General features: G+C 42.1%; 4 protein-coding genes, 1 long non-coding RNA gene, 1 other non-coding gene and 3 pseudogenes across 11 annotated transcripts; 3 read left to right on the forward strand and 6 right to left on the reverse strand.

Annotated features, from left to right (window-relative positions):
- Positions 1 to 11,765: 11,765 nt before the first annotated feature.
- GFOD1 (glucose-fructose oxidoreductase domain containing 1) lies at positions 11,766 to 118,435 on the forward strand. 2 transcript variants are annotated; one of them, XM_054721460.1, is made up of 3 exons: positions 14,646 to 14,736; positions 18,280 to 18,358; positions 116,332 to 118,435. In XM_054721460.1, exons 1-3 carry the CDS (start codon positions 14,734 to 14,736, stop codon positions 117,249 to 117,251), a joined length of 1,002 nt encoding a protein of 333 aa, XP_054577435.1. In that variant the 5' UTR covers positions 14,646 to 14,733; the 3' UTR covers positions 117,252 to 118,435. The 2 variants fall into 2 exon arrangements, with proteins under 2 accessions (XP_008144326.2, XP_054577435.1); XM_008146104.3 differs by lacking the exons at positions 14,646 to 14,736; positions 18,280 to 18,358 and adding an exon at positions 11,766 to 12,785.
- On the forward strand, positions 23,568 to 26,094 carry LOC129150367 (uncharacterized). The gene is made up of 2 exons (XR_008557103.1): positions 23,568 to 24,022; positions 25,685 to 26,094. It is a non-coding gene; the product is annotated as an uncharacterized LOC129150367 (long non-coding RNA).
- On the reverse strand, positions 66,916 to 66,980 carry LOC114233215 (U7 small nuclear RNA). The gene has a single exon (XR_003619358.2). It is a non-coding gene; the product is annotated as a U7 small nuclear RNA (small nuclear RNA).
- A 33,348-nt stretch (positions 118,436 to 151,783) lies between the features above and the next one.
- On the forward strand, positions 151,784 to 173,458 carry TBC1D7 (TBC1 domain family member 7). 5 transcript variants are annotated; one of them, XM_054721461.1, is made up of 8 exons: positions 151,784 to 152,048; positions 153,313 to 153,432; positions 154,420 to 154,500; positions 158,854 to 159,041; positions 163,585 to 163,722; positions 170,616 to 170,761; positions 171,826 to 171,955; positions 172,985 to 173,458. In XM_054721461.1, exons 2-8 carry the CDS (start codon positions 153,321 to 153,323, stop codon positions 173,069 to 173,071), a joined length of 882 nt encoding a protein of 293 aa, XP_054577436.1. In that variant the 5' UTR covers positions 151,784 to 152,048; positions 153,313 to 153,320; the 3' UTR covers positions 173,072 to 173,458. The 5 variants fall into 5 exon arrangements, with proteins under 5 accessions (XP_054577436.1, XP_008144328.1, XP_054577439.1 ...); XM_008146106.3 differs by having other exon boundaries at positions 151,784 to 152,010; XM_054721462.1 differs by lacking the exon at positions 151,784 to 152,048 and adding an exon at positions 152,582 to 152,684.
- A 19,723-nt stretch (positions 173,459 to 193,181) lies between these two features.
- PHACTR1 (phosphatase and actin regulator 1) lies at positions 193,182 to 701,573 on the reverse strand. The gene is made up of 14 exons (XM_028152411.2): positions 701,444 to 701,573; positions 671,838 to 671,984; positions 376,858 to 377,022; positions 298,494 to 298,574; positions 275,320 to 275,487; positions 272,943 to 273,149; positions 260,482 to 260,803; positions 244,287 to 244,534; positions 242,283 to 242,439; positions 205,421 to 205,476; positions 200,668 to 200,729; positions 196,174 to 196,314; positions 194,001 to 194,077; positions 193,182 to 193,257 (listed from the first exon to the last, which is right to left on the reverse strand). The coding sequence occupies exons 1-14, from the start codon at positions 701,571 to 701,573 to the stop codon at positions 193,242 to 193,244; spliced, it is 1,977 nt and encodes a 658-aa protein (XP_028008212.1). The 3' UTR covers positions 193,182 to 193,241.
- A 101,525-nt stretch (positions 701,574 to 803,098) lies between these two features.
- Positions 803,099 to 804,412, reverse strand: LOC103290175 (intraflagellar transport protein 52 homolog; annotated as a pseudogene).
- A 17,546-nt stretch (positions 804,413 to 821,958) lies between these two features.
- LOC103290226 (claudin-7-like) lies at positions 821,959 to 836,295 on the reverse strand (annotated as a pseudogene).
- A 74,651-nt stretch (positions 836,296 to 910,946) lies between these two features.
- Positions 910,947 to 912,617, reverse strand: LOC103290227 (RNA N6-adenosine-methyltransferase METTL16-like; annotated as a pseudogene).
- Positions 912,618 to 1,101,812: 189,195 nt separating this feature from the next.
- Positions 1,101,813 to 1,108,884, reverse strand: EDN1 (endothelin 1). The gene is made up of 5 exons (XM_008146109.3): positions 1,108,355 to 1,108,884; positions 1,106,605 to 1,106,764; positions 1,105,048 to 1,105,206; positions 1,104,557 to 1,104,670; positions 1,101,813 to 1,103,043 (listed from the first exon to the last, which is right to left on the reverse strand). Exons 1-5 carry the CDS (start codon positions 1,108,416 to 1,108,418, stop codon positions 1,102,941 to 1,102,943), a joined length of 600 nt encoding a protein of 199 aa, XP_008144331.2. The 5' UTR covers positions 1,108,419 to 1,108,884; the 3' UTR covers positions 1,101,813 to 1,102,940.
- Positions 1,108,885 to 1,153,433: the final 44,549 nt, after the last annotated feature.

Genomic DNA, 1,153,433 nt, shown 5'->3' on the forward strand with positions numbered 1-1,153,433 from the left:
TTATTTCACAATCTCAGGTGGTTGGAAATCTGGGAACAGTTTAGCTGGGCGGTTTGGGCTGAGGATCTCTCCTGAGATTGTAGTTAGATGTCGGTCAAAGGTGCAGTCACCTGAAGGCTGTTCTTGCAAGATGGCTCACTCACATGGCTGTCGGCAGGAGGCCTCAGTTCCTCCCCATGGAGGCTCTCCACGGGCTGCCTGACAGTCCTGATGACATGGTAGCTAGCTTCCCCCAGAGTGAGTGACCCACAAGAGAGAGAACGTATGTGCAAGCAAGAAGCTGCAATGCCTTTTATGATATAGTCACATGCTGTCACTTCCACTGTATTCTATTCATTTGAAGTGAGCCTCTTCACTAAGTCTAGCCCACATTCAATAGGAGGGGAATGACACTGAACATCTTCAAGGCAGGAATACCAAAGAAGTTGAAGGCCACCATAAGTATAAAAAGTTATTTGCCTCTTTCCTACTTACTTTTAAAAGCCTACCTTTTCTCACTGGTCTATAGTGACACTTCTATCGTTTACCAGGTTCCTATCTATCTATCTATAATAATAAAAGCATAATATGCAAATTAGAGCAGACGTCCTTCCAGATGTCCTTCTGGATGACCTTCCAGATGAAGCCGGGGCTGCAAGGGAAGCCCGGGTCCCGGGTGCCAGAGGGAAGCCAGTGCCAGCAGCCAGGGGAAGGAAGGCCTACTCTTGCATGAATTTCATGCATCGGGCCTCTAGTCATAATCTATAATAATAAAAGCATAATATGCTAATTAGACCAGATGTCCTTACAGACGACCTTCCAGATGAAGCCGGGGCTGGGAGGGAAGCCCGGGTCCCAGGTGCCTGCTGGCGGCCCAGGACCCTGTTGCCAGAGAAAAGCTGGTGCTGGCAGCCAGGGGAAGGAAGGCCTACTCTTGCACGAATTTCATGCATCGGGCCTCTAGTATATATATAAAAGCCTAAGCGACCGTTAGGACCGAATGACCAGAATGACCAGTCAACCAGTTGCTATGATGTACACTGACCACCAGGGGGCAGATGCTCAATGCACGAGCTGCCCTCTGGTGGTCAGTACACTCCCACAGCCAACCTCCCATGGCCCCTCCCCCCGACTGGCCAATCCCCCCATCGGCCCTGATCAGGGGACAGCCTGCCAACCTCCCACAGTCTCTCCCGCAGGACTGGCCAACCTCCCTCGTCCCCTCTCCGCTGCCGACCTGCCCTCCCGATAGGCCCTGATCACCGGCCATGCCAAGGGACCCCACCCATGCACAAATTTGTGCACCGGGCCTCTAGTTGTTTATAAGAGCTCTCAGTTTTGACCCCTTGATTTATTTATCAGGTCCTGTACCAACACTATATGTTAACTTTACAAATCTTGATGTGTAAGAGGTCCCTTGTGGTAGATAGCCCACGGACCACACCTCCTATATATAGACCCTTAAGATAACTCTTAAATCTAGGTTGGCTTGTGATTTGCTTTAATCTTAGGATGAGGCAGAAGTAATACTATGCCAATTCCTGGTCTAACCCTTAGGCCTATAAGTTTTTGTTTTGTGCTCTTGGGAGCTCTGAGCCACCATGTAAGTGGTCACTGCTCTGCTGGAGAGACCCACAGAGAAAAACCCACGAGGAAGGGGAGAGGCCCCGAGTCTCCCTAGAGAAACAGAAGCCTATCTATCTCAGCAGCCCTTGGACCTTAAGCTTTTGTTTTGTGCTCTTGGGAGCTCTGAGCAACCATGTAAGTGTTTGCTCGCGGGAGAAAAACCCACATGGAAGGGGAGGGGCCCTGAGTCTCCCTGGAGAAAGAGGAAGCCTAGTTATCTTAGCAGCTGGCTGAATGCAGCCCAGCGCCGAGCCCCCAGCTGAGTGCAGCATCTGAGTGACTACCTGCAAGGACAGCAGATGTGCCCAGCTGAGCTCATCCCAGACCCCAACATCACAGTAATTGTTTTAAGCCATTAGGTTTTGGGGAGATTTGTTATACATCAATAGAGAACTAACACATCCTTGCTTTTTTTTAAAAAAAAAAAAAAATTACCTCATATTGGAGTCATAGATGAATTTGGGGAAAGAAATATAGAGCCTTTCTTTGTGTCTATGTATTCAGCTTTTCTTTTTTATTTTTCAACAGCTCTTTATATTTTTCCTATAAAGTTCTAAACATCATTTGCTTAACTTATTCTTAGATTCAATATAATTGCTTGTTGCTATTTTTTTCTACTGCATTTCTGATTGGTTATCAACAATATAAAGGAATGCTAATAATTTTTATGTTGACCTTGTATGCAGCAACCTTGCTGAACTCTCTTATTCATTTTAATAGTTTGTCTGAAACCGGTTTGGCTCAGTGGATAGAGCGTCGGCCTGCGGACTGAAAGGTCCAGGGTTCGATTCCGGTCAAGGGCATGTACCTTGGTTGCGGGCACATCGCCAGTAGGGGGTGTGCAGGAGGCAGCTGGTCGATGTTTCTCTATCATCGATGTTTCTAACTGTCTATCCCTCTCTCTTCCTCTCTGTAAAATATCAATAAAATATATTTAAAAAAAAATAGTTTGTCTGAAGAATCTCTTGGATTTTCAAAGAAGACAATTTGCAAACAAATTCACCCAGATTCTCTTGTCTCTTCTTTTCTTGTCTCTTTTCCTTGGTAAAGAAGGACCTCCAGTCCAGTGTTGGGTAGTACGGTAATAATGGGCACCCTGACTTGTACCTGAACATAATAGGTATGTGTTTAAAACTTTATTACTAAGTCTGATACCGTTATAGGTTTTTTGGAGGAAATATTTTTATCAAGTTAAAGAAGTTTCTGTCTATGCTAAGTTTGTTTAAAATTTTATTTTAAAGAAATGAATTAGTATTGAATTTCCCCATATTTGTTGAAAGAATCACGTGGTTTTCTTCACTTTAACACCTTCATATTTTATAGTAACTTGATATATTTTTATCATGTTGAGTCATATATATTTTTACAGGATAAACCTCAGTTATATGATGCTAAATTAGATTTGCTAGTTTTTTATTTGGAATTCATATAATTCCAATTCTTATAATTATTAATGATTATGAACTAAACTTTTGTTGCTTCTAAAAAAAATTACTATTCTTTTCTGTTGCCACTAGAGGCCCGATGCATGAAATTCATGCAAGAGTAGGCCTTTCTTCCCCTGGCTGCCGGCACCGGTTTCCCTCTGGCACCGGGACCAGGGCTGGCTTCCCTCTGGCCCCGGCTTTGTCAGGAAGGACATCCGAAGACATCTGGTCTAATTAGCATATTACCCTTTTATTATTATAGATAGGCAGCTAGGACTTAACAAAATAGAAGGGAACTAGACTGGCTGGGCCTGGGCCTGATTGAGCCTGGAAGTTACCCTTAATTAAGCTATCAGGCTTAAGTCTGGAAATTATAGCTTCAGACACACCAGGGGCTAGCCGAATCCCTGCCAAGGGGATTAACACCCCCCTGTTGTTTCCCCTCCTCTCTCCCCTTCCCCACACACCTTGTGTAGGGAGGAAGGATGGGCTTTCCAGTTTCCCTAGGGTTCAACTGGTCCACTTGCCTGGGGGTCGGGGGGAGAATAAACAATAAGGGGGAAATTCCTCTACTGGGCACATGCCCAGTAGAAGCCAAGATGGCCCTGGGGGAGGTAAGCACATGTGCAGTAGGAGCCAAGATGGCATAAAGGGGAGGTGTCTGGCCTGGGAAAAGGAATAGATTGGACGAGGGCATGAAACCTCAGAAGATTTGGGACAGAGACTCGATAGGGGGAAGACCCAACACAAGCCCTCAAACAGCCAGGAGAGATTGGTTAGTTTGAAAGAAAGCTTATGCCTTCCCAAGCTGGGGTAATATAATCAGAGCTTAACAAAGGATCCTCTCAGTAGCACAAGCATTAGTTCTGCGCTTACCCCTTCAGGCATTCTCCCTCTGTAGCAGCCCTGCAGGCCTGACAGCGGCATGGGCCCAAACTGTGGGTTCCAAGCGCAGGAGTGCAGCCAAGGACAGAGACTTAGCTGAACTAAGCTTTGGTATGAACTGAACTGAACTACAGCAGCTTCCTATGCCCTGCCCGTGCCTGGTCGGTGATAACACAACATCTCTGGACCCTGGCCCTTCTTCTGGGCTTAGAAAAGACAAAGCTGGACTTCTACAGCAGGATGGTGCTGAGCCCCCTGGTCTTGGATAAGACTCTGGGCACCTGGGGACAGTCCTTAGTGTTCGCTCCAGCTCTGATAAATCTTACCACTACACCTCATCCTCCTCTACGTGGGTCCCCGAAACGCTTTGCTTGCGACTCCATGGAAGAATCCCATTTCCACTGGTAACATTTCCACTCATATTAACCTCATAAAATAAATTCTGTAGCTTTTCCCTTTTTTGCCTGCTGCCTGGAATTATTTGGCTAAGATAAATTTTCTGTTCCTTGAAAATTTGGTTAAACTTGCCTATAAATTTGTCTAAACCTGTTGCTTTCCTTGAGGAGAGATATTTGACTACCCATTCACTCATTTTATTTATTTATTTTATTTCTTTATTTATTTATTTATTCTTTTTATTAATCCTCACCTGAGGATATCCCCCCATTGATTGATTGATTCACACACACACACACACACATACACACACACACACACACACACACAGAAAGGGAGAGAGAGAGAGAGAGAGAGAGAGAGAGAGAGAGAGAAACATCAATGTGAGAGGCACACATTGATTGGTTTCCTCATGCACGTACTCCGAATAGAGGCAGGAACCAACCCTGCAACCCAGGTACAGGTACGTGCCTTTGACTGGGAATGGAACCTGAGACCCTTCAGTACTCGTGCTGAGGCTGTCCTACTGAGCCACACAGGCCAGGGCCCCGTTCTCACATTTCAATAGTTACAGGCATATTCAGATTTTCTATTTCCTTGGGGTCACTTTTTGAATTGATATGTTTCTATAAAGTTGTCCATTTCATGAACGTTTTCAAAATTATAGGCAAAAATTTGTTTATAGTATTTTCATCCCTAATAGTTTATTTTGCTTTTTCTCTTTTTTTCTAATCAGACTTTCCAGAGACTGGCCTATTTTATTATTGTTAAATTAACAATATTTTGGTTTCGTTGATAATTTTCATATTCTTGGTTTAAGATTCTATTATTTGTTTTATACTAATTTCTCCTTTTAAATATTTCTTTCTAGATCGTTGAGTGTTTAATCCAATAATTTTCAGATGTCTTTTGTTTTAAAAATTCATTTAAGCTCTAAATTCCCCCTTGAATATAATTTTAGTTGTAACTCGTATGCTTTTATATGCATTCTTTCATTGTGTTTCATTTCTAAATATTTTTTATCTTCATCATGGTTTCTTTTATAATCCAGAGATTATTTAGAATATTTTTATTGTCTAGTTTATGAAATGGGAGACTACATTCTACTGTTATTTTCTATTTTCAGTGCATTGTGGTGAAAAATATATAATTGGTATGACATCATTCCTTTGGAATTTGTTGTAATTTTCTTTGTGGCAAAACAAATGGTCAAGTGTGTAAATGTTCTGGGTGAGCTTATAAAGGATCTGTATTCAGTGGAGATTTGTTTCTAAATCTCTATTATTATATGTAAATATCATGTATTGTTTTCATAATAAGTAAATGTTTTCATTGTTTGAAAAAGAGGAGTAAAAAGAGGGTTCCAGAAGCAGAACCCGAGTAAGATCCTGGGACAACAGGGCCCTCAGCCTTCACCCCGCCCTGGAAAAACCAGGTCCCTCTCTGACTCCCAGTTTTCTGAGGGTCTAAGGTAATACTTCCACCCTTGGAAATGCCAAAGCACTTCGTGGTGTGAATGCTCTGTGCTCCCAGTGACCAGGCAGGTGAGGCAGAAGTACTGTCTGCCTGGACAGCACAGTTATGTTCCACGGGCTAATTGGGCCCTGCCTGTTTTGACTATTTCTCCTTTGTCAATAACTGATTGGGTTCTCTAACTTGGGATATTATCTGATTAGATCAGATTGGATTGAAGCGAATTAAAGTGAACTGCATATTCATTTAGCTTGGCTGAAGGTTGGTGTTATCCCTAAGCGTGGCTAGGGAAGGTCTGGGTCCTATAACCAGCCCTTCCTTCAGGTCCATTGAGTCCTTGTTGGGCTGCTTCTTTCCTTTAGCTAAGAGAACTGTCACAAGGAATTCACAGGGCAGGGACTTTTTGTTGCCTTCTCTCTACTTTTCTTAGTTTGGACTCTCATAGGCTTTCCTCAAGTGTTGTTGCTGTGTTCTTTAGTAGGCAGGGGCTCATTTGCTTAGTTGTATCTTCCTTTTATTTCTTTGGCTGTGATTTTGCACATGCACGAATGCCACTCCATTGCTAGATGACATTCTTCCAGTTGGGTAGAAGCAAGCTTTCCAACCCATAGCCAGAGGGGCCAGCATTCTCCAGTGGGTTAGAGACCTGATTGAGATCTGGTCTCTCCTCCCTCAGGGCACCTCAGGGCCCCACCCTGTAAATGCAATATTTTTTTGGCTTTTTAAACATAACATCCTAATATATATAAAAAGCCAGGGCCCTCAAGACCAGACGGGATGACCGAACAGTAACAGTAACAACCACACAATAGCTGCATAGGGCAACCAGGCAGGCAGGCAAGGGGGTTAGTGAGGGACGACCAAAGGACTGACCAGCAGGCTGTGTGGAGTGACCAGGCAGGCAGGGGGGTTAGTGAGGGACGACCAAAGGACTGACCAGCAGGCTGCATGGTGCAACCAGGTCGGCAAGGGGAGCAGTTAGGGGTGACCAGGCCTGCGGTGGGGGGGGGGGGGGGAGGCAGTTGGAGGCAACCAGGCCAGCAGGGGGAGCTGGTTGGGGGCAACCAGGCAGGCAGGTGGGACAGTTGGGGGCGATCAGGCTGGCAGGCAGTGGCGGTTAGGGGTGATCAGGTAGGCAGGCAGGTGAGCAGTTAGGAGCCAGTGGTCCCGGATTGTGAGAGGGATGTCCGACTGCTGGTTTAGGCCCGATCCCCAGGATTGCGCCTAAACCGGCAGTCAGACATCCCCCGAGAGGTCCTGGACTGGAGAGGGTGCAGGCTGGGCTGAGGGGGAACCCTCCCATCCCCGTGCACGAATTTCATGCACCAGACCTCTAATGATGCTATAATCATTTTCCATGCCAATTACATATTAGAAAAATTTTTAATGCTTATGTGGTTAATTTATTCATCCAACAAAGATTTACTGTGTGCTATCAGAGAGATACCATGTATTGTTTTAGCCTGTGGAGAGATAGCAATAAATGAGACCCACAAGACCCCTGGACCCATGGAGCTTATATTCCAGCCAGGGAGATAGGCAATGGTCAGGGGAGCAAACTCAAGAAGATTGTGTGGAGTGCTGTGAGTGGAATTAACAGGGTGGTGTTGGAAAGGGGGTTTGGTAGGAACAGCTACCATTATAGGGTGGGGTGGATGCAACCTGTAGGTTGAGCCCTAAAGGCTGAGAACAAGCCAGCAGGTGCATGAAGGGCTGAAGAGCATTCCTGTCAGAGGAAACAAAAAGGGCAACTGTTGGGCGAGAACCAGACAAGACCACAGAATCAAGAGGAGGTGAGTGTGCCTGGCACAGAAGGACTGAAAGTCAATACAAGAGTGAGTGATATCTGACAAAGGAGTGTGGGACACAGAAGAGAACCTCCTGGGTCATGTTGAGGGGTTTAGATTGCATGACAAGTGCAGGAGGACAGCAGTGGAGGGTTTTAAACAAGTCAGTGACTTGGCTTGGCCAATGTTTTTATATTTTAATTTATTGATTTCAGAGAGGAATGGAGAGGGAGAGAGATAAAAACATCAATGATGAGAGTCATCGATTGACTGCTTCCTGCATGCCCCTGTGAATTCCTTGTGACAGTTCTCTTAGCTAAAGGAAAGAAGCAGCCCAACAAGGACTCAATGGAACTGAAGGAAGGGCTGGTTATAGGACCCAGACCTTCCCTAGCCACGCTTAGGTATAACACCAACCTTCAGTCAAGCTAAATGAATATGCAGTTCACTTTAATTCACTTCAATCCAATCTGATCTAATCAGATAATATCCCAAGTTAAAGAACCCAATCGAGTCTGCAACTCAGGCATGTGCCCTGATCAGGAATAGAACCTGTGACCTCCTGGTTCATAGGTTGATGCTCAACCACTGAGCCACACCAGATGGGCTTGACCAATGCTTTTAAAAGCTCTGCTGATCCTGTTAGGAAATTACTGTAGGCATCCAGGGAGAGAGTGGTGGCAATGTGGTCCCATCCATGCCCTTGTCCCCCAGAAGCAGCCTTTTCCTGACTGGATGGCAGCACCGGTGAACCCCTCCCGAGGGAGTCAGTTGACCTTGGTTAAGGGATGGGGAGAAGGACATGGAAGAGAAACCAAGTGTGCTTCTCTTCTCTAGAGGGCCAAGTGCCCGGTTGTCAGGGCAAATCGGGGCTGTGGTATCTAAAACAACTTCTAGGGCAGCCGCCTCAGTGGTTACATACTCTGATTTTGGAGTCAGGTGATTTCACTCAAATTCTTGCCTGTATGATCAACCTCAGGCAAGTTAACATTTTTCTGTAGCAGCTTCTTTATTTGTAATAATGAGGTTAATTGCACGTGTCTGAAAAAGCTGTGGAGGAAATGCAGACAAAATGCTTAGCTTAGTGCGTCATCTATAGCAAGCACTCAAGACGTGGTAGCTATTATTAACAACAAGAAAACCCCTTGTTGTTTTGAAAGTATAATGATTAATGGGTACTTTTAAAAACTCTGTTAATGAAAACCAGTTCGAGAATAAATTTCAGCACTATGCATATTAGAACTGCTCAGTAGAACTGCTCTAGGGTCTTCCGTAGTTTTTTAACTTGGCAAAGCTATATTTCAAAAAAGAGCAAGAATATTTCATTCCACAACTATTAATATTTATAAGGATATTGTGTATTTACTAGAGGCCCAGTGCATGAAATTTGTGCACTGAGCGGGGTCCCTCAGCCCGGCCTGCACCCTCTCGCAGTCCGGGATCCCTTGCTCCTTATTGCCCATCTGCTCGCTGCTCCTTACCACTCGGCTCACTGCTCCTTAGCGCTGCTGCTGCTGCTGCTGCTGTGGAGGTTGGAGAGGCTCCTGCCACAGCTGCTGCACTTGTCAGCTGTGAGCCTGGCTTCTGGCTGAGCAGTGTGCCCCCTGTGGGAGCACACTGACCACCCAGGGGCAGCTCCTGCATTGAGCATCTGCCCCCTGGTGGTCAGTGTGCATCATGGCAACCAGTTGTTCTGCCCTTTGGTCAATTTGCATATTAGGCTTTTATTATATAGGATAGTCAGCTAAAAATAACTAAAACCTGTTTCTAATTTGTATTAAAAGATCTATAAACAAATCTAACTAAATAGCAAGACGTCCCCTTTTATTTTTCATTAAAATATTTCCAAAATTATGGAAGCAAATAAACCACTGAGCCACGCCGGCCAGGCTGGGCTTATCTTTTAAAGGATCATTGGCTGCTGATTAGAGAACGTGGGCTATAAGGAAACGAATAGCAGCAGGTAGAGTAGAGAAAAGGTGAATGCTGTGGTCCAAACAGTGATGATGGTGACTAGGAATTCTCACCATGGACTCTGGACACACTTTAAAAGCAGAGCAGACTGGAGGCCTTGTTGTAGAGCTATGACAGAGAGAAGTCCTGCATGGCTCCAAGGTTTTGGTCAGTTGAGCTGGTAATGCCATTTGTTGAGATGGGAACAACTGAGGGAGAAGCAATTGGGGGCGGGGGGGAGGACTGAAAATGAAGTGTTTTGTTTTGGATCCATTTGGTTGAGTTGCTACCAGGATTCAGTTTTGTCTCCTATGAAATGGAGATAATGTTTGTTTTATCCATTTCTAATGAGAATCAAATGTGATCACTTTTTTGATATTATGTAGATGGAAGGTTTATTCTATTTATTCACATTGAAGCTAGGCGTAGAGTTCCCTTTAAAAGGACACAAAACTCCCTCTTATTGGCTAGATATTGCTGCCCTTATACAATTGTCCCCAGATCAAGAAGTGATGTTGGTAAGAGACCTGCTCTCCATGCTTATTTAACATGTATATAGTGTTTACCATGTGCCAGACACTTCGAAGGTCTTTATAAAAATTAACCCAAATAATTCTCTAAAATCATTTGGGGTGTGGACCATCATTACCTGATTTTACAGGTGACACTGTGGCACAGAGAGGTGAAGAAACTTAAGCTCCCACAGCCGATAAACGGCAGAGCCAGCAGTCAATGCTGGTGCTCTGGCTCTGCGTCTAACCTCAAGGCCAAGCTCCACATTCCCTGGGCCCTGTGAGCGGCGTCATCGCTGACATGTGATCCTGCCTCTTGTGTACTGAGGAGGTGCCCATGTCTAACACTATTGCCTGCAGCCCTGCCCCAATAGGCATTCCTGCTTGGTTTTTTTTGCAAACTGCTCAAAAGAAGCCTGTCAGTGTTGGTGGCAACACCTCCTTTGGTCTCAGACCTTCCCAAGCCGCTGGTAGCCACCCGGAGCACTGACTGTCCGCTGTGCCTTTCTTCTCATGCCTGAGGTCAGCCTCCGCCCCACATTGCCACACACAAGTTTTTTTTTTTTTTTTTTTTTTTTGGTGTTTTGCATGAGCCCTGCCTCATGCAAGTTGTTACAAGTTATTTTAAAGGCTTGCAAGTACTTATCACGTTTTCCACTCATGATTTGAAGCAGACCATGTGCCATATTGAGCTGAGTGGAGAAGAGATAACACGACAGGACCCCAGGTTCCCCGCCTTTCACTTTTGGGTCCCCCTCCCAGCACCAAGTGGGCACAAAGCAGGCATTCAACGAATATTCATTCATTTATTTAGCAAATGTTTATTGTCTACTACATGCCAGGCAGGATGGCGGGAAATCAGACATGTGCAGGGGGTACCTTGGCAAGGACCCAAGAAGAAAACGGGTACCAGGAAGGGGGTGGAGGCTAGTGTGGCATCTGGTCAGAGTGAGTCCTAGGTGTCTAAACCGAGATGCAGACACACATGGGCCGCAGCCGCTTCAGGGACCCCTGCCCTGAAGTGGCCACTGAGCACAAGTGTCACCACAGGGGCCGGCCTCGGGAGGAAAGCAGAGCCGGTGGAGATAGACTGGATGGAGGGCGGCTGGGCCAGGAGTGCGCCAACTCAGGGGTGGCGCACCACTGGAGCGGGCTTTTTCAGAAGGGGAGAGAACTCTCCAGTTCTCTGCTCCTCTGGAGCCTGGATTCTAATCCCAAGCCAGTTGCTTACCTGTTGTGTGACCTTGTCCAAGTCCCTAAACCTTCCCAAGACTGTTACATCATCGGTTAAATGGTGAGGGGGTTAAAAGAGAATGCCTGGAAAGCTTCCCGGCACGGTTCCCCGCACGCAGAGAAAGCTCCCGGAACAGAGGCTGTCAGTACCCGCTGCTCACACCACATTGGATCCCCGGGCCTCCTCCGGCAGGAACCTGCGGCGGTCTTTTCGGGGACCCGCGGCGCGTCGGTGCGGGCGCGCCCTGTCTTGATAAATTTATTAGCTTGCTTGGGGCGGGGTTTGGAAAGAGGCGAGGAGGGGAAGGAGGTGGTGGAGGGCAAAGAAAGGAAGAAACTGAAGGGCCGGCGGCGAGTAAGGCGGGGCCAGGGAGGAGCTGGGCTAGGTTCCCGGGCCCAGCGCTGCGCGCACCCGAAGCCCGCGGCGGCGGCGGCGGCGGGGCGGGGGCCGCGCGCAGCGGCCAATGGCGCGCGGCGCAGCGGCGGGGGCGGTGCAGGAACACCCGGCCACTGACAGCCAAACTCCCCAACTCCGCCCTCGTCCCCGCGGGATCCCGGAGCCTCGCCGGCCAGGGCCGGGGCCGCCGGAGCCGCGCTGCGAGCGAACATGGCAGCAGAATGAGAAGGCTGGCGCCGGGTCGTGGCCTCTGCCGTTGCCACCGCCGCGCTGCAGTTTAAGATCCGCGCCCCACGCCCTCGGAGCCTCGTGCTTACCGGCCTCCTGGTGGCCGCTGAATTATTTCATTCTAGGCGAAGGGTGGGGGAGAAAAGGGACCCCGCAGCCCAGCCGTTCCGGGCGCTGGCAGCGTGTAGAGGCTCGTGCGTGCGCTACTCGCCGGCTGCGGAAAAGACGCGGGAGAGAGTCAGTCCCGGGCTGCAGCGGCGCGTGTGCGGGGATGAGCCGGCTATGGAGCGGCCTCCGTGGGGCGCACGGAGCCGGCTGGCGCTGCGGCGGAGGTGCCGCCTGAGCCGAGGTTCCACGGTGCTCCGGAGCCTCGGGCGCCCTGGGTGGGTCTCTGCCGCCGCCTCCGGGAAGGACGGGAACCCCGCGTGGCGGACACTGCAGCAGTCACTGCACTGAAGCGCCCCGAGACTGCTCTGCCCTGCAGCTGGGTGTGCTCTCGGCACCCGGGCGCCTTGCCCAGGGCACGGCGGCTGGCGCGCCGTGGAGAGCCGGGTGCGGGACTGGCTAGAGGGGTGTGCGCGCGCGTGTTGGACTGGAGAGCCAAGCTAAAGCAGGACCAGGTGGACCCGAGCAGCCATGCTTCCCGGGGTGGGCGTGTTCGGCACCAGCCTCACCGCCCGAGTCATCATCCCTCTGCTGAAAGACGAGGGTTTCGCGGTGAAGGCGCTATGGGGCCGCACGCAGGAGGAAGCGGAGGAGCTGGCCAAAGAGATGAGCGTTCCCTTCTATACGAGTCGCATTGACGAGGTGCTGCTGCATCAGGACGTGGACTTAGTGTGCATCAACTTGCCGCCGCCCCTCACCAGGCAGATCGCTGTCAAAACCCTGGGTGAGTGGCCCCTCCCCCACCTCCTCTCCTGCCTCCTCTCCTTGCCTTTCCCGCTGCTTTTTCTCCTCTCTCCCTCTCTTCCTCCCAGAAGCTTACATGGCATCTACGCCGACCAGAGCACCTGAGACCCCACATTCCGTTCGCAGCGCCCTCCTTCCTCATCCCTGGCCCTCCCCGCCTCTTCGCTTCCCTCCGCCCTTCTGGCTCCACCTGGACGCGCTTCCCCACGTGTGCGGCGCGGAGGCTGTAGGAGGCGCCTGCTCCGCGGATGGGGATGAGGCGCATCAGCGGTTGAGGACTGTGGATGGCTGCTCTGAGGGAGAGAAAGCTAAGCCCCCAGCCGTGTGTGTAGTGCCGGAGTGTGTGCGTGCGCGCCTGTGAGAGGCGAGTGCGCGCCCCAGAACGCCTGAATAAAGGGCCCCACACACCTTTCTGGTTTTCCTGGGGGCGGTAGGCCTGACGATTAGCAGCTGTGGCTCCCTGCTAGGGTAGTTTGCTACTTTCCGCTATGATTTAGTTTAGTGTGAAATTAAAGGTCTGGCAATTACCTCGTCTTCGCTGAAAGCAAGGATAGCGGGAGTGGTTGGATGTCAGGGGTTGGGGGTATCTCCTGGGACGTCTTACGAACCTGGGAGGTTCATAGGTTAGTCAAGACTGGTTTGGGTAAAACCAGAGAGTTTTAACTTTCGAGTGCGGCACCCCAGAATAGTCTTCTGCGCAGATTAGGAGTCATAGATCTTCAGTTTTCAGGGCATGGGCGCAGTGGTTCCAGAGGCACTGAGGCTTTGTGTGGGAAAAGGCCCCACGCAGCCGACTTCACGTGGAGGCAAGCAATAATCCCCGTCAGGGCTGGTTGGGGATGAGCTCACCACCGCTCACCACCCGGTCCCCGCACCTAACCCAGGCAGTCTGAACAGTCTCAGAGTACGGTACCAGCATGTCTGCCATCCCCAGAGCAAGAACTGTTTTGTCCATCAGCAGTTCTCATTCAGACCCAAGACAATCCCAGGGAGCTTGTCCTCACTCTCCCAGGAAAAGTGTTGGAATTTTATTAGTGAGGAAAGAGACAAAGCACGGGATGTCACATGACAGACAAATTACAAAGGAAGATTTGGGGAGGCCCCCAGAAACCAGTGGTAATTTCTGTAATCTTGGATGGAATGTTTTATTTTTAAAAACAGGTATGGGTTTTGGGTAGGTGAAACATAAATATGTTTTGATTCTGTCTTCAGAGACCTATGGCCAGAATGTAGAACTCTCCCTAAAGCACCGTTCTTGTCAGGCCGTTCTGCTGTTAACTCGGATGGGACATCTGAAATAAGAGGCTGCCCAAGGATGTCAGTGTTCGGGTTACTTTTTATTAAGCTTCGGGCCTTTGTTGCTTGGTTTCTTTGGCCTTGAATTGAATGTCACTGGATCCTGGCTAATATTTTGTTTCTGTTTCATATAACGTATGTGCTGGGTAGTGAACCTCTGTGCATATCAAATAGATTATAACCATCCCATAATATAAATCTGTTTGGGCAGTTAGTATAAAACAGGCCCCTATTGAGCCCCATGTCTGCTAGAGGGCATATGACTGTCATATCAGAAAGATCCTGTTTGACATCACTTCTGCCTCTAGGGCAGCACAGTCCTGCAGGTCAGACCCATGGAGCAGCCCTAGGGCTTGTCTCTAGGACAGTGGCGATTTGGGGAACAAGGATGTTTCTGTTTTCTGACCATCACTGGTACTTATAGGTCATGAAGTGGGGGTACTGGTTTCAAGAGAAGCACAAACGATATATTTCTGGATATTTATTTTCAAAAGTCCCTATGTTTTTTTTTTTGTTTTTTTTCTTGACAAGACTAATGTGAGGAACCTCTTCAAAACCAAGTGTAAGAGGCACAGGAAATAGACTTGGTTTAATACTCATGACTTAAGGAAGAGGGCTTTGATCATGTCTTCATGGTAACTCATAGGACTTTTTAAAAATTTCTGAGTTTGCAGGTAATTTGAGGTCGTCTGTGATCATAGAATTAGGGGGCGTCGGATTTAGGGGGGACTGGAGTTTAGTCTCGTTCCAGACTTCATCTTCACTGGAAATTCCCTGGAGGTCACTCTCCTTGGAGTTGTGCTTGCGAGTACCAGGCGGGTAGTAGTCTGGGTTTCCTTTGCTGTCACGGTGAGAGGTTTGTCACACGCAACACAGGAAGTGAAAACCCCCGAACAGTTACCCGATGGTCTCTGGCCGTTGGGGGTTGAGAGATGCTAGAGTTTGTCTGGAATTGAAACAGCCAATCTTGACTAGTCCTGGTGAATTGTCTGTTTAGCAAAAGCCTGGGCCCAGCAATGGTGAGAGATCTGTTGTCTATATCCAGAATTGTCAAGGAGAGGGGTTGGTCTAGGGTCTCCTAGATGAATAAAGCTTGGAATCAATTGAATAACATTATTTAATTTTTTAAAATTTCCTTGAAATCCCTACCTTAGTGAAGTAGTCTCTCTCTGTCGTAGAGACTTTTCTCTAAGGTATAATTTCTACCTTGTCCAGGGCTGCCTCTTGTTAAGTACCTACTATGGGCCAGGCAATGTGGTAGGTCCTGTATATAAAACATTTCATTTCATGATTAAAATAATCCACTCAGATAGATATTAGCTCCACTTTACAAATGAAGCAACTAAAAATACAGAGACTTAAAGTCAAACTGCTCAATTACATGTACCTAGAGATTTGAACCCATCACTCTGCCTCCCCTGGAACTTACTTCTTCCTCTCCTATCCCCAAACTTGCTCCTTTGCCTCCATTTCTTCTCTCTGTTAACGGTAGCCATGTGAGATTGTTGGAGTTATCCTCTACTCCTGTTACCTCCCCTCGCCCCCACTGTGGAATGAATTGCTAAATCTGGTTGATGCCAACTCCTTAATCCCTCTTGTCTCTGTTCCCTCTTCTGCATCATTGCTTCTTCCATAAAAGGAACTAGGTCCTTAACTAGTTTGTGACTAAGGTTCCAGTTGGCTCCTCCCCACCCGTGCCTCTGACCACTTTCCACCCTGCTGCCAGAATTATCTTGAAGAACTGTGGACCTGGCCTGGCTGGGTAGCTCAGTTGGCTAGAGCATTGTCTCCATACACCAAGGTTGCCAGTTCGATCCCCGGTCAGGGCACATTCAAGAGTCAACCAATGAATGCATGAATAAGTGGAACAACAAATTGATGTTTCTCTCTTTGTCCTTCTCCTTTCCTTTCTCTCTAAAAATCAATAAATAAAAATGAAGGGAAAAAAAAAAAAGGAACTGTGGACCTGATCATGTCACTGCTCCCCGCTTTCATCACTTCTGGGAAAAGCCCCAACTTTTTGACATAACTGGCAAGAACTGCTGGTTTTTCTGGAACCCCATGAACTTTAGCTAACCAGACTACTGCTTGAATGGACCCTGTTGGATTGTATGTCCATGCCTTTGTCAGATCATGGTTCCGCTTTATGTTGGTGATGGATGCCTGTTCTTTCTTCAAGACTCAGTCCCAGTGTTACCTGCTCTAGAATTCTCCCCCTCAGGCCTGTCCCCTACATATCCCTCTGTGGTGTCAGCACCATGGGCCCCCATCTTATTTTGCATCTGTTTTAATGCATTGTTTAAATTTTAAATTTTATTTAGCTATTTAAAATAGATTATATATTCACATGGTACAAATTTCAAATGCTATAAAAATACACAGTGAGAAAGAAGTATGTGTCCCTCAGTGCCTGTCCTCAATAGAGGCCATTTTTATGTCGCCTTTTGAAGGTTTTCAAGAATGTACTGGCAAATATATGCGTGAGAATTTTAAAATCTTTTTTACACAATTGGTAACATCCTATTATATATACAGATTATATATACACACACATGTACAAATAAATACTAGAGGCCCGGTGCACGAATTCGTGCACGGGTGGGGTCCCTCAGCCTGGCTGGCGATCGGGCCAATTGGGCCATCTCACCCAGTCCCGATCGAGGTGATCAGGGCCGGCTGGCCAGGGGGAGGGACCTAGGGAGGTTGGCTGTGGGAGTGCACTGACCACCAAGGGGAAGCTCCTGCATTGAGCATCTGCCCCTGGTGGTCAGTGCATGTCATAGTGACCAGTCATAACGGTCGCTTAGACTTTTATATGTATAGCTATGTACATCAAAAACTCAGAATGTGAAAGTACCCTTGTTTTCCTTTTTGGCTGCATAATATTTTATTGTATGGCTAAATCAACATTTATTTAACCAGTTCCCTATTACTCAACATTGAGGTTGTTTCTAATCTTCTACTTATACAAACATCGTAATGAACGCACACCAATCCGTTGTAGGAAAGACACGTGAACTGCTGGTCAAAAAGCATGCACTCGTTGCATCTAACAAAGACAGTGCCAAATGAAGGGGCACCGGAGATGACACAGCAATCTCAGACTTCCTTGTGTGCCTCTCTCCTCAAGCCCCTTGACTGCCAGGTGCCTCACCTTTGTATCCAGAGCTGCCTGGTGTGCAGGGCCCAGCACAACTGCCCAGCCAGCCTTTGGGGTCAGTCAAAACATGTCTCTGTTTGTCTTCCTGCAATGGGCTACTCCACCTCCTAGACTATGCAGTGAGCCGCCCAACTGCCTCCACACATTCCCTCTTGTTTCTTAATCAGGTTCTCTTTAGAACAGCTACATGGAGGACACTGCGTCATTCCCTGTTCCGAGCCTTTCAGTGGCTCCTGTAGCACTTGGAGCAACATTCATGTTCTTTGTCAGACTTACTTGGTCTGAAATGGCCCTACCTAGTATTCTTTCCCACCTCTTCGGCAACGATACACTCTCCCAGGCTCCCTACCCTCCAGGTACTCGGTCTTCTTTTTGTTCCTCAAACACGCCAACTCCTTTCCCAGCCCTGGGCCTTTACAAACCAGCTCATCCCCTTGTCTGGAAGGTTCTCCCTCACTCCTTTGAAGCTTCTCCTTCACATATTCTCACTTTCAAGTTTCAGCTTAAATGTTCTATTGGGAGAGAGGCTCTTCTGGATCCTCCCCTTCCAATAAAAAAATCTTTCCGCCCCACCTGTCAATTATACCTCTGTCATCCTCTATATCTTCCTGGTGACACTATCACAGTTTGTGATGATCTCTTTCATTTGTTTGCTTGTTCTCTTATTTGCTATTTGTCTCCCCAACTAGAATGCAAGTACTGTGACGCAGAGCCTTTGTCTGCTTTGCTCACCAGGGACACCTTATCTCCCCAGACAGTGCCGGGCACTGAGTCAGTCACCTCGTAGGCACTCCAGAAATATTTGCTGAGTGACAGATGAATGGCTTTTCATTGAGTGAATGCTTGGGGAAGGCAAAAGGTTATAAACAGGATGTGTCAGTCAGTACATAACATTTTTGTTCTGCATGCAATAGCCCAGTGCCTCTCAAACATTAACATGCAGTCACAGCACCTGGAGATCTTATCCAAAGGTTGAGCAGATTCCAGGTGGGACCTGAGATTCAGAATTTCTCTCCAGCTCCCAGACGATGTGGAGGCTGCAGCAGCCAGACAGAGATGTGATGGCTCTCCGCCCCTGGAAAAAGAAGTTCTCTACTGTGAGTAATTAACCTGGCAGGGGAACCGTGTTAAAATGCCTCTTGTCTTTGTGTGGAATGTGATCACATCTGTTTTCATGGTCTCTGCCCTGATATTTGGAGACAGTAATGCAGAGGCTCTTGAGGAGGCCTCTCCGTGGGACGGAAGGCTCCTTTGGGAGGGAGACGAAGGCTTAGGGTTTCGCGGAGCTTTGATACAGCCGCACATTGATCTTGCCCCAACTCGTTTGGCATCATTAGCTGACGACCTGGAGCAGTACACCCTTTCCTGTCCTACTTCACAGTGGCAGCAATTGCTCAAGGTTGAGGAGGGCCGCTGGAACGGGTGAGAGAGCAGGAGGAAACCGGGTTGAGTCAGGGCCCCTCTGGTCATGGTTGCCACACTAGCAGAGATATGGCTGCAGTGAGATAATGAAATGGCGCATTTGGACTTGAAAGTACCCTTCTGAAATCCCAGCAAACCCTGCATTTCTGGTTCTTCCTTGAAGTCTCTTCTAGAGCTCTTTCTCTATGAAGACTGTGTGGGCCAGGCGATTCCTGCCCCTGAGCACCGAGGGAAATGATTTTGGTCTGCTGATTTGTTGTGGAGTTGAGGAAGCCCCAAGGCATTATGTAAATGAAAGAATCGACTCTATTTACTGTTAGGAAAAGTCAAGCTTCACCAACCTCATCGCATCTAATTGAAATTAGGTGCAGTTGAATGATAATTTTGTTGATGATGCCTGGCTTTGAAAATGGACAGTTGTGCAGAAAAGTTTAAACTGGAGTGAGACGAAGCCAAATGAAGAAGTTGGACATTTTGATACCTGAAACTGGAGGAACCAAAAATAAGTGGAAGTAAATAGCATGTTTTAACCATTAGTACGCTGTAAGTGTCTATAGACACAAACGGTGGACCTTTTTGTAATTAAATTCAGAATATAGTGGTAGTTGACTGGTTAAGGGTTACACACAGGCAATTAGTTATATATTTTGATTCAGGACAATTGTGGCCTGGCAAAGAGCATCATTTTATAAGGTGTTGTGAATCATAAGACTAACCAATGATAGGAAAGGTTGGCAGGTGACAACTGTGTAACATTGGGAGAGGTAAACATCCTTCCTGAGCTTGTTTTCTCATCAACATAATGGAGTTAAAGACCCTATCTTATAGGGTTGGTGTGACAATTACAATGGCGAGGGTATGTAGAGACCAGCCATGCCCCTTTAGTTATCTGCATAAGTTCAATAAACATTAGTTTTACTTCTCCCCAATGTGATCAATGCTTTAGCCTATTTCAAGTAGTGCTTTTGAACATATTTTTTCTTCTAATTTTCAGAAGAGATGAGTCCCTCCTGATAGATTCAGAAAATACAGTTGAAAGTTTTCTTATTTTTAAAAGGGAATGTGCATAAGCTAAGTGTCAGAGGTTGTCTTAGCTCAGAATCCAGTACTTGCTTCACAGATATGTGGTCTAGAAGGTTCTGATGGGTTACCAGGAACTCACCAATCTCCTATGAAGATGGCGGGGCCATCTCCTGGAACTCAGTGGGTATGTGGAAACCATGAACTCTGGGAATGTGACTGTTCTGTGTTCTTCTCATCTTCATGCGTCGGCTTCATCATTATCCCTCTTTAGACCAGCCCCCTCTGCTTCAAGGGCCCAGGTGGTGGACAGAACACTGTCCACATGTAGCTCCCAAAGACAAACACCCATTCAGCCACCTGAAAAGTGCCACCCTGGCCCTGCCCCCCATCCCAGTTGTCCCTGTGTGCCTGATGCCTGTTTCTGGCTGAGTCTTTTTGGAGGTTATCTCATAATGTGGGGTGTTTATCACATTATGGGAACCACTCTAATGTAGGGCAGAGGGATTAAGAGTGGTCATTCCCAGCTGGGCCACACTCCACAAAGGTGCTGATTATAGGAACACGGACTTAGGTGAAGATTTTGCAAATGTAGACATTTCTTGATTTTATGGGTTCTTTATCCGCTTTATGAAATACACATTTGGTATTTTGCTTTTATAATGGCCACAGTAAAACAGTGAAATGATGCAATCTTTTTGTCATAGCTTTTATTAGTAAATTTAGGATGTATATATTTTTAAAGTATGTGATGGGAAAGTAGAGAAACATGATTGACTCCATGGAGTTTTGTGGTTATCTATTGGTTTTACAAGCCTTTACCGAGCACCTACTGCATGGCGTGTGCCAACAGGGGACCGAGATGAGGCATAGACCCTTCGTGCTCAAGTATCAGCATAAGGCCTGGAAGGAGTCAGGAATTAGGAAAAAGGCTCCCTGGAGGAAGAAGGATTTCAGCCTTCAGATTGCCTTTGCACTGGAAGCTACAGCATCAGTTCTTTCCTAGGTCTCCAGCCTGCTGTTCTTCCCTGCAAATGTTGGACTTGTCAGTTTCCATAATTGCATGAACCAATTCCTTAAAAATTAACTTCTCTGTCTATGTCTCTTCATATATATACACACACACATCCTATTGGTTCTGCTTCTCTGGAGATCTCTGACGAATACAAATTATGGTTGGGCCAAGGCCACCTGGCTAGACAAGCTGGGCGATGAGATAGCTGGCAGGTGTGTCGCACAAGTGTAAGGCTGGAAAGACTTGTCGGTGGAGAAACTGTTCCAGTGAGTTCCGCTGGTGGGTGTGGGCATTCACCCCTAGGAGAGCATCTCTGAGCATTGTCCTCCAAGCAGGAAGACGTTGAAGGCCGAAGTTCTTTCTGTTTTAGACTCAAGCCAAAAGAATGCTGGGAAAAAGGCTTTCACATCCTCACTGCTGAGAGCCGTACTGACCCTTCACCCTGAGCAGTTCTACACCTGTCAGCAGGGCTTTGGGGAGCTGGCCACTCAAGTTTGGGCAAGTCTGGAATGCCTTGGGGTTTAGACTTTCTTTGAGACTTGTTAATGGCCTGTAGAGCATTAAAAATGCAGAAAAAAATAACTTTACATTAAAATGATATGGAATATATGTTTTTTTAAGTTTCCATTTTTCAAATGTAATAGGCCTTATGGTATTGAGATGATCTGTTACCATAACATCCAGAAACTGAACCTACGGAATTTTGAAGCCCCAAATTAAGTTTGTTTGCAGCTTTAACAGTGCTTTTAAAAAATTGCTTTATTGGGATATACTTTATATATATAAAATTTACCAAGTGATTTAGTGACTTTTTAGTAAATCTACATAGTTGTACAGCTATCTATACAAAAAGTTGTAGAATACTCCCAATGTCCCAAAAAGTTTCCTCATGCCTGTTGGCAGCCAATCCCCATTCTTACCTCTAGCCCCTCTAGGCAACTACAGATCTGTTTTCTGTCTCTGCCTTTCTTAGAAATTTTATATAAATGAAATCATTATATTTAGTCTTTTGTGTCTGGCATCGTTCACTTAGCATGATTTTGACGTTCATCCATGTTGTTTCATGTATCATAAGCTTATTCCTTTTTTATCGCTGGGTAATATTCCAAGATTCCATTGTATGGATATACCATATTTTATTTATCCATTCACCATTTGATGGATGTTTGTATTGTTTTCAGTTTTTTGCTATTATGAATAATGCTGCTGTGAACATTTGCATACAAGTCTTTTTGTAGACCCATCTGTTAATTCTTCTTGTATAGTTATCGAGGACTAACATTGCTGGGTTGTAAGGTATGTATATATTTAACTGTTTAAGAAACTGCCAAACTGTTTTCCAAAGCAGCTGCCCATTTTACAGTCAAACCACGTATGTAGGAGAATTCTAATTTCTCTACGTCATTACCAATACTTGGTATTGTCAGTCTTTTTTATTATAGCCATTCTAATTAGTGTGTAGTGGTATCTCATTCTGACTTTGATTTGCATTTCCCTAATAATTAATGATGTTGAGCACCTCTTCAGGTGCTTATTAGCCAGTCGTGTATGTTTGGTGAAATGTCTATTCAAATCTCTTGACCATTTTTAAATTGGGTGGTTTGTTTTCTTCTTATTGAGCTGTATGCATTAGTTTTGTGATTTTGTTAAGTTGTTAAGGGGGTAGAGTTGTTTGGTTTTAAAATGCTTCCCTTTATTTTTGATTTTGGAACCAGATACAGTAGAAATAACCCCCCAAGCCAAATGAAATTAGCTTTGCCAGATATTCATTGAAATGGTTCATTATTGAGAAGAGCAAGACAGCCATGTGAGCGGATGCTCATGACGGGCCCCAGCGTTGCCTGGGGCCCTGACAATGCACGGGAGATGCATTGAGGGAAATTTCCAATTTGAAGATTGCCGGACATGCTCCAGGATCTTTCACTCACTTATTTTGCACAGTGTCTGGACAGTGTTTCTCTTTCCCCCCCACTTATTTTTACTTAATAAAAGCCTTTGAAAGTGTGTAGCACTGTCTTAGCTGTGGTGGGAAATACCCCACAGAGTAAGATATGATTTTTGGCCTTCAGGGAAGATAAGCCTACTCAAACACAACAATGCAATGAAATATATGATTAACTACAGAGTGAATCGTTATACTGCAATCCAGGAAGTGTTTGCTTAAGACAATTGAGTAACCCAAAAATATCAGTATTGGATTAAGGGTCAACCACCTGGGTAACTTCCAGTGCCAACCAACAAAGGGTGCTAAAACAAAGGGAAAAAAATAGAGAAAGGGTTTGAACAGAATTCCCCTTATCGGCATGATCTGTGTGTGAATGGGGCCTTGCAGCAGAGCAAGTGCTTCGTCTAATAGGTGGTGAGTTGTTGCTGAGCTGCTTTCCAGAAGGGCTGGATCTAGTCGCTGCTGAGCTTTTGTTTTGCAAGTGGGGAACTTGAGTTTGAGGTTAGAGATAAAATGTGCGGGACCTGTGAGGAGAGGCAGCAGGGGTGCCGGAGGAGGTGGCCCTGCAGAGAATGGTGCTGCCTGGACTGGACGCTGGGGACAGAGGAGTTCCTGAGAGCGAGCATGGCCCAGGATGCATTTTGGAGGAGGTGGGACTTCAACTAGATGAAGAGGAGTTAGAATTTAATAATTGAGAAAGAACACGTAGAAGGCTCTGTGATGTAAAATCGCCTTCAAGGAACCATCTGGTTCTGTAGCAACACAGGAAAACTGTGTTTCCTACCGTCGGAACTTAGGACAAAGTTAGAGTGGTTTAAGAATGTCCAAAAGTAAACTTTTTTCTTTTACTGAGAATTTTAAAAAATTATTTTCTCAGCAATTCCCTGCCCGATACCCCTATCACCCATAGCTCCACTTGCTTCTTTCTCTCCCCTCAAATCCCATGGTGACTGTGACAGATGACACAGCTCTGGGGCAGGCAAAGGAGAAAGCTTGCAAAATTGTTGGAAAGAACCCCGCTGACAGGGGCACAAGTGGCCACCTTAGAGGGTGTGAAAGAGCTGCAAAAATCGAGTCAACAAGTAACATTGTGAAGACAAAAGCTCCCTGTGGATGGATCGGGGCAGGCTATGGTGGAGAGGAGGGTCAGCTGAGGAGAGGGTGTGCTGGCCTCGCTCAGTTCCTGGTTTTGTGTTTGTGCCGGATGGTGGTGGAAACTCATGTCCCTTTGTTACATAGTTGAGTCCCTAATGGTCCAAGGGTCAATGCTGGATGAAAGACTCTCCTTGGACAGGGACACTCAGTGCATGACATGTGGACATGCTGTTCAACAGCAGGAGGCGGCCGCTCTTGGAGATGGTGAGGCTGCTGCCGAGAACTCTGCTGTCCTGGGAGGTGGTTTCAGGGAAAGGCCACCCTGAATAGTTCTTGACTTGGGATCATGTAGTCAGTCGACATGATGAGTGAGTGAGTGCACTGGGTAGGCTTCTAAAAGCTCCCAGACCAGACACACTGTGTACCTTTATTGCTCTGTTTCAAAGGAAAAGTTCCTTGTTGAATTTGGTGTCACCCTGTAGAAAATTAAATGAGGCACTTTTTTCATCAGTGGAAAAGTTGACCAGTTTTAAGAGGCTGCCTGGGGTTGAATTCTGGCTTCAATCCTGCCATGTTCTATGTGCCTGTGGGTTCTCTACTTTTCTGAGCCTCGTTTCTTTATTTTTAAAACAGAGATAATAAAAGTACCTTGCTCAGAAAGTTGCTGACTTAAACAGGGATTTGTTTAAAGCGAGTGCTCAATAAACATGAGAATCCTGCTTAATCAGAACTTATTATGGTGAGCGGCTACCTTCCATCCATTCATTCTTCCCTTGAGCAAATATTTGTTGAGCACCAGCTATATACCAGGCAGTCTCTAGATCTGTGCTTTACAATACAGTAGCCATTAAGTTTACATAAATTAAAACAATAAAATAAAGAACCCAGTTTCTCAGTAGCCCTCGTCACATTGCGAGTGCTCAAAGGCCCCGAGTGGCGGGCTGGTGGCTGCCATGTTGGACAGAGCAGCACAGGGCATTCCCATCAGTCCGGGAAGTTCTATCTCATGGCACTAATCTCGAGGCTGGAGACCCAGCAGGGAGCATAGTGGTTACTTATGCTTAATCTGAACATGGTTTTTGAGAATTTCAAACTTTTGGATATGTTTTGTTTTCTCCCAGTTATAGGATGATAGGGCATCTACACGGTAGAATATTGGTGTGTCCTAAGTGTTTAGTACAGGTTTAACAAGAGATGGTCATTACTTTATTATTCATGAGAAGGAGATGTGTATGGGAAGTTTCCTAAAATCCCCATTAAATGTTGGGAATAAATGACACTCTTGCCCACCTTGGGGTCATCACAGGTACTTTAGGTAGCAGATGGCACGGATGAGGCTGAGTGACCAGGGCAGCTTTTGCTCCTAAGAGATTTTTCCTCAGCCCTCTCAGCAAAGCTGAAAGGCTTTCCTTCCTTTTGCCAACAGCACAGAAGCAAAGGAGAGCAGTGGCGGGAGGGGACTGGATGCAGGCCTTTGAATCCCTTGAGAACCTGAGCGGACACTCACACGCTGGTTTCTGAGGGAAGACCGACTTCACAGGAGGGTTGCTTTCTACTCCGTTGCCAACACTGTGTGACTCTGGGGAAGGAGGGTTCCTACTGAATTCCTCGTCTTTCCACTCCCCCTTCTCTTTATCCAAGGGGAAAGGCTCAACGAATAGGCAATTACTATTTTCCCAATTATTATTGCTTTTCCCCCCCCTTCAAGTCCCATTCACTTTGTGAGAGCAATATCCATTTGTGTGAACACTCATGACTGGAGTTCCAGCTAGTGGGAGCTCGGAGAGAGAAGTGAATGTGGGTGTGTGAGGGTGTGACACATAGCTGAGTGTGTCTCCACAGAAGATCTCTTGACTGAAGTCAATGTCAAAGTAAGGGTTTTGTATTATTTGTTACTTAGATTTGCCATTGGTCTCTGGGCCTTAGCGCCATCTTCTTAGAAACCTCAGTGCCGTGAGAGCCAAGTGGAGGAAAAAGCGAATGTTCAGACTGGAGCGCAAAAGAGGAAGGATGAGGGAGAGATCCAAGTAAAGCCCAGCTCGTGCATCCATGGAAGCCACAGGAGCAGAAATAAGCCACAGGAGCAGAAATAAGGGAAGCCAGCGCCGGGGACACGGGTATCAGTTGTTGGACTGCATGCCTGCTGTATAGAACTTCTTGATGCATCTAGAACATACATGTCATCTGATTGCTGCGACCACCTTTTGAGAGACCCACCTGCTCTTACAAAAACAGTCCCCTTTGGTCCTTTGCCCTGGACCAGTGACATTAAGGACTGTTCTGTTCTCAGTTGTGGTTGAATGTAACATGTACAATAAATCATCTCTTCTGTCTTAGCTGAAGAAAAAATTTGTCATTGGCAGCTCCTCTCATCTCCTACATGATTATGAATAATGAAAAGTGGGCGGTGGAAAATGAGATTCTTTCCCTGGCCCTGCCTCTTCCCCTTTTCCGGTAGAGCTAGGGCACCCGAGGGGAACACAGAGCAGGTATGGACACTGAGGGGAAAACGCCTCACGGTTCTGTTTGCCTGAACGTCTGCTCCTTCCAGCACCACCCACGTGGGACATTTGTTTATGTCACACAGTAATGCTCTCAGGGTGTCCTGGGGCACAGGTGTAGGGCCCGTGGGGATGTAGCCTGTCTGACTTGATATGCACAGCCTTTCACATCTAGGGCACAGAGGCGGCCTGGCTTTCCCCGGGAGGCCCAGGGATACCACAATGCTGCATTTGTCTGTGGGACTGAGACTGAGACGTAGCTACCTGTGCTTACCCAAGTGCCGTGGGCTGTGGTCCACAGCGGCGCGCACCGGGAGTTCACAGGGGATATGCAGCGAGCAGCTGGCATTTGCTTTTCTCCTTTGCAGCCCCCACGGCCAGGGTGATACTGATAGCTGTGTTCATCCCTCCCAGGCCTGGGGAGGCCAGTGGGATTGCATGGGCCCCTCCTCCAAAGGGGGTCCCTGCTTGGGTATTTGTCAGTTGTCAACTAGTTCATTTATATTCATCATCCATTTACTGAGTGCTTACAATGTGTATGGCAATATTCTAGATCAGCAGTCTCCAACCAGTGGTCCGTGAGGTCCGAAAGGTTGGCGACCGCTGTTCTAGGTCATGGGAGGTGAGAAGAGGTCAAAGATGTATAACCTGGTATCTGCTCTGAAAGACCTTGTAATCTATCCAGAACCTACCCATCACTTTGGAAATGAGAAGAACTAACATTTTACGATTACTGTGTACCAGGTGCAGAGTCAGGCATGCTCAGTGTCCTCTCATGCCCACCTCCCAACCGGCCTTCAAGGTGGGCATTTAGCATATCCATCTTACAACTGAGAAGTTTAACTAGAGAGAGGTTAAGTATAATTGAGTCAAAGATGTTTTTTCACACTTTATAATCTAAAATCGATTTGTCTTACAGTCAAAGTCATGTCATAGTTTAGTTGGCAGAGACTTTTCTTTCTTGGTAGTCAGTAAAATAATTGTAGGTCTTTGCAGTGGTATCTTTGTTTCTGAAAAAAATTGTGTATTTTGTCAGGTTCACCCAGCTGAAAAGAAGTGGAATCAGAATTCGACATAGGTTTGCCTGACTGTAAAGCTGTGTGCTTGTCCCCACAACATGCTGCACAATCTGTGGTCCTGGTTTGCCCTTCTTTTAACTGTGCAAAGGCCGTATGATGTTCACAGACAATGTATGAAAAGGGGGAAATGACTGAACTGGAGCCACGCCATCTAATTCCATAACCCAGGAGGCAGTGGCATGAGGAACTGCACGTGTCAAACAGGATGTTGAAGGATTGAGAAAAATGTTACTTAATTATCTTCCCTTCTCTACTGATAAGAACTCTTTGTTTTAAAATCCTCACCTAAGGATATGTTTTTGTTGATTTTTTTTGAGAGAGGGGAAGGGAGAGAGAAAAACAAACAAACATTTGGGTTGCCTCCAGTATGCATCCCAACTGGGAATTGAACCTGCAACCTAGGTATGTGCTCTTACCAGGAATTGAACCCACAACCCTTTGGTGTATGGGACAACACTCCAACCAACTGAGCCACGTGGCCAGGGCTAACTCATTTTTTAAAGGCCAACAATCAATGGCAAATGGTGGGGAGGTTAAGATAGAAACGAGGGTACTGCTGCATTCCTTCTTTTGTTCTGGTGTGCCCTGCAGTGTTTGTACCTGCAGGGATCTGCTAGGGATGTGACAGTGACCTCTTTACTGTCCCAGAGCACCATGATAGGAGACACAGACCAGCTCCCTCCCCCGCATGACTGAATTCTGGGAGGTCCCCAAGAGCAGGCCTGTGTGTGTGTATCACTGTCACAATGTGCTACGGACAACACTCCCAGGTATGAGGCAGGGTCTGTTGAATTCCACGGCTGACTTGGATTCAGAAAGCGGTGTCAGGACTAGAGACCGCTGCCAGGGTTTGCGTACCCTAGGCTTCATCTACACAGCCCCGCCCCCCGGCAGGCTTTCAGAAGTCGTCTTCCTGAGCTGAAAAGCAGCTGATGTGAACCACAGGGTAGAAAGTGAATGACTGGGCATCTCATGGAAGGGGGTGAGAATCGTGGAGAGAGAATACTCCTGGCAATCAGAACAGCAAGACAGGCCTGGATGGACCCGTTCTCTGATGCCCGAGGGAAACCGAGTCTCAGGAGTTGAGTGGCTTGTCGGTGTTCACACAGCCCATCCGATCTGTGAGAGCCGAGTCAGGACCGGCCTCTGGGCTTTAGAGAGTGTCCTTTTCCCTTCTCAGATATTTAATCACTTGGGGCCTGCGTTTCTCCAACAATGAGGACAACGGAGAGGCTGGCTTCTGGGAAGCTCTCCTATGGAAATGACCTCAAACAATAACTATGGAAATACCTGTGTACACAAGAGTGTTCAGTGAAATCTTATTTATATTTCTGAAGCACTAGAAACACACACAAATGGTCCACAATAGGGAAATGGTTAGGAAAATATGGTGAATACAGTTGATTAAATATTAAATAGCCATTGGAATTATATATAGGAAGACTGTAGCCAATATAGGGATTTTTTAATGATATAATTATAGGCAAAGAAAAAGGAAATATTTGTATATCATGGTAGCCTTTGTTTAAAACACCCATGACCAGAAAATTAAAATCTGATAGGTAATAAGCCCAAATACTAATGATGGTTATTATGGGATTATGAGATTTGGTTTTTTCTTCTCCACATTTTCAATTTTTAAAACTATGATCTGAATGGAAAAGAAAGAGACAATAACGTGGGACAAATTGTTTGGCTGGGGTGACTCTCCAGTTCTTGCATTCTGTGATGCTTTGAATCTGGGGCAGCTGTCCCAGGCACCTGCAGACGTTACGGTGGAGCAGAAGTTAGTCTAGCAGTGGCTGAGGGGCAAGGGGGTCCTCCAGGAAGTGGAAGTGGGTGTTTAAAGATCCAGGACTTGGCTATTGTTCCAGGGGATGATTGGATGTGACCCTGAATTTGGGGACAAGCCGTAGGTTCTTGGTTGTAGGGTAATTTATTTGTAATTCTAACATTGCATAGCCAGACCCACATGCCACTGGAACGGGCTGGTGGGGCCTATCCTGGCCCCTGCCTCCTGGGTGGGAAGAAAAGCTCTTGTTGGCTCCAGCCTTCTAAAGAAATGGGAATGGTGCATCTGCAACATTTCCAGCATTCATGTCCCATTTTCTTTGCAGGGACTTTTTTTTTTTTTTTTTTAGCCAAACCTGTGCTGGTATGGATGGTGAGTGGCTTCAGAACCCTTGTTCTGAGAAAATGCATCACGTCTGCCGGAACTGCTGTCTGGGATGGCGATGTGCGGCAGCCATAGGGTGTTGGTCTGGGAGCCTGGACAGGCTGTTCTTGTCCTGACACCACAAGTAATTAGCTGTGTGGCCTTGGGCAAGTGACCTCACCTCTCTAGACTTTCATTTCCTTACCCATAAAATGCAGGCGCCAGGGTGGGTTTATGAGTCCCTGCCAGTTCCCACCTTATCCATCTAGTCCTATAACTTACTTTACTTTTTTTTATTTTTTAACTTAAGCAACAGACATTTATTTTCTCACAGTTCTGCAGGCTGGAAGTCTAAGATCAAGATGCTGGCAATTTTGAAATTTTCTGAGGCCTCTCTCCTTGACTTGCGATGGCCATCTTTCCCCGCATCCTCACATGGTCCTTCTCTCTGTGTGTACACCAAGCATGTCAAACTCACAGTGGGTGGGCCATGAGTTTGACATGCTTGGTGTTCACCCTTGGTCTCTCTCCAATAACTCACTTTAAAAACTTGGCACTGGCTGGGAAAAATGATTTGGTTTGGTAAATATTTTTAAGTGCTGTTTTATTACCATTGCTGTCAACTGGTTGATCAGCCTATATATATATATATAAATATGTTACACAAACACACACAGCTCTCCTTTATAGCAGGAAGCAGTCTTTATCTTCAAGGGAGGTGATGCATGCATTCTGGGGACAAAGTGGCATGGATGGTGTGGCTTAGTGTGATAGCTGCTTGTCGGCAGTTGGTGTGTGCATCTGTGTGTATGTGCATGTGAATGTGTGCGTGTATGTGTGTATATGGGTGTGCACTGTGCCCATGATGGTGTGGGTTTTCCCCCCTTTAATGTCACTGCTGAGAACACATCTGTATGGGTAGTTGCTACTACCCGCTGTCAAGCTAGGAGTTTAGTGGTGTTTGGTATAATTTCTGGGCACAAATTTATCAGCACAGTGGGTGTTGGGGTTAGCTTTTCGGCAGGTGCCCATTAAGCAGATGGTGCTCCACTGCACTAAGGAAAGATGTAGTTTTGCCCAAGAAGAACTACTGCACTGTCAGCAGCAGATCTAAGGGATGTTCATTCCAAGCCACTCCAGACCAGAAACTGTAGTGGGGACAGTCTATAGGAGACCAGAGGGAGGGAGACCATAGAGAATCACCCTGTCACATTGAGTCATTGGCTGGGTGAAGCCACTTGTCATGCCGGTGTCCGTCCAAGTCAGGCCCCCTCTGCGTGTCGTCACCATAAAAGGTAGAGCATGTGACATGAATGCATTGTGTGTGCGAAGCTTGTTGTTACTGATCATCCCCCTGGCAGAGGAGTGAGTAGACTCACAGGTTGGCATAAAGACAAATCCCAGAGAGGGTCTTGAAAGGAACTGTTTACTTCTCCCATCTTTTCTCCGTTACCTCCTAACTCAGATGGAAAACCCACACCACCTGGGAACACTAAGAAGGCACAATAATATCATCCTGTAGCTTCCACAGAGTTTCATGAGCAAAGACTCAGGGGCCAGCAGAGAATGAAGAAGCCTGTCCAGGCAGGATCTGTGTCCGTGGGGGATGTTTTGGGTTGCCCTGGGGGGCGGGGGGCTCATGTCTTTCCCAGCACTAATTTACACTTGGTTTCCATGTTTGACGATCATTATCAATAGGAAGGGCTCCTGAGATCCAGTCTAAACTCAGAGGATCTTTGTGTTCACAGAGAGCCCTGTGGGTTCTTTACCGAGGAGACTCTTGGTGTGCTGACAGTGTCCTGCATCAGATGGGTGTTGGATGACCCGGGTTTCGTTTTACATCTGCTAATAGTGCATATGGATCTCTTTCTCCTTGAGATTTTTAGAGAGACAGGAAGCCTTGATGGGGTCCTCTTCTTGATGCTAACTTACGTTGTGGCCTGACACAGTTTCCTAACATTGCCGGTCCCAATTCCTCTTAAAAACAAGAGGGGTTCGTTTACGGTGGTTCAGCTCAGCTGCACATCGGGCACCCAGGAAGATTTCGAACACACTGACATGCAGGCTGCACCTCAGAGCAATTACATAAGACTCTCTGAGGGTAGGGAATAGGCACAGGGATTTTTAAAGGTTTCTCAAGGTTAAGGAGTTTTGTTTAAAAGAGTGCTTCCCGCCCTAGCCGGTTTGGTTCAGTAGATAGAGCGTGGGCCTGCGGACCGGGGGTCCCGGGTTTGATTCTGGTCAAGGGCATGTACCTGCGTGTGCAGGAGGCAACCAATCGGTGTGTTTCTCTCACATCGATATTTCTGTCTTTTCCTCTTTCTTCCACTCTCAAATCAATGGGAAAATACCCTTGGGTGAGGATTTAAAAAAAAAGAAGGTAATTTATTTAAAAAATAAAACAGAAGAGTGTTTTTCAAATTTTAACGTAATCTGACCATCTTGTTAAAATGCAGACTCGGAGTCCTTAGGTCTGCGTGGGGCCTGAGATTCTACATTTCTTTTTTTTTTTTTTTTTTAAATTAAGAAATGAGCTTTATTTTTATAGTAATATTTTTTTTTAATTTATATATATATATATATATATATATATATATTTTTTTTTTATTGAGGTATTAGATATTCTACATTTCTAACAAGTTCCCAGGGTTGCTGATGCAGCTGCCTTACAGACCAAGCTTTGAGTAACAAGGTTCAGGATCCAAATAGGAGCCATGGTGCAAGGCACAATGATTATGTTTGCAATAATGTGGCACAAGCACTGTACTACGAAGTGAGCACAGAACTAGCGGGAGCGCTCCTGGCAGAGGACATCAGGGGCTGCTGCACAGAGGAGGTGGCGTTGGAGAGCCCCGTGAACAACGAGGGGCTTTCTTTGGGTAGAATCTGATCGTGTTCTGGTTCTCCAGAGAAACAAACCAATAGGATGTGTGTGTGTAACAATATTAATTTTAAGAGATTGGCTTATGCACTGTGGACACTGGCGAGTCTGAGATCTGCAGGGCAATGCCACAGGCTGGAGACCCAGGAAAGGTCAATGCTGCAGTCCAAGTCTGAAGACAGTCAGACTGGTAGAATTCCCTCTTCTTTAGGGGAGAGCACTCTTTTTCTATTAAGATCTTCAACAATAACCTGCTTTCCTCAGAGTCCGCTATTTAAATTTAATCTCATCTGAAAACTGCTTTCACTGAAACATCTAGAATATCATTTGACCAAATATCTGGGTTCCAGGGCCTAACATAAAATTAACCATCACAATGAGAAGAGTGGTTTTCCAGTTTCTTATGGCCTTTGGGGACTATAGCTGGAGAGGATGGAGCTGTGGGCAAAGGAAGCAAGAATGACTTCTAGTCTCTTCTTAACCTTGGGGGCGGGTTGGGGGGGGGGGGGCGCGACGGGGAATGATGCTCCGACACGTCTTTGTTCTGCTGTCAGTGTAGAAGGGCCAGACTTCACAGGCCACAGAATTGGTGTGAGCTTCACTGTGGGTCTGTCTGTCCGCCTCTTTTCTGCCCCTGCCCCTGCCCCTGCCCCTGCCCCCGCCCCCGCCCCTGCCCCTGCCCCCGCCCCTGCCCCTGCCCCTGCCCCTGTGGGCACTGGAGCCCAGACTAGTGTCTGGATCCTTCCAGTTGCCTGGCTGCATGCCCAGGCGAAATGATTACATGGCAGAGCACATGGGGAAAATCAGGTCTGGAGGAAAACCATGTGCAGGGCTGTGCAGCAGGCACTCTGCCTCACTCTCTTGTGATTTGAGTCACCCCGAAAAGGGGAAGATGAGTGGGGGCAAAAGCACCCAAATGTCTGTAGACAAGGAGCACGCTGTAGAGCAGGGGGTCTGACTTCTTTTGACCTTGAGCAACAGGAAGAAACACATTTTACATCGTGGCCCAGTAGATACATAACTATAAATGTATAGCTATAGATAACGTGTGTCCGTGTGTGTGTGTGTGTGTGTGTGTGTGTGTGTGTGTAAATAAAGTGGCATAAAATTGAAACAGTTTTATGTCCTGAAACTTACTTTTCATTGGCTTGTGATGCACTATGATAGTTTCTCTTCTGTTTCATTAAGAAGAAGGAAAGCTGGTCCTGTCCCGCTCAGCTGATTTCACAATGCTTAATAGACGATACCTGTGGTAAAAACGAGACCCAAATCCCGGTAGAGAGGAAAGAGCTTGGAGGGCTGTGACCTGGAGCAGCGTGCCCAGCAGAGCCCCTGTGGTGGTGGGCAGGTCTGTTCAGCACCGTTGTCCAACGTGGGAGCTGCTGGCCCCAGGTGGCCATTGAGCACGATGTGGCTAGTGCAAATGAAGAACTGAATTTTACATTTCATTCCATTTCAATGCACTTAGATTTAAGTAGCCACACGTGTGGCTCATGAGAAGCTGAATTTTAAATTGTGTTCTGTTTTCATTAATTTAAATATAATGAAATATAGGAGTCACTAGCTGCATGTGGCTAGTGACTCCTACGGTGGATCTGGGATACTGCCTTTCTTCTGCCTCTAACTAACTGTATGGCATCGAGCCCCACCCCACACACTCCCTGTCCTGTCCTGTCCCTAACCACTAGGCATCCCGTGCAGCCCCTGTAACTGAAGACTGGACTGAGCTCCACCTTTCTGGGTCCTGGTGGTTAGGAAAACCAGGCTTAATGCTTACCTGGGGCATGTAGTTAATTAAGTGCCCCTCGCAGTGTTCAGATAACGTGCTTTGCATTTGTAAATGATCCTTCAGAAACCTTTCCCTTCTTCCGTTTCAGTGGCTTAATTGCTCACCTGTGTGACTTGACAGTTTGAAAAGAGAGATGCTTTCTGCTTAATGAAATCTTCGCAGCCCATCTTCACCGGCTTGCTGAGCTCCTGGGGTGGCGTTTGCAACGTGAACACGAGGTGCTTTGCTTTCCCCAGTTGCTTTCTTCTTAAGTAAAGGAAACCTCCCTCTAGGCAGATGTAATGGCCAAAAGGAAGCTGACAGTGGGAAATTGGGTGCATAGGTTACCATCAGGGTGCGTTGGTTTGTTTTTGTTGTTTGCAAAGCTAATGCGTACATTTGAGGTTTGGAGGACAGACTTCTAGGAGTTGGCATTGACCTCAAGGCCCTGCTGAAAAAATGAAGGGGCCCAGGAAAGGAGGAGGGTGATTTTTTTCTCACTGGGTCTCCGAGAGTTCTGGTAATCAGAGTCAACCTTGAGGGGCTTTGGCAGGGCACATAACTCCGCTTATTTTACTTGTCAGAAAATTATTTCTTCTCCCAGGCCCTCACAGCCGAGAGGACTGAAGGTGAGATGGGTGGGAAGCTCACAGCCCACTCATTTGTGCTGAGCCAGCAAGTGATCTGAGGTGTTCTGCCAGTCATTTTGGCTCTGATGGGAGGGGAAAAAAGAGGGACAGAAATTATGTCTGGGAAGAGCCCTAATTCATGACATTCAGAAACTGGGAACAAGATCACCAGCTCCCATTGGAATTAAATGGCTCCAGGCTGCTAGAAGAATTTATCTCGTTCACTTCTGTTTTTTTTTTTCCTGTGACTAGATAATGAGAGGAGTTTTAAAAATGGTGCAACGATAGCATTCAAGATGAGCCATGTCAGCTCCTCCCACACATAAAGGCAACCTCTTTTGTTAGGAGTGCAATATGTGTCATGTACCAGGCATCTCACTTAATTCTTACCACCACACTCTGAGGAAGTGATTAGCTTCATTTACAGATGGAGAAACAGAGAGGTTAAGTAACTCACCTAGTGGTACACAGCTAGCAACTGCCAGCATCGGAACCCGCACCTGCCCTTCGGGCCATTAAACTGTGCGGCTTCTCAACGTCAGGCCTGATGAGTGGGAGGGGCCTGCGGTGCCCCTGGGGTTTGGTGACTCAGGGCACCGTCCTTGGTACTCGCAATGTGAGTCACTCATTGGCATCCTCAATGCCCATCACTCCGAGAGGTGGGACACGGGCCCTCTGCTTGCCGGCATCCTTGGTGGAGGTGGGGTGAGACGGAATGATGGAGGAGGAGCATCCTTCTCTCTGAAGTCAGAGGGAGGAATTCATGGTGAGGGAGAGGGCGTACCCCATACATACCAGATAAAGGGAAAACCAACAGCACACCATCGCAGATTCGGCTGACAGGAAACAGCTGCTGAAGGAGGAATGGGCAATGTGAGGGCAGAGTGGTACTGCCCTGCTCTGGAGGGTGGAAGGTGTGAGCTGGCCGTGGATGGACAGACACGGGGGAGGCTGCACTGACTCATTAGCCACCTGAGGTTGTGCTGGAGGAATCACAGCTGTGGGAGGGGACTCGGGAGACCCAGGGTGTGACAAGGGTCTGCGCGGGGGCAGAACGGGGAGGGCAGAGGCCCTCGGTGAGGTTCCGGCTCAGTGTCACCAGGAAGAGTGAGCCCGAGCCCTGAGGGCTGCCTGTGATGGTCACGAGAGCAGCGCTGATGGAGGGCCCACCGTGAACAAGACACTCGGCCAGGGCTCTAACGGGGACCCCAAACATGACGACATGGCCTTCCTGCTTCCAAAGGGTCACGTTAGGAGATCAGAAGTAGACATTATACAAAAACAGAACAAAACGAAGCCTGTCAGGGTCACAGTGTGAACGTGCTGTTGGCCTCTTACACCGCTCTGCTGCCTCCCGACCTCAGGCATGACCCGCTCAAGGTGACCCCTGTGCCCCAGGTGCATGCGTGACTCACCGTGCACATGGGCATCGCTGGTGCCCATCGCCATGAGAGGTGGGAAATGAAAATTAAGGCAGAATCTGGTGCCAGCCAGAGGACTGATCCAATTTCCTTTTTTTAATCCTTTAAAAACTCCCATCCAACACCACTAATTGTTGGCTCCCGGGAGGCCCCTGGGATTCCTGAAGGCAGCTCAGCAGCGATTCAGCAGTTGCTTATTTTGAGTCTGTTAGAAGAGAGTGAATTGGGGTCCCTTTCCTCCAGGGGTTACAGTCCCTTGGGGAGATGCTGTGACAGAGTGACAGGACTGTGCCGGCCTGGGCTAACTGCCATGGGGTCTCAGAGGAGGGGACAGGTGTGGCGGCACAAAGGGGGACTTTACAGAAGTGGTGACGTTTGAGCGGAGCTTTAGTGGGAAGCCTTCCTGGCGAGGAAGCAGTGGAGCTGATGGGCAGCAGCAGGAGGGGGCCCGGTGGGTTCAGGGAGGGTGCTCTGAGTTCAGGCTGTGGTTGGAGCCATTGGTGGGGAACAAAGCGGGAGACGCCGAACAGCAAAGGGCTTTCACACCACCCAAGGAGCAGCCGTGCTCTGGGAGTGAGGAGTGACCCACCAGCCCTGTGTTAGGAGACCCCTCAGGTGGCAGTGCAGAAGGGCCTGGAGCGGTGGGCACCGGCAGGGAGGCCAGCGGAGGTGGTGGGACTCACCGTGGCGCCTGAGCAAAGGTGATGTCATGAACAGACAACGGAAAAGTGGACGTGCGGATGGCAGAACTAGGAAGGTGAAGGAGAGAGGAGAGGAGGGGCTGAAGCAGGAATGAGCTTCCTTCCAGTGGGGACCATTGTACGTGTCACTGGTGGACTTGAAACAAACACACGAGTGGTTCTGATGATCTAGAGCAGTGGTCGGCAAACTGCGGTTCGTGAGCCACATGCGGCTCTTTAGCCCCTTGAGTGTGGCTCTTCCACAAAATACCATGTGCGGGCGCGCACGTACAGTGCAATTGAAACTTCGTGGCCCATGCGCAGAAGTCGGTTTTCGGCTCTCAAAGAAATTTCAATCGTTGTACTGTTGATATTTGGCTCTGTTGACTAATGAGTTTGCCGACCATTGATCTATAGCTACTGACACACCTCTCCAAAACAGTGGCTTTAAAACAATGCTGATCATTATTTTGTTCACCAACCTGGAGGTTGATTAGACTCAGCTGTTGCTTTTGGTTGGTGGCTGGGCCTGGCATCTTCTCGAAGGTTCCTCACCTGGGCGAGGAAGGCGAGATCCACTGGGGCCGGAACAGCTGGGGCTCCTCGGCTCCCACCACCTTCTCTGTCATCTCTCCAGAGGGATTTTAAGGGTAGCTGGACTTTTCACACAGTGGCTGGAGGCTCCCAGAGTGAGTGTCCCCAAAGAAACCAGCAGCTGCTGCTGTGTGGCTTTTTCTAGCCAGGGCTCTGAAGTGGTGCAGTCACTCCCGCCTCATTTTATTTTAGGCATCGATGTGATTATAAAGGTCTGGGGCTCAAGGAGAAGGGAATATATCGTCCCTCTTGATGAGAGGAACATCAAGGGATTTGTGGATGTGTTTCCAACCTTCCCCACAAGTATATAATGAAACGTACCGAGGCCTTTTTAGAGAAATAAAGTAGAGAACTGAACCCTCATCTACCGCAGGAGGAAGTGAAGAGAGAAGCTCTCAACTGGAGATGGCGGCATATTCTTTAGAGATACGAGGGTCACTGCCAGAGTCGGTTGTTATCCGAACTTGACTTGTTCCCTCAAAGGAGCGTATTGCCCGATTCCATGTCAGAGTTCAGAGGGGACATTGCTGGCAACCGTGGCACCAGGATGGGAGCCAATGGGGACAAACAGATGAGTCAGTGCTTCAGAGAGTTGAGCGCAGGACGGAGGAAGGAGTGTTTCAGAATGGAGTCTGTGAGTGGTGGGGATGTGTCCAGGTGTGTTAACTTGGTACCAGGTGTGAGCTCCAGCGTGGGGGGAAGGGCACTGATGAGGAGAGCTATAGAAACATGGACAACAGTAGTCCCTATGGCAGTGACGAGGGCAGAGCTAAGGCCAGCATTTCTCAGCGTTGCTCTAGTGCCCAGAAGTGTTAAAATATAACAACAACAATAATACAGACTATAATAACAACCGTGTCCTCTCCATTGGTGTCTCAGTTTCCTGGGCTGCTGTAACAAAGCACCACAAAACGGGCAGCCTAAACAACAGAAATCTGTTGTCTCACAGTCCTAGAGGCTGGAAGCCCAAGACCAAGGTGTGAGGAGAGTCTGGTCTCTCTCCTGCTTCTGGTGGCTGCTGGCCATCTCGGGTTGTTGGCTTGTAGATGCATCACTCAGATCTCTGTCTTCTCCTTGTCCCTTCTCCCTGTGCACGTGTCTGTCTCCAAATTTCCCCTTTTTATACTGGTCACATTGGATTAGGGTTCAAACCTAATGACCTCATCTTAACTTGATCATCAGCAGAGACCCTATTTTCAACTAAGTTTATATTCCGAGGTACATCCTTTTTGGGGGGACACAATTCAGTCCATGACAGTTGGTAAAGATGGGACAGAATCTCTGGGTCTTGCCTGCATGGCCCTTTCTCTTCCTGTCCATCTTGCCTTCGAGGAGCAAAGCACTGGTCTCACCCATTGGTTACTGTCATGGCTGCCTCTCGGGCTTTCCTTCTCACACTCCACATCACTTCTTACACGAAATCCCACCAGAAACGCCCCCTCACCTCCCTCTCAATTCACTTCTTTTGCCGGAGGGACAGTGGGATCTTTTTCTGGCTGCCTTAGTAATAACAGCTGGGGCCGTACCACCCCCACAGCAGTCCTGTGTCATCTCTTTTTATCCTCACAACACTGCTGTAATACAGGAATCAGCACCGTTCTATAGAGGTGGGACATGGGGCTCAGGGTTCAGGTCACTTGTGGAAGGTCATACAGCTACCAGGAGGGTTTGGGACTGAAGTCAGGGTCAGTCTGACCTCTCCGTCATACCAGGCCACCTTATGAATTCAGTGGGGAGCACTATTGGTTACATCTCTATTTCAAAGGAGTTTGGAAATGGTTTATAAGATGATATATAATACAAAGAAGGTTTTTAAATATATGGATGAGGAAAACGGTGCCAAGAGACTAAGAAAGATCAATTAGATTTGGGTTTTAGTTGTCTCGAGTTTAGACATCCGCATGGATGAGCTGAGACCTCTAGGCTTGTAGGCTGGGCTGATGGGAAGGATCGAAGTCATCTGACCCCCGTCTGAGCTCCAGGAATCATATCTGGAACCTCTGCTGTTGCCTGGATAGACGGTGCTTCTTGGTTAAACGGAAGGCTGTCGCTGGAGTCGCCCAAGGGAAAGATTTCAGAGCTCTGAAAGCTGAGCCAGTGCAAGCTCCATGTTTATTTACTTTTTGCCAGAACAGGCTGACAGCCACTTCCAAAGAAGAAAAGTTAGAGGCCAGTGTAGTACTACACCGAGGAAGTCTGTCTTACTCTGAACCAGCTGCAGGAATTATAGGTGGGTGCTAACGCTTAGAGGAAATACCCAATATCCATCAATAATCAGTAATGTCTAGCACAGAAGTACCAAGTGTGGCATTATCCAGGCCCAGGCTCTGGTCCCAGCTCCATCATTGCCTGGGCATGTGACTTTTTCTCTGCATTAACTTCTCTAAGAGCTTCTGAGGCCCCTGGGTTGGGGGTGGACAAGGGACCTGTTAAAAATGGAGACTCCTGGGTACTACCCTGCAGTATTGGTGCTAGATCCATGGTAGACAGGGGAGCCAAGTTCCTTGGCTGACTCTCTGCAGGTAGCAGGCTTAGTAATCATCATTCCCAAACATTTATTGAGTACCTGCTGTCTGTACAGCACAATTTTGCATACTGTAGAGCATTTAGAGACTGTTCCTTCATTGTAGACTCTGGAAAATTACAGCAAGTCCAGGTCACCTCTCGAATTCCTGGCAGGTGCCCATTTGCTTCTGGCAGTTCTGACTCAGGATCCACAGGAGGGGGCGTCGGGGAAGGTTACGCTCCCCTTGCAGTTGTGCATGGTCTGTGCCTGGTGGCTACGGCTTTGATCTGCACAGCTGTGCAGTGTGGCCCCTTTGCCTCCTGTGTATGGTAGAAAGGCCCATCTCTGCTTTTCCTGTGTGGGCCACTAAAGTCACCTATTAGTCATAGGAACAAGGAGGAATGGGAATGTTCCACCCATTAGCAGAATGGGTGCCCTTGCAAAGGGTTCCCAAACTCCTCTGTTTGGGTATCCCAGAATAGCTCAACCCCTTCTGCAGGGCAATAAAGTCTCATTTTAAATAGTCATGTGAACTTTTCATTCTATTCAGCAAAGTCCCATGATTGTCTGAATATGAACATGTTTATTCCTAGGAAGCTCCCATCTGCCTGGCGTGTGTGGGGAGGGGTGCAGTGCCCAGTCTAGGAAAGGCAGCTCTGTCAGGGCCCACACTCCTGTTCGGGATTGATCATCTGCAGCAAGAGAGCCGTCAAGATCCGTCCATATATTTATTTAGATTCTTGCTTTATTCTAGAAACTATTAGTGGTGGCTACAATGGGTAGTTTAAAGTTAACTTGTATTTAAATGGGCAAAAGACAATATTTATTAAAAGTTTTAAAAAGCTGCCTGGCCGGTGTGTCTCAGTGGTTGAGCGTCGACCTGTGAATCAGGAGGTCACGGTTTGATTCCTGGTCAGGGCACATGCCCTGGGTTGCAGGCTCAATCCTCATTAAGGAGCGTGAAAGAGGCAGTCAATCAATGATTCTCTCTCATCATTGATGTTTCTATCTCTCTCTCTCTTTCCCTCCCTCTCCCTGAAATCAATTAAAAAGGCTAAAACTATGAGATAAACTATAAGTTCCTCTCAGCCGTTTGTGATCTTGCTGCGAGGAGGCTGGTTGTGCTTGGGGTCACCTCTGAGACCCAGGGCCACCGTGGGATGAGAGCTCCCGGGACTGAGCTGGGCCCGGCCTGCCAGGGCTGCTGTATCAGGACCATGCCCGGCAGTATGTTAAGAGTAATTAGCAGTAGTCACACTAGAGGGATGGTTCTACTACACTCCCTACTTGACAGTGCTGCCCACAAAGGCCTGACCAGGCAGACGTTAAACTACACCTGGGCGTTCCGGTGAGGGTGGGTCAGTTGGTCAGTCTCCCCTCCCGCACCAGGTGCCAGCGGGTGGGTGTGTGAACACAAACGTGCAGGAAGGATTCAGGCAATTTGACCTTTTGTGCTCTTGCTGATCTAATGTGGCTCTTTGCGGGGGTGTCTGTGCAGAGTTTGGCTTAGACATTTACTGCTCTTCTGCCTGGGCTTCCTTGGTCCAAGCAGAATGTCAGACGGCCTGTGCAGGGCGCTGCGAACGGGCAGTGGCAGGACTTGTGGTTTTCTGCTGTTTTCGTTCAATGACACCCTCTCGCCTCCAGTTTCGGACATTTCCCATCATTCTGTCAGTCTCTGGTGAGCTCTCATGAGGATTTTCTCCTTAGAATAACGTGTTCACATCTCTGGGGTTCCTACAACCACGGTCAGAGCTGAGACGGGGATTTCTCACTCATGGACAGTTCTCCACGGCTTCTGTGCGCTGGGTTGGCCTCCCTCTCAGGAAACAAAACCCAGATGGGCGTCTGGAATTACCAAGGTGATTTAGTGATAGGGACTCCTGAAAGAACTAACCCTGAGCGTAAAACTCAGTTTGGGTCGGGTCAGAAACCTGACCGCCGCACACCTCGCTGGGTGTATCTGCTCACTGCCAAGCTCTCAGAGTGTTTAAGGAGGCGTGCGCTTCTACTTAGACACTCACAGGGACAGGAGCCTTGGTGGCTGGGCGCGTGCGTGCGTGCGTGTGTGTGTGTGTGTGTGTGTGTGTGTGTGTGTGTGTAGGGCTCCAATGTGACAGGCACACATGCAGGGAGATTTAGATCAGAGGGCCTCAGATGACTAAACCCTAGACTCTAGCAGGAGCCACAGTATCCGATGGTATAAAATCTCATCCAGATGCATTTATAATCTATCTGTGGTTTTTCGTTTCGCAGCAGCCAGAGGTTTGCTATGAGGGAAAGCCAGAGGCTGAAGCCAGGGTCCGGGGCTCTGAAGAAGCCCCCACTACCACCTCCCTGACTCCGGCTCTGGTCTCCCATGTGGGGCCACCTCTATCCCCCACTTGAAGTCCACAGGAAGTGTTGGCATCTGTCTCTGGCTGTCAGCTGTCGTCTCTGATTCCTGAAGGGGCCTGGGTCTGTGGGAGGTGGAGGATGCCAGCAGTGGGCTCGTGCAGTGAGAGGGAAGTTTCCTTGTGTGGTGACGTGAGGGAGGACGAATGTGCTCGTGGGCAGGAATTGTGCTATTGCTCATTCTAGGGAGCTAGTGGGCAGCATGGAAATGAGTCTTCTCTTGGTTTCTTAAAAGAAGTAGTCACTGGAAGGCCAGGCAGTAGGATCTGGACACGTGCCAGGGAGCAGGAAGCCCCAGCATCCTGGACCTCGTGCTCCGGCTCCAGCGAGGGTGTGTTATTGCACCAGGAGTACGTGCGCCTCGGCAGGGCGACTGTGAGGAGACGCTGGCCGTGCTGGTTCCAGCCTAGTTCCTTTAAACGCTCGGTGGGCTGTCTTAGTCTGCTAGGGCTGCCGTAACCAAGAACCACAAACGGGCTGGTTTAAGCCACGGAAATTGGTTTTCTCACAGTTCTGGGGACCAGAGGCTCAATCAGGTGTCGGCGGCTGGTTCCTCCTGGGTCTGTGGGAGGTGCTTCAGGCCTCGCTCCTGCTTCTGGTGGCTTGCTGGCCACCGTTCACTCCATTTCCGCTTTCATGCCCGATGGCATTCTACTGTGTGCTGTGTGCGTGTCTGTCTCCGGGTCTAACTGTCCTCTTTTTATAAGGGTACCAATCATATTGGATTAGGGCCACCCAGTCACCTCACTTTAACCTAATCATCCGCAAAGGCCTCCTTTCTAAATAAAGTCACAGGTACCAGGGGTTAGGACTTCAACATCTTGTGTGGGGGAAGGGGTGACACAATTCAACGCCTGAGGGGGTGAAGGGGTGTTTGTGCTCACCTGTGTGAGAGGCCCTGGGAGCATAGGTGGTGGGGTCCCGTGCCTGGGATTGAAAGTTGCCGCTTACTAGCTGTGTGTCTTTGGGCAAGTTGCCTACCTTGCTTCCATGTTAGTAAAATGGGTGGAAAAAAAAATAATAAAAGGCTGACAGGGTCAAATAAGTTAACACATATAAAGTTCTTCAAACAACACTTGGCATAATGTAATCCTCACTGAATGTAAGTTGCTGCTGATACTCCCTCTACTGTATATCTCTCATTTGTTTGAAGTTAGGAGAACATGGTACGTATTATCAAGGATGCTATAAAAAGGGGTGAATTGAAAGGAGTAAGGATGTTACCACCTGAATTTCCAGATGTATACATCTTCAAATGACTGAATAATTATCTGCTCCAGAGATTGGGCAAGGATCATTGTGTTTTGAGTACTGAAAAAAAAAAAAAGTGTCATTTAACAAACATTTATTCAAGCTTTGCTGTGCACAAAACACTCCCCTTAAGGGCTAAGGTGGATTTATAAGAAAGGCTGATGAAGATAATATCTCTGGGATTTAAGGAGCCTGCAGCCTGGTGAGAGACTGACATGGAGTGATGTAATCACAGGTGATAACGGGCACTGTGCAAAGCGCTGCTCCCGGATTAACCCATGTAATCCTCACAATAACCCGAGGGGAGAGAGGGCCACGCTCCCTAATCCTCAATTCTGAACACCCCCCCCCCCTCAAAAAAACAACAACCCCAAAACCCAAATCTGAAAATGGAGATTCTTCTTTGGTTTGCTGCAAACTCATTTGATTACAGAACCTGAGCTGAACTGATGTGAGGCAATTTATTGGGTGTTTTTTTTTTGTTGTTGTGTATTTTTTGTTTTTCAACATCATGCGAATGCTCACACATTTCTCTGCAGTAAAATGCTGAGGGTAAATGTACCATGATACCTTTCTAAAACCTGGGAAACTCTAACCTGAATCTGGCCCAGAGATTTTGGAAAGAGATGATGGGCCTGCATCATTAGGTATTTTACAGATGAGGCGCACTGAGGTCCCGAAGAGTGAAACCACCTGCTCAGGTCTCAAGGCTCCAAAGACCCAGCTGCGTCATTGCATGATTCCCCGGGTCAGACTGGTGACGTGCTGAGGGCAGACACCTTGCCTGTTGGGCCCTGCCACCCCTGGCCCTTGTCCCTTTAGCCTCCTCTGATCTGGAACATCCCCACAGGCTTTCTTGTCATAAAGATGCGGAGGCTGTCTCTGCAGGCCGGGTCAGCCACTGCTGCTGGTGACCAGTAAGCCTGTTTTGCTTGTAGGTCACAGAACCCGGCTCCAGGAGGAGGGGTAAGGAGATGGGTGGGGCAGGCGGGTATGACTAGAGTACGGGGTCTCCTGGAGCCCCTGACAGAGCTGTGGCCTGGCCTAGGGAAGGCTCGGAACCAGGGAGTGCTCTCCCTTTGCCTACCATCTGGGCTTTGACCCCTGACTTCTCCTGCTCCCCAGTCCACACTCTAGATGACGGCGACTACCATCAAACCTGGCTTTAACCTCCTAAAGGTAGTAGCCAGACTGAGCTGGAGTCTTCAGTCCAATCCACATCCCACAGGTCTACTTCCCTTCTGTGTGTGAGGACAAAGAATTGGGGGGTGGGCAGGAGGGGGAGCCGGTTAAAGCGAGCATGCCATGTATGTGCCCTCCTTCCGGGGCTAGATTTGATCCAGGATGCTCAGTTTTTCTGACCTTAACCTAGTATACATCTTGAACGTTCCCCTGACCTTGGTTCTTACTGCTTCAGTCGATGCCTTCTGTTCCCTTTGCTGATTGGACTTCCTGCTGCCCTGAGATGACAGTGCAGCCTGTTTACTTGGGGCCATGACAAGCTGAGTGGCCTTTGACTGTCCTTGTTCCTCAAGCTATTGGCTTCAACTTTCAGACCCCCTGGAGCCACCCCCCCCACCCACCTGCTTGGCAACTACCAGGAGGGCTTTGCTGTGAGGTCTCAGCATGCCTGCAGAGTGACTATTTATTTGGATAGACCGGGCTTAACCCTGCGTGCTCCCTGACCTCTCGTCTGTCATGACCGGATGGTCACACAGCCAGGCTGCTCAGGCGTCCATGTTGCTGGTCTGTTCCCCTTCTCTCAGGGCCTGGTCAGTGTCAGAGGCCAGGGGAGTGTGGTAGAGGAAAAGAGGCTTTCAGATCCAGACTTACTCTGGGCAAGTCACTTAACCTCCCGGTGGCTCTCTTTCTTCAGCTGTGTCCTCAGGGGAATGGACCAGATGTTCTTCCAGGGCCCTCCTGGTTCTGAGCAATTCCGTGCTGTCCACTAAGAATTTTGGCAGCAGTTGCCACGGGTGGACAGAGAATGAGCGTCGTGGCTGAGAAACGGGAAGGCATGTTGGGCCAGCCTCTAGGTGAGAGCCTCACGAACGTCAAGGCACCAGACGTTCCCTATTCCGATGTAAAACTTCCCTACGTGACCAGCACGGCTCGCTGTGCCCAAACTGTTTGTGCAAACAGTATGGTTTACTGAACACCTGCCTTCCTTCTGGGAGTCTGGGATTCTGGTACAGGCCAGGCGGAGGGTGCCTATGGGACCAGCCTCTAATAAAACCCCGGACACGAAGTCTCTAATGGACTTCCCTGTGGACCACTCACACCTGGCATCACCTCTTGATGCTAGAAGAGTAAAGTGTGTCCTGTGTGACTCCCCTGGCAGACGAGTCTTGGAAACCGGTTCCCCTAGACTTTGTCCCATGAGCCTTTCTCCTGCTGGTTTTGCTTTGTGTTCTTTTACTGTAATGGGTGGTAACCGTGGGTATGACTGTATACTGAGTCCTGTGAGTCCTTCTAGTAGTTCACCTCCTAGCAGGCCTGGAGTAGTCTCTGGCACCCCCACACTCATGGATATTTATTTATTTATTTATTTATTTATTTATTTATTTATTTATATTTTACAGAGAGGAAGGGAGAGGGATAGAGAGCTAGAAACAACAATGAGAGAGAAACATGGATCAGCTGCCTCTTGCACACCCCCTACTGGGGATGTGCCCGCAACCAAGGTACATGCCCTTGACCGGGATCGAACCTGGGACCTTTCAGTCCGCAGGCCGACGCTCTATCCACTGAGCCAAACCAGGTAGGGCACACTCACGGACTTTAGAGTGACTGAGAGCAAGTGAAGACAAGCCTCACACCCCTGCCCAAGTCCCCGGCTAATCCATGGCGCAGGCTCGGTTCCTCTGCCTGTCCTAGGGGGAGCTGCAGCCTCGTTAAAATTTGTGAACGTTGTGTCCTGAGCACTAACGTCCCCACCGGCCCCGTGAAATACAGACGTTGCACTGTCCATTGAGAGGCCAGATCGTTTTTGGTCCACGTGTAAAACTCAGCAAGGACCTCCGCATCAGTGTGATGCGCCAGAACGCGGTGGGGATGTTCCGAAGCTGCTGGCATGCCTGCTCACCAGGGCCTCTCTGGAAGCAGCTTCGGGCTTCTTCATAAATGAGGTTCTAGATTCTCCAGAAGCGTGCTGGGAGAGCCAGTTAGTCTTACATAAGTTAGGAGAAATCACTGGGGGAAAGGTCATTGGAGAGGAAATCGAGGTCTTAACCTTGGCCTGGTGGTCTGTGAACTTGGGATAGAAACACATACCTTCTTCCGAATGCGTCAGGGAAGCTTTCTGTTTAGAACAGAGTTCTCACTGGGAAGGTAGAGACTTGCACCCTTACTGGTAAGAACTGAGTCTCTGAGTAAGGAGAGGAGAGCGTGAGCTCTTGTGTTTGGCTGTCATATCTTTAAGGACCAGGAGAACCCAAGTCACAGCACTTCTTTCTCTAAGCAGCTCTCCTTTCGTTTGCAATTGGCCTGGGTTGCCTCAGTGGCTGAGTGTTTGGCTCTCCAAGGACAGAAGGATCACTCTATCATGTGTCGTGTTCCAGCATTTAAAGTGAGACCCTGCTTTAGAGAGCCTTGGGCCCTGCCTCTGGAGCGAGATGGGAAGTCAGCAGCCTTCCGTACAGAGCATCTCTGGCGCTGCTCCACTCCTGCACCCGCCGGACTGCGACAAGCACGAGAAGCGTGGCCCTCTGAGGCTGTTCCGAGAGCCTGTGCGTTCCCTGGCAGCAGGGGCTTTATCTCTATGTGGCTTAAGCACAGTTGCCTCTATCCTTGGAAGAGTGAGACAAGGCACTGAGTCACGCAGGAAGCCACTGCCGGTAATGTGCAAGGAGTGGGCAGATATTCCGCCCGTTGGCATTTGAGAAGAGGTCTGAGTGTTGCTACAGCATTTGGAAGTTTTCATTTTCTTTTCAAAATCGTTCACAAGATCCGTATTTGGTAGGAGACCAGTAAGACTGCATCCTTTCCTTGGAGCTAAAATGGTAAGAAGGAAACCGTTGGCATCTGCCTTGGGTGAGCACTTCCTTTGTGCAGAGAACGCTCTGTGCTGTGCTCTGTGCTGGGTGAGGGGCAACACTGCGGCCCCTGCCATCACCTGGGAGAAAAGACCGATGGGCACTTGCAAAGCAAAAATGTAAGAAAATACCTGCATACATGAGCATCCCTGTGTAGGGTGGATTGTAGCCAGAGTCAGGGGTGGCCGACTGGAGGCATTAGTAAGGAAGAGGTTTTCTGAAGGGATCATCGAAGCCAGCTTTTATTCAGAATCAACTCCTTTTCCTCAGAGGTCAGCTTGCTCTCTTTCTTTCTTCCCTGCCTCTGTTCAGGGCACCAGGAGCCCCATCCCACACCACACACACTCCAGAGACTTGGAAGTTATTCCAGATGCCCCCCTCCCTCATCCCCTCAAATTTGACCGGTCTCCCAGACTTTACCCCCTTCATTCCCCATTGCCGCCAATGCTGCCTCAGTTCGGGCCCTCAGTATCCTCCCTGCAAACTTTTTATTCGGAATTAATTTCCAGGTTACACATAAGTTGCAAGAATAAGAATAGTGCAAAGAACACCATCTACTCTTCACCCAAATTTCCCCTCTTGTTAATATTGTATTCCTTTTGTGCACGCTCACTCTGTACACACACACACACACACACACACACACACACACACACACACACACACCTCTAACCTTTTTAACTATTTGAGAATAAGTTGCCTACCTCATGGCCCTTAACTCCTAAATACCTCAGTATGTTATTTCCTAAGAACTGGGATGTTCTCTTATGAAGCCACAGTACAGTTACCAACTTCAGTGAATCTAACCATCGATACAATGATTTTCTCCAGTCTACCTCCCCTATTCCAATTTTGTCAGTTGACCTAATAATACCCTTTATAACATTTCCCCTCTAAGCAGGATCCAGTCCAGGGCCAGGCATTACGTTGGGTTGTCATGTATCTTTAGTCAGTATCAATGCCAACGTCTGGAACATTGCCCAACCTCCCTTCGTTTTTCATGATATGACATTTTAGATGAATATAGTTTCTTTCTTCTTTTTAGAAATAGAATGTCCCTCATTTTGGGTTTGTCTGCATTTCTTCCTGGTAAAATTCAGGTTATACATTATCAGTGGAATCACATCTGGAGGTACACCAGAATTGGTGGTGTTAATTTTTTAAATTGGGGTTTAATTGATATCTAACATTATATTAGTCTCAGGTGTTGAATGTAATGATTTTATATTTGTGTATGTTGCAAAATGATTACCTGTAAGTGATCATTTATAATAAGTCTAGTTAATATCTGTCCCCATACATAGTTACAGAACATGTTTTTCTTGTGATGATGACTTTTAGATCTATGTACTCTCTTAGCAATGTCCAGATATGCAATATCATATGAACTGTTGCTGTGCTGTACATTACATCAACATGACTTTTTTTGTTTTATAACTCGAAGTTTGTACCTTTTGACCCCCTTTACCCACCCTCTGTCCTTCTGGTGTTGTTCATTTTGATCACCAGTTTTGGGCACCAGTCAGGGAGTGCCCCATTTATCCTTCGGGTATTACTCTTATTTTAGTTGCAACTAATAAGCAATCTGTGGGGAGACTCTGGCTCACCTTCAAAATTTCTCCCTAGGTTCGCACCATTGATGGTGCGTACCTCATCCAGTCTTTATTCTGATGGCTGCAAAGTTATGATTTTCCAACTCCAGCCTCACCATAATTTCTGAACTGAATCAATGTAACAAACAGCTCACTGAGGGCCTCCCTGCCTCTCTTCGTGCCTACCCACCCCAGTCTATCCAGGTGTGCTTCTCATTCTGTCACCTCCATGCATCAATGCCTCCAGTGGCTTCCCCTCACACCCAGGATAAACTGACGCCCTCCTTAGTCCTCTGTGCCTCTTCATCTTTCACCTCCTACCCCGCTTGCCGTGTCCTCGGTCACCTAGGAGTACTCAGCTTGTGCTGCTGCTTTAAATGTGTGCTGTCTCTTACCCAGTTCTCTTTACTTTCTTGATTAGAATGTCTGTCCCTGTGACCTTGACTGGCAACCTCCTATGCACTCTTTAAAACCCAGCTAGTTTTCCCCTCCAGAAAGCCTTATACCTTCCCCTTCTCCAAGGCTAAGGCAAGTTTCTGTCTTCTGGGCTCCCAGGGATCTGTGCACACCTCTGCCATAGCACTACCATACTACAATGACATTTACAGTGTTGTACCCTTCTCCCCCCACCACTCAAAAACCCTAGTTCCTCAGCAGCAGCCAGGTTTTATTTCGTGTTGGAGTCTCAGAGCTGAGCTCAGTGCCTGACAGAGAGGAGGTGCTTCGTGAGTTGGTGTTGTAATAATGAATCTCTAGGCTAGAGGGGGAACATTTCTCAAACTTATTGGACCAAAGGATATTCTCTCTCTCTCTCTCTTTTTACTTTATGCATATTTTATTTTTTAAAAACCACTTAATTGAGGGATGCTTGACATGTAAAAAGCTATACATCTTTAATGTGTACAATTTGATGAGTTTGGGGATAAGTATATACCTGTGGAAGGATTCTCCTTGTGCAGAGCATTTTTTAAATCTCTAAGATCCATTCTGTTGAATTGTGTCTCTTTACAAAAAAAGATATGTTAGAGTCCTAACCCCCAATAGCTCAGAATGTGACCTTATTTGGAAAATGAGGTTAAAATGAGGTCATTGGGTGGAACCTAGTCCAGTATGACTGGCATCCTTTTAAAAGGGGAAATGTGGAGATGGACACGTGGGCAGGGAGAACGTCGTGTGAATATAAAGGCAGAGATCGGGGTGACTCATCTTCAAGCTAAGAAACACCGAAGATTGCCTGCAAACCACCAAAGAGAGGGGCCTGGAACAGGTACTTCCTCAGAACCCTCAGAGGAACCAACTTTGCTGACACCTTGACCGTGGACTTCCAGCCTCCAGATCTGAGACAGGACATTTCTGTTATTTGAGCCGCCTTGTCTGTGGTACCTTGTTATGGCAGCCCGAGCTGACTGCTATACCTCCAACTGAACCTCTGATTTTTGTTCACTTTAATATCTAGGAGGGCACACAGGCTCCCCAAATATCCCTTCAACACTCCCTTTCAGATTAGCAAATTTTTGCCAAAAGACTTTGACACCTAGAGCAGGTAGGCCTAGAATTTGGAAAGCCACTTCTGCGTTGGGCCCCTAGGAGGTGGGCAGCAGAGGGTCTGGTGAGGATAGCAGACAGGCTGCTGGCGAGCGGTAAAAGGAGAAAAGGCTCAAATGTGTGCTTCTGGCCTCTAAAAGCACTTGCCACCCTCAGCAGGATGGGCTAGTGGGGTCCTGTTGGCCTCACCCTCCTTCTTAGGACCCCCATTTCCTTGCAGGGCCTCCTCTGCTGTAACTGGCTGCCACCTACATAGATGTGTTTGGGGAGTAGGTGCCACCTGCACGTGTGATTGGCTGCCAGTCTTGGGGCGTGTGTCTTCTGACACTACTTGAGACTGTCCCTGGGATGAGCAGGTGGCCACAGGCCTGGACCGACTCTCAGGACGTCACCAGAATCTCCTGGCTTCACCCTCCTCTCCTGGGGCTGCACACGCAGGCTCTTTCTGGGCTGAATGGATTTTCAGAAGGATGGTCCTCCCCATGCTGTAGCCTCCAGCTTGGCAATCAAGGCAAACAGGTGATACAAGTAACCACCCCACCGTGGCCGCTGAGTTATAACACATACAGGTCTCTGCTTTGATGTTTTGGCTTCGTTCTCCTGGGGCAGCCCAGGAGTGCTGGTTCTTAGGATTTGATTTTTGGGACTGCAGGGGAATAGACCTGTGTTTGGTGGTTTTAAAGGTGGTTTGAAGTAAATTTCATTTAATGATATGGGTATTTCAAAAGCTTGTTCCCTGTTGTGTGACAGACCCAAGGGTTGTAGCTTTGTTAACTTTCAGTTCATGGTCTCGTTATGATGCTAGGAATGGGGCTGTGCTTGTTAGCAAAGTGGACAGAGTGGTAGGTCTGAACTCCAGTGTGATGGCTTTGTGGTCCCCTCCACCTCTGCTAGTCTGTTTTGGTCCCTGCCAGCATCACTTTCCCCTTTGCTCTTGAACAGACATTCCCCAGCCATCCTTCTACTACCCTTTGCTTGTCTTCTAATCGAGGCTGCCACACTTGGCTGGCTCCTTGGTATGATGCTCTATTAAAGAGACCAGACCTGTACTGAGGGGTGTAGCCCAGGAGGCTTAGGATGGCCAAGGGTTGGACATGTGGACTGTGCAACCCTCAGGGTGGGCTGTGTGACGTGCGGCCTGAGGTTACTGGCCCCTTCAAGATTCAACCTGCACTTTATTATGTTTGCGCCTTGCTCTAAGCGGCAGCATTAAGCTGTCTTCTTATAAAGTTCATCTCTTGGTTCTGCAGGAATAGGGGGGAAATGTTACCTCTCTTTTGAAAGCGAGCTTGTTAGGAAGAGCAGTGATGCCAGACCCAGCTGTCATTGCCTCTGCTTCTTTGCCGGTAGGAATCCTCTCTCCTACCTTAGCCCTGAGCGGAAAGCTAGGCCTCGCCAGAGGACAAGATCCGTTTGCTTTTGCCTCTGGAAAATGTGAAACAAGAGCTTGTTTTCCCAAATCATTGGAATTTTATGGATATTCTGAAAGGGAAAAATGGGGTTGGATCTTGGTCTTCTTAGATGAAGGGCCCAGTACAAGTGCACACATGGTTGTTGTGATCAAATAGAAGATGGCCACAGCATCTATTGAGATGCACATTAATTCTTGAATATTCATATGTGAATATGAGAAGTGGTGCTCAGCAGACATCAGGAAATCTGGTCCTTTATGGAGACAAGTGTTGAGGAGGATCTGCAGGCCCGGAAGGCTGCCAGCCATTGCCTTTACCAGAACGCCTTTCCCCCCTCCCCCCTCCTCCCTCCTCCCTCCTCCTCCTCCCTTCTCCCTCTCCTCCTCCTCTCCTCCTCTTTGCCTTCTGCTGGGACTGAACTGTTTCTTTGGTGTGTTTAGCCCCCATCACTGTGAGCAGAAGCGGATGCGTCACTGTGTTACTGTTACAGGAGGACTGGTGTTCGTCTTATTAATCAGGTTACCTTTGCGGGTGCACTTAATTAGAGGAGGTTGGTCTTTACAGTGGAGCCGAGAGATGATTACAAGGTAAACTCTGCACAAAGTATGACATTGAAGAAAACTCTAAATTCAAGTGTTTTCTCCTTGCCTCTCAGATAAGTGTTTCTCCGTGGGATGTGTCACTTACATGTGCTGCGTTTCATTTGAAAGAGATCTGTTGTCGGTAAGGATCTCAGAGCTGTCGTTTTCCGGGAAGCTTTTCACCAAAAGCCGCACCAGAAACCGGGGAGGCCTGAGACCATCTGCCTGTGGGGGCAGCATGGGAGTCAGCGGATGGAGGACAAGGTGGACATCCGTGCTGGCTAGTGTGGGCCTCTAGAGCTGTGCCCCAGCTCAGGTTGCTTGCCTGAGATCACAGGTAGTTAGAAAGACAGTTGACCTTTGAGCAACACAGTTGGGGCATGAACTCCCCCCCCCGCCCCCCACCACACACACACACAGGCAGTCAAAAATCGTCTTATAATTTTTTTTTAAATCGTCTTATAATTTTTTGACTCCTCAAAAAACTTAACTACTAACAGCCTACTTTTGACCACAAGCCTTACAGATCACATAAACAGTTGAATAACATATTTTGTATGTTACATACTGTATTCTTACAATAAAATAAGCTAGAGAGAAGAAAATGGTAAGTAAATCATAAGGAAGAGAAAATGCCATTTACAGTACTTATTTAAAAAATCTGCATCTAAGTAGACCTACATAGTTCAAACCTGTGTTGTTCAAGGGCCAACTGTAGTTAGTGAGATAAGCCTCTTTTCTCCACTCAGTGGTTTCCGTGACACCATGGACTTGGCTGGTTCTCCATGAACAGGGGCCAACCATCTGAACCTGGAGCAGGCAGTATCGGCTCTGGGCTACAGATGCATCCCCTTTCACCTCCCTGTCCTCCGAGCTTGCCGCAGACATGATTGTAGCCCATTTCCCTCTCATTGTTGAGGGTGCCACTGGGCACAGCCCTGTCCCAGCCTCTGTAGAGGAGGTGGTGTGTGTGGGGGTGGGGGTGGGGGGGGGAGGACAGGACTTAAGGTGAAATGCTTATAATGACATTATACCAACCTGGCAGATGTGGATCGTGGAATGACTTCTTTGGAATGGTCTGATTACTTTTAGATTAGCAGATGAAGTAATCAGTGTAACAGGCCATAACCCTATTCTTTTTATTCCTGTCCATCTGAAAACCCCGATAATTGGCAGTGGCTCCCCTCTGTCACTGGGGCGGCAGTAGGGGAGAGAAGAGAGTAGAGAACGCATGGAGAGCAGGACAGGGCTACACCAGGGCAGTTCTGGCAAAGCTGAACGAAGCACTGAAAGATAACAACATAAGCACTTACGTTAAAGTATTTAAAGGGTTCTGCGTTTCTTAAAATGAACTAGGGTTGTTTGGGTAATAACCCAAGCACTGTTTACACTGAAAGCTGTTCTCGGATTTAATGGGAAACATATCTGGTTTTGATTTCTGAAAGTATTTGTTAGCAAAATTGCTGCCAGGAGACCAAGCCAGTCCTGGAATGCAAGGAAGTCGAGCTCTTGGTTTTCTAGAAATGAGGAGTGCTGCCCTAGGGCAGGCCTGGAGAGCAGTCATCTGGAGATTGATCCGATTACAGTCCAGGAGGTGGGCGTGGTTCACAGGGAACTCATGTTAACCCTTAACTCGGAAGACCTGGAACTGCAGGGAAGACCTGGCCAGCTTGGAATGGAAGGGTTGGCCTGGCTTGGATTTTCTATAATAATTATGGCTTCATAGCACCTAATGTTCTTCATTTCAGCACGGAGGAAACTATAGGTAAAGCAGTTAAGATCACAGCCTCGGAATTAGAGAGACCTGGTTCAGATCCCTTGTCCCCCACTTGTCTTAGTGCAGAGGTTCTCGATCTTGACTGTATGTTAGAATCACCCAGGGAGCTCTCAAACTCTGCACGCCCAGGCTGCATCCTAGAGCAAGTGGTTATACTGTAGTCGCTGGGAGTGGAGCACAGGGGTGGGTATTTTTTGAAAGTCTCCCCCGGACCCAGGAACGGGTAGCCATATTGGGAACTACTGGTCAGGTGAGACCATGGAGAAGTTGACTAGCTCAGTGGCTGTGCTTCTTCATCTGTGAAGTGAGGAAATATTATCTAACATATATGGTTCCTAAATGCCAGGTGCTAAATGCCAGGGGCTCCGTCCAGTGCCCAGCACATAGCAAGTGCTCCAGAAACAGCGCGCTAATCCGTACTCAGCTTCACCATGAGCAAAGAAAACTCCTGAAATGCAGATGGGATATCTGTCACATCCATGAAAAAAGGCTCTGGGGGGCAGTTTTGCATTTTTTTGAGACAGACAGACAGACTGGCGTCCTCTCTCCTGCAGTGGGTGTTGCTGAAGAGGCTGCAGAGTCGGAGCCCCTGCTGGGTAGGTCTGCTCAGGGCAGCCACGCCGTGTTGTCTGACTTTCTCAGATGCAGGCACACCCAAATCCATTTGTAGTCACAGAGACGGGTGATCTTTTATTTTCAATTTTCAGTTCTAAGGTTCTCCCTCTCCTTTGCCTAGGTATTGCTGCTTGAATCGATCCTATTATAGAGTGTCCGGAAAATAAAATAAGAGTAAAGTTTGGGTAATCTATCTCTAATCTCCTACCTAAAACATCTGGAACAGTTCATTCCCAAGTGACTGCTGAGATGGTGTCTCTAGAAGTCAAGAATGCAGACTGGCCTCTGCGTCTCTGTTCTCATTCACTGATGAGAAATCATGTCTACTTATGAGATAGTAATCTGTGTCTGTATCATCTCCAAAAATATTAATTATAACAAATTAATACCTTGTATCTGGGTTAGCAATTCTGCTCTCAGAACATCACCACTCCCAACTTCACCTTAGTACCAATTCCTACACATCTGTAACCCCAGAGCCTAGTTCCGGTGGTTATGCTGACAACAGTACGGGGCCAGATGTTTGCCACTGTGCTGGGGTATGTGTGGGACACTGCAGTGACGAGGGCTCATTCCCAGAGTGCAATAGAGTTTATAGCACCTCGGTGAGGCTATGAGAAGCCACGGAATGCATGGTCTTCAGACCTCAGGAGCTCTGGGTTAGGATCCTACGTCAGTACTTGGCCACTGAGCCTCAGTTTCTTCATTTGTCAAATGGTCACAGTGGCGCTCATTTCCCAGGATGGTATGCGGTAAAGGTTAAAATAATATATATGTCTTGTCCATGCTAAGTGCTCAGTAGTGTATATTAATATTATATCTAATGTGCATAATATATTTCATATACAATGTTATATATTATAATTAATATGTTATCATTAAGAGACAAGTCATTCATGTTTTACAATTAAAATTTTTTCGCCTTCTTTTTGATAAGGTGTAATTTTATATGCATAGATGGTACTGAATTTTCTCTGAGGCTTGGGAACTGGTCTTGGGGGGTTGCAAGATATGATAAAAGTCTGTGAGGGACTGCAAGCAGTTCCCCTTGTAAAGAAGGTAATTGCATCCTCAGTTCCTCAACATTTGAACACTCATTTATGCTCCTTCGTATGTGACCACTACGTGCAGCGGTTCCTGAGTCTAGGTTTGAATAGAGAGAGTACAACGGTGGATGGGGCGGGGTGTGGGCGTGTCCAGTGCTGGGGCCATCTGTACTAAATCTACGGGGTCAAGTTTTGGAATGAGGCAGAGCTCAACTCACTGCTGCCCTGGAGGATCCCTGACTTCCTCCTCCCCACATGTGCTCCCTCCAATCTCATGCATCTGTAACCCCAGAGCCCGGCCCAGCACAGATGGAACAGATGTTTGTTGCGTGAAGGGGGAATGAGAGTCCCTTCTTCCCAAGCCCCAGACACAGTGGCGCGCTCCTGTCTGGTGTCTGGGGTGCAGCAGCATGCAGCCAGACAGGAGCAATGCCTGTCGAAGGTCACGATCAGCATTTTGGCCCCTGGAGTATTCATTGCTGTACATCCATCTGTGATGTGGTCTTTTGTCTTTTTATTTTCTGTATTATTATTATTTTTAATTTATCTCTGTGTTGAAAGTATTACAGATGTCCCCTTCCCCTCAACCCCCTCGTTTGTCTTTTTAAATGGGCGATTGAGAGGGATCAGGACTAAAGGGGCATCTGTACTTTAAAGCCATTACAGCTGCCCTGCCTAAGACAGTGGACACCAGCCACATGTGACTACTTATGTTTAAAGTAACGAAAATAAAATAAAATGAGAAATTCAGCCCCTCAGTGGCACTAGCCACATTTCCAGTGCTCGTGGTCACCGGTGGCCCGTGTCTCCCGCACTGGGCAGCACAGACAGCGGTGTCCTCACTGCAGAGTTCTGTTGCCCATGTTGCATTAGCGGGTGGGTGCTAAGCGAGTTCTAAAGTGACATTTAGAGGCGAGAGGGTCCTCTTTGAGCCCGTCTCCTGCATTTGCCGTGGATAAAGGAAGGAAGTTTTCAAAGATGAAACTGCAGTGAGGCTTGGCATGTTATCATGGGAACTCATGATAGAGCAGGGTAAAGAGAAAAGCAGCAGAAATCCCAGCTTTCTTGGATTTTCCCAAAGCTCCGGGCTTTGGAGCTGGAATTTTCTTTTATTTTCTATCACTGCCTTCACAGAGACCCATTGCCTGTGGGTTGGCCTTCTGCCTCTCATAGCCTATTCGTGACAACATCCTTTTACTCTCAAAGTGATTTTAGGAGGAAAATAGAAGACCCTCCTGGACACGGCAGACACAGTTCTGGATTGGAGCTTTGCATGAACACAAAGCCTTGGACCGGATGTCACCTAAAATGATCCTGCTTTGTATTTCTCAGGCTAGCCAAGCCTTTTACAAAAGTAACCTGATAGCCCATCAATAGTTCCTGATTGACCAATGGAGAAAATAAAGCCACAGAATGATTATGGCCCAGCAATTCAGCAATAGCAACTGAAATGAAAATCACACCCCTGCAGCTCCACACCTGGGATTTATTGGGCTCTAGTGGCACAACTGTTTACCGAAGCATTAGTTATAACATTGAATACCTGGAAACACCACAAGTGTCTATGTACAGAGGAGTAGGTGTGCGAATTGTGCCACGATAACACAATGTAATCTTATGCAACTTATAAAACTATAATTTGGATTTGCATATGCTGATATGGAAATATATCCAAGATATATTAAGTGGAAAATGTAGATGTGAAATAGAATGTATAGCATGACCCCATTTGGGTTAATTATTTTAAAAAGGTAGATATTCCTGAAAGTTGTATAAGAAATTGTTTACAATCATTTTATTTAGTGAATGGCCAGGGGTTGGAGAAGGGAAAACTTATTTTCACTTTATATTCTACTTTAGTGTTAGACTTTTTAAAAAGAACATGTCCATAGTTTGCTTGCATTTTACAATTAAATTTTATTTATATACTTTCAAAATTTTAGTTTTAAAAACTTGTTTCATTTGTATATTCTTCTGCGTATGATTCAAAGTTCAAAGGTACAAAAGATTAAGCTATAAAATGCTAATCTCCCTCTTTCTCCATCTCCTGATCCTCCAACTCCGCTTCTTGGAGCACCCACTTTACCTATATTGTGTATATTCTTCCAGACCTACTCTATGCATGTTTAAAAAAGTTTTTTAAAAAAGATATTTTTATTGATTTGAAAGAGAGAGAGGAAGGGAGATGGATAGAGAGAGAGAGAAATATCTATGAGAGAGAAACATTAATAGGTTGCCTCCTACACATCCCCCACTGGGGATCAAGCCCCAAACCCGGGCATATGCCTTGACCAGGAATCAAACCAGTGACTTCCTGGTTTGTGGGCTGATGCTCAACCACTGAGCCACACCAGCTGGGCTACAAAAAAAAATTTTTTTTAAGTAGTTTTCTAATGACACATGCACCAGTAAACATGAATGCATGCTAAAACCCCTCTGACCATTGCTCCCCTCCCTCTCCCATTCCTATATTTATAATATTAGGTTTTAAAAAAGAAAGTTTGTTGTAGAAAAAACACACAACTTTTCCAAGTCTATTAAGCCATAAATAAAAGACAACAGTTCAAAACCTCAGGTTAGCCCATTACGTAGGGCCTGCACTGTGTCCGCAGGAAGTATAATGAAACCCATTTATGAAAAGTCACTGCAGAGTTTGGACTGAGTCTAGGTCCTGGGGAAGGCATGCAGTGGGTTAGGCACAGTAGCTGTTTACCAACCAGCACAGAAGCATCACAGCAGCGTAATAACCTGCTTGGTTGTACTGGGAGTGATACCACCTGGAGATGAGTGCCCAAGACTGCTGTAGGTTTGTTTCTTTGGAGATAACAGTCTGGTGGAGGAAAACACACCATTGCTTATTTAATTACAATTATACTAAGGAGCTGAAGGAAAAGCAAGAGCATCTACCAGGGGTCTGAAGCAGGTCATCAGTAAAAGAAGTCTTGTTTGAAAGGAGAGGATGAGGAGGAAATTAACTTGGAGAAGCAGTGAGGGCAGAGGTAGGAATGGGGAGCAAACTGCATTCCAGGCAGAGGGAACAGCATGCGTAAAGCCTTCACATGGTAGGTTTATCATGATGCAAGCAGAAGATTTGAGCACCCCTACCACAACCTTCTCATGGGCTCTCTGTCCCTCCATGTTTGCGTTAGGTGCTTGTTTTTTCTTTAGGAGAACTCTCCTCCCAGGTGGGTAACTAGAGATAGCAGCTGTAGCCTAGCTACAGGCTCCCAACCCCTTACATGAAGGGCAGGGGGTTGGTTGGTCATGAGTGCAGCACAGCATGTGCTTGGAGGGGCCCAAATGAGAAAGCTATAGAAAGGGGGGTGCTTGGTGGGAGACATGTGCCCCTCAGGATGTATGAGTTGGTGTAGTGACCTTTTGCTGCTACGAGTGGGCTGTTGAAGTGAGTCAGATGCCAGCTGAGCATGTGGTGAATTCTCTAGGCCTCTGGCTTTCCAATGACACTTGCCTTGCTGTTTGTTCCTGCTGCTTCCTTCGCTGCACAGTGGCCTCCAGCCTGCTTTTCTGAGAACGTGGGCTCCCCTCCATGGCGTCTTCAAGGAATGCCCTCCCTGCTCCGACTGTCTTGCTGATTCCTATTGGCCTTTTAAGAAGTAGTTGAACATCACCTCTCTGGGGGACATTTATTCCTTCCTCAACTCCCCCAAGCTCAGAGTCTGGCACTTGACCCCCAAGTGTCCACAGTGCCTTTCACTTGCCCCGCACCTTGTAGTGACAGCGTCTGCCTGTGACGTCCATGATCTCCTAGGACACGTGCCGTTCAGGTCTGTGCTGGCTCCTCGTGGTGTTCAAGGGCTGGCGCAGCTGTACAAGAAGGCTCAGGAGACGTTTGTTGAGTGAATGGTCCGCAGACAAGCACCTTTCGGAACCCGAGCAGGTGATGCTGTGTGGACTGGAAGAACCTTAGAGCTTTAGTGGAGGGTCTGTTCTCTGCTGACCCGCATGAGAGAACGGGGAGGAAGCCATAGAGGCCCGGGTCACGGTGGTAGAGACACACTGAAGAGAGAGAGAACGTGATGTGGAGTGAAGTGGAGGTGGAGAGAAAGGGAGCACGCCGCCCGTGAAAGCTCCCTGGCAGGCTTTCTGCCATGGAAGCCCTCCTGCAGGTCAAGCCAGTGGGCTCATCTGGGAGAGTTTGCCCCCGAGGAAACATTTGACACTGTCTGGAGACATTTTTAGTTTCCTCAACTGGGGAGGTGCTACCAGCATCTAGTGAGCGGAGGCCGGGTCAGCCAGCCCCACGGCACGGAAGCATCCTGCACAGTGGACCATGGCTTAGCCACGTGTTGATGGCATAGACTAGGGCTGGATGTGTCAATGATGAGTGTTTCTAATTAATCTGGACATATGACCGTTGACATGCTACAGGATGTTTTATGACCAAAGAGCCTGAGAGGAAGTCGGTTTGTGGGCAGATTGCTACTTTGTTCATTGAAGCCTTTTGCCTTCTCTCACGGGGTTGACCCGGGTTAGGTAGGGTATACGGTCAGGGGGTGGGACAGAGAGGTACTCCGGAGGCAGAGGCTGCAAAATCCTCTGTGCTGCCCACTCCCAGAGCAGCCACAGTGGTGAAGCGCCATCGTGCACAGGCCTTTGACAGGCATGGGACTCCAAGGAAAACCAGGTAGGAGGGGGTCCTGATAAGAGGAAGGTGCTCTGGACTGAATGTTGTGTCTCCCTCAAATTCTTATGTTGAAGCCCTTACCCGCTTTGTGAGGGTATTTGGAGGTGAGAACTGTGGGAGGTGATTTGGTTTATGTGAGGTGAGGAGAGGGAGTTCCCCATGATGGGATTAGTGCCATTCTAAGAGGTGGCACCAGAGAGATGCTCTCTCTCCCCATGTGAGGGTACAGGGAGGAGGTGGCTGTCTGCAAACCGGAAGAGGGACCTCACCGAGAACGTGACCACACCGATCTCAGACTTGCAGCCTGCAGAACAGTGAGAACTGTTTGTTGGTGAAGCCACTCAGTCTGTGGTATCTTGTTATAGGAGCCTGACTGGATGAGACAAGGCCAAAGGACTGGATGGGGAAACTGTTTTTTTTTACTTTGCCTTTCCTAAATTTTCCTTCCTATGTGGGGGAAAGCCCAGTCCTTCCTTTCTGTGTGTTTCCTCCCTGTGAGTCTTTTTTACTGCTCATACCGAACACTACTTCTGACCCTTCTGATCACCAAACGTGTGGAGGTGTTTTTCTTTCACACCAAGCAATTCTGTGCAACAGAATTGGGTGTCCTACAGTTAACTCAGCTCTGACGCGATCTTCCCAGGGATAACATCAGATCTCATAGGTTAAGGGTTTAGTCCCACAAGATCTCCCCCCGCCCCCCACATACTTCAGGTGCCATTCACCAGCCACACACCTATGCTTCTGACCAACGGGCTATAGATTGGAGGTTCCAATGACTCCCTTCTTGGGTTCAGTTAATTTGCTAGAGAGGCTCAGAGCTCAGGGATGCTTACTTAGGTTTACTGGTTTACTAAAGGATTTGATAAAAGGTACAGGTGAGCAGCCAAGTGCAGGAGCTGTTGTCTCCATGGAATTGGGCTGTGTTGTGTATTCAGTACAGATGTGTTTGCCCACCTGGACACTCTCTGAACCCATCTTTTGGGATTGGTTGATAATTAACTTCCCCTTCTTCAAGAAAATGGGGGGCAGGGCTGAAAATTCTAGCTTCTCATTATGGTTTTCTCCTTCTGCTGACCAGCCCTCATCCAGTAGCTATCCAGAGCCACCTTGTCAGAGCAAAGGACACTCCTATCACCCAGGAGATTACAAGGGTTTTAGAATCTCTGTATCAATAAGGGGGTGGGGGGAAGAAATCTATGTGTATAATCTCACTGCAGCCTAGATGAAGGCAGGACAGAGCGGTTAGGATGCATGACTTTAAAGAAAGAGCACAGAGAAAATGAAAGTCTGAACAAGTAATGTGAAAGTGTAGCTAGCGAGGTGGGGTTGACCATGCAGTCTTTGGATGGTGAGAGGATATGAGAGGCAGAGAGCAAAGACTAAGAGGTGTGGAGTTCACTCATGACTCTGGCTAAGTATTTCTGAGCCTCAGTATCCTCATTTGCAAAATAGGCAAAAATAATAATCCTTCCTTGGCTAGACTGGTGAAGATTAGAAACCATGACCCCATAGCACCCAGCACAGACTGATAAAGCAGGACCTGCCACCATTGTCACCAGCATCACCACTCTTGGGCACCACAAATTTCAGTTTCCCTTCTCCAATTCAACTTTCTTCATGGGATATTGCATGGTGATTCAAAATGAGCAATGCAAAACCCAACCACCCTGATCAGTCCCACTCCCAGCACTTATTAGCTGTTTGACCTTACGTAAATGTCTTAACCTCTTGCTCTTTGCTTCAGGTCCCTTAAGTATAAAGGGGTTTTGAATATTAAACAAGGTAAAGCACATATAAGGCTTTAGCACAATGACTGGGTAATAGAAAGGACTGACCCTTGGGAGTCACATAGCACCATTTCCTCGGCATTTTTTAAAATTATTGCATCAGTTACAAAGACCCATCCAAATTCAAGGGGAGGGCCATAGATTCCACCTCTTCATCAGGAAGTGGCAAGGCTCTGGAAGAATATGTGAGGCTAGAAATACTCAGGGATGCTTACTTAGGTTTACTGAAGGGTTTGGTAAAGGGTACAGGTGAGCAGCCAAGTGCAGGAGCTGTTGTTTTCATGGAGTTGGGCTGTGTCGTACACCCAGTACAGATGTGTTTGCCCACCTGGAAGCTCTCTGAACCCATCGGTTGCGGGCTCGTTTCCGGTGGGGGACCATGCGGGGAAGGAGGGGGGTGGCGGATCGGTGATTCTCTCTCATCATTGATGTTTCTATCTTTCCCCCCACCCCTTCCTCTCTAAAATCAATTTTTAAAAAAAACATAAAAAAGTTTGAAAAACAGAATTTGCCACACTGAGATAGATATATGTGTGTGCGCGTGTGTATATATATGCATATGTGTAGACTAATGTTTGTATAATTATCTATGACATATGTTCATAATATATAAATATATGAATATATAAAACAGATAAATACTTTACAAGATAATACTGCCCTTATTACATGTGATATATTCTATTTTCTGTTCTATTCTTTTAAGAAAGACGTTCCTCACCAATCCACTCAATCAATTTCGTAGCACACTCTTGTGCCCTGGTCTGAGTCTTCCAGAAAGCCCTGGGCCAAGAGCAGTTTCCAAGAACCGCAGTGTCTGAGCCATGCCCAGAGGCCGGGGCAGCACCCAAGTTTCTGGCTAAGATTTCTGTAGCAGCAGCACCTGAGTGACTCCTAGTTCCCGGCCAGGGGGGAACTCAGGCCTTCTGCTCACACTCTCAGACGTCCTCTTCCTTTGCATTAACAGACAGTGGGCAGTTCTGAGACAGCAACCGGTGGGCAGATTATCTGGTTAACGGTGTGCAAAGGCACCAACTCCTGAGTGCAGCCACCCGTTCATGCTGGGGCCACACAGCCCCTTGGCCGTGCCAGTGCCTGCCACGCAGGTGCCAGCTCCTCCCTGTGACCCCTTGTGTCGCTTCCCGGCAAGAACCAGGCCCCTGACTGGGAGGTGTGCTGTGGCCAGCCAGGGCCTCTGGTTCAGCAGGTTGATATCCTTAGTTTTCTCTCTTTCATGGAATTGACGGATCCCCACCCACCTTGATTTCTCTTGGGAGAGCATCTTTGTGGCTGCAGCCTGGGCTCACTTTCTTAGGGGGCTTGTCTGGGTTTCTAGCAAGCTAGCTTCACGTGTTTAGGGACTTTGGTACTAATCAAGAGATTTAGGCCCACTTCTTGGGTGTCAAGAACCTTCTTGTCCACCGTGGTGCTTTTTAGCCAGGCCAGAGAAAAAGCAGGCAGGAAGCTGTACATAGGGGACAGGTAGGAGACCTTGTTATTAGAAAAACAGAATAATCAGAAAGTGCTCAGCTCCTGTGCTGGGCCCAGGTGTTGAGAGAGGAAAGCGCCCTGCAGAGGGGCAGGTCCTCAGCAGCGGGCCCTGCCCCTGCCCCCGCGGGCCTGCGCTCTGCCCGCTTCGTGATATAAAACCTCCAGCCTTTGGTTTTTGTGAGGCGTCTTTAAAGTGCTGGGCGTAAAAGGGAGTGGAAACGAAATGCTGGCGCAGTCACCTGGCAGCCTGAGATCAGGAGGCGACAGGAAAATGAAAACGTCAGGTTTGCGTTTCCACTGCTGGCCGCAGGCTTCGGTGGCACCTCCTCCCCTCTCTGCTCACACACCCTCCCCACTTCCTCCCTAGCCCCCACTTTTCCCACCACTCGGTGACTAGTGCCACCCTGGGCTGCGTAAGGCTCGCATTTTGTCAGAAGAGGTGCCAGGGCCGGAGCAAGGGAAGGTTCACTTGGGCTGCAGGGCCAAGAGCAGAAAGGACCGCCTTCTACAGACGCCGGAAGCGGGCTGAGTCTCCTTTCCTTCTCTAACACCAGGAAGACGTGGTTGAGGGGAGAGGCGGCCTGCTTCCTCCTGGGCTTCTCGGTCTGTGGTGCCCAGGACCCCCAGGCTGTGTGCCTTTGCATGTTGTGGCGCTGGAGCTGGGTGTGCCGTCCGGCTCTGTGGGCTGCCGGCTGGGAGTCATTCAAAGGGAACGGTCAGGGACTGGCCATTTTACTCTTTGGCATTGTTGACCTTAAAGTTTAGTGGTCCCTTCCCATTTGGGGGCCACAATGTCACAAGGGTCAGTTTGGGGCCCCGGGACCTGCTCATGATGGAGAGGTGTCCATCAGGGCCCCAGGCATCTGACATGTGTACACTCCAAGGGAGCTCCAGGCCTAGCAGGTGGTGGCCTGGACCTTCCTGTTACCTCATATAATGGCGCCATTTGTGAAATGTGGGTATCTCAGACCTATGGAAATGGAATGTCCCAAAGACACCGGAGAAGTTTGCTACAAGCAGTACTTTGTAGAATCGAGTTTCTAATGGTTCACAGCTCACTCATGTCTTTTATCTCCCTTGAGCCTTCTGTTGGTCATTTTGGGTTTTTGTAGTTGCTGGATTTTCTGAAAGTCAAGCCCTCATAGAAGCATTTTTCTATTCAGAGGCTTGAGGTGTACAGAAGACACATGGCCCTGGGTTCTGGGCAGACTGCATGACCTTGAGATGTAATTTCAAAATGATTCACTCAAACTGGAAAAATTCAGTGTGCAGTGAGCCCGTTACCTCAAGTTTGTTCCGTGGCCTCCCACAACACATGACATCGGGGTCATTTCCAACCTCCTTGTGGTTTTCAAAAATGCTTTCCCATAGTTTGCTCATCACAGCAACCACATAAGGTAAATACTGTTATATTCCTGCTCTGCAGAGGAAAAACGGAGGCCTGGCGGTATTAAATAATCTGTCCTAAGACACATGTAAGAGGAGAGGAAGCTGAGACTAGAACCTCAGCCTTCGAGCACTGGGGCCACGTTCTGTCCCCAGCGGGCACTGCCAGCCATTCCCAGAGCAGGAGACAGCTGCGGAGCACTTGCAGCTTCTGGCAGTGGCTCTCTGTCCTCTGTCCTAGCTTAGTGTCCAGTGTCCATCCTGCGTGTTAGGTCCCGAGTTTCTCCTTGTTTGGGACCTACCTCATCCATGCAGCCCTCTGCTTCCGCTCCCCCCAGGCTCTGTGACATGCCCTCCTTGCGTGCCTGCAGAACACCAGTGGGGTATTCATTCAGCATCCCAGGGGCCCAAGGCAGCTTCCCAGGCTTCAAAGGGGCAGTCAGACCTGGGTCCTCGGCCGGCCGGCTTCAGGAAGTCAGAGGAGAGATTGTGGTTGTTTTCTGGTAGACAGGCAGGTCTGTGTCTCACCCCAGGTACAGCTTCTACTTCACCTTGTGACCAGATGACACAGTAAGGGCTGGGGTGGGATGGACCCGGGATTGGCTGTTTCCATGGCTTCCTGGCACTCATGTCTTCTGAATTGTAGGGCCAGGCAGTCTGGGCCGTGGCCTGTCTTGTATGTGACCTTCTTGGCTCAGAACTTTGTTGTAGGAGGCACAGCGGAGGCCAGGGGCAGGGGAGAGAGCTGGAGACCCAGTCTCGGCTCACTCACCTGCTTCCCACAGTGTACAGCTCCCATCAAACCTGGTGACATGGGCCTGTGCCTCGACTGTGAGCAGAGTGGCCCAGCCCTGGCCTCTTTCTGGAAAGCACTGGTGAGCATAGCTGTCGTTTAATTGTAATTTCTAGAAGAGCCACACGTATACTCCTTCCAGCTGGCTTTCTGGTGGGATTTGACAGGGGCCGTGGTGGGAGAGTTCAGGTCAGGTGATGAGCTTTTATCAGTCACATACCAGCTTCAGCAGTTTTACTTTTCAGATGCATATTTCAAAATTTATTTGATCTAATATTTTTAGTTAGATCAGGAATAGTTCATTAGCGCGTTTGTTTTTTCCTGAAGAGAAGTGTTTCTCACTGTGCCGTGCATATTTCCACAAAAGTCGGGAAGCTAATTTTATGGCTTAACTAAGAAAATAAAGGTCTGTATTTAATATGTGAAAATAGAACATGCATGGGGTGGAGACCTTGAAGCTTTTAGACCTGAACGAGGACTGTGACTTTGGTTTACCTCTCTGAGTAACCCCACAAGGGACTTTAACAAGCTCACAATCTTCCTATTTTTTTTCATGAACAAATTTTTTTTCCAAAAAAAATTTTGAAGTTGAGGAGTGTCTTTCAGTGAGAACTAGAAGACTTGCTAGACAAATTCAAGAAGAACTATAAGCACTTCCTCCCCCGCCCCAATTTTTATTGTGGTAAAATACACATCATATAAAAGTTGTCTTCTTAACTTTTTTAAGGGCACAGTTCAGTGATATGAAATACCTTCTTAATGATGTGCAACTATCACCACCATCCACCTCCAGCACTCCTTCATCTTATAAAACTGGGGCTCTCAAACCAGAAACAATAACTCCCATTTCCCTCTCTCTCCAGCACCTGGTAGCCACCATTCTACTTTCTCTATGGTTTTGACTATGTACCTCATGTAAGTGGAATTACATAATATGTGACCCTTTGTGACTGGCTTAATTCACGTAATGTAAGGTCCTCAAGGTTCATCCCTGAGGACAGCTCGTGCTGTAGCGTGTAACAGGATTTCATTTCACTTTAAGGCTGAATAATATTTTATCTATCACTTTTTTAAAAATATTTTTTATTGATTTCAGAGAGGAATGGAGAGAGGGAGAGAGAGAGAAACATCAATGATGAGAGAGAACCATCGATCAGCTCCCTGGACACACGGCGCTTTTTGAGTGCCAAGTTCATTTCCATGCACTCTTCCTCCTGGAGGATATGCATTGAGAATGGCATTCGATGTAGAAGAAATAGCCAGGTACAGCAAGCTGGATTTAAAACAGTTCCTGGGTGAAATTCCTAATCACACACAGTCTACCCTGCTGGCTGAGTTCCCAGAATTGTCAACCCACGGTTAGGCATTCCCACCAGAGCACCTCCTGCTTCCCCTAGGCCTAGGAGAAAATTCTTGCTGGGAATCCCTGCCCGCTGGCTCCTGTGGCTGCCAGGAAAGCCTTTTTAGTTTAAACAAAGGACCCAGCCCGCTGGTATCTGGGTGAACACAGGCTTCCTTCTGAGATGGAAAGGATCTGGATCAAAGGGCAGTGGGTTTCTTTTCCTCTCTCCTTGTTTCCTTCTCTCCACCTGAAACAGCTGGTGACTCACTTGCAAAGGGTCAAGTATAGACATGGAAGCATCTCTGCTTTTTGGGAGGAATCTACTTCTGTATCAGGAGGCATTATTTAAAATAGATGCCAAATAAGTGGGGGGATGGGGGAGGGATGTATTGGGGAGCGACTGGGATCGGAGCTGTGGAGGGAATGGAGACTCACTGCTAGCACCCGGGGACACTAAGCCTCACTTAGTAAACCTCAGCGTCCTCCTCTGCGGGTTGTGCTCTCCCAAGTCCCTTACAGCCGTACGGTTCCTGCCAAGTCCTTCTTTCCCGAGAACCTCGCTGGGCAGCCTGTGTTCCATGGGCCGCTGCTTCCACTGGGGTTTTCACGCATCACAGAGCATCAAAGTGAACTTGTTCTTTTTATGTTGCCAGACTTAGCATTGATTGCAGCCCTGATTAAAGAAGGGGATGATTAGAGGAAAGGGAGATTCTGTATGTTTGCCAGTGTTGGTGCCTGTATGTTTACGTGTGTTTGTACCTGTCCATGCATTGTGTTTGTCTTATGTATTTACACGTGTGTTTTGTGTGTGTGTTTGTACATGTGTGTGTTTGGTATGTATGTGAGTGTGTGAGGAGGCCTGTGTGTGTGAGTGTGTGTCTGAACACGTGTGTAGAGAGGTATAAAGGGGGAGGGGTCCCAACCAATCCCTAGTATTCTGAGAGCCTGTTGATTTATTTGGCTCTGTCCTGGGGTATATTTCTCCTGAAAGGAATTATAGGTCAATCATTTCAGATTTTGCCCCTTGGTGATTCCCAGAGGAAGAAACCGGATATTGATCTGCCCATCACATGCTGCTGCTGTTGATTGACAGCTCTGGAGAAAGGCTGCACTTGCCCAGCAAACCCTTTGGGACTCTCATTAGAGACCCTCCTTCAGCAGGACAGGCTTCCAGCCCAAGTCCGAGGAGTCCCCGCTGTGACGGTCCTCCTGCCAGGGCTCGGAGCAGGGCAGATACTGCAACATGCTGACTGAGCACAGAACGATTCTTTCCACCTGCCTCTCAGAGGGGAGGCTAATACAGCAGTAGTTCGTGTGGAGAGAACAGATCTCATGGGTGACATGTGCCTTTTGTGCAATTGGCAAATACAGGGGTTGGGGTGGTAGAAAAAAGATTGATGCGGCTTTTCTGAAAATACAGGTGGATATACAGTCTCCTGCTGAAAGGTAATTAAGTACTTCTTTTACTCAGATTTTTATATGCATGTGACAACACCAATGGAAAAAAAGCTTCAAAAATGATCCATTATATAGATGTACTGCACTTTCTTTAATTATTCACAATAAAAATGTTCTGTCTACCCCTTATTGAACATTCGCTGTGTGCCAGGCACTGGGCTAAGAGTTTTATATACATTATGATTCTTTTTTTGTTTTAGTCATCACTGGAGGATATGTTTATTGATTCTAGAGAGAAAGGAAGGAAGAGGGAGAGAGAGAGAGACACTTTGATCAATTGCCTCCCGTATGCACCCTGACCGGGGATCACACCCACAACCTAGGTTTGTGCCCTGATCAGGAATTGAACCTGCAACTCTTTGGTGCATGGGATGATGTTCTAACCATCTGAGCCACACAGGCCAGGGCTATCATTCCTATTTTTAGATATCTAGGTTGTATCCAGCCTTTTCTTTCTTACAAATAGTGCTTAGGATGTCTTTGCACATCACTCTTTGCCTGATTTATGACATCCTGTTTAGAGTGGATTCCTCTCAGCACAGTCACTGGGCATGGAATTAAAACAAACACTCTGCAAACACCTTGCAGCACTGCGTCTGTGCCACATTAGACTCCCACACGAAGGAGGCGCATGCCTATGCCTACTCCCACCTAAAGACTCTGAAAAATCACACTTTTGTTGACCTAGGGGCACCAGACTGCTGCATCAACAGAAGTCCCAGAAGTTGAGATAAATATCCGACAAAGTTTATGCTAGGAACTTGGGAAAAGAGACAGCAGCCCTCTTCCTGGGTTTCCATGCTGCGAGTTAGAGGCATTGCTTTGGAAAGGGGAAGCGTGCCTTTCTTCCCATGGAGCCGGGTGTGTTCAGGAGGGCTCTGGGGCCGTCCGCTCCATGGCAGCTCTTCTTCCCTCTGCCCTTCCCTGCCCTTCCACTCGGCTTCCTTGCAAGCCGCTCTCAAGCTGGAAGGAGGTGGGGTGGATCTTCCCCTCAGAGAGGCCTGAGAGCCTGGGCCACACTTGGGACCTGAGCAGGCGGAGGCCCTCCCCCTCGGCAGGTTGACTGCTGTTCCCTCTCCCTCGGTCTCCCTGCCTGGCCTTGTGTGGCATGCCCTGAGCTTGGCTGTCACCTTGTAGAAGGGCTATATGGATAGATGGGAGGATATATACTTGGAAACAAATCTGTGTATACAAAGAAGCTAGTGGCTGAGCTGGCCTTGGGTTTTCTAGTGGAAACCGTGTTTTCTCCATCCAGACCTAGTTTAAATGCATGGGTTTAGTCCATGCTAGCTAAAACATATGTACTGAGTGCCTTCTCTGTGCCAGCCATTGTCCCAGTCACTGGAGACAGGACAGCAGACATGGAGCTCACACCTTTCATGGGGAGAGGGAATACTAAAGGAATGACTGCAGCCCCTCAGCTGGCCATAGGTGCTGTGTCCAGGAGCGGAGCAGGGCAGGATGGAGAGTGATGGGGAGTGGGGTGAGGGAGGTGCTGGCTTCCCTGGGTGATCAAAGAAGGGGTCTCAGTGTTTCAGTAGAGATTTGAAGGAAGCTGGGGAGTGAGACACGAATGTTTTGGGGCAGTCCCAGGATGAATGGTCCAGGTGGAGGCAACAGTAAACCCCAAGGAACGGGAGTGTGTTTGGCAAGTTCCTCGACAGTGAGGAGGTTGTGGGCAGGAAGGGCATGAGCAAGGGGGAGAAGTCGGAGGAGGGAGACTTGGGGCTGTGGAGGAGGAGGCACTGTGACGGACTCAGGGTTCAATGTCATATGTACTGCTGTAGAGCCCTTGGAAGGTTGATAGGGTGATGTGATCTGACGTTCGAAGAGGCTGGCTCTGGCTCTGGTTTGCATTCGGCAGGGGTGGAAGCAGGGAGCCCAGCAGCTGCTGCCACTGTCCAGGTCGGGGAGGATGGTAGCTGGGCAGTGAGAAGTGATCCATTTGGGAGCACACACTGTAGGGAGGTCAGATGCCAGTCACCTTCACTCCGTCCCTTGGGAGCAGAGCTCTGGCTGGTGGAGGCCTGCACATCTTGGCACCCTTCCTTCCCCAGGGAAGAGTAGGAACCTCTTCTGTTCCCTCTTTGGAATATTGACCTCCAGGTATCAGTCACAGTTTTTACTAATCCCGCATCCATGTCCTTTTGGAAAGATGCTCACCTCTCAAATGGGCACGAATCTTTCCTTTCAAGCTTTTTCTTCAACAGGAAATGCAGTGGCAGTCCAATGCGACAACCATCTGTTTCTTTTCCTCCATGCCAAGCCTTCTGCGGGGGGCAGGGAGGGACTTAAGAAAAAAACAAACAAACACAAAACCAGGAACCACCTGCTGGAGTTCCCCAGCCGTGTACACCGTCTGACCAGGAAACACTGAACAGACAATCATCAGGATGTATTTCAATGTCTGTCAGCTTCAGCACCTGTTTGACTTCCTTCTAGGGCTTTGCATTATTGATAATATTAGTAGAACAGGGCTGGAAACATTTCCCAGGCTAACAGGAAGGCCTCACCGACCAGTGCTCAGGAGACCGTGGTTTTTGTTCCACCTGCCAGATGTGTGCCTACTAGTGTTCGTCCCCGCTGAGCCTGCTTCTTCATCTTTAACACGAGTCCTAGACAGCTTGATCCTTAGATGCCTCTCAGTTCTAACATCTTACAATTCTAAGTATGAATGAGAAATAAGGAGCAGAGGTGACTGATGAAACCACTACCCTGGACTTTAGGAAAGAGAATCTTTCAAGTGGTGGCCCAGTATGAATTTAGGGCAGGCTCCTGGGTGCCACCCTTTAGGGCCTCCACATTCATTATTTGCAGGATATCGGAAGCTGTACGATTTGACTCATTCTGTTAAGGAAAGGTGAGCCAACTGTAGGCTGGACATAAATCTTCTTCCACGCAAGGAGAATCGTCTCTGATGGCTATGTATTCTGCACAAGGATCTAATTTGATCAGTCATGTGTCCACCAGGCTGTGTGTCTGGCTTGGATTTTTGAGTCTCAGAAGAGAAATTAATGAGAGGACAATTACCCACCCAAGAGATGGCTGTTTTCTCCAGTTCCAGCCTTCTGTCCCCTGCCCCCCATTCCCTGTGTTGTTATGATTTATAGGCTTGCCTATCCCCTGCAGTGGCTTTGGTGTAAGGTTTTACCAAGTAAGCAAGTGGCTGGCTCCCAAAGATGACATGACAGCCTTAGTCCAGGCTGAAGCCAGGTAGGCCCGATGCCTTTCTCTCTTCTTACCCACAAGTCAACATGTTCTCCTAGGCATAGGAGGAGGGAGACAAGGATTCACCTGAAGAAAGTCCCTTTCTGCTCTTACTGCGTTTTCCTTTGCTAAGTACTCCTGCTGCATATTGTGTGAGATTCATTTGTATGTTGGTGAAAGTGTCCCATGTTTTCCAGAATGCATTCTTACTAGAACGAGTGGGTGTGTTCTACACTGAGGGGAGGGATTATACTATTTCAGCGTAATCATTTCCCAGCAGGTTTCCAATCCAGGCATGCATTATTGTTTCAATGATGATGTGGTGACTGATAGTGTTATTCATGCTGTGGTTGAAAGAACCCGTGTTCCGGCAATTCTTTTCCTGCTGCGTTTATGAGAAGCCGTCCCTGGGCTCAGGGCTTTGTTGCTGTTTTGAGCCTGCCATTGTTCTGGGTCTTTGTCTGACAGGCTGCGTGATGCAATGGGAACCCTCCGTGCTAGGTGACGCCGTCTGCACTGGCAGCATTGCTGCGTTGGTGAACAGAACTAGTACTTCGTGTTTTCAGGTTAGTTCTCTGGCTTTGTTCTTGGAACTGAGTTAAATCAATTGGACCAGTCAGCGATTGTCAGGTTCTTTGGGGAACTATTTCTAGACTTAGCCACTGGAAGTAGGTAAGACAATGTACCCAAGCATGGAGTAGTCGGATACTCTAGAGCAGTGGTTCTCCACCTTTTTAATGCCGCGACCCTTTAATACAGTTCCTCATGTTGTGGTGACCCCCAATCATAAAATTATTTTTGTTGCTACTTCATAACTGTAATTTTGCTACTGTTATGAATCGTAATGTAAATATCTGTGTTTTCCGATGGTCTTAGGCTCTACAGCAGGTTGAGAACTGCTGCTGTAGAGCCTAAGACCATAGGAAAACACAGATATTTACATTACGATTCATTAATAGTAGCAAAATTACAGTTATGAAGTAGCAACAAAAATAATTTTGTGGTTGGGGGTCACCACAACATGAGGAACTGTATTAAAGGGTTGCAGCATTAAAAAGGTTGAGAACCACTGCTCTAGAGCAAGCATGTCAAACTCAAAGGCTAACATGGGCCAAATAAACAAGGTTTAAGTTTATGTAGACCACAAAAAAACAAAGGCTTCAATTTTCATAGAAACGTAAGTTTATTTCCATAGAGACATGCTGAATGCAAAGGGCTGAAATAAATGATTAATCATTAAAATAAAATAATAGAACATTTTAATAAAAATTAATATTTTTTCTTGAACATTAACTTACCAAACACTGAATAACTGCACAAATTAATAAGCATAACGCAAAAAAACTATTTTTCCTGTTCTCCAAAAGGGAAATATTTCCTGTTGCGCACACCAGACAAGTCAGTACAAGACTAATGACGTGGCAATCGGCTGCTAAAATATTCGCTGCTAGTATTAGTGGAGAGAAATGGTGCGCCTGCGCGTAAGGCGCTTAAGGGAAATGAATGCAACACGATTATAGTAATCAGTCATTAGCGAACGCTGTAGTTCGTCATTAATAATTATGTGCAACAGGATATTGTAAAAATTAAGTTATGAAATTTTTATTAAAACGTTTCTTACATACCGTTATATTGGCTGGGCCACAAAAGTATTCGTTGTGGGCCACGAGTTTGACATGCTTGCTCTAGAGTACAGAGCAACCTACCATGTGCTTACTGAGCACGTTGTCTTTCACAGTGCATGTGTATAATTTCTATAAAGAAATTGACTACCTTACACATATAATACCTTAATAAAAAAGTGAAAAAAAAAAAAAAATAAAAGGAACATGTTACCAACCCATGCAATAACATTGATGAAGCAAGATGCTGGAGTATATACTGTGCGATTCCATTGATATGAAACTCCAGAATAAATGAAACTATTCTATGGTAATCGAAAAAAAAAGAAAAAAGAAATTGACTACTTGATTTAATCCTGATCTTTCGTTAAATGATCATTGTAACTTAGAAGTGATGAGGATGATGATAATGCAATAGTTTGAGAAGTCAGTGGCAGTATCTGAGCTGGGTTCTTCCCTGGGCCCCATTCATTCTATCAGCAAAGCCTGATCACACACTTATCTTGTATGTACTTCTCAAATCTGCCACTTTTCTCTGACCCCATCGCCGTTACCCTAGCCCATCGCTGCTATGCCATGCTTGGACAATGCATGTAAAATTCTTAGCGCAGAGCCTGGCACATAGTGAGTCTCCATGAAGGGGAGACATAAAATGTTTATTGTGAATTGAAGAAAGTGTGATACATCTATGTGAGGTAACATTTCTTGATTTAAACATTTCAGAGACTCCGTATCACCATAAGTAGCCATCTAAGTAATAATGCTAATGGTTGGTTAGGAGAATGGCCATCGTGTGCCAGAATCTAAATGTGTGCTGTGTGTTCATTACCTCACTTAGCCGTCTCCGCAGTCCGCACAGACACTCCTCTGATGAGGGAGTGAGCCCTCGAATAGGCCAGCTTGCCTCACTGTGGCATCCACACCCAGGGGGCTACTGTAGTGCTTGATGCCCTGTGGAGATTAAGCCAATCCTTCTCCCCAGATCCAGGCCATGGACAGATGCCCCACCTTGAGGAAAAAAGGGGGTGGGGAAGCATTGGCCATGTGCAGCTACCCTGGGGCTTACACCAGCCAGTAGCATCCACTTTCTGAGAACATTGTTTTGTGCTCTACGTTTGAGTGGCCAAAACAAGGTGGGTGGAGGACAAGGGGTGACTCAACAATACTGCAATACTGCGTTCATTAAAATAAAGATAACGCCCTCCCTCAGAGGGGATGTCAGTGTGGAAGCGGCTCAGTGGGGAAGGGCAGGAAAAACTAGCTGGCAAAGAAAGGTCATGTTCTGATCACTTCCTCTTCAGTGCCACCTCTGTTCCCACTCAGACGCTGCAGCCTCTCGCTGATCAGCAGCAGGATCAGCTGGCCTCATTCTGTTCTGGCCACTGCAGTAGCTGGGGTTACCACGGCCTTGACTCTGAGTTACAGCTTCTTCTGACTAACACCATACTCACAGGAATCTAGGGCCTCCCCCTCCTTCACCCAAGACAATCTAGCTTAAAATTAAAAGTACTTTCTGCTACCGAATCTATCCTCTGATTTAGGCTGCACTTCCTGGTTCCTGCTATTAAGTGAGGAGAACCCCTTTAGAAGTTCAGGCCCATGATAATGACCGCCAACATTCTTCACTGCCTTGCTACGTGCCAGGCCCTGTGCCAAAGCTCCTTCCACAACAACCAATGATATCAGTACTGTTTATTGGTCCCTGTTTTACAGGTGGGACTGTGGGGCTCAGAGAGATCATGTGAGGGGCCCAAGGTCGCACACCTAGCAAGTGTTGGTGCCAGAAATTGAAGACAAGAAGAGCGGCTCTTGGACTTGATCTCTTCTTCAGCTCTGTGCTAGGCAGTGGGTCCTGCCAGAGGCGGCCGTGAGAACCCGGGGCTCCCAAATGCACCGCCCTCCCCATTTAGGGCAAGCAGCTCAGCTTTTGGTCTCTTCTGTCTTTGCTGGCTGGTTTTGCCCAGTGGGTGGGATTCACAGCGGGGCTGGCTAACTCTGGCACTGCAAATTCTTATAGCAGATGTGTGTCACACCATCGGGCACCCATCCAGCGTGACCATACTGCCATCGCGAGTCATTTCCAAATATGCACATCTTTTCCCCCCATCTGGATTGTGAGAGGTTTATGAACAGTGCCTATGCTTTGTCTCTCTCTGGTTTGCCCCAGAGCACATGACATGTTAGCAGGTGCTTAGGAGTAAGTGGCTTAATGCCACTTAGCATGACTAGGGGGACAGAGTAGCCTCCTCTTAAGCGGCAGCCTTCTGATGTGGATAAAACTTGCAATAGTCTGGTATTCACACACTCTCATCTCTGGAGAACAGTTGTGTTGCTTTGGCAACTGTCAGGCAGAGGAAAAACATCACCTGTAGACTCTAGAACAGGGGTCCTCAAACTTTTAAAACAGGGGGCCAGCTCACTGTCCCTCAGACCGTTGGAGGGCCGGACTATCTTATCTAATAATAGACAAATATGCAAATTGACCGCACCTTCGCTACACCCAAGCCACGCCCACCAGCCAAGCCACGCCCACCAACCAATCAGGAAGAGTATGCAAATTACACCAACAAAGATGGCGGCTGATTTGCATATCAAGACAGTGTCGAAAGAAGCCAAGAGCTGCAAAGGGGAGTAAAGCTTCGAAGAAGCAAGCAAGCCAGGGGGGCGGGGGGAGGAGAAGGGAGGAGCGAAGTCAGGGCCGTAGGCAAAGGGAAATGAAGGCGGGCTGGAGGAGAAGGCGGGGCCGGCGGCAAGGGCGGAGCGGAGGCGGGGCCGGGGGCGAAGGGAAATGCGGGCAGGCGGGAGGAGAAGGTGAGGTGGGTGATAAAGGCGGGGTGGAGGCGGGGCCGGGGGTGAAGGGAAACGCGGGCGGGCTGGAGGAGAAGGAAGGGCCGGTGACAAGGGCGGGGCGGAGGCGGGGCCGGGGGGCGAAGGGAAACGCGGGCAGGCTGGAGGAGAAGGCGGGGCTGGTGACAAGGGCGGGGCGGAGGCGGGGCCGGGGGGCGAAGGGAAACGCGGGCAGGCTGGAGGAGAAGGCAGGGCTGGTGACAAGGGCGGGGCGGAGGCGGGGCCGGGGGAAGGAGAAGGGCGGGGCGGAGGAGGGGCCGGGGGCGAAGGGAAACGAAGGCGGGCTGGAGGAGAAGGCGGGGCCGGTGACAAGGGCGGGGCGGAGGCGGGGCCGGGGGCGAAGGGAAACGCGGGCAGGCTGGAGGAGAAGGCGGGGCCGGTGACAAGGGCGGGGCGGAGGCAGGGCCGGGGGCAGAGGCGGGGCCGGGGGCGAAGAGAAAAGCAGGCGGGCCGAGGAGAAGGTGAGGCGGTCGGCAAGGGCGGGGAGAAGGTGAGGCGGGCAGCAAGGGCGGGGCGGGGCGGAGGCGGGCGACAATGGCGGAGCAAAGGGAAATGCGGGCGGGCTGGAGGAGAAGGTGAGGCGGGCGGCAAGGGAGGAACAGAGGCGGGGTAGAGTGCAGCAGGAAATCCCATTGCAGGAATTTTCCTGCAACGGGAAAGCTAGTAGTTTAAAAAAAAACTATGAACAAATTCCTATGCACACTGCACATACCTTATTTTGAAGTAAAAAAACAAAACGGCAAAAACACCCGCCTGTGGCCCGCGGGCCGTAGTTTGAGGACGCCTGCCCTAGAACCTGCTTTCTGACAGTGTTTCAGGGGCTTGGCCACCTTGTGCATTTCATAGGGGCCTCTTTCTATTGGGCATCCTTGTGCTGTGTTATTCCTGAGGTGCTGCTGTTCTCAGTGACCTGCTCAAATGCAGAACCCAATGGAGCTCCGAGATTGGTCCTGATTTGCTCAGCAGAGCCCTGGGGTCTGATCTGCACGTGGTCTGCGTTTGGTTTTGCCGGGAGTTGATTGGCACGTGTGCTTGTTTGAGAAGGAGCACAGGCTGCTCGACGGGTCAGAGGGGGTAGCTGGCCTGGTGCAGCCTTAGACGGAAGCGAGGCCACGCATGCTTCAGAGTGGTTTTCGATTTTCCCCCCATTTTGGCCAACTTAAGACGTTCTTTTCAGCTTGTGTCACCCTTGGCTTACCTTGGGTGAGGAGAGGAAAGAGCCAATTGCAGCCATCTGAGGGCTCCCTGCCTTTTTGGAGCTGAACGCACTGTGGATCTCTTCCATCAGAAAGGATTTTATTGGTTTTTCTTGGATCTGACCTCTTTTCTTGGTTATCCTTGGACGAGAAAAGCATGCTTATACTTACCATCCTGCATGACGACGCTGGCTGTGCTAAGGAACCTCTGTGGCAGGAGAGAGAATGGAAGCAAGTGGCAGGCTAGACAACCCTAGCAAGCGATGACCCCATCCCCCCGGTGCCTATCCCAGGCAGACTTTTAAGACTGACAGCTCACCTCTGCCCCTTCCTGCTACCACCCAAGAGAGTGTGAAACAGGGAGGGCCCCGTGGGCAAATGCTCCACCAGTGTGTGGCTAGCAAACTTGCAAAAGAGAGAGACTGCTGGGTAAAAACGGCGCGTAGTCTCGGATGCAGGCATTCCAGGGGGACATGTTGGCAAAGGCTAACTCAGTGACGGGGCCTTCAGCCTGGGTCTCTTTCCCAGTTCAGATTTCTCTGGGCTTCTGGTGTGTACAGTGGATGCCGCTGAGACCACATGAAAGACGGACCTGTGCTGAGCCAAGAGTGAGCGTGCGTATTGTCAGAGCAGCCCTGCCATGTTCCTTCCTCAGATGCACACACTCTGAAGCAGACAACGAAGATCTGGCGATGGCTTTGCTCAGAGGAGCCCCCTTTACCCGCCTCTGTATTTGGTCACTGCAGCTTCCCTGCTTGAAAGGAAGGAGAGAGAGGCGCTCAGAGCACACAGAGCACGGGCTTGTGTGAGCCCAGAAGGAAAGGCAAGATGAGGGGGATGGAGAGTGGACACGTTCTCGCCGATTTCTGTAGCCGAAGGCTGATTCTCTCATCCAAGGGTTAGCACTGCTGGGATAAGACTAGTAAGTGTAGGGAGAGGACAGATGTTAAAGATATTTGAAATAATTTATAACTGATATTACTAATCAGATGTGCCCCAGGCTCTGTTTCCACACGGGTTCATACTGCGTGAACATAAGCTCTGCTAAAATAAGAGTCTCCCTGTATGTGGGTCAGTGTGCTGGGGCTGCCGTAACTGAGCACCAGAGACCGGCGGGCTCACACAACAGAATCCGTTTCATCCGGTTCTGGAGGCTGCAAGTCTGAGGTCAAGGTGCCAGTGGGCTTGGTTTTTCCTGAGGCCTCTCTCCTTGGCTTGTAGACGGCCGTCTTCTCCCTGTGTCCTCACATGGTCTTCCCTCTGTGCCTGTCTGTGTCCTAATCTCTTCTTCTAAGGACACCAGTTATAGTGGACGAGGGCCCACCCTCATGCCTTCTTTTACCGTAATGACCTCTTTAAAGACCCTGCCTCCACATGCAGACATATTCCGAGGTACTGGGGGTTAGGACTTCAACCCATGAATGTTCAGGGACTCAGTTTAGCCCATAGCACTTCTTATGTGTTTGGTGGTGGCACTGATCACCTTCCTGTGACCTGGAACTGCTCTCAGCCTTGTGTGAGCCTCTCCTCTGATCCCTGCACTGGCTCTAAGGTGGCGACTGGCATTTCCCTTGCTATTCAGAGGAGGAAACAGAGGACTTGGGTGCTTTGTCTCCAGCAGCCAGGAAGCAGGGGCTAGCGCTTGGCCTGGGCACTCCGAACCCATGTGCTGGGCCCCTGCAGCCGCTGGAGCAGACGCCTTCTCGAGTTCCTCACTGGAGAGTATGTCCCTGAGCAGCTTGGGGAAGGGTGCAATTTCAATTCATTGGAAAGAAAATATTGAGGTGCTCTTTCACATTCATGGCTACTTCCTGTCCCATACTGGGCTGACATGCCTCCATCCCCATGGCCACCCACCAGCCTTCCTGTGTGGGAAGGCGCTCCTCTGGGTGACACGCTTTACTGCATCTGAGAAAACAGGCCACAGGTGAAAGCTAGATGGAAATGGACAGCTGATGCCCAACAGGCCCGATAGCCACAGGTTTGATCTGTCAGCGCTTGGAGTCGCTGTTTTCACACTGGCTTCCCAATCAGGTGTCCCTTTGCCTGGAGCCTTCCTCCTGTCGCTCTCCCTTCCTTCCGATCCTGCTGTGACGTAGTGGCTGCCTGTGCATAGGATGCCTAGATGCTTGGCTGTGTGTAAGGCCCTGGGCTCATTCCGAATGAGAACTTAAGGCGTTACCATACAATTATCCCAGATCCTTTTAAAGCATTTCCCACGGACTTCTTGAAGTTAAACTGCTTTGTAGTGTTAGTCATTATGTGGCCTTCGTTGCCCCAGCGGAGAGTGAGGAGTGGTTTTGGAGGCTAGGTAAAGATTTTATTTCTCAGTGTCAAGACATATATTTTTCTCCTACTTCCCTCCCCCTTCCTCTTTATCTTCTCTTTTTCTTCTTTGATCCAAATTGATCAGACCTCCATTGGTCTATCGTGGGCGTCTGAGCTTTCAAATTAGTCTCCACTTTCCTCCTGCCACTATACTGGGTGATTAGCACCCTTCTTTCCACCTTCATTGTTGTCATCAGACTTACCCATTGCTAGATGCTCCCTTTTTAAGAGGGTGGATAATCTATTCTAACACAGGGCCAGCCGGCCGCATTGTCAGAGGTGGGGCCCGGGGCTCCCAGAACACTGAGTCCACAGTAGCTCGCTATCCTTATCTGCAGGCTTCTCTCCAGAGAGCCCAGGAAAACATTTCCGATCACTTAAGGTTTGGGGTTTTATTTTCCTATGTTACCTGCTTTGCAATGTCATTTACATTCACCTGCCTTCAGAATCCTGCTAGACAAAAACTCTGCATATTTTCAGAAACTCAGCAGATTAATTTCATTTCAGTTTCTTATCTCTGAAGTTCAAACAATGGAATCCTCTTAATTAAAAATTTGTATGTGGCAAATTCCTTTGAAATTATTTCTACCTATAAATCTATCGATCATCCCAGCTGTATATGTGCATAAAGATATAATGTATTAGGGTCACCTAACCTGATAGATGCTGAATGGATAGTAGGATTTAGAGTTTCATTCTCCTCTTCAGATTTTTCTGAGTTGCTTAATTAAAAAGCAAAACAAAAGGCAGCGTGGCTCAGTGTTTGAGCGCCTAGAACCAGGAGGTCACAGTTTGATTCCTGGTCAGGACATATGCCTGGGTTGTGGTCTTGATCCCCAGTAGGGGGTGTGCAGGTGGCAGCTGATCCATGATTCTCTCTCATCACTGATGTTTCTATCTCTCTCTCCCTCTCCCTTCCTCTCTGAAATCAATTAAAAATATTTTAAAAAAACCCAACAAAACAAAACTAGTATGTGTAATTGCTCCAAAAAGCAATAAAGTAATTCCAAAATAATCTATACTAATAAAAGGATAATATGCAAATTGGTCAGGATGCCCTCACAGTAATGACTGAACAGCAGGCTGTGTGGGGCAACCAGGCTGGCAGGGGTGGGGCAGTGAGGGGCAACCAAATGACCAAACAGCAGGCTGTGTGGGGCGGCCAGGCCAGCGGGGGGGGAGGGCAGTGAGGGGTGACCAGGCCGGCAGAGGGGGGCAGTGAGGGGCAACCAGGCCAGCAGGGGGGGCTATGAGGGGTGACCAGGCTGGGGGGGGGGGCAGTTGGGGGCGACCAGGCCGGCAGAGGGGGCAGTTAGGGGCGATCAGGCCAGCAGACAGAGGTGGTTAGGGGTGATCAGGCTGGCAGGGGGGAAGTTAGGGGTGATCAGGCAGGCAGGCAGATAGGCAGGTAAGCAGTTAGGAGCCAGAGGTCCTGGATTGTGAGAGGGATGTCTGACTGCAGTAGGACATCCCCCGAGGGGGTCCCAGATTGGAGAGGGTGCAGGCTGGGCTGAGGGCCACCCCCATGCATGAATTTTGTGCACTGGGCCTCTAGTAACTATATAAGTAAACAAAGATATCCACCCAACAGATATCCTTAACAGAGCTGATAAGCAGGTGAGCACTGGACACTGTTGCCAATGGAAGCACTGAAGGTAGAGGGCCAGGGACTGTGCAGAATCAGATTATCTCCTGTTTATTAAACTTTTGTTTACTTGTGGCTGGATTTTATTTCGACCCACTGGCCTACTTTCCTTCAGGTCCTACGTTGTTCGCCTGAGCTCCTTTACTCGCCTACTTTATTTCCCCGTCCCCTGCCAGGTCACATGGGGAGGTCCCTACAGGCAAATACCTATTTTTACTGGAATAGCCACCAGTAGAGAAAGAACTTTCTGTTCCCAATTAATGCTGTTTTTTTTAAAGCAAAATGTGCCCCTTATCAAACTTCCACTTCAAACCATTGGGAGGAACAAGGGGAAGCTTTTGCCTCACTGCCCAAGATAAGGCACTTGCTATATTGTGCAGAACATTTAATTAGGCAAAGTGAGACAATTGGAACTGGGTCCTGCCCTAAGCAGGAAAGGAAATTAACCTCTGCCTGTCATAGCTGGGGCCCAAGGTCATGCTCAATTGTGTTCTGATCAGGTGGCTATTTCCGGGGCTGGATAGAGCATGTGTGAGTTCATAAACACTTTCTATGTGGAGGACAAGTGCTCTCGGCCACTCTCTTCTGCAGCGTTCGGTAGGGAAGGGCACATTGCTCACATACCTTTGCCAAATCACAGTTTTTCTGGGAGCAAAGCCAAATGCTCCCAACCTTTGGGAGCTGGCCCAAGAAGAGATATTCTGAGGACGTCTGCACCTTGGTTGGGCAATTTCGGAAAGTTGGTTGGGTGAGTATGAGGAGAGGGGTGGTTGAATTGGAGTCATTCTATTTATTTCACCCCCATCTACCTTAAACAAAGGGCATGTGTTTGCAGTCCTCTCCTGATGAAATTGAGTGACTTAGGAAAACCCATCTGACTAAATCCTGTTGTTATAGCTGATCCTCTGAGCCCCCTTTTGTTACAGGCGCCTCTCACAGACACCGGAGAGGTGTTACTGGACAGCCCCAGAGTCAGAGGGAGAAGGCTGTCCCCACCTCAATTCTTGTCATGCTTGTAGGAATGAATTCACATGGGTGACTCCAGATGATTGCATTGTGATAAAGCCAATTTATTGAAAAATTAAAGCATGCAAATTTATTAAAGGGCAAACCCAGCCGGTGTGACTCAGTGGTTGAGCATTGACCTATGAAACAGGCAATCACAACTGGATTCCTGGTCAGGACACACGCCCAGGTGGTGGGCTCGATCCCCAGTAGGGGCGAGCAGGAGGCAGCCAATTGATGATTCTCTCTCATCATTGACATTTCTCTCTCTCTCTCTCTCTCTCCCTCTCTCTCTCTCTCTCTCCCTCTCCCTCCCTTTCCCTTCCTCTCTGAAATCAATAAAAAATACATATATTTTTAAAAAGAAGCGAGGCAAGCAAATCTATCATCCAGCATAATGCGCACATGGGCTTTTAGCTAACCTGAAGAGCAAGAGGGGGGTGGAGGTCTAGCTAGCATTTATGTACTTTTCTGTCTATAGATTTTTAAATTCCTCTGCTAGATATCCTGGTACAGGTTAACTCTGAAAGTCTCTCTTGCTTTTACTTAGTTATGGCTTTCCCAGAATTTATGGGAAGCACCTTCCAATTAAATCCCAAGACTGCTGGTCTCTCTGTTTAACAGTGGGGTGAAATAAGACTGCACTCTTCCTTCCCCCTCCTCCCTCCGCTCTGCTGTTTTTCTGGAATTCCAGGGTGGTTTAAGCTATGCACTATCTGGTTGCATTAAGATTCCTCCTCCTCTCCCTCCAATCTTTGAAGAGACATTAACCATTTGCTCTCAAGCATCCTTGGCTAGGGGAAGTTAAGGACTTGCTATTTGCAAGCTGGCTGCAGGCTGCCAAACTGTTTGGCCTTGTTTAGTTTTGTCTCTGTTTCCCTATCTCTCCTGCCTTGGAATTTTCCTAGATCCTTACTGTCCTATGACAGTTTGATCTTAATTTCCCTCAAAGTTTGCTACCCAGAAGGTATTTACACAAAAACCAATGTCTGCTTTGAAGAAGGTTTTGGTTCTAAGAAAGACCCTTTGAACTTGGGTATTTTGGACAGTTTTCTCAGCCATTATAACAGGTGTCTCAAAGATACTTCAAAGAGACATGACAAAGGCTTTGTTCTCTTTCTTTTTTAGGCTTTGTTCTTAATATGATCCTTTATTCAAGTGTCTAAGTCAGTGTGGTCAAGGCGTGCTGCTCTGCATCCAGCCCTGGAGTAGGCAGCACGCAAAAGGAGGTGGAGATGAAAGGTGATGAAGAAGATGCTCTGTAGTCTAGTTAGGGATGTGAACTTCTTTACCAATAAGAGGCAGGAAGAGTCGGAGGCTGGCGCTCCAGAACTGTTAGTCAGGGTTCTCCAGAGAAACAGAACCAATTATATATATGGTGTAATTACACAATGCCTTATCTGTCTTCTCACTGACTGTTGTCAGGGTTGCATCCTACACACTATTTTATCTCTAGTGCCTTGCCTTGCCAGGTTTTGGCAAATCGTAGGTGGAGCACAGATCCCTAGCTGTTTTCTCCCTCCCCTTAGTCACTTCTCCCCTTCTTCTCTAGTAACAAAACCATTACCTTTTAGCTGGACCTATGGTTGCCAAGAATAAAAGAGGAGAGTTATTGTAAGGAGTTAGGTCATGCAATTATGGAAGCTGAGAAGTCCCAAGATCTTCAGTTGGCAAGTTGGGAGCCCAGGAGAGCCATTGGTATAGTTCCCATCCATGTCCACAGGCCTGAGAACCAGAAGAGCCAATGGGGTAAGTTCTAGCCTAAAAGCCAGCAGGCCTGAGACTCAAGAAGTGCTGATATTTCAGTTTGAGTCCAAAGGCAGGAAATGACTGATGTCCCAGCTCAACAGTCAGGCAGGAGGAGTTCCCTCCTCTCAGCTTTTTGTTGTTGTTGTTCTTCAGGTTTTCAACCGATTGGATGAGGCCCACTCACATTAGGGAGGCCAATCTGCTTTGTCCAGTCTATCCATTCAAATGTTACTCTCATCCAGGAACACCCTCCAGGTACACCCCGGATAATGTTTGACCTAACGTCTGGGCACATAAAATAACCATCGCAGTGGGGTTATCTATTTTAAGGGTGTCCTCCTGTCTTCTCTTCAACAAATAAATTGTAAGCATGTGATTTTAGTTACTATAAACCAGATCCAAATTAAGAATTTCTTTCTCACATAACAGTCCCCCTGAACGCCGTCTGGCAGCTCCACAGTGTCTAGGACCCAGGACCCTCTGTCTTGTTGCTCCACCATCCCTATGGTGTTGTCCTTGCCTACGTGGTCCTTTGTGGCCTCACCCCATCAGAATTCACACAAGAAGGGGAAATGGAAAATTGCACCATGAGACGTTTATGCATCACTTCCATCTCCTATTGGCGAGAACTTAGTCACATGGTCACATTTAACTATAAGGGATACTAGGAAATGTAGTTTTAACTCTTGCCAACCATGGGTCCAGCTAAAAATGAATGGTTCTGTTACTAAAACCACTGCGGCGAGGGAAGAGACAGCCAGCATTCTATGCTACACCTCTGATTTGCTGAGACCCGTGCTGCACACTGGGCTGGGATGTGTCCGATGTGGCCCTGCCAGGGGTCATTGGGGAGACGGGGTACTGGCTATCACATTGTGTAATAAGTTCTAACAGGGGGTAAACACAGGCAGCCAAGCTAGAACAGGACTGTCAAAGAAGCCTTCTCAGTGAATTTCCGTAAATCATTCTAAAGAACAACCCTATTAGGCCCAATGGGTTGAGAGTCCATTTTCTTAAACCTGAATTTCAGCTGGACCTGTATTTTTCCTTCTTTGGCAGTCAAAGTGAAATCAGAAGTTGAGTTTCAGATCTTGTATTTAATGGCAAGTAGGGAGATCCAAAATATTCCTGGAAGCATTTATTAAAAACAAGTACGATTCCTTCCCTTTCCTGTTGCTCTCTCTCTTCTTTATGCCTTCTCCCTCCTTTAGTTTAGGCTTGAGGAGTTCCGCTGTCCTAGCGGGAATGCAGACATCCTTTCTGAGCCTCGTTGCCCTGCACGTGTGGAACCCCTGCAGGCTTTGTGCAAATGTCCTTTAAGGGTTTTAGGTTGGGGGTGGGGGGGAGGAGTGGTGTACAGAGAGCTCTTATGTAATGTGGTAAACAGACAGCAAATGGACGTTTCATTTTCCATTAGCCAGAGAGGCATTTTATTTCCACTAGAAATGGGAGCAGACGTGAAAGCAATTAGTGTTAGTGAGTTTACAGTGAGGTCCCTGGAGCCAGCAAAATCCCGGGGCCAGATGTCTGTACTTTACTGGTTCCTTGTTCAAAGAACATTTGTGAGTTATTCCACCCCTGCCCATCCTACCTCCTGCCAAAAAGACCCAAAATATCACAGTTAAGAGAACATAACATTCACTGAATAACAGAGGCAGAAGGCCTGTTCTTTGGAGACAGAGAAGGCTGCCTCAGAAGTTGGGAGCAGCAGGAAAAGTCCCCCCAGCATCCTCCTGGCCCCGGGAGCCCGTGGGACACTGATCCCTTGGGGCCAGGGCTTGAGGCAGAGATATTAGGGATGGTGATCTCTCAGCCCACCTTTTACTCTTCTTTGTTCACTTTTTCTTCATCGCTGTCCAAGTCCACCCCTAATACATGTGGAGTAGGAAAGACAGAAATAGAAACAGCAGAAATAAAAGCCCCAAATACCCACTCCTCCCCATCTACACTGTTATAATGTGATCTCAATTTTATCCAATTTCAGCTTCAAAATGACCACTGTCACCACCATAGCCACCAAAGCTTCAGACTCTGCCACTTCAGTACTTTCCAGTGGAGATGTTCTTTCCCTATATACTAGTAACCTCACTCCTTCCTCAAAAATCTTAAATTGCATTGTTTGTCATTGGCTGGCTGTACCTGCACTGTCCAGTTTGGGGGCCACTAGCCACATGTGACTAGTAAGCACTTGAAATGTAGCCATTCCAAATTGATATGTACTGGAAGTGCACAATACACGCTGGATTTCAAAGACTTAGCTTGAAAGAATAATATAAAATGTCTCAATTTCTTATAATGACCATATGTTAATAATACTTTGGATGTATCGTGTGTAAAGGAAATGTGTTATTCGATATAATTCTACCTGTTTCTTTTTACTTTTTTCATGTGGGTATTAGAAAATTTTTAATCACACATGTGGCTTGCATTTCTAGCTTACTTCTGTTGGGATAGTGCTGGTATATGTTACGTCTTAAAGTCCTTTAGAGCTGTATTTTTGAAGTCATTGAAAATATTTTAAAAGGATTTAAAAAACCTACTACTGCCCTAGCTGGTTTGGCTCAGTGGATAGAGCGTCGGCCTGCGGACTGAAGGGTCCTGGGTTCGATTCCAGTCAAGGGCACATGCCTGGGTTGTGGGCTCGATCCCCAGGAGGGGGCGTGAAGGAGGCAGCCAATCAATGATTCTCATCATTGATGTTTCTATCTCTCTCTCCCTTCTTTTCTGAAAAAAAAAAAAAAAAAAAAAAAAAAGTTCATATTCTGGGAGATGCCTAGATAGTATCATCTCATATAGCTCTTGTAACAACCCTGTGAGTTTAATTGTACCTTCATTTGCATTGAGGCCTAGGGGACGTACGCCATCCGCTTGGCCATAGCAAGAAAGTGGCAGAACTCTCTGTGCGGATACATGGCGAACGCTCCTAAAGCCGCTGGACTTTCTGTGGGAAGGGTGGCGAGCATCAGGCCCACAGAGTAACACAGTACAAGATGGGCCAGGGTCCTCTGTGTGCGCAGGGAAAGCGGCGTTATGGCAGGAAGCAGAGCGGCTATGGTGGGCAGGCTAAGCCAATTTTCCGCAAAAAGCCTAAAGCCGTAAAGACTGCAGAGGCCCGAATGGATTGAGCCCAACTGCAGGTCTAAGAGAATGCTGGTGGTTAAGAGATGGAAGCATTTTGAACTGGGAGCAGATAAGAAGAGAAAGGGCCACGTGCTCCAGTTCTAAGTTTCATATTTTGTTTTATTTTGCAACACTAAAATCTTGAGAATATGTTTATTTCAAAAAAGAGAAAGAAAGATAGTGGCAGAACTAAGGTTCAAACCCGTGTGTTTTGCATGCCACTGTCATAATCTACCAAAGCAGTTCTCAGAGTTTTACTTTGTTTTCTTCTAAAAGTTTTATCACTTTAGGTCTTGGATGCATTTTGAGTTAATTTTCACAGGGGCATTAGGCAAAGTTCCAACTTCATTCTTTTGCATGTGGATATCCAGTTGTTCCAGCATCATCACTTGCTGAAAAAAGTATTCTTTCCCTATTGAATTCTTTTCCCAAGTCTTGGCAGCTTTGTTGGAAATCAATTAACCATCAGTGGGAGGGCTTATTTTTGAATTCTCAATTCTATTTCATTGATATATTTGTCTATTCTTGTCTCAATACCACATCATCTTGATTATAGTAGTTTTGTAGTAAGTTTGAAATCACGAAGTGCAAGCCTTCCAACTGTTATCTTTCAGCATTGTTTTTACTATTCTGGGCGCCTTGCATTTCCATATGAATTTTAGGATCAGCTTGCCAATTTGTATGAAAAAAGGCAGCTAGAATTTTGATAGGAATTGTGTTGAATCTATAGATCAATTTGGGTAGTGCTGCATTTTTTTTTTTTTACCCCACTGACCCCTCTCCAAGATGCTGGAACCTGCCAATTACTTCTACCACCAGGCAAATTTGGGAAAACACACAAACATACACAATATTATTTTGCAGCTAAATGTATGTAGAGGCAGGGCAATCAGTCAAGGCAGGTGATGAGTCTGACACCCTCCCCTCGCCCAGCAGCCACATCTGGAAACCTTTTGGGTTGCCATGGCAGTAGAACGGGGCCCTACTGGTACTGTTACCAGCAAGACAAGGAAACTTTGGTCCTTGTTTTCTTGAGGGAAAGATTTCACTCAAGAGACAAAGTGTAGAAAAGCAAGCAAGAATTTATTGACCACAGCAAAAATGTACTTAGGCTGGGCTGCTTTGGCTCACAGGGAAGTCAGAGAAAAGGGGGCTTTGGAGATAGGTTCAGGGGGTTAGGGCAGGATGAGCTGCTGCTGCCCATTGCTCCCCTGGTTGCAAGTCTTTTGGGGTCCCTTAGAGGTTAGGAGATGCATGCCTGTGGGGGAAGGAGAGGAGCAGGGGGAAGGGAAAGTGCTGCATCTTAACACTACTAAGTCTTCTGGTCCATGGCTACAGGATGTCTTTCTAATATGTAAGTCTTCTCTAATTTCTTTCAGCAACGTTGTTTAGTTTTTAGAGTTCAAGTTTCACATTTCTTAAATTTATTTCTAAGTATTTTTCCTTTTTGATGCTGTTATAAATAACTTATTTTCCTAATTTAATTTTCAGTTTGTTTATTTTTCTGCAAAATTTAAAATAGTGTTCACCATTCAAAATACGTATATGATATTCTACCCATAAGTGCCCAAGCTAGCATCTGTTAGTTTCCTTCTTCCCCCCCTCCTTTCCCCTCTCCCTTCTTTCTCAGTCACTGTGCCACTTAGTTGGACCCATAACAATTAGCAGGAATTTTCTGTTCCCATCCACTATGCAGCCCAGATTCAGATTTTTTTGATTGTCTGTAAAATATCTTCTCATGGTTGGCCTTCTCAAACCAGGATCCAAACAGTCCTTCTCTTAGAACTGGCAATGGTATCTTTCAAGTCTCCTGCATTTTCTAATGGCCCCTCTTTTCTCTTTTTCCTGTGTTGGGGCTTTAAATGTATATTATTCAGGCACATTGCATCTCCAACCTCATACAAGGCTAAGATCTACAGTTGACAGTCCTCATTCAATGAATCTCAGATTCCCCCTCACCTCATTTCATATAAAGGCATTTGGACCATACAGTTATTTCCTCGAGCAGTAGAACCACTGGTCTACACAGGTGTGTGATGCTGTTGTTGGCTGTCCCAGCACCTGCTGAGGAGAGAGCATCCTTGCTGAAGATATTGGACAGAACATTGTTGTTTCCTATCCCCACCCCTAGTACTTGAGCGTCAATGACTGATTGCTATACGGAGTGACAAAGAGGGCTCTTGGGCATCTCACTTTACTTAATAGAGTGGAGAGCTAGATTCCCTGGGCTCCACAGAAGAGTTTCTCACCCTCTCCTGCCCCCTTCTCTCATCCCTGCCCTCCAATCACCAGATGTGCCTTTACTCTGTTCTTCCAAGGTTCTTCCCTTTCCCCTTCATTTTCAACGTTGATCTGTTTTAACCCTAATTACAGACTCGTGTCTTCTTCCAGATCAACATGGTACATACCTACCAACATCCCACTTTTTGTGTGTTTTTTTTCCATTGACAGCACTCAGTTCTGACAAAATGTGGGTTCCTTTAAACACTATATGCCGTGGATTACTCCTAATTTATGTTTGTCTGCAGTGGGGGAGAGGAGGGGGCAATTTAAAGTATTTCCCCATCCAGTATGGCCAGGCACCAACCCGTGGGCACAGAAGCCACCTTGGAGCTGGAGTAGGGTCTTGACTGTGTGGCTGCCAACCCTTCAAGCGCTGGACCATGGGGAGGTGGGAGGTTCTTGAATAATGGGAAGATGACCGGGAATCTCAGGGTAGCAGCTATTTACCAACTGAGAAATGCATGTTTTCCACCTCTATTGTGATTACCTGGACGGTTGTGTGCTGGCTGGATATTGGTCCAGGGACTGTGTGTATTTCAGTGTAATAGCTTGTACGGTGTTTATTCTAGAGCTCCACCTTTCATCAAGTCTTCACTATCTCTCTCCAATAAATCCACAAATGGCAGGTGTTGGCAAGGAAGTTGAGAAAAAGGGAACCTTTGTGTGCTGTTGGTGGGAATGTAGATTGGTGCAGTCACTGTGGAAAACAGTATGGAGTTTCCTCAAAAAATTAAAAATGGAACTGTCTATGACCCAGCAATTCCATTTGTAGGTGTACATCTGAAGAAAACCAAAACACTAACTTGAAAAGATATATGCACCCCTATGTTCATTGCAGTATTATTTACAATAGCTAAAATATGGAAGCAACCCAAGAAGTATATTCATCAATAGATGAATGCATAAAAAAGCCATCTTACATGCATACTTGGCCATAAAAGAGAATGAAATCTTACCATCTGAGACAACATGGATGGACCTTGAGGGTATCATGCAAGGTGACATAAATCAGACAGAGAAAGACAAATACCATATGATTTCACTTATATGTGGAATCTAAAAATAAAATAAACAAAAAGAAACAGACTCATAGATGCAAGGACAGACTAAGGGTTACAGAGGGGAGAGGGGCCTTTGGGGGACTGAGTGGAAAAGGTGAAGGGATTAAGAAGTACAAATGGGCAGTTACAAAATAGTCACAGGAATATAAAGTACAGCATAGGGAATATAGTCAATACTATTGTAATAACTATGTATGTTGCCAGGTGATACCTGAATTATATGGGAAATCACTTTGTAAATTATATAATTGTCTAATCACTGTGGTGTACATCTGGAACTAATATAAAATATATTGAATATGAACTGTAATTAAAAAAATAAAAATAAATAAAGAGGCTTCCAGAAATGACTCAGAACCCCCAACTGTCCTTTGAGGAAACTGAACAGGGAGCTGAGATGGCAGTTGTGCTCTGCCTCCAGGTCCTGGGATCCAGAATGACCCTTTCTGAGTGCCGGAAGCTTTTCATCAAAACTAGTTCTCATGTCCATTGTACAGATGAGGGAACTGAGGCCCAGAGAAGTGACTGGCATAATATTCATGTACAAAGTACATGTCATTTTATATAACTTTATGTTATCCTAGAGGCCCGATGCATGGAAATTCGTGCAAGAGCAGGCCTTCCTTCCCCTGGCTTCTGGCACCGGCTTCCCTCTGGCACCCGCCTGCAGGCATCTGGGACCCTGGCTGGCTTCCCTCTAGCCCCGGCTTTATCAGGACGGATGTCTGGAATGACGTCCAGAAGACCTCTGGTCTAATTAGCACATTACCCTTTTATTATTATAGATAACATTATGTAATACATCATATATGTTTATATACTATATATGTTACAAATACCATATGATTTCACTTACATGTTATTATATAACATAATATTTGATAGTATATCACTTATATGTTATTATATAGCATAATATTTGACAGTATAGTAACTAACATTATACAGCTAGTCACTTGCCGGCTGTGCTAGGAGTTAAACTCAGTTGGGAAGGCTCCAGCGTTGGCCTTTTTCCCTAAACCAGGCTTCTCAGACTTTCTTTTGAAATACTTGCTAAGAACAGAGGAAAGGGAAGGCATACTTTGGGAGTCAGAGGGAGTATCTGGGCATGTGGCCCATAGTCAGAAATTTCTTCTTCTAAAAATTAATGTAATGTTTGTATTTAGTTTCAAATGGGCCTGTGTTTATTTTAATATAAAGCATATTTAATATAAAAATGTTCACTCCCCCAATGGCCAAGTCAAAGGACACTCCAGAGAGTTGCCACGTGAGCCAAGTGTCATTCCTGGCTCACCTGCTGAAGGACGCCACCATCTTCTCATAACTCCTAAGATTGAATTGGTGTTTGGCCAGATATATTTCTTGTTCCCACCTGCCCTCCTGGTTTGCATTGGCTTGTAGCAGGGAAGCAGATAGAGGCAGAGTTTGCTTTGCCAGGAGGTAACGGCCCTCAGGTCTCCCCTGCGGTCCACGTCTGGGTTTTTTGATACAACTCTGGCTCCCACCCCTTCTGGATATGGCTGAGGCTGCCCCCGAGGGGACATAGGGTCTGGGAGTGAAAGGCCATACAGTGGGGGTGCAGAGAAATTTCTCACAGCAGGCTGGCTGTCCGCAGGTGGAGGGGCGAGGGCCCTGAAGCCTGACCTCCCCTTCTCCGTCTAGGGCCGGCTTCTGTGGGGCCCCACAGTCCCCAGTCACTGCTCTGCCTTCACTGAGTGACAGTCGTGGGTGTCCTTGTCTTTTCCTGGGCACTTTCCTCCACCCAGGCCTCTCTGAGGCTCTGCAGGTGTGGGTCCTCCAGTGAGCCAGTGCACCCAGTGCTAGCTGCCATTTGGGGAACTTGACCTCCCTCTGACACGAAGCATCCCAGGCATGTGAGTTTCCTGTTGTTGCTGTAACAAATTATCACTCTTAGTGTCTTAATACAGGTTTATTCTCTTAACAGTTCTGGAGCTGAGAAGTCTGGATTTAAGGTGCTAGGAGGGTTGCATTCCTTCTAGGAGCTTTAGGGGATAATCCATTTCCTTTCCCTTTCCCGCTTCTAGACACCACCTTGTCTATATTTGTTGGAGATTTTCTCGTATCACTCCAGCCTCTTGCTTACATACCACATCTCCTAACACCCATGCTGATCTCCTGCCTCCTTTTTATAAGGACCCTGTGATTACATCGGGTTCACCTGGATAATCCAGGATCATCTCCCATTCCTAGATCCTTAACTTAATCACATCTGCAAAGTCCCTTTTGCCATCATGTAAGGAATCATTCACCAGTTCTTCGGTTAGGATGGTGACATTCAGCCTATCACAGCAGGGACACCAACTGCTGGGAAAGGTCCCTGTCCTGTAGGTGACAGTGAGCTGGTGTAGCTCTCAGACACTTAGTGTGGCGCTCACTTTGAGAGCCGCATTTGAAAGCACATGGGCACTCAGACTTGAATTCAAATTCTGACTCAGTTGTTTGCTCTGTGACCTCTCACAGGTAAGATGTATTATCTCTGAGCCTCAGTTTCCTTATCTGTAAAGGGGAGGCAGTCATCTAACTTTGCAGAGAACATTGAAGCATCTAGTATGTGGCCAGCAAACAGTAGGTACTCAATAAATGATGCCTATAATTATTTGGGGAATTTCTAGTGAGCTACGTAGAGGTAGGACTAATACTGTTCTTTAGCTTAGTTTGCATGTTGGGTGGCTTCATGGGTACTTCTGTGGTTATGAAAACCAAACTAAACCTATAAATGCTGTTCTCCAGGCTCCCGAGTTCTAAAACCCACTGCTGCAAATTGGGAAAGGGCAGGCAGTAGTGCCATACTAGGGTTACATTCCTGCATTCCCCTCTGCCTGCCCCTTACCCCACGCTCAGTGGCTGGCATGTTTAGTCCCAAGGTCAGATCTCCCTGGAATGAACGGACCCCAAACTGGACCTGGAATTGCCTCAGCCTCTGGACCAGGGAGACGGAAGCCTGAGTAGCGCCCTTCCCCCTCCCCCAAGGAAGGTCCCAGCTTTCTTTGCTCCTGGCTGAGAACTAACTCCGGGAGGGGTGGGAGCGGTTGGTGTTTATGCCGAGGAAGTTTCTCTTTTGTAGGGAGCAGTGACCAGGGAGCTCGTGATGTCTCCCCCTGTGGTGGCTTCTGGGGTCTTTATCTCAAGTGGAAGGGGCTAACACATATGGGTGAGAACTGGCAGCAGTTACTTCACGTAAGTTATCTTTATTCGCTTCTCAGGATATTACTGTCCACATTTTCATGATGAGGAAGCTAAAGCCCTGAGAGGTTAACTCCCTTATCTGAGTTTGCACAGCTACTAAGAGGCAGCCCTGGCATCTGTCCAACTTCTAAGCCAACCAGCCTGTGAGACTGCAGTATCTGAATTTCTGGACAATCCATCAATCTATTGTATTACAAGAAAGGGAAAACAAGCCTCCCCTATCAGAGGCAAGGCCATGATTATGTGTTTTATCAGATGATTTATAGGCTCTTTATCGCCTCCCCTGTGTCTGCTGGCAGCGGGCCAGGGCTGTCATGCTGCTGCTTAGCCCAGTCCTTGTCCAACCTCTCCCTCCCCTCGGACACCTAGGCCCCCACGTCCATCCAAGGGCATTGTAAGGGTTATTTTGTCCTTTTTGAATAAAAATTGTAGTTTTTTCTATTCATGTTTGAATTGCTAATGCAGTTGCCCAATTCTAAATTCAAAGAGTACAAAAGCAGATATACTGGAAATCCTCTCCTTCAGCCACCCACTTTCCTTCCCAGATGCAACCAATGTCACTGTTAGCAGTGTTCCCTCCAGAGTGTTTTACATAAATACAAGCGAATAAACATTTATGCTCTTCTTTCTATACCATACATCTTATTCTGCATCATGCTCTTTCTGTTTAATTTTCCATATCATGTATGAAGAGCATTCTTATTTTTTATGTGAAATATCCTACCTAATAATAGACAAATATGCAAATTGACCATACCTTTGCTATGCCCACGATTGGCCAGGAGGCGTGGGGGGGCGGGACTCTGGGTGGCCGGGGTGACCGATTGGGCTGGCGGGACGCTGAGCTCGCGTCGCCAGCAGCGGCTCGAGCTCAGCGTCTGCGCCATGGCTGTGCTGCAGCACAGAAGGGGCCTCTGGGACAGCGAGCTCACGTCCCACCGCGGACCATCAAAAGCGGGGGAGCTGGGTGCCTGTCCGCTCCAGCACCAGGCCTTTCAGAAGCCTCCGGCTGTTCCGTTGTGCCGGAGGCTTCTGAAAGGCCTGGTGCACCAGCGGACAGGCACCCAGCTACCCCGTGATCAAAAGTGAAAGCGTGTAGGGGACCCTTCATATGCATGATTTAATCATGCACTGGGCCTCTAGTAAAATTTATATAAATCATGAAAAATATTATGTTTAATGACAATTAAAGTAAATCTTTAAAAAACGGGCTCCTAAATTCTAAACGTCCATGCTGATCTGCCTCCTTTTTATAAGGACCCTGTGATTACATCAGGCCCTCCAGGATCATCTCCCCATCTCTAGATCTTTAACTTGATCACAAATGCAAAGTCCCTTTTGCCATCATATAAGGGAACTTCAACACAAGTTATTTTGAATCAACATTTTAAAAATTTTGAAACTCAAACATGGGTCTTTATGGAGCCAATCTAATTGGTAAAGATGCAAATGAGCATATAGTTGAACAGCTCCAATTGGACAGGGCATGTGCTAACATGGTTCTCACAACTCTCCAATGAAGTTGATTCTGTTATGATCCCATTTTATAGATAAAGAAACTGAGGCTTAAAGAGGTAAAGTTACTTATCCAAATAAGTGGTAGAGCTTTGCGGTCAGACTCTGTCCTTGGTCTGGCTTCCCTACCTGTGCCAACATTCTCTGCTATAGCTTCATTGGCATCATCAGAAAGTTCCAGCTAAGATTAATGAAATTTAAGCCCATGTCTAATCTTCTGCCTTTAAGGAAACAAAAAACCTAATATTTATGTCCTTTGTTAAATTAACTCTTTATATCCTTGAAAACCATAATTAAGTATCCTTTTAACTTGCCCTCCTCTGATTTTTTTCTCTATCCCTTGTTGGGGTAAATTTCAAGCAATAAAGATTTATTGGAAATGGTCATTGTGCTAGGCTATTGTAGGATACCAAGAAGTAGATATGGTTCCTGATTGTCCTAAAGGGTTTCATCGTCTGATTAATGATACTAGCACTTATTACATACTTACTATGCCATGCATTGTGCTAAATAGGGTGTATGCATTACCTCATTTAATCCTCATAACAACCTTTCGAGGTAGATACTATTGTTATTCCTATTTTATAAAAACCAAAAGTAAACTGAAGTCCAGAAGGTTTGGGGGAACTTGTTCATAGTTATAGAGCGCACACAGGTGGTTGGGAGCTACAATATTACACATGAAAATATGGCTAAGAATTCCAGATGTTATATAATAAAGTCTCAGGAAGTTAAAACTGACTCAGGCAGCAAGTATTAGAGGAGAGACACCTGAGGTGTGGGGTCCCCAGGGAAGATGTCTCAGAGGACAAGGGAGTTAAGTTGGACCTTGGAGAGGGTGTTGACACAATGAGGACTAGGGAGGCAGGAGTAAAGGTATGAGAGCGGGAAAGTGCCCAGGGAGGCTGAACCTGTTTGCCCTTGAGGAGTTAGCAGAGGAAAGTAGAGAATCCCTTTGGAGAGGTAAGTAGTGGCCAAGGCATGGAAGTCTCAAATGCCTTGAGTTATCTAGGCATTTGATAACTTCTAAAAAGGAGGTGTGTGTGTGTGTGTGTGTGTGTGTGTGTGTGTGTGTACGCATATATATGTTTAATGGTAAGATAGACTGGAAAGGGTGTTAGATATTTTTTAAAGACACAGTATTCACACAGTGTGGACCTTTAGAATATTGTTTGCATATCAGCATTTGGCAAAAGCACCTCTATTTGAATTTTGCAGTGAGTTATTTACATGTCTAGCTGCTGAGATATTTTCTGAGCAGTTTACCATACCTCTTTCTTTTCTACTCATCAACGTAAAGGTTTGCATGTGATGGAGTGTAGGTAGCATGTGCTGCCCTACATGTGAAGTGCTTTCATATCCCTACCTTCCATGAATTATAGCTTCTAGAACTGCTAACGTGCTCTCCTCTCTTGAGGCCATGTGGAGGGGCAGCTACCATAGGTAGCCCTGACTTAGCATCAGAGCCCCTCTGAGCCCTCATCTCCAATCTGATCTGACATAAATGCATATTGGCTATTTAGTTAGCAAGGAACCATATAAAGAATATAAATCATGGGATGTTATTCTTGGAGGAACCCTCTAGATTCTGGTCCAAACACAGGCTTTCCCTCTTCTCCAACATGCTTTCATCTAAAAGGGAGTGGTCAGATAATTCGGGGATCATTCCTTGTTGATTCCACGGAGATTTATGTAAATGTTGATGGCTCAAGGAAGTGCCATATTAGACAAACCATTTCCTTATGGAGAGGTGCTTGCAAATTCAATTTATTGTGCATGTGCCTACGTAGCTGGGCACTTAAAATAGCTTTAAAAACCATCCAAACAGAAACACGGACTCATCCGAGGCAAGGGCGGTCATGGGCATGCCTGTTCTCTCCTGGGATTGTGAGGAATCAGATCTAGGCTGGGAATGGGGATGGAACATGGGGTTGAAACATCTTAACATTTTTAACAAGCACTTTCCAAACGTCTTGGCTTGGCTGGAGTCTCCTCGCGTCTGGCACAGCAGTGAACACTCCAGAACTGGTGATCCTCAGAAGCACATTGGGAGGTGCTGCTTTAGCCCAGTCCCCTCACTTCGCAGGTGAGAAAATGGGTAGTGGCAGAGCTGGGACTGGAATGCAGGAACAGGTGTCACAAGAAGTCTCAATCCTTGTCCCCTTCCTCAGGTCCATATACACTGAATACTCAACCTATACTAGTACAGGTCTGTGTAGAGGTGAATGCTGCCCGTGGGAAGCAACCACAGAGAGCAGCAGAATGGGGGCATTTGGGGAGAAGTGTTTTGTGGGGGGGCTGGTGCTCACTGGTGGGGGGCAGTGGGCGGTGGCCGCTGAGAGCGGGGTCTGCCAGGTGAATGACACTTCTGCTGACTTTGGATGGCGGGGGACAGCTGTGTCCCCCAAGGAGGACGAGGTTCCTCTGCAGCAGGCCAGGGGCACCACCTTGAGGCAGCTTTCCCGGCCGTGGCTCTAGAACTGCTGACTCGCTGGGCGTGTGTCCAGCACAAATGCAGTGTATGTGTTTGCCTGTGTTTAAGAGGCGGTTTTGGGGCGAACTGCAGACTCCCTGGGACTTTCAGTGTAATGGTTGTTCGGGGCCTGGGAATGAAAGGAGAAAAAAGGACCGTGAACACCAAAGCTATTGTTTGAGAAAGTAAGGGTAATTGCCCAAACTCACTGGCCTAAGATAACGGATAAGATAAGGGTAAGAAGCCTTACAAACTGGTGTTTGAGGGGAAATGGGCAGGAAAACAACTAAGGGAGGGGTGAGCTGCAAAGACCTGAGTCCTTTTCTGTGGAACAGAGAGGTTACTGAGGAGAGGACAGTTAGTGACTTTATTCTGGTGCGTTATTATTTATTGTTAAATTTTTTATTTATTGTTTTTCTACTCTGAGTACTTGAACTTTCATCAAGTCCGTTCTTCAGGCTTGAAGCCCTTGAAGAGGGTTTTGGGGCTGTGCTTTACCCGCCCCTCACCTATTCTACTCGATGTAATGCTTACCTCTCTTTCCCCTTCCCCAGAAGAAATTGACCTGTATACAAAAGGCACTCAGTTGTTCTAATTAGAACAATTTGGCCAGTTCTACTCATAAAACCTTGATGACTGCTTAACCTTAACACACTGAAAGAACAGAAAAACATTCTGTTATTTCCTTTCCTGGCCCAGCAGAAATGCAGGATAGGAGTTTCCTCTAGGCCCCAGATCCCTATCTTCCTACCCCCAGCTCCAAGCAGCAGTGCATCCATTCATTGTTGCAAAATTCTTGGTCTTTACAGAACTGTCCCACCATTACCACTTGCCAGTTTTAAAAACAGCTCCATGAACATGGTTTCCAATGGCTTTTGGGGGTTGCTGATGTAATCTACAGTTTATTAGAACGGGAGCCGCGTGGGAGCAGGTGCCTGGGTGGGTCCTCTCCTGCCAGCCCTGTCCTGAGATACTCACCCAGAAGACTGTCGCATGCCTGAGATTAGAATGCCAGCCTCATACTGACACACACCTCCTCTGCTCTCCCCTGGCAGTGGGGTACAGCTGTTACTAAGCAACCAGTTCATCTAATGCTCTCCTGGTCAGCAGACACAGAAGCAGCCTGTAACTCCTGGAGATGTCCAGCTGGGGATCCCCAGGGGCTAGAACTTGAACTCTGAGGCTGCCCACCATCTCTGACCCTCCCCTGCATGCTGAGAGCTCTGGAGGTAGCAGCGTCAGCCTTCGGAGCCTGGAAAGAATGATGGAGATCAAGGACATGAGAATAGATTCAGCTTAAATAGAACAGGATCTCAACCTCAGGGTCAAAGAGGTCTCCTAATTTTAGAGAAGTTTGAAGTGATTTTATACCTAAATTCTATATCCTCATTTGAATTCAAAACCTGTTGGGGGAAAGCCCCAAAAGTCTAAATTCAGGATCAATTCTAAAGAATTGGCGTGTAGCCTTATTCAAACTTTATAGGAGGAACTTATCTACACAGGCAAGACAGCTGCTCCCAGTGGTGGCCGGCCGGGAAGAATCCACACCCCTCCAAGGAGAGGGTCTCTTTTTATAGGGGGTTAATAGTAAATCCATATGGTGGGCAGTCACATAGACCACTGGAGAGGACAGTGCACTTCTAAGTCAACAGATAACATCAGGCAGTTACCACACTCTATACATGCATTATGTTCCTTCTGGGGGCATGACGTTTATCTTTGGGTGACATCAGAGAGCCCAGAAAAGTGTATTCATTCTCTAGGGGTAAGAAGGTGCCACACATCTCTGGCCCCAGCTGGGACCTGTGAGCTGCAGTGTGAGTCGTCCCCATGTCACTCTCACCTCACTGGACCTCTGTGGGTCTGCAAGGGCTTCTCGTGGCAGGTTCAGTCTTTTATTATAAACCAGGAATACGTACTGAAAAGCATCTACAGCAAACCAAGTACTATGTTGAGGGGAAACCAAAGTATTTACCAGTATAATGGGACTCCTGCTTTTAAAGAACTTGTAATTTATGGATGAGGGAAGGGAGTACACCGAATGTTCTAGAACACAGGTTCCCAAACATTCTCATGGTGCAGTTAGTCTCAGTAATTTTCTCATGGTGCTCCTAGACCAGAAGAAAGAGCTAGTTGGGGGGGCGGGGGGGGCAGCGAGTGGATGGCGCCAGGCCAACCATGGTGGGTGCCAATGGGCAGAGGGAGGGGATGGCGATTGGGGGTGGCAGAGGGGCAATTGGGAGGCAGGGCTGGCCACTCACGGGCCTGTGCCGTCCCCTGATCAGCCTGTTGGTCACCTCCTGCAGAGGAAGGCCAGACTGCGGCTTAGGCCTAAGCTGTCAGTCGGACATCCCCTGAGGGCTACGGACTGCGAGAGGGTGCAGGCAGGGCTGAGGGACCCCCCCCACCCCCACCCCCTGCCCCTGAGTGCATGAATTTTTGTGTACTGGGCCTCTAGTGTAGTATAATCCAATATCGAAACTGAACTTCCTCCAGCTAGTAGCTCCTGGAGTGCTGATATATGCTGAATACCACTGCATTTCCACCAAAATATAAAATAACTGCAGTGCCCTGTGAGTTCCCTGTGGGACCTCGGTTGCCTCGGGCACCCAGGCATTCCGCTGGGAACCAAGGTTCTAACGTGAGGAAACCAGTAGTGGAGAATACCAGATCCCATTTCTTCTCAAGTGGTCCCTTGATAAGTGATAGTGGAGCAAATCAAAGGTTACATGAACATCTGTGGTTACAACTTGATTCCTTTGCGACAGTGTTTTACTGCCTGCCAAGCTGCGTTTGGAATGGCAACATCGAGTTCAAGATGAGCCACGGATACAGGGAGCCAGAATATGTGGGTTTGAATAGGGCAGGACTCTTGCGGGTTTGGCTTCATGGCTTGTGACATAAGAATGACAGAGACCTCCCAGGATCTTGGGAGGATTCGAACGTGCATCTGCACTTGGCCAGGTGCTTCAATCAGTAGTGTTAGTTCCACTCTTCTTCCTCCTGGGTGGGCATTTAGACTTCAGTGTACTGGAGCACAAGCTTTTCTCAGGAAGAGGTGTTAATTCCAGGAGGGGGACGGTAAGGTGGAAGGTGGCACCCTGCCAGGGAAAAGGGACAAGCTGCAGCGAGGCCCCCCCGCAGAGGCCGGCCTCTCTGCTGTGTGGGCCTGAAAGGCTGAAGGGAGAGCTGCTCACTGAGGGGGGAGACCAGTCATACTGCCCAGGTGCCCAGCACCCGCCCCACTGTGGAACAGAGCGAACCACGCCTGGCTCTCGTCCTTGTCCGTCTGAATCTGGCACGCCTTCAGGGCATCTGCTGAGTCAGAGACATCTGGGCATCTCCCCACAGGCTCTGCCAGAGTCCTGTGCAAGTCCCATGAGTGACCAGGTATTCAGGAGCCCCAGGCCAGACTTGTTCCAGCACTGGACCCATGCAGAGCCCTCTCCTGGGAGTCCCGGACAGTCCCTCTCTGCAGGAGCACCCTCAGGGTGGGCGGGGAGTCCGTACAGCCCTGCTGTGGCGCTTTCCCCAGGACCCGGTGCCTTCAGAGCTTCCACCACCTGTGTGCCAGGCTCCTGGCTTCCTCAGGGCCTCCCAGCATAGTGAGGAAATGACCCCTAGCCCATTTCCTCATCTGTGAAATGGGGCTGTGGCCGCCTGGCCTCATCAAGCAGGCCATGGGCTTTCAGCTGGTGTTGCTGGGGCAGCTGCAGACCCACTGTGTCCAGTTTTCTGGGAGTTCCTACCAACAAGGTTTCTTCCTTGAAAAATAGTTTGCATTGTTTGCAAATTGTTGTCTCAAAAAACAAACAAACAAACAACTTCAGGACTCACATTTCATTTTAGCCAGTGCCTGGGGGCAGTTGCCTGGGGCAGTATGACTGGTCTGCACCCAGCAGTGAGCTGTTCTTCAGCCTTTCAGCCTGGCTTGCTGACACCTTCACCTTGCTGAGAACAGGCTGTTGTCATCTGGTCCCAAGATGAAAAACTGAGCACTGTGCCTTTAAGAGAGAAGGCTAGAGGAGGGAAGAATCCCTGGCTTCCAGGGGAAGCCCGGATTCTGTGTTCAGTTAGGTGCTTTGTAAGCTCCCCTTCCAATGCACACAGCTCCCCTGGCCCCTCACGCCCCACATCTTGCCCATTCCTGAGGTTCTGAGCTCTGTGACAGGATCCTCATTCTAGTGATGATGGTAGCACAGATCTGTCAGAATATCAGCTGCAACCAAGGGTGAGGTTGGTTCTCAGGAAAGAGAGGTTCTGATTTGCAGGGTCATCACTAGCTGAGCTTCAGGTGTTTACTAGCAGCAGCTGATAGGTGCTCAGCTAACCGCCCCAGACCGCCTTTGCCTCACATTTGCCCAGCCCGGCCTCTTTGTTGCCACTCTATGCAACCAATAATGCCAGCAGAAGCCCCTGCCTGGGGTGTGTGGTGTCGTGAACGGGCACCCCGACCTGTACCTGCAGGCTCTGCGTGTTGTTTTCATTCACGAGACAGCACTGCGGTAGGTTTGGCTTTTTAGGTTGGTTTGTTTATCTTTTTTGCTGTTGCATCTCACAATGACTTTATTCTTCTAATAGGCTTATGCCTTCCAGCAGACTTTCTATTCATTTCATCCCCTCAGCAGTCTTACAAAGCGGGCAGGGTCAAGGATCAGCCTTGTTTCACAGATGGATTTTGCACATTGAATCAGTGGCAAAGCCAGACTTAGACCCCCATTTCGATTTCCAGTCTTGATACCTTGCCCATTCACCATGCTGCCTTGCTCTTCCCTCCCTGCACCCCACCCCCACTTGTTTTGAACTCTGTAGCTCTGAGAGCTAATGTGAGCAGGTTTTAATTGGATTGTTACCGACTTCTGCAGACACTTCTGAGTACATTTCATTTGTCAGGACAGTGGCTATATGTCATTTCATCCTCAAAGCAGCCTTTGAAAGTGTTACTCCGATTGTATAGAAATGTGATCTGAGCTTCCTCCACGTCAGATAGCTTGGGTCACACAGTTCCCAATGCCAGAATCAGAACTACAGTCCACGTCCCCCAACTTCCTCCTACTTCCCTTTCCAGTGAATGCTGCTGTACCTTGAGCTGCTTTATTAAAAGGCACTCGGCGCCGAAACCGGTTTGGCTCAGTGGATAGAGCGTCGGCCTGCGGACTCAAGGGTCCCAGGTTCGATTCCGGTCAAGGGCATGTACCTTGGTTGCGGGCACATCCCCAGTGGGGGGTGTGCAGGAGGCAGCTGATCGATGCTTCTCATCGATGTTTCTGACTCTCTATCCTCTCTCTTCCTCTCTGTAAAAAATCAATAAAATATATTTAAAAATAAATAAAATAAAATAAAAGGCACTCGGTGGTTCTCAATGCCCAAATCAGTCTTTTCAGAAAGGGTCCAGAGCTTGTAAACCTTTTGTCCTAGAGAAGCAGTGAATGGCCAACAACAGAAACCACCTGGCGGATTTTAGCAGAATGGAAGTTTGTGAAAGGACATTAGTTCATCACGAGATGTTAGACAGGCTGGGGAAGTAGACTTGGAAAACAAGAGGAATAAAGGACGGTTTAGCAGCTGGAATCACAGTCCATGTCTCACTAGGAAACCCAGCTGATGTAAACAGACCCCTTTGCTTGTGATGGTGCTGACAGTGGACTGTGGGTGCCATTGTTGGCATCCCCGCACCCCAGCCCTGGGAAATTGGGTGTTGCTATCCCCACTGCCAGACTGGGTTCTCCACCTTCCTCCTTCCTGTGTACCAGGCCCAGATGGTATCCCTGGTTGGCCAAACCCAGATGTGTGCCCAGGCCTTCCCTGCAAAGGCTGCTGGGAAAACAAGCCCCTGGTGTGGCTTCCACCGTGGGAACAAGCTCTTCCTCTCACCAAAATCCACACAATAGGGAGTTTCCCACATAGGACCAGGAGATTCAGGTGTTGCATGGCCCCGGAAAATTATCAGTCTCCATGACACGCCCCCAAACCCACACAAACACCTAATTCTAGGTTACATCCCCGTTTCTCACCATCACCACCTTCCCACCACTCCCCAAGCCTTATCGCAGACTTGGTCTAAGTTGTGGAGGTGATGTACATGAAAGTGCTTGGGAGGTGGCTTGTTAATAATGACCCTGATCAGGCAGGAGCCCTGGGCCTGGCTGCCGGCTGCCTGCTGCCTGTGGGTTCTTGCTGTTGTCTGGCCACATCAGCAAGAGCCCTGCGCTTTGGCTGTCGGGCTGAAGATGGTCTCACAGCTGATTTTTCCCTCTGCTTCTGGCTGAGGGTGGGGGGGCTTCACTGTTTCTTTGTGAGGAAGCATGGAGCATTGGGCTGCTTTCCTTTCCTGGGCGGGTTTTGGTCACACCGAGGTGTTTATTCTTCCAAGAATCTGCTCTCCCGGGCGGCCTGGGCGAAGGGGTCAAAGGGTGGCCCCCCTGTGGTTCTGCGGCCGCACACTGCTTGCTGGAGGTGAGTGTCGCCCGTTCCTTTTGTGGAGCCTGCAGATGCGCGTGCAGAAGGCTGGAGCCCATCGGTGCAGGACTTCCTTGTTCATCCGTGGGAACCCGGCCACCACAGTGGCCATTTCCCCAGCCACTCTCCTTCCTGATAAGACTCTTTCAGTTGCCCTAGGTCTATAGCCATAGCCGTGGGGCAACTGGACACCTGCCTTCCAAGGGCAACAGCCACTCTGGTTCTCCCACGCGAGGCTCCTCCCACCCACTTCCCTCCAACTCTTCCCCCTTGCAAGCACTAACTAGCCTGCCCTCCCCGCTTTCTGCCCCAAATCACTTCTCAACTCAGGGCTGGGGGCCAGTGGGCCCAAATGGTTTGGGGCTTCTTTTTTATTTTTATTTTTATTTTGATTTTTTACAGAGAGGAAGGGAGGAGAGAGTTAGAAACATTGATGAGAGAGAAACATCGATCAACTGCCTCCTGCACACCCCCTACTGGGGATGTGCCTGCAACCAAGGTACATGCCCTTGACAGGAATCAAACCTGGGACCTTTCAGTCCGAAGGCCGACATTCTATCCACTGAACCAAACCAGTTTCGGCGGTTTGGGGCTTCTTTTAATAACGTGCCTGGTAGTGCTGAGCTGTCATTGAATCCTGCTCCCTCCCTTCCCCTTGTAGCAGTTCCCTAGGTGGAAAATGGAAAATGTGGGGCTTTGGGATCACAGACCTAAATTTGCAGCAGGACCTGCCACATATCTATGACCTTGGGCAACCATAACCTCTCTTGGCCTCAGTGTCCTGATCCAGACAAATGGGGATAATGGTGCCGAGCACATAGAAAGCCTGGCGGCACCTGGTGGGTACATTCGTTTCAGCCCTTCCTGGTGCACTGTTTGTGTCCCTGGAGACGGAGGCTCCCGCCCTGTCCCACCCTGTTCCTATTATCAGCGCCTTCAGGGAGCCCTGAATTGGGGACACAATCTCTGTGGTAACAAGGAGACTATGAATAGGTTTTTAAAAGTCTAGACTACCTCACCGATTCTTTCTTTTTGATGGAGTAAAAACTACTGAAAGAACATAGGAACAAAGGGAGGTTTGAAAGGAATGTCCACACGTGTCTGAGGCATTTTATTGGCAGGATGCTTGAGAATATTCCTCCTGGCGGGCTTTCTAAAGCTCATGTCCAAATGAGTGGACTGGGCTGGGATCATTTTAAGATGACCTTCACTACCCCCCCCCCCCATGTCACTCCATTGATTAGTTATATGGCAAAAGGGAAATGACCTGGGTGGGCCTAATCTAATCACAGAGCCATTTAAAGATAAGAGTTCTCTTTAGCTGGTGGCAAAATAGGAAGTCAGAGAGATTCCAAGCCCCAGAAAGACTGGCTCCCACCTGCTGCTGCTGGCCTGGAGATGGAAGGGCACAAGAGGAATGCTGGTGCCTCCGGAAGCTAGACAGCCAGAGGGGACCTCAGGCCATCAGCCCCGGGGCCCTGAATTCAGCCACCAACATGGTGAACTTAGAAGCACATTCTTTCCCAGAGTGGCATTGTGAAACCCGAAGCAGACACCCAGCAGAGCCCACCTGAACTTCTGATCTAGAAAACTCAGAGATAATAGGTGGTGCTGTGTTAAGCTTCTACCTGTGTGCTGGTTGTTATGGCAGCAATAGAAAACTGATACAGCCAGGCAATAGGGACTGGTGGGGACTGGAGATGCACATGTCACTATTCAACTCCAACCCATAGTTGTCATGTGGAGGCTTTGGGGGAAGAAACCCAATGTTTCTGAATCTCCCCATTTTTTAAGAGGCCAAAACTTAGAATGTGTGAAGTATCCTGACTTAAAAAAACACACATCTGCTACATAAGTATACCTGTGATCCCTTCAGGGAGGCATAGCCCCTCTTGAATGGAGAGTTTCCTACCTTTTTTTTTTTTTTTTTTGAGAAGTTGCCTAATTTAAATTCCATTGTCTTTCATACTCTATGTACTCTATGCACAGTGAGGATGGTGTTTATCCCAAAAGTTGACTTGCAACAGACAGTTAGGTGCTGAGGTTTTGTCAGGGACTATATGGGGGCTTTGGATGTGTGATGAGAATTCACATTCCACTTAGGAAGAGAAAGGAGAGATTTTTAAATTTCTCTCCAGCCAATCTGATCACCATTCTAGGCCCCCATCTTTAGGTGGGTAGGTGGGGAATGGAATTATAGTCCGATCTGGTAGTCACACCCACCCAGTCATTTACATTTTCTTTAGGTAGCCCAGTCTCTTTTAGATGCCTCTGGTGGCCCAGCTGTTCAGCATTCTGCCCTTTGCACCCCTCCACTGCAGAAGGAGGCTGCTCCTATGGGGAAATTGTGGCTTATGTGACTGGCTATGTTCCCTGGATCCAGGTGGTGTCCTCTGAATCCTGGCTCGCCCAGGTGTGGAATGGGGGTGCAGGCTCCAGAGGGATTATTTCAGGCCACTCCCCAAAATAATGACACTACGGTGTCGTTTAGCTATTTGGGGCAAATATAGCCAGACTCAAGTGATGAGGCCCACAGTCCTGACTATTTTTTTCTGCCCCAAGTCCCTGAGCACTGTAGTGAGTGCATCCATCCCCAGGCCTCTGTTCTCCCATGGACTCACCGCCTCCCTGCCCCTCACACTCGGGTTTTGATGTGCCACCTACAGGCAGGGTAGGGCTGCCTCAGACCCCCTACCTGGGAAGTTGGCCACTAGTCTGGAAGGTCTCTGGCTCCCACATGCCTACCTGCTGCTTCTAATCCCCTATTCATGGTCTCCCTGGGCTAGACGTGGCGAGCCTTTCTTTTCTCTCCTGGGGAATGCCCAGGCTGGGAGGAGCTGACTAGTGACTTTCCAACATCAGATTCTCATTCTCAACAAATGGAAGCCATAGTGGTGGAGATGTGTGGGATGTACCAATGAGGAAATAAACAATGAAAAATGTTTCCGGACTACTGTCCCTGTTACAGACGTTATGGGCTCCATGACTAGATGATACTAAGGTGCATGAAACCATCTGAGAACATTTAGCTCCTGATGGATTTCTGTGCAAAAGGGGGGCTGAGCCCACAGGCTTGCGTAGCAGGGGAAAGCCCATGGAAAGGCTTGGTGGGATATGGGTGGGCCTTCAAGGGCGGGTTGGCTATAGAAAGCACTCGAATGTCTAATTCAGTTCAGTATCAAGTCCCATCCAGATCAGTGCGCTGACTTCCTTTCTGTGGCCGTCCCCTCTTTCAGAGCTGGCCTCAGGGGCCTTGACGAGAGGAGCCGAATATGGGTCACCCCGACCCATTTCCATCTCAAGTTTGAAAGGAGAATGGAAACGTAATCAGGCTCCTGAGACTTCTGGCTGTCGGCAGCAGAGCATTAGGCATTCCCATTCCCAGCGCCCCGGTTTCTGAAGCTCCCCACAGTTCCTTACACAGCTCTCCTCAGAGCCCGCCTGTGGGGCCCTGTGGGGCAGGCCATGCACGTGTGCACAGGTCCATGTAGCCGGCAAGGATGGTAGCAGATATCAGGGAGATGACTGTCATCTCGGGGTGGTGCATACCATTTAGATGTGGGTACAAAGAATAGCCTAGCCAGTCTCAGGACCAGGGTGGCCAGAAGGCAGTAGGAGTGCAGACGTTAAGGCCAGGCTTGCTCTGGAAACATGGGTCAGCTCCCAGCTGCACTGCTCACTGGGTTGTCTAATTGTGGGCGCGTTGCTTACCCGCTCAGAGGCTCAGTTTCCACCTCTGTGAGTTGGGGCCGATATTTGTACCTGCCTCATGGGGTTGTGTGTAGTGAGGAATGGAAGTGCATGTAAAACACGCAGCCTCTTCTGGCACAGAGTAAAGTGTTCAAAAAAATGTTCGTTGCTGTTTTAAGTTATGTCCTTGTTGTTGTGAAGAGGTCAGATTCATGGTTTGAGTTGGGAAGTTGTTCACCAGGAAACCCCAGGGGACGAGGATGAGGGATTTCTCCAAAGGGGCTTTCCTCCCAGTGTAAATGGAAGGAGACCCAGAGGGCACAGAGTGGGGTTCAGACACGTCACCCTACTCTTGCTGCCACTCCTCTTGCACTTTCTAAGCTGAAGGAAAACACATGTGTTGCGGGGAAGGGAGGAGATACAGAGGGGTGTGGAGGGATAAAGGAAGAGAGAGACCCCAACTAAGTGGAGTGTTGCAGTGAGTGAGTGAAACTGAGCAAACACCCTGCATCTCAAGTGCAGCTAAGGAGCTGTTATAAATAGCCCTGTCTGTTCAGATACTTAACTCTTTCTTCACTCTAAACTCCAATTCTGCTTGGTCTGCTTTGAACCATAGAGTCTTTTAAGACTCGAATCAACCTCACCCTCAGAAAATTGAGTATCAGAAAATATACATGGAATTTTTGTAAAAAGTCCAAGTTTAGCCGTTTCTCAGGACCCGGGGTAAACACCTTTTTTTAAAATGGGACCCGAAGTTTCTGAAGGAACAGGTAAACTCTTACACATACTTCAGAACCCTGCTCAAATGTCACCTCTCCTGCAAAGCTTTCTACCATGCCCACATCAGTGGGAGCCTTTCCTTTGTACTCTCATTGCTCATCCCTCTATTAGGTCTCATGATCTATAGCTCCCGTAACTTATTAACTCTCATAATCACTCATTTCCTCGACTAGACTGTGAGCTCCTATTCATCTTTCTTACTCATTTTTCAGTCGAGTGGCCAGCACAGAAATGTTGAAGGAATGGAATATCAATGAAGATAATGAGTTCCCTGCTTGGATTGCAGAGAACGCCTTCTCTCCCTTTTGTGCACGGGAGGAAAACTTAGGAAGCCGTATCTGATGGCACTTCCTGAGGGCTCTGCCAATCTGCCAGGATGGCTGCTAGCCCGCCTGCAGGCCAGCATCCATTTTGGCTTTCAGAAGATAAAGGACTGTCGACACAAGTGGAATAATCCAGAAGAACTGGTGGGAAGTAGCATGGGCCTTCTAGATTCCCACCATTGATTAGATAAGGGAGTGTGTCCTTGGAAGTGTGTGGCAAGGAGGGACACTTTGAAGTTCCAGGCTGGTTATGCTAAGGATGGGCTCTGGTCTCTGGGTGCCCAGCAGCAGCCATACTCCAGGTACCCAGGGGTAACCTATCTGATCAAGGACAGGGAAGAGCAGCTGTTCTGCGGGGCAGCAGGGATCACGTCTTTCCCTAGAGGTGTCAATGGGAAGCCCCGTGTCCCGGCTCCTGGGGGGATCTATTTGGATGGAACAGTGCCCTGGTCTCCGGAAAAGATACAGATGGATGCTTGGCCACAGCTTGGAGACCCTGAGCCTGGAGGGTGTGAGGGGAGCAGCTGTTTGAGGGGGGCTTTGAAGTCTACTGGTTGGAATTGCCTTCCGATAGCACTAACTCCCCACAAGGGCTGTGGGTATTTGGACTCTGTTACAGAGAACACACTCAGCAGGCTTTGCAGGAAGCCAAACTTCCATTTCCCCTGAGGGATCCCAGGAGTGCAGTGAAGCTCCCTCTGAAATTATTTAATTTGAAAGCTTCTGACAAAGAGCAGGCATTCTGCCTTGCACACTGCACGTTGACCCTCCAGAGTTTCCCATCCAGCTCATTTTCTCCCCAGGACACAGGTGAGAAGATTTCCAGTCCCACCAGTGTACAGGCAGGGACCTCTCACTTTATTTGCTGATGAGGGGCACTCATCTTGAAAAATAAAGTTGGTTCCAGCCCAAAGGACCCCTCCCCGCAAAAGACCCAGCATTCTGTTCTCATGCAAAAGGGAAATGGTCTCTGTGGATGTGGGCTATGAAGACTTCCCAGAATGTGCAGGCCAGTGCTGTCACGGTCTCTGCCACACCCACAGTCCCACTGTGCAACCTTGACAATGCGGCGAGATTCTAAGACATCCCTTTCTGGGGTCAGGGACAGCCCCCTCGGAGGAGCGAGCGGAGTGCAGCATGATGGAGTGACGGCTCGCACTCTGAGGGGGAAGCAGCAGGGCTGGCACCACCCGCCAGAGCCCCAAGTGCCCGGAAAGCTCCCTCTGTCTCTTCACATCATCGTGAGCACCAGTGGGCTTTGCTGAAACTCCAACTGCTCGGGAAATGCTGGGGCTTGGCAAAACACAAACCACTTTTTCTCAAACGTTTAGTCTTTTTTCCCCTGCTTTCCATTTGTACCGCTTGTTTATTTGGAGTAAAATTGAGTCCATATGGTTCATGTCCCTTGGCCTGATTCTCCACGGCATGGTTTTCTGTAAGACTGTCTGAGGTCCCAGAGTTTTTTATCTTTTGCCTTAGAAAGACACAGCATCTTACCACAGAGAATCTGAAGCCAAACCTAAGGGGAGTGTGTTTTGCATGATACTCTGAAAGGTACATGAATCCAGGGCTGTAAACGTGGCCCTCAAGTGAGAAAGCACAGGCTCTCCTCGTAGGGGATGCGGAGCAGAGACCCGGGCTGTATTTTCCCTCATGGCTTCCCAGTAGGAGTCGGCCTGGGCTGTGTTAGAGGCAGGCTCATAAAGGGCTCTGCCTTTCCCTGACTGCCTCTCCCTGAGAAACCGAGCCCTCCACTTTCTGTCTCTGGGGTGGAATATATTTACCTTCACACGGATATGAGGGAGGGCACACCCATGTGCTTAGGGGGGAGTGCAAGATTTTGCCCTTACTATTTCCTTTCCAGGGCAAAATGGACAGGGAGGTCTTTTCTCTATGGAGCCCATTCCAGCATTTTCTCTGAGGTTGGCAAGAAAGGTAATGTGGTAAGACACATGAAAATCATGAAGACAACAAAGACTTGAACTTTCTAGAGTGCTAAACCCAAAGCTCAGGCTGTCAGAGGCAACTTGAAGGCAGGTGTTATCTATCTGCTTTCTTTTTTTTTTTTTTTTAATATATTTTTTTATTGATTTTTTTTACAGAGAGGAAGGGAGAGGGATAGAAAGTTAGAAACATCGATCAGTTGCCTCCTGCACACCTCCTACTGGGGATGTGCCCGCAACCAAGGTACATGCCCTTGACGCTCTATCCACTGAGCCAAACCGGTTAGGGCTGCTTTCTTTGGGAGAAATTCAGTGTATGTACAATAGCATCTGACACGCCCAGGCTTGTGGGCTATGTCTAGCCTCTGCCTGGACAAGGCAAGTTCCCGTTACCTTGCATGTGATTTTAGGGGTAAGGGAAATGCTCTGCATGACACTAATGCACCTATACACACCTGCATAGATACACACCTGCATACACACACATTTGCATACACACACACCTGCATACATACACGCGCGCACACACACACACACACCTGTATACACACACCTGCATACACACGCCTGCACACACACTCACCTGCATACACACAGTGTCTGATGATTGAAAGCCTACAATTAAAATTGTATTCCTTTAAGTATACTTTCAGCTATCAGATGAATAAGGTCTAAGGTGGTAAAAACATGGTGATTGTAGTTCATAACCCTATATTGTATAATTGAAATTGGCTAAGAGGGTAGAACTTAAATGTTCTCACATGCACACAAAAGATAACTATGAAGGGTGATGGAAGTGTTAATTAAGTAGATGGTGGGAATCCTTTCACAATATATATGAATATCAAGTCACCATGATGTACATTTTAAATATCTTATAATTTTATGTCAATTATACCTCAGTAAAGCTAAAATAAAACAAAAACAAGCAAACGATGACAAAAATAGAATTGCACTACTTTAGCCTAAGCCCTGGATTCTTATTAAGCCACCGAGAACCTTGGGATTTTGGTAGGGCATATTTGGGTGGGAAAAGGCTGGGAAAGAGAATCTAAGGATCTTGGGGGTTCCAGAGTGGGCTTTGCAGATGTCTCACCAAGAGGTAGGGTTGAGGAAGACTGTCCAGAAGAGAGAAAGCAATCTTTGTTTTATACATCTGTGAGGGTCTGCTAGCTCTGCATTTTGGATTCCTTTTAAAACTGGAAGAATTATCCTATTTTAAATAATATGTCATAAAGGTTTCAAGAAGTGATCCAACACTTTTCGATGGAGATTCCTGTTCCTCAGAACCTGGGGGAGGGTTGTGCATGGTCTTGGGATGTGGGCAAAGTTTTGTAGGTATGTTTGAGATGCATCTTCTGGAGAGAGACCATAGCTTTCACCAGGATCATGAAGAGGTCCTGATGAATTGGAGCAGAAGAACTGGCCACATAGTCTGAGCCTCTGGAACAGTCCAAGTTCAGGGTCTGTGGCGTTTTCACCAGCTCGCTGGGGCACAGGTGTAGGGACAGGTCTGTTAGCTCTGGGACGTGCCTGCCCATCCGAGCTGCCATTCCACGAACTCTGCCCTTCAAAGGTCTGCTTGTCTCTTTTGGGCTTACAAAAGAAAAAGTGTTGTGTGTTTTTTTTCTGACCATAACGTAGACACTTAGAAAATGTAGAAAAATGTAGTGAAGGAAATAAAAATCAATCATAATCTTACTAATGAATTAATCATTGTAAACATTTCGAGATAGCCCCATTCAGGTTTTTTCCTTTTGTCTTTATAAGAGAGAGTTGACATCATAGTATGTCTATGAATGGAGCACTTTTCACTTAACATTACATCATAATCATCTTGCCTGCCATTAAAAAGTCTTCATAAACATCATTTTCAGTGGCTGCACAATATTCCACTGTATGGCTGTACTACAGTGTACTTACCCATTCTTCTAGCGTTGAGCATTTGTATTGTTCCCGGCTTTTTACTTTAATAAATAATGCATGAGAAGCATCTCTGGCAAGAAGCTGTGCTTACATTTTGAATTATTTCTTTATGATAGATTCCTAGAAGTCTCTTTAGACCTTTGATGATACTGTAAGTGTAGGTGTTGCTGAGACCTATCTATAACGTGTGGACATCACAAAAGACTGTGGGCAGAGAGGTGGGGCCAAGCATCGCTGGATTCCTGCATTTTGCCTCTAGGTGCTGTGGGCTCAGGGGAAGACCCCGCTGTTATCCTTGAGGAACTTCCTGGGCAGTGTGAGCCCACAGCATACATAAGTAGCCTAAAGGAAGAGATGCCTTTATCTCAGAACCATGGGGGGGGGGGGGGGGGGGGGGCATGCATGAGTTCCGAATGGGGCAGAGGTCTGCATGTATGTTCATATTGCATTTTCTGGAGAGGGAGTCTAGCTTTCATCAGAATCTTTTCATCTAGAGAGCTGCAAAGAATTATCGTTTGGGGGGGGGGGATTAAATTTCCCAATTAATTTTTTTTTTTTTTTTTTTTACTATTTTATAGTTTCTATAACAGAACTAAGATAAACTATTTTCATGTGCCATTAATTTGGCCTATTGAGCGTAACTAGCAGATGGCAGTCAGGGGTCCTGGTTTTGGGGACCTTGAGGTAGGATATAGGGGAGGCCACAGCACAGCCAGTACCCAACTGGTATGAGGCAGATTTGGGCAGCATTTGTCACCTACCAATGCATTTACATGTAAATCTGCTCCTGCCCACATGAGCCAGTGTTACATGAGCCTAATGCCTACAGGATCATATTATTGGAACATTAGGTTATGCAGGTGCATGGCACTGGTTAGCTAAACCAGTGCTTCCTCATCCCTCTGCTGGAGCCTGGTTGCTGAAGGTTAAAGGTGCTTCTTACTGCTCACTCATGGTCCTCAGGAAGCTGCCAGCTTTCCTAATAAGGAGATGTGGTCGCTGTGCAGGCTCCAGGCCTTGCACTCAGGGCCAGAATGAGATGTGCACATGGAAATTCATAGCCACTGGTTGTATTTATTTTCTGCACTCTGTTCTGCCCGTGTCTGTTGTTTGACTAGTTCTTCCAATGGGAAGAGGGAGCCGTGTTCCAGGCTGTGGCCTTGTCCAGGTGTCCACAGAAGTCTATCTCAGCTCACCTTGTGGTGAGATTCCATGGATTTTGCCAAGTCAGGTGCCCACAGTTGGGACAGGCATGGGTGTGTGTGTCTCATCATCCCACAGCCCTACGGTATCTCCCGTGTCTGTGTTGAAAGTGCCTGGGTCCCCATTAGAGGGTCTATGTGCAGAGCATGACAGGACAACAAGGCCCTACCATGGGTGGCCACATGCCTTGACTCAGAAGCTCCCCAAGTCACTTTTTTTTGTTAAATGTGTTTTTATTGATTTCAGAGAGGAAGGGAGAGGGGGAGAGAGAGAGAGAAGCATCAATGATGAGAAGGAATCATTGATCGGCTGCCTTCTGTATGTACAACCCCGGCATGTGTGCTGACCGGGTATCGAACTGTGACCTCCTGGTTCACAGGTTGACACTCAACCACTGAGCCATGCTGGCCAGGCTCCCTAAGTCTTTTTACCTCGCTTCCTGGCTTGCTAACAAAATTGGTATAATTCTGTTATTGTGTTATTCTGAGTTCCAGCTGGCTGTTCCTCCAGGTTCGGCGGAGTTGTTTTTCTTCCTTGACTCTTGGCTTCTGCAGAATGAGCCCCTTTCTCCTTCCCTGTCACCCTCCTTCCTTCCCTCTAGCCCTTCGTTTTCTCTAGACCCAGAACCCAGTCTCCTCAAGGGCTTGCGTCCTCCTGCAGTGTATGCACTCATTCAAGTCATCACATAAGCCTAATTCTTCTTGGGCCTCAGCTCCTTTGGCCAAAAGCGCAACACCTCACTGTGAGACAGATGGCAGTCAGGGAGGAACTGGTCACTGCCCACCCTCAGGTAATATCTGTTCTTCCCATAAGGAGGCAGAAGACATTCAACTAGCACATCTGTGACCACTGCCAGCCCTAATCCATAATGCACAGTAAACAGGAAAGGTAACACTCAAAATATAATCCTTTGTTGGTGGCTGTGGGGGAGGCAGCTAAAAGCTTAGGCCTTTGAAGGCTATCATTAAGAAATTCTTCCTCATACTTAATCAGAAATGACCTTGGCCTTGATTTAAGCTTATGTATTCTGGTTTTGTCCAGATAGAGAACTATTCTTTTCTCTCCATATGATACTTTTAATAATGCACTGGAAATAAAATTTTATTTTACATAAAAAATAAAACTTAAAGCATATCTTATGTAAGATAATTATAAAACATATTTTATATTACTTGTAAAAAGATTATATTGCATAATTTAATGGAACTCATGTTTTATATTTAAATATTTTAAATATATTTTATAAGTAACATATTTGTATATAAAACATTATAGACTTATATACATAAAATATTAAATGAGGTATTTTATATTTTAAACCTTTATAAAATATAGGCTATTTAAAATGTTTCAATAAAGCAATATTTAAATCATTGCTGATGGTTTATACTAAAATTAAGTAAATCAACTTAGCTATTTAATAACTATATAAAATATTGAAATATATAGAATATATTATTTTTGCATAAATAAAAGGTGTTATAAAATACTTAGTTGCAATAAGGATATCCGATTCGGTCTGGTTCCCATTGTAAGAATTAACCTGTGAGGGCATAGCACCCCTACCACTCCCTGCTCCCTCCGCACCCAGCGCCCTGACCCGCTGTTTTCCCTCCTGCCCGCAGGCATAGGCAAGAACGTCATCTGCGACCGCACGGCCACGCCGCTGGACGCCTTCCGCATGATGTCGGCCGCCCACTACTACCCCAAGCTCATGAGCATCATGGGCAACGTGCTGCGCTTCCTGCCGGCCTTCGTGCGCATGAAGCAGCTCATCGAGGAGGGCTACGTGGGCGAGCTGCTGGTGTGCGAGGCGCAGGTGCACGGCGGCAGCCTGCTGGGCAAGAAGTACAACTGGAGCTGCGACGACCTGATGGGCGGGGGCGGCCTGCACTCGGTGGGCACCTACATCATCGACCTGCTCACCTTCCTCACTGGCCAGAAGGCCCTCAAGGTCCACGGGCTGCTCAAGACCTTCGTGAAGCAGACCGACCACATCAAGGGCATCCGCCAGATCACCAGCGACGACTTCTGCACCTTCCAGATGGTGCTGGAGGGCGGGGTGTGCTGCACCGTCACCCTTAACTTCAACGTGCCCGGGGAGTTCAAGCAGGACGTGACCGTGGTGGGCTCTGCCGGGCGCCTGCTGGCGGTGGGCACGGACCTGTACGGGCAGCGCAATAGCGCCCCGGAGCAGGAGCTGCTGCTGCAGGACTCCACACCTGTCCGCAACTCCCTGCTGCCGGAGAAGGCCTTCAGCGACATCCCCTCGCCCTACCTGCGGGGCACCATCAAGATGATGCAGGCCGTGCGCCAGGCCTTCCAGGACCAGGACGACCGGCGCACGTGGGATGGCCGGCCGCTCACCATGGCTGCCACCTTCGACGACTGCCTGTATGCCCTGTGCGTGGTAGACACCATCAAGAGGTCCAGCCAGACGGGCGAGTGGCAGAACATTGCCATCATGACGGAGGAGCCGGAGCTGAGCCCCGCCTACCTGATCAGCGAGGCCATGCGCCGGAGCAGGATGTCCTTGTACTGTTAGCACGGACTGGGGACCTAGGGGACTTGGGCCTTCTGCGTGGGACCCAGAGGGAAAGGTGTGGGAGAGAGTGGCCTCCAGGAGTGTGGGGATGGGGAGGTGGAGGGACAGTGGGAATAAGTGGCCTCTGAGGAGGTGAACTGCAGCCCAGGTGAGGGGCCCCGAACAAGACTGTCAGGATGCTGAGTAAATAGCCCGGGAGTGTTCAGAGGGCCTGCCTTTCCTGAGATCATCCCTGCTGGGCATTTGCCTGAGAGGGAGGAGGTTTAGCCGCCTCTGCTGCCCTTTACTGTGGGGAGCAAGGAGGGGTGCCTTTCCCCTTCACCTCATCCACCCCCATACCTTGGCCTCCTTTGCAAACCAAATGCTCCTGTGAGGTCAAGCTTAGTTGGTGTGGCCTCCCTATTCTGCCCCCCCACAAAAAAAATCTCACAGGAGAAGGCACATCCTCCCATGTCCACACAAGCCTGTTGGCCTGGGGAAAGGTGGGGGTGCAATGGGCTACTGAGAAAGTTCCAATTCCAGGAAGCCACTTTAAGTGTCTGGAGGCAAAAGTACTTGGCAACGAAGTGTACAGCTTTCTTGACTGATTGTTCTTCCTCAGAGGAAGCAGGAGGGAGTGTCTTCCTAATTGGTCCACTGCCCTTCACCTGGCCTGAGGTCGGGTACGGAGTGCCGGGAATGCCAGCAGAGACAGGGTCTCTTTAAGCCAAAATGAGAGAGCAAGAACATACCCTGCATGGAAACAGACGAGGCAGAGAATAGCATATCCCTTTGAACTTGTCAGCAATGAAAAAAATTGCAAGAAGCCATCTTGTAACACTACTTCTGGTGGAGAGTTGAGTGTAAGAGGGATTCCATGCTGAAGTATGAAGGTTGTCCTTTCACCTCGCTCCCCAGTTAAGGCCAAGGAGACGGGAGGAGGTTTGGGCCTGACTGCAAGCTCAGAGCTGCCCTCAAGAAGTGGGGCAGCTGTGTGCCCCAGTGTTGCAGTGGGAGTTCCCCCAGAAGGGAAAGGGAGCCAGCCCTGGATTTGCTTTGTGTTCCAACACCCATGCCTCCTACAAGCCAGGGAAGGGCTTTTAGGAGTTTCACGCAGCTCTGTGGATGGATGTAAAAGAGAAGTCTTCAGTTCCACTCAGATATAATCCCCTTCCCTTAAAAAGAAGTAAAGCCTCTTTTCTCTAGCTTTGACCTTTGTTTTAATGATTCTGGTATCTGAAAAAAAAAAAGTAATAGGTGTTAAACAAAAGGACAACAAGGAACCTAAGTTTCAATGTTTCTAAAATGGGTTTTAGAGGCTTCTCAGGTGTACCTTCATGTAGGATTGAGAAGCTGATGTTGGAAAAACATATTCTTCTACTCCTTGGTCTCTTGTCTCTCTTGTCACCCTCTGCTTACAGAGCTTTTATCGGAGATGGCAAACTGCAGGCTCAGCACAGGCAGCCAAAAGGGAACCACCTGACACACACACATATGGGATTGTCAATGCTCACTGCCAACAAATGTCACTAAAATCACTCCTAAAAACTCAGGACAAGTCTTGAAAGAAAGGCCAAGTCAAATAATTTTGAAAACAGAATTATCCTTTTATCTTTTCTTAGTCCTTCATCCCAGCAGGACATTTGTCAAGGTTGGATGTAGAAACTAGGACTTGTTCACAGCTCACACAACTGAGGCTCAGGCTTCTTTTCATAAGACTGGCAGTAGAGCTAGAAGGGAACTTAAGGGGTCAAGAGTTCACTCCCAGGCTCTGCCAAGGCAGAATCTGAAAACAAATAGTGTCATCAGTTGCATCCTCCATGCGTCTCCCCGTGTCAATCTACTGTGCAGCCCAGGCTGCCCATGGGTGCGGTGTGGGTGTGCAAGCATCATGGGGATCGTGGTCATTTTCTAGCTCAGAGGAGCAAGGACTGCCTCCCTGGAAACACCACTTTGGGGGCCTTACCACAATACAGAAAGGTTAGTCAGCTGAAACTCTCCAGGTACCTTCTAGTCCAGTGATGGGCAACCTTTTGAGCTTGGTGTGTCAAACTTCGCCAAAAAACTGAGCATAACTCGGGTAGTGTGTCACTTTGAGGAAAAAACTAACTCCAAGACTCTAGTCGCAAATGTTTCATCCTCAGGAGCAGCAAATGTTTCATCCTCGGCATGTGGCCGCGTGTCATCAGAAATGGCTACGCGTGTCCGTGCTGACACGTGTGTCATAGGTTCGCCATCACTGTTCTAGTCCCTGATGCGTTTTCAGACTTCACGATGACGTGTTCAAAACTAGAGATCTGGTAGAATGGAAGTCTCCCAGTAATAATTTGAGCAGAGGGTCATGCCATGGGCTGTTTTGGTTCAGGTTCTCCTAAAATGCCCTCTGGACAGCTTTTGTGGAAACTGAATGGAACTTTTTTTCTGTGTGTGGTTTTTTTCCAATTTTTTTTTTTTTTTTGGGGGGGTGTCCTAGCTAGCCTGAAAGGCTGTGATTAAGGATGAAGGAAAGGAAACTAGACGACTCTATGGGCCTCATTTTTCTAAGTCATTTATAATCTAGGGATTTTCCTGGGGTTTAAGTTTCTGTACTTTCCCAAATTACTTGGGAGTTATTTTCCCCTGAAGGTGTCTGAGCTCTGCGAAAAATATTCAGTGTCTAAAACAAAAATTCTTCTTTGAGGCTGGGGTATAGAGAAAGAATATACTTTTTAAAAGCATGAAAAATATTTTAGTAAGTGTAGTCAAATGTTATCTACTGACATGCATGTAGTAGGTAGATGCAGGAATGCGAGGAAGAAAGGACTGAGATAGTTAATTTTTTTTTTAATACAAAAATTGTAGTAAATGGGGTTAAGCTGCTTCTTTAGTGCTCCTGGCCTACCACTAGCAAAGACTTAATTGCACTATGAAGCTAAAATCTCAAGCTTTCAGCAGAGCTTGCTGAAACAAAGCCCCGCACCGAACAGCACCCCCGGGGGCCTGGGTACTGTCAGCTGACTTTGACCCAGGACAAGGCCCAGCGATAATCCAGCTCTTTCCGCTTGTTTCGTGTGTTTCAATGAGCTGGTGTAATAGGGGCACCACTTTAGGGTCATCACATGTAGTCCCATCTTTGTGTGGGTGCCTCTGCTGCTGGAGGTTTTGGCTCATGCCCCCGGTTGCCTCTGCTGGTGTCCCAGATTCCAAATTCTGAGCGGGGGTAGGCCAGGGGTTCCTACATGGCATCCACAGAGTGTGGACATGCTCTGGGCTTGTTGGGTTCTGTTTTCCTCCGGAGAGAGAGTCCATGACCACTATCAGCTTCTTCGTGACTCTAATGGGAGAGGTAGAGCAGGATCCACAGAAACTCCTTAGCCTACCTGGCAGCAAATACCATTGTGTCGGTGTATCTGGACCCTAGAGGTAGTCTTGGCCAACTCCAGCTCATGATGAACCTCTCCCAGAGCCTTTTTCCTCTGCAGGAGCCATCGACTACTTCCTGTGCTCCACCATTTCTTGATATCCATTGTGTGCAGGGACTTTAAGTTCATTATCTCATTTAGTCCACAAGAACAACCCTTTAGTATTGGGGATTGTTACTCCCATTTTACATGAGGTAATCAAGGCTCTGAAAGGAAGAGGAACTTGCCTGAGTCACACACTATGAAGCAGAGACAGGGTGACCCTGTGGTTTTACTGTCGGCCCTGGCCACCCGCCCAGGCAAGCTTGTGATTGCCACACAAGGCATAGGGCCACCCGCAGGACATGGTCTTGTTATTCCTCTGCTCACTGCTGGTGTAAACAAAAAAGGGCGCAAGAGTCAAGATGCAAAAGTGCAACACTTTAGTAGCCTGAGAGCCAGACACTTCAGTGGTCCTCCCAAGGGCTGCAGAAACAGGGACTGTGATGTGGGGAAGGAAAAGGTTGGTAGGCCACCACTTTCCACTGTTAACGAAATGGCCACTCAGACACGGTCCTGGCTGTACCTCCAGACTCCAGTGAGAGCACTTGAGCCCATCACCTCCTAAAACAGCATTGGGGGGGGGGGTGGGGGGGGGGACGGGGAGAGGAGGTAGCTTCATTTGTCCCAGAAGCTGGACTCAGGGCTGTCCCCTGAAACCCAGTGTTCCCACCTGCACACTTGCCCACTAGGGAGGGAATGCCCACTACTGGTAAAGACAGCCACAGAGCAGATGCAGACAGCTTTCCTTCTGTTGTCCTCCTCCCTGATCTCTAAAGGGAATCGAAATGGGGGGCTTTGATAATTTTTTAAACATGAGCTCCCCAATGTCATGGCCTCTGTTCCATAAACTTCAGGACTTTGATGGCCAATAAATGTGGGCAGTGGGTGGAGCAGGAGTCCTAAGCCAGATCTGTATCTAGGAAAGGGGTGGGGGGGTGGGGGGAGGATGTGGGGGCAATGTTAGTAGAACTGGCCTCAGGAAATCCCAAAGGCCCACATCTGGATGTATGTCTCCATCCTTGCCAAGTACCATACAAATCAGAGATAACTGTTCACATTACAGTCACAGTGGGAAATCTTAAACAGTTTTTATGAGTACCTTCAAGACATAAACACGTTTCTAGAAAATGGATTCAGCTGCAACAACTCAGGGAATACAGTCCATTTGCAGGTCTGAGTTCTAATTGCAACTCTTCCACTAAGTAGCCATGGGACCTCAGACAAGTCTTCTCATCTCTCTGAGCCTCCCTCTCCCCACCTGAGAGCTATGAAGGTGCTGTGAGCAGCAGGATGTGACTTAGACAGAAAATGTGGCTTCTAGTCCTGGGTCTACCACTGAAAATCGGTGTGGCCATCACTTAACCTCTGGGGGATAGGAGATAAAGTCCCTTCAGATGCAACTGGACTTACTTTCACCGAGGATGTCATTAGAATGCCGAATCCCACCCAACCCCCACTACCAGAATAAAGACAGTGGAATCAGAAACCTAATTTACAACCACAAGTCAAATTCAACAGCTGTGGCCATGAGACAGGGTGAGAGTTTAGAGGGTGTAAAGATAAAAATGCAATGCACTGCTAAATTTTGAGTCACAAACAAATGAACTTAGAAAGCCCACTCCCTAAGAAAAGACATTTTCCTATGTTATACTCAACCACCGGGAGCAAACTCCAAGGCTATCTATAATAATCGGCCAATGACATTTTGAAAATCCCCAACTCTGGTTTGCTGCATCACCTACAATCAGAATCGACTTAGAAAGTCGATTTTAAAAGAAGCTGAGTATATATGTATGTATATGTATAAAACCAAACTTATGTATAAAAAGTCAAGGCATGTATACTAGATATTTTAAAGAATTATTTATCAAGGGAAAAAGATGTGTGTTATAAAGTAAACAGAGTCTATATTTTCTATATAATGTAGATAGCAAAAATAGCTTATAAATTATAGAAGGCTTTTGTTTTCTTTTTCTTTTTTGTTATTAAATAAATAAAAAGGACAAAGAATGCAACTGTTCTTCATGTTTTATTGGCCAAACTACCGTGGTAGGTGGCCTCCCCTCCACGCCCAGGGGCTGGTGCCCACCGTTACCTCTGCTAACGTGGGGCCATGGTTAGCATCACTCAGTCAGCTGGCACATGCCACCTCACAGATGGATGACCTCCTGCTGTCCTCCACAATTTGCACTGATGGGATAAAGGAATGAAAGTAGCAAATAAAGATTGAAGAGAAGAACAATTCCAGCTGTTTTTCTGTTTATTAGACCCAAGTACTCTAGCTCATGAGTTAGTTATGTGGCCAGTCTGTGGAATGTGAAGCAAAGAAAGGGGTTGGGAACGAAGGTGGTGCATCCAAGGAGAGAGAATGTGTGTGCACACACGTGTGTGTGTGTGTGTGTGTGTGTGTGTGTGTGTTTAGAGAGAGAGAGAGAGAGAGAGAGAGAGAGAGAGCTTACTAGTCAAGATAAACAAGAGGACAACAAATATTTTAGGTTGGAGAGCAAATTTTAGAATTTCCTATTAATTTACTATCTTAGCCTAATACCTCACATCAAGCTCTGAAGACACTTTCTAACAGGCTCAGATGACCATTTACAATGAATACTGCTGCTTTGTTCTAAGCAGTACTCAATGGCAAGCATCTTGAACTGAGCTCAGCCCAATTTCCAATCTGCATGACCTGGACAGGCTACCTTTCCTTTCCACCCTGTGCTGTTTCAGAGAACGCACACAGGCAATTCTTCTGGTCATGCTTCTCTTAATTTAAAACAGTTAAAAATGAGAAAGAATAATACAAAAGCTGAGATCTTGTTATTCATTCCTTCAGGAGGAGATTCTGATGCTAATGTATTCAGAACAGCCATCCAGTGAGACAGTAAATTGCAGCCAATCCCTGCGTTCATATGGATTATTGTAGTGCACACATAACATTCTCACCTCATGATGCTGTGTAAACACCCTATGATACTGTCATAAATCTAAGAGTAGATCTGAAGAAGGAAGTGAGAGGAGAGAGTGCACTTTGTCAAAGCTGAGAGTGCCAAGGTATGGTTGCAGTGTGGCCCAGACCTCTGCCTGGGAACCAGGCCCTGATGAAGACTCTGCTCTTCAGCACACTTATGTACGTTTTTAATCCAGGAGCTAGTTGTTCCTTCACGGATTTGGAATCTCTTTTTGATGTTGGTTTCTCTCATGTTAAACCTGTTTCTTGTTTTGTAAACCAGGGATTATACTGCCTCATACTAAATCACAGGAGATGATCAGCGTTGCTTCCTTGGTCTCTGAAGTGTTGCTTAAAAAGAACAGATGCAATTGAGTCATTCAGGTTGTTGTTTATGTCAAACGAAGAAAAATCTTTACCTTCCTATGCTCACTACCTCTTCCCCCTACCCCCAGCACAGATAATCTCCTGCTTCGGTTATCTTGGGCATTTGTAGCTCCTGTTGTGACAAGTCAGGGAGATTCAATCTCCAAAAATAAAATGACTGCTATAATTGTTATGAGAATGAATTACACAGAGTTGCAGAATTCTGTATAGACATGAAAAAATATATAAGTTCACCTCAAAGTAGTAGGCTCCATTTTATTAACCCATATTTACCCTCAGCTTGCCTATGCAGAGCAGATCCCTGTGCCTAGGGTTCCTTGGCAGCCCCTACATGCCCCCAGCTGCAGTAGTGCCCCCTTGCTGGAAGGCTGTCCAAAAAGTGTACACAACAGAAATGGAAAAAGACACCTGCTTATGGACTCTGAGCCAAGTCACAACCAGGTAAATGGCATTACAGCTTACTTGAGCCAAAATCTCTACAAAAAAGCTGATGCAAAACATTCAAAATCCTTTGCTTTGTTCATTCAAGTTCAGGCTTCCTCTTGAATCCTATCTCTGAGTCTGTCTGCAGGTAAATTCCTGTGAGGACTTGAGCTATTGTAGCATTGCTGGAGTCCAACAACAGCTCTGCGAGATGAGCTCACCATATCTAAGTTGGAATTCCTCTAAAAACTTAATTATGGGAACACCTTTCTCTCCTTTTTACACAGATTCTGCTGATTTTACAGATTCTGATTGCCTTGGGTCAAACCAAACTCTCTCCCTTTAGCAATGAGTGAAACTTCTTGTGCAAGTATAGATTAATTCATTTCTTGGTCAATTATTTGTACATTGATGGGGCTCAATCCCAGAATTATGGTCTGGAACTTACATGTATGTAAGCCCTATGGGCCACCAGTGCCTTGGAAGAAGAGCACCTGGGAAGGAGGAACTCTAGGAGGATCTTGAGTGGCTGCAGAGGATGTGAAGACCATGTCCACAAAGCCCACAAGGTTTCAGGCAGTCCTCAGTCTTGAACTTCCCAGGGCCACTAACTAACTCCCAGGGGTCTAACTCAGGCTGAAGTCAGACCAGGGCTGCATGAGGCTGACTTGGAGTGATGAATCACTCCAGACTCCTCCAAGTCCCAGGCCCAGAAGGTATAGCCAGTGAGACAAAAGGGAGGGAACAAGATGAGAGTCCCCACTGTCTTTTCAGTCCTTCTGAGGTTGCTTGTTGGGATGTGGGGGCTAACAGGTGAGCCTGGAGAAGCCAGTCACTCTTCAGTGTGTCAGGCTAAGGAATCTAGACTTGACATTCAACTTCTCGCCATGAGGGCAAAGAGAGCTAGCCTGAGAAGCACAGCTGTGAATCATGGGCTGTGGAGTGCTAAAACTACATGCAATACCATGAAAGCAAGAAGGAGAGAAGGGATGGGGATAAAAGAGAGAAGGACCTAGGAGTAAAGGGGGGGGGGGGGCAGCAAGAGGATAGAGGGTGGGAGCAAAAGAGGTAGTTTATGCCAAGGGTAAATAAATATAGATGAAGGGAGAAACAGATGAAAAGGTCAGAGCTATGCATTTAGGATGTGGAAGGTTCTGAAGATAAGTAAATGTTACATAAGATATCTGAAATATGGTTCCACTCTGGCTGACAGTCCTATCTGTGTTCTAAGAACAGCTTGTGTGAGGAGGAGGAGATCAGATGGGAAGGAATGAGGGAGGAATTCTTACAGGAACTTCAAAAAGCCTGTCTGATTCACTTCTAAAGCTATTCAAAGCTATCAAACTGTTTGCATTTGCTAGAAAAGTGTAAATACAAACCATTGTGTTGCATGAGCACCTGACCCCAAGGCACCTGGGACCCCATCTTCCTTGTTGTTTTTCTTATTTGCAGTTCCCCCAAACCTGAAGTCCTCAAGGCCATTAGTATATTCCTTGGGACCATTGTACAAACTCTTCACTCAGGAATCTGACATTTAGCCTTTTCTTGCACACACAGCGTCTCTTACCGCTCCTCGGCTTTCAGAGGCCCTGTTCTCCGGGCCTCACTGCATCTCCTCTCTCCTCTTTCACCTGAGCGTTTCTGAAGACAATCCCAGGTGGAGCAGGCCAGGCCAGCAGGGCTGGTGCTCACCAGCTACAGCTGGCCCTGGCCTCTGCCTCTAGCTGGCCCTTGGACCTGCTGGCTCAGTCCCCAGGTCAATCTCGATCTCTCTTTTTGTAAAGCCCCGTAGATAACTGAGCTGCAGTTCCCCACCCAACCCCCATCTTCTGCCTCGGGCAGCACCCTGACATTTAGGGGACCCCTACTATCATTTGCCTCTTTGCCACCCTTCGGAGCCCTCTCATTCTGGGGAATCTGAAAGCAAAGGACGATTTGTATTTCTTTATGGAAACAACTGATCTCCTTTCCACAGGTAGCTGTTAACACAGTGTTAGTGGCATGAAAGGGTTCTTCCCTAAGCCTGTCAGCAGTGGCAGGCAGCTGGCATCACCACTGACAGCCCTAGTGTGGCTGAGGACAGAATCCTTTTCAGCCCCGGAATGCCTTTCATCCTCGGTGTTGAAAGCTTTGCGGAAATTAGGCCAGAGCCTGTGCAACAATGCAAGCCTGGTCACAAACAACCAGAAAGTCTGGGCGAAAGCCTCCTTGTACTTTCTTGAACTGGTGTTTCGGAGTCCTTGACCCAGCTAGAAGGCTTGGAGAAAGTCTTTTCACAGGGACATGCTCAGGTAAGTGAGACCCCCTGGAAGTCAGGCCAGACGGTAAGTCTGTAAGGTCTGATGTACTCCATTGTTCCACCGACTTTGGAGGGGCTCAGATCTGAGGGAACAAAAGCTGGTCCAGAGTGCAGCATTGTAAAACCTTCGGCCCCAGGCAGGTCTTCCCACCTGGTGCATCCATCCATCCGTCTCACAGAGAAGTCCTCGGAAGTATTGCCTTGGCTATGGCAGACTGAGGGCCCCGTCACTTCAGTAACCTGGAAAAGTTACTGTGTACCCAAATTCTTGTCTCCAAATTATATTAAGGAATCACTTATAATCTCAATTTTAAGTCTCAATACTGTTGTTGTTCAAGCAGCTTGACTCCCTGTGTGTGTCTGAGCCTCAGCAGTGGGGTCCTGCAGGCGAGGTGACGGCTGGAGATCAGAAGTTTCCCAATGTCGTGTCACTCTCTAAAGTGTTATTCATGTCATTGCAGACACCAAGTCAGCACTGCATGGAAGGAGTCTTTGGTTTGGGAAGGAATGACTCTGAATTTATCTCATTAGTTCACTGGTGATTTTTTCCACTATTCTACTTCCTACATTGTCACTAACAGCACTTCTCTGGAGTGTCTCACTGTATACCCCTCTCCCCCTGCCCTGTTGTCTGTGCATTCGTGAACTCAATTACACTGTCCCCTCCATCAGATTTTTATCTGCTCACACATAATTCCTTTGAGCCATTATGGCCTTGCCTGGCCCAAGCATGGTTCAATTCAAGACATGGAATCCAGAAGCGGCAGTGCCCTGGCTGTTATATTCAGAGAACTGTGGGCCACCATACCAATTGTATATTCAATTCACTGCTGCCTTTCCTCTGAAATTGGGTTGTCCTCAGAACTCATTTTGTGTCTGACATCCTGGCAATTACCCTTTAAGGGCAAGTAAAGCAGTCAGGACAAGCCCTATGGAGGCCAAAATGGGTCCCACATTCCTGGCAGGCTGGATTTCTTGAGATAAAGCTCTTGCCCTCAGTTGCTGGCTTGCCCTGGTGCCTGAGAATAGACCATTTGTAGTCTTTTTAGAGCTGTTTTCCAAATGTTAATTAGTTCTAGTACAAGTTTCAAGAGATTTTACTTTCAGGTAATAAAAGAAATATAATCGCCCCAGCTGGTTTGGCTCAATGGACAGAGTATTGTTATGCCCAGTGTTCAGGATCCCCAAAAACCCACCAGGAAGGAGCCGAGCCCAATGCAAAAGCAAGAGAACTTTTATTCGTGCTCGCACGAGCTGCCGAGCTGCCTTCTCCAACAATCACCGCAGCTGCGGCAGGAGAGTGAGAGCTTTGGGAGATAAAGACTTTATAGGGGGAGAAACCAAGATGGCGGCATAGGTGAAACACCTAACCCGCAGCCGGGCACAACAATTTCAAAAATACAACTAGAGGTCAGAACGGTCATCGTCCAGAACCACAGGAAAGCTGGCGGACTGAAATGCCCACAGCTGGGGAGAAGGAGAAGGCCACGGGGACAGTCGGGGGAGCCGCAAAAGCCTGAGGTATGGAGAAACGGACGGAGACACGAGCACGCGCGCCTGCGGGGAGGATGGAGCCGGAGAGGAAGGGGCGGCTGACGGCCTGGCCGGCGTTCACTGGCAGGAAGGAGATAAAGGCTCCGGATTGCGCTGAGCGCCGGCTCCGACTGCACTGAACCCCGCTCCGGGCGAAACCCTGGGAAGCCAGGCACAGGCTGGGGGAATGAATCTGGGCTGTGGGGCGCAGGCACAGAGGAGCGGCGGAAGGCAGAGCTCCAGAGGTGCGCGCAGGAAAGGGCGCAAAGGACGGACTGTTGCCTGCGCCACTGAACTGCCCTAGCGGGAAGGAGACAAGGGCTCCGGACCGGGCTGAACCCCAGTTCCGACTGCACTGAACCCCAGTTCCGGGCGAAACCCTGGGAAGCCAGGCACATGCTGGGGGAATGAATTTGGCCTGTGGGGCAGAGGCACAGAGGAGCGGCGGCTCCAGAGGCGCACACGGGAGGGCGCGCAGAGGAGGGACTGTTGCCTGCGCCACTGAACGGCCCTGCTGGGAAGGAGACAAAGGCGCCAGACTGCGCTGAGACCCAGTTCCAACTACATTGAAACCCAGTTCCAGGCAGCGGGCGAAACTCCAGGGCGCGTTTCTCTCAGAGGTGTTTGCAAGGAATACAGAGGGACACAGACACAGGAGCCTCATGTCTCCTGCACAGCAACTCTTCCTATATAGACAAAGAGGGTCCTCATGGACAATTGGCCTGGAGGACAATTCCTCCTAGTGACACCAACAACAATCAAGACTTAACTGTAGATACTCACTCAGTTTCGCAACTGCGCCGCCCCCGCAGGCCGCCCGGCCCGGGGCACTGGGGACGCCGCGGCGGCAGCGGCGCCCGGAGCCCGGCGGCCGCCCAGCGCCCATCCCCGCCGCGAGGCCCCCGCGCGCCTGGTTCCGCGGGCCGCACGCTCCGCACACCGGACGGAGGCCCGGGCGCCCTCTCCGTGCACCTCCCGGCGCCACTAGACCTCAGTAGAGTTGACTGAATTCAAGGGATTAAGAAGAACAAATTGGGGAATTCGAAAAAGATGACGGCGGAGGTGAAGGCTGAGGTGTTGCCTCACATGGCAGTTTCGGAAATACAACTGGAACATGGACTAGTGAGGGTGGCGACTGCTGCTCGCGTCTCCGCAGACCGGGCGGCTGCTCCTCTCAGTCAGCACCGCAGCCGGGGCCATGGGCTCATGGGCGCCGCAGCAGCTGCTGTGGCGGCGGCCGCGGACTCGGCGCAGCGGCTCTCTGTGAAGGAAGAGACCATCTTTCTGCAGGAGGGGCGCATCCGCGCCACCGACCTGGCCGAACTGCGCAGTGAGATCCTCGAGGCCCCGGAGGCTGCCAACACCGATTTGGAGGATTCTTAGGAGTTCTCATCTTACATTCAAGCCCTTTAAGCCATTTTGACAGAGGAGAATCAAGAAGGCGGCTAAGTTAAACAAAGGAACTGCGAACTCCACCGCGCACAGCAATTTCAGGGGCACGAATGGAGGACAGAGCCTCTGCCATCCAGAACTACAGGAGAGATGGCTGAATGGTAGATTTATAGCTAAGAGGGAAGAGGAAACCAGCGAAATCGGAGGGGATGAGGTGTGGAGGCGCGTGGGTCTGGTTGGTGGCGGGGGAAAGGGGCTTTTGTTCCAAACCTAGGGGAGATTAGCTCTCCATCACACTGAAATCCAGCTTCTGGGGACCCGTGGGAGACCCAGATGCCTGCGGGGAGAGGCGGGACTCTTGCGGAGGTGCCAAGCGCCCCTGGGTCTGGGGGAGGCCGCGCTCCCCTGGGTCCGAGTGAGGCCAGGGGTCCATAGATCCAGGTGAGGCCTCGCGCATCTAGGCCCGGGTGAGCCCAAGTGGCCCTGGGTCTGGGAGAGGCCAAACATCCCTGGGTCCAGGTGAGACCATGTGTCCCTGGATCGGGTGAGGCCTCGAGCACCTAGGCCCGGGTGAGCCCAAGTGGCCCTGGGTCTGGGAGAGGCCAAGCATCCCTGGGTCCGGGTGAGACCATGCGTCCCTGGATCCGGATGAGGCCTCGTGCACCTAGGCCCGGGTGAGCCCAAGTGGCCCTGGGTCTGGGAGAGGCCAAGCGTCCCTGGGTCCGGGTGAGACCATGCGTCCCTGGATCCGGATGAGGCCTCGTGCACCTAGGCCCAGGTGAGCCCAAGTGGCCCTGGGTCAGGGAGAGGCCAAGCGTCCCTGGGTCCGGGTGAGACCATGTGTCCCTGGATCCGGGTGAGGCCTCGTGCACCTAGGCCCGGGTGAGCCCAAGTGGCCCTGGGTCTGGGAGAGGCCAAGCGTCCCTGGGTCCGGGTGAGACCATGCGTCCCTGGATCCGGATGAGGCCTCGAGCACCTAGGCCCGGGTGAGCCCAAGTGGCCCTGGGTCTGGGAGAGGCCAAGTGTCCCTGGGTCCGGGTGAGACCATGCGTCCCTGGATCCAGGTGAGGCCTCGTGCACCTAGGCCCGGGTGAGCCCAAGTGGCCCTGGGTCTAGGAGAGGCCAAGCGTCCCTGTGTCCGGGTGAGACCATGTGTCCCTGGATCCGGGTGAGGCCTCGTGCACCTAGGCCCGGGTGAGCCCAAGTGGCCCTGGGTCTGGGAGAGGCCAAGCGTCCCTGGGTCCGGGTGCGACCATGCGTCCCTGGATCCGGATGAGGCCTTGTGCACCTAGGTCCGGGTGAGCCCAAGTAGCCCTGGGTCTGGGAGAGGCCAAGCGTCCCTGGGTCCGGGTGCGACCATGTGTCCCTGGATCCAGATGAGGCCTCGTGCACCTAGGTCCGGGTGAGCCCAAGTGGCCCTGGGTCTGGGAGAGGCCAAGCGTCCCTGGGTCCGGGTGAGACCATGTGTCCCTGGATCCAGATGAGGCCTCGTGCACCTAGGTCCGGGTGAGCCCAAGTGGCCCTGGGTCTGGGAGAGGCCAAGCGTCCCTGGGTCCGGGTGAGACCATGTGTCCCTGGATCCGGGTGAGGCCTCGTGCACCTAGGCCCGGGTGAGCCCAAGTGGCCCTGGGTCTGGGAGAGGCCAAGCGTCCCTGGGTCCGGGTGCGACCATGTGTCCCTGGATCCAGATGAGGCCTCGTGCACCTAGGTCCGGGTGAGCCCAAGTGGCCTTGGGTCTGGGAGAGGCCAAGCGTCCCTGTGTCCGGGTGAGACCATGTGTCCCTGGATCCGGGTGAGGCCTCGTGCACCTAGGCCCGGGTGAGCCCAAGTGGCCCTGGGTCTGGGAGAGGCCAAGCGTCCCTGGGTCCGGGTGCGACCATGTGTCCCTGGATCCAGATGAGGCCTCGTGCACCTAGGTCCGGGTGAGCCCAAGTGGCCCTGGGTCTGGGAGAGGCCAAGCGCCCCTGGGTCCGGGTGCGACCATGTGTCCCTGGATCCAGATGAGGCCTCGTGCACCTAGGCCCGGGTGAGCCCAAGTGGCCCTGGGTCTGGGAGAGGCCAAGCGTCCCTGTGTCCGGGTGAGACCATGTGTCCCTGGATCCGGGTGAGGCCTCGTGCACCTAGGCCCGGGTGAGCCCAAGTGGCCCTGGGTCTGGGAGAGGCCAAGCGTCCCTGGGTCCGGGTGCGACCATGTGTCCCTGGATCCAGATGAGGCCTCGTGCACCTAGGTCCGGGTGAGCCCAAGTGGCCCTGGGTCTGGGAGAGGCCAAGCGTCCCTGGGTCCGGGTGCGACCATGTGTCCCTGGATCCAGATGAGGCCTCGTGCACCTAGGCCCGGGTGAGCCCAAGTGGCCCTGGGTCTGGGAGAGGCCAAGTGTCCCTGGGTCCGGGTGAAGCCAGAGCCTGGGTCCGGGTGAGGCCGTGTGCCCCTGGATCCATCCGGGTGAGGCTGGGTCCCAGGCCCGGGTGAGACCACGCGCCCCTTGGGTATGGGTGAGACCACGTGCCCCTTAGTCCGGGTGACGCCGTGCCCCTGGGTTCGGCCGAGACCAAACCAGAGGGAGTCGGACCTCCGTTACCGCCATTTGTCCACCATCCAGAGCTGGGGGGTCAGTGCTGACATGTACACATAAGGAACTACTGGACATTGAAATTGAGTCTCAAAAGAACTGTTGGTCCAGGGGGAAGCTCGCTACAGACTGATTCATTTGCCTGTCAGCATAACTATTATTGCTCGTCTCACATTCAGTGCTTATTAGTATATATCTAGTGACATATGATCTCGCTCATCTAGGGGAAATGATGAACAACATAGACTGAGGAACAAGAACAGAACCAGAAGCAAGGAGGCATCGATCGGACTATCGGGCCTCAGAGGGAGGATAGGGGAGGGTAGGGGGAGGGTGGGGGGGAGGGGGAGAGTTCAACCAAAGGACCTGTATGCATGCATATAAGCCTATCCAACGGTTAAGTTCAACAGGGGATTGGGGCATGCGTGGGGAGAGGGGTGGGATGGGAATGGGGGGATGAGGACAAATATGTGACACCTTAATCAATAAAGAAATTAAAAAAAAAAAAAAAAAAAAAAAAAAAAAAGACTTTATAGGGGGTCCAAAGCAGTGGGCGGGGCGGGGGGGGGGGGAAACGTTCGTGGCCCCGTTGATTGGTCAGGGGGCAGGGTCAGGGGTCTGGTTACACAGGGGCACTGTGCAGTTTGCCTAATTTGGACTGAGTCCACTTCTCTACATTCCTATTGGCAGGTTTATACAACTGTTACATTCTCGCGGTTTACAGGGAAGGGCAGCAGGAAGAGTTGTAGAACGGCGGGTAAAAAACATTATAAAAGTAACAGAAAGGGCTTCATGGAATCAATCTAGTTTAGCTCTATCAGTATCCACCTGTGAACTGAAGGGTCCCAGGTTCGATTCCAGTCAAGGGCACATACCTGGGTTGTAGGTTCGATCCCCAGTAGGGGGCCTGCAGGAGGCAGCCAATCAATGATTCACTCTCATCATTGATGTTTCTATCTCTCCCTCTCCCTTACTCTCTGAAATCAATAAAATATATACGTATTTTTTTTAAAAAATAAATAAATATAATCAATTCTGGTTTTTCTATTCTGAGTTCTATTCTGTTTCCTGCTCCAGGACACCTGAGAAATGGCACAGACTACAGTGGGAGTTACCTGCTCTGCAATCACTTTTGATTGGATTCTTAATCAGATCTACCCTCTTCCCTATCTGTGCACCACAAATCCACTCTAAGGGGGTGTCAGCAGACTTTTTGGCTTGAGACCAGGCAGGGGTAGTTTGTTTGAAAAGTAGCCTCTAGATCAGCAGTTCTCAAAGTGTTATCCAGCATCACCCGGGAAGCCTGTTAGAACGCAAATTCTCACCCAGTGGGATGGATGGAGGTTGAAGATTTGATTACTGGGTCAGGGCACATACCTAGGTTGCAGGCATCCCTGGTGGGGACGCATCCGGGAGGCAACTGATGGATGTCTCTCTCTCTCACATGGAGGTTTCTCTATCTTTTCCTCTCTTTCTCTGTAAAAATCAATGAAAATATATCCTCAGGTGGGGATTAAGGAAGGAAGGAAGGAAGGAAGGAAGGAAGGAAGGAAGGAAGGAAGGAAGGAAGAGCAAATCCTCATTCCCAGCCCAGACCTACCAAATCAGAAATTCTGGGGGCGGCCCAGGATGCCATCTGGATGGGCTGACACATGCTCACTGCCCCACGCCCTATGCTGAGTCTGCCTTCCATCTATCACCCTTTAAGAATCACCGTTCTGGAACAGTGGCTCTCAGCCCTGCATCTTAGAATCACCTGCGGAGTTCACAAACTATGGGGACAGCCTGGCTCCACTCCAGAGGTTCTGATTTCACTCATCCTCCAACAGCCCCATCACAGCTGTTCAGACAACTCTAATGGACCGCCTGGGTTCAAAACCACTCATGCTCTTCTCTGCAGATTTTGGCAGCCTTGTAAGTAACCACCTGTTTGTTCCCACTGCCTCCTTCCAGCACAGAAGTAATTTATTCCTCGTGATTCATCATGATCACTCATCAGCCAGAGAGACTACAGGATGCTGTTTCTACCTCCCCGCCCCCTTACTGGCTGCAGGACTTGGAGAAAATTAAGTCCTCTCATCTTTCCATGCCTTGGTTACCTCATCTCTAAAACAGAAATTATATTAATAATTATTTCCTTTCTTCAAGTGAGAGAGCCAGTTGATAGTCTTGTGGTGTCTTTTCTAACAGAAAAATAAAATCTTAGATTATCAGAGCTTTTAAAAAGTCAGAACTTGTCTTCAGCATAGAATTGCTAATATTGATTTTACACCCTCAAGGATGGGCAGAAAATATTGTGAGCTGGTAATTTTGTGTTTTCAGTACTAATAAATATAAGTCGAGTCTAAAAGAAGTTAGTACTCGGGCAAACAGATGCCAGAAAGGAAGCCCTTACAATGGTTTGTATTCTTACTCTGCCCTAAAGTGTCCCAGTGGGCACTTGGCAGCCTCTCTCAGGAGAGCACATTTCCCTGCTCAGCCTGACTCCTCCATGTTCAAGGACACACACGACCTTTCACTTCCACCTAGCTACCCCTTTCCTCCTACCTCCTCTTTTGCTTTTCTTTCTGACCCTGAAAAAAATTGTACAATAATGAGCCTATGATGAGTCTTCATGGAGCTCATCCACCCCACCCCACCAATGTACAGACTCCCAGGAGAAAGAAGTCACGCGGACCCGGAAGGAGGAAGCAAATAGGTCAATTGATAGTCTTGCATTCCTCTCCCTCCCATCTCCCAACAGTAAGTAATGAGATTAGAAGGCTGAGGAAGGTGGTAATCCGCTTTAAGTTGATATTGTATCCACCATACCATGTAAATAGCCAATAAAACCTGTAATGTCTAGGAATCCTTCAGAAAGAAAAACTATAAAAGAAACCCAGGAAGTTGGCCAGAAAACACTGCCAGGTCTTCCCAGCTGTGGCCCAGGTCACTGTGGGGACAATGGTGTTATGTTCCATATCCGGGTGTTCCACCCTCAATTCTTATCCCACTCCCTACTCCCTTTCTTTAATCAGAGAAGTGCAGGAAAAGCCACTCACAGCCAGGGAGCTGCACAGGCTCTAAACCGGCAGCGCGTTCTCAGCGGGAGCCTGGGAGCCTGGAGTGCAGCTGGCCGAGAGTCATCATCATGCTTTCTATTGGGTGTTCTGATCAGGATGAGTGCCCTTTCTTCTCTTTTACATGTTCCCTGGCTGCAGAGACTTGTATTCTGGACCCCAGGTCTGCAGTCCCACCACCGCCCCCAGAAGTCTCTCAAGGAGGCAGGTATTTACATGTATAGACTCTACACATGAATTCCTGGAGCAGACAGCCCATGACTAATGGGATTTTTGTGTTGTTTAGTTTTTGGTTGGGTCTTTGATTAATTTTTTTCCCCCCCTAATTGAGGGGATGTTTTGAGTTCTAACTGCTGTTAAATCCTGATGGACAGAGTCATCTCCAGGACTTCTCCATCCTTCTGCTTTTATAATATGTGTCACGAGACATCTTTTTAAGGCTACTTAGGTGACAAGCTGGCTGTACAATTCTACAATGAATAGAACCTGCCTTATGGTGAAATAAGCTGGCTTGTATGATTTGAGGGTTCTGGAACTGCTGGGGCCCAAATTTCTCTTCCATCTTATTCATACCTGAAACTTTACCCTACTGGTTAGTGACTTATACACTCTCAAGTACAAATACCCCAGGAGAAAGCAGCTTTTTGATTTTGCCTGAATGATCCTTATCATGTCCTTTTCAACATGGCTTCCTTTTGAGTTTTCGGGAGTGGGGAGAAGTGGCAAGAACTTTGTCCATGGAAAGCTGGGCTCTGCTCGGCCAGGGAAGTGTGAGGGTGCCTTCATTTAATCCTCACAACCACCCTAGCTATTGCTAACCCTCTTTTACATATCCCAAACTCAGAAAGGTTAAGAAACTTGCAAAATATAATTCCCTTCTCACCAAATCAGCAATTATTCTTGTGCGACCACACCATTTCTGTAACCATTCAAACGTGCTGTTTCATCTGGGCTTTCCTTCCTATGCTATCGCCATTGCTTTACTTCTCTTTGCCACACAGCTCCTCAGAAGGGCTGCTGATGTGCTGTCTCTCCAGTCCTCCTAGTCTCTCCCAAACCACTTCAGTCAGGCCTTTGCCCTCATCCATACTGGCAATGTCATCAATGACACCCTCTTTCCCCTGTTGGTTCCTGATCTTGTTTTACTTGACCTATCAGCAATATTTGACAGAGCAGATCACTCCCTCCGTGGTACACTTTTTAAATTTGGTTTCCAGGAAAATCTCTTGCTTTTCTTCCTACTTAAGTGGGTATTCCTTCCTGATCTGTTATGCAAATTCATCATTTTCTCTTGTCCTTTAAATGTGGGAGTGTCATCTTTTTTTTCTCCTCCATCTGCCTTGGTGATCTCATGGATCTAAGTAGCCTTTAAATGCTGTCAACTCGCCCTAGCTCGTTGTTCAGTGGTTAGATCATCGGCCCACAGACTGAAGGGGCACAAACCTCGGTTGTAGGCTCGATCCCCGGCCCAGTCAGGGCACATGTGGGAGGCAACCAATCTATGTGTCTCACATTTTAAATATATTTAGAGAGGGAGATGGAGAGAGATAGAAAAATCAATGATGAGAGAGAATCATTGATTGGCTGCCTCCTACATGTCCCCTACTGGGGATTCAAGCCCACAACCTGGGCATATGCTCTTGACTGGAATTGAATTCGAGACCCTTCAGTCTGTAGGCTGATCCTCTATCCCCTGAGCCAAACTGGTTAGGGCTCTCTGATCTCTTTCTCTCTCTCTCTCTCTCTCCCTCTCCCTTCCACTCTCTCTAAAAATTAATGGGGAAAAAATGCTGACAAATCCCAAGTTTCTATCTTCTGCCTGGACCTCTCTGCTGAACCCCATCCATCAGTCAGGGCTCAGTCAGGAGCCAGCCACCACACAGTAATTTGATCATGGATAGTTTAATATGATTGTAACAGGGGATTAGAGCAGTGGTTGGCAAACTCATTAGTCAAGAGAGCCAAATATCAACAGTACAACGATTGAAATTTCTTTTGAGAGCCAAATTTTTAAACTTAAACTTCTTCTAACGCCACTTCTTCAAAATAGACTCGTCCAGGCCGTGGTATTTTGTGGAAGAGCCACACTCAAGGGGCCAAGGAGCCACATGTGGCTCATGAGCCGCAGTTTGCCGACCACTGGATTAGAGTATGGAGGATTGGCTAGCAATTAGTAAAGAAAACTCTAAATATGGGAATAGCAGCTCTAGGGAACAGCCACTCCCCTAGGGCTGAGATGCAGCTAGTTGGAGAGGGTACAGCTATAGCTCACAAGATGGCGGAGAAGTCTGCCGAGCTGCTGCATCAGTGGGGCTCCTCTTGGGCACTGGGGAAGCTGCCCGCTGCTTGGGGCTGCACCCTGGAACTTGCTGCAAAGCTGCATGAGAGGGTACTGGGGAAGCCATCCATGAAGAGGTATCTCATGTTGCTGGCTGCCAGGTGCCGACTATGCCCATGACTATGCGGACACAGTGCCCACTGCAGGGGCTGGGCACTGGCAGACACGGTGCCCACTGCAGGGGCTGGGCACTGCGGACACTGTACCCATTGCAGGGGCTGGGCACTGCGGACACTGTACCCACTGCAGGGGCTGGGCACTGCAGACACTGTACCCACTTCAGGGGCTGGGCACTGTGGGCATTGTGCACATTGCAGGGGTTGGGCACTGTGGACACTGTACCCACTGCAGGGGTTGGGCACTGCGGACACTGTACCCACTTCAGGGGCTGGGCACTGTGGGCACTGTGCCCATTGCAGGGGCTGGGCACTGCGGACACTGTACCCACTGCAGGGGCTGGGCACTGCGGACACTGTACCCACTGCAGGGGCTGGGCACTGCAGATACGGTGCCCACTGCAGGGGCTGGGCACTGCAGACACTGTACCCACTGCAGGGGCTGGGCACTGCGGACACTGTACCCACTGCAGGGGCTGGGCACTGTGGGCATTGTGCACATGCAGGCGCCTGCCAAGAAGAGTTCACAGGAACTCGGAAGAGCACCCCTTCCTCCCGCAGTGTCGCTCCAGTGCTAGGGCCGAGGAACTCAGTACCATGCCAGAGGGCAAAGTAAAATTATTCACCGGGTCTGGCTTCATTACCACAGAGCCGGTGGACTTTGGAGCTGAGAGGCAATTAACTGATAACTGGTACATTCCAGACTTGTGATCATCCGCCAACGTGACATTTCCACTAGGATGTCTGATAGACATCTCAAACTCAGCGTGTCCAAAACGGGACTCGTGTCCCAAAGCTGCCCTCCCCGCACTCTTCCCACCGTCCAGCTGCTCAGGCCCCACACTCCAAGTCACTGTGACTTGCTTTCTCTCACTCCTCATATATAGCTGGTGAGGAAAACCTCTTGGCTCTGCCTTCAAAATAGCTCTGTAATCTGACCACTTGTCACCCTATCACTGTTCCTTTCCCTGTTCCGGTCATCATCATCCCTGTTCTAAACTAGTGTATTAATAGAAGAGCTGGGGTGTAATAAGGCCAACAGGGTCAGGAGATGACTGCCATGGAGGAGAAAGGTTGTTAGACTCAGTCCCCAGAGGGGAAGGCACGCCACAGCCGACCCTGCGGGAGGCCACACGGGAAGCACCAGGGCCTGTCAGGTCAGGAGGCGGGGAGAGGCGGGCAGCGTGGGCAAGCACCTTTATGGTGGTTTCCACGGGAAGGAGCAGGCAAGGCAGAGTAAGCAGGCCCAGGACTGGCCGGTGTTAACAGTTTCAGTGGGCTCCGGGCACAGGGGCCGTCCCTAGCTGTCAGATGCCAGGCCCTGGGATACTTAGGGCTGGGAACAGTGGCCCAGCGTGTGAGCTCAGTGAGGGAGGGGGTTGAGGTGCGGGCTCTAGATTGGTGGGTTTGTATCTGAAAAGCACACCCCCAGAAGGAGGAGTTCTCCTGAGGAGGGGGCAGTGAGGGAGACAGGAGACACACGGTGACTCAGGCATATGCGGGATGTCCAGAACGGGGTGCGTAGGGCGGATTTTAAAACATCACATTTACTGGAGCTAGAAACATGGTTAATACAATCCCTTGCTTGAATTTCTGCAAAGGTTCTGGACAGGTATCTGGGTCTCTACCCAGGCCCCTCTGAAGTCTGTTGTCCACAAAGTGACAAGTGAGTCAGAGTGTATCAGTCCTCTGCTCAGAACTCCCCTTTCACTCAGAGAAGAGGCCAGAGTTTTCAGTCGCCAGTGTGGCTCCATCATCTCCCCACTAACCTTTCTGACTACTGCCATCACCGCTCTGCCCTGCCCCACTGTCACTCTACTCCAAATACACTGGCCTTCTTGTCATTCTTCAAGTAAACAGACATGCAGTCTCCGTCTCACCCCAATACCCTCATCTAAGTGTTCTTCTTTTCAAAAAATGATTCACTTATTATTTATATAATTTATTTAATAATATGTGTCAAATAATATATTATTTATATATATATTGTTTATTGTACATTTACCCCCACTAGAATGAATGCTCCATAAGGATTGGTATTTTTTAAAAAATATATTATTTATATTATTTATTTATCTATTTATTTATGTACATGGACATGCCCTAAGCACTTAGAAAAGTGCCTGGAACTTAGTAGGAACTCAATAACATTAGTTGAAAATTAAAAATCTGGTGCGTGTCCTCAACAAAACATTGTGTCCTGTGGCCACACTTCAGCTCATTACACGGCCAGCAGAAAGTCACTTTCTTTTCCTGTTAAAAGCTTGTCCTTGTATCAAAGTCTCTTCATTTTTTAATCCTCACTTGAGGATATTTTTTATTTATTTTAAAGAGAGGGGAAGGGAGAGAGGATGGGAGGGAGGAAGAGGGAGAGGGAGAAAGGAAGGGAGAAGGGAGAGAAGCGGGAGTGGGGAGAGGGAGACAGGGAGAGAGAGAGAGAGAGGGAGGGAGTGGGGGAGAGAGGGAGAGAGAGAGAGAGAGAGAGATCAATGTGCGAGAGAAACATCCATCGGTTGCCTCCTGAATGCGTCCCTACACAGGATTAAACCTGAAACCCAGGTATGTACCCTGACTGGAAATTGAACTCAGACCTTTTTTTTTCTTTTTTGGCGAACGGGACAACACTCAACCAATTGAGCCACCCAACTGGGCCAAGTCTCTTCTTCAGTGTCAGCTTCTAATCTGGGGAACATCTCTGGCCCTGTCAATGGCTCCAACCTCTCTGAGAATTCATTCAGGTGTCTACATGCTACTCCTTAACCCCAACCCCCACTTCCCAAACCCTGGGACTATTGTATTCACAGAGTAAGAGAAGAGGTTCCTCCCCACAGACACTCATTTGACCAAACTACTGGGTGTGATCTCACACATAATTAATTATAGCAGTTTATATATTTATTTAATCCTCATGATAGCCCTATGAGGGAGGTTCCATTATCCCCATTTTACAGAAGAGACAAATGAGGCACTGAAAAATTATTTGTCTAACTAGCAAATTGAGAAGCCAAAATGTGTCTGTGCCCTGTTGCCAGAGACTTTTGTGTCATGAAAATGACAATTACTGATTTGGAGGGAGCCAAACCTGATTTGAATTAAAAATTGTTTCTGAGCTGAATTACTAGAATAGAGAGATGGAAGTCAAATGAGATTTTCCAAAGTACACCATCCCTAATCAGTCTTAATAGACCCAAATGGAATCAAAACAGCCTGACATCCTCCTGAGCTACCCCAAGACTGGTGAACATCAGCTCAGGCTCCCATTTCTATCCCAACTGTGCCACCTCTAGGCGTTACCCTCCAATGCCTTCCCACTGCTCTGAGAGCAAAGCCCCCATTTCTTCACTTTTTATGATCCCTCCCAGTGTGAATGATCCCTCCCAGTCGCTCACTGGTGGTCTGCGGACTACTGGTGTTCCGTGAGGTCTGAAAGGTTGGCGACCGCTGCTATACACCACCTAGTATATGCATTAACCTTTTGCACTTGGATGTCGAGATTAAAATTACTCTTTGAATGTATCAATAATTTGAAATATAAAAAAATCCAAATAAATAAGTTTGTATGAAAAGAAACTCCAGTTTTTTATTCTACTGCTGCACTTTGTAAAATCTGGGGTATTTAAAAAATTAAATCCCGAGTAAAATAAAGGAATCGAGAAAAAAGCAAGTGAGTGCAAAGGGTTAAAGCACCATATATCTGTGTGGTTTTCTGGATTCATCTGTGTCTCTCTCAGTAAATTATAATATAAGCTCCGTGGGGGCAGGGACAAGTATTCCCAGTGCTGGCACATAGTGGGGACTCAAAATGTTTGTAGAAGCCGCTGGCCAGGTGGTTCAGTTGGTGGAAGTGCCATACACCAAAAGGTTGTGGGCTCAATTTCCTGTCAGGGCACATACCTAGGTTGTGGGTTCAATCTCTGATGGGATGTGTATAGGAGGCAACTATTCGATGTTTCTCTCACATGGATGTTTCTCTCTCTCTCCCTTCCTCTCTCTCTAAAATCAATAAACTTATCCTCGGGTGAGGATTAAAAAAATGTTTGTTGAAGAAGATGAATGCCTTCAGCCCCCCCCCCCCCCCCCCCCAGCCATTTCTATCAAATTCTTTAATATCATGCTTTCTGGGAGAATCTGACAAGCTCTTACATACCAGTACACAAATGGTCGATTTGGTTGAAAGTGTTGCTCTTTCCAGGGCTCTTTACTATTAGAAAGGAGAACCCTCTTTTCTAATAGTAAAGAGCCTTAAGCCAAAGAAATCGCTTTTCAATGCAGAGCAGGGCAGAGGAGGAAAGATTTTGGGGGGACTGCGGAAAACTTACTGGCAAATCATATTGTGTGGATGGACATCTACCCCGAGTTTGTGCTAAGCAGGTACTCTTGAATCAAGACAGAGCTCAGCATTCCCCCAGAGAAGGAAAAACCTGCAAGTGAACAAAAATGTTGCATTTTTTTTCTTTTTTACTCTAACAAACTTCCCCCTCCCCATTTAACCTTTTGCACTCGGATGTCGAGTGTGAATCGCCACGGTAAGCACTAAAATAAAGGAATCGAGAAAAAAGCAAGCGAGTGCAAAGGGTTAAGTTTTACTTATGCCTTGAAAAGTTCTTTTTTTTGATTTTTGTTTTTCTCTGAGAAATGCCATTCTCCTAGAACTTTTCCCCCTTTATTCCTAAATAGCAACTCTTTGATGTCAAATCTGGAGTGAGGGCAAGGGCTCGTTTTTCAGCTGAAAATCAGGCATTTTTCATGGTAAGTGATGAGGAATAAATCAATGAGGAAGCTTGGTTTACTACATGGATCTCAGGATCCTTTGCTGTATCAAACGTACATGCAAAAGATGCATCCGCAATACCTAAGCGCAGGTTTCACACAAGATTATTCCACACGCCACCCCTTTCTTCCTACTCTGTGCTTTTCCTATCATCACTACAATGACTTGGCCCAAGGCCAAGAAGCGAAGAGGATCCTGTTTCTTAAGTCTTACCAAGTTTCTCCATCCTTTTTCCCCCTGTTCCTTCTCCTCCTCCCATTTCCTCTTCTCCCACCTCCCGCTTCCCCTCCCACCTCCCGCTTCCCCTCCCACCTCCGCCCTCTTCACTACATTTTAATCATGATCATTAGCGGAGCTGTTGGAGGATTTAAAGGGGTAGCTTCTCTGTGTTTTAATAGCTATCTTGGATGTTTATTTGCTTTTTAAAAGGAACATATCTAACAGCCTACAGACCTTTACATATGTGTCATAAACTCTACTGCAGTGCTTCTCAAGCAATCTTGTGGCAAAATCCCCAGCTTTTTCTTTTTTAATTCTAATCTGCTGTGGATTTACCTTCTCTCAAATATAATATGAATTACTAGAAAAATGAAATAAAAGACAAACAACATACAAGCCCACAGTTATTATTATTAGGTTCAACAGGCATGAAATGACTGTCACGTTGCTGTAAGTATCCAATGCTTGCTCTGAATTCCTGTACCTAACTGTTGCAGACCCATAACAAGTAGTTCCTTGACCAGCACTAGGCAGAGGGCCACACTTCAAGTACTCTGCTCCAGCCAACCACAGCATCTTGTTTCTGCCTTACAGTGTCTGGTTTAATAGATCAAAACATCTATAAGTTCTCCATCTTAGCCTAAATCTAAACAAACTAACAAACTCTCCATGCACCAAAGAGTAACCCTGCACATACACCTACACTCACTCCAATAACAATACCACTTCACAGGAAGGTAACACAAAGTAACGATTAAGTATGTGGACTCAACATTGACAAGTTGTAGCCACTGGAACCCATTTCCTATAAAATGTGGGTGGTAAAAATACCACTTCTTCGAATTGTGCTATTTAGGACAATTAAATGGCGTAATATACACGCAGCGCTTGGACAGTAGGCACTCAATAAATTTAGTTGTTCTTCTTTTTACTTGAGGGAATAGAGATCCCTGTTGCTTTGCTCAGCATTTTCATCTGCAACAAGATAAACCTGTGGTTTACCTGGCAAGCCACAGCATCTGGAAATACCTGCTGTCCCTTGGTGGAGGCAGAATCCTCCGTGCCCCTTAGGACTGCAGTTCCCTTAGCTTAGTGAGAGGAACATCCCAACCACCTACTTTTGCTGCCCTCTGCTGCTGCCATTGGGAATTACACCGAGCTGAGTTTCTACTGCTGGAAGACGGGCAAAAATCTAACCTCAGGTGGAAGTAATTATCTTTATGTACTTTGTTCAGGATGTGATTGGATATCCTAGAATTTGTTTTTCACAGTGTCTCTAACATCGTAGCTTTGCATTTTTACATGACACACAACCTATAACTGCTCCTGGACATTGCCATCATACGCAGATCTTGGTCACCTCAAGCTCAGCCTACTTGCAATTGAAAACGGCAAGCTCTCAAACCTGCTCCATACTTGCTTCCTCCATATCTAAGATGTTCAAACCTGAGGCTCAAGTTAGCTGTGACCTCTCGTATTCTCTCAGCCGCCCAAATTCTTCTCTTCCTCCCTCTGCAAGGTCTTCCTAGCACCTCCCAACAGGCCCTCCTGCCTCCAAGTCCCTCCCGCTTCCAGGTCTCTGATCTGAGTCACCTCTCCACTGCCCACACTTGGTCCAAGCTCCTTTGGCCTTCTGCATGTGACCTTCACTGCTCTGCAGCCTTATCTCACATGACAAAATCAGTAAGGATACAGAAGTCTTAAATGATAGAATCAATGTGTACCAAATCCTAATTGATGTGTATCAAATCCTCCCCTGATAACAGCAGGATATACTTTAAGAATACCTGGGGCATTTAATCAGATAAACTATTAAACAATTCTCAATAGCTTCAAAATAATTCAAATCATAAGTATATTATCTAACCACAATGGAATTAAATTAAAAATAAAATAAACAGGCCCTGGCTGGGTGGCTCAGTTGGTTGGAGCCTCATCCTGTACACAGTTGCTATTTCCATTCCTGGTCAGGGCACACACCTGGGTTGCAGGTTTGATCCCCTATGAGGGTGCGTATGGGAGGCAGCCAATTTATGTTTCTCTCTCACATTGATATTTCTCTTTAATTCTCTCCCTAAAATCAATAAAAACATATATTCAGGTGAGGATTAAAAAACAAACAAACAAACAAACAAAAAAACACAGGAGAATCTCTGCAAAATTCCTCAAGTATCTGAAAAGTAAATAATCCACTTCTTAATAACTGCTGGGTCAATAAAGAAATCAAAGAGAAATTAGAAAGTATTTTGAACTGAGTGAAAATGAAAACACAACATACTAAAATCTGTGGGATGCTGTTAAAATCATACTTAGGGGGAAATTTATAGTACTAAATGCATATATTAGTAAAAAAAAAAGTCCACTTTATAATCTAGAACAGAATAAAATAAACTATACAAAGCTAAAGAAAGGAAAGAATAAAGAACAGAGTAGAAATCAATGAAATAGGAAATAGAAAAATAATATAGAAAATCAATGAAATGAAAAGCTGGTTCTTTGAGAAGATCGATTAAATTGATAAACCTCTTGCCAGACTGATTAAGAAAAAAGAGCAGATACAAATTACCAATATTATGAATGAAAGAGGTGACATCAGTGTCGGACATATAACTACAAATCCCCAGTCACTAAAAGGATAGTAAGGGTACATTATGTCATAATTTTATGACAATAAATTTAAAGTTAAATAAAATGGAAAAATGTCTTGAAAGACCTAAACTATCAAAGCTTATTCAGGAAGAAACAGATACCCTGAATGCCCTGTATCTATTAAGGACATTGCATATATAGTTTAAAACCTCCTCAAAAAGAAAACTCTAGGCCCAAACGTTTCCCTGGTGTATTCTACCAAACATTCACGGAAGAAATGACACCAACTCTACACAGACTGCCCCACAAAACAGAAGAGGAGGCAACATTTCCCAACTTGTTCTGAGTCAAAACCAAAAACCAACTTGTTCTGATACTAAAAGCAAATAAAGGCCCTGGCCGGGTGGCTCGGTTGGTTGGAGTGTCATCCTGAGGAGCCAGGGTCACAGGTTTGGTTCTCCAGTCAGGGCACATACAGGAATCTATCAATGAATGCATACGTAAGTAGAACAACAAACTGATGTTTCTCTCTCTCTCTCTCTTCCTCACTCTCTCTCTCAAAATCAATTTTTAAAACCCTAAATACTTTACAAGTTAAAGAAAACTACAAAACATTATCCCTCATAAAAATTATGCAAAATTAATAGACAAAATCTTAGTAAATAAAATCCACCAATAAAAACAATATATCATAATTAAGTGGAGTTTATTCCAAGAATGCACAATTTGTTTAACATCTAAAAACCAATCAATGTAATTCACCATATTAACAAAGTACATATGAAAAGCCATGTGATTATCTCTACATATCCGCAAAATCATTTGGCAAACTCCAACATCTGTTCCTGATTTTAAAAACACCTGGCAGAGGTGCGTTTTGCTGGCTCTTTCAGAGATCTGCAGCCGTGGAGCCCCTCTCTTTTACAGGTACCCTGTTTGATCGCCACCGCATTTGGAAATTTCTGCACCTATTTTATAACTAGCGGCCCAGTGCACAACATTTGTACACATTAAAAGGGAATTAATTAGAGGAAATATTTTAATATTGCTATTTGCCCTTTCTCTATAATGTGTCAGAGATGAAAGAAAATTAGTAAAATGTATATGAAAATCTTTCTCCTGTTAGAGTCTGGGGCATGCCGCAGGACCCAGAGTCAAATCCCCGCCCATACCGTGCACCTCAAAATCACAAGAGACTAGACCTGGCCGGGCCCATCTCTGTCAAGCCCTGCCAGGTCTGGATGTGGGGAGCACAGTCTCAGGTCCAGTGCTGGGGCGGGGGTGCAGCCTGAGGTTCCCCTGTCAAGCCCTGCCAGGCAGGAGGCGCGGCCTGAGGCCCCCTAGCCCAGCGCTGGGCGGGGGGTGGGGGAGGGGGGGGGGGCGGGGGGCGATTGCAGCCTGAGGTCCCTGTCAAGACCTGCTGAGCTGAGAGCAGGGCCTCAGGTCCCTCTGCCTGGAGGAGCCGGGTGGGGAGTGCTGCCTGAGGTCCCCCCCGGGGGGGGGGGCATGGCCTGAGGTCCCCTGGCCTGGCGACAGGGCGGGGGTGTGGCCTGAGGTCCCCCGTCAAACCCCAGGGCTGTATTGGAAGTCCACAATCACACCTACAGAATACACATGCTACCAGTTTTGTCCCTTGCCTCTAATAGGACATTCCTGTATACAGTGATACATCCTGAAAAAGGGTCATGAAAACACATCACGAGTGCCAAATGATGTAGGTATAAAATAGGGTTTATTAGAGGAAAAACTTTTAAGTAGAAAGTAGTTGAGTGCAGGCAAACTCCCAAATCTAATTATCCCAAGCTTAGGCCAGGCACAGAGAATCTGCATGCACTGTGGCCAACATGCCAGTGAAGCAGAGCTCCTGTGCCCTTATTTGCATATTTGCAGTGATGAGGTCTCGTGAGTTAAAGTAGAGAACTGCTATGGCACTAAAGGAAGGCCACCCGATCAGAAAGTTGGAGCCTCCGGAGTCCCATGGCTGGTATCTGCCCATTGAGCCAGTTCAGACCGGCTGAGCCAGTTCTCTGCCAAATGACTAAAATGAAGAAAAAGATGAGCATCCAGGACCACCCAGATGTTTCTCTTCAGATGTCGAGAAGTGATTTGATACATCAATTCCCTGAATTCATATGCGTATTCGCCAATCATGCTGTGATGGATTTTTTTACTATATTAATTTTAGTTACTACTGAAAATGAAGACAGTTGCCTCAGCTATAACCTCACTGAGTCTCCATTTCCTTATCTTTTGGAAAAGGACGGACAAGATGTTGAGGTTAATGTTATTTGATAATTTCTATCCTATCACAAGTGAATTTAGTAATTGAAAGATGTAATGCCATTCCTAAATATATTCTTCTGTCTTCATATCATGAAATCTAGCTCTCTACACTGCACTTAATGGGATGGCTAACCTTTGAATCCTTTTAGACCTTGAGATTTGATTGACTAGCAGTACTATTATTTCCAAATTTAATAAGAACCATTAACCACTAGAGGGCAGTCAGGTTCCAAGGTAGTAAGGAGTGTCTCAAGCCACAAATGGACATCAAGTGCATTCACAGGAAGTGCACCTGTTGTAACCCGCCCACCATTCTTGTGACATGTGTCTGTAAATGCTGACTCTGACCAATATGTAACTTGTAGCTAAAGAGCATGTTTGTATAAGCATCCTAGGAACTAACTTCAAAGGATGCAGACTCCCAACCTTCAGACATTCCAGCACTGGGAGATTTGTTGACCTTCAACTGTAGAACCAGGATGAAGTAGAACCAGGATGCAAAAACCAGGGTGACACACACCAGCCCATTGCTGACCAGTTTCGAGGTCCTTATCAGAAGAGACTCTGCTGGTTTGCTTGTAGAGAGTTTTTCAATCCCCCCTTCTCACTTGTTCTCTGTTCCTTCTCCGTCCTTATACAAACCTCTGCCTGCATGGAGATGTGAAGGTGGTCTTTGGGACGAGGGTCGCCATGTTCTTAAGCTGCCAGCACTTGCATAAACTCTCTTTCCTTACATCAGCACCTGTCTCTTGAGTCTTGGCTTTGAAGCAACAGGAAGCTGAACCTGGGTTTGGTATCACTGTGACTTTTAAAATTCTTATTTCAATTAAATTTCATGAAAATGTTTCATGATTTCAGCTAAGATTATGTCACCCAATTATGATGTGTTCATGTATGCTGGGGGGGGGGGGGGTGTCGTGTTTCCCCACACCACTGAGCAATTCTCAGACACCAGTTGGGTGTCCTACAATTTAACTCAACTCTTCTACCAGACAGACCATCAGATTCCATATAGTAAGGGCTCTGTCCTACAAGACTGCTCCCCGACCCTCACTTCAGAATCCAACTGCAAGTCCATGTTGTCACCTGAGCTTCTAACCCACCATTATAGATTGTAGGTTCCAATGGCTTCCTTATGTTTGATTAATTTGGTAAAATGGCTCACTGAACTCAGAGAAATATTTTACTTACTAGATTACCAATAGATTATAAGAGGATATAACTCAGGAACAGCCAGATGCAGGTGGGAGAGATGCACATAGCAAGATATGAAGACAGGGGACTTTTGACCAAAATTGAGGTGAGGGAATAGGCCGTGTAGCTCTCTGGGGAAACAGCATTTCAGGCAGAGTGAACAAACATGAGACAGGAGCGTCCCTGGTAGTAGATGAGGTTGAGGTAAAAGGAGGCAGAGAACAGAAAGACTTTGTTTTTTTCTCTGAGTGAAATGCAGAACCATCACAGGATTTTGAGCAGAGGAAACATTTTTAAAGGGTCACTCTGGCTGCAGTGTTAGGAATAGTCTCCAAGAGACTTACCTCTTATAGAAACTGCCAAATTTTCTATTTAACAGCTCACCAAAAAGCACAGACTACTAGGCCGTAAAAAAAAGGAAATATTACCTTTTACAACAGCATGGATGGATCTGGAGAGTATTATGCTAAGTGAAATAAGCCAGTCAGAGAAGGACAAGTACCATATTATTTCACTCATATGTAGAATCTAACGAACAAAATAAACAAAATAGAGACAGACTCACAGAGAACAGACTGATAGCTGTCAGATGGGAGGGGAGTTGCAGGGCTGGGTGAAAAAGGTGAAGGGATTAAGCCAAAAAGATAAACCAAAATTGATAGACAACAGTATGGTGATTACCAGAGGGAAAGAGGGGTGGGGAGAGGTAGGAGAGGGTAAAGGGAGGATAAATGTCAATGAGAGGAGATGTGACTTGGGGTGGTGAACACAATACAACATACAGATGATGCATTATAGAATTATACACCTGAAACTTATACAACTTTATTTACCAATGTCACCCCAATAAATTCGATTAAAAAAGAAAGCACAGAGAATTTCAGTTAAAGGCAACCATATTCTGTCACAATTTAGCTTACAGCAGTCAATTCAGATATCCTCACTGTGCCAAGTGCTTTGCAAATCTTCTCATTTAGTCTTTCCAATACCTCTATACTGTCACCCCTACTAGCTTTATTTTAAAGAAAAAGGAGGTGGTAAGTTTGACTGATCCGCGGTCTGGATTAAGAACATGGAATTTTTAAAAGCTGTAACTTGAAGAGCTCCACTTACACATGTGAAGAAACACAGCCTGAGGCTCAGTGCCCTAGTGCTGAGGAACTAAAGAAGGTGATGGTAGGGGAGCTGGGAGAGGCGTGATGTTTGATTTCAACCACCACTTCCTTATTTTCAAGTTTCGTCTAGCCATGACACCACAAACTTGCCATCATGGTAACTGGACTGACTTCTGTACCGTTGATTTCTAAGTTTCTCTCCAAGGCCTGGCCTCTGTGTGGTCTGTTCTGTACATGTTTGCGCTTTTAAGGAGGCAGCATCCATCACTGAACCAACTTTTCTCTAGGGCAGTGGTCGGCAAACTCATTAGTCAACAGAGCCAAATATCAACAGTACAACGATCGAAATTTCTTTTGAGAGCCAAATTTTTTAAACTTAAACTTCTTCTAATGCCACTTCTTCAAAATAGACTCGCCCAGGCCATGGTATTTTGTGGAAGAGCCACACGCAAGGGGCCAAAGAGCCGCATGTGGCTCGTTAGCCACACTTTGCCGACCACGGCTCTAGGGGATTCCTCTTAAGTCTCAGTGGTTTAAAAACCCACTCAGGCAGTGCTGCTCGGAGGAATGTTTCAGAACTAGTGAGAGTTGGTAACAAGGTAAGCAAAAAAAATTGGAAGTATTTATAAACTTTAACAGCCATGTTAAAGAGTAATTTTATGTCTGCTGAAGCCAATAAATTTGGGCTTATATTTAGTATATTGCATTTTTAAACTTCATTATTCATAGAACTTATTTTTATAGTGTTTTACTTGAGAGGCTGAATGTACACATGACCCACAGCCTGAAGCAGCCGCCTGCCTGGAAAAACCACCTCTTATCTACGATAATCAGCCTGGGAAGGCTGCCTTCAACTTTCAGAAAGCCAGATTGCCGGCTTTAGTACCAACCCAGGAAGCGAAACAGTAACTTCTCTGGCAGGTGGCCCCAAATGGCCCCAGAACAAGATTAGTAACTCACAGCTGCCCTAATTGTTGTCCCTGCTTCCAATTTAGAAGCAACCAGAGAAAGCCAGACATGGCCGGCCAATGGCATGGGATGCCCTGCTTCTAACAGGTCTGTCTACCTACAGCTTCCCCACGCCCACAGCCTCCACTGAAGGCACACCTGAAGCCTTCCCTTCTTCCTTTCTTTCTTTTTAAAAATACATTTCTATTGATTTCAGAAAGGAAGGGAGAGGGAGAGCTAGAAACATCAATGATGATAGAGAATCATCGATCGGCTGCCTCCTGCACGCCCCACACTGGGGATGGGGCTGGCAACCCGGACAGGTGCCCTGACGGGGACTAGCACCGTGACCTCCTGGTTCTGAGGTCCAAGCTCAACCACGGAGCCAGGCTGGCGGGGCCCCCGCCTTCCCTTCGTTCCACTATCAACCTCTCCCACTCCTCGGCCAGCCTCTGCGTCTCTGCCAAAATGACAGTGACGGGGTAGCAAACTCTGAATAAAGTGCCTCTGCACTTGGGGTTGGTCTTCATTTATTTCCACATCCCATAAAAAAGGAAAGAAAAACCAAAAACAAAACCAAACGGGTCCTCCACCAGACAGCTTAGCTCGATGAGTACCGTCCTGGGGTGCGGCGGTCGCCTCCAGGCAGGGACCTGGCGGGCCAGGGAGGGGAGAGCACCCCGGGCACGCACCGCTGGGACGGCGAGGACAGGTGGTCGCGAGATTCTCTGGTTAGGAGTGGGCGCGGGGGGCGGGGGGACGGGAGTTCGGGGCGGGGACCACCGGCTACCTTCGCTCTCTCACGTGTCCGGCGCTGGGCGTCTCAGAGCCCCGGCGCAGTACGCGGGCAGCTTCTGCGCACGCTCTCCGCGCACGCGCACTCTCGGCACCGACGGTCGGGCTGAGTGACGTCACGTCCGCCGAGGGCGGTGGCGGCGGCGGCGGCGGCGGCGGCCGGGGGCTGTTTCCTGGTTGGACCGCGCCGGAGGCTGATGCCCCGCCGTTTCCCTCTGCCGCGCGGGCCCGCCGCTGCCGCCCGGGTCCCCAGGCCGGCCCCCACGTCGCCCGCCTGCCCGCCCGCCGGTCAGCGCCCCTGGCCCGGTTTCCGCGGCCTCCCCCGGACCACTTGGTCTCAACCCGGGTTCCCGCTGCTAGAGGTGAAGCGCCGTCGAGAGGGGACGGGGCCTTAGGCCAGGTGCTTCCTCTCCCGTCTGCTGCACGGTCCAGGGCAGGAATGCAATTTGCAGTATTTCCTCCAGGAGGACGCCCTGGCCGTGCTGCAGCCTGAGACTGGCTGTAGACCTCAGACACGTATCGCCGTGTAGCTGTTTGGATGCTTCTTTTAAATAAACCCCCAAATTCAGTTAGGGTTTTTAATGCTTTGGCATTTTGTCCTTAAAAGAACATTTGGTCCCCAAAGCTCGGAACCCTCTAGAATTTCTCATTTTAAGCGAATCCTAATCTTTCCTGTGATTGCATTGACTCAGCATATCTTTTTTATAAGGAAGACCTTGGCTGTGTGGAACTCAACCCTCCTGTGCCGGAATTTCTGAAACCTGAGGATTATGTTCTTTTTTGCACTCACACTTGAAGCATTTGGGTCGAGCAGTACAATACTTCTATGGAAAATGCATTACACCCACTGTATTCTTAAAACAGCAACCTAATTTGACCTTTTCCTGAAGACTTGCCATCAATCCTATGAAGGTTATTGTGAAAGAACCTAAGACTATTAAACTTTTTGAGTTTCGAAGACAGATTATAAATTGTTATTCTGTCTCCAACTTTATGCCATCACTTATCAACCAGCTACATTCCTGCCCCTCTTCAGGTTTATCATTTAATGCTGTTAAGCTTTATGGGTTTTGAATTTTGATAATTACCTTTGGTAGAATTGCATTTAAAGGAAAAGTGAGGGACTTGCAGCTTTTACTTTTTATAACTTAGTTTTTTCATTTTACAAAATGCCCATTTTAGAAAACACAGCTAAGCAAAAGAAAATTTAAAATCACCTGGAATTCCACTACCTAAAGATAACCATTGCTAACATTTCAGAATATAGTCTAATTTTTTAGTGCATAGTTTTATAAAACAAGAACAGAATCATAGTGTATATGTTTGGTAACACCTTTTGTAGGACATCTTGTCTTCCTATTTCATTTTTTTTCTTCGAATATGTGGTATGGCTAGGTGCTCTCATAAGTAAAATAGGATCCCTAGGCCTTGAGCCTTGTGCCATCTATTTTAGCAACTCAGGACGCTCGTTTTATGTCTTGGTTTTTGGCCAAGGTGCATAGGTGAGGTGGTGGTAGAGTTGTGTGAAAAGAAAGATTTAATATTGAGTCCCATGCAAAGGCAGACAGCTTATTATATCAGATTCACTGAAAAGTTGGAGAAAATCACTGAAAAGTTTTAATTCTTCGTTCTTTGTTTCTAAACTCCCTCCCCCTTTCTCCAAGAATGAAACATGACTGACGATTCTCAGAGAAACTTTCGTTCAGTATATTATGAGAAAGTGGGTTTTCGTGGAGTTGAAGAAAAGAAATCATTAGAAATTCTCCTAAAAGATGACCGTTTGGGTGAGTTTATAAGTAAAATTAAGCCTACTACTTCTCAGTCATCCCATATATTCTGAAATAAATGTTACCTGAAGGGGCATCCAGAGGTATTTGTTACTTGATGTATTTTTTAGTGATAGGATGACCACAGAATGGTGTGTGTGTGTGTGTGTGTGTGTGTGTGTGTGTGTATGGAGAAGTTATGGATTTTTCAAGTTTATATTTCTATTGAGACAGAGTTAGATGGTTTTGAAAGGCCTCTTAAGAAGTCAATATTTTTTTCTCATATTAGACCCACATATTTTCTTTTCTCAATTTTCAGAGGTGTCATCATAGCTTCTGGGTAATTTACAGCAACTCTTGCCATGATTTTCCTTTATGGAAATACTGAGACTGTGTTATGTATTAACATTTTCGTTTCTTCCAGGCCAGTAATAATAAGGTCTGTTCTGTGGTTGACTAAAGTAAAATAAACTGAACCATAGTTAAAAATAGTACTTTACATGCATACAGTGCTTTTAAAGTTTCAAAAACATTTCCCACCTGATCTTTGATCCTGGCTAGACAGTCTGTGCCTTAAGCATGTCTGGTATTGTCATTCTCATTTGACAAGCAGGGGAATTTAGATCCAGGACCAGTTGAGTGTGCTTTCCGGGAAAATGTGGGATTTGAGGGCTGACTATGCCACTCACTTGCTGTTAACTCAGCCAAGTGGCTTAACTGCTTTGAGCTTCAGCTTTTGCATCTTTAAAACAAGAACTAGCCAACCAGCTTGCAAGGTGAATTCAATGAAATAAATTCTATAAATACTAACTACTGTTAATGTTATTGTAAATGTAGTAATATATGCAAAGTGTATTTCCTATGCTGTCAAACACTAATTGTTTTTAAATAACTAAAAACAAAGTATAGTAAGACAGTTGTGGAACCTCTTTCTGACAATACTTTAACTTGTACACAATGAAATGCACAGAAAGCTCCTAACTATTGTGTTTTTTCCTCCTTTAGATATTGAGAAACTTTGTACTTTTAGTCAAAGGTTTCCTCTCCCGTCCATGTACCGTGCATTGGTATGGAAGGTGCTTCTAGGTACGAGACCAAGAATTGGAAATTTATCTTCAAAAATGTTCATTTGTCATTGTATCAGTCAGAAAAAGGAAGAGTTACTGAATATTGGGCCCAATCTTAGGAGACTGAGTTCCTGCTCACTAGGATTACCTTTAAGGAGGTGGCTTCAGTGGGAAAACATTAAATATTACTCTTGAGTGTCAGTTTATTAATGATAGAAGTGAAAGTAAAGTATGTTCCTGAGACAAGGTGTGGGAAGAGCATTGTACTGGGAGAAAGAACTGGTCTAGACTTTGCTGTCAACTGGGTAACCTTGAGAAAGACTTAGCGAGGCCTCATTTTTTGCTAAATTGACTTTTCGGTTTTAGCTCTCAATTTGTCATTCCTGTGATTCCTAGTCATAGATGTATACTCATTAGAACCCCAAATGAATTCAATTCCAGTGATGAGTGGCTAAAGAAGGAAAAGGGACCTTGCTCAGTGTCTGTGGGAGAAAAGTATATCAGGTTCCACAAGTGACTGACGCTATCCCTTTTAGCCAAGGTCTTTTTTTCTTTCTTTAATTGCTGAGCCTGCTGAATATATACCACCCTTCTTTTCTTTCTTAAAATAAAAAAAAAAATTTTTGCCCTGGCCTGTGTGGCTCAGTTGGTTAGGTGTTGTCCTGTGCACCAGGAGGTTGCAGGTTTGATTCCTAGCCAGGGCACATGTATGGGTTGCTGGCTGGATCCTCAGTTCAGGGTGTGCGGGAGACAAGTGATCAATGTCACACTCTCACATCGATGTTCCTCTCTCTCTCTCTCCCCCTCTCTCTCTCAATCAGTGGGCTATTCTTTAAAAAAAAAAAAAAAAATTAGAGTAATCCTAGAATTTCCCTGTGAGTATCCCGATTTTGCACGTGGGGAAAAGGATTGTGGGTCTAAATAACTAGTCTAAGGCCTTATAGCCTGTCAGTGGCAAAGCTAGGTTTTGAACTCAGGTGCGTAGAGCCCATTTGAAGGTAGGATAGATTGATTACAGACCTTGTCTTTACAAAATGTACTGTATTTTCAGGCCTTGGCAATCTTAGTCCTGAGTCTGACTACAAACCATTTCAGAAAGCACTGCATAATGACTTTTGTTATGCATCTTTGTACTTATATTTCTAGTAGGTCACTGTGTAGTTGAAATCTAGAAAATTAGTGACAGCTATTTTAGTTTTCCCCCCAGCATTTTTCTTAGTGTTTCCAGTAGTCATCCAAATAAGGATGCTTTTTAGGTGGCAGTGTAGATATTATCTATTTCTGTTGGGAAATACTATGTGTCCTATTAACTAGTAATGCCAGTGGATTAATGGGAGAGGCACAGTTGTACTTTGTGACACTTCCCGAGGGCCAGGCTATCTGGCTTATTCCTCATCTGTGTTTCCTCACCTGTCTTTCTCAGGTAAATCTTTGTTGTTATTTTTGCGGTAGAGGCGCTGGAGGTTTAGGCCTGCCACGCTGTGTAAGAGACAGGCTGACTCTTCCTACATAGGCTGTGGATTACTCAGGGACCTTGTCATGCCCACTTCATGATATTGTTTTAGGTAAATATCAGAAAAAGACTTTCTAGGACTAGGTCTTAGAAAACAAATGTGAGGTTTGACATGGAACATTGTGCTGCCTCTAGTAGTATGATAAGAATTTAATTACACCTATTTAATCTGTACTGTCTTAGTCTAAATTTGGAGGACATTTTAGTGTATTTCTCTGGCTTTTCTGGAAGCCTGGCACAGAGCCCCATAGCTAAGGTAAATAAAGATTTATGTCAGGAAAATGAACATTTAAGCAAGTTTGGTTGTAGCATTAACATAGCATCATGTTAGCTAGAGTCTTCATGTTAGCTTAGAGTTAGTTAGAGTCATCCAACTTTTGTTTCCCAGAATGTTCTTTAGGATACTGGATGCGCGGCGTTTTGTACCAAAGAGTGATCCATAGTTAGGTGTACTTTCTAAGTGCTTTATGTATATAAATTTTTTATTCATCACAACAACTGTGTACTTTCTAAGTGCTTTATGTATATAGCTTTTTTATTCATCATGACAACTGTGTACTTTCTAAGTGCTTTATGTATATAAACTAGAGGCCCGGTGCACGAAATTCATGCATGGACGGGGGTGGGGGTGCCCTCAGCCCAGCCTGCACCCTCTCCAATCTGGGACCCTCGGGGGATGTCCGACTGCCGGTGTAGGCCCGATCCTAGGGGCCTACACCGGCAGTCGGACATCCCCCTTACAATCCTGGACTGCTGGCTCCTAATCGCTCACCTGCCTGCCTGCCTGCCTGGTTGCCCCTAACTGACCCCCCTTGCCAGCCTGATCGTCCCTCACTGCCTCTATGTGCCAGGCTGGTCACCTCCAACTGCCCCTTCTGCCGGCCTAGTTGCCCCCAACTACCCCCCCCCCCCGGCTAGTTGCCCCTCACTGCCCCCCCTGCCAGCCTAATTGTCCCCAACTGCCTCCCCTGCCCGCCTGGTCGCCCCCAACTGCATGCTCCCTGCCAGCCTGGTCACTCCTAACTGACTCCCTGCCAGTCTGGTTGCCTCTTACTGCCCCCCCCCTGCCAGCTTAGTCACCCCCAAATGCCCCCCTGCTGGCCTGGTCGCCCCCAACTGCCCCTGCTGGCCTGGTCACCCCTAACTGCCCCCCCGCTGGCCTGGTCGCCATTCACAGCCCCCCACCAGTCTGGTCATCCCTCACTAACCCCCCTGCTGGTCTGGGCATCACACACAGCATGCTTGTTCAGTCATTTGGTCGTCCCTCACTAACCCCCCTGCCAGCCTGGTCATAGGCAGCCATCTTGTGAGGGCGTGTGGGTCAATTTGCATATTACCTCTTTATTATATAGGGTTTTTTATTCATCATGAAAACTGTGTACTTTCAAAGTGCTTTATGTACTAGTATATAGATTTTTTATTCATCACAATAACTGTTTGAGAAAGGTATTATGATTCCCATTTTTCTGCTGAAAAAGTGAAAGGAGATCAAAGGAGTTGCTGATGGTTACCCACCAGTTAATTGTAGAGCTAGAATTTAAACCCAGGAACTTTGACTTCATAGTGTGTGTTGCTATACCATTTGGTTAAGTTTAATGGGGCTGGAATAAATAAAGTAACATGTTTTTATTTATAGCAAAATTTAGAGCCTTGAAAATTCATTGTCATCACTTTCCCAATCTATTTGACCATGGCACCTTTTTCCATGAAGACTCTAGGAGCTAGTGTCCTGCAAAGCACGTTTGGCGAAATGCTTACCCTCCCATTGCCCACCCCTGACGGGTGAGGAAGGGCCCAGGCCGATGTTCCTCAGAGTCCTGCTGTTAGACCTGGGGCTAGACCTTCTGTGTTCTTTCCACTCTGTTTTCTCCATGCCATTTGTTTGTAAAAAAACACGTGGTTCTTGCTCCAAAGCTATCTTTAAGTGAGTTAATAAATATTAAATGGCATCAGAATGTAATGTATGGTGGTGTTGTCAGTGCAGATTAGAGATTTCTGTGGTCCTGAAGGTAGGTACATTGTGAGCAAGTTTTAATTGTTGGGGAGAGAAGGATTTGATGGGTAATTGGTGGTTCTGAGATGAAGGGGGCTATATTGTCAGCTAGTGCTGCCATAACAGAATACTACAGACTGGGTGGCTTAAACAGTTTATATTCTCATGGTTTTGGAGGCTGGGAAGTCCAAGACCAAGGTGCTAGCTGATTTGATTCCTGGTGAAGCCTCACTTCCTGGCTTCCGATGGCCACCTGTGACATGGAACACCGGGGAGAAACTTTCATGCCATGTCACTGTGTCTTCACATGACAGAGCATAAGAGCGCTCTGGTATTTCGTTTCTTAGAAGGCGCCAGCCCTATTGGATTAGGGCTCTACCCTTGTAACCTCATTTAACTTTACCTTCTTATAGGCCCTATTTCCAAATATAGTCACGTTGGGGGTTAGGGCTTTCACATATGAATTTGAGGGGACACAAGCCAGTCCATAGCATGGGCCAAGTGGGAAAACTGGATGTGGGCCTCCAGGAGCTCAGGGTGGCCCCAGGCTGGCAGCCATAATTGAATTAAATCATTATAATTGATACGGTTATTATCTTGAATTTAGATGACACACTTATTCAAGGGCTTTATGATGCCATTTCATTTCTCTTTTATAGCAATGATACAGTTGCCATTCAAATATTGAGGTTATTTAAAATTCTTTTATAGTGAGAATTTCTAAAAGAGAATCTATATGGTAAATACTTGTGTGAGCTTTAGTTTAATTTTGATGGGCGGCTTCTTCCAGGATTCTCTTTAATGGAGGAGGGATTTGGATTGGTGTCTCAGTATTTTGACCTGTATTTTTCTGGGTCTCTGTATAGGGATCCTGCCTCCACACCATGAGTCCCACGCCCAGGTGATGATGTATCGTAAGGGGCAGTACTCGGATGTCCTTCATGCCCTGAAAGTCGTTCGCTTTGTCAGTGATGCCACACCTCAGGTTGAAGTCTATCTCCGCATGTATCAGCTGGAGTCTGGAAAGTTGCCTCGAAGTCCCTCCTTCCCACTGGTTAGTGATACTTTTGTTCGACACTTAGCTCAACTCTACACTGTCCCATCTTTCTAGCCTTTGCATCATATTTTGCCTTAGAAACTTTCAATGGCTCCCCTTTGTCTATAGAATAAAAGCAACACATCTTTCCCCAACATTCATTTTACCCTATCTGCCTAATTATTTCAAATACTACATTTTATTTTGAAGTAATTTCAAACTTACAGAAAAGTTGCAAGAATACTGTCAAGAATTCCCATATACTCTTTACCCATGTTTCCTAGTCATCTACAATTTTAAACATACACTTTGTCATTTTTCCTATATATGTATACACTAGAGGCCCAGTGCAGTCCAGGAGCTCTTGGAGGATGTCAGACTGCCGTCTTAGGCCTGCTCCTTTTGGCTGCTGCAGGTCACATATTCTCCTTATGGGGTGCGGGCCTAAGACGGCAGTCTGACATCCTCAGCGCTGCTGCAGAGGTGGGAGGGGCTCCCGCCACCGCTGCTGTGCTTGCCAGCTGTGAGCCCGGCTCAGGGCTTCTGGCTGAGCAGCGCTCCCCTTGTGGGAGCGCACTGACCACCAGGGGGCAGCTCCTGAGTTGAGCGTCTGCCCCCTGGTGGTCAGTGTGTGTCATAGTAACTGGCCGTTCTGCTGTTCGGTCGATTTGCATATTAGCCTTTTATTATATAGGATATTTTTTCTAAACCATCCTATATAATAAAAGGCTAATATGCAAATTGTCCCTTCGACCACAAGTTTAACCAGGAGTTCAACCAGGGGGCAGGGCTGGCTGGCCAACCGCTCGCGGCCCCTCCCACGGCCGGCCTCACCCCTGATCAGCCCCCACCCCCCACCCTCCACCCTGATCGGGACAGGCCAGCCAGACCCCACCTGTGCATGAATTCCTGCACTGGGCCTCTAGTTTGAGAATAAGATGCAGACATGATACTGCATTACTTCAGATTCCTTCAGTGTATACTTCCTAAAGATAAGAGCACTCCCCTAGCTAACCAAGAAGTTGACATTGATACAACATAAATATCTAATCTTCACACTTCATTCACATTTGACCCAGTGTTCCAATAATGCCCTTTCTTAAAACAAACAGTAAAAGTTTTAATTCAGAACCTTTTCAAACTTTCCTATCAAACTTTTACCCACTAATTTTATGATTTGTTGATTTCAAAATTTTTTTTTTTTTTTTAAATATATTTTATTGATTTTTTACAGAGAGGAAGAGAGAGGGATAGAGAGTTAGAAACATCGATGAGAGAGAAACATCGATCAGCTGCCTCCTGCACACCCCCTACTGGGGATGTGCCCGCAACCAAGGTACATGCCCTTGACCGGAATCGAACCTGGGACCCTTGAGTCCGCAGGCCGACGCTCTATCCACTGAGCCAAACCGGTTTCGGCGATTTCAAAATTTTTAATGTTCTAACTATTCATTTTGAAATCATTTTAAACATAGAAAAAAGTTGCAAAAAATAGTCTAGTGTTCCCATATACCTTCATCTATCACCTCAAATGTTACATCTCACCTACTGTAGTGTAATGATCAAAACCAGAAAATTAGCATTGACAAAACACTGTGAACTCCTTGGAGGGCATTACTGACATTGTGCTGATTGTCCCACTGATGTCCTTCTTCTGGCCCTGGATCCAGTCTGGGATCCCCCTTTATATTTATTTCCATGTCTTCTTAGTCCCCTTTAATCTGGGACAGTTCCTCTGTCTTTCTTTGTACAAACTTTCAGAACCTTGACATTTTTAAAGAGTACTGGGCAGTAGAGCATTGCTCAGTTTGGGTTTGTCTGATGTTTCCTCATGATTAAAATCTCGTTTTGAATTTTTGGCAGGAGTATGATACTTAGTACTGTTGCTGCTAACTTTGATCACTTGGTTAAGGTGGTGTCTGCCAGCTTTCTCCAATGTAAAGTTACTATTTTTCCTATTATGATTAATAAGTAACTTCTGGGGAGAAAGTTTCATACTGTGTTAATATCCAACCATTAATGATTTTTGCTTGAAACAATTTTTGCTGATTGCCAAATAGTGATTTTCTGACTCCTTTATTCCTTTTGCATTTATAAGGAAGGTTTTCCCCTCTCCCTCGTTTATTTATTTATATCAGTATACTTTTATGTCTTTTTGACAAGTCCCCATCATTTTGAGCATTTTCTTACTTTCTGGTACAAAAAGATATTCCAGGTTCATCTTGTGCTTTCCATCTTGTGTTGGACCTGGAATCTGCCACTCCCACCCCCGTGGAGTGTGGTATTTAGAAACCAGGAATAGGGCGCTAGATATACTCATTGTTCCTAGTGTATCATTGCTTCTAGGCTCTCTCAGCAGGTGCAAAGAAATATATGTGTGTACACACACATTCACATACACATTCACACACACCTGTGTATGTATTTATGTATCTATCTCAGTATATTGAAAACCCTGAGTTCACACTAATACTTCCAAATACAATCCATTATCAAGTTTATTCTTGCCTTTACCCTTTCTGTCTTGTAAATTCTTCCTCTGACAGTTGCAAATACCCTCAGTATACTTACTTCTTTGCTTATTCCTCTGTAACCAACCCGGCCAGCCACCTCTTGGCCCTGACACTCCTCGGCCTCAGCCCCAGAGGCTCCAACCTGCTTGGTAAACTTCATCTTCGATAAACTCCTTACCCTAGTTACTTGGACTACTTGTTGTCTGAAAAGGGAAGAGATGGGGAGGAGGAAGAGTTCAGGCAAAGGAATGATTATAGGTTTTGAGCTTTGGCTATTTTAATGCAATTTGCAATTTATTTTAGGCACTTTAACAATTTTGGGGGTGAATTGTTCAAAATAGGGATTTGCCTGCAAGCTGTACCATCTATAAAATTTATTCTATTCTTTCATTGCAGATTGCAACCTGCCACTATAGTGGTTTGAGCTTTGAATTGTTCTTTCTTTTTTGAAGTTAATGGTTCCCACGGATGCCCATAGATCACCATCTTTATTAAGTATATCAAGAGAATGGCCCTGGAAATAATTTGGACTTTTAACAAGTTTCTTTAAATTTTGCTTATCTTTGGCAAAGTGAAGTTGGTAGTACTGCACAAGTTCTTAAAATATATGTCAAAGTAGGTTAGATTATTTATTAGTTCAAGAATGATAGGTTAATATTATACTATGTTAGTACAGTTTTGGTAATATATTTTAAAATTTTTTCTTGAATATTAATTTTTATTGCATGTAATATATTTAAAATCATTTTTCTTGAAATATTGTTTATTGCATGTAGCAGTATTATATTTAAAATCATTTTTCTTGAAAAAAAAAAAAAGAATGATAGGTTATGGTTGTCACCTCCGCCCTGCTCAGCATGTCCATTCTTCAAGCCCAGACACCTCTACTGCATCTCAGGCAGATGTGCTGTGAGTGTTTGCGTTGGGCTCTATGCCACGTTTCCCTGATCACCAAGCCCCTCTCAGCCTCATTTTCCTTATCCGTTAATGAGAATGTGTGACAGTGCTTGGCCCAGGGCCGGTAGCACGGTCAGTCAGGACATCGGTCCTCTGCCCTGGCCACATTCAGGAGCACCGAGCCCTGTGCCCGGTGCACAGTGCTAGTCCAGGAAAGGGACTTCCTCCCTTTCTTCTCCCCGTTCTCTCTTCCTCTGACAAGCTAGTTAATGTTTAGAAAAATGCATTTTCTACAATTCTGTTATTTGACATTTTATAGAATATTAATAGGTTGAAAGAAGCCTAAAATGAAGTTCTTGTATTAGAATAGGAATTTTGATTTAACTTGGAACGTCTCAGGAGAATAGAAAGATACTTTTAGTTTCTTTTTTAACATTAAAATCACTGAGCTCTTAAATCCTAGATGAAAATGTTTTTTTAATGTAAGATACGGTGTTTGGAAACAAAATTTCGAACAGATTTTCAACAGATTTCACTTTTTATAAGGTTTCTTTGTTGAAGTTTCCTTGAGGGTTTACTTTCATGTTCTGAATCTTGACACGAAAGTTTGAGAAATGCCATTCTTCTGAATCCTAACATGCTGATTCGAGGGGCATTTTAACGTTTTAGGTGCTTAAAGATAGAACAAAGTTCTAAAGGTCTATATGAACACTTTGAAATAAAGAAAATGCTTTCTTAGTCCTTTCCAAGCCAGTTAGTGTTTAGAAATTGCCTTGTTGACAAACGTCTCCAGTTATGATGTGTGCAGTGTAGCACATTGTTTTGAAGGAAATGCTCCTCAGCACCAAGAATGTTTTTGGGTGGAGAGAATCAGCACCTTCTGGCGTGCGCTGATGGACGCTTTTATGGACAGCCTTGGCGTTAGAAGCTGGCAAACCTCCGACTGCACGCGTTTCCATCGATTTCTGTGGTCGCTCATTCTCACCTCCTCCTTGCTCCTCTCCTTAGTGAAGGACTGGGTGCTTTTTGGTTCCACTCTGACTTATTAATGCAGCCTCTTCAAAGTTTAGGGAGTAAATTTTCATTTTTATCGAAGAAATATTTATTCCTCTCTGCTCCCTCCCTCTTGAGATTTATTACTAATCTTTCAGAAGCCAGAAGATGAAGTGTTTCTTGCCATTGCTAAGGCCATGGAAGAGATGGTGGAAGATAGTGTCGACTGTTACTGGATCACCCGATGCTTTGTGAACCAGCTGAACAACAAGTACCGGGACTCCCTACCCCAGCTGGTGAGGGACGCTTTTTTTGGCTGTTGGTGGGGAGGGGAAGGGAGGGAGGGGGGTGAGCAGTGGTATTGGGAATCTTAGGGAAATACTAACCTCTTGGTGCTGCTACAATTAGGAGTAGACCCCCTCTAGTAGGAATCAGCACGTGTTTTCTGTAAAAGGCCAGGTAGTAATGCTTTCCAGCTTGGCGAGCCAGATGGTCTCTGTGTCTCTGTTGCAGTCATTCAGCTCTGCCGTTGTCATACTGAAGCAGCCGTGGACATGACATAAAGCAGGGGTCCTCAAACTTTTTAAACAGGGGGCCAGTTCACTGTCCCTCAGACCGTTGGAGGGCCAGACTATAGTTTAAAAAAAACTATAAACAAATTCCTATGCACACTGCATATATCTTATTTTGAAGTAAAAAAAAAAAAAAAAACACGGCAAAAACACCCGCCTGTGGCCCGTGGGCCGTCGTTTGAGGACGCCTGACATAAAGGAGAGGTCATGGCTGGATTTGGCTGCTGCAGGTCACAGTTTGCCCACTCCTGCCCTGTAGTATTCCTTATGCTGGTCTAGAATCCACTGGCTTTATCTAGAATTTTCCCTCTGTATGAGGTAAGGTTTAAGTTTGGCTGCACATAATAGGCAGACCCCAAAACAGAAGCCTTATTGTTTTCTTTCCTGTAACTAGAAGTACAGAGGCAAGGCGGTTCAGAGCTGGCGCCCCAGCACCACGGTCTCAGAAGGGACCCAGGCTTCTGCCTGCTGCAGCGTGCTCAGGTGCGATCCTTCCTCTTGGGCTCACCAGGTGGATGCTGCAGAGACAGTGGTGACATCTAGGCAGGCAACAAGGGCAAGTTGAAGAAAAAAGCACAGGAACACAAGGGGCAAGGCAGTCAGGCCTGTCCTTCTGTACAGACTTTCCTTCTGCATGTCTGTCAGTGGAGGACAGCATTGCCCATCCCCGTCTGTAGCGGAGGCTGGGAAATGTGCTTTTATTTAACCGGACACACTGGGACCTCCCATTAACACAGGATTCTGTCTGCTGTACTCTCACTTGGGAATCCAGAGAACCGAATGGCATTTACTTCATCTGCATAAGCCAGTGGGCCTTTGCCATTCTCTTTGTCGTTTCTTTCCTTATTTCTCTCATTATAAAAATGAATCTGTCTTTTTTAAAAAAAAATAATTGAGTTGTTTTATTTGTAAGTTCTGTTGAAGCAGCCACTGTGACTTGGGTTGCAGGGCCCAAGGAGGAGCACCACGGATGAGCCCTGTGGCTCACTGCTCCAACTGAGTCAGTCAGCAGGGCAGCTGGCCATGCCTTCAGCTTTGAAGAGCACTGTACAAGAGAGGGTTTTAAATATTTAAATTAAGTAAAATATGATTTTTAGAACCTTAAAATTTAACTCATTTAGTTCATTACAATGAAAATAATTTAAGCATGGCATTGGAGCATCTGTAAATATAATGTTGCCTCATTAAATCAAGATGTCCAAATTATTCCATGATTTAATTAGCCTTCTTACTTATTATTGGAGTAAATTCAGTAACATTTTGAAAGGTTCTTTTTAAAAATTCATCTTTTATTTTTGATAACACAAGTAACAGACAAATATATTCTTGAAGTATTCAACAATCCAAATGAATCCTGTGTTCCCATAGATATGTGACACAGTACCTCCTCATCCCCCATTTTCTAAGAAGTAAACCCTGTTATCAATTTTATGTGTATTCTTCTACACTATTTTATGTACATTAGGATGGGTGTGTGTGTGCATGTGTGCATATACACACATCTACACTAATAAAAGAAACATGCAAATTAACCATCACTCTGCTACGCCCACCAGCCAATCAGAGCGAGTATGCAAATTAACCCAACAAAGATGGCAATTAATTTGCATACGCAGAGGGAGTGAAGACTGAAGACAGCATAGAAGGAAGATGGAGGGAAAGCGGAAAGGGAGGTGGCGGTGGCGGCAGGAGGGAAAGCATGGGGTGGGGGTCAGAGGCGGTGGGAGGGAAAGCGCGGGGGGTGGGAGGGGTGGCAGTGGCAGGAGGGAAGCCCACCAGAAACCCTGTTCTTGCAGGTATCTTCTTGCAACGGGCCTCTAGTATGATATATATTTTTACATATATATTTGTAAAAACATAAATATTACCCACTGCTTGTATAACCCTGCAATTTATTTATTTAAATATGTTTTTATTATTGATTTTTAGCAACAGAGGAAGGGAAAGAGAGAGAGAAACATTGATGTGAGAGGGTAACATGTCAGCTGCCTCCCGCATGCCGCTTCTGGGGATCGAGGCCTCAACCCAGGCTTGTGCTCTGACAGATAATTGAACCTGCGATCTCTTCGTGCGTGGGATGACGCTCAGCCAACTCAGCCACATGTGGGCCAAGGCCCTACACTTTATTTTTAATTTAATGTCTTGGAGGTTTTCCAAGTTAGTACAGATAGATCAGCAGTTTTCAGCCCTGAATTCCTATTAGTACCATATGGGAGCTTTTAAAAATTTCCTCTATGCAGACCAATTAAGCCAGAATCTCTGGGGGTGGGGCCCCAGAATTGTAATTTTTCAAAAGCTCCAGGTGATTCTGAAGTTTGGCTCAGGTTGAGAGCTACTTATTTAGAACCAGTGTTTTTTTATGTCCTTGTAGTATTTCTTGCTAAGAATTTGCCATAATTTACCATAAGAGGTCCATGCTGACCTTCAACATGCCCTTGTCCATGTTCCTTTGTGTATGTCTGTGCGTATTTCTCTAGAAGGGGTTACCTATAAGGGGAGCGTGCACTTGAAGGAGAGACACATTTAAAATTTTAACTGCCAGGTTGCTCACTAGACCAATTTTGCTTCCTCCAAGAGATTATGAGATTTCCTGTTTTCCACTCCATTGACAGTACTTGATAGTATCTATCTCTTAAATTTTTGTTAATCTGATAGTGCAATGGTACCCACTTTAATTTGCATATCTTCATTTTCTAGTGAAGTTGAGCAGCTTTAAATATCTACTGGTCATTTTTATTTATCCACCTTTTTAATTACATTGTTTGGGTCCTTTTTTCCTTTGTAAGAGTTAACGATAACTCTGGATGTTTATCCTTTGTCTGTTACACGTGTTGAAAATATTTTCTCACTGTCTGTTGTACAAAGATTTTAAGTTTTGATACAGTTGGATTTGTCAATATTTTTATCTTGTTTTTTTTTTTTGTATCTTATTTAGGAAGCTCTTTCTAACCTCAAGATTAAAAAAGTTTTGTTTTTTTAGTTGCCCTCAATAAGAAATTTACTTGTTTTAAAAAAAATCCAAATGCTGGCATTGTACAAAAAAAAATTTGACAGGTTATTTATATTGTTATAAAGTTGAACTGCTGAAACTTGTTCACTGAAACATTTGACTTGCTTTAATGCTTTATGTCTCCACATTTATATTACAAGAACTCACACACAAATGAAAGTGGGAAAACTGTCTTGCTTGTACTGCAACCCAAGTGTCTGGCATGGGCCCTAAGCATACAGTAGGGGCTCACTGAGTAGCTGCTAGATGAACAGATGAATGAGTGAGTTGATGAATGGATGGTTGGGTAGATGGGTGGGTACGTAAGTTTAATATAAATTCCTCTCAGGGTAGTTAAGTCTCTTTTTGGTCAGGTTTTGCCTTCTATTGATGAGGTATGCTTTATTTTCTCCATAAAGTAAGAATTTAGGGTCATAGAAACATTGTAAACAACCTAAACCTATTATATGTAAAAATAATAATCACATCTACCATTTGCTAAGTACTAAAATTTCAGGTAATATAAACGTTATCCCCTTCCACTAAAAAAAAGCATACAAATATATAATTTCTGTTCACCCTCTTCCTTAGAATTAGCAGTAGCACATGATACCCATTTTTCTTCATCCTGCTGTTTTCACTTGATATATACAGGAAATCATGCCCTAATAGTATAGAAAGACATTCCTTATTCCTTCTCATGGCTGCATACTACTCCATTGTGTGTATATATGCTTGTTTATTCAACCCATCCTCTATTATTGGCTGTTTGGGATGTTGCCTGTCTTTTACTATGATACAATGTTATAGATCAGCGGTCAGCAACCGGTGGTCAGGGACCACTGGTGGTCCGTGAGGTCCGGAAGGTTGGTGACTGCTGTTATAGATAATAGTTTTGTGTGTATATCTTTTCATATATCTGCCAGTATACTTTTGGGATAGATTCCCTAGAAATGGATTGACTGATCAAAGGGTAATGCATATGTTACTTCGCTAGACATATTCATATTCCTCCTCATAAAGCTTACTCTCTTTTGCATCCTCATGACTAATGGATGAGAGTGCCTGTTTCCCACAGCCTTGCCAACATGGTATGCCATTCTTGCCAATCTGATAGGTGACAAACAATACCTCAGTGTAGTTTTAGATTGCATTTCTTTTATTAACAGCATTGAGCATCTTTTCATATGGGTAAGAGCCATTTGCATTTTTTTTTCTATATAATTTGTGGCTTTTTTTCTTTTCTATTTTTAGAAGTTCTCTTTATTTAGGGTATTCATCCTTTAAGGTTGTTTGTTAATCTGGGAAAATGCCCACAATATGTTGACTACAAAGAGCAAAATGCTGAATTATATATTCAGGGTGAGTTCAACTGATAAAAGAAAAGTGTGTATGGAATGTATATAGAAAACAATTGAATGCTGTACAACCTAAATATTATCACTAGTTATCTTTGGGTAGTGTGATTATAAGTGATCTTTATGTCCTTCTTTATTCTCTCCTGTATTTTCCTTTTTTTTGTTTTGTTTTATTAATCCTCACCCAAGGATATTCTTTCCATTGATCTTTAGAGAGAGTGGAAGGGAGGGGGAGAGACAGAAAGAGAGAAGCACCAATGTGAGACTCTCATTGACTGGTTGCCTCCCAAACAGGCCCCAACTGGGGCCTGGAATTGAGCCTGCCCTTGGCTGGAATTGAACCCAGGACCCTTCATTCCACAGGCTGATGCTCTAACTGCTGAGCCAAACTGGTTAGGGCTATTCTCTCCTGTATGTTCAAGATTTCTTATAATAAGCATATTATAAATCAGGAAACATACTTTAGAAGAATTTAAGACTAGCTAAAAGATGTACATTGAGTTATTATCAAGATGTTGATTAATACATTTCAAAATTTCATTTAATTCCAATATTTATTCATTCAGTAGTTATATATTGAGTACTTATAATGCCAAGTAATGTTCTAGATACTTGAGAACAAGCTGTGAGCAAAACAGATACAGCCCCTGCCCTCACTGAGCTTATAGTCTGATAAGGAAAAAGACAATAAATAGTTTTAGATCTTCACTCATCTATATTTTGTTTGTTATTTGTATTGCCTTTTGGAAGAAATTTTCTTTGCTGTGAGGCGTAATATATAAATGTGTTTGTGTATGTTTTCACCCATGTCACTTCGTGGAAAAAGCATAACTACATGCCACTGGCAGGACCTACCAAAATTCTAGAATAGTTTCAGAGGTGAAAGGCTAGAGCAGGAGCCCTCTGGCAATTTGTACTTAGAGAAAAGCTCCTGGTTTGGGGAGCTGTGTGGGGTGTTCTTGAGAAGCTCTAGGAAATGTTAAGTAGGAGAGGTAAGGTGGATAAATAGAAAAGGTTAGAGATCCTCTGAACGAGAGAGGGGAGAACTGGACCAGATATTAATACGCGGGCCCACTGGGTGAACTCCTGTGCATTCTGTGGGCCAGCTAAAGCCGGGGTCAGGATTCCCAGCTGGGTGTGCCCACATCCTGTGGTTATCCCCATCATAGCTTTATTACAGTGTGTTCCAGTTACCTCTTTCCTGGGCTCCGTAAGCTCCTCGAAGGCAGGGACGTGACCTTTTCTTTTATTCCCTGTATGTAGCAGAGTCTGGTTATAATGGACACAGCGGGGTTTTGAGTCACCTCTTTGGCAGAAGCATAGAGATGCAGGTGTTTAGTACAATAAATATTTGCATGCACTTGGTGATAAGGTTGTGCTTTTCCAGATAGGGAGTGTAGATGTTAGGGTTTAGCCCTTCAGCCCATTTGTAGCCAGTGGACCTTAAATAGAGCAGCATGGGCCGGCGGATGGGGCCTGGTCTGGGGAGCCCGCTCTGTTAGCCTCTCCATAGAGTTGGCTGCTCCCCTTATGTGGGAGAGGCTGCCAGTCCAGGCCCTGTGTTTCCCCTGCGGCATTCCTCTGATGACAGTTCTCACGCACATTTTGTTGGGTACAGAGCTCCTCCTCTGGACAGTCCTGGTGGCTGAACCTCCTTGGCATGGTGCACAGTGGCGCTCAGCACATGTGTAATCAGTGACCCATAGGCCCTTTTCACCTCCAGCTCTTTTTCTGATCCTTCCTAGTTCTTGCTCCCACTTCATTCCCATTCTATTTCTCTGGCCCTCTCTCTCCTTCTCCCCCTTTTCCTAGAGCAGCCAGGAATATCTAGGGCCTTTCTAAGCTCCCCAGAACAAATTGAATTTTGCTTTGGACTTTTGCCTTAGGCCAGTGGTCGGCAAACTCATTAGTCAACAGAGCGGCAAACCGCGGCTCGCGAGCAGCATGTGGCTCGCGAGCAGCATGTGGCTCGAGAGCCGCGGTTTGCCGACCACTGCCTTAGGCCATTGAATCTGGTTAAGGCAGTTAACATTAGGGTGACCAGCTGTTCGCTTGCCTGGGACTGTCCTGGGAAACCCCTCAGTCCCTTGGGTAGTGGTTCCGGATATGCTGACTTGGGAAGCGCTGCATCACCAGTGACTTGGATGATTCTGAAATTTTGGTTCCTAGCACTTCTTGCATTCATCATGTACAGTTTTTCTTCATAGGCTGTAAGAGGGGGTAATGTTATGTCCCGGGAAGTGAGTAATCTCTTCCTGTTTCATCACTAGCCAAAGGCTTTTGAACAGTACTTGAGTCTGGAGGACAGCAGGCTGCTGAGTCACCTGAAGATGTGTTCTGCAGTGTCCAGACTGCCGTATGATCTCTGGTTCCAGAGGTGCTTCGCAGGGTGCTTGCCCGAATCCAGTTTACAGAGGCAAGTTTTTCTTTCAAACGTACTGAAGCTGGAGTTGGAGAAGAATCCTGGTTTTCATGTGATCATCCCTCACAATATAAATTTGGTCTAGAACAACACAGTAATCTAAAGCTAACTTCTCTAGTAGCTAACATAATAACACATGATTCTGTTTGTTATATATATAATTTAATTTAATAGTAACAAATTTATTACAAATATTAGAATACTGTATATAATTATAAAAATTGAGGGCCCTCAATATGTCAGATGATGTATAATATTTATATCTGAAACCGTCTCCAGGAGTTTATAATGGCACAGCCTTTTCTTTTCCAGGAGTGTGGTGAGTCCTAATCAAGAGAAAATATTGGTACTTTTTAGTTTCATCATGACATCGTGAAAGTGGCTGAAGGCAGTCCAGATTTGAGACTCAAACAGAGTGTCGCTAAGTTTAATGAAAGCACTAGTTTCAGACGTGTCATTAGTGTTATTTAGGAGGCCTGGCCCTTCCCCTCCACGGTGTTAGTTATACTGTAACTGCGCAGGAGGGAACACAGAGAGCGTTACAGGACAATACATAACTAAGCATAGAGTGCAGTACCAGCTTTAAGAGTTGTAGGAATTATCAGAGTAATTATTTTAGAGTGATTGCAGATCAATAACTAGCTTCTTATGCCAGTGGAGAAGTTGAAGAAATTGGAACCACTGGAAAATGAAATTGAATTTATCTCATGTCATAGGCTGCTTTTGTTTTTCCTTAATGTGTTATGGTTATATTAGCATTACAAAATATTGTAAAAGCTAAGCTTTGGTTTAGGGATTCCCTTGCCTCCTTGAAGCCGTCAGTGTGAAGCATTAGGGAATGGGCATTGGGTAGATTCCTAGCAGAGCAGATACTTTTCAGTGACCATTCCTTTCAAGTGACTGATATATTTTGTTGTTTTTTGGTGATTTCATTATGGCTCTTCTGTGAAGCTTATACTTAAAAAGGAGTGATTTGATTTAATTTTGTAATTTGAGATGTCTAGGTAAACAAATTTTAACCTCACCTAATTTGATTGTACATCTCTTCATTTTTGTAGGGTTTGGGATAAAGTTGTAAGTGGATCCTGTAAGATACTTGTTTTTGTAGCAGTGGAAATTTTATTAACCTTTAAACTAAAAGTAATGGCACTGAACAATTCAGAGAAGATAACAAAGTTTCTGGAAAATGTAAGTATGCTTCATTTTATTTCATTTTGAATCCAGAAAGGAAGTCTGTTTAGCAGGCCGGATTTTCCTATTCATTAAATTATTTCAGGGAAATAACACAGTATATTTTTACATTATAAGCAACAGATTTCCCCTTGAAACCGTGTAGCTTACAGTTGTTCAGTGGGTTACAGTTTGCGTCCTTTGTTTGGGGGACGATGGCCTGAGCAGCGAGGCTGTCACTGTGACTGTGTGCACTCTGCCCAGTGGGGCTGCTGGGCGGCCTGTGAGGAAAGGGAGAGGTGAGAGCTGCCACTTTAGGGTGAGTCATCCTCGCTAATGGAAGAGGAGTCCTGGTGTTTGGGGGATTTTGTAAGCCCTTTCATTTCTGTTACCATCGCTGTTGGAATCCCAGTTGGGTTTGTTAATGTGCTTAAGTATAAACTTAGTGCGTGTTGGGAAAGGTCTAAAGGAATCAGCTTTTCCCTCTGTGTATCTCAGAATACCTTTAACCAGGCAAGAGTTAGAAGTGAGGAGGCTTATGCCTGGAGGAATTTCACTGGATCCAAAATCTGTTCTTTTATTTTTATCAGTCAGTATTACCATTTGAACACTGGTCCGGTAATGGTAAGTACTACAGGAATGTGTGTTGAATAACTTACGCACATTATAATAGTTAATGGCTAATAGTGCCAGGGCTGTGGTAAGTGTTTTTCATGGATTATTTTATGTAATCCTGTAACAGCCCTATGGAGTGGGCCTACATCTGCCCCATTTTAGGGATAGGATCTGAACCCACGTAGCGTAGGTAACCTGCCCAGGTGCACACAGCTTAGTGGGCAGTGCAGGGTTTGAGCCAGGCCGTCTGAGTGCCTAGCATGTCCTCAGGTGGCCTGTGAAACAAAGATCCTGGCAGCAGCCTTTTATGCGATCACTTTCTGGAAACCAGTGAGAACTCCTTTGGAAGTAAGGTTTATGCACAAGGAGAAGAGGGAGAGGCTGAAGTTATAAGCACTGAAACCTCACGAAAACTGGTTTGCTTGTTCACAGATTCCTCAGGACAGCTCAGATGCAATTGTGAGCAAGGCCATCGACTTGTGGCACAAACACTGTGGGACCCCAGTACATTCAGCCTGAATGCCGTGGACAGCCCACCGGGCCTGCACTAAATGTTCTTTGTGGGACTGGTCTAAGCCGATTGAAACAGGATTCTTGCTTTGGTGCTCAAAGTGTAATTGCTTTTCCAGTAAAATTATATAATTAAGATGCCTGGGATGCTATGCTGTGGAGCAGCATCTTTTGGTCACACAGATGTACAAAGTTCCACTCTGAATACAATTTAGAGGTTGTTGGAGTTTCTAAGCAGTTCAGTGGAGGCGGGAGGGGGGGTGGTGGTGTGGGGGGTAGGTGCTTTAACAAGCAGTGCATGACCACACCCTGCCCTGCTTCTCCCTAATTAGCACCAAGCCAGTGACCTGCTAAGGTCTATTTCTGGAATAAAGAATAACTTCCTTTTGTTCACAACTCTGAGTCGGCTTTTGTTGATGTAGCATTTGTTTAAATCTAAGCTGACTACTTTCTGAGGCTTCATTTTGCTAAGTAGATTTAAATTAAGGACTTGCATTTTTTTTTCTCTTTGTTCCATTTGTAGTGAAACAGATATTGAACAAAATATGTCTAAATTTACCTCCCAGGAGAGAGAATATTTGTTGATATTTTGCTGGCCTCATGCTTTTCCCTGATGGGTCATTAAGTGTTGGGTGGGCTTCGGGGAGCACTGTCACCCAGAATAGGAGTGGGGGGAACGGCGGGTTCGGGTTAATAGCTGATGACCCAGGCCCTGTGGTGCCACATAATGGCAGCTGTTCACTGGGCAGTGGCAGGCTCTGGGACTGTGTTTAAGACCCATTCAGCTATCAGACATGCAGGAGCCTGAGTGGGGAGCTGGATTCCTCACCCCACCCCACCCAAAAGAGGAGGGAGACCATGCATTTATGGAGTCAGTCCTCCTTAATGTGTGAAATAACTGTCCAAAATGAGTTCAGAGCAGCCTGAGTTGTTAACCAGCGTGTCCTTCTGAATAGTAGCATATCTAAGAGTATTTAAGGTGGTTTTAACTTTCATCTGGGGATATGTTTTTATTGATTTGAGAGAGAGAGAAACATTGATTGATTGCCTCCCATACGCGCTTCCACCGGGGATCAAACCTGAAACCCGTGTATGTGCCCTGACTGGGAATCGAACCCGTGACTTTCGGTGTACAGGATGATGCTCCAATCAACTCAGCCACCTGGCCAGGGCCTAAGAGTATTTAATTTTTTAAAGCAACAATAAAGAAATACACTCAGATTGGGAGACATCTGTAATACTATCAACAATTAAATTAAAAAAAGAAATATGCCTTCTTAAATATAACACAGATATAATATAAAGCTTACTTACATTGTGTTATTCCTACACTAGGGGCCCAGTGCATGAATTCGTGCACCTTGAAAGGAACTGTGGGCCACGAGGCTGCAGTGGGCACAGGGCGGGTCTCGGCCCATCCTCCATGCCCCCGCCCGGCCCCTCCCACCGTAGCCCTCCCCCCCCAACCCCCGTCTGCCAGCAGCCCTGCTCCCGCCACTGCCACTCGCACACGCTGAGGGCGCTGAGTGATTGGGGCCGGTGCTAGCAGCAGGTGCGAGTGGGGCCAGCGCTGGCAGTGGGTGTGAGCGGAGCTGGTGCCGGCAGCGGGTGCGAGAGGCGGTTGCCGGCCCCAATCATCCCTCAGGAGCAGGGGGAGGTGGAGAAGCCCTGAGGGGTAATCAGGGCCAGCAGCTGCTGCTCACACCTGCTGACGGCACCAAGCAATCGGGGCCGGCGCCGGGCACCAGCAGCAGGTGTGAGCGGCAGCTCTGGCGCCGGCAGCAGGTGTGAGCACCAGGTGGGACCGCAGTGCGCAGGAGCAAAGAATTTGCAGCAGCCACCAGTGGCTCGCCCCGATGACAGCGACCAGTGCCCCGCCTTGGTCTGGCATCCTTGCTCACCTGCTCCACCATCCCGCCATGGCTGACGCCTGCCATGTTCCACGCGTGCCCCCTGGTGGTCAGTGCACGTCATAGTGACCGATTGTTTGGTTGTTCTGCTGTTTGGCCTATTTGCATATTAGGGGTTTATATATATAGATTACCTTTATATTACAATTAAACTATAAGGTTCATTTTTAAAAATACACTCAGAAGAAACCCTCTTAAAGCCACTGCTGCCTACAGTTAATGCTTTCACTTTATTCATTGATTCCTCTGCCCTGAAGAACTTTCAGTCCAGATAGGGACGTAAGAAAAAAGCACGAGGGAATTCCTGCTCCAGTGTCTGCTCTCTGGTGATCTTGGGGGATATGTGAAATTCAAAGAGACGTCATAAAGCAATAATCATTTTACGTCTGTTTATGCACCACATATCATTTTTGTAAGTAGTAAAATAGAGATTAGAAAGTTAGGTGATGTTAGTGAATCTCTATTACAGAAAAAGGAGGAAAAAAGAATTAGCCATCTCTCAGGGGGATAATTTCAAGATTTTTGATCCTGCTTATGCCTAAATGCTGGGAGAAGACTAGCATGTCCGAGAGGAAGGGTGGGAGGCAGGGGAGACCGACCTGAGGCTGTTGGGTGGGGGGGGGGGGAGGAAGCTGAAGGGCTGAGTGTGGGTTGCACAATCGGGGGAGGGTCTGGGGGACCTGGAAGGGGGGACCGCTGCTGTGCTGCTGAGGAATTGGAGCAGGAGCACCGTGTGCCGCAGGTGGGCCTGCACACCTTCGGCAGAGCTTCTGGCTAGAGGTGGGGATCATTTTTAAGTGAGTCATTCTGAAACCATCAAGAGAATTTTCTTTCTTAGAAAACTAAGCGCTTCCCCTCAGGAGGAGGGTTTTTAAAGGCGCCCTGTGAGGACGGTGATAGAACTGTGAGGATTCAGTTTCACTTTAATATCAGAATTCTCTTTAGCTAAGACCTGAGTATTTTGAAAATGTTTCTGCCTACTTCCTTTGATGAGAAGCACAGCTCCTGATAAAATAACCCCCTGCTTCCCTTTATGCAAACATTTGGTCAGGATTCTGCAGAATTCCTCCTCTGTTAAAGCCCAGGCTTGCTCTTGTAGCCAAACTTGTGGAGTTCTCCCTTGGAAAACCGGGATTTAACATCATTAAATGTACTTCCTAGTCCTTCCCTTCTACAGTGTTTTCTTCTTAAACACAGGCGAGAGAATCCCTAAATCTGCTCTGATGGAAGACTCCGAGGGAGTGTGTGTGTGTGTGCGTGTGTGTGTGTGTGTGTGTGTGTGCGTGCATGCATGTGTGTGTATGTGTATGTGTGTGCAGCTTCTGCCCAGTGACAGATGGAACTGGTAAATTGTATGTACACAGGCTTGTGTATGTGTGAGGCTACTTCAGAAATGAGGTCAGGGTTCATTCACATGAAGTGCTTTTGTTGTTTATGGAAAGTTTGCCTGAAAATCGTGGGCAACACTGAGCTCACATGGTGTGTAAAAAGCGCTCTGCAGGCCTCCGTCCCCTGCTGCTCTGGGGTGAGAATTGCTAAGAATCCTCCCTTGCTCTGACCAGCCTCTGGCATGCGTGGGTCATCACCTCCTTACCGTGACTTGAGGTTTCTTTTCTGTCCCTGAGAGAAGAATCTGGAGGGAAGTCTGTGGGGATGAGGAGGATAAAAAGAGTGTCTGCTGAAGGTGACAGCCTCTGCAGGGGCTGGGAGGTCTCAAGCAGGAGCGGTGTCCTGAGTTCTTCAGCCAAAGGCATCTTTGTGGGGTTGGGGGTGGGGGCGCGGGCCGGGCGTCCAGCTCTGCAGCTGCATCTGGCCCCGGTGGCAGGTAAGGCCTTCGCCTTCAGTGGCTTTGGCAGGGCTAGAGGACATGTTCTCTGCCTGCCTGACGGGAGTGTGGGAATTTTTGTAGCAGGCGTTGGTGGCATTCTCTCTGGTGGGTGAAACAAAGGGCTGTTTCTCCTTTAGAGCCTGTGCCAAGTGAAACTGCTTGTGGCTCTTGGCAGGGACTGCCTCTGCATCAGCTGTTGCTGCTCCAGAGCAGCGCCAGTTTGAGGAGGAGGGAGGGGTGAGGGAGGGGGAGTGATGAGAGCCAGAGGAGGCGGGACTTCTGGAGGCCAGGCGTGGGGTGGGTGCTGTCCTTCCCTGCTTCCCTGCACTTCCTCCCTTGCCAGTCTCTCTCTCAGCCATGTCTTACGGAGGTCAGAAATGAAGTGGACACCGAGTTGCTAGTGATGTTACCGTCCCCCCTTTACTCCTGGGGACTGGTTTTATTGCAGGGCACCCACAGGGAGAGTGGAGAATGTGGTCTGAGAAGGACCTGGGAAAGAATCCTTCAGGAAGCCTGTTCTGACTGAGGGGACTCCAACTAGAATATCACAGCAGGCGCTTAGTGTTCACCCCAAAATCACACCTCAAGTTTAGGCATTACTTAGTGCTTTACCAAGAAAACTCTCTCTCTCTCTCTCTCTCTCTCTCTCTCTCTCTCTCTCTCTCTCTCTCTCTCTGTCTCTCTCTCTCTGTCTCTCTCTCTCTCTGTCTCTCTCTCTCTCTCTCTCACACACACACACACACACACACACACACACACACACACACACACACACGCTGGGGATAACTAACTAGAGCTCTCACTGACTTCTAGTCTCTTCCTAGTCTTCTCCTGTCGCCCTCCTTTTCCTGGTCCTTGTTGGTGGCTTTAGCATCTCTCTCTCCTCCCTCTGCCTGCCCGCTGGACATGGCGCCACGAAGGTGTGTGAGGGAGGCAGCAAGGCCGAGGAGAGCTTTGTTGATTTGCTTCTAAATGTCAGAAGGCCGCACTGTCCTCCTTTAGCCTGCATCTCCGCCTCCCATTCCTCCCTCTTCTCTTCTGTTTGGTTCATTTGTTCTTGTAGATAGTCTCATTCAATCATGAAATAAATGTGAATGCACTCCTTGATATGGGACGGGTACTGGGCTTAATTGCTGACCAAGTCGTATGCTATCTGCCCTCTTGGAATTTATAACCACTCAGGGAAGACAAACGTTACATTAAGCAAGGACATACTTTTGTCCTCTGTGTCTTTTGTCCTTTTAGTCTTTCAGTAAAGCACCTTGCAACACAGGGAGAAGCTCACCTGGGCTGGCCCAGAAGCTCCAGCGGAAGGTTAGAATACTCTGAGATGGGTGGTTCTTTGTCCCCTGCCCTTATTCATGGAAGAGGTGCCAGAAAGAACCTTCGCTGGAGGAAGACGGGGTGGGGCAGGGCCTGAGCCTCTGCCCACTCAGCCTGTGCCTCAGTTTCCCCACTGTCAAGTGGCAATTCTATTACATTCCTTACCCCTCAGTGTGCTTCAGGACATCAAATGCATTTAATGTGAAAGCACTTTAAGAAACCCGGAGCTCCGCCCTGGCTGGCTTGGCTCAGTGGATGGAGCGTCAGCCTGCGGACTGAGGGGTCTCGGTTCGATTTTGGTCAAGGCACATGCCTTGGTTGCAGGCTTGATCCCCAGTAGGGGGCGTGCAGGAGGCAGCCAATCAATGATTCTCTCTCATCATTGATATTTCTATCTCTCCTTCTCCCTTCCTCTCTGAAATCAATAAAGAAATATTTTTTTTAAAAAAAAAGGAAAGAAAGGAGCTCCATGGAATGCTGGCTATTTTAATAGACGGTTTGCCAGAGCGTGGCCAGCACGGCCCCTGTTGGCATCTGCACTGTGCTTCCAGGCCTGGCTCAGCTCGGCTGGCGCTGCATGTCTCCTGTCCACGTCCAAGCAGAAAACACATTCTCCTTCCTCTGGCTTCTGTAATGTTTCAGGCCCCTCATGTAGCCAGAGTTGTGTGGAAGCCTCTCATCTGGTGGTCTTGAACTTGTATTGGCCTTCCCATGCGGTTTCCCTCTAAGGCAGGCTTCTTCGGCCAGAGGCTGTCTCCTTCCCTCCCACACACTCTGAGTTGCCTCATACAGTTCCTCAGGCAGGTTTCCCCCCTGAAACCAGGCCCCCCACCTGTCCTTGGGCACACTGTCATCTCTGTCAGGAAGTCCTCTTCCCACAGCGGGGCTACATCCTCCGATCTCTAAGATTCAGCTCAAGCACCCCCTCCTTCAGGAAGCTCTCCTGGCTCTCTGCCCTTTCCTTGTTTCCTTCCATGGCACTCTGTATCCTTTTCACCACATTTAATGCATGGGTTCAGAGTGACCAATGTAGTTATGTCCCACACTAGCCTGCAAGATCCTTGAGGGTGGAGATCCTTAAGGGTGGAATTCCTTGAGGGTGGAGATCATGTCTTATTCTCTCTTTCACTCCCTCAGTGCCAAGCACTTCCCAGCCTGCCTGGGCTCTCCGTAAATATTAGCTGAATCCATGAATGCCTGGCTCAGTGTTAAGACTTCTCTGGTGACAAGTAACAAATTGTTCTGGTGCCAGCTTGCTTACAGGAGACTTTAGTATAGGGTACAAGGGTGAGGCTCAGACCCAAGGGAGTGGGGCTGGGATCTGGGACAGGACTAAAGAGACGGCCCTTGGACCCTCTTCTCTTTGATCTCTCTCTCTCTCTCTCTCTCTCTCTCTCTCCCTCCCTCCCTCCCTCCCTCCCTCCCTCCCTCCCTCCCTCCCTCCCTCCCTCCTTCCCTCTCTCCCTCTTTCTCTCTCTCTCACAGTCCAGATTTCTCTGGTGAAAGACGCCTTACCCTCAGATCTGAACCTTGTATGGTCCAGGTTTAGTCTCTCACCTGGGGGCAGAGGCTGTGTCCAGTGTGGGTCATCCGCAGCCATGGAGACAGAGGGCTCATACAGTAAACACATGGACAAAAGGAACCCCTCGTGTCCGTGGCAGTGTAGGGGTGCTGAGTGAGGGCCGTTGTCACAGGGTCCACTGAGAATTGGAAGGACTCTCTCAGAAGCTTTCCACTCCATTTAGCAAACCCCTTGACTGCTCTGTGCCCTGCAAAGGTGTTTCTGCCTTGAACTAAGTCCTTCATCACTTACTCCTGGTTTCCTTCAACCAGTCTGAGGGAAAAAGGCACGCCAGCCCTTTGCGATAGGGGTGGGCAGAGGGGGCATACCCCACTGGCAGTGCCGGGAAACTCTCACACGGCAGGTGTTTCCTTTGGTGAACATTCCACATCAAGTCCAGTTTATTCTGGAAGTCTGCGGAAAGTCGGCTTTGCCCGGCTCCTTCCCTGGCCCGGGGTGAGTGGCCGGCAGCAGCTGTGTTTATTGCCTCTGGTTGCTGGGGAGGGTGTATGGGTCCCTCAGGGTGTCCAGCATCTGGGTCTCTAGAGCAAGTTGGGCTCCGGCCAGACCTGGTGACAGTTGGGTGAACCTGAAGGAGGTCAGGCAGGGTAGCAGCTGCTAAGGCCGACTGATTTAAGACCCCGGGCGGCACACCTGGACCTGAGGAATGTTGGAGCTGAGGAGACCGTGCTGGTCCCTCCCAGCACACAAGTAAGAAGAGTGAGCTTCCTGGGGACCAGGGGTTACACCAGGTCGCGTGGGTAGCCCCGCAGCCTCTAGAACCCAGGCATTCCGGCTTCCTGTCCAGGGTGCACTTTACTTCAAGCTGAAACACTACCCAGGCTGTTCTCTAAGCCTTAAAAACCCTCCACCTGGGAGAGTGGAGGAGGGGGAGGAAAGAGATCAACCAAAGGACTTGTAGGCATGCATATGAGCCTAACCAATGGGCATAGACACTAGGGGGGTGAGGGCCTGTGCTGGAGGGTGGGAGGGGCCGGGGAGAGGTCAATGGGAGAAAAAGGAGACCTATGTAATACTTTAAACAATAAAGAATTTTGAAAAAATTGACAATGATAAATAAATAAATAAATAAAAACCCTTCACCTGGACAAAGCATTGTAATAGTCACGTCACAGACTTGTTAGAGGCTGAAATGCAGGAGGACACACAGAGCCCTTAGCTCAGTGCCTGGCAGGAGCAAGCCCTCAGTGGCCATTAGGGTTACTGCATCACACATGATAATTGCGTGTTCTCAGGGAGAGGCAGCGTGACTCACAGGGTCACCAAGACCGTCTCAGAGGAGTTTGCTTCGAGAGAAGAGGTCTGAGGACATCCAAGGCACATTACAGGTTCTGAAGTCCTAATCAGAAAGGAGCTTCTGACACTGTAAGGGCACAGGACTCCCGGGGCCCTGGTTAAAGTGCAGATCCCACGAGCAGCTCTGGGTGGGGCAGGTTCTGCATTTCTACGTCTCCCTGAGGCTGCCAGTGCTGCGAGGACCTAGGGAATGTAGAGTTCACCGAGTACCAGGTTTAGCCCTGATTGCTAAGAAAGAAATATGCCACCGAATGCCACCTGCCTGTGCCATCTGACTCCATTTCTAGGAGATGGTAGGGATATTGCTTAAGTTTATAAAGCACTTCATCAAAATCAGAAGACAGTCTCAGTACTGAGATATGGATGTTCTCTACGGGTTGTTGTCTTCCCGCTCGGTCACTGAAAGTGGTTTCACTATAACCTTATCCCAAGGCCGCTCATTACCAACGATAGCTCTGGGGCCGCTAACCAATCATATGCACCCTCTCCTTCCTTACTAACCAGACCTAAAAGTAATTTGAAGTTAGGAAAACTTTATTTCCCAGCCTCTCATGCAAAGAGGAACGGACAATAGGATGGAAGGCAAGGTCATTCGGTTGGACTTCCAGAAAAGGTTTTTATTTAAAGACGGTTTTCTCAGCCAGCAGGTAACCTTTCCTCTTTCTTCCTGCTTGGAGCACATATTAATGACGGGAACTCCAGCAGCCATTGTGGAACATGAGGCAACTCTGAGGGTGGAAGCCACATGATAAGGACGGTGGGGCAGAAAACCAGAGCTGTGGCACATTGATGGTGTCACAGCTCATCCCTGCTTAACTCCAGACTTCCTTTGCATTAAAAAAAAATTCCAGTTGTTTTAGCCACCACTTGGGTTCCCTGTTTCGTGAGGCTGGATGAACCCAGTGCTGACTGACAGCAGTTAGCAGATGCAGCTCAGCAGGGCAGCCACAGGTTAAATCTGGGTCTAAAACTATCATCCCTCTGAGAGGCTTTTGTGGGATTCCCTAGTCATGTGGGGGCAAGGGAACGGGTCGAGAGTCAGAACCCTGGGTGCTCAGCTCGGCTCTGCCATCAACTAGCAGTGTGATCCTGTTCCTGGTGTCAGTCCCCTCCGCTGTAGGATGGGGATGATGATGAAGGTAGTGCCCGCACTGAGCCAGTTGCCCAGCTTGGTGTGCTGGGGGCAGCAGAGCACTGCTGCCTGCTGTAACGAAGAGGGTTGAACTAAGAGCCCATTACCATTCATGTTCTGTGAGTGCGATTTTGTTCAGGGGAAGTGGGGGAGGGGGAGCACAAGTAGCCTTGCTTTGGGTCTTGAGAAACCCGCCTCAGTATCTTCCCTCCACCAGCTTGTGAGCTCCCAGCTGAGGCTTGGGGGTGGGTGGGGGAGAGGGGGGCTGTTCAGGCAACATCTCAACTCCTCCCATTGCTTTGCTGCTGAAACCCAAGGACTCTACCCCAGCTCCTTGCGCCCGAGCCAGCCGCGTGGTGTTCTCGCTCTTCTACTGATTGGCACCTACAGCGAACGGTTTTCAACCACTGCAGAATGGTCCACACCTCTCCTCTGTCCGAATCAGAGACCTTTTTTTGCTTCCAATTTTGCAAAATCATCCTCCAAGCCTGGAGCCACTATTTTTGTCCTTCCCTCTTTTCACCCCAATTAGTTCTGTTTGGCACCTTGCCCTGTTTCAACTCAGGCAGAGCCAGCTGGTCCCTGGAGGGCAAACCCCTGTCTGTACAGTGACCTGAAACTACCCAGGGCATACTCATCTCTGGTGAGGAGGTGGTGGCAGGGACCTGCGATAGGACTGCTGGCTGGGAACCTCTGCTTCCTGTGGGGCTCCATTCTGACCAGCTGTAGATGGTCTGAAAAATGCATGCTTTTCCATATCGTGGCCTGTTCCTAGATTTTAACCCTTTGCACTCACTTGCTTTTTTCTCGATTCCTTTATTCTAATGCTAACCATGTCGAGTCACACTCGACATCCGAGTGCAAAAGGTTAAAATTTGATATGATTGAAATAGGTTTCTCCGAGTAGACATGTTATACACAGGTAAATGTCATTGTTGAGTAAGACTAAAGACAACCAGCACTGTATGTACTTTTTAAAAGTATAATTAAAGTTTTTAATGGAAAAGGGATATGTATATGTGGGATATAAGGCAACCAGGCCCTAGCTGGTTTTGCCCAGTGAGTAGAGTGTTGGCCTGCAGACTGAAGGGTCCTGGGTTCGATTCCAGTCAAGGACACATGCCTGGGTTGCAGGCTCAATCCCCAGGAGGGGTATGCAGGAGGCAGTCAATCAATGATTCTCTCTCATCATGGATGTTTCTCTCTCTCTCTCTCTCTCTCTCTCTCTCTCTCTCTCTCTCCCTCCCTTCCTCTCTGAAATCAAATAAAAAATGTAAATATATATATATATATATATATATATCCTAATATATAAAAAGCCAGGGGCCATCACAACTGAAACAACCGGACAGATGACCAAACAGCAGGCTGCGTGGGGTGACCAGGCCGGCAGGGGGTTAATGAGGGCTGACCAAATGACTGAACAGCAGGCTAGGTGGGGCGAGCAGGCTGACAGGAGGGCAGTTAGGGGTGACCAGGCTGGCAGGGGGGCAGTTGGGGGCGATCAGACTGGTGGCGGGGGGGAAGTTGGGGGTGACCAGGCCGGCAGGGGGGTTAGTGAGGGATGACCAAATAACTGAACAGCAGGCTGCGAGGGGCAACTAGGCTGGCAGGGGGGGCAGTTAGGGGCAACCCGGCCAGCAGAGGGGGCAGTTGGGGGATACCAGGCCGGCAGCGGGGCAGTGAGGGGTGACCAGGCTGGCAGGGGGGGGGCAGTGAGGGGCAACCAGGTCAGTGGGGGGCAGCTGGGGGCAACCAGTCCTGTGGGGGGGACAGTTGGGGGTGACCAGGTTGGCAGGCAGAGGTGCTTAGGAGCAATCAGGCTGGCAGGGGGGTCAGTTAGGGGTGATCAGGCAGGCAGGCAGGTTAGCAATTAGGAGCCAGCAGTCCCGTATTGTGAGAGGGATGTCCGACTTCCGGTTTAGGCTCAATCCCCAAGATCGGGCCTTAAACCGGCAGTCGGACATCCCCCAAGGGGTTCCCAGATTGGAAAGGGTGCAGGCTGGGCTGAGGAAACCACTCCCCCCGTGCATGAATTTTGTGCACCGAGCCTCTAGTGTATATATAAAATCCTAATATGCAAATAGACCAAACAGTGGAACAACCAAACAATCGAACAACCAGTGGCTATGATGTGCACTGACCACCAGGGGGTGCATGTGGAACATGGTGGGCATCAGCAGCAAGCAGCAGAGCGCAGAACATGGCAGGCGTTAGCCGCAGTGGGACGGTGGAGCAGGTGAGCAGGGGCACCAGACCAAGGCGGGGCACCGGTAGCTGTCATTGGGGCGAGCCTTTGGTGGTTACTGAAATTTCTTTGCACCCATGTGCCATAGTCCCGCCTGGCACTCGCACCCACTGCCAGCACTGGAGCCACCACCTGCACCTGCTGCTGGCGCCCTGCACCGGCCCCGATTGCTTGGCGCCATCAGCGGGTGTGAGCGGGGAGCGCTGACCCCTGTCGCCTCTCAGGGCTTCTCCACCTCTCCCTGCTCCTGAGGGACGATCGGGGCAGCAGCCACTACTCGCACCCACTGCTGGCGCTGGCCCCGATCGCTCGTGCCATCAGCGTGTGGGAGTGGCGGCAGCAGGAGCGGGGCTGCCAGCAGACAGGGGACCGGGGCCTGCGGCGGGAAGAGCTGGGCAGGGGTGCGGAGAATGGGCCAAGACCCACCCCTATGCCCACTGCAGCCTCGTGGCCCACAATTCCTTTCAAGGTGCACAAATTCATGCACTGGGTCCCTAGTAGCAGTGCTTTATATAAGGCAACCAGGACAAGAGGGAGAGCAATGCTTTATATAAGGCAACCAGGACAAGAGGGCTTACAATGAATGGTGACTCTTCACACTCTAGCCCAAGTTCCCTTCCTCAGAGGCATGTCTGTTAGCCTGCCTCAGAGCGTGGTATTGCGTGTATCTTTCCAGGAAGGACGAAGGGGCAGCACCGTGGTTTATCCTGCCCATTTTGGGGCTGTTGTGAGCGAGCAGTGAGAGAACCGAGGAAAACCTGAGATAGTTAAACTGCAGCAAGGGACTGTTGTTGCCACGGCTGGATGGGTGTTAGCAGGGGGGTGAGGCTGGGCTGGTGCAGGTGACGGTAAGCATTTTAATGCCGGCTAGGAAAAGTGTCCCCGACACCCCATCAGCAAGGCAGCACCGAGTGTGAAGAGGTTAGCCTCTTGCCAGATGATATTGTTGCTATTTTAACCCCAGGGCCTTGTAAAGCCAGCACACTGAGCTTTTTAAAAAATCCTCGCCTGAGGCTATGTTTCTATTGATTTTAGAGAGAGAGGAAGGGAGAGAGAGAAGAAGGGGGTAGCGGGGGGTGGAGGGGAGGAAGAGAGAGAGGGGGGAGAGAGAGAGAGAGAGAGAGAGAGAAAGAGAGAGAGAGAGAGAGAGAGGAAGAGGGAGAAGCATTGACCTATTGCCTCTGGTATGCACCCCAATGGCGGATAGAACCCACAACCTAGGCTTGTTCCCTGACAGGAAATCGAACTCAAAACCTTTTGGTACACAGGACTATGCTCAACCAGCTGAGCCACCGGCCAAGGCCACACCGGAGCTTTTGTGAGGTTGCCAAGGACTTCAGCGGGGCACAGGTGCCGGGTGAACAGGCCTGGGAGCGCGCTTGTACAGGCTGCTCCAGGCGGCACAGCGGGGCGGGCCCACGGGGATGCTGGGACCCAGCCCTTTACCCTGGTCCAGTCTATGGCGGAGCTTTCTGAGACAGTAAGCTCATTCGATGCGTAAGGCATTTTTACCTGCGTAGCTGAAGAGACAGGTATGGGGGCAGGGGGGGCGGGGCTCTGGAATCACAGCCTCGTACAGCCGTGGCCTCTCCTGGACCCCGAGACCCCCACCGGACAAGGTGTCGGTGACCACAGATGGAAACTTGCTCCCTCCCTTCCACCATTTGTCTCTTGTTTTTTACTAAAGAAACAACACCAGCGGCGACATTACCCTGCAGGAGCGACTGAACCTCCTAATCCACGATGAGGGAGGAGGAAGGAGCTGGCGTCTGGGTGTCCAGCTCAGCACATGCGTCGTCACTGGCTGCCAAGCCTGAAAGGAGAGTGGGTTCAATTCCGCTTTCGCGGTTTCCTCTTCCTGCCTCTTCTGCAAACGGGTTCGTTAACAGGGGCGCCTCGCCGTCACCTGGGGTGTTGCGCCATGAAAGTGTTGGGTGACTTGCTATTATGACCTCAGGAGCGTTTTTTGATTAATGGCACCTAAAGGGCAGGGCCCTTTCTTACCAGAAGTAGCATTTAGGACAGGGACTGGCTGTCTGCCTGCGGTTGATGGACAGATACTCTTCCTGTCTGGCACCAGCCACAGGCTGTTCTCTCTGCCTTCGCCGCAGCTCTAGGTGGGCCCCATGCCCTGCACGTGCCTCCTGTGACATTACGTCCTTGCAGGAAGTCATAAATAGTGGCTGGCTGTCTCCTGGTTGTGGGCGGTCCCCACTGCTGGGAGCCGCAGCCTGCCCACGGAGGGGCAGCGCCCGGAGGGGAGGGAGGAGCTGGGTGAAGGAACAGCTTCTGCGACCTGCAGGCTTGGTGAGAGGGGGTCTCTTCTGATCTGGGTTCTCAGTCTCGGACACTGATGTGATCGCTTAAGATGGGCCGCTGGGGTAATAGGAGAGAAGCTAATAGGCAAGTGTGAACAGAGAGTGTAGGCCTAGCAGGGAGAGGGAGAGCAGTGCTTTAGCGTCAAACAGACCTGGGTTTGGAGGCCACAGGCGTTGTAAGGGTTAAGTAAAATCGCGTATGAAAACGGTGTAGCACAGCGCCGGGTGTACTGCGTGTCTGTTGTGTGGGAGCGGCCAGTGGTGGTGTGAACAGGAACCGAGGGCCCAGAGAGCCAGAGGTCAGGGTGCACGCATCAGGCACCACAGGGGACAGTTTGTTCGTACTATGTGGCCTCTGTTGCACGCCCGAGTGCCCTGGCCGCCCACCGGAGTCCACGGTCACCTGAGCGAGGCCTCTCTCGGACTCCGTCCCCGAGGCCCCTGGTCGGACCTGGCTGTTCCTGGGGTGATCGGTACCGCACAGCCCCCCGCAGGGCTCCAGAGCCACACAGTGCAGCGTACCCGGACCGGTGTGCAGGAGGACATGGCTGGGCGGCCCACACTGACGCCAGGGTGCACCCTGGAGCTGGGTTTTATGGGAAGGACAGTGGGGGCCACGGCAGACGCCAGGCAGGAGTGTGGTGTGAGCGAGTCTGCTTGCTAGAGGACTCAGGCGGCCGGATGGGAGAGGTGGCCGCCGCAGGCGAGGAGGCACTACTACCGTCATCCGGTGGAGAGGAGGCCTCAATGAAAGGGCGGTGGAGTGGCTCCCAGAGCGAGGTGGCAGGTGTCTGTCACACTTCCAGCTGGAAGTGGAGAGGAGGCGACTTCTGGGTAATGCCTTTCCCCGGAGAAGGGAGTAAGAGGAGACCCAGGAGGGGCAGAGGGGTGGGGTTTGAAGATATGGAAACAATCGTCTAGGACAGTGGTCGGCAAACTCATTAGTCAACAGAGCCAAATATCAACAGTACAACGATTGAAATTTCTTTTGAGAGCCACATTTTTTAAACTTAAACTTCTTCTAACGCCACTTCATCAAAATAGACTCGCCCAGGCTGTGGTATTTTGTGGAAGAGCCACACTCAAGGGGCCAAAGAGCCGCATGTGGCTCGCGAGCCGCAGTTTGCCGACCACGGGTCTAGGACATACCGAGTTCGAGGTGCCTGTGAGAGACACACATGCAAAGGAAGCATAAGAGCTAACATGTACTAAGGCCTACCTTCATGTCAGACACTGCTAGGCCCCTTACATATATCGTTTCCTTTTACCAGCCCTACAAAATAGATGCAGTCATTCCCATTTTACAGATGAGGAAGTTGAGGCACAGTGAGATTAAGTAAGTTGACCAGTTACACAGCTCATAAGGGGCGAAGCCACAATTTGACCCCGGGGGGCGTGTGGGCTCAGCACTCTCTTCGGCTCTTCATGTCTGACAGCTGACCCCTGGGTCAGGAGCTCAGGGCAGAGTCAAGCTGCAGCTGTAGCTACGGTCACCTGAGTCCAGGATTGCTCCCAGGACCCACAGAGAGCCAGCCAGGGAGCGTTCATTGGATTAATGAGCAGGTGTAAAGACCACGTCTCTGCAGCGCCTCGCTGGGGTGAGGGAGAGGGCAACAGGCAGTGTGTGAGCATCACTGCTCGAGGCCCATGAGCCCCTCCAGGGTGCTTTGCGCAGAGGAAGGGACAGGCAGGACGAAGCAGAGTTACCTGGTTGACTGCAGCTTTAGGACAAGCCCCCACAAAGATGTGTGGGAGCAGGCAGGTCTCAGTACCAACCAGCCCCCCAGGAGGCCAACCCAGGGCCGGGAGGGGCGCAGGCAGGCACGGCAGACTTGCAGGTGGTCTGGCGAGGAACCCAAACTGTTCTTTGGGAGGCTGCCTGGGCAGGACTTAGCCGGAGCTTACTCTTTCCTAAGCACTAAGTCTAGTGTCTTAAAAATTCAGATGAACCCAAATCTTAGAAATGGGGGACATCTAATTCAGGGCTCCCACGTTCCAGACAAGGCCACAGAGGCCCAGAGAAATTCAGTGACTTGACCAAAGTTGTCCAGTTAGATGTTGCGACCGGGAGACCGCTCCTCTCCCCGAGGACGGTGTAAACAGGTCCGAGGGGGACACACCAAGCGCCTCCACCTACTGAGAACGTGCAGCCACGCCCTCCGTCTCCTTCCGAAAGGGCTCCCTCTGGATGGAGGCCAGTTTCCTTCCCTCTCGCAAGGCAGGGCCTGTTGGGAGTTCTGCAGAGGCTTTTCTCTCTGGCCCTTTCACTCACCTGGATACCGGCAGCCAAGCCCTGACAGTTACATTTATTACGTGGGAGCTCTGGAGGTGAGAAGGCAGAGTGAGGAGGAGCCTGGAATGGGAAATCCTGCACACCACACGCCCTCCTGCTGTGGCCACTCCTGCCCAGCCTCTGGGCCGGGAGCCCGTGGAGCTGAGCGCTTGCAGACACTCAGATGCAGTGCTGCAGGATGCCGACTTCCCACGGGAAGGCCAACCCAGCAGACGTCACAGCGCACGTGGTCTTCTCCGAGGCTGGAGATTCCCAGGCAAAGGAAAAGCGGCTCCCCTTGGACTGTTCTCCCCACCTCTCCCTGGACTAGGGGCCCCCGCATGCTCTGGGAGCTAGTTAGAAGGACAGATTCTCAGGGCCCCACCCTCCACCCCCCAGACCTACTGAGTTGGCACCTGCACTTTGACAAGCTCCAGGGTGATTCCCAGTGAGGGTCAGAGAGCAGCGATGAGCTGGGTTCCTCCTTCCCAGAGCCACACTCCTACGTTTGCGGACCAAGGATATGTTACCCAGCAATTTCACCCCCTAAAGTGCAGCCAGCAAGTATTGCAGCCCCTCTTGCTCCCTGAGACCTTCGCTTTACAGGACAAATTCTCAGGCTTCTCAAGGAAGAAGTCAGACGTCAGTATTCAAAGAGTAAAATGGTCTGAGGCTCTGGCTTCCGGGCAGTGTCGCTCCAAAGGCCCCCCAAGGCACTGCTGTAACTTAAGGCCGTCTGGTGTCTGATACTACCCAGATGACTGAGCTACGAGTTAATGCACTTTCATTACTCCCAGATTACTAAAGGACAGTTGGACAGTGCATTCTAGACATTCTTAAGAAAATATTTGGAAGAAAAAAGTCCTGGCTTACAAATGTTATCTAGACAGTTAATTCACGTGCAACAATCCTTCCTTCCCCAATCACACCAGATGTATGAGGTTGGCCTGTCTCCACAACTCAGGATTTTGCTGATGGGCTGCCCTGCCCTGCCACCGCCCCCCCCCCCCCCCCCCGCCGCCTTCCCCGGGCAAGCCAAGTATTTTCCGTGGTTCCTGTAGTTAATACAACACACAGGAGGCAAGAAAATGGTTTTTTTAGACTTTTTTTTTTTTTGGATTTGTTTTTAAAGAAACTGCATACATCATCAGAGACAAACAATAATTTAAATACCATGCAGTTTCTGTATGTACAAAACCTAGGCCATAGAGGTCCAGTTTAACTTGTATTCTATTTACATCGTCTTCCTCATACAGCCGTCATCTGTGGAATTAGAACACGAGCACGCGCTCCTATACAAAGACAAACTATGTACAGACACCCGGGGAGCAACTGGAGAAAAGCAACCGGTTTGGGGATTGACAGACAAATGGGAAGAAAAAGTCATTTCATGTAAGGTGACCTTCGCACACTGGCTGTGCACAGGGAGAGCGGACATCCGCTCATCAAGCACACAGCACGATTTTCATTCAGCAAATATACACGTTCGGAAGCGGGAGAAAAATAAACTCAGAGGTTCTCACCACAACTACCGTCACACCGTTTGGTTTCTCTAATCTGACATAAAGGCTAAAGTTTTAAAGGTTTTCCAGGGCTTTGAGGGCCTTTGGGAGAAACACAGCAATTTCGAGAAGAGCACGCAGGCCGGGCCGGCCGATGGCACTGTTCTGTCGTAGACAGGCGGGGAGGTCGGGGCAAGGTCTCCTTTTCAGAAGGAAACATTTTGATCTGAGGAGTTTCACACTTTTCCTTTCATGATAAGAGGCCCAATTGGAAATTTATACACACAAACTAAACCTTTACTTGAAAACAGCAGCTTTTTCAGACAAGGAAAGCATTGTAAAGCAGCTAGACCATCTCTCCCCCGACCCCCCACCTCTAGTAAATGTCGATTTGTCATCTTGGGAATTAACACACATTTTTCAACTGTCAGAACAATGTGGCAAAAAAGAAATTTGGACAGATTCCTACAAATTTCCTCAAGATTTCAGGAAGGGAAAGGGACAGCAGAGGGGCCACACTGTGGTCCACGGGGGTTGCTGAGCCACATACAGTGGGTTTGAAGCTACCCACATCTGGGTGGGTGCTTTCACTGGCGTAGAAAGTGCAACCCTAAGTCCTGCAAGTGGAAAACGGTGCTCTGCAGGAAGAGAAGGGGAACGTGTTCGATTCCTTCTGTGCACAGTGGACTGCACAGTAGAGCACTTTGGGAGGCAGGTGGGCCGCAGGGAAACTGACTTGGGCCTCATGTCCCCAGGGAATCAGAAAGGCCCAAGAAGCAAGGCCAGCAGAGAAGCCACTGGCCTGGGTGGGAGGAGTCCAGGTCATGGAATGAGTTCCCCTAGGACTCGCTCCTGGGCCAGGGGAAGGCCTGCCCATCCTGCCAGGGCACTGCCAGTCGCCTGAAGCACAGCAGCCCGTTAGAGGAAGCGCAGACTCAGCTCTGGGCAAGCTCCGCCCAGAACACGTGCCCGCTGCAGAGAAGTCAAACGCAAGAGCCCTACATCTTCCGCCACACCATCTGCACATTCAGACGTCAGGAGGCCTTTTGGGAAGATAGTGCTTACAGCCACACATTTCCCCTGAACGGTACTTCTACTCTCATCAAGAACTATTAAGATTCAGCAAAGAAGACAGGATCTAGTGATGGGCAGTGGCATGTGCCAGGCGCTGTGAGGAAAGCACAGGACAGCTGTGCAGCGGCTGGTGGGCACTGCCTGAAGAGCTGCCCGCGCCCCCTGCACCCCCCCGCACCCGCACAGCCCCGGGTGGTGCCGGCCGCAGGAGCTGCGGATGCCTGCAGGAGGTAAACGGCCTCACTGGAGGGCGCACTCCCAGCAGTCACTCCCTTCCCACGCAGGTCGGGGTGGGGACTGGTTAACTCTTTGCTATAAAGGCCAAGCTGGCATCCTTCTAAATCCTGGGCATGTGTGGTGGAGAGGGAACCATCGCCTGGAAAGACTGTGAGACCACGGTGACAGTGGGAGGCCGGGCAGAGCTTCGCGATGGGGGCCCTACGAGCTCTGTCAGGAGGGAAAAAGGGGCTGCAATGGGCCTCCTGACAACTCTCAGGGTCTGGGGCTTGTCCTTCCTCTCACGGCACATGCTACCCTCGGGGTCCCTCAGTCAACACAGCACTGCTTCCTATGGTCCCAGGTGAGGGGGGCAGTTAGAGAGGCATCTCCAATCACCCTTGCCAACATCACGAGGGAGAAAGGGTCCCCCCTGGAGAAACGTGAACAGGGAAGGACAGCACAAGGCGGGCACGGCTGCTGTCTGCCCAGTTCTGGCCTATGCCAAACCCACAGAGACCCCTCAGTGCAAAGAAAGGAGACTGGAAGGCCATCACGTGGTTCTAGAGTACCAGTCCGTCAGTGACCAGAAGGCCGGTCCTTCAGGAATGGTTTCTGGCCTACATGTGTGTGGGGCGGGGCCTGTACTCGGGAGCCATTAACTTCCGAGCCACACGGTCACCAGCCCTGGGGCAGGCAGAGAAAATGAAGACCAGTAGCCAAGCGGAGTTCCCACCCCAGCCTTTATGCCCTCCAGGTGGTCCTTACGCTCATACACGTGATGCCATAGGCGCACCTTAGCAGTGGCTGTTTGTGTGCAGAAGATCACCTGTGACATCGGGCTGTTCACTGAGCAGATGACAACTCTCCCCTTCTAACCCAGAGCTTCCCGCGGGCAGCTCCGCCCCGCCCGAGGGGACAGGATGGGTGTGACCGTCATCCAGACTCCCCCAGACAAGGGCTCTTCCCTTTTGTTCACTGGAAGGAGGGTGGCTGGAGGGAGAGGACAGGGCAACTGAGACAGTGCTCCCTTCTCAGCACCCTCCTCCTGAGGGGACCCCAAACCAGAAGCCAAGCCTAATCGGCCAACCAGATCGTTTGCTTCTCGAAGTCATTCCCAGGCCACGCCCAGTGCCTCAGCTTTCTTTGGACTTAGGTGACAGGTGCTTTTGAGGAAAGGTCGCTGGAGCCTAAGTGAAGGCGGCACCCGAGGACCAGGGCTGAGCGTCTTCCGCGAGGCCGGGGACGGGCACGGTTCAGGGTCCGTGGTGGTGCCAGCAGCTCTGACCACGGAGCGGTGACCATCGCGTTTCTCAAACAGAATCCTGATTGTATTTCTTTTCCTTTCCTTCTCCTTCTTTTAAAAAAGGCAGTTCAGAAGATTTACATCGTGATGGGAAGTGAATAAATACCAGCACTTATGGTTCTTATAAATTTATGTTTTGAAGACAGCATAGCACTCAAGAGGAATTTGACTGTTAAGGTCGGTGAAACCTGGGAAAAGAAATAAGTGAATCAAGACCAAGTGGCTGCCGAGGTGTCCGGTTCCACGGCCCACTTCTTCCGTCCTCAGAGTCCTTGCCTCTGGCAGCAGAGCGGGGTATACATCTCCCACCAGGGCACACCCCACAGAACCCTGAGACCCACCCAATCCACCTTCGGTTTGGAACAGTTTAATCAGAATTCCTACGGACTAGTCAGATGGCCCTGGTGGCCCGCAGCCCGGACTGGGCAGTGAGGTGGAGACCTCAACCTTGTGTCTGCAAGTCCAGGCACCATTTCTCAGAATGCTCCCCCAAGGGGAGTGTCTAAGAATTGTCAGTTATTCTGTCACTGAGTGACCCTACATAAGCTCATTACCTCTCTGTGCTCAGTTCCCCAAGCAGCACCACACAAGACCACCTGGGAGAATGACAGGGAATGAACGAGGGTTGGCCTTTGCCATCTGGTGGTCAATCGACAATGATCTTTTCTTCTCGGCTTAAGTTTTTGTGAAACCCACCTCGGGGTTAGTGGTGGTCTGGCACTTAGCTCTTCAGTTTGAATGAGTTAAAAGTGGCTTTCAGCCTGGGCCTTGAATGCCCCTCACCCCAGTTTCAGTGGCCACAGTGGGAACTGAATGCGAACCTTTATCTTCTCCTTCACACACCCACCACACTGCTTGGACCCAGAAACAGGCAGGTCGATTGGAAGTAGGTATTACAACTTGAGAAGGAAAAACACACCACGATACTAACCTTGTTAGATGTCTACTCAGCTCATGAACTTCCATCTCAGTGCTTTTAAATTCATTCAGCTCCTTCCGAATGGCAGCCTGGAATGGAGAGAAGCCCATGAGTATGCCGAGGGGGCAGATGGGAAGGAGCTCACTTCTTATTTTATTTCTATTTTTTTCCTTTGACAAAGCCATACAAAGTGGAGTTTTCACTGGGAGAAAAAAACCCAATCACCTGAGATATCTGTTAGACCTACTATGACTCTCCCTGCCCTTAAATCTAAACCGAGAATGATTCTGTATGGGATATTGCCCAGGGCGTCGTCTTCTTTCTCTCTTCACAGAGCTGTTTCATCTGGCATCCATAGTGTGCACACCTGCCCACACTCCTGGGCTCCTGAGTACACACTTCAATGTCCCTGGCCAATGTAGCTCAGCGGTTGAGCATCGACCCAGGAACCAAGAGGCCACGGGTTTGATTCCAGGTCAAGGCACATGCCCAGGTTTCGGGCTCAATCCCCTGTGAGGGCTGTGCAGGAGGCAGCCGATCAATGATGTTTCTCTGTCATCAATGTTTCTATCTCTCTCCTTTCCTCTCTCTCTAAAAAAAACACACACACACATATTTTTAAAAATAATATGTCAACCTCTCACCTTCCTTTAGGTAAACAATCTGAACTCATCACAGCCACTCAGTGCCTCACAGTAGATACTTCTAGAAGGGCAGGGTCGCCCTCCTTCCCTTTGATTTGTAAACCCTCTGCTCTTTCATGACTCTTGAAGCTGAGGCAGTATTTTTCACCATTACGGGTAGATGGGATGTCTTGAAGAACCTTAGTATATTCTGCGATAAACTTGAATAACCTCATCTTTCCAGCACTGCCCACCCACGTGGCTGCAGCCCACCTGGAGGGCTGGGGAGCCAGGAGCAGGGACAGATGAGGAGGGTCTGGAACACAGGAATGCCAGGGGCAGAAGTTTTAAATGTGTGCCCTTCCGCAGAGCTCTTCCTAAGGTCGGCATTTGCTTTGGTGGGAATGTCAAAGCACTGAGAGTTGGAGGCTGGAGAAGTCTTTAGGGAGCATCACAGTGGCTCCTCTTGAAAGGAAGGCACGTGAGCGTCTAAGGGCCTCTTAGAAGGAAGGCACCCTGTCCAGTTTCCCATCCCCAGCAGCCTGGGAGGAGCTGGGTCCGCTCCCCACCCAACAGCTCCTCAGAGCTGGAGTCGCCCTTGACACCTGCGGCACCCCTACCCTTGGTGAGCAAGCGCACCTCAGCCAGTGTGAGCAAGAGAACCAGGGCCAGGGCCCTCCTCTGGGGTCTATACAGAAACCACCGCCTGGGGGGCAGGCTCTGTCTGGGCCAGTTCCTGGGGCCTCACCGAGTTCCTGCACAGGGAAGAGATGGTGCTGCATTTAAGAGGAGGGCAGAGTTTTCCACTCTTCAGAATCTGTGGGTTGACCTCATGTGGGAGGCCATTTCCGGGAGGTCTCTGCCTCTGACCTCATCAGTTTCCTTATGTGCAGCGGCTCCCCTGCCCGTCCCAGCCCTCCAGTTCCTCATGGTGACTGGACTAGAATCACAAACAATGACCAAGCAGAGTTTAATTCTAATACGAGGTCTAATGGGCAGGGAAGAATGGCATCATGTGCATCACTGCATTTCTTATAAAACAAACTCAACTTCAGATTGTTTGTATTCTGCTTTCTAATCGATGGAGGTTTAGTGCAGGGACATGTTTTGCTGTCTCTGTGGTTTGTGTCTTTACCAGGACAGTGGCCTCAGCCCCTTTTGGTTTTGGGACACCCCTGTGGGTGCTACAGCCGGTGGCTCTACCCAGAAGGTCAGCTGGGTGCCCCACAGGTGCTGTTCTTTCCTCTGGGCAGCATCTCCCACACTGCCTTTCCTTCTCCCGTAAAACGGCACAATATTTATGTGTCCGTCTTGCTCCTTCTCCGGAGCGGTGAGGAATCAATTCAGTGACCGCTCCCAATTATCTGGAGCCCTGGTGAAAGGTGGTGGGGACACGGCACTCCCAGCCTGCCCAGCGGGCACTGAGCGCTCCATTCCTGAGACCCTGGCCGTGCTTTGCTGTTCGTTTCAATGCAGCATCCCAGGCAGCAAGCGAGGAATCCAGTGTAGGGGCGAAACCTGGGTGTGGGCACCTGCCCCCCTCTCCTTGCCCCTCTCCTTACTTTGTCGGCAGCGGTGAGGCGGGTCCACGGCTTGTCGGCCCTGCGGTCATAGTCCTGGGCGTCAGCCACCTCCACGTAGTCGCTGAAGCGGATGAGGATCTTCCTTTCCCGAAGTTCTTCCACTGTGGGCCTCTGGCTGAGCTGCAGGCGGAAGAGGGGGGCACGGTCATAAAGAGAAGTTTGGATCACTTGCCCACCCGTGGATTTACAGGTGAGCAAAATGAGGTCCAGAGAGGCCACTATGCATCACGCAGCAAGGGAGGGGCAGGGCTCCCTACTCCTGCACCTGGACTTTCCTAGGAGAGAGAGAGTGTTTTACTGTTCATTGAGCTACATTATTGCTGGAGCCACCTCGAGGCCTGTGCACAGCCGGACTGTCTGGTAACATGGCAGTGTCTTGGTCTCTGCAAGCAGCCTGCCCTGGGGGGATGGGTGTCTGTTGAGGGTTTTCCCACATTTGTCTCATTTCTCACATCAAGGTGACAGGAATCTTACACAAAGGTTTTACCTTAGTTTGGATTTGTGAGTCCACATATGTGTCAAATGTAGTGCTCTCTGAAAGATGGGCTAGTGCATCATTTCACATACAAAAACGTTTCAGACACAAAAACGTGGTCTGCAGGTCGGAGGAGACTCCGGTCCTCAGGAAGGTCAAGTGAAATGAAAGGCCAACCCACGAAGGCAGAGCTAGGCCCAGTTTGTGCCAAGGAAGCCTCGGATGGGCCTTTCGGATCGCTCTGCGGTGAGGGACGGAAACCGTGAAAAGAGAACTCAACCATCTCCCGATGTCACCCACCGACACCCTCTTTTGTACTTCAGTCACATAAGGCTGATGTTTCCACTGCCCCCTCCTGTCCCTGGGCTTCTCTCTTCTGGAGCAACATAGCTGCCCTCTCCTTCGGATGCTGTCAATTCACGTTTCACCGATATTATTTAAAAGCAACTTTTTTCTCTAGGCCCTGGGCTGTATTTAGTCCTATTAATGGAAGACACAGGTAGATGCAATCCTACCACAATGGCCTACAGAACACACACACACCAGGGAATCCAGCCACCTGGCTTGTTTACTGTCTCATGCCGCTGCCATACAACTTCCTGGTGCCGAACGCTCCACTCGCTGCCAACGGCCCGCAAAGGAAGGCACGACTAGATGCCTGTCTGGCTGGAACTGAACAGGATGGCGAAGGGTTTACAAGGCTGCAGACAGGACCAAGGCAGCCGCAGCTCCCTCCAGGCCCGTGGTGGGAAGACCTGGGGATCAGAGGCCTCTGGGGCCAGGACAGGGCCCACCTGCCTGGACGATGGAGCTCCCCCTCCAGGTGGTTCTGGTCTGCCCTAGAGCAGCCGTGGTTCTCCTGGGACAGGACATTTCGGCCTCAGTGCTGGCCCCTCACAGGAAACCAGAGGTCTCCCGGGCTCCACGGGCAGGGCTGTACACTGTGAGTGTGGGAGCTTTCATACTGTCATTAAAATACATAAAAACATTGAACGTTTACCTCATTTACCTCAGGCACAGGAGGGTTCCCACGCAAAACCCCCAGTTCGTGCTGCTTAGGACTTGCAAGGTTTACCCCAGGGTGCTGGACAAAAGGTATTCTTTCAAAGTGTGCCACGATACCAAAAAGTTGTTAAGCATGGAATTTGTGGTTTATATTTCTGCAAATCACGACCTGGATTTTACTAATAGCCTGTCGATGGCAGAGACTGGTGTGAACAGAAAACTGTTAGCTCTGAAGGTCAGGGAGCATTTTTCATGCCTGAGCTCCCTGGGAACCTTAGACACAAGCTCTCCAAGTCAGCAAAGCACCTCCCCAAGTGCCGAGGGAGGCGCTGAGGAGGGGACTTCTGCCGGGAGAGTCTCAGGTGGTGTGTGGGCCAACTAGCCAACGGCCTCAGGACTCTGTGTGAGCGTGGGCTCGAGCCCCTGCCACGTGGGGCTCGGGAGATGCCCCTTCAGCTTGTGGCTGGTTGTAGCCACCGGGGCATGTGAACCCAGGGTCCTTCCTCAGATGCGGAGGAGGTGATCTTGGAGTCAGAGTTGATTTTCTAGGGATAGTGGACTGGAGGAAGAGGGAAGAGCAGGGGTTGGTAGTACTATGTATCAACCTATGGCAGCAATGATATTTGCAACCAAATAATCAACAAGAGTAATTAATTGAGACCCATATTTCAGTATTAATATAACCTGACTGAAGTGGGTTTCCTTCCTTCCTTCCTTCCTTCCTTCCTTCCTTCCTTCCTTCCTTCCTTCCTTCCTTCCTTCCTTCCTCTCTTCCCATCTTTCTGTCCATTTAGCTAGATAGCATTTTTTTTTTTTTTTTGAAGGGGGAGGAAGGCATTTATTAAAAGACAACACAATTTTTAGGTGAGTACCAATCTGGCTGGAGAAAAGGGCTGGTCTGTGGCTGTGAGCATCAGCCACTGTGTTTTATCGTTCTCACGCGTACATTAAAATGGACTAGAACTGCCAGGAGGGAATCCTCGGGCTGCGGGAAGTAACTGGACAGCAGCCACCAGCACTGGCGTCTGGTCTTGGTGCCCAGAGCCCGGAGGTGTGGGTTCTCCACCTGCTGGGAGCTCACGTCTCTCTCCACAAAGAGAGGTGAAAGCTGCTTCTAGTCTCTCCCTTAAAGCTGACCCCTTCACTCAAGCTCATTATTTCCATTTCCCCAAGCCAGTCCCCGGGGAAGGACAGGAGACCAGGAGGAGGAAGAGGCATTTACCTTCCCTGGGAGACCTGTCCCTGTGCACCCCCCCCCCAGGGGAGATGGGTGTGAGAGGAAACCCTCCTCCCTTTCCCCTTGCCAAATGATGCAATTTTTCTCTACAAAACTATATATACTTTTTAAATGTGATTTTTAAAATTGATCTTAGAGAGGAAGGGAGAGGAATAGAGAGATAGAAACATCAACGAGAGAGACATGGATTGGCTGCCTCCTGCACGCCCCCTATTGGGGAGCGAGCCTGCAACACGGGCGTGTGCCCTGATCGGGAATCAAACCGAGGACTCTTGGTTCATGGGTCGATGCTCAATCATTGAGCCACACCGGCCAGGCTATATACTTCTTTCAAAGAGAGAAGAATTAGCTGGATATTTAAATATTTACCTATTTTTAGTTTTTGGAAACCCTAAAGTGTAGGAGAATTTTTGGGTGCCAGCAATCAACTCCAATGAACTTCATGAAAACTGGATTTTCAATTTTTTCTGAGGGCATAGGCCTTTCTGTATCAGAAATGAACCTCTCTTTGATACTGTAGTCATTTCAAGGTCACACTTAGAACAAGCTAATACTTCCCCTCCCATCGTCCTCACTACTCACTCTCAGGACAAAGGTGCCCTGTGTCCAAAGACTGGACGGCAGTACGGTAAAGAATCAGATGGTGGCTGAGGTAAGGGCGCCTGGATGAAGTGAGCTCACTTAGCTCTTGCTCTAGTTCCCACCAGGAGCATGCCAGCCTGTCGCTGGCCTCAGGCACTTGTGTATCCTGCTCCTTTCCATTGGGATGGCATTTGGCTCATCGCCAGAAGTCTGGGATGCGCTAAGGGAGAGGAGCGTGTTGAGAAACACAAGTCATCACCTCCGTAATTGGTGTGATATTTTAGGATCTTTGAATGTCTTCCTTTGCATAATATTTCTAGGGAGAAGCATCCATTAATAAACCTTTTAAAAATTAATTTTAATGCGACTTGTAACTGTCTCTGAGTTTTGAGAACCTTGGTCACTGCAGGAGGCTGACTGAAACCACTCTCGTCTGACAGAGCATACTATTATACCTTGTGTGTCATCAATTAATTAAACTTGCCAACAGCATCCAGGAACAGCCTCAATAAGAGTTTCTTATTAAAGAGACCACTCATGTAGAATTAAATCCATTTGGGTCTACAGTGCATTGCCAAGCCAACTATTTTTGGGGTTAAAAATATATAAAAATTCTAGTTTATGGCTTCTATCTTAAGTGCTTTTCAAACATCTTCAGATATTTATCAGTACTTTAGGCTTTTTCCTGATTCAGTACTCCAAATTGATTTAGCATAATCAAGTTAAACTGTTCTTAGTTAATAGGTAAGGAGGCAAGGAAATAGTATCAGGGAGGCAAGGAAAATTCCCAAGGTCATAGCAAATAACTTATATTCGAACTACTACTGCTTTTGACTATGAGTTTCCGATTGCTTGATGGCTAATGGTATGCTTTTAAAAATAAAATATTCACTGTCATTGAAAATGTAATGCACTTGACATCAAGTTGCTTGGGGGCAGGTGAGTGTCACAGAAATCAAGCACCACAGAATGTCACCAGACAAGACCGAAGGTCACGCAGCTGAGTTGACCAGGCTCCTGTGGAGAGGTCCTGGAGAGTCAAGACAGCTGCCCACTCTGCCAGGGGCGATTCTCCCCGTGGGCCGGGCAGCTGCAGGCCACTGCGGCCAGCAGAGGGCACAGGCGCGGACGGCAGCCCTCCCTCTCCTGCCCCAGTGCTCGGGAACTTCCTCACCTTTCGAGTTAGCCTCCTCTTGATCTCCCTTTTCTCCTCTTGTTCCTCTTGTTCGTTCCGAGCTGAAAGAAACATTTAAGATGCTTTCAATTCTGTAGACAGTGTTGCACACAGGGGCATACTATGAGCCTTCGAGGCTCCGGGCCGAGCACATCACGGTTAGGAGAGGGGAAGAGAAACCTTATGCTTCCTCCCCTGGCCTTGGTTCTGCCTCAGGGGACACTTTCAAACTGGCGGTGAGCAGGCTGACCTGCCTATTTTGCTTCCTTTCTGTCACCTGGGGTTTCCGGTCTCCCGGCAGCATTGCTGGGTGAGAGGTGTAGCTTGTAAGACAAGGAGGGAGGTCCTAAAAGAGCAGGGTGCTGTCAGCAGTGAGGTGGGGCTCCCTTCTCTGGACAGCACAAGGGCCCCCCTCCACTCTGCCCCAGCCTCACAGTCCCTGCAGGGCTCATTGTGATGTGGCCCTCGGGTCGGTGCCCTGTGGGAGTAGAACCCAAGACCGGCCCGTAAGGGTGCCTGTCACCTGCGCAGAAACAAGAGGAGGAACTCAAAGGCCAGCCTGGCTGCACGAAGAGGAATTTCAAAACGCTCACCTTTCGCAAGCCCTGCTTCCATTAATTCTTTGAATCTTCCGAGAAGTCCACTGAGCATGTGTGTGGCCAGAGTGTGGGGCACAACTGCCTGCATTGGGACTTTTAAGGAGTGCCTTAGAGGAGCAGGCCCCGGAGCCTGCACGTTACCAGCTTAATATGTGGGTGACTTGCTCATCAGATGTTTACAGGACCGCAGCTAAGAGGGTCTGGGGAAGGGAGCAGAGGTTTGCAGGACAGAACCCGGGGGCTTATTTCTCCTTTCCAGCTAACGGAGTGACCTTGAACATCACTTCCTTCTGGGAAGCATGGCTCTAAGTATAATATTGTTTAAAAGCATGAGAGTCAAAGGTCTCTGCTTTTCACCTGCTGGATCTTGAAAAAATCACTAGTGTTTAATTGTATTTCAATAACTGAATTAATGTATCGTATCGTGCACACTTGCAATTCAGTCGTTTCAATATAGGGCAGATCTTTAACAGAGGGAAGCCCCTGTGCACAGAAGTGGGTCCCACCCTGCCCTCCTGTCAGCCCTGACGGCAGGCAGCAGCCACAGCCACTCCTCCCGCGGGAGGAACCGTGCCGTTCAGCGCAGAGCTCAGGGGCACGATCCCTGTGGGGATCAGGATGCTGTATGGGGGCAGCACCAGAAATGCCATGGCCTGCCGTGGGCCGAGGTCCCCGCGGTAGCCTGCCCCACAGCGCCCCCTAGCCACCCACACAAAAGCTCCTTCCTTTAGATGTAAAGATCTGATCTCCCTCTCAGAGTTCCTATAAAAATGCAAATTTCTTTTGGATAAAAACCCATGAAACCAGTTAGCCATTAACATCTTAGTATGCACTAACCTTACAGAGATAAATAAGTTGGGCGGCAGACAGCAAGACTCAGCAGAAGGGGAGAGCCCAGACAGCTGCATTTGCAGGTGGCAGGGAGGGAAAGGTCTAGTCTGGGTAGGGGGTGCCCGGGGCTGCTCGGGCACTTGGTTAAAATGTGCAGAGTATTAGGGCCACGAGGGGCTGAGAAACCACCAAGCCTCCCACTCCGAGTTTGTAAATGAGGATGGGAAAGCCCAGAGGATGAAGTGGCTGCTCACAGGCTACACGGCCAATTAGACAGCCAGCACCACTCTTTTCTCACCAGGGACACTGCCCTAGTGTCTGGCCCTCCTCCTTGTTACTGGTCACTGGCCTCAGGCTCTAGTCAGGGCTTCCTCACCCTACAGGCCCCTTTCCAAGCCTTGAGTGGCATTCTGTGACAGAGCACAGAGCTGTCATCGCCTATGTGCAACTCCTAGGTCCCTCTCAGGGGTGGGGCCCCAAGACCACCTATGGAATCTATACCTTTAGTTCAAAGCCATTTACAAACCCAGGGTAATGTTTTCTCAGGCCAGTGATACCAAGGCAACCCCACTAGGCAACTGGGGGGAGAGGCCAGGCCAGGCCCATGACGTCATCACACCTGCTGTCACCATCAGAGTGTGCTCATTGTGTGCTCAGGTGTGCACAGTGCCTCATTGGCTGCTGACAAAGCAAGCACTGACTGCAGGGCCGGCAGGGTGGGGCTGGATGCCAGACCCAGACCATGCTTCATTGAGTGCCTTGCCTAGCACCCCTGGAGAGATGGCTCCTCACATGATTTAAACTCAGAAAATAAGCTTTAGAGCGATTCGATGGAGGGTCCACTAAAAATTTCTTGCTTCACAATCAGATGGGGAAAAAAGAAAAGAAAACATGTTTAGGAAACAATGTTCCAGAATGAAGGGGAAAAATAAGAGCCAACAGGAAAAATGGGTTTATTTCCAACAAGTTTTGGAACTGTGAAATGATCAAGCTGTTTGAATCCGGTCAAGTGGTTCTTTAACATGCAGCTATTTGTTTTGTTTTGTTTTTTTAAAAATATATTTTATTGATTTTTTACAGAGGAAGAGAGAGGGATAGAGAGTTAGAAACATCGATGAGAGAGAAACATCGATCAGCTGCCTCTTGCACACTCCCTAATGGGGATGTGCCCGCAACCCAGGTACATGCCCTTGACCAGAATCGAACCTGGGACCCTTGAGTCCGCAGGCCGACGCTCTATCCACTGAGCCAAACCGGTTTCGGCAACATGCAGCTATTTGAACGAGAAGGACCTAGAAGGAAAACATGGACACACTCTTCTAAGCTGCCTGGATCTCCTGAATCTAAGCCTCCCCCAGGCTTACTCGCCATGAGCAACTGCCTCTAAGATGTATTTTTCTGGATGGCAATAAAAACCCAAGGCAAGGGGCGAGCCCACGATCTCCCAGGGGTCTGGGTTAGCGGGGGGGTAGGGGTGTGGGGGGGTGTGGGGGGGGGCGGTAGGAGGGTTGGGGAGTGTGAGCTGTGGGGTGTGAGCTATGCCTTCAGGAAGCCAGAGGTGAGCTGGGGCTTTGACACCACCTCTTTTCAAAACCCCCGCTTTTGCTGAGAAGAACTATTTTCTGAAACCTGAAGTTTTTAGCTTCTTTGGGTTTAGGAGTCAGTCAGAGGCCCCAATGTAGTCTGGCCCATGTATAGACGTTCCTTCAGAAGACAACAGATCCCTGTTAGGCCCGTGCGTGGGGGTGAAGTGGCAGAGGGAGGAGGAAGCACATTTACCTGATTTGTTATTTTAGGAATAAATAGAAGCTTTTCTGTTTTTCTTTCTCTCCAACGACGGAGAGTGTATAATAGATCAGGTGTCAGGTTGGGGCCAAAAGTGCTTTCTTGACCATGGAAATCATCTGAAAACATGATTTCCAGATGTTTACAGCATATTAAGCTTTCTGTTTACAGCATATTAAGCTTTCAAACCTTAGTGGGTGCCCCTTGTTAGAAATATATACATAAATTCCTAGAGACCTAGGAAGTCTGTGAAGTGCACTCTAGACTGAGAGAGGCCAGACCTAAATATAGCAGCCACTGAGGAGGGAAGCAGTGGCCCGAGGCACAGGTGGCAGGCAGGGTGCCAAGGGCAGTCACCCCGGTGAGAGCTCTGGAGGGACTGCCCCGGCCCCCAGCCCTCCCGGGGGAAATGAACAGCTCACCCTCAGTGAACTATCCCACGCCGACCAGGTCTGCTGACCAGGTCAAAGACCGCAGTGAGGAAGGGGAGAGACGTAAAACCAAGAACATTTCAGTCTGCTCTGAGTGGAAATACCCTCCCACGCAAACAGCTTTCACATGATTGGAGCGTGTGTGAGCGCGGGCGCACGTGCGCAGCTGAGCATTTCTATGAAATTCTAGTTCTCTTTTCTGGAGAGAAATTAGCAGGGGATGTGCGGGTAGGAAGACAGGGTAGTGAATTACACTAAGAATATTTGTTGGCCATCTTGCGAAACCTGTTTGTGAGAGTGGTAGCAATGGCTGAGTAGAATGTGAGCAGAGATTTTACTATTTAATTGTACCTGTGTCCATGAGATACTTGATTTCTTTTAATATTATATACAGATTATGTAATATTAAAATTATATATCCATACATTTTCAAGCACCAAGTGGATTCTCTGTACACAGTCAGATATCTCTGTGTCCTAAACCAAACAAGGGGCTGGTTTATTTTTTCTGTCCACAGCCACAGCAACAGTGAGTGAGTTTTTCTTGAATGAGGGCATTAGGCAGATACCCCAGCAGCCAGCTTGCGGGGTGGGGGCAATGAGAAATGAACACAAAGCATTTTTTTCTTGGAAATGCTTCCCTAGACTTTAAATTCATTGTTCAGAGGGAGGAGGGTTTGATCAACAGCAGCCAGATGCAACGGGAAGTCACATCTTCTAGTCCCAGGTTTCAAATGGCCATTTGCCTTATTTTTGCCTTCAATGTAGTATTTGCAGTTTGCAAGGCAATTCTGGTTTAAAGGTCACGCTAACTCACCTCACAATCCTTGGGTGACCAGTGCTCTCACAACACATTTTCAGCTTCTCTCTGACTTACAGCCCACCACAGGGAAGGGGTGTCTGGAGCTTCTAAGGAGCCACGTGGATTGGAACCTGCCCTCGGTGGGGAGCTGGCCTTGGCTGTCCTGACACGCAGGGATGGAGCCTCAGCCGCCACCTTCCCAACCGTTTCCACCCAGGCACAAGGGACAGACCTTGCGGCCGGCCACTAAATCATAACTAAAGCCACCACACAAACATCAGGGTTGCCACGGGCTTAGTCACTTACGTTTCAAAATGTTCCTCTGCTCCAACTCCTCTGCAGTAGGCCTCTGGCTTAGCCGCCTGCGGAAAAAGTCCAGGAAAAGTTTTTGGACCATATCATATCCTCCGTGGGTCATTAATCTCTCCCCTCGTAGGTACATGAGGCAGAGCCGGTGGCCCCAGTTCCTGTTCCATCCTGGGCTGTGAAGGACTGACTAGACCACAGACTCAGTTCCTCAATTTCAACCCCAGGACAGGCGCCCCACGTCACGGCACCAGCGGACCCTCCCCCTTCCTCCTGCAGGCCCCTCCCAGCCTGCTCCTCCAGTGCCTCAGGCGAGGGACTTCTCTCCACAGAAGTCCCTTTCTTTCCTTGTGGCCTCCACACTTGGGACCTTGGCCTCTGCCTTTCTCTCCAGCCCTGAGGCTAGAGCCTGCTTCCTGCCATGATTGTGCAGAGCTGTTAGAATGTAAAGAGGCCCATGGCCCCAGGGAGATGCAAGAAGCTTGTCTGTCTGCAAAGAACAATAGCTGCTCTTCTTCTCATCTCCACCCATCACTACAGGCCAATTAGGCCTGGAATGACAACTGAACAGGAACCCAAGCGACACTCCTATTGCCCGGCACATAATTTAACCATATCTAGTGGAACACACCAAGGCCATGAACCTGAGATGATGCAACAGCAGGGGGTGGGGACAGACAGTGGGCAGGCACCGCTAGTGACCGAGTAGAATTCACCAGAGAATGGGAAGGGCACCAAAGGGGAGGAACTACGTGCTTGTACGCCTGTGTGACGTTCCAGGAATGGCCAACACAAACCCAGTGGGCCTCGGCATTCTGAGGCATTCGTATTTTTGGAGCTCTTGGGAATTCTTTCACAACCCCTCCATTACCCAGCATTCTGCATCCCCCATTGGGATGAGGTGTGCGGGTAATCGTGGAAGGGGCTGGAGGCTTCTCGAAGTCTTCCTCTGGGACCTATGGGGTGGAAAGGAGCGCTCTCCTCGCAGTAGAGGTTCTGGTCCCTCCCCAAGTATCTGCAACTGGTGTCTAAAGTGCCAGATCTTCACACGTTAGGATCGGGACACTCAGATGTCAGTGCAAATATTTTAAATTCGATGCTATTGTCACTTGCAGTTCTCTCTATTGAGCTGGGCCAGAAAACAGTTGGCTCGTGATACCCCAATATCAACACCACATGCTACAGACAGCTAGGAGGGGGCTTCAGCGCCAGAGAAAGAACTTTTGGTCAGCATTCTGGAAACTGCTAGAAACTGTATTCCAAAGCATTTTAAGTTTACAGCTGCACGTTTGGAAATTCACAGTATCGGAGGTTCTAAACTTGGACTCAGCAGTCTTGAAGTCCTTTCTGAACTGGGTTCTCATCTGCAGTTGAGATCACACAACTGAGCAAACGTCAGGGGTCTGGAATGCAGCCACTGGAGAATGGTCTGGAACTTTTCCACTGAGAATGAGCTTCTGAGAGGCTCTCAATTTATCTTCCCTAAGAAGACTTGCTTCTTTTACAGGGATGCACAGCTACCTGGATGGGGCCATTTGGTAGCACCCAGGTGTTGAATGAAGCCAGGGTTCTGAGACAATGTTTTGAACAAGCCCTCCAGATTCAAGGTGGAGCTTGCTTCTTGGAAGTCAGGCTACTGTTTTGGAGTCTAGGCCAGAAGTGTCTGCAGAATTCACCCATTGGCTCGTGCCAAGCAGCCTATCCGTTCCATTTCAGACACGCTGCCTGCTTCTGTCTGGGTTTCATTTTTCTTATGGGTTATGTTTGGAGCGGACAAGACAACAGTGACTCAACTATAGCCAGAGAAAATTCTGTTATTAACCAGGCGGGCGTTTAGTCAAACACACATGATTTCTAATGAGGGCCTTTATGTTTTGTTTCTCTTGAAAGGGTCTGAGGACCTCCAGGCTAATCATAGCTGTAACATGTAGTTAAGTCCTCCTGAAGGGCATGTGCTATAATTAGCTATTTGACTTTGAAAATGAGATTCGGTAGGAAAGTGATATTTCGCCATTGTAATGACAAAGCTGTAAACAGCATAGGGGCTAAGAGGTCTGGGTTCTAGTTGTGGTCTGCTCTGAGCCTATTTTCCTTGGACAAAGCACTGGATCCTGCTGGGTCTGTGCTCTTTTTTTTCTGCAAATAATAAATAGTGATTTAATAAGCTAATGCTGATGTTATGCCTAAAATGTGCAGGCATGGTTCTAAGAACTGTATGTGTGCTAATTAATTTAATCTTCATAGCAGCCCTTTGAGGTAGTGTGGACTATCATTTCCATTGTACAAATGGGGAAACTGAGGCACAGAAAGTTGCGTACCTTGCCCCAGGTCACAGGGCTAGCACAAGACAGAACGAGGACTTAAATCCAGGCATTCTGTCTCTGTAGTCTCAATATTCTTAACCAGTGTATTAGCTTCCTATGGCTGCTGTAACAAGTTAGCACAAATTTAGTGGCTTAAAACAACACAAATTTATTATCTTACAGTTCTGGTGGTCAGAAGCCCAAAATGCTTTTCATGGGGCCAAAAGCAAGCGTTAACAGGAGTGTGAGCCTCTGGAAGAAGGGCAGAGTGTTCCCTGGCCTTTCTCAGCTTTGAGAGGCTTCCTGTACCCCCTGTGCCTGTTCCAAACCAGCAGAGCTGCTCCTGCAACCCTTCTCTGACTCTGGCCCTCCTGCCTACTCATTTAAGGACCCTTGTGATTACAATGGGCCCACCCAGGTTATACAGAGTAATCTCATCTCAAGAGCCTTAATCACAGCTGAAAAGTCCCTTTCGCCATCAAAGGTTACATGCTCATAGGTTTGGGGATTAGGACATGGACATCTTTTAGGGGGCCGATATTCTGTGTGCCACAACCATAATGACTTACTAGTCAGAAGCTGCAAACTGATCTCTGCTGGGCTGGGTTTGACTCTGCAAGTTCTCCTTAGCATGCTCAGATGCTAGAATTTTCCACCTGAATGCCTCTAGATTGGGCGATAGCCCAGTCCCCAGCACTTAGATATCATGTGTGAGTATAGCGACCTTTGTCCTAATTCTTTTCCTTTCCAATCATTCTGGCCCTTGGGCTCTGAGTTTGAGAGCCCTGGATGAGATCACCAAGTCATAAGAATTTTAACCTTTGTTTTCCTTCTTTCATCCACCAATCTACCCATTATCTACTAAGAGCCCCATTGAGGACGAGCACCCCACAGTTCTTAAGGAGCTGACAGCTAAGAGGAGCACAATAGTGATTAAAATTTTGCATGTTAAAACTGGGCCAACAATTTTCAGGAGCTGGACTATAATAATAAAATGATAAGGAAGTTGGAGATGATATAGACGTCCATGGAAGTTTAGAAGGCACTCTAGATTCTTGCAGCACCTCAAGTTGGCACTCCGGAGAGTTAGCCAGATTAGTACCTACATGGAAGTAGAGCTGGGCACACGGCAAAACTGTGAAGGAGATAATGTGGGAGTTCTGTCTTGACTCTACCTCCTGAACCCCCCTCTCTTCCCTGCCCCCCCTCCAAGTCCTTGGAATTAAGTCATCAGCTCTATCTCATTCCTGTCCAGATCTGTTCTTACAAACAAATGCTATCTACTCAGCCATATTCAAATGTAAATTCATTCTTTCATTTCACAAATTATTTGAGGGCCAGCTCTGGGCCAGGCTCTGTGTTAGGCACTGGGGTACAGAGATGAGCAAAAACGGATCGAGGCCCTGCCCTTCTGGAACTTAAAGACTGGAAGGGCTGGGGGAGACAGTCATTAACCACATACAGAACTATCTATAAGATGTAACTGTAGGAAGGGCTTCTATGGTGAGTCACCGGGGCAGCGATGCTGGGATCTCACCAAATTAGGGCTTTGGGAAAAGCTTCCCAGAGGAAGTGACACTGTGCCCAGATCTGAAGAATGGAGGACGCCGGGTTGCTGGAGTGGAGAGAGCACGGGGAAGAAGAATGGAGGGAAACGAAACAGGGGCCAGCCAAGTGGCCACACAGGTTCTTTTTCTTTTTTTTTTAATGTTTTTATTGATTTTTAAGGAGAGAGGAAGGGAGAGGGATAGAGAGATAAAAACATCGATGAGAGAGGAACATCATCGATCGGCTACCTCCTGCATGCCCCCCACTAGGGATTGAGCCCACAACTCGGGCATGCAAACCGGGCATGTGCCCTGACCAGGAATGGTACCAGTGACCTCCTGGTCCCTGGGTCAATGCTCAACCACTGAGTCACACCGGCCGGGCACCAAACAGGATCTTGATCTTTTTTTTTTTTAAATATATTTTTATTGATTTCAGAGAGGAAGGAAGAGGGCAAAATATCAATGATGAGAGAGAATCATTGATCAGCTGCCTCCTGCATGCCTGCCACTGGGGATCAAGCATGCAACCCGGTCATGTGCCCTTGACCTGAATTGAACCTGGGACCCTTCAGTCCACAGGCCGACGGTCTATCTGCTGAGCCAAACCAGCTAGGGCAGGATCTTGATCCTTATCGGAGGAGCAATGTGAAGCCATCAAAGAGTGTACATTTTAAGGTGGGTGAGGAGAGGAGTGAATGAACATTTCAGATTTATATGGCACCACATTGATCGTTATATGGAGAATGGATTGGGGGAGGCAAGAGGCAGTTTGAGTAGAGTCTGCCTCAGAAGGCTGCTTGCACACCTGGTAGAGGCTGATGAGCACGTTTTTAGGCAGACACGTTGACAGATTATGGAGACAACCTAAATGAACGGAGGGGGAAGAAGGAGGTACACAGGATACCTCCTAGGTCTCAACTTACACAGTAGGATGAATAGTGATGCCAGTCATTGAGATGGGGAACACTGGGAGGGAGCCAGCACATTCAGGGGAGAACTGAGAAAGGGTAGCAGAAAACTGTGAGTTGGAGTTGGGATCTGTTGAATCAGAAAGCTTTTGTGATATCAGAGTAGAGATGTCAAATAGGCAGCTGGATATTGAGATCAGTGGGCAGATGTTTGAGCCAGTGATAGAAATTTATGACAAGTCTGCAGGAGATGATATTTGAAGCCAGGAGTATGGAGAGAACATAGAATGACAAGTGAAGGGGGCTAAGGATTGTGAAGGAAAAGGGGCCACATGCTAACCTGACTAACTCAGGGAAGGTCTGCATGGTGGTCTTGCAAACTCAAGAGACCTAAAGTAGCCACAAAGGATGGTCTGAAATTAAAACCTTTTAATTAACAAGCAGTTTATATCCTTTCTGACACCAATCAGAAAGGATATATGCACCCCTATGTTCATAGCAGCACAATTCACCATAGCTAAGATTTGGAAACAGCCTAAATGCCCACCAGCAGATGAGTGGATTAGAAAACTATGGTACATCTACACAATGGAATACTACGCTGCCATAAAAAAAGAAGGAATTCTTACCATTTGCAGCAGCATGGATGGAACTGGAGAACATTATGTTAAGTGAAATAAGCCAGGCAATGAAAGAAAAATACTACATGATCTCACTTATTTATGGATAATAAAGAACATTATAACCTGATGAACAAAAAGATAGAGACAGAGGCAGTAAAGCATCGAACAGACTGTCAAATTACAGCGGGAAGGCTGGGGCGTGTTGGGGAGGGGGGGAAAGAGATCAACTGAAGGACTTGTATGCATGCATATAAGCACAACCAATGGACACAAGACACTGCGGGTGGTGGGATGAGGGCATGCGACAGGGGGTAGAGGAGGCTGGGGGAAGGTCAATGGGGAAAAAAAGGAGATATGTGTACTACTATGTGTAATATTTTAAACAAAATAAAATTTTTTTAAAAAGCAGTTTTTAGTGGGTAGTCATGTCCTAGTCCAGTATCTTCTCTGACAAAGATCAACTTTACTGGGCCTATTGTCCTTTTGCATCTAAGATAAAATATCTATGGAATGTCAGGGTAACATGTAACTTCCCTTTTTCTGGATCCCTCCAGGCATAACAAATGGAACAAGGGCAGCCGCAGACCATAAATTCCTTCATGGTTAGTTGTCTGGTTAATTGCTGACTGTTAACTATCCTATGCCCACCTATGTAAAAGAGGTATGTGTCTATCATATTACTTTTTATCCAATCCCAGAGCTTTCCCTGCTTTGCTTTCTCCTACCTGCCTAATCTATCACCAGTGGATTTCATGTAACCCATTTATGTCTCTTTCTTTGATTGTATAAAACAAGGTGAAAAACCACCATTCTCCAGAGCATTATCCCAATACACTGAGATTCTGCTTCCCAGCAATTGTCAACAGTCTGGCTCAAATGAACTCACAAAAATTACTTACAGGTTTAAATGTTTCTTATGTTAACAGGATGGAGCCTTATAGAATTCCAATAGTTAATGCTAAGACTACGGAAGACAAACCTGCCAGGAAGTTAGAGGAAAGGCTGTGCATGGAGGCAGATAAAAATTAGATTGTCCCACCAGGAAGACTGTCCCCTCTTTAAGGAAGCAAATCGATGGGTGTGGCCAACAGAGTGCCGAGTCTGCATGCTGCTCAAAGGTTGCATGAAGCCTGAAAAAATGCCCAGTGGGTTTAGCACCAGGTAGGTGATTAGCAACCTCACCTGGAGCTCTTTCAGGGGCTGGTGGGATGGAAACCAGGCTGCAGGGGGTTAAGAACAGAGGTGAGAGAAAGGACCTAACAAGTATGGAGGACTCTTCCATGGAGCCTGACTTTGAAGGGGACCAGAGAATTGGAATTGAAGGAGGCTGTAGAGAGGTTTATATTTTTTCATGGGAGAAAACTGAACACATTTAATGAGAAGAATCCAGATTTAGTGGTGGCGGCGGCGGTGGCGGTGGTGGTGGTGGTGGTGGTGAGAAACTAAATATATACAGAGGGAGAAGTCTCAACTGATAGTGCAGGTGCCCTGAGAAGGCAGAGGGCGTTGGGACCCAAGGGACAGAGAAGGTCTTACCTTTCACGTGGAGGGCGGACAGCCCTTCATGTGACAGGAGGAAGTAGGGTAAAGGGTGTTGTATGAAGGTTTGTATACTTGGGTATTGAATTAAGAAAGGAGTTCTTAGTTGATGGCTCCTTCTTACTCTTTCAAGTTGGAGTATAATAAAGATGACTTATGTTACTTGAATATATTACCTTTCCTTGAGGGATGTGTCTTTGAACAGAGACAAATTCACAGGCCAGAGGGAGAAAGCTCTAGGTTCAGAATTCTAATCATCAGAATTTTAGGGGAACGCCCAGGGCTGCCTGCCACCAAGTAGAGCAGTCATTACTGGGTTCCTTGTAAGATCTACCTGGTGCAGAAGTATTGGTTAATAGAAAGCTAAATAACAGCACAATTGCTATGTTAACAAAGTGATAGCTTTATAATTCCAAGGAGCCCAAAACTCCAAGAATAAAAGTAGAGATGCCTGCTGAATGCTCTGTCTCTCTTACCCCCAACTTGCTAATAGATTTAAGTAATTGTATCTGATTTAGGCTAATATTAAATAAAAAAGTTTTCCTGACTATATATTTAGACATGACCATTTGTAAGCTAGGTGGCAAGGGAAACCTTTTTGGGAATTAAACATTTATATGAAATGAATCCAACACATTTGCCCTGGACAGCATGGCTTAGTGGTCAGAGCATTGGCCTGCACACTGGAGGGTTGTGGGTTTGATTCCTGCTTGTGAGGGGAAGAGGCAACCAATCCATGGGTCTCTCTCACATCGATATTTCTCTCCTTTCTTCTCTCTTCTCTCTCTCTCCCCTCCTCTTTCCTCCCTCCCCTCTCCCCCTCCTTTCCACTCTCTCTCTAAAAATCAATGGAAAAAATATTCTCACTCCTTGGGTGAAGATTTAAAAAAATTTAAAAAAATGAATCCAACACATTCATATGAAACAAATCCAAAAGTAAACATTTAATGTACTTTCAAGTGATCTATTTTAATAACTTTGTTATTACCTGGTTTATAAGATACCTCTTAGTAGCAAAATTGTTTCCATGGCTCAAATGATTTCTTCTCTACTGTAGACCACAGTTAAATGAGTTCTATTTACTGTGAACTGAAAAATCACTGAATTTCCATTTCAATGCCACATGCCATCAATCGCCACATATGAGACTTCTATTTTATTTCAACTTTGAGAATAGATCGATCAGACTTAACAACTATTATCACACCAGTAACCACAAACAAGCAAACAAACAAACAGCACTTCACTTTGGCCTTGGGAAATGGAGAATGCTAGAGAATATAGTGGCAAGATGCTTTAAATATATGCAAAGCTGGGGAGCGCTGTCTTTGTGCATCACAGCATCTCCCCAAGAAGTGACAAAACCCATGCCCTTTTTGCTGGCCCGACTCTTGGGGGCCCACAAGGATTCGTTCACCTGTGTGTGCTAATGAGCCTTCTACAGGCTTTAGAACAAGGTCACAGCTTTCATTAGCCTTTACAGCTGCTTATTGTTTTGAGAGCCCTGATTTTAAAGTTTGGATCTCTGAAGCTGTATCTCATTTCAGGAAAAATAAAAGCGGAATTAACTTAGGTTTTCTCCATCTCAGCTCCAGAGGGAGATCATGCCTTTTCAGACAGATGGAAAAAGAAGATACAAAGGTATCTCATGGACAATGATAGAAAACAAGGTCTTGTCTCCTAAGACAGGAGGAGACAGGTTTTCCACAGATGCCCTCCGTGGGAAATGCAAGTGGACATGGGTGTGGGGAGAAGCACTGAATTTTCTCCCCTCCACCTCCTTCAGAACTTTCCTGAGAACCTGTCTGTTCCATGAGAACTGGGGATTTCTGTGTTTTGTTTTGTTTTCAAGATATGTTTTTATTGATTTTAGAGAGAGGAAGGGAAAGTGGGGGGAGAGATAGAAACATCAATGATGAGAGAGAATCACTGATCAACTGCCTCCTGCACACCTCCTACTGGGGATCAAGACCACAACCTGGGCATGTTCCCTGACCAGAATTGAACCATGACCTCCTGGTTCATGGGTTGATGCTCAATCACTGAGCCACACCAGCCAGGTAGAACTGGATTATTTCTGTCTGGCCTTGATCATCACTACATCACCACTTCCTACAGGGCCATGGAGAACATAATCTCATTTGGCAATTACACATGCTCCTTGGATGATCTCAGCAACAAGCATGACTTCAGGTAGCATCCAGATGCCAGTGATTGCAAAATCTGTACCTCCAGTTGTATTTCTGAGTTCCAGACCATCTTTCCAGCTGCCGCCTTTTACTCCTACAGGCTGTCAGACTTAAAGGGTTCCAAATGAAAGAATCCATTTTCTTTTCTCTCCTGTCCAGATAGTTCTGGATCCCACCCCCAGTGAGCTGCCCAGACCAGGACACTGGGCATCATCATCATCTGTACTTCCCTCCTTGACAGCCAATTAATCAAGTCCAGACCATTTCTCTCATTCTGTCCCATCACCTGGGAGAGCAGGCCACCGGCATCTTTCCTGGTTGCTGTCAGCCTGTCCCACTCCGGTCCTCTTTCAGCCCAGAGAGAATAATCTTTCTAAGAGGCAAGTTTGATCACACACACTCTGCTTGAAAACTGTGCGTGCCTTCCCAGTGCCTGTAGGAGGGAGTCAAAACACTCAATGTCCTGTAAGAGTCTTCATGATCGGGACGCTTGCCAAGAATCTTCCCCATCCTGTCCTTCAGACATAAAGGTCCATTCTTGCTTCATTCCAGATTTGCACGCTCTTCCTTATATCTAAACATTCTTTCCATTCCCCTTTGTCTGGTTAACTGATGATAATCCCCAGTGCAGCTTAAACCTTGCACATCATTTCCTCTGTAACCAAGCTTTTGGTTAAGGTGCCTCTACAGCATGTGCTAGTAGTCCTGCACCCCTTATCCTGGAGCTGCTTATACTTCCCCTACTGTCCACCTCATGCCCTGGACCCTGGGGCTGAAGCTCCGTAAGGTGGGACCATGCCTACTCCACTCAGCACCAGGGTCACTTCCTGGGCATATAACTTGGGCACTTGCACAGGGACCTCTGCTTAGAAGGGCCCTACGCTTGGGGTTTAACGCTCTGCTGTCATTTTGGAAATTTCCATAGTTTTTGAACCAGAAACCCCTCATTTGCTCACCGTGGCATCTGTAGAGCCTAGCACTGAGTCTGGTAACTGGAGATATTTAACGTTTATGAAGTTATTAAATGAATGCTGCCCGTGACTATCCCTTGTCTTTAATCTTTCCCTCTTTCTAACTCTTTCCCTAGGGCAAACACGTGTGTTCTCATTTGACAAACAATGAGAACAAAACAACACCATCCCCCTAACCCTACCTCCTCCTCCAGTGAACTCCATCTCCTGCCTGCTCCTGGCTGCCAGGCCTCTCAAAAGACCCATTGCAATGTGGCTTCTGTAGCCACTCTACCACACTGGTTCTCAACTGGGGACGATGTTGCCACCCCCCACCCTGAGGTACGTTTGGCAACATCTGGAGACATATTGGGTTGTCATCATTGTGGAGGATGCTACTGGCAGGCAGTGGGTTAGAGGCCACTGATGCTGCCCAGTATCGCAGGATGCACAGAACAGCCCCTACAACAAAGAATGGCCTGGTCCAGGGCTTCAGCAGTGCTGAGGGGGAGAAACCTTGCTCTCCTGAACCAGTTCTTGTTAAGGTCATTGATGAGTTAACTGCCAAATCCTGTGGCCTCTGCGGGGACCCCCATTTTACTTGGCCTTTATCATGACACCTTTGAATAATAGCTACTTCTTCAACCTTTTTCTTCCCAAGGTTTTCAGAGGCCTCCCATCCTCTTTTCCCACCTCTTTATTTCCTGCTCCTCAGGTTTCACGGATAATGGGAGCCCCAGAGGTGCCCTCATTCAGGATGACTCAAGGGTCAGGCTCTGTATCCATGCCAGGGACCAGGGTGAGTCCCCTACAGGTGTGGCCCCCAGACAGACCGGCGCTCCTCTCTGAGCCTCGGCCTTTCCACCTCTGCGCAGTGGACAAGGGAATTGATGGCCAGTCTCTCAGACTCCCTAAAACTTTGGTGCCAAGAACGGGCAGAGGAGGAGGGTGGGGGAAGGGAAGGCCATAGCTAGATTGTTTCATTTCTCTGCTAACAGCCTTCAGTGGCTTGATATGGCACCAAGTCAAGTTTAAACGGCCTCCTTACCATGCCCGGAAGCGCTGTGTAACATGCTTTATTCACCTTCACTTTTTTATTCACCTTGAGATAAAGATAACCCTGTCACACACACCCGTGCATTAGGGAAGCTGCCATGCCCGCTTTTGGTTCTACCAGACAGACCAGCAGCTCGCCTGCTGTGTTCCCACCTTGATCGTGGCCTCATCCATCATGCTGATAATACACATTTACACGAAGATCTCCACCAGACTTCGAGTGCCCCGAAGGCAAAATGATGCCTTATTTATCTCTGTGTTTACAGACGTAACATAGCACCCGGCACCAGGAAGGGCTCGAGAGAAGTTTGATAGTTAAATAACTGAATATTCTTTAACCCAAGAGTTGTGCCCCTGGGTATGACCAGAACCCAGGGCATGAAGGTGTCCCTGCCCCCAAAGAGGTTCCTCTGGGCAGGCTGAAGAGCAGCTTTGCTTTTATACCTCAGTTACTATGCCCTTCCACCTCTTCTCTCTGTAAACCAGGGAGCACAACTCTTAAAACTGTTGCTCCATACCCAGCTCCTTCCAGGTATTGTGGTAGGCAACTAGACAGACATGAGCAGAGCAAGGACGATGGGCCAGGTACAGAAGGTCACAAGGGTGGAAAGCCCCAGGTGCCGGGAGTGAGGGGGGGGACCTCATCCTCAGGGTGGCCTTTCCTCCCCAAGCATATTGCTGGTCATAAGGTTTGGACGCCCTGACCTTTTCACCCTAGAGATAACATCTAGGCCTCAGTTGTATTTCAGCTCCAGGCCCAGATAAGTAACAAAACCAGCCACAGCTGATCTCAGGACCAGCTGCATTGAATAATGACCCCCTGGCCTGGTGCTAGTCAATCAGTGGAGACCACAACCCAGAAAGGACACACCTGGAAAACTGCTGAATATTCTATTAAGATCTTCCCCTGGGACCTCCCCTAAAATCTCTACCCTTAAAACCCTTAGGACTGAGTACCCAGAACACTCTCCATCCCGGAGCATGCCCCGCCTGCTCCCGGCCCCAGGAACATTACCATTAGCTTCCTCACTTCCACCTCCAAGGGCCCTTCCGTTACACCTTCAACTTGTTTCCTAAGCCCATCTCTTGTAGAAATTACTTCTTCCACCTCTGTGATTTCACAAACGTTCTCTTACAGTTTGGGCCTTGGCTTTGAATACTTTCCTTCAATACTGGTTTGGTTTTGACCCCACCAGTCAGACACCTGGTGCTGTTCCCGCTGCCCACAACAGCACTTCAGTCAGTAATGTTCAATTCCTTCCCTCATCATTCTCCTCGAGCTGCTAACACAGAGCCTGGCTATAGCCTAGGAAAGAGCTCAGCGGGGACATGAATTGGGATCCAGAGCCCTGCCTCCTAGCCTGCCTCCACCATTAACCAGAAGGTCGCTTGGGTACATTACCTGGCTTTCCCTCTCTGCACCCGACTGTCAGCATGTGACAAATGGCCATAACAGTGCCTAGGGGTGCTGAGAGGACTGACTGAGAACGAGATGTGGAAGGCCCCTTTAAAAATAAATATAAAGCATGAAATATTACTGTTAGTAACTTGAGAAAAGTCTCTACCCTCAAGAGAGAAGTGCTTTTGGATTTAATTCTTGGAGGCCATGGCCCCAGTGTAAGGCCCCCATGGTATTATAAAATAATAGAATTATAATAAGGCATAATAAGGTATGAGATAAGGTATCATAAGGTAATAACCAGGGAAAACATTGAAGTAATATTGAAATCAGTTTGGGACTGAGTGTTGCTAGGCATCAAAACCATTAAAAAGACTCAACAGTATGAAAACTGAGAGCCTGCATAGTGAATATGTTCAGTGTTGTTAGGTTTATGAGACATAAATCCAATAGTAGCAACCAGGAAGATCACACTTTGAAGAGTATCTGAGTTGTTACAGTATAAATTAAGATTGTTACTGAAGTTAAACAAAGAACATATTTCAATAAGGCCATCTTTACATGAAGAATCAATCAAAACAAATGTGAAAACAATGTGATGTCAAAAGATATGGAATGTGGGAATTAAGAAAATGTCCACTATTCTAGGTACTACTTTAAAGAGTCCAAGGCAATTTGATCACCTTTAGCTTAATCTGCATGAGTCTGTCCATCCATCCATCCATCCATCCATCCATCCATCCATCCATCCATCCATCTGTCCATCCATCCATCTGTACATACATCTATGTATACATCTGTCCATCTATCTCTCTGTGCATGCATGCATGTCTACATCTATCCATGTACCCATCAATCCATCCATGTGTGAGTCCATCTATCATCCATCTATTACATACTAGACTTTGGTCTGGGCCTTCAGAACTAAGTATAAGAACTAATAATACCACCCTTGCCGGTGTGTCTAGTTGGTTGGAGCGTTATCCCGTGTACCAAAAGGTGGCAGATTCAATTTCCAATCAGGACATATACCCAGATTTTGTGTCTGATCCCTGGTTGTGAGGTGTGTGGTAGGCATTCAATCAATGTTTCTCTCTCTCTCTTCCTCCCTGTAGAATCAATTAAAAAAAACCCACCACTAATAATATTAGCAAGAATGACTGCATATAGATGATATAATAAAGTTCTGCCACCAAATATAGAGTGTTTTATATTTTGCCATTAGCCTCTAACTAAACATGAACACTAAAATTTAGCTTTTCTTTTCTTTTCCTTCCTCCCTCCCCCTTCTCCCTTCCCTCCCTCCTTCCCTTCCTCCCTCTTTCTTTCTTCCTCTCCTTCCTTTCTTTCCTTCTTTCTTTCTTTCTTTCTTTCTTTCTTTCTTTCTTTCTTTCTTTCTTTCTTTCTTTCTTTCTCCTTCCTTCCTTCCTTCCTTCCTTCCTTCCTTCCTTCCTTCCTTCCTTTCTTCCTTCCTTCCTTCCTTCCTTTCACCTTCCAATAGATAGCTCTACTGAGCTTCTATTGTAAAAGTTTACATTTTCCTTAGGAGCACAAAGCATTTGTTAATAACCTTCTATTAGCCTTCAACAAGTTTAATACGATCTGGTAAGAGGTCAAGGCCAAAGACTGAAACTGTGTCAGAACCAGTGCATTAGTACTGTCCTAATTCCATGCTTCATTAGTCTGGTGGGAACAAACACCATCCTTCAGTTATAGCTTCACACTTATCCTTGGTCCTCCCCCTGTAGCATTTTGTCTGTTTTCCTAATCTCTGTCATTTCCATGGTTTCTGAGTGAGTGTTCTCGACCCTGTAGCATATCAGGATAACCTGTATTACCTTTGAAAATACCACTGGCTGGGCCACACTCTTAACCAATTACATCAGACTATAATAGGGCAGAGCTCAGTTACTGGCACACATTTTTACAGCTTCCCAGGTAATCTGAATTGCATTCAGGACTGTGAGGCACTCCTTTAATTCAGTGCTTCACTGTGGTCCCTGGACCAGCAGCATCGCACCTCTGGAAACTCATTAACTATCCAAATTCTTGGACTCCAGACCTATGGAATCAGAAACTCTGGGAGTGAAGCTATCTGTGTTTGTTTGTTTGTTTGTTTTGTTTTTTAAATATATTTTTTAATTGATTTTTAGAGAGAGGGGAAGGGAGAGGGAGAGAGACAGAAACATCAACATAGATTGGGTGCCTCCAGCATGCCCCCTACTGGGGATCGAGCCAGAAACTGGGGCATGTGCCCTGACTGGAATCAAACCATGACCTACTGGTTCATAGGTTGACACTCAACCACTGAGCCATACCGGCTGGGCTGTCTGTGTTGTTTTAACACAGGGGACACCACACAGGAACCTCCAGGAGATTTGCATGCACATTAAAGTGTGGGAACAAGGACTCTGGATGGTATTACAGAAAGGTGGAGGAGGCTGCTTCCATGGCTGGGTGGGCTATAGCAGAGGCAATGGGTAAGCTTATAGAGCATGTGAGGTTTTGAAGATATTCTGTATATCCTGAAAGGGGTTCAGTCATTAACTTCACTGAAGTTAGGAGAGAAATGAAGCAGGCAAGATATTGGTCTTCCACACAAGAGGAAGACTTGAGATTTATTTTCTATCTTATGGAAATAAAAAGATCTGGAAGGAGCTAGCAGCTATAATTTAGACAAATAGGTATAACATTTATTTAGTATTTATTTTGCTTCAGTGTGATTCAAGATATATCTATTGAATATTTTCCAGATAAGGTGCCAGGTAGGTGGGAATTAAAAAGATGAATATGATATATGTAATAAAAACTTGTGGAGTTAGAGATGCGTTAGCCTACTGGCCTTGGGGAGCTAACAGGTAGGTCTTTCTTGGTTCAGAACTTATCTCCTTTCTTAACCATTGCATCTGAGACTCTCCCACATATCTTTTTTTTTTTTTAAGATTTTTATTGATTTCAGAGAGGAAAGGAGAGGGAAGAGAGAAAGAAACATCAATGATGAGACAGAATCATTGATTGGCTGCCCCTGCATGCCCCACTCCGGGATCTCAAGCCCACAACTCAGCATGTGCCCTGACTGGGAATTGAACCATGAACTCCTGGTTTATAGGTCGACACTCAACCACGGAGGCATGCCAGCTGGGTTCCCACATATCTATAACTTCTTTATGTAGAAAGAGAGACCCAGTCTATTGCTTTCTTGGTTCTAGTGGAAGATGTAATTAATAGTAATCTACATGAGTCACACTGAGAAACAGATTCCTATCACTTGTCAACTCCGGTTGGAGTTGCTTCTTTAGCCTGTCCACATCTTTGTAATTAGTCCTATTGTGAATAACTTCTCCTGAAGTTATCATGATAAGTGAACCCTGTTTCCTTGATGGATGGGAAGATCATAGTGGGGAAAGTCTTTGATGAAGCTTTTGATGAAGCTATTCAGATTTGAGACACTGAGGAAAACCAGGGGAGAAGGAGACACTTGTTTTAATAGTCACTTAAACATATCAAGCTTGCTGATCAAGAGTGACAGATGACATTCTAATTAGATTATCTTTGTTCCTTTTCTCTTTAGAGGTAGAGGATCAAACTGGGTACCAGGTGCCAACCAAGAAGAGTAAGTCAAGAAAAATATTCAGATGACTTACATACAATATTCTGTGTCACACAAACATATCATCTCCAATCTTGGAAAATTATTCCAATTATTTCTGGGAGTCCCCACTTGATTTTTAACATGTTGCCAAAACAAGCCCTGCTGTTATCAAGTGTCACTGGCCATTTCCCCCCTTGTATGCATTGGCCCCTTCAGTGAGGTCTCCTGCCTTCGCTGCTGGAAAAGCCATGTGAGGATACTGGTCACCTTACCGCTAAGTGATGCTTGCTCCACATGAGGGCACAGATGTCCATGTCAGTGAGGCTGACCTCCCACAAGCAAGCAGCCCTTTGGTGGACCCAGGACATGCTCAGCAAACATGCCCACAGCTGTCTGAATCTCAGCGAAAGATCTAATTCAGGCTCATGCAGGAACTTCTGGTATACGTGGGCATCCAGATCGTTTTTCTTAACTTGAGCCTTACCTAGGTATCCCTGTATGTACTGTGTGTGCTACTTCTTTAAAGAATACTGCTTCTGATGAACACAGGTCTCAGGGCAAGGACAGTGATTCAAATGAAGGGAGAGCACTCTGGGGTCACTGCTGAGTGGAGGACAATATCATGGTTATGTGGGTGTGCACAGCTCAGACAACACCAAGATGTGATAGACGATATATTTAATTTATTCATCCACTCATTCATTCACAAAATACGGTGGTTCCAGATTTCCCCGATGCCTCTGCTTTGTGGGTTCTCCATAAACAACATATTCGGCCCTTGATTACTTGCAAAGGAAGGCAAGGGATGGGAAGTAGGAAGTAGGGCCCTGGATGTCCCCTCTCCTTCCTGCCCTGACACCCTGACACCTCCAGGAGCCTCAGAGTGTGGTGCAGCCCATTCCTTTTTTACATTCACTCCCAAAGGGCCAGTCTCGCCCTGGGGCGCTTCCCAAGGAGGGTGAGAGGGTGGAAGCTGAGGCAGAGCGCCCGGGCAGCGGGCAGGCATCCCTCGCCTCCTTTGCCCTGCAGTCAACAGGCGTACAGCTCTTTTCTCCGCTGCTTCCCAAGGCTTCTACTGCTCTCCTACTTCTGGGGTAAAAAATCACAACTCACATGCAGATGAGACCCCAAGCTGTTTAGAAACCTGGAAACACAAAAACCCCAGAGTCTCAGATGCATGAGTGGAGGGTTTTGGTCAAATTCTTTTGCAAAGCTTTCTGTAGTTCTCCTTTATCAAACGCCTCATGTCCCCTACTGCCTCCTGATCCATCACTCTACAATTTTAAATACAACGCTTCGTTTTTATTTATTTTTTATTTATTTTTTAAAAAATATATTTTATTTATTTATTTATTATTATTATTTTTAAATATATTTTATTGATTTTTTTACAGAGAGGAAGGGAAAGAGAGAGAAAGTTAGAAACATCAATGAGAGAGAACCATTCATCAGCTGCCTCCTGCACACTCCCCATTGGGGATGTGCCCGCAATCAAGGTACATGCCCTTGACCGGAATCGAACCTGGGACCCTTGAGTCCGCAGGTCGCCGCTCTATCCACTGAGCCGAACTGGTTAGGGCAACGCTTCGTTTTTAAACCAGCAGCCCTAGGGCCCAAAGGAGTGGTATAGGGTAGTTATTCTCATTAAACCCGATGTGCTTTCCCACGCCTGGCAATCCTTCAGAACTACGTTTTTCTCTATATGTGGCGTGACAAAAAGAAAAGACTCCCCCACGCAGACCTTTTGGGGGAGGTTCCAGCAGCATGATGGATTTGGGGAATGTCTCACCAATCTGGATTTGCATTCTTTGAAACTCTTTGCTAATTCTAAAAAGGTCAGGAAACACGGAGTTCTGAAAACGGGATGGGTTTGTTTGTCCAGGAAAGGACCTGCTCACATGGGAAAGGGAAAGAGGAGCAAGGACGGAAACGGCGACTGACACGGCCTTCAAACAGACTTTACGCTGATTTTATAGGACTCCTCACTCATTTCTTGGCCTTACCCATCCAACACATTGGGAGATCCCCTGCGAGAAGACACTGTCTCCCCTCAAATATGTTCCCCAAAAAGAACCGTGAATTTATAGCACAAATCTAACTGAGGATTGTTAGCTCCCAGCCTGGTGAATATTAGTCCATATAGTTTTCTTAAATTTCCTCACATTCTTGTCACAAAAGATACACAGCGCACTCATTCATATCTCTCTCTCTCTCTCTCACACACACACACACACACACACACACACACACACACCCTCTCCTGCATGTGCAATGTGATGGGTGCGGCCAGAGGGAGATCAGAGACTACAGACACTCTGGCCAACACGGAACACCCCACAGGAGGAGCGGGGGACAGCCTGGGCAGAATCCATTAGCAGCCCTGGGCTGAGACTGGAACACCCCTCACAGGAAGCACCAGGGCAACCAAGCCTGAGGTGTCAGATGAACACCCAGCGCCGTCCTGAGGGAAAGGGCTGACTGCACAGCAGCCCCCTCAGGATCAGGAGCCGCCTCCTCCTCCCAGGAGCGCCTGAGGCTGGCCTCCCCGCTCCGCACAGCTTTCCCAAGAGGTCACTGTGAGGCTGAGCTTGTCTGCAAGCAGAACCGTCACACAGCAGACGGGACTCTCGGCCCCTCGGGGCCCTGAAAGCCACCTTCTCAGCCAGGCCGGTGCTCCCGGGATAAGCCAGGGCCAGAGCTAGGGACGGCCACCACAGCAAAGCACAGGACCCTGCTCGCGCTCTCTCCTCTATGAGATGACAGACACTGCTGACACTGGGAGTGTGGGTATAAAATACATGCTTTTCTTCATGCAGTAAGTGTTGTGTGGAGGCTTTGTCAGCTCTCGTCACCACAGTCTGACAGCTGTGTGACAGTCGGCTTAGGTGTCACCTGCACCCCCTGTCCTGAGGTCGAGCTTTGAGGTTAGGCCTGTCCTGTGTCCAAGGAGTCACATGCTAGCATTGGACTCTTGTCGCTGCGGTCCCTCTCTCTAGCCCACACCTTTTCCCCTGGGGCCTGGAGTGCAGCTTCTGCAGCCGAAACAAGAAGACATTCGTCACTGCTGTTGGTGTTTATGGCGTGTGGCCTTCCTTTCTCGAGGAAAAACCCACTGCGGAAACACGTTCCCTCTCTCATGTGCCCGCAGAGCCAGGCCCTTGGCGGCTGCCAACGGCTGAGCTGCACTGCCTGGGACGCCACCTGGTTGTCCCTGAAACAGCTTTCTAGCTCCTCGGGTAACAAGTCAGGTTTAAGACACGGCACTGTGTGCCTGGTACACATGGTAAAGCAACACGGTGCTTCCGATCTGGACTAATAAGTAAGTGCAATTGTTTTGATGATTAGGGAAATTAGCACACAAAAACCCTATTTATGTAGATAAACTTAATTTACCCCTCTAATGGAGATGCTTTAAGAGTATGCACTTCCTGAATGACTCCTCTGCCAGTCCTGTGAGCGCAAGGCCACCTTCTCCAACTGTCCCCGGTCCGAACCCTTGACTACACCATCTCTTCTTCAGAGGGTCCCACAGGAAGTACTGTAGGTTTGATGGCATATGGTCTCTGTCACAGCTAGTCTACTCCACCACTATACGGTGAAAGTAGCTACAGAAAACACAGAAATGAATCAGCTTGTCTGTGTTCCAATAAAGCTTTATTACACAGACAGGCAACAGGCTGGGTTTGGCTCTCAGCCTGTAGCTTGCCAGCTCCTGCTATAGAGTGTCACCAGTGCCAGAACACTGTCCTTGAAGTACCAACCATTGCAGTGGATCCACAGAACTGCCACAGTTTACTCAACGTGCATTATTTTGGTGCCTCAATGCACAACGAAAGCGGTGATTAATTAATCACATGCTGTGTAGTTGTTAACCCCATAAGCAGGATGGAATGTGCTGGGTCTTTCAACACATTAGGTAAAAAATATGAGCACTAGACAAAGGCCACAAAGAACAATGGTGACTGACAACAGGAATGCAAGTCTTTAATCATTGTACAGTCTGATTCACAGACTGTGGGTGGCAATAAAGGAAGGAAGGCTAACAGCTTATACTCTTCCTCTTCATCATCATCATGATGAATGAAACTTAGGGAAGCTGTCATGTCTCTCATGCATGGGCTTTTCTTACGAGTAGCTGGCACACTATTTTTTTTTTTTTAATTTAAATCTTTTTGGCGCATTATTTCGATAACTGCTAAGGATTTTTGTTTGTTTGTTTTTCATACCAACCCCTCCTATGCTGAGCGCTCATTCTCCACTCTGGCGTCTGGCCTTCTGTCCCTTGCTTATGCTTTGGCCACACGAGGACTCGTTTTGGTGGCTCTGCAGGGTTTTGCGGCAGCTGTGAGTTGCTTCACACGTGGCAGCTAGAAGCATGCTTCTCTTACTAGGATTTATTGCCTCATCTAGTAATTAGCCTTACAAGGATTTACTTAGGGCTCTGCTGTCAACTTCACATGAGGATGACTGACATACATTAAGGAGATCAGAATGTCTCCCTTGAATCAAGTTGGCATGTCCAATAGGAAGTTTGAAAACTTTCATATAAATGTTTGATGTTTAAGAAAATGTTTCATATATTTTTATATACCTCAGCATTCTGTTATTAATAAATTAGTAAACAGATATCCTGTAACATGTGATGTAAATTTAAGACAAATTTAAACTAGTTTCTTAGGTAGTCTAAACCTGACATTATACACTGAGTGGCCAGATTATTATCATCTCTGAATGCATAATAATCTGGCCACTCAGTGTATATCCTATATAATAAAAGGCTAATATGCAAATTTTCCCCTCAACCAGGAGTTTGACCAGCAAGCAGGCCGGCCAACCGCCCATGTCCCCTCCCCCTGGCCAGGCTGGCCAGACCCCACCCATGCACGAATTCATGCACCGGGTCTCTAATATATATATATACTGAGTAGCCAGATTATTATACATTCAGAGATCATAATAATCTGGCCACTCAGAGTATATAGGCTCTTTAAAAAAAGGCTTATTTTATTTTTGCTTAGACAATGTGATGTGAATTTACAGCTCCCTCGTGGGAGACACCCAGGCATATCCTGGTGGCACTATTTGTTGACCATGAGGTGAGAATCAGATTTCACAGGCTTTGGCCCCAATGGCTCTGTTGGTTAAGGACTGTGAGGAGAGGGGCAATGTGACAGGGAATCAAAATGGAGAGCCAGGCGGGGCAGGGGAGGTGTGCCAAGGATGGGCTGTACTGACAGGGCAAGCTCCAGGCAGAAGGCACCCATTCAACTTCCAGGAATACAAAGGCAGAGCCATGCCACTAACCAAGAGGATGTTGAGGGTGTTCCTTGTGGAGGACAGGGACTGGGCTTCTTGGGGTGAAATGTGCAGGAGGCAGATACTTTGGTTCAATCAAATTCGGGGAGGGCAGCTCCTGCATAGTATCATTCTAATATGCAGGAAGATGCAATTACCTGTCTTAGCATCTTTTAAGAGAGAGCTTGATAAGTTACAACATAAAGATGAGCAAAACAAGGGGAAATCGTAACAGTCAAAAGGAGGATTGGATTTCAGGTAGGCAAAATGCTTCAGCACACTGATTACTGTCAGCACCACTATTTATCTGTCTGCTTATTTTTTCCCAAAGGAACTGACAAGGCTGCTGTTAAAGAACTATTGTTTTAATGATTCAAGGGCACAGAACATAAAATTTTCATGATCGTACTTCTTAAAATAGAAGCGTATTCACTTATATTTCAAAGGAATTGCCTGAAAATCAGAGAGAAAAGCAATTTTCTAGGCTTTGTATCTCTGGATGATTTTTCCTGTTTAGTAGTCTAAAAATGACTACTTAGTTAGCATATATGCAATTTTTGTGGTCATTATAAAAATCTTTGCACTCTAACCAAGAAGAAGGAAAAGAACATAATGGAGATAAATAAAATGAATTACTCTTGTTTAGCATTTTGCATGAGATCTGAGATATTTTGCCAGTAAACAAAGATGAAAAACAACTGCATTGGAAATTTCTGTTACAAACCAGTTGTGCTATTTAAATATTCAGGATGGTGTGCAAGCTCTATATAGGAGCTGCAGAAAAATCACACATGAGTAAAAGCCAACTTTGGTGGGTGAGGGAGAAAGAGTACTGCAACCATGGAAATTATCCTGCTTAACGTCACCACTGAAATACGAACAAAGAAATCTTCTTAAGTATAAATGATTAGAGCGTCATTGATCTAAATCTGAATAACAGAACAGGGCAACTTCAAACTGAGGCTCCAGCTAAAGAATCTTCCAAAGCACCTACCTGCTCAGTTTTAGAAATTCCTAATGAAACTTTCTCAGCTGTCATGAACTATTAACTGTGAAGATGTGGAAACATCTCTTGCTTGGACATTTAATTTAAATGTCCTCCTAGCTAAGTGGCATGGAGGAGGAAACAGTGGCCATGAAAGAACCATGGGAGAAGTCAAGGTTTCCTTTCTCATAGGCCTTTTGAGTACGAAACATATTTCTTAAAGATTTAGTTCAAAACTTTTGCTTTAAGTCATTTGTTTTTCTCTCAGGTGTGAACTGAGAAAATCAACTAAGATATATGACTTGTTGTGCTTTCTACCTAATAACTGACCTGTTCTTCCAGAAGACGTGAGTACATCTCTCCTTTTCTTTTTTTTAAAAATATATTTTATTGATTTTTTACAGAGAGGAAGAGAGAGGGACAGAGAGCTAGAAACATCGATGAGAGAGAAACATCGACCAGCTGCCTCCTGCACACCCCCCACCGGGGATGTGCCCGCAACCAATGTACATGCCCCTGACTGGAATCGAACCTAGGACCTTCCAGTCCGCAGGCCGACGCTCTATCCACTGAGCCAAACCGGCTTCGGCCATCTCTCCTTTTCTTGAAGGATATTAATTTCTAGCACTGGCTGGGGGCAGGGGACACATTTTAAATCCTAGTATAGCTAGGTTACTTGGCTAGCAGCTTCACGCCTTTTGGCCTGTTTTCTTATCTATTAAATTAAAGGTGTTAGAGGCAATGATGGTGAGTATCCATTGAAGCTCTAAATACATTACATTTTCGGGTCCAGAGGATGCACTTGTGAAGTGGTTGAAGAGACTCACAAAAGTCTCCTTGAGATATAGGCACAAAGCCCATAGTGGGCCCAGGGGGGGGGGGGGGGGGGAGGGGGAAGGGGATGGGGAGGGGGGAGAGGGGAGAGGGGAGGAGGAATCTCTTAATAAGCCAGTTTGAAAGCATTAGACCAGATTTTGAGGTAGTATTCCATGCAACAACATTTCCTTTCAACCAAAGTTTGAAAAATATTTGGATCCTTCCTAGGATCGTTTAACTCCCAGGTAGTTCATTGCTCTCTGAGAAGTTCACAAATGGCTTTAAGAAATCCTTTCATGGCTAAAGTATGATGGAAATGAGGTGTCCTCATGACTGTTTGACCTAATGATCAAAAGATTGTAGGGAAGAAAATAATATATTGCAAGAAAGTGCTCTGAGAACTCGCAGTAATTGACATTAATGTATAGACTTAAGAGAGAATAAACTCTGAATCAAATGTTTAGATTATTTAATGTTCTACTTATTCAGAACCCAGTCCCACTTCCATGAATTTGGGAACATTAAAAAAAATACTTTTATTAATTTCAGACAGGAAGGGAGAGGAGGGAGAGAACGATAGAAACATCAATGAGAGAGAATCATTGATCAGCTGCCTCCTGCACGCTCCCTCCTGGGGATTGAGCCCACAACCGGGGCATGTGCCAAATCAGCTAGGGCCATGTGGGAACATTTTAAGGGGAAAAAAAAGTAGAAAGAAAAATAGTCTACAATAAATTCAAACCAACAAAAGAATGTGTGCCAAAGGGCCTACACTTTCCCAACAGAACTTGCCATTGGCATCCCAGACTTAACAATGAGTACACCTTGACTAATTAGTCTTTATTCTGTTAGAATGACTGTCAGCTACCTTCTAAATGGCACCTCGTACAGGGTTGTGCACACAGCAGATTATTAACCAATACATTCCAATAGAATCAATTTGTTGAAGCTGGAGTTCCATGATCTTCCTTAGTGACTGTTTCCCTGGAAAGCTAACCTTAAACTCATAGAAAATAAACTCATTCAGCTCAAGGCCCACCCTTCTCTTTGGGATCTCCCAGTTGTACTTCAGCTATTTTTTTCCTTTAAAGAGAAGCAAAGTTTATTTTAGGTCTCATTTTTCTCTCATTGGGATTGTTTTAATTTTCATGAGTTGCTTTATAAAACTGGACCCCAGGATCAATTCATTCATTGATGCAGATCATGGGCATGTAGTGTAGTGGCCCCAACACAGACCCCCCCTGACACTCCAGTGCTTCTCAGATTAACCATGAGTCTCTGCATTCCAATTGCCATGGCTGCCTCCTTCCTCCAGCCAGTTTATTTTTAAATTTTTATTTATTTATTTTTGACAAATAAAAATTATATTTAAGGTATAAAATATGTAAAATGTAGTTTTGATATATACATATATATATAGTGAAATTATTACTGCAATCAAACTAACATATCCATCACCTTCCATAGTTACATTGTGTGTGTGTGTGTGTTGTGTTGTGTGTGTGTGTGTGTGGTGAGAACACCTGAGATCTACTTTCTTTGCAAATTTTGAGCATGTAATACATTAGTGACTATAGTCACCGTACTGTACATTAGATCTCCAGAACTTGTTCATCTTACAACTCTAAGTTTGTACCCTTTGATCAATATCTTACCTTTGTCCCCCACTCCCCAGCCTCTGGTAATTACCATTCTACTTTATTACTATGAGTTTGACTTTTTTTTTTAAGGTTCTACATATAAGTGAGATCATGTGATATTTGTCTTTCTGTGTCTGGCTTATCTCATTTAGCATAATGTCCACCACGTTCATCCATGTTGTTGCAAATGGCAGGATTTCCTTCTGTTTTAAAGCTGAATAATATTCCATTGTATGTATATACCACAATTTCTGAAAAGTCTTTTAATCAAGTCTTTTTTATATGTGATGGTCCCTTTTGTGGGGAGCCATGACTGGGACAACCATCACACAAAGAAGACCCACGACAAATATGGGCTCAGTGGAGCTGTGGCTAAGACACTTTGCGCTCGTCAAATACAGTGCAACCTAGATATAACAGACTAATTCGGGTGAAGGGGTTGTCTGCTAAAGCTGTTATATAATGAAGTAGGTGTTCTGAATGCATATTTAAAAAAATCAACAAATTAGTTTTAACTTATGTAGACACGTTTGTGTAATTAAAAATATATGAAAAGCTTAATTTCACAGAAAAATTTTCTATGTGTTACTGTAATTTTAAATTTATACTGAAAAGATCTAGTAAATTTGTGCATTTACCAGTCACTGTGAATGAGCAAATGCACAGGCTGGGGCAGGGTGGACTCTTGGCCAGCACACATTCAAACTGCTGCAGAAAGTCACGCCACAGGACAAGAGAACCAACGACCTCACGAGATGTGGTGTGATCATGTGCTAATAATTCCCCAAACACTGTTTACAAGCGGTGGCTTTTGGATTTAAATATGTACACTATAGTTATAGATATGTAATATTTACTTATGTTGGTGAAATTACTACAGTGTTTTTTCCAACGTATGGCCTATTTGCTAAAATTCGTTAAAAATGACAGTGAATTAATACAAAAAAATCTGTTAATTTAATTAAAAGCAAATCTTGGTTAAAAGTATTTTAAAATTAACAGGGTGATAATTTTCACATATGATGTATAAACCGGAAATTTTGTCCGTTAAATGTGAAGTCTGTTAAATTGAGGTCCGCCAAGTCGAGGGTCCCTGCAGTTAGGTCATAAGCCTAGTTCTGGTTAATGGATTGTGAACAGGAGTGATGTGTGTGCCTCCTCCACTACCCCTTCCCTTGCTATGGAGATGTTGGAGCCATGTTTTCTAGAAGTTTCTAATGGCTACATGCTGGATAAAGACCATCTGACCCACCTAAGGATTTATCCCAGTGAAAAATAAACCCTGACTGCCTTAAGTCATTGGAATTTAGGATTTTCCGATTAGGGCAGCTAGCATTATTTATCCTGGCTAATCAGAGTCTAGTGTAATATGCACTCAAATTCTCAATGAGAATGAATAGTGTTCATTATTATCACAATTGGGAGAATTACTCATTTGTGTTCTTGATGACGTTGGGGGGAATGTCATCTGACAGATATGGAAACGAAGGCTTGACAGGAACCCAGTTAGTAAGTGATGGATGGGACTTTCAATCTACATCCAGTTTCATAGACCACTGCTCTCACAAACTTTAGTGTGCATTAGAATCACGCTTGTTAAAAAGGCAGATTTCTGCCCGGCCAGCGTGGCTCAGGGTTGAGTATCGACCTATGAACCAGGAGGTCACGGTTGGATTCCCGGTCAGGGGACATGCCCGGGTTGCAGGCTTGATTCCCCAGTGGGGGAGTGTGCAGGAGGCAGCTGATCAATGATTCTCTCTCATCATTGATGTTTCTTTCTCTCTCTTCTCTCCCTTCCTCTCTGAAATCAATTAAAAAAAAAAAAAAAAAAAAAAGGCAGATTTCTGGTCCCCTCCCTCAGAGGTTCTAATTCAGTCTGCTTGGGGCCTGAAAACATGCACTTTTAACCAACTCCCAAGTGATGCTGATGTCACTGACCTAGGGAGCACAGCATGGGAACCACTGTACTGGACCACTTTGCCTCTCACACTGCATCAGGCATGAGGCAGGGCCGTTAGTCCCAAACCTCAGTGTCAAGTGTTACAGCTCTTCCTACTTATCATGAACAGTGTTACTGAAATGGAACAAAAAGCCCACTGAAGTTCAAGGTGGGAGAAAATTTCCTATTCCCTCTTTCTTCCATGGCTTATCTCTCCCTTGAGCACATTTGCACACACGAGCCTGAGCCACCAATCTAGAACTCCATTATCCCACACGATCCTTACCTAACCAGGGGAACCTGGGGGGGAAATTCTGTTCAACACAAAAACTAAACAATCAAAACATTTTGCTCAGCATGTCTTCCTGCAGTAGGAAAGTCTTAGATTTAGAGGATGTGTTTCTCTTTGCCACTCATCTCTAAGATCATTAGTTCAGTTTCCTCATCTACAAAATGGGACTCCCTATAGCAGCCACCTTGCAGGGCTGTGGTGAAGTTCATCAGATGAGGCACGGGGGGGAGAGCATATTGTCAACAGCAAAGGGCTCTGACGTCTTAGACAATGTTATGTCAGTGATCATCTTTAAACAGAGACAGGCTGATTTTTCTTCTAGCCAAGTAATCCAAGAAACAGGCCCTTTCTCCCTGCCATGTGCTAGGATGAACAACAAACAAGAAAATCATTGCAGAGCACTCCAATAATGACCGGGAAAAAAACACACAGGAAAACTAAAGGGCACTCTTTAACCATTCCAGATCAAGTGGAACCTCTTAAAATGTGGCCAGAGAGGAGCATGGAGGATTTGCCTACTTACTTAGCTTGTAGTTGAGTATAGTAGTACCCTCTCCACCCCCTGCACCTCAATTTTGAAATGCTGCTGGGATAATCAGCCATTTATAAAAGCTACGAAATAGAAAACAAAATAAGACTCCCTATCCACCTATGATGGCACTTAAAAAGCACACACACACAAAAAACCTTTGCAAGTTTTAAACACTGAGATCAATTCTGTTCCTGCTGGGTAAAAAGCAGCGCTTTGTCCTCCACACTTACCATATCACTGCAAGATGCACGGGGCAGCTGCAAGTCACAAACGCAGAGCTCTGGAAGTGCCTGGCAAGATGTGGCTTTGTTCCCTGACACCCAGTGCGGGGTTTGCACACTGTGACTCCTCCCGTATGCACACTGTCAGGCTCAGAATCCGTCTTAGTAACAGGATGCCAAGAGCTCAGTCTTTACTGCATTTCCTAACAGCTGGAAGCTGGGGTGAGAGGGCAAGAGGCTACGTATGTCTCTGTAAGGCTCTGAGGCATGTCCTGTGGCTGAGGGTCCCTGTGGTGGGCGTAGCTCAGCCTCAATGCCCTCTACTCATGTGGTGTTGAAGTTTTATTCCACCTCCTCTCGATGGCTTCACTCAAACCTTACTGGGACAGCTTTCTCATCTTTCATTTAGAAAACACACCAAACAATCAATGTGTGGTTGTCCTTAACTTTCTATCAGACAGGTAGTGCTGTGGTCTTGACTCAAGTCAGCACCTTTCAGAAGATGTCAGCTTTTCTAAAGGGCTTTTAGAAAGAAATTTCTGTTTTGTGCAGCGAGGTAATGGGAGGTGTCAAATGATCTGAAAGCAGCTGAGCTACCTGAACAGCTGGCGTGTTTGTTATGCAAATGCTGCAGGACTCAATAACTACCTTCAAGTCATATTTCGCTCTGACTTCACTTGTCCCATTCCCTGGTTCTCAGCTTGGAGGCTAGCATTCAATTTCAGTTTCGTTAATGGGAGGTCTCAGGATCCACAGGAAAAGCACACACTCTGATCCCTTCCCATCCAGGCTCTGCGGATGTGAGGATGAGCAGGTCCAAGTGCCCTCTCCACATTTCTTCCTGAGCCGCTCTGTGAGGTGATGTGAGCCAACGTGAGGAGGATGAGGATGAGGATGAGGAGGATGAAGGGCCAGGTCTACTCCAAACTTCACTCAGGTCTATTCTTTTCCCTTCTTTCTTCAAGTGATTCCGTAATGCATGCCCAGGGTGCACCAGTCAGTCAAAGTTGGATTGAATTCATAGTGCCTTTGATTGTAATTCCTATTTTTAGAAAGTGCTTTTGTAGCAGAAGTAATGACCTAGCCTGGGAGAGGCTAGAGCACACTTAGCATAGGTCCTTAGGTTTCCGGGGGAGACGCCATTTGCCACTTTGGAATGAAGCTCAGGGGTGTCAGACTTAGCACCGATTTTCCCAAACTACAAACGGTATGCCAGCTATAGTGAGAAGTCAGCATTATTGTATTTTATTACCTGTGCTATCAGCATAAAAATGGATTTCAATGTTCTCCCCTGATCATCCTACATAATAAAAATCTAATATGCAAATCGACCAAATGGTGAAATGACTGGTCGTTATGACATGCACTGACCACCAGGGGGCAGACACTCAATGCAGAAGCTGCCCCTAGCCCGCAGGACCCAGGCCAACCAAGGCAAGTACCAGCGCCTCCCCCGCGCCCCCCCCCCCCCCCGCATCACCCTGCAGAAGGTGACCAAGGCGGGGGCCGCCCCCCCCCCCATCTCCCTGCCAGTTGCCCCACGGATTGGTTCTTATCGTCAGCCAGGCCTAGGGACACTACCCATGCATGAATTTCGTGCATTGGGCCTCTAGTTGTATTATAATTTAAAGCAGCACAAAATCCTCTGTACATATCATTTTATAACTGCCTGTAGTTACTGCAGTGTGAACTCCTTAGGAACATAAAATACATATTCAGAATATGCTTTCTTCCTAGCATATTATTCATTACTAAATAAGAAGGAATACCCTGTTAGGTTTCATGGGATGATCAGGCCATTATTTGTCCAACTTCCCATCTCATCCGCCCCCCTCCGGCCATCAGAAAGACAGCAGCTTTTTAAGCGATGGCACTGAGCAGTAGGGAAGAGAGAAGGCAGGTTTGGTACTCCCCAAAGGAGGGCCTACATCTGATCTATCATATGGTGTTTAATGCTGGTTTACATGCCTTACATATAGGTTCAAACTATCAACAATCACCAAGTGCTTTAATCCCAAGTCCATCTGATTCCCAGACTCGTGGGCAGTAAAGAAAAGAAAGCAGTTACATCTATTGATATTTCAACCAACTTCTTCACCGAGCCTAATGTATACTTCAGCAGAGTAATTTATAAACATTCTGCAAACCATCTGACTAAATCCCTGAAACAGAGAGAGTTGGAACTCAAATTTTTTTTTAGGAATGTAGTATGTTGCTTTAGTGATCGATCCATAACTATGTTCAAATTAATTTAGATACTACAAGATGTTAATTTCAATTTACTACAGAGGCACACATGCACATTCGCAAATTTACATTCACTGTACACATAATAGTCTGTCTCATCTCACCTAAATGTGTAGGGCACGCACATAAACTTTATACTCTAGATAGGAAACACATGGCTTCCAGGTCAGAGGTTAAAACCAGGGGCCCAGGCTGAGGTGCAGTCTTTGGGCTGAATGTAATCCATAAGTATATTCTGATTGTTCTGTACAATGTTTAAAAATTTTGGAATTTTCATTTAAAAAAAATCCAGATTTTTCTTCAGAAAGTCTGACAAACTGGCCCTTCATTTCTACAAAACAACAGGGGCTGAAGGTGAATATCGACAGGCCCCATAGATAAAGGGTGAACTTTCTACCTCGCCCTAGTTCTCAACACTCCCTATCAACAGTCTTAGAACTGCCTGCTTCTCTTACGTTCAACATTTATTTTGCCCTGGCATGCATTTGAGGTTGAAGCCCCTGTTCTAGGTACATTATACTTCCCCAAAGTTAAATTGTGTCCCCCCCCAAATTCATATGTGAAAGTCCTAATCCCCAGTACCTCAGAATGTGACCTTGTGCGGAGAGAGGATCTTTACAGAAGTAATCAAGGTAAAACAAGTCATTACGGGGGGCCCTGATCCAATCTGATTGGTGTCCTATAAGAAGGGGTCACACACAGAGGGAGAAGTAAGATGAAGGCAGGGACTGGGGTGTTGCATCGACAAGCCAAGGGACACCAACAACGACCAGCAAGCCACCAGCAGCAGGAGAGAGGCTGGGACAGATTCTCCCTCACAGTCTCAGAAGGAACCAGCCCTGACAACACCGTGATCTCAGACTTCCAGCCTTTAGAGCTACAAGACAAATACATTTTTGTTTTGTAAGCCATTCCGTCTGTGGTAGTTTGTTATGGCTGCCCTAGAAAACTAAGTAGCTCCAAGTAGCTCAAATTAAGTATCTTCAATCACTGGCTGTGTCTCATCTAGAAAAAGGACATGACAAGGAGAAACATTCTTTCCAAAACCTGGAAAGGTGCTGACAAACTTCTGGTGAGTCACGACTGCCAAAAGATGGTAACAGTTCACCTCCAAGTGGGTGGGTGATATCAACAGTGAAGAAATATTTTAGGGGAACAAGTGTGTCAGGGAGGCAGAGTGTTTGGATCCTCATTTACTCCTGAGCTTAATTTAGATGACATATTCCTACACATATACTTCAAGACACCTTCTGCTTTCTTTTTTCCCCCACGCCTTTTCTCCCTCTGTCTGATCTAAACATTATAGAGGGTACTGGAGGCGGCTGAGGGAGAGGAGCTCAGCTGGAGAAGAGCTGGGTCTGAACAGCTAGCTACTCCCCAACAGGAGGCCTGAGAGCACTGGTTGTGGAGTAACCACGAGCTGGTAATGTTTCAGAGTCTTGGTTCCTTTCTTTAAAAATAAGTATTCCTGCCATGGCTGGGTAGGGGTAGCTCAGCTGGTTAGAGCCATCTCAATAAGCCAAGATTATGGGTTTGCTCCCCGGTCAGGGCACATACAAGAATCAACCAATGAATGCATGAATAAGTGGAACAACATATCAATGTCTGCCTGTCTGTCTCTCTCCCTCCCTTCCTCTCTATCTCTTAAAAAAATCAATCAATCAATAGAAATTTAAAATAAGTAGTCCTGGTGACTTACAGAGTGATTCACCTTCTGTGATGTTTCAGAAACAAAAGCATTACTTCTTCATGCATCAAACTTCCCTCTAGTACCTGAACCCCATCCCCAGTGGTCCTGAGCTCCATCCTCTGGGGATTTCGCTTCTTCAACCAATCAGTGTCCCAAGCTGGGAAGTGGCGAAGGGCAGAGCTCTGCCCTAGCTGATCAAGGGGTCACCCTGGCAGGTCGCCTGGTCAACTTTGAGAAGCATGGCTCCATGTCTAATTTTTTCGTTTTTAATCCACATCCGAGGATTATTTTTCCATTGATTGTTAGAGAGAGTGGAAGAGAGAGGGAAAGACAGAGAGAAATATTGATGAGAGAAACACATCGATTGTTTGCCTCCTTCATGTGCCCCAACCAGGGTTTGGGCTGGGGAGGAGCCTGCAACCGAGGCATGTGCCCTTGACCGAAATTGAACTTGGGACTTTTCAGTCTGCAGGCCGATGCTCTATCAACTGAGCCAAAATGACCAGGGCTCCAGGTCTAATTTTTAAATGATGAAATTTTTAGGGGTGGTGGTAAATGGGATTTCAAATAAATAAAATGGAGTCATGTGGATTAAATATGACTTTGCGGGGGATAAAAGGCTTGGTAACGGAGGGAACCAGAAGTGGGTGTGATGGTTAAGATCACAGTTAGGCTGACCACTTACTAGGGTTCAGCTTGAAGGGCTCTGAGAAGACACCTAGAGAGGAAGTAGTATGGTCTTGCATTTGGGGGAACTCTCGTAGGGGGAGGAACTGTCCTGAGATTGCTACACCTCCCATGACTGGAGCTCACTGTAGATGAAAGGACCTGAGAAGGGATCCTCAGACCTATGGACTCACAGCATTTTGACTCCATCAATAAAAATCTAAGCATGTGCCCCTACATACTCCATGTCTTTATTTAGAAGTTATATACAAACACTCCTGCACTAATATACCATGTACACCATACGAGAGGGAGAATCAACTTAAAAAGAATGATGTAAAATAAACAGAAGCTCTACTATTTTCATCCCCATACATCTAAGTAGGTGACCTTGTTTGTCTCTTGGTTCTCTGCACCTGTCCTGAGTCTGTACAGCAGGCCCCCCTTATCTGCGAGGGATATTTCTAGACCCCTAGTGGATGCCTGAAACTGCGTGTGGTACTGGGACTTATATACTTATGTTTTATTTTCTCTACATACATACCTATGATAAAGTTTCATTTACAAATCAGGCACAGTAAGAAGTTAACAACAATAACTAATTATAAAATGGAACAAATACTTTAGTACATTGTAATAAAAGTTATGTGAATGTGGTCTTTCTCTTTCCCAAAATATCTTGTACTGTACTCAAACTTTACATGTAAAGGAAGCACTTGATGACTTCTCTTTGGCATAACTCAATTGCCAGCATCACTACTCTTATGCTTTGGGGCCATTATTAAGTAAAATAAGAATTTCTTAAACATGGCACTGTCCTGTCTCTATAGTAGATCTGGTAACTAAGGCAGCTAAGAAGTGACTAATGGGCGGGGAGTGTATACAGCGTACAATTCACTAGACAAAGGGATAATTCACCTCCGCATCAGGAGAGAGCAGGGCTGCCTGAGATTTCCTCACACCATTAGAATGGCATGCAATTTAAAACCTATGAATTGTTTATGTCTGGGATTTTCCATTTAATACTTTCTGACTGTCGTTGACTGTGGATAACTGAAACCAGGAAGAGCAGAACTGCAGATAAAGAGGGGCGACTGTGTACAGAAGGACCAGAGTAACCGCACCCAGTTGATCATGTTCATGTCTGACGGGCAGCCCACACTTCTCAAATGGTGGTTGATTGAAATGGTTATGATCACAACATCCAGGTGACTTGTTGACTGAGGTGTAGGAGACCTGCCCAATAGCATCAATGAGAAAACTTTGGAAGAACGATATTTTTGGTGTTCTAATGTAGAAACTCTGCCTTCAAGCTTCACATCATTTTACTAGACATGTCTGCTCCCCGCTTCCAATGTGGAATTATTCCTGGAGTGATGAATTTTTTAATGCTATTCAAACTGTCGGGCTAAAGTTAGGTTTTATATTTTGCTTACGCCATGAAGACTACAGATTTGACCACATTTTTCAAGAAGTTAAGATTTTCAGCACATTTCCTCTACCTCAAATGGCCAAAGAATTTCACAGCCTTGTAGCTTCAGAAATGCAAACTTGACAACAGATCCCCACATTCTTTTAGTTCCTTTTTACCATAATGAAGTTCACTTTTTGCACATAGCGATCAGGTGATTTAATCACACCCTCTCAGATTAAGAAATGAAGGCCCAGGGAGGGCAAATGACCATGTAGGGAACAGAAGAACCAGAGCTAGAGCCCGGGGTTCTGACCAGGGACTAGTTCTCTCTGCACCACCGTCACCTCTGGGTCTCAGCTCTCCTCTTCAACTGCTTTGGCTTCCGGATAAATGAGTAAGTCCCTTGGGTGTGAGTCAGTGGCTGCACTTCCTCAAAGAAGACCTTGGGCACAGATTTCGCCTATCCACCTGATTTCCTGAACTCTGTACAACATTGTCAACCTGTGAATCACTCCTGAGTCCTCTCCTTTAGGCCCAATTCTTATAATCTGGCTAGAGATGCCCAGGGTCTTGACACAGGAAGTAAACTCCCTATTAGAAAGAGTGCACAAAGATGGAGTGGACTTAGAGCGAGGATGCAGGCCAGCTCAATACCTTGACCATGCCCAACACTCCCCTTGGTACTCCTGTCTTTCTCTCCTTCCTCAGTGTGTCTTCTCCTTCTCATGACCAGGGTGAGAGGGTTGGAGGTGGATGCGTACTATGGTAAACCCACAGTACTATGGAGTTTATGAATTCTAAGCAGTACTGAAGTGTTGTTAGAATATGAAGGGTTGGGAAAGGGTAGATTTTATAAGGATAAGGCTTCAAATGCAGCAAACTTTCCCAGTGCATGGATGCTCTAGTCTTCTCCCACCTCTGCATTTTGTCACCATCACTGTCAGCCAGTCATGGTTGACTTATGTGGATATGGATCCCAGCAGGAAAAGCTGGCAGCTGTCTCTCTTTTTGGGGGTATGTTCTGAGACAACAGTTGCCTTTTGGCCAGTTATCTCCAGGTGGAATGGCTCTGCAGTGGGCAAGCCAAATGGCTAGCCACATACATCTGCACCAGCTGCACACACATCTGCTTTCTATATCTCCCATCTTTCTCCACAGAAGATGCCAACTTGGGCAGCCAGATGTGCTGGCATCGCAACATCTGCAGAAAAGTCTTTCATTTCCCATATACCTAGAGCTCTGCTTGCACTGCAGCAAAGCTGGGGAAATGAGACCCAAGAGCACATGGTAGAACTGAACTTTGAGAAGTGGGGCTGAGATCAAGGATACACTCCTTCTTTTTTTCCTGCACTCCTCATCCCCCCACAAAACAGCCCTATTTATATTATGTATAAAACTGAAGAGCTGGTCAGGAATCAGCCAAGCACTGTATTCACCCACTCCACCCACCTTCAGAGAGAAACCTGGCCATCTGCAGCCGAGGAGAGGAGACTTGGGAGGCCAGATCACTGTCTACAGTTCCCTAATATATGCATGTTAAGAGGCATGAAGCTTTGAGTAGCTTCAGAAAAAAACGAATAAGACCCATGGGTGGGAGTTGTATGGATAGAGAGTTCAGGTCAGCAGAAGGTAGAATGTTTAACAATCAGGCTCTGCAACAATGGCACCGGCCCTCCAAGAGGGCTGGGAATAACTATCACCAAGGAATTAAGAGAGATTGGGATGCCACCCAGTGGATGTGCACCATGTTCACTGACCAATGGGGAAGGGGTGGGGGGGAGTAGGTGGGTAGATATTTTCATTCCATGATTCTAAAGACTACAGAATTCAAGGACAAATCATCCATCAGTGTTAACTATTCTATACAGCTCTGTAAGAGTAAAACAACATCCTCCAGGAGGAAACCAAATTAATTATGGGAAACTGTCCTTAAGTAACAAAATAAATCAGGTGGGAGGAAAGAACCCCAGCAGCTCCGGTGGATGGCATCTGTGCCCCCGTAACCTCTGTGGGTACCAGTTGCCTCAGTTGTCCTGGTGAAGGTGATAATGAAAGCTATCCATGGGGTTGTGGGGAGAAGAAAATGACATAACAGATAACTGAATGTTTACTATGGGTGAGGGACTATTTTATATGCTTTGCTTATATCTTACAACTGCACATTTTACAAATACAGAAACACAGGCAGAGAGAATAAGTGAGTTTCTCAAGGCTGCACAGCTAGGAAGAGGGAGAGGAGAATGGAACCCAAGAGATGTCAACACGTTGCACCCAAACACTTAGCACAGTGCCTGGGACAAAGTGGGGCTCATGATGACTATTATTACAGAGGCAACACAATATGGTCATTGAAAGGGAGCGTTCTGCAGCCAGTCTATGTGACATCATACAGGAAACTGAAGTTCTCTATACCTGGTGTTCTTATCTGAAAGTGGGCACAAAATGTCCATTCCATAGGGAGCTTCGAAGATTAGGTGATTTAATGCATGTTAAATGTTTAGAAGAATACCTGGCAAATAATCAGCGCTCCACAACATAAGCTAATACCATATAAACATGAGCTAGATTACAAATACATCCAGGTGTTTAGTATGTTAATATAACCCACTCTATGTTCATGTCTGTAATGTACACAAAGGGCAATCACTCAAAAGTCACAGCTTAGTGATGAGGCATCATTAACAACCACTGACATCTTCTGGTTGCACAGTATCAGAGAAAGTGCATATATTAGATTGTTTTGTGCTTAACCAAACTCCAATTGTACACAGGCCCTCAATTCCACTGGACGGTGGCAATTTTTCTACAGGAGGTTCTTGTCTGGGAACCCTGCCTCTCAGGTTCTCCTTGAACCTCAAGTGAAATTTCCCAGATTTGAATGAGTGAAGGGGAAGGGACTGAGAAGAAATGGAATGTTTTCCATGGACTTTCTGCTGTAAGCTCTCCAAGAGACACCCGGGACTGGTTTGGGGGTCCTCTACCCAAATCTGCAGAGCTGGTGGTCCTGCTGTCCTACCTGGTGAGCTTGGTGCCGATCTGCTGCCTCAGCTCCAGCCTCTCTTCATCCGTCTGCCTGGGAAGGATGTTCTTTTCTTCTAGCTCTCGCTTGGAGGGCCTGTTGCTGAGTTTGATGGCTAAGGAGTCCTTCCGGCACACCTTCATGGCCAGGGAGCCTGCAGGAGGGGGAAACGAGTTAATAATGCTGACACCCACCTGCCCGGGCTCCCACAGGAACAACTGTGGGTCACAAGGTGAAAGGCAGGAAGACAGTGGCTTCACACCTGAGAGTGGGTAAGGACCCAGAGGACACTTCCATAGAGTTCCTGCAAGCAACATGTTGGGTACACCTCGCAGTGTTGAGCATGTGAGGAGCACAGGGGAGCCTGTGATTGGATCTTGGCTCTCCAGGGACTGCAGGTAACACCATAAAGGAGGGACAGACTGGAGAGTAATAGAAGCAAAGTGCGGGGCGGGGGGGGGGGGGGAGAAAGGACACGGGGAGCTTCACAGAGGAGGAGGGGCTGGCACCTGCAGGACAAATGAGATGCGCCCAGGCAGCAGGTTGGTGGATGTCTGCATGTGGGAAAGCTCAGAGGTGACAGATAAACCAGGTCATCACAGGATACAAAAGAGATCAGTGACCGTGGAGCTGGGGTCATGAAGGAAAATAAAGCTGGGCAGACAGTGAGATCTATTTGGGGTGGGAGTGGAAGTGAGTTCATTAAAACAGGCAATATTCTGGGATAGTTTTTCTTTCAATGTAAGGAGTTCTGAGCAGCCAGCCAGAGCAGGGCTGCCTTCCATCTGGAATAAATCTATGGTTCTCAACCAGGGGTGATTTTGTTCCCCAGGGGACACTTGGCAAAGTTTAGAGACACTTTTGATGGTCAAAACTGGGTTTTAGGGGAGGCACTTCTGGTATCCAGTGGGTAGAGGCCAGGGATGCTATTAAATATCCCACAGTGCACAGGACAACCAAGTCTAATCTGGCCCAAAATGTCACCTGTGCCGAGGCTGAGAAACGCTGCTGTAAAACATTCACTTCTCTGGGCAGGAAACAGTGCCCAGGGCTGAGCAGCTGCTCCTTCCTCCCTTAGTCATTTGGGCCTTTGGCCGCCCCTCGTGCTCCTCTCATGGACATCGCCTTGATCATGTCATTGCCACCAGGACTCCTACCAGCAGCAGGAGGAGACTGGGCAGCAGCAAGTTTGGGGGATTCCTCTGGATTTTATTTTGTAGGCTAGTTCTCTCCCTTCCTCACTGGTTTTACAACATGGACTTTGGAATGAGACAGTGGTATCAAACCCTAGCGCTGCCCCTGAGTAGATGTGAGGCTCTGGGCAGGTCACTGGCCTCACCCTTTTCTTCCCCTCTCTGTAAAATGGGGCAATAGTGTCCACGCTATTGCGTGTTGTAAGATGTAGATAACAGAATGAAAATTTTAGCATGTGGCCAGGCATGGTATATATTCAGTGAAAAGTTGCTATAAGTTCATTTATTAAAAAGTTAACCAAATATCAGTCTCTAATCACTTAACTAAAATGTATTGATTATTCATGGCCAGGATGACAGATTTTGAACTTTGCTTTCTTCATCTCTTCTCTCAGCACGTTTGAGGCCCTAAGTAAGAAATTTCAATTCAGGCCTTCTAAATTTCGTTGAGGTCTGCTTAAAGTGTATTTGCTGCATACACAATGGTGAGTCAGTCTATCTGAGTATTATGCAGATTCAAATTGAATTTTAGGGTTCCTACCCATTTTTTTTTTTGAGGGAGGGGGCTGCATCTCAAGAGAAGCAGTCAAAGCAAGGAAGAGGCATCTAAGTAGCAGGGGGCAGCATGACATTGACCCTTTCATTTTACTAATGAAAACACTGAGGCCCTAAGAGGTTAATTGAGCTGCCCCATGTCCCAGGGCCAGTTGACACCAGACCTCGTTAGAACCACAGTGTCGGGCAGCTCATCAGCACTCTTTCTATAAAGGCCCCGCCCCATCCCCATTGAAGAGCTGGATGCACGCACTGGTGTACAATGAGCTGTCGTCATCCTCGTCTTCCTCCTCCTCCTCCTCTTCCCTTGTGTAGAGACAGGAAGAGTCTTCGTAGTCTGAGTCATGAGGCACATTTTCTTTATTGTCATCACATTCAATCACAACAGTTGGCACTTGTCTTATTTCTGGAAGGCCCAGAGGTCCTGCTTTTGTGATACCATCACCCGAGTGCAAACCGGAGCTGTGGTAAGAAGTGGGGCAGGGGACCCGCTGCTCAGAGCTGTTCAAAGAGAAGGAGGAGAAAAGACAGTCACTCTGGCTAATGTCTATAAACGCATCAGAACCTTCTTAAAACTTAGTTGTCAGTTCCTAAGAGAAAAAGGGTCTCGAGGGCAACTGAAGTCTCATTTCTCATCTTATAGTTAAACATTTGAGGCCAGCAGACTTCTCTGATGGTGGCAGCAGCACGGGGTAGGAGTAGGAATCCTTATTCCCTGTGGATGGATGGTGGTGACACTGGCATAGCAATGAGAATGTCCCTAATGCCACTGAGCTATGCACTTCAAAATAGTTAAAATGTAATTTTTTTGGTCCTGTGTATCTACAATTAAAAAAATAAAAATACAAAATTAAAAAATACATTTCATTCCACAAATATTTCTGGTTAAGAGTCATACCTCTAAGTGGCAAAGGAAAGTTTCTTTGCCACTGACATGTCTCATAGGAGGAGTAAAAGGATTAATTTGATGGAGAAGCTAGAGATCCAGAGAAGAGAGAATGCTTGAAGTTCTAGCTTTCAGAGCTCCACAGTGTGACTGGCAGAGGCTGAGTGTGGGACAGAATGTTTGAAACTTCATGTTTGGAGAAATTCAAGGAAAGAGAAGAGGTGGACATCCTGCGCCCTCTTGGACATCCTTTATATCTTTTATTTAAGGAATTTCTAAAACGTAGAAAATTCAACACATTTACCACAGGGCTGGTGACTCATTCATGAACATCAAGGTGGACGTGGTCAAGGGTGACTTAGAGAGAGTTCTCTCCCCTCAGCAGCCACAAGTACCATAGTCTGTTTTTTTTTTTTTTTTGCAGGTCAGTTTTCCATGCAGCAATGGTAATGACATTCTTGATTTTCCCTCTTAAATTGAGCCAACTCAAATAAAATGTATTTTTAATGAAAAATTATTTGCTTCATAAATAGAACCCATATAAGTCCATTGTAGGAAAATCAGGAAATGTGTAACATAAAAAAAGTAGTTATTTTTTTTAATAGACTCTATCTTAGGCTCCTAAAGCAATTTAGGATCCTTTTCATGACAGACTCTGAATGAAGCCCAGCAAGAATAATGGGCCAGAAACACACAGCTGAATTTTATAATTCTTCTTCAGATTAATTGGAAGTGGGATTTATATCTTTTATTTAAGGAATTTCTAAAACGTAGAAAATTCAACACATTTACCATCCAAAAGTGTTTGATATTCATAAAATAATGGAGTGTGAGGTTATACTATATATCAATGAATTCACATTAAAATATTTTTATACAAAAGAAAAATCTTACTCATGACATATGAATGCATGATAGCCTCCTTTGAAACTTTCAATTATACTTTAAATTATTGCTATGTCTAATTTAAATTCAATTAACTTTCTTCCTTCCATTATTTCCTAAGTGCTGTTTTGCTCTTTATATTTTTCACATAACTCTTCAGTGACACAAATGGAAAATCTAGTTAACACATTATGAGCTATGACATTCAAGGCAATGAATTCAATCAACTAGAAAAAAAGCCCTTCAACTACTAAGATTAAATCAAATATTTACAAAACTGCAGCATCTTATTAGACACTAGAGGCCTGGTGCACGAAGTTCATGCACTCAGGGGCAGGGTGTCCCTCATGCCAGCCTGCACCCTCTTGGACATCCTAAGCCAGCAGTCAGACATCCTTAGCACTGCCGTGGAGGCGGGAGAGGCTCCTGCTACTGCCACTGCGCTTGCCAGCTGTGAGCCCGGCTTCTGGCTGAGCTTCGCTCCCCCTGTGGGAGCACACTGACCACCAGGGGGCAGCTCCTGCATAGAGCGCCTGCTCCCTGGTGATCAGTGTGCATCATAGTGACCAGTTGTTCCGCTGTTCGGTCGATTTGCATGTTAGCCTTTTATTATATAGGATGAGCAGCAAAAGGGGTCCATTTTCCATCTAGTTCAATACAAATGGTCATGAGCACAGGAAGGTGGAGAACATGGTAGATGGTCTCTGGGTGACAAATATAACAGTTGACTGAAAGGTGACTGACTGAGGGCACTAGTGCCCCACCTCACAAGGCACCCCTCCTTCAGGCAACCACACACACTACATTCAAATTCTACTTGGGATTCCACACTGGGTATTAAAGGAAGCAGGGACAGAGGAGGCAGAAATGTAATTCCATGGCTCATGCTTTGCCCCACCTGTCTTCTCCTCTCCCTAATCTATAAATTAATTAACAATGGCTCCAACAAAGGCACAGAGTTGGGAGTATTAGATCTGAGGGATGGAAAGCAGCCAATAGATATTTATGTTTGGTGGGAAAAAGAGTTGGAAACCAGAATGTATGAATTCCTTAAGGCAAAGGGTTCCAAAGTGCCTCAAGAGGACTGAGAAAGGAGAAATATTATGCAAAGGGAGACCAAAAAACACAGCCTTACAGGCAGCTGTGATCAACAGGGCCCTATGGTTTCTATTCCTTCAAAGACACGAGGGAATGTGAGTCTGAGTAGAATGGGATTGGAAGGCTGATCCTCCGGGTGCTTAGGCAGGTACTAGGTATCATGTGACCTACTAACTTTGTGAAATAGGGACCAGCCATGGTGATCAGCCACTGCCTGTGGGGGCGCTATAGACCCAGCTGGGACCTCACCTGGCCAATAAGGTCATCTTCCTGAGTTGTGACTCTAGAACATGATAGAATGTCTACTTTCTGGTCAGCATGGTTCAGTGGTTGAGCATTGACCTATGAACCAGGAGGTCAAGGTTTGATTCCTTGTCAGAGCACTTGCCCGGGTTGCAGGCTGGTCCCCAGTGGGGGCGGTGGGGGTGTGTGTGGAGGCAGCCGATCAAAGGTTCTCTTTCATCATTGATGTTTCTATCGCTCCCTCTCCCTTCATCTCTAGAAAAAAAAAAAAGGAATAAAGAAAGAAGAATGTTTACTTCCCCATAAGGGTGAAAAGGGTGTGTTTTCTAGGAAGCTAGGTGAATCCATCAAAACGATTTTTAAGTATTCTATTCATAAATACCCATTGACGGCCAACTCTGAGGGAAAGGAGGACAAACACCCAGATGGGCTTGTCTAGCTGGCAACTCTGGAGAAGCACAGGAGAGCAAGAAAAGACAGATGTGAGCGATGGGTTGGCTGAGGAGAAGGTTGGGAGGTGATTAAGTGACCTCAGATTCAGGAGTTAGGATACAAATCTGGCTCTAAATTTTGCCACTTACTATTGGTCAAATTATCCATGCCCTTATGGAGACCCTCACTTGTTATTTATAGAAATGGCTTTCCAAATGGTTTCAAAACACTCCCAGTTTCAGTCTAGTTTCCACACCTCTGTCAGAGCAACTTTCTAAAACTCAGATCTAGTCTCACCGTTAGAACTCTGATCGCCTGCCCTATCTCCAACCACTGCTTCAAGGGTGACAAATGAAAATCCAGTGAACACATCATGAGCTATACTATTCAAGACAAGGAACTCAATGTAGCCCCTTATTACACTTGGCCTCCACCCTGGTTGTGGGCAGGAAGGGGAACACACAGCTGAACGTCAGTCTTAGCAATGCGGGTTTTCTACACTGGAGTTGTCACTTAGAAGGTGTTGTCTTCTACGTAAAAGGTCTCACTGCTGAAGAAAAGTAAAAACCCAGGAGCAGTCATGCAATGCCTCACACAATTTGACCCATATTATGAACCCAGCCTCTGTCCCCATACAATTTACCCCTTGATCACACACAACAATGCATTGCACGCTCTTGGCCTGGAGTGTGCTCCCATCCCACCTTCACCCTAATTTCTATTTACCTTTCCATAACTGGCTCAGGCAACATGTTTCCTATGTTCCTGGGAGATCCTGCAATAGTGAAAATTGGGAACATCTGTTTGCTTGCTCTCTTTCCCTCCCCGACCACGCTGCAGGCTGTGTGAGGGGCAGGACCACGTCTAATCCATGTTTGTAGCAGGTGCCTAGCTCCATGCCTGACACAAACTGGACACTCAGTAATTGCTCACTGTTTTTGCTGAATGAAGGAAATATGGGCCGTGATCATTGATACTCAGGTGCAGTTGTAAGTGGTTGACAAATCATTTTTACAGGGTATTAATTAAGAGATCTGTTCTTTCTTTTCAGGGAGGCGTCTGGTGGTGTATTGCAGGGCTGCGGGTGTCCCTGACTTGGTTGCCACTGTTATCAATGGCTTCAATAATGAAAAAGGCATCCTGATCCAATAGGTGGGAGAACTGAGATAGAGAAGGAAAGGAGGGAGTGAACATTTATTGAATGTGTTGCCTAGAAGTGTTCACATCCAGCATCTCATTTCATCTTTCTAATAACTCTGCAGGAGAGGTGTCATTATCTCATTTTATTAAGCAGGAAATAGAGGCTCCAAGGGGGTAACAAACAGGTGCACGAGGACACTGGGAATAAAGAAAGAAGAGAATCTGAACCCACTCTGTTTCAATGCATTATATCCCAAAACTGAATTATGCTACTTGTAAGATTGTGTTCTTTGATTCAACACAAATCCCACTAATTGTATACATGTAAGGTGAAGAGAATGAACAACATGTGTAAAAATAGGCATTATTACTTTTTAAATATTTTAAATCTTGCTAGCCAGGGTAAGTAATAGTGTTCTACCCCACCATGGTCAGGCCATTCCTGGGGCACAGAGTTCAAAGGATTCATCTTAGACACTGGATTATAATGGTCAGGATGGTGAGAGGAGTCACTTGCCGGCCTATTGACATGGCAGAGTTGAATACATATCACAGATCATCAAATATTTACTATCTGGTTCTTATGGAAAAAGTTCTCTGACTCCTGGTCTAAACCAGGATTCCTAACCCTTGATCATAGCCACACTCCTTAGTGTGTTTTTGGTCTGTGCCATCTCTGAAGCCCATTTACACTATTATTTACATTGTATTTTTTAAATCAACACTTAAAAAAACTTAAATACTAATTTAGCCTCATCTTAAGGAATAATATCTTTGTCATCAAAGGCTTCATATGGTGTACCACCACTGATGCATACAACACACTTGGGTGAAGTGATGGCCTGGAGACCCTCTCACCTGCAGCATGATTGACATTTCGGGTTAGACAATTCTTTGTGGTGGGGGCTGTCCTGTACACTGTAGCATGTTCCCAGCACCCCTGGTCTCTACCCACTGGACGATAGTGACATCTCCTCTAATGTGACAACAAAAGTATCACCAGACACGGCCAAAAGTCTTTTGGGGGAGGGGAACTGCCCATTGGGGAGCTACAGCTTAGAGTGTCCACAATGGTGCCATGCACTGCATTTTCAGAGTTGTAGCACAAGGGTCACTTCTAAAGCAGCTTTGGTGCTGATTGCGAGGAATTCGCAGAATTAGCGGATGATGATAAGTGTCCAGATCCTGTCTCCTAAGTTCCTGACTTGCTGTGTCTCTGACTGTCACTGGGGCTGTACCAACAATTTGATGCGATGAGCCTCCCACTGAGTCAGTTACTTGCAGCCCCGGTCTAGTCCCCGAACGTAAGATCACCAGCCTGACTCCTGAGCGCAACAGCTTTCCTTAGCACGTTGCCCAGATTGGTGATTTACAGAATGATGCTCTGATGACTTCAGTCACCGCATCTTCCAGAGCACCTGCCAAGCCCTGAGGAGAAGCTGATTCATGTAATCAGGAGACGCTTCACATCAAAACTCTTTGAAGTCAAGCTTTCACTTTGCCTGGAATTCAAGCGGCTCTCATAGCACGTGGGTTGTGTTCTGTTCCTCTTCCTGGTGGCTGACCAGGTACTAAAACCGGAGGTAAATGTAACGCCCCTCTTCCTGACCTGTGTGGAGCCTTCCTTAACGTGTCCTGGATTGCTGTACCCAATGATGAACAAGTTAATGTTTTTAAGTGCTGACACGACACCCTGTATTGATCCATTTAGGTCTCACAACAACCCTAGGAAATGGGGTGCTGTGATTCCCCCCATCTCAGAGAGGAAAAACGAGGCCCACGACCACGGTCACAGCTGAAGGGATGCAGGCCTTACTGACCAGGGGCAGCAGGATTACAGCACCTGGTCTCCCACTGATGTCACTACACCACCCGTGCGGAAGCTGCAGTGCTGCAGTGGCCCGGGCCTTGCTGTTCTTCCAGAACCTTCCTCCCTCCCCAACCCCTCTCCCCCGGGCACCCAGCCCACTTTCAACTGTTGTCAAACAGGTCTGCTCATTCCATTTTCCCAGTGAAGATCTTTGAAGGGCCTCACTGTAAATGATAAATTCTATCCTCTTTGGCATGGAGTGGGGGCCTCATCACCTGACCCCACAATTCCTTTCAGCCTCCTTTGTGACTGTTCTTCACTGACTGCCCAGTGTTTCAGCCACAGAGGGCCACTTGCCACTTCCCAAGCACACTGTGAATGCCCTGCCTCCTCCCTCTGCTCCTCTCATCGCTCCGCCTTGGCCTATCCTCTGAGTTTGGCTGGAAGCACCCTGCCACACTTCAGGGACAGCTCACATGCCATTTCTTATGAACAGTCCTTCCTAACTTTCCCAACAAAAATCAGCCCTTTTCTGTGTTTCCACATCTCCATGCTCACCTCTATTACAGCACCTGTCACATTTTGTTAGAATTTCGTGTCTACGCATTTGCTCCCTGCCCCTAGTGACTACAAGTCTTTCGAAGTCAGAGGCTGGTTATTAATTACCTTCATATCCCAGCCCCATTTTGTGCATGCTTTTGGAACTGATGGAAAAGTCAGCTCAGTATTTGGGCTGAAGTCTCTTGGAATTAGAAGATGTCATATTACATTTCTCATCATTGAATTCACTAAAATAATGATCCCTGTTCCTGAGGGTCTTGCTGTTGCGGGGAAAGTATCCTTGTGAAAGGAGAATTAAGGTTTTGGAAATAGTGATTTAGAGTTTTTTCTTAAGAAGATAAGATAATCCAAAGAGGTCTATGTAAGGAAGAATGCCTTTGGTCCCAGGAGCGGCAGTGTGAGCTCAGATGTAACAGAGAGAGCGTAAGGTTATTCCGTTTTCCAATTCTGCACTCACAGGCTGTGGGGCCCCTTCAGTGAGGACTGTCCGGAGAAGGCTGCTTTGTAAGGTGAAGTATAAGAGAACCATAAGGCTTCTTCTTATGTGACATTCTATAATGAATTTAAATAAACATCAAAGACCCCCAAATTATTCCACGGGGAGAAACATGAGCTTCTGTTCCCCCTTTGGTAGCTCCAAATGATATAATTTTCCTGACAAATGTAACAGGGATGAGCATGCAGAAACCTAAGGGCATTCACGACACTCACAGACGTTGGACAGCTGCACCGCTGTGGGCTATTTCCGTCCTACTCCACATACCGGGCTGCACAGCTCAGGAGGCAGGAGCAGGGCATCCTGCAAACCACCGCAGTAGCTAACACGCCTGGTCCCCACGGGGCCTGTCAGAGTGCTTTGTGCATGTTCATTATCTCACTCTTCACAGAAACATGCAGGTAGGAACAGTATTGTTATGATCTTGATTGTATGCACCACAAATTCAAAACAACGTGAAATATAATAATTATCTATATAAGAGAAAGCACAGATGCTCACAGAACTCGACTACTCTTTCACTATGAATTCTGCTGTTGAGGAGCCCCCGGGTTAAGGCTACTGTGGAACAGAGGTGGGTCTGAATTCTGGGCTGGAGCCGTACAGCAGGTTTAGTGTGAGCAGCATGTGGCTGGGGGCAAGTAGGGGTGCAGAGAGAATAGGATGCGAGAGAGGAGAGAATAATTACAGAGCTGGCTAGCCCAGCCCTGGGTAATGGAGTGTTGTCAATGAGGAGGAGTGCAGTGGGTTTATTGTGGCCGCATCAATGATGTGTTTCTTTAGGACAGAAAGACATCACCATTAACGCCTCCTGGTCCCCTGCTCTAGCTCTCTTCAGTTCCCTGTCCCCACTGTACAAAATGTAACAGTCACTGGCTTATCATCTATTTCTTCCACTAAAAGGTAACCTCCCAAGGAGGTGGACTTTGTTTTGTCCTTTCTGTCTCCCTAGAGCCGTGGTCGGCAAACTGTGGCTCGTGAGCCACATGCGGCTCTTTGGCCCCTTGAGTGTAGCTCTTCCACAAAATACCACGGCCTGGGAGAGTCTATTTTGAAGAAGTGGCATTAGAAGAAGTTTAAATTTAAAAGATTTGGCTCTCAAAAGAAATTTCAATCGTTGTACTGTTGATATTGGGTTCTGTTGACTAATGAGTTTGCCGACCACTGCCCTAGAGGATACAACAGCCTGAATATCTTCCTTCATGAAAATGATGGAAGAACAGCAAAGAATAAATAGTTGTTTACCTAAAACAGGAGGGCTGCTACTTACAGGAGATATACTAAAAATAGAAGACTTCAGAAAGCTCGAGAGTAAATGGCTGTCTTCAACTGGAAAAAAGCATGCATTTCACACTCTCTTCTTCATTATGTCCCATGACATGCCAGGGAAGTGAGACGCTTTCTTCCCTCCCCTCTGTACTGCTCCATCATGAACAACATTTAATGAGTCCCTCTGTTTGGAAAATTCAACTCTCTTCTTCAACTCCTCTGAACTGAGTAGGAGACACACAGATTGAAAGAACAAGGGCCCCTCTCAGATCCCCTTTACCTACCCCCAGTTCCCTACATTTATATAGTCACATTGCTAAGCATCTCTAGATTTTAAAAATTAAGAGACTGCCTTACCTTTCCTGTTTATTATGAGTGAGGGACAGGCAGCTTATTTTTAATAATTCATAAAGAAATGAAGGCCAAGATATCTACAACATTTCAAGGTCATTACAACACTCAGTCCCTTTTCAGGGAGCTTTATAACCCTGGCTTTATCTCCATCACTTGGCAACAGCCAGATGCAGAGTAGAACAGGTGACTCAAAGTGGGCAGGGATTACAGGTGATCAAACACCTTTGATACTTTTGTAGAAAATCAGGGGCAGATTTTGAAATTAAAAATCACTGTGCATTTTAAATCCTTAATCTTCACTGAAAATACCTGGAAACCATTTCGCCATCACTTCTAAAGAAAATCATATAATAAAGGAATGTTGCTTTCTGGTGTCTAATTTCAAATGCAACATTGTGAAAATGAAAAAAAGCCATTAATCCCCTCAAAGGACAGAAAAAATGTATTATATACAAATATGACAAGGAAAATGAAATTAAACTTCAAGAGGACCAGTTTTTGTAATTTAGTTTGCATGAGTTATGAAGGGAGTTTTCAGAGGGGAGAGGGAACAATCAGCCGTTTTCTTCTGAGAGACCAAAAATGTGTGAGAAACTATGCTACAAATTTCAGTGCCCGAGGCTGAAGCTGAAAAATGACAGAAATAACACTGCAACCCAAGAAGAGAGTTAATCAGCTTTATTTTAGGACAGCAGGCACACACTGTGTTCCATCACGGCCTAGGATTAGCCTTCTTAGATAAAAACTCAACATTAGAGCCTTTGTGTTTTGTTGGATTTCTGTCAGCAAGAAACTATGCCCATCTATATACAGACGGGGGTTCTGAGCGTCCTGGAGTAGAGAATGTGTTTTGAGCTTCTTCTTTTTCTAGCAGTGGTAATGAATTCAAATTAATTCATTCACACCCTTTCTCTGTCCTTGCAGGAACGAATGACCCACATTTCTGAAATAGGGCCTGGACTTGGGATGTGATGAATAACACAATAAGACATGCAGAGTCTGCCCACTAGCTCACCCTTCCCTGCATTCCCCATCTCTGATGGAGGAGCCACACAGTGGTGGCTCTTTCACAAGACTTCATCCCTAGACCAACATCCTAGACCACGCTTGGTTGGATGGTGGTGCCAGGAGGGCAGGATGTGGAGTGAGGAGGCTGATGTTTGAGTCCCCGCTGGGCCATTCACTAAGTGTGCAAATGGGTCTCCAGTTCCTCATCAGTGAAATAGAGAAACCTATCTGCCCACCTCACAGGCCACTGCGAGATCAGAGGATAATGCTGGTGCTGTTGTGCCTAAATAACACCAGTGTGGGTAGTTGCTGTTTTAGCAGGGATTGCTTTAACATTGGCAATAAACCAGTCATTATGGATATTATTTGTTAGTTTATTAAAACACTTCCTTTAGCGCTTTTATATTTCTGGCCTGCAAAATCTTTCTGGACAATGGTTTGTAAGATCAAAGAATCACTATTTATTCATTGGGCAAGGCAGATTTCAACTGATGTACACATAGGAATTCAGGCATGGATTCTCTCTCTTTTGAAAATACACTTCCTTTTTAATCCTCTTAATTCTTCAAAAGATGTTAATGGTTTATATAGTCTCATTTTCACCTTCCTCCAATCAGTTTGCTCATCAACCTTGCAGGGAATGATCTCTCTTGCTCACTGTGAAAGTACTGAAATCTCATCATGCCCCTTGGAATAGCAGTTAAACAGTAAAACAGTAACTACAGGCAGCCACTTATAGATAATAAGTACAGTATATGCTTTAAAATAAAAGAATTGACCTCAAGTAAGAGGCTGGTAAAACTCTGACCTTAAAGGGTTAGGGGCAAATGTCTAACTAGAACTGCAGATTTTAAAGAGATGGTCATCAACGTAAGAAAAAGGAATCTTTCCCTGAAAACGTACTTCACTTAAAAATGTATGCCATTTGCATGATGGTAAACAAAATTCTGTACTTCTTCAAATATGCCACTTCACAAGCAAGTAACACTCAGGCATTCAGAATTTAGTTCTTGCTAGGGCACCAATGCACCTCTGCTTATCATCCTGGGACACTCTTATTTGCAGGTGGAAACGTCATTAACATAAGCCAGTGCAGTAAGTAAATGTCAGACTGTTAGGGCTACAAGAAACCCATCAAATTCAGGACCAAGAATTCATCGTTAGAATTTCCTGTGACCCTTGAGGCCACATGAAGAACAGTCATTGTCACCATGAAATGTATTTATACTAGGATAATGAATGATTTGCACTCTTTGAAAGGCCTAAAATATTTATGGAATAAGAGAATTGTAGAGATTGAAGGAATTTTGGGGACTACTGATTTCGATTTTTCTGTCCAATTTTGAAATTATTATATTCTCAATATTTTTGAAGGTGGTAATTTAATTCCCAGCTAGTAGAATGGATCAACTGAATTAAGATGGGAATGAAAATCAGTGGCTGATTAGGATTTGAAGCCTAAATTCCTAGATTGATGCCAAGTAGATCACAGAGCTTACTGCAGATATTAAAAGTAAATATTGCATATATTTGAGATGATGAAATGTCACCTTCAAAAAAGATATGAATTATTACTAGAGAGAAAACAAATGAAAACAGTCTAATTTGAGGAAACTGATACAAACAAAATCTACAATAAGATAGATTTGCAATATGCCTCTTAGGGGCACTGAAGGCAATTTAAAAAATATATTTGTATTGATTTCAGAGAGGAAGGGAGAGGGAGAGAGAGATAGAAACATCAATGATGAGAGAGAATCTCTGGTTGGCTTCCTCTTGCACATTCCCTACTGGGCATCAAACCTGCAACCTGGGCATGTGCCCTCACCGGGAATTGAACCATTACCTCCTGGTTATAGGTTGATGCTCAACCACTGAGCCATGCTGGCTGGGCTGAAGGCAACTTTTGTGTGCTATATAATTTTGCTCCAAATTATAGGGTGCTCCAAAAAATGTATACACACTTTAAATAGTTATAAAGGCAGTATTTATTTAAATACACTTCATTTTCAAAATAGAGCTATCAGCTGTTAAAATGTAAATACATTTTTTGGAGACACTATTTTTTGGACACTTACTGTTATGCTTTTCAATAAGATGAGTGATTTGAATTAAGTCATTTGTTCTTCACAAACAACTCTAATGAGGTTGGTGGTGTTATTAATATTCCTGTTTTAAATACGAGGAATCAAAGGCAAAAGGAAGTAGCATCTCTGAGATGGAAACCCTGGCGGTTAGAATCTGGAACCCGTGTGGCTGTCTCCATCATGGCCACACTGCCTACAGTAGCCCTGTGACATTGGATAAATATGGAACTCTCTAAGTTTGCTTCAGCTGGTCTCTAGTTCTCTCCCTCAGCACTTTCCCATCAAATCTGGTGAGTCACTGTTGTACCTTTCTAACATGTCATCTTTTAGTGTCATCCAGCAGGGTTCAGATTAGGGTAATGATTAAGAACTTCATACAGATTAGAACAGATTTTTAAAAACCTTGGGAGAACATAAGATAGTAAAGGGTCTAGAAACCATCTCAATACATGATTACATGAACTTGGGATTATTAGTATAGAAGAGGGAAGATAGATAAATTAGTATAGAAGAGGGAAAATAGATAAAGTGAATGGTAGTTATCTTTAAGGATTTGAAAGCCCTTCACAGTAAAAGAAGATTAGAAATAAGACTGGGGGTTACAATAAGTAAACCTTTTAACTGAATGTAATGAAGAAGTTTGTAATAATCAGACTTTGTTGATAATGGAATGGGCTATCTTGGGACCTAAGGAGGTTCTCTTTCTCTAAGAGACTAGAAGACAAATGATCAGGAACACTGCAATGGTGGGCTGCTTGCCTGGTCCTCAAGGTCCATTTTAATTAAAATATGACTATTGATTCAAATGTATGGTTTCCGAAGTCAGAAATTAAAGCTGTTTAATTCTTCATTAAATTTTCATGTTACGGTAACTATAATGTTTCATTAGGGTCAGAATAGAGGTCTGGGCTAACACACTACAGGTGACATTCTGGGACTCAGAGTCTTGGGAGGCAGAATGCCAAACTGATCGGTAATGTTTCCTTCTTCTCGTGGTATTTTTTGGGGTTACTGGAAATTGCTAGGAGAAGAGAGAAAATAATTGTCCCCTTCTGTATTAAACTTAATAAAAACAAGAATGAAGTCATGCTGACAGGGAGAATTCTTAGAAAATAAAAAAATGGCAACATTACTGGAGATAGTGGCAGTTCCCTCTTTCAACTGACAGGTGGCCTGTGACCTTGTTCTGCTCCCAGGTCCTGTCAGGACTCCTGGAAGACAATGTGGTTGCTCAGAAAAATCTCCCAATCTTTATTTGTTTGGAAATAAAAACTTTCTTTTTCTGAAGGGCAACCTTGCTAAAGTGATATATGCATTCATGCCCTATGTCCTGGCTAGTCTATCAGAACAACCCTAGGTCTTGACCTCAGATGAGGGGGGAGGAGAAAGAGGAGGCAAAAGAGCCTGGGGATTGCCTTGGCTCAACTGCCAAGGTCATGCTGTCTTCCTGTCCACCCCCACCTCCCATAATATCACAACTCTTCCCCTCCCGCCACCCCGATTTGTTCGCAAGGATTCATTTTGATAAAGAACCTGCCTTGGTTTAGGGCAGTGGTCGGCAAACTCATTAGTCAACAGAGCCAAATATCAACAGTACAACGATTGAAATTTCTTTTGAGAGCCAAATTTTTTAAACTTAAACTTCTAATGCCACTTCTTCAAAATAGACTCGCCCAGGCCGTGGTATTTTGTGGAAGAGCCACACTCAAGGGGCCAAAGAGCCGCATGTGGCTCGTGAGCCTCAGTTTGCCGACCACGGGTTTAGGTCAACAAACCTACCCATTGATCTACAGTGAACTGAAATATTCTATGAATAAACAGAAATTACTGAACCAAGGAACACTGTGTAACTTGTTGGGTAGTGCTTTCAACAGAACCTTTGAAAATGTCATGCTTTAAGTGGAAATGTATTTAGCAATATCCTCCTAGTATACTGCCCTGAGTATCTTTTTCAGTTGATTAAAGCTTCCGAGAAATGTAAAACTTACTGGGTGTATAGCAGACATGGGGACAGGAAACTACGCTGACCATGAGCTGCCTTTGGGAGAGCAGTTGCACTGGAGTAGAAAGAGTTCTGGATGTGCAGCAGGAGGACCCAGGCTGGAAGGCGTGGCCCTGAAGGACTACTGAGGGCAGTGCTTTCCAATATGTCTATGGGGCAGGGCCAGTGTTGTTGGTTGGTTGGCTTATTTACGTATTTTAATTTTCAATCCATCACAAATGGACGTTTTTGTAAAATATAATAAATTTAAAAAGTTAAATTCTTTTTTATTATAATATTCAACAGACATAACATTAGCCTGTCAAATGGTCATAAACGTGTGCAAAGGCTGGCTCTCACCTATCTGGCTGCAGATGGGCAACAAGCAGTTTGTGGGTCACTCTTTGAGTAGCTGGCCGTGGGGAACTCAGCCTTCCTTAGTTTCTCCACGTAGTCTTCTCACAAGGCGGTGTGAGGATTAAGATGATAAAAAAGGTGTGTAATCAACTAAAAAGTGTCATCCAAATGTTAAATTTTTATTGTCCTCATTATCATGACAGTAGTTGAAAATGATGACAAGGGGCCAAATACACTTTTTGTTCTGTGACGGTAGCTATTAATGTGGTACAATTAAGTTAGCACTCCTAGTGGCAGTGACTTCCTTTGGAGCCAACAATTTCCCAAATACAGAACGCTTGGCCGACAGGCAGTTGGGAAACTGCACCAGAAAGCTCCGGAAGTGTCCTTCTTGTCTCTGGCTCTCTGCCTGGTGATCAGCTGGAACCTCTCAGCTGGAACCTCACAGCACCTCCCAGTAGGGCCCAGTTAACAGAGGCCACTAACCTAGGACGGGAATTAAGGGTCCCAGCTCAGACACACCCTTCCCACCAGATCGCCACTTTCTTCTTGTCAGGCCAGGAACTAGGTCAAGCAACATGCCTTAGAATCATATTGGGAAACTTTGGGCACAAGAAGAGTGGTGTTTGAATACACACACACACACACACACACACACACACACACACACTCATGCACTGCTCACGTGCACACATACACATGCACACACACGCACATGCACATCAGAGCCATTCAGAACCAGCATGAGAGCTCTCCCCGGGTGGTGGGGATCAGGGTCTTTGCTGAAGGCCTGCCCTTGGGTTTCTCTTGGCAGATCCCCCAGCAATGCCATTGGAAGCAGATTCTAGTGAAAGAGGGGCTGCAGCAGTTGCTGAACATTAGAGGCTCACACGCATCTAAGCAGACTGCAGTCCTCTGCCTCCTCCACTGGCAAGAACAGGGCACTCTCTACTTTTCCCATCCCTCTGGTTTCCCACCACCATTCTGCCAGCTCTCGTATTTTCTTATTTTGTATTCAAATAGGCACTTTTTAATATCATAAAAGTAATATCTATAAAATAAAAAATTAATCAGTACAGGAAGATATGAAATAGAAAAACATTTTCCTCCCCTACTCCCTGACCTGGGGGTAAGTACTATTAATGGTTATGTGTGTATACTTTCTTTAAAAATTGTTTTTAAAATTGATTTCAGAGAGGAAGGGAGAGGGAGAGAGAGCTAGAAACATCAATGATGAGAGAAAATCATTGATCGGTTGCCTCCTGCAAGCCTTCTACTGGGGATTGAGCCCACACTCTGGGCATGTGCCCTGACCAGGAATCGAACTGTGACCTCCTGGTTCATAGGTCAACATTCAACCACTGAGCCACACCGGTTGGGCTATGTGTGCATACTTTCAAGAAATGTTAAGGCCTATCTATAATAATAAAAGTGTAATATGCTAATTAGACTGGATAGCCGAACGACCTTCCGGACGACCTTCCTGACGAAGCCAGGACTGCAAGGGCCTCGGCAAGCCGCCTCGGCTGCAAGGGCTGGGTCCCTTGCACGATTTCGTGCATTGGATCTCTAGTAGAAATATAATATGTGCTAACATATATGTCACTTTTTCTTTTTGATAAATGTGATTGTTACATAGTTTGGCAATTGGCCAACATGATTCTTTCCCCCCCACCCCCCCATACTTTCCTTGACATTCAGATTTTGGTCTTATTTTACTTTCAAACTTTTCCCCCCAGTGGCCTTCATAGCCCTGTGTCTTGATCAAATACCCAGCCTTTCTTCTCCCTCCTCCCCAGCCAAGACCATCCTCCATCCTCCATCTCCCCGCCGCCCATTACCTTTCCAGCCTCTGCATGGTCATGGCCAGCGTCTTATTCAGCTCATCTATCATCCTGCAGCTGGAGGGGTGCATGGGGAGGGAGCCGCTGGCAGAGGGGTGGTGCTGGCCAAGGCTGCCATACTGCAGCTGGTGCTGGATCTGGGACGGCAGGACCGTGTGGTGGTGCTGGGCTCCACCCTGCTGGCCGCTCTTCTGGGCTGCATAGGATGCCAGCGAGAGGTCTGGCCCTCCTACAGGCATACAGATCATGACTTTCTTTGGAGGTAGCGGAGGTGACAGTTTCACTGGCAGACAAGGCAATTTCACAGGGGCGCCAGGATCTGTGGCAGAAGGTGAGAGACAGGTGTGAGTTTTGGGGTAAGAAACCCAGAACACTGCACATGCCTACCTTGGGCTGTAGCCTTCAGGGGCCCTGAGATAAAATGCACCCACTGAAGACACAGCAGGATGACAGCTCTCAGCAAACACCCATCATCTCCTTTCCTGCTTAACGTAGGCTGGCTGCAAGGGCCCTCGGGGACTCAGGCATTAGTGGTGCCTGTCACACAGCTGTCAGGCTGCGGGTCAATAGCAGCTGTGCACCCTCTGCTCATGGAAACCCATGGACCTTTGAGACCTGCTCTAGGATGCCCCATGATGCCTACAACTTGGCCATCATGGTGTAAACAGATCCTTTCAGTTGGCACTTTCTAACAGGCAAGAGATTGGAAGTCAGCCCTAGGTTCAAGTCCACTAACAGCATACCCCTCCACCGATGACTTTAACGATGCACCCTCCATCCCCTCATCTGGAACCTGGGGATGATCTCCACACCTGGGAGGATCTGCTGTCACAGAAAACTCAGGTGCCCCATATGGGGGTGAGCTGTGAGCACGGGGGCTGGACTGGCCCACCCACTCACATGGCATCCACGGTGGGCTGTTCAAACTGTAGGGAGGCTCCGACAGGCACTCGGGGGCCTGATGGAACTGGCCCCCACCCAACCCCTGGTTCCATGACAGTGGCACTGAAACTTCCCAGAGATGCTCTGAATCGGGGGACACTTAGGGTTAGACCAGCCCTCCTGGTGTCTCTAGGATGACCTTGCAGGCTTCTGTTGTACCCTACATTCCTGGACATCATCTAGCACGGCTGAGTTGTTCGGGTTGCAGGCTGCACGGCCAGGAGGGCAGCGGGGGGAGAGAGGTGGGCAAGTACAGTCCACTTCACACCTGGTGCTCATGCCGGGAGTGGTACCGGGCTCGACTCTTGGTCTTTGAGGCCCTAGGTTTTTCTCCAACCATCTGAGTGCTTTGAGGGTGGCAGTTTAACTGCCGCAGTCCTGCCAAAATGACATCCCTAGAGCACAAATCTGACCATGTCGCTCCTCAGTTTAAAACCTGCCAGTGACCTAGGACTAAAGCTCAGCTTTGACATATCACTCAAGGCTCCCACGGTCTCCTTGCTGATCAGTTCATCTCCTCATGTTCACACTTTACCTCCCTGAAGTCCGCTCGGTTCCTCCGGTTGGAAATAGCCTCTCCCATCTTACTTCTGATCAGTCTCTCCTACCACATGTACTGCTTTTCTCCCTTGGATTTTACTTATTTGCTCACTCCTAAATTAAGTCTCCATGCCCAGCTCACTCCTACCAGGTGGCCTTTGTCCCTCACATTCTCCCAGGACTGTTGCCATCCTCCCTGGCTCCCCATGCTCAGTGGCCACCTCTTCTATATCACAGAGAAACCACGGTGAGCCCCCAAGGCCCCTCTTCCCTTTGATCAGGCCTTGTTCTTACTCTGACCTACAGGCATCTTCCTCACTCCTGAACCCACAGGCATCGCCCTCACTCCTGAACCCACAGGCATCGCCCTCACTCCTGAACCTCTGAGCTCCCCAAATCACCTGGCATTTCCATACCCCTGGGCCTTTGTCACTTTCCCTCAAATTGGAACTTTCTCTCTTCTGTCTTCTTGGTCAATTCCTACTCTCCCTTCAAGATCCAGATCAAAAATATCCTCTCCTGAAAAATTTTCCATGATCATTACATCACTCCTTCCATCATGTACCCACTGGGTCCACTGTGGGCATGCAGATGTCAGTGCTGACGATGTCAGTATGTCACAGAGCCAGCACTTACACAGGCCTGTTATGTGCCCAATGTTGTTCTGTGCTTTTCATTTCTAACCAATTTAATCCTCACAGCAAGCCTGTGACGTGGACACTGTTATTATCTCACTTTTACAGACGACATCACTGCGCTCTGAAGACTCGGAACTGAGCCTCCTGTTTACATAGCTGGCTCCTCTGGAGAACAAAGACCGTGAACAATTTGTCATTATATCCTTAGCATCTTGAACAGGTGCCCGGCTCACACAGCAAGAGGCTGAAAAGATGTTTACAGAATGAGCTGAAACCATGATGCTCTTGTGAGGGATGAATTCACACCTTCCCAGAAGATAGGCTAGGAGGCAGATATGAACATAAAATGGATCACAGTTCTGGGATCATGCAGCTGTGGATGCATGGACACTACACTGCTGATTCTACAGCCGAGACACAGAAAAGCCCAGTGGTTCCAAGGAGCCCAATGAGATGGCTCCCCTAACACCAAAATGCGAACCAATCATAACCACAAGGCTCCCTTAAGCTCTCCCCCGAAGGCTCATCCTGTTCGAGCACCCCCCATGCACAGGGCACAGTGGTGCTAATTCCAAAGTGGCTGGGAGCTGAAACTCACCACCTTTGTCCTGTTCCTGTTACTGAAGGATGCATTCCTGGGGCTCTTCGAAGTTTTAGCACAAACCTAGCAAATGCAATGTGTCTGGAAGCATTAAAGCTCTAAGTCAGGGACCCTTAACCCACGATTCCCTCATTTGTGGGTCCAGCTGTCTGCCTAGGGCAGGCAGATGCTCAGATGCTTGGGCAGGAGAAAGCAGAGCCAGGAGGCGGCATGGAGCTGACCGCCCAGGAAGGCACAGTGATGACATTGGGTTGTCCATCTTGTGAAGCTCTAACTTCCCACGCACCCTCCTCCACAGCATTACTTATCATACTTCCATAGCAAAGCTTACTTGGTTTCATCATTGGAGAAACAGCCAAATGTATGCCAGGAATTCTATCAAAACAAAGCAAGGAGGAAATGACTAGTGGGACCAAGTTAGTGGAGATGGTTGTTTATTGTCCCAGGAAAGACCAGCTAGGGCCTCAGAGGTCCCTCTCTTCCCCTCTCGTGCCTGCATCTTCCTTTCGGTTGTTTCATTACACAAGAGCATAAATTTAAGAGGGATAGACAATGCAATTTTGTCTCAAGCAACAAATACTTAATCAGAAGTTTAGCTTTTCCTAAGTGTGGATTCAATGCATTAGACCCCTCTGTTCCCATCCTTGCTGGTTTTGGATTTGCCTTATGTGAAATGTATGCATTTGTTAGACGATAAATAAACATATCCCAATACTCACTTCTGTTCAGCAAGGCACTGACATTTCTGTAGTAAGAACCACAGAGTGAGATGAATGGACTGGTACTGTGCTGCATGCCACCCACCTTTTCCTTCCAAGATACCAAATTCTTAGCATAGTGGTGAGGGTGAGACAAGACAATGCGGACGTGCTTTGTGAATTACAAAGCACTATAGGCATTCACAGTGTGACTAGCAGGGCTCCTGCCACACCTGTGAGAGTTCACCTGGCCTCATGCTTCTCAGTCTGGGGTGTGAAGATGGAAGCCAAGGAAGCAACAGAGAGCATAGTGTTTCTGTTATACAGGGAGGGCAAAAGTAGGCTTACACTTGTTCATATGGAAAATAATACAACCATGAATAAGTAATAATACAAGGAAAAAACTCTGTATTTCATGTACTCACAACTGTAAGCCCACTTTTGCCCACCCCTGAAGGTAAGCAGGGAAAAACCAGGTGAAAGTGAATCAAGCAGGTGAGCAAAGAGGCTTGCAAAGGACTGTCATTGCAGTCTGTCATGTTTGACAGAGAACTGCAGGAAGGGCAAAAGGCGGGGCTGTGCAGGTCTCAGTGGGTGTCCTCTGCATCGGTGCTGAGAGCTAGTGGCAAAGAATGCAGATCTGGAGGTGAGAAAACCTGGATTCACTAGCTGGGAAAGATAGCTAACCTTTTTTGGGAGTTCGGCTTTTTTAACCTCTAAAAATCCAGGGATAAAAATACCTCCTTTACCTTGATAGCCCCTCACTGAGTTGTTGCGTGACACTTATGGATTGTCTGAGGCCTCACTCTACCTCTTGTGTTTATAATGTCGACAGTGGCTGACCCTGCTGGGGCGCACAGAGCTCCCTGCTTGCTGACTTAGAAATGGATGAGTCCTCTGCAGCCAGACTGATCAAGATGCAGTGTATTCATAAAACTGTCTCTGTTGATGGAGTGGAAGGAGCAAAAATAACCAGTTCCAGAGAACAAGGAAAATAAACCCAAACTGTGAGTGTCAAAGAGCCATAAAACCCAAGGGGGCTGTATTTCCAAACATGATACTGTTCTGGACAAGGAAAATGAAACCCGCAGATTACTTCTGCAGTGGGTTCTCTGGCCAGAGGACTGTAGAATGAGTCTGGGCTAAATGATCACACCCCCAGCCTCTCTTCTCACTTAATTAACACCTGCTGCAGAAGCCATCTGTAACTGCTGATGTATCAGATGTACTTGTTAATGATAGTAGCACTTAGTGTCTTAATGAAAAAAGATGTTGTAAGAATTTCCCAGTTATTTGCTGGTTCCAGCAGGTCAGAATTCCTGGTCTCCTTTCATAGCTACAGACATTCTTCCCAAAGACATAAAGGGCATAAGACGTGTGCTAAGAACTTAAAGAAGAGTCCAGTGTCACTCAGACTCCTCTGGCTGCAAGAAAGGCACTCAGTGCCTGGCTGGTATGGCTCAGTGGTTGAGCATCAACCTATGAACCAAGCGGTCATGGTTCCATTCCCGGTCAGGGCACATGCCCGAGTTGCAGGCTCGATCCCCAGTAGGAAACGTGCAGGCAGGAGGCAGCCAATCAATGATTCTCTCTCATCATTGATGTTTCTATCTCTCCCTCACTCTTCCTCTCCAAAATCATTAAAAATATATTTAAAAAAAGAAAAGAAACACTCAGAGGAGCTCCATCAATTTCTCCAGGCCAGCCTAGGGATCCTGCGGCAGTCCTTGGTCAAATGCCTGTGAAGGCAACCTGTGTTGACTGACCCTTTGTAGTGAGAGGGATGGTGTGGTGGGAAACAAAAGTAACAAAGAAGTTGTGTCCCCCACAACCTGGCTTGCTCTCCCAAGCCGGGTCAGCACACGGGGACTGCAGCAAGTGTTGGATGTTTGTGAGGAATCTGTCCTGACACCTTCCAGAGTCCTAAAGTTGAGGCTCTTAGGGCACATGCAGCACCAGCACCAGCAACCGGCTTTGTGTCAGACCCACTTTCCACAAGGAAACATTTCTGTTTTTGAACTGACCCCTCCCAAGACCACCTGGGAGGATGCCAGATGAGAGGAACACGCTCCCTAAGGTGGTGGGCTGGGCAGTGTGGATGGGGTCACTCGCCGGCCGAGTCACTGGGTCACGTGACCTTTGCAGAGCAAGCAATTAAATTCGATTTTTTAATTTTAATTTTTAAAAAGATTTCACTATAGGTTTATTTTTATTTATTTATTTATTTATTCATATGAAATTTATTGGGGTAACATTGGTCAACCTGATCATATAGGTTTCAGGTGTGAGTTTCTATGTTATAAGATCTGTATATTGCACACCACTCAGAGTCAATTCTTCTCCTGTCACCATATATTAGGACCCCTTTTCCTCCCCTCCTCCTTCCCTCTGGCAACCACCATACTGCTGCCTGTGTTCACAAGTTTCAGTTTTACATCCCACATATGGGTGAAATCATGTTTCTTGGCTTTTTCTGACTGACTTATTTCACTTAGTATAATATTCTCAAGGTCCATCATGTTGTTGAGATATTTTTAAAAGTAAAATTACACATATTCATTGTCAGGAAACTGCCCTCAAAGAGTTAAAATTGTAGATGCCCCTGTAATCATGAGAACAGACATCTGACAGATAAGTATTTTGTTAGAATTTATAAATCACCTATATAAAAACACATGATATTAGTTTGTTTCTGCAGTAATGACGAATGCTGTTGCCCCCAGAGAGACTGAGTGAGGAGAGTGCTATTTCTTAAACATACCATGCCTCACACTCATGTGCCTCTGTGGACCCTGCTTCTCATCTCACAGCATCCTCCTCTACCATCCCTACCCATCACATTTTTACTCATTTTAAGACCTGTCCCAAATACATCCTCCTTTATGACACTTTTTTTTTTATTCTTCCAAAATGATTTGCTCTCTTACCACCTGAATTTCTTTACAGCCATGTTTATACATCTTCATATTAACAGTTTCCTGCAGTTTACAGCTGCCCACAAGCCCTGCAGCTGATGGGGGAATACTTTTTGTGAATGACGTCAGGGCTGGCAGAGCGCCTCGCACATGGGGGCACTCGGAACGTGGCTTCCATTCAGCCTCGCAGAGGAGGGGCGTGCTGGCACCTGCTACCTGGGTGAACCTTGAGGACACTATGCTGAGTGAAATAAGCCACAAAATAACAAATACTGTACAATTCCACTTATCTGAGGTTCCTGGAGTATTCAAATTCATAGAAACAAGAATAAAAATGTTGGTTACCAGGAATTAAAGGGAGAAGAAAGAAAAAGAGGGAAGTTTAATAGGTATAAATTTTGAATTCTGCACGATGAGAAAATTTTGGAAATCTGTGGCACAATAATGTGATTATCCTTAACATTACTGGACTGTACTTAAAACTGGTTTAAAAAAGTGCCAAGTGAATTAAATCTCCAACCTAACAGCGCTACAAAAAAAAAAAGAAAGGTATTTGCTACAATTTTCATCCTGATCATAGAGGTCAGAGCAGAGAGCACCCTTTTAAAAATGTTTTAATCAACAGTCTGTACATGCACTGAAAAAAGTTTCTGCCTTTTGAAGACAGAAGATGAAGACTGGGAAAGTATGGAGAAATGGGTATAAAGAGGGAACTCAGGCAAATGTCCCATTCCTTCAAGGCATCAGTTATCAAGAGAGTAACCACTTCACGAGGCTTCTGGGTTATGAGTCATTAACATTTGAAGGCACAGCTCAGGTCCAAGGTCACAGTGGGCTAACCATCAGTTTCCTCTCACTGTCAGAGCAGAATACTGGTAGGGAAAGCAAGGAGGGAGGCAAAAGTAATCAGGTGATTTGTAGGGTTGGAGAGGAGGCAGAAAGAGGAGAACAAGGATGGTGGATGGGAATCAGAAAGCAATGGCCAGACAGAATCAGAGAACAACAGAGAAACCAAGTGAAATTACAAATCGGAATGTAACTGTAGAATAGTCCATTGTAGACACTGTCCACAAAACTAGAGACAGCTGTAAACAGGAATATTGGCTTTGGCTTGACAAGCACTGGATAGAGGGTTCTCATTAGACACCTGTTGGGGCTGAAAAATACCACCGGGCACGGATGCCATTTGTCAGGTAAATTTGCAGTTGCAAATAGTTTGTAATGTTGAAACTAGCAATCAACCTAGTTCTGATAATACAGTAGGTTTCCTTGTATTTGAGGTTCTAAAGATAGTGCAAACAAGCCCTCAGCAGGTTCACATTCACGGGAGGACTTGTTTTTAAGGATCAGCAACAGTTTCCTTTTTTTTTTTTTCTGAAATGCTCCAGTGTTATTTGCTCCTTTCTTGAATCTTATACACTGTCTCCTTCTAGCATGTTCTTTGAAACCAGACCCAACTGTGGTCAGGTCCTCCTCTTTATAATCAAGTGCCTTCAGAACATATCTTTTGAAAGACAGTATCATTTTTTGTCTTAAGTAGATTAAAAAACACAAAACAAAAACAAACAAACAAACAAAAAAACAGTTAACTATAAAGAAAGCAAATGATTTTGATTTGATTTTAAGAATAGGTATCTTGGTGGACATGGTATAAACTAATGGTTATAAGTTAGAGCTCTGGAGTCTGACAATATAGATCCAGTCCATCTCTGCCACCAACTATCTATGTAACCATGATCAAGTCATTTCAATAGTCTAAATTTCATTTCTCTCCACTGGGAAAAGTACAGAATAATGATAATCGTACCTACCTCACAGGACTAAATGGTATGTCGTAAAGTTCTCAAAATCTGGCCGCTGCCGTTATTACTACCCAAGTGTGAACGTCAGACTAAAGGCCAGCTACCACGTAGGTTTATCCTTTATTCAAATGGCATGCGCGGGGTACACAATTACAAGTCCCTTATGCAGAAGGCATGGATTATTTGTGCCTTGTCTAACATTTGACTTCTGGAGATAGGATGGCTGGAGAGGTGACTGAGGAAGACTTAGAAAGGAAGAAAACAGTGTTTTTGTTTGTTTGTTTTGTTTTTGCCTCCATAACGCTTTCCCCCTTGGGTCAGCCATCATTCCAAGAAGGATGAATTTTGAGAATCATTCATTTCAGATCATATTAATTATACAACCAGCTCTGCTGGGTACTGCACTTCCAGAATGGAAGGGACTGCAGTGCCCGACCATTCCTGACCTTTATTACATGCCTCTGTGCATGCTGGTGTTGGACAAGATGAGATGGAAAAGGATGACAGGAGGAGAACAAAGAAATAGTTTGGGAGAGCAGGAGGGCTTCTCGGTACCTGGCTCAAGGACAGAGACAATTTGTATGATAAACAGTCTCCAAGTTAATTTCCTGATAAAGTGGAAACAGATACCAAAGCAGAGATATTTCTGAATCTTTCCCCCTGATCCTGTACCTGGGAGTAGCCCAGTTCAGGCCAGCATTGTACTAGACAATTCACCACTACTACTCAGGCTTGGTGTCTTTCAAATTGTCCTGTGTTTCCTTTCAAAACTGTCAACAGAGTAACAGACACTGAGAACACGCTGAAACTCCTAAGTCTCAATTTAGAGCTCTAGAATTCTTAGTGTATTAATTCCTTCTGACATGGCCCAGATGTCTCTCGGGTAATTAGTAACAGAACACAGGGTTAGTGTAGCTGCCTCATGGTGGTGGGGATTCATTATGACTGATTACTCACTTACAAAATTTAAGCAAGTCTAATTGAGTTTAAACCCAAAAGCACAGCACGGGGATCATAGCCCTCAGGCTTCTGTACCTGTTTTGTCTTCGTCGTATTTAAGAGGCTACCAAGTACACTATGGTAAGGATGACTTTTTTATCCATTTGATATGGAGGTGAGATTTACAGATAATAGATAAAGTCCACTCTTCTTGGAAAAGAAGGAGGGAAGCCAGAGAGATTGGGCTAGTTTACATATTTTCATCCTTCAAATATCAAGATTCCTGAGGATGCCAGGCTACCCAAGTTCAGGGCTCAGAGCTGAATGGAGTGTGCCCTCATTAATTAGATAAATTAAAGGGTGTTGCTGGCTAAGAAATTCTGTCAATTCTTCTTTAAAATGTCTTATCTAATGTTCTGTTCTCTCTCTTCCCACTGCTATCAGCCAGATGCTTGTTAACTCATATTTCAACAACTGGAGTAGCCTCTTAAATAGGCTCAAGCTCAGGGGTCCTCAAACTTTTTAAACAGGGGGCCAGTTCACTGTCCCTCAGGCCATTGGAGGGCCGGACTATAGTTTAAAAAAAAAACCTATGAACAAATTCCTATGCACACTGCACATACCTTATTTTGAAGTAAAAAAACAAAATGGCAAAAACACCTACATGTGGCGTAGTTTGAGGACGCCTGCTCAAACTGTTCGATTTAATTCAACTAGTGATTTTGGAAAACGAGGCACAGGTCTGGCCTCGGTGGCTTCTCTGTCAGGTCTTCCACCTTGTCTTCTTTCTGTTCAGTCTACACAGTGACCCAGGAAACTTTGGTAAAGGCTAGTTTTAATCATAGCACTCGCCTGCTCAGAACCCTCAACAGGCTTCCCACTGCCACAGGAATACAATCTAAATCCTCGGATGCCTTACCCAGTGAACCCTCTCTCAGTACATCCCGAGATGGGCCCGCCCTGGCTCAGCCACCTGGTCACTGACCCGGATGTTGGCCCCTCTGAGTCTTTATCCAGGGTCTTCTTTCCTGGAATGCTCTTCCCTCATTCTCTATAGATGCCCTTCATGCTCTAAAGGTCAGCTCAAGCCTCAGCCTTGTCCAGTAACTTTTCATCAGATTGCATGCACTGAACTACAAGGATCACTCTTGACGGTAGCCATTTTGCCACTCTATTTTTTAAATATATATATTGACCCTTGGACAACACAGGTTTGAACTGCGTGGCTCCATTATATGCAGATATTTTCAATAAATAATTTTTGATTCGCAGTTGGGAGTCTGTGGATGCGGAGGGCTACTACATGCATTGTTCTACGTTAGGGGACTTCAGCATCCTCGGAATTTTGTATCCGCTGGGGTCCTGGAACCAATACCCCCAGAGACTGAGGGACAGCTTAAGTTTTTAGGGAGTCAAAAGTTAAATGTGGATTCTCAACTGAATGGGGGCCAACACTCCACACCCATGCATTAGTCAAGAATCCACTGTATATATAACTAAGCAATTCTAATTTTAGAAATAAATTAGGGAAGACTCGAACATGCTTACTAGTATAAAGAAAAACATGATGTTGAGGATGTTTGCTATTGTGTTTTTCACAAGGAGAAGATGGAAAACCCATAAGAGGTCAATCAGGTAAATCCTGACTTAGACCAAGCAGCCAACAAAATCATGTGCATCTTCACTAACATGGGAATCAGTTCACGGTATATCACTGAGTGCACAGAGCAGTGATAGAAGACTGTACAGCAGTATTTTAGATAGACAGATGGATAGATAGATAGATCATAGATAGATAGATAGGTAGATCATAGATTGATAGATAAGATCATAGATAGATAGATAGATAGATAGATCATAGATAGATAGATAGATAGATCATAGATAGATAGATAGATAGATAGATAGATAGATCATAGAGAGACAGACAGGGGTGCTCTCTTGGAAGGGGGGTTTCTTCTGAGAGCATTTTCTCCTTGTGGTTTTCTCTGCTTTTAAACTTTGGGGCACTGAACGAAAGTGTTATTAATGAACTGAACGGTATAGGTGGAAATTTGCCCTTTTAAACCACAAACATCTGCAGAGATGCAAGCATACATTGATGGAGTAGTTTGACACAACTCCATGTTTAGGTTGGACTCTAATAAAACCCAGCACCGCATGAGAGAATCCCACAATCCTGGAACCATGTTCACTGAACTGGGAGTCGGGAAACACAGGGTCTAATCGTGGCTCGATAGCAGCCCTGGAAACGTCACTTATTTTCTCGAACCTCAATTTTCTATTATAAAATAAGTGTATATTCTTCCCAACCTCTATCCCCATTCCATCTTACAAAAATGTATGGAGATAAATAGAAAAGATAAGAATACCAAAGACGCTGTAAAAAGGCAGTCGATCAGCATCAGGTGGGATTACTATCAAGATTGGAGAAACAACCCACTGAAATCGTTAGTCTCTGATACACCACAGCCTTGAATCCCAGGGGTATCCGATTCACGTGCTAATGTGCAGGGAAGTGCAATTTACTGGACACCTGATTTAATACCGTGGGTACATTAGTTAAGTAACAACTTAAAAATGAAAAGACAAGAATCATTTTAGAACAACAGTCCTAAGCTTACTCTTCTTTTAAAAGTATTTCTCACAATACTTTACAGATACTGTCTTTGCTTTTTAAAAATTAAAAAAGTTTTTTTTTTAATTGATTTCAGAGGAAAGGAGAGGGAAAGAGATAGAAACATCAATGATGAGAGAGAATCATTGATCAGCTGCCTCCTTCCTGCAAGCCCCCTACTGGGAATGGAGCCTGAAACCCGGGCAACCTGGAATCGAACCCTGACCTCCTGGTTCATAGGTCGAACCACTTAGCCGGTGCTTGTTTATTTATTTTTTTCTATTTTTAAGAGAACAGCACAGATGTAAATTTTAATAAAAGAAATATGCTGGCCTTCACATCAATAATTTAAAGACAAAACTTTAAAGCTTTGACAAACTCATTATGAAGAAAACAAGGTGCTACTCTTTATCTTTGCAAAGATTTGGACATGGAACCGCACTCACCCAGACGGGCAAGTGGTCTTGAATTACTCACATAGATGCCGATGTACACATTTACAGATACACGTGACTGAAGGCTCTCGGCACATGACTGGTAGGTGCATATCGAATATTTCTTGACACAAAGACACAAACCCAGGCACGACTGCGTGTACCGAGACACACACGGAAACACCCACACGTCCCCCAGAGCAGCCTCCCCGAGGAGGTGCACGGGTTTCTGGTGAAAAGGAAGAGCAGAGATTTTCCCTTGAAGGGAAGGGGCGGGGGGGGGGGGGGGGGGGGGGGATGGGGGGCGGCGCCCCAGAGACGTCTGCACTCACCTGTCAAGTGGTTGGCAATCCTGGCTGTGGGTTTGGGAGGCAGGGCGGGGGGCTGCTTGAGGAGGGGCAGCTGCTTCACTGGGGTCTCCTCATGGTCTCCAGGGAAAGCAGCAGGTTTTTTGGGGGGCAGTAGCAGGACTGGTTTGGCGGAAGGATCTTGGGACAGGAGGACTCCAGACTCACTGGCAGAGGGACTCTCTTCAGACACTGAGGGCACAACCACAGGACACACAGGAGACGTTACACAAATGCAGAGCGTGGGGCGGGGAGCACACAGGACAGGGGCGTGGCAGCGACGGGCAGCGCTCCGGCTCCTGCAGGCGGTCACGAGCGGGTGGGGCGCTGGAGGGGGCGCCAGAAGCCCCTCTCCGGGCACAGTGGGGAGGCAGAGGCAGGAAAGGGAGAGGGGGAAGGACCAAGAGGGAGAAAAAGGAAGGAGGCATTTTCTCTAAACGTTGTCACGTCCATCTCGGCAGGTTATAGTGCTGATCCTGTGGGTGCTCTAGAATGCGATGACCCACATAGCAGGGTAATGTGTCGGGGATGAAGCGCCCGCTCTGACCCGAACCAGCACCAAACACCAGCACCTCCCTTGGGGCCCGTCGCCCTTTGCTAGGCAGGGGGAGAGAGCGGGTTCTTGCTTTTGCCCGCTGGGTCTCGTCCTTGCTCCCAGGTCTGGGGCACCAGGGAATGAAGACAGCCTAGACTTTGAACCAGGGGGGCGGCCTACACGTGTGGGGCGGCTGCTCTGGAGCCCCCTGAGCTGGTGCAGCCTCTAGTGGGCGCCCTGCCTTTTACAGGCACCTCCCTGCCCCTGCGGCTCCTATAAACCTCAACCAGGAGAAGGATGCTCCTCAACACCTTTTTGTCTTCCCCCTCCCTCTCTCCCCTTACCGGCCTGAATTACGGTTTCCTTGTTTCGATTTGCCCCATTCCCCCCCCCCCCTTTTTTTTTTTTGTTAATCTTCGCCTGAGGATATTTTTCCATTGATTTTTAGGGAGAGTGGAAGAGAGAGGGAAAGACAGAGAAACACATTGATTGGTTGCCTCCTGCACGAGCCCCACCAGGGCCAGTGCCGGGGAGGAGCCTGCAACCAAGGTACGTGCCCTTGACTGGAATTGAACCCGGGACTCTTTGGTCTGCAGGCCAGTGCTCCATCCGCTGAGCCAGACTGGCTAGGGCTCACCCCATTTCTCTTTGCTCTGCCCTGGGCCTGGTTCTTCCTTTTCCCCGACTGGCTCCAGTGAGGAGCTGTCTTGGGCAGAGGCACAGGCCTCCTGGCAGATGACAGACTGAAACTGTGGCTCCCCTGGGATGTCAGACCTCACCATGCCCATCAAAGCCATCTGGTCCATGTTACAGGGAAGGGTGAATGGAAACACAATTCACTGCTCCGGCTGGGAAAATCGCCCCAGCTTGCGGGACCGGGGATGCAGCTCAGCTGCCTGTGCTCCTTCTTCCCATCGCTGCTACAATAAGAATGCCCAGACATGACTCCTCTCCGCACCCTCTTCCTCTCTGATCTGGGTAGCAGTGTTCCTGCAGCACCCAACCCTGGCAATAATCCCCCTGAGTGCTCAATGCTCCCTCATTCCAAGGGACACTGTTATTATCAGCGTGGGACATTTTGTATGTTACAAAATATCAGAAGATAGGCTTGGTGAGACACCATCTCTGCCATCCTCCCACCTGAGCTCTGCTGAGGAGACTGAGCACCTGGTGTGGAGAAAGGACGTGGCCTCTCTACCCACGCCAGCTCTTCCAAGAGGTCCCTTCCCCCAGGCACGTCTCCTGACAACAGGACCAATCCTTACTGGCTTGGGGAGGGTCCCAGGAGGGAATGAGTATTGGCCACTCAAAGGGCTTTGGACCAGAGAAGTAACAGTAGTTAGATGGCATCAAAATCATCTGTTGACAGGATAGAAGTTAACCAGCAAATTGTAAACAATTTAATGGCCAATGAACACATTGATTGTATACAGTAAATTGGTACAAATTGATGCAACCATTAATGGGTACACTGGGGCTAGGATTAAAGGAAATGCCAGGGCAAGCAGACAGGTGAATTAGATAGGTACCATCGAGAAGTGCAGGATTCTTTAGCTTGATCTTAACAGGAATGAGTGTTAGAAAACAAAACCATGACATTTTACATACTCAATATTACAAAAACAGGGTATGTCACTTTAAAGATATTAAAGGTATAAAAATATTTTTAAAATCTAGAATAATAACTGAATATCTTCCCAATTTTTATACTCAGTATGTACTGGTTTGGTCAGTTTCATCCCTATTTCTAGGATTCTAGTCCAGTCAGGCCGAAGACCCTTAATGCCCCCTGCTGGGGCCTGTGGTGAACTCTACCAGGGCCATTACCTGTCCCATCCATGATGTCTGAAGGTTGGAGCACCTCGTATGAGCAGGGATCTCTGGGCATCGGGACGGGCTCCATTTCGGACAGGGCGGGCAGAGACAGCTGGCTGGCGCTCAGGGACTGTCCGTTTTCCAGGGAGTCCTCCTCGTTGGATATGGAGAGCTCCCCATCTGCCAGGGAGAGGAAGTGCCGTTAGACAATGCCTGCCTCTGGAAGGGTGACATTTGGGCCTGTTAACTGAGTTTCCATCTTTATCAACATCTGCACTTGTTCTTTTGCTTTTAAGACATTGACTTTATTTTTATTTTTTTAAATTTTTTTAATTTTATATTTTATTGATTTTTTACAGAGAGGAAGAGAGAGGGATAGAGAGTTAGAAACATCGATGAGAGAGAAACATCGATCAGCTGCCTCTTGCACACCCCCTACTGGGGATGTGCCCGCAACCAAGGTACATGCCCTTGACCGGAATCGAACCTGGGACCCTTGAGTCCGCAGGCCGACGCTCTATCCACTGAGCCAAATTGGTTTCGGCTGACTTTATTTTTAGAGATGTGCCATCTAACCACCAGTGCCACAATTTCCAATGATCTTCAGCCAGTTGCTTCTTTTCTCTCCATCTTTCTAACCATAATCCACCATATTTTGTCTCTATTTTTTTTTTAATGAAAGTGAACAAAAATTGATTTTTCTTCATAATCTTGGAAAATTGGAAAAACTGAGCAGACCTCCGAGACTGGAAAACCCGGATTAGGAATTCCTACATCAGGGAATAAAGGATTCCATATCACGCAACAAGTGCCAGGAGCATGGGACTCCAAGGCCTAGGAAAAAACTCATCCTGTCTTCTCTCTACGTCTGCCCAAATTCCCTCTGAAAGGCTACAGCCGCCAGAATGCGGGCAGTGCCTGAATTCTCCGGAGCTCACCAGTGCTCGCGGGTCCTGTGTGCGAGCAGACTCTGATCTGGCTTACAGCTCAGCAAAGCAAGGGGCAGCCAGTTAACACCATGGGGAGGATCAAAGGCTCCTGCACAGTGGCCATTTGTCAATGTGATTTCATCCTAGCCCAGGGGAGTCCTCCATAACTAGACACTGAAATAAAATTAGATTTCAAAGGGGACTGAAGGCTGTTCTAGTAAAATGAGCAAATACCCAGATGAAAGACTCTTATGTGATGCTTCGACAGAACACAGAAATTAGCAAAGCCATTACCTGGCTTAGAACTGGAAGGAAGATGACTCACTTGTAGAAATGAAACAGTGAAATGACTCCAAGGTTAAATTTGGAAACACAGTCCTTTTGCTCTGCCCTTCTCAAGGCTGTAACTTGATCCACAATGATACATGGTGACAAAGGATCCTCTGCCAGCCCCTCCCCCAATTATCTATGACATGTATGTTCAACAGAGTAACCTACACATGAGCAGGCTTTAGATAACATATGGCTCAAGGACATGTGATTTTTAACCTGAATGTCCTATAAACATAGAGAAAACATAACGGAGAGCAAAAAATCATCTGAAACAGACAACATAAAGCACAGTACTCAAAGAGTGTTGTGTGTCTGTTTTCTTCCTTTTCTCAGCCTTTTATTGCCACAAATGATAGTAGTCGTTACTATAACTGACTAGAGGCCTGGTGCATGAAATTCGTGCACGGGGGAGGTCCCCTCAGCCCAGCCTGCACCCTCTCCAATCCGGGACCCCTTGGGGGATGTCTGACTGCCGGTTTAGGCCCAATCCTGGGGATCGGGCCTAAACCGGCAGTCGGACATCCCTCTCACAATCCAGGACCTCTGCCTCCTAACTGCTCACCTGCCTGCCTGCCTGATCACCTCTAACTGGCCCCCCTGCCAGCCTGATCATCCCTAACCACCTCTGCCTGCCAACCTGATCACCCCTAACTACCCCCTCTGTCGGCCTTGTCACCCCCAACTGACCCCCCCCCCCGCCAACCTGGTTGCCCACAACTGCACCCCTTGCCAGCCTGGTCGCCCCTAACTGCCCCCCCACCAGCATGGTTGCCCCTTACTGCCCCCCCTGCCAGCCTGGTTTCTCCCAACAGCCCCCCCCCCCCCGCACCGGCCTGGTCACCCCCAACTGCTCCCCCTGCTGGCCTGGTCGCCCCCAACTGCCTTCCCTGCTGACCTGGTCGCCCCACGCAGCCTGCTGTTCAGTTGTTTGGTTGCCCCTCACTAACCCCCCTGCCAGCCTGGTTGCCCCATGCAGCCTGCTGCTCAGTCGTTTGGTCGTCCCTCACTAATCCCCCTGCTGGCCTTGTCGCCCCACTCAGCCTGTTCGGTCGTCTGTTCGGTTGTTTCGGATGCGATGGCCCCTGGCTCTTTATATATATAGATTAGCAAGATGATTACTCTTCCTCACTAATAGGAGGAGCAGCGCAGACCCAAGGCTAACGCCACGGAGAGGACACAGCTGAACTGAGGGTCTGTAGGGTGGGAAAGGCTGCAGTACAAGGGTCCCTGCACAGCATCCCATCATGTATGGTCCTATTCCTCTTAACATGCTTTAATTTCGCATGTTCAAACTGACGCCGTGGGAAGTAGCTCTGTTTCAAGTTCCCAGTTGGTGGAATAACGACACAGCTACCATTCAGTTTAATATATCTCTTGGAAACCACTTTGATTTTTGATGTTCCAAGTGTAATAAAAGTCCTGGATAAGACAATCAACACAGAAGGGGTTTCAGCGTGTTGCCAAGTTCTGCTTCTTTGGGGCAAAGACGCAGTGGAATGATTGGTGCACATTTTAACAGTTAGAAATGCCACAGAAGCAACATGGGGAAGAAAGATACAACTGCAGTTGGATTACTTTAGACTCTGTGAGCCTTGGTTTCACCCAGGCTTAATGCCAAAGGCTTTGTTAGTAACAGAGTAGCACTATCACTCATTCCTCTTGTGTCTATTAACCCCTCCAAAAATTTAGCTCCCTATGAATTAAAAGTACCTTTGCTAAGTCACAAAGCCCATACCACTTTAGAGAAGAAACAACCTTGGGAATTCCAGTCATAATGTCTACATATACATTTCCATTGAAAAAAATAAAACCAGGAGAAAAAAGAAGAAATAAGATGCTGATCATATTGCCACCCTAACAGATACAATTTCTTTTTCAGTACATATTTTTCATAGTTACATTCTTACTATGAATCAAATTTTGTGTCTTTCTTTACTATTGTAGCATTACAACTTGCAGAATTATCATCTTAATGAATATAGTAGATGAAATACTGATGTTTATCCAGCCATCTCCCTATGGTTGGTCACAAAGGGATTTCAAATGTTTCATGCTATTATGAAAAAAGAAAGTACTATTGACCATCTTCTTGTATAAAATCTCTTCTGCCATTAGAATTTTTCCCCTTTAGAAGAGATTCCAATAAATGAAATTTATGTGTATTAATAATTTAATGTCTAGTGACACATACCTGGATCCTCTGAAATTTTTTTCCCTAAAGGTTTATTTTTCTTTCTATTTACACAATAGCAATGTACAGATCGCACTAATTTCTTAGCTTTCGGTCATTTCTTCAACATTAATGTTAATAATCATGTTTTATCTATGTATGCATGCATGCATGTATGTATCTATAGATATACTACATATGTATACATATCTAGTAGAAATAATTAAACCATTCAATATGTACAAAAATTCATTATTAATATCATTGATGACCAAGATTGGTAGTGACAGAAGTGAAAAACATTTTATTTGGGTTCATATAACATGGGCATAGAACGATGCTATCATTAAGTAACTGTTATATAAAATTCTTATTATGGCATTTTTGAACATACACAAAGTAGAAACATTAATGTAATGGACCTCGTATACTCATCTTCTAGGCAAGGAGCCAGAGGGGGATTCCTAATGCTTGGTGGTTCCAAGTTTAATGAACTTGAAGACCATTGAGACTGAAGAGAGCAGTAGGGTAGAGTGGAGGTGTAAAATGTGTCAGATGCTGACATAGCTAACAAGGAAATCAGGTCACAGAGTGGGGAGAGAAGAGAATGGTGACGTGGATCTAAGATACAGAACTGACCGTGATGCTGTGCCAGCCTGATTCTCCTCTTCTTGTGCATCGTAACGAATGAAGACGTTGGTAATACCAAATCAAGGACAACGAAGGGAAAGGTGAGAGTGAATTAACGCAATTGATAAACTCCTGTTGCGAGCTTATAATTAACAACATGCATCACACACCAGAAACTGCCAACCCTCCCAACGACCTTGTGAGAAAGGCAGGCGTTCTCTATGAGCTCCTTAGGATACGCTTTATGGTTTGTAGAAACTACAGACCAGCCTGCTTCCTCCAAAGCTCTGGGCTTCACCACACCCTGCCCTGCCTCTCCTCTCATAAGCCAGGCAGGCATTGTGCCAAATGCTAAGGAGAAAACGGACATGGCTTGGCGAAGAGAGTGGGGCAAGATGTGGTGAAAAAATGCAGAAAAGCAGGCACAGAGAGAATTAGTGTGAGCCAGCTGGTGTGAGCCGGGAAAATGAAGCCAGATCGAGAAGTCCTGAGACGTGGCTTAAAAAAAAAATAGGGTGAAAGAAGATAGAAGACATGTGCTCAGGCGACATGAAAACCACATAGGAGAGGAGGATCTTGTCTTGCATTGAATTTTTAAAATATTCTAAAAGTACAATTTATGCAAAAGTTGTATTCCAGAAGATTGGCCTAAAAGCATCACTTGAATTTTTGTTTGCTTGTTTGCTTGTGAATTGCATCCATCCATAACTGGATCTCACCTTTGTGACTACATTCCAAGTGTTTTTTTAAAATTACTGTTTTGCTATTGTTACTTATTTTACTTTAGGAATACTCTCTAGTTTTAGGGTGATTGACATCAATTTCTGATCAATTAAATTTTCTCAAACCTTAAGGTAACTAAAGTTCTTTTTTTATTTTATAAAATAGGTGACTGCCACCATAAAAACCAATGAGCAACTAGAATTCTTTCAGGTTCTTGTGGATACCTATGTAAAAAGTTTCTACTTTTTAAAAATGATATGAAAGATGGACTTTTTTTTTTTTTTCTGAGTGGGCTCAGGGTTTATGATACTTTGCAGGTTAAGATAAAAAGTATTAATTTTAATTTTGAAAAACAAAAGTATTATAGTATAAACTTAAGTTCACTTGAATCTGATATTTTAGAAAATACTTTATGGTTTATATATATAAAAAAACACTTATGTTTAAAAATGTATTTCTAGTTGGACAAGAACTCCTTACTTAATAAATAATAGTTGAATGTGACTATAAAGAATTGCTTTATGAGGGCATGTGCTGGGGGGTGGGAGTGGCTGGGAAGAGGTCAATGGGGGAAAAAGGAAACTTATGTAATACTTTAAACAATAAAGAATTTAATTTAAAAAAAAAGAATTGCTTTATGTCTACATATTGAGCCATTACTGCAATAAATTTCTCAAAGATAAAAAACTAAAAATATTTCAAAGCTAGAATAAGCAATATAAATAAATGTGTGTTCACATATACATATTTATTTTTCAGGTTGTGTAAAAGAAAAGCAAAATGGATAGTTTTGACTTACTCATAAAACTTTTTGGTTTTTAATTTGCAAACTAAAATGCTATAAACCAAATAAAAAGGAGCCCAGAATAATAGGGAAATATGAGCTAAACACAGCTAATAAAAGAATAATTATTCCAAGTATGAAGAGTATTTGTACAAATAAATAAAAACCAAGTCCCCGTGCCACTTGCCAAATGGATAGCCTTGCTCGGAATGAAACAAATGCAATGAAATGCCCGTGTGGGTGATGCAGATACATAAGAATGTGTTTGAAATAATGTCAAGTACAAAAGCAGGAATGGAGAACAATATGTACACAGTGATTATAAAAAACACCAAAATGAAGTATGCATGCAGGTTGGCAAAGTTCTGAAGTAAATCTGGCAAAATAGAAGTAGGGTTTAATGATTATTAATTTTTTTCTGTAAAAACGCTTGTTGATAAAAAATAACATGAAATCTGCATGCTGCTTTGTTAAGTTAAATGAAAAAAGAATAGTTTTTGTTAGGGGAAAACTTCTCCTCACTCCTTTGGTTTCTTGAGGGGGCGTTTTCCTAAGCCCTCCTTATTTTTGCGTAGCTCCCTACCTGCCTCCAGGTACCTCACTGCTGGCCCGTTTCCCCACTGGGGGGAGAGCGTCCCAATGTGCGCACTGGGCTGTGCTCTGCATTCCTCCCTGCCACCTGGGCTGGTGGTGACTCAGGAGGCAGACTTGCCCGCTTGGACTGACCCTGAGATCGAGGCTGGGGTGGGGGGTTGAGCAGAGAGTTATCAGGCCCATCCATGTCCTCCTCCAGACTAGCCTTTATCATTAATGAAGGTGATGTTTCCCTACACTTTGATGGCCCACTTGTCTTATCTCTAAAATGGTTCAGAAACTCAGAGAGGGAAGAAGCGTGCTAATATTGGGCCACTCAAGTCCTTAACAGTCTGGGGACTCAAGGGAAGAGAATGTCCTTCCACCTCAGGCAAAGAGAAATTGAAGGGGGCACTGATAGACATGGAAAGGGTGCTGTTATAGACCATGCTCCGTGGAGGCCTGCAGCTCAGCAAACACAGGTGCTGGTGAGCACCCTGACTCATTCTCAGGAGAGCTGGGTGGGAACAATATTTATTGAACAACAAAAGTCATGTATGAGTAAACTCGTGCAGATCAAACTTGTGTTGCTCAAGGGTTAATTGAAATTAAAGCAAAATAAAAAAAGTGAGGACACCTATGTTAAAGCAAATACTTATCTTTGTGAAGTTGTGTATGAAGAGCCTAATGCGAGCATTTGCTAGTTGTTTTTCCCTTTGAGACGAGAGTGCTGTCCAGCCTATTCCATGTTTTCATGTTAGTTTCCCAGGTATGCTCTGACCGAAGGCACATGTTCACGAGGATCCCAGAGCCGAGAGTCCTTTCAGAGGATGAACCCTCTGATGGTGCAGGTCCTGATCACAGTGAGCCATGAAACAGACTTCACCCATTTCTTCTTAGGAAAAATTCCACCCGTTGAGCATTGCCATTGCTTTGTAACTCACAAAGGTGTCATTTTAGCAACACTATACAGTCATTCCCTCCTTAACAACAGCAACATGCTCTGAGAAATGCGTTCTTGGGCAATTTCAATGCTGTTCAAACATCACAGAGTGCCCAATATAGACCTAGATGGTACAGCTCACTACCCACCGAGGCTACATGGTATAGCCTATTGCTCCTAGGCTACACGTCTGTATAGCACGTTACTGTACTGAATACTGTAGGCAATTATAACACAATGGTAAGTATTTGGGTATCCAAACATAGAAAAGGTGCAGTAAAAATATGGTATAAGATAAAAAGCTAGTACACCTGTTTGGGGCACTTATGAATGGAGCTTGCAGGACTGGAAGTTGCTCTGGATGAGTGAGTGAGTGAGTGAGTGGTGAGTGAATGGGAAGGCCTAGGAAATTACTGTACCTGCTGTAGACTTCATAAACACTGCACACTTAGGCTACACTAAAATTATAAAACAACACAAGATCAAATCAAGCACAAGAGATAATGATGCAATCAAGAAACATGGTACACACGAGAGGTCTGAGGCTGCTGCCGGTATAACATGGCATACTGTTTTACAGCAAACTTTCTTTTTATGAGTAGAAAGAATACACGCTAAAACACGAATAAAAAGCATAGTATAGTAAATACGTAAAGCAGTCACATACTCGCTTATTATCATTACCGAGTAGTATGGACTGTACGTAACTGCATGTGCTGCACTCTACACGGCTGGCAGCAGCAGGTGTGCTTACCCGCATCACCAGACACGTGAGTGATGCGTTGAGCTCGACGTCACTAGGCAATAGGAAATTTCCAGCTCCATTGGGATCTCATGAAACCACTGCTGTATGTGTGGTGGACAGAAACGTCAGTTAGGCGACGCATGGCTGTATTGAGGCCAACAGCAAAGCCATGGCCGTGGTCTCGGTAATGGAGCGCTCAGTGCCCGCTGGGCCAGCTGTGAGCCAGCTGTGAGTGCTGCTTCCTCTACACCTTTGCCCAGGGCTGCAGGTAGTGGGCAGCGATCGCTGAATGGATTCCTCACTGCTCCGGAGAAGGAGCACGACGGACATATACACTGCGCTGCTTTACGGGAGGAGGAGAGGCCGCATGGGAGAAACGTATACAATGTGGTCCATTGTTGACTGAACGTCGTCAAGTGGCACGTGACTGTAAAAGCTTCTGCTAATCCCAGTAACATTTTAAATGTTTGCAGTTAAAGCCACCAGCGGTTCTCATAGCCAGTGAAATGATGTACCAAGCAAGAGTTAGCTAAGAAGTAATTTATTTAAGGATTTTATTAAATGATTAAAGAGCTTTCAGCCTAGAAGTTGGAAATGGCTCCCTGGTATTTGTTGACTTTCACTGAGAATATTTTCTTCATTTCTCCTGAGTTCAGGGAGTTGATATGATTAAACTAAATGATGCTACAGATATTATTTTGTAGTATTTTAAACATACATAGAAAGCAATACTTTTCTATTAGATATTGCTTATTTGCTAATTAATGTATTTGACCCTCAAGCATTTAAAAAGACAAATTTAAAGTTTTAGTTGCAAAAACAAATATGACTTTTTTTTCATGCTTCTGGTGCATTTTCTTTCCCAGTGAGGAAAAGTCATTCTGTGTGTGTGTGTGTGTGTGTGTGTGTGTGTGTGTGTGTGTGAGAGAGAGAGAGAGAGAGAGAGAGAGAGAGAGAGAGAGAGGAAGAGACCTGTGCTCTGTGCACCACTGGGATTTAAGGCAGACACTGCAGGATTCTGTAGGATCAGGGAACTATACTTTCAGAATCCACAAGTTAGTGAATCTTCCAGTTTATCTTTTATCTCTATTTGCAGTCAGAAGTCTTTGGATTTTTCTGACCAGCTTAGATGCAGGAGCAGTTTTGCAAGAGCTATGAGGTTTCTTACTGTCTGATACAGGCATCTTCATGACTCAGAATCATTTTGGACCTCCTACCTTGAAATCTGTGTAAACTATTTAAATCTCAGAGTTTAATTGATTTCGTAATACCGAGGATGATTTCATACATGCAATAGGATGGTACACATTTCAGTGCTTGGAGAATCACCTGCTTTTTAAATTGTTGCTATTGTTCTGGATTTAATATCCTATTTGGATGTTAATAGTCTTCTCCCCTTGTTCAGAGGCTTTTGCCAAATTAAATATGTGAGTAGCAATGACTTCCTAGCACAAAAGTGGCCAAGACATTGCCTGTGCATAACTTGTTTTAGTTGTATTTCCCTGTAGCTATTTCCTGCTGGCTTGTTAGCATTTGCTGCCTTCTACTGGACCATGGTCAACCAACCACTGATCACGGGGATTCTCACTGCATCTCCAGCCACAAATATCTCACCATGTCAAATTGTGGTGTCTGTCTCCCAAAGGTGTTTCTTTCATCTCTCTTGGGTACAGTTAAGCCTCCTCACCAAATTCCCACCAAGCTCATAGGTACTTACATCATCTATGATGTAAATTTGATGGCTATGACCATAATCCTATATAATAAAAGCCTAATGTGCTAAGTGTCCAGTCATCTGTTCAACCAATCAAAGCGTAATATGCTATTGATATGCTAAGGCCACTCAACCGCTCACTATGACATGCACTGACCACCAGGGGGCAGATAGTTGACCAGTCGACCAGTCGCTATGACGTGCACTGACCACCAGGGGGCAGATGCTCCGACTGGTAGGTTAGCTTGTTGCTGGGGTCCGGCAATCGGGACTGAGCAAGATGGGCCGGACATGCCCTGGAGCCCTCCCGCGGTCCCTCCCCAGCCCTGATCGTGCACCCGGTGGGGTCCCTCAGCCTGGCCTGAGCCCTCTCGCAATCCGGGACCCCCTCGGGGGATGTCAGAGAGCAGCCCGATCCTGCAGGCCAGGCTAAGGGACCCCACTGGTGCACAAATTCATGCACCAGGCCTCTAGTTTCCAAATAATAACTCTGGTTCTAAGGTTTGTAGATGAAAGAGGGTTTACCCTCTTGCTATTCCTGGACATTTTGATATAAAAAATGCAACTGAGACAGGGACTGAATATAAAATGAACACAATGTCCCAGTCTCTCTCCTATGCTGTTATGTATATAATAGTGTGACTCTCACAGAACCACACATTGTTGTACAGCCCATGGGTGTATCAGACACTAGGAGGACCGCCTGGCTGGTAGCAGATGCCATAGATAACAGGGCAGCTCGGCCAAGGCTGAAATGCAAGATGTTAACAATCCTTAATGTCTGGAGTTGGGGGAGGGGAGCGATAGGGGCAGGATTTCCAAACACAAGCAGCTCTGCTTCTCCAGCTGAGCTCTCTAAGAGCGTACCCACTAGGCACATGTGGCTAACTTAGTTAAAATTAAACAGCATTTAAAGTGCAGTTCCTCAATCAGACTGGCCACCTCTGAAGCGCTCAAGCACCCACCTGGCTGGTGGTTGCTGTCTTGGCCAGCACAGGTGACAGCATGCCCACGATTGCCGAGAATGCCACTGGACAGCACTGCTCCAGGCAGACATGGGAATCACACAACGGGCCTAATGCACACGCAAAGGCGAACCCACTTCTGGAACTGAGAGGTTAAAACGCTGCCGCTAAACGGGTCCACATCACCACGAGTGGTCATTGTAGTGGATAGTGTTTCCTTTAAGGAAACCACAGTGGTGGGAAGCCTGGGCGTGGGGACGGGTGACATGTGAGCAGCAACACAGGACTACGCAGGTGGGCATGGCCTTCAGAGACGTCCTGATGTCTCATAGTGGAATCTCAGATTCCCCGGGCAGAACTGGGGAGAGCCTGGGCTCAGGTGAAGGGGAGGCGGGAAGGGGAGGCGGGCTGGGGAAGGCAGGCATCCCTGAGGAGCAGAAGAGGCCAGATGTCTGGGAGATCATTGCTAACATTTACTGAGCACTTACTCTGGGCAACAGGCAAAAAGCCCAGATTGGGATGTGTCCTTTGATCCTCCAACAGCCCTATGAGAACAAGCCGGGCAGAATGGAGTCGAAGGGTCTGCAGTCCATGGGTACATCCAGACACTAGGAGGGCCGCCTGGTTGGTAGCAGATGCCTTCAGTCGAGCACCCTGGGCTGGGAATAGTGAGAGGGGATTCAGGGGAAGCAGGGCCTTGTCGGCAGGAGTGGTCTAGGATCCTGCGGTTAGAGTCCATCAGAAAGCAGGTCCAGAAAGATGAAAAGCTGCCGTGCACTTTGTGCAGATAAACAATGAGGAAGCCGGGACCAGAAGCCTGGGCTTGGGGCTCCTGAGAGAGCGCTGCCATCTTACAGATATTCATGTGGGTTAAGGTCCCTCTGACTCACACGAATCCTAGGCAAAAGCTGAAGTCAGGAAAGGCTTTCTAAGCCTGTACAGCTTCCCTTTTATTAGCTACCAGCCTTCCAAAGTTCGGCTTGCTTTCTTGTGACACACGCCAGTGCAGCTCAGTGGCTGTGAGGGACCAAGCATAAGAAGGCCGTGGGCACGTCGGTAGAGCAGAGATGCCCACCATGCCCTCGGTCCCCTGCCCTGCCTTGAATTCACAGAAGGGGTGCAGGATAGGCCTTTAGAAAGGGTGGTATTGGGGTGGATCTTCCAAGGATAAGTCATAGCAGGCAGCAGCTCTTCCGAGTCGACTGCCCCTACAACACAGGTTTATGGACACAACTGTCAAAATAGGGCACAAAAGATCTAGTGGTTATCTCCTAAAATCCTGGTCAATGAGAAATGAGAGAAAGCCTGGAGAGGCTGCTGGGCAAGCTTTTCTCGCTCTTAGAAAGAGATGCCAAGATCCTCCGGATATTGTGTCTCATTCAATGCCGGAGCGACTGCAGCCACGTTGTTACTCTGAGGGGCTGCGGCCTGCGGGTGGCTCCCTTAGCCACGGTGATCAGTTAACCAACCCCGGAGCCGTCCTGTCACTGGACTTTATTATGTGAGATTCGCTCACGGACTCACTCACCCACCCACCCACCCATTCATGCAATAAATATTAAGTAAGTAGTGACAAATGCCAAGCGTTGCACAAAGCATTTGGAATACTTTAGAGGGCAAAACACACGAAGATCATTAGTCTACATTTGCTTACTGCTCAGCCTCTGTGAAGGAGGGTTTTCATTGCCTGGAAGCAGAAGCTTCTAACGTACATGCTGCTGACTGTATACTGGCTTCACAGGTAACTGAAGAGGCTGCAATTAAGCAGCATGAAAATAATCAAAAGGTCACTTCTCAGCCCTGTTAGGTGTGTCTGCATTTGACATGTTGGACCTTTCCCTCTCCACCCTCCAATCACTGAACCACAGCCTCTTGTCTTGGCTTCCGTAATGCTACACATTTCTGGTTTACTTCCCAGTTTGGGGCCACTTTTCAGTCTTGGAGGGTTTTTCTTACTCCCAGACCATTTTTTCATTCCCAGATCATTCAGTGCTGGGTTTCCATGGGGTTTTCTATCAGGGCCACTCATTTTCTCATTCTACATCTTCAAGAACTGTCAGTAATGTAGATGACTTCATGATCATTTACACAGGACAATTCCAATCCTGTATCTCCAACCCAGATCTGCCTCTTGAGCTCAGGTCTGTGTATTCAGTGGTCTGCCTAGACATTTGGACATAAACCCCATGGGGCCAAACCATCATGATGTTTTGTGTCCTAAGCTCACTTCTCTTGGGTTCCCAGCTCAGAAAGTCCCTGTGCGCCCCAGCCAGAGTCCTGCGTATCAGCCATGCCTGAACCCGCTCCGGCACTCGCCATCTAAGCAGTCACAGAGCCCTCTTGACTCCATCGTCTATTCTCCAGTGTGTCCTTCCAACCCCCCACAGCCCTGCTACCCTCCTTCCTGCCGCCTACCATCACGTCAGCTGAGTCCACAACAGTCTGCTAACTCATCTGACTCATGTCTTGGTCTCCCTCCAAGACCTTCTCCCCATAGGTAGAGTGATGAGGCTGCAAATATGATCATGTAGAACCTCCCCCCCAAAGCTCCCAGCTGCTCTAAGGAAAAGGAATAAACACCAAATATTTTCCCTGCCTGCACCATCTACCCCCACTCACCCTCACCTTCCAGACACGCTGCACACTCTTTCACTTATCCCAGCCTGGTGCCTCCACATGTGCTGGTCCTGCCACATGTAACATCCCTGCTACCTGTCCCATCTTCTCTATGCTAAGCCTTATCATATTTCAGGACTCCTCTAAGACACCACTCCCTGCAGGATGCCTTCCCTAAGTCTCCCGGCATGGGTGGGTGACGCCTCCTGCACCTTCCCCACAGAACTGCTGAGTGCCCGAGCGTGTTCTCAGGGCTGTGTGCTCTGCTAGCCAGGAGAGCCCGGCTGTCCCTTCTGGTATTCCTGGCGCCCAGACTGGCGCCTGCATGATAAGAGTTAGTCAACAAAAATGCAAGAGGTGAATCAATTTACTGGGGAATGCTTGCTCATTGCTGGAATAATAATTTCATTACTTTTTTTTTTTTTTGCTTGGGATAGTGATTTTCTGAAAGAACAGGGTTGCTTACGAGAATCTTGGTCACAAGTTCTCTTTATTCTCTTTATTGCTTAAACCGCTTTGCAGCTCCCCGACTAGGGACAATTTGTTGTACCAGGTGCTACGCAATGATTACATGTCACTGATGCTGAAAGTAAACCCTCTTCATTTTCTCACCGTTACTCGAAATCACAGCTTTCAGAACATGCCATTTCTAGGTGAGACATCAATAACAGCTACACATGTGACAAAATAACTGCCTGGTAGAGGTTGTGAAAAGCATTTCCCATAAACTTCTAGGACTTTTAAAAGTTGGCACATCTGGGAAACCAGATAAAGAATAGGATTTCAGAAGGCTCAAGCTGACTACATGGTCTCTTTCGATACAGAGAATTATTTTTATATTTAAAAAATTGTTGACCTTCTAATGTAAATACCAGGCTCTTTTTTCTTGACTGCCAAGAACAGAAAATGCAGCCTCTGCATAAAAGAGTTGTCCATTCTAGGGAGCTCCTGCTTGTGTTTATAATTAAAATTAACACTTTCCAAAATGCTGCTCCTACTTGATTAAGGGGGGAAAAGCATACCTCATTGCACTTCATTATTTGCTGTGAAATGTTATCTCTAATTCCCAGCACCCAGTGGAAACTGAAGTTGCTCACTGGCACACGTCAGTTCTGTTCTTCGTGCCCCCGATCCTCCCCGCCAGGTCTAGGTGTGACTGCAGCAGAAACCACAGGTGAGCTGCGTGGTCTCACCTGTATCACTGCGGCTGCCACATGCTCCCGAGTCTCTCTCCCATCCGGGGGGTGGATGTGTGTGATGTACATGGCGGTGCCATCTCAGTCACGGTAGAGAGGTGGTCTCCTGTCTCTCTCCTCCCCATGACCAGTGGCATATATATTCATGTGCATTACACATACCCACACTATATGAAGTGAGTGACACTGTGATAGAATTGAGGTTTCATAGGAAACGTAGTGGTCAAAGTACAGTACAATTGCCTTTGTTATCCCTAATATTTTTTAATCACACCATTATGTTTATTCGTAGAAATGATTTGCAATAACCTAACAGCGATGTTTATTAAGATCTGACTACCAATAGGCCACATATTACAAAGGTTTTCTGGGTTCCTGTAAGTTCCAAATGGAGGACATGCGGTCTTAGCGGGGTGTTCGGAGTCCACACACACCGGCTGTGCACCCTCAGGCGGGTCAAAACCTTGCTGGGTTTCAGCTGCTCCTTCTCCACGTTGGAAACATCACAGGAGCTAGGCCACGTGACCTCCCGAGATCCTTGTTAAGTCCAAGAAATGCCATTACTATTTTACCCACCGCCAAACAGTCCCCTGTTCTCAGGAGATTTTTCTCTGTATCACTGAAAAGCCACTATTTGAAAGTAGAGTATTTAGCATCCATGCACGTAAATAAACAAATGATATAATAGTGTCTATTAAAATAATGGGCAATGAAGTTTCATGGACCATAAAACTGAATAAGCCAGGGGGATGGGAGTTCCTAGCGTTCTCGATGTTGCCACATGGGCGAATAAACCACGCCACGGAGCCTGCAGAGAGCCTCGGGTGTGCTGCGTGTGCTGTCTGTCAGTGGACATCTACTGAGCATCAACTCTGTCCCAGGCACCGTCGTAGGCACTTGGACTGTATCAGTGAACAAACCAGACGAAGATCCTGCCTGGCCTGGTGGAACTTTCATTTCAATAAGAAGAGACAGATGAGAAAAAGATGAGCACGAAAAACAATTTATAGAGCATGTTTGAAGGTGATAAGAGAAAAAGAAAACAGTAGAGCAGAGACAGAGGACTGAGGACTGAGGGAAGGAGGTGGCAACTTAAAAACCTGGTGGTCCCAGGGTAAGCTTCATTGGGAAGGTGACATCTGAGCAAAGACTGAAAATGAAGTGAACCATGTGGATGGAGATCTGGGGAAGAGGATTCTGGGAAGAGGGCGTGGCCAATGCCAACCTCTAGGGCTGGACAGCAGGGATGGAGAGATGCCACAGAGAGATGGTTACCAGGAGGTGTATGGCCAGAGAGTTGAAGCAACTTAGGGGTTGGAGGGCCAGGTGTACAGGGCTTCGTATTGTCCTGGGAACTTGGAATTTCTCTTAAATGTGGAGCCACTGCAGGCTCTGAGCAGGGGTGATGTGCTCTGATTTACGAGAACTGAGAGCGGCAACTGCAATACAGAGGTTTTACTTTTAAAGAAACACTGAGTTAAGGAATTTAAGAGCTCATGAACTAGGTTACAATTTGTTTTGAAGTAGCAGTAGGACCAATGTTGCTGTTTCAGCTACTGATCTTTCATTTAGGTCTCTGTCCAAATATCACCTCCTCCAGAGGTCCTTCATAATTGCATCTATACTAATAAAAAGGTAATATGCTAATTAGACTGGGAGACCTTCCGGAAGACCTTCTGGATGTCCTTCTGGACAAAGCCATGGTGGCAGGGCCAAGGCAGAGGCGGTTAGGGGCGATCAGGCCAGGAGGGGAGGGCAGTTGGGTTTGATCAGGCCAGTGGGGGAGCCAGTTGGGGGCAAACAGGTCGGCGGGGGAGGGGGAGGTGGAAGTTGGTGGTGAGCAGGCCTGCAGGGGAGGCAGTTGGAGGTGAGCAGGCTGGCGGGGCGCAGTTGGGGGTGAGCAGGTTGGCAGGCAGAGTGGTTAGGGGTGATCAGGCAGGCAGGCAGGTAAGCAGTTAGGAGCCAGCAGTCCCGGATTGTGAGAGGGATGTCTGACTGTGGGATTGGGCCTAAACCGGCAGTCAGACATCCCCCAAAGGGTCCCAGATTGGAGAGGGTTCAGGCCCGGCTGAGGGACACCCCTCCCCCATGCACAAATTTTGTGCACTGGGCCACTAGTTTACCTAAAATCATCATTCTCTCTCTCAGTCTGTCTCTTTAGCCTGCTGCTTTATTTTCTTACAGCGTTTATCACACCTTGACAATATATCACATGCTTGTTTAATTATTCCCTGTAGTAGCATGTGAACTCCGTGAAGGTGAGGATTTCACTCTTTTGGTTATCACTATAGCTCGACACCAATTTGCTGAATGAACCAATGAATGTCCCAGGGGCATAGAGGAATCCTTGAGTTTTAGTTCACAAACAAATAGGCCATGAGATTGGGGGATAAACAGTTAAATATAAACTGTCCATCAAATTATAAATTATGTTCCAGCATTGATTTAACATTTTTATATTTAATGTTTGAACCTCACCTCACTGCTATATAAGGATTCTGGAAAATTTAGAAAATGGGAGAAAAACAATTTATAATTTTATGCTCCTATACACATCACGACTAACATAATTTAAATATTTTTTATTATATAGTTTTAAAAGATGGTCATATTCTTAAATGGTCTCAGTACATCCAAAGATAAAATGATTTTCTCTGGCTTTCAAACTTTAATCTAAAGCTCCTTTGGACTCTAAACTTATGGGATTTTATGTATAAACCAATTAAAACATACAAGCCATTGAGTAGCTTATGCCCCCACTTCTGACCTGTTGTATTAAGTGAGGAATTCCTGTACCAGCTGCTATAGACACTCTTCAACCCAAGCTCTCATTTTGCCTGATTTGAATTTATGGCCAGTTTGGGATTTTAACCTGCTGAGAAAAATATCAAGAATCTGAGGAGCTCAAGCAGAGAAATAAAATCTCATTAATTCTGAGTTCACCCTGCTGCCCCCAAAGTTACACATTTCAAATCACTACAGTGTATTTTTATCCTTTCTATGAATGAATGGGTTATTACTAAGCAAAATCAATAATGTGAGGAAGTTAGAAGAGAAAAGATTATCTACCAAAGTTAAACTGCTTTCTACCATGTTAGCACAAAACAGCGTGACTGCAGCGTGAGGAGGGGGCCTCGTGGCTGCGCTCAGCAGCCGGCGACACAGGAGTGACAGGTCAGTGGGCCACTGTCGGGAACACACATCTCTGGTGGACACCATTCTGCTGCCAGGTAACTAGAGTCATGTTTGCTAACACAAGAGGCGGTGCAAGATGAGGAATTGCCAGCCAGGCATATGGAATGGCTTCTCCAAATCTAGGAAATTTATCTTTGAAATGAACAATTTGAAGAACGACTAAGGTCTCTTTGCCACTTGCTGTTCACTCAGGGTGTGCAATAATTTAATTTGTTTTACCCATAAGAATCCCAGATACAGTGAGGTGGATGATGTCGTAGAAAGAAAAGAATGAATGACAGGAAAACAACCCATTTGGAGACTGAGGGGAGGCAGTTTGGAGGCATGAGAAAGACATTAAACCAGGCCTCAGGGGGATGGGTTCTCCTCGGCCACTGACATTGGTAAGACCATTTTTTTAAATTTCTTTTAATCTTTATTGTAGAAAGTATTACATAGGTCCTCCTTTCCCCCCCCCCCCCATTAAACTCTTCCAGCCCACTCCTATCTCCCCTCTCCCAGGCCCTCACCACCCCGTTGTCCGTGTCCACGGGTTATGCATATGCATGTAAGTTCTTTGGTTGGTATCTTCCCACCCACCCTCCTCTGCCTCACTTCTGAGGTTCAACAGTCTGTTCATGCTTCTGTGGCTCTGGGTCTATTTTTGATCATAACTTTATTTGGTTCATTAGATTCCACATCTGAGTGAGATCATGTGATACTTATCTCTCTCTGACTGGCTTATTTTGTTCAGCATAATACTCTTTGGGTCCATCCATGCTGTTGCAAATTGTAAGAGTTCTTTCTTTTTTATTGCTGTGTAGTATTCCATTGTGTAAATGTACCATAGTTTTTTTTTTATCTACTCATATGCTATGGGCACTTAGGCTGTTTCCAAGTGTTAGCAATTGTAAATTGCACTGCTATGAACATAGGGGTGTGATATCACCTTACACCTGTCAGAATGGCTATCATCAACAAATCAACCAACGGCAAGTGTTGGTGAGGTGTGGAGAAAAGGAAACCCTAATAAAATGCTGGCGGGAATGCAGACTGGTGCAGCCACTGTGGTGTTTCCTCAAGAAATTAAAAATGGAACTCCCATTTGACCCAGTCATCCTACTCCTAGGAATATATCCTAAGAAACCTGAAACACTCATCGGTAAGACCATTGTGAGAGATCTTTGCACCTCAGATAAAAGGGCACAATGATGTTCCCTCCTAACTCCTGGGCCTACTGACCTAGGGTAAGGCATGTAAAGGGTTTTAAAAAATGTCAATGATGATAATAATGATGAGACTACTACTGCTAAAGGTATGGTAACAATTTCTTGAGAATTTATAGAATGACTAGAGGCCCAGTGCATGATTAAATCATGCACGTGTAGGGTCCCCTAGGCCTAACCTGCCATCCAGGCCATATCCACTGCCCCGCAAAGCCTAGCACGCTCCGCAGACACTGCTAGCAGCCTGCTCCCCGCTTTTGATGGCAGGGGGGTCCGCTGGTGCTGGAGTGGACACACAGCTCCCTGCTTTCGATCGTGGGGGAGCTGGCTGTCTGTCCGCTGGTGCTGGAGTGGACAGACAGCCAGCTCCCCCGCTTTCACTCCCCGCTTTTGATGGTCCGCAGCAGGACGTGGTCTCGCTGCCCCAGAGGCCCCTTCTGTGCCGCAGCACAGCCATGGCGCAGACGCTGAGCTCGTGCCGCTGCTGGCGACGCGAGCTCAGCATCCCGCTGGCCCAATCGGCCATCCCGGCCACCCCGAGTCCCGCCCCCTGTGCCTCCCACTGGCCCAATCGTGGGTGTAGCGGAGTGATGGTAATTTACATATTACCCTTTTATTATGTAGGATAGCTATGATTCTAACTTTACGTGTTGTTATGGACTGAATTGTGTCACACCCTTACCCAAGAATCATATATTTTTTTAAATTTCTTTTTAATATATTTTTATTTTTTTCACAGAGGAAGGGAGAAAGAGAGAGAGATAGAAACATCAATGATGAGAGGGAATCATTGATCGGCTGCCTCTTGCAAGCGCCCTACTGGGGATCAAGCCCCCAACCCGGGCATGTGCCCTTGACTGGAATTGAACCTGGGACCCTTCAGTCTGCAGGCCGATGCTTTATCCACTGAGCCAAACCGGCTAGGGCCCAAGAATTATATTTTGAAGCCAAACTCCAATGTGACTGTATGTGGAGAAAGGGCCTTTAAGGAGGTAATTCAGGTTAAATGAAGTCCTAAGGGTGGGCCCAAATCCAATAGGTCGGATGCCCATCTAAGAAGAGAAAGAGACATCAGGAGTGTGTTTGCACAGAGAAAAGGCCAGGTGAGGACCTAGCGAGAAGGACACACCTGCAAGCCAAGGGGAGGGGCCTCACCAGAAACCGGCCCTGCTGGCACTTGGTCTTAGTCATCCAGCCTCTGGACTGTGAGGAAATAAATTCCTGTTGTGTAAGCCACCCACAGTGTGGTGTTTTGTTATGGCAGCCTGAGCAGACTAATGCATGTATTATCTCATGTAATCCTCATTTCAAAATATATCCACACTTTCAGATAAAGAAATAGAAGCACAGAGAAGTTAAGCAACTTGACTAAAGTTGCACAGCTTGTCAGTAGTGAAACTGGAATAGAATCCAAGCAATTTGATTCCAGGGCCCATGTTCATAGCTGCTTATATAATGTCACATAAGGTAGCGTGATTAATAGCCATAGTGACACAAAACTGATGATTTTATTAGAAAAACCTATAGCCAATAGCAAAAACCTATAGCCACAAACTTCTACATGTACTATGCACAACGGACTTCTAATTTTATTCCCGTTCTTCTTCTCTTCTCCCCATCACCCACACAGTAATACTTTATCTAGCTCAAGCATTAGTTGAGGCTCGGGGGTTTGGCAGTAAGCTGGTGAGGTCCACATTCCCCTGGAGTTTGCATGCTAGTGAGGAAAGGCAGCCGACAACCAGGCAGGAAGAGCAGACACACAAATAAAGGAAGTGTGGTGACAGTGGGGGCCAGCCTGCTCCTTCCCTTCCCATTCAGTTCTTGCATGTACACTATAAAGCAACCATGAACAGGGCACCGCCCCTGCCCCAGTATCCAGGCCTCATGTTCCTCTCTCCATAAAGTGAGGCTTTTGTTCCAACAGTCTGACCTCTTTGATTACTAAGTCAGGATGTTACTTAGGCAATGCTTGCCTTGGCCCACATGTTACTCATGATGAAAACAATAAATGCTAGAGTAAAATGTATTCTCTACTTTAGAATATTCCCGACGTTTTACAGTAAGAAATACAAGGGTTGCAGGAAGAACAAAGGAAGGGGGAGGGATCATTTAACTGAATCTGAATGGGCTTTAGTTGTGCCAGTAACTTATTTGCACACATGGATGCTTATTACGTAACACTAGAGGCCCAGTGCATGGATTCGTGCACAGGTGGGGTCCCTCAGCCTGGCCTGTGGGGATCAGGCTGAAATCGGCTCCTTGACATCCCCTGAGGGGTCTTGGATTGCGAGACCCCTCCTGCAGGCCCAGCCCCCAGGACCTGGATGCCCAACAGCTCCCTCCTCCCTCCTCTCTGGGTCTGGGGTGTAAGCGAACCAGATTTGGGGCCAACAGTGCCCTAGCAGCAACCTAACCCACAGCTGATTCCGTGAGGAATTGGGCTCCCTCCTCTACTGGTTGGAGCGTCTGCCCCCTGGTGGTCATTGCATGTCATAGCTACTGGGTGAAAGGTTGAATGGTCGGATGGTCGCTTAAGCTTTTATATGTATAGACTAGAGGCCCAGTGCACGAAATTCATACACTGGGGGTGGGGGGGTGTCTCTCAGCCCAGCCTGCATCCTCTCACAGTCCGGGACCACTTGGGGGATGTCCGCCTGCCAGCTTAGGCCTGATCCCCAGGGGAATCGGGTCTAAGCTGGCAGGCAGACATCCCTCTTGCAGTCCAGGGCTCTCGCAGTCCGGGACCCCTCGCTCCTTACCACCTGCCTGCAGTGAAGGCGGGAGAGGCTCCTGCCACTGCCGCTGTGCTCTCCAGCCGTGAGCCCAGCTTCTGGCTGAGCGGCGCTCCCTGTGTGGGAGCTCACTGACCACCAGGGCGCAGCTCCTGCGTTGAGTGTCTGCCCCCTGGTGGTCAGTGCACATCATAGCAACCAGCCGTTCTGCCGGTCATTCGGCCGTTTGGTCAATTTGCATATTCAGGTTTTATTATATAGGATCATACCAGTAGTTGGGCACCTCCCATCTCTCCTAGGGAGTGAATATGAAGAAAGGAGTTTGGAATGAAGCATGAAGACTTAAGGTCGGTATGAGAAAGGCTTTGGGGTTTTGTACAGAAAGCAAGACATCAGAGAAAAGTGACAAAATTATGGATTCTCTTTCCCTGGAAAGCTTACTCAACCAGAGAAGCTGTGCTTGGGTGTGGCCTTCCTCAGAAGCAGGGTAAACTGGCTCACCATAGGGGTTCCTGGCCCCAGGAGGCTCTGAGGATCATAGAAGGTCGTTGGGAACAGTGCGACTTCACATCCTGCCTCCAGACCCCTGCCACTAAGCAGGGCAAGAGTGGTGCCTCTTGCTGCTTGTCCCGTTTCTCGGCAGCACGTTGTGCCAAGAGAAAATACTCGAGCAGCACCACTGGGAAGCCCCATAGCAGGAACGGGTGAGTGAAATGCACCAGGGGAATAGGGACTGACTCACTGAAAAGAGATGGAGCCAGAGAGAGGCACCGCAGGTAGAAACACACCTGCCTCTTTGAACTGGAACCCAAGCGAGGCCCGCAGAAGACCTACAACAGCAGGGCAGACGGACTGCGCTGTCAGAACTACAGGATCACCCTTGTTATCAAGATGGATCTTTAGAGCAGACTATTACTGTGCTCTAATAATCCGGCCCAGCAAATAACACCAGCCCCGAACAAGAAGATGTGAAACAGACAATTACAAGATTGGAATCAGCAGCCTGTCATTTCACTTAAAGCTTTAAGTGATGTGTGGCCCTGGGAGAGAAGAGAGAGTGCAACTCAAAATAGCAAAACTCTTAGAAAAAAAGGAGTGAAGAATACTTACTATACTGAGTGAACCACTCCACGCATTTGATTCAAAGGCAGTAATCCAATAAGCCAAAGACACGCAGTATTCATTGGCAAACACGTGTGGACACATTCACAGAACATCGGAATCGCTATAACTATTGGCTTTTGAAATACCACATATGTACAACTACACTTTATAATTTTACTCACTTTGATTTCCCCTATTGTGGGAAAGTGGACTGTCCAAAAAAATCTGTTAGGGAAATCCTAGATGCTGTGGATTTCTGACACTCGTCTTGGGAACCCCAGGGTCTGAAAGAGCTTAAGCAATTAAATTCACGCCAGCTGTGTGTATTGGAACACCAGCAGGCTCACAAGCAGTACCCGCATCATTCCTGGAGCCATGTCGTTTTTCTTAGCATCCTGTGGTTTGATTCCAATGCTGAGAACAAGGGAGTTTGTGTCCCCCCTCATATAATGCTGACAGCTTTATCACCGTCTGCTACATTCTCTTTTCTCTCCAAAACTGTCTGGAGTTCTACAGGTTCAAACCCTGATAAAGTGATGCAGAAAACTGTACCCAACTCTGAGAAACATGCACCCAGATTCCATGCACGCCTTTCCAGCCCGCGGAGGGTGGACCAGTCCCCTTACCTTTGTCATAAATTTCCTTCAAGACTCCTCGTTTTATCAGCTCCTCTCTGCTTTGCCTCATTGATATTTTCCTTTCCAGGGCTGCAACAAAACACAAACAGAGAAGCGGTTGTGAATAGGCAACAAAAATGGTTTTCAGAGGAATCATATTTCAACATATGGAAATGTAATGTATGGGAAAGCTTCTGTAAATTCTTCTTTACTAATAAAAAGGTAATGATATCAGCTAACATTTCAATGATACTATGATCAGCATTTTAATCAGACATTTCATTTAATTTTTAAAACAACCTTCAAATTACCTATGAGGTAGGCATGTCTATTTCATTTTATTGAATCCTGATGTGTGGTTGAGGAAACTGTAGCAGAGAGAAGCTCAACAACCTGTCAGTCACAAGGTCACTGAGAAGAGGAACCAGGATTCAAATCAGAAGCACTACCTCTGATCTCAGTTTAACCTCTGCCTCGCAGCACGTTTCCTGAGTGTGGTATTTTTTCATAGCTGGGATTTCTTTCTTAAAGATCTAGTTCATGAAGACCAGGACTCAAGGAGGATTTTTTGCTCCCTAGCTATTACAAAAATGGTACGAAATTATCTCCTAGTGCAGTGGTTGGCAAACTCATTAGTCAACAGAGCCAAATATCAACAGTACAACGATTGAAATTTCTTTTGCGAGCCCAATTTTTTAAACTTAAACTTCTCCTAACGCCACTTCTTCAAAATAGACTCGCCCAGGCCATGGTATTTTGTGGAAGAGCCACACTCAAGGGGCCAAAGAGCCGCATGTGGCTCGCGAGCCACGGTTTGCCAACCACTGTCCTAGTGAGTTCTTTGGATGGAGAGACAGGGGTGGCGGGGCACGTCCAGGGAACAGCCCACCATTGCTGTCCTCTCTACCCTCCAAGTTGGAGCCCCTGAGTGAGGAATGAACTGTTCAATCACCATATGCACCCTTGCCCCCTCACTGGGGACCCACCACTCACCTGAGCCAAAAGCTCCAGCAGGTGGGAGCTGAAGGGGAGGAAAGGGCGGTTTCCCCTCGAATCAGTGGGGATGATGGAGGGCAATTGAAGTGGAAAGAGAGCACTGAAGTAGAGCCGTGAGGGGCAGCACTAAAGGCAGGCCTGGGGCCCATGGTGGGCGGGGCAGTGAGCAGCCCATAAGAAAGTTATTCCAGCAGCTGATGCTGGGGTTTCTGGGTGAATACCCAGTGCAGGGAAGACAGGTGATTTGGGTTGCTTTTGTCACTTTGAGAATATCCACATCATTTCAATACACAGTTATTCAGGGGGGAAAAGCCAGTTATAAAACAAGGAAACTATTTTATGTGGATAAATTCAGATATAGACTAGTCTCTCTCTCTCCTTCCCTCTTACACACACACACACACACACACACACACACACACACACACACACACACACACACAGTATAGTTTAGTGCAAATAACACCAATAAAAACTAGGAAGCCAGCAAGGGAACAGGGACTGCGATTCTATCTCAGGTACACACTGGCTGTGACCTTAGGCCACTCTGAGGGTCTGGGATGCACTCAGCCCCAGCTACTCTGATGTAAAAGGCTCAGGTGGGACCTGGACATCCGTATTGTAACAGAAAACTCTCTGGGCTATTCCCAGCCATATCAAAACTGAAAATCACTGATGATATATTTTGGGACATACTATTTTTAAAAGATTATGTTCTCACTCTTTCTGTTAACTTACAATGAATTAAGGGGTACAGGAACAAAAACAGAAATGTCAGGTTAGGCTACACTCGTATATAACTTACTAAGAACATAATAATAAAACAGATACATATAGATATATACCCACAGAGGTGAGGGCAGGAGGGTTGTACAGGAGGACAAGCATCAGACCCTTTCTAGGCTAGCGCTGCTTCCCCATATGGCCCCCGTGGCATGGCATAACTCTTCCTCTTGGGATCTGTGAGTACAGCAAACTGTCTTGTCAATGGCAGGTGTCTCCTGATCTGCTGGCCCACACCTGAATAATCATAAAAGCTACGTTTTAAAAGCACCCATCCTTGCACTGGTTTGTAAACAAAGAAAAATAACTAGGGGGATTTCCCACAGCTTTATGTTCCAATCTATTTTTTTAAAATGTGTTTATATTTGAGCAAGTGCTTTAGAAATGGGAAGGCTGGTGAAGAACTGATCCTAGGCAGCAAATTCCCCCACAGCCCGGAGACTAACGGATAATGGAGTGACAGTAGTTCCAGTCTAATCACTTTTGTAAGTTCTTCTTTTGAGCCACCACTGCAGTCCATGCCACTAAAAGCCCGTTCCCCATCATCTCGCCTTAATTATTTTCCCAGTCTCCTCATCCACATGGGTTTGTGCTAAGCCAAGGAATCCGAGCTTCTTTGATTGTTGATGAATTTAAAATAAGGATCTTAAATGGGCTCATTCTCCTTAGTCAATGCCTGGATTGGATGAATTTGTTAAAAATAATTAGGCATTCTCTTCTTACTTTCTGCATACACAATATGCTTTTATTTTTTATTTTTGAAAAATATTTTCACTTTAAATAATTAAAATAAAATAGAGGAAACAAAGTCCTTTTACACCTGCCTCCTTCCATAGACCCAGCTCACCAAATCGCCCTATTGGCCTCCTTTGATACTGGCTCCCTCTTTCCTTTTTACCCTCATTCACTCCCTCTTTCCCATATACTCACCCCCACATATATTTAAAACTGTAGTATATATAGTTTTAAAAAATAAATAGAATCCTTATGCTCATATTTTCTACAGTCTTTCCCGCTCTCATTTATCAGCATGTTTTAGAGCTCCTCCCATCAGCACATGCAGAAGCACCTCATTCTTTCTGAGCACCACACACCGTTACATGGGCTATGAGCACCATGCTTTATTTAACCATCCGCAACTGAAGTAAATGCAAGTTGATTCAAATTTGGGGTATACAAACATTGCTACTGTAAATATAATTGTTCAGGCATGTATGTGAACAGGAGTAAGAATTTTTTAAAACATATCACTAGACATACAATTTCTGGGAAGGGTAGTACTGATAGAAGGAAAGAACTCATATTTTCTAACATTTAAGTATTGCTTTTTTATTTTAAATCCGAGGAAATGGAAAAAAGCAATATTGATGCTGCAACAAGACATTTGGTTCTACTCAGAGTAACATAGCAGGGACCTACTTATACTTTTCTCTAGGATAAACGACCTCTGTTGATTTCTTTGTTCAACTGTCTTTACATTATATTCTGTAGGGAAGAGAAGGTTGAAGGGGGGAAAAAACTGAGAAATGATGAAATTTTCAGTAGCTTACTGTAGAGTCATATACCTTCAGTCGTTTAAAATAGTCAACCTGTAAGTAAAACCTGTAGCTTTTATCCTTTTAAAATCTTACAACTCCAGTGAAAATGGATTTAGGCTAGAAATCTACAAGTGACAAACTGAGTGAGCCTTGAGAGCCCAGGCCGCAGCTCCACTCCCATCTGACTTCATGAGTAATAAGGATATGATGCCTCGGCCCACATTTACCCCATCTCCAGAGAAAATGCTTTCATTTTTTTAAGGTGAAGAGGATCTGTTTCAAATTAGATTTATACAAGAAAGCAAGGATTTGGAGAAGTGTGTAAACCTGGAGGTCTTCCATTATGAAAGATCAAAAGGCAAATGCCAGTTGCTCTCTCATTTCATAAGGAAATTAATGAGAAGAGCAACACAGTTGTCAATCTAAATGCTATGTTGAAAAAGAAGATAAAGTAAAAAGGAAGGCAACTCTACATGTCTAGTGTCAGGCAGAATGGGTAAACATGTTCAAGAACTCATATTAATCCAGAAGCAATTTGTATGAGCACCAATACTACGCTTTTTACTAACTCAGAAGATGCTCAAAAGTCCTATGAATATCTAAACACTTGCCAAATATGGAATGACTAGGCAGGAAGGTTTTCAAGAACTTGAGTACCTAAGAAAAGCTTATTGAATTATTAGAAGCCCAGTGCACAAAATTCGTGCAGGAGAGTGTCCCCTCAGCCCAGCTTGCACCCTCTCTAATCTGGGACCCCTTGGGGGTTGTCTGGCTTACATGTCCTCATCAGATGATAATAATCACAGATCCTGATGCCCCATTGTTACAGCATGAACGTTAGTGAATATGTAAGTGGAAGGAGACATGGACCAAGCTCCTTGTCTCTGATATTGCACCAGCATTGTTCTGTGTGATGACGCCTAGCTAGGGAGAATAAACTCTTCATGGCCCGTGAGGTAGGAGATGAGATTGTTTATTTTCTGTTGTTTGTGATTACATCTAAGTCATCTAGAACAGCACTTTCTAAAGTCTGTTGTGCAGAATAGTAACCCCCAGAGATTGTTCCGAGAAAGGGTTCTGAGGACAATAATTTGGGGAAACGCAATGGACCATGGAGAATCACAGTGGTCATTAGCACAAAAACACCTACAGTTAAGAAACCTGCTTGACTCAGTTTAACCCGGTGTTTCTCCCAAATTCATTTGACAATGTGACTCTTCCATGGAATAACATGAACTTTCACTTTGAGGAGAATGTCCGGGAAATGCTGATCTAAATACCAGGTTGTAGGAAGCAAGGGAACCAGGGAGGTCCATCTGTCTAACTCAGCCGGGGCATGGAGGGGCCAAGCTCTTCAGTCAGGAGTTTTCCAGTAAAGGTCTGTATCAAACACAACAGAAACCCAAAGTCCTGCAATATCACTGAGCAAGGCATGACTGACCTGAAGATGCTAATGGAGCAAAGTGACCAGCCCTCTACCTACTGTCCTCCTGATGGGAACTTCAGCTGGTAGGAGATCTGCATTCCAATGAGCCTCCTGATGGGCCGCCCCCAAGCATTCTCCAGATAAATAAAGACTAGACTTGTTTAACCTTGAGCAGCTCAGTACCACATACTATCTGCCCCAAATAACAATTTTGGGTTGGACATAATGGATACTAGGCATTTCCTTCTGACAGTAATTCAGACAGTGTAATTCCTCTGGAGTCATGGAGCATGGGAGTGGGATTGGATCATTAGCCAGGAGGGGGCGATTTGTTCTCAATACTGTGGGAGACGTGCCCACAGCCAGGTCTCACAGGAGCTCTGGCCACTGACAAAGTGATGGGAAGAAGGGAGGATCACAGATTCATTTTAAGCTGTAAGTTGTGCTGTTAAAAGTACATTCTCTATGGATTTGTAAATGGATCTTGGTTAAAACTGTAAAAGCGTTTTGGGGTCAGCTGGAAAAATATGAATATGGCCTGGGTATAAGAAAATACTAGGAAATTATTATCAGTTTTGCTACATACTGTAATGGTCTTGTAGTTATAGAGGACATTTTTCTTATTTTTTAAAAAGAGATGCATAATTAGAGAATTCAGTAATTTATTTTAAAACATTTCAGAAGAAAAAACAAATATGGTCAAATCAAGTAACTCTTAGGTGATGGTCATATAACTATACAATTATATAATCTGATCATTATACACTTCTTTCAACTTCACTTATGTTTGAAAATTTTCAAAATAAAAAGTAAATGAATGAATTTTACAAGTAATGTTGAGTGAGCAGAGCAACACAAAAGAACACATATACTGACTCTACCAGAGTAAAGTTTAAGAACTGGCAAAACTAAATATGTGGTTTAGAGATACATATCTCTAAACTTTAAAACTGCAAAGAAAAGAAAGGATATGATCACACTAAAAATCAGGTTAACGCTACCTTTGGTAGGAGAGGAACTGCAATTAGAAAGGCACATTAAGCAGCTTCCGGGTGCTGTCCATATTTTCTTTTTTGATTTGGGCAGTGGTTACCTAGTGTTTCTGCATAACCATCTGTTAAATTGTATGTTGATGCTAGATGCATTTTCTCAATGTGTCCTATTTTCCAAAATAAAAACATTAAGAAGACATTCTTACTAACCCTGCTTCTCTTTGTACTGTTGCAATAGTCTCCAAAGGGGAATAAAAACCTCAGCCACCATATAATGAAATTATGCAGTTGGCCAGCAGACTAACTCCTGTTAATGAAAGAACAGGTGATTATAAGGCAGTAGAAACCACAAGTCCTTTCCTGGTCTTTTGTTCAAATAGGTCAGACCAGAGTGTAGAGGGCTGCTCCTAACGCTTGCAGGTCTCTAGGTAGCAAGACTGAGATCTGGAGTATTTTTGGGGGAGAGGTGTCGGGGGGTGGTGAATGTTGGCAGCAAGTTTTAGAGGTGAGTAATTGTGCAGAAGAAATGATTCTGAATTTTGAAAATAGGATGACTGTTCTTGGAGCCCATTCTCGAAGTGACAAGCAAGAAGCAACTTACGGGAAGTAGTTTTGCAAGGATCAGGCTCCTCACTTTTGGGAGTGCCCTAAGGAAAGTTACAAGTTGCAAATTCCATTTTCTTTATCTCCCACCCCAATCTGCACAGGAAACTTCAAATCAAATTCTAACAGCACTTAGGTATTACTTTTCTCTACTGAGATCTATGCCACAAAAGAAATAACTCCTTCATTTACTGCCACCCACCTCCTATGGGAACATAGTGTAACATGATTTAATAAAACCAAGATCTGAAAAGTAGTCTACGTTAAGCCCTGATTATAGCCTTCACTTTGTCTTTTCGCCGATATATCACCTCATATGAAAGGCTTTTCCGTTAAACATGAAACAGATGGCCCTACAGTGACAGAGAGTGCAATGTGATCTAAGTGTTTATGTGGGAAAGAAAGGTTTAATGCTTTGGGGCTTGCTTCTATTACCTGTAAGAAGTGTGTCCTAATAGCTAATTGTTTTGTGATTGTGCACCGAGCCACAATTCACATTTCCATCCTGTTCTCGGCTGCCTAACACGCCCCCTAGGAATAAAGAGAAAAGTCATTGATTTAGGGCTGGTTAAGTGAGTTTCTCCTTCCAGATGTGGGAAGCATAATGTTGCACTGTATTTCATTCCAGACACCTAATTATTATTGATCGCTTTATGATAGAAGTGTACTGCCTAAAGCAACAAAGAATGGGAATCTGAAATCCTGCCCAGAACAGCTTAATACCCCAGCTACCACCTGTTACCCAAAAGATAATAGGGCCCTTGTTCAAAGTGTTTTTGAGGTGCCAAGTTAATAGAAATGGCTTGCTGCTTCACTGCTTGTTTTTCTACTCATGGTCAGATCAACCCACTGCAAGGAAGTCTTTAGAAGGCAGTGCTAAGGTATTTATGCTTTAAAATCTCACTTCTCTGACCCTGTATAAGACAGAGAAAGAAAGCAGCATAGACCAAGGGTTTTATTAATCAGAACTAAAATCAGTATTTTGAAGAAAAGTATTAAAAAATCACAACTATGTGGAATTATGTCCACTAAGACAAATATGTTGTCTGAAAGGGACATTCCTAGTGAAGACTTGATAGCAACCTTCTGTTGCCATGGTAACACAAACTATGTGTTAGGAGCTACTCTATGTACTTTCCATATAGTATTTTATGTAAGTCTCAAAACAACTCTACAAGGTCGGTACTATTCTGTCCATCTTGCAGATAAAGAGGATGTCAAGTAGCTTGCCCAAGGTGCACAGTTGGAATAGAATTCAAGCTGTGTGACTCCAGTTTGTGAACGCTTAAATATCACATTATACTGCTCACCTATGCCTTTGGAAGCTAGGATTATGCCTCATATTTGTCCAGCCTATCTACCGTATAAATAAATAATCTTACATAGATAGGTTATAGTGTATACATAGAAGAACTAAAGATATAATTTTTGCTATTTCCTGTGCATAATTTTATAGCTTATAAACTATGATTTCTTAAATCATTCTATTATGAGTAGCAGTTATATGTTTCCTTGAATGAGAAAGCACAATTGTTATTATGACCATTCTCCACTTTAGGAAATAGTTAAACTGGCCATAGAAAATGCACAAATGTTTAATCTCAGTACAGGCATACCTCGTTTTATTGCACTTCACAGGTGTTGTTTTTTTTTTTTTTTGTTTTTTTTTACAAAATGAAGGCAAGACCCTCCATCAGCAAAAAGATTATGACTCACTTTATTGCGATACTCGCTTTATTATGAGGGTCTGGGGCTGAACCCACAATATCTCTGAGGTATGCCTGTCTATGGTAATAATGGTCATGTTTAGGAAAGTGAAGAACTGCTCAGTTACTTCTCATCAGTCATTTCAGGTGGGGAGAACTACACAGGAAACAAAGGTGCAAGATTCCCTATGTGTTTTGATGCCTATCCTTGAAATATAGATCTACATCAAGACTTACACCAATGCAGAACAGCGATGCTCATGAAGAAGGAATGCATAGCCCTAGCCAGTGTGGCTAAGTGGCTAGAGCGTCAGCCTATGCACAGAAGGGTCTCAGGTTCAATTCCAAGTCAAGGACATGTATCTGGGTTGCAGGTTCCATCCCAGCCCCGATTGGGGAGCATGTGGGGGGCAACCAATTGTTGTGCCTCTCTCACATCTCTCTCTCTCCCTCTCCCTTCCTTTCCTCCTTTCCACTCTTTCTAAAAAAAAAAAAAAAGCAATGGAAAAAATATCCTTGGGTGAAGATTTAAAAAAACAACGAGAAAAAACAACAACCCATAATCACTGCATGTAATTAAATGTCAAAGTCTTCCAAATCTAAGAAAAAACCCAAGTAATTTTGGAATATCCCTTGCTATTCTGCACATCAAAGAAATTTTTGTTCATTTGTGTTTCAGTCATCTCCTGTGTGAGAAGATGCTTCACCTATAGATGCACGGGGTTTGCCTGTACTTCACCCAGGCATTCGCCAGCTATTGATGAAAAATAACACAGTCAAATATCCATTATCCTCAAAAAGGAGAAATGAATTATTAATCTGTATTGGGGGGAAAAAAATCAAGCTTTAGTACCTAAATACTATCCCTGAAAAACAAACCAGAATATCTGAATAGCAGGTTTGTGAATCAAACATTTACCCTAACAGCAACTGGAAACATTGAGAAACATTACCACTGTGAAGAAGAAGGAATCGCATAACATCTGAATAAAGAAGAAAGGTCTAAAGCACAGTGCTACTCAGAGCTTCCCTGGAGGCGCTGCTTGTTCTTACAGAATGCCATCAGTCCTCCCAGTTATGACAAGGCAGCGAGACGTGACAAGCAGCACACTGCTCCCTTCGGTGAATTCTCAGCAGTTCCGTTTGTCCTTTGTGATTGCAACTTCTGCGTTTTGTTTCTGATGGGTATTTTTGCACTTCTTTTGAAGTCACTGGAGCATGCATAGTGGGAGCTGACAAACGTACGATCCCTCATTCACCAATCAAAACAGAATTCAATTTCTTTCATTTGCTTTTGACTAATTCCTTATGACACTGTGAATGGGACTTTAGTCCAAGATATTGCCCAGCAGTTTCTCAGTTTCAGAAGTTGGCTCCTAGTTATGGGTTGATGGGGCCAAGGCAGCAGTTTGGAATTCAAATTCTAATTCTCGGTGCCATCATGATTTGAGTGAGTGAGGGGATGAGGTGTGTGATGGCCATGATACTGATGGGAATCAGTGGGTCTCAAGAGTGTTCAAAGGCAATGAAGCCATCAACCCATTTTCTTTATTCCTGGCAAACCCATAAAAGGAACTGTGCTGGCCTCATAAGCAGGCTAATAGAACATCTTGCCCAAGGTTATACCTACATGATATTACAGGAATGAGCAATGAAAATAGATGAATCAATTTCATTTAATTTCTTCCCCTTATTCAAACATCCTGTCACCTGACAGTTTACTAGATAAAGTAATTGCTGTGAAAACAGGAACACAGAGCCTAAATAGAAACCAGCTGGACTCTGTCACCTGTTGTGTTGGAACTGTTAGCTCGGTGATGCTATAAGCTTAGTATTTTAAAAAATTGTGGTGAAATATACAGAACATAAAATTTACCTTCTTAACCATTTCTAAGTGTACAGCTCAGTAGTGTAAAGCATGTTCACATTGTTGTGCAACTGACCCGAACTTTTTCATGTTGTAAAACTGAAACTCTATACCCATTAAATGACCCCCCATCCCTCTCTCCCCCAGCCCATGGCAAACACCATTATACTTTCTGTCCATCAATGTGACTACTCTGGGTATCTCATATAAGTGGGGTCGTATAGCATTTATCTTTTTTGTGATTAGCTTATTTCATTTAGCATAAGGTCATTAAGGTTTATCAATGTTGTAGCATGTGGCAGGATTTCCCTCCTTTTTAAGGCTGAGTAACATTCCATTGTATGGATAGAGCACATTTTCTTTATCTATTGATAAACACTTGGGTTGCTTCCACCTCTTGGTTATTGTGAATAATGTTGCTACAAACACAGGTGTGTAAATATCTCTTCAAGATCCCACTTCAGTTCTTTTTGATATATACCAAGTGGAATTGCTGGATAATATCGTAATTTTTAATTTTTTGAACAAGTGTCATACTGTTTTCCATAGTGGCTACCTAATTTTACATTCCTACCAAGAGTGTGCACAGGCTTTGATTTCTCCACATCCTTGCCAACATTTGTTATTTTCAGGGTTGCTTTGTTTTTGATTTGTTGTTTTTATAATAGCCATCCTAATGGGTATGAGATGATGAGCTTAGTTTTAAGATGTCAAAACTCAGGGAAAGGGAAATTATGAGAAGCTGGAGATATACTATTTGGCTGTGAGCTTAATGCTTTTAAAAGTTGTCATTTCTTCACCTCAGGTCACAGAAATAATATCACAAACTAAAGGCCTCCTTGGGATAATAAAACTTGATTTCTTTTTTTAAAAAATATATTTTATTGTTTTTTTATAGAGAGGAAGAGAGAGGGATAGAGAGTTAGAAACATCGATCAGAGAGAAACATTGATCAGCTGCTCCTGCACACCCCCTACTGGTGATGTGCCCACAACCAAGGTACATGCCCTTGACCGGAATCGAACGTGGGACCCTTGAGTCCGCAGGCCGACGCTCTATCCACTGAGCCAAACCGGTTTCGGCAAAACTTGATTTCTTTATAGAGGACAAGTCAGAATAGATTTTATGAATGGGGATGAAAAAGAGGAAAGGTTATATTTTGCAAAGAAAGAAGTAAAGGTGTTATTGCAGTTATTTTCATTTTCAAAATAGTCATTTATCCGTACATTTCTTCATAATTAAAGTACAGTAGCTTCATTGCAAATATTTGCATCTCCCTTCATTGTATGTGATGGAGGTCTTTAATTATGTGAGACAAAGTCTCCGGTCTATGAGGAAACCTGGCTACCAGGTAGGCACTTGGTTGGTCTCTCTCTCTCTCTCTCTCTCTCTCTCTCTCTCTCTCTCTCTCTCTCGTCTTTTTAGAGAGATGGCCAGGGTACACTTGGTCTCTTTCTTTGAAGCTTCACTGGGGTACACTTGGTCTCTTTCTTTGAAGCTTCACTGAGGTAAAACAAAAGTTGACCTCCTCAAATTAAAAATTTTAGGGGATGCAATTGAATCCAAAAGTATCAATATAGATGCTACGAGCCTTCTAGCCCCATGTTTCAAATAGACAGCAAATATATTTATAATGGAATAAAATAGTTTGTGAATACGTAGAGCAGGAATTGACAAACTTTTCCTGTAAAGGGCTAGGTAGCCACAGTTTCTATGGAAATTACTCAATTCTGCCACAGCAGCTATAGATAGTGCCCAGATGAATTGAGCATGACTGTGTACCAATAAAACCTTATTTACAAGACAGGCTGGAGGATGAATTTGGTCCATGGGTCATAGTTTGCTAACCCCTGTTGCATAAGACTCCAAGGAAAGAACTTTATTATTATTATTTTTAAAAATATATTTTTATTGATTTCAGAGAGGAAGGGAGAGGGAGAGAGAGATAGAAACATCAATGATGAGAAAGAACCATTGATAAGCTGCCTCCTGCATGCCCCCACTGGGGATTAAGCCCGAAACCCAGGCATGTGCCCTTGACCGGAATGAAATTGTGACCTCCTGGTTCATAGGTCGACACTCAACCTCTGAGCCATGCCAGCCAGGCTGAGCCCTCCTCTTGACTAGGCCTTAAACTCAAGCCAATAAGAACTAAATTTTCAACACACGTGATTTTGTCCAACCCCACACTAAGAGACTTGAGGAAACACTAGCATACTTCCTAGCAGCTCGAGGCTGCATCCTCAGATGATGATTCTACCCAATGAAAAGCCCTGCATGGAAAGCTCGATGCTGCCAAAAGCACTTCCTATTTGTTCCAGTCAACACCTAGCGTAGGTCCCAGCTCCCTTTTCTTAAAGCGTTTACTTTAGAAAACGTACAATAGTACCGCCTTTCTCACTCTGCCTCCTTGAGATGTGTATGCATGTCTACAACCTAGGAGTATCTTTCTCAAGGACCTGGAAGCCATTCCTTTGAAATGGAATCACCAAGGAAGAGACAGAGCCCCTGTCTCCCAGTCTCGGGGAGAGAAGACGCCTACCGACCATAGGAGCCAGTTTAAAGACACAGACGGCCTAATTACATCCCTAATGCCCTTCAGTACTTTCCCTGTAGCACACACCAGTGTTTCAAAGGCCCCTTGCCTTTTGTGTCCATGGAATTGAGCTCAGCATTTCCTCTGCTGCAACAGTCAAGAATTAAATTGGTCTCACTGCCTTTAACTAGTGCCCAGCTCTCTTTCTCTCTGACAGTGGTTACTGTTCCATATTGCCTTCAAGGGACACTGCTTCATCTGTAATGCTTGGGCCCCAAGACAGACAAAACTTCTCATATTTTCCTTAGCATGTCTTAAGACACATCACCCCTTCCAATCCCAGGAGGCCAAGCAGACTTCGCAGCCAGTCCTCTCCTACCACCTGGAGCCTGACCTCTCCATTTCAGACTTCTGGAGAGCTAAGCTTCATGTCTCAGTGAACTACACCAGCAACAGACTCATTCCCATCCCCCATCCCCAAGTGCAAGGGTCACCTGTGCAGTATAGCCACACCTAAGTATAACACAACTACTAAGGACTCAAACCACAAGATTACCAAATACAGAAACCTGAGTGTGATTTTTATTTTGGATAAGAAAGGGTGGAAAACTATATCTGGATGACTTATTCCAAACAATTTAAGCAAAAACCAGGGAGGCAACTTTTGAAAGTTATGTAGAATCTGAAAAAGTATGGCTTGTGTCCAATCTAATTGACTTATTCATTTATTCAATCACCAAGTAAAAATGGAGGACATCTGTAATACTCAACAATAAAGATAAATTAAACAATACTAAGTATCTTTATAGTTAAAAACACTGAACTAGCTTTAGGTAACAGGTGCATTACATTAACTTGATTTATAGGTACACCTTGAAAAATTACTTTTTATTTTCTGTACTTAAGAAATAAAAAGACAAACAGAATGGAACAACACACAAGAAAAAGGTTTCATGTCCCAGGCTGAAGCTTGCCCACTTGGGCATGAAAGATGGTTCACTAATTAACTCAGCAGCCTTAACGAATTTTCCCCTAGTGCTTCCCACAGACAGTCATCCCCCCACAATGGAGTAGTTATTGTCATTACTTTTATCATTGACCACAATGTCGTGAACAGACACTTGCTAAGTCTTTGCTCTGTGTGGGATGCAGAGGATGGTGGGAGGTCTTGATGTCTGCAGAATGTGCCGCCCACAGGTGTCTGGAGAAGGCTGATGAGCTAAGGGCCAACTGCTGGGGAGAGAAAGGAGGGACTGCTGGGGTTCGAGGGGTCACCTGCCAGGTGCAGCCAGATGGCACTGGGCGGGGGCTGGAAGGGAAGGCCGAGCTCAGCTCTGTGATACCTGAGCCAGGAAGTTTCACTAGTTAATCAGAACTACAACAAAGGCCTCTACCAGTTCTCCCACCAAGTTCCTGCAACCCTTCTGAGGTACCAGTTCTGAGAGGTTCTTTGGAGAGGGTTAGTACAGGAAGCTCTACTTTGATAGAAGAAATTGATGCCTGGGATGTGTTTCATGTCTAGTTCAGCCATGCAGGGAAGGCCCATTTGCATTTCTGTCCCTGAAGAGGGGTCTGGTGCACTATTCTACTTACAATGGTTCTAGGAAAGGATTTGGGAAAAAAGTTAGGAAACATCATGAAGGTCAAATTTTGAGTGACATCTGAGTTCAATTTATTTTTCTAAACTCTGGCTTCCCACATTATTAAAAGAATCTGAGAGGATTTTATGTTTGTGTCTGAGGTTTAGTGAAATAATTGACATGAACCCTTGAAAATAGTTAACAGGCCTACTGAATAGGTCGAACAGGCTGAGGAAGCTTTTTAAATATTTAAATGTGGAAATTATTATTTTAAAAGCAGAATGCCACATGTTATAAATTAAATGAAGGTAAAATTTCTCAAAAACTTGGGTAGGCTTTTGAAACAGGGAACTATTAACTGAAGAAATTGAAAAATAAGCCTGGCTCTTGACTTACTGTGAGTTATATGAGTTAAATGGAGCATCTTCATCTCCTGTGACTGAAGTTACTTTTACAGAAATGCTAGGGACAGATCTCACCAGCTGTGCTCTGTCTCAATGGGAGCGTCATCCCGACCCGGTGGACCTGCCCTGCTCATTGTCCCGAGCGTGAAGGGCAGGGAGGACAAGCAGACCTCAACTGTCTGCTCTGCTGCAAGTCAACGAGCAAATCTTGACAATTTATCTGTGGATTTCATTCATTTGTTCTTACAACAAATCTTTGTTGTTGCTGTTTGTTTTTTTTAGCACATCCTATGTCTAGGCACACAGCTCGGCACTGGAGATAGAGTGGTGAGTAAGACACCTAACATGGCATTAAAAATCAGGCTGAGCCTGCTCTGCTCGAGTGTTCTGATTCTGGAACCCTAATTTCAGTAACTGAGTCCTCTTCTCAGTTTCATCCTTACTCTCTATTCTTTGGGACTAAGATTCTTTTTAATTTTTATTGATTTCAGAGAGGAAGGGAGAGGGAGAGAGAGATAGAAACCTCAATGATGAGAGAGAATCATCGATCGGCTGCCTCCGGCATGCCTCACACCGGGGATTAAGCCCACAATCTGGGCATGTGCCCTGACCGGGAATCGAACCTCCTGGTTTATAGGTCGATGCTCAACCACTGAGCCAAGCCGGCTGGGCCGGGACTAAGATCCTGTTCCCCACACTTACACAAGAGTTTTTTGCTGGTGTTTTTTATTCTAAGGATTTTTATTAGGGAATTAATGCAACTGTACACTTGAATCTTCAGGCCCGTGTCTGAGTTTCTGCCGTGTACCTTCCTGACTCTTGACTACTCACCCACCTAATTGCATTCACATAACGTCCCATCACTTTTTCATTCTTCTAGTGATGTAAGCACCTGATGACCTATATTAAATCTTTTTCTGCATCAAATTTGAGTGAAACCTCAACCAAGATGGGGAGGTTGGGAAAAAGTCTGCTTTGGGGCGGCAGTGGGATAAAGGAGGTGGAGTTGGGCCATCAGAGAGAAAATGTCCCATGGTCAACTGCATCTATATAACGGAAGAACTGACAAGAAATCAGCAGCAGAGAGGCAACCAAACAGAGCTCAGAACAAAATCAAAGGAGGAAATGGGCTTCCTGGGGAAATGAAATTAGACGAGAAACAACAAAAGAGAGATCACTGGGCCGTAGAGACCACTATAGTGATGAGGCTGGAAGAAAAATATTCACCGAAAGATAGAGGGAAAAAACAAAGCTGTTGGAAAGTGAGCTCAAACAAATTCTAGGCATCTTGAATATTATGTGTAAGAAGTACTACTACCCTATTTCATACAAGGCTTGTCTAACTTTTTTGAACAATACCTCTAATGAGATTTACTGTCATTCATATTCAAAGTATACTTTTTACCTCTTTAAATGTTCATTTTAAAGTTACTGTCATGTCCTAATTTGCATAGCCGAGGAAAGGCATTTTAATTTTCCAAAAAAGGAAATCACACATTCAAACTTAAATGAATACTTCACTTATGAAAACTGCCTACAACTGACATCTTCAGATACAGAGAAAATCCAGACTGTTATTCTCTTATCAAAACCCCAAAGATAAGAAACAAGTTTATAGAGGAAAAAAGGGTGAAAGAAAATCCAAATCTCAACTTACAAATTCGAGGTGGCAATTTTACAGGAAGGGTTTCATTTAAAGTATGTCAGGCTTTGTTCACTTAGAAAAGGTCATTTCAAAATGCACCTGTCTAAAACCACAGGTTGGATTAATTCCCTAATGTAGTAATTATACTCTCTTCAAGCCTTACATTGCTGGTTTATGAGAAGATTCAGTTAAAATTTTAATTTGCCTCAATGGAATTGCAAAATTTATATTGGGCTAATGGTTGCTTAGAAAAAATATGGAAAAAAAAGTCCTTCAGATTGTGAGCTGAAGTTAATGGAAGAAAAAAGTCTTCCATATTGTGTTAATTTTTTCCCAATTCAAAGAAACCACTGGAATATCAGGTGAATCATTAAGTTAAAGTATGATTCTGCAGCACAGTTAGTATTATTTGCTTTATATTGATGTATTTAAAATTAGGGGAATTTCACCTTTCTTAATGATTTGAAATATATCCAACAAATTTCCTTTCCCTGTATGATACAGGAATTACTTTAAAATACTTTCCAGAGCTTTAAATCATTGCAGCATTCATTTATCTAAATCACAGTCAAGTTTCCAGCTAGCACGAAGCCAAAAAGGCAACGCAGCCAGCTCATGGATGCACAAGTCCATGCATTAAACCTCATGTAGTTCAATCATCGTGAGAGCTCCCCAGACTCCCTCCCCTAGCTAGTTTATGTTAATTTTAGATACAATTTAAATGGGCTTGATAGTCTGGTTTCCAAGCCCACACCAGATTGGAAACATAAATTAGAAAGCAAGAGGCAGGCAGATAGGAGAGGTAGCCCTCAACAGAAATGTGGGCGGAGATTTTTAAAAGACTAAATGGTCCTGTACCCTTTACTAGCCCCTGTGAGCATCATTGTTCAGGGCATAGCATAGTAAGAAATGTTTTAACAAGAACCCTAAACCATCAAGAAAATATAAAATTAGGTTTGCTATACTCTAAGGAGAAATAGGAAAGTACATATTTTAAAGAGACTTCTATTGAAGACTGATTTAGAAGTTCTTTAAGGCATTTAAGAGAGATAATCTTGTAGTAAGGTTACTCACACAGAACACCTAATTTCCTAATATTTACTCCACGAAGCATTATATTTCCATAATGATGCATACTGACATAAATCACACAGAGACATGATTAGCTACAGAGCTATATGCCACATGTGTTGTGCCTGATTAAAAACATCAATCAAAGGGATTAACAATTCAATAAAGGTATATTGATGTTACTATTTTCGAAGCACTTCAACAATTTTAACACGTGTTTTCTGAAATTCAGGATGATAACTTTCAAAGTGAGAAAAATCAGAACACAGTTCTAATTCCACAATATAACATCCATCAAGCCTTGTCCATTTAAATCTAGATTCCTAAAGGTCAGCAGCAGTTAAAAGTTCTGGAAGCTGTCACTAAAGCCATCTATCATTTAGAGAGTAAGAGGATACCTTGGGGAACCCACTGGTCTCTTACTTCTAAGTAATAACTTTGCTTTAACATAAAAGAATGTAAATCTGACTCCAAATAAGCCATAATTTTTATAAACCGTTCAACCCAAAGATGGGGCACAGAAAAAATGCCATGGTTATCAAGCATAATGAATCATTTCTACACAACATAGTATTAGAGATATCCATGTGTGTATATTATCATATACATGTCAATTTAAATTCTTTCCTTAAGTTATAAATATAGCACATGTCTTCATATTATATGAAAATATGGTAAATATCAAAGAGATGTAAAATCAAACACTTTACAAATAGATGAGAAGTCAAGGATTTTCTATTCCAACCTTCTAAGAAACAGGCTGAGAGAGGTTCCAATGGTACGTGTGATCAAGGCTCACACTTAGCAACCAAGACCAAAGCTAAAATCTAGGATACTTTCAACTACAGCAAGAATCAATCTCAGAAAGATCAGACGCACACCGACATGTCAAACACAGACCTCTTACTCGGCATTTTCACTTTTGGAGTCTTCTTATTCCCTCAAAATGCCCTGATAGGCGTTTCATATAGACGTTATATTGAGAAGTCAGGTGGGAGAAAGGGGAAAGGAAGAAGGAACTTTCCAATGGTCAAGAGTTACAATTTCTCCAGGTGGTCAACGTCTACCAAAATTAAAAAACTCCTAGTCAGACGATTTACTTCTACAGCCAGCTTCCATCATACGATCCTTTAAAAATAGTGTCAATTATTAGCACTGTATAGAACATTTAAGAATATATTATTTTATTCCCCCTACTACAGCACCTAAAACACACAGAAATAGCAGATAATATTGAGGCATATCACTCGAGAATCAAAAGGGCATCTAGAAAAATGGGTTGATGCTTATAGTGAAGTTTTAACATTTGGTTAGAAGCATAGATTTTGGAGTCCAACAGACCCGAGCTCAAATTCCATTTCCACCATTTATTAGCTGTGTGACCCTGAACAAGTTATGGAGCTTCTCGAGCCTCAGCTTTTTTTTTTTTGTAAGGTAGAAATAGCAATGTTTGCCACATATGATGGCTTTGATGTTAAATGAGTACAGGTAGAAACTCACACATGATGGATATTTTGGTTGGAGAATGTGGTTGGTCACACTTTTTAGTTCTAGGGCTAAGGGGCTTGTTCAAGGACATTCCAATCTTTAGTGGGAGGGCCTCAGTCTCCTGCTATAAACCAGTCACCCATTCTCCTTAAATAATATGTCTATCCAGCATTTTGCATGCTTCCATTAGCAAGTAGTATTTTATGAGCATCTGTGGCTATTTTCTTTCTTACACATTTGAAGAATTATGTAGCTAAATCCCTTCTCCTTGCCGAAACTGGTTTGGCTCAGTGGATAGAGCGTCAGCCTGCGGACTCAAGGGTCCCAGGTTCGATTCTGGTCAAGGGCATGTACCTTGATTGCGGGCACATCCCCAGTAGGGGGTGTGCAAGAGGCAGCTGATCGATGTTTCTAACTCTCTATCCCTCTCTTTCCTCTCTGTAAAAAATCAATAAAATATATATATTTTTAAAAATTCCTTCTCCTTCATTCTCTCCCTCTCCCTTACTTCCTTTCCCCCAAAACACTTGTTTGGTACTTACTAGATTCCACATACATTGACATTTATTGCTACTTAAACATAAAAGTAATAATGTATCTTCATGAATTAGTAGATTAAGATAATTTCTAATTTATGTGCATGCAAACATACCCCCCCAAACAACTAATTCAGTTATATCATTTGAACTACTTTTATGTCTTTTGTATTCTTACATGATTATTTGGTGGTTTGCATCCCAAGAAGAAAATCTTATTTAAATAAGAAAAATGTTTTCATTTAAATATTATTAAATTCTTAATATTAAATATTAACTGGGCACAGATGCAGAACCCGGACATCTTCCACATGGAAATACCTTCATACAAAAAGCACTTACTCAACCTGGACTATGTTTAATATAATATTTTTTTAAACACAAGTATTATGCCTAGAAATATTGGGGTTTCTCATTTAAATCATTTATGAATTTTTATGAATGATACATTTCTTACTCTGTTGGAGGGGGATAGAAGGTGAAGCCTTAGCAGTAGCAATTATAAATTATTTCCAAACGGGCTTCTTCCATTGGAGGTAACATTAACTACGACTAAAAGGTAAACTAGAATAACCTGAAAAAGCTGTTGGCCTTGAAAAGAAGATTAAATTATTACAAATTCTGTAATAGAATGACTGCTACTAGGGTAACTAGTTACAATCTAAGAATACAAATAAAAATTAGAGCAGAGCAAGTACACACATTTTCAAGAGGATTCCTCCTAAAAATACCTAAAACTACAACTATAACAGGAAGCAATGACATTCAATTCTCACCATTCGTGGAACTATGTTCTGCAACGTCAGTGTGCACACTGGGTTAGTGAACACTGAACCACTGCTCCGGGGAAACGCAGGGCAAGGTTCCTGTGAGCCTCTGCTCACACATTTTAGTCAATTAATTGATCAACACATTTTGTTTTACATGTGTTTCTGTTGTGTTTTTTTTTTTTTTTTGCCAGCTTTGTTGAAGTATAACTGAGAAATAAACTTGTAAGATTAAAGTGTACAATGTGATGACTTGATATGGATTCTCCCAATCACCTCACATATCTATACTAATAATAGCCTAGGTGGTCATCATGCCCTCACACCGTGATGCCCTCACACCGTCACAATCCCACAACCCATCACCAGGAGGCTGTGTGCACAGCGGGCCCATGTGGGTGGGCAGGGACTTGACCCTGTGTGTACGGCGTGGAGGCGGGGCCTGGCGGCCGCTCTGCACATCCAGACCTGGGGGTCCCATGGCCCTGCGCAGTGCGGAGGCAAGACGCCTGGTTCTGGCCTACCTCTTTGGGACAATCCATTGAGGAGCCCTGGATGGGTGGGCGGGGCCTACCTCTTTGGGGTGATCGATTGATCGTGGGGCTCCTGCACTGAGAGGGCACAAGCCAGACTGGGGAACAACTCCCTGAGTGCATGAATTTCATGCACCGGGCCTCTAGTTTATTTAATATATGTTAACTCATTAATCTTGAACTCATGGCCAACTTCATTGTAATTGTTCCTGAAGGAAGCTTACTGAACACATAAAGGGTATCTCCCAAAATGTGTACACGCTTAGCTGATAGCTCAATTGATGCTTCTTTCTTTTTCAGATTTAACCCATTGGAATTAATAATTATTCAAAGTGTGTATACATTTTGGGGGGACACCTTGTATATTTCCTCTACATCACAGCCTTCCCACACTTAGGAACACTAGATAGACATCAGCATGTTGCCTGGCCATTTTAACCAGAGAAGCCTCCAACGGAAAGCACTACAATATGAAAAAAAAGTGGTACTACATAGACTGCAAAAGCACCCTTATTTACCCTGTGGGAGTGAAACAAGAAGGCAGATTATTGCCTTGTTTGACCTCAGCTGGAAAGGTGCGCTGCTCTATACATGACACAAACATCATCACAAAAGTGCCATGATTTTGGAATTACAAATAAATTTTAGCGAGTAGGTAAATTCATAAATATGAAATCGGTGAATAGTGATCAACTCTATTCTCATTACAAATGAAGCCACTAGGGATGATCAAATGGCCCTAAAACCTTTACTCCAGTACTTGATTACAGCAATATGACTGGGAAAGAATCACGCCTTTTTGGAAAGATGAGGCCTGAATCTACAGCCACATAAACATGAACAAATTGCATTTCCTCAGATGCAGGGGCACTTACTTATAAATAGATATCATGCTTGTGCAAAAATGTGCAAGTCCTGCAGTGGTGGTGAGGGTTGCAAAGGAGAGATTAGAATGGGACCAATGCCTTACACAGTAAGCGTGTTCAGCTGGCAGGAGGGAAATTCCGCAGGACCTGTTTGTAGGGCACAGAACTTAAGCCACTGCTTCAGTAAAAACTGGTCAGTTGTCTAGGACTGTGCTGCCTACCTGTGGCTATTTAAGTTAAGTTAATGAAAACAAAATAAAAATAAAATTTCAGCTCATCAATATTAGCCATGTTTCAAGTGCTCAGTAGTCACATGTGGCTGGGGGGGCCACTGTATTGAATGAGACAGAGAGGTGAAGGACTTGCCAACTGATGGGCCGTAGGCAGAGACCCCTCTGTCTTGGGGAGGGCCCCAAACTGTCTGCATCTGGAAGTCTTTGCGTGGCCTGAACATGCTCCTGGTTAGTCCTCCGGTCTCCTGCTTGGGAACATAAGCCTTGGCCCCCGGCATTGCTAGCGCCTGGGGAGGGGGAGAAGAGGCTCAGTATAAGGTCAGTATAAGTCATGCATCTTTCATTATGGTGCCTCTCGACCCCAGGACGCTTGGCCCATGTGGCCATAGTCACTTTGGTTCAACCGCCCCAAAGATTAAACTCCATTTCTTTCACTATGGTTGGGGTGTGGCAGTTGCTTTTCTGTATGAGATGAAGGAGGGGAAACTGGGATCTAATTGCTTCTTCTATGATCTTTCGAGGCCCACCTTCTCCAGTCCCATCTGCACCCCTGTCTTGGGAACTTCCTGAAGCTTCTGGCTCCTGCTCTTCTGGGTAATGCAGCAGGACAGTCCGGCCGAAGTCTCCCCACGGCCAGCAGCCAGCCATGGCCTTTCTCTGTTCAGCTCAGTCCATTCAGCTGCTTTCCAGCTTTGAACGTCTGTTGGATTTTCTCACTGTTGTCTTCTCTGCCATTCTCTTTGTCCTGGTGGCCCACGCCTCTCCCTGCTTTGATATCATTCACTGGTGTTTCAGGAGGGTGTGATGACAGTCCCATGTTCAGGCCACCGTGTTACTGTGCTGCCCGCAGTTACTAGTAGCATTTCAAGATTTGGGTCTTGTCGTGAAGTGAACTGAGTGTTTGTGTCCTCCTCCCCCCAAATTCATGTGTTGAAGCCCTATCTCCAATGTGATGGCATGTGGAGATGGGGCCTCTGGGAGGTGACTGGGTTTAGAAGAAGCCATGACTATGGGGTCTCCACGATGGGATTACTGTCCTTTCGAGAAGAGTGCCGTGTGAGGACACTCCAAGGAAACACTGCCTGCAAGCCAGGAAGAGGGCTCTCCTCAGAACCCAGCCCTGATCACAGACTCCAGAACTGTGAGAAATAAGTGTCTGTTGTTTATGCTACCCAGTCTGTGGCATTTTGTTATGGCAGCTCAAGCTAACACAAATTCCTGTCTTTAATTAAAAGGCCTTTATACGTATAAATGGACTAAGAATATTGGACTAAGAATAAAACAATATTGGACTAAGAATAAAAACGATTTGAACGTGAATTGTGGTACAATGCACTTAGGTAAGGGGGTGCTATTGAACTGACCAAGCAATGGAGCATAATGAGTCTGTGCACTGGATCACACTGACTACTGCACATGTGTGCTTCAATGTCCCCAAATAATTTCATTTTCCAAGGCACGTGCATAATGATTTAATTGATTCATTTAAGAAAATAAAGGGAAACATGTTTCAACCACTTTTAATGACCTGAACCCCAGGAACACCAGTGTGCAGGGAACCCCACACTATGGGAAGCTGTGCTGTGTGGGTTTTGCAAGTTGGTTGGAGATGCAGGCCTGCCCCAGCATTAAACCTTGAGGTCCAGCGGTCTTCTGGGGAGAGGGAGACCAGCAAAGACACTAGAGCATTACTCATGAACCAGTGCTCGTGGTTCAACCCCCCAGCCCCTTGCATCTTTTGATGAGGGTCTTACCAGCCTCCTGGATACTGGGAGCATTCTGTTTCCTTGGGTGGTGTGAACTTGGGAGGGGAGGATCTGTCCCCTGCTGAGCTCTGGATGGCAAGCTCTCTTGCCCCTTTGAGACTGGGCTGTCACCTCTGCGCAGGTTCGCTGCCTTCATCTGCACACCAGCAATTTGAACCACTGCCCCTCAGGGCTGTTTGAGCCCCCGCCCTGCCTTCAGACTGGCCAATGTGATGCCCTGAATGCACGCGATGTCTGCTTGGCCTGGGACACAGGGGATGGAAGGGGCATGATGGGGCCAGCCTTTGTAGTAACATATACAAACACAGTTCATAATTATTTTCTTGATTTCAACTTGTTATTCTTTTGCCTGTTTTGGAGGAACGGTTATAGACACTGGCACTCATCAAAATTTCCGATTAACAACAAAACACCCCACCCATCCCCATCGCCTTTCAAATCAGCCTGGAAAGATATCTACCAATTGGACAGAGCATATTAATATCATTCCTTTTCCCCAGCAGGGGGAACATCAGCTGTAGGACCTAAACTTAAGTGGCCTTCCAGCTCTCATTTTAAGAAACACACACCTACTATCAGCCTGTAAGTGTTTGATGCTTTGCACCTGGGTGAGAGAATGAGCCATGCTGTTAAGCTTCTCTCTCCTCTTGTCCTTCATTTCTTATTCCTGGAACAACCCCATTCAGTGCTAACTGTTTTCCCAATTGTAAGGCTATGCAGATTCGGATTCCCTGGACTTTTAAAAATGTTCTCACTACTAAAGCTGATCCCTCAGGGAGCTCAGCTGTAATCTGGCCACTGGGAGAGGAAAAAGGCAATAAAGTTGCCTTTTAAGTCACTTTCATACCCAGGATCTGGGTATAGCCTGAGCAGGCTTCAAGTGAAATTAAATAAGAAAGGTTTGTCTTCAGCATCTAAACTATTTATTCTTTCACTTTTTTAGGATCCCTCTCCCCTTCAAAGTTCTGGAAGCCACACTGCTTGGGAAGTTTGCTAGATTCTTAATCTTTATGTTACTTCTTTAAAAATTCATCCCATGAACCATTTCCCCAGAAGCCCAAACTTCATCTCTGCCTTTTAGGTTGCCTGCTAATTAAACAAAATAAAACAAAGCAGACACCGAATACGTGTTACCATCTACTGAATATTGTGGGGCAGTGTGTAGTTTCACAGGTAGAAAACCTTGTTATTTTTAACGAGGATATGTCCTTCGTTGATTTTAGAGAGGAAGGGAGGGAGAGTGGAAGTGGGAGGGAGAGATAGGTAGAGAAACATCAACAGGCCATCTCCAGGACACATCCTGACCAGGGATCAAATCTGAAACCTGGGTGTGTGCCCTGACTGGGAATTGAACCCACCACCCTTTGGTGTATAGGATGATGCTCCAACCAACTGAGCCACACTGGCCAGGGCCCTTATTATTTTTTAAAGGACTAAAGACAATGAATGACCTTAACTGTCAGAGTTAATCTAATGATGGAAACATCAGGCTAGGTGGGGTAAGTGGTTCTCCCAGCGGCCCTAAATTCATACCACATGCTCTCTAGAAAATAGTTCCTAAAAGCACCTTCCAATTTTCAGAAGATGACTTCTTCTTAAAAGTTAAAGACAGGTATAAGAAAGATTTTACATGTGTAAAAGTAGAGAGATTATTACAATGAAGCCCCATCCTCCATTTTCAGTTGTCACAATAATTCTTGTAAGTTTGATGAATAAGTTAGTCCATCTCTAGAATGAAAGTCCTGTATGGACTTTATATATATAGATGTGGGACAGGTTCACCTAGAATTATTTTTATACTACTAGAGAACTGTTTGGTTAAAAACCTGTATATCTCTTACTACTAATCGAAACTGTCAGGATGCCTTAACCTGCAAGCACTACGCTGATGTACACTTGTATTTTTAAAGCTTTATTTCTTCTGACAAATACAAAGGTCTTGTCAGACCAGGTGTGATAACACTTTTTCCTTCAGGAGAGTTACATTTAATTTAATTACAGACACAAGCTGAATACGTATTGGGGGTTAATTAGTAATAGGTTCTGCAACTCCAATTAAAAATAACTCTTGAAAACACAGGGCACCTAGATGTAAATAACAAAGTCCTCATGTACTGAAACTCTTAAGAATGATCTAAATCATTATTAGATTGTTTCCTATTTAGAAAATTCTGGCAAGTATTCCGACACAGAAATGAGTCCTTACTGAAGGTGATGGCTGTAGGGCTTAGGGATGGACTGCTCCGATATCACACAGAGGCAATGCCAAAATCACATCATCAATACATGGCATGCCATAATGCTACCTATAATTTTCCTTACAGAGCCTTGTTTATGTGAATACATATAGACATAGATATATGATACATATATAGACATACACATATTTATATAAGCACACAAAGCATTCCTTTGAGGGGGGTGCACAATCAAGTAACATAAAGACATACCTCGGAGTGTGTGAGGGGTGTGTGTGTGTGTGTGTGTGTGTGTGTGTGGTGGGGGGAGCTTTTCTCAGTCCCACCTTTAGCCAATTGTTTGGCCTTAGAGAGATCACTTTATGTTGAGTTGAGTAGTAGTAAGAGATATACAGATTTTTCAACCGAACAGTTCTCTGGTAGTATAAAAATAATTCTGGGTGAAACCTGTCCCACATCATTATTGAATCTAACTGTAAGAATGAAAGAGGAACAAGCCTACATTAAGATCCTAGACAGGTCTCTCATCTATAAAATGAGGGCATTGGCCAAAACTCAGGAGGATGCTTAGCTTAGTTGAGCATTCTGGTCCTGGAGTCAGATAGACCAGTTTGAATTCCAGCTTTATCTTTAGTCATTGGGCAATCTTATTTTCTAAAAACTTCTCTAAGCCTCAGGTTTCTCATATGTAAAGTAGGTATAAGAATAGTGCCTTCCTCACAGGCATAGCTATGGAGGTTCCTTGAGAATAATGTGTGTATGAGATTTATTTAGCACTGTGTCTGGGATATGCTAAGTGCTCAATAAATGCTAATTGTTATTATAGTGATGATTGTTTAGATTTACAACTTTCGGAGGATGAGCTGTTGGTTTACAGCAGGCGTTTCAACCTCAGCACTACTGACATTCTGAGCCAGATCCCCTTTGTTGTGGGGCTGCGTGTTGTAGGTTGTTCAGCAAGATCCTTGGCCTCTCCCCACCAGATGCCAGCAGCACTGCCATATACCACCTCCATCTCCTCAAACTGTGACAACTAACTGTTTCTCCAGATTTTTCCAAATGTCCCCTGGGGACAAATATTCTCCAGTTGAGAACACCTGAGCTAGAGATATTAGGTTCTAGCTCTAAACCTGAAGATTACTGATTCTTAAATTTATCATGTGACAAAATGTCTTCCTGTAAGTGTATATGTTTTTAGTACTTTTATTTATTTTATTATTTTTTCTTTTTTTAATTAAATTTACTGGAGTGACATCCTATATAATAAAAGGGTAATATGCAAATTGACCAAATGGTGGAATGTCCGGTCGCTATGATGCACACTGACCACCAGGGGGCAGACGCTCAATGCAGGAACTGCCCCCTTGTGGTCAGTGTGCTCCCACAGGGGGAGTGCCACCACTCAGCCACAAGCCGGGCTGACGGCTGGCGAGGGCGGCACAGCTGCAGTGGCGTTGGCGGTAGCAGGAGCCTCTCCTGCCTCTGCAGCGGTGCTAAGGATGTCTGATGGCGGCTTAGGCAGTCAGGTCAGTCGGACATCCCCCTAAGCCGTCAGGTCAGTTGGACATCCCCCGAGGGCTCCCAGACTGCTAAAGGGCACAGGCCAGGCTGAGGGACTCCCCGCCCTCCCAACGCCCACCCCCCGACACACGAAGGTTGTGCACTGGGCTTCTAGTTAGTTAATAAAATTATATAGGGTTCAGGTGTACAATTCTATAATACATCATCTGTACACTGTATTGTGTGTTCACCACTACAAGTCAAGTCTTGTTCCATCATCATTTATCCCCTCTTTACCCTCTTCTACTTCCCCCATGCCCTTTCTCCTTTGGTAATCACCATACTGCTGTCTCTATACTTTTAGTATCTTTTATTTTTTTAAATTTTTAAAATTGATTTCAGAGAGGAAGGGAGAGGGAGCGAGAGAGAGAGATAGAAACATCAGTGATGAGAGAGAATCTCTGATCTGCTGCCTCCCGCATGCCCTACACGGGATGGAGCTGGAAACCCGGGCATGTGCCCTGACTGGGAATTGAACCATGATCAGGCAATACTTTTGATATCTTGACATTCTCATCCTCTAATGGAATAACATTTCCCAGGAGGAAGGAGATTTAACTGGATTCCTCAGACCAAGTCAGAAGGAAGCATCGGAACCTGGAAAGACCAAGCAGTTATTCCTATGGATTTACCAAGAACAAGGACTCCAGGGATGAACTCGGACCAGATGCTCTCCCCACTCCAGAGACTTCAATTCTGAGAGATCTCAAGGGAACACAGAGTTTTGGGAAAGAAAAGAACTGTAGTCTTTTCTCTTCTTGAGGCAACCCCTGAGAGCAGCTGGAACAGCTCCTGGCAGAGGGAGGACCTGCCCCTGGAAGGCTGGGAGCTGGGGGCAGGGCAGCCCACCCGATGGACCAGACACCAGTGCCTGGCACGCAGCCACTTTCAGGATCAGCAATCTGGGCTGTGCATTGCTGGTAGTGTAATGTTTTTGCAGATTTTTGTGTTTTCATTTTGAATTTTCTTAGTATTTTATTTTTCTAAGATAAACAGAGTTGTATTGCTTTTTATCCAGTTGGAACCTGGTTTTAGACACTCATAGCTCATCTTGCTCAACATGTTATTTCTAATAACTAATCTTAGAGTTTTTTGTGTGATTTTTAAAACATAAACTCTCATATAATTAAATACTGACAGTTTGTTTATCCTCTTCCAATCCCCATTATCTATCTATCTATCTATCTATCTATCTATCTATCTATCTATCTATCTCTATCAAAGCCCAGTGACCATTACGGCAGAATGACCAGAACAACCAGAACAACTGGTGGCTATGATGCACACTGTGGCAGCCAACCAGCCTGATCTGGGCCCCGATCGGGCCTCCCCAACCCCAACCCTTGGCCGGCCCCACCCCAATCAGCCCCCAACACCCCTAAATCACTGCCTGGCTCCCTGGTACATGTACATTTAGTGAAATCACCAGAAAATAATTATCAGTCCCTTCTGTCCCTGACCAGAGTCTCCAGAGGGCTCTGCTAATCCTGCAGCCAAGGTGTGGAATTCTCCCTCCATGGCCCGCAGCCCCAGGAGACCTTCCAAATTAACTAAAACGGTGACCTAAGCATTAACAGGATGGTGGCCCTTTGCTGAGGAATGTAGAGAGGCTGGGTGGGGATTTTGTGTAATTGCAATGCCTTGCAGATTGGGTAAACTTTCAATCTCTCTTTAAAGGGGTGGCGAAGAGGACCCACAGGCTGCCAGGAGCAACAGCGAAGGGTAGGCACATTCAAAAACAGAAAAACTTTAAAACAAACAGACATGAAGATCATATTGGGAAACTGAGGGCAGAGTCCCAGGAAGAATGCAAAAATCACTAAAGGGCCATCATCCATCTTGATATATGTTTGCAAACAACACATAAACAACTTCATCTCATGGCATGTGAAATGCAAAACAGTTCTGTTGTGGGTTTTCTTTTGGCCATCCTTAAAGTATAATTAGATCCAGCTGGGGGAAAGCTATAGCTTCCAGCATTAGACCCCATGGCCAGCCCCACCGGATGGGACCCCATATGGGTGGGCCAGACAGACCCCACCCGTGCACGAATTCATGCACCAGGTCTCTAGTTTTAATATAATTTTCTTGACTCAATACACTGGTGAAGGCCACTGGTTACAATGGTGAAAAAGAAGCCTGAATAATGGGCATCCTTATCTTGGTCCTGATTTTAAATGCTTTTTAACATTTTAGCATTAAAAATGATGCTTGCTCCTGTGTTTTTTGTTTTATTTGCTTTTGTTTTTGCTGTTGTCAGTAGGAACTTCTCTTTGTATTTCCAGTGTTTCTGTTGTTGTTAATTATGAGTAGGTATTAAATTTGATAATATAATTTTTCTGTTACTAAAATGATCATATGCATTTTTTCTTACAATGTTTACAATATGAACTGAGGCCAACAGAATGAGGGAGGGGTGTCCCTTCCTTATCCTTTCTCCGGCAGAGTCAGCTCAGTTTGTAATAATCTGTTCTTGAAAGTCTGGTAAAACTTGCTTTGAAACCTCTGACATAGTTTTTGTTGAAATAATTTTATCTATTGATTCAATTAGTTAATGGTTACAGATTTATTCACATTTCTATGTCTTCTTAGATCAGTTTTGATTATCTTTTTTGAATATGAATTTTATTTAAAATTTTAAATTTATCTACGTACCGTTGTGCATTGTTCTACATAAAGTTGTCATATCTCTTACTAACTTTTATAACTTTGTCCCCTTTTTAATTTCTAATATCATTGATATGCTTTTTTTACTTTTTCTCTTGATCTCTTCACCAGGTGTTTCTATATATTGATCCTCTGTATTGTATACTTTCCTATTTTATTGCTCTCTTATCTCTGTATCTCTTAAATCTTTTATTTTCTTTGAAGTTATTCTTTTGCTCTTTGCTTAGTTTGTTAACTTGGATGTTTTAATTTTTGCTCTTTTCCCTATGAACACTTATGGCTGTGAATTTACCTGTATTTCACAAGTTTTAATATGCAGTGTTTAAATTATGTTCTGCTCTAAATATTGGCTTTTAAAAAATATATATTTATTGATTTCAGAGAGGAAGGGAGAGGGAGAGAGAGATAAAAACATCAATGATGAGAGAGAATCATTAATTGTCTGCCTCCTGCATGCCTCACACCGGGGCATGTGCCCTTGACTGGAATCATACCCAGGACCCTTCAGTTCGCAGGCCAACGCTCTATCCACTGAGCCACTGCTCTAAATATTGTAAATTTCCATTGTAATATACTAGTATTCTTTGGCCCAGGAGCGAGTAGATGTATATTTTCAAGTTTCACACATAACAGGAATTTTAAAATTTATCTTTTTGCTGCTGCCTTTGATCAGTATTTGCTTTACTGGAAACCTTACTTTAGCTCTGCCTTTCTGCACAACAAGTTCCACTCAGGTGTCAGCAGAAGGCTTTTGTTTTTGCCTTCTCATTGCAGTGGTTGCTTTATGTTGGGAAGGGAGCTCACATTTTCTGTTACTTCCTGAAAGCTCAACAATGCATTATAAAATGACTTATCCAAGAGTAGTCATTTTGTAGAAGGAATGCACTCCAGAGAATCAAGTCCATAATACAGCTGGAAGTGGAAATCTCAAAGCCTCACTCTTAGATGTAAGCTCATAGCCAATGATCACCTGGAATTTGAGGAGAAACTTCTATATGAAAGAGGGGCACCATGGCAAAGAAAACAAAAAATGTTTTTTGTGAGAAATAGATAATATAAAGAACAACAAAAAATGCCGTAAACAGTTCTTTTAGTACAGATTCTCTGCTATAGAAAAGGAACAGAGAATAAGAGCTCTTGAAAGTCAACAATGAGTACCAAAATGAATAAAGCCATGTGTATATGGGTTAGAACAGAAAGTATCCCAGAAATTAGAATAAAAGGCAAAAGACAGAAAAATAGAGAATAAAGATAAAGAATCACTCAATGAAATTTAACATCTGACTGACAAAATTTCCAGGATGAGAGATCAGAGAAAGTCAAAAGGAGTAGTCTCAAATGAAATAATGAAAGGAAATTTCTCAGAGCTAAAAGGATAAGGGCCTTCAGATTGAAAAGGACTGCCAGATGCCAGTCACAGTGAATGTCAATGTGCACAAGTATGAGTTTCTAGAACATCAAGGGTAAAGAGAACGTCCCCAGATATTCCAAAAAAGTAAACCGTCAGATCCAAAGGAATAAAAATCAAAATGCACCCAACTTCTCAAAAACCACTCAAGACAACAATAACATCCTCAAATTTTTATGAAAATTATTTAATGCCTGAAATTCTATATTCAAAAAATGTGTGAGGTTCTTTATAATCACTGGAGAATATGCTGCAGAAATAAAAAAGAGTAAAGACATGGGACCCAGAAAAAAAAAAAGGGTTTCATGCAGAGAATGTGTAAAAAAAAAGTGTCCTGATGGCAAAACGGCAGGTCTAGGGAGTAAAGAGCCCACACTTAACCAGGAAGATGAAAGTGATGGGTTCTCATAGACACAATAATGTAAACACTGCTTCCTGATCTAACTACGGCTGTATATTGAGAGGACAGAGGAAGAAGGGTAGAGGACTGGAGAAAGAGTCTACCTAAAAGAGTAGAAAGTAAAGAGTAAACATCTGAAACTAATAACTGAAATAGTAGCATTATAGGCCCCAAGTTAGAAATCTGAGTTAAAACTGGTTTCCTTTGAGCAACAGGACTGGAAGGATGAAGTATGGAACACAGGATAGCTGTTTTCATTGTAGAAACATTTCCCTTATTAATATTTTAAAACATGTACATATTTTAAATTGATAGAATTTAAATAAACACGTGTAAATGGCCAACAGGGTTATGCAATTCAAGCACAACAATAACAAAACTAACTTTCAGATGAATGACATTCCAACAATAAGATATCAATTTTTTACTTAAATTAAAGATTAAAAACCTTTAAAATATCCAGTACTAGCAAGGTCACAGTGATATGCATGCCCTCAGATAGTAATGCTATGTTTAAATGAAAATAATCTTTCTGGAATGTAACTTGGTAATTTTGATACCATTGTAATTAACTTAGCTACCAATTACAGTAAAGGAGCAAAGGGAAGGGCCAAATATTATAGGCATGCCATTTGGGCAGCTCTGGCAGGAAGCCGCAGAGTTACACTCCCCAGGGGTCCAGCAAAGGAAAGATAGACACATGCCCAGTGTAGTTGGGGGGACTAGCAAGGGTGCTTGCTGTCAGTCACTCTTGGGAACAGAGGTCATTGGCCATAATGGGCGGGGCCACTGCAAGTATGTGAAGATTTGAGATATTTAATCCCCTAAACAAAGGAGTTCTCCCTCTTGCGCTCTTGATGCTCTTGGTATTCTTGTTGCAGGGGGCACCCGTTCTTGGCTCCCCTGCATTCGCTCACATGGCCCATGGCCACGTGGATCCCCAACACAATGGACTAATGGACTGCAAGTAACCTGATGCTGAACTGGACCCAGCTGCAACATGGAACGGAAACACTGGACCATGGCTTTGCTTTTAGCTCTGCTGAAACCCCAGCCATACTTCTTCCAGGATTGAATGAAAAGAAATGAGACTTTGGAAACCCAGGAATGTAATTCCACACAAATAAAAATCTCTCATCCTCCCCTGTGAGTCTCAGGAAATTCTTTTTCTTGAGTTATCATAAGGACTCCACCCCCAGCACTCAGTGGGGAAAGGGATACCACAACCCCCCCAATAACAATCTGTGCCAGGTAAATAGCTACTCTATTTGACACAGCAATTTCATTTTAGCCTGTGGAAACGATAAAAAAATTAGACATTAATATTAATGCACTACTGGGGTGGATGTTCTTATGTAAATTATGGAGGATTCTTATGTATGTGATGGTATATCCATTCAAAAAATCTCCTCCAGTCATTCAAAGAAGAATTACTATAGTTTATTGTTTTAAGATTTCTTTTTGAATATATTTTTATTGATTTCATAGAGGAAGGGAGAGGCAGAGAGAGATAGAAACATCAATGATGAGAGAGAATCATTGATTGGCTGCCTCTTGCACGCCCCCCTACTGGGGACGAGCCCACAATCCAGGCATGTGCCCTTGACTGGAATCGAACCTGGGACTCTTCAGTCCACAGGCCGACGCTCTATCCACTGAGCCAAACCAGCTAGGGCGTTTTAAGATTCTTATATTGTACATAAAGTGGCATAATATTATGTAAAGGTAGACAGTGATAAAGATGAATATAGTAAATCCCAAAGCTATAAAAAAATAAAATAAGGAAATATAGCTTATAAGCCCAAAAAATGTAAAAAAAAGAAAAAAGAAAACTCAATCCAAAAGAAGGAAATGGAATAGAGAACAGATGGGGCAAGTGGGACGTAGGAAGAATAGTAGATTAAATCCAATCATATTGATAACTCCATTAAAATAACTAATTAAAATACAGAGACCTATATATGCTATCTACTACAAACAAAACACCCTTTAAATATAAACACACAGATTGGTTAAAAGTAAAAGAATGAAAGAAAGATATATTATTTAGACACTAATAGGAAGCTGGAATAGCTACATTAATACCAGACAAAAGAGCCTTCATGGCAAGGAATAGTGCCAGATATAAAAAATGCTAGGACACTCTGATATGAGTCAATTTTTGATGAAGACACATATGACAATCCCAATCAGAAGGGTTTCAAAATAACTCATCAAAAACTGAGAGTATGGAAGAGAAATAGACAAATTCATAATTACACTTGGAAATTCCAATACTCCTTTTGTAGTTGCTAGAAAAGTAAATAAAAACATAGTAAGTGTATGCAATGTTGAACAATACTATCTACCAGCTCAATCTAATTGTCATATATGGGATACTTTAAAGAAAAATTCAAAATACACATATATTTCAAGGACACTTGAAACACTAAGATATTCTATATGCAGGGCTATAAAATAAGGCCCAATGAATGTAAAACAGCTGAAATCATACTAAATGTGTTCTGTGACTACAATGAAATTAAATTAGAATGCAAAAACAAAAATATTTTTAGGTAATTAAATATTACAAAATTAGTACTACTATACATAATTGATGGGTCCAAGAAGAAATCATAAGAGAAATTAGAAAAATTTTAATAGATAATAATGAAAATATAGCCTATCAAGTTTGTGGGATGCAGCTGAAACAGTGCTTAAAGGGAAAAATCACTTTAAAAGAAATAAATCCACATATGACAAGTGTTAGTGAGTATGTAGAGAAAAGGGAACCCTTGTACACTGTTGGTGGAGATGCAGATTGGTGTAGCCACTATGGAAAACAGTTGGAAGTTTCCTTAAAAAAATTAAAAATGGATCTGCCTTTTTTTTTTTTTAATGACCCAGTAATTCTACTTTTGGGGATTTATCTAAATCCCAAAACACTAATTTGCACCCATATGTTCATTGCAGTATTATTCATAATAGTCAAAATATGGGAACAACCCAAGTGCCCTTCAATAGATGAGTGGATAAAAAAAGGTATAGTACATATATACAGTGGAATATTTCTCAGCCATAAAAAAGAATGAAATCTTACCATTTGTGACAGGATGGCCAAGAGGGTATTATGCTCAGTGAAATAAGTCAGTCAGAAGAAGACAAATACCATATGATTTCATTTACATGTGAAATCCAAAGAACAAAATAAATGAACAAACAAAAGAAAATTAAACAAATGGGACTATATAAAAAACGTTTCTGCACAGCAAAGGAAACCATCAATAAAATGAAAAAACAACCTACTAAATGGGAGAACATATTTGCCATTGATACATGTGGTAAGGGGTTAATATACAAAATTTATAGGAACTCATACTACTTAACACTCAAAAACCCCCAAACAATCCAATGAAACAATTTTGTTTTTAATCAAATGTTTGTAGCTTTTTTCTATTAATCTGAATTAATAAAGCGTACCAAGATTAAGTTGTTATATACTATTTATGTATTAGAAAAACATCTAATATTTTAAAGTAAACAAGGAGTTCAAATGCTTCCTGTTCAATTACCATGCCCCCTCCCTGAAAGAAATAAACACACATATGATTCTTCTATTAATAAACAAAACATTTGCTTTAAGAAACATTTTTATGAAAGAAAAAAAATATTGATGTATTGCCAGAGACTTCAGGGGACTAAAAAGAAATATCAACTCAATTCATCTTGAGGTCCTAGATAGAATTCAGGAAAGAAAAAAGACATTAAGGGAAAAACAAGTGAAAGCTGAATAAAGTCTGTAGTTTATTTGAATATGGTATCATTGTTAAAACCTGTCCTTAATCATACACTATGATTGTGGAAGATGCCAACACTAGAGGAGCAAGTATCTATAATAATAAAAGCATAATATGCTAATTAGACCAGACATCCTTCTGATGTCCTTCCCGATCTCCTTCCTTCCGGACAAAGCCGCAGTGGGGGCTGAGGCAGAGGTGGCAGAGTTCCCTGGCCGAGGTGGTGGCGGGTTGGGGGCCAAGACCAAGGCCTTTGCACGATTTTTGTGCATCGAGCCTCTAGTAGGATATAAGGTGGCTCTGTGCTATTTTTGCTACTTTTCTGTAAGTCTAAAATTAACTCATAATTAAAAGTTGGAAACAAGAAAACATTTCTATTCCATATTAACATTTTTACATTTTTAAAAAGTAGGTTTTTTTGGAAAGAGAAAAGTTCATTTTAAAAAGCTACTACAAAGTGAGGTCAAGATAGTGGCATATAAATTGCCACTATCGCCTCCCACAACCACATAAAAATTACAACTAAAATACAGAACAATCATCATTTAGAACCACCTGAAATCTATCTGAATGGAAGGCCTACTACTATGGAATTAAAGAAGAAGCACATCGAGACTGGTAGGAGAGGCAGAGATGCTGGGTGGAATCATGGAACTGGCTGGTTCCACTCCCACATGTGGCAGTTTAAAATTGGGAGGGATATCTTGGCTATGGAGGTTTCCCTGAGGAGTGAGGGGCCCCAGCTCCAAACCAGGCCCACAGCCCAGGACTGCAGTACCAGGTAGAGAAGTCTCCACAACTTCTGGCTGTAAAAACCAACAGAGATTGTGCCTGAGTGACACAGAAGCTGCTGGCCCTAGGCAGTTCCTCTTAAAAGACCCACAGGGACTTACTCGGACTCATTCTCTCTGAGCTCCAGTGCTGGGGCAGCAGCTTGAAAGGAACCAGGGACATTCGGGGAGGAACTAACTTGCCTGGAATCAGGGTGAGCGCTTGAGGGGCAGCTTTCTCCCAGACAGAGGCCTTTGTTTCTTTGCTGAGCCCTCCCTGCCACAGAGCTGACAGGCTGGGCCATATCTGAGTCTCCATCAACCTGGTTCACACTTTTCACCCCACCCTGGTGATTCCCTGAGACCCCGCCTCTCCCTACTTGCAGGCTCATCCAAGCTGTTTCCAGTGGCTTTTCCATACAACTGGCCTTTCCTGCCTCATGCTTCAGACTTTCCTAAAATCTCTCAAATAAGGAGCAGCTGGCCTCAGCATGCCCTGTAACTCTCAAGAAGTAGCCGTAGGTCTGGCACTAGTGGCAGCCTGCCTTGGTTCAAACTTGGCCTCTCCTGGGCACCTCCAAGCCCAACACAAGTAGCAGCCAAGTGCAGATGGCTTTGTAGCTCATGTTGGGTGGCCCCAGGCAGGGCACAGGCAGTGGTTGACTCTGTGCCTCCCAGGAGGCTCTGGAGCCAGTGGTCAACTTCAGATCATGCCAGATTACAACCCTACCACCTCCACGAGTGACACACTTAACGTGCGGACTCAGTGAGCACCAAAGCCCCAACGAAGCAAGTCCTGCTCCATAGGGTCGGCTCCTGCACAGCAGCTCTTCCACTGTAGTCACAGCCGATTCTCGCAACCAATTGGCCTGGGGTCAATCCTTCCTAGTGATGCCAACATTAACCAAGGCTCAACTACAATAGGGCACTGCACACAGATCACACAGAGGTACACCTGGAGTGACCAGTTCAAGTGACTGGGGAGGCTGAGCCATTGGACCACATAGGAGACCTCCTACACAAGGCCACTCTACCAGGTCCAGAAGACATAGCAGATCTACCTAATACATAGAAACAGACACAGGGAAACAGCCAAAATACAGAGACAAAAAAAAACAAAACAAAAAAAAACACGTTACAAATGAAAGAGTAGGAGAAATCTCCATAAAAAGGACAAAATGAAATGGAAAACTACCAGATACAGAGTTCAAAACAATGGTTATAAGGATGCTCAAGCATCTTACCGAGAACTTCAAGGAACTTAGTGAGAACTTCAAGAAACTTAGTGAAAACATCAACAACATAGAAAAGGACAGGTCAGAAATGAAGGATACACTAACTAAAACGAAGAATACTTTACAGGGAATCAACAGTAGAGTAGAGGATGCCAAGAATCAAATCAAGAGTTTGGAATCTAAGGAAGCAAAAAAAAACACCTAATCAGAACAGCAAAAAGAAACAAGAATCCAAAAATATGAAGACAGGGTAAGGAGCCTCTGAGATACTTCAAGCATACCAACATTCACATTAGGGGGGTGCCGGAAGGAGAAGACAGGGAGCAAGAAGTTGATAACCTATTTGAAAAAATAATGACAGAAAACTTACCTTACCTGGGAAAGAAATAGACATACTAGTCTAGGAAGGACAGAGTCCCAAACAAGATGAACTCAAAGAGGCCTAAAGCAAGGCACATCATAATTAAAATGCCAAAGGTTAAAGAAAAAGAGAGAATCTTTAAAAACATGTTTTTATTGATTTTTAGAGAAAGGAAGGGAGAGGAATAGAGAGATAGGAACATCCATGAGAGAGAAACATTATCAATCAGCTGCCTCCTGCATGTCCCCTACTGTTCCAATATGCCACGGTTGAGATACTATAGATTTCCCTCAGTCAGGGCACATACAAGAATCAACCAATGAATGCATAAATAAATGGAACAACAAATAGATGTCTATCTCTCCCTTTCCCTTCCTCTCTGTCTAAAATATCAATAAATAAAATTTTTAAGAAAGAAGCTATTATAGGTACAGGGGTGTCAGTGAAATAATGGTAGTCTTGCAAATTGTAACATCTGGTTTTGTTTTATTTTTAACATATTTTCTTTTATAAAAGTGATGCCCTAGCCAGTTTGGCTCATTGGATAGACCTTTGGGCTGAGGACTGAAGGGTCCCAAGTTTGATTCTGGTCAAAGGCACATGCCCAGGTTGTGGGCTCGATCCCCAGTAGGGGATGTGCAGGGAGGCAGCCGATCAATGATTCCCTCTCATCATTGATGTTTTTTGTCTCTCTCCCTCTCCCTTCCTCTCTGAAATCAATAAAAATATATTTTTAAAAAATGTGATACAATCACCATTCAAACACTGTGGAAGTATCTGTGCAAATTCTCACAACAATGAACAAACCACTTAAGGTTTTGTTAGCATCTGTCTTGTTTTTCTTTGGAAAAGAATTCAGATGCTATCCTATAGGTAAAGCTGGTATAGGACACAGCAGTGGTCATGTCTAATTTATAATATGCTTCCAATTATATCTATTGCTTAATACTAATATGCTTGCCAGAAAAGCAATAAAATTAACAGCATGGTACTTTTTCCAACAGGGCAAAGTGATTTATTTAGAATGTTTCCAAGCCATATTTGTGACAATCCTTAATAGGTGAAAGTTAAGAAATTTCTCTCTTTTGTTTTGATGGTATCATAAAATGAATTCCAATAATATTTGAGCATGGGCAGGCTGAGCCTCTCCATGAAGAAAAGCAGTTTGGACTGCTTTTCACTGACAACAGTGAAGAAAACACAGTCATAAGCTCTTGTAGCCAGGTACCTTCTTGGTTAGAGGTCATAGAGGTCAACAGGCCACAAAGGAGGCAGTGGCTGACTGTTCATCTGTCACTTTAGACATTATTTTTAAAAGGCATGATTTGCATATGAATAATACATAATGCAGTATCAATTATTTTCAAGGTCATATACACTGTTGTTACACCAGGATGTTTTGTGAGCTTTTCAAAATAAGAACAGTTTTTGCTGCTAAATACGGATATACCCAAGGAAACATTGTTTCTGAGCCGATGCAATTCTGTTTGTCCTTGAAGCTGCACACAGACTACCCAGGCACCTGCAACAAATATGGCAACAGCCTAGGTTGCTCTGCAATTTCCCAAGCAAAACAAACAAATAAATAAACTTGACAAAAGTATACATGATTCCTAGTGTAACTGCTGAAAACGAATAGGCTATGCTGTTAAATGCTAAGATTCTCCCTAACTTTCATTTCTAATTAAAGAGCCTACTGTGGGGGTTTACAACTTTTACTCATTTCATCCTGATCCCTTGAGAGAAAGAAAATATTTCAAATTGCTGAACCACAGTTTTTCACGCTGCCGTGGACCCTCTCCAACAAACCCAGACGCTCCCTTACTCCAAGTCAAGGAGAGGGGTTTTAATAAGTCTCTGGAACAATTCGGTCAATGTTGAATTCTGATGATTAGTCTGAAACTTAATTGCACTTGTTTCTCCTCCAGCCCAATCGATAGCTCCTTCCATGGGGCTTGTTAGAAGCTGATTGTTAGATACTTGGCAACTGCTTCCCCCCCAGGGAATACAAATAAAAGCCCTCTTCTAATTGCAGAGGTACAGCTCTGGGTCAGTGAGCAATACAAATGTTTTTCCTGTTAGCCAAATTCTGACAAGCCTCCTTCAGTTGGTGGGGAAAGTCTTTCAGAGGCTTTCGGGGATATCAGGATCTCGCTGAAGCCTGGTGGTATTAATCCACAGGCAACAAGAGCCTCCCATTCACCCCCCCCACCCCCCCCACACACACACACCCTGAGAAACCCAGAGTTCTAAGAATCCAACTTTAACCCAAGAGGCTCCTCCACGGGGTTACGAGCTCGTCCCTGTTTTGGAGCATCACTGAGTTTGTGATTGGCATTCTTATTGGAAAGTTAAGCTCATGTTGTATCTCTTCAGAGATGTCTTGTCCTTTCCTACCTATTCAGATTCTAGCAACATCCTTTCTGCACCCGGATACACAATGAGTTTCCACACGTTTCTGCCAAGGTTGGTCCTTATGCTGCAGGGACCAAGGGAGGAATACTACCACCACTTAATACATTGCTTTGAGTTCCACGCTCACCATACTCTGTGAGTTACTAAAAATATTTTCTCAGCTATTCCCCCCTCTCTTTCAACACAGGTTTATTGCAAAAGTGGCAAAAGAGTGGGGAGAGGGGAATTATGTCAGCTGCTCCTATTGTTGGCTAGACCAAGCCAGTTCCACCCAAAGGGCGGTCAGACCACTAGCATCAGTATCATTTGGAAGCTTGTAAAACTGGCAACTTATGGGCACTACCTAGGATTTAGTAAGTCAGAATCTTGAAGGTTGGGGCGAGGGCGGTGTGTGGAGCCCAGGAGTGTGAGTGTTAACAAGATTATAAAAAGTCCTGTTACATACTAAAGTTTGAGAAGAACGGGCCAAACAAGCAATAATCATTACAATTGATATCAGGGACATCGCTTCACCTCTTCTCTCTACCCTTTCCTTTATCTCCATGACCTGAGCTTTGTTAAGTAACAAGGGAGGTATGAATAGGGCTCAAGCATCAATCTTTTTATCTTCTGCAGAACCCTTTCTTATTAACTCATAGTTACACAATAAGTGCTTGTTAATAGATTAGTTCAATTCCAAAGAGGATTTCCTAAGCCAATAGTCACAACTTGGTGAAGGCAACTATGTTAAAATACCAACCAACCAGCCAGTTCACAATTTGGGAGTTAAGAAGCTGAGAAATAAGAATACCAAGAGTGCCATGATAGGGTGGAAGAGAAATACATGAATAAATATAACATGCATAAGTGTGGGCCTCTGGTATAGGGACACAGAATTTTGGAAGCGAGTGGGTGGGGAGCTGAAAAAAAGAATTTTTCTTTCTCCAATCCTTTACAGAATGATGTACCTCTATAGTTTTCTCCCAACAGACAATTTATCAAGTTTGTGCTGGGAATTAAACTGTTGGCCAGGTCTTTGATTGAGGTTAGTAAGTTCTTTTTTGCAATTCTTAGGGAAAAAATGTTTTATTCCCAGAGCCTAAGATTTCTAATGCTACTGTTCAAAGGTCTGGAGATTTTCTTGGCTCACTTGCCTATATTAACATGAGACAGGTGGAAAGGAGAAAGATTTAGAACAGAAATAATTTGGAAATTTCACAAAATTCCTCTGTTAATCAAGAGAAAATGAAACATTCTGTGGCTGGGTGGCTTGGGTGTGACCGTAATATTGCTTGGGGCTTCAGTCTTTTGCAACAGTATGTAGCTTCTTTCTCCTAATATTATTTCTATTATTCCTTCCCTCACCACCAGGATTTCATAGCACCCTCAATGTGCGCTTGTTTGAACGTTGTTGATTAGTATGCAGTCAAGCAGAGTAAAGCCTGCAATGGCTGTGACATTAAATCAGCTACCTTCCTGTTTACCACCTTCCATAAGACTTAGAAATTACAGAGACTTTCACTGGGGCAGGTGCTAATTTCCAAATGTGTATTTTATTTCATTTCCCAATTTACAAAACACACCTATAAACTATCATGGTAAAGTGAAAGCTGAAAAATGTGTTTAAGCATGAAAGAGCTCTCGTTGAACCATTCCAAGTTAATGTCATTTTACTGGATCAATAAACTATGTTTGGATTTCAGTAGATAAGTTATCTTTCATGTCTATTTAGAAACTTTTAAAGCAGCAAAAGGTAAAAGGGTTCATATGTATATGAGAGAGCCTGAGCCACCAGAGTTCTAGGTCAATTCCAGGAAGATGTTTCTATTCATCCTTTATTCACTGATTCATTCAACAGCTATCACTGGGCACCTACCATGTGCCAGGAACATCTAGGACTGAACAGACAGAGGGTTCATAGCTAGCAGTCCACTGGGGGTGACAAATGTCAGATAATCAGAACAGGAGACCAATGATTGTGAATTGAGAAGAGCTCTGTAGAAACAAGAAGGTCTGATGAACAACTGTGTCAGTGGTGCCTGGTTTAAATTGGACATGAGTAAGTGACATTTAGATAAGACCGCAGGGATAAGTGAGAGTAGGACATGTGCCAAGGCCATGGAGTGGGAACCACAAGCATAGAGAAGGCTGTGTGGCTGGAGCAACTGAGTCAGGGAGGAAGGCAGGGCATGCAGAAGGCTTGTAGGCAAGGCTAGCTCAAGCAGGGCCTTGTAGGCCATGTCAAGGACTGCGAACTTTCTAAGTGTATTGGAAGCTACTGAAATGTCTTAAGAAGGGAATATGACTGCACTTTTTCCTTTAAAAATGTTGCTGTTGCTACAAGATTGCAGGGTGCCAAAGTGGATGAAGGGAAACCACAGGACCCTATTGTGATAGACCAGACAAGAGAAGATAGAGCTGGCCTAGGAAGGAGCTAGAGATCACGTCCTACAAATAAATAGGAGCTACTGATGAACAGGATTTAGAGACTGAGTGAATGTGAGAGGTGGCCCTCAGGGAGGTGTATCCTGGGTAAGAGAGAGAATGGAGGAAAGAGCCACAGAAGGACAATCAGGTTTGGGGAGGTGGATGAGTCTGATTTTAGCTACACTGAACGTGAGATCCAAGTGAGACAGAGTAGAGATATCAAACAGGAGTCTGGAGCTTAAAAGAAAATCTGGATGGAAATGTAAACATGGGTTTATCAGCAGGCAGATGATACCTGAAGCCATGTGCATGGCGAGAAGCCACTAGAGACGGAGTGCTGCAGAGAAGGGGCTCAGGACCAGACCCATGGGGGACTCTAAGGATTACTGATTGGGGGGAAGCAGGGGCGAGAGATGGAAAAGCAGAAAAGTGCACTGAAACAGAAGCCAAGAGGAGAGGGTGTTAGAAAGGAGGGACTGGTCAACTGGGCAAGTGTCCTTGGAATGTTAAGAAAGAGGAAAACTGGAAGCAGCGATGTGCAGGGTGTGGGACCTTAAAGGAGCAGTTTCAATAAAGTAGTGAGCAACGTGGGAAGCACAACCACTGCCCTGGCAGCCACAGCGGCAGGGGAGAGTGTCTAAAATGGGAGGAGCTACAGAATCATTGGGTAGGGAAAGATCTAGTAACAAATGAGAACTGGATTCTAGGGGAGAAAAGAGATGAAGAGAGATTCTGACCAGGAGTGGAAGAACAGGATCCAGACGGTTCTTTAAAAGGCACAAGGAGTCTTCATCGCAACAGGAGGATGCAGAGAACAGGTAGAGCAGACGGTGGGAAGCTGGGAGCTTTCTTGTCTGAGGGGCTGCTGTTTTCTGAATTAGGCTCCCAAGGTAAAATCATGCTGTGGGGATGGGGGCAGGGGATTGGGAGCAAGAAGAAGAACATGAGGGGAGGTCCTGAGATGCTAGAGGAAGAAGAGTCCCTGAGGATGATGAGAACGTGAGCACACTGGAGACACGTAGGAGGATCGCTCCAGTGGTGCTGAGGCCCCAGCTCGGCTGCTGGCTTTGCAGGAGGGCAGTCTGCCAAGGATGACTGTGAACCTGGTTATGAACTACTCAGTGCCCATTCTAGCCAGTTAGCCAGGGCAAAGGGACATTCTTCAGCTTTAATCCAGTTCCCTTGTTTAAAGGTACATACACGGTTTGTAAGGCTCAAAAGGAAAATAACTTTCCTCTGTAACAACCCAAATCACTAAATCTCAGAATATTATTACAAACAACTCATGATTGAGTGTAAAAATAACAATAAATGTCTCCCCAATAAATTATTTTAGGGTACAATCACTCTTTTATAATATTGCTGGTGGCAGTTGGGCAGGATACGGAGGGGTATTAGGGGACTAGGGGAGAAGGCATTAGGGAGGGCAAAGCATAGATTAATTTGCATTGACCAGGAAAATATTTTCTTAGAAATAAATCAATCTTTAGTAAGTAAAGTGTTTTTTATTCTTCAGGAAAACATATAAAGAAATCCAGTAGATCATTTAGAGTTTTTGAAACAGTATTCCTTACCTAGGATCCCAGCAGAGCTCAAGGGAACTCAGACGGACCCTATTTGTAGCCTAGTGGGATGCAAGGAGTTAACTTTGTTCTGCAAAAATCGTGCATGCCTGCCTTGTCAAAATTTGCATTTATGGGAAACACAATTTCTAATTATCTTCCCTCTACCATATGAAGACTTATGACAAAGAAGAGCCTGAGTTTTCTTCTTTTAATATCAAGTTAGTTCTTCCCTATGCATCTAAAGCTTCTGTTATCCTGCCTTTCTATACCATCTTTGTTTTTCTCCTTTTGCACACAGATGCAATTAAAGACCTTTTCAATATTCCAGAGGTCATGCATGATAGGGGGAAACTATTCATAGACTAGATCCAATCTTCACATGTTACTTTTCCTGGCACCTCTATATATGGGGACTATCCCTTAAAGTAATATGCACAAAAGCTACGCTTAATAAACAAATTTGGCACAATACTGACTTATTTCCCAAATCCAAGTGCAAAACTAAGACAACTGGAGTTTCTGCTCAGGCTTCCGTCCCCGGGTTCTGTCCTGTCTTCAATCTCTATAATTGCTCTTTTCTTTTTAAAATGCCCACAGCCTCACATGACTAATATTAATCTGTACCCACAATATCACAAGATTTTATTTGGTTTCCTAAGAAACTTTCCAAGTATAATTCCTCCAAGTTTAAAGAGTAAAAAAGATGAAACGTATGTAAGCAGCCTACCCTCCTGAGGTTCTGCTCCTGAGAGCCATCCAATTATTTGGAATTATCCTGCATATTTGAAGGACCTGAGGCATTAGTGTAAAATCTAATCAGAGGAGGAATTTCTCTTTTGCTTTTAGAGTCTTGTGAATGAGCCAATCACTTATGTGCTCTTAGGATAACAGAATTAATACCAGGGGTGTAGAAATGGTTGATTTTATTTCCTTAACTTATCCATTAGATTTCTATTCAGGAAATTATGTTGGCAAAAGAGAAAAAAAAAAGTATGGGTTGAAAAGATTCATTTTAACCTCTGTAGCCTGCCTGAATACACTGGCGGGCTGCGGAGTAGCATAAAAACTCAAAAGTTAACATCATTTGTGGGGATGAGTTTTAAAAACTAGGGAGCACAAAGGGAAAGAATGTTATCCCTAGCTGTGATAATTTCAGACTCTAGCAATTGGGAAGCACAAGTTAAAAGAAATGAAACATAAATCAAAAGAGACCTTCTTCTACCTTCTGGGTTTTAAAAACTGCAATTGTTCCTATCCACTTCCTTTCTCGTGCTTACAGGACTGAACACAAAGACATGAAACATGACAAGCCAGTGGATCAAAACCCAACTCTTTCTCCTGATAAGTTATCCAGTTAGTTTTATGAGTCTTTAATCTAACAGAAAACTTTCAAATAATCCACTTTAATTGTTAAAATTTAGTATTAATTACATCTCCAAATTAAGTTCATGGTCACAATCCTTCCTCCACACTTCACCTTCACCCTCCATGCATTTAAATCCTGGATAACCTTCCTGTTGGGGGTAGGTTAAGTTTTTCACTCTCCCTATCCCTGCATAGGAATGCCACAATGAAGTTAGGATATGGTGGGGATTCTACAACATGCATCTTCTTTGTTTAATGACTGAAATAAACAAAAGCCCCTAGGAGGCGGAGACCAGGCCTGCTCTACTTGTGCCGATTTAGCAGAGCATCACTGGAAGTGCGTATGGAGGGTAGTGATGAAGAATGCCAATGACTCCCTGTGACTTAAATCACTCACACTGAAAGACAATATGCTCTGCTCTTTGCTTATTTTATAAATGAATAGGCCACTAAAAGTGCCACATTTTTAACTGGGCTTCCTCTTTAGGAGTGATGCTGGAAGTGGGTAGGTGTTAGTCTGCTCGGGCTGCCATAACAAAATACAACAGATGGGGTGACTTCAACAACAGACATTAATTTCTCAAGTTTTGGAGTTGAGAAATATATGATCAAGATGCTGGCAAGGTAGGTTTCATTTTGAGGCCACTTCTGGCTTGCAGGAGCCCACCTTCTCGCTGTGAGCTCAAGTGACCTCTTCCTTGTGTGAACAGAGATTGAGCAAGCTCTCTGGTGTCTCTCTTATAAAGACACCAATCCTATTGGATCAGGGCCTTACTCTTATGAATGCATTTAACCGTATTTACTTCCTCTAAGGCCCTACCTCCAATTCAGGGGTTAGAACTTCAACATATAAATTTGGGGAGACACAAACATTTGGTCCATAACAGAGAGAAAGAAGGGGTAAGTGATGAAATAATACTGCAATTTTTTCTTCATAACTTTGTAGTATATTAGTGTAATCAGATATACAGAATTTTATACTCCCATCTATGTCAAAAATTTGTAGTGTATTTGTGCTATCAAATACATATATTGATTTTATGCTTCCATCTCTGTCATCTTTCCTCAGATGTAAGCAGCCTACCCTCCTGAGGGTCTGCTCCTGAGAGCCAGCTTCTTTCCTAGGCTTCTTACCTATTTCCTACTCCCTTCTCTAAACCATCCTATTTCATAAAGAGGGAATATGCTAATTGACCCTCATGACGTTACAAAAGATGGCAGCGTCCACAGCCAATAAGGAGGGAATATGTTAATTGACTGTCACATCCTCAAATATGGCGGCGCCCACAGCCACAAGATGGCGACGCCCAGTCCCCTGAGTCCCGCCAGGGCAGCAGGCGTGTGGGCCTTCTGCACATCTGCCTCCAGAGTCCCCCAGTCCCCTGAGCCCCCCAGGGCCGGCCCGAGGCACAGGCAAGCCTCAGATGTCAGCTGCCCAGCTGCCCATGGCCGCCCGAGGCTCAGGTAACCAGGGCCAGCTAAGGCTTGCACTGCCAGCAGTGGCAGCAGCAGAGGTGTGATGGGGTGTCACCTTCCCCTGTTCACCAGTTGCCTCCTGCCCCTGAGGGCTCCCGGACTGTGAGAGGGGTCAGGCTGGGGTGAGGGACCCCCGCTCCAGTGCATGAATTTTCATGCACTGGTCCTCTAGTCTATACCAGTGGTCGGCAAACTCATTAGTCAACAGAGCCAAATATCAACAGTACAACGATTGAAATTTCTTTTGAGAGCCAAATTTTTTAAACTTAAACTTCTAATGCCACTTCTTCAAAATAGACTTGCCCAGGCTGTGGTATTTTGTGGAAGAGCCACACTCAAGGGGCCAAAGAGCTGCATGTGGCTCACGAGCCACAGTTTACCGACCACTAGTCTATACTAAAAAAGGGTAATATGCTAATTAGACCAGACATCTTCCAGACATCCTTCTTGACAAAGCCAGGGGCATGGCCGGCCTGCAAACCCCAGATGGCCCCTTGCCCAGGCTGGCCCTGCCCCCCAGCAGGGATCCCCACCCCAATGGGGGCGTGGCTGGCCTGCAAACCCCCGGTGAGGCGAGTGGGCGGGAACAGCCAACCTCTCGGTCCCTTCCCCCAGTCGTCAAGCACTAATCACCCAATGGTGAACAGGGAACTGGGGGTGGGTGGTGGCGGGGGGCAGGGCCAGCTGCGGGCAGTTGGGGAAGATGGCCCTGATTGCAGGCCAGGCCTAGAGACCGTACCTGTGCACGATTTCGTGCACCAGGCCTCTAGTAAATATATGTTACCATTTAAAAAAATACAACAATGCAAAAAGTATGATGTGGCTAATATATTTTAATTTAAAAATTAAAAGTTTGCTTAGCTCACTTTAACCTAAAATAAAAATAGCAGACCCTGTTGAAAGAATGGCTCTTCAGATTCTATCCTGTACCCAAGTCTATCTATTTACTGGACATTACTTAACATCCATTCTAGTTTTTGGTCCATACCTGGCATTTTTGTCTTTGTCTAATAGAATTGCTATTCATAAATTCATATTAACAAAAGAACCTAGCTAAAGCCCAATATAGATGATACAGATTGAGACACATTTTAGTCACAACCTGAAATGAATTAATTTGGGGCATGGAGACCCCTGTTACCAGTCTGTTGTCTTAGTGCCCTGTTTGCACCAAGTTAGAGAAATCAGTGCTGAAGGTCTAGCTACTCACTACATGGGCCTAAAAGTGTAGCATGACTGCTCTCTTCCTATCAGAGTGCTTGGTGTGACCAGCTGGCTGGAATAATAACAACAGCGATAAGACATGATAACAACAATTGGTTATTTATTTTTTATTGTTTCTAGTAATTGGAAATATAATTTTTCCAGAACTTTTGGCTTAACTCTAAACTTATGGACTTGGATACATTTAATATGCTTCTGGCTAAATATAGCTGATAGCTAACACATTTTGAAGTGGTTGCAAAAAAATACACATGAAACATGAAACTCCATGGCTGGCTCAAAAGATGCCTCTTCTTTGTAATTTAATATTATTCCATTAAAAAGCATAATAAAACTACATTTCACCCACAAAACCTATCATCAGTTTTAAACTTTGTAATGCCAGTTTCAAACAACAAAGTAGACACATCATGCCCAATATCACTAAGCGTTCTGTCAACCACATAAAGGCAAATCAAGCTGGGGCTGACCCTGAGGGGTTCCCCAGTTCATCACTCACAGGCATGAAAAAGTCATGGCTACATCACTCCTTAGTCCAGTGGTTCTCAACCTTTCTAATGCCGCGACCCTTTAATACAGTTCCTCATGTTGTGGTGACCCCCAACCATAAAATTGTTTTCGTTGCTACTTCATAACTGTAATTTTGCTACTGTTAATGAATCATAATGTAAATATCTGCATTTTCCAATGGTCTTAGGCTCTACAGCAGTGGTTCTCAACCTGTGCTCCTCTCGTGACCCACAGGTTGAGAACCGCTGCTGTAGAGCCTAAGACCATCAGAAAACACAGATATTTACATTACGATTCATTAACAGTAGCAAAATTACAGTTATGAAGTAGCAAGGAAAATAATTTTATGGTTGGGGGTCACCACAACATGAGGAACTGTATTAAAGGGTCACGGCATTAGAAAGGTTGAGAACCACTGCTTTAGTCTATTTTATTTCTTTAGTTTTTGTTTGTTTGTTTATTTATTTATTTTTAATCCTCACCCAAGGTTATATTTTTTACTGATTTTTAGAAAGAGGGAGAGGAAGAGAGGGAGAGGGAGAGAGAAATGAGGGGGGAGAGAGAGAGAGAGAGAGAGAGAGAGAGAGAGAGAGAGAGAGAGAGAGATCAGTTGCCTTACATATGCACCCCAACCAGGGATTGAACCCACAACCTGGGTATGTGCTCTGACTGGGAATGGAACCCTCTACCTTTCGGTGTACGGGACAATGCTCCAACCAACTGAGCCACAATGGCCAGGCACGGGTTTATTTTAAAGTCCATCAGACTAGAATACTCCATAATCTCTTCTAGATGCCTATTTCCTATTCTAACAACTTTTAAAATATGGAAATGCTATTTTCCCATCTGAATTCCTCAGGCTGTAATTCACTTTGTTCTCAGTGAAGGTGAAAACCATCAGTCCTCATCGCATCTCTCTTCAGCATCAGGGCATCTAGCATCTCCACCGGGGCTTGCTAATGGATAGAGATCCTTTTCTCCGTTTGCTCCATCAGGACTCCCTAAATTATTGGTTTAGCTCTTTCACACACCTCCTCTCCCTCTCAAAGAGCTCATATAATTCTCCCTGGTCGACAGGAAGCTACTCAGGAGCAGGGACTATATTTGCCTTGTTTACCTCTATACTTCTCACACCCAGCACAGGACCTAGTATATAAGAACTATTAAATAAATTTTTGTTAAAAGAACACGTAATATAAAAACAAATGCAGAGAGAAGGACCCAAACTATATTCCTCCTCCTCTTCTCACTTCACTAAAGAATAAACTCAGTGAATTCCAGCTGCAGCCTTCAAGGCTGAGTGACAGCTGACCTATGAGGCCACGTTGGATCCAGCACAGTTATCTTGCATATATTACTCTGGAGGGACCTGCAAATGGGTGAAAATGGACGGCTTCCATGGATGCAAACCATGCAATTTTATTCCCTTCTATTGTATTACTTGGCTCCCTTATAAGTTAGTGAGCTAACTTATCTGATAGCTCACTGGTGTCCACTTCTGATTCTAAATGGTATCCTAATCAACAAAGGGAATTTATTATTCCACAATTCAGAGAAACCTAAGTTATGTACTTGCTGCTGGGCATATGGCTACATTTTCCTCTGCCTTCCATGAGTTTGCTCCACTGTGCTTACAATTAGCTACTTTTATTTAATAGCAACAGAGCCAGCAAGATAGCTTGTCAAAGCACTCAGGAACTGCAGCGATCAGCACTGGAATCACAGCTAGAAAAATGGGAATGAGAGGGATCATCTGGACTCCAGAGACCTGGTTTCCTATTACTCGTCTAATGCTGACCTTGTGGTATGACCATGGGCAAGTCAGTTCATTTCTCTGGCCTTGGTTTCCTAGGTTAATGAAAAGTTTGGATAAGACGATTTTGAAGGTCTCTTTAAGTCATGATGCTACCTAAAAAATGATGGTGTGTCGAGTCAGAATTACTTAGGCAACAAAATGATGAATTCCTGGTGGCACAGGAAGCAAAGAAAGCTTGCCCTGTGCTTGGCACTGAGGGTCCTCCCTTCCCAGCTCTGACCCCATACAGGGTAAGAAGTCTAGCCAGGGGTACACCCTGAAGCCTGCACCCGCTTTTAAATCACAGTCTGAGGACTGGGTACTTGAGACCACTGAATCCCTTCCCAGATGACCAAGACCTTCCAGAAGATGAAGCTTGAGCTGATGTAGTGGTGGGTGTCCATGCCCTTGCCCCAGAGGTTTCTTGTAGCTGGGAGATGGGCTTAGAGCGAGAAGAGAAGGGGCCAAGCCAAGGGGGAGGGCGACCGTATTTGTACTCGTTTCCAGGCCTGACAAATAACAGTGTGGGGCCCATCAGAGGTCACTTAATGATTGACAGTGACAGTGAAGATAAAGGAGACAGAGTGGACAAAGCAGCAACTTCCCACCTGCTTGTAGAAAATCTAAAATAAACTGCTCTATTTTCTGGACGCTTGAGGTTTTTGTAATCCATTTAAAACTGTCACTGGCCCTCTTTTGGCAACACTCTCTGTTAGGCTCACAGGATACAAAGTTGAAGGACAGCATGCGTCCCTGCTCCTGAGAGCACATCGGAAATACTATCTTGTGCATCTCACTGTAACTTCTGTCTATCTGCAGACAAAGGGTCATTTAAATGTTGAAGTTAACATTAGACGGTCTTTGTCAGGATTACTATGAGGACAATTTCACATTATCCAAAGGCTCAGAATCAAAGGTGGACAAAGTTGGGGAGAAAAGAATATTAAAAACAGAAACTGGGGTCAAATCAAAGACTATTTGAACGGTATTTAGAAGGTTATGAAGAGCAGCTACAGAGAGGAATTTTTCTAGATCTACCAAAGGAAACTTACTAAATAGGTACTGGACAAAAGTAAGTGCTTTATAAGGGTTTGGGCATTTGAACGAGGAATTCCACTTCCAGGAATATATCTCAAGAATCCCAAAATACCAATTAGAATGCACCCCTATGTTCATAGCAGTGCAATTTACAATAGCTAAGATCTGGAAACAGCCCAAGTGCCCATCAGTAGAAGAGTGGATAAAAAAAGTATACTATGGAATACTAAACAGCAGTTTTTTTTAAAAAAAGGGTCTCTTACCCTTTGAGACAGCATTGAGGGACCTGGAGAGTATTTGCTAAGCTAAGTAGGCCAGTCAGAGACAGACAAGTATCACATGATCTCACTTATATGTGGAATCTAATGAACAAAATAAACTGACATACTGACATACATAGAGGTTATAACCACCTCAGAAACCGATATTTGTAAAGAAGTAAAAAAAGCATGGGAAAAATAAAAATTCTCCTAGTGGCATATCGGGTCCTTTATGGGTAAAATGGAGAATCAAATACAAACCAGAATCATAGTAATGAGTGGTTTTGAGGGCTGTCAGGAATAGAATCTCTTAAAAAATTATCATTATGTTTTATTACTTTTATTACTCTTATATATGACTTACCTGGTATTCTGATTTCTAATATATATTAATATTTTATTCAGCAATCTTGCCAAACCTTCCATGTTAGTTATAAGTCCTCTATAGATTGTCTTGTACTATAGATTTCTCACTCTATAGATAGATAACTTAGTAGCATTTAAGGTAATAAATTTCCGCTATTTACTGCTTTAGATATATTTCACATGTGTTTGACATGTAACTATTTTCTGTCAGTTCTAAATATTTAATATTGAGTATAATTTATTATTTAATCCATAAAGCATTTGGATGTTTATTTTTAAGTGTCTAAACTTATGATGAGCTTTGGCCCTCTTTCTGCAACACTGGTTAATTGTGTATTTTTGTTTCTATATCCTTACTTGTTTTTGTCTGCCTGACCTGTCAATTACTGCTAGACATACGTTAATAGATTTATTCATTTATCCCTGTATCCTGCCAACTTTTGCTGTATACAGGGGTGGGCAAACATAGGTTTATAGTTGTTCAGATGGAAGAAAGACATGCAGGTTATGATTATTACAATAAATTCATTAAATAAAAGAATGTTAAATGCAACTCTAAAGTTACTTTTGCCCACCCCGTATATTTTGAGACTATGAGGTTAGCTACATACATATTTTGAATTGTTACATCTCCCTAATGAACTGCTTCTTTTATCAATATATAATGACTCAACTTCATAAATGCTTCTTGACTTAAAATATATTTTGCCTGATATTAATGTAGATAAGTGAGCATTCTTTTTTTCAAAACAAACAAACAAACAAACAAACAAACAAAAACAACTTGGTTGGTGCATTTTGTATGCCCTTTTATTTTAAACTTTTCTGTATCTTTATGTTTTAGGTATATTTCATAAATAGTTTATATCTGAATTTTGTTATATACTTTTTAACAACTCCAATCTTTTAAGTGGAACATATGAACCACTTATGGTTACTGTAATTACTGGTATATTTGGATTTATTTCTATTCTTATTCTTTGATAATTACCATTATTTTCCTTCTTTATACATTCTTTTAGGTAATAAAGAATGAGGTTTTATTTCTTTTTCTTCTTCACTGGTTTAAGTTATAAATTCTACTTCTATTCTTTTAGAGGTTAGTCTTAAGTATTTAAAATGCTTACTTGACTTGGAAACTTCAAAATGAGTTTCTGCCCCCACCTCCAACATAATAACAATGAGTTCATAATGTCTTTACTCAAATCATACAATCCTATTTATATGCTGTTATCTAGAATACAGGTTCGGCCCTTATTTAACTAATCCCCCTATTTCTCATAATAATTACTTTTATTATTTTTAAACAATCAGTACTTATTCATATTTATAATATTTTACCAATTCCTTTGCTCCTTATTGTTTTCTGCATTGTACTTCTTTATTATGGAGTTTACTTTTTTCTTCCTGAATTATATTCTTTCTCATTTCTTTTTGGAAATAACTCTTTTAGATTTTTATTGCTAAAAATATTTTTATTACACCAGAACAATAGTTTATCCAGGCCCAACATTATTGTTTAACAGTATTTCTCCTCAGTACTCTGAAGATACTTTAATGGTCCATCATCTCCAGTGTGTTGACTTTGAGCATAGTGGTGACTGTGAGAGTCACTGACGACTCAGTGGAGAGGGCAGAAGATACTCATAAGGGAAAAAGGAAAAGTATAGCGACACTATGATAAATAGAGGTAGGAAGTAGAATAATGTGGAGTGGATGATAAAGGGACATGAGTGGTATCCCCAAAAGTCTGTGCTGAGACATAACCAACCCTTCTTGGCCCATAATTGTTCTTTCTCTTTAAGTATTAACATCTGCTCTGGCTCAAAAGACGGCGTGGGCAAGATGATCTTACCTGCAATTCTCTGTGAGTTGTTAGTCAAACTAGGAAAGGAACAGTGACAGGAGGGGTATCACTTGTTATTATGTTCCTAACTTCCCTGGAAGGGAAGCGTACTGCTGTAGCATTTAAAGGGGCAAAGCAGACTTCTTTTTGGCTTATATAAGTAAGTTTTCAGATAACATCAGAGAATCTTCTCAAATAGTTGTAGCCTGGGGCAGTGGCTGGGGAGGGTGTTGTGCAAAGCAGGATATTTAGTTAGTGGGGAGTGTGTTTATCATTTCCGCTGTTACTATATTTGGGTACAACTGAAAACTTAATAAAATTTGACATGTTTTTCCCACATGTGTTGACTTAAAACCAAAGAATATCAAGGCTGGCAGGGGCCTCAGAAACCATCTATTCTGAGCCCTTCACTTTATTCATGAGAAACAGAGCTCCGGGGAGCTATCCAGGGGTAGAGCCCAATTTGGGAAGGGAGGTGGGTTACACAAGGACTTCAAATACTGGCAGAGCTTCACTCATCACAATTATTGCTATAACCCCACATTTTATTTCCCAACACATTTTTGGGTACATGAAAAGAATGACACTCTTAGGGTTTTGTTTTGTTTTGTTTTTTTTTACCCAGTGTTTTAAATACTGTATTCAGTTCCACTCTCTGCTCATATGAAGAACTAATCTATTGGTTATTCAACACATTCTGATTTAATGTTGATGTAACAAATTGTCGGCACTCCAAGTCCTTGCTGTATTTTTCTAAAAATATTCTCATTTTCAGCTCAGCCTGAAAATTCCTTCAGTTTTTCTGTTAGTCATGGAAGCAAGCCATTACAAACTTTTTTCTTTTCCAAAAAGCTCTAAACCTAAGATGTCATAAAACTTAGGTGGAGAAATTTCTAACATTATTGCACTAAATCCTTAACATCTCTTTATTTTCTTTCCACCTGCTTTTCTTTTTGTATTTTTTTCTTGAGACATTGTTTATTGTCTTCAAGGACAATGTAAGAGAATTTAGTTTTTAGTAACAGCATTCCTGGTTCCTGACCCAAATAGTTCATTCCCAAGATAATTACTTCTAGACATCAGATAGAGGCAGTGCATGGTGATGAAAGTAGCTATTATCCTATTTTGTTCACTGTGCATTTGAATTATTAGTTCTTGGAAGACCATCTATATATTCATAAGGTTATCTTCTTTAGAGGACTTTGCTACAGGAAATCATGTGTACCACTGATTTAGTTAGTTTAGCATCCTGAAAGCCTTATCCATCTGGACTCTGTAGACACCCCAGTTCCAATTAAGCCAGCTGGGTGAAAATTTCAGTAGGGTTAATTTTGCCAGCTGGGCAAGTTCATGATCATGGCTCTTTACAGAGGACTCTGGCCCACTCTTGTCATACAGAACCTGAAACTCCAGGTATTGAAATAACTTTTTAAAAGATCCCTAAAGAAATGTGTTCAGTCCTGGCCAGTGTGGCACAGTTGGTTGAGCTTCATCCTGTGTACTGAATGGTCATGGGTTCGATTCCCAGTCAAGGTGCATACCCACATTGTGGGTTCAATCTCCAGTCAGGGGGCATGCAGGAGGCAACCAATCAATGTTTCTGTCTCTCCCCCACCCCTCCCTCTCAATAAAATAAACTTAATAAAAATATTTTTTTAAAAAGAAGTGTGTTCAATCTGCTAAATCAGGACTGATGTTTATAAGGGTCAAATGAGAAGAGGGCAGGATGGTCAGGAGACAGCATCCAATGTCAAGACAAAGAACTAGCAATGAGGTGTTCTAACTAGAAGACTTATATGTGGCATATTTCTTACATCAAGCTGATGCAGGCACATTTTTTAAGCCTTCCAACACAGAGATCCTGTTCTTGGCTAGAGAAACAGTGACACGGAGAGAAACTTGTTAAATGACTTTTCTTTATACTTGTAGAGAAAAATGCTCAGCTGCTGTCAAAATGACAGGAGGGTTAGATGTAACAGAAACTTAGAGATGGTCTAATCTGAGCCTCACATTTTGAAGATGAAGAGATAGAGGTCAGGGGGTGATCTCAGTTGTCCACGGCCATAAAGCTAGTAACAGCCAGACCAGTGATCTTGCTAGTTTATCACATTGCTAACTCTTAATTTAACACCCAATTGAAAAAATAGAGAGAAATCACTGCATATCCTATACTGGGAAATAGTGCAACTTTCTGAAGGTCTAATGGGAACCCCGTAATTAGAGTGCGAGCAGGTACTGGGCATTTCCCGTGTCAAAATCCCTGGAGGTGTGTTTCTGAAATCTATTGCCAGGCGCAGGAGTGGCTTGCCAAGCATTCTTTGGCCTTCAATCCTAGTGCTGTATATCTGTGCATCTCCCGCAGGGAGAGAAGTGAAAAATTAATGAGAAGCTCAGAAAAGCTCATTTTCAGGGCTATAGAGATTGGGAGGGCAATGAAAATTGGGAGTGAAGAAAAAGGTTTAAGCTATCAGCTCTAGCAAATCATATAAATGGGGTGTAAATGTAAATATACTCACACAAAAATGGAAAACCACCAAGGAGTTATTTAGGGAAGGACTGGATCTGAATTACAAACACCCAGGACAGAGCTCTTTGTGATTCATTTATGGGCATCTGTTCATCTCTGGGATGCCCAAGCCCACAGCCTTCTCACACACTAGAAAAGAGCCCAGCCCAGCTCTCCTGCGTTGGCATTTCCTTTTTATGAGAAAGGACCATGTGTTTTGATCCAAATGTTTTTTCTCTGATCCTTCTTGGACACAATAGCCTATAAGCCTTATGAGGAAGAGGGTGAATTTTTAAAAATCAAATACCTTTAAAAACTTTTTTTGGGGGGAGAGTTTTTTTCCTTTTTAACATGGTGATATAATTCATTCTCCAAGAAGAAAACGCTGCATTTGAATTAAAAACTGTAAACTGTTTCACTGACAAAGCTCGATGTCTAAAGAAGAACAAAGTGGGCACACATCACTTCCCATTGGGAGCTGGATGTGGGACTCTATTCACACTGGAACATCCTGGTACTCCCAGCTGTTCTTTCTCGCAAGCAGTTTATTCCCAAGTGAGAATTCTTCAGTTATTCAGCACATGCTGCTGGCTATGGAGTCACTTTTTCTGGAATGGGATATTTGGGAGAAGGATTATCACTGCTCTGAAGTGCTTTAGAGCAGGAAACCAGGAGGATGCTGCTCACAGGAATAACTGAGGTACTGACATTCTTTTGCTAATTAAAAGTATTTCCAAGAAAGGAATCCTCGTGTACTGCTGGTGGGAATGCAGACTGGTGCAGCCATTGTGGAAGACAGTATAGAGTTTCCTCAAAAAGTTAAAAATGGAACTGCCATTTGACCCAGTTATACCACTTCTAGGTCTATATCCCCAAGAAACCAGAAACACCAATCAGAAAGGATATATGCACCCCTATGTTTATAGCAGCACAATTCACAATAGCTAAGATTTGGAAACAGCCTAAGTGCCCATCAGCAGATGAGAGGATTAGAAAACTGTGGTACATCTACACAATGGAATACTATGCCGCTATAAAAAAGAAGGAACTTTTACCCTTTGCAACAGCATGGATGGACCCAGAGAGCATTATGCTAAGCGAAATAAGCCAGTCAGAGAAAGATAAATTTCACATGATCTCACTCAGATGTGGGATATAATGATCAACATAAACTGATGAACAAAAATAGATCCAGAGACAAGGGGCAGGGGGAGAGGGGTTAGAGATCAACCAAAGGACGTGTACCCATGCATATTAGCATAACCAATGGACAGACACTGGGGCATGGGGGCTTGCTCTTGGGGGTGGGAATGGACGGGGCAGCGGGAGGGGGGCGACAATTGGCGAAAAAGAAGACATATGTAATACTTTAAACAATAAAAAAATGCTGAGAAAATGAAGGTTTGTACAAATGACAAAAAATAAAAATAATAAATAAATAAATAAAATATTTGCAAGTCAGTAAGGAGTTGCCAATAGACCTCAGATCTTATTGCTGTGATAATATACATATATTTTTACTTTTCTTCTACAATTACAGTTTACATTCAATATTGTTTTGTGTTAGTTTCAGGTGCACATCATAGTGGTCAGATAATCATGTGCTTTATAACGTGTTCCCTTGATATAGTGATAATATTTTAAAGTCAATATGACTTGCTCATAAACCTCCAGAAGATGCTTTAGAACAGAAACCTGGTTGTCTTTTGAGAGCAAACAGGCCTTCCTCTCATTCACTGCTGGTATGAATTGAACTGTATTCCTCCCTGCACCCCCCCCCCCCCCACCAAATTCACATGTTGAAGTCCTAACCTCCCAGTATCTCAGGATGTAATCTTATTTGGAAATAAGGCCATTAAAGATGTGATTAGTTAGATTAGGATGAAGTCATGTTAGAGGTAGGATGGGCCTTTAGTCCAATATGACTGAAATCCTTATAAACAGGGGACATTTGGACACAGACACACATACAGGGAGCACACCACGTGAAAATGAAGGCAGAGATCAGAATGTTGCATCTATATGCCAAGGAAGACAAAGGTTGTCAGCAAACCACAGCAGCTAGGAGAGAGGCATCAGAGAGATTCTCCTTTACAACCGGCATAAGGAACCAACGCTGCCGATACCTTGATCTCAGTCTTACGACCTCCAGGATTGTGAGACAATAAATTTCTATTATTTAAGACACTCAGCCTGTGGTACTTTGTTTGGAGAGCCCTAGAGAACAAACATAACTTACTCATAGGGTTAAATGACTCCCTCTCCTTTCAAGACACAGTGGCATGAGCCTGGGTGCCCTGCACTCCCAGCGGATGGCCTCTGCTTCCCTGTGTGATGGGGGCCTCTATATTCTCTCCGGCCTTGAGGATTCCTTGTCAAAAAGAGAAGGCCCTTTCTTTCTTTTCTCCTAAATTCAACTGTTACCCAAAGTGCTACTAAGCATGAGTCACCCAGGGTCAAAACCTGAGAGCTATCTTTGATTTCTCCTCTCTCGCCCCCACATCTTGTCTCCCCAGTCCTGTCATTTCTACCTCCTCTGTGTCTCTCAAATCTCTCTTTTCCTTTTCATGGCTGAGGCCACCACCCATGCAGGCTCCAATTATCTCTTGTGCAGACTGTTATAATAGCTTTCTAACGGGCCTCCCTCAGCCAGGCTCTCTACTGTTCCCCTGGCAGCTATGTCTGTAACTGCCAGTGAGTCACCCAAAGGCCAGCTGTGATTATGTCACCTCCTTGCTCAAAAGTCTCCAAGGGAATAAGAGCCCACTCTGGAATCTTTACTACTTTCCATGATCTAATCCTAACATATCTGCCTGCACCTGCCTATTATGAACCCATGTTCCAACTAGGCCGACTTCTAAAGCACACTTCTGATGTCCCACCTGTGCCTTTGCTTATCCCATTTGCTTGGTTTGGAATATCCTCTCCACTAATTCTATCCATCAAATTCTAGCCACTGTGTAAGGATGTAACTGTGGTGCTGTGGTTACATTTGCAGGTTCTGAACCACAAAGGACCCGATGGATTCTGCCTCCCCAAGTCACTGAGACAAGACGTTGGCAAGTTCTTGAACTTCCCTGCATTTCAGTTTGCACAAATGCAAATTGGGGATAAGGATACCTCATGGGGCTGCAGTAAGAGTTAAACAAGAAAAAGCATGAACCACATTCAGAGTAGTACCTGGAATATTAAGGATACAGTAACTCTCACCTATTATTCTTATTCACAAGCACTTTAGAGGAGGTTGAGGGTAACAGCACTCTTTCCCGATTTCTCAGAGCATCCACACTGATCTGCTTTTATACCATTTAAATTTCTTTAATAATTTTTTGGACATGCCTCTCCTAAGTCCATGACTTTGCAGCATTTCTTCCCGTATCTGGAATATCTCTTCTCTCTACAGACAATTGACACCAATTACAAAGTCCCCGCAGAATCTTCCTCTGACTTCTCTGGTCCTCAGCTCTCTATTGCCATCTCTACCCCTGCAATCATTGGGCCAGACTCAAGTCTGGGGGTAGCTACCTAATTTTTTCATATTTGTGTCCAAGGGCCTAACACAGTGCTTAACACTTAGTAAGTACAAAACAACTGCTCATGAAAGAAAGACCGAATGCTGAACCACTCGCAGGTGTGAACATCCAGTGGCCAGGGGTCTACAGTGTTTTCACACAGCTACCAGTGCTTGCAGTTCCAGGCAGCACAGGTGTTGTGTGTATGCAGGCAAAGGGCTGAAATAACTCAAGGGACTAGTATTTCCCAATGATGACTTTAGGCCATCTCTCTGTGCAGTAATTCTCATGTGGGACTAAATCAAGGCAATCACTTTTTTTGTGGTTCTAGAACACTGTGTATACCTCATCCCCACGAATCTTGCAGCCTGTAATTATTGGTTGCCTGCTCTGTTTCTTTCCAAGAGTGTGTGTAGTGTGGGCAGACTTTGTCTAATATAGCTCCCAATTTTCTGGGTCTGGCATTTAGGAGATCTTAGGTAAGTATTTATTGAACAGGAATTTGCAGGAGAAACCTGAGCTACACCACGGGGCACTGTGAACCATTAAGTAGCAGCAGATAGTGAGAAAAAGAAAGATGCTCTCTTATATTGTGCCTTCAAGTACTCCATTGCTAAGAAGGTATATCTGATCAAATACTATTATCATTTCCATGACATAATTCTGAAAAGAGTGAAATTTTTAGCTGTATTCATCTAACCACTCTGCCTGATTTCTAGCTAACTTACAGTATATTTTGTTTTCCAAGCAAAATATGCAGGGAGTCAGAGAGCAGACGTATGACCGTTGGCTTATGACCTTGAGCTATAATGGGTTCTGCCGTGGATGGGGTAGTCAAATGGGGTAGTCCGGGAGCCTGCAGCTTATAGAAGACAGATGTGAATGTGTCCTGGCCAACCACTGGTGAGGTTCACAGCATGCCTGGAAGAGCTAACTGTGGATTTCCCTCTCAGAAAGTAAAACTAAGGTTGATAAAGAGGAGGGGCTTCAAGGAGCAGTTCCCACCTTTATGTAATGGCCTAATTATCGGCAGATGAAGGCTGAGCAAATTCTGCATCTGAAAAAGAGTTACCTGTTGGAACAGAGGCCAGAACAGCTTCAGCTTCTTACGAAGTAAAATTATTTAGAGACTAAACAAAATGAACTTCAAATCGGCCACAAGGAATAGTGTATAAGTCGGTTGTTACCAAGACCTTATTCTAGGAAACAGATTCCTGTTTTGATGCTGGAAAATAATAATATTGAATAAAGGTATAGTGGGCTGGGTGCCAGGCTTCTAGAGTTCAAATCCTACCTATGCTTTTTAATAGCTGTGTGACCTTGTTGGAAGTGGCTTAACTCTCTGTGTCTCCATTTCCTCATTTACAAAATGAGAATGAAAATAGTTTCTGTCTTGTATGGTTTGTGATAATTATGTAAGCTAATAAATATAAGGAGCTAGGAAGAGTGAATGGCACTTAATATGTGTGTTGATGAATTAAGATTAAATGAAGCAAAGGTAATTTATGGCTACATACAATTTAGTAAGAATGTATTTTTTGTAATTATCTACACTAATAAAAGAGTAAGATGCAAATTGACCATACCTTTGCGACGCCCACCAGCCAATCATCAGTGAGTATGCAAATTAACTCAAGAAAGATGACAGTTTGATTTGCATATGCAGGCGCCAAGCGCCATGCTGAAGATGCAGGTGTTCTGCATTGCCCCAGCTGCTCTGGGCATCTGGGCAGCGTGGGAAGGTGGAAAGGCGGCTCTGGCCAGAGCCAAGGTGGTGCCAGCAGCCAGGGGAAGGAAGGCCCATCCTGGCATGAATCTTTGTGCATCGGGCCTGTAGTTTTGTATAAAAGTAACACATACCAATGGCAATTCTTCAAATGCAAAGAAAGGAGTATGATGAAATGCCAATCCTTCCTCCTTTGTTTAATCTCAATATCCAGTGCTATTCCCCCAAAACCACCACACTCAAATGTTTCTTCCATATTTTTGCAGAAAACATTTTTATTCAGAAACCAACACTAAACATACAATTTATACCTTAGTTAATAATAGTGCATTGAATACTGGGAATTTGCTAAGAGAGCAAATTTTCAGGTGCTCTCATCACATATGAAAATTGGTAACTATGTGAGGAAATAATACGATAATTAGATTGAATATAATGTTCATTTTCCTGTATGTATATCAAACCATCATTGTTGCATACCTTAAATACATATAAATTTTGTTAAAAAACAAAAAAGATGGAATGTTGAACTAAAAAAATAAATAAAATTGACATGAATAATATTATAAAACACATACTGCTCTGCACCTTGCCTTTCTTTTCCCACTTAACTGTACCCCTTAAAGTTCTCTCCAAATTTAAATATAAAACTCCACCTCACATTTTTTTTGTGTCTCAGTGGCACTCCACTGTTTTAATAAGACCATGATTTATGTAACCAGGCCTGCTGATGGCATTTGTCCTGTTTCCAGTTTCTGATATTATAAATAATCTGTGGTGAGCAACCTTGCACATCCATCTCACTGTACTTCTGCAAGCACACATGTAGGTTAAATTCCTGGAAATTATAGCTCCTCCAAGCATGCCCTTCCTCACAACTATTTTTAGGAAGCACCTTCTTTTCCTGTCTGGAATCTTCTTCCTTGCCTGAACATCCGTTGCTAGATATGATGAATAGCAAGGTCAAAGGTAAGTGCATTTGAAATTCTGGTTACTGTTGCCAAATTGTCCTCTGAAAAGCTTGCTCTGATTCATCCTCCCGCCAGCGCTGTAAGTGAGCGTCTGTTTCCCACTTTACTAGCTGACTCAGTGTACTTATCGATTTCTTTTATCTTTGCACAAGCCATAAGTGAAAAATAGCATCTCACTAGTTTCAATTTGTTTTGTTTTGTTTATTCATTACAAGTGATGGTAAGATCTTTTTATGTATATGGGACATTTGTAATTTTCTTTGATTTGCTAGTTCATATCCTTTGCTCAGATAATTTGTTTTGAATTGAAAATATGAACTGTGCTACTTCCCTGAATCAAATTTGTAATGGTGACTCACTGCCCACAGGTAAAGTCTGGTCCCTAATATGACAAAAAGGGGCCTGTGATCTGGTCCATTCTAAGCCTCCTCTTGGTTGCTCCCTTTGCCTCAAAATCAGTGGTTAAAGGAATTTCAATTTTCATGTAATTCACCTGAAATAAAAAAACCATTAGGAAACATTCTGCTATTCCTTCAAGTATTTTATTTTTTCTTATTAATCCGGTATCAGAGCCCACCTGTAAATAATATATTTTTATGGTTTCTGCTAGTTAAAACTGGTAACAATACCAGGTACCTCCCAGCTGGCCCATATTAATGTTCTCCCTAAAGTTCAGTTATTCTGAGGAGGAAAATGCTGGACTATTAGTGGATTGCAATATTCAAATCAGTCCAAACAGAGGCTGATGATCACAGCTTCCCTAAGGACCATCCCAGTTCCCTGAGGAACAGACTAGCTGATGATGGAAGAGCCTAGAAAAGAGCCTCTGCTCCCGTGGTTGCCGACTGACTTCTCACTGACACACATACTGTATAACAGCACCACTCACATCTCCGGTTCCAACACTGCTGAGCACAAAGCCATCACTCGACACATCACACCACAACCTTTTCAGAAAGCAAGAGTCACCAAAACATATTCATACCCAATGTGCCCCAGAACCAGGTCTCCACCCTAAAGAAGAAAGCACAAAAGAAAACAAACGCTGCCCATGCCGATGTTTGCGGCAGGGTATTTATAACCTCGCACACCCAAGGGGATGGTTGACAGTCATTAGGGAGGTGACGCGGCTGACTAGGAGTAAGAGTTCCACTACCACATACCACGAAATTAAACAAGTAAAATAAAACAAGAGAGCAAGATAAAATTATATTTATACTTTGAATTAAACTATGTGAAACAATACACATAAACATGTATAAATGATCACAATTTGTAAGTGTCAAGAAGGGCAAATGTTCTATTTTCAAACTTTAATGGAATGTATTATTTTTATTTTAAAAACACCTCTAAGTTTTCTTTACATTACTTGGGGGTGCAGTTGTGATGAGCATGTTCAGTGACTTGTTTAGAGACATGTAGTTACATAGCAACGATTAGAATTCAACACACCTGAGCTAACTGGTCTTTCCAGAACCACCAGAGATGATGGACTGTGGCCATCCAGGAAGGCCCATTATTACGACTATCCCTGGAAATGTCCACTTAACCCAGATCTATCAAGTGATGCTTCAATCATTCATGAGGCAGGTGAGAATCCTCCTCCTTGTAATGGCGAATTTTCTGGTAATGAATCTTCCCAGTTGTCCATGCATGAAATAGAGTTTTGTGCTACGGAGGATAAACTGTATAAATTTTTGTTTTACATAGGAACATATTATTGTGAAATGACAGTTCATAGTTACTTCATAGAATCTTCATAGAAACATCAGAAAATGTAATCAGCACGATGCTCAAACTCCTGCATTAAACAACCCCTTCCTACATGCTGGGCAGCATTTAAAGATCCATTTACAGGTGTCCTTGACAACAACACGCAGTGATGGCAAGCAGCTCCCTACAATTTCAGAGCATCTTACAAGGGAATGGGAGGCCCAGCAATCTGGATGGAACAGCTTCCAGAGCACACAAAGATGCTGCTATGCCATAGAAGAGACAGTCATTCTTTTCAGACTCACACTTGGTTAATTTGGGGACAAAAATAGACTAATGTTACAATAGTCTTCTATGCCAAAATTATATCTGCATCTGAACATCATTAGCTCCCCTCTCCGACTTCTCCTCCACAAAGACCTCTTACAGCATTGCTTAATTATAACTCATTGTGATTCAACAGCAAGGTCCTCCGAGGCATGCGAGGTTATCATACACGTCCTCCATCCCCAGGTCAGACTGCCACTCAAAGCAGGTTCTTCGTACACAGTGCTTTCTTTCATTCGTGTGACTTCATTAATACCTCACACATTTTATATTCACACTTCATCCTCACCCAAACTCTCCCTCCAGCTAAGAAAAGGAAGACCTTTAAAACTGACCTTCAAAAACTGTTTGATGCATGAGTGGCCTCTTGGTCTATTTCTCTCTCTATTAAGGTTACTTGATATTTATTTTTGTCAAACAAGCCCCAAATCATAACTGGTTCCTTGCCTAAAGTCATTCCTAGATCTCCAGCAACTCAACAAGGAAACCAACAACAACAAAATAAATCAACCAACCAAATACATAAAGGAAATGGTTTTTTAAGAAGCAAGTTATAATGCATCATATAGGGATCGTTCTCTGCCCCAGGAAGGTTAGCATCAGTTGTTGACAACACCAAGTTCTATCTGCAATATGATTTTTGATAATGAGATCAGCTTTCTGAATTCAAGTGTGTTTAACACTGATCTAGCTACACATACATCTTAACCCTTTCACTCTTTGTGCTCTCCAGTCACACATAGCAGGGATATTTCTAAGCAAAGCCTAGAAGCCTTTGGAGTGAGAGAGCCTTGCATCCCAATCCTCTAGTTTCACCATTCACCAGCCAAGCGATCCCGGGCAAGTTCCTGGCCCTTCCTCGGCCTCATTATTCTCATCTATAACACAGTAACTGTAACTGCCTCACAGGACCACGGAGGGCTCCATTGCAGCTGGTTCAGTATTTGTCAGTTAGTGGGCACAACTATTAACAATTACCATTGTTATTAGTCGTACTAATGTGATATTATCAAGTTTATGTTCATTTAAAAAGTCAAAGGGCAAAAGTCAAAAGATGCTGGGGAAATAAAGGGGACCCGGATGAATGTCTATGTTAAAGTGATAGTGGAGAAAGGAAAGCACACGTCTGTAATTAGACTGAATGCAGAGTAAAATCCTGTAGACTTGATTCAAAGGTGGCCCCTAAGTGAATGATGATCATTAATAGAGTCAGGGTGCTTGAGGAGGGTCACGGCAGAAAGGAAGCATCCCTGTAGACATACTTATTTGGGGTGACAGTGAAAAGGTCGTGCAGAGGGCTGGCCTGGAGGTGGAGGCTGGATCTGCCATTGGGGATGTGTGTCCGGGGCAGCCATACAGCGAACTGAATGAACTTCGGAGACATCAGAACTTGAGCTGGGAGAAATGAGTGCTCCAGGACATGGGCGGGAGAGAAATAAAGGAAGAAGACTGTAGAACACAGAGAAGTGTTCAAGGCGAGTCCAAAGTGCTCTCCAGGCCTGGTCGTGGGAGGCAGCAGCAGGGTGTGTGGTGCCCTCCTGGAGGGTGGGCAAGCTGGACCGGCATCTGGGCCTGCTGGTGTGGGAGCAGATGGCAGGAGCAAGCCATGGACTTTGGAGAGTGAGAGGAGGGTAGAAGGAAGGGAGAGTAAATTACTTGTGGAGGAAATTGTCACTGGGACAGAACTTGCGACCAAGACATCAGTCTAACAAGTGCAGAAGGAGGCAAGGAACAAAGAAATCCAATTCTGCAAAGATGCTAATGGACTCAAGCCCCATTCATTAATTTCACAGAAAGGCAGGCAGTTGAAGGCCATACTAATGATTTTAAGAGTCTTGGTTCCAAAGGTCCCTTCTATGTTCTCTTAGAAAGTAACTGGCACTTTTCTGTTTGTAAACTGGCCTCAGGGTCTTCAGCTTCTGTCCGGGCGGCTTTGTATAGACTGACCTGCTCCCCACCTTGCCTGGCACAGGCCGGTTTGTGCTCCCTGCCCTGGCCTCCGTAGTCATGGCATCTCATTTCACTCTCAAAGACGTCTAGGGATGGAAAATAAAGCGTACAGTCCTCCTGTTTACATCTTTCTCCCTTTTTGAGCAATCTGACTTGCCCCAGAGCTCTAATTTTTCCAAAAGAGACGACACACACATTGTTCCCCCTGAGAACACCTCTTCGCATGCTGTGCGTGCTTCTGTCTGTGATGCAGCGAAGGGGAAACAGGAGGGAGCACTTCCTTCAGGGCCATTGTGTCTGTTCACTTAGTTGTGAATTCACGGAGAGAAGGAAATACTTCAGTGAACTAACTTGTTGGAGCCCAGGAAAACACGGGATAAACTCCCGCTCTGCGGAACTGCACAGTGTGTCTGAAATTAGGCCCCGATACCCAGGACCAGAAGAAACACCACCTACATCTAAGAAACTCCATCGGGGTTGTCGTCTGGTACACACACCATTCAAAGACTGGAAATAAGGAGTCTTGCTTTGGTCCTGGATGTTTGTTTCTTAATGAATTTCTAGAAAAAGAACTCATGATAGATAAAACTTAGAATTATTCTCTGGAAGGTACTATTCCAAGAGCTTTCCAGAATTAAGTTCTTTTTCAATCCCCACAACTCTGTGAGGTGCCAGCTTTATCCCTACTTTAGATGAGGGAACTGAGCAGCAAGTGGAGGACCTGACCTGAGGAACTTGGCAGCGGGTCTGCCTGGTCTGTGCTGTGACCACTGTCTCTCACTACCTTCCTGCACAGAGCTCCTGCTGAACTTAGAGGTCAGTCGCCAAACACACATCTAATGGTAAATGCTGGAAGGCTTGTGTCCTTTCATAGAATTAGTTCTGGGAATACTGAGCCCCAAATCTAGCAACCACCCCTGAGGCCTGTGTAATTATTGTCTACTTACCTTTCCATGAATATTTTATTCCTACATGTTATATAGAAGAAAGAGATTGTGTTTCATAGAAAACATTAATGCAATGATTTTGAATGGTGTTTGTTTGGAGCCAGTATCAATTCACTCTCTTAGCCAGGCATCCTCAAACTACGGCCCGCGGGCCACATGCGGGTGTTTTTGCCGTTTTGTTTTTTTACTTCAAAATAAGATATGTGCAGTGTGCATAGGAATTTGTTCATAGTTTTTTTTTAAACTATAGTCCGGCCCTCAATGGCCCTCCAGTGAACTGGCCCCCTGTTTAAAAAGTTTGAGGACCCCTGCTCTTAGCCATTCGACAAGTAGTGTCTGCCTTGTACAGGGCATCGAGCTGGACACTGAGATGCAAAGACAAGTGAGATGGTAACCACTGCTCTAAGGGCATTAAAGAAAGACTCATATTATGACTTCCACTGTCAGCTTTATTGATGAGCTTCTCTTTCTTCATATTTTAGCTATATACAGATATGTTGGAAAAGGAAAGCATTTTGTAATATCACCATGAAGTAGAGATGAATTATGTTTTAAAACATCTGAATTATGAGTTCTCATACTCAGGGATCCGAAATGCAACATAGGTAATACAAGCATAGGCTAAATTCTGCCATCTAACTGGAAATTATTTAGCCTCTCTAAGCCTCAGTTTCTTCACCTGTCAAATGCAATTAATAACACCATGTAGGTCTTCTGGAAAATTAAAGTCAACAAGGCATGGTAAGGGTCATGCATATTTCACATCCATGGAAAACTCAAGATGATAGTGACTACTGAAGCAATTTCTGCCTAGGTAGAAGAGAACAAACAGCAGCTGTAGTTTTGCTACACCTTGAACAACAGTGGCAGCTGAATTCCAAAGACAGCCCCCGATGAACCACGCTCCTTGCATTCATATCCTTGTTTGTCTGCTCCAACTGGGCTGCTTCTGTGACTTGTCTTGACCAACAGAATACTGCGAACGTGATACTGGGCCAGTTCTGGACCTGAGTCTTTAAAAGGCCCATCATTATCTACTGCTCTTGGGGGCCCTAAGAAGCCCTGCTGGAGAGGACATGGGGAGAGACCATATGGAAAGGCTCTGAAAACACATGGAGAAGGAGAGGGGACAGCTCTCCCCATGTCCCCCACGAGCCTCAGTGACTCTAGATGACCCTGATTCCATACGTCTTCGGACACATGAGACACCCCAAGAGAGGCCAGCAGAAGAACCACCCAGCTGAGCTCAGTCAATCCTCTGGTCACAGAAGATAATATGACTAAGTTGTTGTTTTAAGCCACTAAGTTTGGAGGTGTTTCATTACCTAGCAACAGCTAACCCAAACAATAGTGCTGCCCAAATGACCTGAGATTCAACACACTGCCATTGAGTCTGACATGTGCACAACTCTGATAAACTGAAAGGCAATCATGAATGAAGGCAAGTTCTTCAAAGGCTGGACCTCCTATTGTGTGCTGCCCTTTCCTCTCTCAGATCTCATAAACAGAAGACCTCAAAAATATAGTGGGCTGGCCGTGGCTGGGTGGCTCAGTTGGTTGGAGTGTCATCCCAAAATGTTGTGAGTTCGATTCCCTGGTCCAGGCACATACCTAGGTTGCAGGTTTGATCCCCCGCATTGGAGCACATACAGGAGGCAACTGATCTCTCTCTCTCTCTCTCTTCTCTCTCTCTCTCTCTCTTCTCTCTCTCTCTCTCTCTCTCTCTCTCTCTCTCTCTCTCTCGTCAATAAACATATCTTCGGGTGAGGATTAAAAAATATATAGGGGGCTGACCACCTCACTTGGGCACCCATAATGTCTGGTACTCTGCTCAATGCTGGGAGACAGAGGGGGAAAGGCAGGGTCACTGTCATTAAGGATTTTATACTCTTGACATATAGCAGAGTGATGGGTAAAGTTCACTTGGAGAGAAAACAATTACATCTTATAACTCTTGCTCTAGGAAAGTACTAATTTTCATAGTCTTTAGCCTATACCATCTAATAAGAGATTTTAAAAAAGAATCAGGGCCATTAAGTCGCCTTTGCTGTCTAAAACCTAGATGTTCTCTTTGTGGGTCCTGGTGGTTACACAGGTAAGACGATTTCTTTGTCTGTCCTTGCTCAACCTCTTTCTTAAAGAAACTGAATGTTCCAATCGCCCAAAAGGAATGTGTGTTCCAGCCAATCACTGAAAGCTATACAACTTGGTTTGATAATTTCTTATTAAAATCAGATGCTAAATAGTGCAATTATTTGCATGTTTATTTTCCTAATCATGAGAATTGTCATTGCTAAAAAATGTGTGGAAATATATTTATTTGGCATAACAGCCACTCTACTGATGTTTCTGTTTTCCTTGGAATGCCAAAGCCACGTTAAAGCAAATTTTGCAGCTTGACACAATCTGACTAGTCTTAAACAAACAACACCTCCCTCAAGCTCATATAGCCTTTTGGTGATTACTACATATTTCTCCTCCTTTCTGGCCAAACTTCTTCAAAGAAGAAGTCTGCTTCCTTTCCCCTGACATTCCTCAGCCATATGCTATGTGAGTCCCAGCGATCCAGCTTTCCTGATACTATTCTCCCCAAGGACATCAATGACCAGTTGTCACTGAACCCATTGGACTCTTCTCAGTCCTTACCATCTTGTCAGAACCTGGTGGAGTGCACCCTCTTCCTTTTTTCAATGCTCTCCTGCTCTGGTCAGGTGATACCTCTAGTCCTCCCTGGTTTTCTAACTCTCCTGTTGGCTTTGTACACCTTCTCTGTAGGTTCTGTTGTCTCTGCTCCTAGCTTACAGGCTGATAGTCCTCAGGGTGCTGAGGCAGTTTCTCTTGTTTCCCACTTCTCTCCTTGGAGTTTTCATCCCATGACCTCAAAGATGACCCAGATGCCCATGACTTCCAGATCTGCACTTCCAGCCAGACCCCTGCTGACCCAGTTCTCTATGTCCAATGTCCCTTCCACCTTGGATGTCACAGAAACACCACAAAAGCCAGAACTCCCCAAAATAAATGATCATTTTCCCCACACACCCTCTCCTCTTCAGTGTTCCTGATGTAGTGAGTGGTACCTCCACCCATCCGACTGCTATTGAGAAACAGAAGAGTAGTTCTTTATTCTTCTCTCATCCTCCATATCCAATCTGTAATTTAGTCTTGCTCATTCTGTCTCCTAAATATCTCTTGCAACTGTTCACAGTCTTAAATTCCTAGTGTCACTATTTTAGTCTATCTTCATCTCTCCCCACATTATAATCAACCACCTGCTAAGAAGTTCTCTTGTTACCAGAATCAGTAGAGACACTTAATATTTAATTTGCAATGAGGTATCCTCTTAATTCTATTACAAGTAAATTTTCTCTCATTACAGACACAAATATACAGAAGTAGTTATATTAAACACTTGAAACAACATTTGGCATCATTCCTAACTTTCCCCATACTACAGAGAATAATCTTATAAAAGGCAAGTCCCCTGATATCTTCATTCGGACACTGCATTAAGATAAAGTCTAGACTTCATAACACACCGTGGAAGACCCTTTATGAGCAGACCCTCGTCCACCTCTTTATCCTCATGTCTCACTACTCTCTGCTCCTCCACTAACAATCCTTTCCAGACCATAACCTCTTTTCAAACTACAGGTTGTCAATCCCTCCTTCTCTCTTCTCCTGGAGCTCTCACATTCTGTTCTTTCTACCAGGACAGATGACTCTCTCTCACATCCATTCCCTAACTCCTTGGTTAAGCATTCATTTCTCTAGGAACCTTTGCTGGTAACTTACAACTCAGTTGGGTTTGTCTCCTTTAACATCTTAGAGACCCATGAAGTCTAAAAACCTAAGCTCTGACCAAGTAAATAACACTACTTTGCTAGCATAAAAGGGGAACTTCAAAGGAACATTAGAGTTAGGGTACAAAGGCCTAAATCAGCTGCCTTTCAAGAACACATAGACTTATTCATCAATGTTGTCAACCCCTCAGTTTTATCTCACTGCCTGAGTGGGAAGAATATAAACTTCCAGCACAAGAGCTATGCCAGGGATATTTCATAGAACCTAACAGGGGAACAGTTGGTCTATGCTGGATATGAGGTAATAATCCTATTTATTAACTGTATTCTTCAATCCTATACTACAAAAGGATATCTAGAAAAGCTCTGATGCAAACCTTTGGGTCTGTCTGTCTCCTCTAAGAAATGCAAATGCACTCCCCCAATCACATGGCACGCTAGGAATTCTGGAGAGGAGCTTCCCACGAAGGGAATCTTGAAACATAGTGGTTGCTAAAGTCATCAGTTATTGGATAAATTGATGGAAGAAATAAAGGAAGCTGGGTCTGTCCCACAGGATAAGAGGCAGCCAGGAACTAGGTGAAATAGTTAGCTAACAGGTCAGGGTTAAGGGTTGACTCTTGTTCCACTGGGAAATTTTGGGGTAAGCAGAACCTACAGCAGAAGGCCAATGAGGCAGAGGGGCCAAAGGAGAAGGCTGGAGCTCCATACTTACACGAGTGCCTAAGAATCTCCTGTTGCATCAGTGTTGCATTGTACAGAAAACAGTAGACAAAAGCCAGTGGACCCCACAATATGTACAAAGGGAACTCCTAATATAGTTAAGGCCTGGACCTTCATTATTACTGGCAGTTGGGTAGGGCCCGTATAAGAAGGTTTCCAATTGTGTGGCATAGTAGAGGAATAGGCAGTCAATTAATCCTATTTGAAAATTGCTGCCTTATTACAATTTTACCTATGTTAGTTGGGTTTGCTAATAACTGGAATGAAAATTTAAATACAACTTTTGATTTTCTCTGAATCAATTAAATTGCAATACTTTATTGGCCTAAGAATATGATGGACTGAAACAACTCAATTTGAGAAAAGAAAACATAGAGAATCTTTCCAAGAAAACATCAATTCAGCAATTAGTTGAATGTTAAAATCAAAAAGGAAAGTTCCTTGGTTGAAAATGACAAACTAAATCAGCACAAAATTTTGCAAGTAAGTTATGTAGTTTTTTGTCTGTTAGTAGATACAGGATCTTTACCACATTTTAAATAATTTTCTGGCTTATTCTTTCACCAATGGCACGCACTGCCAAGGCTTTAGTCTGTTTTGCCTCCACTTTGAGAATCACTAATTCCATAATGCAGCTCTGTGCTCACAAGCTCCTGCGCTACTAGTTGGTTTCTGGCCACTGCTCCCATCTACTGTTTTAAAGTTCTTTGACCTCCAGGAACTTAAATTCTTGATTTTTCTAATCTGACTCAACCCATTCCTTTCTTAGCCAATTTAAAGTCCAATACTAAAGTGGGTTAAATAGTGTCCCCGAAAAGTCATATCCAAGTCTTAACCTTCAGGACCTAGAATGTGACCTTACTTGGAAACAAGGTCTTTATAGATATAAGTTAAGGACCTCTGAATGAGGTTATCCTGGTTTAGGGTGGACCCTGACTCCAATGTCTGGTGTTCTTCTAAGAGAATGGAAGGATTTGAGACATGGGGAAGGCCATGTGAAGACAGAAACAGATTCTTGAGTTATGTAGCCACAAGTAAGGCACATTACGGATTGCCCAGCAGCCACCAGAACCTAGGAGAGAGGCATGCACAGGTTTTTCCTCATAGTCTCCAGCCAAGAGGAACCAACCCTACCAACACCTTGAGTTTGGACTCCTGCTCTCTAGAAGTGTGTGAAAATGATTCTGTCGCTCTATGCCACTAAGTTTGTGGTGATTTATCACTCCCCTTCTTTTCTTTTTACCCATCTGGCAAAACTCCAGCCCTCAACTTACCTGCTTCCTCCATAGCTGTACCTGGACAGCCAAAATGGCTGAAACAAGTCAGCAGTGCTGTGAAGATTCATAACCATCAACCTGAAATGGGCTTTCCTCTGCATGACCCCTCCTCTCCTCTTTGTGAGGAGACGACCTCACTTGTTACCTAGAGAAGAAACTCAGCCATCAAATAGGGTCGCTCCCAACTTCCTGACTCCTCTATCTCTGCAGCCAGTCCCACCGCTTCCCTCCATTTCAGTTGAGGAGGTGCTCATTACTTCTGATACCAACCCTTTTATCTGGGCTTTACATCCCACCCACTCCTAACTTCTCAGCACCCTTACCTGATCTCTTCGGTCTCACACATTTTCTAACTCCTTTTCTCTCTGGGATCTTTCACATTGGTTGGTCATGCTTATGTCACTTTTATCGTAAAAGAGCAACAACAAATCAGAAGGCACAGACAGCCCCCTCCCAATCAAATCGCATACATTTGAGTCTCTCTCTATAGACACACGTTTTCTCCATCACCCATCCTCGTCCTATCGCTCTTCCCCATTTCACAGCCAGACTTCCCAAAGACGTAGCCTTATTTTTCCCTTTCCTTCTAATTTCTCATTCCACACTAATCTGGCATTTATCCCCAAATAATTCACCCAGAGAGCTTTTGCTAAATTATCAATGACCTCTAATGGATCAGAATCACTAAAGTCAATGGGCATTTTTCTATACATCACTTGATGTTATAGTACTGAACACAGTTCATTATACCCTCCTTGAAGCATTTTCCAATCCTGGCACCATCACACCACATGCTCCTGGTTTTCCTTCCACCTCTGGAACCTCTGCCCTTATAGCTCCTTAATAGGTTCATCCTTCTCCACTCAGTCATTAGTAATGATATTCTTCCTTTGTCTATTAGAACCAACTTTGACTCTCTTTATATTCTATACTTGTTCCCTAAGGAGCTCATACATGGTCATCACTAATTGACATATGTATGCAAATGACCCAACATTTACATATCAAGCACAGACCTCTTCTTTGCTGTCCATATAGTCAACTGCCAACTCTGGCTATCACAAGGTCAACTCAAACACGTACCAAAACTTGTAATCTTATCTCCCCCTTACTCCCACCCTGTCCCCACTCCTCCAAACCTGCCATTCTCCCAAAATATTCATTCTGGAAAAGGCCACATACCCTTAACCAACATGAAAATGTCAACTGTGACACTTACTTCTCTTTCTCCCTCCTATGTCTGACCTGTCATCAAGTCCAATCACTTATTCCTTATAACAGCACCCAAATCCATCCATTCCTACCACCAAATATTAGTCCAATTTACTATCATCTGCCAATGACCTCCTAATTGGTCTATCTGTGGTCACTCACACCCTTGTCTAATTTGTTCTATAGGATGCAGATCTATTGAAGGTCCAATCTTATATCTCCAGCCTCAGCCTCATTTCATACCACACTCCCTGCTCTTCCTTCTCCAGCCGCTGGTCCTTCCTACTTTACCAGAAGGTTCATATGCTTCTTCTACTGCAGGGACTCTGCACATGCTGGTCTACTGCCTGGGTGCAAATTCCTACCCCTCCCTCAGAGGAAGTTCTCCTGATGCCTCAGACTGAGTCAAGTCTTTCATTCTCCAAAGGACCTTTCTTTCATTACCCTTATCATAGCTGTGACCTAGCTTTCTTCTTGTGATTTGATCATTTGCCTCTCCAGCAACACTGTGCAGGCCACAAGGTCACTGACAAGGTCTAGTTTTGCTCACAGATACATTCCAGGGCCAGGTACAGTTTCAGCACGTGGTAGGCACTCAGGGAGTTTTGCTGTTGTTTTTCTTCAAGGCCATAGGTACGCAGTAAAGCTTACACACACAAAGGAAACTTTGGTACATTGTAGATTTCCAAGGCCAACCCCTGCAACTCAAAGGAAACAAAAGCACAACTTGGTGGCATCTTCACAGCTTATTCCTGCCGGGGCTATTTTTTTCTAAATACAGTCCTATTTACAAGAAATTTGGATAAGTTGGCTGCAGTTGACTATTTGAGGAGGCACTGTCTGTTCTATTTCACTTGTTATAATTGTTTTTGTTCCTGGGGCAGGTATAAGGATGTTTTGTGGACACCCATTGCCAATAACACAAAAGATGCTGGGCATCAGGCTAATTGCTCCCCAGGGCCTGGGCGGAGTGGAGCCTCTGAGGGCAGGTTGAAAAGCAGGTGGAGATCATCTCCCTGAGGACCTGTTGTTTTACGTTCTATGCGTTACTGCTCTCCTCAGCTGACAGGTGATGCAGAGAAGCTTCTGAGAGGAACTCTGTCCTGTAGTGCTTTGGCCACCTCATCTTAATACTGAAGGCTTTTAGAACACTGGCCTTAGAATAGGAGGGGCATATGAGCAGCATGAGACATGAAGATCTATCTTTGAAAATTTCGTATAGTAGCTATTGATGCCAAAATTGAGGGAAATCTTGAGATCATAATTTTCTAATGTAGTTTTCTTATTTCTATACAACTTGCAAAGCAATATTTGAAGGTGTTGCATATATGCAGACACACATGTCCCATATCTTGAGTTACAGTAAAACTACAGTATACGGTAGAGAATTATGGCAAATTATAAATGTAACTCATTGTGGAAATAATAACAGGCCAAGCATGCACTGTGTTAATGTAATTTCATGTGTTAAAAAAGCATACAATTTTAAATACAAATACATAATATAAATGCAATATATGGACTTACTCTTTGTATTTAAAATCATGGACATTACTGTGCATATGAAATGACATTACATACACACACAGCCAAGACAAATATATGCATTCCAGCTAAAACTGGCAAACCAATTACCTTCTCACAATCAATCAATCAATCAATCTCTAGTATATTTAGTATTTGATTCTTATCCATGCATAGGAAAGTTTGTAATTCAAAGTATTACTTGAGCATATATGTAATTTATGATGTTAAATATCCTTATGTGGACAATAGTTTTCTCATTTTGGCTAAAAACTAGCACAGAAAGTCTCTCCTTTCCAAAAACAAGAAATAACATTTCTGAATTCAGTTAAGTACAAGGAACACTACAGTGTAAACTGTTGACTTAAAAAAACCCCCCCACAAAATAGCTTCAGTTATATCATGAACCCATCCATCTATTGTGATACAGATATATTCCATAGTATCTCCTCCAGCTTCTCTAATTTGGAACCTGAATGTCTCTTAAAGAGAAACAACAACTACACACACATAACATTCAGCTGTCAGTTTAACTAATTTGGCCACAGAAATCATAGAAACTTGCTAATAATAGTTAAAAATAAGAATGATTAAAGTTGCATTTTTGCCTCTCACATGTTTTTAAATTCTTTCTCCCCAAAGAATTTTAAATGAATGTTTCTTCAAACTTTTAATGATTCATGAGTAATTTGATGCCACTGTACTTTGCTTAAAAATGTATTCCATTTTGATTTATCCTCTCCAATGCAATAGTCTAAGTGTCCTTTTTTTTTTGTCACCTCATGAAGAGGGGATTCACAGGAGTTACCCAGTTAGTCACCCATAGTGCTTGGGGATACATGCACGACCTACACATACACATTAACAGATCTGTGCAATGACCAAGAGGTTGGAGAATACAGTGAGGTGAATATAGAGATTTATGGAATACAGAAGTTTGTTCTAATCTCAGGAATTAACAGGTTATATATAGTAGTGGGGCACTGGGGCTTTCATCTAAGGAACAGAGTCAGAACATGAACTGGAGATGTCTACCATGAGGACTGTTTAAGATTCAAGACTTTTTGCAAATGTCCTATGTTTGTTATTCTCTTTCATTCCCCCAAAGCAATTAGCAGTAGAATGGCTGGATCTGTGGAATAGTGTTCAGGTACAAAAAGTAGGTCAAATCTCCTATTTTCGTGGTTAGTTTGGGGGAGAGAAAGAGAAAAAGAGGCCAGAAAAATAGAGGAGGTGGTAATTCTGAGAAGGACAGAGAGCAAGTTGAGTTTTTTTAGGATGTAGAGGAAGAAATAAATAAAAGTGCTGGAGTAGGCCTGGGATGACCTGGACACATAATTAGCAAAATCAAAGCAAAATAAACAAACAAAAAATCTACACAACCCTTCTAGCATCTCCTCTAAAACAAGGTGAAATCAGAACTCCTTCACCTATACATTACTCTTAAGCACATGTTTCCTCATTTAAAAAAATCCAGTGTGCCACAGGAACTCTCCACAATCTTAAGTTATTTAAGGTAAAATTCATAACCTTGTTTTATTCATGGGGAAACTGAGGTACAGCATTAAATAAACTGGGCAAAGGCCATGTAATTACCAAGCATCAGAGCTGGGACTTGAACCCAGGTACTCAGACTCCAAGGATGTGCTCTTAACCCCTCAGCTATGCTGACTTGCCACAAGTTCCTTTGCTGTCCACTAGGCTACAAACTATAGTTATCTTTGTCACCAGTAATGCTCCAATTCTCCTCTCCTATGTTTTCCTGCCATGTCCAAGAATCACTTATTCAAGATAATTCCTCCATGAAATAACCTATCCTATCCGCTAACAACTAAATATAACTTATTTTCTGCTGTGTGTTGATTTTTACTGGAACCGTGAAAATAACGATGAAAAATAAGAAATGGATTGTCAATGCTAGAATGAAAGCATTCAATTATAGAAAAGGTGGAGTTGTAAGTGCAGATATTTATAGATCATATAAAGTGGTTATTTGAAAACACCCCCACCCCTGAGACACAAGAAAACACACAGAATCTAAAAGCCAGTCTCTATCATATAGAATAATTATTAGATACAAGAGCAATTCTAAGGCTTAATTTTTTTCCTTTGGTTCCGACAGCCTATAGTAATTAAAGTCTACTAATTAACATACACAGTGGAAGTCAACAAAAGCCCAGTGAGAAATGAAGGAAAAAACAATCTTACCTGCAGATGTGTGCTTGAACTTTTCGCTTTTCTTCTTCCTCCATTTCCAAGGCTTGAAAATCCTTCCCAGGTTGGCAAACTTACTTCTCCTCCGAATGGGTGGGGTATGGGTACCTGGGACGAGGGAGTCAGAACGCATTGCCGCCAGCCTCTCCACTTCCTCAGCTTGTTTTTCCCAAGAAAAAGATGAAAATAGAGAGAGGGAAAAAAAAAGTGTTAAAATGGGAGCCTCACAGATGGCCAGCGTTTTCCATGGTTACAGATAACAGAAGCCACATGACTGAAGTTCCGTTTCTCTTTTCGTCTTTTTGTAAGGGAAGTCATGCCAACATGTTCCAAAGGCCGGGGACAGTCAGCCAAATCCTAGGGATTCAAAGACCCTAACCAAACTTGCCTAACCTTAACCCAGACATGGGGGAGGAGGAGGAGGAGGAGGAGGAGCAGAGCTCTCCTGACACACCAGAGACTCCCCACGAGGCAGGGAGGCATCAGAAGAGTCAAATGACAGTCAGTGTAACTACTGGCCCAGCAATTTCTCAAATAAGACTTGGCAGATGCAATCACTATAGCACTGTCTGCTGAGAAAAGAGGGAGAAAACATTTATCAACTGTCTATTCCAGTGCCAACGTGCCAGCACCCATGGCTCTCCATCCTACTGCCCCACTCACCCAGCCCTGCAGGAGCACTCGACTCTGTTGAGTGGCTCCACCTTAGGGTTGCTGACTGATTTTAGAGCGCTTACCATTTGTTAGATTTTATAATTGCCTTGACTCCTCTACTCTTTTTGTTTCTGCGTTAATTTTTGAAAGAAGATTTTTAGAAATTGAAAGCTAAGAGTGACTTTAGGGACCACCTAGACTACTCCCAATAACTTTACATTTGAGGACACTCAAACCTGTAATGCTTAGTGGGGGTCCTTCGTTTAAGGCCACAGTTATCCTGCCCTCTTTTATAACTTGGAATAAAACAAATTCTTTTCCAACTTACATGAGCATGTACACATCCCAGTGCAACTTGAATTTTTGAGACAGGAATAATCAGAGAAAATAACCTCCTTGACAAAGTCAAGGGGGTACAAAGGAGTCGTCTTTGCAGAAAGTCAAATTATACCTAAAGCTGTGGCCAATCCAAAATCCTCTGTTGGACCTTTAACACTGTCTTTCAGAAAAATCACCTGGACAGGCTGTTCTCGGAAGCTCAGACTTACAGCCTGGTAGGCTGCGTGAGGCCATTTGAAATGGTTCTAACTCAGGAGATTCATACATTCAACAAACACATAGGGAACCTCCACCACGTACCAGGCAGTGTGCTGTGGTGACAGATAATGACAGGTTGGTAAAGGCTCCTGGAAGCAAGACTGAAAGGAGGTAGATGAATTTCAGAGATGTCTGGGAAGCAAGGTCCAGAGGACCTAGTGACTAATTGGATGGCCTGAGGGAGGTCAGTGGAATGGCAGCCTTCATTCACAGGAGCAGGGAACATGGGGGAGGCACAGGTTTGCAGGTGAGGGCAGCAAGAATCTGGACATGATGTGTGGTGACAGTACTGAAAAGCTTTGACCACATGGCTCAATACACTGGTAGCTCCTCTTTTGAATCATTGTGTTAAGTAACTACTTACTACTGTGCCAGACACTGCGAGCATTTATTGGGCAGACACAGAGAAGAATGGGACATGGCTGAGCAGAGTCTAGGAAATAAAGGGCTCAGTGTGCAAAACTGCCAAAACGGGAAACCATGTAAAATTCAATGAGAAAAAGAGAAGAGAATGACTAATTCTGTTTGGCCGTGTTGGAAAAGACTCTAGGGACGTAACATTTGGCTTTATATTTTTAAAAATATACATATTTTTATTGATTTCAGAGAAGAAGGGAGATGGAGAGAGAGATAGAAAGATCAATGATGAGAACTGAATCACTGATTGGCTGCCTCCCACACACCTCCTACTGGGGATTGAGCCCGAAACCAGTTGTGGATGAAAGAGACCACATGCTAATCTGACAAGCTCAGAGAAGGCCTGCATAGCAGTCTTGCAAACTCAGAGACCTAAAGTAACCACAAAGGATGGTCTAAAATTAAAATTTATTTTTTTCTTTAAAATAATATTTTTTATTGATTTCAGAGATGAAGGAAGAGGGAGAAAAAGATAGAAACATCAACCATGAGATTGGGCAACCCAGGCATGTGCTCTGACTGGGAATTGAACCATGACCTCCTGGTTCATAGGTCAACTCTCAACCACTGAGCAACCACAACCGGGCTCTCCAATAACTTCTTTTTTAAAAAATTTTAAAAATGTTTTTTAAAACATTTTTATTTTTTATTTTTAAAATTTCTTTATTGATTAAGGTATTACATATGTGTCCTTATCCCTTCTTTGCTCCCCCATCCCCCTACTCATGCCCTCACCCCCCTGGTGTCTGTGTCCATTGGTTAGGCTTATATGCATGCATACAAGTCCTTTGGTTGATCTCCCCACCTTACCCCCACTCTCCCCTACCTTCCCTCTGAGGTTTGACGATCTGATGGATGCTTCTCTGTCTCTGGATCTGTTTTTGTTCCTCAGTTTATGTTGTTCATTCTATTCCACAAATGAGTGAGATCATGTGATATTTATAAAAGCAGTTATGGTGGGTAGTTACCTCCTAGGCTGGTATCCTCACTGACAAGGTCAACCTTTACCTTAACTGAGTTTATCTGTCTTTTTGCATCTATGATAACATATCTTTGAAATGTCTGGGTAACTTGTAACTTCCCTTTTTCCAGACCCCTTGGGGCACAACCTAATGTGCCTGGGCGTCAGGACAGATACCACAAATTCCTTCATTGTTTTTGTTATCATGTTAATCGTTGACTGTTAACTATCCTGCACCCACGTAAGTATGTGTCTATCATTTTACTTTTTATCCAATCCCAGGGGTTTCCTCCCCCTCCCCCCTTGCCTGCTTTGCTTTCTCCCACCTCTCTAGTCTATCACCATTGGATTTCATGTGACCCACCTTTGTCCCCTCCTTTGATTGCAATGTATAAAAATAGATGAAAAGCCGCCATTCTCTGGAGCATTATCCCAATCCTTTGAGATACTGCTTCCCTGCAATTGTCGACTGTTTGGTTCAAATAAACTCACAAAAATCCTTTATAGGTTTGAATGTTTTTACATTAACACACCGGGCATGTGTCTCACCAGGAATAGTACTGTGACCTTCTAGTTTATAGGTCGATGCTCACCAGCTCCACTCATTTGGCTAGATTTTTTAAAGAGGAGGAACTGTTTTCCCCACATGGGGAAGGGGGAGACATGGATCCCAGGAAGGAAAACAGCCCAAAAGGAACAGAGAGGGCTGGGAGAATGTGGCATGTCTAGGAACTTTGAAAAACAGTAAACCGTAAGTTGGTTATGATGGTGAGATAGAGAGCCAGCGGGGAAAGGTGGAAGCTGGAGGAGTCAGAACCAGATCATGCAAGCCTTTGAAAGGTTTGATTAGGTGTTTGTATCCACAAGCAGGGGAAAAAGATGGGAATCAGAAAATGGAAATTGACATTATTACTACATTCAACAAATATGCATTGAGTGCTCACTATGTACCAGATGCTTAGGCTATGCCAGTAAGCAAAACATATAAAAATACCAATCTGTGGAGCTTACACTAGTGAGTGGGGTGGGGAACATACAATACACATTAAAACTAAGTAAACTGTGGAGTATGTTAGAAGATACATGCTTTGGAGGAAAAATAAAGGACAAAGAGGAACATGGCAAAAGAGGTCAAGGATGTCTAGGTTAGGGGGTTGGGGGGGGGCGGTGGGCAATATTAAATAGCCTGATTGAGAAGGTACATGGTCAGGACACAATTAGATTTATTTCTAGGAATATTATTGCAACAGCAATAGAACCTAAAGCGGGGTGTGAAGAAACGGGTGCAGAGAGAGTAATGAGGGGGCCACTGCAATAGTTGGAGGGTAGTGACTAGAATCCAAGCAGCACAGGGACAGAAGGGACACAGGGAAGATGACATTCGGCCACAGGTGAACCAACAGATCTTGGTAACTTCCTAAGCACAAGGGAGGACAAGGAAGCAACAAGGGCAGCAGCTTTTGTTTTTCAGGACTGAGTAGTGAAAACTTTCCATTCCTAACAGAGCTTTGGAGCCAGAAAATGCAGTTTTTTGCAAAGTCTCCTGAGCGGTTTGGATTTTATTTCTTAAGGTAACGGAGAACTACTGAAGGGAAATTTGCCGGGATGGGATGAGAAAACTTGATCTGGCCAGTAGGCTGAGCTCCAAAAATCAGAAGAATATGAGATTGAAGATGTAGGAAAGAGGTGGAGAAATTTATGAAATAGTATTTTTAGGGAGAAGAAGAGGAGGTAGGATCAAAAGTACACACAGGAGGGTTAGTCATTGGAAGGCTTTATGGTGAGTTATTGAAAATTTGAACTGGGGTCTCTGATCACATGTGGGGCTCAGGGAGATTAATCCAGCATCAGTGGGTAAAAGAGGTTATTGAAGATGGAGGGAAGAAAATGATGACAGAGGAAACTTTAAGTAAGTCTACTTTTCAGAGTGGCTGAGGAGAGTAGTTAAAAAACCCAGCTATAATGAGGAATGAGAAGAAAGCCAAATGGAGTAGGTAAGCAGCCTCTGGAACAACTCTGAACTTGAACATTCTTCTCTTGAAATGGTATCAGCTGGTTGAGCTGGTGCTTCGTCAATAATGCTCAGTGGTATCCATAGAGGGGGTGACAATTGTGAGAAACCATTCCAAGGAGGTTTTAAGTCCAGGACACAAGTCAAGTCAAGATCATCTAATTCCCACAAGATCACTTTCTCTTTCATATACAGCCATCACCTTTCCCCTATTTCTTACCTTAGTTTATAATCTTATTGTTGCTTGTCCTGACTTTCCAAGTCTCCAAATCTACATTCCCAACCTCCCCGCCCCCACCTCCTGCCTTCAAATCTATATTTTATTTTATATGCAGATATTATATTTTAATCTATATGCAGATAACTTTGCCAGAAGCCTGCTTTTCTCAGAAACTTTCAATGGCTTCCCACAGTTTACATTTCCTGTCTTGGCATTCAGGAACATCCCCAGTGACCTGCCTAGAATTCCCTCTCTCAGCACACACTATAGCCAAAACGCAACACTCCTCCAAGCAGCCTCCTCCTGGGGCCTGTGGATCCTGATGGACATCAAATGCCTGGAATTATGTGCAAAATTTCATGTATGTTTGGGTATCTGCATTTGGTTGAAAGAGTTTCCATTTTCTTTTGTCTCCCCAAATGGTCTAACACATAAAAGGTAAAATTTAGAAGTATCCAGGTTGAGGCTTCTTGGGTTCAGCCAACCTAAAATATCTGCCAAAGATTAAAGGAAGATTGTGCATTGAATCCTTAAAAAATTATTTTTAAACCAAGATATGAGTTACTTAAGCTTGATGTTAAATTTGCTCTCATAGTTGGCACTCGATAATGATTTTTAAATAAGTAAATGAATGAGGGCATTTGATATAGCTCATGAAAACCAGTATTACTATTTGTCTTTAAAAATAAACACCACTGGGACCAAAAACTATTTCATAATTACGTCTTTAAGAAATGAATGCATATTATTCTGAAATTACCACATTAAAATAATTATAAGACATTAGGAGTACCTTGGAAAAACTTAGAATGGCAAGAAGCTGGAAGAACATTATAAAGGTATAATTATAACTCCATAATTAAGTGAATCTTTAATAAGTATACTATTAAGTTCAAGATGTTTAGCCCTAATGTACACTAGATTATTGAGCAGACTGGATGCCTTTAAGTAAAGGTGATTTATATTTTAATCATCCTCATTACTTTTCTCCCAATTCATTTGGCAACGGGGGCTACCCTCAACCTCACTGCTTTGCCACCAGATAGTGAAATTTGAAGACTTAGCAGTGAGGAAAGAGGCCAACTGTGAATATAGTTTGAAGAGGAAGAACAAAAGAAAACAAAACTGGGCTCAGAATAAAGTGGTCTTCTACTGACCACAGGGACAGGAGAGAGAGCGGGATGGAGACGAGTAGGAGAGGAAAGGCGCACAGGGCAGGTGTGATTATAAAACCAGCCTTCTTTTCAAACATATCATGAAAAGACTGCTTTGCCCAAGCCCACTGCTCTCAAAGGTGGCTTCCTCGTGCTGCTGAGAGGAGACAGCTGTCTGGAGAAAATGCTCACTTAGACATGAATCAGCTGTCAACCGCCCGGACAGAGAATGCTGAATCAGAAGGTGGGAAGCTGGGCAGCTGAGCTAATTCTGAGCTGAGGGAGAATGGGAGGCCTGAACCACATGATTTGCACCATCACCCTCCAAAAAAATACTCTCCTGAGAGACTACACAGTCTGGGCTCCCTTTCATGACATGACTGGGATTTGCTTTATCTGTAGACAGGAAAACGTTGGGAGCTGATTTTTCTTTCCTTTTAGAAAAGCAGGGGAGAAAATACTTGATTTATGCATCACTGAGAACCCAAGTAGCTGTGTCTGTGGGCACTCTGAAGCCCACCCCTGTTGTAGCCTGGGGTTGCTCCTGGCGGGCTCTTAGAACATGCAAGCGTGTGGGAATGGGCAAGGGGAACTTCAGCTGGCACCCTTACCATTATATCTCTCATGCTTGCTTGGTTTTCAAAAGGCTTATCCAAAGAAAGCACCAATTCTGGTGTCCTGCTGGCCTAGAAAGTGTTAGGCATGCAGTGTCGCCCTGAGAAGTTTGGAAGAAGGAAGCCATGGTGTCTGTTGTCTAACCAACGACAGAGGCAGGAGGGCCGGAACATGAGGAGCCCCCACTGTAGATTTCTCCACGTGCCCAGGACTTTAGGAGGACCTGAGATTCTCACAAATTAATATTTGCTTCTTCACCCAATGTGAACCCCAAAATCGAATGCTTATTTAGCAGGCCCTAATACCACTTGCTTTTACTTCCGATTTCATTAGAACGAGTTATGTTCCCACCATATTTCACCACCCTAGGAGTGGAGGCCAGAGCTGGTAGTGGAGGTGAGGTTCGCTGTCAGTTAATGACACTGAGCTGCCCAGGGGCTACTAGTAAACCTGTCACCTTCCTGCCTCAAGCAGCATTACTTTTTCTTACAACTGCAGAATGATGTGAGACAGGTCCCTGGCCATTTAGAAAATTCTCAACCACTGTGGCTTTTCCCTTTTAAAAATGTACTTTCAGTTTCACAGAGATACCTCAGGCAGGGAAATGAAGGATGGATATGAATTATTAGATGTAAAGGGCAGTATTTTCCCATTTTTACTCCATAAGTTACACCACACTGTCTTCGAGAGGCCAGATCTCTTTGAAGAGTTTTTGTCCATCTAGGACTGATCTGTATTAACTCCAAGGTGTGTTTGTAAAACAAAAAGAGGAGTGGTACACTTTTATTTTAAAATCATGACCCCCTGCCTTGTCCCATGAGTTGAGGAGTAGGATGAAGAAGGTGAGGCCACGGGGGCAAAGGGAGGCTGTTTTGCTCAGAGCAGGTTGCTTGGTTTGCAGACCACCTATAAGCCTGTACTGAGCTGGGGGATAAAACAATACTGCCACACTCACCACGAGGCTACAAAAGGGTTTGGTGCAAACACGGACACGATGCCTGAAAACTCACTGGTGTTAACACTGCTGAGTATGAGCACTGGTGCTTCTCTCAACCATCTTCTCACTCTGTCCTGTACTTGACCTTCACCACCCTTCCCCAGTCTTTCACCCTCTGTACCTCCCTCCTCTTCCTCGTCCCTTACTCTCAGGTCGAAGATGGGTCCAATCTGTAGATTAGAACTAAAGTATGAACACTGATACTTGTCAAACACAGTGCTAATTAGAATAGAGCTGCATTGACAAAGGGTTTATCCATCTTAATCCAAAGTCTGCTTGACTCGCTTGGAGAGCTCTGGTGTCCCTCAGTTTTCCGGACACAGACGTGGCTGCCTTCTCTACCTGGGAGCCACCAGAAGAAATACCAGTTCCGTGCCACACAAAATCACACTCCAAACACAGCCATCATACACCATCACGATATTTGAGTCTTGTCCACTATACCTCTGGAGGGATATATAAATGTCATATTGAGAGAGCTGCTAATCAGTCTTGTTGCTACAAGAAGGGTATTCTTCATGGTGGAAAAAACAACAGTGGGTGTGACTGTACAATACAGTCCTATGGGTTGGGAAATGGGAGGAGACATCCAAGCTCATATACCCAAGCTCATACTTCTCAGCACATTTGCTCAGAGACTTGGCCAGCTTCCTACTCTCTTTCTGGCTCCAGAGCTTGCTGCCTGGTGGGAGGCGATTCTACCCACTGCCAGGAGCAGGTCCCAAAGGATGCTTTCACAGGCCTGCCACTGCCTTTGGCACTATGAACAGGTTGGCCTGGGATAAAGGGCACAGGACTATGTTAGCATGCAATGGAAGGAGGAGAGAAAGGGAATTTATGGATCCACGTGACCAAAGATGGCCCAAGTCATGTTTCTGTTCATCATCTCTTGAAGCAGTAATTGAAATCCAAGAGGAATAGGAGAATACCCCTCAACTCCTTGCCTTGAGAGATACTGATTTTAGCAGCTCTACTGGTTTTCGAATTGTAGGCCCTTATAACAGAAAGAGGCTATGTGGTTAATATGGTCTACAGAACTCTGCATACTGTTAACAGGTTTCCAGTTTCCTCATAACAGGAAGGGAGATTCTAAATAGGACAGTGCTTTCTTAGGCATTGATGTTGATGACAACAATGATGGGTAATAATAATAATAATAATCATCATCATCATCATCATCATAAAAGTATTAATAACAGCTACCATTTTTCAGTCACTAAGTCTGTGCCTGGTGCCAACCAAAGCACTTAAAGTATTGCTGTATGTAACACCCACATTAATCTTATGAGGAAGTGTTATTATTATCCTCATCTTACATTTGGGAAAATTGAGGAGGAACCAATGAATAGGAAGACATAATTTCCAGAAGAGAAACACATGCTATTAAGACTTGTCTGTTTTCAAGAACACCTTCTCACTCAATGAAATCTTGGCTTTTCAAATCTCCATATGACTGACTAAAGTAATAAGAGGGCTTTAGGGATGATGGAAGAAATTAGCTTCTTCTTGAAAAGACTACAAACAGGTGCCAATATAAATTAATCCTATTCTAGCAAGAAAAATGGGGTGTTATCTGCCCTATCCTAAGATATCATAAAATATATGCACACCTGAGTGTAGGTGCCCTGGAGGATACCTACCCTCGCTCAGTAGGAGATGTGGAACCATAAGTACATTCACTGCTACCCACCTACACCACAGGCTACAATTAAGAACTCAGCAGGTACCAATTTGGCCTGAAATCAGGTAAAATCTGCTTCACTTAGAAAACACTACCCATTTTTATATATGTGCATAGTGTGAAGAATGTTAATTTTGAAACCAGGAGGATGTGAGTTCAAATCCAGAATCTATAGCTTAATAGTTGTTGGTGGCTGAGTTCATTTTGGCTTCCCAGCAGGTGGCATGGGCTTCCTAATTTTTCTTTGGAGAATCATCCCTTTTCCACTTCCAGGGCAGGTGGTCCAGGAAAGAAGACTCTCACTCCTGACTCCAGAGGTGGGCACATGACCCAGTGCAGGCTAATCAGAATATTGCATTCTCCACCCTTCACCACTAGAAATTCATTCAGAAATGAGCCATTGAGCCTAGCCAGGCAATGAGATGCAATTCTGGGTTTTGTTGGTGCTTTTGATAGACATGCTCTCCCAACTGGGGTTGTAGATTAGACCAGCTTCAAGCCTGGTCAAAGCAGAAGCCATAAATATAAAAACCTTCACTCAGATTTGGTTAATATTAAGAGAATCTCTAGGTCACAATGGCAATTCATATGCTTTGGGAGGAAACAATACTATTATGTCAAATACTTCATATTTTCTAAGCACTGTACTGAGAGGCTATTTATATTCCGTGACCACAACAATCAGGGAATAAATAGCACTGCTAATAGATCTTTCCTTTCTGGTAGGAAAAAGTCTTATTTACATTTAAATTTATCCAGGTCTGTGTTGTTTTATTTATTGAGCTAACAGATGCTGTCAGCAAAGTTCTTTCTGAGATATTCAATACAAAATTCCTGTTTCATCTCCCAGGAATGTAACCTTCAACTGTCAAAGCATGTAATGACTACAAAACATATAAAACCTTCTATTGTTCATTTAATCCACAGGATATATTTGTGTTGGGAATGAAACTTGTTTATTTAACTTGTAAATGAACTCCCGAGTCATGTATTAATCCAAAGCAACAATCTTTAAATAATGTGGGTTCTTTTCTCATCTTAAAATCTCAGACCCTAGGGCCTGATAATCTTAAAGTCATAAACAGTGCTTCTCAGAGCTCCAAATCAAACTTCAACAAAACCTTGTTTCTCCTCAGGGGTCAGCAAACTCTCTCTGTAAAGTCAAATCACATCTACTTTGGGATTTATGGGCCACCCAGCTCTGTTGCAAATACTCAGCTCTGCTGTTGCAACATGAAAGCAGCCACAGACAAATGTACACAAGTGGACCAAGGCTGTGTTCAATAAAATTTTACTTACAAAACAAGCAGCCAGCCCTGGGGACCACAAGTTTCCAGCCCTCATCCTATAATATGGAGCTGCCAGTAAGTTTTCTGTCATCTTGAGGGGAAAGCCTGCCTGAGACTGAGACTTCATTACATCACTTGGGCCCCTGGATCCAGCCCTGCCTGAAACCATTCTAACACTGGAGATTTTCGTTATAAGACCAATAAATTCTCTTTTTTCCTTAAGCCAGGGTGGGTTGGGTTCTCTCTCACTTGCAACAAAAAGGGTTCTAACAAATTCACTGGGTGGCCTCTTTAGGAAAGTCAGCTTTTATTCCTATAAAATGGGGATAATACAACTTGTAAGGATGAACAAGTATATACTAAAAGCACCCTGTGGGGTTATAGAACAGGAGCTCAAGAAAAGTTATCTAAATATGAATCATCTCCTCTGGCACCAGACAGACTCATACCTGCTCAATAGGGTCCTTCTGGAGAGAAGTTCCTCATCACTTCACCACGAGGATGACCCGTAAAAGGGGAACATGAATTTTTAAAGTTTTGGAGGTTTTGAACTGTGCCAAGACCCACCAGGCTGGTGGATCTGAAATTTTAGTGTACACAAGAATCAACTAAAGTATTTATTAAAATTTTTGATTGCTGGCCTCCATCTTAGGCCTGCTGAACCAGGAATGTGAATGTAGAACAGGCAGCCCAGCTCATTTTGATGCAAGTGTTCTGAGAATCAACTCTGGGAAGCATACTACAGCATTCCTACAGAAGCTTAGAATCCTACTCGCTTCTCCCCAGCTAAGTCTATAGCCTTTGGGAAATTGGCTAAGATCCTTAGTATAAAAAAGTGTCATGCTTTATCCCCAAACCATCAAAACATTGGGAATTCTCTTTCTCTGACTGGTTTATTTCACTTAGCATAATGCTCTCTAGTTCCATCCATGCTGTTGCAAATGGTAAGAATTCCTTCTTTTTTTACCGCAGCGTAGTATTCCATTGTGTAGATGTAGCACAGTTTTTTAATCCACTCATCTGCTGATGGGCACTTAGGCTGTTTCCAAATCTTAGCTATGGTGAATTGTGCTGCTATGAACATAGGGGTGCATATATCCTTTCTAATTGGTATTTCTAGTTTCTTGGGATATATTCCTAGAAGTGGGATCACTGGGTAAAGATAAATATCACATGATCTCACTCATTTATGGAATATAATGAACAACATAAACTGATGAACAAAAACAGATCCAGAGACAGAGAAGCATCGATCAGACCATCAAACCTCAGAGGGAAGGTAGGGGAGGGTGGGGGTAAGGGGGAGAGATCAACCAAAGGACTTGTATGCATGCATATAAGCCTAACCAATGGACATAGACAACAAGGGGGTGAGGGCATTAATTGGGGGGGAGATGGGGGGGTAATGGGGGAATAAGGACACATATGTAACACCTTAATCAATAAAGAAATTTTTTTTTTAATTGGGAATTCTCTAAAGATGCCTAATGGCCCAGTCGGTGTGCTCAGTGCTTGAGCATCAACTTATGAACCAGGAGGTCACAGTTCAATTCCCGGTCAGGGCACATGCCCGGGTTGTGGGCTCAATTCCCAGTGTGGGGTGTGTAGGAGGCAGCTGATCAATGATTCTCCTTCATTATTGATGTTTCTCTCTCTCTCCCTCTCCCTTCCTCTCTAAAATCAATAAAAACATATTTTAGGGGGAAAAAAGATGCCTAATGTTCATGTTTATCCTTCCCAAGTGCTCTTATATCCATTATCTCATTAGATCTTCATAACATATCTATTAGCTAGGCAATGCATCAAATTTCCTTTGTTTCCCTATAATTATAATTAACATACTATTTTCTCAAAGAATTGCATCAAAATTTAGCCTTCATAAGACTCTGAGAAGGCCTGCTGTAAGCCATGTAAACTTTGTTTAACGTTGCACATTGCAAACTTAATTTAATCACAAATATGGTTGGTTGGTGTTTCCCTGAGGGGCAACTTTGAGGTCTCATAGTACACCAATATTCCATGGAACACAATTTGTGAAATGCCATGATAGTATCTTTTTTGTCCCTTTCTACAAGATGCAGGAAATGAGACAAAGAGGGGTCAAGCAACTGGACCAGAATGTGTCAGCTTACATAGGCCGTTAAAGAGGCCCAGGGCTCCTGACTCTAGAAATGGGTCAGTCACCACTCAGTCCTCCTACATCATGGGTGGCTTGAGAATGCTCAAGACCAGGCAAGGTAGGTTTTTTGATTCAACTCCGAAAAAGCTGTCTTTCCCTCCATAATACTGTCAAGGTTAATACACTCTTCAGTATTTTCCCTCCCTTGAGCTCATTCCAAGATTTCATAATAATAGCTACTCAGCTATCTACTGAACATAAGGATGATAGAGAACCTATGAAACCTTGCATTCCATTGAAGAATCCCTTCAAGCTCAGATATCTCATTTTATTTATTTGATGACATTGCAGTTTTCTTATTTACCTCCCATTAGTTCACAGACCAGTTTTTCAGTGCCAACTGACATCTGTATAGTGATGGTGTGAAATCTAAATCGTACTCCTGGGGGAAAAAAATAGCATGAATGTTGGTCCTTGTTTTCTCTCCCTGTGTGTATAATTCCCACCAACAGCTCTAACATGGGCCTGCCTTGACCATTACCCACAAAGGAAGGAACTCTGCTTATATATTTTTTGAGACTTTCACAAGGAATTCCTAATTTCCTTCATTTCAGGACACAGCAATTGAGTTCCATTGGTCTTTTTTTCAGAGGTAAATTTTCTATTCTTTCTGGCCTGTCAATAACTCCTTTGGGGACATTTTATTATTATTTTACATGAAAGATGTTCAATTTCTAAAAAGGTCTTAGCAGAGAGTCATTGGTTAATTTCTGCCCATGAGAAGGTCTAAATTCATATTGAATTAGTAGATTGTTTTTAAATTTCTATTTTTTTCCTAATGACTGACTATATTGACCTCAGAGCCTATTATTTGAACTCTGAACACCGAGGTTTAAGTGCCAATCATCAAGTAGCTCTGTGACTATAGGCATATTAACTCACCTCTCAGAATTACATTCACTTAACAGCAAAATAGGGATGATAACAACATCTGTACAATTATTATATTAACACATGGAAACTTTAGCCTAGCCCTCGCCGGTTTGCTCACTGGTTAGAGAGCCGGCCCTGGGACTGAAGGGTCAAAGGTTCTATTCCAGTCAAGGGTAAGTACTTCCATTGCAGGCTCCAGCCTTTCTCTGGCAGGGGCATGTGCGGGAGGCAACCAGTTGATGTGTCTCTCTCACATCAATGTTTCTCTCTCTGTGTCTCTCCCCCTCCCTTCCACTTTCTCTGAAAGTCAATAGGAAAAAAAAATATCCTCAGGGGTGAGGATTAACAACAACAACAAAAAACTACAAAAAACAAAAAACAAACAAACAAACAAAAACAACTTTAATAACTGGCACTTAGTGTGTGTTCATTAAATACCTCCTGACTCCAGTCTAGGGTGTTGATTGATTTTGCCCGCTACTCTTTGTCTGAATTCACTCTAGGTTCCACTGGAATCTCATCTGAAGGTGTGTGGAGCTGGAGGGCTGCTGTGTCTTAGCTGGAGGGCATCAGAAAAGCACAAAGAATGAATTTCAAATAATTCTCATGCTTCAGAACATCAATGAAACTAACTGAGTAACACCACTCCAACCAGGAAAAAGCTCTAAATTGCTGAATTTGAATTGTTAGAATTTTGGCTTACAATATGTCAATCACGTTTCCCTATTTTACTTGCAATATGATATTTTAATTTATAAAGCATCTTTCCAGTTTTTCTTTGAGGTTACATAACAAAACTTGCCATAACTAAATGATCTCTAATTGTCCTAGTCACCTTTTCCTTTGTGACTAGTGTGGGGTGTGTAGGAGGCAGCTGATCAATGATTCTCCTTCATTATTGATGTTTCTCTCTCTCCCTCTCCCTTCCTCTCTAAAATCAATAAAAACATATTTTAGGGGGAAAAAAGATGCCTAATGTTCATGTTTATCCTTCCCAAGTGCTAGTCACCTTTTCCTTTGTGAAGTTCCCAGGCACTAAACAATAAGGCATCAGGTCAAGGAAAGGAAAGGGATGTCATAAGGCAGGGGCGGGAAACATTTTATCTGCCAAGGGCCATTTGGATATTTATAACATCATTTGTGGGCCATACAAAATTATCAACTTAAAAATTAGCCTGCTATATTTGGTCAGACATTTAATTAACTCGCTCCTAATGCCTTGGCAGGGCCAGACCAAATGATTTTGTGGGCCTTATATGGCCCATGGGCCGGACGTTCCCCACCCCTGTATAAGGAATAGGCTCTGTCCTCATATCTGTCCCTTCAGGCACTTTCAGGAAGTACCAAGGCGTATGAACACATGAGGTTATGGTACACTAACTCAGCAAACACTGGTTACACATTTATTGTCCAACTTAAGTGATGCAATAGGGGGTTTGAAGAAAGAAAAAAATGAAGTTCCTAATCTTTAAAATCTTAAAATAAAAAGTATCACACAAAAGCAAACTCTATTCCACTTTTAGAAGAATTTGAAATTGATGTGGACATATAAAGCACATTTAATGAAAGATAACAGGAATTCTTTGCCATGTGTGACAGAATAATCTTAAAAGTCATTATTTAATGCAAAAGCATCATCTTTCTGAACTCAAACTCACAACTGAAAAAGAATATTAATATTCAGATAATTCCTGACTACCTTACAATAGATTTATTTTAACTGGAAAAAGAACTTCGTTTGCTTTTACCGTGCCTGAGAATCTCCAGGCTCAATCAGTACCTACAGTATCTAACGTGCCCTGCTAGCTTTGCATTCCATTTCTTAATGATCACTGCAACTATTTTCCTAATGATAGAGCCATTTCCTTAAATGCAATTATCACAAGGGACCTTGATCTGGAATCCTCATTATGTGACCAGTAAATCAGAATGGTGAGGACCAGGTGGGTTAATGACATGAGCTACTGTCCCCACAGTAATTGTCCTGCTTTAACTGCCAGAAAGCATTCACTGGACAGTGTCTGGGTTCCGCAGACACTAGGCAATACTGACGGGACATTTTACTGCACAGCTAAATCAAATATTAACCTTGGCTATTCTGAAATTGGTTCTGAGAGCAAATGAAGGCTTTCTCATTGAAATGCAAAATTTGTAGAAAAATATTCTCTCTCCCAAATTCATATTTCCTGCTCTTGAACCTACAAATTAGTAAAAACTTTTAACTTTGTTCAAGATATTCTCATTCAAAGTATAAATACTGTGCCCCAAAGGAGTCAATGGTCATTCTCACAACAACTATCTGACCAGTGTTTTATCATTTATCAAGCACTTGCCAAGTTATTATATCATTTGATCCCCACAACAAACCAACAAGCAAGGTAAAGCAAATATTTCTAATCCCTATTTTACAAGAGAGCAAACTGACAATGGCAGAGATGGATCATTGCCTGCCAATATCCACTCTTACATCCCTTTTAGTGACAGCTTCTTGGTTTCATGCCCAGCTAAAAGACTGTTTCGCAGCCTCCTCAGAAGGCTGGTGTGGCCATATTATCAAGCTTTGCCATTGAGCTATAAGTTTTGTGAGAGATTTCTGGGAAGTCTTAAAGGAAAGGATGAACCATTTCTTTACTCTACTTTTCCCTTCATTTACTTTTCTAAAGCAGAGATGTGATGGCTGGTACTTGGCAGCCATTATGAGGACAAGGAACTCCTCATACTAATTGGAGGAGCTGTAAGCTAAGTGGCACTGTGGTCCTTAAGGACTCTGTGCAACCATCATACATAGCAGCTTTGAACTGGCTGCCTCTGCACTTTTCTCTCTGAGAGAAATAAACCCCTATCTTGTTTAAGTTATTACTATGTTCAGTTTATTTGTTTTATGCAATAGAAGCTAATCCTAATGCAAAGATGTGACTTGCCTAAGTTTATGCAAACTATAATTTGTAAGAGGCAGAACATCATGTCTGTATTCCACACACTCTGTGGCAGAATTTTAGAACCTTTCATAACCTGTTTCTTAGCTTGTAAAGGAGCCAAATACTTTAATTTTTTATTTTAACATTTATTTTTATTGATATTTTTAGAGAGAGAGAGGAAGGGAGAGGGGTAGAGAGACAGAATCAATAATGAGATGGCACTCAACCACAGAAGCACACCAGCCAGGCTTAACGTTTATTTTTAAAAAGCCAATCTATAGGAAGCATTTTTTCCTCTCTTCCCCCTTACCTCCATCCTCTATAGTACTTTGTGTCTCTCAGGTTCTAATTTAAATCATGGAATTTCCCAGAGCTCAGCTTGCCCTAGACAATTTCATTTGCTCCCATGGCTTTAATTAGCATCGATAAGATTAATATTTATAAATTTATACTTCTAGCCTAGAAAGAGTTTCCAACTGACACAAGATCTACTAGCAGTGTAACTCTGGCCAAATTACTTAACTTCTCTGGGTCTCAGTTACCACATCTATGAAGTGGGGATAATAACAGCATCTACCTCGTTGTGTTATTGTAAGGATTTGATTGTTTCACACAAACAAAAGACTGAACATTGTCAGAATCACTACTACTATTATTATCACTCTTCATCTCCAAATAATATTTCATAGGCACCTCAAATTCACTTTCTTTAAAGTGAATTATTTATACCTTTACTTTGATCATTCTTCAGGAATGACAATGCCAGTTGTCTAACTGCTCAGAGAGAAATCCATGGGTCATCCCGTACATACCGCCTCTTCCCTCACCTCTGCCTGATCCAATTCATTACCAGTACTGGTCAACACTAACTCTTAAATATTTCTCAACTCTCTCCACTTTTCTCTTCAGGTTAGACCAGTTGTCTGCATCACCATTTCTGTGTTCTTACTCTTGCTACTGACCTCCAAGTCCTTCACATGGCAGCCTGAGAATCTGTCCTAAACATCAATGAAAGCATGTCAATGCTCTGTGCTAAGCCCACCAGTGAGACATCCTGCTTTTAGGACAAGGTCCCAGAGTCTTCATAGCAACTTGGAGGGACAGGATCTGCCCCACTCATGGGCTCCAAGACGGCTCATCTTTCTTTTCTTCAAACACAAGAAACACATCATTTCTGCATCAAGGTCTTTACACATGCTGTTCCCGCTGCCTGGATGATTGTGTCACTTCTGAATGCCAGTTTCCTCTTTAACAGATAGTGTTCAGCTATCCATCCCTTCTCTACAGGATCATGAGCTTCTTGGAGGCTAAGCCCACCCAAGCACTTGTGGGGAGATCGCTGGTTAGTGATTGCTTAAGGGATTGGTGCCCAGGTCTGGCCGTTGAGATCTATAAGGGATCCCTGTAGGAGGCAGGGCTTCTAAGATGAGATTCCTTGCTCTTAAAGACAGACACAAGAGACATTTCTACCTCTGGTCACTGTGGTGTCTGGTTGTGAGGCCTGAACTGTTGTAGCCATCTTCCAACTGGCCTGAGGATGGAGTCCTGAAGCAAAGGAAGGTGGAGCATAGAATCATGGAGTAATGAATCAGGCGTGGAGCTTGACTCTTACAAATTTATGTTAGACAATATCTAAATGACCTTATTGTTTAAAGTCAAGATGCAAAGGGTCTTCTCTTACTGATGCAAAAAAAGCATCCTAATTGACATGCCCCTATTAAATTGATTACTCTGACACAGAGGAAATGATCACTGAATATTTTTTGAATAAATGAAAAAATAAATATTTCATAGAAAAAGAGGACAGACTCTGGCTTGGGTATATATAATATTTCTCATCTCCTGGAATGTCTATGGTAAGAACAAACAACTTACTTCTAGGTAGAGCTATTGCTGGAAGTAGGCTATGGAATAGAAAACAGTGTCTACCTCCAAGCCATAGTTAAGAAATGACACAGGGAAATTTTTCTCACATTCAAGGGAAAGATGAGGGGCTCTAATGTTTCTTGAAAGATTTGTCTTGGATATAAATGTCATCTCAAATACAACTGAACTAAGCCTTTGCTTCAACTTGATCATTGGCATTTCACAAAAGTTTATCTCATAAACCACAAGATATTTACTGATTTGAGTCAAGTTTGAGATATTATTGAAGGCTGACATCACAAACTAAATTTCATTTGTATTTTAATAGCATAAAAAGACAGTACCCAAACATCCAACCATGTGGGATTGATGAACTAAATTAAGGAACAACCATCAAATGCATGACTATGTGGCCATTAAAAAATGATGATGGATATCTCTCATTATTGACAGGAAGAGACTGTCATGATTTCTTGTTCAGTGGAAAGTAAGTTGCCAAGTATTGTGTGTAATATAATTCAATTTTTCTAAAAAAGTAATTACTTACTTATCTATGTATCTATCTATGCATAGGCATAGGATCTTCAAGAAGAAACTCAACTAAATAGTCATTCTATTTGGGTCATAAAGTCATAGATGATCTTAAACTTCCCTATAATTTTATTTTCTAATTTTGGTTTGGGGTGAGGATTAGATTTAATCCCATCTCTGCCATCCACAAGCCATGGGCAATAGACAAAACAAGAAACCCTATTTTTTAAGTTGTTATGAAGACTGAATATCTGTAAAGCATCTAGTAGAGTATCCATCATATTAGCTATTGTGATTATATTATAAAAAGTATATTGCCATTATTGTAATGTGAATATTGCATTTGTGTTTAAGTCTAATAGAGAGCTACAAATGGTACTTAGTGTAGCTGTGGTTGAGTGTAGAGTGCAGAAAGGCATTGCTGATAACTGAATGTTACCATTCCTACCAGAGGCTATCACTGGGATATGAATGATATAGCTTTAAAAGCATGGCCTTGGAGTGGATACACATGAGCCTCAGGACCTAATATCTTTTTCATAGGGTTGTTGTATTACATAAGATAATGTACTTAAATGCCTAATACAGTTTCTAGCCACAGTTAAGAGACCAACAAATGTTATTGTTATAAATTCATCATAAAAATTATACTTCAAATATAATAAATAATGCCTTGATATTCCACTAGTAATGTTTTTTTTTGTTTTGTTTTGTTTTACCCAGCAAATTCCTTGCATTTTAAAATGGACTTGTAGGAATTACTAAAACATAAACTAGAACACTGCACTAAAATAGTTTGCTGGTTTTAAAAAAATCAATCACATATAACTTTTCTGGAATATTTGTATTTTGAAAGGAGATCAATTCCTATGTAAATAGTGGAGGGGGCCATAGGAGGAGGCTCTTCATGTGAGGAGGTTATATAATAAAGTAAGTTCAAATTTACTTGGATGCAAAATTCATCTTTATTCTACAGATTTAATTTACATGAAAATGGCACTCTAATGTAAAATGGAAGTATTGTGTTTTACAGACTAATAAGAACAACAGAGCCCACTAGCTGGTCTAATAAAACATAGCTACAATTTTTGTGTTGGATGAAATAAAATAATTTGGACTTTAATCTTATGGTTAAGTTGACCAGTAAAGCAGAATAATTCAAATATATTCAAAATGTTATCATACAATGTGCAAAGCAAACTCCATGAATACTTTGAAGGCTTTAGGGGTATGTATTTACATGGAAATTGCCCAAGATTTGGTGTAGACCCACTAAGCAGAAAGAAATTGAATACCATGATGTCAATATTTCCACAGGTTTTTCTAACAGCATTTGATATTTGTTGAACTATCCTTCAAGGAACATTGAAGGTAATTTCTTGATCTATTTCCTGGCATTGGCTACCCAGAAAAGTAAACTTCTGCCATTCATACTGGCTCAGATGCAAATATAACTGTTCTCTTGATGCTTATTTAAAAATTAGATGCAGTTACAGAATTGAATGGATTTGAGGAAGACTCAATGCAGAAGGTCAAGCCAGGTTAAGGGAATACTTATCTGCAAATAGGCCTCTCTATACCACATAGATACTCACAACTCCAACCCCCAAGCCAACAATGGGATTTTTAAAATTATCTGGAGAACTCAGCCACTGAGGGGAAAACAGTAACTGTCCATTTGAGCTCCTTCTCAGTAAACCAACAGAGCAATAACTGGTCTTCTAAGATAAAGCATGAGGGGAAGTGGTCACAGGGAGAAAAGGCTATATTAAGCACATTAATAAAAATTGGCTTTCCAAACAAACCATCTTTTATGAGTTCAATTCAACTAACATTTCTGAGCATTTGTTCTCTGTGCGGTGTTGTGAATCAGACCGAGCTGAGCCTGTGCTCTTTAGAAGTACACACACTCCTGTGGGACACATGCACGCACGCACACACACCTGCACGTCATCCAAAGGCTGAGACGAGATATGGAGAAACTTCTCAGAATTATTTGAGGATAGGTCATGAAGAAGTTTTAGCAGAAATATTTCCTGCAGCCACTTTTGCTCTGTTATATTTAGTATAAGATATAGATGATTTTATTAAAAACCATTAACTAGCACTTTGTTTAGGCATTCTGTGGGACAGGAAGAAGGCAAATCAGCTCTATCTGTATAGCACCAAGAAAGTTATTTTCTAGAACAATTCATACTACAGAAATTGGAGGAACTTTTGTGCTTGTAGTTAGGTTTGTATGGTTTAAGCTTCAAAATTCTGACAGCCTGGCCAGCGTGGCTCGGTGGTTGAGCATTGACCTACGAACCATGAGGTCACTTTTCGATTTCCGGTCAGGGAACATGTCCAGTATGCGGGCTCAATCTCCAGTAGGGAGCATGCAGGAGGCAGCTGATCAATGATTCTCTCTCATCATTGATTTTTCTATCTCTTTCTCCCTCTCTTTTCCTCTCTGAAATCAATAAAAATATATTTAAAAATAACCCTGACAGACTGAATCCATACACATATAGCATTGTCCTTTCTGGCTTTGAGGCCAACCAAGTAGGATAAAGAGCTGGAAACAAACAGCATTATATGATGATCTTAATTTTTTTGTCTAGTTTTTTTTGTACAGAAAGAATCGATGATTTAATGATACACTTCAAAATAACGTGCCCATAGGAGACAACATGCCCATGAAGCTCTAGCATCAATACTTTCTCTGTATAGTCCTGTCATAACAATAGATAGGATAAGTCAAGTGTATGCAATTATTAAATCTTTAAAGTAAAAAATAACCTCAAATAGTTACATGTCTACAATTTAGTTGAGCCTGGACAGGGGGAACACTATCCTTACTTCATTCATCCAAATAATTTTCCTGCCAAAAAAAAAATGGTAAAGATTTTGCTGACATTCAAAATCTAATGTTCAAGAGTTTAAAGATGATTTTTGTATTATTCCTATTTTGGAATCTGATGGGGTGGGGGCCACAGGCTCTTTCTGTGACAAGAACAGGCACCAACACTATCGTTAACGCTATTGTGCAGAAATATTAGGTAGTTTGGTTGTTAATCAGTTGCTCTTCTCTACTGATTTTTCTCCTTAAAAATGTAGTTGCAAGTTAAGATTAACACCGTAGCACATTAAAGGAAAATGAAAGTCCAAATAGCAACATAAAACAACAACAAACATATCTACTCATATTATCATCCAAGTTCTCAAACAATATAAAAATTCATGATAGAGTAATTAAATATCACACCAAGGCACAATGGATATTCTGTACATACTAATAAGAAGTATCCAGAAAATACTGTTGTAAACACAGCAACAATAGTATTTATTCTACCATGCCATGATCTCACAAGGACTGAGAGCTTAAAATTAATACAGATACTTTCTCATTTGTTTATATGGTTCCTCTTCTGTATTTAAATGCTATAAAATTGTAGGGAGAGCAATACTTTTACACAGATTTAGGAAAAAATAAATAGGTTGAGCTTTAAAAATTGTTTTGGGAAAGCCAACATTTAAAATATATTCAATACTATGAGCCACAATTACTTTTTAAGGTACTGATGTCCAGTGTAAAATGTACTTCTTTAATAAATGGTAAATATACAATAGTCCAGGAATAATTTGGCAAAATTATACCAAGTTATATAATACCAGAAAAGTATCTCCATGGGTGATTGTTCTACAGAATTAGGTAAAATATTATATTCCTAAATTCCTCTACCCAATGCTGAAAATTTGATATTTCATTAGACTAGTAAATCCCATAGACTCAGAATAGTGATATGGAAAATGATATACGTTTTCCACCCATAAATATTTTCACGACACAATTTAAATACTGACACTTTTCTCAATATTCCCTATAATTTATCATCTTATTACAGGCTAGACAGCCACATTTCCATATAGCACTTGGTGTAAGATCTATTAAGAAGTACAAACTTTGCCCTAGCCGATCTGGCTCAGTGAATAGAGCGTCAGACTGTGGACTGAAGGGTCCTAGGGTCGATTCTGGTCCAGGGCACATGCCCTGGTTGCAGGCTCAATCCCCAGTAGGGGTTGTGCAGGAGGCAGCCGATCAATGATTCTCTCTCATCATTGACGTTTCTACCTCTCTCCCTCTCCATTCCTCCATGAAATCAATAAAAATATATTTAAAAAAAGAAGTACAAACTTTGATTTCATTTTGCTTGCTACCATAATATTCCTTGGGCAAATGTGAGTTTAAAAACAAATTGATAATTTTGATGCTTATTTTTAAAATATGAGTAGTATCAGCCTTATTTTACAAGTGAAATGTACCCTAAAGATAAATGAACTTGCTTCAGGTAGTATAGCCAATGTGCTGGAATGTACCTGGTGTACAGGTAAACAATACTCTTATGCATTCCAAATGAACATCATTTTGCAGCCACATAAAACGTGATACATAATTAAATCAATCACTGGTCATGTTACATGAGAAAGCCACCCAAAAAGCTTTACCTTAGCATCAATATGGAAAAACCAAAACCAAAAATTTATACTGATTCATTTATTAAAGTCTTAAAAGATACTTGTTTCAATTAAACTAATGGCAGACTTATATCACTGTTAGGATATAATTACATTTAATGTCATCAACCACCATGAAAACAATAATCATCTGCCTAAGGAAAATGCATAAAGACTAAAAATGAATGGTGGTACAATAAATGCATTCAAACTTTAAGGCCTAAAAAGACAAACTGCATAGGGATGGTCACCATATTTTCAAATTTAAGAAAATCGGCCTATGTGTGCTTCCAAGTCTAGGCATACATGTTGAGTAAATGGGTCAGATTATCTGAAATTAAGAACATTTTGATTGCTCTGGCATATATGTTTCCATAGTAATAAGTAAATGCTTAGATCTATTGGAACATGATGTCTCCAAACACTGTTTAATTCATACCAGTAGTTCTCAACTGAGGAGAAACATTTAGCAACAGCTATAGACATTTTTGGTTATCACAATTGGGGGGTTGTTACTGGCATCTAGTAGGTAGAGACCACAATACTGCTAAATCCTACAATTCACAAGACAACCTCCCATAATGAAGAATTATCTGGCCCAAGATAGGAATCATGCCAAGGTTGAGAAAACCTGCTCTATGTACCTCGGCTTAGAACAAAAGACTTGAACAAAGCCAGGCCTAATTGGATAAATTCTTTCACCTCTTCTATGTAGTTCTGAACAATCATTGGCTCAGCTCACGTGTGACCATTCATGAATTTTCCAATATGCTCAGAGGACTAGTCCCTATCAACAGACAGCTGTTTCCCATGTGTGACTTATCTTGTTGCGGTTATAATATAAACAGCTCATTTCAAAAAGCAAATAGCTTGACTAATTTTAAAGTTCCTGGTTTATGAGCAATAGATTCCACTTTAGGAAATCATTGATTAACAAAACCAAGCAATTAATTGGATCCAAGTGTTAAAAGCTAAGTTGTTTATGTACACTGAAGGCTAAAATCTCCCCATCGGAATTCCTATTTAATTGAAATTCCATAAGATTTCTAAGTAATTAGTGAATTTATTTAGTCTTCATTTGAAAATCTTACATTTTCAACTTCTTTTCTTCCTCTTTCTACTAGCTACAATATATTGAGTGTTATGTTCCAGGCACTATATGAATTACTACACATGAATTTTATAGTTATAACAATCCTAGTTGGTAGGATAATAATAAGGTATTATGGCATCATTTTCCTTATTATTCTTCAAACTCAAGAAGTCTGGAGAAAGAAAAAGGGGACTGAAAATAAAACATTTGACCATAGCACTCACAAGTCTGAATTCAATGTGAATTAATCTAGTACAATAAAAAGAAAAAAGCCAGGAGACGATCAATACTATTTATAATAATAGCACCACTTACTAAGTGCTTATTATATGCAGGTTCATTGCCAAATGCTTTGATATATTGTTTCATTTAATCCTACCATCAGCCCTTGGTGTAGATGTTGTTAGTCACCATGTTACAGATGCAGAAACTGACGCTTCCTTGATGAAAGCAAGAGGCACACCTGGGATCTGTGCTCTGTTCTGCCACTCTTGAGGGTCTACACCTTGGGTTGGCAAACCACGACCCTCGTTCAAATCTGACTTGCTTCCTCCCTTGTAAATAAAATGCTACTGGAAGACAGCCATGCTCTTTCACTTATGTGTTGCCTATGTTGCTTTTGTGCTACAAAAGCAGAATCGAGCAGTTACAACAGAGGCCATGTGGTAAAAACCTAAAATGTTTACGATCTGACCCTTTACAGCAGGAGTTGGCCAACATCTGCCTGAACTCTTCCATGGTAAGTAATGTCTGCTCCACCTCGAACTCCATATTGTTAGGCATTGGAGGTCCTTTACATACTTCTCCAGTTAGGTGGTAGCTTCACCTTCTTTAGGTATGACCCCCTGCTTTTATTTTCATAGTCATCTTTATGGCTAATACTATCCTTTTCTTTAGCAAAGAGTTTATCTGAATGATAGTAATCTTATACAAGTGAAACTTATTAACACTGATTTCCTCACAGTCTGAAATCATTAAAAAGCAAAAACTAAATGCAAAAACATTTACTGATCTTCTACTGGGCACACATTATGTGCCAGGAATTCAAAATGAGTAAAACACAATATAACCCTCAAGGAATTCACAGATGAGCAGGGGAAACTGAGGTATACATATGGCTACCTAGGGACTAGGCTCAGTGGCCTAGGATTCCAGGGAAAGATTCTCCCAAGTCAACCAAGACCTCAAAAAAAAAGACATGTGAAAATCCATTTCTCGGTTTAAGAAAAAGGTCTCCATTATCTTGAGTTAAATAACAGAATTATGTCTGATTTGTTCAGTAACTAACTGTTCAGACATAGAATGGTAGAGCTAAAAGGATTTACAAGCTCAGCCTCTTCAATTCACAGATGGGAAAACCAAGGTGTCCATATGTGTACTGAGCAGCGAGGGGAGACAAGGTTGCCTTGGGTGCCTGGGAGCTGAGCATTAACCCACATGCGTTTTGGAGTGGGACCCTGCAGCCAGATTTGGAGCAACTTTCTGAGCCTTGGTTTCTTCATTTGCAAGGTGGAGATCATATTTAAAGGTCCTTGTGAGTAATAAGCAAGTCCATATATGTAAATCAAAGAGCAATGCCTGGCTCTTAGTAAGTTTAGTATGAGTATACACTATGATGAAAATTAAAAATGAGGCATGGAAATGAACTAAACTCAAATCTTTACGAGAGCCCCAATTCACCATGCTTCTGAGATCCCAGCTGGCCTGCCATCCAAATATAAATAACTGATGCCCTTCCCATTGGGGATGGGTGGGAGGGGCTCACCATTCTTCTAGCTTTCTGTCTCAGACATAATAGAGTAACCTTTTCTTTTTCAGTTCTTATATCCCTGTTGTCTTGAAACCTCTCTGCCAAACCTACTGGCACCACCCTTGGCCAAGTACTGACCATCACACCCAGATTACTTGACCTTGCTCAGCTCCATAGCAGCTCAGCTCACCTCCAACCAATACCCTGTGCCTGGTGCACAGCTGATGCTGCAAGAGAAACCAAGATACTATTTTTACCATATTACTCACCTGATGAAGACTATGTCATCATTCTGAGTAGCACAGCCCTTTAAGTCCAGACACTTCTGTCTGTAGGTTAATATCCTGTAATCTTACCTGACATTATTTCTAATCATATTAATACAGTCATATTAAAAGAGACCTGATTTCAAATCAAAACAGCAACACATACTACCAGTGAGACCCAGCATGTGGCTTAATCCCTCTGACGTTCAGTTTCCTTTTCTGCCAAGCTGAGATAAATAGGACCTATCTCATGGGACTCTTGGGAAGATTAAGTACATAAATCCCATCCCTGTCAGAGCCTGGCATAGAGTAAGTGAATACTTCACTCCTCCCCCCTCTTTGTTCCTGTTCATGTGAATCCTTCCACTTAGGATGTCTTCCCTTCTTCCTGCTGCCAATCAAATTCAGCATCCTCACGCAAAGCCTTCTCCAGGGGCTTTCGTCCACACTGAGCTCCTGCTCTGGTGAACTCACTCATAGTTGGCACTACCCACTTTGGCCCTTAATCAGTGATTTTTACCCTGGGGTCATTTTGCGCACACACCCACACCCACACCCACACGCACATGCACACACACACTCCCCAGGTCATTGGCAATGTCTGGATATATTTTTGGCTGTCACAACTGGGAGGTGGGTATATTAACCATGTGTTTTATATTTTCTGTGTTTTATCATGCTCTGACACCCTGAGGCCCTGAGAGGCTGCCCCTTCCAGGGCTAGCTAATTCCCAGAGACAGTGAACAATTTGCCTGCTGCCTTTCATAGGCAAAGCAACCAATCCAAAGCCTATACCCCAGATGCCTCCTTTGTCTAACTCTCACATACCTAGCTAATATGTCCTCTGTCCCAAATCACCCCAGGGCCAGGTACCTGACAACCAAAGACCACCTCTGTAGCCCTATGCCAGTCTAAATCATTCTCACTGTTCAATCCTAAGCTTGCTCAAACTTGCCTACCCTGACTCTCCCATTCCTCCCCTGAAAATGCTCTCCCCTCTGTCCTTCTGCCTCCTGAATGTCCCTGGTACTTCCCCCTGCGGCCGGCCCTACGTGGCATGGTGTGCCTCCTCCTCTAGGAAACAGTAAGTGATAAAACTCTTCTTTCAAAGGCATTGTCTCTATTCTGCCCCTTACCACCTCTGGCTGAAACAAATCCCAGGTACATTTTAAGACAGTGGATGCTATTAGTGGGCAGAGGCCACAGATGCTGCAAAATATCCCGAAATGCATAGAGCACTACTCCCTGCAAACAAAGAATAATCAGTCCAAAACGAAACAGTCCTGAAGTTGAGAAGCCTGACCTAACATGCCCCACACTGGGATCACAAGGCCTCTGGAAGCCCAGCTCTGCCATCCGTTCTATTGCTCAGCCTGACCAGGGAAAAGGAGGAAGTCCCTGATTCCTGAACTGGCTGAACCACCGGTGCAATCAATATAATAGTTTAATTAATAGTTATGGATTTTTAATTTAAAAAAATCACTGAATGTTCAGCAAAAGTGAAATTATTTCTTCTCAGTTACTATGTGAAGTTTAGTGGTAACAGCTTCTGCGGGAAGGAAAAATCCATGAGCGCTACTGGAGGACTCCGAAACAGCCCACTGATTTTCCTCTAGTGTGTCTGTCACTTGTGATGGGCTGCACTTCCCCACCGCCCAAACCAGTGTGTGCTATGAAATAAATCTGGGTAAAGAAGTACATACACTCTGTTTTTGAAGTTTCACAGTGCACATGGGCAGACCAAGGGGTCAGAGACTGAAACAGTCTACTTAACTTTGCTTAGCTCAGTTTTCCAAATAAGTTTGATCTTGAAACGTTTCCCATACCATCAATTTCCACCCAATGGAGCAAGTGCTATGTGGAACCCATTTTGGAAACAGCTCATTAAAGTTGACAAAAATCTCAACATTGAACTTTAGAACTTGAACTCTAAAGTTCCTCACACTGTAATCAGAGCTGCTTTGGGACACGGAACAGAGAGAAGCTGACACAGCCGCCCTCGACTTCGGAAGTCTCTGGCAGAAAGACAGCACCTGCTGGTCTCTGCTGGAATTTGGGCAGACCAAATTTCCAGATGGCATGAAGAAATTGTCTCTCCCACCTTATATCCTTGCATTGGTTATAACAGTACAGACCTCAACATATTTAGACCCCAGGCCAAAAAGTATTACTAGTATTTTTCCACAAGCAATTGGGCTAATTTAAATTTTTGAGTGAGGAGGAACCAAGCGACTTATGCATATAACTTGAATATCCATTAGGAAGAAAAGCAAGGGAGCCAATTAAGACCAAAGGTTATGGTGCAAGGTACCTCAATGTTCCCATCCACCTCCTGACTCGTCCCTAACCCACTCTAACATCTTCTATCCCTAAGTCACAGACAGGTTTGTTCATTTTTATAACTCTGTGACATCTATGAAAATAGTTGACTAGCAGAGAACTGTGAATTCTGAAGAGGATCTGGTGTTCCTAGAGGACCTCCTCCCATCCATCCTTGCTTATGAGTGTGCAGCCTTCCTCTGCTGGGCAGGAGGAATGGCCATCAGCAAGTACTCTGGCCTCTAGAATAGCCTTCAGCAGATTGCTCTATAGGGCTCGCCACAGCTCTGTGACCTGAACAGTCTGAAAGGCTCGGCTGAGTATGGGGGTGAGGACATGCACAGGCAGAAGCAGTGTAGCGGCAATGATTCTGCCATCTGTTCACCTAACGCAGGGGATCCCTCTACTTTTTCACCTTGAGATAAAACGACTCTCATTTCCCCCATCCTAAAGGCATACAGCCATCCTCCCACCAATCATCTCCACAGACAGAGAGCAGAGCACGGAGAGAGGAGACACTCACCTCCTGCCTCCCTTTGAATGTGCAGGCCAGCACCATGGATAGAAAAGCAGGACACCACCCTGTGTGTTCGATGTTTGAAAATGTTCCACATGCCTCCTGGACAGTCTCCAGACCCTCTGGAAAAAGAAGCACCGTCCTCCTCCTATCCTTCACCCCCTTTCGCAAGAAGGAAAACAGAGGCCAGGCCTGAACGACTGTCTGAGGCCAGTCTGTGCCTAAGTCCCAGAGGGTGCTCTGTTTTCCTATCCCGCCCCTGGAGGCTAATTCCTCCTGTCTGGTAAACACTGCCAGGAATTGTACTCTTAGGATTTGTAATAAAAATAAGGCCTGTTTACTTTTTAAAATCATGGCAGAAATCCTCCTAGTTAAATCTTACTGTAGGCTATGATATTTTCAGAGTAAATTTGTGCCGTTTCATTCATGGTGAATTATGTACTTTGAGCTAGTAACACACACTGGCCCATATGTCATACTTATGGTTTAAAGGCTGAATATCATTCCTGTCTGGTCCTCAACACTTGCTCATAGATCCCATGGTGAACTTCAGAACCATCAGCAATGCTAAGAAGGGAGCAAAAGAGACTATACACCTGATCCAATTCCATTGTAAGCAGTTGCCTTTATTTAACACGTGATTATTAATGTCGACACTAACTTCAACATTCCCATTGAAATAATTTGAATCTAAAAATGTTATATTCCTACTCATTTATGCATGGTATAATATAATTATTTAGTCAATATATATATTTCCTAAAACTAACTCTATGTTTGGTGTACCACACACAAACACTAACATGGATAACTTATATTGTATTTGGCTATACATTATTGTCTCAAGCTGTTCTATTAGAAGTTTCATCATCTTCAAAGAATTAAAATGTGGGGTATAATATCCCCTGTTATGAGCTGATCTTTATATTTTAGAAATACAATAATCGCTCCACAATATATTATATGTCATCTAAATGGAGTAGAGCAGAGAACAACTTTCAAACTGTGGTTCTGAGAAGCTCTGGGACCCTATGGCACTATGCGAGGACAGGCCACCACCCTGGCCTGCACCAGAGCACTCCCCCTTTCATCTGGTTGGTACTTGGGGATCTTCTAAGATAATTGTTTTCTTCTTCCAAAGAATAACTCTTCCTTTGGCTATATGTTTGTCTTTTATTTCTTGAATGTAGATGCTCCCTTTTGGATATGTTCCCCTCTTCTTGAAAATTTAACCTAGGCCTGCAGCCTAATGATTGCTACCCTCAGCAGGTACTCCAATCTATTTCTACTGTCTTACCCCAAGAAATCTGCATTTTCAGTCATGATTCAACCTCAAAGACCTGGGACAAGGATGGGAGGGGTCCAGTAGCTCACCATCTCTATTTCCACCGCAAAGGACTCAGCTGCAAATATTAAAACCTCTCTTTTGTATACAGTTTTACTTTGGATAGTAGTGTTCTGACCACAGGCGGCTTAATAGTGCATGAATAATTCATGTCATGGCCAGTAGGAAACTGCAGCACAAATTCATTCTGGACAGGAAAACATTAGGGTGTTGGGCAAGGGAAGCCTTCACTGTGTGTTCATTTGGGGGATGACGAGCTTCTGCCTGGGGCTTGTTTGGTGTTTTGAGTGGGCTGGCAGGCTGACTCACACATCAGGGAGTTACCGAAAATGGGAGAGGGCGATTCTTAAAAACGGAGCAGATCTGCCATGGTCCCTGTCACCAAGATCTGCTTCTCTATACATTCTTTCATCATGTGGAGTCGTCTGGCTTATCAGACAAGTGACAGTTTCCAAACATAGACATAAAAGTTATCTACAGTATATGCTGCGTATGTCAGCCAAACACTCGCCCATAAACAGACTCTAAGTCTCTCATGAAAGAACCTAGTTCTGGTACATGCCTCCCTGTCAGAGACGGATGGTGACTGGCTATGTGGCAGATTTCATCCCTCCCTCTGTGCCAGGAAATGCTGGTGCCAACTCTGACTGAGAACACCTTCAGGACCTGGAGGCCTCACTACAGGGCAGCTCCCAGGAATTCCAACCAACCAGTAATGCCCTCGTGGCAGGCTTCTAGTCCTTTTTAAAAGTTACTTCTTGTCCCCAGAGGAATTACACCTGGCTTTGCCTTCCCCTTTTCTTGCTTGCTCCTCTATCTTTCTGCTCGTGAACTTGGAGCAGTGCTACTGTTTGGAGGAGGTTGCTCTTGGACTTGAAATAACAGAAGAACTGAAGTGAGGGGGCCAGGAACTCCCCCCACCAAGAGCCACCACAGGGGTTATTACGGCTTGTTTAGAAGATAATTATTGGATTTTATAATTACTTTTGTGGGTTGCAAGATAATTATTGTGGAGACAAATCTCCATGTGCCAAAATAACAGAGTGATTGCTCTAAAGTTCACAAGAACAGCCAAGATGGTGAGGTCTTAGGTGGGGATTAGAAATCCAGCCCCTCTGTCAGATGTGCCAGCCGGAAGCCCACTGGAAGGTCAGGGTGGGGGTGGGGCAGCAAAGATGCTCCACAAACCTGGTTCAAAGCAGTTGTTTCTTTTAAGCTGATTTTCTTTTAAAATCTATCCCTCTGAGTCACTAGGACATCAAGCAGCCTCTTAAAAAGACTGAAACTGCAATTCAGGTGAATAACAGACACGTGATTGAGTCCCTTTCAAGTCTAAGCTCAGATGTGGTGCTAAGGCAGTTAGGGGGTAACATCTCATGATAGGAACTCTGTGATAGTGCAGGCTCAGAAAACTGTTTTTTTTTTTGTTTTTTATAAAGACCAGAGAAGATTTTATAAATTTTCACATAAATATTCAGGCTTTGAGGGCGTCTGTTGTCACTCTCAGCTCGGCAGTGGCTGTGCAAAGTCACCACAGACAGTACGGGAATGACTGTGTGGCTGTGCCCCACCAGACCTTGGATATGGACATTGACATGTGAATTCATACAAGTGTCTTCTGTCATGAAATTGTACTCTTCTTTTGATTTTAGTCAACCATTGGGAATTGAAAAAAATTCTCAACCTGCAAAAAGCAACAGATGGCTCTTGGTCTGCAGCTTACCACTCCCTGATCTAGATGGGTGTGGCACCTCAGTAAGATCTTCAGGGAAGAGAAGTACTAGTAAACTCATTTTACAGGTGGGAGAAACTCAGGGTAGAGGTGACCCAAGAGTGAGTAGAGAGAACCGGTGGTCCTTAAGGTTTCCTCATTCTAACCAAATACACTCTTTGCCAGTCATTTCATCTTCCACTTTTGAATAAATTGACAGTTTGCTTGGGGTGGTGGTTTTTGCCTAAATTTTCATAAAAGAATAATTTTCACATTTAATTACTGGTCTTTCACAAAATAACTAGTCTTTCTTGGAGGTTCACATCTCAAAGGCAGCCAACTGTGGCTGGAGAGGAGGAACTAGAGGACAGACAGCTCAGAGATGACAGCACGGGCAGGGGACATATGTAGTACTTTCAACAATAAAGATTTTTAAAAAATCCTCCAGGGTGGTTATGATAGAATACATAGATAATAACAAGTATTGGAGAGGATATAGCTAAATGGGACGTCCATATACTCATTGCTGGTGGGAATATGTAGTGGTGCAACCAGTTTAAAGAGATCTGGCAGTTCAAATGGTTAAACATGTTACCATATGATCCAGCATTTCTGCTACTAGGTATACACCCAAGAAAAATGAAAACAAATAACCACACCAAAACTTGTACATAAATGCTACAGAAATATTATTCATAATAGCCCAAAAGTGGAAGCAACCCAAATGTCCATCAGCTGATTAATGAATAACCAAAATGTGTCATATCCATACAATGATGCAGCAATAAAAAGAAATGAAGTACTGATTTATGCTACAGCATGGGTGAACCTTGAAGACCTTATGCTAAGTGAAAGAAGACAGGCAGAGGACCATATGTTGCATGATTCTATGTATAAGAAATATCGAGAATAAGGAAGTCTATAAAAACAAGAAGTGGATTAGTGGTTACTTAAGGACAGCAGATATCAGAGAACTGGAAGGAACATGCTAAGGGGAACAGGGCTTCTTTTTGGAATAATGAAAATATTCTAACACTGATTATGGTGATGATGCACAACTCTGAATAGACTAAAGGTCATTGAATTGTACACTTTAAATGGATAAATTGTATGGCATGTGAATAATATCTCAACAAAGCTACTAAACTCCAGTTACATTTTTCACAAAAATAAAAAACAAAACAACTGAAATTTGTATGTAACCACAAAAGACCTTAAATAGTCAATGCAATCTTGAGAAAGAAGAGCACCACAATTCCTGATTTCAAACTATACTACAAAGCTACAATAATCAAGACAATATGACACTGGAATAAACACAGACACACAGACCAATGGAACAGAATAGACAGCCCAGAAATAAACCCCTGCATATATGGTCAATTAATTTACAACAAAGGAGCTAAGAATATACAATGGGGAAAGGATAGTCACTTCAATAAATGATGTTAGGAAAACTGGACAGCCACATACAAAAGAATGAAATTAGATTCCTACTTATAACACACAAAAATCAACAGAATTGAATGTTAAGTCCTAAAACTCCTATAAGGAAACATAGGAGTTAAGCTCCTTGACATAAGTCTTAGCAATGTTGTTTGTTTTTTTTTTTAATTTGGCAACAAAACTAAACAAGTGGGACTACATAAACTAAAAAGTTTCTGCACCCTAAAGAAATTCATCAACAAAATGAAAAGATAACATTCCAAATGGAAGAAAATGTTCACAAATCATATATATGATAAAGGGTTAATATCTAAAATATATAAAAACATATTCTTTATATATTTTATATTGATTATTATACAGTTATATTGATTACAACTCAATAGTAAAAAACAAACAATCATTAAAAAATGGACAGAGCAACTAAATAGATATTTTACAAATAAGACATTCAAAAGGCCAACATGAAAAGGTGCTCAACATCACTAATCATCAAGCAAATGCAAATCAAAGCCACAATGAGATATCATCTCACACCTGTTAGATTGACTATATATAAGAAGAGAAGAAAAGACAAGAAATAACAAGTGTTGTCAGGATGTGGGGAAAAGGGAACCCTTGTGCACTGTTGGTGGGAATGTAAATTGGTGCAGCCACTATGGAAAATGACATAGAGATTCTTCAGAAAATTAAAAATAGAACTATCATATGATGCAACAACCCTCACCCTTCTTGGTATATGTCCAAAGGAAATGAAAACAGGATATTGAAGAGGTGTCTGCACTCCTTTGTTCACTGCAGCATTATTCACAATAGCCAAGACACAGACACAATCTAAGCGTCCACCCCTGGATGAATGGATAAAGAAGATGGGGTGCATGTACACACACAATGGAATATCATTCAGCCACGGGAAGGAAGGAAATCCTGCCATTTGCTACAACATGGATGGACCTAGAGGGTATTATACTAGGTGAAATTAGCCAGACAAAGGAAAACAAATACTGCATGTTATCACTCATACGTAGAATGTTAAAAAAAAAAAAAGTCAAACAGAAACAGGAAGTAGAAAAGTGGTTGCCAGGGACTGGAGGACGGGGAGTCGGGGGCAGGGAAAATAGGGAGAGTTTGGTAAAAAGGGGGCAAACGTTCAGCTATCAGATGAATAAGGTCTCATATAAACATGGTGACTACAGTTGATAACACTGTGTTATATAATTGAAATCTGCTAAGAGAATGGAACTTAAATGTCCTCACCAATACATACATACATAAATACATACATACATACATACATACAAATAAAGATGAGAGGCAAGGGATGCATTAATCAACTAGATGGGGGGAATCCCTTCACAATGTATATATATAGATCAAATCACCATGATGTACACTTTAAGTATCTTAAATTTTTTTGTCATTTATGCCTCAAAAAAACTTAAATTAAAAACAAAAACAATAAACAGAAAATAATTTTAAAGCTACTTAAAAAAAATCCTCCAGAGAATCTTGTATCCCATCATTGAGCAAGACCCAACTCCTCAGCATGGTATCGAAAGCCTTTTATGGTTGACCTCTACCTATTCCCCAGGCTCCTTTCATCATTCCCCATCTTATATGCTCTATCCAGTCGTATCAAATCACTGTCCTGTAGTCACTTTAATAAGTGGATACATATTAATTAAATAGATTAATAATTAATAAGCTAACACGTATATTCATATGTTGAACACATTTTTAAATGTCTAACAGCTATGCACTGTTCCAGGAACTGAAAACACAACAGTGAAGAGAAGAGACAAGAAAGACCCTGCCCTCCTCTGGCCTCTGAACCTTTCTCTGCACATGCTCTTCATCGTGCCCAAGAGACTACCTCAGGCATCTTTGCCAGCACAATCCTATTCTCCCATCACAATTTAGCTCAATTGCCATCTCCTCCCACATGACCTCCTGGCCTTCTCCCTCAAGGAGATGGAGTCCCGACCTGTGTGTCCACAGCATCCTGAGCCTACCTCCACTATACACAGGAAATATGGTCGAAGACCCCCAGTGGATGCCTGAAATAGCAGATCGCACTGAACGGTATATACTGTTTTTTCCTATACATACATAACCTATGATAAAGTTTATTTTATAAATTAGGCACAGTAAGAGACTAAGAATAATAACTAATATAAAATAGAGTTATTATAACAATATACTGTAATAAAAGTTATGTGAATGTGGTTTCTCTCTCTTTCCCTTCCTCTCACCTTCCCTCCCTCCCTCTGATAACCGATCTGATGAAGGGGACAGCTAACAGGCAGAGAGCATATTCAGTACAAAGACAATAGACAAAGGATGATTTGCGTCTTGGGTGGGATAGGGGAGGAGGACACAAGGTTTCATCATGCTACTCAGGATGGCACACAATTTAAAACTTATTAATGGTTTGTTTCTGGAATTTTCCATTTAATATTTTCAGACTGTGGTTGACTGGGTAATGGAAACCATGGATAAGGGGAGAATACTGTATAGCAAAGTCCTCACTAGACTGCAACTTTCTCTAAGGGCAGGAACTCATCCTTTATCTCTCTGTCTGCACATCAAATTCACTACAGGCATCAATGCTTGTTATGTGAGTAAACGAAAGACCATGTTCTACCCTTCTTCTGGCCTTGGGCATAGAAATAGTACAACTGTAAGAATAACCAGCACATTATTCCTTTCATGTGGTTTACTGCTAATGTCCTGGCTGAATGTTCCCCAGGCAGCAAATCTCTACTATTTATTTCTTCTTTCCCAACCCAACAACTGGATTCTTGTTTAGCTCCTGGTTCTCTTACCCCGAGCTTTGCAACTTTGGTCTCTTTGGTCTTTCCTTTTCTCCCTTATCAACCTTTGGGCTGAAGGGAAGCACATCCCTTCTCCTTCCCCTTGCTTTCTGGCCTTCATCTGGCTCCCCTTCATCTCAATGCTTTCATCACAACTGTCTACTTGGCATTAACCTTGAAGCCTTTGAAGGTGATTCCTAACTGGCTCACCATGCCCCCTCCTTTCAGACACATCTTTAAACTCTAAATGCCTCCTGAATTTAAAAAAAGTTCTTACCGTTCATATTAATTAGCAAAGTACAGAAATGAATGTTTGGGGCTATGCAAGTATTGACCCCTCCCTCTCCCAATAATATTTTATGTATATATATTTTCTATTAATCTTTTAAAATCTCCTTTAGACATACAGATATATTTTAATCTACAGATTTTATAAATATTCTAAAGTAAGTGAATATTTACAGATGTCTATAAAGTGTCAGAAAGATAGACGAATGGAAGGGGAAATTACTAGTAAAATTACATATGAGTTCAAAATTAATAAGGCAAACTGGCTTTGAATTGCTGGTGCTTGAAAGTGTTACTGGGCCTCTTTATGGGTCTGTAACAGAAGAAAAGAATCCTGCCTTCTTTTTTTTTTTTTTTTTTTTTGACACTTACTGCTCAAGGTCTTGAAACAGGCTTTCTTGAGCTATAAGTGCTCATGGCTTCCAGGCCCTTTCTCTTGTCTGGTCCCTGCCTAGCACTGCCAGCAACACCATCATAAAATCCCACTCAAATTTACTTCATCCTAATACAGGAGTGGGGAGAATGTGGGTGATGCATCTATGGGGTTCATTACCGTATTCTGTCTACTTGTGTATATGTGTAAACTTTTCCATAATAATAGTTGTTAGTTTTTTTAAGGTAATGTGATCACTCCACCTCTGCTTAAAAACCCCTGTGCCACCTTCTGTGCTCACTGGATGAAATCTGAACTCTTTCATAAATTGTGTCAGGATTTTTCGGACCTCTCTCTTGCCCAAGGTGGGGCTAACCACTCTCTCTACTTTCTGTCTCTAAAACAACACTTTTCTTTCTCAAACACAAACACTTAAAAATTCTGTGCATATATTTGTCTACCTGTCTACCTCCCTGTACTACAGTATACGGTCTTTGAGAGCAAAGACCACACTGTTTTCGTGATATTTATATTCCCAATGTTTAACATGGCACATAAAAAATGCTTCACAAATATATTGCTGGGGAAAATGATAAATTACCCCAACATATGTTTCCAGACTAACTCATGTCATTTCTCCCCACGTTCCACCTGCTGAACTTACCTACTTTCTCCCAACACATGCTCTTTTAAATGGCCCGTGTACAGTTTTTTCCTTACTGAAATGCCCTTCCCTCGTTATCTGAGAAAAACTTCTCTATTAGGTTCCACTCCAAATATCACCTCCTCTGGGAAGCCCTCCTGACTTACTCATACCATTATGGCTTCCTCCAATAATTTAGCAGTTCACTTTCCTGCTACTCTCACTGAAATCCAAACTCTTCAAAGGCAATGACTGTTTTCCCTTAAGCTGAGAGGGCTCTGCATACATAAGCTGCTAATTTTACAAACCAATGTAAGAGAATCAACAGCTAGCTGTTTGAGTACACAATGCTTTAATAAAACTGTGAGAGCACAACATCATTAGACTCTCCCTTTCCTGTACATGCCTTCTTTACACCTCTTCTTCACTTCTCTTCCCTACTCTCTGAGCAAGGGTCTTTCTTTTCAGGGTTCCACACAACCTCCATACTCTGCCCAAGTTAGAGCTTTGCCCAGGCTTTCCTGATCTTAAGAAAGCGGTTTCCTGCCCCTGTCCTTTGCCTCAGGCTAAGTCCTCCATACCTGTCACTCTGATTCTGAGTCATATCCCTCGGACCCATGCAGACAAAATTCTCCAGTAACTACTTCCTTCAGCTATTAATCTTCCCTCTTCTTCACAAGGATCTTACCTTGCCTATTTTTTTTTTTCATTTTTATTCAACTGACAAAAAATGCTTAGTCATTGTAAATATAGATGTATTTGAGTACTTTTACCTAGAACATCCTAGTCATGATTGTTAAAACTTCAAAAAAAAATAGTTCGACATGTACAATGTTGAAGAGGCCCTTCTCCAGTCTCACTTGTACTTCACTTGCCTTATTAGAAATAAATGTTTACCTGTTAAATGCAGAGTAGAATTAGGTGCTTTCACCTGGACCCAATCCAAGGAAGTTTAATTACTGAAGAGGCCAAGCAGTGCAGAATAATAGCAGGAGGAAAACACTCCACACAAAATTGGACTTGGCGGCAACAATACAAATGATAGTAATCACAGCTAATATTTCTCCAGCACTTTCTTTTGCCAGGCTAAGTGCTTTGTACCAATTACCTCATTTAATCCTCACAACTCCATGCAGTAAATAATGCTGTGGTATCCTAAAGTCACCCAGCTAGCAAGTGGATGAGCCATTATTTGAAAACTAGAGGCCCAGCGCGCACGAAATCATGCGCAAGTAGCTTATTTCTGCTTGCCTCAGCTGGCTGTCCCGCCCATCGCTGCTCCTAGCTCGCTGCCCCACCCTTCACCACTTATAGCTCTCCACTGCTAGTAGCTCGCACCCCACCCCGCCTGCTGTGAGAGGCACTGCTTGTTTGGTCGTGATGGCGTTACGGCATGACGGCCACGGGCCTTTTATATAAGAGATAGGCAGCGAGGTTCCAGGATCCAGCTCTGAACCTCCAAGAGAGACAGGTTCTGTGAGCAGCTCTGACACTCATGGTGGTTGGAAATTGGATTGCTCACCTAATCTTTATGCACCTCAATTGTTTCATCTGCAAAATGAGGGGTCTCACCCACAAAAACTCATAAGGCATTCTCTTCTAAAAGGCTGTCTTGTTGAGGAACCCTACAGTCAGAGTAACAGAGAAGTATTATGATAAATTGTCATTCCAAAAATCATATTGGAATACATTAGAAAACTTATTTAATATTTCTATCCCTTAAACAAAATTTTGAAATGCATCTAGTGGGTCAATAAATTAATACATTTGTATACAAATATTTAAAGCTAGACATCATATTTAGTGAAATAAAGACAACGCTGAAATATTGATAAATTACATGTAAAACAGCACTGAGGCCCAGCCTGCGTGGCTCAGTGGTTGAGCATTTGAGCATTGACCTATGAACCAGAAGGTCACAGTTCTACTATGGTATTCCTAGTCAGGACATATGCGCAATCCCCAGTAGGGAGTGTGCAGGAGGCAGACAATCAATTACTCTCATCATTGATGTTTCTATCTCTCGCTCCCTCTCCCTTCTTCTTTGAAATCAATAAAAATATATTTTTAAAAAGATTTTTTAAAAAGCACTGAGTAGTAGCTGCAATAAATATGTCTTGTTTCTGAATTTATGATTTAATTACTACTTTTTAAGTATACTGCTATAAGATAGAGGCTTCAAAATATTTTTAAAAACTGTTTTAAAACTGTTAAAATGTTTTACTTATTTTGAAATTACATCTTAAAATGTAATTATTAATGATGTTATAATTCTTATGACAATTTCTCACTATTAACAAACTCAAAAGGATTTCAAATGAGAATAGAAAATGTGTATGAAAGTATATACAGAAACTAGAGGACTGGTGCACAAAATTTGTGCACTCAGGTGGTCCCTCAGCCCAGCCTGTGCCTTCTCGAAGTCTGGGAGTCCTCAGGGGATGTCCAACTGACGGCTGGGCCCCTGGTGGTCAGTGTGAGTCATAGCAACTGGTTCGGTTGATTTGAATACTAGCCTTTTATTATAAAGGATACTTGGCTTTCTAGAACAGATTTCTCCCTAAATTTGATTTTTTTTTTTTAATTTCTTTATTGATTAAGGTGTCACATATTTGTCCTCATCCCCCCATTCCCATCCCACCCCTCTCCCCACGCATGCCCCAATCCCCTATTAAACTTAACCGTTAGATAGGCTTATATGCATGCATACAGGTCCTTTGGTTGAACTCTCCCCCTCCCCCCACCCTCCCCCTACCCTCCCCTATCCTCCCTCTGAGGCCCGATAGTCCGATCGATGCCTCCTTGCTTCTGGTTCTGTTCTTGTTCCTCAGTCTATGTTGTTCATCATTTCCCCTAGATGAGCGAGATCATATGTCACTAGATATATACTAATAAGAACTGAATGTGAGACGAGCAATAATAGTTATGCTGACAGGCAAATGAATCAATCTGTAGCGAGCTTCCCCCTGGACCAACAGTTCTTTTGAGACCCAATTTCAATGTCCAGTAGTTCCTTATGTGTACATCTAAATTTGATTTTTAACTATTTGTAAATTAAATCACATTCTCTATTGACTTCCAGCATGTTTAATGATGATTTAGCTACTTTTGACTTTACAATGTACATAACTTCTAATATACTTAGTTAAAAATTTCTCTCCCTCTACTCCTACCAATGCTAGCTCTTTATTTTTAGGTAAAGCAGACAAAAATAATTAAATGTACTAGGAAATTCTGTAATTCATCCTAACTCTGAATCTAATAAACCTGGCTTATCAAACCTACACATGTATAGAACACATACACATCACAGTACCTGATTTTCTACATTCAGTGTAGGTGTCATTTAAAAACACACACAACTAGATAGCATGGTGGAAAGCACCTCACTTTGAAAGACAGGCAAGCAAGGGTGTGAATCTTTGTTCTACCCTGTGCTTGCTCTGTAGCCTTTAGTGTTGAAGTGCTATGTAAGCTTGCTTTCTCATCTGAAAGTGGCTTCAATATTAAAACAAATCCATAAAGCTAAAGTAAATGCAAACTACCTTTGGCCATTAATTGTAAACTATATCCTACAGCTTAAAAAAATACTTAACATAAGGTTAGCAAAGCATCTTTAATATTATTCGGTGGATATCAGGAACTTTAAAAAAATACTTCTAAGTAGAACAGCAATTGCAAAAAATGTAATTTCACCTTTTATATATCCGCTCAACCATCCAGGAATATATTTTCTTTTAATGTTTATTCAATATCAGCCAAATACTTTAAATTCTAGATTGTCTTTAAACTGAAAGCTAGTAAACTATATTTTAAGTATGTTCAAAATAATGGCCATTTTTATATACAAAGAAATTAAGAATAAGAGAAACTCTGTAAAATTTTAGCTATGTAAAATTTCAAGTGAGGTCTTTGCTGCTAGACCAGAATTTTCACTGGTTGCCACTCAATGGCCTCTTTGGTGCTAAATGAGGAGCCAAACATATTGATGGTGAGGGACACAATGTAGTCTGCCCACCACAGGAAACATACAGCACTCTTCTATGGGGCCCCACCAGACCTGTTTGCATTACTATACTCTTGACCACACATTCCCTTTACAATAGTGGGCTCTCCTGACACACAGAACAGATGACTCAGATTGAAAGTAGCTTCTACAGTGTATGTTTGGTTTATTTTTGAAGAAGCAATAAAATATGGGGAAGGAAGTGGGGGGTTGGAGAGGAGACCCAAAGAAAAGATTTTTAAACATTTTTATAACTTAAAGAGAAATGGTCACAGTTTGTTGTATACTGTAAAAGAGTATGGTGTAGAAGCCAGACAAACATGAATTTACAACCCACCTTCTCATTTACTACACATATAACTTATGAATGAAGTCTCTCTGAGCCTCAGTTTACTTCTCTGTAAAATGGAAATTAAAAGATTGCCTCACTCATAGGATTGATCTGTACAATAAATGAAATAAAAATGAAAACCAACTAACTGTTACTTATTGTTGTTACATACCAGTAAACATAATAAATGAGTTTTCATGATGTTGCATAAACAACTGTTGCTAACAGAAGCTTGGAATAAATGTATCTAAAAAAATAAAATAAAATAAAATAGTTTCTAGAGAACTTATCTAACAGAACATCCACTCATGACCAAAAAAAATCATACAAGGTCAATCCTTGCAGAAAATGACATTTATTTGAACTCCCTTTCCTTTTACAGGGGGCAGTGCTGCTTTGGGCTCTGGCAGTAAAAGCAGAAGGGTTAAACTCCTGACCTCATTCTATTTCAGTGACTAAATGAGCATACCACCCATTAGGAAGGCAGGGTTCCCAGTGTGGAATTATGCAAAACATTAGGCACTACAACGTGAGGTCTCTCACCTAAGAATCCTTTGAAATTAAATAGTTGAGTCATATCAGATGATATGTGAACCTCCATAGGTATGTTCTGGAGTGTCTGAGACTGTAGAGAGGACGCAAGCAGGAATGTGTGCTGTAGGCTAGAACATGCCTGTCTCCATCAGCAGTGTATACCAACATGTTCACCACATGTCAACACACACCCTTGAGCATAGATACAGACCCTTCCTTACGGTAGCAACATTCAGAAACTCTAACTTAAATAAAATCCCAAGGTTGTGAAAGCAGCCTATTTGAGAAGCAATTCAGAAAGCAGAGGGATTCATTTAATAAAAATTCCAGCCTGCATCTCATGCTCTATTCCATTACAGTATATGGTAACAGTCTGGCTTTGGATCATCTCGTTCACCCATTTATATTCCATAGGTGTCATTACATTATATCGCAACCAAAGGACCAAACACAGTAAGTGTGTGCTTCTCAAAATACCCTCCCCTAAACCTAACAGAGGCAGCATTAGTGTGTTTTGTGCGCGCCCGCCTTCCTTCAGCAGGGCCCCAGTTTTCCTCTTGGATGCCTAGTGCCATGCTGCACAGCCTCTCGGGCAGTTTAATCAAAGAAAAGTATAATTACTCTAGCAGGATGCTAATTTTGAAAAGATTATTAGCCAAGCCACGGTCGCTTCATTACTCTGCACTTCAGAGGCCAACGATGAACACGAGGGATCCTAAGTAGTATTTGTTCTTCCAAAGGGAGCAAGAGGACCCGCTGGTGAGTAGGAAATTCTGTCTGCCCAAGCAGGTGCGAGTGTCAAGCGAGGCACTGAGCTTCAGGGTGGCCAGTAGCTCATTCCTTCCCTGCAAAATCTGCTGCCTAAAACTTTTCCCAGACCTTACGTGGCCCTCCCGAGTCTGCTCCTGGAGCTGCTTCGGAACCGCCTGGAGGCTCCTGCGAAATGCACTGCCACACAGGCGCGCCCACAGCTGCAGAGGCTCCTGCCTGCTGGGCGCGGAGCTGTCCCTCTTTCTTCGCTCCTTCTGCCTCAGTCGCTGGCAGCCGGGCACCCTTCCACTGCCCGGCGGTTTCAGACAGTATTTGGGGGAGCTCTTTGGCTCGCACACGCCGGCTCTGAAGAAGCCGCTGCACGCCCCTCCCCCCACTCCCACATTTTGAACATTAGGCATCATTCCAAGAGGGGCCAGCGGCACTCCAAAAATCACGGCCATGTTTTGCTCCAAACAGACACCATTCAACAACTCCACAAGTCCCCAGGGCGCTGGGTGCTGTTAGCCAAGGCCAAACCACCTCTCCAAAGTGAACGCACATCTGTACCACAGCCCATCTGTAGCAAAAGCTGTATCCTACCGCAACGCAAAGGTGTGAGAACAGCTAAGAAGCCCAGAAAGCTAAGAAAGCAGGTGCAGTAGCCTTTTCAAAGCTAATAATGTTGCCCTTAACAAATAACCTAAAACCCCACCTTCCCAAGAGAAAAATCCCAGATTTACCCCTTTTCAAACCCCCATTTCAAACGCCTCCTTTGGGGGATGCAGTCCGGGTTTGGCTCTCCCGTCCTCACTCTGCAAAGTGCCCGGCGGGCGGGTGTCACGCCTGGGTAGCGGGCTGAAGTCCCCGCAGTTCTCCAGGCAGCAGAGCTGGTGGCGCCCCGAACTGGGGACCAGCGGAGCCACCTCCCCGCCTCCCGCGCTCGCCGCCGCCCCGACGGGCCGGCCCAGGCACTCACCGTCCCGCGTGTCTTCCCCGCGACTGCAGTTGCTGCAAATGTGTTTGATCTCCTTGCCTAGTTGACAATGGATCACAAAGGACACGTTGTTGTTGTTGGGGGCGGGCTCCTTCAGGGGCTTCATCCTCAGCAAATAAAAAGCTTTCTTTTTGGGTCTCTGGGCGCTCGCGCCTGGCACCGCGCCCTCCCTGCAGCGCGGCGAGCGGAGCGCAAACCTCCCGGGCTCCGCAACGCGCGTGGGCTCCGCCATCCGGCCCCCGGATGCCCCGGGCCCGGCGCTGCTCCGGCCACCGCGCGCTGCCACTCGCACCCTGCCGCCAGGCCAGCATGCCCCCGCCCCGCGCTGCACCCGCGTGTCCACAGCGACCACGGCGGATCGGGTCAGGGGAAGGCGCGGAAAGGGTCTTGACCTCGCTGACCTCGCTGACCTCGCTGCCCGAGCCAATCCGTACCCCAAGGCTGGAGGAGGGTTTCCGGAAGGTACTCCTCGGTCCTACCTGCGCCTCGCGCGCGCATCCTCCCCTGGCAACCCCACCCCTCAGTAAATCTCAGCCCCAGCAATTGGAGCCTGCTGGTTTAGCAGCTACCTTCACTCTCTCTGGAGCTCTGGGACAGACGCCAGCCTCCCCCTCTCCCTTTCCCCCCAGCCTCACAGAGCCAAAGGAAAGCAGGAGGCACACCACACAGAGAAGGTAGCTGCGCTGGGAGCCCTGGAGTACAAGCGCCTCTCTTGGGCCAGAACAAATGACCTTTCTCAGGTGGGTCCATCCCACAGTCCTTGACTCTCAGTGGAGCCCGCAACCTGTTACAATATAATTGATGTTTTCACCCTCAGCAGAAACTCCCCAGCCTGAAGGGGGCCTTACACCGGTGTCATTAAAACTCTGAATAAAAATGATCAGAAGAGGCTTGATCAAAAACTCTGAAACAACTTGCAACTTTGGGATCCCAGCCAGTCTGGCTGAAGATTCCCCAGCTGTTTTAGCATAGTGAGCAGCCTTAGCAAGGCAGCGGCACCAATGGCTCCATAATAATAAGAGCCACAAGTTATAGAGCTTCTTTGTTCTGCAATTTAAAAAGAAATCACACTGGGTCTATAATACTGGTAAACCTGACTCAGGTATTGTGAATCCCACATCACCCTTTAGAGACTAAGTTTAGAAAAGCCTTATATCACAATCGCCTTGGGTGCTTATTCTAAGACTAGAGGCCCGGTGCATGAAAATTCATGCACTGGAGAGGGGGGAGTCCCTCAGCCCGGCCTGCCCCCTCTCACAGTCCGGGAGCCCTCAGGGGCAGGAGGCAACCCGGCGATCAGGGAAGGCAATGCCCCCATCACACCTCTGCTGCTGCCACTGCCAGCAGCGCAAGCCTCAGCCGGCCCTGGGCAGCTGGGCAGCCGACATCTGAGGCTTGCCTGCACCTTGGGTCAGCCCTGAGTGGTAGGGGGGCTGAGGGAACTGGGGGACTCCAGAGGCAGGCGCACGGAGCGGCCGGACCTGCCCAGGGGCAGGCCCGGCTGTGCAGCATGCATATTACCCCGGCGGGGCTGAGGGGACTGGGCGCCGCCATCTTGTGTCTGTCCTCGCCACCATCTTTGAGGGCATGGCAGACAATTGGCTTATTCCCTCCTTATTGGCTTTGGGCGCCGCCATCTTTGTGAGGGTGTGGCGGTCAATTAGCATATTCCCTCTTTATTAGATAGGATTAGGGACTTGAGGGCCCCAAGCCCTTAGATTCTGGTTTAGCAGGTCAGCTTGGGGGCCAGGAATGTATAGCCTTAACAAACTCCCAGTGATATTTTTTTTCTTTAATTCTTTATTGTTTAAAGTGTTACATATGTCTCCTTTTCCCCCCATTGACCCCTCCCTGGCACTCTCACCACCCAGCACATGCCCTTACCCCCTAGTGTCTGTGTCCATTGGTTATGCTTATATGAATGCATTCTAGTCCTTTAGTTGATCTCTTACCCCTTCACCCTTCCCCCTCTCCCCCCAACCTTCCCCTGTCTTCCCTCTGAAGTTTGATGGTCTAATCAATGCTTCTCTTGTCTCTGGATCTATTTTTGTTCATCAGTTTGTGTTGTTCATTATATTCTACAAATGAGTGAGATCATGTGAAATTTATCTTTCTCTGACTGGCTTATTTCGCTTAGCATAATGCTCTCCAGGTCCGTCCATGCTGTTGCAAATGTTAAGAGTTCTTTCTTTTTTACAGCAGTGTAGTATTCCATTGTGTAGATGTACCACAAGTTTTTAATCCACTCATCTGCTGATGGGCACTTATAGACTGTTTCCAAATCTTAGCTATTGCAAATTGTGCTGCTATGAACATAGGGGTGCATATATCCTTTCTGAGTGGTGTTTCTGATTTCTTGGGGTATATTCCTAGAAGTGGTATTACTAGGTCAAATGGGAGTTCCATTTTTGATTTTTTGAGGAAACTCTATACTATTTTCCACAGTGGCTGCACCAGGCTGCATTCCCACCAGCAGTGCACAAGGGTTCCTTTTTCTCCACATCCTCCACAGCACTTGTCATTTGTTGATTTGTTGATGATAGCCATTCTGACAGGTGTGAGATGGTACCTCATTGTCGTTTTGATTTGCATCTCTTGGATGATTAGTGACTTTGAGCATGTTTTCATGTGTCTCTTGGCCTTTTGTATGTCCACTTTTGGAAAGTGTCTATTTAGGTCCTTTGCCCATTTTTTTTAATTGGATTGTTTATATTACTTTTGTTAAGATGTATGAGTTCCCTATAAATTTTGGGGATTAGACCCTTATCATATATAACATTGGGAAATAGGTTCTCCCATGCAGTGGGCTTTCTTATTGTTTTGTTGTTGGTTTATTTTGCTGTGCAGAAACTTTTTGTTTTTAATGTAGTCCCATTTGTTTATTTTCTTTTTAGTTTCCATTGTCCTAGGAGCTGTATCAGTAAAGATATTACTACAAGGTATTGCTGGAAGCCAATTCTAGCATGTCATAATTACAAGAGTGCCATCAAAAGGTTGATGAGACTTGAGGGGCTCAACACGGGCTGAGCCACATATGTAATTACCTGTTGGAACGGCTGGAAAGGCATTTCCCCCAAATCTGATTGCTTGCTGCCAGACAGCTCAGGGCATTTTATTGCCTCCTGTTGGCCAAACATCTGAACAGCTGTAGGCTATTCCCCAAATTGACAATGCTTCTGTAAACTCCACCCTTTGAAACCTTACCCTTTGAAGTGTCTGTCTCCACCTTGCCTTAGGACAAATTGTGTTAATAAATAGCATGGGGTACTTAGACAAGGGGTAGTCTTTCAGTTCCTTTAGCTGAAGCTCCTCTGACCCCCAATGCCTTTCAAAATTATCTTTCGTCTTTGGACTCCTTCTTGAATCTACGCATCAGCCCCATTCTCCAGATTGCAGAACCCTTTGTAAGGCTGGGACAAGAATCCCAGCAACTTATGTCTGATATTTTGCTGCCTGTGGATTCTTCTAAGATTTTTATGGTTTCCCATCTTACATTTAAGTCCATTATCCATTTCGAGTTTATTTTTGTGTATGGTATAAGTTGGTGATCTAGTTTCACTTTTTTTGCATGTAACTGTCCAATTTTCCCAAAATTATTTATTGAAGAGACTGTCTTGACTCCATTATATGCTTTTGCCTCCTTTGTCAAATATTAATTGAACACAATGGCTTGGGTCAATTTCTGTGTTCTCTGTTCTGTTCCATTGGTCGATATGTCTGCTCTTGTGCCAGTACCAGGCAGCTTTGAGAACAGTGGCTTTGCAATATAGCTTGATATCTGGTATTTCCCCAGTGATCTTGATGCAAAACATAAGTGGGGAAACAGTTGTTTGCAGCCAAGTGTGTCTGACTCTGAGCCTCTGTCTTCCCAACACACCCACTCCCTGGGATCTACAACCCCCACCCTCCTCCGGCCTACTGAAATAGTGCCAGTTAAAGGATGCACTATCACTACCAGTTGGTTCCAGAAACTTCACCAAAATCAATTTCATAATACCCTGTGACTGACACTTCCACAAAAGGCAGGCCACTGCTAATCTTTCCTCCAAATTCTACCTGTATTGCTCAGCGCACAGGTAAAAGGATCAACAATCCACTGGGGACATTAAATTCTGTGTTACAATATGCTTTTGATCATTCCACTTCTACCATTCTGTCCTTTATGCTACTTCTCATCTGCAAAATGTTCTGCCCAAATCATCACATTCAGTTTCATTTCCACACTGTAGTTAGGAACATCAGGTGTCCAGCCACCATAGCCTGCTCTAGAAGGACATGGCAGGGACTGAAGTGAGAGCCAAGTGTTGGACTTGTGCTCTCTTTAATTAGATCACAACCAAGTCCCTCCCCGTGCCCCTCAGCGCCTTTGGGGAACCCTCCCTTCTTGCCTGGATTACAGTCAAACCAGCCACAGGTAAATCTTGCTGTATCTGCTCATGTCAGATTCATGTCAGTCGGTCCCTGGCTAATTAATAGCCTTATTAGCAAAGGACCCATTTGTTATGAGGGAATTTATTGCACTGTGTCATAGGCAAACACGTATTATTCACTTTTTCTAATCCTCAGGTCTCTTCCCCAAACTGTATTTCCTCTTAACTTACTTCTTCATTACATCTTTTCTTAAATGAGTTTCTTAAATCACATGCCTTACTCTCTGCCCTGCAGGTCAGAATACTGGGCCTGCATAAACCCCGTATGGTTTTATTAAAACAACTGAGCCTGCAATAATTTTTTATTCACTCACCAGATACTAAACCAGATTTAAGCGTTCTGGAGGTCTCTGACTTAAATGGCCAAATAGCATTGTAGTATAAAGAACTCTGACACGAGCAGCAGCTGAGGCTCAACTGTTAAAGGAGATGACCCACAATTGTGGGGGGCTTGTTATTCATGCTAAGTATGTAAAAACACTAATATCTACCCCAAAAGGTTGTGGGCTAGATCTTTTCTTTAGGATACACTTAACTTGTAGGACCCCTCCTTGAAACTTGTTGGGGTGCTAAGAGCTACGCCAAGGGTAACCCTGTAGACCAGGAGTTCCTGGTTCCTGGAAGCCTGGGAGAAATGCAGCATTTCAAGCTCTACTCTGGAACCGGCATTTTACCAAGACCATCAGGTGGTTTAGAGGCACATCAGGGCTGAGAAGTACCCCTGGCAGCCAGAGCAATCATAGTATTACATGACTTCCAGGGGAATGCACATTTTGGTTCTGAAGTAAATAACGACTAGGACCCCTGATCTTATAGAACCTAAAATATAATAAAAGAGAGGAACCACTCAATGAAAGGACATAGAAGAATAACCAACACACCCAGCTAAAAACATGGTTGCAAATTTGTAACAGGGAGCAGCCATGGAGAAATGCGCCTTTAATAGCTGAATGGGAGCCCAGGGTAAAGGGCGTTCTCAGTGATGAGGTGGAAGGGGTGGAGGTGATGAGGAGGGGTTCACTGGGGAAGTTGATCTGAAGCAGGTGGGAGCAGAGGGGTGGTGCTGCTGGTGGTGGCTGAGTGGGGAGGATACAAGCTCTTAGGCTAGAAGGAGTTCAGGGTAGAGAATTGTCAAGGCTGGTCATTAGCCTGGTAGGGCTGTTACACCCAGCGAGACAGTGACTGAAAATTGGGCTTTCCAAGGGCCACTACCATTATGATGATGGGAAGGCGACTGCAGATCTTGAAATCCCCCAAGTCTGAATGTGAGAAAGGGTGTGCAGGCAGCTTGGGACTTAGATTTGGCTGTGCTTTCTGCTTGTGTACGCCTCACCCTGCTTTAAGTGCTCCGCACTGGTTAGGCTTACCGGAAGTCAAAATCAAAGTTAAGGGTAGAAATTTGGAAACCCTCACATAGTGCTTTAACTCTTATGAAAAAGATAGAGTAGAAATACAAAATACTAATGTCAATATAAGGCAAAGCAGTGGAACCTCTTCAAGGGGTGTACTTAGATAAATATCACGACACATATTTGATGTTAGAAAATACCTTTTCTTCCTCAATATTTTTTTTCTTTGATTTAAACTCAAGCTAGCCATTAAATTTCCTTCCCGCTTCTGTCTCTTTTCCTGTTCCTATCCTCCCTCTAGAGGGTTGAATGGTTCCCCACTTCCTCCATGTCAAGTCCCTGGGACATGTGTATATGACTTTGTTTGGGAAAAGGTTCTTTGCAGTTGTGGTTAAGTCCACTGACAAGTGTCCTGACAAAAGACACACAAAGGAGAGACACAGAGTCAGAGAAGAGAAGACAGACAGGAGAGGAGACGGTAGGGTGACGATGGAGGCAGAGACTAGAGCGATGCAGTCACAGGAATGCCAACTCTATCTTTTTCATAAGAGTTAAAGCACTATGTGAGAGTTTTCAAATTTCTACCCTTTGATTTTGACTTCCTGTAAGCCTAACCAGTACGGAGCAGTTGAAGTAGGCTGGGACACAGACAAGCAGAAATGCTCTTCACCAGGAGCTGGCAGAAGGCAAGGGGTGGCATCTCCCCAAGAGCCTCTGGAGGGACCTTGGTCCTGCTGACACCTTAAATTTGGACTTCTTTCTTCCGGGACTGGGAGAGGATAAATGTCGGTTCTAAATCACTATATTTGTGGTTATTTATTATAGCAGCCCTAAAACACTAATGTATACCTTAAATACGAACATGTCATATTTCTAGTATAAGAATAACATCTATTTTTCTCTATGTTTGATCTAAATGAATATATTAAAGCCAGAACTGTAAGCTCATCTATAAAGTACAGGGTTTTAAGTTACTTTCAAATGGTTCACAAACACAGAATTGGGCCACACTGCTGCTACATGTGTGTATGCTGTTTTTTTTTAAAATTATTATTATTCTTTTTGTTTTTACAGATGCTGGAATGGAAGTATGGAATGGAATGGAAAGTAGACTGTCATTAAGAGGGGGCTACAGCTTCAGGCTTTTTTACTGTGTAGTGTATTGCATTTACATTCTGACCAAGGAGACATGAGCAGAGCTTGCTGTGGGAGGCCAGTGAGGATTCTTGAGGCAATTCAGTGATGTGTAAGCGGAGCCCATGTGCAGTCCTTGTGCACTGGTCCAGCTGCATCTGCTCCAGCATCCTTTCTGACTCTTGAAAGTCTAGTTATTAAATATTTTTAATATCACTCGTATAAACATTAAAAAACAGCTGCACAATTGGCAAGTTTTATTCTCCTAAAAGAAAGGCTTTCTACTACCATGTTTTCCTTTAAAATGTTTGGAGCCTATTGCAAAAGTTCTTTTTTGGCCTTCGTTTAATCCAACCTGGCAGATTTGGGGTATGAGTATGAGAGCCAGGGAGAGGTCATAGGCAGTGGGTTTGAAGAAACAATTTCATATATCTCTATTTTTAGATTTTGAGTTATTGAAAATATAGTTGAGAATCTAAATGATCTCAGCACTTTGTATGTGTGTGTGTGTGTTCTTGATAAGGGTTTGCTTCCCCCAAAACAACTTTAAGTAGAAAGCAATTTTACATCTATGCTTGTGATAATTATGCTTAGTAAGGGATTGTTCTGTGCAAATTGTTCTGCAAACACTTAGGAGATGGCAACCTGATGAGAAGGGAAGATTGGAAGCATTTAGACAAACAGGTGGTTTGAAAGAGGTGATTGAGGGAACACTGTCAGGAGTCAACTCCTGTAGCTTCTTGATTGCAGTGTTATGCTGGAGTGTCTCTTTCTCCTCCTGCATGGATAGGAAGAGCAGTAAAGTGGTCTAGTTCTTAAATTCAAATGAGAGGATCTTGTCCATAACAGGCCACGCTGTCAGAGTGAATGTAATTTTGTGGGTGCAGTGGAAGGAAGATCGGGTCTGGCAGGAAATTTCTGCAAGGTCTTGTATGTCAGGCATCGCTAAGGCCCACATCGCCTACATCCAAGGGAGGCTCAGGCATTTCTGCTCATGTCCAGGGAAAACCAGAGGACAGATTAGATAGAGGCTGAGAACTGTTAGAGATTCTAAGTGAGAAGTGTGTTGTTCTGAAGTAGTTTCTTTTTAAAAAATATATTTTTATTGATTTCAACCAGGAAGGGAGAGGGAGAAAGAAACATCAATGATGAGAGAGAATCATTGATCGGCTGTCTCCTGCACACCCGCTACTGGGGATGGAGCCTGCAACCCTGGCATGTGTCCTGACCTGGAATCGAACCTGGGACTCTTCAGTCCATTGGCCAACGCTATATCCACTGAGCCAAATCAGCTAGGGCTGACGTAGTTTCTTTACATTTTGCTCCAAATTATATAATTCCATTTAAAATGAGATTTATAGCCTCATAAACATAGCCATTTTAAAAAAAAACAACAGGTCAATTTGGGTAGATTTAGACACTTCAGGATATTTATCTTATAGAAATAAAGGCATCAGAACAAAAAAATGTTAAGTGTGATTATATAGCAATAAAACAAAGCCAAGTCCACCAATAAAGAAATGACTGCATAAATTATGGTATATTTATAGCATGATGACACTAAAAATAATTAGTTACAGGTAAAACACATTGGCTTAGAAGAATTTCTACAATGCATTGTTAATGAGAAAATTAAGATTCAGAGAACTGACTGCAATATGATTTTTTTTTTTTTTTTGTTAATTCTCACCTGAGGATATTTTTCCATTGAGAATTAGAGAGTGGAAGGGAGGGGGAGAGACAGAGAAAGAAACATTGATGTGAGAGGGACACATTGATTTGTTGCCTCCCACATTTGCCCCCACCAAGCCTGCAAACAGGAACATGCCCTTGACGGGAATTGTATTTGGGACCCGTTAGTCCTCAGGCTGACACTCTATCCACTGAGCAAACCAGCTAGGGCTGACTTTGTTTTTGAAAGACAAATATTGCAAACATTAATACTGTTCTCCACATACTTCTGATTTGCTATGCTCAAGTCCATGGTAGGACTGCAGTTTGTACATCTAGATCCCCTTGAGGGTTGATGGAGCTCTGAGCCCTGAGAGGGGCTGAAGGTGAAGATAGTAGCTGCTGCTTCCCTTTGGAGTCTGGATTGCGTCCAGCCTACCTGCTGACTCCCAAGGGCCATGGAGTATAGAGAGGAGCTTTGTGATGTTTTAAACTCCTAAAATTTTGGAGTTAATTTTACTAAAGATTAACCTTGTCTGTCAAGACTGACACAACAATGGCAAAAGTGCATGTGTATGTGTATTATTTATTATATGGAGTCATCACACCAATCCCACACAATGGAACTATTCTTTCCATTTCATGCTTCAGGAAACTGAAGCTCAATAAGATTAAGTAAATTTCCCAGGTTACACAATTAGCATTTCATCACCTAGAAATCTGAGCCAAAATATGTTTAACAGCAAAGCACACCTTTCCTTCGCCAAGTGTCCCACTGACACGCAGAGAGCTGCGAGGCAGCTTTCCTTCAGGGGACCCACAGCGCTATGTTAGCACAGAAGCACAGGGCATCATGACATACAACCAAGAAAGGCTACCAGACCACAGGCACAGGGCACATGGTAGGACTGCAGTTTGTACAGCAGAGCAGGGCCGCTGTGCATAGAGAACAGGGACAAAAATAGGACGCGCTGGTTCTTATCTATCATCTATATTGGCGGATTCCTGCCCTTTCATTCTGGAAAACAGACTGAAATTGATACTCACCGATGCTATCCTTTCAGGGCTAGGATTGTATCTACAGTGTGGAGAGCCGTTTAACAAAAGCTCTTGATCTGCTAACGATAATTGGCCATTAGGACAGAATCACAATTGTGTTTGTACAGAGCAGGTGCAGGAACAAGGTAATAGGATAATGTAACTTTGGCAAGAAGCACAAATTGGCCAGTTTTTCAAGTGTGAGAACTTTAGTTATACATGAAACATAACTGTGTGTGCGTGTGTGGCGGGGGGTAGCTGTGAGTAGCCAGCTAAGGGGATATTTTAAGTGGGTACCACAGGTGTATAAACGTGTGACATGCAAATTATTTCTTCCATGGAAAAAAGATGGCCTTATTCACTGAGGAACGTAGTACATTAGCTCTGAGACTTGTAATATGAATGATCAAAGGAGTATCTCTTCTTCTAACAAGCCAGGCTGCACTCCTCTTCCCAACACTCCAGGATCCTGTGATCTGCTGAGCTTCTAAAGCAGGTTTTTACAGCAGAGAAGCTGAGCTGAAGAAGAATTACGTTTATTTTTATATACTAAATGTCATAAGCTTTCTTCTCAGATATATATTATATCCACACAAATTATTTTAACAAGAGTTTGTAGTCATCTTACATGTAAAACGAAGGTTATTTACAGGAATGGAGGGGTAAATGAAAAAGCTAAGAGAGATAATGTGGAATTTAAGAGTAGAGGATAGAGATGCATGTGTATATAGATAAGTATACACTCTAAAAACCCGTTCAGGGTAACAATGACGATTCGCAGGGAAAGACCGTCCATTGTAGGGGAAGCAGGGAGAGACCGATGCCCTGGTGAGTTGGTGAACTTCCAGCGTGTCTGATACACTGCTGAGGTTTTTACAAATAATAGATTCCATATTTTAATGTATATACTTATTCATAAAGTATAACCACATAATAACAAATATACATATTACAATGAAATGTTATATAATATATCTTAAGTTATATTTAACTAAAATAATTATTTAATCCCATAACAATTCTAAGGTTTGGGGGGTTCTGACCCCCACCTGACCAGGAGGAAGCTGGAGAGATGGAAGAAGTGGCACAAAGCTGTACGGGGCAGACACAGCAGAGCCCAGACTGACACCCATGCCGACCGCTCACCCTTCAGAGACACGTTCACTCCCACTCCGTCGTGCTGCTGCATAGAGATCTGTCCATAGAAAAGAGGCTCCAGTGAAGAGGAAAATACCTTTCCAAGCCAACGCAGGCAGAAGTTCCTGGAGGCCTTCCTGAAGTTGTACTATGCTAGGTCTATCCCCTTCCACTGGAAGTAAATCTACCTTTCCAATTTACATAGTAACAGGAAAATATGAAATTAATATTTTTCATTCCTAAATCTTATCAGTAACTTACTTTAAAAAACATACCTTTTTTTTTCTTAAAACTCATCAGTGAAAAAAAAACAGACTTATTAAACCGTGACAAACAATCAATTCTTAGGAAATATGTGAGTTATAATTTTCAAAAATGAAAGAAAACATTTGCAGGATGGAGATTAAATCAACATATGTGTGTATTTTACCAAACCTCAGGAATAGAGACTATTTAAATGAAATCTTGCAAAAACGTTAACTGTGTGAAATCCCTTTTCCAGGCTCCCTTTCTCTTTCTTTTCCCAAACTGACAATATGTCATGTCAGGGGAGGCCTGGAGCCCCCAGGTTAACATCCCCTGATTTCAAGTGAACAACTATGTCTTCCCAGGCTAGTAACCCTTCCAAAAATAATCTGTCAATACTTCAAAGGCAAAGAAGCCTTTTATTTTTCCAAACCCTACCTTAACCTTTACCTCAAAAAGAAACTACTCCTGTTCTGCTTGTAAGAGGAGGTACAGCCGTTGCTCGGCAGCCTGCCTAAATCTGGTGCTCCAAGTTAAAAGTTCTCAGACATGCTCAGAGGCATCACTGCATATGAATGACAAGCATCGCTCACAAAGCTCTCTTACTAGTATGTTCATGAGCCCATACAGGACATACTAGGCCTAGGGTATGCCTGTATTAGGATCTGCTAATTTTTCTTAAATAGTGTGCGTTAAGTCAGCTGTGAATTGCTCAGAACATTTTATTTTATACAGTTTGGGAACTATTACCCATCAGTAAGTTCATTTAGAATAACCTCCCAAGGTAGGCATTGGCAAAACTAAGCTTCGTTTTTGACAGTTGTACACAATCGACCAATAGCTGGCTTTGCTTCTATGTTAATATAGTTCCAGACAGAGATAGGCTTTTTCATTGTGTTACTATGTTTGAAGCAGAAGAATAATCCAGGAAACACACAATAATAATAGGAAATGCTTAAATTTTTCCTCAGGTTTTGTTAATTTGTAAATGATAAGAAATGGAGGTATTTCTACATGTAATATTGACATAAAAAGAGAACTCATCTATTTTTCTATGAATAATATTCACACCTAACAATGAAAGCAAGCAGAAATGTATATAATGCTTTGTAGTGTTTGGTGGCATTTTGCCAGGTCAAGAAAGAAATTGGGTGGCTGAGTTAATAGAGCAAGCATTTTTCCTTTACCCAAGACACAGCATTATTTGCTAAAAGAAATGAGCAATGTGCTGCTGTGTTCTCCAAAATGACCTTAGCTCAGAACTGTGTAAGACAGGGCCGACATCGGTAAGCCAGGAAGGAAAGGATCTATTACCTGCAAATATATAGTTTTGGGTATTAATTGTAAATAAAGCGTAAGTTTGATAATATAAAAAACTGCCCAGAATTGTTTAGATCACTAATTATTGAAGGAATGAATGAAAGAGTCAATAAAGTCTTTGTCTTCAAATCCAGAGATACTACTGTCCATGCTGATCACCTGTCAGTGTCACCTGGACCAAAATCTCAAGTGGTGGTGATCTTATAAATGAGGGGAATTCTTCATGGACATTCATCAAGCATGACCTGGAGGATCAGGAAACACAAAGGTTTCAAACTAAAGTGAGAAAGAGGAGAGAAGAGCACTTCCCCAAAGTGAGGGCATATTCTTTACTGGATTTCACTTCCCAGGCTGCCAGAATTTTTTTTTTTTTTTTTTTTTTTGAGAGATGAAGTTGAATCAAGAAAAGGAAGAGATTGTCTTTGTTTTTTTTTGTTTTTTTTTTTAAGGAGCTGGCTCTCTGGGTACTTGTGAGCATCCCTGATCATCACACCTGTCATTGGGCATTAAAGTTGCTGCTTATTTATTTATTTATTTATTTATTTATTTATTTTTAGAGAGAGGAAGGGAGAGAGACAGAGAGAAAGAGAAGCATTAACGGGTGTCTCCCGCACATTACCCAACTGTGAATTGAACTGGCAACTCGTGTATATGCCCTGACAGGGAATTGAACCTGCTACCTCTCAGTGTCTGAGACAATGCTTCAACCAACTGAGCCATACTGGCCAGGGTGAAGAGATTGTCTTTTTATGGTAGAAACTTGATTACGTTGATCTGCTGTTTCAGGTGGTTGTGCTGGGAGAGGGACATGAATCAAATTGATTGCAATGTGTAGTCTTATTCTGAAATTCAACAGTCCTTGTGCAAACTGTTCCCAGGGTGCCCATTCCTCCCTCTCACCTAGCCTTGAATCCTCTGTGCTATCTATGACCACTCCTACTTCATCTGCTGTGTACAGCAATCAAGTCTTATGAATTCCTCTTCTTATTCCTTCTCTCATCCTATCTAATAAAGAGGGAATATGCAAATTGACCATCACACTGTAACAAGATGGCTGCACCCACAGCAGAGGCTGAGTTCCTGTAATGAGCCTTAACGAGCAATCAGCAGGGACCTGAGGCTGCGTGGCGCTGGGCTGGGGCAGGAGACCTGAGTCTGCACCCCCTGCCTGGTGGGGCTTGACAGGGATCTCAGGCCATACCCCCCACCCTGGCACCAGGAAAGGGGACTTTAGACCATGCCCCCACCTGGCAGAGCTTGACAGGGGACCTCAGGCCACACCCCCTGCCCCGGTGCCAGGCTGGGGACCTCAGGCCTTGCCCCCCACCCCGGCACTGGGCCAGGTGACCTGAGGCAGCAACCCCCACTGGCAGGGCATGATGGGGGTGGGGCAGGCCGGGTCTGGATCTAGCCCAATGGGGTTGGGGCCAGCCGGGTCTAGGTCTCACGCAATTTTGAGGCGCACATGGGTGGGCAGGGACTTGACTCTGGGTCCCGTGGTGTGCCCCAGACTCTGACAGGAGGAAGATTTTCATATACATTTTACTAATTTTCTTTCATCTCTGACACTTCTATTATAAAGAAAGGGCAAATAGCAATATTAAAATATTTCCTCTGATTAATTCCCTTTTAATATGCATGAATTTCATGCACTGAGTCACTAGTTTATAATAAAATCCCCAAAGTTGGGGGTGGAATGAGATGGGAATCTCATTTTAAGAAAATGAACTAAAGAGACAACTTTTAAAGTTAATTTTTATGATTAAGAATCCATCAAAATAATTTGTAAGTTATTAAGCACCCATCTGTATATACCACAGTACTACTTCCATCAATGAAAACTTCTCTGAACATAGTCTTTCTCCTGATTCCTTCATAAATCTCTCCTAACAATTAATATTTCCAGAAAGCTAATTGAGTTAACTTGGATTGCAAAGATAAAAACTTACAGATTTGTTTGCCTTCAAGGTAATCAATATATTATTTGGTGAATAAAAGAGGGGATTGAACTAGTAGATGATTGCTAAGTCCTTTCTAAAAATGCAGTTCTTTGATTCTCATATATGTTTAATTACAATGATTGGAAGAGTGTCTTGAGAAGGAAAGATACACAAATAACTAATTTTAAGGGAAGAGGAATGTGACTCTAGCTAGAAGCAAGAGCCTTCAGTGAGTGTTTTGCCTTTCTAAGATACCAAATCTTGACCCAAAGCCATGGCAGGCCTTATCTTCCTCCACCTTGCATATGTCCTACCACCTTGTGGTTAGCTACACCAGGTGACTCCCAGTTCCCACAATGCCATGCCTTACCATGGCTTCCCACATGCTATTTCCTCATCTGAAGAACTTCCCCTTCTCTCTCCCAGGAGCCTCTTTCTCATTCTGCACATCATAGCAGTAAGAGTGCCATTTGGAAGGCTCCCTCGGACACTTGGGTAGACAGAACTATCTTCTTAGTCCTCAGTGCCTCCTTGAAACCTAGCACAAGTTGAACATTCATTGTATCATCTAATAAATATGAGCTTCTTATTGATGATACGTTTCAAAGATACAGTAAAAGACAATGAATACTGTACTACACAAGTGTGCATTTAGTCAGGTTTTAAAGTGTTAACATTGTGTTCTAGTTATCTTATTCCTTTAAACAGGATATAAAGAAATAAAAATTACAGGTACAGCCAAAGACCATCAATCCTCCCTTTTCCCACCTTTCTCAGGAGCAACTACTACCCTAACCTTGATATGTATCCTATCTATATTTTTATACTTTTACCATATATGTATTCATTTGCAATCATCATATAATACTGTTCTGTGGGTTTCAAAAGTACATATGTTGTATCACATTTTAAGAATCATTTTGTAATATTCTACATTTAATTCAACATTATGTTTTAAGATTACTGCATGTTGGTTCCTGTAAATCTAGTCCATATCTCCTGCTCTATTAGTATTCCAATACAGGATTATATCACAACTTATTTCCATATTCCCTCCTGGAGGGTCATTCAGTTGGTATCTAAGTCTTTGGCAATTACAGTCCTTCAATGAGCCTCCTCATACATTCTCTTTTGAATTTTTGTGCAATAGTTTCTCTAAGGAATATAACTACAATTGGAATAGCTGTGTCATAGAGTATGCACATCTTTACTTTAACTAGACACAGACAGATCTCAAAGTGATAACAATTACCATCTCATCAACAGTGTATGAAAGCTTCCCTTTCACCTCATCATCACTTGGTACCAATATTTTAATTTGTCTGTCAGTGTGCTGGGTGTGATTTAATTGCTGTATCCTGATTACTTGCTAGGAATTCAGATTTTTTTTTCTTCTGCAAATTGCTTGCTCATATTTTGTCCATTCTTACCAGTTGCTTATGTTTTGTTCTGTTTTAGGAATTTTAAGAAATTCTTTCCTATGGTGAAGTAATATAACCGTCACCAGTATACTCTATTTAAAGTGTCAAAGTTTGCTTTTTACATATATAGGCCATTAATCCACCTAGGATTTGTTTTTATATATAATGTGAGCTAGAAATCCAATTTTATTTTTTTCAGTATGGAAAATCTCATTTCTCCCTCAGTACTGTTTATTGTAGTTTCCAGTTGTTGAATGTGTATATTAAATAAAAAATGTTAGTTGAGTTATTCAAATCTCCACCATTCTTACTAAATTGACTGATCTATCAGTTACTAAGTACAGTCTTTCTCCAATGACTTATAAAGCGACTTTTGTCATATTCCAATGTATTAACTTATCATGAATGTTTTTTACATATCTATTAAGATAATTGTTTTTTTTTTCTTTGATCTATTCATGTGGTGAAATTCTAAATAGACTTTATATGTTAAGCCAACATTACCTTCTTAATTCTAATTGACTTTGGTATATTACTTTTACATACTCTGCTGATTTTGGTTTCAAATATTATATTTTGAATTTTTACGTTTATATTCATAAGTTAGATTGGTGTATAAAATTTCCCTGTCTTACAGTCTTTTTATATCAAGGGTTTCATATTAAGTTTTTATACCAAATGTTGTATTTCTTCTTTTTCTATCTCCTTGAACATTTTGTATAAGATAGAGGTTACATATTTATTCTCCAGCACAGCTTACATAACTTAAAACTAATAACTCTTCTTGAATTCTTATTAAAACTCACCATCAAAACCTTTTGGCACTAATGATTTTTGGTTAGTAGATTTTTTTATTTAATTATGGATTCAATTTCTTAGAGATTATAGAGATTTCAGTTTTCTATTGTCTGTTTAGTCAATATTGGTAATTTATAATTTATCTGGAAAACTCCTTATCTAAGTTTTCAATTTTTTTTTTTTGCATAAAGCTGATCATAATATTCCCTTAAGATGTTTTTAAATTATCTGTTAACTATTCCCCTCTAATATTCTTTGTATGTGACTGTTCTTGTTTTGTTCTTGTTAGATCTTGCCAGAGATTTGTTTCTTTTATTAATATTTTCCTAACACTAGCTTCTGTTTTGTTTGTTTTTGAGTCTTCTGTTGTATCTTGGCTTTCCTTTCCAACAAGTTCATCTTTTATTTCTATTTCCTTTCTTCTGTTTTTGGAGAAAAACAAAAACTTAAGTTGAGTGTGTGGCTCATTAACTTTACATATTAATTACTTCTTAATATATGCATTTAAGGCTATGTTTCTCTCTAAGCACCACTTCCAAATCCCATTTATTTTGTAAGCAGTTTTCAATTACTGTTTAGTTCTAAATATTTCATTATAATTTATTTTTGACCTATGAATTTCTTAGATATTTATTTAATTCTAAATCTATGTTTTGAGGAATACTTTTTAAAATTGATTTCAGAGAAGAAGAGAGAGGAAGAGATAGAAATATCAATGATGGAAGAGAATCATTGATCTGCTGCCTCCTGCATGCTCCACATTGGGGATCAAGCCTGCAACCTGGGCATATGCCTTGACCAGGAATCAAACCATGACCTCCTGGGTCATAGGTTGATGCTCAACCACTGAGCCATGCTGGCTGGATGAAGTGTATATTAAATAAAAAATATTAGTTGAGTTGTTCAAATCTCCAGTGTACTTACTAAGTTGACTGATCTATCAGTTACAGAAAAAGGTGTTTAAAATCTTCATTTATAATTTTGGATTAGTCAATTTTTCTTCATAATTCTGATCATTTACCTTTTCCTTATAATTCTGATCATTTTCATTTAGCTTTTTATATTATCCTATGAAATATTCCTTTTATCAGTAAGCAAAAATTTCCCTATCCTATATAATAAAACCCTAATATGCAAATCGACCCATTGGGGGAACGACTGGTGGAATGACAGGTCACTATGATGTGCACTGACCACCAGGGGGCAGAAGCTCAATGCAGGAGCATCTGCACCACCACTCCCCCTCAGAGGGAGGTGACCAGCTGCTGGATCAGGGGGTGGAGCTGGCCAGTTAGCGCCCCACCATTCACTTTCTGCAAACTGGCAGTTGGACATCCCCCAAGGGCACAGGCCGGGCTGAGGAACACCCCCTTCCCACCCTCCGTGCACAAATTTTGTGCATCGAGCCTCTAGTGTTTAATAATGTTGTTGGTTTTAAAATCTACTTTATTCAATATTGCTATACTAGTTTTCTTTGGTTAATATTTGCCTAGCCCTAATGTATCATTTTTGCATTATTTTCCCTCTGACTTTTAGCAGGGAGGTTTAATCTATTTACAATTATTGTTACTCTTGTATCATATTATTTTGGTATCCTATTTGTCCTTGCTCCTCTAGGTCTCTGATTGATAAGTTTTCTTTTATTCCATTTTTTCCTTCTATTGGCTTGGAAATTATAGTTTTATTTCTATTTTATTTACATTAACCATTAAAACTTTAACATATTCTGGCCTTATATATCTGACCAATATATCCTGAGCAACTTTAGAATCTTAAATATGATCACCCCTCTTTATCTTCCATGTTATTTTAGCCTTGATTTTAGTGATCTCTTGTTTGTAATCCCCCTCATTTAAAAACCATTCCATTGTTGTTTTATTTTGTTTTACTTTACAAACATATTTGTCAACTTCACATCTGCTTCTTGAATCTATTCTTTTTTCCTTGGTTCAATTTCTTTCTTTCTGAATGTATGTGATTCATTTATTTAGTAAGGACCCATGAATGGTAAACTCAGGGTCTGTTTGCAACATCTTTAAGTCAGCATCAATCTTATATATTTTAATTATTATGCACGAAAAGCATGTAAGTAGTTTAAAATTTTAAATAGTGCTGCAAGTAATTGTCTCATTTCCCCAGAGATAACAATTTTCAACTATTTTGGGGGAACTATTTCTGATGGTATTTATCTCCAGGTTTTTAAATAGTGTGATTATAACACTCTTTTAATTCATGAATTTATAATATTATTAATGACCTATAATAATAATAGACATCAATTAACTGCTAATGATTTATCTCCAGGGTAAAAAGCTAGGGCTATAATCTTGATAAAAGGGAAGTAAGGCAAGGGAGAATGGGAAGTCATGATGAATTATGCATTACTGCACTGGCTCCTGCCTCACAACGGGCCCAGGAGAGAGACAGTGCCGGGAATCCCTGTGGAAAAATGGGGCCTTGGGGCAGTTCATTGTGAACAAGATGCCCAGTTCCCTCCTTGTGTCTATTTCCCATCATTTAACTTCTCTCTTCATGAGTTTTCTCATCTGTAAAATGGGGGATAGTATTAGTACCTACCCCAGAGGGTCATTATGAGGGTTGAATGAATTAATATAGAGAAGCAATGTGAACAAGATCTGGTAAACAGTAAGGGCTTAACAAGTGTCAGGGATCTTATTGTTATTATCTTCCATATCTCTTAATACATCATATTTTTCTTGTTATTATTTCTCTAGGCTTCATTCTGAGTGATTTCCTTGGATTCTTCAGTTTACTGATTTTCTTTTTGGCTGTATCCACTCTGCTACTTAATCCAAACACTTAGTGTTTCATTTTAGACTATATATTTAGTTTCTAGATGTTGTGCTTGTTTCCTTCTTGTTTATTTTTCATAGTGGTCTCCTCTTTCATAATGTCTTCCATTTCCCCCTTTAGTTTTTTTTATTGTCAGCATCTGTATTGTATAATAACCTTTAGCTTTCTCTAGCTCTTCCTTTGATGCACCTGCTGACTCTCGTTATTGTGGTCTACTTCTTCATGTGATTTGGATTTTTTAAATTGTGAATTTATGTTCAACGGGATAATTTTTCATTCCCTAGAGTTTTTTTTCCATTTGCTTCTATCAGTATTCCAGTGATTCCAATGGCCCGGGGGCAGGGGGAGATGATGTTTGCTTTTAGCCCTAGGAATCCCGAATCTTGTCAGCAGTATAAATTTGGATCCCACAGAAATAGTGGCACAGGCTTGCCATTACAGTTTCTCCCAGGGTCTTCCTGTTCCTACCCAGATCCCCAGAGCTCGAGGCTTCTCACTACTGCCCTGCCCTTACAGGCAGAGTTTTTGGTTTAGTTTTGTTTTTATTTCCCCATTTCTAGGTTTAAGTATGGGCAGGCCCTTGAGGAGCCTTCCCTTAAGCAGGGTCTTGGCTCATTGCCTTAAGCCAGGCCAAGGCCACATCTCTCTGTTCCCTAAAGTTGGCATGAAACTCGAACTCTCACTGTCTAGGATGTCTATCCAGGTCAGGCAGCCCTTGGAAACATCAGTTCAGTCCACTGGGCTGCCATTGTGTCTCTCCATGTTGGCCACCCTCACTGGTGAGTAAGCATCTTTAAGGCAAGCACCTCAGTTTAATACCCATCATTTTACTCTTCTCTGCTCTCCCAGCCTCTAGCATAGGCTTGGCACTTGGTAAACAGGAGCTCAGCAAATATTGGATGAATGAAAGAATGAATGGCTTTCATTTAAGTGAGTTTGACATTTACTAAAATGTTCCCTACACTTGCAGCAATGATGTAGAATATTTCCAAAACACATGTAAGAGATGAGTCAGAGAAAACAGGATTGGAGAGAGATACTTGAAGAAGTCTGTGGTACCTGGCTGTTCAACTAGCTTCTTCCTCACTGTTCGAAACATTGTTTAAATTAAATAATTAAAACTGTATTAAGACCCAAGAATAGCACCCAGATGCTATAGATAGCTTCAGGCTACCTAGTTATGCAGTGCACTGAAATGAGACAAGAAGCTTTTTTGACAATTTAATTAACATCTTGATCTTCAATTTCTTGAAAATTCTGGGATGCTTCATTTTCAAGTTGCTTACAGTGCAAGAGGGGGACACTCTAATTTGTTCCTGGACACCTACCAATGGGGGATTTGGGTGGGGAGTTGGAGGAGGGAGAAAGAGGGAAGAAAAGCCTTGTCTTTTATTAACCTAGAACTTGTCCTTTTCCTCAGCTTACTTTAAGTCATGTTTACTTTTTGGACATGGTAAATACCAATGCATATAGTGTCAGTGGAATTTTGGATATAAAAAAATATCAGATAGTATTAGAATCGAAAGACTTTTCATAAAGTAATACACAGAGAAACATAGTTATGCCAATGCCACGACTGAGTTAGGCCATGTATTCTGATGTAAATATGCAAGGTTTATTACATTGGGCATTGTAATACATTGTATGACATTGTACTTGATATTTTCATTATTTGAGACCCTGCTTTTAAGAAAGTGTATTTATAAAATATGGTTCACGTGATTCTCCTCCCCCTGCCTCAACATGACAGTGTAATCTAATTAAACCAAGTCCATTTCCTCTTGGGGCTCACCACAGTGTACTGGCCACTTTAGAAAATGTGCCTTGTCATCCTAGTCTCAGCTTATTCCTCCAAAGCTGGCCAGCTCCACATGGCCACAAAATGCTGCTGAGCTAGTTTAAGTTCTACAGTTATAGTTTTGTTTGGTTTTTAAGAGAAAGCAAAAGAATAGGAACAGGACGCTGTCAGAGACTAAACTGAAGAACAGAAGGAATATTTTAAAAAATATATATATTTTTATTGATTTCAGAGAGGAAGGAAGAGGGAGAGAGAGATAGAAACGTCCATGATGAGAGAAAATCATTGATCGGCTGCCTCCTGCAAGTCCCCCACTGGAGATCGAGCTCACAACCCGGGCATGTGCCCTTGACCGGAATCAAACCTGGGACCTTTCAGTTCACAGGCTGACTCTCTATCCACTGAGCCAAACCGCTAGGGCCAGAGGGAATATTTTTAATGAAATCAGAGAAATGGCAGAGACTAATTTTCTATATGGCTGGTCTCTTCCAAAAGCAGTCTGTTGGGCATGTATTTTTGCCATAATGAAGTGAGCTGTTGCAATTACTGGCACGAACTTACTGGTCAGCTCCGTAAGTGGAAAAATTTTCCAGCATGGGGCAGTTCTGGGGAGACACGTGCTACTACCCTGCCAACCACACCAATCCCCAGAGTGTGCAGGGTCCCTGTCTACAGAAACCATTTGAGTCACTCTAAGTCAGCATGTCCTTACTGATCCCACCTGATTCACAAAAGAAATGGCATGATGGCCAGAGGGAGCAATCCGCTAGGCAGGCCACCCTCCTGGAAGGAGGGATAGATCGCAGTGCCTACAACCGACACACAGGTGGGAGCTCTGAGCTCCTGGAGGCATCTGGTCACCCTCACATGCTGGGCATGGGGTGAGATGGAGTTAGAGGATTGGTTCTCCCAGAAGATATTCTTATCTCCAAAAAAGGGAAACAGAAGTCTGAGGCCCAAAGGGGTGGGTTGTGGTCTAGGTCTAGGACTCTCCACTCAGACAGCTGTCACCCCTCCAGTCCCAGGCACCTGATGGGGACCGAGAAAACTTTAAGATAAATGCTTCAAAGTGGAGTTTGGAGGGGTGAGGTGCTGAGGGGAGTATCCTGAGGTGTAGGGCCTGAGTCAGGAACCCCAAGGTTATATTGCTGTAAACAGCCCACAATCCCAGCAGCCTATCTAGCTGGTCTGCCAGACATTGGTATGACAAGCAGCACAGTTGTCATTCCCTGGATGAGACTTTTGCAGGCAGAGTTCTTCAGTTTCCTCTGTGCTCCCACAGCATTTTCTTTATGCCTCAGCTCTCACTTGGTTTGGTGACTGTAGTGACCTCTCTCCCCACCACACCCCCTGTCCCCCCGTGGACTTTGAGACTCTGCAGAGAGCAATTATACCTTGTGTTCCTTTGTATCTTCACTGCCTGGACACGTGGAATAGCAGTGATGTTTGGAAAATTGATGAATGAATGGTTTGTTCACCTGGAAATCGGCTTATATAGTCCTATTCCATATGCTGATTGCTAATCATCATGTATAGAGTGCAAAGATCTATGACAGGCACTGGATGCTGTGTATTAAATATTTAACTGAGTGGTTAAAGACACTTGTTTGCTTTTTAAACCTTTGTTGTAGTGGCAGATTAAGCAAGAAAAGCACACTATTTAGTGGGTTGATATTGCTTAGTGGGCTCTGCAAAGTTCAGGAGCTTTACAGTTTAGTCACACTCAGGTATCTTGCATTTGAACCCTTCTTTCACATCCGTTATCTCTCGGATCCTCTAAAAAAACCCTGTGAGATGGGTTGGCTCTTTGATAGGAAAAGAAAATAAGACAGAGCAGTTAACTCATGCATTTATGGTCCCCAAAATATGGACATGACTCTCCTGATCAACTCAGAGTTTTCACCACTCTACTCTTGCCATCATGATACCAGTCAAATTGTTCCACCACTCAGCAATCTTTTTATTTTTTAAATATATTTTTATTGATTTCAGAGAGGGAGAGGGAGAGAGATAGAAACATCAATGATGATAGAGAAACATTCATCAGCTGCTTCCTGCACTCCCCATACTGGGAATCGAGCCTGCAACCCGGGCATGTGCCTTGACCGGAATCGAACCGTGACCTCCTGGTTCTAGGCCGACGCTCAACCACTGAGCCACGCTGGCTGGGCTCATCAATCTTTTTACATCTCCTACCTAAAAAGAGGAAAAATATACTCTACAGTGGAGAGGGGAGGTCGAGAGATTAAAAGGATGTTTAAATATTTTGCAAACATTATTGTTTTGAATCTTGGTGGTGGTTTTCCATGAATGTGTGATGGATATATCATCCACATGCATTTATAATGCATCACCCCAATGAATCTGTTGGTAATTTGGAATCCAAGGATCAAAAGCGAACTTTCTCCTAATGCTTCATGATAAATATGTAACATGGCATCCAAGTCCTTGCCACACCCTTTTGCTACCTACCCGTGGTAATTGGTGATCTGTGTGATGTGATGTCATGCCTCATAAAACTTTGAGATGATTTATAGGTCACCTACAGCAATCAGTCTGGATGAAGATTATTTAATTTGTAATTGCCTATTATAATCTCCCCCCCCATCTTTTAAGATGCTCTGATGGAAATGATGCCTCCAATCCCTATGTATTTTGCCCATCAATATGTACTAGAAATGGAGCCCAAACCAATTATTTTCTATTTTTATTTTATTTATTTTTTATTTTTTTAAATTACTTTATTGATTAAGGTCAATTATTTTCAATATTAATTGATTACATTAGTTGGCTGTCACATGGTAGTACAAGATTAGAGTTGGGCCCCTGTTATCAGATAGGTTTGCTCTTTCCTATGGCCATAGGCTGACCATCCCTTTTATAAATGGATCACCAAGAGGCCTCAGCAGAAGAATATGGGGGTTGATTCAATCCAGTAAAATCATTGGGAAAATTCATAACATTTACACCTTTCTGATGAGGATTGGTATTGCCATTTTCATATGCATGGGATTCTATGGCAATTTATAGTTCTCTTCTGGACTTTAGGTTTCTGTTTGCAGTGGAAACGCCATTAACTCTTTCCTCTCGTACAGTCAATAGCCAATCTTCACCCATTTAACTGACGTTTTAATTTTAAATGTGCTCCCTCTGCTGCTCTGCTCCTACTGCTTCTACTGTCATCACCCACATGGAGATCAGTGCTTCTCCTACTGCATCTCCCCGAACACTGCTGCCAAATGAGGTTTATTTGCTCAAGTACTATTTTTATCTCATCATTACCCTCCTTGAAAATCTCCCCTGGTTTACACAATCAAGTCCACAGCTCCCTTTCTGGAACAAGAAGCTGTCCTAATCTGCATTATTTCACCTGTGCATTCCCAGATCTCATTATTTCCAAACAGAAACATTTGTCCTCATCACTACTTTTGCTCTCACTTTGCTTTGGACTAAAATGTCCTCTACCCTTTCCTTTTCTCTATCTAAATATTACAACTCTTTCTAAGATGAGCTTTAATATTATATCTTTCCATAAACCCCATCTTTAATATCCTGGTCCACACTGCTAATTCCTTCTCTCACCTATTGTATATGTTGATATAGCTCATTTTGGAGCTGGATCAAATACTGTTCTGAATTGTTCTTCAGTCATTTCAACTAATAATGTTACTCTTCTGTAAATGGGCCTTCCTTATCTCTCATTTACCTATAGAATAAAATCCAAATCTTTAGGATTCTGGATCCTTTTTAACGTAATCATAATAGATTATTGACTTTGATCATAATATTCCAAACTACCAAACTACATTCCTTTTACAAATCATAAATACATATATATTTTCATAAAATATGAAAACTTTTTATAAATGTATACCTATATAATTTAATTTCATTTGTAGCACTTAACACACTTCTGATGTAGCAGTATGTTCAATGTAAACAGTAGCCATATTTAAATACAAATAAACTTTAATTTTATTAGAATGAAAATTAAAGAGAGCCATTTAATAGAATACAGGAGATCCAATTATATCTACTCTCAATCAGTTTTAGACCTATATCTGCTGTGTTGAGCTCATGAAAAATGCAGATATGTTTTCTCTGTAGGTTAATTTCTTATTTAGAGGTAAGATCTTAGGTTTACGTTTTTATTTGTAGAGGAAATCTAAATCATAGGAAATTTTGGATTATCAAGACAATTTATGCTAGATTGGTGTGAATTAGAAATTATAAACAGAGTATTTTTCAAAGTGCTTCTTAAATATTAACTTAGAATGATGATAAGGCTGAAAAACAACAAACCTCATGTTCTATTAATAAAATTTCTATTTTATGTGGTTTCACTTGGTCAAAATTTCCATTGTATATACCAGTGGAATATTGTGGTTTAGCTGACATTAGCTTAAGTGACAATCGGGCTTTCCAAGTATAGAACTAGTTTCAGAACTTGTAAATCAGAAGTTTCAAACCCAAAATGACAATCTTAATTATTTTCTCTTGGCTAAATTTTGTTTTTACATTTCCATGAATGTGCTATAAAAATTTCCATGAGCTTCCTGTTTATTAAACACATGTTCTCAAATTATAATCAGTTGATACTCCAGTATTATTTAGATCCAGTATTGGGAGGTTTGCTTTTTCCTTATGAAGCAAGTTACTTAGTGATGTAAGCAACATTACCAAATTCTCTCTCACAATACAAAATTAGAGTTGTATTTAGAAAGTATTTAGAAACTAGTTTTAGCTAATCCTATCTAATAAAGAGGGAATATGCAAATTGACACTTACACCATCGCAAAGATGACGGCACCCACAACCAATAAGGAGGGATATACTAATTGACTGCCACACCCTCAAAGATGGCTGCACCCACAGCCACAAGATGGCAGCGCCCAGTCCCCTCAGCCCCGCCAGGGTGGCAGGCGCACAGCAAGGCCGGGCCTGCCCCTAATCCCCTCAGACCCCCAGCCACCCAGGGCCAGCCAGAGGTACAGGCAAGCCTTGGATGGTGGCTGCACAGCCACCCAGGGCCAGCCCAAGGCTCAGGTAACCAGGGCTGGCCGAGGCTTGCGCTGCTGGCAGTGGCAGCAGCAGAGGTGTGATGGAGGCATTGCCTTCCCCTGATCGCCAGGTCACCTCCTGCCCCTGAGGGCTCCTGGACTGTGAGGAGGGGCAGGCTGGGCTGAGGGACCCCCTGTCCAGTGCATAAATTTTCATGCACCAGGGCTCTAGTATTCTATAAATGAAAGATGTAACCTGGTTAGTGTTTATGAGATGACAAAGTCTTATAGAAAGACTAGAAGCCCAGCGTGCAAAATCACACGCCTTACAGTGCTTGCAGCCTCCTGGTGACTGGTCTTTGGTCATTATGGCATTACGACCACTGGGTTTTTATTATATAGGCTAGTGTTCCCGTTGCAGGAAAAAATCCTGCAATAGGGTTTCCGGCTGCACTCTACCCCCCCCTGCCTGCTCTCCTCCCTTGTCCCCCGGCCCGCCTTCTCCACCAGCCCACCCCGCTCTCCTTCCTTCTCCTTCGGCCCCGCCTCCGCTCCTCCTTTGTCCCCTGGCCCGCCTTCTCTGCCAGCCCGCCCCGCTCTCCTTCCTTCTCCCCCGGCCCCGCCTCTGCTCCTCCCTTCTCCTCCCCCCAGCTTGCTTGCTTCTCCGCAGCTTTGCTCCCTTCAGCATCTCTTGGCTTCTTTCTAAGCTGTCTTGATATGCAAATTAGCTTCCATCTTTGTTGGGGTAATTTGCATACTTGTCCTGATTGGTTGGTGGGCGTGGCTTGACTGGTGGGCATGGCTTGGGCGTAGCGAAGGTGCGGTCAATTTGCATATTTGTCTATTATTAGGTAGGACTAGAGGCCTGGTGCATGAAAATTATATAGACTCAGGCTGGCCTTGGGTGGCTGAGGGGCTGAGGACGGGTCTGGCCACACCATCACCTGCTGCCTCCTCAGCTGGGCTGAAAGGACTGTGGGACTCTGGCAGCAGGCGTAAGGAGTCTGCGTGCTTGCCACCCCCCAGTGGGGTTGAAAGGACTGGGGGACTCTGGCGGGGCTGAGGGGACTGGGCGCTGCCATCTTGTGGATATGGGCACCGCCATCTTTGTGACGGTGTGACAGTAAATTTGCATATTCCCTCTTTATTAGATAGGATACTTTTTATGGAAACACCAGAGGGGACAGCTGAGAAGAACAAAGTAATGACATACATTCCTAAGGTTGGAATTGTTCATTTATATTCAATCCTGACATGGCATATTTCCAGAATCTGCCCTCTTCTCTCTGTTACCATATCCACAACCTTTTGCGCTCCCCACCCAAACTAGACTTAATTTTTAGGTGTTACTTTTTTTAAAAGATTAAATTATCTCACACCTCCAGCCTCCTCAAACATCTGCAATGGCCGTCTATTTACAAAAAGAGGACAAAACTCTTGACAATATGGCCCCAAACTATTTATGTTTTTAACCTAAATTCTAAACTACATCTCCTTCAAAATCCTACACTCTATTTAACACTAGTCTCCTTTATAAACCCAGTACACATCATGCACTTTTGAAATCCTTGCTTTTAGTTTTGTAATTTCCTCTGCCTGGGATGCATTTCCTACCCCCATCTCTCCACATTTCCAAAATTTCCATAACAATTACGGTCCAACTTAAATGCCCTCTCCTCTTTGAATTACAGAAATCACAAACATATTTTGTCTTTATTTAGGATCCACTTCATTATGTCTTATATTAATTAGTTGGTGACATATTTATTTCCCCTACTTGTTCACAATTTTTTAAGAGCAGAAACTAGGCCTTCTTTCCGTATCTTCAATGCTTAACACAGTTCCTTGCAGCAAGCATAAAATTAATTTGCATTTATTTGAGTCTGCAAATTCATACTGTTATACAGCAAAAACTTAATGAACTGGAAATCCTGGGGTATGGGTTTTTGTTCTTAGCTTTGCTGCTAATTATCTGATTATGGGATCTTGCGACATCACTTTCCTGACTGGTAAAAGAAAACAAAACAAAAAATAAATAAAAAACAAACAAACACTGGTCTTCTTTGCGCGCTGGGCTTCTAGTCTTTAGGGGTTTTAGCCTTAATGATCAAAAGAAAAAAAATTAAACCCTCTCACTTATACTGAATATAACATCTCCAATTACATAGTTATTGTGAATATACAACTCGTTAATTGTAGCTAGGAAGGAAAAACATCTTTTGACATTCAGGAACTGATCCCCCGGACAGATAAAAAAACAGAGGCTCTAACAGTAAGAGAAACTGGAATTTAGACTTATAAAACTTGGTTAACTTCAAGTCTAGTGTTTAGGTAAATTGTCTCTTGAGAGCAAACCTAGAAAGGGAGCTTTTGATAGGTTAATCTTTATCATGAGTAAATAACTGACAAGCAGTAGAAATTCACCATCTATGTCTCAGAGAAAAAGAACTAAAATGGATTTAAGCAGCAGCTGGGAAGTTCAGTGTTGGGGAATGGAACTCAGGCAGTTCCACATAGAACAACATAAGGTAAGTGGTGTTGCAAAGGCAGCAGCATATAGGAGAGGTCAGTGTACTGAGGCGAAGTTGAACGAGGAAAAGCCTTAAGATTAGGGATGCTGGTGCCTGCCAGTTAGGTTTATTACAGTTTATTTCAGTTTCAGTTCTGGAATTTCAAGTCAATGTGCAAACATTTAATCTCCTCCCGAGGACAGTCAGGAAAGAAGCTTACTGAGATTTCAGAAGAAAGAGGAGAGACAAAACAGATGTAGGAAAGTGAATTCCGGGCATGCAAACAATTTGATGGGGTTCAAGTAACTGCCAAGTTGTTTGGACTTAATCAAGGCCATGGGAATAAAGCACAAAAGATTGAAAATATATATGAAATATATGTAAGTCAAGACACGTTGATGCCCCGATTAAGCTACCTACTACAACCGCTTATATGGTTTGTACCCTGAAGTTTCCTACTTCTGTGGTTCAGGGATTTTCTGGTCCAATTTGCTCACTGGTCATGTGACAACCGAGTGAGGGTTGGAAATGAACATAGGACAAGAGAGTTACCCAATGGTAAGATGATGAACTGGAAAACTTGTAATCCTTTAACTAGAGTGAAATGTCTAGCAGTTAAATATATAAAGAAAAATGCCTACATTTGGGGATGCTCTGTGGAATTTTTTCAAAGAGCTAGAATAGAAATCTTTCCAATGCTCATATTATAATAGGAGAAAGGAAGGACATATATAATATTTCTTTCAATCTAAGAAGTTTCTTCCTATTCATAGTAGAAACCGGGGAAGTGCCAAGACATGCAATAATCATAAGACATTTGGCTGAACAACTCACATTAGTTTGCTTTGCAAGGGAGGCAGATGTGGGGAAGGAATAGTTCTGACAGTACTATCTTTAGCATTTTCTTTTTTATTATTATTTTAAATGTTACTGGGGTGACATTAGTCTACATGAAGATACAGGTTACATGTGTGGATTACTAATTTACAAAATCTGTATATAAGACCATGTATTTTCTTTCAGGTCACTTTTACACCAGTACTTTATTCACAAAACCTGCTCAAAAAGTTACAAAGTCCTTGCCAATTCCAAAAGTAGTCACACCAGTCCATCAGAAAGGCCAGTATTAGCAATGTGACACTTCTGCAAGAAGAGAAATCAAATGCAGTGTTGCATGAACAAACCCCACTGTTGCAGGGTGCATGGCTACGGACTTCTGATTTGTAATCCTGTTTGACAAGCGAACCCACCCGCAAACCTGGGGGAAGGCGGCCAGGTTTCTGTCAGGCAGCATGGAAGCACATCGCAGACACGTATAACCTGCACTTAGTGCAAAAGCGGGAAGAGTAGGCGGAGCTAGAATGCACAAGTTCTATTTTAAAGCAATTGTGTAGGCAATTCAGTCCTACATGGGAATTTCTGAAAACATTAAAGTAAGACTAAGGGAAAATGGATAAAGGCCTATAAATAACAGCACGGCTATCTTCCTCCCAGCTGTCTTTATCTTTGGTCTGCACCCGTGTCTCTAGGAAACGGTAAAAGAATTGGTGTAAGACTTAGGAGCTGGGAGTCTCAAATAGACAGCTTTCATAGTCATGCAGTGGGCATTTTTTTTTTTTTAAAGCCTGTCCACTTCATCCTAACCCCCTTGCCACAACCAGGCATAGAAGTCATTCTATTTGTGACTCATACGTGTGAATCCAAACTCACCACAAATTCAAACCCTAACTCTCCTATGCATTCAGTCCGATGTTCCCTAAGTGCAGGCACTGATCTGTGCTATCCTGGAAGACGAGGCCAGAGAGAGCTCATTGTCTTCAAGAGCTCACAGTATTCAAATGATAAGACAAATAGCAGAATAACAGCAATGCAAAGAATAATTATGCTTAGCATTGTGCGAAAGACCCAAAATCACGTGCTAGTAAAACGAGAGGCTTCAGCTTGGACCGTCTGCACATGGTCCTAGGGAAGGTTATACATAGAGACCTGGGCAGGCATCAGTGGGGAAGAGGGTGCAGGCAAATTCTGAACACGGAGGCAATGTGAGCAAAATCAGAGAGGTCCAGGCTCAAAGCACATTCCCCTTGGTGGGGACGCATAAAAACACTTCTATGGGACTTGCCCCACTCCTTGGCCTTGCTGCACTGAGCTCTGGGAGCAGGGGGAAGGCTGAGGGCTGGGAGATAATGAATTCTTGTCTTAGCCTGGTAACTTTAAGGCCACTGGGGGGATAGATGTGTAGGAGCAGAGACAGTGAAAGAGGCAAAGTAATAAATCCTTCTAGCATTTGTCATTTGGTGCACACACACACACAATTTGTGATTTTTTTCTGTAAGCTTTTAGAGTCACCAGCATTTTCATACTGTTCAATAAGAAAGTGTCATATGGCGGGCTTATTCCAACTTTTATTTTTGCTATGACACAAAATAACTCTCCATAATTTGACTAGGATTATACTATCATTTTATCAGCAATAATTGAACATGTCTATATATCGTAAAGAAAACTCTACTTGTGACTAATAAATCATGCTAACTGTGAAAGTGATTTTATTCCCATGCAGCCAAAAAGGAAGCATTCAGAGAGTTGTCCTCAGAACAAGAAGTAAGTCAAATCAGCTGTGTTATTTAGCAAGCATCTGACAACTAAAGGATGAGAGAGTTTTTATTACTTGATTTTGTTTTAGAAAGAATCATAGTGTCTTACAGAATTCCAAGAATACACTGAAACATTTGTTGCATGGTTTTCTTGGTGGGTTATTCACTTGTAAGGAAAACTCACTGGATTGGATGCCCTCCATGTACAAACACAGAAAGGGAATGTTTCTTGAAACAGTAATGCCTATATGCGAGGCTCCCAATACTACCACGTTGTGCCAGAAGGACACAATGCAAACAAGGAACACATGCAGGTGTATGCCAGGCAGACACACACTGCCAGTCCCCATGTCTGACCGCTGGGCACCCACTGCCAACTGCCAAGCAGAGCTCAGGGGGACTCCCTGGGCCTCAAAGGCCTTTCTCCCTAAAGTATGTTTTCACTGTGAACCTCTAAGGGTAAGACTCACTAGCTGTTTCACATCCTTAGTTCAGTGCCTAGTACAGCATCAGCACATTTAGAAAGGCGCTAAATGGATTCAGAATCATGTTTAATGATTACAACAATGATTTAAAGGAATCAGTGCAAAGAGAGAAACTAGGGACCTGGTTAAATTCTTCAAATAATAAAAAGGAAGCTGGACTCACCCTTCCCTTTCTTCCACCTGAGGAAAGAGAAATACAAGTGTCTGGCCCAGGCAGCCCCTGGTCCCTCAGGAACAATGTGCCCAGTGGCTGGGTTGGAGGTAGGGGAGGGAGAGGACCCTCTGACCTCACCTTTCAGGTGAGAGATCTTGGGCCATTCTCTTCTTCAACTCCTTCCAGGCAAGATTGCATTTGATCTCTCTTCCTGCACAAGTGGCACATTATGGAAAATGGTGTTAGCTTCTTAGATGGGCTAATGTGACAAATTTTGGAATTGCCAAGAAGGTTGTGGTTTAGAATCAATAATCATTTTGAGCATGCAAAGGACAAAGCTATGCTCAGAGCATCCCCAGGTCTTCTCACGTTGTTATCCTGCTGCGGAGGTCTACGAAAAGGGGCAGACAGGAAGATGGCTACTGAGAATATTCCAGTGAAAACCCATGATCCTGATCCTGGTATTATAGCAACTTGAATGGAGTTGTTCTGAGTTCTTTATATCATCAGTTCCTTTATTTCATTCTGTAAAATTGTCAAACGCATGTTGCTTTTGCGACCTGATATGGCTGTGGTGAGTAAAGAGTTAACATGGCATGGACTTCAATGATCACTTATTCCACCACAACTACCTATGTTCTGGCATTGGGAATACAAAGGCAGAAAAGACTGCCCTCAAGCTCTGTTGGGGGAGGGATGAAGATGCTCATCAGAGGACTAAAGTGTCCCAGGAATTACGACACAGGTACATAAAGGTGAGTGCGGTGAGGGGAGGGAAGGAGTGGCCATTTTTATTGGGAATCCTGGAGAGACATCACTATCAGATGATTGGGGAGCAGAGTCAAATAAGAGGGATATGCCTAACAGTCAGCAAAGAAGAAAGAGCATCACGTGGCAGGGATGTAGGCAGGAGAGCCCAACCTATTTTGGAACTGCGACAGTGAGGATGGCTGGAATGTGGGCATGGTCCTGAGGGCCTGCAAGAGAAAGTACTGGAGGGGCAAGGATTAGCTCCTCCTAGAGTGTCTGAGGTGCCTTTCTAAGGTATTAGGCTTATCCTTAAGGTAATGGGTAATCAGGGAGAGGACCAGCCAAGGGTGTGACCCTACAGTCAGACAGGATATGGGCCAGATTTCTTGTGATAGAAAGAAACATTGTGGAGGATACTGTGATATAGGGGTGCATTTGTCGCAAAGACAGTGACACTTAAACTAGGCATGGTCCCCTTTCAAAGCCCTAGGAGAGAACCTTACAATGAATTCACATGGACATTTGCTTTACCTAAATTTCTAAAGTCATATTTTTGTATTTTTTCTTAGAAACACCCCTTCAAAACCAGATCTACCTCTGCCAAGAAGTACACTATTACTCAAACACAGGGAGACTGAGGTTCAGAGATTTTAAATGACAACTACATTGGAGCAGGTCAGACAAAGGGAAGCTGAGAGAAGCAGGACAGAGCACTGGAGGATTTCAATGTTTTAACATTTTAAAGGCAAGGACAACTTTTTAAAAAAAATTTTTTTATTGATTTCAGAGAGGAAGGAAGAGGGAGAGAGAGATAGAAACATCAATGATGAGAGAGAATCATTGATCGGCTGCCTCCTGCATACCCCACACACTGGGGATGGAGCCAGCAACCCGGGCATGTGCCCTTGACCAGAATTGAACCCAACACGCTTGAGTCCATAGGCCGATGCTCTATCTACTGAGCCAAACTGGCTAGGGTCAAGGACAACTTTTTAACTGTGTGTGTGAAGCTATTAATTATATGTAGAGATAATCTAAAAGAAATGAATCCTAGATAGTTGTCCTTTCAAGTCATTTTGTTGTTTAAAAGGAGAGAGAGAGAGAGAAAGAGAGAGGAACAATACAGCAATGTGATGGGGTAGAAAGAGCACTACACAGGGTGTTAGAATATGTGAATCCACAAGCCCTAGGATACTGATGGACAAATATCTGAATCTTCAAAGTCGTGGTGTCTTGCTGAGTCAAATAAGAGGGTCAAATTAGATGCTCTAAGAGGTTTCTTCTTATTTTGGGTCTAATTTACATGTAAGTCAAATATCATTTAATATTCACCCATTGAGTTTCACTCTCTACCAGCCTGACTATTTCCCAAAGGAATTACACCTATACTTGGCTTTAAGAGAATATTCAATATTCTGTTCTCGAGAATGCCTCTTCTCAAAGAAAATCTCAAGTCAGCAATCCTGCTCTCTTGTCCTGAAATACATATTGATTGAGGCTTAGAGTTCCTTGGCCAGCTGTCTCCTTCCCTTTCCCTCACCTCTCTCCCTAGTGATTGATTGCTAAGCCTCTTCGATATTTTACAGGTGTTGGCAAGTTGGGTTCTCAGAAATAAAGAATAGGGAGAATGAATTAAATTATCCCATTCCTCCTACCCCACATATTTCTAAGAGCATATCTGAATGTCAGAGCTTTTCAAGGAGCAAGGGAGGATCATAAAACCAACGGGCCCATTTATACATAGCACTGGCTATGCATTAAAGGAAGGGCCCATAATAAATGAGGGGAGGCTCTTTGCCAAACTGAACCTTCTATACCAAGTAATTAAGAATGAGTTCCTTGTTAGCTTAAATGTCATGGAATCATAACATTTTAATGTCATTGTCTGAAAAATGGGTAATGAGAGAAAATTTCATTGCATATTTTTGTAGAGTGGTATTTTTAGAATATTTCTGTGTAAATACTACAGAGCATCCATAATTTATTAACATATCACTCTTTTCACTCTAGTCAGGATTTTTGTGAGCTCTTCTTTAATGCTAAGCTACAAATTAATTTTCTTGCCCATGCCCACCACGGAGGTAGCCTGTATACCCTGCTAAACATTCAGAGCAGGAAACCAAGATGGCGGGATAAGGTACACACCTGTACGTGCTGCCTCTCACAACCACACCAAAACTACAACTAAAAGACAAAACGACTATCACCCAGAACCACAGGAAAGCTGACTGAGTGGAACTTCTACAACTAGAAGGAAAGAAAAAAGCGCATTGAGACTGTGTAGGAGGTGCAGAGCCACAGAAAAGCAGAGGTACGGAGGCGTACGGAGAGGGCTGGCAACTGAGGACGAGGTTGTCTTTTTCAAGCGGGAGGGAGACACAAGCTCCTGACTGCTCTGAACTCCAGTTTCCAGTGAGACTCTGGGGACCCAGATTCCTACAGGGAGAAACTGGACTGTCTGGCATTGGGTGGGAAAGTGAAGGTGGCTTTCTTGCAGAAGTGTGTGCAGGAATCATTGTTTACTGTGCTGGGGCGCCGGACTCAGGGACACGGAAACACGGAGATGCAGAGAGGGCTGACTGGCAGCCATTGCTGTTTGCCATGCCCTAGTGATTCCCTGAGACCCTGCCCCGACCAATTTACAAACCCACCCAAACTGTGCACAGCAGCTTTTGCATATGAATGGCCTGTCCTATCTCAGCTTAACCTAACAAACTGAAGCTGGGTCAGCTCCAAAACTTCCAAACCCCAAGCAAAGAGGAGAAATCTGCAGATCTTGCTGTAGCTCCTGCTGGGTGGCCTCAGACAGTAGCTGACTTGCACCTCCTTGAAGATCCAGGAGCCAGTGTACCTAGTGGTCAGTTTGAGATGACACCAGATTTCAACTCTTCACATCCATAAGTGACACACTCAAGAAGCAGACTCAGTGAGCACCAAAGCCCCACTGAAGCAAGTCCTGCCCCATAAGGGTGTCTCCAGCACAGCAGTTCTTCCATTATAGACACAGCTGATCCTCACAGCCAATTGGCCTGAAGGTCAATTCCTCCCAGTGTACCAACAGCAATCAAGGCTTAACTACAAGTCTGTGCACCCAACCCACAAAGAGGTGCACCAAGAGTGTCCACCTCAGGTGATTGGGGAGGCTGAGCCACTGGGCCCTATAGGTCACCTACCACACAAAGCCACTCCATCAACACAGGGAAGCAGCCAAAATGTGGAGACAAAGAAACATGTCATGAATGAAATAAATGGAGGAAAGCAAACTACTGGATATAGAGTTCAAAACCAGTTATAAGGTTATTCAAGAATCTTCTAGAAATCACTGAGAAACTTAGTGAGACCTCCGAGGAACTTAGTGAGACCTTCAAGGATCTTAATGAGAATGCCAAAAAAATGGAAAAGGACCAGTCAGAAAGTAAGCATACACTGTCTGAAATAAAGAATAATATACAGAAATCCAACAGTAAACTAGAGGACCCCAAGAATCAAACCAAAGATTTGAAATATGAGGAAGCAAAAAACACCCAACCAGAAAAACAAAAATAAAAAAGAATAAAAAAATATGAAGATAGTGTAAGGAGCCTCTGGGACAACTTCAAGTGTACCAACATCAGAATTATGGGGGTGCCAGAAGAAGAGAGAGAGCAAGATATTGAAAACCTATTTGAAGAAATAATGACAGAAAACTTTCCATACCTGGTGAAGAAATAGACTTACAAGTCCAGGAAGCACAGAGAACCCCAAATAAAAGGAATCCAAAGAGGACCACACCAAGACACATCATAATTAAAATGCCAAGGGTAAAAGACAAAGAGAGAATCTTGAAAGCAGCAAGAGAAAAACAGTTAGTTACCTACAAGGGAGTACCCATACGACTGTCAGCTGATTTCTCAACAGAAACTATGAAGGCCAGAAGGGAGTGGCAAGAAATATTCAAAGTGATGAACAGCAATAACCTACAACCAAGATTACTCTACCCAGCAAAGCTATCATTCAGAATTGAAGGTCAGATAAAGAGCTTCACAGACAAGAAAAAGCTAAAGGAGTTCATCACCACCAAACCAGGATTATATGAAATGCTGAAGGGTATTCTTTAAGAAGAGCAAGAAGAAAAAGGTAAAGATAAAAATTATGAACAACAGAGTGACAACAAATACATATCTATCAACAAGTGAATCTAAAAATCAAGTCAATAAAAAAAATCTGATGAGCAGTATTAACTGGTGAATATAATAGAATCAGGGGCATAGAAAGGGAGTGGACTGACAATTCTTGGGGGAAAGGGGGCATGAGGGGTGCAGGAAGAGATTGGACAAAAATCTTACACCTATGGATGAGGACAGTGGCAGGGCTCAGGGCATCGGGGGGGAGGGAATCAGATGGAGCAGAGCTATGGCGGGAAAAAAGAGGAACATCTGTAATAATCTGAACAATAAAGATTTATTAAAAAAAAAACATTCAGAGCAATGCCTTGTAACCTCTGAAAGATTCATGACAATTTAAAATAAACCAAACATGAGACCACACCTCTCTCATTTCCTAATTGACCATTCATTTCCCATACTTCCTCCCCCCCCCCCCCCCCCACACACACACATTGCAGCAGATGTAGTCAGCACCCCACCCAAATCCTATTGGCATTTACTTCCACAGTTAGAAAGCTTACTTGGAACACCTGTAACAATATATGGAGGTTTAGCTTTTTTTTTCTTTTTTTTTCTGATTATAGGAATAAAGGAACAAGAAGTACTCTAGAGACAATGCCACACCAAGTCCTATTTAACCAATGATAGAGAATAAGTATGTGAATAAATACCCAGTTTCCACACCTCTAAGTTGGAATAACTTGGAAACGTGTTGCATACAGTAGCAGTTGGCTTGATAATTTATTGTCTTCCTCCTATTTTCTGTCTTATCTCCCCAAGCCTCTACCAGTATTTCCTAAGTGCGCCTCCCAAATAAACTCTTGTACTCAAAAACCTTATCTCTGGGTCAATTTCTTGAAAACCCAAACCAAGATCCAATACATAGTTTCCATAACCACTAAATGTTCTGGGCCTATAAGATATTAGAACTGAAAGAAACCTTACAGTCATATCAAACAACCCTGTTCAGTTTGATTTTCATATGGAAAAATTCAGTTCCAGACAGACTTATCCCAAGGTCACATAAGCAGTTAATGGCCACCAACATTTCAAATTAACTACAGAACAACCATCATTCAGAACCATCTAAAATCTAGCTGAACTGAATTCTTACAACTAAGGATATAAAGCAAAAGCCACATCCAGACTGGTAAGAGGGTCAGAGACATGGAATGGGCTGGTATCACACCCACATGTGGCAAATAAAAACTGGGAGATGTATCTCAGCCTAAGAGGTCCCCCCTGAGGAATAGTTAATGACAAAGAGCAAATATCCCAAGTCCCCCATGATTCTACTCAGAGTGAAACTTAAACCTTGTTAACCACCTAGGACATGCTTAAACTAAAATATTGCTTTTAGCAGTAGTCTGTCATAGGATTTGAGTTGAAGAATAGAAAAGTCTATGGTGATATGCTGAGTATAAGAGAACAAAACATCAAGGGGTTAGTATATTCTGCAAAGATGACAGGAGTTATGGAGAAAGATATTATTATCATTAGTCAAGGAGAGACAAGAATATATAGAAAAATTCTGCATAAGAACTAAAGGAGATCATTCTCTTCAACTTACAAACTCTTACTATTCAATGTTTTGAATGTATATATATTTTTAAAAATATGGTAAAGTCTCCTACCTTTGGAACAAAGATGACCCCTCACAACCTGAAACGCTTGACTAACAATAGATAAGTCCTTGCTCTATATTGTTCTTGCTCTATATTGAGAGGATTCAAGGCTGTCGCATGGTCTCTGATTTTGTTCTTCATCTTCTGTTAATTTGATGCCTTGACTTTAGCAATTTACAGCTATTGCCGTAGATGGTAAACTTAGAGTAAAAGAGACACCACAGAACCTTAAAAAAAATAAGACACTGGCCCATTTAAAAGCAACTATGAGCCCTGGCTGGGTAGCTCAGTTGGTTAGAGCATCCTCCCAATAAGCCAAGGTTGTGGGTTCGATCTCTGGTCAGGGCACATACAAGAAGCAACCAATGAATGCATAAATAAGTGGAACAACAAATCTCTCTCTCTCTCTCTCTCTCTCTCTCTCTCTCTCTCTCTCCAGTCAATAAAAAAGTTGAAAACAACTGTGAGCTTTCAATGACATTGTAGAAAAAAGTATGCCTCAAAAACAGTTTATGAGCAATACAAATATTACTCTATGTGTGTGTTTGTTCTCATTTGTCTAAATTTCCACATTCCTTTGGCATGGGAACTCTCTGAGGGTTTGATATATTAAAGTAATACTGAAACTAATAATAATACCTCCAAAGGAAAATAATATTCTTTATGACACATCAATTTTTAAATTTTATTCCTCAAAAGTTTCAAGAGGAGGACATTTAAAATTGAAAACAAATAAATAATAGCACTATTTGATTCTAGTTGTCAGAACTAAAGAGAAGCTTTTGAGTTTGTGTGCAAGGTCAAAATATGAAAGAATATGTTTATTCCTAGACTCCTTTCACACACAGGTTTCTAGAGCAGGGGCTTTAGTAGGCAGAATAATGCCCCTCCCCAAAGATGTCCACATTCTAATCCTCAAACCTGTGGATATGTTGTTACCTTCCGCAGCAGAAGGGAGTTTGCAGATGTGATTTGAATTTAGGCTCATGAGATAAAGAGATTATCCTGGAATGTCCCAATGGGCCCAATATAATCAATCAGAAGGCTCCTTATAACAGGGTCAAGTCAGAGAAGAAGGAGCTGTGATGATAGCGGAAGTTGGAGTGATACCATTGCAAAGAAGGAACCACAAGCCAAGGGATGCATGTAGCCTTTCAAAGCCAGAAGAGGCAGAGAAACAAATTCTCCTCTAGAACCTCGTCTAGAAGGAGCCAATTTTGGCTTCATCCCAGGGAGACTGATTTTGGTCTTCTGACCTCTAGAACTGTTACTTTAAGCCAATAAATTTGTGGCAAATGATTACAACAGCAACAGGAACCTAATACAAGGGGCATGTGTAAGTATTATTGCTGGATAATCTACCAAAGAGTTCATCCTCATGCTGTGCATGCTCATTCACCCAGTCTCTGGGCAGCAGGGTGGAGTAGAAAGGGCAAAGCCTGAGATCCTACATCCCTCAGTTCCAATCCTGGCTCATCTACTTACTGTCTGTGCTTTTGGGCAAGTTATTTCACCTCTTTGATCTTGAATTGCCTCTAGATAAAGCAGTGGTTGTCTACATTTCCAATCCAATAGAATTACATCTCTATTGTGACAATATTAAACCACCCAGACAGAGTCAAGGTACCAGTACGTTGTTGTGAGGTTTAAATGAGATAATGTGGATAAGGTGTCTACACAGTGTTTATTACACAGTAGATGCTCCATAGGGTCATCAGTATTCACCTCACATCACCCTCACACATCAGGGATCTGGTGCATGAATGTACATCATCATTACCTTCCTGCCTCAACTGGGAAAGCATCAAAATTCAGCAGAACTTATAAGATGCCCTTTTATTTTATTGTATTTTTTTAAATTTCTTTATTGATTAAGGTATCACATATTTGTCCTCATGCCCCCATTCCCATCCCACACCCCTCCCCACACATGCCCCCACCCCCCTGTTGTCCCCAACCACTGGTTAGGCGCATATGTAAGATGCCCTTTTATTTTAACAGCTTTATTGAGACATAATTGATATACCATAAAATTTACCTGTTTTAAGTGTATAATTCAATGAATTTTAGAATATTTACAAAATTGTGCAATCATCACCACAATCTAATTTTTGAACATTCAAAACATCCTAAAAAGAAAATAGGTGCCCATTTACCATCACTCCTTATTCTCACTCTAGCCCTATGCAACTATCAACCTATAGATTTGCCTTTTCGGGCCATTTCACAAAACCATACAACGTATGAGCTATTATCCTGGTCCATATCTACCTCTCCAGGTTCACACCTCACCAATTTCCCATCCCCTCACCTGATGAACAGCAAAACAGAATTCCTTTTAATTCTCTGAGTTTGCACAATTTACAGTCTTCTGCCTCCAGCCTTATCCATGCGCATGCCCCTCCACCTGGAACAACCTCTACATCCTTCAGGTCTCAACTGAGACTCTGCTCTTTCCAGGAAGTCCTTGTTAGGTGCCTTTGCAACATGCTCCTTATTTTATAACTCATCATGCTATATTGTCATGGCCTGTCTGCATTCCCTGTAAGCCTTGAGGATGTAGGACTTGTACCTATCTTATTCATCATTGTATCCTTACAAGTGTGTTACATGGTACTTGGTACTCTAGAAATTTATCAATGCCATATATTTAAAAAGTCTCCCATTTGACTAAGGTCAGAATTCTCTTCTGCTAAATTCAGAGAAGATAAACTTAGGTTGTAACATTAGATGTTATCTTGGTCCATTTGTCACCTACATAATTACTAATGGATATTTGATTGGTATATGTGTGTGTATGTGTACAAATGTGTAATATACCAAGAAATATATAGCAGTATATAGCATTTCATTTTCTCAACTAATTTCTGGGCAAAACATTGTCAAATGGTTCACATAGCAGTATTCTATTTAATTTGAGAAATACAGGCTGGGGCAAAAGTAGGATTACAGTTGTAAGTATGCTAAACAGTTTATTCTTATATTATTATGTATTAATTATTGTATTATGTTCCACATGAACAACTGTAAACCTATGTTTGCCACACCCTAAATTTCCACCTGGAGTAGGTTGGAAAAGATCATCCATTCCTAAATATCTGTTGATGGATGTTTTAACCTTTGTCTAGAAAGTATCTACCAAACTATAGAGAAAAATAAAAAGTAAAATTAATTTAAAACCACCATTTTTTTTAATGCAAACAAACCAAACAAGAAAGTTCATATAAAAAGCCCTTCATTCTTTTTTTTAAAATATATTTTATTGATTTTTTACAGAGAGGAAGAGAGAGGGATAGAGAGTTAGAAACATCGATTAGCTGCCTCTTGCACACCCCCTACTGGGGATGTGCCCGCAACCAAGGTACATGGCCTTGACCGGAATCGAACCTGGGACGCTTGAGTCCGCAGGCTGACACTCTATCCACTGAGCCAAACCGGTTTCTGCAAAAGCCCTTCATTCTTATGGTTTTCTTGCTTTTGTACTTCATAGAGTTTAACTTTGTTATTTTATCCTCAGGCTCTAGAATGACCCTGTCTAATAGAAATATAACTTGGCCACAAATGTGATTTAAAGTATTCTAGTAGCTGCATTTAAAAAAAGTAAAAAGAAATAGGTGAAATCAATTTTTAAAATATATTTTCTTTAACAAAATATAATTTCTTTGGTCATTTCACAAAACCATACAAAGTATGGGCAATTTTCCTGGCTCATATCTACCTCTCCAGGTTCACACCTCACAAATTTCCCATCAATTTTAATTTCTTGAAAAATCGTGACTTTAAAGTGTACCCTTTAATTTTTTCAATTTATCCAATGTATTATTCAACATGTAATCACAATATAAAAATTGTGAGATGTTTTGCATCCTTTTCATGTTAAATCTTTGAAATCCAGTGTTATTGAACACTTAGCGCATTACAGTGTGGACTAGGTACATTTCAAGTGCTCATGGCCACATGTGGCTGCTGGGTTTCACATTGGACAGTGCCGCTGTAGAATGTCCAGCCACAGAACTAACTCTTATCCTAACAGAATGTGCAAGGGAAGGTTCCTGATTGGGTTAATTCAGTGAATTTGGTATTGTTACTGCCTGGTAATGTGTACCCATCTTTTGTTATTTGGTTGTTTTTTTGTTTTCTTTTTGATTTTTAAAGATATATATATTAGAGGCCTGGTGCACAAAATTAATGCACTCTGGGGTGGTCCCTCAGCCACGCGGAGCAGGCCTAAGCTGTCAGTCGGACATCCTCAGTGTTGCAACAGAGGCAGGAGAGGCTCCCACCACCATCACTGTGCTCACCAGCCATGAGCCCGGCTTCTGGCTGAACAGCACTCCCCCTGTGGGAGCGCACTGACCACGAGGGGGCAGCTCCTGCATTCAGCATTTGCCCCCTGTATTCAGCGTTTGCCCTCTGGGTCACTTCACCTGCAGACTGCAGGACTGACTTCTGGTTGGTCGAACCTCTGGTCATGATGGACCCAGGATTTTTATATATTAGGAGGATATATATTAGTTGTTCGACTTATTTATGCATTCATTGGTTGATTTTTGTATGTACTCTGAACACGGATCAAACCTGAAACCTTGGCATTTCAGGGCTATCTGACCAGTGCCTTATTTGTTCTGTTTTTAATGTTTATAGTAATTTTCCTTTCCCTTGTTTTGGCTTATTTCCATATTAAAAACCCAAATACCCTAAAATATCTGATCAATCATCAAAAGCTGAAAACAATCTCTATTAGAATTATAAAGCCCAACCCAATGATTGTTATTGATGGGATTTAGGCATTGTTCCTTCAGATGAATTCCCATGTGGTTTACCTTTGCTTCATGAAGCAAATATCATTATTTGAACAAACAGACATTCATGAGCTTATTGGCCATCACTTCAAAATTTTACACTAGCTTTTCTTTTCTCAAAAATAAAAAAACTGTCTACCTAAAAATACCTCTTAGGGAAACTGGGTTTTATTAGTCAGAACTCCAAGTATTACAGTGAACTGAAATTTAAAGAGTACATTTTAAAGTCATGATTTTTCGAGAATATGCAAATTTAAAAGTTCCCTGCCTCTCTCCTCCTCCCCAAACCCTGACTCTAAAACTCTAATCTCAGGGATGAGGGAGCTTGGTATTCTGGAGATGAATATAGATGGACTCAAAGACCAAGGGGTTCTATCAGCTTCCTAGTGCATGGACGGTCATCCTACCCGTCTTCACATAGCTGTGTTTAGTAATCTAAGGGGCAGACCCATTTCCTTTTGTTTACCCCAGGCTTCTCAGAGGTCTGTTGTAATCGTAGCTAGTTGGGCCTGGCTAAAGTTGTCCCAGTGGGAATGGGTTCCTTGGAGGTGAGGTTGAGCAGGGAGTTTCTAAGTGGGGAGGTATGGGATATTGTAAGCCATGAGGTAGCCAAACCTAAATCTGTGAGAACATCTGAAGTCCAATACTGAAGAGAACACCAATGAAAGTACGATGTACAAAGAGGAGTTCTAGGTTACTGTTGGGTGAAGATTAAATCAGAGCAAAAACTAGCAAAAGGGATCCTAAAGTTTTTCCTCCAGCTCTAGTTGTTTGTGCTGCTTACCCTGGTACATGAGTGGGTGAAGTTCAATCCAAGGGACAAGGCACAGCATAAAGGGGCTCAAATAGTGGACTGACCTGGAGAACAAGAACCATCTCTTTGTGGCTGTCCTGGCCATAGCTGTTCCATTACTAATTTTTCTACTGATCATTAACTACACCGTTTCAACTCATGGAGATTTGGTTAAGAAGGCAACTTTTGCAATGATGCTTTGGTCAGTCTCAGACTCATGGCCACGAATGACCCATAGTTTAACATGGGAAGCAATTATATGGCATCAGAGTTTTTAATTCTCCAAAGCCTGCCATAATACTTCTGCAAAAAAAGGGGGGAAGGTATGGGAGGGTAAGAATGGTTTGTTAGTGGATTAAATTTTACTTTTGAAATAGTGCTATGCATGTAAGTTCCCTTCTTTTGGATTTGATATTAAAATAACTTGATATAGTTATTAGCCAAATTGAGTCTGCAGCCATCTGCCACAATAAACAAGGAAACAACTTTTTCTGTGTTGTCATTGTTTTATCATCAGACATTAAGAATGATCTTAAGAAGTAACTACAATTGTGGGCTAATTATTGTGAAAAGGAGAAGTTTGGATTCAAGTAGGCTAAAACTGAAATAGTTGTGTTTGGCAGGCATTATCTAATGTTTAGTGCACAACATTTAATTACCCCAACCACAGATAGCACATGCAGCTACTTAGGGGTGCACTTTGCAGGTGACTCATCTAAGAAGGTCCATCGGGATGCAATTGTAAGTAGAATCAGATGTTCCACTGAAATAATACCACATTTATTTATGTTGGAGACAAGTAGGTTGTAACATCTGCTCTTAACATTTTTTAAGACAAATTTTTCTCCTGATGTTTATTTTGTGCAAGGTTCTGAGTTCTCAAATATTTGTCTCAGTACTTGAGCATATTAAACATTTTTTAACTTGACTATCAATGTTGGTTGTACCCATACTTATATCTGCATACTACTAGCTTATCTGAGTAAACAGGGAGACCTTCTGTACAGGTGAGACTACAAAACAGGTTGCTGAATTGTCATAGCTGACTGTCAACTCTACAGCACATCTGGAATCTAAGGTATTGACTCTTTCTTTTATCAGCAACATAGAAAAAAGCACTTAAGGCTCTTACTAGAGAAGTCAAGTATGAATTCACTGCAGTCTCACCAAAGACTCAGGTAAGATATGGTTTTGAGAAAGGCAGCCTAGAAATATTAACTACTTTTCCAGGTCAGAGGCCCTCCATGCTGGCTGTAAAACGTGCATCTGTGGTTCTTTAAAAATGTCTATGTCCAAGTCACACCCAGGCCCAGGAATTTTTTAAAGGTTTCCCAGGGTCCTGAACCTCTAATCTGGAACCTTGCTTCTTCAAGTGTGGTTCAGGACTAGCAGCATTAGCACCACCTTGGAGATTGTTAGAAATGACCTTGAGCCTCACTGTGGACCTGCTGAATGACAACTGGCATATAAACAAGATTCTCGGGTGACTCTAATGCATTTGAAGGTTTGCAAACCGCTGTGTTTTAGAAGGTTCTATAAACTCTTGGTTTGTATTGTCAGATTATCAAAAAGCAGCACTCGGGGAGAACTCCCTGCTGAAATGCCTTCCCTGAGCTCCCGCTTCAGGATGGGCCTGGGATCAGGACAGTCCACTTGTGTCAGTTACACAGTTCTCATCAAAGACATTTTCCCATTGTACACCCAATATTCCTTAGGCAAGAACCCACGCAATAAACGTCCTTTTACATTTTAATAACAGAAAAAGCTCATGTCACCAGATGAGTTTAGTTACTCCTTTTATGCAAGTTTAAAGTTTACAGATAGTCTTATTTATGAAAATCTCTAAACACTAGGCTCCATATACACTGGCCTGATGGTGCTCCCACTTCATAAACTGAATCTTTGTGATGGCCTCAGATTTACACTGTCATTCCAATAATCATATAAACTACTTCATTTATTTGACCATGAGTAAAGGTCCACAGGAATTTTGAGAGATGGTATCCTTGTTCAATCATTAGAACACATCCCAAGTAACCATTAGTGGATGCGCCTGGAATGGTCTCAACTTACACCGTGCTTTAGCACCCATCTCCTGTCACTCAACTGCAAACCAGTAGTGAGGGTGTAGGTAGTCCTTCTCCAAAGTGGGTCCCCAGACCAGTAGCCTCAGCTGGGAACTTGTTAGAAATACAAGTTCTCGGGTCACGTCCAGACCTATCTAATCATAAATCATGGGTGGGGTCTAGCAGTTCTGTTTTAAAAGGAGCACTCAATGATTCTGAAGTCAACTGGAATCTCAGAACCCCTGGGAGCAGCAGGTCTGAGGGGGGCTCAGAGAATTTTCACTAACCAGGCAACTTTGAAAACTGCTGATGAAGGGCAACGAGAGAGAAAGCAGCATAAACATTATTTTATTTAAAGTCATCTGAGGATTTTAGTTCATTAAAAAAACCCAAAAATTCAAAAATAAAGAGAAGAATGTATCTTGGTGCTCCTGTATTGGGTGCATATATGTTTACCAGAGTTATTTCTTCTTGTTGGATTTCTCCCTTTAGTATTATGAAGTGGCCTGCATTATCTCTAGTTATGTCCTTCACTTTGAGATCTAATTTGTCAGATATGAGTATTGTTACCCCAGCTTTTTTTTCATTTCCATTCACCTGGAAAACCTTTTTCCAGCCCTTTACTCTCAGTCTGTATGTGTCCTTTTTTTTGAGGTGGGTTTTCTGTAGACAGCAGATATATGGGTTTTGTTTTCTTATCCAGTCTGTTACCCTGTGTCTTTTGATTGGGGCATTCAATCCATTTACATTTAAAGTTATTATTGATAGGTACTTATTTGACGCCATTTTTATTCTATACCCCTGTGTTCCTTCTTTGCTTCCTATTTCTTTCTTTCTTTCTTTTTTTTTTTTTTTTTTTACAGCAGACCCTTTAGCATTTCTTTCATTGTTGGTTTGGTGGTGATAAATACACAATGGAATACTATGCTGCCATAAAAAAGAAAGAATTCTCATCATTTGCAGCAACCTGGATGGAATTGGAGAACATTATGCTAAGTGAAATAAGCCAGTCAATGAAAGAAAAATACCACATGATCTCACTCATTTAGGGATAGTAAAGAACATTATAAAGTGATGAACAAAAAGATAGAAACAGAGACAGTAAAGCATCAAACAGACTTTCAAATTACAGGGGGAAAGTTAGGGAGAGGTGGGGGAGTTATGAAATCAAACGAAGGACTTGTATGCATGCATATAAGCATAAACAATGGACGCAAAACTCTGGGGGGTGAGGGCATGTATGGGTGTGGGGTGGGGGGGTAATGGTAAGATATGTACACATAGAATACCTCAATAAAAAAAAATAAAGAGAAAAGTTTTTTTTTTTCTATTGCTAGGTCAATAGCTAGTCTGAAGCTACTGTTTTCAAATCTCATTAATGAAATTCTACCTTAGGTTTCTGAGGATTAAGATATTAACAATATAATTTCAGTAGAGACATTATCACCTGTATTATCGTTTAGCAAATGGAATATGGTGAATGGGGCATGAGATTCCATGAATGGGAATGAATTTGAGTGGAAATCACAGTAGCTAGTGGTTGCCTTCCCCTGGGTTATTTCTCCTGAAGGGTTTTTCTTATTCTCGTGAGTGGAGAGAGATACACAGCACAGATTCCCCACAGAGCCTATACAGTCAGCGCTGTCTGATCTGCAAATCTCAGTATCCAGGGCTCTGCCCCCAGGACCAAGTCCAGAGCCTCTGCTCAGGCATCTGTTAGTTCTTGGCAAAACAGGGCTTCCTGTGTTCAAGACAATGTCTTAAAATGGCTCATAAAAGGTTTCTTGGATATAACTAGTCCTTGAAAAGCAATATTTTGATGATTAAACTGTAAGTGAATCAGAAACATATGGAGTGAATTTCCCTTGGGTTTTACAAAATATACTTTGGACTTTTTTTTGGTCCAGAATATTTGAAAGATCGTTTTGAGTGTTTGTTGAATTGAACATGGCTTCACTTTTCCTAGTTCCCCTTTTATGCTTTGGCAATTTAGGAAGAGGACAAAGATTTCTCAGTCTTTTTTTTTTTTTTTGTCTTAGCCTTTGTTCTTGAGTTACCAGATCTCTATACAAATGCAGAGTTTCTTCATCTAAGAGTTTCAGTTGACTGAGTAGGGAGTAGTTTCCAGCTGCATTGCAATTCTCTTTCTCTCTTTTGGTTTTAGAACAGTTCAAGAGGTTTCTTTTTGATTCATAAAGGAGGGGTTTCACACTTGGGTTATTTCAAAGAATAGAAGCTCTCTTGTAGGTGAACCCTTTCCCACTTACCTACAGAGATTAAGCTAACTGTTCTTGCTGTTTCTAGCATTTGAACTCTGTGGGCAGAGGTGTTTGGATGGAGTGTCACAGCTCTGGAGAGTATCTTCCATGTGCTCAGAAAGGATGCTCACCTTCTGGACATCTTGGCGGGGCATTTTACATAGAAACAAGGGGCCCAATGTGCTGATATAGGAGTATTTTCCTATTATATATTGTTAACATGTTTTTTAAAAATATGATAAATAGACAAAACACCCTTTGTCCCCAGGCACAGTGGAAATAGCCCTTATACCTAAGTGTTGGGGGGAATATTTAATTTCTTTACCTGTCGAGGAAATAGCTAAATAAATCTCAGCAATCAGATTTGGGAAACTAAAAAAGAAATTTCATGTTTTTTAAAAAAAGTTCAAAGATAATTGATATCTGAGATGAAAAGCAAAACGAAGACCATTTATTTTTATGCCAGGTGATCCAAATTGAGCAAACAAATAGCATGAGCATGCTTTCCTCTATAAATGAGTGCATGTGTAAATAAACCATAGCTATATTCACGTGAAATGCAAGGGCGATTAGGAGGATAATTCTTTTAAGTAACTTTGACATGTTTAACCTTTGTTATTAACCAGCACACCATAACAGAACATATGCTAATTTCTGCAACTACTAAATTATTTAATAATTAAATCCAGTCAAATTATTTAGTAGTTGCAGAAATTAGCGTATGTTCTGTTATGGTGTGCTGGTTAATAACAAAGGCAATCATTGACCGGCTGCCTCCTGCATGCCCCACATTGGGGATCAAGCCAGTAACCCGGGCATGTTCCCTGTCTGGGAATGGAACCAGGACCTTCTGGTTCACATAGGTCAGTGCTCAACCACTGGGCCACACTGGCCGGGCTTAATGAGAAGTTACGGGCTGTGTCCCCAAAATTCTTATGCTGAAGCCCTAACCTCTAGTATCTTAAAATATGACTGAATTTAGAGATAGAGCCTAGAAGGAGGTTATCAAAATTAAATGAGGACATATGGGTGGGGTCCTAACCCGATAGGACTGGAAGAGACACCAAGGATGTGCACATAGAGAGGAAAGACCATGTGAGAAGATGGCCATCTGCAAGCCACTGGAAGAGGTCACAGGAGAAACCAACTCTGCAGACATCATGATCTTAGATTTCTGGCCTCCAGAGCTGTGAGAAAATAAATTTCTGTTGTTTAAGCCACCCAGTTCATGATGTTTTGTTATGGCAGTCTTAGCAAACTAATACAATAGTTATTGGTTATTGGTTATGGATTATCCAGTGATTTTCTTCCCTATTATTAAGAAAAAAATCCTATTTCTTAGTTACACACACATTGTGTCTTGCTTTTTTTTGGGGGGGGGCACATCAATTTCCTTTAATCCTATACAGTTATTAATACCTGTGTGATAGTTCCAGGTGGAGATCGAGTTGTTGAGGGGAATACTCTAAGGTTGTTGTCATTTCTTCAGTTTTGACACGTCATCTCATTTTTTTCTATCAGCAACCTTGGGAGTTGGGCAATAATTATTTTTTTATCATTTTATAAATGAGAAAACAGATTCAACTGATGATTTAGTCAGGGAATAGGACTGAACTTGTAACCAAGACTTTCAATCCCAGTCTCTGTTGTTTCTCCTTTTCACTCCTTTTTCTTTCTCCTTAGCATTACAATACATATTTCCAAGGTTGGGTGCTTTTACATTTAAAAATTTGTTTCTGCCCTAGCTAGTTTGGCTCAGTGGATAGAGTGTCGGCCTGTGGACTGAAGGGTCCTGGGTTTGATTCCAGTCAAAGGCACATGCCCAGGTTACGGGCTCAATCCCCAGTATTGGGTGTGCAGGAGGCAGCCAATCAATGATTCTCTCTCATCATTGATGTTTCTATCTCTCTCTCCCTCTCCCTTCCTCTCTGAAATCAATAAAAATATATTTTAAAAAAAGAAAAAAATGTTTCTTTATTTTTGAACCATATAGCTTATTTTTTTCCTGTAATTCTATGAGCCCTTTTTTCCTGTTTATCTTAATTTTAGAGTTTGGTGTTGTCTTTGTGGTGGATTACTTAGTTGATGATACTACACTATTCATCACTCTGCCATTTGATGACCAATCCCAGGGGGGACTTTTGATTCGGGTAGTTTCCTTGAGAAGCCCAGGCTTAACCTAGAAGACCTCCCATGAAATCTCTTCTCTTAACCTCTGCCCTATAACTGTGGATTCTGCATTTTACAGGTGGCTGGGTACCCATGGAATGTAAAAGTAAAGGCCTTTTGACATTTTCGCCCTTTAGGTTCATTATATGACTGTCTTCAACTTTATAATACAGCAGGTCCTCAAATTTGTCATTTAGAACAACATTGTTTCATTATAACTTTGATAGTAGGAACTTAACTCTTATGTATATCAACTAGTCTATGGTAAAATTGCCTTTGTTATATGTTGTTTTGCTTAAAGTCACAGAATCTATGGATAATGTCAAGTGAGGACTTACTGTCTATGGTTGGCAGTTTGCTCTATGGGAGGCGTGACATCCCCATGTTAGGAGACTACAAGGAGAAAACAAGAACTCAGCCCTCAGGGGGCTAAACAAGGGTAGCAGGTTCTGTGCTGTCCTAGCGGAAGCTTATAACTGGGTAGCCATGAGCATGCTCGCACATCTGCCTGAGCTGGCAGATGAACATCTGGAGCCTGAGTCCAGCAGATTCAGAGCCAGGGCTGAAGTAGGACAAACCAAGCCTGCCAAACCACAACTAATTCCATGGGAAAGTATTTGAGGCTCTTCAGAGACAAGAGCTTCTCTGCCTCGGCTGGGCCAACCTTGGTGTGTCCCCCAGCGGGTCATCAGGAGCAGCATGATCAAGGCATTAGAAGCAGAGAGTCTGCAGACAAATATTGCCCACCTGCTGCCGCCACTGATGTCTGTATGGCTTAAACCAGTTCAATGAACTCTTCTGTCCAAAACATAGGGACCATGATGCTTCCTCATAAAGAAGAATAGAAATGTTCATGGCTAATTTCCGAACATTTTGAAGATCAGGAATGTGGATCTGAATTTGCACAACGTATTCTTTACCTTCTGGTTTTTCAAGTATTTTCTGGTAACTAGGTCCCATAAATAACACTAAGAATAGCAGGTACATTTACTAGGTGTTGATTGTGCTAGACACTGTACTATGTGCTGTTCCATTAATACATTATTTTATTTATTTCCCATACAATGTATGAGGTTTGCACTGTTACTATCCAATTTTATAGAGAAAGAAATGGAGCCTTAGAAAGGTCAGGACACTTGCCCCCAGTGTCACTCACTGAATAGGTTCCAGAATAGAAATGCAAACTCAAGTCAGTCTGAGCACAAAAAGTGTATGCTTTTAACCAAAATATCTCTATTATTCTGATGACTGGCTTTTCAACAGTTGTCCTATTTCACATCTTCTGACTAGTTGTCCCATAAACCACTGAACTGTCCCAGAAATGGACACCCAAACAACTGCATTTCTGACTGTCCCTCAGACTGAAAAGTAACACAAACATCCTTTGTAAGACCCAAGTCCCAGTTCTTAGGGAGGATGATGTAGGTGCCATGACTTAGGCAGATTACAAATTTCAGAGAATGAGAGTGCAAAGCAGTGCACTCCAAGCTATGTAGCGCATCTGTTATCCTCTGTGATGTAGAAGGCACGGATGGGTTGTGTAGTGTATGCTGGTCATTCTTTTGAAGCCCAGACCTCCTTACATTACTGGAGTGTAAAAATGCAGGTTTCTAGCAATTTTCAACTGATGGAAATCTGGAGAAAAGGAACTCACTGTGCTGATATGAACTACTTAAGCAGTGCTTTCTTAAGGGGCTGCCATTGCGAAAGGGGCTTTAATTAGAAAGCTCATGCTATGCCTTTTGGCTTTGTGGTTATTTTTTAGTTTTGTTTGTCGAGCATCAGAAGAGATGGAGGTGATGAGGCTGCAGTAGATACTTTTCGAATCCCAAATGTGGTCCATAATCTCAAAGATTTAAGAACCTCTGATTCAAGTTCCATTTTATTCTACTATCCAAATATTCTCTTGCAGTGATAACTGTGCCATTCTACAGAGTTGTTTATATTAGAAGCAATGAACTCATATAATTTGCTCCAGACTGGGAGTTAGGTGGGGAAGGAGTGAGGGCAGCAAACACTTGAGTCTCTTTCTAGGCCTGTTTATCACATCACCATATTTTGTTTAGAGCACCTCATGTGGCCAAAAAAGAACAACAACTAGAAATAAACTCCTGCAAACGAAAGCCTTGCCTATTTCTCAGGTTGTCTAGGAGTCTATGGAAAAAAGATCCATTGTAGCATTGCTTCTTCACGCCCAAGGAGCTGTTATCAGGCCCCGTATGGATTTTTATTTCCATGCCAAATTTTATCTCAAAATGCCACAGCCCCAGATGGGGTCCCACCAAACCTATTCCTTTATCTAGTCCTTTTATTTTCCCAGTTATCTTATTTTTTTTTTTAATCATCAACAACTTCTCCCCAGACCCACTTTCCCCAAAATATCAATTGCTGATTCCATTTTCCCTTTGCTGTCTCTTTAAATCAGAAACTCCCCCGGGGTTCCTAAGCTGTCTGCCTCAGCAGGCGTCCAGGGCTCCCAGCAAGTCTCCATCACAGTGGGATTTGCAAGTGAATCTCCTAGGTCTGAGAAACATCGCCAGTTCCCTATCCAGCTCCTCTGACTTCCAGGCATCTGCACAGCCCCTGTGAGCTCCACCAGCACAGCCCAGGAGCCTATCCGAGGACTGTAAAAACAAACCAACTAATATTGGCAACTCCAAAAAGGAAAAATTCCCTAAACCGAACAAAACCAATACAAAATCCAACTAACAAACACACAAAAGGCAATCAATTATTTAAAACTCCAGTGCCTACCTTACAGATTTCCCAAAGCTCCTTGCTCTCCCACGGAGCCTCCTCCTGGCTGTTTCCCGGCTCTCCGATAACTGTGCTTTCTTAGGCTGAGCAACAGTCTCCTCAAGTGTGGGCTCTGAATACACATGCTACACACGCCCAGCCAGCCTTTCGGTGCCAGGCAGCCCTTTCGCCTCCCTTCAGGGCCCCCGGGCCACCCGTGCCAATTCCCTGACTGCTGCCAGCTCCTACCTGGGATGAAATGGGGCAGGGAAGGGGGTCAACACTCACCATGGACGACGGGGTGGCCACCCATCGAGGCAGGAAGGGTCCATCTGATCCCTTTCCTAACCTGAAACCCCCACCACAGATGGTTTCTCCAGGCTCATTCAGATCCCAGAACAAGTTGGCAGACTCTTGCTGGCGTTCCCTGCACCCAGCCTGTGGAATAGGGATCGCTGTTTACCTTCGCAAAACCTCAGTTCTTAAAAACCTGGTTGGAGTCTCCAAGGAGTCATACGTTTTACTTGACATTGGCGGCAACCAGTTTCGGAAGCAGGGAGCATTTTCGAAATGAAAGAGAAAGTAAGTCTATGATCCAAACCAGACCCTCTGCAGCCTCTGCAAGTCTCAGACTCAGCCCACCTGCCCAGCTGTTTCTGCCTGGAGTGAATTCAGAGGAAACTGCAGCTTGGAAGTCCTTAACTCAAGGCCTGGGCTGCCCTCCCTCCCTCCCTCCCTCCCTCCCTCCCTCCCTCCCTCCCTCCCTCCCTCCCTCCCTCCTTCCTTCCTTCCTTCCTTCCTTCCTTCCTTCCTTCCTTCCTTCCTTCCTTCCTTCCTTCCTTGTTTTCTTGTTTCCTTCCTTTCTTCTTCCTTTCTTTTTTTTTTTTTTTTTTAGTATTTGTTGAGCTTTTTAACATGCAGTTTGTCTCCTTCTGCAGGGAATTACTCAGTGAGCCTGTCACCTGACTCCCAGCAGCTCCATTATATAATTCAAACTGTGCTATTTGAGTTCTGACCAGAAAGCCACACTCCCTTTCTCTCTTCTCCACCAACCTCCCCCTCCCCACGGGGTGGATGGAGAGGCAGAAAGGGAGACACTAAAAAACAATGACAATTAACCATTCTTAAAACTAGGCAGGAGGTGCTACATTTTTGCCTCATATTTTTATTTCCCATTGGTTTGATTCCTTTTGGGTCAAGGAACTCCTAAATGCCTCTGCTGAGTTAGGGATTTCTCAAGATGTAACATCTAAGGTGTAACTAGCAGTTTCTTGATTTTCTTTTAGGGCGGCTGCCCATCCGTTAGATAAACCACTGAGTGAATTTTCAGATGCTAGGGTGCAGCATCAGTGGGAAAGCCTCACATAGATTTATGACACATGTGTAACAAAATCTAACACACAGATGGTTTATTACTTTTGCCACACATCCATGTTCCATGAAATACCAAAGGGGTAGCTTGGGTGGAGGGGTCTTTAGCTCTGACCTTGGTCCTCATAAACCCTCTCCAACTACCTCAAACAAGCATAATGGCCAACTGAAAACTGCATACCTGCTATGCAAATACCTCTTAGAGGCTGAGCCACCAGCCTCTACTTTCAACCACATTGAAATCCCTAAGGCCAATCCATGTGAGTATTTTAAAGCCACCTTCATGGTAATAAGAATCGTTTCAGTCTGTTCCAATTTCCCTTTCAGTCATCTTTGTCCAAATAATGCATATTGAAGAGCAAGCATGTTAAAACATAATTGACCCATGAGTGACAGGCTCATGCAGAAACTTAAATAGCGTAAATAAGCATAACATTTAAAGCGCCATGAAACAGGATGATCAACATAAAACACTCCAACCTGTTCACTTTTCCCATGTCAGAGCTGGGATGAACTATATGCAGAGGGGCTCTGGGCTCTCAGTCTCCCAGCCAGTGGAGCCCTGTGGCAGAATATGGGAAGTACCGTATTTTTCCGTGTATAAGACGCTATTTTTTCTAAAATCATTAGACTGAAAATTGAGGGGTGTCTTATACATGGAAGTCAGATGAGGAGGGAGCCACTGGGTTGCATAGCTGCCCATACCTTGTCAAACAGGCTTCCTCCAATCACGAGCCTTATTGTTACTGACATCAGCTGCTGCTGTAATTGGAGGTGGAGGTGGAGAGTGCGCAGATGCAACAGGGACCTGAATGTTCTGAGCCCATAAAGATGTCAAAAGATAAAAAGATAAATACTGGTAAGCGATTGTCTTACTCTGCAAAGTTCAAACTGAATGTAATCAGCTATGCAAAAGAGCATGGAAATTGAGCTGCAGAGAGACAATTTGGACCTCCTTCCACTGAGTGTATGATCAGACAGTGGAGAAAACAGGAAGAACAACTCCTTAAGATGCCAAAAAAGAAGGCATTAAGAGGAAAACCAGCAAACTGTTTAAAATATTGATTTTTAAATTTTGGGTTGGAAAAGTAGGGGGCGTCTTATACATGGGGGAGTCCTATTCATGGAAAACAGTACTTGAAAGGACTGTTAAAGTCTGTGGGAACAAATGCTAATACTGATCAATCTTCTTTTGCTTTATCCCAGTCTGGCCTCTTTTCTCTCTTCTGTATCCCTCCCCACAAGCTCTCCCCCCCTCCATGCCCATGCCCATATCAATCAGAGGAAACCTGCTGGTCTTTCCTGCCTGTCTCCAGCACTGTAAGGAATATTAGATGGCATTACTACATTAAACTGTGTGACATTAGACTGATAAGGTGCCCTAAGAATACCTTTGAAAATACTTTTAATATTTGGAATATCCAAATATTCCCCTGAAGGGATATGAAATAGTTTCTATTCTCTTTATACAGACCCAAGGAAGCCAGTGACACAGGCAGAAATTAGAAGTCAGGTCTCTTATGCTCAGTGCTCTGCTTTGCAAAGGAAGACCCAGATACGCATGAAAAAATTATAAATGTGTACGCTTAAATGACAGATTGATGGCTGTTTAAATCTCTCCCTCCAGGTGTAGTAAATACAATGTGTTGTGGCAGTTGCTATGGCAACTACTTTTTATGAGATAAAGATACATAGGAAGATATTTGAAAACATCAGGTGGTGAGACCTTCCCCAGTAATAGAAAGATAAGCAATAATATAAAATATAACCTTGGCCTATATAAAGTCATCAAATATTGACATTGCAAAGCTTGAATTTCCTAGACCAGCACTGTCCAATAGAATATAATGTGAGCCATACATATAATTTTACATTTTCTAATAGCTGCATTAAAAAAAAGAAAAAAACACTGGTGAAATTAATTTTGGTAGTATATTTTATTTAATGAAATCTATCCAAAATATTTCAATATGTAATCAATACAAAAATTATTAACAAAATACTTTGTAATATTTTCTTTATCCTACATTTCTGAAATCTATACTTTCATCACATCTTATTTAGGAGTAGCTACATTTCATGTGCTCAATAGCCATATGTGGCTAGTGACCACCACAGTAGATGGCCCTGCCCCTGACTATATTTGATCATTTTTGGTTTGGAAATTATTCTTTGAGTATATTTGTCTATCTCTCCTTGGAAATTTTAGAACAATAACTTGCATTCATTTGATTCTAGCCTTATGGCACAATTCAAACAGTGTTTTATTGAACGGAGCAAGAAAATATTAAATAAATTTAGAATTTAAATGGTATTAATGATGCAGCTCCTTTCATGCCACCAGAGAATTCGTGAAGATTATATATATATATATCTGGTTCATAGCAAGTTCCTTCCTTGGGTTGCCCCAATTGCCCAAGTTGGGGACCTCAGAGCCATGCTTGATTGTAATTTCCACACACTCTCTGCACTCTCCTTGCATCCCACTGAGTAGACCACTAAGTCTTATCAAGTCTACCTGTCACTTCTTCTCAAGTCCCAGGGCTTCTGCTACAACCCAGATGATCCCAAGAACCCCTGCCAGGAATCCCTGTCTCCACTGTCTACCCATTAAAGTTCATTCTCCATCCTGCCTTCATTGGGAGCATGCACTGAATGTAGACATTCAATCATGTAGCTTTTCAACTTAAAGCTTTTAATAGCAATGCACTGCCTTTCAAATAAAACCCTTTGCTGTGATCCACAGGCGTACTCTGATGTGATTCATAGGCAACCTTCAACTGGCCACTGGGAAACTTTCTGCCCATCACCTGGCTATTCATTTTTTATTTTACCCTGGTCTTCATACTTGACGGTGCCACGATTTCCATGATTTCATACCTTTGTTTAAAGTCTGCTTCCTTTGCCTGGAATATTCTCTCTTAAAATGCCTACCCCTCACCAAACAGCAAAATCCTTCCAGCCTAGCCCAAACATTTACTGTAGCTTTTCCTGGTCTTGCTGTCAAAATGAATAGTATTCTCATCTATGTTTTCACACAACTTTTGTAAATTTGTTATAAAATGTGTTATATATCACTTTCTATTATAATTATATGATACTAGAGGCCCAGTGCACAAAATCATGCGGGTATGGTCCCTAGGGCCTAGCCTCCTGCGATCAGGGCCATCTTCTGCCTGTTTGCCAGACCCCAGGCCCACGGCTACCTCCACCGCTGGGCTGTCAGGCTTTTGGGATCACCAGCTCATTCCCGGCTGCTCGGGGGCTCAGGCCTGCGGGAAAGCAGGCGCAGGTGACTTCACCTCCATGCATGTGCACCAGCAGGCCGCTGATGGAACTTGCTGCCCACTTGGGGCAGCTCAGGCGGGCTCTGTGGCCGCTGCTGCTGCTGCTGGGGCTTGAGGAGCTGACAGAGGCTGTGGGGGCGTGCCCGCGACCTACCTGCCCCAGCGTGAGCAGCCCTGAGCGGGCAGCATGTTCCATCAGCGGCCAGCCTGGCGCATGTGCATGGAGGTGAAGTCGCTGGCACCTGCTTTCCCACAGGCCTGAGCCCCCGAGCAGCCGGGAATGAGCTGGTGATCCCAATGGCCTGACAGCCAGCCTGGTCCGCTCATGCCCCCCCCCCCCCCCTGCCCCGCAACAGTCCCCCATTCACCATCCCTGATCCCCAGGGGCAGGGACCATAATTGTCAGCCATTCAGCCCACTCGCTCGCCAGTCCCCAGTTCCTCCCGCCCTGCCCTGCTTGCAGGTGGAGGTGAGGGAGTGCAGGGGACAGAGAGGTGCTCAATGCACCTCATGGTGACCAGTTGTTTGGTCGTCATGGACACTGGCTTTTTATATATATAGATGTGAGACAAGAACTTCCTTAAAAACAGGAACCTCATACCCTTTTCCTTGAATTTGAGTAGGGTCTCAATAAATGCCTGAAGAATTCCAATACCTTTCCCTTTCCATTTCTCCTTCTTCCAATTGTTTAACCACTTGGTACATCATCACCATCATCACCATCACCATCATTGCAAAACAGCCAATAGTTACTAGCACAACTATGTACCAGACACTGTGCTAAACATTTTACATACATTTCACAGAATTCCAACAACAAATCTGCAAGTTAGGGACTTAATTTTCTTAGTTTTTAATAGCTGTGGCATCTTTAATACCATTAACTTCTTCCTTTTTTTAATTTAAATTTTATTTTTCAATTACAGTTTACATTCAATATTAGTTTGTATTATTTTCAGGTGTACAGCATAGTGGTTAGATAATCATATACTTGACAAAATGTCCCCCTAGATATTTCTAGTACCATTTCCTTCTTGCAACAAGTGTTTGAAAGTGATTCTTTTAAAAAATATATTTTTATTGATTTCAGAGAGGCAGGGAGAGGAAGAAAGAGATAGAAACAACAATGACGAGAGAGAAACATTAATTGGCTGCCTCCAGCATGCCCCCCAATGGGGATCGAGCCCATAATCGGAGCATGTGCCTGACCAGCAATTCAACCGTTACCTCCTGGGTCATAGGTCGTCCTTCAACCACTGAGCCCTGTCAGTCGGGCTGAAGTGATTCTTATAATGCCTATTATGACAAGCTGATGTGCAGTTATGCCTCCAAAGAGTGCAGGGTGTCATACTTGTTTGTTGACTTATTTGTTGATGGACTAGTGCATGTGTCTTTTGTTTTATATTTTTAGTGACTTTATCTCTTTAACACTTCCAATTCTTAGTGGCCTGAGAAAACAGAAAACTTAATAGTATTTTGTGCAGAGTAAGAGTATAATGACTTTGAGTAAGGGGGAGAAACCCTGCCACGTGAACATCACAGGATGTGACATTGAGTTTTGCTGCTCAGTCATTTTTGGCTCTCTAGTCATTTCCACATAATTCAGTGTAGTAGTGCTTTCAAAAGTAGAGTGATCAACACCAAATGCTGGGGAGGAGGTGGAGCCATAGGAACTTTCATTTATAGCCTGTGGGAATGCAAAGTGGTACAGCCACTTTAGGAGACAGCTTGGTGATTTCTTACTAAACTGAAATTACTTTTGCCATAGGAGCCTGCAGTTATACTCCTTGGTATTTACCCAAATGAACTGAAAACTAATCTCTGCATGGAAATCTGCACATGGATAAATAAACCGTGGTACATCCATACAATGGACTATTGTTCAGTGCAAGAAGAAATGAAGTCATGAAAAGATATAGAGGAGCCTTAAATGTCTATTACTAAGTGAAAGGAGCTGATCTGAAAACGTTCCATACTGTACAATTCCAACTAAAAGACAGAATTATGGTCACAGTAAACAAAACAAAACAAAACAAAACACACACACACACACACACACACACACACACACACACACACAACAAAACACACTGGTGCCAAGGGATGGAGGGAAGGAGGGATGTATAGGGAAGTATAGAGGATTGTTAGGCAGTGAAACTACTCCGCATGCTACCATAATGGTGGATACATGTCGTTATACATTTGTGCAAACTTAAAGAATGTACAACACAAACTTAATGAATGCAAGTGATGGGCTTTGGGTGATAATGATGTGTCAATGCAGTCATTGTAGCAATGTGTCAATGCAGATTCTTCGATTGTAACCAGTGTAGTATTCTGGTGGCAGATGCTGATAGTGGTGGAGGCTGTGGGGGAAGGAGGAGGAGAGCAGGGGGTATATAGGGACTCTGTACTTTCTGACCAGTTTTGCTGTGAACTACAATCTGCTCTAACAAATAAAATTTTTTTTTTTTTTTTTTAAGTGGTGTGTCCAGAGAATGGCTTGCTCATGGGAGCCCAGGGTTTGTCTCAGTGGCTTTTGGTACCAGGTATAAGTTGTTTTCCCACTAGATTGTCAGTTGCTCAAATTTATTAATTTTTTTTCTATTTTGTTTCCACAACACCACTAAACTAATAGTAATGGATGTACTAAGGGATTAATAAATATTTGTTTAAATGAAATAAAGAACTTAATGCACCACATAATAAATACATAGTCCCCCCCCCACCACACACACACACACACATACAAGTAAACCCTATGATAGTCTTATAATGCTTACTGATTACTGACGCGATTTCTGGAAACTCTGGAGCCCGGGACAGCCTCAGACTTGGAGGGAGGGAGTGCCAGGAGACCCGGTTTAGGGCTAGGGGAAGAGCAGGGTCTTGGGAAAGATTGGGAAGAGCTCTCTGTGTCCTGGGGATCAGCCCTTGGCTACCCCCTGCTGGATTTATTATACATGACACGGAGCAGGGCTGTCTCCGCTGGGCAAGGGGGCTCACTTACCCCTGTGAGCCTGGGGTTCCTTCTCTGAAAAAAGGGGATGAGAATATTGTAGGCTTTACATAGATCATGTCTATAAGGTGCTTGGCAGAATGATTGGCTAATGTCTATGTCAATTAATGAAAAATGCTTATTCTTAGTATTAAGTATTATTAGGTATTACATGGTAACAGTAAAGAGAGATAGGATGAGGGATCTCAAGAGAGGTCAGTGCTTGTGAGTTCATCTCCTATCTCACACCACCTTCTTTCTACTCAACTTGCTATTGGCACATATTAAGATGATGACTTATTTGACTTACACAACCTTTGTCTTCCTTCCTTTCTTGTTTTCTTCTTTCACCTCTTCCTTCTTTACAATCATTCTTCCCTCCCTCTTCTCTTTTTTTCTTCCTTCCCATGTATTATTTTAAAAATGAGTTTATTTTGTCCCTTGCTATTCTTGGCCGACTAACTGAGGCTCTTTTGTATTGAGGTTTTCTTGCCAAAGCCATATTAAGCTCACCAGGTTGCTAAACTTAAACCAGCCTGTTTCTGTTGGAAGGCCTGCAATGGCCCAAACAAGAGAGGTATGAGGTCAAAGGATTGTTGTTCAGAGCACAGGGGTCTGCTTCACACAGAGCGCCCCAGAAGGAAGGCAGAGTCTGAGAGGGGAGAGATCTGAGGCCTCCGGCATAATCTATAACAGAGCAGCTCAGACCTCACTCCCTGCCAAGTCAATGCCACCGCCAATCGCAAAGGCAATTTTTCAAATTGCATTTTTGGCCAGCTTAGCATACTGTCTATGTGATAGCTTTACTTTGGGAGAACAATAGAAAAAAGCAGTTTCCCAAAGGGGTAGGCAGTTTAGTTGCTTCCTTTAATTCTCTCTAAAGCACCTCGTGGAATTTACATGATGATCTGTATCCAAACAGAACCAAAGTCCAAGAAAGATACAAAAGGGAAGATGAGATACACAGTGGCCCTTATATAAAGTCGAATGAGTGAGGTGGAGGGAGACCTGGGATTGAATTCTAGTTCTGCCACCTTCTCACCGGGGCCAGGTTATCTCCCCTTTGTTTCTGCGTGAAATGCTGAGGATAATACACTGGAGGCAGGGGAGGAGAGTCTGTGACATTTGTAAAGCATCTGTCCTGGGCCTGGTGTACAGAAAGACCTTGGCCAGATAGGTTTTCTCTTGTCTAAAATGGAACGAAATTACACAATCCTTCCTATAAAGTTCTGTGGTGGAAGTGAAAGGAGCCCTCCAGCAAATGGTAAGTGCCACACGTGTGTGTCTTCCCTCCCACCTCCTCTGTCCCCAAGTCTCCATGCTGCAGACTAGAGTTTCCAAAGATGGATACAACTGTATCTCCCACATCACCTGCTCTTCTAGAACCTTGCCACTCCCACTATTAAGTGGTGGCATAATTTCTCTCTCTCTGAATCTGGTTGGGCTTGGAACAAGCTTGTCGTAATTCGGTGGGACCACAGAGGCTAAGTCATAAAAGACAATATCAGCTGATACCTTATTAGTTGGAACACTTTCTCTTGAAGTATTCAGCAAGCAGGTAAGTAGCTGACATCACTGAGGCTGCCATGCTATGAGGAAGCTCAACCTAGCATAAAGAGAGTTCCAAGATTCTGCAACCCTACTTGCCCCTCCTCTCCCCAATCATGGTGTGACTGCAATCTTATGAGAAACAACTGGAATCAGAATCATCCAGCTGAGTGCTTCCTGAATTCCTGAACCACATAATGAAATGTAGATAATGAACACACAACAAAAGTTAATTGTAAGAGAAATATGGTCTCCATTGTACTTTCATAGAGTACAATAATATAGGGTTCAAAGCTTAGGTCTTTTATCAGGGAGAACTAGTGGCCTGGTGCATGAAATTCATGCACGAAAGGGGGGTTCCCTCAGCCCAGCCTGCACCCTCTCTAATCGGGGACCCCTTGGGGGATGTCCAACTGCCAGTTTAGGCCCGATCCCTGTGGGACATCCCTCTCACAATCTGGAACTGCTGGTTCCTAACTGCTCACTTGCCTGCCTGCCTGCCTGATCACCCCTAACTGCCTCTGCCTGCTTGCCTGATTGCCCCTAACCCTTGGTGCCTGCCTGATTGCCCCTAACCTCTCTGACTGCCTGCCTGATTGGCCCTAACTGCCTCTGTCTGCCTGACTGATCACCCCTAACTGCCCTCCCCTGCTGTATGATCTCACCCCCAACTGCCCTCCCCTGTAGGCCTGATCTTGCTCCCAACTTCCCTCCCCTGCCAGCCAATTTGGTTCTGATTGGTCGGTTTCTATACCAATCAGCTCCGCCTCGTAGGCAGCCATTGGCTCCTCACAGATTTGGTTCTGATTGGTTGGTTTCTATGCAAGTCAGTATCTCCAGGCCTATCTCTGGGACTGATCAGAGAGGAAGGGCTGATCAGCAGCCCCCTCGGAGGCCCGGAGAGAAACAGTGGCACAGCTGCTGGCAAAGCCTGGAGAGAAAAAGAGAGGCAACGGCTGATCAACAGCTGCCATGGAGGCTGTGGATCAGACCCTGCTTCTCTCTCCAGGCCTGATTCCCAGCCCCCTCAGCAGTCAGTGCTGGGTCACCGTGCCCACAGCAGCGGCAGTCAGTGCTGGGTTGCCAGCACTGACTTCAGGACTGACTTCCAGTGTTCAGTTGAACCTTTGGTCGGTTGCTTCAGACCCTGGGTTTTTATATATTAGGATAGGATTTAAATCCACCCCATTACTTTAGCTGTGTGGCCTTTGAGAAGTCCACATGTCTAAAAAGGTGATAATAATAATGCCTCAGTCAAAGAATTATTGTCAGGATAAATGAGGTAGTTCAGGTTAAGAACAACATCAAAATGCACAGAGTAGCCCTGGCCAGTGTTGCTAAATGGTTAGATAATTAGCTCATGCACTGAAGGGTCTCGGGTTTGATTCCTGGTCAAGGGCATGTATCTGGGTTGCAGGTTTGTTTCCTGGCTCCGGTCAGGGCACATGCGGGAGGCAACCAATCAATGTGTCTCTCTCATATCATACCGACAACAAAAACCCACATACAAAAAACTACGCACAGAGTAAGCACACATCTTAAATTTTGTTCACCATCATCCGCATGCCCACCAATACTACCAAGCTGACAACACCACCACCAACAACTTTATTCCATAGTCATTTTTATGGGTTTTGCCCCTAAGGCCTTACAGCTGGTTGGGATAGACCCCTTTCTTTCATTAGTCACACTTTCCTCCTTGTAGACATTCCCTTCAACCCAAGTCTGTCTATAGGACTGCATCTCTCAGCCTTTATCACAATCATGAGGAATTGTTTTAAACAATCCAATCAATCTTAGCTGTTTTGTACAGCTTATCCACAACCAACCATCACTTTATCCTCAATATTCTCAACTGCCTCAGTCATCATTACCTATTAATAGACAAATATTCTGGAGCAGAAAATCTGTTTTAATCAAAGATGCAGAACTATCTATCCCTAGGTCTGTTGGGCCATTCAGCTCAGCTTTTGGATACCTACATTGGGCCAACAGAAGAGAAAATTATGGTTCAAAAAGATAAAGTATAACTTTCTCCTTAAATAGCATTACAGTTTAATTGTTCATCCACTTATTCATTCATATTTTCATTTGGTCATTCAACAAATAGTTATTAACAGCTTACCATGTGCTGGGCTCTGGACATACAAAGTAGATGGGATTTCTGTCCTTGAGAATTTTCAGACTGGAAAGTAACTGGATTTGCCACCATCAAATAACCCTGGGTTTGAATCTGACTCTGTCACTTACTACATCTTTGAATTGCTTCCATCTTTTGAGCCCTATTTCTTACCTTGGGTTATTGTGAGAATTGAATGCATTAATGTACAGAGAGTGCTCACCACAGCACCGGGCAATGTGTATGTTTCTTTTCCCAAATGTCATGTAACATGAAGCCACTAGATTCAGGGATGTCTGGATCCCATGTTTGTGCTTTTAAAGGATTTTTCTAATTATTATAATTATATTTTAAGTCTCACTACTTTTGTTCCCCCCAAGTCATTAATTCAATCAATCACTCATTCAAAAATTTTAAATATTGCTTTTCCATGTCTTTTTTTTATCCCCCTTCTGCAGGAAGCAATTTAGTAAGCATTGACTGTTATGAAAATCACAAGGCAACTAGTGTCTTCACAGAAAAAAAAAAAAAGAATGGTTATCTTTCTATAGATGATTCTTGGGAAGCCACAGTGAAGTGCTGGGTTATGAAAAATGTCTTATGTAAATAGTATAGCAGAAAGAGCCATAGTTAGCATCCAGTCCAAAAAAGCTTACCTAGCCATTTGGTCACTTATGAAAAAATTTTCCTATATTTAAAAGTTGGAATTATTACAAAATTGTATTAATGACTTAGGGGACTGTCATAAAGATCCACCAGTCTTACTGCACTGTTCGTTCTGAGATCTCTCCCCTATTGGACACACATTGCAATTCTTCTCTTGCCTTCCACTTACTCTCAGCTACTTTTAAACAAACCAATAAGCGAACACTACTTACCACGTTTTCTTTCCACCATTTATCTGCTTCTTAAATCGTCTCCTGGTCTTATTTCTCACTAAATGATCCCACATCTGATCTTTTAATCTACTACTCAGGAGCCTTCACTTCTATATCAATTGCAATTTCTCTAATTCACATTCTTAGCCTTTCTTACTAGAACTATCACAATAACCAACTGGTCTCCATTGGCAAATTGCTTGTCTCTCTGTTTTCCACACTGACCAGAATTATTGTTTTAATACCAGGCTAGTATGTGACACTCCTCAAAGATTGATATTACTATCATAGAGCATAAAGTTCAAGTTGTTTAGCAAGAGATTCGAGTTTCTTCCTGATTTGCACTGTATCCCCATCTTCTCTTTCACTTCATCCTTCCCCGATGCCCAACTTTCTGCTACAAAATACTTCTTGGTATTCCATACATTTTTCATCTTTCCCTACCTATCTTCTTATCAGACAATGCACTTATTTTCTATCTCTTGCAACATTTCCCACTATATACTCCTCAGAATTCTGACCTTAGGAAATGCTCTACTGAAGAAAAGGAGCTCTGATAAGCAGTTCTGGGTAATACTGTCCTCTCTCCCCTTGGAGGTTACATGCACATCAGCATTTCAAATGCTCTGAGAAGTCCCACAACACATAAACCTGAATAGCTTTGTTTAATCCAATATCTCCTAAACACTGGTGTTTTTTTTTCCCCTGAAAACCCTTAAATACTAGAGTTTATTAACTATATTTTTGGAAATACTGAACTATTCAAATCCTTTTCATTCATGTATTCTTTATATGTCCAATACTCATTTAATTGGCAAGTATTTATTTAACACCATGCCAGGCATTGAAGAATGTACTGAGGGAAAAATAGAAAGCAAGATGGACATAGTCATGATGCTTACAGTTTTCTCCTAAAGGGCACATAACCAAACATGCAACAGCCACAAAGTGTGGTAAGAGCTATCTCATAAGGGGAAGTCAGTGCATGAAATGGGACTTTGTTTGGGGAATGTTTAGGGAGGGCTTCCTGGAGGAAGGGGCTTTACATGAGGACCTGAAGGAGAAGTGGGAGTTAGCCAGATAGGAGTTAGGGGAGGAAAGGGAAAAGGTGATGTAGGCAAGGCCAACTGCTTGTGTGAAAGTCCTGAAACAAGAGTGAGCATGGGGATGACTGAGCAACTAGGCAATACCTCAACCCAAAGGTCACCCTTGCATCCTTCCTCAGAATCTTCCCCTGCCCTCCTACTCTATCTGGCTTACAAAGTGGATGTTTAATAAATGCGCGTTGAATTGCTATTCCTTTAGTAATTTGATCACATTATTATTTTAGGGAGACAGATATGATATGTTAAAGCACAGAGAGGTACACCCCGCCCCCCAATATACACATACCATCCCTAACACTTTTAATAAAGTCAAAATAAGGGAGATGTTTTTAAAAAAAGGTTTATTGCTAAAAATGTATATGGATGTTGTTTTACTAATTTTACTTCTACTTTATTTTTTAATTAAACATAGGTACATAATTGCAAATGGCTAGATGATTTTCTTAATTAACTCCGTTGTTGTCTAATCCTCTTTAACATATTTTCCATTCTTGGGTGGCTTGGTTTTGTCATCTAGCAAATAGAGAAGTAAAACTGTAATTGGGCAGATGGAACTAGACACTTAGAATTGAGTGTACCTACATGCCCAGAAGTTTGAATCAACATCTTTCCCAGTAGCCACCATACTGAGATTCCTCTATTGTTGCCCTAATTCTCAATACACTGTAATTCCTGCCTTTTTTCCTTTGGCTGCCCTCTGGCAATAAAAAAAGCCATCCTTTTTGTCATCTGTAGAATAGAGGGTAATGCCTCTTAATTAACAGAAAGAAGTGGTGCAATGTAGTGAGAACATTGCAATTGTTTCCAATTAATCCCACATGCAGTTTGGCAAAGTTAATAATCCATAAAATGACTTAGGATCTAAATATGGAGAACAATCATATTTCATCACACATTTTTCTATCGTTTCAACAAAAGCAAGAAAATTCAAAGGCTAGATGCATACAAGGTCTACAGATTTACAGTATCATAAATTCAATCCTAAATATAATCTCAAATAGAAAAGAACTGCATACATGCTATTCAGATCTTATGAACTCCCAAATGTTTTATAATCCCTATAAATCATCACACACTGACAGGTGTCAATTCAACTACAAAATAATTAAACATTATTTGACTGAATCCACCTTTTATCATCAAAGCAAAGACACTTTCATGGTCACGGAAAAGCAGGAAAGACATGTACCTTTTAATTTTATCAGACAGCTTATTTCTAAAAATTTTGAGGCTATAGAATGTGTCTTGCACATCTATGAGCCCCTAAAAATGCCTCATAGAACATCTTACTCCAGATCCATAATAATTTTTTTAAAGGAGATCAACTTTTATTATTATTGATTTTAGAAAGAGGAAGGGAGAGGGAGAGAGGCATAGAAACATCAATGATGAAAGAGAGTCATTGATCAGCTGCCTCCTGCATGCCCCCCACTGGGAATGGAGCTGGAAACCCGGGCACGTGTCCTGATTGGGAATCGAACAGTGACCTCTGGTTCATGGGTTGATGCTCATTTGCTGGGCAATACATTTTTTTAAAAATGAGGTAAAATACACCACATAAAATGCATAATTTTCACCATTCCTTCTTCCCTTTTTTTAAAAAAAAGGGTGGTGGTGGTGGGTGGAGGGGGGTTGTTGTTGCTTGTATGTTAGAATATTTCATTTCCTGAAGGGTGAGCAAGAGATAGGAATTGGTGTTGGAGAGCCAGTGTCCATGGACATAGGTAGCAATTCATTCATGGGTGCTTTTCACTTAATCACTTTGTGGATGACATCACTTGTGGGCGGGATGGGCGAATTTATGAATCTGGTGTTTCCTGTTTAAAGTTTCAAACCTGGGGAGGAGTTTTTCCAAAAGAGAATAGCTAAGAACTCTGACTCTATTGGATTTATTTTTATTAACTCGGATTCCCCTATGGTATTTTGATTGCAAGCTCTCTATGCTAACATTTCAGTCTCCTTTGCATGCCTCCAGCTCTATAAACTTTGGGTTGTATATACCTTGGCTTATATACTTGGTTTTGGCTTATAATCTGCCCTGGGTTCTCAATGATGCATCCCTGACTCACATCTGCTGGTGGCTCACCTGTCCCAACATAATTTTCAACTGCCAGCATCCCAGTGTTACACTTAAAGGACTTTTAACCCCCTCCCCCACCCTCTTTAGGTGAGAGTCAGATTCAAGTGCAAAGACAGGAAGTGGTGAGCAAAGCAATCAACACTCCTATGCCTTGCTTTTCTGTTTGCTTCTGTTCACAGTTCTAAGTTGCAAGGGAGAACTTTGATCTAATCTACAGGGTGATTTATGCCAGAACAAATGGTTATTAAGAGCACCCCATGCAGTGGGCCAAGTGATAGGCATGACAGGAGGCAGGGTAGCTGTCATTAATTTGCTCCTACTCTGGGGTTACTTCTTAAAGAGGCATTTTCTGCTGGTCTGATTTAGCCATTCATCAGCTGAAGGTTTATCCAAATGTACTGGGACCCAAGGATTTTCTGTGGGTGAACAGGCACGGGTGAGTGACCTTGGCCTTGAACCTGGCCAGTGGCGAATGATTCCTCACCTGGAGTTGGTGTCTCAGGGAGCCCTATAAAGATAACATCAAAGAGAAAACTACACCCTTGCTATGCAAACACCTCTTTTAGTCATATTGAAATTCTGAAAGCTAATCTACATAGGCATTTTGAAGCCCCCACTGTCTTCAGTGGAGGAATAAGAATCATTTCAGTCCATCCCAATCTTCTGTCTTAGCACCTGCAATGAAAGGACAGCAAGTGTCTATGTCGGACTGACACATATTGAGAACAAAGCATATTAGAATATTGGAGAGGCTGAGAAACTTAGATGGCATAAGTGAGTGTAACGCTTAGAGCTTCATGCCCATGAACACAAAAACCTCTAACCTGTTCACTTTGTACTTAGCAAAGCGAGGATGAGTTGTACAAAGGACATGACCGGGGAGGCTGGGAATTTGCATTTTAGTCCATTCCTGGCAACACATGGCTCCCAACCAACAAAGCTCCGTGAGCTCTCACGCCTCCTTCCATTCAAGGTGTGATGTGCATTATGAATTCTGAACTGAGCTCTGGTCAGCCATCTAGAAAGTGATTTCATCTCCACTGAATATTTCACTATCCTAAATGGAAACTCTTCCAGCTTGTTACCCTGTCATTTAGTTGTTCTGAAGAGCCACTCTAAACCAATATATCGAGGCTCTCAGTTAAAGCACAAGCCTCTTACAACTGTGATGTATATATAGGAAACTCATTGTTTAACACCCCAAGATGGAAAGGCGCGCTAGGGAGTCTGAACAATTCCAGCCCACACCGTGAGTTATTTAATTGCAGCAGGAATGCATGCACCAAGCATCAGTCCTTAATTAGTCGCAACCTAAAGCACCAGTTGTTGAATGTGTGACTTGAGCTGATGCAGCAGAGTGTGCTGTTGCTGTCGTGTGGCTGAGACAGCAATGCTGTTCAGGTTTTATTTTTAAAGTGTGGGTAATTATAACTTAAACTAACAGCAGGGGGGAGTGAATCATTTATTTGTCTCTCTTATTACAGCTTCTCTCCCCAAAAGTGTTTCCTTTCTTGCAGCATTTATTTAGCTAGCAAGGAGTTGCTACTCTGTGTCCTGAGGGCCTGAGCATCAGCAATTTGATCACAATCGTATAGTAAACATTCTGCCACAAATGATCGCCACCTAAGTCATTGCACCAGGGAAAGAACACACTCCTTTAATCAGCACATTTGCTTGATGTAAAACTTGAGCAAACGACAGGCAGCAGTTTGGTGTAGGAGGGAACATTCTGGACTAGATGGCGGGAAACCTGGATTTGAGTTCCCTTCTGCCAGGAACTAGTGGGGGCACCTTGCTGCCCCCGCCTTGGTCTTCTAAATGCTTTCTTAGGTTGCATGCAGCTCTGAGATGCTAGGATGCTGGTGATCAGGAAGGGGCTGGGAGGCGAGGCCTCTGGTGAAGGAGGCTTTGCTAGGAAGCCCAGCTCCACCTTCAGAACTCAGAGTACTACCATCCCCTCCCCCACCACTGTGGGGTGGGAGTGGAGGTGGGGCAAGGACGAGAGTTCTGGAAGCTGGAGTCATCCCTTCATCATCTCTTCATCCATCTCTTCATCAGCTCCTGGAATCTTTTGTATAAGTAAAGGACAGATTTTAACTTAAAGAGAGACAGGGATAGTGTGAATGGATCCTCATTCTGCAAATGAAGACCCTGATTCCCAGACAGGGAAGTGACCCCCCATTTTTCCTCCCCCCCGCAACAAATAGCCTGCAGAAGGCCTGGAGTTGAAACACAGCCTCACTGTCCACTGGCTGTGCCACCTTCTGTATGTTAGTAACCTCATGGAGGAAAGAGGGTAATGATATTCTTACCTCACGAAGCTGCCTTGAAGATTAAATGAGTTCATGCTTGTAAGGTGCTTAAAAAGAACTAGCGCTTATTATTTTCCCAGAACCACTGAGAAAGGGTTCTGTTTTATCTTTTGCATCTCATTACATAAGATTTGAGTTCATTAGTCTACTTAAGGAATATTAAAGCTGGGCACATTGATACAGCCTTTCAGATCTGCCCAGCACCGTGTCTGGAGCTGCTTCCTGGCCAGGCTCTAAAACAGCTCCCCCACCATCACTCTTTAGACCACTTCCTGATTTATTTTCTTTCCTAACAGTTACCACCATCCGACACTATATAATATGTTATACTATACATTGCCTTGTTTATTGGCTTCCTCTGTCTCCCTCCACTGGAACATACGCTCTCTGAGACCAGGGACTTCATTCACTGGGATGAAAGTCACTGAATGCATGTGTTGAGTGTTGACTAAGTGAATAACTGCATTGTCTCCAAGAACCTTCCTTGGTGCCGGTACGGTGGCAGCATGCAGTGTTATCTCTGTCATCATCGTTGTTGTTGGTAGCACATGCGGGTTTATGGTTCCTTATGATTCTACACAGCTCGACTAACACATGGAGGCAGCTGGGCAGAAAGAAGACCTGACATTAGTTAATCGGTAACATCCAATCCCCTTTCATTTCTAACTCTGTGGATTAGGAGATTGCATGGGCTAAATTAGGTATTTGAAACAGTGAGATGAGGGCCTGAGAGTGTTACTAAAGTGATGAAGAAGAGAAATCTTACATTTTAGAAAGTTGTGAGCATGATGGCTACTGTGACCTATCCTTAGACTCTTTTATAGCCAACATGAAGAGAAACTGACAAAAATTGGGTCCGAGGCCCCAAGTCACCCTACCTCCCACAGGCCCTTCAAAGGGCAGCCCATGTGTTCTGGTTCTGGTAACTCAGCTCTGCCCAGACTGTCTTCTTCCTTCTTTTTAACTTCATGAACACAAAATACATATCTAACCCTCACAGGATTTTTCTCAATTCCTGTCCCAGCCTCCTGTTGCCATCTTTCTTGTAGTTGCTATTTCTTCACGTGTGTAACTCTGGGGGAAATGTAAGCATGAATGCCAGTTCAATGTGACTTCTGTGAATGAGAGCATCTAACCAGTGCTCTCTGGAATATATGCTGGGACTTGCCATTGTACTGCAATCCGACCTCAGGCGAGTGCTTTAATGTGGTACCTGTGTGCAAGCCGAACACTGACATTTTTCTGCCTGCACCTCTCCTTAGGAATCTGCAGATAATGCTTTATAAAAAAGTAGCCCAGCTTCAGTGCATGCAAAAGACTTCCCGGCTTAGCATTTGTCATCGTTTGTGTTTTAATTATCTCATTTGATCTCTTTATTGTTGCAATTACATTCTAATTTTGTGTGCAGACACTTGAGTGCCTCGGGCTAGATTAATCAATTAATACTACAATTGTTATTATACCATATAAATATAAGTGGATAGGTGGCTTGAGTAGCTCTAGATCCATTACTTTAATTTTGAATAAAGAGAGCCAGGCTGTGGAAAATTCTTCCAGACTATTTTGAAGTACAAGGATGAAATTCTTCCTAAAGTCTTAAAGACATATAAAGGGTTTGGCTGGGGTTTTTTGTTTGTTTGTTTTTTGGTGCTATGTCAACAAGCTTTCTTTGCTACAAATGTGCAAAGCTTTTTAAGGGGCATCAAGACTGTCTGTTTATCTTATTTTCTAGGAAGCTCCATCTGAAATCATAAGGCAGTGGCCGGGTCAAAAGTTCCCAGAGAAAAGGGAGGTTGAGCAGGTTGTGAGGCAAAATAAGCAGACACATCTCACAGTCATGGGGTGACCTCCCAGCTCAGGACACAGTCCAACAGATGTTTCAGGAGCCTATTTCATGTCACACAGCCACGCAGGCTGGCAGCCACCCCGAGAGCAGGGCCAAACACAGACTAGAGTTTGTCCTTAGGCTTTGTGGTTAGATGGAAACAAGATGAGGACGACAGGGTCCTAAGTTTTTTGCAGTCCCACATGATGATTGCTCCCCTATCAAACTACCCCCAAACCCAAATACACACACACACAGAGTTACCCACATCTACACATTCACACACTAACACACGCATGCCATAAATTAGATACTAAATCAATATCTGAGATGCTCCCTTTCCTTTATCTGAACTTCTATATTGTAACATCAGTGTTTATATCATGCTTTGGGTTCTTATTTATTCTCTAAACCATGTGTGGATTTTGTTAATACATTGGATTGTAGCAACTGGTAACATATATTGAGCCTTTGCAAGGCAGGGTGCACACTCGTAGGTCTTTTGTGCTTTAATGAATGTGTTTGGGTGGAATTCTGCATTGTGGATTTTGCCCCTATTTAATTGAAGTCTCTGGGTGCTGACATGAGCACTTTCATTTCTTTCATCCTTTTACACATTCACTCACCAACTCAGCCTTCAGTTGTGTACTCATTGTTTACAATGTGCATAGCCTTATGGTATGTGCTTACATAGACTCCACTTCGAGTCTCCTCCTGAATTTATCTTGGGTCTCTGGACATTTATATTGACTTGTGATGATAGAGACTGCTGAATCCTCATTTTTGGGAAAAGACCCCCCTGAGTTAGGTAAACATATGGCCATCATACTCAAAACTAAATTCGCCAACCTTGCATGCAGCTGGGTTTGACCGTGAGACTAAGTTGAGGCTAAAAGGAGATGAGCCAAAGTAATGTGTGTGGCTTTTAGGTTATCTTCTTTAAAGAGAAAGGTGCTTCCCAAACTTTCTTCCTCCCTTTCCCACTCTCTGAGAAGTGACAGTGGCTGGGACATCCTGGAAGCCACATTGAGGTTGGCAGAGCCACTCCACCAGTCCAGGCCCAACCTTTCTAGGCTTTTATGTTAGAGAAAAACTAATTTCTATCTTGTTTGAGCCACTTGGTACTGGGGCCTCTTTGTCATAGCAGGTTAGCCTTCACATGAACTAATACAATTGCCTTCATGGTTGTCCTTTGCATTTGTTATTTTTCTGAACTAAAGACACAGCTCAAACTTTTATAATTATGGTACCGATGCATCCATTCTCATAACTCGTTACTTGACAACTGGCCTTGAACTGGCATTTGTTTCCACCCTTTCCCAGCAGTTAGAGTCCCAGATCTAGTTCCCTGTGCCCTTCTTTGCAGTGACTCACCATCTAGGCTGCTTACTCATCAGGGGACAAGTACATGCTGAAGGAAGACCTGGCTGGCAGTGCTGATATAAAGATGCTGTTATAACAGCACAGACAAAGACAATGGTTCTCAAATAGTAGAGTAATTGTTTCAGGACCGATAGTCAGCTCTCTGGCACTTCTCTTTCTTTACATGTAGTACCCAAAAATGTTCTCCAGACACACACAAAAATCTATTCAAAGGGATTTGGAGTTTTAACCAACAGATTAGAAAGTCTTTTACTTGCAGTATATGGGGGATAAAATATTTTCTTTCAAAAAACCAGTGCAAAAAAATTAAAGGGAGACAATAGTTATGTTGGTTAATCAAAATACATTGTCATTTGCATCAGTGTCTTAAAACAATAATTACTCAGCCAAGAAGTGCCCCATAGGCATTTGCAGAAAATGAAAAGGATTACTTCTGACAAGGTTGAATGAAGGAGCAATCTCAGTTGAGGCTGATCAGTTAAAAACTATTCAAGAATATCATCTAAGGACCAAGGATTTTTTCCCCCCAAAACTAAGATAACACAGTGAAGGAGTTGTAGGCTTAGGCTGTGAATAAATAGTCCTCAAAGGAGGTGAGCTTGGCAGCTCTTTATGTGGTATAACTGGGGAACAATGAGTCATTTGTTCTGTAAATATTTCTGTTTCGAGTCTGAGAGTCACCTTGTTGCCTCCACTTCCTTGAATTAGACCACTGACTGTCCTCCAAGCTCTTCCAATAAAAGACCAGGGCATCATTTGCGGATAACATTTTAGAGTCCATGTATCCTGCGTCTGGGAAATTTTATCACCGTCACTACCAATAAATCCACACTGAGCGTCTGTAATGAATATTTTGAAGGACTGCGGGTGTCTGGAGTCGGGTGCCCTAAAGCAGAGGCCAGGTGGTGATCCAGGTGCCTGTGACTTGCTAGGTGGATGCACTCAGGAGGAAAGAGTGGGCAGGGGAGGCGGGGCAGGGAAGGGGCTAAGCAAGGATGCGATCTCAGTGGGATTCCAGCTCCAGCTTCACTCCACCAGACTTTCTGAAGCATGAATTGCCCCACTGAATGGGTCCCCCATTTAGGCAAGGGGCAATCCTTGGCTCCTCATGCATTCATGGCTGCCAGCTGTCCCCCTCCCCATTGGGGGGTGAGTGGGAGCAAGTGGGTGGGTATAACCCCCCACAGGGAGCAGGTCTTCTTGCCTAGGGTGGATCTCCAGAGCAGAGCTCCTCAAACTCTGCTAAACACTGGGATCTCCCTGAGATCTTTACACAATACCACTGTGTTGCTTCCACATTCAGATTTTGTGATTTAAGGAGCTTTTGCCTGAAACGTTCTGACCCCACTCCCTTTCCTCCTTATGATTCATGTGCCCTTCCTGTGTGCAGCCTTCCTTTTGTCTTGTCTTGTGGTGGGGAACACATCCACTCTCTGGTGTCTTTGGCACCTGTGCCTCTTTTTTTTTATAGAATCAATCTCTCTCTTTTGAATTTGTCTTTCTTTCCATTGATCTGCCTTGTCCATTGACCTGGGCTCTACCTTGAGGATATGGACAAGGCTTTAATTTGTCTGATTTGGCTCCTACCACAGTGCCAAGCATGGAGGCCAACATCAGGGTTTGCCTCACAAATGAATGAATGGATAGAACTACAGCTTTTTAATTGAATGGTATGAACACAGATGGTCCAAAAGCTGTGCACAAGAAGCAACCCTTCAGGGCTGGAGTAGGCTTTGAGGGAAAGGTGTATGTTAAACCAGATTCTGAAGAAAAAAAAAGAAAACAAATCCTTGTAATACCCTAGTTTCTAGGTCTAGCTGGAATTCTGGCAGGTAATTTTAAGCCCATTTTGATGGTAGGTAGTATGATAGAGGCTGGACAATGAGGCATTTTTAGTGCACCTCTCGACAGCCTTGCATAAGCATTAACTGTATTTTTGCTAATTTAAAAATCGCATTGAATATATTGGGGTGACATTGGTTAATAAAATTGTATAGGTTTCAGGGATACAATCCTATAATACATCATCTATATATTGCACTGTGTACTCACCACCCCAAGTCACATCTTCTTCCATCACCATTTATCTTCCCTTTACCCTCTTCTACCTCCCCCGACCCCCCTTTTATTCTGGTAATCACCATATTGTTATCTGTGTTGGTGAGGTTTTTTTTTTTTTTTCTTTGCTTAATCCATTCACCTTTTTCACCCAGACCCCCAATGCCCCTCCCCTCTGACTAACCGTGGTTTTTAACACACGTAGTGAAAACTGCTTTGGAAAGAGATCTTGCCCTTCTCCCATAGTCCTTAGAAGATGATCACTCATCCATCAGCAGGCCTTCCTCTCAGGAGGTGTCTGTCTTCCCATTCAGCGTGTTAATGAATCCGTGTGACAGGTGGGGGCAGGCACACGGTGCTGGTGATGATAGATGGCTCTCCTATCCCTCCTCATCTGCGCTTGACAGAGGGGCTCCACAGCTAACACAGAGCCTGCCTGTACCTGGGACTTGAACGAGAGCCAGCAGCCCAGCTGAGGTTTATTACCGGTAAGAGACAGATGATGCTGGTGGCAAGAGAGCGGTAGGCAGCAGTCAGAGGCTTAGCATTTAGCTCTGAGAGGTGCTCACCTGCCAGGAGGACGATTCCTGTTAGGTTTCCAGGAGCCAGCAGGGGCTGAGCTCGCCCTTTTCCTGTGCGGAAAGGTTACATCCATCTTCTTTCAGGTGGGCTTCAGGATGCCCAGGATTTGCCTTCATCAGACTGCTCTGTATAAAAACATTTCACATTCTCAAAGGGCCCTGAGCTAGGGCTTGATCATCATGGACATGTGAGTGCCCTTTAGGTGTGGGCACATGTGGGTCTATTCCATTCACCATAGTATGTAAGGGCCCAGGCTCTGGAATGAGACAGGCCTGGGTTCAAATCCTGGCTGCGACTTTCAGCTAGTAACTGAGATGTTTTCAACCCTGGTTTTATGATCAGTAAACTGAAAATAATAATAATACCCCTGGCATATGCTTCTTGTAATAACTAAGTGAGATTATCCATGCAAAAACATTTAGAGTTGTTCCTATGACATAATAAGGGATTTAAGATGTTTATATTATTATTCTTATTGATATTTATTTATCTTCTAAGATTGGAACAATCTTTACAAGCCTATGCAAGAGAGTGCACTAGGTCTTGAGGATAAAGAGGCAAGGGAAACCTGGCCCTGAAGAGCTCACGGTCTGGAAGGAGACTATGAGGGAATGCATTCAGGAGCACTGAGCTGAAGTCCGGTTTGATGCTGGGTCAGCACTAGTCCACTCTGTTCCTCCATGTGACTCAGAAAAGGTGGGCTGGATTTTAAACCCCTGGCCTCCTGGTCAGGTGTCCTTTCTCAGTAAACAATCTGAACAACTGCGCATAATGACCACAGGTGGCATGTGCTATATGCCAGCAGCATTAACAAAGTTGTGATTATTGTGTTTGGGGTTGGAAAGATAAATTAAATCTTCAGAGTGGCATTTGAGCTACTTCTTAAGTGATGCCTCAATTTAACAAGCCTCTCAAGATTTAACAGAAAGGGCAGTGAAACAGGGACAGAGGAATGAATGGGGTTGGTGACTTCATAGGCTAGAATGCCAGGTGGGACCAGGATGTGAAGGGCCTTGAATGCCACACAAAAAGAAGCTGGTCCTTTGTCAATAAGCATTGGGAGCTCACGATCAGCTCTGTTTGAACTTGGTGCCTGCTGGATATTTGCAACATGGATTTATAAGCAGAGAGTGGAGAGGGAATGCCACTCTTTGCATCCTGATAAGATGAATGAGGGCCCAAAGCAGATTGTGATGGAGAAACAGTCAAAGTAAGAAGTGCTACTATGGAGGAATCTTCAGGACTTGATGGGCAGCTTTCTATGGAGATTGGTAAATATAAATCAAAAGTTAGTCCAAGTAATCAAGCCCAGGAGGTTTGGTGGATGTTGCTGCTGCAAAACAGGGTAGGGAGCAGGTGGGGTATGGATTAGGGGCAGTCAAGGACTTGGGTTTATGGAAACATAGTTTGAGGTGCCCGTTGTGTATTCAAATATAGATATAGAACTGGATGTCAGGGCATGGATATGGAAGTCATCAATTTATAGGGTAGAATTGAAGGAATAGAAATGGATGGGATTTGACAGGAAGAGTATGTAATGAGAAGAGAAGATCCAAGACAATATTTTGGGAGACACTAATAAAAACTAATGAATGAATCCAAGATGGTGGAGAAGATCCAGAAGAGAGCACGGAAGGAGTGAAAGACATCAAAGGCAACCATAATTCTGGAAGAGGAATAAGTTAGGCTAATGGGGCCAATAGCTGCAGAGATTCTAGCCCTGTGAGGTCTGAGGTTAGTATTTAGGACCTCATTGGGGCCTAACCAAAGAAGTGTCAGTACTGAGGGAAAGTCAGAAGTCACATTGCAGAGAAGATGGCTTTAATTTAAGGGGAAATGGGAGGAAAGAATATAGACTTTTCTTTTTTCAAATATATGAGTGAAGAAAGGAAAAAGAGATATGTGATAATGGCTTGAGGGGAAGGCAGGTCTATCAAGATGAGTTTGAAGATTTATGAGAGAGGCTCCTAGAAATGGGTTATGTATTTCTGGTTGGGGTGGCAAAGAGAATTTGAAACACTTCTTTTGGGTACCAAATAAATTGGAGTCCCCAGGCCCCCCCTTTTTTGTTTACCTTTGGAATTCAATTCTGAGCTTCCTATAATATCAATGCAATTGTAAGACGTGATGCTATTTTTGTGTGTTTCTCTAGTGGGAACAAAGTCACCAGCCAAATCTTATATTTTTGAAATAAAATACAAATTTCAAATATTAAGGGGAACAGAGGAAATGTACTAATATTTATTGCACATCTGCTAAATTCTACTCCACGAATTAAAAGTTTTATGTACATCATCTAATATAATCTTCAGACTAACTATGTGATGTAGAAATTTTTTCTCTCAGAACAGAGATTCACATAGTTCTCAATATTTTATTCAACCTTTTGTGTATGCATGTTTATGTTATATTTGGGAGAGTTTTTATACTTTTAAAAAATATATATGCTTTTATTGATTTCAGAGTGAAGGGAGAGGGAGAGAGAGACAGAAACATCAATGATGAGAGAGAATCATTGATTGGCTGCCCCCTGCACGTCCCCAACTAGGGATCGAGCCCACAATCCTGGGACATGTGCTCTTGACCGGAATTGAACCCGGTACACTTCAGTCCACAGGCCAGCACTCTATTAACTGAGCCAAATCAGCTAGGGCAAGTTTTTACACTTTTAATAAGACAATCCATAGGGTCCAAAAAAACTAACTGTTGACTTGGGCGACTGCTCATCCCAGAGAATAACACAGTAATGAGCACGTATTCCTTTTCATTTATATTTGTACTTTTTTAGAGCACTTACTATATCTTATACTCTTCTATGTCCCTCCGCCTCCTCCCCCCCACATAGTCTTGAACAACTAATAGGCTCCCAGTACTTTTTGATTAATTAATAGTGTGTTGTGCTTACACAAATGTATTTATAACTAGAGGCCCATTGCATGAAATTCCTGCATGGGTAGGGTCCCTAGGCCTGGCTGGCAATCAGGGCCAATCTGTGAGGCGACTGGCAGGGCCCCCACTGGCACCTGCCTTGGCTGGCCTGGGGCCTGTGGGCTGGGGGCAGCTCCTGCATTGAGCGTCTGCCCCCTGGTGGTCAGTGCACATCATAGCAACCAGTCATTCCACCCGTTCTGCTGTTTGGTCAATTTTCATATTAGGCTTTTATTATATAAAACTAGTGGCCCGGTGCACGAAATTTGTGCACGGTGGGGTGGGTGTGGGTCCCTCAGCTGGGCCTGCACCCTCTTCAATCTGGGACCCCTCGGTGGATGTCCAATCCCTGTGGGATCAGGCCTAAACCGGCAGTCGAACATCCCTCTTGCAATCCAGGACCACTGGTTCCTAACCACTCACCTGCCTGCCTGCCTGATTGCCCCTAACCACTCTGCCTTCCGGCCTGCTTGCCCCAAACTGCCCCTCCCCCCGCCGGCATTCTCACCCCCAACTGCCCCTCCCTTACCAGCCTGATCACCCCTAACTGCCCTCCCCTCCTGGCCTGATCGCCCCTAACCTTCTCTGCCTCAGCTCTGCCACCATGGCTTTGTCTGGAAGGACATCCAGAAGATCTCTCGGTCTAATTAGCATATTACCCTTTTATTAGTATAGATAGAGGCCTGGTGTACAGGTGGGGGTTGGCTGGTCTGCCCTGAAGGGGGTCCTGGATCAGGGTTGAGGTCCCCTTGAGGGGTGGAACTGGCCTGGGCGAGAAGCCTGGGGAAGATTGCAGGCCGGCCACGGCCCCATCAGGGTGGCGGTCCCCACTGGGGGCGGTGGAGGCCTAGGCAAGGGGCTGATGGCCATTTGCAGGCTGACCACACCCCCATTGGGATGAGGGTCCTGCAAGGGGCATGGCTGGCCTGGGCGAGGGGCTGAGGGCTGTTTGCAGGCTGGCCATTCCCCCATTGGGCTGAGGGTCCCCACTGGGGGGCTTGGCCAGCCTGGCCGAGGGGCTGAGGGTCATTTAGGGGCAGTTTGCAGGCAAGCCGAGCCCCTGGCTTTGTCCAGAAGGTCTCTGGAAGGTCTCCCAGTCTAATTAGCATATTACCCTTTTATTAGTATAGATGTGGATAAAAAAAGACACTTCCAATCTCTACGTGGTATCACAATTTAACTGTATTATAACAACAGGGCAGTGGAGCCCTCAATAAAAGGTAATAAACTTATTGGGAGCTATTTGTACTTGAAATTTGCATCACAAATTTCCTGTGAGATATTTGATTGTATATGACATCTGTTGTGCATCCCTATTGGTGGTTATTGCCAGGGAGCGATGTGCCAGGATAAAGAAGCAACTTAGATGATGGATCTGAGAATCAAAACCAGAGAAACAATCCACGCTGGCACAATGAGCTTCTCACAGATGATTTCTATCATAAATGGTATGTATCAAATGATAACATAAATACAAAAGGAAAAGGCTTGAAAATGTCTGTTTCTGTTAGATCATCAACTTGTAATAACAAATACAGAAGAAAAATCACTTGTGCATTTCTAAGATGGGTTCAAATGATTGTGAGACTGCAGAACATGATTAGTTACTATAATTTAAGGATTTTCATCTTACTTTATATCTCATTAAGAGTTCACGGAAATTAGTGCATTGCCAAAAGCTTGGCAAACCAGTGTTAATGGGAAATTTAACATGTTTGCTGTGGTTACTTATACAAATATATAATAAAACTGATAATAAAACTTGTATTTTATTTGTGTATAGTATAAATAACATACATATAATTATGAATCAACAGATGTTGATGTATGTGTATATATACTCACACATTTATCTATATCTATATCTATGTAAAAACATATATGCATATATGTGTTTATGAAGCACATAGTTTCCACAATCTATAGCATAGGTTAATTTAACCTGAAGTGCAAATCTTTCAAATATTTAAAAATACTACCAAAAAATAAAAAAAACCCCACAACTCATATTTGGTGATTACATCTTTTAAAACTGAATTAATAAATTACAGTGTTTGATGTTCAGAGTTCACCTTAGAACATTACTTTATTATCATGAACAGACATGTCTGTTATCTAAACTTCCACATTTATGGTATTTAGAGAAGGATAAATCATTATGATGTAAACATGTCATGTGTAAACCTACCACTTATAAAACAAGTTATCACCCAACCACTTATCTGCACTAGTGCCTATTCAGGCCCATCCTGTCTTGGATGATCATTTTCTTGCTGATGTTTGATGTGATGTTATCTCACAACACAATGAAGGTCAATTATAAAGAGAAACAGCAAATCTAATGAAGAATGTATCGTTTCACAAAATGAGTGAAAATGGTGATGGAGAACTGCAAAGCTGTTGAAACGTGAGCTCCGGAAAGGGTTAGACTAGTTAGCAACTGAAAAAGGAGAAACTTGGCAGGGATAGTATGATAGATGCTTCAGTGGGAATACTTTCAATATCAAGGGATTAATATTAGGAAAATGCAGATCTTCGTATAATTTTGTAAATGTGAGTCTCTCCTGGATCATACCGCAGAAATGAGATATAATGTCCAAGATGTTTCATTGTGCTATAATAATATTTGTTGGAAAATTATTTTAAATAACATTCTTTTTGTGTATTTTTTTATGACTTACAGCATAGTAATATTTTATCTCAAATGTTGTTAAGTATAAGATGAAATAGCTTATATAAATTAATTTTTAAGGCACATTCTCAGTCATACGTCTTTTCTACTTTTACTAGTGGCCCAGTGCATGAAATTTGTGCATGGGGGGGGGGCGGGTGTCCCTCAGCCCACCCTGCACCCTCTCCTGCACCCTGTGGGATCGGGCCTAAACTGGCAGTTGGACATCCCTCTCCCAATCTGGGACCACTGGCTCCTAACCACTCACCTGCCTGCCTGCCTGATTGATCCTAACCACTCTGCCTGCCCACCTGCTCACCCCCAACTGCCCCCCAACTGGCCTTCTCACCCCCAACTGCCTCCCCTGCCAGCCTGATTGCCCCCAACTGCCCCCCCTGCTGGCCTGCTTGCCCCCTACTGCCCTCCATACCAGCCTGCTCACCGCCTACTGCCCCCCCCACCCGTGCTGACCTGCTCACCCCCTATTGCCCCCCCTATCAGCCTGCTTACCCTCAACTGCCCCCACTGCTGGCATGCGACCCAGAATCCAAGCCTTCCTGCCCGCTCTCCCGCTGGCTCTGTGGCTCCAGCTGGTGCCACCATCTTTGTCACATCAATTTGCATACTCCATCCTTATTGGCTGTGGGCACTGCCATCTTTATTGCAAAGTGACAGTTAATTTGCATATTACTCTTTTATTAGATAGATTAAAATACAGTGAAGTTTGGAGTAGATTCACTTTCATGGCCTTTGATAAAGACCTATCTGTCATATGCTAGATCCCCAAATCCATTCATTTCTGATTCTCTTCTAGTTTGGGCACATGCCTCGTCTCCTTTGCATTCCATTTTGAATTATTGGAATTCTCTCTAAATATTCCTGTCTGCAGAGGCAATCATCTGTGAAGGAAAGCTCAGTTTCTGTTTCTACCTTTGTCATCTCCCATAGCCACTGACACAGTGTCTTGCTTGTAGAAAACTCTCAGTAAATATTTGCGAGATGAATAAAGTTCTTTCAATTTATTCCAGCTTCTAATGCAGACTCCTGGGAATAGGGTAGGGTTGTGGGGGAGGTGCTATTTCTTTTAATTACCGTGAGCCTAACCAAAGGCAATGTCAATCTTAATACTTTCCGCTCTCAATAAACAGGGAATGTTACATCAAAACCGCAGATAGTTTCCATGTTACTAATGTTGGGGTGTAAGCTTTGCTTTTTCATCTAAGAGTGATGATGGCTCTGCGCAGATTCACTCAACGCTCTCGCTTCATATAGCCCGAGGCACAGCACCACATTCTACAGTATGTTTCTACAACAATGTAGTTTTCAAACTTTGAAAAGTACGTGGAACATGTATCATTATTCTCATTTTACAAATGAAGAAACAAAAGCTCAAAGAGATGATACTGTTGAGGTCTTGGTATTTGGATTCCAAGTTTAAAACACTCCCTGTCATGCTGTGCTTCCTACTGGCTGACTTAGGGAGGCAGAGTACAAATTAGTGGGGTTGAGAGGAGGGGATGATATGGCAGGAGACGCACCCAGGTATGTGTTTGGGAACTCACATTTGAGAAGGTTGTAGAGACACCCTTCTCCTTTTGCATGAATAAAGCACCTTTATGAGATGTTTAGAGCTGAGGGTTGTCCTGCCTGTGAGAACCATCAGGAGAGTGTAGTCCAGGTGGATAAGAACAGAATCTATAAATCCAGCAGCCACCGCAGTTCTCCAGGGACTAGAGTTCTGATGCTAATCCACACGGATGCTAGCCAACTCCTTACAGTTTATTGAATACTACTATGTGTAAGGATCTTTATAAGCACCATATAATTAAATCCTCATGAAAACACTTTGAAGTCACATTAGCTTCATTTACACACTGGGATATTGGACTCAGAGAGGTTACATACCCAGCAGCTGCCACAGAGCAGTGAGTGGCAGAGTCAAGATCAGAACTTAGGCCAGCTGCACCAAAGCTTCCTGGTTTCTCCGATACACCATTCTGTCACTTAGCGTGGGAGACAATGCAGTGAAGCGGAAGAACAAGGGGCGTGGACTCTGGAGACACAAATTCAACTAATCATTTCATGGTGCTCCATAAATGTTTCTTGAGTAACTGAACTGTTACAACGTTATTCCTTGTGCTCAGCCAAATTTTATCTCTTAATATTTTAATTTATTGCCCTATTAATATTAGAAAAATGCAGAAGATCTTCACATAATTTTGTAAATATGATTCTCTCCTGGGTCATACTGCAGAAATGAGATATAATGTCCAAGTGTACTGATCTATGTACAGTAAGATAGGTTTACAAACAGTTTTACAAGCTTTTACTAAACACTTCTTTCAATACTTCAGGCACGTGATTATGAAATCTCAGAGAATTTTGAGTCCAATTCTCTCATTTAATGAACAAGGAAGCGAGTTCCTGCAAGAAGAGCCCTTTGTGAAGTGAGGTCACACTGAGGCTAAAGGTGAAGCCAGAATCAGAACCCAGGGATCCCAACTCCAAATCCACCTGGCTTTCCCTCTAAAAGGAGCTCATATTGGTTCTTTGCATTAGAGTCCCACAAACCACACCATCTCCTTTTGATACTTGTCATTGTTGTGACTTGGTGATGTGGATAGTAAAAGTACCATGCTTCCCATTTTACAGATGTGGGAAATGAGTCTCACAGAATACAAATTTCAGAGCCATTTCTGCTAGAAGCTGCTCACACTGGAGCCAGCCCATACTGAGATGCAGGGGATGCATGATCCAGCCTTCCTTCTTCTTCTCTCTGAGCTTGGGTGAGGTGTTGGGATTCACAGGGCACCAGCATTTTATTCTTTTTAAAAAAAATATATTTTTTATTTATTTCAGAGAGGAAAGAAGAGGGAGAGATAGAAACATCACTATAATTCTGCAGCTTGTTCATTGTAGTTCAGATAAAAGTTTACTTCATCACTGTACTCAGTCCCACTCCATATAGTGCAAGGCAGGGGGAAAGGAACAGGAAGAGCAGCGAAAACTCAATAATGCATGGATTACCATTAATGAAGGGCTAGTGAAAAGATTCATTTCCATCTCTGCAAATTCCAAGGCCGTGGCAGTTTATTTCAGGTGCCAGGCTTGGAAAGTGCTAGAGCAATGACAAGTATTCTACACTGTTCAGAAAGAGGAATAGGAATTTGAGGAGGTCAGCCCAGTGTTTCCACAGAGCTGCCTGACACTTCAAGATGAGAGGAAAGGGCTGGGAGATCTTCACTGGGCACATGGACAGCACTCTCTGAGGCTGCGAACAAGTCCTGTCTGGTGGAAGCCCCCCATGGCTCCTGGACTGATTGAAAAGTGAGCTGTTGTGCAATGCTTTTGTTTGGCTAGGAGTGCCATGGCACACAGGGAGAGCACAGGATGTACGCTGAGCGGATATGCTGTTCTTGTTGTCGTTGTATCACTATGGGTGATAGTGTACCTGTATCACTACGGGTGGTGCTAAAGCTTCACGGTTTAAAGAAGGGCTGTGTTTTTGTAATTCTTTTTGCTTACCATCAAGCACAAATTGGATTCTGTTTTTAGTAGTACCATCAGAATAGTGGTGCTTGAGTAATTACCGGTCCCTTCTGTTACAAGTCTCTGAGTACAGCTCAGTGAGTGAGAGTCAGTCCTTTGGCTTGAGTTGCTTTTCATCTGTGGCCTTTTCCCCAGGAGTTGACCAAAGATAGCAAGTTCACAATGAACATGGGCAATTCGAGCATGGCATAATTAGGGTTAACCTGAAAAGCTGTGGGCCTGAAGCTGGGCTGCAACCTGCCCTGTGCCTCCCTGTGCTAGCTAAGAAACACCCTTGAGACAAATACATTCATTGATATTAGCACTCTTACTAATATAGAGGCTGATGTAGAGAGAATAAACTGGTGAACTACTTGAAGTACTGTCCCCAGTCATGGAAAAAGGAATTGGTTAAGCCAATATGAATATTACCTGAGATCATCTATGTGCAGCCCTGAGCCAGGAGCCTGGCACACTTACTTATTATTAACTAGAGGCCCGGTGCACAAAATTCGTGCACGGGGGTGTGTCCTTCAGCCCAACCTGCACCCTCTCCAATCTGGGACCCCTCGAGAGATGTTCGACTGCCCGTTTAGGCCCTATCCTAATGGGATCGGGCTTAAATGGGCAGTCGGACATCCCTCTCACAATCCAGGACTGCTGGCTGCCAATTGCTTGCCTACCTGCCTTCCTGATTGCCCCTAACTGCTTCTGCCTGCCAGCCTGATTACCCCCTAACTACTCCCCTGCCAGCCTGATTGATGCCTAACTGCTCCCCTGCCAGCCTGTTTGCCCCTAACTGCCCTCCCCTGCAGGCCTCATCCCCCCCAACTACTCTCTCCTGCAGGCCTGGGTCCCCCCCAACTGCCCTTCCCTGCAGGCCTGGTCGCCTTCAACTTCCCTTTTCTGGTGGCCTGATCACCCCTAACTGCCCTCCCCTGCAGGCTTGATCGCCCACAACTGCCCTCCCTTGCAGGCCTGGTCCCTCCCAACTGCCCTCCCCTGCTGGCCATCTTGTGGTGGCCATCTTGTGTCCACATGGGGGCAGGATCTTTGACCACATAGGGGCAGCCATCTTGTGTGTTGGAGTGATGGTAAATTTGCATATTACTCTATTAGATAGCATAGAGGCCTGGTGCCCGGGTGGGGGCCGGCTGGTTTGCCCTGAAGGGTGTCCCGGATCAGGGTGGGGGTTCCCTTGGGGTGTGGGGTGGCCTGGGCGAGGGGCCTGTGGTAGTTTGCAGCCTGGCCACACCCCCTGGTGACCCAAGCGGAGGCCCTGGTATCTGGGAATAATTTATCTTCTATAATTGAAACTTTGTAGCCTTGAGCGGAGCCAAGCCTCCTGCTTGCTCTGTGGCTGGAGCCATTTTTTGTTGCGATTTATTTATCTTCTATAATTGAAACTTTGTAGCCGTGAGTGGAGGCCTGGGCCGGCCAGGGTGTGCGGAAAGCTGGGCTTCCTCCATTACCGGGGAAACCCAAGCCTCCTGCTCGCTCTGTGGTCACAGCCATCTTGGTTGGGTTAATTTGCATACTTGCTCCTGATTGGCTGATGGGCGTGGCTTGTGGGTGTAGCAGAGTGATGGTTAATTTGCATATTACTCTTTTATTAGACAGGATGGAAATCTAAATTATGATCACAGGTATGCACTCTCCTCACCCCTGCTGCTCATTTCCACCTAACCTTATTAGTACAGGGGTAATAGTGCTCTTTACCTAGAAGCCATTTGAGTTTCTGAGTGAAGTGCAGCAACAGCCTTGAATGCTGACATGCTGAACATAAGAAACATTAGTCATTTATCACTTTGACAACTTATTCTATTCAGGAGCACAGGTCCAGGCCCAAGAGTATCCAATTCTTCTGAAATTTAATAATTATTAGTCTCTCTGAATTAGCAATTGTAAATTTACTGATTGTCAACATTATACTTTTATTAAGGATGTATATGTAGGAAGGTCCAGAATTTTTATTTTGACCTATGATTTTTCCCTCCAACGTATGTATCCTGACTACCTGACTGTAGAGATTTGGACATACATCTGTTACCCAGGTGCTCGGTGCTCTTCTCATCATTCAACAAACATTTACTTAGTACCTGCTCTGTATCAGATACTATATTAGGTTCTGGGGATAAAGAGCTGAATAAGAAACAGTCCCTGCTCTCTGGCTTATGAACAGTTGAAAGAACTTGACATGTACATAGCTAATTTAAAATACTTTGTGTTAGGAAATAAAATGAGAGCAGAGGGAAATAAACTGGCTCGCCTGGTTGTCTGGAAAGGTATTGCCGAGTATTGACATTTGAGCTGGGACTTGAAGGACGAGTCGAAATTTCCCAGTGGAGGAAAGCGAGGATGGGTATTCCAGACAAGGGGGATGCCTTGTTTTGAAGGAGAGCTGTGGGAATTCAGGGCTTGATCTGTGAAATTCAGTCTGATGAGAACTGAAAGATGAGGCTGCACAGATATGAAGGTCGGCAATGGTTTGATGCCAGGAGGAATTTGGCACAGGGGAGACACGGAGGTGTTCTTTCTTTAAATTAATAGATATTATTTTTAAGAGCAGTTTTAGGCTTACAGAAGACTGTGAAGACAGTACAGAGAATCTCTATAGAATCCCTTTCCTCTCATAGCTTTTTCCGGTTATTAATATATTACCCCAGCCAATTAGCCATCAGAGGTTTTTAAGCAAGGGCATAATAAGGATGATTTGTTATTTTAGGAAGATACCTGGTATTTGTGTGGTGATTGGATTATAGTCAGGATATACTGGTGGCAGGATGGCCAGTCACAAGGCCATGGCCAAATCCATATGACAGCTGAGAAGAGGATGAGCCAAGGCAGAAGTGGTAAGGGTGAGGGAGAGGGAGGAGTCTATTCTAGATACATTCATCGCTACGTGGTCAGCAAAGTTTGGCAACTAAATATGAGCAAGTAAGTGGGAGGGAGGAGTTTAATTGAGGCAGCTGTGTCAGTCATCAATTTATTACTGCTCAGCTCCAAATTCACCCTTCAGTATGTGTTCCGCCATAATGCATCGGATGTAAGCATTTCTCCTTTACCTTGTCAGTAGAGGGCACTGGAGGGACACTGCAGGAAAAAGGGAGCTACTCTTCGTGGTTGGTGTGCTGAGCTTTGCCCTTTCTTGCCCTTGCTACATGGTCCTGCAGTGGTGCAGATGTGTGGGGACATCCAATGGTGCCTGCCTCAGATGCACATCCAACATGTGTAGCCCCTTTGTCATCTCACAGCTCTGGCTTGGCCTGATACCATTTGCTGTAGCCCTCCCTATGCAGACACAGCACACTTCAGGTCTCATTCTCACTGTGGTGTCCCGACTCACTCTGTGACCCACCCACCAGCCTGGGCTCATCTGCACCCAGAGGGTCAATTCCTGCTGCCCAGTGCCTGTCCATCGGCTTTGGTCTGGATGTACAGATAACTTCTCCATCACTCAGTGGACTGCACACACCTCCAATGAGATCTGAATCCCAATCCCAGGTAGTGGGTACTTCCAAACTCGTCCTTCTTTAGATACTATCCCTCAGCCTCAGGCTGCCCTTCAGAGTCCTTTTTACATTTTTATAGTTACTCCCTTATCATAGTTTAATGATTCACATATTAAGTTGCTTCTTTTCAGTTACTGTGAGGTCTCCCTTTCCTGACTGGACCCAGCTGTTAGAGCAGCTGTGCGTGTGGTGGCCCTAATTGAGACAAAGGAGGAAGAACACCTTTTGATGGTAAAGATAATGAACTCCATTTGCAATTGCAGCATTTAAGGTGCAGGTGGAGAAAGCTAATAGGTGACTGGGACAGGGATCTGGACCTCAGACTGGTTGTACAGATGTCTTGAACACATAGTACATGGTAGTTGAAGAGAAGTCACCCAGGGAAGATATGTAGAGTTTCAGAGGCAAGAAAGACTATGAATGAAATCCAAAGTTTAAGGAGTGGGCAGAGTGAAGGAACCCACAAAAGAGGCAAGAGGAGCAGTCCCCGAGGTGGGAGGAGAACTAGCAGAGCCACGGAAAAAGATAATGACATGTCCCGGGCCATTCAGCAGGATCAGGGTGTCTTCAGAGTTTACGTGGAAGTTCAGGATGCTCTCCAGAATAACATCTTCAAGAATGTCTAAGTGTATAGGGTGTAAACTGGTTACCTCTGTGAACACTTCCCATTTGCTAAGAGAGAAACATTATAAAGGGGTACTGGGTACATCACTGCCTTTTCTTCATTGTGAAATACACCCCCCAGTTTACAGTGGATGGTGTCTCTGGACTGTAACAATCACTCAGCTCCCTCAGGATTGGGGGCCCTGAGACCCTCCCCCACATGCAAAGGGCCTGGGGAAAGTGTGCAATGTATTTAGCCACCCCAGAGGTGGACTTTGGTAAGGACACCAGGAAATAATTCCACCTCTTAGGAGTGCCCTTGGACTGGAGGGCCTCAGGAGTGGATATGGAGTCGGTTGGGAGCCCCTGGAATGACCTGAGAACTGTTTGATCCATTCAGACATTTCCTGGGAGATGTGGTAAGAAAGAGGGAAGCTATTAGCATTTGATCATTCCCACCAAGTTCTAAGCTGCTCATTTTCTAACCAGCAAATGGCCCTTTGGATATGTAGCAAGACTGTTGTGACTTTGAGCATGAAAATTTGCATGCAGTTTTTGTCACTTTAAGTGCCCTTTGAATGCTCAAGGTCAATGTGCCTGGTAATTAGACAAATCACTTGATCCACCTCTGGGTCCAGTGCTGTTCTGTAGTCTGTGTGATCTCTTTCTGTGGAGACCTAGGAAATCACCTTCTGTACTCTTACCAGATGGGGGCATTTGCTTTTTTATGGTTTGGTCATATGTCTACATTAGGATTTTCTGTAGGAAATTCAGTATCTGATCTGATAAACTATGTTTCTGGGGGTTGGGGACATATATGAAGCCTTTCAAATAGGATGGATACATCCTATAAAGCACTTATGGTGGCTCTAAATGCCAGTGTTTTCGAATTTCATTTCTTGGTACCCAAGACAAAAACCAAACTATCAGAGAAGGCAAGCTATTGGGGTGGGGGAAGTGGGAGGTGTGGCTGAGAAGGGCTCAGCACGGGGAGAGTCTGCACCTCTCCAGTATTCTTTCTCGTGTGGCAGAGCCTAGCTTGTAGATATGCACAGAAATTACCACCTGACAAAACCTTTCAAAATGAAACATGCCCTTTGGGTAACACAATGCGTGCACCACAGATAATGAAATGAAATCCCTAACATGGACTCCCTGGTTAGTTTTAGAAACGGGGTCCCCTGGAAGCCTGGCCATGTCAGCTCCTGAGGTTAGAACCTTTGGGGAAGGGCAACAATCACAAAATGTTTCTTTGTCCTCCGTGATGTATTTTCCTTTAAGCTTCCCCTCTCAGGTGCTGGTTTTCAGGTAGTGATGTTAATAGAACTTTCAGGTGAGAAATTCACCGTTGGTGGTGGAAATGGTTAGCTGCCTTGACTCATGTTGAGGTTATTATGTGAATCTGTTTCGAAAGGTGGCAAAAGCAATAAAGAAGGTGTCCACTATAAATCTATTGAAAAATAGCAAAAACTCAAAGGCTGCTGTTTTCAGCTGAGATGCCTACTGGCATTGCAATTTTTTAAAAACAAATAATCATTTGGGTATATCATAGGCTCTAGACCTTGCTTTTGAACTAAAATAAAACAACAACAACAAAAAGTACTTGTGTCATCCACAGACAAAAGCTACATTATTGTTTAACATATGTTGCCCTCTAGCAGATGACTCAGTATTGCAAGCATTTTATTCAGAAAGGTTTTTCTTACCAGCTCTCTGGCATATTGTAGAGCTGGTCTAAGAAGTGTGCAGAGGGGCACCTGCCCACTCCTCCCTCTAGTCTGCTGGGCCCCGGATGTGCATGGCACCAAGGCTGGGCTGGGCTCTAATCTATGCAGAATTGAAGAGCAGATGGGCGCATAATAAGGAGCTGTGCCAAGTGAGATTAGCCAGCTTCATTCTGCGGAACTTGCTGCCATGACCAGTAGAAGGGCTGCACAGCTTGCCAGAGTAGGGCTGCATGGATATGGGGCATTAGAATCTTAGGATGAGGTCGATCACAAATGGTCATTTTGTTAGAAGTCAGAGAACCCTGGGAGGCCTGGCCATGGGTATGTATGAGTGGTGAGTTTTGATGCTACTGAGCATGTCTCAAGGAAATTTCAAGTATTCGCTATGATGTCTGAGGGAACGCTGCAGATCCCAAGCCTCAGAAGGGCAACCAGGATGCCCTCATCTTGCTTTGGGTAGTGGATCATTTTCAAAGTGACTCTCATGAAGACTGCACATGCCCAGTGTACTGACCAGCCACTGAACCTGGAGGGGATGCATGGGTAACTCCACTGCACTATTGCAGATGGACAAGGATCACTTCCAGAGAGTGGTACTATCATTTCTTTAATCTACTTGTTATGAAGTCATTGCATCAGGCTTAATGCCATGCCCTTTATATTTTTTAACTCACTCCCATGTTCAATTAATATCATTACAAAAATAAATCTGAAACAAATTACTTTTGCATATAAGTCTATATCACACCACTCGGCATTTGCAGATAGAGGAAGCCATAGTGATTATGACAATTATTCCTAATAGCCTGGAACTGTGACTTAAAAATTGCAGTTTAAGTTGACACCTTGGTATAAATAGTGATGCTGCTATGACTTCAGGATCATTACACTGTGAGGAGGAATAGGTGGCAATTAGATTATGGGAGAAGGATTACCAGGTGCTATCAATATCACAAAAGTAATCAAAATAGTGAGGCTATGGGAAATAGTATGATATGTAAAGATTGAAAAAGTTGAAATCTTTAAGGAGAAAAGTCTTCCTGACCATTCGTTTCACTGACCTCCAGTCAGATACTGGGTCCTGAGGACTTTACTTACATTACAAATTGGGCCCCTGACTTGCCTCTCCATCGCCATTGCCCACGCATTGTAACATGCCAACAATTTTGCCTTTCTCCTCGTCCTCTCTACACAACCATCTGACACATTTTACCCAAATGCAACTGACAGTGTCATTTCTCTCCTGAAGCTCATTCAGGGCCTCCTGAGGACTTGTAGGATAAGTGGTTTTCATGTTGCCAAGCAAACCGATAAGGACCTGGAAGAGGCTGCTTCCTACATGTCAGGTACCAGCCCCTCCTCCCGCCCAGATGTCCAGTGCCTGGCTGACCTGCAGTCACATGAACACACTATTTTTACCCCCACCCCACCTCCTGCCACATTTGCATTTTCCTGTGCCCCCTCTTTGTGCAGAGGCAGCCAGCCTCTGTTCCCTGCCATTCCCCATCTCCTACTCACCTGCCCAGTTCTTATCTGCCCGTCAAGACTCAGCTCAATAATAGGCCTTTCTTGACTCCTCCAAGCAGAATTACCTCCTCCATCACATACCACACAACATCTTGTTTTTAATCTATATAACTGCACCTATCACATTTTCTAATGCATTCTGGTTATGCATTGTCTCTGTTTAAACTGAACTGTTAAAGACAAACACCAATCTTGACCCCCTATTTAATGCTAGAACTTACCCTGATCTGAAATAACCAATCTCTATATGTTTGTTGATCTATTGTTGAAAAAGAAAACGTTTCCTCCAAAAAAGAGAAGATGGAAGGGGACTTGACATCTGTCTTGGAGGATGTGAAGTGTTGGCACATGGTAAAGGATTTGGGCTCATCCTACCTGGGCCCGGGTGTGAAGTGTGGTCGATGCATGGACACAGTGAGACATAGTGGTCAATATAAAGAAGGAAGCCTTTAGAAAATGTCAGCTGCTCAAATAGTGAACCAGCTGCCTCTTGTGATTGGAAGTGAATATGTGATAACTGAAGTACTTAGGCTCAGCTGGAAAATTTTTAGGAATTATTCAAGTATCTCTGGTTGTCTTTCTGTTTGGTGATATACTAATTAAAATATGGCATTGATGTTTTATTACCCTAGCTCTCAGAGAAAATAAACCTATAAATGAAGTTGTCAGGACCCAGATTTGCCTATGTCATTCTCCTCAGACTCCTGATACTGATATTGAATGTTAAAGATGTCAACACTGTTTCACCAGGATAATTACTGAATATCTGATGTAGCTCTAGAAAGGTCTTCACATCTGAGATTCTGATTTTTGCAAATGATGTTTCGTGCTTAGTGTGTGTGTGTGTGGGGGGTGTTCTAATGATTCTTGTTGGGACTGAAAAGAAAGTTTCCACTTTGCTAACTTAATCTTACAGTGGCATCGGGATTGTTATCACAGTTTATATTTTAAATTAATGGTTTGATTTCATTCAAATTGTTTAATTGAGCCTTTTTGGCTTTTGCTAAGAATTAGCTGTACCTTTTGAGAAATAATAAGAATTCATATTGCAAAGTTTTAAACAATTCCATTACAATTCCATCACTATTAAGATTTTATGCTGTTTTTTTTTTTTCTCCAGTAGTAGGGGCTGGATAAAATGATTATGGTGAATCTGAGATGCCGGAACATTATGGTAGCACAAAGTTAAATGGTCATTTTTCCTCTCCGGTTTTATTGCAGCTGCCAAACCTTGCACAGCCCCAAATCAGGCTCCTTTGTATTATGCAATCTCATGAGTACAATTTTCTGTTATCTAAATAAAGCCCCAGAGGAAATTTGCCTTACATTAGTTTTAAAGTATCCTCTTAAAGATGATTACGGCTATTGGAAATGTGTTGTCCCTGAAAATGCATTTTGGCTGTAAATTAGGCAAAGTCCTTCAAATTAGGCTCAGGACAGATAAAATGGCTTTCTGAATGACATTTTTTTGCATGATTGAACAGAATAGTAATAATATTTCCCCACTCTTTTAGTCAGTCTGGAAATATACTACCAGCATGTCAGCAAACACCTCTCAAGATACTGAATCTTCCAAGTCACCAAATGGGCACCCAGTCAGGTAGTGGTGTTTCATATTCACTTTACACCTGTTGACACCTAGGACCACATGGCCCCTCTGTGCCATATGTTGGCACTGTCAGTAAGACCACAGTCTAGCCAGCCACAGATGCCCACCTAGTGTTAGGGAAATTATTCAACAGAAACTTCTATGGAAGTAGCAGTAGTCAAGGCTTATCTTTGGGAGCCACTAGCAAGATGGGTTAGGACAGCTCTGATTTGGTAGATATTTGAAATATTAGGCTTTTTTCCCCCTTCGTGCCTAATTTCTGTATGGTTCTATGTGTTATTAGTAAATATATTTTCTCATGTAATAGATTGTAGTTATTCATACTTCCTCCTTCATCATATCATCAATACATATTTATGCATTGCTTAGCAGAGTCCAGATACTTTTTTAGGCAATATAACATAGATGTCTCATTGGGTCAGCCAGTTAAACTGATTGAGATCCATATATGAAGATGAAAACAGGTACATATATTTTTAAGACTATCTATCTATCTATCTATCTATCTATCTATCTATCTATCTATCTACAATCTATCTAATCCAGAGGTGAGGAACATCCAGACCTCGGACCATATAAGGCTGGAGAAATCCTTTGGTCTGGTCCTGCCAAGGCATTAGAGGTGAGTGAATTAAATGTCTGACCAAATATAGCAGGCTAATTTTTAAGTTGATAATTTTGTATGGCTCTTGAATGATGTTATAAATATCCAAATGGCCCTTGGCAGAAAAAGGTTCCCCACCCCTGAATTCTAATCTATCATTTATTATCCTTAAAAACGATCTCTTAAGCTTAACGCTGGAAGAATAGTGTCCACCTAGAGCCTATTGGTTCCATCAGTTTTTAAAGAAAGAATAAACCATCAGAAGGGATATGTTAAGCAGGAAACTTAGAAATGGGATTAAGAATAAGAGAAATTGTGAATTTTCTTTATTAAAGTCCTGAGACGAGGACCCTCTAACCAGTTGCCCAAGGATCCAAAGAGGGGGTGGCTGCATCAGACTGGCACAGCTGGATACCACTAACCATTAGGATTATCCTAGTCATAAATCTTGCTAGTATTTCATGTTCTCTGAGCAACCTTGAGATTAACATTTGGCATCTCCTAGAAATTTCCTCTGGGGGAGGAATATCACTGACCATTTCCTCTCTTTGAACTACCATTTCAAATGATACCATTTCAAATATTAATTGAGGACCTACTTACTCTTTCCCAGTGTTCCAGGCTAGGATGTTTATTTCAAATTTACATTTGAATGTGAATATTGACTTCAACATGAAGAATTGATTAAACGAGGAGGAGGGATTGAGTCTGGAGATCAGAAGTGTAGAAGTGTATTCTAGGTTAGAAATTACGATGGTTTGTTTATGAGAGGCAAAGGGATAAAAGAGAGAGAATGAAAATGGGGAAGGTATTAAGAAGACAGAATTAGGAGGGCTTGGTCACTATGGAAATATAGGGGAAATGAGGTTTCAAGAAGATACTCTGGTTTCTTTTGTGAATTTGGTATTAGGCAGACTTGTAGATACTCATAATGCTTGAATATATTGGGGGAAAACATTACATTTCTGGATCTTTAAAACTGAGGACTAACCTTAGACCAAAGTGACCTTCCCAAAGTAGTTCTAGCCTGTCAGATTCTATCCAGTGCCAAGCTCCAATTCCTTTCAAACTGCAATGATTACATAGAAATACCAGACACTAAGAACTTTTCATAGACGCTTTCTACAGTGAAGAGCCCCCAAATAAAATTGCTTATAATTTTCAACCTTAACTTCTTTCCCAATCCCCATCTGCTTCTCTGGAGAAATAACAAACTCAAGATAATATTTTTGTTTATTCATATTTATTTTATAAAATCATAATTCTTTCTTGATCCACTTCTTTTTATTTTTTTATTTTTTTAAATTTCTTTATTGATTAAGGTGTCACATATTTGTCCTCATCCCCCCATTCCCATCCACACCCCTCCCCATGGATGCCCCAACCCCCTGTTGAACTTAACCATTGGATAGGCTCATATGCATGCACACAAGTCCTTTGGTTGATCTCTCCCCCCTCCTCCCAACCTCCCCTATCCTCCCTCTGAGGCCCGATAGTCCGATCGATGCCTCCTTGTTTCTGGTTCTGTTCTTGTTCCTCAGTCTATGTTGTTCATCATTTCCCCTAGATGAGCGAGATCATATGTCACTAGATATATACTTATACTTTAAAACTTAAGAATATTTTGTGACTTTTAGACAAAGCCTATGGTAGAATTTTCAAAAGGGAAGAAATGGTGACTATATAATGTAGTTGATTTTTCTGTTAGGCCTTCATTTTCTACTTGGTAGAAATAATAAATTTGGAAGGAGAAAAAAGAGAAATTCTGTAATAACATGGCAACCAATATTAGCCATCTCTTAATTTGTCTGTCCCCAATTCCTTTCTCATGGGAACTGCTTGTTTCTCCTATTTATGGTTCTGGTGGGGATGTCCATCAAGGATGCTGTCTCACCACAGTGATGGAGCCAGGTGTCAATCAGAAAACCTCATTTCTCTAGACACAGTGATTGGTCCAGATTGGACACCTGACCCAAAGGGCCAAGCAAAGTTCTTTTGGGGACTTGGAACGTTCACTGAGAGAGAGTTTCCCTTTCGGAGACCATGAACTGTATTCATCTTGGGGTCTTGACTTGTCAGGGCCCAGCATGCTCTCTGTGGAGAGAAAACCTACCAGGGAATGAAGGTAACACAACTGAGAGGTGAAGAGACCCAGGGAGAGTCTTAATGACATCAGTCGAGGGTCTGCATTTATCCCTGCCTGAACTACAGGGTGTTCCCGCCCCAATGTATACACACACTTTGAACAATTATAAAGGCAGTACTTATAAAAATGCATTTAATTTTCAAAACTGAACTATCAGCTGTTAAAGTGTGTATAGATTTTTGGGATGCCCTGTGTTATTACTATCCCCTGAACCAATAAATTCTCCCTTTTTAAAAGTTGAGTTTGGATTTCAAAGGGAAGAATACTGACTAGTTACATACCCTGCTTTGCACTGTGCTTTTGAGCTCTAAAAGCTATTACGTACAAATTATCTGAGGAAAGAAAGTCCTTTAGTTTATTATCAACAGCACTTATAATTTAAAGACCAGAAAACATCTTTAAACATGGGGCTTTTGAAAGGGGAAAAAGTTGACCCCTGAATAGTCTAGCTCTATGAATATAGGAAATGAGAACATGGAAACACAGAGTTTATGCATATTCTAAGTCAAGTATCAGTTTTGCAGTGCTTTGACTTCTCTCCCTAAAGTTAATAGTCTATGGTGGAAGGTCATTGAACATAAGGATATTTATTTATTTATTTATTTATTTATTTATTTATTTATTTTTTTGAGAGAGAGAGAGAGAGCGCATCATTGCTCCACCCACTCACTTGCATGTGCCCTGACTGGGGATATAACCACAACCTTGGCACATGAGGACTATAATCCAATCAACCAGGCAAGAAGTAATATATCTTTTTTAAAAAAATATTTTTATTGATTTCAGAGAGGAAGGAAGAGGGAAAGAGAGATAGAAACATCAATGATGAGAGGGAATCACTGATGGCTGCCTCCTGCATGCCCCCTACTGGGGATCGAGCCGGCAACACAGGCATGTGCCCTTGGCTGGAGTCGAACCTGGGACCCTTCAGTCCATAGGCCGATGCTCTATCCACTGAGCCAAACCAACTAGGGCAATCTTTTAATAATTCTGAATGAAAGGTTAAAACCAGACCTGTTTGTGTGAGCCACGTCCTGCGTGGTTCTGGGTTCAGGGTCTGGAGAAGGGCCATGCACAAATGTCAGAGAAGAGACAAGAAATAATAATTTGGAAATATTGGGGGCCAGGCGGGAAGCCCAATGCAAGGAGAAGGACTTCTACCTGTGCCCAGGTCTTGTTAACCTTTTTTTCAATTTTGGATACACATGTAGCCCTTAGTCAGAGAGGCAATTGTGGTAACAGACAGACTATCTTAAAGGTCAGTAAATATTAGGAAGATTTACTCTGAGAGTATTTGGACAGGAAATTGTTTGAGCCCCCATTGTCTGGACTAAACAATTGATGCATAGCTCTGGCCATTGCCAGGGCTCAAGGTTCAACAGCGTTCCCGGCTCCTTATTTACACTTCTCTGATAGTGAAGACAATGGGTGGCTTCGCACACCTGTTAACAGGCCAACTATCTGGGAATTAATTTTATACCCACAACACAACTGACATTTTCACTCTTCTATCTGTCTCATATATGATCAGTGACAGAGGGAACTTAGAAACATACGGATATCATGTCCCCATTTAAATCAGGCTCCCTGGGGTGAGTACCATGCATCAGGATTTTTTGAAAGGTTAGCAGATGATGTTGACAGTTACCCAAGGTTGACAAACACTGAATTAACTAGTGGATTCCTCCCTATCATTAGGTCTGGTTTCCTATGACCTCCTGCTCTGTTTATGGAAGTGGTTGGGTTCGTGGCCTAACAAATAACATATGTATGAAATGCTCTCTGTATGCCAGGCACTTCACATACATCATCGCAACAAAATCACAATTGTCCCCTTTACATAAGGACATGAAGGCTGGAGGGACTAAGAAGCATGGATTGGGATACAATGGTCTCAGAAGCCAGGCCATTCCTTTCATTCTATATTAGGCTGGCAGATGAGATGGGACTGAGATATGGACAGTGACCTGGAGGTATGTAATTGGCTCACCCTCTGGGTGATGAGCCATTTATCCTTCCCCAGGTGAGAGATGTGTCAGGAGAATGAAGTTCAAAAGGTTTAATGTGACTCTCATTCCAGGGAAACTATTGTTAGAGTAGTTTCTATAAAAGAGACTAGTTTAAAAAACCAAACACAACTAAAACCAACAAAATAAAACCTGTGGCTTTTATAGTTCATGTGTTAATTCACCTGTATATTTTATTCATTTATAAATATATCTAAAAAGTGTTCTCTGTTCCAGATGCTGTATTGTGTGCTTGGAATATGAAATAATAGCTGGATTATCCCCTGCATCTAAAAATGGATGGATGTATCCTGTTAAAGTAATAAGCGGACATTCCATTAAAAAAATATTTCTGAAGGTTAAAAAAAAACACAGGATTTTATTTTTAAAGTTTTTAAGGCAGTTAATAAGATGTTAAAATTATAAAACATGTGAAACATGTGGCATAATCAGGAACTAAGATGGGACCACAAATCCATAGATATTACAACTGAATTCTTGACCTACTTAGAACTGTCTAGGATTGTTAATAGGCTGAAATTCTCTTAACCTCAAGCTTTTCACAGACTTTATAACTCAGCTGGTGGAAAGACATAAAGATGGCCAATAATTTTAAAACTATTTTGTGTTCGTATCATCTCAAGGGTATAGCCATATTTCTTACCTTTAATAAAATAATTAAGATCCCACTTCATTTGTGCTACATCATACTTATGTACTGAATTATAGGCGGGAAGGCACGGACTCCCCTGGGGCCAAGGAGAAGGAGCTGAGAAGAAAGCAGCCGGGAAGCTTGGAGCCTTGCGCTTGGTGTGTGCATCCTCCAATAGCAGCCTGGGCCAGGACAGCCCAGTCCCGCTGCTCTTGTAAGGAGCTGAGACTGGTTTGGCTTTCACTTACCCTCGGAGAGGTAACCTTTGGTCTCGCTGACCATCTGGCTAACACATTTGTAACAAGGTTGTTTAAGGGTAGCATTAGCAACAAGAACATGCACTTCCTGGCTATTGATTCACTGCCCAGATTCATGTCTCCCCTTCCTTCACCACGCAGTTGTTGTGCCTGGCACTTAGTTTTCCTTGTCCTAACTCACTTGATTCTCACAACAGCCCTTTAAGATATCCCCACTTTACATATGAGGAAACTGAGGCACAGAGCGGTTAAGGAACATAATCAAGAGTTGGGGGTGGCATGGGGGTTTCCTTCACCCCTGCACTCTGTCCTGCCTCTGTGGATGTCTGCTCGCCTTCCTCCGTAGCCCCTCATCCTCAAACCTGCAAGCTGAACAGGCAGGAGCCCGGGGATATGCAGGGCTGGGGAGGAAAGGAGTCACAGGAACCTACTGGGTCTGGAACAGCTGAGCCCTGTCCTCAGCGAGCTCAGTGTTCACTGGGCCGGGCTGCTGGTTAGTGACTTGTTGAGATGGACAGTGTGGCCTTACTCGGCTCTGGTCAGGGCATGGGGCTGTGGCTCAGGAGGAGGAAACGACCACCGGGAAGAGAATCCTCATCCGGGGAAAGGTGTGGAGAAATAATTCCTAGGGAAATAAGAGGGCGACTGGGACCTCTGGCCACGGTTGGTTGATGGGCTGGTACTGTCTCACCAGAGGGGGTTTGGGGGAAGAGATCATCAACTGAGAGTGAATGAAAGTCCTGTAAGGTGAGAGCAACGTTGTTAGAAGAACTGTCATTATAGCAAGTTTTCTCAACCTCAGCTTGTTGACCTTCGGGGCTGGGTAAATTTTGTTGTGTAGATTGCAGGGTGTTAAGCAGCATCCCTGGCTTCTACCTACTAATGCCAGTAGCACCCCATCCTCCTCATAGATGGTGACGACCCAACAAGTGGGCAGACCCGGTCAAATCTCCCCTGGGGGCTGAATGCCTCCCACCCGCCTCTGGAAAGCAGAGTTCAAGCACAGACACAGGATTTAATTCTCAGGGACTTGGGTCTATCTAAGGTGCCTGCTCTTGTCTCTCTTAGGCTGAACAATGAGAAAGTTGATATAAAACTTCCTGTAACTGCATTTTCACTTTTTCCTTCCCTCCGTCCCTCCCTTTCTTCCTTTGCATTAGGTCCTTTTTGTTTTTGTTTTATTTTATTATCTTTGGGGGAGCATATATGGGGATTCTCTTGTCCTCAGGTCTACTCAACTTTCTTCACTTCCTATGAAGGTCAAGGAGCAGCTGTCTATACTGGAATTATCTGCAATAATGTTTTGGGTATGCATGCATAGATACTGTTGCCGAATTACTGTTATAAGTAGAAAACAGAATCTTCATTAGCCAGTGGCCCAACTGAGAGTCAGTGCCTCCAAGATCCCCTTCTTTGCCTCCCTTCCTGACTCAGTGTCCTTCATTTTTTTGCTCACAGAGACACTATGTGAAGGGCAGCACCTGCTGTGGCTCCTGCTGACCTTGCCCTCTGCCCAAGGGAAGGTCAAGCACCTATGTCATCTTCCCCCTGGTCACCTTTATCAGCATGCTTCTTGAGTTGCTTTTGTAAAGTAATAGAAAGAAATAACAATTTAAAAATAAAAAGAGTAGATAATACTTCTCTGAACAATGTAAAAAAAAATAAAGCAAAGGAGGTTTAAATATCAAATAAAATGTTGAATTAAAATAAAACATATACACAAGAGTTAGGAGTGATTAGTGAAAAGTAGATAAAGTAAAAATCAGGTAAAAATAATTCACATACGGATTCAAACATTGAAACTGGGCAGGATAGAAAAAGTTGATAAAATCCTATCTAATAAAGAGGGAATATGCAAATTGACCATCACTCCACCACAAAGATGGTGGCACCCAGTCCCCTCAGCTCCACCAGAGTCCCCTAGTCTTTTAGTGCTCCCAGCGGCAAGGGGCAAGCAGGCCCCCACAGAGAGCAGATAGCAGGGCCTGTGGCGGCGTGGAGCAGGCAGGTCCACAGAGAGCAGAGAACCATGGGGAGCAGGCCTAAGCCGTTAGTAGGACATCCCCTGAGGGCTCCCAAATTGGAGAGGGTGCAGGTTGGGCTGAGGGACGCCCCCCCTCACCATGCACGAATTTTGTGCACCAGGCCTCTAGTATTAAAATAAGAGAAGACAATATAAAAGGGCAAGTGATTTAAGAGACCAAGAAATTTAAAGCTTAAAAGCCTCCTAGAGAAAAGATGAGGAGGAGTGAAAGTGAGGTTAAATAATAAGTCACTGCGTAAGTTTATAGCTTAGAAAAGATAATGAGATGAAAGGAAATAGTCAAAAACAATAAAAAATAAAACTAAAAACAAGAACGATGAAAGATTAAGACAGGTAAAAAATAAAGAAGAAAGACATGTTTTAAAAGTTTGAGCAATTTTAGAAATGAGTGACGTTTAAGAGGAAAAGTGAAGTGGGCTGAAAAGTGAAGCAAGGTGGCATCAGGAAGCCAGAAGGTGGTATAACTGGGTGTGCCAGAGATAGGGTGCCAGATAAAAGGACATATTTGCAGAATATCTGCAAAATCTGACAACCAGGCCTTAAAGAGGGTCCAATGGTCAGAGACTTGGCTTTCTGGCTGCCAGGGCAGAGGCCACTGGTGGTGGAAGAAGGGAGGGCTGTATGCCCAGAGGTGAGGGCCCTGTGCTGCCACCAGAAAGCCACACCCCTCAGCTGGAGGGACATAGGGCAGCCTGCAGACAAGGGAGTGTGGGCCTCCCACCAATGAGCTTGCACAAGGCTGCAGAACAGCAGTTTTCTGTCCAATGGTGATGTCACACAACTTCCTCTGGGCTTTTAACCACTCATTCTCCTCTACAAAGTCTGAGTTGATCTGAACCTAGAACCTCACTGTTGGGTTGATTCCAAACAATCATTCCTGAAGGAGTCTTTTCACACTGGAGCTATTCTCAGTCAATCCAGCAGAGGGCGCAGGCAAACACACGCTGATCACTAGGAAATGTTAGCTTATCTCTTTCACCTGGCTGCCTAATTACTTTAGTGTTAGCATTTTATGAGCACTTGCAAGTATACACATAGAGACACACCTGTAATTGTAATTTCCTTCACTTGGACAAGTTAAACGAACCATATTAATTGGGATCTGGTAACAGTTGGTAACATACAGACCTGACTAAAATTACATTAACCAGGGTATCAGGTTGTTCTCTTCCTTCTGGGTGTGCTTTTATTACTTTAATGTCTTTAAAATGATCACTTCCACCACAATTCTTCATAACATCCCTGTATCAGGAAAGTAAAATCATGCTGCGTTTAATTGGGATTCACTGATCACTTACTGCATATCGGGCAGGTGACAGACTTTGTGGATGAATGATAAGTAAAATTCACTCTACCTTATCGTGTCTGCAGTTTATTTAAAGGGAGAAGACACAGACATAGAGGCCACTTCAGTCCAAGATAATGGGATAGAAGTATACTCACCTTCTCTGGGGGGACACAGGGGCCCCTATCCCAGCTTTGGGGGGGTTGTGGGAGGTTTCCCTGGGGAGGCTGTGTAGGATATGTAGTTATAACTCAGCGAAGCAGTGGAGTGAGACAGAGGAGCTCTACTGGAGGTCGTATTTCAGGCCAAGGGAACAGCGTATGTGAGCAGCTTGAGGTGGACACAGTAGGGCTAGTGCCCGAGTCCTGGGCTGGAGTGCAGTGCAGTGGAGCTGGTGGACATAGGAGGCTGGAGGGATGAGTAGGTGGGAGGTCAGAGGGAACCTTGCAGAGCGTATGCCAAGGGGTTTGTGCTCTAAAGGCCATGGGAAGGTCCTGATAACCAGGGTGGACTGCAGTGGAGAGAGGGCGTCCTAGCTGCAGTGTGGAGTCTGGGTCAGATGAAAGGAAGCTGTTTGTGGCCAGGCGGCTGCAGTGACCCCGTGTGAGGTGATGCCGGCTGCCTAGATTAAAGCAGCGTCCTCACCCCTCCACTCATACAGGGGCGGGCAAAAGTAGGTCTACAGTTGTTGGTGTGGAGCACAATGCAATAATTAATAAGTAATAATGCCAGGATGAACTCTGTGTTTCGAGTACTCACAACTGTAAGCCTACACTTGTCCTACCCTGTATGTTGACACCTAATTCCCAATGTGATGATGTTTGGAGGTGGGGCCTTTGGGAGGTGATCAGGTCACGAGGGTGGAGCCCCATGAGTGGGGTTGGTGCCCTGTAGTGTAAAAGAGACCTGAGAGCTCCCTCATTCTCTTCACCATGAGGCTATACGGAAAAGACGGCCATCTGTGACCCGGAGCAGGCTCTCATCAGACGTGGGATCTGCCAGCAGCCTCCAACACCGTGAGACAGAAATTGCTGTTCTGTGAGCCACCCAGTCTTGGTCCTGTTATAGAGGTCTGAATGGACTAAGACAGTAGCTGAGATGGAAAGAGATGATGTGTCTGAGATATTTAGGGGGTGACAGGATGTGGAGGTTCAGTTATCAGGTTTCCGGTTTGGCAAATGGGCTGTTGGGATTGCCACTCACGGGGACAAGCAGCATAGGGACATGCTGAGATTGTGAGGTCTGTTGGACACACGGTTTTAGGGCCAGGAGAGTGATTGGGTGGAAGGGGAGTTCTCTGAGGCATCAGCTCACAGCTGGTGTTTGGAGATGTGGGAGTGGACGGATCCTAGAGGCAGAGAAACTACAGAGAGAAGAGTAAAGGAGAGGCCAGGACAGTGTGACACAAGATTCAGGGGAGCAGAAGGAGGAATAGAGGCAAAAAAGACCTCAGGAATGGCCAACAAAGTAGGGAAAATTTTCTAAGAAAATTTAGGTAGCCTGATGTCAGGAAAATGGTGTTTCAAGGAAAAAGTGGTCCACGGAGCTGAATGGTGCCAAAAAATCAAGTAAGGGACAGACTACAAGGTGCGCATTACATTTGGGGAGGAGGACATAATAGGTCGGATTGAAGACATAAGTGAAGGTAGACGCTATAAATCAGGTGTGTGTGTGTGTGTGTGTGTGTGTGTGTGTGTGTGTGTGTGTGTGTGTGTGAGTGTGTTGGAGTAGGAGAAGTTAGGTTATAGCCTATGGCAATAATAAGAGGATGTGGGATGGAGGGGGGCTTATTTTTGGCATGGAAGGGATTGGGCATGTTTAATGCTAACAGAAATATTCCAGTCAAAGGCAGTAAAAGGGAAGGTTGTGAAATAGTTTCCATGTCCACTCCAGAACAAAAGGACGGAGAAACCAAGGCTGGCGATGAGGCTCATTTATTACTCAGTTCAATTAGGTGCTATTTTAGAAAGGGCTCCTCTGAGAAGAATGTTGCTGATGTCAATTTGAGAACTTGTGTTTGAATCCCCTTTCCCACACCTGCCGCTGACCCATGTGGCGGGTTCCAGGTGGAAGTCACTGTGCCAGCAAACGGCTCAGGCAGCCTGCAGGGACTTTAACGTCATCAAGGAGACATCATAGAACTTCTGACTACTTCGAATTCCACCCTGAGCCCATTGGAGAGAGATACAAAATGGACATTTCCGATTCTCAGAGAGACCCTCCCACCCCTCCAAAAAATACAGGAGTGATGATGAAAGGAGGAAGAGCTACGCAGATCAAACCACGTGGGTGGGAAGAAAAACATAAACTGTCAGTTCAGTGGAGTTTTAAAACTGAGGTGCTTTATTCCCTGAAGAAATGTGGTTAGAACTGTTTTTGGCGCTGAAGAATATTTTTTCATTGTTTACTTTTATTTTTAACTAGAATCTCCCGGGGAACGGGGACTACATCCAGTGCCTTTATCTCGTTTTCGTCCCATGGGACTGTCTGGCATTTTGGTTCTGTGTGAAGCACTTAGCTGTGCCTTGGGGTGAGGGGTGAGTGATCTGGGCATGCTCAGTTCAGAAGTCTGGTACATGTGAGAGCAAACTAATCAGGTAAGGGAATTGTCAAAGCGATATGTGGTCTACATTTCTAAAGAATTTGAGGGAAGAAACTCCCTCATAAGTCTACCAGATGGTGCTAAACCAATGGCAATGTACAGTATGTATATAGTTCCCAAGTTCATATCCTCCTACCTAACAATGGAAGCCTATTGTAATAGTTAAGTTGAGTTACAAGGATGACACCTGCTAATGGATTTACTACATTACAATAGAGAGATGCATCTGTCTTTATACACAGGGTATCACTGACGTATATGAAGTCATTGTGGTATTGACAAGTAAGTACTTGCTCTACTTGCATCGCTTCTGTTATGAGTTCCCTGAAATGGCTCCAAGGTGTTCCAAATAGCAGGAGGATGCAGAGCTTGCTGCTTTGTGTCTGTGAGGCCACAATGCCCATGATGTTGTGTGTGCATGTTGGGTCACACACTTGAGGAGGGCTTCTTCACTAGGCTGTCTCCCCTCTCCTGAGGTCTCCCTGACACGAAATCGGTGGGTGACTCCATGTAGAGTTTCTCTATCCTGGCTGCACATGGGATTCCCTGGGAGTTCCAGAAACTACACATGGGTAAGACCCACCTGAGACCCATTAAGAATCTTCTGGGGGCTGGGATCCAGGCATCCCAAGTTCTTAAATTTCCCAAGGTAATTCTAGTTTGCAGATAGAATCAAGGATCGCAGATAAAAGTTCCGAGGAAGATGATGCCACTCTGGTCTCACTTTGATGGGTAAGATTTGCAGGGACATAGCACCTTTCTGCATCAGAACTCTTGTTTTATTTAGAAAGCAGGTACCACATTGGTGCTGCTGGTCTCATTATTACAAGGTTGACTGAGGGGCCCTTTACTATGTCATTCTCTAGTCAAACCCCCAAAACTTTGCTTACTACAGTTTTGTTAATAATCCTATATAATAAAAGGCTAATATGCAAATCGACAGAACAGGGGAACTACTGGTCGCTATGATGCGCACTGACTACCAGGGGGCAGACGCTCAATGTAGGAGCTGCCCCTGGTGTTCAGTGCGCTCCCACAGTGGGAGCACTGCTCAGCCAGAAGCCGGGCTCATTGCTGGGGAGTGCAGTGGCAGTGGTGGGAGCCTCTCCTGGCTCTGTGGCAGCGCTAAGGATGTCCGACTGACGGCTTAGGGAGTGGGCCTAAGCCATCAGTTGGACATCCCCCAAGGGCTCCCGGACTGTGAGAGGGTGCAGGCTGGGATGAGGGACCCCTCCCAAGTGCATGAATTTCGTGCTCTGGGCCTCTAGTAAAAATAGAAAAAAATTACAGTATCAGATAAGAGTAAATTAAATAAATATGGGATAACCCCAAAGTGCAATATTATAAGGTACTAAAAGCAATTATGCAAATTGTTTATTCACATTAACTTATTTCACAGCTACTTTTAGAGAACGCTGTGTGTGCCAAATGTTATTCAAGACTCTAAAAAATACAGCAGCCAACAAGAAAGAGACCTTAATGTTTTTAAAGGTTTCCGTTTAAAAATTTAAATACAGCATGTACATTATGGTTTACTTTTGTAACATATATGCATAAAATATGAGATACACATGAAAATGTTAATTGAGATAGTTATCTCTGTGTGATGAGATCAAAGACAATTTTAATTTTCTTTCACCTTTTAGATTTTTTCCTATGCTGGACATTTATTATTTCTGTAATTTTATGTATATAAGCTAGAGACTACATTCTGCTTTTCAGATGTCCCACAACTCTAATGCGATATTATTAACTGACTTATTATATAACAGGACATGTCTAGTTCTCATAGGGTGACAGTGTGGCTGGGCTGAGAAGTCAGCTAGAGGCTGCAGAAGTTCAATGCCTCTTTAAACCCAGGGCAGTGCAAGCCTGACTACTGGGTTTAAAGGGTATTAAATAATAATTATAATAGTACTCCTAGGTTTTGTTATTCTTTACTTCTATCAGTTTGTTTTTTTCTGGGCAAGTGCGTGAGGTATTAGAGGCTCAAAAAGTACTTATGAAGTAAATGAGTGATTTTGAGGCAGGTTACCTGTGCTGAATCATTCACATGCAATGTAGGAAGTAGCCACAAGATGGCGATAAAGCTTAAAAAGTGAAAGTGAAGGGGCTGCAATAAAAATCCCACAGGTCCTAGTCGAAGAGGTAGTCCCCTGCAAATTGCCATTAATGTGAGCTAATTGACAGCCCAACGTTATGGTCAGCCGAGGGAGCCTTTCTTCCCTCATCCCTGCTCCGCAGAGGGCTCATCTGGCCCAGGTAAACTTGAATCTTCTACTAACAGGGCTGCTTTGCTGATTCTGGAGGCCCATGTGACTCCTGACTTAGAAAATAGTTTTCACCTCAAGTGAGCTGCCTGTCTTTGAGGGCGAAGTAGTATTTGCAGTACTGGTGGAAGAAAATAAAAGAAGAAAGCAAATGGCTTATTTGCCTTTGGTCAGTCTGAGGGCTGGAAAAGAGGGGCTGACAGGTTGGTTGAAAGCTATTGGTATTACTGGGGGACATCCGTAATAGTGTCAACAATAAAAAATGATAATAATTTTAAAGAAGCTATTGGTGTTATTACCTCACAAGCTACAGAGGCCCAGAGGACAGCAGGTTACACAGCAGAGGGATAAGGGAGTCACAAAACACAGGTTTTAAAAATCACATACAGTTGACCCTTGAAAAACACAGATTTGAATTGTGTGTGTCCCCTCAGACACAGATTTTTTTCAATGAATATAGTGGAATAGTTTTTGAGATTTGTGACAATTTTGAAAAACTCACAAACTGCATAGAAATATGGAAAAATTAAGAATAAGTTAGGTATGTCATGAACAACAGAATATAATACATATAACGTAGAAAATATGTGTTAACTCACTGTTCATGTTATCAGAAAGGCTTCTAGTCAACAGTTGGGTACCAGTATTTAAGTTTTTTGTTTTTTGTTTTGAGTCAACAATTATCCGTGCATTTTCAGTTCAGTTTCTCTAAACCCTAATTTGTTCAAGGATAACGGTATATATAACAATGAAGAGATCTCAGGACCATCTTGCATATACCTGGCCCATTAGGTTATGATTTATCTTGCTGATTACTAACTTTTAGGACATTCTGTTGTTATTATCCAGGTAGCAATTCCTGTGGGGAGAGAGGGAAAGTGGAAGACCCTTAAACCAGCAATTTTCTACTATTGACAAACACAACTCAACTGAAAGTTAATAGCAGAGTCTTGCTCCCCTTGACTCTATTTCTGGGTTTCCGTTTCCCAGCCTACACAGCATCTGTGTATCTGATGCAAAGGGCACGGGCCCCGAATCACAGCTGAGCTTGGCCTCAGCTTTGCACTGGACTGGCTATGTGACCTTTTTGACCTCTTAGAGTCCCAGTTGCCTCATCTGTGCATGGGCTTACAGGAGGAGTTAGGGAATCCTTTTAAAGTACCTAGCAAGGTGCAGCACATAGTAGGACTGAACTAAATGGGGTTTTCCTTCCTTTCTGATATGGTTTTCAGCCACATTACTGGCCCAAGAGTGTTGCCTGCACAGTCTTTATATAGACACACCTCAGAGATATTGTGGGTTTGGTTCCAGACCACCCCAGTAAAGCGAGTGTCACAATGTGCGTTGTAACTTTTTGCTGTGAAGTATAATAAAGTGAAGTGCAGTAAAGTGAGCTATTCCTATACTGACAAGATTCTACTTTTTCTCTTCCTCTTCTGTCTCTGGAAGTCTCTATCTTCCTTCTTTGCCTTAGAAATCCCAGCATTATTTCAAAGCCAGGTTCAGGTAGGCCTGCTTCTTTCTCGAACCCCCGACCCGATTTGTGAACAGCCTTCTAAGGAAACTTATTTTCTTCAACCGGCATCATGCGTAGCTCCTGCAGAACTTGTCCTACTCGGTAGAGGTGGCAGTTTCCATGTTTCCTGCCCTGTTTCCCACTGTGCACTCCTTTAGGATGGAGATAATGACAGTGTCTCACAGGTCTGCACACCTCTCTGAACAAGCGGAAGGATGGACTTCGGTTACTCATACTGTCCTGTCTTCATGGGAAGGAAAACTATCTACAAGTGTGTCTGAAACAGTAGCTGCCATTGCTTCGGCTATGCTTGATCATTAGCTGGAGCAAGTCAAAGGAAATGAAGCATTTCAATATTATTTCAACCAAACTGGATCCCACACTTAAAGATTTTGCAACTAGTCCAAACCCCTCCCCGCCACTTAATTATAAATCCACATGAGTGTGTGTTTCACCATTTCACCATTTCACCACTTCCCTCAGACAGGCCCAGGTACAGTTCTATCCTAGATTGAAGAGCCACTATCCAAATAGAGGTTGTGCAGTTGTAGCATGTTATTTGCATAAGGTGAAGCCTGCATTCAATGCATTACATTATAAATGAGCTGGACACTGTCCCAGACTTTTCAGTTTTTCCCAAAAGGACACTTTTCTCTAATGCACTTCTTTGGCAAAGTCTACCGATTTTTGACAAGGAAGTTATACTAAGTGAAACTTCATGCCTGCTCGTGTCATTAGGTTTAGCTACACAAGAGGAGCTCAGTTTTCAAGTCCTTTATTGGGATAGGTTGAGGGTTTATAAGGAGTGCTTCATCATATATTTAGTACTAGAGGCCCGGTGCACAAAATTCGTGCGTGGGGGGGGGGTCCCTCAGCCTGGCTCACACCCTCTCCAATCTGGGACCTCTCAGGGGATGTCTGACAGCTGGATGGCAGCAGTCAGACATCCCTCTTGCAATCTGGGACTGCTGGCTCCTAACCACCTCTGCCTGCCAGCCTGGTCGCCCCTAACCACCTCTGCCTCGGCCCCCTGCCACCGTGGCTTTGTCCAGAAGGACGTCCAGATGGATGTCCTGAAGACGTCCAGTCTAATTAGCATATTACCCTTTTATTAGTATAGATGGTTTGTTAACATGCTCTCTTAACAAGCAGGAGCATCATCTCTCATGTAGACTCTTCATTTACCTGAGAGTGATTGTTGGAAGAGCCAATAGAAGGCATACTTGCATTATCTCACTTAATCCTCCCAAGGACTCTATATAATAAGTTCTGTTATTATGCCCATTGTACTGATGAGTAAACAGACTTGGGAACTTTAAGTGACTTGTTGAGGGTTACACAGTCCACAGGTAGATGAAATGCAACCCCTGTTTTGTTTCAGAGTCAACTGTTATGAGAAAATCATTGTAAGACTTAGTAAAACCAGATCCTTTTTGGTTCATTGTTCATAAACTAATCAAGGGTGGGTTGTATATTTATAAAATATAGACTCTGACAAATGCTGCCAACAGGGGCACGGACACTAGTAGAATCACTGAGCATTCTGGAACTTTGCAGGTGGAGCAGAGGGATTGGTATGGCTTTTGACATCAGTGTAAGTTAGGTCATTTTTTAAAAAGGAGCTATTGGGGTAGACACTGGTAAGGTTTATCGAACAGTAGCTCTGATTTAGGTAGCATCCTCAAATTTCAGTTATTTCTTCCCTCCTGATAAAATGCATACATTTCCCAAATGATGTAATGACAGCATCATTTCTGTAATAAACTCAAAGCATTAGGGTGGTCTCTGTCCATTTGGCATTCAAGTTGCATTTGAGTAACCCAGTAGCAAAAGTGTAGCTAAAAAGATTAGGGTTAAGATATGGATTGAATTCTGAGGGACAATACAGCTACCCACTTGAGCTCCAATGGCATCTATACTAATAAAAGCCTAGGTGGCCCTCGCACCCTCACGTCATCACAAGATGGCCACCCCCATGTCATTACAAGAAGGCTGCCCCCACATCATCACAAGATGGCCGCCCCCACGTTGTCACAGATGGCAGCCCATATCATCACAAGATGGCCACCACAAAGATGGCCACTCCCATGTCATCACAAGATGGCTGCCCCCACATGTCACAAGATGGCCTTCACAAGATGGCCAGTGGGGAGGGGCAGTTGGGGTGACCAGGCCGGCAGGGAAGGGCAGTTGGGGGCAACCAGGCTGGCAGGGGAGGGTTCAGGTTGGGCTGAGGGACACCCTCCCAGTGCACGAATTTTGTGCACTGGGCCTCTAGTGAACTATAAAATGAGGAGAGTAATGCCTAGCTTTTCACATGGATCACTCAAGTGTTATATGATGATGTTGAAAAATGCTGATTCCTCCCCCACCCCCTGCAGAGGAAATTGATACCACTTTTGAAAACCGCTGCTTCCTCAAGCATGATGAATGAAGGCTTATATTAGAATAAAGTGCAAATTAATTTTTTACAGTTTTTGTTTGAAAAGCAGGTGAAATGATAAATGAAATAATTTAGCAATCTAAAAAGTTTCTTTACACCTTTTTATTTCAAGGAATGAAGGTAGGGATTTACTTCATTGTTCAAGAAACTGAGCATCTACTCTGTGCCCATCATGATTGTTGGCATCTGGGACACCTCAGTGAGCAAAATAGACAAAGACACCAAGCTAGTTCCATCAAACTTACGGAAGAGCGAAGACAGATATTAAACGGTAAATCTAACCAGCACACTATTAAGAAGGTTAAATGGTGATAAAGCTATTGAAGAGAGAACAAGCAGAGCAGGTGAGGAGGGCCTGCAGTAGCGGGCAGATGTCATGAGCACAGTGACCAGCCTGTGCCTCCTTGGGAAGGTGAGACGTGAGTAGAGAGGGGATTAACCAAACAGATGTTGGAGGAAGATTACTCAGGCAAAAAGAAGAGGAACACCTGGAGCAAAGATACATGGGAGCGTATTTGGTTCCAGGAAAGGAGACCAGTGAGGCTGAGCAGAGTGAGTGGGGGTGGAGGGAGAAGGAGATGGGGGTGTCAGGGCCCAGGTCAGGTAGGGCCCTATAAGTGATTGGATGGAGTTGGCTTTTGCTTTGAATGAAATGGAGCCATTTCAGGGTTTGGAACGGAGGAGGCACATGATCTGACTTCCGATTTCACAGGCTCACTCTGGCTGCAGTGCTAAGAACAGAGGGCGGCAGAGCCTGTGCAGGAGGGAGATCTGTCAGGGGGAAGGAGGACAGCATCCAGGTGCCCGGAGGGCGCCTGGGGCCAGGTGGGTGCAGTGAAGGCAGAGAAACTGGCAAGATAGACTTCACAGGTGGGGCTGAATGTTTGTAATATCCTTGGTAGATTAACTTCAGTTTGGGGATATTTTAAAAACAAACAAACAAAAGAAAAGAAAAATTGAACCACAGATGGTTGCAGTAATCAGATTCAAAATCTATCTTCCCGTTATCTCATTTGTTAAATAAATGAATCTATGAAAACAAAAACTTTAAATGCATCAGAATGGCAATGCACAACACTGAAATACTGGCTAAAGGATGACTGTTTCCCTCATCAGAACATCTTCTTGCTGCCACCTGCTCCCAAATGTCACAGAAATTTGAGAGAAGGCTGACAAAATCACTTTAGTTCCTTTCCAGGCCTCTTAAGTGCAAGGCGGAAGAGTGCTAGAAGCCTGGTGTCAGATTAGCATACATCCTCAAGTATCATGTTTTCTTGACATTTATAATTCTCCCAGCATGCTTGGATCATTATATCCTTTGAGACAGATATAGACAAAAATATAGATACAGCCTCATCCAGCCAGTAAAATAGGCTTACTGAAGGCCTTGGAATTCAGTAAATATTTGCTTTCCTTCCTGACCCTTTGTCTGTGGGAAGAGTATATACCCAACTGATTTTGACCTTGATGCTGTGACCTGCTTTGGACAATGAAATAAGGTGAGTATAACATACACACATGGAGGCAGAAGCTGTAAGAGACAGTGCATGCTTCTACCAGTTCTTTCATTCTTTTCCTCTCACAAAATCAGCATGTCTTGTGTATTAAACATGTATTTTTGTTGATTTTAGAAAGAGGAGGGGAGAGGGAAAGAGAGAGATAGAAACATCAATGATGAGAGAGAATCATCCATTGGCTGCCTCTTGCACATCCCCTACGGGGATCGAGCATACAATCTGGACACATACCCTGACTGGGAATCCAACCATGACCTCCTAGTTCATAGATCAATGCTTGTCCACTGAGCTATGCTGGCCAGCTGATGACTTTGTTTTTAAAAAAATTATAATTAACTAGAGGTCTGGTACACGAAATTCATGCACTCAGGAGGGTGGGGGGTGTCCCTCAGCCCAACCTGTACCCTCTCACAGTCCGGGAGCCCTTGGGGGATGTCCAACTGACGGCATAGGCCCGCTTCACATGGGCCTAAGCCGGCAATTAGACATCCTTAGCACGGCTGTGGAGGCAAGAGAGGATCCTGCCACTACTGCTGCGCTTGCCAGCTGTGAGTCCGGCTCAGGGCTTCTGGCTGAGCAGTGCTCCCCCTGTGGGAGTGCACTGACCACCAGGGGGCAGCTCCTGCATTGAGTGTCTGCCCCCTGATGGTCAGTGCGTGTCATAGCGATCGGTTGTTGCACATTTCAGTCAATTTGCATATTAGCCTTTTATTATATAGGATTATAAAATGCTAAACTAGATGTAATTTATTAAAATTTGGATTTCTGTTCAAAACGTTTCTATGAAATGATATGCTTCTTGAGATTAGGGCTAGTATTATAACCATCTTTGTATCCCAAGCACCTAAAATAATGCCTGGCATATCCTGGATTCAGTAAATGTTTGTTGATAGCATGTGGCAAATGAATGCAAGAATTACAACAAAGAGCTGATATTTCGTTCTTAGTGCTGGAGAATTTCTGCTTAGGGGGATGAAAAGGTGACATCCATGTATGGACGCTACTGATGACAAGGGTCAGTGATGGAGCAGAGGAGGGAGATTCTGAGTACTCAGCTTTGCTGGGGGGTTCTGAGTTAGCCAGGAAGATTTGGGAAATGAAGGAGAGAAGCATGAGAGGTGCATGCCATAGTTACAAAGACTCAGCAGAAAGCGGTACTATATAGTAACGTTAAAGCTCCCCTTCACTGTCTGCAGGTGCCGGGCATTCTAGCATGAAGGTCCCCTCCTTCTTCCTGTGGCGGATGTTCAGGGGAGCAGAGAAGTCCAAGAGGAGGAGGACAGGTGGAGTTGGATTTGGGGAACTCAGGAGGGATCCTGATTTCCAATACTTGGGAGGGACTGGCTAAACTCTAGGACAAAGAGGCCCCTCGAACTGGCTGAATGAATGAAACAGCACCTAGCTGACTGGGAAAGGCTTCAGCTCATTCAACAGAGAAGGGGGAGGAGGAGGGGAGAGGGAGCCCTCTGATCATAGGGAGCTGCATCCCGGTCTGAAGCCAGCTACGCACCGACTTCTGTTGGGATCCCAGGCCTAGAAGCAGATTTTTTTTTTTTTTTGCCTTGTGATTTAAAACCCTTTAGCCCTCTCCTTAAATATTTTCTTTTTTTGTTAATCCTCACCTGAGGATATTTTTCCATTAATTTTTAGAGAGAGTGGAGGGGAGGAAAAGAGACACAGAGAGAGAAACATCGATGTGATCAAGCCTGCAACCGAGGTGCGTGCCCTTGACCAGAATCAAACTCATGACCCTTCAGTCCGTGGGCGGACGCTCTGTCCACTGGGCCAAACTGGCTAGGGCTCTACTGTTTTCTTGAAGGGGCAGCTAAAGCATTGTTGGCCTTCCTTCCTTAAGTTTCCACCTGCTCAGAATTTTGATAAAGACAAAGGCAAGTGCCAGACACAAGCAATGACAGAGCAATTCTCTGTCCTTTCTGTTGCCCCACCTCCTTCCTTTCTGAATCATCCCCTCATCATGAGCCTTTAATGGGTTTCTCTCTGTGGATCCTGTTTGGGTCTGTGTTGCTTGGGTTTTGTCCTAGTGACTGGAGCCCTACCTTGTCTGTGAAGCTAGGATTGTCTTTAAAGCTAGGATTTCAGTTCATTTATCCAGCCTGGCTAGCCATATTTTCTGCATCTCTTTTCTTCCCTAGCTAATGTGGAAATAGCAAATGTAGCACCTGAGAGCTGAAATTCTTCTACTGTTTTGCTTGCATGGCTTCAGGGAAGTTACCCAATCTCTCTATTTCTCTCTAGTTACTCATCTGTAAAATGGGCATAATAATAGTTCTCTAAAGAGTTGGTTTGAACATTTAATATAGAAATGTGTTTAAAGTGGCATGTGCCAACAAGAATTCAGCAAGAATTCATAGCAGAAATTATTAGTGAGACACTTGTCTCTAATATGAGAATTGCTAGCATTGAGAATGACCATTTAACTTGCAAAGGTTTTTTATTTATTATCAAGAACGTGTAAGTCTGTGACACTTGAACGTGTTTTTCAAGTTGCTTTTATAGCAATAAGACAAAAATTTAATGTGAAGATACACGTTCCTGTGATTTGCTTTATCACCATGCAACAATGAGCCAGTATCTTAAGGTAGAATCAGAGAACTCTTTTCCATTCAGTAAGCTTGGACAGGGTTTTAAATGGTCAGCCGTGTCTCAGACCTATTCCCTGTGTCCCTGTCATCAGCGGAGAGCCTCCCTGTGTTCCACGTTGTAAGGAAGTACAGTCTCTCTTCTAGGAATGGACCCACACAGTGGCTGTGTCATTGAAATGGGAAACTTTCAAACACTAATCCTCCTGGTGAAATGATTCATGAAACAAGCCCAGTGAGGGGGGTGGCAAGGAGAGACAGAAAGAAAGTGTATCTTAGCCATTTCTAAAGCCAGAGTCTAATTTAAAACTTCAAAGTGAAATGAATAGGCATTCAAGTCTCAAACATCCCCTACCCCAACTTACTAGAACACCAATTTCCCAGATAATAGGAATTCTCTGATCAAAGGCATGCAGGCATTTCCCTTTAAATGAGTCAAATGATAATGGCCTACATGAAAGACCCAAATTAATAAATTCGTCAGCATTCTGGGAGTCTGCAAAAGACTTAGACAGATGCTTGTGGGCAGCCCTCCCCCCAAAGCTTTCTCAAACAGCTCCCGATGAACATGGAAAGGCCACTCTGGAGCCAGATGAAGCATTTTCCTCCATGGGGCTTTCTGGGCCTAATGTGCAGAGACTCCAGGGCGCCCTCCCTGCACTCCACAGGGTGCCTGGTAACCTGGCTCTAGTCTGTAGATACAAGCAAACCTCGGAGGTGCCCTTATCTGTGCTGGCTCCAGGGGAGCGGAAGAGGATGATGTTAGAATTACAGGGTGGAAAGCAGGCTTTCCACAAGGAAGGGTGCTCCTATTCATCCCGGAGGACCCTACTCCCTGTGACCAGTGCTTAATTATCAAGACAACCTCAGTGGCTCCTGCATCTGGCACGCCTATTGGAATATGCTAAGCCATCTTATCACTGTTGACTTATGATTGATATTTCTTTTACAAAACTGAGTTAGTAGAGAGCAGGGATTTGCGTGTGTGTGCGCGTGCAGATGAAAAACATCTATGTGTTCTGTAATCTTACAAGATAATACCTGCTGAGGCCAGAGGACTAGTAGAAGTGAAAAGAATGCCTATCTGCAGGAGGAAAGAAGAAGGAGGATGCAGAGGAAGATATGAAACAGGAGAGAAAGACTGGGACGGGAGCGCCATCAAGAGTCAGGACCCATCGCCCTGGCACCCCAGCTCCATTAAGTGTCCCCGCTCAGACCCTGCAAAGGAGGCGGGGCCCCAGGAACTGAATCCTCCCCAGAGAGCTAGGACCCTGAGAACTCAAATCCCTCAGGGCCTGGAGTTTGGGGCATTTCTTTTTCTCTTTTGTGCGACTTTTAAAAAGATCTTATTCCTGTTTTGAAAAGCTTGCCATTCCTGTTTTGGTGTATCTGAGAATGCAGACCATGGAGCTGGCTCCCCCTCAGGCAGGGCTGGGTCCTCCCACAGAGCTCCCCCTACAGCTCTGTCCTTAGAATGACCTGAGAGGCCCCTGCCAGGGCAGTGTCAATTCCTGCCCTGAGCAGCAGCATGGCACATAAACTACTAAAATTCTGCTGCACACCAAAAATGTATTTTTTTGCCGATCTGCCAAAAAAATATATATATTTGTTAAAAAATATATTTTTATTGATTTCAGAAAGAGGAAGGGAGAGGGAGAGAGAGATAGAAACATCAATGATGAGAGAGAAGCATTGATTGGCTGCCTCTTGCATGCCCCCCACCCCCCCCACTGGGTATGGAGCCTGCAACCCGGGCATGTGCCTTGACCCGGGGACACCGACCTCCTGGTTCATAGGAGGACGCTCAACAACTGAGCTACGCCAGCCAGGCAAAAAAAGATATAATTTTGATTCATTCACACTGGACGGCTATCATAGTGTTGGTGTTGTCATTTTTTATTTGACAATCTAAGGGAAACGAGGTCAGTGCCCCTGACTAAATAGTCAGGTACTGCACGTTTTAGCAATGCCTGAGGCACATGGTGGAAAATCGCTGGGCTACAGTCATTAAGTCTCCTGCTGGTCCAACACCTCCTCCAAACAGGTGCTTTCTTGAGGTTGCTGCAGACGCATTAGTCACCCCTCAGTGGGTTGCACAGAGCTGTCTCATTACATCTGGGATAATGAAATTGCTCTCAGGCCTGACCACACCAGCTTGCATTCATTTAGAACACGCTCCCCTGCCTCACAGCATATTCTTTTTATATCGAATGTATGTGAAAACCTCATGAGGCAGGAAAGAGACAGGGCACCGTCCCATTTTCCAGGGCCGACTGCTGTTCCAGGGAGCTAGCCAACGCGGTGAAGGTCCCACTATTTCTCCCTCTCTCTCTTTTTTATTTTGAGTATTTTCATCTTTTGCTAGTTATTTTCTCATTTTGTTTTGGACACTCCATGTTGCCTCTAAGTGGATTTAAAGCAGATGAAGCATTTCTTTCCACACGGTGAAAGCTTGGTTAGAATCTGTTTTATGTGTTTTTATATTTCTCTTCACAGATAATGGACCAATTTCCACCAGTCATGCAAAAATCATCATGTGAATTCTGGCCGTCAGTTTCATGGATTTGCTCAGTCTGTCTGCCTCCCTCTCCGGACAGGTGACCTCTCCTTGTGATCATTGTCTCATTTTCTCCCCCCCCCCCCTAATATATTTCTTTATTGATTTTAGAGAGGAAGGGAGGAGAGAGAGATAGAAACATCAACGATGAGAGAGAATCATTGATCGGCTGCCTCCTGCATGCGGCTGCCTCCTGTATGCGGCTGCCTCCTGTATGTCCCCTCCCCCAGGGATCGAGCCCGAAACCCAGGCATGTGCCCTTGGCCGGAATCGAACCTGGGGCCCTTCAGTCCACAGGCTGACTCTCTATCCACTGAGCCAAGCCGGCTAGAGCTATTGTGTCTTTTTCTTAAGCATCTCCCATCTCTGCCGTTTCCTGCCTCATTCTCTCCTGTCTCGGAGCTACTTTCTCTTACATTCTTCCCCCTGAAACTACTGCCTTAGTTTTCAGCCCTGTTTCCCAATCAGATTCCCAGGGGCTGGTGGATAGCAGTATCTGTCTGCCTCCATCACACCTTCCCTCTCACCCTCAGTGTGTGCTCACAGTCCAGGGGAGCCCAGCCCCCAGCAAATACTTTGCTCTTTTATATTCCATTCTCCTTAACATCTCTGCATGTTGAATGTTCTCTTCCTTTTCCTCCTTCTTCTGATATATCTTGTGCCCTGGCTCCTCAGGACACTTCTGTTTCTCGCTCTTTCCCACCTCTTTGATCTCCTATGTGCTCTCTAGCTTACTCATGCCTCCTGCACATGGATTGGTTACAATCCAATCCCTCTCCCTGCTCTGCCCTCTCCTCACCCCTGCCTACACCCAACAATGTAGCTTCATTTATTCAAATGTATTTATATTTATTGAGTTTAACAATACTCAAAGCCATTTCCTAGGAATACTGAGTCCTGCTATTTCCCAGACTCTGTTGTAGGCCCTGGGTCCAGTCGGGTTCAGGACCAAGTCCCTGTTCTCCTGGGGGAGGCAGACTGTGAGCAAGTGAACAGACACATTACAACTGCAGGGAGTGGTAAGTATTATAAAGTAAAACAGAGTGATGGGATAGGGAGTGCAGGGGGCGCTACCAACCTTAAGGTGGTCAGGGAAGGCTCCTTGTAGGAGGTGACATGTGAGCTGAGTCTTGAGTGATAAGGAAGCCATGGGCATCTCTGCAAGATGAGTATTCGGGGAGTGGAGCATAAATGACATCGATACAGATGACTCCAAACTGAGGGCCATAATTCATGACTCATAAAGAGCTCTCTTTCTCTCTCCAATTCCCTCCTGCTGTTACAGTGTCACTGCAGATACAGTTTTTCTGCAACCAAACTCTTTGCTTCCACACACAATGGCCTTCTCTCTGTCTGGCTTCTCCACCTCTTCTGTTAGGACCAGTTAGGCTGGAAATATAAAATACACCCTCTTTCCTAATATTCAGTGTCCCTTTTGTCCTTCCCATGCTTACATCCTCCACTTTCTGTTGTTGTGGTTGTTAATCCTCACCTGAGGATATATTTTCCATTGATTTTTAGAGACAATGGAAGGGAGGGAGTGAGGGAAGCAGAGAGAGAGAGAGAGAGAGAGAGAGAGAGAGAGAGAGAGAGAGAGAGAGAGAGAGAGAGAAGCATCAATGTAAGAGAGAAACAATCAACTGGTTGCCTCCCACAGGTGCCCCAACTGGGACTGGAGATTAAACCTACAATCCAGGTATGTGCCCTTGACTGGGATTTGAACCCATGACTCAGGTATGTGGGCCAACACTCTAACCACTGAGTAACACTGGTCAGGGCTACAAACTCCACTTTTTAATGCAGCTCCTTGTTGCCAGGTTTTTTACCTACACTCTTCATCTCATCTCATGACCTGCAGTGAGTTGAGTAACTAGCATTTATTGCAAACTTACACTATTATAGGCACCCTGCTTGAGACTTTACATATACTGGCTCATATATCTGTAAGCTGGTAGTAATAGCTCTGTTTTATAGATGGGGAAATTGAGGCTTGGTATTCCCCCTGGATCATGGCATTCACTCTGCCATTTGTTTTCTTTTTACAAAAATCTCCATGAAGTTTCCAGCCAAATAAACAAGGTCCCAAAGCGAACTACAACTCTCCCATTCCCTCCAACATGAAGTCTCTGACCCTGATAATTAGTAAATCTATTTTTCTCTCACCTATCACATTTTCTCAGACTGACCTCGTGTCTGGAAAGCCTTGCGCTTTCCTTTTTGCTTGTTTAAATCTCGCTTAATCTTTACTTCTCTCCTCAGTGAGGCGTTCTCCACTCACTGAGGTCGTGAATCCCACACCCCTTCTTATTTTGGTATCGATCTTTTTGGCTTTTGATCATGCATAAGTTTTTCCTACTTAAGCATGAGCATTCCAGAATTCGGCAAGGTGTCTAACAGGGCAAACTCTACACATAATCTCAGAGTTTGAATCCCAGATCTGTCCCTGAGGGGCCATGTGATCTGTGGGGATCCATTTCCTCATCTACCAAGCAGAGTAGATGATAATAGCATCTGCCTCACAGTGTTGTCTGGAGATTTAAATGAGTGAATGCACACAGCCTGTAGCAAGTCCGGCACATGGTACATATTCCACAAATGCTAGCTGTTTGCATCCCAGTCCAGCATGGTATTTTGGGAGTATTTTGACTTCAGTGGGTTTCCTTTCAATGTTAACCCATTCAAGTCAGTACATATTGCATAAACATCTTCCAACTACTATGAGGACAGAGAAAAGTATCATGTAAGAGTATCATGTAAGAACAAAAGAATTGCCCAGTGGCCCAAATTCATCCGCTATTATTTGTGAAAGAAGTGTGGTATTGGAGTGGAGGTTGTGGAGTCTAACTGCCTGGCTTTAAATCCTGACACTTTACCTTTGTGTTGCTTGGTTTTGCCATCTAAAAAATGGGGATGATAATAGCATCTGCTTCAGAGAGTTCTTCAAATAAAGACAATAAATATGTAATACTTAGATTAAACCAATGTTCTTACTGTGTTATTATTGATCTAGCTTGTATTAATCAGTCTCTGACAGGGGCACAAAGGTCCTGAGGAAAGGGTCACAGATTAGATTTGACAAAAACCGGGAGAAAGAAAATAGTTAGAATATGAGCCTTGAAGCCTTTGGAAGATTCCAGAGGATTCTGGGCACCTGGGAAAAGTGCAGGGAAGCTGTAGGAGGAGCCAAGAACTCTCTCAGGGCCTCCCACTCCCCTGATTCACAAGGCTTCCCTGCATGGGGTTACACTTAAATTGGGTGAGTGGCCTTTTTCTCTACTCCACCTTATTTCTCAATTTCCACATTCAACTGGGAAAAAACAGACCTAGGCTCTCCTCAGAGAGCTTAGCCCTCTCTCAGGTGTCTCCTCTCTCCATCTGCGCCCACCCCCCGCCCCCGGCCCCTCGTCTTTGCCTTGTACAAACTCATAGTTCAAGTTTTTTTGCTCAGCTGATTGCCGTGGTCTCCTAAAATCATCACTGCCTCCAGCCACATGTGTCTGTAATCAATTCTAAACTGGAGCAACGTTAACCTGCTTGAAGAACATGACTGCAAGCAAGAACTGCATTAAAATACCGAACCCGCGAACCACCTCACCGCATCCCCAGAATATTAAAAACCTCCTGCTACCACACATGTCATCTCAATGCTGTCAATACAAGAAGAGGCAGAGGCAAACTTTTAAGTGGATGCAAGATTGATTGCAAGGAGCCATAAATTCGAAATGTGTCCATTGAACAGTGCGTCACAATCTGTCTCATACCTCTTTATTCACCTCCTTTCACCTTAAACAATTCCAAAATATAATATGTAACACGTTCAGGACCCAGGGGAGCTGAAAGGGAGACAAGACAACCTAATGGTGCTGAGCAACACGCAGGTGCTCTACATATTTCAGAAGTGGTTCTGTTCTCAGAGCCCTATTCCCAACCCCCCAGGGCAAGCACGCTACCAGGCTGGACTCCAACTGCATTTGCAGGTGTTGGCTCCCCACTCAGCCTTGGTTATGGTTAGGTACCACATCAGGTTTCGTTCAACGCAGTCCCTGTGTAAGTTAGCGAGGCTTCCCTGCACAATGGCAAGTTCCCGTGGGTCAGAGACCAGGGACTCAAGAGGTTTATTTTCTTGTTTGGCTCTATTGCCTTTTGGTTCGATGACTTTGGAAAAACTAAATTTTGTCTCCATTTCCCTCTCTTTGTCATAGGAGTTGAATTATATCCATAAGCCCCCCATGCTCCCCACCCCATGAGCAGCAGAGTTCTTTCAAAAGTTCATCCATCCACGCACTTGGATCAATAAATAGCAAACTGTAAGCAGCATTTAACATTTATTCCTCATATAGTGAGGCTTTATTAAAAGTGTGTGTGAAATCCAGCCTTCACTCGGCTCACTAAGCCACATGTGAGCAGAGGGGCACTGGTTGGGCTAGCAGCAGCCCTACTGGGAGAGGTCATGAATTTGCCCTCATCTGATCTCTCTATTTTGTGATCATGGAGAAATATTTGAGAAATGGATATACTGTAAAGCTTCAATGTATTGGTTATAAAGCATCTTCAATCTCCCCACTTGTTTTAACACCCCTGGCTGTATTACAACATTTAGCAAAGAAACACTTGATGGAGCAGTCATTCTTATTATTCTGTGCAGTGTCCTTGGCCCTGCCCTTTATGCCTTATAAACAATGCTCGCACTTCACAAGCAACACTAAAGCATCTGTTGCTTGAAGTATGCTGACAGTGCAAGCCAAGCTTATCTAGCAATTACTCCATTGATCTGAAGTAACTAAAAATCCCCAGTGCTTCATGTGAGTTCATACAAATCTCTACAATAGTGATTTCTAATGTTAGCTTCAAACCCAGAATAGCAACTGAACAACACTCTGAGGGTTTTACCGGTAGGTCAAATTGGGAAGTTTTCATTATTACTGTTCTGTCAAGAATGAGGTAATAAATGGATGATTTTTACCCATAGGAGCAGCACAGAGCATAGAAGAAAGCCCATTGATTTGAAATCAGAAGGCTGACTTGGACTCTTGGCTCTGGATTTATTCTTGGGTCAATCTACGGAATTCTACTCTTAGGGCTAGAATGGGACTTCGCGGTCACAATGCAGATAGTGAGGTGAGTTTAAGTGACCTGCCAAACATAGCCAAGTTAGCAGCAAACTCTTGCTCTTGGTTCCTGGACCAGGGTTCTAGGAGAGCCACAAACCCCATGGCATCATGATGAGGGACACATGATAAATTGTAATATGTATTCTACTGAACACTACTGAACACATTAAATATGAAGTCCATGTATAAAGTTTCTGTGGTAATTCAGTCCTTATGCTTCTGAGTCATGTGAAGTTAACTCATCTAAATGTTATTCTTTCGAGAGCTATTGATGTTTAAAGTACCCTCTCAGTTTGGTTCTTTACATATGCCTTTTCTTTTATTTGGGGGAGGGAAGGTGCAGAAATACAAAGTTCTTTACTAAGAAAATACATATTTGAATGCCAGATAATTTTAAATTTTCTTTCAGATTGAATGCTTCTCCAATCTGAGTTAGTTCTAATCCTCTACCTAAAAATAAACGGGAGGGAAGAGGTTGTTCCCAACTCCAACCCTCATAATTGTAGGCTGAAATCAACAAAGGATATCTCGAGTCATTCAAGTGAGTGTTCTTATTTTACTGTAATGTTCTAAGGGTTTTGGAATGAGGTAAGTAGAAATCAGCATTATTATTAAAATAGCTATTGGTCAAGGTAGAGGCCTACTGGAGTAGCTCTTCTGGTTTTACCAGAGGTGCTTTCGGTGTTTTATTACAGTTGATCACTAAACTATTGCAGCTAAGAGAGGGATGCTGCTGTGGTGGCTCAGCAGCTGTGGGGGTGGAGTGCACGGGAACCCATGCAGCCTGTAACTAGGAGATCCTTAGCTAAAAGGGACTGAGACAGAGACACTCTAAGGGTGGATGGAGAGCATATGGTGATCATAGTATTAGCCTTGTTGAGAGGAAGAAGAAAGGCATGATTAATGGCCATGTGGCATTTATAGAACTGTTCTTATAGCTTAAGCCAGTTACAGAAACAGAGCTTGGCATCTCAGTGCGCGTTAGTAAGTTAGGTTGTCTCCAGAAATGAGCTTAGCGATCTCCATATGCTCAACTCTCAGACACTCAGACACTTCTCGGATGCAACTCTTCCATCCCATTCTGGAAGAGCCAACTGTGAGAATCCAGTTTCTCTAGAGCTTTGCCACTCAAAGCCTGTTGATCTGTCTAGCCTCACCTGGAAGCCTCTTAGAAATTCATACATTTATCCCTGGCCAGGTGGCTCCGTTGGTTGGAGCATCATTCCGTGCATCGAAAGGTCGCAGTTTCGATCAGGGCACATACCAAGGTTGCAGGTTCAATCTAGGGTTGGGGTGTGTACAGGAGGCAACCAATTGATGTCTCTCTCTCTAAACATATGTTCAGGTAAGGATTAAAAAAAAGCAATTCAGAAATTTGGGCCCACTCAGACCTACTGAATCAGAGTGCATTTAAATAAGATTTTTGTGGTTTACACGTACATTAAAGTTCAAGAAATATTGTTCAAATATTGGGCAAACTTTTTCTGTAAAGGACCAGATCATAAATATTTCTGGCTTTGCATACCCTTAGTCTCTGTGGCAACCACTCACCCCTGCCATCACAATATAGTAAAAGCAGCCACAGGCAATCTGTAAGCTCGCAGGCGAGGCTGTGCTCCAATAAACATCTACACCACCAGGTGGAGGCTGGATTTGGCATGTGCAGCTGAGAGTCACAGGCATATGTTGTTACTGTTACAAGCAGAAAACCAAGTCCTTTCCCTCATGTCCTTCTCTGCCCTTTCATACTCCTTTGCTTTGGTCACTCACTTCCCTCTTCCTAACTATCTCCTCCTCTTCTCTGGATCCCAATCCCTTTATTGCCTAGAGAATCCCTCAGGTTTAACTGCTCATTTTACATACCACTACTTCTCTAGGCTTCCTGGTCTGTGTTTCCTCAGAATTAACTGATTCTTCTTTCTGTTTCAAAAGCTCTTTATGTGAACATCTAATGCAGTGTTTGTTCTTAACATTGAGACTCTTTTTCTCTTCCACTAACGTCTGAGCTAACTACAGTCTCTGTATGCACTTCTTGTTTACCTGATTTTCTTTCCCACTAAAATGTCATCTCCTTGAGAGCAGGTACAGTGTTTTATTTATATTTGCATATCTGGTGCCCAGAACAGTGACACAGTGTATACTGAATAATTATTTTTCCATTTCTGATCTAACCTGGTCTTACTTTAACAAACATATTTCGAATAAAAGAGAAAAATGGCCCGAGAAGAGCTGCACAAACGTGGGAGTGCCAGGTACTGAAAACACAAAGATTTGGTCCGTGAGGAGGCTATGCTGGATCCAGTGTGCCTGAAGAACCACTGGGAAGAACAGGAACGATAGAGAATTCCAGAGGCATCTCAATGATATGGGAAAGCAGTGGAGCTACAAGAGCCACAGCATTGAAATACACCAGGATCCCAATTCATGAATGTGTAACAAGGGCTTCTCCTTTTCAGGGACTAAATACTTACATCCTATATTCCCCTGCTTTCCTCCTTATGCCAAGAGATTGGGAGAATTAAATGATTAAGAGTTTGCTCCATGTACATGAAATCAGAGAGAAGTGAAAAGATAGGTGTGTGTGTGTGTGTGTGTGTGTGTGTGTGTGTACCACTCTTTTCTTAAGCTCTTTATTATGGAGATTCTCAAACATCCAGTAAAGGTGGAGTTAATAGTATAAAAACTTCCCACATATCCATCATCTACTTTTAACAACATTTTCAAGCTTCTTTGTCTATCTTCCTACTTAAAACATTTTAGGATATTTAAAAACAAATATAAGCTATCTCGTCATATATCACTAAGTACTGCACTATGCATCTTTAACAAATAAAAAGTTCTTTCAATGCACCACAACACCCTGTGTGGTAATGAAGATGGTTATGAAGCTTCGATGAGCCAATGAGGGGAGACTTAGTGTGCCTCAGCATGCAATGAAGAGAAAGAGAGAGGAGCATGCACGGGATGCTTGCACGTGTACAATTTCACAAGTGCCTGCTGCAGACCCTTCAAATAAACATCTCAAGGAATCAAGTCCAGTGTGTTTTCTGAATGACTATAATTTTAAACTTTTTAGAGGCTGACATTTTCTAATAAAAATCATTTTACCAACTTCTCTTCAAAATGGGGATTGATAAAATCCCCTTAATAAAACATGTAATCATACATTAATGAATCTTCCATTTAGATGAGTTAAATTAGACTGTACAGCAACAGTCTAAATAAAAAGGGAAAAAACGAAAAAGAAAAGCATTCCAAATAAGATACACATTTCTCTGAGATGAGGATGTCAAAGAATCTCTTTGAATTGACTGAACAATGTGCTGTTACACCTACATGTACTGCCACAGTCCCTAACATCTTACTGCAGAAAATGTGCATGTTTTCCCTGAGCCAATTAGGGATGTTGTGATGCATGGGAAGCTTTGGGGTTTTATTTACTGTGTCCCTATTCAGCTACAGTGATCATTCAGCCAGCTAATTTGCTTCCCCACTTTCTTTCTATCAAACAAATTATACCTGTTACTGGCATATTGCCAAGAGAAGCATATAAATTATCAGATTATAAAAGAAGGTCATACAAGGTCATGTCTTAGTCAGTCACCTTATAACCCTAGCATTGCACCCATTCATTGCCTTTACAATCCTGTGTATAAGATATACACGATGCATATAACTCTAAAAATAGTATATGTTTAAGTAAGCCAGAGAGTGAGAAGATGGAAGGAGAAATTCTGATTCAAAGGGATTCATGCAGGTGTTAAAATTTCAGTAATAGACAGTGTGGAGGGCATTTAGGCAGAATAAATATTATTAACAAAGGCACCATGGTTGTCAGGAAGAAGAAAGATGGGTTAGCTGCACAGTGAGAAGTCCAGTTTATTTAGAATGTGGGATGTAGGGCTGAAATTCAGGTAGAGTGTTGGGGGCTGGGAGATAGGGCTGGACTATCAGGTAGAATTGCAGTCAGATCATTATTGTGATACAAGAGTGGGAGATAGGGGTAAACAAGAAGGTAGATGCTCAGGGGGTTGGGATGGGGCTGAACTATTTGTTAGAGACCCAGGGAATGTGATCTAGGACTGAATTATTAGATACAAGGTGCAGGGATGGGAAATAGGGCTTATCTTTTAGGTTGAGATAGATGATGGAAGGACCTGGATGTCATATGGAATTTGTTCCTCATTCTCCATGCCCTAGGGAAATCCTGTCAGCGCCAGGCTGGGAGTCTATCAATGCTCTGAGTCTCTCTCATGAGTCAGTGTTTTCATACCTGAAACACAACTGTAGTCCCTAGCTAGATGCAGACTAGAAGAAAGATGCAGATGGCAGTGGGGAGGGGTTGGATGAAGAGGAGAGTATGCTGGACCCTTATCATTGATTATAAAGTAAATTCATGAGGCAAATTACCCAAGACCTGACACTTAATAGTGGGCAAGCTTAAAGCTACTCTCACCTACAAGAGTTTCTATAAAGCAGATCTATGGATAGAAGTGAGTTCCCAGATTTTGGTGAAGGAACTACTAGAAGATATTAATTTCTCATTGTTCTAAATGACTAGAATGCTACCTGAGGTCTGGATCCTGAGCATGTCTTACTCTGTCCTTAGGTGCGCATAAAGTCTTCCTAATTCTGCATGTGCATAAACTCTTCCTAATTCTGCAAGATCCTCTGGCAAAAGGCCAGGACAAAGGCCTTCTACTATTTCAGGGTGGTTAGAAAGAATCTGACAGCTTTCCTCTCTTTTCTCTCCCCTCACCCTCTCCCTGACCCTTTTCCTCCTCTCTTTTCCACTTTCTATTCAGTATATCTGTTTTCTGCCCCAGGTGCTATTTTGGTGAAAACTGTTGAGAAGGTCTTGATCCACATATCTTGGTAGATTGTAGACTGTCTCCCACTCTCTCCTTCTTCATGTGTCCTGTCCCCCCACTTCTCTGTTGAGTTTGCCATTTCCAGAAATGTCTTTTCATACAAAATACATCTTCAGAGTGTGGGTTTAGATAGCAGCATGAAAACCAAGAAAGAAAAAGATCATTATCATTGCTTAAGGAATTGTAGAGGTACAAAAGGGTTAGAGCGGGACCTCTCATGCACTGGTAGTACATGAACTTCTTATTCCCACCGAATGTTATTTGAGATGCGAACATTGATAGCTGAGGATGTGTGGCGATGTTAGTCTGAAAACAAAGAGGCACTGGGATACAGACTGTCCCATTCCTTCACCCACACATCAGACAAGCTCCTCCCTCCCCCTTCCTTCTTTCTTCTGATATTCTGGTTAAATCAAGCATGAGACAGAAGGAGGAGGAAGAAAAACAAATCTGTAGATTTGTTCTTCCCCACTTGCAATTCAGGTCACCATGACTCCAAAACTCTTACTATTGGTAATGACAGTGAGTTCATATTTTGTGAAGAGTTGCCATATGCCAGGTGTTGGGATAAGGCTGTGATAATGGGCTGGCCTCTCGAGTCAGGTGGCTGAGGTTAAAGCTCTAACTCTTCCATTTACTAGTAACTTGTTGCACATTGAATTTTTTAACCTCTGGGGCCAATCAGTTTCTCTCTCTGTACCTCAATCTCCTCATCTGTGAAGTGAGGACAATAATCACTGTTATTCTAAAGATAAATGAATTAATGCATGACAAGCACTTAGAAGAAAGTATGACAAATAGGAAGGGCTCAACCAGTATCTGCTAAGTGACTTTTCATTTAATCCTTGGAAGAACCTGACCAGGTAGGTGTTGTTATTTCCAGTTTGCAATGAGGTTAGTAAGGTTTGACTCTCCTCTAGACCCTTGAAACAGTTGTCGGGCACTGAAGACCCCAGCAGACACAGGAGGTGCAGCCTGCTGTTCCATTCAGAGACCTGCACAGGGGTCAGGTCAGGTGACCTGGACTTGGGTCTTAACCGCGGAACTGAATATTTCAGCACAAATTATCAGGCTGGTGGCCAAAAGAGAGCCCTTGCCCAAGCTTGTTGCTAAACACTTGTTGTTGGGAGTCTGATTTCTTTCACCAGTGCCTGAAGCAGTTTAGTAGTCTTGTAAATTGCAATGTCCATAATTGACTATGTGGGCCCAGACAAGCCATGAAAGTCAGGTTCAATGCCTCCTTCTGGTCTGCATCCTGTCTACTCTGCCCAGAAGGTCTGTCCCCATAGAGGTCTCTGTCATCCTCATAATAGAGGACATTTAGGTCCAGTTCTCACTCTGTCTCTGTCTCTCTCTTTCTCTCTTTCTGTATAGTCATGTACTGTTTAACAATAGGGATATGTTGTGAGAAAGGTGTGGTTAGGCAATTGCATCTCTCGTGATCATCACAGAGGGCACCTTCATACACCTAGATGGTACAGCCTACTACACACCTAGGCTCTATGGTATAGCTTGCTGATCTTAGGCTCAAAACCTGTATAGCATGTTACTTTATTGAATACGCTAGGCAATTGTAGCACAATAAGTGTTTGTACATCTAAATATAGAAAAAAATACAGTATAAAAGATAAAACATAGTGCCCTGGCTGGTGTGGCTTAGTTGGTTGAGCATCGTCCCATGCACCAGAGGTCACCAGTTCAAATTCCACTCAGGACATATGCTCAGGGTTTCTGGCTTGATCCCTGGTAAGGGGGGTGCAGGAGGCAGCCCATTGATGTTTCACTCTCACATTCATGATTCTCTCTCTCTCCCTCTCCCTTCCTTTTTCTCTAAAAATCAATTTAAAATATTTTTTAGAAGAGAAGAAGTAGTACACCTGCATAGAACACTTACCATGAATGAAGCTTAAAGCTTGCAGGACAGGAAGCTGCTCTGGGTGAGTGAGTGAGTGAGTGAGTGAGTGAGTGAGTGAGTGAGTGGTGAATGAATGTGAAGGTCTAGGACATCACTGTGTGCTACTGTGGACTTTATAATCACTGTACACTTAGTCTACACTTAATTTATAACACAACACGAGTTTAAATCAAGCACAAGAGAAACTGAGCAATCAAGAGATGTGGTAAACGTGAGAAGCACAAGGTTGCTGCTGGCATAACACAGCACACTGCTTTACAGCGAACCTTTCTTTCTAAGTTGAAAGAGTGTACTCTATTGATTAAAAGCATATTATATTAAACACATAAACCAGTAACATAGTTAGTCGCTTATTTTCATTATCAAGTAGCATACAGTGTGCATAACTGTAGGTGCAAACTTTTATATGACTAGCAGTGAGCAGGTGTGTTTAGACCAGCATCACCAGGCAAGTGAGTAACGCTGTACTATGACGCTGGATGCTGTGATGGCCATGACATCACTAGGTGATGGGCTTTTTCAGTTCCATTGTATTCTTATGGGACCATCATTGTGTGTGCAGTCTGCCCTTGACCGAAACATCAGGTGGTTCATGAGTGTATCTTTATTTTTCTCTCTGTCTCTCTGTTTCTGTCTCTCTCTCTGTACCTCTCTGTCTGTCTGTATTCCTTTATAAATATATCTATCTACTATATGTGTTTTTCTTTTTCTGTCTTTTCTCGCTGTAACTATGTCTCTCTCTCTCTCTCTGTCTCTGTCTCTCTCTCTCTCTCTCTCTCTCTCTCTCTCTCTCTCTCTCTCTCTTTCCCTCTGTATCTCTATACCTAAGTCTCTCTCTCTTTTTCTCTGTCTTTCTCCACTACCAGCTCCTAACCATTAGCTAAGCCCTAGACTTAGTAACACAGTAGACAATAGCAGGGAGGGTAGAGGAGGAGAAATAAAAGCATTTTGCAAAGCGGGGCTCTAACTCAGTAACCATTCCTTTGCAAGCTTCATTTTAGCTCAACAACAGTAAAAAACAGATACTAGTAAGGCACCTACAAGGCCAGCTAAGCCCCCAGCATACAACCCTGCAGAAACATCTCCCACCCACCTTTGCTATTTCTTTTCTTTCACCAAAGCCAAGGCAACTTGCAGAAATGTGTTATTTGTACAGGAAAGTTAGGCTCCCTATGGAAGTGCCCCGACCTTTGTGAGCATAAATGGGAATTTTGAATATGCCTCCTCAATTGTCCCACCCCACAACCTGCAACAATGTGACATGCCTGTGGGAGGCAAGAGGATTGAGCAGGCTGAGCCCTTTAGGCATCGATTCTCTCTCATGTAAAGAATAGCAGTGCTGGGCTGTAGGGGGAGAATTCTTGAAATTTGTTCATTCTCTTTTGCGGAGACAGGGAGTGACAAGAGAACTTCAGAGTTGTATGGATGTGGGTGGAGGGATGGGGAGAGAAGACGAGGTTAAAACAGCTCATGAGTGAACTTTAAAGTACAACCCAAATATTTTTCTAACTTCTTTCCTTTACCAGAAAAAACTCAGATCCAATAATGAAATCTGCTTGTTTGATCTCCCATTTGTCCTGGATGACAGGAGGTGGAAAGTTCTATTTGCAATCAACAGCACCCTCCGCCTGAATTAGGTAGGAAAGCACAAGTGTGAACTCTTCCGTCCTACTTATCAGGAGGGTTCTTCCCCCACCTTGGCTGTGTAGATGCCTATTCACACATGACATAAAACATAATGGAAAGAGTTGTGCATCTCCTTCTTGAATCTCTTTTAGTCAGAGAGTAACTGGGAGCCCCCTCGGCCAGGCCACTCCTGTTGGAGGAGGGATCTTTCTTAGCGTGAGGGTAAAGGAGAGAAAGGCTGAAAAGTAAAGGATGGAACTCAGGGCCAAAATTTCAAGTTCTCCCATTGAACTTTATTATTGGGTCATTCGCATTCCTGGGGAAATAGAATCATAAGGTTTTATAGATGGAGGAAAACATAACATCAAACTTCCCATGCTAAAAATTGATCCCCCAAATCCAACAAAGGCAAGGATATTTGTGAGGACAATGTAACAAGCTCTCTGAAAGTGGTATTCTCCTAGAAAATCAAGAAGTTAAAACCTCTAATTTTGTAGCTTTGCAAACTATAATATTTGATGCATTTCTAGGCAGAGAATGAGGAAGCTCACAAAGCACGTAATGACAGTTTTGGGCCACTGAACAGCCAGCACGCTGCCAGTAGGGATAGTGTACAAAGATGCTCATTAGAGAGAGTGAAAGGACCAGGGAATTGAAGATGAAAAGAGCTTGGGGAGGAGGAATTGTCTATCACCTGTGGACCCATTAAGCACTTGCATAGCATTTCAATAATAGCCTCACATTGGAATCTAGACAGAAGCAGCAGGCATGACCTTGCCGGTATTTGCCAAATTATGAGTATGGAAGGATATTTTTCTGCTCCTGTGATACCATTATTGTCAAAAGATTTTACCAGTCTGAAGCAACAAGGTTAGTGTAAATAACAGGTTCAGTAGTCATTATCTCCCTTCTCCCCCAAGTTCATTGGCAAACTGTCTTTCTGCTAGAGCGACCAATTCTCCTGGGTTGCCCAGGACAGGACCTGGGAAATTTGGTATGGTTTGTTCATCTGGCCTATCCACCTATTCTCCCCCACCCTCTACTTTTTGCGCTTGGCTAGCTCTCACCAGCATTAGCACACAAAACTTAGTTGTATAGATAGAGATGAAGAATATTTAATTAAGAACACAAGGTAGAAAATCAAGATCAAAGAATGCAATTGATTATAAAATGTGAGGCTCTATAAATAAAATCTGAAATCCTTTCAGCTTTGGAGGAAACCTACAGTGGAAATGAAGTCCTAGGTGCTAGTCTGAGATCTCCATGTTTATCTCATGATTTTTCATCTGAGGAAAAGAATGGCTGCGGCAATTATTACTTACAATTTAAGACTCAGTGTTGGAGTGTAATTTCTCTCTTAATTATGTGGTATTAGAAAGAGCATCATCCACACTATTACTATCACCTGGGAATATGTGGGGCAATTTCTCAGGCCCCACCCCAGGTCAGCTGAATCAGATATTCTGGAGATGGGACTCGGCATATGTGTTGTTTGCACGACCCCTTCAGACAACTCTCATGTGTGCAGCAAAAATTTGAGAAAGACTGAATTAGATGTATCCACACCATATCTTTCTTACTTGTGATTGACACCCAATATATTAGTAAGACACAGGTAATACATTCAGGTTTTGAGTCTAGCTTTTATATTACTCTATGTCAGGGACAGGCAATTAAAAATCTTAGATATCACAACCAACAGTAAATATTTCACATGGTACAAGATTCATAACACCTTAGCATTACGCATGACACTCAAACAATGCTGTCTTCTCTGCTCCTCACTTAACCTTGCTTATGTTTGCTCACAAGTTAACCTCATAAGTCATGAGTTGCTACAGTACCAGCCTTCAGTGTGCTGCTGCTCAGCACTTAGTTGTTCCTGCAATTCTGCAAAGAGTCACTGGGCTTTTCATTTATTCTAGCATCACAGTGAAGATAGTTTATATCATAAGCTTGAGAACATAACAACTACATTCCATGAAGCAGTGAAGCAGCAAATCAATCCTATAATATAAGACGAAATCATGATTACTGAAACCCAATTCTTCCAACATCATTTAAAAAACACATTTATTTTCTAAGAATGCCCTACCAGGCTGTCCTGTGGTCAGATCCAGCTTGGGGCTCTTGGTCTTTGAATGGACCACCTCATTCCAGACATTTCATAATCTCAAGTCATTACCTTTTTTTTCTTTTATGCAAAAGAAAAACTAAAACAATGGTTACGTTAATATGACAGTGTTATGGACTAAATGTTTGCATCCCTCCAAAATTCATGTGTTGAAGCCCTAATCCTTAATGCTATGGTATTTGAGGTGGGAGGGTATTATGGGAGGTAATCAGGTTTAGGTGAGATCATGAGGATGGAATGAAGACACCATGGTGGGACTAGTGCCTTATAAGGAGAGGAAGGCCGGAAAGCTCTCTGATCCCACTATGTGAGGACCGGGAACCAAATCTGCTGGCACCCCTCTTGAATTTCCAGCCTCCAGAACAGTGAGAAATAAATGTCTGTGGTTTAAGCCACCCAGTCTGTGGTATTTCTTATGGCAGCCTAAGATGACTAATACATACAGTAAAGATTCCAACTTCATAACTTCTCTACCTACATACACTATTGGTTAGTAAATGATGCTGCCAATTATAAAATTTTAGAGTTCATAAAACCCTTTTGTGGATTATTGCAAGTCCCCATTTAATGGTAAATATCTGGGGTTCTGGGAGCTGAAATGACTTGCTCTTGACACAGTGGAGTGGTGCTAGGGTAGAATCCATGTTTTCCAAAGCAGAGATCAGTGTTCTGCCTACTATTGCAATAGTTGTTCTGATTGCACACGGGTCTCCCTGGTCACCTCCAGACTTGACCACATAGAGTCTGGTACCAGCTCATTTATATCCTAGTATGTTCTTTGATAATAGAAAGTACACAGAGATATTCTTGGTCCCTAGAAGTCCCTCAATTGTCCTGATATGTCAGCTAAAGTAGGACTTTCTCAATTTCCTTTCTTCCATGTCCCATACTCTGCTGACTGCATGAAGTTCAGTGCATTGTGACCCTGTGGTGTGTGATAATACAGCAGAAGTGTTGGCCTAGACATTGTTAGACTTCTCAAGAGCTGAGTGATAATGAGCCACTAACAACTTTCCTTATTACTCAGAGGTAGGGGGCTAGGTGGATGTGGACAAAGGGGTGGAATGGGAAGGATGGGAACATCTCTAATAATGTCCACAATAAAAATAAATTGAAATAAAAAGTATCATTACTCATGTGTGCCAGTGACCCTGACAAGGACAGCAGAGATACATCCTCTTCTCTCATAGTCTCCCGGCTCTAGTGCTTTCCACTTGGGCTGTAACTCCAGGGGTGTTCTTTCCTTAGGGTGTCTCAGTAGGACACCCAAGCTCAAGGACACCCAATTCTGGCTCCAGATCTCCATAGGGCTCACCAACATTGGCCAGTGTTGGCATCCTGAACTGAATTTAGAAGTTCTCTCTCTGCCCGCACCCTAATACTGGTGTTTTCACCTGGAATACAGAGGTGGGCTCTTTTATACACAGTCCATGCAGAAGTCTTTCTCTGTCCATCTTCTCTTCTTTCATTCACACCCTTAGATTGCATTGGGATTCATGTTGGTCTCCCTCACTAAAATATGAGCTCTCTGAAGGTCACAAATAACATCTGATTCATCATAGATTCCTCTCATTTTCACCTCCACCAACATATAAATACTTGGTTTAATGCTTTACATATATATGAGTATATATTACATGTTACAGTATATATTATACATTAGTATAGATTGTATACTAACTAGTATATGTATATTAGTGTATCAGGAAGTTTATGTAAAGTATATATACACATTTATATACATTTACAAATATGTGTTTATAAGTAATATTATGTATTTTATATTTATTTCAAATGTTCATTAAAAGTGATTTAATAAAAATTAACTATAGTGGTGTAAGGTAAGTTGTTGGCTGTGGTCAAAATGTGCATTTGATTTCTAGCTTGCAGTTAGAATCTCTCAATTATTATCTGTACATTGTAGAGTATGGTTAACTGTGGGTTTAGAGAAAAGGTAAAGGAAAGAACTGTGAAGGAAAACTTATGATGTAAATTGCATTTTCATAAATGACATAAGTAAAACAAAGAGGACACCTGTGTCCCCTTTCTTACAGTATGGAGCTCATTCTTCTGAGAGCAGATAACTCATCTGATGGGTGATCATTGGGTAAAGGTTTTGCTTAGCTTCTCTGTTCCTTCTCTTCAACTCAATATAAGTTTTATTACAACACCTGGCTAAAGCTTGAAGTTCATGCATCTGCTGTCCTTCCTTGTCTAAGGAAGACTGAGAATTGGCATTATTATTATTATTTGCATATGTTTGTTTAACAGGACCTGTGTGTAGTATAAATGAAATTCAGATTGGCAGATCAGAACACATGCTTTCTTTTGTCATCTGAACAGGATTGCTGGGCAGCTGTTCCTAAGTGTCTTCATGGTAGTCTTCTCTCAAGAAATCAGAACCACAACATTTGCCTAACAGGCAAGTCTTCAAAGTTCACAAGGTGCAATGTGAGACAGTGTGTCCATGGACTTTATTTTCAAATGCCTACACAACCAAAAATATTTACATTTTGAAAATCATTTTTAATTTATTGAGGAAATAGTTTTCAGTCTCCAGTCATACCAAAAGCATGTGAGGTGTTTTGGGAAGAAAGGCATGGCCCCTGCGATGGCATTCTTCTGTGGACCACATGTCCAGGGCAATGACATTTTGAGAGTGGTCTGAAACTGTAAATTTACTGTATAATGTTGTTTTTCTTGCCCAACAAAGTGGTATAGTTTATGTAATACACCAGCAATTAATCTTGCAATTGTCAAGCAATCCTGATATCAAAACCTTGGAAGAATGGTGCACATAAGATACCACTTTAAACCCACGGTTAAGAATTTTTACAGAAAAGTCAATGGTAGTTTATTGATATCTATGCCTCCTAGCTGTAAAAACCCTGTGTCTCATAATACCAGCAACTTTTGAAAGATTCTCTCTGGAGAATTTGGAATTAACATTTGTTGTCAACATGTGTCAGAGCCCATGTTAGTTACTGATGGTGAACACACTGGTTCTGGACAAGGCCACAAAGGAATGGTTGATGAGACACCATCCGTAACCAATAGGAGCACTCAATTAGCATTTGTGGGACAGCAGATTGCTTGGATGGTGGTCTAATTCAGAGCCCTGCTCTCTAAGACTCAACATTGCACACATGATTCTTGAAGAGTGTTTGCTGCTGTTATTTAAGAAAATAAAAAGAAAACCCAAATCTTAGATTGCTATCTTCTCTCACTGCCTCTGGACTTTTGCCTGCATAAAACTCAGCATAGTATCAGATTTAGATATCACTTAAAAAAAACATCACTGTACAGTATTGAATTCATGAAATATATAAGCTATGGAAAAGACTAATATGAATAGAACAGGAAAGAAAAGCTCTAAATTACTCTTTATACCATATATATATACTAGTGGCCCAGTGCATGAAATTCATGCACGAGGAGAGGCGGGGATGTCCCTCAACCCAGCCTGCACCCTCTCCAATCTGGGACCCCTCGAAGGATGTCCTACTGCTGGTTTACAGGGATCGGGCCTAAACTGGCAGTTGGACATCCCTCTCGCAATCCAGGACTGCTGGCTCCTAACCGCTCACCCGCCTGCCTGCCTGATTGCCGCTAACCACTCTGCCTGCCTGCCTGCTCACCCCCAAATGCCCCGCCCCCCGCCAGCCTGATCACCCCCAACTGCCCCCTGTGCCAGTGTGCTCACCCCCAAATGCCTCCCCTGCTCATCCCCAACTGCCCTCCCTGCTGGCCTGCTTGCCCCCACCTTCCCTCCCCACTGGCCTGCTCGCCCCCAACTATCCCCCTGCTGGCCTGCTCACTCCAAACTGCCCCTCCACTGTCCTGATAACCCCCAACAGCCCCCCTCACCAGCCTGATCACCCATAACTGCCATCCCATCCTGGCCTGATCACCCACAACTGCCCTCCCCTCTTGGCCTCTAACTGCCTCTACCTTGGCCCTGCCACCATAGCTTTGTCCAGAAGAACTTCCAGAAGGTCTCCTGGAAGGTCTCCCAGTCTAATTAGCATATTACTCTTTTATTAGTATAGATAGAGGCCTGGTGCATGGGTGGGGGCCAGCTGAAGGGTGTCCTGGATCAGGGTGGGGGTTCCCTTGGGTCATGGGGCAGCCTGGGTGAGGGGCCTGTGGTGGTTTACAGGCCAGCCATGCCCCCATGGGGTGAGGGTCCCTGCTGGGGTGCCTGGCCAGCCTGGGTGAGGGGCTGAGGGCTGTTTTCAGGCTGGCCACGCCCCCCAGCGGGGACTCTTACTCCGTGGAGGCATGGCCAGCCTGGGTAAGGGGCTGATGGGTGTTTTCAGGCTGGCCACAGCCCCTTCAGGGTGGGGGGGTCCCAATGAGGTGCCTGGCCAGCCTGGGTGAGGGGCTGAAGGCTGTTTTCAGGCTGGCCACACCCCCTTCAGGGTGGGGTGCCTGGCCAGCCTGGGTGAGAGGCTGATGGCTATTTGCAGGCTGACCAAGCCCCCCAGTGACCCAGGCCCCCAGCCCCTCCTAGAGCAGAGGCCAGGGTGGGTGGGAAGCTTGGCTTCCTCCTTCGCCGGGGGCAACCCAAGCCTCCTGCTCATTCCAGCTCTGTGGCCGCCTCCATCTTTGTTGGGTTAATTTGCATACTCACTCTTGATTGGCTGGTGGGCATATCGGAGGGATGGTCAATTTGCATGTTTCTTTTTTATTAGTGTAGATATTGGCTGTAAATACCATTCACTGATGTAAAGTGGGCTTGGGTCAGCTTTTCATAGTTATAATTCCAAGTGCTATATATTTCCACACACAAAAAGTATGTGTAGAGGGTAAAAAAGAATAGCCAGTAACTTGTGATAGTTACTGGCTATCACAAGTCAGTGTCTAAAACTGACTATTATTTGCATTAGCTTTTTCTTGTTCCTTACCATACACATCCTCATTCTTAAAAAAGTGTTTACAGGTATATTTCAATTATTTCATTTTTATTACTTATATTATTAATGACTAGTGTACACCGAGGGTCTAACACCACAGGTTTGGGAATAAGCTAGCTGAAAAACTTGGCTGTGAGGATTATTAGTTGTGTGATTTTTGTATAAGTTATTTAAAGTCTCTAAGTCTCAGTTTTCTCCCTTATAAAATTGGCATAATAATATCTAAATCATGATGCTAAGGAAGGACTACATTAAAGCACTTAGCAGAGTGCCTGCTTTAAACATTCAATGAATAGTATATATTTTGATAACTAGACTTTGATCTCTGAACATAGCTACATAGTTATAAAGTATATAAGGAAAGTTTTGTCATTATCATAACTGCCATGTTGAAAAATTAGAAATTAAGGCTTCAGGTGTGATTCTCCAATCCCCTGGGAGGTTATATGTTTACTTTTAAATTGTAAAAAAATTACAACCTCAACAAAAACTGAAATCAGAAGGGTCTATAGGGAGAGCTGCCACATCTGGGTCAATCTCAAAGCACTGCAGGGAGAACTCTGGTTTTCACAGCTGTTCTAAATTCCTCTTCCCTTCCAGGAAAATCCTTCTTTTCCTTTGTGCTGGTGGACTTGACCAGCTCGCCTTGGCTGTATGTACCAGATTGCAATTCTTTCTTTTTTCCTGAATAAATCTTCTGTTAGAGAAATATCTAGCCGACTTTTGTGTGTGTGTGTGTGTGTGTGTGTGTGTGTGTGTGTGTTAATCCTCTCCGGAGAATATTTTTCCATTGATATATTTTTAAAGGAGAGTAGAAGAGAGAGGGACAGAGAGAAACATTAATGCGAGAGAAAAACATTGATTGATTGCTTCCTGCACAAGCCCCAATCAGGACCCAGGCCGGGGAGGAGCCTGCAACTGAGGTACGTGCCCTTGACTGGAATCAAACCCAGGACCCTTTGGTCCATAGACTGATGCTCTATCCACTGAGCCAAACTGGCTAGGGCTCTAGCTGACTTCTTGTTTAAGATCAATAAAATTAACAAATTGGCTTTATGATCTATATATTTCTGCCTTCTCAGAGGATGATTAGCTGTGCACTGGGTCCCTGACCAAGGAGAGTTTCTGAGCCTATAAGGGTGACATGCAGAGACTATTGGAGAATTTATCAATTACTATCATCTTGTGAGATCCCTTTAAAGGACCTCCCAAATTTATTGTGTCTTTTCCCAAACTTATTTTGTGCCTTTCATGCCAACTTTTGTTAAATCTATTATTTTGATTCTCATATTGCAGGATAATTGCATAATCTATTTTTCCAGTGTATAGTAAATTATTGAGAACAGGCTATATCTTTTAGTCTTTGCCTCTCAAATGCCTAGAACAGTAGCTGGCATGTGAGAAGCACTCAATACTTGTCTGCCAAGTGACTGGAATGACCTGACCAATCACAGTGAAAAAATGGTGAATTCAGGACTTACACCCAGACCTTCTCACTATAAATCCCTCATTTGTTTCCACAGATTTTGGTGGAAGCAGGGCGATGGAATCCTAGTCCTGAGAGGTATCAATCCTGGTAGAGCTGGAAGATATAGCCTAAGGCTTTGGTGATCTATAAAAACAAACAAAAAACCCAAACTCCAATTTCATATTGTGGCTGATTCAGCATGATTATTTTTATTACCAGTTGAGTACTATTCCTGCCCAGGATAATTTTATTTTTTATGATCATGCAACTATATTAATATGGCTTTAGTGATTTTCGTGTAACTTATAGACCTTTTTTCTTAGGATAACACTTGACCTAAGTTTTATCTAAGCAAACATCTAATTGTGGCAATGAATGCTCATCTAATTGTAGTGCATCAGCAGGAAATAGCAAATACAAAAAATGAATACAAATATCCTGTGAATAAAATCAGCACTTGATCTACTTCATTAGCAGAGTTAGTTATTAAGAACATGAGATTGTTTTCTAGGTTCTGGGTTTGGGAATCATACTTTTCTCAGTTGGATACTTGGGTCTGTTTGAAACTCCATATTCCTCAAACAGCATAATCCCCAGTTTCAACAGAGAATGAAAATGACGGAGGCCTTCATTTTCATAGGCTGAGAAGGATTCTGAGATGTCATTAGGGTCACAGGACCTTTGTCCATGGTCCATTGCACAGGAGAGCAAGTTCTCTGTCTCAGGTCATTCATGAAGATGAGGATGCTCAGAGTGTTCCTGGCTCATTTTTCAAGTGAATAGCAATACTTTGTTGAGAGATTGCCCTTTCCCGGCGTTTCTGAGTTCTGGTCAAGGCAAACAGCCAAAGTGGGAGGAATTTAGGACCTTGATAGCCCTCAGTCCTGGTGACCTTAATAATAAAAATGCAGCCCTAGCTGGTTTGACTCAGTGGATAGTCAGCATGTGGATTGAAGGTTCCCAGGTTCGATTATGGTCAAGGGCACATGCCTGGGTTGCGGGCTCAATCCCCAATAGGGGGTGTGCAGGAGGCAGCCGATCAATGAGTCTCTCTCATCATTAATGTTTCTATCTCTCTCTCCCTCTCCCTTCTTCTCTCAAATCAATAAAATATATAATAATAATAATGATAAAAATTCAGTGGGAAGTGGGATTCTCTGTAATCAAAGGGCTCTTATATAGTTGCTTGATCATAAAGGAAGATTAACATTGCATTTATATAATTCAAAAAAGAGTGAACTTTTGGAATTAAACTTAAGTAGACAGTGACTTAATGAGTTAAAGAAACTAAACATTTTACTCCCTCGGGACCCAAGAAGATAGGGCAGTAGTTGAACTCAGATTAGCTGAGCTTTTCCACTGCCAGCCTCACTTAAAGCCATCATTAAAAATAGATATTACATTTAGTCACACTCTTATTCCAGTTTAGCAGCTTTTGATTGTGACTATTAATTCCAAGGTTTAATAGGCTCTGGGCTGTAAGGCTCTGAAATGAAGAGAAATCAGGAATTTACCATAAAGCACTCTGCCAGGAAGTAACCAAAGTGATAAATTCTTAACTGTATTGAGAATTTATGTCAAATTGTTCTCTTGTTATTCATGTCAAATTGTTCTCATGTTATTTTCAGATTCTGAGCCAAACTTTCAAAAGTTAAGTTTCAGGAAGTCCTGGGACAAAAGCCATCCATCACACAGTGACACTTCCGTAGGTACACAACAGAGCATTCTAATAGGATTTGAGAGAAATGAAGAAAATGCTCACAAGGTGCAAATATCTTTTGAGACAAGTGGGTCAACCAAAAATACCCTATTAGCCTGGCCTATTACTCTACATCTGAGTAAATGAAATAAAAAGGTAACACACACATTTCCAAGGCAAAACTTTAAATGGATTTTGGAGGACCTTTGCACGTGGCAGCTCTTTGGAGAATTGGGTGCTCCTGATGTTTATTGTTCTATTCTTAATGAGTTGATTAAAGTAGTATGTTGTTATTTTCTCCAGAAACACTTCCATTCTCTCAGAAAAAATAGATCTCCTAAGAGACTGATCATCTTCAAAGGCATGACTCTAAGTTACTCTTGTTCCCACTATATCCTATACACCCCCTAACCCAGCGATAAGGATTTGTGTACACAGTTCCACACGCATGCCCTCCATGTTTTTGTTCCTGGTGTTGGCCCAGTCAGAAATGTTCATACTCTAAAAATCCACCCACTGACATCATCCTCATTCTGGATAGTCTTATTTAAATACTTTTTCCTCCATACAACATTCTCTGCTTCAACCATTCAGAATTTTCTCTTCACTCTCAGAACACTCTTGAAATCTCTATTTAGCATTTAAAAAAATTATCTTGATTCACTGGTGACATGCCAACCATGGTTAACAAATAGATCTTATCTCCTATGCCAAATTTGATCAATGTCTTTTGCCTGTGTGGATGTTGTGTTGAGGATTCTGAAACTTTGTTACAGTTGCTCATAGAAACTAACATGAATACTGAATGAGGCACAAAGACCCTGGGAGCAATTGGGATAGAAAGTTATTATTATTATTATTTTTTTTGTAAATTAAGACAAAACATGATGAAGTACAATTGCCTTTTCTAAGCTACGTCATATAGAAATGGCAAATCCATCTTATCTTGTGTGCAAAGTCGACTTACTAGTAGGAGGTTGCTGGGAGCTCAGGCTGAGAGGGATATTGCACCGGCACCCAGCTTGGTGGGAATGAGTATAGGCATCCACGCAGAGGAGAATGAGCTGGGTATTATTAGACTAGGGCAGCAGCGACTACAGTTGACCCTTGACCAACAAAAGGTTAGGGGCACTGACTCCCCACACAGTGAAAAATCTACATATAACTTGTGACTCCCCCAAAACTTAATTACTAGGAATCTACTATCGACCAGAAGCCTTACTGATAACATACATAGTCAATTAACACATATTTTATATGTTACATGTATTATATACTGTATTCTTACAATAAAGTAAGCTACAGAAAAGGAAATGTTATTACAAAAATCATAAGGAACATAAAACACATCTATAGTACGTATGTATTTATTGGAAAAAATCTGTCTATGAGTGCACCCGAGCAGGGCAAACACATATCGTTCAAGGGCCAATTGTATTGTTATTTGAGTAGCTTCCTGGAAGTTGTGAAGGAGGGAGAAAATCCAGTGTGGGGTAGGCTTGGGAATAAGAATGGGGCGTAGAAATAAAGAGGTAAAATATGACTGAGGCAAAGGAAAAAGGAATCCTTGGCTGTTCCAAGTTTCAGTCAGATCCCCGACATGCTGGGAAATGAGACATAGAAGACAAGAAACCCTCCAGATCTCAAAGCCAGTCCAGGAAAAAGAGCAGGTGCTGATTTTTATAGATTAAAGTCACCCCCCCAAAAAATCAGTGACTCTAAGCAGTCTACTCACTTCATTTTGAATGAAGATGTCTTTATTTTCTGGAAATTTAAACCTCTTCAAATTACTTTGGCCAGGAATTGTGTATTTTTGCTTAAATATTTATAGGAGTCTTGGGGACAAGGAAGGAAGACATTTTCACCATTGTCTCATCTTCTGCAGGATGGGAAACCATTAAATGTTGCACAGAACATGATATTTATGAATATAACTGTTGGTGCCATAGCTGGCAAAATCTGAACTCTCCCAGGCCTCTCTGGCTCAGTCAGATACAGCAATGGAATCATAGTAACAGCAAAACCTCAAAGTTCACGGGCTCTTGCCCTTCCTGCTCACGTGGCATCTCTGTCCTCCTAAACTTCACCTGTCATTTCTAGGACTCCACAGACTACCGCTCCTACCTGCTCCCATGGCAGGCTGTCAGCTGCTGCCTGTTACAGTCTTTCTCTTCAGACCTGACCTGTAATCCATGTCTTCATAGGGTTTTGCCTGCAGCCTTTCTTCACTGGAGGTTGCAGATTACCCACCATCCTCATTCTCCCTGCCCCAACCTCAGGGCACCTCCTCTCCCAGGATGTGTGTGTTACAGGGAGGTGCCTGTAGGGCTGGCTGACTGGATTGCCTACATGGGACCTTACCACACCTAAATGTAAGTGCTTTATACAGAGGCTTTGCTGTTAAGCCTTCCAGAAATAGTAATAATGGGACAAGGCCTTCCTAATTGGTGCATTCTCTCAGACACTCCCAGGGAGCTTCTACTGTTGCTCAGAAGCTGGAGAAACTGTCACATTTAACTCAGCAGTCTTGTGACTGCCGCTCCGGGACTTGCTGCCTGGGAAGAGGCAGCCAGATCACCTTTACGGGGAGCTGCACTGGGAAGAATGAAGTAGCCACCACCTGCAAAGTAATTGGAGTTGTAGCAAAGAAGAGTATTGCCCGTCTTTGAAATGCTAGCTAGAACAATCATTGATAATTAGAGGCAGTCAGATTAAATGGGCTTTGAGAAATGCCAAAGAAAAAGTCTCAGTTTCTTTGGCATTTTAATGGTTCTAGTGAATGTCTTTTGACTTTTCGGCTGTTAATCCAGAGTCTTATCACACTTTCTATAAAAGGGATGTGCTTCCTTTAAATTGAGGTGAATTTCTTTCTCAGGGAGTTCATTTAGTCCTCTGACAGCAGAAAGCCATTTGAAAATAAGTTTAGAACCAGAAATCTAGTGATTTCCTCATTTCTGCTCAAGTTCACATTTTGTTTTCAGAATGATCAGTTATACCGCAATGTTTATCAGGATGTGGAAGAGAAAGCTATTAAATATCATTTAAAGTGAGATAATCTTGAGACATGTTGCAAACCAATTGCCTTGAAAAACCTTTTATCAGACTCTACCACTGGCCCCCTTCCTAAATGAACTCCTATTAAATTTCCACAAGAATGTTTCTACCAGTTGCATTAGATTTTTAATAGAAATGAATTGGCGCCTCGATTCAGTCCAGTGGAGCCTAAAAAAGCTTGGGAGAGAAGATAGGAGAAAAAAAAAGGAGTTAACTGTCCTTATTTATATTTATGTAAAATCTTGCATATTTAATATAGAGACATGTACATAGACATATATTTATAAGAGTATGAATAGAGGAAATGGACATATCTTGACCTTCCATTGGTGGGTGATCATTTCTGATGGTTAAAGGTAAAGATGTTAACAAGCAGGCCTGATCTCCATGTGGGTTGGTTAGCTCTACTCTGTTCATAACCAATAAGTGCTATTGGTCAAGCCTATAGTATGAATGGATTAATGAAAATCCAGGTTCATTGTCATAAGGATAACATTTAATTATAGATGATCAATAATAATAAAAGCATAATATGCAAATCGACCGAACGGCTGAATAGCGGAACGACCGTCCGGGGGAACACTCTATGACACCCCCTGGCACCAGGCCAGCCAAGGCAGGTGCAATGCGATTGGTCAGGCCTGGCCACGCCCATGATTGCCCTGCAGCGGGAGGCCCAGGCCATCAGCTGGCGGGCTGCAGAGGGGGCGGGCAGTACGAGATCCATTGCAGTACACCTGGCCTCTCGTATGTTATACTTTTCTCCCTTATGCATACAATGTTCAATTCTAGCACCACCTAGTGATCATCTGTGGTTCCCAGGAGATGTTCTCCTAACCACATCCGGATGAGGGAATATATCAAAGATCAACTAAAAGGTGATATATAGGAAATAGTGAACACTTAAAAAATTTTTTCAGTTAAATAGTATCATTGAGAAATAAATTGTTTTAAAGAGGTAAATTCTGAGGAATATTGTTTTATTCCTTTAAATCCACACTTTAATTTTTAAAAATCAATTTTAGATGGAAATATCTCCAACTATATTAGCTATTTCCCTACCTTTGGACATATAGCATACTGAATATAAAGAAGCGCATTTTAAAAACTTTATTACTACAATACTGTTACACTGACCTATTTTGGGATGTATTTTGTAAATTTTCTCTTGTACTAGATGGCCTCAGGTTGCTGTTCTCATTGAGGTATTATGCTTGTTTCATAGTTTTGCTGTTTCTTTCCCTTTGGGGTAGTAGATCCTAGACAGTATCAATATCAATATTAATCCTACATCAATACCAATAACAAGTGTGTTTGAATTCACACTGAATAAGAGTAATACATTTGCCTGAGTGCTGAAAAATAATATGATTAAGATTCATGAGCTTTGTGTCATTTAGTTTGGCTGCTGAAAAACCTCTTTGATTTGTTTTCTTCTTGGTTTTGACATAAATTTTGCCAATAGTTGAGGGCTATTATTTAAGTAATATGCTATGTCTGCATACACACACACACACACACACACACACACACACACACACACACAGAGCTGATATTGAAAATGACATCACTGAATGTGATTATACCAGGTGTTGTAGAATCACCTACAACTGTGGAGACTATATAGAAACATAAAATGCTTAGTATAGAAAATTATCTTTTTTAAAAAAGCAGGATGCTGGATGGTGTACAAAGTATAATTGCAATGATCACAAATTCTTTAACCCTTTGCATTCACTTGCTTTTTTCTCGATTCCTTTATTCTACTCGGGATTTAATTTTTTAAATACCCCAGATTTTACAAAGCATGGCAGTAGAATAAAAAACTGGAGTTTCTATTCATACAAACTTACTTATTTGGATTTTTTTATATTTCAAATTATTGATACATTCAAAGAGTAATTTTAATCTCGACATCAGAGTGCAAAAGGTTAAGGTTGTGAAAGAAGGCCAAAAAGATAGGCAAAAAGAGGCATACATTATTGGGCTAAGATAATCCTATCTAATAAAAGAGTAATATGCAAATTAACCATAACTCTGCTACACCCACAGGCCATGCCCACAAGCCACACCCACTAGCCAATCAGGAGCAACTATGCAAATTAACCCCAACCAAGATGGCTGTGGCCACTGAGAGCAGGAGGGAGGCTTAGGTTTCCCAATGGAGGAAGCCAAGCTTTCCGCACACCCTGGCTGGCCCAGGCCTCTGCTTAAGGCTACAAAGTTTCAATGATAGAAGTTAAATAAATGCCAACAAAAATGACAGCAGCCATGGAGCTGGAGAGAGCAGGAGGCTAGGGTTGCCCCCGGCGATGGAGGAAGCCAAGCTTCTGAAGCCCTGGCCTGCCTTGGCCTCTGCTTAAGGCTACAAAGTTTCAATTATAGAAGATAAAATAAATCCCAACAGAAATGGCTGCCGCCACAGAGGGAGCAGAAGGCTTGGCTCTGCTCCAGGCTACAAAGTTTCAACTGTAGAAGATAAATAAACCTCAGATACCAGGGTCTCCACTTGGGTCGCCAGGGGGCATGGCCAGCCTGCAAACCACCACAGGCCCCTCGCCCAGGCCACCCCACGCCCCAAGGGAACCCCCACCCTGATCCGGGACACCCTTCAGGGCAAACCAGCTGGCCCCCACCCATGCACCAGGCCTCTATCCTATCTGATAAAAGAGCAATATGCAAATTGACCATCACTCCTATACACAAGATGGCTGTCCCCATGTGGTCAAAGATCCTGCCCCCATGTGGACACAAGATGGCCACCACAAGATGGCCAGCAGGGGAGGGCAGTCGGGAGGGACCAGGCCTGCAGGGGAGGGCAGTTAGGGGTGACCAGAGTGGCAGAGGAGGGAAGTTGGGGGCAAACAGGCTGTCAGGGGAGCAATTAGACATCAATCAGGCTGGCAGGGGAGTGGTTAGGGGGTGATCAGGCTGGCAGGCAGAAGCGGTTAGGGGCAATCAGGAAGGCAGGCAGGCGAGCATTTGGGAGCCAACAATCCTGGATTGTGAGAGGGATCCCAGATTGGAGAGGGTTCAGGCTGGGCTGAGGGACCCCCCCACCCCCGTGCATGAATTTCGTGCACCGGGCCTCTAGTAACATTATAAATTTCTACATTTTCAAAATTTCTGCAGGTTGATATTTTTAAATTAATTAAAGAAAGGGGTTCAAATATCTTAGAGCCTATGTAAGCAAATCCTAACCAAAGCCTATAAATGCCTCAAGGTTAAGGAATCAAAACCTAAGGATAAGCAGTCACAAACAACCATCTACTCTTTTCCAGATAAGGCAACCCCTTTAGCTATAGCCAATTAAATCATTACATTGCTTTGCTTCTGCCTTTTCTCTATAAACATCTTTCCCTTAGCTTCTGTCTGTGGGTCCATGGAGTGCTCCTAACCACTTTCCATTTGGCATTGCCCAATTTTAATAGATTTTGTTCAAATAAAGTCTTAACAATTTTAATGGGTCTCTGCTTATCTTTTAACAGTTACATTTTGAAAGTAACAAGCAAATGTATAACTAAAAAGCCCAATAAAGAGCCCAAGTTCTTGGGACACTCTACACATAAATCTGATTTTGGTTAGTAAGCAACGTCAGTTCACGCCTTGAAGCTCAGAGTCTTAGACTGAGGTCTACCCAAAGCTTTGTTACAAGAAGAGCATCCATCATAAGGTCACTTCCCTGGCAGTAGAGATCCCTAATACATGAAAGGAGATTGAGCAGAGTCCTTAGAGCAGTCATATTGGGAAGGAAAACCCAACATAATCTCAAGAGAAGTATCTGAAATGTGGCATCAAAAAAAAAAAAATTCCATTTCTATAACACTTAAGGTTACATTCACAATTTCAGATCTCTCTCTCAGCCGTGAACATCTATCCATCCATTCCCTCAGCAGATATTCAATAAGCTCTCACTATGTGCTAGGCCATACACCAGGCACACAGAACAATAGCTGAATATCAACATGGGGCCAAAATCACCCATCCAAATGCAAGTCTTCATTCCACAGTGTTTAGGCCTCAGTGTTATTTTGTTTGTTGTTTGTTTTGTCTGTTATGTGCTCCTTTCCACAGTTCTCACTTCTGCTACCTGCAAACAAATTACATATAAACTAATTACATATAAACTAGCCACTCATTGGCTTGATTTAGGAATAGGGTAGGGAAGAGAGACATACTTTTTAGATAAAGAGCTCTTTTAAATAAAGAAGTCAAGCTTGCTCTTGCAGAATCTAAGAGACTGCTGCCTTTGGGTAAGACAAACAGCCTTTTACAAGGAACAAGATAACGGGCATTGCAGGGACCCTGTGAACAATTCCGTACTAGAGCCCACAGAAGGAACCTAATAAAGCCCAGAGATCTGGTAGTCAGATGTGGGGGAGTGTGCTAAATAGAGGCATTGACCTCAGTCATTATCTGTCTTTCAGGAGTATTTGTTGTAAACCATACACAAAAGCCATATATATGATAATAATCTCAGCACATCAGACTGCCTCCATATTGAACAGAAATAGCAATCCCCGAGGTGAAATACCTGCTGTGCCACGGATGACAATACTGCCATCTGATGCAGCAAAGCAGCAGAAGGAATGCCTGCTATAAGGGGTTTTGTTCACAATGGCATCCTTGTACTGCACTCCCCTCAGAAAAAGAATGAGCACCTGGCAGCAGAGACTAAGCTGCAAAGGAGAGAGTGAGGAAAATTTACAAAAGATCTGGTAGCGTAAGTGATGGGTAACACCTATGCATCATGGTGAAGAAGAAAAGAGACCAAAATAACCTATGGCATTTCTTCACTTTCCCTCATATAGTTCATGCAAAGGTTTATAAGCACACAAGCACATAATCACACTGTAAATAAAACAACACAGTTTTGAAAAATATCAACTCTAGCACCCAGATGGAGCTGTATATAAGTATTCACACAAACACACCCGCCACACATACATATTTATGGTTTCATTTAACTTTTTCTTCTTCAAAATCTTACAGAGAATTGAAACAAAGTGACCCTGGGCAAGCAGTTAATTTGTGGTTGCCTGCAGCATATTGTCGTGATTGAAGTTACTTGTTTCCACCAATAGAGGGCAGAACATGAAGGAAAGTTTTCTCTTCTGGGCTCATAGATGCTTTAACTGAGGTTCTGATTTCACCCCAGAGACACTTTCCCTGATTTCTCCAGTGGTACCTTCAGCGGCTGTTTCCCTCCCCACCTCCTCACATTTATTTCTTTTCTCAAGTAGTTCTTGAATCACTACAGGTTCTACATGGCAGATATACGGCATAATAATTCTCTTTACACTACAGCTGTGTATGGGCTATATTAATAGATGCTTCCATTTATAGAACCTGCTTACCAATATGTAAGAGCAAGATCTGGTTTGTGTGCTTCACCTCAGTGTCCCTAATGCTTAGAACATGCCTAAAACACCGTAAAGTGTACCAAGACCTGTGCCCTCACCTATTTGATTGCTAATCCTAATGCTGGATAATTGATTACTATAGTTGGACTTTTAATCACATTTTACATACAGGAATCCAGAAATCAGAGACGTCAACCACTTTGTACAAGGTCACACAGCTAGCGAGAACAAAACTGAAATTCAGACCCGTATCTATTTGACTTTAAAACATATTTGGTTTCTACTACTATATATTTATTCAAAGAAAGATAATAGAAAACATTTTATACTATACAAATATTAAATTGGCCTGTTCTCCATAAAGGGTAAAGGGAACTTTATTTATTGATTGCCTAGCAGGTCTCACATACATCCAGTATGGGGCCTGTTGCCTATATTTTTTCCTTCACTAAATGTCAGGTCTTAACCATTTTTTTTTTTAATATATGAAAAGCTTAGTTGTACATATAGGACTGAGATCCTAGATCTTATTTTCATTGGCCTTGGGAAGAGGTTATGTATTTATGTTAGTTCTCACCCGATGATATTTTTTCATTGATTTTTAGGCAGAGTGGAAAGGAGGGGGAGGGACAGAGAGAGAGAAACCTCGATATGAGAGAGACACATCGATTGGTTGCCTCCCACACAAGCCCTGACCAGGGCCAGGGATCGAGCCTATAGCTGAGGTACGTACCCTTGACTGGAATTGAACCAGGGACCCTTCAGTCTGCAGGCTGACACTCTATTCACTGAACAAACCGGCTAGAGCGTGGTTGTTCATTTGTGATGCATAGTTGGACACATGAGTTATAAGGAATCATGGTTTCCAAGCAACTGCTTTGCTCCTCAGCTTCAAAAGAAAGGTATTTCTAGGTAACTCCCCCACTTCAGTGTAACAATTGTCCTCCACTCTCCTGCCTTGCTTTCCACAGTTGCCACCTCTCCAGCCTTTTAGCATCTTCATCAGATTCTATGGCTCCCCAATTGTGTTTCCTCTTTCCTTCTAGGCTTCCATAAAATTGTCATTAAAATGAAAACAATGAAAAGAATATGAGTCAAAAGAAGATATATGAAGTTCCTTCTTCCCAACCTCCCAGAGCTAAAGTCCTCAATAGAGCTACAGAAATGACTTTTAATGTTTCAAAGGTTGACTCAATTTGATTATTGCCCTTAGCCGGTCACAAGAAAGTTGTGACTATTCTCCTTACAATAGGGTATTTAACCAGAGAAAGCCTTCCCAGTTCTAACTTCAAGATACTTGGATCATCAAGACATTATCTCAAAGTCTTTCTACATTCCAACGACAATAAGCAACTTTGCTAAGAAAATGTTTTTGTTTTTTTTCAGATAGCAAAAAAGGGGAGATAAATCAAATTGTGACCCAGAAATGTGTGTGTGTGTGTGTATATATATACTAGAGGCCCAGTGCACGAAATTCGTGTACAGGGGTGTGTGTTCCTCAGCCCAGCCTGCACCCTCTCCAATCTGGGACCCCTTGAGAGATGTCCCTGGTAGGATTGGGCCTAAACGGGCAGTCGGACATCCCTCTCACAATCCAAGACTGCTGGCTCCCAACTGTTCGCCTGCCTGCCTTCCTGATTGCCCCTAACCTCTTCTGCCTGCCAGCCTGATAACCCCCTAACCACTCCCCTGCCAGCCTGATTGATGCCTAACTGCTCCCTTGACAGCCTGATTGCCCTTAACTGCCCTCCCCTGCAGGCCTGGTCACTCCTAACTGCCCTCACCTGCAGGCCTGGTCCCTCCCAACCGCCCTCCCCTGTAGGCCTGCTCCACTCCAACTGCTGTCCCTTGCAGGCCTGGGTCCCTCCCAACTGCCCTTCCCTGCAGGTCTAGTTGCTCCCAACTTCCCTCCTCTGCCAGCCTGGTCACCCCCAACTGCCCTCCCCTGCAGGCTTGATCACCCCCAACTGTCCTCCCTTGCAGACCTGGTCCCTCCCAACTGCCCTCCCCTGCTGGCCATCTTGTGTCCACATGGGGGTGGCCATCTTTGACCACATGGGGGTAGCCATCTCGTGTGTTGGAGTGATGGTCAATTTGCATATTACTCTTTTATTAGATAGATAATTTTGTGCTAGATATACACCTTACAATACATTTAAATTCCTTAAGTAATCAATAAGTATAGTACATTAATATTGGGTTTTTTTAAAAATTAGAAAAAAATACCTTTACTGTTTAAAAGTGTTTATTAAAGTGTTTTACTATTTAAAATAATTTCAAAGATTTTAAATCCTATTCCTTCCTTTTAACAGATGATCAGCAATTTCTGACATTGGGCCATGGGTCACGCTCACACAGTCCCCTACTTGCAACTTTGTTTTTATAGAAAAATGTGACACACATAATCTATTTTTCTCAATAGCATGGGCAAAAGTTGAAGATTGTGACACTAATAGGTCATAAAATTATGTTTTAAATAATGGTTAATTGTACCTGATAATGCAAGTTAATAATCTGTTTGTTTCTATACATTTTTCAATTAAAATTTTAAGGGTAGAATAGGAGCAAGCAGTATTTTCCTAATCAAATATATTTTTCTCACTCTATGCATTTTTATTTATTTCATTGGTATCTCTTATTAAACGATAGACAAACAGACTTGTATAGTTTTTATAGAATAAAACAGCTTTAGTGGCAACCAGTCATGGTTGCTTTATTTGATGCCAGAAACTTGAAGTGGATTGTCAAGATAGTAACAAGAAGTTCTAAAGAGTACTTCTTTATTTTTAAAATAAAGGTGTAAGCAGCCCTCAAGTAACTCAAATAAGCTGCTTAATTAATCGATAATGTCAATAGAAAAGAACATCGTCAAAGCCTAATGATTCTCATAAGCGATATGCCAGCTTACACAGGGTAATTATCAAAATGAATTTGGTATAAAATTGAAACCTTTACAGTACTCCTTCTTGGCCAGCTCTATATAATTGCTTAAATAGAGCACTTATTTTTAAAGCTATCATTTTCAGTCTCCCTTAATGATAGCTGGATGGTTATAACAAACATTGACATACAAAATTGTTCTGTTTGACTAACATTTCTTCTCGGATAGGATAGAATTTAATTTTACTCTAATCATCAGCATCTCAAAAATTATTATTTTCCTAGCAATATATCAAAATAAAATATTGATATCTGATGCTCAATTTACTGTATGTATACCATGCTCTTCTCCTCACAACTAAAAGTGTATAGAGCTGAGGAGCTGTGAAGTCCCGCCCATTCTAATCTCAATGATAGACTCCCAGAACTTGGCAGGTTCAAAGTAGTGGCCTCTCATATCGCCCTAGTGCAAATTTTGTGGGAGCACGATCTTTATCTTTAGTAGAACGATGTGCCTGGGCAGCAAGGGAAAACAAGAAGGAAGCAACACATTGGTCATTAACGGAAAGAACATGGCCTGGAGTCAGAGCCCATTTGACAACATAAATATCTGACTTTGATTGTGTCACTTAACTCCTCCAAATCTCAGTTTTATGTCATACCTCAAAGAGTAGTGGTGAGGATCACATGAAGTAACTAAATTCAAAGAGCTTAACACAGTAAAACAAAAAAGTTAGTTCTTATTGATTTCTCACTGTGACTCATGCTAATGTAGCCAGTGTGCCCTCTCCTACAGAGTGTCCCCATCTGTCACTTGTTTAAAGTCTTGTCTGAACATGGCTGAGGGAGGTACCAGTCATCCACTAAGTCAGCTCAGCTGCAGAGTCTGCGGCATTTTTTACTTCCCAGTTCAGTGCAACAAGCATTTATCAAATGCTTCCTTCATGCATAGCATTCTTTCTTAAATCATTGATAACACCCCTGGAAATTTTTATAAAGGGCAAGAAGAAATGGTCACTATCTGTAAAGATGTATACATTTTGAGGTGAAGGGTATATCCCTATGTACTTTCTTTTTTGGCAGAGACAGTGAGAAGTGTGCTGGTATCAAAAACATAGGTGTGGATAGAACAAAAATCTATGCCTAAATTACCCACTAATACACAGGATTTCACCGAGCGCCGCATTATAAAGTAGCTTCAGAGTGTTCCCCTTTGTGGTGCATTGGTGTTTCTCTATGTGCATGAGGAAGCAGGTATAAAGTGTAGAGACAGTCCCTTTACATGTTCAAGAGTCAGGAAGTTTGCTTCTACAAGGCAGTTCCTGGACAGAGGCTCCACTATCCCCTCTCTCATGGATGGCAGCTTTTTCTCTGTTATGTTTAGGTCATGTGCATGATGGAGCAAGTCAATGAAATGAATGACCAGTGTTTAAGGAAATCAGATTAGACATGCCAGAATATTGACTTGACTAAAATCAGCTGCTGCATTTTTAGATAAGTTTCTATAGAGATCTGTACTGTGCATTCTTGAAGGAGTTAACATAAAAAAAGAACAGAATATAAATATTTGAAAATAATTTTAGATTGGTGAGATATAACGGTGTCTTCTTGAAGTCTCCTACAGCACACCCACATAACAATTCTGCTCATCAACATATACCTCCTCTACAGCAGGCTGGCGACAAAACTATAAGGTAATGCTCCTTTGTTCTTACTTTCTAGCTGTATTATTCCTACATTCTTGCCTTCATACCACAGACCATTAATTGCTCCTACACAGCCTACCGTCACCACATCTGACCAAGGTTAAGCACTTGGAATATTACCAGCTGGTCTTACTCCTTTCTGTTTAATGTAATGAGATGTATATCTTCACTGTCCATCAAAATGTGTACATTTGGAGGTTTTAGTGGCTGGAATTCTGTTTCTATTAACTGGATCAGACTTTGGGATCAAGTTGAGAGGCTGAGACCTGAGGGGACATGGGTAATCTTGGTACCCAAACTACGGGCCAGCAGAACCAGGTAGAAGGGAACCAGCTCACAGGACCCAGGGAGAATTGATATGGGGCAGTCTGCCTCAGAATTACCCTGGCTACTCTGCTCATCAGCATAGCACAAGCCTGGCTCTATGCCTGACTGCCCCATATCAATTCTGTACCACACTGAGGGGAACAGATCCACAACCATTTCTAGACCCTTGAGTGAAATTGTTTTGTAGTTCCTGCATTTCAAAAGTGCTTTTGATTTCATTAATTTAGATTCAGTCCCTCTGAGGACTCAGTGGGGTGGAGGGGGTTATGAATATCCTTTCCCACTCCCCACTGACTGGCTCAGAGAGAAGGGGTCACAGCGTGCTGGTACCTGGGTGCACATTCACAGCAGTAGGATTGGGTGAGTGTCAGAGCAAGTGCCACAGGTACATTGTTATTCATTTTCAACAACATAGACCTATAATGTTTTGAGGAGAATATTTTGGCCCACATTTAGTCTTTTTGTTTGTGTCTTAAAGTACCTGGTCTTTTGTAGCAAGTTCTGAGGTTCTGAAATTGAACCTCTCTATGGTTAGAATCCAGACCCTGACACTTCCTAGTCATGTGACTTTAATCTCTCTGAGGCTCAGTATAGGCATTTGTGAAATAGGGATAATAGTTCTTTTCTCTAAGGTTGTATTAAATTGCATATATGAAGCATTTTAGAATAACTGGCATGTAATAAATATAGTAGATGGTAGCTATCACCACCATCATCAGCAGCAGCAGCCGTAACAGCCTTAGGATCATTAAAATCCCTACCATCTTTGGAAAGCCCTGGTTCTCAGAGGCAAGAGACCTGGCGTGCAGGTAGGTCATACCAAACATGGCCAAACCACTCAGGATGAATAATACCTGTATCGATGCCATTCTGCCTTATGCTGGGGACTGTGGCTATTTTTAAGCACACTGAGGGGAACAGATCCACAACCATTTCTAGACCCTTGAGTGAAATTGTTTTGTAGTTCCTGCATTTCAAAAGTGCTTTTGATTTCATTAATTTAGATTCAGAATCATTTTCTGAACACACTCCAACAAAATAGCATCCAAAGCATAAACAAACAGGAGAAAACAAAAAAAAAAAGCCTTTTATTTTTATGAAATTTTACTTAGCTATTAATTTTATTAAGCATAATTTAACTTGTTTATAAAAACATGAATTTTAATATTTTCCAACTTCTATTTTATTTCTGTGAAATTCAAAAGTACTGTCTTTAACTATCTAGACAAATGAGATTTTGATAGGCAGCAGGGGTCATGGTCTCCTGCCCTAGAAATAAAAAAAAAAAAAAAAAGGAAGGGGTGATAAGACAGGAAGGGAAACTTAGGTATCAGACACTGTGGTGGGCAGAATCTAGGCCAGAACCCTGATTTCGTCCTTTTTGTTTTTACACCTGGTGTGATCCTTTCCTCTTGAGTGTGGACTGTGACTTGCTTTTACTCACAGAATGTAGCCAGGGTGACCGGATGTCACTCTGTAATTATGTAACACGGGGAGACTCTCCCTGTGCTAGCTTCATAAACAGGTGGCCTTGATGGGGTGCCTCACAAGCAAAGAACTAAGGGTGGCCCCTAGGAACTGAAGGTCCTCCAGCCATCAGCCAGTAAAAACCCAGGTTCTCCAATCCTACAACTGCTCGGAGCTGAATGCTGCTGACAACCATGGAAGCTTGGAAGCGGGTCCTTCCCTAGCCCAGCCTTCAGATGAGACTGTGGCCGCGGCCAACACCTTGGCTGCAGTTTTGTGAGACCCTGAGGCAGAGGACCCAGCTAAGCTGCGCCCAGACTCCTGCCCACTGTGAGATAATAATACATGTGTGTGTTTTTAAGCTGCTAACTTTGAGCTGATACGGTTATGCAGCTTGAAAAAACTATACAGATGTCTATTGTTACAAGTCACAGGATTATTACTTTGCCATATATAGCTCTACTATATATGTGAAGAAGTCTTTCTGTACATTTTTTATAGAGAGAAAGCTGATATTTGGGGATGTTAATAACTTGCCTGGGCCACTCAGCTCCCTTGAGGTATAGTTGTAATTCATATAGAGAAAGAGATTTTTGTGGTTTCTTGTTTTATCTCTTGTTTTGGTCAAAATGTGCTAATTTGAATAAATGGTGTCTTTGCTTATCTCTTACTTTTCATAAGCGGGATGAAAAAGATTTTAAACATCTGCTCCATTTATTCATTACATTCAGACTGATGAGACAATACCTTTTAGAAACTCCTTGCTCCCTAGAGAAACTTATAAATGCAGCTAACATTTGAAATAATTTTAAATATTTTGAATTGTAAGTATACTAGAGGCTGGGTGCATGAAATTTGTGCACTCGGGGGAGGGGGATCCCTCAGCCTGGCCTGAACCCTCTCACAGTCTGGGATCCCTCGGGGGATGTCCACCTAAGCCAGCAGTCAAACATCCCTCTTGCAATCCGGGATCCCTTTGCTCCTTACCACCCACCTACTCGCTCCTTACTGCTTGGCTGGCTTGCTCCTTAGTGGCAGGCTCCTAATTGCTCGGCTTGCTGCTCCTTAGTGCTGCCACAGAGGCACGGGAGAGGCTCCCACCACAACCGCTGCACTCACCAGCTGTGAGCCTGTCTTCTGGCTGAGCAGCCGCTCCCCCTGTGGGAGCACACTGACCACCAGGGGGCAGCTCCTGCATTGAGCATCTGCCCCTGGTGGTCAGTACACATCATAGTGAGCAGTTGTTCCAGTCACTCCACCGTAACAGTTGCTTAGGCTTTCATTATATAGATTACTGTGGAGGTACTTGGGTTCTTTGAACAATTCTTACTTCTTTGTAACTAAAAGACAGTGATTTAAAAGACATATAATTTAGACTCTAGCAATATTATACAGAAAATATTTCAACTATCATTTCTAGAAATGGATGCCAAAGCTAAATGAATCTCTGGGAAAAATAGCATTTTTTTTATAATTCTTCATTGCCTTTATTCTGCAAAATTTGCAAAGATGAGAGCTTGATTGGCACTTGAAGATGCCTCTTCACCTTTCAGTTTTCTAAATGTTGCTGAGACTTCCCACTCTTATATTCAGCCTAAAATCCTTCATGCTGAACTAATGTTATTAGCTTCCAAAATAGGGACAGAAAAAAGGGATAAAATCCTGACAGCTAAAACTCAAGAGAAATCAAGGTTTTTACTTTGCTTTTTAAAAATTCTCCAAACAGTGCCACCAGAAGCATTCAGATAAATTGCCTGGCCAACAGAGAAAATAATTATCTTGTTCCATCATTTATCCTGAAATTGAACCTGAAAAAAGAAACAGAGTTGGCAGGCGAGGGAAAGAGAGAGACAGAATTTAAAATTCAGAGCCCAGCTTTAAGTTAATATTTTAAGTCCCTGTGAATGCACTTTCAGAAGCCTGTAGAAGTCAGGGGGGGGGGGTTGATAAATTTCAGGAGGTAATTCAAGCTGAAACAAAGGCCCTAGTACTTAGCTTGTAGCATCACGACTTTTATTATTGTGGCTTTTCTGGTATTAAATAAAAGAACATTGTGCTTTATAGGATTTTATAAAGAAACACTGTAGAAACACTAACAATCTAAATATTTTTGCTTCAAAAAGAAATCTAAAAATTTCTGTTTTCTAGATATTAAAAAATGAGGATAGAATTAGTATGTGTGAAATTTCATTTGCAGCTATATTCCTTTGGTTTCTTAAAATTGTGTCTTCATCTAGATATTTCCACTAAAATGTTACTAAGCCTGGGTTATGTTACTTAATTCTTCAGAGCCTATTTCTTTGGCAGTAGAATAGATATAAAGACATCTGTCCCATCTACCTGACAGGGTGTTGATAAGATAACATGAAACTATAAAAAATAAACTACTGTATAAAACAGTACAGTATTATTAATACTCAATATGTTCCCCATCATATACTTTCTTCTTTAAAATATCTTTCAAAAGGGGTACATAAAAATGTATAACATTAGTTGGTAGGGAGAGAATTGTTTCATTTGTACAGCCTTTTGAAGCTTTCAAAATTATGAATGATAAGAATGTATTGTCTAATCAAAAATAAGTAAGTACAATTAAAGCTAATAACTAAACATTTAAAAAGAAGGTTTCCTGTACTTGACCTTCTTTTCAAGGCCAAATCCTTTAGGCCTAGTACACTGCCATGATTGCCTCCCAGACAAAGGGTTAGACAAGGGAGCAGTCCAAACTTCCTCTGTACTGTGCTCGTCTGTCCCCAGAATGTCACACTCTGACATAGGCATTTCTAGAAATGTTGCTGTTTCCTCTAGTCAGGTTCCTTTGATGGGCTGGAAGAGAAGAATCTTCTTCATACTTTGGCCTCGCCCAATGTACTTCACCTGACTTCTCACTCCTTTAACAAGCATACTCTTACTTTGGGGTGCTCTCACTCTCAGAACACATTCAGTGGAGTCCTACAGATTCTCTCCTTCTGGGTTTGCCTACCTCTACCCACCTCTACTCCCACCCCCATGACCTTTTCACATGCCATCCAGGCTCAAGTTTCACATCGTCCTAAAAGCTTCCCATCATTACTGCCTGTTTCTGAATTCCCTTCACTGCTGACCAGTTGTCAGGCAAAAGCCAATAATTTCACTTCCCCGGGAGTCAGGCAGATGTCTTTGGGAAGGGGATGTTTGCGAAGGTACAAATGCTTCTTCTGCTATTAGTACATCTTTCTGTACTAGGATGTTCTAAGTTGTTTTAGCAACTCATCAAGACAAGTCCCATCAAGAGACTGATTTCATCTATCTACCTACAAGTAGAAGACCTGGTGTTCTGGCTCATCCTGAAGACAATATGAAGAGAACCACTGATTTGGACCTATACACTCAGATGTGTTTTATAATCTTATTCCTTGTGGCTGAGACGTCTTCATAATTTGGCCTGGTCTAATATATACCCCTGACTTCACATTCCAAATGCAAGGATACATTATCTTATGTTTTGTTTGAATTAATATCTTTGTTTTCATCAACTGCTGCAGTTATCTGTGTGAACTTCCTGTCTGAAACAGCTACGTTTACATCAGGTTTATTCTTGGGTGTTTAATTTGCAGGTAGCTGTATATAACTTAAAACTGTAAGTTGCATGAAGATACCTTGCACCCTCTATTTTAACTCCTTGCAAGTTGACACTACCATTTCTTTCCATGAATTTAAATCTACCTAACTCTGCCAATTCTGCAAAAATTTCAAATTCAGACCCAGACTTTAATAGCTCAGGCCTCTCCAAGGAGCAAGGGTGAGACATTTCCACAAATATCTATGGACCAATCAGGTTTCAGAATTGACTAAATTAAATTACTTCAGTCAAAGGGAACATAATTTTATTCTCTCCTAAAGTTTTTTTAAAAAATAGTGATTGATTATCTACCATGTGCTTGGCACTATTCTGGTGATGCATGAATAGAAAGAACAAACAGAATCTCCTCTAAAATTTTTGGTTGGGTGGGAATAAAAGCAGTGAACAAGTGAACACACATAAAAATACTAAGATTTCAGATAATGGTCAGTTTTGTAGTGGAATTAAAATAGGATGATTGAATGAATAGCAACCAGAGGACACTGTCAGGTGGGGATTCAGGAAAAGCTGTCTCAGTGGGGGCAGCATCCAAACTGTGAGCTGAATTAAAAGGACCCTGCAATGTGATGATGAGGGAAGACTATTACAGACAGAGGGAGCCTGCAAAAGTCCTAAATGTTGTGTGAGAGAGGCAAATACAACAGCCAAATTATGGACATGGTGAATAAGGTCCCAAGTAGGATGAGAAAGAGGCAGGGCCAGATCATGTAGGGCTTTCTAAGGCAGGCTAAGACAATGATACTTTATTCCAAATGAGTAAGAGATGATTAGAGGATTTATACATAACAATGCTCACTCTTACTGCAAGATAGAGAATAGATTATGCATGAAGTGTGTGTGTGTGTGTGTGTGTGTGTGTGTGTGTGTGTGTGTGTGTGTGTTTGTAAGAGTGGAAGCAAAAGACCAGTACATTATTCACATAAGAGAGATGGTATTTTCAAACATGATAATAGTGGTGAAGATGGAGAGAAGTAGATAGATTCAGATTATGTTACTTAAGCAACAAGAGGTTCCTAGAACAGTGATTATCTGGTATATCAAAAGATACCTGATATGTGCCCAGCTTTAACACATAAAAGAATGCAAAAATCCAAACAGCACATGAGCAGTTACTTTACATTATAGCATTGTTGAGGTAGAAGGGACCTCAGGGGTCCCTTCACGGATGAGAAGACATTGAAACTGGTAGGTAAATAACTTCCTCAAGAACAAGCGATTAACTAACTCCAGAACCAAGGCTACATCTCATATCCTGTCTGGCTCACTGCTAATTTGCCCTTTGGGTCACATTATAGCTGATAGTTCAAAGCTGCAGTTTGCTTAAAGAAAATCTCAGAAAGATTATATAGACATAAGCACCTCAGATTTTCTAAGAGTTTGATTGGCTGTGATAGAGAAGTTAAGTGTCCCAGCTCAGAGAGAAGGTATTTTAGAGTTTAGCATGGACAGAGATTTGACTACCTTTGTATATCCCTGTGTCTGTTACTGGTACTCCTTTTTTTAAAAAAATATATTTTTATTGATTTTAGAGAGGATGGGAGAGGGAAAAAGAGATAGAAACAATGATGAGAGAGAATCATTGATCAGCTTCCTCCTGCACACCCCACATCAGGGACTGAGCTGCAACCCAGGCATGTGCCCTGACAGGAAATAGAACCGTGATCTCCTGGTTCATAGGTCGATGCTCAACCATTGAGCCATGCTGGCCTGGCTCTTATTGGTACTTCTTTGTGTCTGATAACATAAGGGGAACAAAAGTGGGGGGATTTTTTTCCTCAGTAATAATGTAAAGATATGAAACTAAATTATTTTATAGAGTCAGAGAACTTTGGAACAAGCAGTAGAGTAAATGAAATCTTAAGCATATACTAAATTTAAAAAAGAGAATTTCAATTTTGCTTGCTTTGAGAGCTCATAAACATTTAAATCAGAAGTTCTAGACTTCTTAAAGACTCTATTTGCAACTAACTTAGCAGGGCCTGATTGAAAGAGCCCAGAAATACTTTCGGTTCAGGAGATGAATTGTCTACCATTTGAGACATGCTACAGCCATAAATTATTTTCTAGTGTTTGCTGTTCTACATCCATAACTAGACTGCAACCAACTTTATTTATTTTCATGTTAAAATATGACAAATGTGTTTAACTGCCAAGGAGACCATTAGTCTAAAACTAAATGTATACAAGCATATGACTCAGTTATAGGGTATATACAGTGTGGATTCTACTTCAGAATCCTAGTATTGTATGTAACATATTATTTCAAAGTATTCTTTCCATAACAAATATATTCTGATATTTTAAAATGTTTTCTTTTAGGAAGTGTGGGGTGAGAACTCTTAATTTTTACTGTAGTTTTGATAGAAATTATCTAATGACCTCATTAAACTTTCCAAGGTATATTGTTTTCTCCTTTGTATAATGAGGAGGGTATATAGATTAGAAGGTCTGGGATTCCTTTCTTCCCCTAAATTAAAAGCAGATATTTTAAGAAATCATTAAAAATTGTGTGTACCACAAATGACCAAGACGTAGTCATGAGAAGCAAGTTTTCCAACCCTTAGACTTAAACATTTTTTTCCCCAAATAGCTAAGAGGATCTGCATCTATTGAACCATCCTTGCATCCCAGGGATAAATCCCACTTGGTCATGGTGTATAATCCTTTAATGTGATGTTGAATTTGGTTTGCTAGTAGTTGAGAATTTTTGCATTTATATTCATCAGGGATATTGGCCTGTAGTTTTCTTTTTTGTAGTGACCTTATCTGGCTTTGTTATCAGGATAATGCTGGCCTCAGAAAAATAGTTTGAGAGTGCTTCCTCCTTTTCAGTTATTTTTAAGAAGAGCTTGGGAATTATTGGCATTAATTTTTTAAAAATGTTTGAGAGAATTCATGAGTGAAACCATATGGTCTTAGGGTTTTCTTTGTTGGGAGGTTTATGATTATTCATTCAGCCTCCTTACTATTATTGGTCTCTTCAGATTTTCTTTTTCTTTCTAATTTAATCTTGGTAGGTTGCATATTTCTAAGAATTTACTCATTTCTTCTAGGTTGTCCAATTGGCTAAGTGGATTTAATATAATTCTGCATGTGCATTAAACTGATGGTTTAAATTATATCATGGTTGCCATTCTTATGTCTATCAAGAAATGTGACAGAATAATAGAACAATCACAGATTGGCCAAAGTCTCCTAAGAGGCAAGACATTCTTTAAAGGAGCCATACCTGTAGTGTGCAGTGTGAATAAATTTAAATAAGAGGGCAGACACTTGATGTATGCTTTATGTCTTGTATCCAAGTAGGGTCTACATTCTAGTTTCTCAGTTATGCAATGATATATGAAATTTTCTCCTATTTAATATATCATCTCTTGCTCTTAGGTCCAAGGTCCTGGGTGAAGGGTTCTTTCCCTGATTATTTTCCTTATTTTGGTAATATGATACTCCCTATTTCCTGACACACTTAATGTCTATAAACTACAATGATTATATCCACCAGTATTCACATAGTTATAAAAATGCACCATAACTTCAGTGTTTATTCATTGATTTGTTCATTTATCTAGTTATTCAATGGATATTTGTTGAGCATCTACTATGTATACTGCAATAGATTTTTAGTCAGAAAACATAAACATTTCAATTTTATTTTATTTTTTTGGAGGAAATTGAAACATAACAATTCTTTTGCATGCTTAGATTTACATAGTTAACTTTATATGCTTATATTTACAAAGTTAAACCTTTAAAAGTGTTGTTTATTCTTTTACCACTCCTGTTCAACGTAGTACTGGAAGTGCAAGCCATAGCAATCAGACAGGAAGAAGAAATAAAAGACATCCAAATTGGAAAAGAAGAAGTAAAATTGTCATTATTCGCAGATGACATGATACTGTACATAGAAAACCCTAAAGACTCCATCAAAAATTATTAGACTTAATAAATGAATTTGGCAATGTAGCATGATACAAAATTAATGCCAAGAAATCTATGGAATTTCTATACACCAACAGTGAACTTACAGAAAGAGAGACTAAGAAAACAATCCCATTTACCATCATACCAAAAAAATTAAGATACCTAGGAATAAACTTAACTAAGGAGGTAAAAGACCTCTACTCAGAAAACTACAGGGCATTGAAAAAAAGATAGAGGAAGACATAAATAGATGGAAGAGCATACCATGTTCATGAATTGGTAGAATAAACATCATTAAAATGTCCATACTACCCAAAGCAATCTATGGATTCAATGCACTCCCCATTAAAATACCAATGGCATATTTCACAGACCTCGAACGAACTCTCCAAAATTCATCTGGAGAAAGAAGAGCAACGTAGGAGGGATCTCAATACCAGATATCAAGCTGTAATACGAAGCCACTGTTCTCAAAACTGCCTGGTACTGGCATAAGAACAAACATATAGACCGATGGAATAGAATAGAGAACCCAGAAATCGACCCAAACCACTATGCTCAATTAATATTTGGCAAAGGAGGCAAGAGCATACAATAGAGCCAAGACAGTCTCTTCAATAAATGGTGTTGGGAAAATTGGACAGATACATGCAAGAAAATGAAACTAGACCACCAACTTATACCATACACAAAAATAAACTCAAAATGAATAAAGGACTTAAATGTAAGACATGAAACCATAAAAATATTAGAGGAATCCACTGGCAGCAAAATCTCAGACATATGCCGAAGCAGTATCTTCACCGATACAGCTCCTAGGGCAATAGAAACTAAAGAGAAAATAAACAAACAGGACTATATCAAAATAAAAAACTTCTGAACAGCAAAAGAAACCATCAACAAAACAACAAAAAAGCCCACTGCATGGGAGAACATATTTGCCAATGTTATCACTGATAAAGGTTTAATCTCCAATATCTACAGGGAACTCATACAACTTAACAAAGGAAGATAAACAATCCAATCAAAAGAGGGCAACGGGACTAAATAGATACTTTTCAAAAGAGTACATACAGAAGGCTGAGAGACATATGAAAACATGCTCAAAGTCACTAATCATCTGAGAGATGCAAATCAAAACAACAATGAGGTACCATCTCACACCTGTCAGAATGGCTATCATCAACAAATCAACAAATTCCAAATGCTGGCGAGGATGTGGAGACAAAGGAACCCTCGTACACTGCTGGTGGGAAGGCAGACCGGTGCAGCCACTGTGGAGAACAGTATGGAGTTTCCTCAAAATACTAAAAATGGACCTCCCATTTGACCCAGTGATCCCCCTTCTAGGAATATATTCCAAGAAATTAGAAACACCAATCAGAAAGGATATATGCACCTCTATGTTCATAACAGCACAATTTACAATAGCTAAGATTTGGAAACAGCCTAAGTGCCTATCAGCAGATGAGTGGATTAGAAAACTGTGGTACATCTACACAATAGAATACTATGCTGCTTTAAAAAGGAAGGAACTCCTACCATTTGCAACAGCATGGATGGAGCTGGAGAGCTTTATGCTAAGTGAAATAAGTCAGTCAAAGAAAGATAAATATCACATGTTCTCACTCATTTGCGGATTATATGAACAACATAAACTGATGAACAAAAACAGATCTAGAGACAGAGAAGCATAGATCAGACCGTCAAACCTCAGAGGGAAGGTAGGGGAGGGTGGGGATAAGGGGAAGAGATCAACCAAAGGACTTGTATGCATGCATATAAGCATAACCAATGGACAGAGACAGCAGGAGGGTGAGGGAATGTATGGGAGTGAGGTGGGGGGGCAATGGAGGGATATGGACACTTATGTATTACCTTAATCAATAAAAAGTTGAAAAAAAAAGAATTTACTACTAAACACATATATAAAACTCTTCATATAATTATTAACTTTAACATGGATGTTCAGTAAATTACACTGAAAGTTCCTACAACTCAAACATTTAAGCAATAAACAATAGATTTGGATTCAAGCAAAAAAAATGTTGTTTATTTATGTCTTAGAAGAAATGAGCCTTCAATTAGTATATGCTGCCACTAGGTGATAATAGACTGGTGGTCTAAACTCCATGCATTTCAGTTTTTTTTTTTTCTCTTTCTCTCCGTCAATTCATCGTTTTTATTTACATGTCAATTTAGAAATTCTCAATGTGAGCTTTAAATATGTTGGTTCCATAAATAGAATATCAAGAAATAACTATCTTACTATCAATGCCTTTCTTATGGATTCTTTTCTTCTAAGGTCCTTGAATACTATTTTGAAGGTAATCTACACAGAGAATAGATTAAGATTCTGGGATATCAAGTCAGCTGAATATCAAACCTAATCAGAGTTTTTGTTCATTCCCAGTTTTCATATTTCAGTCAGTTGTAAATGAAATAAATGGTGTGTCTTACATAACATGGGCTAAAGACACCTTTAATTTTCTTTTACAATCTTTTATTCATCTTATTCATTTCATTCATAAAACTAGAGTCCAAGACAAGATCTCATCTGGGACAATTAAGAGAGTCTCAATGCTTTTCAATTCATTCTCTATTATTCCATACCCAAGCTATTTACTCAGGGTTGCATATTAATTTTTCTAAAGCATAGCACCAGTCTAATCACCCACCCATTCAAACACTTCCAAGTGAGTTCCCATCATTTCCTAAATCAAGCACAAACTTCTTCACGTTATACTAGGGCTATAAAGTGGTCCAAAACTCTTCTATTAAGCAGCCTAAGAGCCCCTCAAGGCTATTATAGGCTGAGATACAACTTCTTGAAAATATTTCTTTCCACTACTATAAAGAGCTTTGCTCATGCATTCTAAACCTGTGTTTTTTACGCCTTTCCCTTTCGAGAAACTCCACTCATGCTCCTTAAAATCAGTCATTGCCTTGCCATGCCTCTGTAAACTCACCCCTTGGCCAAGGGCTGTAATGGATGTCTTGCCTCTATAGCAAATCACCTTTTAAAAGGGCCTGCATCCTTTACAATAGAGCATTACCTCCCCTCTCCCCCAGAAATGAAGTTTCTTTTGCTGCTTTTTGCTCATTACAAAAGCAACACATTGTCATTATATATAAAAAAAATAGAATACAAAGTTAAAGAAACAGTGGGAAATAGAAATCATTCATAATTCTACCTATCCAGGGATACTTACCGTTGAATTTTCATGTATTTCCTCTTTCTTTTACAAGAATATTACCCTTTCAAAAGTTCTCAAGTGTAGATTTAAAGTAGACACCAATTATTACAAACAAAAAATGAATAGAAACTCCACTGTAGAACACCCTTGATTATTTACTTCTCATAGTTCTTTTCTTGTAAAAAGAACACATTCACATAATTTCATTTATACAATCTAAATTTACTTCCAACTCTGGGTTCTCATGTTTAATGTTTTTGTGCTGAATACATATAAATATGCTCTAGAAAATGTTCAGTCCCAGTAATATCTAAGTAGGTAACTGCAAAAATCAGTGGCAATTCCTAATTTATAGAAAAATAGAAAAGCATAATATTTCACTTTAAGCTGAGAATTTCATGATGTTCTATAAATAAACCTTTTTGCCTCATTGGTAATGTATGTAGCGAAAGTCACAGAATGACAACATTCTTGCCTACCCACTCAGTCAACTGTGATTGGTTAAGGTTAGGTAAGTAATCAAAGCCCACAGATAGTTCTTTGTATAGATAATTCTAGCTCTGATTAACCTGGCAATCACATTCCAAAATTAAGTTTTCTGCTGGAAAAGAGTGACATTAAACAACTGACGAAAATCTAAGTGACTAATGAGTATCAAAAAGTCCCGACTACCAAGTCATAATAGTTCCTAAATATTCTATTCATTGCAGGACCACCTCACTCACATAAGACGGAAAAGAAAGCTCTTTGCATTATTATGTTGTTATATAATGTGGTTGGGAGGTTTCATTATAATCCATTTTAGCCCTTTTTTTAATATATCATTGGTATGCTTACTAAGGGCCAGTCTTTGCAGGAAGGGTGGACAATTTTTAAATGGTTTTGTGTTCATAAAAATATTAAATTTTGGCAGCTCCAGGAATATCTCAGATTCTGTTAATCTTGGTAAAGTGGGTCTGCATCTGTGTAGAGATTTCTGATGCTTTCTATATGAATGAAAACACCTTCAAGTTCTGGCTATTAACACTGATGTTATCATTTCCAGTTAAGTCCCAGGGTGAGATTTTCTATATGTATCTATGTGTAGATATATCTTAAAATAACTAGAGTCAAGTTATTTAAGTTAGGAGAAATGGCATCTTTGGGTTAGAAGGCCTTTGTGTAGGCTTTAGGAGATCTATAAAATCTCTAAAATGATATATAAAATTTAATGTTATCAATCTTTGTGCATTTTCTTGCGGGCTGATGACCCCAAAATGCCTAAGAACCCTTGCCCTACATTAAGTACAGTTGAGCAAATCTGCTTTCATGTTTATGCAGGTGAGTTATAGCAGTTTTTTGTAGTAGTCCTTGTATCTAAAGCAATTAAGCAAAAGGCAGGAAAAATCCTTTCAAGAAAACTCTAGGAATTTTTGCTAATAACATGATTTCAAGATGGGTTGTTTTTCTAAATAATGGATAGATTAATGATAAATTAGCTTTATAACCATACACAATTAAGAGCGATGATAAGTGATAAAATATCAGTATCCCAGAGAATTGCCTTGATGTAGGTGCTTATTAGGATGTTATTAGCAGCCCATCTTTAAGGCTGCAAAATAACTCGTCCAATGGAATGTCTTGATACGTCTGTCAGGATGTCATGGCGAAAGGCACTCATTGCATTGAAGTGTGCCCGTCTTCATGAGGAGTCCCGGGAAGAATCCCCACTTGATCTCTGCTTCAGATTTAATTGTGCTTAGGATAAGTAATTATTCCTTTTGTATTGATTTATGACATTGAGAATTGTGCTAAGGCACCTGGATATTATCTAGCACAGAGTGCTTAAGATATATTGTAAATGATTTTTATTATTACTATTAAACTAATAAAGTTTATAAAGTATGTACTTCAGAAATAAATTAAAGAAGACTCAAGGATACCCTATAAATATGTCATAGTCATTTGAATTCCCATATATTTTCTTCTTGAATGGCAGAAAGAATGAATAACAAGTAGTAAACTGGCTATAGTTGTGCTTCCACAGAGGACTGCATCTCATAGGTAAAAGTCAAGTCATCTGTCCTATAAGTCGAGGTGGGGAAAATACTGGGACTTGTTATTAATTTGATCAGGTTTCTGTTTTTCCAGCCTACTGTGTGAACTTACCTAGAGAAGAGTTTTGGGTCATCACAATACATATGTTTAGCCTCTTCAGCTCTACCTTGTGTCCAACTTTATTTTTAATTTTTTCTTGTACTCTTTTTTGGGGGAAGAGGTGTCACACAAATAAATTGAGGTTATCTTGTTAGAGAGTATATACCTTTGCAAGCTGCTGAGTTCCTTTCCAGAAAACAATGGTAAATACATAAATTTTAAAAATGTAATAAGTGTACTTGCTATCAGCTTTCCTGTTTCTAAGTCAATCAGCAAAATGTTCAAATTTTTGGACTTAGCCATGGGGAAAATTACTTTCATTCTCACATTATAGAGCATTGTAATCTAAGTGAATGCATAGATCCATACTGAGAAGCACTTCCAGTCTATTCAAATTGTTAATTAAAATTCAAAGAATACTTTGATCTAGAAAAGGTCTCATTTGTAATGCAAACCTAATATTGTGAAAACGTCTCCTCTTTATTAATACAAACTGATGCATACAAATCATCTTATTCTATTTCATTTGAAATATGTTGGTATGTTTCTAAATAAAATGGAGAAACAACACTAAGTAATTAGTATTATTTAATTCAGAAATAAGAGTGGAGAAATAACTAGTAATAACCAATAGTGCCATTCACTCTTCTGAATGCTTTAAAGATATTAATTTTCTTTGCACTAATTTTACAGATGTATAAAATCCAAACACAGAAAGCAGAAGTTACCTGCCCAAGGTCACAGGGGTGGTAAGTGATGATGAAGCCCAGATTCAAGTCCAGATACTCTGGTTCCAGAACCGGTGCTCTCTTAACCACTACACTATATATTGGATTGCAGCACACATTGTCAGGCCACGTATATTAATGTTAATCTTCTGCAACTCCAGAACCCAAGTACATGAGTAGATCCCATTATTACATGGTTGAGAAGGAGCTGAACATGAAAATAGAGCTAGGGAATAAGACAGCATTATCTATTTCCGTTGCACCTCCATGCCTACCTTCACTACTCCTTCCAAACTTTCTGAATTTCATCCTTAAACCTTCATCTTCCAGAGAAGGAGATTGAGGAAGAAAAATATTAATTTGGCTTCTCCTTTTTTTTTCTAATATGCAGATGTATAACCCAATTAGGAACATTAGGCAGGTGACAGAATTTTCCTTCCCTTGGAAGGAAAATATTAGTAACTTCTGCTCTAATTACTTTGCACAGATAACTTTTTTTGTTTCCTTTTCCTTGGAAAGAAAATCATGAAAAAGGCAATTCAGGAATGCATCAAACCAATATGCAGTCACACCCCAAGGAAGCAGCAAATGACTCCTAATACCTAATGAATTCTAGCTTATGTTTGTCTGCAAAATAAGGAGAGAAAATAGATGTGATGAATGAATCTCAGTAGAACCTTATAAAGTGGTAGGAAACTACTTTAGCCTATTTTAATAACAGAGGCGACCACAGATGGACTCAAAATAGAGAATGAACCTGAAGCACCTACTGAGAAAGGGATTGTGTAAAAATCAATTAGTGTAATTCAGTACAACACTGTGTTCTGAACATGAAAGTGGGTCAGCAGGCTCCCAGGACTTTGACACGCCATGCAGATCTTTAATCGGTCCGAACGTCAGCAGGACAGACCTGTCCAGATCCAGAGACCAGCTTGCTGTCATAGAATAACCAACAAAGTACAATTAACACTTACTAGTAATTGGTGTTTTTTTTTTTACTTCACTCAGAAACATTTCATGCATCTTATTGGTATTGGAACTATTGAAACATTTCTTATATTTTATTGTTTTTCAACTCACCATTCACTTGATAAATGGATGCTTTCAAATTAACTTCTTGGACACGCTGGGTTGATTTTAATGAAGTCCATTTAAACCTCAAACGAAGTGCTCCCCATGAGTCATCCACCTTTCTCCTAAGAACTTTAAGTCCATGATCTTATTTACTCCCCTCCCCAAATCTTATGGAAAAGTGACTCATTCCTCCCATTTTGCAGACTTAGAAATTGAAGCATAGAGGCCTTAAGTCACTTGCCTAAGGCCGTATGGGCAGGTGGCAGAGCCTCTGCAATTCAGGGATGTCTGCAGATGGTCAGGGTTTTCAATTTGCCTTGATATGTGATCCTTCTGATTTGACACCAAGATGCTCGTCATCTTAATGTTGTTCAGTAAATCTACTAACAAAGCACCATGAGATTTATTTGTTGTCACCTCTAAGCCACCGTATCCCCGACCCAAATGTCATTGTTAAGTGGACTTGAAGATAAAATCAGAAGGCAGTTCCCCATCCCTAACTTCTCTTGCAAACCCTCTATGGTCTATTACTTATCTACCGTCTCAGAGATAAAGCTACACAAAAAAACCTTTTCTCACTTTAGACCTTGAAACTGTCTCAATTCCATAATTAATATGTCCACTTTGGTTTATTTTGCTGAACATGAGGTGCAGTCAAAGTTGTGGGTCAGGACAGGTGCAGACTAGAAGCCTCTCCTGGGAAAGAGAGGCCTGTCTATGCTCTACTTCTTTCCTGACTCAAGCTTCCAACTCTCCTTACTGCACTTGCCTCTGACCTCCTGCCACACACTTGCTAGATGCTCTGCTCCTCCAAGGCTTGGAAAGACAGGGGAAGGAGGGAGAGATAAGGAACAGGGAGTGTCTTAGTTGCCTAGAACTGCTGTGAGCTGGCATTGGTTTCTTCTGGCCATGGCAGGAAGAGTTCTAAAGTCAACTCCCTCTCACGGAGAGCTTTGTGGATTGTTGTGAGGCCTTTATCACCAGGCTGTCCCCAAGCTCTCATTCATTTGGTATCTCTCCCTTGTGGCTCCCTGACCAAGGTGTCTGGCTGGCTCCTTGTGGCTGCCCCTTAGGCCTTTGATTCTCAGAAGTCCTTCTTCCCACAGATTTCCCCTGTTGAGACTTCACTGCCCCTCTGGGTGTCCCTCTTTTGAAAGGTTCATTGGGAGCTCCTGGGCACATCTGGTCCCCCAAACACACATCTCTGACCTTTACTTCATAGGAGTGCAGTGACAGAGTTCTATCCGTTGCCATAACCAGGTTCTTATCCCTTCTCTTTCTCAGGCTCCAGACCTCCAACAGCACGGGACACATAATGAACTCTTGTGATTTTTCTTAAAGCGTCTCTTATTTGGCTTGAGGCCAGGGGGATGCACATCAAGTATGGTTTCCTTAACTAAAATGAATTTCTCCAAAAGTTTTTTCAAGGAATTTTCTGATTACTGAACACTATTTGCTAAGACATAGTAAAATCTGATTGTTGAATATATTTATTCACAGCTCTGTGTTCAAATATGGATCATCTTGGGTAAATTTTGGTGTTATTTAACTTCCCTTTCTTATTTGTAGAATGTGCTAGTAATACCTAGAGCTGATTTAAATATGGAAAAATACATGTATAAAACATTTAACTCAATATCCTGGTACACAGAAGATAGTCAATAAGCTATAGGTATTATCATGTAAAACTATTATCATTTTTTTCATAAACTAGCCCTGAGTCATCTCGATTTATAGTTATTGAAAGATTAAATGATTATATACAGATCAGAGTCTAAGAGGGTGAGAGATAAAAAAATACCCTGGGATTTCTGGCCTGTGGCTTAGATCTGAGCCACATTCACTGATACTCAGCTTCTTGTGCACTTGTCTTCCTTCATCTGAGAGTTGAAGATACAACTATGTTGACTCAGCACAATGATATACCCCAGAAAGACCATCTAATTTACATAAATGCTCACAAATTAAAAGTCTTTCCTGAAATTCTAAATCTCAGTGTTAGCTTTTCCAGTAAGAAATTATTTGGAAGTGATTTAAAATGGTTAAAGGGACAAACAAAATACGGCATTATGATTATCTCATAGGAGGAGATAGGGCAGGTTTCTTTTTTGTATATATATACACTTGGTTTTTGGTGAAAATAATGATATTTTTTAAAATAGAGAGTTTATACAGCCAGTTTTCATATTTTAGCATTTCAGTTTCTATTCTTAGCCAGCTTGAAAAAAATAAAAATTCAAATAAAATGTTTAGTTCTTTGATTTAAATGAATTTCCATTTTCTCTTGTCAAAGAGGAAGCTGTGCCTTTATAAATTGCTCTGGCAAGTAACCCTTCAGGACATGGTACTCAAAGATAAGAGATCAAAGGAAAAGCAGAGGAGGGACCAACCCTAGGAGAGGAAAAACATATAGGTGAGGACTGGAGAGAGACTGTGTAAAGCATCTCTTTGCTCTGAAACAAGTTTTCATAGTTCTTAGAAACATTAAAAAATAATTTTCACTGATGGTATTATGACAGAATGAACACTCAGTCAGGTATGCCAAAAGGTTAGGGAGATAATAGGTAATTTAACCTCATGAAATGCTCACCCCACCCCTACTCCATCCCTCAAATATTTACATTTTCTGTGTTTCCTTTCTTTCCCATGTCTAAATCATGTACTGCCAATGTATAAAATGGTTATCAAGAAGTGCATTGCTACCAATTTTGGCAACAACAGAAAGCAAGTAATCCATAATTTAGATAAATAGTCTCTAAATAACAGTAAGTTCTGACATCTTGAACATCCCAAGAATAAGCTAGAATGAGGATGATCACTGAGCTGAACTTGAAGACAACCGACCTCAGAAATGCCTTTCCTACTCCTCACCCGATATTATATTTATTACTTATCCTAATCTGAAAATGATGAAGCAGACCTTATGGGTCCCTTGCTGTTTTGAATGATTACAGACCTGGCCTTTTTGAGGCAAACAATAATAATGATAATAATAACATCATCTCACTCTCTATTTCTTTATTATTTACAAATCACTTTGCCACATACAATTTCATTGATCATCACAACAATACCTCCTGGGATAGGAAAAAATGTATATTTCCATTATATTAAAAAAATCAATTAAGATGGAGTGAAGTTGTTTATATTGCCCAAATAAACACAGCTAAAAAATTGGGAATTTAAAATTAGAACCTAAGTTTTTTCCAGACTCCTATCTTATCACATAAGTATGAAATTATCATCTATATCAAATATTCCATCCTTTGTAGTTGAAATATGTGAGGGATCCAGAGACTGGCTGCTTAAACTGCTCTGATATCCACCAACATACTATATGCCACAGCAGAACATGAGAGCAAATCCAGTGACTCCATGGGATATTTTGTTTGCAAAAAGTATTGTTATCAACTGTAATATTATTACTGCAGATAATTTTGTATTCCCATGACACATGCATATGTCTCTTTTCTCATCACCACTCTTGGATGTTGAATGATGAGCAATAAAAGACCGATAAAAATCCAAATAATCCCATAAAAGAAAAACAACCAGATATGGAAATAGAGCTGTAGACAAGACAAAATGGTCAATCTGAAGGTGCCAAGGTTTTTTTTTTTTCAAATGGAATACTTGATGTTCAGTTACCAGGAATTAGTGCTTTTGTTGAGAAGCTGTGAAATATGTAGCTGCAGAGTTATTTGTTTGGTTTAAATGTTTTCCAAAACTGCTTTTTCTAGCTAATGTCTCCTGCAAAGATTTCTGGTATTTCCTATGCCTGCATTGTCTTGAGTGAATGTAGAAATAAATAACCACTCCACTTTCAACATGTTTTCCAAAGAGTAAACAAGAGTCTGAATTGTATAGAGAGTTCTATATCAATTTTTTTCTACAACGACATTGGAAAATTTATACCTACATTGCTAGTGGTCAAAAGGCCAAGAATTAGACATAGACAATCACTCTGTATTTTAAGAAGTGTTGCACTTTTACCTGAAGGTTTTTATTTCTTTACTAGAACAAAGTTGTAGATTCATTGCAGAATATTCTAAAGGACTCTCTTCATAGCTATGTCTGGAGGTACTGGCTCACCTAAAATCCCTGTACCATGTAAATTAAGTGGTGGAGGCTATACTCCTTCAATCTGCATTGTCCTAGTGATTTGCTTTGGCTAAGTAATTAGCACAGATAGGCTTACAATGTGCTTGCCCATTGGGGTTTGCTCTTTCTAGCTGTTGGGAACCCTTTTGTCATCATGTGAACAAGTCCAGGGAGCCTCCTGAAGGATAAGAAACCATTTGGATGTAGGTTCCAGCCAGCCTAGCCATATCAACTATTGCAGTTGAGTCCCCAGTCACCTGCGTGAGACAATCCTAGACCAACCCTAGCAGGGATGGCCCAGACCAGTAGAAGCACCCAGGAAACTCATAGAATTATGAGAAATAATAAATGTTTTGGGGTTGCTTGTTACATAACAAATGCTAACTGATATGCTCACACCCCTAAAAAATAATTTAAAAGTAAACATTGGCTTAAAATGTCCACACTACCCCCAAGCAATCTATAGATTCAATGCAATGCTGTCAAAATTCCAGGGGCAGAGATCCCAAATAGCCAAAGCAAACTTGAGAAAGAACAAAGCCGGGGGCATCACATTTCCTGATTTCAAACAACGTTATAAAGCTATGTTCAAACAGCATGGTACAGGCATAAAAACAAGCACATAGATCAAGGGAAAAGAATAGACAGCCCAGAAACAAACTGAGGAATATATGATCAAAATGGATGAAACTGGAGGACATTATGCTGAGTGAAATAAGCCAGACAAAGAAAGACAGATACTACATTGTATCCCTTATATGTGGAATCTAAATATAAAAAATATCATCAAACTTACAGGAACAAATTAGAAAGTAGTTGCAGGGGGTGAAAGATGTAGGGAGAGTTTGGTAAAAAGGTACAAATGTTCAGCTATAAGGTGATTAAGTTCTGAGGACAGAATGTAAAACATGGTGATTATAGTTGATACCACCAATGATATTATGTAATCAAAATTTTCTAAGGGAGGAGAACTTAAATGTTCTCATCAAGAAAAAAAAAAGGATAAATATGTGAAGTGATCAGTATGGTGATGAACTAGATGGTGGAAATATTTTCACAGTGAAATCAACATGATGTACACTTTAACTATCTTACAATTTTATATGTCAACTAGAGTCCCGGTGCACAAAATTTGTGCACGGGGGTGTGTGTCCCTCAGCACATCGTGCACCCTCTCCAATCTGGGACCCCCTGAGAGATGTTCAATGCCTGTTTAGGCCCGATCCCGGTAGGGTCGGGCCTAAATGGGCAGTCGGACATCCCTCTCACAATCCAGGACTGCTGGCTCCCAACTGCTCGACTGTCTGCCTTCCTGATTGCCCCTCACCACTTCTGCCTGCCAGCCTGATCACCCCCTAACCACTCCCCTGCCAACCTGACTGATGCCTAACTGCTTCCCTGCCAGCCTGATTGCCCCTAACTGCCCTCCCTTGCAGGCCTGGTCACCCCTAACTGTCCTCCCCTGCAGGCCTGGTCACACCTAACTGCCCTCCCCTGCAGGCCTGGTCCCCCGCAACTGCCCTTCCCTGCAGGACCGGTTACCCAACCCTGACTTCCCTCCTCTGCCGCCCTGGTCACCCCTAACTGCCCTCCCCTGCAGGTTTGATTGCTCCCAACTGCCCTCCCTTACAGACCTGGTCCCTCCCAACTGCTCTCCCCTGCTGGCCTGTTTGCCCACAACTGCCCTCCCTTGCAGGCCTGGTCCCTCCCAACTGCCCTCCCCTGCTGGGCATCTTGTGGCAGCCATCTTGTGTCCACATGGGGGCAGGATCTTTGACCACATGGGGGCAACCATCTTGTGTGTTGGAGTGATGGTCAATTTGCATATTACTCTTTTATTAGATAGGATAGAGGCCTGGTGCACGGGTGGGGGCTGGCTGGTTTGCCCTGAAGGGTGTCCTGGATCAAGGTGGGGGTTCCCTTGGGGCATGGGGTAGCCTGGGCGAGAGGCCTGTGGTGGTTTTCAGGCTGGCCATGCCCCCTGGCGACACAAGCAGAGGCCCTGGTATCTGGGATTTATTTACCTTCTATAATTGAAACTTTGTAGCCTTGAGTGGAGGCCAGGGCCGACCAGAGCAGGTGGAAAGCTTGGCTTCCTCCATCACTGGGGAAACCCAAGCTCCTGCTTGCTTAGTGGCCGGCCGCCATCTTGGTTGGGTTAATTTGCATACTCGCTCTTGATTGGCTGGTGGGTGTGGCTTTTGGGTGTAGCGGAGTGATGTTTAATTTGCATGTTTCTCTTTTATTAGTGTAGATTATACTGAATAAAACTGAAAAGTAAATTAAACCTTACTTATTTTTAATTAGTGGTGTTCTTATACAATACTAGAGGCCTGGTACATGAAATTCGTACACTCAGGGGGGTTCCTCAGTCCGGCCTGCACCCTCTTGCAGTCCAGGACCCCTCGGGGGATGTCCAACTGCTGGCTTAAGCTGTCAGTCAGACATCCTTAGTGCTGCCGCAGAGGCGGGTGATGCTCCCGCCACCGCTGCTGCACTCACCAGCTGTGAGCCTGGCTTCTGGCTGAGCGGCGCTCCCCCTGTGGGAGTGCACTGACCACAAGGGGGCAGCTCCCGCATTGAGCATCTGCTCCCTGATGGTCAGTGTGGGTCATAGCGACTGGTCGTTCTGCTGTTCAGTCAATTTGCATATTACCCTTTTATTATATAGGATAGAGAGCCTAACTAGCTAATAAAAGGTGATTTGATTTCAGCACTCATCTTTCCTAAGTTGAAATATAAGCAAAGTCTTTCAACTTACTGTTAGAAAAATTTCAAAGATTTTAAATCTCTTTTCTTACTTCAGGGTGATGGAGATAACAACAACAAATCCTATCATTTATTAGGCACTTACTGTATCCCAGCTATTATGTCCATTGCTTTAGATGTATCATCTCACTCAAGTACAGAATATTTTATTCTGTCCATTTTCTAAACTAAGGCTCAGAAAGATAAACTTATCTAAGATGCCACAGTATGTGACAGATACAGGATTCAATCCCAGATATTTTTGAGTTTTAACCACTTAATTCATGACTTACCAAGTCATTTGTTGCTATGAATAAATTTAAGACCATTTCCCCAGATTTAACAGGTATACTAATAAAAGTTTGGAAAAGATGCAGAGAGAAGAAAAATGTTTGCAGAAAAGAGAAGCTTAAGATGTAATGATAAACCTCACCTGCTTCATAATTTTGCTTTCTATCACTGTTTCTGTGGTTAGAATCCCCTTTGTAAAACTTTTTCCCTCACTGAAAATACCAAAGGTGATAAAGGATTTGGAAAAGCATCATCTTTAGACACTGCATAAGTATGACCAAGTATATGAGGATAGAAGAAAGGTGTTTGTCAGATATGATTTCGCTGGACAATAATACACTATCAGATGTCTCCAAATCATAATGTAATACAATGCAAAACCCTCAAGAATAAAAGAGGACCTGTCTCAGAGTAATTACTCTCCCACCCCCCACCCTGGGGAGCTAGCCAAATTGGGCTTTATCTTTACCTGACATAAAATCCAAGGTACACACCCACAGAGTTTAATTACATAAGTCTAAAAGTCTAAAGGGAATGAACGACTGAATTTACCCTAGAGAGAACTTCAGATTAAGAGAGGGATAAAATGTTTAAAAGTTGAGATCTATTTTCTTTGAAACTCAAAAAGAATGGGCCTGATGAAATATCTCTCATAAAAGGTTAAGTGGCTCCTACCTCTTTTGAATACATCAGGTATCATCAGATATATTAAGGAGGTGAGTTGGCAACTTCTTCATGTTAATGCCAATGTTCATGAATCTCCAAATTAAGAATCATTCACTCAGTTCCAATTCTGAGTTGACATAGAGTCATTTAAGGTAGCACTGGTGGAAGGTGTGCATAAATACTAATATTTATGTACAACTGTTGTTAACATACAATATATAATCCACTGCAGAGGGGAAGAGATGTGCTCAGTTAGCTTTCTTTTGTCCTATCCATATTTGAGAGATTATTCCCCTTGGAAACTGATGCTAGGCTATGACGATCTACCATGATCCAGAAGATGGGCACAGGTAAGGAAAAGGTAGCTAACTTTACTCCACAGAAACCTTTAGCTTCTTGTGGAAAGATGTGACATACTGTTTTGTGTTTAGTCAGGTAACAGAAGTAGGCTAGGCCAGAAAAGAGACAAAGGGACAAAAAGAGGCTAAAAGACAAGAGAAGGAAAAAAACTAACTGGAGGATAATTTTAAATATTCCTCTTTCACCACTTTCCTCAAAGACCTGATTTGGCTCCCTGTTTTGGATGGTAGCTGGGACTTCCAGAATTTGATTTAATTTGGAAGGAGATGGAGTTAAGCAGCTATTTCTGCATCAATTCCCCCTCCTTCCATATAATTTCCAGTAAAAAGGGGAGGCTGATAATTTTCTTCCCTTTCCATTTTTAAAGAACAAAGAAGCAAGAGTAACTTTATTAGCACTCACTGAATACTTAAGAACAGATTAATTTCTCATATTTGCTGTTTAGTAGCAGCGGTCTGGTTTCAAGAGGGAATAATCAAAACAGGTAAGTTTGGTGTAGGGAGAAAATTCCAAAGTGTATGGCTCTCAATAGAGAAGTGAATCTTGGGTAACATGGGGTAGGGGCCAGCCCTGGGGCCTAGGAATAGAGGGGAAAAATTCGAGGGACTACCAGAAGCCACTCTTTGTATTTTCCTGGCTTTGGACTGCCTCTAAAGATGTTTTGGAGAGAAAAAGCAGTATCTACAGGTTGTAAAGAATTTCTGAAACTGCAAACAAAGAATGGGTAATGTTTCTACAATGAATTATAATTCAAAGGAAAGCATTTAGAACTGATTCCTTGGGCATAATTTTTTAAATTGTTTGCATGGGAGACTGTATTATTACAATGACAGTTGCACCATGACGGATAAATACAAAGTACTGAAGCTCAAAATTAATCTTCTCATTTTGTCACAGAGGAATTTACAACTGTGCTCAATGCATGTGAAGTGTGTTGTCTTCGGAGGCAAACTTAATGGAGGATTTCTCACAGAGGACCAAGGACTTGCGCTCTAGGCTGCGGAAAGTAGTTACAGCAACTGAGGATTACTAATGCAGAGGGATTAAGGTCTGTGGAAGTGGGACAATGAAAATATGTTTGTCTCAAGGGACACCTGTCTAGCCTTTGAGTAATTCTATACAGTAGAGCAGTAGTGGATGGTGGTTTCCTCTGGGAGACAATACATAAACAGAGTTAGAAAATACCTTAGAGAACACTACGTTCAAAGCCTCATTTAACAGGTGGGGAAACTGAGGTGGTAGGGACTTACCCAAGTTCACACATAACTGACTAGTCAAAGCTTGATTAGAAACAAGAAAAGCAGACCTGCTAGCTCTCAGTTCAGGGCCCTTTCCAGAGAGTTGAATATAATTTCACTTTTGCAAGACAAGTTCTGGAGATCTACTGTACAGAGTAGTACCTATAGCTGACAATGCTGTATTGTATACATTAAACTTGCTAGGAAGATAACTTATGTTAAGTATTCCTAAATAATAATAATAATAATAATAATAATAATAATAATAATGGCTAGAAGAAACTGGGACATGATGGATGTGTTTATAGTCTTGATGGCAGTGATGGTTTCACAGTTGAACTGGACCCCCAAACTCAATGAACTGTAACACATTGAATATGTACAGTTGATACATGTCAATCATACCTCAATGAAGTAGTTTGTTGAAAAAGAAAGAAAAGGAACACTTTTGAAACATCTACTCTGTGCCAGGCCCAAAGTACTTAACGAAAGTATCTATGTTTGATCCTTGCCACACCCTATGGAGATGAGGAAACTGAGGCACAGAAGATTGTGATGTGACCATGACTATATGGCCTGTGGAAAAAGTGATTGGAGAACTTGATTCCTTGCTCTCTGGTTATAACAGCACCACTAAGCGAGGCCATCACAGGAGTTCATGTACCAGAAAGGGCTGGAACTCAGATCACAGATACCAGGAACTGCTGCTTCCTTAAGTGGCATGAAAGAACAATAGAAATTCCATGTGACTCAAGGAGCTAGAATTGGAGTGGAGAAGCTAGAGGATGTGCTTCACATGGGAGACGGCAGAAAAGGAACTGTACTGGGAATGGGAAGTGGGATCCAGAACTGCACGCCTGCTGCACCAGTGTTTCTCAAACTCTACCATGCTTTGGAATACCCTGGGCATCTGGTTAAAGGCAACTTCTGATCTAGCAGGTCTGAGTGGGGCCTGAGATTCTACATTTCTTTCTCTCCCTCCCCCCTGCTGTTTTATAAGGTTTATTTTGTAACTTTTAAAGAATTTATCTTTATTGTTGAAAGTATTACAGATGTCCCCCCACCCATTTACCCACTCCACTCCACTCCCATTTTCCCCTCCCCAGAGCTCCTCACTATGGTTATTTTCTTTCCTCCCCCTCTCTCCCTGCTCTGAAATACTTCAGTCCGTGGTATGCTTCAATGTCTCTGTATTCATGAGTCTGTCTCTACTTTATTAGTTTATTTTGTTCATTAGATTCCACATATAAGTGAGGTCATGTGATACTTGTCTTTCTCTGACTGGCTTATTTCACTTAGTGCATTATTCTGAGCTTCTGCATTTCTACCAAGTTCCCTGATGCTGCTGGTCTGTGGACCACACTGAGTCACAAGGCTCTGATAATTCCCCTTTTCTGCATGGGAGAACTGCCTCCAATGGTTGCCTTGCTTCCAGTGTTGGCCTTTGTCTAGCTGACCCCAGCACTCCCTGCAGTCTCTGGCCTGGCTGCACAATTTGGTTTACTAGAAGAGAGGGGCAGGTGGAAGGTATAGTGACCTTCCAAGGTTCTGGCCACAGGAAGGACTCCAAGTGCCTTCTGAGAGTCCCGTTGTGCCACCAGGGACTTTGGGAGGGTAGAGCCCCCCTCACACACCGCAGATGTACCTCCTCACATTGCAAAGGGAGTTAGGATCCCTAGACTGTTAAGCTACTGCTGGCTGAGGCCACAGAATCCGATAGACACTATGAAGTAGCAGTTCCTAAACTTGGAAAATCTGACAAAAGCTCTGCATCCTCACCCCAGAAAAATGCACACATGGGATGTTTTCCAGATAATTCCAAGGTAGTCAGAGACCCCCTGAAGCTGGTCCTGAACCCAAGGTTAAGAATGTTTCCCTTCCACTCTAAAAGGGCCCTCGGAACTTGTGTTTGGAACTTTTATCCCAGCACAAAGTAAAAACGAGCTTCACTGAAGTGCAATTTGTAAATATTTAAACACTTACTTAAGAAATAATTAGGGCCTTCTGTCTGTTTTCATCTCTCTATGCATCGTTAATATCCAAACTCTACCAAGTTTAATTTCTTTTTTAAATGTTTAATTGATTTTACTATCTCCTAGTTGACAAAGCCTCACAACCAATTAGAGAAATAAATTGACCTCGTGAATTAATTATTAAGATCCACCTCTGATGTTGCTGCCTCGGTGACGCACATTCATATTCAAAGCGTCTCCCCACCCCCCTTCTAGAGTTTAAACAGAAGAGGCCTCCTTCTCTGACAATCACCAGATGCTGAAGGAAAATTGCTTTTGGGCCTCAATTGGATGAAACGTCAATTACACATCACTGAAATGCAATGGGAATGTCTGTAGTGTTTTCAGTATCTATTTTGAGAACTAACACATGTGATTTCAAACAAGGGAAAACATAGCAAGGGGCCCTTTGGCCCACTCTGAAATTCTGGGCGTATCACTAGTATGTCAACAGATAATGGAGAGACAGACGAGGATGTAAAGTAGGATGTTATAGATGCCGAGGCTGACAAGACAGACAACCCAGTGTAGTGGAGGAACTGTACTTGGGGTCACAAGTGTGAAACTTAGGTTGGGTGGTTTGTTTACTTTATAAACTTGGGCTAGACACACCCTTGAACCTTAGCTTTCAGATATATAAGATGGGGATAATAATACCCATGTTGTATGGCTGCTACAGGCTTCCATGAGGTTACACATGTAAAGTGCCTGGCACAACATCTGGTGCTTTGTTGGTGCTCAAAAATGTTAGTACTTTAGCCACACAACAGGACGAACCCCTTCTGGATACATGCAAGGTAGTCCCTGCTACCTGTGGGTGAGCTTTGAAAACATGCTAAATGAAAGGAGTCAGACACAAAAGGTCAGATAATGTATGAGCCTATTTAAATGAAATGTCCAGAATAGGCAAATCCATAGAGAAAGAAAGCAGATGAGTGGCTATCAGGGGTTGGGGAAAGGAGACTGCTTAATGGGTAAAGGGTTTTCTTTTGGGGTGATGATAATGTTTTGGAACTAAATAGAGGTGGTAGTTGCACAGCACTTTAAATGTATCAAATGCCACTGAATTGTATACTTTAAAATGATTATTTTTATCTAATGTGCATAAACAAAACTTATAAAAATTACAAAATTTTATTAATAAAAAAATAGTGTTTGCTCATCCTTTCCCCACACACCCTGTAGATCAGCTTTCTGTTTCAGAAAACAATGAAGGACCAAGGTTCCTTGCAGTTCTGACAGTAATGAAATCCTATCCAGGTAAGTCCTGTGCTGGTTGCCATGGAAGATTTATGTGACCAGGAAAATTATAATCCGCTACATTTTCCAACATTTTCTCAAACTATTACACTTCTTGCATCCTATGATTTCTGAAACTGCCTATGTAACGAATGATTGGCAGTAAAACAAGCAATGAGGCCTCCTCCGGTCACGCTAAATCCCATGTCACCTTACAGTGCACAAAATAATCTAGGAAATCAATCTTGTACTGAACATGCTGTGGAAGGGGGCCTCAGAGGACTTGTCGATTCCATGGTCATTTTTGAGGTGTTTCTTGGACAAAGAACCCTTACTAGGCGTGAGGCTGGGCAGCAGACACAAGGCCGGCCATTTGGGCTGCCTAAGACTTCTGCTGCTTCGTGGCGCCCTCTGCCTGCTGCTAGAGGGTAACGGGATGGCCACCACAATATTACTGACTTTCCTGAGGAACTTGAGTGAGACACAGAGAGAGAGGTGACATGCGATAGAGTCCAGGAGCACTGAAGCAGAGAGAAGAAGCGAGCAGACACCATGACAGGAAAATGAGGGCGCAAGGGGGCAGCTGGTGGAGGAGGGGGAAGATGATTTTAGAGAGAGAAGCGGGTCAACAACACCGAGGCCCGGGCAGGGCACACCGGGGCTGTTACTGTGGGGTCACTTTGGAGATGTTGGAACACACACCAGTGTCGCTGCCTGACAGAGGGAACGGCCTCGGTTCCGAGCTGCTGGGACAGCTCAGGGACCTTTACCTGAAACACACCCACTGAGAGAATCCAAGCGCATCTCCATTTACTGAAGCCTGAAGGAGCCTCACCGATTCTGTCTTCTATAAAGTGCAGGGAACGGCTTTCACAATAGCCTGGGAATGGAGGGGCACCTGGCCTACAGGAAGAGCAGTAGGACTTATTTTAGGGGGAAAATGCTTCATAAAAAACCAAATTGTTATAAACCGGGAGCAATTTTGGCCCTCCTTTTTAAAATTAATGAGCGTTGAGAAAAAAAATGAGTTTAAAAATATCTAGCTTTTAAAATGTGTGTACCTCATAAGGAGAGAAACAATCTAAGGGGATGTTTCATTTTAACCAGATGGATTTCATTTGATTAGTTCTGTTCCACTTCTTGAGAAGCAAATATGACTAAGCAGGCAAAGGAGGTAGGCTGTCAAGATATAAGTTTTAAGTCAATTCAGTTCATGTATTTCATATTATCATTATCATTATCTAGTATTAGGATCCCAGACCACTTTCTTTCCAAAGGTGAGACCCGGGACTTTAATGAAAATAAGATAAGAATTCTTTTTAAATATATGTACTTATTTTAATTTTTTATTTAATTATAGTTGATATACAAATATTATATTAGTCATATTAGTTTCAGGTGCACAATAGAGTGATTTGACATTTTTTATGCCTTACAATGTGATCACCCCCCTAATTCTAGTGATCATCTGTCACCCTGTAAACTTACCACAATATTACTGACTTTATTCCCCTTCCCCTCTCCACAAATCCTCCCACCCACTCCCTTCTGGTAACCATCTCTTTGGTCTCTGTTTCTATGTCTCTGTTTTATTTTGTTTTGTTTATTTGTTTGTTTTAGATTCCACATCTAAGTAAAACAATACAGTATTTATCTTTCTGCACCTGATTTATTTCACTTACCATAACGCCTTTCGATCCATCCATGTTATTGCAAATGGCAAGATTTTAGTCTTTTTTATATTCATTGTTCTAAACATTAGTCAGAAGGATAGTCAAATCATAAGGTTTGCTATCCACAAAAAAAGTGTTTGATATATTGTAATTTTTAGTTTTGGATGGAAGGAACGTTCTAATCCTTAGACTTATCCATCTCTAGCTGACCTTGGAAGAACAGTTGAACTATGAAGCTTATTTGAAGCATCATTTTGCTGTTGTTGTTTTTCAAGAAACACATCTGTCCTCACATATATTAGCCTACATTCTTCCCTGAAAGTAAAGAAAGGGTATTACAAATGTAGAAATTAAAACATTATCTATTTATATAAAAGCGTAAGCATCTGGCCGACCAGCCAACCGGCCTACAGGACAGTAGCTATGACACACACTGACCACCAGGAAGTAGATGCTCAACGCAGGAGCTGCCAAGTGACAGCAACTTTGCAGAGTGCCCTCGCACACTCCGGGACCCCTCAGAGGATGTCGGACTGCTGGTTTCGGCCTGATCCCTGCAGGCCAGGCTGAGGGACCCCACCTGCCTGAGGGACCCCACTCATCTACAGATGCCTTTTGAGCCCAGGCGCTGCCCCAGGTGCGGCTGGCCAGGGAGGGACTGCTGCAGGTTGGCTCCAGGGCATGTCCGCCTGTCTCACCTAGTCCCACCCTGCCGGCCTCTTCCTAATTAATTTCCTTTCAATGTGCACGAATCCATGCACTGGGCCTCTAGTCATATGTAAGATGGAATGTAAGAAGATACTTAAGTTTTGTGTTTTGTTTTATTTAGATAGAGTAGAGCTGGCAAATAGTTTCATCTCTCATGCCAACTTGGATTAATGGATACTGGCTGCCAAGAGCATTGTGCTGAGAAAAACTGAGGTTTCCTCAAGGTTGCTCAGGGCAAAGAGATTGGCGAGGGGGTCTGCTTGAATACGGAGCATCTGCTATTCCTGCCGTAGGCGGGTTGCTTTTTTCAATGCCAGTGAAACAATGCATGTAAATATCAATGATAGCATTTATATTTCTTATTTCGAAAGTAATCATGTTCACTGTAGAAAGTTAGAAAACACAGAGAGCAAGAAATAAGACAGAAATCATTACTATTCTGTCACTTAGAGAAGCAGCCACAAGATTGATAGATATTCTCTCATTTTTTCCCATCTAGATATTATTTTCTAAAAAGGGAACTGTGCCCATGTAGTTTTATAACCTGATGTTTTTTTAGAGTAATTTATTATTTCATATGTATATTTTATTGATTTTAGAGAGGAAGGGAGAGGGATAGAGAAATAGAAACATCAATCGGCTGCCTCCTGCTCACCCCTGACCCCCACTGGGGATCCAACCCACAACCAGGGCATGTGTCCTGACTGGGAATCAAACCATAACCTCCTGGTTCATGGGCCAATGCTCATCCACTGAGCCACACTGGCCGGGTACCACCTGATGTTTTAACCTTGATCATGTCACATGAAAATCTTCCTATATCATTTAAATTTTTTCTTATAGTCCCTTGCATCAGTTTCATGTAGTTTAATCACAATTCTTATATATTATGAAGGCTTCTGCTATTTACTATTTTAATAATCCCAATACCATGAAAATTTTGTAGCTATGTCTTTTGGCCCCTACATGATTTTATATCAGGGTAAATTTTCATGAATGGAATTACTGGGACAAAGTAAATTTAAATTACTTTTGATGTGATTTATGAAATATTATAAAAATTTATTCTCCATCAACTTTTTAAAAGTTGAAAGTTTATTTTAAAAATGTGGCCAAAGAATGAATATAGTCTAAGACTTAAGAGACTGATAAAGAATTATGTTGTATAGATTAGCAATTAGCTTTCCAAAAACTGGTTTCCTCAGACATAATTACAATTAATCATATTAATTTCATATTTGGAACTATGTGGGTGACAAAATACTTTTTTTAATACAAAGGTATAAAGGAAGAGTTACCTGCTTGAGTCATTAGTTGGTTCAGGACCTGATACTAAACTGCTTTGAGATGTGTGAGAGAAAATGAGAAAAAGTTCCTACAGACAGGAAGTGCAGAGTTTGGCACTGTGATCCTTGTTTCCCATATCACCTGGTGTATAAATTAAAACCAGACCTAGTAAAATTATGAGAATGGTTCTGGAAAATTCAGAAGAGTACACTGTAGACTATAAATCTGCTTTAAATGACCATGGCTGAGGTGTGAATGTCTAATACATTTACCCACAACAGCTTTCAACAGCTTCAACAGACTTCATTGGGCAACCAAACTATGCCAGACACTGAATGCAAAGACTGGTAAAGCACGGTCACCCAGTAAAGATGCAATAAGGCTATTAGAAGAATATCTAGGTAAATATTTGGGAATCAAGGTAACAAGTGCTAGTTAGTATAGATGTAAATACAATACACTGGGGCAAGTGGAAGCAGCGAGCTATGCCTGTGGTCATTAGTGAGGGTTTTATAAAGGAAGAATATCGATTCACTAGGAAACGGGGTTGGTATGAGATTTTTGATCAGTTTCTGCCCACTCTTTGTAAGGATTTCACATGTCTCTGTTCTAAACAAAGCGGTCTGATGGGAGACAAAAATATTGGAAATCAGTACAATTAGGAGCATCTGTCTATCCACCATCCATCTTATCTTTCTCAATTCTTTGTATTTCTGGGGTTGACATAATAATTTAAATGGAGAAGCAAACTATCCAAAGCACAGTAGCATCTTGGTTTGAAATTCTCCAGAGAAAACACTATCTACCCCTTGGATGTGGTTAGCCTGTCAGGGGAGAAAAGAAAATGGCATCAATAAATATTTTGGTCTTTCCTTTTCAGTTGCTATTACACACACACACACACACACACACACACACACACACACACACACACAACCACTTTTAGAAAGATATGGTTAAATAATCCAAATATTATTCATTCACTCATCCATTCATGAACAAGTCATCAAGTATCTGTTCTGCACTATGCACTGTGATTTTTTTTTAAAGCCCATTTTTACAAGATAATTAAGCACTGGAAAATCTATGAAAGAACACATGTATTACAACATCATCATCTTTCAGAATAAGACTATTTATGTTTTGGAACACAGAGATTTGTTTGTCAAAATACTGTAGCATTAGAAGAAAAAATAGGAATTTTTGTGCTTTTAACCACAATAGCTGCTTTGAAAAAAAAGTCATCATAAAAAATAGTTAAGCATGGAATGGTAATACTCAACTTGTCATCTGATTATTAGATTAAAAACTCCAGAATTGTAATTTCAGTTTATAATGCAAACAAATTTATAATTCTGAAAATATATGTCCTACTGGCTATAATTTTTAAGGACAGTCATGTTGACTAGGGATTTTGACGTATGGTAAGTATTTTAATAATCCTAAAGATTGAATTTATAACTATTACTAGTGAAAATGTATAATGCAGGTATGAATTATAAAACATTCATTGTTTGACTAAGCAATACACTGTAAGATATAATTTCTAAGTATTAAATCATGCTATGAATGGCAGACATCATAATTTTAAAAAGACTTTTAAAAATCCAATTAGCATTATTAAAAAATTTCCATTAGCCACATTTCTGTTATATAACAGACGAAAGCTGTCTATTCCATGATACAATCATTCAAAACATATGAAATGATGTTTTCCCCAGGTCCTCTGTGTATTACAGTCCTATCACATACGTGTTATCCAATTTTTATCAATGTGTAAAGCTTATTTTTGTTGTAACTGAATACACTGCAATCACTATCAGTCAAAGTGTTGAGTTGAGAGGATGTGTAACAAATGGTAGCTACTTCAAGCTACATCAAGGAAAAATCCCCTCACTGGAGCGTAGGACTAGCCTCCAGGATCTGTAAGAGCGCAGCGGGAGCCACACACATCCCCATTGCTATCCACAGGACACAGAGGGGAATAACTCATGGATAACAGTGGAAGAGCTGAGGATGCTTGTGTGGATACCCAGCTGCTGCTCACTGGAAAAGGTTTTACTGTAGTGAGTGCAGACTTAATTTGCTCTGAGTCCTTTAATCCCTTTTAATGCACTGCCAGAATGTCTAGAATTCAAAACAACTATAAGCAGAAAAACGGTGAGTGCCATTAAAGTCCATCTTTTAAGGGGATCCCAGGAGTGCTAAGTCTGGGTGAGTTTCATCAGTGCAGCCTGTAGCCCTTGGACAAGTGTCTGAACTTCCCCTTGCTTGGGTATCTTCATGTGTCAGGTGGGGATGTTGTGTGTCCCATGTGTCCCATCTTAAGGATGAAAGTGTCATCTTTGAAGTGCTAAATATAGAGCAGACCTTTTGATTTTCCTAATTTAGAAATCATTACCTTGAATTCTTTCTGGTCAGCTACTAGAAGAGTGAATTAACCATTATTTTAATTACCTATCCAACTGCAAATAAACAAAAAAATAATTAAAGCAAGGTTTTCAGCAGTTTATGGCTACTTTTGAAATTGTAGATTGGGTTACCACCACCCATGTGACACAACTAGACCCTACTCTCTCCTGCCTTCTTTTTTTCTGCTCTCCACCCTCCTACCCCACATATTCTGCTCTCCACCTGAGAAAATTGGGTCAGTGAATATTATCTTATATGAAGTCTTATAACTGAATAATACTTTAAATGAGTCAATAAATATTAATATTACAAAATGGGGTAATTAGAGTTCAAATCACATATGTAGGTAAGACAGTTGGGTGCATTTAAATGTATTAGTTTTAATATTTAAATTTCATTCCTATTAAGAAATTTTTTTTTCTTTGCCTCCAGACAAACTGCCACAGTAGCCATGGGTTTCCTATGAAATAAGGCCTATTCAGAAAACACAGCTGTCTATCTCTATGATACTACTGTGGGGTAGAGTTTTTTCCAGGGATTAGATAGTCAAAATGTTCAGAAGCCAATACCACAGTATCAAACAGGCCTCTCATAATTGAATAAGCATGTGAGAATAAAGAATGGATTTATTTTATTAGAAGATGAAAGCCATGCTGCCAAGTTTTAAGTGCTATTTCATTTATCCTGTTAAGCTTCCAGATTCTGATGAATTACATCACTCACAAATTAGTTATATTCATCCGTTTCAAATCTATTTTTAGAAACAGAAAATGAACAACAAAATACAAAGACAAGGTATAAAGCAAAGTAAAACACACACACACACACACACACACACACACACACACACACATGTTTCCTATCCTTGAGCTTAAAGCTACCAGAGGAGATCCAACATGTGCATATAGCTGAGACACAGGCAGGACTTTGCATGTGATATGATAAAGACACAAGAGAAGGCTGTGGGAGCAGAGCAGAGAATCAAAGACCACCCTAAAGAAAGGTCATATTTAAGAATTTTTCAAAAAAAATTTTTAGCAGAAAAAACAGGAAAAGGCATTTCCTGTTCAAAAACATTAGTCTGCATCAGAATCACCTTATGGAAGCACAGATTGCTGGGCCTTAACTTCGGAGTTTCTGATTCAGCAAGTGTGAGGTTGTCTTGAGAATTTGGATTCCTAACAAGTTCTCAGGTGCTTGGATGCTGTGGTTTTGGGACAACACCTTGAGGCACACAGTGTAAGTAGAACAAACCAGTGATGAGACAGTTGGGATACATTCAGGGAATGGCGAGTTGTCTGGTTAGCCAGAGCATGGGACTTAGCAGGTAGGGGTAGGTTAAGGTAAAAAAGTGCAAGGCCTTGAACAAACTGAGGGACCACTTCCGGTTTCTGAGCATGAGAAAGGCATGGTCATTTCGGGGGAAAGTCATCTAATCTAATAATAGACAAATATGCAAATTGACCACACCTTCGCTACACCTAAGCCATGCCCACCAGCCAAGCCACGCCCACCAACCAATCAGGACGAGTATGCAAATTACCCAACAAAGATGACAGCTAATTTGCATATCAAGACAGCATCGAAAGAAGCCAAGAGCTGCAGAAGGGAGTAAAGCTTCAAAGAAGCAAGCAAGTGGGGGGCGGGCAGGGGGAGGAGAAGGAAGGAGCGAAGTCAGGGCAGGGGGCAAAGGAAAAAGCAGGCGGGCTGGTGGAGAAGGCGGGGCGGGGCGGGTGACAAGGGCGGAGCGGAGGCGGGGCCAGGGGCGAAGGGAAACGCAGGCGGGCTGGAGGAGAAGGCGGGGCAGGCAACAAGGGAGGAACAGAGGCGGGGTAGAGTGCAGGATTTTTCCTGCAACGGGAACGCTAGTTCTTTATAAAGAGGTAGGCTCTTGCAACAGCTTTTGGGATAAATTAAAAGGGAGAAAATCAGAGAGGAGCTTATTCTCTAAGAGTGGAAATAAGACCTCAACTAGGATGCTGAGACTGAAAAGAAAGGGAAGGAATAGCAGAGCCATCACAAAAATGCCTTCTACCTGATTTGCAACTGATGCAATGTGTGGCATGAGAAAGGGGGAAAGTAAAGCTTTCTTCTAGATTTAACGTCTGGGTGATGGCAAAGGCAATGGTGCTCGTGAGACTAGGAACATATTTAAGTGACAGGACGGTGGACTTAGTTATATAGCTGTGGAAAATTGAGACCCACCTAGGTTTTAAAATGCAGATTGGGAACTCAAAAGATGTATATTTTGGAGGCAGATAGTTAAGCCTGGAACATGAAAGGGTTTCTAACAAAGAGGCTATATAGAGAGAATTGGGCTAAATATACAATATTGAGATATATTAGAAGGGAGGTATAGGAGAGTGGGAAATTGGGATTTGGAAAGTAGGAAGAAGAGAAGAAAGAATTATGAAGCCAATGGATGGAAGTTTCTTGATGGAACTATATCAACAGTGGAATATGCTACCAAAAATTTGAGGAAGCAAATAAGAGGCCATTCAAGTTGACAATTAGTAAGTCTTTAGTGTCTTTCAGAGAGTGTCATTCCAGGAGCATTGTGGGGAAGGAGTTGGGGAGTGGGGTACTGTGGGAACCATGACAGAGTATGCCAGATGGCCAAGACCACTCTGAGCATGGAAATCTTAATCAAAGTATTCAAGGCTAAGATACTATACACAGGTGGAAGGATGCAGCAATCTCACAACACACTGCGCCAGCATGCCCTTCTATAACCCAAAAGACTAAGGTCACTATTGGGAGAAAGCCTCTTTTGTCTAAGTAGTATTAAAGTATGTTACTGAGGCTAGAGAGCTAGGTGAGCTCAGATGAGGCTGTGGGTCCAGAGGGAGTGGGTGGCTGCTCAGATAATGGCTGTAGGGACAGAGGCTGCTGCTACTTTGTGGGAAAGGTGACTTGTTAACTAGATGGTGACTTGTTAACTAGCGGACTACCTACTGTAAAGGATTTACTTTGGAGAACTGCTTTGTCTAATGGCTCCTTATTAGCAATGGCTACATGGCCACTGGCTTCTACAATAAAGGCTTTTTTATACACCTACAGCTTATGGCTTCTCCATCTACCACTCAGCATCCAAGAAGGTCCAGCCCCTGGCAGAGGAGCTGGGACCCAAACGTTGGCGTGGTAGAGCAGGGTAAAGGAGGAACTGAGTTCTCAACAGTTAGTACAGCGAGCAGGGCTCCAGGAGGAACTTGCTCTGACAATTAGTGCTGTGAGCAGGATTCAGAAGTATGTGTGGGTTCGAGGAGCGAGTGCTCCCACACTTGGTCCAGTCAGCAGGATAGAGCAGTGAGTGCTCCCACAGGTATGAACAGGAGATGAGTACATGGAGGTTGCTGAGGGCTGATAAAGATTGTTTGAGGCAGAGAATGGAAGCCACATTTAAAGTGACACAAATATTCACACTTCTAGAAAAGTGAAATATTTGAGGTACTATGACCTCCAGTAAACCAGATTATTTAAAAAGAGATTTCTTTAAAAAAAAAAACTTGAAGAGTTTGACACCTAAAAATGTATTGTTAAATAAATTCCATACAATGTGTTAATTGATAGATTCCAAGTGTGATATTTTCAAGAGCACGTATGAGTCATTTCCTTAGAGAGAAAATTTTCTGACTTAACAAGGCAGCTTGATAGATTTTTGCCCCAAACTTTACCAAAAAGAAAATGTTAAAAAGCCAAATCTCAAACAACCCACATATAACCAAAAAGGAAAATTCTTTTGCAATATATATTTTGAGGGTAAGAGGAGATTTTGAAGTTGTGATTGCTGTCACTGTATACTTTTTTAGTGATAACTATGTAAATTAGGATAAAATTTTTTAGTACATGTCTATAGATGAATTATTGTCCATTTTTAGAAAAATTATTTTCATACATATAGGATAGTAGTATATTTAATTGATGTCTGCTATGAATTTGACTAAAATAATCTTAATAAAATTATGACAAGAAATTATTTTAATACAGCAAATTCATTTTGTAAAGGGGCTAATTATCTTCTTTCAAATAAATCTGATTTTAGTGATATTTTTCTTTTTAGGTAGTTAAACCCATGCATAATGCTTCATCATTCCTTAGCTATCATCCCCTACGCCATTCCAAGCAAGATACAGCTCATGGGAAGAACTTGGAAAAATTCATGGCACAAAAGATTTTTTTAAAATACGTTTCTTTAAACCTGTCAACACTTGAAGGGCCTCCTAGAGGTCACTGGACATAACGCAGAGTTGTTTCCTTTGACCTAAACATGAGGATCATCAGATAATTCAATTGGCCTGTAATTCAATGGCATGTACTTGGTTTTAAACTAAAAAAGTAAAAGAAGAATAATAGGCACAATACAGTTCTAGGCAATGTTTTCTGGGTGGTGTTGATCATGTCTTTATGATAAAGTAAAATCAAAAACGTATGCTGCTATGCCAAGGTCAGACTAATAGTATAAAACAGTTCTAATCTAGCATTTTCTCTCTGCATGGTATTGGCCAATTCTAGAAAAAGAAACTCTTTTCAGCCCTTTGTAGGTGAGCAATTGATAATTTGCTATTATTTGGGATTTCGCTCCATTCCCTGGAGCTTTTCTTTCTGAAGAGATTAGAGCAGAGTTTCTCAAATGGAGTGGAGTGGGAGGGAGAAATGGGGGGAGGGGCAATTTTGCCTCCCAGGGGACAGTCATCATTACCAGGAGATATTTCTGCTTGTCACAATTGGGGAAGAGGTGCTACTGGCACAAAAAGAAAGTGATGTTGCTAAACATCCTACAATACACAGGACAGCCTGTCTCCCTCCAACAAAGACCCAGTCCAAATGCCCACAGAACCAAAGCTGAGAGGTTCTGAATCAGAGCGCAATTTAGAGGAATTTAGAAAAGAACATGGTTGCACTCCGGATACTTTTAGCATTTTTTAGTTTGCATAGATAGGAGTGTTTTTCTTTTTCCTATTTACTAAAACACATTTTACACTTTAAGTGTGCACATCTTTTAGTTCATGGTGTCGCTGCCTGAGTGTGGCATGGTTCGCATGTATTTTGGTCTTTAATTTCATCTTTTTCCTTTAGGTTGAGACGCCCAGCCTGCTGGAGAATGTTTTCCAGTCCTCTCTCCCCTGATTCGCCTCCTCCTTCCCCTTCCCTGTGAAGGGTGGTGGGCCTGGTCAGAGTTAGGGATGCAAGTGTGAAGGGTGGAAAGGAAGAAACAGAAAAGCTAGATCACAGCTCTAAATCCGGCCAGGCCTCCTCTCAGGGCTTAGGTCTTAATTAGCTTCCACACTTGGCTCAAAGGCACTGGAGTTGTGTGAATTACTGAGTGCAGCAGTGTTGACACACACTTTCAAATAAGAGAACACACAGAGAAGCGATAAAATAATGGGGCCAAACAGAAGAGCACTCCAACAGAGCTCAGATGAGACAGCACAGCTTGTCAACAGATCACAATTGAATACACAGGCTGTGAAAGGGCGGACTGATACTTTGACATGTATGCTCAGCATCATCATGTATGGAACGTGTCTCCTCCGCCCTAAAAAGCCACATATATAAGCTATCTTCACATAAGGTTTTTATTTTGCCACTCTTGCTATCCAAAAGCGGGCTTAAATTGAATTTATTTTCTTTAAAATAAAAAAAGACAAAACCTCAAATTCGTGGTCATTTAAAAAAGTTCTTCTTTCAGAATGAAAAGATAGGATGTTGTATATCAAGGGCTTTCCACTGGGAAGATTGTCAACATTGAGTTTAGAGGTAATCAATTCCTATATGTCTAGGCTTAAGACACCATATTGATCAATTCTGCTATGCATATTTAAAAAAAAATAACATTTAAGAAAGCACTGTGCATCTTTTAATTAACAAGATAAGAAAGCATGTGTCATGGTTTAATTGGTTTTCTTTTTTTGGTGTCAGATAAAATAACGGTGCATCCCACAATTGATGGCATTTAGACTCAGTGAAATAAAGTAAATGTTTTCCCAATTTCTTAAAATCACTTGCATTAGGCAGGTCATCTCTAAAGTGGCTCCTGTTTTGATGCTTATATAAACATCGCTTTTGTTTTTTAATATTTGCTTCGTGTTTAGCTTCTATTTTCACCTAGTTACATATTCCATTTGACAGTACATAAAAATGATTTATTTTGTGTGTAGCTTTTTGTATCCAATTGTTCTTTTCTCTTATATTATCATAAATTTTGAATGAGGACTACAAACTAATAAGAACTAAAAATATTTGTTTTCTCTAAGAAATAAGTTAAGCTTGAAATAGAACATTAGAAAAAAGTATCTACTCATTATCTTGATATTAACTGGCTATATAAGTTGTACTTTAATTATATAAAATTATATATACCTCATTTCCCTATGATTTAATGAATATATAAATTTAAAGGGTTGTGTGAAGTTAATTATTACACCAGAACCTAGAAATTATATTTTCTCTACGCAATTCCACAAATTTGAATCAAATGAGGCTACCAGTATAATGCTGAAGTGTATATCAAAAGACTGGATCTAAAAACAATTTATTAAGTCATCTCTCAGTCTTAATTCTTGATTAATATAAATAAAAGCATTGGCTTACATGTTGGAAAAGGATGTCATATTCTTGGAATATATTAGTGAAGAACTAAGGCAGAGTTTCTACTTTTCTCAATAAAGCTTTTTTAAGTAACTAGAGGCTCGATGCATGAAAATTCATGCAATAGTAGGCCTTCCTTGCCCTGGCTGCTGGCACCGGCTTCCCTTCGGCACCCAGAACATGGGCTTCCCTCCCTCTGACTGGCCCCAGGCACCCGGGCTAACACCCAGGACTGCAGGCAGCTTCCCCCAGGGCCAAGCCGGCTTTGTCAGGAAGGACGTCCAGAATGACGTCCAGAATACATCCAGTAATTAGAATATTACCCTTTTATTATTATAGATTCTTATTTGCAGAAGGTTTTTCTTGCTTTTATCTCAAGTTTCTCCAGCTTAATTTAGCCTCATTAATTCCAGCCAAATCTCCAGATGATCTCTAACATGACTTACAGCTTTAAAATTCTAAGATTCAGCTAAACACTTCCTTCCTAAACTTCTACAGACTTTTTAGCTCCTTCTTTGCAATTAATTCCTCCTCCTTCTGTCATCCATGCCTGACATAGCTGTCAGCCAAGCAGTGAGGATAGTCTGTTCTTTTTTATTTTTATTCTTCCGTGTGAACCCCTATAATTATTTTTTGTGGTCCCTGCCTGAACTCATGCTCCCTTGCTACATTCTTTATGAGAATGGGATGCCCAAGCCATACTTGGTTGGGTAGATGAAGTCTATCAATGTCTGTCCAAGGGGGCATGTGGTGCCAACACTGCTGACCAGACCATCAGCATTGTGGTCCTATTGACCACCTCACTAATTTGCTTACACAATTGAGCTTTATTGCAAAAAAGGTTGTGTTTTCCCTAGATTCCTTTGTGCTGCTCCTTTGTAGACTCTCCCCTCTAGACAATTATGGAAATATATTAATGTGCTCAAAATCTTTCTCCAATTACTTTACCAATACAAATTATTAAACTAAGGCACATGGTTACATTTGTCTTTAGCTTCAGTGTTTTGAATACAAAAATGAAAGTCCCTAATGAACCCCAGTACATAATTACTGCCTATTACCTTTCCAGTAATTTTATCTCATTTTTAAAAATACCATACTCAAAGGAAACCATCAACAAAATGAAAAGACAACCCATTGAATGGGAGAACATATTAGCCAATGATCATCTGATAAGGGGCTAATTTTCAAAATTTATAAAGAACTTATAAAACTCAACACCAAAAAAATCCAATTAAAAATGGACAAAAGACCTGAATAGATGCTTCTCCAAAGAGAACATACAGATGACCAACACACATGAAAAGTTGCTCAATGTCACTAATTATTAGAGAAATGCAAATTAAAACCACAATGAACTATTGCCTCGCACCTGTCAGAGTGACTATCATCAATAAATCAACAAACAAGTATTGATGAGGATGTGGAGAAAAGGGAAACCTCATACACTGTTGGTGGGAATGCAGACTGGTGCAGCCATTGTGGAAAACAGTATGATGTTTCTTTAAAGAACTGAAAATGAAACTGCCTTATTTGAAATGAAACTGGTCCCACTTCTGGGAATATATCTGAAGAAACATGAAATACTGACTGGAAAGAATATATATACCCCTATGTTCATTATTTACAACTAGAGGCCAGATGCATGAAATTCACATGCACCCAGGGACCCTGGCTTCCCTCATAGCCCCGGCTTCGTCTGGAAGGTCGTCCAGAAGGACATCCGGTCTAATTAGCATATTATGCTTTTACTAGTGGCCCGGTGCACGAAATTCATGCATGGGGGGTTGGGGGAGAAGGATGTCCCTCAGCCCAGCCTGCACCCTCTCCAATCTGGGACCCCTCAGGGGATAACCGGCAGTCGGACATCCCTATCACAATCTAGAACTGCTGGTTCCTAACCGCTCACCTGCCTGCCTGATTGCCCCTAACTTCTTCTGCCTGCCAGCCTGATTGTCCCTAACTGCTCTCCTGCTGGCTTGATTGCCCCTAACCACCTCTGCCTCAGCCCCTACATCCGTGACCCAGGATTCCCTCCTCCAGCCGACCACAGGCACCCGGGATCCGGGCTTCCCTCCCTCTGGTCAGCCATAGGCTCCCAGACAGGCGACAGCTGCAGGGAATGGTGGGCAGGTGGCTTCGCCTGAGCTGCAGCCGCAAGTGCTGGCACCTGGGACCATGGGGTGGGCGGCTTCTCCATCTCCCAGGCCACAACCAGCTACAGGTACTGGTGCCCAGGACTGCGGGGTGGGCAGCTTCTCCATCTACCAGGCTGTAGCCAGCCGTAGGGGCTGGCGCCTGGACTGCAGGCGAGCGGCTTCTCCGTCTTCCCTGGGATGCAGTGTGGGCGACTTCTCTGTCTGGCTGCGGCCTGGGATCATGGGGCAGGCAGCTTCTTCATCTCCTGGGCCACACCCAGCCTCAGGTGCTGGGGCCTGGTTTCTCTGTTGCCCCCAGGACGTGGGGCAAGAGATGAAGCTTCTGCTGCTGGCTGCAGCCTGGGATCACGGAGCAGGCGGCTTCTTGGTCTCCCTTCCTGCAGCCAGCCTCAGGCACTGGTGCCGGACTTCTCTGACCCCCATAGGCCCGGAGTGGCTGGGGGGCGGGGCTGCCGCCATGTTTTCAGGTTAATTTGCATACTCACTCTAATTGGCTGGTAATTTACATGTTTCTCTTTTATTAGTGTAGATTATTATTGATAGCAAAGATTTGGAAGCAGCCCACATACCCATTGGTAGATGAATAGATTAAAAAGCTGCGATACAGTTACACAATGCAATGTTACTTGGCCATAAAAAAGAAGGAAATCTTACCTTTTGCTACAACATGAATTGACCTGGGAAGTAGTATGCTAAGTGAAATAAACCAGTCAGAGAAAGACAGATACCATATGATTTCACTTCTATGTGGACTCTAATGAACAAAATAAACAAAAGAGAAATAGACTCAGATATAGAAAACAGTCTGACAGCTGTTAGAGGGGAGGGTGCTGGGGGCTGAGTAAAAAAGATGAAGGGATTAAACAAAAAAAAAACAACCACCACCACCCAAAACTTATAGGCACTGACAAGAGTATGGTGAGTACCAGAGGGAAAAGGGGGTGAGGGAGGTTGAAGAGGGTAAAGGGGAATAAATGGTGATGGAAGTTGTGGTGAACACACAATACAATATGCAGGTGATGTATTATAGAATTGTACACCTGAAACCTATATAATTTTATTAACCAATGTCACCCCAATAAATTCACTAAATATTAAAAAAAAAAATCCCCTCTCCCAAATGTATTGGCATAATTCGCTGCTTAGGAACTTAGAGCTGGAAGGGGCCCTGGAAATGAACCACTCAAATTGACTTGTGAACTCTTTAACTCAATATGTTGTAGATAGGACAACAGCCTCTTTTGGTTATGACTTCCCTAATGAACAACACATATTAAAATTAAAAATTACTCTGCTGACTTTAAGAGAAAAAAAAAACAATGGCATGCAGCTTGGCTGGTATGGCTCAGTGGTTGAGCACCAACCTATGAACCAGGAGGTCACAGTTTGATTCCCAGTCAGAGCACATGGTCTGTTTGCAGGCTCAATCCCCAGTGTGGAGTGTGCAAGAGGCAGCCAATCAATGATTCTCTATCATCACTGATGTTTCTATCTCTCCATTTTCCTTCCTTTCTGAAGTCAATACAAATACATTTTAAAAAACACACGTAAACAATGGGACATAAAATCAATTTGAGGCTAGGAAAAGTGTGCAGTAGGCACAAAATACCAAAAGGTATATCAAGTCAGTCTCCCTAGTTTCTTCTCGGGTTGTAGCCTTTCGGTGAGACACCCAAACTTGGAGAATTTTCTCTTGCACATACGGAATAATATCCCTGGATTTAAAAAATTGACTCCAGCGATTTATATCCCCTGAAGTCATCCTAACTAAGGAGAGAATAAACATCCAGACTGGAGATGGTCAAGTTACAGAGTTTTAAGTTTTTCTTTGCCTCTGCTTCTAGCTTATATGACTGTTCTTTGTTCATTCTCGAAGGAACAATGGAATGAACTTGGGGTTGTAGATCAGAGACCTGGGTCTATTGCTGTCTGTTGTTCATTTATTTTGGCATCAATGTTTTGATAAATAAAATGGGAGTAATATGAATATTTAAAAACTCCCTACATTTCCCTACCATCTCAGGCAGTGGTACCTTCTCTTCCTCAACTTCATGTCCATCATTATATCACTGGCATTTATTATATATGGCATCCCTCACCCAACCTTGCTTGTCTTATTCAAAGATACACCACTAACACCTCTCAGCTCTCTTCAGTGAAACCTTCCTTCCCTTCTCCTTCTTCCTTCCTTCCTCCCTTCTTCCCTCTCTCCCTCTTCTCACTCATTCAATGCATATTTATTGACTGGAGACTTTGCTAAGCCAGGCATGGAGACTAGATACAGCAATAACCCAAATCCCTTCCTTTATAGCACTTATATACTAGGAGATGTGTGTGTACACATGTTTGGGGGAAGGAAGGATGAGAAGCCCAAGAAAATAACCGTGGAAACAAATAGAAATGGCATTATGTGAAACAGTGGTAAGTGTCATAGAGATGTAATAAAGACTGAGGGGAGGAGGAGGAGGAGGTTACCTTAAATATGGTCATCTGGCATGACCTTTGGATGAAATGACCTGTGACTACTGAAGAAGGGTGTGTTCTAGATGAAGAGAAGAGGTGGTGCAAAGTCCCAAGGTAAGAATGAGCTTGATGTGTTGACCCACAGAAAGGGCAGTGTGGCTGCAGTATAGTGAAAGAGGAAGGGAGGGGTCTAAGAAGAGCTTGGTGCAATAGATGACTTGAGATGGACCAGGGTATCTATTGGCCATGGGGGTAAAGCTTACACCTGCTTTCCACTGCACTCCCATTGCACTTGATATCTCCTCCACCAAAACAATTAAATTATTCTCTTGCCATATTATTGTTTCTTCCCATTTCCTAATGTCTGTAAGCTCCAAAATATTATGCAGCAGGTACTCAAAGAATTTCTTAAAAGAAGTTATGAGTGAGTTACCTTTGGCTTGCTTAGAGCTGCTGTAGTGATCTGCCTGTGAAGGGCCAGTGAATAACAAATTTACCGATTATCAGAGTGAAAATTCAATGAAGGTACTTGTCCTTGAACCACTACATAATAGGAGTCCATGAATATATGACTTTTGATTGTTGATCTCTGTTATAGACCTTTGGCCCAGGGGCTACTGGAATTGCCTGTTTGCCCCTTAGCTGTTTGCTATAGAATTTTCAGTGGGCACTAGGTTTCATGACAGTAAGCAATCTTCCATGTAGCATACCCTGGGAAAATAAAATATTTTCTTGGACAAATTGTTTTGATCCAAGTTGTATTTTATGCACAATTTTTACAAATCCAAAAGTATATGAATGCCTACTTAAGTCAGAGAATACTCAAAATATTATGAGAGAAAATGCATATCTTTAGAAATGAAGCAATTAAATCTCCACATCCCATTAATCTCCCCAATGCTATTCTTTTTCCCTTTTCCCCCAAGTTCTTTCAACTTAATTGAGAAAAAAAAAATCAAATTGTTGACCTTGGCAAAGTTTAAGTAAGCTATACAGCTTAAATCTTTGGATTTCTAAGGAAGACAGATATATGTTGAAATTATTTTAATTTAAAATATTGATTTTTTTATTTACTTAAATTCATTGAATGGCCAAATTCATTGGGGCTCTTTATGAATTTTGAGAACAATAATTTATGTTTCTTCATAAATGAACTTGAAGATTGATTTTTCCTAAAATATAAATTCTGGTTAAGAGAAGACAAGTTTTCCATCAAGGATTTTCCCTGAAAAGAAAAAAAAAAATCACACTCTTTTACTAAAATAAAGAAAAAGAGAAAGATGGAAAGTAAGTCAACAGAATGGGCTAATTTACATTGGCCTTTAAAAAGTAGAAAAATAAAAAAGTGTGTGAAATAAAATGAACCTCAAAAACCATAATGTTACTCTCCATATAGGTCCACTGACCTCTCCCAAATATTTTACTGAAAATATGCACCCGTTCCATTCCCATCCTCCTCCCCCCCTGATCCCCTAACACTTAGTTGCATGTTATCTATGTCAAATACTAAGATTAATTAATCATGCATCCAACCTTTGTATGGGCAATTTTGTTACAGTCTTATGGTTTCCAAATTATTTGTGAATCAATATGTTCTTCCCAGGAGCATTAAATAACAGGCAGTTTGTGCTCAAAATGTCTTTATACTTTTAACATGAATAAATGAGTTTTCTGAAAAGGTTAAAGAAATTGAAATGCAGAAAAATGATGTCATGCCCATTCTTTTTTAAAATATGTTTTTCATTGATTTCAGAAAGGAAGGGAGAGGGAGACAGAGATAGAGCAACAATGATAAGAGAGAATAATTGATTGGCTGCCTCCTGCACACCCCTTACTAAGGATCAAGCCCAAAACCTGAGCATGAACCATGACTAGGAATCACACCGTGATGCTCAAACCTGAACCACACTGTCCGGGATCATTCTTTTTTAAAGATTTTTTTTAATACTCACCTGAGTACATACTTTTATTGATAAGAAAGACAGAGAGAGAGAGAGAGAGAGAGAGAAGGAGGAAGGGGGTGGAGAGAGAGAGAGATAGAGCAAGAGAGAGAGAGAGAGACATCAATGTGATAGAGGAACATAGATCCGCTGCCTCCCACATGTACTCAGACTGGGGATCAAACCAAAAACTTGGGTATGTGCCCTACTGGGAACTGAACCTGAGACCTTTGGATATATGGGGCAAGGCTCCAACCAACTGAGCCATACCGGGCAGGGTGTCATGCCCATTCTTAATCGACACAAATAGTTACCAGAGAAAGGTGACTTCAAAGTGGTAAGTAGTTAATTCTAGACAATAAAGTACATTTGTTTATATATTTGTCATTTGTTTATATTTTGATTATTCAACTAAGGTTTCTACCTTCTCTCTAGGTAAAATAATCCCTTACATTTCTTTGTAGTTTTTTATCCTTGCTACTCAAAGTATGGTCCCTGGACCAGTGGTATCAGCAACACCCAAGAGCTTGTTGGAGATGCAGAACCTTAGGCCGCACCCAGACATAGAAAATCAGAATTTGCATTTTTAACAAGATCCTCAGACTATACGTGCACACACAGAAGGTGGAGAAGCAGTAGTCTATCTACATTACTCGTGACAGCCTCCTAGGTGAGGGGCCTTCTTTCACCCTGCCCTACAGAGGTATCTTTATAAATTACAGATCTGGTTATATAATTCTCCTACTTAAAAATATCAAGTCTATTCTCATAACTCAGCCTACAAGACCCTCCATCATCGGTCCCCGCCTTCCTCTCTCATCTCCTCTCTAATTCCCAAGTTTCTCACACCCACACACCCACTAGTCTATATCTGCTGTCCACTACAGTAGCCACCAGCCACATCTGGCTATTGAACACTTTAAATGTCGCTCATGTGAATTAAAATGTGCCATGTGAAATACACACCAGACTTCAAAAGCTATGTGTGGTGCTAGTTGGATACTAGAAATGTTGTGGAGGATACTTTAAAGTATATGGTTATCTAACTACAATGCTGTACACCTGAAACTAATACACAATAATATTGAATGTAAACTGTAACAGAAGTACATAATTTCACTTATATGTGGAATCTACAGAACAAAATAAACTAACAAGCAAAATAGAGACAGATTCATAGATAGAGAGCAGGCTGACAGCTGTGGGGAAGGGGGGACTGGGTGGAGGGATTGAGTAAAAAAGAAAAAAAGAGGAACTCATGGACAGGAACAATAGTGTGATGATTACTGGGGGGAGGTGGCGTAGGGGTGTGTGGAGGAGATTATGGGGGGATAAGTAGTGATGGACAGAGACTTGACTTGGGGTGGTGAACACATAATACAATGTACAGATAATGGGTTGTAGAAGTGTGCACCTCAAACCTGTATAATTTTGTTAACCAGTGTCACTCCAATAAAAGGAAAAGAAATTTTAAAAAAAGTTTTAAAGCTTAGAACCGGGAAAAGAACATAAAATATCTCACTAATTTTTTATACTGTTATGTTGACATGATACTATTTTAGATATATATCTAAGTAAAAGGCAGTATCAAAATTAATTTTCATGGTTCCTTTGACTGTAAAAATGTGGCTATTAGAAAATTTAGTTTGATCTATTTCTGTGGAATTGGTGCTGCTCTATGTCCAACACATGAAGGCTTGTGATCTGCTTGGCCAGTTCTCTTGGTTTAAACTTTTTCTCCTTGTCTGCTTGGCAAATGTCATTTCCCATTCAAATACCTCCTCTGTTTCCCCTCACACTTTCTCCCAGGATAAAGCAAGGATGCCCTCAGCAATTCAAAAGTAACTCACTTTTATCAAATTGTATCATTGTCATCTGTTTAGTTTGGTCTCTTGCTAGATTGATTAATCTGTGCATTAAATAAATGAAGGGGTCTCACATTTAGAGTTTACCATGTGTGAAATGGATTAAGCCTTCTACAAAGTGTCATGTTCTATTTGTCCTTACAAGTAGGCCAAGTGGGGTGAGGCTCAGAGAGGTTAACTTATTATTCTAAGCCTACACATCTGCTAATCGCCTGAGATTCAAACTCTGACTTCAAACTCTGCCCTTTCCATCTTATTTGTCTTTTATCTCCAGGACTTAGCATGTTGCTCAGCATTTTGTTGGTTCACAGTAAGTGTTTTTTGGATCAAATTTATTTTTGGTTCATATGAATTCACACAGAGAGAGTACTCTCACTCAAATTACTAACTTACATAGGGTAGTTTGGGAGAAAGCTGTGGAAGAGTGAGATAGATTAAATGAATATATAGATGGCTCCTTACATAAGAAAACAAAAATATGAATATGTTTCAGAAAAGCTAACTTACATGATAACATTTTCCCCTTGCCTTTAGAAAATAGAATGTTATGGTTGAAATGCCACTAGGTTGGGAATCACAAACCCCAGATTCTCATGTGGCTTCTGTCACTATATTAACCTACAAAAAAACACTCCATTTTTCTGGGTTTGGTTTCTTAACACAATTCGAATTTGGGCACGAGGTGCCTTCCATCCATTTTTTCATAAAAATGTTATTTTTTTTCTGTAATGTTACATATTCTTTTAAATCTTGAAGCATAAAGAATGACATCATTTTAAAATTCTCTTTATGTTCACTTGATATACAGAGAAAATGAAGAAAATATAAAAGAAACAAATTCTGCAATATCCCGTTCAGTTAAGCCTTGTCCCTTGCCGAATATCTTTCTTTAAAAAATGCCAATCATAAATGCCAAACATAGCAAGTATGAATAAAGAAAAATTATATACAAAGCTTTGCAGTTATAAGATTTTATGAGTGAACAAAATGAAAATCAGTGCTGTTGGGAACGGTTGCCAACTTTCAAATAAGGAAACACTTGACATATGTTCAACTCTGATTCTAAAACACTCCTGAAATACTGACTTAATAATCTCATGTTAGAGCACTCGAGAATGAAACCCCTAAGGTGAATGATGCCGAATAATTGTCCTTTTCTTTTTAAAATGGGGGGAAAGTGGCTCATGACCTTGGGGAAGGATATAATTTTCAAGATAAAATTAAAATGACAAATCTCACAAACTTGACTGGAGGCAAGAAAAACCTAAAATCTAAGCAATGTCTTTGACTAAAAGGGAACTTGCTGAAAATAGCAAACATGTAGGTGTAGTCAATTCCTTTGATTATTCCTTGAAAAAAGCTTCAAAATTCCTTTGATTGCTCCTTGAAAAAAGCTTATATTTAAGGTACAAATACAGTGGGAATATCAAGCTCAAACATGTACGACGCTATTTAATATCCCTAAATCTCAAATTCTATTTTAATGGAGTCTAAAAAGCCTCAGTGTCCAAAATATCCTAGCTCAAGTAAAATTTTCAGAATTCTGAACAAAAATTGGAAGAATCTATAATAATAAAAGCACAATATGCTAATTAGACTGGACAGCTGAACGACCTTCTGGACGTCCTTCTGGATGACCTTCCAGATGAAGACGGGGCTGCCAGGGCCAAGGCAAGCCTCCGTAGCTGCGAGGGCCAAACCCCTTGCACAAATTTCGTGCATTGAGCCTCTAGTATGATCATAACAGACTAATTTCTAAAACACAAAACATTGACATTTTCATAACCATAGAGGGCTTAGAAATGTATGTGCATGAATGTGATGTTTGCAGCTTTTGAGTTTTTGAGTATTTGAGTTTTCTCTGTAATAAAAATTATTCTGTAGATTTAAATTTTGTCAGGATGATGTCAGAACTCTTCATTCTCTTATTTCTAACCATAGCCTATGCTACAAATATGTGAATACGAAGTATGAATATATGTAAAAATACACATTTATACATATGCCTATGACTACTTTCATATACATCATACATATACCTTTGGGTCTCTGTTCAAATATCACATTATCAGAGAGATCTCCCTTAACCACACTTTATTAACTATTATCCATCTCTACTTCCTTACTTTTGATCCTCTTCCCTTGCTTTATTTTTCTTCACAACACTTATCACCAATTGCATATTATGAAAGATTATGTATTTAACTGTCTGCATTTCCTATTAAGGTGTAACTCCCAGAGAAGGGCAACTTTTTTTTCTGTCTTAGTCATTGCTATACATAGAACACTAGCTGGGCATAGAGGTTGACATATGTTCAGCAATCATGCATTGAAATTATGAACATTTGCCCTGGCTGGTGTGGTTCAGTTGGCTGGGTGTCATCCCATGCATGGAAAGGTTGCCAGTTTGATTACTGGTCAGGACACTTGCCCAGGTTGCAGGCTTGATATCTGGTAGAGTGAGTGCAGGAGGCAGGGAATCAATGTTCCGTTTTCATGTTGATGTTTCTTTTTGTCTCTCCCTCTCCTTTCCTCTCTCTCTAAAAATCAATTTTTTAAAAAAAATGAACATTTAATGGCTGATTATTTTGTGTGGGGCACTGTGCTAGTTCTATGCACAGCAACTCATGTTCTCATTCAATCTTCTGAATAAAGGTATGACATTGGTGCATTAGTCTTAGAGAGATGAAGAATTCTCTCAAGCTGCCAGCTTCAAGCCCTGCCTGTCAGTACATTCAACCACTCAACTCTGCTGCCCCTCTCCCCTCTTTTATAAGGGTACTGGCCATGCACCTTCTTTACAATGAAATATGCATATATTTCATTGTAAAGCTTTTGATCACGTAACTTCATTTGTGGAGAAAGTGAGATCAGCAACAAGTTCCTGAGGTCTCTGGATATTTGAACCAATCTAATTCCTTAAATATATCCCTCCATTCCAGGGAGAGAACCAGAGCAAATACATCAAACTGCCATGAGAGGGGCTCTAAGTAAGCATCGCTTTAGCAACTGGAGATGAAAGAGCTGAAGGATGAGACTGCCGAGATCCTCTCTAATAAAACATCTCCATGTCTTTTAAAACTTTCACCTACTTCTCTCTCTCTGCAGAAAGAAGCAGTCACTTGCTTTTCTAGGTCCCCCATAGACTACTGTATTACACATAATTCTTATAAGACTGTTTATACCTCTCATGCACTCTGATCTGTGCAGTCCAATGTGTGACATATAGTTTGTGCTCAATGTTGGTTGAATGACTACTGAATAGGCCATCTATTGTGTTTGCTCATTATTCATCTCCCTTTTAAAAACTAACAGCACATTAATTTGAAAGGGAGGAAATGGTCTTTCTCCATTGTATCTAGTTTTGATAGAAAGGTTCATCAAATTGTCCCACCCTCCCCTGGCCAAGGGTCAGACATGTGACCAATCAAGGCCAATCAGAAGCTTTTTTTTCTGGAATTTCAACCTAGATCCAAATAGAGCTCATGATTTAGACTGATGGTGGGACCTAAGGAGATGGGTTTCAATCTTGAAGCCTTGTTCATCACTTTCCCTTAGACTCTTTGACCCATGCCATGTACTTCCAATAATATCCTCTTTTCCATAAGCTAGCCATGGTCAGTCTCTGCTCATTCATTCAGCAAATATTCACTGAGTACATGCTATGTAGTCTTTACCATTGAACAAAACAGACAAGAATCACTGGTCTTCTGGAACTTGCATTTTATCAGGGAGAGAGACAATGAACAATATAAAGCAAGAATGGTAGGAGTGGGAAAGTAGTTTGCAATTTAAAATAGAGTAGTTAGAGGAGGCCTCACTGAGATGAATGACACCTGAGCAAGCACTTGAAGGAAATGAGAGAGAGAGCCATGTGATATATGGGGAGAGTACTGCAGGCACAAGGAACAGACAGCAAGAAAGCTGTGAGGCAGGAGCTCACCAGTGTGCTTAAAAAAAGAAGGGAGGCCACTGTGGCTGTATCAGAGTGAGAGAGCAGGACAATTCTAGAAAATTGCAGAGGTAATAAGACCCTAGATCATGAAAGGCCTGGAACATCATCATAGGGATTTTAGCTTTTATCTAACAGAAAGTGAGAACCGGTAGAGCAGAGGAGTGACATGGCCTTTCATCTTATTTTATTTATTACTATTATGTTTAAAAATATTATTTTAATAGTTTATTAAATGTGGCCTGGTTGGTGTGGCTCAGTGGTTGAGCATTGACCTATGTACCAAGAGGTCAAGGTTTGATTCCTGATCAGGGCACATGCCTGGGTTGCTGGCTTGATCCCCAGTAGGGGGCATGCAGGAGGCAGCCAATCAATGATTCTGTCTCATCATTGCTGTTTTTAGCTCTCTTGCCCTCCCCTTTCCTCTCTGAAATCAATAAAAATATACTTAAAACAAACAACAAAATATGAAATTAATATTGGTATCTTATTCCATTTAAAAATCAGAACAATGTATCAACATGAAATATAATTTTTAGAAAAATTAGAGCCCAACATATCCTGTGTCCTGATGAAATGATTTCCTTCCTCTCCATCACCCCACAGACTCCACATTAATAATATGTGATTTTGTATACTGTTGCTAGTTTGTTAAAAATCCCTAAAAATAACTCTGATAAGATAGTATTTCTCTCTTGCCTGTAGTCTCTAAATTTTTGTTTTTGCAAACAAGAGAAAGGGTTTCATTTCTGCAAAGCCCACATCTTATGAATTGAAAAGAAAACAAGTTAGCCCAGCTGAAGTAGTAGAGAACTTGGGGAGAAAAGCTGTGTCTCCCTCATTTGATTTGCCTGAGTTTGCTGTTAATAAACCCCAAAGCCCTGTTGAATCCCAGGCTTAGGCCAGGGCAGAGGTGGCAATTGTGATCTCCACAGTTCATTCCCTTACTCAGCCTGAGATGCTGATTCCAGTCAGGGAAGGTCACTCTGGGTAGAGCAGTGCAATTGATAAAGGCCCTGAGATCCCACAGGTCAACACGCCAGCCTGATTCTCGCCAGAATCCTTCAAAGAGAGCGCTGTGATTCAGCATTTGACCTTAGGCTGACATGTGATTGATTCTGAGAAGTGTCTGCCAGCCTGCTGGAGAAGCCTGATTATAGCAAACATCACACTCTGGACTTATCAATCCCTATACTGGATGTCTATAAATTAAGACCAAACTGAGCTTTTTCTCATAGCCTTCATAACCTTTGTGCAAAGGCAAGTTGGATTAAACTCCCAAATATATATTTGTTCTTTTTATCAGTACTCTGGAAAACCATTTCTCAGGATATATCAGAACTTTTCCATAAGACTCCAATCAAGGGAGAATATTGGTGTGTTTTTCTGTTGTTTGTTTGTTTTTGTTTTTAAAGGAAGTGTTTTTTCTATAGACAAAGTTTAACTACATAGAGTTTAAGTCAAAGTTCAAAATTCTCATGCTTTATACCCACTATTAACCTCATAGTTACTGAGTTCTAACCTATAATAATAGCATTAAGTTCTAACTTAAAAAGACAACATTATTAGTGAAAGAAACTGACATGCTGTTCTGGCCTTGCATCAAGGGTGACCATCAACACTTGATTTAGTCTCATGCTTTCTCCTGTCACAGTTTCCTCCACAGTAGACCGAGAGGGTGATCTCTAAGCTTCTTCTACAAGAACTGTCCACTCAAACCATCTCTTTTTCAGTCAATTGGAAACTGACTTTCAATTGCTCACTCATTGAAATATTTTCCTTGGCAGTACTTCACTCATGTCCTAGCAGCTTATTTCCTAACCTCTCTGAATTTGTATAAAACATAACTTTCCTTCAGTTATTGAAGTTAGGGCATGACATCTGACCCACCCTATTTCCGAAAAGTCACACCATAGGAGATTTAACTTGGGAGTTATAAAACATGCAGTTTTATAAACGGGATATTTTATAAGTGACCTTTTTTCTGTCACTGGGGCTTGGCTAAGTGCTGTCATTTTAACTCAACTTCAGAACATCAATTTCCAGATCTCTAGCTTCCTTGACACTTAAATATTCCAAATAGGTACAACTATTAAAAACCGACAATTTCCAGAACAATATGTTCAATTTCTCCCCCTTCTTTCTCTCTTATTGAATACTGATTTCGGAACCTTAAGCCCAATCATATAACAAACATCATACTCCGGATTTATCAATCCCTGTACAGATGCTTTCAAATTGGTTGTTAACAAAATATCATATTGTATTAAATATTATTTTTCTAATCAAAGAAGTCACCTCACAGGAAGGTAAACACATACACACACACCAAAGAAACAATTAAAAGCTGCTAGCTTTGGATCACTATCAGTTTACGAGCAGCATAAGAAAACCGGACACATTCCTTCACAATTGAACTTTGTGCTATAGTAAACACACTAAAGGCTATGTAGCCAAACTATTATAATAAAGTTTCCATTTACTTGAAAACATGCAGTCTTTCTTATCACCATGTTGATATTTTTGAGTACCCAAAGGCAGAATGAAAAATTACTTTAAGAAGAAAAATTTTTCTTTTCCTGCTGACTAGTGGTTTTAAAAATCTCAAAACTATATGCTGTTATCAGTACAGTACAACCCTTGACCTTTGATGGGTTCTTGTCAATAAAAACATTCCTGCCCTGGCTGGTTTGGCTCAGTGGACAGAGCATCGGCCTGCGGACTGAAGGGTCCCAGGTTCGATTCCGGTGAGGGGCATGTACCTTGGTTGCAGGCACATCCCCAGTAGGAGGTATGCAGGAAGCAGCTGACCGATGTTTCTCTCTATCGATGTTTCTAACTCTCTATCCCTCTCCTTTCCTCTCTGTAAAAAATCAATAAAATATATTTTTAAAAAAAGAAAAAAAAGAAAAATATTCCTTTCAGGAATGTCAAAGAAACATCTGCAATAAGGTGAGTCTGATCAGTGAAGTGTACACCATGATCTTGATGTCAAGGTGGATACTCAATATTTGTTAAATGAATGAATACATAAAAGAAGTCATGATGAATGGTAATGAATAATAGAAATGATTATAATATAGGTAATATATAAAAATCCTATGTAATAAAAGCCTAATATGCTAAGTGCCTGGTCATCCTGTTGGCTGTTCAACCAATCAAAGTGTAATATGCTAATGATATGCTAAGTCCACTCAACCGCTTGCTATGATGTGCACCGACCATCAGGGGACAGATGCTCCAACCAGTAGGTTAGCTTGCTGCTGGGGTCTGGCCGATGGGGACTGAGTGAGATGGGCTGGACAAGCTCTGGAGCCCTTCCGCAGTCCCTCCCCGGCTGGCCAAACTCCTGCCTCCCTTGCTGGTCCTAATTTTGCACTAGTGCAGTTCCTTGGCTTAGTCTGTACCCTCTCTCAATCCAGGCTGAGGGTCCCTGCCCCTGAGTGTGCAAATTTCATGCACCGGGCCTCTAATAACATAAATAAATGAATAAAACCAGTGTATTCTAAACAAAGTATGTAGAGTCTTGATTCAGTGCAATGCAAAAATACTGTTGCTTCAACACAAGAGAGAAACTGGAATCCTCCTTCTGATTTTCTGCTGCTTTCAGCAACAAACCTGGCAGTCTACAGTGATTAGTCAACCCCTGTACTATTCTTGTGCATTGCTTTGAGATGGCCAGGTACAAGATGCAAACGCTGTCTGAGGTTTCCTTCCTGAGCAAAACCAGAAAACATACTATCTACCCTTATTTGTCAACCTCATGCATACACTTACATTTATTACCCTATGTTATGTTTCTGCTGTGGATACAAAGGGTGTGTGGATAGAGTTGTCTCTTCTATCAGATGGAAATTCTTGTAATTTCAGTTGGTGAGGTTCAGTGCTCTGATGAGTGCATCTTTTTCATGGCATGGCCTATATTTCTTCTCAGACTATAAAATTCTAAGAATATTTTAATTTTTCTTTTTCTCTCTAATATATATGTGTGTGTCTGTGTACACATGCATATTATCACTTATATGTATGTATATGCATGTATATATATCATGTGTGTATATCCATTCTAGCACTGTCTCCTAAAAATGCTATCAAGCAAGTACAGGAATAATTGACCTCTTATGTTGATCTATGAATTTCTAGAGCAATTACCCATATAACTCTTATTTATTATTTTACCATTTTATTTATTTAACATAATATAGTAGAATAATGTGGGTTTAAACCCATAACCTGAATTTGAATCTTATATCTGTTTACTTAATTTGTCACATAACCTCCCTGACTTTTAATTTCTTCTTTGTGAAAAAGAAACAATAATCCTCGCCGAAACCGGTTTGGCTCAGTGGATAGAGTGTCAGCCTGCGGACTGGGGAGGTCCCAGGTTCGATTCCGGGCAAGGGCATGTACCTTGGTTGCGGGCACTTCCCCAGTGGGGGGTGTGCAGGAGGCAGCTGATTGATGTTTCTCTCTCATCGATGTCTCTGGCTCTCTATCTCTCTCCCTTCCTCTCTGTAAAAAATCAATAAAATATATTTTTTAAAAAAGAAACAATAATCCTACCTAATAAAAGAGTAATATGAGAATTGACCATCACTCCAAGACACAAGATGGCCACCCCCAAGTGGTCAAAGACGGCTGCTCCCATATGGACACAAGATGGCCACCACAAGGTGGCCTGCAGGGGAGGGCAGTTGTGGGTAGTTGGGCATGACCAGGCTGGCAGAGGAGGGCAGTTGGGGAAGACCAGGCCAGCAAGGGAGGGAAGTTGGGGGGGACCCAGGCCTGAAGGGGAGGGCAGTTGGGGGGACCAGGCCTGCAGGGGAAGGAAGTTGTGGGCGATCAGGCAAGCAGTGAAGGCAGTTAGGGATGACCAGGCCGGCAGAAGAGGGCAGTTTGGGGAGACCAGGTCAGCAGGGGAGGGCAGTTGGGGGGGGGACCAGGCCTGCAGGGGAGGGCAGTTGGGGGGGGGACCAGGCCTGCAGGGGAGGGCAGTTGGGGGGACTAGGCCTGCAGGGGAGGGCAGTTAGGCGTGACTGGGCTAGCAGAGGAGGGCAGTTGGGGGAGACCAGGACAGCAAGGGAGGGCAGTTGGGGGGGAGCAGGCCTACAGGCAAGGGCAGTTGGGGGGGGACCAGGCCTGCAGGGGAGGGCAGTTGGGGGTACTAGGCCTGCAGGGGAGGGCAGTTAGGCGTGACCGGGCTAGCAGAGGAGGGCAGTTAGGGGGGGACCAGGCCTGCAGGGGAGGGCAGTTGGGGGTACCAGGCCTTCAGGGCAGGGCAGTTAGGCGTGACCGGGCTAGCAGAGGAGGGCAGTTGGGGGAGACCAGGCCAGCAGGGGAGGGCAGTAGGGGGAACCAGGCCTGCAGGGGAGGGCAGTTTGTGGGGACCAGGCCTGCAGGGGAGGGCAGTTGTGGGCGATCAGGCCAGCAGGGAGGGCAGTTAGGGCCGACCAGACTGGCAGGGGAGGGCAGTTGGGGGTGACCAGGCCAGGAGGGGAAGGCAGTTAGGGGTGAATGGGCCAGCAGGGGAGAGCAGTTGGGGGGGACTAGGTCTGCAGGGGAGAGCAGCTTGGGGGGACCAGGCCTGCAGGGGAGGGCAGTTAGGGGTGACCAGGTCTGCAGGGGAGGGCAGTTAGGGGTAATCGGGCCGGCCAGGGAGCAGTTAGGCATTGATCAGGCTGGCAGTGGAGTGGTTAGGGGGTGATCAGGCTGGCAGGCAGAAGTGATTAGGGGCAATCAGGCAGAGGCAAGTGAGTGGTTGGGAGCCAGCAGTCCTGGATTATGAGAGGGATGTACAACTGCCCGGTGGGATCGGGCCTAAACGGGCGGTCAGACATCCCTCAAGGGGTCCCAGATTAGAGAAGGTGCAGGCTGGGCTGAGGGACACTTCCCCCCACCCCCCCCCGTGCATAAATTTCATGCACCGGGCCTCTAGTTTATAATACATTTGTATAATGGTTAGAAACACATACAATGCATCTAACATGCAAAAAACTTTCATTGTCATTTTTATGGCTGCCTCTCTCCATAATTTGATCAAAAGCTCCTGGAGGCTAAAAAATGGCATTTTGGAATCCATGTGGATTCGTTACTCAAAGCAGCAAATGCATAATGGCACTTCATAAATGTGTTTATTACATTGAAAAACCCATGTGGTTTGGACTATAATAAAATAGAGCTATCTCATGGCCATAGAACATTGGTGAAGCCCATTCACATTCCCTATGCCTTTGTAACCTAATCATTGCACCTCAGCTGTCACGGAGCCCCATATATTGCAAGCACAAAGGGAGCAAAACTATGTTTTTTAATAATCACATTAAGACTAATGTTATCCTATCTAATAAAAGAGTAATATGCAAATTGACCATCAATCCAACATACAAGATGGCTGCCCCCATGTGCTCAAAGATGGCTTCCCCCATGTGGACACAAGATGGCCGCCACAAGATGGCCAGCAGGGGAGGTAAGTTGGGAGGGACCAGGCCTGCAGGAGAGGGCAGTTGAGGTGACCAGGCCTGCAGGGGAGGGCATTTTTGGGGGATCAGGCCTGCAGGGGAGGGGAGTTGGGGGCAAACAGACTTGCAGGGGAGGGCAGTTAGGGGTGACCAGGCCTGCAGGGGAGGGAAGTTAGGGGTGACCAGGCCTGCAGGGGAGGGCAGTTAGGGGTGACAAGGCCAGCAGGAGAGGGCAGGTAGGGGCAATTGGACTGGCAGGGGAGGGCAGTTAGGGGCAATTGGGCCATCAGGGGAGTAGTTAGGGGGTGATCAGGCTGGCAGGCAGAAGTGTTTAGGGGCCATCAGGAAGGCAGGCAGGCAAGTGGTTGGGAGCCAGCAGTCCTGGATTGTGAGAGGGATGTCTGACTGCCCGTTTAGGCCCGATCCCAGTAGGATCCAGTAGGATCGGGCCTAATCGGGCAGTCGGACATCCCCGAGGGGTCCCAGATTGGAGAGCGTGCAGGCTGGGCTGAGGGACACCCGCCCACTCCATGTACGAATTTCGTGCACTGTGCCTCTAGTTAAATATAATTATTTTACATTGCACCAGCACTAACCTGAGGTGGATCTGGTTTTTGTAAATGTGAGGAATTTGACCTCCACACAAGTTCTGACCTATGTGTTCCTACTTACCTGCCAGGATGCCCAACACAAAAGAATCTGAGCATTTGGTGCAGCCCACCTGGTCAATGGATACAGGGAGATGACAAGAGAACAAGATGACTTGAAACCAGGGTTCCTGACATTGAACAAGTAATACAAAAGCAAAGCAACAGGCTGCTGACAGCCTTTCCTTTCCAGTCTCTGCTCTGATGCTCTCCTAATACATAAACACTGAGATGGTTTCACTTGTCTTGCTTAAAACAGGCTAAATTTAAAACAAGGGCCATAGTCTATAAGGAGCATTCATAACTGAGCACTGTAAATATTTGACCACACAGGAAGAACACAAAATCCTGTATTTATTTTTTCTCTGTTTGCCAATTGAGTTTCCAACTGGCTATATATTTCATAAAAGAATAGGCACTATGATAATTACTGTACTTACTTAATAATTTTTCTTTTGATAGCTACATAGCCCATCATTTCCTATCATCAGGGTGCCATCAGAATTATTATTTTCTGTTTCTCTGTTACTCTGCCCATCTAATTAATAGTAGTCATCTTTTTACAATCCATTGCTGGCCACAATTCAGCCTTATCTGACATTCTCTAAAGACTAAGCACATTTCATTTCAGTTCTTGTAATTTGTTATTACTGTTTTCCTCATTTTATCCCAAGTGCCACAACGTCTAAGATCATGAAAAGTAATATACTAGATTTCAAGACTTAGGTGGAAAAATTCATCTTTTGCAATCAATACTCTTTTTAAAAAAAACCTTAGCCATGTCTATCTTTACACTAGAAACAGTCTTAGAAACTGAATTAGAAACACGAGTTGATTATATTTTGTCCTTATAAAGAGTCTTCATATGGCCTTACATTGTACTGGAAGAGTCAGTCATGGCATCTATCACATCTGATGTGCTCTCTGGGGACAGTGGCCTTGTCCGTGTGCCCTGCTGTAGAAAACAGGCATAGGCAGCATGCTGTGGGAGGGCTCATGTTCTGTAGCATGTTTTTAACCTTCAGATCTAATGAACTGGACCAAGAAAGGGCACTTGACTGCCAACCCTTGGGTTGACCAGAAAACTGTGAGATGACTTTGTACAAGAGCTCAGTCCCACCAGAGTCCATATTCATTTGTCAGGACAAACACATTCTTTCACTTGGGATTTTGAAAGAAAAAATTGAAATAGTCAGATAATAATGGGAGAAAACTAAAAATTTAACACCCCACCTTCCTCCAGGAAGAAGTAGAGATTGGCAGGGGAAGTGCATCAGGAAAAAATTCACAAACACTTTTGGGTCTGAGGTGGCAATGAGATGGGAAGGAACTGCCTGAGCCCTGGAGGGCCCACCAGGAAGGCATGTAGACAGTAACTAATGTCCGACTGCCATGAAAGGTCTGACCTACTGTGCTTTTCATTAAAGTAACCTCCCATGATTGTGATGAGCAAATTGGACTTCTCTCTTCCTTCTAAATGAAAACCCTACCTAAGAATGGACATGCTTGATGAAAATGTTCTCTTGAGCATGGCAACCCTAGACTCCTCATGGGCGTGCCTGGAAAGTTTTTTTGAAATCCTCACCTGGGATATGTTTACTGATTTCAGAGAGAGAGGAAAGGAGAAAGATAGATAGATAGATAGATAGATAGATAGATAGATAGATAGATAGACAGATAGACAGACAGACAGACATGGATGTGAGAGAGAAACATCTATTGTTTGCCTTCCCTTTGCGCCCCAACCAGGGATCAAACTTGAAGCCTTTTATTGTTCAGGGCGATGCTCCAACCAACTGATCTACCCAGCCAGGACAAGCAGTTTAGTTTTTGAGTGACTTCCAGCAATTTGCCTGGGAATAGTGTGAGAGCCAAGTTGTGCTAAAGGTCCTTTGCAGCCTGCAGTAACCAAGGGGAAGGAGAAAGAGCAGCAATAGTTTTCTCCCCATCCTTTCCTCATGCATTTGTCCTTTAAAACAATCATCACGTAGGGGGTGACAGGGATGAAGCATGGGATCCATTTGCACTCTAATACTTCAGAAATTATCCATTTAAGATCTGCATGTTTTTAGGGTTTCAGGGCTCACTTTTGCTTCCATATGCTCGGATGACCATAAGGCCGCTTGAATGAATGTGTGCAAACACCAGGAAGGCAGCATGGCAGCATATAAAAGTACCTGCCTTGAGCATACAGTTGTTCATTGGCTTGTCCAGAGGAGGTCATTATGCATGCAACAGAGGTATGGGGATATACTCAAGGCTGAACTCTTTAGATAGAAAGTAGCTTCCAGAGCTCCTACAGAGCTTCTACAGGATTCTGGTAAGATTTACTCTGTGATAAATGGCCATAATACACTAAGTAAAATTGCCTCTGCATAATGCTGCTGGGTATGACTGAGGATTTACTATATAAGCTGACAATCACATAACTCAAGTGATCTATTTCTATAAAGCCCTGATGCTCATATATAAAGTTGCCTCTGCATGCACACAAACAAAACAGAGCCTCTCTCTCTCTCTCTCTCTCTCTCTCTTCTCTCTCTCTCTCTCTCTCTCACACACACACACACACACTCACTCTCACACACACACACACACAGGAATGCTTCCATTCCTCTATCTTTTATATATTATATTAAGCACATACCTGTCAAATGTTTGAAATACTTAAACAATAATAACTATTACACTAAAATATAGTCAGGTTCTTGAAACCCTAAATCCTCCTAAGCTTCCTAATTTCTACCTCCAGGTTTTATCTCAGAGTTCTCTGCACAAGTTCTTTATTAAGGTTTCTCTTCCCTCCTTCTCTCTGGGCTCAAGCAGGATGGGAACACAACTGGACTTTCTCAAGACCTGCACGTTAATAAATGACCTGTAGGTAGCATTTAAAAGTCCAGTGATTCAAGATAACAGTATTACATAATTCTCCAAGATGTATTCCTATTCAGAATGCTCTATATAAAAAATATTTTATTTAAACTAAGCTATATTTTCAGTGTGTAAATGAGAAGAATATATATATATATCCCTATATTGCTGCTGAGAAATACTGCCATAGAAGATAGTAAAAATATTTCTTTCTAGTCCTGATCATACAGTAAATGAGTGATTATGATTACTAATTCCAATGTGGGGGTGGGGGTTCCCCCACACCAACAAGCAATGCTAGGACAACAGCTAAGTGTCCTACAATTTAACTGTGATACTGAAATTAAATTTAGCTTTAAATCCTAACCCTAGAAATCATCTTTCTCTCTATTCCCCTCATAGACTGAGCCTTGCCCTGGATAACCAGCAACCCTAGGCAACAGAAGACAGCAGCCTGGACCTGACTAATGGTCACAGGGTCTGGACCTCTGGCAGGCTAAAGTTAACATCTTGACTTAAGTTATATTTCAGCTCCTAAGCCCTAAAGTGGAATTATTCTGTAGCTACTTATGTTCCCATGAAACCAGACAGAGGGACATCAGAGCAGACCTCAGAGCTGTCCTCAAGACCTGAAGAAATGACTCATTAACCTCACCTCCAACCAATCAGCTCCCAGCATGATGCCAAACCTCTAACCCACAGTGTCCTATGATTTTGCCCAATATAATCTGTATCCTACGCACCAGCCAGTGTTGGGTCTTTAGAGCATTAGCTCCCTGTCCTCTGGATTGGCTAGTTCTCTAGTAAATCTGATTTCCATACTGCAAACCCCTGCTCACACATTTCCTTTGGACCAGTGCAAACAGGCAGATGGACTCAATTATTTGGGTCCCAGTAACAACACTACAATTTAATTCTGATACTATTTACCCAGAGAAAGCATAGTTTCTATAGGTAAAAGGCTCAGTCTTACAAGGCGGGCCCCTCCCCAGCTGCAGCCCAAGCCCTGGTTCACCTGTACTTCTGATCAACTGGCTATAAACCAGAGATTCCTAGGATCCCCTCCTTGGGTTTGGTTAATTTACTAGAGGGGCTCACAGAACTTGGAGGAACTTGTTATTTATGGTAATACTGGTTTATTACAAAAGATATGATAATGAATACAGATGAACATCCAGATGGGACAGATGCATGGGGCAAGGTATGTGGGAAGGGACATGGAACTCTCATGCTGTCTGAACATGCCCCTCTGCCCAAATATCCATGTGTTCACCAAGCTAGGAGCTCTCAAGGCCTCTCCTTTTGAGTTTTTATGGAGGCTTGGCTGATTCAATCACAGGCTGTTACATGATTCAATCTCAGTTCTTCTCTCTTTCCAGAAAGTAGGACTGAAAGTTGGTAGGAGGTGTCCTTTATTTAAGATGAGGTCACCAGGAATAATTTCCGGAAGGAAACTGCAGAGACCATCTCCCAGTGCATTTGCTTTAATTAACTGAAGTAAATATGACATTACAAAAAGGTTAAACTTAGCTAATGAGTCCAATTGAGAGTCCGGATGTCTTTCTTTGGAAAATGAAATGAAGGAAAGGAGACTTGCTTCCTTAATTTTTTAATACACTGGGTATATCATGTACAGTTGTGCGGTTGTCACAGCATGAAGGCACAGAGCCAGAGGCCAATGGGGCTGGCCTCCTGCCTGGGCCTGTGCGGAGCTCTGAGCTCCAGGTTGGGGCTGTGTGCTGAGAAGGGCACTCTTTGTACTTTGCACAAAAGAACAATATGAGTTAGCAGTGAACCTGCAGGATACTATGTAGAAAAATAAAACTGTACATTTAAATGCTTTAAAACACTGAATTTCAAACCTTTGTGTTATTATTACAGACTACCTTTCATTTAGTTCAGGTTCAGAACAAGTTTTACTACCTTGCACTGGTTTCAAACTGGTGTCCATGGTTATTGGGAATGAGGGTAGAGGAGTACTTGAACATGTTTTACAGTTTCTGCAAATTCTCTCTAGGAGTGGATTTGATTTGATGATTTTATTCAGAGAATAGTCTAACTAATTAATATAACCTCTTTTGCAATAGCAACAAATCACACTAATGACAACTATAGGATGAACCTAGTAAGTAAATGAGTTATTTGCACCAAGTAAATCCAAAAAAATGATGTCTTTACTATGTTTTACCAGAAAACTATCACTTGAAACTCGAAATACATAGGCATGCTGAAATCAAAAGCCCCGTTGCCATAGCAGTCAATACCACATTCATATTTTGAGTGGTAACTTAATTTAAGCCAAACAACATGTTTTTGCCACATTAAATTAACTTCATTAATTTAATTTTAATTTATTTTGTAGCTGTATTTGATTGTTAATTTGTTTTGATTGTATGGTTGTACAAGGGCTCTGAGTGTAAGAAGTTTTTAAGCAGATTCCCATATGTACATATTTAACATGTTTATTATGCTGCATGCATTCATAACAAAGATAATTCAAGTCAATGCCAGGGGTCCAATAACATTTTTCTTTTAAAAGGATTCATGCATCACTGAACCTTGAGACACCCCCTTATACTTCCATACAACACCCATGCCTTTTGAAGTACTGTGGGGCCATAGAATTATTACAAGAAGTCATCCCATCTGTGTGTGTATACCAGTTATTAAGTGTAGTCTGAGTAAATCTCTAACATGTTCATGCTATTATTCTTCAGATGTCTGCAAATACTATTGCATTGAATAAGGAATAAAAATATTTGAATATGACTTAATTCTTCATTTTTACCAACCAATGGATATTTAACACAAATGCTATGCACACATCTTTTGGTGGGGGGGGGGGCGTTTGAAAATTTCTAACCCATGAGTGTTTTTAATAAAAAAGTGAATGGCAGTTACTACTCTGGAAACCTACTGGCTATTTTGTTACAAAGTGTATGTCATGACTTATTTTCTATGTTTTAAAGATGCTATTTTGTGACAGACTATATATCATGTAAATGAACCCTACCTAGTTTTCTTCCTTTACTAAGGAATTTAAGAATCTTCAATATTATTCTACAGTTCAATATCTTATTTTTTCAATCTGTGAGGGAGCAAGAAGTAAACACCAATTTGGTTACATAACTAGTACTTGAGGTTTCTTATGTTTTTAAGTTAGAGAAGATAGTATGGAAGATTAATGAAAATAAAACCATACTTTGAAATAATACATCTCTTTTGTTTAAATAACTATACTTAATAGTTGGGTGGGATATTACTCAGAATCTGTGAAACTCCAAATGTGAAAATGAAGCCACAGACCTAATCATAATGTGCATAAGGCATTTCTGATTTTTCCTGGAACTTGAGTCCACACCTACCCAATGACAACCACTACACTTGTCAAAGCTGCATGGAAACCTTTTCAGGATGGCTGTGCAGATGGCCAGGGCCACTACAAGGGTCCGCAGGTGTCAGCTGGGGGACGTGATGGAGCACCTGGCTCTCCAGAAGGCGCTGAAAGTACTGATTCAGTCTTTACACAGTAAGCTTTATCAGCAGAAGTAGAAAGGTTGTTTCCTTATTTTGGGCTAACCTAAATTTGTAAATGGTAATGAGGAGGGTGTTAAGACAACAAAAGAAATTCTCACTTTTTCCTTCAATCTATAAGTAAACAGAAAAAAAGAAAATAAAGATAGTTTGGCTATATTACCAATACTCTCTTCTGTTGACATGTATATATGTAGTTAAAAGAAAAAAATAAACATTTATAGCCAAGAGATGTAGAATAAAAACCTTCTGTTTGTTTGGTTAAAATATTGTATATGCATTTTAAGGAGAAAAGATCTTTAGTTTTTTTTTGTTTTGTTTTTTCAAATATCACTTGAATGTTCAGAGACTAAGGTGATTTTTGAGATTGTAAGATCTGTTAGAACAGGGAATATGACTATTATGTTCATCAACACCATCATCTTTTCACTTTCTAACATAATGCCTGCCATAGAGTGAGCACTTAATAGATAAAGTAATTATTTTAATTATTTGGTTTTGATTGTTTTTAACATAAGTAATTAATAAATTAATTATGCCCAAGAATCTATGAAAATGATTGAGAATCTCTTGTCTTCTATTAAATCTGGAGGTAGGTAAGCCTGATAATACAGTATGTTCCAGTCAAAACTATTGGCAGCAGAGAATCTTGAACTTGGAGTTCTTCGAATACCAAGTTTCTAAAAAATTACTACAGTTACAACAAAAGGAAGATAAACAATCCAATCAAAAAATGGGTAAAGGACCTAAATAGACACTTTTTAAAAGAGGACATACAGAGGCCGAGAGACATATGAAAAAATGCTCAAAGTCACTAATCATCCGAGAGATGCAAATCAAAACAGCAATGAGGTACCATCTCATACCTTTCAGAATGGCTATCATCAACAAATCAACAAACAAGTGCTGGCGAGGATGTGGAGAAAAAGGAACCCTCGTGCACTGCTGGTGGGAATGCAGACTGGTGCAGCCACTGTGCAAAACAGTATGGAGTTTCCTCAAAAAGTTAAAATTGGAACTCCCATTTGACCCAGTAATCCCACTTCTAGGAATATATCCCAAGAAACCAGAAAGACCAATCAGAAAGGATATATGCACCCCTATGTTCACAGCAGCACAATTTACAATAGCTAAGATCTGGAAATAGCCTAAGTGCCCATCAGCAGATGAGTGGATTAAAAAACAGTGGTACATCTACACAATGGAATACTACGCTGCTGTAAAAAAGAAGGAACTTTTACCATTTTCAACAGAGAGCATTATGCTAAGTGAAATAAGCCAGTCGGAGAAAGATAAATATCACATGATCTCACTCATATGTGGGATATAATGATCAGCATAATTTGATGACCAAGAATAAATCCAGAGACAAATGGCAGGGGAGAAGAGGGGGTTAGAGAGCAACCAAAGGACTGTATGCATGCATATTAGCATAACCAATGGACACAGACACTGGGGTGGTGGGGGCTTGCCAGGGTGGGAATGGCTGGAGGGGGGGAAGTCAATGGGGAAAAAAGGAGACATACATAAAACTTTAGATAATAAATAAATTAAAAAAAATATTACTACAGTTACAGCTAAAGAACCACCTGCTCCTGGATTCCAATATGTACAAATTGTATTTCATCCCATTTTGCATCTCACATCAATTTTTATATTTTCTTCACCATAATGGAATAACCCTCCCCCCACAATATTAATGTTAATTTTTTATTTAGCAATAAAAAATAATTGAAGTGTCCCAGGATTAGCCTTTGCCATCATAATACAAATTTAAAATATAAGTGGTCCTCTGCAGTCACATTAGGCAACACGATTAATGAGTTGAATGAATGGAAATAGATTTACATACTCATATTGTATTTATAACATTACTAGTTAATTCTGTGGCAACAGATGGCCAGATCCAACATTCTCTAAGTAATCTTCTAATTAAGATATTTATTTTAACTTTTTAAAATTAGGAGGTGTCATTTCCTTAGGTGTGTTTTTCAAGGGGCAGAACAATGATTTATCATAAGGTTACAAATATTAGGAAACTTATTATTTGGGAAATTGAATATGATATGATATAGTGTGCAACTCCCTGGGTAATTAATGTGTTGGAAAGACTGAGAGACTAGGTTAGTCCTGGAGAGAGAAAACAGTGAGGTCCCTGAACACTTCCTTGCTCATCCTTTTAATGGGCTACTCTGCCTAAGGAGGCTGGGAGGCTCTGCCTGGTTCCCTCATCTCATCAGCACTTCCTAAGTGAGAAGTCTCCTTGGAAAGACAACAGGAAGTCATGGTGTAGACAGACTCTAAAAGTGACTCAGGCACTTCTTAGGAATATCTTCCCTTACTTTATCTGGAAATGGCTTTGTTTTTTGGGGTACTAAGCTGGATCTGATGCCAAGGCTTGCACCTCTTTCTTAATTCCTCTAGTGAAAAGTACCAGGTGTAATATGTCTGGGTCTATGGGTGTGATATTGCATTTAAAATCCGATACCCAAGGTTCAAAGAATTGCTGATTTGAACATATTCAAATCTCTAGGAAGTGTCAGGGAAATACAAACATGCCTCTGGGTCTCCTTTGAGAAGAGCTGAGAGCACTTCGGAAGGCATTAGGCAAACATTAATCTTGAATACTAAGTACATAGATAGCTGGTACTACAAATATATATGTAAGTAAAAAAACACATAGTATTTCCCTAATAAATATATACCTGTCTCATCTGGAAGAAACATTGCTACATATTTTAAAATTTTATTAACTCACCTTCCAGGCGAACACCTTTCTCTTTACCCACCACTATTTTCTATGGTCCTTTGCTTCTACCTATACTCTTTAATTTCCCAGAGTGAAAGCATTAAGCAAAAACTCTGAGAGAAATATGTTTTTGTGTGTGTGTTTAGAATGCATTTTTCTGGGCAGTAAATTTGATTACCTAGTCAATTAACTAATCAATACAAAATAGTGAGGCGAGTTCTAGTCTGGAAGTGGAAAGAAAGGAAAATGAACTCACCAAGTAAAGGAGATCTCTGACTCTTGGAATGTGACAAAATTGGATGTTTTAAAGTTTGATATTTTTAAGCATTTTATGAGAAGTAGATATTCTGGCAATGTGAAATGTCCATGTGGTTTTAAAGATTTTTTTTAAATGCCAAGTTGATGCCTGAAGCAAATATTCACAGCTCAGATATTATAAGATCTGTGAAATTTGAGGTTTCATATTAAAATTCAGACATGACATTAACTGACAACCTTCTGGTTGTATTGCACGTGGTTCTTAGGGCTAGTTTGAGATCTGAGTTTTTCAAATATCTGATTTAAAACAAGGTCATGGAATAAATAAGATTGTAATTTCTGTCCCTCTAGGAAGGTGACAAATTGTGTAAGTCTGCAAAATACATGGTGAGTCGGGAGAGGCCTGATGGTACAAGTTCTAGTCACTGGAATTACTGGGGGAAATAGAACCATTTGTCCCAGCACTGAATTGCTGCACTGATATCTATACTCACAAAGACACAGCACAACTCCAGGTAGGAAACTTCGTTGTCACACACTGTTGAGAAGCACTGGCATGAAGTGGAATTTAGCTGAGATCACCAGTCTTTTTATTTGGAGACCTAAACATCTTTTTTTCACTCCCAATTTCACTTGAGAGAAATGCAAGCAGAAACCACTGTGCACTAATGTCCACTTTCAAACTTATTCTAAAGAGGGGCTTCTGCTCTGTGTTCCATCTGTTCACTGGGCTATTCTATTCTTTCCATTATGGTAAAGGGCATATTTCCTTATTTAAAGGTCTCTTTCTTACCGTGTCATATGATAACTTTATATAAATGTCTGCAAATCCTACTGGATTTGATACAAGTTGAAATTAAAAATGGGAGTTGAAGATAGAGTCCATTTGCTTTTATCTATAATCAGTCCTAATACTGTTTTGAGCTTAAACAGCACATTCTAGTTCAAACAGAAACTTTAAACATGGACTACCATGCTCTGGGGGCATGCTTCACCCAGTATACACCAGCTCATACCTTTCAATTTAAGAGCCAAGATAGAATGCTATTTTTGATCAAGTTGTTGCCCAGAAAAAGTTGATTTAATGCTTAAGCTTGGTTAGTATATTGGGTTGGTGTTTGAGAATAATGACACCCACCCCCAAGTATCAATTACCTCACCAAAAAAAAGTCAAAAACACTACAGAAGGCAAACATTGATGGAGAAAATGTTGTTTAACAGATGAATGTAGGAGAAAAGCCACCGAGCAGAGAAAAGTGGGCACAAAATATCTTGTTACACTTTAAAATAAGTCTAGATAAAAGAAACCCTTTAGAGGAAGAGGATAATTGTCTATTGAATCACAATATTTTTAATAGATTCATCATTGTTAGTTAATGTCACAAAAGCTGCTCTCTCTCCTTATGAAACAAGTATACACTGAGTGGCCAGATTATTATGATCTCTGAACGCATAATACTCTGGCCACTCAGTGTATACACACATTGGCAAATTTATCTAGAAAAGCCATTTTAAACTGGTGCGTATGCAATTACCATGTGAATAATTCTGTGACAAAAATCACTATGAGAATGTTCATGTCCTGAGTTAGCATCTGGACTATGCTCAGTGCTAGAGGGAACATGATCACTTCTTTGGGGAGTTTGACACCTAACTAGGGATATCAGATTAACCACACCGTTGTGCATAATTGAAAAATGCAACAAAATTTAAAAATCTCTTGATGTTTGTCCACTCTAGCTGACTAGGGTACTTGTTCTCACCTTTCTTTCTTAGCCAATGAAAACCTTGGAATGAGACTCAATGCTTCATGCCCCCATTTTCTAACCTCTATTTACCCTTCTACACACTGACACTGAGCTTCTACCACTTGATAAATAACCTTTGGCAAAAGCGCCAAAAACAAGGACCATGGTTTTGTCCTCCAGGGGTCTCTCCGCTGCATGTGGACCCACTCTGGCCATTGTATTTCTCTAGAAAAATCCCTTTTCCTCTACCTCGCTTTTGTTTCTCCTCTGTCCTCTGTTCCTCAGCTGCTGTGCTAACTCCTCTTCTCTGCACCCCTTTAAAATGCATGCTCCTTGAACGTCATTCCCAATGCTCTTCAGTCTGTCACCATGGCTCCCCTAGTATAGGACTTCTTATTCTTCCAGTCAGATATGGAAAGAATATAGAAAGGATGGTGATGGAGGTCAACTAACCTTATTGTGGTAATCATTTTGTAATATAGACATATATCAAATTATTATGTTGTACATCTAAAACTAATGCACCTATACTTTGGCACATGCAATCACAGATGATACGCTGAACAAGAATCTTTGACCTGGATTTTACACTTCTCCGTAGTTACTGATCCATGTATTCACTGCTTCATGGATCTCCCACTAGGATGTCACACAGGGCCCCCCAAACCCACCTGTCTATGTATAAGCTCATTGACCTATCCTATTACTATTTCCCCCATCCTCTGTTCCCAGAATTGGTAAATAGAACTTCGTCGGCCAAGGAAGAAATAGCGGTCTTCCATCCCTCTCCCTAAGCTCTCATAGTGAATTGGTTACTAGGTTCTGGCTAGTTCACCTTTTAAAATATCTTATTTCTAAATCAGTTTTTCATTCCTGCTATTACTGCTCCAGCTCAGCCTCTCTCATCTCTTGCCAAATGCTTAAGATAAACTAAAATACATCCCTCACTGCCTCCAGCATTGGCCTTTTCTAATACATCTTCCTCACTCTTGCTGCATATCACATGAGGCTCTGAATGATCCTATTCTCTCCCAATCTCCTCTCTGCAATTCTCTGCTCACACAATGTGCTCCAGTCCCACCAGTTTTCCTGATTGTAGTGTGTGCATGCGATTTGCCTTCATGCCTTCACACACACTCTTTTCCTGTCTTCTTGGGGGACATCACTCATTCCCTAAACCTGACTGGATTGAGCACCACCTTCAGCATGAGCCCCCTGTATTCTGAGGTGCTGCAGGGTGGGATCCCCATTTCCTACTGCTATTAGATCAATGACGCTGCATCACAGTCACCCTCCATGGCTCCCTTCTCTCTCATCTGCACTCCTATTAGCAGAGAAGTCTGTAGCCAGTTCACTGACTGCAGATCATATATGAATATATCTTAGGACTGCATATAAAATCATTGTGAATCAGAGTAACCTAAATGCCAAATACATTTTGTGCAGTCTGTTTCCTCTGATTAGAATGCCCTTCAATTTCTGAAGCCCTCCCCTCAGATATTTCCACACATGGTTTCATCCATGGGAAAAATCCCACTAATCCTCCCAGGATGGGCCCAAGTGCTCTCCCCACCTCTCCCAGGCAGGACTGGTCTCTTCATTGTGTCCAGTGGCTCTTCGTCGCCTGTGCCTTGAGTGTAAGTACTGTCACTTTGGATTAGAACCATCTGTTTACTATCTCTCTACCCAAGCAGGCTCAGGCTCTAAGAACTGGGCTTACCTACCTACATTTGTGTTGGTAATGCTAGTGTAGGGTCTGGGTATAAGGGATGCTCAACAGAGGCCTGGTGTACACTGGCTGTATTAATACCTGGTACTCTGGTCCCACTACCACCCCTGTGGGATAATTGAGAAACCAGGTTTAAAGGGCCCCACATGGGAGGATACACCCAGGTTTTTCAAATGAAAGGGCAAGAGGACCTGAGCCTTCACTGACTCACATCATGCTCCCCATATCCTGTGGCATTTCAAATTAAATAATCAACTCAAGCAGTTAGAATTATAAGTGACTAAACCCTGGTATGTACATCTTTACCTGTTTACTACCTTATATCCTTAACCCCATAAATTGAGTTACCTAAAAGAGGCTTGAATATTGAATCTGCTTAGTTACAGTCTGGAAATGACTTGGGACAGTTGCCAATACTCGACCTAGGGGGTTAAAGAGGTTTTCTTCTGAGCCTCTAAGCAGATCTGTGCAGGAGGGGGGGTTGAGCGAGGGGGCAAGCAAAAACCTCAACTCGCAGAGGGAGCTCACTGATGAGCCAGCTGGCTCTGCTCTTGGAGTCTGTCTGCTGCTCTGGTCTCAGCAGGTGCTGTGTCTCTGTAAGCTTATTAGCATCCTGGGCTGACTGGGCCAGCAGTTCCTACTAATAATACCAGCGAACATTTGCTGAGTGCTGATTATGTATCAGAAACTCTTTAAGAACGTCACACATATTGCCTTATCTAATCCTCATAACTGTAAAATAAATGCTATTATTGTCCCTGATTTATTGCAAAAGAAGAAAGCCATAGAGGGGCTCATCAACGAACTCACACTCCAATACCTAGGGAAGGCTGGAGGTGGGGTGCAAACCCAGGGGCCAAACACTATAGTGCATGGTCTAACCCACAGACCCCACTCAAACCAAGATCAGAACACAGTCCTTTATCTAAAAGAGAAAAAAGGTGAAAATAATTTCTGGCCCTCCATACTAATTCATGCTACATTTTTACCTAAAATAGGTAAAATCCAATCTTTTCTCAGGAGCTTTTGCCCAACAGGGGTTTGATGGTGATGATTGTTCTTCCCAGGATCTGTTCCCTGAAAAGGGTTGGATCGCATTCTAAGTAATGGTCCCTATATAAGTAGGTGATGTTGTACCTAGTCACATCAAAGATGTCAGAATCAGGTAATTCCAGTTCCCCACTGACAAATCTATTGTCCCAATGCACCAAGTCTCCCTTTCTACACCAAAATAAAAACATCAAGCCCATTACTAGTATACAATAATATATGGGTCACACACATTAACGCTTTCTGCTATTCATGTATTCAGTTAGAATCTGTCAAAGTAACTCCAATAGGGTGTATTAATGTTTTTAATTATGTCTTGTCATTTTTTCTTAGCATTCTCTATCCTTAGGCCATTTTCTTAATTAATGACCCCTCATTCTGAATTCCTATATACGTTTTCTTTTCTATGTCAGAAAGCCCACAAATGAACTGGGGAGCTTTAAAACACACCAAGAGGGCAAATATTCTCATTTATTAGTTTATACTGCCCTTAGGCATAATGCAGAATTCTAATTTGGTTTCTTAGTTTATGGACATGCACTCATTTACAATTGTCAGTTGAATCACATTTTAAAAGGAAAGAAAAGAGTGTATAGGAGTTTGTTCAAATTCCCTACAGCATGTCAGGTGCTCCTCTGGGAACCTCATTCCTTCTACAGCTCATTTAGTGTAAGTTAACAATTATTCAGAAAACAATAACAACAACAGCAAAACCTTCTTTCTACTCCTTGAAAAATATGTGACCTGCAGATACTAACGTAATTTTAAAAGGCTCTCTTTGAAAGGCCAACATGTGATGACTTCATAATATTTTTATTCTGATGTAGTTAAGCCATTGTGCTAAGGACAGATAGGCTGGGAGGAGCTTAAATAGCTGTTCACTTGCTGCTTCAAGATCCACTTCTCCAGTTGGCAAGACTGGTATAGGGACATCACAACCAATTCATCACTTATTTGATTGGTTAAGCCATTGTGCTAAGGACAGATAGGCTGGGAGGAGCTTAAATAGCTGTTCACTTGCTGCTTCAAGATCCACTTCTCCAGTTGGCAAGACTGGTATAGGGACATCACAACCAATTCATCACTTATTTGATTGAAAATGAATCCCAAACAGAGTGAATGTATTACAGTAGCATTAGACGGTAAAGGTGGAAATGCTGCAAACTATGTTGGAATGTGACCAACTTGTTCTTAGTGTTGAATAAACTGAAAAAACAAATCCACTCTCTTCTTCATAAATGTCCCAAGTACCATATAAGGAGATCAGATATTTTCTAAATATTGGTATCAGACATATTTATATCTATTCTAAAGAAGAAAGCATATTTTCTTTTTTTTTTATGACTCATGTCTTTATTTATTTATTTATTTCAATTTTTTTTTATTAAGGTATTATATGTGTACATATCTTACCATTGCCACCCCCCACCCCACTCCCATATATGCCCTCACCCCCCAGAGTTTTGCATCCGTTGCTTATGCTTATATGCATGCATACAAGAAAGCATATTTTCAAGACAAACTTATATTCTTTACCTTAGCCATATTGATTTTCCCATCCTATATAATAAAAGGATAATATGCAAATTGACCATCACTCCAACACACATGATGGCCGCCCCCATGTGGTCAAAGATGGCTGCCCCCATGTGGACACAAGATGGCCACCACAAGATGGCCAGCAGGGGAGGGCAGTTGTGGGTGATTAGGCCAGTAGGGGAGGGCAGTTGTGGGTGATCAGGCCAGCAGGGGAGGGCAGTTGGGAGGGACTAGGCCTGCAGGGGAGGGCAGTTGGGGAGGACCAGGCTAGTAGGGGAGGGCAGTTGGGGGGGACCAGGCTAGTAGGGGTGGGCAGTTGGGGGTGATCAGGCCTTCAGGGGAGGACAGTTAGAGGCGACCAGGCCAGCAGGGAAGGGCAGTTGGGAGGTATCCAGGCCTGCAGGGGAGGGCAGTTGGGGGCAATCAGGCCAGCAGGGGAGTGGTTATGCGTTGATCAGGCTGGCAGGGGAGTGGTTAGGGGGTGATCAGGCTGACAGGCAGAAGCAGTTAGGGGCAATCAGGCAGGCAGGCAGGCAGGCGAGTGGTTGGAAGCCTGCAGTCCTGGATTGTGAGAGGGATGTCCAACTGCCCGTGGGATTGGTCCTAAATGGGGAGTCGGGCATCCCTCGAGGGGTCCCAGTTTAGAGACGGTGCAGGCTGGGCTGAGGGACAAACCCCGCCGCCCCGTGCACGAATTTTGTGCACCGGGCCTCTAGTATTAAAATAACATGTAGCAGTAATAATTTTACCCAATAACACGTTACCTTTGAAGTCAATAAACCTTTGAAAGTTAAGTTGTTAAATTAAATTGGTCAAGCAAAACCATTCTGATACTTTTTCTTTTATATTTTTTAAAAATATATTTTTATTGATTTCAGAGAGGAAGGGAGAGGGAAAAAAGAGATAGAAACATCAATGATGAGAGAGAATAATTGATTGGCTGCCTGCTTCACACTCCCTACTGGGGATGAAGCTCGAAACCCAGACATGTGTCCTGACAGGGAATGGAACCGTGACCTCCTAGTTCATAGGTCAATGCTCAACCACAGGGTCACATCAGCTAGGCTCCTTTAATATTTTAAACATCTAATAAGTGCCCCCAAACCACACAGACATACACACACACACACATATAAACTTAGATGGTGCTTAGAATTTGCCCATCAAATGTCAGACTTAACTCTGCAACCAGCTTTCTGAAAAAGTTCTAATTCACAGTAGTGTTCACGGATTTCCTTGGTGTCAGTGCTCCCCCAGGGCCACCTTTATGCGATGTCCTGATTGGGGAGTTGGGGAGAGATGCACCTCATTGGCTCTCACAATCGATACGAGCTGCTGGCTCTAAAACACCTCTGGAACTGAGCTATTTTTAAATATCTAGATTCTAGGGAATTTGCCCTTTACTTCTTCTCTCTCTTTTTGGGGACCCTCTCTAAAACAAAAACAACAACAAAAGAAAATATTGCTGCTTGGAGGGGATAAGTTTGCCACCTTGCTCTAAAGCTTCTGCTAACAGAAATCTTTAGAAGAAAACAAGGACCAGATATGTGAAAATGTCTATGGGCAATATTAAAAAATGAAGAGGAGGAACTTTCATTCACTGCTGGTAGGAATGCAGAATAGTACAGCCACTTCCCAAGGCAGTTTGGTGGTTTCTTACAAAACTAAATATACTCCTACTATATGACCCAGCAATTGCACTCCTTTGTATTTACTCAAAAGAGTTAAAAACGATGCGCACACAAAAACCTGCACACAGATGTGTACAGCATAATTGCCAAAACTTGGAAACAACCAAAATGTCCTTCAGTCGGTGAATGGGTAAACTGTGATATATAGAAACAATAGAATGTTATTCAGCACTAAAAAACAATGAGCTATCAAGCTATGAAAAGACAAAAAGGAATCTTAAATGCATATAAGTGAAAGAAGCCAATCTTCTTTCATTACATACTGTATGATTCCATTTATATTAGATTCTGGAAAAGTCTATAAGGACAGTAAAAAGATCAGTAGTTACCAGGGTGTGGCAGGAGAGATGAATAAGCAGATCATGAGGGGTTTTTAGGGCAGTGAAAATACTCCATGTTACTATAATGATGGATATATGGCATACATCTGACCAAATCTGTAAAAAGTACACCAAGAGTGAATCCTAAGGTCAACTATGGACTTTGGGGGATAATGGTATGTCAATGTAGGTTCAACAATTGTAATAAATGTGCCACTGTGGTGGGGGGTGTCAAAATTGGGGGAGACTCTGGGACTCTGGAGAAGGAGCTATATGGGCAATCTCTTAGCCTTCCTTTCAACTTTGTTGTGAACCTAAAACTGATCTTCAAAAAAAAAAATGTCCTTTTATCAACACATTGTACACCTTAAACTTACACAGTGTTATGTTAATTACATATCAATAAAATATTTTAAAATGCAAAGAATAAAAAGAAAGTCCTTTTTAAAAATATGAAGAAATCCAATAAGTTTGGTATAAAGATGAACCCACAAGCAAAGGGCCACTGCCCTGATACATTTCTTCACTTGACAAGTACTTTTTAGAGACAGGGAAGCATCAATCAGACCATCAAACCTCAGAGGGAAGGTAGGGGAGGGTGGGGGTAAGGGAGAGAGATCAATCGAAGGACGTGTATGCATGCATATAAGCCTAACCAATGGATACAGACAACAGGGGGTAAGGGCATGAGTGGGGGGATTGGGGGTAATGGGGGGATAAGGACACATATGTAATACCTTAATCAATAAAGAAATTTTAAAAAAAGAGTGGTCCCAATAAATGACATTCAGTTCTAGAAAAAAAAAAAAAAAGACAAGTACTTTTTGAACACCTCTTATGGGCCAGGCCTTATGCTAGGCACTGAGGATTCAGGGATGAATGAGGCACATTTGGTCCCTTCCCTTAAAGCTTGGGGTTCAGTGGATGTTAATGTTCTGACTGATGGATTTAGTTGTTAAAACTGTTAAATCCATGTTGAGCATGTAGCAGAAGGCCTTTGATGAACATTTGACTATACTGATATTTAACAAAACGAGTCACAATAAACAATAACAAGTCATCCTTCCTTTATTTTTCTAAAATTTTGTTCAGGTTTTTATAAGCGGGTTTTGGTAAACTAATAAAATAATTGTCACTGCAACGAGACATCAAGATGTTACGTTAATAAACTAAATTGAGTATGTTTCTTGCTTGACACATTTGAAAGGTGGTTATTGAGCAGCTACTATGCCAGGTGCTTTGCTTTATATCCCCCTTTCATGTAATTCCCACAACAACTATGCTAAATGAGGATTCCCATTGTATAGGTAAGCAAGCTGAAATTCATAAAAGCAGTAACCTTGCCCTACAATGGCCCCACCGAGTCAGACTTTATATCCAGGTCTGACTGACACAGGTCCTGCTCATCCCTCTATGGGCAAAGCTGTGAGAGTGGTCAGAATGGTGATTATACCGTTGCCTCAGCAGAGATTCTCATATGAACCAACAGTCCCCAGAAATTTTTATCCTTCTATGTATGATGATATAATACAAATCAGTGGGCACTTCAGGCAATTTATCCCTGGGAAGGCTAGAGTTCTACCTATTACTTGCCACTGTACTTTCTTTATCTACTAACTATCTGCCTCTAGATCTTCATCACAGGAAGGCATTTAATTCTAACATGAGTCAGAGCCAGGAATGTAATGGGGGGAATTATGTGAACCTGAGGCTTGAAACTGTTCTCCCACTCCGGGGAGGAAAGTAATTGAACCTCAGCAACAGATTTATGGAAACTGAGGAATTACGGAAAACATTTCTGTTCTTATGAGCCCACACAAACAACACAACACCGTTATTTTCCCTGAGGTCACTAAAGACCAAGCACAAGAGAGATGAAACCAGTCATAATTTAGAAAAGACACTAGAATGCGCTCAAGATGCATTGTGGTTATCGGACTGTATTTGAGGTTTCTAGAGATAGATAGAATAAAGTGCACAGAGAACAAGCAACTGGAAAGAAAATTGCACTAGCTTTAATACACACCAGTGTTGTTGAGTGTGTTTGCCCAGCTGCATTAAATGCTCTAAATATTTGAACCGGTGCACTAGTTGCCGTAACATGCTTCTCGTTTCCCCTGGTTCTGAAGGAGGAGTCTTGACTGCAGAAAAGCTTTTATTTGAACCTTAACATGTTTGTCCTTTGCTAGGCCTTTTCATTATAACATGTGATTTCTTTTCAACTCTGTGTGGGATAACAAATTTAATATCAATATCGTTTGGTCTCGGTATAAGGTGAAAAGGAATCACATCTTTCACAATTAGATTATTTCCCCCAACAATATATTTTATTAATTATTAATGAACAATGTATTTTATTAATTGTTATTTTGCTCTCTGCCACTTGCCACCAAAGATCTTACTTATATAATTGAATTTAAATTACATAACCAACTAATACTTTCAAAGAAATCATGCACAATTTTGTCCAAATATGTCAATATTATATGTCAATATAATAAATGAGGCGGGAAATACAGCGATAAGAGAGAACTAGGGTTACATCTGAGTGATAATATCAGCCTTTTCTGTGTTGGTTAAATTCAGTCATTGTTTTCTTCCCACTTCACTATTCCACTTCAGTGTCTTTAATAAGTAGAACCGAGGAGGAGATAGAACACAAATCCTCATAGCTATAACTCTGTGGACTTGTTCCTATAATTGGGTCTTTGCGAGAACTCTGTAGGTGATATATTTCTTTACGAGGTAACTTTACAGCTGAAATTGTTCATACAGACCATATTATATGAGCTGTAACCAAGAGGCCAATGAAGAGAGTGTAAGGCTGATTTGAGCTTACTTTGGGTTGACATGGTATTATTGTTATGGATGGTCCTAGTTGTCTTATGCTTAACACACACTCCCATTTATGTTGTTGCCATCTATAAGACAAGTGGTGACACAAGAAAAATAAGAGCAAACCTTTTATCTTCAGAAATAGAATGTCCTTAAGATGCCTGAAAGAATATGACCTGAACAAGTACATGCAAACATATGAATGAACTTAGAGAAACAAAGAATTTTCAAGTCAACTAAACCGCAAACCAAGCATCATTTACAGTGACCACTGACCATGCTGTCTGGTTGCTTCATAAAACGGGGAGGATTTTTGTGGTGAGAATTGAATGATACATGATGTATAGGTACCACCTTTGGCTAAAGTGTCAGAAACCACACTAACGATTTATTCCTGCCTATTTAAAATGCACTTCTTACATGAGCGAATAAAGGAAAACTACCTCAGGCATTTTACAACTTGAATAAAGATTTAGTCATCGTGAACTTTTGTAAGATTTAACAAGGTATCAAGCACTTAATTTGCTTCCAGTCTGTTAATTAAATATCCTTTTATATCAAAATGCAGTAAAATACCCTCATGAAAATCATGTAGTATAAGTTGTGTACAATGGAGAATCTGTGATTAACCAACATTCGGTGTGGTCTGCATTACCCATCATGGACTCCAGACCTAGGTGTTGGCTAGAAATATTTACATTTATGTGAATAAAATCCATAGCTTAGAAGGAGCTGCCAAACTGTAAGAGTTGAAGACTAAAAATAAAGTAAAAACCCAATTACTCATAATATTGTATCTGCCTTTTTTATTTCACGTTGAACATGAAGAAAGTGTTTCTAGCCCTAGCCAGTTGCTCAGTGGTTAGAGCGTCAGCCTGTAGACTAAAGGGTTACAGTTTGATTCCCAAAGGCATGTACCTCTGTTGCAGGCTTGATTACTGGCCCTGGTCGGGGGTGGGGGGTGGGGGAGGGAGCGGAGGGGGTGGGATAGGGGTGGGGGCAACCAATCAATGTGTCTCTTTCACATCAATGTTTTTTTTCCTCTCTCTCTCTCCTCTCTTAGTCTCTACCTCTCCCTTCCATTCTCTCTCTCCCTCTAAAAAAGGGATCAATGGAAAAAATAACCTCAGGTGAGGATTAACAACAACAACAAAAATTTATTTCTAGAACTGAGAAGTGTTTTATATGTAAGGCTGCTCTGAGTAATATGCCAGAACTGCTGGTATAAGGCACTTTTTTCATTGAAATCGTTGCATCTTAACTGATTACAGTCAGTCATGAGCAGTTATGGCCAGGATGTTGCTGGAAGCCAGCATGGTGCGAAGTCTGGAGTGAGCACAGGGCAACTGACTCCAAGCTGTGCAAACTGTGTAATGCTATGGTTTTAGTGGGAGGGAATGAACAGTCCTAGACTTCTGCAGATTCCCAGGGGGCATTCAGGCCACTCTTTCTCTCACAAATGAAGGTTTTGCCTGAAACCTCAGGTTGTGTTTCCTTAAAGTTAAAAAAAAAAAAAAAAGTAGGGCATTCAGTTGGTGGAAGAGGGACAGGGCAAAGAAAAGGAAAGAGACGGTGAAAAAATATAAGGATGCATCTGGTTAATTGGCTGTCTGTCTAAGGCCAAACCACATGGCATTGGCCAGTAATTCCAGTCTGCAGTACAGTTACTTTTAGCTTCAAAATGACAGGTGCCGTCTCGGGCACTGTTATCAAGTGAAAAGTTGAAGTGAGGTGAGGCTGGGACTGCACTAAGAACTTAAAAATTTCTGCAATTCTCAAACACTCGTAAAAATTCAAACCCTTTGTCTCTTATGAATGGATGATAACATCTTAAAGTGACCATATTTCATAGTGATGAAAGTTGATAGTGGAGGCATGAATACAGCCTACATTTATCAATTGGTAGATGCTGTATTTAATTTTTCTGGACTATTAGACTGTGTTAAATTTTTTACCATGGCAAAGACAACATTTTAGGTAGAATTAGTCTATTTTTCACATTTTCATTCTTGTGTTTTGTGCCAGAGCTAGACATTTCATTTTTTATAATCACTACCTGAGGATATGCTTAGAAAGAGGGAGAGAGAGAGAGAGAGAGAGAGAGAGAGAGAGACAACATTGATGTGAGAGAGAAACATTGATTGGTTGCCTTCCATATATGCCCTGATGGGAATCAAACCCACAACCTTTTGGTACACAGTACAATTCTCAAGCAACTGAGCCACTCTGGCCAGGCCAGAGCTAGACATTTAAAGCTGTCTGATTCATTAGACCACATCTGTTTCTTGTCTTTGTATAGCACTTGGCTGTTGGCAAGGCATGTTCACATTTGGTCCTTGAAGTAACAATGAAAATTAGTCCCAGTGTTATCCGCATGCTACAGTTTCAAAGAGTCTGAGATGATGCAGCTCATAAGTATCAGATTCAAATTTATGTACTTTTCTGAGCTACACAGATGGCTTCTCAAATGAAAAGTTGTGTGTCCTCTCTTTCCCCTTCCCTTTTTGCCTCCTTCCCTGTTTCTCCCTATAGCTCTTTCTCTACTCTTCTTTTTTCTCCCTTTGTTCACAACACCTCCTCCAAGTTGAGGACTGTTGGAAAGTCCAGTCGGTTCCATGTGGCCATTTCCACATGGCCATTTGGAAAGGTATTTCAAGGTTGATCTATTCAAGTCTAGACATAGGATAAACTATTCTTAAAGTAGAGTTCTTTAACTTTCAGAGTCTGAGGGTGACTTTCTAATTTTGGGCTCATCATATTTATCCTGTAGCATAAGCAAGAGGGATTGAATGGGGGTAAAATTTAACTAAGAAAACTAGTTTTTTAATGTAGTAGTTTCTCAATTTGTACCTCATTTGGTCCTATAAGATGTGGTAACTAGAAGGAAGCTTTTTTTTTTTTTTGTATAATCTTGGAAGAATATAACACCTTTGAAGTAGAACACAGAAATACAATGGAGCTCATTCTCCACATTGTGTAATGATTATAAATTATGTGGCAAGCATTATTTTATGTTTTTGTATTTGATAAATTATTTGTCTTTCAAAACAAACCTCACCATTACAGATCCCTTTTTACAAGTGAGAAAACTGAGGTAGGGAGAGGTTTAATATCTTGCCCAAGGTCACACATCTAGGAGGTGAAAAAGTAGGGATTCAAGCCTGGTAAGTCTGGTGCAAGAGTATATCCTCATAATTACTACACTACCCAGAAAAGAGAGAGTTCTTTCTCACTTCTCTTCCTACTCTTCACAGGGCTGCATTATAACTTGTGTGGGTTCTGGGTCCTTTTGCCTTTTTCTTTTTATCCTCATGCAAGGAAATGCTTTTTATTGATTTTAGAGATTGAGGAAGGAAGAGAGAGAAAAAAAAACAAAACAAAACAGTGGTTGGTTGCCTCCCATATGTGTCCTAACTTGGGATGGAACCCACAACATGAATAAGTGCCCTGATCGGGAAGCAAACCCGAAACCTCTGATAGTGTATGAGAAGATGCTCCAACAAATTGAGCCACCTGGTCAGGGTGATACTTTTTCCTTTGTAGGCTACTTTTACCACAAAAAAAAAATTAAAAACTATATTTTATGGCTGTGTTGGTATAAAACAAATATGAAGCAGGCTGGATTATATTTATTTATACTTCTGACTTTAAAGAAATTAAGACATTTTCCTGAGACTCTATATGTATCATGTGCCTGGACTTTGTGCCTACTGTACCCAATAGCTAAGTTGGCTCTGTCCCTGGGATTTTTCTCTTTCACCTTGACTCAGGTAAGAGAATGAATATCTCTTAGTGGGATAGTACTAAAGTGGGATTTCCTTGTAAATAAATTTTCTGAATTAAGAAATAGCCCTTAGAAACTACCAATTAAATAATATTCTTAAACTATGGGTTATAAAATCATTTAGATGGATCATAATTAACAATTTTGTGACTAAACTTTGTTAGAATGGAATGGAGTGGGAAGGGAGGAGACAGGATAACATAGAAAGCATCAGAATGCATGTGTACCTTATAAGGGTATTTTGAGGAATACAGTTGACCCTTGAATAACACAGGTTTTAACTGTACAAGTCCACTTATAGGCAGAGTTTTTCAATCAATATATACAGCACTATAAATGTGCTTTCTCTTCCTATGATTTTTTATCTTATTATTTTTAAAATTTTATCTAGCTTACTTTATTGTGAGAATACAGTATGTAATATATAAAACACACAACATATATGTTAATTGCCTGTTTATATTATCTGTAAGGCTTTTTTAGTAGTTATTTTTTGTGAGTCAAAGATTATACACAGATTTTTTACTATGCATTAGTCAAATAATCCCATGTTGTTCAATAGTCAACTATATTTTATTCCAATTATAAATATGAATGTGTGTTATGTGAGGTGATATAAAGTGCATTTCTTACAGTGAATCCTAACCAAGTATTTTTTTTTTAAATACTGAGCTAGAATGCATTCCTGGTTCCATTTCTTTCCTTCCCTTAGCCACGTTCAGCTGGAAGTGTGATCTCATAACAAAGCTGATAATATGTTTGCTTCCTTGAAATAAATAATGGCCATTAAAATATAGATTTTGAAGTCATAAAACATGATTCAAATTCCATTCTTCCTCTTATTCCTCTTATTAGCTATAATACCTTTGGTAGGTTATTTAATATCTCTGTGACTTAGTTTCCACCTGGATAAAATAAAGATAGTAATAATAACACTAATCTCATAGGGTCATTATGAAGAATTAATGAGCAAATGCTTAAAAAGCCCTTGACACAGTTGTTAGTGGATTCTCTATATCTGTTGACAACTCAAATATTTATTTCAGGACCAGGTCTCATTTTTAACCTTAGATTTGTATAACTACTTATTTGATACCTCCAACTGGATGTCTAATAGACATATTACACTTGACATGTCCATATTTGAACTTCTGACCATTCCCCCATGCATGCTCCAAAAGAGCTTTTCTATACTTCTGGTTGCTCAGGCCAAACCTTTAAGGTACTTATTCCCTTTAAGGTACATATTATCAGCTTTGTTATGAGATCACACTTCCAGCTGAACGTGGCTAAGGGAAGGAAAGAAATGGAACCAGGAATGCATTCTAGCTCAGTATTTAAAGAAATGGAACCAGGAATGCATTCTAGCTCCTCTTCTTTTCACACAACCCACATCCAATCCATCATTAAAGTCAAATACATACAAAGTTTGACCACTTCCCACTGCTTCTGCTGTACCATGCTGCTGAGCCACCACCAGTTCTCTGCATTACGGTAGCAACTTCCAAGTCAGCTTCCCTGTTTCCTCATTGCTCCACTGTCATCTGTTCTTAATATAGTAGATCCAGTGACCCTTTTAAAATCTCATTCAGATCATGTTACTCTTATGCTCAAGTCCCTGCATTGCTCCACATTCACCAAGTAAAGCTAAAGTCTTGGCCGTGGTCCACCTGACCCTATGTGATGTGGTACCTATTCCCTCATGAATTTCCTCTCCTGCCACCTCCCTTTCACTCACTCCTCTCCAGCCTCACTGGGCTCCTTGACAGGTCTTGAACATACTGGGAGCACTCTTGATTTAGGGCCTTTATACTTGCTTTCCCTCAGCTCTTTCCCACCCTGTCCTGAACCCCATATTGGCATGGCTTACTCTCTCACCTACTCTGAGGAACTTTGTTCAAATTCCCTCTTCTCAATGTTGCCTATCCTGCAATCCACCCCTTTCATTGCCTCCATATGCCTTATACTCTTAGTTTTCTTTGTTTTGGCCTTAATAATTAACTTAAAATACTATACAATGTACTTAAATATTACATTGTTTATTATCCATAGCACACTTTTAGAAGTTAAAATTCATGAGAATAAGAAGTTGTTTGTTTTTATCACCAATGTATCCCAAGTGTCTAAAATATGGTCTAATACATATTTAATTTTTCAATATTTGTTGAGTGAATGAACATTATTATATTATTATTTCTTCTCACCTTCCTCCACCACCACCCCCCAAAAAGGGCTCAAATGGGGTAAGAATAAATTCAAGCATAACAAAGCTCTTCTTATACTTTTGATTTGTGATTGAATATTAAACACATTTGTTCTTTAATTGGTAGAAATCCAGAAATAATAGGCTCTCTATGTCTATAAAAGGCAAATTTTTCATATTGATAAATTCAGTATAGTTTCAAAACCAAATGTGTATTGAATCTTCATGTCTACCATTATAGCACGAATATTTAATATTCAAAGATTCTGCTGCTGAATTGTTAGTTTAGGGCATACAAATGTGGCGAGAAGATCAATAGAAAAACCTACAGATATTTACACAACACTTGCCTTCATAAATGTGAAATAACTACTATCAAAAGAAGATTATTCTTGTTGTCCTTCAATAACCTGTTTAGAAAATCAGTCAAATCCACCATCATTCAATAAGGCAATAAAATTGATTTTGTCTTTTATTTAACTATCCTTCATTACATGAAAAAGGCAATTAAAAAGGTAAATTAAAGCAATTAAAATATCAACATGGCCCACTTTTTCCCCCCTCTGAAGTCATATCAATTTTATCACCTATCAAAGTGGATGGAGAGTGTAATGAAAGAAAACACAAAAGTGCTTGAGTTCTTCTTATACCACACAGTGAGGAAAATGTTATATCTATTGACAATTCCTTCAGGCCCATTTTGTTTGTGTAACATAACACACTGGCTATAATATATGTCCCCCTTTTCATCTTATTAAGTCAAGGATAAAAATAGTCAGCACTACAAGTTATCTCCTCTTCCCACTTTAATTTTAACTCTTGTACTTGTACAATAAATAATGATCATGAATTGAAGTTGTAATTTATCTCAAAGAGTAACTCCACAAGTAATTTTAAATATTTTGCCTAGTATTAAATTGTATTATAAAAATGTATTAATATGCACTTGCTACACTTGTCCTGACAATAGTTTATTTGCTCCTGTCAGCTTATATGCCTGTAAAAAAAAAAAAGGAAAAAATAGTTCTTTGTGGTTCATGGGTAAATTTAACAGTCAATGCCTAGAAATTAGGATTATTCTATCTGCCAATTGAAAAGGGGTACATTGTAGCTTGGTTGAATCCTGCTATTTAGTTAGTTGGTATACATGTTTATCCTCCTTAGCAATTTAAAAGAATAAAAAGAAAATATAGATCTTATATTCTCATTTAATTTTAATTATATAAGAGAACAGGCTAATAGACTTAAATGCTATTTGGGAACCATATTAATATTTAGTGTTCTCACTCTCCTTTTTTTTTTTTTTTTTTTGCTAAAATTTCTTCAATACCTTATTCAATTAAATATTTATAGAACATCAACTATGTTAAATATTCTAATCCCTGCATATTCAAATTTAAATTATTTTAATTGATATTGTATATATAATATACCTTATATATATATTAGTTATCTTTTAACTTATACATTAGCTCTAAGTTATTTTCATAACTTAGTGGAAATCGAATGTCTTGATTCTTATTGTAAATATGCTATTCTATATGTTTTATACCATAAATAAGATGATTTGTAAAAACAGGGTATAGTATGTTTCTAATAGCACAGCTAGAGCTAAAAGTAGCAGCTACATATACAAACTTTTTATTGGATAGAGTTTTAGAGATTTTAAATTCCAAATCCCTCCTCTTAGAGCTGAGAAAATCAAACCCAGAAAGGTTAAGTGACCTGTCCACTGTCTTAGTGGAAGAGATGCATTAAAATAAAGTTCTGATTCTTGCTTCACATTTTCCATTTAAAACACAACTCCATGCCCTAGCTGGCTTGGCTCAGTGGATAGAGTGTCAGCCTGTGGACTGAAGGGTTCCAGGTTCGATTCTGGCCAAGGGCACATGCCTGGGTTGCGGGCTCGATCCCCAGTGTGGGGTGTGCAGGAGGCAGCCAATCAATGATTCTCTCATCATTGATATTTCTCTCTCTCTCTCCTTCTCCCTTCCTCTCTGAAATCTATAAAGAAATATATTTAAAAAAACACAACTCCATGGTTTTCCATGAAATTAAATAATATTGACACATAAGGACAGAACAAACAAGTAATTTATCCTTTCATCATAAGAAAATGGTAAATACAGTACTTAGATGTTTAAAAATTAATTATCCCCAGGCAAAATATCCTAAATTTAACTACTCAACACAGATTTTGTGTTTGTCTCATAAACATGGTTTATATGTCATATATTTATGGTTATATATTTGAAGCAAACAAATTATATTTCTTCACAGTGTTAATTACTTACTTTCCTCTACATTGTTCATATTAGTTATGTTATCTGAAGTGGTCTTCATTAGTGTGACCTCAATGCATGACGTATTGAGATTATCAGTGTAGCTAGCTTTAACAATTGTATAAAAGGAAGCCAGAGCCTCAGAAAGCCTAGTAGTAGGGACTCTGGTCATCTATGTGGTCAGCTACTTGGATTATTATGGCTACTTAATGTGAGAGCAATACTTAAAAGAAGAATTTTGGCCAACAAAATAAAAGCCAGATCCATATGATCAATTACCTTTCCATTTGAAATCAGTACCAAAAATAAACAAACAAAATATTGTGAGGAATACATTGGCATTCTTCAGTGAAGGAATGGAGGAGAATGCTTACCAAGACCCTTAGATTGGTGAAACTATCTTGGTTTACCATGACAATATTCACAGTTTTGCCCAGGAACAGCGCTCATTGCTAAATAATGAGAGCACCCTATAGGCTCTCACTTCTCAATATCATGGGCCTTCATAATTTAGCTAAGAAATAAAGGTCTTTCTCCTCAGAAAAAGTAGGGAAAAGATCTCCTGAGACCCAGTTTATCACTTAATCTGGCTGACCCATCCATTCTTACAGGTAGCAATAGTAAGTCAATTTTCACTGCCATTATTCTGTGGGCCCAAAAGAGAGGGAGAGATCAGTAGAAGATAGAAACAGCTACGCTTGAGTGACATCAGGAACTAAAACAAACCTCAGCCTTCCAAAGAGGATGTGTATGCCAGGGTTGAGCATACAAAGCAATTCTGAAATGTCAACAAAGGTTAAACTTCCTGATGACAAAAGAGAATTTACTTTACTCAAAAGTGACTAATATTGGTTTGTGTTTTAATCCTAAATTATCAGGATGATTAGCCTTCCTTCTTCTGACATCCCTTTAAGAAATTTTAGATGTGCTTAAATCCTCTATTTACCAGAACAATGTCATCCACTGTGGTGTGTAATTATGGAGAACGTTTCCATTTCAGAACCTTCTATGTATGGAATACTTTTCTATATACTGTCAGTATAAAGAAAAATAGAATACACAAGCCCATAGAAAGTATCTGCCAGATGAGCTGCAACTCTTCATTGCATTCTCTTTAATGTAGTGAAAGAATGACCTCATAAGGCAGGGTAAGCTCTTACAAGCGAAATGTCAGTGATGTTCATTAGTAAGTGAGAACACAATTAGAAACACTTGCTACTAATAGTGTGAACACACTCTTCTGTTACAAAATGTCCTTTTCACACATCTGAAATTCTCAAATTCAACTGTTCCAATGTTTTAAATGAAGTCTGATATGTCTGGGTAACTTTTAGCAAATACACTGGACTTATTTTTTAATAGCTTATATACTATCTTCAGCAAACAATCATTTACTAATATTTGCATTGGAACTCTTAGAAAAATAAAAGTCATGAATCAGAAAATTATTGTTCTCCACTGTCTCAATTTAGGCTGAACTTTAAATTAACATCTTTATAAAGTTAGGAAAGATCCACATTTAGGTGCTATTCTTTGACTGACTTGGGACTGTAGGTGAATGAGTGTATCCTTCACTCAAGCTGTGGAGTTATTTCTGAAATGACAGTACTAAGTATCATAAGGGACAGTGTAAAGTTGAAGAAGTGCTTAAATATTTAATCAGTATTCAAAATGCCCCAAACAATTTCATGATATCCAAGTAAAATGAGTACATGTATATTATTTCCTTGAAGCATTATTAAATCAATAAAACATTAAACATGAATGCATATATAATGAGTGGGTGTTAGAAAGCAAATATTAAACATACGTAGTTTAAACCAATAAAGAATTTATCTGGAAAGAATAAACAATGTGACTCGGAAGCAGGAGGGAAGTGGGAAGAAAGGGCAGATGAAAGCTTCCCTGTTTAATTGTATATAAATTGTGTTCAGAGACAGACAAATTCTCTCTATGCCCAAATTATGTAGTTTATCCCAAGTGTGCAGGCTCCTCTGCTCAGCAACACTGATAAGGACACTAATAGCTTAATTACAACTTGCTGCTCAAGAAGATAAACAAAGCTGTTTGCTTTTTAAACCAGGGGTTACAATTACTTTAAACATCAGGGACAGGCACATCTGCAAGTAGAGCTTACTATGTCAGGAAAAACCACAGAAAGCAGCTGGAAAATAAGGCCCCAGGAGTGAGCAGCCAGCACAAAATTAGAGCAAAACCGCTTTATTTGAGCAGTGGGGTAGTAGGCGTGAAGCGTAGTAAACAGACGACAAACGTTAAGTGGGCAGGGACAGGAAAGTTTTAGGTGCCAGATCTTCCACATTTTCAGGGGGATTCCATCACAGAGCACCTCTCCCTCCACTGTCAAGCTTACAATAAACTCACAGTCACGAAGTCCTCTTCAGCACCACCGAGGAAGGACAGCTCCCTTAAACTAAGATCCCGCAGGCACTGCCCACCCTCCTTGACTACCTTGCCATGCTCTCCACTGAATTTCTCTTTCGCTGGTGTCCTGGACACTTTGCTTTTAGCGGTATTCTAAGGGACATATGAAAAAGACTGGGAGCTTGTTTGGCTTATTTTTTTCTTCAGGCGAAAGGGAGACACATCCTTTCAGAAAAATCCATTCTTTTAATTGGTCACCAGAGAAATTTAACCAGGATAAAAGATTGCAAGTCACTGGGTTTAATCTAGTGGCAAAATGGTTTCAGTAAGTCAGTGGTAGCCAAAGACACTAAGGCGATATACCAGAGTGTGATAGTAAAGGAGTCAACAGAATAAGTCCTAATATCACTGGGTGGGAAAATAACCTTAGCCTTGAAAGAAACTCTTCTCAGTCCTTTTCAAGACCCTTCACAACCTTATCCTTAATCTGGAACATACAACTAGAGGATTAACAGTTGCACAGTGAGACCTTAGGCTGTACAGCACACCACAAAAACTGCCAAAGCTTCCCCCAATAAATTCCTTTTCCCGCAGCCCCAATCCAGAGGCACACATCTCAAGAGCAACAAGGAAACATTTCATTAGAAAACCAAAATCACCAAGACAGGAAAGTTACACTTTAAGTAACTTGTCTACTTTGGCACTTCCAGTTACCATCCTTCCAGTCATAAAGATATGGTTGCTGAGCGAGCACATCTTGTTTCTCTATGCAGAGTTTTGTTGTTTTTTTTTTGTCCAAACTTCTTGATAGTGTGTAAAATACTCATAATTTGAAGGTCCTCTTCACTACATTTGAAGACACACACACACACACACACACACACACTTTGATTCAGTTCCATTTTAAAGGGTTTAGTTTCCTAGATAAAAGGTATCATCTGGTTTTTAAACTTACTTTGAAGGAGGGTCTTCAGGGAAATGCCCTCCTTTTGCATGGAGTTACTGGAATACTAAGGGGCTCTAGAAAGGAAGAGACACAGCTAGGGTGGAGGCTTAACAGTCATTCAGAAAAGGCAGCACTCTGAAGCTGGTGGAGAACAACTTCTTCCCAGTGATAGTGACCATATACTAGTAAGGGGGTGGGGAGGGGGGTGTCTGCCTGTGAATCTGCAGCAGTAGCAGCAGTGGGGTCAGCAGACACTGGGTGCTTCTCAGGCAACCCTGAGAGATCTCAACTGAAGCAATTGGACTCTCTGAATCCTAGTTCTCTCTATTGCTTTATTTTTTTTTTTCTTCCTTCCCTCCTTCTTTCCTTCCCTCCCTCCTCTACCTCAATTACCCTTTTCACTTAATTCCATCTGAGTCACTTTGGGCCCCAGTTCCAGTGACACCATCAAATCACCTACCATGTGCCTTCCAGACCATGATACTATAATGATGATCACAATGGTTGCTTGCCAACTGCTTGGTGCAAGGAAAAAGTCCTGCTCCCAGCTGGCAGCTGCACCCCCTGTCCCCACTCCAACACCACAGCAGCGGTACCAACCAGGCAAAATCACCAGAGTCTGAATGTCACCAGCAAGTTCCACCCACCCTGTAGTAGCCCCGCCAGCAAACCTCACCAGCAGAGCACTGGCATCCTGACCCAGCGCTAGGTTATAACTACGGTCATTGTTATCAGTGACAACACTCTTCATGGAAAGGGGAACCCCGCGGGTGACTCCTGGGCGAATGTAGGGCTCCACGCACTACCCTTCCCACCTCCGCAGCGCACGCGCGCGCGCGCACACACACACACACACACCCTCCTCACACCAGCGACACAAAGAGAGGGAGCGAGCGAGCGGCGCTGGGCTGGGCTGGGCAGAAAGGGGACGGGAGGGAGGGCATTGCCAGGAGCGGACACCCAGGAGGGCAGGGGGCTGAGCCAGCCGGCGGGGAGGAAGGTAGAAAGGGGAGCTTGGTGGGGAGAGAGCAGGCTGGAGGGTCGTCCTTACCTGCCCCCAGGTTAAAGGAAATCCTGGCCTCCGCGAGGTACGGCGTGTCACTCTTGGAGCGGACTCTCCTGATGGGCCGCCGGTCTATATCATCCTCCGAAGATGCCGCCATTAAGGTGGGAGGCAGGAGCAGGGTCGCCCGGCGAGCTGAGAGGGAGAAGGAGAAGGAGAAGAGAGAGGAAGAGAGGCGGAAAGGGGAGGAGGGGAAAGGAAGAGGCTCACACCAGGAGAGGGGGAGGGGAGAGGGGGATGGGAGAGGAAGGGAAAGGGGATGGGGAGGAAAGGGGAAAAAGAGGGGGAAAGGAAGAAAGAAGGAGAGAGAAAGAAAGAGAGCAAAGGAAAGAAAAGGGTGAAGGGAGAGAAAGAAAATCCGTTAAGGATTTGTGGACTGGAGCAGAGATCAGGCAGGCTGCCTCTGGCTGGCGCCCAGGGCTCCCCCTAACTCTTCTCCCAGCCTGGACCAGCGGGCCAGTGCTGGGGACTGACACCCTGCCTCCTGCCCGCAGCCAATTTTCAGCTCTTGGCACAGACAGGCTGATGCGAAAGAAAAGACTCCAAAGCAAAGATGCTCAGTCAGCACCATGCCTTCTCCCGCCAAATGCACTTACTCTGCTCTTCAAGCGTACACCAGGGTCTCCTTAACCCACAGGAGTCTCCAGCTAGAGGTACCTGCCTCAGCTTTCCTTGCATGGAATTCTTACTACTAGGGTGTAAGCCCAGGCCCCATTGGCCATGGAGGAGAGCGTTGCACCCAGGGTACCCCTCTGCTTCCTCTTTCCCAACCCAGAGCTCAAATAGAGATGAAGCCAGATCAGGAAATTCTTAGATGCTCCCTTGAACCCTGGAGGTGGAAAGAAAGGAAAAGTATGTACAACTTTAAGAGCAGTTTGGCAGGAAAGTTTCTAGAGTTGATGTTTTGAATGTGGAATAGGCATATTCACACAGACCTGAGTGGCTCTTTTTTATAACCATGACTTTTTATGATGTGTTTATCTTTACATAAATATCTATTCGTTTAACCTTCAACTTTCTCTTTATTTGGTAACTTAAGGCACAGATAATCGTCCTTGGATTGCACCTGTGGTCTCTATAACCCCATACCGTTATTTGTGAAGGTGAGGGGAAGATCAAGGGCACTTTACATTTCTTTGAATGTGTGCACTGCTACCTTCACATGTTACCAGCAGAAAGACCTGGAAAGGTTTCTGGAGTATGAATCATAATGGTTTGATGCTCCTATGAAGCTATTGATGGGCTTACCTCTTTTATGTCTGACTTTCTGCAGCTTCAGTCCCTTGGCCTTTTTGTGGCCTGATGTTCTTTCTAATAAGAGCCACCTGGGGTACATGGATAAATGTTACCTTGATTCTCTCCCTGCTACAGAGGAAATCTTAGTGTCAGGTCATGCCCTCTGGTGTCAGAGGAGGAAGTGCTGCTCTGACTCTGCAAGACTTCCCTCTCCCCTTCAGCGGTCCATTCTATCACGCATCTTATACTCTTGCACCCTAGGATCTTCAGTCCCACTTCTTTGGTCTCTTACTTCACACACAGGTAGTAACTCTACATCTTAGGAAAAATATATCTGCCCTTGTCCTTACTGTTTCTCAGTCTCTACCGTACTCTTTCCTTCCCATTCTGTTTAACTTTCCTGTGGGACTCTTGGCCCCATAGGCTCCATTATTTTCACTCTCAATTCCCTCCTTTCATCTTTATAACTGGTTTCTATCCCCACCTCCCAATCACAGTTATTTTAAAGGTCACTAACACCATCTTCACAGTTAAATCCATTTCTTTATTGGCCTCTTTAAAATATGTAGTAATCTGTCCTTTTTGAAATAATCTCCTCTGGCCTTTCTGTACTAGACTAACTCCCTAACAACTTGATTTCTAATTATCAGCCAATTCTCTGTATGTTGGTTTAAAATTACCTGTCTTGGCATTCGAGGCCCTTCACAATCTGATTTCAACCTGTCTTTCCAAATTTATCTACTTTTTACCTCCAGTCTGCTTGGAGTTGTCCTAACAAGTCTGGCTTGTTTATGCATTTGTACCTTTGCTTGTTTTTACAACACCAATTTCTTTCCTACAAATTTCCCATGTTCTCCCTCAGGAATATAAGATAAATGACTCATTAGTTTATGGCATGAACCCAGTACACAGTAAATACTCAATAGATATCCTATATAATAAAAGCCTAATATGCAAATTGTCCCCTCGGGCAGTCATTTGACCTGGAGATCTATAAGGAGTTCGGCCACTTGCTATGATGTGCGCTGACCACCAAGGGGCAGCATGAAACATGGTGGGCTTCCATGACACAGCACTGGCAGCGGGCGACAGCGGAGGCACTGCTGGCCCTGATAGGCCCCAATGAGAGGGGGATCATGGCAGGATAGTGGAGCAGGTGAGTGGGTGGCACCAGGCCAAGGCGGGTGTGAGCGGGGGGTGGAGGGTGGGGGGTGGGCAGGTGCTTCCCAGGGCCCAGAGGTCAACTGCGACCTGCCCTTCCATGCCAGATGCTCTTGCTTCAATCACTGGCCAGGCCTAGGAACCACATCCATGCACGAATTTCATGCACTGGGCCTCTAGTTTTTGAATAAAAGAAGAGAGGAGAGGGAAAGAGGAGGGGAAGGAGAAACCAGAGAAAAGACAAAAGGACTGAATGAGGGTTACTAACTAAAGAGTAGCTGAAGTGGGGGCCAAATCCAGGTCTGTTTCATTTCAAATCATGTGTCCTTAACCAGTATATTGACCTGCTAAGTATCTATATTTGGCTTATTAGCCACGTTTTAAGTTCACTTTTCTGTGACACTTGCCTCATTATTATGTCCCATTTATCTTTGTAAAACATAGATTAAAAATGGATGCCTCCTGTCCCAGGAGGCACAAGAGGGCATTTGGCTCATCAAATGAACCATGACTAATCAGGCTGCAAACCAATATTATGATTGTAACATTTATGCTCAGGCTGGTAAGGAGGTGCAAAAGTAAGGAAATAAATGCAAACAATTCTGAATACTGTATAAACTATCCCTCTCTTTGAATTAATGCAGTGCTATTTGATTGTTTAAAATGTTTGGGATTCCCCACCTCCTTGTCTGTTCATTCATGAGCCATGCCTCTAAAATCAATAAATAAAGTCATTTGAAGGAATCCCTAGGCTAGCTTTCCCAGTGTATCTTTGATTTTACATATTAATGATTTTTGATACAGAGAAGTACATCTTTGGATTTCTATTTCTTATTTGTTCAACATTTTAAAGGATTAGGGAGCTAATATTATCGCTACCACTTTAGGTTGACCTTTCTTAGAGAAATTTAAATACACTTTTATATTATTTCATTATGAGCTATTTTATTATTGATATAATTATAGATAGATATGCTTTTTACAAAAATAACATAAAATACCAATCTATCTTCATGTTCTTTTATTATTTTATCTTTATTTTCAGTTTTGACTCTAATCTTCCTTTTTTTGGTTTTCCTAATTTACTGTCACCTTTCTCTCACTTAATTTTTCCCATTCTCTTTTCACTTTGCCTCTCTTTTGTCACATCTCTCTTAGTTCTTTTTAACAATTCCTTTCCAAAGTCAGTCCCATTTAATTTATCTCCCTCTATATGAAGTATTTACTTTTGTGGGCTTGTCCCAATGTTTCCACATTCTTTATTCGCTGGGATTCCTGTCATATACATAATCTTGTATCATAAAATATTTGACTGAGTGGCATCAGGGAAGAGTCTGAGGTGGAAATCAGGGATGGTGGGTGCTGTCCTCATTACTACCACCACCATCAATTAACATCGGACAACCTGCTCATTCTACCAGGATGGGTCTCAGTCACCTCAGCTATAAAACTTTAAGGGTCATCCCAGCCAGTGTTGCTTAGTAGTTGAGCATCGATCCAGAAACCAAGAGGTCACCCATTCCATTCCTGGCCAGGGCAAATGCCTGGGTTGTAGGCTCGATCCCCAGTAGGGGGCGTGCAGTGGATCAGTAATGTTACTCTCTCATTGATGTTTCTATCTCTCTATCCCTCTCCCTTCCTCTCTCTCTAAAAAATAAATAAAAACATATAAAAATGCAAGGATTAGATAAACAATCTTAAGACCCTACCAACTCTTAATACTCCATGAATATTTGCAGGTATTCTTCTAACTCTACTCTTTCTATCAGTGTCTATAGCATATATTCTCTCTTAATCTAAGAAAATACACTGTTCCTTTGATTTATAATTAATCATATTCAGGAAACCACATGGTATCCATATTTCTTTCAAGTAATTTCATATTATTTGTCTATTTTAGGTAACGGTACATCCTTTAGAATCTATTTTTTCTCTCATACCATTTATATTATGAGGCAACAAAAATATAATTATTTGTGTGTGTGTATGTGTGGATGTGGGTGTGTATATAGAAAAAATTGAATTCAATTGTGACCACAATAACTTCAAAATATAGTGGGTGTTTGTTTTATTTGTTTGTTTGTTTGTTTTTCATTTGAAAGAGTGCTTGTTTTTAATATGCTTGCTGACTCAGGGGCTCTTTTATTCTTTTCTTTTATAAAGCTAATCAACTTCTTAACACTGAAGACCCTTACATGCAAGTTATAACCACAGCTAGATCCCAGAGAAAGAGAAGCAGCATAATAGAGTGCTCAACAAATAACATGTTATTCATCCATCACTGGCAGAGAAGAGGGTGGAGGTGGGAAGGAGAAGAAGGAGGAAGACTGCACTATTTCACCCTAGTCAAGAAAACTCTTTATTTAGATGAGTGAAGTGTATTCTTTAAAATATTATTCAAAGTGTGTTTCTAGGGCACCCATGTATCGGTATCACTTGGAATATGTGTTAAAATGTAGATTTTCCAGGCCCCCAACATGGACCTATTGAATTTTGAGGGGATGAAACCTTGGCACCTAGATTTTCAAAAGGCTCCTAACTATGTTCATTCTCAACACTGGTATTCAACATTATACTGGAGATCTTGGTCAAGTCAATAAGTTAAGTGAAAGAAGTTAAAAAAGATATAAGTATTGGAAAATAAGAGAAAAATTGTGATTAGTCATATCTGTTATGAGTGTGTACATACAGAATCCATAAGAATCCAGACTCTTTGAAATGACTGAATTTTACATTACTGGATACAATAGCAATGTAAAAATATCACTTTTGTTCCTATACACTATCAAAGTTCTGAAATATAATTAGAAAAGGATCATTTGTAATAGCATAAAAATAAAAATATATAAATAAATCTAACAAAAGATGAGAAAAGCTTTTATATGAAAAACTGCAAAACATTGCTGAAAGAAATTAAGAAGACCTAAATAAAAGAGGGATGGATGAGCATATGCTTATGCTCATGGATTAAAAAACATGCTATTGTAAAGTCATCAGTCTCTTCAAATTGATCTATAAATTCAATGAAATTTCAATCAAAGTCTCAAGTGTTGTTGTTGTTTTTTTTTAATTTGACAACCTGATTCTAAAATGCATATGAAAATTCAAAGGAACAAGGCTAGCCAGGACAATCTTGACAAATAAGAAAATAGCTGGAAGATTTATAGTAGAATATATCCAGTCTTATAAAAGTATAGAATTCAAAAACAAAGTAAGGTAAATAGACAAATGGAAAAGAATAGAGAATCTAAAAATAGTCTTACATATAAACAGTAACTTGATTATGACAAGAATCCCACTACAGTATTATAGGGAAAGATGGACTTTTCAATAAACAATGCTTGATCACTTAAATATCCATATGGTGGAAGAAAATAAACTTAATCCTTGCCTCACACCATACATAAACTTCAATTCCAAATGAATCATGAACCTAAATTTAAAAAGTAAACAACAAAGTTTCTAGAAGAAATTTTTTTCAAAAAAAAATATTTTATGACCTTGTTTTAAATAGGACAGGAAAAGCTCTAACCATAAAAGAATAAATAGGCATGTTTATGCCATTAAAATAAAGAGCTTCTGTTCATCACAAGACAATTAAAAAATGCAACATAACAAAATATGTGGGGTACAGTTAAAACAGTGCTGATAGAAGAATTTATAGCAGGGGTCCTAAAACTTTTTAAACAGGGGGCCAGTTCACTGTCCCACAGACCGTTGGAGGGCCAGACTATAGTTTAAAAAAAAAACTATGAACAAATTCCTATGCACACTGCACATATCTTATTTTGAAGTAAAAAAGCAAAACGGCAAAAAACACCCGCATGTGGCCCGCGGGCTGTAGTTTGAGGACGCCTGATTTATAGTATTAAATGTTTATATTAGAGAAAAGAAAATATCTTGAATTCATTATTTAAATTCCTATCTCAGGAACTTAGGGGGAAAATAAAAAAATAAATTTAAAGCAAACAGAGGGATGAAACTAATAGAAAGCACATGTCGAATTAAAAACATGCAGACAATAGAAAAATAAAACAAAAAACTCATCCTTAAAAAAAAAATCAATAAAATTGATTTAACCTTTAGCAATATTGTCATAGATAAAAATAGAGAAGAGTCCCTGGCCAGTTAGATCAGTTGGTTAGAGCATCTTCTGGATATGAAAATTGCAAGTTGCATTTCTGGTCAGGACATATACAGGAAGCAATCAATTAATGCAAAAACAAGTGGAACAACAAATTGATCTCTCTCTCTCCCTCCTGCACCCTCTCTCAAATTAATAAATTAAAAACAAATAGAGAAGATACAAATCACCAATATCAGGAATCAAACAGGAGTAATGACTATAGATCCTATATCCATTAAAAGGATAATAAAATAATACTGCAAACATATTTTTGCTCATATATTTAAAAACTTAGTAAAAATAAATGACATGCTCTCTTAAAAAAAGATATTAGGTCTTAGTCTGTTTGCTTACTGATTAGAGCATCAGCCCGCAGACTGAAAGATCATGGGTTCAATTCCAGTCAAGGACACATGCCTCGGTTGCAGGTTCAATCCCTGGCCCTGGTCAGGGTGCATTGGTGGGGAGTGGCAACCAACTGATGTGTCTTTCTCACATTGATGTTTCTCTCTCTGTGTCTCTCCTCCTTCCTTTCACTCTCTCTAAAAATCAATGGGAAAAATATCCTCAGATGAGGATTAACAACAACAACAAAAATATATTAGGAGAGTGAAAAGGGAAAGCAATAGACTGGGAGAAGATATCTTCAATTTTATATATGACTAGAAGCCGATGCACTAAGATTCGTGCTAGAATGGGCTTTTCTTTCCCTGGCTGCTGGCACCGCCTTTCCATTCCGGCCCAGCCCCTTTCCACTCAGGCCCTGGAGCCTCCTCATTCCACTCCAGCCACACACCCCCCGCCCCGCCTGTCACTCGGTTGTGTATGCAAATTAACCACCATCTTTGTTGGATTAATTTACATATCACTCCTGACTGGCTGGTGGCATAGTGGAGGTACGGTTGATTTACATGTTTGTCTATTATTAGGTAAGATAAAGGATTTGTAACCAGAATATATAGAGAACTAAAACAATAATGAAAAGAGAGAGAGTTGTTTTTTTTAATAGACGAAAGACTTGAATAGGCACTTCACAAAAGTAGATATCCAAATGTTTAATTATTTAATAGGCCTAAGGAAAGATCCTTGCTATGGCAGGGTGGGTAAGTTGGTTGGAGCTTCATCCTGGATACCAAAAAAGCAAAAAGGTTGCAGGTTCAATTCCCTGTCAGGAGGCAACTGATGGATGCTTCTCTCTCTCTCTCTCTCTCTCTCTCTCTTTCTCTTCCCCGTCCTCTCTCTCAATGCCAAGATTGATGAGGATGTGGAGGAACTGATGCCTTATACATTGCTGGTAGGAATGTAAACTTGTAAAACTACTCTGGAAAACTTTTTATACTAATGTATACATAAACATAGGTAACATACTAAACCCTATGACAAGGATGAGCACGTTGATAGCAGATTTATTCATAATTGCCCAAACTGGAAACAACCCAAATGACCATCAAGAAGAAAATATACAAAATGATTGTACTATCTTCATACAGTGCCATACTACATAGAGATGCAAAGAAGCTATCACTACAAGCAACAACATGGATAACTCTCATAGGCATAGTGCTGAACTTCAGAAGCCAGACCTAAAGGAATATATATTGTACGGGTAGGTATATATTCCACTTATCTGAACTTTAAGAAAGAGAAAAGCTAATATACAATGATGGAAATTTGATTAGAAATATATTGTCTTGGAAGGTGCACAAAGGATCCATTTTAGATGTAGCAAATATTCTGTATCTTTATCTGGGTGGCAGTTATACCTTTTAGAAAAGATGATTACTTTCAAAAAAGTTCATAACATTTTACATTTTATGTTTGTTTGCATCATCTACATATGTTATATACCACTAAAAGTAAAATTATTTTATGCTTAACTTTAAAAAAATTTGCTAGTTACCATTAGATGCACATTTATAAATAAAACTGTTACATAATTTTTGTAAGCAAATATATGTGTCCTAGACAATATCATAGTATGTAAGGATCATAGTTATTTGATACCAATCATTATCAATTTAAAAATAAAAGCACAAGCTCTTTTTTTTAAAGTAATATAAGCCTTCCAGCTTATTAAAATGCACAAATAAAGTGAGAATTATTGCACTTAAGTACCAATTATTTACAAAACCATACTATTATCCATAATAAATTTAATTTAAATAATCTATAATAATAAAAACATAATATGCTAATTAGACCAGACATCCTTCCAGACATCTTTCTGTCCTTCTGGATGAAGCCTGGGCTGTGAGGAAAGCCCGGGGCCCGGGTGCCAGAGGGAAGTCGGTGCCAGCAGCCAGGGGAAGGAAGGCCTACTCTTGCATGAATTTTGTGCTTCGGGGCTCTAGTTTCTTAATAAATTGGGTCATCTTTGTGAATATCAACATTCCACTATGCTAAAATTCTGTTAGTTTTTTCTGTCTCAGACTTATTTTTAGGCTATCATCATAACTCATTTATAACCATATCTTTTAAATATTCTGCTCCCACCATTCTGTGCTACATTAATAATAACAAATAAATAAATTGGATATGTATATGATGAACAAATAAAAATGATGACAGTAGGCTTCTTGATATGCCAGAAAAAAAATCACTTTATTTCCCCCAAAAGAGAGCATGTGACAAGAACACAGAAGTTAGCTTAAAGGGGCTAATATTGGCCAAATCTGGGACAATTGGAACACAGAAGCAATTAAACCCACTGATAAATTATAAACCATTAATAATAGGTATTTGTGAGTAATAAATAATAAATGGATAAAATATAATAAATGGGTAAATAAGTAAATACAGGAAGGGGTGGGCAGGCTCTTGCTTACAGTGAAAAGGCCAGTTAATGCAGAGGGATGCTGGAGTTACAAAATCATCATTTTGAAACCATCAAAGTTAAAATCAAGCAAGAATCAATAATGGATGCCAACTCTAGGGGGGTATTTTTATCAAAAGGATATTTTCATGATATCCTTAAAGTTCACCTTTGGAGTATCCCAGCATAACCTGAGTCAAACTATGAGGAAAAAACATCACACAATATTAAAGTAGGAATGGTCTATGAAAACCAGGAAGGGGAACTGTATTCTTAAAAAAAAAGTCAGTGTTCTAAAAGACAAATTATTGCTGTGGAAATTTACAGATAAAAGAAAGAAAAGGGCATCTGACCTAGAAGGATCCTGAACTGATCCTAGACTGTCCAACAGGGGAAAAGTGCTGTAAAGAACCCTCTTGGTCCTGGCCAGTGTTGCTCAGTTGGTTGGGGGTCATCCCGTACACTGAAGGGTTGCCAGTTCAATTCAGGTCAGGGTACATACCTATGTTGCAGGCTTGATCCCTGGTAGGGGGCGTGCAGAAGGAAGCCAATCAATGTTTCTTTTTCACATGAATGTTTCTCTCCCCACCCCTCCCTTTCCCTTCCTCTCTCCCTAAAATACATAAAGACATATTTTAAAAACACCACCAAAATAAATAAATAAATAAACCAAACACACACAATCACACATGTATATTCTCTCTCTCCTTCCCTTTCTTGTTCCTTTCTGTCTCTTTCTTCTTCTATCTCTACACTAGAGGCCCGGTGCATGAAATTCATGCATGGAGGGGGGTTGTCCCTCAGCCCAGCCTGTACCCTCTCCAATATGGGACATCCCTCTCACAATCCAGGACTGCTGGCTCCCAACTGCTTGCCTGCCTGCCTTCCTGATTGCCCCTAACTGCTTCTGCCGGCCAGCCTGATCACCCCCTAACCACTCCGCTGCCAGCCTGTTTGCCCCCAACTTCCCTCCTCTGCCAGCCTGGTCACTCCTAACTGCCCTCTCCTGCAGGGTTGATCACCTCCAACTGCCCTCCCTTGCAGGCTTGGTCCCTCTCAACTGCCCTCCTTTGTACGCCAGGTGCCTCCCAACTGCCCTCTCCTACTGGCCATCTTGTGGTGGCCATCTTGTGTCCACATGGGGGCAGGATCTTTGACCACATGGGGGCAGCTATATTGTGTGTTGCAGTGATGATCAACCTGCATAGTACTCTTTTATTAGATAGGATAGAGGCCTGGTACAGGGGTGGGGGCCAGCTGGTTTGCCCTGAAGGGTGTCCCTGATCAGGGTGGGGTACCCTTTGGGCATGGGGTGACCTGAGCGAGGGGCCTGTGGTGGTTTGCAGGCCGGCCACGCCCCCTGGCAAACCAAGCGGAGGCCCTGGTATCTGGAATTTATTTTCCTTCTACAATTGAAACTTTGTAGCCTGGAGCAGAGCCAAGCCTGGGGCTCCCTCCAAGGCCCAAAGCCATTTGTGTTGGGGTTATAATTGAAACTTTGTTGCCTTAAGCGGGTGGGCCTGGCCAGGGTGTGTGGAAAGCTTTGCTTCCCCTGTTGCCGGCGGCAACCCTGGCCTGCTCTCTCAAGCTCCATTCTGCTGCCATTTGTTTGAATTTGTTTACCTTCTATAATTGAAACTTTGTAGCTTGAGTGGAGGCTTAGGCCTGCAACGGCTGACAGAAAGCTTGGCTTCCTCTGTTACCTAGGAAACCTTGCTCTCTGTGGCTGTAGCCATCTTGGTTTGGGTTAATTTGCATACTCGCTCTGATTGGATGGTGGGTGTGGCTTGTGGGTGTGTCGGAGGTATGGTCAATTTGCATATTTGTCTATTATTAGATAGGATAAACACTTTTACAATCCTCTCTAGATAGATAGATATATAGACAGATAGACAGTAAGATAAAGACAAGAGATAGCAAATGATGAGCAAATGGGGTAAAATGTTATAAATAAGTGAATTTGTCACTTTTCTATAAGTTTTAAATTCTTAAAAAGTACCAGTAAAAAATTTTTTATTTAGGAGAGTTTTCAAAAATTTCTGAAAAATTATCATTGTCAGGCATCTCCAAAAGCTGTGGATAAATACAGTATAGATCTGAAGGATACTCTGCATTTATGTGAAGGGTCTTTAAGTTTTTGTTAAAAATTGATTTTGGTATAGTAGAGTAGAACAGATTAAGAATTTTGGCTATACAGATCAATTAATCACATATGTTACTATTTTGCATATCTAACATGAATTAAAATATATAAGAACCTTTACACCTCACAATTAATGTCACCAGTGTGATGTCACTGATTACAGTGATATATTCAAAATAATTCATGTAGAAAATATAAAATGTAAATGATGAAGATGAATATTAACTACAATATCAAACCAATAAGATTGCAATACTAACTTGCATATCTTAAATGTTTAGCAAAAACATTCCAAAAAGGCTTTTGGACTTTATATTACAACTAAATTTAGTATGGAGCCACTGAGAAGTTTTTTCTTCTCTATACATATGAATACTTTGCTAGAGAACCAAGAATCTGAGGAATTGTTATTGGTATATCGTAGTGCTCTCTTCCTAAACTTGTCATTAAAGGAGCTGTCCACTATACAACTTTTTGATATTAATTCCTTTCCCTATCTTATTAATTTTGTGGGGTCCACAAAGGAGAGGGGATGACTGCCTTGCTTTTACCATTGTTGCCTGGTATTCCAGCTCTGCAGTGTTCCTATTGGCCTAATTTAGGTCTTTGTGCTGGGCAACTTTAGGAGTACACCACTCAGATCATTGTCTATGTGAATAGAATTAATGGACCTGTGAAGTCCACAACTTGTGCAGCCATACATAAGGTGTGGCTTCCTGAAGAGATGGTTCCATGCCTGGGCATTCAGGCCAGCTCTGTTTCCTATCACAATGTGGGTGTAACATTTTGTTCTGATTCTTCCTTTAAGGCTTGAATACCTAGCTTTCCTCAAATTGATGCCTGGATAATGATGAATGCCAGACTATTTAATAGCTACCCTAAAATTGGCATAGTGACTTCTCCCCGAGGGACTACATATTGGTTTATGTAAAAGTGTGCCTAATTTAAAAACCACATAAAGTATAAAATAGAGTAGCAAAACATGTTCAAATATAGGAGCCATGTTCTCTGTTTCTTTTTTAAAAATTCTGCTCCTATAAAACTTGTATGCAATGGTAACCAGCCTCCAAGATGGTCCACAATGATTCCCAACTCTTGGTATTTGTACGTTGTGATGTCCCCTCCCATATTGAAACAAGCTTATTCTCTGTGACTAGTAGAATATGATGGAAATGATGGTGAGTCATTCCAAATGAAGCTCATAAAATACACTGTGGCTTCTACCTGGTATTCTCTTTGTGTGTCTTGTTCTGGGAGAAGCCATCTGCAATGACATGGACACACCCAAGATGCCTGAGAGGCTCACATGGCAAGGAACTGAGACCTCCTGCCAAGCACCATGTGTGTGCGCCATCTTGGAAGCCCCAGTCAAGAATCTGGATGACTGCAACATTGGCCAACATCTTGACTGCCACTTCAGACCTGAGCCAGACCACCCGGCTAAGACACTCTCTAATTCCTGACCTAAAGAAACTGCAGGGTAATGTTTGGGGGTAATTGGATATGCAGCACTAGATAAGTAATACTCATAGGTTCTCAATGGACTCAAAGCATCAACCATGAATGCTTAGATGCTATCTATGTCGATCATAAAATCCAAATATTAGCCAGTTTTATGGATCAATTAAAAAATTTTAAGACAGAAGATTTAAACAAAAATTGAACAAACATCAAATGATGGTACAAATCTTTCCACTGGAAAAGCTTTCTTTTCCTCCTCCTCTCATCTTTGCATGTCTAAACTCTGCCTATCCTCTGTGGCTGGAGGGTTTTTATTCCCATCCTCAATGCAGCAAAACTGTGAGGATGTAGTTCCTTTCTTTTTTCTTTATCTCTGTCCATCTGTGGCACTTTGTAATTTCCACCTTGTATGAATATATAAACACTATAATGTGGATTATTAGTATCCTCCCAGATAGTATGAAATAAATGTTAACAGCACAGACTTTGAGGTTAGCCTTCCTGAGTTTGTACCCATATTCAACATTTAATAGTTGTGTGATTTCATGCAAGTCACCAAACTCTTGTGCATCTATAAGATTGGACTGCATAGTACATATGTGTTAGGGTTTCTATGAGGATTTAAAAAGTCCCAATAAAGATGTATTGTGTTAAAACTTGTTACTGGCCAGCTCCAAGTAAGGCTGTCACTGTGAAATTAAACCTTGGCATAATTCCCAAACTTAATGCTTATTAGATATTTGAAAAAAGTTAGTAAGCTCTCCAGGCTCTTGTTTCCTTATATGCAAACTAGAAATAAAATCAACCATTTCACTGGGCCTTTGGAGGATAAAACATTATATAATAAATGTAAAACACCTAACACAGAGCTTGACAAATGGTAGGCGGGCAACAAATGTTCGTTGTTTCCTTCTTCTCAGCTTCTTAAAGTAGATACTGTGCAGAGTGGCTGGAGGCTGGCTGTTAAAACATGCTAGAAAGGAAACTGTATTTCAGGCTTTGTATGTTGAACTGAGTAGGACATAAACCCAAACAGCTTTCTATTATTTAGTAAATGTTGAGATGCCTAGTTAAGATATACAAGTCATTTCTACAATCTGGTTTAATACTCAGGTAATGTTAAAATTTATTCATTTTAATTTTGTATTTTCTACATGATTGATTACAATATAGTTGCTGTAATTAATGCTACACTTTGAAATCTGGAGGTTCTAATATTTGTAATTTATGTTCAATGTAAAAAAGGGTGACATAAACTTGAACATATTTTTGTGTGGCAAACTGCTGGGCCTTGTTACTTGCAATTTTATTTTAGAGGCAAAGACCATGGGCTAGAATCCCATTTGAGCCTCATGTACAACAACAGAATGTAGAGTTATTAGACTAGGTAACAGAAGATGGGATTCTAACCCTTGATCTGCCACCTTCTACTATCTAGTTTAGATAAGTCACCTCTTTCTAGAAAACCAGGTTGTTTTAGGGGAAAGCTGAGTCAAAATGACTCATGTTTGAATCCTTGCTCTATCTCTTCATAGATGTGAAATCTCAATGAGTCTTAATTTCCTATAAATTGGGACAATCATATATAACTCTAAGTTTGTGATTTTGAATAAAATAAACATGTATAGCTTCTGGTATATGTTAGTTATTTTTGCTTTTCCTTTCTTTCGTGTCTCAATTTTATCACCTGTAAAATGAGCCAGTTGAATTAAGTCCCTTCTGATTCTAATGTTTTATTATTATAGACATTATACTAATCAATGCAATATTAAAAAGATCTGGGTACTTGCTCTTGGTATGTAATAAAGTGTTGCATACCCTATATAATAAAAGGCTAATATGCAAATAGACCGAACGGTGGAACAAGTGAACAACCGAACAACTGGTCGCTATGACGTGTGCTGACCACCAGGGGGCGTGCATGGAACATGGTGGGCGTCAGCTGTGGTAGGATGGTGGAGCAGGTGAGCAGGGGCGCCAGACCAAGGTGGGGCGTTGGTTGCTGTAATTGGAGTGAGCCTCTGGTGGTTACTGTAAATTCTTTGCTCCCATGTGCCATGGTCCTACCCGGTGCTCACACCTGCTGCCAGTGCTGGCCCTGCTCGCACCCACTCCTGGCACCCAGGGCCAGTCCTGATCACTCAGCACCGTCAGCTAGTGCAAATGGCAGCTGCAGGCCCTGATTGCTCCTGAGGGCTTCTTCACCTACCTCTGCTCCTGAGGGGTGATTGGGGCAGCAGCCACTGCTCACACCCCCTGATGGCCTGTCCCACTCACACCCGCTGCTGGAGCTGGCCCCAATCACTTTGTGCCATCAGTGGATGCGAGTGGGGCCAGCACCCTCAGCGCGTGGGAGCAGTGATGGGAGCAGGGCTGCTGGCAGACAGGGGACCTGGGCCCAGGGAAGGAGGGCTGGGTGGGGGCATGGAGGATGGGCCAAGACCCACCCCTGTACCCACTGCAGCCTTGCAGCCCACAGCTCCTTTCAAGGTGCACAAATTCGTGCACTGGGCTCCTAGAGTTATAGTAAGAATAAAAACATATTGTGGTTGTGAGGGGTAGGAAAACACAAAAATTCTTATATGTATGTTGCTAAGAAGAAGGCTGGCTCAATATATATTCAGGAGATATTTTATTTGTGTTCTATTGTGTCTATGGATGACTTGATCATATAGTGATCAGACCACCGGTTGTGAGTCAGAGACTGTCTAGTAAACAATAGCAGAACAGGTCCTGGACCATTAACCCAGCTGGCAAAGACCATTAACCCTTTGGACCAAAACAAAGCATGGGTTATCTCTCTCTCAGCCCAAATTGTATTTGACTATTTCCTATATCAGTCAAAATGAACTACCCCAAAATATGAAGATTTTATTTATTTTTGATGTTAAAACAGAAAATTAAAGGTAATGAATCTGAGGGGCTTGATTTAGGTTAAAAGAATATGTATGTTTGTGACCATGTGGATAAAAATAATATAAGAGTATTTTCCAGGTTGTAAAGATACCTATCATTTATTATTTATTTACTTTTTTTTTTTTTGAGAGAGAGATTGATTTGCTGTTTCACTTATTTATGCATTCTTGTATGTGCCTTGACTGGGATCTAAACCTTGATGTATTGGGTGTATTGGAACAATTCTCTAACCAACTGCGCTACCTGGCCAGGGCAAGAGTCCCTATTTTTAGATGATGGTTATAGTTGAGTTTTGTTGTTTTGTTTATATTTTCTAAGTCTTGTATAGTTGTTATGCGTTACATCAATAGTGAGAGGGAAAAGCAAGTTATAAGTATCATATGAAGCTCTCATAAACACGTAGGCAGATTACCTCCCTCCACCACAATCCAACTTAAAGTCCCACAGTGATAGCTTCCAAAATAGATGAAAGTAAAACATTACTTTAAGGAGGTGAACCTAAAGGTAATACACAAAGCAACTCCATTGCCATATTATATCTTATATTATTGAGACATTCTATCTTTGAATGTGTGGAAATAAATGAGCCATGTATGTCCACACATTTTTCCTAGTATTATCATAGTTGTCAATATAATATAGAATTACAATGAAGTAGGAAGAATCAAAAGGTTCAAGAGTGTAATTCTGGCTCCATTTCTAATAGCTGTGTGAGCTTGGGAAGTTACTTGATTATTGGAAACATGGATTACTTCTGTAAAAGGGGATAATAATAAGTACTTCACAAATTTTCTTTTCCCGGACTAAATGAGATAATAAATACCAAGACCCGGGCACATGAATGTGAATCCTCTTCTCATTCACATTTCCTTTTGCAACTTTTATACACCTCCAGGTTATTGAGCTGGCATAGAATACAGGGCTAATGTAAAAATCAGCCTTGCAGTATGATGTTTTGAGTATGGTCTTGTATCTTTCCAGATACAAGGGTTAAATTAGGCTAAGTCAAGTAGTTTTTTCTCTGCCTGTCATCTACCAAGTTTAATAACTAAATAATGCATAATCAACTAAATGGAAGAGAAAAATCTTACTGTGTAGGTTCAAAAGAAAAGTAAGGTCTATTTTTAACTAGCTATATCTGAGTATCTTTTTTTCTTTCTTTGCCACATTCTGTGACAGCTTATAGTTCTGTAAAGTGACTGAGCTGCATTGAGATTAAAAAACAATAAACTTGTGTTCTTTAGATGATCTCATAAATGATAACTAGGAATTTTATTTCTAATGAAAAAATAAGCCAGAATTAGAAATAATGTTGGTAACTTCAAATGTTTGGCTCATTTAAATATTTCAAGTGGAATATTAATTTTAAGTACTAGTGCTAGGGAGAAAATACTGTATTTATAGTGAAAACTTTTAATTTAGAAAATAAATGTTTTTTAACAATATCTCAATCCTCTAAATAATATGAGAGGAATATTAAAGGCCAGTGGAACTACATATTCAGATGCAGATATAAAACACACTAGTGAAATTATTTTAGGAATTACCAAGGCACACAGAATATTTTTGGATGGTTTGCCAAGATCTCTATACCAAACTTTACACCTATAGAACTTATTCTCTACTGATAATCTATGCTTGGATATTCTATAGGGTCTCCAAATTCAAAATATTCTAAATTTGACTTTTATCTTTTTCCTCTCTCCATCCTGATTTTCTTCCAATTTCCTCTTTTAGTGAACAGGTTCATTATCCATCAAGTGGGTCCAAGAAACCACTTGGACATTATTCAAAATACCTCCTCTCTCACCTTCTGTCTTCTCACCCTACCACGATATAATCCACAGAAAGTATGTCAATTGTCCCTCTCTCCTGACAAATGCACTGTCATATCCCTTTTCAGGCTGTCTTTACTTCTGGCTGGGGTCCTGCACTAGCTTCTCAATGGTTCTCTTTGCCTCTAATCTTGCTCTCTCCAATCTGTTCTCCATATTTGTGTCCTGACAAAAATCAATCTGACAACAGATCTCCTCTGTATTAGTATATTATTAGATTCAGTATCAGATTTGGAATTCCTTAGTTGGGAACACAAAGTCTTACATGTTATTCTAGTCTCTTTGCTTGCCATTCCCCATATCTACAAGGTACAACTCATTCTGGAACATATATACAGTTCCTAAAATATACAGGGTGGGCAAAAGTAGGCTTACAGTTATTCATATGGAAAATAATACAATAAGTAATAAATAAAAATATAAGAAAAAAAACAGTGTTTCATAACTGTAAACCTACTTTTGCCCAATCCTGTATTCTTTTCCTAACTAGAGGCCCAGTGCACAAATTCGTGAATGGGTGGGTCTGGCTGGCCCAGCCCCAATTGGGGCAGGGCCTGTTGAGAGGAGGAGATGTCAGGGGGGAGGGACCACAGGCAGTTGGCCAGCGGGCCCTGCCCCCGATTGGGATAGGGGGGTGATCAGCGGCGGGGCCGGCCAGGGGAGGGGCTGTGGGCCGATTGGGGTCTCAGGGGTGCATCAGGGGCGGAGCCAGATGGGGGGAGGAGCCGTGGGAGGTTGGCCAGCCAGCCCCACCCTCTGATCCAGCCAGTTCACTGGTCGCAGTGGGTGTCATAGTGTCCGGTCGTTCCGGTCTTTACAGTGTTCTGGTCACTGGCTTTTTATATACATAGATATTTTCATGCCTTATCATGTGCCAGTTCCTGCCTAAGTCTAACTTAAATGCAGATTAACTGGCATCTCCTCTTGGACACTAACTTGAAAATGCATTGAACTCCCTTTCCAACACATACATATACACACACTAACATATCTTTGTCTGATTCAGATGCCCTCATCTGTGCTTACAAAACTCCCAGTGTGAACATTCTCCCAGCATTTATCTTTTGAAACAAAAATTATTGATTTATTTATCTGTCTCTACATTAGATGGTTAATTCCTTGAGGCCAGGGGATTTGTTTATTTTGAATTCGAATCCCCAGCAGATGGTTATTGTTTAACAAATAGTGAATTGTAAATTAATATAATCTTGGATTTTTCTTTCATTTCATTCATTTAGTTCTCTGGGCTCTATATTCTTCATCTATAAAAGTAAAGATTTAGACTAGTCAGTGGGTCTCAAATTCCAAACCTCATGTTATCTACTGTAAAAATAAAACAAAACAACCCCTTAAAGATAAAAAAAACCTAGATTATCACACCTGACTCCCCAAGATTCTGATCAGTACCCCAGGTATGAGACTGTAGATTGTGCATTTCTGACCTGTAACAGGTTTGGGAACAACTGGCCTAGGGACTCTCTTTCAGCTTTAAAACCCCTTCAAATATTCTGTTTCCTATTAATAGATTCAAAAATTCTTTTTTTCCAGTTACAGTTTACATTCAATATTATTTTATATTGATTTCAGGTGTACATCATATATAGACAATCACATACTTTACAAAGTGATCCCCTGATAGTTCCAGTACCCGCCTGGCGCCATGAATAGTTTCTACAAGATTACTGACTATATTCCCCATGCTATACTTTACATCCCTATGACTATTTTGTTACCACCAATTTGTATTATTTTAATCCCTTCACCTTTTCATCCAGTCTCCCAGCCTCCCCTCCCCTACTCTGACAACCATCAGTCTGTACCTATGAGTCTCTTTCTAATGTGTTTGTTCATTTATTCTTAATCAGGTGCTCAAGGTCTCTTTCCCTGAACTCACTTTTTCTCCAGCTTCAGGTATCACCTTCATCTGCCTGCACTTGATGATCCAGTCATACTGAATTGCTTTTAGAGAGACAGGTACATGCTGGCTTTTCCTGCAAGAAGTGCCCTCTATTGTATGAACTCCAGATGAAGCTTCGGTATCAACTCCTCTGAATTCTTTCCTTTCTCCTTTTATATCCTGTTTTTGCTTCTATTGGAGAACTTTTTGTTGTATGAGATTGCCTGCGCTTCCTGAAGACAATAGTTATTTAACGAATGTTTTTCCTTTCCTTATTGTGGCAATTTATTCATTCCTTCAATATTTATTGAGACTCTACTATTGATCTACATTTATTACTTTATGTCATTTTAACCTCATAATAATACTACTGCAGTTGTTATCATTTTGCAAATAGGGAAACAAAGGCCAGTCACATGGCTGTTTAATGGTTGGGATAGAATTACCTTCCAGGTATTTCTGATGTTGCTTTGTTCACATTACTATGTTTTTGTTAAGGAATCGATTTTTTAAAAAAATGAAGAGAACTATGATTTAATGTGAATTCTTCCAAATCTATTTCCTCATTTCTAGGTAAGTGCTGACTCATTTATGTTACTACCAGGAAGCCACATTCTGATAAACTAGTTTGCTGTAAATTCAGACATCAGTACAGTTTAGCTAATGTTTTCAAAGATTGGAAAAAAATTCCCAGCAGTAGAACTTTAAAGAGGATTCTTTTCAGATTTGTTAGCAATTTTATTTTAAAACTCAAAGTTTTGATGCTTTTTCTTGTGTGTTAAAACTATCTCACATTTCCAAAGGGTCTAGACCAGCCATTTTTAGCGTTTTCCATCTCAGGGCACACATAAAGTATTACTAAAATTTTGTGGCATACCAAAAATATATTATATTTTGCCTGATCTGACAAAAAAAGGTATAGTTTGGATACATTCACACTGGAAAGCTGTTGTCATTTTTTCATTTGACAATCTAAGGGAAAAGAGGTCAGTGCCCTGGACTAAATGGTCAGATATTACCTGGTGTAAAAGTTCTTGTGGCACACCGGTTGAAAATTGCTGGTCTAGACATTTGAATTAGGAATAAATGGAGGCAAAGGAGATAAGAGATGGGACAGGAGTGGGGTGTCTCTCAGGGAAGCTGAGACCCTGCCAATTTCCTCTAAGGCTTGACAAAATTAAAATAGAAACAACATAAGAGCTAACACTTATTGATTATACAATAGGTATATGGCATTTTGCTTAGTGTTTTATATTTATTGGTTCCCAAACTTTAGTCATCCCTGTATCACTTTTATGGATTTTGCTATATCTGTCTTCTGCATTATTATTTACTTAATGTTTTGCCTTAAATGGACTTTAGTCAGCCTATTTTACACCATATGTTCTAAGTAGCCCATATGATGTCTAGTTATAGATTTTATACTTCAATTAAATGCTTTGCATTTATATTTTTCTAAAACACAATGAGAAAAATACATCCTATATAATAAGAGAGGGATATGTTAATTATCCATTACGCCGTAACATCACGACCAATCTACAAGTGGTGGAGAGCTGCAGGAGAGCGGGGCAGCGAGCCATCAGCAGTGGAGAGCTACCATCAGCGGTGGTGGGAGGGTGGCCAGCTGAGGCAAGCAGAAGCGAGCTACTCGCACACGGATTCACGCACAGGGCTACTCGTTATTATTATAAAAGAGTTCATCTATTACCTAAAAAATTATAAATTGTACTGCAGTTTGTGAAATGCTATTTTGTTTCATTTAACCTTCAAAATAACCCTTTGGATTAAGAACACATTATTATCATTTTCATTCAAAAGGAAAAAGTGAGGCAAAGAGAGATGAAATAGCCTGCCTAATGTCACAAGCTAAAAAGGGGAAATCATAGTTTGACTTGGATCTGGTGTTACTTTGAAGTCCAAGCCCTAAAACACTGTGACATTTTTTACCCAGTTCTAGAAGAAATTTCGTTTCTACTCCCAATTTTTTTTTATAAATATATTTCTTTATTGATTTCAGAGCGGAAGGGAGAAAGAGAGAGAGATAGAAACATCAATGATGAGAGAGAATCATTGACCGGCTGCCTCCTGTACACCCCCCACCAGGGATCGAGCCCGCAATCCAGGCATGTGCCCTTGGCCGGAATCGAACCCGGGACCCCCCAGTCCGCAGGCCGACGCTCTATCCACTGAGCCAAGCCAGCTAGGGCAACTCCCAATATTTTATATGTCATAATTGCAACTTTGTAAAATGTGAATGTGTATGAAAGTGACACAAAATGTAAAAATATTAAAATAATTGCATAAGTTTGACTTTCTTTTCGATTTTTTCCAAATGGTTTAATATTACCCCATTTTGCTTTTATAAAAATGATACAAAGATCTGTAAAATAATCTATCTATTCATTACTAGAATTTCTGAAATCTAATTTAACACCAATATTCATTCAGTGGTATTGTGTGAGTGTGTGGGTCTGTTTACTGAGATATTATTTGAAATATAAAAAGTGGTATCAGCCATGGGCTGATTTTGATGCACTAGCCTCCCTATCCACAGAGCGTGGTTCTGAACATTTTTGGGGTGGAGCAGATTTATTTGGGCAAATGAGGAGTGAAAATTCTTTCTCAAGCATCTGCAAATTGTTTATGCTGTGTGGCTGCATCTTTAATCCACTCTCTCATATGTCTTATGTGAGAGTAGGAGTCATTAATTGATTGGAATTATTTCATTGTATTTTCATATGCTTTCCTTCCTCTCTGTCTCTCATTCTCTCATCCTCTGTCTCTTTTCCTTTTTTCCTGAAGCCCTACTTTACATCTGAGCCCTGAATCACAATATGTGACACAGCAAACATGGATGTTTTCTGGGGGCAAAGGCATGAGGAGCATCAGAAGGCCAGTTGCAGATGAATTGTCAGTAGTAAGAATGTGACTCCGTGTACTGCTTGAGGGGCACACTCCAAAAACGGACGGCTGGGTTTCACGGTCATCTACATATGGGTGGAATTGGCAGGCTGCCTATCTGCACAATATTTTTTCCTTTTGATCTGCCTTCACCCTCTTTTTCACACAAAATGTTCCCTGTATTAAACACGGGTTTGGAGAGCCTGGGTGTGAGCAATTAGAGGTCTAAAAGGGAGTGTGTGGGAGGTTAGGAAGGAAGGCTTGGTAGTTAAGCTTGTCATCCGTGAGTGAAGCACAGCGAGCTGCTTCCTGGCTAGAGTTACAGAGAAAAAAAATCAAAGACCAAAAAAACAAGTATTCATTGCGGATGATGACTTAAGCACCATCCAAACAAGGCTGTCAACTATCAGAGAGGTGTCCTCTGAAGCACATCATGGAGACAAGGTTCTGGGAAACAGTGTGATTACATGTAAACTGCGTGGTTAGGACATGACCACGAGGGCACAGAGAAGACGTGGCTGGTTTTGCTGTGAAGGTTGTAGCAGAACTCTGAAGGGCAAGTGGCAGCACATGAGATTGGTGAACGCAAAGGGTTATAACCCAATTGGCAATCATGCCCCAAACAGGGATCCAGTGGCTTTGCAATCACTGTTCCCACCTCTGTCCTTATGGAGCAAATTAGATCTGCAAATTCAGATATGAGCCACATCTATGACCATTATATTAAAGACACTGGTTAGAACTAACCGGGCACTGCTCAGCAAGGCTCCTAGAAACACCATGGCCAGGCTTGCAGTGAGTTGTGCTCAAAGTGCATGTCTTAGGTGTGGGGCTTCTAGGGGTACCCACAGCCACCTCCTTTTGAGGCTGATCAGAAGCAGGAGCGTGAATGCTAGCTGGTTTGAAGATTAATCAACCAAAAATTGTAAGAACTGGACCAGGCAGTCCAGATCTAAAGAAGGAAAGGAAAAGGGATCTCAGCTAAGGTGTAGCTCAGAGCTGGTTTCCTGAACATATTCAGAGTAGCTTTTGAATTGATCTCAATTTGGTTCATCAGAGCAAACATCAAGTGGTCACCTCTTCTAAACATTTACTTTTAGGCAGAATAAAAACTCAGTCTTCACAGACTATTGTATATTAAAAAGCTTTTATAAAAGTGTGCTATTCGGGGATCCCTGGAAATACATTTTAAAAGGTTAACTCTCATCAATAGTATACTAGTTCCCTCCTGCTATATTCTCCTGTTGCTTTTCGATTCTTAAATTTCTTCTGTTTTTTAGGAGATGTTGAAGAGTTGATAACTTTCTGCTGTTTCCTGCATCTCTATGTATTTGAAAATTATTTTTACCTGTCCCACCCTTTGGCCTTAAGCAGATTCTCTGTTTTCAACTGAAGATGTAGTTTTGTAAAGGTCTTAAGAAATCCTCTCCCTGAATCCCAAGTCTCTCTTTGTAATGTAGATTTAAGCATTTTCTTTCCTTCAGTTCAATAGAGACATTTGATAAATCTTAATGCTTCTACTGTATACCAGGGATGGCACTAGGCATGCAGATAAATGACATTTAAGGAGATTATCATGATCTAGGATTGGAACAGACACCTAAGTAATAACAAAACAATAGCACCAATAACTAACCAATAATAATGAAGAATGTACTAAACACTTTATAGGCATAATTCCCTTAATTCTCAAAAACTTCTATACATTCAGAGCTAGCCTTATATCCATTTTGATTGGAACCCTGAGGCTTAGAGAAATGAAACCATTTGTGTGAGCTCTTGCATCTAATAAGTAGCGAAAGCAGAATAATTCCATATGATAATGGCTGCAATAAGGCTGGACAGAAGGCTTCAAAAGAGAGGCTTGGAGAAGTTAGGCAAGGCTTCACAGAGGAGGTGACATCCGGGCTGGGTCTCACATTAAGCACAAGAAAGAAAATAGCGTAAACACAGTCTGTGAGGTTGACTATTGGCAATGATTTGCAAATAATTAAGTGCTTCCAAATGTCTTTGTCTTTTGGGGCCCTTTTAAGAAGTCCCAGAGGTTTACAGTTTAGCTTTAGAATACAATGAAGTCAAAGCTAAAGGTGGAAAAAACAGCTGTTCTGACAGATTTCACAGCATGGGCTAAAGGTAGAGCCGGGAGGCAGTTGGGGAGTGGGGGAAAATGGTTGAGAAGGGGGGTTTAGATGAATTTTTCTCTACTTCCAAATGCAACTTGAAGAGACTCTTAGCTGCTCACTGTGGCATTCATCAGTTGTCAAAACTGGCATTTCCCTTTGTTGAACAAGACAATAGAGATGACAGAAAACATGTATTTTGATGAAGTCACAATGACTACAGCACCTGATTATAATGCCAAGAATTATTTAAAATGATAAAAGAGGGGGAATTGTGAACAGGAGTCATAAATTTGATTGCCTAGTGACTTCAGTCAATTTGATCTCTTTTAATGTATGTTCCTTTTTGAAGGTAATGTAAATGTCTAAGGATTTTGAAGGTCTTTTAAAAGAGAAACCTAGCACAGTGGGAAAGGCATAGATGTGGGTGGTGAGACAAGATCTGGTTCTAGTTTTCACCTTCTTGTTATATGCTGTGTGATTTGGGCACGTGGCCGAACCACTCTGAGCTTCAGCATCTCCAGTCCTGTAATTCGGTCATGAATGTTACCTTCATTACCGGTGGGGTTGTTGGAATCAGATATACTGCACTTGTATTCAAATCCTGGCTATGCTTCTCTTTAAATGTATAGTCTTTTCTAATCTGCAAAATGAGCATCATAATTCCTCTTTCCCAAAATTTCTTTCAGGATTAATGGATACAATAAATAGTGCAGAACAGATACATAGTCCAATCCTTTAAAAAAAAAAACAAAAAAAAAACACAAAAACAAAACTCAATTTGAATCTTTCCAATGGCTTGGATTCATTTATAAAGAAAGACCTGGAAGATAAAGATACTCAGGTAAGAATATCTGCATGATATGCTAAAACCCCCTTTTCCATAAAACGGGAGGTCAGCAGTTCTCAGCCCTGTTTGCACATTTGAATCACCGAGGACAATTAAAAACATTCTCAGGTTCGGGGCTCTCCTCCAATGACTGAGTGGATTGGTCTGCTGTGGGACTCCAGCCTTGAGTTCATAAAAGCTTGCCAGCTGTTTCTAGTGTGCACTGGACTCTATCTTTGCTTCTCCAACTTAACATAAATTACCTGGCAATCTTGTTGAAATGCAGATAATGCTTCTCTAGGTCAGGGGTGGGGCCTGAGATTCTGCATTTATAACCAGCTGGCAGGGGAAGCTGATGCTGATAGCCTGGGACTGCACTCTGAGTAGTAAGTGATTAATGATCCTCAACAGTGGTTCTCAACGGTGAGCGCTCATCAGGATAACCCAGCGCTTGCTGAAAACACGGCACTGGGACCTGGGCCCAGCCCTCACAGATTCTATTTCACTTGGTTTAGGGAGGGGCCAAGACCAAAACGTCCATTTCAACCTGAAAATCCCATGATGCTCATTTTGTGATTTTATAATATGACTCCCCTCCCAGTTCAATTGTTCAGTAAAATAAATTAGAGCCTGAAGTTGAATATATGAGATATCATTGTCAGAACCTGACAGATGGGTGAGCTCAGGTGATGTGATGTCAACATATGGTTGATCTTTATGCCCTGTGTACCTTCCACCTCCAGAATCTCCTCTAGAGTTAATGGGGACATTCAAAGAACCCCCTCTGTGTGAGCAGGATTTCCTGTGGACACAGCACCCACAGATTAATCGGGAGAGCATCCTTCACTGAGGGGATGCACAAGTGATCTAGGCTTTTTTCTGTTCTCTGTGACATAGCATGTTTCAAAGCAGAATCCCTGGAGACATGGGCTCATCCTCCCGGCCTCAGGATCAAACCAAGGAAAAGTGACGGTGGGAGACAATAATAAGCTGTGCTACTCAGCAACGCAGATGACTGTCTTGAAAATCTCTGGGACGTCCAGGAGAAACTGTCCCATGATAGAATGAATAGCCTTTTCCTTCTTTTTTCTTCTCACCTTCCTGGATTCCTCTTGCACTTACTAGCTAGAAACAGCCTCTTCTTAGGGACAGGCACTTACCACTTTACAAGAATAATTGAAAAACTATTATAGGGTCTAAAACGTTACAATTCTGGTATTGTTGCTTTGGATAACCATTTTGCATGTAATTAATAAAGAAGCAATTGGTTTCCAAGAAGTTTATGAATTTGTAAATAAATTGGTGCAGGAATGGAATATGGGAAATGAAACTCATATTTTCTTGCTTTCACCTTTAGAAGTATTTGTATATGTAAGAACACTTGATCAATCTGTAGAAATATTTGCATGAGCTCTAGAGTAGACAACTCAAAGGGTAATAATCACACTCTAGTTTAGCTGATCACATCCTAGGTCACCCACAATGGGGCTGCTTGGCCTTACGGACGTCCCTCTGTTCCTGGGTGGGGCTGACCAAGGAGAGAGCACCACATGCTGTGATTGAGCAGCAGTACAAGGCCCCAGTGGCCTCAAATGCCTTTCTCAAGAGCAGCCACCATGCTGCCCCCCTTCCCCTGTCCTCAGAGCCTTGCCAGTGGTCAGAGGTGGGCGTTAGCCATTGCTCTAAAGCATGGACATTTGGGTCAGAAAGCAGGGGCTCAAGTCACGGTCCCCAGGCCTCTGCCCATTCACTTGGAGCCATTCATCAGGCCAAGGGGCTTGTTATCCAGGAAAGACTGTGGAATCTGTGCAGAGTGGAAGGAAGCCGGTATAGAGGGGCTGGAGCAGTGCGGTAACCAACTGCAATACAGAGGCCACAGGGGCCTGGAACAGAGACTCTGGGGGTGCCCAGTCCTAGGTGGTGAGGCTCTGGATGAGTTGTTAGAAGGAAAAGGGGCTCCTTCAAGTGAAAGAAGGACTAGGTAGATGGTGAGTACCAAGACAGAATGTTACCATTTTTCAGTTTTTCTCTAAGTTATGTTTTGATGAGGCAAGAAAATGATCCATGTGTTTTAACATTTACTTAAAAAAAACTTTACTCAAAATAGGAAGTGAAACTCCTGCCAGACCACATTTGTTTGAAAGGCAGTGGCTTCCTTGTGACATATCAAACAGGGCAGAGATGGCCTTTTGCCAGAGATGTTTATTTTATTGACTTGCTTCTGTATAACATTCCCTATGTTGCAAAAACGGTTTTAAGCACTTTAAAACCTTACCTCATTAATACACTTAAGAACTTATAAATTAGGCACTGCTATTTGCAGAAGAGGTTAATTGGCCGCGCTTTACCGTGGCAGACCCAAGATTTGAACCTGGGTTGTCAGGGTCCAGGCTGTTATCCTGGACCACGGCATTACCCTGCCACTAAGACAGGAGAGTGTTCCTGTTCTGGGTAAAAAGAGAGAAGCCTGACTGGATGGATTGCTTCTTAAATGTGCTGCTTGGTCATCATCATTGGAGCTCTTGCTTCAAATTCAAACTCCTAAGCTTTACACCTGGATTTCTGACTCAGGAAGTCCGGGATTTTTGGAAATAGACCTAGATGATGTTTAGGGAACCTCCACCCTTACTACAAGTCCACATTTCTTTGCTTGAAACATCATTCTGATTACCCTAAAATGAATGTGATATCTGAAAGCAGCAGTAGCTTATGCTACCACTTCCCATACATTTTCCAGTCATTCCAACTCTAGTGCTAAACCAGTCACTGATGGTGACAATTCTGACCACTCCACCCCCAGCTCCATCTGCCAACAACCACCAGGCTGCCTGAAGATCCTCAGAGACTCCCACATCCTGCCTTTTTTTCTTCCGTAAAAACCCACAGCTTAGTCTCCTTAAATCCTAAAACTGCAAGGCAAAGTGGACACATTTATTATCTTCAATTAACTGCCACTCTCCTCTTCCTGCCAACAGTTACGCAGCTCAGGTGGGTGACTCCACACTGAACATTATTCTCTCGTGCACATTGAATGGACCAGAACCAGCAATGTTTACACCGGGTCTGGAGGTGGCATTGAGCCCTGCCTCAGCCCCCTTTCCCTTTAGTCTTCCATTCTCCATCTCCTTCTAGCATCTTCTGACTTGCAGACCCAGAGGAGGCTGAAGGTTCTGGCCAGTCTCTTACCCTTTTCCTACTTCAGTAACATCTTCATGTCTTTTTAAGGGATTGAGAGTAGCAATGCTAATTACCTACAGCAGAGGAATGAACAGTTAGCTATTATATCACGTTTGTGAATTTAGGCTCTGCTGATGAGCCTAACTGACACAAACAGATAAACCAGATAAATTTCAAGCCCTCTTGACTTTAAGAAGACTGGATCATACCCAGAAAAATGAAAACAGAGAAGGAAGAATCTCGCAAGCCCTCAAGGCTGCCATGAGAAATTGGCTTGAGAGCGAGGTAAAATCAATTTAGAAGACAGCACTGGGAAAGCCAGGGCAGAATATTATCAGTGCTCTGTGTGAAGTACTTCACAACCTAAACGTGAAACAAGCCAGCATTATCAAAACAGCATTTCCCTCTCAGCTCTACTTGTGACTTCCAAGAATTCAACCACTTTTCTATTAAGAATACAGGCATTGCCCTTCTCCTCAGAGCATCCGTTGCACCATTTGGGATATGCCCATCATCAGGTTGCTTTGAGTGAATACCCTAAATATTCCATGGAAAAGAGAAAATATGAAATGTGGTGGGAAAACATTCTAACTGCACCCTTGAATAGGAGAGCAAGTAAACTGGAGCCTAACTGGCCATCTTGAAGCATGTAATGAAAACATACACATCAGTAGCACTTCACAACGGGTGTGTTCCCTACTCCCCCAAAGTGCACTGGTCATTCCTTGAGGCAGTGGCTGCATTCATCTAAAATAGACAAGGCAGCTGCAAGACTCGAGGCTTCGCTCAGGAGCCTCTATTGCAGCTGGATTTCAGTCAGATAGGTCAGGGTGCCCTAGATCTCTGCAAGTGCAGTGCCTGCAAACTCAGCCATATCAGAGGTGTGTGTGTGAGTGTGTGTGTGTGGGGGGGTGGGGAGCATCCCCGATGCCTTTCAAACTTATGCTTTCCTCCCTTTCTCCCATTTTATGTATTACCTTGAGCTCCTTGACTGTAGAAGAATCTTTGAGCCGACTCAACATCCAAGAGTCTGTGAGCCGACTCAACATCCAAGAGTCTATGAGCAGACTCGACATCCAGGAAATAATCCATTTTGGGGTAATCCATCCTTGATGTTTCAAAAACAGAGTTTTAAGACACAATAGTCATTTGTTTGCCTATGAAAGAGGAAAAAAAATCACAGTATTTTAAACTGTTAAATAGGTTTTAAAAGTCTCAAATATGCACTTATAAGTATATATGTACATATATATTTAAATTATCTGATTTGAATATCCCATTATTTGACTGACATCCAATTCTATAAACACCCTTCAACATAGCTTTCCTATTGTGTGAGAAAATGCCACATTTAACCAACATTCATTTAAAGTCATCTATCCCACTCAGGAAAAACAGATGATCCAGGCTAAAGAGAGATAACATACCAGTCTTTCCTTGTTGTACATTAACTGGAAAAGACACTGTTAAGTTCATATGCTATCCGTTTTCTAAAAGTCTGTCTGGTAAATAGCATCATTAAGTGTCAGCCTTTCGTAGTACTGATCCCCAATTAATCCAGGGAGCTCCGATTCCCCTGGAGCAGCAGGAATTGCCTGGGAATCAGAGCCTCCACTTATAGATGCTTTGCATTTATGACACATGCTGACATGTTTGCTGTAAAACGCCTTGAATCCCTTCCTTTATAGCGATTCCCTCGGTACATTTTACAAAGTGCTACAGCATTATTACCTGCTCACCCCTGGCATGGGCTGCTGTTAAGAAAGAATTCTGGTCTGTAGAGCAGTGACAATTATTTCAGAATTACAACGATCCCCATAATATTATCATGCACTAGCCTGTCAGGAAGCTAATCCACTTCACCACAAAACATTCAGCCCGGTGGGTGCCTTCGAGCATATGTAGCCTTTCCCTGACACTTGCACAGATGAACTACTCTATTTCTGCAGGATGCTTTTGGAAAGAATCAACAAGACAGAGTCATTAAAATCAAGTTCAGAAGGCTAATCTAGCTATTTCTCTTTCTAGTCCGGTAAGAGGAAACTTTAACAAATACCCAAAGGTACCCCAACAGCAAATCATACTTACTGCAAAAAGAAAAAGAAAATCAAGGGCTAACTGCCGGCAATAAAAGCAGGAGCAATTTCAGCCAGAGAGTCTTTGATCTCACTAAATATTCCCGGTGGAAGTAAACAAATTTGATTGTTTGCTTATTACAGCAATGAATAATGTATACCGTCCACTGGACTTGTTTTATCAGATAAAATGGCCAGAGCACGTTACCTTAGCAACAGAAGGTGACGCCAGCCTCCGTCTCTTTGTATCCTCTATTGTGAAAGAAGAAAATGACCGGTTTCCTGTGCAAAACTTTGGCAGAAAACCATCCCCATTAAAATCTATATGTAACCATCACGTGGGTCCATTCTGCATCTCCCTGTCCCCGCCCATCTCTTTTGCAGAGAAGTGTCTTAGTCATTTAAAAATGGTTTTGGTTTAATATGTTTTTATAGCTCCAAGTCCCAGTTTGACTTGAAATTAAAACAGAATTACATGATTAAATAGTTAATATGATAAGAAAGTTGTCTAGAAATTGTTAGGGGCACCATTTCTTACCCTAATGCTGTCTAGGGTGATAGGGACAGGTCATTTTTAGCTAGCTCATGTTAAACATTCTCCTGCTATAATAATTTCAAAGATCAGCCATCGGCATCTAGGCTGAAAATAACTCTCTTGCCTTCTGTGAATCAGTCACTGGAAGACGCTTAAAAAGCTGTTTGAAATTTCCCAGCTTTTAAAAGACGCATTATATCATAGGTCTTTTGTGAGATCCCCCCCACCCCCTACCAAAAGAAAGGAAAGCCAAAAAGATGTATGAAAGAAAGAGTATTAAAGTTAGCAGGTACTCACCAGCACTTGTTGGTCCCCTTTCAACAGGATATCACAGAGCATAAAGCAGAGCTATGCAGGATGCTGAGCCTGCAAGCCCAAAGGAACAGCTTCTAATTTTCCCTTCAATCCCAATTCAAGAGCACTGAGCAGAGCAAGGTGATGGATTTGCCCATTTTATATTGTGATGAAATGCAACCCCTAAAAGAGATCTGAGTGGAGCTGTTCTTTAAAACACATTAGGCTGCTAATTTAAGAAAATTGAAAGGTTTTGTTTTACTGTCTTTTATGTGTTCTCTCCGCTACCCCCTCAATTTAATTTGCATTTAAAATTATGCTCATGTCTCCTCAGTTCTCCAAGGTGTGGAGTACTTTTTAATCACGACGGTTGCCTGGGTAGGGGTTTGGTGCAAGGCCACTTTTATTCTGAGCTGCAAAGCAAGATGGGTAATTATAATTGTGAGCTGCTTTCTGGAGTGAAATACAGGGTGCACATTTGATTTCACCCCCTCCCTTTTTCCTGGCCTTCCTTTCTCTTCCTGCCTTTTAATTCAGTGGTTCTCAACCTTTTTAATGCTGCGACCCTTTAATACAGTTCCTCATGTTGTGGTGACCCCCAACCGTAAAATTATTTTCGTTGCTACTTCATAACTATAATTTTGCTACTGTTAATGAATCGTAATGTAAATATCTGTGTTTTCCTATGGTCTTAGGCGACCCTGCTAGAGGTTCTCAAATAATTGCTTGGTCAAATCTTCAGCCCAAAGCATGCCAATCTGTCTAAATGCATTCCTCTCTGTCTGTCTGAATGTAGCAAAATAATCCCAACAGCAAAAACAAAACAAACAAACAATAAACAAAAACCTTTGGTTAGATTTCTGAGCTTATTTCTGGTTGGAATCCTCCCTACCAAACCTCAGTAAGGCTTTTACTCAGTAAGGCACAATGCTTGAGATGTGCTCATGAAAGGCATAATGATAGCCAAAGACAAGCCCTCTAGTGGGTTTTCTACAACCTTCTCACACCCTTTGTTGACCAAGCAGAACTGGTAACAAGTACAATGTGGAGTGGGACCTGTTGGATTTTTAAGAGAAGCTACATTTGAGAAGCCTTGGAAGGAAGACCACTAGACTCCTCCCTCCCAACATGAAAATCTCCAGCTGTTTGTCTTTTGCATTTTCCTACCCAGTTAGAATAAATTAGACACAAAGTTGGTGTTGCAGAGAGTTAAACTGGACAAAAGAGGAAGCTAAAACAACCAATTATATGCCCTGGTAGGCAAAGTCAAAAGTCAACTTTGGACTCAGAATACAGGCATACCTTGGATATACTGGGAGTGTGACTCAAGACCAGCACAATAAAGCAAGTTGTAATCTTTTCGGTGGTAGAGGGTCTTGACTTCAATTTGTAAAAAAAACAACAAACAAAAATGCAATGCAACACCTGTGAATTGCAGTAAAGCAAAGCACACTATAATGAGGTGTGCCTGTGCTCTAAGCTTTGCCCAGACCCAGGGACTTAACTTTTCTAAGGTTACATTTCTATTCAGCCCCCAAAGGAAACATGCTGAACACTTGACATTTACAAGAGAAAGCTGTCTCCTGGTTCCTTTAGCTTACAGTGAGGTGTGGGCGAGAGGTTCTGAACTCTCTATTGTGATTCTACTGAAATTGTAATGACTCATTGGAGAGAGAGGGAGAAGGAGGGGGGGCGATGAGAGAGAAAATGCACAATTTACTGACATACACCAATCATTTAGTTGAGCACAAATGAATGTGTGATTGAAGGAGATGCTAAATTGGAAATTTGAAAAATAGAGTTGATTCCCAAGGGTTGGGGGATAGGTTTAGAAGTCAGTCATTTCTAGAGTTGATCAAGTAAGGGAAATTTGAAATGTCATTTAAAAGGTCCATAATTTAAGAAAGCTCAGAAAGACAAATTTCAACTTAAAAAATGTATTTTAAAAGAGGATAATTGATTATTCACTTGCAAAAAGGGACTTCATTTTACTAAATAATTAATGACTCGGTTCTTTAAAGTAAATCAACCTGTTTCTTCAAAAAATGATTTTACACTCTGGGGAGCAGAACTGTAGGTTACATGTAGGAATATCTGTGTGGGGAATTTTTAAGGTGGGGAAGCATTGTAATGTTCAAAAGCCAGTGTCAAAATCTGTTCAGCTCAGCTCTGTTTTATAACTTTAATCTACTCAAAAGCAACATTTGTAATGGCCCATTGTTCTGTGGTATAATAGAACCAGACAGAAAAGAAGGCAAAGTTAGAACAAGTATTCAGACTAACATTCATGCAGCACTGAACAACTCAACCCAAAACATTCTCAAGACATCAGCTCTAAAAGTTAACTCAGTGTTAACATCTCAGTGAGCTAGGAAAAATTTTTTTTTAAAAAATTAAGCCAAAATAGAATTTTATCTTTAAGAAAAATTTTAAAGTCCTCACCCAGTGATATGTTTGTTGATTTTAGAGAGAGGAAAGGAGAAATAGAAACTTGATTGGTTGCCTCTTATGTGCTCCCCAACCAGGGACTGAGCTTGCAACCTTGGTATGTGCCCAGGCCAGGAATTAAACCTGAACCTGCACCCTTTCAGTGTATGATGCTCCAAGTAACTGAGCCACCCTAGCCAGGGCAGAATTTTATCTTTTAATTGATAGCATTTCAATATGAAAGTTTAGAACTGGAAGGCTGAAACAAATAATCTAGGATTATTAAAAACACATGACATGGAGATGTGTATACTTTTCTAGTCAGTTTGGTAATAAGAAGATATATCTATATAGAAAAAGAAAGAGAAGTATTTGATTAATTCAAAATGGAGATAATATCCTGTAAGTAAATTACATCTAGAAAATTTGTACTTTAGAAAAATAATTGTAATGCTAAAAGCAAGACACCCATGAAAAACACACATGGTGTCAAAACAAGCCAGAGGAAAATCATTTGGGCAAAATATGAAAAAGGATCCCAAGTCAAATTTATAGGAAATATTACTTTATTAACTTTTGGTGGAGAATATGTTTGTATATTTTCAGAAAACAACTCCGAGACCATGTGGATTCCGGCAACAGAGAGGAATCGACAGGACTACTCCAGACATGAAGACAGAAAAGAAGCAGTCCAGAGATGGAAGATGCTGATGTCGCCTTGCCATACTAGCAGTCAGCAGCTGTGCATCACTGCAGGTTGCCCAGGACCAAACCAGAGAGGGTCAGACCTGCATTACCACCATTTGTCCACCATCCAGAACTGAAATATCATTGCTGACATGTGCACATAAGGAACTGTTTGACATTGAAATTGGGTCACAAAAGAACTGTTGGCCCAGAAAGAAACTCACTACAGACTGATTCATTTCCCTTTCAGCATAACCATTATTGCTTGTCTCATTTTTTGTTCTTATAACTGTATTTCTAGTAGCACATGATCTCACTCATCTAGGGGAAATGATGAACAACATGGACTGATGAACAAGAACAGACCCAGAAACAAGGAGGAATGGATCAGACTGTCAGGCCTCAGAGGGAGGGTTGGGGAGGGTGGGGATATAGGGGAGAGATCAACCAAAGGACTTGTGTGCATGCATACGAGCTTAACCAGTGGTTAAGGACAACAGGGGGGTGGGGGAATGCGTGGGGAGGGGGGTGGGATGGGAATGGGGGGATGAGGACAAATATGTGATACCTTAATCAATAAAGAAATTTAAAAAAACAAAAAAACAAAATGGAGATATATTTCCAGATGGAATCTAGAGACCAATAAATATATCAGCTTGTGTTAATTTATCTTTCTATTGTACTTATTTTTTCTATTAGAAGGCACAAGACCCAAATATTCTGGGTAAGAGGTCATGTTGACACCATTGTAAATAACCTGGTTATTGATTAATAGGGAAGGAGCAAAGGGAAGGCCAAATAGATGTTTGCCCATGAAAGAGGGAAGGTACTTACTTGTCTGTCAGTCACACCCGGGAGCAGGTCATTGGTCAGAGTAGGTGTGGCCACTGCAAGCATAGGAAGATTTCGAATATTTAAACCCCTAAACAAAGGAGTTTCCTCTCTCTTGTGCCCCTGGGCTCCTGGTTCTCTTGTTGCAGGGGGTGTCCTCCTCTGCATTGGCCCACATAGCTCAGGGCCATGTGGGCCCCACACAATAGACTGATGGACTGTGACTCACCTGATGCTACACTGGACCCAGCTCCACCGTGGAATGGAAACTCTGGACTCTCACATTGCTTCTAACTCTGCTGAATACCCTTCTAAAACTAGACTAAGGGTAATGGGATTTTGCAACATGAGGGATGTAATTCCATGCAAATAAAGCTTTCTCCCCCATCTCCTCTTCCTGTGGGGACCTCCAGAAATGCTTATTCCAGTGGTGCCCCAATCCTCAGCAAGAAGAGTTTTCAAAACATAATCATGCAGTCTTCTGTTCTTGAAACTGCACTGGGGGGAGCCACACTGGAAGAGAGGTGGCATTGGCCAGTATGACAGGGCAGAGCCAAGAGAAGTCAAGCCTTTGCCTCTACTTGCTCACTGCCCACCTCTGAAAATACCCTTGCTGATTTTTGTAGAAAGGCTAGTTCACAGGGTGGAGAACAAGAGCTCAAAATGTCATTTTACCCATCTGCCAACTGGAATCTAGTAAGTTGATCTTGCTTACAATATGGAAATTTCTTTGCTTGGTAGAAAGATCACTCATAAATTATATCAGTATCTCAGTGTTTATCTAATTGATCTGGAAATAGGAAAATGAAGAAATGTTGAATAGGGAATGAGGAATTCCCAAGCAACTCTCTATTTACTATAACTCTCAAATCTCTAAATAGAAAGACATGAAAATGGCCTCTTAATCATAGAACATGTGTTGACAGTAGTAGCTTTTTTAAACATGAATTTGAGAATATATAATAATGATATTTGACTATTTCCTCTGGCAAGAAAATCATATTGCCCTCAGTTCTTTTTGTGCTTGTGTATATTTGTTTCAACTATCCTGGAGGGGGCTGAAAAATTAATCACAAGTTGAATTGTGTTTTCCTGAAAATCCAGATAGTTACCTAAAAATATCCAAAGATATGTTGAAGAAGGAAAGAATAATAATCTCTGTGGGCCACAAGGCTTACAGACCCTGCAGAGAAGATACAGCTCTTGAAATTTCAAAGCACATTAGGAAAATAAGATTGGCTATAGTGGTGAGAACCCACAGGGAGTGACTCTAAATTGTATAAAAACTATATAAGTCATTTTTAGGTCATTGAAATGTCATTTTTATAATCTTAAACTGCTATTCAAAGTGAGGATTGACAATAGATAGATTAGATAGATGAATAGATGGTAGATAGATGGACAGATATATAGGTAGGTAGAAGTAGAGATTAGAAAGAGACAGAGATAGGAATAGAGATAGATAGATAGATAGAGATAAATAAATAATCAAAATGAACTTAGAGGTAGTGTTAACCTTGAACTACCTATTTTGTCTGCATTTCTAACTTGTGTTATAGGTAAGTATGCATACATGAGGATTAAATGAGTTAATATGTGTAATGCATCTAGAATTGTGCCTGGCCCTAGTACATTCTCCCAGAGTGGTAATTACTATAATTATTTTCCCTCACAGAAAGCAGGTGGATTTTAGTGAGCTCTTCATGTTCTTTTTCTGGAGAGCCATGCAAAGTAAGGAAACAAGAAGAATCCATGCCAAGATGTCCTCACCAAAAGGGCATCTGTTATTCTTTTCACCACTGGGATTTCTTGAGAGATGTTTGCAACAAGGAGTTAAACTACAGTAAGATTTTGGCCACTGTTTTTCATAAGCTCATCTTCTCTTTCTTCAGCCAAATTAATAAACATAATATATGTAGGAGCTTGGCATAGAGTAGGCATTTTACCCCTTGCATAATGAAAGGGTCAACAGCAGAGTTTCTATGCTTTCAGGTTTTGGTCCACAGTTGTTGAACTTAAATGTTCAGTCACTAATCATTTATTAGCAGGTTTTTTTTTTTTTGTTTTTTAAAATATATTTTATTGATTTTTTTACAGAGAGGAAGGGAGAGGGATAGAGAGTTAGAAACATCAATGAGAGAGCAACATCGACCAGCTGCCTCCTGCACACCCCCTACCGGGGATGTGCCTGCAACCAATGTACATGCCCTTGACCGGAATCAAACCTGGGACCTTTTCAGTCCGCAGACCGACGCTCTATCCACTGAGCCAAACCGGTTTCGGCTATTAGTAGTTTTTTAATTGGCAGATAATTGTTTATCACTTACTATACACCAGGCATTGCATGAATTACTGGTAATACACAATAAACCAGATCAATTCCTATCCCCAAGGACATTATAAGTTAGTTAAACTTAGATTCTTTCAACTCTTTTCATATTAAGTATACATAAAAAATGATCATGTTTGTAAATGAGCAAATGTGTGTAGAGGCAGGCAGCTTCAGGGAGTCAGCTGTCCAGAGCTGAGGAGGCAACACCTTGGCATGCCAGTTGGGAAACTTTATGTAATGTGCTCCGCTTTCAATGTGTTTAATTTCTCCATAGATATTCAAATTAGCTGAAAAAAAAATAGGATCTAGTTGGTGGGGGGTGGGGGGAAGGTAGGAGTAGACACTAATTAAACTTGGTGTGGTGTTTAACACTGAGTTTGCAGGTCGGCCCTTGATGTTGGGACTTTGCATCGCCAATGAACAGAATTAGAGAGCTGGCTGCTGAGAGAAACATACAAAGGGGTTGCCACTACGCTTAAAACAATTTCAAGAGCTATTGGTTTTAAGCCAGTTGTTTGGTTTTTAAATATTCTCCCACAACAATTCCATGATGATTGCCTTGAGTGAGTTACCACCTGTTACAGGCTTTTTTGTGTGTATTTCACTAATTCCTACTGGGGTGGAAAAGAACAGAACTACATTGTGTTTCACTATCTTGGAAGTTGTGGGGCCCAACGTAATTAGGGAAAGTTCCTGTTCTTTAGCTGTTAGGGCCTTGGGAGTGACTTTTTTTTTTTTTTTTTTTTAGGTTAGTATAACCTTCTTTGGCAGGGTAAGAATTTGTGCTGCATTTTTTAAAGAGCCCCTAGTTGAAAAGTTGGTATTGGTAAACAGCAAGAATCCACCATCACATTTTTAACATAGCTCCTGAGGAGCTAGGATTTAAGCTCAAAAGTCTTCTCATTCCTATGGCAACCAACAGAAGTATTCAATTAATGCTACATGCTGTGTACATTAAACCTCCCCCACCTCCTTTGCCTTCCTCCCTACAGATTCAACCTGAACCTCACTACACTGTACACCTTGAAAAGGGCTCTTTTTTGGGCACAGAATTGGTTTCCAACATGCCAGCTATCAGACCCAGGAATGTAAAAGGAGGGAGTCCTCCCAGAGGAAAACTTCACAAACCCAGAGGGAAAATGCACCCCCCCAATAGAGACGCCGTCTGCTTCCCTGATTTGACAGGTTTGAGAGCTTCTTGTTTAAAAGCCAGACATGAATCTGTGAAGAGATTCCCTTGAGTTACAACCCTTTTTGGGACCAGCTACCATGAAGATAACATATGTGGTGAGACAGAGCCAAAAAGCACCCACTGGGCTGCAGCGCAGCTCTGGGAACATTTATAACACATCCTTAGGAAGCTGAGTGATTAGTCATGGGTCTGGAGAAAGAGCCCCTCTGCGCTGACTGTCTCATAGGCACTGGGGATGGGCTGCCCCCATTACTGCCTGTTCTTCAAGGAGGACTACAGCGGTTCTGTTCTCCTGGAGGGCAAGTGAGAATCTGAAACCTGAGATTCAAAGACCCAAAGGCCAAGCAAAGGCAGCTTGAATTCTGACTCTTTTAAAAAATTTCCAAGAAAAAAAAATTTTCAGGATGAAAATGGGCTGGGATGATGCGCATGAAATTCTGCTTAGCTTCTAAGATATTGATGAAATGTGGACTAGTCACTCACTTCTGTTCCTTTGGGAAGGTCCAGAGGAACATTCTGGTTCAGCATGAAGCATGCTATCCTTGCTGGCTTCTTTCCAGGGCCAACCATTGTCCCTCTGTCCCCCATGATTCCTCAGACAGTATGTATATTTAAGAGGTGTTGGTTTAAGGCTATCAACCACTGTATTCCTGGTAAGTGTATGGACTGTGAAATGGAAAACCTAGGTGTTGATATCATCTGTTGCTCTGTGATGTTAGACATGGTACTTTCCTTCACTTATAAGATAGAGATGTTAAACTATGAAGTCTCTAAGTCTAAGGTATCTTATTGCTAAAAAGTCTAGAATTACTAGAACTAAAGTCAATTGAATTGGGGCCTGATTAAAGCTCTGACTTTTTGTTCCTTCTTGTAAAGTGAAACCCGAGTATTTAAGGGTGGACCTCACTGTGAGACCCGTGGTACAGAGTCTTGCTGTTCAATGTGTCCAGAGCAGCAGCAGCAGCAGCATTTCCTGGGCACTGAGAACTGGAGAATCTTGGGCTGCACTCCAGACCTACTGTTTCAGAATCATCATGTTAACAACCTATTCTGGAAATTCACATGCATGTTAAAATTTGAGAACCATTACAGAAGATGGTGGCCAGCAGGACAGCAGTGAGGGAGAGAGTGTGAATGAGTGAGGGAGCCAAAGGGGAGTGTGTGTGTGTGTGTGTGTGTGTGTGTGTGTGTGTGAGTGTGAGTGAAGGACAGTTAGATCCTGCAGGACTTTCAGGGGCCGGCAGACAGGGCTCAAGGTCCACCCACCTTTTGATGAACTTCTTGCATTTATGAATGGAATTAGCTGGAATTAGCTTCCAGTACAGTAGGTCTTCTTCAGATTGTCCATGTTTATTAACTGATAGTCTCCTGGAAAAGAAGTGCTTTGTACGACCCTCCCTACCTCCCAACTTGCCATGGCATTTTTCATTTTAAAAATCATCATTTGATTCTTATGACAACATCACATGAAAATTGGGGGTGGGATTGTTATCCCTTCATTTTACAGAAGGGATAAGATTCAAAGCCTAGAAAATTGAATTTACTTCTTTGAACCCAAGTCACAGAGCCCAAGAAAAGCTCAGCTGTTTGGGTGCCAAGCCTGGTATTATATCATTGCTGCCATAGTGCGTTTGATTCAGAATACTCATTGTGCTTCCCACTTGCTGCTTTGTGCATCCATGCTGATTTAAAATCAGAACAATGGATAGTGTGCCTTTTTGGTGATGCTTTTTTAAATTAAAACATTTTAATTGTGGTATGGTATGCATAATATAAATCTTACAATCGTAACCATCTTAAAGTATATAGTTCAGTGGTATTAAGTACATTGACATTGTCGTGAAACCATGACTGCCATCCATCTGCAGAACTCATTTCATCTTGCAAAACTAAAATTCTGTGCACACTAAATAATAACTCCCGTGTCCCCCTCTCCCCAGTTCCTGGTAACCACCATTCTACTTTCTGTCTCTATAAATTGACTAATCTAGGTACCTCATTTAGTGGAATTAGAGTATTTGTCTCTTTGTGGCTGGTTTATTTGATTATCATAATGTCTTCAAGGTTTATCCACATTATAGTATACGTCGGAATGTCTAACTTTTAAAAAATCCTCACCCAGTGGTATTTCCATTGCGGGGGCGGGGGGGGGAGGCAGAGAGAGAGAGAGAGAGAGAGAGAGAGAGAGAGAGAGAGAGAGAGAGAGAAACATTGATTTGTGACATGGATCAATTGCCTCCTGTACTGCACTCCATCCAGAAATGGAACCTGCAACCTAGGTATGTGCCCTGACCTGAACTCAACCTGCCACATTTTGACGCTCAACCAACTAACTGAGTTACCTGGCCAGGCAGACTTTCCTTCCTTTTTAAGACTAATATTGGTATATACTGAATGAAAAACTATTCCTAGGAACAAACATTCTCACAATCAAAAAAACTTATAACATTTTAATTCATTTCTCAGGCTATAATGAGGCACAGAGGTCTTATTTGGTCACTATGTCTGAATTGTTTATGGCAGAAAAACTGCAAATCTCCATTGTAGTAAGCCAGAAATAGACTAATTTACCCTTTTTATCATTTCACAAACACTGTAATACATGAAAGTCATAGAATAAATGCTGACTTTCCTTTTGAAAAGTTCAATTCTGTTAAATGGGATATCAATGTGAAGTAATTGATTAAGCACTCACTCTTTAATTATTAAGCAATTATTAAGGTAAACAATATGACATTGCTGGTATTTCAAGAGAATAACCTACATATTCTTTTCTGGGCTCACAAATTCACTTTGAAGGTAATAAAATCAACAACCTTATGCAGAATGATGGAAGAGGATTGTCTGAGAATGTTTCATCTTTTTGTGGTAAAAATTTTTAATCTGTTTTTCTCTTACAACAGTCATTTGAAATTCCTTTGGATATCAGCAAGGATACCATCATCCAATGGTTTATAAAGAACTGACAGGTGATGTTACTTTATTCCACAGCAATCAGCTCTGTAGATGGTGAACATCAGAGTTAAGAGATGTAGATTTAGCTGCGTCTACATCTAAATGATCAGATCTAAACTACAGAGCCCTCCTTCTAATTACTCGGGATTATTATAATAATCCCAAAATTTTATTCCTCGGCAGATGGTTATAGTCTTCCTTGACATCTTGTTTTTAGCCAGATACACTTTTTTACATTTGTTGGTATTAATATGTACTCTAACCCTTCTAAAGAACATTTCTCTTGTTAAAAAAAAATAAGCTGAAGAGAATACTTCCTAAATATTTCAAAGTTTTAAACACCTACTCACCTTAAAAAAAAAAAAAAAGAGCAATAGCACAGCAAACCAGCTGATGTCACTTTTCATTGATGTTGACGCATTTTGGCTGTCAGTTCTATTTCTGTTCACTTAATCATAGCCTCCGATTTCTACTTATAGAACTTCGCTTGGAAATTTGGCTTTGTTCAAACTGCAATGGCTGGAAAGCCATGCAAAGTGTGACAAATAAAATGCAGTTGAAACTGCCTCTATCTTCTCTTAGATTTGACGTTCTGATCGATGTTTCTCTGTCTCTGGATCTGTTTTTGTTCATCAGTTTATGTTGTTCATTATTTTCCATAAATGAGTGAGATCATGTGATATTTATCTTTCTCTGCCTGGGGGAGGGTGGTGGTAAGGGGGAGAGATCAACCAAAGGACTTGTATGCATGCATATAAGCCTAACCAATGGACACAGACAACAGGGGGGTAAGGGCATGAATGGGGGGGTTGCGGGGGTTATGGGGGAATAAGGACACATGTAATACCTTAATTAATGAAGAAATGTTTAAAAAAAGAAACTGCCTCACCTTTTTCAGACAGATCTTGAGTTGCTTTTATGATGACGAACAGGACACTTATCTGGGGCTAACTGTGGAGTGAAGGATACAGAGACAAGCAGCCACATTACTTAATAAAAACCACTATTTATGCATTTGAATTCATCCTAAAATGTAAGTATTTGATTTTTCTATATGCTAAATCTACATCTCTTCACTCTGATGTTCTCTAGGGCAGCTAAGCAATCAATTTGAGCTTGATCAAATAAATGCTTTTTGAAAAAAGAATGAAGAGAACAAAACTTGAATTCTTAGGGAGTCAAAGAAGGCAACATTAGTGACCATTTAGTGCTACCCATTCATTTTGCAGTTTCTTTAGTTGATTCGAAAGGATTTGTGCTTAAATAACAACAAAGAAACAACAAGGTTCCTTTCCTAGGGCAGAGGTGGAGGGGTGGCTGTAATTTTGTTAAAGGAGATTGTTGTAAAACAACAGAATTTAGAGTTTAAAGTGTTTTAAAGAAGACAAGGGATTGGGAAAATGATCAATTCACCTGGGACTTTAGTGAGTGTTTAAGAACCGGTGTTGTTTGACAATATTTGACCAATAGGTCCTCATTAAGCAGGAAGATAAGGTGAGGAAGGGGCAGCCTAAGAAAGGCATGGAAGCAAGGAAGAGCCCAGCTTATTTCAGGAGGAATGAGCAGATGAGGGGCTCCTCCAGAGGAGAGGCTTGGATGCAGGCAGAGGAGGATAAGGATGTAAACAGAAACCACACTCTGAAGAATATCCTATTCTGGCTTTATTTTCTAGGATCCAGGCAGGGAATCTTGTTAAGAGGTAATTGACAACGAAGGCAATACAACGAAGACTTAAGACAGTGGAATCCAGGTGGAGTCACATTGAATTTCCAGTGTCTCAGAAACATTGAATTGTAGATGTGTAAAAGGGAATGAAAATCTGGGGCCTTAAGGGAGGGACCATACTTACAGATATGGGTTCCTAATTAGCATATGTGGAAGCTGAAGCAGTGAAAACAAGTGTGATCAAGGAGATAGTGTTCCACAGAGCAGCACCTGTGTCACCTGTAGCTTGTGGACTCTCAGGCCCCACCCCAGACCTACCGAATCAGAATCTGCATTTTCCTTAGATTTGCAGGAGATGTCTATGCACATCAAAGTTTAAAAGCCTACTTCATATGTTAGACTCCACCAGGATCATACTCAGAAGGTAATTGGGCAGACCTGGATATACCCAACTGAAGTTACCCCTGAATTACTATAATAGTACAGGCATACCTGGTTTTATTGTATGTTGCTTTATTGAGCTCACAGGTGTTGTGGTTTTTTACAAACTGAAGGCAATACCCTCCACCAGTGAAAAGATCACGACTCGCTTTATTGTAATACTCACTTTATTACAGTGGTCTGGAACCGAACCCGTAATATCTCTGAGATATACCTATAATTTAAACCCTGGCAGCACACTGAAAGAACTGTCATAACTTTAAGCATTTACTAACGTGCAGCTTTTACCCCTAGAGATTCTGATTTTTTGTTCTGGGGTAAGGCCCAGGGACTCTCCAGGTGATTCTACTGTATAGATAGGAAAAAGAATCATTGTGCTAAGAAGTCTTAAAGGGAAGCAGAACTCTAAATTCAATAAAGTATAATAGGATTTTTATGATGAGAGACTAATGCTAGAATATATTAATAATAGAAGCCTTAGTTGCTGTTCAGTAGGATGTGTGAAGGTAACTTCTGGACTGTGTCATTGATGACATAAAAGATGGCATATTATTTAGGGAACCCTTGAGTTCTCATGAAGCTCTTAACTTGTGAGAGTTTCAATTAACTTAGAAAAGTTACACAATGATTTTTTTTTAAGTTAGCAGAGACAAGATAAAAAGTTGTCTTATGTTAAAATAGTTTGAGACAGAGGGAGGGAGCAAGAAGTCAGGAGAAGGGAGAGTTATTTTTCTCTTGGTAAAACGCTGTGTGCCTTAATTTGCTCAACCTTGAAACGATGGCATTTTGGAAGACTGAAAGACTGTGTAGGTGTAAGTAGAATGTCAAGGATGCGTCAAAGATTAATACCTAAATTATAGAGTATGATGGAAATTTTATACCTCTGCCTTTGAAATCAAGTTGGGGAGAAGGAAGCACTGTATTGACTGATTATAAAATACTGCTTATATTGGATTATCACTTAATCAGATAAATTATGCCCAATTCCAAGAATGGAGAATGACTTAAGCCATGCATTTTTAAATAGTTCTGCAAATTTCTCAAGCATATAGCTTATCCATTGGCAGGCTAGCTCCAACTGTGTAAAAGGAGATCTCAAATACATATAAGCATAACCAAAGGACACAGACAATAAGGGGGTGGGGACATATCCTGGGGAGGGTGGGGGGAAGCAGCCAGGGAGAGGTCAATGGGGGAAAAAGGAGACATCCTATCTAATAAAAGAGTAATATGCAAATTGACTGTCACTCCAAGACACAAGATGGCTGCCCCCATGTGGCCAAAGATGGCTGTCCCCATGTGGACACAAAATGGCCAGCAAGGGAGGGCAGTTGTGGGTAGTTAGGGGTGACCAGGCCAGCAGAGGAGGGAAGTTGGGGGAGACCAGGCCAGCAAGGGAGGGCACTTGGGGGGGACCCAGGCCTGCAGGGGAGGGCAGTTGGGGGGGCCAGGCCTGCAGGGGAGGGAAGTTTGGGGGAACCAGGCCTGCAGGGGAGGGCAGTTGTGGGTGATCAGGCAAGCAGGGAGGGTAGTTAGGGGTGACCGGGCTGGCAGAGGAGGGCAGTTGGGGGAGACCAGGTCAGCAGGGAAGGGCAGTTGGGGGTCCAGGCCTGCAGGGGAGGGCAGTTGGGGGGACCAGGCCTGCAGGGGAGAGCAGTTGGGGGGGACAAGGTATGCTGGGGAGGGCAGTTGGGGGGAACCAGGACTGCAGGGACGGCAGTTAGGGGTGACTGGGCCAACAGAGGAGAGCAGTTGGGGGAGACCAGGCCAGCAGGGGAGGGCAGTTGGACCAGGTCAGCAGGGCAGGGCAGTTGTGGGGGATCAGGCCTGCAGGGGAGGGCAGTTAGGGGCAATCGGGCTGGCTGGGGAGCAGTTAGGCATCAACTGGGCTGGCAGGAGAGTGGTTAGAGGGTGATCAGGCTGGCAGGCAAAAGCAGTTAGGGGCAATCAGGCAGAGGCAGGCAAGCGGTTGGGAGCCAGCAGTCCTGGATTGTGAGAGGGATGTCCGCCCGCCCTAAACGGGCGGTCGGACATCCCTCAAGAGGTCCCAGATTCGAGAGGGTGCAGGCTGGGCTGAGGGACACCCCCCCCATGCATGAATTTCATGCACCGGGCCTCTAGTATGTAATACTTTCAACAATAAAGAATTTAAATTAAAAAAAAAAAAATAAAGGGACATCTCAAAAAGTTTAGGAGTTTTTAACTATATGAGTATGTGTTATGCACTGATCCTAATAAGATTTTTTTCAAATGTACAAATCATAATTAAAGTGTCATGATAATCTCAAAAGTGACCTACCAGCAAAATGATTTTTTATTAAATGTTTATAAAAAGTGTTGTGGTATTCAACAGCTGCTTGTTAATTTCTCCAAAGCCATCCTTAGTACCTATAGATGGTATGAAAGAATTGCAAGATATTCTATCTGTCCTTGAGGAGTTCAAACACTTGTTCAATAAAAGCAATTAGAGTTGTACATCTAAGAAAACTATTTTACTTTCAAAATGCAATAAATTGCACTTAATCTTGAGAAAATCTGTGAAGTGGTAATACTCAAGGTTTTAAAAACAGAATAACAGCGATAATATTTCCAATGGAAGGTGAGTGCAAAATAGCTACAGATAGTTTTATTTCTGGTGCAATACTTTAAAGAAATTATTATGTCAGCTTATAAACACAGAATACTAGCCTGAGAAGTTGTAACATTCCATAATTCTCTTTAACTTAGAACATAGGCATAATTATCTCTCACCCCAATGCTTGAAATAGGGTGGGCAAAATTATTGTTGTTTTTCTTACCTGAACAAGTTAATTTTTCAAAGAACATATAAAGGGAGCCTCTTCTGCAATATTTCCCCCATACACATACACCAGCCTCTCTGCTCCTGGGTATTTTCTGATGGCTATTTTAGGGCTATTACAGATTAAAGAAAGTTAAATATATGATAGACTTTTAGTGCACATTCACTATTTGCTCCACTTTAAAATAAATACATTTCAGTTTATTCTTAGAAAAATCCTTTTGGGTGGTATTATACAACTTAAACAGATTGAAAAAAAATGACACTCACAGAGATAAAGTTACTCACCTCAAGTCACACAAAGGGAATTTCAAACCCAGTTTTTTAACCTAAATTTCTGTAGGACATGACATTTGCTCTCTGGGTTGTAGAACATCACTACATGATTGAAAATGCAATCCAGTGGATGTACTTTCAAGGGCACCCAAGTGTGGTTAGGGGATCTTACTTTAGCAACTTTCTTTGGGTCTTCAATCTCAAGGTCTAGGAAGAATGTGGTCTCTGGCTCAGATTCTGGCTCAGCTATTTACTAGCTCTGTGACCTTGGGTAAGTCAACTCATATTTGTTAGTAGACCTCTTTTTCCTCTTTTATGAAAACAATAAAATTGTTCTTCATATGGATGCTGTGAGAATTAAATGGACAATATACATGAAGTACTTAGAACAGTACCTGGCATGTGGCAAACACTCAATAAATGTTAGCTATAATTATCCTCATGACTCTCAAAACCAACTAACTCTTCTAAGCTGCAGACTCATGTATCCTCCTGGGGCTGCTGGTGAGGATGTTCTCTTGAAGCCACAGACCTCTCAAACTCATCATGCTCCAAATAGAACACCCCTTTGACAGAAGATAATACAAAGAGTTTGACACAGTGGTGAATAAGCACTGAATAAAGGTTAGCTACTATTATTACATATTCCCAAACTGTTCTTTTTTTTTTTTTTAATAAACAGCACATCATCATGCAGGGAATCTCATCCAGGAAGCTGAACATCATCCTAAATGCCTGTTCTTTCTCCATCCAGCAAGATCCATCCAGTTACTAAGTCCACTCAATTTTTCACCTTATAAGTATCTTTGATGCCATTTGCTCCCACTACTTTATCATTTTATTTTATTTTTTGCTTCAGTTATTTGAACAAGTTTCTAATGGTCTCTGGAATCCAAGCATGCCCCCTTCAAACCATTCCCCTCAATCATGCTAGAATGAATCCTTAAAATTCAAACTGAGCCGTCGTTCACTTGCCTAAAATCCTTCACTAACATCCAGACAGCCTCCAGGATGTGTCTCTCCTTTCTTTCCATGGTAAATAAAACCACCTCCTGCTCAAGCCTCACTTCTCAGATGTGCCAGGTGTTGTGACCACATGGTCTTCTTCTGAAGTTTTCTGTACATTCCCATTCCTGAGGACCATTGGAAATGTTGATTTTCAAACCTAGAATGGGCTTTCCTCATATCTATAAAGAAATATTGTCAAGCCAAAGGTTGGGAAATACAATTATTATTTGAATACATGTTTAACATTTCAAATATATTAAAACAAATTCATTACAATGATTTTTGGGGGGTTAACAATTTTCCAATAAATGGATGTACGTAAGAGAAGCTTTGGAAAGTTATTAGGGAGGTTAGACAATGTTATTACTAATAGCTTTCTGAGTAGAAACTAGTATAATCCTTTAGATGATGAGAAAACTATAATAAGACAAAGCCTCTTTCTCAGGGAATTATAATCCTAAGGCAAAACTAAATTTCTAAAATTCCTGGTGCCACTACATGGAGAGGGTGAGAGAGTGCTGTATTATTGAATGTGTCAGTCTCTCCTTATCGCCCAGGTGTCTTGCAGGACTTGGTGTCCGTTTTTACACTGCTGACTGGCATTGATCCCAACTACATGAGACTCTGCACCACCATCTCCTGGTACTTGGAGAGGGACCATTTGGATTCGATTCTGAAAGAGACTAATAGGAAAGATGGCAGTTAACACATCAACAAAAAATTGTGTAAAAATCCAGTGAGGGATGATTATACTAATAATTTCAAGGAAGAGAAGAAACAAAGTTGTTAAGCATTCCAGTAAGTGGTTGAGATAAATATTTTGCATGCTAAAATTTGATAACAGGTCACCTTTGCTGGGTCACCCTGACTGTCTTTCTCACACAGCTTGTAAGTGTAAACTTTGTTCATTCAAAATGTGTTTCCTCTTAGAATCTTCTGTTTTAAGTAGCCCTAAATGGACGTCAGTCTAAACCTTTCAAACGCAAAGATTTTGGCTCTGTCAACAACAGTAAACTTTGATGAATCCTTCTTTCTTCAGGAGTAGTTCAGACTCCCTTGTAAGACATATAGGACCCCAGCTTTTTCCTTTCAGCAGTTGCCCTATGTCATTGCATCTCCACAAACAGTGTTCCCTCTAGTCAGACCAAAGTTGCTGGTTTCTAAAAGTGTGTTTGCTTTCCCGTGCCTCTTTGTCCTTGTACATGCTCGTCCTTCTGCGTAGTGTACTCTTCTCTCGTGTATAAGTCTCTTTTATCCTTCAGAATCTTACAGCAATTCCTAATGACTGAGAGTTAACAGCCTGCGTATGTTTCCCTCTCTGATCCTCCACTCCTACTAGGTCCATGTTTCTGTTGAATATATTCACTGTATTTATTGGTGAAGAAGGAGGAAGAGGAGGAGAGGAGGAGGAAGATGAGGAGGAAGAGGAGGAGGAGAAAGTAGCAAGTATTTCGCTCTATGCTGTGAGCTTTCTGGAATAAGAACTATTTAATTCTTTTCTTTATCCTCGGTTTCTCACACAGGGCCTCGAACATAATACTGCCTATAGAATGAATGAGTAAAGCATTACAGTACATATTTCATAGATATATGCCTTTTAGATGGCTTACAGTAAGAACTGTCTATAAAATGTATGGTTGGCTTTTAGCTGTGGTCCAATTATAATGGTAATAGATCCAAATGCACCTTACAGCATGTCTGACACATTATTTTGCATCTGTTGTGTGCAATTTATGCTTGATTTCAGTATTTGAATAAACCTAATACAATCTTCCCTCTTTCAAGCCCATTCCTGGTGGATAAAATGAACCATATGAAAGATCCAAATGCCATTTTTACTTTGAAATCTGAGCTGGTATAATATTGAGCCATTCCTCATTCATCATTTATTCACACATATTTATTGTACATTTTCTATGTGAGAGGAACAATTCTAAAATCAATTGTACTTCCATTGCATGTTTCATTACACTTTATTAAGTGGTATTATATTATAGTTAGGGATGAATGTGGTTGTCTTTGTTCACCTAGTACAGTTCTTAAAACTGACATTTACTGTATGTTAGGTCAATAAGTGAATTGATCACTACATTATCCAATGACTAAGTTTGTTTATCCAGTGACTATTTAGTTTAAATTCCAGACTTAATTATCAAACAGAATAAGTGGCTTGGTGTGTTTTCCAGTTCAAATGCTCTTTGTTCAGATTTCCTTGGGGATTATAAGGTGCCATGATTAGGTCAATAGTTTTCAAATATATATTTAAAGTACTAGAGCTTTTATATCAAATACTAGAAGCCTGGTGCACGAATTCATACACAGGTGGGGTCCCTCTGGGTGGCCCGTGGGGATCGGGCCGAAACCCGCAGTCCAATGCCACCTGCAGCTCCTACCTGCCACTCCCACTCATCCTGCCCTCACTGTGCCTACTGCGGACTTGAGCCCAATCAGTCCCGATTGGGAGAGGCTCGCGCTGCCACAGCAGTGCTCGCCAGCCATGAGCCCTGTGTCTGGCACCCTCCCAAGGAGAATGGCCTATGGGATCGGGCTGAAACCAGCTCTCCAACATCTCCCAAGGGTTCCTGGATTGCCAGAGGGAGCAGGCCAGGCTGAGGGATCCTACCAGTGCACAATCAGGGAGAGACCGTGGGAGGGCTCCAGGGTATGTCCAGCCCATCTCGCTCAGTCCCGATTGGCTGGACCCCAGCACCTAACCTACTGGTCAGAGCATCTGCCTCCTGATGTTAAGTGCATGTCATAGCGAGCGGTTGAGCAGCCGTAGCATATCATTAGCATATTATGCTTTGATTGGTTGTTTGGTTGCTCTGCCGTTCAGTCTATTTGCATATTACCCTTTTATTATATAGGATAGTTGAAAATATAGAACAATACAAGAAAAAGTAAACATTATCTTTAATCATATTGTTCAAAAGCATGTTTGGATATCAATATGACTATATCACCTGCAGCCCCACAGTTTTGGGAAACACCAGAATGCATCATTTATACAGGAATCAATGTGAACTGAACCTGCTAGAGTTGTCTGATGTGGCAGCCCTCATTATCTTACTATCTTTTTAATATCTATGCATATTCTTATTAACATAGATCCTGCTTTACTCACTTATATTATTAATACTATTTTCAATATTGTTAAACTCATTTTACTAGTTACCTCTTTATACTTATCACTTTTTTTATACACAAAATTTAGATTCATGTAGTTTTTATAGAGTCCCTGGAGAGATGAGTTTATGCTTTCTGTTAGTGTTTTGCTCCCATCAGGAAACTGACATATAAAATACGTCACATAATGTCAAGGTCCTACCAAAACAGTCCTGGTTCCCACAAACTTCATCATATTCATCTGGGGCAGGATATTTCTGAGGATGGGGGTGTGTGTAAAGATACATAAAACAAATTCTTGCGGAATTAACTGGCAACAGCATTCATTATGATTATATTTTAATTAATTTAATTTATTTTACAAAGGAATATAGCTAAAAGTCATAGACAACTTTGACCTAGTGATACTTAGAATGGTAGTTTATAATAAGAAACTAATTCAATAGTTGCAAAAATATATGCTAATGATCTTCATTGTTATATTATTTATAGGAGGCTATGAACCACTTTTCTATTTATATCTTTATTTTATTCTATGGAACAAAACAAATTGCACATGCACTTTAAAAATTAATGTGAAAATGAAAGCATCAAAACAAGAGAAAACTTTACATGAATATTTAATAAATATTTAGGTGGGGAAAACTTTTGATATATCAAAAGAACAAACAATAATAACAAATGGCAATACTTGAGTATTTAGCTATATAAAAATAAAAATTTCCATAAATAGGAGACATCATAAATAGAGTGGTACAAAAAGAAGATCACCATCCTTAATATACAAGACCAGTTATAACTCAATAGATAATTGGCAAAAGCCATGAAACAAACAGGAAAAGTGACTCATAAACACATAGAGATATTTAAACATCCTTTCCAAAAGTGAATATTTAACAAATGAAGGTTCTACTATATGTATCTCTCTCTCTCTCTTTTCAGTGATGATACTAATAGTTTTAACCATCATATTTAAACCCATTTGTCTTCAGCATATATCAATAGAAATGTATTTGTCCCAGGCCTCCGGGTGCCAGTTTTCCTGTGGTTTGTGACCTCCTCCTCCGTATCTCCACAAGCACTGTACATAATAGTGCAGAGATGCCCCTCCCTCCACAGCCTGGCTCTGCACCTTCTCTGGGAGCCTAAGATCTGGCTGGGTGGGGCCAGCTCTCCTGTTTCTAATAGATGTCCTTTGTCAAACTCTGAGTAATCTCATCAGAAAGTTGCAAATAAGAGGCGCTGCCACTGAAGCCAGGATTCCCAGATTCCTCTGACCTAATATGGCTTATATAATTAAAAAATATTGCATATATGCATCATTGTTACAACTATAGAAAATACCTTGGCATGAAAAACAACAATATATTTAAAAAGGAAAAAAAAAAAGGCGGTGCAGCAATTATGGAGTTATGTATAGATCACTGTAACATAATATATTTTTTAAGCTGCTTGTTTTTTAACTTTTAATAGAAACTAAGAAATGTATTCACAGTTGCAGCCTTACATAATAAACTAGAAATTCCAAGAAGAGAGATGTAGCCTGTTTCCTTTTTGCCTCACTAAACGTCCTCCCCTATTCACCTCCCCATTCAAAGTCCAAACAATCTTGTAGCAATTTTTTTTTAAAAAAGAGTGAAACTTCTCCTTGGAGTACAAAGTAATGAGAGAGTCAACCATTCCGATAAAATTGATTTTTTCTTTTTAGGCATTGTAAGTCACAAAATTAAGTTTATAACAAAAAAAGTTTAAAAGTATTGAGCCTGGCTGGTGTGTTCATTGGTTTGAGCATCTGCTGTGGAAGGAAAGGTTGTGGGTTTTATTTCTGGTCAAGGGCAAGTGGTGAAGGCAACCAACCCGTCTGTCTCTTTCCCTCCCTCTCACTCTCACCCTCCCTCCCTTCCTCTCTCTCTCTCTCAAAAAAAAAAAAAAAAAAAAAAGTAAATGGAAAAAATATCCTTGGGTGAGGATTAACAACAAACAAAAATTATTGAGGAAACTGATAAACTATTTTGTTTATCTGATAAACACTATGAGGAAACTGATAAACTATTTTGTTATTATTTGTTTATTTATTTTTCCCCATCACCATTTATACCCTCTGTGCTTTCTTCCACCTTCACCTACCTTCTTCCCCCATCCTCCACTCACCACACTGTTGCTCATGTCAATGAGTTACCTCTCTTTTTTGTTCAATCCCTCCACCCCCCACAATCAACCGCTCCTCCCTACCACCAGAGCTGTCTGCCTACTCTATCTAGGAGTCTGTCTCTATTTTGCTTGATAGTTCATTTTGTTCATTAAATTCTACATGTAGGTGAAGACATATGATAATTATCTTTCTCTGACTGGCTTTTTTCACTTAGCATAATGTTCTCTAGGTCTATCCATGCCTGATAAACTATTGGCGAGGGATTTATTTCATTTTATTTTGTAGTACTCTATCCTATCTAATAAAAGGGTAATATGCAAATTAACCATCACTCCATCACCAAGATGGTGGTGCCCAGAGCCACTAGATGGCGGCACTCAGTCCTCTCAGCCCTGCTGGAGTCCCCCAGTCCTGGGGGGCAGCCGCTGAAAGAGGTAGCAGCCTGGCGTAATGCTTGCCTCCTCACTGCAGGAACGAGGCAAGCATTCTACCCTAGCTGTGGAGGGCCTCTGGGCAGTGGGCACAGTATGGCCAGGCCCCACAGAGAGCTACTGGCGCATGGTTTCGTGTGCAGGGCTACTAGTATGTTTTATAAAGAGAAGGAAATATTTTTACTAACTTGGGAATAAATGATTTTGAAATTTTAAAATATGATGTTGTGAGATGTTTTTTTTTTTAAATTATTGATTTGAGAGAGAAAGGAAGGAAGAGGGAGAAAGAAATATGGTTGAGAAATTTCAATTGTTTGCCTTCTGCATGCCCCCTACTGAGGATTGAGCCCAAAACTTGGATATGTGCCTTGACCAGGAGTTGAACCTGGTGCCTCTTGGTACCTGGGACAATGATGCTCAACCAACTGAGCCACACTGGCCAGGGTGATGCTGTGAGTTCTTTACTTGTTAATTCCAGGACAGACTTTACCCAATAATGCTTCTCTATACTCTGATTGCGCAGTTAAAGGCTGAAAGGGGACACACAATTTTTCTCCACATATTTATTCCTCTCAAAAGAATTACCTCAGAGGCTTCACAGCAATTCTTTGAACTATGGGACAATTACTATGCCCATGAGAGACAAGGCCCGTGTATTTTTCCCAAAGGAAAGACCCACAAAATAAGCAATTTTGAGATCATTAATCTATTTTTGTGTATGGTGTAAGTTGGTGATCTAGTTTCATTTTTTTGCATGTATCTGTCCAATTTTCCCAACACCATTTATTGAAGAGACTGTCTTGACTCCATTGTATGTTCTTGCCTCCTTTGTCAAATATTAATTGAGCATAGTGGTTTGGGTCGATATCTGGGTTCTCTATTCTGTTCCACTGATCAATATGTCTGTTCTTGTGCCAGTACCAGGCTGTTTTGAGAACAGTGGCTTTGTAATACAGCTTGAAATCTGGTATTGAGATCCCACCTACTTTATTCTTCTTTCTGAGGATTGCTGAAGCTAGTCGGGGTCTTTTTTTATTCCAGATGAATTTTTGGAGAGTTCTTTCTAGGTCTGTGAAATATGCTGTTGGTATTTTGATGGGGAGTGCATTGAATCTGTAGATTGCTTTGGGTAGTATGGACATTTTAATGATGTTGATTCTACCAATCCAGGAACATGGTATGTTCTTCCATCTGTTTACGTCTTCCTCTATCTCTTTTTTCAGTGTCCTGTAGTTTTCTGCGTATAGGTCTTTTACCTCCTTAGTTAAGTTTATTCCTAGGTATCATAATTTTTTTGGTGCGATGGTAAATGGGATTGCTTTTTTAGTCTCTCTTTCTGTAAGTTCATTATTGGTGTATAGAAAAGCCATAGATTTCTTGGCATTAATTTTGTATCCCGCTACATTGCCGAATTCATTTATTAAGCCTATTAGTTTTTTGATGGAATCTTTTGGGTTTTTTATGTACAATATCATGTCATCTGCAAATAAGGACAGCTTCACTTCTTCTTTTCCAATTTGGATGCCTCTTATTTCTTCTTCTTGCCTAATTGCGATAGCTAATACTTCCAGTACTATGTCAAACAGGAGTGGTGAGAGTGGGCATCCCTGTCTTGTTCCTGTTCTTAGGGGAAATGGTTTTAGTTTTTGCCCATTGAGTATGATGTTTGCTGTGGGTTTATCATATATAGCTTTTATTATGTTGAGGTATGAGCCTTCTATTCCCACCTTGTTGAGAGTTTTTATCAAGAAAGGGTGTTGGATTTTGTCAAATGCTTTTTCTGCATCTATTGATATGACTATGTGATTTTTATCTCTCAGTTTGTTTATGTGATGTATCACGTTTATTGATTTGCAGATATTGTACCATCCTTGCATTCCTGGGATAAATCCTACTTGGTCATGGTGTATGATCTTTCTGATGTACTGCTGGAGCCGATTTGCTAGAATTTTTTTGAGGATTTTGGCATCTATGTTCATGAGGGATATTGGCCTGTAATTCTCTTTCATTGAGTTGTCTTTATCTGGTTTTGGTATTAGGGTGATGCTGGCTTCATAGAAGGAGCCTGGAAGTGTTCCTTCCTCTTGAATTTTTTGGAATAGTCTTAGGAGGATAGGTTTTAGTTCTTCCTTGAAAGTTTGGTAAAACTCTCCTGTGAAGCCATCTGGCCCCGGGCTTTTGTTTGCTGGAAGCTTTTTGATGACTGCTTCAATTTCTTCCATAGTTACTGGCATGTTGAGCTGCTTAGATTCTTCCTGATTGAGTTTTGGAAGGTTGTATTTTTCTAGGAATATGTCCATTTCCTCTAGGTTGTCCAGTTTGTTGGAATAGAGTTGTTTGTAGTGTTTTGTAACAATCCTTTGTATTTTGTCGGGGTCTGTTGTTATTTCACCTCTTTCATTTCTGATTTTGTTTATTTGGGTCCTCTCTCTTTGCTTCTTGGTGAGCCTGGCTAGAGGTTCATCAATCTTGTTTATCCTTTCAAAGAACCAGCTCTTGGTTTTGTTGATCTTTTGTATTGTTTCTTTGGTCTCTATGTCGTTTATCTCTGCTCTGATCTTTATTATTTCTTTCCTTCTGCTTACACTGGGCTTATCTTGTTGCTCTCTCTCTAACTCTTTGAGTTGTTGGGTTAGGTAATTTATTACCATTGTTTCTTGTTTTTTGCAGTAGGCTTGTAGAGCTATGAACTTCCCTCTCAGGACTGCTTTCGCTGTGTCCCATAGATTTTGGATTGTTGTGTTTTCATTGTCATTTGTTGCCATGATGTTTTTTATTTCTTCCTTGATGTCTTTGGTAATCCAGTCATGGTTTAATAGCATGCTGTTTAGTCTCCAAGTGTTTGATTTCTTTGGGTTGTTTTTATTGTAGTTGATTTCCAGTTTTATGCCACTGTTATCTGAGAAGATACTTGATATGATTTCTATCTTCTTGAATTTGGAGAGACTTTGCCTATGTCCTAACATATGGTCTATCTTTGAAAATGACCCATGTGCACTTGAGAAGAATGTATATTCTGTGGCTTTGGGGTGAAATGTTCTGAAGATGTCGATGAATTCCATCTGTTCTAGTGAGTCATTTAGGATTGATGTTTCTTTGCTGATTTTTTGTTTAGAGGATTTGTCCAATGGTGATAGTGGGGTATTGAAGTCTCCTACTATGATTGTATTGCTGTCAATCTCTCCTTTGATATCTTCCAGGAGTTTTTTAATGTATCTTGGTGCTCCTGTATTGGGTGCATATATGTTTACCAGAGTTATTTCTTCTTGTTGGATTTCTCCCTTTAGTATTATGAAGTGGCCTTCATTATCTCTTGTTATGTCCTTCACTTTGATATCTAATTTGTCAGATATAAGTATTGCTACCCCAGCTTTTTTTTCATTTCCATTCGCCTGGAAAACCTTTTTCCATCCCTTTACTCTCAGTCTGTGTGCATCCTTTTTTTTTGAGGTGGGTTTCCTGTAGACAGCAGATATCTGGGTTTTGTTTTCTTATCCAGTCTGTTACCCTGTGTCTTTTGATTGGGGCATTCAATCCATTTACATTTAAAGTTATTATTGATAGGTACTTATTTGATGCCATTTTTATTCTATACCCCTGTGTTCCTTCTTTGCTTCCTATTTCTTTCTCTTTTTTTTTTTTTTTTTTTTTTTACAGCAGACCCTTTAGCATTTCTTTCATTGCTGGTTTTGTGGTGATAAACTCCCTTAGTCCTTTTTTGTCTGTGAAGCTCCTGATTTCACCTTCAATTTTGATTGATAGCCTTGCTGGGTACAGTATTCTTGGATTTAGACCCTTCCTTTGCATGACTTGGTATATTTCATTCCATTCCCTTCTGGCCTGATGCGTTTCTGTTGAGAAATCAGTTGCTAGTCTGATGGGGGTTCCTTTGTATGTAACTGTCTGTCTCTCTCTGGCTGCTTGTAAGATTCTTACTTTGTCGTTGGTGTTTGCCAACTTAATTATAATGTGCCTTGGCGTCGGTCTTTTGGGGTTCATTTTGCTTGGAACTCTGTGAGCTTCTTGGATTTGTGTGGGTTTTTTCTTCCCTATATCAGGGAAGTTTTCTGTTATTATTTCTTCAAACAGGTTTTCTATTCCTTGCTCAGTTTCCTTTCCTTCTGGCACCCCTATTATCCTGATGTTGTTTTGTTTTGTGTTGTCCCGAAGTTCCCTTAGGCTCTCCTCCATCTTTCTAATTTTTGTTTCTAGAAGCTGTTGTAATTGGGTATTTTTTTCCATCTTGTCTTCTAGCTCACTTATGCGGTCCTCTGCTTCGTCTAGTCTACTCTTGATGCTTTCTATTGAGTTCTTTACAGCAGCGATGTCATTTTTCATTTCTTCTTGGTTCTTCTTCATTTCTTCTTGGTTCTTACTCATATTGTCGAATTTGTCTTCCATCCTTTTCAGCCACTTTATGACCATTTCTCTGAATTCTTTCTCTGATAGGTTGTTTGCCTCTAAATCGTTTACTTCCTTTTCTGGTGATGCCTGCTTCTCTTTCCGGGGGCTATTTCTTTGTCTCCTCATGGTCTCTCTTCTCCGGATGTCTGGTTATATAGATTTCTCTCTCTGGCGTTGATTTAAAGGTATAAAATACAACACAACCAGGCACAACAGACAAGGCACTGAACAGAATTGTATTCACGATATTAATAACCTCCAATAAAGGTAACCACCAGAGAAAGACAAATTAGGGAATAGGAGTGGAAGAGGGAGAGTAAAAAGAAAGAACAACAACGAAAAAACAAAAACAAAGAGTGTGAATCTGAACTTGGGAAAAGAGCAGAAAGAAAGAAAAGAAAAAGAAATAAAAGAAAAGAAAAAGAAAAGAAAAAAAAAGTAAGAGAGACAAGAATGATACTAAGAGAGAAAAGGGGAACAAACTATATATATGGGGAGTAAACTCCACTAGAACAACCACTATTCCCAGCAAATTCCAGCGACACGAGCCTGGAGATTAATACAAACTGCAACAGCAGCTAATATCAAGTGAGGCAAGGGAAAACAAAAGTAAAAAACAAACAAAAACAAAGCAAACAAAAGAACCAACCAAACCAACAAAAAGAATAATCAAAACAATCTCATAAAAAAGCATAAAAATTCAATCTAATCAACATTCAAGCAAACAACAACAAAAGGCCAGAGAGAAAAATAATTTTTTTAAGGTAGCGTAGAGAGAGGTTTGTATGGATTTGGAGCAGGGGTTTGGGAATTAGATATATAAGTAGGGTGAAGTTTTAGCAGAGAGTAAACTGAAAAAGTAGGGAAAATCTAAAGCCAGAAAGGGTTAAGATAAACTGGGGACCAAAAGGGGAAAGGTTAGGAGGAGAGTGATGGCATAATGTTAGCTTTGAGATAGGGTAAAGCGATTGTAAGGGAAAGATGCAAATCGAATGTAGGACACTAATCCCAAAATAAAAGAAAGAGAAAATCAAATGACATTAAAAAAAAAAGTAAAATAATAGTAATAATAGTGCTGATTGAAAATAAAAATGTAATTATTAAAAAGGTGAAAATCGAGTGAGGAAAAAGAAAAAAAATTAGTTTCTTAAGTAAAAGATACAAAAAATGAAAATAAAAAATATGAGAATAAAAAATTGAAAAAATTGAAAAAAGAATTGAAAATTAAAAAATAGGAAGACTAAAATGTGCAGTAGCGGCTGTCACTCACTTCCTCTATTATTCTGTTTGGTACGCCTTTTTCCCAGTCTGGGCGGTATTTCAGTTCAGCTTCATTCCAGGGCTCCTCAGTGTTGGAAGCCAGTCCTGCTTTTTAAGTCAGCCGTGTCTTAATTTCTCGTATTTACTTTTGATTACACCAGAGACAATTAGCGTTTCAGCCCCTGGGTGGCAGTGTTTCTGAATTGACTTCCGGGCCTCTCTAGCTCTTTTTTTTTTTTTTTCCCCTCTATGGCACTCACTACCGGTTTGTGGAGGTGTGCGCCTCAGAGCTTGTGGAGGTGTGCGCCTCAGAGCTGCCTCTCTGATGGTCACACGCAGCTCTTGTCCCCAGGTTCCGAGAAAACACCTTCCCCCTGCAGTCTTTCAGGGTTTCCACCTGGGTTTTTCTATGTATTGGGCTTAGCAATCAGAGTCGGAAAGAGCCCAAGTGTGCGGACCTTGGGTCTGTGCACCAGACTAAGGAGCCTGCACTCCTTTGAAAATTCTTAGTCTGACCCTCCTCGTCAGATTAAAATGAGTTGCTTTCAAGAGGTCACTTCTGTTAGCAGCTCAGAAGACCCCCCTCCTCATTCACGGATCACGGCAGTTCCAACTGCCGCCGATTTTTCTAGGCACAGACCTCCCGGCTCCTGCCGGTCCTGCGGCTGCCGCGCTTCCCTCACCCACCGCGGGGATTAGAAACCGCACTTTATTTCAGGCGAAATCTGACCTTTCCGTGGTGCAGTGAAGAGTTTCTTTGAATCCGAATGTTTGCGCTGATAGGGGACCGGTGGTCTGGTGCTCCCAGCAATTCAGTGTTTGCAGTTGTCATGCAGTGTTTGCAGAAAGTCAGGTTTCCACTAAAATCCTCCTTTCCTTGCAAGATGGCGAGGCGCCCGGCGAGCCCGCAGCTCCGGGAGGGGACCCAGCCCCTGTGGGTGCTGCGCGGTCAGAGGAACACTGCCCAGCACTCCCCCGCCTTCTCCTGGAGTTTAGCTGTCCCTTGGCTTGCCCACATACACTCCCTCTGTGAGCCTCTGCTGCTCTGACTCTCCGCTCCAGGAACAGACTCAAAACCCGACTCTATTCTGTCGCCATTTTCTCAGAAGTCTTGCAGGGTTTATTTCTTAAGAGCATTGATAGTCTCTGACATAACCATAATGCAATCATCAAAATCATCAAGTTTAACATTGATAACAACACTATTATTTAATCCATGGTCTGTATTCAAATTCCATCATTTTCCAAATAATGAATGTCCTTAACAGTTATTTATTTTTCTGTTCTGGGATCCAATCCCAGAGGACTCTTGCATTTAGTTGTCATATCTCTTTAGTCTCCTTCATCTGGAATCACTCCTTACCCATTTTAAAATCTTTTTTGACCAGGACAATTTTATAAAATAAATATCAATTAATTTTCAGAATGTCTTTTAATTTAGATTTTCCTCACCATTAGAGGAAATTTGTTATTTCCTCACCATTAGAATTCAGGTTATTTATTTTGGGAGGAATATAATAGACAGGATGTCGTGTCTTTTTCAGTGCATTTTATCAGGAGGTTTATGATGTTGGTTTGTCCTACTATTTGGTTAATTGAGGAAAGGATGGACAAATACTTCTTTAAAATGTATCTTTATTGTTGAAAGCCTTTTTTTTTTTCAATTGACCCCCCTCCACCTAACACCCACCCATCCCAGGCCTTCACCATACTATTTCCTGTGTCCATGGGCTATGCATATAGGGCCCCCCCCCTCGCTCCCCCGGTTAATCTCTGTCCACCCTTGTATTCCCTCTAAGATTCATCAGTCAGTTCCAGGATTTATATCCTGGATCTATTTTGTTCTTCAGTTTATCTTGTTCATTACATAGATTCTTGATTCATATTTTTATAACTTTTTAAGATAATGACTTTGTTTACATCATCTTATGAATAGAACCAAAGATTGTTTTTAAAACATTCTTATGAACTAATAGATTTAAACATATTTAATGATTTATAATCTATAGCAAATCTTATATTTATTGAAGATCAAATTGCTTGAACTTTGGCCCGTGAGGGCCTCTTTAAGTTAGATCCTGAGACTTTTTGACATAATCCTAGTAGTTGTCATTTTTTTGTTTGTTTGTTTGTTATCCTGTATGCTAAGGTATTCCAGGATTATTTTGAACATTTTCTGCCCCAAACCTGGATGAAGTGTTTCTCCAACAAGCCATATTTGTTTGTTTTTAATGGGAAATAATATTTTAAGACTACAATCTGAGTGCTAGAGTCTCTCTTTCTCCTCACTGTATATACTGTAATCTGTATTTATTTTCCTTTATACCAAGAATCCTGATTTATATGAATACAGGGGATGGTTCACATAGCCCATGATAGCTCATTTCCCTTAGTCAATATCCAAGTGGTTCTCAACCAGGGGTGATTTTTGTACCTCGGGGGACAATTTGGATTGCTACAATTGGAAAGGAAGTGGGCATTGGGGCTATTGGTATCTAAGAGGTAGAGGCCAGGAATGCTGCTAAACCTTAAATGCATAGGAACAGCCCTCATAACGAGTAATCGTGTGGTTTAAAATGTGAATAGTGCCAAAATTGAGAAACCCTACTATCCCATATTATACACACAATCTCAGAATAAAAATACTAATGCTACTACCATCAATTATAATTACTAAGGCAGTTAACATTTTTTTTTTTTGCATATGCCAATCCCTCCACCCCTCATACAAACTGCATAATAACTGTAAAAAATGTCTGCTTTTTATTTTTCAGTTATTATCTATTGTGTTTATTCACACTTGTTCCTTCTTGTTTGGTCCTCACTTCTAAAATTACTTTTTCCCTTTTATTTCTAACTAGAGGCCCAGTGCACAAAATTTGTGCATGGGAGGGTATCCCTCAGCCTGACCTGCACCATCTCCAATCTGGGAGCCCTCAGGGGATGTCATACTGATGGCTTAGGCCTGCTCCCCATGGCTCTCTGCTCTCTGCGGGGCCTGCCTGCTACACACCGCAGCGACTGCCAAGCAGGCCGTTCTGGGAGCTGCTTGCAGACCACACTTGCCTACTCCCGGTCGCTGCAGTGATGGCCAAGCAGGCCATGCTGGGAGCTGCCTCCTCCCTGCTGTCAGTCTCCACGGAGGCAATGAGATTAATTTGCATACTCATTCTTGATTGGCTGATGGGTGTTGCAAAGTGATGGTCAATTTGCATATTTCTCTTTTATTAGTGTATATTATTTTTGAGTTCTGACTTCATTTGATGTTTTCTATTTCTGATAAATTTTTATCTTTCATTTTGAGTGTAATTTTCTTAATGTCTTTAGATCATTTTACACATGTAACCATTTGGGTCAACTTTTAAGCATACCTTTGGCATGCTTTTATTCTTTGTAGGATGTTGCTCTGCTTCTTATTCTTCCTTGTCTTATGAAGACTAAAAATTAGAATTTAGTAATTTTCTGTTGCTCATTTTTATAGCAAATTAATTATTCTGATCACTTTTCTAATTTTATATAACTTCTCTATGATTTTCACCTTTTGTTAAAAAATTTCGTTAGTGCCCTAGCCAGTTTGGCTCAGTGGATAGAGCATTGGCCTGTGGGGACAGAAGGGTCCAAGTTTGATTCTGGCCAAGGGCACATTCCTCAGTTGTAGGCTCAATCCCCCGCTCTGGTCTGGGCATGTGTGGAGAAAACCAATTGATGTGTCCCTCTCATGTTGATGTTTCCCTCTCTCTGTCTCTCCCCCTATCTTCCGCTCTCTCTAAAAATCAATGGAAAAATATCCTTGAATGAGAATTAACTATATATACATACATACATTTCAGTGGCTTGTTTTCTAAGATTTCCTGGTTTTGTTCCCCTTTGGTACTTTGAGCCAGACTTCTCTTTCAGATGCTCAGTTTTAATTTTGCTTCTCTCTCTAATGTGGGTCCCCCAGGTTCAGAGGGTGATATTGCTACAAATCCTTGATACCATCTTTCTGTGGGTGCCTCCATTTCAGAAACAAAGAGTGTCAGAGTGAGGGAACCCTTGACCATTTCAGTTGCTATCTGGCCCACTGTGATTTGCAGTGAATTCCTGTTGGCTGAATTGGGGTTCTCCTATTCTCAGCTCTGCTGGAGGCCCTGTCGCTTCCATCTGCTTTCTCCCACACAGATGCTGAGACCATGTGGGTGTTGTGACTGTTAATGGTTTATTGTCACTCCCTCATATTTTGGAGTTCTTGAAGCTGTCTTGTCATTGAATCTTGTTGTACATGTTGTCACTATGTTTTGGTTTTGCAACTTAGTTTCTCTAGCTCCTTTAAACATATATATATATATATATATATGTTTATTGATTTCAGAGAGGGAGAGGGAGAGATAGAAACAGCAATGATGAAGGAGAATCATTTATCAGCTGCCTCCTACACAATCCCTATTGAGGATTGAGCCTGAAACCTAGGCATGTGCCCTGACCTGGAATTGAACTGTGACCTCCTGGTTGACACTCAACCATTGAGCAATACCAGCCAGGCTAACTAAATCCTTTTAATTGGGAAATTTAGAAAGATCTAAAAATTAGTCTGCTGTGGGCCCTGCCACCATCTTTCAGTCACTCTTGAAACACTCTCTTAGCTCAGTTTTCATTCCAGCTATTTCTTTTCCACTTCTCTTACCACACCTTTTCGTTTTCTAAACTCCTCTTTCTACCAGTTCCTTAAACATTGGGGTTTCTCATAGGTCTTTGCTCTTCTACCTTTATAATTTTCTTATGGTTTTCTAGGAGTTTTCATGCAATTTCACAGCTTTCATTGCCACCTAAATTCTGCTAACTCCAAAGTCTGCATTTCCAGGATGACCTGCCTCCTGAGTCTCAGATGTAATCTCCAATGCCTACTGGATAGTCCCATTTGATGTCTTTCTGGCCCCTCAAACTCGATGTGTTCAGAACTGAATTAATCATCTCACTCGTACACAAACTCCTTCTTCTTGTTCTCTATGTTAGTAACAAGCACCATATTTATCAATTTGCTAAAGCCATAAATCTTTTGCTTCCTCTTTCTTATTCCAAATCAATTAGTCCTTACAATACCCCCTAAGTATTTCCCAATTTGTCAGTTTTTCTCTGCTTCATCCTCCACCCCAACACAGACCATCGTCATCTATTTCTAATATTGCAATATTGTTCTAAGTGAATTCTGGGCTCTAGAATTTCTTTCTAGTGGCATACATTGCAGTTGTGATGGGTAAGGTAGAAGCCCTTTTTCCCGTTACTCCCTTTTCTCCCAATTACCCTTGCCCTCTGGGACCTAGGACTAGCTTAATGGTTGGAAGAAAGCTTAATAAGTGGTTGGAGCTCTGGTCTTGTGGGATGATGTCACCAGAGGGTCACATCTAGGTAAGTCAACTTAATCCAAAAAAAGTCTATCTCTATTCAGAAGCTGTGGAGGAGAAAAAATACAAATAGGCTGTATTATATAATAGGCTCGTTGCCTCTTATGATATAAATTCAATCTGTTCAAGTACCTAACTGATGACTAATAAAAGCAGCAGTAGCAGTAAACTTGGGGAGCTGGGTGAAATTCAGGTCACAAGAACTTGAAGCAAGATAAGATCACATATTTCCTATTACTGACTTTTTCCTAATCACTTTCAATAATTTGAAATTTTAATTTGTTCTGCCAAAATTTTAAGTTTTTAAGAAATAAAGTGCTATAATTAGTTAACTGTTATCTATCACTAATTTATTAACCATGGTCTTGTGTTCTATCTGAATCAGGGACTTTCTGTCTTCAAAGTTGTGCTCACATGTGTTTTCTTCAAACACTTACCCTTCTCCCATGCACACCCCTACCCTTATTTGTATGCCTCTCCCCATTCCTGTCCTTGTTTGCATCCCACATTCTGCTCTTCTGCCCTCTCACCTTAGCTCTCTACCCTTAGACTCTTCAATCTGTATTTTTTTGCTCTGCCTTTTCAACTTATCTCCAAAGTATGTGTTCTCATTTAAAAAAAAAAAAATTCCCAATTTACAGTCCTTTTACTCTTTCTAACCTTAGTTTCTATTCTTACCCTGCCTCATATCCCACTAAGCTCATCCTCATTAAAACCTCCATAGGAGCTGTATTTGTTGTTTGAGCACTTTATGGACAGTTTTAACTGCCTCATACTTCCACTCTACTTTTGTTTGTTTTTCTATGGTGTTGTTATGACTATTGTTGCTTCCTCTGATGGGATACTTGCATGGGGCATCTTTATGCTTGACCATTGCCCTCTAGAATTCCTGCTACCTTCTTATGCTTGTATGCCAAGTGAGGAACATGGTCTTCAAAACAGGGCTACCTTTCCAATTTTACAATAAGGGAGAAGTGCACTCATTCTCTTAAATCTTTGTGCACAATTATATTCCATTCTATTTTCCTTCCTGGTCTTTATTCTGTACATTGTATTTCCAATTTCCATCCCTTGGACCAGTGCCTGAATTCATTGTTGAACAAGGGACCTATTCCCCTTTCCTAAACTGAACACTGGGAACTAGGATCCTCTTACTACTGATATTATGGGTTAAAATGAACTCCTTGCATCTAGTATTCCAATCTGGGCTGCCCACATTGAAAGGTGGCTGGGATTTGGGTGGAAGTGAGGAGGTGTGTGGGGGGGAGTGATCACGATTTAAACTGCCTGAAACACTATTGTGTATGGCAGGGCTGGCTCTGCTGTAATTTGCCTGACTCTCTGCACAGCTTGAGCTTGCTGAGCCAGGAGATCCTGCTGGGAACCTTGTTGCTCTTTGATGCTCCAGCAAAGAAAACCTGAGGCACTGACATTTCTTCTTAACACAGAAAGACTTGAGGCAAGCAAGGGAAAAAAAAAACCCAACAAATATCAAAGTGTCCTCTCTCCCTTGAGACACATGGTACATTAGTTTTACATATAATTATTTTCTGTAGTTAGGCAGCATGTCATGGCATTAGGATTTGCTACTTGTCCAGCCTGAGATCCATACAGTGATAAGAAGCAGGTTACAGAGAGGGAAGTCAATTACACCCCAGTCAATTCCCAACAGGTGAGAAAGGTAAGCCTACAAATCAAATAGAAAATTGGAGGATACATTCATGAAACAAGAAGGTGTGCTGAGCATTAAGAACATAATTTCAGATATAGGAGCAAAGGACTCTGAGAAACTGCCCATTCTTCCAGTGTAGACACAGCCTTCCCCTCTTCATGCTTCATGCTAGTTTCTGGTACCACACACAGAAAGCAGCCAAGTAGGGTCCCTGATGGATGAAATGTAGTGCTCAGAATTCACTCCAGGCTGCCCAGCTGTCTAAGTAGGGAAGAGAGAGAATATTCTTGCGGGCCTACACCAGAATTCTCTGTGGTCATCTATGCAATTAGCTTGAAATTAGCTGATCCAATTGGTGAAGAATAAACAATGAGTATGTGAGGAGGGGAAAAGCAATGTGTTGTAGAGGAAAGAACTGTTTAACTACAAAAGCATCCTTCAGCAATTATATTCAAAAAAATCTGTTGGAAAATATGAAAGATAACTAAAGAAAAAACAGTTAAATTAAGATCTCTAGCTCTATCACACCCCATCTCTGCTTTCTTTGTTACTTTCTTCCTCAAGGTCACATAGACTCTCATAGTTGTCGCCTTGATCTAGGCAGATGACTCCCAAAGTTACATCTCTAACCTGGATGCCATACCTGCACTCCATGCCTTATTCTTTACTTTTCTGTCTAACATCCTTATTTGCTCATTCTAAATCTCAATACATCAAAATTTCAACCTCAAGCAGTTTCTTCCTTCCTCTTGACTTCTCTGTTTTTATGATCATTTTTATTGGCCTTCTGATTATTCAAGACCCTGACTTCTTTCAGCTTGTCTCTCAATACAATCGTCAGGTTATTTTCTCCTATTTTTGTAACAGCCCTCAAGTCACTTTGCTTCTTTCTATTCTCCTTGGATTAAAGATTAAACAGTGTTTTACTCCATCTCCTGCCTTTCCACTTTCCCAGCCACCACAAACACACTGCTGCCAGAATAACACTCTCCTCAAAAACATTCAGTGGCTCTCTATTGCCATCAAATAGAGAAATAAAAATCCCAGAAAAGAAAAGCAACAACAAAATAAAACGTTCCTTCTAGTTTCCAGGGGATTCTGCAATCTGATCTCATCTTCTTTTTCTATCCATCACTCTAAACCAAACTATATTTAGTGTTTCTGATAGAGTATTCATCTCTCTGGATGAAATGCTATCGGTACTCAAGACAAATATCATCACCTTAACACAGCCCTTCATGATCTCTCACCTGGATATGGCCCTTTTCCTTTGAGCTGCCTTACAACATCCTCAGTACTCTTATAGTGACATTTAACTTTTTCAATATATATTATGGTAATTTATAAACTGGTGATGTCACCCACAGGTTGCTAGTGTGCTCAATCCAGGAGCCATATGTATGCCTGCCTACATCTCCCATGGTACTTATCCCAGTTTTACATTGGTTTCAAATATTTTTATTGCATATTTCTATTATTTTTTTAAATGTTTGAGCATGTACCATTGTTGTGGGCTGAATTGTGTACCCCAGAAAGATATGTTGAAGTCCTAACCCAATGATGGGCAACCTTTTGAGCTTGGTATGTCAAACTTAGCCAAAAAACTGAGCATAACCCGGGTAGTGTGTCACTTTGAGGAAAAAAACATTATTTTGCGATATTTATGGTTTAAATAACATAAATGTTTCATCCTCGGCATGCGGCCACCTCAGCGGCCGCGTGTCATCAGAAATGGCACTGACACGCGTGTCAGAGGTTCGCCATCTCTGTCCTAACCCCTAATAGCTATAAAGTTATTTGGAAATAGGGTCTTCGCAGATGAATTTATACTGGATTGGGGTAATCCCTAAATGCAATGACTGGGTCCTTACAGGGAGAGAGATTAGGAGACACAGAGACACACTGACAAAGGGGAAATAACTATGCAAAGATGGAGACAGAGATTGGAGTGATGCAGCTACAAAACAAGGATCATCAAGAATTGGTGACAATCACTAGAAGCTAGGCAGAGGTAAGGAAGGATTCTTTCCTATGGCCTTCTGTGAATATTAAGCTTATTTTAAATTCTGGTTCTTTATGCTCCTTAATTCTACTTACTTCAGCATAGGTTTTCCATATGTGATCTGACTTCTATATTGCTTGTGCTTCGCAGATGTTTTCTTACTTTCTCTATGAGCACATATTCTGTTGGATCAATAAACCGTATTGACTGGTGATGTGCACACAGAGGGAGGGACAAAGGCCTCATCTCCGGCTCATACTTCCTCAAGTTAGGCAGGTGAAGGGACCTATGCTGAGAATGGAGAGCTTCTTTTTTTTTTTTTTTTTTTTTTTTTTTTTTTTTTAATATTTTTATTGAGGTATTATATGTGTACATATCTTACTATTACCCCCCCCACCCCACACCCACACATGCCCTCCCCCCCCAGAGTTTTGCGTCCATTGTTTATGCTTATATGCATGCATACAAGTCCTTCGTTTGATTTCATAACTCCCCCACCTTTCCCAAACTTTCCCCCTGTACTTTGAAAGTCTGTTTGATGCTTTACTGTCTCTGTATCTATCTTTTTGTTCACCACTTTATAATGTTCTTTACTATCCCTAAATGAGTGAGATCATGTGGTATTTTTCTTTCATTGACTGGCTTATTTCACTTAGCATAATGTTCTCCATTTCCATCCAGGTTGCTGCAAATGATGAGAATTCCTTCTTTTTTATGGCAGCATAGTATTCCATTGTGTAGATGTACCACAGTTTTCCGATCCAGTCATCTGCTGATGGGCACCTAGGCTGTTTCCAAATCTTAGCTATTGTAAATTGTGCTGCTATGAACATAGTGGTGCATATATCCTTTCTGATTGGTGTTTCTAGTTTCTTCGGATATATTCCCAGGAGTGGGATTACTGGGTCAAATGGGAGTTCCATTTTCAGTTTTTTGAGGAAACTCCATACTGTTCTCCACAGTGGCTGCACCAGTCTGCATTCCCACCAGCAGTGCACGAGGGTTCCTTTTTCTCCGCATCCTCGCCAACACTTGTTGTTTGTTGATTTGTTGATGATAGCCTCAGAATGGAGAGCTTCTGAGGTTGCATCTGAGTTACTCCACACTCAACCCTGCCATAAAGTGGCCCTATTCCTCAGGAATCCCCCAGCACCTCTGCCCAATACTGCTCTTTTTGAAGAACCTCCTCACTTAAAATTATCTAGCCAATGGTGGAAGTGGAAGTGGAGTGGGAGGAGAAGGGAATGTGCAGAGGGCTTGCCAGGTTATCTCACTATTTTTATCACCTTCTTCCCAAACCAGGATCCAGAGTTTATCCGATGTTTCCTACTCCTCTACCTGGCATTAGGCTGGTGTTATAGTTTTTCTACTCCATGACAGCAGATAAAGTAATGAAGGAAAGAGAAGGACACAAGTAAAATGTGCTCCCTACTCGGTTCCCTATCCTCACTTCCTGGCTCTCTGCTACAGTTCTTGCTGTATACGAGCAACAATGACTCAACAAAGACTCAGTGCCTTCTCTTCGGTGATTTCTCCCTGATTCTGTGTTGGGTTCCAGGATCCATCAACCTCCCTCACTTCTGCATCATCTGTCTCTTTGGATTCCTGAGAATGACCCAATAGTCTCTGTTACTTTTCCTTCATATATGTTTATGTCAATAACCTGGTCATTCCTCCTATATTACTGACTAAATTACACTAAATGCATAATTCACAATAATTATTTGATAATTTAGTAAACAACTTTCACAAATAGTCTCAGGTTTCCAAAAGTTGTTAAAAATTCAACAGAACTATTCTAAAGAGAACTAGAAATAGTCATTAAAACAGGGGTTTGCTCCCAACAGTAAATGACATAAAGGCAGATAGCTTGCTAAACACATAAAATCCGAAAATGCCTTGACCAGTATATAAATATCAACAAAGAATTGTTAGTGAGCTTTCATATCTTCAACAAACAGAAGTCACCTGCATCATTGGTAATAGGAGAAACCAAACATGGTGGGCTTTCCTACAGCCCAGTTTAAGAAAGAACAAAGTGCAGTGACTGCCTGTCTTATTAAGCTTATACCCGAGTGCCAATAGAGCTAAAGAGAGAAAACATCTTTCGTCAATTTATAGTTTTTTAAAAAGCAAAACTGCTTCATTATTAAGGTCATTTGAAAAAGACTGTTATTTATTCTTTAAGAAGATTGGCCCAAAGTGTTTCCTTTGAGCGTAACACATCAGGGATACTTAGGACTTTTTTGTTTGTTTATTTTTGCCTTCTCTCCTTGAACTGTAAAATCAAAAGACAAGTGGAATGGAGGAAACCAAGGCAAGCTAACTCAGCCAACACTGGCAGCTGCCTGTCACAGGAGCATGTCGCCTTAACAGAGGAAGTTGTTTTTTTTCCATTGCAACAGAAAAAGAGCAATGCAATCAAGCTTGATGGCAAGGTTACCTCAGACATACTAAATTAAGGGACATACTTTGCTTTTCTTTCTTTCCAAATTGTCCTTAGTGAGATTATTTGAAAAGAGAATGAAATAGAAATTAAATTTCTAAAATTATTTGAAAATAAAATAATTTGGAAATGTCTATTTAGTTGCTAACAAGGATAGTAATGAAATTCATTAGTAATCAATTATCCTGAACACAAAATATGCTTCTCAAATATCCAGCAGAGAACAAATAATCTCAGCTTTCATTAGTGAGGCTATAGTACAATGTGAACAAATCAATATTTTCCAAAGAAATATAGTAAGGAACCAATGCCTTTCTAGAATACAATTTTTATGGACATTCTTTCAAGTGTGTTTCTCAAATAGATACAGGTGACTTGTAAGCCTAGACATTAGTTTCTAAAACATATTGAGTTAAATCTTCATTTAAAATGTTTTGCCTTTTTTCACAATTTTTAATCTATATATCTTACTAATAAAAGAGAAATATGTAAATTGACCATCACTTCATGATGCCCACAGCCAATCAGGAGTGAGTATGCAAATTAACCCAACAAAGATGGAAGCGGCCCCACCACCTGGCCGCTCCAGGCCTCTGGGCAGCGTGCCTCCTCAGGGCCTCCCTGCCGCGCTCCACACCTGTCAACCATCCTTGTAGCCTCCCTGTGGCCCAGGCCCCGGCCTCAGAGGCAACCCTCTGGTGCCTGAGGTCATAGCTCCTGGTGTCTGGTGTCTCCCTCTACCCCACCCCTGCCCCGCTGCTCTGGTAAACAAAACCATAGCGTTGGAGCAGCCTCGCCGGTGCGGACATGCGCGGGAGCTTGCTTGGTGCACAGTTAGTGCGCCCCGGGAGCCCCGGGCCAGCCAAGGGGCGATGGTGGTGGCTGTGGTGGCAGCAGCAGGCGGCTCAGCTTTCTTTTGAATAGATGAAAGAGACCACCTACACAGTAACCCAAATTAACAGATCTCCCTCCTCCCTATCTTGCCAAATTAAGAAGGGAGGGGCAATGGGCATGGAAGAAGGGCAGGAGGCGGAGGGCGGAGGAGTAACAGGATGAGGAAAGGGGCCAGTTGCATCCCACTTTCACAATGGGAAAGTGAAATGTACTAGTGCACCCAACCTCTCCAGTCCTCCCCGCCTGCCTCACTCCCCCACTTCTTCCCCTCCTCACCTCCCTGGGAGCACCAGCGCTGCACAGAGGAACTCTCCATAGAAGGAGGGAGAGGAGGAAGCAGCGCTGGATCACACAGGGCTTGTCACCACCACCACTGCTGCACAGGCTGCTGGAGTGAGCCCGCCGCATGCTGGCAGCCAGGGGAAGGAAGGCCTATTCTTGCACAAATCTTCATGTATCAGGCTTCTAATCCTATCTAATAAAGAGGGAATATGCTAATTGACCCTCATGGTCAATAAGGAGGGGATATGCTAATTGACTGTCATGCCCACAAAGATGGTGGCACCCACAGCCAATAAGGAGAGAATATGCTAATTGACTGCCATGCCCCCAAAGATGGCAGTGCCCACAGCTATAAGATGGTGGCGCCCATTCCCCTCAGCCCCGCTGGGGTGGCAGGTGTGCAGCAAGGCCGGGGCCACCTCTAGGCAGGCCCAGCTGCTCCACATACCTGCCTCCGGATTTCCCCAGTCCCTTCAGCCCCCCAGCCTCCCAGGGCTGGCCCAAGGTGCAGGCAAGCCTCAGATGTCAGCTGCCCAGTCACCTAGGGCTGGCCCAAGGTGTAGGCAAGCCTTGGATGGCGGCTGCCCAGCCACCCAGGGCCACCTGACACTCAGGTAAACAGGGCTGCCTGAGGCTTGCACTGCCGGCAGTGGCAGCAGCAAAGGTGTGATGTGGGCTTCACCTTCCCATGATTGCCAGGTTGCCTCCTGTTCCTGAGGGCTCCCAGACTGTGAGAGGGAGCAGGCCGGGCTGAGGGATCCCCCTTTCAGTGCATGAATTTTCATGCACTGGGCCTCTAGTATATGTATAAAAGCCTAAGCGACTGTTCAACCATTAGCTATGACATGCACTGACCACCAGGGGGCAGATGCTCAACACACAGGCATGGAAACATGGAACAGACTGATGAATCTCAGAGGGAAGGGGAGAGGGAGGAGGGCGGGAAGAGATTAACCAAAGATCTTATATGCATACTAGAGGTCTGGCCTGAGGGGATCAGGCCAAAACCAGCCTGATGCACAGATTGATGCACCGGTGGGGTCCCTTAGCCTGGCCTGTGGGGATCAGGCCAAAACCAGCAGTCCAACATCCTCTGAGGGGTGCCGGATTGTGAGAGGGTGCAGGCCAGGCTGAGGGAACCCACTGGTTCACGAATCTGTGCACCAGACCTCTAGTATTTTTATAACATGAAGAAAATTTTCAAATATACAGGAAGCTAAAAAAAATGTTATATCAAACACTGAACATGTAACAAGATTATGCCACTGAATTGCACTATACTCATGGTATCATGTATTTATCCACCCCTCTAGGACATCACCACCCACATAGAAAGCTCACTCATGCAAACTATAGATTTTTATCCACCTTTAGATTTAAAACTCACATTTAAATGCCACTTAATGACTTCTTGAATGCTTATATCATATAGAAGTAGTTGAAAATTCACATAATCCTTTTACTTTTTAAAAGTGATCTATCTGATAAGTATTCTGATTTGTAGACAAAAAATCAGAGCTACCTTTCATGGAGAATCATTGTTCTTCAAACAGAACATGTCTGGGTGGCATTTAAAATCACTTTGGGTGAGAGTTCATCTCTTTGGGAGTCAGTTCTTCTTTGTAAAATGGATATATAAATACCAACTCAAAATTCATGTCAGGAATGTTGTAAGGGTGCGATAAAGAAGCAGTAAAAAAGAGTACTTAGACATATATAATATTTTCTTTATTTGTAGTAATAAGGAACATTGAATTATTAATGGCATGTGCAGCTGTAGCTTTGGAAATCACATACCTTCCCAGCCAAGCATTATGAGCTTTATTTCCTGGAGACTTGATAGAATCACATAATTGACTTAGTGTGCTATAGTTTCATTTTTCTCATTAAAGACATTCAAATTCTTGCACTGAAAAAGCCTATGAAACCACTGATTATTTTCAGCAGTGGCCTTTAATAATAAGGCTTATTTTTAGTGCATGCTACTAATTTTCAATTTTATTATTTTTTATTCTTATTAATTAAATGGGGGTTTAAGAATAAAATTAAAAAACATTAAGGCCTTTTCCCCATATTCTAGTTATAGGTCAATTTTAAAAATTCTTGCTTTAAACACTAACAGAAAGAATTGATCTTTGACCTTTGACTGTGATTCAAAGCTATTTCTACCTTTCTAAATTATTCTGGGTATCAAGCACATGAAGCATTTCAGATAAGTGTCAGAAAATGAATCAAATCACCATTTATTTATTTATCTCAAGTTAACCACAATGCTTGCTATAAACTGAGCATTGTATGAAAATATTTTATTTTTCATAATTACAAAATAATATGAACTTTTATTTAAAAATGCAAACATTGTAAGCATACATAATTTAGATAATAAGGATTCTTATAACCTCATATTTCAGAGAAAACTATTATAAGTTTGTGAAATATTTTTTATACAGCCAAACATACACACCCATGCACATGCATACCACACCTCATATAAAGGTTACCAGCATGGAATTAGACATACCTGAGTTTGATACCCAGCTATAATGTGTGATCTTAAGAAAATTACTAAATCTCTTTAGGCCTTACTTTCCTTGTTTGTGAAATACAAACCATAATAAAGTGCTCGACATTATTTCATTATTTATTCAATACAAATTAGTTTGTATATATATATATATATGTATATATATATATATATATACACACACACACATATATATATACACATATATATTTTAAAAAGAGTTGGTATATTTTACTTGCTGTTTTTGAAACTTTCTTTTAATAACTCCATAGAATGTCACTGTATAGATACATAATTTACTTATCAAATCCTTATTTTTACTCTTTCACCACATGCTGTGGTGAAACATTGTGTGTATGCATCTTTAACTTCTGTATTTCTGCAGGTTCAATTTCCTAACATTGAATTGTTTTTTATAAAGAATGGAAAATATGTTGGAAAAGATCCATTCATAGTAGCAGCAACACAAAGACTGACAGTAAGAAAACAACTAACACAATTCCCCAAAAGTACCTAGAAATAAATTTAATAAGATATAAATATATACAAAATATGAAACCCTATGGAGGGACATGTATTAATAGATTAATGAAGGGAGATACATACTTTTCTTAGCCAGAAAGACTCAATGTTATAAAAATCTTATTAATATGCAATTTAAACTACACACTAAATTCACTAGTAAGATACTGTCTCATATATGCTTAACTGTCTTGGGAGCAAATCTCACTTAATTACTCTTCTCTTTCAGAATTTTACTGGCTATATCCCCTTGTTTATTCTTCCAGATGAAATCTGGAGTCACTTTACCAACTCCTAAAGAAAGACATTTTGTTTTTCTATGGTTTTAATAAGAATTACACTGAATTTATTAAGTCTATTTCCAGGTATTCTATGATTTTTAGTTTTGTTGTTGCTCATTGTGAGTGGGTTCCCCTCCCCTCTAAATGTGGTGTTTCACCCCCAAGCATATTTAACCTGTTAAGAAAGCACCCATTAACCTGATAATTTTACCAAGCAGGAAAAGAGGGGGACTTTTTTTTTTTTTAGTTATCATTTTGGACGCTTTTGAGATCATTGTAATTTCCCATTGGATCTGTTTTATTACTTAGAAAATCAGATAAAAAGGGAAACAAGTGGAAAAGTAACACCAGGAAAGGACACTGAACAGGAATCCAAAGATCTTACCCAAATCCTGGATTTACCTTCTTTAGCATTGATTTTCTGCTGGTCTGCCAAACTCTGAGTGTCCTAATTTTCTTTTAGCTCCAATTTATTCTCTATTGGGTTAAAAAACAATGCCTGTTGAATGTTTTATTATGTGCCAGACACCATATTAAGAGCTGGGAAATCAGCACCCCGAAGAGACTACAGGGAACATTGAAGTAGTGTGGTCTTTCCACCAATTTCTCACGTAAATGTTACTGTTTTTAGATTCCTAACTAGGAATCTAAAAACAGTAATGCTGTCAATTAACATCCCTGAATTGTGGTTTTGTAGGTTGTGGAGCCTTTATTTGTCCAGGGTATGGTTTGTGGCAAGGAGTCTGGGTTAGTTCTTCTTCCAAGTCAGGTAATTCTCAGCCCCATTTATCCTCTGTGAATATGGAGCTTTTCCATTTAACCTTCTATGATTCTCTAACCTCCATGCAATTTCAGAGATAATCAGGATACATGACATTCTCCAAGCCATTGATTCTCATGCTTTAATGCACCTAAGAATCTCTAAGTCAGCAGTCTGAGGCCGGACACAGGACCCTACATTTCTAATAAGCTCCCAGGTGAGAACTATGCTGCTCTTCACAAACCACATGTTAAATAGCAAGGGGCTAAGTCAATCTAGAAAAAGACTGAGCATGAGGTATTTCCCAAGCAGCAGCCTTCTAGGGCAACCTGGCCACAGCTGGTCAAATTTATGTAATTGAGCAGCAACATGTCAAAAATCTAATTAGTTCTTGTCATTCAACTTGCCCTGGAGCATTTTCCCCCTCCTAGGCAAAATGACTCAATACCAAAAGGCTCCTGATGTCTTTTTTTGTTTTTTTAAAACCTGTTTTTATTTATTTCAGTGGAGAAGGAAGAGGAAAAGAGAGATAGAAACATCAAGATGCACGCCCCCTACTGGGAATTGAGCCCCCAACCCAGACATGTGCCTTGACCACATGCCCTGACTGGAATTTAACCATGACTTCCTGGTTCATAGGTTCAACTACTGAGCCACATCTGGCCAGGCGGCTCCTGCTGTCTTACCTCTCAAAGTGGGTAATCAAAATCGAGGTTTTCAGCAATCATCAGGAAAACCTCCAAACACCCACATTTGCCAAAAAACAAGAGTAGAGAAATGAAAGGGACAAATGAAAATGTATCCTTTGCCTTTACCATTCCCCAAATTTTGGCTTTTTAATTCCCCCCAAATTTTAGTTCAATTAATAACATGCTTATGGTTAATAATTTGATGAGAACTAAAAATAATAAAGAATAGAGTAGAAACTATCTAAAATACTAACATTCAGATTTAACCACTATAAATATCTTGAAAAACATACTTCTAAGTCGGTCTCACCACACACACACACACACACACACACACCATATTTGATGTTTCATAATTACATGCAGTTTTCATGTTGTATTGCAAATTGACTATTTTTACAAAAACTAAATTTACCTATTGATAAGTCTTAATTAGCACTGGTACTTTATGTATTATTTTTATTGAATAAATTTCACGTGTAATATTGTGTAAGTTTAAGGTGTACAGCATGTGACTTTGATACATTTATATATTGTAATGATTGTTGATATAGTGATATTAATCACATTGTACAGTTATAGTATAATATTCTTGTCTTTTTATCTTTCTAAATATGTTTTTTTTAGATAGGATATATATATATATTTTATTTTTTATTATTAAGGTATTATATGTGTACATATCTTACCATTGCCCACCCCCACCCCACTCTCATATATGCCCTCACCCCCCAGAGTTTTGCGTCTATTGGTTATGCTTATATGCATGCATACAAGTCCTTCGGTTGATCTCTTATCTTCCTCACCTCTCCCTAACCTTCCTGCTATAATTTGACAGACAGTTTGATGCTTTACTGCCTCTGTATCTATCTTTTTGTTCAACAGTTTATAATGTTCTTTATTATCCATAAATGAGTGAGATCAAGTGGTATTTTTCTTTCATTGACTGACTTATTTCACTCAGCGTAATGTTCCCCAATTCCATCCAGGTTGCTGCAAATGGTAAGAATTCCTTCTTTTTTATGGCAGCATAGTATTCCATTGTGTAGATGTACCACAGTTTTCTGATCCAGTCATCTGCTGATGAGCACCTAGGCTGTTTCCAGATCTTCGCTATTGTAAATTGTGCTGATATGAGCATAGGGGTGCATATATCCTTTCTTATTGGTGTTCCCAGTTTCTTAGGATATATTCCTAGGAGTGGGATTACTGGGTCAAATGGGAGTTCCATTTTCAGTTTTTTGAGGAAACTCCATACTGTTCTCCACAGTGGGTGCACCAGTCTGCATTCCCACCAGCAGTGCAAGAGGGTTCCTTTTTCTCCGCATCCTCGCCAACACTTGTCGTTTGTTGATTTGTTGATGATAGCCATTCTGACGGGTGTGAGATGGTACCGCATTGTTGTTTTGATTTGCATCTCTGGGATAATTAGTGACGTTGAGCATGTTTTCATGTGACTCTTGGCCTTCCTTCTGTCTTCTTTTGAAAAGATTCTATTTAGGTCCATTGCCCATTTTTTTTATTGGATCATTTATCTTCCTTTTATTAAGTTGTATAAGCTGCCTGTAGATGTTGGAGATTAAACTTTATCAGTGATATCATTTGCAAATATGTTCTCCCATACAGTGGGCTTTCTTGTTGTTTTGTTGATAGTTTCTTTTGCTGTAAAAAAGCTTTTTACAACAAAAGACCTATACACGGAAAACTACAGGACACTGAAAAAAGAGATAGAGGAAGACATAAACAGATGGAAGAACATACCATGTTCATGGATTGGTAGAATCAACATTATTAAAATGTCCATACTACCCAAAGCAATCTATAGATTCAATGCACTCCCCATTAAAATACCAACAGCATATTTCACAGACCTTGAAAGAACTCTCCAAAAATTCATCTGGAATAAAAAAAGACCCCAAATAGCCGCAGCAATCCTGAGAAAGAAGAATAAAGTAGGAGGGATCTCAATACCAGATTTCAAGCTGTATTACAAAGCCACTATTCTCAAAACAGCCTGGTACTGGCACAAGAATAGACATATAGATCAATGGAATAGAATAGAGAATCCAGTTATTGACCCAAACCACTATGTTCAATTAATATTTGACAAAGGAGGCATGAACATACAATGGAATCAAGACAGTCTCTTCAATAAATGGTAATGGGAAAATTGGACAGATACATGCAAAAAAAATGAAGCTAGATCACCAACTTACACCATACACAAAAATAAACTCAAAATGGATACAGGACTTAAACATAAGATGGGAAACCATAAAAATACTAGATGAATCCACAGACAGCAAAATCTCAGACATATGCCAAAAGAACTTCTTCACCGACATTGCCCCTAGGGCAATGGAAACTAAAGAGAAAATAAACAAATGGGGCTACATCAAAATAAATATGTTTTTATTGATTCCAGAGAGATAATAAGGGAGAGGGAGAAACAAGGATGAGAGAGAAACATCGATTGATCAGTTGCCTACTGCAAGCCCCACACTGGGCATCTGGAATCGAGTAGCAACTCAGCATGTGCCCTGAATGGGAATTGAACCAGTGACCTCTTGGTACATGGGATGATGGTCAGCCAACTGAACTATTCTGTCCAGGATTCTATATTTCTAACATTATGCATTATATCTCAATAGCTTATTTACTACTCATTATTAATTTGTGTACCCTGAGGCACCATCACTCTTATACACTCACCCCATCCCCTGGGAACCAACATTTTACTCTGTTTTTAAAGGTTTAATTTTTTAGATTCTGTATATAAGTGATATACAGTACTTGTCTTTCTCTGTTTGGTTTATCTCACTTAGCATGATGTGCTCAAGGTCCAGCCATGTTGTCATTAACGGGAAGATATCTTTCTCATGGCTGAATAATATTCCATCGTGAATATGCATCATATCCATTTTTATCTTTCATCCCTTGATTGGCACTTGTGTTTTTTTCTTATTTTGACTATTATGAATAATACTTCTATAAACACGGGAGTGCATATACAGTATTTCATCAACATCCTTTGCTATGGGTATATACCCAGAAGTGGAATTGCTGGATCATATGGTAGATCTATTTTTAATGTTTTGAGGGACCTCCATATTGTTTCCCACAGTGGTTGGACCAGTTTACATTCCCAACAAAAATGTGTAAGGCTTCCATCCATCCCATCCTTGCCTGCACCTATTGTCTCTTGTCTTCTTGATGACAGCCATACTGACAGGCTACTCCAGTACTTTAAATCATTGCTTAAAATTCCATTGGTGCAACAGAAGCATGTTTGTTTTTGAAATATCAGAAGACACTTTTAAAGAATATTGTATTAATTTTATATACCTTACTAATGATATAAGTTCAAACAATATAATTATAAAGCAGAAGCAAATTATCAACTAAAATTTAATGCTCAGAAGTACCTTCTCTAATGTTAGGAGAGCAGAATTCCTGAAAATTTTTCTATACACAATTAAAAAAATAGCTAGATAAAAATGAAATTTTATAACAATGAGATTATGCTATACAATTTTGAGTAAAATGTTTCAAATCCTATATAATAAAGATGTAATATGCAAATGGTCGTTACACCATGAAGTGTAAGTACGGACCGCATAACGACCAACTGCTTAACAGCCGGATCATGGATCAGCAGGAGGGTGGGGCAGCAAGCTACAAGTGGGCAGCAGAGAGCTACAGGAGGGGCAGGGCAGCAAGCTATGAGGGGAGGGGTATGGGGGAGGAGGGCGGGGGGAGCTACAGGAGGGCGGGTCAGCGGGCGGAGAGCTACTGGAGGGTGGTAACGAGCTACTGGTGAGGTACTGGCACACAGATTCATGCGCAGGGCTACTAGTTTAATTATAATTGAACATAACAGAGGGAGAAGAAAACTGAAGTCAAACTTTATAGAATTGTTTCCATACATAAAAAATGTTACTTCCAGGATCCACCACTTAACTTTCTGGAGGAACTTAGGCAAATTACTTAATTTTTTGAGGCAACTCCAAACTGTTTTCCACAGTGGCTGCACTAGTCTGCATTCCCACCAGCAGTGTATAAGGGTTCCCTTTTCTCCACATTCTCACTAACACGTGTCATTTGTTGATTTGTTGATGATAGCCATTCTAACAGGTGTGAGGTGGTACCTCATTGTCATTTTGATTTGCATCTTGCTGATGATTAGTGACTTTGAGCATTTTTTTTTCATATATCTTTTGGCCTTCTGTATGTCCATTTTGGAGAAGTGTCTATTTAGGTCTTTTGCCTATTTTTAAATTTATCTCCCTTTTGTTAAGTTGTATGAGTTCTCTGTAGGTTTTGGAGGTTATGTGATATATCATTAGCAAATATGTTCTTCCATGAAGTGGGCTCTCTTATTATTTTATTAATGGTTTCTTATGCTGTGCCGAAGGTTTTTATTTTGATGTAGTCCCATTTGTTTATTTTCTCCTTAATTTCCATTATCCTAGGAGATGTATCTGTAACATATTGCTATGAGAGATGTCTGAGATTTTGCTGCCAATGATTTCTTCTAGGATTTTTTGGTTTCATGTAGGGAAGCACAGAAGACTTAGTTAAAAAGTCTGTAAGAAGGAAAATTCCAAAAAAGGAGTGGGCTGAAGGTGGCATGCCGTGTTCATCAGAATTCCTACTTAGGGGAGTTTGGCTGAAGGCAGCTGCCCCTAATTGTTCCTTGACCTTTACAAACAAGTCTGTGCACATGCAGACCCTCAGGTGTTTACCAGAATCTTTATGCTGAATCTTTAGGTGTCCTTGCTTAAAGGACACTGCAAACACATGTGTCCTCCCAAGATTACTTACCTAGTGACTATATCTAAAAGATAAACTTTTATCTCAAACTAAAGTTACAATAAAAGCCTGAAGAGGCAGGCAATCAAGGCTGCCTGGTTCCTTTAGCCACGCAGTCCCTTAGCCCTCTCTTTCACAGCAATCCTGTGTCAGAGTAATCATTCATCCATTGCTCAGGGTCTGCTGGTCAACCCCAGGAGTTTCACATCTTACATTTAAGTCTTTTATCCATTTTGAGTTTATTTTTGTGTATGGTGTAAGTGGGTGGTCTAAGTTCATTTTTTTGGCATGTATTTGTCCAATTTTCCCAACACCATTTATTGAACAGACTGTCTTGACTCCATTATGTGCTCTTGTCTCCTTTGTCAAATATTAATTGAGCATAATGGCTTGGTTCGATTTCTGGATTCTCTGTTCTGTTCCATTGATCTATATGCCTGTTCTTGTGCCAGTACCAGGCTGTTTTGAGTACAGTGGCTTTGTAATATAACTTGATATCTGATTGTGATCCCTCCAACTTTGTTCTTCTTTTCAAGATTGCTGCAGCTCTTTGGGGACTTTTTTTATTCCATATAAATTTTGGAATATTTGTTCTATGTCTGTGAAATAAACCATTAGTATTTTGATAGGGATTGTATTGAATCTATAGATTGCTTTGGGTAGTATGGCCATTTTAATGATGTTGATTTTACCAATCCATGAACATGGTATATTCTTCCACTTGGGTATATTTTCCTCTATCTATTTTTTCAATGTCCTGTAATTTTCCAAGTACAGGTACTTTACCTCCTTGGATCAGTTTTTTCTTGACCAGTGACACCACTTCTAAGAATATATCCCAAGAATTCAGAAACAACCATCAGAAAGAATATATGCACTCCTATGTTCATAGCAGTGCAATTACAATAGCTAAGATTTGGGAACAGCCTAAGTGCCCATCAGCAGATGAATAGATGAAAAAGCTGTGGTACATCTATACAATGTATGCATCTGTAAAAAAGAAAGAACTCTTACCATTTGCAATAGTGTGGATGGACCTAGAGAGCATTATGCTAAGTGAAATAAGCCAGTCAAAGAAAGATAAGTATCACATGATCTCACTCATATGTGGAATCTAATTAACAACATAAACTGATGAACAAAAATAGACCCAGAGACATATAAGCATTGAACAGAGTGTCAAACCTCAGAGGGAAGGCAGAGGAGGGTGGATGGAGTGGGGAGAGATCACCCAATGAACTCATATGGGTATATGCAAAATCCATAGACACAGACAACAGGGTGGTGAAGACTTGGGTTGGGGGTGGGGGGAGGTGGGTGGGAGAGGGCAATGGGGGAAAGAAAGGGACATACGTAATGCTTTCAACAATAAAGATTTATTTTAAAAATTACTTAAAATTTCTGAGCCTTAGATTTATGATCTGTAACAGAATTTATAGCACCTAAGTCATAGGATGTTGTGAGGATAAAAAGAGATAATATATTAAAAAACATTTAGAACAGTATCTAGAACATGGTGATTTATAAATATCAGTTATTTCTATCTTAGCTCAATTATATAGACTTATTTTACAAAAACATGAAAAACTTCAAAGATGGTTGTCATGTTCTTGGTTTCATACATTTATAAAAAGTTAATAGCTTTTTACTATGAAAGGTGAAGAAATTTATACTTTTTTCTTCCTCCTTTCTCTCACGTCCTTCCCACTCACATTCTGACTTCTATTTTATTTTTATTTAGCTAAGACTTTTAACATCTCTCCTCTAAGCCCATAATTCTAATAGTTGTTTAAACAGGTTCTATATTGAAATGAATTTAATACTCAGTACTCATCATTTTAGTTCAGTAATCTCCCTTTCTGAGATTGTTATTTTGATTAATCTTTTAATTGCATGGATTTCACTTTGGAGTAACTGCTTTCAGCAAAGGCCCGTGGGAGCACTACCCCCTGATTGCTGAATAAGAATGTCTGCTGTTAATTTAATACTTGAGCAAAAATTTAAGCCAAGTATTATATTCTTCAGTAATGCTTTTCCTCAGATTTTTTATAAATGTTTTTATATTATCTCCTAGAATTTAATAGCAGTTATTTTTTTCTCTTTGTAAGTGAATTGCGTTTCCGCTGGATGACTAAAGATTTCTTTTCACTCATTAAACTTAATGTTCAGTAACTTTTTTTGTGACATGCCTTGATGTAGATCTATTAAAATAAATCTTCTGAAGAACACAAATGTAGATCTTCTATTAAAATAAATCTTCCACAGAATACAAAATGTCTTTGTGTTCTGCAGATTGAGTTATTCCTATATTTAGGAAAAGTCATCTACTATACCTTTAAGAAATAATTGTGGAAGATATGTTATATACAGGTGCTGTTTGGGGATCCCCAAGACCACCCTCTTGTTTAATGATTTACTGGAAGGACTCACAGGATGCAGCAAAGTTATCGTATTCACAGTAATAGTTGATTGCAGCAAAGGGGTACAAACTAAAATCAGCAAAGGAAAGAGGCACCTAGGGCAGCATCCTGGACACTAGGTGTGAGGTTTTGGGTGTTCTTTCCCACTGGAGTCAGGGCTCACCTGTCCCAGCAATGATGTTTGTAAACATGCATGGAGTATTGCCAAACAAGAAAGCTAAACAATACCCTGGTATCTGGGGTTTCACTGCCATCAGACACATAGGCATGACCAACCATCCACATGGCTGACCTTCATCTCTAACCTCTCTACAGGTCAAACTAGTATCACATGGTCCGATGCCTCCAAATAGTAAGCATATTTTACCAGACAGGATATTCTAAAAGCATAGGGGTTACTTCTCAGGAGCTAATTAAGGACCAAACCTTTCTTTAATTAGGTTAATCCTTACTGCATAACAAGAAACTAGATACATATACATCTCATTAGGCATATAGGTAGGTAGATAAGTAGGTAGAAAGATAGATAAATAGAAGATAGATAGATGGATAGATAAATAGATTTAAGAAAATTAATAAAAAATGGGACATTTGGCAGGTGAACTGTGTGGCTGGATTCTGGACATCCGATAAAAGTATGGTCAGAGAGATTGAATGGCTTTGTGGTTTTTGCTTCCCAGTTTATAGAGCAGAGATATTTATTGCTCACCATATAGTCACGTGGCCTGCCACATTTCCTAGAACTATTGTGGTTAGATGGGGTCATGTTTCTAGCTCTTGCCAATGTGCAGGGTGCGTAGGAGATGTGTATTACTTCTGTGTGGCAGATTCAATATCAGGTACTAGGCCACCTCTTTTAACCCTCCACAGCAACTGTGCAACGAGATGTTAAGCATCAGAGTGCTCAGATGGAGCCCTAAGGACTGTCGTCATCAACAATGCCCCTTACCAGCCTGAAGTAGTCAGAGCAGTCATGTCCCTTTTCCCTAATAGCAATTAGAAACTCCTAATCGGAGGGGGAATTAGGAGTTAGGAGCGGCTATGCAGTTAGGGACTGGACTAGGGGAAGGAAATGTAAAGGGGAGGTGTAGCTGAACTCCGAGAGCAGACACCAGTTGGTCAGCCTCACCCTGTCCCATGTAAAATCGCAAGAAGAAAGGGCCCTGATCCTGGGCTGAACACACAGGGCGGAGAAAATGAGCAGGAACCCTAAAGTTTAAAATGTGTGGGTGTTGCTAGGGGAGAATTTTTCAAACCAACCAATGGGAAGTTAGCAGGAAACATATTAACCCCTAGATAAAGGAACTGCCCCATCAACCTACTTGGGTCCCCGCCCTGCAGGGAGGTTATCTGTAATGAAACTTTGCTTTCGCTCAAAAAACAAACAAAAAATTAGAGTGCTTATGAGCTTGTGTGCTCAGTGACTATGTGTAGCAGATATTTATCCCATGCCATATGGACCTGTAGTGTGAGTGAGTGACACATCACCAAATTTTGAGAGTTAATTTGTCAAACAGCATAATCATGGATACTCTGATTAATACATATTGTCACTGTTCACTTTTAGCTCTGAGTTAAAGGTGAATGAAGCATACCCTGTGGTTTGAACCCAGTGCCTTTAGATGATCTACTATTGGGGCATGGATGGGAGAACAGGAATTTCTGCAGCACATGGTTAAGCAATCTAAGACATCTTAGAATCTGGAGCAGACAGACCCAGTCACTCTGGATTAGATAGCAGCAGGGATCCTGAAGAAGTTTGCTTTCTAGATATTTGTTGCTGAGGTATCCTACTTCAGACTGGACTGTTGCCTTCTAATCTAGAGCATAACTATTATTCTGATATTTCTCTTTTCCTTGGGAATTCCTGAAAATTCTCCTTGTTTCTCTCCTCCATTGAATGACTCATTTTCTATACTCATCTCTTCCTCTGTCTTGGTTTGTATACTCATTTCAAAAGAGCACTTCCTCCAGTAGTTTCTTGTCAAAGGGTGCAGAAGGTTAATTTTCTGAGATTTTGTCTTGTTCCTGATCTTAGAGGAAAAGCTTTCAACCTTTAACCATGGAGTCTGATGTCAGCTGTGGGCTTGTTTGAGCTCTAGTTTGAGATTTTTCTTTTCACTTTTTTGCTGTTTTTGTTGTTATTGTTAGTTTGTTTTGGTTCTATTTTATGTGTTAGAGGTTTTCCTTAAGTTCTGGTAATTCTGGGTTGTCTTGCTTATGATGAAAATGAGTTACTAAAAGCTGACTGGAAGCACTGAGTTCATGGGTTGGGTTTGCTGTATTTGGGCTTCACTGTAGGGGGACATGAGTGGGCTTTTGTTGAGAACCTTTAAATATGTTCTCTTGGACTGACTAGTGTTCCAAGTCTTCTCTTCTCTCACCTAGAGATTAAAGATCTGAATGCCATCATCCTGGGAAACAAAATAGGGAAGAAAACTGGGATGGTGAGCTGGTGTTGGTCTCTGCAGTGAGAAATAAGTGTGCCAAGAGGCACTGAATTAAATCTCCAGAGTAGAGACCTCAAGACCTAGAATGGAGTGGGACAAGGGACTGAGAAGCTAACTCTGCAAACAGCTTTCTCAGTCATCTTTTTATTTTGCCATCTCTTCCATTTACTCCCAGTTCTAGAAGTATCTGAGGCTGCCAGTTTCTATATCTTTTGAAAATTCTGTAAGAAAATTGTCTTGACCCTCCATTCTCTTCACTACTGGCTTGAGGTTTGGCTTTTTTGTATTTACCGAATCACTTATCATTGGTCTATTTGCTTTTCAGTTTCCAAAATGTGTACATTTTTCTCTTCATAGGTTATTATTATTCTGTGGTTATAAAGGGATACTCATTATTTGCATGTGTTCAGATCAACATCCTTACCTGGTCCTAAAATAAACATTTTGTTGTTGTTATTTTATTAGTTGTTGTCTACCTCAGGGATAGGAACTATCTTGATGATAGATTGTCCATATTTTGTGTTTGTCTGTCTTTCATATCTATTATCTTCTTTCTCATTATCTTATCTGTTTGCCCATTTCCTCAGCATTCATTATCATTATCTCAAAGGCTTTCCTCTTTGTCAGTAATTTAATTTTTACTCATGCTTAATTATTCCTTAAAGTTTTTTAAATTTATTTATTAGCTAGATAACAATGAGATTTTTGGTTGTCAATTTGTTCCCTTGGCTGTAAAGGATTTTCCTGTTCCCACTTATTACATGGTTTATTGTTTTAACATTGAGTTCTTAGTTTATTAAATTCACATTTTAAAAAATTTTTCTATAACATGAGGCACTGACTAGGAATTTTCATTTGTCCTATGTTTTATGGCTTTTATTGTTGTTTCTTTTCTTTTGTTCATGGTTAAGTAGGCCACTCTGTCCAGACTTCAATTTTGCTGATGCACTATGAGCTAACATTGGTTAACAACACTTCTAATTCATCTGGCACCGTACTACTGTGGCTTCCCCTTTAACTTACAGTTTAAGAGTACAATTTAACCTACAGTTAAGGGTAGCAGTACTTTAGTTTTATTTGAATTTCTGTAGTTTGTGGGGACTGGAGGTTTGTCAAAGGAATTCTGAAATAGTGCAGACTTTATAGAATTGTGTAGACTCTGTCCTCTCTTCTAAGACTGCATTAAATGTCCTATTTCAGAGTTGACTCTTATTTGGGAGGTTTACTCTGTTCCCTTTTTGGGGTACCTTGGGCTACTCCATTAGAGGTATAGCCCCAAATGTGCCATGGTGGTTTTTCTTGCCTTTGCTGAATCCTGGAATATTAGGTAGACACTTTCATTAATGATTTTTCCCCTGAATTTTTCCTAAATTACCTACTTAGTGCTAGTCTGAAATTACCTAAATTTGGAAATGAATATTCATGAGAATTTTCAGGATTTTTGCAACATCTTATTCTGATATGACTTCTGAGAGGTAGGTGTGGTGTCAGCAGATATAGAGTCACAAAGGAATTTTCTGTTTCTTAGTTGCCATTATTTGGGAAGTTTATTTGCCATTTATTTTGCTTGGTTGCTGCTTATAATTGTTTTGCTTAAAATTTTTTACTAGATTGATACATATACCAGATAAGTTGCTAAGATGAAATAATGCAATTTATTCAAAAGCATGTATTAATAGAGAACCCTAAAGGTTCCACAACAACAAAACAAAAAACAACCTACTAGAAATGATAAGTTAATTCATTAAAGTAGCAGGATACAAAATATCCAGAAATCAGTTGGGAAACTAAGAAAACAATCCCATTTACAATTGCTTCAAAAAAAAAAGCAAAAACAAAATACCTATGAATAAATTTAACAAAGGATGTAAAAGACCTGTATCAGAAAATGATAAGACACTGAAGAAAGAAACTGAAGCAGATACAAGTAAGTTGAAGCATATACTGTGTTCATGGATAGGAAGAATTAACATAATTAAAATGTTCATACTATCCAAAGCAACCTATAGATTCAATGTAATTCCTATCAAATATCATGGTGTATTTCACAGAACTACAACAAATATTCCATAAATGTATATGGAACCAAAAAAAGACCCCAAATAGCTACAGCAATGTTGAAAAAGAAAAACAAAGTTGGAGGTATCATGCTATCTGATATCAAACTATACTACAAGGCCATAGTAATCAAAACAGCATGGTACTGGTATAAAAACAGACATATAGGTCAACTAGAGGCCTGGTGCATGAAATTCGTGCATGGAGGGGGGGCATGTCCCTCAGCCCAGCCTGCACCCTCTCCAATCTGGGACCCTCGAGGGATGTCCAACTGCCCGTTTAGGCCCGATCTGGGATCAGGCCTAAACGGGCAGTTGGACATCCCTCTCACAATCCAGGATAGCTGGCTCCCAACTGATCACCTGCCTGCCTTCCTGATTGCCCTTAACCGCTTTTGCCTGCCAGCCTGATCACCCCCTAACCACTCCCATGCCAGCCTGATTGATGCCTAACTGCTCCCCAGCCAGCCTGTTTGCCCCCAACTTCCCTCCTCTGCCAGCCTGGTCACTCCTGACTGCCCTCCTCTGCAGGATTAATCGCCTCCAACTGCCCTCCCTTGCAGGCCTGGTGCCTCCCAACTGCCCTCCCCTGCTGGCCATCTTGTGGTGTCCACATGGGGCAAGTTCTTTGACCACATGGGGGCAGCTATATTGTGTGTTGCAGTGATGGTCAATCTGCATATTACTCTTTTATTAGATAGGATAGAGGCCTGGTGCATGGGTGAGAGCTGACTGGTTTGCCCTGAAGGGTAGGGGTTCCATTGGGGCATGGGACAGCCTGAGCGAGGGGCCTGTGGTGGTTTACAGGCCAGCCATGATCCCTGGCGACCCAAAAGGAGGCCCTGGTATCTGGAATTTATTTACCTTCTACAATTGAAACTTTGTAGCCTGAAGCAAAGCCAAGCCTGATGCTCGCTCCTCGCTCCTCGGCCAGCAGAGATTTCTGTTGGAGTTAATTCACCTTCTATAATTGAAACTTTGTATCCTTGAGTGGAGGCTTAGGCCGGCAACAGGAGGTGCGGAAAGCTTGGCTTCTTTTGTTACTGCGGAAACCCAAGCCTCCCTCCCACTCTCAGTGGCTGTAACCATCTTGGTTGGGTTTATCTGCATATTTGCTCCTGATTGGATGGTGGGCGTGGCTTGGCTGGTGGGTGTGGCTTAGGCGTAGCGAAGGTGCAGTCAATTTGCATATTACTCTATTATTAGGTAGGATGGAACAGAATAGAGAGCCCAGAAACAAACCCACACCTTTATAGTCAATAACTATTTGACAAAGGAGGCAAAAACATACAATGTCTATTCAAGAAATGGTGTTGGGAAAATTGGACAAATATGTGCAAAAAAAATATGAAACTAGACCACTTTCTTACACTATACACTAGAATAAACTCAAAATGGATTAAAAATTTAAATGTTAGACTTGAAACCATAAAAATCCTAGAAGAAAACATAGGCTGTAAAATCTCAGACATTTATCATAGCAATATTTATTCTGACATATCACCTCAGGCAAGGAAAACAAAATAAAAATAAAAAAAGTGGAACTATATCAAACTGAAATTTTTTCACAGCAAAGGAAATCATCAACAAAATGAAAAGACTACCCACTAAGTGGAAGAACATATTTACAATATAGCTGATAAGAGCTTAATATCCAAAATGTACGAGGAACTTATAAAACTCAACACAAAAAAACAATCCAATTAAGAAATTGGTAAAGACCTGAGTAGACACATCTCCAAAGAAGACATACAGATGGCCAATCCTCCTATCTAATAAAGAGGGACTATGCTAATTGACCCTCATGGTATTGCAAAGATGGCGGCTCCCACAGCCAATAAGGAGGGAATATGCTAATTGACTGCCCCACCCTCAAATATGGAAGCGCCCACAGCCACAAAATGGTGGTGCCCAGTACCCTCAGACCTGCTGGTGTGGCAGGTGGGCCCAGCCGCTCCATGCGTCTGCCTCCGGAGTCCCCCAGTTCCCTCAGCTCCCCAGCTGCCCAGGGCCGGCACGAGGCACAGGCAAGCCTCAGATGGCACTGCTCAGCCACCCAGGGCCAGCCCGAGGTTCAGGCAAGTCTTGGATGGCAGCTGCCCAGGTAACCAGGGCCAGCCAAGGCTTGCACTGCTGGCAGTGGCAGCAGCAGAGGTGTGATGGAGCGTCGCCTTCCCCTGATTGCTGGGTCGCCTCCCACCCCTGAGGGCTCCCAGACTGTGAGAGGGGCCAGGCTGAGGGACCCCCCATCCAGTGCATGAATTTTCATGTACCGGGCCTCTAGTAGACATATAAAAGGATGCTCATCATCACTAATCATCAGAGAAATGCAAATTAACACCACAATGAGATATCATTCCACACCTGTCAGAATGGCTATCATGAATAAATCAATACCCAACAAATGTTGGTGAAGATGAGGAAAAAAGGGAGCCCTCATACACTGTTAGTGGGGATGCAGATTGGTGCAGCCACTGTGGAAAGCAGTATGAAGTTACTTCAAAAAAAAATCTGAAATGAAACTGCCTTATGACCCTGAAATTCCACTCCTGGGAAGATATCCAAAGAAACTTGAAACACTGATTGGAAAGAATATATGCACTCCATGTTCATTGCAGTGTTATTTACAATAGCCAATATTTGAAAGCAGCCCAAGTGCCTATCAGTGAGTGAGTGGATAAAAAGCTGTGGTACATTTACACAACGGAATACTACTCAGCCATAAAAAAGGAAATCTTACCTTTTGTAACAACATGGATGGATCTGGAGAGCATTATGCTATGTGAAATAAGCCAGTAAGAGAAAGACAGGTGCCATATAATTTCACTTATATATGAAATCTAATGAACAAAATAAACAAAGTGGAGACAGACTTATGGATACAGAGAAGAGACTGAGAGCTGTCAAAAAGGAAGGGGTTAGAGGCTGGGTGAAAAGGGTGAAGGGATTAAGCAAAGAAAAAAAAAGAGACTCATGGACACAGACTACAGTATCTAGAGGGAAGCGGCAGTAGCGGGCGGGGGGGAATAGAGGAAGATAAAGGGGAATAAATGGTGATAGAAAGAGACTTAATTTGGGGTGGTAAACACACAATACAATATGCAGACGTTGTATTGTAGAATTGTATACTTGAAACGGTATAATTTTATTAACCAATGTCATCCCAATAAATCTATATATATAAAAGCCTAAGCAGCCAAATGACCCAACGACCAAACGACCGGTTGACCGGTTGCTATGATGCACACTGACCACCAGGGGGCACACGCTTAACACAGGAGCTGCCCCTTGGTCATCAGTGCACTCCCATAGCCAACCTCCCACAGCCGGCCAACATCCTGCAGTCCCTCCCCCTGGCTGGCCAGCCCCCCAGATCGACCCCAATCTCCAGCCAGGCCGAGGGACCCCACCCATGCACTGGGCCTCTAGTTCAGTTATAAAAAAATAAAATAAAAAATAAACATTATTTCTCAATTTCATTGTTAGTTGGTTTTCTATTATTTGTGAACAAACTATCCTACACAAGTTGTACTAATTTATATACTCAACAGCATTTTCTGAGAATGCCAATTTCACCACATTATTGTTGACAGTGAATATTTTCAACTTTTAAAATGTTTTCCAATCCAGTGGACAAAAATTATATCCCTTGTTTTAATTTTCATTTCTCATTAGTGAGTTTGGTCAGCTTTCCATATTCTTATATTATTTTTGTTTATGATTTAATGACTAATATTTGTTACTCATTTTCTATTAGGTTGTCTTTGGGTCTAGCAAACACTTGGATTTTGGGAAGCAGGCTGTATTGGTTCTTTTTCTCTTTTTGTGTTTCTTTTGGCTGTACTAAGCATATGGTCATTTCAGTGTTAATTAGCACCTTTTCTAGACAGTAGGTGGAAGAAGGAAGAGAAGATGAACTCTATCCATCCATCTGTGTTCTTGTTGCATGAATCTTACCAACCTCATTTGCATGCTAGGACATTTTTCAAATTCATACTGTAAAGTAGAATTGATTCTCTCTAAGAAATGATTCTTATTCAACCCAGGTGTAAAACTCACACGAAAAGCATAAAGGCCAAAAGTAAAATGACATTCGCCTCACACAGAGTAAACAAAGAGTATGTCTTAGTTAAGGATATGTTTAAAAACAATAAACACTTTTTAAAATGTTGGTGCTTTCTAGTACTGCTATTTGAAATAATTATACAAATGTGGATATTTACAATCACAGATACAAATGACTTTAAGGTATAATTGAAATGTTGATAACCATTATATATTTATAGCTCTTACTTTTTGTTTTCTGTCAATTAACTGATAATGTGCATGGTATAATATGCCTGAGAATAAATTACAAAAAAAATTAACCAATTTTTACTTATAGTTCTTGTTTCATGCCCTGACTAAATTCTACTAATCTTCCTAGCATTAACCAATGGTAACACTACTTTTCCAAGTCTTAATATTTTCAATATTCTTTTAACAATGTTAGCTTATTATAGAAATTAGTTCTATCCCTAGCCAGTTTGGCTCAGTGGATAGAGCATCGGCCTGTGGACTGAAGGGTCCCGGGTTCGATTCCGGTCAAGGGCACGTAGCTCCTCCCTGGCTGCGTGCAACCAATTGATGTGTTTCCTCTCACATTGATATTTCTCTCTGTCTTTCCCTCCCTCTTCCACTCTCTAAAAATCAATGGGAAAATATCATCAGGTGAGGATTTAAAAAACCAAAAGAATTAATTCTATTTGTAAAAATAATCTATAGCCATCTTCCCTCCCGCCCTCCCTTTTTTCCTCCCTCCCTCTCTCTCCCTCCTTCTTCCTTCCTTCTTCCTTCCTTCCTTCCTTCCTTCCTTCCTTCCTTCCTTTCCTCCCTCCTTCCTTCCTTCCATCTTTATCTATTTAATCACCACTCTTAAATAGTATATCATTTATTTAGATATATAGATAGGCAGATTCTATTTTCCTAATATATATATGGACTTGGATATTTAAAAAGTTATATGAATATGTATAGGGTGGGGCAAAGGTAGGTTTACAGTTGTGAGTACCTGAGACAGTTAATTCTTGTATTATTATTTATTAATTATTCCATTATTTTCCATACAAAAAACTATAAACCTACTTTTGCCCCACCCTGTGTATATAATTTTCAAATCTGACTTAATATTCCCCCAAATTATCCCTAGGTAAAATGAGTATTGCTTTATAGTCAAGTTCTTTAAAATTCTTATGTGTAATGCCATTTCTTAGTATTTTAAATAGTAAAGTAACATTTGGGGGAAGGCACATTTTTTTTTCTAGATGATTTCAGTCAATTCTTAATGATAAAAATTAAAATGTCTTACTGGATTGTTTAATGTCAATTGATCTTTATCTGTGTTTTTACTAGCTACCTTATTGAACTTTTTATGACTGATATTTTATCAATATTTTGAATATCCTACTTTAAAATGTTATTGCTTTCAAATAATGATAAATGTATTTTCTTCCAATATTGAGATATTTTGTTTATTTTAATACATAATCTCCCACTTCTATCATACTAATAAATAAAGTGGTGCCATCCTACATTTTGTTTGTTTCTAATGAAAAGTGATAAGTCAAATGTTTCATCATTAAGTACATGTGGTATACTTAATATATATACTTTCATCATTAAGTACATGTGGTATACTTAATGTGTGTATATATATATATATATATATATATATATATATATATATTTCTGATTTTAGACTAAAACTGTTTATTATTTTTAGGAAGTATAATGTTATTCCTAGTAAATTAATACTTTATGAGAATTATTTTCTGCTTGGCATAAAAATATTTTAGAAGAGTTTTAGTTAAAGTAATTTTGATGTTTTTTTTTTTTTTTTTTTTTTTTTTTTTTTTTAATTTCTTTATTGATTAAGGTGTCACATATTTGTCCTCATCCCCCCATTCCCATCCCACCCCTCTCCCCACGCATGCCCCAATCCCCTGTTGAACTTAACCGTTGGATAGGCTTATATGCATGCATACAGGTCCTTTGGTTGAACTCTCCCCCTCCCCCCACCCTCCCCCTACCCTCCCCTATCCTCCCTCTGAGGCCCGATAGTCCGATCGATGCCTCCTTGCTTCTGGTTCTGTTCTTGTTCCTCAGTCTATCTTGTTCATCATTTCCCCTAGATGAGCGAGATCATATGTCACTAGATATATACTAATAAGCACTGAATGTGAGACGAGCAATAATAGTTATGCTGACAGGCAAATGAATCAGTCTGTAGCGAGCTTCCCCCTGGACCAACAGTTCTTTTGAGACTCAATTTCAATGTCCAGTAGTTCCTTATGTGTACATGTCAGCACTGACCCCCCAGCTCTGGATGGTGGACAAATGGCGGTAACGGAGGTCCGACTCCCTCTGGTTTGGTCTCGGCCGAACCCAGGGGCACGGCGTCACCCGGACTAAGGGGCACGTGGCCTCACCCATACCCAAGGGGCGCGTGGTCTCACCCGGGCCTGGGACCCAGCCTCACCCGGATGGATCCAGGGGCACACGGCCTCACCCGGACCCAGGCTCTGGCTTCACCCGGACCCAGGGACGCTTGGCCTCTCCCAGACCCAGGGCCACTTGGGCTCACCCGGGCCTAGGTGCACGAGGCCTCACCCGGATCCAGGGACACATGGTCTCACCCGGACACAGGGACGCTTGGCCTCTCCCAGACCCAGGGCCACTTGGGCTCACCCGGGCCTAGGTGCACGAGGCCTCATCCGGATCCAGGGACGCATGGTCTCACCCGGACCCAGGGACGCTTGGCCTCTCCCAGACCCAGGGCCACTTGGGCTCACCCGGACCTAGGTGCACGAGGCCTCATCTGGATCCAGGGACACATGGTCGCACCCGGACCCAGGGACGCTTGGCCTCTCCCAGACCCAGGGCCACTTGGGCTCACCCGGACCTAGGTGCACGAGGCCTCATCTGGATCCAGGGACACATGGTCGCACCCGGACCCAGGGACGCATGGCCTCTCCCAGACCCAGGGCCACTTGGGCTCACCCGGGCCTAGGTGCACGAGGCCTCACCCGGATCCAGGGACACATGGTCTCACCCGGACACAGGGACGCTTGGCCTCTCCCAGACCCAGGGCCACTTGGGCTCACCCGGACCTAGGTGCACGAGGCCTCATCTGGATCCAGGGACACATGGTCGCACCCGGACCCAGGGACGCTTGGCCTCTCCCAGACCCAGGGCCACTTGGGCTCACCCGGACCTAGGTGCACGAGGCCTCATCCGGATCCAGGGACACATGGTCGCACCCGGACCCAGGGACGCTTGGCCTCTCCCAGACCCAGGGCCACTTGGGCTCACCCGGGCCTAGGTGCACGAGGCCTCACCCGGATCCAGGGACACATGGTCTCACCCGGACCCAGGGGCGCTTGGTCTTTTCCAGACCCAGGGGCACGTGGCCTCACCCGGGCCTAGGTGCTCGAGGCCTCACCCGGATCCAGGGACACATGGTCTCACCCGGACCCAGGGACGCTTGGCCTCTCCCAGACCCAGGGCCACTTGGGCTCACCCGGGCCTAGGTGCACGAGGCCTCATCTGGATCCAGGGACACATGGTCTCACCCGGACCCAGGGACGCTTGGCCTCTCCCAGACCCAGGGCCACTTGGGCTCACCCGGGCCTAGGTGCACGAGGCCTCACCCGGATCCAGGGACACATGGTCTCACCCGGACCCAGGGACGCTTGGCCTCTCCCAGACCCAGGGCCACTTGGGCTCACCCGGGCCTGGGTTCACGAGGCCTCACCCGATCCAGGGACACATGGTCTCACCTGGACCCAGGGATGTTTGGCCTCTCCCAGACCCAGGGCCACTTGGGCTCACCCGGGCCTAGATGCGCGAGGCCTCACCTGGATCTATGGACCCCTGGCCTCACTCGGACCCAGGGGAGCGCGGCCTCCCCCAGACCCAGGGGCGCTTGGCACCTCCGCAAGAGTCCCGCCTCTCCCCGCAGGCATCTGGGTCTCCCACGGGTCCCCAGAAGCTGGATTTCAGTGTGATGGAGAGCTAATCTCCCCTAGGTTTGGAACAAAAGCCCCTTTCCCCCGCCACCAACCAGACCCACGCGCCTCCACACCTCATCCCCTCCGATTTCGCTGGTTTCCTCTTCCCTCTTAGCTATAAATCTACCATTCAGACATCTCTCCTGTAGTTCTGGATGGCAGAGGCTCTGTCCTCCATTCGTGCCCCTGAAATTGCTGTGCGCAGTGGAGTTCGCAGTTCCTTTGTTTAACTTAGCCGCCTTCTTGATTCTCCTCTGTCAAAATGGCTTAAAGGGCTTGAATGTAAGATGAGAACTCCTAAGAATCCTCCAAATCGGTGTTGGCGGCCTCCGGGGCCTCGAGGATCTCACTGCGCAGTTCGGCCAGGTCGGTGGCGCGGATGCGCCCCTCCTGCAGAAAGATGGTCTCTTCCTTCACAGAGAGCCGCTGCGCCGAGTCCGCGGCCGCCGCCACAGCAGCTGCTGCGGCGCCCACGAGCCCATGGCCCCGGCTGCGGTGCTGACTGAGAGGAGCAGCCGCCCGGTCTGGGGAGATGCGAGCAGCAGTCGCCACCCTCACTAGTCCATGTTCCAGTTGTATTTCCGAAACTGCCATGTGAGGCAACACATCAGCTTTCACCTCCGCCGTCATCTTTTTCGAATTCCCCAATTTGTTCTTCTTAATCCCTTGAATTCAGTCAACTCTACTGAGGTCTAGTGGCGCCGGGAGGTGCACGGAGAGGGCGCCCGGGCCTCCGTCCGGTGTGCGGGGCGCGCGGCCCGCGGAACCAGGCGCGCGGGGGCCTCGCGGCGGGGATGGGCGCTGGGCGGCCGTCGGGCTCCGGGCGCCGCTGCCGCCGCGGCGTCCCCAGTGCCCCTGGCCGGGCGGCCTGCGGGGGCGGCGCAGTTGCGAAACTGAGTGAGTATCTACAGTTAAGTCTTGATTGTTGTTGGTGTCACTAGGAGGAATTGTCCTCCAGGCCAATTGTCCATGAGGACCCTCTTTGTCTATATAGGAAGAGTTGCTGTGCAGGAGACATGAGGCTCCTGTGTCTGTGTCCCTCTGTATTCCTTGCAAACACCTCTGAGAGAAACGCGCCCTGGAGTTTAGCCCGCTGCCTGGAACTGGGTTTCAATGTAGTTGGAACTGGGTCTCAGCGCAGTCTGGCGCCTTTGTCTCCTTCCCAGCAGGGCCATTCAGTGGCGCAGGCAACAGTCCCTCCTCTGCGCGCCCTCCCGTGTGCGCCTCTGGAGCCGCCGCTCCTCTGTGCCTCTGCCCCACAGGCCAAATTCATTCCCCCAGCATGTGCCTGGCTTCCCAGGGTTTCGCCCGGAACTGGGGTTCAGTGCAGTCGGAACTGGGGTTCAGCACGGTCCGGAGCCCTTGTCTCCTTCCCGCTAGGGCAGTTCAGTGGCGCAGGCAACAGTCCGTCCTTTGCGCCCCTTCCTGCGCGCGCCTCTGGAGCTCTGCCTTCCGCCGCTCCTCTGTGCCTGCGCCCCACAGCCCAGATTCATTCCCCCAGCCTGCGCCTGGCTTCCCAGGGTTTCGCCCGGAACGGGGTTCAGTGCAGTCGGAGCCGGCGCTCAGCGCAATCCGGAGCCTTTATCTCCTTCCTGCCAGTGAACGCCGGCCAGGCCGTCAGCCGCCCCTTCCTCTCCGGCTCCATCCTCCCCGCAGGCGCGCATGCTCGTGTCTCCGTCCGTTTCTCCATACCTCAGGCTTTTGCGGCTCCCCCGACTGTCCCCGTGGCCTTCTCCTTCTCCCCAGCTGTGGGCATTTCAGTCCGCCAGCTTTCCTGTGGTTCTGGACGATGACCGTTCTGACCTCTAGTTGTATTTTTGAAATTGTTGTGCCCGGCTGCGGGTTAGGTGTTTAACCTATGGCGCCATCTTGGTTTCCTCCTCAATTTTGATGTTTTGATGCTTAACCTTTTTATAAATTTCTGGTGTTAATGTAATAAGATAGGAGAAAATTGTATAATTTTATTTTTTTAATTTATTAAAGTTTTCTTTGTGGACTAGTGTATGACCCTTTTAAAAATATTTCAAGGGCATTTAAAAAGAATGGTCCTAATATAGCACACATACACATATACACATACCTGCACGTATCTATATTAAATCCAGATCTATTGGCTATATGGATTTCACTTAAAAATTTGAGACTACAAATAAGCATGAAAGCATTTAAAGGCAGTCATTCTTGTTTTGTGTTTCACAAACTCACATCTGACAGGTCGTGCTGCATGTGTATAGCAAAGGTTATGATCACACATATAGTAGAGATCTGTTTGTAAGCTGTAATACCCAGGTTATGATGATATTCAAGGAACCCAAAACATTTTGGGATTATTTTCAGTGTGTTTAAAAGTGAGATGGATATGTTACATTATGTGCAAGAAAGCTCACAGAATAACTGTCTCAGTTACTTACTGCTGTAATAACCATAAAACTCTGCTGCTGCACAGTGAGGTGTGTTTTTCACATAGAGTCAGCTTTGGGTTAACCTGTAGTCTCTGCTGGTCTTTTGGAGCTTACCCCCTATGTGGGATTGGCTGATCTAGGATGGCCAGGGCTGAAATTAATGGACAACTCAGCTCTGTTCAATATGTCTCTCATCTTCTGACAGACTAGTTGGGGCATGTTGTCATGGGGGTAGTGGGAGGACAAGAGATAATAAGCAGATATTTAGATATTTGCAAAGCTCCTTGAAGCCTAGGCTCAGAACCAGGCCATTGGTACTCCACTCATTGTAAAGGTCAAAGCAAGGCACAGGGGATGGAGAAATAGTCCATCTTTAGAGAATGAAGTCTGAAGTCACTTGACAAAAGCTATGGAAACAAGAAGGGGTAAGGAACTGGGACCATATGCAATTACCACATCCTCTGTAGCAGTAATTCTATTAAATTAACCTGGTTTTCTCATGCCAATCAAAAACACTGACCATCATTTCTGGAGGTCTTTGATGAATACAACATGGTACAATAAATTAATATGTAATATTCAGAGTTATATTGATAAAATACTTCAAAATATAAAATTGACTAAAAAACATGATAAATGCCAACCTTCACTATGAACATTTTGAGTGCAATTGACACAGTTGATGCTAAAGAATATATACCAGGTAATAAAGTAATATATAGAGTGATGCTCTGGTTCTCTGTATTCCAAAGTTCTTATTTGTAGTCTTATTTCCTGCAATGATAGCCTACTTTCCCTCCAGCCTTAGTGGGACCTAGTTAATTTGGTTTGCAGGGCAAAAGATACACCTCTTTTCTTCAAGCTGTTTTATATTTTTACTAGGGGCCCAGTGCACGAATTCATGCACCTTGAAAGGAACTGTGGGCCATGAGCCTGCAGTGGGCACAGGGGCAGGTCTTGGCCCATCCTCTGTGCCCCTGCCCAGTCCCTCCTGCTGAGGCCCCTAGTCCCCTGTCTGCCAGCAGCCCAGCTCCCATGTGCTGATGGTGCCGGCCCCGCTCGCACCCACTGACAGCATGGAGCGATTGGGGCCCACACCAGCATTAGGTGCAAGCGGAGCCGATGCTGTCAGTGGGTGCGAGTGGCGGCTGCTGCCCTGATTGCCCCTCAGGAGCAGGGGGAGGTGGAGAAGCCCTCAGGGGTGATAGGGGCTGGCAGCCGCCGCTTGCACCCGCTGACAGCGCCGAGCAATCAGGGCCGGCGCTGGGTGCCAGCAGCGGGTGTGAGTGGCAGCTCCAGTGCTTGCAGCAGGTGTGAGCAGGGCCAGCGCTGGCAGCAGGAGCAAAGAATTTTCAGTGACCACCAGAGGTTTGCCTGATGACAGCAACTGGCACCCCGTCTTGGTCTGGCACCCCCGCTCACCTGCTCCACCATCCTGCCATGGCAGATGCCCGCCATGTACCACGCTCTGCTGCCTGCTGCCAATACCCGCCATGTTCTGCGTGTGCCCCCTGCTACTGACGCCCACCATTTTTCGCGCATGCCCCCTGGCGATCAGTACATGTCATAGCGACCAGTTGTTTGGTTGTTCTGCCATTCAATCTATTTGCATATTAACCTTTTATTATATAGGATTTTTCTGAACTAGAGAGGGAGGGAAAAGCCCTTAGTACTGAAAGACAGTCTTTTTACTTCCAGAGATAACAAAAAAAAGTAGTTTAATTCTTCTTTTATTTTGGTATTTAAATTCATGAGAAAATATAGTTATTCATAGGCTATTTGGGCTTCAGAAACTGTGAGATTTTTAAGATGTAAGTTTTCAAGTATTCTACCAAGTTCGTGTACATAGATAGAATCACAGAACTGCAGAGCTAGGAGGGATTTATAAGCCCTCGGCATGTTACCCACTGCAGGTTCTTTCACAGAACATAGCTGTTAGAAGATGATCTGACCTCAGCTTGAACGCTTTCAGTAATGGGGAGCTCACTTCTGTAAACAGAAGACTTTCATAAATATGGATAACAATCTATTTCTTTCATTAATATTTCCTGCTTGAACTTAATATTTCCCTCTGGAGCAACTAATCTGTTACTCTTCAAACATGACAGATTTTTTTATCCTCACTTGAGGATATGTTTATTGATGAGAGAGAGAAAGAGAGAGAAACATCCATCAGTTACCTCCCATATGAGCCCTGACAGGGGATTGAATCACAACCTGGGTATGTGCCCTGATCAGGAATCAAACCCTCAACTCTTCAATATACAGGACGACTCTCTAACTAACTGAGCAACCTGACCAAGGCAGGTAGTTTTGTTTGTTTGTTTGTTAATAAATTTAAATATTCACTTACAATGCTATCCAGAAAATCCATATCAAGATATTTACCTAAGAAAAAACTAAAGCATATTTTCAGAGAAAGCCTTTTGCAGAAATGTAATTCAAAGCCTTATGTATAATAACCCAAAGCTGAAAACACCCCAAATTTTCATTATTAGTTGGTTAGATAAACAAATTGTTTTATTTCTGGAAGGTAAATACACAACAGTAAAAAAGGAACAAACTTTAGATATATGTATCATCATGTTTAAATCTGCAGAAACATTATGGGAAAGAAGATAAACATAAAAGACTACATACTGTATGATTTTATTACATAACTAGAGGCCCAGTGCATGAAATTCTTGCATGGGGGGGCGGGGTGTCCCTCAGCCCGGCCTGCAGCCTCTCCAATCTGGGACCCCTCGAAGGATGTCCTACTGCTGGTTTACAGGGATTGGGCCTAAACAGGCAGTCGGACATACCTCTCGCAATCCGGGACTGCTGGCTCCTAACTACTCAGCTGCCTGCCTGCCTGCCTCATTGCCCCTAACCACTCTGCATGCCTGCCTGTTTGCCCGCAACTGCCCCCCGCAGCTGGCCTTGCCCCAACTGCCCCCCACCACCAGCCTGCTTACCCCAAAATGGCCCCCCTTCTAGCCTGATCACCCCCAACTGCCCCCGTGCCAGTGTGCTTGCCCCCAACTGCCTCCCCTGCCAGCCTGCTCACCCCAACTGCTCCTCCCTGCTGGCCTGCTCACTCCCACCTTACCTCCCCACTAGCCTGCTCACCCCCAACTGCCCTCCTGCTGGCCTGCTCACTCCAAACTGTCCCCCCTGCTGTCCTGATCACCTCCAACTGACCCCCACTGACAGGGTGAGGGACTGAGGGCTGTTTTCAGGCTGGCCACACCTCCTTCAGGGTGGAGGTCCCCACTGGGCTGCCTGGCCAGTCTGGGTGAGGGGCTGATGGCTGTTTGCAGGCTGGCCAACCCCCCCAGTGGAGACCCTCACCCCATGGAGTGTGGCCAGCCTGGGTGAGGAGCTGAGGGCTGTTTTCAGGCTGGCCAACCCCCCCTCCACCCGACCCAGCAATCCAAGCTCCTAGTCCCTCCTCTTTTTCTTTCCTTTCTTTTTTTTCCAGCACCTCCTTGAGCGGAGATCAGGGCCAGCTGGAAGCAGGTATTTGGGATTTATTTATCTTCTATAATTGAAACTTTGTAGCCTTGAGCGGAGGCCAGGGCTGGCCAGGGCGGACTGGAAGCTTGGCTTCCTCCATCACCGGGGCAACCCAAGCCTCCTGCTCACTCTAGCTCCGTGGCCGCTGCCATCTTGGTTGGGCTAATTTGCATACTTGCTCCTGATTGGCTGGTGGGCGTGACTGGTGGGTGTAGCAGAGTTATGTCAATTTGCATGTTTCTCTTTTATTAGTGTAGACATTTTCCAAAAGGCAAAGCTGAACTTTAGGGACAGAATGCTGACCAGTGGTTGCTGGGGGTCAAGGTGAAGAGATTTGACTGCAAATATTCTCTTTGATTGTGGTGGATGTTAAATCTGTCAAAACTCACTGAATTCTACATTATATGGGAATTATACCTTAATTAATATTTAAAATCTGTGGGGGCTTTTTTATTGTAAAAGTAGTATAATCTTTTATACAAAGTGTTAGAAACAAAAAAGTACAAATTAAAATTTGTACAAAAGAGTACAAAATTTGTGTAAAAAGTACAAAAAAACATTATTTTACATACAACAAAACCCCACAAATGTCACAATTAAGATATATTTTTTCTTCCTTTCTTTTTTTCTGCATATCTAATCTAATAATAGACAAATATGCAAATTGACCATACCTCCGACACACCCAGAAGCCACGCCCACAAGCCACGCCCACCATCCAATCATAGCGAGTATGCAAATTAACCCAAACCAAGATGGCTACAGCCACAGAGAGCAAGGTTCCCTAGGTAACAGAGGAAGCCAAGCTTTCTGCCAGCTGTTGCAGGCCTAAGCCTCCACTCAAGCTACAAAGTTTCAATTATAGAAGGTAAACAAATTCAAACAAATGGCGGCAGAATGGAGCTTGAGAGAGCAGGCCAGGGTTGCCGCCAGCAACAGGGGTAGCAAAGCTTTCCACACACCCTGGCCGGGCCCACCCGCTTAAGGCAACAAAGTTTCAATTATAACCCCAACACAAATGCCTGCGGGCCTCGGAGGGAGCCCCAGGCTTGGCTCTGCTCCAGGCTACAAAGTTTCAGTTGTAGAAGGAAAATAAATTCCAGATACCAGGGTCTCCGCTTGCATCCCAGGGGGCGTGGCCCGCCTGCAAACCACCACAGGCCCCTGTCTCAAGCTGCCCCACGCCCCAAGGGAACCCCACCCTGATCAGGGACACCCTTCAGGGCAAACCAGCTGGCCCCCACCCCTGTACCAGGCCTCTATCCTATCTAATAAAAGAGAACTATGCAGATTGATCATCACTGCAACACACAATATAGCTGCCCCCATGTGGTCAAAGATCCTGCCCCCATGTGGACACAAGATGGCCACCACAAGATGGCCAGCAGGAGAGGGCAATTGTGAGGCACCCGGCCTGCAAGGGAGGGCAGTTGGGAGGCACCCTGCCTGCAAGGGAGGGCAGTTGAGAGGGACCAGGCTTGCAAGGGAGGGCAGTTGAGGGGGATCAGGCCTGAAAGGAAGGGCAGTTGGAGGTGATCAACCCTGCAGGAGAGGGCAGTTAGGGGTGACCAGGCCAGCAGAGGAGGGAAGTTGGGGGCAAACAGGCTGGCATGGGAGTGATTAGGGGGTGATCAGGCTGGCAGGCAGAAGCATTTAGGGGCAATCAGGAAGGCAGGCAGGCAAGCAGTTGAGAGCCAGCAGTCCTGGATTATGAGAGGGATGTCCGACTGCCCGTTTAGGCCCGATCCCAGGGATCGGGCCTAAACGGGCAGTCGGACATCCTTTGAGGGGTCCGAGATTGGAGAGGGTACAGGCTGGGCTGAGGGACAACCCCCCCTCCGTGCACGAATTTCGTGCACCGGGCCTCTAGTATATAATAAAAACACATGTACATTAAAACTTATATTGCATTACTGGATATTGGGTTCTGTATAATATTTTGTTGGAATAAATAATGACAGAATTAACTTTTCATATATATGCTTTAATTAAGTTTACAATAATTTTGGAAGCATATTACTGGTCATATAATATTAAAATTTTAATGTACTTGTTATGCATTGTAGAATTTCTTTCTAGAATGGTTATATATTTGTACTAATCATGTGTGAGGTGAAACTTGGACCTTTGCCATATCCTAACTATCATTGCTAACAGTGGATTATTCTTTGCTAATTTAAACAAAGGTCATCTTAATTTATATTTTTTGTAACTAATGAAATTACGTATTTTCTTAAAATACACCTACAGTTATTTGTGCTTCTATAAATTCTACTCAGTCCCTTGTCCATCTTTCTATTTGGATTCTATTATTTTTAACAGACATATCTGAGCTCTTTATCTCATAAGGACATCATCTTTTGTGGGTCTTACTTGTGTTAGTATTTTTCTATTTTGGATTTTAGACTTTATTTTGAGTGGTTACATTTTCAACCTTTCCAGTTGAATCCTGCTTTTTAAGGTGTTAGCAACCAAACTATAAAGGAGTCAGAAATGTTCTTTTATTAACTACATGGCACCATGGTAGTTTCAAATATAAGACATTCAAAGAAAAATAAACTGGGGTCCAAATATAAGATATTAAAAAAATAAACTGGTAGAAAGGAAAACCCTGAGAAACTTTAATCTGCCTCAGGCTTGCCATGATGAATATTTTAACCACCTCCTTCATAATAAATATGTGATAAAGAAAACTGAAGTATGGAATACAACGAGTGTTATATGGTGTTTTGGCATATGCCACTCCTTATAGACAAGAAGTATAGATAAAGAGGTGGGAGGTTAATGTTGCTGATACATGTTTAGGGTCAGATGCTTAAAAACATTGAAATAAATGCTAGGGAACTATTGCCTGTATATATATATGGACCTTGTAGAGGGATATTTGGGCATTGCTAACCTGACTCTTCCCTGAATTTACGATATTGTTGGTCAAGTCATTATATACATTTTGAACAAGCAAGCCATGGTGTATTGTCCAAGAATTTCAGATGATATGAATGATGTCTTGTGCATTAGAGGGAATGTGACCATAGAGATCTTTCTAATCTGTGTGTGAGCACCGCCTGCTGGCCACAATAGGGACCATGAAAAGTGTTCCACACAAAGAGGCATGATTAGACCATAGATAAATACCAGTGTTCAGAGTAGTTAGGCTTTATGGAAGTTACTGTGATGACTCATTATGGAAAAGATTATTGCTTTCAAAGTGTCTTGGAATATGAGGTTTTAAGAATGATTTTTTTTAAGTGGAGAAAATATGAAGAATAATTATTCTCATGTATTGTTTGTAGGTGCATAGATTGGTTTAATCGTTAGGAAGTACCTTTTGGAAATGTGTGCCAAAGTTAATTGAACCCCTTATTTTTACTTTTAGAAATTTATACTAAACATGTAATTAGAAAAATTAGCAAAGATATATTGCAAGGATCTTATTCAAAGCATTATTATAGTAGTGAAAAAAATGAGGATAAAAATCAAACAAATATACAAATTTAATGAAATAAAAGTCCCTATAACTACTTTTAAAGAAATAGAACAAAAATGATCAGATTTATTCAACAATAAAGATAAACTGAAAAAAATTAAACAAAATAAAAAATATTAGATTTGTATGGAACCACAAAAGACTCTGAATAGCCAAAGCAAACTTGAAAAAAAAAAAAAAGAACAAAGCCAGAGGTATCACACTACCTGACTGCAAATCTGCAAATTATACTACAGAACTATCAAAACAGCATGGTACAGATAGAAAAAACAGACACACAGACCAATGGAATAGAATAGAGAGCCCAGAAATAAAACTACATGTACATGGGCAGATAATTTGTTGTTGCTGCTGTTAATCCTCACCTGAGGATATTTTTTCCATTGATTTTTAGAGAGTGGAAGGAAGTGGTAAGAGGGAGAGAGAAAAAAAGAGAGAGAGAGAGAAGGGGGGAGAGAGAGAGAGAGAGGAAAGAGAGAGAAAGGTCAATGTGAGGGAGACATATTGATTGTCTCCCACAGATGCCCAAACTGGGGCTGGGGATGATCCTGCAACTCAGGTTTTGTGCCCTTGAGTAGGAATCAAACCTGTGGCTCTTCAGTGCACAGGTCGACATTCTAACCACTGAGCAATGCTGGCCAGGGCTGGGAAAATAAGTATTTACAAAGTGGCCAAAAACGTATGACGAAAAAAAGAAAGCCTCTTTAATGAAGGATGCTGGGAAAATTGAAAAGCCACATAAAAAAGAATGAAACTAGACTATAATTTATTCCCATGCACAAAAATTAATTCAAAAAGGATCAAAGGCATAAATAAATTACATAGAAGAAAACATAGGTACTAAACTCATGGACCTTCATCTTAGAGAGGATTTTATGAATTTGATCCCAAAGGCAAGGGAAGTAAAAATAAGTGAATGGGTCTATATCAACCTAAAAAGCTGTGCACAACAAAAGAAACTGGCAGCAAAGCAAAAAGGCAACCAACCAAATGGGAGAATATATTTGCAAACAACAGCTTTGACAAGGGGTTAATATCCAAAACATATAAAGAACTCATACAACTCAACGTTAAATAAACAATCCAAGTTAAAATTGAGCAGAGGACCTGAACAGGCACTTGTTCCAAGAAGTCATACAAATAGCTAACAGATATTTGAAAAGATGATCAACTTCACTAGATAATAGGGAAATGTAAATCAAAACTACAAGATACCACCTCACACCTGCTAGAATGACTATTATCAATAAGACAAGTAATAACAAATGTTGGGGAGGTGGAGAAAAAAGAACCCTTATTCATTGCTGATGGGAATGTAAACTGGTAAAGCCGCTATGGATAACACAATGAAGTTCCTCAAAAATTAAGAATAGAGTTACCATATGACCCAACAATTCCTCTTCCAGGTAGCTATCTGAAAATTTTGAAAACATTTATTCACAAAGACATATATGCACCCCTATGTTCATTGCAGCACTTTTCACGGTGGCCAAGACATGGAAACAACCAAAGTGTCCTTCAAGAGATGATTGGATAAAGAAAATGTGATACATATATGAAACTGAAACTTATAGACACAGTCAATGGTATGGTGGTTACCAGAGGGAAGGGGGCTGGGGGCAGTAAGGAGTAAAGGGGGCACAATATATGGTGAAGGAAGGTGAACTGACTTTGGATGGAGGACACAATGCAATGACAGATCATGTATGATAGAAATTACACTTGAAACCTAAATAATCTTATTAACCAACTAGAGGCCTGGTGCACAGAATTTGTGCATTCAGGTGGGGGGTCCCTCAGCCCAGCCTGCACCCTCTTGCAGTCTGGGGGCCCTCTGGGGATGTCCGACTGATGGCTTAGGCCCACTGCTGTGGAGGTAGGAGAGGCTCCCGCCACCTCCGCTGTGCTCGCCAGCCTTGAGACCGGCTTCTGGCTGAGTGTCACTCCCACTGTGGGAACTCACTGACCATCAGAGGGCAGCTCCTGCGTTCAGCGTCTGCCCCCTGGTGGTCAGTGAGTGTCATAGCGACTGGTCATTCTGCTATCAGGCTGAAACCGGCTCTGCGACATACCCCGAGGGGTTCCAGATTGTGAGAAGGCGCAGGCCAGGCCAAGGGTCCCCACCAGTACAAGATCAGGGCCAAGGAGAGACGTGAGAGGTTTACTAGCTGGGGAGGGACTGCGGGAGGGCTCCAGGGCATGTCTGGCCCATCTTGCTCAGTCCTAATCGGCCAGACCCCAGCAGCAAGTTAACCTACCAGTTGGAGCGTCTGCCCCCTGGTGGTCAATGCACGCCATAACTAGCAGTTGATTTGCCTTAGCATATCATTAGCATATTATGCGTTGATTGGTTGGACGGCCAACTGGATGACCGGACACTTAGCATATTAGGCTTTTATTATATAGGATGTCACCCCAATGAATTTACATTTTTTTTTAAAAACTAAACTTCCTCATAAAGAGATTGTTTATGTAAACTGTTGTACAACTATCTAATGGACTATTATGCAGCCAAAAATATGTATTTTGTTATATATTGATATAAAAAGGTATCTATGATACATCGTTAAGTGAAAAATGTATGTCATTGACAGCACCTAGTGTACTGTGGGCTGGGAGTCAGATTGCCTCATTTTAAATTCTGACTTCACTACTTGCTACTGTGTGATTTTGGGCAAGCTGACATATTTTGTCCTCAAAATTTCTTCATCTTTCAATTGCGAATGATAATAGAGTAGGTTTTGAAATTTTAAAAAATTCAAATAAAATGTAAAGCACACTACACCTAAAAGTAAAGCATACTACACTACACCTATTTTGATTATATTTTTATTCATGTAAATGTTCACATTTATATTTCTGTCTATGATAGACAGAAATCCCGAAGGATAAACGAACATAATGGCAAAGTTGACCTCACAGTGTTTGAATTAAAAGTAATTTTTTCATATTTTATATAATTTTATATTTTTTATTTAAATATGTATTATATATAAAACTTAAAATAAAAAAATCAAAGGTATTTCTATATCAAAAAAGAAATCTTACTGCAAGAACAATAGGACATTATTAACAACATACTTTTCACTTGAAAATGAATCAAGCTTGTAATTTTATATTATATTTAAAGTGTCATAATAGGTTTGGCCAGTGGCCTTATTAGTATTTACTAAAAATTTCAAATGAAAGCATAAATCCTGAATACCTAAAACAAAATCTTATATATCTAGCATTAAATACCCATAAAAGTGGGAGCGGGGGTGTGTGTGTGTGTGAATTTTTCAAAGGAACACTTTCCTTATAATATCCATGATTTAAGCGATTAAGAGTAGGACAAGTATTATTGATGTGCATATGATAATAGTCATGAGGATGAGATATTATTTAATGCTACAGAATATTATTTTTCTGTCTTGTGTCACCCACAGAAAGGAAGAGATAAAGGCAGAGAAGGAAAGAGGCCATATGTGATCATTTTGAGGGTGCCGCCTAAATTATTTGATTTTTATTCTCAATGGATTCTCATTTGAAGTTGATTTTTGTGTGTGCTGAAATAGAAATGACCTTAATGTGAATTCACCAAAATTTCATTTGTGCTCCTCCTGTAGTCCCTAACTCATGATACTCATTTAGCAAGTCTTAGTGTATGCCCCACACTCAAACTGGGGAGCAAGAGGTAATTTCTGTAAAGATTTTCTTCTTTAAAGCTGTTTTTACAGCCAGAAGCACAATCTATTCATGAAATTATTAACATTCCTATGTATGTGCTTATATGATAATTAAATTTTATGGTGGAATATGATCGTTTGACCATGTACAAAAATTCATTTTAAGAAAATAATCCGGACTATCTAGGTTAGATAGCAAGATGACTCTATCACAGTCATCTAATATTCTTCCCTAAGTCCCTTTGAAATAATTAACAAAAACCTGCATGACCATTGGAAACTGGAGAAGGGCACTGCTGATTTTGCCTAACATTTGAGGAATTTATGGGAGAGATGGTGAGATGGACCCAGATAGATGAGAGTCACAGAGTAACCCATGCCACTCCTCCTGTACCAGAGCAATGTTTCTGAGCATGCATGGAGGAGATCCTCACAGACCTTGGCTAGCATCCAAGCACTCAGAGAAGTGAGGGGCAGAGACAAGCATAACCTGTTTGGCAGAATTTGGGCCCCACCAGGTAAGCTCTATTATAAGATGGTAAATGGACACCAACTCACATGTAAACTCCAGTTGATTTATGTTGACTGCCTGGTTGTGTGGAGAAGAATTGAATGCTGTGACTGGGCTAAGCATGAAGATTGCCAGCTAAAACACAGGATGCACAATTAAATTTGAATTTCAGCTAACCAATAAATAATTTGTTAAGAAATTATGTCCCAAATTTTACATAGGACATACTAATATTACAAAATTATTTTTTTGTTGTTTATCCAAATTTAACTGAGCACCATGTATTTTTATTTGCCAAATCTGGCAACCATATGTAACTGCAAAGAACACACTGACATTGGTTTTGTCCATCACAATTACTGAAAAGAGAAATGTCAGCTCAGCAATCCTGAGGAGATGCGGGGTGTTCTCGTGCACAGCATCCCAGTCACATAGAAAGGAGAGTACCGGCTGCTGGGACTGCTGGTGATGCTTTCCTCCAACCACCTCGTTCTCAGGACAGCTCAACTGATGATGCAAATTTACCTTAAGGAGAATACTCATGCTCCCTATTGACCTGGACCTGAAAAATTAGTAACAAGGACACAAAGAAATCTCTCAAAAACCCATCTTCACTTTGACTTGACGGTAAGTCAATATGGATAGCAAGCGCTTGCTTCTGAACGCTTTAGTAAAACAAAAATCCTAGAAAAGGTAAAGCATTTCTTTTATGTTAAACCATATAAAATTGCCATGTTTAAAAATTTTTAAATGGCTGGAATAGTAGCAATGTCAAATGCTTCAACCTAATATGAGGAACAGTGCTTAAGGAGCAAGGCAAATGCTTCCCTCTGAAACAGATTTGCCTCAAGAAACAGTTGGGAAAAAAGTTCAATGATTCTGGCTGTGTTATCAATATGCCTTAAAGAAATTTGCATATATGAATCCAAAAAAAAAGTAGTCATGAAGTTCTAAAATCCAAGTGGTATTTATAGGAATGAAAAACACAAGTATTTAATAAAAACCATAATGTATGCAATGAATAGTAAATTGGATACCAAAAATATAAAATTTCTGAAGTTGAAGAGAAACAAGAATTTTTCCTGAAATGAGGGCAGACAGTATGGAGATAAAAATGAGAGCGAGCCCTAGCCAGTTTGGCTCAGTGGATAGAGCGTCAACCCAGAAGGGTCCTGGGTTTCATTCCAGTCAAGGGCACATGCCTAGGTTGCGGGCATGATCCCCAGTGGGGGTTGTGCAAGAAGCAGCTGATCAATGATTCTATCTCATCATTTATGTTTCTATCTCTCCCTCTCTGAAATCAATAAAAATATATTTTTAAAAAATGAAAGAGAGAAGAGAGAATAAAAGGTGAGATGTGCAGAACATAATTAGGAGCTTACATTTATATAGAACTGAGTTTCAGAGGGAGAGAGTACTATTGATGAACTCAAAGCAATGACTGAAGAAAGGAAAATTTTCCTGAACACCGGCATCTACAGATGAGAAGGGCTCGCCATATACTGATGACAAAATAGTGATGACTGCCCTGGTCTATTATACACAATGATGTTGGAAGATGCACTTGTGTCTCTGTCAGTCCTGCTAACTGAGTGAAAACTCATAATAGAAAACTGGAAATGTGTAGGTTATGGGAAATAAGAAATGGCAATGTGTATTTTAATATCCCTAATATTAAAACTAATTAATCTTAGGGATACATCCAACTTACACAAATATGCACATACAACATAATAAAAATATCGGAAGTTCTTGACAGGGAAACTATCTATACTAATAAAAGGGTAATATGCTAATTAGGGCAGATGTCTTCTGAACATCCATCTAGACAAAGCCCTGGTGGCTGCGAGGCCCAGGACTCAGACAGCCGTGAGCCCTGGTGGCTTCGAGGCCCGGGGCTCAGGCCTCGCAGCTGCCACGGCCAGCAGTGGCAGCAGCAGCAGCAGCAGCAGCAGTGTGATGGGGGCGGCACCTTCTCCTGATCAGCCCAGTCGCCTCCCGCAGAGGAAGGCTAGACTGCAGCTTAGGCCCACTCCCCATCAATAGGACATCCCCTGAAGGCTCCCGGACTGTGAGAGGGGGCAGGCCAGGCTGAGGGACCCCACTTCCGGTGCACAAATTTGCGTGCACCAGGCCTCTAGTTATAATATTAAAGCACTAATATTTAAATAATTAATTAACAGCAATCCTATATAATAAAAGCCTAATATACTAAGTGTCTGACCATTCGACCATTTGACCAGTTGCTATGACACACACTGACCACCAGGGCGCAGACACTCCGACTGGTAGGTTAGCTTGCTGCTGGGGTCTGGCCAATCAGGACAGGGTGAGATGGGCCAGACACACCCTGGAGCCCTCCCTCGGTCCCTCCCTGGCCCCAATTGTGCACTGCTGGGGTCCCTCGGCCTGGCCTGCGCCCTCTCGCAATCCGGGACCCCTCAGGGGATGTCAGAGAGCCAGTTTTGGCCCAATCCCTGCAGGCCATGCTGAGGGACCCCACCGGTGCATGAATCCATGCACTGGGCCTCTAGTTACATAATAATCTAAGTCTAGACTTCCAGATTATATCAAGGAAACAAAAGATAGAAGGAAATAATAAATAGAATGTAATACTAATAAAACAGAAAGCACAAATGGGCTATATGTAAAAACTAAAATACAGGGAGACAGAATAAGAGAGAGAGAGAGAATTTGTTTTGAAGAAGACTGAAAGAGGAAAGAAATAGAAAAAAAAATAGCAAAGGGAAAACTTTGTAGAAGAGTAAATAGCTTTAACTACCATATTAAGTCTCAGAACCCAATTTTGTGGAACTTTCAAGCCATAGATCTAAGGTATAAGAACATGGCTAAATCAAAAATGAAAATAATGGGCAATAAGTCTCAGGTTAACAAAATCAAAATAAATATAGGCACATGCACATGTAGGTACACATAGTAGGGAAGATACATACCAGGCATTAATAGTGCTTATCTCAAGGTGCAGTTTAATGTGAGCTTTTATTTTTCAACGTTTTCCTTTTTTAATATATTTTTATTGATTTCAAAGAGTATGGGAGAGAAAGAGAGAAACAGGGCGAGGGAGAGAGAGATAGAAACATAAATGAAGAGAGAATCATCAGTCAGCTGCTTCCTGCACGTCCCCAGCTGGGGATTTGAGCCCACAACTTGGGCATGTGTCTTGATCAGGAATTGAACTGTGACCTCCCGGTTCATACGAAGATGATTAACCACTGAGCCATGTCAGCTGGGCAACATTTTCTTTTATTTACTTTCTGATATTTGTTAATTTTCCACAGTGACAAATTTTGCTTTTGTTATTCAAAAATTTTATAATTAACTTTTACTTAAAAATTAATGAGTTTAAAGAATAAGAATAAACCAGATACAAAATTGCTCCATTTATAATGACGTGTTACTATTTTTAATATTTAGAAATCAATCAGAAAAAGATGGATGGTTCCTTAAAAATGTGGGCAAGGGACACAAATAGTTAAGAAATTCAAATTACTCTATGTGTTATGATTCCATTTTTTATGTGTAGCTGTAAGCCCTGAAAGGAATATTTCAACTTGTTTGCATTGGTTCTTTTTATTTTTCTCTTTGCATCTACCTGTGGTCTCTGGGAATGAGCATGTATTACCTGTGTAATCATAAAATAGTGTGAAAGAAAATGATCTCTTAAAAGAAAAGAAAAAACGTAAGAACAATATGACCTAACATTAGTTGAAAGTAAGTTTGTGGAATTTGAATGAATTTGCTTAAAGCTAAAGGAAAGATGAGATCTGGGAATGTTCTCATCCCCTTAGAAAGTTCGTCCACATCTCTGGTCTCAGCCAAATCCTCCTTGAATGCCAGCTGAGCAGCAGCCTGGCTCTGTCCACCAGTTGCACAATCAGTGGGAAAACTGGCATTAGGGGCCAGATGTACTAACTCTCAAGCTTGAGCAGCATATATCAGATCATATTATCTGGAAGAATTTCTAGGAAAACACACTCTTATTTTCTGGTTGCCAATATACCCTTTCCCAAGAGATACTATTCTTGGAGCTTGAGTGTGGTCATGCATTGTTTTATATCTCTCTTAGATGACAGCTCCTAAGCCCTGGGCTGACTCAAGTTCCCAATTGTCCACACACCAAAGAGAATGTAGTAGCAATGGAAAGGGACCTGGGTGCCTTTTAGGAGTGGAAGACCCCGCATGACTTTTCTGAATGCATATGCATGGGTTGCCTTTCTACATAGAAAGTGGCATTTAAAAAATATCCAAACCCACTACCAGGAATTCCAAGTTCAGATTAAGACATTTTTTTTTTCTAATTTTACAAATAGCTCAATGAGGGCCCCACATCTATCTAGAGCTACACATCTGTCTCTTTCCAAAGGATTTACCAGCACAGGTGGCAAGTAAACCAAAGATAGATGCAATCTTAGTCCTAAAGAAAGACATGTTATGTCTGCAGTAGGCATTACCAGAACCGATCCCGCACTCCTTACAAGCTTCTGCAGATCCTGCAGGTGGAGGACAGATATGAGCAAAAATCACAAGCACGGATTCTTTCAACTGTAGACCTGTTTGCTATTTCTGTGTAAAATCTTAATATGCAACAAGGATGGTTATTTATGATCAAATGCTGACACTGTACCCTAGGCTGACAGTCAACTTGAGTTCAGAAGTCCACAAATGCACCCTACCAGGAGGGGGGGACCAGCATTCGGTTAGCAGCAGAGTGGGGCTCAGCAGTAGGTACTCGATTTCAGGGTTCAGAGAAAGCTTGTAGACAATTCCCAAAACAAGTAATCTACCAAAAACAGAAATAGGATTAACTTACACTTATGTAGCTATTTTGTTTTTAAATCATCAACCAAGGATGTGTTTTATATCGATTTGAGAGAGAAGGGGAGAGAGAGAGAGAGAGAGAGAGAGAGAGAGAGAGAGAGAGAGAGAGAGAGAGAGAGAGAGACTGTGATGGGGGGATTGCAACCTGGGCATGTGCCCTGACCAAGAATCAAATCTGTGGCCTTTTGAGGTACAGGATGATGTCCCAATCAACTGAGCCACCTGGCCAGGGCTATGGAGCATTTTACAATTTATAAAGTGTTTCACAGTTGTCTTCTTTCAGCTCCATCAGTTCTTGTGGAGTATGTTGGACTGAGAGTGTTCATTCCCAATTCACAGATAAGGAAATTTACTCAAGAGGTGATAGTCAGTAAATGTTGGAACTTCAACTTCTTTCTGAGACATGAAAGTCATCATTCTCTTGCTAATTTATCTCTCCAGCTGGATGGTACTGAAATTACACATTAGGACTTCATCCCGTTAGTAGGAGCCTGTGCAATTTAAATTCTTCTGCAGATTCCTGTCTGATTGCAGAGGGAATCGTATCGAATAACAGAAAAATGAAGGCATTGGCGGCTTTAGCTCAAATAGCCTTCCACAATTGTAAGATTTCTTTTCGGTTTTGTGTTTTATCTTTATATTTTTGCGTACTTTGCAATTTCAATTTATAAAGCCATGCTTGTTTTAATAAACAAATTAATATTACATTCTAGAAGATGTACCATATATTCCCAGAGACTTTGCATATTTTGGCAGATCAAATGTACCCCTCAGATCAATGATACCCTAATGTGAGATGCTCAGGCATTGTTTCTTGTAAAAATTCAGTTTTCTCTTTGTGGGAAAATATACTGAGATAAAAGGAGGTGATGGTGAGTTAATTTCCATAGTTGTTGCTAAGACAGGTTTTGATGGGTTAAATCAGGTAGGTGGTACTGATGCAGTTTTCTCTGGAGAACAGGAAAGGAGGTGCGATTTGGGGGGTGGGGAAGGTTAGAAAGCATAGCAGGTAAACTGGGGGCATGTTAATGAATGTTGCCTTTTTACAATTTTATCTAAAGCCAACCCTGAGCTTGTATCTCTGATAAGCATGGCTCAAGAGAAAGGCATTTCAAAACCTTGATTAATGTAAAATTGACTTTACTGATAAGTTAAAGAAAACTGGAAAAAAATTGATATCCTGAAGCATTTAAAGGAAATTCTAATTCAGGATACATAGAAGCAGTGTGCTGTTATCTGTAGTAATAGGTATAAGGGACAGGCATAAATATAACTTATATTGTAACTATTCCCTTGACTTAGGCTGCTCATTGGTAACATATTTGAAATAATCATGACAGCAAAAATAAATAAAAAAACAAACTAGACTTCTGCAGTATAAAGGCTCTTTGAACAATTACAATTTCTGTATCACTTAGAAGCCTGTAAGAAACTTTATTGAAGTTAATTTTGGAGTTTTTTTTTTCTTGTTGGTACTATAGGATTAGAATAATAACAGTATTTTATAATTACATATGGCTTCTCATAACTGGGTTTTTAAGTACTAAAAATATTATTTTTTGAAAGGTGGAAATAACATCTTTTTTTTTCTGGCAAAAGTGATCTGGGGCAAAAATAATGCCATAACTATTGTAACGATGCACTATTCCTTTTGCTCCGCAGAAATCCCCTCTCCTCTTCTAATTCCACCTGGGAGTCCCCAGGACAATGGCAGCCCCTCAAATGCAGGCCGGTCTGAAGATCCATCCTAAGATGTGCCTGGTTCATGAAGAGTTAGACAGGACACAGACTATGTTGCTTCCAATGACAAAAATGGCATCTATGGCATAATCTAATGTAAGGTCTTGCTGGGCTGTTGATGCCTGCCCATGGTGTCTACGCTGAGCCCTACAGCTGTCTTTCCCACGGGTGTTAGTGCCTGACACCAGAGACCACTGAAGGCCACCAGCCAGTCTTTGCTACCTCTTGTTTCTGCTGCTATTGACTGGTTCCAATGCTGCTGATGTTTCTGCTTCAAGTTTAAGGGCTATTTTGCTGCAATAGTTCTCGAGGGTTTCATGGCTCTTTTCATTTTAGTCCCTTTGTTCTAAGGAAGAACATGAGTCAAAATTGTCTGTCTGGAATTTAAGGATGTTATGTCTTTCCTGTGTCTTTCACCTGTAGGAGGTATAGGGGTTCATTCAAGAACAAGGAGCATCCTCTATTTCCCATCCTAATGATCTTCACACTTTATGGTAATTACTTGCCTAAGGTCTGTTTTACTGTTGGACTATAAGTACGCTCTATGAATGAAATAGCAATAGTAACAACAGAGAGACAAGTAGAATTTATGTGCTCTACTGGCACTATTATGCATGTGTCATATTAGTAACTCATTCAATCTTTAGATCATAATTCAATGAGGTGGACCTGATAATTATTCCCATTTTGCAGATGACAAAACTGAGGCATAGAGAGATTCAATAACTTGGCCCAGGTCATAGAGTTAGTCAGTGGGAGAGCTAGGATTAGGATTCTCATCAAATGGAAAGTCAGTTTTTCAACTGAAACCTTAACCTTTGCAGGATAAAACCATATTATTTTTTTCATTTCTTATCATTTCAAATAATAACTGACGAAAATATTCACACCTGGAGATCAATTAATTAAAAAGTTGCTTTAATTCAAACCCTAGTTTTCTGTTTGTAACTTTTCATTCACTACTGCTTGACTGAATTAAATATATAAGTATTTAGTGTAAGTGTGTGTGTGTGTGTGTGTGTAAAAATTTCCATATCCTCCAAGTCCATCACAAGTGACCTCTTGTGGCCAACATCTCCCTATTATGGTCACGGTAGTAATCATTGCAGGCTGTCTTATGCAGCATGCTTACAGCGATTGTTTTATTGTTACACTATGAAATCACTGCTACATTTTCCAAAATTAATTCAGCAGTCATTTGACAAGAGCCCACTAGGCTCAAGACACTGTTGTCAGGCACTGCTTTGCACAAGGCACCATCTGCAATGCCAGGATCTTGTGCAGTTTAAGCAAAATACTCCCAAACTCTCCTGGTCGTGTTGCCATTGTCAGGATGCAGGAAGCAGACTCATCCTCAAATGATTTCTTGGAGCATTTGCCTGTAGTCATTAAAAGGTTAAAATTTCTTCCCATCGCAGTCAAGCAGTTTCTTCTTTGATTTCTTCAGGTGTAAAATAATTTAATACTAGTCCCTATCTCCCAGTCTCTCTGCTGGGGTTCTGAATTCAGATAATATTTGTAAGGCACTTTGTTCTCAGATGAAAAGTCACACTTAGAAAGCTAAGTATTGTACACCTGACTGCATTAGGGGCAAATGTTGTTATTGACCAAGCTTCCCTCTGCCTTCACATGCCATGTACTAAAAGCATCTATATTAATAAAAGGGTAATATGCTAACCCAGGCCGGTAGGGGAGGACAGTTAGGGGTGACCAGGCCAGCAGGGGAGGGCAATTAGGGGCGACCAGGCCAGCGGGGGATGGGGGGCAGTTAGGGGCGACCAGACCAGCAGGCAGAGGCAGTTAGGGGTGAGCAAGCCAGCAGGGTAGGGCAGTTAGGGGCAACCAGGCCAGAAGGCAGAGGCAGTTAGAGGTGATCAAGCAGGCAGGCAGAGGCAGTTAGGGGCGATCAGGCAGGCAAGGAAGCAGTTAGGGGCATCAGGCTGGCAGGCAGGCAGGTGAGTGGTTTGGAGCCAGCGGATCCAGATTGCCAGAAGGATGTCCTGGATTGGAGACTGTGCAGGCTGGGCTAGGAACCCCCCAACAACCCCCACGCCATGCACAGATTTCGTGCACCGGGCCTCTAGTATGCAATAAAGAGAAAACTTCTTTTCAAGCTTAAGTACAAAAGAATAAAGCAACCATTGTGCCTAAGGGGCTCTTGGAAGGCATCTGGAATAAATCAGTGTTTAGTCTTCCAAATCATTTGAAAAGTTATCAGACCACAATTCATGATAGTCCGTTAACTTGCATTGGTCAAATTGTAGCCCTAACTTTCATTATTTGCAAATATTTCTACTTTTTCTGGTCTCTTGAACTAGAGGTTACAAGAATCAATATGACAACTGCCTGACAGCTCTTTGGGTTTTAATGGCCTACAGTCACAAGGCCAACATATCCCTAAATTGTTATTTGCCTTTGAGAGGACAACAAATTTTTATTGTGAACTGTATATTAATTATCAGTAGTGCAATATGTTCCTGAGATACATAGATAAATAAGACAATGAATGACTTTATTTATGAAATAAATAGATGTCAACTGAATAATTTAACAACTTCAATTATCTTAATAGTCAGCCAATATTAACTGCAGTGTAATAAGTGGTTTTTCAATGGTGATTATTACAAGTTTAAACCTATGTACAATGCCTTGCATGGTGTTTGGTATATAGAATGTGTTCAACAAATGCTAACTTCTTTGATTTCTTTTTAAAAATTGGGATCTTCACCATGCATTTCCTGAGTAAACTTTGTGGTCCTGTTTATCACTCTATCCCCGGTGTTCAGCAGAGTTTCTGTCAGCAGATGGGTGGCCCATAATATTTGTAGAATGAGTGAGCCTATCACAGAGAGGTAAACTAGCATTTGAATTTTTTTTTCTAGCACAGCTTAGAGTGAGAATCTAATAAGTAAGATAAAACACAGGAAAGCAAAATGCATTAACTTTTTGTTTTGTTCTGAGACATCTTTTATGTATTTTTTGGCCATTGTTTATGTTTATGATTGCTGATGGTTATTTTATCTCATCTTAATGTTAAATAACATAAATCTAAATTTTCTTTAAAATGAGCATCAACAAAGACATATTTTAACAGCTTTATTAAGGTAATAGAGGCCTGGTGCACCAATTTATAAATGGTTGGGTTCCCTCGGGGTGGCCTGTGGGGATCGGGCCCCAAATCATGCTCCCAGGTTCACAACCCCAGCCTTGCAGCCCTGCCTGGGATCCCACCATGGCCTGGTGCCACCCCCTCACCTGCTCCACCATCCTGACTGCAGGGCGACTGATCAGGACGGGCCCTCCAGCCCGGCTCCCTCAGTGCCTGGGAGCTGGAAGATGGCTATGCCCCCCCGCCACCACCACTGGTCATTGTCTGTGGGGTGATCGGCAGGGTGATCAGCTCCCGCTCACACCCACCTTAGCCTGGCTCACCTGCTCCATCATCCCGCCACGGTCCTGCTCTCATCAGGGCCTATCAGGGCTGGCAGCACCTCCACTGCTGCCCACTGCCAGCACCATGTTGCTGACACCCGCCCTGTTCTGCATCGCCCCCTGGTGGTCAGCGCACATCATAGCAAGTGGTTGAACTCCCGGTCAAACTCCCTGTGGAATAATTTGCATATTAGGCTTTTATTATATAGGATATTTCATACTACTTACAATTCACCCATTCATAATGTACAATTCAATGGCTTTTAGTTTGTTTATAGCATTGTATAACTATCACCACAATCATTTATAAAACACTAGTGGCCTGTTGCACAAAGATTCATGCAATAGGCCTTCCTTCCCCTAGCTGCTGGCACCGGTTTTCCTCCAGCACCCAGGACCCAAGCCTTCGCTCTGGCCGCTGCCTTCCATCTTCGCTTCAGCTAGAGCCTTCAGCTTCGCTCCAGCCAGAGCCTTTAGTCTTCTCCACTCCGACTAGAGAGCCACTCCTATAGCTCCCTCCACCCCCCAACCTCCTCCTCATAGCAGGGGTCCCGCCCTGCCTGGTCACTCCATGCCTGCATATGCAAATTAACCTGCAATCTTTGTTGGGTTAATTTGCATACTCACTCATGATTGGCTGGTGGGTGTCACGGAGATATGGTCAATTTGCATATTTCCCTTTTATTAGTGTGGATTGTCATTATGCACACCTTAGTCATCACCCTCAAGCCTTCCTCCCCATCTCTCCTAGCTTTACCATTCATGAATCTACATTCTGTATCTATAGATTTGCATATTCTGGAAGTTTCATGTAAATGGAGTCATATAATATGTGGACTTCTGTGCATAATATTTTCAAAGTTCATCCATGTGTCAGTTCTATTTTTATTTTGTTCCAGTCTTGTTTTATGGGTACTTGTTCATGTTTAGCCATGTATGAGCACTAAAAGTCTCTCTGTAAAGACAAGGCTATTGATTAGAGAGTGTCTGTGTTGTCATCAGTCTTGGGTCTAGCTGTTTGGTTGAGTGATGAAAACTCCTGGCTGCTCACCAAAATCCACACCCCAGCCTCCTTGCAGTTGAGTATGGCTTTATGACTGAGTTTTATACAATGTTAATAGAAGTGATTTTTTCCACTTCCAGGGCTGGCCCATGAAAATACCCTAATGTATTCCCCTATGACTAGAATGAAATGCTCCACAGAAAATGACCTTGTAAATAATGTGTTAAAGATGGCAGCTATTCCATCATCTTAGGTGCCTGTGTGATGACAAGACTCACACATGAGCAAGAACTAAACATAAATGTTTTTCAGCATTATTTTGGGGGTAGTTTGTTTTCTCTAAGTGATACAAGGGAGAACCCCAAAATACCAGTATCCATTTTGTTTTGTTTTTTCCCTGGGTTGATTTACTTCCTCCAGAGATGAATTCTCCAGTCTCCTGTCTGAAAGGTGTATTAAGTTGACTATTGGCATTCTGTCATTTGGGGAATGATAGAAAGTAGATAGTATACAGACTTTTCTCCTGATTGCAGTTCAGTATTTCAATACCACCTTCCTCTGTGCTTGGTATTTCTGAATCTGGGGCCTCTGAGGTTCTTTCTTGGAAGAAATTTCCTCATATTCATTTGTAGAAGTAGAAGAGAATGGCCTGGTTATCTGGAAAGGGTAAAGCATGGGATATCTAACTGCTCTTAAAATATATTTCCAATGAAATGACTGTGTTTATACCCTCCTTGGACCTTCATCTTACAAAGTTTCTGATGTTTTCCATGCTTTAGCCTTTCTTGGGATCTACAGAACAAATTGGATTGTTGGTTACTGGTATCACTTTCTGCAAAATTTAGATCTGAGCATCCACTGTTCTGCTAGTAGTTCTATTTCGCCAAGTGCTTTCTCTCTTTCCATTTTGGGGTTGAAAGTTGCAGATTGAAGAAATGAAAGAGGTTGAAGAAATATCTTTGCTTGACCATCCTAAGGTCAGAAATTTTCTATCATTTTAATTAATCTGTGAAGATTAACTACTAGATGATTTTTTTTACAAAACACAGAGAGATACAAGATTAGTTATTTCCAAATAAACTCACAGAATCTATACATATTTTGTGTTCATTTAACATTTAACTGCTTAGTAGAACATTAAGTCAGATGTCTCAGGGCAGGAACAGAGACTGTGCCTTCCATCACACACTCATGACCTCACAACCTCACATGGACGTTTTGCAATCTGGAGACTGGTTGTCTTGAAGTCCTTGGGTCTCAACATCTCATCAGTCCATAGTTCCACTTTCTTATGGTGTTCAGTTTTACAGGCTCATAGGCTTGAGGTCTCATGGTCAATGAATGTATCCACTATTCTCATGACCTCACAGTTTCACAGTCTTGCATACCTGAGGTATCATGTTTAAGGGTGCAGAAGTCTCATGAGTTTGGCCACAGGGCCCACCAGGAGGAAGAGGTAGTCAAACTTTAGGAACCCAAAGGAGAACTAAGATTTACCAAAGCTGCAATCTAATATCCATGAAGGTAAATGAAAAGAAAATAAGCTCTACATACATTGTAGTCAAGCTCCTGAAAACTAAAGATTAATGGAAAAATTTAAAAGAAGTCAAAGAATAACAAACTTAGGAAATACAGGTGAACAATGATTAGAATAAAAACTAGTGTCTCATCAGAATGGAGTCAGACCACAATGGAATAGTATCTTTAAAGTTCTGAAACAAAACCAAGTATCATCCTATAATTCTATACTAAATGTTTTTTTTAAATAAAAACACAATAGACATTTTTTGATATACTGAAACTGAGATAATTTGTTGCTGGCAGACTCATATGATAAGAAATGCCAGTGAAAGCTTCTTCCATGTTATCAGAGAGAATGTCAAATCTACAAGGAAAGAATAAGCAACACTGGATAAATATGTGGGTAAATGTTTTTCTTTCTTTCCTTACATTAATTTGGTTGACTATTAAAAGTAAAACTAGTAACAATTTACTATAGAGCTTAAAACATATTTAGAAATAAAATATGTAATAATAATAGAAAAAAAGGCAGGAGGGGAGGGTACTTAGAATTACATTGTTTAAGGTTCTTGCATTATATTGTGAAGTGGTATAGTATTAATTCAAGGTAGACTGTGATAAATTAAAGATGTATATTAAAATCCTTAGAGGAATCACTAGAAAAAAATTACAATACCAAATACAAAGCTAAAATACCAATAGAAGAGATAGAACTACTAAGAGATAGTTGATTAACCCAAAGAAGGGGAAAAAAGCAGTAAAGAAAAAAAGGACTAGATAGAAAACAAATAATAGGAAACCAGACCTAAACCTATTATATCAGTAATTACATTAAGTGTAACTAGACTAAAGCACTCCAATTAGAGGGCAAAAACTGTCAGACTTGGCATGGATGAGGACTGGCTGGTTCAGCTTGGAAGAATAAGTGAATTTAAATTTTCCAGTAGAGAAAATTAATGCATACAATAATCCATGGAAAAATTTGCATCTTCAAAATTTAAAGTGAAATTGTGGAAAATAGAAAAATTTTTCCTATCATTTCTTAAGACAGAAAGCCCTCTGCAGTCTGGCCTGTATCTTTTAAGATAACAGTTTCCCACCTGGTCAGGAGACAAAAAGTATTCAGTATTATGGGCTGGACAATAATTTGGCTTCTACCACCTTACATCTTCTTTGGGTACTGATACAGGTAAAACTAATATGGCTTCTGACTGTTGTTGTTTTATTCAGACAGCTTCCAGACAATGACAATCTGAGTTTATAAAGCTTAGATTATAGACCTAGGGAAAATGCTCAAATTTCAATTAGTAGAGATTTTCAGAATTGGTGGCACATTTTCAGATGTTGGCCTCAAGAGAAATTCTTTATTCATGAATATAGTCAAATGAAGATAAATAGAAAAGAGAATGCAGATGTATATGAGTCTCAATCATGAATCTCCTAGAAAAGATGAAGCCATTCAAACCAAGAACACAAAATATAAGGAAAATTTCATCATGATAAAAACATGTTGGATGAAGAAGTTTTGTACTTGAAATGTCGCAGCTGTTATTTGAAAATAATAAGTCCGGTATGCTTTTCCTACAGCTAAGAATTTCTATGACCTGACATGACTGTATCAATCAATAATTACATTAAGCTGAGGCTAAAAATATAACACATGACCCTTCTACTTAAAGGCTTACAAGTCACAAAAGTCTATTGCTCAAATTCATGTCTGTTATACCTTGGATACAGGTTTTCTCCATAATCTCTTCCTTCTGGATGAGTGGCCCTGCTGGAGGCAAAGACCAACAAATAGTTAGCATAATAAATTGGAGAGGTCCATCAGAGGCTGATGGACCCTGGGGCTTTAGCAAGGGCTGAAAGCTATGCAACTGATTGTTCTGTTGAGACAATGATGGCTAAAGGCAATCTCCTAACCTGATAATCTTTTACTGTTTACCAAACCTTTGATACATCTGTTTTCTTTGCTAAAGGGAAAATGTATATCCCAGTAAATAAAAAGTCATGGGTCTGGAGATTCAGGGAGCCACTCCACTACAGGTGAGGCCTCCACCTGGCTTTCCTCCATGCCTTCTAAATTTATATTTCTTATCTAGTATATACATTTGCACGTAGCTCCTTCTCCAGATTCTGAACCCTTGCTGCAAAAGGTTGCAGCATGGCCCCAACTTGGGACCACTGACCTGAGCAGAGGGACAGAAGAGGTGGCAGAACCAGACTGGCTCCTAGTAAACATTCTTTTTGGAGTATCACTTCTGCTCACATTCCACAAGCTAAAGCAAGTCACACAGCCAGGTAATGATATCAGGAAGCTTAATTCTTCCAAAGGATAGGCAGGGACTATCAAAAACAAAAACACACTCCACCACACCAACCCAACTTGTAAGGGGCCAGATATGTTGATCTAGGCTCTTTTGAGGAACCTGGGCTTCTGAGTAAGACTAGACTACTGAGTGTGGTTTCATTTCAAGGATGGTAAATGTGTCAAGCTGGAAAGAGTTCAAAATTTATTTTACATGGTTTAGTCCAAAACAGCTAATAAGAAATGCAAAGACCATATAGGAGATAAAGATGTAATTTTTCTTTTCTTTCTTCTATCTCCACTCTAAGTTTGAAGACCTCAACTTATATAGCCAGAGGAATGGGGATCAGTGATTTTGCTGACTTTTATACCCTCAGTTCTATCAGTGCCCAAAAACCACTCATACCACCAAATAAGTTATAAATTAGCTACTTGGCAAATTACATAACCCAGGCCTGAGGACCAGAATCTGGGTCTTGAAATTCTTGCTCTGACAGCCTTGAGGCAATGTTCCCTCTACTGTTCCTGCACTGGAATATGGCCCAGGCATTTTCCATTCATGTCTAATTTAGGGTACTTTTGGCCTTAGTCTTCTACAGCTTCAAAGTCAAAATTGTCTCACTATAAATGAACATACAATCACCTGATAATAAAAATTTTCCAAGTGATCATCTCTTTCCTTTTCTATACCTCTTTGGTTTTCAGCCTATGATCTGGGGAAAGAGGTGGGGATACTTTAACTATAAGAAGAGACAACATCCATATTTTGATGAGAAGAGTCTGGTGAGACTTCATGCCCACCCTACTTCACTCTTCCCACCTCAGTATTGGAAACAATATTTTCCCTCAGATAATTCCAGGTGGAAGAATATCTTCCTCAGAAGTTGATTGGGAAGAATCCCACTGTAGCATTCAGACAACAGTATGATGTATTTCCTTCTCTAGGCATAACATGAGAAACAGAACTCTCTACCAAGGAACATCTCTTCTTACTCATGGTCAAGTTCAGCACAGTCAAGATGTATATCTCACCATATTGTTATCACCAGAAAAAGGCATTTTAAGATTTGAGAGTGTCCTAAGGTAACAATCCTTAATATAGACTTTTGGGTTATTTAGGTTTTCTGCCTTCTGATTTACTAGATGTACCAGTTAATAATGTGGATTTTTTTTAATAGGTGGAGTTACACATATGTTGATATATATGCGATTTGATATGTATGCTATTTTGTTGTATTGACAGCAAGCTTCAAAACTTCATATGTCAAATTTGTAGAAGGTGTTAACTTAATAGATATTTTTAAGCTTAAATATGTCAAATTTCATGCCAAAAAAATTTACGGGAAGCTTTAATTCATTATTTTGAAGGAAAAGTTATCGTATACTTCAGAAAGCTTATGGTGAACACACTCCATCTCAAGATACTTGTGAACGCTGGTTTAAACGCTTTAAAAGTGATGATTTTGATGTGAAAGACAAAGAATGTCCACATCAACCGAAAAAGTTTGAAGACCAACAATTAAAAGCATTATTGGATGAAGATGCATGTCAAACTCAAAAACAACTTGCAGAAAGATTAAACATTGCTCAGCAAACAATTTCCGATTATTTACAAGCAATGGGAAAGATTTTAAAGGAAGGAAGATTGGTGCCATATCAACTAAACGAAAGACAATGGAAAACCAAAAAGTCATCAGTATAATGTTGCTTCAATTGCATGCAAGAAAGTCTTTTTTTGCATCAAATTGTGACTGGTGATGAAAAGTGGATTTATTTTGAGAATCCCAAATGCACAAAATGATGGGTTGATCCAGGTCAACCATCAACATCGACTGCAAGGCCAAATCGCTTCGGAAAGAAGACAATGCTCTACGTTTGGTGGGATGTATTATGAACTTCTAAAACCAGGTGAAACCGTTAATACTGATAATTACCGATAACAAATAATCAATTTGAACCACGCTTTGATCATTAAACGACCAGAATGGGCCAGAAGGCACGGCAAAGTAATTTTGCTTCATGATAACGCACCATCACACACTTCAAAACCAGTTAAAGACACATTAAAACATCTTGCCTGGGAAGTATTAACCCACCCACCATATTCACCAGACCTTGCTCCTTCAGGTTACCACTTGTTCTGATAGATGGTTCATGCACTTTCTAAGCAGCACTTAAAAATGTATGAAGAAGTGGAAAATTGGGTCTCTGAATGGTTTGCCTCAAAACAAGAAAAGTTCTATTGGGACAGTATCCACAAATTACCTGAAAGATGGACGAAATGTGTAGCTAGTGATAGACATTACTTTGAATAAAGCACCTTTAATGTTTCTCTTGAAATTATCATGTTTTCTTTGATTAAAATATCCGCCATTATTAACTGGTACACTTAGTGCAAGATTGTATCTCTTTTTTGTTGCCTGATGTTATTTTCGTCATCATTTTAAAAAAATTTTCCATTACCAATTTATTATGCTGTAAGAAAGTATCAGCTTAAAAAGCTCCAAGTCAAATATGGAATCACCATCCTTTTTTTAGACCTTAAAATTTTTCAATGGAACAGCAGAATCTCAGGTGGTTGTCCCTCCCGCAGCCCCCCAGAATTTTTGGGTTTAAAATTCTAATAGGAAACTGTAGTCAATTATTAAATTTTGAATGCTTTCATTGAATTATTAAATTTTGCAATGGGTTGAAATGAAAGATGTGCTCATTCCAACTAAACTCAGCAGGTATTTATTAAACATTTTGTATGTATATAAAATACAATAAGGACATAAAGATAAGAAATGGTCTCTCTCTTCAAGAGACTTTTAGAAAAGACTGCACTAATGGCTTCACTACACAGAAGGGTTAGGGCAATTAGAGAGAAAGAATGTGAAAGAAGAGCCTTTTTACGAAATAATCACATGGTAAAATCTCCTTATTTTATAAATGAAGAATTTAAGTCTCACATAAGTTAAGGATCTTGACTCACAATAAAACAAGTTAGTGACAAAGCTGATTCCTCTACTCAAATGTATTTCTACTGCCTAACAGAGGGGTTAACACAGAAATAGTTTTCAGGGTCTGTTGATTGGATACTTTTTTTCATTGTACTATACTAATTTATAAAATTATAGGTTTTGAAGAGTAAAACAGCTTTAAGAATATCTTATCTAAAAAATCTCATTTTAAAAATGAGGGAATTGAAACCAGAAAAGATATGTGATATGTAAAGTCACATACTAATTAATAGCTGGTTTAGAATTGAGGTGTTTTTCATTCTCAGCAGTTTGTATTTTGGCCATATATATTAATATAGAGGGGGCACTGTACGAAGAGTATTACCACAAATCTGGTAAAGTATTACCAGAACTTTAAAGCAAACTACCATTCTTCAGTTTTCATTCAATTAATAAACATACTAAGCTCCAGTTATATGCAGTATCTTGTGCTTGATGCCAAGGAGGACATGGTTCTTGATCTCAGGAAATCTTCATTGTTTCATTTACCAAATATCAACTGAGTAAATATGGTGTGCAAAGCATTGTGGGAGGCAAAAATAAAACAAACACATTAAGGGCTGAAAGCAATGGTAGTCATGATAAGTCATATATTCAAATAATTATAATTTAGTGAGGATATAGGAAACTAAAGTGATGTAGGTATTCAGAATAAGAAGTTACATCATCATGTGGATATTGTGAGGTACTCTTGAAAGAGCAGTTGAAGTTGACTTTGGAAGAAGATGTGTTTTCAACAGAGATAAATGAGAGTCAAGGAGACACCCAGCTAATGTGATAGAACGACGAAAGACATGGAAGCAGGAAAACTTGTCATCTTTTGGGTCAAAGAGTGTTGCAATTCATATGGAACATGGTTGACATTTTAGGAGCAATAGGAGATAAAGATGGGAAGATAGATTAGAAACTGATGATGCACAACCTTGAATACTTGTACAAAGAGTTTCAAGTTTATTCTGCAGAGCAGGGTTCTCAGATGTTAGCATGCTTCAGAATCACCTGAAGGGCTTGTTAAAACACACATTACTAGGCCTCATCCTCAGAGTGTCAGATTCATATGTGGGAGGTGGGGACTGAGAAACTGTATTTCTAACAAGCATTGCAGGAGACAACGCAGTATCATTGGAGATTGGAGGCCTCTCATCAGAGCAGTGGGAAATTGGTAGCAGGAAGTATAATGGGTTGGAGGAAGGAGACACTGGATTAGAGGAGACAAATTCTAGTCCCAGTGTGAGTAAAGAGGTCTAAACTAAGGTGGGGGAATCATAAAAAGGACAAAATAGACATAAGATATGCCATGAGAGTAAAATTCACCCAAGGTAACAGAGAAAAATGGTATACTACCCTTGGACAGTATTCTCTTTCTCTCTCTCTCTCTCTCTCCCTCTCCCCCCTCTCTTTTCCTCTCTCTGTCATATTCATTGATCCAATCATTGTCACTATCCAAGTTCTTTAGCTGCATTACCTTACAGAAGGCCACTGCATACCTTTAGGCTTTAATTTTTGAACTTTAAATTGAGAGAGTTGGACAAAATTCATAGTTTCTATCCATTTTATTTTTTAAAGAAACCATACATTTCTTTAAAATTGGGCCAGGCATCAGTGCATCTCCATAGAACTCAAGGGGCTTCTGAAAGCAGAGTTTGGAAACCACTGCAATCTCTGTCTTGTTCACCTAGCATAAAATGCTTTCTTAATTATAATTGCAAATTAATAGAATACTTACCCCCTCCCCCCAAAAAAGACATATGCTTAGTGGCAGCCAGAAATAAAGCTCTGGAAAAAGCATACCCAGTTGGTTAATTATAAAATAAACAGATTTCAGCATATCCTAAAATAGATATTGCTTTGGTGTTATTTATACCAGTGAAGACCTAGAAAGAAAGGGAGAACAGTGCAGATCAGAGTCACACTGATAGTTAATTCTCAAAAGGTTAAGGCATAGATCATTAGCTCATCTATCCTCATTCAGAGAATTAGGCTAAACTAGGTTTCATGTTTTTAAATGAAGGTTTTGGTTATATTTTAGACTTAACTTTGGAAACAGCATTCTGGATTTAAAGACCTCAATTAGAAGATGAGTCTCTTACCATTACATACATTTGTGTTTTGATTAGTATTTGAACAGATTTGCTTTTATTTCTACCATTATTGCTTGATATAATCTAGCCTTTTGTATTCCAAAAGGAATACTCTAAAATTAGTGTAATGCATGTCTGTATTTATGATTTAGAGAAAGTACCCTTCTCCTGGGCACACTGACAACACTAATGAAATTAAATGCCCAGGAAAGAAATTACCAAACATAATTTAATTGCCCCTAACAACAAAGCTGAATTTGGGTGCCAACAGTCTCTTTTAGAACCACAGGTCTTTTTATGATGAAAAAAGTACTTTAGCAATAACAAGTTTCAACAGAAGCAATAGATGTGTGGGAGAAAATTGCAAACAGGGACAGGCATAACATTTTATTGTAGGTGGATTTTTCCCTTTCCCCCTACATGATGTCAGTTCTGTATGAACTTAATCACAGTACATTACTTTTTTTTGGAGATTTTCATAACTTGTAAAACCCACCTGGTTGCTAATGTTAGTTCCTTTTTTAAAAAAGAACAATTGTTCAGGGTTTGTGAGCCTTATTTGAAAATGTTCAAATCTGCTGGGTTCGAATGGGGCCAACTGAAACTTGGTCCTAAACTTCGGCCAGAAAGATCATCTCAGACAAATTTGGCTCATCTTGCATCACAGCAGAATTCTCAGAAATACAGAATTATTATCACTTTCAAAAGAATGTAGGGATAACAACAAATATCAGACAAAGGAGTTTGAGGGAGCATTATTATTATTATTATTATTATTATTATTATTATTATTAAAGGACAGATTCAATCAGTTTTAATTGAAAAAATGGAACATGTCTTACATAAGGATCTTCTAAGTTAGAGATGTTATACCTACCTGGGCGTTACAGAAGATACACAAACCTTCCACAGATAGATAGTAGTTTTGATAAAGGAGTTGAGGAACAACTTAGAAACTGTATACAAAGAGAGAATCGGGAGACAGGAAATGCTTCAGGAGGCAAGATCCTTAGAAATTGTCTTGGAATGCAGTTTCAATTGTATTAATATCATGTTCCTGGTTCAATTTCTTGAACTCTGCCACTTAGAAAATGTGCTCAAGATATGTTTGACATCTTGGTGGTCCTTGGTAGTTTATTGGTTGTCCAAGAATGTCAGCATCCTTTCTGGCATGGAATTCCAGGTTCTCTGCAGTATACCTATTGTTAATCTGAGTAAGCCCTGCCTTCTCAAAGGAGAAGGTCTCATCTAAGTCACACAGCTCCAGCAGAGGAGGTGACAATTCCCTGACACTGGGATGGAAAACCACTGGCTGAAGGGCTGGCTGAAACTGAGGTTGGATGAACTGAAGAGGATCATGTTTCACATTTAGTTGTTTATGTGCCTTGAGGACCTTGGGGAGGGAAGTGGTATCCAGCAGGTAAATGAACAGGTTGAAGAGGGTGGTGAAGTCCCAGGGGTTCTCTTCGCCACCCTGGAGACCCACTCGAAGGCACTCAGACAGGGTGGCTATGTCAGGCAGCATCATGGAGTTAGACACCTCTGGGTCCTCAGCCTCAGTCTAGTTTACGCAGATGTCTTCTGTTGTGAGCCACTTGAAAACAACATCCATGCTTTGGCTGTTTTCTTCTTTACCAAATACTGGTCACTAAACATGTGACATGAGCCCAGCACTGCCAGCTTCCCACTGTGGTTCTTTGAGTGATAGAAAGCTAGATGGGTCTGTTAAGTGGGAAACAGAACAGCCACTGCTGCTGTCATGACTAAACATGTCACTAAACATGTGACATGAGCCCAGCACTGCCAGCTTCCCACTCCAGGTGGCACCAAGAGGACATACAAAGGTGAGCGCCTGGCCTGTTTCGCTGCTCTCTTCAGTGTTCCAGGCACGGCCTCCCATGCAGCCCGGCTGATTGTCCTGCTCAAGACTCCATTGGACTCCAGAGCTTCTTTAGGATGGAAATAATTACACATTTCTAATCACAGAATCATTATTATCCATGATTCCATGTTCTTCCAGGAGAAAGTTAATACTGGTGTCAAAACTGGATTCCCCACCCACTTCTAGCATCACAAGGATGTATCCACTGAGTCAAGGTATTTCTTCAGGACCTCACACTCAACTGCAGTAAATTTTCCCCTTGGTCCAGCTGAAATCCAGAGGTTCAGCCCAATTAACTTCTCAGATGTAGTTCTCTTTTAAGCTCTGAATCTTCCAAAGGCCCCGGAGTCTCTTCTGCATCGATTTGTAGCCATTGTTGGCAGTAAATATTTCCTTTCTGTATGTATTGAAAAGAATGGTATTCCGAAGCTCTTTCTCCATGGTTACCTGAGGCCGGGTGACCACCATCCTCACCAGCCACATCCCAGCATCCCAAGGCCCGGTATCCAAGGCCGCTTAGCAACAGTGGAGGCCGAGAGGTCCGCTGAGAAAGCATGGGTCAGGGCGAGCCATTATTTTCTTAAACTATGCATATTCAGAAAAATTGAGTTTTGAGTAAATTGAGAGGCTTACATATAGCAGCACAACTATTAATGACAGAGTTAGGACACTAACCTTCTGAAGAGTAGTATCATGGGGTGCCCACATACAGTGCTAAATGATTAGGCTCTGGTGTATCTGTTGATATGTACTCCTGCTGATACTATACAGATCACCACCACAAAGTGGGAAGGAAGTAGTTGTACATGGTATACTGTACCCACCTCCCCATTCTTGTCTTAAAAAAATAAAACCTTTTTTCTGCAGATGTACATTTACACATGAGATGAGATAAAGAACTTTTACTGAGTGACAGGATTGATGAGTTGACGGATTATTTGGGAATAAACCCTATGTCAGATTATGTGAATCATCTGCCTCCTTTTCCATGTTCCACACTTTAGCTCTATAAGTAGAAAACAAAAGGTATTGACTATTGATTGTACCTTTCAATTAATGCTTGAAGCTTGAATATATTTATATAGTCTAGAATTAGATTACTTTTAAAAAGTGATATAATAAATGTAATATATAATATATGTAATAAATGTAATATATGATCTAAGTATAATATGTAATAAATGTAATATATGATCTAAGTATTCATTTTGATTAATTTTTATGTCACTCTTCAACATTTTATTATGAAAGTTTTCAAACAGAGAAAAGTTGAAATATGTGTACAATGAGCCCCTATATTCTATCACTTAGACTCAGGGTGGACTGAGATTCATGAATCTACAGATTTTGTCTTTCACAAATATGGAAAATTTTCAGCCATTATTTATTCAAATTATTTTTAGGGGGCTTCATTCTGTCTTTCCTCTCATTATTGGAGTCCAAAAATTCTGTTAGACTTCTTGATATTGTCTCATGAGTTCCTGAGGCCCTATTCATTATTTTAATCCTATTTTTCTGCTCTATTCTTCAGATTGAATAATTTGCTTATTTGTATTAAAGATCAGTAATGCTTCTGTAATTTCCAATATGCTGTAAACTCATTCATTGAGTTTTTCATTTTAGCTTTTTTAGTTCTAAAATTTCCATTTTTTTCTAGTTTTAATTTATCTCCCATATTTCCTATCTTTTCTTTTATTATGAGCATTCTTACGTACTTTAGCATAGTTGAAATATCTGCTTTAAATTCTTCTCCCGCTAATTCCAATATCTGATCCATGTTGGAATCCCCAGTCTCCATTGATTGTCTTTTCTCTTGAGTGTGGATGATAGTTTCCTCTTTACTGAACCATTTTTTATTTTATTTTATTTATTTATTTTATTTTTTTGAATATATATTTATTGTCCAGATTATTACAGTTGTTCCTCTTTTTTCTCCCCATAGCTCCCATCCACTTGGTTCCCACCCCACCCTACCACTTCCCCTCCCCGCCCCACTGTCCTAATACATAGGTGTAAGATTTTTGTCCAAACTCTTCCGGCACCCCCCACACCCCTGTCCCCCTGAGAATTGTCAGTCCACTCCCTTTCTATGCCCCTGATTCTCTTATATTCACCAGTTTATTCTGTTCATCAGATTTTTTATTCACTTGCTTTTTAGATTCACTTGTTGATAGGTATGTATTTGTTGTCACTTTGTTGTTCATAATTTTTATCTTTACCTTTTTCTTCTTCTTCCTCTTCTTAAAGAATACCCTTCAGCATTTCATATAATACTGGTTTGGTGGTGATGAACTCCTTTAGCTTTTTCTTGTCTGTGAAGCTCTTTATCTAACCTTCAATTCTAAATGATAGCTTTGCTGTGTAGAGTAATCTTGGTTGTAGGTTCTTGCTATTCATCACTTTGAATATTTCTTGCCACTCCCTTCTGGCCTGCATAGTTTCTGTTGAGAAATCAGCTGACAGTCGTATGAGTACTCCCTTGTAGGTAACTAACTGTTTTTCTCTTGCTGCTTTTAAGATTCTCTCTTTGTCTTTTGCCCTTGGCATTTTAATTATGATGTGTCTTGGTATAGTCCTCTTTAGATTCCTCTTGTTTGGGGTTCTCTGTGCTTCTTGGACTTGTAAGTCTATTTCTTTCACCAGGTAGGGCAAGTTTTCTGTCATTATTTCTTCAAATAGATTTTCAGTATCTTGCTCTCTCTCTTCTTCTTGCATCCCCATAATTCGGATGTTGGTTCACTTGAAGTTGTCCCAGAGGCTCCTTATACTATCTTCCTATTTTTGGATTCTTTTTTCTTTTTTCTTTTCCAGTTGGGTGTTTTTTGCTTCTTCATATTTCAAATCTTTGACTTGATTCTTGGGATCCTCTAGTTGGCTGTTGGATCCTTGTATATTATTCTTTATTTCAGTCAGTGTATGCTTAATTTCTGATTGGTCCTTTTTCATTTCCTTGAGGGTCTCACTAAATTTCTCAGAGGTTTCTAGAAGATTCTTGAGTAACCTTATAACCGTGGTTTTAAACTCTATATCCAGTAGTTTGCTTTCATCCATTTCTTTCATTTGTAACTTGTTTTTTTGTCTCCACATTTTGGCTGCTTCCCTGTGTTTGTTTCTATGTACTGGGTAGCTGCTAAGTCTCCTTGAGTTGATAGAGTGGCCTTGTGTTGTTGGTGTCCTATAGGGCCCAATGGCTCAGCCTCCCCAGTCACCTGAGGTGGACGCTCATGGTGCACCCCTTTGTGGGCTGTTTGCACAGTCTTGTTGTAGTTAACCCTTGATTGCTGTTGGTATCACTGGGAGGAATTGACCTCCAGGCCAATTGGCTGTGATGACCAGCTGTGTCTATACTGGAAGATCTGTTGTGCAGGAGACACCCTTATGGGGCAGGATATGCTTCAGTAGGGCTTTGGTGCTCACTGAGTCTGCCCCTTGAGTGTGTCTCTTATGGATGTGAAGAATTGTAATCTGGTATGGTCTCACTCTGACCACTGGGTACACTAGCTCTTGGATCTCCAAGGAGGTGCAAGGTCAGCCACTGTCTAGGGTCGCCCAGCAGGAGCTACAGAGATATCTGCAGATTCCTCCTCTTTGCATGGGGTTTGGAAGTGCCCAGATGAGGCCCAACTGTGAAGCAAGGCCACTGCTGCTGCCAGGCAGTGGGCTTTCTTTTGGAAGCTCTGGGGCTCTCTGACCCAGCTGCAGTTTGTTTTAGGTGAAAGGACAGGCCATTCATATGCAAAAGCCAATGTACACAGCTTGGGTGTGGTTGTAAATTGGGTGGGGCGGGGTCTCTGGGAATCACCAGGGTGGAGCAAACAGCAATGGCTGCCCTGAACCGGAGAAGTCCCAGGTTCTCCGTGTCCTGCGCCCCCGTGCAGGAACAATGATCGCTGCGGGCACCTCTAAGAGTAAGCCACCCTCGCGTTTCTGTCCCAATGCCAGCCAGTTCAGTTTCACCCCGCATGTGCCTGGGTCCCCCAGTGTCTCGCAAGGAACTGGAGTTCAGAGCAAGCGGGAGCTTGTATCTCCCTCCTGGTTAAAAGAGCAGCACATCCAGGTGCCAGCACTTTCCGCACCTCTGCACCTCTTACCAGTCTCACTGTGCTTTCTTCACCTCTAGTTGTGGAACTTCCACTCAGCCAGCTTTCCCGCAGTTCTGGTTGGTAGTTGTTCTGCAGTTTACTTGTGGTTTTGATGTGGTTGTGAGAGGCAGCAAGTATAGGTGATTACCTATGCCGCCATCTTGGTTTCTCTGAACCATTGTTTATTATATTCTGAAATGATACGTTGTAGACACTTAAGATTCTGTAATGTGTGCCTATTCTAGAAGGACCTTTCAGAAATGTATCTGAGATGTGATAGACTACATTAGAGCAGTTCCGGTTTAAAACAATGTATACTATATTCATAAAATCTCTATCATATGGTTTCCCTACCTTGATATTTGATTTATTCTAAATCCCAGCCCTGTTCTACTTGTGTCCTCAACAAAATCTTCTGCCATTATATCTTCTGTAGCTCAACATCCATAATGCTCTCAATCATGGCTGAAATTTTAATGGTTAAAGATGTATTCTAGGTAATTTTTGTATATTGTCTCTTGTTTCATATGCACTGATATTAGATATAGATTTTTCTACCCATTTTACAATAAAGAAGTTCAGATTCAATAAGAAATTTCCAAAGCCACTCAGCTGGGAAATGGTTGTTTGGGGATTCAGTTTGTCTATCAGCAAAGCCTGTGCCTTTCCCTACTGCTTCCTTGGTTCAAGGGCACCGTGAACTCTACTTCAGTGGAAGGAAATGCCAGAGTTTATACTATTGTCAAGGTAAGTCATATATTAATTTTATATTAGTCAGCTTGAAAAGCTGTAAACAGCCTCATAGATATTTCCTGTTGTTTCTGTGGTAAACCTTGATTTGCTGGTTTGTAATTTTTCTGGCCCATCCTATTGCTCATTTCTACAGGAGGTCACATTTTAGCTACACCACTAAATCCTTTTTGGTGAAACAGGGAATCAGGTCACTTTCAATTTTATTTATGCAAGCTTGGCTTGAAAAACTTGGATGAATGGCTGGATTTTCTTTGTTTAGGCTATCTTTGGTTGAGATTGTAGGAAGAGAAGTTTAAAAAACAAAATACAGAAATAGTTAGAATAAGAAAGCCATCGTGTTTGGTTTATTTTCTCAAGTTGATCATTTGAGGCTAGTAGTGTACAGATTAAGAATTTTAATGACCAAAACCTAGAAATATGTGTTGTGCTATTTTGAGTCTGTGTCATTAAAATGTAAGATTGCTAGAGGTACAAAAAAAGAAAGTTTTTGTTGTTTAAAATAGCATATAATATTGATGATCTTTTCAAAGTTGCTCAAAATTACTGTTTAACTCAGAATTCTATGTCTGGCTACCAGAAGATATGGTGATGTTTTTGCTTCTTTTTTTATTCTTTTTCACAGATAAAGCACAATAACATGCACTGTCCACATGGCCTTTCATTGTGTTGTGTTGCAGGAAATTAGCTAACATTCTTGGAATGTGCAATCTTTCCCTGCTCAAGGCTTTTGTTTTTCATCTTTTTACAGAGAGGATTGTTCTTAGCATTCTACCAAGGTCACATCAATAGGGTCACTGTCACAGCTGATGGATACTTTCTGTTATATTGACGGAACAGTGTGCAAAAGGACTCCCAGCCTTCTCTATGTAACACACTAGGTGTCAAGAGATATTTTGAAAACAAAGAATAGACATTTTATTATTATCAGGCTTCTTGTGAATGCTAGCAATTGGTACCTCCAGTTTTTCCCTGGAAAAATGTATTTCTGGGTCACTTTCTCACAAAAGGAGCTTTTCTTTGCCTAACTAATATTTAACTTAATATTTGTGTTCTTTGCTCTAGCACCTCTGTGATATATATATGCATATATCACACACATGCTATTTGCATTATTATTTATCAGTTAAGTGTTTTTCATCAGTATGATGGGTTTGGTGAGCTATCTTTATCATTGGACAGATAGGAACACCACAATATGGTCAGAATAAACCCTCATTCAAAATTCAGTTTTCCTTTCCAAGTACTTTATGAAAAAAAAAAAAAAAGAGTCTCACCTTCGCTAGAATGCTAGAAGCTAGACCTGACAAACGAGATTATTTAAGTGAAAATATTTAGAATTATTTAAGTAAGGATAAATTTTATGTTTGCTTTATTCACAGATCCTCTGTGTTATGTCCCAGTGTTTTAGGTCTATAGCTAAGTAGGAAATTAATGAGAAAGATTGGGAACTTTAATGAGTAGGAATAAAATTTACAACTGTAAGGTTTTAAATTTTTTTCTTTTCATTACATTTATTGGGGTGACATCCTATATGATAAAACCCTAATATGCAAATTGACTGAATGGCAGAATGACCAGAATGACTGGTCGCTATGATGTGCACTGATCACCAGGGAACAGAAGCTCAACACAGGAGGGAGCGCTGCTCAGCCAGGAGCCAGGCTCACAGCTAGCTAGTGCAGCCGCAGTGGTGGGAGCCTCTCCCGCCTTCATGGCAGCACTAAGGAGCAGTGAGCTTAGTGGTAAGGAGTAGCAAGCAGGTGGGCGGTAAGGAGTGAGGAGTCCCAGACTGCAAGAGGGCTCCCGGACTGCTAGAGGGATGTCCATCTGCCAGCTTTGGCCAGATCCCCAGCAGGCAGACATCCCCCAAGGGGTCCTGGACTGTGAGAGGGTGCAGGCTGGGCTGAAGGATACCCCACAGTGCACAAATTTTATGCACTGGGCCTCTAGTTGGTTAATAAGAGTATATAGGTTTCAAGTGTACATTCTATGATATATGATCTGTATATTGCATTGTGTGCCCACCATCCAAAGTCAAAACATTTTTGATCACCATACATTTGGCCCCCTTTACCCTTTACTATCCCCCACGTCCCTCTGGTAACCACCATACTGTTTTCTGTATCTATGAGTTTTCATTTGTTTGTTTTTACTGTTTGTTCATTTGTTACTTTCTGTATTATATCCCACATATGACTGAAATCATATGGGTCTTAGCTTTTTCTCACTAACTTATTTTGCTTAACATGATATTCTCAAAGTCCATCCAGGTCACAAATGGCAGTATTTCATCTTTTCTTATGGCTGTGTAGTATTCCATTGTGTATGTGTACCATATCTTCTTTATGACCCAGTAACCCATCTTCTGGGTGTCTACCTAAAAATTTAAAAAACATTTATTCACAAAGATATATATGCACCCCTATGTTTATTAGAACATTATTCATGGTGGCCAAGACATGAAAATAACTGAAGTATCCTTAGAAAGATGATTGGATAAAAAAGACAACTATAGGTTTTTTAATGAGCCAATGGTTGTTCCACTCTCAGGAGAGTGATTCGGCAGCATATATTTCTTACAGAAGAGAATGGGTAGAGATAAACATATGAGTACCTGTATCTGTGCATGAGGGAGACTGAGAATTAGAATTGTGAGCGAGTCAGTATGAAGGAAACAGATGAAGCAGGGGGGAGAGAGATGTTAGAATACACATAATAGTGAGGCTGAATATTTTCTCTCTCTCATTGCCTACCATCATTTTGGTTCAGAGATGCTGAAGTCATTCCTTTGAGTGTTCTAATATTTCAGTCTAGTGAGATATACAGGGAGATCACCAAACAAGCCTTTGCTTGTGACTAGATTACTCATTTGTTTGTTTGTTTTATATAGATTACTGAAGAAGACTTCTTCCATCAAGTGGCTTTAATATATTCTGAGGTCAGCAGAGCAAGTTCTTGGGGACACTGGGCTCAGTTCTTGGGATTTATAACAGAGGCTGGTGCTTCTAACTCACCATTTAGTTAGAGCAAGCAACTCTATCCTCCCTCCTCTTTAATGATAATACATTCCTTCCCTTTCAAACACTTCATCTTCAGATTTTGATGACTTCTGCCCACCTTAACTCCCATCAATCAGACTTTACGTAACAGCTGTGTTCACTTCCCAAAATTAAATATGTTCTTCAGAACAGCTGTAAGTGGAACAGGCTCAGAAAGAAAAGTGGATGTCAAATGCCGTTTGTCACATCCTAGCTACACTAGACTTTCAGAGGTGAGACACAATTCAATTGTAGCTAGATATAAATGCAAGTGTTTAGTGTAGAAAGTCTAAACGTTTGTAGACAAAATAAGAAGAAATTTCCCTTATATTAAGACCTAGTGCCCAAAAGTATTCCTAAAAATAGTAGCCCTAATTCAATGTAAGTTCCCCCAAATTCTACCCAAACTTTCTTGACCGTGTGAACTAAAATCATGTAGTAGGTAGGGATGGAGTGATGAGAATTCTCATAATTGACTTAAAGAGCTTTGAAACTCTGATACTTAGAAATGTGTAAAGTGGTTTCTTAATTTAATTTGAAGCTGGAACTATTTTCCCCTCCAATTTCTATTGTGAGACATGTATTGATGAGAATTTATTCTTATGTGATGGCATTATTGAATCAATGTGGGAACCATCATCATATCACCCACATATGCTGGCTTTTGCATTGGGTGCTCTCTGGTGACTAGTGTCAAGGTTGTCCCTCAGTAACCAAATCTGATTTAATAGATGACACTACGTCTTGACACTATGTCCTAGACATGAGGTGAGAGCAAACTGCTGAGTTTAGCAATTAGCCAAGGGACAAAGAAGCTCAAAACTGTGTTTGATACTCAAAGGGAGATGATGCAAATGGCATGTGGATACAACTGAACAGCATGAAAGAATACACTTGATTGCAAAGCTTCAAAGGCATAATTATAATTATTGTATCTTCCAACATTTTTGAAGCTTTTTGAAGCTACATCTACTTACTTTTAAACAGGACATAATAGCATTACACACCCAACATTTTTCTCTGGAGTAACAAATAGATATACAGGTATCACAGCTTTTCCCACTTATCATGATATATTATCTCTAAACCTGTGTTGTCAACTAACCTCTCTTTTTTGTTTGTTTGTTTTATATACCTGCTTATGGATGCTTTAAGTGGTAACATTTAAATATAAATAATTGAAAGTAATGTAGAAAATAAATTTACTCTCATCCCACTGATTAGTACAAATGCTTTAAAAAGTATAAGCTGTTCAATTATATAAAAATCACCATTCAATCTTAGCTAAGAATATTAATTGCCTATGAAAGACTTTTATTATAGTTTAAATGTGAAACAAAAATTGAATCAATAAAATTTGACAATGAGAAATCTCAGACTCTACAGATGCAGATAACATTCTAATTTTCAACTTGTTTTTTCCTTATAAATCTTTTCTGTATTATTTATTTATGAACTGTTCTTTCCATCCTAATCAGATCCAGTCCCACCTTGTAGAAGTCAACATCTTTAAGATGTGGAATATATTAAAGCTTATTCAAACTGAAGACAAGCTAAGAATAAACAAGATTAGTCATAAATAGTGAAGAATAAAATGATAAAGAAATATAGTAAGAAGTAAAGAATAAAGAAAAAAATAAGTGAGAATAAATCAACAAATACATTTAAAATAAATATTTTTGTATGCTTCTATAGGACTATTCCTATAAACCCAGGACATATAGAATGAACATAAATGACACTAAATAGACACTCTAAAAAGAAATGGAGCAGAATTCATAATGATGGAACCCAGTGTTTCAGGAAAATTCAGTGACATTGTATCTAGAGTGAATCCTCTACATACTACTAAATAAATTTGTTATAAAGGAGAATTGGAAGCTTTTTGAATTTATTCTGTGGCCTTTTGGCTTGAATTAGGCTTGAAGAATTTCTAAGTTTCTGCCAACCCTGAATAGCTCTTTGTGATAAAGCCATTAGCTTGTCAACTAGATATCACTAAAATCTTCATGAAGAGTAAGTGAAGAAATAAGAGACAATCATAATTTGTGTGGGTAGCTAAGAATATTCTTTAGTTTAATATAGCCATCAGATAAAAATACTTAAAATATGAGCATTATATCAGAACACTAACATTGTCTTTGGGAATCTTACTTTTTTAGACACAAACTAGACACATATTGCCAATATTCTACAAAATAAAATAGGATCTGACAAAATATTTTTGTAACTTTTGATCTTAAAAAAGTTATATAAAGGTATAAAATTATCATTTCACTTACCTATTTAATTCATTGATTTTATAAGAAACAGTAAGTTTATTTGAAAGTAGAATTATCCAGAAAATAAGTGAGATATGCTTACTGAATAAAGATAACAAATTTAAAATAATTTATTAATTACTTTTTAAAGTTTGCATTTTGCTAAATTTCACATTGATATTTTTAAAACCATAACAAAGTGCTTTTTTTTTCTTACTTGGCTCTATTCTCAGCCAACATTTCCTAGCCCATGGGAGAGAATTCTCTTTTTTCTCAATGGATACGCATACTTTACTCTGCTTTATTCAATGAGGGTCTGTTTCTTCTCCTTCTCCTATGAGAAAAAAAGAAAGGTTGTCTACAAAGCCAGAAAACATTGGTAATTCTTTGTACTGACACTTATTTTACTATGTTTTAAGAAGTAGATACTTTTTTAAAGCTCTTTTCTCCCTCTTCAAGCTCTCTCTCATTTCCCCCTCACCACACCCTGAATAAGACAACCCTGAGGACAGGTGACTGGCCATGTTTCCTATTTATATGTCCCTTTCTGTCTGTCACAGTGTCTGGTACATGGGAGGCACTCAACACATTTTAATTGAATGTGAAAGAATGACTCCCATCGCTTAATAGTAATAAGCAGAAACTCAAATGGAAGTGAGGGTGTGGTGATATTCAGAAGGGATTATTGAAACCACTCTGTGGAGGTAAAGTTTTCATCATGAAATCAGTCATTTCAATGAAACACTACATTCGTTTCCGTCTAATCAACTTCTGAATTTTGACTTTACAAGTGAAGTACTGAAAGATGATGCTAACAGTGACCTTTTATTTGGGTGCCTTTTTTTCCCCAGTATGAAAAATTCAGCACCACTAGAGGTCACTCCAGTCATTAGCAACAGAGTGATTCAAATGGTCTGTCTACAGTAGCGATTTTCAACCTTTTGCATTACAGGGCACATATAAACGAATTACTAAGATTATGCAGCTTACCAAAAAACATATTATGTTTTTTGCCAATCTGACAAAAATAGGTATAATTTTTATTGATTTTAAAAAAGCAATTATCTACCCTTTTTTCTACAAAGTGACTTTTAAAATATCAGGTTCCTATACTTGTACATACGGATTTCTGGTACCAAGAATTAACCAAGCAGCTGCAACCTTATTATGCAATGTGACCAAGATACAAGTCTATTATGTGACCTATATATTTATGGTTTGAGACAGGGCATTCACACCTCACGGCTATTGTTGTGTTAGCTGTTATCATTTTTTAAATTAGCAGGATCAGAATAAAATTAACATAATACATTTATAAATCGTCAGTAAAAATATATGGTTTGCCTATATGTCTTCACCATCACAGTTTGTCTACTTCTGCACCATTTCTTATGGCTCTAGCTAGAGATTGACTACCAATAATACTCATAGAAGCTGTGTTTATTATGTATCAGGTAATATTTTAAGCACTTTATATCATTATCACTTTTAAGTAAAAGTGAAGTAAAGGTGATAAAGTGCTTTCCATTTTAATAACAGGTTTCAATGTCATAACAGGATAAAAGTTTAGGGGTTCATATATATGGCAATATGAAACATTTTGGCACCCCTCAAATCACAGTGTATAGCGAGGTTAGGCAAATGACCAGTGTGAGGAGGCTTGGGGTATGTGTGTAGGAGGGACTGGAGTGGTGGTATAGGGAAGAATATGGGCCACGAATCTGGCAAGTTAATATTGGGATTTGCTGTTAAACATACTAGAAGTGGCCAGCCCAACAGATCCATAAGTCCATCATTTCAGAGGGATATCTCAGAGAGAGAAAATAAAAAGGATTTCCCAACTCTGCCATTAAAGAGAGCACTGGCTCTGCACAGCATTTGGGTAATATATTGAAAGCCAAAGAAAGTGCCTTTTTTAGAACAACAATTTGCAGTGAGACCCAGGAGTTCTGATTCTCACCCTGTCTATATCAAATAGGGCCCTGTTGCTTAAATAAAGCATGTATTTCTTTTTGAGAAATTATGACATCTCTGTATTTATATAACACCTGTCCTTGTGGCACATTCACTCAATGGATAAGAAATAGAAGTGAAGGAAATTTAAAGCAACTTTCCTCAGCTTACAAAGCAAGTGAACACAGACTGAGTTTAGAATCCATATCCTCTGAGTTTCCACTCAGTTCTTGGGTTGCTACTACACTGCTTTATGCTTATTTGTATCGAACCTGGAAATCTCCATTGTTGAATTTCCTAACAGGGTGCCCTGCACCCAAAGGTGACAAAGAATTACAGCTTATCCTAACAAGGCAATCATCTTAATCTCATAATTCAACCTTCTTCACGAAAACCCCTCTGCTTTCACTCTGAGCCCCATAAATATCAGTAGTCATGCACATATACTCCTCATCTAGGCAGTAACCACAATTGGCACCTGCACTGGAGTGTGCCTTTGGAATGGAAAGTCAGGAGGGTATCAAAGTTTCATATACAATAACAGGAAAAAAATTAAACAAAGGAACATTTTAAGCAGCAGTCCCCACCTCTGAGCTGTTCCTTTCCTATCTCAGCCAAAACTCCACATACCTAAATTCCCTCGAGAGCAGAGAAGACTATAAAACCAACATTTAAGGTTTTCTTTGCCCCACAGTAGAGGAAATACAAATTGTTATAAACTTTCTCTTCTAGCAAAACTTGACGCCTTTCAGAACATTCTAAAATAGCAATTAAAAGGAGAAAAAAACTGAAATTCAATCCATTTAACACACACTCAAACATATATAGTATAGAAGAAGTATTTGTTGGAAAGATGTTAAAACATCATTTGCATTTCAAGCCAACTTTCACATTTTAGATTTAATACAGAGGGAACAACAAAAGTAGCAGATTAAAGATGCTACCTTGAAGGGTGGGGAAATAGGATTTAAAGAAAGAAACCTGGCATTATATTGTCTTACTAGTGGCCCTGTGCACAAAATTTATACACGTGGGGGGGTGGTGTCCCTCAGCCCAGCCTGCACCCTCTCCAATCTGGGACCCCTTCGGGGATGTCCGACTGCCAGCAGTTGGACATCCCTCTTGCAATCCGGAACCACTGGCTCCTAATTGCTCACCTGCCTGCCAGCCTGATTGTCCCCAACTGCCTCCCCTGCTGGCCTGCTTTCCCCCAACTGCCTCCTCTGTTGGCCTGCTCGCCTCCAACTGGTTCCCTCTGCCGGCCTGATCACCCCCAACTGCCCTCCCTCCGGGCCTGATTGCCCCCAACCACCTCTGCCTCAGCTCCGCCACCATGGCTTTGTCTGGAAGAACGTCTGGAAGGTCTCCTGGTCTAATTAGCATATTACCCTTTTATTAGTATAGATAATAATAATCTATGGTCTCTAGATGAGAGCTTCATTAGTTGTTAAAACCTGAGAGTCTTCCCATGTAAAAATCATTACTGTTTTATGGAAGTATCATGCATGAGGCTTCATGAGGTCAGAGATGTAGTGTTTATGGTAGAATATTCTCTGGAGAAATCAAAAGAACTGACTATTAGCTTCATGAAAATTTCTCAAGGCCTCAGTTTCTTCATTTGTAAAACCTGTGTAATAATACCCTCCTGTCTCTTTCTTAAGGATATTTTTTGTAAAAACGTTTTTACATCATAAATACTTTATTAGGATCAAGTGAACTTTTTAAAGTAATATACATGTGCAAGAAAAATTATTTTATAGCATTTTTTCAATCAAAATCTTCAAAAATTCTCAGTTGACAAGTTTTACAAATGTAGAAGAGTTCATGTTAAATTATTTGCCTTAAGTTTTCCCAAAGTAAGCTAATGTTACATCAGAGGATTTATAATGGCCAATACATTCTTCCATTTGCCTGGATAAAAGCTACTGTCAATCTTGGCTCCTTTCTTTCTCTTACCCGCCCCTCCCCCCAAGTTCATACCAATAGGAAATCCTATGGTCTCTACCAATAAAATATACTCAGTGTCTGACCACCTCTTACTGATTTCATTGCTACCTACCTGGTTCTAACCACTGACTGCATTGATATACAGCCTCCTAACTATTTCTACCTGGGCAGGTCCTCAATAATTAATTTTTAAAACAACAGCCAAAGGGATACCTTTAAGATGCAAGTCTATAATACATTTCTCTCAATGTAATGATTCTTGCTACATCTCACAATTTTTATTTGAACAATGATTAATATCACTTATTATCATTGCCTAATTTTAATAATGATATTTACAGACATTTGAGTTTTTAGTATGTTCTAAATTTTCTAATACTGTAATAAATGACCTTGTGTATGGAAAAAAAAGATGCAAATCAGGCCATGTTCCTCCTCTGCTTGAAGCCCCCAAATGGCTCCCCATCGCCCTCAGAGAAGCAAATCCCTTCAATGGAATAAAGGTTCTGTGCAGCTAACATTCTGCTAAGTCTTTGACCTTCCTTCTACCATCCAGTTACCTTGGCTTGTTTGTTCCTTGAACACACAATTGTGCTACCACTTCAAGCCCTTCTCACCTGTGTGCCCTTTGCTCAGGATGTTCTTCCTCCAGGTATCCAAGGTTCACATCTCATCTCATTCACCTCCTTAAGTGCTTTTCAAATGTCACCCTCTCAGTGATGTCTTCCTGAGCCTCACAATCAAAACTGAAATGTACCTCCAATCCCAGACTTCCTCCTTTCCTGTTTTATATTTTTCCATACTACCTACCATCTTCTCATCTTCTAATTTATAATTTACTTCTTTCTTTTGTTTGTTGTTTGTTTTTCTTTCTGCCATAAAATGTTAGCTCTTAAACAGAATGTATTTTTCTCTCTTTTGCTCTGTACTCATCCTCATACTTAGAATAGAGCTTGATCCATAGTAGGTGCTCAATGACTATTTGCTGGATGAATAAATAATACAACAGAGATGCAAATATATAGGCCTTGTAGCGTGTGTGGCTTCTCTTAAGAACCAAGGCAACTACCATTTCACTTATACTTATCCATACCTCTTTGTGAAGCAGATGTATTCATCCATACTGTTTTAGAGAATATGAGGACCAGGAAGCTGCTTTTCTCTAAATCACATAAGCAGTTAGAGAAGAATGATACCAGAGACCTAAGCTCCTTCTAACTCTCAGACCATATTTTCTAACATCCTTACTCCACCATTTCCCCAGAAGAACAGGGTAAAATTTCCAAGTTGAACTACCACCATTTTGTGTGGATCACATATTTTTCACTCTGGGCCCACAACTTTTATTCTATATTATAAAACTATTGCTTAAAAGAATTTTATCCAAGAATTTATCCAGGGAGCTCAAATGCTTAAACAACAGTGCTATTTGCACAAGCCTGTATCTTTTTACATTTTACTTAATTGGTGCATCATAGATGCCCAATTGTGTTTTTAGTACCTGCAATTAGACCAAAACATAATCTCACTAGCTTTTTAATTACATTTCCATTTCAATTTGTATTTTAGAAAAGAAATTAGCATTTTAGACTTCAGAAGCACCTCTATATGAGATTGATCTTTAGGAAGATCTTTTGAACTGACAGGCCAATCAAGCACAATAAATTCATTTCCACTACTCTGTAAGCCATACTAAATCACTTCTCAGATAACCCAAACACTCATATAACTGTGACCCTTTTCAAAATGGTTCAGTGTATGGGACAACCCTAAAGATGTGGTTCTGCTTTTCTAGGCATTTGTGAATGATGGCAAGCCTGAACACTATCAAGATGTCACCTTTAATAATGGTGTCTGTGATGTGGTAAAAGAGATGCTGTTTTTCTTGCTGCTGTTCCCAATGTAGACTCTGGAAAACAAAGGCATCAGCTAAGTGGATTCTGTGGTGAAGCAGTGGTGAAAGAAATTACTCATAGAATCATGTTAGTACAGACAGAGACTTTCAGAGGTTATCAGATCTAATTCTTTCCCTTCCCACAGAATGATACTCACCACAAGACATAGCATAGGAGATGGTTCACTAGCTGAAGTGGCCTAGATCATTGGTGTTCCAAGTGTGACATCAACAGTCCATGACTTGCTTGGGTTAGGTCCTTAATTTCCCAGGAGTAACATATGACCATGAAACAATGTGATAAGAGCTGTAAGTAGTAAAAGGAATTAAATATTGTAGAAGTAAAGAAGGAAGAGCAACTAAATTTGCCTAGGAACTGTGTTTTTGCAGGGTGGAGAGAATAAGGAGAAATATCAAGAAATGCTTCAGAAAAGATGTAATTAGTTTTTATTTTGAAGAATAAGTTTAATTTTTTTCAGGTAGAGCAATTCAGAAAAGGCATTCCAGATTCAAATTTAAGCAGAAGCAAAGGAAGGCACAAGGTGTGAAAATCATGGCATGGTTGAAGAATGATAAAATATATTTCCCCAACTGTGTGCTTAGAAGATAAAGAAGGGGAAAATATATTAGACAGATAGTATGAACTTCTGTGCCACAATGAGAATTTTCATAAGGATTTGGACTTTATTCTGAAGGCAATGAGAAGCCACTGAAGTGTTTTAAGTAGGGGAGTAAAATGATATGATTTATCCCTTAGAAAGACCACTCTGGCAAAGTGTGCAAGATGAATTGGAGAGTAACCAGAACTGAGGCAGAGAGATGCATTAAGAGGCTTTAATTCTAAACCAACTGATAGATAAAGAGGACCGACACTGAGTAATGGTAGTAGGTTGGCTATAGAGAGAAGATTAAAACTGATAAATATAAAGAAGGAAGATCAAACAGAAATTACTTTTGGTTGGGAGTAAAAAGTAAAGAAAATTACTTGGTAAAGCTAGTGAAATGAGAAGCAAGTTAAGACCTGAACTCTGGGGACTACAAATGTGTAAAGGATAAAGAATGATAAGATATCTAGGAGGAATACTTTTATGGGTAAGAGAATTGGGAAGAAGATAATGTTTTAGAAAGAAGCGCATTGCAAGAAAGAAGAAATGATCCACAATATCTAATAGCAGAAATCTCAATTAGGATGAGAACTCAGAAGAGTTTGTTGATTTGTCAGTGAGGGGATTAATAAAACAATTTAAGTACAGATAGCGTAGAAAAGACTGGAGTTGTTTTAATATAAGTTTGTGTGAGTGTGTGTGTGTGTGTGAGTGTGTGTGTGTATGTGTGTGTGTGTGTGTGTGTGCTTGCTTGCTTTTTAAGAAGGAGAAGAGATGTTTGTTTGTTTTTCATGCTGAATTAGGGCTAAGGAAGAGAATGAAGAAAATGGAGACTTAGGAAAGAATGAGATAATGGTGTCATAGATTCCAGATGACAGGAAAGGTCCAGGTCTCAGTGATTTGAAGACAGTCAAGGAGAAAGAATGACTACATATTCCTATGAGATGATATGAGGAAGTGGAACTATGGATGGGTGATGATAGAGGAAAATGGAAGAATTTCATGAATGGTGGATCCTCTTTCCTCTGAGAAATAGGAGTCTAGGTCGTCCCCTGACAGTAATTAGATGTGGGGCAATATTGAAGGCACTAGGAGGCAAAATGTAGAGTTACTCCGAGGAAAAGTCAAAGAACTGCAAGCAATGAGTAAGTGTTCATTTGAATTAGAAGTCATTGCTGGTCATGTCCTGCTACATACTACTGCCCATGAATTATTATTCATTCCTCAAAGCTCAACTTGTTTATTTTCCCAAAAAACATACATTTTATTACTGTACAAAAAGCACACCCACCCCTCCTTTGTTCTCCCCCACCCAGCGCCCAGGGAACTATACATGGTGTGCAGGACTGCAGTGACCTACAGCTTCCATTACGCATCCTGCCCACAGGCTAAGCTCTCTGCCCCAGGTCCTTTCAAGTGTCTAGGTTGCCAGGCTGGGGCAATGGAGTCCTAGCTCACACATACTCCTTGGCAGAGTTGGGCTTAGAGTATGAGCAGGGTGCCCCATACCTAGCTTTGTCCTCACTCCCAGGACAGGAGCAAGAGAGCATTGCAGCTCCCAAGAGGACCAGAGCAGACCCTGACCCAGCAGATGAAGATGGCAGGACCAAACTCGTACTTAATATTCATGGGGCCCAAAGGATTACAAAAGTCTGTGATAAACTACCAATAAAATTTTTAGTTATCACTTTAGGAACAGCTTTTTTTGTCCAGTACAATTGATTTTTCTAGAATATTCTCTTATTTCAATTAGCCAATTTAAATTAGCCTGAAAACTTGACTACTATTTTACTGTTAAATTTAAAAAATTAAAATTTAAAAGCTATCAAGATTACAGCATAAAATTTCCAAAAGCCTCCTAATATTTAAACCAAAAAGGGGGGGATAGTAGAAGAATATCATGTAAGGATAAATATCCTGTAAGTAGATTACATCTAGAAAATTTTTACTTTAGAAAATTAACTTCCATTTGTAATGCTAACAGCAAGACACCCATGTAAAACATACATGGGGTCAAAACAAGCCAAAGGAAAATTGTTTGGGCAAAAAATGAAAAAGGATCGCAAGTCAAATTTATAGAAAAGATTCCTTTATTAACTTTTGGTCGAGAATATGTTTGTATATTTTCAGAAAACAACTCCGAGACCATGTGGATTCCTGCAACAGAGAGGAATTGACAGGACTACTCCAGCCATGAAGACAGAAGAAAAACAGTCCAGAGACGGAAGACACTGATGATGCCTTGCCATACTAGCAGTCAGCAGCTGTGCGTCACTGCAGATTGCCCAGGACCAAACCAGAGAGGGTCGGACCTGCATTACCACCATTTGTACACCATCCAGAACTGAAATATCATTGCTGTTATGTACACATAAGGAACTGTTGGACATAGAAATTGGGACTCAAAAGAACTCTTGGCCCAGAAAGAAACTCACTATAGACTGATTCATTTGCCTCTCAGCATAACCATTATTGCTTGTCTCATTTTCAGTTCTTATAAGTGAATTTCTAGTATCACATGAGCTCACTCATCTAGGGGAAATGATGAACAACATAGACTGATGAACAAGAATAGCATTGATCAGACTGTCAAACCTCAGAGGGAAAGTAGGGGAGGGTGGGGACAAGGGAGATAGATCAACCAAAGGACTTGTGTGCTTGCATATGAGCCTAACCAGTGATCACGGACAACAGGGGGGTGGGGGCATGCGTGGGGAAGGGTTTGGGATGGGAGTGGGGGGAGATGAGGACAAATATGTGATACCTTAATCAATAAAGTAATTAAAAAAAAAAAGTCTGTGATAATCATATGGCCGTACCAGGAGCAAGCTGTCAAAGCAGCAAGACCTGCCACGATGAAAATGATGCCTCCCGTCATGGCTATACGGGCTTTTTTCACTTTTTCATCTCCCCCACAGCGTGTACACTTCATGCCCATCGTGGTCACGAACATGGCTAGGAAGCCCAGCATGAGAGACACAACCATTAGAGCTCTAGTGGCCTGAAGGGCCGCGGGCAGGGCGAGCATCGAGTCGTACATTTTGCAGCTGATCACTCCCGTGCTCTGACGCCGTCCATCCACAGCCCCTTGTGCATGGCCTGGGCTGTGATGATGTTGTCGCCCGCATACGAGCGCATTGCCGAGGCGGAAGGGCGGTGCACACCACCAGGCCCACCCAGGCCAGCAAGGCCAAGGAGAAGCCGAGCAGCTGCGGCCCGAGTTGGCCATTCCGCCCTCACAAAAGACGAGGGGTGCGGGCTGGAGCCTCTGCAGAAAAAGAAACTTTTGAGGGGGCGATCCCACCAGACAACTTGGGTTGGAGTTATAAGTCACCCAAAGCGAAAAATAGTTTCTGGTCGAGTGACTGAGAATTTTTTTATCACCCGAAGTAAGCACAAAGCGCCCCTCCGGCGGGCGAGGGTCTCACAGCAGAGGGAACAGGTTATGCTCCGAGGACTTGTGGCCTGCGGTCCCCGAAGTCCAGGCCGTCCCCCTCCCCCACCTCCTGTGCTCTCGGCCATGATTCCCAAACAAAAGGTGGAGGGGCCGAATGGGTGGTTCTGGGTGCAGAAGTCCCCGAAGGACCCTGGGCTCTCTGCCGGAGGCCGAGGTGCAAGCAGCAATGAGCTGGCAGGTGCGGGTGGGCGGATGCGGGCGGACAGGTGCAGCTCACCGAGTATATGTAGGGCGTTGGGGGCGTGCCCCCGGGGGCCCTTCAAAGCTCAATTTAGATGTAATTTCCTCTGGGATGTTTTCTGTGACATAAGCCATCACTAGTCTTGTTCAATTTTGAATCCTTAGACTTTGGTTGAGCACCTGGAACATACCAAGTGTTCAGATTTGCCAGATAAATGGATATTGCATGGTATTGCATGGGCTAATTCCTGGAATGGCCAGAGCCAGTTCAGATAAAAGTTTTCATTCAGTAAAATTAATCTTCACCTTTTTCCTCATCCTCCCCTCTTCTCATCTATCATGTTCTGCCTCCTGATGTCTTTTTTTTTTTAAGTATTTATTATTGATTTCAGAGAGGAAGAGAGAGAGAGAGCTAGAAACATCAATGATGAGAGAGAATCATTGATCAGCTGCCTCCCGAACACCCCCTACAGAGGATCGAGCCCACAAAAAAACAGGCATGTGCCCTTGACCAGAATTGAACCGGGGACTCTTCAGTAGAAGGCTGATGTTCTATCCACTGAGCCAAACCAGCCAAGCACAGATATAAATCTGCAAAAAAACTCCAGATTGTGACTAGGGCTGTCTCCTGATGTCTTTGTCATCTCTCCTCAACCTTCACCTCCCACATCCATCAGTTGACCCATCTGAAGCAGTCATACTTGCTCTCTGTTAACTATATACTAATATCTACCAACACACCACTCAAAAATTAATCCCAATGTAAACAACACTTAAAAATGAACATTTCACCCAAGTGTATTTGTTTTAAAAAGGAGAGACACTGAAAGTTGTCTAGATAAGCAAATGAGCTTGACTATTAAGAAGAAAATCCCATCCTAATACTTGGAAGCCTTGTCTCTGGCTGGCTTCCCTTTGACATCTCTGCTAACAGGCTCAGCTAGTTTACCTAAGGGAAAATTGCCATCACCACCTTTTTCATTCTGGGAAAGAGCTGATCTCCGCCATTATTTGGAAAAGGATTGGGGGAAAAATAAACATTTGTCACACTACTTAATAAGGATTGTATGTATATGGTGGACATCCATGCTTTAAAACACAAATTGTATGCCTCTCTTCCCTGCTCCAAGCTAAACTGTTTTTACACCTTTTACCTTACTGAAAAGTTTTGACTTGCCAAGTCTTAATAACTATGACATTTATTGGAGTCTGTGTTAACAGGGAGAAATTCTTGTAGGTTTCCCTGTCATTCCCTGTCCTTTATGTTCATAAGTTTCAGTACTGGATACATAGTGCTTTGGCCATGAAATGCTGAGGAATAATCTAACATATGACTTTATGATTCTTATCTCTTCCTCAGCAGAGACTAAATGGGAGAACTGAATTGTCTATGTAGAAAAATGGCAGCTTTAAAACCATGACCAATGAAGACATCACGGATAATGTTTACTGAGGCCTTAGAATTGGCATTAATTTGCTTAAATGCATGTGGTGTGAGTCTTTTGGCTGACAAGCATCTTTTTTGATATGATGTAGTATTTTAGGATAATTCTGAGTGATTCTCCTATACCCAGAAAATTGACACTCAGAGCTTACCATACCTGCAACCAGTAAATTAATTTTTTTCCTGTAGCTAAACCATGATTTGATTGCTGTTATTAATTTTAACTACCATGAATAAATTAGAAAATTATACTTTGTTTTGTCTCATAGGAATGTCTGTTTCAAAGCTGGAACCTGGGCCTTTTTTTACACTCATTCTCTTGAGTCAAATAAATTGCTTATCTCATAGGGACTCTACCATTTATTTTTTTCCTGGAATCTCTGGAAGCTAAAATACATGCAGGATTGGATTTGCCTGAGGAATGTTGAAACTTGTTCATTTGAATCCCCTTCCCTCAAGAGTTTCCTATCTGGTTCAATTCCTCATCTCCTCTTTCACAAATCCACAAAGATAATGCAGGTGGGATCCTGATCAGATTTGACCTACCCCAATTTAGCCACTGTTTAGAAAAATATGCAAGAAGAGAAATGAAAACAAAACAAAACACAACACACACACACCATAATAACTTCTAGTTTTCTGGTTTCTGTGTGACCTTTTATTCCTTCTGCTCGTTCCTTTTTATTCTGTTTTAATTCTTGTCCCATCCCCTAAAACATTTATTCATCATATGGTTATATGCAAGTTGATATTTTTGAAAGAAAAAAATAAACAAAAACTTTTTGACTTAGTCCACTTAGCACAAGGTTTGCAAAACAATGACTTATGAGCTGAGACCACGTGAAGGAGAAAATCTCACAGGAACACTGTGGAATTGCCACTTGCTTGATTTGTCCTTATGTGATCATCACACCTAAAAATAGCTTCTTTTGTTAATAAAATTGAGAATGTTGATATGTTCAGCTGGAAGAATCAAAAGAGGAAAGCTCATGGATTATAGCATTCTGTTAATTAACACAGACACAAGAATGCATATTGAGAAATAGCAAGAATTACAGGTCACAAGCTGCTTGATGCGAAAGGGTAGGAAGATTCCATCCTTTCCTCCATGGACAAGATAGAGGACTTGGAATGAACCCTCTCTAATTTATAAATCAACTCTACTTCTATTTCCAATCTATCTTTTAGTTATCTCATGTGAAAAGAGAATTGATGTGAAAAAAAAAAACACACAAAAACTCAGACATGCTCTTTAGAAACTCATACAGAAGAAAAGTTAGACAAAGAAACAATAGCTACTCCCAATAGATTTTTTTAAATACAGATCTAAACAAATACACAAACATTTCTCCTTCTTTTCCTATTTTTATCCATCTCTTTTCTTTTCCTCCTCCTCCTCCTCCTCCTCCTCCTCCTCCTCCTCCTCCTCCTCCTCCTCCTCCTCCTCCTCCTCCTCCTCCTCCTCCTCTTCCTCTTCTTCTTCTTCTTCTTCTTCTTCTTCTTCTTCTTCTTCTTCTTCTTCTCTCTCTTTCTCTCCTTCTCTATTTCTCTCTGATAATTTATTTAAAACAAATTTTCTCCATTCTTCTTTGCCAATTAGAGCCATAGCATCTAGCTCCAGATGCTCCCTTTTTATGAAGTCTTCCTGGATGAGTCCTTCAAAGCCCGCAGTATCTTTACATCTTTCCCTTTATGTATAAAATAACCACATAATTTATTGTCATAGTGGGACACTTTTGAGAACAAAAGGGGGTACTCAATAATTATTCTGAGACAGAGGACATAGTTAGGGCTATAGCTGGCAAACTGGTATACAACTTCCCTACTTTTAGGTGTCTCTTTTGCTGACTAAATGTTGTTTTACATTTATTGACATGCTGCTGGGGGAATCTTTCTCAAATTACTTCTTGCAAGCCAACTGAGTTGCAAATACAGTGGCTTCTCTTCTAGTATTCCTTTCCTTTGTCAGCAAATGTTCATTATTTGGGAGAAAGCTTAAAAGGCTGAAATCTGAAAAGATCACAGGGGTATATGAAAAGATCACAGGGGTATATGAAAAATCTCTCACAAATTGGCCTACTTGATTCTGGTACCTGCTCATTGAGGGTCCTCTATTTATCTCGGCTTTTTGGGAGGGCATTTAGATGGAACCCCAAGTAAAATAAAACATACACAACTGTATTGTGACATATACGTATAGTATGTAAAAAAGAGGCCATAAAACATTTATCCTATATAATAAAGAGGTAATACACAAGTTGACCCTCACACCATCGCACAAGATGGCCATCCCCATGTGGTCAAAGATGGCTGCTCCCATGTGGTCAAAGATGGCCACCAGAAGATGGCTGGCAGGGAAGGGTAGTTGTGGGTGATCAGGCCAGCAGGGGAGGGCAGTTGGGGGGGACCAGGCCTGCAGGGGAGGGCAGTTGTGGGGGACCAGGCCTGCAGGGGAGGGCAATTAAGGGCAACAAGGTCAGGAGGGGAGGGCAATTGGGGCCAACCAGGCCAGCAGGGGAGGGCAGTTGCAGGGGACAAGGCCTGCAGGAGAGGGCAGTGGGGGAGGACCTGGCCTGCAGGGGAGGACAGTTGGGGGCAACCGGGCCTGCAGGGGAGGACAGTTAGGGGTGACCAGGCTGGCAAGGGAGTGCAGTTAGGGGTGACCAGGCCTGCAGGGGAGGGCAGTTAAGGGCAACCGGGCTGGCAGGGGAGGGCAGTTGGGGGTGAATGAGCTGGCAAGGGAGCAGTTAGGCGTTGATCAGGCTGGCAGGGGAGGGCAGTTAGGGGCAACCGAGCTGGCAGGGGAGGATAGTTGGGGGCAACCGGGCCTGCAGGGGAGGACAGTTAGGGGTGACCAGGCTGGCAAGGGAGTGCAGCTAGGGGTGACCAGGCCTGCAGGGGAGGGCAGTTAAGGGCAACCGGGCTGGCAGGGGAGGGCAGTTGGGGGTGAATGAGCCGGCAAGGGAGCAGTTAGGCGTTGATTAGGCTGGCAGGGGAGGGCAGTTGGGGGCGACCGGGCCTGTAGGGGAGGGCAGTTAGGGGCAACCGGGCTGGCAAGGGAGGGCAGTTGAGAGTGAATGGGCCGGCAGGGGAGCAGTTAGGCATTGATCAGGCTGGCAGGGGAGTGGTTAGGGGGTGATCAGACTGGCAGGCAGGTGAGCGGTTGGGAGCCAGCAGTCCCAGATTGTGAGAGGGATGTCCAACTGCTGGTTTAGGCCTGATCCCACATGTCTGACTGACCATTTAGGCCCGATCCCACAGGCAGTCGGACATTCCCTGAGGGGTCCCAGATTGAAGAGGGTTCTGGCTGGGCTGAGGGACACCCTCCCCCCATGCACAAATTTCATGCACCGGGCCTCTAGTGTATATATAAAGAATAACAATAAAAGAAATGGCCATGTACCTATCAACTAGATTATGAAATAGAATATTGCCAATATTTTGGAACCACCCTCCTCACCTAGCAAATCTCAGTGATCATTCCTTCCTGCTCCCTTTGTCAGAGTAATTGCACTTACTTTTCTTTTAATTATTCCCAGCTTTGCTTTATAGTTTTACACACATGTGTGTACCCCTAAACAAGACCTCTGCTTTTTGGTGTCAAATAGTATTTTCATGTAATAAGGAAAGAAAAGCACTGCCATGTTGCCTAGTTCAGGAACATGCTGTCCTTTTTTAAGAAAAAAACTCCTAAAATATGATGTGCTTTTCAAATACCTAACTGAGGTGAATATCAACATATATGTAAGGAAAGAATTTTAGGGAGATACCCCAGCAGCTATGTTCCACCACTCAAGCTCCGTCTTTGTTTTCCATTTCCTTCTATTTTATGATTAAAATCTAGCATTCCATTCAGAATTTAAATAAAAAACTAATGTCACCAGAAAAGTGTTGACTGATGTGAGATTTCCAACCTGTGACAATTCTGCAGGCAAGTCCCACATTAGGTGAAATAATTAACTATACAAAGCATGTTGAAAATGATGCCCACTAAATTTCTGTCCTCTTCCCTTCCATGCCCACCCTGGGTAGCCAGTACCCTCTCTCATTATTTATCATCTTGTCCATTCAAAACTTAAAACTCATCATTCACATTGACTAACTTTAGGACAGGGAGTTTTATATATTTCCTAACAAAATAATCCAGTAGCAAAGAATAAGATATTTTCAAGAGTCTCTAGACATGAAAGCTGTGGTCAGCATAGATTTACCTATTTTTATTGTGAGGTATATCATAAGTATGCAAACGTGTCTAAAATACATCTACTTGGTAAAGGATAACAATAAAATAAGTACCTACATACCTACCACCTAGCCTTAGAAATAGACCACAATCTGTAGTTAACTGACATTTGAATTTGACACTACTGCAAAAAGCACAGATATAAAATTTTGAGTCTTTACCTCCTGGTATACATGTGCAAGAATCTTTGAGTATGAAGCTAGAGGTAGATTTTTGGATCATAGAGTATGAATGTTCAATTTCCAGGCAATTCCAAACCATTTTCCAAAGTAGAACACATTTAAATCCCCACCGGATATAAATGAGAGTTCCTATTGCTCAATATCCTCATTAGTACATGCCATTGTGCCCCAAAAAAGTTAATTTTAAATCTGTATGTGAAATGAAATCTCATTGTGATCTTGTATGTTGTGTTTCTCTAATTACTGAAGAAGCTACGCATCTTTTCATGTGTTTATTATAGACCATACATGTTTTCTTTTCTTTGAAATTCCTGTTAGGGAGTTTTGCCCATTTCCCTATTGAGTGTTTTCTTTTTTTTCTTATTAATTGATAGGAGCTAATCAAAGTAGGAGTAGTGAGAGGCACATTTTTTTTAACTATGTACTTTCATAAATTGTATATGAGGTAATTATCTTTTTTCATTCAATAGCTAATTATTTTCACTCTGGTGGTGGGCCCATTTGACAAAGAAAAGAACTTACTTTTAAAGTTATTGATTCTTCTTGACATTTCCCATTTGACTTATTCTTTAACATGATATTCTCAAGATTTCTGACTTCACTCATATGTGGAATATAAAACTGAAAACAATGAAAAAACAAGTCAAACAAACAAAAACTGATAGGCACAGACAACAGTATGGTGGTTACCAGAGGAAAAGGAGAATAGGAGGGGGTCAACTATATGGTGATAGAAGGAGATTTGACTTTGGGTGGTGAACACACAATGCGATATTTAGATGATAGGTTATAGAATTGTACACTTTAAACCGATATAATTTTATTAACCAATGTCATCCCAATAAATTTAATTTTTTAAAAGTTATTTATTCTTTAATCTTTTACTTTGTGCATATTAAATTTTGTTTGTAGAGACTACCTACATTCTTTTCTTCAAATTTCATAATGTTAACTTTCACATCTATTTCTGTAATCCTCTTTCAATTTGATATTCAACATTTATTGAATAGTTTATCTTTTCAATAAATAGTTTGTAATGATTTCAAATACCATTTTTGTCATACATCAAGTTTCCCTGTATCTGTGCATTTGTTTCTAAGTTCTCCATTCTGTTATTTTAATCTATGTGTTAATTAGTGGGCAAAATCTGATTGTTAGTAACTTAATTAGTATAGTTTTACAATATATTAATATCTAATAGGACAAATTCTTATTTTCCTCTCTTAGAAGCATAATGATTACCCATTATCCTTTCATTTTTCATATAAATTTCAAAAACAGATTGTCAAATTCCATTATGAAACATTTTGCAACTGTTATTATAGTTATATTTACTATTAGATCCATTTAAAGGGAATTGACAACTTTATGATATGACTTTTCTTATCCAAGAACATATTGTTTATCAACCCAAGCCATTATGCTCAATTAATATTTGCCAAAGGAGGCAAGAGCATTCAATGGAGTCAAGACAGTCTCTTCAATACATGGTGTTGGGAAAATTGGACAGATACTTGCAAAGACAATGAAACTAGATCACCAACTTACACCATAAACAAACAAAAAAAAAACCTTCAAAATGGATAAAGGACTTAAATGTAAGACAGGAAACCAAAAAAATCTTAGAAGAAGCCATAAGCAGCAAAATACCAGACATTTGTCACAGCAATATCTTTACCAATACATCTCTTAGGCCAATGGAAACTAAGGGAAAATAAACAAATGGGACTACATCAAAATGAAAAGCTTCTGTACAGCAAAAGAAACCATCAACAAAACAACAAGAAAGCCCACTGAATGGAGAACATAGTTGCCAATATTATCTCCGATAAGGGTTTAATCTCTAAAAGTTATAGGGAACTCATACAACTTAACAAAGGAAGATAAACAATCCAATCAAAAAATGGGCAACGGACCTAAATAGACACTTTTCAAAAGAGGACATACAGAAAGCCAAGAGACATATGAAAACATGCTCAAATTCACTAATCAAAACAATAATGAGGTACTATCTCACACCTGTCAGAATGGCTATTATCAACAAATCAACAAATGACAAGTGCTAGAGAGGATGCAGAGAAAAAGGAACCCTCTTGCACTGCTGGTGGGAATTCAGACTGGTGCCTCCACTGTGGAAGACAGTATGGTGTTTCCTCAAAAAATTAAAAATGGAACTGCCATTTGACCCAGTAATCCCACTTCTAGAAAAAATATCCCAAGAAAACAGAAACACCAATCAGAAAGGACATATGCACCCCTATGTTCATAGCAGCACAATTTACAATAGCTAAGATTTGGAAACAGCCTAAGTGCCCATCAGCAGATGAGTAGATTAGAAAACTGTGGTACATCTACATGATAGAATACTGTGCTGCTGTAAAAAAGAAAGAACTCTTACCATTTGCAGCAGCATGGATGAAACTGGAGAGCATTATGCTTAGCAAAATAAGCCTATCGGAGAAAGATAAATATCACATGATCTCACTCATTTGTGGATTATAATGAACAACATAAACTGATGAACAAAAATAGAACCAGAGTCATAGAAGCATTGAATAGACTGTCCAACCTATGAGGGAAGGTGGGGATTGAGGGGGTAAGAGATCAACCAAAGGACTTGTATGCATGCATATGAGCATAACCAATGGACACAGACAGAGGCAGAGCGGGGAGAGGTGAGGGCATGTGTTGGGGGTGGGGGTGGCCAGGGAGAGGTCAATGGGGGAAAAGGATACTTATGTAATGCTTTAAACAATAAAAAAAATAAATTAAAAAAAAAAAGAACAGGTTGTTTTTTTCATTAGTTGAGTCCTTTAATGAACTTCAAAAAGCTTTCCAATTATGCATGCTTTGTATACCTTTTCTAGATTGACTCCTATATGTTTGTGTACTCTATATAATGTGTTGCTTTTGTAAAAGGTATTTTAAATTACATTTTGTATGTGAACTTGGTATCTGATAGGTTTGTTTCTGTCTTTGCAACTCTTGAATTATTGATTTAATGTTTTACTTTGATGGTTGAGACTTCCACTACAATATGCAAAAGAAGTGGTGATAGTAGTCATCCTTGTCTTGCTCATGATTTAAAAAAAAAATAGTTTCAAATGTTTACTGTTATTCATGATGTTTGCACTAGAGTGTTTTATGTTTTGTTTTGTTTTTAAATTTCTGGGTTCTTTATTCTTTTTTATTTTTTTTTTATATTTTATTGTCTAAAGTTTTACATATGTCTCCTTTTTCCCCAATTAACACCCCCCTCCCCCCCTACCAGCCATTCCAACCCTGGGCAAGCCCCCACCTCCCCAGTGTCTGTGTCCATTGGTTATGCTAATATGCATGCATACAAGTCCTTTATAGGTCTTCTTATCAAGTTAGAGGCATTCTTTTCAATTCATACTTGTCAAAAGTTTTATCACAAATGATTACTTGATTTTGACACCTTTTTGCTACTATGGGTATAATTATGTAGTTTCTATTTTTTCCCTTGTAAATGCAGTGACTTAAAATAATCCTGACCTGTAATTTTCCTATTTTGTTTTGTCTTTAGTTTTTTATATCGAGGTTGCGCAAGTCTCATGAAATATGTTGAAGAGTGTTCCATCTCTTTCTATTCTCTGGGAGAGTTTGTGTAAGAAATGTTTGCCAAACGTTAGATCATTTGGCATGCTATTCCTTTGTGGGATTTTAAACTACGGATTAAATTATGGTTTTAATTTCTAGGGGATTTCTACTTCGTCTCAAGTCATTCCTATAAGTTATATTTCCTACAAATTTATACATTTCATCAGTTTACAAACTTATTTGTCTAAAGTTGCTCATAATATTTTCTTACTTCTTTTTAATATCTGTGGAGTAAAATATATTTCCTCTTTTTTATGCCTAATGGTATTTGTTTTCATATTCTCTCCTTTTTATTTTTATTTATTTTTTTTTGATAAAGCTATTGGACACTTGTGGTTTTTTTCAAACAACTTTTAGTTTTTTGAATACTTATATGAAATTTTACTTTCTATTTTATTTGTTTCTGTACTTATTTATATTATCTGTTTTCTACTTTTTTGTTAGGTGTATTCTGTTTTTATTTTCCCAGTTTCTTAGAATCAGTATTGAGCTCATTTAACTTTAAGCCTTCCCTCTTTTCTAATATAAAAATTGCAAACTAGTATATTTTTCCCTATAAAAACTGTTTTTTTGCACCCCACAAATTTTGCATTAGTATATATTGTACATGGTGTTTTTATTAGTTCTGACTGCATACATATTGCATAAATGAAACAATTACCTTATTACATTATATGACAATGTGTTAAGAGCGTTTAGGGCACAGAGTATGGCTTTCATAATTTCTAATGTGCATATTCTCTTAACCAAGATGTATCTTAAATAACTTTATAATTTGCTTTCTCTTTTAGCAGGGTGAAAACAAAATTAGCAGTTAATTTTTTTTTAAATGTTCCTACAAAAAGGCTAATGGCCTTTTGCATTTTTGTCACCTAAAATACAGAGAAAACAGAACGTGATATAGCAAGAGAAAACAAGGGAGCATGTGCTGTCTGTTGAAATTATTTCTTAGTAGGCACCACTGCCTTTGCATTCAGACTGTTAAGGAGGCCTAGTCTTGATGCCCATGAGCCTGATTTGTTTTTATACTCAAGCCTTCATCACTCTGTTCCTTCAGCAAGTCCCTTAAGCTTTAGGAGCCTTGGTTTCCTTATTTGGAAATTGAACCTCCCAGGATATTTTCCAAGGATTTGATGAATATGGAAGCACTTTTTTAAAAGTTCTATGCAAATATAAAGATTATTTTTCTTTCTATGTCAGTATAAATCCCCAAATGTTTATGCCTCGGTTCTTCTTCTCATGTGTGCCTTTTTGTATTTCCTCCAGGAAGCCTTCACTTTCTCTGTCCAAAGAGGCCACATGTCGCAGATTGTTTCTTTATAGATGTGAAAGCCCCTGGAGATCACATATTCAAAGCTCTTCCAATTGCAGATGAAAAAACCGAAGGTTTAGATAATGTTTATCCCACTGTCTATAAACAGCAGATGTGAAGTGAAATGTCCTAATAGTATCAGAGCCAAAACCAAAATAAAGATTTCTCTTCCAACCTGGTGTTTTCTACCATGTTCTTACCTGATAAGTGACACTTTTAATTTTTCTTTAGTTTTGACCACTAATTCGCCACCATTTATGCTCACTATTCCATCCAGCAATGGCTCTCTGTCAGCCTACCTGAAGTAACAGTTAAAAGGCTTTCAAAAAGCCGTGCAATTTCCCCACAGTGTACCTATTAATTTAAAGATGAGCCTCAAGATGCCTAAATAGTTTTAAATAAAGTAAAATTTATTCAACAAAATACAGCCCTTTAGATGTCTAAAACCAGTATTAGAGTACTCATTGTAGGGCTGAATGACATGCATCTCACAATTGCCCATTTGTTTTCCACCCTGAGAAAAACAGCCCCTAGTGGCAAGTCACTTAACTTATAAACTAATGGGCTCCATTAAATTTATATTGATGGATTTGATACCAACCATCACCCAGCAAGGTTCCTTCAGTCCATATATTCAGCCACCATGACTTGGGTGCATTTCATGGGAATATTTTCAGGAAGATAGTTCACTTAAGCCTGGGTGGCAGTGGACAGTTCTAGCTGAAAGGACGTGGGCCCAGATGATCCGGTTGCTCTAGCATCCTCAACAATGGCTGTGGATGATCGCTTGCTCTAAGGAGCTTCAACATCCTTCGTGAAAAGGGAGCAGGTAGGGGTCTGGTCAGCCCTGCCTCGTCTGACAGCTACAGAGAGATCTGGCAGAGCGGTGGTGAGTTCACAGCCATGCGGCCTCTGCTCTGCAGCAGCCTGGGCGTCCCCCGGCCAGCGCCCGCGCCCCTCCGCCGCGGCACCAGGAGTCTCCAGTCATTATGCACTGTAGAGAAATCAAAGAATTCCACCACGAAGCCCTGGAATGCCTGGCTGCCTCCCAGCTTTCTGATGAAGAAGTAAATTCCATTGTTGTCTCACTCCCCTTTCCGCACTCTCGGGATCAGCAGTTACTGTACGCCAGCACCTTTCTCCCCGCAGGAGACTGCTGGGCCACACCAGGAAGCCCAGAAATCTCATAAGATAAACTCACAGCGCTCCCCGCATTTATCTTCCACACTCTCGTCTGTCTCTCCTGTCAGGGACAGTGGGCTTCGTGACTTTCGCCATGCCCTGGGCTGTTGCGTGTTCGCTGCTGCCAATGACTCTTTGAACTGATCCCAAGTCTGTGTCAGAAAAGCCATGATGGATTCCCATTGCCATCCTGAACCGCAGATTGGGATATCGCACCTTTAAACCGTGAGGCCTGGTAAACAATACAGCATGTACCCAGCTTCATAAACACTCCCGTTACAAAGGGCACTGCAAACCCAGTGTGATAGGACTTGACCTTAAAAGCTATAGACAATCTAGCGGAGCACAGACGGTTTCATAAAGTACAATCACTTCCTGGAATTCTTGGGTCAGTGCAGTCGGAGCCGTGCAAATCCTGTTTTCCTTGCATTGTTTCCTGCATGTGAATATCATCAGTCTAGCAGGACTGTAACCATGGCACTTGTAAATAGCCAAGGGGCGACTTCTGATAAAGGCTTACAGCTTTAAGGAGATTTTTTTTTTTTTTAAAGACAAGCCTGAATCAAACTTACAAATGCCATCTGTCAACAACAAAGTTGACGAATTGCAGTTTCAAAAGCACATACATCCAGACCCAGATGTTTTTAAGTCACCAAAGGAAACAAAATAGATGCTCACAGCATTGAGACCAGTGTGAGTTGTTCCTCATTTGTTGTAATGTCAATTTACACAAATTCATAAAAAGCAAGTAGATGAACACTAACCAGAATCGTAAGAGCTTCTTTCCATATATGGTTCTTTTTTCACTGAACAAGTTTGTGAAATAATAGTTTGGTCCTTCAGTTTCGCCACTCAGTAATAAAAAGAAAAAAGAAAAAAGCAGTGATGCTACCCCTTGAAAATAGATATTCTTCACTGTTGGACAATTCCACTCCAACTTTATTTGCTACTTGACAGGTTGTTAATTATACTCTGAGAGAGTATAAAGGAGGAGACAGACCAAAACAGACTAAAGATATATTTTCCCCATTTGCTATAAATTCAGTATATAAAATTTGGAACTGCAGAATCAATCCCGATTCTTTAGTGTTGGACCTGATTGAGATGTTGGTTGAGCTGACACCTTGTTAAACTTTTCAGCAGATTTAAAATAGGATGAATAGTGGACAAAATGTTGACAAAAGTGTTTTAAGGCTCTGAGAAAGATTTCCTTAGGAGAAAAATAAAGAAAACAAATCTTATAAAACTCTCAATTATGTTTTCATAGATGCCCATGTCTGATTTTAAATAAGTGGCTAAGGAAGTAGAACTTAAAAGTTTCTATCACAAAAAAATAAATTGTTGTAACTATGTATGCTGATGGATGTTAACTAGACTTATTGTAGTGACCATTTTGCAATATATACAAAGATTATATCATGTTGTATACCTGAAGTTAGTATAATGTTATGTCATTTATATCTCAATAAAAATAAATAAAACTTAAATTAAATAATTTTATTTTCTAAAGTTTAAGTTTAAGCCCTGGCCAGTGTGGCTCAGTCCTATGCACCCAAAGGTCACCAGTTCAATTCCTGGTCAGGGCACATACCCAGGTTTCAGGTTTGGTCCCTGGTTGGGGTGTGTATGGGAGGCAACCAATTGATTCTTCTCTCTCTCTCTCTCTCTCTCTCTCTCTCTCTCTCTCTCTCTCTCTCTCTCTTTCTCTCTCCCTTCCTCTCTTTAAAATCAATAAAAACATATAAAAATAAATGTTAAATAAAATCACTAATATCTGATCATTATTTTCACATGAGTATTAAGGATCATCAGCTTAATACCTTTGGGTAATAATTAAATCTTTAATTATGCTAACACATTATACATAGTAAGTATTAACAGTCTTAGGGTGGTAAAATACTAAAAAATATAAATATTAAAAATACAAAATACTTCCCAGTTTAATCATTTATCTTAAAAGATTAGCACAAGTATTTTCAATAAATTGTTTTTCTCAAAATATAACTTAGGATGGTGATCTGTTTTCATATCCCCACTTTCCATGAAATTACTCTGTGTTTCGATATCCTATAGTGATTTCATAAAATCTATAATGATTTACAAAGGAGCAAGGCTCTGAAAGCTCTTGTGTAAAGCCACATAGCTAACAAGTAGCAGACTCAGGATTTGAGTCTAGGTGCTCATGGCTTAAAAGCAATGTTATTTAACCCTAATAATGCAATTGCATTGACAGCAGATTTCAGACACAAATGTTCTGAAGAATCTGGAGAAAGAGGAAAGAATTGGACAGAACTGATGCATATGGACAGAAGATGCTGTGAGTTAGGACAGGAAACAAGTGGCATGATTCAGTCATGAAGCAATATCATTTCAACTTGATTTTTCTTCTCCATTGTCCTTTCTTATTATCAGACTTATAATGTGGTCATAGTTATGTCAAGTTGCTAAATTCCTGCATATTTGGTTTTGTCATGGGAGGCAAGTAATTCCTGATTGATTTAAATCAATAAAATGAAACAAATTCCAGTTTTCCAAAATTCAGTGCCACGGAAATGAAAATGTAGTTTCAACTTCCCCTGTGTGAACTAGTGAGCTGATGCCAGTTCTCAAAGATTTGACTTCTTTTATGGAATTAAAAGTTCCCCTACCTCATAGATAAGGTAAGGGACGCTTGCTCAGCAGCCAGTAGACTGGGAGACCATTTCTTGTCACATCCTGTTCATAAAAACCACCTCATGGTGTCCTGTTACCATTTTGGCCCTCTGATGATCATGAGCAACTTCCTCCATAGCCAAAGAGAGGCACATAGCATGACTTTGGAACCAGGTTTGGCTTTTCATACCGTATTTACTTTGTAGAATCCATTTACGGGCATAGGACCGGGAGATAAAATATCTTTTTTTCATGAGGGTCCCAGAGGGACAGCAGGCATACAATGTCACCTCATACCACACAAACAATACAACACAGAAGACTCCTTCTAGCATAATAAACAACTCACAGTCTCAGTCTCCATGTTCTTGACATTGACAATGCTTTTTAAATTAGATCAAAAAGATGCTTGGGGTTTTGTTTTTCTTTTCTTTTTAAGTTAGTGTCTGTCTGAACAGGCAAAAATTCTGTCCAACTGTTGGATGCCATAGACTCCAAAGTCTGATGACCAAAATGAATTGCACTTTTGGCATATTTGAGAGCATTTATCCTAGAGAGCTGGAAGGTAGATAAAAATTATTTTAGTGTGGCTCAGTTCATTGGGCATCATCCCATGCACCAAGAGGTTCTTGGTTCAAATCCTGGTCAAGGCACATGTCCAAGGGGGGGCATGCAGGAGGCAGCCAATTTGATGTACTCTCATATCAATGTCCCCCTCTTCTCCCTTTCTCTCTCTCTAAAAATCAATAAATTATTTTAAAAATTATTTTAGGTTGCAGTGTTCACCATAATGTTATATCAATTATAGCTCATATTACTTCATAATTAAGAATAAATAGTATTTTGATAGGACCTTAAAGGTTTTTTTAGAGTGATTTTTCTTTTTTAAAAGAAAACAAGCATAAAAATCAAGTTTGTAAAAATCAACATCACTATTTCTATTTATCCCTCTTTTTGAAATATTTGCAAACCTGTGATACAAAAATTTTTCTAAAAGAATTTAAATATTATTTGACCTAGAAATTAAAACAAGGACATTCTCAGTACTAAGATTTCACCTATAGTCATCAACATATTCTCTATGAATAAATGTGTGCCTTTCTTTTTAGAAGACAGGAAATTTTCTTAGAATAGTATATATTTACACTCACTAACAATTCATTTACCCAGAGTATGTAATGAGTAAAGAAAATAATTCAGATCTGAATCCAGCCAACATGGGTATTACTGATAAAGGACTTAAGGTATGAGCACATGCATTACTTAAATACAAATCAAAAGAAATGAATCTTCAAAGACAGCTATGAATAAAGTGCTAAGGGAAGCCCCATTTAAATATTAATAGATGCAAAATGAAACTCAGGCCATCAGGAGGGTAATGGCACACAGTATGAGAGAGCTTTAATCGGCCAGTAGCTCTGTTCAACTACGTTTTGTATGGAATCCCCAAGATGCTTGATTTAGTAAGTTACCTTCTTGCAAAAGCAACCCAAATTCAGTTTAAGTATGGCTTATTTTCTTATTCATTATTGGAAGTTGGAGCTTCTTATAGACTTCTGAGAAATCCATTTTACTTCAGTTGAAGAAAGATGCAGACAAAGTGTGTCTGGTCAAGGGTTATGAGAGTTTTCATGACTAGCAAATAAATAGTCCCACAAAAGGTTATAATAATATAAGAAGTATCTTACTTTAACCACCAGAAATACCTCCTTGATATCATGGTTTTTAAAGAACCATTGTACAGCTGTAATCCTGACTTATAGCAGTCAATTATCTATCTATATATAAAGAGATAATATGCAAATTGTCCAGGACGCCATAACGTCACGACTGCTCAAGAGGAGGCTGCACGCACAGGTGTGTGGAAGGGGACTGAGTGCAAGGTGAGGCAAGCCACAGAGAGCACAGACCTGGAGACAGGGGGGACTGCCCAAGCCACAGCAGTGGCTTGAGCAGGCCCGGAACAGAGACAGGGATCCTGCCAGCTGCGGCGTGCCAGCAATCCTGTCTCTGCATGTGAGCTGCAGAGGAAACACCTTTTCTGTCTGCTCATTGGCTAAGCTCCTGGTACACTACTCATAGTGTTCTTGGTAACTTGGGTAATAAGAATCCAAGAAGGTGATTTAGGGTTTTTCCACCTCACTCCTGGAGGAAAAAACAAAGGTCCACTGTTGGAGGGGCTAAGAAATGTCATATCCTGCCCTCGCTGGTTTGGCTCAGTGGATACAGCCTTGGTCTGCAGAACAGAGGGTCTGGGTTCGATTCTGATCAAGGGCATGTACCTAGGTTGCAGGCTCCTCCCTGGCCAGGGCCCAGGTCAGGGTTCATGCAGGAAGCAACCAATGAAAGTGTCCCTCTTACATTGATGTTTCTCTCTGTCTTTCCCTCTCCCTTCCACACTCTCTAAAAATCAATGGAAACATATCCTCAGGTGAGGATAAGAAAAAAGAAAGAAATGTCTTATCCTATGAAAGAGACATCTTGCAAATGCCTAAAAAATGTTGTCATTTTTTTGTGGTGAACGGACTGGAGTCCATGTTGATGAAAACACCTTGGTGGCTGCAGCGGCCAGCAGTAGCAGCAGCAGCGGGGTGATGGGGGTGGCACCTTCCCCTGATCAGCCTGGTCACTTCCCACAGAGGGAGGCCAGACTACGTCTTAGGGCCACTCCCTACAGGGAACAGGCCTAAGCTGTCAGTAGGACATCCCCTGAGGGCTCCCGGACTGTGAGAGGGGGCAGGCTGGGCTGAGGGACATCCCCCACCCAGTGCACGAACTTCGTGCACTGGGCCTCTAGTATGGAAATAACCTTGGAAGAGTTTTTTCTAACCATCTCTGTAAATAGCCAGAGGTAGTTGATTTAAGCTCAGAGGCAGACCCAGCCCTCTTGAATGAAGCTAACCCAGAGAAATATTTCTTCTACTATAGGCAAGGAGGAGAATTATTAGGTTTTATCATAACATTGACTAACTCAACTCACACAAAAGAAGAAACTTTTCCTGTTTATAAGCAGTGGCACTTTTTATCAGTTTTCCCTGCTCTTCATTAATTCTTTCCAACAGGTTGGGAATAAATAGATGTCCCTCTCTCTTTTTTAAATTTGTCTTTAAGGCACAAGCAAGGAACCCTTTGAAAATCATTAGGTTGGTCATGTTATCATTGTTGTACTGTGCAAACAGAATGCATTGCCTCCCAAAGTCAGAGGCAGCCAGGGTTCCTTCTAGGGCTGAGAAAGAGGCTACTTCCCCACCTCCCTCTTCTTGGGGATTTCACCTCATCCATGGGCAGGGTCATCTTTCCAAAGTCAAAGAATGAGACGGCATTCTCTAGAGATGTTAGAATTTGGAAAGAATTATTGGTTGGATCTTAGAACACAGTATAAATGATAATTCTGAGACTTTGAAGAAGAAACGGCATTTTTCCAGATTTTCAGCCTTTATTGCTGCCCAAATGGGAATACAGGTTATTAATAGAAAAAATGGTGATTTATCAATAATGAGATTAGATCACCTCAACCAAGGTGCAAAAGATTAGATGGAGATTCATGAGACAGACATTCTCTGAGATAATTCCTGAACACAAATTTGGGCTCACTTCAAAGGGCATTCAAAAACAGACTGGGAATTAGATAACCAAAACTAGGGACAATGAAAGGATTATGAATATTCTGGTATGTCATTTTTCTAAAAGGCTTTGAATATCATTCACTTTTTAAGAACAAGAAATAATAATGTTGATTCATTTCTGATTCTCTTGATGACTTCAAATGAAACTAGATCAAAAGAGTCCTTGTAATAATATGGTACCAGGTCTATTCTACATAGTTTTGTTAAAATCATTGCTGTTTGCAGGCTAACAAATTGTACCCAAATTTCTGGGTTTTGTTTTCCTTTGAACCACATTTGAAACAAGAAAAAACAAATATCATTGCAAAGTGATGAACTAGATTTAGTTCTGGCTGATTCAGGTCTGGGCGATGGCTCTGAAATTCTTGCCTATGAGTCTGGACCTGTTGAGTTATTGAAAATCAGCAGTGCTAGGTGCTATATGCTGGTGCAGTACAAACCTAAAGCTATTAAATAACCCAGAACAAGAAAATATTATGCTCTGGGTTGCCTGGGGGATTAACACACATCAAAATGCCTAGTCCTGTACCTAAAAATAGGAGGTGTCTTCAATCTCCTTAGCAAAGGCAACTTCTGCTTTGTGAGAAATGAAAGCTGGTGGATATTTCCGGGTGGGTTTTCTCAAGCTGACAAGTGATTCTCTGATTCTTAGTTTAATATACAGAGGATGAGAATTGCCCTGAAGATAAGTACTGAGCTCAAAATGCCAAGTATAGTTAAGGTAATTAATCTAAATTCTCTTGATTTCATTTCTTTATTTGAGATAACTTGGTCATCTTTGTTCAGTAGAAGCCTTGGAAGTTTGTAGTATATGACTTAAGTTGCACTTGATTGACTTTATCCACACCTTTGAAATATTGCACATGTACAATTTGGAAAATTTCATGAGTACAATGTCAACTATATTTTGATCAACAGACAGTAAGTCTATCAAACATTAAATTGATTTCTAAAATGTTCAGTTCCATACTCAATCTCTTGTTAGTTTAAGTCACTGAGATGAGGCAAATAAACTCAGAGAATGACTCACTCTACAGGGTCCTGAAGGAGGAGTACCAATGAAGAGTTAGATGGGATCAGACATTTTAGGGTAAGGGCCGTGGGGAGGGAAGATGGTAGATGAGGAAATGAGTCAGATGATCAGGATGTGAGCAAGATAGGCAGAATGTACCAGTCACTGGTAGAGCTACATTTCCCCCTGAACCCAAGGATTTTAGTAGAAACTAAAATCGGGTAGATGAGGGCAAAAGGAGATTGGCTGATTTTTTTTTTAAAGAGCCAATAGAGGGCAAGAGCAGGAAAAATAAACTCCTAGACTTATGAGCTTCTGCAGCAACCCTTTCCTGGACACCTCTCATTACTTTCATTGTAATAAACTTTGCTTCCCTTTGCTTACCCCTTCCTTGTCAGTGAATTCATTTGCTGACTTCTTGAGACAACAAACCCAACAGCACACACTTGAGCCTCAGGGTTATCAAGGCAAGACATATTTGCCTTGAAGAAATGTTGCATCTCAGTTTGTCAACCTAAAGTTCTATATTAATTTTATACTAAAATATAAATGAATAGGGTTTAATTTTTCTCTAATGGATCAGTTTCTCCCACAGAAACATTAAATGCCAGCCCCAAACATCCAGGAAGACCTACCAGCCTATGTTAAGCAGTGCCATGTCTCACTATACAATATAGAGTATTTTGTGACCTTAAGGAGATTACAGAGCTACCTTTCTCTTCTCCTCCTTTTCTTCCTCCTTATTCATTTTCTCCTCCTTCTTCCTTTATTTTTTGGGGGAGGTTGCACAGTTAATCCAATGGAGCATGATGATTGGGCAATTTTAAAGCATTTTAAAATCCTATTGCTCTTAGTATGTGAGGCAAAGAAGCAGCATTATTTTTGTCCAGAGAATGTGGGTTAGGATCTCCAACTTGCCTCAGGCAAGGAGTGACTGGCATTTTCAGAGAGCACTTGGACTCACCTAAGAGGGGAAAAATGCTTCTTGAGAATTCCTTCAAGTCACTGAAGCTGCCTGTCACATTAATCTGATTGCTCTGTTTTATCATGGAGAGCTGCAGGCCATCTCCTGCTGTGAGGGTCCTTCATCATTCTGAGCTGCAATGCCAGGGAGGCTTTGAGAAATGTCAATGGGCTTTATTCCCCCAAAGGACTTTCACACATATCTTGGGCAGAAAGCCTTCTGAAAAACAAAACCTCTGGGAGGGACTGGGCATAAAATGAAGAGAATAGAAAGGAGGGAAAGAGGAAGAAGGGAAAGGAAGAAAATAGGGATGTGAACAGAAGGAGACAAAGGAATAACAGGACATTTTGTTATCAGAAATTAAACCCATTTCCATTCTGGCTCCCTAAGATATGTTCATCCATGTACCACTGTGTTCCTGGCAGCAAAAGCTTGCTCAACTCTTGAGGGACTTTCTTCAAGCCTGTCCCTAATGAATGTGCTGATCTGGAGATCTGCAGATGTTGGAAGGCAGGGTGTATGTAACACAGAGAAATTATCTCCAGGGGTAGAGGGTTTTGCCTCTCTGAGAGGAGCTGTCCATGGAAATTCTTTCTTTGAAGGGTTGCATCTTGAATAAGTACTGATGAGGGTTAAAGGAGTGACCTTATGACTCACCAGGTTTGGTTGACCATAACCAAAGGAAAGAGAGAGCAATATAAGATTGTTTTTTTAAAAGAGCTTAATAAAAACAAAATGATAGGATTATAGCCAAGGTCAACCATGTAAATAGAGGGAGCCTAAAATAGAGACCAGGAGCATAATGATCATAATGACTCCTCTGCTGAAGGATCTCTGCTGCACAGTTAGAGGTGGGATAGCAGGAGTACAGCCAAAGAAGATATCTCGGGGCTGGTGGGTCTCTCTCCACACAAAACCAATAGATAAAGGTTCATTTATAACCAGCCAGTTGCTACTGGGAACATTTGGTCTAGCCAAAGTTCAGATGGTTACATTTTAAAAAAGTTCTGACCTTTGCACCAATTTTCCCAAAGGGAAGTAAAGTTTAGATACTTTTGCCATATTTTGACTTTTTGATAGTTATCCTATTATTCTCCTTCTCTTCCTGATTATCTTGCTTTTTAAAATAAAATGCCATCTATTTATTTTTTTCTCGCTTTATTTCTTTTTAAATTACACAAGAAATGTTAATACAATGACAAATGTTGAAAGATTCAAATATTATTGACATACATAATATTGTATTGTGTTCACATCATTCATCCCTACATTTCCACTCCCCTCTACAGAGTAAATCCCTATCAATAGTTTCGTATCTTTCCTTTCAGTTATGTGTGTGTGTGTGTATATATATATACACACTAGTGACTCGGTGCACGAAATTCATGCACAGGGTTGCGGGGGGGAAGAGTGTCCCTCAGCCTGGCCTGCACCCTCTCCAATCTGGGACCCCCTCAGGGATAACTGGCAATCGGACATCCCTCTCACAATCCAGAACTGCTGGCTCCTAACCTCTCACCTGGCTGCCTAATTGCCCCTAACTGCTTCTGCCTGCCAGCCTGATTGTCCCTTACTGCTCCCCTGCTGGCTTGATTGCCCCTAACCACCTCTACCTCGGCTCTGCATCCAGGACCCAGGATTCCCTCTCCCAGCTGACCACAGGCACCCGGGATCCAGGCTTCCCTCCCTCTGGTCAGCCATAGGTGCCCAGGCCAGCTGCAGCTGCAGGGAATGGTGGGCAGGTGGCTTCGTCTGGCTGCAGCCACAAGTATTGGCACCCAGGACGTTGGGGTGGGCAGCTTCTCCATCTCCTGGGCCACAGCCATCCACAGTTTCTGGCACCTAGACCATAGGTGGGCAGCTTCTCCGTCTTCCCTGGTATGCAGTGTGGGCAACTTCTCTGGCTGGCTGTGGCCTGGAATCATGGGGCAGGTGGCTTCTTTGTCTCCCGGGCCGCAGCCAACCTCAGGCACTGGGGCCCGGTTTCTCCATCTCCCCCAGGACGTGGGGCAGGCTGACGTGAGGCTTCTGCTGCTGACTGTGGCCTGGGATCACAAGGCAGGCAGCTTCTTGGTCTCCCAGGCTGCAGCCAGCCTCAGGCGCTGGCCCTGGACTTCTCCAACTCTCATAGGCCCAGAGCTGCTGGGGGCAGGGCTGCCACCATCTTTTCAGGTTAATTTGTATACTCACTCTGATTGGCTGTTGGGTGTAGTGGAGTGACAGTAATTTGCATGTTTCTCTTTTATTAATGTAGATGTTTATACACATGTATATATACATATTCACATCAACACATACACAAACATATACATACACATACATGTACACACACATTTAAATTTACTTAGCCAGAATCATTACATCATTATTCTTTTCAAAATTTTCAAGGGATAGATGAAAAGGTGGGTGAGATATCATTACTTTAAAATTCCTATGTCTAGTAACACTTGGAAACTAGTATGTAAAATATCTAATTAGATATGTTTTTTCAAGTATGCATGAGCTCTATCTTCATGTAATAGTAAAAGTAGATCAGGGCTAAGTTCTGTTAGCAAATCATGGTTATTTCTTTTCATTTATTTGTTACATGTACCAATGGGAGAGGTAATGGGCCTTTGAAAGATTTATTCTCTAAAATTCTTGAAATCATTAATTCAGTGAGAGAATTCCACAGGCATGAGTTCTTACATGAACTTGGAAGAAAGAGTCATGACCTAATCATTTCAATTTTAGCTTCAAGTCTAAAAATAGAAAGAGACTCAGCCATAATTAATGAAATAATGTTGACTTAGATAGGCTGGTAGGCCTTCTGTCATAGAAAAAATAATTATGTCAGCTTTACAAACAAAGTTCAGGTCTTACCTATTCAAGAAAACTTCGTTTACTAAATCCAAACTTACCAAAGAAAATATCAGAGAATGATATTTTAGCAATTAGATTCTTAATTTATAAATACTTTCCCCATAACAACTGACCTCACTCACATACTTACAAAATAACCTTTTCAAGTGGTTTATTCTCAAACAGTTAAGAAATGCTAGTTATACTTTGTAGTATAAGTCTTTTTCAGAAAAGTTGACAATTCATCTTTCAAAAGATGCAATATAATCAGTCATTCAAGTTGCCCTAGCAAGGCTTTCAAAATTTAAAGTTAGAAGCCACCCTTTTTATATCACAAACTAGAGGCCCGGTGCAAGAATTCATGCACCAGTGGGGTCCCTCAGCCTGGCCTACAGGATTGAGCCAAAACCGGCTCTCCGACATCCCCCAAGAGGTCCTGGATTGTGAGAGGGTGCATGCCAGGCCGAGGGACCCCACTGGTGCATGATTGGGGTCAGGGAGGGACACAGTAGGTTGGCCAGCCAGAGAAGGACCACAGGAGGGATCCAGGGCGTGTCCAGTTTGTCTCACTCAGTCCCAATCTGCTGGACCCCAGCAAGTTTGAGCATTGCTCACTCTATAGCTCAGCATGGAAAAGCGCTCAGTGAGGGAGAATTTATTAAAGAAACTCTCCTAAGATGTGCACCAGTTCTATTTCACAATATGCAGAATAAAGATACGCCGAAACCGGTTTGGCTCGGTGGATAGAGCGTCGGCCTGCGGACTGAAAGGTCCCAGGTTCGATTCCGGTCAAAGGGCATGTACCTTGGTTGCGGGCACATCCCCAGGTGGGGGGTGTGCAGGAGGCAGCTGATCGATGTCTCTCTCTCATCGATGTTTCTAACTCTCTATCCCTCTCCCTTTCCTCTCTGTAAAAAATCAATAAAATATATATATAAAAAAAGATGCAATTATTAAGAGAATAACTGAGTTACCACTCAGTAGAAATATCATAAAAGTCCGAATAATGAGACTGAACACAAATGTACAACATCAATTAAAGAGAGACATAAGGAGTGTAAATATTTTTCGATCTCTCTTGATGAAACTACTGATGTCACATCACATGCTCAGTTGGCCATTATTGGTCGATATTCTGATGGTTTCACAATGAGAGAAGAGTTGATAAAGTTAGTATCAGTGTCAACAAGTAAATCAGGAAGTGAAATATGTAAGGTTGTTATACAAACATTTCATGACCTAAGCATTGATATCTCTAAAGTTGTGTCAGTGACGACAGATGGGGCACCAAATATGGTGGGGGAAAAAAGTCGGATTTGTCAAATTGTTTACAGAAGCTATTGGACATCCGATTGTGCCTTTTCATTGTATTATCCATCAGGAGGCTTTATGTGCCAAGGCAGGATTCACCAACTTAAACGACTTAATGTCAGTTGTTACAAAAATAGTTAATTTAATAGCTGCTCGCCCCCTTCACAAACGAGAATTTTCAGCACTTTTACTGGAGGTTGATTCCACCTACAGTGGACTTCTGATGTACAATAATGTGAGATGGCTGAGCAGAGGCAAAGTTCTTGAGCGTTTTGTGGAGTGCTTTGAAGAAATTAAGATATTTCTTGATGATAAGGATCTGGGAAACTTTCCTCGGCTTAATGATGATAAGTGGGTCATCACCCTGATATTTTTTTACAGATCTCTCTGTTCATATTAATGAACTGAGCTTAAAGTTACAAGGTTTTGGCAAAAGTATTGACGTTATGTTTGGATACATAAAAGCTTTTGAAAGTAAAGTTAAAATTTTCAAGCGAGATGTAGAAACTAAAACTTATAAGTATTTTCCTCGAGTAACGAAGTATTTTGAGAAGGCCAGTGCAGCTGTACAAAATGAAATGGAACTCTTGCATATGAAGTACCAGCATGTTTTAGACTAGTTACTTGACCGGTTTAGTGATAGATTTAGTCAAGTTAGAAGTCTAGAACAGACCATGAAAATAATTAAGTATCCTGATGTAGTAGTCTACAGTAGTTTGGAATTAAATGGTTTCCAATGGATGCAAATGGATGATTTGGAGATGCAACTTGCAGAATTTCAAGACAATATCTGGGCTCAGGTGTTTGTCGACTTGAGGTCAAAGCTTGAGAATCTGGAAAGGTGCCTCTTGGAGAATCAAGAGGAGTGCCACTACGAACAGGAAATTTGGAGTGCCTGGAACCGACTACCAGACACTTTTAGCACCCTGAAAAATATAGCAATGGCTTTACTCACAATTTTCCCTCTACATACTTTTGTGAGGCCTTATTCTCAGCGTTAAATAATATCAAAACCAACAAAAGAAACAGATTGACAGATGAGGTTAGTAGCGCTTGCTTGGGCCTGAAGTGTACAAAATACCAACCTTCAATTGAAGATTTAGCCAATGAAATTCAGTAACAAAAAAGTCACTAATAGGCAGGTTAGTTAAAGAATTCCCCCTCCTCCTCACTTATCTTAGTTCACGGCACCCCACACAAGCTAAATAATATCAAGACCAACAAAAGAAACCGACTGACGGATGAACGAAGAATTCACTAAGCAGGTAAGTTAAATATTTAGTTTTTGGTTTATTAAATACAATTATATATAACAATTATACATTTATGTTATTTAAACTATAAATATCGCAAAATAATGTTTTTTTCCTCAAAGTGACACACTACCCGAGTTATGCTCAGTTTTTTGGCGAAGTTTGACACACCAAGCTCAAAAGGTTGCCCATCACTGACCTAGACTGTTGCAAGAGTTTCTCTAATGGTTTTCTTATTTTTACTTTTACTCTCTTATTTTTCTTCTTCCAGGTAGCAGCCAGAGTAATCTTAAAATTCTTGAATAGCTTCCAATTTCATTTGCAATAAAATATTATCACCTTAACATGTTTTATAACTAAGGTGACCATCTGTTTTAATTTGCCAAAGATAGTACTGTTTATATGACTAAGTTCTTATTCTGACCATGCCCTTTCATTCACTAAATGTTCCAGTTTAGATGATAAGTTATGGTGATTTGACATAAAATCCTGCATGTTTTGGCATCTTCAATATTAAGTCAGGCTCTTCTGCCCCTTGTTCATGCTACTTCAGTAATATCAGTTGTCTTTTTGCTCCTCAAATATGACAAATGTACCTCTGGGCCTTCACACTTCTTGTTCTTTCATCTACTCCACATCTGGCTATTTCTTTCCACCTTTTCAGTTTCATTTTAAATAACATCCTCTGAGGGAATCCTTCTCTGGTGGCCTGAACTATTAGAATAAAATGTGCCCCCTCCTGAGTCTTTCTAATAGCACCATGTATCCTATGTATTTTTTTTTTTTTTTTTTGCTTCTAGCAACATATATGGCTATTTATAGGTATACATTTATTTCTGTATTTATTGGTGCAATGGTGAGTTTTATTTATGGACAATTTGCTCCAGATGGAAACAGAAAATGTGTGTTTTGTCTCACCATTGAAAACTCTGTGTCTAGCCAAGGCCTGAAACACAGTAAGCATTCAGTATTTGTTTAATAAGTGCATCAGTGGATTAGTATATAAAATGGAAGATTTGTGCTTATGAATTAGGAGAATTTGAAACTGTTCCAACTTTGGGTGAAATAGGAAGAAAACCAGCCACAGATACTGAAACCTTTTTGAAAATCAGCCATAGACCTGTGAACAGTCAGTTACTGATTATCTTGAAGTACTGAGCAAGGGACTGAGAATATAAAGGTTAATAAAATACTGCATCTTCTTCAGGAATCGACAAGCCTTAGGAAGAGATATACAAAAATAAGTTATTTCAGCACAATTGGACCGGAGAAAAGGAATAACCTAGTCTAGACTAGAGTTTGAGGAATGCTTTATCAAGGAGGTGACCCTGTAATTAATTGGGTCAGAGGTAGATCAGGTGAAACATAATTTTATAAATGAATCCTAAAAAAACAAATGCATTAAACAGGTGAGTGAACACCTGCATGTTAAAGAGCTTTCATAGTAACCTTTAAATAAGAAGTTTACAAAGTTTTTGAATTCACTGTTAAAAATGATTGAGGATCCTAAAGACCTTTTGATTGTAAAGGATAGATCAATCTATATTTACTGTTAGAAATAAACATTTATTTATTAATTATAAAACATTTATTAATTCATTTATTTAAAAATAATAAATGTATTATATGTTAACATAAATAACTTATTTTTATGAAAAGCAATTTCATTTTTCCAAAACAAGAATCAAAGTTAATGAGAAGAATGGCCTTGTTTTACATTTTTTGCAAATCTCTTTAATGTCTGGGTTAAGAGAAGACAGCTGGGTTCTCATATCTGTTTCTGCATTCAATCTGCTGTATTTTGTTGATTAAGAAAATCCAACTTATGGAGATAAGTAGAAAAAGTGAAGAATTTACAGAACACCTGAGTGAGAATTGCTACTGTAGACAATAGCTTCCTATTAGATTTTGGCCTGTAGGCATTGAACAGAGCAGTGATTTGACCTGATTTGTGTTTTAGGTAGATTAGTTTATCAGCTGTGCAGTCCATAAACTTAAATGAGTGAGACCATGAGTTCAAAGGCTATTCAGTATGGTAATATGATAAGATTGAAAGGACCAAGTTATTCTTAAATGTTGCAAGTGAGGGAGAGATAAGAGAAGAAGTTGACTGCATGAAGATAGAACAGAGGTTTCTTTTGTGGATGACAAAGACTGTAATGTTACCACCAATGATAGTAAGAATTACATTTGAAAGAGTAAATTGTTCTGAGGTAGGAGGAAGGGGTGAAAAGTTCTTTTGTGAATATGTTGAGTGTGAGTTTGTATGGAGTATCCAGATAAAGGTGTCTGGGAAACATTTGCTTATGTGAATCTGAAATATAGGGGAGGTGCTCCTAGTGGAGAGAGACAATTACAAGTCATCAGCAAACAAGTGGAGAGTAAATATCTGAGAATGAATAAATTATTCAGAAAGAATAGATAGACTGAGAAGAGTAAGCAAGAACAGGCACCAGGGAACACCAAAGTTAGGATTGGATGGACATAGAGAATCTTGCAAAGTGACTAAGAATGAGAATAACCAAGCAGGTATGTTGTAACTAAAACTATGAGAGTAGAGAGTTCATTTAGGTTCTGGTTAATGAGTCAGCTGCACCAGAAAGATCAAGCAAGATGATAACAGGTTATTGGTATTCTTAAACCATATTAGTAGAGTGGATTGGGGAAGAATCTACAAACTAGCTGTAGAAAATTGAAGAGTAAATTGGAGGTGTAATCACAGTGAGTAAACATAACTTTATCCTAGAAATTTGCTGAGAATAAAATGAAGAATAATGCAATAACCAGGAGAGTCAAGAGAATTTGATTAGCATGGAGGAGACGAACATATTTATGGGGTAAGAGAATAAAACCAGTTAAGGGGAAAAGATGAAGACATTGGCTATTTCTCATTACCAAATATTCTGGGGGATAAAGGAAAATATATTATTAACAGAGCAGTTAGTCTATCTCTCTCTTTCTCACTTTCTCCAAATATCATAGAATGTTAATCTTTGAGAGAGAATTCAGACAAGTTGTAAGACTAAGAAATTCAGCAATAAGCAACAAGTAATTTCTGTGGTTACTAAAAAATATTAATAACTTTTCTACATTTAGTAACATGGGGCAAAAACAAAAACAAAAACAAAAAAACAACAAAAAAACAGAAATAAATACCCTAGCTCCAAAAAAGGGTAGATAAAACCAGAGAATGGGAGAGAAAGGGGGAAAAGATAAAGATTAGATAGAATAGAAACTATTCTTTTACCCACTGGTTACAATTTATTACCTGCTCTTTAGGATACCTAGGTCTTGGCAGTCAACTGCACGTGGTTCCCATTATAGAAAACAGGTGTGCTTTTTCTCAAGGAATCATTTTATTGTCTCCAAAAAGAACTGAATTAAAGAATACATTCTTTAGAAAACTTTTTCTAAATTGTGCTCCTTGGAACACCATGACCTTTGAAATGTTAATAAATCGTTAAAATAAACGGGGCAGTGGTGGTGGTCTACAAGCAAATTAGTTTGAGAAACACTAGGTTCAATGAAGCTAAGCAGATTTCTTAACAGAAGGTTTTCTCAGAATCATTACTATGATTACATGCATTGGGAATTATTGAAAGCAATACAGTCGGCACCATTTCCAAAACTTAGTTCATCATTGTTTTCACTGAATTAGTGGTTTTTTTTATTGAACACTTACTGACTGCTTACCTGGTAGTGCCAACCTGATCAATTAGGGTCATGATTATTGCATCTAGAATAGTTAAATTAATAAGCTACTTCCTTTAAATAACTCAATCTTAAAGCTTATGTTCAAACTAGTGTCCTGGTGCATGGATTTGTGCACATTGAAAGGAAATTAATTAGAAGAAATATTTTAGTATCACTATTCATGTCTTGCTAATGAAAAGAAAATAAGATTCTACCGAATCTCCTATCTACCTAATCCAGGACTTCTGTGAGGATCAAATGAGATGAGGCACGGGAAAATGCTTCACAAACATTTGGTTCAACTGTTTGCACCTGGCTATAAAGCAAGTTGGGTTCTTGGGCTGAAGAAACTCCAAGGAGGCTAGTCGCTAGGGAGAGGAAGCTGGGTGTTGCTACATGACATCATTACCCGGCGCCCACAGCCACTGTTTAGGAGCTGGGTTGGGCTGTGGGCCGCATCTTGTGCCATGGGGGTCTCGGCAGCATTGGCTGTGATTGGTGGGCTGTCGCTCTGGGGTGGTGATGGGGCCTGTGTCCCACTTGGGGGAAGCTGAGTATTGGTTTGTCAGCGCCAGGTCCGTGGTGCCATTTATTTTTAAACTAGAGGCCCAGTGCGCATCATGGCAGCTCCTGCATTGAGCATCTGCCCCCTGGTGGTCAGTGCCCATCATAGCTACTGGTCGGATGGATGGACTTAGCCTGTTATATATATAGATAAATACACTGTAAGTCATATTTAACACACCACAGTGATTTCCAGTTTGGGTGTTAGGATGTTCTGTTAATGATTTTATAATACCTACCCACTTTTGAAAAGTAGTTCATGGACATAGTAGACTCTCAATAACAATACTTTGATTGATTGCTTTATATTTTAGATGAACTTTTAACGTAATTTTGTTTATGATGACATGCAATGTGAAGGGAAAACCAGAGGAAGTCACCACCAGGAAGAACAATGCCGTACTTAGCATATCTATGAGGACCACATGCAGACCAACAATTGCAGAGACCATCCAACAAGTTCTTGTCATTTGGTTCCAGTAAGAACAAGATGAGCTTGTGGGATATGCTTCTTCTCTTTTTTTTTTCCCTCATGGTATTTCTTTATAAGAAGAATATCACATTTTTTTCATTAATTTGAAATTCATAATGTGTTGTAATTCCAATTCAATCTAAATTCTGTGGGGGTCACAAAAGAGGAAAAAGCATTATCCTTGTTCTCAATGAGCTTACAGCTGGCTTACGTAGATAAGAGGATAAATGAAAATCAAATAATATAAAAGTTTGTGTTACACAAGAAGTATGAAGCATCACAAGGCAATACATGATTAATAGAAATGAAAAGATAGACAAGGTAGTGTGAGTCACATTTAAGTGCATATATGGGTATGAATTGAATTATCACCCACAAGTATGTGTATTCCAGAAATGTGCTATTCCAAGTTGAAGTCCCACCAAGACAGGCAGGGCTGCTTCTTTGTTTGGGGGATACAAAGAAAAGAACTGAGGCAAATCTGCGCCTTCCCCAAGTCAACTACTACCTGAGAACACAACACTACCCATGCACCCCTGGAACACTCCAATCTCCATCTTCAAATTGGCTTAAATTTCAACAAGTTTAAGGTCAGGTCTGGTCTGAAGGAGAGATGCTGTCCCGCAATCTGGATCTCAAAAATATAGTCGGAAAACCAATCCAGACATCTGGTAGTAACCAGGCATTCCTGACATGATTGCTTGATGAGTCATTTTCAGAACTCTCAAATTTGTGAAGCGCACTGATTTACTTCCATTCTTTTTTATAGCTAGAAAAGCATCATGGTGTTCTTCCTGTAAAAACATGATAACTATTCAGTCTTTGATTAGACCCAAACTTCTTTAGAGAGTAATAAACAGGTTGTTTTGTTCTTTCTCTCCAGCTGAGAATGTCACAGTGTTTTTTTTTGTTTGTTGGTTTTTTTTTTTTTTTTTTTTTGTTGTGTGTGTGTGTGTTTGTTTTTGTTTTTCTACCTCAGGGAGATCCTTGATGACTTTGTCCAAAGGGTTATAGACTTCACATGAATGTGCCCTGTGCTTTTAATGCAAACTTGTAATCTAAATCTCTTTTGAAATGTGCCAATAAGAATATCTATCAAAGAGATGGTGTGCTCCAGAGAGTTGAAGGATTGTATTTCCCACTCAGCAGCTTAATTTAATAGCTCTTTACCTTATACAAATTATTGACATTTATTAAAATGTATAAAAAATGTGAACTGGAGGGCTTTCTAATTGGGCTAGAAATTCTAGATTTTTGTGAACTACCATAGCATCAAGATATTTTTAGGACATAATAGGTCTAGACAAAATAAGTAACAAAAAGGAATTAACATATGAAAGAATACTGTTAACCTATTCCAGGCACCCCATTTCAGCAAAATATTATCAATTGTGATTTTAGTAGCATAAAACCTATTCTGAACATCATCAATCTCCTAATTATATGATATAAATATATTTTTCACACTATTTTATGATTCATACTTTATTTATTGGACTAATTTATACCTCACTCTTTCCAAAATATATTTGTAATGTGATGTTTGCTTAACAAATGACACTGTACAGTGGAGAAGTTCAGCAGTTAGGACCTTAACTAAATGTTCAAGGATAATATCACCAATAATAACATGTAATAGCATGTTATTACATGTTGCCTCTGATATGATAATGCACAAGGAAGACAATAATTTATGTGGTATTTTTTCCAAAATGTTCAACTATGCCCAGCCAGCATGGCTCAGTGGTTGAGCATCGACCTATGAACTAGGAGGTCACAGTTAGATTCCCAGTCAGGGCACATGCCCTGGTTGGGGGCTCAGTCTCCTGTGTAGGATGTGCAGGAGGCAGCAACTCAATGATTCTCTCTCATTATTGATGTTTCTACTTCTCTATCCCTCTCCCTTCCTCTCTGAAATCAATAAAATTTTTTTAAATGTACAACCTCAACAAAATTATGAGAAAACATGAGACAAACACAAACTGAGGAACATTTTACAAAAGTAGCTGACAATTAGTCTTCAAAATATCAAGGTCATGAAAGACAAGGAAAGACTAAGGAACTGTCACAGATTGAGCAAGACTAAGGAGACATGACAACTCAATGCAGACATGAGGTCCAGAAAGAGACAATGAACAATAGTGAAAAAAACTGGTAAAATCTTAGTTAATTTCTTAGTTTTGATCATTGTTATGTGGTTATGTAAGATATTAACACTGGAGGAAGCTAGGTGAAGGATATTTGGCAACTCCCTAGTAGTTTCCAACTAAGGACAAGCCTACACATGATCTAGACCCATCTACCTCTGTAAAATCATCTCCAACTACTCTGTCTTTTACACTCCAGAACACTAAGTGTACCCTCTTACCTTATGATTTTTATGATTGCTTTCCTTTTGGCTGGGAAGTTCTTTCTGAGACCACAGATCTCAGCATGACTGGTTTTTAAACTCATCATTCAGGGTTTTTCTCAAGTATCACTATCTCAGATTGGCAATTCCTAACCTCCTTGCTGAAACAGCAGCCCCATCCTGTCAATCATTATTTTCTATTCTTTATAGAAACTAACATTTTCTTAAATGTTATTACTTTTCTACTTGTTTATTTTATGTCTTTCCCTATTAGAATGTAAGCTTCATAAGACCAATTTTCTTATCTATATATATGTCCCAGAATATATTAGGCCCTTTAAAATATTTAGAAATGAATGAACAATTTCTGTCCTTTTCCTTAAGAGCCAGTCATACCATCAAGAGCCAGATGCTTTATTCACACTGAGAACCTAATCTTTGAAGAGGGGATTAGTATTGTAATATATACAAAGGATATGTTCTGAACCATGGAATAGAAAATAATTCAGATTTCTAAATTTTATTATAACAATAGGATGTGAATACTGGAAAGAAGCTTAGTGAGGCAGCACAGTAGTAAAGCATTTGGGGCCCATCATGGAATGAATCCTAGCTTAATTCTACAATAAGCAAATTACCAGCATTTACTTGATTAGTATGCTTCAGTTTTCTCATCAATAACTTAGCAATAATATTAATAATGATAAATTATGCATTAGAATTTTATGAGAATTAAATAAGAAAACATTTTAATAGAATAGACATAGATTAAAAATGTTAGTCTATTTAGCTTTCATTCTTTGACTCTTTAATCTTCTAGAATGTATGAATTCTGAGACTCAAAAGAGTTAATTACCTTTGCTATAGGTAATAGAGATATGACAGATACCTGGATAATAATATCTTCATATGTTACTCTTTCTGGGAGTGTTTATATTACATAATAAATTAAAGTGTTAAGATAATGGATTAGATAATTTATAAGATTCAGTCTTTGATCATTGGGAAATAGAATTTGGAGGACAAAGCTTATTTCCAAAGGTCTTGGATTGGATTAAGGTTTCTTTGTATCAAACTATAAACACAAAGTTGGGTAGTGAACTTACATATGTGTCAGAGTGTGGTTATGAATTCTTCTGAGAGACTTTCCTCCCTTTTCTTCCTTTTTTCCAATGGCAAGTTCGAGACAGGCACACATTCATGAGAGTTTACTCAATATCTCCTATATGTTGTGGATTTCTAGTTAATCTTGATATGTCAGGTTCTACTACTTGTTAACTGATTAGTAGCTATCCCATTCATGCACAGACGCCATCGTTTTTTTCAATGTTGATAGTGCACTCCAGTGTCAGAGATTATTATTTTATTGTTAGTGGCAAGCTCCTTGACAATTAGAGTACAACAAAACCTTTGAAAACTGATCTGAGGCATGTGTAGATCAGGAAGGCATTAGCTCTCCTGGACAACATTCAGTCACATCCTTCCCCATGGTAATGACCTTCCTTTTCTTCATTGGATGTTTTATGAAACCTAAAACAACCAGCTTGCAAGGACAGTTCTAGAGAGCATTGTTATCAGTTTGAGCTATCATTATTGAAACAGCTTCCCAACTACCAACATCTTTGAGGTGAGACGTGTGAGGAAGAGTGGGCCAGGCTTTCCTTTTTTCCTGCTGGTGTTTGTTTTTGCCTCTGGTGGTATTCCCTGCTTGGTAATATATGCTTTGACTTTGTGACCTGTCTTCCTGCAATAATTCTTTTGTGGAAAAATCCAGTAATACAGCCAAGAGTTAGTTCTTCCTCTGGACCCACGTGCCTGGCCCAGAGATCACAGCTTTTGGGGTTAGCAAACACATCTAGCCAGGTTACTGTGTTAGTCATTCAGAACTCTTTCACCAGAGCTTGGCTAATGGGGCATAATTCTGTTTCCAAGTTCAAGCTTTAAGTTAATTTATGAATAGTGGAGGATGAATGCAACCTGCATGAATAACAACCAATAAGCAGGTATACCAATCTTCTATATTTTTGGAGTATAAGGCAGTACAGTGGGGCTGGAGAGAGCAATAGTAGAATTGAGGAACAAGGGGAAGATTTATCCTCTCAAAGGGTAGAAAAATCCATTGGCTAAAATTATTGCTGCGATTCTAATGGAGGTAATTAGTGATGACAGAAAATAGCATTTGAATCTTTTGCTTTACTTGGGACTTTGATTCAGGAAATAGAATGCTATAAAGCAATAGATTATGTCATGAAGGTCTGTGGGCCTGTTCCTGTTCTACCTTGTATCACCTGTGAGGCTGAAGCATATGTCTTGGTTTCTGCATATATAACACTATAAAATTTTAAGAGTATTTAAGAATTCATTTTTCCCCATGTGCACTGCTAATGGGAACATAAAATGTTGTGACCACTCTGGAAAATAATATGATGTTTTTTCAAAAACTAAAAATATAATTACCACATGGTCCAGTAATCCCACTTCTGGGTACATATTCAAAATAATTGAAAACAGGGTCTTGGAGAGATATTTGCACACCTATGTTTAGAGCAGCGTTATTCACAATAGCCAAAAGGTAGAAGCAATCTATGAGTTCATCAACATATTAATGGATAAACAAAATGTATATACACACAATGAAATATTATTCAGCCTTAAAAAGGAATGAAATTCTGATGCATTGTAGTACAATATGGATGAACTGGGAAGACACTATGCTAATTGAAATAAATTAGTCACAAAAAGAAAAATACTGTATTATTCCACTTACAAGAAATATCTAAAGTAGTCAAATCATAGGCATAGAATAGTAGCTACCAGTGATTGGGGATAAGGGCAAAAAGGGAGCTTATTGTTTAATGAGTACTGTTTCAGTCTGCAGATAAGAATTTCTGGCAATCTGTTTCATAACAATGTAAACCTACTTAACACTACTGAACTGCACACTTAAAAAGAATTAATATCATACATTTTTATGTTGGTTTTTTTTTTTTTTTTTGGTGTGTGTGTGTGTGTGTGTGCTTTTTTTTTTTTACCACACCCACTAAAAGAAACACTTTGTAAGATGAGGGAAAGGTCCCTTTCCTGTCTATCTCATGGGATTGATGTGAGGATCAGATAAAGGTAGCACATACACATATACTAGTAAAACAATGCATGGCCAAGCACAATGACTGCAGCATTACATGCAATAGCAAACAACTAAAAAACATCCAAGGTTCATCAATAGAAGACAATCTACACAAATGGTGGCATATCCATGTAATAGAAGGCAATGTAACTATGAAAACAAAGGATGAGAAAGTTCTCTATATGGAACAGTTTCCAAGAGGTTAAAAATAAATAAAGCAAACTGCAAAACAGAATAGATAACATGATAATGTTTTGTGCAAGAAATAGAAAAATATATATTTATACTCTTGTATTTTCACAAGGAAATACGAGAAAAATACCAAAGAAACTCATTAAATAGTTATTTATCTTTAGTGAGGAGGAAATGGAGTGGATGAAGCAAGAGTGGCAGTGAGACTTTTTACCGTTTTCCTTTTCAGATTGTTTTGATTTTTGAAACATCAGAATGTATTGACAATTTTTGGAAAAGGTAGTATATGAAAAAAATTTTAAACATTGTAAAGCACTCTATGTATAAAGAAAATTGCTAGTTTTATGGTTGCTAATAATATATCCATACTGTGTACTTTATAGACATTTTATCGATCAATATATCATCAACCAAATCCTTTTTTGCTGTATGTTATACCTAAAAAGAAAAGATTCAATTTAGCCATTCTTTGGCAAGCTCATGTAAAATTGGGTGGTTGTGATTTGGCATACTCTGAGTCACCTCCCTTCCCTCTTCCAAGATCTTTCCTATACTGAAATGGTTTGATTCCTAAATTTCCATTGGAGAGAACATATATCACCCCATTGTCAGCCACAGCTGGTATAGTCAATAAAGTTGGCAGGCAATTGTCATCCTGCTTCCTCAGTGGTCTGTCACTCCTCACTTAGCTACATGGTGTGTAAATCAGTACCCCCAGAGAGAGGATTGTTGTTCTTTGATCAGAATCACAGCTGACCTCAGCCTAGGGTGTAATATCTCCTAGGATAGTGGGTCTCAGTGGGGGTGGGGGGTCAATTTTGCCTACCAGGGGACATTTGGCAATGTCTGGAGATTTTTTTTTCTCTGTCTGGAGATGTTTTGATTGTCATCACTAGGGGGTGGGCCACTACTGGTATTTAGGGGGTAGATGCCAGAAATGCTGCTAACCATCCTATAATGCACAAGACAACCCTGCAAAGCAAGAAATGTATCTGGCCGAAACCGGTTTGGCTCAGTGGATAGAGCGTCAGCCTGCGGACTCAAGGGTCCCAGGTTCGATTCCGGTCAAGGGCATGTACCTTGGTTGCGGGCACATCCCCAGAAGGCGTTGTGTAAGAGGCAGCTGATTGATGTTTCTCTCTCATTGATGTTTCTAACTCTCTATCCCTCTCTCTTCCTCTCTGTAAAAAATCAATAAAATACATTAAAAAAAAAAAAGAAATGTATCTGCCCCCAAATGCCAATAGTGCTGGGAGGCTTAGGAAAAATGGCATTTTACCGGAGGACTTTTAAAAACCAGAAAGCCTTTAAGATGTGTAGTTACGGTTTCTTCACAGTGAAATGTCAGGACCATGGCAATCGGTGGAAGAATATCTCTGGCCAGACATCCTCTCTGTCTCCTTTTCAAAACATTTCACTGCATGTCAGCTCGTCCTCTGATTCACCGTGCTTCCCTTGCTCACAGGAGGATGTTGATTAATGGATTAGTTTGTTTGTTTCACCTGTTATGGTACAAGGCATACTAATTCCTAACAGTGTGAGTTCTGTTTTCCTAAAGTGTTTCTGCCAGCCTCAATATGTGTTCTGCCACCTTGAATATGATAACCTTCTAGGCATCTCCACCTGCCTGAAAAATCGATTCTTTGTTTCCCCAGCAGGTGTCCTGTTTATGGGTTATGTGTCTGTCCTCCGTATTGTGGTGTGAGCTCTTTAAGAAGGTATTATACATATAATAAATACTCAGCAAATATTTATTGAATCAATGAATAAACTCAGCTTTAAAATATGGGGGGGGGAATCCTAGTTCAAAGGGGATAACCATGCCATACATTGATTACATTGTTAATAAAACCATATTTTCTTGTGTTCACATTTTTTCTCAATAGAACATTGTCAATCTAAAAGCAGTCCAGCTTTATGAGAAAGAAGGTATGTTAAGTTGGCTAAAAGGAATCTCCTCTGTTGACATTAGTTATTAGTGACACAGGTGTTTTGTTTTTTTTTTAAGTTTTCTTCTTAAGCATTTTTGTGCTCAAAATAATAGAATGCCCTTTTTATACAAAGCACTATGTCACATGTTTTAGAGATACTAGGGATCATTAGACATAGTTTGTAGAATTTTATCTGTGATTGAAAAATACGAGGAATTTCAATCTTGAAAAGTTGATAAACAATAAAAGAACACATAAATAACAACTTACTAATATAAATGCAAAATTTTTGTGACAGTTAAAAAGAAATTTCCCATAAGAAAAGGCTGTTTTTGTGATTGCTGTTGAAGGATGGTTGGAGTCCAATAGGTAGAGTTCCTTCTGCTCTGAATGGCAAACAAGATCTGATGAGTAAGAAAGAAATCTGTAAGTTTGTTTGGGTTATACAATGGATAAATCAACAGTGATAAACTTCATTAAGGAACAATATGACAAATATACTGAATGAGAAATGTGTGGCCATTACCTCTCCACATTGGTCCTCCCACTGTGGGCCGGACCCACAGAGGAAATGCACCTGAACTCTTGCACTGATCCGTGGAACTGATCAGGTGCAGTTACTGCATTGTCATCAGTCTATCTGGAGGGATGCTTTAAGAAGTGAACTAGAGAAATTTGGTCTAGTGCCTACAGCAGTAGTTATTCCAGTGTGGTTCCTGAGCCAACAGCATCAGTATCACTTGAGAGCATATTAAAAATAAAAATACTTGGGCCCCACCCCAGCTATGCTGCACCAGAAACATTGGGAGTGCCATTGGAAATCTGTGTTTTAACAAGTCTTACAGCTGATTCTGATGCATCCTAAAGTTTGAGAACCACTGGAGTATAGTAAGTATATCATTAGAGATATTATTTTTTACTTACCCAGTGCCATCTTTATGGGAACTTAGGTGACAAATTTCTTTCTGGTATACTTTCATGAGCATGTTTTAAAAATCTTAGGAAGATAGTAAATTATGTAACTATTTAGTTTCCTGTTTCTCATTGACTGCTGAAAAGGTTGGAGTCACATCAATGTCTTCCATAAGAGAACACATTATAGCATATCTTGTTGAATTAGTTGCTCTCTTTATTTTTATATTCCTATCTTTTTTCTCGTGTGTATTCCATTTATCTATCTTATTGCATTTTGTATTCCTCTGAGTTATTCCATTTTTAAAAAAATATAGACTATGTAAATATTTCATTGTCAAAGTGTTAGTGTCTGTCATGTGTCAATTAAGGCTAGCTAGGGCAAGGGCATTTGACATGATAGGGGCAGTTACAATGTTCTTTCCCTATTCCAATTCATTCCTCATCTCTGGATTTAACTGTCTGTGAAGCAAGCAATTTTAAGTTGGGTAGTTCTGAGATTTTCCCTGACCAGCAGAGCTTGAAGGAGTCTACATGCTTTAAAGGTCTTTGGGAAATCTAGTTCCCAACACCCTGAATCCCTCCTCCTGAATCCCACACCAGTTGGCTGCTTGGCCTACCCCGTGATCATTTCAGAAACGTTACCTCTCTTGCACAATAGATGTGTTCCTAAAAAGTTGCATGTAATTTGAACCACATTTACACCCTTGATCAATATTTAAAGAAATCTTATGGCGAATCCTTCCGTTCTAAAAAGAATTGGCCTTGGCTACAATGTGTGTGTTTTGAAATCAGATTTTCTGGCATCAGAATTTATACATAGTGAGATTTACTTGCATGTGGCTTATGGTAGTCTAAACTTACTCTAGCTATAAACCAACATAGAAGAGTTGCCTCAGTTTTGAAAGTGGGGAAATTTTTTTTATAGAGTAAAGGAAAAGCCTAATAGTCAAAACACCAAAAATTTAATAAGGGGATGCCTTTTCATTGGTGAAAGGTGGAGTCTGGTGATAACAATGGAGTTTTTGTGAAGGGCTCATTTAGCCAAACATTTTTTTTTATGACAACAGAATTAAGCCAAACCACACCACTACATACTAGTAATTTTTGAAAACACAGTGGAGAATTCCAAGATAACATATTAGGTCATTTCAGGGCTTGAAGTGGTGTAAAGTGAGCTAAATTGGTCCTCAGATTTTTTTAAAGAGCTAACATGTGTTCTTGAGTGGGAAAACACAAGAAGGGATATCAGGAATCACAGATTATTCATCCATCTAATAAATATTTATTGCATGCCTACCATCTGTCTTCTTTCTTTCCTTCTCCTTTTCTTTGCCTCTTCCTCTCAGTCTGGTAGGGGGACAAAACAATTTGTTGGAATTGAACTAGCAAAGTCAGAGTTAGTACAGGGCAGGAGAAAATGAACTATTTTGAGGACTTGAATAGGAATAAAACAGGGGTGTGCTCCAACTTCAGAGTCAATTAGGATAGAGAGATGAAAAGCCAACACAACCTAAGTCTGTGTTATCCTGAGAACTCTCTGGGTCCAGGATGAGAGCAGAGGCCCAGGGAAATTTCAATTAAGGCCTGAATTTTCCTCTCCTGATGTCCACAGAAACATCAAGTTAAGGGTACCTTTACATAATCATCTAAACCTGGATGCCATATGTGTTGGTAGTCTTAATAGCATGCAAGTAATCCTAGTTGAATGGGAACTCCTCTGCTTTTTTAAAGATCTCAGGAAAGTATTAAGAAGGGTGGTTATAGCATCTTTACCCATATATTCTGGTACTGAACAATTCTCCATATTGCAAATCTCATCCTTTTGGTTGACCCAAATCTCCCATTCTACAATCCTTTCATATTTTCTGCCCTTGGCTTTACTGACTACAGAAAAGGGAGCCCACCATATACTTTCTTTCCAGTTAAACACTGAACATTCTACATGCATATTTGAAAAAACGCTATGGCTGTGCATTGATAACTAGAGACAGCATGAAGTTCATTGTAAACTCCAAACAATTATCTCCTGCCATGTTATATTCTGTATGTGCACATTGCCTGGACCACATCCTTAAAATCTTCACTAAGTTTCTCCCCCACTTTGAAAAAAGCCATTTGGAATTTTAATTTTCTTTGGGTCAGTCTGGGGTCATCTATTAACATAATAAGCACAAATATATTCTTGGTGCCATCACTGAGTCATTGCTGAAAATATGAAACCCCTACAGACCTAGGACCTACCCAACAGATATCACTCCCCCACATTATCACATTTCCTTCCTGGACTCATTTGTACTTTATAGCTCTCTTGCTCAAGCATTGCATTGCTAGTCTCTAAGGCTCTGGACATCTGTTTGTTTTTTTAAAACATTATTTTCATGTTCTTTTTTGTATCCCCCAGCTCTTTCTTGCAAAGATACGCCTTGACACTAGGGAACACAGTCCTTTGGACAGAGGCGATTCTTCGAAAATGCTTATTTTCAATTCTTTCAAAGCTTTGTGCAAACCTCTTTAAATCTGTACAAAAATCACTGATTTGCAGAGATTCACCTGGGACTTGTTGCATAGCCTGCAAACAGCTTCTGCATTGGAAAAGCACATTGTGTTGTATTTGTGTCTCTTATAATCTAAGAAGATGAATCAACTTTACATAATATTTAATAAAAACAGGAATTCATTAGAGCGCTGTTACTTCTAGGCAAGAATGTCTGAGAGATCATTTTGCCTTTTGCCAAATGGAACAGAATGCTTTGTTTTATATTGCTTTGTTTTAGATAGTGGCTCCCTTTTGTCAGAACTTAGCAAGCTGACAAGTGTGAGACAGGGTCAAAAGACAATAGTAACCTATGAAGCAGTTCCCAGTGAGGTAGATGGTGCTTTGGACTGCTTTGATGGGCTCCTGAACTCATGGATAACTGCTGCCATTTTGATAGCAACTGAAAGATTTCTGAAATGTTCCTCACAATTTCACATCAGATTTAGAACCCAAAGAAAAATCTTATACTTACTTCAACTGGTGCAAAATTAGGGGTTGTTCAAAACCAGTTAACCGTAAAGTTGCCTGTGTACTGGAAGACATGGGAATTGAGGCACAAGGAACCTAAATATATACAATGAGCTATCAGGCAACCTAGGAAGTGAATTCAAGCTTCTTAGCTCCTAAACCATAGATCACTGACAGATGCTGTATTATAAAGAGGTACATCTGGGTTCCCGTGTAGGTCATGTGACCTTAGATAAACCATTTCTCTGAGCTTCTGTTCCTTATCAATAAGAGATATAATAAAGCCTCTCTTAGAGAGTTTCTGTGAAGATCAATAAAGAAATGATATAACATTAGGTCAATAAATGGAAACCATTTGGTAAACACATATATTTCTTCTACTTATTTTCCTTAATGATTCCCACTTTAAAATAAATACTTAAATAAAGAAACAACAATCATTGGTAATTAGCTTCCAGGTGTCTAACATTACATGCACTAAAGATGCCATGGCTATTGAGCAGGGCACTGTAATGCAAATAGGGAACCTTTACCCTGAACACAAGTTCAAGATATGAGAAAGCAGTCTTTTGATCTCTCTCTCTCTTAAAATTTTTTCATATCCTAAGTTTCTAGTCACTACTCGCTGCTTATATTATGTTGTACTACTTAATTTTTTCTCCTATCATATATTTCATATATTCTTTTCATCTCTTAGCTCTTCTCCAAGTTCTCTTGTCCACTCTCTATAAATATATCAAGCCATAAAACTGGTATTTATTTAGTTGATAAAGTCATGATTTGGGGATTCTATATTCTAGAGAAGTGTTTCACACAATTTCCTGATATAAAGAATTGTCTTATTAACAATCCATATTCTTGGGCTCCAATCCATATCTAATGAGTCAACCTGAAGTGAAGGGTGAGTGGGTGAGGTTGCTAGGAATTTATATTTTTAATAAATGCTCCAAGTAATCCTCCTGATCTGAATTTGTGAAACACTTCTCTCTGTGGCCAGGTAGTTTTACCTCATTTTCTGGTCTCAGACAGCCATTATTATAATAGAATATCTGAGAGAGCTGGGTGAGAGAATGCCCTTTCTGAGAAAGTGTGTTCTCTAAGTCATATCCTATGGACCTTGGGTGGGAAGCATCTTCTTATCAAACAGTATGTTGTAGAAGCTTTAGAATTTATATACAATGAGAGGCCCAATGCACAAAATCCGTGCAAGAGTAGGCCTTCCTTCCCCCAGCTGCCAGCACTGGCTTCCCTTCTGGAAGGTTGTCTGAAAGAACATCTAGTCTAATTAGCATATTATAAACTAGAGGCCTAGTGCATGAAATTCGTGCACGGGGGTGTGTCCCTCAGCCCAGCCTGCACCCTCTCCAATCTGGGACCCCTCGAGGGATGTCCGACTGCCTATTTAGGCCTGATCCCAGTAGTAGGATCAGGCCTAAATAGGCAGTTGGACATCCCTCTCACAATCCAAGGCTGCTGGCTCCCAACTGCTTGCCTGCCTGCCTTCCTGCCCCTAACTGCTTCTGCCTGCCAGCCTGATCACCCCCTGCTGGCCATCTTGTGATGGCCATCTTTGACCACACGGGGGCAGCCATCTTGTGTGTTGGAGTGATGATCAATTTGCATATTACTCTTTTATTAGAAAGGGTAATATTCAAATGATTTTATTTTTTACATTTGACATATATGTAATTATTATTATTAAAGCAAACAAGCTTAAACAACAAAAATCAACAAAGTACTTTTCTAAAATTCTAATAAGTACCTGTTTTTTTGCTGAGATTGTTCAACTTAAGATGGTTTACATCATTCTTTCCAATTGCTGGTTTCCATCTCTTCTATGGGAAGAAGCCAGTGAAAATATGGTGGGTACAAGTAAAATTTATAACTTCAATATTGTGTAGTTTTGTGCCTAAAAATCTATCATCATGATGATGATGGCAATTTTCAGCCTGTTTTACCCACACTCAACCCTTATAATATAATATCTTGTTAGGGGTGTATTCAAAGATATTTTGCAAAGCTGCCCATCATAATTTTTTCAGACCAGCTTTAAGAAAAAAAATTATCGACCCTTTAAATAGGTCAAAGTGGATTTTGAGAAAGATCCTGCCTCGTGTGAAACACACTTTCACACTAAGTAAGTTTACCTCAATGGTCCACGAAAGCCCGTCTTGCCAATGAGGAATACCAAACCTCAAAACAAAGTTCACCACCCAGCTGCCTTTGATGATGGATAATGAAAAGGGGTTTCAAAGGCTGTTGTCAGTAAATTGGTAAGGGTCAGCACAGAGCAGCAGCCGCATTTGAAAGCCAGCCAGTTTCTTTAGCCAACACAAGCTATGCTGACTTAATCTTGTTCTGCTAACAGAGTGGGGATAATAGAAAAAGTCATTCTGCAGGGTCGGCCCCCACACACCTGGCATGCTGTGTGTGCAACTCAGGGAGAGTCTCCTCATGTGTCTCAAAAGAGTGATCTTTAAATTTGAACATTTCTAGAAATCAACTTAATGCCATTTACTCTAGTGGGATGGCAGTCAGCCATACTGGAGAATATTAAACAGTCCTATCCAGTCTCAACAGAGTCTTATTGTCTCAGTATAAAAACATTTGTTTAAATATTAAACAGTGAAATCTCGCCTGGTCATTAAAACCCATAAAGAAAGAACAGGACGGAAATTGGTTAATAATCTTAGACATTGGCCAACTGAGTGGCTGGAATGCCATTTGTCTTGGTGGCATGTCACCCCCACCCCCCACCCCAGGAAGCCCTGTGCATCAGAGTTCCAGCTTTGTTGTCACACAGTGTTTACAGCAGGCTCATGGTACGTGCTTGTCTTCTCATAGAACGTGCAGATGCTGAGTTTTCTTAAAGGCTGTTTTGAATAAGGTGAAAGTCTGGATTCTTAGTTTCTATATACCACATAGAGCGTTTTGATCTAGGAAAGATATACTGAATAAAATACTTATTAAATAAAGTGTAAGTCAGTTAAAATTTACCAGGACACTTCCCCTCTCCCCCCTCCCAATTTCATTCTATTCCAATGTATGACTGGACACCCACAACAAGCATATCTGCTGTCACTTCAGGGAATGGGAAGGTGGAGAAGAAGGTTTCCCTAACACACATGCCACATTACCTGGCCAGAACAGACAACACCCTAGTTGATGTGTCACCTAATGCTGATGAATTTCTTCTGAAAGTGCTTTACTATCATAGTTACTCACCACTGATATAATCCCAAGGGTCTTAACAATTTATTGTAAAATGCAGTGTTAAGCAAAGAGAGATGTCATGCTGTGCTTTTCAATTAGTGACCTATTCTACCCAGATTTGTAACATTTTCTTGAAAATGGATGATATTCTCAGTACAATGAAATACTGTCATTGCTTTATCAGTAAAAATTTTGACTTCTTTTTTTTTGTCTAATCCCTTCACTTAAAACCTATATAATTTTATTAGCCAATGTAACCCCAATAAGTTTAATTAAAAATAAGTAAGTAAATAAATAAATATCATAGGTAAGAAAAAAAACAACAAAAACAAAATTATATAATTTCTATAAACACTTTTCAGGAAGTCAGTAAATAGTATATTGAAGAGGAATGGGTATTTTGTTAAAAGTACTTGATTTTACTACATTGAAATCTAATAATTTGATTTTAGTATAAACATATTTTCCTAACAAACATTCAAATAACATTAATAGTGCCCTGTTAGCAGTGGTGTGGATTTATTTTGTAGTGCAGACAAGGTTAGATAACCCAGTTTCTTTTATTTAAACAGTTATTTACTAAGTAACTATCACATGCCAGGTACAGTTCTAGGCATGAACTAGGACAAAACCAAAGATCCCAAGAACATGTAGGATCCTGGAGTCAAGGTAAGAAGGTATATCAGGAAGAAAAGAGCAAGCAAGATGCTCTGGTCGTAGCTCATGTGGCATGAGGTTAAGTAACAAGGTCATTGCTGACCCAGTTGAGAACAATCTCAGTGGAGTCCTTGGAGTGGGGGTGGGAGGCCTGACCAGAAAAAATTTAAAAGGGAAAAGAGAAGAGGACTTGAAGAAAGTTCTGAAGGAGTTTTACTTTAAGGAGATGTTAAGAAACAGGGCCATAGAGAGAAAATTTGAATTTGATCCAGAGAAAGCTTCTTTCTTTCTTTCTTTCTTTCTTTCTTTCTTTCTTTCTTTCTTTCTTTCTTCTTTCTTTCTTTCTTTCGATGAGAGAGTGAAAGCATGTTTGTAAACTAATGGAAATATACCAGTAGAAAAAGAAAAAGAGATGGTATAGAAAAAAGAGGAGCCATTGCCTTTTACTTATATAGCTATTTGAAGATTCAAATGTAGAAGAATGCAAGAGCTAGCTCACAAGCTAAGGAGGAGAGATATGTTGCTCTGAAAGCAGCGGAAATAAAAATGAACAAGTGGAGGATTGTACGACAAAATTAAAACCTAAACCATGTTTTAATATGAATAAATTGTTGAGTCCACAATCAGTATGTAGCTTTTAACTTTAGAAATTTGAGCTTTACACTAGAGATTGTATTTTCACATTAAGATTTTATTGCTCCAGGATGCTTGGGGAATAGGATGTTTTAGCAAGAGAATTATACTGTTTACCTAAGGTAGATTTTTTTTAATCCTCACCCAAGGATATGTTTTACTGATTTTAGGAAGAGGGGAGGGATGGAGAAAGAGATAGAAACATTGATGTATGAAAGAAACATTGATCCCTTGCCTCCAATGTACACACCCCCACCATGGATTGAACCTGCAATCTAGGAAGCTGCCCTGCCTGGGAATTGAACCAGTAACCTTTTGGTGCATGGGACTATGTTCCAACCAACTGAGCTACACAAGTGTGGGCCCTAAAGTGGATTTAAATGGTGTAAAATATACTTAACCCTATGGTTGTATCAAGTAGACTTGTGTCTTTTTTTAACTTTATTTTTATTGTTGACACTATTACATATGTCCTCATTCCCACCTCCCCCCTTTATAATTTAGATGATACCCTAAGAAGTTGCAAGGAGTCTCAGGGTTATATTATGAACACTGTAAAATATAGAATGAGTATAACAGTGAATAGATAATTTCATCTTTGCAAGACACATGGTCTCTGTTAAAGCTACTCTACTCTGCCATTGTAGTTTGAACATAAAGGAATGAGCCTATTCTATTACAATTTTATTTACAAACATAGAAAGACAGTTGAATTTGGACCATGAGCTGTAGTTTTCCAACCCATGCCCTAGAAGATTTACTGAAGGAAATTGCCTAATATTAGGTAATATTATATCATGGTTAAGGCTCTAGTGTCTTAGGTAGCCTTTGGTGTCACCCCTTTTTGAAAGTTGTGTATCCGACATGGAAATCCCAACATGGAAAAAGTTTTGCAATATTAAGTTCTCAGGTTTGGAGCCAGTGAAAGGTGATTTAGGATGACCTTGTGCAAGTCACTAATCTCGTTAAGTTTTCTCATCTGTAAAATGGGGATAAAATCTATTTCATGAGATGGTGGTGAGAATTATGAGTTTTTATTGTTGAGTGCTTATTTTACTTATTTCACTTTGTCTCCCTAGATTTTGGCTTTTTGTCATAAATGCTGAGTATAAATTTTTTTTTTACTGAGAGTTTTTATAGTGTGTTTTATTTGGCTGCCATATTTGTTGTAAATCTTTTTGATAAGAGACATCACCACTAATTTCCACCTCCCCAAACCTCTTCATTCTACATTGATCTTCTAGGCCAAATAAAAACATTTTTGGTCTTACTGCAGAAGTTTCTCACAGCTAGTGATAGTGTCTTTCAAATAATTAAATCAGCTTCACTGCTTTGGTTCATTAATATGGCAAACAATTAAAATAAAAATCTTTGTTGGGGATTTTCTCTTGTGTGAGCTATTTTGTTGAGATATGGCAACTTGAGACTGAACCATGGAACACCAGATCATTTTTGTAAAAGCAATACTGGCTTTTATAATTCACACACCACTTGTTGGTGTGTGAATTATAATTGCCTTCTTTGCTCTTAGGCCTGTCTGGACTAAAACACTAACGAGCTTTCTCATGCCTTCTAGAATGTCTGGGGATTTGGTGATTCAAACTCTGCCCAGTGCCTGGCTGATTGAAGTTGGTTTTCACCCAGCAGAACAAAACTTGCCACATCTGTGTCTAACCTAATCCTACAAAGTGATGGAGGCTGCAGGGAAAATCAGTCCTAACAAATGAAGAAAACCCAACCCCCCTTTCATTCTCATTAAGGATACCTACCCCATTCAGAACTGGGAGCCATTGTAACTCAGAGAGCAAATGGGTAGCCTCCTTGAACTTGCTGGGCCATGATGAGTTACAAGTGGAAGGCATGGCCACTTTAAACTAGGATACAATTCATAAGATGCCTCTGTTGGAAATACTATTTTTGCCCCCATGTTACAGATGAGGCAATTGAAGAACAGAGAGGTTATGGATCTTACCAGGTTAAGGATCCTTAGGTTACTTTGTGCTCAAGAGCATCCTTTTGAGACCATTCCACTGTACTGTCCATCAGGATGGGTCATTGCTTCCTCTTGACTCCCACAGTACTTACAGATTGTATTGCATCATCTTTTTTTTTTTGTCCCACAATTTAGCACAATGTCTGGTGCTTAATAGGTAAGGGTTCCATAAACTTTGATGAATACATGCAAGTGTGAATGAAAAAGGGGTCACATAGGAAACCTGACCAGCTCAGGGGAGGACTGCATGGTGGTCTTTCAAACTCAGAGACCTAAAGTACACAGTAGGATGGTCTGAAATTAAAACTTTCTAAAAGTGAGTCATGGCAGGTACTTATGGCCTAGGCTGGTATCTTCCCTGACAAAGATCATTCTTTACCTTAATTGAGCCTATTGCCTTTTTGCATCTATGATGACATACCTTTGGAATGTCAGGCTAGTTTCCTTTTTTCCAGACCCCTCACTGCACCAGAGCAGAGGTCACAAAACCCCTCATTGTTATTGTGTTGTTAACTGTTAACTGTCCTATCCCCATAAATGTAAAATAAGTATATGTCTATTCCTTTCATTTTTTTATCCAAGCCCAGAAATTCCCCTTCCCCTTTTGCCTCCTTCCACCTCCCAGTCTACTACCAATGGATTTCATGTAACCTCCCTTACATCTCTTCCTTTGATTGTAATGTATAAAATAAGGTGCAAAACTGCCATTCTCTGGAGTATTTTCTCAATTCATTGAGATTTCGCTTTTCTTCAATTATAGTCAGTTTGGCTCAAATAAACTCATCAAAACTCTCCACATGTTTAAATGTTACTTATGTTGACACAAGAAAAATATCATCAATGTTATTAAATAAAAGTACTCATGCAAGAAAAAAATTGGCTAAAAACAATTTCTAAAATAAAGAGGAATACTTATCTCAAACTCATTTAGATGTATACCGCTCTTTTTGTATGTCAATCATACCTGAATAAATAAAATAAAGGGGATCATTGTTTTGATAGAATCATTGGTAAATATTGCATTTTATTTCAATTGTATCCAGGAGTCCCCAGTCTCATCCATAACATAACTTCATTATAAAAAATAAAATAAATGAACTCAGTAAGATGTCAAAAAAACCCCAATAAGAATAGGGGTCAATAATGTTTTTGTATTGTTCATTCTTCCTTCATTCACTCCTTTTCCCAAGTCACTTCCCCTTCTAAGGAAATGAGCAAAGATGCTCACCATACTTTCCTTCTGTTGTTGCTTATCTAGATGGGTGGTAATTTCATTGGGCAAAGGTCATGTCTACAGTCTACAAGCCTTTCAAAAATATTTACATTATAGGTGGGGGCCATTCTTGTTCACAAACTTGACCCACCCAAGAAAAGAACGAAGAGTCTGGAGAAACTGACCAGCCTCCACTTGTGCTCCAGTTAAACTTTCCACCCTTACCAGACCACAGACACTTCCTGGCAATTGGACAGCTCTGTGATGACCTTAAGCCCGTGTTGCCTTGGAGACTGTTGTAATGTATTGGAATCAGCTTTGGGACTGCGTGTCTGCTGCTACTGACCTCACTAAAGGGAAGGGCAAGGTCAGGAGGCTTCCAAAGAACCAATTTTGTGTGGCATATTGACTTGGGCAAATATGTTTATACATTAAGCCTCTTTTTTTTCTTTTGGTGTTTTCATTTTCCAAATAAATGATCTCATCTTCTAAATTATAGCACAGTCACTACTGTTTTCAGAGAAGGCTTATATTATGCCCAATGTGAAGGATTAAAAACTCTGGGTGTTGGACAGACCTAACTCTCCATAACTGCCAGTTAGGCATTAGAGAGGTGATCAAATGTCAACAAGAGAACCTGGATTGTCTTCTTTTTATGCCAAGCCAAGACTTGTGTCCCCCTTTCCTTCCATACCATTAAGAGAAGACTGACTCACCCGGCCAGTGTTGCTCAATGGTTGGGTGTTGACGTATGAACCAGGAGGTTATGGTTTGATTCCCGGTCAGGGCACTGCCCAGGTTTTGGGCTAGATCTCCAGTAGGAGACATGTAGGAGGCAGCTGATTGATGATTCTCTCTCATCATTGATGTTTATAGCTCTCTCTCCCTCTTTTTTCCTCTCTGAAATATATATATATATATACTGGTTATTGGCACAAAGGTACTGCTCTTGGATCTAAAATTCTTCTTCCATTGCTCCTGCCTCAAATAAAACCTTGGAAATCTCAGCCTAGCTGGCTGTAATGTGGACCTTTATATTTTTATTATTTATTCTTAAAGAATAAAGAACTTCCCATTTACCAAGTATAAAGAACACTCAAGCTCCTTAAATATCATTTTACTATAAGGGAAACACTTGTCAGCTTCCCAGTCATTTCAGATATGATTCCTGCAAAGGACATTCTTTCATTCTTCTCTCCATACAGGCATAAACATTCTGCATTTTAAACTTGAATCATACAATGTTATCTGCTTCTGGTGTCTTATGTAACCTTTCAGGAATGCTGCAAGACTTTCCGGGGGCTCGGTGAGGTTGGGAATGGGGAAAGGCATGAAGGGAGCTGGAGGTTGGGGGGAGCAAGGGGAGAAGAAAAAAATCAAGCGTTTCCATATATCACTGCATTGGCTGTTTGTGACAAGAAGTTATTGCATTTAAGATACAAGCCGGATGTGTGGGCTAAACAATCTCAGCTGATATCACAGGCATTTATTGATAATGAAAACTTGGAGGAAGGGAAAAGAAATTGTTGTCTTTAGTGGTTTCCTAGGCAAGAGGAAAAACCATATGGATTAATCAAAAACTTACTCTACCTTATCTAGGATAAGAGAAAACTGTTTCTTTTACTGCACAAGGAATGTTTCTGTCAAGTTTTAAGTGTCAATCTTTTAGGTTAGGGTTTTATGTTATACACTCCACTGCATAGGCAGATCTTCTTGCTTTAAACAATCGTTTTAGACTTGCTAAATTACCTGCTTTAAACAATTATTTTAGACTTGCTAAATGACCCAGATATAAGACTAAATGATACACTTTCAGAGAAGATCACATTTATAAGTCCTTGATTATGTGGGCTGCTTTAACCCAATTTGCATATTGAAGTAAAATGGATTTCATTTGAAATCATGGTATTGTCAGGCAAGATATTATCAGAAAATAGGTTTAAAAATGTTCTGGAATGTCCTTTGGAAATACAGTGGAAAGTTAATGGCAATAATTGATAAAAACAAGAAACCTTGAGAGACTAGTTTAAAAGTAAAATACAAAACAGATTACTTTAGGTACACTCTAAGCAGAGAGCCCTTTCTCTACTCTGACATTGCATTTTCCCCATGCACAGGGAAATGCAATGTCAGAGTAGAGAGAGGGCATAAAATTTTCCTGAAGGCTAAATTTCAAAATCATTTTTAAAATATATTTTATTGTTGATAGCATTGCAGATATCTCCTATTTACCACCCCTCTTTTTCCTCTCTCCTCTCAGCTGCTACCACCCATCCCCAGGTGTTAACTACCCTATTGCCTATGTCCATGGGCTATGCATATAAGTATATAAGTTCTTTGGTTTATCTCTTCTCGTCCCCCAACCCCACATCAAGTTTTGTCAGTCTGTTCCATGCCTCCCTGCTTCGGGTCTTATTTTGTTGGTCATTTCATTTTGTTCATTAGATTCCACAAATAAGTAAGATCATGTGATATTTGTCTTTTTCAGTTTGTCTTATTTCACTTAACATTAAAATCTTTTACTAAATAACTAAATGCATATGAAACAAGCATTCATCATTAGACACTGATCACATTGTCTTTGCCGTCCTGAAGAAGGAGCTATGGAAATTACCACATTTCACATTTTCTTGGACAAGCACATCAGCATGTTCATAAATCACCCTCTATAACATAAATAAAAAGTCATGTTACTTATCACCAATAAAACAAAAATTGGATGAAGATGTTTTCTTGAAGTGTACTTATTTACAAGAAAAAAATCAGCCAATTGGATTATTGAATCAATAAGCATATGGACAAATTATATAAATGAATAATATCTCAGTAGGATTTTTATCAAACTCAAAACAGTCCCAATCTAGTCTGCATCATTTCACCTATCTCTAGAAATCACTTTGGTAAGTTGTTGAGTTGGAAAAAACCTGAAATTACAAGAAGAATTTAAGTTGTTTCTGGAAGACCTTTCAACAAATCCAAGGGCCAAGAAGTTCAGACAAGTGGTCCCAGCTTTAAAGATTTAGATAATTTTAGTGTCAATTCTAGCTGAAAAGCAGCCCATGCTGAATTTACCTGAGTCATCGAAAAGTATAATGTTTTCATAGAAGGTGGAATGCATACCTATTAGAAACAAATATTTAAGCTCCCTTGGCCTCTGGAGAGCTCTTTCTAGGAAGGCCCTGAGCGGAGAGGGCCTGTTAGCATCACCTGCTCTTCGGGAAGGATGGGAATGGCCCATTCTCTAGCTTTGCTTTTCCTCTTTCTATCAACAAGCTGAAATCATATAACCATACATAGTATTCTGTCTGGACCCCACTGACAAATATGTTTGTGCACTAGGTCATATGAAGAACTTAACTTTTGTAGATATAAAGAGATTCATGTGTGTCAGAAGACCCAGTAACTGGGTCACTGAGACTTAATGCAGTTGCATTTTGATGAGGTCCTCTGTTTCCCTGGCAACAGCAGCTGTGCAGATGCAAACCCTGAATTCCCTTTAATATTATAGAGAAGACCACATAATTGACAATAGAAGGGATTTTATCTGGGTATGTTTACAAGATCTTCCTAGAGCTTCCCTCTTACTGGGGGAGTAAGATATTTATAATATATTTCAGACATAGGACAAATAATTGCAGTTTAGAGGCTCTTATCTTAAGTATTTCTATTATTTCTAGAATATCTTTAAAGGGTTCAGTTTCCAAAAACAAAATAACTATTAAATGACCCATGCCACTAGTCATCTGTAATACTCTCAACAATAAAGTTTTGTGTGTTTTTTTAAATCTGGATTTTTGATGTGTAGGTACAATCATGAACTGAAAAGCCAAAAGTATTAGAATGAGCACACTCCTTAAAGTAAACCCAAAAAACAAAAACCTTAGACAGATAGCCAAGATTGGAATCATAATGATGCTACTCCATTTTGGGGTAGTTGGGGCCTAAATCTAAACCCAAACAATTGTAATCTCAGAAAGTTTCATCCTGAAAGACAGGTTGAATTTCCCTCTGGAAGGTTACACGTCTAAAAAGGCATGTGAGGATTGGTGGGTCACTTTAATACTGGATCTCATTGGTTTGGTCATCCCCCCTCTTTAGGCATTAGTGTCTCTGTGGAATTCTCGTGACGAAATGGAAAGTATATTGTCCAATAAAGCTTCTGGAAATAAACTTTGAATATGCAGGCTCTCCAACATCCTATGGGGAAGATTAACCAACATTGCGTTTGGATCTTTACCTGAGCAGAGAAGCCCCAGTGGAGCACCTATGTGAAGGCGGATACTCACAGAACGTCACACATTTCTATTTGTGTTTGAAACAGAAAACAGCACACAGGGCTAAACAGGGTGTGCTGGAAGAGTCTACTTTTTGGTTTTGAAGATACATATTTGTTTCTGATTACATAGTTATTTTTACTTGTAATGTTGTTTCATCTCTAATTATAATTTATGGGAAATAAGATTTTTTTTCATTTAGGCATTTGCTATGCAGAATTGCTTTTAACCAAAGACAGAAGTAAGGGGAAAAAATTTATTTTAAGAAATCTTTATGATGATCCTGGATTGAGAGTTACTGGAGGATATTTTTGTTGGTTTTAAGAATAAGCATAACCACCTATCTTAGCTTGGTTTATAAGTGTAGCAGGCCCACTTGTCCAAACCATGATTCTGAGAAAGAACCTAGAAGAAAACCTAGGCAATTATTCGTACTTTGAGAAATTGTGTTTATTTGTTGAGTAGTTAACATTTGTTTTATAATCTTCCCATACCACCCTTCCATAATAAATGTACATGTATTTCCTGGCAATAGATCTTCCTCTCCTCACCCCTACTTCCACTTTGTTTTCTTTCCTTCATTTCTTAAAGGTGACTTTGCAGGGTAATATATATAAATAAGACACTGCTCTATCTAGAAGAGCCTGAGTTTCATAGAGAGGGATCAACGTATAACCAGAAAAGTATAGAACCATGTGTTGAGATGTGGGAGCAAAATGTTCTTGGACCACAGAGAGGCACTGAAAGTTCTAGGGTGTCATGGAGCGTGTGTGTGTGTGTGTGTGTGTGTGTGTGTGTGTGTGTGTGTGTGTAGGAGAGAGAGAAGAGAAAGAGAGAGAGAGAGAGAGAGAGGTTTGAGTTGAGCCTTGACTTGTGTGTAAGAATCTGTTTAAAATAGTGGGGGTGTAGAAGGACAGCTAGAGAGAGAAGGGAGTCCGCCAGATTAACATATCCCTGCAGATAAAGTTGAAAAGTAGCAGAGTAGAGAGAGGTGGTAATGTGGAGGGGGGAAAGGGTCAGAACGTTCTCACAAGGCCTTTCCAAAGGAGGAGAGGCCAGAGCAGCTGGAGGCCACTGAGACTGGGCAGGTTACCCTCTGGTATCCTCCGTACCATACCTTGAGGTATGTATTTGTCCTCATGTGAGGATCACACTCTCCAGCTTTGCTAAGGCAAGTCTTGCTTTCTATGATGACAAAGCCTTAGTCCCCTACATACCTCAGAATTAGAACTAAGGCAACCACTTGCTGGAAATCAAAACTAAAAAGGAACATATCCCTGATTCTTCAGTTTAAAGAACTGGATCAATTATTTAGATGCCTGGACCAGCGGCATCATCAGCAGCAGAAACTTGTTCAAAAGGCAAGTTTCCAGGCCCCACCTGAGATCTTCTGAACCATAGCAGACTGTGGGGGTGAGGGCCAGCAATCTATTTTTTAACAACTTCTCCAGGGAGTTTTGATGCCTGCTACAGTTTTGGAACCACTGTCTTAAAGAGCTGTAGTTTCAATGAGAGGAAGACTGAAATACGAATCAAGGTTTTGTTTCTATCATTAATTAACCAGATTATAACTTTAAAAATCCACAAAAATACACACAATTCTAAGAATGAGACAATTTGGCAATTTGAGTGCAAGTGGCACTGAGTAATATAGTTACTCTAATCTAATCTATTTCTCTTGAGATAAAGCAATTCTTCTGGGCCTATGCAAGAGTATAAAAAGCATAATGAAGGCCACTGAACTATAAAATTTACAGTGCTTTATTTATCCATGTTGACAGTTCAGTTGTAAATGTTTATAGCACCTCATAGACCATATGAGAAAACACATCAACCCACGTGAAAGGCATAACAGTAATCACGGTTCGAGGAATGCTGGCAGGGGTTGGGGGCTCACCGCAGAGAAAGAGGACTAAGGGCCAAGCTGTATTGATAAATATTTACAAGCATATCACTGAAGAATGAGAGAGGTCCTATTATAGTTGAAAGGTAACAGGTCATTTTTGAATAGTGGCATCTGAAACTGGAAACAAATTTGTTGCTGAAATACAAATTGGAGGAAATTGCTTTTGTGGGAAAACATTTCCTCTCCTCAGCGGGTTTCTCTTTTGTGTTCTGCTTGTTCTGATCATGGAATTTCAGAGGCAACTGGGATCTCCTGATAGGGGACTGGCTTCTGTTCCAAGCTCCCCTCGGTGGCCTGAGGCAAAGTGCCTTGTTCCTATGTCTGCTTTTTCTCACTGAAGAGATGCACTTTACATCCTAACTTTCTGTCCAATGCTATTAGATCTTCAGATGATTGTTTCTAAATACAGAGCATTAAAAAATGAGCATTCACTATAAGCATCCCAGTTTCCCCCTTCCCACTTTACTGTGAGTTCATAATTCTGAAGATTTAAAATCGTGGTCTTGAGCTTGGTGTTGTTAGGAATTTTTAAACATGGAAAGGAATTTGTGTCTCTGAAAAATATGAACAACAGGAAACAAAGACAGCTGTCCTTTTCTCCATATAATAATAGCTACCAAACATTTGTTACATGCACAGAAGACTTTTTTTAAGTGTCTGTTGAGTCCACCTCCTTGGAAGTTACCTTTGAGAGGCCACTCAAGCACAATAGTACAACCACCTTGGAGAAAGAACTAGCATTTGCTTACAAAATTAAATATACACCTGCTCTGGCCCAGCAACTACAGTTCTAACATTTTTCCCAAGAAAGATGGAAAACTGTGTCCACGAAAAAGCCTGTACAAAAATGTTTGTGGCATCTTTAATCATAAGAGCCCCAAATTGGAAACAGCACAGGTGTCTGTCAGTAGGATAATGAATAAACAAATGGTAGTATATTCATATAATGGGTGAATTCCTATCATGCATATATTGTTGAGCAAAAAGAAAGGACAAACTATTAATACACACAACATTGGCGAATGCAATACCTCAAAAACATGCTGAGTTAAAGGAGCCTACAGGAGAGTGTGTATAATAAGTAAGTCCTTTATGTGAAGTTCTGACACAGGCAAACAAATCTACATTGGAAAACTATCCTAGCAGTGGTTACCTCTGGGAGGCTGGCATGTCTCTTTACTAGGAATGGCATGTGGACACTGCCTGGAGTGATGGTAATATTCTTAGTTCAGGCTGCTGTAACAAAAATAGCACAGAGAAGATGGCTTAAAAACAAACGTTTCTCTTTTAATTGCAAGATCAAGCATGGACAGACCAGGTTCCAGTGAGGGCCAGAGTCCTGGCTTATGGAGAGCCATCTTCTGGTTGTGCCCTGTCATGCCTGAGACATATTGTTTCTCTCGTGGGAACTAGTCACATTGCTGAGGGCTGTGCCATAAAACCAAAGGCCCACTTCCAAATTCTATCACAGTGGGAATTAGGCTTCAAAATATGAATTTTGGGAAAACACAAGCATCCAGTCCATGGCATATGTTATTTGGGCTTTGGATCACAAAGGTCTATGAATCTTTGAGGTGGTGAATGTGAATGAAGTGGTCCATTCTGTGTATGTGAATTTACCTCAGAAGGACATAAAAGCAGAAGAAAATGTTGAGAAAAGAATGTGTGTGTATGAATCACCTAGGAGGCTTACAGAGAGCATATGCTTCTCAATCTTGTCTGCAGGTATTCTGAGGGTGGAGCGCAGGAACCAGTGTTTCCTGTGCACCTCAGCAAAACCACGAGCAGCTGCTCTGAGGTATATGCTGAGAACCAATTTCCATACAGCATGGTTCAGGTGGGTATAGGTTAAACTTGTGAAATTATCGCCAATTCCTCCACTTTACAACCCAACCCAAAAAGGTTAATGACTAGTAAAGGGTTAATGACTAAAAGGGTTAAAGACTGAGTAAACTTCAAAATATTCTAAGCATTACAAAAATAGCCCATTAAAAAGTTGTACTGTGTACTTTCAAGCAATAGATATTTACCTTCCCCCAAAATATAGTGCTGTGCTAATAAGCTTTGGTGACCTTTTTTTTTCCTTTTAGAATGAGACCAACTATGCCCATTTTGCAGGCCTGATGTTTTGTTTTCTTTTTTAACTTTTTTATTTAATTACAAAATTTCTCTTTTCATATATCACCCAAACCCTGGGCTATTGCTTCTTCAAGGCTTACTATAACTTGGTGATGTAAGTTTCATCATGTCAGTTTTACAGGTAAAGACATTGAAACTCAGAAAATGTAGGTGACCTTTTCTTAGGTCACAGAGTAAGGACAAGCTTTGTGGGCTTGTAACTGGTGTAGCTGCACAAGTTTCCACCACCTCCCTCCCTACCGCCTGCCACCCTGAGGATCCCAATACTTAGAATTGATGCTCTATGGTCTCCTCCTGACATTTTAATTGTTTTATTACTGAATTTTTATAGTGAAGTTCAAGGGCACAATGGAGCCCCAGGGGTGGGAGCCTTCATTTAGAAGTGGTTCTGCCTTCCATCACCTATCAGATACCATGGGCCTCTTCCTCTTCTCCGAACCCTGTGATTGCCTTTGCCCTATGACCAGGGCAGTGACCACCTGCAGGGGGAGACCCCTGTTGCACTGCTTTTGTTAGCCTCCTGGGTAGCCTGGACACACACACAGGGAGTTTGGGGTCCTTGGGAAGATCAGACAAAAAGACTGCTGCCTTGGTCTAACAATGCCATGTCACATTTGGTAGATGTTTTGGCTTGGTTTGGTTTTGACTTTTTTTCTAGAAAACTGTGTTTATTTGGGAACAACAAAAAACTGCAACTCAGGACATATGGTTTAAAGGCAAACCATGCATAAGGCAAGAGAAACATAGGAGAAGACTCCTCTTTTATGGATTTAGAAGAGGCTGTTGTAAACAAAGAGTCCTTTGGAGGAGACAGAAATTTCCAAGAGACTTTTCATTGTCTGAGTTATGGCAGTCTCCAATTGGCTGAGCTATTACTGAGTGATCTTTTTCTTCTTCCTGCTGAGTTAGTAAAGTGATATCACTTCCTGTAGGACCTGCAAGGTACATCTCTACCTCTTGGGTCAGTAGTGTGTATTGAGTGGCATATGCATAAAAGTTCTCCCTTCAAGTCTCCTAATTCCATTTTAAATGAGTTTTCTGTTTATAATTTTCACAGATAGGTGATGGCAAGAGCTACTTGCCTGTCCCCAATCCAGGTACCAATTCCATCCCAGCATGGAGGTCCCAACCGCTTGGAGATTGTCCATCATCTGAGGATTGGGAAGGTGGACCTATGAGAAAGGGAGATTGACTTTCCACCACATTAGTGGATTACATTTTCATTTTTACCCTGGCTCCTGAAAATTATGTAATCACCACTGCTCAGAACTAATAAATGAAAGAATAGGCTGTTTTATCCAAGTCTACCTTACTTCAAAGCTCCTGCTTTTAACAACAGCTACATTTAACACATTATATCAGGTTCTAGAAAGTATACAGATAAGAATTAATTGCAGTTCCTTACATCATAGAGGTTATGATAATGAACAAATTACAAGCCCTGCCTTTCACATAAAATACAGGCTAAAGAGGTAATATATATATATATATCAAACTGTCATACACAGTATGATAAATGCAGTGATGAGAATAAGCAGAGTGTACTGTGGATGAATAGGTGTGAGGCTTCTAACCTAATTTTGAAGGTCAGGGAAAGCTTCCTATAGTTGGCATCTTAGCTCATCTAATTGATGAAATGGATAAAAGTAATGAAGAGTGTAAAGAATAACAGGTAACTAGGACTGGTTGAGATAGAGTGTTTGAGCAACACAAGTATGTCCCCAGCTTGGAAATGAGGGCTGGGCTTTGGGGAAAGGGTGATAAGGAATGAGGCTGGACAAGTGGCAGGCACCAGATGGTGAAGGGTCTTGTGAAACAGAGGTGGAAGTTGGACAATCACCAAGACATTTTAGGGGGGAAATGATATGTTAAGATGTACATCTGGAGGAAATAGTTCTGTTGACCAGGATAGTGAACTGAATTCAACTTATCTGCCAGTCTCCAAGCCCATTAAACAGCAAGAAAGATGAAAGAAGGAGAATAAATTAAGAATAACATTAGAAAATAAGAATTAGTATCATTGCTGGTCCTGAGATTTTGAGGGATTGTTAGTGAATAGAAAGTGTAAAAGAAAATGTGTCTAGACTCTCCTGTGTCTACACTTCAGGGAGAAAAAAGTCTCTACAGGAGTTGGAGCAGCTTTGGGGAACTCCAAAGGACCCAGAGAGGAAGCAATCATGGAGCTCACTTGCAGATTGTGGTTGAAGCAGCTGGAATTGTCCGCCCCCCCCCTCCATTTCTTCCTTCCTCATTTAGGCTATGCATGAGCAGTCATGGTGTGTACCCAGCACGGAACCAGTGAGGGTGGGCACTGCAGCCAGGAAGATGGAGAAGCATTCCAGGAAGATGCTGGCCTCTCAGAACGACAGGAATCTCTTCCTGGCTTATTTCACTTCGCATAACACTATCCAGATGCGGCCACATTGTCACAAATGGCAAGATTTTCTTCTTTTTTTATGGCTAAATTATATCTGTAGATATCACTGTAGAGGGCCGCCTGGGAAGACACATGGGCATTTTCCTTAATTATCATCAGCTGAACTCAGGGCGATAGGCAGAGCCACACCCTGGGAACATGCTTCCCCAATGAGGCTGGACATGTTAATCAGTTCTGACTTCACAGCAGCCCAGGTGTCAGCAGGGGCGGGCCTAGATATGTAAATCCAGTAATGCTGGGGCCTAGTTAAGAATGCAAATAAGCTCCTTTGATCCTAAGTTTTGGTGTTACTTCCTGGATTTTTGGGATATAAAATAAACCTGCTGTGTGGCTCAGGGTCTTCTCATGCTGCCTCTCCAGCAGACAAAATGGCGTCCCACCCAGCCCCCAGCTTTGTGAATCTATTTCTGTGTCTTGTTTTCTTTATTTCTATTATTTCTCAATCCCTGGCCGCCTCCATTTAGGACTGGTTCGTTCATCTCTCTTTCCGCGCGGGACGCGGAAAAGGGAGATCCCTGCCATGTTTGGCCCCTGCCGCATCAGGCCCCCATATCACATTGGCTTTATCTATTCACCTGTCAAAGGATAGGTTGTTTTCATATCTTGGCTATTATAAATAATGCTGCAATTAACATGGGGGTGCAGATATCTTTTTATATTTTAATTTCAATTCTTTTGGATACATACCCAGGAATGGGATTGTTGAATCTTATGGTGATTCAATTTTTAATATTTTTGATGAATCACCATACTGTTTTCTATAATGACTGTAGTTACTAGTAGGGTATTGATTTGTTGAACGTGGTTGAGAGTAGGTCTTCAACATTATCAACACACACACACACACACACACACGCACGAGTTACCTCTGCTAATTATGGAGGTCTTGGGTGTGTTAATTATCTTGATTTTTGTAATCATTCTACATTTTTATGTATATCAAATCATCACATTGTTCATTATAAATATACAATATACAATATATACAATTGTACAATATACAATATATACAATTGTATTTATCAATTATTTCTCACTAAAATTAAAAAAGGACAGGATCCTTTAACAACTAGTGGTGCATTTGGCTATCCTCCTACCCTCACCACACTGGGTGATGATAACCCAAAAAGAGCCAAGCCAGGGCTTTCAGATACAAAGCATAAAATGCAAGAAGTTAGGAAAGGAACACAAAGTTCTAAGACTAAAAAGTAGACTAAAAATTAAAACATTGAAAATTTTCCCAAGTAGCAGAAATGACTAAGTAAGAAATTATTGGAAGGAAAAGTATTTTATTTGCAATTGCAAAAATAAAAACAGAAGACCTAATAATAAATCTAAGAAGTGTATAAGAAACTATATAAAACAAAACCATAAAAATATGAAGGATATTTTAAAAGACCTTAATAATTATCCATGTTCTTGAATAAGAAGATTCAATGATGCAAAATTGTTTTCTCCTCAGATTATCCCATGAAATTAATATAACCCCAACTAAAATATCAATAAGATGTTTCATGATACTTGACAAGCTCTCACTTTTATATGACAAATAAGATTTGTAAAAATAACCAAGATAATTTTAATACAAAAGTGTGAACTTGCTTTACTAGCTATTGGAACATGTCATGAAGGTATAATAATTAAAACATTGTGACATTAAAATAAAACATAAAATCATTAATAAATAGACTTTAATTATAAATTATTTAATGGTGACCAAGTTTTTTATATGAAAACTAGAGGCCTGATGCACGAAATTCATGCAAGAGTAGGCCTTCCTTCCCCTAGCTCCGTCACTGGCTTCCTTCTGGCAACCGGGACCCGGGCTTCCCTTGCAGCCCCAGCTTCTTAGGGAAGGTCATCCAGAAGGACATCTGGAAGGATGTCCGATCTAATTAGCATGTTATACTTTTATTATTGTATAAATTTAAATTAAATTAGGTCACATAGAATAAATAGCCTAAGGTTAAAGAATTGCCAAACACATATTCTAATGCTCTCGTTGCTTTAGCCTTCAAACATCTTTTAGGAGCTCATATGTGTGCATGACATTTACTGCTGCTGACCTCATTCCTACTGATTGTGTACAACTAACTACTTGTGAAGCCAGTGGAATCTTTCAATTAAAAGAATTTTCTTTCTTTCTTTTTCTTTCTTTCTTTCTTTCTTTCTTCTTTCTTTCTTTCTTTCTTTCTTTCTTCTTTTTGGTTTATGACAGATATTTCATTTTATTTTTATTTTTTTATTTTTAACTTATTTATCTTTATTATTGTAGGTGTTATAGATGTCCCCTATTGGCCCCCTACACCCAGTTCCTGCCCCCACCCCAGGCCTTTACCACACTATTTATTGTCTGTGTCCATGGATTATGCATATAAATTCTTTGTTTACTCTGCCTGTGTCCCCTCCTCCCTTTCCTCTGAGATCATCAGCCTGTGCCATACTTCTATGGCTCTGGGACTATTTTGTTAGTTGGTTTATTTTGTTCATTAGATTCCACATGTAAGTGCTATCATGTGATACTTGTCTTTCTCTGACTGGCTTATTTTTCATAGCGTAATACTCTCCAGGTCCCTCCATACTGTTTCAAATGGTAAGAGATCCTTTCGTTTTATAGCTGCATAGTATTCCAGGGTGTAAATATACCATATCCTTTTAATTCACTCAGTTACTGATGGGTACTTGGGCTGTTTCCAGATCTCAGCTATTTTAAATTGCAGTGCTATGAACATAGGGGTGCATACATTCTTTCTGATTGGTGTTTCAGGTTTTTTAGGATATATTCCCAGAAGTGGAATCACTAGGTCAAACAGCAGTTTGATTTTTAATTTTTTTGAGGAAATTCAACACTTTTTCCCATAGTGGCTGCATCAGTCTGCATTCCCACCAGCAGTGCACTAGGGTTCCCTTTTCTCCACATCCTCACCAGCACTTGAAGAAAACATAGGCAGCAAAATCTTAGGTATCTCACATAGCAGAATTTTCACAGATACATCTCCCAGGACAAGAGAAACAAAGAAAAAATAAACAAATGGGACTACATCAAACTGGAAAGCTTTTGCACAGCAAAAAAAAACAAATCATCCTCAAAATGCAAAGGGAATCCACTGTATGGGAGAATATATTTGCTAATGACACATCGGATAAAGGGTTAATTTCTAAAATCTATAAAAAACGAATTTCACTCAACAAAAGGAAGACAAACAATCCAATTTAAAAAATGGACAAAGGACCTAAATAGACACTTCTCCAAAAAGGATGAACAGATGGCCAAGGGACATATGAAAAAGTGCTCAAAGTCACTAATCATCAGAGATGCAAATTAAAACAATTAGGTATCACCTCACCTCTGCCAGATTGGCTGCCATCAATAAATCAACAAACAATTAAAAGCATCTTCTGTCTATTTTCTCTGTATGTATCCCCGCATATGAGCTGTGTATGTTTATAAAGATTTGGGGAGGGTTAGTACAGGAGGAACCAAAAACAATGCAAGTATGTCAAGGCAGGAATACTTTCCATGACAGTTGGAGAGAGAAAATTCTTATACGTGAAAGAAGATAACAACTAAGTGGTAAAATAAATGGCACTGGCAATCAGCACAATAGAATTTCAAATAAGAAAACGTTACCCACTTCCTAGCTGGAGGACCAAAACAGTCTCCAACCTAGAAGCCACCTCCAATCTAGCCTTCCTGCATCCTCCATGCTTCTTCCAGAGACTTTCCTGAAATATGCATCTTCTCATTTGCTCTCATTCTTTAAAAATTTTTATTGGCTCTTAATTCTCTTGAGGATGAAGTCCAACCTCTATAGAATAAACAGCAAACCATGAGGACTTTACATCTCTTGTCTTTCCCAACTTATTTTTTGTGTCACCCCTCTGCATCAGTCCTACCCAAGTTCCTACAGCTCCAAACAAGCCAGGATGCTTTAAGCTGCTATGCCTTCACATCTGAGGCCTTTCTCTGAGGACTAACCCTTCCACCATCATCTACATTCATCCTACCTGACAGACACCTACATATGCATACCAGATACTATTTGTGTGTACAAGGTCAGGTTCATGGTGTCATGTACATTAAATATTTTTTCCACTGCACCACTTTGACCAAGTTAAATTGACCAGTTGGATCCCCTCTATAGATTCCAAATCCCCTTATTCTAGTATCTGTGATATTTTGTTCTTGACTTCACGTTATGTTGTGAGTCTGTTGAAGGACTCACTCATCTTCTTTGTCTCTATAGCTGGGTTGCCTGCATTCTAATAATACCTTTATTTGCAGAATAACAGCCAAAGAATTGTTATAGGAGGTAGTACTTGATTGAGATCTTGAGCCATTGATAGGATTTGGACAGGATTCTTGGCAGGGGAATATGTATGAGTAAAGTTAAATATATATATTTATATATATGTATATATATATATATAATATTTGCATATTAGCCTTTTAGTATATAGGATATGTAATATAATATAATATATATATTACATATCCTATATACTAAAAGGCTAATATGCAAATAGACTGAACCATGGAACAACCGGTCACTATGACATGCGCTGACCACCAGGGGGCACGTGCAGAACATGGTGGGCATCCGCAGCAGGCAGCAGAGTGCAGAACATGGCAGGCGTCGACCATGGCGGGATAGTGGAGAAGGTGAGCGGGGGTGCCAGACCAAGGCAGGGCGCCTGTCACTGTCATCAGGGTGAACCTCTGGTGGTTACTGAAAATACCTTGCTCCCACGCACAGCGGTCCATCCTGCCTGGCGCTCACACTTGCTGCTGGCACTGGCCCCGCTCGCACCCGCTGCCGGCGCCTGCCCCAATAGCTGCATGCCATCAGTACATGGGAGTGGTGGTGGTGGGAGTGGGGTTGCCGGCAGACAGGGGACTGGGGGCCATGGCGGGAGGGACTGGGTGGGAGCAAGGAGGATGGGCCGAGTGCCACCTTGTGCTAACTGCAGCCTTGCAGCACAGAGTTCCTTTCAAGGTGCACGAATTTGTGCACGGGGAGGGGGGTCCCTCGGCCTGGCTAGTGATGGAGGCCTATCAGGGGGCTGGTCAGCCACAAGAGGGACCCTGGGAGGTTGGCCAGCTGGCCCCCCCAATTGGGGCCTATGGGGGGGACAGTCAGGGGGAGGGACTGTGGGTGGTTGGCCTGCTGGCCCTGCCCCCAATCAGGATAGGGGGCTGATTGGGGGCAGGGGCCTGCCGGGGGGAGGGACCACGGGAGATTGGAAGGGGCTGATTGGTGCCTGGACTGAGGCTGGCACGTCATAGTCGGTCTTGTCATTACAATTGTTTCGCCGTTCTGGTCTCTGGGTACTAATGAAAGGGTAATATGCTAACTAGACTAGGAGACTGGACATCTTCCTACCATCTGACTTCCTTCTGGACAAAGCCATGGTGGTGGGGGCCGAGGCAGAGGCGGTTAGGGGAGATCAGGCCAGCAGGGGAGGGCAGTTGAGGGCCATGAGGCCAGCAGGGAATGGCAGTTGGGGGCCATGAGGCTGGCAGGTGAGGGCAGTAGGGGGCCATGAGGCTGGCAGGTGAGGGCAGTAGGGGGCCATGAGGCCGGCAGGGGAGTGGTTAGGCGGTGATCAAGCTGGTATACAGGCAAGTGGTTAAGAGCCAGTGGTCCCAGATTGTGAGAGGAATGTCAGGCTGGGATGGGGCCTAAACCAGCAGTTAGACATCCCACTGGGATCAGGCCTAAATGGGTGGTTGGACATCCCTCTCACAATCCAGGACTGCTGGCTCCCAACTGCCCTCCCCTGCTGGCCTGGCTCCCCCACAACTGCCCTCCTCTGCTGGCCCGGTCACCACTAACTGCCCTCCCTGCTGGCCTGATGGCCCCAAACTGCCCTCTCCTGCAGGCCTGGTCCCCCCCCAACTGCACTCCCCTGCTGGCCTGGTCCCTCCCAACTCCCCTCCCCTGCAGGCCTGGTCCCCCCCAACTGCCGTCCCCTGCTGTTCTGGTCTCCCCAAACTGCCCTCCCCTGCTGGCCTGGTCACCCCTTACTGCCCTCCCTGCTGGCTTAATCACCCACAACTGCCCTCCCCTGCAGGCCTGGTCCCCCACAACTGCCCTCTCCTGTAGGCCTGGTCCCCCCACATCTGCCATCACCTGCAGGCCTGGGTCCCCCGTAACTGCCCTCCCCTGCAGGCCTAGGTCCCCCTCCAACTGCCCTCCCTTGCTTGCCTGGTCTCCCCCAACTGCCCTCCTCTGCCGACCTGGTCACCCCCAATGCCCTCCTCTGCTGGCCTGGTCACCCCTAACTTCCCACAACTGCCCTCCCCTGCAGGTCATCTTGTGGCGGCCATCTTGTGGTGGCCATCTTGTGTCCACATGGGTGCAGCCATCTTTAACCACATGGGGCAGCCATCTTGTGTCTTGGTGTGATGGTCAATTTGCATATTACTCTTTTATTAGATAGGATATACCAAAATTCAGAGAATTGAAATTTTGTTAGGAATATATGTTATATAATAATATTTTAGTATTGCCCTGGCCTGTGTGGGTCAGTTGGTTGGAGCCTAGTCCCATACACCAAAGGTGCAAGTTCAAGTCCCAGTCAGGGCACATAACCAGGTTGCAGATTCAATACCCAGTTTGGGCAGGTATAGGAGGCAGCCAATCAATGTTTCTCTCTCACATTGTTGTTTCTCTCTCTCCCTCCCCCTTTCTCTCCCTCTGAAATCAATAAAAAACATATAATCAGGTGAGGATTAATATATATATATATATATATTTAGTATTTTAGTTATTAGGAGAACATTTCTAAAGTAAGTTATAAATCTAATTAAGTCAATTGTAATTCACAAAATATGTAATTTTTGTAAATAATGTAGAAATAAAGCTTTGGGCTGAGGAGAAGAAATACAGTTATACAGCTAGAAATGTTGATTAAGCCAGTATTTTGTGGCCCTTAAAATATTTTGTGAAATTTAGCTGCTTCGATTAATTTAGTTGCTTCATATCACACAATTCATCCAGAAAAGCCTATCTTAGCACATTTAAGAAACTCAACCTGAACATGACTTTTAAAGTTAAGGTTTAGAATTCTTCTACAAACTTTAAAGGAAGACTGGGTGTGTGACATTCTTTAGTGAGGTGTCCTTCTCCTAGTGCCTAATCCTTTCCAACCCACCCCTGCAGTAACATGTAAAATGACTAAAAGTATCTGTGCTCTCAACACCATAAATCTTCATGTAAATAGCACAGAGCTTAGCAAAGACAAATGGCAGGGTTATTCCTTGGTTATTTCTTTAGTAATGCTACTTTCTCTAAACCATTGGCTTTTCACTTTCTTGCTCCAATGCCTAATTTAACTGAAATACAGGGTAGTCTAATGAACTTAGTAGATGTATCTTTAACTGGAAGATTTGGTTCTATAACTAGTTTTCTATGTCATATTGGGTAAGAATTATACAATTCTTTGTAACTCAGTTACAGTGTTCTTGATGTGGTCTCACTTCTTTGCTGTAGGAATCAAGGGTTCTAAAGGGTCCATCGCTATGACTATTTGAATAAAATAACTTCATATATTTGTATGATTCAATGTGAATGTCTCATTGGTAGGCTATAGGCTATTCAGGTAGATTTACTCCTAAGAAAGCAAATTTTTACTGTGCTTCAAATTTATCATTTACTAGCTTTCCCGTTGCAGGAAAATTCCTGCAATGGGATTTCCTGCTGCACTCTACCCCGCCTCCGCCCCGCCCTTGCCGCCAGCCTCGCCTTCTCCTCCAGCCCGCCCGCGTTTCCCTTCACCCCCGGCCCCGCCTCCGCCCCGCCCTTGTCACCGGCCCCGCCTTCTCCTCCAGCCCGCCCGCGTTTCCCTTCGCCCCCGGCCCCGCCTCCGCCCCGCCCTTGCTGCCCGCCTCGCCTTCTCCTCCAGCCCGCCCGCGTTTCCCTTCACTCCCGGCCCCACCCCCGCCTCCGCCCCGCCCTTGTCACCGGCCCCACCTTCTCCTCCAGCCCGCCCGCGTTTCCCTTCACCCCCGGCCCCGCCTCCGCCCCGCCCTTGTCACCGGCCCTGCCTTCTCCTCCAGCCCGCCCGCGTTTCCCTTCGCCCCCGGCCCCGCCTCCGCTCCACCCTTGCCGCCCGCGTTTCCCTTCATCCCGGCCCCGCCTCCGTCCCGCCCTTGTCACCGGCCCCGCCTTCTCCTCCAGCCCGCCCGCGTTTCCCTTCGCCCCCGGCCCCGCCTCCGCCCCGCCCTTGCCGCCCGTGTTTCCCTTCACCCCAGCCCCGCCTCCGCCCCGCCCTTGTCACCGGCCCCGCCTTCTCCTCCAGCCCACCTTCGTTTCCCTTCGCCTACGGCCCTGACTTCGCTCCTCCCTTCTCCTCCCCCCGCCCCCCTGGCTTGCTTGCTTCTTCGAAGCTTTACTCCCCTTTGCAGCTCTTGGCTTCTTTCGACACTGTCTTGATATGCAAATTAGCTGCCATCTTTGTTGGGGCAATTTGCATACTCATCCTGATTGGTTGGTGGGCGTGGCTTGGCTGGTGGGCGTGGCTTAGGTGTAGCGAAGGTGCGGTCAATTTGCATATTTGTCTATTATTAGATTAGATGTCCTTCTACAATATTCCTTCTTAAAAGGATATGTCCTTAAATAGTCACAACCTATATTTCAAAAACTATGTGGTAAACAATTTGGGTTTTAGGGGGGGAACCAAGATGCGGCATAGGTAAATACCTAAACTGCTGCCTCGCACAACAATTTCAAAACTACAACTAAAAGACAAAACGTCTATCACCCAGAACCACAAGAAAGCTGGCTGAGTGGAAGTTCTACAACTAGAAGGAAAGAGAAAAGAGCATTGAGACATGCACAAGCGCTGAAAAGCTGAGGTACGGAGGTGCGCGAATCGGGCTGGTGGTGGGCGACTGGGCGCGCTGCTTTTTTCAACCCGAAGGGAGACAAGCTCCTGATTACTCTGAATTCCAGTTTCTGGGGAGACACTGGGGACCCAAACTCCTACAGAGAGAAGCTGAACTGTCTGCCATTGGGTCGGAAAGTGAGGGTGGCTTTCTTGCAGAGGTGCACGCAGCAATCATTGATTACTGCTTTGGGGCACGGAACACGGGGACTTGGAAACACAGAGATGCAGAGATGGTTGACTGGCAGCCATTGCTTTTTGCCATGCCCTAGCCTAGTGACTCCCTGAGACGCCACCCCGCACAATCTACAAACCCACCCAAGCTCCACACAGTGACTTTTGCATATAAATGGCCTGCCCTATCTCAGCTTAACCTAACAAACTGCAGCTCTGGTCAGACAGCTCCAAAACCTCCAAATCCCAAGCAAAGAGGAGAAAACTGCAGTTCTCGCTGTAACTCCTGCTGGGTGGCCTCAGACAGCAGCTGACCTGTACCCCATTGGAGATCCAGAAGCTAGTGTATCTAGTGGTCAGTGTGAGACGACACCAGATTTCAACTACTCACATCCATAAGTGACACATTCAAGAGGCAGGCTCAGTGAGCACCAAAGCCCCACTGAAGCAAGTCCTGCCCCATAAGCGCATCTCCAGCACAGCAGTTCTTCCACTCCATCAACACAGGGAAGCATCAAAATGCGGAGACAAAGAAACATGTCACGAATCAAAGAAGTGGAGGAAAGCAAACTACTGGACATAGAGTTCAAAACCACAGTTATAAGGTTACTCAAGAATCTTCTAAAAACTGCCGAGAAACTTGATGAAACCTCCAAGGAGCTTAGTGAGACCTTCAAGGACCTTAATGAGAATGCCAAAAAAAAAGGAAAAGGACCAGTCAGAAATTAAGCATACACTGTCTGAAATAAAGAATATACAGAAATTCAACTGTAGCTCAAAGGACCCCAAGAATCAAACCAAAGATCTGAAATATGAGGAAACAAAAAACACCCAACCAGAAAACAAAAAGAAAAAATAATCCAAAAATATGAAGATAGTGTAAGGAGCCTCTGGGACAACTGTAAGCGTACCAACATCTGAATTATTGGGGTGCCAGAAGAAGAGAGAGAGCAAAATATTGAAAACCTATTAGAAGAAATAATGACAGAAAACTTTCCCTACCTGGTGAAAGAAATAGACTTACAAGTCCAGGAAGTGCAGAGAACCCCAAACAAGAGGAATCTAAAGAGGACCACACCAAGATACATCATAATTAAAATGCCAAGGGCAAAAGACAAAGAGAGAATCTTGAAAGCAGCAAGAGAAAAACAGTTACCTACAAGGGAGTACCCATACAACTGTCAGCTGATTTCTCAACAGAAACTATGCAGGCCAGAAGGGAGTGGCAAGAAATATTCAAAGTGATGAATAGCAAGAACCTACAACCAAGATTACTCTACCCAGCAAAGCTATCATTTAGAATTGAAGGTCAGATAAAGAGCTTCACAGACAAGAAAAATCTAAAGGAGTTCATCACCACCAAACCAGGATTATATGAAATGCTGAAGGGTATTCTTTAAGAAGAGGAAGAAGAAGAAAAAGGTAAAGATAAAAATTATGAACAACAAAATGACAACAATTACATACCTACCAACAAGTGAATCTAAAAATTAAGTGAATAAAAAATCTGATGAACAGAATGGACTGATGAATATAATAGAATCAGGGACATAGAAAGGGAGTGGACTGACAATTCTCAGGGGGAAGGGTGTGTGAGGGGTGAGGGAAGAGATTGGACAAAAATCTTACACCTATGGATGAAGACAGTGGAGGGGGGTAAGGGCATGGGGCAGGGTGGGGAATCAGGTGGAGGGGAGCTATGGGGGGGAAAAAAGAGGAACACCTGTAATAATCTGAACAATAAAGATTTATTAAAAACAAACAAAAACAAAACAAAAAAACAATTTGGGTTTTAAATATAATTAAGTTCCATTGATATTTATACTGTGTGTAGTTATTAATGTCCATTTAAGTTTTCAGAGCAAGAAGTTCAGGGTGGAATGGAGGAAAGAAGTTGGATTTTAGAAACTTTCTTTTATTTCCCTAAGTGTGTGTGACTATTTTGTAATATTTCATTATACTGGCAGGACAGGGTTTATAATGTGTGTGACACCTCTGAGTGAACTCATTTAACACAGATAAATTCCACAAGTAGCTAGGAAGTGGCGAGCCCCATTGATAAGCTTCCCCAGTTCACAGAAATTCAGCCATAACATCCCCATTAACTTTGTTTGGAGCAGTGATTAATGATAAAGGGTAGAGACAAATCCAGTGTAATATAGATAGGGAACTGTTATTTTCCTCATCCTCCAAAATTTGGCTCTCAGTGGATAAACATTTCCTCCTGTGGAAGCCTTTTTTCTCCCCTCACAATGGTATGCCAGCAATGTTGGGGGCACTCTATAGGAGGATGTGGAATCTATTCTTGCCTGACCCTTCAAAGCAAGTATTCCCTCTATGCTATTATCACCTCAATTTCCCTCAAATGCACTTCCAATCACATAATAGTTTTGCTCGCAGGACTTCTAAACTTCGCTAGAACAAAAATTCGAAGAGGACTGTAGGAATTTGAAAGAGTTTTCCTATGGTGACATCTGAGAATTGCCTCCAGGCGGGCACACAACACCCTGACAAGGCAGGAGGGCCCTGGAGACATTACCACCATGCACCTGCGTCTGGTCTGACTTTCAGCCTGTGACTCTGAAACTGGATTTTTTTTAGGCAATGAGAGCAGGCAGACTCAAGTTAATGCATGTAGAACATCACTTATGTGGATCCAATGTATTAATTTGCAATTAATTAATTTAAAAAGTGTCATAAAACTGTAATACTCATGCTGGCATCATCAGTGAAATCTCTCCCTGGAGTCAGACCTACATGGGGAAACAAATCAGAAGCAGAATTTGCTTAGACTCAGAATTTGAGGAATTAGACAAACTACATGCTCTCAATAGAGGGTGTGAGCTTAGCAAGGATTTCAGTATGTAATGATGTACCTATTTGTAGATTCCCTAGCAGTTTTGCTGAGGCATGAAACTTGAATTATATTTAACTGAGCAATTGTTTTCAGGTTGGTATGACACAGAATGTTGCCAAGACACAATTTCAACTAAAGTATCATCCCTGGGCAAATAAAGAAAGGTTTCTAAAATGCTCATGGTCACATAGAAGAAAAAAATTCAAATATAAACCAATTCTATGATTCACAAACCAAAAGTGAATCCCAAAAGCTAGGTCCTGCCAGTTAACTAAGAGTTGCCCTAGCAACAGCAGAGCATCAAGAGTATAACTGCTGCCATTGTCAGGGGCTTCAGTTGGTTGGAGCATCGTCCCTGTATGCCACAAGGTTGTGAGTTTGATGCCTAGTCTGAGTGTTTTCAGGAGGCAACCGATCGATCTGTCACATCAATGTTTCTCTCCCCCACTCCTCCCTTTCTTTCTCTCTCTCTCTCTCTCTCTCTCTCTCTCTCTCTCTCTCTCTCTCTCAGTGAATTTGTCCTTGGGTGAGGATTAAAAAAAAAAAAGAGTATGACTGCCTATAATGAAGAGACAATATTGTCCAATCTCCATTCCCCTGTCAACCAGAGCAATCAAGTTCTAGAAATGGCCTGTGCAAATTCCACATAAATATACTAATAAATAATAATCATGGTTTTCATATCTTATGGCTTATATTCCTACCGAGCTCTAACATTGTATAATTTGATAGATATTCTCAAGTAGGCATTTCCATTTGTCAAAAAGAATACCAGAAAAGAGCAGGAAATGTTGATCCTAAAGGGCACTTTACCCAATAGGTTAACTACCTCAAAATATAGGTTTAGAGATATACCTCCCTGAAATAAATAAACCTTAGCATTGCTCTTGCAGTTTACATCATGCGTAATTACTTCACATGTGAAAAAAGAAAAGTTTGTGCTCTGAAGATGCTGAATAGAACAGGCCATGGCATGCAGCCGAATTGCTGCTACTTCTTTCTACAGTGAAATCAGGCCCCAGAAGTGTCAGAAGCTGCAGATGGGGTTTTATGCCCATTATCTCCACACGCTTATTCATAAATATGGAAAATTCTCCCTAGCCACCACCAAAAGGCTTCCTAAAATATTTTGTAATACAGGGTTGCTTGGAGACATTTTACTTTCAAAATAAATAGTTCTGCTTTGTCCAAAATGTGTGCAAGCTGCACTAAACATAGACAGTGTCCTATATACCTCTAAGGTTGACATTGCAAGGCCTGCTTCAAATGCATTTTTTGAAAGATCTAAATCCTTCCTTAATTTTAAAAGACTGACATGCTCGAACTGTGCATACTATTATCTCTAAAAGACACCATAAGAGCATAAAAATTCCTCTCTCCTGACTCCAGGACTGCTAATCTGGGTGTAAGGATGCATCTAAGAGCTCTACCATAGACACCCATGAATCACCCACCAAGCACTTGGTCCCATCCCTTCTGTCACTTATAGGACTCTGAAAACTGTGATTAAGAGGCAACATTTCATGTTCTTTCTAGTAATCAGTATTGGCACAGACAATAACTTGGCATTATTTTGCTACTGTGTCACTGCACAGAAGCATGCCCAAGAAGGCATGCTTAGATCTGACATGCCCACCGTCTTAACAACCAGAAACAAATTATAATGTAAACTCAGGATGTCTCAAGAGAAATACACATGCATCAGTCTGGGCTGGGACAGGTACCTGGGTATAGTTATTATGGGTCAGATAAAAGAAAATGACAATTTGAGTATTTCTACCAATTCCTATTTCTGTACAGTTATTGAGGGACACTGTGGGACATTAAAATGACACAGTGTTGAAAAATAAACTGAGTTAGATGGACATATGATCCAATCTTTAAGACATCCCTTCAAGTCTTATTTATCTCACATTGCATGCTAGACGAAAGGCGGATAAACTGTTACCAACTTATCTAAATTGAGATGATGAGTCTTGTCACTAGATGGTCTAATTTCATTTGGTCTGTCTTGTCACTTTTGCTTATTTCTATTTGGATATCCTTTTTGGGGATTGGATATTAACATATTTCCCTATTTACAATGAACTGTTTTCTCTTTCCTTTCCAATGAAACAAAAATGTCAAGAGCAGCAAAAATGTGAGCGTTCTCTGTTCATCTCTGAACCCCTTGACCTCATTTGTTAGACTCTTTAAAAACCTAAAATAGTTACATAATATGAAATCTCTGGCTGATTCAGAAACCAAACAAGCATATCTCTAAAATAGACAAGCCACATCTATTTTTGAGGAAGGCTGCCTGCTAGCTGGGATTTCTGTCTGTGAGGCTCATGCCAGGTTAACTACCAACACAGATCTATTTGAAGTTTTTCTTTTCTCATCTAATGCTCTTAAAGTTTCCTGATTTTCTCTTAAATAATAATAATAATAATAATAATAATAATAATAATAATCTATACTAATAAAAGAGAAATATGCAAATTGACTTTGCATCTTTGTGATACCCACCAGCCAATCAGGAGTGAGTATGTAAATTAACCCAACAAAGATGGTGGGTTAATTTGCATACTCAGGCACCGAGCAGCCAGGGGCAGGGCAGGACACTTGCATTGTCACCATGGCGACGACAGGAGTTCCATACCACCCCAGCTGCTCAGGGCCTCTAGGCAGCTTGGGAAGGTGGGGCCAGAGCAGAAAGAGGAGGCTCCGGGGCCGGAGCGGAAAGGCGGTGGCAGCAGCCAGGGAAAGGAAGACCCATTCTGCATGAATCTTCATGCATCGTGCTTCTAGTATATATATAAAAACCTAAGCAACCATTAAAACCAGACAACAGGCTGGTAGCTATGACGTACACTGACCACCAGGGGGCAGATGCTCAATTCAGGAGCTGCCCCCTGGTGGTCATTGTGCTCCCACAGCCAACTTCCTGCAGGTGGCCAACCTCTTGTGATCCCTCCCCACCGCCAGCCTGCCCCGATTGGCCACAATCAGCCCCAATCGCCAGCAAGGCCAAGAGACCCCATCCATGCACGAATTTGTGCACTCACCTATAACAATAATAATGATAATAATAATAATAATAATAACTTCAAAGTTTATATTTATACCAATGTGTTTCTAATTAACTGATTTTAATTTTTTTCTTTTCATTTTTTGGTTAATCCTCACTTGAGGTTATTTTTCCATTGATTTTTAGAGAGAGTAGAAGGGAGAGGGAGAGACAGAGAGAGAGAACATTGATGTGAGAAAGACACATTGACAGACTGCCACCCAAACACACTGGGACCAGGGCTGGGGATCAAGCCTGCAACCAAGGTATGTGCACCCTTGACTGGAATCAAACCTGGAACCCTTCAGTCCTCTGGCCGATGCTCTATCCACTGAGCCAAACCAGCTAGGGCTAATTTCTCTTTTTTAATCTTTGTAAGTTCATTATGCTGTTTCGATGCCTTACTATTATTTGCCTGCCTACAATATGAATGTCAGAAGGAAGGGAATCAGTAGCACCAAGCCATGACCAAGCATTTAGAGTTCAAGTAACATATTTCTTTTAGGTTCACAAAATGCAATCTTATCTCAAATCCATTTTCCAGATGAGTTGGAATTTTCAACAATTCTAGAAGTGTAGCTGTGTTATTGTCTTGTTACCTTCATGTGCAATGATCATAACCAACTTAGGCGAGGGGTGCTACATGGACTGAGTTGGTGATAAGATCTGCCTCCTGAATGTAGAACTGCCTTCCAAAACTGCTTGAAAGTGAAAGAACCATGACATAGAATTCATTCTTTACCCAAGGCAGAGATGTTTATTGGGAATATAAATTTTAAAACTATTATGAAAATAAACTTAAAATATAAGACAATTTTGTGGTATTTTTTTGGGGGGGTATATTTTCTCTATACCTTTTTTTAAATTTATTTTTTCATTATTGATTAAGGTATTACATATGTGTCCTTATCTCCCCATTATCCCCCCAACCCCCCACTCATGCCCTCATCCCCTGCTGTCTGTGTCCATTGGTTAGGCTTATATGCATGCATACAAGTCATTTGGTTGATCTCTCTCCCTTACCCCAACCCTTTCCTTCCTTCCCTCTGAGGTTTGATGGTCTGATTGATGCTGCTGTGTCTCTGGATCTCTTTTTGTTCATTGGTTTATGTTGTTCATTATATTCCACAAATGAGTGAGACCATGTGATATTTAACTTTCTCTGACTGGCTTATTTCACTTAGCATAATGCTCTCCAGTTCCATCCTTGCTGTTGCAAATGGTAAGAATTTCTTCTTTTTTACAGCAGTGTAGTATTCCATTGTGTAGATGTACCACAGTTTTTGAATCCACTCATCTGCTGATGGGCACTTAGGCTGTCTCCAAATCTTAGCTATGGTAAATTGTGCTGCTATGAACATAGCGGTGCATATATCCTTTCTGATTTGTGTTTTCAGTTTCTTGGTATATATTCCTAGAAGTTGGATCACTGGGTCAATTGGGAGTTCCATTTTAATTTTTGAGGAAACTCCATACTATTCTCCACAGTGGCTGCACCAGTCTACATTCCAACCAGCAGTGCACAAGGGTTCCTTTTTCTCCGCATTCTCACCAGCACTTTTCATTTTTTGATTTGTTGATGGTAGCCATCCTGACAGGAGTGAGATGGCACCACATTGCCATTTTGATTTGCATCTCTCGGATTATTAGTAACTTTGAGCATGTTTTCATATGTCTCTTGGCCTTCCTTATGTCCTCTTTCGAAAAGTATCTATTTAGGTCTGTTGCCCATTTTTTGATTTGGTTGTTTATCTTCCTTTTTGTTAAGTTGTATGAGTATCCTGTAAATGTTAGAGATTAAACCCTTATCTGTGATAACATTGGCAAATATGTCCTCTCATGCAGTGGGCTTTCTTATTGTTTTGTTGATGGTTTCTTTTGCTCTTCAGAAGCTTTTTATTTGGATGTAGTGCCATTTGTTTATTTTCTCTTTGTTGTATATTTTTAATGTGATTGCATTTGAAGGTTTGTGGTAGGCCAGAGTTATTTCAAAATTTGCTAAAGTTAGCTAAAGTTTATAACAATTAATAAGCAATAATTTATGAAAGTATTTCTAAACTGTTAAGCAGGTGGCAAATATGAGAGATTATTTTTATTCTTAAAAAAATTGACGTAAAAATTGTCTGAAATGTTTCCCCAGTTATAAAATTTAAATATATTTTCAAATTCCTAGCATTTAATAGTTACTTAAAGATGCCTTGCTCCTTCATTTTATCTTAAACAAAACATATTTCAGCAGTTTGTTTTTTACAAAGGTTTTGTTTACCATTGTATAAATTTTCACAGAACCTGAACAAGTTAAAAAAAAACTAAGTGCATTTTCCTGATTACCTTCATAAACTTCTGTTGGGGTATAAATTGGTACAACATTCCTATTAAGCAAGTTGGAAATATGTATCAAGGGTTATAAAAAAATTATATATTTGACCTTGTTATTTCACTCCTAAGATTCTTGAGGTAATCATAAATAATAAGGAAAGATGTATATTTGCAAGGATGTTTTTCATAGAATGTTTTATAATAAGAAACACTGCAAGCAACCTCGATGTGTCAGTTACTATATGGAATTTCCATGTAAAATGGATTCATTTATAAAAATGATCTTTACATAAAATTTATAATATAGGAACTTAATTATGATATAAAGTTAAATGGACTACATTCAGGATGCAAAATTATGGATAAATGAGCTCTAGTATAGAGAAAAAATAAAATGCATTGCAAAATATATAAAAATGTTAGCAGTGACTAAAACTGAGTATGAAGGTTGGATTATGGTGCATTATTTTGCATCTTTACAATTGCCTATTGGTGGTGACAATACTACATTCAACAAAAGTGTGATTTCACCCTCTGTTACTTGGTCTCAGTAATATTCCACAATTGTTGACATAACCATGTATTAAAAATTATTTTCTCTGTGCCTTGTCAACAATGGATGACATCAGCGATGTCTTAGCAAATAAGGAAATTGATACTCAATTGTCATGATTAAAAAGCTGAAAACCATGACCAGAAGAGAACCTTTGCATTATAACATAAAAAATCCCCCAGTGTACGTATTTCAATATCAATATATGCTTAGAAGATGTATTTTGAAAGATTTGTGTCTTAAATAACACACTGACTTTTGACTTTTGACCTCTCTTTCCTGCCCTTTTCAAAGCTACTGAAGAGGATAAACTTTAAAATGAAACACACATATCTCCCTAATTATGTTTACTCTTACAACATAACTTAAAGAAAAGTTTGGGGACATCTATACTAATAAAAGGGTAGTATGCTAATTAGACCAGACATATTCTAGACGACCATCCAGACATCCTTCTGGACAAAGCTGCAGTGGCTGCCTGAGGCTCAGGCAAGCCACGGATGGTGGCTGCCGCTGCCCAGGGCTGGCCTGAGGCTCAGGAAAGCCGGGGATGGTGGCTGCAAGCTCAGGCAAGCCGGGAATGGCGGCTGCCCAGTGGCCTGAGGCTCAGTTAGGGGGCGATTAGGCTGGCATGGGAGCAGTTAGGGGGTTATCAGGCCAGCAGGGGAGCCGTTAGGGGCATCAGGCTGGCAGGCAGAGGCAGTTAGGGGCGATCTGGCAAGTGGTTAGGACACAGCGGTCCCGGATTGGAGAAGGTGCAGGCCGGGCTGAGGGACACCCCTCCATACACAAATTTCGTGCACTGGGCCTCTAGTATATTGTAATAGGATAGTTAGCTATTGTACTTGAATTATAAAATATATAAGCAAATATGCCCTGAACATCTCCTTCCATATTTAAAAGAAGACCCCATTTAAGGTCACTGTGTGCTATCATTTATTCTATTGTTAGAAAGAATCTGAACTGCAGTATCTTAGTTGTTCACTGGTAACTACTTCCAAATGCTTAGTAAATTGGTCTTTACTTTGCTTCTAATCCATTGTCTAGAGTGTTCTTGGGGTAGAGTGGCTTCACCAAATGAACAAGGCTGGAATGGCCATTCTCTTAAAACAACAGTTTCTCTTTTGCCAACTTGTCATTTTCTACCATTTTCTGGAGTAATGACAAATGTGTCTCCCCCTTCAGAAATAGAAGCTACAATGTAAGTCACCCAGCCAAGACCATGAAATAGACAGTAATTTATATGTCTTTAACTGTATTTGCCACATGCCTTCAAAAAAAAATCTACTATTCAGTTCTTATCTGGCAAAGTACAGAAATAGGAGTTTTGTTTCCTGTTATTGCAGTGCTTGTGGAGTTAGAGAAATGCTCTTGATTTCCTTTCATAAAGTTTTCTTTCTGAAACAATCAGGATTGTAGTAAACACTGACCAAAAAGAGAGGGTTCATTTCATGAATTTCCAGTAATGCCTGTGCTCTGAGTATTGTTTTTTTTTGTTGTTGTAGGAGATATGAAAGTTTAATTATGAATATTTCGATTGCTGATTTCCCATATCCAGGGGACTGCGGTGTTCCAGGAGAAATAAGTGGGCAATGCCACACTTTCTACCCCACTATCCCTAGGTCTAAATTAATGAATTTACAAGTGACATATGTAAATTTTTCTGCAATACGAACTAATCCTGAGGTATAATGCTGAGGTGCAGCTTCCTATGATCTGAAAGCACTGAAGAATTTTAGGCATTCCCTTTAGTCTTTATTTTCATGGAGATTATGCCCACTGATCAGTGTGTGTTTTCCTTGGAACTCAGTCTGAACTTTCTCTTTTAGCCTCTTAAGTCTCTCAAAAAGTTATATCATTCCTACTTCAAGGCTCAGGACACCTCTTTTGGATTTAGGCTTAACTGTGAAGGTTCCATGGTTTTACCAGATTTCAAATCAGTTAACTAGCTAAGCAGGTTGAATGTCCATTATAATTTACACTATCTGGTTGGCAGTTTGTTTAGTTGCAGCTGCCCTTCTCCCTATGCTAATGTTGAGTTTTTTTTGTGAGCACTTTGACAAAACTGTGACACTCCACTTTCAGCTAATTTCTACTTCTCTGAAGAGCTAGTCTTTGTCCTTCCTTATGGTTTTACCAAAATTTCCTTTTTTTTTTCTTTCTAAATACCTTATAAATTCACAATCTCACCCAAATGTCTCCTCATATAAATGTGACTATATCTTTTCTGACACAGTGCTTGATATGCTCTTTTCTTTGTCAGCAATGAGGCTCAAGTGACAGTAAAATATTCACAATAATGGCTATTTCACTGGGCAAAATAATTCTACACATTTCTTCTCTCCAAGTCCCACATTTGCTGCTATCATTCTAATCATCATATCAGAATTGGCTTGCCCACCCAACTGTCTGAAGCCAATCCAATTAGTCTGGATACTGCCCCATCTACCTTCACTCCTCATTTCCAGAAACTAAGATTCTGACTTTCCCTCCAGGGAACTCAAACTCCTATCCTGTAATCCAGTGTTTCTGAGAGTAGGGTTTTCTTTAGACTTCATAGGGCCTATCTGGAAACTTCCAAATTCAAGATATGGTCTGGGTATTTTTCACTGCTGCACATCCCAGATACAAACTCCCAGATGGCCATGCTGAGATCCATTCATTGACATCATTGTCTTTTGCTGAAATGCTCCACCTGCTGGTCTAGAATCTTCCCCATCACCTGTGGCCACCTCTGCCTACTCTTCATGTGGGCCCATTCAGGGACATGTTAATCTCAGGTTCTGATCCTTCTCTCTGCATTCTGTCTGAGTGCCAGCTGAGTCTTGGTTTGTAAAAGTTCTGCCTTGGCTATGGGATTCACTTGCAGAGTGTGGCCTAGACAAGTCTCTTTACTTCTTGAGCCTCAGTTTCCCTTTCTACAGAGAAAGGACATTCTCCTAAGTCATTGAAGGTCCCTATCAAGAATGATTCTATCTGTGTAGATTCTATCAGACTCTATAACCTAGAACCAAGGCCATGTTTTTATAGATAGAGGCATGTTTTATCTCCATAGTATGAGGGCGTGTTAGCCATAAAATTTTCCCACTGATAAACCACAGCTCCAAAACGCCTACCATTAAACTATTTAGGGGAAACTCCGAGGTTCCCAAACCTTAATCTTTAGCAAGGGCTGTTTTGAGATGAAGCATTAAATGATCTCTAATTTAGGACATTTCAATGAATTTTCCAAAAAGTTGAATTTTTAAAATTTAAGGAATTTTCTTTGAATATGAAACTAAACCCTTTCCAAATTTTTTTGTATTAAAATATCCTTTCTTTTATAAAATTTTGGTTATATTAAATAGTAATTTTGTTGTGGCTATTTTTAAGGACCTTAACTTACCAAAATAAAATACTTAAAAAACAGTTCTTAATATTTTCCCCTCCCCTCCCTGTCCCTTCTCTCCTCACAAGGCAAAGGGATAGTTTTACTTGAAATATCAATAGTATCTTGTCTGGTGGTCAGGATGGCAGCATAGGTAAATGTGGTACTTGCTTTTTCCAAAACCTCATCAGAGTAACAACTGAACTACAGAACAACCATGATTCAGAACCACCTGAAATCTAATTGAACAGAAGTCTTACAATTACAGATATAAAGAGGAAGCCACATTGAGACTGGTAAGAGAGTTAAGATGCAGAATAGGCTGATTCCACACTCATGTATGGTGAATAAAAATTGGGAGGAATATCTCAGCTGTGGAGCTTCCCCTGAGGAGGGAGGGATCCCAGTCACACACCAGGTCCCTCCAGCCCTGGTTTCCCAGCCAGGAAAATAAGTACCCACAACTTCTGGCTGTCAAAACCAGCAGGGATTGTGGCTGAGTGAGACAGAGAGCTGCTGGAGTCTTGTGCAAAAACTTACTCAGACTCACTCACTCTGAGCTTCAGCACTGGGGAAGCAGCTAAAAAGGCATCAGGGACATATGGGAAGGGACTGAATTGTTTGACATCATGGTGAGACCTGAAGGGCAGCTTTCTTTCAGACAGAAGTGCTAGCAGAGGCCATTGTTCCTTTGCTGAGCCCATCCCTCCCCATCTCCCCCCACCCCGCCCCAGTCAGAATTTTAGTGCCATGTCTGAGTCTCTATCAACCTATCACTGCTTGTTCCACCCCAGTGATTCCCTGAGACCCCGCCCCACCCAACTTGCAGATCACCAAAGCTGTTTCCAGTGTCTTTTCCATAAGAATAGACTGTCTTAATTCATGCTTTAGAATTTCCTAAAAATTCTCAAACAAGTAGTATCTACCCTTGGCATGTCCCATACCTCTCACTAAGTAGCCCCGGGCCTGTCACAAGCAGCAGCCAGCCTGGGTTCACACCCTGGCCTCTCCTAGGCACCACCAAGACCAGCACAAGGAGCAGTCATCTGCAGTTGTTTTATAGCTCATTCCAGTGGCCCCAAATAGAACACTGGTGATGGCTAAACTTGGCTTGCACCTTCCAAGAGCCCCCAGAGCCAACACACCAGGTGGACAGTTTCAGACCATGTGGAAGCATCACCCAAGCACTTCCCCAAGTGGCACATTTAAGGGGTAGATTCATCAGGCACCAGTGGCACACTGAAGTATGTCCTGTTTTGTGGTTTGGGCCACTGCACAGCTGATCCTCTAGGGTGATCACAGCCAATCCTTGCAGCCAATTGGCCTGGGAGGTAAATCCCTCCCATTGATGTGCCAACAACAATGAAGAATCAACTACAATAGGAGGGTATACACAGCCCACATGATTGGGGGATATACATGAAGTGATCAGCTTGGGTGATTGGGGAGGCTGTACTACTGGACTTTACAGAATACCTACTACATAAGACCACTCTACCAAACCCCAGAGATGTAGCAGCTCTACCTAATATAAGAAACAACCACAGGAAGGCTGCCAAAATGAGGAGATAAAGAAACATGTCCTAAATGAAAGAACAGAACAAAACTCAGAAAGATAATTAAACAAAATGGAGAGAAACAATCTACTAGATGCAGAGTTCAAAACTGGTTATAAGGATGTTCAATTAACTTAGGGGAAGAGTAGATGAACTTAGTGAGAACTTCAACAAAGAAATAGGATACTTAAAAGTGGAATTAGAAAACAAAGAACCAGTCAGAAATGAAAAATATATAACTGAAATGAAGAATACATTATAGGGCATCAACAGTGGAGTAGATGAAGCAGAGGATCAAATCAGAGATTTGAAAGATAGGAAGCATAAATCAACCAATTAGAACATCAAAAAGAAAAAGAAAGAATTCAAAAACTGAGGATGGAATAAGGAGCCTGTGGGACAATTGCAAGCATGCCAACATTCACATCATGGGGTGCCAGTAGGAGAAGAAAGAGAAAGGAATTGAAATCCTATGTAAAAAAATAATGACAGCCGAAACCGGTTTGGCTCAGTGGATAGAGCGTTGGCCTGCGGACTGGAAGGTCCCAGGTTCGATTCCGGTCAAGGGCATGTACCTTGGTTGCAGGCACATCCCCAGTAGGGGGTGTGCAGGAGGCAGCTGGTCGATGTTTCTCTCTCATCAACGTTTCTAGCTCTCTATCCCTCTCCCTTCCTCCCTGTAAAAATCAATAAAATATATTTTAAAAAATAAATAAATAATGACAGAAAATTCTTAACCTAGTGAAGGAAATAGACATATAGTCCAAGAAGTGCAGAGTCTCCCAAACAAGATGAACCCAAAGAGACCCACACCAAGGCACATCATAATTAAAATGCCAAATGTTAAAAACAAAGAGAATCTTAAAAGCAACAGGAGAAAAGCATTTAATTACCTATATGGAGCTCTCATATGACTGTCAGCTGATTTCTCAACAGAAACTTTGCAGGCCAGAAGGGAGTGGCAAGAAATATTCAAAGTGATAAGAAGCAAGGACCTACAGCCAAGATTACCCTACCTAGCAAAGCTATAATTTTGAATCAAAGAATATATAAACAGCTTCCAAGACAAGTAAAAGCTAAAGGAATTCATCACCACTAAACCAGTATTACATGAAATGTTAAAAGGCCTTTTTTTTAAGAAGAAGAAAAAAATAAAAAATATGAATAGTAAAATGGCAATAAATCCATATCTATGCACAATTAAATCTAAAATACAAAATAAATAAACAAGCAGAACAGATACAGACTCATAGATACAGAGAACATTTTGAGAGTTGCCAGATGGGAGGTGAGTTGGAGGAGTAAGCAATACAGATTGGTAATTACAGAATAGTCACAGGAATGTAAAGTACAGTATAGGGCAGGGGTCCTCAAACTTTTTAATCAGGGGGCCAGTTCACTGTCCCTCAGACTGTTGGAGGGCCAGACTATAGTTTAAAAAAAACTATGAACAAATCCCTATGCACACTGCACATACCTTATTTTGAAGTAAAAAAACAAAACGGCAAAAACACCCACATGTGGCCCGCGGGCCGTAGTTTGAGGACGCCTGGTTATAAGGAATATAGTCAATAATTTTGTAGTAACTGTGTATATTGCCAAATCAATATGAGATTTATTGGAAAGATCACTTAGTAAGTTATGTCATGTCTAATCACTGGTTTGTGTACCTGAAACTAATATAATATGGTATGTCAATTGTAATTGAAAAATAAAAAAAATATTTAAAGTAAAAAATAATAGTATCTTGTCTGGTAACAAATAATACTAATTTTAATTTATATTAATCATCAATTTCCTTGAAATCCTTTGAGTTTAAAGCATAGGGTAGGTCATTTGCAAAGAATAAGGGATATAATGTTTATGTCATTACTTAGGTGTGGGACATCAGGGCCAGATGTTTTGAGAAATATAAGTTCTTTGGTGGACAGTGGGTAGAAAGGGAAAGAAAATAGGACCATATAAATAAGAGATAAAAACCCAATACCCAAGGGTAACAGAGTTCACAATCCTACCCAGGACTAGACCAATGAGCAAAGTACAATGAAATTATTTAAAATTGAGTGTGCTAAAACTCAACCTGCAGCTTCACTCTCCAATTCACATTTTGACTTATACAAACCTGATTCAGAACCCACTATTTCTCCAAGCGTTGAGAAACTTATGATCTCCTTTAATGAATAGCCCATCTAGGTCTTCCCATACATGCAGCAGACATATCTTTTATTATGTTCCCAATAATGCCATAAGGAATCAACTCTCCCTCAATCTTTCATAATACCTTTCAGTCCAACTGATTCAGGTGATTTCCAGCCCTCCGTCTCTGCCCAACCCTCAACCATCCCCCTAGTCTTAGGAATGGACACTTGGCTCAATTCTGGCTACTCATCTTGCTGGCCACAAAGATTGATTTAGGGATGGTCATTGATCCAAACCACACTAATCAGATCCCTTACTTGACCCTTGCCAGAGCTATTGGAAAAAAATAATATTCCTTCCTCTCAGATCAGAAGTTCAAAGGTCTATGTTGGCTCAGGGTTGCTTGAGGACTTGTGTATGAATGCAAGAGTAGAACAGGCATATGCACTGCAGAGGGCAGCCTTCATATCCAGGATCCAATTATATCTACACTTGCAAATGGTTCCTTCTCTCCCCTCCCCCCTTTTTTTTTCTTTTATTAAGCTAGCTTGAATTAAGTTTCCATACCTAGTTTCCAAAAGTCTCAGAGGAGTGTATGGTTTGGGGTATGAGGGCCTTTCCTCTGGTAGATTTATTGCCTTAGAAAGGTCTGTCTGAGATCCCTGGAGATCGCAAAGACCATTCTTTTTTTTTTTTTCAATTCAGAATTACTCTTTTTTTTAATTTATTTTTTTTAAATTTCTTTATTGATTAAGGTATTACATATATACTCATATTAAAAACAAAACAAAGCTCCATTTCAAATGTCATATACTAGTAAAATTACTACAAACAGTACTTTTAGTTGGAGGTAGGGGTATGGCTTTATTCTGTTGTGTCTCAGTCATTCACATCTGGGAGTTTTGCTTACCTAATTGTTTCTGGAATAAGCAACATCAAACGGACATGAGTCAGGAATGTGACATTTCCAGGCGCTCCCTAGATCAGCCCCTCTTCTGTAAGTTTCCTCTCCCTGACTTTTCTACCACCTACTATCAGGCCAGTTATTTTCCTAGGCCTGACTCAGGGGCAGTCAATCATATGTACCCAGAGAAAGTCTTCAGTCTTGAAGGTGATTCTAGAAGAGGGTACAGAGCCTATCTGCCCAAGTATACTGCCTCCATTTGGGGGATGAGAAAGCATGATGCTCTGTACAGTTCTGATCCTGAGTAGATTCCAAAAATAATCCTTTTGGCCTCAGAGAAGCAGTCTAAAGCTAGGGTAATCAGTTTAAGTCAGATTTAAATCCCTTATGAGTTTTCTGATGGCTTTTTGTTGATGCTGATAATCATAATTCTTCCTCCTGAACTACCATACTGCAATGCCCTATAACTTTAAAAAGGGGGATGGGGGATGTCTAAAAATGAATTAATTTGTTTTTGTTTTTAAAGGTAATTCCATGTAATGCTACCAATAGGCCCATGGTAGAATTTCTCTTGCCACCCCACAGGCCACTCTAAAGCAAGTTGCTTTATAGAACTTTTACAACTGTGCAAGAAGTTTAGAGTTAACTGGCAGCAAGCCTGAAAATCTGGTTACGTATATAAGTACAAAGCTGGTTCATCAAATCCCTGTTCTGACCCTCAACCCAGTGCTTTTCAACTAAGGCATCATCTACCTGCTTCTTAATGTTCATCAAACACTTGAAAAGGTAATGTCCAGCCACTCCTTGAAAAGGGTCCCCTTTTTCAGACACTGAGTTGATGAACCTCTCAATCCTGGGCTCCATTGCTAGAGCCTTTACAACTTTCCAAAACCTCCATGTCTCCCTTTTCCTCACTCCTTTCATCCTCCATGGGTTCTGGGTTTCTTTCCTAGGAGAGCAAATTCTGGATTGGGCCATGGCCCTTAACAGTGGCTGACTCGCCTTCCTGTAGAGCAGGCCCACACAGGACACTCTTCCAGGGGCCCTGGGCCAAACCTTGGCTACTGCCAGACTCTTCAGGGGTGAACCTTTTCTGTTCCAAGGCTTGGATGACGTCCTCAGGAGATTGAGGAACTTCTCTCAATTGTCTCACTCGTTCTCTTTTCTTTCTCCTTAAATGAATCCAGGAGTTTTCTATGGCTGTAAAGAAAAGGCTAATTTTCCCCTTTCCACATGGAACTTGTTTATGCTGGACCTTTAGAACAGTGAGAATTTTTTCAATCCATGTCATCACAAGTACCATGCCTTCTTCCATTATCTCAGAGCCCAAAGGTGATGCTTTGAGGGATAAATTTTTCATCACAGACTCCAACACTATAAATGTGATGGGTTTCCTTGGTTTCTCTAATTTTCTTTGCTTTCTTGGTGGTGATGGTATTGTTATGTTATCATAAAAACTCCAAGCTAAGGCTCATCTCATTGTCCAGCCTTGACAGAACTCAGTGTAGGTGACTTTAGGAACCCCTTGTACTCTAAGTTCTTCCTTCAGAGGAGCAAGGCTGCATTTCTTTCCCAGCACACAGCTATACCACTGCAATCTTTTTTTAAGTTTTAAGCTGTGGTAGATGATCCTTTTAACAAACTCTACTTTACCTCCTTCTGCCATGATCTCTGTGTTACCTCCTGTATTTACCCAACTAGGTGGAGATCTTTGAGGATTTTGAGAGTTTACTCCCTTGACTTCCAAATGATTGGCAAAAAAAAAAGAAGATTGCACATGCAAAAGTCATATATTATCTCAGATTCTTCTTTAAGAGCATCCATCAGAAGCATCTTCTGTGGTACTTTTACAACTTTTATAAGATCAGATAAGTTATTCTGGTCCACATTTTTCTTTGCATAATTGAAGCACATATCATCTACTTCTGTTAAAAGAAAATAGCAGCCATTTAAGGTACTTCCAAGTAAAGGATAGATGCAGGATGTTCCAATACCTATGTCAATTCCTCTTCAGAGAGTACTTTTGTCAGAGTCCTGATGACCAGTCAGATCGCCTACCCAATGAATATACTTGAGTCTCAAGGGAACTGTGGGAATTAGTCTCTCCACTGGAATATCAATAGAAAGTCCAAAATCTTCCCTTAGGAGAGTACAAGTCAAAGCTCTGACTGCTTCGTGGTCTTAAAAATTAAGACTCACTCTTCCATTCAGATTTATATGAACATGTTCTTAAAATTTGGATGCCAGATATACAAAGTCAGGAGGTTTGTCCTTTTATCTATTTCCTATATGCATTGATTTACTCAGAGCCATCTCTGTGGGCCAAGTTCCAGCCAAGCCACCAATTTGGAGTGGGCCTCCAACCCCGGAGTCTTAAGCCATATATCAAGAACATTCTTGTTTAGCTTGCTTCCATGTGTGTCTTTTGCATTCTTACATCCTGGAATCCCATCAAGAAAGAGACTGGGGAGCAGAGTGTAAAGAAACAGATCTGTCCCCTAGGTTCCCCTTCCTTCTCCCTTGGCATCTGGTTTAACCAAGAAGGAAAGTCCTGTTAGGCCAGTCATTACCTCAGAGGAGCTGTTAGAAAGTTGACTTTGTATAAAATTCATGACAAAGACTAGAAAGGGACTGTTTTTCTTTTGTTCTCTGGAGTTATTTATTTTTTCACCAAGAACTGACAGCAGAGCTATTCTCTCCCTGCTAAGTGCCAAATCCTCAACTGGAATGTGCCCAGCCCACTCACTGGAGATTTAACCTCAGAAGGCCAAGGAGCCATCATGTGAGAAAAGACCATGTTCTAACAGAATTGAACGTTGAAACAGTCCTTTCCCCACTGTAAACAGGTAGGACGGCTCCAAGGTGCAAATGACTTAGTTGCTTGTGAGTTGAAAAACATTGTGGCTGCCTGACTGAAACTTTCTGCTGAATCTTAATGGTTGTTTCATCCCAAGAAAGAATAAATCTTAATCACAGTAGAATTTAGTCTCCATCAAGAATTTCTCAAATGCTTTATCCAAGATAATATTGAATGCGGGGGAGGGGGGGGAAGGAAAAAGTGAAGCATAGGCCTAACATTAGGATGTTTGTCTTGGTGTGAACCTCTAATATATGGTAACTTTCAATCACTGATAGATGGAATGACTAATTAAGAGGAAGAAGGAAAGTTGTTTACTCGTGTTAGCAATGGGCAGAAATTTATTTACTGAAATGTTTAAAAAAGTATATCAGGGTGTTTTAGCAATGAGAAAAACTTTACTTGGAAAGGAAAACAACTATAATCATGAAATCTGAAGTACAAACACAATAAAAATTAAACTTTAAAATAAAATGTGTAAATATGTCCCCAAAGAAAACTTAGCATGCTACTCATTCATACAAGAAAAAGTTGGCTTATATCTGGCATTAATTAGGGACATGCTAACAATGTGAAGATGAGAAGAGGGAGAAGTTGGAGAGGAACATGCAGAAAAACTGTAGAACTCTTAATAGTATTTATTAATACAAGAAAATGTATTACCTAGAATTTAAATGCAAGAAAGCATAATCCTTAAAATGTTATCCTGATTCACTCCATGGTTAATAATGTCTAAGGAATATTTTATAATAGTAATAAATTAAAAGTAATAATAATAAATCTGGACTGTTTTGAACTGGGGTGTTCTTTGTTGGGTCTACCTTTAACCTGGATTGCTTCCTCAGTAAATGGAACCAATATTGAAACCTAACACCTGGACCATAAAAATGCAAACCTTCACATTGAAAATCTTACTTTACCATATATATATATATATATATATATATATATATATATATATATATATATATATATATTCATTCCCCCGGCCCATAGGCTTCAACTTAACACTATGCACAATATCTCACATTTATCTTTTTGAACAATTTTCTTTTTTCCAAACCAAATACCTTGAAGCTTGCATATCATGAACAAATTGCTTTATGATGAAACTCCTAGAAAAGACAGTGATGATGACAGGGTTGTATCTTCTCATCACCAAACCACCACCTAGAGGAAAACAGTGACTCCAGCCATTGAGAGTCCTTATCAGAATTCTTCCTGGGTTGTATTTTTTTTTTTAATCTGGAAATTAGTAACCATTCCTTTCCTCAACATCCTCCTTAAAATAAAACAAAACTATGATTCAAGCTAAGACAACTGTAGAGGTGAAAATTAGAGAGTGTTATTGAGGATTGAAAAAAGTATCTCTATTTCTTTAAGCTCTCAGAGGAGAGCTGTATGTATGCATGTTTGCATCTCTTTGACCATTTTATTACTTTCTCTCATTGCCACAGAATTTTCAGTGTCTGTACAAGGTCTAGAAATACTTTTCTTCATTCTAAATAATGTAATACTTCTGAATCTTCATATGTTGCTGCCCCAACTGTCTTGCACATATCAGTATTATGCCTCTGGCTATGAGAGTACATACAATGAAACCAAATCCAAGATGGTGAAGAATAATAAAAAAGTGAGTGGAGGGATTAAGCAAAAAAGGGCGCGGGGAGAGAATTCATGGACATGGACAATAGTGAGGTGATTGAGGGGGCTGGGTGGGTAGAGGTGGAAGAGGGAATAGAGGGATAAATGATTATGGAAAAAAATAAAATAAAACAAAACACAACACAACACACAAAAAAATAAGTCTAAAAGTACAATGTTTTTCTTGGCACTGCGACACATTTTTTTGGGGGGTACATATATGAAGATGTAGTTGTCTTTAACTTTATTATGCATTTTCATGGTTATAACACTCTGGGTAAGAGAATCTTGATGTTGCCTTTGATTGAGAAATGGAATAAAAATTATTTGGCTTAGTTTCACGAAGCTAATTTGCAAAGGCATGTTTCTCTGTTAAGCATTTGCAGAGTCCCCATGCTCTTCCTATCTGCATCAAGAAAAGTATCATAGGCTCCTTTTGTCCTAATAAATGTAGAATTTGATGAGGAAGAAAGCTGACATAATTATGCTTGGTTGTCAACTTGCCAGATTAAATGAAACCTTGCAAGTAAATGGAAAATTAACTCAGAAGGAACTTAAAAAGATTTGGGTTTTATGACTTCATTGGCCAGCTTGCAGTCACCAAAGTGCACATAGAACTGCATGCTTTATGAAATATTCTCATAGTTGTGAAAATTGATAATGTATCACTGTCAGGTCTAATTTTGTTTCCTGTCCTAGGAGGAAAGGTCACCCCCTCCTTCTTATTAAATTTGAAAAGTAAATAACCATGGGAGTATCTCAACAGACTTAGCAAGTTTATTTTACACTACAAGAATGTGAAATAAATGGGCCATATGTCAGGGTGGGGAAAGACCAGGAGAGCAGCTTACTGTTTAATAAACTAACGTTATCTGCTGAAAAGATGGTTATTGACAGTTACATATCTTGTTCATGAACATGGACCTAAAATTTTGTTGGGAGGAAATAAAAATATTCAAAGTTGTAGTGGATGAAACAGCTTTTACTGGCTTAGGGCAATTGCTTCAAAGAAACAGTACAAATGTTTGAACTTCCCATCCATTTGTTATTGGACAGGGGAAGGAGGAAACATTTCACAAAGATAAGCTGCCCTGTTGAATATTAAAGGAATTTAAGAGCAAAAATATCAGTATTAACACAATTACAGATTACTTTAGAAAACATTTACCCATTTTTTTCTTTGTGATTTAAGGAAATTATTACTTTACCAATATCAGTCATCCACATGCATTAAATATAAGATGAGAAATATTCTCTCTGATCTCTTCAAAAGCTAAGAAAGAAAATTTTCCTTAAAATGTAACCTAGAATGGTTGTTGCCAGGTTGGAGATTGGGGAGAATGGGGAGATGTTAAGTAAGGGGAACTTTGAAATAAATGATCACTACATCTCCAATCTATAGATGACTCACCTGTGAAGAAAGTTAATTACTATTATAAATTATAATTATTAGTTTAAGTCTATGTTTGAGGATCTTTCAGAGCTTTCTATTTCTGACAGTACCTGTCAGAGGGAGGTAAGTGGGAGTAACTCATCCCTAACTCACAAAGTGTTTCTGTGGCTTGTCACAGATTGCAAAGTCTCCCACAGAACTGGAAGTGCACCCACCACTTCACTCCAAGAAGCATGCCCTTCAGCTGTGAATGTAGACTTTGTCACACAAGAGAGGTGAGCACCCCAATAAATTCAATTAAAGAAGAGAGGTAAGCCCAGCTGGTGTGGCTCAGTTGGTTGAGTGTCCTCCCATGCACAAAAGATGGCTGGTTGGATTACCCATCAGGACACATGCCCGGGTTGCAGGCTTTATCCCCAGTAGGGGGCATGCAGGAGGCAACAGATCGATGTTTCTTTCTCTCTCTTCCTTTCCTTTCCTCTCTTTCTAAAGTCGATAAAAACATATTCTTTGAGAGAGAGAGAGAGACAGAGAGAGAAAGAGATAAAGTGAGCAAATTGGGCCAGAGATAGGATTCCTACAGATACCAGACCTATTACCCAGAATGTGATTTTCTGCCAGAACCATCAGCTTATAGGCTGCTTATCTGAATACAGAGCTTCTGTCCATGAGTGACATAAGGCTCAATGACCAAACTGGAAAGTTGAACTACTGCTTTTAGAAAAAGAGCCCAAAACCCCACATGATGCTCCCTTATTTGAGGAGGAAGATTCCTGATTTTAGTTCAAATCCATAAAATACATCTTAAGCCTAAATATGTTTTCATCCCCATATGTCATTATTAGACATCATTAAGGTCAGTGAATTAAGTAATAATCAACAGTAGTCCTAACTTCTGTCCTTGTCCACCACCACCCATTGCTTTTCTACCTGAACTCCCAACAAAATGTTCCTATCAAAAGACTGCTGTCATTTAACATATTTTATAGCTTATAAAGTACTTCCACCAAAATAAATATGCTCCTTCCTCAATATTCCATAAAAATAAAATTACATGAAGTTAGAATAGGGAATAGAGGAAACCAAAGACAAGCCTTAGACTTGAGCTCCTCCCACATTGGTGCAGAAAATAGCTAATTTCACAGCCCATTTTTATAGCAGGGCATGACACAATAAAAGTAACAACAAAATAATAACAGTAATAACTAATGCCATTGATGCTTAGACCATAGAAGACATGCTTATAAGTCTTGCAAGCACAGCCTCATTTTACAGAGGTGGAAAGTATTGTTCAGATGTCTGTGTAGCTTTCCTAAGGTCTTAGACCTAAGCAGTGACAAACCTTAAACTGGAAACCAGGTCTTCTGTATCTAATTTGGTCCTCTTCCTCTTTTCACTGCCTAGACTACCAGCTCATGGAACTTCAGTCTTTGGGAGAAGAGAAATTCATAACTCTTCTCTGGCTGGAAAAGATGGAGGGGATATATTCTGAAGTTGGTATATTCTTCTTTGAGTATGTATGTATGTATATTATTATTAATTTTACTATTTAAAATAGCTCTTAACTTGGTACCCTAAACTGGTGGCATGAACTTAATAATGCCCGGTGTGTGATGTGCACTCTCATGGATACAAAGGAAGTGCCCAGTTTTCCTCCAGTTAAGGTGAGACTTGGTAGAGAGAACTGGATTTTGAAGACCGTGAGAGGTGAAGCCATAGCTATTCAGGATGATGATTCTAAATCTTAGCTATGGTAAATTGTGCTGCTATGAATATATGATGTTTCATGACAACTTTTACCTACCTCCATGCTCATTAGCATCTTTGTCAGTAGGTGAGAAGGAAATCAGAAACTTTAGGCTCTGATTAATTTGTGCACGTGTCATAGGCACACATAAACTTCTAAAATCATTGTAAGACACCGGCAACAACTATGACACTAACTGTGTTTCTTATCCCTCTCCTTGGAAATTATCCTAAATGACCTTTGAAACAGCCTGTCTTATCTGCAGCCCCATCTATACTACATGTCTACCAACTTTCAGAGACACCTTGGTCTCCTTATTTTACTTTTACCCACATTTTGTTGTTCCATTAGATCTTTATGCCATCTTCTGTATTCTTACCTTCTTTCCCATCACCACTGTTGTGATGAACAACAATTTATAATCAGGACTCACTGATCCAAATCTCATATCCCCTGCCTTCTTGCTTCTTTAACTGAAATGCATTCTGAAGACAGCTACTAAAATAATTTTCACTAAATGTCACTCAGATCTTATAAGAACCCTACCCCAGAGACACCAATGACTCTCCATTACCTTTAAGAATAAAGCCAATTTCTAGATTATGAACTGGTCTCTCCCTACCCTTCTCTTAATACTTACTTCTCTTTCTGATCCTTATGCTTTTTTTTTCTAACAAAGCTTCCTTCAACAGCTATACTCAGTAAACTCTAGTCCATGTAGGTAATAAGGAGCAACATGTTATTAATTAGGAGTTTTATGCTCGCTTGCCCTCCCCACCTTTCATCTGTAAAGATGCTAATGGCAACAGACCTGGCATCTTTCACTGAGTAACACCATCTTCATCACATCTACAGTGTATTCCATCATCTTCAAAATCCAAACCTCTTCACCAATCCTTACCTCAATTTGAGTAAAAAAAAAAAAATTATCAACTGCCAAGATTTTGGAGCCCTTAATGGCCTTAATAGAAAATATGTACATCACACAGCATCATCATAAATTATTTTAGTGTTATTTCTTCTCCAAAGATAATTTTGAGTATGGTAAAAGTCAATAAGTTTTTGTTGATTTAATTCATAGAAGACTGACAGTACAGTAAATTGTGAACATTTGGATAACTACAGTAAAGTTCAATCTGAAGTAAAAGCTTAAATTGTAAAATACAGCCAGTGCTTTCAAAGACATGGAATGGGTTAAATAGGCCTAAGGGCAATGCCAAATGGCAGTCCTCTGGATTACTTCTTTGATGGAAAGCTTAGAAAGATTCATAATTAGAATGCTAGTTGGAATGAAAATTGTATCTTAAAGCTCCGGAAGCATCCCTTTTGGGGTACTGTTTATTCCATTCACTTCTTTGGCAAATATTTTCTTCTTAGGTGGAGCAAAAATAACCATAGTGCACTCCCTGTACAAATAACCCCACGTGTCAATGGGATGGAGTAGAATAGTGAGGTTTCATTTTCCAGGTCAAAGGATGAAACATTTGCCTGCTATAATATTCACAATATCCCTGATTGATTTTAATAGTCGGACAATCTTTTTTTTTTTTTTTTTTTTTTTTGCCTCTAACAACTAGTCAGATTACCTGATTGTTTTTTAAAGTGTGGTTCAGAAAGAAATAACTTACAACACTACCACCTAAAGGTGTTTTCTCCAGTGTGCAAAGGGTTCCATATTGGCAAGCTATTCCTTTTATTATCTCTATATCATACAATGCATTTTCTACCTCTGCTTTCATCAGGAACATATATTTTTTTGTCATATTCAGTCTCTACTCAACAGTCAAAGGGAAAAATCAACTTCACTTCCTCATTAAAGCCTTCCATGATCACCCCAGGTTCAAGGGTCTCTCTTTCTGGGAGTTTTAGAGCCCTCACTCTTAGGAGTACTCAGCATTTACAAATAGATGTAAACTCCTTGAAGAGGGTGGACTCCTGTGCTTTCTTTTTCTAGAATCTTTGATCCATTCATTAGAAAAATATTTTTTCTGTGGACTAGCTTCACATTAAAAAAGATAGAAAATTCCCTGTGGTTGCCTTAAGGACCTTATGGCCCATTTTAGAGATGAGTGAATCAAGTTTCAGAGTTTAAGTTGACCTTGATTGTACAAAATTAAATAGTGGAGACTTGGTTGTGAAAATGTTACACTGCTCGTGTGTATCAAACTTCCTGCCCTCTTCATGACATGGAAGTTTGAGACACTGCTTTCCAGCCTCTGCATGTCTTCAGGCTTTCATCTCTGTATTAGCTACTGGAGCTTCTGTAAGTAATGGTCACAAACAGAGTGGCTTAAATAACAAGTTTATTTTCTCAGGGTGGCTGCAAGTCTGAGATTAAGGTGCTGGACATATTTGTTTCTTCTGAGGCCTCTCTCCTTGGCTTGGAGATGGCTCCTTCTCTCTCTGTTTTCCCATGTTCCCTCTTTACGCCTCCGTGTCACAACTTCCTCTTCCTTAAAAAAAATTTTTTTTGAATATTTAAAAAATTTATCTTTTTGTTGAAAGTATTACAAATGTCCTCCTTTACCACTTCCATTGACCTCCTGCACCCCACACACACCCACCTTCCGCCCCCAGGCCTTCACCACACTATTGTCTGTGTCCATGAGTTATGCATATATGCATACACGTTCTTTGATTAATCTCTCCCTGCCCACACACCTGCCCATCTTCCCTCTGAGATTTGTCAGTCTGTTCCATACTTCTATTTCCTCTTCTTATAAGAACACCAGTCTTATTGGATTAGGACCCACCCTAATGACCTCATTTTAAGGTAATTACTTCTATAAAGACCTGATCTCCAAATATGGTCACATTCTGAGACACTTGGGGTTAGGGCTCCAACACATGAATTCTGGCATCAGGAGAAGAGACAATTCAGCCCGAAACAGTCTCCTTTAAAGTGTTTTCCTCCCATTTACTCTGTAGTGGAGGCTTTCTGGAATTACTACAATATATCTGAACTACACATATTATGCCCCCTCCTTCCATGTCAGTTCAATACCAGGAGCTAACTTGTCCCAACAAGTTTATTTTTCTTAAGAAGAAAAAAGTCCTTCACATTCCAACAGAAATAGCAGTGCTGCTACAGCTTTGCAAAGTTCACTGACATCTTCAGTATCTGCTGAAGCTCCACGCCCCCCCCCCAACCTCTTATTTATACAGTCCTTGACGCTTAGTAGCTGTGCTGCTACAATTCCCCACACTGAGTCCACTCCAAATATGGCCAAGTTACACTTGATTTCTCGTCATAGCTGTGTTTTTGGTGGGGCATCAAGACATTGTCAAGACATGTCAAAAAATATCTGTCAAGTTACTTCAGTCTGTTCTCAGTCAGGAGTGAAATAGAACAATTTGAGTCATTATGTAGAATTAAAAATAAAACACACCCCAGAAACAACCTTTTCTACTAAAGAGCTCTCTGACGAAATGACACTACAAATAGATTTCACCCACAGATGATGGAGGGTAAAATCAATGGATCTGATATGGATGAAATGCATGACTTTGAGTGTTAAATAGCGCGGTTTGAATATAATTTCATTTCTCATTCCATATCATCTCAAAGGGCATCATGTGACTGGGTACATTTTATTCCCCCTTCATTATCTAATTTACACCCGGCACAAATCTGTCTTTTCTATCCAGAAGGCCACCATGACAGTTACTGCCACAAGAAGGAAAGAAGCTGCACACTGACCTAGACTGCATCAGACAGTCTGGAAGGGAGGAAGTCAGTGCTGACAAAGGCAGGGACACAGTAGATTCCCACAAGCACTTGCTCAGGCTCAGGATTATCCTCTAGCTCTCTCTCACTGAATTTTCAATATAATTATTGGATTTGTGATAAAATGAGAATAGATAAGAATGTGAACATCACCAGTTTATGCATTCCCTTAATATAACCATTTATTCAACAAAAAATTAATGAATGCTCACCATGTAATGTTGGCACTGTACCCATAGAATTCATATTGATATAGATACTTTTGTTTGCCAAGGTGTAACTTCACTTTGATCAGAAAAAAAGCAGAGGGACCATCAAGAGAGAACTTGGGGGTCAACAGAGGTGGGGCACAGACCCTTACTCCCCCAACTTTGCAGGGGCCTGAACCTTCACACCTTCTGAGGGAGGTCTCCTACCCCCATGGCTGCTTCGCTTCCCATGCACAACTCAAATCGGGACCCAGGTAACAGACAGAGACTTGGCCGACAGCAGCTGCCCTCTCACTGCAACAAGACTTGTTTGAGTGGTCTTGTACCATGGTGTGGGGAAGTGGGTTTTTGATATCTAAATCCAGCCTAGTACCAGGAATGCTCAGGGCCTACTCAAGAAGGCAAATAATCCTTTCCACTCATATATACAGGGTAAAATAAGATTGTTGTTAGAGTGTTGAGTTTGACAGTAGAATAGTAGTCAAGTTTTCAGAGTAATTTAAATTGGCTAATTGAAATAAGCGAATATTCTAGAAAAATTGAGTGTACTGTACAAAAAGCTGTTTCTAACGTGTTAACAAAAATTTTTATTGGTAGTTCATCTCATAGTAAAATTGCATAACATGTAATGAACCTAAAGCAGTCATATTTTAGCGCAAAAAATTAAAATTTAAAAGCTATCCATACTACATTATAAAATTTCCAAAAGCCTCCTAATATTTAAATAAAAAAAGGGGGGATAGTAGAAGAATATCATGTAAGGAAAAATATCCTTTAAGTAAATTATATCTAGAAAATTTTTACTTTAGAAAATTAACTTTCATTTGTAATGCTAACAGCAAGACACCCATGTAAAAACACACATGGTGTCAAAACAAGCCAAAAGAAAATCATTTGGGCAAAAAATGAAAAAGGATCGCAAGTCAAATTTATAGAAAAGATTCCTTTATTAACTTTTGGTCGAGAATATGTTTGTATATTTTCAGAAAACAACTCCAAGACCATGTGGATTCCTGCAACAGAGAGAAATTGACAGGACTGTTCCAGCCATGAAGACAGAAGAGAAACAGTCCAGAGATGGAAGACACTGACAACACCTTGCCATACTAGCAAACAGCAGCTGTGCGTCGCTGAAGGTTGCCCTGGACCAAACCAGAGAGGGTCAGACCTGCATCACCACCATTTGTCCACCATCCAGAACTGAAATATCATTGCTGACATGTACACATAAGGAACTGTTTGACATTGAAATTGGGACTCAAAAGAACTGTTGGCCCAGAAAGAAACTCACTACAGACTGATTCATTTGCCTCTCAGCATAACCATTAAGGCTTGTCTCATTTTCGGTTCTTATAAGTGTATTTCTTGTATCACATGATCTCATGCATCTAGGGGAAATAATGAACAACATTAACTGATGAACAAAAACAGACCCGGAGACAGGGAAGCACCGATCAGACTGTCAAACCTCAGAGGGAAAGTAGGGGAGGATGGGGAAAAGGGGGAGAGATCAACCAAAGGACTTGTATGCATGCATATAAGCCTAACCAGTGGTCACGGACAACAGGGGGGTGGGGGCTTACGTGGGGAGGGGTTTGGGATGGGAGTGGGGGGATGAGGACAATTATGTGATACCTTAATCAATAAAGAAATTTTAAAAAAAAGAAAAAATGAAGGAAAAAATACTAGTTTTGAGATAATAATAGTGAACATTTATGAAGTGCTTCCTATGTGTCAGGCATTGTTTAAAGATGTTTCACATATTAACTCATCTAGTCCTCATAACAACCTTTTAAGGTGAAAGCTATTATGACCTCCATTTTACAGCTTGGGGAAACTGAGGCACAGGAAGGTGAAGTAAGTGCCTATGGTCAAACTGCTAGTAAGTGGAGAAGCCAGGATTTGGACCAGGCAGTTGGTTCTAAAATCAATACTTTCATCATTTGTGGGGTAAAAGCATTCAATTTAAAAACATATGTACTTTGATGCCAGAATGTAATTTTGTTTGTTTATTCATTTATTTATTTTGGTCACTAGGTTAGGGGAAAGTTGTAAGGGACAGCTTTCCAGCACATTCAAGTCCACTCACACCGGTCAATATTAACTTCATCATGGATCATAAAGACTTAGTGCCTGAGCATCTGTAAACGCCAGAGCCAAAGGGATGGATGTTTATAGCAATAAGTGGAAGAGCTTAAATTCAATTTATTTTCAACTAGCTAGTTTAAAGTTATATTAAGTTCTGGAGGGTGGAAGCATAACCTACTGAAATTTTCAATATCTGAATAAATTCTGTGCATTTGGGGTTTATAGGATTATTATCTTTCCTGGTTTGAGGTGGGGAAAGTGTAGTGGATAAAAAAAAAAATGAAACAAGATAAAAACAAGATTTGCATTTCAGAAATCAAGTATCTCTAGCAGTAAAAACAACAAACAAACAAACAAACAAACAAAAACACCCACTAATCAACTAGTATTTATCTTTCACCTGGAAGAATGAATTGGATCAATTTTCTTTCTTCGTATCTTGTATTTCTTGGGTATCATTTTCCATCATGTAGACTCTAGACTACCTCCCACTATCCAGCTGTGTCCCCCAATTGGCCAATGCCTAGCTCAAGAACTTCTTCCCAACAAGGCCAACAAACAACATTCCTTTTGATTATTTATTTATACTGGTGTTTTTCCATTCAAATCAATACTTGAAAAGGACAACATCTATTTATCTTCCAAATTTTCTTGTGACTGGGTTTATTTCGCAAAGGTATTCTCAATTGGTTTTCAACTTGATTTATAGCATTATTAAAAATCTCAATTTAAATAGAACTTTGTTACCTGAGAAAAGAGACTTTTCATTTGATCACCATTATTTGTTTATATTTATAAAAATATTAACTGGGAAGTGAATCTAATCATATAAGTTAAGATTATATATTACAAAGTAAAATTCATATTGCAGTGTTTCTTTGAGAGACCTACAGCATTTAATTTATATAATTTGACATGACATGGACATTCACTTTTTAAAAACATGTGAATGGTGGGGAGACAATTCACAATGAATAGCTCATGTTCTGCACTTGTTGTGAGCAGAGGTATTGACTGCCTTTGATCTAGACTATGTTTTCAAAGATGTCTGTGTAGTGAATAGCCTTTGAAGATAAAGAAAGTTGTTTCTCTCTGGAGCAAAAGACAGGCGTGCTTACTATAAAAGATTCTGATTTCCTAGGCTCAGGCTTCCTATCTTGTAATGCAACCCACTGTGTGTGCAGATGTTACCTGGCTCTCTTTGAATTGCACAGTGTACCTGGGGCTGTGGAATGGCACAAGAGAATGCTACTACTTGGCTTATTGTTATTGCTCTGAGTCACAAAGCTCTTTGTCTCTGACCCAAGAGTTTCATGTCCTCTGCCAGCATTTATGAAACAATGGCAGTGCAACTCGTTAGCTTCTAAGTAAGGTGAAACCTTAGATCCTTCACAGTTTCTGATATATGGAATATCTAAAATAATTTTATTTTGAATGGGTACTCTTCTTTTTTTTTCCTTTTTATTAATTTATTTTTTATTAAGATATTATATGTGTACATATCTTACCATTGCCCCCCCACCCCACTCCCATATATGCCCTCACCCCCCAGAGTTTTGCATCCATTGATTATGCTTATATGCATGCATACAAGTCCTTCGGTTGATCTCTTATCTTCCCCAACTCTCCCTAACCTTCCTGCTGTAATTTGACAGACTGTTTGATGCTTTACTGCCTCTGTATCTATCTTTTTGTTCAACAGTTTATAATGTTCTTTATGAATGGGTACTCTTAAAAACAAACCAAACATGAAGTATTTCTTCCATGATCTTATTTATAATTGAGACCTATTATTTTATTTTAAATCATATTCAGAGAAGAATGAATACACCAATTTAACAAATGAATTTTCATCCTAAAACTCAGTAATGAAATATTCCTAAAACAAATTATTTCTGGAGGTAATAAAGGAAAGCAGGGAATGATACAATCTATAAAAGCTTTTTCTTGAATGTCGGCTTTAAACTTCTTATGATAAATTTTACAAAAGCAAGTAACATGCCAACAAAGACACTTCCAAACATTTTTCAAGCTTGTGGAAGTCACAATAAATAGAAGAGGACTAGCTGCAGATGCTTTTTCAGGCTTCTGATCATTGTATTAACATAAGTAGGATTTAGATCAAATATCAGATAATAAAAGGGGGAAAGGTGTAGATGGCAGGACTATACAAAGAAATAAATAGTCATCTTCACTTGATGACCTTTTGATTAGAAGAATTACGCTCATGTGCAATTGTTAATAATTAAGAGTAGCATGTATTAACTTAGTCTCTACTTCATTTCTTGCCTTGTGCACACAACAATCAACCTTTGCCTCACTGAGACAACAGGAGAGAGAAACAATAGCCCTCAGAGAGTGTATGGTCACTTGGAGAGTTCCCTTGCAAGTAAATGTAGTATTTTGTGTAGGAACAGTATGTCACTTGCTTCCATTCAAATATTTCCTTCAGTTCCTGTTCTCTATAAGTCCAGGGGTTTATAACTCCCTGAAGCCATTTTTGTCACCCTCTAATGGGGTAAAGAAAATAGAAAGAAAATGGTGTTCATTCACCTCACTTTTGCAGGACTGACCAGGCTTCGAACCTCTCCACTTTCTCCACTCAGCTTGCTCCTTCTCTGACTAGCTGTGTCCTGGAAAGAACTGCCTCACCAACATTCTTTTCATAAATGTTGGGGAGACTCCAAAAGTCATCTCAGGAAAATAATCTTCAACATATGGGTACAAATAAGGTAACGGTGAGTAATAGGCAATTTTTACTGGCTCACTGCATCTACTTGCACAATGAGGACCTCACCCCGTCACCCTAAATCCCTCCCAGTTATTTCTGGGATTTCCTTGGTGGTTTTCACATGTGCTCACTAAAGAATCCTCTTCTCTTGGTCCACACTGGCCCATGTGATGTCCACTTCTGCTGAGCCAATTAACAGCTGGGCTCCTGCATTGTGCTGTTTGAGTCCCATTTGTACATGGAGAGACTATTCCTCTACATTCTAACTGTCTCCATTGCATGATGTCCTTTGTCACTGAGGCCTCAGAGCCTCTATCTCTCCAAGTCCCTTCTTCAGCTTCTATCTTCAGGTTCTTTTTTGAGAAAGCTCTCACCTAGTCCATGGTCCAGGCTGGGAGTGAGGATATGCTCTCCGTATCTAGCTTTTCCCCGCTCTAAGTCCAAGCCTTTCTGCATAAAACCTGTCCTCAAAGGCCCTTCTCTTCCGTGCAAATCAATAAGCAAATAAGCCTTGAGACTACTACTTCTCCACTAATAATTTGAGTACAGCTTCCCTAAAACCCGAGACAATATTTTGTAGTTCTTTTTTGTCTTTCATAGCAACCACCACAGAGCTGAGAATAGCAAACAGTATGAGACCTAGTAAATGCCTTTTGATGGATAATCTCTACTAATAAATTCCTCTTCTACTATGAACAATCAAGAGGTAAAGGTCGAGGCAAGACCTAAATTATAAAAACGTAGGTGCCCAATGTGAACACTGATGGAACAAAAAGTTTTTAGGTCATTTTATTGTTTCTAGAGAACAAAATAAATTTGCGTTAATCTATATAACACAGAGAAACTCTTTGTCAGTGAAATGAGCACCATGCTGTTGGCTGGTTTATAAAATCTTGACAAGCATTTTCCCTCAAATCCAACTCATCTGAGTCATCTCTGGTTGTACCAGGCAAGGCATCCTGATTTTGAGATGCCTTTCTCTTCAAGTATGGGCAAGCAATTACTGGTTGTCTTACCTTCATCCAAAGACATATTTCATTTGGGTGCTCAATAGTAAACATGGGCCAAAGCAGGGATTCTGATCGTGGTTAGATGGGCTTCAACTATTTAAGGTCTTCTGGGAGCAGGTATTAGTCCATGAGTCAGGGGGTTGCCAAGGCAACAACAAAATGCTTTCTGGCAGGTTGGCTCTGCTTCAGGTTCAAGAGGGTTATGAAAGAATTGCAGCTTAGAGAATGAAGTCACTGCCCCCCTCTCCCTATTTTTATAATGTTAAGTAAGGCTTTTCTAGTCATGCAAAGAGATAGATATCTGAGGAGGAAAGGTAAGGAGTTCTCTGAATCATTTGCAAATAGGAAAAAATGAAAAAAGGATGCACTAAACAAGATTATATGGGCTTGGAAAAAGTTAGGACAAAGACAAAACAAAACACTCACTGTGTGTCAACCCTTTGGGAGTCCGTGTCCATGAGTTTGTAGGAGTGAAAAGTTTATTTGACAGGTTTTTGGTAGTATGGCTCATACAGTTTAGGAGATTACTGCAATTCTCACAGGTAAATATAATAAAGAAGAGAACATTAGAACAAAGTGCAATGTTACACATCTCTTGAGTCTTTATCCAATTGTGCAAACAGAGAGCTAAGAGTAAGTCTAATTTTCCCAAGTCATGCAAAGAATGTCACAAAATTATGATTTCAAAAGATAGCGCACCTTGCAGTTTTCAAACTTTTGTTTTTCAGTGTATAGAAGATAAGTAATATCTAAAAATCAGGCTTAAATTTTTTAAAACTTTTCCCTCATTTCTAGTCTCTGGTTTGATTATCTTCCCCCACTCCTTACCTAGTTGAAGCAAAGACTATAACCTAAAATGTTCAATAATATGTTCATTCAACAGTAATTTGTAGAGCACATGCTATGTACCAGACACTACTGCCAACCCTGGGGATACACTCATGAACAACACAGCTGAAAAGCCCTGACCCAAGGAGATTTTTGTCATGGGGCAGGGTGGGGGGAGACAGACAATAAGCAAATGCATAATATATGTTGCGATGGGAAGTGCTGTGGAAAAAAATAAACAAGGATGAGAGAGAGTGCTACAGGTAGTCCAACTTTAAATGAGGTGCTCAGGAAAGGCCTCCATGAATAGGGATCAGCTGAACTAAAACTTTACAAAAGTGGAGGACTAAACCAGGTGTGAATCTGGGAAAACAACCATGGAGAGAAGAGAGAAAGAGAAAGATGTGAGGCAGATTTTAGAGCCAGTAAAGTCCCGAGTGTGGTGCAAATGGGGTGAGCTAAGGGGAGGAGAATAGCTGAGAGAGTGACTAGGTGGGAAGAAGTAGGAAAAAGTCTGCACAGAAGCTAGGACCAGTAGGTCATCTTAAGGCTTTGCCTTTCACAACTGGTCAGAGGTGAACACTAGTAACACTCTCAGTGGCTCTAATTATGTCCCAGGGACTTAGTTCCACTCTTGTGTTGCATTTTCCCATGATGACTCTGGCTGTTAGATATTATTATCCCTACTTCACAGACAAGCAAACTGAGGTTCAGAAGAATAAATGGACTTGCCCAGGATCACAGTTAATAAGTAGCTGAGAGTAAGACCTAAGACTGCCTACTCTCAGATGAAGACTCCTTGCCCAAAGCAATCCATCTTGCTAAGGTTCACAATCCAAAAGGGGAAGAAAAGATTATTTGTTAAATATTGGGCTAGTTAATTTGCTATTTTAAAACACCAGTTGAGTTCTTAACTCAAACAAAGGATTAGAATAAATTCCAGATGTCTTAAGAAATTAAATATAAGTTAAGCTTAGAAAGCTAGAAGAAAATAAGAGTGTATGTTTTAGCAAATGGCAAGGCAGAAAAAAATGTAACAAGATTAGATGTGGTAGAAAAAAATAGAAAGAAAAATGTGATAGATGTCATTATATACAAATTTTAAACTTCTTTTTGTATAAAAAAATAAAAATCAAGGGGTATTACAAATCCAGATATTCAAGAAATAAAGGGTCAATTTCTTTTATAAGAGTTCACATGAATTATATAAGAAATACTGATGAAAATTCAATAAAAATATGCAAAGGATATGAACAAAATTTTAAAAGGTATAACTATAGCTTACAAACATGGAAAACCACGTAATTTCACTAATAAGTAAATAAAATAATTTTTAAAAAAATTTTACAGTCTTTCATGGTAATACTGACAAATAGTAGCAAGGATACATAGAAGAAAGATAATTTCTATTATTGCTGTTAGTTATGTAGCTTATTAAGGTCTATGTTCTAGCTATAATCTCTCCTTGGCAAAGGTTTTTGCTTTTGAATTAAATGAAATTCAAAATGCTGTTTTAGTACACAAGAATTTTGGCTGTGGCAATATCAGCACAATATAATAAAGTACCCCTGGAGTTCCTGGAAGTACTTTTGTTGATGGGAAACCTTAAATGTGCTTAGTTCCTCTTCACAGAAATGTATATGCATTGAAAACATCCTAAAGACAGTGCATTCCTAGAGATAACAGGAAAGAAAAATGTTCACATCCCCATAATGGCAATTTGATCATTTTGTGTTTCTGAAGCTTACTATTTCACGTGTCAATTGGTGACTAAAGAAGGAAGGTCTTTTAGATTGCCATTAATGGTTAGGTCTTACACATCTAGATCCCAATCTCCACAATGTCTGTAAAAGCTCTGTTACTGGTGCCAGGGGTCTTCCATTTGCACATGTCTGACTTTCCCGTTCACTCTGCCTCCTCTGAGACTGGAAATTGGTGTCCATGGAAAGTCACATGGCATGTTCCAGTCAAGGTGTGTTCTGACTAAATTCCCACAGGAAATACCATTCAGAAAAAAAAGACTTTTTTTTTTTCTTAACATGAAAGATGTTAGAGTTTTGCTGGATATCATTTAGTACTAGGCAAGTTAACTTTGGCAACGAACAGCTCTTTTGAGATTGGGGTTGTTTAGGACAGGATGTTTCCTAGGAACTACTGCAATTATCCATTTGATTTTCCTAATAAATAATCAATTTGTTTCACCTAAAAAGATTTTACAGTGCTTTATGTAATACACACTCAGCATAGGGAGAATAATGTCTTTATTAGGAAAAAAATACTTACCACATGTAAAGACAACTCATTCTTAACTGAAGCTTCTTGGATCCAAAGTCTTTGTTTATAATTTGGAGTAGATTAAACTGTTCCAAAGAAATAAAAGGCAAAGATTCTTGGGTATAAGAAAATTAATCAGTAAAAAATTGAGAAGATCAGATAATATGCCCCAAATAGATAAACCAAAAACTTTAAAATATTACAGTAAAATTGAAAACTATTTTATGATGAATTAAATTTAAATCTAGGTTCAGAATAAATACCTTTCCAAATAGTATTACAAATAAAATGCTGAATACAAGAAATTTCTTTTTCTTGATTATGAATTTGTATATCTGATTACATAATAAGAAATAAGATTCAGGATGACAATTCTCATTCTTACGATAGGAAGATTTTAGTATCATTTTATATTTTTCAAAACCAGGTAGGGAAATAGGGGTGAGGAAAAGAAAAATTAACATTTTAAAGTGCCTAATATATGTCAGGAAGTTTTACATGTTTTGTTTCACTTTAAGCCTTTCTAAAATCTTGCAAATTAGATGTTTTTCTCAGTTCACATGAAAGAATATTTTGCCCAAGATTACGCATTTGAAAACCTAGACTTTTTTAGACTCAAAAATTTCATTATCATAGCTTTTTACAAAGAGTATTCAGTAAGAGTACTAATGTGTATTCCAAGGTAAACACACACATACATACACACACACACACACTCAAACCCCCCCAAAACTCCAAACAAAAACTATTTCCACAGTTATACACATGTAATAAGACTGGAAAACAAAGTTAAATTAATTTATCCTGCAGACATCTCCACAATTTTAACATGCAAGGGTGGATTTTGTTTAATAGTAAATGTTTAACAACCAAGTCTCTTATTTAAATTTTATTTAAATCTAATTAGGTATAATTTACATGTGCTTATTACCAATTGCCTATTTCCATGGTGTCAATACTAGCAACATGGCAGATTTAAGCAACTGATGTGGAGTTGAGAAGAGTTGTGTACATTTGGTCCTTGTAAGCTAGCAAGAGGCAGTTCTAGCACACCATTGGTCATTCTATTATTTTACTGGACCCAAGGGCACTTATTTCACCAAATGTCTCTTAAATTTGAGGTTACAAGGAACATACTTTGGGAAGCAGGGAATTTTTAAGAGAAATCTGATCCTCAGATCACTACTTTTTATATATAAGATTAGAATTCAAATGTTTACTCACTGACTGTGCAAACATTGTGCATACATAGTTGTTCACATTTTTAAAAATCCATTTCTAGAGATAAAAGTTTGCATTCACTGACTTCTTTTGATTTTTGATTCCTGGTGACTGGTACACATTTTTATTGCAATTGATAAGCTAACTTAAAAAAAATCACACCTCTCCCTTGGAATTGAATGAGAGAATGGTAGCTGGTAGAAGAACAAAGAACAGTTTGCCATCAACTGTGATGGAGAAGGCTACAGGAAAAAAACAGATTTCTTGGGATGGAATTGGGGGAGACATTGAAATTTTAGTTTTAGACATGTTGAATTTGCACCTAAAATTTTCCCACAGATATAGAAGAGATGAATATCATGCTCTTGAACCAGATTCAGTTCATTTCCAGTTTATTCATTCAATTATTTACTCAAAAATAGCTACTACTAAGTGTCCACTATGTATAATCCACTGTTGTAGGCATTTTTGGTATTCACTAAACAAAACAGATAAGTATTCCTGCCCTCAAGGAGCCTACATTCTAGTGGAAGAAGACAGAAACAAAATAAGCATAATTGATGAGTAAATTATATAGAATACTAGAGGCCTGGGCCACAAAATCATGCACCAGTGGGGTCCCTCAGCCTGGCCTGTGGGATTGGCCGAAACCAGCTCTCTAACATCCCCTGAGGGCGTCCCGGGTTGTAAGAGGGTGTAAGCCAGGCTGAGGGACCTCACCAGTGCACAATTGGGGGTGGGGAGAGACGTGGGAAGTTGACCAGCTAGGGAGAGACCATGGGAGTGCTCCAGGGCATGTCTGGCCCATCTCACTGAGTCCTGATTGGCTGGACCCCAGCAGCAAGCTAACTCACCAGTCGGAGTGTCTGCCCCCTGGTGGTCAGTGCACATCATAGTGACTGATCTACTGGCTGACTGTCTGACCTCTGATGGTCAGTGCATGTCATAGCAAGCAGTTGAGTGGCCTTAGCATATCATTAGCATATTATGCTTTGATTGGTTGAATGGCTGACTGGACAACCAGACACTTAGCATATTAGGCTTTTATTATATAGGATTTCAAAGATGGTAAGTGCTATGGGGAAAAAAAGAAGTACATGAATATGAGGAGGCATGGGAATGCCCATGGTGGAGTGGTGAACAGTATTTGGAGTTAAACAGAATAGTCTGGTTAAGTAGTCCTCGTTAAGAAGTTGACACTTGTAGAAGACTTGAAATAGGGAAGGGAATTAACATATAAATATCTGGGGGATGAGTACTCCACGCAAAGAAATGGCTAGAGCAAAGCTCCTAAAGCATAGTGCTTCTGCCTTCAAAAACAGAAAGCAGGGTAGTGTGGCTGGAAAGGAGGGAGAGAGTAGTAGAAAATGGAGCCCAAGAAGGAACAAGGCCCATATGACACTGAACCTAGTAGGCCATTTTAAGATTTTGACTTTTATTCTCATACAGTAGAGAGACATTATAAGTGGGTGAGAAAAGGAGTGCTGTGATAATATCACATTGAAAAGATCACTCTGCCTTCCAAGTAGGAATCAGGGTAAAATTCAGGAGGCTATTGTACTACTTTAGACGAGAGATGATGGTGTTCAAACCAGAGTGGTAGCAGTGGAGGTGGTGAGGAGCAATCAAATGTTCAACTAGTTAAAGATATGATTTCCTAGAGGATTGGATGTGAGCTATGAGAGAACAAAGAGTGAAGGTGACTCCAAGGTTTTTTCTTTGAGCAATTAGAACAAATAGCTATGAACTGTGATGGGACAGGCTACAGAAAAAGCAGATAGAGTGGGGTAAGAGTGGCATTGAAATTTTATTTTTAGACATGTTGAATTTGAAATATCAATTAAACATTGAAAAGTTGATGGGCAGTAGGCAGTTGTTTACTTAATGAGACTGGAGCTTAAGAGGAGATCTGGTTTGCACCTATATAATTGAAATTGCCAGCAGATGGATGTCATTTAAATTCATGACTATTAATAAGATCACCAGAGGATTGAGTAGGCAGAAGAAGAAAATTATGACTAAAGCCCTCGACACTCCAATGCCCAGTGTCTGGGAAGAAGAAGAGGGACCTGCAAAGGTAATAAAGAAAGATTGACCAGTTGTGTAGGAGAAAAATCAAGAGAGTTACGTGTCTAATAAATTAAGTTTTAAAAGTTAATCAAGAAGAATGGGGTGGCACATTGTGTCACTGATAGGTCAAGTAGGATGATGATGGAGAATTGACCATGAGAGATCAGACTGCAGTTTCAGTGAAGTAATGGGATGAAAGCGAAGCTGAGTAAGATCATGTGATATTTATCTTTCTCTGACTGACTTATTTCGCTTAGCATAATGCTCTCCAGTTCCATCCATGCTGTTGCAAATGGTAGGAGTTCCTTCCTTTTTATAGCAGCATAGTATTCCATTGTGTAGATGTACCACAGTTTTTTAATCCACTCATCTGCTGATGGACACTTAGACTGTTTCCAAATCTTAGCTATTGTAAATTGTGCTGCTATGAACATAGGGGTGCATATATCCTTTCTGATGGTGTTTCTAGTTTCTGGGCAGATACATGCAAAAAAAAAAACACAAAAAACTAGACCACCAACTTACACCATACACAAAAATAAACTCAAAATTGATAAAGGACTTAAACATAAGATGGCAAACCATAAAAATACTAGAGGAATCCACAGGCAACAAAATCTCAGACATATGTTGAAGTAATATCTTCACTGATAAAGCTCCCAGGGCAATGGAAACTAAAGAGAAAATAAACAAATGGGACTATATCAAAATAAAAAGCTTCTGCACAGCAAAAGAAACCATCAACAAAACAACAATAAAGCCCACTGCATGGGAAAACACATTTACCAATGTTATCTCTTATAAGGATTTAATCTTCAACATTTACAGGGAACTCATACAACTTAACAAAAGAAATATAAACAACCCAATCAAAAAATGGGCAAAGGACCTAAATATATTCTTATCAAAAGAGGACATACAGAAGGCCAAGAGACATATGAAAACATTCTCAAAGTCAGTAATCATCCAAAAGATGCAAATCAAAATCACAATGCGGTACCATCTCATACCTGTCAGAATGGCTATCATTAACAAATTACACAAATTCTTGATGTTTTCTTTATCATTAAAAGTGATTTAACCAAAATAATATCTCTTATAGCAGAATGGAAAACTATCATGACATGTACATGAGGGGGATTCTTTGGACAAGGAAATGTCCCAGTTTCTTCAAATTCTGTCACAGAGAAGACGTGTTGAAAGCCATCTGAGATCTAGAGTCCAATTACCCTACTTCTCAGGAGCAAGACCCTGAATAAGGCAGGTACCTTCTTTGAGATTCAGTTTCTTCTCCTGCATTGTTAGAAACCAATGTTTGTAAACCATCAAATGGAGTGAAGATGATGAGTGGAAGAAGATTATGGCAGGCTTATTCACAATTAGCATCTGGCTTTAGGGATCACCTCCTTCCCTCTAGGTTTCCAAAGCACCTAGCAATTGCCTTTGGGCAAAGTGAATTTTGTGCACAGGAGAATAGGCTCTGAAAATATCCTCTAAATGAGCCATCTGATCATTCAAGAAGGCTCTAGGTATTTTTAGATCCCTGGATATTATCAGTCAGCCCATTGTCCCTAACCAAAGGCAATGCTCCCTTTCATTCCTTTTGCTGTGTACAACTTTTTTAGATAAAGAGAATACTCTGTATATTTCAAATTCACAGTTTTAGATAAGACATTAGGCTAATGTTGAGTAGCACTTCTGGTATAGAAGCAATTTGACTTGCTCTTATTTTTTCAACTTCCATGGCAAACACTAGGTGGTTGAAACTTAATGTTTTTCATCAAAACTTTTACTGTCAACATTTAATACCAGGCCATTTCCATTAATAGACATTCTTGTATCTATAGAGCTCAAAGCTATTCAGCTGATATGGACAATATAAGAGAAAACACTAAGTTGAATTTTGTATTTCAAATCATCTTTATTTTACTATAATCTGAAATTTGTGGCTTACTTGAAGTTAAATTACTTAACATAAAATACTACTTTAAGCAGCAATTAAGTTCTTATTTCTTAGTATGCCTTATACAAAGCAGAGGCCTAATGGGCTCATGGAGAATTTGGAGCTTAAGTCAAGTGGAAAAAGAATTGAAGATGAAACAGATAAACTGGGTGAAATAAATACTGTGAAGAACTTGGTATATCTTTTCAAGTAAGACTGACATAGTAAATTCTTGAAGGTCATTTACTTTCTAGTAAGAAATAGTCAAATTCTTTTACTCCCTTTCCTTATCAACATAAATTTTCAAGAAATTCTAATGTGATTGTTTCATACTTTTTTTTTTGGTACTTACATATTTGTGAAATCTTTGGCTCTCATTCAAGAAAATAAAACTGGCAATTTCTAAAAAGTCCCCCCAAATACTGCAAATATGAAAATATTTTACACTTTTGGAGTATCATTGGGGGTGGGGAGGAGGAAAAGCAAAGCAATGAAGAATATGCAAGAGACAGCATATGGACCTCAAAGTATAAAATATTTACTATATGCAAACCTTTTCCAGAAAACATTTGCCAACTCCCACACACTTCTGGAATCTCTGCTGCAAATCCTAGAAAAGGCCTTTGTCCTGGGCTTGGTTGAAAGAAAGAAAAAATAGTGACTGAGAAATGGAGAGTTCACAGTACAATGTTGATATCCCTGTATTCTTTTTTGTCTTTTATACTTATAACTAGCTTTCCCGTTGCAGGAAAATTCCTGCAATGGGATTTCCTGCTGCACTCTACCCCGCCTCCGTTCCTCCCTTGCCGCCCGCCTCGCCTTCTCCTCCGGCCGGCCCGTGTTTCCCTTCGGCCCTGGCCCCGCCTCCGCTCCGCCCTTGCTGCCTGCCTCGCCTTCTCCTGCCTTCTCCTCCAGCCCGCCCTCGTTTCCCTTCGGCCCCGGCCCCGCCTCCGCTCCGCCCTTGCCGCCGGCCGCGCCTTCTCCTCCAGCCCGCCTTCGTTTCCCTTCGCCTACGGCCCTGACTTCGCTCCTCCCTTCTCCTCCCCCCGCCCCCCTGGCTTGCTTGCTTCTTCGAAGCTTTACTCCCCTTTGCAGCTCTTGGCTTCTTTCGACACTGTCTTGATATGCAAATTAGCCGCCATCTTTGTTGGGGCAATTTGCATACTCGTCCTGATTGGTTGGTGGGCGTGGCTTGGCTGGTGGGCGTGGCTTAGGTGTAGCGAAGGTGCGGTCAATTTGCATATTTGTCTATTATTAGATTAGACTAGAGGCCCGGTGCATGGAATTTGTGCATGGGGGGAGGTGGTCCCCTCAGCCCAGCCTGCACCCTCTCCAATCCAGGACATCCCTCTCACAATCTGGGACTGCTGTCTTCTAACAGCTCACCTACCTGCCTGCCTGATTGCCCCTAACTATCCCACCCCATCAGCCTGATCACCCCTAACCACCTCTGCCTACTGGCCTGATTTCCCCCAACTTCCCCCCTCCCGCTGGCCTCATCACCCCCAACTGCCCCCTGCCAGCCTGGTTGCCCCTCACCTGCCCCCCATGCCAGCCTGGTTGTCCCCAACTGCCCCCCTTTGCTGGCCTGGTCATCCCTTACTACCTCCCCTGCCTGCCTGGTCACCCCCAACTATCCCCCCTGCTGGCCTGGTCACCCAACGCAGCCTGCTGTTCAGTCATTACTGTTACTGTAATAGTATCCCAGACAATTTGCATATTCCTTTATTAGTAGTATAGATATCCTTCCTTTCTTTCTTTCTTTCTTTCTTTCTTTCTTTCTTTCTTTCTTTCTTCCTTCCTTCCTTCCTTCCTTCCTTCCTTCCTTTCTTTCTTTCTTTCTTTCTTTCTTTCTTTCTTTCTTTCTTTCTTTCTTTCTTTCAATTCTTTATTGTTGAAAGTATTACATATGTTACTCTTCCCCCCATTAACCTCTCCCAGCCTGCCCCCGAGCCCAGGCCTTCACTCCCCTATTGTCTGTGTCCATTGGTTAAGCTTATATGAATACAAGTTCTTTGGTTGATCTCTACCACCACTATACCCTGCCCACCCTCCCTTGTCTTCCCTCTGAGGTTTTACAGTCTGTTCAATGTTTCTATGTCTCTGGATCTATTTTTGTTTATCTGTTTATGTTGTTCATTATGTTCCACAAATGAGTGAGATCATGTGATACTTATCTTTCTCTGACTGGCTTACTTTGCTTAGCATAATGCTTTCCAGGTCCATCCATGCTGTTGTAAATGGTAAGAGTTCCTTCTTTTTCCACATCTGTGTAGTATTCCATTGTGTAGATATAATACAGGTATTTTTTTTCTTTTTTTGTTAAGGTATTATATGTGTCCATATCTTACCATTGCCCCCCCCCCCAACTCCCATACATGTTCTCACCCCCAAGAGTTTTGCGTCCATTGGTTATGCTTCTATGCATGCATACAAGTCATTCGGTTGATCTCTTATCTCCCCCACTTCTCCCCAACCTTCCCGCTATAATTTGACAGTCTGTTTGATGCTTTACTGTCTCTGTATCTATCTTTTTGCTCATCAGTTTATAATGTTCTTTATTATCCATAAGTGAGTGAGATCATGTGGTATTTTTCTTTCATTGACTGGCTTATTTCACTTAGCATGTTCTACAATTCCATCCAGGTTGCTGCAATGGTAAGAATTACTTTTTTATGGCAGTATAGTATTCCATTGTGTAGATGTACCATAGTTTTCTGATCCAGTCATCTGCTGATGGGCACCTAGGCTATTTCAAAATCTTAGCTATTGTAATTGTGCTGCTATGAACATAGGGGTGCATATATCCTTTCTGATTGGTGTTTCCAGTTTCTTAGGATATATTCCTAGGAGTGGGATTACTGGGTCAAATGGGAGTTCCATTTTCAGTTTTTTGAGGAAACTCCATACTGTTCTCCACAGTGGGTGCACCAGTCTGCATTCCCACCAGCAGTGCAAGAGGGTTCCTTTTTCTCCACATCCTCACCAACACTTGTCATTTGTTGACTTGTTGATGATAGCCATTCTGACAGGTGTGAGATGGTACCACATTGTCGTTTTGATTTGCATCTCTCGGATGATTAGTGACATTGAGCATGTTTTCATGTGTCTCTTGGCCTTCCTTCTGTCCTCTTTTGAAAAGATTCTATTTAGGTCCCTTGCCCATTTTTTTTATTGGATCATTTATCTTCCTTTTATTAAGTTGTATAAGCTGCCTGTAGATGTTGGAGATTAAACCTTTATCAGTGATAACATTTGCAAATATGTTCTCCCATACAGTGGGCTTTCTTGTTGTTTCGTTGATGGTTTCTTTTGCTGTGAAAAAGCTTTTTATTTTGATGTAGTCCCATTTGTTTATTTTCTCTTTAGCTTCCATTGCCCTAGTGGCAGTATCAGTGAAGAAGTTCTTTTAGCATATATATGAGATTTTTGCTGCCTGTGGATTCCTCTAGTATTTTTATGGTTTTCTGTCTTATGTTTAAGTCCTGTATCCATTTTGAGTTTATTTTTGTGTATGGTGTAAGTTGGTGATCTAGTTTCATTTTTTTGCATGTATCTGTCCAATATTCCCAACACCATTTATTGAAGAGACTGTCTTGATTCCATTGTATGTTCATGCCTCCTTTGTCAAATATTAATTGAGCATAGTGGTTTGGGTCGATATCTGGATTCCCTGTTCTATTCCATTGATCTTTATGTCTGTTCATGTGCCAGTACCATGATGTTTTGAGAACAGTGGCTTTGTAATACAGCTTGAAATCTGGTATTGAGATCCCTCCTACTTTATTCTTCTTTCTCAGGATTGCTGTGGCTATTCAGGGTCTTTTTTTATTCCAGATGATTTTTTGGAGAGTTCTTTCTAGGTCTGTGAAATATGTCGTTGGTATTTTAATGGGGAGTGCATTGAATCTATAGATTGCTTTGGGTAGTACGGACATTTTAATGATGTTGATTCTACCAATCCATGAACGTGGTATGTTCTTCCATCTGTTTACGTCTTCCTCTATCTCTTTTTTCAGTGTCCTGTAGTTTTCCGCATATAGGTCTTTTACCTCCTTAGTTAAGTTTATTCCTAGGTATCATAATTTTTTTGGTGCGATGGTAAATGGGATTGCTTTTTTAGTCTCTCTTTCTGTAAGTTCACTATTAGTGTATAGAAAGGCCATAGATTTCTTGGCGTTAATTTTGTATCCTGCTACATTGCCAAATTCATTTATTAAGTCTATTAGTTTTTTGACGGAGTCTTTCGGGTTTTTTATGTACAGTATCATGTCATCTGCAAATAAGGACAGCTTTAATTCTTCTTTTCCAATTTGGATGCCTTTTATTTCTTCTTCTTTTCTAATTGCAATGGCTAATACTTCCAGTACTATGTCAAACAGGAGTGGTTTGAGTGGGCATCCCTGTCTTGTTCCTGTTCTTAGGGAAAATGGTTTTAGTTTTGCCCATTGAGTATGATGTTAGCTGTGGGTTTATCATATATAGCTTTTATTATGTTGAGGTATGATCCTTCTATTCCCACCTTATTGAGAGTTTTTATCAGGAAAGGGTGTTGGATTTTGTCAAATGCTTTTTCTGCATCAATTGATATGACCATGTGATTTTTATCTCTCAATTTGTTTATGTGATGTATCATATTTATTGATTTGCAGATATTGTACCATCCTTGCATTCCTGGGATAAATCCTACTTGGTCATGGTGTATGATCTTTCTGATGTACTGCTGGAGCTGATTTGCTAGAATTTTGTTGAGGATTTTGGCATCTATGTTCATGAGGGATATTGGTCTGTAATTCTCTTTCATTGTGTTGTCTTTACCTGGTTTTGGTATTAGGGTGATGCTGGCTTCATAGAAGGAGCTTGGAAATGTTCCTTCCTCTTGAATTTTTTGGAATAGTCTGAGGAGGATATTCCTTGAATGTTTGGTAAAACTCTCCTGTGAAGCTGTCTGGCCCCAGGCTTTTTTTTTTTGCCGGAAGCTTTTTGATGACTGCTTCAATTCCTTCCATAGTTACTGGCCTACTGAGCTGTTTAGATTCTTCCTGATTGAGTTTTAGAAGGTTATATTTTTCTAGGAATATGTCCATTTTCTCCACATTGTCCAATTTGTTGGAATAGAGTTGTTCGTAGTATTTTTTAACAACCCTTTGTATTTCGGCAGAGTCTGTTGTTATTTGACCTCTTTCATTTCTGATTTTGTTTATTTGGGTCCTCTTTCTTTGCTTCTTGGTGAGCCTGGCTAGAGGTTCATCAATCTTGTTTATCCTTTCAAAGAACCAGCTCTTGGTTTTGTTGATCTTTTGCATTGTTTCTTTTGTCTCTATGTCGTTTATCTTCACTCTGATCTTTATTATTTCCTTCCTTATGCTTACACTGGGCTTTTCTTGTTGCTCTTTTTCTAACTCTTTGAGTTGTAGGGTTAGGTAATTTATTACCATTGTTTCTTGTTTTTTGCAGTAGTCTTGTAGAGCTATGAACTTCCCTCTCAAGACTGCTTTCACTGTGTCCCATAGATTTTGGATTGTTGTGTTTTCATTGTCATTTGTTGCCATGATGTTTTTTATTTCTTCCTTGATCTCTCTGGTGACCCAGTCATTGTTTAATAGCATGCTGTTTAGTCTCCATGTGTTTGATTTCTTTTGATTGTTTTTATTGTAGTTGATTTCTAGTTTTATGCCACTGTGATCTGAGAAGATGCTTGATATGATTTCTATTTTCTTGAATTTGAAGAGACTTTGCCTATGTCCCAACATATGGTCTATCTTTTAAAATGACCCATGTGCACTTGAGAAGAATGTATATTCTGTGGCTTTGGGGTGGAATGTTCTGAAGATGTCAATTAATTCCATATGGTCTAGTGAGTCATTTAGGATTGATGTTTCTTTGCTGATTTTTTGTTTAGAGGATTTGTCCAGTGGTGATAGTGGGGTATTAAAGTCTCCTACTATGATTGTATTGCTATTAATCTCTCCCTTGATATTCTCCAGGAGTTTTTTTGTTTGTTTGTTTGCTTTATGTATTTGGGTGCTCCTGCATTGGGTGCGTATATGTTTACCAGAGTTATTTCTTCTTGTTGGATTGCTCCCTTTAGTATTATGAAGTGGCCTTCCTTATCTCTTGTTATGTCCTTCACTTTGAGATCTAATTTTTCAGATATAACTATTGCTACCCCAGCTTTTTTTTCCATTTCCATTCGCCTGGAAAACCTTTTTCCATCCCTTCACCCTCAGTCTGTGTGCGTCTTTTTTTCTGAGGTGTGTTTCTTGTAGACAGCACATATATGGGTCTTGTTTTCTTATCCAATCCGTTACCCTATGTCTTTTGATTGTGGCATTTAATTTATTTACATTTAAAGTTATTTTTGATAGATACTTATTTGTCGCCATTTTTATTCTATACTCCTGTGTTCCTTCTTTGCTTCCTATTTCTTTTTTTACAGCAGACCCTTTAGCATTTCTTGCATTGCTGGTTTGGTGGTGATAAATTCCCTTAGTCCTTTTTTGTCTGTGAAGCTCCTGATTTCACCTTCAATTTTGATTGATAGCCTTGCTGGGTACAGTATTCTTGGATGCAGACCCTTCCTTTGCATGACTTTGTATGTTTCATTCCATTCCCTTCTGGCCTGATGAGTTTCTGTTGAGAAATCAGTTGCTAATCTGATGGGGGTTCCTTTGTATGTAACTTTCTGTCTCTCTCTGGCCACTTTTAAGATTCTTGCTTTGTTGTTATTGTTTGCCAATTTAATTATAATGTGCCTTGGTGTCGGTCTTTTGGGGTTCATTTTTCTTGTGACTCTGTGAGCTTCTTGTATTTGTGTGGGGGTTTTCTTCCCTATATCAGGAAAGTTTTCTGTCATTATTTCTTCAAACAGGTTTTCTGTTCCTTGCTCAGTTTCCTTTCCTTCTGGAACCCCTATTATGTGGATGTTGTTTTGTTTCGTGTTGTCCCAAAGTTCCCTTAGGCTCTCCTCCTGTTTTTTAATTTTTTTTCTAGAAGCTGCTCTACTTGGGTATTTTTTGCCATCTTGTCTTTTAGCTCACTGATGTGGTCCTCTTCTTCTTCTAGTCTACTCTTGATGCTTTCTATTGGGTTCTTTACAGCCGCAATGTCATTTTTCATTTCTTCTTGGTTCTTCTTCATTTCCTCTTGGTTCTTACTCATATTGTCAACTTTGTCTTCCATTCTTTTCAGCCACTTTATGACCATTTCTCTGAATTCTTTCTCTGATAGGTTGCTTGCCTCTAATTCATTTACTTCCTTTTCTGGTGATGCCTGCTTTTCTTTCATATGCGGGCTGATTCTTTGTCTCCCCATGGTCTCCTTCTCCAGATGTCTGGTTATGTAGTTCTCTCTCTCGTGTGTTGATTTAAAGGCACAAAATACAACACAACCAGGTAAAACACACAAGGCACTGAACAGAAATGTATTCATGATATTAATAATCTCCAATAATGGTGAACACCAGAGAAAGGCAAATTAGGGGATAGGAGAGAAAAAAGAAGAGTAAAAAGAAAGAAAAAAAAAAGGAGTGTCAAAATGAAATTGGGAAAAGGAAAAAAAAAGTAGGAGAGACAAGAACAATACTAATAGAGAAAAGGGGAACAAACTATATATATGGGGAGAAAATTCCAATAGAACAACCACTAATCCCAGCAAATGCCAGCAACAAGTACCTGAAGATTAATACAAACTACAACACCAACTAATATCAAGCGAGGCAAGGGAAAACAGGAGTAAAAAACAAACAAAAACAAAGCAAACAAAAACAAACAAAAAAAGAATAAGCAAAACAATCTCACAAAAAAAGCCTAAAAAATGGATATAATCAACATTCAAGCAAACAACAACAAAAGGACAGAGAGAAAAACAGTTTTTTTGATAGTTAAGACAGTGAAGAGAGAGGTGTGTATGGACTTGGAGCAGGGGATTGGAAATTAGATATATAAGTAGGGTGAAATTTTAGCAGGGAGTAAACAGAAAGAATAGGTAAAATCTAAAGCAGGAAAGGGTTAAGATAAACAGGACACCAAAAGGGGAAAGGTTAGGAAGAGAGTGATGGCATAAAGGTAGAGTTGAGATAGGGTAAAACGATGCTAAAGGAAAGGTGAAAATAGAATGTAGAATACTAATCACAAAGTAATATAAAGAGAAAATAAAATGACACTTTAAAAAAAAAGAAAGGTAAAATAGTAGTAATAATGCTGATTGAAAATAAAAATGTAATAATTAAAAAGTTAAAATCAATTGAGGAAAAAAGAAAAATATTAGTTTCTTAAGTAAAAGATGCAAAAAATGAAAATAAAAAAATTAAAATAAAAAATAATAAAATGTACAGTAGTGAAGGTCATTCACTTTATTGTTCTATTTGGCATGCCTGTTTCCCAGTCCGGACAGTATTGCAGTTCCCTGCGTTCCACTGCTTCTCAGTTATGTAACCCAGACCTGATTTTTAAGCAGGCGGTGTCTTAATTTTTCGTATTCCTTTTTTTTTGATTACACAAGAGTCAATTTGTGATTCAGCCCCTGGTTGGCAGCATTTCTGGATTGACTTCCGAGTTCTATGGCCTCTCTAGCCTTCTTTCCCTCTGGCACTCAATGCCAGTTTGTGGACATGGGCTGCCTCATAGCTGGCTCTCCGATGGTCACGTCCCGCTCTGATCCCCAAGTTCCAGAAAAACAGCTTCCCCCTGCAGTCTCCAAGGGTGTTCCCAACTGGGTGATCCTTGCTTAGTAATCAGAAGCAAGAAAATGAAGAGGAAAAAGCCCAAGTGTGCGAACAATGGGTCTGCGCACAAGTCAAAGCAGCCTGCACACCTTTGAAATTCTTAGGCTGTCCCTCTGCGTCAGATCAAAATGGGTTGCTTTTTAGAGATCCCTTCTGTTAGCAGCTCTGAGGACCCCCCTTCCACATTCACAGATCATGCCAGCCCCAACAGCCATGGACTTTTCTAGGCACAGACTTCCCCGTTCCTCCAGCTCCCGCAGCGCGCATTTCTCTCTCCCGCTGGGACCAGAGACCTGACCTTATCCCCGGCGAAATCTGACCTTTCCATGGTGGAGTAAGAGCTCCTTTGAATCCGCATGTTTGCACCAATTGGGGACTGGTGTTCTGGGGCTCCCACCTGTTCAGTGTTTGCTGCAGTTGTGGATTTTCAGGCTTCCGATAAGATCCACTTTCCCTTTCAAGATGGCGTGGTTTCCCCATCTCAACCCGTAGCTCTGGGAGGGGATCCAGCCGCAGTGGGGGCTGCCCGGTCAGGGGAACCCCATCCAGCAGTCCCCCACCTTCTCCTGGAGTTTAGCTGTCCCTTAGCTTGCCAACAAACACTCCCCATGTGACCCTCAGCTGCTCCTTCTTTCTGCTCCAGGACAAGGCTCAGAACACATCTGTTTATTCTGACGCCATTTTCTCCTCCCCCAATACAGGATTTTTATTCACTCATCTGCTGATGGGCACTTGGGCTGTTTCCAAATCTTATCTATTGTATATTACATTGCTGTGAACATAGGGGTACATATATTCTTTCTGGTTGATATTTCTGATTTCTTGGGATATATTCCTAGAAATGGGATCACTCAGTCAAATGGACCTTATGCCTGTATTCTGATCTTTCCATTCAAATCTAAGGATTGTAGAAGCTTTCACTTGGATTAATAGAAAAAAAAGGCAATCAAAGTTCAAACAAGAATTACAGATATATTTCAAATGAGTCTTTAATTATTTTTATACATATAAGGTAATGTAAACAAATTTAACAAAATGTTTTCAGACTAAGTTTTATTCCTGACTAAAGGAAATGATGCCTGGTTAGAAGGGTTCTTTGCTTTCAAACAATGACTATGTCCTTGAAAGTTCTTCCCTAAAATGTTATTTCTTTAAATTTTTTTACTCATAAAGCTTATTTAGGAAACCTCATATTTATAGAATGCAAAGTTAAACTGTGGGCTGAATTTTCATAATTGCCAAATATTTGAGGTTTGACACAGAGACCCACAAAGAACATGTGACACAAAGAAACAGGCAAGATAATCACAGCCATGACTGGGAAGAAAGAAAGTGCATATGTGGTACAAAGTGCTAGGGGTAACAATTTGAATTACATAATTATGCTATATAACAAAATAGAGTTAATAGCAAAACAAACATGTATGCATCATTCTTTTCAGTGTGAGCAATATTTTGCTCCAAGCTAGAAGCAGAAAAACATGCGTGCAGAGAGAGATTATGTGTAATTTATTAAGAAGACTAAGATGTCTTCATTGACTCCTACACTGAAATGACAGAAGAAAAATAGTTTATGTCCAAATGACTAAATGTCCTTAATCTTTGCTTTGCAAAACAATTACCCCATCAGAAGGGCCACGCTGACAGACAAGGCCTTTGATTTCCCTATGGAAAGAAAATTTCCCCAAACAACTGCTGAAGGAAAGAAAACTGGAGGAACTAGTCCACTAAACACTTAGAGAAAATGTTAAACTAAAGAAAGACAGGCCCTAATTAATTAATCAAATCTAAAGGTATCCTGAAATATATCCTGAAATATGATCAAGCAATAGACTGGAAAAAAAACCAAAATCATATACTGGGAAATGCAACTGGGCCTCCTGGTAGAATTCTCTCTGGAGACCATTAAGCCACATCTACAATACACCATCATTCAGTACTTTGGGTGTTGCCCTACACTGTTTAATGTCTGAGTGCATGACTAAAATGGCAAATAAATTAAAGATTAATTATTCATCTAGCCAGCCATTCTGTGGAAATTTATTTCTTTAAATTTTTGACGAGTATAATTGTACACATTTGAAGTGTACATGATGATTGGACATACATATACCTTAGAGAAAGATTAGCAAGATTAAGATAATTATCATCCTCACCTCATATAGTTAACATGTGTGATGAGATGCTTAAGATCTACTCTCAGCAACTTGCAAGTGTACAATACCATGTTATTTTTTTAATTTTATTTATTGATTTGAGAGATATATATATATATATCAATTTATTGTTGCACTTTTTTATGCATTCATTGGTTTCTTCTTGTTTGTGCCCTGACCTGGGATCAAAACCACAACCTTGGCATATCGGGATGATGCTCTCACCAACTGAGCTACTCAGCCAGGGCTACAATACCATGTTATTAACTATAGTCACCATGCTTTACATTGGATCCTCAGAACTTCATCCTTCAACTGAAAGTTTGTATCCTTTGACTTATATCACCTGATTTCCTCCTCCGCCTAGTCTCTGGCATTCCAGCAACTACCATTCTATTCTCTGTTTCTATGAATTTTGTTTTTTAGATTCTACATGTAAATGATACTATACATTATTTGTTTTTCTCCGTCTGGCTTATTCTACTTAGTATAATGCCTGCCAGATTCATCCATGTTGGAAATGTCAGGATTTCTTTCTTTTTTATGGCTAAGTGATATTCCAATGTATGTGTGTGTGTGTGTGTGTGTGTGTGTGTGTGTGTGTTAGATTTTCTTTAGCCATTCATCAGTTGATGGACACTTATATTGTTTCCATAGTGGCTGTACCAATTTACATTACCTCCAATAGTGTCTAAAATTTATTTTTCTCTACATCCTCACCAACATTTATCTCCTAACTTTTTGATGGTAGCCATCCTAACAGACATGGAATGATATATCATTTTGATTTTAATTTATATTTCCCTGATTAGTGATATTGAGCATATTTTTATGTATCTATTGGCAATTTGTATGTCTGTGGCAATTTATTAAGGGTCTATGCTATGTTCTAGGCACTATGCTAAGTGCCGGAACCATGGAGATTACTAAGAACAACGCCTGCCTCTGAGGAGCTCATAGTATAATGTAGAGACAGTTTTGTATGCAAATAGCTACACCGCTACATATAAGTGTTACAAATGTACAAAGTGCTACCTGATCATGGAGGAAGAGGAGCAGAACCATTTGTTTTGGGTAAGAGCCTAAGGGAGGCCATGGTAGAGTACCAGTAAGTCTGGAGTTATAATTGAGGTTTTCCAGGTAAACAGTGCGACCTGAAATAGCACAGGAAGAGAAAAGAGTCAGATCTTTCTATAGTAAATAGTTGGAAAAACATTTATCTTAAAAAGATGAAATAAATCTGTCCATGCAGGAAATCTTGGAAGAGCACGACAAGGCAGTATTTAAATCTTAATGTTCAATTTTCAAAAAGAAACTTGGTTGAATTAAAAATTATTTTGAGAATAATTTCCATTGGTGTATGTATGAATGAGAGTTGTGGAGTGTGTGTTCAACCTTTATATTGATATATATAGTGTGTGTGTGTGTGTGTGTGTGTGTGTGTGTGTGTGTGTGTTTCTGTATGTATTTATAAGAAAATTTATGTGCCTAAAAGTAAGGATCACATCTTCTTGCCCTAAATCTGGAATAATGTTATACCCTATGAGAGAATGTTATTTGTTCCCATCATAATGGCTTTCCAAATTAGATTGGATTAAAACATCAAAATAAGAATCTATGCAATGTGTTTGCTCATATAGTAGGCAAGAAAGAGCTAATGCTTTCTGCTCTAGACCCTGCTAGCAGACCGGGTTCCATAGGAGAGGGTATGAGCCTGGCTTTGGAGGAGTTTTTGAAATTGAGAGCAGGAGAAAGCTATGTAATGAGAATCTGTGCTTCACTGGAGAGTGAGTCTCCATGCTGCCTGACTGCCAAGAAGCAGTTTCTTTCTGCTCAATAAGACAAGCAGTCTTCCAGACTGTGGAGAGAAGTCAATGGAGCCACAAAAGACCACCAAGATCTGAGAGCCAGTATGTGCCCACCAAGGTCCTGAGGCCCATGGGCTCCAATCAGGCAGGCTTTGGAGCCATGTCTTCTCAATGGGAACAGGGGCCAGAAGAACACCTAAAAGCAATCAGGAGGGACCCAGAGAGATTAGGAGAGTGATGAGTGAAGTCACCCGCTGTGGCCCCTGGTGGAATCCCTCAGGGGCTGTAAATTTAGGAACCTTCCCTTATTGTGCAAAGAGTAAGTGCAGCCTTTAGTGCAGAGAAAATTCTGTTCAAGGTGCAATCGTAACACAGAGCTCACAAAAGGCACCCCTCAATCCAGACAACAGCACAGCACTCCTCATGGAGAGGAGAGCTCATAATTACAGTGGACATATCAGGCTTCCAACCAATTCAAAGTGTGCAAAGAGCTTTGACATCAAAGGAGCACGAACTAGAGGAGTACCTAAGGAGGTGGCAAGGCAAAGTCCAGGCACCATCATAAAGAAGCAGAACAGAGACTCCATGTCTCGGTGGTCTGGATACAATGATCCTGTTCCTTATCATGCAAAGATGGCTGATAAGGGGGAGGAAAGGATGGAGAGAGAGTGACGGCAAAAAGTATAGGGATAATAGTCACAAGTAATTAATTGGTAAAAATAAAAAATAAATTAGTGTAAATCTGCATTGTAAGAAAACAAGTATCTGAATTGAGAACCCCACAGTCAATGAAGCAGTCAGGGATGTCATTGATGCCCACGGGGTGACTGCCATAGGAATGGCACCTGGCTGGCCTGGTGAGACCAATGGAGTCTGAGCCAATGCTGCCTTTGATCTGGACAGAAGCTCTCAGATCCAATTCCAGACCTCACTGTATCATAAAATTACACTCCTTCTCAGCTCTCAGGATGTCAACTTCTTCATGACATAGGCAAGTCCATGGAAAGAATGAGGTCACACAAGCAATGGGGTTTAATCAAGAGAAAATTATAAATGTCCAACCTTTAGAACCAGTTTAGTATTTTAATCAGGACCACTTAAAATGGACCAACATATACACTAATTAATTACAATTCTAGAACTCTAATGTTTTCCAATCTTTCAGAGATTTTTTCTAACTAGTTTCTCTGAAGATGGAGCACTATTTTTTTCATTGTCATCTGCAATTAGGATTCTTATTACATCTAGTCATGCAACTACATTAAGTAGGACAAAGCATTTCCAAGCATGGACAGCAGTTAATGGGAGGAATAATGGAATAAGAGACTAGAAAGACAGCTTTGGTTAGGGTAGGAGTTCCAGTATGTTCCAAATCTGGCAGCCTCACAATGTGGTGTTTCAGTAAGAGTTGAGTCATGACTCTATTTCAATTACTCCAAAAAGGAAGAAAATTGTATGTGACTGTAGACCATGAGGGCACTGTAGTCGTTAAATCTGCAAAAAGAAAGGGCAGGAGTTGTGCATTTTATCAGTAATGTGGTAAAGAGCACCAAATGCTTGAAAGCCAGGTGTAAGGCATGGTGTGTGTGTGTGTGTGTGTGTGTGTGTGTGTGTGTGTGTGTGTGTGTGTGTGTGTGAGAGAGAGAGAGAGGACATAGAAAGAGAGAGGAAAGAGAAGAGACTAAGCTTATAGAGAAAGAACATGTACAGCAAAGAGAAAGAAGTAAAACCAACTCTGCTAACATCTAGAAGGCATATTGTCACTAATCATCTCTATGACATCCTGCTAATTCAGGGGGAAATGATAGTAATAATAATATTATTAATAAATGAGCAGACACAAATGACCTTATGTTGGGTAAATATAATTATGAGACAGTAAGTGTTGGTATATCTGACAAAGTGAATAGAGTGCTGAAAATATTAGGGTGCCCATAGTCTGTAAACTAGGGAAAAGTTCATTTTTCTTTTGAAAGAATGAATGTCTAATTTAGGCAAACTTTTTTCCATGAGCAAGAGTTTCCGCTAACCTATGTGGTTTTGATAATGACAACAAATAAAAACTGAGGATTTATAATATTCCTAGCAGGCACTGTTCTTGGCAAGTCCTATGACATGGGGACTTTTAATTGCTTGGGGCTGCTGTAGCAAATTACCACAAACTTGGTGGCTTTTAACAATAGAATACCTCACAGATCAAGAAGCCTAATGTAACAAAATCAGTTTCATTGAGTGAAATCAAGGAGCCAGCAGGGCCAAAACTCCTGCAGAGGTTCATTCCTTGCCTGTCCCACCACCTGGGGACTCCAGCATTCTTTAGCTGAGGCTGCATCACTCCAATCTCCACATCAGTGGCCACGTTGCCTCCTCCTCTACTGATTATAGCCTTCCGTTGCCTCCTCTGAAAAGGATGCTTGTGATTGTATTTAGGGTTCATCCAGATAATTCTGGATCATCTCCCACCTCAATATCCTTAACTCAATCACGTCTTCAAAGTCTTTGCCATATAACCCTCACTGGTTCCAGGGATTAGGGCACGGACATCTTGGGGAGAGGATCATTGTTCAGCCTATCACATGTGCTAATATTATTACCAGATTACATCAGGTTAACTCCAGTAACAGGTTCTCAAAGCACCCTGTTCTGTTAATTCATAGTTCTAACCACAACTGTATTAAATAATTATTTTCTTGGTTATTTCTTTAATATTTCCCACAACTAAACAAAACTTCTGAAAACAGGGAAATATTTGTCTGCCTGTTATGTTTACTACTGTATCTCCATCACCACCCCTCATCCCAATTCAGCATAAATTATGGCACGTAATAGATGCTCAATAAATATTTATTGTATTACAAATAGATGTCTATTTTAAAGATAAGGAAATATGTTAAAATTGTAAGCTCAGTTCACACAGCTAGTAAGTGGCAAAGCAGAAGCCTGACTCCAAACATGTGAGCTCTGTTCTGCCTTGGGCTGAGTCTGACAATATTCATTATCTATCTTTCTGGTTCTAGAATTTTGATTCTCAAATCAATGTTTCCTTTTTAAAAAAGAGACATTTTCTCCTGCCTTATTTTGAACTCAAAGTTTGTATCATGAAATAATGTAGAATTGCATTTAACTACCCTAAAATAAGAGGTAGACTTAATGAGAATTTTGTTAGGGATATTGTTCCACATAAAATACCTACAGAAATCCATTTATTCTCTTTGTGGTTTCTGTCGCTTCCCAGGCCTGCGAGTGTATGCCTAAAGACCTTGATACAGATTCATGTCCTGCTTGTCTTACAGTCTCAGAAGCTGGATCTTTTGATATTTATTTCTGGAAACTATAAAACCAAACCATCCTTACAACAGAATTATAATAATTTAAAAATATCTTTTTCTAAAGTGGCATAGTGTTCTAAGACTGCATGTGAAATTAGCCGGCTCAGCTATTGCGGAATGAGGAATGGTTTTGATGAGAAAGATCTCTGGGCCTTTCTGTCAAGTCTCTCTCTTTTGAGAGAGAAAATGTGGCTACTATTAGAAGTGTGTCAGATTTATTTGCCATGTACACTGCTGTCTCTAAGTACAAAAACACTAACTGAGGGATTATGTATTGGTGAAGAAAAGAAAAAACTTGTGATATTTTAAAAAACCTGATCATTGTGTATTCCTTCTGTGGCAAAATCTAGGGATTTTCCTTTGCCGTCTTTCTTTGGAGTAAAAGAATACCACTTTATGTTTTGTTTTTTTAAATAAGAGAAAACTTTAAATAAAATGTTTTCACATGTTGGCTATAAGATATATATTAATACCTAAACAATGGTTATTAGAATTCAGTCCCTAGGAACCAGGATTTAAGTACAGGTTAGACAAAAGAAGCCCTTGAAGTAATCATTGAGCAAAAACGTCCACAGTGATAATCAGAAGGGTTTCTAGAAAACATAGGAAATGTTACCTTTAGAAAGGAGAAGAGGAGGCATTGAAACTAGAAAAAAACTCTTAAATTATTTTTGCCACAAAAAAATTGAAAACAGTTCAAAATGTGTTAAAGCAAGGACAACAGGTTATTGGTAGAAATAAATAAGCATATACATGACCACAGTTACAGAAATCAAGAAGTAGAAGCCATTACACTTTTTTGTCATGAGATTGTATCAACTGGGATTTTTTTGAATCAGCATTCACTTTCTTGACCCTCATTACCAGAAAATGGAGACAAGTAGAGGGATTCAATGAATACGTAGAAAACATTTCAACAGACCATAATTAGGCTATGTGTTGAATGTGGGGACACATCAATGATAACTTCTTTGCTTATATTATATGGGTGGATGTGCCATTTATTGAGATGGAAAAAGTTGGATATGGTACATTTTGGTTTGTGAAGGAGCCAAGCTTGTAAAATATGAAGTGACTACAAATCATTTAATTGAATGAACCTAGAACTCAGAAGATATGTTTATATTAGATATTAAAAATTGTCAATATTCAGGTGGAAATTGTCAATATTCAGGTGGCATTTGTGCATGTGGGAATAAATGAGATTGTCCAGGTAAAGAGAATACTGAGAAATGAAAGCCCAGTCCAGAGCCCCAAAGAACTCTGATATTTAGAAGTGAAATAAATGGGATTTAGTAGCAAAGGGGATGAAAATGTTGCCGAAAAGAGAAGGTGGTGCATTGAGAAAAACAATGAGAGCGTTTGTAGACAATCTCACTTGGGTTTGAGTTCCAGCACTACCACTTAGCACTGTTCACATGGGAAAGTTACTTAACTTCTCTCTTGAATTTAGAGAATTGCTGCAGGCATATTTACAAGTCTCAAAATGAGCCACTTGTAATTTCCTGAGGCATGCACAAAAGCAAGAACAAATTTCTCTTTTGATTTGATTAACATAACACTTCTTAAAGTGTGAGGAAATTAATGAGACAAACAACATGTAATCATAGATTTTTATACAGTGCTCACAAGAATTGTATTCTTATTTCTAAAAGCTTTCGTTCTAATAAATGATTGATATAGTTGCACAATAAGTAGAACAGGTTAATACTTAGGTGGATTTATCAGTTCAGACCTTAGAATGACTCTCCTTACCTGAGGCACTTGAGATACCTAGCTCACCAAATATTGAAGAATTTTAAAAATTTCTTTGTAAGTCCAATTTGGCAGCCAAGAGCTGTCTTAAATGATTTTTCAATCAATTCCTGCGTGAGGGGGGAAATATGATGAATGTCTCTGTTACAGAAAAAGAGGAATCTAACCATACCTGTCATAATTCATAACAAAACACATTGATGATTTTATCTTGATTTCTGGATAAAGTTCCCCAAACTTTTAAGATACATGTTATATTTGGAAGACAAATTTATTGTCCAGAAAGGAATTTAAAATGTCCATTCCTTTAGGTTTGAGTGACTCCTCATTTCAGCCAAATTTTAGAATCTTCCTTCTTATTGCAGTTAACAACTTGATAATGAATCTTTAAAAAACCCACAATGTTGCCTCTCTTTATTCTATTAGTTTGGCACTACTTTAATTTATTTTATTTTTTAATATTTTTTATTGATTTCAGAGAGGAAGGGAGAGGGAGAGATAGAAACATCAATGATGAGAGAGAATCATTGATCAGCTGCCTCTTGCACACCCCACAATGGGGATTGAGCCCCCAACCCTGGGCATGTGCCCTGACTGGGAATTGAACCGTGACTTACTGGTTCATAGGTAGATGGTCAACCACTGAGCCATGCAGGCTGGGCTATACTACTTTCATTTATTAATGTAAGTTACATTGAGTAATAATATGAGTTGTCAACTGTTGATGCTATAAGCACATTAATTTTTATACACAGAATCTCAATTCCCATGAAAGTTCTGATTATGCACACAGGGTGGTTTTCAACAGCCACCAAAGAAATACAGTTTATCTACACAGAAATAGTAACACTTTACTTTTTAATATTAATGAAATTGGTATAAGTATCATTAGTGGCACATAAATTACACTTATACAATTTTATGGAGCCATAACTTAGATTCAGCGTTCCACTGAGACTCTCCGTGACTTGTAAAGGATTATTTATACATTTCTTTCAGGATATATATACACTGAGTTTTCATCTTGTCTCTGAAAATAGAAATGATGCATTCTTGCATTTCAGTTTTATTCTCTTTAAGACTATAATGCCTTATTGGAAAACAGTGTATGTTTTGTTTGGAGCAATTAAGACTCATTTCTAAGTTCTAAGTTTAAGAGAATAAATACTCTTTTTAAGTCTTTAGTCATTTATTTGGTTGAAAGTAACTGATATTATATGGAAAGATAATTTTGCAAGTATAACTGGCTAAAATAAATGAACATTTCCAAATTAGAAATAAATGAACAGATTCTTTCAAGAAGTTTGAATTACAAACCTATCAAGTAGATCAGAATTATGATAGCTCTTTTTCAAATTAACCTCTCTTTTATAGAGAGATTAATTGTCTGTGCCTTGATTTTTTAGTAAATAACAAAGGTGAAGCCAATACAGAGAGTTGGGCAGAAAGGATACAAAGACCAGTCAAGTTACCATCCACGCTGAGCACTTCTGCAAGAAGGAATTCCTTCCCTCCCTCCATTGTTAATACAGATTTAGTATAAGAAAGCTCTTCTTTACAGTGAAATAAAACTTCTTCCCAGACTCTTTTAGATATTAGATCTAATTTTTAGAAATATTGGTACCTACTATCTGCTATATAGCTCGGAGTTATATAGCAAAATACCATAGCCTGGGTGATTTAAATAACATAAATTTATTTTCTCATAGATCTGGACTTTAAGAAGTCCAAGGTCCAAGCACCAGCAGATGCAGCTCTGGGTGAGAGCCCTCTTCCTGGCTTATACATGACTACCTGTGTACTCCCATGGCCTTTCCTTGGTATGTGTGCTTGAGAAAGAGGGAGCTCTCCTGCCTCTTCTCTTATAAGGCACTAATCTCATCATGAGGGTACCAGCCTCAGGACTTCATCTAAACCTAATTAACTTCCAAAGGTCCCACCTCTAAAGATCATCATGTTTAGAGTTAAGGTTTCCATATGTGAATCTGGAGGAGATACAACTAGCATTCAGTCTATATCACTAGCACATGCCAGGCAGTTTTAATAACTGTCTTAATCCTCCCAAAGTAGACACAATTCTCCTCCCTTTAAAGATTATAAAATTAAAATTCAGAAAGGTAAATAATTTGTCCATAATGACTATTATCAAATTTGTCCAAATTTGATAATAGCCATTCTGACAGGTGTGAGGTAATGTTTTATTGTGGTTTTGATTTGCATTTCCCTGATGATGCATAATATTGAGCATCTTTTCATGTGTTTGTTGGCCATCTGTATGTCTCCTTTGAAGAAGTGTCTATTCAGGTCCTCCGCTTATTTTATTTTTTAATCTTCAACCAAGGATATTTTTTCCATTGATTTTTAGAGAGAGTGAAAGGGAGAGGTAGAGATAGAGAGAAACACTGATGTGAGAGAGACACATCGATTGAGTGCCTCCCATATGCCCCAAACCAGGGCTTGAAGCCTGCAACCAAGGTACATGCCCTTGACTGGAATCGAACCCAGGACCATTCAGTCTGAAGGCCAACATTCTATCCACTGAGCCAAACCGCCTAGGGCCTCTGCTCATTTTTTAATTGAATTCTTTTTTTAAAAAAATTCTTTATTGTATAAAGTATTACATGTGGTATTATATATGTCTCCTTTTTTCCCCATTGACTACTCCCTGGCCATCCCCACCTCCCAGCTCATGCCCTAACTTGCCTAGTGTCTATGTCTATTGGTTATGCTTATATGCATGCATACAAATCTTTTGGTTGATCTCTTACCACCCCCAGGGTGGTTTTCAAAAGCCACCAAAGAAATATAGTTTATTTTTACCCCCCACCCTCACCCTCCCCTGCCTTTCCTCTAAGGTTTGACAGTCTGTTCGGTGCTTCTATGTATCTGGATCTATTTTTGTTCATCAGTTTATGCTGTTCATTAAATTTCACAAACGAGTGAGATCATGTAATATTTATCTTTCTCCGAATGGCTTATTTCACTTAGCATAATGCTCTCCAGGTCCATCCATGCTGTTGAAAATGATAACAAATGTGTCTCCCTTTCTTTTTTACAGCAGCGTAGTATTCCATTGTGTAGATGTACCACAGTTTTTTAATCCACTCATCTGCTGATGGGCACTTAGGCTGTTTCCAAATCTTAGTTATTTTAAATTGTGCTGCTATGAACACAAGGGTGTATATGTCCTTTCTGACTGGTGTTTCTGATTTCTTGGAATATATTGCTAGAAGTGGGATTGCTGGGTCAAATGGGAGTTCCATTTTTACTTTTTTGAGGAAACTCCATACTGTCTTCCACAGTGGCTGCACCAGTCTGCATTCACACCAGCAGTGCACGAGGGTTCCTTTTTCTCCACATCCTCACCAGCACTTGTCGTTTGTTGATTTGTTGCTGATAGCCATTCTGACAGGTATAAGATGGTATATCATTATCGTTTTGATTGGCATCTCTCAGATCATAAGTGACTTTGAGCATGTTTTCATATGTCTCTTGGCCTTCTGAATGTCCTCTTTCAAAAAGTGTCTATTTAATTCTTTGCCTATTTTTTGATTGGATTGTTTATCTTTCTTTTGTTAAAATGTATGAGTTCTCTACAAATTTTGGAGATTAGGCCCTTATCAGATATAATATTGGCAAATATGTTCTCCCATGCAGTGGGCTCTCTTGTTGTTTTGTTGATGGTTTATTTTGCTGTCCAGAAGCTTTTTAGTTTGATGTAGTCCCATTTGTTTATTTTCTCCTTAGTTTCCATTGCCCTAAAAGCTGTATTGGTAAGGATATTGCATTGAGTATGATGTCGGCTGTAGGTTTGTCCTATAAGGCTTTTATTTGGTTGAGGTATGATCCCTCTATTCACACTTTGCTGAGAGTTTTTATCAAGTTGGATTTTGTCAAGTGTTTTTCCTGCATCAATTGATATGATTATGTGATTTTTGTCTCTCAATATTTTTATGTGATGTATCATGTTTATTGATTTGCAGAAACTGTACCATCCTTGCATCCCTGGAATAAATCCCACTTGGTCATGGTATATGATCTTTATAATGTAATGCTGGATCTGATTTGCTAGAATTTTGTTTCAGATTTTAGCATCTATGTTCATCAGAGGTATTGCCCTGTAATTCTCTTTCTTTGTAGTGTCTTTATCTGGTTGGGGATTAGGGTGATGCTGGCCTCATAGAAAGAGCTTGGAAGTGTTCCTTTCTCTTGAATTTTTTGGAATAGTCTGAGGAGGATAGGTTTTATTTCTTTGAACGTTTGGTAAAACTCCCCATATGAAACTGTCTGGCTCAGGGCTTTTGTTTGCCGGAAGCTTTTTGATGACTGCTTCAATTTCTTCCATAGTTATCAGCCTATTCAGATTTTTATTCTTCCTGATTGAGTTTTGGAAGGTCATATTCTTCTAGGAATATGTCCATTTCTTCTAAGTTGACCAGTTTGTTGGAATAGAGTTGATCATAGTATTTTTTTACAATTCGTTGTATTTCTTTGGGGTCTGTTGTTATTTTGCCTCTTTCATTTCTGATTTTGTTTATTTGGGTCCTCTTTCTTTGCTTCTTGGTGAGCCTGGCTAAAAGTTCATCAATCTTGTTTATCCTTTCAAAGAACCAGATCTTGGTCTCCCACTTGTGGGATGTGGTACAAGGGATGTGCATCCTGACTAGACTGTATTTCTGCCCCTCCTACCCATCTCGATGTGGCTTTTTCTTTATACTTTTAGTTTCAGAAAATCTGCACAGCTATAGCCAGTCTTCAGGTCATTCTCAGTAATAGTTCTATATGTTGTAGTGTTGCTGTGTCCATGGGAGAATGTGAGCTCAGGATCTTCCTACTCTGCCATTTCAACCATTCTCCTCAGAAATAGTTTTCTTAAATAAGTCATTAGTTCACATGGCAAAAAAGTTTTGAGAAAGAAAAATTATTTCCCTTATTCAGAGTGGCCTAAAGAAAAGGATAAGGCTTTAGACTAATATCTCACAAGTTAAGACCAGTTATCCTTAAGAGACTGCCTATTAACAATTATGAAAATAATCTTGAAATAAAGTTCATGGCTTTGCTGTGTATATTTTCAAGTGATAAAAAGAAAATAAATGAGTCCAGCAAGAGTTATGATTCTGTGTCCAATTCTAATAAACAATGCCACAACCTGAGGGAAACTCCAGTGAAGACAACCTTTCTATACAGTGTAATTAGATGCCAGTCCCAACATTCATGCCAGAAAATTTATCTCAGGAAGTTGTCCCTCAGAGACATCTTCTGTGTTTACATTGGGGCACACAATGAGTTTTGAAATATATAGGAAGTATACAATGAGAAAACTTTCACTTTTAAAAAGAAAAGAATAAAACAATCTAAGAATTAGATGTGGTGTTGCCAATCACACAAAAGGCTCCTTCTGAGTTAACGTGCAGCCTGTCAGCACCATGTACCCAGAGTGCATTGTCTCAAAAGTTAATCTAGCTGTTCTGTTCTAATGGAACAGGAAACTCCTCAACACTGTGCCCTATAGGATGTCTTGATAACATCGGCAAGCAGAGCATTGAGCACACGCCTCCTGGTCACATACACATCCCAGATGAAAAGATAATAAAGGCAGGAATTCTTCTGTGCTCTCATCAACAACAAAACAGCATACACACAAGAAGAATAATGAAGATAACTTTCTTGGCCACTGAATGTATGCATGGCAGAGGGAGAAAGCAACCTGTTATCATTGCAGACAGGAGGAACCAAGTCACCAGGAACCTGTACAATTTGTAAAGCATGCTATGTTCACCATGCCCTCTCTCCCTAGCTACTTCTTCACCAGTCTGCCCTCTAGTGCAAAGTAGACTCAGGAAAATTGACATTTTGAGAAATAATTCTCCTTTTTTTGCTTACCTAACAATGTCTTAAGAAGTAAAGAGACATATTAGCCACTGCTACTACTCAGGGAAATACTTAATATATACAAGAAAAGAGAAGGAAGGCAAAATCTCTATAAATTACCCCAAAATAACATGGATATGTCTATTTTATTCCTTTAAGAAAGAGATATACTTGAAGCCTGAACTGAACTGAAATAGGGGAATATGATGGAAGTAAGACCTAAAGTCTGACTCAATGTTGACAATGTGATTTTCTTCACCTGTAAGCATTACCATATTTTAGTCCGGAACACTACTACCCTTTATACATATTAATGAATGCACCAAACTTTAGCTTAAAGTAAGACAATGAGCTATGACTTCAGCTGTAAAGTAAAACAAAAATTAAAAAACCCAAAGGAATATTTAGATTGTACTTGTATTAATTTCCTAGGGCTTCCCTACAAATTATTTCAGATTGGGTAGCTTAAACAACATAAATGTGTTATATCACAGTTCTGGAGGCTAGAAGTCTGAAATCAAGGTGTAGGGTCATGCACTCTATGAAGGCTCTAAGGGAAGAATATTTTCTTGCCTCCTGTATTTTCTGGTGTTTGCCAGCAATCCTTGATGTTTCTTAGCTTGTAGATTCATCACTTCAATCTTTGCTTCTGTTTCACATGTTTGTTTTTTTACTCTCTGTGTATCTGTGTCCAAATTTCCTTCTTGTTAGAACAATATAAATAAATCCAGTCTGACCTCATCTTAACTTGATTACATCTGCAAAGGCCCTATTTCCATATAAGGTCACATTCACAGATTCTAAGGGTTAGTATTTCAACATATCTTTTTGGGAGACACAATTCAACCTATAATAGTATTAAGTTAAATCACTGACTTTCTCAAAAACTATAGTCAGCAGTCCTGAGGTATCTTTTGGATGCTCATGGATGATAGAAATGGGGAAGGAGACACATGATCCACAGAAAGCAACCATGTCATAGTGTGTATTTGTGTATCAGGACCATGGACAGTAGCTCTAGTTTTTTCCACTACTTCCCATCACACCCCAATGTTAGTTATGCTTATGCCTACAGAAAGAAATACCTTGAACTAAACAAGACTAGTCAAAGGGCTATTAGATTGTTTCCCTACTATTTCTAAACTTGTAAATCAATTTATTGTAGTCAATATAACTTTGCCTGGTAAGGTGCAAAGTTTATATTCGTAGTAGAGAACAGCTTGCTGGTTTATAAAGGTTGCTATTATCTTTCTTTATTCTATGGTTCTGCATTCACTGTAAAGTCATAAAACATTAACACTTAGCTTAGTAAATAATGATTTTGTGAAAGAAAATGTTTTTTACCATTTAAACTTTTTCAGAACTTGTTTGTTCCTGAAAACCAATAAAATTATCATAAGATATGTATGCTGTTAAATGATCAATATTTGTGTGGCTTTTCTAATATTATGTATATTAAATCAATGTGTAAAGAGATGCAAATGGATTAGACTCTATATATTCTAAAGTTGGAATGGGAGGATGAAAATTAGAAATGTTAAAGAAAGTGAGTAGAGTGACCATATCAAAGAGGACTAACTACAGAAGGCCCGATATGCTTTTCTGAGGAGCTTGGACTTTCATTGAAGAAAATGAGGAGCTATTTAGATGCTTTAGACAGAGAAGTGATATGATTAAATTTGCATTTTATTTAAATAATCGGTTGTATAAAGGATGATCTAGAAATTGGTAAGGCTAGAGGCAGGCAGAGACATTTAACCAGGGTAATATAATTAAAATAGGAGATAGGAATGGATTTGAAAGATACATAGGAGATGGAATCAGTTGGTCCTTGTTACAGGAAGTTAGTTCTGGCTTAAATGACTTAGAAGAGGACTTGGTTTGGGGATGGGGAATAATGAGTTTGGTTGCTGATGTGAAATTTGAATTACCTTTGGGAGTTCAAAATCTGTATGCCTGTAGGCTCTGCTGCAGAAGAATTGACCTATTTTCTAAATCCCTGGTATCAATACTTCACACTGGTCTGTCACTCTTAGATCATATGCAGGTTGTCTTTACATATTCAACCTTATATCACTCAGAGCCTTGCTAGACATTTCAGATGCCATCCCCAATCCTTAACTGCTTTAGATAAAGGTACTGAAGAATTTATTTTGACACCTGGTGGATTTTTATTGTCTTCAAGCAAAGAGAAACTCTTAGGTGTGCTTATATCTAGGACAAGGACCTTCTTCTTAGGACATTAGACAAAGAGAAAGGCTGAGAGCATTGCAGCACTTTAAGCATATTTCTTGACACAATGTACATGTGTGCATGACTCATCAGGTTATATGGTTTCTTTTGAATGTCAGAGATTAACACGCCTCTAATGTTACCAACTAGATGATCCAAAACCTACTGAGAAATGAAAGGATGTTTACACCCGGCTTTTGTGCTTTTTAATATACATACTTACATATGCTTTTAAATAAATGTACTATATTCCTTCTTGCCATTTGGTTATTGATAGTTACCACTATCAGTGTAACTGACTAATGCCATATCTTTCTACAGTCACTATTTCTATCTTATGCTTCAAAGCTGCTATGAATAATGTAATAAGCTGGATTGCATTCTCCAAAATTCATATGTTGAATTGCTAAACCCCAGCACCTCAGAATGCAACTGTATTTGGAAATAAGGTCTTTAAAGGGCTGTTTAAATTAAATGAGGTCTTAAGGGCCCTAACTCAATATAACTGCTGTTCTTATAAAAAGAGGAAATTTAGACACATACATGCACACAGCGAGAGGAAAGACCATGTGCAGACAAAAGGAGAAGATGGCCATCCACAAACTAAGGAAAAAGGCCTCGGAGTGAAACCAACCATGCCAACACCCTGAGCTTGAACTTTCCAGACTCCAGAACTGAGAAAATAAATTTCTTTTGTTTAATCCATCTTCAGTTTAATCAGTCTGTGGTACTTGTTATGGCAGCCCTAGCCAACTAATACAAATAAGAAATGAAAATATCTAGTTTTAGAATTGTACATGAACTGTGAATAAATACATCTTGAAGTGGGGCTTGCCACTGAGTCAAGTTCCTAGGCTTTAGTAGGCAAACACTATGTATCAGTTTTAGCCTGCAGCAACACCTTTGGTTTATTGTGTGACTCTGGGTTACATTCTAAACGGAACGAATTACAGGATAGGTGAGTTTCAGATAAGATAGGTCGTGATTCCAAAAACAATATTTATAAAATGAACACCAAGTGGTCCTTTAGGATTCTGTTCTGATAGGCCTTCCTAGTGCATTTAAAATTTTATTTAATTTTCCAAACCTAATCTACCTATATACCAGCTATAAATTTCCTAGCATATGCACATATGTCATTTTTATTTCCTTTTTCCTGGCTTCACAAGTAGTTACAGGCATCATAGTCTTACTATTTCTAATGCCTGACGCTCCAAATTAATGTTGAAATGGAATCTGTGGAAGTTCAGAAATGTTGACCAAAGTTCATTTGAAAATGAGTTCTCTCCCTTTACTCTCCAGGACGTTGGTATTAGATGGAAATCAGAACCGCTCTGCAGCAAGGGAAGAACAAACGCAGAAGTGGATTTCTGCAGTAGTAACATGGACCATTAAATAGACCTGGCAGTCAAGAAAGCCATATGGATTTCAAAAATAGCACCCATCTGTCTGAGAGCTGGTAAATAATGAATTGCAGGCCTTGGAACATAGCCTTGGAAGCAAAATCTGACTTAGGTTCTGGAAAAGCTATAGAGGCGCTCCTCAGAGAATTGCAAAAACATGTACCTTTTGCATTCCAAGAATAATAACCGGGCACAGAGAGACATTCAGTGCCAAGTTTCACATTTAAATCAAGCAGCGCACAAAGGGTTGAGAGGTGAACTTTGGCCCTTCCCTAGTTGAGTGCTGGTAAAACATAATTCCTAGGTTCAAAGGTCAGCACTTACAAAGGTGTCTTGGCCAGATACCTCAGGCACAGAAACAGGTACTCAAGATACATAAATTAAGCATAAATGAATTTAAAACATTATAGTTTAAATTACATATAGAGATATTGATGTACATACATACACATTTATGGAACTTAATAATCAAGAGGAACATATTGGCTGAGTTTGACTAGGTCAAAGGTATTATTTGGGGGAAATAGATAACCCTGTGATGTTTTATCAGAAATGAAATGCCATCATATTTTTATTCCTGGCAATAAAAAAAAAAGAAGAAAACACTACATTTTATATCTGTTTTGAAAAGGGCATGTGATAAAAAATGGTGTTCAAGATATGATTCCAACTCATTTGCAAATCCAAACTTCCTTCAATTTTGTTATCTCTCACCTTCATGTACAGAAATAGGAAGCACCATATCTATTTTATGAGGTGGTAAGGTTGCTGAGGATAAAATATCAGAATTTTCATTTTATGCCTAATGATTCAAAGCTCTTTGGTGTGGCAAACATCCAGTTAAAAATCATTTGGCTATTTACCATGCTATAGAAAAGTAAAATAAATTACAATTTTCTAATGAAATAACATGTGAGCATATAGGACACCTTTAAAGGCAAATTCACCAAAACAAACAAACAAACAACATGTCTCATCTCCTATTGCAGTAATAAAGCATATGAGAAGTTACAGCAAAGCCGAATATAATAAAATGCATTTCTTGCTTTTAAAAAACTTCACAGCCAGGTAGTAAAATTCCTACAGGAGCACATATAATAGAAAAGGAATTATGATCAGGTTAGGAATGAAAATATAAACAGCATTCAGTTATTATGGTCTGAATATCTAAACTCTCCCATTACTGGCAGTTTAGCCCAAGGGGCTTTGTATGGTTTGATTAAAAACCTGAAAAACTCCAATTATTTTACTTATCAGCTCAGGGAAACATACACCATGTTTATTTTGTTCACTATAGTATCTTAAGCATCTGACACATTCGATGATACATGAGAGGTCCAAAATGAATATCATTGAAATGAATAGAAATAGATTCTGGGATACAAAATATAGAATTAAGTAATTGATATAATTGGATTGAGAATGTAGATTGAGAAAATAGAACAGTTCATAAGATGCTTTCTCTATTGGGAGTCAATTCCCCACAGGTGTCTCGCATTTTTGTATGTCTTGGGAGCAGATGCACTAATTGCCTTTGTTCTGGGCTATCTCTTCAAGAACATTTGTGCAGCATACAAAAGAGAAATAGTGTCTCCCTCCACAGCAAAGGGCATTCACATTTACTGCCACTATAAAAAATTTGGTTTCCTGAAACTTAAGGTTTCCCTGTAATGTGACCCACTGCATGTGGAGGTATCACCCAGCCCCCTGCTTATTGCACTATGGAAATTGGTGCTTGAAGAATGTGCACAAACATGATGATATTCTTCCTACTCCTATTGCTGTGAGTAACAAACTAACCTTTATCTGACTCAGGGATCTCATCCTTTGGCCAGCATTCATGAAATGGAGGCAGGCTACCTAGTTAATCTGCAAACTCTTCAAATTTTTGATGGTTTCATACAACAAAACCAATATTGATTTGAAGTTTTCAATTAAAATAATAGAGAGAATGCTATTTCTTTCTAGGAAGCAATGTAGCTTCCACTCTGACAAGAGAAAACTGAATAAGCTGTAGTATTATAACTTTTCTTGTCCCAGGAAACTAACAAGCCTGAAATCTAAAGAAAAACAGGGCCCTCCAAGGAGAGAAAATATGGACATTGCCGAGATGATAGTGGCTGAAATTTTCCCCCAAATACAAAATTATATCAAATCACAATTTCAAGAATCTCAGAGAACTCCAAGCAGAACAATCACCAAACACCATAGCATACACACATACCTAAACACATCAGAGCAAACTTCTGAAAACCAATGATGAACAGCAAATCTGAGGGATATCAGAGGAAAAAAACACATTACAGAGGAATAAAGATCAGAATTACCACAGACTTCTTACCAGGAATTATGCGAACAAGAAAACAGTGAAGAGACATCTTTAAAAGCTTGAAAAAAATTGTCAATCTAGAGTTCTTTCCTAGTGAAAAAATATCTTTCAAAAATAAAGACTTTTTTTCAGTCAAACAAAAAAAGAGAATTCATTTTCGACAAACATGGATGTTAAAGAACGTTTTTAAAACAGCATGATAGCAGATAGAAATTTGGATCTAAATAAAGAAAATAAGGTTTCCAGGAATGTTTAAAACAAAGGTTAATATTAAAGGCATTTTTTTTCACCACCCTAAAATATGTTACTCTCTAAATGAAAAGTAGTAATCTACTGTGGGTTAATACAACAGATTATTTACTGCTGGTTGCCCATCCCAAGGTGGCCGTGGGGCCCAGCTTCAGGAAGCAGCACAGATCTGGATTAGAGTATGGCTGGTGCCATTAGATTCAGGTTGTGCAGGGCTCTGCCTCCACATGATCATCTGCAACTTCAGGAGAGAGACTGTTAATCTCTATATGTTCATCATCTGGCTGATACAGGAACATAGGAGAAAATTCATACATAATTGTTAAATTTGCAGTCTATATTTCTCCCTCCATTCACCTCAATATTCTCTAAATGTGGATCCCCCAAACAAACAAAATACTCACAACACCATATTTTTGCATAACAATCTATTATATACCCCATACTACACAATTTCACACATTTGATTCAATGGACATTACAAAATCTCAGGAATTCAGTCGTGAGTTTGAATCTAAATCTAACTAGAGAGAACAAACAATACAGTGGGACATCCACCAGTGCATAAAGTGGATGCATGCAAACATGTTTACTGAAAGCAAGTATTAGTAAACCCACTTAAACTTCTGAGTAATAAAAAAGAGTGGGGTGAGGAGAATACATTTTGGGCCACTGAAATTCTTTAGGCACCACAAACAAGCTATAAAAGACATGACAATAATGCAAAGATTGGTTCATGGACACCCATAGCAGATGCAACTATGTGATAGGTAGCTCTTCACAGTAATCTTCTGAAACCTCAACATACATACATATTCCCAGAGGATCTTATTCAAATTCAGATTTTCATTCAATGGGTAGGGCCTGAAATTCTGCATATTTAGCAAACTCCAAGATAATACAAATGATGCTGGCCTAGGGGCCATGCAAATAGCCTAAGTAAAGTAACTGCTTAGCTCCCAATCTAAGTGTAACTGTCATGTTTTATTACACACAGAATCTACTTCAACAAGCTGTTCAATTTCTTATGTGGTATTACTTTCCAGTCACCAACTTGAGGAGGCAGGAAGGTGTGTGTGAAAGGGCAGATTTCATAGACTTAGCTCAAATGAGGTAAAAATGTTTCTTCTAAGTAAGCATGTCTGGTAGGATAAAAGTTGGCTGCAGTCCTTCCATAATCAGAGGCATCACCTTTGTAAAAGTGGCCCGTGGTCAGGACTAACTGTAATCACATTTCACGCCTAACACTATAGTCATTTTTTTAAAATAAGTGAAATGTAGACAGCTTCCTTAATGAGATTTTCATAAGTTCTTGGCTTCAGCCAAACTGCAGTATGTTCGGATGTGGTTACCTACCCTGTTGAATTAAATAAAATTTTATAAGGGATGAGAAGAGATAGACTAAGACAGAAACATGAAGCAGAGAAAGAGCTGAAATCCATAAAAAAAAGAATAGTAAGTGGAAATTGGCAGGTGATGGCAGAATTGCTGAGCCAAGTGCAATAGTCATCAAGAAAGAAGTGAGTGAAAATAATAATAATAAGTATGTAATACAGGGATATTAATAATATCTACCCTAAGGGGTTGCTCTGAGAATCAAAACTGATGAAATTTTTGAAACACATTGAACATTTTAAAAAAACTAGACAGATATTTATAGTTATTACTAGTGGCCTGGTGAACAAAATTCATGCACAGGGAAGGGGTGTCCCTCAGCCTGGCCTGCACCCTCTCCAATCTGGAACATCCCTCTCACAATCCAGGACCACTGGCTCTTAACCTCTCACCTGCCCGCCTGCCTGCCTGCTCGCCCCCAACTGCTCCCCCGCTGGCCTTCTCACTCCCAACTGACCCCCCTTACTGGCCTGATTATCCCCAACTGTCCCCCCTTGCTGGCTTGCTTGCCCCCAACTGCTCCCCCCCCCGCTGGCCTGCTTACCCCCAACAGCCCCCTCCCCGCCAGCCTGATTGCCCCTAACCACCTCTGCCTTGACCCTGCCACCATGGCTTTGTCCAGAAGGACATCCAGAAGGTCTCCCGAAAGGTCTCCCAGTCTAATTAACATATTACCCTTTTATTAGTATAGATAAGAGCATTATCATTTCCAATGATATTCTTCTGCATTCTTCAAAAGGGAGCAGCAAGGCTTAAAGCATGATCATAAGACTTGCAATTAGAGGATCTGAGTTGACATTGCTCTGTTACATAGCCTTTTGGAGACCAGATTCATTCATAGGCAAAATGAAAATATAATATCAATAATGTAAAATATACATTATATGACATTTGTTATCAAATCCTTACAACAAGCCTAAGAGGAAAAGGTAGCCACATCACAATGTATTTGTCTGCAAGAAAGAGAATTCCCGACTAACAGAGAGACGTAAATAAATTGGGGGTACACAGTCCTTCTCTTACTTAACTGGAAATCAGGAGGTCAGCCATTGCTGGAGTCAACTCAGATGCTCAGAAATCTCTTGCTGGGTTTAGGTTCTTTCTATCTTTCATTCAGCTATTCCTAGTACATTGAATATTATGTTCTGCTTAATTGAGTATTATGTCAACTCAGTCACAACATGGTTTTCACACATTAGATATTGCATTTGCATTCAAGGAACAGAGAGGGAGAAAACAAGGGTGAGAAGTGGCACCAGCTCTCTCTGTGCTATCCTATATAATAAAGAGGTAATATGCAAATTGACCTCCCCGCCCTCGCACAAGATGGCCGCCCCCATGTGGTGAAAGATGGCCACCCCCATGTGGTCAAAGATGTCTGCCACAAGATAGCTGGCAGGGGAGGGTAGTTAGGGGCAACCAGGCCTGCAGGGGAGGGCAGTTGGGGGTGATCAGGCCAGCAGGGGAGAAGTTAGGCATCAATCAATGAACATGGAGTGCATATATTCTTTCCAATCAGTGTTTCAAGTTTCTTTGGATATCTTCCCATGAGTGGAATTTCAGGGTCATAAGGCAGTTTCATTTCAGATTTTTTTTTGAAGTAACTTCATACTGCTTTCCACAGTGGCTTCACCAATCTGCATTGCCACTAACAGTGTATGAGGACTCCCTTTTTTCCTCATCTTCACCAACATTTGTTGGTTATTGATTTATTCATGATAGCTATTCTGACAGGTGTGGAATGATATCTCATTGTGGTGTTAATTTGCATTTCTCTGATGATTAGTGATGATGAGCATCCTTTTATATGTCTACTAGAGGCCCGGTACATGAAAATTCATGCACTGGAGGGGGGGTTCCCTCAGTTTGGTCCCCTCACAGTCTGGGAGCACTCAGGGGTGGGAGGTGACCCAGCAATCAGTAGAAGGCAATGCTCCATCACACCTCTGCTGCTGCCACTGCCAGCAGTGCAAGCCTTGGCTGGCCCTGGTTACCTGAGCCTCAGCCACCATCGAAGACTTGCCTGAACCTCGGGCTGGCCCTGGGAGGCTGGGAAGCCAACATCGGAGGCTTGCCTGCACCTTGGGCCAGCCCTGGATGGCTGGGGGGCTGAGGGGATTGGGGGACTCTGGAGGCAGGTGCGCAGAGTGGCTGGACCCACCTGGGAGTAGGGCCAGCCATGCTGTGTGCCTGCCACCCTGGCAGGGCTGAGGGGACTGGGCACCGCCATCTTGTGGCTGTGGGCACCGCCATATTTGAGGGTGTGGCAGTCAATTAGCATATTCCCTCCTTATTGGCTGTGGGTGCCGCCATCTTTGTTAGGGTGTGATGGTCAATTAGCATATTCCCTCTTTATTGGATAGGATATATATATTTTTTTTTCTTTTGGAGACTTACATGCTTAAATTCCTCTAGTTTTGAGGTGCTGAGTATAAGAACATAATGTCTCACTCCAACAGACAGGTTCTAATTTACCACTGTTCTGGTATGATTACATAATGGCTCTCAAAATGTGGCTCACACCATAAAGGGAGGTGATAAGTAATATAAGTAAAGGCCCAGAGAAGCAAATCAAATCTCATATAACACTGTTCATTTCCCAGTGCTGCATGCCAGGTGCATCTACTTCCATTATCTTGCCAGGTAATGCATAATTTAAATGACAAACAATTCATTAGGAATAGTGATCCCCCCAATTTTTTGTTGTGATAAAATACTCATAACATATGTTTACAATCACAACCATCTTAAGTGTAAAGTTAAGTGGTATTAAAAGCATTCATAATTTTATACTATCATCACCACCATCCATCTCCAGAACTCTTCATCTTGTAAAACTGAAAATCTATCCCATTAAACAAAAATTCCTTGTTCTCTCTCCCCTAGCCTCTGGTGACCTCTCAGTCTCTATGATTTTGACTTCTCTGAGTACCTCATGTAAGTGGAATTATACATATTTGTCTTTTTGTGGCTTATTTATCTATTCTACCAATTTCTGTCTTTAGATTGGAAAGTTTAATTTATTCACATTTCAAGTAATTACTGATAAAAAGAGACTAATTTCTGTCATTTTGCTATTTGTTTTTCATGTCTTATATATTTTCAGTCCCTTATTTTCTACATTCCTGTCTTATTTTGTGTTTAGTTGATTTTTTTTAATAAAACATTTAAATTTATTTCTCTCCTTATGTGTATATTATATAGCTGTTTGCTTTGTTGTTACCATAGGGAACTCTTTAATTTGAATTTATACCAGTTTAGTTTCAATAATATACAAAACACTGCTCCTTCTTCTTTTTTTTTTTCTTTTTAAATTTCTTTATTGATTAAGTGTCACATATTTGTCCTCATCCCCCCATTCCCATCCCACTCCCCTCCCCACGCATGCACCAACCCCCTGTTGAAGTTAACCGTTGGATAGGCTCATATGCATGCACACAAGTCCTTTGGTTGAACTCTCCCCCTCCCCCCACCCTCCCCTATCCTCCCTCTGAGGCCCGATAGTCCGATCGATGCCTCCTTGCTTCTGGTTCTGTTCTTGTTCCTCAGTCTATGTTGTTCATCATTTCCCCTAGATGAGCGAGATCATATGTCACTAGATATATACTTATGAGAACTGAATGTGAGACGAGCAATAATAGTTATGCTGACAGGCAGATGAATCAGTCTGTAGTGAGTTTCTTTCTGGACCAACAGTTCTTTTGAGACCCAATTTCAATGTCCACCAGTTCCTTATGTGTACATGTCAGCACTGACCCCTCAGCTCTGGATGGTGGACAAATGGTGGTAACGGAGGTCCGACTCCCTCTGGTTTGGTCTCGGCCGGACCCAGGGGCACGGCTTCACCCTGACTAAGGGGCACGTGGCCTCACCCATACCCAAGGGGCGCGTGGCCTCACCCGGGCCTGGGACCCAGCCTCACCCGGATGGATCCAGGGGCACACGGCCTCACCCGGACCCAGGATCCGGCTTCACCCGTACCCAGGGGCGCAAGGCCTCACCCGGACCCAGGGGCACATGGCCTCACCCGGACCCGGGGGCGCGTGACCTCTCCCAGACCCAGGGGCACGTGGCCTCACCCGGGCCAGGCGCGCGAGGCCTCACCCAGATCCAGGGACACGTGGCCTCACCCGGACCCGGGGGCGCGTGGCCTCTCCCAGACCCAGGGGCACTTGGCCTCACCCGGGCCTAGGCGCGCTAGGCCTCACACGGATCCAGGGACACATGGCCTCACCCGGACCCAGGGGCGCGTGGCCTCTCCCAGACCCAGGGGCACTTGGCCTCACCCGGGCCTAGGTGCACGAGGCCTCACCCGGATCCAGGGACACATGGCCTCACCCGGACCCAGGGGCGTGTGGCCTCTCCCAGACCCAGGGGCGTGTGGCCTCACCCGGACCTAGGTGCACAAGGCCTCACCCGGATCCAGGGACACATGGTCTCACCTGGTTCCAGGGACGCTTGGCCTCTCCCAGACCCAGGGGCACGTGGCCTCACCCGGGCCTAGGTGCACGAGGCCTCACCCGGATCCAGGGACACATGGTCTCACCCGGACCCAGGGACGCTTGGCCTCTCCCAGACCCAGGGGCACGTGGCCTTACCCGGGCCTAGGTGCACGAGGCCTCACCCGGATCCAGGGACACATGGTCTCACCCGGACCCAGGGACGCTTGGCCTCTCCCAGACCCAGGGGCACGTGGCCTCACGCGGGCCTAGGTGCACGAGGCCTCACCCGGATCCAGGGACACATGGTCTCACCTGGACCCAGGGACGCTTGGCCTCTCCCAGACCCAGGGGCACGTGGCCTCACCCGGGCCTAGGTGCACGAGGCCTCACCCGGATCCAGGGACACATGGTCTCGCCCGGTCCCAGGGGTGCGTGGCCTCTCTCAGACCCAGGGGCACGTGGCCTCACCTGGACCTAGGTGCACGAGGCCTCACCCGGATCCAGGGACACATGGTCTCACCCGGACCCAGGCGCGCTTGGCCTCCCCCAGACCCAGGGGCAAGTGGCCTCACCCGGGCCTAGGTGCACGAGGCCTCACCCGGATCCAGGGACACATGGTCTCACCCGGACCCAGGGACGCTTGGCCTCTCCCAGACCCATGGGCACGTGGCCTCACCCGGGCCTAGGTGCCCGAGGCCTCACTCGGATCCAGGGACACATGGTCTCGCCCGGACCCAGGGACGCTTGGCCTCTCCCAGACCCATGGGCACGTAGCCTCACCCGGGCCTAGGTGCACGAGGCCTCACCCGGATCCAGGGACACATGGTCTCACCCGGACCCAGGGACGCTTGGCCTCTCCCAGACCCAGGGGCACGTGGCCTCACCCGGGCCTAGGTGTACGAGGCCTCACCCGGATCCAGGGACACATGGTCTCACCCGGACCCAGGGACGCTTGGCCTCTCCCAGACCCAGGGGCACGTGGCCTCACCCGGGCCTAGGTGCACGAGGCCTCACCCGGATCCAGGGACACATGGTCTCACCCGGACCCAGGGGCGCTTGGCCTCTCCCAGACCCAGGGGCACGTGGCCTCACCCGGGCCTAGGTGCACGAGGCCTCACTCGGATCCAGGGACACATGGTCTCACCCGGACCCAGGGACGCTTGGCCTCTCCCAGACCCATGGGCACGTTGCCTCACCCGGGCCTAGGTTCACGAGGCCTCATTCGGATCCAGGGACGCTTGGCCTCTCCCAGACCCAGGGGCACGTGGCCTCACCCGGGCCTAGGTGCACGAGGCCTCACTCGGATCCAGGGACACATGGTCTCGCCCGGACCCAGGGACGCTTGGCCTCTCCCAGACCCATGGGCACGTAGCCTCACCCGGGCCTAGGTGCACGAGGCCTCACCCAGATCCAGGGACACATGGTCTCACCCGGACCCAGGGACGCTTGGCCTCTCCCAGACCCAGGGGCACGTGGCCTCACCCGGGCCTAGGTGTACAAGGCCTCACCCGGATCCAGGGACACATGGTCTCACCCGGACCCAGGGACGCTTGGCCTCTCCCAGACCCAGGGGCACGTGGCCTCACCCGGGCCTAGGTGCACGAGGCCTCACCCGGATCCAGGGACACATGGTCTCACCCGGACCCAGGGGCGCTTGGCCTCTCCCAGACCCAGGGGCGCTTGGCCTCACCCGGGCACGGGACCCAGCGTCATCCGGGTCCATGGGCACATGGCCTCACCCGGACCCGGAATCCGGCCTCACCTGGACCCATGGGCACGTGGCCTCACCCAGACCCAGGGACGTGAGGCCTCACCTATACCCAGAGGCGTGTGACCACACCCGAGCCCAGAGGCGCGCAACCCTGCCCGCACCCGGATCCCAGCGGGGCCCGTCCTCCCGATCCCAATTCCTGCCGGTCAACCCCGCCTCAGCAATTCCCCTGGCCATCCTGCCAGAGCTCCAGGACGGCTGCTGCAGAACTCGTCGGGCGGCTGCTCGGCGAAGCTCCAATGTGCCCGGTGCATGGTGGCGGGCCGGTCCGGCGTCGCTGCGTCGGCCCTTGGGTCCGCAGCGGTGGCCGGTCGCTGAGCATGCGCACCTGGCCACTTCCGGGGCATTGAGATTCTTGAAGGACTCGGAGGTCAGCAAGCGCGGAGTCTCCCACCCCATGTCTCATAGGGGCTCGTCTGTCCGTGCTCGGCAGCCAGTGGAGCCGTCCCCTCAGCCGGAAACCGCCGGGGGAACTGCGCCGAGCACGTTCCAGGCCACCATTGTGTCGCCTGAGCCGTAGTTCTTAAAGTGTGGTCTTTGGGTCACCTGCATCAGCATCATCCCGCATACCCCTCTTTTATTCTAGTTGTAGAGCATCCACTCAGCCAGCCCTATGGTGGTCTTGGATGGTGTCTGCTCTGCTCTCCTGTCGTAGTCTCAAAGTTGTTGTGGTAGGCAACAATCAGGCTTCCGCCCTATGCCTCCATCTTGGTCCTCCTTTGTATAGTTAAGTCTTGATTGTTGTTGGTGTCACTGGGAGGGCTCTCTTTGTCTATAAAGGAAGAGTTGCTGTGCAGGAGACATGTTTATGGGCCGGGTCTTGGTGCAGCAAGGCTTTGGCGCTCACTGAATGTGTCCCTTATGCGCGTGGTTGAAATCTGGTGTCATCTCCCACAGACCACTAGATGCCCTCGTTTCTGGGTCTCCAATGGGGTGTAGATCAGCTACTGCCTTAGGCACTCAGCAGGGATTACAGCAAAAACTGTAGTTTCCTCCTCCTGTCTGAGTGGCCCTGGAGCAGTCCGACTAGAACAGCAGTTCATCTGGTCCGCTGCCAGAGGGCAGGCCACCCACATGCATAAGCCGTTGCTTGGAGCGCAGGTGAGCCTGCAAGACTTGCGGGGCGGGTCTTCAAAACGTGCGGGGCGGGTCCCAGGGCGGGGCGGGTCCCAGGGCGGGGCGGGGTCTCAGGGCGCCAACAGGCCATGGTGCGGCGAGCCGCAATGGCTGCAAGTCTGCTCCTTCTGCCTTCCACGTTTCTAAGTCCCCTCGTTCCGCGCTCCAGCGCAGCAAACACTGATTGCTGGGCGCACCTCCGCAAGAGTCCCGCCTCTCCCCGCTGGCATCTGGGTCTCCCGCGGGTCCCCAGAAGCTGGATTTCAGGGTGATGGAGAGCTAATCTCCCCTAGGTTTGGAACAAAAGCCCCTTTCCCCCGCCACCAGCCCGACCCACGCGCCTCCACACCTCATCCCCTCCGATTTCGCTGGTTTCCTCTTCCCTCTTAGCTGTAAATCTACCATTCAGCCATCTCTCCTGTAGTTCTGGGCTGCAGACGCTCTGTCCTCCACTCGTGCCCCTGCTCCTTCTTCTCTTTCAGTTGTTAATGTCACAAGATTTCATCTTTATACATTGTGTGCCCCAAAACATAAACTAATAATTCTTTTAAATGCATTAATCTCTTAAATATTTTAATTACTTTTAATGTGATAGCATCTTAAATCATGCAGAAAACAAAAGGTAAAATTATAAATCATTGTTACACTGTTACTAGCTTTTATAATTGCCTTCACTGAGATCTGAATGTCTTCATGCAGCTTTGAGTTACTGTCTAGTATAATTTTATTTTAACCTGTAGAATTCCCTTGAAATTTCTTACAGGGATTCTCTAATAGTAGCAAATTCCCTCAGCTTTTGTTTACCTGAAAATGTATTAATTTCTCCCTTATTTTTGAAGGAATAAGATATAGAATGAGATACAGTTTTATGAGTCATAGAATTCTTGGTTGACAGTGTTTTGTTTTGTTTTGTTTTTCCTTTTTGCACTTTGAATATATTGGCTCACTGCCTTTGGCCTCCAAAGTTTCCAATGAGAAATATTCTGATAAACTTATTGATGATCCCTTGCATGTAATGAGTCACTTCTCTTTTTCTGTTATCAAGACATTCTTTCTCTCTTTTGAAAGTATGATCACAATGTGTCTGGATGTGAGTCTCTTTGAGTTTATCTTACTTAAAGTGTGTTGAGCTTCATGAATATTTCAATTCATGTCTTCATCAATTTGGAAAGTTTTCAGCCAGTATTTTATTAAATACTAGAGGCCCGGTGCATTGGCAGGGGGTGGGGGGGCGGTGTCCCTTAGCCCGGCCTGCACCCTCTTGCAATCCGGGACCCCTCCCAGGGATCAGACCTAAACCAGCAGCTGGACATCCCTCTCGCAATCCAGGCACCGCTGGCTCCTAACCGCGCCTGCCTGCCAGCCTGATTGCCCCTAACAACTCTGCCTGCCTGATTGATTACCCCTAACCAATCTGCCTGCCTGCCTGATTGTGCCTAACCATTCTGCCTGCCTGATCACCCCTAACTGCTTGCCTGCCAGCCTGATTGCCCCTAACAACTCTGCCTGCCTGATTGATTACCCCTAACCAATCTGCCTGCCTGCCTGATTGTGCCTAACCATTCTGCCTGCCTGATCACCCCTAACTGCTTGCCTGCCTGCCTGATTGCCCCTAATTGCCTCTGCCTCAGCCCCTGCTGCTGCAGCTTCATTGAAAAGGACATCTGGAAGGTCATTCGGCTGTCTGGTCTAATTAGCATATTACACTTTTATTATTATAAATTTTCTCCACCACTTTCTCTCCTGTCTCCTTCTGAAACTACTACAATGCATGTCTTGGTTCATTTCCTTTACTGAATTTTTTATTTCAATTACTGTACTGAGAAGTTTTAGATTTAATTTTAGGTTTTCTATATTTTTATGGATATTTCCATTTTTTCACATATCATTTTCTTTAATTTTTTCACATAGTTATTTAATTCTCTGCACATCTTTAAGATAGTTATTTTAATGTCTTTGTCTAGAAAGAAGTAAAACTGTCACTATTTACAGATGACATGACATAACATATAGAAAACCCTAAAGAATTCACCAAAAAGTTAATAGGATTAATAAAAGAATTCAGTAAAATAGAATTAAAAATATTTAGAAGAAATTAGTTGCATTTTTATACATAATAATAAAGTATCATAAGAAGAAATTTTTAAAAATCCCATTTACAACTGTATAAAAAGAATAAAATACCTAGGAATAAATTTAACCAAGGAGGTAAAAAACCTGTACTCTGAAAATTGAAAACATTGAATCAAGAAATGGAAGAGGACACACATAAATGGAAGGATATGTTGTGCTCATGGACTGGAAGGATTAATATTGTTAAAGTGATCATGTTACTCAAAGCAATCTACATATTCAATTCAATTCCTATCAAAATACTGCTATTCTTCTCAAAATTATATCAAATAACCCTAATTAAAACAATTATAACATTTTAAAAATTATTATTTACTCACCCAAGAATATACTTTTCATTGATTTTAAAGGGAGAGAGAGAGAAACATCAATGTGAGAAAGAAACATCAATTGGTTGCCTCCTGTACAATCCCAAACCAAGAATTGAACCTCAACCCAGGTATGTGCCCTGACTGGGGATCAAACCCACCACCTTTCACCATGTAGGACAATGGTCCAAACAACTGAGCAACACTGTCCAGGGCCAATAACCCTAAATTTATATGAAAACACCAACTACCCTGAATAGCCAAAGCATCTTAAGAAAGCAGAACAAAATGTAAGGAATCATACTTTCTGATCTCAAACAATGCTACAAAGCTATAATAATTAAAACTGGCACAAAAATAGACACATGGATTAATGGAACAGAATGGAGAGGCCAGAAGTAAACCTTTGCTTATATTCTCAATTAATCTATGACAAAGGAGGTAAAAATATACATGGACAGGGTATTCAATAAGTGGTATCGAGAAAACTGGAGAGATACATGCAAAAAACTGAAACTGGACAATTTTCTTACACCAATTATAAAAATAAACTCAAAATGGGTTAACAATTTAATGTGAGGCATAAAACCATAAGACTTCTAGAAGAAAACATAGGAAGTAAACTACTTGACATCATTCTGAATAATATATTCTTGATATATTCCCTAGAGCCAAGGAAACAAAGGCAAAATTAAACAAATAGGACAGCATCAAACTAAAAACCTTTGACCAGCAAAGAAAAACCTTCAACAAATTGCAAATAATATATTTGATAAGGGATTGATACCCAAAATATATAAGAAACTCAGACAACTCAATGACAAAAAATAAATAATCCAGTTGAAAAAATGGACAGAGGACATTAAAGGCACTTCTCCATAGAAGACATACAGATGGCCAACAAACATATGAAAAGATACTCAAAATCACTAATAATCAGGGAAATGAAAATCAAAACCATAAGGAGATACCACCTCACACTAGTTATAATGGCTATTATCAAATAGTAAACAAATAACATGTATTGGTGAGGATGTGGAGAAAAAGGGATGATTGTGCCCTGTTGGTCAGACTGCAAACTAGGAAGGTTCTTAAAAATAAACTAAAAATAGATATACAATATGACTCAGCAATTCCATTTCTGAGTATTTATCCAAATAAAATTAGAACACTAATTTAAAAATATATATGCATCCTTACATTCATTGCAGCATTATTCACAATAATCATTATATAGAAGTAATCTAGGTACCTATGGATAGATGAATGGATAAAGAAGATATGGCCATATATATATGAATCACTATAGTATAATTAAATATTACACCGCAATAAAGAATGGAATCTTGCCATTTGCAACAACATTGATGAATATGGAGAGTATTAGCTAAGTGAAATAAGTCAGGCAGAGAAAAACAAATATGGTATGGTTTCAATTATATGCAGAATCTAAAAACAAAACAAAAACAGACTTGCTGAAACAGAAACCAAAGGGATGATCACCAGAAGGGAGGGAATGAGGGAATGGGTGTAAAGGGGAATATAGTGAATAACATGGTGACAGATTATCACTAAAATTAGTGGGGTGATCACAGTGTAGGGTATGAAAATGTTAAATCACTATAGTATACATCTGAAATTAATATAGCCAACATAATATTGTATACCAACTATACTTAAATTAAAAAAAAAATTAAGTCTTTGTCTAGTAGATCTGCCATCAGGTCTTTTTCAGCCGGAGGTATAAACTTAAGGTCTTCTCAAGTCTTTTCTGAGCCTGTGCCTTTCCCTAGGCATATATGGTGACTTTCTTTTTAAAAAATAATTAATCTTATTTTCTAGTTATATTGAGGTATAATTGACATATATCTTTGCATAAGTTTAAGGTGTACAGCATAATAATTTGACTTATATATATTGAGAAATAATTAATAGAATAAGTTTAGCTAACATCCAATATCTCATATAGCTATGAAAGAAAAAAAAATGTATTCTTTATAATGGGAACTCTGAAGATCTATTCTGTCAACAAATTTCAAATATACCATACAGCATAGTTAACTATAGTGTTCATGTTACATTACAGCTTTGGAATTATTTATGTTGTAACTGGAACTTTGTACCTTTTGATTGCCTTCATCCAATTCTCCCTTCCCTCATCCCCAGCCTCTGGTAATCATATATCTGATTTTGTCCTCTCGGAATTATTTCATGTAGCACAATGCCTTCAAATTTCACCCATGTTGTCACAAATGCCAGGAATTATTTATGGTTGAATAATTCATTCATCCATAAATGGGCACTTAGGTTGTTTTCATGTCTTGGCTATTGTAAATAATGCTGCTATAAACATGAAGGAGCAGATATCTCTTCAACATAGTGTTTTCATTTTCTTTGGCTATATTCCCAGAAGTGGAATTGCTAGATCACATGGCATTTCTATTTTTAATTTTCTAAAGATCTTCTACACTATTTTTCATAGTGGCTATACCAATTTACTGGTACAGTCTCACTAACAGTGCACAAGGGTTCCCTTTTCTCTACATCCTTGCCAACACTTGTTATCCTGATTATAACCATTTTAACAGGCATAAGGTGATATCTCATCATGGTTTTAATTTGCATTTTCATTATGATTAATGATGTTGAACATGAATGATGGCTTTCTAATTGTTCCTTTTATATGCAGTTTTTGGGGGTTTTTTGCATATACTAGTGTTTCATATTAATCTGACTCCCATAGGAAAAATAAGAAAAATGAAGGAAGGGGGAAGAAAGGGCATCAGCCTTTTAAATTCCCTGGAAGTCATTTCAGCCAGAGGGAGAGAGGCCTGAAACAACAGGGGAAGGTACAACAACAAGGACTGCCCAAATTTGAGATTAGAAGCAGCAATCAGCCATCAGAACAAAGATTCTTAATATTTGTAGAACAAGGTCCTTTTTGTCCATGGTGATGGTTAATTTTGTGTGCCAGCTTGGCTGACTAAGGGATGCCCAGACAGTTGCATTACACCACTAACGTTCCTGGTTTTTCAGCCTGCAGACAGTAGATCATGCTTCATAACCACATGAGCCAATTCCTATAAAAATCTCCTCTTCTTGTATCTACATATATCTGTTTCTCTGGAGAATCCTGATCAGTATACTCACCCTGGTTTCCAAAGCTGTGTGTAAGGTGCTCCTGGATCATGTGCACAGCTGCTTGCCAAGGTGCTGGGAGGTAGAGGAGGGGTAGTGGCTATTGTGCTAAGAGCTGAAATTGGTGGAAATTATACACAATTTATCATCCAAGTCTTCCCTAGGAAGTTGCATGCCTTCAATAAACTAATTCAAACAGATTCTTCCAGTACACTTGTCTAGGTGGAGAGAGAAATTTATCATGCTTCTACCATCTTTTCAGAATCCAAGGAATAATAATTCTCATAACTATAGAGTCCAAATCTTCCCTCCCCACATTTTTTTTTGTGTGGGAAGTGACAGCCCTACATTTAGAAAAGGGGACTGAGGAGCAAACTCAATTAAGGTTAGCTGACCAGAGAAAACATTTAAAATATGCCCTTAAAAGGTTTGATTTTTCTTTTTTATTAAAAAAAAGTTGTATATTCTTCAAAAGACAGCTGCAATTCATAAAAATAATTAGCATTTTAAGAGCCTAACCCTGACATAAAATGTCTACACAGGCAAAAGATAAAATTAAAATTAAAATAAGGAAATGTAATTGCATATTTTATCCCATATAATAAAAAGCTGATATGCAAATGGTTATCATGCCCTCACACCATCACACCATAATGGCTCAGACACGCAACACTGGGAAGAGAGGAATGGGGACCAGCCAGGCACCATTGAACTTGCGAGAGAGGAATGAGGACCAGCCAGGCTGTAGCCCAGAAGAGGGATAAGCTGTCCACCCTGTGGTCCTGGCCACCTGCAGCTGCAGCCCAGGTGAAGCCGCCTGCCCACAGTCCCCTGTGGCTGTAGCCAGCCTGGGCAAAACTGGACCGGATCCTGGGTGCCTGTGGCCAGCCAGAGGGAGGGAAGCCTGGGTCCTGGGTGCGGGGCGAGGCAGATGCGGTTAGGGGTGATCAGACAGGCAGGCAGAGTTGGTTAGGGGTGATCAGGCAGGCCAGCAGAGGGGTTAGGGGTGATCAGGCAGGCAGGCAGGTGAGCGGTTAGGAGCCAGCAGTCTTGGATTTCTAGAGGCAGTCAGACATCCCCCAAGGGGTCCCGGATTGAAGAGGGTGCAAGCCTGGCTGAGGGAACCCCACCCTCTGTGCACAAATTTCGTGCACTAGGCCTCTAGTCAAATATAAAACCATTATGAAGACTAGTCTTAATAGCATTCACTTAAAAAAAAAGGATAACTATAGCCCTGGTGGGTGACTCAGTTGGTTGGAGTGTCCTCCATACACCAAAAAAGGTTGTGGGTTCCATCTCCTGTCAGGCGAGTATGTTTCTCTCTCACATCAATGGTTCTCTCTTTTGCTCTCTCCCCCTTCTTCTCTCTAAAACCAATTTAAAAATCCTTGGTAAGGATTAAAAATAAAATTGATCACAATAATACAAATATTTTGATTCAATTGATTATATTAAGTAGAGATAGTAGATATAAACCTTGTGACAGAAAATAGACTCAAGCTGCCAATAGTAATTATTAAAGTATGTCCCTCTCCACTGGAATATCCAATTTGGTCTCTTTATATATAAATTGTGGAACTACTTATATAAAAAAGAATGATTTAGATTATATCATTATTTTCAAAAATGAATATTTGTGTGAAAATTCATACCTACTGGCAGCCTACGGGCTGTGAGTCTCCTAGGATATGGATACTCAATCTCTCTGCTGATATTCTGTCCTCCTTACTTCCATAAATACTGAGTTTATTATACTGAGCTTGAACATCTGTCATTGCTGTATATTTATCTCTGTTTTTTTATGGTTTTTATTTGGTAGTGAAATTTTACTCTTTCCTAATTGTAAGTTCTTCAAGGACAAGAACTATGACTTCCACTTCCCATACAAATATCTCCACATAACCAAGTAGCAATGTATAAGAGGTGGTGTTGACCAAATTACTCATCTGGTGACCAAATTACATATCAGTTTACTGCATCTATGATAATAACATTTATTTCAGTTTCTTGACAATAGTTCATTGCAACTTTTTTAAGTTTTATTTTTCCTGCTTCCTGATTATCTGAACCAAGCATCTATAATTAAAAAGTTAATGAAGGAAAAGAAAACTATTCCAAATAAAAGGGCATGCAGCATTATGTAAATAAATACAGTATATCTGAATACCTAACAATTATTTGGTGATTTTCAAAACAGTTTTTATTAGGTGATTTGCATTATTTTCAAAACAACTAATATGGCTAATTTCCCTTTCTTTTCATTCTAAGAAATAGAGATTGTAAAAGAGAGACACCTCATTAGTTTTCTTAAGTGATATATGTGAAAATAATTATTAGGGTCCTAATGCCCAATTTGGCTTGCTTTTAGCTCTTATACTCTCCTTTTACATTCTTACTTCTCATTTTTCTTATTTCTCCAAATCAAATGCTGCATTCATGTCAGGGGATGTGGAGACTAATATTGTCATAGCTCTGTGCTCACATTTGCAAGCCAGTTTGAGATGGTAAAAGGTGCTATTGCAAGTTCAAAATATTTTTCTTTTATTACTAGGCAATACAAATTGAAATTGTTCCAAAAGCTCAGAAAAATTGTAATATAAATGCATAGGAGGGGGAAGAGTTTGTGGATGGGCAAATCCACTGCATTCAGGGTTCATTGAGAGTCTCAAACTCAATTTTAAAAAGGGATTGTTGGCCCTGCCTGGTGGGGCTCAGTTAGTTCAGCAGCATCCCATGCACAAAAAGGTTGCCATTGGATTTCCAGTTGGGCACAGGGCTGGGTTGGGGGCTCAATCCCCAGGTAGGGGGCAAACAGGGGTTAGCAGATTAATGTTTCTCTCTCACATTGATGTTTTTTTCTCTCCCTCTTTCTTCTTCTCTCTCTAAAAATCAATTAAAATCTTTTAAAAAATAAAAAAGAGATTTCTGTATTTAAAATAAACAGGAAGTTACATTTTTGGCAAATGTAAAGAAATTCAAATCCTGAACAGAGGTCAAAATTTTTGCATTTACAAAAGCTGAGTGGGCTCTAACCCTGGCAAACATGCTATTTGAGTCCTTTTCCAGGCAGGAAAAATAAAAAAAAACAAAGGCATCTTAAACATTGAATAATTGGTTTCCAAAACATAGACTCTGATGAGTTATATATAAAGAAATCTGAAACACATGGATTAAGCTTTACTTAAAACAAACATAGTTTTAAATGTGAAGAGAAAACTATGGGCAAAGTCTGTTTAAAGTTTTTCTCAATCCCAAATATTAGCAAAGGGGTTGACCTTTTTTTTTTTTTCAGCACGCCACAAGTTTTCTGTGCCTAGTTTGATGGTATCTTTCACTAGAAATTGCCATTCATCTAGTATTGGTCTGGTCTCACTTGTTCTCTATTGCTTGTCTTCCCCAAATCACGATGATTGTTCTCTATGCCACACTAATGCTTCTTTACAAAAGCAGACTCAGCTAGATCAACAGATAGACAGATCCATGTTCTTGACGTCAGGGCATGTTCTGTGGCTGAACAGCACCTATAAACATTACCAGGTCCATCTTTTAGGCACTGTTTTCAGAATGGCCATTCACAATGCTTCTGATGCTTCTCCAACCACTTTGACTAAATTGGTTTCATTTGTCATTCACTCTAGTGTGGTGAAAGGCTGTTTCTTCTCTGGTAATAGTGACATTTTCCTGGCCCAGCAATCACATGCCTAGGAGGTTTCTACTCTTGCATGAAGGCAAATTCTGGCCAATGGAGCCTGGCTGACATGCTGGAGGCTCAAATCCTCCAGACACACAGAGCATAGACAGAGAGCAACTGGCGCCATGCTGCACATTCCCACCCATCTTCAGCATTCCCAGCATATTAGGGTGAGTCAAAGGTCTTCCGTTTGTTTTCAACAAATAAAACTAGGTCTTGAGGATCTAAATGTTGAGTTAGAGCTAAGCTCATGGAAGAAATGAGGGACTTGGAATACAATCATATAAGTTAAATAATTGGAGCAGTGTGTTTCTAACTTTACTGTGCATTGGAATGGCCTAGAAAGTTTTTTAAAAATATTGATGTCTGGGTCCCATGCCCCAGAAATTTGGATATAATAGGATGAGTATTTAGCCTGAACATCTATATTTTTAAAAGCTCTCCAGTTGATTCTACTGTGCAGCTAAGGTAGAGAATCTCTCAACTAGGGCTTCAGGGTTAATTATCATCATGAAGCTTAAGTACTGCAATCAGGTACTCAAACCTGACTGCATATTAGAATCACCAGAGTCCACTTTTAGAATTTCTTATTTAGTTATATAACATTTCCAATGTCTCCTTCCACACTAAACCAGAGTTGATCTGTGTAAAAATGGAATACTACAGGAATAATGATGTATGACCTCAAGGCTAAGTCATAAAGTGCATTGCAAGTTCTATCTCTTGGATCACTCACTTTGGAGGAAGTCAGACATCATGCCAAGTGGACTCCCAAGCAATCTTGTAGAGAGGTCTTTGCAGAGAGAAACTGAAGCTTCCTGCCAATAGCAAGCACCATTTTATCACTCATGTGGGTGAACCTCCTTGAAAGTGGACACGCCATCCCTACTCAAGCCATCAGATGACTGTGGCCTTAGCTTAGAGAAACCCTGAGCTGGAACTGCCCAACCAAACTGCTCCTGTGTTCCTACCCATAAAACCATAGAGATTTTAAGCCACCAGTGTTTCAGGTGATTTGTTGTGCAGCATTAATATCATGCTTTATTATTCCTATTTTTACAGTTGAGGAAATTGAGTCATGGAGAAGTTAAGTAACATACCTAAGATTACACAGTTATAAAGAGTATACTTGGGAACTAAATTAATGATTTGTCTGTAAAAGCTGTGCTCTTAAAAGTGATACAATAAAGTTTTATTAACTTTTGGTCAAGAATATGTTTGTATATTTTCAGAAAACAACTCCGAGACCATGTGGATTCCAGCAACAAAAGGAATCGACAGGACTACTCCAGCCATGAAGACAGAAGAGAAGCAGTCCAGGGATGGAAGACGCTGATGTGGCCTTCCCATACTAGCAGTTAGCAGCTGTGCATCACTGCAGGTTGCCCAGGACCAAACCAGACAGGGTCGGACCTGCATTACCACCATTTGTCCATCATCCAGAACTGAAATGTCAGTGCTGACATGTACACATAAGGAACTGTTGGACATTGAAATTGGGTCTCAAAAGAACTGTTGGCCCAGAAAGAAACTCACTACAGACTGATTCATTTGCCTGTCACCATAACCACTATTGCTTGTCTCATTTTCAGTTCTTATAAGTGTATTTCTAATAGCACATTATCTCACCCATCTAGGGGAAATAATGAACAACATAGACTGGTGAACGAGAACAGACCCAGAAACAAGGAGGCATGGATCAGACTGTCAGGCCTCAGAGGGAGGGTAGGAGAGGGTGGGGGTAAAGGGGAGAGATCAACCAAAGGACTTGTGTGCAAGCATATGAGCCTAACCAGCGGTTAAGGACAACAGAGGGGTGGGGGCATGTGTGGGGAGGGGTGTGGGATGGGAATGGGGGGATGAGGACAAATATGTGATACCTTAATAAATAAAGAAATTTTTAAAAAGTCATACAATAAAGCTGATCATGCATATTGTTAAGTATCACTTAATGAAGAAGTCACAATAGTACTAATAAGCCAAAGAAAATCAATTTATGTAAACGTCATACATGTTGTACATGCACTGTCAATTGTTTAAAAATTAGCACACCATCAAAATGCTATCCTTCCCCTAGTCACCCTGCACTTTCTATTTCTTTTAGCACACAACTTTGAAGGGACTTTCAAAGCATCATCCACTCCAGCCCTGTTTGTTTTTACCAATGCCTCCAAACAACAATTATGGAGTCCATGTTGCAGATGGGTCAACAAATATATCCTCACTAAGGGCCCAGTGCACAAAATTCATGCACAGGGGGTTGGGGGTCCCTCAGCCCAGCCTGCACCCAATCGCAATCTGGGACCCCTCAGACATCCCTCTTGCAATCCAGGACTGCTGACTCCCAACTGCTGGCCTGCTTGCCTGCCTGATCACCCCTAAACCACTCTGCCTGCCTGCCTGATTGCCCCTAACCACTCGCTTGTCTGCCTGATCACCCCTAACCACTCTGCCTGCCTGCCTCATTGCCCCTAACCACTCGCTTGCCTGCCTGATCACCCCTAACTGCTCACCTGCCTACCTCACCGCCCCTAACAAATTGCCTGCCTGCCTGATTGCCCCTAACCACTCGCCTGCCTGTGTGATTGCCCCTAACTACTCGCCTGCCTGCCTCATCACCCCTAATCACCTTTGCCTGCCTGCCTCATCGCCCCAACCATTCACCTGCCTGCCTGAGTGCCCCTAATCACTCTGCCTTCCTGCCTCATCGCCCCTAACTGCTTGCCTGCCTGCCTCATCACCCCTAAAGGCCTCTGCCTCAGCCCCCACCACCACTTCATCCAGAATGACTTCCGGAACCACATCTGGTCTAATTAGCGTATTACGCTTTTATTATTACAGATATCTAAACATCTTTCTGCTTTAAATTAAACCTTCATTTAGGTTTTTGCAGTCTTGGAGAACCAAGCAGCTGTTTATATTTTAAAGAAATCCATTTGTATGGTATAGGCAAAGTCCAGATGTTTAAGAGGCAGAAAAACGTCTCTGTCTTCGCTGTGTGAATTTGGGCAAAGCATTTGATGCCCAGGTTCCACTCTTAGAAATTCTGATTAAACTGTTCTGGGATGGGGCCTAGGAGTATAATTCAATGTGCAGCCAGAATTGTAAACTGATGAAATCTGCAGTCTCAATTTCCTCACTTGTAAAGTGGAGATAATACTACTGAGCCCTTTGTATTTTTTGTGAGTGTTAAAGGTGAGTAATTAAGACAAATCTCCAAGCATGATGTTTGGCACATAGCTGCTATATGTGAATACCATCCATTAGTATTTGAGGCTTGTTTTAAAAATTATAATGTGTTATATAAAAGTTTAATACTTACTTAGATACATCTATTGACTATTTCCCCTAGTGAGTCCTTCTAACACTTTTATATTTAGAAATCCCTTTCCATCCAGATAATAACTAGACAGACATCTATTTTCCTCAAGTCTTATGATTTTATTTTCACATTTATCACATCTATCTGGAATTTATTTTTATATATAATGCAAGGTGAGACTAGGAATGGAGTTTTCCTCCAAAGAACAATTTTCCCCAGACATGCATTGAATTCATTGCTTTCCCCCTTGATTAGTAATACTTTCTTAGTTCTATATTAAATTTTAGGTATACCAGCATCTATTTCTAACTCAACTAAACTCATAAATGGATTATTTCTTTATTCTTATCCTAATTATGATTTATTAGGCCATTTCAATGCCTAAATATCTTTTGGGTAAATTCAAATATTCATCATTCTTTTAACAAAAATTTCTTCAATATTCTTGTCTACAATACTATTTTTAAATAATCAAGATTTTACCTTGCCTAAGATCCTTCAGTAACCCCCTATCAACTAACTAAGTTACTTAATTTATCCACTAAGGTACCCCAAATGGAGAGAAAAGGAAATTACTTAGTCAAGATCAGGAGGATAATCCAAAGCAACCCATCAGAAGAGCAACATGCCACTTAAGTCTAATATTTCATCTTTAAAACCCTAGCAACTTCATAATCTATTTCCCAGTACATCTATTTTTGTAAATAGACTATTTTTAATAGCTATTTTAGATTCATAGCAAAATTAAACAGAAATTACAGAGGTTTTGTGTACACCCCCACACATGCATAGCCAACTCCATTATCAATATCTCCCACCAGAGTGGTACATTTGTTACAATTCATGAACATACATAGACATGTAATTATCACCCAAAGTTCATAGTTTACATAGGGTTTACTCTTGGTTTTACATTCTATAGGTTTTGACAACTATGTAATAACATATGTTTACCATTATAGTATTACTAGTGGCCCGGTGCACAAAATTCGTGCACTGGGTGTGGGGGGGGTGTTCCTCAGCCCAGCCTGCACCCTCTCCAATCTGGGACCCCTCAAAGGATGTCCTACTGCCAGTTTACAGGGATCAGGCCTAAACCAGCAGTCAGATATCCCTCTCACAATCCAGGACTGCTGGCTCCAGCCGCTCACCTGCCTGCCTGCCTGCCTGATTGCGCCTAACCACTCTGCCTGCCAGCCTGCTCGCCCCCAAATGCTCCCCCACCAGCCAGATAACCCCCAACTGCCCCCCCTGCTGGCCTGCTCGCCCCCAAATGCCCTCCCCACTAGCCTGCTCATTTCCAATTGCCCCCCTCCAAACTGCCCCCCCCACTGTCCTGATCACCTCCAACTGACCCTCACTGATGGCCTGCTCACCCCCAACCGGCCCCCCTGCTGGTCTGCTTACCTCCAATGGCCCCTGCCATCCCATCCTGGCCTGATCACCCCCCAGCAACCCAAGGTCCCAGCCCCTCCTTTGTTTCTTTTTCTTTCTTTTTTTTCAGCGCCTCCTTGAGTGGAGGCCAGGGCCGGCTGGAAGCAAGTATCTAGGATTTATTTATCTTCTATAATTGAAACTTTGTAGCCTTGAGCAGAGGCCAGGGCTGGCCAGGGCAGGCAGGAAGCTTGGCTTCCTCCATTGCTGGGGCAACCCAAGCCTCCTGCTTGCTCCAGATCTGTGGCCAGATGCCATCTTGGTTGGGTTAATTTGCATACTTTCTCCTGATTGGCTGGTAGGCATGGCTTGTGGGTGTAGCGGAGTGATGGTTAATTTGCATGGTTCTCTTTTATTAGTGTAGATACAGAACTAGAGGCCCGGTGCTCGAATTCATGCACCAGTGGGGTCCCGCGGCCTGGCCTGTGGGATCAGGACAAAACCAGCTCTCCAACATCCCCTGAGGGGTCCCAGATTGTGAGAGGGTGAAGGCCAGGCTGAGGGACCACACTGGTGCACAATTGGGGCTGGGGAGGGACACGGATGTTGGCCAGCCAGGGAGGGACCGCGAGAGGGCTCCAAGGCATGTCTGGCCCATCTCGCTCAGTCCCAATCGGTCAGACCCCAGCAGTAAGCTAACCTACCTGTCAGAACATCTGCCCCCTGGTGGTCAGTGCATGTCATAGTGAGCAGTTGAGTGTCCTTAGCATATCATTAGCATATTACACTTTGATTGGTTGAACGGACAACCAGATGACCAGACATTTAGCATATTGGGCTTTTTTTATATAGGATAGTTTTACTGCCCTAAAATCCTCTGTGTCTTCTGGTCATCCCTCTCTCTTCTAACATTTGGCAACCATTGATCTTTTTACTGTCTCCATAGTTTTTCCTTTTCCAGATGTCATATAGTTGGAACAATACAGTACAGAGCCTTTTCAGTTTATCTTCCTTCACTTAGCAGTATGCATTCAAGGTTCCTCTGTGTCTTTTCATGGCTTGTAGCTCATTTGTTTTTAGATTTACTTTTTTATTTCAAATAAAATAGTACTGTAGTAGACGTGACGTGTGTATCTTGTTGCTTTAAATAGCACTTGTTCCTTGTGCCTCTGGGCCCTAGGAGTAGCCCAGGTTGAAAACCAAAAGCCTATTGAAAAAATGCAAATGCTGTGTATCAGACATGAGGCCCTTTTAGATCTATCTCCCGTGTATCTTATAGCCTCACTTTCTATCACACATCACATGCTCCCAAAAGCCACCACTACAGAACAACTTGCAGGTCCTTAATGAAAGTGCTATGGGTAATGATGACGATTATGATGATGCAATGGCTAATATTTTTTGAGGTCTTTTTATATGTTATCTCAACTACATGTAAAACACATTAACTCATGTGCTTGTTTTAAAATAAGTTCACAAATTCTTTGATACTCCTCTTTTCCAAAGATGGAGCCTAATAATCCTTCCCTTGAGTATAGGCCACACATAGTGAATAGCTTCTAATGATTAGAGAGGAGTAAAAGTGACAGAGGGAGACTTTCAACATTTGACCAAAAGGGCATTGCAACTTCTTCCTTGCTGTCTTTCTTATGTCCAATGGAAGACATCTGCCATATTGTCAGGATACCCAAGCAGTCCTGGAAAGAAATTCACAGGGCAAGAGACTTCAACCTGCTTCTAGGAGCTATCACTGACTTGCCAGCCACATGAATAGTCATTTTGGAAGCAGATCCTAGCCCTAGATCTAGTCAAACCTTAGATGACTACTACCTTAGATAACATCTTGACCACAATATCCTAAGAGGTGGCAAATTAGAACCACTCCTGGATTTCTGACCCACAAAAACTGTATAATATGTTTATTATTGTCTTAAGCAGCTAGATTTGGGGTAATGTGATATTTAAATAATAGAGCTTATTTAATTTTTATAAGAATATGTGAGATAGTTAACACTATTAATTCCCATTTTACAGAAGAGAAAACAGGCATAAAAAATATTAATTTACTTGTCCAAAGACACCACTTGCCAACACATAGAATCGGGACTTGATCCCAGGTGGTCATCCTTACCCAACACAATCATTCCAGTCCTCTGTGTTTTCCCACACTGAGTCTCCATACCAGTTTAATTCATCCACTTTGGTTCAACCTTAACAAAGACTATAGAGAGTGTAAAAAAAAATATATATCAAGGTCACTCCACAAATGGGAATCAAATTTATTTGAAAAGTCAAAGTAATTGTGCTGCTAAATCTTAGCAAGTGAGAGTATATGCAGGTCATTTGATTTTAGCCTCATAAGAAATTATAATAAACTAGAGGCCTGGTACATGAAAATTTATACACTGGAGTTGGGGGGGGGGGTCCTCAGCCCGGCCTGCCCCCTCTCACAGTCTGGCAGCCCTCAGGGGTGGGAGGCTACCCAGTGATCAGGGGAAGGCAACACCCCATCACACCTCTACTGCTACCACTTCTGGCAGTGCAAGCCTTAGCTGGCCCTGGTTACCTGAGCCTCGGGAAGCCCTGGGCAGCTGGGCAGCAGCCATCTGAGGCTTGCCTGTGCCTTGGGCCAGCCCTGGGTGGCTGGAGGGCTGAAGGGACTGGAGGGCTCCCGAGGCAGGCACCCTGGCAGGGCTGAGGGGACTGGGTGCCGTCATCTTTGAGGGCTGGGCAGTCAATTAGCATATTCCCTCCTTATTGGCTGTGGGTGCCGCATATTCCCTCTTTATTAGATAGGATTATCCCCCTTTCTAAGAACTATTAGGTGCCTGGTACATGTTATATTCAACATATCTAATTTTTACTGCAATGCTAGTGAACACTTATTCTTACCTTCATGTTACAAACAAGGACATTAAAAATGTTAATATATTTTACACACAAGAAAAAAATAGATTTAATACCAAGACCCTTATAAAAATGAAAAACAAGAGTAACAATGTCATGGAATAAGTACTAAACATTTTGGAAGAAAAAAAATCTACCTCAGTATTCAAAGTAATAGAAATTAAAACAATTTCTTACTAGTCAAATTAGCAGAGAATATTTTTTAATGAAAATTAGCTCACTTTCCTACTTAAAAATCTGAACCTTTCATGTAGAGGGTGAGGGTGTCACAAACTAGATACAGAACAAAGTACAAGCCTTAGTTTTAGACCAATAGTTCTCAAATTCTAGCATGCACCAGGTTCACCTGTAGGCTTGTTAGAACACAGATTGTTGCCCCCCTCTTCCCTGAGTTTCTGTTTTGATAGGGCTGGGTAGGCCTCAAGAAATTGTATTTCTAACCTGTTGTCAGGTGATGCTGCTGCTGGTGGTAGGGATCATAGTGAGAACCCGAGCATTATAATTCTATCAATGTGACAGGTTTAGACAACAGTTGAGTTTGAAACATTGCCTCTATGTTCATTGAAGGATTAATAGATTTCTAGTAGGCCATTGGATATACCCATTAGGAACTAGAGGAAAAGGCCAGGTTTGGAAATAAGAATTTGGAATTCAGCATAAAAAATATACAATCCTGTAAATATAGCCATGGGGAGAGATAAGATTATTCAGGTAAAATACCTTCAGTGAAAATAAGTTAAGAGGAAAAAGCTAACCAATCTTCCTGAAAATTATTTTCATCATGTCATCTTTTAACAAAGATTATAATTGTTTCCTATTTTTTGGCTCAGTGAGTCTCAAACTTTTTATACACTATCAGTATTTTATATTGTTCTTTGTAGACACAATAAAATGTGAATTTATTTAACTATAGTATAATATTAGGGACACTTTTGCTACTATATAAATAATAACTGAAACCTATTGATTCCTTCTTCTATGCCCAGCACTATTCCAAAAAAATATATATATATATATATATATAATGTATACTATACTATACACAGGGTAGGGCAAAAGTAGGTTTATAATTGTTTGTATGGAAAATAAGACAATAATTAATAAATAATAATACAAGGACAGACTCTGTGTTTTGCATACTCACAACTGTAAACCTACTTTTACCATATCCTGTATACACATTTAATTCTATTAAGTAGGTATTATTACCATCATCATCATCCCCATTTTCTATTTGAGGAAACTGAGGCAAAAGTAAGTAAAATAACTTCCTCAAGGTCATACACTGGTAAAAATAGACCTGGGATTCAATCCAATCTTACCAGGACACTAAGTTACTGCACTGAACAGCTGCCATATCTGATGGTAATAAAAATATGTAACAAAAATATTAGAGTCCAGCCTGGACAGGTGTTGCTCAATGGTTGAGTGTTGAACCATGAACCAAGAGGTCACTGGTTCGATTCTTAGTCAGGGATCATGCCAGAGTTTCAGATTCCATCCCAGGCAGGGGGCATGCAGGAGCCAGTCAATGTTTCTCTCTCATGGATATTTCTGTCTCTCCCTCTCCCTTCCTCTCTCTCTAAAAAATCAATAAAAACCTTTTTTTAAAAAAATCAAGGCATTTTGCTTTCCTCATGAAGATGACTCTGGTAATAAAATATTTTTAAAAAATACTAGAGTTCCAAGCACAAGCATTCTTTAAAGACAAAGCAAAATGCAAGATATCAAATTTCAAGTGATGAAATGGCTCTCTCACTCCTAACATATTTCAGAACTATAAAACAATCATCAGTAGTCACCAAAAGTTCAAGAAAAGTTATGGGTTAAAAAAACCTAACATCACTTAGAATGAGATAATTTTATCTCATGATTAGTTCTATAATTTAATTGAACAAAAACACAATTTTACACTAGTAGTGAAATATCTCATTCAAGTTGGAATTCTCCAGCATTCCTCAGGCTTGTATGGGAGTCAAGCATCTACCATATCACTATAGATTCTTCTGCCTAACTTACAAAGCCCACCATCACCTGGCCACACCCTAGCTACTGATTCACTTGTGTCCATTATTCCCCAAGGACACCTCCACTCCATTCAGGAAGGTTTTTTTATTTATTTTTAATGTTTCTTTTTATTTTCTTTATTGATTAAGGTGTTACATATGTGTTCTTATCCCCCATTGGCCCCCCATCTCCCCGTTCATGCCCTCACCTCCCTAGTGTCTGTGTCCATTGGTTATGCTTATATGCATGCATACAAGTCCTTTGGTTGATCTATTCCCCTTCCCCCCACCCTCCTCTACCTTCCCTCTGAGGTTTGGCGGTCTGATCGATGCTTCTCTGTCTCTGGATCTGTTTTTGTTCATCAGTTTATGTTGTTCATTATATTCCACAAATGAGTGAGATCATGTGATATTTATCTTTCTCCAACTGACTTATTTCGTTTAGCATAATGCTCTTCAGGTCCATCCATGCTATTGCAAATTGTAGGAATTCCTTCCTTTTTCAGTTTCTTTGTTTGATTAAGTGATTATTTCTCAAAGGCCATGAACAGAATGGCTTCTTTCCAATATTTGTTGCCCTCAAGCCTGTTCAGGATGAAATCCATCTCAAAGATGACATCAGGTCCTACTTTATTCTGAAAATTCCCTCCTGGCTCTGATTCCCAGTTATGCACCTCTTCCCTATAGATTAGGATTCTAAATTACTCCAGTTAGATCTTGTTGGTTAGTTAGGTCACTTGTAGGAATCTTCTTTCTCTAACAAGTTGGAAAGCTCTCTTTGGGAAAGGACTGAAGATGAGTTCTTTATATACAAACTAGAGGCCCGGTGCATGAAAATTTGTGTAAGAGTAGGCCTTCCTTCCCTTCGGCACCCGGGACCCAGGTTTCCCTCCTTCAGCCACTGGCAGGCACCCGGGACCCTGGCTGGCTTCCCTTGGTCCTCCCGTAGGCACCCGGGACCCCGGCCAGCTTCCCTCTTGCCCGGCTTTGTCAGGAAGGATGTCCGGAATGACGTCTGGAAGATGTCCGGTCTAATTAGCATATTACTCTTTTATTATTATAGAAGAGTAATTAGCACCAAGCTGAGTACACACTCTACAAATAATTGTGAACTGTTTACTTTTCCCCAAGTGGATGGAGTTGTGTGCTATTGTCCATTGATTTTGCTTTCTTTCCTGCCTTATACAAGACATCAGAACAAAAAAAAAAGAAAAACTATTGACACTCCATTACTTAGAAAACAAAATTAAGTGTGCGGGAAAGCTCATCTTACCAATTCTAACAAAAAGGTCAAGCAAAAGCTATTATTCTACCATAAAACTAGTTTATAAAAATATTTGGGTTATAAACAATACTTTATATTATTAAAAATGTTTTCAAGTATAAGAAATCTACCAAAAATATCTGAGTGACCTCAAGAGATTGTTAGTAAAAGACTAAATAGAACATTGTTCATCTATTTAATTTTAATAGACTCTCAGTCATATTTTTGTCACTGAATCTGAATTATTTAAGGGTCACTGGAGTTTTATGCTAATAGAAAATATGGCACATGTGGTAAACAGAAATAGAAGAGCTTTATGTTTGCCAAATGTTACAAAGTGCAGAAATGCAGTCTCATCCCTGAAATTCTTCCTTATTATTCACATATTAGTAGGAACCGCACTAGCTATTCTGAACAATTTAAAAATGTTGCAATCATTGTCCTTTTGATGATACTGACCAAGGGTTTGCCTCCAGCTGTTTCTTCTTATTTTGGTGACTGTTATGTTGAAAACACTCAAGCTGAAACTGAATGAATGAAGCCAAGATGCTAAATCATGACCAAGATCCTTGAGGATATGGGTTGTCAATAAACAACTTCCTCCGTCCCCCATCATGTTTATCTTTCTAAATTCTAGCTGTGCTGCAAATCTGCTCCTGAGTTATCTTCTATGCTCCTGCTTGCTTTTGTGATCTTCTGAGAGATGCAGAAGCAACAATGTGAACTATTATTCTGAGTTGATTTCTGATTAATCACATATATATGATTAAATGGAAGTGGGAGCACATAAGTTAAACATTTCTTCAAAGAGCACAGTTCAAATTCCACTTCTTTTTTTTTTTAAATATATTTTATTGATTTTTTACAGAGAGGAAGAGAGAGGGATAGAGAGTTAGAAACATCGATGAGAGAGAAACATCCATCAGCTGCCTCTTGCACACCCTCTACTGAGGATGTGCCCGCAACCAAGGTACATGCCCTTGACCGGAATCGAACCTGGGACCCTTGAGTCCGCAGGCCGACGCTCTATCCACTGAGCCAAACCGGTTTCGGCCAAATTCCACTTCTTAAATGAAATATTTCCTCAGCATCATGGCCTGCAATGTTCTCTCCATGGATCTGAATCACCACATCACCTGCAAAATTTTCAGGCAACAATTTTGTATTTAAAATGTTATTTTTTTTTTTTATCTACTTATAACTTGTTTCTTCAATAGATATTTCAATTCATTGAGTTTCCTGGTTTCCAAAATGCTTAGGATAGTGTCTTACACATTATACATAATAAATAGAGTTTACTAGAGGGTCATAGATAACAGTTGTATTTCAGCCAACAAATATTCCCACAAATTGGCAAGTATCTTGAAATTTTCTGCGTTGAATTATATGTTAAATATATAAGGTAGCTCTCATTTAAAGAAGTCATAGAAAGAGTTGATTTTAGAGATTAAAACTCCACCTAGTGTAGTTTGTGACCCATATAAACATACCCCTCTATAATGTTCTTGAAATGGGGTATTGAAAACCTCTGTTGAAAACCTCCAGTGGAAGAAAAACAGCTGTTACATCAGAGTCTGAAAAATTCTTATCCTTCTTTTGTGGCTGTTACGGTTTTGCTTTCCACGGTTTCAGTTACCCACCGTCAACTTCAGTTCAAAAATATTAAGTGGAAAATCCAGAAATAAACAATTTATAAGTTTTAAATTGCACACTGCTCTGAGTAGCATGATGAAATTTCGCAGTCTTGTTCCTTATTGCTGGCACATGAATTATCCCTTCGTTCAGGTTCTCCACGCTGAGTGTGTTCCGCACCCGTGAGGTACTTATTAGCTGTGTTGGTCATCAGATTGACTGTCCTGGTATCATAGTGCTCGTGTTCAAGTAAACTGTTCTATTTTATCATTAGTTGTTGTTAATCTCTTACTGTGCCTAATTTATAAATTAAAATTTATCACAGATATGTATGTATAGGAAAACAAATGGTATACACAAGTTTTGGTACTATCTTAGGCACTCATTGGGAAACATGGCACTAATGCCCCCGCAGATAAGGGGGGACGCCCGTATGTAAATCTACCGCTTCTTGAACACAAACTACATGCTATGCAATCAAGTAGATTTTCCTGAAACATGAAACAGTTCAAACGTCCTTCGAACAACCAGAGATTAATAGTTGCTAGTCAATAGTGTGAGAATTAGCCAGCTCTCAGACGCTATCTCCCACAATCCAGTAAGTGCCTGCAGCCTCTAGAAATGAAGGAACAATGTCCTGTCTTGGCAAGGAGTCTCAGGCAGCTCCGTGGAGCCTCAGGTAGAATGCAAATCTGGAAAATAGTGCCGCCAATATGCTTCAGCGGGAGAAAAGACTGTCGTAAGATGCTTATCAGACATCCTTTTATTGTCTCCCTAACAATGGAGAGCCGTTCCACAAGCAGTCCTTTCGCATGCCATTCTGAGCAGAACAGAGGTTGCCAAGTAATAATAATAAGAAGAATACAGGAATGCACAACGGGAGGGTACCCGACAGGAAGACGATGCAGAGGGATAGGGGTCAGGATGCAATGGAGACCCCTACAGGGGTCAGGAGTCAGGAGACTGTGATTAAGATATTATCTAGTTTGCGCCATCTTACTTCCTCTATTTATTTTAAATCATTTTAAATAATATCTATTTGAGATGTGTTGTATTGAGGACGATGAGCCACCCACAGTGTTTTCTTTGTTGCTGTTATTGTTTGAGCTAACAATTTGCTTACGTGAATCTTGTTCCAACCAGAACTTTTCTTTGACAACCTGTCAGGAAACCTAAAAGAGAAAAAATATGGCACCTGGGAAGGATTTAAAAAAACCTCTGACACCAAGATACATTTTGTTTTTGATAGCTGTGGAGTGCTGCAAGGTTGGGGACCCGTTTTTCTGCCAAGGGCCATTTAAATACTTATAGCATCATCTTCGGGCCATACAAAATTATCAGCTTAAAAATTAGACAGCTATATTTGGTCAAACATTTAATTTACTCACCCCTAATGCCTTAGCAGGGCCAGACCAAATGATTTCCTGGGCCTTATACAGCCTGCAGGCCAGACATTCCCCATCCCTGTCAGCAGCTAAAGCATCAAAGGCCCCCACTTCCCATTGTGTTCTGCTGCTACTAAGGATTGGGTGCACTCAGTGCTTCTTGTCAGCTTGCTGGGGGTCTCCGGGGAGTAATGACCTGTCTGCTAACTTCAAACCTCAGCTCAGCAAAAGAGAGACATGCTAAGCCACAACAATAATGCACTTTGTCGTCATACCTTATTGCCAGTACTATCAACATGGGTCCTACATGAACTGCAATCTTTCTTGCTCTATCCGTAGTAAGGACTGTCACTCTCTCAATGGTCACAGGAATAGAGAGTAAGTTACAAAATGGCTTCTATGTAAGGATGTTTAATCCATTGGGAAAATACCAACATTATTTGTTTTACTGTGTTTTATCAAAAGAAACTGTTCACCTCTTTTCAACAATATTCCTTAAACATACTAGGCCCTGAAGTATAAGATAAATAAGTTGGTTCCATGCCTGAATGGACTAATGTGTTTTCATGAGAAAGAGCTAATGTCACGAACCTGTGGCAAGTACTGAGATGATGGATTTTCACTGGGGCTGGGGGAGAGGAGCATGACGAGGCCCATCCTCACCTTAGGGAGAGTGTGGTTAGGGATGAGTCCCTGTGCTGATGGTCCCTCTTTCTCCATCCCTGAAGAGACAAGGTAACGGACAAAGAGGACAGAGATGATAATAGCAGAGGTAGCAAAGTTTTTACTTAGTAAAACATTATTTCAGCTCTTGCTCTCAGTTTTAGATCAACTACTCACCATCCTTCTCTTATAGATTCTCTCCTTCCTCTTGGATTTCTTTCCTAGTGGATTGCTTTTGATTTCTTCTCTCTCCATCTTGTAGAGGGAAGGCAACACAGATTTAGGGGATTAATCTTATAGTCACCAATTGAACATGTTCTCAAACTCTTTATCTTATTTATTTATTTATTTATTATTTATTTATTTATCTATTTATTTATTTATCTTGTGTGCTGAGAAAGTGGTTCTTGGTTTGGGACAGTGGGTGACACAAACCAAAATTAATAGGTAAAAGTACATAGCAAACCAAGCCAAACCAGTAAACGATTGCTTTGGAAGAGAGGCTGAGGGAAGAAGACGCAGGCATCATATGCCTGTCTAGTGGTTAGAATTCATGGGTTTTCTTCTTGGGGCTGGTTAGGAATTTTCCCATAACCATGAATTCCCAAAGATGGAGACAGTGACGGGCATGCACACTCTACTGGTCTAGGAGAACCACCTTAGGCAAAGGGGCTTCCTGGAGATGAGCCTCTGCCATGTGGGACCAAAATGCCCAAGGTGAGAAAAGATGGCCTGCTACTGAATTTCAGTTTAGAAACAAACAAACAAACAAACAAACAAACAAAACTTACCTACGAGTACTTCCAAAGTTAAGACCCAATTCTTTATCCCTCAAGTCTCAGAGGTGGGCCCAAAAGTAATTTCTGTGTGGCAAGCACTCTCGCAAATGCCTTTTTGCACATACTGTTACATTGAACTCTCCTAAAACATTGTGTTATTTTTATTACACCTGTTTTATAGATGAGGAAAACTGAGGCACTGCTAATTTAAGACACTTGCCCAGTTCCTTCCTTATAGCCAGAGTGAAAGTAAAGATGTGACAGCTGAATTTCTGGATCTACCCAGTTTCTTCCCTGTGGGAAACATAATCAGATTTCTTTGTTGGAATTCTTTCAACAGACAGATGGAAGCAGCCAGTGATGGTTTCCGGCTTGAATTCACATATTTTAACAATTCCTCCTGGAGCAGAACCTTATCTGAGGAAGAAGCAATCCCTCTGTGATTTCAGGGAATCTGGGAAATCCCCCTGATCCCCAAAGTATTAGTCCCAGGTCCCAGTCTTCCAGGAAATGGCCTGCTACGCACCATCCGAGGAAAACACTGAATGACAATTCCATTCAGAAAGGTAGGGCAACCTAAGGTGATACTCGAATGTCAGGCCAAGACCAGCATCTTCTCTGAGTGTGAGTTGGGGAAGAAAAGGAGTTGGAGAAACCCTTGAGAATCTCAGAGGCTGCATGGTGTAGAGGAGACAGCAGGAGGCAGGGGGTCAGAGGATAAACCTCACGAATGTCCAAGAGCGCCAAGTCCTAACTCATCTTGACCAGACAACCCCAGCAGTTGGGGGACCCATGCAGAGGGCAGAAGTAAACAGGGGCGCCCTTAAGTCTGGTTGTCCTAATTAGCCTCAGAGCCTGGCCGTGCAACAAACACAGACTCCGTGCCTCAGCCCAATGTCGCCTCAGTGCCCGTTCCATCATGAGGCCTCCAGACCGCAGCTCCTGTAGTCATGATCCTCTCCCTGGGGGGAGACGTGTAAATTGTCAGAGCCAGATGACATCTGACAAGCCAACCCAACTTTTAAAGGATGGCGTTGTGCAAAGCCCTTTCAGATGTTGAAATTAATACATATACTCCAACCCATTTCATAAATCACAGCTAATTCTTAAACTCTCCAAAGGCCCAGGCATCACAGTGGCTGTCTAGTGGTTAGAATTCCTAGGTTTTCTTCTTGGGGCTAGTTAGGAATTTTCCCATAATCATGAATTCCCCAAAGATGGAGGCTATTAATGAGGTTCCAACATCTTTTCTTTGTGTGTAAAATTCTAAAGCTCCCCCTTAATTTTTGTGGAATACTGATGTATAGCAATTGAGAAGGGAAGTTATTCCTCAGAGATAAAAAAAAAAAAATGGCTTGTTAAAGAACAAAACAAAAACAACAACAAAAATCACCAGGGGAAAAAAAAAGCACTCTCATGGCATGTCCTCCATGAACAATCTTCTATTTCTGCCACTACTCAGACCTTGAGAGAGAGGGAGATAGAAAAGAATAAAAGAGCAAAAAGAACATGAAAAAAAAGCTTTCTGGTTCTTTGCACACTCTTCAGCAGAAGTCTCTTAGTCTGCCCTCTGGTCCCTAAGGCCAATGTTCAGAGGCCTTGGGTGAACCAATGAATTAACTTCTTATTCATTTCTTCACTTTACATGGTTCAAGAGGCCCCTAAATTCACAGTGATCAGAAGGGTTAAGCTGGGACATTGGTGAGCCTCATTCAGAGTGCTGATTCTGAAATGGCAGTCCTTTCCTACAATCCTTCAGGCAGGCAACAGGCATGTAGGGCCATAGATTTCTATTTGCATAAACCTAACCTCCTATTATTACAAGTTACATAAACCTTGCAATCATAACCCAAGAAAAGCCTATTATTGAATTTATTGGATTTTACTGAGGATTCTAATCTGACAGTCTATTAAAAAATCGAGCTTCATGACAGCACTGCCCAGGCCCTATGGCATAGGTCTACATGCCAAGATTTGAAATTCCATAATTTTTGAGAAGGTGACTTTCAACTCAGTACCTCATCATTTTTGCTTTGGTTGGATGCAATTGTCAATGGCTGTCATTCTTGCATTTCAATGATAAATTACTCTTTATCTAGCTTCATTAATACCAATTTAGTTTGGTGTAGTTTATTTGATCGACCCTGAAATGTGTAGTGATGCATTTTTGCATTAAGTTTATTTTTGGACTATAACTTCCCAATTACTAAACTAAGATATATGTATATTATGGTTTAACTATGACTCCCCCACACCCTCAAATATACTTGAATGGTAACATCTCCATGTGATAAGTGCCATCTGTAATTTATTCTATTTAAGTAATTTGCAACTTATTAGCAAGATAAATATAATATCACTCCATTAGTTTTAGGTTTATATGACATGGCTTTATAACTTGAAATCACATATATAAGTCCATATATTTTTCACATGTAGTAAATAATTCTTATATATCACCAGAAATAATTTTACTACAACTTGTTTCTCTCCAATTTTATATGATCAATGGAGAATTGGAATAGATAGCAGACTAATAAGAAAACATGTTTTTAATCTTGTTTTTAATGAAATTTATGATTTACCCAAAAGACTGTAAATACTTCATATAATAAATCTTCAGAGCATAATCCTCCCTGTTCTGCACCCCCACTTAAGGCCTAAAGGGCTACCCTATATTTTCAGCTTGTTGGGACTATTCCCACAGCATAGTACCAGTAAAGGAAGAAATCAGAATTTAGCTTTAAATAATATTTTTGCTTCATTACAAAAATAATGCATGTCCATGCTCAAAATTTTGGAAAATACAACAAAACCCGAAGGCAAAAATATTAATAAGCCAGTCATTTTACTACCCACTCAAGATATGTTAACATATTTAATCTGAATCCTTATTTTAAATAAATATAGGCATAAATATAGATTTTTATTACAAAATTAGAATTGTTCTGTATACTCTGGTCTGTAAGGTATTTTTCCTGAGCAATATATCAAGAACATTTCCCCCGGGTTATTAGATGCTATTTTCTAAGTCACATTTTTCATGGTTCTAAAATAAATATATCATCATTTATTTAAACAGTTCTTCCTGGGTCCAAGATGTTGCTGTTATAAAAACAATGTCATGCCATTATTGTAGCTAAATCTTTGCCCTCATCCATATTCTTTCTTCATGATTAATTTCTAAGACTGGGATCATTGAGGTAAAAGTCATAAATATTCACCAAGCTTTGAAGCATGTAGTCAAATGCCCTTCAGAAAGGGAATCAGTCTTTCTTGTGCTTTATGGCATACTGAGTGGCAGAAAGCCCAGTTTCCTGCCTCTCCTGGAAAGTCTGTCCTACGGCCAGGCTGAGGGAGAATTAGCCAGCCTGCTTTGTGAAGGCAACTCTAAATAGTCCTGTCATGACCTTGACCTATATGGGCCGCCTTTACTTCATAGCCATTGTTGGGAATCTAGAATGCGGTGGGAAGGTTTCAGGGCTTGAAGACAGGGTGTCTGAATTCAGGTCCTGAGCCACACACTGACCATGTGACAAAATAGAGCAGATAATCTTCATATCTTTGAGTTTTGTCTCCTCACCTATAAAATAAAAGATTTGTTCTAGATTATTTCCACAATGACTTACAACTCAAAAATTACATGATTCTGTCATGTGTTTTAAACAAACCATCAATCTATCCACCAACACACATAACTTTGTTGGACTGTGGGATCAATCTCTAAAAATTTCCAAGCCTAGGTCCCCTAAAATTTTTGATCATGAGAGAGGTTACAGATGACCTTTGAAATAAAAGTCATTTCATGTTTCATAAATGTTATATGAACTTTATCACCTCCAATTGGTTATGTTCACAAATAATAAGACATTTGGATACTCATTAAAAAACAGCTGCATACCTACATGGGACTCTTCTGCCATGGAGCACTCTAAAGGCTACATGTAAACATGCCATTTCATGCTATTCTTCAGGATCGTGCCCTGGAGCAGACGTGAGAAGAGGGATGCTGTTCTGGGCAGTGAGTTGTCCCAAGTCAGCAGCCAACTTTTTCACCCTAAGCAGACACATCATGTTCTTTAGTTTTTTACCCATAAAACAGCCCACAAATGATACAGCTTCTTAGCCAGATTGAAGTAGTAGTTTGAAGAAGGTGAATATGAGCCGAGATCAGCTTTTATGCTTTGCTATTTATGGTAATTCATTATTCTTACATAATACATAGATTCTCAGAGGTGGGTGAGGACAAAGATGTAACTGCTCAGGTTTGGATGGATCTTCCCGTTGGCTTATCAACTGTCACATGGCTTGTTCTGCACATAGGCTTCCTACATTAAGCAGAAGGAAAAACTTTTTAATCCTCTTTTAAGGAGGAGAACTATCATTTATTAAGAGCTTTCTATGTGCTAGGGACTGGGCTAAACACTTTCCATACATTAGCTGATATCGTGGAAAAAAAACTCCGAGTGCAAAGTACATTTATCCTGATTTTGAAGAGAAGGCAACTGAGCAGAAAGAGGCTGGATAATTTCCCAAAGTTTCACACACAGGGAATCGTGGCATTGGATGTGTATGCAGGTCTGACTTCAATAATTGGTTTATAAATATTAAAAAGAAAGGATTTAAAAAAGAGGAAAAGTACTGCAAATTCCAAGGCAAAAATATTGGTGTCTGTGGATGAAATATAATTTATTCTATTTCTTTGAGATTATTAGGTCTGTAGTACTTACTATTCTGGTTTAACTGTGTGAATCTTGCCCTGCTTTGACCAGCTATCAGACTATAATTTCTATGTTAGCATATAAATATTTAAACATTTAATCCTAAAAGTAACATTTGATCCCTTAGACCAATATTTCTCAAAGTGTTTGACCTCTGAATACAGTTAAAAATAAACCTTGTATTGATTCAGTACACATCCCATGCACATATATATAAAACATAATTTCATGAAATATTTCCTCTTACTACACAGAATGCACCATTTTCTATTTTGTTCTATTTTATTTTTAAATGATATTTATGATGCAATAAGCTGACTCATGACCTACTAATGAGACCCATAGTTTGACACACTAAGCATTTGACAAATGTTATACAGTAAGCATTTGATTAATAGTGGGAAATTCCTTCATTATCTCCACTGTTCTCCATTCTTCTCCTCTCTAATGCCCACTCACCAAGAGAAAAATCCAATGCTGCATATCAAATACTTTAATTTTTCAAAACTCTCCTTCATTTCCTACTCCAAGGAAAGTCTGCCCTCTAATGATGCAAACACACTATTGATTTCAAAGACTTATCTCCTAACAAACAAACCAAAAAGGAAATTCTGAATGTAAAAGGGTGGAAAGGACATTCCTGTTCACTAGCTAGAAGAGAAAAATACATTAAAAAATTTAAAGTAAGGGAATCTGAGGCCCAGAGAGACACCTGCTCCCACTCTCAGGTGGAGTGGCCACAGGTAGCAGAGGGCTGATGTCTACATCTCAGTGAGGACCAGGACTTTCTCTGTGACTCAGAACTACCTTAGGACCTGCAGCATGGAACAAGGAATAGTGAGGGCAGCTATGAGCATGGTGGTAGAAACAAAATCTAATCCATATGTTAAAAAAGTTCCTTTAATTTGAACTTACGGGAGCAGAGCAGGAAGATGAATTTAGCCTTGATTCTGAATATGTTGACCAAAATTATACCAGACAATTCTCCTAAGGGATTCCAAGAAGTAAGTTGATTAATTACTGTGAAAATAATAATAAGATAATACTTCCTCTACCTTTCAGTGAGGAAGGGCCGAGGAGGGCAGACTGCAAGTAAGAGCCTAATCTTCCTTGTCCTCCCACTATGTCCTGCTAAAGCACTCTGCCCCCTTTTCCTAGTCTAGTCCTTTTTAAGTTTTATCAGACAGTGTTATAATTGCCTTTTTACCTGTCTGTGGTCCTTTAACAACTACATCATTTTGGATGATGAGAACAACCAAGTCCATCTTATTCATCATTATATCCCAGGTTTATGTAGGTGAATGAATGGATGAATGAATGAATGAATGAATGAATGAATGTTTAAGCATGCCTACACTGTGATAGGTGTATTTGGAAATGAACTTTCACCTGCCTATTTCCCACCCCTCTTTCAAGATCCAGCTTACATATATGATCTTTTGTATAAATTAATCTTCAACTTGCCCAGAAAGAATCAGGAATTGCTCCACTGGTCTCTCTTTCCATTTTGTATATGCCCTGCTTACAGGCACTAGATTATTTAAGCACTTTTTTTTGCTTTTTGTTTGATGATTTAACATCATGAAGAATAAATGACAAGTGTAAGACTCCAGAGGCAGAATTCAGAAGTTGCTCTGTAACCCAGAGAACTAGCAAATCAGAACCCAGACCAAGTCTCTAATTGATTTACCGTGCTTTTTCTGGGGTCACTGGGTTGCTGGGTGTCTGGGGCTATTTACAAGGAGAATAACTTTTATGTATGTGATGGGCAGTGCCATTTAGCAGGGACAACACCTGAACTACCCCTTCAAAAACATTTTTTTTAAATCACAAAAACTCCCCTGGGATCCTCTCAGCTGTTCTTATTTGATTTGGAACAATAGACACTCTTGAAACAGATTTTATCAACTGCCATTCTAATAGCAGGTATGCGGATAAAGGCATGTCTTAATTACTTGGAGGAAGGGGCATTTATCGGTACAATCCCTGTGAAACTGAGTTAGCTGAGAAATATTCCATTGTGTAGCATCTACAGTAAATCTGACCTCTCTCAGCCCTTGCGCAGCAAGAACTTATCTATCCCCCTCCCTGATAGAGCCTTAGAAAGGCAAAAGGAATTTGGTATTATCAATGTGCTAGTTTATCAGATATGAATTCATTTGTTTTTCTCAAAAAGACTTATCAGCATGAACAGAGCTGGCTGGCCCAAGTGTGAATTGTGCTCCAAATACCCTTTCCGAGTTCCCCGGAGCTCAAGAATGTTTTCTCTCTCAGTTTATTTCCCCTGTTTGTTTGTGTGTTTTTAACTTCTTACCTACTAAGGTGCATTTCTGGGTCAGAATTCCTGTAAGGATGCGTGGAATTCACTCAGGCCGTCTGGTGGTCAGTATGTCGGGTAGAATTTCAGCTTCTGTGGGAAAACACTAGACAGTTGGAAGTGAGATGAATTGCCTGGAGATAGCTCCCAGGGCTGAGCATTTGGGGCCCTGCCCCACACAGCTATTGTTTTCTTGAACGGGGCACAATGGAAATGTCCAACATGAAAGGCAGGGCCAAGCCAGCAGCCTCATGTGCTAAACCAACACACCAACACACCGGAGAAAGAGAAGGGCTTGCTTGAGCCTAATCCCATTACCTGCCTCACCTCGCCTCTGAGGGGTCCTGCACATCCCACAGTGGGTTGATATGAGGCAGCCTAGCCAGGGCCTTATCCTTCCCAGACTCTTCGATGCCTGATGTTGATTCATCTTGTCCTCTGTTTTCAAGACATGCTCTCATTTTGCACCTTCCTGGGCTAGAGAGTCAGTCTCTCCTTCACACAGCTCTCTCCTTCTCTTAGATGTATATGGGAGGCTTAATTCAAGAGGGCCTGGCTTTTTTTTTTTTTTTTTTTAATCCTCACCTGAAGATAGGTTTCTCATTGATTTTTTAAATTTATTTATTGTCTAAAGTTTTACATATGTCTCCTTTTTCCCTGCTTGCCCCACCGCCCAAGCCATTCCCACCCCGTGCAAACCAGGATGGCCAAGTGGTCTAAGGCACCAGACTCAAGTTTTGCTTCCCACCCCAGTTGATTTTTAGAGAGAGTGGTAAGGAGTGGGGAGGAGGGGAGAGAGAGAGAGAGAAACATTGATGTGAAAGAGACATCAATTGGTTGCCTCCTGCATGCACCCTGACTGTGGCCAGGTATTGAACCTGCAACCCAGGTACACGCCCTTGACCGGGAATCAAACCTGTGACCCTCTGGTGTGCAGGCTGATGATTTAACCACTGAGCAACAATGGCTAGGTCAGGCCTGACTTTTTTTTAGTCCCTTAACTAAAAAACAAGACTCAACAATTTATTTTTTAATTAATATTTATTGTTATTAATCTCAAGACAACCATTTAAATAAAAGTGTCTTCAAGTGGTCATAAATCTTTCTAAAGGTGAAACAAATTATACAAATATCAATTCAGATTTGTTACTATAAATATTTAATGGTTTGAGAAAAAATAAAAGTTCTTCATGTCTGTGATTTTTGCTTTGGTTTATATAATCATAATTCTACATTTGTTTTTTCCTGAGACTTGGGTCCACACATACATGACACATCTCATGAAAATGAACCTGAGACAAGGTTATCAGGAAATGTTTGTAACCCACAGAAGTTCTTCCTCTCTTCAGGGCACTGTGTGGTTTGTAGCAACAATGTTGGTAAGGATTATCAAATCATTAGGATGCCTCTGAGTCCAAGACCAGACTCATATATCTAAGCAAGTTTATTCAGCCTTTCTTATGAAAACTTCCCAAGGAAGTGACTCCACAAACCTCCCTAATGAGGTCTTACAGTGGTACGTTGTCCGAAAATGGCAGTTCAGCAAGAAAATCAAAGTGAAGGTCAGGACTAGCAAACTTGACAACTGTATGAAAGTGCACTTCTGGCTTAATGCAGGCACAAGCTAGATGTCAGAAGTCCAGGTGGTCAAGGTAAAGGATGCACAGCATACCGAGTTAGATAACAGAGCAAGGAGCAAAGGTAGGGAGCCAGGGCAATCAGTCATAGGTTAGTGTGAAGAAAGGAATGTGAGGTCTAGGCAGGGGAAATGCTGAAAAGCTGAGGAAAAAGCCAGGTAAAATCACCTCCAAGCAGGTAATCCTGATGCAAAACTGATTCTTAGACAAGGTCAATCATAAACAAGGTTGCTCATATGGTCCTTGATGTGGAGTTTCTTTAGGACAGAAAGGGGAAGCGTGTCAGTGCTCCCCTGAACCATCCACAGCAGGGCCAGGACCCTAACCACAGCTACTCACCAACACCAAATTGCACTGGAAACATGAACACTGTCTTGCCTCTTTTAGCCTTGTGAGAGGGCATACTCCTCAGTTTTCATTTTTCTAAACTGCCAAAGTCATTAACACCAAGTCCAGGTGTGCTTAGGTGGTTCTAGAATAGCTGCTCTCCGAGTTCACAGCACCCTTTTAGTCCACGAAGCTGTGGGACGAGAGCTGGACTGTGAAAGCCATCAGCTGTCTCAGCTGAAGCAAAGCTCCTGCGCCCACAGTAGGATGCTGAATAGATTTGTTTTCTTTCTTTTTTAAAAAAACATATATTTCTTTATTGATTTCAGAGAGGAAGGAAGAGATAGAGAGAGATAGAAACATCAATGATGAGAGAGAATCATTGATCGGCTGCCTCCTGCATGCCCCCCACTGGGGATCGAGCCCGCAACCCAGGCATGTGCCGTTGGCCAGAATCGAACCTGGGACCCTTCAGTCCACAGGCCAACGCTCTAGCCACTGAGCCAAACCAACTAGGGCGATTTGTTTTCTTTCTTTAAAAAAAAAAAATGTTTTTTTAAAATTTATTTCAGAAAAAGGAAGGAAAAGGGAGAGAAAGAAACATCAATGATAAGAGAAAATTATTGATTGGTTGCCTCTTGCACGCTCCCTACTGGGATTGAGCCTGCAACCCAGGCCTGTGCCCTGATCAATAATCAAACCCTGACCTCCTGGTTCATGGGTCCAGCTCAGCCACTGAGCCACACCGACTGGGCTAGATTTGTTTTCTTTTTTTTTTTTTTTTTTTTTTTTTTTCAAGATGTGTCTTTCATAGGATATGACATTTCTTTATTTTTTTTTTTTTATTTGTTTGTTTTTTTTTTTTATTTAATTTCTTTATTGATTAAGGTGTCACATATTTGTCCTCATCCCCCCATTCCCATTGCCCCCCCTCCCCACGCATGCCCCACCCCCCTGTTGAACTTAACCGTTGGATAGGCTCATATGCATGCACACAAGTCCTTTGGTTGAACTCTCCCCCTCCCCCCACCCTCCCCTATCTTCCCTCTGAGGCCCGATAGTCCGATTGATGCCTACTTGCTTCTGGTTCTGTTCTTGTTCCTCAGTCTATGTTGTTCATCATTTCCCCTAGATGAGCGAGATCATATGTCACTAGATATATACTAATAAGCACTGAATGTGAGACGAGCAATAATAGTTATGCTGACAGGCAAATGAATCAGTCTGTAGCGAGCTTCCCCCTGGACCAACAGTTCTTTTGAGACTCAATTTCAATGTCCAGTAGTTCCTTATGTGTACATGTCAGCACTGACCCCCCAGCTCTGGATGGTGGACAAATGGCGGTAACGGAGGTCCGACTCCCTCTGGTTTGGTCTCGGCCGAACCCAGGGGCACGGCGTCACCCGGACTAAGGGGCACGTGGCCTCACCCATACCCAAGGGGCGCGTGGTCTCACCCGGGCCTGGGACCCAGCCTCACCCGGATGGATCCAGGGGCACACGGCCTCACCCGGACCCAGGCTCTGGCTTCACCCGGACCCAGGGATACTTGGCCTCTCCCAGACCCAGGGCCACTTGGGCTCACCCGGGCCTAGGTGCACGAGGCCTCATCTGGATCCAGGGACACATGGTCTCACCCGGACCCAGGGACGCTTGGCCTCTCCCAGACCCAGGGCCACTTGGGCTCACCCAGACCTAGGTGCACGAGGCCTCATCTGGATCCAGGGACACATGGTCGCACCCGGACCCAGGGACGCTTGGCCTCTCCCAGACCCAGGGCCACTTGGGCTCACCCGGGCCTAGGTGCACGAGGCCTCACCCGGATCCAGGGACACATGGTCTCACCCGGACCCAGGGACGCTTGGCCTCTCCCAGACCCAGGGCCACTTGGGCTCACCCGGGCCTAGGTGCACGAGGCCTCATCTGGATCCAGGGACACATGGTCTCACCCGGACCCAGGGACGCTTGGCCTCTCCCAGACCCAGGGCCACTTGGGCTCACCCGGACCTAGGTGCACGAGGCCTCATCTGGATCCAGGGACACATGGTCGCACCCGGACCCAGGGACGCTTGGCCTCTCCCAGACCCAGGGCCACTTGGGCTCACCCGGGCCTAGGTGCACGAGGCCTCACCCAGATCCAGGGACACATGGTCTCACCCGGACCCAGGGACGCTTGGCCTCTCCCAGACCCAGGGCCACTTGGGCTCACCCGGGCCTAGGTGCACGAGGCCTCATCTGGATCCAGGGACACATGGTCTCACCCGGACCCAGGGACGCTTGGCCTCTCCCAGACCCAGGGCCACTTGGGCTCACCCGGACCTAGGTGCACGAGGCCTCATCTGGATCCAGGGACACATGGTCGCACCCGGACCCAGGGACGCTTGGCCTCTCCCAGACCCAGGGCCACTTGGGCTCACCCGGGCCTAGGTGCACGAGGCCTCACCCGGATCCAGGGACACATGGTCTCACCCGGACACAGGGACGCTTGGCCTCTCCCAGACCCAGGGCCACTTGGGCTCACCCGGGCCTAGGTGCACGAGGCCTCACCCGGATCCAGGGACACATGGTCTCACCCGGACACAGGGACGCTTGGCCTCTCCCAGACCCAGGGCCACTTGGGCTCACCCGGGCCTAGGTGCACGAGGCCTCATCTGGATCCAGGGACACATGGTCTCACCCGGACCCAGGGACGCTTGGCCTCTCCCAGCCCCAGGGCCACTTGGGCTCACCCGGGCCTAGGTGCACGAGGCCTCACCCGGATCCAGGGACGCATGGTCTCACCCGGACCCAGGGACGCTTGGCCTCTCCCAGACCCAGGGCCTCTTGGGCTCACCCGGGCCTAGGTGCACGAGGCCTCACCCGGATCCAGGGACGCATGGTCTCACCCGGACCTAGGGACGCTTGGCCTCTCCCAGACCCAGGGCCACTTGGGCTCACCCGGGCCTAGGTGCACGAGGCCTCATCCGGATCCAGGGACGCATAGTCTCACCCGGACCCAGGGACGCTTGGCCTCTCCCAGACCCAGGGCCACTTGGGCTCACCCGGGCCTAGGTGCATGAGGCCTCACCCGGATCCAGGGACACATGGTCTCACCTGGACCCAGGGGCGCTTGGTCTTTTCCAGACCCAGGGGCACGTGGCCTCACCCGGGCCTAGGTGCTCGAGGCCTCACCCGGATCCAGGGACACATGGTCTCACCCGGACCCAGGGACGCTTGGCCTCTCCCAGACCCAGGGCCACTTGGGCTCACCCGGGCCTAGGTGCACGAGGCCTCATCTGGATCCAGGGACACATGGTCTCACCCGGACCCAGGGATGATTGGCCTCTCCCAGACCCAGGGCCACTTGGGCTCACCCGGGCCTAGGTGCACGAGGCCTCACCCGGATCCAGGGACACATGGTCTCACCCGGACACAGGGACGCTTGGCCTCTCCCAGACCCAGGGCCACTTGGGCTCACCCGGGCCTAGGTGCACGAGGCCTCACCCGGATCCAGGGACACATGGTCTCACCCGGACCCAGGGACGCTTGGCCTCTCCCAGACCCAGGGCCACTTGGGCTCACCCGGGCCTAGGTGCACGAGGCCTCACCCGATCCAGGGACACATGGTCTCACCTGGACCCAGGGGTGTGTGGCCTCTCCCAGACCCAGGGCCACTTGGGCTCACCCGGGCCTAGATGCGCGAGGCCTCAACTGGATCTATGGACACCTGGCCTCACTCGGACCCAGGGGAGCGCGGCCTCCCCCAGACCCAGGGGCGCTTGGCACCTCCGCAAGAGTCCCGCCTCTCCCCGCAGGCATCTGGGTCTCCCACGGGTCCCCAGAAGCTGGATTTCAGTGTGATGGAGAGCTAATCTCCCCTAGGTTTGGAACAAAAGCCCCTTTCCTCTGCCACCAACCAGACCCACGCGCCTCCACACCTCATCCCCTCCGATTTCGCTGGTTTCCTCTTCCCTCTTAGCTATAAATCTACCATTCAGCCATCTCTCCTGTAGTTCTGGATGGCAGAGGCTCTGTCCTCCATTCGTGCCCCTGAAATTGCTGTGCGCGGTGGAGTTCGCAGTTCCTTTGTTTAACTTAGCCGCCTTCTTGATTCTCCTCTGTCAAAATGGCTTAAAGGGCTTGAATGTAAGATGAGAACTCCTAAGAATCCTCCAAATCGGTGTTGGCGGCCTCCGGGGCCTCGAGGATCTCACTGCGCAGTTCGGCCAGGTCGGTGGCACGGATGCGCCCCTCCTGCAGAAAGATGGTCTCTTCCTTCACAGAGAGCCGCTGCGCCGAGTCCGCGGCCGCCGCCACAGCAGCTGCTGCGGCGCCCACGAGCCCATGGCCCCGGCTGCGGTGCTGACTGAGAGGAGCAGCCGCCCGGTCTGGGGAGACGCGAGCAGCAGTCGCCACCCTCACTAGTCCATGTTCCAGTTGTATTTCCGAAACTGCCATGTGAGGCAACACATCAGCCTTCACCTCCGCCGTCATCTTTTTCGAATTCCCCAATTTGTTCTTCTTAATCCCTTGAATTCAGTCAACTCTACTGAGGTCTAGTGGCGCCGGGAGGTGCACGGAGAGGGCGCCCGGGCCTCCGTCCGGTGTGCGGGGCGCGTGGCCCGCGGAACCAGGCGCGCGGGGGCCTCGCGGCGGGGATGGGCGCTGGGCGGCCGCCGGGCTCCGGGCGCCGCTGCCGCCGCGGCGTCCCCAGTGCCCCGGGCCGGGCGGCCTGCGGGGGCGGCGCAGTTGCGAAACTGAGTGAGTATCTACAGTTAAGTCTTGATTGTTGTTGGTGTCACTAGGAGGAATTGTCCTCCAGGCCAATTGTCCATGAGGACCCTCTTTGTCTATATAGGAAGAGTTGCTGTGCAGGAGACATGAGGCTCCTGTGTCTGTGTCCCTCTGTATTCCTTGCAAACACCTCTGAGAGAAACGCGCCCTGGAGTTTCGCCCGCTGCCTGGAACTGGGTTTCAATGTAGTTGGAACTGGGTCTCAGCGCAGTCTGGCGCCTTTGTCTCCTTCCCAGCAGGGCCATTCAGTGGCGCAGGCAACAGTCCCTCCTCTGCGCGCCCTCCCGTGTGCGCCTCTGGAGCCGCCGCTCCTCTGTGCCTCTGCCCCACAGGCCAAATTCATTCCCCCAGCATGTGCCTGGCTTCCCAGGGTTTCGCCCGGAACTGGGGTTCAGTGCAGTCGGAACTGGGGTTCAGCACGGTCCGGAGCCCTTGTCTCCTTCCCGCTAGGGCAGTTCAGTGGCGCAGGCAACAGTCCGTCCTTTGCGCCCCTTCCTGCGCGCGCCTCTGGAGCTCTGCCTTCCGCCGCTCCTCTGTGCCTGCGCCCCACAGCCCATATTCATTCCCCCAGCCTGCGCCTGGCTTCCCAGGGTTTCGCCCGGAACGGGGTTCAGTGCAGTCGGAGCCGGCGCTCAGCGCAATCCGGAGCCTTTATCTCCTTCCTGCCAGTGAACGCCGGCCAGGCCGTCAGCCGCCCCTTCCTCTCCGGCTCCATCCTCCCTGCAGGCGCGCGTGCTCGTGTCTCCGTCCGTTTCTCCATACCTCAGGCTTTTGCGGCTCCCCCGACTGTCCCCGTGGCCTTCTCCTTCTCCCCAGCTGTGGGCATTTCAGTCCGCCAGCTTTCCTGTGGTTCTGGACGATGACCGTTCTGACCTCTAGTTGTATTTTTGAAATTGTTGTGCCCGGCTGCGGGTTAGGTGTTTAACCTGTGGCGCCATCTTGGTTTCCCTAGATTTGTTTTCTTGAAGTTCACTTTTTTAAAAATTTTATTTTTATTGTTGACACTATTACAGATGAAATTCACTTTTAAAGAAAGATAAATTTCTAGTAAGGGCTAAGGTGACTCCTCTACAGATGTAGTCAAAACATAAATAGTCTCTTCTTACTTGAAAGCTAAAAGTCTGTATCATAGATTTAGGAAAAAGAATGTCTTTTTAGTACAGATTTAAAACAATGTGGTAATTCTTTACATTTCCAAAAATTAAATTGGTTACCTATTAGTTCTTGGTACTCCTTAAAAGGGGATAAAAAAAGACAAAAATTATGTATGTGTCTTTTATTTTTATTTTCACAGTCACTAAAATATATGGAAATCCTGGTCATTTTCTATTGTCTGTTTTGATCAAAGGAAAGAAAATATTAATGTCCTTCTGATATGTTAACTGTTAAGGGATATGATGACTCTTCCCTGTGATTTTTGAAGAACTTAAAAATAATTTAGAAATTTTCTACATGACTCGTGATAAACTCGGAGCCCTTGAAAAACACTATGAATTAATGCTGTTGGACGTTGTCTGATTTGTCAAGGAGGATTTCAGCTCTCATGGAAAACAATGAGGTGAATTGCCTGGAGATGGCTCACAGGTTTGGACATCTGGGACCCTTCTTCCTGCAGCCATTGCTTTCTTTCTCTATCAGAGCACAATGGAAAATGTTCAACTTAAAAGACAGTGCTTGGGCCCAGCAGCCGTGTGTACTAAGCCAACATAGACAGTCAACCACCATACGCTAATCCACACATTCTTCAGCGCACCTATCACTTTTATGGCACTTTTTTGTGACTATGTCTGTCCATAGCCTGTGTCACTAGCATCTCCGCTGCAATCTATTAGTATTTGGTGAATGAGTGAATTCTATAACTGTACACAGTTCAACATTAACACAGGATAAAGTCTAAAACCCATTCCTTTGTCATTCTGGGCTTGATCCCTCTGCTAATTTAATCTCTTCACAATGCCTAGAACACACCTAATATACTTCCACCTCTAGGTCTTTACTCTTATCACTACCTTGCTAGGATACCCTAACATCTTCTCCAGTTGTTGAAATCCTACTCATTTATCAATATACAGTTTAAATTCAGCTTCCACCAGGAGGTCCCTTCACTGCAGGAGTTCATTAGAACTTACCTGTAACCCCTGTTTGACACTTACTACTCCATGTTAATGTTTTCATTAGATTGTGTATTGTCTCCTCACCTACATGTTAAGATTCATTTATCTAAGAAACTTTTACTGAGCATCTATCATGTGCAAATACAATGTTGTAAAGAAAGAAAAATTAGATAAAGCCCTTAGCTTTAAGGATTTTAAAATTAGCAAGAAAGCTCCTCCACATAACAAATTTCACAATATTACAACTGATTGATTACCATTAAAAGATCTTTCTCCATTTATAAAGAATGTAGAGGTATCTTGCATCAGAATAATGAATGCAAGATTACATTTTTAAAACTTAATACATAAAAAAACTTAATACATACATGATATCATAAAAAGTTGAATTTTGGCCAACCCAATAATGCTATCAAAATAAAATGTATGTCCTATAATTAGTGTCTCTATCTGAAAAGATCAGAAACAATAAAAAGTAAGACCAATTATTCAGCAGCCCATTGACAACTTGATTGCTCTACAAGAGCTTCTGGAGAATAAGTTGCTGCACAGGGGTCTTCTTAGGGCAGACGAAAAGTAACCATGTGGTTCATTTTTGCAGTTATCTCAGTTATGTCCTGGAAATGTGTGACTTCAGGAAAGTCCTGCCAAGTTGTGTACACAACTGATGATAATTGGTGCATGACCTCTTTCCCGAAAGCCTTCCTTGCTGATAAAAGAGTGGTACTCGCAGAGAAGAGGAAATAACTTAAAGACACCATCATCCCCATGAGTTCTTATTTTCTCCACTACCTTCAGGCCAGAATTAGATTGAGCCACAAGAGAAGGAAGTATCTGTGCTATCAATTCCCTTTAAAGTGAATATTTTCTGTGAAGTTTGGTAATAACTCTGACTAAATTGCTGCAGAAGTTCTTTATTTTCACTGACAGAAACCTGCTCTTCAGTCATCCTATAAGATCTCTCCCCTTCCCAAAGACGGACAGATTGTTTTGTAAAGTGAGAATTGCTCCCAATGCTCATGCTTTCTAAAGTTGATGTTACTCTCATGCTGTTTCAGTTATTCATAAAATGTCTTTTTCTTCAGTGGATTCATCCCATCATGTTACTTCCCGAAATCATTCTATGGCACCACTGAAACTTAATTTCCCCCCAAATTGGTATCTCTATGACTCCACAGGTAGTTTACTTTTGGTTAGTTTTCTATAACAATAGAGAATAAATTAAATAATTTTTCATCTATATTATTTCCAATTGCTTATCCATGAACTTATCCTCTCTAAAGACCATAGAAAATGCTTATAGAGGATCCCATTATTAATTCAATCTTCATTTATATATTGAGTCAATTATCTTAGATTCTTCCTAAGTATTTTCTACCTAGAGCCTTTTGATATTCCAGGAAATAAATTTATCAAAAGAGAATTCTTCTAGCCCTAGTTGGTTTTGTTCAGTGGATAGAGCATCAGCCTGCAGACTGAAAGGTCCTGGGTTCGATTCTGATCGAGGGCATGTACCTCGGTTGCAGGTTCCTCCCTGAACCAGGCCCTGGTCAGGTGCATGCAGGAGGCAACCAATCAATGTGTTTCTCTCACATTGATATTTCTCTGTCTTTCTCTCTCTCTTTCACTCTTTCTAAAAATCAATGGGAAAATATCCTTGGGTGAGGATTAAAAAAAGAGAGAGAATTCTTCTAAATACATTTTCTGGAATTTTAAAGATGCATAGGTCTTCAAAATTAAATATTTTCTATGTTGAAAGGGCAAGTTATTTCCGATGAAATCTTTTGTCCTCTTCTCAAATATGATGCATCAAAACGAATGTATTGAGCCCTTCTAAGAAGTCCTTGGTCCTTGAGTGAACCAAGCCTCCCTTTCCATCTATAATAATAACATGCAAATCGAACAAACGGCCAAACAGCAAATGAACAGCCAAACAGTGGAACGACCGTCGAGGGCCGAGGCAGCCACCAGGGCTGCGAAGGCTGAGGCAGCCAGGGCTAAGAAGGCCTACTCTTACATGAATTTCATGCATCGGGCCTCTAGTGTGTTATAAAACTACAATAGTTAAGTTTTATATGAGTTAAAATTATAACTAAATTATCTTTTAACTACGTTTCAAGATAACATGCAATATATTTTTTCATTTGTTTATTTTTTTCAACAAATATTTATTAATTATGTGCAAGACAGTGTTCAGGCATTGGGGCTGGATAAATAAACACAATGTTCTGCCTCCTGAACATACATTCTACTAGAGGATCACAGACATAAAACAGATCAATGAAATACTAGATAGTATGTTGGGTGGTGATAAGTGTCTAGGGATAAATAATACAAGGAAAAAAGGTAAGAGTGGTGTGGGGGCCCAATAAAGGTCTCACTAAGAAGGTAATAGTTGAAAAAAGACCCAAGTAGGTCAGGACCTCAACCATGTGAAAATCTGGGAAAACAAGTTCGGAGGAGGAGCTGCCTGACATGTGCGAGGAGCAGGGGGCCAGCCAGCAGGATTTGTAAAGACAGGGAGATTGTAGTTGATGACATTGGGAGGGTAGAGGAGGTCAGAGATCCTATAGGACTTTGAAGGCCACTGTAGGGGTATAGACATGGGAAAGCAGTGGAGGGTGTGGAATGAGGATGTAATGTGCTTGGCCTTAATTTCACAGTATTAGTATATTAAGATGAAGCCGGTCTGGTATTTCCATTTAAAGGGGGGAAAAATAATAGAGATGCCATTGAAATTAGGAGAAATTCTAAAGATAAAATTATAGGAAGGAAGACAATGAAAAGTAATTCCTTTTTACTCATTGTACAATGATTTTTAAATGTTTCTAGTACACGTTTGCATAAGAACATACTACTCTTCTTTTTTTTTTCTTTTTCTCAGAAGCACCATTTTTAGCATCTATTTTGGTCACTTATTCCTATCAATACAAAAGTATTGAGAAATACATCCATATATGCACAGTTCATTATTTATGAATTATATATTTATATTTATATCATATATGATACCTATAAAGAATAACTATTATGAAGATAAGATAAAAATGAAATATATTTTAAAGTAATTTTTATTTCTTATTGTACTTTTATTTTGTTAATGGATTTATTTTCTATTTATTAATGGTACCAAATAATTTTTAGTTCTCACTTAAAATATTATCAATAATGCTTTGGGGTCTTAGTTTTCAAATGTCTTCTTAAATGCAATGGTTGATATTTCAAACCACATATATATATCCTTAAATGAGATTCATAATTTGTAATCATAATGACTTTAAATTCATATATTAAAGAGTCTTCCTGATTCTTTTTTGAATTCCCAATTATTTTGATTTCTTTTTTTTATGTCAGATTACATATTTTTCCCTCCTAATTTGGCTTGTTAGAGTTTACATGGATTGCAGAAGAGTCAGCACCATCTTTTGTTTTCCTTTTGCCAGAATTATTAGTATTATCTTAATTGGTGATCTTTTTGCAGCCATTTTTGTATGCCACTGAACCATGTGGTGAGGTTTAATTTAGTAAAGTCAAATAACATAACCTGTAATGTGCTTAACCTGACAAACATAAATAACAGTATGAGTCCCTATGCAGACAATCAGTGACCAAATGACTGTCATTCCTCCAGGATCCCTCATGGACCATGTGTGTTAAGGTACCTTTTTCATTCAAACTAAAGGCAACACTGTCAAAACATAGAGACCATGTAGTTTACTGTTTACTTCTCTTTAGATAAAACATAAAAGTAGTTCAAATTATCTTCCTCTGATGCCAAAAGACTCCCAGGCTCACCAGCAAAGGTAGGAATATCTCAATTTGGAGCCATCTGATGAGGAACAAAAGTGCTTCCAGGTGCAACAGCCTGGCACATCTCATCATAGGGATGTACTAGTATGTGACCTCATTCAACCTAATTATAGGGCCCTGTGTCCTAGGGTAAAAAATTTGTATAGAAACACTCATCATAAAATATAGAAAAATGAGGATATTATTCAGGAGTTGGATGGATAAAGGTGGGGGGCATTCAAAAAGACAAGAGCTGGTTTTCAGAGTGTTAACAAAATCTGACAGATGACTATTGAAGTGAGAACACATGAGAAAAGGCACACAAAAAATAGGAAGCAAAGGTCCCACACCAAGGGCCTAGATCATGTGAAACCAAGAATTTAGTTATGTCCGGGCCTGCCTGGAGGCCCAAGTAGCCTTAGGAAAAATACAGTGACTAGACATGATGAGGCTGAGGACTAAAGTCCAGAAAGAGAGCTCTCCTGGAATACAGGCCACTCCTTGACATCCAGGCTCCTAATGGGGAGGGAGAGGCAAGGTGACTGAAGTTGGCTTGGGGTTCTCACTACAGTGTGGGGCACAGCACTAAGATTATATTCCCAACTGCCATCAAGGAGAATGAACTTGGTGACTAGAGAACTAGGGGACCAGAAAGAAATGGAAAATAGAATGCTGGATTGCTGAAAGAACAATGAGAAACTAAGAACTCAGTGCAGCTTGGTGTCCTAGGAAATAAAGTATGAGGGTATAATCTTTCCAGTTCAGTGAGTCAAGGAGAAGAGCATTAAGGATCATAGCAACATTATCACTAATGAGGAACGTGAGAAAGAATGCCAACCCCAAGGTTGGCCGTGAGTGAAGCACTGGGGAAAGCTGAAGACCAGAGACCAACATGAAGGAGTGGGAGGAGAAAGCCACCTTGAGAGATGGAAGGACATGGGAGCCCTCACAAGGAAAATTCTCTAAGATGCCTGGTGTGGACCCCAAAAGGAAAGGTTTATTTGTTGTGAAACCTGAGAAGGGATTTATCTGCTGGGATGGACTTCCCATGGTCAACCCAGGGCCCAAATTTTATAAATAATAAGAACCTAGTATCCATTTGCTGACAGGGGCTTTTGTCATAACCTGTGTACCAGGAAGAAACTCAGACTAAACTTTCTTCTCCCTACACTATGCTCTGCCTCTTTATACCATCTTAGTAACCACTGCAAGGAATCTCTGGTTTTATCTTTCTACCAATGGACTGAGCCATGCCCCATCCAATCAGAACTGCACTGCTTGGATACCTCATTTACATAAAATCGACCTAATTGGGAACCTGGGCAGGCAGTTTTGCTCTAAAAGGCAGCTGGACTCCCCTTTGTCTCCAGGAACACAGTTTAAGTTGCTACCTTAATCTTTGTCACCTGAGCTGCAGCTCCATTTGCTCAAATAAATGCATGTTATTCTTTATTACAGTCTAAAATTAATTTTGGTTTACAGTGGGATTCTAGTGACCTACTAATGGGTGTTAAGTCATATATTTCTGTTTCATTGTTGTTATTTATCATAACCCTATGAAACTTCAGGCTTTTGTGACTCAAGAAACTTCTTGAATAAGGGTTTTCTGTAAGAGAAGTTACTGTTATTCTTTGTAAATAAATTTAATGAATATATAAGCTTCTCTCTCTTTCCTTCTTCATTTGAATTTAGGATGGCACCTTTAGTCAAGGTAGATTTCAGAACTCTGGATACAGTGTGGCAGAGGGTTTAGAAGCAGTACCTTGAGTCCAACAGACCCATGATCAAACTATGCACTAGCCCTGAGACTAAAGCCAGGGCAACCTCTCTAATCTTGGAGTGATAAATAAATCTTAAAATAAATTGGAGATAATAAATAATATGTCCTCAGTATGCCTACTACATAACCCTATGCAGCATACAGAGAGCCAGGAACTGAAACAGGGCAGCCCAGATAAGGAGTACATTTCCAAATATTGCAAATCAGATTTTATTCAGTGCCAAGTAAGAGTGGCCCCAGGTCAAAGAAGCAGACTAAATGGGCCAGGAACCTGGCAGGCCTACTGCTGTGTGCTATACACAGCAAAGATGTTCCACTCTACTCCGTAAGCAGTCCATCTTAATCATCTTCAGAGCAGATTCCTAAAATGCCACTCATCTTTCCAATCCGTTAGACTGAACCACTAACAGAAGGGCTCTAGTGAAAGGAGGATGCATAGAGCACACGGTATATTTGCGGAAGAACTGAATTGTCCTACTGCCAGCCCCTGAAATAGTGCATGTCTTTGCATACACACATATGTGCCTGTGTGTACATGTGCTCCTAAATACATGAGCATGTGTGTGTAGCTGGAGATGATTGCATTTCAGAGAACATCTTTAATAGTCTTGCTTTATAATCTGAACTAATCTAGGTAGTCTTAATCCCCGAAGAAGATTAAATAGGAGAGATTGATTTCCTTGAGTTACGTCAAAAATTAATAATGAACTGGGAATAGTGTATACGAACAAGAGCTGTAAACTTCCAAGGACTGGATGATATACCAGCAAATAGATAAATTCTCTTTGGTATAGGAATTCAAGCCAGAAATCTAAGATATTTTCCATTAGAGTTCAGTTTTCAACAGTTCTTACTTTAAACTTTGAAGAAGTTACAGTGCCGGCTCCACAATGTTTTATATTTCTGTTATTATGACTAATTTACATTTGTGTTTTGTTCTGAGTACATTTATTTGTTTTCATCGCCCCTTCTTAGAGTGGAAATGTAAATGAGACTCTCCCAGGGAGTTGTTCTTCTCATGGAGTAGAGTGCCTGAAAGAACAAGGAGACATTGGCCATCACACAAAACCCCACATGACCCAGCCAGCTCTGGCCTTCCGCATGACTTGCAACAAATATATGAATTTGTATGCACTTTGCTAAAATAAATTTGAAAGGCACCAATTGAAAACTGCTTCGAATCACATTGGATTTTTAAAAATATGTATTAGTTTCTACTGTACAAAGAGCTCATGTTTTTCATGGTCTCCTTTTCTTGTGAATTCTCAGACCTGGTAAAATCAGAAGCTTATGTTTTCCAAATTTCCTAGGGACAAAGGTACAGGTCTAGAGAGAATCAGGAGGGTGCTTTTATAAAGATCGGAGTAAATTAAAGATATGCAGTTTGGAGAACAATAAATATACATGATTAATATTTTGCCCAATTTTAGAGAAAGAGACCAAGATAGGACCTAAGCATCTGTTCTTTGTAGCAAGTATGAGGCCTGCTCCTCATGTGCTCCTACAATTTCAATACCTGCTTCCCTCTTTATCATGTCTAAGTATTATATTGACCAAAGCGAAGGGTAGGCAGCTCCATAAAATTTAAAGAAAGGATTAAGATAACTTGAAATTTAGATGTGTGAAATTTTTATATTCTGTAAAAATTATAAATGAAAATAATACTTGCCACACTTGGATTTCCATGAAATACTGGTGCAGAGAATGAATACAAAGGTAGAGTTGTGTTATTTTAGATTCTAATTCAGACCATGATAGCATCTGAGCATCCATAGCCTTATTATGTCTGCTGAAGATACCTTGTAATGGACACCATTAAAATTCTGACCCTAACAACTAAACCATAAAGGCATGATTGAATAAAGGCTTTTTGTGAAAATACAGGAATTTCCTGATCATGCTGGTTATTTTAGCTCAACACCTGAGAAATGGTCCTGACCAGCACAAACCAGTAAAAGGACCCAGGAAGGCAACTGTCAGAGAGGAAGATGACATGGACAACCAGGTAGAGGGCATAATTCAGACTTAGCTGTCAAATTTGGACACATACACAAGATGCTGGGGAGAAGGGAGATGGAGTCTGGGTGGACGTGCAACTACAGTTAGAGACCTAACTCCAACATGATCCAGGAGTCACGTCCCCAGTGCGGTGTATCCTGGTGAGCAGCATGAAGAGAAGGATGCCTGCATCACGGGCAAGCCTCCCCCAGCTGGCATGAAGCTGCAGCTGCAGCAGTGGACACCCTAGAGCTTCTCCAGGGAAGGTTCTGTGACGTGCTGTGATGGCGTGAGACGCAGAGCCAGGGTACATTAGTCCCCTCCAGCTTTGTGCAAACAGATTGTGGAAGCATTCCAGATGTGTGAATGTGTCTTTCTCACTGGAGGGAATAAAAACACTCATGAAGACCCCCTCAGAGAGAGGGAGGGAGGCCTGCATATTTCACCACGAAACACCATGTTGTATATGATGCTATGTGGTATGCATCTGGTAAGCAATGCAAACAGCCTCCTTTGATGTCTGTCTTGCACTACAGTGAACTTAAGAGAGAAAGAAAATACTCTTAATGTTGGTTCTGAAAGGACAAGTGTCCAAGATAAGAGCAATGGCCATGGTGTCAATCCCACCTCTTCTCCGGGTCCTTTCCTAAATATTCAGGGGACATATTGATGGAATAAATGCCAAGTACCTTTTGGTGGGCAGGGTGGGTGGGGGAGTTCCCCGAAAAAGAAAGAAAAATGAGTCTGGCTAGTATGAAAAGAAGCAAACAATGACATTATCTTAAAATTTGGGAAAATGTAATTCAGCAAACGACTGTCATCCTGATGACAACTGAAAATGTGAAGACAGAAATCACCAGTTGAGGCAGGCAGTACTGTCTCCTTCGTTGGGCAGGGGTCAGTGCCGAGCTGACCATGCTGCTCATGCCTCATGCTTACAACCTGCTCTGCAAATCAGTGAGTTTTCCATCATTTTGTCAGGAAAGTGGAGTCCTAAGTTCTCTACTCTAGGCAACAAATCACCTCCAGGTGTTTTTTATCCTGATAAGAACACTTAACTTGAGAGCTACCTTCTTAACAACATTGTAAGTGTACCCTACAATATTGTGAAGTATGGATACAATGTTGTATAGCAGATCTCTAGAATTTAATCAAATTACATAAGTAAAACTTTATACTCATTGAACAGCAACCTCCCCAGCCCCTCCCACCAGCCCTGGCAATCACCACACTACACTCTTTCTACAAGTATAACTCTTTTAAAGATTCCTCATGTAAGTGGAATTATGTAGTATTTGTTTTTCTATGACAGGCTTATTTCACTTAGCACAATGTCTATCTATATTATAGCATTTCCTTTGGGGGGTGGTAAATAATATTCCTTTGTGTGAATGTATGTCTGTGTGTGTCACATTTTCTTTATCCATTCATCCATCAATGCACATTTAGGTTGTTTTCAGAACATGGCTATTGTATATACCACTGCAATGAACAAGGGAGTGCATATATCTCTTCAAAGATCCTGATTTCCATTCTTTCCAACAAATACTTATAATTGGGATTGCTGCCTCAGATAGTAATTCTATTTTTAGGTTTTTGAGGAACCTCCATGCCATTTTCCATACTGGCTGCACCAATTTACACCAACAATGCACAAGGGTTTCCATTTCTCCTCATCCTCAACAACACTTGTTATCCTGTGTGTGTGTGTGTGTGTGTGTGTGTGTGTGTGTGTGTGTGTGTGTTTATAGTAGCCATTCTAACACATGTGAGGAGTCACCTTCAAACTTCACCACACTGTCTTCCACATTGCTCTAAAAAGTCATTATGGCACAGAGTCAGGACACATCTTTAGTAAAAGACAGAGCTTTAAAACTCAACATTTTTCACTAAAAATATAGAGACCAGTAAGATAAGATGATAGAGAGAGAAGAGTCACACAAAAAACAAGTTTGAGTCCAAGTTCTGCCATTTAATAATTGCACAGTATTTGGTAAGTCACATCCCCACTGGCCCTCAGTCACAGAGTGGTTATAAGAATTAGAGGAGAAAATGTTTACAAGAGGTCTTTGGAAACTACAAGACACTATAAAATGGAAGAATATGTTAATTCTACTGATAATATTTGAGCATATAAAAGTTGATTGTATTTGACTATGGAATAAATTTCTCCATTTTTTCCCACTTATGTTTTATTTTGCCTGACATTTAAAGGGTACCCAGTGATAGAGGGAAGTATGTTTTGTAGGAAAGCCCATCTCAAATTATAATTATGCTTTTAATCTGAAAAACATGTTCTAAACGCAGATGTAAATTGACCTGAATAAAGTATGGTATATTAATTCAATGTAACAAAGTATATATGGAGGACTTACTGGGTCCTAAAGTAACTAGATGGGCCAGTAGATCTCTCTTCAAGGAGATGAGAATTAGAGAGGAAAAGGGAGAAGAGCAAGAGGAGGGTAAATGAGGGTCATGCACAAATTCATTTTTTTCAATAAGCATTTATTAAGCATTGGTCTATGTTCTATGAATACAAAGTTGAATCACACATAGTTGCTGGCATCAAGGAGCTTATAGTTTATTTAAGATAAGATAAAATATCATAGGTGTTATTACAGAGAACTGCAGTTCTTCATGAACTATAGGTCTTTATCACAGATCTCTAACATGAACTCCGGGCTTATATAATTCAACCATCTACCTGAGAGCCCCACTGAGGTGCTTAGTATATGGCTCAAACTTAATATGTCCTAAATTAAATTCATTCATCACCAAAAACTCCTCCTGCTGAATGTCCACATGGCAGGAAATAGCAACTCCAACCTCCCACTTGCTCAAGCGAATACCTTGAAGTCATTCTTAACTTTCTCTCTTACTCTCTCATTCTCTCTCTCTATCTAATTCTCTCTCTCTCTCTTCCCTTTGCTCCCATCCTTTCTCCCTCCCTCTTTCTACCTCTCCTTCCCTATGAGTTTCTTCCTACCTCCTTCACATCTAATCCTTTAATATATCTGTTGGCTCTACTATGAAAATATATCCTAAACTTAAGCCCTTCTCACTACCTCCACTGCCACCTCCCTGGTCTACATCACCATTGTCCTTTTCTGGATTATAGGAGCCTCCTATCTGGTCTCTTTGTCTCTGCCCTAGCTGAGTTACAAACTGCTCTCAGCAGAGAGCCAGAGAAATCCTTTCAAAATATAAGTAGGACCATTTTAGTGTTTCACTCAAAATGGCTCCCCATCATTTTCTGAGTAAAATGCAAGTGTTTTTCAAGTTTCCTATATCTCTGATCTCATTTCCTATGATTCTCTACATTAGTCACATCTTTTTACCACACTGGCCACTTTGCTATTCCTTTAAAGTGTCAAGTGCATACTTGCCACTGGCCTTTTGAAATAATTGGCTCTCTGCTTAGCATGCTGTTATCTCAATTACCCACATGGCTTGCTCTCTTACTTCACGTAAGTCTCTGCTCAAATATCACGTGTCAATGATACTCACCCTGACCATCCTGTATAAAATAGTATTTCCTCTTAGGAATCCCAAGATTCCTTAACTTGCTTCGTGTTATTCCATAGACTTAATCACACTTACATACTATGTATTTAACTGTTTTTATTTATTGTCTTTATCCCTCTCCTAGATTATAAGCTTCAAAATAGTAGGGACGATACCTTTTTGTTTAGTGCTGTATCTTTAATGATAGAATACTGTGTCATATATAGTGTTTATAAGTATTTATTGACAGAATGAATGTAAGTAGTGACAAATTCTACATGATTTTCAAGTAAATCAGGGAAGAATATAAAGAGAATTTGATGTTTGAATTGTATCTTGAAAAAAATGATTATACATTTACCAGGTGGACAAGGTCAAGAAGTGGCTGCCCCTCAGAGCAATCAGCATGCACAAAGGCATGATGACATGAATCAGCCTAGTAAGTTCTCAAAATGTCAACCACTTCAGTGTGTCTGAAGCATACTGTGTAAAGGAAAGAAAAGAGGCAGTCAGATCTAGACTTTAATGAGTCTTCTATGTCATTCTCAGGACTTTCAACTCAGATCTGTGGATGAGGAGGATGCATCAAAGGGTTTTAAGGATTATGAGATGTGCCCAGTTTTGTATTTGTGAAATGCTCCAATGTGTGGGACAGATGGGTGAGTATAGCCTGAGGAAGGGAGTTATATTATGAAACTTACAAATATTGAATTATAGGGCTCTAGTCAGTGGGCATAAGTATAAAGAGATGCTAAAGAGGGAGAATTGGTTGTGAATAAGCTATGAGTGCTGAGAGAAAAAGAATGTACCAGGATGTCAGCTAGATATCTGGCCTGAGTAACTTGGTATGCCATATCTCAAGATTTAGAATACATTAATAAGAAATATTTTGAAAGGAGATATAAAATATTTATATATCAATCAGAGTTCTTGCAGAAAACATAGCATACTCAAATAAGTAATTAATAAGAATTTGGAAGAAAGCCTAATTACAAAGTTTGTGTGCAAGGTTTACGGAAGCCAACAGGAGTAGTGCATTACCCCAACACAACAGTAGGGGTCATTACCACTATTAAACCTGAAGAAGACAGAGAGGGAGTGGTTACTAAAAGCCAGAAGGTCTCCTAATAAGAAATAGATCCTTAAGTAGAGCAATGCAAGCTACCTCCTGGATGGACGCTAAGGGAATAAATACACTGACTTCACACTCTCTCTTTCTTCTTGCCCCTGGACTCCTGATGGAGTCTTCCATTGGCCAAATCCAACAAGAAGGCAGAAGGTGAGGATGCCCACTAATATAGTCCATAAAAGTAAGTCTCTCTGCACACAGAGTAAGATGGGGAAGAATGGAGAGTGAATTCAATGGACAAAATTGAATATTCTTGTTATATTTCAATTAATCAGCTTAAAGTACTGAATGATGGATTGACTTGAAATAAGAGAAAAATATTTGACAAATTTTATAAGCCATTATATAAAACTTTAAAAATTAAAATAAATAATTTTGAATAATAGTCTTTTCCTAATATGCCTCTATTCCTTTGTCTACTATAGGACTATTTTTGTAGAAATATATCCCATGATTTAAGCATGACACCTTTTGAGAATATTACTGATTCATAATAAAATTGCTGTAACTGATTTGAACTAAAACATCTTCCTTTTGTTTTGTATTTGTGATGTATAAAAACATTAAGCAATTTATTCTAAAATAAAACAGAATGTTTAAAATTCTCAATGAGATAAAAGATTAATATTCTAAAGCAATAAAATATAAAAACATGAGATTATAAAATAAGAACCGCTTATTTATAAATCTTAAATAAATATATAGTATTTGAAATAAAACTTGTGATTAGGGTATATGGTGGAAGAAACAAAGCTAAAGAAAAGACAACTGATGAATGGAAAATTGAAATAAGAAAATATCATGGAAAAGCATGTCAAAGCAGAGATAGAATCAATTTTACCCACTGGGAATGTCAAAAGAAAAAAAGTGAGGGAAAGGGAGATAAAAATCCAACATAAAATGGCTGCAACCTTTTCTAAAGTAAAGAAAAACATGTCTTCAGTTTAGAAAACTATTTCAGCAAATACCAAGCCAGATGAATAAAAATAAAGTCACAAATATAGCAATCACAGTGAAGCTACTGGATAGAAAAGAGATGACAGAGATTGCCATCTACCTTCTCATGAGCATAAACATGTGACCAAAGTCAGTAGAAAATCTTCAATGTACTGAAGAAAAAACACACACACAAAAAAAAACATGGCCCTAGATTACTTGGTTGCATTAAACTATGATTTAAGAGTAAGTGAAAAATGAAGACAATCCTAATTTATAAAAACCCAGGGTATGTAACATCCAAAATGACCAAAGGCTCAACCGACCAGAAGTCAGTCCTGCAGTCAGTGCTGGGTTACCGTGGTGACCCAGCACTGACTGCTGAGGGGGCTGAGGATCAGGCCCAAAGAGAGGCCTGGAGAGAGAAGCAGGGTCTGATGCACAGCCTCCTTGGCAGCTGTTGATCAGCCATTGCCTCTTTCTTTCTCTCGGGGCTGGCCAGCAGCCACGCCTCTCTTTCTCTAGGACCTCTGCTGCAGCTGCTGATCAGCCCCACCTCTCTGATCAGGCTCGTTGATAGACCCAGAGACACTGACTGGCATAGAAACTGACCATTCAGAACCAAATCTGGGTAAAGTGCGAGAAGCCAATGGCTGCCTAGGAGTCAGAGCTTTTGACGCTGACTGGCATAGAAACTGACCAATCAGAACCTAATCTGGGTGAACTGCAAAGGCAGAACCTAAGGTGGGGGCTCAGGAGGGGTTTTAAGGGCAACAGCTGTTTGGTGTAAGGTGTAAGAAAGTGGTTCATTTTTTTAATGACCAGTTTGGCAGTATAGTGCATATGGCTGGCTATATGGATTATGCATTTTTGTCTGCCAAGAGCATCTCCTCCTGATGAAGAAGGCTCCCCCAGCCCCATTTAAGCAATCCTATCCTATATAATCTATATATACTACTAACAGGGTAATATGCTAATTAAACTGGGTTGACTGGCCATCTTCTAGACATCCGACTTCCTTCTGGACAAAGCCATGGTGGTGGGGGCCAAGGCAGAGGCCGTTAGGGGCGATCAGGACAGCAGGGGAGGGCAGTTGGGGGTGAGATCAGGAAGGCAGGGGAGGGCAATTGGGGGCAACCAGGCCAGCAGGGGAGGGCAGTTGGGGGCAAGATCAGGCTGGCAGGGGAGGGCAGTTAAGGGTGATCAGGCAGGCAGAGGCAGTTGGGGGTGAGATTAGGCCAGCAGGGGAGAGCAGTTGGGGGCAAGATCAGGCTGGTTATCAGGCAAGCAGGCAGAGGCAGTTAGGGGTGATCGGGCAGGCAGGCAGGTGAGCGGTTAGGAGCCAGTGGTCCCAGATTGTGAGAGGAAACTCCGACCAGCAGTCAGACATCCTCCAAGGGGTCCCCGATTGGAGAGGGTGCAGGCTGGGCTGAAAGAACTCCCCCCTACCCCATGCATGGGTCCCTAGTCTATATATATAAAAGGCAAGCAAACAGAACGATGGAACGACTGGAACGACCAGTCACTATGATGCACACTGCAGCAGCCAACCAGCCCGATCAGGGCCCAATCATCCCCCCCCCCAACCTCCCACAGCCCCTCCCCCTGGCCGGCCCCACCCACAATCACCCCCCCCAACCCCAATCAGGGGTGGGGACAGCCAGCCAACCACCCATGGTTCCTCCCCCCATCCCGGCCGGGCCCTAGTTGGCCCCCATTGGAATGAGCTGGCTGGACACCACTGGTGCATGAATTCATGCACCAGGCCTCTAGTTTTGTATATAAAAATAGATACAATGACAATGGGAGGTTTGACCCTTGTTCATCAAAAGAATATTCAAATATGTGCTTTTAAAAATAAAAAAGGAGCATTAAGTAGTAAATATCAAGAGCAACAAAAGAAATGTTGAATAGAAAAAAATGAGTATTTAAATACTTTTTTCTTTGTGTTTAAAATGCACTAAACCTAAAATTCTATACATCACTAGCATGACGGTCAGGAGACTGGAAAGGAGATAATGCATGTTCAGACCTTGTCTTGTGTAGGGAGGAGGATAAAGATAGATCAATGGCTTTTTTTGGTCTTGGTTTGTTTTTATTGCATATTAAAGTGTTTATTTTATTTTATTAATGAAAATTGTATGCACTTAAAATACACAATGGATAATTTTATATACATAGTAAAATAATTAATACAGTCAAGCTAATTAACATATTTGTGTGTGTGGTACCTGAAATCTACTTTCTTGGTAAAATTTCCAATATTCAAAACAGCATTATTATAACTATCATGCTATACATTAGATCTCTAAACTCACCCATCTTACCTAAGCACTACTTTGTACCCTTTGACCAACATTCCCCCTTTTCCCCTGTATCCTGGTCCTGGTAACCTTTCTGCTTCTATGTATTCAACTTTTTCAGATTCCACATATAAGTGAGATCATGCAGTTTTTATCTTTCTATGTCTGGTTCACTTCACTTAGCATAATGTCCCTCAATTCTATTCATGCTGTTGCAAATGGCAGGATCTCATTTGTAAGGCTGAATAATATCCCATGTTATACATATACCACAATTATCTTTATCTTCAGCCACTAAACTTAGGCTGTTTCCATATGTGGCTATTGTGAGTAATGCTGCAATGAACATGAGAGTGCAGATATATCTTTGAGATACTGATTTCATTTATTTTAAGTTTATATTCAGAAGAGGAATTGCTAGATCCTATGGTAGTTCTACTTTTAGCTTTTTGAGGAATCTCCATACTGTTTTCCATAATGGCAATACCAATTTGCATTCCCACCAACAGTGTATAAAGATTCCATTTTCTTACACATCCTCATCAACACTATTTTTATTTTGTTAGAAAATAAAATAAAAATAAATATGTAGGTAGAAAATTTAAGAATGATTACAAAAAGGATCCTATTGTCAAAATTAAAAAAGATCTATCTATTATATTGGCAAAGGTATGGAAAGAACAACTGCTGGGAGGTAGTTAAAATGGTGCTTGTTGAAACCAGTAACTACAAAAGCATTAATGTAACAATGATCAAAAATAATTTAAAAATTAAAGGGTGAAAATAAACTATAAAAGGTAGAAATATAACTTTTAAAAATAAGATACAAACAAACCCAAAAGCTAAACACAAACCAAATACATAAAAATAAAAGCCATAAAAAGTAAAGATATAAAAATGTAAGAGTTATCTGAAAAAAAAAAAAAAAAACTAAGTAGGGAGTTTTAAAGATTGCTAGGTATCTAATATTTATTAAGTGCTTATTTTGTTCCAAGCACCATACTATACACTTTACATGTGCTTATGAAGACATTGTTATTTTATTCCTCATCTCAGGGGGAAGTGTATAATATTCCAATGGGCAGTGTAATGCCTGCTGTATTTTTTTTTTCTATTTAGAATTTATCAGACCAAGAAATACCTTTCTATTTACAGTTTGCTAAGAGTTTTTGTTACATGCTTTTCCTGTACCAATTATGATAATCATTGATTTCTCTAATGTTAATGAGCTAAATATATTTAACTTCAGTTTGATGTATTTTGACAATGGTATAAACCCAAAACAAGGTATAGAACATTTCCATTAATCTAGTCATTCCTCTCACACCCCTTTCCCAACCAGAAGCAACTGTTTTCTGATTTTTAAAGAATACACCCATTTTGCCTGTTCTTGATCTACATAAATGGAATTATACAATATATATTCAAACTTTGTGTGGGGATCTTTTGGCAAATATAATGTTTGTGAAATTCATCTCTGTTGTTAGATGTATCAGTAATTATATTGCTGAGTACTAGTCTAATGTATGAATATATCATAAGTTGTTTATTCATTCTCTTGCCCATAGACATTTATTTTAACTTTTTCCTATTATGAATAAGGTCATTCTAGATATATGTTTTCATTGTTTTAAGAAATACCTAAGAGAGGCATTGCTGAACATGTTTCACTTTATAAGAAACTGACAGTTTTTTAAATGTCTGTATCATTTTGTACTCTCACCAGCAATGTATGAGTGTTCTATTTGCTCCAAGTCCTTGCTAACATTTGGTATTGTCAATATTTTTTAAAAGCCATTCTTGTGTCATGAAATTGTATTTCATTGTGATAAATTTTTTATTCCTTCTGACTAATGATATTGCACATAACTTTTCATATTCTCATTGGCAATTTGCATAACTTTTATAAAGTTTCTGCTTAGGTCATTTTCATGCTTTCATTGATGTTTAAATCAATTTATAGGATTCATTAAAAATATATATTCTAGATCAAATGCAAAGTCTTTGTCATATACACATATGTATTGTAATAATTTTTCCATGACTGTTGCTTGCTATTCACTTTCTTAATACTTCTATGTTAAGCAGAGTTGTAAATTTTGATATAATTTTCATCGCTTTTTTTGTTATGATTAAATTTTTTGTGTCTTATGAAACTTTTGCTTACTCTTTTTAAAAACTCTCTGGAATACTCTATTCAACATTAGTATAATTTCATTCCTTAATATTTGACTTCAAAGATGAAAAAATCTAGGCCTCCGTTTTCTTGTGGAAAGGAGTTTAGTAAATATCAATTTTTGAAATAGGTATAGAACTACTCAGATTTCCTCTGTGCTTCATAAGCTTTATTTTTTGAGAATTTTTATATATTTTATTTAAATTAACAAATTATTGTAATAAAACTATATATAGTATTTTCTTACTTTTTGGATGTGTCTAGGATATTCACTAATGTCCTGCTTTCATTACTGATAGTTCAAACTTCTTTTTTCTCTCTCTCTTTTACTTGATCATTCTTAATAGGGTTTTATTAATGCTATTTTTTTTCCAAATAACCAACTTTAGGCTTTGTTGATTTTTTTTCAATTGTTTGTTTCTTTTCTATTTCATTTTTACTTTCCAGTATCTTTATAATTTCTTTCTCTGCTTCCCTACCTTGAGTTTGTTATTATTTTTATATTTTCTTGAGATTGAAACTTAAATCACTGATTTTCAAACTTTCTTATTTTCTAATATATGTACTTCTGTTACTGGAGAAAAACATGTCTTATCTTCCCCTTTGCTAGTGAGAGTTGGCTTCTTGGGGTAACACTGGAAGAAGCATTTCTGGAGGCCCCCACGGGAGGATGAGATATGGTAGAAAGCTTAGTTTTTATGGAATTATACCCCTGAGTTTCCAAAGTCCCATTTCTCTTAGTCCAGTCATAGAAGTATAACTGGGGTTTTAGTAGCGCTAAAAGCAAATCCAGTGTCCAGAGTTTCCATTCCATATTTGAGCCTCAGAGTCCAGTATAGCATCAAGCTAGTTGTAGTCCATTGTGTGTGGGGGTCCACATGGAGGTGTGCCACGTGGGAGAATGCCAGGAAATCAAGCATGAGCCATAACCCAAGTGTGCCTAGAGCAGTGGTTCTCAACCTTTCTAATGTGACCCACAGGTTGAGAACCGCTAGCAGGGTCGCCTAAGACCATAGGAAAACACAGATATTTACATTACGATTCATAACAGTAGCAAAATTACAGTTATGAAGTAGCAACGAAAATAATTTTAAGGTTAGGGGTCACCACAACATGAGGAACTGTATTAAAGGGTGGCGGCATTAGAAAGTTTGAGAACCACTGGCCTAGAGGAACCAAGAGCACAAGCTCCTTTGTTTAGGGAATTATAAATCCCCAAATGTACACATGCTTGCAATGGCAAAGCCCATTCTGGCCAATGACCTCTGTTCCCAGGTGTGACTGACAGCACATTCCCTGTCACCCCAACTTTACTGGGCAAGTGTCTATCTTCCCTTTGTCCTGTCCTGTTTTCCCAGAGTTTGGCAGGGAACAGGCCTTTAATGTCTGGCCGTTCCTTTGCTCCTTTTAAATTATTAATAACTAGCTAATTCCAACAGTAACACTTCAGGGTATTATTTTCCCTCCAGTAATTGTTTAGCTAGATTTCCATAAGTTTCCTGAGTTGTATTTTTGTTACCATTCATATTTTACAGCTTCCATTTTGATCTTTTCTTTGACTCATGGATTATTTAAAGTGTGTGTTTAATTTCTATGCTTTTGGAATTTCCCATGTATTCTTTTGTTATTGATCTCTTGTTTAATTCCTTTGTGGAGAAGAAACACAGTGAATAATTTCAATTTTTTGAAATTTGTTGAGATTTCCTTTATGGCCTAGCATATGGTCAATTTTAAGATGTATTCTCTGTGCCTTGAAAATGTTAATTCCATCGTTTTTGGATACAATATTCTCTATTGTCAATTAAACTAACTTAATTAATAATGTTATCCACACACTCCATATCTTTTCTAATTTCATTTATTTGCTTTTTCTATTGGGTATTTAAAAAGGAGTTCTGGGCTGAAACCGGTTTGGCTCAGTGGATAGAGCATCAGCCTGCAGACTGAAAGGTCCCGGGTTCGATTCCGGTCAAAGGCATGTACCTTGGTTGCGGGCACATCCCCAGTAGGGGGTGTGCAAGAGGCAGCTAATCAATGTTTCTCTCTCATCAATGTTTCTAACTCTCTATCCCTCTCCCTTCCTCTCTGTAAAAAATCAATAAAATATATTATTTAAAAAAATAAAAAGGAGTTCTGGAATCTTCCATTATGATTTTGGATATGATAAAACTTCTGTGGCGGGAAATTACCAAAATTATTTTCTCATTGAACAAATATTTATTATTATACCTCTATGTTATTGGTACCATGGATATTCTGAGAGACCCTACAAGTTAACACAGAAAAAAATAATTAAGTGAGCATCTATAATAAAGGTAACAAATTTAATAAGAGAGCCATATCTGGAAACTATAGCAACACCAGGAAAAGTATTCCAGAAGATATGATACTTAAGGTGAATCTTTTTTTAAAATATATTTTATTGATTTTTTACAGAGAGAAAGGGAGAAGGATAGAGTTAGAAACATCAAAGGGAGAGAAACATTGATCAGCTTCCTCCTGCACACTTCCTACTGGGGATGTGCCTGCAACCAAGGTACATGCCCTTGACCAGAATCGAACCTGGGACCTTTCAGTCCACAGGCCAACGCTCTATCCACTGAGCCAAACTGGTTAGGGCAAGGTGAATCTTAAAATGAGGAAATTAGTTGAATATATAAATCACTCCCCCAACCTTCTTTGCCTTGCTGTGTATTGGAGGGACTCACATTTTCTGGTCCTTTCTCCTCTGACTTCAATGTAAATTCAGTGAATGAGAAGTACTGTGGAGACCAGACAATGAGAAGAGAAAAATGTTCAGTATTTGTCCCCTTCTTCCTTTTTCTGTCAATAGGATTCCAAGTGATGGCTGCATCTCCTTCGTGACTCCAGGTCTCACAAAATATTTCCTCTCTCCATTGCCCCTGATTCTGCTTTGATTTTAGCATCTACTTGGTTTCTGGGATCTATTAACACCATCTCCTCACTTTATCCTCCAGGCCTAAGGATGATAGCTATTTCTTGCTCTTAGCAATCACTGGGTTGCTCACCTCCCTGCTAGCTTTCTCAGTTCTTCCATCATCTATCTGACCAATTCCTTCTATTAAAGTTCTTTCTGTATGAAAATTTACAGTCGTTTCATATTCCTGAGTGGACCTTGATATACAAGATAAGGAGGGCTTATGCTCCAGAAAGAGAGAATAGCTTGTCCTAAAATGTAATCTAGCTAGTGGAAAAGAAAGAAATATAATGGGAGGAGAAGAGGGAAGGGGGAAGTGGAATGATTCAAGATCAAGTGTTTGCAGGTGTAGAGATTAATTGGTGAGGATTTTTCCCGGATGATTCCCTAAAGAGACTGCAAGAAGGGGTCCAATCAGGAAACTGTAGATGTGACTTAGGCAAATAATAATAGTAGATAGTGGCAGTGGAGATAGAGAGTCAATAGACTGGAAGAATATTTAAGGATATGAATCAGTAGAACTTGATGCTTAATTTGGATGGAAGAAGAGATACAAAAGAATGAAAAACCACTGCTTTTTTTCTCCATTATTTTTTCATTTAATTACATGGAGGTTGTTACAGAATAGACATTTTCCCAGTAATCTCATTTGGGGATTCCCCATTGAGTTCATAAAACCCTGTGCTAATAAAACAAGTGAAACATTAGGGGATTTTTCTGAGCATTTTCATGTCTTTGATACCAGGGCTTATGAGAGAGATTATTATAATAATTCATGTCTAACACCTGAAGTACATTAATGCTACTGTGCCAGATTTAAATGAAGTCTCTGTTTGTCCCATCAGTTTATTGAGGTTGGTTATACAAAGAAATCCTTGTACAGTCCAGACATATCCATAATAAGGAAAATACCACAGTCGCTAGTACAAAGCTCAATTTAAAAAAAAATTATTGCCATGTGTCCAAACAAGTTCCTACTCATTTATTGAAATTATTCTGGGAAATTTTAGTAAAATGTAAAAAAATTAAGTAGATAAGAGTTATTCACAGTCCAGTTAAGAAAGGAAGGAAAAGGGGCACTCTAAAGAGAATGGGCTATAAATCTTCATCAAGTTTCTGAAGTTTGAAAGCTGAAGGTCCGTTGTTTACAATTTGTCTCCCTTTCATAAGAAACTGTTGTAAAGAAGTAGTTTGGAAGAGTGAAGGAAGGACAGGGAGGAGTGGTCAGAAACCATTGAAATCCTGAGTTTCTACTGTAAATCAGCTAGACTTTTCACCATCCTGAAGGCTCTTGAGGGTCTTGTCTACTTCCTGCAGTGACAACGCAGTGAGGCACTCAAGAACACTACTCTGGGTTCATGCTGTCTGAATTCAAACCCTGGTGTCACAGTTTGGTAGTAACATTACTACTACTGCTAGTGGAAAAAGTCACTTAACATTTCAGTTCCTCAGTGTTGTCATCTATAAAATAGGATAGTGACAGCAAGATTAAAAAACAATTTCATTTGCAATAGCATCAAACAGAACAAAATGCATAGAAATAAACTCAACCAAGAGGTTAAAAGACTATACACTGGAAACTGCAGAACATTGCTGAAATAAATTAAAGACACAAAAATGGAAAGGCACCCAATGTTCATGGATTGGGAGACTTAATTTTGTTAATATGTCAATATTACCCAAAGTGACTTACAGATTCAATGAAATTATCCGTACCAAAATCCCTTAGGCATTTTGCAGAAATAGAAAAAAAAATCTTAAAGTTCATATGGACTCTCAAGGGATACAAAATAGCCAAAACAATCTTTTTTTAAAAAAGGACAAAGTTGCCTGGCCAGCGTGGCTCAGTTAGTTGAGTGTCATCCCATGCACCAAGAGGTTGCCAGTTCAATTCCCAGTCCAGGCACTTGCCCATGTTGTGGGCTCATCCTCTGGTGGGGGGCATGCAAGAGGCAGCCAATTGATGTTTCTCTCTCATCGATGTTTCTCTTTCATCGATGTTTCTATCACTCTTCCTCTCCCTTCCTCTCTCTCTAAAATCAATAAAAACATATATATTTTTAAAAGGACAAAGTTGAAGATCTCACACTTACTGATTTCAAAACTTACTACAAAGCTAGAATAACTAACACAGTGTGGTAGTAGCATAAAGACAGATATTTAGAGTGATGGAATTAGATATAAAGCCTAGAAACAAACCCTGATAATAAAGTCAAATGAGTTTTTACAAAGGTGCCAAGACCATTTAAAGAGGAAAGGGCAGTGTCTTCAACAGTTGATGTTGGGAAAACTGGATATCCACATGCAAAAGAATGAAGTTGGACCCTTATCCTATATGATGTACAATAATTAACTCAAAATGAATCAAAAACCTAAATTTAAGAGCTAAAATTATAAAACTATTAGAAGAATAGCAAGGTTAAATGCATGTGAAGGTCTTTTAGAGCCATGCCTAAAATCGGGTAAATGGCACAATCTCTGCCTAGATCATGCATAGATAGATCCATGGATCTAAGAGTGGGCTGGTTACTTTATTTAGCAGTGCAACAGAGAGAAGGGCTAATTATCTACAGTGTTGAAAACAACACCAAATAACTGAAAAGACACAAAGACCTGTAAACTCACAGATAATTGAATCAAATCTTGCAGTTTATGCTGCTAGTGGTGGGAAGCCCCTCAACAACATTTAAAAGAATTCCACTGAAGGGATAGTTTCTACCCCACAAGACAACCCATTACCTTTTTCTAACTCTAGTTGTCTATGTTTCTTCATAGTTATCTGCCTCTTTATAGCATCAACTATTTCTCAGAACAGTTTTAACATGTATTTGGAGATATCTACTATGAATATTTTGACATATAGTCCCAAATAGCAGGAGGTGGACTCAGCTACAAACAGATCTGGACTATGTGACAAAGCTGGTACTAAAGAAGCTAATAGTCAATGTGTCTGTTTTATTGAAGGTATGAGGGAAATAGTGGCCCCACCTGCATGCTGTATATTTCAGAAAATATATAGACCATGTGGGAATAAGTGGTTGGCTGATGAATAAATGAATGCATGAAGGGCATCTAGCATGAGAGGTCTAAAACCATACACAAAATAATCATTTACATTCCAACTGTACAAAATAGCATTAAGTAAGAAAGGTCTTAAAGGTCTTATCTTTGTTTAGGTGTCCAAAGGACTGTTGGATTGTTTTGGGGAAGAAGGAATCTCTTTTTTAAACTTACAACTTAAACTCTATTTACTCCTAAAAGGACATGAAATGGCCATGATATTGATTATGATATATCATATATCATATATCATATATCATATATCATATATGTGTATACATATATAATATAAATTCAATTACTTGTTACAGATGAAAATAAGAAATGTGTAGAAGTTAGAGTGATACAGACATAGACTAAAAGACCTGTTTTTCCTTGGCTCAATTGGTTGAGTATCATCCCATGCCCTGAAAGTCACCAGTTCAATTCCCAGACAGGGCACATACCCAGATTGCAGATTCAATCCCTGAGAGGGAAGGGTGCAGGAGGCAGATGATCAATGTTTCCCACATCAAGGTTTCTCTCTCTATTTCCCTCTCCCTTCCTCTCTCTCTCTCTCTAAAAAAAAAAAACAATCAATAAAAACATATTTTTGAAAAGGACCTCTTTAAAATTAGAACCAACAAAGAAAGACTTTTCCAAAGACCTGAGCTCTCCATTCTTCGCCAGGCCTGTAGGAGTGGCCCCTTAGGAGGACTGCAGTAGGTGAGACCATCCAGGTGGTATACAGCGCAGAGATCCTATGACTTTTATGATATCTCAAGGGAGCTTCTTCAGCTTTGTTGGCAATATGAGATATTGTACCCCAATCAAACTCCTGTTTTTCAAAGATTATCCTACAGCCCACAACATAATGAATTTCATTCCCTTTGCCTAGAATTTAGAACTGAATGCTTGAAGGATAAATAGAGAAATTTCCCTTGGCACACATCTATTCTCACTGATTTATATGTTTGTTGTAGTGATGTCTAGAGGCTTTAATCAGACAGAATATGTCAGTTTCAGGTATTATAGAAACTTCTAGACCTTGACAATGTGAGCAAGATGGACAATCTTACCAAAAGTTTCCTTTTCCACATGTAGATCAGGTTAAGTAATACTGTGGCACTGATTCAAGCAGTGTCACCAAATTCATAGATATGTGCTCTTTCTGTACATATCGGCCGAATGCCTTCTGGCCATTTCCCTGTTTATTGTAACAAACACAACCCATGGGCATTCTTAGCACCAAGGAGGTCGATGGTAACAGCTGATTTTCAACATGAAAAAATAAATAAACACTTCAGGCAAACACAAAAATTCATTACTCTCAGAATGTATATGCTTTAAACAGGCTTGAGATTGTCATGCCCCATTTAGAAAAATTAAAGAAAACATAATGCATACATCACTTGTAGTAAATTTAGGAAGAAACTGTATTACTGTGTAAATTGAGACCTTCATTGGGAACAGAGATGCTCTGGTCCTATTCTTCTACCCCACCTTCCCAACATAAGGTGGTATAGTGATGTTAGATGATCAATCAGTCCTGTGTACCTTAGTTTTCCCAAGAGTAAGGGAAACAATAATTCTCATCCCCCACCCCCACCAATTCTGGGCTTTAGTGAGACTGGATAGATTAATACCCCCAAATTAATTCAGTTAGGCTTTCCATGGCCCTTACCTGGTATTATCTCTGCCATCTGTACCACCCATAAGAAATCAGTAGGACTTTCTGTGTGTTCATAAATTAAACTTAAAATGAAGAGTTAAACAAGATTTTTGGTACCCTTGCCATCTAAGTCCCAGATCTGGCAAAGGATGAGTGAGATTCTGTATTTAGCTAGTTAAGGCCTGTGATACAGTATCAGGTTAGTAATGAATCAGCTCCAAGGTCACCTGAATTTCTGAGATGCTTATGGCATTTCTTTGTTGATTATTTACCAGTGAGCTGCAGTTAGCTGAAAAGATAATACTGTCAAGCTGATGATTCAACCTTTTATAGGAATTGAGGAACTTCTCTAGGCAATGCAATAGATCTTCCTAGTGTTTTACCACAAGCTCTGTTTTTAAGAAGGGGTCTGCTAGACCATACTTCTTGAAATTTCATTTTAGAAAAAGGGCCAGATAAGACATGCTCGAAGACATTTTCTTCTATCTCATGGAAAACTTTAAATTATTTTCACTTCTGCTTCATTCATTCAGCAAGTATCTATCAACTCCCTTCTCTGTGTTAGACACTGTGCTAAGTGTTGAGTATAATTGATATGGAACAAGATAGACATGGTTCCTGGCTTCTTGGCACTCACACAAATGGAAGGAACCATTGAGAAAACAAGGAAACTAGGGAACAAACAAATAATTATTAATTTTGACAATTCTAAGAAGTCAGCAAACAATATAGTGATAGATAATTACAGAGAGAGAGTCGAGATCACTCTGTATTGGGTGGTCAGGGAAAACCTGAAGGAAAGAAAGTTGAAAGGCACCTTTGCTGGGGATTTCCGGGGACACGGTTCCAGGGGAAAAACAAGAGCCTGTCTGAAGGCTCAGGGGCAGGAAAGTTTGACCCATCAAGGGACAAAGAACTTTACTACTTGCCCCTGGAAGTGTGGTCTACAGACCAGCATCATCAGTGTTCTCTGGAAACTTTAGGAAAATGTAGAATCCCAGGCCCCACCCAGACCTACTGAATCAAAACCTGCATTTTGAAGGAGATGTCCAGGGACCTTGTTTTCACATTAAAGTGGAGCACTGTCAAAAACACTGGTCCCATCCTTGACTAGACACTGGAATCTGCTGGGAGCTTTAAAACTGATGCCTGGGTATCTTCCCCAGAGATTTATTTGGTATGGGATATGAAATGAGCTTTGGAATTAATTTCAAGCTCCCAGAGCCGTGGTCGGCAAACTGAGGCTCGCGAGCCAAATGTGGCTCTTTGGCCCCTTCAGTGTGGCTCTTCCACAAAATACCATGGCCTGGGTGAGTCTATTTTGAAGAAGTGGCATTAGAAGAAGTTTAAGTTTAAAAAATTTGGCTCTCAAAAGAAATTTCAATCATTGTAATGTTGATATTTGGCTCTGTTGACTAATGAGTTTGCCGACCACTGTTCCAGAGGATTCTAAAATGTAGCAAAATTTAAGAATCACTTGTCTAAAGTATAGTACCTGGCACATAGTAGGCACTTGATTAATAGTCATGAATCAAATGTTTGACTCTTTAGCTTTCCCAGAGATTCCTGCAGACAGGAAGAGGCTGCAGACAGACAAGAATGTTACCTCCTTTGACTTAACACATTAACAGCGCTACTCTTCCCAGCAAGACAAGGCCAAATCCTGAACCATTTGGAAAATGAGTCCAGAGAGCCCTCAGTCTTCCACATGCTGGATAACTATTATTTGGGGCATTTTTGTAAGTTTTCTAGAATCATGAGAGATCACCCAACAAATGGTTTGACATAGGTGAGGAAATGCAATCCTGAGTTGATCTCAGTATAAAGACCACATGATTTTCAGATTTTCTACACAATCAAGGAGAGCCTACACCAGAGAAAACCCTCTTTGAGGCAGTCTGCTAACATTCTTGACTAATGAACTTGGGACAGAATGTACTTACATTGGCATTATCAAGGGAAGACTTGAGGGAGGGAATGTGTGAAGAAGGTACAGGGTGTGATCAAGCCAAACATGTGCATAATCAGAGCTGTGGGGAAGCCCCCTGGGTACTTCCTGCACCTGGTAAGAAATATGCAGCCAGCAATGCGTACAAGCCCCACGTCAAGGATGACCAGGAACACAGTCAGCTTCCCATTGCCCAAGCGGGGCCCAGCAACCAAGGAGATGAGAATGCACAGGGCAACCCCTGCTCTCACCACAGGAGGTTGCAAAAGATTTTTGAGAGGATGAAGCTCACTCATTTCCTCCTTGTTGGTGCCCTAAGCTTTTAAGAACTCTTTCAAATACCACTGTTCCAGGTAAAGGACAGTCATGCAAGTTCAGTAATAATGTAAGTTCCATGTAGAGAAAGAGACAAGACAGGAAATTTGGATGCCACCACCAATCAGTCTTTAAGGACTTCCTCACCTTGTGGGAGAAACAAAAGTTTTCAATTTGAATATAAAATAGGCAATATTTTGACGTAGAAGGTATAAGAAAGCCCCGGAAATAGCTGAATTAACCCTTTCAGGTTTTTTCAACAAACTACTGAGCCAGCAGAATAAACAGATTTTCAGTTCGGTCTGCCCATTCCAGGGCATAGGCACTAAATAAAAATGCCATGTTTTAAGGGAAATGTAAAGGTGTAAACTCTGAGGCTAAGCAGATCGGAAGAATAACATGGGTGAAAGAATATGTGACTGTATGCCCCTTCCCCAGGGATAAATGTCTTTGAAAATAGGAATTAGATATCAAATGTAACAGAATAATACCAAGAAAATAGCATTTGGAAATTAATGACTTCGATAATGTGAATAATTTATACCCAATGTACTTATTTCTGTGAGTCTCTTATGGAACTGACACATCTACTCTTTCCACTGGTTCTGTGTACATGATACCAAATCATGAGTACAACCTAAGGAAGTACAACCCTTGGCCGATTCCACACCTACACTTGGGCTACTGAAAGAGGGCAAAGGAAAATACACTAATGTAATCCCACATTGAACTCATGACTGAAAACCTCAAATGGACCTTCCTGCTGTCAGCAAGCATCCTGTATGTGCAGACTCCCTTTCCACTCCTGGAAGACTATTTCCCACTTCTCTCTTCTGAAACTTTCAATCTCTCCTTCTTTATCTCCCTAAGCTGATACTGACCTTGCTTCCTCTTTCAGTATAATAAGTAGCAATTAGAAGAGAAATTCCCCATTCTCCCACCATCACATCTACCCAGCTGCTATCTGTGCATGACCACATATTCTGCTTTTTCTCCTTTCTTTAAAGATAAGCTGTTATTGTTGCCAACATAAAACAACTGCTGCATTTATGCATTAGATTCCATTCTCTTTCTCTCTCTCTCTCTCTCTCTCTCTCTCTCTCTCTCTCTCTCTCTCTCTCCCCCCCTCTCTCATCATCATCACCATCATCTTATCTCAATTGCATGAGTACACACACATTCTGTAGCTTCCTCTATCTTTTTAAACTTTTCTTGACACTCACCTGCCTTATCTCCCTCTACCTAATTTCTCTACTTCTCTTTAGAGCACAATTTCTCAAAGGATTTTCAAAAGGTTTGTTCCTGATGTAGCTCTAGCTCAAAATGTTCCTGATGTAGCTCTAGCCAAGTCTGGCCAACATGGCTCAGTGGCTGAGCATCACTTATGAACCAGGAGGTCAAGACCGTTTGATTCTCGGTCAAGGCATATGCCCGGTTGCAGGCTTGATCCCCAGTGTGGGTGTGCAAGAGGCAGCTGATCAATGATTCTCTCTCATCATTGATGTTTCTATCTCTGTCTCCCTCTCCTTTCCTCTCTGAAATTTAAAATTTTATTAAATGAATGAATGCACAACTAGAGCCTATTTAGCCAATGCAGCAGAGGAAAAAATATCAAACAAGTCAAATCAGTTTTAACATTAAAATGGTTGTGCCCATGAACATAAATAATTTCACAAAACTAAGAATCAACTGTGTGCTCAGAATCGATTGTGTTATTTAGCATAAGAAGATGATGATTGTCTTTTACTCTTCCTTTATGCGACCTAAAGAATAGTAGGGTAGATAGTAAACAAATGCAAACCAGATAACACAAGAAAGGAAAATATAACAATTCTCACCTGAAAAGAGTTTAATAGCATACATTGTTATGAAGGTCTTGCTATGTTGTGTTTTTAGCTAACATTTATTGGGTTTTCATAATATGCCACTGGGTACCTCACAGGTATTAACTCATTTAAAGTTTATAAGAATCTTATGAAATAAATATTATTTTAAATCCCATTTTACAGAAAAAAAGAACTAAATCACAGGAGGTCAAGTAACTGACCCAGGATAGTACAGCATAAAAATAGTATAATTAGATAAATAATAAAGCTAAGAATCTATAGACTAAAAAGCAAGAAGAAGTTGGACTTACCAATCATTAAAACACACCAATTTACTTATCAACTACTCATCATCAAGTACTATGTGGAAACAATCCCTAATAGAGTATGTGGTCTCCTACTTCTAGAAGAGTCATTTATGGGCCTCAGACCACTGTTTCTCAAACTTTAACAGGGATATAGGTCAACTGGGGATCTTGTTAAAATGCAGATTCTGATTGAGTAGGTCTGGTGGGGCCTGAGATTTTGCATTTCTTACAAATTCCCAGGAGATATGGACTCATTGGTTCAGGCTTGTTACTTTGAGTAGCAAGGACTTAGACAAATTAGTAGCTACACATGAGTTCAAATAAATAGACCGATCTGTTAACTAACAAGTAGAGAAGTCACCTCCAATGAATGAAGTATGGGCTATAATGAAAGATAATCTCCTTGTGCCCATTTTTACCATCTATCAAGGGAAAATCAAGGTTTCTTGAAAAATCTCTTTTCAAGTGAACAATTGTTGCCAATTTTTATGTCACTTACAGTTTCCTAAAAATAACTAACTAAATAAATAAAACTGCTCAGAGATGAAATTGGCTTAATCCCCAGGCCTTTAATTTATCTGTGTTCCCACTGAACTAACAGCGAGCTCTTAAAATACCTTTTAGGTTTATCTTTAACCCAGAAGCATGTGTCTTTTCCTGGTCTATGGCTGACTCCCTGCTTCCTTACCCTAAACAGAAGTCTACCCTGCTGTGGTCACTTTTCCTGCTTGCTGCTACAGGAATTTTAGGAAAATAAAAGTATAGAGCCCCCCAGTCACTCCAGCCCCCATCCAGGAGGCCTTTTTGCTTTGAGATTCTGCTGTTTGGCTCCACAGGTGAAGTTGCCCCAGAAGCAGAGCACCTCCCTTCTTACTTAACAGGCATGGTGAGGTTGGAAGGTTAAAATAGCCTCCCCTTCAAAGCATTTTGCAAAGATTAACTAATTTGGACAACCAGCCTCTGGCAGAGCAGGGGACCATCAGCTCCATAGGAAGCTGCCCCAGGCAGTAATGGGACTGGCATTTCTGTAGACAGGAGGAAGTTTCAAGCACAAATTGGACATCTCAGAGATGTGTATGTGTAGTATATCTGTGTATATGTATGTATATATGTATGTATAAAAGGTATAAATATATTACATATAATAAAATTATATTTTATGTTTATATATATAACTATATATAATAATATATATAAATAAATGTAGATAGATATTTATCTTATATAATAAAAGCTTAATATGCTAAGTGTCTGACCATTTGACTGTTCAACCAGTCACTATGATGTGCACTGACCACCAGGGGGCAGATGCTCCAACTGGTAGGTTAGGTTGCTGCTGGGGTCCAGCTGATCAGGACTGGGCCAGATGGGCCGGACATGCCCTGGAGCCCTCCCGTGGTCCTTCCCCGGCCCGATCATGCACCAATGGGGTCGCTCAGCCTGGCCAGCACTCTGTCGCTATCCAGGACCCCTCAGGGGATGTTGGAGAGCCAGTTTCAGCCCGTCCCCATAGGCCATGCCAAGGGACCCCACTGGTGCACGAATCCATGCACTGGGCCTCTAGTATGTATATAAAATTATACACACATATGCATACTGTTATGGCGTGAATTGTGTCACTCCAAGATTCATATTTTGGAGTCCTAACCCCCCAGTATGTGGTTTTATTTGGGGAGGTAAATTAAGTTCCAATGAGGTCTTATGGATGGACCCTAATCCAATAATACAGATGTCCTTCTAAGAAGAGGAGATTGGGATATAGACAGATCACAGGGGTACAACCTTGTGAGGACACAGGGAGAAGACAGCTATGTGCAAGCCAAAGATGACACTTTTATCTTGAACTTATAGCCTCCAGAACTGTGTGATTTCTGTTGTGTAAGCCACCCAGTCTGTTTCACTTTGTATGGAAGCCCTAGCAAACTAATAATAACACACACACACACACACACACACACACACACACACACACAGGCCATAATGTTTGGAAAAACTGACAAATACTTTTTAAAAGACTTATTTTGCTTAGCATAATACTCTCCAGGTCCCTCCATGCTGTCTCAAAGAGTAAGAGATACTTCTTTTTTACTGCTGCATAGTATTCCATGGTGTAAATGCACCATAGCTTTTTTTACCCACTCACCTACTGATGGGCACTTGGGCTGTTTCCAGATCTTAGCTATTATAAGTTGTGCTGCTATGAACATAGGGGTGCATATATTCTTTCTGATTGGTGTTCTGAAATTTTTAGGATATATTCTTAGAAGTGGGATCACTGAGTCAAATGGCAGTTCCATATTTAGTTTTTTAGGAAATTCCATACTGTGCTCTAGTCAGAGAAAGACAGATATCACATGATACCACCCGTATGTGTAATTTAATGAACAAAATAGATTCAGAGACATAGAAGCATGGAACAGACTGTATAATCTCAGAAGGAAGATAGGGGTGGATGGGAAGAGATCAACCAAAGAACCTATATGCATATATGCATAACCCACAGACACAAACATTAGTATGGTGAAGGCCTGAAGTGGGGGTCACAGGGGGAGTGGGCTAGAAGGGGTCAATGTGGGGAAAAGGGGAACATACATAATATTTTCAATAGCAAAGATTAAGAAGAAATAATAAAATAAAAGATTTATTGCTATCACATCACGATAAATGATAAAATAATATTATCTAAAAGTGAAGCTTTGTGGCCACTGTCTATAGGTATAAACACTACAAACATCTTGCCTTATCCATACACTGGGAGAGAGAAAGGAGTGTAAAGTTTATACAAAGTCAACTGATAAAACCAGGAGAGGACTTAAGAATGCTAGCACATAGCTTTCTGCGAGATTTGGGAGTGAGGGCTCCCTTTCCAGAAGAATAATGTCTTTAGAGTTATTTTTCTTCTGCTGTCATTGGGTTCCCTTTGACTTTGTTCCATAGTGTCCCAAGCACAGGCCTTCACCTGACCTTTAACTAGACATCCTCCGTGTTGCCTTGGACTTCTTTGTACTTTGTGAGCATTCTTCCAGTGAAATCTTGGATTGGGGAAAGTTACGCCTCTCTTGGGATGGTTAATCATTACCAAGAATTTGTAAATACTTGAACTACCATTGTGCACAGAAACTGGCATATAAGAGTGAAAACAAAACTCTAGAAATTAGAAGAAAGAATGACTGAAAGGAACAAAACCCGGACCAGCTCCGGAAAATATGTGGCTTTAGGGGGAAGTGCCATGGTAGCGATTATAATAATAACAGTGTCATTGTTTCATTAACTGAGGAAGTCCAAAAATAAGTATTTTAGACTGAATTAACAACTTACCAAGACATCTCAAGTCACTGATAGGGAAGGAAGAGGTACTCATATATTTAAAAATGTTATATATGAAAGAAGCTTTCTATAGCTTACCTCAGAAATTTCACCAACAACACAAAGTAGATTTTGTTATCTTTATTCCCTACATAAAGAACTAAGGAGAAATTAAGTGTAGACATTGTTAGCTGAATGACCCAACAGACATAATCAATCCATTTTTCTCTTGCTGTTTTTCTCTATGGAAGTTGGAAAAGGTAAATAATTGTCTTATTTGCAGCTAGTAGCCTTATTATAAGACAAAGTTCTAGTTAATGATATGTAAGCATATTCAGATGATCACCAAATTTACATCTCTGTCTGACTTCTAGTCTAAATCCAAACTTATGTATCCAATTGCCTACTCAACATCTTTGGTTGGGTAGCTAATAAGAATCTCAGCCTACCATGTCCAATCTGCCCCTTTTAACTTTCTAGCTACTATCTCTGCCCTCTGTTGGTCTTTGTCATCTCAGTAAATTCCAACTCTGTTACCTCAGGTGCACAAGGCACCAAAGGTGACTAGTCTTTCTTTTTTTCACAATCCATCCACATACAATCAATTTTCAGATTCTGAATCCCTACTGCTCCTCCTTACCCCCACTGCTGCCAGCCTGCTCCAAGTCACCAGTATCTCTTGCTTAGAAGCCTCTTAATGGGTCTCCATGCTTCCATCCTACAACTTCCTTCAGTACAGTCTCAACATAGCACCCAGAGTGAGTTCATAGCAATACAAATGTGACCATGTTCTTCCTCTTCTCACAAAGGTCCTATGGCTTCTTGTCTCACTCAGAGTAGAAGCCAAAGTCATCACAGAAACTCAGAAGTCTCCACATGACCTGGTCCCCTTACATTTTTGATTTCTTGTCTCACCCTCTTCCCCTGGCTCACTCTGCTCCAGTTACACTGACCTTGTTTCAGAGCTTTGCACTTGATAGACCGCTGTCTCTGGAAAATTTTCCCACAAATTATGTGCATGGTTTACTCCCTTAACACCTTCTTGTCTTTAATCAAATGTCACCTACTCAGTGACCCACTCCATTTAAAATGCAACCTCTCCTTACCACCACCAGCTGAAACATTCAACCATCTTTCTGGATGTGTTTGCTCTATAGCATCTGTCACCATCTAATACTATATATTTTACTTTTTATCTTGTTTACTCTCTGTTTCCCTTCACTAGAATGTCTTCATTTGACCAAAGATTTGTTCTGTTTTGTTAACTGCATGAACACCTAGAATAATACCTGACCTGAAATAGCTGTTTAATATGTGATTCATTAAATGGGTCATTAATGGTAGGCAATTCAGGGGAGATAATGTTCTCCCTTTTATAAAGAACAAGCATCAGAGAAGTCTTTGCTGTCTTTAAAAATGCTGAGAATAAATGAGCAAAAAGATGGAAAAGTCTTATGGCATATTGAGCCACTGAAGCATCACCTACAATCTCTTATCTCTAGACATCTCATATTGTGCGGAAAATATCATGTAAAACAGGTGTCAATAAACTATGCCCCACAGGCCAACTTTGGCCTCTTGCTTGTTTTTATAAAGAAAGTTTTATTGGAATAGAGTCACACTTATATATTTACACAATGTCCATGGCTGCTCTCATCCTACAACAGAGTAGTAAAGCCCACAAAGCCAAAAACATTTCCTATCTTCTCCTTTATAGAAAAGTTTTCCAACTCTTGACTTAAGCAAGTATTAAGTTTTCTTCCATTTTCAGTCTAAAGCAATCTGATGGCCATGTGCTGATCAAATGTCCTGTTGTGGGGACCAGGTACTGCCTTCTGGATACACAACTGTATTCTGGGAATCCACACTTCAAGCAAACCACCTATACCCAATGCCTAACCACTGGTGTCATTCCTGTGAGAAGCAGGGCTCCTCCAACAAGGCTTTGGCTCAAGACTCCCATCAACTTGGCTGAAACATTTTGCTAGAATCTAAGACTCTCCTTATCCAAAAATCTTCCCTTCCTTATCTTCTTCTCAGGGATCAAACTTACATCGTGGCTTTCCCTTCTCCCTCCTCCGTCACCATTCACAGGTGTTTGCTCCAATAAATCTGTTTCTCCAATAACATAAACAAACTTGAATAAATGCTTGTGTTAGTCTGAGTTCTTGATGACAGTCACAGAACAGGTAGAAAGTAATTTTTAGATTCAAACCAACATGGGCCTGACTCAAAAGCTCGTGTTTTCTCAACACTGTTCTACTATTATTATTTCTCTATACACTTGTTTTGCTTCCCTCCTTATATTCATTCATTCAATAAGGAATCCACAAAACCTTTATAGTCATGGACTGTATTTTACTCACATTTATAGTCTAACACCTAGTGGAGATAGTCAAACAGTTGGCAATTTTTTAATATTGGTTAGATGGATAAATGAATGAATGAACAAAAAATTTTAAATATCTAAAATGTGTGCATTTGGTTAAAGGTTTTGCTGTGTTTACAATTCAGTGAAAGAAATGTTATACAAATGACAATGTACAAGAGATACTCAGTCATGTTGTCTAAAATGTACTAATAGGTAAGAGCCTAGAGACAATGGATCAGCAAGGAGGTTATTACAATTCTGACATGATGTAATAAGAGACTGAACTTGGCCACACAATGGAAGTTGAAATAAAAGAAAAATTAGAGTGAGCTCTTTAAAAATGAATAATCATAGCAGTAAAAAAAAAAAAAAAAGAGTAAGAAAAAGGAGCAGGATGACTCAAATGTTTTGAGCATTGGTACCTGGAAAGAAGAAGTACATTGGTGAAAATAAGGATTTTAAGAAAAAGCTAGTTTAATAAGCAGGAGTTAGTGAATTCTGTTAGGGAGTGGGAAATTGTTCAAAAGAAATCATTTAAGAGACACTAAAGAAGTGATATTAGCCCTTATGAAGGGCTGTCAAAGTCAGAGACAATTTTTAAAGTCATCCCATTCAGAAAATAGTTGAAATTAAGAGAGTGAATGAGTTCTAGGATGAAGAATATGAAAAGATAAAAATAAAATCAAATGTGATGTCTGCCTTTAAGAACTAGGAGGTGAAAAAAATACAGATAAAGAAAATAAGTAGATAAGGAAAGATGAGAATCAAAATTGACATGATCCAGAGACCAAGAGAAAGGAGAATTTCAAGAAGAGAGTGCTCATTGATAGCAAATGATGCAGAGAACTCAAGGAGTTTGGAAAATACAGTTGAGAGCAAATGAAAGAGCTTAAATAAGTGAAAGCTTGAAGGGTCAGCATGATCAACCATCAGTTTACTGGTTTGTTTTTGTCTGTGTTTGTGGTGTTTGTTTTCTTTTTCTTCAAAGGAAGTAGACTATTCATGTTTTCAGCAGAGTCCAGCCTATCTGAAGGTTAGAAATTGAAGGGAATTAAAAAAGTAGAAGACTGACATAGCAAGTTCCTGGAGGAGGTAGTTGGGGAGGACAGAGAATAAAAATAAGGAGTCTAATATTGGAAAGGAAGATGATGCAACTCACTCTTTCTCTAAGTCAGAAAGAAAGGATGAGAGCATCTAAACACAAATTCTCCATGCCATCCTTCATCATGTCAGGCCAGAGCTGTATTCAGAGTGTTATTTGGCATTAGAGCTCCACTGCAATTTAATTCCCACATCTTCCAATCCTGAAAAGTTAGATCTAAACCAATCTCTCACCTACATAAACTTATCCAACCATATTTACCTGAGTATAACAGATGTATCTTCCTTTTGTATTTGAATATACTGTGTACCCTCATTAAAAACATAATCATTATCAAGCTAAATCTTACATGACTAGCCAGATGGAAGTGATAAAATAAAGGAAAAAGCAGTCATCACATAGGAATAAAGAAATCGTTCTGATTACCTTAAAGGAAAGCTATGGTGAAAAGCAGTAGAAAAATGGACTACTTACTGTCCATCTGGATAATGAATTTCTGAAAGTCCTTCATGTTTTCTTCTAAATAAATTCCCATTGAGCCATTAAAAACAGACACTTTATTCCATGTCTTAAATAGCTTCTTATAGATTTCAATTTACCATTATGCAGAGTCTTGAAGTCATGTTAGTTGGGCAACTTCTATGTTGCTGAAAGTCTTAAGCTAGCTTGCAAAGACCTCATGAATGCCCTTTCTATATAACATTTAAATATAAATCAGTTTCTTCTTATTTCTCTTGTTTCTTTAATTAGTATATTTTAATGTGGGAGTGTGCCAGAGTGATGCCACAAAACCTACTAAATCAAAAGTATGAACCAGCTGACAGATTTCACCATGGGGGGATGAGGGCAGGTTGGCGAGGAGGGAAATAAAGAAAAGAACCGGGAAGGTCCCTTGGCATTGTTTATTCATACAAAGAAGAACTGGGAAGAGGAAATTTCACCCTCCTGGATTCTTTCTAATGTTTCAAGTCAGTGGGGTTGCTCTAATGAGTTCACATTTAGATTAAAGCAATAGCTGTAACTTTGATTTCAAAAGCTCTTGCCAATAATGATGTCTCCATTTGAGGGAGGTGAAGTGGAACAAACTAGAGGTTAGGAATCAAAACACTTAGATTTCATTCCTGGCTCTGACCATATAGTGCTTTGTAACGGCAAGCCAGCAGTTCTTCTCAGGCATGGGTACACCCCACATGCTCCCATAATTGAGAAGTGCACCCAGACCACTGCCTCAGGCCAACCACTTAAATTTCATGAAATTCCATTTCCTTAACCCAGCGATTTTCAACCCTTTTCAGCTCATGTCACACATACACTAATTACTAAAATTCTGTGGCACACCAAAAAATATACTTTTTGCCAATCTGAAAAAGAAAAACAGGTATGATTTTTATTCATTCACACTGGACAGATACTGTTGTGTTTTATTTGACAATCTAAGGGAAAAGAGGTCAGTGCCCTTGCCTAAATACTCAGTTATTGCATTGCTTTAAAAATTCTTGCAGCACGCAGGCTTAAAATCACTGCCTTAACCTATATAAAGGGCAGTGAGGCAGAGCCCCATTCCAGACCAACTGAATTGGAGTATCTGAGGGTGGGGTCCATGTTCCGGTGTTTCTTTGAGAATGCCCCCGTGTTCTAATGTGCAGCCAGAGTTCAGAACCACCGCACTGATCTTCTGGCTTTTACTGATCCCTCAGCATTCTAAGAATCACTTACTCACCCCAAAGCTCACATGCCTAGGAGAAGATAAGAATCTATTCAGATGGCTTTGTGCTCACTGTATGCTCACAAATAATATCTCCAGCCTAGATATCTGTGCCGATTGGATTCTTTGAATTTCTAAGCATAAAAGGACATGCCCAAAGCCAAGATTTTACTTTGCTTTTTTTCTAACCATTTTTCCTTTTCAATTAAAAAATAACCTTTTTATTGAGGTATAACATTTTTACAGCTTGATAAATCTTTGTATTTGTTTACACCTGTGTAGCCCTTACCCAAATCAAAATGAAGAACATTCTGAGTCCCTCTGAATACTGGGCTTACTATTTTAAGAGGACATAGTAGCCCTACAGAATCTGGCAGGTGCCCTGTCTCCAACACCTTGCCATATTATTTCCTAATTGCATTGCTGCAGCATAAAATAAAAATGGAATGTAATTTCCCATTTCTCTTGCCACTGTTTGTGAAGCTATCACACATGCTTTGTTATTCCTTTGGGAAAAAATGTGCCTATTTTTCCCTTTATTTCTCATGGAAATTAATTCTAATAGCCTACTCTTGAGAGCAAGGAGTTAAGTCTGTTTTTCCCACGCCTGTATCCACAGCCCTTACGTGTTTATGAACATTTGCTGAATGAATGCTGAATAGATGCATGACATTAGGATGGAGAATGGGCATAAAAAAACAATAGAAGACATGTTCTTATTTCAAAAAGTTTTCTATCATGTCTGTGGGATGAGGGAAGTTTGGTTGGGGTACATTCAAAATGCAGTAGAAGTAATTTGTGAGTAATTGTAAAACAAATCTCATCAGTGCAAAATTATTTCACATTGACTCAGACTTCAACAGACTAAAAACTTACAGGGAACAGAGGAAGCAGCGTGAAGAGGTAATCAGAGTGGCAGCCTGATTAAAGAGAGTGGTTTCTTGGATGAGGAGTTCAGGTCTTCAGAGATGCTGAGAGTAGAGGGAAGACAGCATGCCAGATTAGGGGAAAGATTTGAGCGAAGCCTAAAGGGCAAACATCTAGTCAGTCTTGGAAAATATAAGCACATTTTCTGAGTTGAAAATAGAAAAGACATGTTGGGGAGAAAAAAGAGAGGGAGAATAGAAGTAAAAATAAAGCCAGTTGATGGAGGGTTTAACTAAAAATAGACTGAAAATTTTATTGTACCAATGAATATACTGCAAACAGCATTTACAGAAGCTTGTTCTGACGTGAGGAGCACAGAGAAAGGCTAAAGGCAAATGAATTGATTAGGAGCTGCTTCCACAATCCAGATGTGGACATCATTTGGGGTATAGTAGCAGTGATCACAGCAAGGGGAGCATCTAAAAACTATTCCAAGGCTTTAGAAGGTGAAGGGGGTCAGATGTTCAAATTACACCTGGGAAACTGGTAATAGTCACAGAAATGGGGAATTGGGGACTAGGCGACCACCTGGGGGAGAAGCCGATGGTTTTAACTCACTGTTCTCTTTGGTGTTGTGCATGTTTTGTGTCTGATATTTGGGCAACACCAAATTCACATTTCGAATGACTAGACCACAGAGAAGAGAGGCAGGTAATCCCACTCCATTCCCTGCCCTGGAATGCTTTGAATCAGCAAGGCTCGCTACTGACTAAAGTTGAGAACGTATTACCCACACTTGTTACCTTCTGGCATAGTCCATGTACTTATTCGTGTGCCCCACAGGAGAACTATGAAAGGAAGAACCTGGAGAAACGGGTAGAACCACCACTTTCTGGTCAGGTGGAAGGAGCCTCTGCCGCTGAAAGGTTTGGCTGAGCCTTTGTTGGCAAATATTTGAACATCCTTGACTTGGAGCCACTAAAGGAAACACTAGAACCTCCCACAACTGTGCATCAGACTTTAATAGACCAAAAGCTAGACAGCGGGATGATTGTGTCTCTTTAAAGGTGCCAGATGATTAATAACTATGTTTATATCTTATTTGTGAATATGCCAGAAAAGATAGACACCATCAGAACACATTCTTCAGGGAGGTAACTGATCACAGGCTGGAATTTATACAATCCTCACATGCCAGGAACAGCATTTATTTTGTAATTGTCTAGGTACATAACTGGTGGTCTCTTTCCCCTAAATTATCAAATACTTAACATTACTGGAGGCAGAATAGCAGAACTGAAGGAGCAATAACAAGGTCTGGCATGACGATTCTTAGACAGAGAGAGGGGGAGGGTATGTACTACCTCAGGAGTAAACAGCTGACCGTGGATGTAAAAACAATACAGCCAACCAGGCTTCACCAGGCTCCCGAGGGTACATCGTGTTCTCTCAGCAGCAAAGAAGGGTACACAGGAGTTAGGTGGGGAAAAGTTCTGCCAGGAACTTTTCCAGTAAATTGTTCAGGTAATTTATGTCACTGAACTATACAATTTGTCATCTTCCAGCCAGCAAAAACACAAACACGTATACGTATCCTCCTCCCCACTAAAAAAGAAAAGGAAATAAGAGAATCAAAGTGAAGCAAGGAATAATGTTTTTTGCAGTACGGGACCTGAAATGCAGTTTGGGACATTTATGAAATGAAGGATTCCCAATATAATATATTCATACCCATTCTGTAGGTGTTAAAAAAGAAAAATCTTCTATTGTCACTAAGATATGATTAATGTATTTTTAATTTGGTCATGGTGTTTCAATTTTTGGCTACTCCATAATAACTGAAGCACATAAATAGTTCACATAATGAAGTTAAGAGTTGTTGCTTTGCCATCATTACACACCATCGCCAGGCACCTGCTTTTGTGTTGAAAGTTACTTTGATCAACTACATTGATTAAATGGTAGTGGTAACCCAAGTTCACAATAGAGTATGAATCTACCCCTAGACATGAATTAAACTCTAGACATGCAACAAAGAAACTTGAAAACATATTAATCATTTCAGGCCTATTTGGCCTTGTGTAATTCGATCTTAGATTCCAAAAGTCTGTTACATTTGAAACAATATCATTGTGAGAATTGGCAAAACTATAGCAGATGCCAGATAAATCTAGTGAAGGTTCTTAAGTCAAAAGCAGTATAACCAAAGTTGGGATTGGTTCTAAGGAACACTGTGAAAGAGGCGAAGTGGGTCCTTGGGGCCTCCCTCCTTCCAGTGAGCATTATTTCCAGGACCTCCATTCATCGTCAGATCTCCTAGTCTTGACCACGTGCATGATATCAAATTCTGATAATCAGGACATGAAATTGGGCCATTTTTATCCAATGTTGCAAGAGGGGTGAGCTATAGTCCTTCTGCTGGGGAGCAAGAAACACAATCTTGATCCATGAATGTCTCATTTATCATTTCTAGTAAGCCCAGCAGTGTTCCCATGCCAGGGGAAAGAAAGGGCTGAAAATAAATTTTGAGTTTATTTTCAAAGTTGATACTCTTAATATTCTTATATAATATGTATGTGGTAATGACCAAAAAGGACCAATGTGTAACCACATATAACTGTGAATTGTACATGTCATACATTAATACAGTAACGATGTTATACATTAAATGGAGTGATGGAAAACAAAGAGTTGAAATAAAGAAAAGAGAAGGCCACTGTGTGGGTTTTGTTTGAACAGTGAGAATGAAATTTCAGAGGTGTTTTATAAAGGGTAAAGGGCAAGGAAAAGGTGATCAGTAGGGTGTTCAGGGGATCATTAGGAAAGAAGAATTAAAAGATAAATCACAAGTCCTGCTTGCCAATCAGGATAAACTATAGTCTGTGTTTGCAACAACAAAGGATCATTGAAAAGAACAACAAAAACAAAAAATGCACATTTGTCCGGTCATGTACACACGTACTCTATTACCCTTTGCTCCCAGGGACCTTTGTTTTTTCTTTCTGTATAAAGATTATTTAAGTAAAGGTGGGAGGAATGTATCCTTTAAGCTTGAAGCTACAACAAAAGTATTTTCTGCTTTGGAGTTTTTGACATCCTTTGTACTGCCATGGAATTTGTTTGGGGTAGTGAGACTGTGTAAAGTGCATTATTTCTTAAGCCCAGGAATCCCTCTGCAAACAGAGGTGTCCAAGTGGACTTGTGCTAAGGGCAAGTCTATTGTTCCTGGAGCTTTAACTATTCAATAAGCAAAGCCAAACTAAAAATATCTCCGCAACTAAGAATAAAACACCCATAAAAGTAAAAATAAGTGACCAAACCCAGTTTACAGTCAGCGGTATCAAGTTCCTTCAGGGAAATAACACTGAGCAGCAGATTTCAGTGCTCGCCCATAGAGTTTAGGTGGGGAGGAATGTTCTAGCTTACATTTTGCCAGAAGGGCGCATTATGGTATTAAGAGTAATTCAGAGACATTCAAAACCCACATCAGAATACAGGGTAGCTCCCTGACCTCAGGCTAAGTCTAGAAGTTCATGAGTGCTGATCTCTACTGCTAAATGCATTCCTACTGCTCAATGCACTGCTGTGCTGATGCCCCAAACCCATCCCCCACCCCCAAACCAGCCTCATCTACAGTCACTTATTCTTTCATTGACTCATTTAACAAATATTTATTGTGCCTTCAGTATGAGCTAGACACTCTGCTATGCTTTGAGGGTATAAAGATGAAAAGACACAGAAGCAAGTGTGGGAGGAACATGTAAATCAACAATTAGAGTAGTGTGATAGCACACTGTGATGAAAGTATGCCGAAGGAGACCACACAGGTGGGGCACCTAGCTCAGTCTGGAGGTGGCAGGGGAGCTGGGGCATTGCATTCCAGGTATGAAAGAACACAGTCCTTTCAGATCAAGAATTTCAAAAGCACAAGGAAGAGCAACAGATGATGCTGTCTAGTTTAGGAGATCTCAAAGACCCCCATACCTCCAACTGTTTCCTCATTAACTCGATGCTTGAAATACTCTCATCTGCAATGGCTTTGAATTAAGGTTCTGATAATACTGAAATGTGTCTTTAAAAATGTATAATATCTGAGTATTATTTGCCATCAGCATTTTAGCTTAAATTAGCAAGCCCCGAGAGGAAGAAACATTAGACAAGGAAGTGTCTAATGAAAAAAAAAAAAAAAAAAGCAAAATTAGCCTAGGAATCAATCTGTAGGACACCCAAGTCAGAAAAAATGGTTCTGGGTGCTTGAAAAAAATCTGTACCAACAGAAAAGAGTGTAATTCAAAAGCAAATGTGTGTTACCTGCCAATGAGTCGTTTTGACTCCTGGCAACCCTGTTAATGAGTGGTGTCCACAGTATCTTGTCCTCAAAAGCTCTGCTCAGCTCCTGTAGACTCATGCCTATGATTTCTTTTATGGAGTCAATCCATCTCATATTTGTTCTTCCTCCTTTCCTGCTGCCTTCTACTTCCCCCAGCATCATTGTCTTTTCCAAATAACTCTGCCTTCTCATGATGTGCCTAAAGTAGAGAATTAATGTCATAGCCAGCTCATTTAGGTAGAGGTCATGGCAACAGAAAGCCATGCCATGACCAATAAGCTGTTGAGGGGAAAGCATTCTTCTGAAAGGTCTCACCTATTTTGTGATGTCTGAACATGGGGTCATGGTCACCGAATAGACTTTCTTCATTCCACTCTGCCAGGCAAGCAGTCTTAGACAGTGCTTCTGAAATTTCAAAGCGGCATATGGATCCCCTGGGGATCTTGTCAAAATTCAGATTCTGATCCAGTAGATCCAGGGTGGGGCCTGAGAACTTGTATTTCTCACAATTTCCCAAGTGATACTGAGGCTGCTGGTCCAAAGACCACACTTGGAGTCATCAGAGTCTAGGAAACTGAACTTGGCATTTCTCACATCTCTTCTCTGGTGTCCGTGCCCTCTGTTGCTGCCTGAGTTCAGGTTCTCTATCCTCTCCCCTGGAGAATTGTTTGGTAGTTCCATCCATTCTTCACACAACCCTAGGCTGATATATTAAAAATGAATATGATGATTTTATACTCTGCTTAAATCCCTTTAAAGATCCCCTTTCCAAAGAAGTTATTTTAAAACTAGATGCCCAGTGCATGAAATTCTGCACAGGGAGGGGGATCCCCTGAGCCCATCCTGCACCCTCTCCAATCCAGGACCCCTCAGAGGATGTCTGACTGCCGGTTTAGGCTCCATCCTGGGATCAGGCCTAAACCAGCAGTCAGACATCCCTCTCACAATCCTGGACCACTGGTTCCTAATCACTCACCTGCCTGCCTGCCTGATCACCCCTTACTGACCCCCTGCCAGCCTGATTGCCCCCAACTGCCTGCCTCTGCTGGCCTGGTTGCCCCCAACTGCCCCACTCTGCCAGCCTGGTCACCCCTAACTGGTCCCCTTGCAGGCCTGGCCACACCCAACTGCCCTCCTTGCTGGCCTGGCCACCCCCAACTGCCCTCCCTGCTGGCCTGGTCACCCCCAATTGCCCCCACTGCCAGCCTGGTCGCCCCTCATGCCCCTTCCCCTCACCCCCACCGGCCTGGTCTCCCCACACAGCCTTCTTGTTCAGTCATTTGGTCGTCCCTCACTAACCCCCCTGCCAGCCTGGTTGTAGGCAGCCATCTTGTGAGGAAGTGAGGGTTAATTTGCATATTACCTCTTTATTATATAGGATTTTATTTTAGTTGAACTCAATATGGAAGCTTTTCTGAAATCCAATATTTAAAATGTATGCAAGTGGCACTGCTCTGGGGAAGCTGGGGAGAAAGTCCTAGATCCTCTCTCCTCACCTGCTCAGCTTCCCCTGGATCCTGGGAGGAGCTCTGAGACACCTCCATGTAATCCTGGGTTCTGATGGACCAGGGCTCTCACAATTTAGTCTGAAGCCATTTTAAGTCAAAACCATCATATAGCTTTCAAGAGGTTACTATCATATTCCTCTTTGGGTAAATGAATAAATCTGCTACCTCAGAGAATTGTTTTGAAGATCAGATCGAATCATGGGCACAGCATGATCCTTGGGACATAGTAGGCACTCAATAAAGGCTTGTTCCACTTCTCTCAAAAGTTTACTGTTAGGTTTTTCTCTGACTTAGAGCTTTTCCCCCCTAATCAGGATAATAATTATGCCAATATTACTGAAAGAAGTAGAGGTTGGCCTTTTTAGTGTGAATGGTCTTGGTTTAGGCTGTATCGCATGAGCAGGCTTTGTTTGGGGGTCAAGATTGCTTGTAGAGGTGAAAAGAGCAACTAAAGACAGGGGTAGATAGATGACAAAATGTGGGGCCTAGGCCATGGAAAGGGGAGCAGTTCCATACTAGTGCCTATCGCCAGTCTGATGGCTTTCATATTACTTCATATTAAAGTCTTAGAAATGTTGAAACTAACCAGACAAAGATCTTTGTTGTATATCCAAAGTGGCATGCACGCTCAGAGCATCATGCTTCTAGTTCAGTCCTGTTCGCCTCACTCGGACTGTCTGTGATTGCAACAAGGAGAGTTCCATGGGCCTGGGTGCTATGCTAAAGTGTTCACTAAAGTGCTCACTACTCAAGGGCCAAAGTGGGGGCATCTGTCTCCCACTTTAGTCCTCCTTCACCACATTGTTCTCTCCCTAACCCCTCTCTCTGCCTCCTAGAGTCTATGTGGCATACACCCCAAAGGAACTCTCAGTACATAGCTTCAGCTAACTGACTTTGGATGTCTTTCTAGAACTGTTCTTTCCCTAACTCTGCACAACAAGCAGGTTGCACAACAGGTTGCAGGGTGTCCTCGGGCAGCCCAGAGGAGTGGTCCAAAATATACATGACAAATAGGACAGCTCTCTGTGAAACCTGAACCTCCTGCCTAAAGGATTTTGGCTGCTTAAGGTTCCGGGTGTTAGATCAGGAAGCCAGACTGAAGCCAGGGTGCTCTCCCAGCTCTCAGTGGGAACCATTTCCTCCTGAGTAAATCAAGTCAGTCCCAGTTTAGGATCAGGGTGCCATTCCAGGAATCCCCAGGAGAACAGCCTCGGGTCTTATCAGGCCTGGACATCTCAAAGCTCCCTACAATGCTATTAACATAAAACAATAACCGATCCCATAGAGTTAATGATTAGTTCCAATCAGTGAAAAACCAAACACGTCCCCAGCTTCAGTGGACAACCGGGAGGTGGAAATACCAGCCAGCTGGGAGCCTAGCAAAGCAGGTGAAAGGCAAATAAAGCATCCATCCAGATTCGCAGACTGTTGAGGTGGTAAATGTCAGGAAGTTTGCATTCATACCACAGACACTATACAGTCTCTCCTCCCCAACCCTACTGGAAATGTGTTAGCAGCTAAAAATGTGATCAGCCACAGAAGTGTGACTGACCTTATCTTTTCACACAATGGGACCGATTGCAACAAAGCCCTCAGGAATCCCCACAGCTGCAGCTGGCTGTCTCACCACCCTTTTCAAACACACCGAAATCAGAATAAATGTACACAGAAAACATTTCAGTAAAGAGCAGATGCAAACAGACTTTCCTGATATTCTTCCTACTCTTGCTTCAGACAATACCCGGGGAGAATAGCTAACACACTACATCTAATAATCCTAACCATGCTATTTCTCAAAAGGGAGCCACTGTTGTATAAAGTGATAAGAAGCATGGAACTCGACATTATATCCAGAAACTCATAGATGGCCTCTGCAAGTTTTCTGGTTTGGAGGTTAATTCTAACAACTCCACAAGGAGTGGGACAGGCACATTCTAGTCCTGGGAGTTGCAATTCATTACTGTCCTGGGTACTAACCCTTGTCTGGATGGGTCGTAAAGGTTAACACTTTAAAGAGTGCCATCCCACCTGTGAGAGGAGCAACAACAGAGAGAGGTATGTCAGCTTCCTGCTGTAGCCCAGGAAGACAAGCATGAATATGCTAAATGGCCTGAGGGTGGTCTTTCATGCTCTCCAGTTTGAGCTGCTATGATTCCATTCAAAGGAAGTCTAGGAAACAGGAGTCCACTGAACAAACCTAACACAAAACCCTGACTTGAGCATGAGTGTTTGAACCCCACTTAGCACACCAATGGTCAAAAGCAACATGAAAGAATTTGAAAGATGTAAGTAAACATGAAAAAGGAAAATAATAATTTCATTTCCCCTTTTGATTTTTTTTTTTTAGCAGAAGGAGACCAGAAAACCACGTTATGCCATGAAGAGGCTTCCCTTTAGTCAATTGAATGAACAGAAACTTGGACTTGCCATTCTTTCTAATGTGTTTTCTCATAAGGTGCCAAAGCAAGATGAAAGTGGGGGTTTTAAGAAGCACTGGGAAGTGTGTGGGGGGAAAGATAATGTATCGGAAAGCATTTTGTAAATTGTAGAGAATAATTGATTATTGAAAGAGAATAGAATTTGAGGGCTTTTAAAAAATATCTGTATTTTTATAGCTTTCAGAGAAGAGGGGAGAGGGAAAGAGGAAGAGAAACATGACGGGAGAGAATCATGGATAGGCTGCCTCTTGCACGCCCCCTACTGGGGACGGAGCCCGCAACCTCTGGCATGTGCCCTGACTTGGAATCCAACCATGGCCTCCTGGTTCATAGGTCAATGCTCAACCACTGAGCAACACAAGCTGGGCAACTTGAAGGCTTTTTGACCATATAAATTGTTTTCAAAGGACTGAAAATAGTTCCTAGAGAGTTTTTTTAGTCCACCCACCCCACCCTGAATTTTAAGCTTCCGGGCTACCAAGCAAGGATCACAGCCCTACTCAGCCTCAAGTGTCAGAATCTCACCTCCACCAAACACTGCACCAATACCTCACTGCTCAAAGCTGCATTGATCTTGGGCACAGCAGACTCTCACCAGATGCTAATATATGTGGAATCCACTTGTGATAGCCCCTTCATGTAAGAACAGGTGCTGCTGGAAAGCCAACCTGGAAATACAACCGTTTCCAGTTCAGTCCTGAAGAGCAGGGAGGAACCAGAGTCTTCTCCCAGCTGTTGCGAAAGACCCTTGAGTCAGCCTAATGAGTGTCCCTTGTCCTCAGGGTAAATAGGGTAAAGGAGCCCTTTCTAAGTACTTTGTTATCCATGGAGGGGAGTTGAGACTATGGGAATGGAGAGGGTTCAAAGTCCATTTGTAAGGTTAGCTGTAAAGGCCATTCCAGCTATATGATCTAACTGGTACCAATTCCATGTAATTCACAAACACAGAAATATTTTATTCACCCATACCATGGGAGAGTGACGAAGTCCTTGTAAATGAAATTTCCAAACAACTGAAGTATTTTCCCAGAATTAGCAACATTTTTATATTGTCATCATTTTGATGGGATTTTTTTCTAAAGTATATTGCATATCTTCCTATCTTATTAAACAGAGTACAACAAACGTGAGTAGCCTTTACATGATGGCTGTTAAAATGGTTGTTTCATTGGAACAATGAAACTTTTTGTTCCACTAGACAGAAATGCCCCCATGGCCACAGAGAATATGAGACCTTTGGTCTCTCTTCTTGGTGGCAGCAGGTGGCTGTGCCTTTTGAGTTTTCCTTCTCACCTGCTAACTATGGAATTGTTCTTTCCCTCACTCTTAACTGTTTAGTTCTAATCTTCACTGGGCTGAAATGGAAAATTCCAGGCTTGTCCCAGTTTTGTTTGACATAAGTGGATCAGCCTCCAAGTAAAGAACTGAAGAACTGAATACATCTCTACAATAGCTAGAGCAGTGGTTCTCAACCTTTTTAATGCCGCGACCCTTTAATATAGTTCCTCATGTTGTGGTGACCCCCAACCATTAAATTATTTTCATTGCTACTTCATAACTGTAATTTTGCTACTGTTAATGAATCGTAATGTAAATATCTGTGTTTTCCGATGATCTTAGGCGACCCTGCTAGCAGTTCTCAACCTGTGGGTCGCGACATGAGGAACTGTATTAAAGGGTCGCAGCATTAAAAAGGTTGAGAACCACTGATCTAGAGCATGCATTTAATGGCATTGACTTTATATATCAGGAAATGTTCTTAATCCCAGCTCTCTTTGGTGTGGTTGAGACTACCAGATAAACCAGCTTAGGACAGATGAGATGCTATGGTATATTTCAGCTGGTGGAATCAGTTATTTAACGAGACAGTATGGCAGTCACTAAAAGCGGTGAGACGTGTAGGAGCCCCGGTGTAATTGTGGAAGATAAAGATTCATTTGTTCAGAGGGCATATGAAGAACCTGAGGTTTACGTAGTGTGCCTCTGGGTTTCCTCATTGCTAGAGGGGGAGTGGTGGCACCCAAGGGCATCCAATCCCAAGCAGGACAAGGGTGGTAGAAAACGCTGTGCATTTCCTTAGGTTAAAAGGAGAGGGAAATAAAATGCAAGTCTGTCAGTCCTGTACTTTTTTAAAAAATTAAAAAACAAACAAAACAGGACTTGCTGCTTTAGGATGAAGTACAAACTCCTTAGACCATTCATGGTCCAACCCTTTTCCAAAGCCTCCTTTTGCATCACTTCCCCAGCTAAATTGATGCCACCCTCTTCCCAGAGCCCCTCCTCTCCCACCAAGAGCCCCTTCCTTGGTGCCTCAGGAGCCATTTCCCCGCACTCCATAGTGATGTGTTCTTTCTCTGGGGTCACAGGCTCACTAAACCTGTGACAACCGAGAGATGGTTCATATCCTATCCTAAAATTGCATATCCTATCCTAAAATCAACTGGTCCCCTTGACTGTGTGGGTTTGAGGGCAGGAACTGCTTCTCCTTCATTTCTGCAACTGCAGTGTGTGCCCAGTGCCTGATACAATTAACATGGGATGAATAAATGAATTCACATTTTATTTGTGAAAGCAGCTGAGGAAAATGTCTGGAATGAAGATTGGCAGTCTTCACAGCTTTATCCTGGCAAGAGTGGCAGGAGGCACACAGAGAGGAAGTGCTAGGATTGATGATTTTCGGATCAGATATAAGTCTAGGAAGGGATGGACAGATGGACACTCCTCCTTCTCCATGCAGCCTCCCTGAGTCATTCCAAAGTCTTGCTGAACCTGTGATTGGCTTGCCTTCCCATTGGTGGCGAGGGTGGGAAACAGTTAAGTTTAGAAAGAAATTGTTAGTGGTAGAGCCTTTTCTTTTTATCCTATATAATAAGAGAGGAATATGCTAATTATCTGTTACCCAGTGAGGTGTAACGACCGACCAAGTAACGTCTGGATCTCAGATCTGCAGGAGGATGGGGCAGTGAACTACAAGTGGGCAGCAGAGAGCTACAGGAGGTGGCAGGGCAGCAAGCTATGAAGGGGGAGGGGGCGGGGGAAGCTACAGGAGGGTGAGGCAGCGGGCAGAGAGCTACAGGAGGGCGACAGAAAGCTATTGGCGCATGGATACGTGCACAGGGCTACTAGTATATAAATATATATATATTTATATTTTTATTTTTCAATTACAGTTGACATACAATATTATATTAGTTTCAGATGTACAATCCAGTGATTAAACAACATATAACTAAGTGACCACCCCAATATAACAAGTACCCCCCCTGGCATTATACATAGTTATAATATTATTGACTATATTTACACCCCCATGACTATTCTGTAGCTACCAATTTGTACTTCTTAATCTCATCACCTTTTTCACACACACCCCAAGCCCTCTCCCATCTAGCAACTGTCAAAATGTCCTCTGTATCTGAGTCAGTGACAGAGCCTTTTCCAATGCTGCTGACAGTCCCTCAAAGGAAGCATTTCTGACTCACACTGCTTGCCTTTGTGTTACCTATTGGGGAATTTGGAGTCAGTGTTTTGGGTTTTTTTAATGTTAATCGATTTAATTTACTTAATTGAGGTATAACATAGATACTGTGAAATGCAATCCCAAATGTATTCTTATTACAATTCAATGAGTTTTGACAAAGGGCTACATCAGTGTGAACCTACACCCCTAATATTTTATTTCCATCACCCTAGAAAGTTCCCCCTTGCCCCTTTCTAATCCAGCTCCCCTTAGGGTTATTGTAAAAAAAATGGCATATATACCACCTCATATATATATATATATGAGAGGCCTGGTACACAAAATTTGTGCATGGGGTGGGGTGTGTGTGTCCCTCAGCCCAGCCTGCACCCTCTACAATCTGGGACCCCTTGATGGGTGTCCAATTGCCCTCTCACAATCCAGGACTGCTGGCTCCCAACTGCTTGCCAGCCTGCCTTTCTAATTGCCCCTAACTGCTTCTGCCTGCCAGCCTGATCACCCCCTAACCACTCCCCTGCCAGCCTGATCACCCCCTAACCACTCCCCTGCCAGCCTGGTTGATGCCTAATTGATCCCCTGCCAGCCTGTTTGCCCCTAACTGCCCTCCCCTGCAGGCCTGGTCCCCCTCCAACTGCTCTCCCCTGCAGGCCTGGGTCCCCCCCAACTGCCCTTCCCTGCAGGCCCGGTTGCCCCCAACTTCCCTCCTCTGTTGGCCTGGTCACCCCTAACTGCCCTCCCCTGCAGGCTTGATCACCCCCAACTGCCCTCCCTTGCAGACCTGGTCCCTCCCGACTGCCCTCCCCTGCTGGCCATCTTGTGGTGGCCATCTTGTGTCCACATGGGGGCAGCCATCTTGTGTGTTGGAGTGATGGTCAATTTGCATATTACTCTTTTATTAGGTAGGATATATATATATATATATATATATATATATATGTGTGTGTGTGTGTGTGTGTGTATAAATATATATATATAATATAAAATATATATGTATATATATAAAAATATATATGTATATATATGTGTGTGTGTGTGTGTATATAAATATATATATATAAAATAAAAATAATAAAAGCATAATATGCTAATTAGACTGGACAGCCAAACAACCTTCCAGACGTCCTTTCAGAGGACCTTCTGGATGAAGCCATGGTGGCAGAAGTGATTGGGGGCGATCAGGCAGGCAGGCAGAGGCAGTTAGGAGCAATCAGGCAGGCAGGCGGGCGATTAGGAGCAATCAGGCAGGCAGGTGAGTGGTTAGGGGTGATCAGGCAGGCAGGCAAGTGGTTAGGGGCAATCAGGCAGGCATAGGGGTTAGGGGCGATCAGGCAGGCAGGCAGGTGAGTGGTTAGGAGCCAGAGGTTCCAGATTGCAAGAGGGATGTCTGACTGCCGGTTTAGGCCTGATCAGGCCTAAACCGGCAGTCAGACATCCCCTGAGGGGTCCCAGATTTCAAAAGGGTGCAGGCTGGGCTGAGGATCCCCACCCTTCATGAATTTTGTGCACCAGGCTTCTAGTATATATATAAAATGCTTGCTCATATGTAACTTGCATGCTAGGCAAAGCAGACTGGCATTATGTGAGTGAAATAATTCAGAATCAGCACAATATATTACAGGACATAGCATTAAATGAAATGTTTCTGTTTACTCCCATGACATGGATTTAGGGAAGCAAAATGCATTAAAATATCATCTTGGGAGTTAGTTAACAATTCAGATACCTGGGCCCACCTCCATTCCCAATTATGGCAGCATTAATTCACAATTGCTTGGCATGGAATTTCAGGAACATCATGTAGGTAAACCTCCCCAGGATTTCTGATATGCAGTGGGGGCTGGGCAGAGGTCAGTTATTGATGGATGGGAAGTCCAGTGCCAGAGACAGTCGGCTCGTTCAAGATGACACAGTAAATTCATGGTGTGGCCTGCATTTCTGGTAGAGGAGTAGGAAAGGCTAAGGTCATGGAGCCCAGAACCAGCCCCAGGCCATGGTGCCACCAGTATAACAGCCTGCTTAACAGTTCTCGGGCCAACACAAAGTTGGGTCCTGTGCAATTAGAGAAAGTGAGAAATGGAAAGTACTGGCTTACCCACTTCAGCTGTGGGGCTTGGCAGACCCACAGCCCTGAGGAACAAACCTGCCCCCACCCCAATTCTTCTGTCTTGAAGCTGAATTCCAGTGATTGAGCTGCTCCACAGGAGGGTGGCAGGCTCCCTGCTGGGCTGACTGAGAAAGATCAGGTTGGTCCACCCAAAATTATCACCACGAGGATGCCTCCTTCCCATGTGCCAAATGAGCAAGTAAATCAGGTGCCAAGATGACTGACATCACTGATTAATGGCCCACATGGGGCCAAGTCCAGCCACCCAGCCTCCTTGGCTCCAGGGCCACGCAGGCAGCATTTTGGTGGCACCTCAAGCAGAACTGCCCTTTCTGTCTCCACATAGACAAAACCAAACAGCTGATAAATCACCGGATGAGCTGTGTCCTGATGAACCTTTGATCTTCCCAAGTGTCCATTTATCACTGATGAGTGGGCCTCCCACTGATGGGGCTGGTGACAAACAGAAAGTCAGCCCTCTCCAGACAAGAGCAGAGCCTTTGTAGCCCTCTGTCTTCTCCCTTCAACAACAGGTAACACTAAATGCCGGAGTCCTCTGGCCTGCACGGAAGGAGCACCAACACCAAATCCAAGAGGAGACGGGACTTGAGAGCAGCAAAAAGGCCTTCACCCTGGCTCCATGTGAGTGTGTGACTTAAATCTAGACATTTTCCATGGCAACGTGCAAGGGTCCCCCAGCCTTTAGCATCTACTCAGCCCCCCTCTCAGTCCCTCATATTGCCCTCCATTCCCAATTATGGATCAGTGAGATGGGACTTCATGCGGGGGTCTTAGACTCAGTAATGCCCAAGAGCCCATGAGAGGAGACAGATGGGGAGGTGTCTCCAGGCTCTGGTGGGTTCTGCTACACCATGACCCTGAGTGAGCCACTGCATCTCTGGGCATCAGTTCCCTTATTTGTAAAACAAAGGGGTTGGAATAAATTGCCTTTCAGCTCAATTCTGATATTTTGGGTTATAGTCCACCCCTCCTAGGCCAAGAACCTTGAATTTGTTTTGTTCTGTTTCCTATTGGGGACAGATCCATCTATTAGGCACATAGCCAAGAAGGGCAAAGTTCCAGCTATCATTCCAGGTAGGAAGGGGGACACCTGTTTATAAGATTCTTAATGGTAAAGCTCTTACCTTGTTTATCTTTGTATCCTTAGAACAAAATACGTGTTCAATAAATACCTGTGAAATGATTGTTCAACTCATCTAAAAACCAAGACTCCATGTGGTCTATTCCTGACTTGCTCTTATAAACCTACTGCTGCTCATAAATGTAGAGGGCCGCCTGGGAGGCACCTGGGCATTTCTTTTAATTATCGTCAGCTGAACTCAGGGCTTAGGCAGAGCCACGCCCTGGGAACATGCTTCCCCAATGAGGCTGGACATGTTAATCAGTTCTGACTTCAGAGCAGCCCAGGTGTCAGCAGGGGCGGGACTAGATATGTAAATCCAGTAATGCTAGGGCCTAGTTAAGAATGCAAATAAGCTCCTTTGATCCTAAGTTTTGATGTTACTTCCTGGATTTTTGGGATAAAATAAACCTGCTGTGTGGCTCAGGGTCTTCTTCATGCTGCCTCTCCAGCAGACAAAATGGCATCCCACCCAGCCCCCAGCTTTGTGAATCTATTTCTGTGTCTTGCTCTCTTTATTTCTATTATTTCTCAATCCCTGGCCGCCTCCATTTAGAACCAGTTTGTTCATCTCTCTTTCCGCGAGGGACTCGGAAAAGGGAGATCCCCTCCATGTTTGGCCCCCGCCACATCAGGCCCCCCCCCCCCCCCCCCGCACATAAACCTCTTACACTTCAAAGCCTCACTATCAGCTCAGTATCTCTGATCTCTGCAGACACAGCCTCCTCTGGCCCCAGCTTTTTGGGTTCCTTCTCCTTTCCTCATTTCCTCCCTAGGTAATCTCTCAATTTCTCTATCCAATTCCTCTCTCTCTCTCTCTCTCTCTCTCTCTCTCTCTCTCTCTCTCTCTTTATTTTTTATGTTTTTATTGATTTTAGAGAGAGAGAAAGGGAGAGGGAGAGGGAGCTAGAAACATCAACGATAAGAAAGTAACATCGATCGTCTGCTTCCTGCATGCACCCCTGGGGATTGAGCCCACAACCCAGGCATGTGCCCTGACCCGGAATGTAACCGGCAACCCTTTGGTGCATGGGCTAATGCTCAACCAACTGAACAACACCAGCCAGGGCCCACGCAGGGCTCTCTCACTTTTTTTTAAATTATATTTTATTGTTATTGTTGACATTATTACATTTGCCCCCCATTTCTCCTCCCTTTGCCCCTCTCACACAGACCTGCCCTCCCCTCCCTCTGGCCCTCACCACATTGTTGTCTGTGTCCATGGTCTATTCGTGTATGTTCTTTGGTCTGTCTCTCTCTTTTTGTACTTTCCCTATTTTACATCACCAAAGCTAGGTGCAAGCACACAAACACCAAATTTCCTTTACAGTCGTGGAGAAGTAAGAACCGAGAGAACAAAATGAGTTTCTAGCAGACCAGGGCTGAGGGCAGAATTGGAAAGAAGAACTATAAGAGGAAAGATTAATATTGTGATTCTCTACTGTTCCTTTGAACTTGAATAGCCCACGAAGCTCTAGGTCAGTGGTTCTCAACCTTTCTAATGCCATGACCCTCTAATACAGTTCCTCATGTTGTGGTGACCCCCAATCATAAAATTATTTTCTTTGCTACTTCATACCTGTAATTTTGCTACTGTTATGAATCATAATGTAAATATCTGTGTTTTCCGATGGTCTTAGGCGACCCTGTTAGCGGTTCCCAACCTGTGGGTCGCGACCCACAGGTTGAGAAACACTGCTGTAGAGACTAAGACCATAGGAATACACAGATATTTACATTATGACTCATAACAGTAGCAAAATTACAGTTATGAAGTAGCAAAGAAAATAATTTTATGATTGGGGGTCACCACAACATGAGGAACTGTATTAGGGGGTCGTGGCATTAGAAAGGTTGAGAACCACTGGGGGTGTTGTCTGACTCAAGCTAGGAGCTACCTAGGAGAAGAAGGTCAGTAAATTGTGCCTGGGTAGCCAGAGTTTACATTTGACAGTGTCTGAAATGGAAGAGGTCTTATTAAATACTTGTTTGATTAAGTAATTCATCAATTCTAAGTGGAGAGAGAAGAATATATAAAATAGAACCACACAAGAGGAAATAAACATTCAACACTAAATTAGTACTGGCAAATTTCCCACTTCATCTGTCAAAAGGCAAATTTTCCCTGTAGGAAAGTGATAAGGGAAAGCCCTTATCAGGGGGCAACTGGTACCACAACACTGCTCAGGTGAGGGGCATGGGATGAAGGTCCAGAGATAATCCCTACATTCTTCCCTGCTGTGTTTAGAGTTATCTTTATGGCCCTGAGCTGGTGAAATTTAGTTGCCTGCCATAGCTTCAAGGATTGTTTCTGGATTCTCCCAGGTTTGAGGTCAGCAGGGCTGTGTGACTACAGAAGCTTTTTGTTGTTGTTGTTGTTATAACTACTATTAAAACATCTTTATTTGTATGTTTGTCAGTAGGCGTGTGAAATCATGTTAACTCTCAGCCAGGTTGTGCCCTGAAGGATTCCTCAGGGGAAGGGGTCACTTTACTATCTCTGACCCACATGGAAAGTCTGGACATGGTCTTTCCTCATTTCATCCCAAATAAGCAAAAGAAGAACAAACATTCAGGAAAGGAACCTATGAAAGCAACAAAGACTGAAAGATTATTCTGTGAAAATGGGACACTTGGGAAATCTGGGCTGAGAAAAAAAACAAAAACAGTGAGTTAACTGCAGAATGGGACAGTCCCCACCCCGTTCTGTGCAGGTAACCTTGGGTAAGACTGGCACCAGCTCACACCTGCTTCTCCTGAGGGAGTAACCTTGAGAAGCTCAGTTAATCAGCTCACCTGAGAGAAACCCTGGCTGTCCAGAGTTCTTGCTTTTTCATGGTGCATGCAGTATTTTAAGGAGCCTTGAAGGACTCTGATAAAAACCCATTATCACCCCCTGTTGACTTACTAAAGGTCTACTCTCATGAGGTAACAGGGTCCAGTGAAGAGAACAGGGCTTTGGAACCTGCAGAACTTTGGCTGTACCTTTTTGTATGTGCTGGTTATGTGAGCTATGGCAAATGATTTAATTTCTCATAGGTTCTCTTTTATTATCTGTGGATAATGGTAGATTAATAATAGTAATAATAATAAGTGTAATGCAGGGAACACTGAATATAACAGATAACAGGTACTTGGCACAATGTCTAGGCCATGATCACCCTCAATAAAAGTTACCTGTTGGTCACCAGTTAATAAACTGGACCTTTCAGGCTGACCCTTCACTTCAAATGCCCTTACACTTGCAAAAACTTTTTGATTGGCCTTCCAGAAAGGAAGCAAATCTAGCAGTCTATTAGCATAGAGTGGACTAATTTCTGTGGTTAAGTAAATAAATTACTCACTAAAAATATGATACTTGCCTACACTGGGAACTTTCTGGTTACTCTTTGGAATTACAAGAGTAATGTGATAATTGTCATAGGAATAAAATAAATAAATAAATAAATAAATAAATAAATAAATAAATAAATAAATAAACCAGACAAATAAGAGAAACCTCTATAGCTTTATTAATCACTTCCAAATAACTGGAAATACCTGAACCTTTAAATATACAATAACATGAACTAGAACCCAAAGTTTTCCTTGACCTTTTTTATGAATATTTTATGGTAAATAATATGTTTCTAACACCAGATCTAGCAGATTTCAATATATAAGAAGTTAAAAAATGAGACATAAAACAAATGTGACTTGAAGTGGGAATTATTTCTCCGAGAGGCCAAAAAGCTAAGGAATGGTTTGGTACTTAAAGAATTAAAGACTATGTCATAGAGAAATGTAACAACCAGCTTTTATTTTATTATTCACTATGCCATTTATTCATTCATTCAAGGCATGTGTGCACACATGCATTTATAAAACAAGTGTTCATCTATTTCAGGCACTGTGCAAGGTATTGGGGATACAAAGATGAAAGTGACAGGAATTAGACATGGTTTCTGTATTGGCCTGTGTTAAGTCAGAGGTATAAACACACACTCTGCTAATGGGTGTAACGTGATAAAGTGAGACAGTGGACATGTGGGGGCATTATTTGCAGGAGCTGAGTGGAGAGGAGGTGTCCTCTACCACAGGGCATTAGGAAAGGCTTGATAATACATGAAATCATTTTTTGAGTTGGTTCTTAAAAAATGACTAGAGTTTGTTAGATGGGAAAAAGTCCAAGCAGAGAGAACAATGTGAAGTGTAAAGTACAATAGGTGTTCCAAGTACAGCAATGGTAAAAGAAGTATATTATGTGTGTATGAGCCAAATGGGTCATAAGGCTGGGAATACGGGTAGCCAAAATCCACTGTGAGATATTTAGAATGCCATTCTAAGAAAGAGATAGAAGCAAGTATAAAATGTAAGATGTTAGATCCAGTGAAAGCAGAAATTTTTCTCAAGACAAAATACTTGGACATTGGGATAATTAGGAAACAGGCATCTAAGACTATACATCATTTCTCATTGAGACCCAGGACCAAAGATAAATTGTACTGTGTATTTTATCAGCCTTCCTTAGTCATCCACATATGTGTTTATGACATTATTTTAAAGATAGGTTGAAAATTTAATAGCAAGCACAAAAAAAGACTTCTGCCTAAGGGGAGAAGGAAGGTGGTGTTTTGCTTGGTGAGATGTGACTGAATAAATGCATACCTTTTCCACTTTTGTTTAATTATTAAAAGCATGCTTTTATTTTGTTCCAATTTCAACAATTATACATGTTTAAAATATGGAAATGAAGTCTTAAAGAAGAAAATAAAGTTTTCTTTATGTATTCAAATATAACACAATTAAGATGCTGTTTAGTAATTGGTTTTCTGTTTTTGCTTTTGTGCTTAGAAATCATTTCCCTTTCAAGAGATCAGATAAAAACGGTCCTCTTATATTTTCTTTTAACTCATGTTTTCAGTTTTCATATTTAATTCAAATCTATACTGAATCTATTTTTATGAATGTTCTTAGGTAAGATACATTTATGAGGGTGGGCCTCTTTTTTCTCCATTAAACTACTCATTTATGCCTTCATCTTATTATTTGTTTTGTCATGTCCTATTTTTGTCATTATCAACAGTAGGCCAAGAGCTTTCTGGGTGGTTTCTTGCCATTATAAAGTAATATTGCTAATCCCATCCCTTCTACTCTTGTTATTTCTGTCCCCAAACTGGCTAACAGGCTTTGGCCTTTTTGCCCACTGGCCACCTCTTTAAGTCATTGAGCTGTTGCTAGCAGCTTAGCATGGCCTGTAGAAAGTGCCCCCATTCCCGTTCCTCTGGAGGTTTTCAGCAAAAGCCAGGCATCTATCTGACAGATCCCTGAGCTCATCTCCTGAGGGCCTTCCAAGCTGAGGATGGGGTGGGACTATCCCAAAAGGTTATCACACACACACTCCTTGAGCAATACAGACTTTCATTCATTCCCTAAGCAAACAGTGTTCTCCAGATATAGGAATAAATGAGAGGCCCCCAAGGTATTCACTCATCCTTCTAGAATGCCCCAGAGGAGCTGCTGAGTTGAGCTACCTCATGAAAAAGATCTCATGGGCTGACATCATGGGAATCTGCCCAATCTCATTCAATTTACTCAACAAATATTTGTTAAACTTCTGCTATTTGCCAAGAACCATGCTGGGTGCTGGGATGTAAGACTTCAGGAGCTCACTGCTGAGTAGAAAACAGATTAACAGATGGTTACACTACAGTTTGATAAGACCTGAAATAGGTGAAAGCTCAGATGTTATGGGTTTCTGAGTTATTCATCCCCTCCTGGCAAGGACTTATCAGCTATATTAACAAAAGCATTTCTTTCATATTCAAAGTTATAGCAAAGTTAATTATAATCTAGTTAACCTGAGTCTCTTCAGAGTTGCTATAAACTCCCTTCAGACCCAATTTTCAGAGTTACAGAGGAAGTCAGCTATGGTTGACAAATGAAAGGTTCAAAATTTTTTAAAAAATAAGGTTGAGTGAATGATTCCGTCCTCTCAACCAGGAACTTCATCTGGCTGCTGGCCCTCATAGCAGTCAACGCCAAGAGCAAGCAGCCTGGGAAGAGATAATACAAGCTGGTCACCTTAGAAATGTCCTTTCCTTGTATTCCAGTGACCCAAATCCATGGGCCCTGCTGTTGTTTGTTTTGGCTTCTTTCTTCTGAAGCCTAAGGTAGCTCATGTGTGGTGGGCTGTTTATTTGACAAATCTTTTAATGGGTGAATTAGCAAGCTTCTTATGTGGTCACCTGATAGGTCAGACAGCCTTCAGCCACACACACAAATTAAAGAATAACTTCCCCCCCTCCCCCCTCCCCTAAAACTGCAAGCAACCAAATCTTGATCATTCTATGATAGAGTCCTGAAGTAATCTGAGCTACTTCTATCTGTTCATTTTTGTATTAGGAAATGTAGAAGAAAGACACAGAAAGAAAATAAAATGTAAGTGACAGTCTTCCAAGCAGACTTGCTAGAGGAAATTGAAAAGAGGTTCTGAGATGGTTGAGTTTTTGTTTGTTTGCTTCTTACATTTTTATGTCCCCTCCTTCACTCTGGGCCCCGTGGTGATGAGTAATCAAGCACTGGTTTTAGAACAAATCTTTACTTCCTCACAATCTCCTTGAGATTTTCTCTCATTCTCTATTGTTGTTGTTTTCCACCCAGCAACTGATTTCAGAGCTTGCTGCAGCTCTAAAGCTTCACCTCCTTCCCCCCAAAATAAGTCTCCTCATGTCTAATAATTCACTCTTTTACATACATACTATTGATATTCTAACATGGGTTTAGGCAAGACTGTGTGGGGGAATGATATATATATGCACACGAGTCCCTCCTGTTGCCACTCTATCTGCTTTCATTAATTTTTTGAAATTTTCATTCATTCCCTTAGCTCCAAACTGCCAGAAATTTATTAAAGTACACATATTACATTTGTCCAAAATAATTAAAATCTAATTATTATAGCTTTTTTACTTTCCTTCAATTCATTGCTGCTTAGAATAACTATCAACTCCACTCAACGCTGCACATCAGCTCCTGAGAGAGAAAATAGCAAAGAGGAATAATTCCAACCAACAAAAGTTCTAGATTCATTTAGATTTCCCAAGCCTGTTTCTTCATATGTAAAATGGGATAATCTTCACCTTATAATTCTGATGTATTAGGGATAACATATGGAAAGGACCTTGTACTGAACTTAGTAAGTGGAGGCACTCAACAATCAGTAGTCATTATTATCACTATCATTACGATAGATGTTACGGGTAGTGTCTTATTTTATAAATTTAAATTGTAGCCTAAGTATCATGTGATCCAGCAAGAAAAATATCCAAGCAACTACTGTGTTTCCTCTTCTAGTTGGGGATACAAAGTAGGAGAGAAAAAAGAGAAGGAGGCAAGAGTAATGCCCTAGAAGACAAATAGTGGGTGGATTCTAGGTACCTATTCCTATTTCTCCTGGCTGCTTTTTCCATATCATACCATATACTTATTCTAAAATCCTTTCTTAGCTTCACTACTTCCTTCTCCTCTTTCACTCTTCTTCATTCTCTGCTCTGCTCCCTGAGTGGTCACAACCACAATTTATTCTCTATGTTCCCATCCTAAAAAAAAAAAAAAACCTTAGTCAGTCATCTGAACAGGAAGTGACCTGAACCCCATAGTATTGAAGCGCACACAGAAAGGTCTGGTGCCTGGATGATGGTACACACTTGCCTAAGTTGTCTTCCCAGGGTTCTTTTGGCTTAGAATTCCTTTGTCCAGAGGCCAACTGTGCATCCTCAGGGAAGGGGCCAGACCCATCTGTTCCCCTCTGCCTCCTTCAGGAAGGCTTATTTGATAAAAACAAAGCACATAATTGCCATACCTTGTACTAAACCCAGAATAAAAGAATGAGATTATTTTTAATCAATTCCCCATCACTGTTGTCATGAGTACTCAAAGGAAACCTTAGTTGTTAGCTAGGTTCTCACTATATTTCAAGTTTGTTTGTTTGTTTTACTCTATAGTCTCTCCCTGTACAACTTCATTTATTCATATATCCATCCATTTTTCCACATTTATTTATTAGTTGCCTATCTTATTTCAGGAGCAATTCTAGGCTTTGGAAATATAACATCACAACACTGACAATGCTCAGGCTCCTATGGGTTATACATTCTACATTATAGGGGAGATAAACAAACATATAAACTCTATAAATTAAAGAAATCCAGATTGGGGGTGGTGGTTGAGAGAAGAGGAATGCTTAGTAAGAAAGAGGGGGGAAATGGATGTTAACAACAAGGAGATGGCATTTTGAAAAAGACATGAAAGAAAGGAAAGATGAGTTAAATGGGTCTCCAAAAGAGGACATCCCAGCAGAGCAAACAATAAATGCAAATGTCTGCCATGAGAAAGTGCTTCAAGTGTTCAAGCAACAAAAAGAAGGAAATGAGATTGCAGCATAGTGGGAATTAGAGGAGCGGCAGGAGATGAGCTCAGAGGAGCAATCAGGGAGCCAGCGAGTAGGGACTTGTCCATGGTTAAGAAAGTGAATTTTGTTTTCAGTGAAATGGATTCTATTGAAGAGTTTGAACAGAGGTCTGCTTCAATCTGACTTATGTTTTAAAAGGATCATTTGGGCTTTGTGGTGAAGAAAAGACCAATGGAGAACAAGGGTAAGAGAGGGGAGACCAGTTAGGAGCCTATTTCCACAACCCAGACACCTAATACTGTGGATAGTCACTAATGGTAATAGAGTCTGCACAGGCTGTTTTGCTCAACTTCTTAACACCAACCCAAACAGAACTTCAAATGAGGTTTCAAGTTCTTCAAAAAAGATACACAAAAGTGATATTAACTATTGTCTACTTTACCAAATATTTGAGAGGCCTAAGGAGGTGAACTATTTACAGTCATGCACCATTTAACAATGGTATAAGTTCTGAGAAATAAGTTGAGAGGTGATTTCAGCATTGTGAACATCATAGAATGTACTTCCACAAAGCCTACTACGCACCTAGGCCTATGTGGTATAGCTGTTGCTCTTAGGCTACAAACATGTATAGTGTGTTACTGTACAAAACAACAGGAGAATAAGTATAGCACAGAGAAAATGATGTAATTGAAAGATGCAGGATTCCTGTCAAGATGGCAGTGTAGGTAAACACCATATTCGTCACCGCGCATAACCACATCAAAATTACAACTAAACTACAGAGCAACCATCATTCAGAATCACCTGAAATCAAGCTGAACAGAAGTCCTACAACTAGGGAATTAAAGAAGAAGCACATTGAGACTGTTAGGAGGGGCAGAGATGCAGGGCAGAATCACAGAACCAGCTGGTCCCACATCCACGTGTGGCAGTTTAAAATTGGGGGGGATATCTTGGCTGTGAAAGTTTCCTGAGGAGCGAGGGGTCCCAGCCCCACACCAGACCCACCAGCCCAGGGTTCCAGAGCCAGGAAGAGAAGTCCTCATAACTTCAGGCTGTAAAAACCAGCAGGGATTGTGGCTGAGTGACATGGAGGCTGCTGGAGTCCTAGGCATTTCCTCTTAAAAGGCCAGCACAAAGATTTACTAGGACTCACTGCCTCTGAGATCCAGTGCTGGGGCAGCCACTTGAAAGGAACCTGGGACATTTGGGGAGGAACTAATGTGTCTAAAATCGGGGAGAGACCTGGAGTGGCAGCTTTCTCCTTGACAGAAGTTCTGACAGAGTCCATAGTTCCTTTGCTGATCCCTCCCCACCACAGAGCCTATGTTACTATATCTGAGTCTCCATCAACCAGGCTCACATTTTTCATCCCACCCTGAGACTCCACCATCTCCCCCTACTTGCAGGCGCATCCAAGCCACTTCCAGGGGCTTTTCCGTAAACTGTCCTCTCTTGCCTCATGCCTCAGATTTTTCTAAAATATCTCAAACCCACCTCCACAAGTGACACACTCAAGATGCAGACTTGGTGAGCACCAAAGCCCCACTGAAGCAAGTCCTGCTCCATAGGGTCAGCTCCTGCACAGCAGCTCTTCCACTATAGTTACAGCTGATCCTCTGATTGAGAGTCAATTCTTCCCAGTGACACCAACATAAATCAAGGCTCAACTATAATAGGACAGTGCACACAGCTCATCCAGGGGCATACCTGGAGTGCCCAACTCAGGTGACCAGGGAGGCTGAACCATTTTGCCCTATAGGACACCTACTATATAAGGTCACTCCTCCAAGTCTGAGAGATATAGCAGATCTACCTAATACGTAGAAACAAACAGGGAAGCATCCAAAATGTGGAGACAAAAAAAAAAAAGATGTCACAAATAAAAGAATAGGAGAAATCTCCAGAAAAAGAACTAAATGAAATGGATGTAAGAAAACTACCAGATACATGCCGAAACCGGTTTGGCTCAGTGGATAGAGCGTCGGCCTGCGGACTGAAAGGTCCCAGGTTCGATTCCGGTCAAGGGCATGTATCTTGGTTGCGGGCACATCCCCAGTAGGGGGTGTGCAGGAGGCAGCTGATCGATGTTTCTCTCCCATCGATGTTTCTAACTCTCTCTCCCTCTCCCTTCCTCTCTGTAAAAAATCAATAAAATATATTTAAAAAAAAAAAAAGAAAAAAAGAAAACTACCAGATACAGAGTTCAAAACAATGATTATAAGGATGCTCAATAAGAACTTCAAGAAATTTATTGAGAACATCAACAACATAAAAAAGACCAGTCAGAAATGAAGAATACACTAACTGAAATTAATAATAAATTACAGGGAATCAACAGTAGAGTAGAGGACACCAAGAATCATATCAAGAATTTGGAATATAAGGAAGCAAAAAAACACCCAATCAGAACAGCAAAAAGAAAAAAAGATTCCAAAAATATGAAGATAGTGTAAGGAGCCTCTGGAACAACTTTAAGTGTACCAACATTCACATCATGAGGTGCCAGAAGGAAAAGAGAGGGAGCAAGAAATTGAAAACCTATTTGAAAAAAATGACAGAAAACTTCCCTTACTTGGTGAAAGAAATAGACATACAAGTCCAGGAAGCACAGAGAGTCCCAAGCAAGATGAACCCAAAAAGACCCACACCAAGGCACATTATAATTAAAATGCCAAAGGTTAAAGACAAAGATAATCTGAAAAGCAGCAAGAGAAAAGCACCTATAAGAAAAGCAGCAAGAGAAAAGCACCTATAAAAAATTACCTATAAGAAAGTGCCCATATGACTGTCAGCTGATTTCTCAACAGAAATTTTGCTGGCCAGAAGGGAGTGGCAAAAAATATTCAAAGTTATGAAAAGCAAGGACTTACAACCAAGATTACTCTACCCAACAAAGCTATCATTTAGAATGAAGGATATATAAAGAGCTTCCCAGACAAGAAAAAGCTAAAGGAGTTCATCACCACCAAATCAGTATTACATGAAATGTTAAAGAATCTTCTTTAAGAAGAAAAAAAAGATAAAAAATATGAACAAAAAATAGCAATAAATATATATCTATCAACAATAGAATCTAAAATTCAAAATAATTGAACAAGCAAAACCTAAACAGACTCATAGAAGCAGAGAACATTTTGATAGTTGCCAGATGGGAGGGGTGTTTGGGGAATGGGTAAAAAAGGTGAAGAGATTTAAAAGTGCAAATTAGTAGTGATAATGTAGTCTTGGGGTATAAAGTACAGCATAGGGAATATATTCATAATACTCTAATAACTACTTATGGTGTCAGATGGGTAAGATTTTGGGGATGATCACTTGATAAGTTTTATAATGTCTAATCACCTGAAACTAATATAATTTTGTATGTCAACTGTAATTGAAAAAATAATTTAAATGATTAACAAAAAAGAAAGACACACTAAAAAGAAATTAGATGAGGCTGCTACCAGTGTAACATCAGATACTGTTTTTACAGAAAACATTTTTATAAGTAGAAAGAGTGCATCCTAAAATATGATAAAAAGTATGTTAGAGTAAATACATAAACCAATAACATAGTTATTGATTCTTATTATCAAGTAGTACGTACTATACATAATTGTATGTGCTATACTTTTATATAATTGGTAGTGTACTAGGTTTATTTACACCAGCATCACCACAGACATATGACTAATGCATTGTGCTATGATGTTACAACAGCTACAGTGTCACTAGGCAATAGGAATTTTTCAGCTCTATTATCCTCTTATGGGACCACCATCATATCTGCAATCTGTGGTTGACCTAAATGTTGATATGAGGCATGTGACTGTATATCACAAATACCACAGCAAGCCATGCTGAAAGCATCATTTGACCATTATGCTCTCCTGTGCTCCTCTTTAGTGGACAGCTCTCTTCCCCTGCCCAGATTCCTGCTCCCTATTGACTCAATTTTTTCCTCCCTACTATGCAAAGATATTCATCTCTGCACAAGCTTCTACTCCCCAGAAGTACCTAATCAAGTCCCCTGTGGTGTTCAGATATAGCACACCCTTTGGCTAAGAAGATTCGCTCTCCCCTTAAGGTAATGTGAAAAACACCCAGTGTTACTGGAGAATGCTTTTACAGTCTTATTTCCTACTCCAAAGAGTTCATCCAAACAAAGTATTGTCTACAAAAAAAAAAATTATGCTGATAAAACTTTTTCATATCTAATCAAACCTACAACTAGCATATATTTCTCTTAGTCTCATATTAATTGTGTTTGTTCATGACAATGTCCTCTGATAGATGTAAATTTCCTTACAGGCCACCTTGCTTATCCCCACACTGCTAACATTAGCACAGTGCCTGTCACTTAGCAAACATTGCTGGATCAGAACCAAATGGACAGAAATATTTACCTTACTATTTTTTGATGAACCAAATTATATAGATTTGGAGCTGATGGGTTAATGCTTTGTCTGAGTTTTATAAACTGCATGCAAAGTAGAAACCCAGGAATTCAAAGTGGAGTATAGAAGTTTAAGTACCAGTATAATTCTTGCCTGAGACAGTAATAAAATCCTCACCTTCCTTCTTCTCTTTCTTTTCCTCTTTATTCTCGGATAGATTGCACTGGTTTCTAAGCCTTCCTTTTGCCTTGCCTATTAAATCATCTGCAATATTCTTGGAGGAGGGAAGGAACATTAGTGCTCCATGGAGAATGGAAACTTAGGGGTGGGAATCTAGTCTCTCCATATTCTATTCAGCACTTGGTACATGTTGCTCTTGGGATCACTCCAGGAAATACACATTTGCTAGCAGTTTGTCTACTCACAGTGAGCAGAATATGGATGAATTACCTAATTCAGTAGGTCCTTCTGACCCATAACATCTGGTTAGACAGTTTTGTACCCAATAACTACTGCCAATTGGCTGTTGTATGTTCTACTTTCCTCACCTCCCTATCAGCATCTCTTTGAATGCAGTTTGGAATGAACAGCAGCTACAAGGCAGCAGCATAAAAAGCCAAAGAGCAGAACCAACACACAAGCTCATTTGTGAGATGAATCTTTAATAAAGCAAACTTCAAAGCATCACAGATCTCTACCATCTAGCCTAATCAATATATAATGCCAACCATTAAAATCTAGTTTGTCAAAATTACTATGCATGGTTTTTTATAAAAAAAACTAGAGGCCCAGTGCACAAAATTTGTGCATGGGTAGGGTCCCTAGGCCTGGCTGGCAATCAGGGCTGATCAGGGCCTTCCGGCTGCCAGCTGGGGCCTTACTTCATTCCATTCTGCCCCCTGGTGGTCTGCGCACATCATAGAGAGTGACCAAACTCCTGGTCTCCTGGTCAAACTCCCAAGGGGACACTTTGCATATTAGCCTTTTATATATATACTAGTAGCCCGTTTGCACGAAGATTCGTGCAATAGACCTTCATTCACCTGGCTGCCTGCACCAGTTTTCTGCTGGCACCGGGGACCCAGGCCTTGGCTGTGGCCACCGCCTTCTACCTTCTTTCAGGGTCCCGGTGCCGGCAGAAAACTGGTGCAGGTGAAAACTGCACCCTAGCGTCCCTGTGACCCGATCGCAGGAGCGAGCCGACCCCCCAGGTCCGCTCGCTCCTGCAATCGGAGCAGGCACCCGCCTGCGCCCAAGGCCTGGAAAGCCCCGGGCGGCTTCCCGGGCCTTGGGCCCCGCAGCACCCCAGAGTCCCTGCGACCCCATCGCAGGAGCGAGCCGACCCCCCAGGTTGGCTCGCTCCTGCGATCGGAGCACGCACCCGGCTGGCGCCCAAGGCCCGGAAAGCCCCGGGCGGCTTTCCGGGCCTTGGGCTCCGCCCGCACCCCAGCTTCCCTGCGACCCAATCGCAGGAGCGGGTTCGGCTGGCTCCTGTGATCGGAGCAGGTGCTTCCCTGCAACGGTTTCCTGGTGGGCGTGGTTGGTGGGCGTGGCTTGGGCGTAGCGAAGGTGCGGTCAATTTGCATATTTGTCTATTATAAGGTAAGATAGAAAAAAAAGGACTTTCAACAAATCATCAAATTCTATGGTAGGTAGATTATGAGCTACATGAGAGTTAAAAGCTGGGTCCAATTAACTTGTTATTCTCCAGAGCAATCTTGCACACTGCCTGTGTTTTGGCAGGCGCTGATTTATCTTTTGTGAGTGAATAAATAAATCATCTTAGGCTGGCTTTATCTTGCTAATTATAGAGAACTTATGATTCATATGCAATAAAATCACCAGGGAATAAAATCTCACAATATTCTTTAGTCTTAACATCAATGTGTTGAGTAATTCTTTCTGTTGAAAGTCTATATCACATTCCTCCAGGTCTCAGAAGCTACTATATGTTTAAAGATTGACCTATGGTCATCCTAATCCCATCCCATTTTCTTAAACCACTTTAAAAAAAGGAATATTTCTAATTCCAGAAGAAAAAAGAATCCAGATTAGATGCTTGGATCCTGAAACAAAGGCTTAATGAGACTTGTTACCACCCCCAGGATGTTGACAAGGTCCCTCCTGAGTTGAATCTCCCACCAAGAGCTGGCAGGGCTCCTACCACCCAGAAGTGATAGACAACTCACTTTAGATTCCTTTCCCCTAGGGGTACCACAAACTGAGAAGGCAAAGGCAGGGCCACTTCCAGAACACTGAGATAACCTGATAAACTGGGGATGGGGGTGCCTCCCTGTCCCTGTATTTTCTAACCACATCCTTGCTGGAGAGGCACCTGAGAAAGGTAAAGTCTCAATTAGTCACGTTAAGCACTCACCAGATATCTGCTGACCTTATCTCTATGGTAATTACAAAGAAACAGCTTGAGTAAAGGAGAAAAGAAATCAGTATGGAGAAAATATAACCTGTAATAGAAGGCATATTGATTTGGGCTTCGTTTTTTCAGTGACAAGCTCAGCATTCCTGAGTCCAGATCTTATGAGAAATAAAAAGGAAATTATTCCCCCATTGTTTACGACAGAGTAGATACACCAAGATCAACAAAGATTCCAGCCTTTGCTTTAGAGATCACCCCTATTAAATTCAGAATCACACAGTCCTGTTTAGCAAGCTGGGTTCTTGGCTAAATAAAGGGTGCTTGCTGCACCAATAGCAAATATAGCCTGTGGCCTCCCTAAGATAACTGAGAAAATTCCATGCTCAAGAATCACACCTGGGACATGGCTCATCCTCAAGCTTCTAGAAACAAGTTGCTGGGCACTGTATGCCTTGCACTCCTTTGTAAGTCTAACCACAGATTTTCTTCATTTAAGATGGGGTTTTCCCCTTTTAACTTATATGGTCACTAGCAAGAACCCATCACTGGGAGGTGAACACGTAGAGTATGACCATGAGCAGATAGAGCTGGCTGGGGTCCTGACTCATGGTGAGTTTGATGGGAACAGGCATGTGCTCCAAATACTCACCTACTCACCTGTGCCTGGGACCCAGTAATGCCAGACCATTAGCCCTCAACCAAAACTCTTAAAGCTACAGTAATTTTAAAAAAGAGTCTAAATCTAATGAACCCAGGATATCTATAGAAAAATCAAATGGATAAATAAGGGGGGGGGATTAAAAGGGTTATCAAAAAGATGAAGATAATTTATTTCATCCACCTATGCAGTTTTCACTATTTATTGGTGTGAAAAGCTTTTTTTAAAAAAAGAAAAACTGCTGGAATCTTTTCATACAATACAGAGCACAAATATACACTCTCTCTCTCTCTCTCTCTCTCTCTCTCTCTCTCTCACACACACACACACACACACAATTTATCTAAATTATTTGAATTTGAAACACATTTCCTCGCTAGCTATTCAAGCCCCAGTTAAAAAGCCTCAGGTCTCAAGCATAATAATAAGTCATCCATGCAAATGTTTGCATCAGATAACTAGAGCAAAAATAAAAGCTGGCAACCCACATCAGTGTAACTCATAGTACTTCTCTGTTTGGGTAAATCAGTTGTAGGCCTTGTATCTTGTCCCCAAAATGATTTTGGAAAATATAAATTTTTACTGATAATTGGTAAAATAAAAATGCTGAATTTCATCAAGAAAGTTAAATTTATTAATCAAGACTACAGCAAACTTAAGTACCTTGCTATCATTTCAGAATTTTCAATAGTATCTAAGGCTATGCTTTCAGATTAGCCATGATCATAAAAATGACTTTGGTGACTCGGGGAAAACATGCTTTTCTGTCGAGCATGTACAGAGAAGGAGCCTTTAAAAGGCAGAGCCCATGCTGTAGTAAATATGTCATCTCAGAGCCCAATACAGTAGTGGCCAGTAACAAATACAGAAATGAAAGGATGGCTTGGAAAGAACACCCAAACAAAGGGAGAAGATACTTGAACTAGATAACTTTTAAAAGCAGGACATAACTGTATGAACTCCTGGGACACATATTTGAAATGCTCTAGTCCCCTGACAAGCACTGGAGTGCTCAGGGAAAGATTTCATAGAAAAGGCCTATCAAATAGCAGGTGATATGTAAACATCATTCACTAAATAGTTCCTCCACGTATTGATTCAGTAAATATTTATGACCGACCCTACTATGGCAAGTCATGGTGACAGGAGATGTGGCAATGTGGAAGATCCACTCACTGCCTTCCCAGAATTAGGGAGATAAAACATATATTCTTCCTTTCCTTCCATTCTGCTTTGATTTGCTTGATAGCCACCAGAATTTGCTAGTGGAAAAACAATGACTGAATCTGCAGTGGGTATCCTATATAATAAAGAGCTAATATACACAAATGGTCGTCACTCCCTCATGCCATAATGCCATAATGGCTCAGACACTCAACACTAGGGAGAGAGGAATGGGGACCAGCCAGGCACAAATGAGCTTGTGAGAGAGGAATGGGGACCAGCCAGGCCACGGTCTAGGAGAGGGACAAGCCATCCGCACCAGCGCTTGCGGCTGCGGCCCAGACGAAGCCGCCTGCCCATGGTCCCCTGCAGCTGTGGCTGGTCCAAGTCCTGGATGCCTGCAGGAGGGAAACCTGGGTCCTGGGTGTGGGCAACCAGAAGGAGGGAAACCTGGGTCCTGGGTGTGGGCAAGGCAGAGGCAGTTAGGGGCAATCAGGCCAGCAGGGGAGCAGTTAGGGGCGATCAGGCAGGCAGGCAGAGATGGTTAGGGGTGATAAGGCAGGCAAGCAGTTAGGAGCCAGCAGTCCCGGATTGCAAGAGGCAGTCGGACATCCCCCAAGGGTCCTGAATTGGAGAGAGTGCAGGCCAGGCTGAGGGACCCCAGCCCTCCATGCACAAATTTTGTTTACCAGGCCTCTAGTTTGTTCATATTTCCTTAGAACAGAGTTTCTCAACTTCAACACCAGTAACATTTTGGACCAGGTCATTCTTTGCTGTTAGAGGATGTTCTGCTAATTGTAGAATGTTTAGCAGGATACTGGTTTCTACCTACTACATGTCAACAGCACTCCCTCCCCAGCATGACAATCAAAAATATCCCATGGGGAACAAAAGCATCCCTAATTAAGAACCACTGACTTCAAAGAAGTGAACAACAGAAGATGATATGAATAACTAAGCAGGAAAAAAATTAAGAGAAAACTAGGAAATAGAGAGTGTGTGCATGTGTTTTTTTTTAAATGGGCAATATAGAATTTCAGTTGCCTAATAATTTTCAACACCATTTTTAGACACTTGCTTCCTGTTAGGATATAAAAAATAGCAAGAGATCATTGCTTCCATCTATACAGGGAAACAAATCCAGACATGCTCCATAATTACAGCTTTAAGAAACTCATCAGAGAATACGGAGCAAGAAAACTTAAGTGAGATAAATTTCATGAGAGAAAATCTCAGGACTGCTTTTAGCCCTTGCCAAGGATGGGGAAAGGAGTCTACTGCAGATGGGATGAGAAGTCAGCTGAAATTTGGATGCACTTTTGATTCCTACTGGTCAGCTAGGAAGTGCCTTAATCACAAATTGAGTCTGCAAATAATTCTACAATATTTTCCTGTAGGCCTTCATCAAGGACAAAGGGATGGTACACAGAAGGCTAGGGACAAGGCAGGAGTCCTGAGAGATATCATCCATAACATACATGGGACCTTTGGTGCAAGACAGGGGCTGCCAAAGGCTGGAGACAGGGCAGGAGAGCTACAAGATGTCCCCTGAGGTACTACTCCAGGGCTTTCTAAGGACAGCACAGTGGCCTGCTGATGGCTGGGATCAGGTGCAGCAGGCTTTCCCTAAGGGTAAGCGGTAGTTGCCTCTCTAGAGACAGAAGAACAGGAGAAGAAAGACCTCACAACATGCAAATCACAACGTGCAAAATACTAGTGGAGTGACCAGAGAGCAAAACCTGATATAAGCATCCAGCAGCCAGACTATAAAGCAGAGAGATACCCCAAGACTCAAAAAGCTGAAATCTGACACATAGAGAGATCTTTGGAGTTTCAATGATATTCATATTCCAAGCCCAGATGAATTCAAAGTCCTGATCCTGTCCTAAAAGATTTGAGCCAATGGCGAATGGACTTCAACAAAGTATGCAGCTGCCTAAACCTGGAGGGAGAACAGAATTAAGAAACTGCCCCACCCTTCAGCCTCACACTGAACTGCCAGGAGTGACAGTCTGCAACTGGGAAAGGAGTTCTGAGGAACACAGGAGAATGCAGGGTGGAGGCGAAGGAGAACTGAGAGAAATCTTTCCACCCTACAGAGCTTACATAGGGCTAGGCTGTAACAGTCTAATCTACCACAAGGAGGGCCTCAGAGCTCAGAGAGAGCTCCCCGAAGCACAGGTACATGGGTATGCCTGAGGCTGAGGGCAGAGCAGGGAAATCAAGAGAACTCATCCCGGCCTCTGGACTATATAAGCTAAGTATGAAGCACCATAATGCACCTGGGAGGTTGGGGGAGCAGAGTTTCAGAGACAGCCACAGCTGCTAAAGACCTGTGTAAGTTGTCAGAAGAACTCAGAGAAACCCTTCCATCCTCCTGGCTTCACACCAAGTGCCAGGAATGCAGTCTTCCACTGCAGGGAATAAAGACAAGCTGAGAGGGACCCCCCTCCTGCTGTGCAGGGGCACAGGGCCTCCTGAAGTCCGTGGGCAGAACAGGAGACCTGAGGCACACCTTCCGGCACCTCAGTGCTTATACTAAACTAGAGGCCCAGTGCACTAAATCCGTGTGTGTGTGGGGGGGGGGGGAGTCCTTCAGCCTGGCCTGCACCCTCTCCAATCTGGGACCCCTCGGGGGTTGTCTGACTGCCTCTCACAATCTGGGACCGCTGGCTCCTAACCACTTGCCTACCTGCCTGCCTGATCGCCCCTAATCCCTCTGTCTGCCTGCCAGATCACCTCTAACCACCTCTGCCTGCCTACCTGATCGCTCCTAACTACTCCCCTGCTGGCCTGATTGCCCCTAACCACCTCTGCCTAGCCCTGCACTGGGGACGCAGGATTCCCTCCTCCAGCTGGTCGCAGGCACCGGGACCCAGGCTTCCCTCCCTGTGGCCGGCCGCAGGCACCCAGGACCTGGGCCAGCTTCGCCCGGGCCGGCCACAGCCTCAGGGGACCATGGGCCACAGCTGCAGATGCCCGGGACCACAGGGAGGGTGGTTTGTCTCTCTTCCAGGCTGGAAGCGCAGGTGCTGGCACCCGGGACCACAGGGTGGGTGGCTGGTCCCCATTCCTCTCTCCCCAGTGTTGAGTGTCTGAGCCATTACAGTGTGATGGCACGAGGGTGTGATGACCATTTGCATATTAGCTCTTTATTATGTAGGACTAGCGTTCTCGTTGCAGGAAAAATCCTGCAATAGGATTTCCTCCTGCACTCTACCCTGCCTCCGCCCCACCCGTGTTGAGGCCCCGCCTCCGCCCCGCCCTTGTCGCCCGCCCAGCCTTCTCAGCCAGCCCACCCGCGTTTCCCTTCGCTCCCGGCCCCGCCTCCACTCCGCCCTTGTTGCCCGCCCCGCCTTCTCCTCCAGTGTTTCCCTTCGCCCCCGGCCCTGCCTTCCCTCCTCCCTTCTCCTCCCCTCCCCCCCCACCCCCCGGCTTGCTTGCTTCTTCAAAGCTTTACTCCCTTCTGCAGCTCTTGGCTTCTTTCGACGCTGATATGCAAATTAGCCGCCATCTTGTTGGGGTAATTTGCATATCGTCCTGATTGGTTGGTGGGCGTGGCTTGGCTGGTGGGTGTGGCTTATGTGTAGCGAAGGTGCGGTCAATTTGCATATTTGTCTATTATTAGATTAGATAGGAGGTTGCAGAAGTGGATTGCTGGGTAAACTTGAAACTTGTAGAGCATTAGCATGCCCGGAGCAACAACAGAGCTCAGCCCGCCTCAGATGCCCACCTCAAATGCAAATGTTAGTGATCAAGCCTCCATACTAAAATTTTAACAGAAGATGGGACATGTTCTTTTTTTGGTGGAAATAAAAAAAGTCTCTACTGTTCTTTTTAATACACATTGTCTGGCATTAAATCTAAAATTAATAAATACATGAAAAAGCAAGAAAGCTAACAAGCAAAACAAAAAAACAGTCACTATAACCAGACCTCAAGGTAGCCTAAATATTGGTATTTTCAGAAAGGTACTATAACAAATAAGTCATGACCAACTGGGGTTTATCCAGAAAAGCAAGATTAGGTGACATGTGAAAATAATCAATGTACTTTGTCATATTAGTAGAATAAAGCAGAAAAAAATCATATCAATAGGTACAGAAAATGCACTTGCTAAAATTTAACACCAATTCTTGATAAAAACTATCAGCAAACTAGAAAGAGGATAAAACTTTCTCAATCTAATTACAAGCCATTCTTCAAACTAATAACAATGAATGTATTTCCTCTAAGACTGAGAGTAAGGCAAGGATGTTCATTCTTAACATTTCTATTCAGCAATATTCTATAAGACATACCAATTCTTATATGACAAGTAAATACAAAGAAAAAACCATAAAGGTATTAAAGAAAGAAATCAAATTGTTGTTATTCAAAAAACCAATTTGTACATAGAATCTACACAAATTTTATTATAACTAAAAAGTGGATCTGTCATAGCTTCAGGATGCAAAGTCAGTATGCATTATATACCTGCAATGAAAAATTAACAAATAAAATTTTAAAGCATCACCAAAATATTAAATAACTAGATACTAATATAGTGAAATATGCACAAAGATCTTTGTATTGAAAACTACAAACATTACAAGAAACTAAAACTATACAAATAAGATAAATACCATCATTATAAATTGGAAGACTCAATATGTTAAGATGTCTATTTTTCCTAAATTGATGATAAATTCAGCCCAATTTCAATAAAAAAGTCTAGCTGCCTTTTTTTTTTAAAGTGACAAGTTGATTCTAAAATAAATATGGAAATCACAAGGATTCAGAATAACCAAACAATGTTGATAAAGAAGAAAAAAGTTGGAGGACTTACAATAATTTTAAGACTTATTCTAATGCTACAGAAATTGAGTTCACAAATAGATCAATGGAACAGAATAGAGCACCAAGAAATAGGCAGGCACACATACCAACTGGTTTTCAACAAAAGCACCAAGTTATTCTAATGGGAAATTGAAAGTCTTTGAGAAAACATTGCTTGAACACCTAAATATTTAGAGGAAGATATGAATCTTGACCCCCTATTTCTTACTAATCACAAAACTTAATTTGATATAGATCATAAACCTAAGCATAAAGACCGAAAACATAAAGCTTCTAGGAGAAAACGTATGAGAATATCACAAACTTTGGAAAGGAATAAAAAGCCTTAATCATAAAAGAAGAAATTGCTAAGTCAGACTTCATGAAAATTAATAATTTCTGTTCATCAAAAATCAGAATTAAAAATGAATTGTCAAACCACAGACTGGGAAATATACAGGCAATACATATATATGATAAATATCTAGAATATACAGGAAACTCTTAACAACCAACAATAAAAAGACAAATAATTGAATCTGTAAAAATAGGCAAAAGATTTGAACATATATGTCACAAAGGAAGAGCAAATAGTCCATACACTCATGGAAAGGTGCCAACATCCCAGATCATCCTAGATCATCAGGGGAGTACCCACTGATGCCCCAATAAGATGTTATTCACACAAACCAAAATTGCTGAAATAAAAAGTGAAAATAAATGCTGGCATAAGTAAAATTAAAACATTGACAATACCATATATAACGCAATTGAAACTCCCATATATTTCTAGCAGGAGTATAAAATGGTATGACCATTTTGGAAAAATGTTTGAAGTTTCTTATAAAGTTAACCATATGCTTACTTATGGCTCTGCAATTCTACTTACACAAGAGAAATGAAAAAAATGTGCACAGAGACTTTTAGGAAAATGTTCATACCAGTCTTAACCTTTGCACTCGGATGTCAAGTCTGACTCGACACGGTTAGCATTAGAATAAAGGAATCGAGAAAAAAGCAAGCGAGTGCAAAGGGTTAATAATAGCTTCAAACTGGAAATAATTCAATTATATGCATACAGGAGAATTGATAAACATATTATGATATTTTTATATAATGGAATACTACTCAGGAATGATGTGGAACAAACTGCTGATATGGGCAATAACCTGGACAAATCTCAAAAACAGTTAAGTTGGGGAAAATTGGCCATACCCAAAAGAATACATATTGTATGACTCCATTTTATATAGACAAAGCTAATTAATGGTAAGAGAAATCAGAACAATGATTTCCTTTAAGTTTCATTGGGGGTAGGGTGGAGTGAGAAAGTGTGTGTGTGAGGGAACTGGCTGAAAAAAGACATAATCAATTTGTCTAGTTGATGGAGATGTTCTACATCTTCCTTTGCATGGGTGTATACAATTGTCAAATCTTACTAAACTGAATAATTAAGGTCTAGGCATTTTATTGCATATGATTTATACCTCATAAAATTTTTTAATTTTTATTTATTGATTTGAGAGAGAGAAACATTGACTTGTTGTTCCACTTATTTACACATTCACTGGTTGCTCCTTGTATGTGCCTTGACCAGGGATCAAGCCTACAACCTGGGTATATCGGGACAACATTCTAACCAACCAAACCCATAATTTTTTAAAAAATAAGAAAAATTCAATTAAAAATTTGTTTTAAAAATAAAAAATAAAAAATATTTTTAATAAGAAAAATTCAGTAGTTTATAAAATCAAAGGTAAAAATCTCTGAAAACATTTATTGGAGGGAAAACAAACAAAAATGTCCTTAAACCAATTGGCTGCCAACACTACTGCAACTTGACAAAAGGCTAACTCGTTGTATCTATTTCCTGTGTACCTCAGCACAAGCCTTTCTGGTGTTGCAATTGTGTCCAGCTGAGTAGAGATGCAAAGTTCTTCTGGCCCTGGGTCAGAGAGTCAAAGAATTACTAGTGAAAGGACTAGGTAAATTGACCAAAAGGAAGCAAATGCTCAATTTGGACTTGAAGTAACGTGTCAACAAACAAATACGTACTGCCAATCGATGTTCATCATCATCTTTAGTTTTGGGCCACAAGTGGAAAGAAACATGTCCATAGGAAGCCTGCTTCTGTCAATGAATGCCTGGAGTCCAATTCTCTAAGCAGTTCAAGGCAGTCGGCCACAGGGAAGAATTGTTTACACCGAGGCCAGGCTTTCCTGACACTCTTTCTTTTACTGGATCCATTTGTTGATGAGCATTAGCAAGCAAAGCGAGCTTAGAGTGAAACCCAAGCATTAGTAAGAAATTAGAGCTGACATGTCAGTATGGAGTGGGTGTGAAAGGAGGGAGTGGGGACAGCATCTCCCATGTCAAGTATATTTCCCAGTAGTTACAATGCTCCTTATTCTCTGATGTGTCCTTTCCCATGGAGGAAGTTCTTTGTGAGAGAGGGGGAGGTAAGCTAGCTCGTGGGAAAAATGTCTCTCAGGCAGTGAGCAGTCAATTGGCTCATGTCCAAGTAATGTCCTCAAGGTGTGCCATGAGAGATGAAATCACTTGGCTCATTTTACCATCTTCAGGAAAGCATCAAGACTTGACAAAGCCAGGCAACACGTACAAGTTAACTAATCTGAAGCAGGGCAATGGCTCTGGAGGAACCTTTTGTACACAGCGAAGATGGGGACGTCATTCAAGAACAATAATATGCTAAGGAGGCCTTTGCTCTGAAGAGGAAAGCTAGGTCATGGAACAACAAAGAAATGAACTCCATCAGGTGAAAATGCACATCTGATGCCCTGGCCAGACCAAGACGTCTATGCTCCTTGAGGCATGCTGCAATCTGGCAGCCCTTCAAACTATTATTCTGCACATATTTGTTCAGCATTTATTTATTGAAGAAAGGAAAAGGCTGCTTTTAGAGAGGGGGAGGTACACTTTTGAAATATAACACATACAGAAAAGAGCATATATTATAATGTAATGTAGATCTGGAAGAATTCCCACAGAGCGAACACACCCATGTTTTCAGCACCCAGACCAAGAAATAAATAGAACATCAGAAGTCCTCCAGGCTCGGCCAGTCACAACCACCTCCCAAAGGGAGTGACTCTTGACTCCCAACATTAAAACTGCTTTTTTTATTCACAAAGTTGAAATGCTCTTCGTTTCATATTACTAAATTTACCTTTTAAGCTTTTTTGGAATTGTCTTTTATTTCAAGGCTTCTTTTGTTGCCCATGGCCAGAGAGCAATTTTTACTCACACTTTAAATGGTGTCGGTCACATACACATTGCTGCACAGCATCCGCCCCTGGGAAGAGCACCTCATCACGCCTCATTTGATTTCAGAGGGTCAGCTGCCTATGCTGACTTGGGGTGACGGTTAGGTGGCTGGACTCAGAGAGAGGAGCAGCCTGGCGTTGCCCTAGTGATATATCCATGCACAAAAATGCGAGATTAGTTGATGCTAGGAAGGGTTTTATTTCTACTCAAGGAAACTATCTAGTTGGCAAATTTCTATTTGGCCAGCAATAAAAGGAGTTGCATGTGGAAACCTCAGAGAACAGGCACCGTGTTTCTGATTTATTGCAGTGATGTGTTCGCACCATTTCTTAGAGACTGGTATTCCAGAAAACTACCCAGTCTTTTATCATATACATGTATTACAAATATATTTCCAGCCTGTTGCTTGACAGACCTTACTGTATTCCGGCCTGAACCTTTTCGAAACTCTCAGTTCAGGCTTGGGCACATTTTTAGAGCCAAGATGGGAGATTCCAATCATTCTCTTGGAATACAGGATTGGGGCTGTCATTTCACTCGCCAGTCATTCAGAGCGTGCCGTCTCTAGATGTTGAAGGCACGAAGATAAATAAGCTCAGTCCCTCCCTACAAGCGCTCACTGTCAAGTGGGGAATCTGATGTGTGAGAAATAGCCGAGGGGAGAGGACAGAGCCCTTTTGCCTTGAGAAGTCCAGGAAGACCCCATACAAGAGAAAACATTCGAAAGAGCCTCGAAGAATAAAAACAGTTTCACCAGCAGAACGGTGAAGGGAGGGCATTTGTTCCGAGGAAGCGGCGTATGAAAATCAGGGTGCAGAGAAGGGTCACACAGGGTGAGGAACAGCTAATGTAACATTTTTTTCAGTTACAACCTAAAGAACACCTACATAAGAACCACCTGATGCTTGCTAAAATGAAGTTTTCAGTGTCCCACCATGTACTATATCATAATGTCTGGGTTTGTGGCCTGGGAATCTTTATTTTTTGACAAACATTACACAAAATTCGAGAAATGTTGCCCAAAAATAGTAGCTAAAATCGAAGGTAGAAGTGGAGGGTGAAAATAACACAGAAAAAGTTAGTTGGAGGCACACAGCAAATGGTTATGTACGGAGGGCTGGTCTCTGGAGTTTTCTCTGTGGAATGTTAATCTTTATAACCACACTATGTGGCAGGTACTATTCTCTCCATGATATATATATGAATACATGGAGACTCAGGAAGGTAAAATACCTTCCCAAAGGTCACATATGTGGGGGACTTATGATCTGAATCTAGGTATGTCAGAACCCAGTAACTATGCCTATGCTCTTAGTCATTTAACTGCATTTGAACCACTTTCCTCCATACATTCATGCGGACCTGGCCCCACTTTCTTCCCACATTCTCCTTGTAGACAAGGACTCCCTCAGTTGGGTGCAATGACTTGGACAGACTTGGACCTCACCTTTGGAAATCCATTCCTATGGGGGCATGAGGCCAGCCAGAGGTCTCTGTGCTCCTGACTGGTGATTTAGGGACCCAAAGGTAAGTCCAATTCCCATGCTACAGACCTTTGTCCATCAGTAGCACAGTAAAGATTTGATTCTGACACTCAAAATTCCCAGAGAATTATCAATGCCATCGCAACCATTGGCATGTTTCTATTTAGCAGTGTCTCAGGGCTGCTTTGCCTAATATTACACAATAACAGTATATAGTTTTATCAGTTATAATTTTAGTTATTCTTTAAATTATTAACTTGGTCATAATTTTACTTCTTTAATTTGAATTCTGGCATCTTCTGAGCCAGTGGTTTTCATTTTTGGGTTTACATCACTCACCTATGGAGTTTGGATGTTCAGAAGGCACTCTAGACCTACAGAATCTTTCTATTTGACAGTCGATATGTTCTTGTATATTCTAACTATATGTTTGGTATACAATATTCATGATATAGTGTCAGGATTATTACAGTTATATCTGAATATTTTTTCTCTGTAAAGATAATGTTCATCTATTTTTATAAATTAGATATAATATCCATTCTTCTTGAAAAAGGGGGAAATCACTATAGGTGAGTGATCACTCCATAGGTGAGTGATGTAAACCCAAAAATTATTACTTTATCTAAAATTTTTGCATTAACTTTCTTATCTTTGTTTTGCATGCCACATAAACAACCAAATTTCATTGCCAGTTGCATTATTCTTGCAATGAACTATTATCAGATCTTTCACTATTGAAAATTATCGGTACTCAGTTAACCCACAGCCATCTTAAGTCTTTTGTCTTCTGCAGAGCTTTTGTTTTTCTCTGATGCTTCCCTGAAAGCTCTTGCTACAGGCCAGTGTTTCATTTTCAACATAGAAATACTGTCTCAGAGACTTATAAAAGAGGACTATACCAACTACAGAGTTTGGGTACAGAGTTCTGGTGGCATCTATTGACTTTGAGATCATCCCAGTGGAGTGAGTCAGGATTTCTAGAACTCCAATTGAAAAACAGATGGGTTCATGATACTGCCAACTGCAGCTTAAGTGCAACAAGATTTAATTACATAAGACTGAATGAGCTGATGAGGAATAACTGTGGTTTTTTGTTTGAATATGGTTATCCTAATATTCCATTTTTTAATATATAAGGAAGCCCTTTCTTTTTCCTAAGATATCTATACAAGTAATCTAATAGATTCTGCTTTTGTAAACTGAAACAAAACATTTGTTAATAACTTCTTATTTTTCTTATCTGATTCCTCCAGAATTCAAAATCTGTTGTTGAGTATTTTTATTTTCATGGCAATATTTTTGTGGAGGTTCAATAAGAATCTGTCTTTCTTGTTACCATGACATAATTGAAAATATGGGTTATACAACCAAGGCTTTGCCTGGAATGTCATATTTGAGAATGATGATCATTAGTTAAATATGTCCAGAAATTTTTAAGGAACAAAAGTTGGCTTTATAGAGCTAATGCGTACAAGGCCCTCCTGGGCAAATAGGCCTGATACCTGGCATACAGATTCCCAGCCTTTCCAGTAAGAAAGGCAACTCTTGACAGGTCCATGAATCGTTGGATATTAGGGGGATCTTAGGAAGAGAGGAATGTTTCCAAATATATAGCTACTACAGGTGAAATCTGATAGCAAATACTCAGCTTGACTCCCCAACATCAAGAGACTTTTTAAAACATTCAAACTGAAATTCCTTATGAAAATTTCCAGAAAGCCAACTTAAAAGGGCCTATCTGGTAAATTACCACTTTCTATACCTTTCTAAATAACTATGTCAAATTTAATTAAAATAGCCTTATTTTAGCATCAAGAATAATCATCCTTGGAGATTATTTTTTATCAAAAGTGGGGTGCATGTAAAGAGACATTTGGTGTTTTAATGACATTTATACATCATATAGCACATCCTTACAATTTATCAGATTCTAGCCCTGTTCATTGTCTTTGAACAATTTTAGGTATATTTTTAAATTGTGAATAACTGATGCATATGCAAATTCTATCTTGTCTGGTGGTTATTTAATTGACTTGCTCCCCAACTGTGGAAAAATCAGTTTTGCTATTATCTGTAAATTGGACTGGCTCCTGTTACCTTCCCAAATTGTCAATCCTTATCAAATTTTCAATCTTTCCTGGCTCTTTAATACAACCTTTTATATTAACACTAGAGGCCCAGTGCATGAAATTCATGCACGGGGGTGGGAGGGGGAGGGGGTCTCCTCAGCCCAGCCTGCACCCTCTGGGAACTCTCGGGGGATGTCCGACTGCCAATTTAGGCCTGATCCCCGAGATTGGGCCTAAACCGACAGTCGGACATCCCTCTCACAATCCTGGACCACTGGCTCCAATTCGCTCACCTGCCTGCCTGCCTGGTCGCCCCTAACTGCCCCTCCCATGCCAGCCTGAACACCCCTAACTCTCTCCCTGCCAGCCTGGTTGCCCCTAACTGCCCCCCACTGCTGGCCAGGTTGCCCCAAACTTCTCTCTCCCTGCCAGCCTGGTTGCTCCTAACTGCACCCCCGACCCTGCCAGCCAGGTCACCCCTTACTGCCCCCCCTGCTGGCCTGATCACCCCTCACTGCCTCTGTGTGCCAGCCTGATCACTCCTAACTGTCCCCCCTACCGGCCTGGTTGCCCCTAACTGCCCCCTCCCTGCCCGTCTGGTCACTCCTAACTGCCCTCCCCCGTTGGCCTGGTCACCCCTTACTGCCCCCCACAGCTGGCCTAGTCACCCCTCACTGCCCCCCTGCTAGCCTAATCACCCCCAACTGCCCCCCTGCTGGCCTGGTCGCCTTATGCAGCCTGCTTGTCCAGTCATTTGGTCATCCCTCACTAACCCTCTGCCAGCCTGGTCATACGTAGGCAGCCTTCTTGTGAGGGTGTGAAGGTCAATTTGCATATTATCTCTTTATTATATAGGATTTCTCTTTTTCATTCTTTTCTACAGGGTCTGATCTCCCAGACCCTAAAATCACTGACTTTTTCTATCACTTCTGTACAGATGGTTCAACTGATTTTGCAGAAGATAAATTCCTTTAGAAATTATTTCTGAAACCCCAATTCACCCCACTCAGAAGGTTTATGATCACTGCTGAGTCATTTAGTGATGAATGATATTCATCTTGAACAAAAAGGTGGGCTGATAAAGTTGAACTTGATCTGAGCCCTGTGTTCCCCAAAAGCAAGGGTCAAGAAGTTCCCTTCCCCTTTTGTGTTCTAAGAAATAGCTAATCCCAAAAGACTGCCCTGCTCTTGCTTAATCCCCTCAATCCTTTCTCAACAACTTACAGAAGACCATCTCCATTCTTCTTCATGACTCCCACAAGACTCGTAGACAACTTCTTGTCTACCTGCCTCTGTAAAATCCCAGACCCCCTTCCTTTGCTTGAAATATTCTTCATTAATGAACATTTTCTTTATTGGAATACCCTGAACAAAATAATCTTCTTAATTGTCTGGTGCATTTGTCTTTCACCAAATATAGGAGGGACACCACCTATAGCCATTGTTCAGAGCAAAATGAAGCAGTTATTGGGGAGCAAACCAGTGAGCAATGTCCATAGCAGAGTAATTGGCATCTTATCAAGTTCCTGAAGAAGATATTTAAGTTGACAGGTGGTTGAGCAATTTCTATGTGTATATCAAGTGAGAGTTCTTGACATGGTGAAAGCACATTTTTGACCATGTAGCAAAAAGGGAATTGGCAGAACATTTGAGCTATAAAATGATTTCATGTTTGGTTAAGTAAAGAGACTTCCAGTGGAATTATTTCATTTTATTAAATACAAGTTTAGTTAATTTATCTAAATTTAGTCAAAATCTGTTAGAATTATTTTTCTTTTATTTTTAAAAGCATGTCCCAAAATTTCAATACCACTTGAAAATAAGAGAATTCTGTTCCATTTGCTGTTGTTGTGTTGCTTTAAGCTTTTCAATATAATTAAATTAGTTACCCTCCTAGGTTTTAGAAGGATAATTTAACTTCAGGGCCAGTGCTATCCCCTCTGTGCTGGGGAAATTTAAGGAGAAAGGGTCAGGGGTCCTGAGTTTCACTATTGCTATTTGCCTAATGAAGGGAGGAGTCTGGACAAGTCACAGTCTATCTGTTTCCTGGGCTGTCAAATAGGTATAAAAATATGGGCCCAACATCCCAAAAAGATTGTTGGCAGAGGGCGTCCAATAGGAGAAGGGATGTGAGAAGTCTATGGGAAATACAGCCCTCCACAATGATAAGCGGTTGCTGTTAAATCGTTAGAGTCTTCCTAACAGAGCTCTAGCTGAGTGTGATATCCTGTGTGCTGAGAATTCTACTTGGTATATATAATACCCTGAGTATTTCAGGAAGCCTGGGCAGGGTTACAGCCAATGGCTTCCATCACAAAAGAAGTCATTCCCTTGGGGTTGGGGGATAAAGTATCCATTAGTGGGCTCCCCTCATTTCACCAATGGTCACCACTGCCCACCCAGGATCCTCTTGTCCTTGGAGTCCTGAGATCAAAGCTCTGCCTGGCAATTAGTGTGAAGAGAGAAATCTGTCCTAAATGGGCTTCCAAAAACCACGCTTGCCTAAAAATATTGCAGGAAGTGTGACAGACTGTCCCATCAGTTCACCCCTCAAGCCGGCGTGAGCCTGGAATAATATTGAATCTTCTGTATATTTTTAAAATATTCATTTTCTGTGAACCTTTTCATTTAGGAGAGTGGCTTCATTCTTTTTCCTTTTCTTGCCAGTTACTCAAGCAGGAAACTTGGGGAAAGAGGCTTTAAAAGTCCAAATATGGTTTTTAAAGGAAGAGGAAGAAAATGTTATCACCTTTGTTCTTTCCTCAGTGGTTTCTTCCCATTACAATCCCTCTTAAAAGTATCAGACCATGTCCTCCAAGCTCAGATCTTCACTCTTATGTGCCAACACAACTTGTTTTTGGTCTCAGCCTTTCTAGAAGCTGTTAGAGAAATCCCCCACCCCCATCCCCACCCCCTTAATAGATGAGAAAACTCAAAACACAGGGGGACTGAATGGTTGCTGAGGGTGAAATAGTGGCTAAATTCAAGCCAAGTCTCTTGTCAAAATGTACAAATTGTCACAGTTTCCTCAGGAGCCACACACTGAGAAAACAGTTAGCTAGATAAAGTGAGCTTTATAAGCAATTCCCCAAAGATATTGAACTGTGTCTTTAAAAAAAAAAAGTGAAAGACGGAAACAATGCCAATAAGAATAGAAACTCTGCCCAGGACACTGACAAAGCATGAAGCACACCTGAAGGCTGTTATTTAACGTCTTTCAGATGCGTCACTGTTTGGACAACAGTGATCCCCGTGAGCTAATATTTCTTGAATGCCAGACATTCCTTCAGACTCTAGTAGAGAAGGGTGGTGAAGATTCTCATAAGCTGATCAAGCTCGATGGGCTTCGGTTGGTAACAACCATTTACAATATTACTACCCGCAATGCTCTTGCCAGGCCAGCTGAGGTGGAGTGGAGAGGAGGGTGGTGCTGGACTGCAGGAGACCTAGGATCAGCGTTTGGTTCCTATTCCTCCATAGGCATGTGTCCAGTCTGGGGCTACCATGAAGAATCAAAGGTACTCAGTGTTCCTGAATAAATAAAATCTTAATCTGTGCAAATATAAAGCCATTGAGGCAGGGGCGGAGGGGGGGGGGGAGGCTAACTTGCTCTGAGCAAGCCATTTTCTCGCAGGTGTGAAACTGTATAATTGATCATATTTGGGGAGGTCGCCTTGCCATTGCTTCCTTTAGTCCATTAATGGAGAAAGCACCTCTCACCACAACATCAGCTTAAACTGCTGGATCCTGTCTAGTAGCCTAAGCAAAGCTAATGAATTAAGTCCCCGGAGTGTTTTCAGGTGAATGGGAAACAGAAGGCTGCTACTCGGGAAAGACAGAGGGGTTAAAGCTGGGTTTGGTTTTGTTTTTACTTTAATGTGATCCAAAGGCAACTAAGTTACAGATCAAGTTCTTTTTTAAAAAATAGCTAAGACTATTTTCCTTCTAATTGTCACCTTTCTTACAAACCATCTTTAATCCTTCCCCTTCATAATTCTTACCTCTCTGGCCCACTTCTTAGGAATTTCAGAAATAACTCAAAATCAGTACAATAGAGGAAAAAATATTTATTTTCTAAAGTCATTACCTTGACAGGCAAAACAAAGCATTTTCTTAATTTCATTCAGAAATACATTTTTAAAAAAACACATAGACCAATATGGCCTGCCCGGACATATTTAACATGGTAAATATAAGGAATAAATTGTTTGAATATAAATATCTATAAAAAAATAAGTACATCAAAATTTAATCCAATCTCTTCCATTTGCCAGTTACATAAAGGAAAATAACTTTACTGCTTTAAAGCATAACCAACGTTTACTCCTCAATGTCTTTCATAAACAACCCTACACCATTGCGTTTCCAAAAATCAAGGTAAGGGAATCTTCTGATTCAATGATCTTTTTTCTTATGGATCGGAGCTAGTAGATTACCATGAAAATGTCATATCTACCACTGACGCATTAAGACAAGACTTCTATGAGGCTAGGGTTTAGCATGGAGGTATCAGAGGAGGGGATAACAGGAGGGGGGAGTTTGGGAGGCAATAATTAAAGGTGGGAAAATATTTGTGCGAGAGTGCAATATAGGTGAGGTAGATTCATATTTATGAAACACATCCTGATTTATAGTAGTAACAGTTTCAGTTTTGCGTTTTGTGAATTAAAAAATAAAGATTTTGGAGTTGTTGTTTTTTTTTTAACTTGAGCATATTTTCGATTAGTGCATTCCTTAGGCAATCTCTTCCTGGACTATGCAGTTTCTCCCTGAACGGTGCCGGGAGCCTGAGTGAGACACAAACACTTGCTTCCTACCCTCTTCAGGAACCGCACCGGAATGTGGAGTCTCCTCTCCTCCCCGTGGAGGATGCCACCATAATTTACAAGTCATCATGTCGCTCTGCTTCCTCTGAATGGTCCATTGTCACTCCAAAGGAGGACAGACAAAAGCAGTGACCAGTGATGGAAGCAAACGAAGATGGGCTGGGGGACTCCTTAACCGTTTTCGGAATGTTTAGAAGGAGGATGCTGCTCCGTGGCCAGTCTGGAGCAAGAAATGCTCTAAGTAGGAAGGATGCTTTTGCTGTGATGCAGGCCAGTGTGGAGAGAGAGCGGTCAGCCGCGCAGCACGCTGTCTCTGTGGAGGAGAAGGCTTCAGACGGGACGGCCGGAATCAGTGTGTTCGGTTGTGGGTCACTTTCTTCTCTCTGGAGAGCTTGGCTTTCAGCTTGGCAATACGGAAAGAAGTTTTGATGCTGTTGCTGATGGCCTCCAACCTATTAAGACAAGAGAAAACAAATGTGATTTTAAAAAAAATCATTCTGGGGCAAAAGAAATGTCTAAAATTAGGGTCTGGTACAAACAAATGTATTTCTGGTTTCTGAACTTCAACCACCATGGGCCCTTTGCTAACCTCAGGTGCAAATAAAGCCTGCCTTGGTGCCTAAAATGGGGAAGGGGTGCAGGGAGAAAGAGTAATGTGCTCATATCTAAAGGTAATTGGGCATTAAATACAATTTTAAAGTACAATTTTAAGGTAAGCACAGATATTCTCTTTTCTTTTTTTGTATCCCCATCCCACCCTTAGTGGGAAAAAAAATTTTAAAAGGTATACACATAGGCCCAAAGCAAATGTTAACAATTAAAACAAACTTTTTTTTTGAAGGTTTAATATTTTTTTTGTTGTTTGTTTATTTGTTTGTTTTGACAGGAGAAAGAAAGGGGGACGAGTCGCATAATATAATAGTTTATATAACAGAAACTGATAAAAAATAATTTCCAGGTCAGTTCAGAAACTGTGGTTTATGTAATCCTGGGATCTAGGGAGCATGAGTGGCCTGAGATCATAACTAGGGAAACTGCACTGGCAGGTTTGGAGTCACAGACAGCTCAGGCTGTCCCATGCCTGGTAGTAAACAACCCAGAAGCAGTTCTGACGGCCAGGCCGGTGCACAGAACACTTGGGTCATAGGACGTCTTGCCACTGGGTTTCTAGGAAAAGTTTCCACAGGCCATGAGAGGGAAGTAGAGAACATGTGACAGATACGAAAGCAAGTTTCTTCCCTCCAGGTTGCGAATTCCACAACGTTTAGGGTTTGAAAGGGTCATCACCGTGGAGCGGCTCACAGCAAGCCTATGGGGTTGCCTATCCCAGGTCCCTCTCTGCCCCAGCTCATGCCTAACGAGAAAACGAGCGAGCTTTTTGGAATGGTGTTGGCTCTCCACCAAATGTGTTCCCTTATTAAAAATAAATAAATAAACCCTCAAAACGGCATGTTCTAACTCTCACCAGCCTTGCCTAATGACTTTATTTTCCCTTTGGCCATTTGAATAACTGCTGCTGTTTGAAGAACTTGATCATACACGACACTTTGACTTGAGAGAGAGAAAGAGAGAGAGAGAGAGAGAGAGAGAGAGAGAGAGGGAGAGAGAGTGCTCTCCCGGAAATGGTTTTTAGGTTCTCAGGAAAAGTAGTAAATCTATTAACTCAGAGAGGCAAAGACTGGGTATGACCAAATGACAAAGGTGTCTCGAGATATACTTTGTTTGGAAAAATCGACCTTTAGACTGACGGGCGTGTGCTAAAGATCACCAAAGTGGGCAGCGACCTGCTTTCAAAGCCTTCAGAAAAAGAAATGAGAGGGATTCCTCTGCTCTTTTTAACCTATAGACTATAAAGATCCCCTTTGTTATTGTTTCCTAGGCCTCTCTCCAGTCAAGCTAAGAGTGGCTGGGGGAGCAGTCCATTAGCATTGGTGGTGGAACTAGTGGTTCTTAGGAGCCTCTTACCTTCTCATTTTTCTTCCTTCCACCAGCTGCTGATGAATACACTTCTTTCCAAGCGTGGAACAGTCCTTTCCTTTCTTGTGATTATCCCAGCCTTTCTCCGTAGTGTCTTGGTCCCTGTTAAAATACACACAGGGAAAGACATTTCAGCAATGGTACCTTCAGTTGTTCACAATGTCTCTGTTAATCTCTTTTTCTTAAAAAAAATTATTAAAGTATAGTTGGCATTCAGTATTATATTAGTTTCTGGTGTACAACATAGTGATTCGACATTTATAGACTTTGAGATGTGATCACCACCATGAGTCTAGTACCCATCTGTCAGTGTGCAAAGTTATTACGATATTATTGGTACTTTTTCTGTCCTATACACTACCTCCTCGTGGCTTACTTATTTTACTACTGGAAGTTTGTGCTTCTTATTTGCAGCATTATAGTAGGAAGGAGGTCAGGAGAACATAAAACTGTTTGAAAGCAAAGGTATTTCTATTCACCTGAGTTCTTTTCCTGCTTGGCAAAAATTCCAGCACTTCTTGTCTTTTTGGCTGACACATTGGCATCTGTCCCTCCGGTCTGTTGCTTTTGTAGGAAATAAATCCTTTAAGGATCGCCTGGTCCTAGGAGGGTTTCCAAGTCCATATGGAACAATTTTCCTATTATCAAAAGAGAAACAAAAGATATTAGCATGATTCATAGTTTTCAAAACACTGCATTCTATGAGGTGAACTCGTTCCATTGGAACACACGGAGCTCACCACATGCTGTTTGGTAGCAAAACTTGGGAGCATGAGGTGTGGCAAGTCAGGACCACATGTCTGTCAGGGGCCCTGAGTGTACATACCCAACCAGGAGAAACCAGTTTTTCTAATTCAATTCAATTCCATTTCTTAACAAAGTTCAATTTCTTCTCGACACAAGCAGCATTGTTTTTTGGTCCAAAATTATGACATCTCTGTTTTAGTATCTGTTTCATATTCCCTTCCTTTCCTAACATTCTATTTAGCAATAGGTATTGGGGGGAGGGGTATAGGGACTTGAAAACCATGACTCATAGACTTGGAATACCTATGTTCAATCCAGATCCTATGATAAGGCTAGAAGTGCCCTCTGAGGGGGTGGGAGGATGCCCAGGTTGGCACGTCTGCAATTTGCTGATATGCCCATAGAAGGACTCCTTGCCAGAATGCTCTCCAGTAATTTCTAATGTGCTCGTTTTGATTCTTGCTTAAGAAATGAAGTCCTCCCCTTGGAAGAATTACCCACCTCACTAAGTATTAGGCTTGTGGAGGTTTCTTTAGTTGGATTTGATTTTGGTCATCCCTTACTATACATTTATAGTCCTGCAGGCACTATAAATGTGTTTTTGTTTACGACTGCTTCTGATGGGTGAACTGCTTTTCAGGGGGAAAGGGTGGAAAGTGTCTTCTTCCCTCTGGAGGCAAGAGAGACATCTATGGACCATGTTTCTATTACTGCCTGGAAATGGGCTTTTCTAACAGCCAAGTACAGAGGAGTCAGGACTCCCGGGTTCTCAGTCTAGCACTGCCATGAACTCTTTGCTGCACAAGTGGCTTCAACGTTTTGGGTCTCCATTTTTGTACATATAAAGTGGAAGGATTGGATTATGAATCTCTTTGATCTGCCTCTTAAGTCTTTACCCTCCCATGAGAAGCCATATGATCTCAGCACCTTATTCCCTGAACCCAAGCAGGTCCCACTGAGAGAGCATTCCCCCAAGTCCCCACGCTTCAAGTCTCTCCTCAGAAATGGGTGGCAGCCTCCTGCTTGCTATCAGCTCTTTCATAGTCTTCCTGCCATGAGTAGTCTGAGCCACAGGCCTCAGAAGACCCTCCCTTCTGCTGCTCAAAACCAAGCTGCCTTGTTCTTTTCAGGAATGGAGGGGCACTGTCCCCTCCCAGGGGCCACTTGCATGTTGTCAGAAAAGCAAACTGCATGCTTTCCAGAAAAGCAACTGGAGTAACTGGGCTCCCCTCTCTGGTTAAGGCTGAGCGATGGAATGACTAGGGTTACAATGCCCTCTAGAGACTCACCCGGGAGTGTTGATCCAGATGATGTCGAGGTGGCAGAAGTAGACACACTCTTTATCCAGCAGGGAGGAGCAGGAGCAGCGCTTGGAGCGGCGGGGTGCACTGGGAGAGGGTTCCTCTCTTCCGCCGTCCGCTCCCGTGCTGAGCTCAGCACCCAAGACGGCTGGGGAGAGAAAGAGCAGGTCAGTGGGGGCGTCCCATCGGAGGCCAGGGGTGTGCTGCATCACAGGACTGACGCCAGGACCAGCAGAGCAGAGCAGACAGAGCCTACAGCCTGCCCTCAGCAGGGAACCCAGAGGGAAAGGGCTCTTTATTTATCCCCTCCTTCATATGACTTCACCTTTACCCCACTGCCTTATCGACCTCAGAGAGATTACACAAGTGCAGAAGAAACAACCACCTGCAAAGGGAGTTACCAGCCCCTTCGAAGCAACCTTCAAGGAAATGCGTAGAAATGCCGCCTGTTAGAATCTGGGTTGGCTTCTGCAGGACACTTAGTAGGACAGACAGCTCAACCTGCAGTGGCTTAAAATGGATGACAAAAAGGCTAGAACTGAATAAATCCCCTGCCTGTTCCTAGGTTTGGAGCCTCTATCCCCTGCACAATGACCTTCTGTTTAGGGGCGTACCCACCACTTCACATGTGTGTAGGGCAGAGAGTGGCCCGGGTGGTATATACCCTTTGAAATTAGGTGGAGGTCAAGAACTTTGGGGGGATGATTGGAGGCAAAGAAGAGAAATCCGCTCTTCGTATTCATTCCAGGCGGTCACCTCCACAGAAACCACTGACCTAAGGTGACGCTGAGCAGCGGCTCAGGGGACCCAGCCAAGGTTCTGGGGATGTTGAATTCAGAGTCCCCAGGGCAGCGGGCATGTGTGGGATCACCGCCTCCCCCTCCCGCTGCAGCACCGGCTCTTCTTCCTGACGAGTTAGCCGTGCAGCTTATCTGCCCAATTTTGTACATTTCACATGATCAGACACATTCCAGGATTTTCATTCCTTTGACATCCTTTCTCTTTAGTCAGGGTCATGAAAAGACAAAACAAGTGCATTGACCCTAGAAGGGGGACTGGGCAGATGCACACGTTCTATCTAAATCTGTAAGCAGACAAGACTTATCCCAGCTCCCCTCCCAGGACAGGTGAACAAAACTGAAGATAGAGCTCACACTGTTCTGGGTGCCAAAAATCTGCCAAAAGAAACCTACAGTCAATAATGACAAACTTTAAAGAAAACATCTGCTTCTCCCTGAAACCGCCTAGGGGGGGTTATTCAACAGACTGTTCTGCAGGTGATTTTACTGCTCAAATATTGCTTGAATGGCTTGAATAAAATTCCTTGGCTTCAAGCTGAAATGTTTAAATATTTTGCAGATTAACACACTAATAAAACAGCATTTGAATAAGATACCCATTCCTATGCGTCCTATTACCTGTATGAACACATACATTGCAAATACACATTTGGCTAGATTATATCTTGTCTTTATGTTTCTTGAATTCATTGTTAAAAGCCAAGTAAGTACACCGTGCAATAACAATCATGTCATTTAAATGCTACAGGAGCAATTGTGTTCAATAGTGGACTTTTTTTCCCACTAGAAAATTTAAGTAGCTTTGGATAATAATTCCCAGAGACTTGATATCTGAGCTACAGAAATAAAAAGAAGGGGGGGAAACAGAAGCAAGGGAAGCATTAAGGTGGATAAGAAGAATTCGCATTCAGAGATATACAAGGCAACGCCGCGCCTACCTGTTCCTGGAGCTCCTTGGAAAGCCACAAACAGCAGAGAGAGAATCACGGGGAAACAATCCATTCTGAAAGCAATCAGAATTCCCTGCAAACTAAACCCAAAGTAGAAACGAGGAGAAGCAGCTTCAGGTCCCTTAAAGCGCTTCTGGTTGTTCTGCTCTCGAAGCGGCCCGATCCGTCAGCCTCGGCGCTCGCTCCTCGGCGGGGAGAAACGGAGTTTCTGCCGGGAGGGAGGCGGCGGGAGCGGTCCGAGGGCGCGCGCAGCCGGCGGCGTCGGGGGCAGCAGCGGAGACGGAGGACCCTCGCGGCGCTCGCTCGCTCGCCCCAGCAGATGCAGGAGCGCGTCTGGCTTGGGACAGCTCTCCGCCGGCTTTTTATACCGAACCCCTATAGAGTGGGGGTAAACAGCTCTGACTTTATTCCAGCCCCAGACAATGTTATTGTGTTATTAGTCACCAACAGGCAACGTGCGGCCGGAGATAAGGCCAGGCTCTAAAGGAAATCACTGCTGACTTCAGAGGCAGACGCCCGCCCGCCGTCTGACAATTCGGGGGCAGGGCTAAGAAAAAGAAAATACCCATTGGAGACCTCTGGTAAACCTGCCCGTGCAGCGCTGCAGTCTGCTTCCCCTTCAGCTGCCAGCCCCGGAGTTCAAGACTCACAAGAGGGACTCCAGAAAAGTCATGCCATTGGTATGAAAAGTATGAGTGCGTTTAAATAGATGGTATTGTGTGCGGGGAATTTTTCCTGAATTGTTGTTCACTTCATTTCCCTTTTACGTCCCTCCGATTGCTTCGTGTTGATCAAACAAGGGAGCGCTCTCCCTAGTCACCTCCCCCCGCTGGGGGACACATTATTTAGGAGATACCCAACTTTTTTCTCCTTCTCCACGCCCCTCCTCTAGGTCCTTTTTGTTGAACTTCTTTGCCGTCCACGGTGAAAAAGGTCATCGCAAGGAAAGGAAGCTTTAAAAAAAAAAAAAAAAAATAGAGCCCTTTCAGGTCATACCCAATTCTTTCAGTATTAGCGGTGAGAAACCCCACAAGGGTTTTCTGTGCCCACCTTTCTCTCCCGCAGGGAACACCCGCGTTCAACACTGATTTTAAGAAATAGCAGAAGAGGAACGCCAGGGGGAGACGAAGAGCAAGGGGCTGATGTTGTCTGGGGGCAGAAAATAAAAGCCTTGGCTTCCAAATAACAGAAGGAGGTGGGAGCTGCGGCAGCGCAAGGAATGGCGCCTCACACAGGAAAGGGGTGTCCCTCAGAACATGCCATGTGCTCCCTGCACGGGGACACCTTTCCTGGGATTCTTCCTTTGCCTTCTTCATGTAGGGCAAAGGGTGTTCTCCGTCAGGGCTCTCGGTAAATACGCGATTTGGGTGGTGTTGGGAAGGAGAAATGGGATGCTGCTGAATAAGGGGATCCGGTAAAGCCTCACGTTTAACAATGCATTTACATTATCAAAGCAATTTCCTGCCTGTTTAACCTTGAAATACACCCTCCCCGCCCCCCAGGTACCCACAGGGCAATTATTGAAGAGGTGACAACATCCTGCAATGTATAAATCAAAACATAAATGTAAGACACTGGTATTGTCAATTAGCCCCATTTTTCAAATAACGAAACTGAGGCACCCAGAATTCCCCTGCTCCACCAACTCCCCCACAGTGCACTGCGAAGGCCGATGGGATGAACTCAGAGCATCTTCTCTGCATGGGAAAGGAGGAGTCCACATCCAGCACTTAGGGACTCCATCAGATAGACGCTTCCTCCATGTCCTCATCCTTTTCACTCCAAGGTCCTCACCTGCGGAGGGGGAAGTGGGGGGGATTCAAATGTGGACCCATTTCCGATACTCACGAGGAACCCAAGGATGGTTTCTTCCTCCTTCTCCCTGCCTGCCCTTCACCTCTAGAATCAAAAGGACACATTTTATTCCAACACCCAAGCTGTGGGTCTGAGCACACTGGGGTCCCCTGATCTCCCTGGGAGCCACCGCAGTTGGGGAGACAATAACAGTATCAGAGTCAGTTCCATAATAAGATCTGTCCCCTAAAAGAGCCACCCAGCAAGAGCTGGAGCTGGGGGAGAGGCAGAGACCCTCCCTCCACACCCACTGGCCTGGGGCTCTGCCTTGGCCCTCTGCCTGCTCCCTATGCTGACCTCAGCCCAGCCCTGGGGGCTGGGGAGGCACCAAGCAGGAAGCCAACTCTGGCCAGTGTGTCCCAACCTCCTCCCTGCAGCAGACCACAGGGACAGCAGAGGAGAGCTGATATCACATTCACAAGATCCAAGCTTGTCCCATGAAGGGACAGGTGGTGTGGGAAATGTGTGTTGGCAGGTTCCCCCCCCCCCCCATACCCTTTCTTTAACCTCCTTGCAACTTTGACAAAACACTGGTCACAGCCAGGACCAATCCGTCCTAAGCTCCTCCCTAGAAATAATGGCCCTCACCCTTCCCAGTCTCTCTGGGTCCAGCCTGGGCTACCCCTCAGCAGGGAAGCCCGTCTCTCCACAGCCACCCCCACCTTGGCAAGGCTGCCCTTGCAGGTGCCAACAGCAGCCAACCATCCGGTGGAGAAATGAAGCAAAATTAAACTGCCCACACGCCTTCCCACAGCCCTCCCTCCTCTCATCCCCTGTCTGTGTCATCCTGTAACATCCTGTGAATGTATTTTAGTTATAAAAACAAAAAGTGGGTGGCAGTGATCTGGCCCCACACTCCTCACCCTGGGCCTCCTCGGGCTCTGCTAAAGTGAACGCACGGGGTTTCAGACCTGGGAGGGTCCCATCGTTCCAAGTACTTGGCCCATCTCTTTGAATCCCAAGTTTCCAACATGCGTACAGTTGTGTGTGTGTGTGTCTATTTCCATTTCTCTCTCTTTGTGTGTCATGGGGGGTGGCGGTAGCTGCCTTCTCTTGTCCATCTCCCCATCTCCACCTCTCACAGCAGCCCCTTTTGCCCTCTTTAGAAGGAAGGAGAAGCCCTTTCAAAGCCAGAAAAGGCAGCGATGGCACTGCCAGGCAGCTGCCCCGCAAGTAAGTTTCCCAAGAAGCAAGAGAGGGGAAGGAGAAAGAAGCCCAACAAACCAGTTTTACAAGCTAGAAGTTCCCACCTCTCCTTCACTTGAAGCATTGCTAGAGAGGGAGGTAGGAGAGGAGGAAATTAAAAGAGCTGGACAAAGGAATAAACTTGGAGATCCCACCTCCCTCCACACCCCACCCCTCCAAAACCGAGGAAGGGAGAGGCTCTTGTAGCCACAGTCCTCAGAGAGGAAAGGGAAGGGAGAGAAGTGACGAGGATGGCTTTTCCCCCCCCCGTAGAACAGTTTGCTATTACTGTTCTTTCGCTGTTACACTTGATTTCTTGAAACTATTTGATAAAGGTATTTTTATGTTTCTTTCTGTATCTCTCGCTGTGTATTAATAGATATCTATAAATAAACACTCTGAGCCCCAAATACAGATACTACACAGTAGCAAAGTGTACTGTTTTTAGCACTCTTTAGCTTTGCTCCTTCTCAACTTTTGCGTAATAAAATTTGCAACTTTGCCAGGCCAATCAATCTGGTGCGAGATGTTGCATTTAGCTCAGCAAAAACAAGAGCCGTTAGGTCACCTGATGCCAGCACAAAGCATGGGGAACTAGTTTACTGCAGGCCCGGTGCAGCGATCCAGGCCACTGGACCAGTCCTACGGTGTTGACTGTTTCACGTTCCTGCTTTGCATAGCGCTGTTGTGAAAGACTGCACTGTAGACATTCATTATACACCTCCCGGAGTTATGAACAAACACAGCTTCTCTCACAGCCCACAACAGAATGGTTGATTTAGCACAGGAACATGGTTGATGATACTCAGGACAGCTTCATCTCATGCACTTTAAAAACAAATAACGTATGCAACTCTACTTCCTTAACACTTTCATTCATAAAACAATGACAGGTAGCAAGTGTTTAGTTTAAAAGAATATATCCAGTTCTTTGACTAGCATTTCTCAAACCTCAGTAATTCATACGCCTCTTTCACAACTTTCGTCATATTTGTGTGCCACCCACACATTTTTACTGAATATTTTTCCATCCAACTGACTTCCTTTATTGAATGACGTTAAGGAAATTTACTATCACTATTATTCTAAGCAATAATATACATGATATCATGATTTGTATAGTTAAATGATATACATATTTATATGACTAAATAATGTACAGAAATCATAGCCTAATACATGTTAAAATGAACATAGTCTTGTGTATATCAAGCAGTTGGAAATAAAAGCATTTGACCATGTACCCTATAAACCAACACGAGCATGTATACCACTCTTGGGGAACACTGCTCCTTCTGCTGCAATGTCTCACACCTTATTCTGTTAAGAATTAAGCCCTGGTTTAGTTCTGCTCTCTGACCTTTACTTTCCAAGACAGGCTCCAACAATTCCACATCCAACTGTCTTATGGATGCACCTCAAAGAAACAGAATCTAGAAAAACAAAGACTTTATATATCCAAAAAAGTTCCTAGTTGATACTTCCCCTTCAGCAGTTATCCTTTATCATATTTTCAACTCTCTATCCCAAATTTAAATATTCCTTCCAGTGTCTTCACACACACACACACACACACACACACACACACACACTCTACCACACACACACCTGATGCTATAGATTGAAATGGGAACGAAATTGTAATGTCAGACATCAGAAAGAAACTACAAAAATAGATGGTCAGTGACTGCCACATCATATTTTTTTCTGTAAATTTTGTCACTTATGACATGTGGAACCAAAGGGATTCTGATGCAGGGATTTAAAAAGATGACCACTTGAGGGTGCGTGGAGTACAGTCAAGTCATTTCATTAAACCTAATTTATGTAGTCGTTCTGGACGAGCCTCCCTTCCATGTGTTTGAATGGGATGGTAAAAGAAACTAGTTCTGGAGGGCAGGCGCCATATAAATATGCCTGCCTTTGTGGTTCTTTCAGCTGATTGCTTATTTGTGACATTCAGTAGGCTGACTGTGGTTTTAAGTCCACTGCTGTCATCCCCTTTTCATGACCCCATTTAATTCTGATCAAGCACTTCTTGTTTGTTTTTTAAGAACTATGGTTACCAAGGGTGGGGGATGGGTGGTGAGGGAAATGGGGAGATGGCACACCAACATGCTGTACACCTTAAACTTATACAATGTTATCTATCAATTCCATACCCAAAGTAAGTTGTTTCCCACCTCATGTATAATGACAAATAACTAGCCCAAACTCTTACCTTTTTCTCAACTTCTATGTAATAAAAGGTCTTTGGTGCCCTGCTAAAATTTAAAAAGATACCCTAGGAAAGTAACAAGAAAATGATTCATTTGAAATTCATTTTCATATTAGAAATCTGAAACCATGAAGCTTCTATTATTCAATTTCTCTAATTTCATGTGCATATATGTTTATTGAGCCCCCATTGGGTGTCAACTGTAATTCCAGGTACTCTCTGTGTTCCAATGGTAAAGGTAAGGTGGATTTCATACTCAAACATCAATAGGCTGACATGGGGTTAATTAAAGCCACCAGGGGAAAAGCAACCGGGGTGGGGGTGGGATGTTGGAGCATAATCAGTGAACTGAAGAAAGCTTAGGTATCTACGAGGAAACTGATGTGAGGCCTATGATAACACAAGGTACTAAATGATCCAAGAAATAATCTTGGAATGAATGAGGCTGAATGGAGGTTTTAAAGGATAGCAGGAAAGATCTTCAAAGATGAGAGGATTTAGGAGCTGTGGCAAAGGACAGGAAATGTCTAAGAGGGGCAGGACATTTTAACGAGACAGTTTGGCTATTGGATTCCAGTGGGACCAGATGGCCAATGATGATGTAGGTGAAATATGTGGTTAATATTTCCAATATCTCTGTAATGTGAATGTAGAATGTAGAATGTCTATAGTACCACATTGTGATTTCTGGAGTCTTATGGATGAACGGGGACCACTAACAGGCAAAGCCATAGGAACCATGAAGAACTCCTCTTAGTGCAGAAGCTCAAAAGATTTTGACAGTTCATCATGTGAACTATGTCGCTATTAGAAGGTCTGGATGTTATTTGTATTAAAAAATTAAGTTAATTAAAATTATTCCCACATTTTGCAAATCTCCTTTTTGGACTCAGCCATTTGCAAGGGGAAGAAAATATTTACCATAGAGTTTTGTAAAAGTTCGCTGGCTTCCTACATTTCTTCTTGTCTCTCTTCCTTCCACGAAAAAAGATTTAATACAAGAATTAATTGCATTATACCTACCTGCTGCCTACCTATAAGTAATTCAAACCTCCTTCCCTAAACTATAATTTTGAAAAAAGAAAATTTCTCTTCAAATACTTTTTTCCAAATATGAGTATACAGCAAAAAAAAAAAAAAAAGGAAGAAAAAAAAAAAAAAAAGAAAGGAAGAAAGAAAGAAAGAAAAGAGAATATTTATTACTGGTTGTCATCATAGGGGGAAAAATGGGGAAAAGTGAATTACTATTTTAAAGAGGCATTTGGATTCATTTAAAAATGCAAATGTAGTTTCACAAGCTTCAGAATATATTTAATGCTAAGGGGTTTGTTTCATTTGGCATTTGCACTTTTTTCCATTTGTTCTTTTGATGAAAAAAAAAATCTTTGGAGTGGTTGCAAGAATCATTTTCCTGGAAATTGATGCCTTTAAATTATTTTTCTGTGAAGCTTAAAAAAATCCCACATGCATTTTGTTACTATTATTTAAAATGCACTGCTTATTGTCTTTCCCTAAGTGTAGTTTTTACTGTGGACAGTGAGATAAGTCAAAGGCATTAAAGTACATATATTCCTTTCCTACATGTAACTCATAAGAACAAAGAATGTGGAGTGATGACATTGTGTTTGCTGCTACCTATGTTACTTTATTCTAAAGAAATATGGAGAAAGAAAAATGGAATGAAATGAAGGCATATAAGAGCCATCTGCTTATGGCTGAAGTTCAGGCCATTGTAGGACTTTGGAGACAGCAGTATTGAAGACCGACTCTAGAGAGGAAAGGGGAGCAGGAGAGGGGGTGAGGAGGGAGATGTAGAGGAGGAAAGGATCAGACAGGGAGCCCCGGCCTAGCTCGCAGCCCTCCTCCCTCCTGGTTGTGAGGGAAGCAGAGACACATGAGTTAGAGAATCTTGAAACTGATAATGTCTATGTAAAGCACATTATCTTGTTGCAAAATGGAAACGATCTTGTGAACTGCAAAGCAATTTGTTTAAAGACATTTTTTTCCAAAGTTGTTTCAAGATTTGTCAGGGAGGATAAAGCATTTTACAGCATTGTTTCTTTCTGAATGTTCCTTCTCCCCCAACACCCATTCTATTTTTACACATTATCTGGAAGAAACTATCTCTTTGGACTAATGGCCAGGTCTCTCTCTGCACCAGTGGCCTCCTTCCCCCAATTCTCTCCCATTCCCCTCCTCCTTCTAAGGAGCATTTTGCCACTTGATGACTTGAATGAGACAACATGGGACAAAGGTCATAGATTTTCAGCATGCACAGAGATTTCCAAACACCCACCTCTCCAATGGTGACTGGTTAACATCTATATATGTCGATGAAGATATGTGTTTTTTCCTTGCTCAGAAAGGATGACTGGCAACCAGCTAGGACCTTTTAATCCCAATTATGCTTTTTAGCTTCTTTCAATCAAATTTATACTTACTTTATTCCTTTCACTTAAAGATGATATCATATTGGTTCAAAAGCCTAGATACATAACATAATAAATGATAAGTAATAAGTTCTCAGTAATTTTTAAATGGCTTTGGTCCCTTCCAAGAAAACCAGAATTTAAAAAAAGACAATCACTTTTGGAGTAGCCACCACCCAACTGGAGAATGGGAGCAAAAAGAACACACTGGAAAAATAGAACTTAACTAGGGAAAGTTATGACAACACCCATTCTTAGGAAAGTGAAACTGTTAAAAATAGCGTGGTCCAAATGTATGTTTTACAATTCAGCAGGAACCAGTATCAACCAATTAAATGACCCTTCACTTAGACAATGTACTTAGCCTCTCTATCTGCCTTTCCCATTATAAAACGAGAAAATAGCATCCATCTGCTCCTTGTCCAAGATGCAGAAATAAAAGTGGTTAGTTGAGGCTATACATCAAAGGATGGAGACAACCATATCAATAGGAAAGTTTAATTAGTGAAGCATACAGAGACCCATGTGCAATTCTTTTTAAGACAAGGATACAGGAAAAAAAAAGCAGGGGGAAGCAAGGTACTGCCAAGTGGAGAATGTAAAAGAAGTATTAAAGAAGGTCGGAGGAAAAACAGTCTTATAAACATTCTATTACTGGATGTTGACTGGGAGAAAACACTTAATATCAAAATTTTAAATAATGGTAAAGATCCTCAGTATGAAAAGTAAACACACACACACACACACACACACACACACACACACACACAAACTGAAACACGGGGACAGTGTAACAGATGTCTGAAAGAGGAAGGATTAGGCCATCATAATGAAAATATGGTTCCAAGGCTGAGCACATGAGATCTTCCTAATTTTATTTTATTTTTTTTATTTTTGTAAATATATTTTATTGATTTTTTACAGAGAGGAAAGGAGAGGGATAGAGAGTTAGAAACATCGATTCAGCTGCCTCTTACACACTGCCCACTGGGGATGTGCCCACAACCATGGTACATGCCCTTGACCAGAATCGAACCTGGGACCCTTCAGTCCGCAGGCCAATGCTCTATCCACTGAGCCAAACCGGTTAAGGCGAGATCTTCCTAATTTTAGCAGAACACTTAGGGCTCAAGGTATACAGTGAGCAGTGGAGAAAATGTAGTTTGTAAATATCAAAAGAAAAAAAATTACCTGAGCCCAAAAGTCCCTTTCACTTTGACTATAATTCTTTAAAATCTGGGATGAAATTTGTTATAGAAATTTTCTATTGGGCTTTAAAGATACTAAACCAATCAGATATAAAGCAAAGCACTAAAATGCCTTAAGTAAGAAAATAGAGAATGAAGAATTTCAATTTTCTAATGTATAACTAGCTCTGTTAAGGAGAAAGTATTCAAATATGCTATTCACTAGTGCCTGTTAAAGGTTATTGTGGAGCATAACATTACTATTAATGTCAAAAGAATATGCTATTGCCCTGGCCGAGTGGCTCAGTTGGTTGGAGTGTCATCCCTGTATACCAAATGGTTGCAGGTTCAATTCCAGGTCAGGGTACATACCTAAGTTTTGGGTTTGATCCCCATCTGGGCCCCAGTGGGAGGCATCCGATAGATGTTTCTCTCTCTTCCTCCCCCTCTTTCTTCCTTTCTCTCTCTCAAAAAAAAATCAATAAAATCATATTCTTGGGTGAGGATTGAAAAAACTGCAAAATGTCTTTAAAGAATATGCTATTAATAAGACCAAGTTATCATGGTATATAAAGGAATAAATTTACTCTCCTGACTTTATATTTCTATACTATTAAAATTCACCTTCACACTGAAAAAGCAGAGTTTGTGCTGCTCCTCTTCACTGAGAATGTAGATGTTGTTGGATATTTTTGTTTTTGTTTTTGCAAGCTTCAGCTCACTCTAGAAACTAGTTTTTCTTTTCTTTTCTTTTCTTTCATTGCAGAACTGTTTCTCCAGAGATAAAGCCACCTTTACATCTGGACTTGGTTCTATTACCTTCCTCACATTTTTTAATGTAGCTTTTTGTAAGCAATTCTAACAATAATTTTTATTTATACAGATTTCTATCGATTTTCTTCTTCATAAGACTGTTTTCGATTGAGCTTTTCATACTTGTTTGAGTCCTATTTTTAGTTTCCATTTCTCCTTGAACACTTTCCTTTTCACAGTCTCTGGAAAGTTGCACCTAATTTTTACTGTAAATTTTGTAATCTACTTTCCAGAAATCTATGGCATCTGTCTGCCTTCATCCTAGATTTTCCTTCTTTTATTGTTGAAAGGAATAATAGGTCGCAGTTTCATTTGAGGTTCTTATCATTTTCATTTCACCAGCCAGATTCAAATTTTCCTAAAGGCATCTTTCTGAGAAATGGTTGTGCAGGAAAATACCATTGCCGAGCAAGGGCATGTAAAATGGTGCATAAGAGGAAATCTGTTCTCTGATACCCTCAAATTGCAAAACTTATCTGAAACCAGCCTGACCCTGATCTCTCTCTGACCCCTTATGTGGGTGCTGCTTTAGCCCCTTTATCCTACTTGATACTCAACATTTCATCTTGAGTTCCCAGCTCCTCTGTGCCTTGCAGCCCCAGCCCTCCCACCCCCTAAACTGACTACTCAACACTGCACACCTCTGGGTAGTTTCAGGAGGAGACAACTCCAGGCCGTTCCCACCTCCTTTTCTAGGAACTATATTCATAGGACGCACCTCCCCTCTTTGCTTCTGGTCCCTGTGTGCTGTATGAAAAGAGCACTGAACCTGAATTACAAACCAAATTTGCCCTGCTTGAGTAAAAAAAAGACACCAGTCCTGTCTCCTTAGATCTTTAAGGTAGTGGGAGAGACAGCCAAGTAAGTAAACAGGTAAATAAACAAAAGTTGACAGGTTCTGCTCAGAGCAATCCGAGCAGGGGCTCTGATGGTTTGTGCAGACTGCAGTGAGAGTCGTGCTGCAAGGCCTGCCAGAGAAAGGGGGGAATGAGAACATACAAACTCAGGTGGAGAGGCGGCGTTCTTTCAAAAGTAAGCCAAGCACTAAACTTCAGAAAGGACTCAAGTTTCCAAGCTGGCTTTTGCGAGAGATTTTTAAAGGTAGAATTTAAAGGAAAGATAAATATGTGTATTCATAAAAGTGAATGTGTGGTATACATGTCTTATATAGAAAGGCAAATGTGGCTGTGACTGGTTGAAGAAGGGACAGTGGCCAGGCACCAGGGACTGGAGCTGGCCCAGCAACCTGGCTGTGCGCCTCTAGAGCTGCTGACACAACTCAAGAAACGGAAGGACAGTGGCTGGTACCCAATGTCCCTGGAAAAGCAGATCCCTGAGAACTCATCATCTGCTGAATGTTAATCCAGAGAAAATATTTAAAGAGGTTACCTTAGCAATTACTGTAAATAACAAGGGTTGCCAATAAACTCTGAGCTATAAGCCACCCAGGTGACTATCCCCACAGTGAGTATTTGGGGATAATTGAATAATGGGGTTTCTTGTTTCTCCTCCTACACTTTCTAGCCAGCTCTTAATGTAGAGAAAAGAGGAGATAGAATTTAAATCAGTTAATTTTCTAACTTATTAAATATTCCAGTGAAGGATTACAAAAAGAGGAAATTAGACTAATAACTGGCGTTATAAGAAGAGGGAAAATCTAAATTTTTAAATTTATAACCAAGTCCCAGTCCCTCAGTCTTTTTTATCCCAGATAATCAAGAGTCCAAAACTAAAAATCCTGGCTATCCTCCAAACCCTGCCTTAGCAACAAAGGGCCATGGAGCAGTGGGAGAGCACAGCGACCCCCGCCGGCCATGGCCATCAGTGAGCCCCGCCCTAGCACCTCCCAGATCCACTTCCTCATCTGGAAGAAGCAGGTGCAATCCCAACCTGGAGCCCTTGGCCTCTATCACATTATTGTCTTCTGAGGTCTTCAAACTCTTGGGCTGCTCCAACTCCACCTCTTTTGCAGGCATGCTTTCCTTTGCCAATTCCTGAAATATGGGAATTTCCCTAAGTTCTGCCTTTGACCCTTTCCTATTCTCACCCAACAGATGCCTTCTGGGTCATTTTACCCATGTTTTTTTCTTTATGACCTATATGAAGTGACCACTCCCAAGTTTGTTTCTTACTAATTATGTGACCTTGGGCAAACTCCTTATCCTCCTTCCATTTCCATTTCCTCATCTGTAAAATGTGAAAAGGGTGGTACTTACCTCACTGTGTTGGTGTGAGCAATAAATGTGTTAATATATGCAAAGCCTACTGAATACTACCTGGCACGTAGTTAGTACTCTAAATGTTAGCTATTGCGTTACCACCATCCTCCTATTTTCCCACGCCAGAAATGCGCAAGTCATCCTTGATATCCATGCCTCTTTTGCTGCTCCTTCCCAATTGTGTCAAGTCTCTCCTAGTGGCATTTCCACTCACTGGGTTGTTGAGCAACTGGTCTCCTGCCTCTATTCTCTCTCCATAGAATTATTCAAAGTGTTAAATAAGTTTAATATATAACTTGTGAGAAGTTCCCATAAAAAGTTTCATGGGGAAATAATTAGATTAACAACCAGCATAATAATGGAGAGATCATATAAATTTCCATTTATAGCAAGGTCCCTATCCCTCATTCCTTATCATTCTAGATAATTAAAAGTGCAAAAATAAGCAAATAAAAATAATCATATGTCTTTATTCAAAATGTTGACTGATTTATTTTTTATAAAATGCAAAACTAATTCCATTTCCCCCACTTAAATTCTGCACTGCTCTCCTGCGGTCATCATGATGAATTTAAACTCTTTAAAATGGCCTTGCCCCAGCTGGGTGTATCCCAGCAGGGTCCTTGAACTTGTCAAGCTCTTTCTTGCCTCTAGCAGCCTCCTTATGTTTTTCCTCTTCCTGCAATGGAGCTGCCCCTACCCTTCTGCTCTGATGTTTTGAGACCCCGCGTGGATATCACCTCACCTCCTTGGGGAAGTCTTTCTAAACCCTCCCACAGGCACATTTCCAAGCCTGATCTGACTGTCTGGGCTAAGGCTTGCCATCCTTTGGCTGAGATGAAGTGCCCCTCCTAAGTTCTCCTGCATAAGTCTGTATGGACTTCTTACCTAACACTTTTATACCCGATTACAATCAGGTGAGTCTTGCCCCACCTTCTAGACTGTAAATCCCTTGGCATAAAGGAATGTACTTTACTCATTTTTGTTTCCCAGTTTCACACAGTAAATTACGTTTAGAAAGTACTCAGTAAAACATATTTTAAATGCAAATTAAATTCACAATGAACATAAAGTTCCCAGCACCATGCCTGTACCAACAGACACTTAGTTCCCCTTTATTTTCCCCTAGAAAGTGCCAGCTGGATAAAAATTCTCCTTCCTAGGAATTGCCCTAAAACTATTAGCATCTTTGTGTAAATAACAAAACTCTTTGTGTGTTGGAATTCTTCTTCTACACACACACACACACACACACACACACACACACACACGCCAAGCCCCTCTCACTTCAAGTCCCCACTCTGCCCTCTAACCATCTAATTAGGAGGGGAGATTTGAATGCAAGGCCTCTGCCCTTTCAATGTCCCCTGTGATTCTTCCAAAAGAGCATTCATTTGGCCTACCTGAAAGTGTTTGCCCTGGATCCTGCTATGAAGAAAGCGGGGAATTTTATATTTGTATGATGAGTTATCATCTTCATGGTCAAGTTCAAAGGTTGGGGGGAAAGTGAATTTTGGTTACAGTGAAGAAGAAAAATACAAACGGCAGATCTGCTGTGTCAAGTAAAAAATGTCTATTTTAATCAGAATTTTATAACAAAAGAAATATGTATAATCAGGCCAAGTTTCTTTCTTCAAGATTTCATGCCAAGACTCCTTCCTAACCATCTCCTGCATCCGGAGTGAGCAGTGGCTGCAGGGCCAAAAATGACTCATGGGGCAAAATCTTCTGTTTGTCTGTGTGACTTGTAAGGAAGCATGTGTGCAAGGGGAGGAGCAGGGCTGCCAGCAGCCACACTAGGGGCCCTGGTGCCTGATGGGCAATATGTGAGCGAAGCCCTTTGAGGGACCCCACAAGTATGACTGGAGGTGCTCTGGGGATGAAAAGCTTTTTGAGGTTGCACAGTGTCCTGGTATATCACTAAGCACTTAGATCTGGAAGGAAATTGGCTAATATCTTACCCAGTTCACATTACAGATCTGTGGGAATGGATACCAGCAAAAAGAAGAAAACATGCAGAAACTTTATAGCATCCAAGACCCAGTCATCCCACAAAGAACCAGAATTATTCCTTTATTCCAAGGAAAACAGAAACATTATTGAGAGTGAAATTGGAAGGCCTGAGTCAAATGCCAGACCTGACACTTACTTGCTGTGTGTTTGTGGACAGTGAATTAGCCTCTCCAGCCTCAGTTTCCACAGAGGCCAAGAGGAGACCTGACTAGCTATGACGAAAGTCAAATAAGACAAAGATTTTTAAAGCACTCGACACAATACCTAGCCCAAAATAGGTGTGTAAAAGATTTTAGTTCATTCCGGAGATATTCATGTTGAGTCTGTTATAGACCAAGCATTGTTCTGAATGCTGGTAATACAGTCATGAACAACACAGTCCCTGAACTCAGGTCTGAAATTCTAACTGGAAGAGAAACAGAAGAAATAAGAATTTGGGCTGAAATGAAATCAACATTTTAAAAATAATTGCCACCTGGCTTGTATGGCTCAGTGGTTGAGCGTCGACCTATGAACCAGGTCACAGTTCCAATTCCTAATCAGGGCACGTGCCCAGGTTTCTGTGAGCTTGATCCCCAGTAGGAGACAGCCAATTGATGATTCTCTCTCATCATTGATGTTTTTATCTCTCTCTCTCCCTCTTCCTTCCTCTCTCTGAAATCAATAAAAATATATTTTAAAAAATAAATTGCCACTTTTCCATCAGAGAGCTATCTTCTTTTACTGGGGACTTTCCTCCAAGATTTATTAAATATGTCCAATGTATTTCAACTATACCACAGGGCTCTGTACTAATATGCAACCTATTTGCTCTTGCACTCAGTCTCCTTTGCACTCTGCCAAGAAGTCAGAGCCTTTTATTAAAAGTTCTTAAGTTGCTAATTGCATCATAGTCCTTCAAATTTTAGTACTTATCTGTATCGAAATGAAATCCATTGGAATTAGTTGCATCTCAAACTCGAATATTATTTGGCCTAATGCATCTTATGGGGCAAACATTTCAAACTCACAGCCCATAGGCCACATGAGGCCCACAACGAATATTTTTGCGGCCCAGCCAATATGTAAGAAACGCTTTAATAAAAATTACGTAACTTAATTTTTACAATATCCTGTTATACATAATCTATACTAATAATAGCCTAGGTGGCATCACGCCCTCATGTCATCACAAGATGGCCGTCACTAGATGGCCATCACAAGATGGCTGCTCGCACAGTGGAGGTGGGGCCCAGCAGCCGCTCCACACAGTGAGGACTGGGGGTCCCAGGGCTCTGTGAGGCGCAGAGGAGGCTGGTCCTGGTGTCTCTGCCACCTCGCACAGAGAAGGCGGGTCACGGCAGGGGAGAGCAGTTGTGGGCCATCAGGCCAGCAGGGGAGGGCAGTTGGGGGCAATCAGGCCAGCAGGCAAAAGTGGTTAGGGGCAATCAGCAGGCAGGCAGGCAGGCAGGTAAGCAATTAGGAGCCAGTGGTCCAGGATTATGAGAGGTATGTCCCAGATTGGAGAGGGTGCAGGCCAGGCTGAGGGACACCCCCGCCCTTGTGCACAAATTTCATGCACCGGGCCTCTAGTTATTAATAATGAACTACAATGTTTGTTATAGACTGATTACTATAATCATGTTGCATTCATTTCCCTTAGGTGCCTTATGCACAGGTGCACCACTTCTCTCCACTAATACTAACAGCTAATATTTTAGCAGCCGATTGCCATGTCATTAATCTTGGACTGACTTGTTTGGTGTATGAAACAGGAAATATTTTGCTTTTTGCATTACACTTATTAATTTGTGCAATTATTCAGTGTCTGGTAAGTTACTGTTCAAGAAAAAAATATTAATTTTTACTTAAATGTTCCATTATTTAATGTTAACGATTACTCATTTATTAGTTGCATTCAGCATGTCTTTGTTGAAATAAACCTACGTTTCTCTGAAAATTGAAGCTTTTTTTTTTGTGGCCCACATAAACTTAAACCTTGTTTATTTGGCCTGTGTTAGCCTTTGAGTTTGACATGCTTGCTATGCGGTGTAGTGTACATATTTATAATTTGCTGCTCAAAAGACACAATGAAAGTGCACCAAATACCTGCTTCTAAGGGCAGAAGGTTTTTTGTGGGTATTTTTTATGTAACAGAGAAGATCAAATGATAACAGATGAAATTTCATCCAGATGAAGTACAAGGCAAGTAAACCATGCGCTAAGAAACAACTCTGGCCCTAGCCAGTTTGCTCAGTGGATAGAGCGTCGGCCTGCAGACCAAAGGATCCTGGGTTTGATACCAGTCAAGAGCATGCACCTTGGTTGCAGGCTCCTCCCCAACCCAGGCCCTGGTCGGGGTGCGTGCAGGAGGCAACCAATCGGTGTGTGATGTGCTTCTCTCACACTGATGTTTCTCTTTGTCTTTCCCTCTCTCTTCCACTCTCTCTCTCTCTAAAAAAAAAAAAAAAAAGAAAAAGAAATTTGAAAAGATCAAAAAGAAAAAAAGAAACAATTCTGCCCTTTGTTTAGTGCCCCACCCCCACCCTCAGTGCTATTTCTTAACAGAGACTACTCTTTTAGTGAGTAACCACATCACACTTCCCATTCAAGTTGCTAGCTCGTTTTTGTTTCATTTTCCACATTAGAAGACTCTCTTCACAGTTCCAGTTCTCCAGGATCCTCCGCAGAAAGAGCACCTACTGAAATTCTAGGCCAGCACAAGAACCCCACTTGAACCGTGACTCCACTAGTCTTTCGCATGGCCTGATGACTTGGGTACTAGTTCAGTTCCCTAAAATTTGCAAATCCCTGAGCTATTGTTAGAACCAGGAATGTTAAGACAAATCATAACTTTAAAACGTACAGTCTTATCTACAATTAAGATTGCATTTTTCCCCAGTGTTTAAACACATTTTTTAAAAGAAAAAAAAAAACCATATATTGCAAAATTTGGTGTTGTCTTAAATTATCTTTATTGTAATAGCCCCTAATTCTATGTAAATCATCTAGATGATTCATACTAGTAACATGCATACATGAACTTACATTTTACATTCCAGGTGCTGAGAAACACTGTGGCTCTCTTCCCCTGCTCTCCCTCTCACCACTGGGAAAAGAGCAGGATTCAGAAATACTGTTTTATACAGAGGCCATAATAATCTACCTATATTTCCATGAATGAGTCATGCTCTCCCATCTCACAAACTTTTCACATGCCCGAAATGCACCTCCACCTGTCTCCCTACTTGCTTAACTCCCACTTTCTCTTTGGACTTGGCTAGGAAATTACCTTTTCTGGGGAGGCCTCATATCTCCCCAGCCACAGGCAAGGTGTCCCTTCTCTGCTACCAATGCACAGCATGTGTTCCCTTCAGGACTTATGCCACTGTAGTCTCTGAACAATTTACTTCTCAGTGTTCATCACCGGACTGGAAGATTCTTGCGAGGTTGGGCTGTGTCTTTCATGCCTGGATTCCCATTAAATAAATGAGAGCAATTCAAGGTCATTTAATAATAGCCAGAGTAGCACCACTCCCATTACATTCTTTTCTCCTGCTTCCCTCTACACCCTTCCCCCATATCCCCAAACTCCCTTTGACCACTCTTGACATTCAACTTGGATCTTGGGGTATCTTCTCCACTTTGTTTTCCTTCCAAATTGGTCTTTGGCATACATTCCACAAAGGGTACAACTCAATAAGTATTTAGTTCCCTTTTCTTTCTTCATATTTGTTCTGAATTATTTTACAGTAGAGACCCAGTGCATGAAAATTCATGCACTGGAGGGGGGTCCCTCAGCTCGGCCTGCCCCCTCTCACAGTCTGGGAGCCCTCAAGGGTAAGAGGTGACCTGGCAATCAGGGGAAGACTATGCCCCCATCACCCCTCTGCTGCTGCCTCTGCTGGCAGCACAAGCCTCGGCCGGCCCTGGTTATCTGAGCCTTGGGCTTGCCCTGGGCAGCTAGGCAGCCGCCATCCGAGGCTTGCCTGTGCCACGGGCTGGCCCTGGTCGGCTGGGGGGCTGAGGGGACTGGGGGATCTGAAGGCAGGCGTGCGGAGTGGCCGGACCCACCTAGGGGCGGGCCTGGTCATGCCACGCCTGCCGTCCCGGCTGGGCTGAGGGGACTGAGCGCTGCCATCTTGTGACTGTGGGCACTGCCATCTTTGAGGGCGTGGCAGTCAATTAACATATTTCCTCCTCATTGGCTGTGGGCGCTGCCATCTTTGTGAGGGTGTGATGATCAATTAGCATATTTCCTCTTTATTAGATAGGATGTATAAAAATGTAGGAGAGCCCTAGCTTGTTAGGCTCAGTGAATAGAGCGTTGGCCTGTGGACAAGGGTCCCAGGTTTGATTCCGGTCAAGGGCACATGCCTAGGTTGCGGGCTCGGTCCAATGTGTAGGAGGCAGTCACATGGTTAATTTTCCCCGACCCAGCTCTGTCTTTGGCTTTGGTCTTCTTTCCTTCACCAAGGTCCAAATTCCAGCTTCTCTTCAGCATCACATTCCCCCCTGTCCCATATCTGATGGCCCTGGTTTCTGCCTCTTCTCTGAATAATAGTGAATTCTCTAGGGAAAAATTCTGTCAAACAGTGACCAGTGTCTGAGTCATTGGTACAGGGTGGAGAAGGTTACCTTGGCCCTGTATCATGTTGACCTTACACCATCTCAATTGCATTGTTCATGAAGACTCTTGTTTCTGTTCCCCATCCACATATGTCCATATTTCTCAACTTAATATTCTCCTCTCCCTCAGTTTCATTATTAAAAAAATATGAGGTGCTACCATGGGGATAGACAACAAATATAACTAAGGCACAATTGTCATCTGAAGAGGTATTTAAATGAGAAGGGTAATACATTAGTTTACTAGGGCTGCCATAACCAAGTACCAGAGACTGGGTGGTTTAAACAACATAAATTTATTGTCTCACAGTTCTAAAGTCTAGAAGTCCAAGACCAAGATGTCAGCGGAGTTATTTTTTCTGAGGCCTCTCTGCTTAGCTTGCAGATGATCGTCTTCTCCCTGTGTCCTCACACGGTGTCTCCTTGTGCCTTAATCTCCTCTTTGTATAAGGACACCAGTCACTGGATGAGGGCCCACCCTGACAACCCCATTTTACTTTCATTCCCTCTTTAAAGGTCCTATTTCCAAATATAGTCACATTCTGAAGTACTAGAAGTTAGGGTATGAATTTGGGGGGGGACACAGTTCAGCCTGTAATAGGCAGATTCTTATTTTCATTTCCTTAAAAAATTCGGAAATTATTACATGTCAGTGCAAGCAGCTAGCTTGGTATTGGACATGGTCTGGTACAAAGCTTCCTACAACTGAGTCAGACCTAACTCAGACCTAACTCAAGACCTCCTGTTGCTGCTGGCATCTAGGAAGCTTCCTCAAAAGCCCAGTGCTGCTTGCAGCCTGCTGCAGTACCCCCTACCGTGCTCATCTCGGCCTCTGCTTTGCTATTACATTCATAATCTCCCTGTTCCCTGTGTGTTAGACCTGTCTCTTCAAACAAATGAAATAGAGATTGAGCAAAGTTGAAAATATGGTTCACAAAGGAAATCCCCAGTTAAGAAATCAAATGCTCTAAGATATCAAACTCTACTTTAAATATGCCATTCTTAATATTATGAAACATGTGGGCAAAGAAGACTGCCTTAGTCACCTTTTACTTTCCTCAAAGACTCCTACTCTCCAGCTCATCTTCCTTCTGCTTCCTCCATCTGCCAGGTCTGAGAACACTGCCACGCCTTATACTACAGTACCCTCTCATCAGTGATCTCCCTTCCAACCTGCTCACTGAATTTAAACAAGAAACTCAAATAACATCCCCTTTTATAAATTCTTCATTTTTGGGGGGGAAAAATGGTTATCCTGTCCTTCAGGACTCTTACTTGAAATCCACTTGTCCACACCTCCACCTATCACCTACACACACTGACGTTCAGAGAGGTTAAGAAACTTTTCAAGTTTATAAGTTATTGAAACAATGGCTTCAAGGCCACATTGCTCTCATTCAAAATCCCACGCTCCTGATCATGAGCCCCTACTCCATCCTGCTTCAGGTGCCTGGCTTTCTTCTCTCACGAGAGTCATTAGAATCTTGGTGAGAATATCAGTACTATGATCAGAGCTTACATGAGTATTAATTTTACATTAAGAATTACTCTTTATTCTTTACCCAATAGAAACTCTTGAGTGTTACAGGTAAAAATAATTATATTGAATTGATTGGTAAATAGCATTTTGTTTCTTAATAAAAATAACATTAAATGTTTTAATGAGGTTCAAAAGAAATCTAGTTCAGTAAACTCAAGCATAAGTTTAAGAAGAGGTAGGCCTATCTGATCACTTCCGCTTTCACTCTTTCTAGAAATCAAGACAAGAGAGCTCTAATTTAAATTGCAAAGTCAGTTCACAATGATGATTTCTTAGAAACACATTCTTTTCTTTTTTTAGCAAAGCACTGGAAAGGATAGAGAAAATGATTATACTGAAATTAAGATGCTGCTCAGAAAAGGAAAACACAGCAGAAAAATGTGAGGAGAATGTAACTCTCATGAAAGATGTCCAGAATAATCCATTTAACCCTCTCTCCCAAGATCTCATAGTGTTTGTGTAACTTCAGGCCAAGCATCAATAATGGCCAAGTTGATTTATGGCGGTGAAAGATTTTTCTGTGAGAACTCTGATGGTGGAAGACAAGTATTAGGAAGATAGAAGCTTTAGCAAACCAGGGTGGTAGGCTGGACAATGTCAATGGGGTGAAAAATGAGGTCACTCTGAATGCCCAGATCCTGGTGAGGGCAGAGGTAACACACAGAACTGGGTGTGTTTCTGTTCTCCATCAATAATTTGCCTCTGTACATCCTTTGTGACAGATTCTTTTTGTGCTAGTCACTCCAGGAAATTCTTTCCACTGGTTTTGGTAGATGTGGTTGTAGGTATAAGATACAGTCTCTTGAAGACAACTATATTTCATAGATTTATTTTTTTAAATTATATTTAGCTGGTAAAATTCAGAAACTCAAGTGCAACTGGTTAAGAATCTGGAATGAGATCACAAGCTGGCCTCAGAGTATTTGAGTTGTTCTGCATCTCCTTTCTCAGAAAATGCAGTACATTCTCTGTTATCTACAAAAACACTTCTCAAAATTTGAGCCATAGAACCATTAAAAATTATAAGATGATAGGTCTGACTTCTTTGCAGTAATATGGTCTACTCTAAAGAGTTTTGTGCACATTGACTGCTTCAATTACTCAGAAATAAGAAAGCACATATTAACACAGGCACTGCCCACAACCCCACCCACCTTTAATTATGCCCTGGGTTAAAAAATTAACATCTGGGGAAGTGGGAAAACAAAACGTCATCAGGTGATTAATTGAAATCTTTGTATGTCTACTTCGGAAGCATGAGTCCTCTTTGTTCCCTTTTTTGGTATTCCTTCACTGATTTACTCTTAGTCCTTCCTTTGGTCCAAAATCAGAGCCATATCTGGCAGACTTTTGCCTTAATGAAAGAGTAGAGTCCATTCTGCTAGCAAGCCAGATAAACACGTTGGTCCACACTGACTCAAAATTTAGGCAACATTTCACATAATCCCTGAATGTTCCCATACCTGTCTTGAGCAAAACTAGACTTTCAGTCTTTTATCGGTATATCTCAAACCCTCTCTCATCTGTGCTTTTGTTTAAATAAACAGATAATCTTAAATCCATCCTTTTTACCTCTTCATTCTCTTTCAAAGCATTTACTCAATGACATATTTGCACATAAAATCAACCTTAAAAATCCTGATAAGCCTAAGGCAATTAGGTGGACCTGAGGTATTTGAAACAATTGTTTGCGGAGACATTTTCACAAGATCATTCCAAAGTTTCCGTTGTAATCCTGAAGCTGTCAGCTCCACCAATTGGTTCTGTTCAGGTCCTGCATCTCTACCCCTCCACTTCCAGAATTTCTCATCTTCAGGATGGCTCAACTCTCCTTTCCATTCAGAGCACCTGATGGTTCTCCCTCACACCCTTCCCTCTGACTCTCCCTTAACCCCAGCCTAAATTGAGTTCTCCGGAAGGCCTGCTCTGCTGCCAAGAAGCTTTGGAACCTTTTCTTCAAATACATTGTCCTCTGCTTCATCCCAGCTGAAATCTGGATTTCCCCTGATGACATAGTTCCCCTTGGAATTCTCAAGGTGAGTCTAGGCATTCCCCACACACCCTTTCCACAGTACCTTCGAGCCTGGGCTTCCCAGTGAACTTCTGGTCTCTCTCCAATACGCCTCTTCCCTTCCTGTCAGTTTCACATAGGGACTTAACTCCCAATACCCGTTCATTCACAACTATGCTCCTCATTGCTTGGGAGCATCAGTAGCATCATTAAATTTAAAAATAAAACCCCTGCTATCTACCTGGGGCATATATGCTAAATAGGGTTGCCCATGTAAACAGTTCCTCTATAATGATTCCACACCTGGGACTTTGCTGTGCGCATTCTTGTATCATGTGATTTGCAGATCACTTTAACAGCAGACTTTGTTTGCTCTGTCTCTCCCTTCTGAGCATGTGTAAGGTGGCTTAGGGTGTTGACAATCACATGTATTCCTTATTACACCTCAGTTTTAGCTGCTTGAAGAGAGCCACTTTTCTCTTGGTGTTTCTCCAAAGTAGACTTTAAAAAAAATGTTTCACTGATGATTTTTAAAAAATATGCTTTTATTTATTTTAGAGAGGAATCGAGAGGGAGCAACTGATAGAAACATGAATGAGAGGGAAAGATCAACATCGATCGGCTGCCCCCTGTACACACCCCTTACTGGGGATTGAGTCCAAAACCCAGGCATGTGCCCTGACCAGGAATCTAACCAGAGACCTCTTGGTGCATGGTTCAACATTCAACCACTGAGCCATACTGGCCAGGCTTCCCGATGCCTTTAAATGAATACAGAGTTCTCCATCAGCTAGTAACAATTCACAAATAGGCAGACACTTAAGCACCTTCCAATTTTTCACTTACATCATTGGAGTGATTATCCTTGCATATAATTCTGTATAATATCTCTGGTTATCTTCCTAGAAAAAAATTCTAGAAGTAAAACATGGGGTCAAAGTCTTTGAATGTTTATAGCTTTTGACACATGTTGACATCTTGCTTCCTAGAGTGGCTATACACTCCATTATCACTGTTTCAGTGTCTCACCACACCCTTTCTATATAATCTTTAAGTAAATCTCTGCAGAGCAACCAACCCAGATTGGAATAGAAGGATCTAGGATCCTGGGAGGGTGGTCTAAGTCCAGGAGAGGATTTGCTAGCATGCCTGATATGAAGGAAAGTTTGAAAAAAAATCTTGACAATATGATAAATGCAATTAGTGCTATAAAAAAAATAAAGGCATTCAGAAACTCAGGGGACCAGGGGCAAAAAACAATAAAACCAAAAAATGTAAAAGATGGATAATCATAAAACATTATCTGGTTTTGCAGGCAATGACGGTTACATGGTCATAGTAATGTAACGAGTTAACTTTAAATAAGGATATAGTAATTGCATGGGTAGGATGAGGTGAAATTTCACTTGTTGCTGCAGAGATCAATAACCAAGGCATAAAAGTGATAATAATAGGAAAAGCAATTTAAATGTATTATTTAAAGATATGAACATAAATATGAGAAGAAACAGAGTTAAGCACTTGCCTTCAAAAAGTACGACTCAGAGTAGGGAGAAGGGAAGAAGCCTATTAATTTTAATTCTGAGACCCTTTTAACCATGAACATTTTAACTTTGATTAAAAATACGTTAACAATATTTAAAAAGTTATGATTATTTAAGTTCTTTATCCATTTTTGAAAATTTTACTACTTTGAATTAGCATTTTTATAACTATCAGATTTTCCTATTTCTTTTGTAACTTGTCTGTGTACTTTATTTATTGAGATGTTACTGATTTCCTTATTTATTTTAAAGAACTTTTTATTTATTTGTTTACTGCATTTACTAGGAAATATGTTACCCAGCTTGTCTGCTTTGTATTTTGTTTCTGCTTTTGGAAAAATATAGCCAAATATATCAATTTTAATTTTTTTGTATAAAAATTCCCAAATTTTCCTGTTTTATTTCTAAAAGTTTAATGTTTTACTTTAAGCTTTAATTTATCTTAATATCTTATATTTTACTTATTTAACAAACACATATATAAAGTCTATTATATGTCAGGCACTCTTATAAGCTCTTAAATATTAATTTAATTAAAGGTATCTGAGAGAGAGGAGGCACTTGATTGTTTTCCCCAAAGAGCTAATTTTCCTCACAGTACTTAGCACAAACACTATTCCTTCTCAATAGGTTTTGAATCTATTTCTGACAATCCATTTTGTTTCAAATTTATATTTCCTTTTTTTCAGTAAAATTATACCATTTTATTTCATGTTACTTTATAATAGAGGGTAGGGCAAAAGTTGGTTTACAGTTGTTAGTCTGGAAAAGAATACAATAATTAATAAGCAATAATACAAGAATAGCCCTGGGCATTTTGGCTCAGTGGATTGAGCATAGGCCTGCAGACTGAAGTGTCACCGGTTTAATTCCAGTTAAGTGTGCACCTTGGTTTCAGGCTTGATTCCTGGCTCTGGTGGGGGCGCGTGCAAGAGGCAACCCAATCGATGTGTCTCTCTCACATCAATGTTTCTCTCTCTCTGTCTCTCCCTTTCCTTCCACTCTCTCTGAAAATCAATGGAAAAATATCCTCAGGTAAGGATTTAAAATAATAATAATACAAGAATAAACTCTATTTTTCACATATCACAACTATAAACCTACATTTGCCCTAACCTCTATAGTTTACATATAAAAGAGTAATTCTATTCCCATTACTTTAATAAAAATAATTCCTAGCCACTTTACCCACTTATTCCTCTATCTTGATAATTTTCAAATTGTGTGCTGCAAGAATTTTTAAAACATGCAATACTTGACTATTTAGCCAGGAACACTGACCTCTTTTCCCTTAGATTGTAAAAAAATAAAAATAAAAAATGACAACAGCCAACACAACAATGGCCATCCAGTGTGAATGAATCAAAACTATACCTATTTTTTGTCACCTCGGTGAAAAATATAATGTATTTTTTGATGTGGCACAGAATTTTAGTAATTAATTTATGTGTGCCAAGAAATGAAAAAGTTTAAAAATCGCTGCCCTAGCTGATCTTTAGATATTTTTCACTAAGCTCCAAAACAAATTCCAACAAATTAAGAAGTATTTATGCCTTTGCAATGCTAATTTGTCTCTCGCTAATAAAAGTTATATCGTTCTAATTATTCAAATCTTATTTTAAAGCTCCAAGCTGCTAAAATTTGGGGTTGCTAATGTACTCTCATTAACTTAAGGATATTTCAGCTGCTGCTCATCAGTTTTCTACCTTTATATTCATGTCATCTGTAAATAATGGTAATTTTATCTCCTCCCCTCTAGGAATTATACTTCATTTCTATTTTATGATTTGATATATTAGCCAGAACCATTTTCAGTAGAGGGATATTGGCTACACATTTTGGAGGAATATCAAAAGGCCAATGTTAAAAATTAATATTTAGCCAAAACCATGGCACAGCCATATGTCATCAACATAGAATAAACTGCAGGAATACAAAATTAACCTAAAATTTTATGTTAAATTATTATTATTACCTTAGCATTACAATTTTTAGTAGTCAGTTTTTTAAGTTGATATTATGGTTTAGGACTGCTAATTCCTCAGCCCTGCTATTCACTAAATTGGTCCTGTGGGTACCACACTGCACATTGATGACATTAAACAAATGCTCAGTTTTAGCAATGTGGTAAAAGAGAGGTATTCTGGATCATTCTACCAGAATAAGTACTGATAATGGACATGCTGCCAACAAGCTTTCCTTCCTTCCTGACAGCAAAGAAGGGAAAGTTCCCTGCCCTTCCACTGCTGGCCTTGAAGATTTGGTTGATGGTGATGATGCAGTTTCACTGCGATAATCTCACCCACTGAAGTGTTGTCCACTGCTGGGGCAAGATGCTTTCTAAGAATGTGCAGATGTTTCCCTTCACTTATACTTTTATTTCTAACATATTTTGCATTCAAATAAATCATTTGATAAAAATATCTTTCAAGCCTAGGGTCTAAAAATGTCAAGATGGAATGCAATCAGTTTTCAGGATCCAGGATTCCAGTAATCTGTGACTTTCCCTGTGTCTCGGCCTCCACTGCCTGTAAAGTAATCCCAGCATCTTCTCTGGAGTGGAATGAGAGGAATGTTTTTATACCATGAGTTGTGTATGAAATATTTATACCCTTGAGACTTGTCAGTTGAATTATTTCTTGATCGGGTTCCAATGAACAAACTACTGCGCTCGGACCATTATCTGTAACGTGCAGTATGGAGGCTTTATTTGGCTTAAGCAACCTGTTACATGTAATAGCTGCATTCCTACCTTGTCTAAACATGGCAAGCCAGTTCCAAAATCCCTTGTATACCGTGTAGTTTGTCTCTGATCAAAGAATAAGACTTGAAGAGTCCTGTGGCCTTTTATTCTTGGGTAGGTAGTCCTGTTAAAATACGCTGTGCTTGAATTAGTTTCCCAACACAACTGAAGGTTATTAGAGCATTCTTATTACACATATTTTTGAGGGTAGATTAGTGACATCAACTGTGTTTTGGGTTCGTCACTTTTCTATTACACTCTTTTTCATACTCTTCATTACACCAGGTAAATCACTGAGATTTTGTTGTAGTAATTTTAGAGTTTTACTTTCTCATGAAAATTTAAGTGATGCAGTTGACATTTTGCTGCTAATCCATCTTCACAAGATGTAAAGAATTTCCAAGCAGCACAATTTCCTTAAATACCTATAGCGTAAGTGAACTTGAATAACTGAAAATTTAATACAGCTTTAAATAATTATTTCATTTCAATGATATGGATACTGGTATGCATACAAACCTATGAAGATTACTAGTACTATATAATTTAATTGTAATTATATTATTCCCCTTTTATTGTTACTAAATGTTTTTTTTAAAGAATTGTGTATTTTAGCTTAGCAGATATGTCACAGTTTTCTTTTTTTTTTTAAAATATACTTTTATTTATTTCAGAGAGGAAGGGAAAGGGAGCCAGAGATAGAAACATCAATGATGAGAGAGAATCATTGATTGGCTGCCACCTGCACACCCATTACTAGGGATTGAGCTTGAAATGCAAGCATGTGCCCTGACCAGAATCGAACCTTGACCTCCTGGTTCATAAGTCAATGCTCAATCACTGAGCCACAATGGCACAGCAACATCACAGTTTTCCAAAACAGTTGCACCAATTTGCACTTCCATAAGTAGTGTATTAGTCAACGTGCTTGACGGATCAAACAGTGTATTAGCCAGTCTTGTGGGGGTTATAGTAGTAGTTTAATTGGCTGAACATATTTATTTATTTTTTCTGAGCATTTGTATTTCTTTTTTGGATAAAGTGTCTTTTCATGACTTGTTGTTTTGATTGTTTGACATGCAGCAAAGTATGTCAGGTGCACTAATTTTAAGTGTATAGTGCAAATAATTTTTTATTGTTTTCTAAATCTATATGTACATCCAGATCAAGAAATGGAACATTCCTAGCATCCCGTGATTCCCAGTTTTTACCACCTTCTGTCTTCCCAGAGATATATATAATTATCATTAGTAACTGACATCAATTAGGTCAGTTAATAATGAAATGTTTCATCACTATAAAAACATTCAGTAAAATGCATATTACATAAAATTTACCATCTTATCCATTTAAGTATATAGTTCAGTGGTATTTACAAACTGTCCTTGGTTTTAAATGAATGTTGTCATATCACGGACTCAGGCAAAGCAAGGCCGGCATCACTGAGTGCAGGGGAGAGCTCACAGGGAGGAAGTCAGAGGTTTTGCGTTCATTCTCTTGGCACCTGGGGCGGTGGGGAAGGGGGCGGTTTGCATTCCCTGGTCACAGCTGCATGTGCCTCAGGGGCCGTGCCCAGCAGCAGAACTCCATGCCTTGTTTCTCTCTCTTGATATTAGGTTGATGGCTCAGTAGGGAATGGAGGTGGGCATTGGGAAAGAACATTCTGAGTTCAGGTGCCAGGCAGGTTTGATTTGTGCCAGCTTTTTAGGAGTGTTCCCAAGCACCAGAGTAAGAGAGGGTGCAATTAATACAGACCCCTCCTTTCTACGCATCTCCTAACAGTTTCTGGTTCATTCATGAGACATTGCTGCATATCTTCCCAGATGTAATGTCCTCCCTAAAGCTACTCTCTCTCAATACCTGTACTAGACTAAATCATAAGAAATGGTAATATTTTTTTCTTTTTGACCATTGGACTAAAATGAAAATCTCATTGGGCTAAAACGCAATATTAACTGCAGATCATCACTGATCAGATGTGGTGATCATTTACATAATCTTGTGATTTTTTTTTAACAGACAGGATCTCAGGGATACTAAAATTCCATCTAAAAAGTTGGTATTTGTCTATTCAGTCTTCCACAATCAAAATCAAAGCAAAAATCTGCTAGCAGATTATAAGCCGAACTCCTGTTCAGAGCATTCCTACCAATAGCAATAGTGGCATTAAGCCTCCTAGGTATGTTCCGGTTTTAATGAGCGTACTTCTATTGTTTAACCTTCGGATAGACATCAGCAATTTGAGTAAGTGTCTGCTGTGTTGTAGTTTTCTAAGAATTTTTATCCAGAATGGTGTTGAAATGGTTTCATATTTTTTACTATTTTTATTCTCATTGGAATCATGAGAATAACCTATTACTCCCATTAAGTCATTCTTGAATTCCAGGAATTCAAGATATAGTGCATCCTGCTTGGATGCAGTAGTGACTGATTAAAGTGCTGTTGTAATTGATTGCAATTAGTTTAAGGATTCTGAAGATATAGTCAAAGATGAGATTGCTATTTGAAGCAGCAGGTTTTAGTAATTTATTCAGCTTTTAGAAGAAGAATCATTTCATCTACACAAAATTAATTTAATAGATTTTAAAATCTTGTTCTATGTGATGGAATAATTTATCTAACAGAAACGATCTGCTCCTTGAAAATGTGAGAGCTGTAAATCTGTCAAGCTTATTAGCCTTTTTAAATGTAATTACTTGAGAACTTTTTTTCATTCTATAATTATTGGAGTTTTCAGACTTCTGAATTATTAAGACAATTTTGGACATTCATGTTTATCCAGGGAATTTACCATTTTAATAAGGTGTCCTAAATCCTTGGCACAATTTTAAATATTCTTGCTATTTGTTGCCTTATTTCATATCAAATTTTTCAAGTGTGTGCGTACTTTTCCTTCTGATTATGCTTGCCACAGCTCTATGTACTTTATTTTGCACATGCCTCTTTTCAAATAAACAGTGTTTTCTGCTTTTTGGGTTTATTTATCTATCTATCTATTTATTTATCTTGGTTGTGTCCTTTCATTGATTCATTAAGGTATTTTTATTATCATTACCTGGGGGTATGGCCCACAGGTTCATGGGGTTTACAATGCAGTTTGGTTTGCAGACACATCAACAGGCTATTGTGAAAAAGTGGGAAAGGTGCTATTATAGGGGAAGTCCAAGGTCCTAAAAGAACACTTCCAATGGGAGCTCAACTAGATTTGCGAGAGCTGAGACTCAAAAAAGGTCTACAAGTAGAAGCAATGCCTAACTGAGAGTAGGAACTGGCCAGGCAATGGAAGATGGAAGGAGAGAAAAGAGTACCAAGCAAAGGCAAAAGCCAGGGTCCCAGGGTGAGAAAGAGCCTAATCCAGTTTTTGGCAATTACAAATGTCCACATGCTGAATATAAAAAGCAACAAGAATGATATCAGCCACGAAAGATCCTAGAATCAAACTACAAAGAGGGGTATTATGGAGTCTGAACAATGGAATGCCAATGATATTTTATACAGAAAAATGACATAATCATTTTTAATGGTTTTGCATTTCAAATATTTTTAAAAGATTCTTTGATCTCTCTGTATAGAAAGATGACTTTGAAAGATTACTTTGATCTCTCTGTGAAGAATAGACAAAGGGCAGGGAAATCAGTTTTGTGGTTGTGGTAGGAAGCCAGATAAAAGATGGCGTCGCCCTACATGAGCAAAGCAGCAGAAAGCATGGAAGGAAGGAGACAGATTGAGATGTATGCAAGAGGTGGAAAAACAGAATTTAGGGGGATGGATTGGGTGTGTAGAATACGAGGAGGAATAAAGAATGATGCCCAGGTTTTAGGCTTGATTTTTGAAGCTGAGTTGGGGAGGCAAGAGCAGAAACTGAGTCAGATGAAGAAGACTGACTTGGATATGCGGACATTTTATTAGTAGTAGTAGCAGTACGAGTTGTCCTGTTTAATGCTGTTTACTTTGGTTTCTATTTTATATAAAAAATAATTTTCTATATTTTGTTTTTTGTGTGCACATGTGTGTAAATACCTGAAAATTATCAAACCCTTTTTTTTGTTTGTTTGAATATAAGGTAAGGCATTTATCGCTCTTTTATTTACTTCTATTATTTTCTCTCTAAATTCCAATTTTTTGTTAATAAAATCTTAGGTATTGTGCCCAAATTATTGCTACTGTGCTATTTTATATTATGCATTTTAAAATCTTATCCTGTTTATTTTCTGATTCCCCTAATAAAATATAATCTCACTGTTCATAACAGTATCGAGCTTATGGGAGGAATCTGATAAATATTTATCAAAAAAAGGTTATATTTTAGTTATGTATCTTCTCCCTTTTTTGACAGGTGCATTTAGTTTATAAATCACTCATTTTATTGCTCATTTTAATCACTCAATTTAAGCTTATCATTTTATTTAATTTCTAATTGGCTATAATATATGTTCAAACATTTTTTCCCATGAAAGAGTATGTGATAGTGTATTTTCTGATCTCCACCACAGAGACTACATATAGAGTGTGGATTGGCCACAATTTTTTCTCCCACAGTTCTGTAGGTTGCTTCATTGTCCTTGGCATTTAGAGTTTAAAAAAAAAATCTGAGATTACCTGGATTTCATTTCTCTATAGATTATCCTCTTCATTCCTTCTTGAAGGCAAATTGGATATCTTTCTTTATCTTTTAACATTAAAATTACTTGTTCCTTGAAGATGTGTTCATTCATCTTTGTGTATCCAGTATCTTGCAAAGCATATGGCTTATGAATACCAAATGAATACACCCATGAATAAAGACACATATTAAGTTTAGGTAAACTTAAAGTTGTACCACTGTTTTTCTGCTTCACTATCAATCCGAAATTTAGCTGACATTGATGCAACTTAAAAGAAGTCAGACATGCCACACTATAGTCATTCTATATGTGACATACAAATTCATAGACTTTATACATGTGGTTTTCAGAATTACCAAGACCTGAAAAGCAATTATGAACATGCAGAAAGCTTCACCACTATTAGAACCCAACCCAAATTAGCCATTCTTTCAATGCCTTTATTATCTAGCAAACTTCAGAGCCCTCCTCAAAACACTCAATCTTTTACTATTGGGAGTTGATATGATAAGAAACAAAAATGGAACCGAATTCTTTAAGTCTTTAATATTTGAGTAAAACAAAATCATTGTCAAAGACATAAAAACAAAATTATGTGTAAAATTGAAAAATGTCTCTTTCTTCTTTTTATATTTTTCCCTTGGGTACCTCCAAATCGTTTTCTGTCCGTAGAAATAGAATCCTGTCAGAATTTCAGCAGCAATCATTTCTGATGACACAATATAGCAAGAATTTTTGTGTTAACAACCAGATTTGGGGAACAAATGCAATGGAGAACAATGCAAACTGAACCTGTCAGTTACAGAGTTTGCTTAGGTGTAGGCAGGAACAGGCAACTTTCATGCAACATGAAACTTTTCCAAAACTCAATCTTACCCTGTTTTCTCCCATGGAACATAAACTATTATCAATGTTTAAATTTTCTACTCATTGATAATGTCAAGAAAACCAGAAATTCGAAATTATTTGGGCATAGCGTTGAAGTGAATTAATCCGGAAAACTCTGCTTTAAGTCAATCATCCTCCAAAATTGTTAGCTGCTTTTTCTACTGGCAATAGTCATAAAGATCTGTTGATAGAGTGTCAATCCCAGGGTCAAGTTCAATTTACAGAAGAAAAAAAAGGTACACACAAAATACAAAAAAAAAGGCACTAACCTTCATCCAACTCAGTTTATTAGCAACAAATGTGACAACATGACAACATATTATTTTCAACAAGCACACTTCCTTATAACTCTGTAAAATTGGTTTATTTTATATATTTTGAGGAATCTGGTTAAGTAAGATTTAAAATAAAAAATGACGCTGGCCAGTGTGGTTCATTGGTTTGATTCCTGGTCAAGGATACATACCTGGGGTGCAGATTTGATCCCTGGCCCCAGTCAAGGCATGTGCAGGAGGCAACTAATCAATGTGTCTCTCCCACATCTGTCTCTCTCTTTCTCTCTCTCTCTCTGCCTCTCTCTATTCCACTCTCTCTTAAAACAAAGCAATCAATGGGAAAATATCCTCGGATGAGAATTAGCAAAAATAAATAAATAAATAAATAAATAAATAAATAAATAAGATCTGAATTTAATTTATTAATTATGATATATTACCTAATATGTGTACAAGTACATTTACCCATATCCTGAAAGTGTACAAATGATTACTTCAAGTAGGAGTTTTAGCCTTCCCTTGACCCCTGGGAATTTTCTGGTTGCACCCACATGCAAGCCTGGTTCTGGCAGTCCCTAGAGGGAGAGATGTCCCAAGCAGGCCAGAGAGGTATAATCATCAATAGGAATTTGCTTGTCATAAATCGCAGTGAACTGAACAATGGCACACCCACATACTTGCCAAGCCTGCAAATAAGGACTCAGCTTTACTAACTCCTGCTAAACTTTTCAGTGCCTTGCCTTCACTCCAGTAGGTACCCAGTGATAATAGTATGAAACAAATCTTCCTGTTTCCCAAACCAATTGCTCATCTCAGATGAATGCGGCTATTTGTAGAGGTGCAGTGTTGCTAGTCTTCAGGTGAGCCATGCTTTCTCACTGGCCCTGTTCAATTGGTCTTGTCTCTAAATGCACAGAATTGTAGATCCTCTAAATCAGTGTTCAGCAAACTCATTAGTCAACCGAGCCAAATATCAACAGTACAATGACTGAAATTTCTTTTGAGAGCCAAATTTTTTAAACTGAAACTTCTTCTAACACCACTTCTTCAAAATAGACTCGACCAGGCCATGGTATTTTGTGGAAGAGCCACACTCAAGGGGCCAAAGAGCCGCAGTTTGCCGACCATGGCTCTAAATCATTTTATATCTCTGGGAGATATTTGTCTTCATCTCAGATCTACTTGCCACAAATCAACCAGTCAACAAGTATTATGCATATATTCATGTCAAGCTATTGCTGTTCACATTATTACAATCTCCATAAAGTAGTTCTTTGTGTTTTTGTTTTGCGTGTGGGTGTTTGTTTGTTTGTTTGTTTGTGGGGGGTTTTGGCTAATGACTTCATTAGTATTTTTTCTTTATTTTATTTTTTCCATTACCATTTATCCTCTTCCACCTCATCTCCCCTTCCCCTTCTCCCCCTTCTTCATCCCCACAATCACCACATAGTTGTCCATGTCAATGAATTGCAAGGTTTAGAACCATTTTTAGAAAGGAATTCTGATGTACTGAAAAGTAAAGCAACATCTCAATCTCACATGTTATTTTATCCATGGAGAAAATGCTACACTTCAATATTCAGTCTAATACCCAGCACACTCGACCTCTGCTAGATCAGCAGCAGCAACATTAACTGAGACTTAGACATGCAAAAGCTGGGGCTCCATCCACAACCCCCTGGGTCAGGATCTGTATCTTTACCAGCTCTTCAGGTGACTTGCTGGAACATTAAAGTTTGAGAAAAATTGTGGTAGACTACCTTTGACTCATTTATGTCAAATCATTTTAATATTTGTGCTAAATAATGAGAAGACTGTAGCAGGTTTAGAATTAAGGCGGAGGTACCAAATTCAGTCTTCACACTTGTTCTGTTCCCATGTTGTGTAAAATAGTTTTTCCCAAATAATAATTTCCCTGTGCGTGTACACTAGCAGTATCGCTTAGGAGTGACTTTGAGTGTCAATCACAGTTGTGTGAGCAAAGTTGATTTGTCACGACTAATTTTGGAAACACTGTTTTAATAGAAAGTCATAAACCTTATACATGTGGTTTTCAGGAAACTGCACAGCCTAACTGAAATAACCTCTACCCTTTCACACTCCTGAGGTTTAATTCAATGTTCCCAAATTATTTCAGGCCAGGCAGGTTAAAGAACTGCTCTCCACAACCTATAGTCATACCGTGGGTTGTAGCTGTGCTGTTTCCTCTTCTCCATCAAGCTTGGATCACAAGGATATTCAGACATGTGCACCCAAATCCTGGCTGCGATGTGCCATAGGATGAAGACAGACCTATGCTTCTTAAGATGACAACTCACAGTGAGCCAGAGAAATCAAAAGGAGAGAAGGATTGCATTAGTCAGCTTAGGCTTCCATAAGGAAATAGCATACACTGGATGGCTTAAACAACAGAAATGTATTTTCTCTCACTTACGTATACTGGAAGTCTCACATCAAGGTGCCGGCCAATGGGTCCCTAGTGAGAGCTCCGATTCTCACTTGTAGGCAGACACTTTCTTGATCCATCCTCACATGGCCTCTCCTCTGGACACACGAGGGCGGGGGAGAGGGAGTAGTGAAGGGGAGGTGTGGAGATAATGACAGAGACAACTGGTATCCCTTCCTGTTCTTGGGACACCAGCCCCATCAGATTAAGGCCCCACACTCAGGACCCCACTTTATCTTTATTTGCTCTTTATAGGCACTGGTTCCCAAATACAGTCACACTGGAAGTTGGGGCCTTAATATTTGGAAGGGGATGCAGTTCAGTCCATAACATTCCACCTTCTGGCCTCCCAAAATGAATGTCCTTCTCACATGCAAAATACATTCACCTCATTCCAATAGTCAACTTTAAAGTCTAAAATCCGAAGTCTCATCTAAAGATCATCTAAATCATATATGAGTAAAACTGATTCATCCTGAGGCAAAATTCCTCCCCAGTTATGCACCTGTGATACCAGACAAGTCATCTGCTTCCAAAACACAGTGTAGGGACAGGCATGAGATGGATAATACCATTCCCAAAGGAAGAAATCAGAAGGAAAGAAGAGGTGAGAGGTCCCAAGCAAATTCAAAACCTAGCAAGAATCTCATTTGATCCAAAAACTGAACAATAATCCTCTGTGCTCCATGTGTGTCATCCCATAGCCCTATGTGGTGGCCTTGCCTCTGAGGCTCTGGGCATGGGCAGCCAGGCCTGCTAATACCAAGAGCTAGCCCCACCCTTTGAAACCTAGGAGAAACCAGCCCTGCTCCCTAAACCTACGTGGGAGTAATAATCTCTACGATCTCTGAATCACCTTTGGGGTCATCCTTCCCTTTTCTTGAAGGATAATGCATGTTTACAGCTGGATAGCTCTAATGTTCCCTCCTATAAGAATTTAAGAAGTCTGACAGCCTTTTTTCGTTCTATTCTGTTTTCTCTGTTCCATTTAGTCCCAGCTGGAAGCGTGTTCTGATGGTGTAATCCCATCTCTAGTCTGGGTTTCTGCTAAAATGGTTGATTGAATCTATGGTTCACACCCATGTTAATCTCCTTATCAAATGGATAAGAGCACCTTTAGTGTTTTCCTCAGAATGCCTTTCTCATTTTTTGCAATATGGATAGGGTGGGACTTTCCAAATATTCACATTCTGGTTCCTTTTTACGTAACAATTTCTTCAATTTATCTCTCTCTTCTCTGGCTCTTTACCATAAGGGGTAAGGAGAAACTAAGCTACTCCTTTAACTTTGCTTAGAAATCTCAGCTAAATATCTCATCTTAGCACTCATGAGTTCTACCTTCCCCCAAAACCATGGTACAGAATTCAGCCAAGTTCTTCAACACTTTATAACAAGGATCAACTTTCTTCCAGTTTCTAAAAGCACGTTCCTTATTTGTGTGTGAGATCTCAGAAGAATGGCCTTTAATTTTCACATTTCTACCAACAGTCCTTTCAAGGCAATCTAAGCTTTTCTAGCATGCACCTAAACTCTTCTAGCCTCCACCCATGACCCAGTTCCAAAGCCATTTTAGTTATTTGCTATAGTAACACCCCACTTCCCTGTACACAGACTATCTTACTCTGCTCAGGCTGCATTAACCAAAGACCAGACTGGGTTGCTTAAACAACAGAATTTTATTTTGTCATAGTTCTGGAGCCTAGAAGTCTCAAATCAACCAATCCGGTCTCTGGTGAGAGCTCTCTGCCTGACTTGCAGACAGATACCTTTTTGGTCAGTCTTCACAAGGCCTTTTCTCTGTGGCATATGGAGGAGGGAGGGAAGAGGGAAAGAGAGAGACACATATCTGGGCCTCTTCCTCTTCTCATAAGGACACCAATCCTATAGAATTGGGGCTCCACCCTTATAATCTCACTTGACCTTAATTACCTTCTTCTAGGCCCTATCTCCAAATACAGTCCCATTGGGGGCTAGGACTTCATGTGTGAATTTGAGGGGACACAATTAAGCCCATAATAAGGTTAAAAAATAGGAATTCTCCATAAAACTGTTTCTAAAATTATTTCTTTTACTATAATCATGGTATTTACTATTGTCCCTTGTTTGATCTAGAACACCCTTGAAATTTCCCAAACCAATAAAATTCCCAATGCCAGTATCTATGTCTTCTGTACTAATGAGAGCATGTTATGAATTTATAAGATCAGCACTCCAGGGACCAACATTTTTCACCAAATTACAAAATGCTGGGCAGTGGGGCAACTCCACACAAGGAGATGGGATTGTGGAAAGCAAGCAGATGCCAAGGCCTAAAAGAGATCCCAGGTAACCCCAGGTGTGGCAGGACCCAGCCTGCTCATATACCGCACACAACAGGAGAAGGGCTTGGAACGCTGCCCACTACTAGTATCACCTGCAAGAAGTATAATAAAAACATGTGTACAGTGCTTTTACAGTTTATAAAACATTTCCAAAAATAGTCATTCATTTAACAAATGTTTATTGAGCACCTGCAATGCACCAGTCACTCTTCTAGGAACTGGAGTGAAGCATGTAAATAAATACCATGTCACTAAATAAACAGTGCTACAAATAGCAATGGATTCTTACAAAGCAAAAACAGCACTATTATCCTCGGTTTAAAAGGAAAACTGAGGCAGAGAGAAGTTAGTGGCTTAGTATAAGCTAATAAATGACTGCAACTAGGGCGTATTTCTTTCGGCCCATGGACAAGTGTTCTTTCTTATAAGGTGCTTTTCGATCCTGTTCAGGTTTCCTATCTCCTCTCATTCCGGAGAGCTCACGCTCCTAAACTGAGCACACTAAGGCTGGAAATAACAAGATCAAGACGGGGAGAAAGTTAGGAGATTCTATAGAAGGGGTGAGAGAGGGATAGGAAAACCAGGCAGTGGCAGAATAAACAATTAATTCCACTATCCAGCCTTGACATTTACACTAGCCCCAAACAGTAGGCTTACCCATGCTGCTTGTTTGTGCATGCCCTCATCTCACCAACGCTCACAGGACAGGGACTTTTGAACTGATTGATATTCTTGGCACAGAAGAACAATGCCATTGCAACTCGTAGGCAAATCTTGTCTGGTTTTCCACCCAGGCAAGCTTTTTCCAAATGGTTAAGACGTGATTGCATCTGAGCAATGTGCGTTCTTGTGATCTCTCTCTGACTCTGGGCCGCAGGAGGCCACTCAGCCGCTGCCTGCCCACCAGGTGGCTTGGGTCAGGAAGGTTCCATTCAGAAACACTTCACCTCTACCTTCCATTTAAATCCTGTGCTAGGATTTAAAGAGTAGAGGGTGCAATGGAAATAAGAAAAAGATAAGAGTATTTTCAAGAGGCAAGGACCTTAGGACAGGGAGAAGGAGGGAAAACAGTTGCTCTTCCCTACACACAACTGGAGGTCTTTGTGTTTCTTTAAGGGTCTTCCCCTGCTTTGAGGAGGTAAAATAGGGTCACATAAATACAGCGTTGTTATGGCAATTACTCACTGGTGACATGCAGAGAAGATTCTGTTACCTGTAACAAGCTAGTAAATAGGAACATGGCATTTTAAAACTGCTTCAGCTACAGGATCAGAGGCTCACATTTCCCTTCTCTTCACTCATCACGGGTCCCCACCCACATCCTGTTCCCCTTCACACATTCTGTCTAAATCTCCAAATAATATCCCCAGTCACTCACAACAGGTCGATGACCATAGACTCCTTAGCCAGGTTTCCCCCCTGGTTCCAAAAGGGAAGGAAAAATATATCTGCGCTTCCAGGACATCAGGGTGGAAGTCTACATCATCCCAGGGTGTTTCTCTAAATCTGCAATTCCAAATTTAGCAAGTGATTTAGCCCAGGCTGAGAGAATTTCTTCCTTCCTATGAATTTCCATTTATCACCAGAGACGGGACCTGGAAAAGTTCTGGGGAGTCACACTTTCCCTGCAGGTTTTTAGTTATTTTGCAAACTCAACCTTGGGGATTTCCAAACTCTAGAGGTCAATGGAATCTTCTCTTTTTATTAAAGTGAAATATGTATGCTGAGCCTGGACAGAATAAGTGACTCAAGGGTAAAAGGGAAAAGTCATTGAATGTGAAACAGGTAAGCTCTTCTGGTTCAACCTCCAATTTCTTCTGTGACTATGACCAAGTCTCAAACTCCAGATTCCTTCTCACCTGTAAAATAAAGAGGATATCAAGCCCTGTATAACCACATCACAGACATGTTTTAAAGTTAAAATAAAAGGATATCTGATAGATCTTTAAGAAGAGAAGTTAGGCCGAAACCGGTTTGGCTCAGTGGATAGAGCGTCAGCCTGCGGATTTGAAGGGTCCCAGGTTCGATTCCGGTCAAGGGCATGTACCTTGGTTGTGGGCACATCCCCAGTCGGGGGCGTGTAGGAAGCAGCTGATCGATGTTTCTAACTCTCTATCTCTCTCCCTTCCTCTCTGTAAAAAATCAATAAAATACATTTAAAAAAAAAAAAAAGAAGAAGAGAAGTTAGAAGTGCATTTAGATAAGATTTTATTCATTATTATTATTGCCATCTCTTAAATTCTTAAATGTTTTCAGAAATAAAAATTTAAAAAAAACGTTTTGCAACTTATTTTTTACATTACTTACTATTGGTGAGATATTTCTTGTATGTTAATCTAAACAATAGTCATATAAACTTTTGTAACATTTTGATGCTCTTGGTTTATTTGTTCCTGGTGGGGTAGAAAACGCAGAAATGTGCTTAATTAAAAGACCATATTGTTGTAAATTCCATCCATGTGATGTCAATGAGTCTTTCTTTTTTAGCGAGAGAGAGAGGGAGACAGAGAGAGGAAGGGGGAGAAAGAGAGGGAGAAACATTGATTTTTTGTTCCACTCATTTATATATTCATTGGTTGCTTCTTGTATGTGCCCTAATCAGAGATCGAACTCAAACAACTCTCTAAGCGACTGAGCTACCCAGCCAGGGCTCAATAAGTCTTAATTTAATATTAGAATATCCTATTATAACGATTCACAAAGGTGGTCTGTTGCCCCCTGGATTCCCTGAGATTCTTTTATTGGTCCATGAAAGCAAAGCTATTTTAATAATACTACTAAGATGTCATTTGCCTTTTTCATTGTGTTGGCATTTACACTAATTGTGCAAAAGCAGAAGTGGTAGAACAGCTGCTGCCTTAGGACCAATGGAGGCAGGAGCTGTAGCCTGTACCAGTAGTCTCTGTATTCTTTATCACCATATACTTGCAGAAAAAAGGGCAAACAGTTTTATGTCCTCTGTTGGGGAGGAAAACCTTCTACTTCACCCAAGTTCTCCTGGCTGATTTAAGAATTAAATTGACAGGACAGATTAACAGGAGAAAATCAAGTTTAATTTTGTGCAAATGGGGAATCCACATAAAGAAGATTTCAAAGACAGGCAAAATGAGGTATATATGTCATTTTGGACTAAGGAGAAGAAAGTAGGGAGGGGTCTGGCATTACAAAGGGAAGGAAGGCAATTTACAAGAAGAATAAAAAGAATAAGTGTTTGGTAAATCAATGTTTGCTGGGCCATACAGAAACAATGTGTCACAGAGAGGAATTTTAACAAATAGACTTTGCTAGGTTCCTCCCTGTCTACCTCACCTAGTTCATACTATACTGTAATTATCTATGAAGATAGCTCCCTTCCTGGAGCAGGTCCTCTATCTACATTTTTTTTAAGGCAGTTAGTGGGGAGGTCAAAGGTTCTTCCTGAGCCCTTTGTTTCTGAGAAATAATCAGCCTAAAATAATCCTCATGCCAAAGAGACACATCTTGGGGTGGCGAATTTTGCTTTGCTTTGTTATCTGAGAAAAGCATGCTTCACCTCAATAAAAGAGGAAAAATGATTGACTTTAGTTAATCTTGACCATTGACTAGATGTCTTTTCAATATTTTTGTGTGATAAGATAGAAAATATGTATAAAGCACTTCAACACTCTACATCAATATATATACAATTGTTTGAGTTGCAAGCAGAAATAACTTATTTTCTCATGGAGGAACATTTTTCTTTGAAAGACAACAGCAAATTATTGTTATTTGGACATGACTATTTAATGGACATTTCTTGAGATTGAATAAAGGGAGCTTGCCACTTGAAGAAAAACAACAGACATTTGCTGCCAAAGATAAAATCTTGAGCCTTCAAGCAAAATTTAAAATTTTGAAAAACTTACACCTATTAATGTAAACCTGACAGCTTCCAATGCTTAAAGACTTTTCTACTGAGATCAATGATATTAACAAGTGTAAATTTTTAAATATTGTATAGCCAACACTTGGAAGGTCAAGTATTCACTCAATGAATCAGTATTTTCCAAATGATCAATTTATTATATAGCAAAATCATGCTTGAGCAAAAGATCCATTAGGCCTTGGCCGGTATTGCTCAGTTGGTGGAATATTGTCCCATGCACTGAAAGGTTTCCAATTTGATTCCCTGTCAGGTCACATACCCTGGTTGCAGGTTCAATCCCTGGTGTGGGTGAGTATGGGAGGCAACCAATTGCTGTTTCTCTCTCACATTGATGTTTCTCTCTCTCTCTCCCTTTCCCTTCCTCTCTCTAAAATAAATAAAAATCATATTTTTAAAAAAGATTTATTAGGAAAATATAATTAATCTCATTAAAATTAGTTAATATTGCTAATGTGTACTGAGTTTATCATTATTTTTTAAACAAATGTTTTTCCATTTTAACATCATAAAAATTAGTTATTCTGTACTAATGTATTTTTTCTCACTGTCATTTTATTTTATTGATTGATTTTAGAGAGAGAAAGAGAGAGAGAGAAAGAAACATTGATTCACCATTCCACCTATTTATACATTTATTGGTTGATTGTTGAATGTGGCCTGACCAGGGATTGAACCTACAACCCTGGCATATCGGGATGATACTCCAACCAACTGAGTTACTCTGCCAGACTTTCTCGTTGTCATTTTAAACAATAAATATTGTAAATATTCTTCTTTAAATTTTTTATGTTAAATATAATCCACAAAAATAATAGCTTCTTGGGATCCTCAATAGTTTTTAAGGTATAAAGGGATTCTGAGATCAAAGCTTTCATAATCACTGTCTAAATATTTTATACACTTCAGTGAAATAATCCTAACATCATAGACAGAAATTTTTATCACAAGTAATACTTAATCCAGAGAGAAAAGAAGGTAATATTCATATAGATAAAGTTATAGTCAACAAAAGCCTCTCTAAGGAAATAATAATGCATATTTTCAAGCCAGAATGTTGCATTTTAGCTTGAAATGCAACATTTGAATCATTCAGCTAACAAATATATTGAGTTTATATTAATTGCCAGCACTCAGGATAGAAAGATAAATGAAATATGGCTGTCTTCAAGAAGCTCACAGTCTATAATACCAGCCAAAAAGGACATTCTTCTCACACTCATTTTACTTACTGACGTATTCATTCGTTAGATGTTGTCTACCCTGAGCCAGGTACCAATGTAGACACTGGACTGACAGAAACAGGCTCTATTTCACCCTTCTCAGAGCTTATGGCCTCTGAACAAAGCCAGGAATAATTACAGAAATGAGTGCTTCACTGCAGTTATGACAAGTGCTATGGAAGAGAGTTCCAGAACACTCTGAAAGATATCCTAGGAACTGAACCTGGTCTGGGAGGACAACAACAGCCTTCCCAAGGAGGTGGCTTTTAATATTGTGAGTTAATAAAGGCCATTCCGACCAGAGGAAATAATATATACTGGCTGAAAAGAGAGCTAGAGAAACTGAAGGTCCTTGTGGCAAAAGCAAGGACAGCCAGAGGAAGATAGAGACAGAACAGGCTAACAGGGTAAGCAGAAATCCAAGGTTAATTAGCTAGTGAGTAGCAAGGTTAAAATTCAAATCTGGATCTGACTCATTACAGTGTTTAACTAGTACCTCACTAATTCCACTTAAAAATAAATTATAGTTTAGTATTTACAATGTGCCACACACCGTGGATACACATTACAACACTTTTATTTGCATGTGTCTCTCCCAACAACCCTATGAGGTAGGTGCATATAAATTCCCATTTTATAGATGAAATGACTGAGGCACAGAGAGATAAAATAACATGCTGAAAGCTACACGATGAAGAAGTAGCAGAGGCAGAAGTGGAACCAAGGCAATTTGGCCTCAAAGTTTACACTCTTAACCACTTACTACACCATCTCCTAATCCACACCATTGCTTGGTGGCTGACCCGATATTCACAGTCTGGGTCTGGGTTAAGTCAAAGCTCCTCACCACTCTACTTCATTCCCATTTCTACTGGAAATGAGCCTGGTGAGGACTGGTCGTTAAATCACACTATCTATTGACACTTTCAATATCCCTAATGATTGCACACTTCCAGAAAGCCCTTGGTATAGGATGGATGAGGGATTCCAGGCTCTTCCTGTGCCTCTCCTGACATTTCAATCACAACTTTGCAGCAAAAGAGAAATATGCTGTTGAGAAAAATATTTCAAAGTTGAATCTTTTCCTTCCTCATTCCAGATAAATTCTATTAATGCATAGCCTATTACCTAATGGGGTTGTGGTTTGACTTCCTTCTCTCAAGCCTTACATGGTAAAACAGTGAAGGTGGGGGCAGCCCACACAGTGCACGTTGATTGTTTCTGAAAAAATTCCTGCCACACACACCCTTGCTTTCTTTGTTTTATTAAGTTAAAATTTGTATCAGGCATGTATGTGAATTTGCAGAAGATTTGCAAAAGTTGCTTAATATAAATCTTTTGCTAGGGAATATAAGAGACAGGAAACAATGATTGAGTCTTTAGGAAAGTGTTGCTCATGTGAGTGCCTCTTATTAAAATGAGTAAGAGGGGGAAAAACAGGGTTTAATTGTAAACTACATTTAGTTTCTAAAGAAAGAAAACAGGTGAGCAATTATATTGATGTACCACTCACCACAGAGCAGTGGGAAATCTCATCAGGGAAAAATGTAGGGCTGTGATTTTTTGCAAATAATTTTTATAACATAAGTGCTAGCCTGCAGAAACCTTACTGTGCCTACGCCTCCCTTTCTTCCTCCTGAGCCATCGTTCCCAGCATGATTTCTAAAGATGCCTGCTTACAAATCTGTATCTTCAACTTTCCATAGTGAAAATGTATTCCTAGAGCAGTTAGAATCATATCGAGCGATTGAAAACCCAAATTAAAGTGGCTTTAGACTTGGTGAACATTTGTATGATCACTCAAGTGAATGTGGCTGATCCAGGACTGGAGTGATGGCTTCACCATTATTCTCAGCACACAACAGGACCCAACACCAGCAATCACATCTGCATTCCAGGCAGCAGGATACAAACAAAGGAGTCAGGATAAGGCCAGGTTATCTCCGTTAGTGCCACTTCCTAGACACTGTACATACCACTGCCATTCATAGCCCTTAGTTTCTTTCACTGGAGAAGAAAGGGAAGAATAGACGTTAGAGGACAATTATGTCTCCCTTTGACCATCCAAGTATCTCTGTGTAAAGTTACATTTTGTGTTTTAAACACATTCAACTTTCTCCCCCCAGAGGAAAAAAAATCCCAAAGTTTCATCAGATTCACCTAAATTCAGGTTTTCAAATAATACTTAGTGATCTTCATCAGGTCTAAGTGTGACGACTGCTCATGCTCTGGGCCTGAAGAAATCTAAGTTACCTGATATAACAGATCCAAAAGTGCAATAAGAACAAGACAAGCAGCAAAAAAAATGGTGACTTATCCCTAAAAATGATCAGATTCCTCAAAAAAAGGAAAATATGCCCAGTATTCTGGTAGGCTCTCATTCTGCTTCCTGGGAAGGACCCCCTGTTCCCTTCATCTGTGGGCTCTGGCTGTCCTCCTTGGGACATGTTTTCTTATCCATGATATTTGGAAGTATATGCCCTTCTTTTTAAAAAATATATTTTTATTTATTTCAGAGAGAGGAAAGGAGGAGTGAAAGAGATGGAAACATCAATGATGAAAGAGAATCATTGATCAGCTGCCTCCCACATGCCCCACACTGGAGACCAACCCTGCAACCCAGGCATGTGCCCCTACCTGGAATCAAACCATGACTTCCCGGTTCATAGGTCAATGCTCAACCACTGAGCCATGCCAGCTGGGTGTGTATGTGCCCTTCTTGAAGCTTCACAACTTCCATAGCGTCTATGTTGGTGCTGGCTGGGGGAGTGGAATCACCTTAGTGTTGAATAGTCAAAGGCTTTTATACGCTAGGTTGTGACTCTTTGTCAGTACAAAACTTAGTGGGCTCTGGCCTATTGGAATTAAATCAATTCTGCTTATAAGCAACCACATAGATGTTGTCTGAACATAGTTTTATGTTTGATATCTTTGTTTTAATTTACCTCATTACCTCTACATCCCACCAAATCCTCTCTGTCCAAGTAGGTTCCTTTTATTATTTGCTCCACCTATTTTCAACAGAGTTTCTACCTCACTGTCCAA

Source organism: Eptesicus fuscus, chromosome 9, assembly GCF_027574615.1.
Source record: "Eptesicus fuscus isolate TK198812 chromosome 9, DD_ASM_mEF_20220401, whole genome shotgun sequence".
NCBI lineage: Eukaryota > Metazoa > Chordata > Mammalia > Chiroptera > Vespertilionidae > Eptesicus > Eptesicus fuscus.

Bases quoted from the DNA above. Each gene is read 5' to 3' on its own strand.
- GFOD1 (XM_008146104.3), top strand. From the start codon at position 12,533: ATGCTTCCCGGGGTGGGCGTGTTCGGCACCAGCCTCACCGCCCGAGTC. The intron at 12,786-116,331 runs GTGAGTGGCCCC...TCCTGCCCGCAG, and splicing joins GATCGCTGTCAAAACCCTGG to GCATAGGCAAGAACGTCATC.
- TBC1D7 (XM_054721461.1), top strand. From the start codon at position 153,321: ATGACTGACGATTCTCAGAGAAACTTTCGTTCAGTATATTATGAGAAA. The intron at 153,433-154,419 runs GTGAGTTTATAA...TTCCTCCTTTAG, and splicing joins CCTAAAAGATGACCGTTTGG to ATATTGAGAAACTTTGTACT. The intron at 163,723-170,615 runs GTGAGGGACGCT...TTTCATCACTAG, and splicing joins GGGACTCCCTACCCCAGCTG to CCAAAGGCTTTTGAACAGTA.
- PHACTR1 (XM_028152411.2), bottom strand. From the start codon at position 701,573: ATGGATTACCCCAAAATGGATTATTTCCTGGATGTCGAGTCTGCTCAT. The intron at 671,985-701,443 runs GTAATACATAAA...TCTCCCTCTCAG, and splicing joins CTACAGTCAAGGAGCTCAAG to CTCGCCGGGCGACCCTGCTC. The intron at 377,023-671,837 runs GTAAGGACGACC...GGGAAAAACAAG, and splicing joins TTCCTTTAACCTGGGGGCAG to CTGAGGAAGTGGAGAGGCTG.
- EDN1 (XM_008146109.3), bottom strand. From the start codon at position 1,108,418: ATGGATTGTTTCCCCGTGATTCTCTCTCTGCTGTTTGTGGCTTTCCAA. The intron at 1,106,765-1,108,354 runs GTAGGCGCGGCG...TTCTCTCCCCAG, and splicing joins CCAAGGAGCTCCAGGAACAG to CCGTCTTGGGTGCTGAGCTC. The intron at 1,103,044-1,104,556 runs GTAAGAGGCTCC...TTGTCTTAATAG, and splicing joins GAAGGAAGAAAAATGAGAAG to GTTGGAGGCCATCAGCAACA.